General features: G+C 38.5%; 18 protein-coding genes, 4 long non-coding RNA genes and 2 other non-coding genes across 57 annotated transcripts; 9 read left to right on the top strand and 15 right to left on the bottom strand.

The window, feature by feature from the left end:
* Positions 1-1,000: 1,000 nt before the first annotated feature.
* On the bottom strand, positions 1,001-14,658 carry KIFBP (kinesin family binding protein). Of its 2 annotated transcripts, XM_049811253.1 has the most exons (8): positions 14,252-14,658; positions 13,650-13,694; positions 11,622-11,720; positions 7,203-7,282; positions 6,893-7,076; positions 5,653-5,737; positions 3,164-3,273; positions 1,001-2,443 (listed from the first exon to the last, which is right to left on the bottom strand). In XM_049811253.1, the coding sequence occupies exons 1-8, from the start codon at positions 14,603-14,605 to the stop codon at positions 1,565-1,567; spliced, it is 1,836 nt and encodes a 611-aa protein (XP_049667210.1). In that variant the 5' UTR covers positions 14,606-14,658; the 3' UTR covers positions 1,001-1,564. The 2 variants fall into 2 exon arrangements, with proteins under 2 accessions (XP_049667210.1, XP_049667212.1); XM_049811255.1 differs by lacking the exon at positions 13,650-13,694 and having other exon boundaries at positions 1,002-2,443; positions 14,252-14,657.
* Positions 14,659-15,263: 605 nt separating this feature from the next.
* On the bottom strand, positions 15,264-29,128 carry LOC126042877 (nucleolar RNA helicase 2-like). Its single transcript, XM_049810610.1, has 16 exons — positions 29,091-29,128; positions 28,366-28,870; positions 27,869-28,144; positions 26,397-26,472; positions 25,187-25,365; positions 23,874-23,991; positions 23,017-23,202; positions 21,472-21,617; positions 21,066-21,215; positions 20,356-20,517; positions 19,670-19,789; positions 19,154-19,227; positions 17,860-18,019; positions 16,894-17,028; positions 16,023-16,067; positions 15,264-15,521 (listed from the first exon to the last, which is right to left on the bottom strand). The coding sequence occupies exons 1-16, from the start codon at positions 29,126-29,128 to the stop codon at positions 15,327-15,329; spliced, it is 2,565 nt and encodes an 854-aa protein (XP_049666567.1). The 3' UTR covers positions 15,264-15,326.
* Positions 29,129-29,179: 51 nt separating this feature from the next.
* Positions 29,180-44,460, bottom strand: LOC126043208 (nucleolar RNA helicase 2-like). 2 transcript variants are annotated; one of them, XM_049811251.1, is made up of 15 exons: positions 44,288-44,460; positions 43,446-43,712; positions 42,045-42,120; positions 41,145-41,323; positions 39,449-39,566; positions 38,374-38,559; positions 37,667-37,812; positions 36,523-36,672; positions 34,614-34,775; positions 33,704-33,823; positions 32,873-32,946; positions 32,535-32,694; positions 32,096-32,230; positions 30,444-30,488; positions 29,180-29,585 (listed from the first exon to the last, which is right to left on the bottom strand). In XM_049811251.1, exons 1-15 carry the CDS (start codon positions 44,390-44,392, stop codon positions 29,379-29,381), a joined length of 2,130 nt encoding a protein of 709 aa, XP_049667208.1. In that variant the 5' UTR covers positions 44,393-44,460; the 3' UTR covers positions 29,180-29,378. The 2 variants fall into 2 exon arrangements, with proteins under 2 accessions (XP_049667208.1, XP_049667209.1); XM_049811252.1 differs by lacking the exons at positions 43,446-43,712; positions 44,288-44,460 and adding an exon at positions 42,582-43,186.
* A 1,259-nt stretch (positions 44,461-45,719) lies between these two features.
* STOX1 (storkhead box 1) lies at positions 45,720-67,409 on the bottom strand. 4 transcript variants are annotated; one of them, XM_049810401.1, is made up of 4 exons: positions 66,772-67,409; positions 51,344-51,496; positions 47,117-49,439; positions 45,720-46,034 (listed from the first exon to the last, which is right to left on the bottom strand). In XM_049810401.1, the coding sequence occupies exons 2-4, from the start codon at positions 51,474-51,476 to the stop codon at positions 45,995-45,997; spliced, it is 2,496 nt and encodes an 831-aa protein (XP_049666358.1). In that variant the 5' UTR covers positions 51,477-51,496; positions 66,772-67,409; the 3' UTR covers positions 45,720-45,994. The 4 variants fall into 4 exon arrangements, with proteins under 4 accessions (XP_049666358.1, XP_049666359.1, XP_049666361.1 ...); XM_049810402.1 differs by having other exon boundaries at positions 66,989-67,409; XM_049810404.1 differs by lacking the exon at positions 66,772-67,409 and adding an exon at positions 65,618-65,663.
* Positions 67,410-70,467: 3,058 nt separating this feature from the next.
* On the bottom strand, positions 70,468-102,141 carry CCAR1 (cell division cycle and apoptosis regulator 1). Its single transcript, XM_049810200.1, has 25 exons — positions 102,037-102,141; positions 101,015-101,133; positions 94,052-94,224; positions 93,405-93,449; positions 92,705-92,737; positions 91,477-91,670; positions 90,819-90,933; positions 90,543-90,735; positions 89,378-89,510; positions 88,892-89,053; positions 88,219-88,444; positions 86,873-86,986; positions 85,824-85,990; positions 84,903-85,113; positions 84,012-84,095; positions 83,158-83,343; positions 81,317-81,508; positions 80,596-80,829; positions 80,126-80,237; positions 78,304-78,386; positions 77,257-77,403; positions 76,720-76,840; positions 75,951-76,136; positions 75,344-75,549; positions 70,468-74,002 (listed from the first exon to the last, which is right to left on the bottom strand). The coding sequence occupies exons 2-25, from the start codon at positions 101,085-101,087 to the stop codon at positions 73,943-73,945; spliced, it is 3,450 nt and encodes a 1,149-aa protein (XP_049666157.1). The 5' UTR covers positions 101,088-101,133; positions 102,037-102,141; the 3' UTR covers positions 70,468-73,942.
* On the bottom strand, positions 86,142-86,205 carry LOC126043260 (small nucleolar RNA SNORD98). The gene has a single exon (XR_007507380.1). It is a non-coding gene; the product is annotated as a small nucleolar RNA SNORD98 (small nucleolar RNA).
* A 20,833-nt stretch (positions 102,142-122,974) lies between the features above and the next one.
* On the bottom strand, positions 122,975-184,458 carry TET1 (tet methylcytosine dioxygenase 1). Of its 2 annotated transcripts, XM_049810061.1 has the most exons (12): positions 182,525-184,458; positions 175,444-175,494; positions 158,580-161,109; positions 157,261-157,351; positions 156,537-156,630; positions 143,269-143,477; positions 142,164-142,314; positions 138,526-138,615; positions 137,915-138,052; positions 131,225-131,245; positions 129,248-129,587; positions 122,975-124,589 (listed from the first exon to the last, which is right to left on the bottom strand). In XM_049810061.1, the coding sequence occupies exons 1-12, from the start codon at positions 184,454-184,456 to the stop codon at positions 123,448-123,450; spliced, it is 6,789 nt and encodes a 2,262-aa protein (XP_049666018.1). In that variant the 5' UTR covers positions 184,457-184,458; the 3' UTR covers positions 122,975-123,447. The 2 variants fall into 2 exon arrangements, with proteins under 2 accessions (XP_049666018.1, XP_049666019.1); XM_049810062.1 differs by lacking the exon at positions 131,225-131,245.
* Positions 184,459-202,395: 17,937 nt separating this feature from the next.
* Positions 202,396-219,604, top strand: SLC25A16 (solute carrier family 25 member 16). 6 transcript variants are annotated; one of them, XR_007507285.1, is made up of 9 exons: positions 202,396-202,519; positions 203,473-203,565; positions 205,823-205,956; positions 207,617-207,680; positions 213,585-213,706; positions 214,239-214,305; positions 215,108-215,270; positions 215,864-216,232; positions 217,995-218,046. XR_007507285.1 is itself a non-coding variant. In XM_049810396.1 (9 exons), the coding sequence occupies exons 1-9, from the start codon at positions 202,426-202,428 to the stop codon at positions 218,149-218,151; spliced, it is 963 nt and encodes a 320-aa protein (XP_049666353.1). In that variant the 5' UTR covers positions 202,396-202,425; the 3' UTR covers positions 218,152-219,604. The 6 variants fall into 6 exon arrangements, 5 of the variants coding, with proteins under 5 accessions (XP_049666353.1, XP_049666354.1, XP_049666357.1 ...); XM_049810396.1 differs by having other exon boundaries at positions 216,164-216,232; positions 217,995-219,604; XM_049810400.1 differs by lacking the exon at positions 202,396-202,519 and adding an exon at positions 202,931-203,005 and having other exon boundaries at positions 216,164-216,232; positions 217,995-219,604.
* Positions 219,605-223,500: 3,896 nt separating this feature from the next.
* DNA2 (DNA replication helicase/nuclease 2) lies at positions 223,501-245,937 on the top strand. Its single transcript, XM_049810361.1, has 21 exons — positions 223,501-223,624; positions 224,515-224,694; positions 225,746-225,929; positions 227,338-227,483; positions 229,033-229,158; positions 230,024-230,243; positions 230,786-230,903; positions 231,211-231,376; positions 232,638-232,832; positions 233,856-234,086; positions 234,578-234,694; positions 234,793-234,902; positions 235,991-236,100; positions 237,107-237,331; positions 238,465-238,658; positions 238,760-238,849; positions 238,947-239,139; positions 242,928-243,017; positions 243,628-243,810; positions 243,943-244,089; positions 244,712-245,937. The coding sequence occupies exons 1-21, from the start codon at positions 223,614-223,616 to the stop codon at positions 244,766-244,768; spliced, it is 3,093 nt and encodes a 1,030-aa protein (XP_049666318.1). The 5' UTR covers positions 223,501-223,613; the 3' UTR covers positions 244,769-245,937.
* A 1,707-nt stretch (positions 245,938-247,644) lies between these two features.
* Positions 247,645-276,812, top strand: RUFY2 (RUN and FYVE domain containing 2). Of its 6 annotated transcripts, XR_007507243.1 has the most exons (19): positions 247,645-247,760; positions 250,210-250,383; positions 250,871-250,988; positions 252,488-252,589; positions 253,914-254,037; positions 256,229-256,290; positions 256,899-256,964; positions 258,767-258,836; positions 260,070-260,171; positions 260,945-261,061; positions 261,743-261,910; positions 263,434-263,531; positions 267,541-267,660; positions 269,466-269,595; positions 270,192-270,286; positions 271,352-271,400; positions 272,372-272,449; positions 273,312-276,225; positions 276,398-276,812. XR_007507243.1 is itself a non-coding variant. In XM_049809968.1 (18 exons), the coding sequence occupies exons 1-18, from the start codon at positions 247,757-247,759 to the stop codon at positions 273,453-273,455; spliced, it is 1,821 nt and encodes a 606-aa protein (XP_049665925.1). In that variant the 5' UTR covers positions 247,645-247,756; the 3' UTR covers positions 273,456-276,812. The 6 variants fall into 6 exon arrangements, 4 of the variants coding, with proteins under 4 accessions (XP_049665925.1, XP_049665930.1, XP_049665928.1 ...); XM_049809968.1 differs by having other exon boundaries at positions 273,312-276,812; XM_049809971.1 differs by lacking the exon at positions 247,645-247,760 and adding an exon at positions 248,020-249,055 and having other exon boundaries at positions 273,312-276,812.
* A 903-nt stretch (positions 276,813-277,715) lies between these two features.
* On the bottom strand, positions 277,716-284,537 carry HNRNPH3 (heterogeneous nuclear ribonucleoprotein H3). Of its 4 annotated transcripts, none has more exons than XM_049809975.1 (10): positions 284,366-284,537; positions 282,842-282,978; positions 282,172-282,310; positions 281,478-281,620; positions 280,885-280,971; positions 280,408-280,526; positions 278,862-278,997; positions 278,519-278,599; positions 278,349-278,435; positions 277,716-278,019 (listed from the first exon to the last, which is right to left on the bottom strand). In XM_049809975.1, exons 2-10 carry the CDS (start codon positions 282,957-282,959, stop codon positions 277,943-277,945), a joined length of 987 nt encoding a protein of 328 aa, XP_049665932.1. In that variant the 5' UTR covers positions 282,960-282,978; positions 284,366-284,537; the 3' UTR covers positions 277,716-277,942. The 4 variants fall into 4 exon arrangements, with proteins under 4 accessions (XP_049665932.1, XP_049665933.1, XP_049665931.1 ...); XM_049809976.1 differs by having other exon boundaries at positions 277,716-278,054; positions 281,433-281,620; positions 284,366-284,536; XM_049809974.1 differs by having other exon boundaries at positions 281,433-281,620; positions 284,366-284,536.
* Positions 284,538-284,833: 296 nt separating this feature from the next.
* Positions 284,834-364,876, top strand: PBLD (phenazine biosynthesis like protein domain containing). 2 transcript variants are annotated; one of them, XM_049810856.1, is made up of 9 exons: positions 284,834-285,417; positions 287,752-287,851; positions 291,359-291,457; positions 292,002-292,111; positions 292,268-292,297; positions 292,828-292,916; positions 294,070-294,248; positions 295,975-296,037; positions 364,763-364,876. In XM_049810856.1, exons 1-9 carry the CDS (start codon positions 285,334-285,336, stop codon positions 364,795-364,797), a joined length of 789 nt encoding a protein of 262 aa, XP_049666813.1. In that variant the 5' UTR covers positions 284,834-285,333; the 3' UTR covers positions 364,798-364,876. The 2 variants fall into 2 exon arrangements, with proteins under 2 accessions (XP_049666813.1, XP_049666811.1); XM_049810854.1 differs by lacking the exon at positions 364,763-364,876 and adding an exon at positions 301,648-301,769.
* ATOH7 (atonal bHLH transcription factor 7) lies at positions 319,923-320,378 on the top strand. Its single transcript, XM_049810857.1, has one exon. The coding sequence runs from the start codon at positions 319,923-319,925 to the stop codon at positions 320,376-320,378; it is 456 nt and encodes a 151-aa protein (XP_049666814.1).
* Positions 331,788-379,165, bottom strand: MYPN (myopalladin). Its single transcript, XM_049810853.1, has 19 exons — positions 378,228-379,165; positions 367,735-367,910; positions 366,125-366,176; positions 363,854-364,001; positions 362,408-362,479; positions 362,052-362,193; positions 361,080-361,103; positions 358,919-359,035; positions 357,808-358,177; positions 356,258-356,848; positions 353,650-353,797; positions 341,388-341,609; positions 340,691-340,840; positions 339,673-339,752; positions 339,030-339,156; positions 337,306-337,513; positions 336,430-336,595; positions 334,033-334,166; positions 331,788-331,957 (listed from the first exon to the last, which is right to left on the bottom strand). The coding sequence occupies exons 1-19, from the start codon at positions 379,163-379,165 to the stop codon at positions 331,788-331,790; spliced, it is 4,035 nt and encodes a 1,344-aa protein (XP_049666810.1).
* On the top strand, positions 367,778-401,311 carry LOC126043012 (uncharacterized). The gene is made up of 3 exons (XR_007507323.1): positions 367,778-367,875; positions 398,015-398,127; positions 401,260-401,311. It is a non-coding gene; the product is annotated as an uncharacterized LOC126043012 (long non-coding RNA).
* Positions 401,312-410,519: 9,208 nt separating this feature from the next.
* Positions 410,520-447,769, top strand: HERC4 (HECT and RLD domain containing E3 ubiquitin protein ligase 4). 5 transcript variants are annotated; one of them, XR_007507255.1, is made up of 26 exons: positions 410,520-410,642; positions 411,634-411,739; positions 413,078-413,369; positions 416,193-416,352; positions 417,774-417,850; positions 420,208-420,429; positions 421,937-422,028; positions 425,410-425,540; positions 426,580-426,740; positions 427,134-427,210; positions 429,336-429,460; positions 429,983-430,042; positions 430,553-430,664; positions 430,999-431,188; positions 432,280-432,452; positions 434,345-434,461; positions 437,024-437,047; positions 437,561-437,659; positions 439,564-439,731; positions 439,855-439,998; positions 440,895-441,061; positions 441,866-441,932; positions 442,145-442,227; positions 444,575-444,758; positions 444,981-445,444; positions 446,395-446,440. XR_007507255.1 is itself a non-coding variant. In XM_049810201.1 (26 exons), the coding sequence occupies exons 3-26, from the start codon at positions 413,144-413,146 to the stop codon at positions 446,601-446,603; spliced, it is 3,171 nt and encodes a 1,056-aa protein (XP_049666158.1). In that variant the 5' UTR covers positions 410,522-410,642; positions 411,634-411,739; positions 413,078-413,143; the 3' UTR covers positions 446,604-447,769. The 5 variants fall into 5 exon arrangements, 4 of the variants coding, with proteins under 4 accessions (XP_049666158.1, XP_049666160.1, XP_049666161.1 ...); XM_049810201.1 differs by having other exon boundaries at positions 410,522-410,642; positions 445,342-445,444; positions 446,395-447,769; XM_049810203.1 differs by having other exon boundaries at positions 410,522-410,642; positions 411,634-411,799; positions 445,342-445,444; positions 446,395-447,769.
* Positions 447,770-456,289: 8,520 nt separating this feature from the next.
* SIRT1 (sirtuin 1) lies at positions 456,290-476,986 on the bottom strand. 4 transcript variants are annotated; one of them, XM_049809722.1, is made up of 10 exons: positions 476,469-476,490; positions 475,285-475,915; positions 473,697-473,813; positions 472,152-472,393; positions 470,638-470,790; positions 467,676-467,823; positions 464,385-464,464; positions 459,925-460,111; positions 458,065-458,625; positions 456,290-457,126 (listed from the first exon to the last, which is right to left on the bottom strand). In XM_049809722.1, the coding sequence occupies exons 4-10, from the start codon at positions 472,362-472,364 to the stop codon at positions 456,804-456,806; spliced, it is 1,665 nt and encodes a 554-aa protein (XP_049665679.1). In that variant the 5' UTR covers positions 472,365-472,393; positions 473,697-473,813; positions 475,285-475,915; positions 476,469-476,490; the 3' UTR covers positions 456,290-456,803. The 4 variants fall into 4 exon arrangements, with proteins under 4 accessions (XP_049665679.1, XP_049665676.1, XP_049665677.1 ...); XM_049809719.1 differs by lacking the exon at positions 475,285-475,915 and having other exon boundaries at positions 476,469-476,986; XM_049809720.1 differs by lacking the exon at positions 476,469-476,490 and having other exon boundaries at positions 475,285-476,232.
* Positions 476,987-480,835: 3,849 nt separating this feature from the next.
* DNAJC12 (DnaJ heat shock protein family (Hsp40) member C12) lies at positions 480,836-492,267 on the top strand. Of its 2 annotated transcripts, XM_049809724.1 has the most exons (6): positions 480,836-481,407; positions 481,969-482,064; positions 485,203-485,281; positions 487,642-487,781; positions 489,035-489,236; positions 491,108-492,267. In XM_049809724.1, exons 2-6 carry the CDS (start codon positions 481,987-481,989, stop codon positions 491,200-491,202), a joined length of 594 nt encoding a protein of 197 aa, XP_049665681.1. In that variant the 5' UTR covers positions 480,836-481,407; positions 481,969-481,986; the 3' UTR covers positions 491,203-492,267. The 2 variants fall into 2 exon arrangements, with proteins under 2 accessions (XP_049665681.1, XP_049665682.1); XM_049809725.1 differs by lacking the exon at positions 480,836-481,407 and having other exon boundaries at positions 481,464-482,064; positions 489,134-489,236.
* Positions 492,268-498,871: 6,604 nt separating this feature from the next.
* Positions 498,872-498,953, bottom strand: TRNAS-UGA (transfer RNA serine (anticodon UGA)). Its single transcript has one exon. It is a non-coding gene; the product is annotated as a tRNA-Ser (tRNA).
* Positions 498,954-525,137: 26,184 nt separating this feature from the next.
* On the top strand, positions 525,138-1,028,064 carry CTNNA3 (catenin alpha 3). Of its 4 annotated transcripts, none has more exons than XM_049810860.1 (18): positions 525,143-525,244; positions 532,582-532,774; positions 541,231-541,401; positions 550,661-550,679; positions 550,789-550,900; positions 626,690-626,953; positions 633,037-633,240; positions 814,331-814,411; positions 820,189-820,341; positions 850,071-850,163; positions 884,127-884,283; positions 904,797-904,997; positions 933,079-933,230; positions 965,186-965,278; positions 973,109-973,290; positions 1,008,516-1,008,621; positions 1,013,697-1,013,831; positions 1,027,757-1,028,064. In XM_049810860.1, the coding sequence occupies exons 1-18, from the start codon at positions 525,143-525,145 to the stop codon at positions 1,028,015-1,028,017; spliced, it is 2,679 nt and encodes an 892-aa protein (XP_049666817.1). In that variant the 3' UTR covers positions 1,028,018-1,028,064. The 4 variants fall into 4 exon arrangements, with proteins under 4 accessions (XP_049666815.1, XP_049666817.1, XP_049666816.1 ...); XM_049810859.1 differs by having other exon boundaries at positions 1,027,730-1,028,064; XM_049810858.1 differs by lacking the exon at positions 550,661-550,679 and having other exon boundaries at positions 525,138-525,244; positions 541,231-541,397; positions 550,781-550,900; positions 1,027,730-1,028,064.
* On the bottom strand, positions 661,201-748,402 carry LRRTM3 (leucine rich repeat transmembrane neuronal 3). 2 transcript variants are annotated; one of them, XM_049810863.1, is made up of 3 exons: positions 747,888-748,402; positions 746,035-747,566; positions 661,201-661,647 (listed from the first exon to the last, which is right to left on the bottom strand). In XM_049810863.1, the coding sequence occupies exons 1-3, from the start codon at positions 747,889-747,891 to the stop codon at positions 661,438-661,440; spliced, it is 1,746 nt and encodes a 581-aa protein (XP_049666820.1). In that variant the 5' UTR covers positions 747,892-748,402; the 3' UTR covers positions 661,201-661,437. The 2 variants fall into 2 exon arrangements, with proteins under 2 accessions (XP_049666820.1, XP_049666819.1); XM_049810862.1 differs by lacking the exon at positions 747,888-748,402 and having other exon boundaries at positions 746,035-747,615.
* Positions 1,011,656-1,017,727, bottom strand: LOC126043015 (uncharacterized). 2 transcript variants are annotated; one of them, XR_007507325.1, is made up of 4 exons: positions 1,017,304-1,017,727; positions 1,015,271-1,015,408; positions 1,013,736-1,013,829; positions 1,011,656-1,013,206 (listed from the first exon to the last, which is right to left on the bottom strand). It is a non-coding gene; the product is annotated as an uncharacterized LOC126043015 (long non-coding RNA). The 2 variants fall into 2 exon arrangements; XR_007507326.1 differs by lacking the exon at positions 1,015,271-1,015,408.
* LOC126043017 (uncharacterized) lies at positions 1,018,681-1,025,516 on the bottom strand. The gene is made up of 4 exons (XR_007507328.1): positions 1,025,287-1,025,516; positions 1,021,952-1,022,065; positions 1,020,993-1,021,131; positions 1,018,681-1,019,536 (listed from the first exon to the last, which is right to left on the bottom strand). It is a non-coding gene; the product is annotated as an uncharacterized LOC126043017 (long non-coding RNA).
* Positions 1,027,235-1,075,805, bottom strand: LOC126043016 (uncharacterized). Its single transcript, XR_007507327.1, has 4 exons — positions 1,075,359-1,075,805; positions 1,034,848-1,035,055; positions 1,032,270-1,032,413; positions 1,027,235-1,027,363 (listed from the first exon to the last, which is right to left on the bottom strand). It is a non-coding gene; the product is annotated as an uncharacterized LOC126043016 (long non-coding RNA).
* Between the last annotated feature and the right edge of the window lie 30,304 nt (positions 1,075,806-1,106,109).

Genomic DNA, 1,106,109 nt, shown 5'->3' with positions numbered 1-1,106,109 from the left:
CCTATTTGTTTGTGGTTAGAAGTCTTCTGCAGAGAATTCTGCAAGCTAGAGATTTTTACCACACATTTAAGACGTACACACTTTCTTGCTTACACGTGCTTTCCCCTCACACCCTCCAAGCTAACGTCATTTTTTCCCCCCTCGCTTTCTTGCATTTTCCAGAACAATCCGGTTGGTTTTGACTATTCTCCTCCAATGCCCTCTATTGCCTTAAACATCTTCTCACAAACTTGACAGTGATAAAACTGCTGGTGCACAGAATGGCACACTACTGCACACCCCATCCCCTTGTCACTTCACCTTCCCCGTATCCCCTGGCATCTCTGACTGTAATCTCTTAATATACAGTGGGACAACGTGCCCAGCCTACACTTTATCTAAGACAGGTACTGGTTCATAATCCTTCTATGGACGCCAGAAATACAAAGACAACCTCTGTGTACGTTTTGGGTCAGAAATACAGCCTGGTCCTCCGTAACAAGTAAATAGGTAGCTAAATTAGAACAAAAGTAACAAGTTGTGTAAGACCAGGAACATTGCCAGATCAGCAGGTCCTTAATGACAATCAGGACAGCTTTAATAGAGAAGTCAGCAATCGATGGCACACAGGCAGATTTTGAATAGTGCCTCGGCAGCACTGGGATCTGCAGCAACTTCAGAGAGGTCCCTACTTGCAGCTGCTGCTCAGACAGCACCTGGGCTCCCTGACCAGCACAAGGTAAGAAGCCATCGATGGCGTCGCAGGCCTTTAAGCTGTATGCGGCAACTGTCTGGAGCACTAGAGCACAGCACCTCTAACCTGTGAATTCTCTACAGATTATTAAGAGCAGGGTATCTCCGCCCACCACAAGCAAGAAAGTTTGCTGCTTTCTTGCTCTTGGTTCTGGCACCTCAATTGCTCACCTGTTTTTACTGAAGATACTCACAGGGAAACACTTTCAAAACTATTTATTTTGGCCAAAGTTGTAAAGTGTATCATACCTTAGTAAGACACAAGACAACAGAATTCTAAGGACTCTGAAAAACATTTAGCCAAGGTAGTCCATTTATTGAGCTATCAACTAAGTTTTGATTAACACGGGAAAAAGGAAAACACTAAGCAACATAGAAAATAAATATTGAAAATAACATAAAGTTCCCTTCACACGGATAGTTTTCTGGGGACAAACTTTAGAAGAGATAAAATGTATTCTAGTTGGAAGAACGTGCCTCAGGTTTCTTAGAAAAATTTTCCTAGAGAAACAGATTCTCTTTAACAATTTTCATACAGCACTACATTTAGAAACTGAACCATATGCTGGAGGAAAAAACCGTAAGGGAGAAAAGGTTTATATTTACATACAGGACAAACAAAGCATTAGCTGGACATTCACTTTACATTTAAACTTTATACCATTAGTGTGGGTGAGCTCTGAGTTTTTCACAAAGTTACACTACTGCAGGCTCTAGGTGGACTGCCAAACTGTGGACACCTTAGTCCTATCGATCAGTACGGAAGCTGTCCGACAGCACTGGTTTTGACAGATATCATTTTAATAGTGCACATTTCCTTCAAGGCAAGTATTTATATAAATGGACAGAGTTTTGCTCTTAGCCTCTCCATTCTTGTTGGAAGAAGACCCACCATCTCCTTACTGAGTTCTAGTTCAGTTTCAATAGCACGGACAGCATCTGGGTACTTCTCACAATAGTCTACCAGAAATGTGTAATATTCCAATGATGTCTGCATGTTTTCCAGTTGCTTTTTGCTATCCGAAGTAATAAGCTTACCATATAGTCGTGCAATATGAAATTTAGCCACCATTGCAGGGCGAAGAACATCTTCCTCAAGCTCTTCAGGAAACACCTTATCTGGATTCCTCAAAGAATCTAAGAAGAGTTCATAATATTTGATTGCTAACTGAGCCAGAGAATTAATTTTTTTAATTGTGTGGGAGTCTAGCTCCTCTAACCTGTTACCAATAGCTACCTTTAAATCCATCATCTCATAATAGGTGTCGGCTAGTTCAAACTGAAGCTGCCTACTAATCAACAGATAGTACTGTGGATTCAAGTCTGCATATATAGGCTCCAGCATGTCTATTCTACGCTTGTGCATTTTGCAGCGCCTCTCATAGTCTTCTTCAAAGAAAGCAAGTACCTTAAACAAAGCACTGTGATCCTGAACAATTTCAATATGGTCAGTAACATAACCATCAACCTGAAAGAACTCTTTTGCTTCCTGAACATAGTTCTGACCAACTAGGAAGATTTCTCTGGCTTCTTGAAAATCTAACGGATATACACTGCTCACTTTCTCTTCCATGGCTAAGACAGAGTCACATATATCACTTGTCCCAAAAAGGACAGCTTTTTTCCTGCCCTTCTCTTTTTCATCCTCTTCTTTTTTCCTTTGGGCTTTAAGTTCCAATTGCCTGTCCAGATCCAGCTCTCCTATGTTATCCTGAAATGACAAAGCACACTAATTAAAAATGTACGTGGCTTACGAAGAGAGACTTACACTGAATCATTTTATTTATGAGTTACCTTTGAAATACAAACTAGTTAGCAACAAGACAGAAGAGAAGATACGTTGGCATATTAGACCTTACATTCACAAAAAGTCACGTAAACTACAGTCTCGATTCTGTAAAAACATAAGACTAAGACAATTTAGTCTCCCTACCCTGTGTGACAATATAGCCAAAACGATAAATGTAAAGCCCAAAGGCCCTGCTTCTGCAAAGCATTTCAGCAAATGTCAAGTTTTAAACATTCGAATGAATGCCAGCATGAATCAAATGCTTGAATCAATGAGAACACCAGCACACAAAACTGTTGCATATTAAGGAGGTGTTCTTACTAGCAGTTAAATAAGAAATAATCTGCCAAATCAAGCTGCAAGAAAATGCAGCAGAGAGGAGGGAAATTTCTGAAGTTGCCGTACAAGCGGTGCACCAATCACACTACAGAGCTGATCTCCTACCCGTGCTTATTTCTAAGTGCTGCGTTAAAGTCAAAGCATACTATGAAACACTTGCTACGTTGCAAGCATCTATTGTAGTATTCATTGGGCAATTGTTTATCACTTGCTACCAACTATGAATTGATTCCTGCTACAAACATCAAAACAGACTTTGTTTGGTTTTAAACATTGACAGCTATAGAACAGGTTTTCAGTTACCTCAAGTAATTTCCGAGCACTTTGCAGGAGATTCAGGCAATACTTAATCCAGCATCTTGCAATTTCAGCTTTCCTCTGTCGAAGGTCCTGTTGGTCTTGCTCCGTTTCATCTATTGAATGGACATAAACACATACAAGGAACTCAAGCACTCCAGCAAGAACCTCAAATGTTACATGCAAAGAATACATTACTTGTATTTAATTAATTTTTCCTCATTGTTAGACAGAAACATGTTCTCCATGTTAGTTTACATGGTAATTCTGTAAACTGTCATTCTGGTAGAAATCCATATAGATTAACATGGATTTGTTATGCATGACTTCTTCAGAAAAATAGATCATAATGCAGGTTTAAAAAGACCTTTGATCTTGAAGGTGTTTTACTAGAAAATGTTTTTGTGACTCTTTGTAAGAAGAGAAAGAAATCGGGGCAATTCATTTTCTGAGATCCAGCCGCCTGCCCAGTAACTGTTTCTGAGGACAATTAGGGCATTTGTATTGCAATGGACCCCAGACTTGCTACCAAAAAAGGGAACAGAAGTAGGGGAAACTGCCATTGGTTAATCTGCCTGGCACTAACATAAGATTTATTGGCTCTACAACTTCTGTATTTTTCTCCCCACAGTCTCCCCACCGTCATAAGTAGCAGCACTGCTGATGTCTCAGGATAACATTTTCAGAAGCCAAATGGATTTCAAAGAGAACTCATTTCCCAGTCTCTAGGCAGAAGGCACTGAGTTAGCTGAACAGTGAGGGAACGCTAGGATTCCTGTTCACCAAATAAAAAGCCAACTTCAGACTCAGATCCACTGTGTTCATTATCTTTCATTAGAGCCAATCAAGTTGTTCTTATTAAGGAAATAAGAATTGTTGCTAAGAAAAGGCACCTTTATTAAATTTCTCTGTTTACATTCCGATTAACATGATAATATGAATGTGCTTGAGAGAAGCCGATGCTGACTGTGTATTAGTCTTTCTGTAAGTTAGAACTTTCTGCATCATGTTCTTCAAGTCCAGCTCTCTGTACCGTGAAAAGGAAGGGAAAATAGGATAAATGTTTACTCTATTGAAACAAACACAAGTATCACTACTCCTACTTGGTGTAAGAGGAAGTCAAGATAGAAGTTGACATGACCAAAAGTCACACAAGAAATATATAAAGTACAATTAAAAATAGGATTCTCATCTGCCACTTCCAGTCTTGCACCTGAATTTGAAACCATAACTGACTATTTTCTACACACATAATGAAAACATAACCTCCTTTTTTGGCTTAAGTAGCATATTAATGAACTCTGACAACTGTGCTGTCAAGTAGCTATGGAAGCCCATAAACACTGACTCAGACGTACTGAATCTTTCATAACATATTGTTTTCAAACAGCCTAACAGATTAGCATAACCTGACTCTGACAGCCCTTTTTCCCCTGAAACTAAAAAGCTTTTGGACATCATCCTCAAAGTACTTAAATAGTAAGAAAGGCAACTGCATAGGGTTCTGTATTTTTGAGCTAAGATAAATACTAAAAGCAATTAATGTACTGTCACTGAACTCCAATTGACTAAAACTCAGTTGTGTCTATTCAGGTTGTATTTTAACCTCAAGTAACAGCATCAGTCGATTAAAGAGCCTGTGTTATAAACAGCTCGAACCATTAAAAGTTAACCAATATATTCACTGTTCAAAGTCAGAGTTATAAACTCACACAGGGGCTACCCTGAGTACTTGCTCACTCTCCACGAGTTAAAGCTCTATTTATCTGAAGCTTTCAGTTGCCCAAGACACAGAATGTAAAAGGCTGTGCTGTAGATAAGCAAAGACTAAGCCTAAACCAGAGGACTTACATTGAGTACTGACACTACCATGTAACCACAGCTTCTTAAAACTGTGGTTATGTCACTAAAAGTTTCTTTTATTGATCTTCACACTGAACCACAAAGTCGTTCCTTTGCATCAACACCCAAAAAAACAATAAGGAGGGGAGCCACAACTACAAAAAAAGCTGTTAATGAGGCTGCGGCATCCAGCAACAAAAGATAATCCAAGTACCTTCTGGATTTGGGGTTTTTAAGACCAAGACTTTTAAAACTATTCCCAGGAAACATCTGGTTTGGTTCATTGAATCATTGCCCTCTGATGACCAAGCAGCAAAGGTAAGCTGCATTTTAAGGACATGTACAAAGACAAACGGATTAATAGAACCATTGGCACTACTGAAATGAATATTGTTTTACATTTCACTTTTTTTCTGGTACACTTTCTGGAACACCAGCAACAGACACTTAAGTTTTTCTCACCGGGTTTCCTCATAGGCAATCTTAAGCTGTAGTAGCAGCAGCTCTTTAGAAACATTCCAATTTGTTGTTAATTAACAAGATTTTGGAAAACTAACACTGGGATAAGCTTTGTACATATTGCTAGACTTTACTTTTAACATTACTTATGCTTAATTCACAATATTTTATTCAAAACTTTTATATGAACTTACTGTCTTCAGCAGATGGCACCTGTCCAGCTTGGCTAAAGATGACACTGGCTGCTGCTAAACAGTGTCGGGACTCCATAAAGCACTCCTGAGAGAAACAGAACGGCAGCATTTATCACTGGTATAAGCAGCCCAAGCACTGCTCTCAGCTTGGCCAAACCCCTCGCCTCAGATAGTAAAGATAGACAAACACAAGAGAAATGATAGAACTGAGAGGCTCTGGAGCATATTCCCCTGGAGACTGGAAGAAAAGACACAATTTTTCCACTTCTACTATTGAACACAGTATCTTCTAACCATTTTCTCTCTACCACAGCCACAATAGCAAGCCTTGCTTTTAATATTAGATACATATATTGTGAACATTTTCACTGTTCTGATCTATGCTACCATCACTTCCTTGCGGTAAAGGAAGTGATGTTTTGTGGTAAAGATTGTATCACGGGGTGTTAGTCGGAATGAGCTGGACATACAAGTCAACATTATGAGTCAGATTCAGATTCCTTTACTCATATTTGGCAGTGCATTGTTTAATGATTAGTGCTATCATCAATGTACCAAAAAGACATGGAAATTACAAGTTACTATTGAAATTAGCATTAACCGGCTTAGGTATGGCAGAAGTCTTTTAAGCATCAGAAAAGAATATCTGACTAGTCTGGAATATAGAAGTTCCTAAATAAAGCTGAAGCATTGCCTAACACAGTAAATTATTTAGAGTCAACACAGGCGTGTGGAAGCAAACAGCTATCATCTTACATACTGACTTTAATGTTCACATAGGCTCAAACAAGTCCTAAGAACATGCTAAGGTACAAAGGGCAATAATTTATAGGAAACATACAATGTGCAATACCTTGGCCCTCAGATGTTCTCGTTTTTAAACTCTTTATTGTAAGATAACATTATAAGAAACAATTTACAATGAAGTGATTATAACCTTAAAATTTTACTTACAAAAATCATGTCACATCGCTGCTAATAATTCATTAACTACAGAGCTTTTCTTACATCCACACCCCTGCTCATTTTTCCCACTGCCATCACAACACTACAGGAGAGCCACTATGTCCTCTTCAGAAAAAACTAACAGATGTTTCATGTCAGAAGACAACTCATGGTTTTGTAGGAGCACATTTTTAATTCGACATGGAGCCCTGTTCAAACAGCTATTTAAACAATTGTCTTCCCTGGTAGTTACGTTTATGATATAATTACAGCAGAAAAACATTAGGTATATTACCTTAGTGAGATAGTACTGTGACAAAGTAGCAGCATTGAGTGCCCATTCTACTGGGTAGTAGCCACAATACTCAAGCTGTCGTTTAAGAGTAGTATGGCAATACTGAGCAGCCTTCTCAATCATCTCCAGGTGTTGGTAGACTTGTGCCAGATAATACAGAGTATGTGTATAGGCTTTTTCAAATCTGGAAAAAAAACAGCAGCCTCTTTAGATCTCCTTTTCTTTTTTTTTTTTTTTCCCCTACCTAAGTACAACCTCATAAATTTAAAAAAAAAGTAATAATAATCTAGGTATGCTGCTACACACCCACCTTTTGGATCTTTCTTGGTCTGTGAGTTTTTCTTCTTCTGCCATGAAGTGTTCACTGGGATCCAAGGGAGGATTTCCATCCTGCAAGAGTACATGAAATACTCAGTAAAAGACATTTCTCTTACTTTGTAACATAGTGCTCCCTCTTCTGGCTGCAGATGATTTACCATTTTCAATCCCAAATCCAAGAAAATTTCACACAACACACCTACACCTATCTCAGTGTCACATCTCTGGAGCAATTCCTCAAAACTTAGGAGATTTGGAGGACAAAAGCCACAATTCCACCTGGAATTAAAAGGTTTTCAGCTTGTAAAAGACTTCTGCTTACATACTTTAAAGTTATGCACCCTGTCTGCACCAGAAATACTCAACTTGGATTCTACAGAACTACAATTGGGTGTCTTTATTTTGTACAATAACATAATGGTTTTTAAAGCATCAATTTAATACTAAGCATGCCTTCAAGTGTGAAATACTCATTTGCCCAGCTGCACTAATCAGTAACAAGAAAACATCCTGCAGGAAGTACTGCAAAGAACATTATGTGCAGAGAGTGTTCAGCAGACCTGCTGTAAATAAACACCACTTTGAAAGGACTCCCTGTATTCACAAGCTGGTAAGACTATTTACTCAAATATATGAATAAGATAATAAGACAACAGGCAATGTCTTTAGAGGATGAAGGCGCTAAACCATGATATAAGGCATGACCTACATGCAAGTCGTTAATGATGTGAACTATTTCATTTAGGAATGCTTTTTTGTTTTTTAAACCATGAGTTCTGTCAGAATCCTTATACAGACAACCATACATCTTTCCGCATTGCTCTGTTCAACCTTGCCTTAAAACAACCGTCAATAAAGTTAAGAGTCAGTATAATTGGCAAGCCCAACAGATGAACATTGTTTATGGCAAAGTTTCATTAGTCTGTGCTTATCTAATTTCCTTTGTAGTTGTGAATAACTTCAGATGCCAGTTCTAAAACACTTCAAATGAAGGTGTCTTTCTAAAGGTGGCTTTTTTCCATTACACAGTGCATCCTAAAGGATGTTCAACGTGTCTGCTAGCAACAGAGCCCAGTTTAGCATGCAACTTTCTTAACCCTGCTTATTTCTTAGCCCAGAAGAAAATAAGGCAACAAATAAAAAGCAGTCCAGAGAAACACTTTTCATAAGATAATAGAGACTCAGGCAGGAACAGGAGCAAGGGTAGAGAATGCAGTCACTTTATAGGTAAGAAAACATATTCTTATGTGTGTACTTCTCATTAAAAAATCCTGAATGGATTTGTTTGTTTGCTTTTAATCGAAATGTTTTATCCATCTTCAAAGATGAACAAATGGGTCTGAAACAGACAGTGACAAATAAATAAAAGTGTGTTTAGCCTACCAGAGAGGTGTAGATTTTTTTTATACGATCTTTTAATCTTTAGGGTTTTCTGTTTATAACTCATTAGTTTTTAAGGTGTGAATTTTTAACCCTCCATCTTGTTTTCTCTAGATACAAAGGTTTACAACCTTACAGCAAGGTTTGGAGTATATTCTGGCAAGACTAGAGCTATTCCTGCAAAGAAAGCAATTGAAATGACACAGTAAGCAAGACCCTTGCCTCCTTCCTGTATCTACAGATTTACCCTCTGATGTCAAGCCTTACACCTTTATCCTTAGGAAGAGCTCTGCAGCTCTCCCTTCCAGGTGGACTTCATTAGCCCAAGGTCCTGTCCATAAAGTTTAGCACCTTCAGATTTTCACTGCAGTGCATTAAACAATCAAACAGCTTTCCTAATAGCAAAATGTTGTTAAAGTAGCCAATTATTTTTTGGAAAAAAAGAATTAAATATATGTAAACTCAAAGCATTCAGGAGCAGAATGTAAAAGGATCTTTTGTCTCTACCAAAATAATTTTATTCTTGCAGTTGCCTTGGTTTTGCTGTAGTTGCTTTAGGGGGAAAAAAACACCAACCCCACCCAATTTGTAAGTTAACTAGACTCAGTAAAAAACTAAATCCACCAGTTCAGGAGAACACCTCAATCATAGAATCATTTAGGTTGGAAAAGACCTTTAAGATCACCGAGTCCAACCGTCAACCCAACACCACCATGCCCACTAAACCATGTCCCGAATGGACAGTCATCATCAACAGTTTAGCAAAGATTCCCAGACAGGAATGCTTCCTGATAGCCTAAAAATGTGGAATATTAAGAAAAGTATATTCACATTTTTATAATTTGTGAATGATGAATGTTGACATGGTTGTATAAATCCTAAAGATCAAACACCACTGCAAGAAACTCAAGTCCTCTCTATAAACCATTAAGCAGTTAGACACGCTCCACCACACCTGGTATTTTGGAGTTTTTTTGTTAATTCTTTGCAGATTATGTCAAATACAGTTCAGCATTTTCAGAGAAACATGACGAAAGTGCAATAAAGTGCAAATTCAGTCTTTCATTGTAGTTCCTTCTAAAAAAAAAAAAAGTCTTTAAGCATAGCTATGTGTCATGGTTTAACCTCAGCCAGCAACTAAGCACCACGCAGCCGCTCACTCATTTCCTCCCACCCAGCGGCATCAGAGAGAGAATTGGGGGGTGGGGGGAGTAAAAGTAAAACTCATGGGTTGAGATAAGAACAGTTTAATAGGACAGAAAGGAAGAAACTAATAATAATAACAATAATAAAATAACAATAATAATAAAATAATTGGAATATACAAAACAAGTGATGCACAATGCAATTGCTCACCACTCGCTGACCGATGCCCAGTTAGTCCCTGAGCAGCAATCCGCCCCCAGGCCAACTCCCCCCAGTTTATATACTGGGCATGACGTCACATGGTATGGAATACCCCTTTGGCCAGTTTGGGTCAGCTGTCCTGGCTGTGTCCCCTCCCAACTTCTTGTGCCCCTCCAGCCTTCTTGCTGGCTGGGCATGAGAAGCTGAAAAATCCTTGATTTGGTGTAAACACTACTTAGCGACAACTGAAAACATCAGTGTGTTATCAACATACTGAATCCAAGACATAACACTATACCAGCTACTAGAAAGAAAATTAACTCTATCCCAGCGGAAACCAGGACACTATGTTTGATTATATAATGCCCTGAAATATAAGTGGCAAATAAAAAAACGCTGGGGCAAAAAAATGTGACAAGTGATCTGACATGGGCTTATTGACAGTCATGTATGTATATGCTAGTCAGGCAGCAAAGCCCCAGGAAGAATACTCACTAGCCACTACTAACAAAAGTTAACCGTTTCAGAAAAGTCCACAGTGAAAATGCGAACTATTTGGCAGCATTGTTTAATCCACTGAAATACATGGTATTACCAGTTCAATTTCATAATCACTGGAGCAAGTGCCAAAATCTTTTAGAGGCAATGTGGAAGCTAACAATATCACGGCTGGGCATAAATATCAAAGTTGAACATCAGGAATTAATTAGAGAGAGGGTCTGTGAAGAGAGGTAGTATCTCTAGACCGACCAACTGATCCAGAGGGCCGAAAATAAACAGACAAGCTTTTCAGCACAAGCGGGGTTTTTTCTGGATCCATTACCTCCCTATCACTGTAAACCAGCATGGCTACAAAGGTGGGAATATGGCAGTAACCAACCAATAAAGACTAACACATTCTAAAATTTCCACAAAAATTATCTGTGCTATAAAATAAGTTCACATAAAACCTGAACTGTAATTTCATGAAACTAAGTTCTGTCCAACCTTTATAGCTGTCCTGAGACACAGATACTGCTCCTTTAAGGCCACAAATGTTTTTAGCTCACTTGCCAACTGTCCCTGAGGCAAGTCAGTGTAGTGTAGGGACAGCTTGCAAAGAGCTTAAAAATAGCACAAGGGAGTCTTTGTCAATACACAGCAGAATCCGCAACTCAGAAGGATGTTTAATATGCATGAGAGGTTTAGCTGTTTATAAGATTGTCCTCATGGATATGGAACTAAACTACTTGCCTCCACACAAGACTGTGCATAGTCAGAGCAAACCATGCAAATGTTACAGTTTTGTTTCCTTTTCCCACTGAAAGCAATGGATTGACATTTTACAGCATTTCCAAGATAAGATTAAGAATAGTCTTAATTAAAAGCCAAATTCTACCTGGCTTCAGTTTTGGATTATCAATTAAAAGTTTTCAAAAAGGACCATTATTTTCAAGCAAAATTAAATAATTTTGCTTCTTCTTCCTGAAGAAGTCCATTTTGAAATTAGCAAGTGATCCTCTACTTTGCTTCTTCCTATGCTAGAAGTACAAATCAAATCACTTTTCAAAAATATCACAGCAGCCAGTATAAAGTGCAGAAACTCAAGTTCCATCATATTTTTTTTCAGATTACTAGAACTGTAAATAGCATGTGACATGTAAATAGCAAGTAAGACCTGCCCCAATATTAAGGAACACAGTACCTCTTTCATGTATTGATTATACAAGGCTTCCGCAGATTCCAAGTAAGTTTGTGCAGTTTTAATTTCATCCCTTTCAGACCACAGGATACCTAGATTGTTCTAAAGGTAAAAGGAAAAACAAATTAGTTACGTCCCCATTATGTTCCATTTACGTTATACATTTTCTCCAAACAATTTATGAGTCCTCATCCTTATATATGTGTGTTCTAAAACAATGGATTTCAAAAAGCAAAAGTTATGCCCACCCATTTTATCGCAAGTTGCTCAAAAGGGAGGCTTCTCACACAGCAGCAAATACACACAAAAGTCACCTCACAAACTGTAACCTTCTGTGTTTACTCTGCTAAATAAGGACTGGTGTGTTCAAATAACAAGAGTTTTCCACACAGTATGCTCTGCATCTGATTCACGCAGCTTTTATATTGTATACAAATACCATAAAAAGAGCCAATGAATTAGAAATTTGTCATCATGACTCTGTAGAAAAATGTAACAGGAAAAAGATATGCTAGGAATGAATGCTTGTATATTTTCAACAACAAAAAGAGATTAAAAGAACCGTTAAGATGTAAAAGCTACAGATTACTACCTTCAAATCTAAACTGCAGCAATATACGTAGTAATGTTACTGCATCTGTGAACCCACCTTTTACAAACAATACCTCTAATTTTATTAATAAGATGAAGACATTAATAACAATCTATGTCTGATGTGCTAATTTAATTCCTAGGCAGTGTTGTTACAAAATCCAACAGGACCTTCAAAAGAGTTAGAACGTGTAGCTGTGTGCCAGCCCTGTGTCACTTTCAATTCCATTTATTTTATTATTTTTATAAGAAAGCACCACATAGCAAGATGTTTATGAACAGAAATACTTTGCCCACGGCCGAGCAGTGGAATGGACCAAATTCAATCAGACAGAAACAGTGATACACATCCTTATGCAGAAGCTCAGGAATTAGAAGTAGGGCTAAAGAAACAGGCCCAGCAGGAAAAAGGAATGCTCCTTCTTTCAGAATAGAAGTCAGTGCCATGACAACATATTTGATACGTCCTAGAACGTGGAGAAGTATGGCCACTGTTGTCAACTACTGCTTTTGTATCAGAAATGTTTTTAATTAAATACTCAAGTCTTCTACAGCCCTGGGAACAGAAAGCTGAGGGCGTGCTCATTTACCATCACTGCTCTCAGCTGCATGCCAGACAACAGTTGACCTGTTTACTGTTGGACCACAGCACTTCACACGCATAACACAGAAACTTTATTCTGTTTCCTAAAGGCCCCAAATCAGGAAATTCCATGCAAACGTTTGTCCAACTGCACTGATTTTGACTGAGATAGAGTTAATTCTCTATTAAAAAAAAAAAAAAAAGAGAGAGAGAAGTACTGCTTTCCAACACACCAATTCAAAAGCACAGTGGAATACCTGGCCCTCAACCATGAAAGCAATAACTCCCTGGGAACATACACTGGGAAGATGTTATCGTATTTGGATTAGCTGCTCAAGCAATCTCCAATATTATAACGAGTAATAGATTTGTAGTGGTGTACCCAAACCGTCACACTGAAATACAATGAGCAGATGTAACCTCATGAATTCCAGACAACTCGGTTAATTTAACCAACGCAAGACAAGTCACTGTTTAACTAGCACCTTTCCACATGAACACACAATTCCTTGGCAGTTTTGCAATGTCTGACAAGGAAGTACTACCAAACCTTTTCTAATTAGAGCAGCCGTTTTGACAGAGACACCTAAATAACCGCTCTATTTAATTTAAAGCCTAGAGGTAGGTGTCTTAACTACACTCCAGCTGCCACGATGAAGGCCCTTTTGTGAATCTTCATATGGTAGGAATTAATTTTGTTAACAGTATCACTTTCTTCAATATAAAGAGCTGAATAGTACTACTTCTGGCTCTACAAAATGGTTTTTAGTCATCTGGAATAAAATATAGTAGATTAAGAGATAACAGGCAAGGCTGAAAAGTAAACAAGAAAGTGACAGCTTTTGAGAACAATTTACCTTTTTCAGGATACAGCATAAATAAAAGCATCTCCCAACTTTACTCTGGCGACAAATGACAGTTAAGGAATCACAAATAAGTTCTGGACATACCGAGGTCTTCTACTAATTTATCCTTGCCCAGTTCTTACAAGTTCTGTCTCGGTCTATCCTGGAGAGTACAATGGTTTGTCAACACCCAGTTTCTATTAAAGAGAACACGCCACTAGATGCTCTGCGTGCCCAGAGGCATCAGCAGCAAGCTTAAAAGAGAAGAGCATCGCTCCACAGCCGGCACCTGCGTATTATTTCTTCGAGCAAGAAATAAACGCCAGGGCTGCCGGTGTTTTTTTATTATTATTATTATTATTATTATTACACAAGCCATACCCATCAGGAGTCTGAAGCGCCACGAACCTCCCTCGCTCTATTTGCCGCCCGTTGCAGTGACCTCGCAGCACAGCTCACAGACACAGCACGCACACCCACCACCCCCCAGGACCCCTCAGACCCTCCGGCCGGCCGCTGCCGGGGCGGCCCACACCTCACGGCCCCTCACCACAGACACCACCACCACCACCACCACCCCCCCCGCGCCTTGGGCCTTCACAGCCCCAGCCCACCTGGGCCTGTATGTAGAGGGAGACGCAGTCTGGGGAGAGGCGGTGGGGTTCCAGGAGCTGCGTGCAGCGCTGCAGGTGCTCCTCGCCGGCCGACAGCTCCTCGGTGTCGGTGTGGTTGACGCCCAGCTCGTACTCCAGCACGGCCCGCCGCACGGCCAACAGTCGCGCCTCGCCGCCCTCCTCGGCGGCGCTCAGCAGCTGCTTGACCTCCTGAAGCAGCGCCCGGGCGCTGTACTTGGAGCGATAGGGCTCGGTCTCCGGGTCCTTGCGCGACTCCACGGACGAGAGCGTCCGGGCGGTGCGGAACTTCTCGCACACCGCGGCCCAGCTGCCTCCTGCCGCCGCCGCCGCCATCTTCCCTCCGCCAGCCGCCCGGTGTCACGCGCGCAACCACCTGACGCACCGCCGGCCAATCACCGCCGCGCTGCGGGGCCGGCCCCGCCCCCTCCTCTCCCGCCCCGCCGTCATGGCGACCGCAGCGGCGCCCCGCTCCCGCCGCCTCTCGCCGGGCGGGCGCCTCGGGGCGTCCCCACGCTCCCCTCTCTCCTGCCGTTTCAAATTCTTGATGTTTTTCCCCCACAGCCTCTGGGACGGGGCGGAGGGCAAACGGTACCAAGCATGGAGAATCAGCAGGCAGCAGCCCAACGGCCACCAGAGCCCCGGCTCCCCTGGGACGCTCTCGAGGAAGAGAGCCGAGGGGCTCGATCTCAAATTTTTCTGAAAAAAAATTTTTTTTAGAACCAGATTTTTTAATGCAAGGGCTGCTGAACAGGCAAGGTGCGGTAACCGTCCATGTTTGGAAGAGTGTTGTTCCCCCACAGTGCTGAGTTTCCAGTGAAACACTCGTCCCTCCAAGACACGTATGGAGTTCAGTTTGATGGCAGGAAAATGGCTGCAGCTGATTTGATGGGCAAAAAGAAGAATCTTCCAAAAAAACCAAGTCATTTCAGCAAATGTGGTTCTTAGCCATCCTCAAAGACAGGCTGCTTTATCAAGGAATAAAGACAAAGAGCAACGTCTAACAGGCTTTTACTTTTTGATAAAAATCACCTCAGTCCCATATCTGTACCAGAGGTTAATCAAGTGACCTGTTAAAATCATGTCCCCGGTTTCCATTCTTAAACCAGTTGTTTCTCTTGAACCCGCCGTCACCTTGCCTCCCATTTCCGAACCTGGAGAACCCTCGTCCTGCCTCCTGGGGGTACTCTTCCAGCTCAGGCAATTCTTTTGCCACCGACAGCTGCCAGCGCCTGGTGTCCCTCCACTGTTCCTGAAACAAGACCAACGTGACGAGACTTTATGTGCCTGCAGGTGCGTCCAAGGTACCCTACATCATTAAAAGCAATGTTGAATGCAAAGGCATTTCCAGACAAATCCCACCCATGCCAAAATAGGTCAGCAGATCCCTCTTGGGAAGCAACTCACGGTCCTGTGACAAAGGATAAACGATCACAGAGGGACAAGAGGGAGTGAAGTAGCCAGAAAACTGGTTAACTCTCAAATACACTGGAGAGGTCAAAGCCCAGAGTAGCCATAGAAAACAGGATTTTGTTTAATAAAATCAGGTAATACTGAAACGAGAAAGAGGCATGCCAGGATATTTTCTAACAACTGTGCTGTGCTCTTTCTAGTGACACTGTTCTCTACGCAACTTCCTTACTAAAACACAAACTTCATCCTCCCAAACCACCCTACATTCAACCCTATCTATGGCAATCACCCAATTTCAAATTGCCAGGTTCCAAAGGCAGTTCTGGCTACAAAAACATACCTGTATGTTACTCAGTTCGCCAGCAGGGATATCAAAGCACACCCCCTATAACAGAATAAAAAGAGGCATTTGTTTTCCAAAGATATATCCAAGAACAGAAATACACAACTCCAGACAGGCAGCACCTGCAACCACTCACACACACTAAGTATAGAAACCAGAAATGGCAGAAAGCATGGTCTTTTGGTGAAAGCTTTTTATAAGCTGAAGGAAAAAAGCAGTTAAAACACAAAAGCTCAAAACAAAATGAATACTCAAATGCTCTGTGCTGACAGTAGCATTGCCTGCAATCAGCCTGCCTGTTTAAAAGACAGGTGTCATCTGGCACCACAAGCTCTCTGAGAACACACTTGCACAGAATACAAGTGTCAGACAAGTCAAGAGCCAGGCTGACAGTCAGGTGAATGCTCTACTGCTCAGGTCAGGCAGTCAGTCACTGCCCTGCTCTACATCTGTCTTTTCAATGCAGTGGTACACAGTGTTAGCACAAGTTTACAATGAAAGAATAAAAGTCACAGCAACCACTCCCACTATATACATATTTCTGATGCTTTTTTCTTTCTTTTTTTTTTTACGAGAGAATTTCTGCATTATCATTTAGGAGCAATGTCTCCATTCAAATAAGTGTCTTCTAAAACACTCAACTAGCTTCAATGGTTGGGGTTTTTTTAATAGTGTATACATAAACAGCACTTTCAGGGGGCCTCCTAACAGGTTACCATTTTCTGAGAAATTAGATTGAGTAGGGATAGAGTGAGGTATCAACAATTCTATACTGGTACTTCAGAACTCCTGCCTCAATCAACGCAAAAACTGGCCCTATGTGCACACACACACAACACCCTCCTTCACCAAGGTTGGGCCATCTTACCATCTTCCCCTTGAGGAAACGCATTCCGGACACTTTGTTATCGACTTCCTCACCAAGCTGTTCTTTTAGTCCTCGCCAGGCATAGCCCATGGTACGCATTTCTATTGAACACGTTAACACCATCGTCACAAAGCCCTTCAGGAAACAGAGAAAAACGTTTACAATGCTGAACTTGGCTGGACAGCCTGTAACTCACTAACTAATGACTATGCAATAACTTGTTAATGTAACATAGTATTTAATCCTAAGAAATCAGCTTCCCAAAAATGAAGCAACTAAAAGTCTCCTAAGAAGCTGAAGGCATCCATCTAACCTAGGATTGCCCATCAATACAAAGGCCAACACCATTTCTGTCTTTTTAGCCAGAAGCAGAGACAAATGTATTCAATACATAAAGTTACCACTAGAAAACAGGTTAAAAAAAATCCAAACTGATACAAGAAGCACAGTCCAGTCACATGCTATTTCCAAAACTCTGTCACCACACAATGAACTGGGCCAAGTTCTCCCTAAATGCATCAGAAAAAGGAAGGGCTGTACTTTTCTTCTGTCAAGATCTCTTTGAAAACAGGTAATCACTGCTAGACTTACTTGAAATATTACAGAAATGTAAAGGCTTCCTGGGAAGGGAAAATTACAATAGCATGAACCACTATATTAGCTTGTAAAATGTCATTAGTTAAACTCTCTTAGATCATCAAAGTCTTCTGTCACTTAGATCTCTGGAGAAATTCTTTTAACTCTCACAATAAGAGAACTTACTGACTGATTTAGAGTTTCTCTGGTTTCCTGCAGAGTGCCAGTAAGAGCTGATTTCAGTTAAGGAACGAGCAACAAACCAGGAGCTGGGGATAACAACTATTCAAAAATCCTACTGAAAGAGCCCAAGAAGAAAATGCTACACTTGGACTGGATGCAAGTGATTTATTAATCTATTCTAGTTAATACAGGTATAACGTTACTTACTGCAGTGGAGTTGAGTAAGGAGCGCTGCTGTATGTAAGATGCCCCAGAAATATGGGCTAGAGCTGCAGCCAGAGCAGCAACTGCACCTTTTTCGTCTATAAGCTCTTGAGCAGATTTTCTGAAGTAGTCTACTGCAGAAGGAGGAATGGCCTCCAACAACCTACATGGTGACAACAAAAGTTTAAGAGATCAGCAAAGGTCAGGGTGAAGTGCAGTCATGTTTAAGACATAGGCTTCAGACAGCTTTCAAGATTAAGGAATTATCTCCAAAAGCCCTGGCTATCATGTCTATGCTTAACTACCACTCATTTAACTCAACACCTTCAGGATGCTGAATACCCACACCTTATCTGTTCCATTAAGCTAAGCCTCTTGAAAGACACGTTCAAAACCGAGGATGTACAACGTGGCATGTTTGAAAGCATTGATAAAAACATCAAGGGAAGGCTCTAAAATATCAGCATTCTTAAGGCCACACCCAAGAATCCACAAAAAACGTGTCGCCAGGAAACCCAAGAATCCTTCACTTTTACTTGACAAGGAAGAGAAGCAAACCACTACAATGCCACTGCTGGGCTGGGGCAAGGCACCTCTTGCTCTCAGTGCAAGCTGATTAAATTGGTTATTTCTTGGAAAGGCAGTGAAAAGAAGCTGGGAAACTGAGAACAGCTGCTTCTCTAATGTTATTGTTGGTACACCAGCACTTCCCACCATTATTCAGTACGCAGGGAACCCAACACCATGCCCATCATCTCCTTTACACTGGTCAAATCCTCACTAATTATAATCTCCTCTGTCAATGCATTTCCACCAATGGGCAGCAAATGTAAACAGAGCCGCATGGAATAAAAAACACAACCCTTGAGAATAAAACGATACAAGGAAACACAGGACAGGCCTACAATACCCACAGTACTGCAGAGTAACTTCTCATTATACTAAGTATTACTCTTTACACACTGCTACTGTATCATCCGAGTGGACAAAATCAGTTTCCCCGCATGACAGCAATTCCCCCTTCTGCTATTGATTTCTGATGATATAAAAAAAGGCTAATTTTTGCAAGAATTTAGAGAACATTATGTTCTATTAAAAGGTCTGTGTTAAAGCACGTAGAAGTTTATTGATATCAGCTGATGAAAACAAGTCAGTGCCTACATGCAAACCAGCTGACTTTTACAACATAGGCAAAGACATGCTCACACACAAGTCTGATCCCTTAAAGCTTTGCATTAACAGCATTGCTGTTGGCAAGATCTCTAGACACCTTTTAAGAACAGGCAAATAAACTTACTTTTTGGCATCATTACTTGAAGCTTTAATTACCTCTGTAGCAGAGGGAACACCTATACGCTTAAATGTAATCCCCTGAAATCAAGAAAACAGATTACAGTTAAAGTTGTTTTCAGCACTCTACAACACGACCCTACCTAAGTCACATTACTGTGACCCCTAGTCACTCCCTGTTTAGAACATCTGAGTTCCTGGCTTTGTTAATCTGGAACTACTTTACATCAATTTACATGCAGATTGTAAAGGCATGGTCTCCTTCATGCATTTCAGTCACAATCTGCTGGCTGGCAGCGGCAGAATACTGCCAACATGGGGAAACTCATGAGACATTAGAACAGGTTGATACAAAAGCATTTACTAATGCTTACCAAATAGCAACATTTTAGTCCTACTGGACTATGGGACATGAGTCTCACACTGGACTCATAAGCAGCACATGGTTACGAAGTCTAAGAGTGGCAGAGCCTTTTTAGGAGATGAGTAATTCCATTAAGCAGAGGTCTGAGGTACAACTCACCGCTTTGTGCTCAACTTGTTTCAGAAGATCTTCTTCTCTTCTCTGAAATAAACAAATGCAGATCCCGGTCCGGCCGGCTCGACCCGTACGTCCAGAACGATGGATATAGGAATCAACATCCTTCAGAAATTCAGATTAACAAGACAAAACCTTATGTCATTTAAACTGTTGACATTTGTACGAGAGAAAAAATGCAAGCTAAATTCTAAGCCAGAAGCCTAAGGAGTGATACATTATGTCTCTACACCCAAACTCATAACTACACACAAACCACTTGGGTTTGTGCATGCTACCCTGCCCAAGGTACGCTGCCTCAGGTTTAAAAAACACTATTGACATAAGGGGTTTTTTTAAATAAAAAGCTTCACTGCAGTTTCAAAAGAAGAAAAAGGCAGCAGGGGTGTTTTAGAATTATTAAGAAACTCAGCAATGTTCAGAAGGGATTCAGAAATGCTGAAACAACGTCAAAAGCTATCTTACGACTTTCCAGAGTAACCAAAACCATCACTTTTACTTTAATCATAGCTCAAAATGTAAATGCTTTATTATGAAATTCTAGGCCAGCATTTACAAAAAATCCACTTCATCTGTGAATCAGAACATAACTCTGGTGAAACAGAGAAATAACCCACTATTCTGTCACAAAAAAAACAAATTACAATTTTAGTTTCCCCTAAATGACTTACTTTTGGTGGTGAACACTGTATAACAAGGTCAACCTCAGGAATATCCAAACCACGGGCAGCTACATTTGTTGCAATCAGAACTTCAAACACACCATTTCTAAAGCCTTTTAATGTAATTTCTCTCTGTTTCTGTGGAATGTCACCATGCAATGACTGGGCATCCTGTCAGTGAAACAAACCATTAACATGTCATTTAATATGGGAGTCTAGGCTGCAGTATCTAAAGACATTTAATTACAAAACCCTGCTCAATATATCACCTGAGTTCTGAACAAACTATTAAATGACCTTCCAAGGGCAACAAGGCATTCCATTCTACTGTTATTAGTTGGATTTTCCTGAATACTGACTGTTCAAACAATAAATGCCATTAAGAGATGGGAATCCAAAAAGCACACTAACGTGAGATGGAATATGTGCACTACACTAGCTCCTGTTTATTAGCATTATTATTATCTCCTGGTTATTCAGCATAAGCTACATATTTTCCATTGATCCTGTCCTGTATGGTTTCAAAGCCAAGGAATAAATTCATAACCACAGCCAAGAGGGTATTTTAACTGCAAAGCTCTACTTTTAAAAACAGCTTTCCTAAGTCTTAAAACCATCCACAGAAACAACTTCATCCACACAGCCGCAACCTCTTATTTATTTCAGGGCATTCAACCCCGAATATCTGTAACTGCTGCTCTCCGTTCAGACCCCAGTACCTGTTTCAGTGAAGCATTCATAGCTAGTTCATTTGCTTCCTTTTTGGTCTCACAAAAGACAATGGTCCGCCCATGGCTGCCACTGTAGACTTGAATGATATCCCCAAGAACTCCTGCTCTTTGAGATGAACGACACTGTATAGCCAAGTGCTGTTTGGGAAAGAAACATGATAAGCATCTATGTTAAATCTAAGCCACGCACAGGACAGACAAAATGAGTGCAGAAAGAATTTTTTTTTTTAACTTGCAAACTACTTCCCCCATATGAAAGCTTTGCTTAAAAAATTTGTGTGTCAATCATGTGACAAGTGATTCCATACTCCCATTTGTAAAGTCAATGCCGAACCCATTTCATCCAGGCTACACGCTCTCAGGACCTGCACTGCTCTGCAGCAGAATCACTCACTTCCACAGTTGTGGCAGTCCTTTGAGTCTTCTTTCCAATCAGGTCAATCTGTTCATATTCATCTTTCATGTATTTTTTTGCTACATCATACACCCATCGTGGACAAGTTGCAGAAAACAGCAGTGTCTGGGGGTTGTTCTCAGAACCTGGAAGGAAAGGCCACTGATTTCAGTCATCACAACACACTCTGACACTTGAGAACTGATGAAAAAGCAACAGATTTGCTCTCAAATTGAGGTTTATGTGTGCAGTAAGTCAGCTACAAGAAGAAAACTTAGAAGCAATTAAACATTTTTAATAACCTTTAGACACCAAAGGCAAAATTACAGTAATTTTAACTGGACCAAACTGAATCAACCCTTCGCTCTGCCTGAGAAGAAATGCAAGACACATTTCTAGATCATCTGCTAAAAATGGTGTAGACCGTGCCTGAAGTCCTCCCACATACCTGAAAGAACTCTCGTCTCAATCCCTTCTTGCCTGGTATTCCAATACTAACTAGCTGTGAACAGTATGGCTATGTGCAAAGGAAAAAGGCAGGCTAAAAAAGACACTCTGAACACCGGGGGAAGAGTTACATAACAAGATAGATTACCCCAGGTAAGAACAGTTTAAAAACCAGTATCTTGAAAAAGTTTAACCTACCTTCATTGCTGCACACAATCAGACAAAGAAACACACATTGCAAAAGGACGCTTATTATTCCCTACAATTTATTTTCCAGTTATGAATAAAACTTGTAAGATTGAAGACTTATGACAGCTCTTCCAAAACCTACATAGATTTCCTTTTTTAGCAGATTATCTGTACTTTTTGGCTGTCAGGACAAAGACCAACTCTGCAGAAACGGGGAGAATGTAGCAGTCAAGTGAAAATGACAGTGCCTGTACTGGGTCAAACCTAAGATCCATGAAGCTCATGTGCTCTCTCCAACAGTAGTCAAGTCTAGTTAACAAAGATGTGAAGAAACTCTGCCAGTAACCACCTTTCTGGGGCTTCCAGAACCAGAATTGATAACCTTCCTTTTAGTAATCCTTGATATTTCTACTTCCAGTATTTCAAGTCACTTTTCAAAACTTTTGGCATTAGTACAATGTGGCAAGGAACTTCACATTATTAAAATAACCTCCTTCTGCTCTGTACCTGCTACCCGGTGGCTTTGATGAATGCCCACTACATCAGAAAAGAGCAAATATTCCCTAGTTGTCAACTTTGTGTGATGACAAGCATACAGACATGCCATAACCCTAACTCTACACTGAGTCACTGCTCTCAGGATGAAGAACACTAGGGCTTAGGGAGTTGGATTGGGTTTGTTGCTTTTTTGCTTCCCCCCCCCCTCCTTCCAGAGATGCCATTCCAGCCCTCCAGCCAACTGTCACCTTGCTTTGAACCTTTTCCAATTCTGCCTTACACTTTTCTCTGAGGTCCAATACTAGCATCACACAAAGGATTCAAGTTGGAGGTGCACCAGCAGTTTTCAAAGTAGCATAACTGTGTTTTCTGCATTGTCCCCAATTCCTCTCCTTTTTTATGAGAATTTACCTTTTTTATAAGCAAATCCTAAGATTTCTTCCACTTGTTCAGCAAAGCCCATGTCTAACATGTGATCAACTTCATCCAAAACAACATGCTTCACATTGGAAAGTTCCAGCTTGCTATTCTGAATGTGGTCTTTGATCCGTCCAGGAGTTCCCACTAGAATATCAATGCCACTTTTAAGGAGATCAACTGGAAGAAAAGACAGAAAAACAAGGACAGTGTCAGAATGCTAGGACACAACAAGGTAAAAAGCTACCAGTAGACAGCAACACTTTAATTTTAGAACCAAAAAGCTACTGCCCTTCATTTTAATCTCTGAATAAAGCACTACATCCAGTCCAGGTAACAAACAAATAAGCTTAATGGTGGTCCAAGTTGCTGTGTCAAGAATACCGGCTAAACCACAAGCAAAGTTACAGTAAGATACGCCAACTTCCAAGCAGCAATCAGCTCGCATTAGAAATCTCCAGAGCTTTATTAGATAAAAACACTTTAGTTTTTCCACTGAATTTTTTTTCACAGCTACCTCTGGAGACAGAGCCACACGCACATACACAGTTCTCTCTTTTCCTTGGACGGTCATCTAGTCCCAGTATAAGTCCACATAAAAACCACACAAACATGCAGTAAAGAAGAAACTCAAAGGACTCATCGCTTCATAGACCTACAACCATTCTTTTACATAAATATTTCTTGGAACTAAAATAACTCAACCCAGGCTGTATGCTTCCTTTGAAAGCAATGTCACAGTTCCCTAATGAAGTGAAACTCCAAGGGGGGAAAAAAGCCAGTTTTATTCAAGGAATACATTTGGATAAAGTCAACTCCAACCCAGTAATAATTCCTTAGCATTTACTTACGCTGTTCTTTATACGGAGTTCCTCCATAAAAACAAGCCACCGACAGTTTCCTGGTGAGACTCTTGAAGTCTCTGGCTACCTGAGTGGCCAGTTCCCTAGTTGGAACAAGAACCAGCACCTGGAGGGAGTGAAAAGAGACAAAAATGCAGATGCGCTTAGGAGAGGGTGCTAGGAGAAAAGTGTTTATTTCACGTTCAACAGCTTGTACTCCCATTCTTATCCTACACTTGTTGCAGAGGTGCCCACAGCTCCCCACCATCCCAGCAATATTTCCTGCCACCGGGAGCCTGCACAACACAGCCTCATAGCCAGAAAGAGGAAACAAGGCAAAGCATTACAAGACTAGCTGAGATGTAGGACAGCAATAATCTTTTTCTTAGGTTACTGCCACATAAAATAGACACTTCAGTAACATTACCAAGGACAACAAAGCTGCAGTTCAGCATTAAAGCACAGGAACAGTTCAATTTGCAGTAGTAAGATCTTAAAAGATACATAGCATGACACACTCTAGCCATATATCCTCCTTTTCCACCTACCTGCCTTCTTCCAGTATCTATCCTTCTCCCCCCTCTATTTTCTTTAAGAATGAAACGATAAAAGAAAGAGCTGAATTCTCTAGAAATCTTTCAAACAATACGATTTTCAAACTTACATTGCCTTTAAAGTTAATAAAATAGAAGGATGAAGTAGGCAACAAATTTGCAGACTTTAACAGTTTTTAAGTCCAATGATAAATATATACACTTCATTTGCATGGGAATATGGTATCCAGTCACAGGTATCTGGTTACCAATTCCATCTCATGCTTAAGTAGAAATGTAAACAATACTTGCATCCATTAAGTTGTCTCCGGACATAAGGAGAGAAAAAAGAGAAAAAAAAACAACCAACCAAAAAACCAAAAGCCTTCAGTTATTGCCATGGAATTTATAGTGAGAAACAACCTCAGTGAATGGAGACAAGTCCAGCTGACTCAACCACTACCTCAGAAGAGGCAGGGGATTGAACCCCAAAGCTGCACACTAACTTCCTGAGGACAGCAATCTGGAAGTCCACTAGTTACTACTGCAGTGCCTTGACCATTCTCCCAAATGCAGTCACAAGGAACCCTAAACATGAAATGTGTTACCACTGTGATGCTGCAAAATCTGTCACACTGTAGCTCCTGATCTGAGGAAAGTGTCCAGTATTACAAACACCAAAACAGGAGAAAGAAGTCCCAAACAAAAGTCCCCAAAGCCATTACAAAATCACTTTTGAAAACTGCCATATTCTAAGGTTTTGGTGTTAACCCTTAAGTGGTAAGTTACTTTTGGTGCACGGCCTCTTTTCCCATCTTGTGAGACACTCTGAAGTTTCTCAGTCAGTGGAAGAGCAAAAGAAAAGGTTTTCCCAGTTCCTGTTCGAGCTTGAGCAATTAGGTCTTTGCCATCATATATGGGCTGAAAAGTCTTCACTTGCACAGGGAACAGGTATTTTACGCCTCGAGCTGTAAGATAATCCAAAGAGGCTTCATTAGAAGGTGAACAAACAATTAGAAGCCCTCATACGTAAGTAGCCTGAATATGTAGGGCACAACATGCCAAATCCTGTACACAACAGGAGATGCAACTCAGAAGAAAACAACGTATCTTTGTTTTCATTCCTACTTTAGATCAAAAGGTATTCCCCACTGCCAAACACACAGCTGAGTATCCACACAGTATCCACAATGAAATATAGACTTCTTTGTGATGTCTAGCATAAGACAACAGGAGAAGAATTAAAAAAAAAAAAAACAAAACCGCACAACATGCTTTTTCTGATACAGCCCAAGATTTTGTGGTAGCTTGATTTTGAAGGTCAGGAGGAGGTGAGGGTCTTTGTTTCACAACATTCTAAAACTTCAGAGAGATTTTGCACAGTAGAAGTGAAACAATCCACCCAAGAGAAACTTCCAAGCGAGGAAAATGTAAAGGAAGAGGGAGAATTTTGTCTGAGGAACAAGAATCACACAGCTTCCCAACACAGAGGACAAGAATTCTACAGTGATTATTTCCTCAACAAAACTAATCAAGTCGAGAAGAGATATGAAAATGCCCAAAAGTATGAGAATAATCATAGACAATCTGTTCACAGGAGCCAAATAGTCTTCACATATAAAACATCATTACACTTATTTAAGAAGTGATACTGTAGACAGCAGATATGGGAATTGAAGTAAAGATACACAGTAAACAAAATGATGCTAACAAGAAGAGAAACCCTGTCTCTGGAATGTGTATCTAGGAATAACCACACCATTGAAGAATAAACTCACCTTAATGCCCTTGAAACTGAACAGAACAGAAACTTTGTTCCTACTAACAAAAGTAGATTCTTTGAATCTACAGTGACTGCTCATGTGCGTATTCTTACCACACAATAAATATAAGACGATTTAGGACAATTTACCCTGGGTTTCTGTCTCTGCTTATAGGGGTAACAGACTGCAATTCCAGACAAACATTTACAGAAATTTCTTTTACCACATTAACTAACCTTTGAGAAGGTTGATGGTGTTTTGGGAGAGAGGAAAATTGGAGAAGGCGCCTTCTTTTGCTTCTTCTGTCAGCTCCTAACAGGGTAAAAGAAAAAAAAGAAAAAAAAAAAATTAGCCCTAAGAGATGAGCAAATAACACATGCTACATAGGCACACAAGAAAAAGAAAACCCTTGTGATGCAGGTACTTCACAAACAAAAACATCATCACAGCATAAAGTGGGCAACTTGAATCCAGCCACTCTGTATTAGAAGACAAGACACACTGACAAAGGCCACACCACTCAGCGTGGCAGAATTCCTACAAGCAAATCCTGGTTTTACATCAGTCGTGAGTAAAGACTTCCTGCCAAGGGTCTTCGTGCTCTTGTTACCTGCAACAACTTGTTCAAAACCACAACTGCTGCTATCTCATCCTTAATTCAGATATACCTGCACCACCTTTTAAGACCCATGGCAAACAAAACGAAACAACTGCCCCTTCCGTGTGACCTTACTGCATCACGCACATATGCTCGGCAAGTCAGGAAAGGGAAACTATTTGTTAAAAAGCTTAACTGGAGTCCACTGAAATCATTAGAAACTGTTTTTCAGAGCAAAACATATTTGGTGTCACAATTCACTGTGCGAAGCAGGAATTTCCCTCTAAATCGCACCTACCTGGTACACCATGCAAAAAGCTTAACTTTGCACACCAGTAGATACTTACTGAAAACTCACAATCTAGCTTCTACTTCAAAGATCTAAGAGATCGCATCATTAGACCCAACGCACAAAAAGTACTCTCTTGATTCACATTCCCACCTTAAACACAAGAGAGAAAACTACCTACAGAAGGCCCTATACAGGGGAAGACAAGCCACAGGGCCCTCTCGGACGTACGTACGAGGCCAAGGGTGAAACCTGAACAGGGAAAACTCCAGAAACGGGAATTAATGAGGATAACTGCGACCTTCCCTTACAAGCCACCTTGCCAAATACTTCTTCAAAGGGCCTGCCAGCAGAGAAAGGGCCGTCACCGCACACAGCGGTGCACATTTCTGGGACGGTGACTGCCTGCGCAGCAGAGAGAAACCCTTGCGCCGCTGGACACAAAACGAATTGCTACATGAAGATGAAGGAAACCGCTTCCTGCTAGCTAGCCTCCTCCACCGCACGATAAGCCACTCCAAACGGCTTGGCATTTACCACAAAGGGGAAAGCACAAGGAGAGACAGCTATCACGTGTAGCACTCCACTCACCCGCCCGCAGCTCAGGTGGAAACAGGCGTGATGCTGGGCACTCCCTGACGCCCAGGAGCCGGCGCCATAAATTTAAGGGGAACAGCGGCAAACGCTGCCTACGACAGCGGCCTAACGCTCCCGCAGCCCTCACACGCCATCTCCACACAGCACCCAGAACGCGTCATTAAGCCCAGTCATTATCAGCGGGATTTTAATTAAGCAAGACAACGGCTGTGGAGCGTTACTACCTCTGCGTCGCTGTCCTGCTCTCCAGCGGTCGCGTCGTCACCAGACGTGCTCTGGGCTGCCAGGGACGTCGCATCGTCGCTTACCGCGGAGGAAGGTTTCACCGTAGGCTCGGAGCCGTTGCTCTTCTCCTTGACTTTTTTGGTCTTCTTGGGCAGGGGGGGCTCAAGTTCACCGTCGCCCAGCTCGCTCTCCTCGGGCTGGGCCTGCTCGCCCTCAGCCTTACCGCGCCGCTTCAGCTTCTCCCGCCGCTTCAGCTTCTTCTCCTGGGGCTCCTCCTGCCGAGGGAGAGCAGGCGTCACACGGAGGAACCATCTCCCTCGCCCGCCCCCTCAGACAACGCGCTGTTATTCGGCTGTAACGCCTGAAGCCCCGAACCCGGACACCTCCCTCCCCCTCCCCGTCCCCGTCCCCCCCCCGCCTCAGCCCGCGGCGGGTCCGGGCCTTACAAAATGGCCGCCCCCGCGCCGGCACGTGGCTGACGGCCGCCCGCTCCCACCTTGACTTTCCTCCTGCGGCCGCGGCGGAGGGACTCGGCGCCCGCCGGCGCCTGCGGTTCGGCGGGGCTGACGGCGGGACCGGCGGCGGGCATGGCGGTCGGCTGTTCCCCGGGAAGGTCTACGGCGGCGCCGCCGCCGCCGCCACCCGTCTCGTAGCGGCTGCCCCACGATCCGCGCCCCGCCCCGGCGCGCAGGAAGTGAGGCGCGGCGCCGGGGGCGGCCGGCGGGCGGACCGGCCGGCGGGGCAGCACCGCCGCCGCCACCAGCAACAGCGGGCCCGCTCCGGCGCCGGACAGCCAGCCCAGCCGCCGCCGATCGCTGACCGGGGCCGCTGCCACCCGGGCCACGGGGAAACCCAGCCGCGCAGCGCGGCCCCACGCACCCCCCATGCGGCCGCCTGCGTCCCCGGCCCGGCCCGGTCCGGGCCCGCCCCTTCCGCCGGCGCTGCCCGGCCGGTCCCTTCCGCCGGCTTCCCCCGGGCCGCCGGGCCCGGTCCCCGGCTTGCTGCACCGGCAAAGCAGTCCTCACCCTCTGTAGTAACGCATGGAAACGCCTCCCCGATCGTAGAAACAAAAAACGTGCTCCGAGCGCGGATACTCAAAACGCTGCTGCTCGCCTTTGGCACCTTTGAAAACCTTGTCACAGAATGTGGACTGGTAAAATAATATTTTATTTTTCTGGAAAAATGTACAGGGTTGGCCAGCAGTTAAGATCTATATATTACACAGTGAGGCAGGCTACAGTTCTGAATGCGACAGCCATATTCCGGAATAAAGATTTAGGGCTGAAAAGTCAAAATGGTGATACGAGAAAGAAAGGGAACGGTAAGTTTTATTTTTGTTCTTGTGTTTTTTAAAGTGAACGGGATCTTCTTTATGACCAAAGCGGTACTGAGAAAAAAAAAAATCTGAATGACAGATTTTTCCAAGTGGTACAAAGACACAGGAATAGCCTATTTTACTGTAATATAAAATACTGCAGTCCCATTTTTTCCGCTTCTGGATTGTTGAAGTTAACGATCGAATGCTCTGTCAAAACTTCGTTTCTGGCCTCTGCTTCTGAATCTGTTTCTACCAGAGCTACCACGCCGCCCGTTCCTGGAGCTCGAGAAGCTTCGGCCATTTCCTCCACCACCTCCTCCTCCTCGCTGCGATTCTACTAGCTCGGGTAATTCAGTTGCCACGCACAAACGCCACTGTTTTGAATCTTCCCATCTTGCCTATTGAAATCAAGTCAGACATAGCGAGTTAAATTCTAGGAATGCAAATACAGGGTATTTCATTATTCCTAAATTTGCTCAACCGAAAAGGCAAAATTATGAGCTGATACAGGGGATTCAAGTCTCTCACTAAAGTGCTCAATATGGGATTCAAACTTTTAAGCGTAAGAGCTACAGCTGTCTGAGTACACCTCAGATACTATAGAACAGAATGGAATCCCCACCTTAGAGCTTTACAGAGCAGCAGCAGCAGCACACTCTTTCCCCACCTTTCATTTATTAAGAATACCGCTATAATTATTACTGATCACAAATCCACACCCTTCCCTCAATCCCCCTCTAATCCAGAACGAAACATTGTTTTAGGAGTGAGTGAGAATGCTAGGGCATGAGAGTGCAGAGATATGCACTAAGGGAGAAATACCTGAAGGAAGGATTGGAAGTCTAGGGAATTTTGGCACGGGGACACTTAATTCTGCCAAGCAAAAACCTGGAATTCACTTTTCTGTGGAGAGAATTCTGAGTGAAAAGAATCGGGGGCAGGGAATAGGAAAAAGTGGATTTTATAGTGTAACAAAACTCCTTGCCTACAAAAATTAATCCAGCAGCAGTAACAAGGGGTGGATCATTCACACAACCACTCTTCTCAGTGCAAGTTTCAAGCTACAGATTTTTGGAGACAGGGGAATACTTCAGGAAAGGAACACTGTATGCTTGTTCTGTTCTGAAATTCCTTCAAAGCCATCCCTTTTGCCACTAGGAAAGACAGGATACAGGCTACGAAATGTTTTCTGCCTAACTCAGTCCAGCCAGTTTCATATACAGTCTGCTGTAACCAGAAAATTCAATGAATGTTACCTCTATTTCCTTTTGGTCTGCTGCAGGAATATCAAAGCACACACCCTAAAAAGAGAGAATAATTTTAATGGATACAAGTCTAGCCTTTTAATTGACTGCAACAACAACAACAACAAATAGAGTCTACAATCTATGTACTAGAACAAATAGGTTTACATTTTGAAGTGGTTTTTAAATAGATTGAAGACACTTCAAAACTTTGAGAGAGTTGCATCAATATTTCTTAAAACACCAATACTTGCACTTCCTTTATGTTTTCCTCAGATATACACATTTTTCTTCCCTCTGCATAGCCAGTACTTCCAATTCACATTTTCTTGCTCTTTAACAAGAGGGTCATAACCCTCTCCATCCCAAACTGTGGTCTACTGGCTTCTGCATTACTAATTTTGTAAATTCTTTCAAATCAGAAGTTTTAACCTATACTAAGAAATTTATTGTCCTGGTTTCAGCTGGGATAGAGTTAATTTTCTTCTTAGTAGCTGGTATAGTGTGGTTTTGATTTAGTGTGAGAATAATTTTGATAACACAGTGATGTTTTAGTTGTTGCTAAGTAGCGCTTAACTAAGTTAAGGATTTTGCTGCTTCCCATGCTCTGCCACCAAGCAGGTGTACAAGAAGCTGGGAAGGAGCGTGGCCAGGACAGCTGACCCAAACTATCGAAAGAGATATTCCATACCATAGAACGTCATGCTTAGTATAGAAACTGGGAGGAGTTGGCTGGGAGGGGCCAATTGCTGCTCGGACATCAGGCAGCGGGTGGTAAGCAATTGCATCATGCATCACTTGTCTTTTATTTGAATTCATTTATCTGTGTCTTTTTTTTTGTTATATTCCTTTTCATTATTATTATTATTGTTGTTGTTATTATTATATTTTATTTTATTTTACTTTAGTTATTAAGCCGTTCTTATCTCAACCCACAAGTTCTACTTCTCTGTTTTGATTCTCCTCCCCATCCCACTGGGAGAGGGGAGGAGTGAGCGAGCAGCTGCATGGTGCCTAGTTGCCAGCTGGGGTTAAACCATGACATGTATACACCCACTGAACTGAATATTTAGGTTCAGACTCAAAATCTGAAGTTAAAATACTTGAATGATTAAGTATAATACAAAGACAGTTCTCTGTCTGAATAAGCAATCTGGATACCAAGAATTACAAATCTGATGCAGGGAAAACCATCCAGAGACAGTGTTCCACACATCAAATACAGAACACTGTCTCTCAGTGAGCTTTGCTACAGTGGTTGCAACACTCGTAAGTACAAAGTAACTTTCTGATCTTTCCATTTCGGATACCAGAAATACAATGGACATGCACCATCAGAACTGATTGCACTAAGAAATCCTGTCCTGTGTTTTGTCATTAAGGCACAATAAACATGGTTCATACCTTTCACCTGTTCTGCTATCCCTATAGCCATGCTATATCCTGCATTATACTACCTCCTTAGCATGTCAGTGGAGCAGAGCCCTAAGCCCCTGAGATGCCTAAGCCCTAATAAAACAGATTGATGCCCATCCTTCTATCGGTCATGACCTTATCAACAGAGCCTGGAACGGGTCAAAAAGGACCAAATATGTCCCCTGACAATTGCTGAGAAAAGACTACAACCAGAAGAGCTCAGCAGCAAAGATATAAAGAAATCTTACCATTTTTCCCTTGAGGAAACACATTCTGTTCACTTTCCTGTCAACATTATCACCCAACAGTTCTCGCAGTCTTCGCCAAGCATAGCTCATATTGTTTATTTCTTCAGAGCAGTGTAGTATCATTGTAACAAATCCCTAAAGAGTAAGAAATTGGGCATGCTCCATTCAGTCAGAGGAATAAGCTTCAGCCAATCTATCAGACACGAGAAACCTGCTAATTTACAGTTTATAAACCAGGTTTTCAGGTGGATACTGTTATGGGAGAGCAAGTATATTTATAGCCACTATAGTCTTGCTTTTAGCTAAATCAGTAGTTCTTAGTGGCTTAAGTACAGTTCCCATAAACAAAATCATAAGGAGACAAATAATTCTCCGTTTAAACAACACAAAGGTGTGTTGGGTTTTTTTCAGATTCAAATGTTAAACCATACACCCTTACCGCATCTGAGTTCAGCAGGGAGCGCTGTTCAATGGAAGTAGCACCTGAAATATGGGCTAGAGCTGCAGCCAGAGCATTAACTGGTCCCCTTTCTTGTATTACCAACCGAGCAGGTTCTATGAAATACTCAATAGCAGTTTGAGGAACAGAATCAAGACACCTAAGTGATTAAAGAAAAAAGAAAAAATTATACACTAGTATTTACTAGGCTCTGGAATAGAAGAAAAACAGCAGTCCAAGACTTTTAAGAGTGGTCAGTTCAGAGAGACGGCAATGAACAATCCAAACAGCCCTTCTGAACAAGGAAGATGCAACAGGGCTTGAGTCACCAAACACACCTGATGGCATCTTTGCTGGAAGCCTTTATTATATCTGTTGCAGTAGGAACACCAACACGCTTGAATGTAATGCCCTGAAATTTAAAAAGCAAAATAAAGATTAAAGTTGCAGACCATAAATAATTCAGTTCTAAAGAAACAGTGTTGGACTCCAATGAAACAAGCATTTAAATTTATCATTTTTCTTCTTCTTTTCACCTTTTAACTCCCAACTTTTGCTAGGGAAAATTACAAAGTTAAGCTTACAGTGAAATGGGATCCAGTGACCTTAAACTGAAATAAATAGAGACCATTTTGGCAGATTCCAGGGGAAAGTAGTGCTGCAAATTCTACATTATTAATTTTAGTCTGATCTACTTGGATTAACGTACAAGTTACACAGCCTTTCTAAGTGTAAGTCTGAGTTTTATGTGCCAAGACTAAACCATCTCATCTCAACTGAATACTTAATTGGTGAGAAAACTACCATATGGAACAGTGCACAAAGTGCAAAAATGGAAGTTACAGTTCTCAGTAAAGCTACACATATTCAAACCACTGATCAGACGATAAGCCAGGGTGAACATTAAACTGAAATCCTGCTAGCTTTTTCTCATTTCCACAGGTACAATCCACTGGCATTTGCTGAAAAAGCGTGGGCATGAGAATCTGCAGCGCGTTCCCCACTCCAAGTAATTGACAGTGTACCCAAACTCTGCTAGGTAACTGAACCTCAACTGGGTGCTTTATAAGCTATATCCTGTAACTGAACTATTGAACAAAACAGATTTTATATGCTACCCTAACGTATTACATTTGAGTGCTCATGATTAGAAGAAAACTATACTTTACCGCTTTTTGTTCCACATATCTTAACTGATGTTCTTCCTTTCGCTGATAAAAACAGATACAGATCCCAGTTCGTCCAGCCCGGCCTGTGCGTCCAGAACGATGGATATAGGACTCCACATCCTTCAAAATAAATAGCCTTATGACTTACCTAATTTATTGTAATTTAATCAATTCATTGCATTCACATAACTTAGCAGAAGCTATTACAGTTAAGCCTCAACAATATACAATAACTGCATCAGAGAATTAAATTAAAAAACATAGTTTCACTGAAGTCAAATGAATAAGCTTTTCCATAACCCTGTAAAAACCATGGTTTGAAAGCCAGAACCATGAGCACGAATCAACTAAGTCTTGTTTTTGCATCACGACAGAGAATATGAGAAAACATTTTGAGCCTGTATACCTCTATAACAATCCCACTCAGCCTCCTGCATATCAACTTGTGCACGATTACTCAGATACTAATAGTGAATTCACTGAAAAATTATCTTATTTCTTTCAAACCCTCTTAACTTCAGCCTGTGTTCTCACTGTTGGAGTCACCTCCTCGTATATGCCCCTACTTAGTGAATTGTTCTTGCAAGACAAACAGCCTTTCTTCACTTCTCACTGCTTCCAGACTTGCAATCACCACACATGGCCTTGAAGGGAGAGGCCTTAAACAGCCTTAAAGGAAGGCATTTTAAGGAGACCATCTTTAAACATACTAGGGACTGAAGCACTCTGAAAAAATCCTCTAAGAAACTAGTGTGTATCAGGACACTCCTTACTGTGTATCAGGACACTCCTTACCCTTAAATGCAGTGCTGGTATACTCTGTTTTATGAATATCATCACTTGATAGCATTTACTACTTGAAAACAAACCTATAAATTATTACAAGACACCCAACATAACCGTCTCCTACCTTTGGTGGTGAACTTTGTACAACCAGGTCAACTTCAGGGATATCTAAACCACGGGCAGCTACGTTGGTTGCAACCAGAACTTTAAATGTGCCATTTCTAAAACCTTTCAGTGTGATCTCTCTTTGCTTCTGAGGAATGTCACCATGCAACGACTGGCAATCCTGAAAAACAGTTATTATTATAGGATTGTACCAAAACCCAAGACAGTGCTCCGTTTTACGGTCAGTTTTGGGTACAATATCTTGGTATTTGATAGATACCGTACGGAAAGATACAGAAAAACTCAATTACCAGAGTTCATATTTTAGGTGTCTTACAATATTTACTCAATACTTCTTATTCATATACCTCGAAGACAGAAGTAGGAAATAAAGGTAGGAAAAAAGAATTGCAACATGTGTTTTATCTCCACTTCTAATTATTGTGACCTATGAAAACAACTATGCCCTAACTTGCCATCCACACCACCTATGCAAGGCTTAGCTGTTTCAAAATAGTCATCGACAATTTTCTCAGGCCTTCTTAGTATTCATTTAGACATCTTTTCCAAACATATTAATTTCCCCCACTACCAATTGAAAGACTAAAATATAAGTGGCCCCCAAAAAATGAACCACAGCTTCAAAGATATATTTTTTAAATCCAAGCATTCTGAAAGTCCTTGTGTATCACAGCAATAACAAGTATGAAGACCAAACATACAAAAATTCTTTATTTCTCCACATTTCACAGCTTGCCTGTAGACAGCTACCATGTTCTCCACACATAAACAGAGAATGATTTGAAAAAAAATGCTAACACAATGCCAGGGTCAGCACAGGATCCAAAAATTTTTTTTCAGACAGTTTTGGATTAACATCAGTTGGTAAATGGAATAGGCATATATTCTCTTAGTGAATATTAACATGCTAAAATAGGAACATCTGAGTAATTTCCTTCTCTTGCATGCCAAGATCAGAGTTCTCCATTGCCTATGCAAGATTTGGTATCACTACCACCACCAGTAATGCAGGATAAGGCTCCACGCTCAAGTTTGGCTGTTACTGAGGTCATCTAGGAGTGTGGGAGAAACATTCCTGAACACAGTTGTGGCAGATGAAAAAGCTTCTCCTTTCCCTGGGAACATAATGCTATACTGCTTTCTAGACATAACTTAACCCATCTCCTCAATGAAAACACATACAGAAAACGTAGTTGCTGTGATACCACCACCAAAACCCGAGCATGCAGTTCCAGTGTCACTATACATGATAAACATTGCACCACTACATCAACAAGTTATTTTCCACCAGGGCTAGAGTGTGCCATACCACGAATCTCAGGAATACACTAGAGGTCACTTACAAGAGATGGCAGATTGAATTATTTCTGTGTATACATCTTTAAACTCTTCATAACAGCTAATAAACATCTTAATGAAATTACAAATATAGCCTCTGTTATATTACAGCTCTAAACCCTAATCGCTCCCACTGACAACACTAGTTAGTGTCAGCATCACAGCTCAGTAACAGCTATTCCAGTAACATGACCTGTTATCCTAGTAGCTCTCTAAGTCTACTACCATTTTTTAACCCAAGACCGTCCTCTCTACAGAAAAATTAATTCACAACTGCTTCATTTAATGTCAACGAGAACTCTTATTTTAAGAAGAGAGTCCTTTGCAGCCCCGTATCTGTTAGTGCAGCCTAGTCCTAAAGAGTATAATGCTGTAAACTTTCAACCAGTTTGTCGGGGGTTTTTTTAAAGGTTCTTTTTGGCAGTTTTGAAATTATCTGACCACCTGCAAAAGCCTGCCTTATCCACTTTGAAAGTCTCTCTTTAAAACTTACTCAGTGTAGGTATGGCATCCTATAGGGTTGATACATCTCTGACAGGTTTTGTTACTTAATACAGATTATAACATACCTGTTTGATTGAAGCATTCAGAGCCAGTTCATTTGCCTCCTTTTTGGTCTCACAGAAGACGATGGTCCTCCCGTGGCTGCCACTGTAGACCTGAATGACATCTCCAATAACTGCAGCTCTCTGAGACCAGTGACACTCTATTGCTAAATGCTATGGAAAAGAATTCCAGTGTTTAGCTTACATAAAACCACAAGATTCTTTTTAAATACATTTGAAACTGTAAAATCCAGAAATACTAAAGAGTTGGACAGTTTCCCGATGGGCAAGATATCCTAACTCACGTTCCCGGAACGTGCAAAATCCATAAGGCTCTTATATCCACCACAATTAGTCTAACATCAAGTGAAATAATTACAGTAAGAGGAAAAAAAGATGACAGTCTACAAATCACTTTTTTAAAGCAAGGCCAAAAAAAAAGGAAGATGTTACACCATTTCTCTAGAGGATAGCCAGGGGTGCAAGATTTTGCCACAGTTCTATCAACCAAAGCTTTATGTCAGATAAAGTGAAACAAATACAGCATGTTAAAAACTTTTTTCAACCACAAGATTAACATTCTTTCAATCTCACTGATACAATTATTATGTGTCCAACTGATCTGTCAAAGTAACTGCTAAGGAGTACTTAAGCAGAAACAATATCTTATTTTGTCAAGTAAAGATAATTAAATCAGGCTTCTAGCATATATGTATTGTATTCCTTGCTATGGTATCTACTCCACAGCAAGCAAAGGCCTAGTAAGGTAAGATACCACAGGAAGTTTGAAAAAAATCTCCTGTATACAGAACAGCAGAATTTGACTGTGATGTCCATGGTGATTTAAAAGAGCCAGGTTGATGTTAATGTGTGCTTTTTGCTTCCAACTTGGAAAAATTCGGATACTGGTTTTCTCTGAAAACCAACAAAACTAACTGATAACTGAATCCTCACTCTACCTTAGATATCTATATGGTTACCAGATGCTGTAAGAAGAGAGACAGATCCTAAACCTAGAAAGAGTTTGACTAGCTGCCTTATGCTTAAAAAAATAATTCTCAGAACTACTTTCAACATCATTCTGGTAATGCACCGTAGGATGGGATGACCATTTGTAGCATAAAGGAAAAGAGAAAAGGCCTGAAAACATTCCATATTCAATACTCACTTCTACTGTCGTAGCTGCCTTTTGAGTTCTTTTCCCAATAAGGTCAATCTGTTCATATCTCGACTTCATGTATTTCTTAGCCACGTCATATACCCAATGTGGGCAAGTTGCAGAAAACAGTAGTGTCTGGGGATTGTCTTCAGAATCTTAAAACACAGTTTTAAAACAATGTTTCACAAACTTCATATGTTTCATCTTACAGATGTATATAAACTGATTATACGGGTTATTAAAAATATGAGGTCAAATATCAGTATATAAAATAAAGAAGGCAAATCTGCTTTTTAAATTTTTGCATTACCGACATCTGGAGAAAAAATACTCTACAAAGTCTAAAGATTTTCAAGGTTAGGTAAAAAGTTTCTATGACCAAAAATCCTGTCTATTTTCAAGCGATAAAAAGCGGAAAAAGCTTCTAACTCCTTTTAACTGGAAGAAGTCCAAGCACGACTTAGAGATAGGTGCCAAAGAAAGTTATTTACAGATCCCTAGCTGCTGGATTTTAAGCTTTGCAAAGGTCCTATGAATGACGCCCACTTTCACAACACTTCCTCACATATTGCATTCACAGTACATTTCCTACAATATATAGTATTGAGTCATTTTTAAACAAAGCCACCCTGCAATTTTCAGAAAAATATACCTGAACTTTAGCAGACTAAATTATTACTAATATTTCCTACTATTTGATTAAATATTGAGATTACCCTTCTTGTATGCAACTCGTAAAATGTCTTCCACTTGTTCAGCAAATCCCATGTCCAGCATCTGGTCCACTTCATCAAGTACAACATGTTTCACCTTGGTCAGGTCCAGCTTGCCATTCTGAAGATGGTCTTTGATTCGACCAGGTGTCCCAACCAAAATGTCAATGCCACTTCTCATGAGATCAACTGATAAACAAGAAAGAGCAGAAGAGGAGTTAGCAGTGAACTAGGGAGCATTCTCTACATTACAAACACATGGTAACCATTCATGAGTATTCTCCTTACAAATATAAGTGAGGACAAATGATGAGAAGTGAGGAGAAAACTTGGTGGGGGGAAAAAAATACCAAAAAAACCAGTAAGATAGAATTTCTACTGCTCTTCCTGAAGGAAAAAGATTTCCCATCTCCCTCTCCTCTCCCCATGATTTAAATAAAGTGGCAAACCAAGAGTTCTTTTAACATACTTTGGAAATAGTTAGCTCTTCCCAAATTGTCTACTTTAATTGGAAACTTAAAAAACCCCTTTATTCGACTATCCAAATTACTGAAATCACCTCCTTCCTGAAGTTCTGCAGGAAAAAAAAAAATTCATCCCTGATGTCTCAAGAGATATTAGGATGAAAGAGCTTATTCTCATTCCTGCTCTCATTCGTCTTGTTTACAACCATGAAGACAGTAAATTATGCTGTCACAATAAAGAAATTCTTCTCCACTTTAAAAATCCTCTAGATATTCCGTATCACACAAAAAAACCCACACCCACTCACAGCTCTAAGACTAAACTTTTTTTAAAGAAAATATGTTTACAAGAATCTAAACCCAAATACTCTGTATACACACAATATAATCTCTTTCACTTTATAAATAAAGTACACAAGTAGACAAGGAACATCAAGAATATAATTGAGAGCTACGGTTATTTCTTACCATAAGATCTGGTTCTGACCTACTAAATTCACCATGAATACTCTCCAGTTCTTGAGTTAAACGTGTGTGTTTGGAAGGGCCCAACTGCACGTTTCAAATATGTCAGTCAATCGACATTTCAATTATTAGTGGTAAATGTCACTTACTTTGTCCATTATATGGAGTTCCTCCATAAAAACAAGCTACTGTTAGCTTTCTTGTGATGTCCTTGAAATCTTTAGCAACCTGGTTTGCCAGCTCTCTTGTTGGACACAGAACTAGTACCTAGATAGAAGACAGACAAACAGATGCTCTCTCAGCATGGCTTCTGCCAAGAAACCACTAGACTTCTAATCATTAGTTTAGGTCTAATCATTTACATAATTTAAAAAAAATAATCTGGTTTAAATAGTTATCTAAGCAAAGATTAAAGAAACACACTGCTTAAGTCTCTTGTAACATCATTAATCATCTTCAGCACATACTCATTTAGGCCAGGCTAACTACTTTTTAAATGAGATAGACAGGAGGTACTTAAATCTTATTTAACTTTAGCTCTTGAACAGATCAGCTACAGGTTTTCTTCTACATCTGCATATGCTGTTTGAGTACAAGACTGAAGGATTTGGGTAATAAAAGGTTTTTACGCATGTTCGGCAATGCTTCACAGTCCTGTGAGAAGGTGTAAGAAAGAGCTATCAACTGCTTCTCAGCTTTCCTGTGACTTGGGGAAACGTATGTTCAGTCTGCAAAGCCGGTGTTCAGCATGGTTCTGGAGCCTGTGCTGATATCCCCGCAGAAGTAACCAAGAAGCCATTCTCTCTTCCAATACACAGGCTTCACTGCACATGATGGACAAGCTACTACCTAGGTGTTTTACCTGATTTACTTTAACGTGTGACTGCAGTACTGCTTTCAAACCTGGCATCAGTGGCTTGACAAAAGGAATCTTAAAATCCTTACCCTGTTACTTCTTTCAACATTGAAACGCATTACAAAAAAGTAAGTAGTAGCGTACTATGGCAGAGTGAGGCCTGAAATCTTTTTTATTTTAAGACTTGTGACTCCCTCAAAGAAAGCTTTCCCTTCTTCACAAGACTGTGCCAAATCCAGAGCCAGCATTCTCAGTCAGACAGCCAACATGATGGGCAGATGCAAATAAACCCACTAGTACTCATTTTGGAATGAGTTTCAGGTAATCTGTGAGATGGGTGACAAGATGAAATAAACTGTCAACAAAAAAAATATTGCACTATTAATGGGGATACAATAAGCTTTGGCCTATCTAATTTTGGAGGGCATCATAAGAATTTGGTGAAAAAACATACATGGTATTCCCTAGCAGAATGCAGACAGCTCATAATGGATCTGCATTTTCTGGAGCAGAAGCTTCAATATCTGGTGGCGGTCCTAGTGAAAACCAAGTCTATTTTTAAAACCTCCCACTATTTGCATGTTTAAACAAACATGTTTAAGTAGACAGCTTTTATTGATCAGAAAAAGTCACTAATCTGTTACTAATTTGGGAGAAAAACAAGCATTCAGTAACCACTGGACCTGAATAGGTAAGGTGACTGAAGAAAATTAAATAGGGACATGTTGAACACCTGTAGTTTCAGTCTCCCTGGAAGCAGAAAAAGGAATCGACAAGCGGATAGAGCTATTTTGCTCTTTCCTCTTGATCAGAGGGTATGAGGCAGCACAGGATGCAGGCAAAGCCCAACAAACACGATTTTCAAAGAATTTTTAACATGGGTTGGCTTATCCCTGCACAAACTTGAAGAACTTTTCCAGCAGGTTAAAACTCTGAATCACTCTGACATAAGACAAAGCAAAAGCAGCATTCTAAGTAAGTGTAGTTACCTTTGGTGAACGGCCTCTTCTTCTTTCCTGTGAGTCTCCCTGAAGCTTTTCAATTAAGGGAATAGCAAAAGAGAATGTTTTCCCCGTTCCAGTTCGTGCCTGAGCAATTACATCTTTGCCAGAATATACTGGGTCAAAGGTCTTCACTTGCACGGGAAACAGGTACGTCACTCCTCGAGCTGTGACAATTTCAACAGATTTCCTTAATGAGATCATTTCAGAAGCGTTCTTGCATTCTCTTCAGAGGAAGTTATCCCAAGCAGAACTTCCATCGACTCTAAAGTTAGGACTCTATCATCACCTCCACTGGTTTATTTAATCACACAGGTCATCTGTAAAGAGTGCCCTGGGACTGTCCATTTTATTTTCCCACTTCATACCCCCAGACACAGGGCTAGCTGGGACAGATGAAGTTACTAGCCTTTAATGAAAGCCTTTAAGTGCTGTAGCTTTATTTATGTAATCCTCCCCACCTATCTATGAAAATATCTTCCTTCCTTTCAAATAAGACATATGTCAAAACCACTTCTACTCTTCTCTTAATTGATACTAAGTCATGCACAAACTAATGTCAAAGATACTAAATATAACCGTTTTTCCTTTACTCACACTGAAGTAACTGAATTGAAGAATTCTCCACATATTAAGTTGTGGGTTTTTTGAGCTTATGTCATTTAAAATTTTACTGTAAATGCTGAGCTGGGCAATACTGCAAACAGAAAAGTCTATGTTCAAAGATGCGTTTAGAGTAGGCAATCAATATGCCTTCTATAGAGCATCTGTGCTTGCATACGCACAAGCAGAGCACATCTCAAAGCTCATTGATTGAATATGTTGAACATAAAAACACATGACAGAGATCATTTACTTTCTGTGGTCACATCATGCCAAGAAATTTACCTTGAAGAAGCTGAACAGTCCCTTTGGAAATAGGAAAATTGGAGAAAGCACCCTCTTTCTGTTCTTCAGTCATCTCCTGTTAGGTAAACAAAAAAAATCAGATAACGTTCCATGTGAATATCATATGACCATCAGAAAATTCAAGGTAATGGCACAGGCACTGGTGTCATACCCAAGGGTCAAATTTTCATTGACAGTTCACAGCTGCAGCTAAAGAACCTTCTTTGTTTTACTTACTATCATATTTCAAAGTTAAACAAAAGTGATCTGTAATTTAAGTTAAGACTGTTTCATATCAAATGGCATAACCCTGCAAATGCAAAACACCCAAATTAAAACTCTGAGAACCCTTAATTAAATTTTAACATTCTATTTTAAATAATTACCGATGGCCTAACTTGTTATGTTGTAATATGCAAAAATCAGGCTTGATATCTAGCCTATTTCCTACTTCCCAATGAATACAGCACAGTGATTTACAGATACAGAAATTGATCCCCAAAAGAATAACACCACGAGGTAGAGCATGAAACTTACCTACTCAGTAATGCTTTACTTCCATATATATTTTAACAGCACAGTGATTAGAATCCAGAGCATGAGGAAAGAATGCTAACCCTGGAAACCATGGAAACCCTGGATGCTTTGTGAAGCATCAGTTGGAACAAGAAACAAAACCAGGCAACAGCAGAACATACAGGTATAAAGACTTTTCAAAACAAATCCTAGGTACAGCAAGATGTTTCCCTTAAAAAAAGTATGGGGTTCATACCAAGCAATTTTAAAGGAACCTAAATCAAATAGAAATAGTCAGACAAAATAAAAACATTCTTACAGAAAGACTTAAAAAGACTTACAAACATTACAACATGATATTTTATTAGATTAAGGACCATCTTCCTATGTGAATAGCTACTATTTAAAAAGATGATACATAAAAACATATTAATACGTAACTTTTCTTTTTCCACTAGCTAAACCCAAGTAATTCTTATGTCACTAGAGAAGTACTTATAACACCAAAAAGAAGTCAATTAAACTACATTTGTGGCAATGACAATCAAATCTAATGATGCTGAATCATATTAAAGCACCATCTGACTGCAGCTTGTCCTTCTGCCAACAGCTACCACAGTACCGGACTGTTGAAGTGAGAAAACCATGGTGCGCTGATCTAGAACTTCAGGACTTCCAGTATTTAAAATTTTTGCAAATAATCGACAGAAGGGACAGTTCAAGTAGCTTTAAACCCTGAAAATTTACAGTGGTCTTTCCACTGACAGGGAGGGAAAAAAAGGAAAAACAACCTGTTCTAAATTTAACCTTGTTGCAACGCAGGAGTTGAAAGCTAGACTCATCGCTAAATCAACTAAATGTAACTACATCAATCATTAGTTTTACCTGCTCTTGATCACTGTCACCGTCACCACTTGACGTTTCACTAGAGTTATTGTGCCGTTTTCTGTGGGTGGATTTAACGCTTAAGGAAGATAATCTCGTGTTCTCCGGGCTTTCTTCTCTCACAGCACCGTTTTGTTTAACTCTACTCCTTGATTTCTTGAGTTTCGGGGAATCAACTTCATCCTCCGACTGCTCACTTTCATCCGTCTGAGTCTTTCTCCTCCGAGATTTGTCATGGCGTTTGGATTTCTTCTCTTTTTTCTCCTTCTGGTAAGGCACAGAGCAACACAGCGGCACATGAAAATACGCACACGTGATCCAAGCCACACGGAACAGAGAAGACTAAAGCCACACGGACAGTTACAACTAAAAGTCTACGTTCTAGTGATTGCACACGGGCACTTTCCCGACCACGGGACACCCGGGTCTTCATTTTCGGGATTCTTCCCCCCCACACACACCCCGCAGCGTGCACCCCACAGCGCTCCCCGGGCCCCTGCGCCACGCGGGCGGTCACACGCGTGCTCCAGCAGGCCCACCACCATCCCTCCCCCCCCACGGCGGGGCCGTCCCGACACGAGGCGGGGGCCGTGGCCCGGCGCCACAGGCCGTTCATCCCGCCGACCTCTTCCCGGGAGGCCCCGCCGCCGCCACGCACGTGGCCGGGCGGGCGGGCACGCCCCGTGGCCACGCCGCGCGCAGACCCGCCCCGGCCCACGCCACCGGAGCGGGCGAGACCTGCCGGACACGAGCCTCACAGCGTGGAGGCCAGGCGAGGCGAGGCTGAGCGGCGCGGCCAGGCCGTAGCCGGCCGCGAAAGGCCCCGGAGCCTTTCTCGGTACCTTGTGCCGCCGCCGGCTGTTTTCCAGGGCTGATTCGGTCTCCATAGGGCACTCGGGATCCGACTCGGCCCCGCTGCTAGCGCTAAACCGGGCGGCTTCAGGCATCTCCGCACGCCGGTAGCCGCGCCGCGCCACGCCGGTGCTGCCGCCGGCCGCTGTGTGACAGAAACAGACCCCGCCCACTGCCCCGGCAACGGGGGCGGGGCCGCGCCCCTCACCACCCGCCCGGCAGCCAATAGGCTGCCGTCCCCGCCGATAGACTACAAGGCCCAGCATGCCTCGGGGCTCCCCTCTCCCCGGACTCCAAGAGCCAGCGTGCTCCGCGCCCGCGAGGCGGTGGAGCGCGTGGCCGGTCGCGCGCCTCCGCCGTGAGGCGTCCGCCATGACGGGCAAAGGGCGGCTTGCGGTTCCCTCACCGGTTTTCCACCGGGGCTTGCGTTGTGCCGTGCCCCCCGTTGCGCGTGTGAGCCCCTGGGAGGAGTTTTTTAAGGAAACGGAAAAGCTGCTGGCGGGCAGCGTGAGGGGCTGAGGGCGAGAGAGTTCCTGGGGAAGCCTGAGGGGGAAATGCCGGTACCGGCGTGACTGAAACCGGCCGTGGACCGAGGCGGAGGGGAGAGAGCGCTGCAGGGCTCTGCTCAGCCCCCACAAACGCAGTTTCTTCCGCTTCTTCACAGCCAGAGACACCTTCCCTAAGAGAAATCTCCCAATAGCTTTAAAAACTGGTAACTACAACTTTAGCCTTCTGTCTCCATAGCTACTGGAGACAAGTTTTCAGTAGCGAAAGAGCCCAACGTAGTCGATAACAGTATGACCAAGTGCCTCTGTGAGATTTAAAAGGACCACAAGCCTTTCGTGATTAGCAGCGTGCTTCCAGCACTGTCTGCTTTTAGCTACAGGAAGAAAGCGGGATTAAGAAGTCAAAATTAGTCTTCTGAACTAAAAGCTGTAAAGTGATCCTGACGGCTGCCAGGTTGTTGATTCCTTAAAAGAAGGAAAGGGGTGGTCAGGAGCAGAGCGGGAGCATGCAGGCCTGCAGCAGGGTTTTTTCCGAAGCAATGCCACTGACCTTACCTGTTGTCTCCTGCACCAACGCATTTTCATTTGCAAAGGCTAAATCCTGCTTGCCAGATATAAACACACCAAACAGATTCAGGAGGACAGCTGAGATTTCATCAGGACACGACGAGAGAACCTCAGGATTCAAAGGAATTTTTGTAGTAACAAGGTGCGTGCAACTCTAGTTAATTTGTTTTGGTTTTCTGACAGGGGAGATGGAGCACGCTGTTATTTCTGCGGCACAAGTAGTAAGCACTTTCACAAATTACAGCGTAAAACAGTCCTGTCCAACTGATACAGTCCCTATCAGAGCAACACATAACCCATTCCAGATCTGAATGAAGTATACAAGTTCTCATTTTTATTATCACAGAGACGCAAAAACTAATTAAAGACGAGAGCAACAGAAATACACATTCGTTCTCCAAATACTACTGTCTGAAGTTTTAACCAAGGGCTTTGATTTAGACAGCCTCACAGATGTGACTGATCACAGTTACAGTATGGTTACGTTGTTACGAAGGGAAAGTTTACAAAGCTCATTTAAAAAAAAAAAAATCAAATATTCATGACCAGAGTTAGCTGAAGCAAGGAATTTTGTGGCAATTGTCCTTCCACTTTGTCCTCCTCTTTGCATTAGTATATATGCTTTCAGAATTTGGCAGGAGGCTTCATCTTCTTTTCAGTCCATCTAAAATAACGGAATTATTAGACATCAGACTTCACATTCTATAAATAAACTGAGTTGGCTTAGCTTCTGGTACCAGAATTGGCATTGATACAAACAATCAAAATGACCCTTTGAAATATATTTTGCTAAAGAGCATCCAACAGATTTCAAGTGTTCGTGTCCAAGTAATACTCTAGAAGTGTGCTTGAAAGAGCGCACAGCCAAAAGCTGCTTAAGGTGGAAAAAAAAAATCAGCAGAATTTCCTTAAAAACTATAGTATGTGATTTGTTCCTCCATATACTCGCTTCTCAAGGTGACAGTACATATCTAATGAGAACTCAAACGGTTTAATTACAGTTAAATACCAGTCATTTAAGATCTTAAGAACACATGATGCTGTTAAAAAAATTGATATGATTTTTCCCTCACAGCATTTTAACTTATGTTCTTCCCAACTTCATTAACAAGTTTGTAGGTCTTCTCCACATGCAACTGTGCAAAAAAAAGTTTCATACCAATTTTTTTTCCATCAAAGGATTTTTCAAGTATAGTTACAGGCAAAATGTACCCTGTGAAAGGAAGCAGAAGCTTCTAGCTCAGGTGATGTACACATTCTCCTGTCTATTGTAAGCAAGTCAGATGGTATTTTCTACTTTAAATTTTGATTGAACACCTCTATAAAGAGCTTCTTATTCTTTGTCTACAACTGGGGAAACTATGACAATGTCTGTAATGTCATATGGCAAGATCAACGTGAGCTGAACCTGCCTGCTAACAGGAGTTTATCAGTCACCATGTTTCTTAACATTTATGCACCTGGCCATCTCCATCTGCAAGGCAGAGCTCCTACTATTTTCTTGCCTCATGAAAACAAATGCAAAATATAAACAGCACCATTTGTATAGCTGATTTAGGGGGAATGTTCATGTAAAAAAGACGTGGTAGAACTATACAGTTTGAGTATTTCCACTTCAAGTTTTTTAAGATAATAAGAATTTTGTTGTTGGGGAGGGGGGGTTATGATTTACAGCAACATCTGTGCCTAAATTTGATTGTTAGTGTGAAGATAAAACATCTAAGATAGTTACATGTGTTTTCTTACCTTGGGGAGTCAATTCCACTGTCTCCTGTAATGCTGTGGTTTTCTGTCCCTTCTGGGTGTTTCTGTCCTGATACCATAGTACCTGCATTCTTAAAAGACAGATCTTTTTTTCCCAGAGGGTTTCTCATTTCTTTGGTCTGTGACCCCAAAGCACAGCATGCCACTACTTCGCCTATCTCATAGGTGAAGTTCTGCAAAGTATCAGCATCTGAGTCAGCCTCATCAGTGTGGCAGAAATCTGCTACAGCTGAAGCCTTTGCACATTCAGTAAGGCCAGTTTCTTCTTCCTTTCTGTGACCTATCGGAAGAACCTGACTGCACAAACAACTTTCATCTGAGAAACCTGGTTTTGGATGCACTTTTGAGCCATATGTTGATTCTGCAAAACTAGCACTTTCCTTATATCCATGCTCCCCAGAGTCACGTTTATTTACAGTTGTGTTGTACTGAGCAGGGTAAGTATTAACCTTACAGTTTTTTAGGGACATAGCTGTCCCCAGCTTTTGCACAGCTTTACTCCAGTCTCTTGTATCTGAAAAAGCATGGCCAGGAGGCAGGTGACATGGTTCATTGCCTTCAAAATTGTCATCCAGATGTAAGGAGTTACAGGTGTCACCATCATGTGCTTTTTGGTACAGAAGATGGCAGTTATCCGTAAATCCTTCACTTTCCAGCTTCATTGATCCGGGATGGCTGGCACAGTCATATTTAAATATAAGTTCACTCTTTTTATTAGTCTTTTGTCTGTATTTCACACCAATTTTTTTTACCAGGCTGACATTGGCTGTATAATTTGAAAGATGGACATTTTGAAATTCATTTGCTGTTTGATCTAATAGCTCACATACAGCGTCAGCTTTGCACCTGCAATTCTCATCTTTCAGATATAATGAAAATTTTGCATCTTCTTTGCGCACACCATTATCTTCAGTGTAGGAGTGAGGGGATTTTTTAATATGCCCAGGATTTTTTTTTACTGTTCCTCTGTAGATGTTTTCTTCAGAAATAGTACTCTCCAGAAAGTATTTACTTTTATTATCTATTTGCAAAGTATTGCCTTGCAGATAACTAAAGTTTTCACTTAAACTGTCTTTCTTTAGTTGGAGGGAAGACCTACTAGCATGGAGTAGTTTGTTTTGCTTAGCTTTGTCAGCCTGCATTTCGGTAGTCAGCTGGTTGGTTTCATAGTCAAAAGTTTTTGAGGAGTCCAAGGACCATGGCCTTTGTAAAGCTCTGTCTTGCTTTCGAGTCCTGGACTTCAGCTGACTGTTAATAGTACCTTTGTACCCTTTTGCATGAAAGTTGCGTCTCCATGACAGACCCTGAAAAGGGTTCTTAATTTGTTTTTTATATATGACATGGGATTCCACTCCTATATCAAATGGCTGTTGGTTTATGATAGGCAGTGAAAGGTTCTCTTCCAGTTTCTCATTTTGGGATGTTAGCTCACGTATGTGAAATTTCCTGTTGCTTCTACTAATCTGCTTCTCTTTCTTTGATTTGGTTTTCCTGGTGTGTTTTGCTGGTTTACTTTCTGTCTTTTGAAGACAGTCATTTGAAAGATGGTTTTGCCTGACTATTGACACTTCAGCCAAGGTACCCTCACTGATGTATTTTTTTTGCTCCTCAAACTTCTGCATTAAAATTGTGTGTTTAATCAAATTATCAACTGTAAGAGTAGGGTTAATACGCTTGATGATTTCATGTTCAATATCACGTGGAATATTATCTAAGTCATCTTCATCCCTGACTGGCCACTCCTTGGGAGGAAACTGGGCTGAAAAAGTGGAGTACTCCTTCTTACGTTTTTCTTTTTTGGAAGCACTTCTCCAGAAAAGGCCAAGGCCAAACCTTTTGCTTTTCAGTTTCTCTTTTGCAGATGTCAGGGATTTGATGGTGTCCCAGGAATGGTTTTCAGCAGATGTGGAGATCCCATGAGTTTGAACTGAAGGCTTCAATTCACTGCAGCCTTTCCTACCTCCTCCATTAGGTTCACGGTTCACTAGCTGCCGAGATCTTTGTTCACAGAGCATATTCTGGTCAGGGAAACAATGGCAGGATCTGTAATGGGATACCGTAGGAATGTTTTCTTTCACTAGGTCTGCACAGCACTCAATGTTTACCAGGTAAGTGATGGAAGGTGATGAAGAGCAATGACTGTGTGCCAACGGGACCCTTCTGTTGTCTTCTGTGGCATCCTTTGTGATGAAGTATGTGTTGGGAGTCACAATGAAGTATCCTTCTCCCGTATGATAGATTTTCCTTTCTTTAATTAGAGTGCCAAGGATATTATATAAGACATTGTGGGAAGGAACTGCAATGCCTACACCAAAGATACAGATATTTCAAATCAGAAATAAGTTTTCAAATAAAATGGGAGCTGGCCAAAAAATAACTTGCATACGGAAGTTTGAAACTGACCTGGCAACTGAAGTTTGCATAGGGCATACTCAATTTCAACATGAAATTGTCCACTATCAGCAGACAAAAGGCAGGATTTTTTTTAATTTTTTTTTTTTTAAATACATCACCAATTCTGCTAAGCTTCCACAGCCAGCAATTGTTGTTGCACCCAGCTGTCCCCACCCACAGCCCTGGGCTCCCTGCAGAACAGGGACAGCCCTACTCTGCAGCAGTGTCCACACGTGGAGGACAGCCCCAAATCTTGGGGCCAAGCACAGGCTGCGGGCCTGAGTCAGGGAGAACCCTCCTGGGCCAGCCAGGTGAGGGCAGCACAGAAACATCATCCAGCCCAGGGCTCTGGTTAGGTGCAATCCTGCCGGTGTCTTACGGCTCAGTAAAACCCTTTTAAAGTCTGCCACGGCCAGTCCTCACTGATGAGGCAAGGTCACCCCTGAGGAAGCAGGTAAAGGCCAACTGCGTTTCTAGTTGTCACTGCAACACTGCTGTGATGGAGCTTAGGATGTTCTCCTTCGAATAAGCAAGAATGTTCTCTTTGTGTCTGTCAGGATACGATATTCATGAGAGAACTTCTGCCAGGTACAAACCAAACAATGTGTTGTTCAAAGCATTGCTCTCTTGGCAGGATATTTAACAGTGGCTTTTATCATTCTCTCTGAAGCTTCCTGTATAATTTTGTCAGATGACAATAGCTTACCTCGCTGAGACTGGTCTCAGCTACTGGTTTTCCCTCAGGTGTCACAGTCCCAGAGTCATTAGTCTAGCCACATCTGATCTACTGCCCCAGGCTTCTGCTGATCGCCTGCCCGCAGGAATGAAAGCTTCCAGCAAGGTGAAAACATAGCAAGAAATATGCTCTCTCCCTACCAACTTTGAAAGTGCTACTTCTGGCTGACCTAAAAATGCTACCTTGTGGTTGTCTCAGTGCACATACGGACTACATCACGTTCCTGGCAGAGTTCTGGGCCAGTTTATGGGGTTGCATTAAAATTTTTCCCACTACTGAAAATGCCTGCCAGATCGACCTGTAACGTTTGCAGAGCTATAAGGTTAAGACTCAAACGAGGAGGCTCAGTATCAAACACGGTAACCTCCTGCAGAGGGCCGTAATGAGCCTTGACAAAGTCTCCTGTGTGTGCATGCACACACGCACACACACACTTCAGTCTTGCAGCTCTAAAGGAAATTGAATATTTTTCAGACTGAAAAGAAAGTGTGGCATTTAAGGGAGGTGGCTGCTACCCCATCAGAAGAGAAGGATTAAAGCTCATTTAGTGTAAGTCATTTGCTTTCAGGAAGGAAGAGGCTGGAATTTGACCAACAAATCTGAACTTGAGGCCAGTTGTATTTTTTGATAGCAAACACTGGATGTAGACACCTACCCAGTCCCTTTGCCGTCAAAGTCAGCTATGTTCCTGTCTCTTAAAGGAGAACTCAAAGTCTTTGTGATCTGACACACAGTCTGTTTTATGCTGTTCCATATTTGGCACCTAAATACCTCATCTATGCTTTCCCAGCCTCTAGAAAGGGCATACTCTCAACAGGCTACTACACTCAGTTCCCTCTTATTCTCAAAGAAGATTTATGAAAATCTGTAGAAAGGATTACCTTCAAGACAATGTTAGTGATGCTCACAGATTGATGAGGAGTATGCATACTCACATATTCTACCACTTGCCAGTTAATTTATATTCTTTCGTATTGCCAGCTTTGCTTGTAAACATTCAGTGATCGCTTGCCCAACATCAGAAACTCAAGTTTGATGATACAGGCAGTTTTAAAAGGAGGGAGAAACAAACACATTACCTGGATAATTTTTCACTAACTGCTCCATTAAAGTTTCCTGCGTGACCATCACATGATCTGCATTCATGTCTGATATGGTACGGCATATTCCTTCTGCCAGAGGAATGGAGTGTGACTGTGAGAGAGGATTCATGAGAGCAGGAGTCACATCACCTGAAGTCCAGAAGGAGGGGAAAAAAAAATATTGCTTGAATGGAACAGCGTTTCATTTTTTCTATTAGCTGACAGATTTTCACTGAAAATTTCTTGTGTTGCCTCAGAACAAGCACCTTAACCTCAACTAATTTTCTTTGGCAAATTACTCGGAAATATTTCTCAGAAAAGGAAAATGGCTCTAGCACTTTTCAAGTGCCTTTGTAATGAAGGTAACAGAAGGTTACCTTAAGCATGTTAGTTTGTTTGATACTAAATTCCACATTAAACCATTATTTAGCTTAATAAACAGGGAGCTGAGAGAGAGAATTATGATGTCCGATGACTGCTGACTTTTAGATGACTGTTTACATATGAAACCATGCAGAACCTGTATTTCTGTAAGCAGCTAATGAAAAAGTTCAACATCCAATAATCTAAATATAAAATCTTTTTGCCAAGTCAGAATGCAGGCAAAAAAAGACCAGCAACAGGCTTTGTCCCTTGTGTAGCACATAAATTTGAATAGAAATGGTAAAAATTCCATTTTTAGACCGGGGTCTAGGACTAGAGATTATCTACTAGACTGGGCAGAGGGCAAAAACTATTGTTACAACTGCCTGCATTTTTTAGACTCCATTTTTAGGCTCCATTTTTTCACCATCTCTCCTGGTGAAAGACAGTAACATTGTTCCTGTTCTGCATGCTGAAAGCAGAAGCTCAGAGGGAATTAGGGCACGGCCCAGCTCTCCCAGTAACTCTGCAGCCCCAGCCCACGGGGCTGAAAAGGGTCTTAGTCCCTCACCTCAACTCCCCCATCCATAAAACAAAAAGATAAACACTGCCCTCTCCCCTTTGCAAGATGGCAAGACCAGCAAGAGCAAGCCCACCCAGCAAGTACTTCTGACACGGTAGCAGTGAATAAGGTAGGAAAACCCAAAATAAGTATATTTTCCCTGAAAGCTGATGACAAAGCACGAAGCAGGGACTCACCTGAGGTCTGTGCATATAGTAAAACAATGACTGCGTACACCTCCTCAGGCAAAAAAAAGAGCTTTCTTCTTTTTTTTTTTAATTAGACCGATAGTCTGTTCCCACTACCTGGTGGCATTCTGTGCTACCCTGTTCTGTGTTGCACAGAAAACCCTCGAGTACCCTCAGCTGCTAGAGCAGGCAGAAGGCAGCAGGGACTCCTGGTTACTTCACAAGGTAAAAACTAGTGTTAAATGCTAACAGTAATTTTCCCGCAAGTCAGAAGTGACATTTTAGATTAAGTGATATTCATGTTGAACTAAACTGCAATTGGATAGTCTGTTGGATAACTCTGTAAGCTGATATTTATCCTTTAGGCATAAAACTACAACACAAACATTTCTCTGAGTAAATGAATTAAGCAACAGCACTTTGAAGAGCTTGAATTGCTCTTGACCTTTGTTTTACAACTGCTGCTATGTTCAACAAAAAGCACTCAGAAAAAAGTCCTGGCATACAGTTTCCTCAGTGATGTTGCTAGGATACTCCTTCCAGGTGCAGAAACCATTGCAAGCTTTCTTTTTGTATGGGAAAAGACCATCAGCATTCAGTAATAACTCTTGTGAATAGTTTGCTGTCTAAAGTCTCTGCTGTAGGCACACCATGCTGCTGCCAGGTTTACCATTTTTTCCTGCAGAGCATCAAACTGCTATGGAGTAAAACACCAAAATTTATTCATTATCTTTATTATTATTATCTTGTTATCATTGTCTGCATCAGCCTCGCAGCCTCACATCCCATGACTCCGTTCAGGGAAGGCCCTTTCAGAATAATATTTAAAACAAAGCATTAAGCAAAAGCTAGCTTGATACTGAAGGAAAAAAAACCACCACTAAAATCGTGTTCAAATGCAAGTCTATTCAAAATTATTGTTGCAGATCAATAGTGCCAGAGTACACACATGCTAACAACATGAATATTAGATATCATTCCCTCCTGACTTTGAAAGAAAATCTGAAATAGTGAAAGCAAGAATTAGATCATTGGCAACATTGCTAAGCAATGTGGGAGAAGGCCCAGGCAGCATCCTACAAATGTCTATCAATTTTGTATTAAAAACTTTGTGGATTTAATTTGCATAACTAAATAACAGTTGCGGTTGCACTTCAGATGTTCTCCCAATTTTGACAGAAATACATAAAAGCTGCATCCCTTAGATTTGCACAGGGAGCAGTCTTAACTATTTGTGCAAGCTATGTCTCATAGGTCTGATGCAAAAATCACCAAAATGCCATGCTCATTAAAGCTCTACAGTATCTGTCCCTTTACAGCTCAAAGAAGACTGCAGAATCCCCTGTCCCCTTCCCTACTCTACATAAATCATCTGATAGAGAAACATCTTCCTGGTTTCTTCATCATTTTTATGAGAGACTTGCTTATGCCTACGTGCAACATACCTGTCAGCAGTCAAGGAACTCAGGCTAATCCTCTTGATTGATCGTTTAAATACAGCACAGTTCCCGTTTTACACTCTGCAGCTCTTGCAGAATCATGTTTACCAAAGCCAATCTAGGCAGCTTGCCAGTACTCATGTATTATTATCCTTCAGTTTGGTTTACCTGTCTATTCAACCTCTGCTCATTACCTGGATACCTGAAACCCAAGAATACCCTTTTGGAGCATGTATCGGTCACAATGTGGGGAAGTCACCTGTAACAAGAGCATTGGATAACAAAACTCGGTGCACAGAAAAGCCTCTGGGTATCCTTGACTAGCACAAAGTGATTTTTTATTCCATCTCTGTAATATGAGCTTTACCATTTTTCACTGAGTTGTTTAACAATTGCAGAATTTTTGCATCTTCTGGCTCTAAGAAAAACTACACACAAGACAAACATTATCTGAGTAAAAACCAGGCTAGTTCTGAGGAAGTGAACAGAGAGGCATTTTATTACAATAGCACTCAATTTACTTCTTCAAAGTTTGGGTAAACAATTTATATAACAATAAAGGGCTAACAGTAAATTCATTCCAGAAAAAAAACCACAAGTGCAAATCAAGAATAAACTCCCTTATATGATTCCACTTACATCTGTTGAGACAGAGAAGACACAGCACATGGAAATAGAAGATTGACTTTTCTGTTTTGTAGCTGTAAAGATCTATCTTGGAATTGCTTTGTACGCTCTATGAAGTTGAACACACAAAAGATCCCACAGATTCTGTGCCTCTTTGCACAAGAGCCCTGGTGTGTTTGATGTACATCACTTTTTGCAGAAATTCACCAGGAAAGCCATAAGCAAGTACAGTTCTCCTAGAACTGCAAGGCTTCTGCTTTTCTATAGATTAGAGCGCATCATGGTCATGTTTTATAGCAAAAATTACATTTTATAATTAAAGACTGAGTATTTTAAGAAACAAAAAGTTAATAAGAACATAATAGAAAGTTGGGAACTGTAGCAAAACACTTTTTGAACATTAATGAAGATTTTACCAGATGTTTCCTTATTAAAGAATAAAAATTCTATATAAAGGCAGAGTTAAGATCATGAAAACATTTTCAATTTTAAGTATGTAACAGGGAAACTCTATTTTGCCACAAATATTGTGTACTAGATCCTGTTTTCAGAAACATCTTTTTACTGAAGCAAAGAGTAAATAGTTCAATTGCATTAAAATTGTCAAATCTTGTAACATGTTTAATCTGTTACTGAAACAAACAAAAGCTCTCAGGAACAGTGGACAGTATCTTTCTGTTGTTTGATTATTTTGGACAACTCTCAAAGACAGAAACAAAACAATTGAGTGTCAGTTAAGGTCAATGACACCTCTGCAACTGACATTAAAGATGCAGTTACAAACACATCAAAATGTCAGATTTCTATACCTACTGATTTCTGCAAGGACACTCCCAAATCAGGACAATGAGGCAAACAATGTCTTCCATTTGGACTCAATTACTGGTTTTTACAAAGAGAAGATGATGCCATGCAACCTGAAAAAAAAACCACCAAACCCAACAAAAAACCCACAAAACCAAAACCCAACCACTTTTTCTGTCTTCTCGACAACACCCAACTTGTCTAGTCCCAACTACAAGTGCTATGAACCTTTAAAAATAAGACCTACAAATGCTTTCTGAGGTTCCTAGCCAAGAGCCATGAAATCCTTACTCTAATCTTAGGGGTAATGGCAACCCACCGCGATCTTTTCTTTCATCACTAATTAAAAAAAAAATCCACAGGCAGGTATAGGAACAAGTTACACAGCAGACACCAACATGTTCAGTGTGGTACAATTTTCCTTAAGCCAAGCACAGTGGGAAAGTTTTTGCCATTGAAATGTGTATCTTTGATCTTCAGAGAGATCAACCCCTTCAAGACTTACCGAGGCCAGCGGCATGTCCACTTAAATGCTCCAAGAACATCTTGGGAGCAGGTTTCAAGCTCGGGTACTGACTGAACACATGAGCAAGCAGGCAGCTTCAAATAGACTGTTTAAAAAAACCCAGCATTTCTGCTTGCTTGAAGACTAGCAGGCAAGTTGTCTGGTAGAGATCTCTGTTTCACCTGCAACAGCTGGCAAAATAGCCAACAAGCAAAGCCATAGAAACACATCTGCCTTTGGGTCATTCCCACTGTCCGCTGCATAACTGGCAGAGAAATTAAACTATGAGCAACAGCACTCAGGATAATTATTTTTCATATACCTTAGCGTGCTGATAGCTTTTAAGTAAACTTACATATTGCATTGAGCATAACCAGTGCAGCTGTCAGCAAGGAAGATCATCTTTAACCATTTCAGCATTAAGCGTCAGGCTTGATCGTAAAAGACAAATTGACTAAAAAGCTTCATTTCAGGGAGATAAAAATAATACAAAATGAAACAGTCCCAGGCAAGTTGCAAAACCCTCAATGACTAGCCCATGGTGCCAAACAACAGAACAGGAATAAACAAGTCACTGGCAAAGTCTCTGGCTCCTTTAACTGTCTGCAGGTGGTGCCATCCACTGCTACAGGATTTTGACACAAGCACATCTTTTCCACTTGGACTGGTCCAAAAAGCCTCTTTGCAACCCTGGCATTTGTCCACTAAAACAGCTCTGCCTTTTTCTTGCTCCCAGCCCTGTCCTCTCTTCTGCAATAAATCTCAGACCATCCAAATAGCTCTTTAATGTCAAAAGCTTTGTTCTAAGCAGAAAGCATTACTGGGTGTTGGTTAGGTACTTACCTATACAGTGAAAGCCTTACTATAAAAACATCATCATGCAGTTGTGCATTTCTGTGCCTGTTTAGCTAAAGGTCAACTCCAACTGCTGCAATATTCCCCAGGCTGACTCCTTTGCCTGGAAATGTGCTGTCACACGAAAAGCAGTCACAAAAAGTATACAATGTAAAGCTACAGTCATGGGAGTAAGATATACCTACGGTCATGTCCCATCTCTCCAGAATGGACCAAAATTCACCTCTTTGCAAACTCCCTGGCTTCAGCTCACATTTAGCCCAGCCAAGGAAAGTCACACGCTAGCCTTTCAGAGGAACAGCACCCACAGAGCTATTCAAAAGAGAACATAGCCCCCTGCAGAGGGTTTCCAACAAACCATGAATCAGGGGACAGATGACAGCTGTTATGTCCAACTCACTCCCAGGCAACACTTGGCCAAATCCCACCCACTGCAGAAGCATCTGTCAGAGAGCTTGGTGCAGTTGTAACTTCCCTCAGACCCAGGCCCCTGGCTTGCAGTGAGGACGGGAGCCACCATCACACGCTGAGGCAGCACAAAGCAGTCCTAAGATCTTGTTTCAGGGCATATCCCACTGCAGGAAGTTTTTTTTCATTCAGCTGAGAACAAAGCTTTGATGGTATATGGGCAACTTCACACCTGCCTGAGCAGCTCATGATGCTGATGGATATGCACAGCTACTTTTCCTTCCACTCTCCCTAAACAGATATCCAACTTTAAAGATGTTTCCTATGCTAGAAAATAAGTTTCTGCAGCCTTTCACTGGGCTGGAATTTATGGCCCACACTTAAAAAAAAAACCACCAAAAAAAAAAAAAAAAACCAAAACCAAAAACCAGTTCAGAAATGAAAAGCATCATCTTTACCACTGCAGAAAGTCTCAGGGGAGTTGTTTGGACACTGCAGATCAAACAGCACTAGTTTGGACTTGAGGACCTTATCCCACAGTTCCCAAACCTTTCTCCATGGCTTTGGCATTATTAAACACCCTTTTCATGTTTCAATTCATCTAAATTTTGGCCAGAAGGAAGTGATACAAGACAAACAGAGCAACTGAGCTCCTCCACTGTATTACGGAAGACTCAGTAAACATATTTTCAAAAGCCAGTTTAACAGAACCCTTACTGCAAAGATACTGGGTTGTTGGATCTCACAGACCAAGGTGAAGCCTCCAATAGAAATTACAGAGGTGTGCAGGTGCCTGCAGGATGTTGAAAATGTAGAACAATTCCAGAGGAAAAAGTAAATTATGCAGTCCATGAAGTACCTAAGCAAGTGATCTCAATGACAGGCTAGATTTGCTGCAATATTTTCTTGAGAACAAGCAAAATATTTCATAATTTCAATGGAGTTTTCAACCTTGGAAACTCAGCATATAGCTGGCTATAGCCCACAAAAGAGAAATCCAGTATCTGGAAAAAAAAATATTGCTACAACAAAAAAAAACCAAAGCTCGCTCTTTTTTTCTTTCTTTTTTTTTTCTTTTTTTTAAGAAAAGCAGAATACAGTTCACAGAGGTTCAGTTTATTTCAGTTTTTCAAATAAACAGTGTTTCAGTTTTTAAAACAGACTGAGTTTGCTAAACGAACAGCAGCTGCAGTTTCAGTTGTTTCATTGCCCAGAAATCTTCAGTACAAATCAGGCTGCTTATGGAGAAGCTGTGCACTGCCAGTGAACGGAACATGGATTGCTGCTGATGTGTCAGTATAAGCTAAAGCATACTTGGAAAAAAAAAATTGTTTCACATCATACATTAATTATTCCCAAAAGCTTCACTCTATTGTCATCAATGAGGGCAGTTTGTTGGGTTTTGCATATTGAGCTTTCTGTTTGTTAGCGGTTTGATAGCGCTGTGTGAGTCACGTTACTGATACACACTACTGACATCTCTTTACTTCAGTTGTCCCAAGATCGTTTTTATAAAACATAGTAAGGAATTGGCAGAGTGGCTCTGGATGTATGTTGTTTTAGAAATGCAGATACCTACATTTCTCTAACCTGATGTTTAAAAAACCCCAAAATAGATAGCAAGAAAAATCTTGTGCAAGGACCACAGCAATTCTATCAGGTTAAAGAAAAGCATGCCGCCATCAACCTCAGCTTCTCTGTGCACGCCATGCTTCATTCTGCAAATTTTTAGCTCATGGACTGTATAATCAAAAGATCACTAAAGCTCTCTAAGTATGAAGCAAGAGCAAAGTTGTGTCAATAAAGCCACTCACCTCTTTCTGCTGATACTTCTAATCAATTTTTATTTGGTACTGAATGAAAGCAAGCCTCCTCAGTAGGCTCCTCAGTATTGAGGAGGCTCATATTACTCACACAGCAACAAAGGCCAAGAGTGTTCTGGGCTGTATTAACAGGAGCAGAGCCAGTAGATCAAAGAAAATTATTATCTGATTCTACTTGGTGCTTGTTAAACCAAGCATACTAAGGCTAGTTTTGGGCCTCAATATAGAAAAGACATCTATAAATGGGGTCGAGTTCAGCAGAGGGCCACCAAGATGGTCAGGGCTGGAACACTTGCCCTGTGAGCCAAGGCTGAGGGAACAGGTCTTGTTGAACCCGGAGAAGAAATAGTTTTGGGGCACCTGACAGCAGCCCCTTAAGAAGATGGAGCCAGGCTCTGCACAGCAGTGTGTGGTGGGAGGATGAAAGACAATAGGCAACAGTTGGAACAGGAGAGGTTCAGACCGGCTGTAAGAAAAATTTTTTTACCTTGAAGGACAGCCCAGCACTGGAGCAGGTTGCCCAGAGAGGTTCCGCAGTCTCCAGTCCCGGTGAGTTTCCAAGATGTGACTGGGTAAGGCCCTGAGCAACCCGGTCTGACCCCATAGCTGACCCTGCTTTGAGTAGGAGCTAGGATAGGCTCCCAGGAATAAAACAGTAGTCCAGTCATCTGGACGCTGGTACCTGTGCCTCCCACAGCCACTTTCACCCCCCACTTCGACCACCCTGCTTTCCGTAACCCAATGCAACAGCACTTTTGACCTCCACTAGCTGTGAAGTTTTCTTGGGTTACACCAAGTTAAAGAAAAAAGGTTACACTTACATCATGCTGTTAATGCGGTCATGCAAAACAGTGTCCATATGGTAAAACTATTGGCTTTCTCTTCAACCTTCAAATAAATAGCTACTGTTTTCATAACACTTTTTTCATAACTGAACTCCATCTGTACTGGCTTGTTGTTAGAGCTGGTGCTCTCCACAGTGAGGGAGTGGGCATGTCCTAAAGCAAGACAGCAGTTTAAAACAGCTAAAACTAGCCTTGAAATGAAGTCACTGACTTTGAAACCATATCAGTAACTATAGCAGAAGCATTACTAATTAATGCAATTTATTTCATTAATCACATTATGTTAACAAAAACTGTTGTCTTTTCTGAGACAGAGAAAAAATTAGCACTGTTCAAATTACCCTCATCCTAAAAGAGCATTAAGGCAGTTAAGATCTGCCATCCAGGATTCAAGGTGGAAGAATTGAGAAGACTGAGGATAGCACAGCTCAGCCTGTTTTCTTGAACTTTGTTTTCTCACTCAAAAGACAGAAGCAAGAGCTGCTTCTGCTGAAAATCTTTAGCACTGAGAAATACACAATACATATCAAGTTTTTCACAATCAATCTTGTTAGAGAGTACTTTTAGAAAAATTCAGAGTAAATTAAACTGAATGGAGCTTATTATAAAAAAATTATACACTCCTGTTCAGTGGTAATTGTTAAATAGTGTGACTAGAGACTGCTTGCTGAGACAGTGAAAAAATTTGCACCCACAAACACTTATGCAAATTACACCTTTCAGGTAATTCAATCTGAGCAGATCTGGTAAATGCATCAGGATTTTGAAGAACACTACAGTACCTTGTACCTTGCTGCTGTGAGCGCAATCAGTAGTTGAAATATAGCATTTGGGCTTAGTGCAATACATAGTCAACTGAGAAAAGGCTTTTACAATACAGAATTAATACCTTAGTAAGAATTTTATATGGAAATGCATGAAACATCCAGGGGTATCATCTCATCTGAAGGCAGTGGTAAGGGCTGAATGCCAGCTAAAATTAGGTGCTAAATGTTATGAAATAATGTAAGGTTTACATAGCCATTACACGGAGAGAATTAAATTAGTAAGCAAATAATAGCAAGGTAGATAAAAAGTTGCCCTTTAGGGAGTACAAATGTTTTCTTCCTTTTTTTGTCCTGAAAATATATCAACAGAATCACCACTGGAACAATGGCGATAACCAGGAAAACCCAATTATAATAGAATATGCAAGTTAGTAAAATCTGAATCAGATACCTTACTGCAAACAACCTTAAAAGTAATGTTTGAGAATAAAACCATTAAAAACTCACTTAAACTGTTCTTCATGTTCTGGCAGCCTATACATAGCAGTGCAAAATAAAGCACCATTTTAGGTCATCCACTCTTTTCAGGCCTGAAGAAAATAAAAAGGAACAGAACTCTCCTAAACAGTCCAATAGGAAGTATGACCACATACTGTGAGTTACACTTCACAGAAGCCAGCACCATTGAAGTACAAAATTATTCTCCTTTGACTTGCAAACCTACATACCGGTTTGTGAGCCAGGATGAAAGACACTGGAAGAAAGGGACTCCAAAAGAAAGGAATCCCACGAAGAACATCCCCAGCCTCTTGCTGAGCTGGCATCCTCATTAGGATTGTGTGTTCCTGTGTGTAACTACAGAGTGCCTGACAAACAACATTCACTCCAGAGTCATGATCTTCTGTAGGCAAAACAGGAATCAGCTACTCACAAGGCCATAATTTCATCTGTAGCTTCATTAGACATGCAGCGGAACGACGCTGATACAGACATTAATTGCCTTTGCTCTATAATAAATTTGTAAAATTCATAAAATTCTGTGTGAGTGCGTTTCTCACAGAAAAGAATTTATCTCTCATTGTAAGCAAGGTTGAGAATTGCTAAGAAGTAGAGAACGCTCAAGTATGCAGGTATAGGTGTACTCCAGGTGTACTGGTTCCACAGGTGGCACTTCAAAACTGTTCCTGAAAGCTGGCACAAACATGCAGAGAAGCTCAGCCTGTGAGGACCTCCACAGCGAGGGGGCCAGTGCCTGCAGAGCCACCTGGCAGCACTGCAGAAGTCGCTAAATAAGTTACACTTGGGAGTCATCACACAGGACCAAATATAGTTCCCCAAAACTGCCCCCCACCCCCTTTGGAAGGTAATTACAGCCCGTAACTACAATGGAAGTTTTACTCCTTACTCCTCAGGCTGTTGCTGAACCTTTTTCAGGACACTCAATTCCACCCCTCTTCTATCACAGGATTCTGTCTGAATATCAAATTAGCATTAACAGACACCCCCCAAACCAAAGGAGCTTCAGAGACTCTCTCTGCCCATTTTTTTAGCTCCTTTTCTGAGTGCTTCTCTTCTAAGTTCTGGGAGAGACTCACACAAGGGAAAGAGAAGTGGGGAGCTAGCCCTTATCAGGTTACTCCACCAAAGGCACAAACAACAAGAACACAAAACAATTCCTTGTCTGATCTGATTCCAGTTCAGTCAATACCTCCAGCTAAAATGGAGAAAACATTAACACTTCACAGAAAAGTGTACTGTCTTTTCAATGACACTCTTCAATAGGATATTTTCCAAGTTAGATAAATTTGCAGCCTGCAGTAGGGATTTAAAGGCTCAGCAGAGGCCAACAAGCAGACCTCTTATTAAGAGAGGTGATCAACACATTACGTGACCACAGAAAAGTCACAGTCTGCACGCCAATCCCAGCCTCAGCCTAACTGGAAAGCGCAGGGCTTTCTAAGCTTTCCTTGTGAATAGTTTGTAGCCCTGCAACAGAGATGCTGAACCGGCTGCAAATTCAGCCTCTAAAGGCTAAGCAAAAAATGTTTAAATTTTCTATTGTTTGCTTCTATCAGAGAGCGACCACAAAAAGGGAGCCAGGCAATCCAGGCACATGGAAAATGCTGCTATCAAGTGAGAAGGCAGGCTGGGGTAACAGAAACGAGTTGGTTATGACCAAGGACAACAAGCGAGCAGCTGCTGAGATGCATTCTCCTGGACTATCAGCCCAGTTTCTCTCTTCAAAGGCTCTGGAGGTCAGTGCCCTCAAATTGAGTATTTCCAATTGTATCTAACCCCAGTTGAGAGTCCCCTCCTCCTCTCCCAGCACTGCTCTGCATGCATCCCCCGTGGCTGTACAGGAAAGGTGGGACGGAGCAGTTTGCCCCTCGTTTGCTGAACAATTGACCGAAAAACTCAGCTAAGCACAGGAGATGGTCCTACAGAGAGAGATGTTAGCATTTCGACAGAGACTGCTCAATTATCTGATCCAGGGGAAAAGTTTTTTTAAACTGGCCCCTACTTCATCCTCTGAGGGAGATTTTAATTGCCGTGATTTTTCCTTTCTTCTTCCCCTCCATCCCCCAAGGAGGAGAATATAACAGCTCCTACCCAGTCCTGTGTGTACCATGCAAACCAGAGCTGGGATCCCCATCAGAAGGGAAGAGAAAGACACTTTGGATTTTACCTGGGAATAAATACAGCAGGACAGTTTGTGGTTCTTTATAAGCTTTTGGGACTGCATTTTCCCTTTATTCGATTAATCTCCTGGCGGCCAACATCAGTCAAGGTGTAGTCTATTCAGTAAAGTCGGGATGTCCAATTCTGCAGCATGTTTCTCTAGAACAAACCTCATGTGAGCTGCTGGGATAAAAAACACAAAGATCTGTGGGACCACAGTGTCTTCTGATGACGAGCAATAGCCAGGAAAGCTCCTTGAGATACAGCGGTGAAGAGGATTTCTGAGTGCTGGGGGCTTTAAAACCAGCATGCAACAGGGACTGGAGTATGCCAAGGCCCTAGTATAATCCTTCACTGAAATGTGACTTGGCAATATTAGTGCTGCAGTGCTGCATGCCCATTGCTTCTCACAGTCCAGCAAACAAGTGGTTGTGGATTAAAAAGGAAAAAAACTCAAAACGGTTAGCTGGTTTTTCTCATGAGTCTGAAAACTCAGTCTTGACACTTTTCCTGTACTGTGGCCAAGGATAAAGATACTGCGGGCCAAGTGATTCCCATCGCTGACACCTGGTGCCCCCAGATATCTGAAAATTCACCAAACGGTGCTGGAGTTTGCAGACACTGCTATTGCTATGTGCTGCAGGAAACGTTTCCTAAAAACCGCTTATGAAAACTGCTTGGTTCCCAACATCCCAGCCTTTAGTCTCAAAGCACAAGAAACCTAAGTGGCTTGAGTCCCACGTTATTGCAAACAATAACACAAGAGCAGGTAGATTAAAAAAAGCAGTCAAATCTCTACGTAAAATAAACACAGCAAATATGATACAATAGCTTCATTTTTAAATATTGTCAATTCCTTTAAAAAAACAAAACCCAAGAAACTTTCGTCCCTTGCATTTTAGTTGTGTAACTTGTCATTTGCTTCTCTAAAGCAAAATATATATAAGGAAAGGGAGAAAAGTCTTCCAGAACAGAAAATGGTCATTATGATGACTGACGGAAGAGAAGGCACAGAACACATCAATTTTAACCAGAAAATTACCTAAATACAGACACTCAAATTGCAAATTTGTTTCAGTTAAGCTTCCAGAAATGGAAGTAAAATGATGAAAACGTCGCTTCAACGTCAATTGTCTGAAAAAGTGAAATTCACAAAGAGAAACTTCTTCAAAGGCATTCGATTAAGGAAACTGTGCGAGAAGTCTGACTTTTTAGAAACCCGTTTGGGTGTTACTGCAGCAAGGGACAAGATGATAGGGAAAATTATCTAATTCATTTACCAAAATAATTTACATTTGGATTCAACCAGCCATTGTATGCATCAGAAAAGAGGTTACGGGAAGCAAGGAAGTAAAAAACAGAGGAGTCAAGGACTCTCTCTAAATCATCTCCAGGAGACCGGCAAGTAACATATCAATATTCACCATTGATATAAATCTTAACTATAGTAAGAGAGACCCATTCCAAACATACCTAAAGGTATTACTGCTTTTTAGATGGACACCAGTAAGTAAAACACTGTTCTTCCTTCTAACACCTCACCTGGATTGAGGTCAGCAGGCTACTTGTGATCAGGGAAGATGAACTCATGCAGGAGCAGATGCTACCAGAGTTTAGTAAAGTTACCAGAGTGCCTGAGAAATTAGACTGCACAAAGAGATCAATTTTCTAGTCAGAAAATGGGCCCGTGACAGAGAGGGGGTATTCTTTACAAATTATTGGGCAAGAAGGGTGGATACCAGGAAAAAGAATAAATCTATGTGATTTAAGCTAAAGCCAGTGTTAAAAGAAGCATAAAGATGTTGAGCTGGCCAAGGACAACACAGGCTAGACATCAGAAATTTTCATGTTAAAAATTTTGAAACAGAACATTCCTCAAGTTTTCCAAAAGTTGACAAATTCCTTGCTTCAGGAAAGAATTTAAAACTGCACTTAAAGAACTGCTAGTTAGCTTCAACAAAAAGCTTTTGTGATCTAATTCTTTATTTGTGATCTAATTAGTTATTATTATTATTATTAGTGATCTTATTATTATTACCTGCCGGAGGTAAAATGTACTTCTAACTTAAAATATAATTCATCCATGGACAGAGAGTATTACAAAGCAACGCTCAGGGAAAAATAACAATAAACCTCTCAAATAATGACAGCTAGGAAAATCCCTACTAACCTTTGGAAATCCGACTGAAAAGGGATTTGTTTGCACTTCACCAAGTACCTAGCAGTTAAAGCGAGGTTGAAGAGCTGTATGTCTTCTCTTCAGCATCTTCTGTCCTGGTTTGGCTGCTAATGCTTCTGATCCTTTAGTTTTGGGAAAGTTAAAGCACAAGTGGTTCACATCAAATTGCTAAAGCAGACACCTGAGCTGACCCGAAGCAAGGACTACACTGCTCATTTATCACTTACCTGCGTTAAGCTCGGTAATTAGAACTTGGTATCTCCTATAATCACTTTCAGCAGAGCGCAACCCTCATTAGCCATGCCAAAACCACACAGCAAATTGCAAGAAGTGCAGGAGTGCCATGGTGTTGTCTCCTCCTGCTAAAGGTCGGTCAGCAAAGAGCACCCTTCTGGGATGCTCCATGGGTTGACCTGACACAAGCCCCACAGGACTAAGAGTAAAACAGACCCCAGGATTAATGACCCAAGCATACTGAAGTCTGCCCCCCCCTCCAGAAATTGCAAACAGTAAAGGGATTTACTGACCAAAGCCAATACCCCAAGTAAAAACTGAATTACTGTGAGGCAGCAGTCAGTACCAGGAGCAGAAAATTAATCTGCTCTGCTTGTGAACCACAGTTATCACGCTGGCCGATGTATTTCGCAGTCACTAACATTTCGGAGGACTTTTTGTGGCAGCTTTGCATCAAGAGCACTCAGTAGTCCAGCAGCTGTACTTTTACATATGGACTAAGCCCTTGCTCGCAGCCTGGCCTCATCAGACTGCAGAGGTCATTACTACCGCAATTAATTGAATATGAACCAACTGCAGGTAGCAAACAGAAATGATGGCTAAATACCCATCAGTACTATCTAGTTAAAAATACTCAAAAAATTTCCCTCAAGGTTGTTTTGTCGTTGTTACTGCCAGATCTGATAGCATGTTCTCATGTATCCCATGAAAGTTAATAAATTCAATTTAAGTGGTGGGGGGGAAACAAGATAGTGTGTGATATGTCATCTTCTGCAAAATTCCCATCTTCTAAATTTTTAATGTGAATAATTACATATTTAAGGTAGCAACCTGAATCTGTCTAAGCCTGGTTTCTTCTTAAATCTTCCCTCAATTTCACTTTTATGGATTTTTAGAAAAGATCAAATCACTTTGTAGTTTGTTTATTTGTTGGGGGATTTTTTTGTCAACATCTCCAGAGGAATTAAGACTAAAAGCAGCTGGTGACTTCAGAGCATCACGTCTACATTAGGTAGCAAGTGCCTTCCCTCCCGTGCAGCCGTCGCCCCACCCGCGGTGCTGTGTGCCGTCCGCCTTTCCCTCCTCCAGTGGCAGCACTTCCTATGACATTTTTCCTAAATATTGAGTGCACATTGAAATGACTCACCAGGTCACCACTGACTTGACTTCAAACCAGATTACCAGCAGCTGAAACCCAGTTTATCCCAGTGTCCGTACTGACAGGGAGGCTGCGCCTCTGGAGAAGGCTGCGGTGGTGATGCCCCGCTTGGTCCCCGCTTTTCCACCAGCCCGGCTGCAGGATTTTTGCCTGCCAGGATTTACGCTGATACTGCTAATCACAAAATGCCACAGGCAGAAGTTACCTGCTGCGAGAGAGTGGTTTGGTACCTCCGGCTGATAAAGCCTCCGACGGCAGCTCAGGCGACCCCGCTTGAATCAACCAGCAGCTCTGCAAAACGTAGAGGATCTCACCATCGGGATCACACGGGCAGGCGGTGAAGGAGATAAGAAATAGTCAAGACGAAAGCAAATAAATTCAGTGGCACAGGAGGGCTTCAGCACCAGCCATATCCTGCTGCCGCCGTGGTCAGCCGTGCCCCAGCTCTCCCCTCCCGTCTCTGCTGCGCCGGGATGGGGCACTCTCCCTCCAGAAAATCCCACTCTGGGCTGGAGGAACCCGTCTCTGTTTTGCACTAAAATTTCACAGAGACAAAAGACTCCCTCTGCACCCCATCCCGTGTTTTCCTTCCCCAGGATCAGGGCTCTTGCCCTGTCTCACATTACCCTTTCATCAAGCCAGGCCCTGGCAGAGCAGGCAGGGATTTACGTACATTCTTAAATTGCAGGTTGCATTTGAATAATCTTTTTACAAACTGTCTTCATTGAAAAAAGGACCTAATGTGGATTCATTTTCCTTTTCTTTAAACTTTAAGCGTGAAGTAGGTATTGGAATGAATTAACTGCTCAGAGTATCTGCACAGCCACCTCTCACCAATCCTACCCATTCTGAGCCCCTGCTATCCAAACGTCACACTGTACAACTTCTGCTTTCATCCATGGATCACAATTATTGTACATTGTATTACCCACCCCCCCCCCCCCCCCCAATCCTCTTTTGTGCTGTCCATCGTTACATGCCGGAATCACAAGACTGAAAATGCTAACTGCACATTCCTTGCAAGCATATTACTGGATCCCATGGATAATCAGAGGATTTATACATGTGCTGCCACCCATACATGTCCCAGTACTAAAGGTCTTATTTTTCCTCCCCTCAGTATGACAAAAAGATACATCACCACCACCAACCCCCCAAAAGAGGTCATTAGCTTGATTTCAGGAAAGACTCTAAGGCAGAAAATCAGGTTCAGTATTGGTAAGAAGCTAATCCTCATTTTAATCTGTTTAGTCACATTATACACTGCTTCCTTGTATCAGAGGAGATACTTGACAAGCATAAGCTTTTCTCTGTAAACAAAGGTTTTAAGAACACTCTCAAGTTGCACTTGGAAACCCTTCCCCAAAATTTTATGATCTGCAACATGAATGTTCTAATAGTTCCAATTAATGTAATGTACTTAATAGAAGTACTTAATAGTGGAGGGCCTCGGCTGGACCAAGGGGCTGGGGAGGATATTGACCTTGACAAGATTACAGTGTTCCCGCGAGAGAACAAGAAAGGATGAGAAGCATGGCTGGGAAACTAAGTTTAAGAAACGCGTTGACTGTTTGCAGTTGTGATAAGGAACCTGAAAAAGTCGCCCAAAGAGGGGTAAGAAAAACAACTTCCGACAACTTTTTGACCAATAAGGGACAGACATATGTACCAGGCAACAAGTGTAATGGGTATAAATTTGCTGGCTTGTAGTAATAAAATACCCCTTCTTTGCTTGTAGTATAAGAATGCACACGTGTCGCTTGTCCGACTCGACCGTGACACTTAATTTGCTTGAATAGTACTTTGATAAAACAAGGCACTGGACACAAACTGAAAAGGAAAGTCTCTTATGGGAGACCTGGGCTAACTCTTTTGAAACACAGAGGAGTCTTTCCAGATGTTTAAGAGAACTTTCAAAATTCTCTCATTTCATATTAGAACCAAGCTGAAAGCGTAACAACCTGTCTCCCCAACCTGTGTATACAGTATACTTACAGTGAAAATTGCCTCCTCATTCAACTTTGCCTCTGCGCACATGCAAATGACCATTCTACAGTAAATCAGGTTGGTCTGTGAGACGAGTGGTTTTTGAGACCAGCATTACAACATACTTTTGTCTCAAACTGCTTATTTCTATGACATGACATGTGGCACCAATTTTTGCTTTTTTTTTTATATGCAGATCTGCTGGCTCCCATCCAGCCCTGCTAAAAAGGGACCACAAATGAAGGTTGCTGTTCTCCAGCTGTTTCTGCCCCTTGCATAACAAAACAGGAACGTAACTGGATGACCCTGTGTCAGGAAGACCAAAAAGAATTAAGCAACGCAGGGGGAAAAAAAACCCAAATCTCACACTCAAACAAATCCTTCTGTACACCACTAAAAAAGTTGCAAGCATACTTTCTCCAAACATTCAGAGCCCCATCACAGGACTATCGTTATCTATTTATTCCAAAAGATCACTACAACACTCCAGTATCAGCTAGGGTGGAAGATTCTAGAGCATATGAGAGAGAATACTTTTAGAGGCACCACACGGACCACATCATTTGCTTCCCACAAAGAAATGAAACGATCAGACCTCACCACGCTGGCTGATCGCGTTCCTACGGGAAGTTTGCACGAACGTGCCTTGACACTGCAGACCGAGTTATTAGCAAGAACAAAAGTTACCTACACAAGCTCTTTACTCAGCCTGGGCAAGAAAGACAGACTGTTAGATCTGAATAGATGGACATCACTGAACAATTTGAATAATTTCTATCAACAAAGTATTTCAACATGCATCCGTGGCTTAACGTGCTCTGTAAGTGGTCTGAGGATAGTAAAGTACTGCAGGAACTACAGAAAAACTCTTAATAGTTTAACCCCATAACCCTGCACCAAAAAAATCAAATTGCAGCAGGCAAGCAACAAACAAATCTACTTAGCACCCCTATTCTGCTGTCATTTTAGAGAAGACTAAAGAGAACTGAGCTATTTGGCCTAGCTAAAACAGCTTGCAGGATTACTGCATCACACCTGAAAAAGATACTGGTTCTTACACGTACTGTAGGGTACTTAACCTGAATCCTCAAACAAGTTAGATCCACTCGTTAAAAGAGAACAACAATTTAAAAACCAGCACAATAAAAGGAATCAAAAGCAGCATACAACTGCAGTGTCACATGTTTTCAATACAAATTCAGGTATCAGATACCTAGAAATTCAAAAGCAAGGATCCTAACCACAGGTAAAACACTACAAAACATGACTTCAGGCAGTACTTGGTGTGTTACAAAACTCTAAATTTATACTCTGTAACATGATGCCATGGACTGATTATATAGTGAATAAATAAAAAAAGGAAAGTTATTTTTGCTTGAAAGTAATACATTCTGTTACTAGAGCTTTTTACTGTAACTACTTTCATGCCATACATCTAATGAGACCCAGTATGCAGAACTATAAAAGTTTGGTGGGAAAACACTGGCAGTTTTGATGGCTGAGTAGAGGTATTCATTATTTGTGCCATTTTTGTTGTCACACTACATGGCAATATACAAGTCCCAGCTGAATTTCTACTTGAACCATTTCTGCTTTCTGGAAAATATTAGCATAAGTGTATTGACTGTGCTACCTACACATTTTGCAATCTATTGCTGGCCATAAGACTCAATCACTCAAAATTAATTATTTTATATTTTATATTTTTAAATTTAAACTGTACTGAACAAATGCATTCAAGGTAAGAACCTGACTTGGGTACACAAAGATTACAGAGAAGCAAGAGAAAAAACACATTTTGTGCATTCCTGATAAAACTGTCAGTGAAAGTTAACTGTGTTACATAAGTCCAAACAGATATTCACACAGTACATGACTCAGCCGAGAGACGGACTGAAAGCCATTCATCTCTCTCTCAAAGCAATTTAACATTGAAAAAAATGTTACGTTAAAGGACTAGGCTTCATCATGTTAGATTCTGAAACAACTCAGTTGTAAATGCTGGGTCTATGGAAACCCACAGGCACCCGACAGAGAATTCCAACTTCTTTGTTGTACACTTCAGGGTGCCCCAGGCTGAGCCAGAGGACACCGGATAAACCAAGCAACAACTGGGATAAACCAAGCAACAACTGGGAAGTGATTTTGCAGCAGTGCCCAGGCGCTACAGGCACAAGCATCAAGCACTGGGTGAGTCAAGAAAACATTATGTGTCTTTATCATGGCAGAACATGCAGCAGTGCTGGAAGCAGCGCCGTTATCCCGCATGCAATCCTCAACACTTCAGAAAACTTTGGCAAAAATTCACTGTTGGCCTATTTGCCACTGTTGCTATGTAGCACTGAAACTATGTATTTCTGCCTTTTCATTACCAGCGCAAAAGCAAAGGGGCCTCAAGAGAGCCTACTTTATTCTAGACCATTTTGCATGCAGATGCATCACTTGGAACTTTCTTCCTAGCCTTATTCAGAGACATCCACTGATGTCCGAATATCACTTTGTAAGGGTTTAACTCATTAATTCCCCCATATTAGACAAAATACAAAAGGGAAGGGAAATAACCTATAAAGTGAGGCCAGACTCCATTTACTAGTCTGCTGTAGCAGTGCTTTCTCCACAGAGCAAGGCAGTCTGACCTTTACTACTTTCCACAGAGCATCTGCGATGATTTTAAAACTACAAACAAAACGGATGTTCAGGCATCAGAGTAAAACCCACCTTAGGCTCAATTTTACCAGCCTTTCACCAGCAACTGATATGTAATGAAAGACTTAAAGCGGAAAGTCCGTGAGATGGGAAGTGTGGAAATGAAATGAAAAAACATTGTTCATAAACTAAAACTGAGAGAAGATTGCTTCTCTAAACCTCTATTACTGATACTCTACTCAATTTTCTTAAGAATTAGTTCTATTTCTGGGAATATTATCAAGAAGCTTTAGCTAATGACCAGCATTGATACTGTGTATATACAGAACCTTGTGCTGTTTGGTCTTCCTCAGATTAGTTGTACTTCAGGAGACAGGTCAAGCTCTGTGGAGGTTGTCAAACTTTTCCTTGTTTTTTTCCCCTTTATTCTTTACCCTTTTAATTTCCTTTCCAACAGAAATGCAGACTGTACATAGTATCTGAAACACTATTACATCAAAGCAATATAGAGAAAGATTACACTCATTCTAACAAATACCTTTTTTCTTAAATACTGTAAAAATCTGTATCCCTCTAGCATCTCACAGGGCCACTCACTGAAACACAAGGTGAGGCCTGCTTGTCGCAACAACTGCTTTCAGCGTGGCAGTTTAAGGTAAAAACAGCCCAGCAAAATATTTCAACAGATGTTTCAGTGTGCCTAAAAAGATGTTATCTTGAATTCTAGAATTATTTTCTTGTATGTTCACATGTACTGCTGAGAATTCTTGAACAAAGTGTTTCAAACGCAATCCTTCCAAGTCCATTTAAGTAAATGGTGCTCAAAGTCAAAAACGAAACATGCTGTCAACAATTTGTACAAAGGTAAAGGTGAAAAATATAATTTGATTACAAAAGAATTTGTTAACACCATCTGTACACCACAGATAACGCTCTTCATAAGATTAATTTATCACCATCCTCATTCAATCATTCTAATGAGCCGTTATCGCTTAATTCATAAAGCATGCATTTTCTGTGTACCTATATGCAATAATTAGTGTTTTTATAGTACTTCCTACTTCAGTGTGAACAGTTAAGATATTATACAGTGACTCAGCTGAGATGAATGAGGGGGAAGCTTATGCATGTTATTTTAATGAAAATATATTTTACTTGTCTAGCTTCAAAAGAGCCAAGAAAGGTAAACGATAAAAGCACCAGCTTAGACTCTTTTGAACATAAATTCAGGCATTTTAATGTGTATCTCAGTAAAGCTCCATAAGTTTCCATGTGGGTTTTTCATACATATTATGGCACTTGGACTCTCCTAACACGTGTTTAGTTACCTAGGACATCTAGGCTAAAAAAGAAAAGGTCTGCTAAAATTAACCATTTCTGTGAGAAAACACTTCTGTCCCAACCTTCAAAACCCTTAATTTTCCCGGAAGTTGCATCAAAATACAATTGTTCGTATTTCACATTATTTGAATAAGTTGCCTTTGACAATATAGTCAAGTTAACTTGTAAGTTTAGAGCTCTAGTGATTTGTGAACACAAAGGCAGGCAATCTTACCCACTTTCAAAAAAACAGGTTGTGTCCTGCTCCTTAGTAATTATAACATGGAGTATTGATACTTGTGTATCCATTCTTTTGTTGGACTAAAGTCTTTGAAGTAATTACACATATTAAGAAAGAAGTCCAAATTTAATTAAAGGTGGCTTACAATGGTAGATTTTTCTCCATGTAAGGCATTATTCTGACATCTACTGGCCTGGTATCCAACCATACATTTTAATACACTGCATTTGTTATTAAAAAGGAGCATATATATTAATCCAAAGATAAGAACAATTAAAGGAACACAAATGACATACATTTAAAACAGGCCCATGTATTTTCATATAAATCTCACAACCCTACCAGTATTTTTGGTAGGTTTCTATTGCTTTCTTAACTCATCTGAACTACTGTATATTATGAGGCTTTAATACAAGCAGCTTTGGGGAAGAAAGTTACATTTGGAAGGGAAAAGAAAGTTGTGACAAGTAAAAAAAAATATCCAAGAAGCTTTTTTTTAAAAAAAACTTTACTTGCAAAATTAAGCAGCATGCTATTTTGTGATTTATATTTGAATTTAAAAAGACTAATTAGACCGAAATAAAAATAAAAACCTAAAAATGGCAATTCTATAAATAATGAAAATTTTGATTTCACTAGACTTTAATGAAAAACATTTGGTAATTAAATACTTGCTACTGTTCATTACGTTGATGAACTTTATTAGGGTTAAAACTATAACAAAGTTCATCCTAAAACATTTTGCAATGCAAAATTATTTTCACTCAAGGAGTGTCTCAAATTGAATGCTAAGAATTACAAGCAATCTTCAGAAGCAGACACTCACATTCATAAAACTTTATACATCTTTTTGGAACTAAGATATTTATACTACTAAAATCAAACATGCATCACTTCCCATACATTCTGGTATCATGATTTATATTACATTATGTAACATCATTCTTCTAAACAGCAGCAGTTTTATCATACGTTTGCTCCATTTTCTTTGGATTTCTGATCTTTATCTTCGTTCTTCACAATATCCTTTAAAAGAAAAAAGGGAGAGGATAACATGAATTCTAGAAGTGCTATTTCTCATGTGAACTGTAAAGCAGCAAGAGACAAAGATACCGTTTGATAGCAACTTTAAATACCATGTTAAACTGAGTAAGGTATCAGTTCATTATAACCAATTCATATTTCCAGGATCTTCCTGAAAAATTGAGGGCGCAGAAATTAAGTGTGACTTAAGCACTTCTGAAGAGAAGCACAAAAAACATCCCCAAAAGCCTGACTTCATAGTCTAAAGGTTTGGGGTTGCTGAGATTTTTTTTTTTTTAAAAGAGCAAGTAGAAATTTCTTGCAAAATCCATTAAATTAGGATTATGATTTACCATAATAGTTCTGAAATAAAATACTTACATTGGCCAGAGCCATCAGAAAACACTAGGCTTAGAAGACATTTTTATCTCAAAAATAACCAGACAGAAATGAGCAAGGCTATTTAACTGGGCTAAGAGCATGACAAAAAAGCATTATGCAGTGCCTTCAGCTGCCAGTTCTGGTGGAGTAGCAGGTCTACAACATTAGTGAAGCACAGGACTGCATAATGATACTGGTGACAGACAGCTGCAAGGTACTGCCAGTTTAATAAGCTACAGTGACTTATGTGATGCATCACTTGTATCCTACAAGGGGGGAAAAAAAGTTCTAACATTTGTCAAGTTTTCTAGGGTTTTTTTTGTGTGTGTGGTTTTGATTTTAGAGCTTCAAAATAAATGTAGATAGAAGCAGGAGCAAGGCTCCCTCATAGCACCAGTTTGCCACTCAGTAGCCTTCATAACCTAATTCTATTCAGCCTTACTTAACAGACCCCCCCACCCCACCCCCAGCATTCCTAGGGAATATGCAAGTATCTTTCTGTACAGTGATAGAAATGCTCTGGAGCATTATGCAGTTTGCTTAAAACTCATTTTACTGAAATACGCCCACATAAATTGAAATACTTCAATTCTGCCTTGAAAAATTACTCCTAACTGATCAAATGGAAGAGCAGATTTGGACTGTTGGGGTGGACAAGGTCAGGACAGAAAAACATTAAGATGGTTTGAGATTTACATTGATATTTATAGATTTTTAAAAACATTTAAGTCAAGAACATGTGTTTCAAGCTTAGAAAAAATACATTTTATTTGTTGTCTTTAAGTAATCAGTATTGCATTGAGCATCTTATATATGTATTTTTTTTATATATATATATATATGTTAAGATACTACTACCCTGAATTAATGTAAAATTCTTTTTTATTCTGAAGTTTTTGTTCTGATAATTTAGTCTACAGGAAGCTTGCATACAATAAAAAAATGGAATTAAACAATTCTAACCTGTTTAAGAACATTCTGTATTTCATCCATAACAGTAGCTAAATTTTTGATTGTCTTATTCAGCTGACCCTCAAATTGCAAATTTTTATCATCCGAGATCTTCAAATTTTCTTGCAGTTGGCCAAGGTCCTTTTTCACTTCTTTAAGCTCCGTAGACAGACTTTTGTTAGAATTCTCCAGTTGTAGTATGGTCTTTTCATCCTCATCTTAGGGGGAAGGAAAAAAAAAAAAAAAAAGTCAGTCACTTCCAATGCTCTGTACTTTGCATCTTAATATTCCATTTACATGCCAACACCCTAACTACTAATTTTTAAAGAACAATAAGAACTGCATTGCATTACCATTTGATAACACTGAATTCTGACTACATTTGGAATTCTTACATTCAGCTTGAATAAAAAAGATAAAAGCATTTCAGAATGGTACCAACAGTACTCAACAATAGATGGTGTGCAAGTTCAAAGGGCTTGGGAAATAGAAAATAGATGTTTATGGTAAACAAATAGCTAAGGAATTTAGATCATAAATATACTCAAATTGGTTCATCTACTTAAAAAGTCTTAGTGTCTTGCATCCATGTAAGTACCACCTTCAAATAATGACCCACCTGTTTTTTCTTCTAGTAACTGAAGCTTTTGTTCTATCTCTGCCCGCACTCTTTCACTCTTCTCCAGCTTCTGTAAAAGGCTCCCAACATCCACCATAGCTCCATTGTACACAATGAGGCCAACATTTTCTTCTATGGCTTTTGATTCTTGCTTTATAGTAGGTGATGGTAACAGTAATCTGTTTCCTGTATTAGATTAAGTAGCATTAGGAAATAATCATTCTGTCATTTTTCGGTTCTAGTGACCAACCTCAAAAACTTCTTAGAAGAACAAATTCCTAAAAGAATAAATACAGATTCAAGTTTGCTAGTCTATCCCTCACATTTCTCTCCTCCCTCCTTACCCCAATTACACCTCCCCCACCAAAAAAGGAGCATGCTCTTTCATGACATTCTTCTATGCCTCCTTTCTGCAGTAATCTATCTTCAAAAAATCAGGCTCTGTTCTACTACCTACAGCACTGATCCTCCTCACCGCAAAACTGCTGTGAATGAGAAATGTTGTTCATCAATATTCAACATTAACCTCTGTCCTCCTTCCTGTTCCAAGATATTAAGATTTATCCTATAGATGCAACAAGGTGTGTTGGAAGCCAGAAAGACTGCAATTTATGAACTGCCCAAGATTTACTTTTCCAAACTGGCAGGTTCCATGCAGACCTGAATTAGTTTCTGCAAGAAAGCAAGTATCTCCAAACTCTCACTATTATTTGCACAGAAACAATTGTCTAAGTTTGTGGCATGGAAAAAAAAAAAAAAGTAATACCACCTAACATATCTTCCTGTAGCTCTTCAGACTCTTCTTGGTTTTCTTCATCTTTAGAAGTATCTGTTAGTCTTCTGTAAAAGCAAGATTCTCTAAGCACTACTTTATTAAGTAGCTTCTTGACCTAAAACACAGCCACAGAAAGAAATACAGTGTTACTTAATACGCAGACATTGTAGTACCTAAACAAGAATGTTTTAACTTGGAAAACTTAGAAATTGCACAGCTTTTTGAACTTTAACATACTGGGGCTTAAAATGAAAACAAGCTAGAGGGAAAAAAAAAATTGAGACAAAAGCTACACATACAATATGGGCAAATTAAGAGCTGCAAACTTCACCTTTTCATTCCAAGACAATTTACAAAAGATTAAACTAGTATTTCTTAGTAAATATTAAGTGGCTACATAAAAATCAGGGATCAAGTATGTAAGCAACAGCCTTTAGAAGCTAAACTATACTTACATATATATATATATACACTCTACACTTACAGCATTCCTGTAATATTTTCAAAGAGATTTCTATTACTATACAAAACCTGAGCACGTGACAGGTGTAGTCCAAGAGTGTATAGTATCTCCTCCATGTCCTTCTCCAGAAGATATCCACAATGACTTTGATCAAAATAAACAAAGGCCATCAGAAGATCCCTATTAACAGTTACCATCTGCGTCTTGTCTTTCTCCTACAGAAGATTCATTTACGGGATCATTAGGAAGTTAAAATACCATTTTCCCATCATCTACTAAAAACATGTAAACTTTTCACTTAACAAAAGCCTTCCTCTGTTCATTTTATCGTTATTTTCAGTCAAGTGATTAATATAACTAGCATTCACCTACTGAGCTCAAATATAATACGAGCTAGCTACTTAGAACAAGTAATCTTTCAAGTATTTAAAAGAATTACAGTACAATGCACAGTAACATCTGGTAGACACACTTTCCTTTTGTTCATGCTAGTTTGCAAAAAAATTTGAAGAATTAACCCAATTAAACAAGTAAACATCCCTTCTCTCAATTATATATTTTACTGAACAGCTGTTTTCAAAGTGAAATCCCTATAAACGTGTAATGAATAAGCATCCAGCTCTCACAGCTACAGCAATTCTGCACTGTGTTTTCCTATTATTCCTATTCCTACCTCTCCTATTTTTCCTTTAGAAAAAAATAAAAGAGAATCAGAAACTTGTTTTATGCCAGTTTATCAATCAAGCTAAGCTTCCGCTTTTCTTAGATAAGAATACAGCAGTTGAAAATAATGCATAAAATAATCACATCTGGTGCCTCTTGTATGCACATAAAGCATCAGTCCTCACATCCTTCAGACAGGTCAGTATCTAAGAAAGTTTTCCAACAGCTTTCACCCAACAAACTTTAAAATGTAAGTGAAAGTAGGTTGTAAGCACCCTACCCAAAGCTGCCACATGTTCCCTAACTTCTAAACACTTAATGTTTCAGTCCAGAAGTGCTGAAGGAATCAAAGAGTGCGAATAGTCTTACAATAAAAAAAAAAAAAAAGTTAAGCTCTAAGTAGGACACCTCTAACAACATTGGATGTAGTTGTTAAGAAAGGTGTTAATTACTTTATCTTTAGACGACCTCTCTTTACAATGCCTATTTCCCTCTCTTCTGTCCTCTCGTTTGTTCATTTCCTCTTCATCCCGGTCTGTAAAATAGAAAGAAAATTCAACATACCCACAACAAACGATTCTATAACCATTATCTCGAAATACATATGTTCATTTTAAAAGTTCACATAAACCCCCAAATATCTGAAATCAATGTATTTCCCTGAAAAATAACAGAAAAACCAAATGGCATTTAAGCAAGTCCTGTTAAATTTTTATTTTCTCTGGTCTTATTTTAACATAAGCCATTTGTCATTTTTTAACCCTGTGTTTCTTTCACACACACAGGATAGAAGAGCCAAAACAAATGCTAACTAGGCCAAAATGAGTTCCGCCAACATCACCATCTATTTAAGTGGTGCAGAAAATTACCACAATTCTCACTAATGAGGCTTGGCAGAGTCTGCATTCAGCTATGGTTATTCCTATTAGGACAAAATCAGTACTATTTACTCTCAAGTATTTTATAATCATAAAACCCATATTAACTATATAATCAAAACCATGTGTTTATACTCATGTCTGAGTGAGATATTACTGATCCTATGACTTAGATTCTCCAAGAAGTTACAAATCACATTGCTTATTAGATGTGAATTACAAACCGCAGGGTTTTTTTTGGGTTTTTTTTTTTTTTTTTTTTTTTTTTTTAAAGGTAGACAGTACAGTAAAACTAAATCCAAAATCAAGAGAGAAAGAGGAATATGACAACTGCAAGGATGGATTATGGCATGCAGCTCTGTACCTTATGTGCAAGTCTTTGGTCAGAGAATCACGTGCCAAGTTCAGCTTTAAGCTCACCTTTCTTGTGAGGAAAACTTTGGAAAAAACTATGTATCAGAACACTTGTCTAATTTTGTCAACACGTTTCTGAGAAGCTATAGCTTTCTCCTGCACCTCCATGGCATGTTGGTTTGTTCTCAGCAATTCTGACTGGGAATGGCACAAGGACAGATTATGGGAAGTAGCAGCACTTGTACAGAACAGACAAGCCCAGGGCACTCTCACAGCCAGATTATAAGCAAGTAAGAGTTATTTTGGAAACCACAGATTAGCACCATTTTTTTAAGGCTGGTGCAGTACTCTGCCAAAATACAACTGAAAAGACTGGGACTGCAATATCTAAGCAGTTCAAACCCACATCTCTAGCAAAAACTCTCCACAAAAGGACAAAAAACCGAAGAAGTACAAACCAAAAAGCATACACCATGTCTTAGACTTTTCTGAATCTCTAAGCAGGGAAAGAGGGCTACTGCTGCTCCCTGGAGACAAGAAAAGTTCCCCAGCCCCTTTCCCCATTTCTTCAGGCAAACACAACTCCACCCAAACAGAAATCAACTCCTTATAACATCAGGTAAAGAGCACCCCACACTACATTCTGGCCTAATAAAAACAGAATGACATTTCAGAACTGAGGAATAGGAAGTTAGGCACTTAAAAGTGGCTTGGTTTTTCAGAGGTGCTGAATACTCACATCTCCTACTGACTTCAATGGGAGTTGCGAGTGGTCTGCATTCTGAAAAAAATAAAACCACTTCTATATGCATGCCTTACTTTGAGTACCACAGCTAGTTTATATCAACTATGTTCATACAATGCCTAGCATAAAGGCACATACATTTTAAATAGATCTGGTCAGAATTACTAAAATAACATTAGTCTAATAACACGATTTTAAATTGTCTAGTTCCAGTGCATTCTCCAGCTTGAAAGAACATATTCAGTGGCAGTAAAAAAAAAAAAAAATGAAAGCCACAAAATTCATAATTCAAGATACCTTCATCTTCGTCTTCAGCATCTTCTGCCTCCATTGGATCATATTCTTCTTGATTATTGTCATCTTCAGTTTCTTCTTCATCTTTAGAATCATCTTTCCTTTTATCTTCCCTCTGTAACAAAAGTTCGTAAACATTTATCCCATCAGAACTAAAAAACAGGAAAACAAAAGCCTCACTACCATTCCCTCAAAATTTGCGTATGTTTATTTAGTCACTTCAAAAAACAAATACAAATACAAAAACAAATACAAATACAAACACATGATCAAGCTGAATGTTAAAATACCTCAATACACCTGTAAAATTTTTAAATTACTGAATATGACTGAAGCATATTTAAACAAATCGAGTCAAATCAATTAATTAACGTAAAGACCTGAGCTCTCAAAAGCAATAAAGTAAAACTCAAATAGAAACAGTTTAGTATTGATCCAGACAGGACAGTACTTCATATGAGCTATCTGCAGACCTTCTTTTCGTCTCTATCTTCTTTTTTGTCTTTATCATCTCCAGATTTTCTCCTCTTAGGTTTCGGATCATCTGTTTCTTCATCTTTTTCTTCTTTTTTTTCTTTTCTCTCATCTTTTTTGCTTTTTTTGTCCTTTTTGTCCTCCCTCTCTGGGAGAGAAATCAGTGCTTTGTAAATTCTGACACCAAAATCTCTCTGAAGCATTTCATTGAAGAGTTCTGCAAACAATGATACCTGCACATAAAGAAGAATGAAAAAAGAACTGAAAAAAAAATTTAAAATACATATTAAAAATTTATACACTTATAATTAAACAGCTATGAGGTGCTAACTTTACAACTTTCACCATGTCGGAATTTTATATAGTGTCAGATTTCTTACTGTCTGCTTTGAATATAGAAACCTTAAACAACTTTTAGAAATGCTTCTTTCCTCTACTGCAGTAGTTTAGGGCCTAGACTAGCTGTATAAATTATAAACTCAGTTCCATATCTGAAAACGAGTGCATTTCTTCTGAATATCATACAGTGCCTGACTATACTGCTATTGTAAACCACATAGCAAAGACTGGACAGCTTTTTCTAGGTATTGCACAAAGAAGCTAACTTATTTAAGTTTTATTTTGCCACACTATCATAAACTTCTAGCAATTTAAGGATACTGCAACTATCAGACAGAATTAAAAAGAAACACAAATGGCTAAGTAGTATAGCTAAATTACCTCAAAGGAATGTTCTTTATTATCTTCTAATCTATAGTCCAGAAGAACACTAAGAGACATAATGCTACAGTCAAACTTGCCACTCTTTGCTGCCCAATTAGGATGTACAATAATTGCTGGTTCATCAGGTAAAATATATCGTCTCTCCCGCCGCTGACGTTCCATTTCTTCTTGACGCTTTCTTTCCTCTTCCTAAAAAAAGAGGCAAAAAAATAACATACAGCATATTCCAAAGCTGAAGTTTCAGCCTATGTATTAGTTTTTAGGACTCACTGCTTCCAAGAAAGCAAAGGGAAGCCTAAGCTGCTGAATGCAACACAGAAGACAGACAGGAGTCACAGACTAGAATTTCCAGAATGCATACTCTGTCCACTGCCAACACTTGCCTAAGACAACTGGAAACTTGAGCAACACAAAGCAGGACATGCAGTGTTGTTTAGCCCACAGAGCAACGAGCACCTTCCAACTATCTTATGGTGCTAACCACAGTATGTTTATTCAACACTGAAAGGACTCAGGCTAGTTCACTTCAAGAAATGGTATGCAAGCTAGCGTATGTACGCTAGCTAGTCAATGCTCCTGAGGGGGCCTTTTGTTTGTTTAGGGGTGTTTTCAGAGCTGTACAGTACAGTAAGCCGTCTTATTCCTTATACAGGAAGAGTAAAGGCTTCATACATAATCCTCCCAAAGATACCCAACACAGCTTTAACTATTATCAGATGACAATTTACTCAGCTCTTTTGATTATGGGAAATGCAATCTCTCTAGATACAGCTGATGCAAATCAAACAAAAGGTAAAAAAAAAGGAAAAATACCAAGCAGCTTACTGATTGCCAAGAGAGAAATACTGTAGTCTTATAAGTATGGAAAAAAGTCATAGCAGAGCTTGTGATTTTTAAAAAAGGAAGCACAATCAAAGTTCCCTCCCCTGATCTTACAAAGCTGTGGCAAGAAACCCCAAGATAGCTGAAGCCCATCCAAGCTGTGGGAAAAGGCAGCAGCCAACAGAATTAGCAAGCACATGGCCTTTGCTCCCTCAACAGGGTTTACACAGATATATACAATTTCAAATCAACCCATATTGGTTAGCAGGTAGTACACAAAAAGGCAGGTTTAAAAGTAACTAACACACAATACATTCTCCAGACATTTATGTCCCTTTTCTGCGGACGAGCTGTTGCCTTATTGCACAGATGATGTTTATCCTCGTGAAATAGCAGAACAGACCAAGTACCAACTGCAAGACTGAGAAACTTCAATACGTAGGAAGTTTATCCAAAAGCAAAAATTAAAGCTTCATAATAAGGGAAAAAAAGCCTAAGCAAACCATTAGCCATGTGAAGAAACTGGACTGTTTGAGAGCTATAACCTTTTATGGACCAGAACCTGCCCTTCTCCCATTTCCACAACTCCCTAAGGCTTGCATGCCACTAAAAGCCAATCCAACTAAGCAGCTGCTTTTCACGTAGGTTTAAGAAGTTAAGATCTTGTTAAGTGTATTCACCTGTTCTCAAGCATAGTTTTTCTCGGGAGCCTGGGATTTATTTTTCCTTACATTTAAGGTCTGACATGAATTCAGACACCCTTAGTGCAGTTGCACATTTCAGCTGAGTTTGCTGATATAAAAAAATTCAAACTTGCCAAGATTTCGTTCCAATTCAGCAGCTCAAATTACAGCAAGAGTTCCCAGTACAGTCATCCGAGAACTATAAAATTCCAACACAGCTAGGCATATTCCTGTACTTGTTATACTTATTTAATTATACAGATTTTATAGATAATATTTTATGTATTTATGTATATTTAATAAGACTTAAACCAAGTATGTCCAAAACCTAACCTCTTTGTCATCTTCAGATTTCCTATCCTCCTCCTCTTCCTCTTCTTTCTCAGACTTCTCTAGCTCCTTTTGCTCTTCTTTTTGTTCCTCTACTTTCAGCTGCTTTGTCAGTCGAGCTATCAACTGAGATTTCAGTCCTTTAGAGCTAAGGGTTCGACTTTCTAATTCTTTGCGAAGGTCATTTACCTGGTAAATAAAAGCTCTGTAAGTGGTATCAACCAGTGACATTGCAAGACATTTGATTAGCAGAAAAGGTGAAGTAAAAATTAAGTAAGAGCACTGAAGTCAACTGCATTTTTAAATCTGTACTGAAAACCACTAATATTTACTGATATATAAAACATATTACATTTAAAGTTGTGTTCTCCTCAAAAGAATCCCTTTTTGAGGAACTTTTCAGAGGGGCAGGGAAAGGATTTTACTATAGTAAAATATTTTACTACTATTATTCCTTTCGAGGAAACTTTTTATGATGTCTCCTGACATACATTTTTGTATAATTATTGCCTTTTTAAACTAACATTAAAGTATTTTAGACCCCACATTTTTTAATGCAAGCAGATAGGACCAGATTACTGCAGAACTTTCATTTTCCAGTTAATGTATCGTATGTGATACCCTTTTAATTGTACAAAGTTCAGAATAGTTTCAATTAGCTGTATTCACTTACTAAAATCAGGAGTCACACTTGCAAACTGTGATATCATACCTAATACCTATAAAATCAGCAAGGAAGATAAAACACTACTGACTTTTTTTTTCTCAGTTCAGGGAATATACACGCTATATTTCAGGTCATGCCTTAAAAATGAAAATGTACAATGGAATCAAGTTTTAAGAAAAGTGTTAGTTACCTTCATTGTTTTTGGATCCAGTTTAGACCAGTGCGTAGGCGTAGAGATCTCTTTAGCTTCCCCATCATCCTTTTCCTCTTCGTCCTGACAAACAAAATTTAGAAATTATCATTCAGAAAGCTTGAAAGCATTTCAGTTTATTTTTTAAATTCTGTTGCTGATCTGTGCAAGGTCACAACTGTTTCAGATAGTCTTCTCCTAAAGTTATTATTTAGACAAGTTCACACACACATTCTACCACTTTATAAATGATCACAGTGCCACTCAGCCAATACAAGCCAGATCTGTGGAACACAAAAGGGTGATAAGCAACACCACAAAGAATATAGGGGTTACACAGACACTGCTGGTCTCCATTAACCACACAGTGTGTGATTTTCCCCCAGGTTTTAAATCCCCCAAATTACTCTTTGTTCAGTCAGACCTTCCCTTATTCCAAGATGTTGATCAGCCACATGGCCTGAAATTCAGATGTTTCAGACTAGCGTTTGTTCAATTTCAAATATCACAATTAGAACTGGCCACAAGAGAGAATTTAGAAATTTTAGAAAATGGCAAAATGTTTAGAGACAGCTATTCATAAACTGCATCTCACTCAACAACTGGTCCCAGATTCCAGCAACTACGTCTATGATAAAAAATTTTCTGCGCATCATAAGCACAATTTAATTCCATTTCTGGTATCAGCATACACATTTAAAGTTAGTGAACTAGCTGAAATAAAAATAAAAAACAACATTCACTACACTGCTGAAAGCTGGTTTACCAGTCATTGTTACCAGTTATGTTCCTCCTATGTATGTATGTTGTGTAGTATGTGGTGTGCATTTTGTGCCTGTGTTCCTGTGCCTGTGAGAAGCAGAAATAGAAAAAGGGATTAGCGTTCAGTGCCTGTTCTCCATCAGCCTCCTTGCGTTCACCCTGAAGCTTCTCGACCAGCTGCTGCTTGTATCCTCGGGAGAGGGTTTCCCACTCTGAGCGGGTGGGAAGGCAATGCCAAACATCCGGGAAAAATAAAACCACTGTCTCCACATGAGCTGGAACTGTACGCCCCTTGTGGGTCTCCTCAGGGCGATGGTAGCGAATCTCTGCAAAACGGTACCTGTTGCAAGGGAAGAAGCATGTTGGAAAAAAAATTCTACAATACATTTTAAAGAGCCTAGATCACTTGTAGCACATCAAGTAAAGAAACTTTGCTGCAAGACCTTGAAGTTTATCTAAAGAAAAAAATTATGGAAGCCATATTTTCTCTTTTGGCACATTTGTAAAAAGGTATCACAATTGAAAAGTAGGAAAACCAACAAAGTTCTGTTTCTATAACTTGTTCTTTAGCACACATAGGTTTAATGCGCAAATAAAAATTGCTGAAGCACTTCAAATTTAGCACACAGACTTTCCTACTATTAGTAAAACTGCAATGAATGTTAACATAGGACAAACTCATCAAGAGAAAATATGGCTATGTAACGAACGGCTATTTATTTATAACAAAAGAACAATGAAATGAAGTTCTCCTGACGATCTTCTCCAGCTATGCACAAAATGAAAAATATTTTCAACGCACAATTCATTAAAAAATTACAGCATAACATGTCAAAATAAATCCAGAATTTTTAATTAGTTCTTAATGCAGTATTCAGCACAGTTGGCACCAATCAAGCTTATTACAAAACAGAACATCCTTTGAGTAGTTTACCTGCACTACCAAGAGCAGCCGACAAAGAAAAAGAGGTTTTTCCTTTTTTTTTTTTAAACTCCTGGTAACAGACAATTATTTCTACAGCGTACTCTGCTTTGCAGTACAGTACTTACCATTGTGTGCACACACTTAAGTCAATCCCTGTAAGAGCCTTGCAACAGCGAATAGCCGTCTTTATCAGCACGGAAGGGTCCTTTTCTGGATCAGGTCCATCCAGTGATGGGGACCAGTGTCCTCCAATAGCCATAGCTTCATCTTTGCCTTTCATACCCACTAAAAACTAGACAGAAAGAGTCTTCTGAATGTTCCCCTGCTAGGGGTAAAGAGTCATTTTCCCAAAGCGCAAAGAATATTTCATAGCACACACACTGAAATACAAGAGTAAACTGTCACATTATTTTGAAATCTGAAAATGAAAGTCAGTCAAGAAAGAGTTCAGTTGTTTTTTTCCACAGATTATTTCAGAAATGGAATAGGTTTAAAACATCATCACTCATTCTTGTTGGCAAGACTTTCCATCAAGTTTCTTTATTGGTATAGGCTTGTTCCTTTGCAGTTAAAAGCTTTCTAACACAAAAGACAAACAGATACTAATTTGTGTCTTAATTCCAATACACACTTATAGATGTTCCTGCTCAAAAGTGATAAAGCAAAGCTACAAAAGGTAAGACCACAAGAGCATGATATCTATAAATTCAAATCCTCCCATTTGCTTTAAGATGATGGAGTTCAATTGGAAAACAAGTCTGTGTTGTCCTGAAACACCATAGCACTTACAGGTTGTTCAGTTTAACAGTAGTTAAATTTCACTTAATACAATGGTTACTTAACTGTTGCTTCATTTGTATTCTCTTCACAGCTGATTCCTTAAAAAAAAGTCTAAGTGCTTGTAAAAAAAGGCTAACGAAGTTAATTATTATATAATTAATATAGGTTTCTCCAAACATCTATTGTTTAAGTTGAACAAAGCAGTAAATACAAAAGCAGTGAAGATGGAGCTCCTATAAACTGGAAAAAGAATTGACATATAAACTAGGTCTCCTCAGAGGAAAAACGAAGCCATCGTTTAGCTGCCTACAAACTTCTCCCTTATCAACAAATACTTAAAAGCTCTATAACCAACCTTTATTGCCAAAAGTGTCTGGCATTGAAGCATATTTACCTTTACAAGTCTAGCAGGATGCTGAAATCCATCACGAAGTTCTTGGGGATCTTCAGCCAGAGCACATGACTTGTGATAGAGATCTTCCATACTAGGACTAGCCATCAACATCACCTGTTGTGTAAGTCAGATCAGTCTTGTGAAGGTCTCCCACTATGACTGGTAAACAATGACCACAACTTGCAAACACACACATACCAGTACTTTTTCCTTAATGTCACAAAAAAATCAGAACAAGTGAAGGTAAAACAAAATTGTAGAACTGAATGTGAAAATGTCTGCCAATGCAACATGTGGTCTTATTAAAAAAAACAAACAAACTGAAAGCATATAAAAGCAACACGCTTTGCATGTTATCACTACATGCCAAATACCCCATACCAAGAAGCACACCGAATACATTTCTGGTTTCAGTAACTGACTCCTTCCTTCCATTTTGTCACAATCACAAGAGAACTGACCAACACATTCATCTGCATACTCATAGCATCCTGTTAGCTCAGTCAAATCTAACAAGGTTGCTTTATATCCTAATCAGGTTAATATTATGAAACAGGATGCTATTCCTCAGTTACTGAATATATTTTTAAGCTTAACCTTCTGAAAGAGAGCTCTTGCTCTGCATCAATAGACTGAAAAAATCAGTATGTCTGATACTTGAGCCAAGGCTTCAAAGTTTTTATACACAGAAGTCAAGTCTTTCAGAAATATGGGGTTAAAGGGAGTTTTGTTTCTAAACCCATCTTTAACATGAAATAATTCTAAACAGATTGACCTAGAAATCTCAGACCTATTTTAATGAAAGAGCTTTCAAATGGAACAGGTTTTAGGAAGACTTTTTGACACTGAGGTCTTTTATACATTTAGATAATCCCAATTATGCTCAATCTACTTTCAATTTAGTAATAAATATTGAGATGAAAGAAAAAAGAAAATATCACTAAACAGAGGAGCACAAACTGCATAGAAAGGACCCTTGGGGAAAAAAAAAAGGGGGGGGACACGCTCCATTAACTACTCAGAATGAATTGCCTAAGAAATACACTCATAGATCTTGTGGCAGCTGGCTCTACTTCCTATAATCAGATCAGTGCAACTGGGTGCAGCGAATGGAAGAGACCTCAGTAAAAACAAGACTTAGGACAGCTCTAGCAACAGAAAAACAAACTGAATTTCAGTCATGATTCTTCAAGCTCTACATACTAGCTCTTTACCAAAAAGCTTAAAACTCTGTATTTTGCTCATATCACTGTAGAATATTTTCAGTTCAGTTATACTCACTTTTTCACTCTATTGGTAAAAAAGATTTCTAATGAATAGTCATAATACTGGAAACCTGTACAAACCTTTGCACTGTACAGATGATCAGCATCAGGCGGATCAAGGACAGCAGCGTTTTTATCTATAGGATCTACTTCTCTATGCATTACGTAGAAATTGCAGTAGTTTCCCAGCTGAAATGGTCTAGACATAGGAAAAGCATCCACCCATGTAAACTGAGCATCAAAGAAATCGCTTGGAATATACAAGTTCTGGTAACGCCGCCTCAGCTCCATCATATCACAGCTACGGCTGAAATAAACAACATTTGAAAGATACAGCAATAAAAGCACCATTAATAAAGCACATAATTAAGAGGTATATTAGCAGGAAATACAACCATTATGTATTTAAAACTATACACATAAAATTTAAAAAACAAGATATTTAAGTTAGAGTGTCTTGGATTGAAGTTTAAAAACAAGTAACTACTAAACACTCCTCCGATTAAGGTGTCTGCATTTAGGGAATATTTATTAAACAGTGTTATAAAGGTATTTTTCAGTAGCATTCAAAAATAACAAAGAACCTAGAAAAAGTTTATCGTACAAAGTTCTCTGCCATTACATATTTGATCTTTCTTTGAAGTTAAGATCATAATTTAACACTCGCTACACACATGTGCGTTGACGTGGCTCACAGTAATCTGTGCCCACAATGAAGTGAGATGTAGGTAAACATCTGGCACTATAAACATACCAGTCCAATGAAAACTTGGAAAACTGAACCGTGTAACGAGGAACAACACGTCGCGGTCTTCGAGGTGACCTCTCCCTCTCTCGTCTAGGTGATCTCTCTCTGGAGCGTTTTCTCTGGGGTGATCTTTCTCTGGACCTACGTCTCTCTCGTTCTCTTTCACGACTTAAAAAATGCATACAAGATACAAATATTTTTGCATGCTGGTAACACAAAAAGCTTTCTAGCACAACAGAAGCTAGACCTGTCAGAGATGACTCACAAAAGGAGAGGTGAAGTTCCTCAGTTTGTTTCAGTATACTGTCTCTTGTAAAGAGAGACTGATTATGCAATTCCTTTATTTCAGATAGACAAGAGCTCTTCACCAATACCTAATGGTAAAGCCACTTGTACTTATCACTGACTCGCTCTGGAGCAAGCAGCTCAGCTCTGTTTGAAGATAGGTCTTTACAGAATGCTTTGATTATAGTCTAGTCTTCTACAACATACCTCCTGTCGTCTTTTCGGTTTGGCATAGGGTCTCCTCCTCTGTCATTCCTCCCAGAAAATCTGGATGGTGGGTCTAATCTTCGAGCTGGTTGAGGCTGTGAAACTAGACGAACAGGGGGCTGTAACAAACCACCTGAAACAAAATTATACAAGATCAATACATAATAGGGGGCAACTATCTACCCTTACAAACATTGCTGCTTTACAGTTGTTTCACTTGTGTACATTTTCTAAACTAACTCTAGAGTCAAATAAATCTATTAATACCCACCCCAAGAAATTCAAGAGACCTGTGCTTTTCTTCACTGATGCAAACTGAGACTCTAGTAAGTGAAACTGGTTTAAAACCATCTTCTTAAGATGGAAGCTAATATAATCTAAGCACATAGAAGCTATCACAGTAAATAGCTAAGCCTTTTCTTGGAAAAGTAATTTGTTTTGCACATACTTTTGCTGTCTCAAGACATCTAACCAGCTGATTGTAAATGGAGCAAACACTACTGAACACCAATGAATGACTAATTAGATTGTAATAAGCATTATCCAAAACAGTTCTGTTGAGGTGATAGCTTAAGATCTTCTCCCCTTGCTTTTACTGTGGGTAACACAAATCTTAATTTTACCTTATTATCTATCAATCCTATTACTGATTCTTCAGCCACTCAAAGTTCAAGTGACCCCACAACAACCTTTGTTTTAGATTTGCCAGGTTCGGCAGTGTTCCTTTTCTCAAACGCCAGCTTGGCTAACAGAAATAAATAAAACACAAATATATAATAGTTTTAACAATACAACTGTGTGAAACCTGATCTTGTTGAATACTCTGGAAGATGCTGAAGAACTACACTGCCATGAATACTTTCAACTCCCCAGCTTGTCTGTGGAAGTGTCAGAATAAAAATTACATTGAACTTGCTTTCAGCTTGTGAAATCCTAATATGAACAGGAGTCCATGGGGATTTCACTAACCATGTGATTCTTGAGCTATTGCAGGCAATGTGCCTTGCATATAGCTGCAGGAAGACGTATATTCAAACTGAAAATTCTATAGGGTCCTTGCCATATTATTTCAACTATTACTTCAGTCTTCTGACAAACAAAAATATAATCATCACACACTAAGCACCAGAAGGACCACAACAAACTCTGTGTGCTGAAGGAGCACCTTTTTGCTGTGGCTGCTGCAGTAATGGCTGAGGTTGTGTCTGAAGCAAAGGTGTAATTGAAGCTGCTGATATCTGTGCCTGCAACAAGGACTGTGGCTGCGGCTGTGCCTGAACACTGAATGCAGTCTGCTGTGCAATGGGCTGAAGAACTGCCGGAGGTGTCTTCAGTAATGGCTGAGCTTGTGTCTGGTTCTAACAGCAGAAGAGAAAACAAGTTGTGAGTGAGCTTAAACCAGAAGCAGTCAGTACAAGTTAGACTGGGTAACCCCATATACCTGATTTGGAAGTGTCTGGATCCTTTGTGCATTCCATTTGAATGGCATATTAGGATTGTAAGTAGCTTCTACCAAAACTCGGTCACCCACCTGAGGTGTCTTTCCTTTAACAGCACTGCAAATGTTACAGAAAATGTATTGTGAGAGTCTTATTTAGCTGGTTTTACATTTGCAAGTTACATTTAAAGTTGGGAGAAAGTACACAAAGTTCATTAAAAAAAACTTACAGGAAGAGCATCTACCCCCAAATTCAGTGAAAGTACTATCTGCTTCAGTTTGGAGTATGCACAGGAATTTAATTCCTGTCTTTGGCCCAAAAGCAGAAGTCCCCTAAACAGTACTTAGTTAAGACAGGCATGAAGCAAGTTATATGCATTTAAACACCCACAAACTCTGCAACTGCATATTACAAGGAGCTTAATACCTTCTGAGTCTCCCAGCTTTGGGTTTTGCATTAAGAAATTCAAAAATTCACATAAAGGAACTCAGATCTAGTGTCTATTAACTTATTTGACCATCTGACTTTGTGTTGACAGAAAACAACATACTAACTGCAGGCACTCTCAGTGGAGACACAGAATTAGAATGCAATAATCTAAACTTTTTATTTAGTGAGGGTATCAGAAAGTACATCTGCAGGCAAGTATTTACATCTTACCTAAGTTGAAAAAAGACATCTTCATCCACAAAACCAAATGTATCATGTAGTTTAGTAACCACCCCAGTGAAGACACGCTGCTTTTGTGGCTGGGTTTGCTGTTGACTTGACCGGGGTGCTGGATAAGAAACAGTTATCTGGGCTGCCGGTTGAGGAGTAGAGAGGCTAAGACTGGTAGGCAGTGCAACCGCTGGCTGTAAGCAAAATAAAGCAAACTATAAATCTTATAACCAGCTGACATACCTACAAGGAACAGTTCCTTTAGCCATGTAGACAGGAGTTTAAAATGTCTCTAAAGCATTATTCTGAATAGATATTTTCAGAAGGTGGAAGGTTTTTGTTTTGGTTTGGTTTTGTGGTAGGGTTTTTGTTTTTTGTTTGGTTGTTTTTTTTAAGATGACTTTGTTTCTACTTTGAATGAAGACTGGCTTTATTTATCCTTTTCTTTTTTTAAAAAAAGTCAACTTCCCCAAAATACATATATTGTCTAGGAAAAAGAAAAGAAAGAAGACTGCGTTATTGTCTACAGCTAACCCATACAGTGGGCCTGAAGAGGAGATAAGTTGCTAACTTTGCTACAAATAAACACTTAAGAGATTATTCTCCATTTATATCCCAACCCTGGTGTTAGAAGTCAGTAAAGGTTGAGGCTAATACAAACCCTTCCCTAACTCAACATTCACATGCTTGCCTTCTTACAAAAGCAGAACCCAGTAACACAATAAAATTAAGTAAGCTATTTTCACCTTTTTTTTAAAAGCATGTTTTAAAAGGTTAAGCGAAAACAGAACTAGAACAACTTACAGTGTTTTAAATGGTTGCATGTTTGAAACCTGTCAAGCTCAGCAAGATTCTTTTTAAGCCTCTCTATATACCTACTGCAATACTGTTAACACAGAAAGTTAAATTCCTTCTCAAAGGAGAGAAAGATTATCCCAGTTTGTTACTTACTGCAAAACAACTGAACACTTGAAGTTCAAACAAAAAAAAATAATTACAAGGTAATCAACACACATATTCCCTTCAAGATTAAGGAAAAGTGGTTGCTATTAATTTTTGAAACCAAGGCTATGCATATTTTAACATCTGGATAAAATAAACCTGTACCAATAAAACCTCCATTCATATTAGTTAATTTTACATATTAAACTACCCAAGACGTCACAAATTTGCACTCTTGCATTATCTGTGTTTGGGGATGAGGACCAAACAATAAAACCAAACTAACCTGAGTTAAAAGGGTCTGCTGAGGTTGCTGCAACTTAAAATAAATAAAGTTATAAATTAATTTTATATGCTTAAGGAAATTGTACAATTTTATCTCCTCTTTACAAGTAAGAGTTTTTGCTTAATCTGAGTCAGTTAATAGTCCTTTGGGGTTTGGTCATTTCAGCAGTTTGCACATGCATAAAACTGTGCTCTCGTGGTTAATTTTAAGATTACATAATCCAGGTTTATTCAGTAAGCAGAAATGCTGGGCGTTTTGTAACTGAAAGTTAACAGCAGTACCAAAAAAAGTTTTGGCATCTGGAGAAGCTTAGGCCTGTAATTTCCATGTCCTTTTATTCTTTTTCAAAATCCTGTTAAGTTCAAAGACCATATGTAAAAGGGAACTTTTTTAGACAGCATCTTTCCAGCAGTTAAAATACACGGCCCTGTTTAGAGCAAAGTTTAGCAGGAATCGTGTACACATGGAATAGTATGTGTTTTTTAAATTTCCTTTTTGCATGAAGGTAGGCAGGCTTCCATTCTGGATACATCTCTCCAAGTTTTTGAGCTTCAAGCTCTCCTTCACTACAAAAATATGTTACTTAGTTTCTTTATCAACTTCCCATATGAGGATGATTTTGGAGACAAATCCTACAAGACACACAACCAACATTATTTTTAAAGTTATTTGTGATGTACACAGTAAGAATCAGACAAACCTGTTGCTGTACACTATAGAGAGTCTGCTGAGGTTGTGAATATTGCTGAAACAGATAAAAGCAAAATATCTCATAAACAGGAAGTATTATTACCCCAATAATACCAAATACAAGTTATCTGCTAAGCAAGTTTTAGATAGAAACTATTCACATTTAACCATTCTAATACAAAACATATCATCATATGTATCAACATATATTATGTTCATAACAAATACTCTTAGCCTTTAGAGTGAACTCTGATGTGCTCTTTATAGCTAAAATCAGCAATTTTTGTTAAGCCTGACACTTAGACAGTATTTAGTTCACAGTAGGAAATCACGCAAAATGCCTGTAAGGATACATATAGTGATGGAAGATCACTTGGCACTTGAGATTCTCAGTTTAGGTGCCGCAAAACTCCTTTTCCCAAAAGGCTTTCCATAGCTGAAGGTCAGCACCTCCATAGCCAAAATTCCCACCTTCACATATTAATACAGCTATTGACAGCTGTAGACCTAAAAATCCCACTGTTTTTTCAAACAGGCTTATACTGTTATGTTCACCATTTCCCATTCTGCTTTTCTCTGGAAAGAACAGCTCTACCAAGCCACTGTTTAATATTTGTTAAAGTTCAGAGTCAACAGCAAATGCTCCTTTTTCTTTACCTGCTGTAATGCAGCTGCTGCAGCTGCAGCCTGCTGCTGTAAAGCAGCTGTCTGAGTGAGCTGATAGTTCGTTGGTGTTTGTGTCGTTAGGCCTGCTGCTGCCAATGCCGTCTGCTGGGTGTATATTGTAGGAGAGGCTCCAAGCAGCGATGGCTGCTGTACACCAAGAGCAGCTGAAAAGAGAACACACGCAATAAGCACTAAGAGCAACTTTAAACAGCTGAGGTTTCTGACAGTTATACTAGACGCAGTATGTGATGCTTCACTCCTGAGTCAAGCTCGTGAAGTAGAGAAATCCAATTCCAAAATGCAAGATAAAGGATCACACCTCACTAGCTTCTCTTCTAAACTCATTTACAAATAGTACACCACAGCAGAGGCACAGAGACCACTTAACCTCCTTCTCTCAAGTTGCTTGTGATTTTATAGCTCTAGTAGTTGTCATCCCTGTTTGCGCCCACACTCAACACACACATGCACACACGCCGTATTCTTTCTTGAGCTTATTTCAGGTTTTGGATGGGCCAGATGAAGCTCGTTGCTCTGTTCTATAAATAAATATATTTCATTCTAGCTGAGGGCAAGAGAAATCTTTACTCTAAGAGCAGCCATGAAACGGAGGCTTATGGAACATGTCCTCTGAAAAAGCACAAGGCTTCACTTCACTCAGTGCTGCCTTTGTCCCCAGGCAAGCTGAATTTTGTAGATGTGGGGGCTGGTAGAGAAAGGACAGCCTTATAACAACAAGGGGTTTAATCAGTCCCCACGTATAAAGGGACCAAGTCAAGCTCTCTCCAGCTCTTACTAGGAAGGGTCTGTACTGCCCAGGCTCAAGCTGCCTGGAAGGAAAGATTAGTTTATTTTATTGCTGTGTCAGCTTTTAATTCAGTGCAGAAGATTAAACAAATCACTAGGAGCAGCTATCCACATGCTATGCTTCTTATGCACGTGATACTTCCGAACAAGGTATGCTTAAGCCTTACGGACGGAACTTTTAGGGACAAAGAGCCCTGCACAACGCAAATCTGAGTGAAGAACTGCAAACATATCTGAAAAGCTGCTCCTTCTTTAGCAGGAGTTTTTAAAAAAGTTATCTGCAGCTGCATGATCAAATATCACTTCATCAAGCTATCAGTCTAGTCCACATATTTAAATAAAACCAGAGAAACTCAGCAAGGAAACATTGCCAGCAAAAACAGGTCAGCCAGCCATCTTCAGAACTGAAGAACATTCAAGTTGAACAGGGTTCCTTTCTCTTCCAAAGCCATTAGAGAGGCACAATTAAATGAAGAACAGATTTACAGTATTCTTCCTGCAGAGTTTATGCTCCACACTATTCTTAGTGATCCAAAATGAAGCTTTCATTGCTGACCCAGGGATGCAGTAAGAGATTGCTTGTAGTTGGTGGTCATCATCATAGAATACACAAAAATGCCATAACCAACTCAACAGATCCTGAATGTGGTAATCCTCTCTACCACACTGTTCTTTCCAGCAGAGTACAATCTTCAGAAAACAAGTTGATGGCACTGATCATCTTACAATTTTGGAATGAAACATGGAAAAAATATATAAGCAACAGTGAAAATAATCACCATCGCTATGATCTGTATCAAATATTGTCACGTTAAGCATTCCAGGAAGTAATACTATTTTAATAGTAAATCATGCATTCTACAGTACAGCGAAATTACAGTACTTCCAGTATTACATTATTTTTTTCCCTGGAAAATTCCAACATTTGGAAGCCATCCAAAGCATCTTTAGAAGCCAAGCAAGCAAAATCTGAGGCGTCTCCCATGACAGGCCCTCTATTCTCTTGATCCTCTTGCCTCCTGCATGTCCATCAAGTCCAATTTGAACATCCATTTTTGACCATCCAGAAGCACACCCTCATCTGGAACCTCACCAATGCCTCACGTAACACCTTAAACAGACCTTTAAATCTAATGAAAATGCTTTTCTGTTGCATCCTGGGACAACTTTCACTTTTCTCGGCTGCGTTACTTTGCTGGCTCACTCAAGGCAAATAACCAACACATTAATCTTTCTCCTCTTACTTCCACGTGCTGAGCAGAAACTCACTTCATGCTATTACCTTTGAATGTTTGACTACGCTGTCAATGACTGTCATTCAGTCTAACGTTCTATTCTAATGTTGTTCCAACACAGGGGAACAGAGTTGGAAAGCGTCATCAAGCAAGTTTCACAAGTTGTCTCCTACTTTTTGTACCAAGGATACCCACAAAAATATTAACGTGCTTGCTCCCCAAACCAGATCTTGGGGTTACTCAGCTCTTCAGTTTCCACTATGATGATTTCCCTTCCAGCTTAACCTGTTACTACCTCAAACAATTCCCAGCCCACCCTAAGACTCTCATCCCATTTTGGCCAGGGAAGGGGGAGATTTCTTGCCACCTCTACTGTCACTTTATGAGTGTTTAATATTAACTGGGTATCATGTCATCTACAACACTGCAGATCAAGTTACTAACAAAGGGCAAAGACAAAAGACTGCAGGAGTTTAATTTGACTACCTTTCATCTGTGTACTCATCTCAGTCAAACAGGCTCCGCTTAAACAGGTGATTGTGTGTGCATTACTAGTTTAAAAAAAAAAAAAGGGGGGGGGAAAATCACACAGAAAAACAAGAGAGAATGGATCACAGACTGTGGAATTGACATCTACCTGCCATATTATTATTACTGGCAACAAGCAACTGCAGTGACAAACAAAAGCTTCTTGGGAGTTGTAATTATCTCTAAGTACAGTGATGGAGATGCTTGCCTTGGCAAAACCATCTGAAAGGGCTTGGATAGAAATTAAGAATCCTAGGCTGTAGCTCAAGCACCCTTCTAGGTAACAGAAATTTCTGTTGCAGCAAACAAAATGACAGTATTTAGTAGTCCCTCTTGCTGCTTCTAAATTCCAGAGACCCTTAAAGATTAGGGAAACATCTTCAAAGTATGTTGCTACATATATCTCCTTGGTAAGTGACATCGCTTTATTAGGATTACAGTAAAGGAGTACCCTATCTAGGCTTTGGACACTTTTCACAGTTGTCAGAAATTGAGTTTGGGTCCTGACGTTTTTAAGTTTCTTCAAACTTAACACACTTGCAATACAAATGCCATAGAATTTAACTAAAAAAAAAAATAAAAAAATATTCCTTTTGACAGGCACACAATAGAAAGTAGGCTCAGAGTATTTATCACACGACATCCGTTCACAGCAAGCCAGCAAATTGTGGACCAGCTACTATTTCTCAGTGGCTCTGAGATCGACTACATGCCTGTCCTATTCTTACGCTTTTCTTTAGTCACCTCATAAGGGCCAGCAGTAATAACAAGATACTGAGCTTCAGGCGCTTTTGCTTTCTTTCATCAGGTGCACTGTTCTTCACTCTAATGCAATTAAGTCTTGATATACCAAAGATGAAGACACAAATCAGCCAAAACGCAGCATAGCCAGGACTTCCCCTTGACTGCAGTTCTACAAAAACAGGCTTCACTGTGTAACCAGAAATCATAACCCTGAAAACAGCACATGCCAAGCGCTTTGATACAAACCAAAGACATGTCAAAAATTAATAGCTGAGAGAATAGGAGGGGATTCTCCTTTGCAGGCGTTTCAGGAACTTGCACATCATTATGTAAGTTAAAAGTATAAAGAGTACTTGCAAAAAGCAATCTGTGCTATCTAGGAATTTGATAATTTTTAATTTTTTTAAACTTTAATTTTCTGTAGTAGGCATGATTTATTTTATGCTTTAACAATGCTTAACCAGCATAGCAGGGACTTTATTCTGGTTTTAGTCATGTGATGCACAAAACCATGAGACAAGGAGTAGAGAAACAATTTCACTGTGTTACAGGTAGGAGTCTCTCTTCACACATAGATCTTTGCTGGCACCTGGATTACCCGTATCTCTTCTAATACCACAGGCACAGACAGTAATTAGTAAGCTATCCCAAAGGGATCCCAGGAACCCTTCATTACATGGCACCTCACTCCACAACTACCTTAGAGTGTCACACCTTAATAATTAAGAGCCTTAACTCATATAGTTACTTCTTCACCAGGGATGGCCGAGACAGCATCCAAGCCAGAAATACAGGAAAAAACCAAACCCCACCAAACGAACAAAACCACACCAACCCTGAAATTACCTTTTTTGCAATTATCAAGCTGGGTTTATAACACCATCACTCACCACTTTTGACAACAGCTTAGGAAAAAATCTATATACCATGTTGCTTGTGTTGTAAAAATCAAGATCTCCTTCCCCTATATCCAAGCACCTTGACGCTTTGGAGAAGGAACCTGACACTTGGGTAAAAACAGCTGGTATGCATAAATATATGTAACAACTTCAGCCAATCCTCTGAAAACATATAAAAATTTGGTAAATGTATTTTTTTTTTAGTCAGTTTATGAACACTGAGATTCACAAGAGTAAGCTGATCTGCACAACTTCTTGAGCAGCAGCCGCAGGTGAGAAGTAGTACGTGCTAGTCAGCACGCCTGAGCACTGACAGCATCTCTCTTCATCAGGCAAGCAACCTAGCTGGACAGTCACAGCTTCATATTGAAAGGTGCATGAAAGGTGACTACTTAGCTGCAGTTCAACTGTAAACACTGTTATTCAGCTCTCAGCAGTGCCAGAGAGCACTGCATACTTTGCAAAAGAAGTTTCCTGTGCTCTGCATTACAAGTCATTATCAATCACAATAAATGCCAATAAAAAAAGCAGGGGAACAAGTATATACACAGGTACTAACACAGGAGCTGCGCAGTAGAATCCCAGGGACTGGATTCAGTAGTACAGACAGGGAAGAAAGAGGACACAGGCATGGCGATTGTGTATTGCTAAGAAGGAATAGGAAAAGATTGCACAAAAGGAGCTAAATGCCTTCAAGAGAGGCTGGAGAGAAGATACTACAGTGTAAAGAGGGACACTAGGAACATGAAGGAAGGCGGAACTAGCACAGGAAGGAGGCAAAATTGCAGCCAAATGTTAGTCTCTAATGGCTCTCATGTTCGAGTTGGGTGCTGCTGGATCAGATGAACAGCTAAAAATTCCTGGAGATACTGTCCTCATCAAGCAGGTGAAAAATCTCTCACAGCAACTGATGCTCACCAGTCCTACCCCAATTAGATTTTGCACTTCATTTAATTTAAGGAGGCTCAGAAGTAGGCTAACCAAAGGCAGAGTCACAGGAATAAGAAAATGGATAAGAAGTTGGCGTGTGCTTCTAGTGCCCTTGCTCCATCCACCTCTTCTCCAGGGCCCCCTTCTGGTCCCAGCTCAGCAAGGTCTAAGATGGCTGCCAGCTCCTCCCCTTCAGGTTTTACACCGCTTTCCCTTTGAAACAGGACATGGAGCTGGCCCTCAGTCTTCCACCACTATTTCTGATGCACTAGCAGTCACATCAGCCAACTTATCAAGAATACTCCAGCCCAGATGCTGCCATCCAGTGATCAGTCCAAGGTATCACCCAGTCAGACACAAGAACCAAAAGCAAAGTTTTTCTCTCCCACGTTCCCAACGCTGACCTTTCCAGCTGTTAGGCAACTTCTTACAGAAGGAAAGTAGAGCCATTTGGATAAGGGAAGTGTGAGCTATTCAGAGAAACAGTGAACAACTGCTTGTAGGCAGCTGGTTAGTTACAGCAACAGTTTAGGTAGAGAGTGGGACGGAATGGCCATGGAGGAAAAGGAAAAGGCACACTGGGACTGAGTATTGTGAAACACATGGAGGGGCAGGTGGAGTTCCCTGAGGATATGCACTCAGATTAGACCAGTGCCCAAAGGAATAACTGGAGATGGAGGAGTCATTTCAGGAAAGGAAACTGAGTCAGGAGAAAGATTTGTCCTTCTTCCCCTCCCTCCTCCCGGCCTCCCGACATGCACCTCCAAAGAATGGCAGGCATTCCCAATTTTTGCTAAGCTCCGCGATGTAAAACCACTGACAAAGGAGGTATGACATTCAACTGCATATCAAACTAAAGCAAGATGCAAAGGACAACTGCAAAAAACATACAACTCTTCAGAAAGACATCTCTTCAAAAAGGTTACTGCCTGTTCTCACATTTTGACATCCTAAATCCTCAAAGTACCACAGCTTTGTTGAACCATTTTCACATCAGACAATGAAACTACAATATTTAGGAAACATTTTGTATTCAAGAAAAGAAGGCGGCATCCCAGGACTGGAAATGGAAGCACCAAAATTCACCACGCAGCGAGCTTCACATTTTTGCTTCAAACCCTTTTGTTACAAACCAACGTGAAACACGAAAATCTAGCCAGCTAGGTTTTTAAATACACTAGCCTGCAATTATATAAGGCTTCTTAGCTAAATCAAAGGAAACCCTCTATCATTATCAGGGTGATACCTTCAGTTATAGGGATCCTCGAGTTTTAACTTGGCATTAAAAAAAAATAATAAAAAAAATACCCCCTCCCCATCCAAGCAGCAGATTTCAGAGACCTCTTCACTATGTGAAATACGTCCAATATATTAGTAAAGGCAAAATACTTCGTAAACGTTGATTTACACTGCCTGGGAAAAGAAACTCAGGCAGCACTTAAAAAACCTGTAATACCTTATTAGTGGTGTTATTATTTAATCTAGAGCAATGCAATGTGATGAAAGGTAATCTGATTTACACATCTTTGGATATAAGTAACTTAGTATCTTGATTACTGACCAAAAGAATCAATAAAAATTCACCTGGGATTTTACTTATCACCCCTTTAAAAAAAACAACCACCCAACAGCTAGTACTAGGCAATGATCTTTAACATCTCTGTTGTGTGAAAAACTCCCAACTTAAACCATTTAAATAAAATTTAAATAAGTTAGTTAGCATGGTGCCACTCTTAACTCCATACCCGACTATGGAATCTCCAAATCTACTAGATGTCAGGGTTCAAACATTAAGTGATACGTAAACTGACCTGGCTGAGATACTGCAGTGGCTGTAAACTGAGTAGCCCAAGGGGGATTCTTCTGTCCTCCAAACTGAGCCATGGCGAAAGGCAAAATCTCCTGGGTGTCTATCTTCTATAACTGCAATCTATTAAAATAAAGCGCAGCTACAATCTTTGAAACATATACCATCAGGCTATTTTAATTCTGGGTCAAAAAAGTAAAAAAAAAAAAAAAAAAAAAAAGAAAAAGGCGTTGAAAGATTATCTTTACACCCCTAAACCTGGTGGGCAACACGCATCAAAAGCGGGAAACGCTAAAAGTTGCAAGACAAGTTATTATATTTTCCTAAGGCACGATCTCCACCCTCCCCCTCTTAACAATGGGGCTAACGCTATTTAAACGCCGAAGTTCACGCGAGTTTCCACCGAAGACTAAGGGAGAGGTGACTCTGCAGAACGAAGAGATCGTATTTGCCATTATTCTTCCTTTCTTAGGGCTACTCCTGGGCCGCCGCTGGGAAGCGCGGCCGGCGGAGGAGCGAGGTGCACGCTTTCAGCCACGGCTCAGTTTCCCTCTCCTCCAACAAGGGCAAGTTACCCACGCGAACACGGCAGGGCCGCTCAACAACTCCGCCGCTTCCCTCCCTCCACGCCCCCCAATATTTTTAAAAGCGACCGTAACAGCCCCCCTCCCCCCCCTCCCCATCCCCCCCCCTTCTTTTTTTTTTTTTTTTTTTTGGCGCGCTCGCGCAGCCTCCAATACCCGCCGTCTAAGCGGGCCACGGCCGCCGAGCAGCCAGAAAACACCCCACGGGAGAAAGGAAAAGGGGAGGCGGCGAGCACCGGCCTTTCCTCCCGGCCCGGCAACCCCTCCCGCGCCGCGGCGAGGCCGCCGCCGCCTCCCCCCGGCCAACAATGCGGGCCTAAGCGCGGGCCCGCGGCCGCCATGCTTCCCACCCCAGGCGCCACCGAGGAGCCTGCTCCCGGGGAAGCCGTCAGAGCCTCCGTGCCCCCTCCCGGACCCCTCCTGCCGCCGCCGGCGGCGGTACCTGAGCGGCGCCTCGCCGGAGCCATCGCCGGCCCCTCCGAGCCTCCCTCACCGAGCGCCGTGCGCCCTGCCCCCCTACTGCGCAAGCGCGCCCACCCCCGCGAACGGCAGCGGCCGGCGGCGCACACCGATTGCGTCACGGCCTCGCGACGGGACGACCCCGGCGGGGCCCGAGCGCGCAGGCGCGGGGAGGGGCCGGGCTGGCGGTTGGGCGCGCGCCCGGCCCGCCGCGCCGCGCCGCGTGCGGGGAGGCCGTTAGGCGAAGGGAGGGGTCCCGGCGCCATCTTGGCCGAGGCAGGAGGAGGTAGGGCGGGCCGGGAGGGCCGCCATCTTGCAGCGGGGCCTAGCTGTTGTAGCCGCGGCGGTGTCTCCTCTTTGGTTCCCTCTGGCTGCCGCAGGCGAGCTGCTCGACCTTCTCCTCCGCCCCGCAACGACTCGTAGCTGGCGTCAGTCTGTGCGGTTGTCAGACGCTTGCCACGCCGCCTGACGGGTGCCTTATTGCTGCTGTAGGAACTAGGCAGCCCTCAGCCTGAGGCAGCGGCACGCGTGAGCCCCTGAACCCGTGAGAGCCGGTTTTACGTGCATAAGCGTTCAGGCTGTTACGTGGCGGGGTAACGGATCATCTGAGGTGAAGGGCGAGCAGACTTGCCCGAGGGACTCATCAAAGCACTTAAGATGCTTTGAAACTGAAATTGCAGCCAGGAAACATTGCAGTAAGTAGTTTAATAGTTCATGGGCAACAGTAGCGTCTCTTCCCTCTTTTAATGATGTTAAAAAGGGCCTTCCCTCCTATAAATAGTTTTTTACACAAGTTTGCTTTGAGGTGAAATATGCACATGAGCTGTTACTTAACATTTTGAGACTAAAGTCAAGACACTTTGTAAATGAAAACGGGACTTGGAAGTCTTATTTGTCATTAAAAACAAAGTTAGTGATGGAACGAAAGCTTGAGAGGCAACAACATTAAACTCTCACTTGCAGTGGGCTGGATCGTGTTGTAGGAGGGCAACTAGAGAAAGAAGCAGGAGACCACCAGGTGAGTGTAAACCTCTGTCAGCACTTCGTACTTGATGATACACAAAAATCTGCCTTAGCCCTTTAAAGTATATTGCAGAGGGTTTGGATGTTTTACACCAAGAAGCATAGTTCTTCATTTTTAACTCTACACATCTTAAACCTTACTCATGTCTCTTCCTGGCATAACTCCATCGAACTCAAGTCAGTTGACTAAAGCAGAATCTGTTCTCTAACCTGGAAATAAGATGAGAGATTAAAAAGGTAACAGGGCTCTCCCCCACACTATAAATGAAAAGGACAGTGGGAAAATTGTATTAAAGGACAAAAATAATTGTCAGCAAATGTCAGTATTTTATGAAGTAGCTCTATTCTTAAGTCTTTTGGCCCAGGGAATTGTGGTTTAAGCCCAGCCGGCAACTAAGCCCCACACAGCTGCTTGCTCACTCCACGCCCCCAGTCAGATGGGGGAGAAAATCAGAAAACTGAGAAAACTCATGGGCTGAAATAAAGACAGCCTAATAGGTAAAGCAAAAGCCATGCACGCAAGTAAAGCAAAACAGGGAATTCATTCATTACTTCCCATCGGCAGGCAGGTGTTCAGCTATCTCCAGGAAAGCAGGGCTCCGTCACGCATAACAGTTACTTGGGAAGACAAACACCATCACTCTGAAAGTCATCCCTTTCCTTCTTCCCCCAGCTTTGTAGGCTGAGCGTGACATCATATGGTCTGGAACATCCCCTTGGCCAGTTGGGATCAGCTGTCCCAGCTGTGTCCTCTCCCAACTTCTTGTGCACCCCCAGCCTACTCGCTGGTGGGGTACAGTGAGAAGCAGAAAAGGCCTTGACTCTGTGTAAGCACTGCTCAGCAATAATGAAAACATCCCTGTGTTATCAACACTTTTCAGCACAGATCAAAAACATAGCCCCATACTAGCTACTATGAAGAAAATTTAAGTCCCAGCCAAAACCACCACAGGCCTTTTTATCAGAGGTTGCATAATTCATACTGATGCTCTCAAAGAAAGTCTTAGAAGCTCATAGGAAACCACAAGCCTGTACCTCAAGTAGAACATTACTTCATCTACTTTCTCCTTTCCACATACATATTGCTACCATTAGCTGGCAAATGTTGCCACTGCCATTTATAGTACACTAATGGCTCCAATTGAATTCTTTAGGTCTCTGCATCCTCTTTTCAAAATAAGCCATGCTGTTGTGATGAAGAACAGCTGCAATGGAAATCACAGTGAAAAAATGTGAGCGCTTCTAGTCTTGTTTCTTAAAATAACTCTAGGTGCCCCAAGTATCTTTTGAGTACATTGGACAATTTAATCCAAAATTGATGAAGGGGCAGAAGTCTGAAAGAGACAACATTTCTACAAGTTACCTTAAAGTAACGGGCAAGTTGAGAAAAAGATACAAATTAGAAGGCAAAAAACAGTAAAGCATATGCTGCTTCCAGGCTTCTTGGTGGTTACGGGAGTGAAGAACAAGCTGGGGATATTGTGGAAAGAAATGATAATTTTTAGACCTTATAATCAAAGATCATCATATGTATTTTGGTACAATCAGTAAATTTAACAAAGATGAAGAGCGCAAAGAAAAGAACTTGGTATCAGGAAATGCTACATAGTGGTAAAATGTCATAGTTGACGCTTTGGATCTCTGGCCTTTAGTACTCAGCTGCTTACCTTTGCTCAGGAAAGCCATGAAGTTGATCTATGGCATGTTCCACAGTGGCGTACATGCTCTTTACTAATCAGAGTTTTTCTGGAATGAAAACAGGTATATCCCTTTGAACAAAGGTTCATTTGGTACTTGATGAAATACTGTTATTTAAAAAGGTTTAAACCTAACAGCTTTCTGGTTTGGTGGTGTTTTTTTTTTTTTTTTTAAAGATCCGTGACTAAAAGACCTCTCAGAAACAACACCTCTCTGCGTACCACTTAACACAGTCATAGAAATAAATACATTTTCCAATACCACAACAGTACCCAGCATTACTGATTCAGCACTGTAGAAGCAACAGCTGATACACCAAAAAGTATAAACATGGATGTAGCAAGTAGAAGCATGCTGATTGGGTGTAGGTGGAGCGTAGACTGAGACTTGGATATCTTGGACAGGTCTCTAATGAGCATAATGGGTGTTCAGAAAGCTAGTGTATGGCTTGCTTTGAGACAGAGGAGTTTCTCCATTAGCTCAAGGAATATGAAATTGTACTGTTTCTGCATACGGTATACATTTTGGACCTGCACCGATGTTGGTATGCATCAACATTTGCCACGTTATATTTGTTGTTTGGTGCAGTATCTCACTTTCAGCTGATAAAGAAAAAACAAATATCCTGTAATTTATTTCAGAGATACAAACATGTTTCCCCTTAGTGAAGCTGACTAATTATTCCCTGAGATGTAGAAGAAGCAGAAAAATAATTAAATTTGTCATTAAACAAATCTTTACTGTCTTCAAAGTGCCCCTAAGATGTCTCATAACAGTGATTGTATCATAAACTTAACACAAAACAACAGTGTGTGGTGCAGGGGTTTTGCAATCTAGAAGGAATGACCGGGTATCAGCTGCAAATAAAATTTTCATTGCCTTTCGAAATGCTTTTAAGTTCTACCTCACAGCCTTGCAAAAGTAGATGTCCCATTTTTGAAAGAAAGTGAAACAAGAAACTGTTATAATGCTTATCCTTCTTTTGAAAATGAGAACATGGGTAAGGATGGTTGTAAGGAAATGATAGGAACAGTATGCTTCAGAGGCAAGTTCCCTTATTACCGACACTAGCAGATTGCTTCGCTATTACTCTCTAATAAATCACTATACATTATTGACACTAGATATAGCGTTTGACACCATAATAAATACATTATGGCTGAACACCTGTTATATAGTATATTTTACACAAAAATTAAGCACTTGCCAAACATTTGTCACTGTACGGCAGCAACAGTGGTACTGTGACATTTCCTGCATCAGGCAGAACAAAATTAGTTTGAGATACGTTGGGTGCGTGCTGTGAAAGAAAAATGTAGAAGAAAACGTGGAAGAGGCTTATTTTTGGTTGAAGAAAACCAGAAACAGATTTAACTGTATTCATACTATGTGTTTAGGGGAATTAATTGGAGGACAAATTCTAATCTTCTAATAAACATAGTTTTGACAATCTGTACAATTGAGAAGACAAATTAGTGTTTCATACCAAACATGAAGCTACTGCAAAGAAAACTAATAATGATCAGTAACTGGTCATATTGTATCTGTCCAGTTAATGTAAGACCTTTGCCAATTACAGGGAGATGGTTATTTCACTCGATTTTGATGATGTAACTTTGATGATGAAAGATCATTATATTATGTTTTTCTCATATTCTTGTTGGAAATACATTTCTAGGCCTCCTGCTCAATGCCTGAATTAACTTTCAGATCTATACATGTTATCACGGGAACCTGTTCTTTGTAGCTGTTGATGGGTTTATTTATGTATTCTCTTCAGAATGTCGGAAAAGATCATTCAGATTCAAACACATTTTTAAATATCCAGGAATACCTGATGATAACAACAGTTCAGTTGATGGCTTTTTTGACACTTGAGTTGTAGGAGCCAAGTGCAGCATATAACCTTCTGAGCAAATTATCATAGTTTTCTTCTTGTGCAAAAATTTCTGTTGTAGTCTTTACGACTGTAGTCATATGTACTGAAGCTTTACACTTTCCCAAACACATGATACATTCAGTACCGTAAGTTTATTACATACTGCTACACAAAGTATTTGACAAAAGTGTTTCTGACCTGGCCAGACCCCTCAGGAACATAGGAGGGACATCACAGAGTTAAATCAACCTGATCGGGCTTAGCAGATTGCAAATAACATTTTTTTTATTTGTTTGTTTTTAAAAGTCACAGGGTGAGGCAGGAAAGGCTTTTATGGTCTGCTACACTGCAACAAAATTAAGTGGCTTGAGGATGGACTTCTATCAAAGTTTGAATTAGTATAAATGCTCTAGCATAAATAAAACAAATTTTAATGATTTTGAAGCTAATACACACCAGGAGCACAGGGAAAATTTTTCATCTTCATACAAGAACAAAGTTTTTTTACAGTGAGAACTATCAATCACTGGAAGAACCTCCCCAGAAATGTGGTGGAGTCTCCACAACTGGAGGTTTTCCAGATGCAACTGGACAGGGTGCTAGATAATCTCATCTAGACTCCCGTTTCCACAAAAGGCTGAACCAGATGATCTTTTGAGATCCCTTCCAACCTGGGGTGTTCTGTGATCTATGAACATCACATACAATATATTTAACTGGTAAAGTTTGCTGTCTAAGGGAATTCATAGTGATTCAGTAAAATGATTTGAGATCATGATTTCACCTTGGTGAAAGTTGTTAGCATTTATTGCTATTGCAAAAGTAGTGTGGAGATCTTAGTCTGATAAAGGTCCCCTTTCTAGACTTTTCATGTGAGGGTTTTTACTGAACAGGTTGGTTGTAGATTTTAATCAGAACATTTAGCGTCCTGGGTTAAAAAATTGCAGTCTTACAGTACAGAGAAAGGGCAGTACAGTCTGTACATCCCCTAAATACTAATTTCTGTCACATCTCTAGTCGTATACGTTTGTGAGACTGGATGCACTTGTAACTATTTTCTTAAATTTAAATTAAGGATACATGTATTTGACAAGAGGTTGGTCTTTCCTAAATTCAAGTTTGACCCTATATCCTAGAGGGCTGAATCCTAGAATATTTTACAGAGCATTGCACAGCTGCCTGCATTGGTATTACATGCAGAGGTTTGACCCTGTGAAATTATTAGGGGATTGGTCTTGATACAGCTTATTTTATGACCTCTCATATTCATGCTACTCACATCTCTTAACTCAAGAATAAGGGTTTCTGCATTTTGCTGTAGTTTATACAGATTAAATACAGCATTTAATCCCACTGTGATCTCAGTAAGTGGTACAATGTTTATTTACACTGAATTTAGAGGGTAAATGGAATGAATGTCTTTCCCAGGCATAGAAAAAAAACCCTCCTTATTAAGGCTGGTAGCTGTTCATAGCTATAATTTACCCTTAGCTGATCACCGGGCACGACTCCTGGTGCTGACAGATGGTAGTGCAGGGGGGCTAAGGCATACTTTCACTGAGGAACCCCAGTGAACTCCATCAGAAGTACCAAGAATTAACTCTCAGATAAGCTTTAAAGGTCCTTAGAGGTTTACAGAATTATTTAAAAGGTAGAACGCACTTCTCAATACTCCACAGCCGCATTGTGTGTGATATAGTTCATAAAACAGTATTCCAATGTATTTCACAAAAGGTTTATAATTGTCACTGGGATGGATAAGGGGGATACGACAAGGGATATATAACAAGGCTGGGTTAGTTCTGAAGAGTGCTGACAGAGAACTGAAGCAACTCCCATTCTAATGTAGTCATGCCCAAAGTTGATTTATGAACAACAACAAAAAAACCCACTTAGAGAAACAGTAGCATTTTTAGAACAGGATTTGACATCAGGTAGAATATATGTAGAAAAATTAAGTCTGTTAATAGGACAGTGCTGCCCACAGTGACAGCTAGACTAGAAAGGAGAGGGCTCTTTAGATGGAAACGATGAAGGTCTTAAGAACAGTTCCAGTGCAGGCAATGGTAATGGCAGTGCAGAAGAGATGCATGCTATTAAATGTGGCCTTGCTGTTACCTGAACTGTAGTTGTTGGCTGCAGTTATGGCATAAAGCCTTACACAGCCTCTGTTGTTACATTAAAAAAAAAAAAAAAAAAAAGCTCAAGTGATACATAAAAATCTTCAGCTAAAAAATTTGGAACACAGACTAGATTCAAGAAAGAGACATATTTCTGTAAAATTAAGAAAAAGAAATTCTTAACGTGTTTCTGCTAATAACTTAGAGGATAATCTGAGGTAAATGGAAGAGTGAACAGATTGTCAGTGGTGCCAAGATGAAATGTAACCTAAATACCATCTCAGTGCCCTGTTAATGGGGCGACTCACCACTAGTGAGGTAACTACTAAAAAAACATTTCAGTTCTGAACTCAGATCCCTACACAGAGGCCTGCAGGGTCTGCGTTGTTTACAGCTATTCTTCTGCCAATCCCATGAAAGCTTGGCTTTCATTCAGTTGAACCGATGCTTGGGCACAGTAATTTTATATAAACAACTAAACATCTTTTCCTAACCAAGTACAAAATACATTTTTTCTTCTGAATACTCCCATTTGACACTTAAAAATTAAAAAAAACCCACATTCTTATGACTGAAAAGATGTATTAGAAGGACACCCTTTTGAAAATTGTTTTGGATGATCATAGTTAATGAGAAATTTCAGAGAAACACATTGCTTGCAAAAGGAGAAAAATGTCCTTTTGGAGAGTGTAACTATCTTTTAAGAGTAAAATAATTTCTGAACTAAAATCAGACAGATTTGGTTTCAAATTTTATGACTTTAGATTTTGCCTAACCATTTAACATTTGACTTCAATCAGAAATACTTACCGGAGTCTTACAGTTCTTAGGGGAATACAGGATAGCTTTTAGCTAATGTTGGTTGAAGGAGAAAATGTTATTATGAATGTTAGTTTAATGTGAGGTTTCCCATTTAGGGAGAGCTATAACGTTTGGATCATTCCTCATGATTCACGGAAGATAGAAGAGGTATAATTCATGTTAATCAGGGAGCACAGGAATAGCTGCCTGGCATATGGGCATAGTTTTTAAGGATTCATTTCTTCTCAACCAAGCTGACTTGTATTTGAGTGCTTTAGGAAAAGTCCTCAGTACCTTTAGGAAGGCCCCATTTTTCTAGGTGTATCAGCTTTGATAGGGTATACAAGAAAGGACTTCCATCTACCTCCTTATGATCTTGGGGGTAACCAAATCCTGACCACCTTTAAAATCTTAGCTCCATTGTTTGAAAAGCAGAAGACAGAGCTGAGAACCTATTTCACTTCCCCTACTGCCTGCAATATTTACCCTCTTCCCAGAGCAGAGCACAGGCCTCTGATCTGAAAGACAGGCAGGCATAATTCCCGGCGCAGTACAGCCAAGTGTAGAGATTCAGAGAGCCAACTTGCTGTGGACCACACAGAGCTGGGATTTACAGGAAGAGCAGGGAATATCTTGAGAACTGTTATGTGCAATAACAGCCCCAAGTAATGCCTCTTTCAGCGCGAGAAGGCAGAGAAGAAAGACTAAAACTCTAATATTTGTTCATACGCAATAGAAATTACATATAAAGGGAATACTTGCCTATACTGTTTGAGGTGATCCAGAGCCTCTAGCACTTGAAAGGCTTGCTGGTGAGCACTCTGCAGTAAAGCATTCTTCTTCCTTTTTTTTTTCTTCCTTCTTTTGACTAGATAGCTAGTCAGATTTCACAAGAGCTACAGCCCAAGGAGGGTTTTTAAGCAGTGGCACACCTAAGCCACTTACAGCTTCTTACCCTCACAGAACAGGATAATTTGCAACAGCCCAACAAATCTCACCCTTAAAATTTGTAGCAGCTGTAACCCAGATGAATCCTTACAAGGCTTTCTGCTATTGTGGAAGTGAGTTAGGGTCTATCACAGCAGTGTTTGCTTGGCAAAGCACAGGATTAGTACTTAATTTCCCTGAGGGATTCCCCGAGTGAAGGGAGTCAGTCATCACCATGCAAAACCAGAAGTTTAGGTGTAAAACAAAGTGGTCACAAGAAACTGAACTCCTGGCTTGTTACGCCACAGGAGAAAAAAGTTCTACTGTTCTGAGCTGAAAAATAAGGCTAAGTCATGATGCCTTCAGCAGCAATTCAGGACTACTTCAGGATCAACAGTGAAGTGTTACCAGTTATGTTATGAATGAATGGAGATGTACATGTGATAGAGTAGGGGTTTTAAGTAATTTTTGGCCTTGTGTAAAAAAACCCTGACGTTTTCAAGAATTCAACTGCTAAGAATTTTGTATAACTAGTGTACGTCATAAAAGCAAATGTATCCAGAAGTAAGCAGACTGGGCAGGGAATTAAGAGGCCCATCTCAGGAATCACGCTTCATCCAATGGTTATTGAAATAACTGGGTTTAAATTTCCACAATTTAAGTATTTTTCCAGTGAGTCTTAGATTGAAAACACAGATGGATATTGGTGGTAATTATTTTATTTTAGACTAGGACATTTCTGGAACCAAAACACTACTAATTGAAGCACTATCTTGTGTTTAAATTACATTTGAATATGCTGCTTGTTCTGATGTAGAAAATTCATGGAAAGTCCTGTATTTCAATGAATACCCCTTTTGAAGATGTAAACAAATATTATATAATATATGACAACAGTAATCAGCATTAGCATTATCCAACAGCAAACCCAGCTGTTCTGTGATCTTCATCAGGTATTAGGGTACTGCAGAAATGTGTAACTAGCACTAGCAAAAAAGTTTATCTTGCAATTTAAACTATTGTTAACAATACCATTTTAATAGGTATCATAATTTAGGGCTATAGCATCTTAAGAATTTAAAAGCAACCAACTGTAGTACATCAATATTCTATTACCTGTGTAATTTATGTAAGAAATCTAAAATATGAGAAAGCACTGAACGCACCTCTAGGTGTTGAGCTCTAGAAGATAAACTCGTGTTTGGCAACCTTTCAGGGATGCCAGGGCCGGTAAATTTGGTTTGGTTTTGTTCCCACAAGCTATGGGTGAAGCTGAAATCTCTGTATGTAATATGCTCCATAATGTATGAGGAAATGTAGCTCTGACTGGGAATATGCTAGGCAACGGGAATGCCGGAGGAGGCAATATGTAGTTGGCTGGCAGTTCCTGAAAGGGAGCTGGAAAATGTTGCTTCTCATCAACGTCTCTCCCTTGATAATGATGTTCTTGGATCTGCTCCTAAGTCTTTAAGTACCATTCAAAATCCACATGCTTTCTTAGACACCTGTGCTATAGGTTACAGGCTCCAATATCAAACCGTGAAATGCACAGCTCTGTTGAAAGATTTGATAGCACGGTTTAGAGAAGGCCTGGGGCAAGCTGGGAGCTGTTGCTATAAAACTCCAGTAATGATTATCCTCTAAAAGAGCAGCAAACTACATAGGACAGTAAAGGCCTTCCTGTTGGATTACCGCATTCAGCCCCCAGGAACTAGATGCACCGTATCCCATAATGTATACTTTATTACTAGGGAATTATTGAAGCATTTTTCTGCCCTCTAGGAGATTCCAGTTATCTGGAAGATTATTTTAACAGCAGCTTTTGCTACTGCACTTACTAGAGAAGGAAAAGAAGCAAATAAGAACATTCAGAGGTGTATTCTTCCTTTTCTTCAGGTCTAAAGAACAAGAATTCTGTCTAGTATTATTGTTCTGCACTAAAATGTCACATAGTAAAGTGGAGTAGCGCTGAGGTCTGTTTTGTCTTGAGAAAAAGTAACATACCCTCTGATTCAAAGCAAATAAAACCTGGACTGTTTCCACTGGATGGGAATTAAAAGCCACGGTAAATGATTCCTATAACCTTGCTCTGCCAGACAGGGCTGGTAGAAAAAAAGAGATGCTGTGTAGATGTGTTCACAAACCATTTTGTCCTTTTTAGTCAGAAGATGAAGAAATTCAGAATTTTCTGGCTGCTTCTCTTGCTGTACAGCTCTGCCTGGGACAGGTCAGTCCTGCATGAAGCAAAGGCAGACTGATGACAGGGACCAGATAGCTGAATGATTTATGCCCATCCCTTTCCAGTGCAGAAACCCTGCTGACTTGGGTGAACCCACTGTAGTCCTATAGGGCTGAGTTCACTCATAAATGTATTTCTACATGTAACAATGGTTATTAGTGACAAGAGCGAAATTTTTGCTGGGAAAATGGCTCATAAAATGAAAATACTTTTATTAGCAATTATTTTCTTACTCCTCCCTTAACAAGATGTTTTACTGCCTTTTGTTTTACGGACTATAGGGTAAATTATATAAACATACAGAATCCAAGACCAGTATTTTTATTAAGAGTAACTCCTTGCTATTGTCAGAACATCTTTGATGAGGTTCTCAGCACCCTCAGATATGCTGCAAGATTAGACTATTTCTAGCTTTAGAATAAGTAATTTTTTAATTCCTTAATTCTAAAATTTCAAGCCATGTAATGGTTTTAGATGGGGCACATATGTAGCATTATATGCTGTATTGTGAAGCAGGGCATTAACTTTGCTGTAAGTTGTATGGTATAGGCTCTCCTGGCCTACATTTTTAGTCTTTACATCCTTCAGCATGACTTTATTTTGGTTTGTATTGGGAAAACAGCTTTTACTTCTCAAAGCATTTTATAAGAAGACATGCATGAAAAATGCAGGAAAGAAAAATTAGACGACTAAGTGCAAAATAGAAGTATAAAATTTATTTAAAACCACCCACAAAGTTCTGTGTAATCAGGAATGATACAATTTGTAATAGTCTTTTTAAAAACTCATGACAAGATTTAAAATATATTTTCAATTACAGTATTCATTTAGCCTTATTCAGTTAGGACAATAAAAAAAAAAAAGAAAGTTTACGTTCTAAACAGATGAGACACACAAGAAAAATAGAACAGAACAGACAATTTCCACAACAACAATTTTTACATGTATGTTTCAATACTAGTATCAACATTTCAATGCATCTTGCTACATAAACATGAAATCATGTACAACAACTGCTTGCACCAAAAAACATAGCTTAATTAGATCTTTCAAGTAACATGCAGTCACAACTCACAAGTCTTCAAGTACTGCTGGTAAGGGTTCCCTTGTCTGCAAAGAAGATTTTAAGGTTCAGTTTCTCAGCTAGCGTAACTCTTCACAGCTTCACCAGCCTCATGAAGCTATGCTCAGTTATACTAGGAAAGAATCAGGCCCCAAATGTTTTTTGAGAAAAGAAGTAATTTTTATACTTTCTCCTGTAAATACTGTGACATAATGAAGTGCTTTTTCTTTCTGATTTTTTTCTCCCTGTACATCATCTTTTGTTTAAAAAAGTTAATTCTATGTTCCAGATCTAAATACAGTAGGTTGAAAACTGGAAATAATCCAAAACTTCAAATTCAAAGTTGATAAATAAATATCAAATGCATCCCAAAGAAAGAAAGAAAAAGAAAGAAAAAAGATGAAAGAGAAGGAAAGAAAGAAAATGCTAACTTTTTCTTTTTCTTTTTTTTTTTTTTTGCTTTGGCATACTGTTAATTTTTTAATTTTGCAAAGCAGGAAAGAACTGATTAGCCATAGCATTTCAGTACAGTGTGTCCTTACATATTAACGTTCCTTCTTACGACAGCAAATTCTGAACAGTATTTATGACCTGGTATGATATTGTCACATTATGAAGAGCTGTCTCTTCCAAACCAAACAAATAATTGTAGAATAATTAATTGTTAAAGACTGAAGTGTCTGAACGTTTGTATTGGTTAGAACTGGCTTTCTTTTAGTGGTGTTGGGATATCACATTTGTTTTTCTTGCCCACAGTTATTTTTTCATTTTGAGGACAAGAGATTAATGAAGTTCAGATGCTGCCTTTTGAGTTGCATGGATTGGACTGGCATTCACAAAGTTAGTACGAAATCTGTTCTCATTAGGCTCTGCAGTATCACTGCAGTTCAGAAATTTTAGAATGAAAATAGATTTCCTTTTCCTCAAACTTTTTTGGAAGAGAAGTTTGCATTGCATTGCGTTTTGTAACTGCAATGTAGTGGGGCTTGATGCTTACATAAAGCTTCCATTGGCCGCATGGGAAGCTCTGCGTGACTCAAGCAAGCAGGGCAGTGCCAACAGTTTCACTGCTGAGTATCGCCACAGTTAGGGCAGTCAGAAAGTGTTGGCTTTTAGCTTTGTGTCTCAAAACTCACCCCAGTGTGACAACATCACACAATACTGCACACCCTGTTGGGTCTTAAGTCAGAAAAGAACGGAGTTCAGTAGATTGTCACAACCCCATTTTATATAACCAAGTAAAAGGGATCAACTTATCATGAAGGGAAGCAAGTATCTTAAGAAAAACCACCAAAGCTTAGAATTAGTATTACTGACAATTCTGTGAGATTTCTGGCCAGGCCGTTACCTAGAGGTACAAATCTTTTACCACATTCTCTTTGTAGACAATGTTGGGAAAAGGACAGCCAATGTAAGTGAATACTTAAAACCTGATAAAAACCAAGCCAGTTTCTTTTCAACCTGTATTTCTAAACTAAGAACAATCTGGATGTTACTGGCCACTATGTGCACAATAGGGATATCATGAAATTGATTTCAGATGATTGTACAAATCAGTCATTTGGTAACGGTTTTGATTTATACTACTGACCTTTTATACCATTATCAGTGTAATGGGATACTCTGAAGGACGTAAGCTAAATTGACATCCATTTAAGGCCCCTTTATCCTTTTAATGTGATGCAAAGGACAGTAGCATAAATGAGAATCAGGGCCTTCATTCTTATTTTAAGACGACTCCCAAACCCTAGACCCTTTTCCATTACAATAGGATAATAAAAATACAGATATACATGTAAAATATTGATCAGGTCACAAAACTTTCCACAACAGTATTAAAATGTTCTGTGGCAACAACTGCAATACTGAACACCAAACTAGCAGTTCCCTTGCCCCACTGCAACAGCACTTCTTTGGAATACAGTTCATCTGCTGTAACTGGTAACTCTGTAGATTAACTGCCAAATCTGTCCTCCCTTCTTACGTAAGTAGGTTTTTTTGAGGTCTACACCTGCGTCCTCTGACTTTATGAGGAAAGCTGGTAAGGTGTGCAAAGTGTTGAAAACGGCATTGTTGGTCAGTCACACCAAACAGAGCAAGCCACCTTCATGTTAAGTTATTTAGCACCCCAGTCTTGCATTCACTGCAAGTATGCTGTTGGAAGATTCTAGCATTTTAATGTAAGTATGTGTGGAAAAATTACATATATAATGGTCCAGTAGAAGAAAAGAGAAAAAGATACTGTTGTGGGAAGAATTAAAGATAAAGCATCGAGAAGCATCTTGTATCTTTTAAAACTGAAGTTAAAAGTATGCGGTTAAACACTGTAAACAACGTTGGGATGACGAAGTGGGGAACTGGATTGAAAAAAGAATCGTAAAGTCTTTATGTCTCAGAAGAAAACGGTGATGCTGACACCCCTATACCCTTTAATAAAAGGCAGTAACTACTTAATTATTTTCTGCTCAAGCTCAATCAATTCCACGTGCTGCTACAGAGGAAGAACATCTTTTTTTCCAAGCAGTCCTATGTTAGTTAAGGCATTTAACTTACGCAATACTTGGGTTTCTCACAAGGACTATGACTGATCTAACCAGAAGATGTAAAGAAATACTTCTGCTCTTGTAATTGTGCAGGGTCTGCAGCATCCGTCTTATGTCAAGATTTGAGCAGAACTCGTAGAGTAACTTGAAAGAAAAGAGGGCATTCTGCAGAGATGCTAGCAACAGAAGCAAAAATCTTGTAGCCTGAGAAGGGATGACTTTTCCTTCTCAGGGGGTGAGCAGTTTTCTGGTCTTGCAAAGTCTCTTTTGTTTGGCTACTTGCACATATAAGAACAGAGTGTAAGAATTACCTCAAGAAATCTGAAAATTATCTGGAAAATTGATTATTTGATTTAAAAAGTAAGAAAACACTGATTGCGACAGATAATGAATTGTCCCTCTTTCTTAGAATGAAAAAAATATCCAGCTGTGATATTCTAGGCTTGCTATGAGAGAACACGAAGTAAAAAAAGCCCTATAACTGTCACACATAGAATAAAAGATGACTGAAAGAAACTGATTTCAGAAGAGTCACGAGGAGAATAAATTCTTACGATATTCCTGAGATGAAGACTGGCTGATGTACATACAAAGCAGCGACAGTGTGCGTGGGGAATTCAGGAGCAGGCTAACAGCTATATTGCTAATGCTGAGTACTGAAGCAGATCTGCAGCGGGATAGGAAGAACTTCTGGAGTAGTTACAAGCATTTAAAGCATTCAGCAGCAGGTTATAATGGGATCTAGCACTGACTGTGAAAACAGCTAACCACAGCAGACGATCCATAAAGAGACCATGGAGTGAGAAAAGTGGCTGTAGCATTCAGTGTCGTCTGTACAGTGTAGAAAGCATTACGTACTAATCAACACTAGTCAAATTAAATGTTCTTCAGGGAGACAACACAGCGTTAAGTAGAATTGAGTCTTTATAATTTAGTCAAGTATGTAAATGGCAGTATTAAACAAAAAGTTTTGCTCGCGCCTCTAAAATAACCAAAAATTGTTTTAACAGGGAAATAATAAACACAAAATATATTCTCAACCACTCTTTAGAAGAAGTGATCAGTATGTATACTGGTGCCTGATTAAATACTACTATTAGAAATCCTTGGTCTTTGAGAAAACCTCAAGTATAAAACTCTTTATGTACTTACATACTGGAGCAGCATGTAGGCAATTTGTGAAAACTGTCTGACTAAACATCAGGTAATTCCAGAAGACACTGAAGCCAGTTTCTGTACTGTTCCACTAAGTAGCTACATCCTCAGGACTTTTGACACTGGCCACTCTGTTTAATCTTAAAGGAGAACATGAATATGTCACAGACTAAATAAAAAAGTTTATAAATTTAGAGATACCAGAAAAAGGGTCAATATAAAGAAGTACCTCTGCAATTACAACGTGTATGGAGAAGGCTGTCCTAAAAGCCAATTGTACCTTCATAGCTTTGCCTGCGACTTACTCATGCTGTGCATCCCATCAGCTTTCCATATTCTATACCTTAATTGTGGGAAGGAGCAGCAGACTGGCAATGACAGCAGTGCTCGCTACCTTGTTCGTCTACGCAGATTAAAGAAAGGGTGACCGACTCTCTCCTCTTTTTTTTTTGTTTTGTTTTTTTTTTTTTCTTTTTTCCTTAAACCAGTATGCACAGGCAGAGAACAAATTAGTTTCCAGAGGAACTGTGGAAAGAGATGTTATTATACATATATCCACAGCTGTGTGACACAAGGACACATCCTTACTGGTTAGAAACAATGCTGTAACACAGGCATTGCAGTGCAGCACCATGGTGTCACAATAATCGATGGCAACTTTTTCTACAGTTTAATTTTATGGAAAGATATTCCCTCTACACTTCCTCCAGAAAGTCAGATCAACACCTGATATAAAAAAGAAGAAAGCCAGAATTCCCAAATATGATTGGACTGTTCCTCATCTCTAATTGTGTTATTTAAGATCAGATCATAGACAGCATCAGGGGTCACAGTTGGGCAGACACCTTTCACACAAGAAATAAAGCACAATTTTATGGAAGATATGTCACAAAGACCCTAATCTGAATTTTAGCAACCACAATAGACCTGAAAGAGAGTTTGTTCAACGCTGCCTGGACGTAATTGCCATTAGCATATACAAAGTGTGGAAGTGGACATGCAGTTTAATTTTTCATATATCTGAGGGCACAGTTATTTCTTCCTGTTAACCTAGAAATTACAGGTTTTCTGTGGGAAAAAAAAGAGAAAAATCACATATATAAAAATGGATTACAAAGCTGATGACTGCTTGATAAAAGGAGCTAATTTAGAATCATAGAATCGTTTAGGTTGGAAAAGACCTTTAAGATCATCGAGTCCAACCATTCTTTCACATGAGAGTTCACATGAGTTCTTTCACATGAGAGAAATTTCATGGGAAGTGAAAGGGCAAGATTGACCTTACATTTTAAATATAAAACCATGAAGATGCAGTTTTACTAGCATGCTTCCATGCTAATCTCTCACTGAACAACCTATCAGATAAGAAAAATAAAAAAGCTGTCAAGAGCATAAGCCTGAAGGTGGTCTGAAATAGACCTGCCTGCATACCTGAAACTTGAGGTGAAGTTATAATATCTCCCTATAGACCCTGAATCACTTCTCATGCTACAAACAATACAACCTCAGTGTTTAACCAGAAGTACAACATTTACTCCAAATCTCTCTCCATCTGTCCTTGCAAAACCTATTAATTGTAGGGTTGCAAGGGTCTGAGTCGGCACAGGCTTTGGTCAACTGTTACTCATATCCATCCAGTCAAATATGAAAATTGCATGAAAGCTTGATGAATGAGCACGTTGCAGTCAACGGGGCTGCAGCAACGTTAACAGGACCCAAATTTAACCCACCAAATTTAGCGTAATACCGCGACGATGTTAAAAAGGTCTTTAAAAAACCCCCGAACAGTTGTATGTTACAATAATCTTAAGTACTAAGGAAGTTGTCATTTACCCATGCTTAACATAAAAGGTTACTTTAGATCCTACAGTTATTTCCTGTTCTAAGTATAGAGAAGCACTGTCATAGGTAAGATAAGGACTTTTAACAGCAGTTATTCCTAAGTAAAAGTTAGCTTAGAAAGTCCTTAAAAAAAAAGAAGAATACAACTGTTAGCTACAAAGTCACAACTATTTGTAAGTCCTTAAAAAGCTTTTTGGATCTTGTGACTAAAATATTTATAGAAATAATTTTTTCTATTTTCTGTAATACAATAGCATGTTACAAATCGGCAAGCACTGAGAAACTGCACGAGTAAAATTCACTGTTTAATTGGGCGTGAGTGCAGCAACTCCAAGAGGGACTCAGTGAGCCAAACAGAATGGGCTCCTGCAGAAAGCACTACTCCCTCCCTCCAGCATGAAGGTGGAGCGGTGGTACTGGACCCAGTGGAGAAAGGGATGAGAGACATTTCTTCTGGGAAGTCAGAGGTGTCCTGTGTTGGATCACAACAGTTTTTGCTAGCATACTGTGAAAAAGGATCAAAAGACAAGCACAACCCACCACCAGCCCACACCTGAATGCATTTTCTGTTTCTTTTTCACCAAGAGCACAGTGCCAGCTGTTAGAAACCAAGTAAAATATGCAGGTCTGACCTAGCCAGCTACCGTCATTTTAGATCTTGCTCCTGATCTGGCCATCCTGGAAGGACTTTGTTAAGGGGTAAGAGCAAATTACAAGTGGTTGTGTGGCCTGCACAGGAAAGCAATACACCCACAGATTTGCAAATTTTCAGAGACAAATACTGTTATAAAATGATAACCTTACTCAAAGCAACGTAACTGGTGTACAAGACTGATAAATATTCTGAAATGTTACAATAAATAGCACACAGTTGTAAAAACAGTAAATAGTTGCATTTTCTATTCCGCAGCACAGCAATAGAAAATATTAGCTTCTCAGATCACAACCTGCTATGTGCCACAGCAGGAAGTAAAAGTGGCCAGCTAACCTGCCTGTTAGGTACACGTTGAAAAAAGTAGTTATGTGATAGACAGTCAAGGAAAGAGCACCGCGAATGATATTTTATTGTATAGGTATTTTTCTCATGTAAGCAATCTTAATAAAGTAGTAACTGTGAGTTTTAGCACCTATCAGTTAATAGCATTATGTTAAGATATACTTTTCTCTGTTAAGATTGCCATTTAAAAAAGGTAGACCTGGACTTATTTGTGCAGTGACTTGCCAGGGGCTATGTTTGGAGGTATCCTTTTAGATCCACCTTTCAGTTTCTCACTTCTTTGAGGGAAGCTGCTGGTTTTTCAGTGGAACATTTTTATCTTTGAAGTCTCCAATCATACATAAGTTAAACATGGGCATTTGCATGGGAAGATTCAAATAAAAATGATCCACTTTAATGATCTGAACATGTTAAAAGTTAAAGCGATGGCTCTGTCAATTACTAATTTTGTGTAGAAAAATTGTTATTCACATGGGAGTGCTGAATGATAAATGATTTTTTCAATTTGCATTATAGAAACTAAAGCTATCAGCACTATCAGTGAAACCAATAAACTAGTCCTTTCTGTAAATGATCGATCGTGGCGTTGGACAAGGGTTTTCAGATAGCAAATACATGAACGGAACAGCTAGAGAACGTACAGTACTACTTACTGTATGGACAGCTGGAATTCTTACTAATCTTCGGCTCACCAAAAATATACAAGTTTTAAAATGGAAATCTAAGGCACACAAAATACCATAATGATTTGATGTATACTGTATATTACATAGTCAAGAAGCATAAAACTGCTGGTACAAAACGATGGCATAATATTGTTTCTGTTTTATTATTATTTACAATCCCTTCATATCCTCTATTTGAACTAATATTAAGCTTTGAACTAAAATTTGCAGCATACCCGGTTTTTACAAATTTTACTTAAAATAGGTAAGATACAAAGAAGGGGTTCAATTCGGCCAACCTCTGCCATCAACATTTTTGTTAATTTTGACAGGAATCTGTAGAATTGAACCCAAGGTCATTACATAGTGATTGCTACTTCAGACCTTGCTCCTGCAAACACTATACGTGTATACATTTATACAGGAGAATAGTCTCATTGATCTACAGCCGCATTTAAGTATTTGTAGCACCAAGGTCCTAACTGGCACTATGTGTTAAAAATACAATTTGTGTACTTTTCGTACCGAAACTGTAAATATAGCGCTTACAGTTCAACTTTTCCAGGAAAAAGCACCTTGTCTAGGTTTTAAATAAAGCAGATCTAGATAGTTCATATTCCTCTGTTACAGCACCACTACATTACAATATTATCAAGTATATTATTAGTATCTTTTCACACTGGAAAACTCTGACCTCGTTATACCTACAGGTTACCCAGCCGGGGAGGACTCCGAGGCAGAATTAAGGTACAGCTTCGTCTCTGGGGCCTGATCCTGCAGCTCTCAGTCACGAGAGGAGTCCTGGCTTGAGCGGTCCTCCTGGCTCTGACTGGGCAGGTATGGCTACGCAGAGCTGTTCTCATGGAAGAAGTTGCAGGATGAGGTCGGTCCTTAGCTAACATTGTCATTTGGTAATTGGTTTAAATAAATAAGTTTAAAAAAAGAAATACATAGGAGAGGAGAATCAGAAAGAAGAGTGGGATGCTACAGTATTTAAAAGCAATGGAGTGTCTGTTTTTCCTCTGGTTTAGCAAATATTCATTTCATGATATGTCACTTTTTCAACAGAAACGGAGAACATAAATTTCATATGTTTGGAAGGAAGAATACAACCCTTTCTACGTGAAATGTAAAAATCACTTAAAAAAATTTACAAAACATTTTGTAAAAAACTGAACTTAGAAAGCTGGTGAATATTACAGATACGTTATTCTTAATGAAAAATTTGCTGTTAAATATTAGAAATGTCATACTTTTCCAACACTTCCTTTGTATTTTCCCCAAATTATTTTTTTTTTTCCAGAATAGAATAAGGCAACTCTAGGGGGTATTTTTTTTTTATCCCAAAACAATCCTACCCCTGAGGCATTAGGAACATTTGGTTGTCATATTAACTTATAATGCTCCAAACGAATGAGACTTATGCACTTATTGCTCAAAGAAATCATAACAAATGCTGCCGTTAAAAAACCAAATAATATTCATAACTCCCAATAGCAACACACGTATTGACAAGACGTCTCCTAATTTCATGTTTGTACACTCTCTTGAAAATAATAAAATGTTTCTATATTTTATAACTGTTGTTTATATGCAACATAAAATCTTCGATGAAAAAGGGCAAGTCTAAAAACAATCACATATGCTATTAGCATACATACTGCAGCTGTAACAATATGGAACTCTACACAGCAAGAATAAAATGATTTCTTCTGTAGAGTATGCACAAACCTTAGACAATATGATCCTTATACTATACTATTTCAAGTTAATTTTAAAAATAGAAAGTGCTTTTAAAATATATATTTACAGCTTAAAAACAACTTCCAGCCATCTTTACCAATAACTTCATTTCATACATAATGACAAATCTAGAGAAAAAAAATTCATTGGTTTTCTAAAAGATTTATCTGCAGTTTGGACTACATAGCAATGGTTGGAAGTTGTTAAAGCAATGGCACCATGAAGTAATAATTCAGCTTATTTATTTTTAACTGTTTGATGTGGTTAAGCACCAAGAGCTGTGTAGAGCTATTACTGTATAACTTGATTTAACACCATAAAATGTGAACCTGTTAAAATCCCTATAAATGATTTTTGTAGTAAACAGACTTGATTTAAAGCACCAAAATATAAATTCCTAAAGGTAATAAACTGAATGATTCAATCAAGGTTAATAACCTAAACAAAATCTTTTTTTAGAATGTATTAAAACTATACAACTTTTTTTTTTTTTTTTTTTGCTTAAAATGTGCTTGAGCACCACCAAATGTTAAAGTCACAGTTTAAGAAGAAATCCCCCCCGCCTTTTTTTTTTTTTTACCTCAGCCTTAAAATGGTTGAGATGAGCAAATAGTAAACGACACGAGACTTGTTCTTTAACAGCACCTTAAAGAAACACTGTGTAACACTGCACCAAGAGGAGGCATTTGATACTAAAACCTATGCCCAATGGTTGTAAGGCCCTGCAACTCGTGTAAGGGCATAAGAAGATACTGTTATTACATTATCCTTAGTTACTGTTAATGCTCTGCGTGATGGAATTTGGTTGAACTCATTGTCTTCGTAAAAAATATCTCTGTTTTCACTTGTTTGCTTTGTTTTCCTGCTGCTAGAGTTTAGTTCAGTATTCTCCGTTCCTAATCTTTCAGCTTCTTTTTCTTTTTCTTTCGCCCTCTCAGCCATCTTCGCTTCCCACATGGCTAAACCATGTTTTGGCTCATTTAAATTTTTGTGTTGGTAGAAAACTAACGAAATTCTTGTGGGATGATTGCGGTTGGGTTTTTTTATAGGGGTGGTAGCATGGAGTTCTCGTCTTGCACATTCAATTAAGATAGAACCATGAGAAGGTGCCACAGCAACCCCGCCAATGTCATCATCCAAAAAATTGTGCTCGCTGTCTGACCACATTTCCTCAGCTTTTTCTTCAGAATCAGTCGGTTGTCCCAGTGCACTGTTTTGCTTTTCGTCAACACAGTCAAAATCACACATCTGTTCTCGATGGGAGCTGCCCTTTTCCATTGGGCATCCATGGGAACAGTCAGCTTCGTTTCCGACTGCATCCTTTGCCGGAGAGCTTAGCGGTACTGACAAATCACAAGAGCTGATCATCTGTGAAGAAGGAGAATTGTCTAACTGAAGCTGACAATTCCGTTTGTCTGGCTGATGTTCAAGTATAGTGGGCAGGGGGTCTTTATGGGCTGGGGGGCCTGGAGCAGTGACCTCTGGAAGAATCGGTGGCACACCATTCATCTTATCATTCAGCAAAATTCCAGTATAATCTTTGACTGACACATCAAAGTTCTTACAATTAACATAAGGTGTCACGTGAGGTTGCTTACTACTGCATTCAAAATACCCGTAGGGAACTGAAAAATCTTGTTGAATATTAGTCACTGCTGTTATGCCAGGCTTATGTGCTAAAGATGAATAAGGATGTAAACTATCCACCTTGAAGGGGGAGGAAGCCGTATACTGTTTTAATAAGGAGCAATTTTTAGTAGTGTTTGAAGTATGTTTCATGGCATAGAGGTGATCGGAAGTCTCCATTTTTATTCCAGGTTTTAAAGCATCTGTTTTGTTCCCTAAAAAAAACGCACACCAAAGTGTAAGTACTTTTCTTCACTTAAGTAATAAAAATATAACTTCTATAATATTTTCATGCTTCCTTTCTAATATGAAAGATATACGTGATGACTACAGATTTTTCAAACTAGTTATTTTTAGCTTTTTAGGGATACCTCTATGACTCCAAGTACGTACATAATAACCTTGCTGAATTAACGCCTTAACCTTTTCCAGTCAGACTGCTGGTATATAAAATAGAAAGGTATTTCACAGAGGGATGAATAAAATAAACAGATAAAATGAAATAACTACTCAGTCCTGATTCACACAGCCCAATTTTACACAAGCACTTGCCAGCAGCTGACTGCTGGCCTTCAGCACTACCCAGCCTAGCAGGAAGCACTATGTAAAAGTTTTTACATAATTGATGAAATTTAGTCTGTCTGAAATTAAGCCTGTGAAACAATCAAAAGTCTTGGCTGCCTTAACCCCATATTACGATCAAAGGAAAAAGTGTCTTTATAGATCTTGTCCATCGCAGCAAAAAAGTTACTGAATTACAGTAACTTGTGCATTAGCAAGTAAGTACTCAGAAATTTTCTTTAAAAAAAAAAAAGTATCTGGGAACATACTCCAGGTAAATCCATCCTTACAAAGCTGCATCATGTTATTTGGCTGTCTTCCATCTAATTGCCACACACCGATTATTTCAGATCTTTGTGGAGACATAGTTGTTCGATTTATGTCAGCTCCCTAATCAATTTCTAGTCCTGGCACACTGCAGCTGTGCTTGTTTGTGGAACAGCCTCCTGGAATGACTCATTCTTGTCATGGATAAGTTCAATCCAGAGTCCATTGGCATAATGGGAAAGAATTCCGTTGACTCCGATGGGCTTTGCATCATGCCCTGAAATTGCTTTACATGTGTTTTGCTGGCAGACTGGCACCCCACAGAGAGCTCTCGCATATTCTCATAAAAGACTGTCTCTGTCAGTGTTTCTTCTTTGTTCCAAAAGTACACAGAACGTTTAATCGCTCTACCGAATATAGAAGAACTATTCTTTCTTCTATTCTGTCTTCTAATAATTTATAAATAGTGATGGATTAAAAACCATTCTTTCAATAGGAATGCAAAAAAGGCAAAGTGGGATAAATTATGGACACAATAGTTAGTATGCAAACACTGAAGTTGTGGAGGGACATAAGGAAGCCACATCAGCTCTTTAAAAACCTTTTTGATGAAATCAGACTGAAACTGGCTCCAAGTTGGTGGTTCATCTCCTGTTCTACCCAATATAGGCCAAGAAGAATTGCCAGTATTTATGGAGACAAAAAATAACCTTTCCGTCTGTAAAGTTTATTTGTCCAGAATAACATGGTTAAATGACAAAACTATACAAGGAAGGATGTATCTTTAATATGTATTTTGTAATAAAATTTGGGATTTCAAAGGCTCTCAGCATTAGCACAAACGTAAAAATAAACAGTTGTGCTGCCTGCTGTTGGCAAAAGGTGAGTGACAAGTGCACCCTATTTAATAGGCAGCATTTCTACAAAGGACTTGGCGCAGTCGAGATTCAAAACAAGTCTTCGCATATGCACGCTCTACCAAGCTGACTTAATCTGTCTTCAGCACTCAGAAGGTCCTCCTCACCACCATCTTTGCTGCCTGGTAAAGACAGTAAAGAGGACAAGAGAGTCCCCTTTCCCTTTTTAATTTCCATTTCTCCATGTGGTGAAAACATGCAGGTTAGAGGAGTCTCTCGAGCTTTCCAGGCTTCCCAGCTGGGGGGATACTGCAATGGCTCCGAAATGACGGTGAGGCCTCCTTCAAAAGAGCATACTACCTCTACGTGGTGGGCAACATGGCACAGCTGGCCTTGTGACTCTTTCATGAGCCTCCCAGGCTACTCCAAAAAGTGATGGCCTCACACGGCCAAAAACACGACTTGACGGTATATACCACGGTTATCTCATCTCATCTAATTGCATGTTCTCCGTATTCTTTTTAATATTTAAAAAGCCAAACCAATATTCTAAACTCTTGTCCTCATTAGTAAATCGAGTACTATACATAACATACACCATTTATCAATACCTTTTCCTTTACAGTTGAAGTGTAGCTAAGTAGTCTTTCATTCTTACATTAGGAGAAAATTTAATAGTAGCATCTGACTTGCTTAATGTACCTTCAGCAGTACTTTACTATAGTCAGTATTCTTTTTTCTTACCCTAGTAAGTTTTTCTATCTATTTTTACTATTTTTCAATCCTTTGTCTTTAGTTCTATGTTTAAAAGGTGTGACCAGAATTGAATGCCACTAGTAATATGAAGGGATCCCGATTTAAATAATAGTTTCCTCTAGTTTACCATCAGGAGTGACTACTAGATAGTCTTAATTTCAACTCCTTTGACTCACAGGCCCTTTGATTTGTTTTCATCTAAAGCCTAACAATGTCAGCTAGACTAAAATTTCCCATTCCTCAGGACTAAAAGGATACCTGCCACTGGCAGAATGGAAAGAACCAATCAATAACTGATCCCCCATAACCGCAAAAGACCTGTATGTACAAGTACAATACTGTAGTATTCTAAATCCCTATTTTACAGATCTTTGCATTTTACTGTGGGTTAGGGGCAAGGCATCAGTGGTGTGCTGAGGTCTTTACCCAGCCATCGTCCCGTATAACTAGAGTAAACACATAAATGATGTGCATATATACTTCAAGTTATTTATCTCATGCAGAGCACACCACCTTGCCCTTTACAAACCTGAACATCCCCTGCCACTGCTGCCCAGTTAGCAAAGCCTCTCTGAAACTGTTCACGTGGCCAACTGCAGCAATATGTGCCATCGGCAGATTTGGGGATTACAGTGTTGACATCTGTTTCGAGGGATTCCACTATCGAAACTTCCATGACAAAACCTGCACTTTTATGATAGAAACTACATATTTCTATTCACATTCTTATTTTTCCATCTCTGAACAACTGCCTCACTCATAAAAGTATTTCTTCCTCACTCCATGACTTATTTTTATCAGCAGCCCTTTTAAATTACTTTACCAAAATACTTCAAGTCCAAACCAATTAGGTAAGTTGGCTTGTTTACGCAGTTATTTTATTATTTTTGCACGTTCAAGAAATAAAGTTCTGCGTTCCCAACGCATATGGCAAAACTCTGGATATGGTACCATTTGTTACAGCCATGTTTTTCAGATATCGAAGCCGCGCCTATTTGTAAGTACAGTGTCATGTAACAGGTAGGCGGTTCATAACTCTATTTCAGTGTTCCAAAACAACGTTCCAGTGAGATCAGACAATTTCAGAATTCCTTCCCAAACCAGAGCCCTCTAACGCTTCCAGGACTTCCACTCCACCCTGAGCACGATGGAAGTTATTAATCATTGCTTCAGAGTTATTGTTGGACGTCGTCCTCAGCCAGAGGAGCCCTTTTATATTTGTTTCAAAGCCTGGACTGTGTCTCCCAAACTTGCATGTAGATTAACTGAATGTCTGTCTCATTTCCTAGGGGTGTCAATAAAACTGCTTTTCTTGTTCTTATTCCATCTTGCTATATGCAATGTTTATTGGTTGCCCTGACTCCTCTACTGAGACAAAGCAGGGTGCCGAGTGCCAGCTACGAAAAGGTGTCAAATGGATTTTTTTTTTTTTAATTTTATCCCCCCAAAATGCAGATGTTGTTCTAAATACATTAATTATTCCTCCCCTTAAATCTACTACATAATTCTGGATGTTTCTCATGAAATAAAATTCAAAATTATAGCAGTCTGGCTAATGTTCCTCTCTCCTTCCTAAAAGGCACATAGGCTATGCTTTAATTCCTTTTAATAATTTCCCCCCCTCTGATCACAGAATCTAAGTCCATGGCTTCCTCCACTTCTTCCTTCTTTTCTACTTCTCCTTACTGCAAAGTCCCATAGAATAGGTGTATCCTCTGCAGTACTGGTCCAAAATCTGACCCCAAGTACAACAGCATAAATCAAAAGCGCCTCTGCACAGCTCAGCCAAGTCACGATCGATGTTGCGCAAACATGTCCTGTAGCAGGAGGCTCTGGCCACAGAGATCTTCTTGTAACAGAACAACCGTGGCATACCTTTTACCTAGCTGCTGATGGATTCCTCCTCTCTGGCCCCTGCTAATAACATTTCAAAGAACAATTTGAGAAGCACTATCTTATTGATAAAACCTGGGGTATTTTTGCAACTCTCTTGCTTTGCAGCAGTATCCATGCCATCGATAGGGAACTATCATCAACTCAGATTCCAAGAAAGCCATTGTCTTTCATAGGAAGTGGGTAACACAGCTCTTGTTCTTTCAAATGAGAGAAATTCGTGTCGGTTATTTAGATAAGCATTCCTACGACAGTATTTCAAGATGATCCTACTGCCATTATTTATTAGAATAAGGGAACTCGGCAATATTTCACTGGTGCTCACACACCACCACAAACTTATTTTTAGGTGATCACCTGTTTTTTTCCTCTGCCAAGAGGGAATACTGACTACACTGACTTGCTCATTAGCCCCTAAAATGCAGCTATACAAGTATTTTATAAAACCGAGTATTAAGGAGCTTTTCCTTCCCCTCAGAAGGGTAAGAGGCAACAAGAGTATCAGAAGAGACTGGCAGAATTTAATAAGCACCACTCACCTAAACAATGCAAAGTGTTGCCAAGATTTTCTGGGGCTTCAGTTTTCAGCTTTACTGGTGTTGGATATTTTTTATCTATTAATGGCTGCTTTTCAGTCAGGGTCCTCCTTGTGTCTGGTTTCTTTTTCTTTGTAGCTCTGAGAGGCTCAGCTAACATTCGTACTTCTCTGGGAAAAGCTGTGAGCACCTGTATGGCTCCGGCTTTTATCTTAGCTTCCAGTCCCTCTTCGGTGCCGAATTCATCTGTTTGTGAAATTTTGTAAAGAGGTAACACATGGAGCTGTTCATCGCTTGGAATCACCCCCACTCTCCGGTTATCTTCCTTCGTTAATGTACAGACCTGGCAAGAACAGAAACATTTACAAATACAACCACAGACATAAAATACAAGAGTTATTTAAATATTTAAGCAGTATCCTAGACTTCATTGTTTTCTCATAGTTTATGGCCTCAGTGCTATGGATCTTTCAAATGCAAACATCTGAACAAATATTTTGTTTGATTAATGATGATGCAGAAAAATTATTTGTACTTGAAGAATAAGATCAAGACCCATGTCTTAGACAGGAAAAAATGAAACTTTGGCTCAACTTGCACTATCCACAAATACATGCCAACCTTGGTAAATAATCTGAGCTGTAAATATACTGTAAATTCCTAAGCATTCAGATTTTTTTTTTTTTATTTCATACATATTTGATGTTCAAATTCATTTTTAAGGACTAAAAAAGATGAATAAAAGAAAATGCTATTTTTGGATCAAACAGGAAGTTTCTATGACATGGAACTGGTTTTGTTTTTTGTTTTGGCTGGCAAATGGAAAAAATCCCCAAAACAAACAGTTACTCATACTGCTCTATACTCTTAGCAATCTCAGTTCTAACTCCCTTCCTCCCTCCTTACACACACTTTCTGAAATTCACACCCTTCCCCAACTCTGACTGCCTGCTGTAGTGAAGTCATGAGACCCAGCAAATGTTTGGTTTCTCTTAGATCACTAGCCTACTTTCTCTTATTAAATTAGCTGTTATGAGATACTGGAGCCGAGAGCAGAATGCTGGTTAGATCCAGTTTGATAAGGGCACATCAGAAAAGTGGATAAATGTTCAAACTTATTGCAATGGTTTTCTTATTATAATTTTTCTGAATTACTGCTGAACCTTTGCAGTACTTACAATTTTCAGCATTTCTAGAGTTCTGGCCATTATTAATACTAACCCTTCACCTTAAATGAAGCGCTAAAATCAGCAGTATGCTTCCTGGTTTTGTTCTGTGCTTTCCGAGGGATGGCGACAGTTTTACACGTACAAGCGAGTGTACAAATAGTCACACCATTTATAGTGTTATTGATTACATTCATAAGAGACTAGTGTTTTTCACAACAATACACTACATCGCTAGAAAGCCATGCATTAATATCATGGCTTAGTTAAGCTGCTGTTTCACAGGGAGTTACTAACTACACACATACAGGAATTTGAGCGCCTTCCAAGGATGAGATGATACTCCCTAAATGGAAACGTTATCATGCCATCATTGTGTAGGCTGAATGTGATGCCTATCATAAACAGTTAATCCAATTTCTCAGAATCTTGCCACCATGCCTAGCATTCCAGGGGAGAAGAATAATATTATTATTTGGGGGGGGGGACACACCAAACATTTTTGATTCTACAGCACAGCTTTCACATAAAGGCATCACACAATTATTTCTAGAATAATAAAATTACAGAATCACAAACTAAAAATCCTAAATCAATAAGGTGGTGGTAAGGGCTTTATAAATAGCTATATGCAAAGCTTGACAGTTGCAGAGCAGCAAAAGGAGAAAAATTGAGGGGCAGAGACAAAGGAGAAGAGCTTTTCAGCTGGCATTTTGAAAGGATCGAGAGAAGGGCTCTTAAGAAGGCAAAGTGAAGGGGCAATTAGAAGCTGATGAGTAGCGTTTACTGATCTGCTTGCTCCATGCGTACTTACCTCTACTGGGCAGCCTTTGGACTACGAGGAAGATTTAGAAAAAACAACAAGTTGTTCCATGAGCAGTGAGTGACGCCTGGTTCCCTCCCTATGGACTTCTCCATCCCCGCGCTCCCACGTGCCCAACCCCAGCACCGTTATCCCTGCTCCCACCTCGGAAGCAGGGCCTGGCTGAGGCTCCGTGCCTCCTGGCTACCAGGTCAGCGGGTGCACCCAGGGCCGCAGCTGTGAGGACCCTGCTGCCTCCTCGGTGGAGGAGCTAACCTGGATCTGTCTTCCCCACTCAACAGTTCCATTTCACAACTTGGAACAAATGGTTAAAATCTCCGAAGATGATTCAGTTTCTGCAGAGTTCAGTGAAATCTGGTTGAACTTTGCCAGCAGATTCCAAGTTATTCAGGAAGGGTGAAAGAGGGTAAGGCGTACAGAGAGCACAATGACGTATGACTCGTTCTTAGAAAGCCCAACACATCCTCCCCTTCTACATTAAAAACAAAAGCAGTACTGAAATAAGCATGAAGGGGCCTAGCTCCCACTTGTTCTCATCAGAAACAGAATGATTCTCAGCTGGCTTTAGAAATATTCTGTCCGACCTGTATGTGTCTGGACCGATTCACCAGTCTGAAATCTGTCCAAATCTTGAAGATTCAAGCCACAATCTTGCTTATTTTGAAAATTGAGACCCTCATCCAATTTACAGTTTTAAATTTTCACCCGTTTTACCAGACACTTTCATTGAAAACTGATCTTGTACATTTATTCTTTTCTATAAAAAGATTTACTCTTCAAAAAGTATTAATCATCTTTCATCTTACTTACAATTGGGCAAAGGTAGATTAGCTCTACATTTTCACAATGCTTGGCCCTGGGGAGAGCATACAAGCAGAGACAAAAATCAAAGCTCATATGGGTTGAAGGAAGGCCTATTTTAAGCAAAAGTGAGTATTTGTCACTACCACAAAGCCAACACTCTCTTTAGAACAAGAAAGCTAAAGAACTGTTTTGAGGAACTAAAGAAGATGAGGGCTGCAGTGTATTGGCAGAAGTATGTTGAAACTATAGTCAACTCCAACACACACAATATATTAGATACCGGGTTAGAACACCCAAAATTAAGAAATTCAGGTATATTAAAAGCTATGTTAAAAACCTGAAGACCAGTACACCTACAGCCTAAACACCATGACAACAAATTTAATATGTGTAAAATTTCGAGGTCCATGTCCCCCGTAATATATTTTAATATTAAAGGAAGGACACAATGGCAAGTGGATAACTGAAAAGTTAATGTTACGAGGAGACCAGCTATAAATTAAGGCCCTACAGGTAAGCTAGCAATTTACAGCTGAAGTAGAATATCCACCAAATGAGAAACATCCATTTCAAAAGCCACTCTAATATTCAAATCTGTGCAAAATATTCCATTAAGAAACTTAAAGAGAAGCTATCGCTGAGAAGTTAAAAGCAATGTTTTCCACTGGCACTGATACTGTGCTGCAAACTGACCAAAATTAAACCCGAACATGAGAAAATCATGGACTCTGTTAAAGCCCCTTTACACAGTGAAGCTGCATATCCTGCTACTCTAAATACTTTTTCCAGAACATGCAGCTAAATCATCAGGATGCTCAAAAGCAAGGAAAATGTTGGCCAAGTGGTTTGTTTAGATTTCCAGCGTGCTTGGTGATCAAAACCATTACCTATTCTGGGTTTAGTGATGTCATGGTAAAAATTGCATATTGGTAAAACTTTATTTTTATTTCTTTTAAACTTAAAGTGCACCCACTAACTCAGTGAAATTCCCTCCACAGATCTCCAGAGAAACATCTGTAGCCACACAGCTCCCAACGCATTATCGTTGGACTCTTTGATCTGCCTTTGTCCTCTTGAACTTCACACGTAGGAACGATGTAGCCTTTTCCACTATGTCCTAAGAACAGATGTTTTAAATTCAAGTTTCAGCAAAGCAGTCAAACAGTCTTTGTAAACCTGAAAGATGGAATCAAGTTTCCTACACTCATCTTTCCTTCGCAGATGGAAAGCAGAGTGGGTGCCACTGGGGACTCCAAGGTGCTGCTGCATCAGAACAACGTTGCTTTGCCTTTACAGCCGAGACAAACTGTGTCATTTTCTTGGCCTGTGCGTAAGTCTGAGAGCCAGAGAAGGGAACCCCAGACACGTTTTCCTTTTGACCACTGTATACACAAAGTGTCATCAGACAGCATTTCTGTACCGTATGCTGTAACGCGGGTATGGCACACAAAGCACTGTGAGCTCGCGGGTTATAGAGTGCACTACTACTGTTTCTCCATTTTCACCATATAAAGAACAGTAACAAAAATCCTTCCTTTACAGCCCTGTGGGGTTTCTCTTTCCTCCTATTTGTTTTAATCTGAACCACCAACTTAAGCATCTAGTACTTCTGTAGCTCACAAAGCAAGCTGTGGGCATGGTCCTCAACGTAGTCTAGCCACTCACAGAGACACTCTGTCATTTATTGCAAAGGCCTGGACCTATATGCAATGACTGGATGAGCTATAACTACAGAAATACAGTAAGTTATTGGAAGAGCGGAGGATTTTTTATTTTTTTTAAATAAATCAGGAAGAGTTTGTTGATGGATTGATGATTGACACTACTTAGTTCTCCTGCCAATAATAAATTTTATATTGTAGCTGCCCTTGAAGCATAGATTTATCTTCTTTCCCTTCTTCCACAGTGCCTGCTACAGACTGTGTGGCACCAATGATTACGTGTAATCGCAGCTGGTGTCTCTCCTTCCTCAACCCCAGCAGAAAGGGCAACGTGCCCCACAGGATGAGAAACAGCCATATATACATGCCACAGAACTAGTGAAGTCGTCATTAACCACGTTGTTCCAGTCACCGTAAAACCCCGTATGTCACAGTGATTTAAACAGATTCACGCAGGTATGAAGCATGTGATCCTTAGCAGCTAATCCAATAAAGAAACAAAAATACTTACATTTCACAGACTCCATTAATAACTATAAAGCTTTTATCTATGTGTTGCTCATTTAGCTTCATATCCACAAGGAACACTGCACCCTAACACTGCAGTTGTAATGTATATCAAATGGCCCTTAGGAGAACGTTAAAAGATGACAAAAGAGTCTGAGTGAAAATGGATGGTATATTTATTGAGTTAAAGGTTTTTAAAAAACTCAATTTGTAGGCAGAAGTTACTTTTGCTTCTTTCAGGTAAACACGTTAGTTTACACCTGTGTAGAACTGCCAAGTGTTTTCATTCTACTACAGAGCAAACAGGGAATATTCGTTTTTATTTTTAGCTTTTCTACTAAACAGCAGCTCTGCTAAATTCAGGGTGTGATTCTGCTAGGCAGGAAAAACTTTCAGCTAATCAAGTCTCCCATGGTAATCTTCAATTTGTATAAGTTAAGATATACTATTCTATCCTGAATCTACAGAAGACACATCAAAAGACTTCCCTCCACACCCCACTACTAACAAAAATGACAGCCTCATTTATTTTCAGTCACATACAAATAATGCAGCTGATCATCAGAACATGCATACCCAGAAAAACACCAGAATGCTTTTCTGAAATTCTGGCAGAGGCAGAGGAAGGAAATGATTATTGGCAGCTCATTAGATAAGATATTCCTTCAAGTGTACAGTAAACTCCATGCTTATCATTAAACTCATCTAAGTGTTTTGCTGAACTCATGTCTGTGTCTGGTTTAAATAATTTAAATAGCTTCTGTTTTTCCTTTGGTTTCGGTGCACTGTGCAGCATTTCTTTCATATTTGTGGTGAAAGTGATCCACCAACAACTGAAAGCAGAAAATGAAGAGATGTCACTTATGCCTTCAGTAGTGGCGATAGAGCTGGCAGCATTCACAAATACCATCTTATAAGGTATTTATTTTAATCTTTTTAGTCTAGAGGAATTTCAAATTTTATAAATGAAGATTTTGTGTTGGAATAAGGAGGAAGGGAAGAAATCTTACCAACGCTAATGAGGTGCAAGATGACAAGTACACTTTGTACAGGCTTTAAACTGTGAGGTGTGACTACCATTTAAAAAAATCAAATAAACAAAATACAAGAGAAAAATAGTAAATAAAGTTATGGATGTTTGAGGTTTGTAAGGCAGTGCAAATCATTCTCATTCTGCTGCTTACCACATTATCAGAAAACAGTCATCTATATGAAAGCTGACAACTCGGTTAGATGAATTACTTGCACATAGTACATTTTAACAGACAAAATATGTCATAGTTATGTAAATGACCCTTCCACCATTACTACCAGTGATTTATGGATTTTAAACTATGTAGGTAGCCAAAGCAGCTTCTGGAACTAGATGGGAATGCAGGAGGTGACCAGACAGATGCTAGAATCCACATGTAGTAATTTCTTTTTGTGTTCCTACCATTACTTTTCCTGTGTTATTGCCCGATTTGTTTACCTGCCAAAATTAACAACCTTCATTTTGATTATCATCGAACCGATCTAGACTGGAGAAAGCCCAGCATGTCCTATCACCCCGTTTGCAACCCAACAACATTGTTTGCTTTAGGCTTCCAATATGCACCACAGTAACTATATACCCAGACAGACCAACAGGCAGCACACTCTGTGTGTCCTATCAATCACACCCACATCTACTCACTGTGAAGGCTGTATATAGATCATTAGGTAACTCTGAACTCTTAATTCACCTTCCAAATGCCCCAATTAAAGTATATAAATTGAGTGTTAATACTTGCAATGATTTCCTATTTATATATAGTCCTTTGTTGCAAGTATATTAAAACAAAGAGAGATCAAATCTAAATAAAGAGAATGTCAGGTATGGAATAGTTATCTGTATGAGTGAGCTATTTGATGAAAATCCAATTCCAAGGCATAGTTTGCAGCAGTTATAATGATTAGATAATGTTCTGCAAGACTTACAAGATTTGGCAGAACATGGTAGAAAGACAATGGTAAGTTCTGGCCTATACAACAACCTTACACAGGTCATAATTTTCCATGCTGCTTAGATTTGGAATTTCTTGCAAACACACCACGTACAATCTGTAGAAATAAAGTACCAACACCATCAAGGATAAGCCTGAAGCTGAAATAACATCAGATGATTACAGATTAATGCGTTTGTAGAACTATTCCCCAATACATTCCTCAAAAAAAGGGCTAATTGTCCCTCCAGCTGCTTCTGGCCATAACTTACGACTTTTCTGGGATCCCATGTGGCAGAATGAGTAGCAGACTCGGTTTCCATTTCATTTCATCTTTAAGATGCAAGGTAGCACTTAACAAAATATCACTATTTTCAGAATACCCAAATTAAATGTCATTAAAAAGGACACCATGCAGTTTGCCATGAAAAGGAAGTCTCATTCTCAGATTTGGGATCTTTAAGAGGTTTGAATTCCTATGCTTCAGAAGCTTTTAAGGGGCAGTACTTACACATGAGACTACTACTCATAGCATCTTACTAATATTTTGCAAAGTATGCTTCCAGCATTTTCTTACAGAATATCTGCATGTAAGTAGCATTCAGTGCTAATCAAAAATATTCATCTGTTCACGACTGGCATTCCTGGTGAATTCCAAGACCTGCTTCTGTACTTTAAAGTAACAGACATTTGCCAACATACAAGCACACAATTAATATTCAACAATTGTACCAGTCGTTTCACTGCTGTTACACACAAATGCTAAATGTTAAGTATACCTTTGAATGCAACATTTTATTGAACCACAGCAACATAATTCTTCAATTTTCATCTCTGGATTTTAAAAAAAGACCGTTTCTAGAGTAGGCAGAGATTTTAGATCATTTTTCTTCCCAGATATGCATCCTTTGATAGAGAAATTATTCTTGAGTGTTACCTCCGCTGAAGTACAAGAAGTCATCCCAGCTATTTAGAGCACCGCAATGCTCTAACTACTAAAAAAACCAGATTGCCAGTTTTATTTTCTTTTCTCCTTTGCGCTTGTCTTTCTTCAAGACTATGGTCTCAATTTCTAAAAGATTACTTAAGTAAGTAATTCCCAACTGATTTTCTCACTAGCAATCCAGCAAGGTATTTGGTACAACGACCACACCAAAAAAACCCCACACCTGTGGGTTTTCCTTTCATAGTGAGATTGAAAGATCTTAACAGTAACCTGACTCTACCATGGTATCATACTCCCTACTTTCTGACTAGTAACTATACTAATGTGAAGCCTGGTAAGTGCACTGTGCAAGAAAAACGTCAATTTGATGAGAACTGAGCCTGGGGGAGGTAAATTAATAATGAAACAGTTTGGTTAGCTCTTCCTCTAGAGAAGTCTGTACAACTCCTCAGTTAGATAATTATTTGCATTTGAACATCAAACCTTTACAGGTTATCTGTCCTATGGCCAATCCTCTCCAAAGGGCCTGGATCTCTTAAAAGAATTAAGGGATTTTGTAGGAAGGAGCACTCCCATACCTTTCTCGATCTGTTCTGTAATAAGATGAACTTAGGTGCTCTGTCGATCAGTAATAAATATATGCAAATAACGTGGAAATTTATAAATGACAACATGCAGTTAATTTTGTAATGCCTTAAAAAACTTCATGCAAATGTACCCACTATATCAAGCAGCATTTTAAAACCACACAGGAATCACAACAGTAAACAGTACAAATGAGAAAATCCTATGTACATACCACAGTGCTTCCGTTGTGCATGTTATGTGTGTCCTTATGGGCATGGGCACAGAAATCTATGCAAGCTGTTACACCAGAGAAAGGCCTACCGTCCTTGGATCCAAGCCGACAGTCTGGGCCCATGTGTTCATTTTCCACCTAGAAGTAAAATAAACTACAGGTACTTGGGACTGAAAGTGAGCGACTTGGAACCCCACGAGCCACAACTGCACTGGTGACTGAATAAATGCAGCCCGTAAGAACAACAGGAAAGCACGTATCTTCCTGTGAAACATGCAACACTTGTGACTGGACGTCAACGAGATAATCGGCTCAGCCAGAGTCAAAATGTCTTTAAATAATAAAAACGTTTTATTTACAGTATTTTCTCTAAGCCCTTTACTTGGGCACAACTCAGGGCATAACTCAACCATCAGCTGAAACAAAAAAAAAGGTGCAGTATTTTTAAAACTAGCCAAATGAAGCAACCACTGTAAGTAAGCACAGGGATTCACCACATCTGCGAGGTCCGCGGCTTCTACCCATGAACATTCTTTGGGGTTTCATCTTGTTTTCAAACTATGCTGCTTGTTCAGAGCTACAGCCACGCTAGTGGAATGTCACAGACCTACCTGGTTCTGGAAAGCTTCAGGAGCAAGCTTTTTATAAACCGGAGCCACGTCAGTTGCTAAAGTTTGCAAATTATTTTCAAGAAGTTCCTCCTGCAGAGAAAGACAACATTCAGAGCGCTGTAATTTGCTTTCAAAGAATCTAATCCAGTTTAGATATGCCTGACAAGTCAGCGAAGCTAAGGAAGTCCACCTCTATCTCAAATTTTATTAACCTGACTTCTGTTTTGGTGCCTTGTGTCACCAACCGTAAATAAGCCTACTTTTGCATGACTAAAATACCAAAATTGTTAAATGGAAGTCAACCAAATAACAATGGAAGGTATCTGCTAGGGTAAAGAAACCCAATACACACGGAACTGATTTTTCCATCATTTCCTTCTTCTGACACATAGACAGTTGAGGAATGAGGTATGCTCCACACAAAATAGAGAAGTAACATCCAGAAGAGAAAAATTATATCACGTGCTGAGTGCAGATGGAACCCCAGGTCTTCTTTTAGTGGTTTGCTTATGGGGCCTTAATTTACGTCAATACAGGTCTGCTGAAAGAATCCCAGGTTTCTGTTCTCTTTTTCTTTTAATTGTACGAGTTAACTCCCAATAGCATTTAACATTAATTTCAGCTCTTAGGGGAAGGGGGAGGTTTCTAATGTTGCAACAGAATTCTTATTAGGAACATTAAATAAATATTTTGGGTTTTGGAGGTGCAAAACTCAGGACTTTATGGAAATATCTACTAGATAAGGATGTAATATTCCTTTCCCTGAGGTAAGCTCTATAAACATGGAGCTAGCTAGGTGGGCTTCTATGGCAGTGTGACGTTTAAACTCTTGTTTATAGAAACAATCCCTAAATTCTTTTCCTGAATTTTTGCTTTTCCAGAAAAATCACTGACCAGCTGGGAAAGAAAAGGGTGGTGACATACTCCCTACTTTGTTTTCCTCCAAGGGCCAGGCTTTGACAGACAACTGCAGCTTCAGTTTTGCATGCTGTATAGTGGCAAAAAATAACAGCTTACTTTATTTTGTTCAAAAAAACCCCAAGCCCAAACAAACACCACCACTTATCACCACATATTGTAAACACCAATGTATATAAACATACAAGGATACTTTCACATTTTTCAATGTGATCTTGCATTACAAAATGATATCGTATTTTTAATTCAGACTACAGCCAGTTTATTAACTGTTGAGCACTACCACAAGTTTTTCTGAACTGCATGGAAGGTAACACATCCTTAATTATCCATCCTATGTACTATTCTTACCTAGGTGTATTACACCCTTAACCTCATCTCACTCTATCCAGTGCCTCAAATGATCCAAGTCTTTCTGGACTTCGAACTATCTTCTTCTTAATTTGCTATACCTCCTAGCTTTATGTCACCTGCAAAATCATCAATATCCAATATTTAGCTAAAAGAAGTATCTGCTAGAAAAATAATGACAAAACCAAATGAAGAGAAAAATTATTTACTACTTTGAGATGCACTGACAACCTGCACACACCCCGCAACTGCCCAAGCACCACTGTCGCCTACAGCTGGAGGCCTTTGCACAGTGGCAGCCTAAGGGGGCACACACTTCCCTCGCAGGCAAACACAGTTATGGAGTGCCTGCGTGCTGTGCAACCCTCATCCCCTCTCAGCTGCAGAATCCAAAGAGGCTTTAAAACAACTTCAATGGAAAAGAAGAAATGAGGGAATGCACTTTTAGATCACAAATCTAGAAAATGTCCTGGTTCAGTATCTTCTCTTTTAGGCAACGGCTGTTGCCCTGTGGTAGAAGGCATTCTCCTGCAAAAACCTGCAGGTTACCTGTCAAGTGAACAGGCCGTGCCAGACAGCTCTCATGAGGGGGGTATCATTTCCAGGTGCTGCTGTGAATGCCATTGTGCTTGACTAAGTGTCCGAATGGGGCTCAGGGTGGCCGTTTCACAGACTCAGAGGAAGCGATGCCGCCATCAGAGCTTGCAGTCCCGTGGAGTGTATTCTGACCACAGACAGATCTCTTGGAGCTGTCTCATAAGAGATCTGGCACAGCCTAATATTTCATTACATAGTACCTATGAAAGTTGCCACCTTTGCTGATTCCCCAGAGAAAACACATGCACAGAATGCTCCATGCGTAGCATTACACAGGGGGAGACCCTAAAACCACAGGATCACAGAAAATGGAAAAGGAGAAGGAGAAGGAACAGGATTCCTAAAATGAAAGAATGCCCAATACATACATTTTTCTATAAACTGAAAATTTGTAAAATAAATTCCCTCTTGAGACAAGCAGGCCTATTTTCAGCCTGTACTGCCTTAGTCATGTATTCAGTGAGAAGAAGGGCACAAGGGCCGCACACACTCTGCTCTGCTGAGGCAGAATTCCCCCACTTCAAGCCCTAATGAAGTCTGTGAATACCCACCATGCGAGTGGACAGCTCAGAGGAGGTTGAGGGTTCTGCATCCATGCACATATGCATAAAAGATGCTTCATCAACCCTTTCAGGAAAAAATTAGGACTTGGGAGGAATATTTAGCTCCAGTGAATCAAGTGACAGCTCTCTCTTCCAAGAAATAATGTTTAACATTGTGTGTACATACGCACGTGTACGCTACACATTAAAAAATGCAAGAATACCTCTGTTACTGTCTGGACTTCAACCAGCTGGGTCTTTTCTGTAGCTGGTAGCAGTGGAGTTCAGGAGCCAAGAAGGATTATCAGCAGGGTAACCCAAGCGGAGAACTAGGTAACTGACTGCTATACTATAGTATATCTCTCTTACAGCATGCCAGATATGCTAGTAAAGACATGATACTTCTATCTAGGAGTTCCACAGGGAAGTGGGGTTAGACACATCTACAGTCAGAACAAAAGGCACTTTAGAGTTACCCTGAGGAATATAAGTTCATCAGGCAGCAGGTATCAGTTTACAACATGTTTATTCCTTCTTCATGAAAAAATTTCCAATGTAAAAACCAAGTTTGGTTGGGTTTTTTTTGAGAGGTTCATTACTTCACATAATCCACCACTGTATTTTCTGTGCTATCTCAGCTTTATGTCATCACTAACACTCATAAGCAGCAATTACAGTATCATTTCACTGCATCATATCTTAGTGTATTCATTCCTTCAAGCATGTTTAAAATACATGCTGTTCACAGATAAAACAGTTTATTCTAGGTGGCAGACAGAAGACCAGGTTGTCAGCTAGTCAGACAGCAGTGTGAAAGCAGTGCAACCCAAGGTACAACATTTTCTATGACAAGGCAAAAGGACTGAATCTCTTAGGTGCAGGCTTGGTCCTTAGAAAAAACCTTTAGCTGTACTTTATACTGACAAAGAATTAACATTTCATACAGGGTTAGACAGTGGAGCCAAATATTCATATATAAAAGCATTTAAGGATAATTTTAGGGTATTTAAATACATAGTAAACGACGCTAAGTTTTCATACAGTGGAAAAATCGTAAATACTACAGTTACAAAACATTTAGTTGGGTGCCTGTGTGGTAAGCTATGCATACGTGTGTGAGAGAGAAGGGGTGGATATCTGTAGATTTCATTTCTAGTTCTGAAAATCATCAGAATAAGTATTTGGAGGAAAAAAACAAACAAACAATAAAATAAATAAAATAAATCTTACTTGTTTAGGGTCATCAGTGAGAAGCCTAAATTTCCTGGGGTTTTTGCTTCTGGCAAACTTACAGCCATTGAAATACATACTCCATGAACAGCCAAATGAGAATGATGCTCCACAAGTTTCTGGATCAAGTCCTTGACATGCACAAGTACGACTATGAAAGGAAATAAAGACACATCAAGTCAGCTGACAACACGGCTCTTTTTTTTTTAGGTCAATCCTATAATACATAGCATAACAACAGAGGAATTTATAAAATATATAGTTTAACCAGGTATTTTTTGTTAAGGAAATATTAGTATGTAGAGGACTGACTTTTTCCCCATAAAGACAGTGTCAACTCCCCAGAGCCCCACTTCTGGGAAATAAATACATAACACTCAGTTACAGCTACATAAATAACACCCATGTTACTTTGATTTTGACTTCTCCAGTTGGATAAAATTTTTATCCAAGAAAATACCACTGCTACTAAAGGTTACCCCTAAATCCAGTAATTATTTTGTTATGTGCGGCAATACCATTAGCTCCAAACTGATCCAACTTTCAAAGTGCAACACTTCTACTCAGCCCAACCCTTTAAGAGCACAAGCATTAGATTCAGGTCACTGTACAGCTATTAAGAGTCTGTTAAATGTGGGCTACACAAAAATCAGCACAAAGGCAGCACTGCTACAGAGCCCAAGTTGCAATATATTATCTAGTCAATTAAACTAAATCCTCTCAGAGGCACAGAGAGGAAGATCCTAATTTTGAGCGTTCAATCTCTCATTTATTTAAAAAAGTCACACATCACCTTCTTAGCAGCTCTTTAGCATGGCCCTGTGTGGAAAGGGCACACTGACTGTCTTCAGGCAGCATGCACAAAGCCAGAAGTTCATTGCCACCCCTTTCCCTGGGTGTAGCATGTACAACTATCACTTACAGCCTGGTCTCTAGGAAAAGTCAGGAACTAAGTTTTTTATACTGAAATGACACCTAGTGGTTTGTAGTTTTAAATGAGCTTTTGTATAGTTATTTTATTAGTTGAACTATTGAATTCTCAAGTTATTTATTGCAGAACATTCAAAAGCCAACACAACAATAATTTACTATTAAAGTAACTTACTCTTCATTTAACGCACATCTACGGCTGGTGGGACAGCCGTATTTTCTGAGACTCTGCGTCAGTTCTTTGTACAGCGTATCAGCCAGGAGATGAGGGATCCCTTCCCAGGCCAGTATGAGAATCACGATGACAGCAGTTTGACAGTGGTGTCCTGCACGCTGACGTACCAAGCACAGCAACTTTTCCTCATCGCTACTTCTTCGTATCACCTGGAAGAATCATTTTGTTTATTCTTAGATAAGTGTAGGAAACACGTAATGCACTGCTCTCCTCTGGGACACATAAGGCCTTGGAGAGTAAGAAATATTGCTGACCAGAGAGTCCCTCAGCAAGCAGGGCTGGAACAGCATCACACACTGATCTCTGGTATAGAACATGATTTTGCATTGCCTTTTTACCTGTAGAAGAAATAGCAGTACATTTTACAGGAGGAGGAATATTTTAGATGTTCTACACAAACAATAAAGAATATGGATTAAGAGAAAAATAACTACTAGAAGGAATTAATAATCCTGAGACAACAGATCCACTGCAAACCTAACAGTTACCTTGAAAGTAATACTGAAAACATACTGCCAAAACCCAGAATGCAGGTACATAAAAGCACATCACAAAAACACATGTATACATGGGTTAGGATGGTTACCACAGTGACGTTTCAGTACATAAAATGGTTCCCACCTCGCAAAGTAAGATTAGAAGGTGATGAAAATAAACTCCATTCTTATTGAAGGAAGTAATGAGATTTTTCAGAACATATCCCTAGAAAACCTACACAATAGAGTGCTGAAGTTTTTTACTAAATGGTATGATATACAAAGCAACTTTTGTCAACTTTATCCATGAAACAAAAAGACTAACACAATATGGAACCATACAATATACCACTGAACTTAAAAAAAAAAAAAAAAAAAAAAAGCCAGGCAGTCCTACTCCCACATTAAAGCTAGGCAGTACAAGAACACAATCTTTGAAAATATGTTTCTCTATTCCTCAAACATATTTTAGCCAGCACAGCCTGTACGAGGCCTCCAACAAAGGTTAATTTCAAACGTATTAGGCCTGGACCTTTCTCAGGCACTAGAGGCTAAATGCTCTTCCTCTGCTCTGCCATACATAGGCTGGGGACCAGCAAGTCTCTCTTCCTCACTGTGTGCAGATGGCGAGCCCCTGCAGATATTCTCTGCCAGCTCTGTAGCGATACACTTGCTCAGGGCAAGCAGTCGGTTACCCTGGCTTTCCACCCAACACCCCCTCGCCATCAGCAGAACTCCCACACATACGTTACTAGTCACGGACTACAAAAGCTGGAAGGCAATGGAGTTTCACCTACTCTTTCAATACCTCCAAATATCTGAGTTTTCACGCAGATTCCCTATTGGGCTGACGTCAAAGCTTCTTTGTTGCCAGATGTGCAGCAGCTGTCATTCATATGTGACCCCTAGCTTGATCAGCTGTGAATATCTAAATTATTTGAACTCATTAAAAGCAGGGACCAAAGTACACTTGCAATTAATCTGCAAATGAAAAGGTTTTCAATGGACGAACAGTTTCAGAGGGAATCTGTGCAGGCTTAGCAGGAAGAAGGAAGCTTAAAGTTAATTTGTGTCAAGAGAATAAGTATCACCCTTCTAAAGTTAATCATACAGTCTTACAATCAGCCTTAAACTTCATGAGAAAACAAGCAAATGCAACCAAGATACCATTCCTCAAAAGGAGTCTTGGTTGTGACTGACCAACCAGTACAGTATTTTTTATAAAGAAGGAAAAATAATGCAACTCATTTACATTTGAGTGAGGTTTACAGAAAATCTATTATGGCTGATATACAATACAGGTTATTCATGTCAGTGTGAGTATTACATTCCTGCGGCAGCACAGTTCCTTCAAGTCAGAAGGAGAGGAATTTAATTTTGTTACTCAGCATGAAGGGTGATGCTTTTACTCTTTTTTCTTTTTCTAGACTTCGTAACTTCAATAAAGAAATCTGGTACCTCTTAGTTTCTCAGTACATCAGGTTGCCCTTTCTGAGTTCTCATATAGTTCTAAACTGGAAATACACAGTCCAGGAAAAATGACAAACAGACAGGAAGGAAGTTTATAGTTTCCTTTAAACTAACACCACACTTCCCTGGAGTTAAACATAGCTGGAGTTTGCTTCATTATGCATGCAGTAGAGAATGCAATACTCTTACTGGACCCAAAAACATTTTACAATCCATCATCTTTCAGGCCACAAAGGTAGATAATAGATTTATTAGTTGTCTGAATTTATTTTCTGTGGCTCTTAAGAGGTTACATCGTATGCTCATCTGACTACTGCAGCCAGAGTACTCCCATCCTTTTGTTAGCAGAGACAAGGCACTTTTCTCACCTGACTGTTATGGTCTTAGAAGAGCACAACTTGCACTGAAACAATCACGGTTCCTCCAGGCCTGCAGCCAGTGACACTGCAGACAGAGCTGGAGCCATGTTGCTTTCCCCATATAAGCTGATGATGCCCCTTCACGTGCTATGGCTGACATTCTCAAAGCAGTAATAAAGAGAGCCTCTCTTTTGTAATAGCAATAAATCCACAGCAATACCACGCTTAATATAGAGAAAAGCACATTTGAGCAGGACAACTAAAAACTATGGAATAAATCCAGCCAACAGAAACACCATGTCACTCTTGATTTAACAATTTTTCTAGTAGGGGAAACAGCCACTGCAATTGTGGCAGTTTGGCTTGGTGGGTTCTTACTTACATTAACACTCATGTAAGTCCATTAATTTCCAACTTTTCATTTGTTCTCCAGTGCCTGACTACATCAAATACATGTCTGAACTCTATAATAAGTTACATGTATATTGTATTATAACTATAAATATATCAAGCAAAAGTAAAACGGATTGCCTTTGCTTTTGTTACTAAACTTGTGGTTATCTGAGTAATTAGTACTACAAGCTGTGTACCGCTTACCAAGATTTTGCCTGATGTGCTTACAGGTCAGATTTCTTACTGTTTTTCTAAGTAATGGACCTAATAAGGCTTTAGTTGACTGATCACTTCTTGAATTACTCTTTAGCTGTCTCCAGTTTGTTTCTATTTCTATTCCAGTTTCTGCAGCTTGAAATTACTGGGGATGGTTCCAAGATCTTTTCACCACTAGACATCCCCAAACCATACAGTGTTTTAACCAACTGCACCACCATCTACTTTATGGAAACATCACACTTGCTCAATTCATAGAACAGCAACACTGCCTTAATGATGTCATCAGGAAAGCAGCATATATGAAATCTCAGCCTACACTTTAGTTCACTTTACTCTTTTCAGCATGCACTTGTCAGTGTCCTCCTCAGTAAGGCAAACAGAATTAGTATACAGTCAGAGCCACAGAGAATATGATAGTAATGCAATTTATTAATCAATTCTTCATGCAATAATTTAAAATGTGTATTTATTTGCTATTGAAAGTTTGCAAATGTAATTCCCAGTGTACTTACTGTTTACCTATGAAACACTGGGACACCAAATATTAAGTTAAATATGCAACAAATAGAGCAAGTCGTGAATGTTTCCTCAGGCTGTGAACAATACACAAATCAGCTGGCAAATCTTGTGTCCAAAAATTGTTGGTACTACTCATGATTTCTGTGATGTAGTTAACAACAGTGACACAGTAAATAATTTAATACCTTGTTTAATTTTGGTCCCTACTGCATTTAAAAGGAATGAGAAAGTAAACATTTGTTAAGTGGTGGAACTTCAAAGATAAGTTTTTAAAATGGGAAGAGAAAAACTTTTCCCCTGCAATTACTTTTCCACAAAAAATAACCATGACTTCTTAGTGACTCACGTAGAAAAATAATATCATGAACAAAACAAGCTTGTCATAAGTTTGTAAAGTAATGTCATATGGTCATCTTTTTGCAGGTATGTAGGGCCAGATTACCCCTGAACTCATTTTAGCAAGCACTAGCTGTCGTCAGTACTAAGTATCCATTAAAAGATAATTCATTAAAAATGAATTATCTGTTTCAGCTGCAACGCAGCACTTCTGGAAAGCAACAGACCTAACAAATTTCCCCATAATTCTTGACTGATACCTATCGGCCCCGTTCTGCGCTCACAATAACTGGGCATGAAGTTACACGCTACCCACTCCCTCACCTGTTTGTGAACATTACCATATCTAGGACAAAAGGAAAAACTGAAATGGGACACACCTCCTTCCAAACGGTTTTCTTATGCACACACATATTTGGTCATACAATACCACCAGTATCATCCTTGTAGGTTGCAGATTTGGGCAGGATGCTCATTTATTTTGATCATTTTCAAAACCAAGTTTCGTACACCCCTTCTCTGCTGGAGTCAGGCACCCACCACTACCACTTTCTGTGCCATGCCTGTTCTGTGTTATTGTGGCTACCCATGTGTCTTTGTTCATGTGTATTATCTATAAGAAGGCAGCAATTCAAGTAATTTATTTTATTAGCAAGCCCAGATATTCTCAAATGGCAGAATCTGAGAATATGAGCAAGCCTTCAAGGTGAGCCACAGCCAATCAGCTAGGACAGAAATACAATCAACAGCTATTGTGGCAACATACCACAGATAAGCCTCTGTTTCTACAAGCCACAAAGGTAGAAGTTTACCCAATTTTCTTAACAGAAGGCATGAGCCAAAAGCTAGAATCTATTTATTGAAGAGGTGCCATATGCAGCAGAATTTGCTCCAGCAATTTAGCAACAAGTTACGGGATAAACAAGAGGAAAAGTGAGTTCTTCACTCCCTCACATACAAGGATAGCAAAGAAACAGAAAGGGAAGCTAAGAATTAAAGAATACAACAAGATGAGGTCAGAGGAGTGCACTGTTCAGCCTTATCCTGATCCTTAGAGTGACTAACAGCAGTTGCCTCGGGATGAGCAGTCAGGAAGGCACTCAGATGCAGAGTTGCTTCTCAACAACCACCAGGCACCTTCCAGCCACTTGCCAGCCGCTCCCACAGGGGATGTGGTCTCTCCCAGCTTTTGAAGGGTTTGCCTTCTGTGCATTTGTCCACTCACTTCTTAATCTATGCAGCATTTTACCATCTGCTACATCCCTGGGCAAAACTTAATTCCAGACTATGTGAAAGAAGAAATGTTACCTTTTCTTTGTCCTGAGCTCACCCCCTGCTAGTGCTCTGTAGTTTTGATATAGGATGAGACTGTAATAGATCGCTATTCAGCTCTCCATGCCACCAAAGGCTTTAGAGACCCCTGCTTTCTCCCCTTCCCTCTCTGCCAGCCTGGTGAGTGTACCTCTACCTGTCTTTCCCAGTTCTGCTGTGCTTTCTTGAGTTGGGGGACCAGAACCGGACAGTATTCAAGATTGGGGTGCAGCATGCTTTCTCACCAAGGCATAATCACGTTTCATGTTTTCTGTATTCCTCCCCAGTAATTCTCACCAGTTTCTTTTGCTGTTTTCATCGCTACTGAACACCGAAGCTGACGTATAATGAACTACTAGACCCAAGCAGTAACACTCAACCTAGCGTGCATCGTTGTGTATATGAAACTACACCACTGTGCTTTTTGTGTAACCTTATCAAGTGAGTTTTATCTATCATTTTTTAGTGGCCATTCGTTCTGGATCACAAGTCCGTCCTGCTCTTCATGGTACCTGTCCCTCCTCTTCATTATCCTGAACAACTTTGTATCATCAGTTTGTCACCACAGCATCTCCCACATTTTTCAAATCATTTCTGAATGTATTGAGCAGCATCAGTAAAGTTATACTATCAATAAAATCTGCTTCGGCTGTCCAAATGTTCGAGTTCTACTTGAATTATTTCTTTTAGATTGTTGAAGCAACTGTCTCAACCCTTGGCAGAAGCTCTAGAACAGGGAATAAGTACACTGTGAATAAAAATTACTTGATGTCCTTAAACATAAGCCAGTCTATCTAAACTAGCACGTACATGACTTATGTAAATAGCTAAGACTCAGACTGCAGAAGCTTAGCATACCAGATGCTGAATTACCACATGGATGAGAAATTACTTTCCAATTCAGGATCACCAGAATAGCTGCGTTAACTTTAACATGATATAAACCAGACACCACTAGCAAATAGTACAAAATTTTAATTGTGAGTTAAACACACTGCTATAAATTACTTGATGAAAAAAATAATGGAAGCAACAAAAAGGTCCTTTTTGTGTTTATTCCATCTCCACATAGTTCCACTGCAATAGTCCCTCCAGCACTCTGAATTTCTTCAGTAAAATTTCTACGTCTCCTTTGCAGGATATCAGAGTTGATTCTAAAGTGAGAACATAGCCTAACTGTTCACTGTAATTTCCTGAAATAGGTGACTCATTTATAACAGTTTGGCTCCAAGTTTTCTAACCTGCAGATTTTGCCTCTCTGCAAAGTCTGTGTGTGTATGGAGTCCTCTCTGCACAGGACAAGGTTCTCTGCCAAGCTACAATTCCATAATAACCTACACCAGCGCAAAGCGAGAGCACGGTGCTGTTAAAACCTGCTGCTGTTTTAGCAGGTGATGCTGTATAACAGACAGCAGGAGAGAGAAATGTCCTTGTTTGCCACAGAAGCGAGTCTGCCCTCCTTTTTCCTAAGTCACCCCTACACACACGTTACACCACATTGAACTCTTTTCTTACTGGACAATGTTATATCCTTTTATTCTCAGCAAGTCTAAGAGATATTAAAACAGAAATAAGTTCCACTTCCCTAAATTCTCTCTTCTTGAGTACTAGCAGACTACATCGAAAGAATCAGCACAGAGCAGTTACTGTCAATCCCAATACTATGGAGTTACTTAGCTATTTTTACAGGAATATCACTGAAGTGTGATACCTGCAATGATCTGCAAACACCTTTTTTCAAGTTACTACTGGAAGCAGTATAGTACTGTTTACAAATGAGCAGACTGCAGCATACATAGGTTAAGTGATTCCTCTATAATCATGCAACCAATACTGCAGAAATGAGGACAAAATTCAAGTCTCAACTCCCAGTGTCCTCTTACCCTCCTTACTCCCTCAAATTTCCCTTTCTGTTATATTGCAGGCTATGGTAAACTGCACTTTGTATGATATAGATGACAATAAGAATCTACTCTCTCAGTTTGTTCAGGGAACCCATTTGTTTTAATTAAAGTAGTGATAATGGCAACTTAAATGCTTACTCTTTTATAATATTTAACTTTACCTTAACATAGTTTTTTTGTTTCATGCCTACTCTATTAAAATATTTCAGTAGTTCTTCATATTAAACAATATTAAAACACTTTTATTTACTTTAGAAACCATGTAGAAGTTTCTAATAATTTTTAATCTCAAAGCATCACAGCACTTAAGAAAGAACGGCTTTACTTTGGATAATGTTACAAACATTTTCATCCAAAATAATTCTCTCTAACTCCTCTAATTCTGTATTCAGAAGGTATGTCTCCTAGCAAACAGGAAAAATAGTGCCCGCACAGCTATAGTACCTGCTACACACACTAACTTAATGTATTACAACATTATGGCAAGGAAGTGATGCTCTAATACAACGTGGTCCAAAAAGGTGAACAAAACAAAACCCCCCACCAACCACCCTCTCCATGTGCCAAAATTAATTTCCTTCTAGACTTCTCCTATGGAGAACATCATTTAATCATAAAGACGGTTAAATAAATGAAATAAAACCTTGAAGTACAGTAAGCTGTTCAAAGCAGAATGAAGCTGCACATTCCACTTAAACCTGTGGCCAGGGGACAGTCAGTCCAGCAAAAATTTACTTTAAAGCCCTTTACAAATATATTTCAAAATATCCTCACTCTGTCATGTTCCAAATAGCACGACAGCTTCACTATCCCCTAGCTAGCAGTGCTGTACCAGACCTCCTGACGATTTCACTGCGAAGCGGCAGAAACAGAAAACAAGCATCAGAGAGTCTGCTTACATGTGCTTGACTTCCTGATAAAGTGGACATCTTGACAGCTGGGTTCATGAGTAATGATCATCCACTGCAGAGCAAAGTACCTTGCTCATTCATCAGTTCATGTTCTTTAATAAATTACGCATCTCTTCTAATACTAACAATAACTTATATAGAGAGAGCCTAGAAAACTGGAGTAACTTCTCAGTTTTCTTGCTTTTTCAATTCCCAATTTCAATCACTTTCTCAACTCAAGCTAAACTAGCAAACTGAAAAAAATCATCTTCTCTGCATCTGTAAAAGAATCTATTGTTATTAAGCTCATTCAGCACTCAACAAGTTGTAGTTTCTGGCATTTAGCTACAAATTCCTATCAGTTCAATGACCTATAAAATCTTGATTACAACAGTGGGTTATCTAAGCATTACCTTTAAAAAACGGATTAATTTCAGTGGCTAATATTAGGTTCAGGCCTGTACAGGGCTGTATTTTCAAATTTAACTATATTTTAAAAGTATTTGTAATTGGGGTTTTTATCCATTTTTAATCCACTCCTATTTTATTTATTACTCATATATCCTACTAATAAACAACCAGCACTACAGAAAAGATAATAAAGACCTGTCTGGTTATAAATATAAAACCCCAAAAAGGCAGACTGTACAGAAGTGAAAGAGTTTGAGAAACTACTTGCAAAAGGCATAAAAGCCCCATAATACTAACATTTTCAAACAAATTAGGGCCACCAGCAGGCTAACAGAATCTGAAAGGTCAACAGATCATCCAAGTGCTTATAAGAAAAAAAAAAAAAAAAAAAGGTGCTCAGAGAAGATAAGGTTCAAGATGCAAAACCCACTTCTGCTGTGTTCAGAAACAAGTAGTTTGGGAAGATTCCCATGTCAGAAACCTTCACGGGGGACAACCAAGGATTTTTTTCTGAAGTTAAATCCCTGACAAAAATGGTTAGAGGACAATAGTGACAAAAAACACAACCAAACCAAACAACCATCCCCCCCTACCAAAAAATAGCAATTTGCCAAGTTCAGATGATGTCCACCAAAGAAACTCAAGGATGAAACAACTTAATTATTAAATGTGATGTGCGTTGTCTTGATTTATAATACATTAGTACCAGAGGGCCTGAAGATTACCAAGAGGATACCACTCTGTAAAAAGACCCTATAAGAAATATGTTGATTCGGTGGTCACATTAGCCTGGTACCTGTGTGGGGCAAAGCAGTGATCACACAGAAAAGTGTGATGCACAGGGAGAAGTCAAATAAACTTTTCTGAAGTGAAGTCACAGCTCAGTCATACTGCAGGTCTTTCTAGATTTCCAGAAGCCCTTCAGTAAAGTCCCTTAGTAAAGGCTCTTAAAAAACCCCTCATGTGTCTTGGAACAAATCAAAAGACCACACATGAATAATTAGTGAAAAGACACAAAACAAAGGCTGGTATGTCCCCAATGGGAGCTCTGTAGAACTGTGTTCAAGCCTGTGCTCTTCAGCATGTTTGTTAAGGGTAAATAAAAGAATGACAACATTTGTTGATGACACTAAGCAATTCAGAGTAGTGAAGACAAGCACAATCTGCAAACAAATGAAGGAGTTGTCCATACTGCTGAATGGGCAGTAAAATGGCAGATAAAATTCACTGTAGATGCTCATATTTAATGCACATGGTGAAAACAATTCTATTTTTAGATAGAGATGGACTCTGACTTGGCCATTACCATGCAGGAATGAGAATCTGGCGTAATGATAGAAAGCGCTATGAAAATACCAAATCACTGCTCTGCAAGGGAGAAAAAGCAAAAACAACTGCTAGGAATTACTGGGAATAGAACACAAGGCTGAAAACATTATGCCAACATTTTAACTCCTAGCATAAGAGAAGAGGAAGGAAAAGGAGAAATAAAGATGTCAACATTTATGAAAGGCAACTGAACACAGACACCGCCTCCAGCTCAGGGAACCACAGAGCTCTGAATTACTGGAAAAGAGAGTCTTCTGGGAGGCAACTGCCCTGCTCTTACACCTTTCTGCTATCAGTCAGTGCTGGAGACAGGATATGGGCAAGAAGGACCTCTGCCCTGACCTGGCCGTTTTTATTGCTTATCTCTCGTCTTTATTCAGAGCTGGAGCCTTAACAATTACATTGCAACTCTGAATAAAGACAACAGATAGCTATGATAGCTTAGTTGATCTAAACCAACAACCACTGAAACCAGGAGAAGGAACTCAGAGGAAATGGGTTTAATCCAGGAAACATTAAGACCCGAAGCTGACCTCCTCTGAGGTCAGTGACATGTACCTTTGACTTCAGTGCAGCAGGATGATGCCTACAGTGAGTTCTCATGGACAACTAAAAAATTCATAGACTGTTTCACATAAACTGAGGTCACTGTAATTCACCATCAGACATACTGAGAGCAGAAAAAAACCCAAACCACACAACACACCTGTTACCACCTAAAGCACTGATAAAACAATGGGGCTGATATGACTCAAGTCATTTGTCACTGGCTGGTTATAGGGGATGCACAGTAACATGGAACTTTTTTGTTATTAACTTACTATGAAGAAGTATGATGAACTTGGACAAAGCAAAAAAGTTAAAGAAATCCAAACAGAAAAGAAAGAAGAGTACATTTACCCCAGCATATGTCACAGAATGGTAAGTTATTTTCTAATCACATAGTTATCACCTACACAGATATCCACACATCTGAAATCTCTGGTGCAACACTATTAATTCTATTTTGACATAAAAATGAGACGATACAATTTCTGATGCAAAAGATCAGAGGTCAAGCAGTCTCCTTGTCACCACATGTAGTGAAAACAATAGCGAACTCATCTTCACTGTGCAGTTTGCTTATGTGGGTGTCAGTCTAATGCTTACACATACAATTGTCATAAGGTTTCAAACTCTAGGTAGTATTTATTGAAAATATTTAGGTTCAGCTAATAGGAGCATTCTTGTCCACATCCAGAGGGACAAAGTATCACCCTGAAATATTGTATGTCAGAAATATACAGAGGAGACAGATGTTTATTTCTTCTCAAAAGAAGACTGAAAGAGAAAAGATTCTGCAAGTTTATGGTAACCTGAAATCTAAGGAAGAAACTATCGGCTCCTTTTGGGGAAAGGAGTCTGTCTCAGTAAATGTTTAACACACCAGGCACATTAAGAGAAACGGAGCCACTTAAGCGAAAACAATTCAGGAGGGAATCAGTACTACAAAATGCAGTCACTAACAGAAGAATGTATGGATACAGGTATTTTAGAAAGCCTCCTTTAGTCTTAAAATGTTTCTAATGAACCAATAAGACAAAATTATCTAGTGGAAATAGGGAAAATTAATTGGGAAAAATAGTTCAATATGATCAACAGATACATTCAGGTTTTTCTTATCATATTTGCTTCAGCAGAGCTCCATCATGGTGCTCTCACCAGCAAGTCTCTCGGGAGCCCTAAGGGCAATAGCTTGTCCATCTGCAAAGCAGAAATGAGTCTGTCTGAAACTACACTGTAAATGAGTAAGTGAAAGTCTCTGTGCAGCTGACAGAACCTCGTGACTGCAATTATCAGAGAGCACAGCAAACTTTTTCCATATGCTTTCAAACAAATTTCACAATTATGTTTCTTTGGTCATAGCCAAAACCCAAATATGCTCCATTATAAGGATTAATATTAGCATTGCCAATGAAAAGTTAATGCAACACATTAAGAATACCAACCCTGAAATGTGGATTTTATACAGGATGAAAGAGTTCTACAGAGGAGATTTCAGTGATTTCCTTCCCTCTCTTGTAATAAACAGTTACACAGTAACAGCAGACTTGGAAAAGCATTCATCCTCTTTACGTCTGAACTTGCACACAAAAAAAGTCACTTCTGCACAAAACAAGATTGGAACTTAAGTTAAATGAACATTAAAGCTTACTCTCGCAAACACTTTACATAGAGAAATGTGAAAATTAACTAACTGGAGAGCAGGTCCCCATACCTTAAAACCGCCTTTTCTGTATGCATCTGAGTGCTTTCTGTCATATTGTACACACATGTTGGACACCTACAGCCATGCAGATATACAATAAAATCTATCATTTCTGTTTTACATAAAAGACAGTATGTTGATACTGGCAACAGAAAAATGAACGTTAAGAGTTAGTTTTAAATGCCTTCTTCCTTTCAACTGCTCACAACCGTTTCTAAGACAAGATTTTAAACTCCTGTCCTCTGTTAAAACTGAGTCTTTTATTTCGTTGAAACACTGAGAAAAATCATTCCATTCTTTTTGGGTCAGTTGTTTATTAAATTAGTTTTACCATTTTTTTTTCTTGGATGCTGATTCATTATTAAATATTATCTGAAGCAACATGCACATATGGGATTCCTGTCTGAAAAACAGTTTATGTATTGAGTATGCAAAAGACATTTTGACTGTCCCAAACACAAGCAGTAAATGTTTAGCATGCAATACCATTCACATACAATATGTAATGTCATTATTTTTGTCATGTAGTTACAAACGCTAGTCTACCAATTGTACAGTTATCTTCATTTTTTTCAATTGAGTCCGAAATTCCTAAATACAGCAATAATATTTTTTTCTTTTAACAACCAAGTTCTTCCAAAACTCAGTTTACAAGATTTCCATTCTACTTTTTACCTCCCTCGGTGGTTTCAGCAAAGATTAAGGACAATCAATTCTTTCCAAGCTCTCTCCTGGAGCTTGTGTCTGTTACCTCATTTCCTGGCTCCTATGAAGCAATGTGAGACAAGACTTTGGTGAAAACTATCACCATAACATTTACATTTCCAAATACTGACTTCAGTTCCTCAAAAATAGTAATGAACTTCATGGCATATGAGATTGAACTTCCTCATCCCACACACTCTCTTTTCTTCAGGTGTTCATACAACTGGGAAGGGTTTTAAGAAATGTTACTCTACAGTTTTCCAACTCTCCCAAGCAACTATCCCATCTTTTCTCTCTTTCACACTTCCCAATAGCATATTTCAGCAGACAGTCCAACTTTTGGACACTGTCAGGGTCTTCTTACCCTTGATTGGGTCATCTCTGCTAGCTCTGTTAAGCACCTCTCTTTCACACTCATTCAAACCACTGCATAACATATAGCACCACACCTTAAATAAAATAAAAAAAAAAATAAATTGTTTTCCTTAGCTTCAACATTCAGGCAGACTTGTAGATCAATTAAATGAAAAAACAGATCTTCGTTAAAGATCAGATTATATTTAAGCTCAAGGACTACACATAATTTTCTATTTAAAAGCCACACAAAACAATTTTACTGCTGTAACATTAAAACTTACCCACTTGGCAATTGGACACCCCTGAGAGCTTTTTCCTTCCTTTCCTGTATAAACCACTACCTCTATTCTTACAGCGCTTCCTTTTGCTCCATACCTGCATTTAAAAAAGTTCATGAGTAAAACAAACTGCTGTAGACCACTTTAAAACAGGAAACATTTTCAATAAAACAAGAATAACATTTATTTTTACCAAGAACGGAAGAAAAGCAAAATGTTTATAATGTCAAAAAAATACTTTTGCATTTAAAATCCTATTTGCGAGAGTGATTTTTGACAACTCTCTTCTGCTGCTTCTGACAAGCTTCTGCCGCTAAGGAAACATTATCTGGGGGAAAAAAACATTACCTGCATGTAAATCCTAGTACACTTAGTCACTAAATGTGACCTTTCTGTCCCGTTTGCCACAGCTTCTTCGTATGCAGGACACTAGAAAACCTAATTCTGCCAGCTGCTCACCTCTGTCATTCCTATTGACTTCAACGGCACCTAAGAGCACATTGTACTTGAAATTCAACCCTGAAGTTGCAAGAGCTCAGAAGAGGCACACGAGTTTGGAACTGAAATGCTAGTGCTTACCTCATGCACATCTGAACAGAAAAATACTTTACAAATGAGTACTGCAAAAAGTTTAGAAAAAAATAGCATCTGATTTCTCACAGCTCCTCTTCTTTCCTGTTTAGACAGTTAAAAATACCGTGAGCATTAAATGCTGAATGTTCCTCACCTGTTCTCCATTATTTCTCTCACAGCAGCAACACTTGGTCCTGTCCCGAGGTGTGTGTAATATGGGCCTTCATCTTTCTCTATAATTTGCTCTGTAAGCAGGTTTAAAAAACTAAGTTGGCACATAGAAAATTTATTTACACCATTACAAGTAAGCTTAGAAACGGTTTAAAGAAACATCTTCCAAATTAAACTACAATACATAAAATCTGTCCCTGAAACGTAATGAATAAAGACTATGACAGATTCTTCTCCTCAGAAGCATCAAAACTATTTTATACTTGTTTCCTCCTATTAAGCTGCTAGTATTTTTTCTTTATGTTATAAAGTAATCTTAATATAGTAATATTTTGCACTCTTTACAAATCTTCATTACAGGAGCTAGCATGTACTGACTAAGTAAGCTTCCCCATATCCTTGTTGGGAAGAAAACATTATTAATTCATTTTAGACAAAGGAGAATTGAGGAAAAAAACCCCACCTGATAGTCATCAACTACAGAAAAGAAAACATAATCCAGGCTTCTTAACTAGCACTCTGTTGATCCAGAACATTAAAGCAAAGATGAAACAATCTGCCTGACTACAATTTGTTGTTAAGTCTCTGACTTGTTTTTCCATCTGTGTGCTTTGATAGTCTGAAAACACAGCATGTCTAACACCATCAATCAAGCTGTATTTGCGAAATCCTCAATACTGAGTTCAGTCTGACATCTCATCCCGCAACACAAATGATTATGTATGTGGCCTCACCTGAACTGCACCTTACCTTTCCTTTCTGCAATAAGAGGCCTTTGACATGGACTCTTTGAGGCAAACTGACATCAGTCATCTGGACTAACAGTGACAGTAACGAGACAGCCCACAACTATACCCTGCCGCTTATCTAACAGCATTTCAGCAGCAATGACAACATACTGGATAATTTTTGCCCAGCCCATCTCAGGCAAAAACTAGTTCTAGACCATAAAAATCAGAATCTGATATGCTGCAGATAAATTCACATAGACCACAAGTGAGCAATGACAAAACAACAAATAGAAAAACTCCTTTTCCTCCTAGGTTTAAAAATTTAAGTAGAGAATTTAAACCTGCCAGTTGCAATACCAAGAGTACTCAATTCTGCTGTGCTTTGCAGGCCCAAAGAACGCCAGGCAAAAGCTACAGAAAGGGAAAAGATTATTTCCTCCCATTTCCTAACGGTGAAACACTGATCCTTTTGCAACAGCTAAGGATCAAGTACACTTCCTCACATTAAAGGAAGCAACATAAACACACCTCCATCGGAGAGGTACAGGCACAAGTTCACAAAAAGACTTACCAACACAGTCACAAGTTGGCAATTCAGATTGTCCTTTTTTTGTAGGTGTATCTATTAAATTTTTTGTAGGGGTATCAAGAAACTTCATAGGTGATTCAAGGAAACTGCTGAGCGTGTTTTTTGCTGGAGAACACCCTGAGTCGCCTGTGCTCTGTGGGTGGTCAGTACCCAAACTGGTTGATGTCAGAACGGTCACTTCGCCCGCACACTCCATATTCCTGAGAGCTTCGACAGAACCTGGTACCTGGGCCCCACCACAGGGAACAGGCAGCACCTGTGACTTCGGATCTACTTGTTGTTCGACAGCACCCTGCTGAATATAGGTTTTGTCTTCGCTACGCATTTCGTTAGCTCTCAGGTTAGACTGATTAAAAGTTTGAGGCAAAGGATGCGTCTGACTGACATTCGCTGTTTGCTGTACCTGAGAATTACATTGTTCTGTAAACATCTGTAGGTTTTCACTTGGTCTGTTCAATAAGGATGCTGTTTTCAACTGTGAAACAGCCAGAGGATTACGGGAGGACAGGTCGCTATACTGGTTACGTGCAACAACTTCATTTTTCAGTGGATCAATGCCTAGTGGGTCACCGGAGCCTGCAGTTTTGATTTGCTCATTCACCACTTCACAGCCAAACAACCTGTCTTTTTTTTTCTCTTGCGGTACCTCAGGTAAACATCTATGGAATTTTATCTGTGTTTGTGGGAGAAATAATCTAGTTTTTTCTTGTGATGCTAAAGTATTTTGATTCAGTGCTCTCTGTACTTTGGTTCTTGGAGATTTTTTTTCAGATGGAGCTATTCTGGAGTCCTGTGGCATGGTTTGACCAAGCTTGTGCAGTTTTGATGATATCCAAATGTCCTGTAACTCGCTATGCTGGCATGACAACAGCTCTAGCTGGTTTTGATTATTTTGTTGATAGCGTGCTTCTTGAGGCTTCTTTTTGTGTCTTGGTTTCCATGGTACAGCATTTCCTTTTTTATTTGTTGGCTGTTTTTGCTTTAACATTAAGGAACTATAATTATGCCTAAAAAATACAGATTCTTTTTTCTGCAACACATCTTGGTTATATTTTGGCTGCCTCTCGTGTGATATTAGGTTAAGCAGTGATGCCTTTATGTCATTCTTCTGCTCTGGATTTGTCTGGTTTGATTCAATTAGTGCTGCAAGTTGGGTTAGTTGTGTAGCTACATCCTCTTCGTCCTGGCTGTGAATTCCTCCTTCTTTAATCAAAGAACTAGCTTCCAAGTTCAAATCTTTACAGGTTGGCTTTTGTTCTAACTGGCCAAGAGTTTCCAAGTTGTTACTTGCTTGCTGGACATTACGTGAAGCACTGCAATAGCGTGCAAGGGTGACTGAATCATAATTTTTCTTGGTTGTATATCCTGAAAATGATTTTGCATTTGATGTAAAGTCTGATAAAATTTTGGTATCTCTTGAGGATAACTGTAATTTATACATCTCGCCAGCCAGATTGGCAGGTTTATCATGCAATTCAGAAATTGAACTTTGGCCATTGTATAACACTGCCTTATTAGGGAGCTGCTTCTGTGAGTGACCGCAGTGAGCCAAGAGCTGTTGCTCATTCTGTAAGTAAGTGTCTTTGATTTCTTTTAATGCAGAAGATGTGAGGGAGGATGAGATATCCCTTTTATAGCTATGGAGCAAGTTGGAAGTTGTTTCTTCTGTATGTTCAGTACTTTCAGTTTTAGCTGGTGAAGTTGTTTCTAAAGGGGCTTCGGATAACTGTGTTAAAGCTTCAATAGCTACAACCTGCTCTACAGTTAAATTTCTGGTTTTAATCAGGGACAAGAAAGTTGGCTGCAGTGAAGAATCCTCATGCTGTGTCTCTGTGTTAGGTACTTTAAAGCCATCCTTCCCTACGTGCACCTCCTCTTCAGGCAGTGGAGGACAACACAAGCTTTCTTGCAGATCTGAAATGGAACCCGCCTGCAAAACTGACTTACCAGCATCCTCAAAGATGCTGCAAGTGCAGTTTTCCTCTTTCATTAAAACATTTCCTTGTTCTTCTGGGTGAACACAGCCAACGCCAGTCGTCAGAGTGTTTACTATGTTATTCAGATTGGTACCTTTCATCCATTGCATATGGGAGTTGCTTGTCAAATCCGTCCTTTCCTCGATGGATACTTTTTTCAGTGAAGCAACTGCTTCCGGTGGTGAATAATGTAGGGGTTTTATGCCATTTTTGATGGTCTGTGCAAATGATTTTTTTGGCTCAGCTAACTGACTGGGAGAGACTGCTCTTTCACTGTCTTCAGCGTTTTTCAAGTGTTCATTGCCTGTCACAGTTCCATGGATATCTCCGTTGACATGGACACCAAAGGATGGCTTCTCGTTATGTGCCCACTTCTCTGCTTCTAAGCCTGTCATTCTTTCTTTCTCCTTAGACTGCACATTTTCAATGGGTACTGTTTGGTTTGTTTTCACCCTGTATTTTTCACCATGACCACATATACTGCATTCCATGAGTTCTGGTCTGCGGCCATTTACTGGTTTGTTTTCTAAATTTGCCTATAAAATAATAATAAAAAAATTTGTTGTAACAGCTGTTCAAAAACATTAAAAATAAGAAGCATAAGATTTACAGCAATTAAACCCTACTTTGACAGATATGAATAATATCCTAATGAAGCACAGGCACAGACAATGGAAAAAAAACAGGACGTCATAAAAAAAACCCTGATGCCTAAAGACTCTATCCATATTTATAGCTATTTTTCCCCACTGTTGTGAGGGGGGCAGAGGAAGAAAGCGTGGGGGGGGGGGGGGTGGTGGTAGACCAAAGAAATGAATGAACAGATAAGGGACGTTAGCATTTAGAATCAGATCTAAGGATTCAATTTTTAATGAATTTGCATAAGGAGATGAAAGTCTCCCTCGAGTTCAAAGCAGGACTGAAATCTAAAGGCTTGTACCACAGAAAGTTTAGTAGTAATTTGGTATAATTACACCGATTTGGCTAGACCAATAAACTGATACAACACTTGGTTGGACACTCTAGCAGCAGTAATGGCTGAGTTTCAGGCTTAGTTTCAAGTCCTCACAAAATGACAAAACCTAAGCTGAAATGGATAGTAAGCCAATTAATAGTAGCTCACCTGAAAGTTACCCTCTAAACCCTGTGTTTAGCTTCTGTATTTAGATGGTAACTTCCAGGTTTCTGAACAGTCTCTCATGTAAGCTATCCTTAATAGCATTTTAGTAAATTCTAAATTCTAATATTTGGTTAAATATACTCTTCATCTTCGCTAATATTATACAATTCATGTGGTTGAAGCAATGTCAAAATCTAGAGTCAGAATAGTGTGTTCTGGAAAGAATATGTATATGGGCCTTAAGGTACTATTATGGATATGAAGTAAGGAGTTATGCAATTTAAGTTAAAAAAAAACACCAATAAATTAAGGCAGGAACTCAGGCAGAAACAGCAATAAAGGCAGGAATCCAATTTTTATTACGTTAATGAAATTTATTCTCTATTTATTAAAATTTCTTTTAAAAAATAATTTTAAGTCACAATAGACAGTGGTGGTACTTAATAATATTGTAACATCTAAAAGTTATTTAAATAATCTGTAGCCTTAAGCGCTACTTAACAAGAAAACCAGTACTGCTTTTTAAATCAGATATAAGCAACACTACTGGTTAATTAACCATATGTTGGCACAGTACATCTTAGCAGTTTCCAGCAAATAGCAGCCAGTTTATTATAAAACATTCAGTTAAATCACACATGCTTTTGTGGTCATACCAACTAAAGTGCATGGACTTCTCTGAGAAAATAACTCAGAAGAACAAATGCAAAACAGATTTATGATTAATCGTAACCATCGAGATGGAATTGCCAGAAACCCCCCAACAAAACAAGGCGTACAGTCTCAGCTCCATCTGAAGCCCAGTGTTCACCCCACAACTGATTCCTGACTGATAAAAAACAAAACTGGGAATCCAAAGCATGCCCTAGATATTATGAGAGGCATCATAAATTCTCATGGAAATGCTATGTAAAAACACGTCCAGCACCCAGGCAGCTAAGTCAAACCTATGGAAATTACATTAAGAAAGAAAGATACCTTATTTAATGTTTTTTCATTACACACAGATGCTGACTAATGGTCTGTGAGCCTTAACTCCTCTGGATCCTGGTGATTTTCAATCAGTGATCCACAGACCCAGGGGATCACTGAGCAATTTCTAAGGGATCCACAAAAGCAGTTAGGCAGCTCTTGTTAGCAGGGGTAAATGCATGACACAGGCCTCTGCAACCATACCAGAAAATATTTTAAGAGTCCACCATGGAAAAGTGAAAACCCACAATTCTATACCTGTGCAAAAGCTGAATTTCAATTACCTTAACTTCAGAAAAAAATAAGATATGAAATTTCTGGGTTTTCCTTCAGCAAAAGTATATCCAAGATCTCTATCAGTCCAAAAGTTGTCCCAAGCATGTAAAATTGTTATAAAATATGCCTTGATTAGACAATTCGGAGGCTGAGAAAATAGAAGCAAGTAGACGAAAATATTCCCCAGCATTTATACATTTTGAACATGACAACATATTTTTGTATTCCCTTCATTTTTAGAGGGTGGCACTCACTCCATTTAATAAAAAACATTAAAAAAAAATCTAAGTCTGGTAAATTGAGAGCAATGAGAGCTGGTGGGGAGGATTCATCCATAATCAGCAGAGATGAGAAGATCTGACACAGAGTCCACTGACAGCACTCAAAGTGCAAAAATGTCATCACACTCCTCTCAACCATGTTGTTCCTCAATAAAATACTTTCATCTGACCAAAAAGCAGTGCTACGTTTGAAAATACTCAGGATATTCCCTAATCTGCTAGTAATGCACAGGTGCAGTGCTGTGTCCCCATAAGACCCCAGTGATCCCAGCAGTAAAGTGGGATTACTTTTAAAATAAAATTATTCCTCATACATCATAATTTCCACTAACATTACTGGAAGGTGCCCACATGCAATGAGGAAGAAAAAGAGAACCAGATGAATCATATCATTGGCATGATTTGGTTCATATTTTGTTTTTCCTCACAAAGAATAAATATTATCATAAAATCAGATATATTTTCTTTTAAATCAAACTCTCTTCCTTTTGAGCACTACGTTGCTTTTTCTCTTCTGTTACTGAACTGCAATGAATCCTAAAAAATACCTTTTTCTTTCCTCTCTTCACCAGACTTTCCAGTGGCCTTTTCTGTTTAATATATGAAGTTATTGTTTCCCAACATAAAAAGAAAACGCAGACATACTAGCAGGGGCAGAGCTCATTTGATTCTTTTCCTCAATATAAGTCTGGCAGACCAAAAGTAATAGCTCAGCAAAAACCTTTTGCAGTTGAACAACCTAGGAGCAATCTATCTTTAAGTCCTGAATCAGGACTCAAAAAAAATGTAGGGAAAACTACAGACAAGGGTACCACAATTCCAAGTAACAGTCTTAAAATTCATGGAAGTTAAGCACAGAAGTCTGATCTGATTGACTTCTAAATCTTTTACACAAGTGTAATGAAAAGCTGAAGAATAAAGCGGATCAATAAAAGTCATTTCCTCTCTTCCTCATTAAGGAGAGCACCACTCTGTCTGGAGGGATGAAACACCAACAAATCTTGCTCAAGCTTAGATTCTGCAGTAGTTAGTGCTATAAGTCCCCAAACCATACAGTATAGTCTGCCATAGCCATTGCTGTATTACTTAAAACTTCAACCAGACATTACTTCGTATATACACACACACACACATATATATACACACACAGAAAATTCACTCCATGAGCTAATGCTTCCAGCACACATAAAAAGCCAGTTAGAGTAAATCATTTCACCATTCTGAAAAGGGTCAGACTTCAATATTAAGTTTTTTTTTAACACAAGATGCCTCTGAGGTAATGCAAAGACTTCACCAATTCACAATCAAAATACAATGCTAGAGCTACCCTAAAGACATTTCCACATCTTCTGTACAACAGAAAGCAGGCCATAGGTTTACATCTCTTGCTTCAAACTTCTATAGGTGGTAACAACACATACTGTACTAAAGGACACAACCAGAAACAATTAGTCCCATAAACCAGAAATAACAGATGATGCCCAGATCAACTACTGATAAAATGGCTCTACGAGCAAGTTGTAACAAATCACAAGATAACCTATGCCAAGTCCCCCTAACTAGTCCTCCCTATAGGATTCTGCCCAGGTCCCCACAACAATACAGTACTCAACATATCAAAAAATGATTGCACCTCCTAGCTTGTGCCAATAACGAGGATGACCAGAAAGGCAGTTCTTCCAAGGTCACAACATTAACCAACCACCGTAAAAGGACAAGTGGGTGAGAAGTGCTTGCACTTTGCATCTCATCCATTGCAGTGCAATGGGTAAGTTTGGATCCTGCTGCAGTGTCTGCAGCCACGTAGCCAGCCCCACATGCCCTTCCACGTTGGCACAGAGCTGGCAGCTCCTCAGAGCTCAAATACCACAACAGAAGGTTTCTTTCAGAAAAACTGTTTGGAAAAAACCCCAAACATACTTCATCTAACATTTGAACAGGGTGTTTTCTTCATGGTCCAACTGTCAGATGTCACTGCTTCACCAAGAGATAAGAAAGCACCAGCCAGCTGACCAGCAGCAATTTACTCCTATGCAATTTATTCCTACCTTGGAGCGTCTGCTCCCCAGGACATGCAGAAACTCAATGGAATCCAGGACTTGCACTGTACGGGACCAACATACAGGGATAAGGAGATAAGATCTGGACAGGACACAGGATGGGGAGACAGAGGAGCACAGGTGTGGAGAAAGAATTGCTTATGCTGAGTGCTATGCAGAAAGCCATGCACCGGTTAGAACAGAGACGACCGTAAGGCAGGATGCTGTGGAAAGTACAGGCCACCTTCTAAGTACAGCCAAGTTTTTTTGCATTTCAAAATAAACACAGATACAATAATACATTTTAGGATAAACTTCTATTTAAGACCACGCTACTTCATGTGTGACTACCGTAACGCAGAAAACAGCAACGTGCTCTAAGTTGCTGCCCAAGGCTGCAGCCCGAGCAGGTTTCCGAGCAGGCTACCAGGAGAGAGAGAACAGCTGAGTAGGGGCCAAGCTGCGAGCTGGGGCATATTCCTGCAAACCTCACCAGAGGCATAAAACAATTACCACCACACTTGTGTAAGAACCATGGACGTGAAACAGTCTCTTAGTATAACACAGTTATACAGCGGCTCATGTAAGGCAATTTCTATAGGTCTTCATCCAGAGAAACAGATTGGGGCCCTTTAATAATGTAACACAGCCTGCATATACAAGATGATTTGTTCCTCAAGAGAACAACGTTCACAGACGGCACTGAGGGACAGGACAGGTAATAATTCTGCATTTTAGAAGCTACTGCGATCAAAGCAAATAACCTCTACTCTTGGCAAAATGACATAGACAAGTTTTAGCAGAGAGGCTGGTTTGTAGAGAAACTCAGGGGAACAAGAGGTTCTGCAAATCCGGAGAAAGTGACCTGACCTAGGATGTGCAGCAGAGATTGCTCAGGATGCCCAGGCTTTCCTGGAGAGATCCCCCTCACTCCCAACTCCCCTGCCCCTGTGTATCAAATCCACCCAAAGCCATCAACTTCAGTATCACAGGAGGTACCACTTCGCACTGAATCTTACCATAGCTGGGAAGTCTGCTCTAGTTGATGGTGGGGGTTTTTTTCATATCCGTAGCGACAGCAAAGAACATTCTCCAAGCTACAGCTTAGCTCTCTCCTCAGTTTCATCTCCATTTTATCTACATTTATATCCTCTTTGCTATGTTCTTCAAACACTAGGCAGCTTTCCCACCAGAAAAGTTCCTTATCTTGTCTTTCCATGAGGAATTAGAACATTATGGCCTTGAAGTCTTTACACCTTTGCTCTCTTCATTTTCTCTCCTACGCTATTACCACAGTCCTGCCCACTGTGTGTAACCACTTCAGTGAGACCACTTACAAAGAAGATCTCCAGTATCAGACCCTAAGGATGCACTTACTAACAAAATGAAAAACTACAGGATACTAATTCTAGCTCTAAAGGCTTCAAATGGTGACCCCAGAGAAGAGTATTTATTGGATTACTACTTGCAAATAGCCTCTCTCAGCCACAAATTTAAATTGTTGTTTCCATCAACCCTGAGCTCTAGGTTGTGAAAGCTACAAACAGGAGCAATAAAAAATACAGTGAAGCACAGCCCATTCTCCTACACAGGCAGCCAAGAAGTAGTTGTGTTAAGAAAGAAAAAAACTCCAACCATTACAGTACTTTCTCTGCCACAGAAGCAAACAAAAACAAGCATCTTGTTTGGTGGCTTTTGTTTGGTTTGGTTTCGGGGTTTCGTTTGTTTTGTTTTTTTACTGGCGTTTTGAATGACTCAATCATTTGTCTTCAACACTGAAACTGAGCACTCCGAGAGACACTGGCAGCTCTGGAAAACACAGCACTCAATTAAGCCACAAAAGAAAAATAACACAATCAGCAGCAATATGTATTCCCTAACACAACCTTCCCCTAACGTGCTTTAACTCAAAAGCAGAGATGAAAGAAATCCAGTCTTTGAATTTATCCATCCTAGCTAATGTCTCTTGTGGTCTACTCATTTATGAAACCATCACCACAGCATTAAGAAAGTACTGCCTGGCCCTTAACTGTAAATGGAGAATCATCACAGTGTAACAGGGTCTTCAGGGAACACATAGCAGCTATGTATAACATTTTTAGCAATGATCTGAAAGAACAGTGAAATTAATACTGGTAGAAGAATAACAAATAATTAAAAGATCAGACATGATGCTTCCTAAATTAACTGGCAAGCCAGCTGCAAGCACATTTCAATACAGCTAAAGGTGAAGTTGTGTAGCTAGTAGCAAAGACATGGGACTACATTTACAAGACGCAGGTTTTATCTTAGAAAGCAATGCCTTTAAGGAGAACATTAACATGGTCAATAATCAACTGTGCAGTAACTATAGAAACTCCTATTGCAACTTTATGGCCGAAAGGGTTAGTGAGATTCTTGGGTGCATAAATAACAATATAATTAGGAAAAGACGGGTTATTTTCTATCCTGTACTTGGCACTTTTGCACCTGCTAGTGGAATAAAGCGTCCAGTTCTGGCATACCCAATTCAAGCAAGACATTGATATGCTGGAGAGGGCTTGGAGGACCATGAGAATGACAAAGGATTGAAACATCTTGAAGTGAAAGCCTCAAGTTCACTCTCTACAATTTACCAAAGAAAAAGAAAACTGAAAAGCCACAAACTGCAGCTAAGTCTACGTGGAAAAGAAAGCTGATAACAGAAGGCTCCTTGTTCTAGCAGACAAAAGTATAACAAGACTCAATGACTTTAAGGCCAGAGAAGTCTGGACTTGAACTAGGGTACACATTTTTGCAGAGGGGCAGAGAAAGAGTAAAGAATCTTTTAAGCATCTTGTTAGGTGTTTTGATGCACTTTTCATCCTTGGGAATTTTCAAATTCAAGTTGAGCTATTTTTAAAACATGATGCTTAATCCAAATAAATTGATACAGTCTCACAACCTCTCAGCGCAACAAGTGATCACAATGATCTTGCCTGGGTTTACCATATGTGAACCAAACTGATACAAGTTAATAATTATCCTTCAGTTTCAGTTCAGTAAAGATCTGAACTGCTAAGGTAACAGCATTAACATTCCAGTTCGTATGATCTAACCAGGAAGATACTCAGCCCCTTAATCTAGGGCCCAGTTCAAGTGCCTAACCAGCTGTTGTACAAACAATTATATTCTTTACAAGTTGCTACATGCCGGTAGCTCTCTCAGACCAGATCTGCTGAGGCCATACAAAACTGTAAGTTAACAATGCTAACCAGCCCTCACACACCTATATCCTGTTTTCCCCTCACTCTGAAATATCAGCACTGGACCCAAATACACACTGCAACAAGTCACACACAAGTCTTCTCCAAATTAAACATTTATATTATGGGTATATTCTAACCTGGTTTTAAAGCTGATGAGAGGCCACAAGACTAAATGGAAGAACAAAGACTCTTGAACGACAGAAAAGTCATAACAGGTATGTCAGAGGAACAACTAAAGGTAATTCAGGTAAAAGAAAGAAAAATAGTCATGTTGATCACTTAAGCGACCAAGCTACAAGGCTGCAGCACTATTCAGGATTTTGCATCTATGTTTTGCTTATTCTCATGAGGAAAAAAGCCTAAGAAATGGCAAATGATGTTTCTCTTCTGTCTCGATCAGAGCTAGCACACCTATAGTTTTAAATAAAGCTCAAAATGGAATTTACACTGTATGTAACTTCCACCCTTTACAGGAGTACCAACCTTCACTCACATACTGGAATAACAGCAATGATGTTCTGGAGCAGCACTGCAACAGTGGTGGCTGTGTTGCAGAATTCAGACAGTGACCATCTGTCACAAAGGTAAATGCTTTACATTTTTAAGTACACAGAAATTTTTCCTCTTATTCACAAGTTCAGCAAAACCTTTATTTTAGGAAAACTGATCATAGATCCAAATTTTACTACAGAGCATCAATTAAATTATAATACAATACAGATGATGCCAACAAAACACCGAGAAAGGAATTCAGCGTCAAGTGTAAAGACACGAACCACTCAATTTTAAGTCAGCCTTGAAAAATCCTAATATTCTAAAGGGACAACAAGGACAGCCAAATATATTCGACATACTGATTTTACATAAATTAATGAAAAGTGATTATTATTAGTACCTTATATGTAATTTCTGTTTTCTTTTTTTCTTGATAGTGCTTACATTTCATGTATTTGACATTTTAAAAGAAAACACCTTTATAAGAATGCATGGATTCTTCTTACCTCCCAAACAAAATCCTATAATTAGGAAATTATTTTAGCAGGAATTAAATCTTTTGTTCTTCACAGAGGCAAGGCTCCTACTAATGTCAATGGGAGAGTTTGCTGGAGTAGTATCTGCTAAATTACCTTTCTCATACTCAGTAACACTAAATATAAAAATCTTAGTATAACATCGCAGAAAGAAAAGAAAAAAAAATCACAGAAGTGAAAATCTGCTGCCACTCAAGTTAAGTTTGGGGCTTCTCACTGGTTTTCTCCCACATCAGTTACTAAATGCAATAAACAAACTTGCTTAGCAATACAATATCAGATTCTAAACAAGTAGTGTCCATTTTCAAAGGATTGTCTTGATATTACTGTCTATAAATGTACGGACAAAAGGCAAACTGACAACAAATTTCTGGAATTTGCAAAGCCATCTCTATTATTTCAGTGCCTACATTACATACAGCAAGTGCAAGTATTCAATAAAGCTCATAATCCAGTAGTGAATACAAATAATATCAGCTAAACAACATACCTGGAATAGGAAACCACTGTTTATTTTGTAATGCTGTAACTTCATTAAGAGTACCTAAACAATGTATCAATACACCTATCCAACTGACCTTCATCTACACACATACATTTTCCTTCCTTTCCACAAATTATGTTACTTTTACTGATTGTTCCACGACATTTATCATCACAAACACATTTTCTACCTTTTTAAGAAGTTCCACTTCTAAATCCACTAAAGTGGAAGACCCAGCACTGCACTAAAACACAGAGTGACAGTCAAGATCTACAAATAAATAGTGATTCAAAACGTGCAAAACCCCTCCAAAAACACTGTAATCACTAGGTTCAAGCCGGCCTTACTCAACACTTCCCAGCCTCAATTGTGCCTCTGCCTCCACCATTCCCTGAGAAGAGGGGGAGTGGCATTGTCCGCCACAGCAACAAATGATTTAAAACAGAAAACCCTACACCTCCCTGTCCTCTCAAAGGACAGTGTCCCTTTTCTTCCCTCAACATTTGGGGGAGTTGGGTTGTGGGGGCAAAGAGTAGCATGATGGTGCTGCTGAGCAAGCAGCGCAAGGGTCCTGAGGAGGTGGTGAATGGGAGTGGGAGCAGCACTGAAGTAAGGGAGCTCAACAGGAGTAGGGGGGCAAGGGAAGGAGAGCTTCTCTGCGTCCTGTCCAGCTCACTCTGCACCACCGGAAGAAGTCCAGAAGGAACAGGCTTCAACTCCCCCAGAAACTTGGCTGGAAAAATTAAGGATTAGAAAATTACTAGGGTAAGATTAATAATTTACAGACCAATTACAAAGGGCTTCTTTGTTAGGACTCCATTCAAAAAATGTCTACATACATGAGTAATCTTAGCAGTACTGTACAAACAAAATATGGAAGTGCTTCATATGTTCACATGAGTGCATTCATGTGGAAGTGCTGGAAAGGCTGCACGTGGAAGTGTGCTACCAAATTACAACCATAATCGTGCCTGCTGACATCAAGTGAGGTGTATGAGCCTACCAAGAGAAAAAAAAATTTAATCCCATTTAGACAGACACACATCCAGCTTGAAAAAGGTCAAAATTAGAAGAACACTCCTTTCAAAAAATGATATGTAGATTTTTTTAAACTAAGGTAACAGCTAAGGTAGTTATTTATCTTATTTCTAAAAATAAAAGTTAACTAATTAGTGTAGGCCACTCACATACCAAAAGTAAGCTCCCCCTATCAAAAAAAGGGAACAAAAAGGCACATAAGAAATATGCAGACACTTTCAACCAGTACTCAAAGCCATTTTAATGGGTATTTGCTGAAGGAATACATTCCAATGTGATAATATCCCTTCAAGAAATACAAAGAATAAGATAAGTATTTTCTGGACGGCATCCTTTCCAACTTGTATTACACCATTCTGTCTTCTTCCTCTGTAAAATTCCACTGCAGTGCAATTTCATCCACTGACTTGTTCTTATCTTTAAATTTTAAAGGGGAAAAAAAGTAATAAATTTTAATTTCTTCCAGCTAAATATTCTGGTAGATATTTTGCACTAAAACACACACCATAATTTAGAATAAATGTTCAAAGTCAGTTCAATCCATGCTCACTCAAAGCATTATGATGAACATTAGCAGTTACTTTCCTTAACTCTTAACACATATATGACCTTGACAAAAAAGTGGTTTTTTTAATTTCTTTAAGCAGCATAACTAAAACTGCATCGTAAAAAGGGCAACAGCAGGTCTGCCAAACCAACTTTATATTTTAAAGTTGTTTTTGATAAGACAGACTATGCTTTGTATGTGTGGAACAGAAAAATTAAGAGACTGCTCAAGTATATATCTGTAGCTTTGATGGAAATGAAACTTTTACTGGTTCCTAACATGATGTTTATAAACCAAAAGTTCTAGATACTGAGTCATCTCTGGCTTTTGGCTTGGCTTAAACACAACAGACTTTACAGAGTTTAGCAGGCATCGTTTGCACTTTCCCGGTGCACACGATTACCATTATAGTGTTTATGCATAAACACGCAAACAGAATCAGTCAGAGAACAAAAAAATGTGCGTGCAGTTCTAATACTCACTTAGCACTGCATCTATTATTCTGGATCTCTCTCAGTCTCTTCCCCCCCCTTTTTTTTTTTCCTTTTTTCTCTCTCTTTTTTTTTTAATATCTCCATCAATGCAGCAAACAGCTGCAGCCATCCAAATGGTAGCCTTGGCTCCACAGAACCTAGTAGAAAGACGACTGACCGTACTTCTTCATCAGCTGTATCTTGATCTGTGTGAGGTTTCCTTACTGGTGCCACTGCTGTCTATACTTGTCTATAAGTGCCGATTCCGCTGACAATGGGATGCCATGTTCAACTGTCCCATTCTTCTGAGCTCTGTGTTAATAAACTTGAATGTGGCTGCAAACATTTCCCCACTGTTAAGGAGAGGTGCACTGCACTGCCCAAACTGAGCGAGAACACTGCTAAGTGGCTAAAAGGAAAATGATAGTAAGTGAAGCAAGATGTATAACAGGCCTTCTGAAATGCAGGCAAATGAATTTTTAAGTATGAATCACTTCTATATAGACTTTGCATTATCAGGAATAAAATCAAAGAAGTGCCTGCCTAACTAGGGAAAACACATTAATATGAACGGTAAGAAAAACCATGAGTATATTCCTTCCTTAGTATCCATTACTATGAACTCACAAAGACTCTTTCTTCAATGAGCATTTGCTTGCTAGAACTAATGAATATTTCAGATGTTCTTTCAAAATAAACATGGAGAACCTGATACAATATTTATGGCACAGAGGAATTTCCTCAATGACTCCTCAAATAACCAGAAAGAAGCATTAAAACACAAGCGTGGAAAATGACAAATAATAATTGAAAGGTACAGTATAATAGTATGCATTACTTTTAGTCTTAATGTTTATATCTGTCCAACCTGTTTTCAACAGGAAAAGCACTGCTTATTTTCACCCGGTAGAGAAGAATTTGTAAATATGTTGAGCCTAAGAAGCATAATTAGAAAGAGCACTAGCCCTCCAATTAAATAAATGTGCATCTACAAAAACTTAGAAGTATTAGAAAAATACTAACTCCATGTATTATTGGAAGAAAGTCCTACAGATCCTGCTTAAAGAAAGTTTACAATACTATTTGAAGCAAAATACAAAGAAAGGAAAAAAAAAAAGAAGAAACATGCTGTCAAAATTTTGAAAGTGTCACTGGTCAGATGCCCTCTATCACTACCGATCATTAGATCAAACATTGAAGCTATAATTCAATAGATAGGACAATACCACTTTACACAGCAGTCCCGCCAATAACAGAAGCCAGGTTAGAAAGTCACATACTGGAACGCTGTACTTCTAAAAATGCCCTTGTAAAGAAGTCTGCAAATTATGTAGCTTTTTCTAAGTTTACTGCAGCTGACAGAGAGCTGAAACGTAACTTAAGATGACCAACCTCCCTCTTCCCCTCCAAAAACAAAGGAAAACACCACCAACCCCAACCTAGACATTTCATGAGATGCCTTCAGGGGTACCATGCCTTACTTGGCGGATGCAAGGAACAAACTTACGAAATACGCTTCAGCACCACAAAACAAACACAAATACCAGAAAACACAAAGAACAGTACCTAAAACCTAAAAACAGTACCTAAAAGAGGAAACACTGCTGAATCAATTCAGCAAAGGAAAAGTCAAACCAGAAATAAACACAAGTCCAATGACTAATATACAATACTACGCGCGCGCACAAAAACAAGACAAGACTTTCCATTTAAGAGCCAAGGAAAAAAAAAAACCTCTTCAGAAGGCTTTTTGGAAAGGAGAGGAATGACAGCATCACATTACATAGCAACCTGCACTGCCATCAAATCAGAAAGAGTGGCAAAACGAACTCAAAGAGAAAAATCTGAAGACCCACTATGAACCCATACTGTAGACAGACGCCTAATAACAACCTATCTGCCTACCACCAAAAAGATTTTTCACACTTTGACAGAACAGGTGCCATACCAATTACACGTTACAAAGTTGAACACCTCATTTACAAACAGTCCTTATTTTGCACACTACTATCAACCGCGCAAAACATAGAATGAACAAATGCTGAAGTTTTAACTACTATGCGCTGTATCACAAGACCGTTGGTCATTAAAATGAATAATTAAAAGCATATTCATGACTTAATGAAAAATGCTAATTTTTTAATGGACTGATATATTTAACGCAAGAAAAAAAGCACTTGCTAGTGTCGTACAATCACAATTACTGTTAGCATACAAGGAGGTGGTTAGCACAACTACTCCCACGTGAGAAGACAGACATCCTTGAGGCTGGACATACTTGCAAGTCAAATAAGGTTCTTTGCCCCTTACTTAATCTTAACTTGTAACTTTGCTTTGTCTTATAAAATTGTAACTCCTTTAAGCGAGTTTCTGTAATGTGTAACAGTGATGACAAAACTGGTACGAAATTGGGATGTTTTCAAATAAAATTACACCACAGACATTCAGCATTTTATCAAATCCACTATGTCCAATAACTTCTGAAAGTTTAATGTACTGAAACAATACTAAACTATCTTACATTACATTTAGTTGGCATAAGACAATAGTTCTACAAAGTAAGTCTAACAACATTTTTTTTTCTTTTTCCTTCGCTTCCTCTTACACCTACCATCCATCTTACTCGCACCATCCATCCTCCAACACGTTAGTTTTCAACAACAGAATTAATGATTTCTATCCGAACCATTCTAAAGACCAAAAGATGCAATATCGATGTGCTACCTGCTACTTTTTTAAAAAACCATCAGCCATGAGCGTAACAAGCCAGAAGCCTGTATTTTGTTATAAAGACTAAAACATTTCCACTTGAAACACCAATCTTTTGTTACCATGAAAGATAGCCATCTTAAAAATCTCGAAGAAACGTGTTACCACGTGAAACTGAAGGCTGTTGTAAGTTTACAGAATTTTCAGTTTCACTTGAGGTGTACTAAAGTTTAAAGAAAAAAGGAAATGAAAACTACAGTAACATAAGCACAAAACTTCCACTTTTGTCAGTTTGGTTTGCATTCTAACACGGGCTTCCCACATGAAATTTCAGATGCCATAAAATCGGTATACTAAAATCCCCACCAACATTCAACTGCTACCTTTGGAAGTATGAAACTAGGAATAGAGAAAATTGAAGTGAATCTTCAATGCAATGGAAAGCAAACTTTTGGTCTGCAGACATGTGCAGAAAGATTCAAATATGTACACAACATGCTGGAGAGAGAGAGGGGGGAAAAGAACATGTTCTGCGCTTTTAAAATTAGCTAATCTCCTGAATAGCTGGAAAGCGCCGCTTCCCAGCAGTTAACCCTTTGGCTTCCTAATGTATATGACAAGAAAACGCTGCTTAAAACGGGAGGGGATAAATATTAAAGCAATCATCGGTTACCTTTAAAACTCTTTGCTTCCTCCTCTGAGGCCTTTTGTTTTCAGTTAGCACCTAAAAAAACATCAAATTGCAGAATAAGTTGTGGTCACAAAGGCAGACACCTCCGATTTTATTATCAAACTGCAAGATTTCTTAAATACCCGGAATGCTTTACATGCGGCACTTTAGAGGGCTGTACGGAGGCTCTACGCGGCCCCTCCGCCGCCACCCCGACACACGGCGACGCCGGAGACGGCCGAGGGGAGAGGCCCCGCCGCCCCCCTGCAGCCGGCCTCGCTGGTGCCCCGCATTCCTCACAGCGGCGCCCACGAGGCGGCCATCTTGCTTCCTGCCGCAGCGGCGCCCTCCTCCAGGCGGCGTCGCGGGCGCGAGCCTCGTGCGGCTCCGCGGCGCGCACCCGCCCGGCGGGCGCGCCGCCGCCGCCGCCGCCGCCAGGAGCCGCCGGACGGTCCCAGCCAATGGGGCGGCCGCGGCCCCGCGGCTGAGCGCTCCCCACCCCACCGGCCTCCTCCCGCGCTCCCGCCGGCCCTGCCCAAACAAAGGGTCTCCTGTGCGGGGCGCCGCGGCCGCCGCCAAGAGGCGGCACGGACTCCCCGCGCCTGCGGACGCGGAGCCGCCGCCGCCGGCGCGCGGCGGAGGTGCTGAGGGGAGGTGCGGGGGCTCGCGTGGGGTGTGCGTGTGAGGTGGGTGGGCCACGCAGCCGGGCAGCAGTCCCGGGGGGAGGGGGGTGTGGGGTGGGTGTGTGTCTTTTTCGGCTCCGTCAGGGCTGTTACACGCGGGGTCAGGCGAGGACACGGCCTCAGCGCACCCGCGCGCGCGCGCCCGCTCGCCCCCGTGCACGGGCGGAGGTGCGCGCCCCCGCCCCCGCGCATGTGCGCAAGCAGGGGCAGGGAGCGGGCGGCAAAGCGCGGGTGGGCCAGGGCCAGACCCCCGCCCTGCAAAACTGAGGGGGGGGGGGGGGGGGGGCCGCCCTCAGGCACCCGTGTCGGTCGTGCGCGGGGCCCCCGCGGCGTGGAAATCCCTCCCCACCCGCCCGCAGGCTCCGTCTTCACCTCTCGCTGTGGCATCGAACGGAGCGAAGCGGATTGCGGCGTGAACAGGCCGCCACATAAACAATAACACGCAATTAGTTTCCCTCATCTCTGCGCCCGGGGTGGAAGAAGGATGGAGGGGGCACAGCTGTAGCCCAAGTTTTCAGGCCGAGCCCTAACGGATCACGCAGACGCTTGCTGACGGTGGGCAACAAATAAATAACGACGCCTCCAACGCGCCGCTAGCCGCTGAAGCATTTACTGAAACAATTTCCAGTCGACATCTAAACCAGAAAGTTGGACGTGGATTTACAAGCTACGCGTGAAAAACCTGCAAGAATGTCTTTTCAGCAGCCACAGAGTGCAATTTAAAACTGTTTTCTCTATCTACTGCTAAATTAGAAGTGTAATTCCCGTCCGGTTATCGGTGCAAGTCAGTGAAGTACTGCAAATGCGCGGATGGGAACACACAACTCATTCTGCGGCGTTATCAATTAAGTCAGAGAAAGCTGTTGCTCGTTTTTGTGGTCTGATGCTACCTCATATTTAAGTTCCTCATTTGCTGCACCACGCTACTTTATTAAATAGGAGTTAGGATCAGGTAAGAGAAAAGTACCGATTTGTAATGTTTTCCCAAAATACCACAAGTCTACAAGGGTCTTTAAGCGTAATAAAACCCAAGAGAGGTACATACACTTGGTGATCTGATTCTTCTTTGCAGTTTTGGCTACTTAAGATGCTTTGCGGTCCAGAAAAAAAAAAGTTATTTTGTTTGCTTAGAAACCTAAGACCCCGTATTCCGATTTAGTCCCCAGTTTGTTGCGTACACTGGACAGCACTTAGGTGGTAGTTTCAGGTTGCCGTGTTAGACAGTTTCCACTCCTGTTAGGATGGGTCCTCATACACAAGGAAGGAAAGAAACCTCTTCAAATAAAAATTTCTCCATAAAAGCTACAAGAACTGGCACAGAAAATAAGGAGCAGTGAAGAGGCAACTTCTAAAACGCATCTTCTGAAAATAACTAGACCCCAGACTAACCCATTTCCCTGTAATTTAGGCTGCATTATAGTCCACACCCAGGATCACAGAGAATGGCAAAGAAGTGCGACTTGTAATTCTTTTACGCACCCACGGAGCGTGCGTGTGTAAAATAAGAGTAAACTGCACTACGTCAACCCCCTGCCCTGCATCCGCGGGGCAGGCTGTACACAGCTTTGCTCATCTTTGCCACACATGTTACCAAACTCTTCTAGACCATGTGCTATATCCCCTTACAAAACTCGAGTATCGTATTCAAGAGGAGTGTTTTTATGTGCACTCATTTTAAAATTTAACTGGCTTAAATATTCCTGGAGTCTATTGTAAAATAAATACCACAAAGTCTAAATTTCTTGATTATAACTAGGTCTGGCTAGAAAACAAGAATTCCATTTTGCTTTTATTTTTTTGAGATTTCGACACTTGGTTGTGTTCCAAAGCAGAGCAAACCTTTCAAAAATTCAAGACGAGACAGATGGGATGTGGGAGACCAAAGTTCAAGCCCCTGGTCTGCATCAGGCAAAAAGCCCTAACCACCAAGCTGTTCCAATAATTCTCTCCCTCTTTTTAAGTTTTAAGCAGAAATTTCATTTGGAACCTTGAGAAACTTTCCCTCAAAAATAGTTGCATTGAGACAGATAGTAGCTGTGAAAGCTTCCTGTTAAATCAGCATTTTTCCATTCAAGGAATGGCTTGCTGGAAAGTTCCCAACCAACTCTAATTGCAGCATCCTTTTTAAATATGTCTGGGTTTTCAGCAGCATGTTAAAAACCCACAAGCAAGCAGGCCCTTATTGTTATTTAATATTCCCGTGTTACTCAAATTACAGCTATTAAATAAGACGTCTCGAGACACCTTGGTCAACCCAGTGAACTTGCACTCGGTGACCTGATTTGTTTTCAGTTTTTTTGACTTCAAGTCCCACTAAACCTGACATGGTCCGTTACCCCTTACGAACTAAAGCTCTCCCCAGCAGATGCTTTCAGCCCAAGAGGGCTCCCTGCCCAGGCGGGATCTTAAAACGTAAGCACCTCGGCAAGCCTTGCAGAAAGCAGCTTTTGGAGGTGAGGGCTCCCCACAGCTCTACAGCAGCCCTGTACGTTTATGGCCTTTTGGGCAAGAGGAGCTCCGGTGGCGTGTTACGGAACCCTGCAAGTTCACTTCGGTAAGTAGAGCTGCTCAGCTTGGCACCTTCCCGGGCCAGGGCCAGCGCGATGGCTATGCCCAGGAGAGTGCTGGCCAGCTGGGAGCCAGAGGAGAGCCAAGTCCACCCTCCCTGCCAGAGCCCAGCACACACAAAGTACAACTACCATGCACCACAGCCAGCTCGACCGATGACTGCAAGAGCCCAGAAGGCAGCGTTTTCATCCCGAGCATGTACTGCTACATCTGCAACGCCCGCCTGTGCAAAACGGGAATCCTTTCTCCAAGGAGAAAACAAAATAAATGACAGACCGCCTTCCCTACCTACGTGCCGGTTTTGAAGCCTACGAAATCCTTGCCCCACATCGCGATGCATCCTGACGGCCTCAACACGTGTGATGATGCAATGGAAGCAAAGCAGACCGCTTCTTGAAGATGCTTTTTGGTAGAAAATAGCTGTGAAATAGCCTTCAGTAGCTGCTACACTATTTCAGAAAACAGCAGTCTTGGAAAGACAAGGGAAAAACGTGGAAGCATCACGCCCTCATGTACATAAACTTGTCAAACCCTCTTTTCACTGCGAAGCATTCCTGCATTATTCATTCTGAGAGAGACAATAACCCAATATAAAGCCTTTTCCCTCCTCTTTTCAAAGCTTGCTTACGTTTTTTATTTACTAGGCTGCTCTTCAAAAAATTCAGTAAGCAGAAATTTTTTTCCCCCTATATATTTTAGAATTTTTCTTTACCAACTCCTAACCAAGCAGCCACGGTGTGAATCCCTCCGGAAGAGGGGCATTGCAGGTAACAATATTGCTACACACAGGGGCTGTGAACTAGAGCCCACAATGTTTTATCCAGACTTTCATGACATCACGTCCCTGCAAAACTCATTACATTCAGCAAGGTAAAAGTATCACTGAAGGTTTATATGGGTGTTATTTTTAAGTGATATTTTTCAAGTCCAATATAGTTTTCAAATCTTTATCTGGATTATGTGTGAATTAATGAAAATAACAGTAATGTAACTAACGCCAGCTCCAAACATGCAACCGATACTCTCTGAGGGTTGAATGCTTGTGCACACATAGGCATGTGTGTTGGAATATGCACTTCAGTCTACATTCACAGCTTCTACCGGCCAGGCCTTACTCCCCATAACTGTAAATCCACCTAAGTTCTTAAGGGAAACCAACACTTTTTCTTTTTTAAACAGCACGTGTGGACTGCCAACCCCTGCACTGGCTATCCTACAGCCATTTAATGTACAGCACTCTCATTGACTTCATTGTGACTTTTGCATTGTTTAGTTAGAATGAGAATAGATAATTCCCTTTAAGGCAAAACATCAATGTTTAAACAAACTATGCTCATGCAGAGCATGTCTATCCCCTACAACCTCCTCCCAGTGAATCACGTCCAAAAAATGCTTACATTCCACCAACATGAGAAAGAGATGCATGACTTCTGAACAAGGAATGCACTGAAGACAACCTCATTTCTCTTAATTATTACATTCACTTTCTATACCATGGACAGAGACCTACAGTTTTGGGTTTTCCCCAGCTGCCCTCTATTTGAAACGCATTACTGTCATAGAAGTCCCAGCTGTTGCAGTCCCAGTCCTACCAGTTTGGGAAAACACAATGGGATTCCCTTCCAGAGTGCTCCAATCTTATCTAAAGGATAGCTGCTGAACAGAGCAATATAGTGTTTCCCATCCCCCAACACCTCCCCCTGTATCTCAACATCTTTAAAGAGCTCTCCTAACAGATCTACATTGTAGAAATACTTTCCTCTTTCATTTTCTCAGAGCATGGTTTCTAGAGATTACAAATGAGGCAAGGCTTGCTTCTAGGAATATCTGAAAAGGCACCAGGTTTCATTCAAATGCAATTTTATAAGAAAATACCTGACATGTTCTTAAATGTCAGGAATACTTCATTTCCTCTGTGCAGTACTCTGAAACTTCCTATGAAATTTAACAAGAAATGAAGGAGGCCTCTGGTGCAGCTCTAAATGCATTGTCCAAAATGCGACCAGTTTGATAAAATAAAAGCACACCAAAAAAAAAAAGCTGCCAAAGAAAAGAATAAAAACAAGGAATCTCTCAAAGAAAGCAAAAGGAGCGCCCAGAGAGGACAAAGGTGAAGGGGCAAAGCTAATCTGCAAGGAGAAGGTCAGCCTGAGCAACAAGAAAAGAAGCATGTTTAGCCTGGAAAACAAAGGTTGACAGAAAAGCTGGAGTGCTTCCTTTCACCGACCCTGCCAAAACCCTTTTTAAAACATGGCTTTTAGATCACTTCCTACCTCAACTCCACCAATTCTCTCCCATGAGCTTCTTCAATCCCACTGACTAAATATACAAAAGGATATAATGTAGCTACTCTTTTGCTGTAAAAAGTCAGGATCAGTCTCTATCACCTTTATTGTTTTAATATGTATCTTAAATGACATTATAGCTGTCCCTCCCCTCACTTTTTTTTTTTTTTAAAAAAGAGCATTTAGGAGCAGTTGAGACACAAAGAGGTTTTTGAATGAACTCTGAGCCAAGCTGTTAAAACCTACTTCCCTTAATATTATAACTTAAAATATACTTCCCCCACAAAGGGGAATATACTATATGCCCTCACTGCTACAGGACTTTTCTTTCTGCTTGCCTACCTTAAAAACAGAATGGACTTCTCTGCAAACCCTGGTAAGCACAGGACAGAGCAATGAAAACAGGAGGTCTCCTGAGATCTCCACAGCTGACAGGAATGTCTACCTGCTGTAAGAACACACCATTTTAATGAAACTGCTATTGAGAAAGGTTTTGCAGGTGCATTCTCCCCAGTGTGAACTGCTCCACTCAGAGTACACACTGGTGCAGAGACTTGAACCTCAGTTTCCCACATCCCAAGGCAAATGTCCCAGTCACTTAACTACTGAGACAGCATCTCCCCCTCCGAGGCTCGGGTACTATTGGATCACACGAAGCAGAACACTTCCAGCAGGACGTGGCGGCGCAGAGGCTAACTCTGCAGCTCGGAGGTCAGGGAATTCAGTTGGGATGTGGGAAATCTACGTTCAACTCCCTACTTACCTGATTTAAAGCCTGATCTTGAACTGAAATCTCTCAGAAGGTCAGTGCTGTTATCACAGGGGCATACAGACTGTCTTTTCCCCTCCTCTTTGTTCCAAAAGTAATGACCTGGGTTATAGAAGGCTGATGGATCAGGAAAATGAGTAAGAAACACAGAAAAAGGAAGTATGTATAGGAGATGTGGTAAAAGACAAAGGGAGACAGGCAGGAGAAGTGAAAGGAGAGAAACAGAAGAATAGACAATTAGAAAGGCAGAGAGATGTGAAAGGGGAAAATGCTGCTACAATTTGGTCCTGAAGTTTATAAATTTATTTCCACCAAATCTGTCATCACAAGCAAATTACTTTAACTGAATTAAAGAGCAAACAGCCTTCCTTCCTTTGCTTTTTAGCCTTAAGTATTTTGAAATACAGACACTCTCCCTAATAATTCACAGTCTCCTAAGACTACCCTCATTCTCCCCCCTCCCTGCATTTTGCACTTAATTTTTTCTCACATCTTCATGCCTCAATTAATTCATTGTTTTGGCCAATACCTGGAACAGAGTTAAAGCCATACTTACCTCTGATTTTATGCATTTACACAGCAGGAACAAGAATAACTCCAGCTCACTTTAATCTACACCTCTATAGATGACAAGAGAAAGTAACCATGCAACCTGTTAGCTCCAACAGTAACCCTAAGCTCTCTAAAGCTGTACAGTGACCAGCATTTCCCTTCGCAGAATTTTAAGATGTACCTCAAGCCTCACAAGAGTGACTTAATTTGCAACTTCTTTGGCTTACCTCAAAAGGTAGCGTGATTGGTGGTGGTGGCTTTTTCAGTTCTTCACATTTTCTCTTTTTACATATCCGGTGACTAGTTTTGCGTTTCCTGCAACAGCTGCATTCTTCACAATTTGTTTTCCGCAGACAGGGCTCACAGACTCCACAACGCCTTCGTTTCTTTTTCTCTAGCATAGGGAGCAGAGATGAATATGGAACAGGGTAATCACCAGCTGGATTTTTAAGAGAGGATGGCCCTGAGGCCTCAACCGCTTCAGTGCTGTCGCTCACGTTGTCCTGAACCAAATTCAAGCTTACTCCGACACTTCCCAGCTGTGATGAATAATCATTATGCTGCAGTCTTGAGTCAGCTGGCAAATCTGCATTTATGGCTTTTTCTGAGGCAAGAGCAGAGATTTCCATGCTTGAAGGCAAGTCCGAAACAAAACCTTCAGAGAATTGTCCAGAGCTTTCAGCAGAGATTTTATCAACTGTGCTTTTTCCTAAATCTGGAGATAAAGTGGGGACATAACCTGAATTCAAAATAAATGTCTCTGCATCAATACATTTAACAAGCTGTTCAATGTCCTCCACTTCAATATTGTTTAAAGAGGTATCGGAAACTGGTTCACATACTGTAAATAAGTTTTTTGAGTCAGATTCTGATTTCTCTCTTGTACAGCTCAAATCCAAATTTGAGTCAAGTTCTTTGTGAACGGGTACAAAATCCACAACCAGTTTCATGTGGGATTCTGCAAGTGAGCTTGCACCTTCAAAATGTAAAAGCAAATTTGATTCAGTGGCAGCTACAGAGCTGGAATTTGAACCAACGTCTTTATTCTCAGACTCTAAATCCCAGCCTGCCTTCAAGCAGGACTCTGCAAGTGAGCTTGCATCTTCTAAAAAATGTTCTTGTGAGTTAAACTCAGAGGTAACTATAGGTGCAGAAATCGAGTTTTGTTCTTCACTAGGTAGCACCAGGTCCGACTCTGCTTCAGTGTGGGATTTGGCAAGCGGGACCGACTCTCCCAACAGTACTGCTGAGCTGAGGTCTGAGGTATCGACAGAACTGGAGTCAGGTTCTTTAGTGTTAGGCACCAGATCGAAGGGAGTCTCTGCACACACCTTCGAGTTTGATTCAGAGGTGATTACGGAGTCAGAAGGAGAAGACGGAAGCACAAGCGCAGCATCCTCAACAAATGCTTCAGCCAAACTACCTGTATCAAGATCGCTGGGTGTCTGCTCACAGGGCAGGTCTTCAGGTTTGCATTTCACCTCTGGCGCTTCTGTGTCATCATCATCAGTTACCTGACTGCTTGGAACGGAGTCATTTGCTTCAGGTATTTCTACCTCTTTGTCTTGACTGGCACATGTGGTAGCAGGCTCTTCGCCTACAGTACACGGAGCATCTTCTACAGGCAGAGGAGCTAACTCATTTTGTGCTAAATCTTGTTTCAAACCTCTTTCGCCCACCTCAACGTTTTTTTCTTCTACTACTAGCAGGGCTTCTTGTTCATGTTTTTCCTTTGTTTCTAGCCTTTTTTGTGCTGCAGCTTTCCTGGGTTTTGCAATTGGAGTTTGGGACAATCTACGGGAGAATGATCGGTTACGGAGAGACATCGTAAAGCCATTGATGTTGAAAGAATCCTGGTTATGAAAGAGGATGTTGTCAGCTTTCTCCAAACTCACCCAAGATGCTCCAGACAAGGTTCTGGTTACACTGCTCCTGAGAAGTCTACCTGAAGAGCTCATGATTGGTTTCTTTTCTTGCTGTTTTTTCTTAACATCTTTTTCTTGCGCTGGCTTTTTGCCTTTTCCAGAACTAACAGCTTTTGTGGAAGTCTTTGTGGTTTTCTTTCTCACTTGGCTAGATTTCTTTTTGCCCTGGTTAGATTTCCTTTTGCCTAACTCTTCCTTTTTGACTAATCTGGAAGGCCTCGCGTGGTGAGCCATGTTTGCAGAGTAGTAGAAATGTTAAGAGGAGAGATGGAAAAGAATCATGAGCTCTTGAGAGAACTTTTCAACAGAAAACTGCACACTCCCATTGCTGCTCTGTGGTGATACAGCATTAACTCTGAAATAGAAGAAGATATAAAATAGCATAAATATAGTTCTAATTAACGAAGGGTTCACATATATTAAACTGATCATTTTTTAATATTTAAAAATACACGGGTAGAATTAGAAATACTGGTATTGGATATTATGTTCAATTAACACAAAACCTTTGAAAATACTGCAAAATGGAAAGCTTGCCTAAATGCATATGACACAAATGAAGCAGCAAACAGAGCTCAAACAACCAGGCAACATCACATATTTACTGGTTTATGTCAGTTTTATTAAGATTATTGAGAAAATGCAAACTTCTTAGCAGTTTATTAACCACCCCTTCCCTTGAGTAAGAACGGGTGAAGTTCACATCTATAGCTTTATGTTCAACAGCGTATCTATCACTGTAAGGACATTCAGGAAAAAAGAACAAAGCTGAATTTATTGTGTCTGTTCCACTCATACACCATCACCAGGGCATCTCTCATTCTTTTACCATCTATCATCTGCCCACCATGGTGCAATCCCAGGTAAAAATCGGAGAAGTTACTAGCTCCCCAAAGATGTCTAACTTGTGGTTTTACTCACAGGGGAACCGGACCAGGGAAGAATTGCCTTTCCCCATGTTATCTCCCAGCGTAACGTACCAGCACACTGTATTACACTGCAAGCCTTGAGTCTGTCCTGTCTAGCTATATCAAATGCACTATGCTGGCAGTCGTCTCCGTTTCATCATTATGACTGCTAACATATTTGTCTTCAACAAAATACCACACATTTGTCCTAAGCTTTCATCCCCAAATACAACCGCAGTGTAGAAGTCCCCCAACTCCCAAAATACAATTCAGTCACCTCAGAAGATACAATGGATTCTTCAAGCTCCAAATCAATTTCCTTCAAGGTGGGCTAGGGTTTTTTAAATGTAAGGCAATTCTCATAAGTACATAGTTTTTAAGTACATGGTGCTTTTAAGTACCTGTGGAAAACTTTTAAAGCTTTATTTAGCTGTTTAAACAGATCAGATGGGTAGACAAGGGCATCCAAAAAATGGGAGCACGCAGAGCAAGAGGCTCTGTAGTCTCAGGCAGGAGGGTGCCTTCCCTTCATCATGGTTCCTTTGAATTCCTTAAGCCCAAATCAAGTCTCCTACAGGACACATGCACCTCACTGATGGGAAGACAGAAAGAAAAGGAAGAACAATAAGTGTGCGATGATGTCTAAAATCCTGACCTCTAAAGGAAGTTAAAGAAAGGGAATCCTTGTGCCTTCTAAAGGAAGTAGAAGAGGGAAGAAAGGTGCTACCGAGCTCCTGATACCACCACCACCACTTCAAAAGGCTGGCGAGGCAGAGTGCACTCTCCTTCCCATGACCTCAACCCCACCTTGAAGCCAGCAGGTCAAGCTGACGGAGGCTGCCCTTAGCCACAGCCTGGTCCAAGCTCTGCTGAAGGTGGGGAGAACTACGTTGGTGCAGCCCAGTCTACTTAATGCCCCAGAAATGTTTAAAGGTTTGGCTGATGTAGGGCAAACAAAAAGGCACAGGGCACGTGAGGAGCAGGCTCCACAAGCAGAACACACCCCCAGACCATAAAAACTTATCTACAGCACAAGGCACATAGAAAGCTTACAACCATCCGCACCAAACAGCGCTGCACTGCGCCAAGATAAGCTCGTTAGCGTGCCGAGGGGATGGTCTAGCACAGCCAACGCATGTGGCCTCTGCGCGGGACCATCAGCTCCTGCTGCTCCCCAAAACCAGCATGCTGGCAGCGAGCTTGTTTGCCTGTCAGCCCTGAGCAGGCTGCCCAGTGGCCACAGTACCTACACCAAGGCTAACAGTAACTCCCCAGACTCTTTTCAAATAGCTTATTTAAAGCATTTTGAAGGCTAACTCTTGCTATTGAACAGTAGTAAGGCAACTGATCCTGTGTACTACAACATATAAACCAAGTATCTTACCTAAACATGATGTGATTATTCTGTACCATATCTTCATATTACATACCAGATGAACATTATTACCGAGACAGCAGTTTTACCACATACTCAAATAGCATTTTGGAGCCAGCACTGCTGTACAAGACAAGGCTAAGCATACTTCTTAAGGTCAGATCAGAAAATAATGCCCATCAAAGACACAATAAGCAAGCTAAGAGCATCCCTCCTCCTTCACAACAAAACTTCCAACCAGAGAGACTAAGTAGACACGTGTAGTTGTTTATAATTGCAGGTAATGCTCAAAGACCACGGAAGAAGAGACCTGAACAGCTCCTGCAGAAGCGTTCTATAAAAGTTGGGTCAGACACTGAAACAGCAAAATAAATACAAAGCTGAAATGAAGGCAATCTGAGTGCTTTCCTCCCACTACCCTTCTCTGGAGACACGTGGGGGAAGAGGGACGTGGCCGTTACTAGTCACTCCATGAATCAAAGAGGGCATCGGCATCACATCAGCAGGTCCATGAAATAGTTGTTGGCAGCCTGCAAAAAGCTTCCCCAGTTTCTTGGGGTTTTGACAGAGACTGGGCTCCTCATTCCAAAGGATAGCCTGGAGGGCTGCAAAACCAGTTGGAAGCTAGCAGCAGGCAGTGTATCTGTAGCCATTAGCGGCCAGTGCTACATAACAGTGGCAGGAGAGGAAATGCGAGCTACTTTCAGAGGCTATAGCCAGAAGAGCAAGGAATAAAGCAAGCAAACAAGAAGGGCCAGGCAACATGGGAATGTGTGAATCAGGAGGGGGACTGAAGAGATAAAGTTTTTTCTCTTTATCAGCCCTGAAACAGAAGCAGAACGACGAGAGAATACAGAGGATCTGGAGTGGAAACAGAGACTGGATTTTTGAAGATACTGAGTATATATAATGCTTTGCTCATATTAATTCTCTACGTAAGCAGTTGCCACTGCTGTTGTGGAAGTTTGGGAAGCATGATCACCGAAACTATCAATTACAAGCTTCATTTATAATAATCTTGTAATATTTTTTTTTTAAAACATCGTTATAATTACATGATAATATGTCTTTACCTGCATTTGGAAATTGCAACGTGGTTGTTTCAGGACTGAAGCAGCAAGACCATCTTGGGTTTTTTGGTGGTGGTTTCGTTTGTTTGGGTTTTTTTCCTTTTAATACAAAAAAACATACCTGTCTGGCAAGAATGTAGAAAAGTATCAAAGCCAAAGCATTGCTTCTTTTCAGGGCCAAAATTAGAGGCTGTGGACATCAAGTGGTTGAAGACTTCCCTTTTTCTTGCTAAACAAAGAATGCTGGTATTTGTAGGAAACTGACTGGCATTTAAATGCTGCCTTAAAGAAGATGGCAAAAGCAGCTAGTATTTGCCTTGCTCAGAGATGACAACACAGGGGCACACTAACAGCAACAGTTTTATCTATTTTGTTTCAATTTTGTCACTGGAGTGAATTTAGGTTTTTCAGAAGAGATCTGGGTGATAGGCCCCTAAAGGAAAATTTAGTAATCTCACCCCCCATTAATACTTGACTATAGTTATATTTGTCTGGGACTTTGAGCACCTGACCCCCAAGGTGACTGTAAGCTCTTGGGAGAAATGCCTGTCAGCAACAGATCTTTGCTTACCTTAAAGAAGGCCCATAGTCTTAACAAATACTAGTCTGCTACAACCACCTTAACTGGTAGGAAAAAAAACCCCCACCTAACATTTTTTAAATAAAGTGTCCAATACAACTAAATTACATTGTTACTTCTTTGTTTACTCTTTCACATTTAGGACCAAAATACTAGATAGCTAAAAGTATCCAAGTTTTGTTTTCTGTAACACTAGGCAATATTTTACCTTCCCTTTTCCATTTAAAGCACTGGCAATGACTCTGTTGATGACTGCCGCAGTTGCAAATCACCTCGCATCACTTGTTAAGGACAACAAATGGCTGTATCATACTGGTCACATTTCATAGCGAGAAATTAATTATATTTCCAAAACATCTACATGGACTTAGCAGGATTATCAAACATAAACCTCATGGGGCAATATAATAACTTGGCAGTTTTCCATCATCCTGGAGAGAAACAAACTTACTTCAATGCTCTCTTCCGAAAGCCAAATCAGGTGGGACCTACCATACCCTCCCTGAGAGCAGAGGACAGGCGTCTCTATGAAGTAAAATGGGTAATAGGTACAGGAGGGTTTGCAGGGAACTGCCCTAGATAATAACAGTGCATCCCGAAGCTGTTTGTTACTTGAGCTAACTTATCTCTTCTAATTCATGTGCAAAGCCGAAAGCTGGTTTTAAGGCCAGTTGCTTAAGTTTTGCTCATTCACAGTAATAAATCTGGAGCAATCCCACTGACTGCTATAATCCTCAACAAATACTGCTAAAAAGCTAATCAAGGGCTAAATCTTTTAGTCCCATCTTGGTCAAAATTCCAAACAATTATAAGGAGAATTTTGCCTACAAAGTAATTGGGGAATTTAACCCCATACTGCTGGAATGCCTCCAGAAAAAAAAAAAAAAAAAAAAAAAACAACAAAAAACCTCACCCAAAACCAAACCAAACACCAACCCAACCCCCTCCCCTGCTTTTCTTATTTACTTTCCCCTTACACAAAAAGATAAATAAAGCAAGTTTTCCTTTTAGAGGTAGCGTCCGTCAAGATTCTGTTCCATAACTTGATTGTTGTTGGAAGATGGAGGTAAAAAAGAGATTAAAAGATGTGCTCTCATAAAATGGTGGCAGCTTTTTTATGGCATTGTGAAAGAGAGCAAGTGACCCCTGAACAAACACAGCTGCATGGGGAAAAAAAATGACACAGCTAGGACTAGTTGAGCCTAGTTTCACTACAGTCAGATGCACTAATTAAACACATTTTGTTTCAGTTTTTAGGTATCCTTTAAAAAGTCACTTGAGGTTGGCCCGGTGGGGAAACAAGACGTGGAAGCTCTCTCAAAAGCCTCTTAATACTACACATGTCCCAAGCAATAAGGGCCACAATTTGACTTAGAAGTGGTCGCGCAAGCTCAGATCTACAACTTTGAATTGAAAAGCATCTCATCTTCCAGCAGCAAACGCTCTAGAGGAAGATGCAAGAGAGACCAGAGAAGAAAATCTGACCCTCGTGTTAGGTGCAAAAGCTTTTTTTTTTTTTTTTTCAGTCTTTTCAGGATTATGTCATATCATCTGCATATGCTTCCCAATGTCAACGTGCTTTTCAATCTTGCCTAATTCCCTGCGTCTACTGATTGCTCTGTACAACACTTTGTATATGAAAAGAAGGGAAATGGGTTAGGAGGAGGGAATTAGCTTTAATTTTCCCTTTCCCCCCTTTTTTAATCCTTGAGCACCCATTCGGTTTTGGTTAAGAAATAAAAATTAAACTTCTCATCTGCCTTCTCAGTACCATGAGTTATTTCACAGACAGTCTTGTAAAGAAGCCTCCCCAAGCTCCCTCTGCAGAGGCACCCCCAAGGTGCCTCCCCCCACTCACCACCCCCCAGCCCCTCAGACCTCTCTTCCCTCAATCCTCTTTCAAGTGGTGTTTCTATAACCTCACATGCCATCGAAGAATACTGTTTTCCATTTTACTATACGTAAGTCTTCTGCTTTACTTTACAGGATTATGCCACTCTTAAGGCAATCAGGCATATTTTGTCCACACGTATTAAACCTTGTACACATTCCAGTAGCAAAACAGCAAATCTGGGACAGGCACTGCAGGATGCCACCTCAGTTTCTCACAGACAAAGGCGTACACTCGAAGCGTAACCCTTTTCCCACTGACATCAGTAACACAAGATGATGTTGAGCAGACCAAGCACCAAGGCCTTCATCCTAAGTTTTTGTCCTCGCTGGACCCGGAAGGCCACCTCTGTGTTTGGAGGATAAGTCTGGATAAGGTTGGACTGTCACCACGTCCCACTTCCCTCTGCTGCGTGGGGAGCTGAAGACTGCTGTGAAATATGCACTCTCAATGAATTCAGCAAGAGATGTCAACGTTTAGCATTTTGCAATGTCATGACTTCATGCACCTTGGAGCCTGCACAGTGAGTGAAACAGATAAAAAAATACCACAAAAAAAAAACCCCAACAGCCAAACCTCTTGGTTTAGGGAAAGCTCTATTAGAACGTTTAAAAAAAAAAACAAAACAGCATGGCAAGGAACCACACATACTTAAACCACAAAACCAGATTAAGCCTCAGACAACCAAGTGGCACCAAAAATCCATTGTGAAGACTCACACCGCATGTGCAAGTATCCTCCCACCAGCCCAGCGAGGAGCACAGGCTTCCTTTAACCTCTGTTCAGTGCAGCCAAACACTGACTTTAACAGGGGGAATGCTAAAAAGTAAAAAGATACCGAGTAATTTCTAAGGGTTCACCAAATGAAAGTCCGTTCCACCAGAACACTCCAGGTACTTTTGAATACAAAAAAGCAAGCAAAACAAACAAAACCCCTCAGCTAATCATATGGCTCTCTAATTCTGCATTTACGCAGTTTCAAACACTGCATTTCTTTTTGACAATATTTTACTTCATTCTTCAGGGGTTTTGCCTTTTCTTAACAAAAAAAAAAAAAAGAAAAAAGAAAAGAAAAAACGCTAACTGAATCACCTTATCTCAAACTCAATTAAAAGAAGGGGGAGGTGGAGGGAAGAACCTTCAGGCAAAGATTAAGCCTGGAAAATTTCAGCCTGAAAGGTGTTTTGAAATGTAAGTAACTGAAAACAGAAAGCAGGATGGAAATGCTTAGGCCAGCTTTAACAGCCACGGGTAGCACTCCAGCTGTAATAAAACACTATCAGTGGGGATTTTGAATTATTGCACAGTGAAGACTTAGGTCTTGCAGAAACCATAAATATCAGAAAGTTGCTTGGTACATCTCACCTTGAATTCTTCCCTGATTACTGGCTTTGTGCAACCCAGCCCACCCTTGTCTCCTCTAAGCACAACCAACCCCTCCTGTCCAGAAGGGCTGAGCCTCACCCGGAGAGCAACCACCACTGGCCCTTGTGCTGCCAGAGAAACTGCTTCTGAAAACCATAAACCAGCCTTCCCCTCCCTTACAGTCAGGGTCAACCAAGCTCTACCTGCCCAATTTTGCCCAGACCAAGAATAAATGCAAAGTTTTCTGGATTTAATGTCTACTCCTAATTTATGTTGGCTGGCATTAATGAAAACAAGGTGATTACTGCATAGAATAGCCCTCTGCCTCTCCACAAGAGTACCTTAAAAAGAGCACTGAGCACAGCTGGGAAGAGCTACTATAAGGAAGATTTGGGGTTTATTATTACTATTTTCACAGGTTTCTCCATCGGCTTTAAAGACACACCTTTGCCCTAGAATTCTGCTTGGTCATGTTAAAATATCTAACGCTGCAAGTGCATCTTTGCCCAGCTTTGCCATTAATGTACCAACGCTTCTTGAAAGAGAGCTCTTTGGTCAGATCCACGCTGGAGCAGCTGCGCTGGGGTCGACCACCACCACCCCGCTGCACTGACATCCGTGTGCTCATGCCCTGCTCTAGATGCCTACTTGCACGCTCCCTTCTCCTCCTTAAAGGAGGAGCATCTTACCACGCTGGGCTGCTGCTACGTAGGCCGAGATGCGAGCGATGCGGACTACGTTGCTCTTTAAATATCTTTGGGGTGCAGCAGGATAGGCTGGCTGGGTGTAGGACAGGCTAGGCACACGATTGGCGCGACTCCTTTGACTACAGCTTGCGCCTGGTCCCTTTGCAAATCCAGCATGCTCCGCCGCTCGCTCCCCGGGCAGTAGCAGCCATATACCTTTGTAAGGTTAACTGGTCCTGCCTCCCAGCAGGCCGCCCAGTCCTTTTTTCCTTACCCATCCCATTTGGCGAACAGCATCCTTCTCCCCTGGCTCCATCACGACCACTCCAGGGACCATCCCTACCAGCACCGAACCTCCACTCGCCCCAAGGCCACCACCACCACCTCTTCTCCCCCAGCTCCAAGAGCGGCTGGATGGGCACTCAAGCGCCCAGGACCACCTCGGGGGCTGCAGCCCCGCCGGGCTCAGGCTCCCTTTAGTGCAGGCAGGCGGACCCCGGAGCAAGACTGGGGCGGGGGGGGGGGGGGGGGAGAAGGGAAGGGGCAGGCAGGGCCCGCCTAGGGGGGAAGGCAGCGGCTCCTCGTGGCCCGGCCCCGCCGCTGGCCGTGCCCCCAACCCCCCCCCCCCCCCCCAACCCCGGGAGCCCTCCCCGGGGCCGCAGACAATGGGGCCGACCCCAGCGGGAGCGCCGGGGACCCGCAGCGTCCATCCATCCGGACGTGCCCCGCTTCTCCCGCGGCAAAGGGCGGGGAGCCACCCCCGGGGATGCTTCCCCCCCCCCCCACCGGCCCCAGCACCTCCAGAGGGGGATGCTGCTGCTGCACGGCCCTCGTTCGCCTGGTTTGGGGGTTGTTGTTTTGGGGTTTTTTTTTTTTGGGGGGGGGGGTGGGGGGTGGGGGGGTGGCTGCGGGGTTTTTCCGGCTGGCCGGGGGCCCCGGCTGCCGGGCAGGGTCCCTTTAATTGTTCCCTGCCCTCCGCAGAGGCTGCAGGCAGTTTCTCTCGCCTGGCGGGTTTTTCCAGGCAGGCTCTGGCTGCTGCAGCACAAACACGCTCCAGCACAGCCAGGGAGACCGGACTTTTTCGTTCTTTCGGCCAACAAACTGCGTTTTGCATTTGAATAACCCCCAAGCCTGTCCTCTTGCCTTCCTCCTCGCCTCGAAACCGCCCGATCCGCGGGGTTCCGAGCCCGGCCGCGGGGGTGCCCCTACCTCCCCCCCCCTCCCCTCCACCCCTAGCTCAACTTTGCAACGAGCCAAGCGGCTAAGCGAGAGAGGAAGGAAGGGAAAATTGAGGGGGGGGGGGTAAAAAAAAAAAAAAAAAAAAAGGGGATTATCCGAAAGCAGAGGTCTCCGTAGCCCCCCCACCCCCTCCCCTCCACCCCCCCACCCGCAGCAGCCCCGGGACCCGTCCCACGCACGTACCAGGGCTGCGGCGCGGCCAGCCCGCAGCTCACAGGAAGGGGCGATGCTGGCATGGCTTGGCGGTCCGCGCTCGGAGGCGGAGGTGGGAGGGGGGTGGATTGGGGAAAGGGGAGGGGGGGGGGGGGGGGGTCGGTCGAGGCACGGTTCACGGCCCGGGCCCCCGCGGGCGAACGGCTCCCATGGTGCGACGAGCCCAGACCGGGGAGAGGGAGCCCCGGGGCCGCGAAACGTGCTCTCGGTTGGCGGCGGCGCGTCGCCCCTGGCCGGACCCTCCGGGAGGGAGCGGGGAGGGGGGCGGCTCGGCGGGGCGCTCGCCGCACCGAGCCCTCCCGGCAGGCGGCAAAACGCGCCCTGGATCCCCGCGGATGGAGCGGGATTCGCCACCCCCCACCCCACGCCCCCAACCTCCACCCCACCCACGCCCCCGCGGTGCGGGGGGAACCGGCGGCGGCGGCGGGGGGTGGGGGGTTGGCCCGGCGTGGCCCCGGGGAAAGGGAGGGTTGGCGGCGGTGCCTCCTCGGCGGGTAACAACGGGGATTATTTAAGAACAACAGCAAAAAAAAAAAAATCAATAAAAATGACGGTAATAAGAGAAAAGGCAAATTATTCCGTTACTTGCAGAGGCTGCGGTTTGACGCCACATACCTCCCCATCAGCAACGGAGGTGACACCCTCTGAAATCATCCCCCTTTTTTTCTTTCTTTTTTTTTTTTTAGGCTGGAAAAGGGAAGGTCTGGTCAGCGGTGACGGGTTCGCTGGGGGGTGGGGGCAAATCCCCCCCCCCCCCTTACATGTGCCATCCAGGAGGACCCTCAAACACCAGCGTCCACCCGGGCCCAGCCGTCCCACGAGTGGAGCAAACACGCCCAGAAGCATGGGGAAGATGCTGGCTGAGAGGAGGAAGAGCTGCTAAGCTGCCCTCTCTCTCCCATAAGGAGAAAGGAGGAAAAAAAAAAAATCAGCCTTGCTCTCCCCATCCCCCACCTCATCCATTAAGAGCCACTGATGATATTTGCTGCTCCTTCCCAGAGGGAAGTGGGTGAGCAAAATGTTATAATAAGAGGAAGAGTCAGTCCAGCCTTCTTACACGACTCATTATCACTACAGCCTTTTGTCAGAGTGGAAAGCAGGCCACCAAGTCTAACATCTCTTCAGACTGGAAAACAGATGTTGGAAATGGGATCTACGAAATGATATACCCTAGCACTGCTTTTTTTTTTTTTTAAGCAAGCTTCATTACTATTAATTCTCTAGCTGTTGTAGTATAAAGCACTTTGAATATGAACCAACCCATTCAAATGCTAGCCTGCAGAGAGGCTTTTCTGCTGCATACAAGAGAACAGTACTGTCCGCATCCATGCCTATAAAGATGCTTTAAATGCCAGTGTTTTGCCAACTATTTTAATTGACACATGGGAAAGGAAGAGCAGTGCCACAGGTCTGTGCAGCTTATTGTTACTGCTGTGGTTCAGTAGCAGTGGGCAGGTAGCCCATCACCACTTTGCACCTTCATCCTCATCTCTCCTTCCCCTTTATTTTCTTGCAGTAAAAAGGAATACACTCTGGGAATCTTGGCCAAGCTCACAGACACATTTCAGATACAAGGTGAAACCAACGCCACATACACCTGAATTTTGAACATTTGCCTGATCAACTCTCAGCGGCAGGTAATTTTGGCAACACACATGAGTTCTTTGGTGGGTGTAACCATACCACCTCCTCCTCAATATGACAGTTTGCCGAAAAGACTGCTTTTCTAGAGGGCTGGATATCAAGACTTCCGTCATTCCAAAGACCTGCCCTACTAAAAAAAAAAAAGAGGTAACACAAGCTATTTTTGTAAGATGAAATAATAGATGATTTGAGAAGTAAAAGAACTATTGCTCTCCAAGTAACACAGCAGAAGTAAGTAGAAGGAACTGAACTTGAGACAATAAAGCCCCACAGAAGTTCAGTATGTTTCATGGGAAGATGGTAATAAGTTGGAAGTTGTGGCCTTGAACAAAATGCAGAGCAAGAAATTAGTAGCTTGGAGGAAAGCAACAGGCAAGGAGGGCTACGGCTTGGTTAGAATAAGCATGTTAATAAGAGCACCCATACACCAACACATACAGTCACAGCTCCATTAAAAACATGCTAAAAGCTAGGTAACGAACAAGAACTTAGAATTGTTCATTTTCACAGACACAGACATACTTGCTCATGGTCTTTTTCAACACTAATAAATACCCTAGGAAGCAAGTAGCACCAGGTGACAATCTTTTCTGGCAACACTAAGACACTCAGCCTATCAAGGCAAGCTGAGATTAAATATTTGGAGAGAGATCTCACAATAATGACTGTCTGGGCCACAAAATGGTGGATGAAATCCTTTCACTAAAATACAAAGAGAGGCACATGGAGGGAAACATGGAAATCACGGCCTCTGAATTAGCTACTACCACTCAAAATAGAGATCCTGGTACCGTGACAAATACTTCTCTGAAAGTGTTCCATGTGCTCAAGTGGAGTATTAGGAGTCATTACAAAAGACGGCAAGAACAGAACAGGAAACATCACTACTCCATCATTATTTAGTCCAGATCTTTTATCTGCTTACGTCCTGACTATAGCATGCAATTCTGGTCTGCTCAAAAGGTGCAAAGTGAAACTTAACAAGGCACAGCGAAATGTAGCAAGGGTAGCCAAAAGCACAAGGATTAGCTAAATACACCAACATTTTCACCCCAGAAAGAAGGCAATCTGAGTGAAATGCCAACCAATATATTACAAAAACAAGAGTAATATGGAAATATTATTATTGAGTGAATGCTCACTGTTTCTCCAAAGTAGAGGATATCCCATCAATTTATCAGATGCATCAGAACTGAAGACAGCTACTTCTTCATGCAACGTGTTGTCAAACCACGGAAGTCACTGCCACAGCACATTGTAGATGCTGAAAACTTCACAGGTTAAATTTCTTTAAAGCAAAATTAACAGAAAACAGTTTAATCAAAAGCTACTTAACACAAAAGTACTGTTCTAACTATACATTCCTTGAAGCTGGCAGAGTGAGCTGAGGAAATAGCCCTATATGCTGCTACTCAAGCTTTCTTCCCTGTGTATGTGTTACTGGCTCCTGTCAGGGGTAAAGTTTTAAGCTGGCGGACCTTTGGTCTGTCACAGTGCTACCATCCCTGTGTTTCTATTGAGAATAACATACAAATTAGCACTTACCTGCAGAACGAATAAAACTGGACAACAGAGTACCAAGGAATATAGTGCACTAACCTGTAGGTAGTTCTGGACTGCAGACAGCTCCGACAAAATTTGAGTCTGTGGTGAGTATCAGGGAACTGTGAAGGGTAGCTGCTCCCTGAGAGACAGGGAGCCCCACACAACAGCCAGCAGGACAAGGACCTCGCTAGCCAGCACCCAGCCCCACTGTACATACATACACACACACAAAACAAACAGGACAGGCCTAGGGGTTGTATCTGCATTCAGCTAGGAGTCCAGATAATAAACCAGCTTCCAAGAGATGAGGCAGGTCTGAGATTGAAGTAAGAAGTCAATCTGCAGCTCAGAAGCAGGTCTAGTAACCCAAGGAGTAAGCAAAGCTAAACATCGCTCAGGTAGAACAAAGTCCATGGTGACTAAACAGGGCCAAAGCTAGATTCTAACTCATCAGAACCTGTAACTCAGCTAGGGCTGAGCTTAAATAGAGCTCCTTGGGCCCATGGGCAGAGGATGTGGGTGGAGACCCTGGGTGCAGCTGGTCAGGTCCATTAAGGCCAATTAGTGCCCTCAGGGCCCCGGCCCTGGAAACAGAACTCTTCAGGTATGTTGTCCCTAAATCAGTCCTGCAGAGTCACCTGGATTAGACCTCTGCAACAGACACGGCATCACTCCAGGCTAGGGAAGGTTAGCCACATCACTGATGCTGAACGTAAGTTAAGCCCTCCACAAACCAAAAGCTCTAGGAATTACACTGCAAAGACACCTATGCTGCTTTTTAAGGGAAGATTGGATCTGACCAGGCCTATCTTGGCTAGCCCTGCCTCCCCTGTAGTGGAAACGTGACGCTGGGCCATTAGAGCTGGCTCCTTGTGCGATTACAAAGCATGGATTAAAGCATCTACCTTGCAAAGCCTCCCTCGCACTTACTAGCTTGGACTCCGATGACAAAGTGACCAGCCTGCTCCCAGACCAGACGTGACCTAGGGAAGAAGCTATATGCTGCACTGACGTGGTGCTGTGCCTGCGAATCCAGCTGAACACAAGCCAACCACTGCTAATGCCTTTGTATTTGTAATACAGACTATCAGATAAATCACCCACATCATTGTTAGTTGGCAGTATCTGAAAGAGAAAAGTCTTGAACAACATGAGTTTAATGCAGAAACTCTTGAATTCTAATTGTGGTTTTGACAAAGACTTCCTCATTTCGTCTTTCTTGGCCCTGGTTCTGTAGATACTATCTACCTGCCTGATTGGCACTGAACATAAGTTACCATTTGTAAGCTTGCTGAACACAGATAGTTTAAGCGTTAATACCATTTTTACATGAAGCAAGGCCAGAAGGAACTATGATTTCATCTTCTGATGCCCATTATATAGGCCCATTGCATTTATTCTAAATATTTCCTGTCAGGTGTTCCTGACCTGTGGTGGACAGCAGTTTGCCCCCAGTTTCTATTTTTATTGGAAATCTTGGCCCTGACTTCACGGCATGATTGTACGTGAGCAGTATAAAGCATGAGTACAGAATGATTGTGTTGTGCCTGGCTGGTAAACACTACGCCTGGGAAGACATGGCTAATTTTGCATGCACTGACCCAGCATTTTTGGATGCTCCAAGCCTACTGCACTTTTGCAATAAGCCATGTGGTACCAGAGGGCATGAAGTGCACACCTCTTCCCTGCACCTGAAAGAAAGGAAGAGTCCTGCTTAGCTAGAGAAATTTGGCACCACTGTTATTTGCAGACTCAATGACTTGGGAGAGTCAAATATTTCTGTTCCTTAAAGACCTCACTGACATGCTACAGGTATGGACTGAGGGTGCCAACAGGTGTTAATGGCCCTGACCAGCCTCACCTGAGGCCTTCACCCACACACCTGGTCCACGGGCCCAGGAGCTCCATTTAAGCTCAGGCCTGGCCAGACAATTGTTCCTCATCTAAGTTGCATTATAGGTGTGTTTGTTTTGAGTTTTGGCTCTGGCTTTGTTTCTTGTTTGGACCTGGTTTCTAGATGAACATTAGACTTGTCTTTAGCCTTGTTTTGGGCCTTATCTCCTGCTGTTCTTCACTTTCCTCTCTGGATGGATCTTAGACCTGCTTTGTGTTCTTGCTGTGACTGCTGATGGAGCCTGTTCCCAGCACCCAGCTCTGCCTGTCCTGCTGCAGGACCGTGCCTCTGTTGGTGAGGATACTACCCGTGGTATACCATGGTCACCCTTGGTTCCTAGCTCATCTCACCTCAGGAAGCAGCACTGTCCTCTTTGCTTGCTGACAGAGGAAAAAGAGAGCTCAAGGTGCCACACTGCCAAGGAATTGAGATTTGCTTGGGTATTTGCAATCTGCAAGCCATAATGCCTGTTGCAGAAAAAAAACCAAAAAAGTTCTCAAATTCCTGAGTCTTGTGGGGGACAAGTTCTGCACTTGTAGTGGTTTTGGATATGGTTGGGGGCAACTGTACAGACAACTAGATAGATGTTACTTCAGATCACTAACTAGTAAAGACCAGAAGGAAGTATAAAATGGAACAACAACAACAAAATCTTTCTGATCTCTATAGCCCAGAGGCGTGATACTTGAGGATAATTTGTACAGCTGTCTCAGAACAGAGTTTCATGTACATCAACATTTTAAGAGCACTGAAAATAATCTTTTCAGCGACAACTGCCATGAGAAGAGCTTACCTAACATTAGCCTTGATAATTTATTTCAATTCCTAAATATTTGAAATATCTTTACAAAAACAAGCATCCTCAACAACAAAAATTTCAGAAACAAATTACAGAGATTGATAAAACTGCCTACCTACTTGAATTTTTCTTCAAGTTAGCAGCTCTGTTCTTGAGTATCTTGACTTTAATGTCTTCCCCTGTTTGTCATCAATCTGCCAGGAAAGGATGACATAGTGTCAGGCATAAGTGTAACCTGAATGACATTAAAATGCTGATGACTTTTAAGAATGGGTCATAAAAGAGAAGTCACTAGAGAAATTCTGTAAAGGTCATAAACACTTCAAGGTAAAAAGATGAAGGAACAGCAGTGAGAATGTTAAGATTTGAAGGTGCAAATAATGAACTATTACAGTAGCTAGTAAAGAAAACAACTTCAGAGCATTTTATACCAACAAGTAACACTACAGTATTTTAAAAAAAAAAAAAAAAAAGTCTGTACACATAAAGCTCATTGTTGAGTTCCTTTGTGTGCTAGTACATCTTGTCCTGGTTTCAGCTGGGATAGAGTTAATTTTCTAGTAGCTGGTGTAGTGTTATGTTTTGGATTCAATATGAGAATAGTGTTGTTAACACACTGGTCTCTTCAGTTGTTGCTAAGTAGTGTTTATAGCAAGTCAAGGATTTTTCAGCTTCTCATGCCCAGCCAGCAAGAAGGCTGGAGGGGCACAAGAAGTTGGGAGGGGATGCAGCCAGGAGAGCTGACCTAAAGTGGCCAAAGGGGTATTCCATACCATGTGACCTCATGCCCAGTATATAAACTGGGGGGACTTGGCCTGGGGGGGGATTGCTGCTCGGGGACTAACTGGGCATCAGTTGGTGAGTTGTGAGCAATTGCATTGTGCATCACTTGTTTTGTATTTTCCAATTGTTTTACTATTATTGTCATTTTATTATTGTTGTTGTTATTATTATTATTTTATTCCTTTCTGTCCTATTAAACTGTTCTTATCTCAACCCAGGAGTTTTACCTTTTTTCTTCTGAATCTCTTCTGCATTGCCACTGGGTCGGGGGCGGGCAGGGGAGTGAGCGGCTGCGTGGTGCTTAGTTGCTGGCTGGGTTAAACCACAACAATCTCCATGAGATGTTCTGTTTAGTTTTGCAATGCGAGTTTCTTATTGCTTTCCTAAACGGTATGCAGTCATGGTGCACGCTTCCCTAAATTACAAGGGTTGGCGAAGTACCTTCCTGAAATATCTTGCCTGTATCCAAAAGCAGTAACAGCCGATTTATGCAGTTAGCCGATTTTTCTTGTCACTGGTGAAACTAGATGACTTTCAGCTGTTAGTGTAGTTGCAACATGTTTGTGTGTAAAATCAGTAAATACATTAAGTTTCTACAGTTGGAGCTGTTAAAACAGTGTGATCGCTGGGGGAGAGGGGGAGCTTTTCCTGAGCAGAATCCCAAAAGAATAGAAATTGGCTGGGGAAAAGCACATCAAGAGTGACTATAAAGCTTGCCTCAATAACTCGTAGAACAGTTGCTTTTCCAGTAGAGACTTAAACATCAGCGGCTGCAACAAAAATTATGGATTTCCCAGGTATATTAAAAAATGTAAAAAGGCTTGAGAGTTTTCTGCTATAAAGGTCTTATTCCCTATTTTCTGGAAGAAATCTGTCCACCTTTGCTATGTATTTTTTTATTATTGGAAAAAATGCGTGTTGTAACAGCCATGTCCCAAATATGTAAATGACATAATGATCAAATGGAGCAAAGGAGAGTTTTCCCAATGCTGAAGCAAACTTAATTTTAAGGAATGTAACCTATTAAAGGAAAAAATGAGTAATTTCTGTTGAAGGCAGTTTGACATGAGCAGCAAGAAAAAAATGTTCCAGCGAATTTGTTTGGAAATGGGTTCGTTTTACTTGTTCAAGCACTGAGGTCTCTCTGACTGTTTTCTTCATGTTAGGAGACCGACTTTTAAAAAAGGGATTTTGGTATATGAAATACTTGAAACTCAGCTCAAGATGTATGGGGCAAAAAGCGTATGAGAAATACATGAGTAACTGCAGAAAACTGAGAGAAAAGCTGACAGCACTAACTTTCTCACCAGTGCCTGGCATCAGGTACGCTCTCCTTCCTTCTACCACGCACCAGCATTCAGAGACGTGTGTGGTTCTTTTTTTGCAAGAGGGTGAGGACGAAAGTTTGACTGAATGCCTCCTGGAAAGCCCTATACGCTGTATTCAACAGAGACATCGCAGAGAAGGTAAAAAAAAAATTGCAAAAAATGTTGACAGCTGTAGACATGGTACTGGGTTTGACCTTTCTGATTCTAAAAAGTGGAACTTCTTTTTTTTTTTTTTTTTCCCAAGTATTTACTTCCTTTTCTGATGCATTTTGAAACTCGAATAGAAAAAATACCGAGTATTTTTTTTGCTAGATATGGAACTGTAATTGTAGACAAAAGAAATACCGATGTTCTAGCGCTAAGCTGAAGTAGCTATTGCAACGCTTAAAGAACAAAAAAGATCGAGGTATTTTATTGTCTAGCCCCATTAAACCTCCTTAGGTTTTGGTTGCGTGCACCCCCCCAGCTCTAAAAATACGTTTTTGTTGGAACAGGGGCAGCAGCGAGCGATCCCGGGGGGTTCCGACGCCTTACACCGACGGCCGACGAGCCGGCTCCCCGCCCAGCCGTCCGCCCGGCCTGCTCCGCACCGGGTAAACGCCGCCAACCGGCGCCCCTCGGCCTCCTCAGCGCCCCGCCGGCGGAGGAGGGGGAGGGGGAGGGGCGGCCCGCCCGCTAACGGCCGTCTCCTGACGCCATCCGCAGGCGCCGCGGCGCGGCCCGGCGGCCCCGGCCGCGGCCGGGACCGCAGTGACGGCGGGGGCCGCCCCGAGCTCCGCCCCTGCGCCGCGGCGGGGGGCGCCGCGCGGCACCACGCGCTGCCCGCTCGCCGCCTGAGGGAGCCGCGGCCGCCGCCGCCGCTTCCCGCGCCCAGCCCTGCCCTATGGCTTCCCCGGCGGCGGCGGGGCCCGGCGCCGCGCTGCCCCCGGGCGCTGCCCGGCGCGATTTCTACTGGCTGCGTTCCTTCATCGCCGGAGGTGGGTGCTCTCTTGCGGGCCTGTCGCGGGAGGGGAGCAGGGGAGCCGGGGCGGGGGCGGCGCGGCGGAGGTCGCTTCCGTGTCAGTGGCCCCGGTGCAGCTGCTGTCCGGAGGGTCGTGTCCTGGGGGGGAGGCGGGGGCCTCGCTTCCCCCCCCCCCTTTTTTTTTTTTTTCCTTTTTGCCCCCTTTTTCCCCCAGTGTGCTAACGCAGGTGACTCGGTACAGGCGCGTGTGTGAGGAGCAGCGAAGAGCCCCGGGTAGTCGCTGGTTAAGGAGCCCGGACCCTCGCTGGGGCGCTCGGGGAAGGCGGGTTATCCGTGTCCCGAGACTGTCGCGACTGCTGTTGTCCAGATTGAGGTGGCGCGAAGCGGGGACGACACGGGACGGCAGCCTAGCGAACACAACCCCACGTTATTAACCTCTTGGAGAAAAAGCCCGGTTATTCTTCCTGTAGGGTGTTGTCCCAGCTGCCTGCTTTGCAAGGGGGTGGGGAAGATGTTCTGTTCAGAAAGATCAGAAGTTTTCGCGTCCCGCCGCACTCGCTGGAGGCTCCCGCTCCCCGAAGTAGCGCGGGGTGCGGCGCAGCCGGCTCCTCCGGGGCGAGCGGCGAGGGCTGTTTTCCGCAGAAGGGAGGGAGGAAGCGGGGCGGAGAACTCGCTCCAGTAACTTTCTCGGAAAGCTGCCGCCGGGGGTTCAGCGGCTGAGCTCTCAGAGAGGGTGGCCCCGGAGTTTGTAATCGGGAAAAGTAGCTTAGGCGTTTCATTAAGGCTTTAACGGTTTTGTAACGTGCTTCCAATAGAGGCTGTTTACTCGTCGTCAGGGCTTTTTCCAGTTCCTAACCGAGTTTCTCCTCCCCTGTTCCATTTACAAATGCGCTAGAAAAATCCCTTCTTTATCTGCCGACCTAAAGAACTTTGGCATCCCGTCACTTTTCTGTTTCCCCTCTTGGAAAGGTGTTGCAGGATGTTGTGCCAAAACAACTACTGCACCGCTGGATCGAGTAAAGATTTTGCTGCAAGCTCATAACCACCATTACAAACATCTAGGTAAGATGGCTGCTGTGTGTCTAATTTTTGGTTTTGAATGCAATGGGTATGGTTTGGGTATGTTGATTTACTCGGCCACGTGGCTGATTAAAAAAAAAGGCGCTAATCAGACAGAAGGTCAGATCTGTCTGGTCGGTCTCTGTGCCGTGTTTTGTTAGCATTTAAAAAGAAAAACAAAGCCCTGCGCGAGTAAGTTGCGGTCGTGGTTGATGCGCTAGAGACTGAGATGTCAGAATAATCCTCAATAAGGCGTATGAGAGCTAGGCTTGATCTTCCCCTTACTGAAGCCAGCAGGAGAATGGTAAAATTCTTATTTTATGTAAAAACTGTCACCGCTGGTAACTGCTGCAATCTGCTACAGTGGTTGCCAGTTCCCAGAGGCTGTGGGAATCGGTGGTTTTCAGAACTTGGTAGCCCTTACGGGGGCTGCTGATTACAAGACAGCGACCGACAAATCCCACAAGGCTCATGTGCTGCTTATGCTCGCAGACAGCAGCGCGGTTGACTTGAATTGAAGATAGAAGTGGATTTGTGCTTGCCGTAAGGTGCAGGTGATCTGTATTCCGGCATCTGTGTTGCATCATGGTGAGAGAATAAACTCTCAGTTGTCAGCATGTTCAGAACTGTTCTCTTTAAGGCTGTAACAGTGCCCTCTTGTGCATAGTATTTGAGGTTTTTTATGTCCTATGTTCTTGAAATATGTCATGACTTATGTTCCAAAATTTAAGCGTGTTACAATTGTCAAGAAAAAAAAAATTGAGTTGGTTAATTTTACATGTAATAAAACTTCAGAATTTTTAACTTAGGCACTAAAGATCATTTTTTTTAAAGGCTGGAAAAATAAATCTTGAACCAAAATTCAATGGCTAGCTATTCACTTCACTGTACCAAAAAGGCAAACACATGTAATGTGGCGTTTTAGTAACACAGTCATGTAAGTGTGCGCTCAAATCTGTAGTCTAAGAATTGAAGGCTGAAATAATTGGTTTGACTGATATTTTAAATTCTTATTTTCTGTTTGCTTTGTACTGTGCCATAATTGGCAAGTAAAATCTTATATTCTTCCCTATTTAGGGTGTTAGATATGATGTGCTTATTCGAAATGTGTCTGACTTGAATGCATGTCCTTGTTACGTGTAGGCAAAAAAGAAAATTACATGGATGAGATACCTGTAAGTGCACGGAAGCAGTGGATTAGTTCATCAAAGTCCTCACTAAGTGTTTTTACTGCCCTTGCTCTGTGGAGTTCATGCCACATGGATCTTGGAGCATGTGTTTTCAGAAATAAGATCAGTAACTGCTCATTGCAGGGTAGAGAAAAATTCTAAGCATGGCATAAGTATTTTCAGAGGCATATGATAAGCATGACATCTTAAAAATACATTTAATATTGTATTCTTAGAACTCCAGAAACTAATTAATATTTGTTTTATTTAAACTTCAAATGAAAGTTTGTCAACTACCCTTTTTTCTGCCTGAAAGCAAGATAAACGTGTAAGCCTTTTTCATGTTCAGCTCTTATGTTATTAACTAGTCGCGTATGAATGAAAGCTGTTTAACTGTTGCAGTTTATTCCTTTACAACAACAAAACAAGTCAATTTCGTAGCAATTGTGCGTAACTAATAATATGTTTATAATAAAACTGTAGGTTTTGCCCAAACTTTGTGTGATCTTGCATTGTTTCCCACCTATTAAAAGGGAATAGGATTGCTTCTTGTTGCAACAACTCTGGGACAGGAAGTGTGAGATGTTTAAGTTGTAAGTAATGAGAGTCTTAAACTTGTTTACTTAATTTCCTCAGTGATGGCATTTAACCCGTAATTTAGCATGTAGCAATATTAGATTGTTTTCCCATGGTTTAAAAGTATTTATTTATTTATTTTGAATTGACTGAATTGCAAGTCAACCAGTTTCCATCCTTCTGTTGCTAGTATTAGCTTCTGTGGGTGGATAGTATTATTGGCAATAGGATTGCTTGCAGTCCAGGCAAGTCATGGGGCCTGAATGCATGAATTCAGAAAGAGGTCCACCGAGTGTGGGAGGTGAGAAAGCTGATAAAACTATACCTTAAACCTCCTCCTTCTGGAAATGTTTGGGCATCGAAAGGGGATTTTCCACTCTCCATACTTATATGAGCAGCATGATCCGGCCTTAGTTCTATGCATACTTTCTTAATGTCAGTAATATTTGCTTGATTTTTTTTTTTCCCCTCCCCCCAGTGTAATTGTTAAATACCTCTTTTTGTATTGCTGGCAGGAGTGTTTTCTACATTGTGTGCTGTCCCCAAAAAGGAAGGTTACCTTGGGCTGTATAAAGGAAATGGGGCAATGATGATTAGAATCTTTCCATATGGCGCAATTCAGTTTATGGCATTTGACCAATATAAAAAGGTAGTTGAATTTATTTTGTTTTCCTTTTCTTTTTTTCTGCCTACAAAGAATACAGATTCTTTAAGTGATCGAAACTAACACTGAAACTTTTGTATCTTCTTAATTAGCTGCATGTCTTTTGGGTAAAGGCGACAGTGAAACTTTTAGCAGTGTTGCTTAAGGAAAAAATTCCCACTGATTTTTGTACCTTTGTATTGTTGAGAATAATAGCCTTTTTTTTTTTTTTTTTAAAGAAAGAAGAAAGTAATCTAAAGTCTGCTGCTATTTGTATTGCTATAAGTTAGCCCTTTGTGAATAATATAGGAACAAAATGTAAAATGGAGATTCTTTGTTATATTGTGTTGGGATTCTTAGTTCTTGATGGGTGGAATAACTTAAACTTGAAAGTCTGTCTGGATATGACTGTTATATTTGACCTGATGAACGACCGTGTCAGCCTCTAGATAAAAATAACCTGGAAGAAAAAATTCTCATTTCAGGGTCCCGCAAGGTTTTCAAATTCCTTTCTGCTCTCATGGATTTACTCTTTCATAATAAATACATAATAAATCCCTGCAACATCTTTTGGGGGTCAGGTGTTAGCATGAACATGTTTTTAAACATTGCTTATATGTGGTGAAAGATGCCATTTTACTGTTAGCAATGAGGAATTCTGTGTTTGAAAGGTCAGATTTAGTACCCAGTGAAGTAAATTGCATGATCTTTACTGAAGACAGTGAGATTGAAATTGTGATTGCCTTCCCTAAAGAGCAAATTTCAGAAGGCTAATACAAAGAAATAGCTGTAATGAGTTTCATGTGTTCTTTTTGTGTGGTGTAATCATAAATGCTGTTGATCTATGCTTGTTTTATGTTGTGTTGAATAAAAGACTGCATGCCATGCTTTATAATGAAATGATTTATGAATCTGCAAATTTCAAGAAACTGTTTAGCATTGTAGCAGTTTCTTTTATGTATTAACTGACAACAAACATTCAAGATGTTTTGCAGGAATGTGTAAAAGGAAAAAAATCTTAAAGAAGGAAGATATTAAATGATATTCTTTCTGGCAGAAACTGCTTCTTAAATAGTCTCAGTTATTTGATGAAAGCCTGGAAACTAATTTTTAACTTCCTTCCAGGATGTAACGTAACTTAAGAAGTTCTTGCTCTCAAATGCTTGTCCGATTTCTCTCTCTCTTTTTTTTTTTTAATCCAGTTAAAGTCTTAAAAATATCTTTATAGGAGTACATTTCACGTGCTGTGCATGGAAGAAAAATTTACTCTTCTCAAATGTGTAATTTTTCAACTTTGCTCAGTGTCCTTTGCTCTCTATCATGCAACAAGGATAGTATTCTGTTTGCCTTGTTTGACACACATTAAAGATAACTAAATAAACAATTAATCTAGTTTCTGAAGTAAACACCACAAATACTTTCAACTAATCGTTCTGCCTTGTTAGTAGAATTTTAGAACTTTCATGTTTTTAATAAGAAATTGGTAACAGCAGCAATGTTAAGAAAATTCTTTTAACAGTAATTAAGTGCTCTGGTTTGAATTTGCAGTGTTGTAAACTTTTTGGAAACAGCTACAGAGTTTGCATTAATGTGCTAATAAACTGTGTGATGTACTTCCCTGTATTTTTCTGATATACGATTATCGTAAATGTTCTGTATTTTGTAGGTAATAAAGAAGCAACTTGGCATTTCAGGGCACGTGCATCGATTAATGGCTGGATCCATGGCAGGTATGGTTTTGTACTTGGATTTCAGACATCCCTTTTACTGAAAAGTTAATATTTGTTTAGAGAATGATTTGATGTGTTTTCAGGTCAAACTGTTGCAAATTTGTATTAAGCAAAAATACTAGTAAATGGTTAATGTAACATAGTTGCCTAATTGAAAACTGTTTGTCTAACAGTATTCTTTAAAATACCTTTCTTCAAGCATTGAATTCTGCGCTATGTCGTAAAGCACAGTTTTTATAGTGTTTATTACGGCTTTTAAAAAATGAAAAATCCAGTGTCATCAGATGAAGTATAAAGATGCAGGGTTTTGTAGAATTGGCTCATCAGCCTGCCTGCCATTGCCACTAGGTTGAATATAAGCCCATAGAAGTAGAGAGAACTGTAGCTCCTTAAATGGGTGGATTCTTTGGATTTGCCAGGAATGTCTATACTTTTTAACATCCAGTGCAGGATTGTCATGATGATACTCTTTAGATCATATGTGTGAATGTTAAAAAACATCATTTATCAGTTAGTGCAATAGCAGTAGAAAAGCCCATTTGTAAACTGCCAGTATATAGTATGATCATACATTTCTATTTTCCTCTTGTTAGTCATTCAGCCAAAAGTAGCCAAGAAAAAACAGGGAAAGGTAAGTAATAGTGGACTGATTTTTAATTGAGGTGGTTCTTCATGTGCTTTTTACTTTGTAAAACAGGCTTAATACTGTCTAGAGACAGTCCTTAAATAGTTATGACATGAGTATTAATATTTAGCTTCTTTTGGAATAAAAATACTGTGCTTTGTTAATACTGCCTTTAGTTAACCTAGGAAGACCTTCTGAAAGTATTTTGGCTTTGCGTGCCATCAGAGGAAAAGGAAAGAGAATCAAATGAAACAATTCAAAGACCCTGAAAACTAGCAAAACCCATTTGGCAAGATATGTTCCAGAACTTGGCTGACTTTCTATCTGAAAGAAGTGGGAAAAAAATACATAATTTTTTTTTTTTTCTTTCTCCATGCACTTCCCTCCCCTGGCTTTAACTGTACTAAAGAACACTTTTTTTTCTTTTCCCCACAAGAAGCTTATTATTAGCTTTTTTTCAGAAGCCTTGTCAGAGACCTGGAACCTGACTTGTGAGGCACTGTGAAAACATTGAATAATCAGCTTAACTCTGTCAGCGTTGAACACGCTGGAATTCTTTGTTCAGATAAATTAACAGCATCTGGCATTGTTTTAAGCACCTTACTGGTTAAATCTGTTTTGGGTGGTTAGAGTAATAGAAATAAAATTAATATACACTCCTGTCTGGAAACCATGATCAAATGAAAAGCTTTGTGTGGTGCATTTCAGGACAATATACTCAATAGTCTGGTATTGAGAACCCCAAAACTGAGTAGATGAGCTAGACTTTGGTGTGCAGTGAAATGAATATAGCAGTCAGGTATAGAAATAGTATCACATGTGAGTGTCTTGTGATTTGTTTACTAGGTGGCATTAACTGCTTTTTGGGATATTAATTAGATAAATAAGAGGGGAGGGTTTATATTGAGTATGCCAAGAAGATGTAAAGGAGGAAGGGGGCACTAAGATGAGCATAGTGTTTGAAATCTGATACAGAATTCTCTAGGTTTGCAAACAAAATAAGACTTTTAAAAGCAATTGGTAATATTACTTGCTTTAACTCCTGTGGCTTAGTTTCTTATTGGCTCCAGTAAGGGATATTATTCTGTTTCTTCCGAGTTTAAATGACTAAAGGAGACGAAGTGCTACATGAACGCCAATGGTGGGTGGAGGGGGGTCTTCACAGTTTCCTGGAACCCAATATTACACAGTTGAAAATGGATAAACCCTTGTTTCCCATTCCTTTTTTTCCCCCCTCTACTCCATCTAGCCACATAGCTGCCTGCTTTCACTTCTATGTATGCTACCGATAGTTAAATGTTGCTTATGTCAGTGTTTCCAACATTACTAGCAGTCAACAGACCTGAGTCAGCTTCAAAGTGGTGGGAAACATTGGAGTATCTTCTGTAACTGATAAACAGGATCAAAAGCATATCCACAGGGAAAAACAAGGCAATGAGGATGGGGGTAGTGGAGTGAGAGAAAAGAAAAACCTATTGTAATGCATACATTTAAGGAGGCCAAGCTAAAGTTACTGGGGAAACTTTAACTCTGAATTTCCTGAGTCTTGTGTGATTCAAATTTCAGCTGTAACACCTCATTAACAGATAAATGGTGTATGACTTCTTTTAAGGAAAAACAGAGCCGGGTCTAAGATAGAGAAATCATAGAGGTTAGTGGGGTTTAGGAAACAAAATGATCAAATAACACCTGTATCACAGGATGATTTTGCCAATCTAAATCTTATTTTAGTTTTCTAGTTGAAAAATCTGAATTAAAGCACAGAAATGTGTATTTCCTCCCCTGCACTTGATTAACTTAAAAATAAAAACCCCTACAAGACTAGATGTTATCTAGAATAAACTCAAGTTCCACGAAACTAATACAGAAAGCATATTTTTGATTTTATCTTTTTACTTATAGTAAAAGTGATTGGAGAATAGTACTGATCTCGGATGACACTGCCTGTCTCAATTTTAAATAGTATGTAATTATTAGTTACGTATTTGAGTCAACATTTTAAAGGAATCTGTGCTCTTTATTTCTTCAGGTGCAAGTCAGAAAGAAACAATTATATATTGGAGGTCTAGAAATATTAGGACTTGTAAATTAGGCAGTTCCTTAACCTGTCCGATAAATGCTCTTTGTCATGAGCTATTTCTCTGTATGTATAGTTCCTGAAGCTTTGTTTTATTCAGAAGATGCCTCATTGATGAATTAATCTTTGTACTACTTAAGGAGCATATCTTCTGCAGTTCAAGGCTGTGACCTGTGCTTATCACTTTTTGAACTGTGTATACCTCTGAATCACCTGGTAGTACTTAATTTGATCTATTGATAAACTACAAAGAGCATGATACAGAAATCATAAAAACTTGCGTATCAGATATGTTTGCAGTACCTAATATTTGTAAATGTATTTCACTTTTTTTCCTTGCTCCAGATAGTTTTTTATTTTTATTTTCAAAGAAAGAAAATTACTAAGAATGGAGGAATAATAGGGAAATTGGGAGACAGAGATAAATCCCTATACAGCTAATCTCATTGTTAACTCCCAAAGCCTGGGAAGCAAATCAAGGACAGTCTAATTCCTCTTGTGCTTCATTAGCGCGAAGTCTCAGTAAAGGTCTGTGTAACCCAGTATCTTGTCCCCAAGAGTGGTCAAAGGTGCTTGAGGACAATTATGGTAAGTGAAGAATGGTCTTTCCCCGACTTCCTTGACTTCTGAGTCAGCATTTGCAATGAAAATGTCTGCTGTTTTTGAAGAAGTGGTTCCTTAAAGGAGGGAGGAGCTACATTGTCCTATTGTGATTATTTCAGATCAGACACTGGGAATTGCAGTAAGTATCTCTTAAGTGTTGAGATACTTCCTAATTCTGTCCTGTTTAACCAACCGTGGGAGAGATTTTTGGCTCAGCTCTCATTATTTGGGATGGACTTTGCTTCCTCAAGAAAGGGAATCGGCCTTAATATGCTGTGGTCTGACTTCTGATAACGCATAATATTTAGGGAGTAGAGATGAGATTAGTAATTTTGTAGACTCAGCACAATGACTTTGTGTCCCAAAGCTGTCTGCCATTTCTTCCAGAAAGAACAGTGTCTGTCCTGAGCCCCAAAGGAAATCTTGATCCCTTGTATGTACCTTTTGCTTATATGAACAGTAAGCAGTAACATGCCTCTCCCAGTTGTTTCAAGAAAGCGTATTTTGTGGCTGATGTTAGAAATCCCATTTTTTTCAGAATTCATGGCTAGAGGATTTTAAGAAAAAGTAAAAAAAAAAATTAAAAAAAAAATTACCCTATTTAAATCCTTACCACATACGGTTTCTTTCAGTTCCATCTGTTTGGTTTTTTTTTTTTCAATTGTACTATTTTGGGACTGTGTTCACTAGGTAGTGCATTCACCAAGCTCTTCGTTAGTCTGTTTGCTGGTCTTTGTTCAGAGAATATTCCTGGATACATATCGGAGCATGATTGGAAAGAGAAGGGGGATAAAGTTGTCTGGTTTCTGAAGTGGGATGACTTTCCTGTGAACTCAAGCTCTGTAAAAGCTTTTTTATCTTTGTTTTATTTTTTTTAAACTGCTTGAATTCATCCATTTTAGAATATTTCTGGACATCTTAGGCAATCCATTCGGAAAAGGCTGTAGTCTTGAGGGATTGCATTTAATAATGTAGGTCAGTGGAAACAGTCCTAAAGTTGCTTTGGTGTTTTGTAGCTTCCAACTTTTGAACCCTATGGGTGAGACAACACCAGAAATCAACAGCAGATGTCTGCTTTTTGTTTAGAGGAATCGTCCAAAATCTCTGAAAGAGATGTTTTTGTCTTCTAAAATACATTACTGGTAGGATATTCCAGAAGGCCACAAACTTTACTCTCAGTTGACAGTTGACCAGTGTCAGCTTTTTTGATAGCTCACTTATGGCGTTCCTTTTTTTTTTTTTTTTTCCTCCTCATCTAATCCTGGTATCTTCTGTCAGATCATTCAGCTTACTCAAGTTGCTTTTTTTTCCTCTCCAGACATAAAAGTTATGAAGAGTTTGTTTGCTGGAGTTGTGTTGTGTTTGGGTTTTGTTGTTGTGGGTTTTTTTTGTTGTGTTTTTTTGTTTTGTTTTGTTTTCTTTTTCCCTCCCTCTTGTGGTTTTCTCTTGACCTTATGGAAAGGAGGGGAAATGCTACACCTACAAAAAGAGATATCATTAAAAGACTACTAAAACTTAAGAGGAAGTGGCAATTTCCTGCCAGTGTAAAAAGTGTGCTTATCTTCTGTAGGACCAATTTTTAAAGGTGATGTTTAGCTAAATCAGAGCAGCTACTAGAAAACAATATCAGTCATGAAGGTTTTTGTTTTCTTTTTCTCCTTTTCCCAGTTTGTTTTTGTTTTTTTTAGTGGCGGTGGTATACCACCAGAAGATGACCTCTGTTCTTAGTAAACATTTTTATCTATTCCCTCCAAATAATTTGTCAGCATATGAGTGGTTTACCTCAAAAACCAGCAGTAGGAAAGAATTCATTATTCAGTGAACTGTTAGAGGAGTTGTTCTCTGTAGTGGAGTTCTGTTTCCAAAATTACAAGTTGGTCAGCATCTAATCAAGTTTTGAAGCAGTTCATAACTGGATGAATCCTAAGATTTGATTTTTTTTTTTTGGCATCTTAAGTCTAGAAATAGCTTTTTTTGGTCAGAGTTTTAAAACAGAAGTGCTGGTATAACATGAACTATTAAAATGCAGTAATGCAACGCAGTTGAGTACACTTCATTGGTATGATCCTGACTTTATTTTAAATGTCATTAGAATATATTTAGTATTTTCAGATGCAGTAGATAGATACCTGTATCTATATGCAGTAATCACATCAAATTCTGACACTGTTTTTGAAATTAAACATGTACATTTGGTGGATTGTTTTTTATTTATTTTTTTTTAAAGGTATGGTAGGATTAGGTTTCATCACTGCAATCCAGTAAAGCTGATGCGCTTGACTAGCCTGATGCTAATGAGCCATGGACTTAAATGAGATTGCTCATGTGAATACAGTTAGGCCCATAAACCTTTGGAAAATCAAGGCCTAGGTGTGCAGCTTCAGTGAACACCAAGTATAAACATAAATAGTGTGTTGCTGAAGTTAGTGTTCCTATTTGCTGATTACAAGTGACTTCAAGTGTTTCTTTAACAAAATCATTTGTATATGCTATTATACTCACTGCCACAAAAGGAAATTATAATTTTCAAAATAATCCTAGAATCAGATAAGGTGTAGGTGAGTTTTGTTTGCTTGTTTTGTTTTTGTTTTTAATAAAGGTATTACAGCAGTGATTTGTACTTACCCTCTTGATATGGTTAGAGTTCGTCTGGCGTTCCAAGTAAAAGGGGAACACAAGTACATGGGAATTATCCATGCATTCAAGATGATTTACACAAAGGTATTTTTTCTTTTAATCTTCAGTCCTGTCAAAGCAAAATATGCTCTTTAAAGAATGTTGCACTGCATTGAAAATAGTGGCTTGGTGGAAAATAACATGACTTCATTGTGTGCACATTGGATTTTTTTAATGTAAAAAAATATCTGGATGCTTTCTTCTACTTAGGATGCTAAGATATAGCTAAGACTCATTTAAGTGGGAGGTCAAAAACAACAGAGGGAAGTTGCTTTTCAAGAACAAGCAGTAATGATATAAAAAAATTTGGGGAGGAGGGATATGTATAATGTAGAAATGTCTCCTAGAATATGGTGGTGGATGTTGATTTTTCTCCTTTTCACTTCTTTATCTCCTGTGGAGCCAGGCAGTTGTCCCCTCAATTCTTCAGGCACAAGAAATGGAACTTGATGTTAGCTCCTTGGTGCTAGATGATGCTAGTCAGATTGCTGTCACGTGAATCTGTATGAACAGTTGTATAACTTAAGACATTTGTTGTATTTCTTGCCACAAATGTACTTGTATTTTTCTTTTAAAGGAAGGTGGTTTTAGTGGGTTCTACAGAGGGCTGATGCCAACTGTTGTAGGAATGGCGCCATATGCGGGTAAGTTAAAAACAGAATGTGGCAGTCCTTCAGCAGTTATGTGCTACTAAATTTACATAGTATGTTTGCACACCCTAGTTAATTAGCTTCTGTTAAAATCAAGGATTCTGTTTTTTACTGACTGGAGAGGGGAAGCCTGTAGAAGCATTTGCAACTCTTCAATCTTAATCTAGAATTGATCAGTGTTTAAAGCATATTCAACAGGCAAAGCCTAGCTTTTCTGAAACTTGGAGTTGAGAGGGAGAGAGGTAAAGTAGTGGCTCTTTCTCTTCTGTTTCCCAGTTTTCCCACAAGAAAGTATGTATGAGATTTCTCTCAAACAGGTAGATCCATGAGAGAGCAGAGCACTCCAGAGATGGAGACTTAGAGCCTCTGTATTGGCTCCATCTCCTGGTCACTTTTATGTACATACTTGCACAAGCTAAAGCAGTGGGTGATGTGGGATGGAGGAACATCAGAACTGCCTGGCTAAACTACACTAATGTTTAAAAGATGAGAGCCATTTCTTCAGTTAAAAAGATCTCAGGAATTACTCTTAATAGCAATCCAGTAATTTAAACCCTACAGTCTAGCTTATTTAAAGCATTATTTTAATGTTAATTATAAACACTAATTCATTTGGACAGAAGTTACTGTAGAAGTTCAAAATATTATTTGTCTATTTCTTTCTGCTTAAGAAAAACTTCTATAAGATTTGGAAAATAGTTTCATTTTGTAATTGCAGCTTTTTGTTTATGATGATGATGCATCAACAAATAGTTTGCTTTTTTATGAAAGTACATAAAATTAAATTTCCTTTTAGGTTTTTCATTTTTTACCTTTGGTACCTTAAAGAGCATTGGACTTGCTCAAGCACCTAACTTGCTTGGACGGCCTTCATTAGATAATCCCGATGTCTTAGTTTTGAAAACACATGTAAATCTGCTGTGTGGTGGCATAGCTGGAGCAATAGCTCAGACGATATCGTAAGTTTGGGTATTGTGGTTTTTTTTTTTTTTTTTTCTCTATAGCTGTTCATTCTAAAGAAACTTATCTGAGAATATGATTTTATGTAAGTCTAGTTATTAGTAAGGTTTTAAAATCAGGTTAATCAGACACTGGAATTCAGTTATTTCCTATTGTTTCATTTACTAAATATCTATTTAATCTTCAGAGTCTTTAAAGATACATGCATTCAGTTAATTAAACAAATTCAGACAAATCTCCTAAAATCAGTTGGAATCTTGTTTGGTAAACTATGAAATTTTGACCATGAACATAATTTGCAGAATTTTATTATTCCAATTTATTTTCAAAACAATGTAACCTGTGAAGCCATAGAATTACAAAAAAACAACACCCCCCCTCCAAGTCTTAGATATTGTATTTGGCCTTGATTTTTTTTTTTTTATTATTTTGCCTGCTTTCTCATTCTCATGCTGCCCTTGTCATATTTTATGTTGTCCATAAAATAAAATAATTTAATGGACTTATATGGCATCAATTTTTCACTAAATCACTGCATTACAAATGTCATTTTCTATTAATCCTTAAACTGTTAATTTTATTTTTGATTTAGGTGTCTTCTCCCTCCAGCGTTTTACAGACTGTTTTATACTCTCATCTGATCTTCATGTGTCTTCCTTACTTGTGCCAAATGGAATATATTAAGAGATCTGATTTGCTGGTTTTGCTTGTATAGGGGAAGTCTCCCTTTTTGGAGAACTTTCAGCTGTGTTGAGAATCTGAGCCGGATTCCTGACTCACTGAAAAGGGAGCTTGGAGGTTGCACATGGACGTCTTTGTATTCTTTTTTAAACAATATTCATATAGTCATCACACATCTGGTTGAACTGCTGTTCAAATATCTCCTCTGTAGATATCCCCTTGATGTAACTCGTAGGCGAATGCAGTTAGGAGCAGTTCTCCCAGACTCTGAAAAGTGCCTGTAAGTATTTTCTTTTCATCTGTAGTGACTGAATTCTTAGATGTCTGAGCAAAGTTAAATTCTTAGTTTTAAAGTTTTAAAAAAACCAAACCCCCCCCCCCCCCCCCCCAAAACTATTATGTTGTTGATTTCTTCATTCTTTTAATGAGTAAGTTTCCACACAGGCAAAATGTGCCATTACACTCTGGTGTTAAAAAAAACAAAAAACAACTGAAATCACAATGGCACTTTTGTTAGTAATACTGTGTTTGTATTGGTAACATAATTTTTTGTATTTTAACTCGACTTGCCATGTATTTCTTTAATATCAGCAGGATCTTTAAGAGACAGACTGCATGCTTCTACTGAAATTAGATGTTTCAAAGGGTTTTTTAATGGTGCAGAATCTCTTCCATAAGATGATTTTGCATAATACTGTTTTATTTGACCTTTCTTGCATTTACGGCAACGTCACACACCCCACATGTAGTTGGGGTTCCTCCAGTAGAAGTGGAAGTACCATAATATCCTTAAAATCATAGTATTAAATCAGCTCTCATCTTAAAAAACTTTCTGAATTTCAAATTGCCTGAACCAAATTCAATTCCAGGACAGTTTTATCTTGGCTACTTTCAATCTTGTGGAATTGTATATGTTTGAATCCAGTGATTTAGTGTGAACCTCCTGCGTGGTGAATTGGATCTTACTAACAGCAGTCGGTCTTAGTGACCTTTCATAAACAACCTAGATGTTGCTTACTGTGAAAGTTGCTGTTCTGTTTTCCTTAGCAGTCTTAATGGGATTTTTTACTTGGCTATTTTCTGCTCCAGATACTTTTAAAATAAAAATGTGTTGATTGTTCTTGGGGTTTTACTTTCTGCATTTGTGAGAACTACTTCTACAGACATTAGGCTTCCCAATTTAAAAATATTATTGTGACCATGTTTGGAGAGAGCTGTGCCTTGAAGGAGAGTCGACATATATGTCTTTAGAGGATGAGAGGATAAAAGCTTTGAGGCACATGGAAGATGTTCTTAAAGAGCAATGTCTTTAATAGCTTGGAAATACTGAGCACCTTACAGATATTTACATTGTTTTGCATTTAATATCCATTTGCTCAGTTTCATTATCAGTATGCAAGGAAAATCATTCTCCTTGCCTATACACTGCAAATTCTGCTTTTAATAAGGTCAAATATTATATACTTAACAAATTCTAGTATTTCTCTTTTGAGAGAAAATATTAGGTCTTTGTCATGGTGGAGGAAGCTATACTCATGCAAGATGTCAAATACAGAGCTAAACATAAATTTTATATGCGGAGCTTTAGAAGAACGGGTAGTATGATCGAGTGCTCAAAGAGAATGGGATACAAGCCTAAATATTGATCTTTAATGCAAAAAGTGTGTGCTAAGTTGGACAAATTATGTTTCTGTTACTCAGTGTTACATTTGTAAGAAGAATTGATGCTTCTCAACTCCTTCCTGCCAGATAGGCAAGAGAATATGCGTAGCCATTCTGGTGTAAAATGTCTTAATATGTTTTTTAGGGCAGGTGTTTTCAGACTGAAACTTTTTTAGATGGGATTGCACTGTCTCCTTCCCAATTCCCAGCCATTGTGCCCAAATTTCTTGCAGATACTCAGACTGTCTTCTGAGTCCTAAAAAGACTATAATGCTTTGTTATATGGACCAAGTAAAGCAAGTGTCTTGTATTTAAAGAAAGTGATTTTGACTACTGAATATGTGTATCCAGTAATGATTTGAGTTCTTATTTTTTTCCAGTACAATGGTGCAGACACTGAAATATGTATACCAACAACATGGAATACGAAGAGGATTATACCGTGGTTTATCTCTAAATTATATTCGTTGTATTCCTTCCCAGGCTGTGGCTTTTACCACATATGAACTTATGAAACAATTCTTGCACCTCAACTAATTTTTTTTTTTTAGAAGACTTTCCTGTAAAACTACACTATGAGTGCTCAAATTCTATTGGTGAGTAAATTACTTGAAGTTTAAAAAAAAAGCTATCTGTTACTGTGGAACTGCTGCTGTCTGACATTTTTATTTGCCAAAATGTGGTTTATTTCCTGGAGTCAAACCAGGAGACAGATCAAAATAAACATTAGTTAGCTATAAACATTTTTTTTGCACTTGAGCTTCTAGGCTTCATTAGATTAATGTTAAGAATTACACAGTTTTAAAATTACACCCACATTTTATACGGGTTTCAAGCTGTTAGTTATTTAGCTTTATCACCATTCCAGGAGTTACACGCATGGTTATACTGCTTTTTAAGCTAGTAGTTAGACATCTGTTGTTCTTTACAAATTAAATTGAATTAACTGATTTGAACAAAATGCAATGATTTTCATATTCAAATACTTGCCAGCTCTGTAGAAGCTGAACTCATCAGTCTACAACTTAAGCATCTTTTCATTCTTTTTTTTGCATAAGTTTTCTGTATGCAAGAACAATGCATATATCTTCAAATTGGTACATATGAAAGTCTCTTCAACCACTTCAATAAAAAATGACAGGTTATATTTAATATTGTTAGAAATCTTGCAATTTGGAAAGCAGTTTCTTGGCATACATTCTATTCTAAAAAAGGCTGTCATCTACACAAATAAAACCAGGGGGAACTTTTACAGTGAGAAGTGCTAGAAAAGATCTCTTTAAGGCAGTTAGCATGGGCCAATTCTTACAAGGCATTTCTGTACCTTTTCTGTGGAGCTGAATGTTCTCGATTCAGTTTATTGAAGGCTGAGTATTTTATGTACTTTCCAGTACTAGCTTGTGTAAAAAAGTTTGTCCCTACCTTAAAACATGGTGACAAACGACTGCATGCTGCTGCATTTAGTTATTTAGGCATATGGACCATATTCAACCTCTCGCGCAAGAAAAGAAAATGAAGATTGTATTGGAGTCTGTAGATGTGTATATGTACTGTTTCTAAAGTATGGTATGCAATAGGCTATTACATGTTTTCTTCCTCCTGCAATTCCTTTTGTAGAGGGAATTATTTTCCAGACTTGTTTATACATGATTTGCATTGGTACTCTTGATTTTACTCACTTGATTCAGGAAACTGTAAAGCATTTACTTTACATGATGTAAGTTATTTATTTAATGTAAATATTTTAGCAGTGTCTTTTAGAGAATTGGTAATGGTTATGTTAAGTGATGGACGGTAAGATCCATTTGCTTAATTTTGACAAAGTTGACAAACTGGATTTTGAGTTATGTATTCAATACCAACTTTTGTGGCTCAATTTTTTTTCTTTTCAGTTTCTTAAAAATATGTATTTCTTTGATATTTAACAATGTAGCTTATGGAAAGAGAATGAGATGTATTTGAATTTATTTTATTAAAAATTTTGAACTAATGTCTTTGCGTGATTTGTATGTGTTGCAGCCAGAAAGAATGCATGTCTCTGGAATTATCTGTATGCTTGCCTTTCTACATAAATCTGCATAACATTGTCATTCTTAATGAAGAGACAACAAATAAGATTCTTCATCTGTTCTTTAGTTTCACATAAAGGAAAACTAACCAATATCACAGTGAATTTTTGTCTTCTAAAGTCCTTGCAATAGAGCTAAATCCACCTTATAAAAGAAAATAAAAAAAAAGGAATGTGCCATTTTTCATTCTTGTATTGTTTTACTGTGTGAGCAAATAAGCATCTTCTCAGGTGCCAGTTCTTTGCTGTGTTAATACTGATAAGGATGTTTAAATTTAGAGTTTTGAATCTTCATTTTACTAAAAGTGATATATTTAAGGAACTCGTAGATTTGAGCTGTGTCATGAAAATTAAAGCAGTTCTTATGCAGAATAAAGCAGAATCCAGTATATTCTCTTGAGAGGAAAACAGCAGTAAAATGTGCCCCCTAAATAACTGAGTAGGATATTGAATGTGAAAAATAGACCTACTGGATGAAACTGTGCTGTATTTTCAGGATTAGTTTTTCAAAATAAAATTTAAAAGTTTATGAGCAATTTTACATTTGGAAGTATTTTAATACTTTTGAGCAAGGTCTATGAAAGAAAAATACTTTTGTCCAGGGGCTAGGTGGGAGGAGACTGGAGTTTCTAATTTTTTTTTTTTTTAGTAGCTATTTCTGACTCTTTCTGGAAAGCTTATTCAGGTAGTTCTTATTCAGTTAGAACATAGAATTTATTTAGAATATCTGACTACTGCAATGGAAACATGGGACTTAATTGTAAATCCTGTTTCTCCAGTGACAGCCCTATGAAAACTGGGTTTATTTTCATTTTGAACTACTGAGGAATTTATTCCCTTGTTTTTTCTTCAGTATTTTCTTCAGTATACTTTCTTTTCAGTGTACTGAACAAGCAACATCTAATTTTAGCCAGTAAAAAGTACCAGGATTAGGCCCCAGCCAAGCTCATTCCTGTGCCTTAATCACATCCTTTCCAATTTTTTTTTGTTTACTTTTTCAGCAAATGGAAGGGGCCTGAATATCTGGTTTTGTCTTTATTTTGTAAAAATTCATATCATAATAATCTCGTAACGAATAGTTCTATCCAGTGAAGTAATTACTTTTGTGAAGAACTGGTTATGTAGCCTTGGATAATATGTTTAAACTCTGTTAGACCTACCTATTTCCAATACTCTTTGACATAAAATAGAAAAGAAAGCCGCACCTTTTTAGGACTCTTTCAGGTGAGACAGCCTCATACAGGCTTATCTGTGATACGTCTTGAAAATCTCAGTCTCAGGGGGGTTGTTTCCAGTGATTAAATATCGTGTCTTTAAAATAAACTCCGTATTTCATCTCTACATTCTTACAATTGAAAACTTTGCCTGCTGTAACTAAGGCATTTAAGTATGACCAATATTGTATTTGCAGTCATTACACAGAAAAGTCTCATGTATTTGAACCATTTTTTTTACACTGATTAATTCAAATGTTGCTTTTTATTTATTTTTGTTATTAGTATTTTCCAGATGTCTTTTGTTGCTCATTTAAATGAGCTGAGACCTCAAGGTGGACAAATTCTATTGATACTCTTCAAATTCTTCCCCTCCTTCCCTGAAAAAGGGACATGCAAGGCACTTGTAATAAGTCGTCTTTTATGTTTGCAACTCAAAACAACTATATTTGTTCAATTTAAACAGGTATACAAGGAAATATCTCTGTGTTTGGTCCTTAACTGTGTCTTTATTCTGTGCAGTTAGCGTGAGTGAGTCTGTTCAACTTGGAGATCTCTGCTTTAGTGACATGAGTGACATGCTGCCCCCTGAGCATCCTGAGTGGATCCCAGGATGCTTCATGCTGGTCTGAGTTAGGTTTCCCATCCTCTCACTCTCCTTTACACTCCCATTGGTAGGATCTGACCTGTTCTTTTACCATGGTGCTAGCACAGTTGCATAGTAAATCAGTTCAGGAAGCTGATGCCTTTTCTTGCAGCTAATTTTTACTGGTTTATTCTGCTATTTAACTGTACCTTTGGGTGCTGTTTGACATTTTGCCTCATCCGGGGTAGAGAGGCTAGATATCATGTTGCTTCCACTGATCTGGTGAAAGGTTTAACCCACCAAAAGAAATGAATGGATTTTATTGGCATCCCCTTACTGAACCAGCTCACACTGTGGCCACACACTTGCTAGATGTGATGCAAGGTAAATTTCATCTCAGATTTAGCTTTAGGAATAAACTTGCTACTTGGGGTGGCAGCAGGCCAAGTATATATTACTGAGTCAGTTGCTGGGGAAGAAGCTGCTGTGGGTTCCCCTCATAGATTTCTCTGATTAAATCTGTGGCATAAAAAATGGTGGCATATAAAGCATGTTAACTCTAAGTATAGATAGCTAACTCTGTGTGTCACAGGATTGGAAAGAACAAATATTATTTTCTTGTGGTAAATTTTTGACAATAAATTCCTGATTTTACACAGTTAAATCTTGGTGGGGAACGCTGATGTATCTTAAAATTGTAGGAACATTTTTCTCAGACGCTGATGACGGAAAGAATTAAAAGAGCCATAGTCTGAACACTTTAGTGCGGCTTTTGGTACCAAAGTAAGGTTTGGTATTTTTTTGGATTTCACAGACTCTGTAGAGATTCCCCAGAGAGCCTGGATTTTAGCTAACATCGAAAAAATATTTAAAGCATATTTTGTAGTTTTATAACCATATTCTGTTAGGATACTTCTTTTTTAGCACATGAGAGGTGTATAGGCAACATGAATGAGACTACAGGACATGAGATTATCAAGTGTACAAAGTAAAAGTATTTATGTAATCTCTTTCATACCATACCAAATTAGATGATTGCATTTAATAGTATTGACAAATAACTGTTAAATTACAAGTAAGCTTATATTAGGGATTCTGTGATGGAAAGCGACATTGATGAAGTTTACTGCATGTATTTCAGGACTATTCCAAAGAAAACTAAAGGGGCTAATTTAAGTATGTTCTCACCTTTCAAAACTCAAGCTTTGATCCTTCTGTTGGGATGTCTAACCATTGGTCAAAACTGTCGTCTTTTCAGGACTAGAGCCTCGTAGGGTTTCCCAGTGTTTGGCTACATTAAAGAGATACAAGACCAAACTCTTAATACATCATTTCCCTGACATTTAAACTACAGAACAGTAATACTGATATATTAAGAATAGATGTAATACCTGTATCCTTCAATCTTTGCTAGAAGTGATGGTCTCAGATCCAGAATGCTTTGCTCCAGTAGTGGGTTTGTGGCCAAAAAAAAAAGGCAAAGAAAGGAAATCTGTGTATCTGAAACTTATGTATCACCTCAGAAAGCCTCTCTTGGTCAGGGAACAACACTGAATGTAACAAGTTCTCGTCAGAGAAAAAGTTCGACTCTCAGGCAGGGATTCACCCTTAAGCAGTTGGGAGTGAAAGGCACATCTAATTTTACCTCACGCTGCTGCACAGGTATCAGAGGAGGGGCCGCGGTTGTAACAGCAATTGACTGTGTGGAAATCAACCACAGGTAGGGCTGAGGACGACCCCCTCCATCCCAGCGGTGACCGCCACAGGAGACCGACCGTTAGGTTCTCTCACGGCGCGCGCGCGCCACTTCGCGCCTTTCAACGCCCCTGCCCGCCCACGGAAAGCGCGCGCCCCACCGGAGAACCGCCCTCCCGGCACCTCCCATTGGCTGCGCTAGCTCTCTCCCCGCCAGTGGCCGAGCTGGGAGGGACGAGGGGCGGGGCTTTCCCGGAGGCGGCCGAGGGAATGCGGCTGTACTGCGCCTGCGCCCTGGCGGGATGGACCCGACTTGTGGGGCGCGGGGCTGAGGCGAGTCGCATTCGCTCGGCGGTTCCCGTCCCAGCAGGGTCGCGGGCTGGGCTGTGGAGCTTGAGCGGGGGGGAACGAGCTGTGCGCGGCAGAGGACCTGCTCATGGCGGAGAGGTAGCGGCCGAGGGGGGAAGAGCAAGTGGGCGGCGACGGCCGCGAGCGCGGGGGGGTTGAAATTTAAAGCGGGGCGCGTGGGCTGTGTGGAGCGGCCGCTCCCGCGTCCCTCTCTCGTCCTCCCGCGGCTGCGGGAAGGAGTCCTGAGGGCCGCCGGAGCGGGGATGGGGGAGAGGCAGGGAAGCGCTCGGGACGATCGGTGAGAGGAACCGGCCGCTGCTTAGCGAGGAACTGGTGTTTGGGCAGGGCGGGCTACGGCGCCCGGTGTGAGCTCTGCGAGTGCCCGCGCCCTGGAGCTCTCGCAGGCATCGTTCGGTGTCAGGAGAGTGGCTGGCCTGACTGCTCTGTCTGAAATTTTTGGCCATTGCCGAGGTGAAAGCTGAACCTTGAATATTAGTTTTCTAGTTACCTTGATGTTGAGGTTAAGGCGGGGGGCGGGGAGGGAAGTTAGTTCTTGGTTTGATGCACTTGGGCGATTGGGGGAATTCTTAGGTGCTTTACAGAGCTCAAAGAGATACAAGCTTTCTCACAAGTACAGGGTTGCAGAACAGTTAGAATAACTTCTAGATGAGTACAACTGTATGAGCACCAAAAGAAAGCACTAGCTGCAATAAATAGCAACTTAATATTTATGTGTCTTTGCTTATGTCCTGTATGTCCAAATCCTTGTTTTTCATCCCTGTCATCCAAAGAGACAATGTGGAAACATTACCAGAGAGATTTCCTACACTCTACCTGTCTAGAACTGAAAAACCACACTAATTGTATGTAAAAATTGAAGAGGGTTAAAGCTGGGTTTATACTCGAAGCTCTCCCTCCTCTTGTATATGGGTTGGCTGTTTGCTTTTCAAATAGTGTCATGTCTTCGCATTAATGAATTGTTACTTCAGTTTTCAGAAGAAAGTGACTGACTCCCCTGACACAATGCTTAGGAATGGGTTGAACAACAGATACCGTGTGTTGGAAGTCAGTGTAATACGGAGAAATGGAAGCGACCCTGAGAAGCACTTGATGATTACAGCATCTCAGTCACTGGAAGTTAAAGAGCTGTGCATTCTTAGGAATGGCTGGTAATCCATACAGAAATGTAGATGTCTGAAAAAAGGATGAAATACTGGTTTATTAAGTCAATTTTCTTTTTGTTGCCTTTGAGATGAGTTTTATTGTCTTAAAAGTGATACGAAATACTGAAATAACCTTTATCTAATGTAATATTATCAGTATATTAGTGTAATGGATGCTCATCTTGAGGGAGCTGATGTCATGTAACTTGTGTTGAGGGGATATTGCTACCTTAAAGTTTTAATTTGTCTTTGTGCTAACAAACAGCAAGACAGTAAACTCGAAAAAGGCTATTTTGTTTAAGTGTTGTCTTGCAACAATTAGAAGTGTTCTTCTAAGTGATGTACCCTCATATATGTACATATAAGTGTACAAACCTATGTCTGTAAAATGTGAGGTTTTATACAGTCTGTTAAAATCACCTTAGCTTGAGCTCTACTGCAAGTTTTTTCAAGTATGGATAGTATTTTAATCTAGGTGTTTGTGCATTGAGTGGAGTGTTACAGAAGAAAAGACTAGCTTAGTCTTTTGAAACACATGGGCATGCATATGCTTTTTGCCTTTGCTTTTCATTTTGCATGCAAGCCTGAAAGATGGGAGAAAAGTATAAGACTCCCATTTCTTGAAGGAAAAAAATATAAAGTATCTTGAACCCTGAAATTTCTAAATCAATAAAAATATTTTTAGATTTTGCAGAGCTTCTGAAACAAGTAGGACTGTGAAGTAAAAAAGTAGATCTCATGTAATGAAAAAGTAGTATGCTAATATAAAACATAAATGATACTGAAATGGCTCAATACATGGATCTGGAATGACTTGAAGTCAGCGGGATTTCCCTACATTCAGGCTGTCCGGATACACGATCCAGTACTAAACACTATCTAAGTTTTGTTGGTAAAAATTCCTTTTTTCACTTTCAGAATTTATTTAGGTCAACTTCTTAAAGAATCACAATAACCTCCTGTTTCAAAGTATGTTGAATCTAATACATTAATGTATAATTTCTGATATGTTGTGTCCATAGCTTGCAAATGGTTGTTCAAATTTATTACATTATAGGGAGTCTGTTCCGGTTGTTCCAGGAGACATCATTCACTTAGAAGGGGAGTGTAGCTCCGGTACCTGGGTCATAAATGAACAATCTGGATACCTGGTACTTTACCCAGATCTGCTGCTTTCTGGTACTACGATATCAAATAGTATTCGATGTATGAGAAGAGCAGTACTGAGTGAAAGGTTCAGGGTAAGTGTAGAGCATCAAGTGTATTAATGGGTTACTGTTGTTTTGAGACTGGTGGTTTAGCTCAATATTAAAACTGGCTGAGATGCTGTATTGCAAAGTGTCATTATTAGCTCTTCATAATGTTTACAATACAGAATAATTTAGAGTGGAAACTGTCAGTCTCTGGTTGAACTTCTTGTGTTCTTTTTAGAATTGTGGCTGAAATAATCCTGTATTCTTAATATAGCTCATGGGACAAAGAAAAATTCTGGCAACTTTTTTGATAATGTCTTGTCACATTTTGTGTGGATTTGAATCCTTTGTGAGGGATATGTCTCTTGTTGACCATATGAAAACATAACCACACTTGGCCAAGTTAAAAGCCTCTGAAAAAATCAGCCAATTCAGTTAAGAATTGGTGTGGGCCAACTCTGGAATCTGAATCCAGCTGCTGGAACTTGGAAAGAGGAAAAGTTTCTTCTGGTAGTGTCTTTGCCGATACATGGATGGCAGAGAAGTGACAGCTGCCAGTTTCAGCTGAGGAAAACTTCCAGATGTGATAGGAGTATAAATCCAAATGGGCAAGGCAATCATAATGGAGCGGTAAACAGGGTAGCTGGGAGCCTGTGATGGAAAGAGGAAGGTTAAGTACAGGATATTAAGACTGTGAAATGGTATTAGCCCTTCATTAGAGGAGTAATGGGAATAAACTAATTGTTTAAAAGGGACAATGCAGAGGGTCCGGACTCTGTAATAACACCCTCTAGCAGTTGTGAGTGCAACCCACAAGTGCCAAGTCTGTGAAAGATACCAGTAAGTGCTTAAACCATGGTGATTAGATTTCTAGTTGTTTGGTGGTGGCTGATGCAGGAGTCATAACTTACTACCACTTTCAATTCTTATGAGTCTACAGAGCCCAGTCCTGGTGATGGTTAGATGGCTTTCTGAGCCATTTTGGTGATACTTGGAATAATTTTGTGTGAGTTGGTAACACACAGGGAACTGCTTCATGCAAAAAATAATACCTGTAAGATTGTAAAGGTAAGTATTTGCATTAGGAAGTACTGCTATTAATACTGCCCACAGGCAAAACTTGCTCAAAATTAATTTTAATCTGTGCCTTTGTTTCTTGCCTGTCAATCACTTAAGGATTGTATCCTAACATTATCAGTGTTGGGATAAAACTGAGAGATAAAGGAATAGGAGAGACACGTTTCAATTTGGCTGTGTTCACAGTCAGGTTTGGATAGATATTAATTAGTGAGGTGAAAGCTCTAATGATCTTGCAATTAAATAAGTGCAGTCCATCATGTGCAGCAAATAAAACCCAGAAATTTTATAGAAAAGTTGGCATGAAGTGGGCGTAAATCTTCATATATATATATAAACCTTCGTGTATATATAATGTGTTATGTAATATCTGTTGCAGGGCTCAGATTCTGGTTCGCGCCAAACACTCATTGGTACAATTCTTCATGAAATTTTCCAGCAATCTGTAATGAATAACCTGGCACGAGAAAAAGTAGAAGAACTAGCAAATAAAATTGTGTATGGACAAAAGTATCTCAAAGAAATGTAAGTAGTATTGCAGGTGTCTTTTATGTTTGAAAGACAAGGTAGGAACACTTGAACTAGCAGACAGAGTTCTAATTCAAAAAATGTAGTGCTAGTATCGGGAGAATATTCTGCAAAATGACCTTACTTAATGAAACTTGGGTATCATTTTAGTAAGATAATTCCTTGTTTCGTAATGTAATTTAATTTGCCTTCCCTGCTGAGCTACTTCTATAGATCTGAACTATGCCTCTAGAGTAACTATATATGTGGGGCTTTTTTTTCTTTCAGGCCAAGCAGGTTGGAGTGTTTGTGCCTATAACATTAGATTCCCAGGCATCTCCAAAGCGGAGTTAAATGTGATGAGCATAATTAATTTTGATCCTCAGGAGATTAACTAGAAACTTGTGACTGACCAAGCACTGAGATGTCTGTTATTTTCATATTGTTTATCGGTTTACTTAATGGCTCAGTTGTTAGAGGGCAAATCTGATAGAAATGCTAGCCAAATAAATGGTCTTCGTGTTTCCATCAGAAAATGGCAAGATGAATGGCTGTCAGTTTTAAGATTTTACTGCAGACTTGATTATAATCTAATTCAAGTCACGTAAAACAATTATTTTGTCTAGAATATTACAAATTTTATGTTGGGCAACGTCAGTATCCATTAGCCCCACATGAGTTGGAAGTTAAAATTGTAACAAGATTTATTACTCTAGTTCTGTTATGAAGGTAGATATTTTGAATTGTGACTGCTAAGATGACCTAAAGGCTTTTGTGTTGCTCTGGGCCTCTCTGTTTGAAACTGTTGATTTGCAATTCCTCTTTGCATATGTAGGCTAGTATTTGTTGGGATTGAAAAATAAATTACATAAGTCTGCTGGCTGTGATCATCTGCACTTGTATGAACCTTTTTGTGCAAAACCCACTTGTATTTCTCTGTTGCTGTAGAATAATGGCATTATTGGCAGTGAATACCAGCACTGAATTATCTAATGCCACAAGATTAGGTTCTGTTTAATAAGACTTCTGCTTTCTGGTGTATTCGTAACTGTAGCAACTGCAGAGGATCATGATTCCTTTCTAATCAAAATGGTCTCAAGCCTGCCAAAATGTATGTGAAGAACAGGTAGATCAATGTATTCAGACAAAAAGCGAATAGTCTTTTTAATTTTTTTTTTAACATTTTCAATTTTATGTCAAGCATAGGAACAGCCATTTTAAAATTCATGACTCTGGTGCTCCTTTCTTGCAGTCTAATCATTAGTTTTGTTTCGTCACATCTACAGTGCTGATACTTCCATTGTGCTACACCTGTTGTTTCAAAAACTACATCAGAAATGAATATAGTGTATTCCATCTCTTATAATGGATGTTCAGTTATAGTTTTATGAATTAGTCAATTGAGTTGAACCTTAATGAATCTGTCAGTATCTACAATTTATAGAAGTTTATTAAAACTTGACAGTTATTTCCATTAATGTTGTTGCCACTTGAGGCAAAATCGTGTTAGTACCAGCAGCAAATGTAATATTTCTGTCTCCTGAAAGTGCATGGCTTTATTTTTTAGGTATCACTTAAATGTGAAACAAGCAGAAGTAATGCAGGAAGTGGAAGAATATTTGCCGTCGTTTTTTAAATGGGTGGAAGACTTCATGCACAATCCAGCTAACCAAAATAAAATGCAACTAAAACTGTAAGAATCCAGAATTGAAAGCTAAAACCTTTCTACATTGTGTATCTTGTTTGGTTCACTTCTAATTTTTAGAACAACAGTTTTTATGCAAATCTGTTTAGTGATATGGAGCTAATTCATGGCCTCACTGCCAAAATAGCTAATCTTGAGAGCTGCATATTTAGCCTCCCTTGTGAGTACTGGGGAAGACATTAAGATTTGAGGGTGAACGGACATAAAAATGTTATTGGTCTTAAAATCCTTGTAAACAGTGTAGTACAAAGTAGAAATTTTAGTAATTAGAAAAGCAAGCATCTTTGACCTACCGACTAAGCCAGAAGTTACTGTAAATATGTGCAAGACTACAAATCAGAATGTGAAACTATTTGTTAATCAAATGTAACTCTTCACTGAGATAACAGTTCATCAGTGAAATGGTGATTTTACTCAACTGCTGCTGCGTTCTTCTTGTCTATGGCTTCTTGCTGTTAATTGTAATAGCCGTAGGGTGTAAAGTTGCAGTGAAATGGCAAGTCTGAGTAAAATCTTTATGCTACCTTCCAGTGTGTATCATTAAACTTTTTGAAGAAACAAAGTGTTTTACAGTGTGGTTATTCAGAAAAGACCAAAAACCTATTAAAAACTGTTTAAGATTCTTTTTTAACATTGAAATTTAGGTGAATAGCAAAACCACATGCCAATGTGCAATTTAAAGTAACTTTCTTATGATGCTTTCTCTGTTAATGGGAAGATAGTTTGAGTAAGACTTGATGCACTTGAGAAATAAAGTTAGTGCTTAAAGAGTGCCTATAATGCAAAAATATTAAATATTTAAATATTAATAATTCAGGGAATTTGTTAACTTCTAACTTAATTTTCTTCCTAGGTCAAGTAGTGAAGAACCAGAAGATTTCTCTTCTAAGGTAGAGATTGTGGATATCTTAGACATTGAAGAGAATATCTGGTCTCCCAGGTTTGGGTTGAAGGGAAAGATTGATGTTACAGCCAGGGTGAAAATCCATCGCCAGTCTGGAGTACAGTCTAGGATAATGCCGTTAGAGCTCAAGTCTGGCAAGGAATCTAATTCCATAGAGCACAGAAGTCAGGTACAAAACCCAAATGTCTAATTTCACTATCAGTGGCTATGTATACTTTATTTTATTAGATGACCTATTTTTTCTTATGAATGTGAAACACTTTGTATGTGGTATAGTCTAGATTTATGGATGGCTGATCCTGGTGTGCCCAAAGCTGCTGATATAAAATAAAAGTGAACTGAGGAGTGAGAATTATATACGTTTACCACTTTAAAACACACTTATAGTTTTTATCCTCACATATCTGTTCTTTAGTCTCTCCTTACTACATTCAAGTATTAGGTTGAGGCAAACTGCTTCAGGAATTAGTGTTGTAAATCTTTCCAGATAGCTGGCCTGATCTTTTAAAGGTAGTAGTCTTTTTACAAGCTTTTGTTAAGGAAGGTGCCTTTTAGTTGAAATCCTCGGTCAGGTGCTTACTACTTGTGGCTTCTAGATTACTTGTGGTAGTAGTGGCTGCTTAACCATATAAATTATGGAAAAACTAAATACAGGTTATAATGTATTTTGTTTTTAATATGTTGTAATATGCTTATATATAATGCTTGCAGGTTATTCTGTATACATTGTTGAATTTAGAACGGAGAGTAGATCCTGAAGCTGGATTTCTTCTTTATCTTAAAACTGGTACTATGTGCCCTGTTTCTGGAGCTCGCATGGACCGAAGAGGTAAAGTTGTTCCCTTTCCCCAGGAACTGTAATTACCTTAATTAAAATTAAACATTTTAGTAATAATTGTAAGGTTTACTGTCATGAACATATCTGTACTTAGGGATGTATCACTCGTTATAACATTACTAATTCCAATAAGCTTATGTTAAAAACTTAATTGTTTTATTAATACTCCAGTAGGACTTTGCTATATGAATACTCACTTCTTGGCTAACTAAAAAGTTGATGGCTAGTTACTTTTGAGTTAGATATTGTTACAAACAAACCCAAAAAACATCAGCTTAGTTTGTTCTTTTCTTGGCAGAATTAATGAAGTTAAGAAACCATGTGGCCTTCTACTTAACACATAGTACGTGTAAATCTGCTGTGGGAAGACAGCATTCACAGCTTGCTGCTTTGCCGCCTGTAATTGATGACAGTCAAGCCTGTAAATATTGCTCCCAAATACACAATTGCTTTCTATACAGCAGGTAAAAAGAAGTGTGACTTGTGTTTTTTAAATAAGCTTGAATAATTGTAGCTTTTGATAGTGTGATTTCATTTTTGTGGCTGACAGTTTCTTACTTCTTTATTGAGCAGTCATGCACCCTAAGAATGTTCCATAGACCTCACTGCAATTTTTGTAGTGCTAGTCCCTGATCTCACAGAGACTTAATGTGTTTGCTCAGGTACGCTTTCTGCAAGACAAAATCTGAGATAAGTCTCAACAAAATATTTGATGACAATAACATAGTTCTATCTAAGTTAATTATTATTTTTAAAAAGCTATATGCTTGCAGCTCTTTGAAATGGGCAGTCTTGAGGCTGAATTATGGCTGGACAACAACTCTTTTCACTTTGACTCTGTAGAAGATTGTTTCCCTGTAGGGTGTCACAGAAGTGATGATACATTAATACTACTCTGCCAAAGTGTTATTGTATCTCCTGTTAAAGAGAAGTCATGAGCAAATATTTGATAAATTTTCACATAAAGTTATTGAATTGTTTTAAAAACCGCTATAAGTTTTAATCTTGTCTTTATGCTGCACAACAAACAACCAAAATTGTATACTGAAGAGATCAAATGAGATGTTAAAACATGAGAGCTTTTGGGGTGATCTTGTGTAAATATAATGCCTGATTGCTTTTAAAATTGTAGGGGTAAAAGTGTATGTTGAGGGAGCTAGCTTTGTGGGCGTACATAATATGGTTTTGTAAACTAGTTTTTGTGAAATACTACTTCTAATATTCAGTTGTTACAGCAACAGAATTATTACTAACTGGGTAGCTATTTGCTTCTGAATTAAATTTTCTCTTTGGTTGCATTTTGTATATGTGATTAGGTATAATGTCTATTGATGTTTAGTTTTGAGATAAAGTGACTTGAAGTCCGCTTGTGCATTAACTATTAAATCCCCTTTGCTTAGCTAAATCTCAGTGTAGTATTCATATGTTACAAAAAAAGGAACAAAAGATCAATTATCTAAATGTATACAGTACCATCTTTGAAATGTCTTTAATTGGTCTTTGACTAACTTATTTGTCCTTAATAATTCAGAATCAGAGATGATGTAAAGTTATTAATATGAGATTGTTCATATGAACAAAGGATACAGATTCAACTTTACTTCAGTGATGATAGATTAATCTACCTGGTATCTTACAGTATATATTTAGATTGGCATTATGTACATATAGACTTGCAAGATAAAAAGATACAAGTTGACTGTTTCCTGTGTTTGGTTCTACTAGAGCTGTAGAACAAAAGATGGCCAGTGTGTCTCTTCCTCCTGCTATGGTACCCGTTATTGAAAGAGAGACCCAGCACCTGAAACCTTCCCACTTAGAGTATTTCAGCCTGTGGTACCTAATGTTAACCTTGGAGCTGCAAAGTGGAGAGGGTAAAAAGGGATATAAAGATATATGGATGATACCTTCTTCAGAAAGGTAAGATGTAATTTCTAACCTGGTACAAACGATGCTCCCTTCAGTAACTGGAAATGAGGCATTGTCAACTTGTGTTTTCACTACAAGGAAAACTAGATGTTTTCTAGTGCTTGTAGAAATCGTCAAATATGCTATTTGCATAGGTAGATTTTTGTGAGATGTGACCTAATGGAGACATTAGCCTAACTTAGTGTTTTTGTATTTGCAATATGATATGTGGGTTTTTTTGTTGTTGTTAAGGAACACATAGGAAGCAGTAAACTGCAGCCTCAGTCTTCAGTAGCAGCAGTGGTGTAATTCTGTTTTGTTTGTGTCTCTGGGGGCTGAGGCTGGGTGCTGACTGTGAGCCCAGCTCATTGCGCTGGTTTCCTGAGGGTTTACTTGACAAACAATGATGCGTTTTGGACCATGCTCCTAGGCGTGGCTATGAATGTGGATAAAAGCAGACTAAGGGCTCTTGTTGACTGAAGTTATTATACATCACCTAGTCCAGCAGCTGTGGAAAAAATAATGGGTGGTTTGTAGGCCCATTTCAAGGCATCTGTAGAAATGTAATGTAGCTGAGTTTTTTAAAGTGAAACAAGCAACTCCATAAGCAAATATGGAACATCTTACTGAAGTGGATCCAGACATCTGATCAGTATTCGGTTTTTAGCAGGAAGTTATAGATAACTGTAGGCTAAATGTTAGAGTCTGCTCTTGGAACAAGTACAAGGGTTCTTCATATTTTTACAATCCTTATCTGGTCAAAGTAGCTATTGTAAAGTGACTGTTTAATCTTCCTCGTTCTTGTTGTCTGTGTCTGGGTTGTTGGTATTTTTGCTGCTTTGGGGATTTGTTTGTGGGTTGTTTGTGGGTTGGTTTTTTTTTTTTGTATATTGGTTTCGGTGGTTGGTTGTGGGTGGTACAGTTTTTTTTACTTGTGGGTTGTTTTTTTTTGGTTTTTTTGGTTGTTTTTTTTTAAGAACCTCTCTGTAAGAGAAATACTATATTAAAATATATTTCTTTTTCTAATATCTTCAGAGAGAAGGCTGGAGATTGTGTTGGAAACCTGATCAGAGTTAATGAAGTGCAGGAAATTTCTGACGGACAGTATCTACATTTTTTCCAACGTAGAAATGGTGCCATACCTAGAACAAACCTGTTGGTTGGTGATCGAGTGGTTGTGAGTGGACAGGAAAATGGTTTACTTGGTTTGGCTAATGGCTATGTTAGAGAAGTCGGTGTGACAAAAGTCTCCTGTTTGTTGGGCAGGTAATAGAACAAATGAAAAATATCTGTTTGAAGACACTATGATACTGGCTTCAGGAAGGGTACTTTTAGGTGTCCAAAAAGCTCTCATGTGTTCTGACTCTTCTTATTGGGCGTGGGGAAGTACCCTTCAGAAATTCTCTTACCTTGATTAAAAATATCAATACTTGGTCAGCATGTATGCCTGTCTATTTAACTAGATTGTTTGAATGAAAGCATGCTTGCAAACTCCATTTACTTATGTCTCCAACATGAGACTATATGGATACAGTGATTACTGTGTTAATAGTAACTTTCATTATTCAGACTATATTGTCTTTAAATTGGGCTTTGATCATGTTTTATTTAGATCAGTTAATAGTATGTTTCTTCTAGCTATTGCTTTACTCTGGGACCTCTGGAATATATCACATAACACTTAGTAATAAGTCTTTAATCATCAACATACTGCTTGTAAACAGGATTATTTTGTCCACGTTACTGTCATCCTTCAGGAATTTGTCAAAGCTCCCCAGGAATACCATATTTAGGTTGGATCATGAAGAAGGAGATTTTGGTATAGGAGTCCCTTTTGAAAACCTTTCGAAATTGATGAAAAATTCCCCAGTCAGGTATGAAAAATTAAATTAATGTCACACTTCCAATATTTTCAGATAAGGTTTCTCAGCTGGTAACTCTTCATGGTGTATTTTTTTTTTTTAATCCACAGTGAAAGACTCCGCAACTTGATAATTGACTTCCACAAACCACGTTTTATTCAGCATTTGAGCTCGGTCCTTCCTCCAGAAGCAAAGGAAACCGTTGCAAATATTTTAAAGGGTACAAAGAGGCTTTCCCCAAAATCCTCTGTTTAGTAGTACATCTTTATAGCCAAAGCATTTATCACACAAAATATAAGAGGTTTTTTCCTACTTTGGGGTCCAGTGATGGTTTTCTTAAAAATTAAAAACAAGTTCTAACCTTGCATATCTTCCTGTGATTAAATTAGTCTTAAACTAGTTGGAAGACCTGACCAGATATTTGTTTACAACTTTTTATTTTATTTTTGTTACTTGCTGCAGCTTGCAGTTTCAGAGTGCCTATCATTACCTCTCTAACCTTTAGAAAAGGAAGGAACAGGGAAGGCTCTTGAGATAGAGGAAGCAAGACTTTGAGGGAGTGGCAAGAGGGCTTTGGTGTAAGCATTCACTTGTATAATCACTTTTGCTGATTTTCTGGCTGCTCTGTAGTGTGTGATGCTTTGTGTGATGCATTTTTTCCCCCTTTTTTTTCTTAAAAACAAAATTTGTTTAGGTGTGTGGCAGTGTCTCATTTAGTGAAAATATTTGTTCTCTGACAGAGCTGTCTGTAAAAACAGTAATTCAGCTGGATTCTCTTAGACCAAATAGACCTTTTTATAAAACCTCAGTCTGAAGACTTATTTTTTTGCTTGAGCTTTGCCCAGTCCAAATAGCTGGAACGTGCTGCTTATTTGCATCAGACTGGGGAAAAAGAGCTCTGATGTAATGTTTCTTCTAAACAAGATGATGCTACATGTGCAACTCATTTCCCTTTGCTGTAAGCTGTATGTTTGAACGTGAAACTGGGTATGATAAAATAGAAATCCCCATACACAATATCATATGGAGGTGGTCATTTGGGATATTAGAAAAAAGTCATAAAAGGTCTAGGAATAAAAATGTCTTCAGTGATTTATTTCTCAGACTGTAGTGCAGACCCTGTACTGCGTGTCTTGTGTATTATGTTTAATATCATTACTTCATTAGAACGTACAGAATTACTCTGCTCAATTCTTTTCTTTAAGGGCTTTAGTGGAGAAGGAAACTATAGTTTTGTTTTATTAACTTTAGAAATTATTACAATGATTATGAAGTGTAGACATTTCATTTTTATTTTTCTTCTTAAAGGTCTAAATAAGCCTCAGAAACAGGCAATGAAACAAGTGCTACTTTCAAAAGACTACACGCTTATTGTGGGTATGCCTGGAACAGGAAAAACTACTACGATATGCGCTCTAGTAAGATCATGTACCTTGATGTTTAAATTTTTTCGTGGTATTTAGAGGATGGCATTAAACAAAGTGTGTATAAAGCATACTGTCCAAAATTAATTGTCATGACTTAGTCTGCTGGTATCTATATAACTTCAAAGAAGAAAATAGATTTCTTTTTACCTAAGAACTTATATTTTGTAGAACTAAAAATGTATTTTGTGGAGTAGGATTCCCTTTTGCTTGTATAGGAATATATGTGGGAGGGCGGAGATTGAAGTGTGATATTTAATCACTTCTGTGATACTTTAATGTTAAAATTCATTGGCTGCAAATGTCAGCAAGCCCTGAAATCCTAAAAAAACCCAGCTCAAAAACCAGACTGCTTGGGGAAGTCAGTAACTTGTCCATTGTAAATTGTATCGAGCCATGGTGCTGAAGCTATGAGCAGCCTGCTAGCTGTCTCCTCTAGTTGGTGGTTCTCTTTTGACAGGAATGGACTGTAGGAGCATACTGGATTCAGGCTCTGGGCTGAGTGAGTTTTTCTTGAAATGGCAGTGTCATCTCACTTCCAGTTGGCATCAGCTCATGGGGAAAGAGGAGCCTGGAGAGCAAGCAGCTGCTGCTATTATCAGATCAGCTCATTCCACTGAATCTGTTGTGGCTAAATTGTCATGGAGAAAAGTGTTTGTGGGAATGGGCAGCATGACTTGTTCTTAAAGTGCAGGTCCTTAGAGTGCAGCTCCTTCTCTTCAGTGCCGTTTGCGAGTGTGCATGGATGTTCTTAACTCTCGCTGTTTGCAGTATGCAGAGTAAGCCTGCTGTTTATGAGAACCATCAGGTCTATTGCCCATATTGCTTTGACAATAGCTAACTGGCAGACCTTGCCAGAAAGACTGATATAAATGAAATGATACTTGTTAGTGAGTCCCTCCAAAACTTCTTGTGTTTTTTACCTAGTCAAACGTAAGATTGCTGATTGCTGTATATGAGCTAATAACTTTTTCTTTTCCTTCCCATTGCCACTCATTAGGTGAGAATTCTTTCTGCTTGTGGCTTTAGTGTTCTTCTGACTAGTTTTACACACACTGCTGTAGACAATATCCTGCTAAAGCTAGCCAAATTCAAAGTTGGTTTCTTGCGCTTGGGGCGAGCTCAGAAGGTTCATCCAGATATACAGAAATTTACAGAAGAAGAAATTTGCAGGTCCAAATCAATTAAATCTGTAACAGAATTGGAAGAAGTCTATAACAGTCAGGTGAGAAAAGTGTTTTTTATTAGCCCTGCAAATTATGAAGAATAATTACAGTAGTATTCTGGTTGGTTGTATGATGTGGAGAAGGAACCTATCCCAAGGGTGTGTTACTGCTGTAAGAAATCTGAGCTGGAAAAGATACTCAATCTCTGTATCGCTTCAGTTTCTTTATAGCCAATAATGACCAACATTAACAGTCTGAATGTTGAAAAGCATTGTTTATGTCCACACAAAGTAAATTATCATTGTAATTAATAAGTCCCAAAGGCTCAGTGCTTTTATCTGCGATCTTGTGTGTGTGTGTGGTGGTGATTACCTGCTGCAACCTCCTCTATCTTTATTCACGTATTGCTGCTGTTCGTCCCTCTTTCCCTTCCACTTGTGCTCCTTGTGCCATTGGTACAATCAGCAGATGGGGAAGAGGAAGTGGCGTGCTGTGGGCCTGACCTGGCCAAACACTAATTTTTGGTTGAAAGATTACTGCTGCCTGTGTGACTATTAATGCAAACCATAATGGGAGCTGGGTAAACTGAGTCAGTGGTAGCTTTAAATTAAACTCATTGAAAAAAAAAATGAAGCCTCATGGTAGTTGGAGTAAATGCCAACTTTGCAAAAGCTGCCATTTACTTTTTTTCTTGATAAGCATTGCAGGGGAATTACTGAAGTTATAAGGGAAGTGACTTAACGTTTCATATCTTAGTCATTCTGGATTGCAGTGGAAGCACAGCGGTGGGAAGAACTGTGCTGCTGTTGTTTTATCTTCCCTTTGGAATTAAAAAAACAAAAACCAAAACAACAAAACAAACCACGTACTTTTCTACATTACTCATTTCAGCATGAATTGTATATGCACAGAACCTGATATCACTCTGAACACGTGGCAGGAACAACTTATTTGCTACACTCTGCTCTAAAAACTGGTTTTTGCTTCTCACTCGCAATCGATGCAGAACTATGTGAGGCCAATATGTATGTAGGGTGTGCTGGTTTGATTTTGAGGATTAATAATTTGACTTCTTTTATTTTACATTTTAGCTTAGTTGAATGCAAAATACTGTTTTTTCTTTTAACCTGGAAAACGTAGTGCTAAAGGATATAAGATGTATCTTATTCTTAAAGTATGTCTCAATTTTCAGCCAGTGGTAGCAACGTCTTGCATGGGAGTAAATCACCCCATCTTTGTTCAGAAGCAGTTTGATTTCTGTATAGTTGATGAAGCTTCTCAAATAAGCCAGCTCATCTGCCTGGGCCCCCTGTTCTGCTCCAAAAGGTTTGTGCTGGTAGGGGATCATCAGCAGCTGCCTCCACTTGTACTCAATACAGAAGCAAGGTAAGATAAAATGCTGCTGAACAGGTATTAGCAACATGATTTCTGGGAAGGCTATTGCAGCGTTTTGACTGACACATTTTTGTTTTTTTGTTTTGTAACAGAGATCTTGGCATGAGTGAAAGCTTATTTAAAAGGTTGGAACAAAACCAAAATGCTGTTGTCCAATTAACTGTGCAATACAGAATGAATAGGTATTTTAAACTTCTATTTATTACATTGGGGTTTTAATGTGGGATTGAAACTGCAAGATTTGATGCCTTTTCTCCTTTTTTTTTTTTAAATCTTTAGTAAAATAATGTCACTGAGTAACATGTTAGTGTATGAAGGCAAACTGGAATGTGGCTCGGAGAAGGTGTCAAATGCCACTGTTAACTTGCCCAACCTAAAAAAGTTGAAACTGGAGCTTGCAGATGCTTCAAAAACATGGTTGAAAGAAGTACTTGATCCAGACACGCCTGTGTGTTTTCTGAATACAGAGAAGGTAAAGTTGTTATGTTCTCCTTTCAAAATTGTGTTTCTGATGCAAGTTCTCAACACAGTCAATATGTAAAACTTCATACAACTTAGGGTAAAATATGTAACTTTAAAAAATGGTTTTCTAGTTACATGTGGAATGTGCAACATGCAAAAATGTTGTTAGTATAGCTGGTACAATTGCTGCTGGAAACATTGCAGCTAAGAGCAGCTGAAAGGTTTAATTTGGATAATATTTCAGAAAATTTTGAAAGTACTATAAACTTTGTTCTCATGTACACAGTGTAGCTCAAAGTGTGTAGCCATACTGTATGCCCTTTCAACCGTAGAATGGCCTCATTTCCAGCAGCTGAGGGTCAGTGGTGTCTAAGCAGTGTGCCAGTGGCAGGAATAATTGCAATTCTCCATTGAATATTGCAGATGTTCTATAGACTGAAGTGTGAGGGAGGAGTAAGTTGGTTTAGGTATGTCCTTTCATGGAGACTCAAAATTTTGCCAGAGAAATAAAACTCTAGCGTGGGTAAGAAGTGTGCAAAGAAACTGACTTCTACGTAATATTAGGAAGAGTTTAAATGCATGTGGAAAAATATTAATAAATTAGTATATATTTGTGGTCTCTAGTACTTGCTGTCACTGTAGTTAGTGAATGGATTATGAAGGTTTGAGTCTATCTTCTTTCCAGGTTTTATGTTGATTCCTATTAATTCTGTGTTTTGCCAATAATTGTATCAACTGATGATCTTCTATGATGACCTTGGAAAGAAGTCTCTAATCTCTTTCTGTGCTTTCCAGGGCATTCTACATGATTTATTATTATTTTTTTTAATAACAATTCTGATAGAATCTCTTCAGTGATCTAAAAAGAAACACAGTGTTTCTTAGAGACTTAGAGGAATTTGTAAAAATGCCTAAACTAAACTGGGGGACCTTTTCCTCAATAGCTGCTGTCCCTTTCACAGAAAAGTAGAGAGTTGGTGCCAGGGTAGAGGTTTGTTCCAATAGGAAATTGGCTGATACATTGTTTATCTATTAATCATACCAAATTGGTAATGTGAAAGCTAGAGTTTCTGTTCCATTTCAATTTTTTTCTTCTCTAGAAAGCCCATCTTGAGTATGACAGCTGTTTGGTTTGTAGAACCTGCAGGAAAGTTTCACTTTCCAATATATTCCTGGTTTTGTTGAGACTTTAGGCTATGATGTCATATCTCTTTATGGACTTCCTGTCAAAACTACATGTATTGTGGTAGTCATAAAGGAAAAAACCCAATCCAAAACCCCCCACCAAACAAAACCAGCAATTTGTTTTCTTTGACTTTACAATTTTTTTTCTCTGTATACTATTCGTACTGTAACCAAGAAAAGATTCTGAAGAGACATACTTGGGGGGATACAAAAGGGGAGAAAGGAGATGAAAAATTATCACATGACACCATGAGGAAGTTTGCATTTATTATGCTAACTTTTTTAAAAAATTAAAAAATCTCTATTGTTTTTTGTTTAATAATCTGACATATTTATGATAGTAATCGAAAATCTATTTGTTCCTTTTCTGCCAAACCCTGTGTCAGTCTGCACTTCCTCTGACAGCTTGGGTCTGAACATTGAAAAATTATATCCTTGATTTAACGTCAGTCTTCTCAGTAATTCTAGGCCAAAGTCGGTTTTGTTGTTTTTTCTTTTTTTTGGTGTACTATGCAAACATAACAAGTATAAAGGTAAGCATGTGTTATCATAAGCGTGACCTAGCTTTTAGAACTTTTTTCCCCTAAAATAGTTTTTGTATAGGTTTTTGGCTATACTAATGCTAGTGTCGATTGAAACCAACTGCCATTAAAACAGCGCTTTTCTGCTTGAAGAAACTTGAGCACATGCAAGTTTGGAGGCTTCTTAGGTGTGATGTTTTCAGAATAGTGGATTTAAAAAACAAAACCCCACAAAAACAGCACAGCTGTAACAGTATAGCTCTTAATTCAGTTGTGATATGACAGGTCATAACAACAGTTAGACTGAGTACATGATGGCAATGTAAAAACAAGTTAGCTTACAGTAAGTACTAAGCCGTGTAGCTGTTGAGCCACAAGCCATGGAGAAACTGCCATTTTGGAAAAGGCAATGGAATCTTCTAATATGAAGGAAAATATCTTCTGCTTCTATAATCTATGCAACATACTGAAAACACACTATGTCAGGTAAAAGAAGCTTGGAGGACATGTTGCAGAAAAATTGGATTCTTGCTGAAGTACGTAGTACCCCATTTAAGCAACACAATACAGACTACTCTTTTTGCATGTGGCCGGAATCCTAAAATAACCTTGTGGATGCAGTAGCCTAGTATTTTTATATATGTATATATATGTGTGCGTGTATATACACATGTGTATATACGTGTGTGTATACACACACATGCTGCCTTGAAGACCTCTATATAGAGTTGCAGTGTCACATATGGGTTTGTCAATCTCTTAACTTTTTTGTTCATTTAGTGTGCTAGGCATTGAACATAGATTACACTTAATGAGCTACCCAGTCAGTTGAGTTCTTGGACTTGTGAAGCTTTTGATGCATGTTGTACACTGTCAGATTCTATACATGTGCAGTGGTACTGCTCTAGCAAGCAGATACTGCTTACCTGAAATACTCTTACAAATATTAACTATGTATTACTTTACCCACATGTTAAATGTAGCAATCTCCAAATTCAGCCATTCAGATGATATTGGGGTGGTTGTTTGGAGAAGTAAAACTAGTTGTAATATGATTCTGAGAGTGTTGCTTTAAGTCAGACTATACCACCTGCCATTTTAAGTGGTAATGCTGTCATAAAAATTTAGAAGGAAAACTGAACCAAATAGCATCTAAGAAAACAAAGTTGATGTATGATACTAGTAACAGAGGCAGATAGTGGAATGGGTAAAGTAGTAAATGGCAGTAAATGAATAAGGTATGGAATTCAGAGCTGGAAAGCAGAGGCAGATTTAGTGTATGCTGAGTTTTAGACTGTTTTTAATTAAAGCAGTTTGCTACTTGACCCCAGTTATTTAGCTGCGTGCCAGTTTACTAGAAGGATAACATCAGGGACAGGTTCATTGCTAATGATACTACTTAAACCTTAGAGAAGGCAAGAGATAAGCAAAGAGAATAAATTATAAAAGTGTGATACCAAAATGGTAAGAGTTTACATTCCAAGCTTGTTCCTGGCTTACTAGTATCATTCACACATGATGCAGGGAAAGGGAGTTAATAGTTAAGAAATGGTAAATTCAATAAATATTTATTTTGTTGTTTTTTTTTTTTTAATTTGGAAGTTAAATTTAATACTACCATTTTGGATAGTTCTTCCTGTAGTTTTAAATATAGGCTTTCAAACATTTAAAAAAAAAATAAAATCCTTTCTGCTATAGGGATGGGGAAAATTCACCGTAAACTTTGTTGTATGGAAAGCCTTAAAACAAAAGTCCCATGTAGAATATAGTTTGTTCTTTTACCTTTTCAGGCTGGGAAATGATCTTTTTTTTCATATGTATACTGTGTGAACTGAGAAGTCAGATGATCAAGCTTGCGCAGTTTCTTAAGATGACTTGCTAGTACTAGACACTCATTTTAGCAGATTGCTTCAACTTGTTTTGCAAATGCAGTGTTTTGAGGTTGCAATATAGGCTCTTTGTAAAACTTAGCATTTGGTCTTTTTTTATTAAAACTGTTACTATAAAAACATGTATGGTGAGTTAGGGATCAGAACATAGTATGCTATTGTAGACAGCAAGGGTAATTATTTTTCATTTATATTTTTTAAAGGTCCCAGCACCAGAACATGCAGAAAAAGGTGGTGTAAGTAATGTGACAGAAGCTAAACTAGTACTCTTCCTCACATCCTTATTTATTAAGGTATCTTTTACTTTATTACATTGTTCGGAGGGACAGCTTTATAATTAATCAGTTTTACATTGCTATAGTAATGGCTACTATATGTATTAGGATATTATTTGAGGGATAACCTTAAGGATAAATTAAAGGTTAGCTACATGTCAGTATAGTGAGGAGCTTGAGGTCTTCATTCAGTTCCCTGTCCCTTGCCTGGTTGGATTTGGGATGCGAAAAAAGCTGGATGCCAAATTCTTTTAAGAGATGAGGACTTTCTTGTGAGGTTGGGGAGAGGATTTGCCTTTCTTCCTTATTTCATCCAGTCAACTTCAGGAGCAGTACGAACTACAAGTTCTGAATGTTCGCCTCACAGTTTGAGAAAGAAAGAAAAATGAGGATTTCAAGGATATTTTTTAAGATGAACCTTTGGAGCTTGCAGTAACTAATACCTTCTATTTTCTTCAGTTAATACCAGCTATACCTAGAGTTCCATTGGCAACTTAGTGTAGACACAATACCTTGCATCACTGTTTAAAAAAAAAAAAATAAAAAAATCCTTGATGGTCTTCTGACAGTAACAAGTATCCCAAGCTAACTGCACTGACAATTCTTTTCCACTTTCTTCTTCATTCAGGCTGGCTGTAAGCCTTCAGACATTGGCATTATATCACCATACAGACATCAGTTAAAAACAATCACTGATTTGATGGCAAAATTGAAGGAGAACAGAGTGGAAGTCAACACAGTAGACAAATACCAAGGAAGAGACAAAAGTATCATAATTGTATCTTTTGTTAGGAACAGTAATGATGAAAATGTAAGTTGGTCATATTAACTTTGTTTCAGTCAATTTTAATAGTTAAAAACCTCATTTTCAAAATGCCTCTACCTACATTGAATTCTGAAATTTAAGTAGGAAAAATAAAAGCAAATTATGTCTCTTTAACAGCTTGGCACCCTCCTGAAGGACTGGCGACGTCTTAATGTTGCTATCACAAGAGCCAAACACAAGCTAATCATGGTGGGCTGTGTTCCATCCCTGTGCCGCTATCCTCCTTTAGAGAAGCTACTCTGCTATTTGCAGTCTGAGGCAATGATATCCTTTTTCTCCACACTGTTTTGTGAGAGGGGAAAGGCAAGATTGACGACTTGAGATTTGAGATAAGGTTGGGAAGATCTTAAATTATTTGTTACACTTGTGACACTGGCAACACAATACAAAATGTGCCAATTAAATATGCTAAAAAATTACTTGAGATCAAGATAACGGATGGATGTAGAACGTTCAGTGTCTTCAAAAGTAGAAATAAAGGTCCATGGTGATTTGCAAGTCAACTTTGACATAATTTATTTTAATTGAGGTCTGAATTTTTAATGTTTAATGCTTTTGTATTTTTTATCATCCTAGTTATTTGACATCTTAACGTTGCTGTGATTGTTTTCCTCAGAATTACCATGCATTTAAATACATCTGGCGAGAGAATGGTTTGTGAATAATGTTGCTAGAATGGAAAACGGTGTAACTTTCAGATGACTTATTAATTTTTTCTTTCTCTGGCATTGTACTGAGTTTGCTCTAGCTATGGTTGTTTCCATCTCCTATTTAAATAGGAAAGGCCTTGTTAGCTGTTCTTTTTGCAAACACCAATACATATTCAAACAGGTTTTGTGTTTTTGTGAAAGTGGCATGTTACCAAAAAGCTTCCTTAACTTGCTACATCTTCAGTCTTCCAGCAGGGGCTCATGAAAGTATCCACAAGTGTAACATTTTATGATTGTGAAGATGGAAGAGTTTTACAGGCATTTGTGTATTTTATTCTGGTGCTGCTTAATGTAAATAACTGGTTAGTGGGGTATGAGTACTGATGTGCACTGTTTAATCTGAATGAAACCAAAACAGAAATCATATTCAATTATTTTAAAGGTTTCCTTTCAGTAAAGTAACAGCACGCATTTCTTTAACAAGCTGGTCATTTTGGTATCACCGTACTTGTAACAAACCAGTAATATGAAGTATTCTGTTCCTTCAGATACTGGATAGCTACTTCTATATTCATTTTTATCTTGATAAACTGTTATCTGCATAAGTGAATGGGGAAGCACTTGAGGAGGAGCAGGGAGTAAACCAATGCTGCATTGAGTCATAGTTCTCTGGGCTCAGTTTGGTTTTAAAGACTTTAAAATGTAGTTTACATACAGTAATTCTATTTATTAGAATTCCTAATTAAGAAGCTGTGTTGTTGTACTGTTTGGAAAAGAAAAAGAAGAAAAACTTCTTTCTCTTTAAAGCCTCATGTTCTTCTTTAGCTTCTGTTTTTTTAAATACTAAGGTCTTTTATATTTATATACATAATGTGGCTAATCTCTCATATGAAGATCCCTTGATGACTTTTCTAATCTCTTGATTTTGCGTACATCTGGGAGAAATGCGATGTTGATTCACTTAATTCCTTTTTATGAACTAAGGTATTTAGCAGATAAATCTGAAGTGAAATGCTGCCCAGTTGAAGATCATAGTAAAACTCTAGTTTCAGTTTATCTGATCTGTAGTCTTTTCTTAAAAAAAAAAAAAAAAAATCCCAAGAAACAAAACTAGAGATGCAGCTTGATGATTAAGAAGTTTACATGCTCAAGTTCTATTTTTAGTAAAGATGGTAGTATATGTATGATACAAAATATCCCTTACTTGACAGATCTGTTGTTGTTTCTTTATACTACCTCGTACTCTAAACTATTACTGAGAAGCTTCTTTCTAAGATTGCTGGTGGAAACGTCAGCTTTTTCATTCTTCAAAATCATTAGTATTTGTTTTCTCTTGGATCAATGTCGAGTAGTTGTGTGCATATAGTTGCAGGCAAACTTCTAGATATCTAACGTGGGCATTTTCACTCTTTTTTTAAACTGCTCCCTAACTTTGGTAATGTTTGAAATAATAAAAGTTTGATGTTGGTTTTGCTATAGTTGTTTATACTTTGTTAATACTTTGCTTTATATAATACAAATATTTTGAACAGTACAAAAATAATTTGAATAGTTGACAAGATATCATCTTTTTCAGGTGAAAATACACACTTCAACTATGTATATGCTCTGTTTTTTTCAAAAAATAGGGTAAAATATACTCTTATTACAGTAATGATGTCAGAATTTCAGATTTTGGAATAACATATCCTTGTATAGAAAAGTGGTTTTGTTTCTATGTTTAAGATCTATGTGTACAAAAGTCTTAAGATTTAGCTTATCTATTTTCTTACACCAAATTATGCTTATCCCGGAAATGATCTGCATGCTGTTAAAAAGTTAAGAAATAAGAGGTATTGCCATCCCTCCACAAAGTTGCACGAGAAACAGGCACCAGAATAATCCTGTATTTCCTCATCTACTTCTAAAATGCATCCTCTCTTGTTGCATGGTAAAAATTAGACTGAGCAGAGATCTACACCTTAAACAATGTTTTGATCTGGTAGTCCCAAACAAAATTGAGAGGTGATTCTCTAAAATGCTCTTGCATTCTAATGAATATATATATCAAAGAAATATCTTGTAAAAGTAAAAAGAACCATTTTTCCTGTTTGCTGCCTTTAAAACAGCTTTCTAATGCAGAAACAGTCATTGATACTGCTGGAAAACATAGAGACGAAGGTTGAGCACTGCCTTAGTGTGTTATGTGTTGCTGGGGTTCTTAAAAAGAAAAAAAAAAAAAAAAAAAAGAGTTGTTTTATGCCAGACTAGTAGCATCAGGGCCCGACTATTAGGACTGTTTAAAGTTTAAATGTACAGGTTCCTTTTTTCCTTTTAAGAGGTGGGAATCACAGATGTAAGAAGCAGCCCTGTCCCCATGGGCTGTGTTCTGTCCCTGTGCTGCTCTCGCCCTTTGCTCCTCCTTCCTTGCAGGCCCCAGGTAATTATATCCTTTTTCTCTGTGCTGTTATATGTGTAGTCTGAATTTGGGTGAGGTGAAGCACACCTCTTTGTTCTACAGCTTGCTGGTTAGCCTTTCTGAAGAAGTGGAGAGGAAAGAGCATGCCTGAGAGTAATTATTAAGCAAAGCAAATTGTAGTGCTTAGGGTCCAGTAAGTCCTGTTTCTGTATGACAGAAATGCTTGACGTTCAACACCTCGGAGCTCTGGGCCTGCAGTGGTTTTTGGTTTTCTGGTGAGATTCAAATGCCAGGGTTTTTCAAAAATTTTTTTTTAAAAAAAAAAAAGATGAAAAAACAGATTTTTTAAATGACCAACTTTTATTTCGAGTACATTGCTTTTTAAGGTACTGACCTCAAACAGCTTTTTCTGGAATAATAGCATTTGTTTTGACACACGTTATCCCGTGTTAGAGAATTATTATTTGGAAAAATGTTAGGGGTTGAAGCTTTTTTGTCACAGGAGCGAGGTAGAAAGGGCTTAACCTTATATTATCTTATATTCCCCTGCCTGAAGCAGCAGAACAGTTATCACTGCCCTGGCGCTCTCGCCCACCTCTTCTCGAACACCCGGCTCCCCTCTTTACTCCCCCCCCCCAGCTCCTAGGCGGGCAGCTTGGAGCCCTCCATGCTCACGACAGGGCTTATCACGACAGGAAGGGGAGCCGCAGCCGCCGGGCGGCTCCGCTCCGCTGCGGGGGCGGGTCCTCCCGCCGCCGGGGGCGCCGTTGGCCGCGGGCTGAGGGGCCGGGCCCAGCCGCGGCGGGACGGGAGGAGCCGCTCGCTGGGGCCCGCAGGGAGCGGCTGAGGCGGCGGCGGCGGCGGCGGCTCCTCCTCTCCAGCCATGGGTGAGCCGCGGCTGCAGGGGCCGGGGCCTGTGTGTGTGTGTGTGGGGAGCCGGGCCCAGCGGAGGGGGAGAAGGGGGCCTGCGGCGGCCGCCGCCCCTCAGCCTCCGCGGGGAACGGCTGCGAGCCGCGTTGCGGCGGCGCCCGCACGGGCAGAAAATGTCCGTTGCGGCGGGAGAGCGGCTGGGGACGGCCTCGGGGAGGGGGGCGGGGTGGGCAGCGGCGGCCTGGCGTTCGGGGGCGGCCTCCGGCCCCGCGGTCTGTCAGCCGGTGCGGGGGCCCGGGCGCTGGCGGGTTCCCCTCAGTCCGTCTCTCCTTCCCTGTGGCTGGGAGGTGCGGCCGGCGCTCATGGAAACCGGGTGGTGTGCCGGGGGACCGTGCTTTGGGAGGGCTTGAGGGGTTTGTGCCGGTGAGGAGGCTTTAGTGGAGGAAAATACTTGTTTTCTGCTAGCTGTCGGGTGACTCAGGGAGTCCTTGTTCAGCCTGTAGCCGTAGCGACTACACGCTTGGGGTTTTCTTTTTTTGGTTGTGGTTTGTTTGGGGTTTTTTTTCTTCACAAATACTGTTGCAGTAAGGGTTTTGCTGCTCATCCAAACGGGGAGAGGAATATTGCCTTTTTGGGCCAAGCCTTGCTAGTCAGACCCTGGTGCGGGGGCTGCTGCTTTGGGGTGGGAAGAGCCCTTCAGAGTCCTTTGCAGCTCATTTTGCTCCACGTACGGACAGTCTACCCCACACAATCCCTGAGCAGCAGTTACTAGAAAACCATGCCATGTGAAATTCTAAATTTTGATTTTTTTTAAATTTTTTTTTTTAAGAAGCAGGTGAAGAAAAATAGCTAGACTACAGGTAGACTACACTTTAAAACACACCTAAAATGCCTCAGAAAGAGCAGGCAAGAAGGCTTTGACAATTAAAAGGGCAGTAGACATGGAAGGCTGTCTGTGGGGAGGATCAGCTCCAAAAGTCAAAATGAGGTCGCCTGAAAAAGGAATTTGCAAGATGCCTTTAGGGAAATAGACCGAATACGTGGGGAGGGAGAGCTATCCACCTGAAGTCTGAATTGAACGAGGCTTTTCCTACAATAACACTCTGTTTAGTGCTGTCAATAGCAAACCTAATAAAAAGGCAGGAAGTCTTACATGAGCTTTAGCAACAGAAATGCTCTTCTTGTTGCAAGCCTCCATCTGTTCCAGACGAGGGTACTGATGCTGTTCTTGGTAGGGTTGGTTCGGTCCCCGGCAGCTGAGCAGTCAGGAAGTCCGGAGAAGACAAACTAGTGAGCTGTGACTGCTAACTGGGTAAATTTTTGCTAGAGCACTGTCGCTCATTGTCTGCTATGTCTTTTAACATCTTCTAGTGTTTTCTATTGAAATAGTGGTAAATTGAGAGACTATAAAAGTAGTTTTTAAGGTTATCTCAGGTACATCATCTCAGTCATTTTTTTCTCTAGAAAACTGAGATAGGTCATGTTGTATAGTAATAGGGTAATTTGATATTTGACAGGCAGTTAGGAATACAGAATTAGAAAGTAATTTTTCAAGTTTTTGATATCTAATACATAAATACCTAAAGCTGTGGTACAAGTGGTTTGTGAGACAAGTCAATTCATTGCTGTTTGAGGAACTGAGAAAGTATCTATCTGTTAAAATGATTTGGGTTTTTTTTGGTTTGGGTTTTAATGTGTAGAGTTCTTTATGCTTTCTGATGTGCAAAGGGATACTCAATCTATATAGATATTGTGACATCTGTGTCTCAATGCCTTAAAAAAGATGATCTGTGTTCTTCATTCGTTTTTTACTTCATTTGTTAGATCTAATTGCAAATAGCAGAAAACAGTACATCATCAACTTTTTTTGCTTCTTTCCAAGTTACATAAACAGAGAATTGTTTTGTCTCTGTTTCAGTTTGGTGAAACAGAGGCTGGCCTGAATGTTTGAACTGCTTCATTACAAATGAAAATAAATTCAGAATTATGTCACTGAAATTAAGACTATAGCGGAAAGTCATTATAAGAAATATGATGTCTGTTTCTGTAGGTAGACTATAATACACCAAATAGATACTTACATTAATAGGAATGCTGCTTTGATATCGTGGTAAGAGCACTGATTGCTGTTATGCAGCAGAGCTTTTGAGTGCAGCATTGATGCCTGTGTTAATTTGCAGTTACCAACTGCTTTTGAGATGTGCTGAGACAACACAGTACCTGAGAACTGACATTTCCAGCCTCGTTTTTTCATTCACTTATTAAAACAATATAAGATCTGTAAGGGTGTTTGTTCTAGTGGGTGCTTTTCTATAACATGGTGGTTTATAGCACTTAATAAATTATTCCTTTGAGTTTATCTAGATTAAGATAAGTTTCTCTTTGAACAAGGTGGCCATGAAGCATTTTATTATTTTGTGTCTCTTCTAAAACTTGAACCATAACTTTTTTTCTTTATTGTCTTAGCTGTAAAGGACCCTACAGCTGTAGAAAGAGCAAATTTACTGAACATGGCTAAATTGAGTATCAAAGGACTCATTGAATCAGCTTTGAGCTTTGGTCGCACTCTGGATTCTGACTACCCACCTTTGCAACAGTTCTTTGTTGTCATGGAGCACTGCCTGAAGCATGGCCTTAAAGGTGTGGTAATTGCTCTAGCTGCATAGTTCTCATCCCAAACGTGCCATTTTTTCCTCTTTTCTTTCTTGAATGAGATAAAAATCAAAGTGTATTATGTTGCTTTAAGAAGTGAAGAAAATATGTAAATTGTCACCTTTTATAGTTAATAGTGTCATTATTAATACTTCACAACATGTATTTCTATAACTTTTTCTTTTGTATACCATCTGTTGTAAATGGTCTAGGGATTACCACAACTGCATGTGTGTATGTATGTAGCTTAATATTTTTAGCTAGTCATCCTTTTTACATTATATTGTTCTAGCGCAGCAATTTTATGTTCACAGCAAAGTAATTTGGTAGATGGCTTTGGATACTGGTGAACTGACCAGTGTCGTTATCTGGAAGTCTAGGCTCAGCAGTTAACCATTTCATCATACCAGCTATTTTGAAGAAAGCTACTCCAGTAATTTAAATTAATTCAGTTACTTAATTTTTCTTTTCCTAGTAAGAAAATCCTTTCTAAGCTACAATAAAACCATCTGGGGTCCTCTGGAACTTGTGGAGAAATTATATCCAGAAGCTGAGGAAATAGCAGCAAGTGTCAGAGATTTGCCTGGCCTTAAGTAAGTAGTATTGGTCAAATGCAGCAAGAAAATGAAGGACCTGATGGAGAATCTACAGATGTCTCATGATTTCATTTGTTGTTAATCAAGCCTTTGAACAGCTAGCACATGATATTGGGGAGAGCACAGGTGAATCTTGCTAGCTTTTCATGTTCTGCACAGAACAGCTAAAAAAGTAGTATCTTTATGTTTTTTTCTGATGTTCCTTCTGAATGGTGGACAAAAAAGGTGCAAAAAGGAACAGGTTGTGTATCAAACAGTCTGCAGTCGAGAACTGGAGCAAACACGTGAGTCTAGTCAGCAAACACTGTATAAAAATAACAGGTAACATACTGAAGAGGAAAGTATTAGGCAGCTTTTCAGATTCTTGTGTGTAGGGTCCTCCTCAAACGTAAATTTCTGCTGTGAACTACAGTCTCCCATTCCTCTGCATTCTGCTTTTGTATTTAGCTTTATAATTGGCTGTACATTAAATTCCAAAAGCGTTTAGTTACATTGTGATTGTTATATGGCAGCATAAGGGTTATAATTTATAGCTTCAGACCTTATCTAAAGCACATAGGTATAGAAATTATTATTTACTCTTGTACCAGGCCAGATGAAATAATACCCTTTGCCAAGTGTGTTACACTCTTCCTATCATGATATAGCATGTGGGTTTTGGGTGGTTTTTTTGGGGGTGGGGTGGGGTGGGTCGGTTTTGGTTTGGTTTTTTTGTTGGGTTTTTTTTTTTTGCATTTATGTGCTTACTATTTCTAAGTGTGCAAGCACTAGAAAAGGAGGATCTAAAGGTCCAGGTTTAATTTGTTGGATATTAATGTTTGCTGGTTACATACTTTTTCATGTTTTTTGAATTGTCTTTCTAAGATACCACTGAATTTGTAAACAAGTATGAGTTAAAGCTAGAATTCAGTACATGTTTTGTAGACTCAAGAGAGCAGGATTGGGAAGGCAAGCTTGTGTGATGAGTTGTAATGGACATTCCATTACTTTTCTCACAGTTCCTCTGAAGACTTTATAAGCAAGTTGCAGAAAGGAGTCTGAACTGTTGCAGACGTTTTACTTCAGCTAGAAACAGGATTTCAAGATTATCTTTACAGGCACTGTCAGTTTAAGAAGAAGGTTGCACCACTCTTAAAAATTCTTTCCATGCTGCTAGCCACATACTATGTGAGACCAAAGCACATTGAAATACAACAATGTGTAGAAAGTTGCGTGTTTTCACTCTCCAAGTAAAACAGTTAATTTTACTGGCAGGCTCTTGTGCTTTCTCTATTCCTGTTCTTTCCAGGGTCTGAATTGTTCTGATATTATCCCAAAGCTTAGAGTAAAAGCCTAGACATTGTGGCTTCCCAGACTGCATTGCTCAACTAATAGTTTAAAATACCCTTTCAGAAATACCAATTGCTCTACTAATAGACTGATAAGATGTTTAAGATGATGAATTAATTGATATATTGTAGATTTGGGACTGTTTGTCTTCATGCCCTTTTTTTCAGAACACCACTGGGCCGTGCCCGGGCCTGGTTACGGTTAGCACTAATGCAGAAGAAAATGGCTGACTATCTTCGCTGTTTAATCATTCAGAGAGATCTTCTCAGGTAAACAATTAAGTAGATTTTGTTTATAATTTATTTTTAGAGGTTTAGTCTCCCACCTCCCCCCACCCCCAATATTATTATTTCTATTTGCTACTTTTTAATGTATCCTTAGTGTAGCAAGGTGTAGCTTCTGGCCTGTAGGCTTATTTCTTCCAGTCCTCAGGGTAGAGGGACCAAACACTGCTGCTTCATCAAGATTGAGGGCCAGCTGACAGGAGAAGGGCTGTTTCCTCCCCATCATGTAGGTCAGCCTTCTGCAATGTGCCTGACTGTTCTTTCATAAATGAGGGTGATGGGGAAGGGCTCCTGCTGCATTGCTCTGCCATGCAGAATACGGACTAGAAACCTCTGTCTGGCGAGGAGATGAATTCACCCCTACCATATGCATGATTTCTTACTGACCTACCATTGCACGCAGGACTATTGCCTTGAATTTTCCTTTCACAGTTGGAAAACTGGCATTGCTCTCTTGTAGTATAACTTCTCCTTTCTGATGGGATAGTTGAAGCACAAAGGGAACAAAAGACCTTGTCATCTTAATTTCAGTTCTAGAACATATACATATTTCTAAGACTTTTCTTGTATGCCTAGATAATGCTGGTATGTCAGGACGACATTGGTGTTTGACAGCTATGGACTTTTCCATTGAAAGCACAGTTTGTTTCATAGAATCTAAAACTTTATTTAAAAAATGTAAGGAGGAGGAAGTAAATGTTGGTATTCTGTTGTTTAGTGGAGTGTGTTTAATTTAAAAACCTTTTTAGCATTTCAGCCCTTTCCGTTTCTCTTCTCTTGCACATTTAATCTCTTACTTGGCTTCTTTAAGTTCAAGCAAGTGTTCGTTAAAGTCCAGACCTTTTTTTTAACACAAGGTAAATTTTTAACCATTCTTCTTTTGCATTCTCTAGTGTTTCTTAACAACATAAGAATTGTCTGACTCAGTATGGCCAAACATCCATCCATCTGTTGCAGTATCCTATTCAAAGGTGGCTAATAGCAAGTGTATAAGGAAGAGTTTTGTTTTTTTTTTAAGACAAAATAATTCTTGCTCCCCCAATTTCCCAGCCCTCTAGCATCTTCTGGCTCAGATTTCTGGAGCCAAAGGTAGTATCTTTGTTTTTAATAGCCTCTGAGACAAACCATGCACTTTCAATTTTTAAATGTTTATGAGGTGAAAGTATGAGCAGACTCAGTTCATATTTAAGGACGTTGGAGTAAGGCTAAAGTAAGAGAAACAGTTCAGATTTAGATGTCACTTATTGTTGATTTACTGGATGTATATATGCTGAACATACCAATAAGATGCAATTTTCTTCTTTAACAGTGAATTTTATGAGTATCATGCACTAATGATGGAGGAAGAAGGAGCAGTTATTGTTGGGCTATTAGTTGGGTTAAATGTGATAGATGCTAACCTGTGTGTGAAGGGAGAGGACCTAGATTCACAAGTAAGTCAATACAGGTAAAGTAATGTATGTGCAATCCATAAGATTTTTATGCATAGTGAATTTTGTTACTATGGAGTTGTGACTTGTTAGAAATCTTACTAGCGACTGTTTAGGGTGTGATCCAGCTCCTGAATCAGTGGGGGCTGTTGCATTAACCTCAGTATCAGCTGGGTCAGACCTTTAGATGGTGATAATTGTCAGAGTGCAAGGGTGAAGTTTTATGCTTTGTCATCAAATAGATGCAATAGTAGCAATGCAGAGTGCTTTCCATGTTAATTGAGTAACTCATCCTTTTCCTTTGCAGAAGTATAGTTCCAAGATCAGTTTATCCCATTCAGTTCATTTATTGTTCTGGAACATAACGGGAATGTTTCAAGGACCTGAAATGAAAACTTGCTTCATGTAGTGTAATAAAAGACCTTATAAGAGGGTGACTGCTTTCAGTCAGCAATACAAGACTTGGAATTCTTCCTGTTTTGCAAAGTGTTTTGACTTTGAACTCCAATCCTTTCCGAGAAAATCTTTATGGATTCTTTTTAAAGGCAGATGCACAAGTATTTATTTATAAATGTAGGCTGTGTTCAGTCCTGATTGTTTTTGGTTTTTTTCCAGCTTCTTTGTGGAAAAAATCATAATAGTTTAAGTGATTATTGCTGTATTTCAGCATATATTTGATGAAAAAGAAATTTCTATGGCAAAGACAAGGTACAGCTAATTGGGTGTGTGTGCTGTTGGTTCATAGGGTTAACTTGTCTTTGATTGTTCATTCTAGTTACTAACTAATGTTTTAGGCACTGGTCTTGTGTACCAGAAGACATAACATTGAAAGTCCTGTAACTGTAGAAGACTTATCAATGTGTTCTTCTTAGTATTGAGAATTATGTGGTGTATTATAAATCACAAAATCTGTTGCTAGCTACATCTTTATTATCTAGGTCACTTGGCTTTGCTGTATGAGGGGAGGTAAAACTTGATTTGAGAAGGTAGTAGTGGCTGTCCAGATGAGATTTTAGAGTAATTCTGTTTGTGAAGATTAGTATAAATAAGGCACCTTCTCAGGGAAGCCAGAAGCAAGTTGTATTGAGCAGAAAGAGAAACTTTTGAAGGATGATGGAAGTTGCTTCTGGGAGCACAGCTTTGGTATGTTAGAAGAATGCTATTCAATGGTGAAATGTATGTATGCATACATGGAGAGTTAAAACAAAGTAACTTTTGTAGAGATAACATTTTACTTTTTTATAGAGAAATTATTTTGCTTTAAGCAAAATATGTTTTTTAAAAAGCTGTTGGAAAAGCGACTTTTTAGAAAAGATAGGGAAAGAACAAGTGGAAGAGCATCGTAGGAAACTGATAGGACAGCATTGCATAAACAAAGGAAATGTTAGACTTGGCAAGTTACTTGTATTCAAGAGCTAAAGGCAGCTCAAGCAGGAAGCAGTAGATAGAGAAATTTAAATACTTTTGTGAAGAGGCTGCCAGAGACCAAAAAGGAAGGGTTTTGGTAAAGCAAAGATGGTTAAATACGTTTGTTAAAGGTTTGTGAATAGAGTTGGAAGCATAACTCATGGTAATTTTATTTATAGTATATATGATTAAATTACAATTGAATAGAAAATAAATTAATTTGATTCAGATTTAGCAAGGTATAAAAAAATGAATGCAGTTGACTTGGCACACCTGGGAATCAGCAAGTATGGAGAGGTGGTATTATTTGGCAAGGAATATTGAAAAACTAAACATGGGGGAAACATCAGTTTGGGAGATGTGCTGCGATAGGAAATCATGTGAAACACTACAGATAAATTATCACAAGTCTACTCAATCAGTGACAAGGTTGAGTAGCATCTAATAATTCCCCAAATGAAAGTCTTCCTGTAAGTTCTTGGCTAAGCTCGGTGAGAGGCAAGAAGTCATCTTTTCTTTGGGCTTTGGTACCTGGCACATTGTTAATTTTGTTTAAAGGTAACATGATTCTAAATTCTAAAGGTAACAAATACATGAGACTACACTTGAAAAAAAAATTGTGTTTAAAATGTTACAGTTCAGTTTTTTTGAGCTTCTGGCTGAAACCAGACCAATCTTAAAAAAGCTGATGTAACTGAGGTTGTAGTAATTATGTAGATGCAAGACCATGAATATTGCCAGCAGTTACTTGTATGATATGAAACTGTGTACATTTGCTTTCCCCTAGGTTGGGGTGATTGATTTCTCTATGTATTTAAAGAGTGATGAAGACCTTGGGGGTAAGGAAAGGTATGTCCTCACCAAATACCTCAGATTTTGCATGTTAACAAATGATTTCTTGACTGGTGGCCTATTCTCTGTAGAAATAAGTCAGGTTCCCTAAAGACAAACAGTCTTCTGATCTCACCATCTTGAGAAAAATGGCACACTACATTGTTCTGTATTACTAGTTAGCTGGAAGAATATTTGCACTCTGAAGCAAGTCTCAGCAACATCACCCACTTCCTTTACCTGATGGATAGTACTGGGGGATTGGAAGGTGGCAATGAAAAGGAACCTGCTAATCTTTAAGCCCTCAGCTTGGGATTTATTCAGTGTTTCAAAGAACCAGAGCTATAGCAGAGTAAATAAACATACTTTTTCTTTTGAGTCTGTATGTGTTCTTATGTTTCATGTAGAGAAATTGTTTGCAGTTAAAACATTGGGGTTTTTTGTCTCTGATGTCACAACATGTAAGTTATTGACTTCATGATTGTGAGATGAAGTTACTTCCTTTCTTTTTAAAAAGCACAACTAAGATGGAAATTTGCATATGATAGCTATATATATTTTTTCAGTACATAGTTCATTCACTACAGCATTTTGTTAAAGCTACTTTTATTATGTGTTTGCTTTAGAAATGTACAGATTGCTGCAATTTTGGACCAAAAGAATTATGTTGAAGAACTAAACAGGCAACTGAAGTAAGTATTACTTTGAAGTATGCATGGCAGGCCAGGCTTACAGGTAATACACGTCTAATTCCTTTTGTACCACAGCTTTGTGAGAGAACTTCAGAGAAAGGTGTGCAAGTTCTTCATGTTTAGACTGAGGATGTAGTGAAGTTGGAAAGGATACACTCTTCTGGAGAGACTCAGGAAATCTCAGTTTTCATGCTTTTGACAGTCAGAACCTTTATTCTTCAAAAAAATGAAAAACAGCAGGCCAGAACTGATCAAGGTCGTCATGATTCATAACTTCACAGGAATGAAAAGCTTGATCTGGACTTTAACGGCATTCTATTTAACAGTTTTCAAAAAGTGTTATTAAGCGTTCTGGGTGAATCCACATGTTTTTGTTTCTTTGCCGTTCATAACATTTTAGTTTGTAGCTTTATTGCCTGGGACCAAAACTGAGTAAGTTAATTGCTTGCTGGAAACTACTTATACATTGTTGTTCCTGTAGAAACAGTTTTCAGGGAAGCAGCCTTTCCCACTTACTTTGCTGGATGGTGCAAACCTAGTCCACCACTGTGTGTGTTACTGTACAAATAGAGAACAGTGATTGTAATTCTCTGAGGAGTATTGTACAAAATTAAACAGTGTGAGGAGCTAAAAAAAGAAAAAAAACCCAAAACAAACAACAGAACTACAAAGAACTTCTGTAGAATCTGTAGTATAGCTGATCTTCTTGATCACTTTTTGAAATATAATTGTATTTTTTCATTTTTAATGCAAGTAATCTTTATCATTAGTTACTATATGGCTACTGTTGGGATAAAGATATCGATTTGAAATTGTGTCAGTCACTGAGCAGAAACCTTCATCAGGACAGAATAATTGAGTGCATCAAATATAAGCAAAATGAAAGTAAGCTGAGGAGAAAGGAACTATCGCAATTGAGAACATTGGTGTTTGTGTGATGATAGTTGTCATAATTCAGGTGAGCCCCTGTGTATTGAGTATGTTCTTGTAGACTGCTTTATGCATGGAATTACTTGCAAACCAGTGGTTCAACAACTCTCCTATTTTATTTCAGGTCAGCTGTTCCTTTCCACACATCCTAAAATGCATCCTAAAATCCTCTACCTTGCCATTCTTAATGAACTGGTAACTTCTGAGGACACCAGAGTAGACATAAGTGGAAAAGTAAACAGTGCTACAGAATAGGTTTTTTTTCTGTGTGTGAAGTGCCACTTAAAAACCATGTGCTTACAGCAGAAATAGGCAATCAGTTAATGGAGAAGGCCTGAATGTAGTTTGATATGATAAAGACCCCCAGAGTAGTAAAAGGGAATAAAATTCTGATGATACTTACAAATGAAGTCAAGAAGCATCAAGAAAGAGGTAGCCTGAGGATAAATCTCAAAAAATGTGGAGAAGCAAATAATTTTATAAGAGAAATGGGTTTTGGAGGAAGAGAACTTGGGAGAATGGTTTCATTATATGGAGAAAAAAATGCAAGAAGATTGTAAACTGTCTTTTAAGGGAACTCATTAAACATTTGGATACAATATAGTTGTGAGGATAAAGGAAAGGGAGAATACGTGTAAAGGCACACCCAACCAGGAGTTTAAGTGACAGGGATGACATTGGGAGTTGGAAAGAAGCATAGAAATATTCAACAAAGGAGACTAATTTTCTTATATTTAGGAAAACCTCAAATAACGGGAGCAGACCTTTTAGGACTGAACCATTAATCCTTGTACCTTGCATTAAAGCTTTTGAGCTTGGTTGAATGAGTTTTGATGTAATTTTGAATAATGTTTTTTCTTTTTCCCTTTCAGTAGCACAGTTAGCAGTCTACATGCAAGAGTTGATTCACTAGAGAAATCAAACACTAAACTGATCGAAGAGGTATTGTTTTCTTTTAGTAATGTATAATAGATATTATTTACTCTCAAACACTATATTTCTAAGTAAACTTAAATTATTTTAATGTACATAACTTCTGTATAATATGTTCAGATACCTTTATTTTGTCTTGAAGAGAAGGTGTAGTAGCTGCAGGGATTTGAAGTCAGCTTGCCTAGGTAGCCTGCAGCATCAGTAAATTAATTCTGTAGAACATCGCTATTTCCCACTTTGGACAAAACCAGAAGAGAAGCCTTCATTAATGTCAACTGTCAGTCTGATTTTGTGCAGATGACTAGTCCATAATGGATGACACCACTTGTTACAAAGAAACAGAAAGTAGTTCACCAAGCAACTTCTGTTACCATTCTCAGTTTTAGCCAAAGGATTGTTTCTTGCTTATTTACCATATGCTTATATATAATTTTTAGAGTTGTCTAGCTCTAGTTTTGTATTTATATCCTATATTTCCGTTTATCTTTGATGCTTGACTAGATTCCAATATTTTTAGCTTTGTAAGAGAGAGCACAATTATTATTTTTTTTAAATCTGAGCTGCTTGAGAATAGTTAATGAAGTGGAAAATTGAGATGTCTAAATTCAGCTATTGAAGGGGTAGCTAGCTCACTCTGGGTATTAATGTATCCAGATAGAAGGAAAACATTTTTTCTTAGTGTTAATTCTCAGAGTATTCTTGTTCCTTTACAAGCCTTCAGCCCAACTGTCTACCTATTTTGATCAGCTGGTTTATAATCCTGACATTAAGGTGTATAATGTAGGGCCCAGTTATAATGTTGCCTCTTTTGTAAATATGTTTTCTTTTCATCTGGGAGAGGTTTTCTTATGAAAATTGCTCCATATGATATGTTAAGATGTCTGGGAAAGAACAAAACTGGATATATTTGAATCCACATAGAAAGAAAAAGTTGAGGGTGAGGAAAGGGGATTGAGGGTCTCTAAGTCATAATGAAGCAATGAAAAGAAAGCATACTTTTTACCAGATATGAAATAATGAAGTATCTTGAATACGTACTCTGTTGTGTAATGAAAGCGACTCATTACTAAACCCAGGAGCTTTACGTTTTCTTTAAAAACAGCTAAACCTCTGTTTGGTAGAATGCGAGAATGGACCAGAGAATGTCTTGGTCTTGCATTCATCAGAACACATTTTTCTTTATTTCCGCTCACAAAAGTGGTCACGCTGCTTTTCCTTTTTTCTTTTTTTTTTTCTTTTCAGTTAGCGATAGCCAAAAACAATATAATTAAACTTCAAGAAGAAAACCATCAATTAAGGAGTGAAAATACTCTTATTTTAATGAAAACACAGCATCATCTAGAGGTATGTTAGTTTTCTCACATTTAACGTAGTAACATTGTGTGGTTCATTGTCATTCAAATGTTCTTATATCTCAACTTGAAGTCAGCAGTAGCTGGGCCAAATCTAAAACATCTTTTATTAGGGAGAGGACTTATTAAATCTGGGAAAATTTATAATGGCATAAATATATCGAAATTATAGGACACTAGATTGTTTTATAACCATATGTAAATTTTGTAGCATTTTTCCTTGTATTCTTTCTATTTTTCTTCCCTTCTTCCTTTTTTCTTTAAACTGTAAGCTATATCTAAGAGCATTTAAGGCATTATTATCTGAAAATCTTGTCAAAATAGCATGTGTTTTAGTTGGCAAACTGTCTATTCAGACCTGTCTCATTATATGACAAATCGAGTAATTGTGTATACAGTTGCTGAACATTTTTTTTTTAAGCTGTGATTTGTAGCTCCTTATGTAACTTCTTGTATATGTTTTACAGGATAATTGGTAAAAGCACAGGTTAAGCAGCTGTTTGGATTGCTCAGTACTGCAATAGTTGTGTATTAGAGTGATTTACTGAAGGAGGACTGTACTGCAGTGCAGATGTTTATTTTGCTAGATTTACTCAATTTTCATTATAAAACTGATGACCACATAGCAGAAACAGCTCTTTCCATGTTTGTACTGTACTTGGAGAATGTATTTTTAAGCTGCTTTTTTTTTCCCCCCATAAGTGTTAAATTTATGCTATTAATTGCTAAACTTGTGATGAGGAAAGATTCTCTATATCTTTGTAGGCAACTAAAGTGGATGTTGAAGCAGAACTTCAGACATACAAACACTCTAGGCAGGGTTTAGATGAAATGTACAATGAAGCACGTAGACAGCTTCGAGAAGAATCACAACTGCGACAAGTAAGTGTTCTTTTCTAGGATTACACAGCACTTCTAGAAAAGATTATGCTTGAGAAAAGTCAGTATATAAATATTTCTAGTTTTGCTTTTGCTGAGCTTAGATGCTGCCTTTAATCGACTTTAATCGCCTTTTCTCTAACTGCCTGTAGTAAAAAGGGTTTTTTAATGGAGCAATCAATACATCATATTTCTGTAACAATGTTGCTAAAGCATAGTAAAGAAAATACTTTTTTTTCTGAGAAATTTTTAGGTAAGTTGTTAGCGTTGCTGTATGCTCTGTATGTATGCTAAATCTTTCTTGTAAAAATAGAAATCCTTTAGTTCTATTTTGGTAATTAATACTTAGGCAACTCTATGCAACACTGGCAGGGTAATTTCTTAATGTGAGTTGTCTTCTCCCAAATCTAAAAAAAAATAAATTGGTCACTAAGTACATGAGAGTGTAATGTTTATGTAGTGGATAATTTGCAAAGTTGAAGAGGGGAAGAATTTCTGAAGTGAAATAGGTGGTGCTGCAGCTCTGTTAGTGTTAGCTTTTGTCTATTTCAAAACAGAGATAAGATGTTGCATAATTATTCAAATATTCTGTGTTAGTGTTAGCTTTTGTCTTTTTCAGAACAGAGATAAGATGTTGCATAATTATTGAAATATTCTGTGTTGCATTGTGTTTGTGTTTTATAGGATATGGAGAATGAGCTAGTGGTTCAAGTTAGTATGAAACATGAGATAGAACTTGCCATGAAGTTGCTGGAGAAGGACATCCATGAGAAGCAGGATACCCTCATAGGTCTTCGACAGCAGCTTGATGAAGTTAAAGCAATTAACATGGAAATGTACCAAAAGCTGCAGGTAAAGGAACAATCTTTAACAAAACTGATGAAATTACTTTGATTGGTGTGAGAGATGCATTACCATTTTGTTTAGTTAAATACTGCTGTTTCCTTAATTTTTGGTTCCTTTCCGCTTCTTAGGTCAGCTTGTTGTTTTGGAACATTACTGATATAAACATGATTTCACACAGAGAAGTTCTTAAGGCAGTCACTTAACGTTAGGGGGTTTATATAAGAAAAGAGCATGAGAATAAGATCATAGCCTAAGAACATGCTATGTGGAATACAGAGAGTAATAGTATATCTAGTGATTATGGCACTTTTTACACCATCTTGGTATAAAAAACCAAGAGAATGTAGGCACATAGTGAGGTGTTAAAGAGGAGATCTGAACTTTCAAAGTAAGGAAAGGCATTTGGAAAACAAGCTTGTGTTAAATGGAAAAAGCTAATTATAGTTGTGGTTTGGTTTTTTTTTTAATCTATTAACAAATTAAGAAAATCTGTAACAATGCAATGCTGCTTTGGGAGATTGTGGATCTCAGAGATCCAACATGCAGTTAAAAAATGACCAAACACCAGGGAAGTTTAGCAGTGAATTATATATGCAGAACATAAATTTGATTTATGGAATAAATTATCAAAAAAAGCACAAAACCCCAGCCAAATCTGTGGCAGGATGAGGGGAAAAAATAAGGGTGCTGCAGAGAGATAATTGAGATGATGGACAAAGGATGCTACTTTTCCACCTGCAACTGTGAGTACACTGGACAAGAGGAAGAGAAATAGAAATAGAGCTGGAAAGAAAAATAAGAAGAGGATGTTGTTCAGTATGTTAGGTTCTGTAGGGTTTGTTTTTTCTTTTAAAGCTGTACTTCTGGGGACTGTGGGTAACACTGATTTCACTTAATGACATTCAGATCCACTTCCTGGGCAGAGTAAAACAGTTTAATCATGCCCAATCTCTGCTGTTTAGGGACCAGTTGATAGTGTTGATCTGTATAGCAAGAATAATGCTCTACATTTTATTTAGATCTTCAAGTTGCAGTTGAAACAGCTCTGCAAGCATCAAAATTGTGATGTGATAGTAAAATTCTTAAAAGATTTTTAGGTGCATGTGGTAGTTTGATAAGAGTTGGAGAACCTTAGTGATTTCCAGGACTAAGCATCTTAGTTCCGTATTGATAAGGTTCTAATGGGCTACTTAAAAAGATGATCAGTGAATTTAAGTGACTTGCAAAATGATTAACTAAGAAAGGAAACCAAAATGAAAAATGTTTTTTTTTACTTATTACTTATTAGAGTATATAAATACAAATACTTATTAAATAGCATCTACAGTTGCGAAGTACAAAATTACAAATTTGCTAGGTATAAAATTTTAAGTACTGTCAACTACATTTTAAAAATATTTAAATGTTTAAAAAGAGTCAAAACCTGAAGCCATTTTAATATTTTTCCCTTCAGGTACTGAAGAAAAAAACCCCATGAGGTAACAGTGTAATATATACCTACTTCAGTTTTAATCTTTTTTGTAACACAGGTTTCTGAAGATGCTATGAAAGAAAAGAATGAAATAATTGGCCGATTAGAGGATAAGACCAATCAAATTAATGCAACTATGAAACAACTAGAACAAAGGTACAGACCCATCTTTGTTTTTCTCCATTCATGCCTCCATGCCCTTACATTTTACTGCATTCCTACACAGTTGCCACTGAAATGTGACTTTCAGCTAGAAAATTTAAAAAGAAACCTTTCCTAAACTTTAACTAGTGCTTTACAGTTTGACTTTTTTTTCTCTTTTTAACAAATATACTTATTTTAAATACAAACTTAATGTCTCAGTTTTCTTCCTCCACCATCTTTCTTCTGCTACTAGGTTTTTGTGCTGATATCAAAAGTTGTTCTTTCAGCTGTTTCAAAATTCTGATTCATTATTACCTCTTTTTTTTTTTTCCCCACCTGAATGAAATGCAATAGAAACCAAAGCATTAATCTTGCTTATACTTAAGCATGTGCTTAATATAAACATTTCATGCTTTCATGGATCACTGCTGTATTTGCTGAAGCTATTAAAATTGTTGTCCGTTGTTTTGGAAGTACCATTATTTTCAATGACACAATGAGTTTTTACGCTGAAGGGTTGAAAAGTGAAAGACTAAAATTCCAGTATATAAATTGACATTATGGTTAGACTGCATGTATTACATAATATTAAAAATGTGATTCATATGTTTTAATTTAGTGGCCTGTATGCAACATTGATCTTTTTAATTGTAAAATATAACATATCCATAAGCCCTGTCATGTTGGTGTTTGACACGTCTTTTTTTTCGTTTAAATCTGATTATGAAAAACATGGTTATGTATTAAAAAAATTAGTGACATGAATATTCTTTTATTGACATCCTTTTTTCCTCTTTTTTCTTTTTCTTTTTATCCTTTATCCCAATTTTTGTTTTTACTATTTTGCTGCCTTCATCTGTCTTTGATTTTTGTCCACTGCATTCATGAAGTGACAAAGATCTGTTAACTCAAACTAGGACTATTGCAATGTCATTCATCAAATGCGCCAGCAATGAAGCTCAGCACCAGTATAAACTTGTCAAAGATATATCATTCTGAAAGCTCCTCCAGATCTGTTGTGTTTAAATAATTACTGATAAAATACAACTTAAGAATTTTAAAATTACAACTTTAAATATAAAGTGGTATTAGAAATCCTGCACTGTAACTGATCGTAGCTGGGTTCTATTTTATTTTCTGAAAGAACATCATCTCCGATCTCACTTTACCCCTCTTAAAAAAAAAAAAAAAAAAAAAAAAAAAGAAAAAAGTAAACTGCACTATTAGTAAGCAAATGTAAGCTAGTTTTCTAATGCTATTTAATCACTTCTTAATTGTCAAACAAAGTTTATTTTAAAAGGTTAGCTATCTTTACTTTGACTACATTTTTATGATATTTGTTTCTAATTAGTGAATTTTCCTATTCTTTATGGTACTAACAGATTTAAAAAGTAGCCCTACTGACTAGTATTTCCATTCTCCCCTGCTTATTTCTTTCACTTTTAGGCTGTATTTATCCCAAAAGCATGCTCTCTGTTGGGTTTTTTGGTTGTAACTAGCACTGTTTTCTTAAACAGAGTGACAGGAGTTTGGGGGAAGGGGGGTTGAGTGCTATATCAGAACAATATATTTAAAAAAAGAGGGTGGTGTCAACATATATATTCAGTTTGTACAGTGGAAGAATTACAGGTTTGGGGGATAAAACAGCTGAAGCACAATTCCATTTTGCTGATGTGACGTGGGGTAAAATATTTTCATGGAGTGAAAATGTGTTTGGAGCCTGGACTTGGATGGGGCTCCAGACAGGAAGGACAGCATGCTCTCGCAAATTTTGTAGCTGTGACTCCTGCCTAGAACAGCTGCACCGCGATAGCTACAGTGCAAGTTGTAGTAATAAATAGGATTTATGTTTAGGCCCCAGATCCTGAACCTGTCTAACTTGTTTGTCAGCTAAGGGTCTTGCCTCTCTGTGGCTACATCAACACTGTAATCATAACCTGTGGTTTTGCCCAACCCCTTTTTCCTCCCTCCACCCATCATTAGGCAGTCTTTACAACTCATATTTCTGCTTTGAGTTGCTGCTCGCCTGCACTGCAGAAATAAGAGTTTTTGCTGCTCACTGCCTTTGACGCGCTTCCCAATGTTTGCTCTCAAGCGTAGAGAGGAAGTTGACTGGGAAAAGAATCTTGGGGTGTTTTTAAGCAGAAGGGGATGTGTTTGCAAAAGGAGGGGCAAGACACAATAATACAGAAAGGATTTTTACTCCCTGATAATATATTACCTTATTCCTTAGTTTGGAATCAGAAAGAGCCTATAACATGGGCTGGCTATTAAAAAATAAAAATAAACATGTATCTCCCATCCTCAAAGAAAACCTAAACCAGAAACACTGAATAGAACAACAGGTAGACCATAGCAGAAATGGGAGCATTAACCATCTCACGGTCGTCTATGCAAACAAGTATCTGCTTCAGTATCATCTGAATCGCAAATCCTGCTGCGAAGTTGGTCCAGCTCAGCATTTGTCTGAATTACAGCGGTGCAGTTAGCCTTGGTGCTAGTCTAGAGGATCGTGCTGTAGCTTGGGTTAGCTCGTGTGTTTCTTGGGTAGCAAGCTCCCTTTCCACCTTGGCTGTGGAAAATACACTCTGGTTCAATTTGTGATTTAGGGACAGTTTTAACTTGCTTTTGGTGTTATTGTCTTGTGTAGCTTCATTCAGCTGCCTCTGCCCAGTGAATTGACACTGCTTTTTCCCAGTATTTTCCTTTCCATAGATGTTTTGGCCCTCTGTGCCACTACCATTGCAAATGTGACTGGGAACATTCTTAAAACAACTGGTGTAGTTGAATGAGACAGTACACACACTTTATAAGGTAGTTTCATTCCAGTCTTTTTTCACTTGTTTACTGGCAGCTTTTGGAAACCCCTGCTGGTGCAACTTCATCAGTAGAAGCACAAATGTAGACATATTGCTGACTTAATTTCTTTTTAGTTGACATTGGGAGTTGTGAGTAACTCTGCATTCAGCTAGCTGCTGGGCAGTGAGCAATCAAGCACAGAGAGACAATATCACAGATGTCTCCCACCACTTACCTGAGAGGCCCTTGAAACAATTTTGTTAAACACGACACAGCAGGTAGGGACTTTCAGTGGTATTTTACAGGCTTTTTTACTATCCTGTCTTTTCATCAAGACAGGTGTAGCCATGATATAGCACAAGTTCCATTTTAGTAACTTGACTTTTGTTACGTTACATCCATCTTTTCTGGACTGAAGAGGTGACCAAGCAGAGAGGAACAACAGTGAACTAATGGATTTCAAGGGGAGTGCTAGCTGAAGCATTAACAAACCCCTAGAATTCAGAAAAGAAAGATTAAATAAAAAACCCAATCCCTCATTTCCTGATTAATTGGTTTTATTTATTTTGTCTACAGTATGGAGCTATTTTAACCAATGTAAGAATGCATTATTTTTAATACAGATTATTTAAATTAATTCAATAATATGATGTAGTTGAGGTAGTTCTATAAATGTAGTGGGACCTGTGAGGGTGTGTCTTGTTGTATTAGGCTAGTTAAGATTTTTTGCTGTCTGATTGCAGTGCTCTGTATTCAGCCTTATGCCTGAATTGTTTTGAGCTGCTTTTGCACAACACATGCTCTGCCCTGTCTTAATGGGTGATTAGTACAAGCCAAGTACTTTTACAGGATTTATTTGGGAGGGGGAAAAAAAAAAGCTTCCAAAAATAACACATGAACATATGCTAAAGGAAAAAAAAAAGCATTAAGGTATATGCTTCAATTCTTAAATATGTATCCTCATGCTTTGGCATCTGTTATTCATGAGCATAAAATAAAACAGTGATTACTTACAGTGATTACTCTCTTACTGTATGGAAAAACAGGAGCTAGTTCTCTAGGCATTGTACGGATTTCTCGTTTGAGTTTGTGAGTTTCCCCCAAACTTTGTTTTTATTTAGAAATGTTTCTATTTCCCCATTTTTCTTTTATTTGTCTTCTTCACCCTCTACACCCTAGTTCTAGCTTCAGTTTTACCCAAAGTTGATTTGAATTACACCAGATTGCAGCAAGCAGAGAAGGCTCAAATGGAGGCTGAGGCCGAGGATGAGAAACTTAAACAGGAATATGTGAATAAATCTGAAAGCCTGCAGAAAGAATTCTCACAGAAGGAGAAACAGCTGTAAGTATATCTTTCCTTGTTGGAAAAATATACAGTAGTAAATATTCAATGTTGCAATATGTCCTGTGTCTTAATACAGGCTGGTTGTTGATAAATGGTTTTTAACAGAATGTAAATACTAAAGATCTTCATGTTAGGTACTGGCAAGATGGAAGAGAAGACACCATTCCAAGAAAGTCAAACTACTTTTGGGTGCCTCTAAAATGGTGCGCAGCTTGAAAGGAGGGGAAAGAACAGCATTACTTTTTGTCTGAAAGTGGCAGCTTCATTCATGAGGAATTGATCATAAGTGGGGAAAAATACATAGTGTAGTAGTAGTAGTAGTAATAAGACACACTTTTAACAAAACCCGCAAGTATGTAGCAGTATAAACTTAAACAGAAATGGCATAAGAATAGTTTAATTGATCAGGCTTATGAATAAGGTAGAAATGGTTTAACTTACCACTGTGCAGGAAGTAAAAAATAAAAATCCACTGGAGTCATAAATATTAAAAAGTAATATAACAGCCAACCCTCTAGTCTTTCTCCTGTTAAATCCTTCAGTACTGATTTAAATAAATATATAATGTAAAAAACTCCCTGTAAGGGCAGGTGTTCTCTCTGGAAAGATAACAAGTAAATTATTTAAGACAGTGCAAATCTGTGGCACGACAAGGATTGGTGCTTAAAAATTAGTGATTTCCAATCCAATTATTAGCCCACCCTGCCTTTCTTACAACTCTGAATGTTAATAAACTTGTTTAACTGTCATGACAAATGTTCGCTTTACTACCACAGTCATCTTTGCAGATTTTGGCAAAAGAACAGTTCAGACCCCAGCCTTAGAATTCTGCAATTCTGAAACCTCAAGGTCATGTTCACTTCTGATCTTTTCCAGCCAGATGCTGAGGTAGTGTCCCAAAATGTAAGTCTTTCCTTTAAAAATGGTTTGGGTTTTAAAACAGGAAAATTAATGTGGATACAGGTTTTCCATCAAAAAACCTTGCATGACTACTCTCAGATTTTTTTTCCTCTCTTATTGTGTTGGCACAATTTAGATCTAGAAGATTGAGCAGTGTACTTCCATCCTTGGTTTCTCTGTAACGTTCTAAACACCAACTCCTCCATGAGACTGATAGTGAAATTCCATCTAGTGTGGATCTTCCATCAGAGTAGCCCTAATTCCTTTAGCTGGACTCTGGTTAAACAAATAGAATTTAGATCCCTCTTTAAGTTGACCCTCAGTTATGTAGAAAGCTCAATAAAAAGAGTAAAGTCCTTCCTCCTTTATTTTCAATTCTGTTCAAAATGCCATAAGCCTTAGCCTAAAGTCTAGAAGAGTCACATCTAAGGGTATAACATTAAATAACTTTTATGAGCACCAGAGATATATACAATCATTGTCTGCACCACCAATGGCAGTATGGTTGGTTAGTTGGTTTATTTTAGAAACAAGCTATGTAAGGTTAAGGGGGCTTTGCCTTATGCATGTTTTAAAAATACTTCAGAATTTTGTGGTTAATCTTTTCTTGCTCGTTTATTGCAAAGGTCAGCTTTTCAAAATTATGCCATATTCTTGGTCTTTAAATACACTTCTTTTTAAAAGCATTTTCTAAGTGACAGTGTTTTGTTTTATTTATTATATTGATGTCTAAAATACTATGATATTGATACATTATTTCTGTTTTAGAAAATAAGTTGATAATTTGTTTATTATGATAATAGTATATTGCACCCAGAAATAAATTCATTTTTGTTTTTTAAAAATGATACTCTTGTGCACAGTGATTTTGTTTGGGTTTTTGTTTGTTTTGCATATTATAGGCTTCAGCTGGAAACAGATTTGAAGATAGAAAAAGAGTGGCGACAAACCTTAGAGGATGATCTTCAAAAGGAAAAGGAAACTGTATCTCATCTGAGAATAGAGACCCAAGAAATAATTAACCTTAAAAAAGTAAATTCTGCAGTAAAACTTGACTAGTAATTTAGAAGTTGACTGCAAAGTTAGTTATGGACTTAGACATGGTATTTTTAAGAATTTCTGCAAGTAGCTAAGAAAGATTAGATTAAAGTATTCTCACAAATAGATTAAGAAAAAAATTATCTTTTTTTAGTCCTCATTTAGTCCTCAGATCAGAACTCTGCTTTGAATAAGGAAAAAATGAAACCTTTGTTTTCCTTTCTCAGTTATTTTGAAGACTGTCTTCTCATCATAGGCCAGAAAGTGCTTCAGCTTCTCTCTGACTTGGTATACATGGCTATATAGTATTGTTATATTTGCAATCAATCATTTTTATTTTCTTCCTGGAGAGGACTGCAGGAGCAAAAACGCTTCATCTCTTGGGGTCTAAGAGTTTAATCCTCACTTGTTGCTGTTCGAGTTGGATTTGGGAATCTTAATAGAGAGTGTAATGGATCGTTCATTCACTTGGCTTTCTCAGTAAGATTAGCTTTGGGTAGTAGTTTTATAGGCAGTAGGCAAATACAATTTTGAGAATAATTGGGGTTTTTTGGGTTTTTTTGTTTGTTTGTTTTGTTTTTTGTTTTAAGGAGTTCCTTAAACTTCAGGAAAAGAACAAGCAACTGAAAATGATATGTCAAGATCAAGAAGCTGCTCTCGAAGAACTGGCATCCAAGCTGAGCGAGTAATTTCCTTATTCATGATGGCAATTATTTTTGTCAGATAAACTTGAATTAAGAAAAATAATAGGATGGTGGTCATGTGAATTAGACTGTATATGACAATATTACCTAACCAGTTATCAGAAAAGAAATATATCTAGTTAGGTCAGGTCTGTTTATTTTTGGTTTTGGCTGGTGGGCTGGCTGTGAACTCATGGGTAATTATAGTGCTCTGAACAGAAAATCCTAGTTTAAAAGGGCCAGGGGGCATTAGGAGTTGTTTTGCATTGAAAATGGTTGGCTAGTTTGCATATTGTGGCATTCCCAAAGAAGAAACCAAGTAGAAAACAGCTCTGGCTCCAGCAGGACAAGTGCTTATCTTTTTGTGAGCATGCATGTTCGTGGATTCCATTCTTTGAAGAGATGAAGTTTCTCTGTATGACAATCATAGGCCATTGTTGCTAAGTCTGTAGAGGATGTAAGGGATTAATTTACCAAAACCCCTTCAGACTCTAGTGAGCAATAAGCTCTGAGCACAGCTCTCATTATTGTTACATGTTGTTAAAGTTTCATTTAATGATCTCTGTCTTGTAAGTAGTTTACTACTTCTAAGTAGTGTGGACTTTCATGCCCTATAGGATAACTTCACATATATACTGTGACTCAGTCAACTTTGAGTGGGTTGGCACTGGATGGCTGTGGGGAGGCTGGTTTCTCCATAATGACATAATGTGGTCTTGTACAAGTCCAGAGGTTTAAATTCTGGTTTTGTTCCAATGCTGCGTGCTAGCTTTAGGTATTTTGCACAGAGCTGTGCTGGTACAAATTTCTCTTATCCACATAACCCCAAGCAAGTTTACAGCCATTCAGAGGATTCTGAGCTCTTTGGAGAGAACTTGTCTTTGTATAGTGCTTAGTACAGCAGGGCATGATACTAATTGCGTCTCCTGGATTCTGCTGTAATATAAAATACCAACTAAAAGTTCAGAGTACTTTGCATGTATGTTTTTAAGTACCTGCAACTTTTAAAGTTGTTAGGCCACATCTGACAATATAGAAGTTTGAAATAGCATTATCTTATTCTTTAGATCAAAGCTGAAAATAGAAGACATAAAAGAAGCAAACAAAGCATTGCAGGTTAGTAGTATTTGGAGGGAAGAGAACATTTTGTTGGTTTTTTTTTTTTTTGGCTGTTCCCTTTAAAATATTTCGTAAGCATGAGAAGACTTCTCTCCAACAGCAACTACTCAGGAGAGACTCATTGTATGAGTTCCGCCAGTGGGAGAGAACCGCTGACTCCCTGTAACCTCACGGGAAAAAGATAACTCAGTTGATTTTGATTTTTCTTGTTTGATGTACAGCTATGCATTTTGATACTTTTCTTGCAATGGTACATCCTTCCATATTTTACAGAGTGTATGTGGGACAGAATATGTAACCAGCTGAGCTTAAATTATATACTACTTCTCAGTGATCAGTAAATATTTGATCATCCTAGGAATTAAGTAAACCTGTAGCACCAAAGCTGATAAAATGTGATCAGTGATGTTGAGAGGTTTGGAACTTTCTTAAAGATATGTAGGGAGCACTTGAGAGCAGAGATCTTGTCTGGGTGTGTTTGAACACGTGGTATGTCACCTTGCGTATCATTTCAGTCCAAATAAAGGTGTCTGAAATGATTTTATTGAGCAAATTCCTGTTTTAATTAATTGGCTTAGACAGAAGGAAATTAACAGTTCTTGACACTGTCCTGTTTTTTTTTTTCTTCCCTACATCTTGGGAACTGTTCCTATGTGATGGGCAGGGAAATGGGTTTCAGCTCTGAGACTTTGATACCTTTCTGCTGTTCCCAGCTTAGCCATTGACCAGCTTTACTACCTTGAGCATGTTCTCTTTGCACCTATTCCTGCTCTGTCTTGTCTCATAAGGTTTTGCAGTGTTTTGGAGCAGTCTTCCACTGCTTTTGAGTGTCTTTGAGACACATTATACTGGTCTCAGAGCATTAAGCAATTCAGGCAGTAAATGTACTGCTATTGATTTGTCTTGTCCCCTGGAACCCAAAGTTTAACTTCATCAGATACATATAGTTACCATGATTTTCTCCCCAGGGCCAGGTTTGGTTGAAGGACAAAGAGGCTACACATTGCAAGTTATGTGAAAAGGAGTTTTCTCTCTCCAAAAGGAAGGTAAAACTTTAATGAAATTTCTTCCAACTTTTTTACATGTATTATGAGAAAAACATTAATTATCTTAGAGGCGCAGCATGAAATGTCAATGCTCAGATGAATGCATGGTTATTTTTGAGATGTCTTTCTAGTTCTTCGATATGTACAATGCAGCTGGGCCCTAATTTCAAAAGAAACACTGCCTTTTGGTGAAGTACCACAAAGGAATATACTTAAAAATTATTCAACCTACTTTGTGGAATCATCATATCAAACGCTTGTCAGCTCTGGCACTGTTACAATTTGACACGTGTGGAAGTCTTTTTATGGCATTTTTCATACAATAGACTAAGAAATTATGAGTTTATTGTCATTGTAAAGTAAAAGGTGATGTTCATTTCCATGCTTTATTAATGTGTGCAGGGATCTTTTTTTACCTTTTTATGTTAAATCTCAATTAGCTACCTGATAGAATCATCCACTGTCTTGAATATCATTGCTTATATTATATTTTTATATAGCAGAGTATGTCCTTAATCCAGGGATTGAACGCAATCTTCAAAGCGTGTGTGCGTGTGTATATATGTGTGTGTGTGTGTGTGTATATATAAAAAAATAAAAACCCTAAAAATATTTTTGGTCCTGGACAGACCATCTAGCTAGCTATCTGCTGTGGTGAAATCCTAGACCATGGTCTGTCTAGGATTGCATCATAGATTGGGATTTAGATGAATTATATTTTGAAAACTGATTCCATGCTCAGACCAAAGAAGTGGAGGGAATCACATTTCAGATTGCTCTGTGTATATTGTTTATTGGTATCCAATTACCAAGTATATTTCCACTGTAAATTTTAATTTTTAATCTTCTCCCCATTATTTAGCATCATTGTCGAAACTGTGGCGAGATCTTCTGTAATGCCTGTTCTGACAATGAACTGCCTCTGCCTTCTTCACCAAAGCCTGTTCGGGTCTGTGATTCCTGCCATGCAATACTTATACAGCGGTGCTCTTCTAATGTGCCATAAGATTATTTTACAAGATATTTATTACCTTTTGGTATTTAGCTAATCCTGTTAAAAAAACCCCAACAAACAAACCCAACAACTAAAGAATATACAGCAGTATTTCCAGAATTTCAGGTAAGCAGTTTAGAGTTGCATTTTCAAGGTACCAGGGAGGAGTTATTTGTCTGCTTCCTGTTGAAACAAGTAGAGCGAATGGGACCCAAATGTACAAAATGCGCATCTTAAAAATACAGATGACAATGTTAGTCTAACAGATGGCTCAGAAGCTCTTTTGGAGGAAGCAGGGCAGTTTATAGAGGAGACTCAGTGTTAACATGTATTTGATGAGTATCTTAGTTGTTACAATCATCTTGGAAAAGGTGATAAACTTACCTGTTTTTACAGGTTAGTCTGCAACAAGTCCAACCTAATTCTGCTGCAGAATGTGCCTGTGATATTCTGTTGTGAAGCAAACCTGTGCAGTAGCTAGTTTTAAAGTGTATTTAAAAAAAGTAATGCAATTAATGCAGTGGTCTGATAAGTTATTGCCAAACACCATATTTGTTTACTTCCCCTCAATTACCAAGATTTGATACATCCAAGAATATTGCACTGACAAGTCTGTTCTTCGTAGTCAGAGGTGTAAGGGGAGATTTTGTCAGACGGGGAACGAACAGTGCCTCTAGGCACTTCATGAAGGAAGGTGCATTTTGCTGAATTATTAACTATTAATTTGACATATCTGTGTTTCCATGAAAAGAGAAATGTCCATCACAAAATTGTTGCCTGATGTTGTCTGTAACCTTGAAGAAGTATCTTTGCATTATTTTCACGTAAGTCATGCTTTCAAGCTTGTACCTGTAGTCACTGTACAGCTCTAGAAGCAGAGTGAATCTGCCACCAAGAAAGACTAGGATTAAATATTGGGGACCGCATCCTTTCTGTGTTGGACAGGAACATTCTTCCTTATTTTGTCATCATCTTTCTCAAACTTTCAGAGTTTGTTCATAAACTTCATGTTTTTTTCCAGAGCACTTTAGAGTACGTCTAGGTCTGACCACTCTTCACGCTGATGGTAATTTCTGCTGCAATGTAAATCCTTATTCTTCCTGTAGGCAAATACAAGTAAATAATTTGATAAATTGTCCTCACTTCTATGTCACTGCACTAGAACCAGTCTACCCTCTTCCCTTTAGCCGCTCATGCGATGGGGTTCAGCTGTGGCAGAATTATTGGCCCGGTAGTTGCTTCAGCCATGGGCTTGGAATATTCTCGCTAACAGGAAAAGGGAGGCTTTGCAACAGGTCTTTTAATTGTTCTTGCACTTTGTGTAGCTTAGCTTTGTCTTTTGAGGATAGGTATTTAGTTAATATTCTAAAAGCTAATACAGCTGTTGTTTTTAACATCTCAATGTAGTTGCTTATGTAGCTTTTGTAAAGAAAAATGTTTTTAAAATTACCTGATGTAACTTTTTGTAAAATACAAAACAAATACTTGTAAATCTGTAAATAGCTTTTGGAAAAAAAATAAATTTAATTGATCTGCAACTTAAATATGGGAATAATGTCACTTTATTTAAATTTGTAATTCAGAGTATTTTGAGTATTTTCTTATGACTTGTTCAAGTTGCTTAGAAAGTCCTTGCATACGCTGGGGAGTGGGGAGCTACCGTGCTAAAGACGTAACAGACCAAGCGCTGCTCACGTGCCTCCTGGAAGTATTCCGAGAGTGTTTCCCCTGGGCTTTACGTGGGGCAGGTATGGATGCAGCAGGGTTTGATCTAGGATATAGATGATGCTGACTGCTTTAACAAGTAACTTTTCAAAAAGTATGCAACTAAACAAAATTAATTTTAAAATGGGCCATCTTTTAAAGTAAGAATATAATGCATTTCCATAACCTGCAATAAATTAGATTTCTATTACTGAACTGTGATCTTTTCCTCTCCTCTGTGCTGTTCTGTTTGCATGGGAACACATCACTGAAGTAGCTTGTAATTATTCAGATTGCTTTTACTTATACAAAGTAAAACTTCTGCCTTGAACAAAATGGTGAGTATTGTTATGTTCTGTGTGGTTTTATTTCCCTTAGCATCAAACTGCGTACCTGGCCTGCTTTTAGCAGTTTTTTGGATCGCACTATTATTAATCCTGTACCTTTTGTCTTTCTATAAACCCCTGTTCTTTGACAGATCATGATTCACACCGAGCATAGGAAGGTCTGTGGGGTACCTACTCTGTTCATCAAAAGGTAACTGTTCCCACAGGATCAGAGCAGCCTAGTTTGTATTCTTCTTGGAAATGACTTCCGACTTAATGAACTGGGGCCATTAGTGAGTAAGCAAGAGAAAAACACGCTCCTCCTCCCGCGCGGACAGGGATCATACGAGCTGCGCCCACCTTCTTGCAAAGGCGGCTCACTTACCGCGTGTGTGCCTGCTTCTCCAAATGCAAAGGGAAAAGCCCAGGGGAAAAGGGAAAAATGCAACTTTGTGTACAGTGGTTAACACTTCTGGCTGAGTGAGCTGTCTTTTTTCATAGGTTTTCTTCTCAGAAACAATTCTTCTGCAACTTAAATGCTGCTGAAGTGACATGAAAGGTTCGATGCTTAATGCTGCTCTTGTTACAGGGTGAAGTATCACCGCGGAAGGGACAGGACAGCCTGAAGGAATTCACTGTCCAGCACAGTGGAATTTCATTCGTCAAGACTCGAGTTCAGTGCACTTTTTGCAGATTGCTCGGTTGTACAGAATAGCCCAAAGCATAACTCCCCGTGTACTCTCAGGAGGCAAGTAAGTCTTAAACAGGTGTTAGTGTTCCCTCCCGTAAAATGGAAAAGTGTGAGGAAATGGTACAGAGCTGACAGTGTTTTATAGATAACCTGCTATGCTGATAGAAAACACATGCTTCCATTATGTGTAGATGTCCTCTGCAGTATTATTTACTGTAAGGTGTTTTTTCCAGCAACTGGATTAACTCTTGTCCTGACCTCTGCCATCTGAGTTTTATGAAACACTTAAGCTTTTTCAACAGACCAAGAATCCCCTAGTTTTTAAGAGCACGGACTTAGAACAAAGCCCTGAGAGATCAATGGTGTTAGATCTTGTCTGCCCTCCCCTTCCTAGCCACAAACATTCCAGTACTTGGAAAGTTTCCTATGCCAATGACCCTTTCGGCTATTATTTATTTCCAGTCACGTTGACACAAGAACACACTCTCTAGTGAAATAAACTCCATTCTCCTCTCTCCCACAATAAGACATTTATTACATATATAACACAGTACTAGCAAAACAGGTGACAGACTTTCAATACCCAAGATCACATTTGACATTTTAAGGGAGGCATTGAGGACAAAGCAGTTAATTTGGGAGATCACACTGGCTCAGAAGAATAAATACCTTTTTTCATTACACATCAGGTATGTTAAGTGTCTTCAAACAATAGTTTCTTACATATCTTACATGTCACAAATGCACAAAAAGTTGTATCAACGTGTTTGGGTGGTGTGTTATTTAACAAGTACTGGGCTTAGAGTTATTTTAGAGATACTTTGCTTCTAATGAGCTCATCCATATAATGGGTTGTCAAGTTTTGAACAAATACAGACAAATCAGCTCTGTGTAGCAAAAAAAAAAGCTGACCCATGTTTAAATACAATAATTTAATGAAAGAAAGAAAGTCCCAACTTGCCCACTGTTCCCAAAAGCAGTGTTTTTGAAAAAAAAGTAAGAAATGGATAGCTCCAAATGAACCAGTATTTGACCTATTGCATGTTAGCTAAAAGCTGTGCTAGAGTTTTAGTTTGATTTGCAAGTCACACCTGTGAAATGCAGCATCTAGTGCTACAGCAAAGCATGGAAATAAACATTGCTGCTCAGTTGTGTGGAGGCACAAACCCTGGGCGCTACTTGTTTATGGAGCTGTGCATTTGAAGATGACGGTAGATTGTGGTAGTATAGGAAGAAAGCTCGAACGATGACTTTTAGCCTCCACAGCTTTACACCGTGTTGAAAAATTATTACGTACAACTTAGCAAAAGGGTTTAGGAAAGATTGTTACCAAATAAACTAAGCTATTCATCTACCTTTTTCCCCTTAAACAAGTGAATTTTTCAAACTCATCCACTACACCAAGATTACATAGAACTGAATCAGTGTTCATAGGAGTTACAGTACATCCACCTTTATTGAACCATAGTACAACATCTTGAACCGACTGTAGTCTTGAATATGTAATACATCCTTAGGAGTAACTAGTATAAAAAGTATCAACATCAGTGGTTTGAATATAAAAATTTATTTAAAGTCAGAGTATGCAACAAATAAAACCTACAGAAAACAGATTTTCCCATCACAATCTGTTGCTTACCAAATAATATTGTGAAAACACATTCCTTCAGTCATTATAAAGTTCTTAAAATACAAAAGAAATTAAATTTTGTAAGAAAGTCTAGTAGACCAGAGACTGTTTCTTCCAGGATGTTTTGTAGAAGCAAGGCTATTATCCTTCAATACATTCCACGCCATCCTCCTCCACCCATACTGCCCTGCCCATAGTATCCTCCACTATTTCCACTGCCACGACCTGCAAACAATTGACACAAGGTCACGCATACATACCTTAAAAAAAGAAAAAATGTGATGGGTAATACACAACAGTTGGTTGAAGATGACTTAACTTATACTAAAACAACAATACTTCAGCACTATTTTTCTAAACGAGCATTTGCTACAGTAGCAAAATGCTTAAAATCCCCTGTGATTTACACTTTAAATTACACCAGTACCCTCCTTCCCTTTCTCCCAGCACAGACAGTCCACAAAGCCCGCTACCACCCTTCCCCATTGTCCATCGGAAGACGGACGTTAGCAACATTTTCCCAAAATACATTTAAAACAAGAACTTTTACTTACTATATCCGCCCAAGCCATCAGGAGTTCCGTATCCGCCACTGTAATTGCTACCCATTCCCATTCTACCAACAGAGCCGTAACCTTGATCTGAAAAGCAGAAAGCACATCGTTACAAATTTGGAACTCACTGGACTCGGCAAAGCGTCGCTAACTCTAGAATTGATACGTACCCATTCCATCTCTGCCATAGCCTCCCATTCCAGAACCTCCTCCAGCAGTTGAATTCAGGAATAGCTCAATATATCGATGCTCTGTAGGAAACAAAAAAGCCTTACTTTGTAGTTTGTTTCAGAAACCAGAAGCACAGAACTACAAAGCACAGACCCCACCTTCCAAGTAACAGAAGCCCACAAAAGGGAGTTTGCAATGTGAGATAGCAAAAAGTCTTCTGATTTGTGTATGTACTGCACAGCAGCTTAACTTAAATGCAGTTTAAGCCCTTATGTTCAGTTTACCCTTATATACCCTGCTAAAGCCTAGTCAATGAAAGCTTCAGGTGAACACGACACTCACGCATGTGATTTTTATCCTTGGACATGGCAGCTACTGCATCCTCATGTGTTACAAATTCCACATCTGCCTCTCCTGTGGCTCTTCCATCAGCCCCAATATCAATGTGAACTCTTATAGGATTCAATGGTGAGAAAAACTAAGAATAGAAACAGAAAACACCCCCCCCCCCCAAATTACATTAATGCAGAACTCAAGCCAGATACTTCTTTTTCATCCCAGCTGTTAGTGGAGCACTGCGTCAATTTCATCACATCATACCACATAAATTTAATTACTAATTTCCAAAGTATTACTTAGCAATAGTGGACCTTCACCATTAGGTCAATCTACACTTACAATCTGTTACTACTACACAACTCAAAAGAGCTCCAGCTACAGAGCTTGAGGAGCCTTCTTTAAAAGCAAAGAAACAAACAAAAATTCATGCCCACGCACGTTGCTTTAAGCAACAAGTTCTAATATGATGCCATCCTGGAAAATGAAAATAATGACTTCGGTTTCAAAGAAGCAGAGCCAAATACATTTCTGAAAGCAAGGACGACTTTATGGAATTCAGAAAAAGCTGACTGTCAATCAGACCGCTCTTCCTTGCTACAGAACTCAAAGATACAGTGCCATTTCTGACTAACAGCCCTTTTACCAAACAGTATGGGGTGCAAACGAACCTTTGGTATACTATGGAAGTACTACTCATCAACTTGCAATAACATGCTCTGAATCAAAGCCTGAAGTTTGGCCCTTGTTCTCGGAGGGTCTTTAGACTGAAGAAAATCAAACCGACAGAAGAAAATATAGCTCAATTTAAAAAAAAAAAACAAAACAACAAACAAAAATGAAAACAAACACAAGCTTAAGAATGGAGTTCTGTATATATAACACATAGGTGCAACTAATAAAGATGGTGCCCCCCGGTAGAGAGGCTATGTTTAAACCAGGCCTTATATCCCCAGAACACTTTTTGCCCAACAAACATCAGATCTATACTGACATAAGAATGTATCCCCAGAATCCTGCAGATGTGCTTTTGTCTGCCACCCTCATCTCTTACAAGTAACAGGATACCGTCCCCTCCAATGCAATACAGCTCCCTACAGTCTTCCCACCCTGTCCCTCCTAAAATAAGTCTCGGGTCAACAAACAAATATACAAACTACAATCAAAGTTTCACATCTGCTATCGTTCTTTTACAAAACTATAAATCTTCAGTTAAGCTTAAACTTCTGAAAGCCTTAAAATGAGGATATTGATGGCGACAACTGTTCTCTCCCCAATACACCTTGTATGGGAATGGAAGAACAAAGAGTGCAGAAATTAATGATAAATATGGTTTGGCCGACTTCTTCAGTAATCTTAGCTCAGACACCTTTATAAAAAGCTCATTCACTACTAAGCTTTGTAAAACTCGCATAAAGGGCCATGACTTCAGTTAGCAGATGCGTTAAAGCTACCAATCACTTGTTTGAGAACTTTAACCAGGTTTGGAATAGGCAAGACAAGAACACGCAAACTCTTGGCATCAGACAGCCCTTTTCCCCATTGTACTTACATTAGCAATATCGTTTTCTGTTGCTCGAAAAGGCAGTCCTCTCATGTGAACAAAATGACCACCACCATGGAAACCTGACCCTGCATCTCCAGCTCCACCATAGCCATGTCCTCCCATGCCTATTAAAAAACCCAAAACAGACAAAACCACACACCTGTAAGATCATCATGAAAAACCAGAAAAGTCATTACTACTGTTTTTTCTGAAAGCACTGACTTATACCACTGAATGCAAGGTGTTTGCGCTTCCCACATTACCAACCCAAACACTTAACCAGATGACATCCTAAGCAATCCTAAGCAAGTACCTTTTCCCAAGATTCCCCAATTCCCCCCTTTTTTTAAACAACGTTCTTTCTTCACAAAATAATCTAATGAAGAAAGCCATCAATTCTGTCTTGGAAATACTTATATATCCTACAACTCAAATAATGTAAAAAACTTTTTAAACAAACTATTAGAAATTATTTTTTTTTACCTCTCCCATCCCTCATTCTGTCATCATAGCCATCATTTCCATAGCCATAGTTATTATAGCCACCATAATCATCAAAGCCACCATATCCTGTGCGATGGAGAGAAAGAAAACAATGATTACATTACTACTCAAAATTCACAGAGCAATGCACAAGAGTCAATTTTTCAGTCTTTGGGCACCCAGAAGTTTGCAAACAGCCTCTCCAGACTGTTAATTCTGGATTTCTGAACAGAGTGCAAATGTAAATTTCCTTCTATATAGTAAAATGTAAATTTCCTTCTATATAGTAAAATGTAAATTTCCTTCTATATAGTAAAAAGACACGCAAGTAAGAGATCAAATTCTGCTGAAAATACAGTTTCCTTATTATTCCCACTAATCTTAAATACTAAGCCACATTTTTTGATACATTACAAGTAAAAAAATTTTTTGAGAGAAGTGTGTCAAACCTAATGGGTACTGCAGCTACTGCCATTTCTTTATTTCTTGACAAAGATGTCAGAGACATGAAACTGACAACAGAACCTCCATTCATTAGATAAACATACCACCGTCATATCCACCACCTCCTCGACGCATTCTGTCATACATACTTCCACGCCCAGCTCCATAATAACCCCCTCTTCCTCCTAATGGTCTATCATATGGTCCAGGTCGCTGCTGTCCCATCATTCTTCTTGGCATGTCACAGAATCCTCTGATTTCGCTCTTACTACTTTTGAAGATTTCAATATATCTAATAAAAGAGGATTTTCAAGGTACCAATAAGAATACACGCATAAGCTACCTGAATATTATAAAAGGCCATACTATGTTTTCTATAACTAAACGTACAATCCAACAGAAGTGACTAGAGATACCATACAACTTAAGTTTCTCCTCAAAACCGTAAGAATCTTAAGTGTATAAAAAAAAAGAAAAACACTTTACAGTGGCAAAAATTACTACGTGAAAATTCTAGCTGTACATATTAAGCTTAAAACATGTCTTTCCAGTATGAGAAACATACTGTTGAAAAACAATGTCTAGCTATAGTAGCATTTATCACAAATTACCCTATACAAGAATGATTGAAACAATTTTCTGAGTTTAGCAAACTACCCAGAGCGATACTGTCTCCCCCACCCCCCAAATCTACTGTATTTCCCAAGTTAACTTAGGATCAGTTATAAAAATTCTTAAAAACAGCCACTTCCATATAATGGTCCCCAACCCCCCCAAAAGCATTACTGACCCACAACCCCCAAAAATAAAGATTTAACGCCATCCCAAACTCTCCATCCCCACCTGTGCCCTATTCTTTCCTTGTGTTTCCCCAGAGCATTTTCTGCTATCTCCTTTGAAGCAAACTGCACGAAGGCCTCCCCTGTGCTTCTCCCCTGGTAGTCCAGCGTCAATGTTATCCCATTTGGCACGATTTCCAACCCTTTAACCCAAGGACAAATAACCCCATCAAGGGGAACAGTGTTAAAGGCTGAAACATTCCCATCTGCAGCAAATACTTAAAGCATATCTAAACAACAACAACGAAAAAGAAAACCACCTTGTTTCCCCCATCACCCAACAATACAAGCCAATGATCTTTCATTAAACATTTATGGATTTAGCCATACTTCTTTTCTGTTTAAACTATGCAAAAATACAACCACCTAAGTTACATGAAGAAAATATAGCTACCAATCAAGCAATTTAACTGATCCAAATGCTAATATTCAGGTTATCCCAATATGCATAGTACGTTTACCACCTCGACAAAATTAGATACATACTGCGTTTTACTACATCTACGGTTATTTGTACTTCATTTACAGGGCATAATTCTTACTTAAGATAAACTAATTTAACACAATCCCTCCCATCCTCCCCATTAACTGCTATTGCAAATTAAAATGTGCAAAACATTGTGTAAAAGATACAAGAAGACTCAGTCACTATACTTTGACTATACTAGCGGTACCTTGGAAAAACTGAACAATCTCTTCTTTGCTGCAACCAAATGGCAGGCCTCGAAGTCGTACCACTGTTCCATCATTAGTTGTATCATTTGGCCCATTATGTTTTCCACTCCAGTCCATCTTTTGTTTAAATCAAACGCTACAAATAAATAAATAAATAAATAAATTAAATTTTGAGATTCCATACACGCCAAAGTCCCTCCCCTCAAAAGAAATCCAACAGTTTTTCTTCAGATAACTAGTATTACTGACGGTGAGCATTATTTCTGTTACATATTTAAAATTGTACTTTATCACAGCTACAGCATGCACACATCTAAAACCACCCCAAACTCTGACAGGGAACACAGCATGTAGGGAGGGCAGCACGTGGGTAAGCACAGCACATAAAGCTGATTATTTATTCAGTGTACCTCTGCCCTTTAAGGTTTTGGGTGCTGGTGGTGGTTTTTGTTTGGGTTTTTTTTAATGACAGTTGAAAAAGGGGTAGGAACCACACCACGGTTCCTGCGTGGAAACACAAGGCCTTCCTTTGTCTGCAAACAAAGCGCCACGGGCCATGCTCCCAGTTGTTTTTTGTTTGGGTTTGTGTGTGTGTGGGGGGTTTTGTTTTGTTTTGTGTGGTTTTTTTTTTCCACCCTTCCGGAAACACGGGCGATGCGTTACCTCGAATTCCAAGGGCCGGGGACAAGAGAAGGGAACCGCAGGACCGGCCTGAGGGGCAGCGGGGGTCGGTGTCGCCCGGGCACCGAGACCCCGGCGGGGAAGGGGAGGTCGGACCCGCTCGGCGCCGGAGCCTCGGCAGGTGCGCGCCGCCCTCAGCCCCGGGGGTGCGAGCGTGTCTGTGGGGTGGTTTTACCGTGAGCGCCCCACGACGGGCCCCGCGGCCGCAACAGCGATGGAAGCGCCATCGCCGCCCTCCTCTCCTCACCTCAGGCGCCGAGCGAACCCGCCTCCCCCCTCTCCCGCCTGACCCGCGGCGCCGACTACCGCCGAAATCGCGGCCCTCACCCACCGCCCGCTCCCCGGCGCCATTTACCGCGCCTCCCCGGGGCCGCCCCCCTCCCGCCTCCCCCGCTCCCGCCCAGCTCTCCCCGCCTCGCCCCGCCACCACCTCTCCGCCTCGGAGGAGCTGCCTCCCGGCCTCCACCCGCGCAACCTCGGCCACCCCCCCGCCACCCCCCCCCTCCCCTCCGCCGGGGGTCCCCTCGCCGCTCTCCTGGGGCCGTCGCCGCCCTCGGCTCCACCACTCAAAATGGCGGCCGCGCTCGGGAACGAGGCTCCGCCGAGAAGCGCCGCGCCGCCCCCTCCCCCACGCTCTCCTCAGGGAGCGCCGCTGCCCGCGGCTCCCCGCAGGCGCGCACCGGCCCCGGCACGGCGACGACGGCCGCAAAGGCCCGCCCGCCTCGGGGCCTCTCCGAGCCTCCGCTGCTACCGCCAGCCTGCCCGCAGGCGCCCCGGGCGGGCCCAGCTGGGGCTCGCTCAGTCCCCCGCTCTCTCCCCCGCCGCCACTCCGCTCCACTCACCGGGAGACCCTCGGACACCCCTCGATGTGCCCCGGCAGGAGCTTCTGCCGGGAAGGAAGCTCCTCCTCACTTCTAACCGGCCGGCGGGCTCGAAACCTACGCAACGAAGATGGGCAGGATGGCGTCCCGGCTGCCCAAGTATCGCGATAGCCACGCCGCGCTCCTCAGCCCCGGCTGGGCGGTACCGGCACATGCGCGCCTCCGGTCAGAAGAAGCGACGGCGCATGCGCGGCGCGACGGCTGGGGGGAGTTCCCGCCTATTCTTTTCACAACTCTGGCTGTGACCGTAGAGGGTTGTCGGGGCGCATGCGCCTTGGGTCTGCGGTCACGCGGTGCCCGCGTTCGCTTGGCGCCAAGCGGGCTCGGAGCTGGGCGGGCTGCGCCAAGAGCTTCGGCGCATGCGCGAGGATCGCTCCCTCACAGCGGCGTCTCCTCACAGAGGCGGCGGCGGCGGCGGCGGCGGCCGGTCGTACCCTGGAGTGTGTATCGCTCAGGGTGTCCGGCTCCCTGGGCGTAGGCTTGGGTGGGAGGATGGGGAAGGTAGTCCGGTACGGGCGCACGCAATGGCTTCCCGCGTCTCCTCAGCCTTGCGGCTGTGGTAAACCCGCGGCAGGACGGACCCATGGGGGAACCTCGCACAGCTCCTGCCTCCGTAAATGCCTCAGCGAGGGACAGGCTGGGCCGGGGGCTGTGGTGGAAGGGCGTTCTGGAGCTGGTAGCAAGCGATGCAGGAGGGGAGGTTAAAGTATATTTTTTTAAAGGGTTGAAAACGATCGGCTGCTGAGCGCCGGGGGTGTGGAAGGAGGCTTGAGTCCATGTACGTGCTCGGAAGTGAGGCGATGGGGGGCCGCTGGCTCCTCCTGCCGCTAAGGAAACATTAACTTAGAGTCCTGCTATCGTTTGGGGATAAAACACGTTAGGGAGTACCTTGCAGAAAAGAGCTTAAGACTAAATAGGCGCAAACGACAATGCAAATTCCTGTTTTTACGGTTGATGCATTTACAAACCAGCCATTTTCTGGAAATCCTGCGGCAGTTTGTCTGCTTGAAAATGTAAGTTTTAAAAAAATAACTTTTATGAGGGACTGCAATGGCATTTACCGTTCTGTACTTGACCGGAGCACTACGTTAGACTTTGCTTCCTTTACTCGGGAATTCTGCGTGCAAGCGTTGTTTGCTGTTGCTCCAGAATACAGAGAAATTAGTACAGGGGTACTCCTTTTTTTGCATCAGAACGATTTCATACAAGACATGCTTTGTATTTGTTGTGGGTTTTTTAAGTTGTTTGGTTTTTTTAAGGAGTATACTGGGTTTTTTCTACCTAAGTTAGTTCAAAAAGAAATGGCTTACTTAAGCCAAAGGATTCAGAATGAAATCTCTGAAAGGAAATGCAGTAACATAGAATCAGTATTCGATAGTTTTTTTAATAAATGTTAAAATGTAGCTTTGGGGTTCAATGTGGGGTTTTTTCTTTTTTTTTTCCTTTTTTTTTTTCCCCCTCTCCTTCTATGGAAGGAAAGAGGGGGAGTATAGACCTGGATCTGAGTCTTTCACCGTCAGTGTGTCAGGTTCAGCTTTAGCCAAGTTTAAACAACCAGTTTTTATTACTTCAAAGTTGCATGGTAGTTTTAGTGCAATTGACAGTAGTCATCCTCCTCATCAAGGTGTTCTGAACAGTTGGTACTGATTGGTACACTGTTGAAAAAAGAATTATTAAACTGGATTAGAAATTTATAGGCCTTAAAATTTTCATCAAGTGTTACTATCCAAATAATTTAAGTATGCAAATATAGGTAGAGCAGTCAATGGCAGTACCTTGTACTGACAATATGAATCCTTTCTAGATGTTCCTGAGCCTATCTAGATCTCATACGATATAGCCTGCTTATGAGATCAGCTAAAGTTATGACTGAGAACATCTCACTTCAGAGGTGTTTTTGGCCTGCTAAAATCTAAATACTCCCTCTCAGCATGAACTTGAAAACTATGAGCTTCTAATTGCATTTTGGTATTAATTTTACTTTATTACATTAATATATTGTGAGGGCACCTTATTTGCACGTCACCTTTGGAGTGCTGAGGTTTTAAAGTTTTTTCTACAGTACCTGGGGCTAGAGTCTTTAGTGTTGAAGTTAAAGCTGAGATTCAGTTAAAGCAGAGATTCTATTTCATAATTTTATTCTAATCTCCAGGAAAGTATGGTGCAGCTAGAGCAATATTTCTGTCCTCTGTTCCCTTCAGAGTTTGAGCAGATGCTGTACAAAACCAATTGGAACTAATGCAAGAATGGCAAAACAAGCCCCTTCTGTGTTTCAGAAGTGCCACAGGATGGCAGTATTTCAATAAAGTTCTATTATTTTTAATAACATTTTGGTTGGTCTTTGTTCTGATTTAGTATCTTTTTAGTATCTAATCGGCAGTCAGAACTATTTTTCTGAAGAGAGATGCTTGTTACTGTAAAAAGTTAGAATGTTGTTTCATTGTATAGAATTCACTCTGCAAATACAGGTCTACCCATCAGTAATTGTCCCGTATCTGTAGAATGGGATCATTGGCTGAAAAGGATTAAAGTCATTAAGGGAAGTAAGTAAAGTTAGCAGGGCAAATTTTTGTCTGTCGGACGTTGAACCCGACCAGGTCTACTCAGTACTTTTGTTCCATTTGTGTTTCAATATTTTAAAGACCAGATTCTCAGAACTAGCCAGTCAGCATAATTGTGAGGAAAGAGCAATGGAAGACAAGTGAAGTAAAATTCTACACAATCGCTCCAGCTCATGTATCCTGGGATCAATGTTCACTGGTTTAAATCTGCAGACAGTTAAAGCAGAATGTAGAGAGCTCCAGTGTTTTTGTTTTTTCAGTTTATCTCCTCTCAGCTTCTACTGACTTAGCATATTGTTCCCGTTGTTCAAAGAGTAGTATCTAGGGTACAGCCGTAAGCACTGATCAGCCATCTTGGCCATTGCCCTAGCCATTACTACATATCTCTTGCTGGCATGGATTTTTCGGAGTTATAAAAAGAGAGTTGTAGTTATTTTTAGATGATGTTAATAATGACTTCTCAGTGTGAGTTTAATCATGACTTTAAAGAAAGATTTATGTTCGTGGAAAGACTGGGTTTAGGTTTTTTGGTGATTTTATTTTCCATGTTTTCCAAGAATTTGTGAACTAACAGGGCAGAAATTAGAAATGCCTATGTATCACAGTGGTTGAACTAGTTACCCCATTTCATGCTTAAAGTTTTTTTGCTCTCAGAAAGTATTTTGAACTAAAAATGAATCTATGTTTTATTGTAATAGAAAATGAAATGACTGCATTTATTTAACAGAAAGTTTGATTCTGCATTTTTTGGCCTGCTTTTAATTGGATTTGTTGTTTCATCATTAGGACTTGGATGAAGCTTTGCACCAAAAAATTGCAACAGAAATGAACCTTTCAGAAACTGCTTTCATCAGAAAACTGAAACCTGGAGATGACTTTACCAAAAGTGAGTGGTTCTTTTTACCCACCAAAACCTCTTACAAGGCAACAGGAAGACACTGTGGGTGCATTTATAAGGAATGGTACTAATTTGTAAGACAGCCAAAGCAAAATCTTGGACTTGTCATGTATCTTACTTAAGATAATGATAGTAATAATAGTAATAATAAGCATTTTGCACATGGATTCTTTAAAGTATTTGTGCTGCATATCAAATTCATTTTACAATATATAAAACTTTATTATTCATAAATTAGACCATTTGGTTGAGTGCCTTTTACTAAACAAGCAAGTTGTGTATAGCAAGTCTAAAAATGCTACGCAAAGATCCTTCACGTAATACTTCCATTACTACTAATAACCTCCTGAGATAATTTCTTATTATACGAGCAGGAGGCATAAGCACGTTCTGTCTCCATTCATACGCGCAAGACTGCAAAGTGAGTAGAAGCTGGCTTGGCTGTTCAGGAAATCATCACTGGGGTAACTGTAAGCTATTACTTGAGATTGTCACAAAATCTCAAGCTGTCTGTGAGGCCAATACTGGAAAATACAGTTTTCCAAGAAAACTGTGAAATCTGAAGTTGCCCAAACCAAACACATTAGGCTGCTTGTTTGATTGGTTTGAGTGGAGGGACTACACTGGTGTTCTTTGGTAGGGCGTGTACGGGGGAGGAAATGGAGAGACAGTAGGCAAGACAGAAAATATCAGACAAATACAGAGTCTAGTCAAAATCGCTTTGTGGATTAGTTTTCAGCTGAATCAGTTTGCTGAATCTGCTCGCTTTGCAGTTGTGTGGTGGTGTGAGCCAAGGGGCTGGAACCCCACTAGCCTGGAGTTAGATTCCAGGTTAAGGTACCATGTTGGCACGCCCTCACTCTGATACAACATAGTGGAAAAGAGAGATAAACAGCTTTGAGGTTATCGGCTGTCTGAAAGAGACCCTAGAACAGTATGTAAAGAAACTGTTCTTTATCATTTGATTGATTGTTCAAGGAGTGGGATTTTGTACAGTCTCTGTAATTAAAGAGGATTTTCTTAAAGTAGTCACTATCATCGCTTACTCCTATTGTTAATAAATTGGAATTTGTTTTAGGGACAGTCTAATTACTTGAATCAAGAAGTGATAATACTTTTCATTTTTCATGTTAACACCTTGCCAATATGCTTAATACACTTATTTATTTTCAAGTCATCCATATCCAACAGCATATAAAATGCCAGCTTCTTTCTCATTAAAGTGCTTTTGATATTAATGGGAGTAGAGTTTGTAACATCAGACCCACACAGCTGCTGAAGAGGCGTGCATTTGTTTCAAGCGAATGTAGTCACTGAGCTACACCTGAGCATGTGTGTATTGATGGGTGGTGGGAGGGGGAGGAGACCAGGAGCATTGGAAGGTCATTTATGAGACTATCATCTGCCTCTGGAGCATTAATTGGTGTAGTAAGGGCTCCTGGACAAAGAGTATGTTTTTGCAGGAGTATGAGTTTGTGATCAGTGCATTTAATTTAATTTTAATTTTTAAAAAATCTACATTATTTTAGGGATACATTACTTTATGAGAGTACAAAACGCCTTCTCAGTTTGAGTGCAGCTGTATGTCTGAAGCATCTAGGCAGGTGTTCTGGGTTGCAGAGCTTGTCTGTCTCCAGTCAGTCCTGGCTGACTCCATTTCCTCCTGCTTTCAGCCACAATTTCCACTTGGGGGAGTGCATTAACACCACAGGGCAGGCTCACAGCTGGGTTCTGCGTCTACCCTGTCTCAGAGCACTTCTCTGCCATGTCCATTAGTTTCTTCCACTAGGTTTTGTTGGGATTCTATTTGTTTTCATTAGATAGGGGGCTGACTTTAACACACTAATTTTTCACAGGGGCAATGACAAGACTTGTTTGGTTTTCTTTTTAAATACTGTTTGTTTCTTTGCACCTTTTAGTTGTGTTTATATGGTAATGATTCACTTGAAATGTATTTTCATAAGCATTATCTTAAATGCCATGGTGCAAGAGCTCTGCTAAAGCTACAGGGAAACCACGTATCGTGCACTTGGGTTCCAATTTTTTTAAACAACAAGTAGAAATACAATTTCTAGTGAAATGAAGGCTTAGTATACATGAGAGGCTTTTACCAGACTTGACTGATGGTTTAAGCAAAATAATTTGTAACTGACTTAGCTCTGATTACAGATTCCATTACACAAACAAAACTATCTTTAACCCCTAAAGGGTAACCCAGCCTCCAGGTGTCTAGAGACCTGTGCTTCGTGACTTCATCGGATTCCATAATACATGGAGGCTTTATCTTCTAAATTCTCCACTTTATTACAGATTACCACAAATACCACAAAAATCACTACTAGCAAGTATACCTATGATTAATAGAGTGAATATATGTATATCTCTCTCAAGCTATTACAAATTATTATCAGCGATCAATAGTATAGCAGGAATCAATAATAGCAGCAATAAATATATATAATATTATAGGTTACTACAAACTTATCACTAGTCCATAATCAAACTTATCAATAATATAACAGTGGATATACTTAGAATGTAGATACATGGTACCAAGCGCATTAAATAGATTCCAGAGAGAGGACAAACAGATCCCAGAAGGGGACCCAGCCATCCCAGAAGTGGGAGGACAAACCAAACTGAGCTCAGAAGTGAGCGCAGAGGGGGACTGAGAAAATAACAGTCTCACTTCAAAGACAGTCCATGTCATGGAGGTTGGAGTCAGCCATGTGTCCCCAGCAAGGTCCATGATCTTGTAGAAAGTTTGCAGAGACCTGTTTAGGAAAGAGGAAAATATATGCACCACAGAAAGTTCTCGGAGAGAGAAGCTCCATTTTGGGTAAAAATTAAATAATTTTTATATCATAGAGACATAAGAGAATGTAGGACAGTGCCACTTTAAGAAGCCAACAGATGCTGTTAATATATATTTTTCAGCTGAAATGGCAAATAGATGATGATGTTTACTCTCTCAGACCCAATTTTTATTTTTGCAGACTGCTTTCCTGTTTCTTCAGTTAGAACAGCCAGTTGCAGTTACCAATTCTTGCTTTCTTGGGATGTTTTCCCCTTTTTCCAGACTATTTTTCACCTTTTCAGGTGATAAGTTGCTGTTACTGATGGTATCTTGGCATGTCTCCGGTTTCTAGCTACCCAGCAGCACTTCAAAGATGCCAGCTGAGCTTATCAAGGATGCTTCTGGTTCAAAGGCATAGTTCCCAGGCGAGCAGACATTTCTACTCTGCAGGTCCTTTGCCCTTCGAACAAAGTAGCTGTCCTCTGTTAGTAGTAGACTCCTGTTGTTGACCTGACTCAAGCAGTAGCTATTCTAAAAATCAGTACAAAACCAGTTCCTGAAAGTGCGTTTAAGACCAAGACTGATTATAACATGCATTTTGATTAACTGAAATGTCATCACTCTGTATAAAGTTTTGAGATAAAGTGAAGAAATAGACTTCTTCCACTTAATAATGCTAAATAAACTTTATTTTCAAGGTTCCTGCTTTGGACTCCGATGGTTCACCCCAGCCAATGAAGTTCCTCTCTGTGGTCATGCTACACTTGCAGCAGCTGCTGTGTTGTTTCACATAAAAAGTATGCTTACAAGCTATTTATTACTATAACTTTTTAGAAAATTTACTTTAATTAAGAACTCTGTTTTCTACAACAAAGGCAATTTAAATATTCAGAACATTTCAAGTACACATATAGGGATACGTCAGGTAATGTCTTTTACAACTGCTCTGTAATTATAAGGTTGTAGTCTGTTTCCTACACTTGGATTCTGATGCCCTACTATTACTTTTGTGTAAGAAAAGTGCTAAATATGCAAATGTGATCTGGGAGAGATACAGCAGAATTTGATGAATAGGGAATATTGGCCTTTCTGTTAAAAGGAAACTCCCATTCATTCTTGGAATGTGCAGGAAAGATTCACTGGCAATTGCTGTGTTTATTAGCCTCAGCAGATCATTTATTGCATTGGTTGGGAATTCTGTCTCAGAATACAGGTTTACTGTAGTTATTTTATTTTAGCTACATAACTAACTTTTTCTGAATATACTGAGCTACTGTAAGAGCTATAATAATTTAGATTCAAATTCTCATGTTTGATAATGTTGCAATGTTCTCTCTCTAGAAAACACAAATTCAGTTCTCACATTTGTGACGCTGAGTGGGGAATTAAAAGCCAGACAAGTGGAAGATCATATTGTCTTGGACTTACCACTTTACTTAACCTACCCACAGGTCAGTCAAAATTTTGTTCATTAAAGGCTTTCAAGGAAAGTATGTGGTTTTGTTTGTATGTGTATATAAGTTTATCTGTCCATATATAGTTGAATTGATATATACATATGTATGTTCCTTTTTTTAACAGTGGTGGTGTTTGTTTTTTTTCTTCAGGTACTTCAGGAAGTAGAAGAGTTAATAAAGGTAAAAAAAGAGCCTTATGTGTGGTCTTAGAAGCACATTTATAATAGCTACACTTAGTTTTATATATTAAAATGGCTGAAAAGTGGCAACATGGCATTGCTTGATGTACTCCTGAACTTGAAACACTAAACTTTAAAGGTCTGAATCATGCAGCTCAGGAAATGGAATTCTCCAGAATGCTGCAGTTGAACTTTTGTGTCTCATTACCATTGGCTGGAGTGTCAGTATTTGTTTCAGTGGCATTTTCAGCCTATTGTATGCATGGGAGGGCAATCCAGTGTCCTTGCGCTCTTCTAGGTCCCCAAATATCTTTCCAAGTTGACATATACAGACCTCTTAGCGCCTACCCATATACATTTGTGCACTTAGTGCATTTACTTTTTCTTGCTTGCACGTACTTGAGGGTTGCATGAAAGACCTTGTATAAGCCCTGTTCTAGCAGAGAACTTGTTCTACAAAAATATTAAGGAAATAATATTTCATATTTGGATGACAATGTTTTTCTATGTCTCCTTTAACTTTTCCACCAGGCAGCCATTGGTGACATGATTGTTCAAGATCTCCGTTATTCTCCTGACACAAAGAAACTCCTAGTCCGCCTCAGTGATGCTTATGAAAGGTGTCTTATACTTTTTTTTTTAAATGAAGTGTGTAGAAATTGAGTCTGCTTGTTTAACCTCTATTCTGTACATACTAGGCTCTTTTATCTAGTTCTAAAACAGGTGAAGATTAAAAACTCTAATTTAAACTCCTGTGTTAGATAGTTATTTTATCTTCTAACGTGAGCTTATTGAACCTGCAAAGCTGAATAAGATCAATCTGAAATCTGTCTCCAAGGGAAGGAGGTGTGGGAAACAGTTTTAATGATGGTGTATTTTCCCCATCCATCTGAGTAAAAAAAAAAAGGTCCAGTAACCTAGCAGGAAATTAGGAGTCTTGCTTCTCAAATGATGGAGTAATAGTTGCATAGCGATAGAGGTCCGCTTAGTGAGACAGGGCACATTGACAGAATGCCATGGATTCTGATTCCCATTTGACTAATCTGCTTACACATACTTAGCAGAATCATAAGTAGCTTTATAGAGGAAATTCCAATTCAAATTATTCCAAAGCATTTGTTAATCTCAGAGAGCTGAATTTCATTGTTAAGTCAAGTATGATTTGGATATATGTTGCCAAAACACAACTTCTTTAATCAGGCCAAATTACTGTTGTTTTCACTTGAAGTTTGGCCTGTGTAATGTTTAAAGATGGGGCTAGTAGGGAGATAGGAATATCCTCAGCTGGGTACTTACTGTTTTTACTGTTTCCGACTTTATTTTGTCTTCACAGACTTGAGACTATTGTAGGGTGCTTTAGAATCCCATGAAGATCTGAATGGTGTTAGTTATTTGCTTGCTCTGAAAGAAGGTGGAGTGCTTACTCTTTGCCTTCTGTAGTGATGATATATTTCTTTCAGTGATTAAAATGTTGAAACAAGTGTGTGCTCTTTTGTAGCTAATATTCCAGGATGCTCAGTTTTCAGAAATAAATAGGAAATGCATGGCTTTAACTTTTTTCTCTGCTCACTCAGAGTGTATTATATTCAGGGTAGCCTTCTGTCAAATGACACTGGAAAGACAATGCTAGGAATTTTGTCTCCTCTAACATTTTCCCATGGCTGTTTTGGGATTGTAGAGAAGATGATTTTGTAGTTTTATGTTTCTTTCCAGTACTTAAATTCATGTAAAATGAAGAATATGGGCTATTAAAATTCTATAATTATATTCAAGGTCTGTGTTGGAAGAACTGCAAGTGAGTGCACAACGCTTTTTGTCAGCTGAAAAGACGGGGAAGGTGAAAGGACTCATACTCACCCTTAAGGGAGATTCCAGTGGAAAACATAAAGGCCATGATTTTTACTCCAGATATTTTGCACCTTGGTACGGAATTCTGGAAGATCCTGTTACAGGTATGTGTGTGGTAAATGACTCTTGTTTTGGTTCAGTTAAAAGGTTCTTATTAAACTTCATGAATCTGGTTTTGTACTTTAGAGTCTTTCTTACAAATTACTGTTTTATATGGACAGCAGGAGTGTTCTCATTAAACTGAAAACTTTTGTGACTGATGCCAGCTCATTCAGAAAAAGATCAGCTTCTTGTTGTCATCAGGCCAGATATTCCTGTGTCTTTTTCAGATCTTTTCCCTGAAGTATTCCAATTAGGGAAAAGTGAGAGACTAGTTTGGTATTGAGTGAGCATTGCAGTAGAAGTTCATGTCCCCTTCTGTTGGTGTTCTGTATTCTTTTTATGCTTCAGCTGAGATCTCCTCTAGTTTCATGATGCTTATTGTGGATATTCTCATGCCTATGAATAATATGAACTCAGCTAGTTGTATATTTAGGCGCAGGAAGGGTAGTTCTCTGCCTATTCCTTTGATGTTCAACTCGCTAGGTGTGATGATGATTGCTGCAGAATGATGTTCTTTGCTTAGGTACTGGTTAATCACAGGTTAATTATTAGTCAGCTGAGAAATTGGTCAAAAATTAAATGTTTTGCTAAATAAAGATAAAACTTTCTTTGTTGGAATAGTGCTAGTTATTCAGCACTCCTACCAGAAAGAAAGGTTTACAAGGAAATACAAGCCATGTATTTCAGTTACTTAAGCTTTCAGTCCTGCTTTCCTGATAAAGCCAGGGACAGAGTCTTGTAGACATATCTAATTCCGGAGCTCATTCCTTAGGATTTCTGGGAAGACTAGTATTGATACTCACTGTTGCTTGTCTTCCATCTTTAAGTGTCCTTTCCTTTATAGAAACAAATCTTTTTATTGTGTAGCTGAAGTATACTTTTAACAGTGTTGTGGCTTTGATTATATTTCTTCTGTAATGATTTCTTAATAATGCAACATGTCTTGGTGTCCTTGAGCCCTGATAATTATAGTTACTTCACAGCAGGGTTTCCAGCAGAGTATCTTTGCCCCTAGCTGCATGAAGCAGCATGTCTAGCTATGGATCTGAGAAGTCATCCTAAGCTTTTAAGCCATCTGCCGATCAGGAAACAAGAAATTGGTCTTTTAGTTTTCAGAAGCTGTGGTGAGACCTTAAAGATCTCCTTGAGTTACATCCTGATACTTACTGGCACTCAAGGCTGAAAAAAACCTGAGGTTTTGTTGTGAAAACTATTAGCAGAGGAAACACTTTTGTTTTATGCAGTGACTTCTGTCCACCTGTTCCTATTCCTAAAAAACATCCAAAAGCCTATTCAGATTATTGATGGGTAGCTGTTCATGTTTCATTGAATAACATCATGTTTAGACGAATAATATTTTGAATTTAATACTTTGAGATTCTATTATTAGGAAACTTCACTTTTGGTAAAAAAAATTAGTACTTTGGCTCAAGTATTTTAATTGGTACTATTTGTTATTCCTACCAATTGTGGCTGATTGTGAAGCCCTCGCCTAGGCAAAATTTCCATTGAAGCCAGAGGATGAGGAAGTAATACTGCTTTATCATAAATAAATGAAATGATAAAGTCTCAAGTTCTGTCTGCTGTGAAAACTCTTACGTGTTTTTGCCCTAAACACATGTGGCACTTGGTTTTGTTTATGGCGTTTACATTTTGAATGTGCTTGCTTGCCCTATAACGTAGTGGTTCTAATTTCATTCTGTTCTTTGTTTTCCAATTTCTCTTAAGGATCTGCCCATGCTGTTTTAAGCAGCTACTGGTCAGAGCAGCTGGGGAAGAAAGAAATGCTTGGTAAGAGAAACAGGTTTTTTTTGCAAAGCTGCCCATTTATGTAAAACTTACTCACTAAAAAAGAAAAAGTTATTACTACAATCCAAACTGTAACAAGAACTCCCTATCCGTTTTCTCAATATGAATAGAATATTATGTAATATTTCATGTGTGAGGTAATCTTTCAGAAATTGCTTTCTTTCCTACCCACCAACATGACACATCATGCCTGCAGGGAGTTTGAAGTGTCAGTTTCTGGATTGTAACTCTCTGCAGTTTTTTATTTCAACTTTTGGATTTTAGTTCTCATGACCTTTCATCATAACTGAAGCTTGGTGAACTTAAGATGATGTTGGTTTTGTGTTTTGATTCGATTTTCTTTACTTCTTGGTCTTTATGGCTTGCATTTTGGGTATTGGGAAAAGGTATCAGTATTTTCATTCACTATTTGTAGTTTTCAGTACAATTTGGACAGTGTTTTCCTTTCCCTTCATGTATGTTAAGATGAGACTGAAAAAAATTATAGGTTTTCTGCCTGATTTTGAAATTTTCTTGAGAATCATTCCAGATTAATCCCAGCAGTGACTTCTTTAGTAAATGTAGGATTTAGAATAGCTAGTGTTATTATAGCTAGATAAGAAGAGATGATGTATTTTTAACATTCAGATGCTACATACAGAAGGTGCTTTATGGTAGTTTTTTTCTGGTTTCTGTTACATGTCTGTGTTAAGGTATGAAGATCAGTTTTCCTCAGGATGATGATCTTTTACATGGTATCAAGAAGGACATAAAAAAGAATAGTCACTTACATTAGAAGAATAGAAACAATGTGGCTGATCTTAAATACATAAGAATAAGGACAAGATACATAGACATTGCCAAATTTTATTTGTTTGTGATTTTATTTGCAGTTGCAGTCTTTAAAATGTTAAGCCTTAAAGGACTTTGAGATGGCTGGACCTCTGAAGTTAAAGAACAGATTGATTTGTATTCTTTCAATTAATGAGATATGCTTATTAGATCACATATTTGTTGTTAAGCAAGAAACTGAAGAACTTGGTGGAAAAAACTGAGAGAAACTGTTAGTACGTGGCAAGGCTAGATAAAGAGGCATTGGGTGTCTGTTTGCTTCTTGGTGCTTTGCCAGAGGATGGAAGAACAACAGAAGCAATACAAAATACCCTAGTCCCTAGCTGGTTCTCTAAGTGGAGGGCAGGGGAATACAATTCTTTTGTGCACCTGACAACAATTAAGTCTTTGGTGACATTTAGCTTAGAGCAGAGATTGGACTGTTGTCCATAAAACACTCTTCCAAACAAACAGCTACCTTGAATATAAGCCATCCTATATTTGGTCAAATGAATCCCAAAATGGATTTTCCTGAGAATGATAAGCTCTTTAAAGGATCTGTTTGTGCTCCATAGCTCAGTATGGTAATCCACAATGACTGAGACCTTCTCCATCATGGACTGAAGGGAAGGTTTAACTGTCTGTTCTGAAGATCTCATGTTTGCGTTAACATCACACAAATCTGTGATAGTTTCCATAATGTTGGGTGGGGGGGAAATCCCAACATACTTTCTGAAGAGGAGAAACTCTCTTTGGTAATGCATCCTTACGGACTGGCTGTTTCTCAGAAGATTTTGACGTTTTCGGATGTTAATGTGGAATTTGAAACTCTTTGGTGCCATCTGTAAATGCTGCTTCTTTAAGTAAACAAACAAACAGAAATTCTGTCTGTATTTTTAGATCATACTTTCTACCCGTTTTGCATTTTCATGTATTTTGTATGTACTGTGCCATTTCCTCTTTTAGAGAAACAATCTCAGGCAGCGAAGGCAATTGATACTGTAACCAGCTTCTCTAATGTGTTTAGCACACAAAAAAAAAAAAGTCCTATCTTCTCAGAAGATAGGTTTTGGGGTTTTTTTTTTTTTGCTATTTCATGCATGTATGTCCTCAAACTTTTTTTTGTGGTAGAAATCATATAAAACATACTAAATAGAACAAGTTAATTTGACATCTGATCAGCATAGTCTTTACATGTGTTTATGAGAAGTAAGTTTTCCTTACATGCATGTGACTGAGGGGAATCAGGTAGTACTGGGGTGAATTCTATTACTAGTGAGATTATTTGGAAAAGGTGGCTGGCAATCAAGAAGATTACATTTCACCAAAGATTAATAAATAAGAGCATCTTTTGACTTTATAGAAACCTTTGCAGTAGCTTCTGTAATGTCCGATACCTTTTATTGCAAATATAAATGAAGATTTTATTGCATAAAATGAAAGATCTGTTAGTTCCAAAATATATCGGATATGAAATAATATAAAAATGAGGAACATTAAATCTACTGTCAGATCTCTCTGGGTATTGTGACTTCTAGGTGGAGGTCAGCTGCATCTCTGCTGAAGTATCAGACATAATTTCCTGTGTTTGGATTCTCTTCCTACTTTTATTAAACCAAATTGTCAAACAATGACCAGTCCCATCAACTACAAAGAGAATTTTCCAGTCTGGTGAAATGCTTTATGATCTTTCTTGAAACTACGTACATATCCTTGAATTTAAGCTGAGTGTTAAATCAGAGTTTGGTCTCTGTCCTTGCCTTTTTTTTTTTTTCATTTCAAGAGTTTCTGCAATATTTTAAAAATTACAATCTCTCATATCAGCTGTACAGACTTGCATAATTGCAAATAAATGCAATATTTAGCAACTGTCTCTGTATCCGGCCCTTCACATGGTTTTCACATTTCTAAGGTAACATTTATAAACATGCTTAAGGAATTTGATATATTCAAACAGATTATAGAGGACTTTCCAAATTATTGTGAAGAAAAGGGCTTTGTCCAGGACAATTTTTTAATCTCAGTTGAAGCTAGAGGAGTCTTTCTGTACCTCTTTACTTTGGACAACTGTATTAATTTGTGGGGAAATTCTGGTTCTTGTTACTGCCTTTAATTTCTCTGATTCCTTCCTGGTACAGAACAGGTGTATAGTATTTGAGGGTTTTGGTATAAAAAAACCCCCACCAAACCCAACCAAAACCCAGACATTACTTTGATAACTGTAAGGTTATACTTTTACAAATTTTGCCAAGATTTCTTTCAATACAAAGTCTGTCTCATCTTCTAACTTTTCAGTCTCCTTGCTTTATTCAGGTGGAATAAATCTACCTGTATTTAAGTTTTTGCTAATTTGAGTTCTCATGAAGAGTTTTGCAGAGTTGTAATCGCAGCTTTCATCTTTCCCGGGTAATCTCAACATGCAGAGTGACCACTTCAGATTTATGCACAAGTGTAACATTGTTGCCGAAGGAGAGGTGTTTCCCCCGTATCAATCATCAGATTTATCTACCTTCTTTCTTAGAATAAAAAAAGTCTTGGAGATCTTAACTTCACTTAAGTTAAGGAACAAGTGCTTCTTTCATCAGTCTGTTTGTAGGGTCTAGGAATTTGGCAAAAATAATAGTGATTTCTAAAAATAGGTATTTTTACAAGAGTGGCACTTGTTCCTGAGTTGATGTCATTATGATGATGTCATGAAGAAAATCCATTACTCCTCAAATTCTATAAGCAATGGTCATTTAGGTACATCTAGGGTGGTAAGAAGCTCCTTAAAACAACAGGATGATATTAGTACGAGGCCACTGGCTGCCTTGTGAATTCAGGGGTGCATGATTCTATGATACCAGCATGCTCAATCTCGCAGTCCTTGTACCTACTCTTAAACTTCCCTCTGTCTTAGGTTAATCACAGAGGAATTGAGGGCACTGTGAATTCAGCTGTTATATATTATTTCAACAGATCAGAATGTACATACTTGTTTTTATACAAAATATGTGTAAAATGTATATGTAGTATGAGATATTCCTGGTAAATATAGAGATGGAATGGATATGCAACAATGTTGTGATCCAAAACGTGAGTGCACGTCGGAGGTGCTTGAATGTCTCTGGACATTAATTGCTATTAAATGAAATCCTCTACTTACTGAAATGTTCCATGCAGGTCTGTTTACTTTCAGACATAGTGTGAGATAGCAGTGCTTCTGTGTGAGAGAAAGAAAAGATCAAGTATTATTTTCATATAAGCTTGCATAAAATTTTCTTTTGTGGTTTTTTTCTTCTACTTTGAAGGTTTCTTTAAAAATAAAATAAAAGGGACCAGTATCAAAACTGTCTTAGTAATCCTGCCATGAAACAGACAGCACTGGTTCCACATTTAAAGAAAGAAAAAAACCCAAACAAACCCAACCAACCTCTGAAGATTTGAAAAAATTCATCTCTTCTATTTAAATCTGCTGTCACAAGGGCGTGGGAGAGTTTAGCTGCGTATCCGCACTTGGCAATAATAATTGATCAAATTTGGCATGGGCTGTATCTTTAAGAGTCCAAAATATTCAATTGAAAGCATTACTCCATACATGGATGATGTTCTGACAAGTTAAAAACAATAACCAGTGGTTCTATAAATGGAAAAGAACAGAAAGTATCAATATCATTCTCTTTATAGCTCCTGTTTCCACTGTTTTGGAGTGTTTGCTTCGTCTGAGAATCTAATATCCTGTTGTAAGAAAGAACTTTCTTGTCAGCTGTGGCTGAGAAATTTTTTTAAGGCGTACAGTATATATGCCATCTGTTAGAGATCCTATGCTCTGTTGGGATCTGAATACAATCTCTACCCAATTTACAAAATTGTGGGTTTGTGAAGAAAAACACGCCCTTTGGCTTTGAACAATTTCTGTAGTAGTTAGAAGTTAATTGAGTAAGGAGACCGTGAACATTAATGCCTTTTCATCCATTTACAGCCTTTTACAAAAACAATACTACTATATGAAACTTAAACCTTTGCTAAATGCCTTCTGAACCAGACCATTTTCTGATTAACTAGTTGTGCAACTAAAATCGGACTACTGAAACAAGTCTACAGACTCAACATGCCAAGTGAACATTATTGTTCAACCTACATATAACTAAAGACTAGGCAAAAGTTTAGTTCTGTAATTATTTACAAATGGAAGGCTATTTCTACTTAAACTTTATCCAGCTGTATTAAATTATATGTTCAGATTATATAAATCAATATCTGTTCCTGTCTATGTAAGAATTTGGTCTCAGTTTGTGACAGCTGAAATAGCATCTATGTTTCTTTGTAGACCTTTTCCACTGCCAGCTTGAGCTCTCTTTAGCCATTAGCCACACATTCTTTGAACCTAGTATCCACTTCAGATGTTCAATACTTGTAAAGTGGTGGTTCTTTCTTATGCAGATAATACTCGATGTTCTTCCTTATTACCTACAGAAATTGTCTGTCCCCTGAATGGGAGAATTCAAGACATCTTTAGATGTAGCCAACCAAGTTTCCTTTGTATATCATGGCAAACTATCCTTCATTACTTGTATTAACTAGCGTTTTTGTCAGACTCAATAGACAAGTTGTAGTCTGAGATACACCCTCAGCTAATCTTCATCCGTAAAGACAATTCATCCAGGGTGTCCCTGGTACAGTGCTTGCCCTGGTGCTGCTTGCTTTCTGGAAACGGAGGCCTCATTTCCCTGAGTTTTTTGTTGATTTTTAAGTAATTGGTGATAGATACTAGTTTAACTGTGGATTCTTGTTTCCATTTAGCTTTTCAATGTTCCCGCCGTGGAGGAGAGTTGAAGATTTCACTGCGTAATGACGGAAGAGTTGACATTGCGGGGCAAATTGCTATTGTATTAAAAGGAAACCTGATTTTCTGAAGAAATTGACTCTAATCTCCCACACCTTCAAATTATTCATATTATGCTGATTATTTCTTAGCTCTAGGCAGTGAATCACCACTGTCCTCAGAAGTCTTTGATTACTTATTGTCCATTTCTAAAAATTGCTTGAAAATGCTCACTTCTAATCTTCAAGATCCCTGGTATTTTCTTCACTTTCATCTTGCCACTTCATATGTACACTGACTTCAGAAAATGTCTGAGGACAGCTATCTCGTTTTTCTGCTTTTAAATTATTCTTTTCTTTGTTTCCAAATTCCATGTTAAAAGCCATTCCTCCTTCCTCGATTGAATTGTAAACTTTTCTCATTGATAAAATAATCAAACTTCCATATTCAGTCATTTTCCATGAAACCTGGCTACAGTCCTTTTAAAAAAAACCCAAACAACAAAGCCCACAAAACTTTTCTCTGCCATATATTGAAATGATGCTTATACATTCGTTAATTTATTGGAATCAAAACATTAACAAAATATAAATGGTTTAGAATTGTGCTTTATGGTTCTCTTATGAGCATTATTTTTGAAAGATGAATGGTATTGCAGTGGCTTGTAGTATAGCTGCTTACTCAATATTTTTAATTAAAGTTTTAGCAGGAAGATTTAAGAGATTGACATAGTGATGCACATAAAAGTGCTTAGAATCTGAAAGAAAACTTTGTAGGTTACAGCAAGTAACCTACTATCACCTTTACTTTTCAAAGACTGAAGATGTGCTCCTAAATTAAGTTTCTTCAGGAAGTATACTGCTTCAGACTTTGTCACTTCTTCCTTTAGTGTTCTCTCTCTTAGGAATATTGAACTATTTCAGTTACTCTAGCTAAAACTCTGTTTTCACTTTCAAATCACTTTTGTCCTAAGCTCTGCTTCAGTTCTTTTTCTTTGCAATATTTTAGGATGAAGTATTTTGAACTTAAAGCATTTTCATACTGTGGGAACAGCTGGATGAGGAGCTTACTTGTGCCAAGTTCCCCTATTTCCAGTTAGTTTGAATTTTATCATAACTCTCAACTTGCATCTTACCGAAGTCTGAGAAGCTGGAGGCAAGTAACAGTGTGAGAATCCTTGGATTCATTTGAAATAAAAGTTTCTAGCTCCTGCCGCTACACAGAATGTATTGAAAAGATTATTTATATGCACTACAAAGCTCAAGAGCTAGGTGGCAAGCAAAAGGAATCTCAAACTGGAAATGCATGTTCTTCTTCTGTATTCAGTCTTGCTGAGTTCATGGACCTGAAAGGTGGTTTATAAATCTGGAGTCATCACCACGCCTATGGAGGTAGCTTAACAGTAAAGTTGTGATGGCATATTTAGCAGCCACCTTGACCTTGCCTTCTCACAAAGCAAACCGATCACTTTCTGGCTAGTGACCTGGACCTTCTTGAGGAGCAATACTGCAAGCTTGTTTTGCTGCGTTTGCTACTTCCTGCTGGGTTATGGAAAGAGTGAATCTGGCCCACAATCTGAGATGCTTTGGGAAAAAAAACCTTCCTTAAGAATATAAGTGAACTAAAGAGACAATTATTGTTCACCCGTCCACATTAACAAATAGACAGTAAATTTTTTTTTTTTTACTCAAAAGGAGCAATAATAAACAAAGCCCAGTAAATTTTAAATATATTTGCTATCTAAATTTCCTGACCAATATCTTTGCTGCTTAATGCAATTTTTTTTTTTTTTTTAATAGTGTACTACTACTTTGTCTTTATTTCTGTTCAGGATAGAAAAATCACCAGAGCTCAGGTGGGATACTATGCAGTAATGTGTTTGTAATCAACAGATTAGTTAATCAGCCATGATTTATTAATGATGAATTAATTATACCTGATTGTGCAGTTCTGCTGCTTAAATGAAGCTTTAAAGGAGTTATTTTATTAATCATCATTGTGCTAATTGCAGACACTTACAGAAGGATTGCTAATTAAACATGCAGCCATATGCAAAACAAGCAAGGCTGCTGAGAGTGGCAAGAAAAAGAGCACTCATTTTTTGAATAGCAACTTTATTCTCATGAAATATTGTGTAGTTGACCTGGTGATCCTAATTACTCACTAAGACTTATTTTTAATACATTGCACATTTTAAGTCAACAGTAAAGGAAGTTAATTGTTGTGACAAATTCTGTCCATCTTTCCTAGTGCAAAAAATAGGTTGTGCGAACTTCAAATAAAATTATTTAGAGATTGTGTGGTTTTGTTTCGCATTTTCATGTGAAGGATTTAGCTGTTGGTTTTATTAGCTTAATTTAGCTTATTAGTTTAACTATCTTAACTTTGAGCAAGATCCTGAATGCTAAGTTACCTTAGCACCAAATGAAATGTCTGATTACAATTGAAATGAGAATTCAGACTCAAAATTGCATGAGTTTCACATCAAGAAAAAGAGGAACACAGTGATGTTTAACTAAGTTAATTTCTAAAAGCCAAAGTCAGCATGGAAAATGCAGAAAGGAAACAGTCCTTAAAAGTAGATTTCTGTGAAGAGACTACTATAATTCAAATAAACATTAGTGCCACATGATCTTCAACCTATGCAACATAATTTTTAGGTCCTTATAATGCTAAATACAATTTTGAGTGCTGTAGAATTTCACGTAGACTTCATCATCATGGACTTTCTATGGACTCTTTTTTTAATGCAAGTTGTTAGGCCTTCCTCATTAATGAAATAAAACATTGTTTAAGGGAAAATTTTCTGAAAGGGCCTGTATAGTATTACAATTATTAACATAAAAGTTTAGAATCTAATGTTTCTCTGAGAAAATAGTTACCTTGCATTGTTTTGATTAAATTAAGATGTTGAATCTAAGTGAAGATATTAAGTGGAAGGTTGGAAAAATGCAGTGTCTCTTTGTTTAGTGTTTCAGGTGCAGAGAGTCCCTGGGGGTGTTTAAAAGACTTGTAGATGTGGTGTTTAGGGATGTGTTTTAGTGGTGGACTTGGCAGTGTTAGGTTAATGGTTGAGCTCGATCTTAAAGGTATTTTCCAACCTAAGCAATTCTATGAGTTGCAGAACTTCTTTGTACTGCTCTCTTAATTAAGACTGTAGCATAGGGCTGCGTTGAACCAAGAGCAAATTATGTTAAGGGAAAATATAATTCCAAAAATTCCTGTGCGCTTAAGAGTTATTTATTGTGAGAGTGTCCAACAGAAGGTCATTAAGTTACAGGCCATTGTAAGTTTTGAGTAAATCTGTGGCTAGATCCAACAGCTGAGACATGAAAGTTTAAATGCATGTTTGCTCATTTTACTTCTTTAGTGTGTGCCTCTGCAGAGGCATAGCTCATGTAGGGGTCAGGAAGAAAGCACATAACCATGAGGAAGGAAGCAAAATAAGATGAAAGAAAAATTGAGCAACAGAAACCGTATAAGTTTGTTGCTATGGAAATGAATGTACAGCTAAAAGGGATCAAAAGAAAATGGGAAGCCATTTTTTTTTTTTCAATAAGCCATTTAACAGATTTGCTTAAAGGATTCATGAAAATACTTTGCATTTCTTTTGTGTTATCTAGATGAGAATAGACAGAAAACAGATATTGAAAAGTTGTTACCAAAACTGGAAAATTTTGCAAAAGGTGGAAATAAAAGATTTCATGAATGTGTACACAGCAAGAGGTCATAGAAAGGAGCCATGTGTTCCATAAGGGATAGGAAGGGAAATTAGCGACAGATGAGGCAGTTATTTCTGGGAAAGGGAAGATTTCTTTGTCTTGATATTCATCAGAGTGACAGGAACAGAGGGGACCTTCCCAGCAGTGAAAAAAGGAAACTAAATGAAAATTAAGGATGATGCCAGATCAGGTAAAAATTAAATTAGTTCAATTAAAAACTGAAAAATCTGCCAATTAAGCAGTTTGATTCTGACTTCTAATCTCTCCCCCCCCAAAGAGTAGATCTGTCTTTAAAGACTTAAGTAAAAAGACAGAACAAGGTATTTTTCTCAATTGCTGAGTCACTGTCCTTCTCTTATTTCCTAAAATTTCCTACAAACTCTAATTAAAAATTTTCAAAAGAATGGGAAAGTGGAATAACAAAGCCCAATATATTACCAGATAGTTGAAAAATGTGATTTTTTTTTTACTAGAGGTCAGTTTTAGACCAAGACCTTTAGTTTAGACTTAATGTCTATAGCAGAATATGAAAAAATAAACATTTCTAACTTTTGGTTTCTTTAGTGAGTGGTTCACTTTGACTTGTGTTTTTGCTTCACTGCTTGGCAAAGGAGGAGATTCCCTGTTTTTTAATGTCATTAACCATATAAGCCTAAGTTTTATCCACTTTCCAGTGTTCTGTGACTTTTTTTTGGTGATGCACCCAAACCAAGAAACACTTTCCCATATGTAATTTTTGTCCTGTGAAGAATTAGATAAATCAGATAATTAGATAGGGTAGATAAAACACCTTAAGCAAACCCGAGAAAAATTCTCAAGAACATTTCTAGAGTTGTGAAGAGGAAGGAGATGAAGTAGGTTTGTGAGGAAGAGGAGAAGGAGGTGTAATGCCTGTGTAGAGACTCTAATATGTGAGCATGGTTAAAACACTTAAGGGCATGCCTTCCGTTTTTGCCACTAGTTGAAGTTAATGATGCAAGGGCATACAACTCCCAGTTGTATGAATTGGGAGTCAGGCTGAGAGATGTTAGGTTACAGAAGAGTTTATGTAGATTATAGTAGAGCTGGAGCAGGGTATGAGGTGCAGCAAAGCCAGGAACTTGAACTTGAATTCAAATGTATTCTCTACTGACCTTTTGCTATGCTTTGGATCCTAATCAGGGGGGACTTAACAGAGAGGTCATCCCACCAATCTCAGTTCAGGTGGGAAATTCCAGCTGAAATTCTTGAATTTTTCATTTGTTTCAGAAATCCTCCTTTCTACATAAATGTTTATGGCTGTAAACAAAAATAAATTATAATCTTAATGACTATGGTAATTTCAGTCACCCATATTCAGAAAGATGGCTCCTTTCTGAACAAAATAATTCTGTTTTAAAAACAGCCTTTTGGACTTTAATATGTTTATGTGTAGCAGCTTTCTGAAGACGTGTCCGACTTACATATTTAGCATCACAGCCTCTATTCTTACCTGTGTTTTAAGGAGTATGGTTACTACAACTTTCAGAAACCCTTCCCAGTTAATAGTTAATAGCAACAATAAACAAAGTACCCTCTTTAAGAACAAACTGCAGGCACTTTCTCAATAAAGTTACAGTTTCAGCAGAAAAAAACAGTAGATTAAAAGGAAACACCTGCTCCTGTAAATTACTGTGCTGCAGGTACCAACCCAGGAGACTCTGCAGATGGTTCTGTATTTGCAAACCTGACCTCACCACCCCTTCATCAATCTCTGACTGATTGATTGTCTCCAAAGTGGAGCACACCATGTCCCAAGGTATTAGAAGACACCTTTGAATTAGTCCCAGTCAGAATACCAATTAATTGGTACTTCTGTTTCATTTTGGAAGTTCTTAACAAAAGGATTCAATTGTCTCATCAAGCACTAGCACTAACTAAAAGGTGGTATAGTCAGACAGTTCCAGGAAGACCTCCAAAGGGAGCTGTACTTCAGGAGGTGTAATCTTTGCTAGATTTCCCCGCTGACTGGGAGTGTGGATTAAGTTGTGCTATGCCCTAGGATTTTGAGATGGACAAAAAGAAGGTGGAATCTTGATCCTTAAAATGGTACAATATGAATTCATCACTTCAGCTAGCCTTCCCCACCAGCCAAGGCAAAGTACAAGAGAGGTTGTAAGTTCTGTATGTTCATTTTCCTTCCTCACCTATTCTCAGGCATCTTACTTCTCTTCTTGAGACCTGAGACTGATTATGCTGGTCTTTTCTTAACTAGGACAATTTTTCTCATGTGCTTCTTCCAATACGTACCTATGCAAAGGCCTTGTGCAATGTATTGAGATCAGTCTAACCAATAGATCCCTTTTCTTTGTGGAACAATACATTAACACCCTTTCTAGAAAACAACCTTCTGAAAAAAATAGATACAAGCTTGTGTTCCCTGTCCAGTCATACATGCTCCTGTTTTGTCGCCCGTAGTCCTCAAAATTCAGAGGAAGACAGAGTAATATGGTGATACATTTTGGGCTTCAGTGACACCAGTAAAATATTTGGGTTTGTTTCCTCTTCTTTGAGCACTTTGAATTTTACAGCTTCTTTATTCTCTGAATGCCTGAGATACATTAAATGGCTTCCACTCACCTTAAAGAAGATACATGTTTCCCTAATGAAAAGGATTTAGAGAGTAAGGGAAATTAACCTGCTTGCAGTTTGCCAGAATTCTTTGTCATTTCAGAGTCTTATTGGATTGCTCTTTTGGACTATTAGGTAACTTTGGTAGTCTTTTCTGCATTTCATAGATGCATGTATATATAAGGCCATCATATAATCTGGTGACCTGAATGCATATTGCAGACAGTAATATTCCACAAAGCAATCTGTCCACTGAAGCCCATACTTCATGATTTAGGTATGGCAGAAAGACATCCAAATTTGATACAAAAATGTCAGCTTATGAAGAATCTATCATAATTCTTGGTAAAATATCTAGGAATTTTCTGTTGAAAATATATTGTTTCCAGTTTGTGGTTTTCAAACTTTGTCCTCCAGCTATTGGATCTTTTTATGGGTTTGCCTGTTAGATTAAAAAGCTTGTATTCTTGACTTTTTGATGCTGTAGAACTTGGGCGGGAAGTTTTCCTGGTGTTTGACTCTAAAAGCATCCCTAATTCTTTAAACTGGTAGCACTTTTATTCAATGCACATTCTTCAGTGAGTCTGAGTTACAAAAATATAGTTATTACTATGCTCAGACACTTTTAAGCTGTAAGGAAAAAAAAAGTATTACATACCTTTTTGCTTCTCAATCATATATGAAGAAGACCAGCTGCAACAGAAATATAGCTGCCTTACTGCATTTTTTGCATTAGGAATTAAGGTCTGTGAGTAGTTGATGACCTAAACCACAATGTATGCAATCAAATAAGCAAGATTGTGTGATTTACCTTCTATATCTAAAAGGAAACCTGTTTAACAGAAGTGGCTGAATATATTGCTGTAAAAAGCTTTTCATTTGAAATTTCCACTGTGATATTAATTAAATCTGAGAAAACTTCCCCATCCTCAAGTTTGGATAACTCAAGAGGAAACTCCAGTAAAATCTGATAGAATGCTGTCATACGAGATTCGTGAAATCTCTGAAATAGTAAGGAATGAAAAGAAACAGATAGCTTAATGGGAGAAAAACCAAACAAGCTTTGTGATACCAAATATTCAGTCCTTTTTCTACATATGTTGGATGAAGTGAGTTTTTTTGCTCTTCTAGTCATGGTTTATCGCTTTTTACTCTTGTATACCTAATGGGAAACATTGTCCTTTGTGCATTCTAAATCCAGTGTTATATATTGGCAGTCACTACATTAAGTGCTTCTTTATTCACAACTAGCTTTACTAGTAGCTTTTAGAATATACCCGTCACATCTAATTCATTATAGTTTGGAAATGTGACACTTGGGAGATTTCAAAATTTGAAACATCAAATGTTACCATGTGCGTAACTAGAACATCTTAATCTTTCAGAATTGCATTTCTTTTGATGGAAAAACCTCTGTGGCATCCTGCTGTCCATTTGGACAAAAGAGCAGATGTGTTATATGCATGTGTGCATGTGCGCTCATCTGTCTATGGCAGGATGCAAACCAGTAAAGCTACAGAAGTTCCTAGTTAATTTGGAAAGCATTAATTACAACATCAGCCCTTACAGTTAATAGTGTAAACTTTTACTTAAACTGAGTGTGGATTACTTAATTTGCATGACAGTTTAATTATAAAGTAAAAATCTAATGGTAAAGTACTATAAAAATTGGGAGTCTGTTGTATATACTTTTTTTGTATATGTATGTATATATATGTATTTATCAATTTGTTCTAAGGCTTCCTTTTCTTTTACCCATATATTTGATCCTTGCCATTTTCAGTAAGTTTCAAATTTCAGCAGGTAAAGATAACCTTATTGTAAAGTTTTTTTTAAAAAGTAAGTAAAAATGTGTTTATGGAAAACATAAAGATTTAACACATGCCCTCCCAGAAAAGGTGAATGCTATACTTCCACTAAACAAGTCGCTTCATAGTTCACACTAACAGCATTATGAACTGAGGTCCTGGATGACCAAAACTTACAGCTATTTTTAACTTTGGACACTTGCTTAGTCCTATTAACTGTAGTAGGATTACATAAACGTGAAGTTAAGCATGTATGTGAAATAGAACATCTAATTAGAATTCTCATTTTCTTTACCAATGGGATTTTTGTAAGACACTTCTTCACTTAACATTCTAAAACATATTTGTGGAATATTTACATGATAACTACTATACATTACTAAAAGAAAAGAAGTTAAGTCTGCAGTAGTGTATTTTAAATATAACTAGTATGCCCTTATGGACATAAAATATTTAAAATGCCATGAGAGAGGGTTTTTAATTTACAATACTGAATACATTAAATCTGAATGATATATATCGAAAGCATTTGATCCATTATTTAAATAATTTAGCTTATTTCTTTAAATATATATTATTCTGTATTTAAATAATTTAACTGATTTTTTTTCTATATAGTCTTCTATATGTATTCTCTCTATATATTTCTTTAAATAGAGGTGCCTTAAAAAAGGCACTTAGCTAACAAAAAAGAATTAATATGTTATTAAATAAGAGAATTCTTCTATCTCATTTTTACGAAGCACCATTGACAGTTCAGTTCCTTGAAAATGTTACTGAAAATGCTGTTACTTCTTATTTGTTCGTATTTCTTTGGGTGGTCATATTTATTTTCTGTATTTTTTTAGTGCAAAAGTGAAAGTTAAGAATGCTTTCAAATAAATATCTGGACTGCAGGGCTCTTGCCCCAGAAATGCTGTTGTGAAATACTCTGAAAACTGATAGTAAATACATTTGTGTAACAGTTTTGCGAGTATATAAAGTGAAGGATAATCGACAAAAGTCTCATTTGTGTAACAGCTTTGACCCATTAGGGCTTTTAAATCATGCATCACTGACTTCAGGGTTGCCGTTGTCAAGCTACTTACAGATCCTAGTTAAATCAGGCATTTCATATTTTTGCCCTCGTTGGCTTTTGTTTACCAGCAGGAGACAAAATATTTAATTAGTTTTGGGGCATTTATAATCTCCTCTGGGCCAGCTCCAGCCACAATGCTGGACGCCACTTCTGAGTTAATTCCAGTCAGGCTGGCCCCTCCAGTACAACATATGGGTAACCTATAAGCCTTTAGCAAAAGTTGCAACTGAACTATTAGAGGGGTGGGACCTCCCTGCTGGGAAAATACTGCGCAACAAAGCAAAAAGGGGCCAGCGTCACCAGTGGAGGTCAAGGCAACACTTAGACCAAACAGCATCTGGCAAACTGTGCCAAATAGAAATCAATGAGAAGCAGGGCAGTGGGTAGTAATTTTATGCCTGTTTGCACAAGAAAATAACTCCTCCTGAACTGAAAAATTATTTTATAAAAAGCTTACAGCACCCTTTGGCATCGGTCTCTCTATTGTTGCTTCATATATTTTTGTTTCAGTCAATAAACTATGTGGCACAATCTATACGCAATTTTGTTTTGGGCAAGCAACATTAATTGTAGCATTAATTATGTTTCCGGAGATGAGGAGTTTTAGGGGTCTTCTTCTTCCTAGTTGGTTAGGAACCAGATGTATAACTGTAATTCATTTCCAAAGTGCATTACATTCTCTTCTTCATGTTACAACAATGAGTCTAGGGGTTTGAGAAGAAAAAAAAAGTTCCTAATATTTCAGACTACAGATTCCAGCCACTCTAAACTGTTGCAGCTCAGCCCACTTGAAACCTTCGCTTGTTTTTCATCTTCCTTTTCTTCTTACTTTCTGTTCCTGCCTGTATCTCTGCTTATATCTCATCTAGTGGCTCTTGTTTTTCCCCATTGTCTGTCTTTGGTTTTTCTCTTTTCCCTGAAATTCCAAGCGCTGGTGTTTATCTTAAATATTGTAGGCAAGCTGCCATTGAATTCAGAGGGATTACTCAGGGCTTAATATTAAACATACTCAAGTCTTTACAGGTTCATGGCATTAGGCACCGTATTTTATCCCTTACGTAAGGAGCTTCTTTCTTGTGCACTTTTCTGCCTCTCAAAACAGGGACCGTTCTCTATGGTTTATGTCTACTTGTCAATAAGTATTTCTATTTTCAACAATTTCAACACTCATTTTCATACTTAAACTACCTTGTATTTTCCTGCACATTGATTCTTTTTTACTTTGAGTGAAGCAGGTTGCAGATTGCAGTATTTGTGTTTCATAAACAGTTTGAATATCTTGCAGCACTCGCATGTCTCCTTAGTTTTCTGTGGTTATAGGTGCTGGGAAGATGTCAGCTTCAGTCTGAGGGTCTTCATGCCTCTTGATAGAGAAAAGAATAGACTATTGACTGTGACTTTTCACCGTAGGAAAAAAATGAATGTTCCAGCACTTTGGTGGAAGGAATAAAAAGCTGAATGTTTGTAGAGTATGTTGTTGGCCCTGTCCCATGGAAGGTTGCCATATGAGGAAAAAGAACTCTAGAAGTGAAGTGGACTAGCTGTTGGTGTCCAGGGAGAGAAACAGTGCTTTTACTCAGAGAGTGCAGTTTTTTTGACAGTTAGAGATTATGCAGCAAAGTTTTAATACAGTAGGTAAAATGCTGCAAATTTTTTTTTGCAGTTCTACTTTTGAAGTGTGTCAAGCTACTTGCTTGACCAAAATCTGCATGTGCAAGCAGTTTGTTTGTTCGATTTTAAATAAAATTTTTTCTGATGATGTATCTGGGAAACTCAGTGGGAGCACATTCTTACATTCCTCTTCTTTGATACCGTTAAGCACCTTTTGTATCTCCCTTTCTGTACTTCTCTTTCTCCCCTCAATAGTAAACAGAAAGCTCCACAGTGTAACAGCTGTCTCTTCCCTAGGCTGTGGTAAAATAAGTTCATTGCCAATACAAAGAGTCTACTACTGTATGAACAGCTTTAGTTTTCTCCTGTGTATCAGGAAGACAATCCCCACATATTAAGAGAAAAAGGTTTATGAGAAAATAAAAAGGAGTTGTCTTTTCACACATTGATAATTAATGATCTTCAACAGCTAGCTGGGGAGAGCCCTAACACCCCACAACTGTAAGAACCTGCTACAACATCTGCAACATATAGTTAGCATTGTTGCCCATGGTCTTGAGAAAGCTGGAAAACAATGCTCTCGACAAAGCCCAAGTAAAATACATAGTTACTGATTAGCAAGTAGGTTGGATACAGGCATAAATGAATTGGGACTTATAGTATTTGCCATTTTAGGTATAGGATTAGATGTATTCTTAGGAGGAATTTTGGTAAATGTAATACTTGTGCTGAAAAAAAGTACAGATACTTCTACGGAAGTAATTTCATTCCAGGATGAAATTCTGAACTGTCTCTCAGCATAATTACCTGTTCAGTCTCTACGTTTAGGAATTTTTGTGGATTTTGTTCTGAATTCCAAAGAAAAAATCAATTTTAAAGGCTAATTTTTGAATGATCGTGGTATTTTTTTGTCTAATTAAAAAGAAGTTTCTTTGAATGTAGGACATTTGAAATTACGGGTTTTCTTTAAACTGATTGCAATAACATCAAAGTATTTCTTATGCTTCATATAGCATAGGAAAAAGACAATTTAATTGTTACTTACTACAATGTAAGAAAGAATGTTTTTTCACTAAGTCAGCTCGGGCAACTGACTCACCCTGTGGCTGTGTTGTTGCCTGCCTTGCTAGTGTTTGGGAGGAAGCAAGCACTTAGGGACAGGAAAGGAGTAAGACCACCTGTTTCAGCAAAAGCCCCAAGGTTCAGCAGGTAAGATGTGATAACAAATCACACCCTTTGCTGAGATGCCATGACATTCTAAACTGCATTACCTTTGTTGCTTGAGGTTGTTTGACCATATCTTTTGATTAAGGAGGACCAATGAGCTGATTTTTCTATTAAGAAGTTTTAGTTCATCCATTCTTTGCAACCAGCTTAGGATTTTTAGGTTTTGTTTTGTTTGTAGCACAGTGTCAGAGATCTCATTAAATTTAGTTAGATTTATAAACTTTTAAAAATAAGTACATGAATCCTAGTTCACGTATGCTGGTTCATAAATTGTTGGGCTTTGGCTGTGCCATCTCTACAGAATCCATCTGGAACAAACATCTCTAGTTTGAGGTTAAAAGGACCATCTCATTGTATTTGGAGGGCAGTGGGCACAGGAGGTGAAACATGGGAGTTTATCTCTCCGTAATCTCAAAGATCCCCTTACATTTACAGAGGTGATTGTGATGCACAGGAGTGAGGAATAGGCAGCCTGATAATTGGAAGAGAGGTCTGAAAGAGTGTAGGGGCTACAACAGAGGGAAGTCAGGACCAAGAGATAAATAGCCCCTGGAGTACTGCTCCCTCCAGAATCTGGAGTTGAACCCAAGAACCCTGAGTTTATACTTCCTACTGTTGTGAGGAAATACTGATGAAATATTTCCCAACCACCTACTTCATCTTTCTAATTCTGAGGTACCTGATATATCCAAAGATATTAATTTATCACTTGTGTTGCTAGTTACCCTGTTAGAAGATTTTCAGAACAGGTTAGAAAAACATCTATCAGAGATCATAAAACCAGTAATTCCTGTCTGGAGTCAGGAGAGTAAACTAGATCCCTTCCCTCATCTGTTTCTTGGTGCATAGCATAGGTAGTGCCTTTAATAAGTCTCAACCTATATAATAAAGGAAGGTCTTCTCTGAAAGACTCTTGCCTCATTGAAATTGGGTATATAGGAAAAAAAAAAGATAGTTAATGAAACTGAATTACGTCTTCAATAGATGGATTCTGCTCTGTGCCAGAATGCCTATGTAATGCCTAACAAGTAATATTAATTTTTTTGAAGTGGTTGCTGTGGGCATATTTGTACTGCCCAGTGCTACTGAAGCTAGTGCCGAACAAGTTAATTCATGTTTGAAAGATGAACAGAGGATCAGTGTTTTGTCCAGGCTAGTTAGTTCAGCAGTAGCGCAAAACTTACACAGCTGTACTACTTCAGTATCCAAGTTTCTTTGCACAATGCTGGTGAGAACGGTGAACAGTGAACATTGTGTCAGGTAACTGTGTGTCCCCTATTGCATGTTGCCTATAGGTCCCATTGTGAAGAACTTCATGCCAGCTTTTCCAGATCACCGAGCATGGAATTGGAGGTTGTAGACCTCCTGTTGTAGAAACATGCTTTAAAACAGTTATGTTTTCAGGGTGTTCTGTGCAGGATCACTGGGGAAAGCTATGCTTTTTGAGCCTTGCCTGAGGGAAAGTTGCTTAAGAAAGATAATGTGGAACAGAAAAGGATAACTGGCAAGGAGAAAGGGCTAAATTGAGAAGAAGCAGTAGGTGGAGAGTAGTATGGCAAGTAGAGCCTTAAGTGAGGTTGGGAGACTTTCTTGTTGATCTATTAGAAAGAAAAGCTCACCCCAGAGAGATTTAAGAGGAAAATGAAATGTTCTAAGCACTCTGTGGAAAAGGGTATCCAGCGTGATGTTGGGAAACCCTAGGTGAAATGATTGTAAACTTGTCTTACTGCTGCAGATTGCTATTCAAATTCCCAGTATGAGTTAGTGTTTAAATTTCCCTTCCGTTCAGGATACCACATGCATTTGTGAATTATTCTGTTTTCCAATTACCCTATAGCTGTGATAGGGAAACCAATGTAAATAACCAAGGAAGGAAAAGACATTATTCTGCATACGATGGATTTCTAGCCTGTCTTGTGAGCTGAGTCAAATATTACCAGAAATTGGGCCCTTAAGGATGGTCATATTTTGGTAGTTACTCACCTGCTCTTAATTAAGCAGCTTACGGCATGCCAGTCTTTCAGCTTTGCTCAGTATAAACTACAGTGGTAAGAAGTCTTGATAAGGCTTTGAGAAAGGATCCACCTGAGATGAAATAGTGAGTTCTGGCTAGAAGGAGGAGGTAAGATTCTTGCTTTGATACATTGCTCGTATATGTTACTTTTAGTATAACTAGAGAAGAGAAGGTATTGAGGAATTAGACTTTAACCAGAAATGTTACTTTCACTTCCTTTTAAAATTAGTATTCGGCCACAGTCATTCCACAACAAAAGTAATTAGGCTGTGTCTTCCATAGTAGTACAGGTAGAAGATATCCAGCTCTTCTTAGTGGGTGCTGTGATAATTGCATCTGACTTACTAACTTGGATACCTAGCAGACAATTTTTAATGTATTTCTCTATGTAGTCATAAATCCTGAAACTAGTTAATTTCTTTAATGAACTGAAACTATCCTTTATTTTCCTAGTATGAGTGGTCACTTAAAGATGCTAAAATAATTTGGTTTATGACTGAAATAGCATTCTTACCTGTCTCTCTTGCTTTTTTTTCTGAGGGAAAACAAAATACTTAAATGAAAGATACTGGTTTAGAATTAAAATGTGAATCAAGAATAATGCTGCTAGGGTCATGGAGTAGCACTAAATTTGTACCTGCATAGTTAGAGATTCAAAGATTGAAATCGAAATAATTGAGTAGACACAGAACTTCTTTCTGGTGATTCTGATGTTCTGGCTTGAGGGTATGTTATGACAATAAAAGAAGAGGAAAAGGGAAATGCTTGAGAAATGACTGATAAATAAAGGTGAGACTTATATAAGTTGGGATCTAGAAAAGTATATAGCACCACAGCAGTATATCACATCAGAATATATTAATAGCTTTTTGAAAAGTTATATCATAAAAATATTGAGAATAATTTGAAAAATTATTTCAAAAAATAAGATCTCTGAGAAATGATTAAAAATAAGTGAAGGAGGGAATAGAATTACATAAGCAATAACTGAGACAAGCTGAAATATAGAGTAAGTCAAACCAGGTGAAGGAAACCTGGGAAAATTTCAATGATACGCTTTCCATTATTGACTGAACAATAAAGCAGTTTATTTTCTACCTTGAGATAATGTATTTTCATATGGCTGGTGGGCTATGCAAATGAACTAAATTAATTGATGTCGATAAGATCTTAATACTTACTTTTCTTATTTCTCTTTCATAAAGCAGACACTTAAAAAAATTGTTAGTGATGAAAAGCAGGCATTTTGATCTGCCATGGAACAATTTTTAGCCATGCCTATAAGCTATAAAATCCTGTTAGGGGTTCATTATTAATCCAGATGGATTTGGGCCCTTGTTCTGTGATTTGATAGTAAATCATTTAAGGTAAAGTTGCGATTTGTTCAGTAAGAAAAGATAAATCACAGCTTCTCTCTTGAGATTACATCAGTGTGTTAGTCAGAGCATGATAATGGTGGTGAATCAATTAGGAAGGGGAAAATTAACGGCACTGTTGTGTACTATGTTACTATGCACTAGTGGAGTAAAATACAAAGTTTTTAAGAGCTGTGATTGTCCATATATTAGAAGTCTTCATTGTAACTCATACTGGCAGGACATATGAAGATAAAAATAGGAAAACTGCTGACAAATGAAAAAAAACCGGTATTATACCATATGATATTTTAAAGGGGTGCTTTTCATAGTTCTGGTATGATGTTTACAGTACTCTTAACACTAAGAGTGATTAATTATCTGAATTGAGTAATAGCTATCTCATGAGAATGCACAATATTTATTAACTCATAAAACACTTTGATTTTATTCTGTTCTTTTAGATTAAAAATCCCTTGAGATTCATTTTAAGAGACAAAGGATTTAACTGACAAACTTATTTGGGCATAGAAGGCTGTAGCACTAAGACATGCTCTAGCAATAGCATGAAGATCAGAGGTGGTTTTTTTTTTCTACTGCACATGCAATACTTCCCATGAAGCATCTTCAGAAAAAGAAATGTCTCACAAGTTCTAATTGCTGATCCTTCTGTGAAAGACATATGGTTATGTGTTTTTTCTGAAAGGTGCTGTTCTCGACTCTCTCGCACACACAAATAATCAGAAATTGTCATTCAGAAAGTAGCATTTTAATGTGCGGTAGTAGTTCTTTATATTTGGGAGAAGAGGTCAATGCACACAGATAGGAATGTTGAACACTTGTAATGAAACGTGATGCAGTTGTACTTCTTTAAAAATTGAAGATGTGGCATACATTTTGATAATGGAATAATGGAGACTCCCTACCCCTACTATCATCTCTGTTCAAGACCATTAGGATTCAGAATATTAAGAGCAGAGCAACTGGGCGTAACAGCCTACGTTCAACATCTGTCATGCTGGAGTCCATTAGTGTTCAATTGCATCCTATTGTTTTTGGATTATTCAACCTCATTTCATTGTCATTGCTTCTGCTAGGGATTAATCAGCTGTTTACAACTACACCAACTTTTGGAGTCATAATGAAAACAATTGAGCTATAGTTCTAAATACATATACAGTATTCAGTCTCTAATGAAAAAAGTTACTGATTTATGAATGCTGGTAACAATTTAATTAAGTTTGAAATCAATACAGATAATAAAACATTGTGTGGCAGGGTTTTTTTTACTTTTTGTGTATCATAACTCGTTTGTATGATATTTCCCTTGTAAGTAAATGGCTTTAATAATACAAGTACAGTAAAAGAAACATGTTTCGATTATGGGATGTGGGTGTATGTATCATGACTTCTCTGTCATTACAATTGGTAGCAGAAATGATCCCTTACTGCCAGCAAGCAGATCTCTTTTTTTCACATCCTCTTTTATTCTCTTTACTTATTTAGGGATATTACTAGAAAGACACTTTTTAAAAAATTAACATAAAATACACTTATATACTTTAGTATGTTGTATTAAAAAGGGCAGTTTTCAGACAATTTGTATGTTACATGCTTTTGTGTGTGTCTATATCACAACCTATCTAAATATTTTTATGATAATTATTAGATAAATCCATAGCTACATTTTAACTATTTAAATATATATAAATCATTTTAATGACATTGGATTTGCTGACAGGCAAATACATAATCCCCATTTTTCTCAAGATACTACTCTCTCTGCAATGTTGTGTACTGTATACAATATTAAAAATGTGAGTGCTAAGGGCTTTCTAATAATTTGAGTCTACTTACTTTGGTACCATATAGTGCAAAACAGTAGTTTTCTCGGCCATATACCATTAAGTTAGTTCTTCTTGGTTTCATTAGAAGAGTTATTTCTTCTCCTGAATTTTCTAACCTGAATTTTCACGTGTTTTATTATACAAATACTACAATGCACAGAGATTTTTTTTTTCCTGAGTTGCAACAGATTATCCATTGAAAGGATCTTTTGCTTAACTGCCCAGAGTCTTGTGGGGCCAGCCAGACACTACTCCAGATGGCAAGTTGTTAGGGCTGGACAGAATGGCTTTGGAAGACTTCTCAACAGATGAAGGCTGTAATGTTCGGATTTTACTGTTTGCGGTTTTTTTTTTTTTGTTTCCCCATGTAGTTCCCAGGGTGGGAAGGTACTGGGATGGAAGCAGAGTGCCGCCCGCCCACCTGCTACCACCTGTTTAGCTTTTGCAGTTTCTATAAAGCCTCATCTTGTCTGCAAGACAGAATCATTGCTTGCCGGCAGGAGTCAAGAAAGGAGAGATTTCTGTTACGAAGTTACGTCTTCAGATCACAACAGTTCATCATTTCGAAATACTCTCCTAAACTGAATCAGAACTTCTTTCATTTGAAATGGTCATTTGGAATTGATGTGTCTTTAATCCATTAAGATCCTTTCTGGGTTAAATGGACCATTTTCTTCAGTAACATACATTTTGGGAATGGAGATTTCATTTTTTCTATCTCTTTGCGTTTAAAGAAAAGAAAAGAATGAAAGCATAAGACATTAAAAACTCTTTATTCTTTCTTTAAACAATAAGAAGCAATTTTCAGAAGAACCAGAACACCTTTTATTTTACTATTTTAATTTTTTTTTAGATGCTAAGAAAAATATCCCATCATTGGTATCTGGAAACAGATTCAAGAGGTACGCAGGCTACTCACATGAGTGCTTTCCCTATCACTTTTTAGATACCTAATTTTTAAAAAGTAATCTTTGTGTGTGTGAATCTGAAGCTGCATCAAATATGAAAACCTGTAAATCCAGTCATTTGGATTCGGGCGTAGAACCAGACATCCAGTGCAGAAGCGGACCAGGCTGTGTTGTGAAGTGCAGTTCAGAGAGGATGGAGAATGCTGCAAAGAGAAGACTGGCTGCCAATGCCAGGGAGAGAAGACGGATGCAAGGACTGAACACAGCCTTTGATCGTTTGAGAAAGGTGGTTCCACAGTGGGGTCAAGATAAGAAGCTTTCCAAGTATGAGACGCTTCAGATGGCTTTGAGTTATATCATGGCTCTCACTAGAATACTTGCCGAAGCAGAAAGATACAGTACTGAAAGAGAATGGATTAGCCTTCACTGTGAACACTTCCATCCGGAGAGCTACCACCATTACACGGGACAAAAAATGGCAACAGACAGTGATCCTTACGCACAGCGAATATTCAGCTATCACCCTGAACACTTTCAAATAGCTAATTAGAACTTTTAACGAACTAAGAATATGCAGCAGGCCAGATGTGTAATTTAATAATTAGCACGAGTTAATCTGCTTCAATAAGGTAATATTGGCGTTATAATAGCTCATTCTTGTTTGCATTTTATACTAATTTGACAAAATAAATTTGCTTTGAGAGCTTTAAATCAAATGCATTTAAGAAGATTGAATTTATTTAATGCTGGTGGAAAGCATACTTTTAATTTGAAATTTTTCTGACAATTGGTTCCTAGTTCATCTAGTTAATTTGATTATTTTATTAAATAAGTTTTTGATGGTTTTTTTTTCGCTGTGATGAATCATGACAGTATTTTCTACAGATCATGGGCCAAATTGACCCGTGGTGTAACTGAATGGAATAACACCAGAAATGAACTTCATTCCATGTTATTATTTTTATGTCAGCTTTGAAGTTATTCTTTGGTTTGTTTTCACAGAAATGGCTCCCATGGTAAAAGTTTTATAATGTGTTGGAGTTCTAGTCCTCAGAGAACTAACTTTCTTAAACTTTGTAAGTTTGACGTATGGGTTCCAAGGTTGTGTAGGTTTGCTTTAATCCAATTTATGGTGTCTCTTGTATGCTCAAAAAAGAGCTAGTTTCAAGTCACGGAAAGAATGTTTTTATTTTCAATGGCTGTAAAAGCACGTGTGATTATATACTATAAATGAGAATGCTAGCGTGAAAGTCATCTAAGCTTCTAGACTTTTGTAGACTTTAAATGTTTGCATTTTAGTTTTTAATTTTATGTTATCTGGAAACAATAACAGATTTTGTAAATCATAAATAAAGTGTTTTCTATGATATGTCCTCACCAACTACCTGAAATTCCTACTTTAGGAGTTACTTGCTAGTGGCTTTCCTACCCCAAGTGTTACACTGCTTCCATCACAGTCCTGGCAGTTTAATGTGCAGAAGAATCAACTAGCAAATGATGCTGGCTTCCCAGTTAGAGTAAGAAGTGTGTTTTATGTACCCTCTGAAAAACAGCCTTTAAAGATCAGAGTTTGGTAAAAAGTTATAGAGCATTCTTGCAAAGCAGTTGAGTTCGTTTCAGCCCTGGTGATGCCCTGAATTGCCTTTTGTTTCTTTGCTTCTTTCACTTGTGGAGGATAGAGGGATCTGGGTAGAAAAGGCAGAAGAGGAAAAAGGAGGTAGGGAAGGTCAAAAAATGAGTAGGAGCAGGACAGCTGGAGAAGCAGATGTGTTTGTAGCAGGATGTAAAGTCTGCAAAATATCGACTGCCGATGTCTGTTGTGATGGCGGCAGACTATGAAGCTGAAGGGTACTTCTGCTGGTGTTGCTGTGAGGAGTTTCCAGAAACAAGCCCTTGCTAGTGTTAGCCATGAGGGAGAAGGAGAAAAGGACCTGCTGTCCCAGAACAGCTGTTGGTGGGTTTCCAGCAGGGAAGGCTGGCAGGTTCCCTGCTGGCTGCTGCCATATCTTATATTTTAGAATTCTTTCAAATGACAAATGAATAGCTTTGAGAGGAGTTATTTTCAACAATTAAGCAGCTTTCTGTGAAAAACAAAAGCATCAATAGGAACTAACCCCTGTTTTGGGGGAGTGGGACTCTGCTGCAGGAACAGTTACAAAGACCTGACCTTACTGTCTGTCTTCTCTCAGAACCCTTATTGACGTTTTGCCCTTGGTCACTGTCGTGCAGACTAGTACGTTTCCCGAGACGGGAGTTGGACTGTTCCTGGAGTGAAAGCTTCTGGGACAGACTTTCAGGCTAGGTTAAATACATATAGAAAAGGCACCGTATATTCTGAGCAACTCTCTCCTTTAAACACTGGCATTCAGGAATGTTTTTTAATGTTTATTTTAGCCTCTTTAAAGGTAATGAATAGTGTTAATTATTAAAATGTGGGGGTTTGCTTCTATTCTAACGATCTACATTAGATCTTTATCAGCAAACAGAAAGCAGATTCAACCTTCTGGGAATATGAAGTCGTGTTACTCAGATTTCTTTGCAGAAGTTTATATAGAGAGAATAGAATTAATTGTTGTCTATCATATAGCCAAGTTAATACTGTTTGAATATTACTTATCATTAAGTGGCAAGTTTATGTATGTAATAACAATCAATACAACCCTTAAATAATGAAATGATGTGCCATCTTACACTAATTTATTAGCTGTAAACTTTAGGCAGACGTCTCACCTGCACTGCTAGCACAGTAGTGGCTTTTCCACCCTGAAACAGGAATATGATGCAAATAAATTGTGCTATTATATGATGTGGAAAACATGGCTTAGTGAAAGGTAGCCTTCTAAATGTTAGGTGGGAAGGGTAATGCAATACAAAAGTATAAATACCAGAGTAGTATGCAAGAACAGTACTGATGTGTTTCTGCACTACTGGCATATACTTTGATTTTGCAGGACATGACGTTGCAGTTTATATGTAATTTACATAAGAGTACTTAACATCCATTTCTCTTCCAATTTTGTTTCTTCCATGCAGCGTTGTAATTTACCGTCTACTGCATATGATGATAGATATAATTATAAAAATAATGGGTTAGTATGCAGTGAATTATTAAATGATAGTAAGCTCACATAAAGAGGAACAAACTAACACAAAACATAAAGTATCTGTGGTCATGTTAACAAATTTTATTAAGAATTGAAACCAAAATCCTAAAAAGCACTTCAGTGCAGTGCATAGCTTGTGCATACTTTGTAAATCAGGTCACTGCATCAATCTCTGCTGTTGATCAATATCATAAGATTATAATCCTCATTCTCTTAGATTTGGTTGTGTTAGTGGGAGGTGAATATTTTATTGATCTATTTATTGATAATAATTATTAGTATTACTAGTGGGAAAATTGTGGGTTTGTATAATGCTGTAGTATTTTTCTTTCCTGGGAGGGTGCAGAGTTGACCTGGAAGTTGAGGTTTCCAATTTACTATAGTACTGAAGGCAGCAAAGTTAAGTTCTTTGTAGTATATAGACAGCTGTCTTGTCTATGGATGATCTGTCAAAGCTTTTGGGGGAGTGAATTGGGGTGAGGGGGAAGTTTAATAATTAAAAATTCTTTCTGAAGGCAGTCTGAAAAGCAGGTATTATCCATGCTGATTTGGACTTCTCAAATGCAACAGCTATTCAGGAAGTCATTGGTTTCTTTTCATAGCTTTCCTTTACAAATACTTTAGTGACACTTTGTGAAATGTAAACTTGACTGTTTAACTTGGGTTTGGTTATTGCTCCCAAATATTTGTTCCCCACTAGCTGTTTGATGCCTGTCAGATGATGGCTGTGACCCTTCTTCTGTACTGGACGTTACTGGTATGGGTATTTGAAGCTCTCTCCCCTTAAATAATTATTGCTTCCAGTGGGCCTCCAAATGAAGCAAAAGCTTAGATGCTTGAGCTTGGTGTGTTCTTAGTGACTGAGTTTTGTCTGCTCATAAATTTTTGTCCCACTGAACAGCAGTGCAAGCCTGAAATACTTCTATTTGTAGTATCAGTACATTGTCATTCTAGAACCACATTATTGTGAAAACATTGAGGATGAGAATTCTTGCTTCATTAGATATTTGTTGCATGCTACACACATACCTGTTTCGCTATTGAAATTCAGTGTAAAATTCTAATGAACTGTTTGTGGGATATTAACCTTTATTCTTCTAAAAGGCTCAAACTGCAGGGTTCTCTCTTTGAAGTACCTATAGATACTCTGCTTCTATGATACATTGAATCGTATCACCCTCTTTTGACAAGGTGACCAGAGTTGTTTTTGAACTCAAAACCGGAGTGACATTTTTAACTGCAGTGGCTTTTCAGTGGCTGAAAGCAGAACTAGGGTGGCACATTCCCAAAATGTATGTTAGTAACGAAAAGTCAGTGGTTTCTTCCTGTCTAAGTATTGAGGTCATCAGTGGATATGTATTAGCACGTCTTACAACTTTAATTCATTCCAATTTTTTAGGCTTCTATTTTCCATCTCACCATTTATAAGGTATTTAGGGCACAGTCCATCTTGTACTACACACACATACAGGGCAAAGCTCAGTTCTTAGCTGGAATCCCTAAATGGTGCTACAGTACAAATTCTGAGAAGTAGAAATGTTGCTAACCTTAGTTATAGTCTTGCAAAGTCAATGATATTACAACTTCTTCACATGGGGAAGCATGAGTACCATTATATTTTTTAGTATTTAGCTAAGTTTCCTATACCTTGTTAAGTAGAACTTCCCTGGTGAAATCTTTGTGGAAGTCCCTACTGTGATATGATTCACTGGGCACAAATTAAAAAATATATGATTTCAAGTCAAATTTTTGATATTCCAAAATAAGCTTTTGCCTTAAGATGGGTCCTTACACTTAGCTTTCCAGCTGTTTCAGCTAAGAAATATGGATGCAGTTTTCTGTAATTCAGGAGTGAAATTTATCTAGATTTTTAAAATCCAGTAAGAATTTACAGAACAGCTTCTTTTTGCTCTAAATATGTTCAGCTGTTCTATCTCTACAAAATATCCGGGGAAAAAACAAATGCACTGAGAATGAAGACGTGTTCATTCATTGAAGACGTCTAGTGTTTCCTCTACACAGATATCTCGTAACAAACATTGATTCCACCTGCTACTTGGGCACTTTTTAAAAAATGCTTTATGTTTTTAACTTTAATTACATTTCAAGAAAACGTGGCTTTAAAAAAAACAAAGCAACCCTATGTATAATATTTAAATCTATTTTCTACCAGAGTACACTTCAATATTGTGTGCTGGTTTTGGCTGGGATAGAGTTAATTTTCTTCATAGTAGCTATGATGGGGCTATGTTTTGGATTTGTGCTGAAAACAGTGCTGATAACACAGGGATGTTTTCGTTATTGCTGAGCAGCGCTTACACAGAGCCAAGGCCTTTTCTGCTTCTCACAACACCCCACCAGTGAGTAGGCTGGGGATGCACAAGAAGTTAGATTGAGACACAGCCAGGACAGCTGATCCCAACTGACCAAAGGGATATTCCAGACCATATGACATCATGCTCAGCATATAAAGCTGGGGGAAGAAGGAAGGGGGGGGACATTTGGAGTTTCTGTGTTTGTCTCCCCAAGTAACCGTTACGCGTGACGGAGCCCTGCTTTCCTGGAGATGGCTGAGCACCTGCCTGCCGATGGGATGTGGTGAATGAATTCCTTACTTTGCTTTGCTTGTGTGCGTGGCTTTTGCTTTATCTATTAAACCATCTTTATCTCAGCCCACGAGTTTTCTCACTTTTACCCTTCTGATTCTTTCCTCCATCCCACTGTGAGGGAGGTGAGTGAGCGGCTGCATGCTGCTTAGTTGCCAGCTGGGGTTAAACCACAACATACTGTCTACTAAATTTTTTTCTAATTTGTCATTCTGTTTTCATTTGTACAGAACTTACCTTGCAAAATTTATCTTATACAGAATTTGCTTAAAATGTCTGCATATGTAACTCCAAGGAACAAGAAGTTCACTTTTGAATGGCTTCCTGCAGCCTGGGGTGCATAGTCATTTGGTTTGGTGGTTTTTTTGCAAGATTTCAGAATGTCTTCAGTATTTTTCCACTTCTTTACAAAACCATGTTGCCTGCTACTAATGGGTTGTGTGATCCTAAAGGATGGTCAGTTTCCGAACAGAATTTCTCAGTCATAAATGGAGAACTTGAATTAAATTCACAGCACATATGGGCCAAGATTTCTTTGTATTATGCAGTAAATGGTTCTTGATATCTATGGTGGACTTGAAGTATAAAGACATTAATAAAAGCAGCTTGTGTTGATCAGAGGAGATCATAAAATGTGTAGGAGCTGTTTTAGCTCATGAAGCTGTAGCTGAGCTAAAATGCTCTTAAGAACATTGTCTCTGACCTAGCAGGCACAGAAGTACATAGAAATCAAGCCAGGTAGGAAAGGAGAAACATGGTTACATGGGAAGGCAAAATCAGTACCAGAAAAGGTAATGGGGTGCATCCTTTTTTTTCCTTGTTCTCTTCTGTGTCTGCACTATGAGATCCAGCTTCCTTCAAGTTGGGTTTGCATCTGCTGCTCATTTGAAATTCATTCCAAAGTCTACTAATGGACCCTTACAAAAAGAATATGCTAAATCATTGAAGTTGAAGGCATGTATAGAGAAGAGTGAAATTCAGTGTGGTTTGTGTGTTTTGATTGGCCCTCACTGAGTTTTCATTTGTTGAAGTGCTGGATACACAGCTAAGGGTTGAAAAAATAAGTCCTCTGTAACAGGTCTCCAGTCGTCCTACTGCACAGAGAAACTTCTAGGAGTGTTGGTCAAGACCCAGTAAACAGGTATTTCAGGGGGAGTGTGTGGGCTAGGCGACCAATGTAGTAGACAGATAGTGCATGAATTTTTGAGGCACAATGGAGTTCAGCTATGACAGTCTGTAGGTAAAAGTATATGTTCAAACATAGGCTTTGGAGACTAAATCTCCAAGATACTGAGAATCTGGCAAATGTATTGACCTTTAAAACATGCAAATTGCCCTAAAGACTCCTTGGCTTCTGCTCTGGTGCCCCTGAGAAAACTTGTTCTTTCAAAATTTGATGAAGGCGCTGAGGTTATCAGAAAGCATAATTCAAAACCAAAGCAAATTGATATTAAGAATTTGTTTAAAAAAGCAACAACCATATTTCACAACTACCTGCTAGAAGCATGGCTAGTCTATAACTTAACAGTATTTTTTTATTTTCTTCTAAGTAATGTAAGGTCTGATTCCATTAATCAGCTATCACAGCAAAGTTCTTAGGAAACCTCTGGTCTTGTTGCACACTTTCACAATTAGTTGAACACATGAAGGATACAGTCTTGTATGCAACTGAAGCATTTATTTAAGTTTAGGTGAGACAAAGGGAAATACATTACTGAACAGGCAGGTTTTTGTTTTTTCCTTTCATATGCACTTAAAATATACTTTAAAACTGACATAACACTTTTTTCCCCCCACTGAGAATGGCTTTGGATCAAAAAAATAAAAAATATCAACTTTAATCAAGAAAAAAATTATAAAATAGAATCTTAAGGCTCAAAGTGAACATCTTTGTATTGGAAACAGTAAGGCAGTTAACAGTGAATCACTTCTCCAATATTTAACAGTTAAAATATTTCATTAGGTCTTGCTAATTTGTATGAAAACATTTTCCAGAAACTAAGGCTTTTAAACCTGGTAGCATTAAGAACAGAGTTCTTAAAGAAATTATTATTCCAGATTTGTTGCTTTGAAGTACCTATGATTACTGTAAACAGTTGGCATTGGCAATTGTTTACATATTCAGATAAAGATTGCAGACTTGGCTTTTCATATTTGAAGTGTGTACTCTCATCTTCTCCTTACGTTAGCAGATGTGAAGCATTCAGAAGGAATGCTCCATCTTCGATATGGAAGCAAAGGAACTCAATCCAGCTGTTTCAAGGCAAGAAGTCCAGTGATATCAATGCAAACTTCTATGTGATGTTGCTGAGGACTGGGTTTGCACCAAGCTGGACAAAAATTTTAAAGCAAAGATAATACTTCCGCTTTCAAGAATTTCAGTACAAAAGTTGTCATTTCTGCTCTTCTTTGAAATATACTGTGCCTCTGATTGTATACAAAACCAGGACTAGAAGGAAACAGGAAATTAAACAAACCTACAAAATTCTGAATCAGAAAACACTGAGAGGTTACAAACCCGAGCATTTCTGTTTCTCACTGGTACAATGTTATGCTCCACATTGTGGTGATTTAATGGACTTTTGGAATATAATAGCTAACAGTGACTTCAGTGGAAGTTCTAACATTGATTGTTGTTGTTGCAGTAGCCTGCCCTGAATAAGAGAATGAAATACCATGTTAGTGTGAAGTCAAATTGGTTATTCAATTAAACAAAAACAATGAACAGCCAAGCTGCTCAGGAAGGGAGCACAGTGGCATAGTCTCTAGTGCATCTTGACACAGTATGTTTAGGTAGCGCCGTCCTTCACAGGACATCAACTCAAGCAGCATCACGTGCTTTGTGACAGCTCAGTGTTGTCTCTGCTGCTTACACAAGCCTTTTTCCCTTGGCTTTTCCATCCGTTAACAACACAAACATAATTTTTTGTCTTATTCTAGCAAGTCGTCTTTGTGATGAGCACATCAATACTACTAATTAACAGCATTTACCTCCATTCACATAAGCTTCCTTTACATACTCAGTTTATGGGCTCAGTATATGCAGAGGAGAAATGTCCTGTAGCAGTTAACGAGCAAAATTTAATGACTGCAGACCATTTGGGATCAGATTCTGATTTTGTTTGTATCAGATGCACTGAAAGTAATTGAAATTACTGACTTCTGCATTATGTAGGGAGATGTGATGGGTAAAGTTTTGATCCTTTTGCTAGTAAAAACTGTCAAGGAGAGAATGTTATAGTTCAGCTGACAGATTTTGGCGATCCACTCTCTTGTAGCCTACCTCTCAGTGAGACTTCTGGGGCCCCTTCTTGAATGGCTAAGGATTAATCCTTCTTACACAGATTTTTGGGAAAAGTCATTCAGCAGTAGCTTCTTGTCATCCCACTTCCAAATAACTGAATGTACATTAAAAAAAAAATAAAAATTGTACCATTTAATCCTCAGCTTGTCAGTTCAGGTTATAATGATGTACGTTTGGAGACATTCCACTGAAATCATGGAGAAAAGGTTGAAGAGATATATTTACATATTTTCTCTGTGCACTTTGTCTTTTAATTTGTACTGAGTTTTTTGGTGTGTTGTCTGATGTTGTAAAATGTGAGAACCACTACTACTGTCAGTAATATTAACAAGTATGATTCCAGCACTGGTAACCAGATGCTTGCTAGTAGTAAGTACTAGTATTCCTTTCTTCTAAACTACATAAAGTACTCTGATTAAAGTGATCACTCTTGTAGCTAGAATTGCCTAATAGGATACATCCCAGTAAAAAAGGAAAAGTTCGTGCTTGCTTGAATTCTTAGTTTCTGCTCAGTCAATAGGTGACTTAATCCACATAGGGTATTCAGACAGGCGGTGGAAAGTAAAACAATTTAGGAAGTAGAGAGTGACTTAGGTCTGAAGGAACCTCAGGAGGTCATCTGGTCCAACGCCTTACTCAAAGCCAGGCAACGGGGCTACAGGGGAGTCCTAAGCAGGCAATCGCTCGACTAAGCCTGTGCTAGGTATAAAGCCTGATGGCCGATATGCACCTTGCAATACTTTGGATCAAAATCTATTCTTCAGTTCTGGCATGAAATAATGGGAAGACCAGGGCTGTAGATGGGAGTAGAATTTGATCTTTTGTGTCTTAATTTCCTCTCTTCCCAATTCCCAACAGCACTGGATTAAATAGGCAAATTCAATAACTTTCCTTGGATTATTTTCCCAAGAGTAGTTACTAATATGGGAAACTTTAAATTTGGGTTGCCCGGCTGTGACACAGTCTAGGTTTACTTTTGGAATCCCTAAGCCATCCTAAAAACAAGTGAAGATAAGAGGAGCGATAGGTTCTCTATCCTGGAAAATCAGACCCACAATGTGTCTTGAGTTGGGCACCCCATAACTTGAAGTCAGTTGAATGAATGCATCACTTTTAATAGATATTAGTTTTATTTTGTTTGCCAGGGAGGAGGTACAAGGTGGGCAACAACTGGTATTTCTGCTTTCCCACTGAAATACCTGCACCTTGTTTTGTCTCTCAGGATAAGAATGTATTTCACCTTTCTGGTCTGTTCAGTCTGGGGTGAATTGCCTAGGATTTCTAACAAAGCATGAAAGTTGTAATGATGGTTTTGTTTTATGGTCTTCACTCAGGTGGGAAGTGGAACAATACAAGGAATTCACTTCCTCTAAACCCTCAGGGAACCAATAGTTAGAGACAACATAAGCTCTATTTGTAGGAAACCCAATGAAAGGCTGTCTCTTACTCAGTCGCTGGCTATATCCAGTATACTTTTGCTCTTAAGGTAACTCCTCATTGTTTTCTTTGCATATGTAATTTTTTTAAAGTGACATTTTTAAATTTGAAAAAATCCAAATAAGGTCTCAAATGAAAGTATCTGTTAATTTTTCTTTTAATGTCTGTGACTTTGATCAGGACTTTGTTGCATTCTCCAGCCATGTTGAAAGCAGTAAGAACTGCTTGAAAAAAAATGTCCAAAGAAGAGGGATAGCAGTAATTTAAAGATGCAGGAAATCATCTTAGATATTCACAGATTCTAAGTGCTGGGAGGTATTAATACAACTGTGTAGATGCTAAATCTATTTAATTCAATCATTAAGTTGTCACTTAACATCTTCTGTTGCACTTTCATTAATTGCCTTATTTATTACTAATATTAATTACAGTAGGTTTTTTAGCTCTTTGCACATAACTGTTGCTTAACTTCATAACTTTTGTATATTAACATAATTTTCTCTGTCTTTATAGTAGACACCACACTTGTCATTATTTCCTAAATGATGGTGAAAATGTAAATTCCACCGGATCATAATTCCTTTTCTGTTAGTTAAAAAATGAACTAGATGGTAGATGCGCTTTTCTTTTAGTCACGTTAAAAATTAGGAAAAAGAGACTGATATTTAAAAACCATGAAGTTACAAGGTTGATATCATCTGTGTTTAAAGGCAGAGAATCAGTAACATTGTAAAGAAAAATGTATGAAGCACATCTGGAAAATAATTTCAGCTATGGGCTCTAGAGAACATGCTTCAGACAACAGGAATTTTGGTTTCCTATGTTAGTGTCCTATGCATGTGTCCTGTACCTTATTTTATGAATCCTTACACCATGAATACACAGTTCATGGAGTACACACACACACAAATATAAATATATAGGGTATACAGCTGTACCTACATGAAACGCTATATTTACCTAGTCTTGAGTTCAAAAATTCTAAGATAATCTGGCATAATAATATATAAAAATGAGTTACATCTTTTCCCTTTAACTTGTGCTTTGTGATTATCTGGCATGTTTTTTTAGAATTACATTCAAAGTCTTGTTGTTTACCCTCATTCAGGATTGTTGTTATTGTAATGTCAATGTTTTCACTGGCAGTATTCCAGCTAAACATCATCAATCCTTAACATGGCTTGCTACAGTACAGTAGCTTTAATTCAAGCAGTAAAAGTGGTATTGGCTTTTAGGTGCTGAAAACTATGTTTACTATGTAATTCTTAGCAAACTACACAGTACTGAATTTATTGCACAACACTCCATACCACAATTATCCTGCAGTAAAATAATACGCAAAAGTCTTGTATGATATGTTACTTGCAACATTTGCAGCAGCAGTATACTTAATCACAAACAAGTTGCTTGTAAACCTTGAGCATCTTGACTTGTACCTCTTTTTTTTTTTTTTTTTTTTCCACAGTTCTAGTGTCTCTGCAGGTGTAACTGGAACAATTGTTTGTTTTTCAAAGTTCTTCACTCTCCACCACCTTTTGGGTTGGGGATGAAAACAGCATAAGGCTTTCAGTAGTTGGGAAGGCAGAAAAAATATCAAGTCCTTGACTGGTAAGGTTTGCATATCGGCTGCCACCAGGTCGAAGCTTTATTGGTTGTGGAATTTGATGGTGCCACTGAGCTGAACCAAAAGAAACAGAATAGGCTGTATAAACCTCTAATTAAGTTAGCAATGAAACAACAGAAGTCAATGCACACAACTGAAAAGTTGCTTCCAACATCCTTGAAGATAGCATAGCATTGTTGTTGCCTGTTTTAGAGTCTGTTCCATCAGATATTACCATTTACATATGTTGACTATTTTTATGGAAGTCTACAGATGGAATTCCATCCCTGTTCTATTCAATGGCAATGCTTATATGGCTTTCACAAAGTCAAAAATTTAATCATTTAATCTTTGGAGCCTTCTCCAAAGCTCTTGCAATCAAAACTAAAAACATACCATAGCATGAACAGAGATGAACAAACTGGACATGGCTCTGATTTTGTGTTACTCCATCTTCTGTGGGACTTCTTGATTATTATTTTTTTTAATGGTATTTAATTTCAAAGTAAAAATATAGGGAATTTTTGTGATGAAGTGATTACGATTTTTATTTCCTTCAACTACTTGTAAGTAGTAACACATTTCCTAGATTTTTTAAAAGATACTGGAAGAAATGTAATCCAAAGACACATATTCAGTAATTTAAAAGTAACATTGAACATGTTCTCATATAAACAAATGCCATTATAATTTTGTAAGAATATTTAGCTATTATATAATACTTAATAATTATCATTCTTAAAACACTTCAGAAAGGGGAAATTGATGTTAGCTTTTCTGGTATTTATCCATACAAAACCTCCAGGTCTGCATCCAAACTGGAGAAACGTATCTGTCAGCAATTAAAACGAAAGGGTAGAAGTTCAGGCTACAGTAGTCTGAGAATAGCTTAGTGTGGGAGACCTACAATCTACGTGTTAAGCATTGATAGGAAATATCTTTCCATGCTGAATTTTGATCCTGTCTATCTGGAAATATTTGAAAAAGAGCCTCCTTTTTTCTTGCAGCCTCCAATTTGTTTCTATTTGAACAATACACTCATTATTTTTTCTTTGCACATGGAATTGCAAATATCAGACCACACCTTCAATCCCCCAACCCCGTCCATTCAAAATAGCACAAAGAAAAATTATTTCTGTCACTCCCTTTGGTGTGTAAGACTTGCGGAGTCTTCAGAAAATGTGGTTGGAATCAGGAAGCATTTCTTACTTTCCATCTTTTTCCTGTTTGTACTTTGAATCCTTCATATGAAATTTAATTTATGTCTTGCAATGTTTAGATACCTAAGGAATTATTTTTAATTTTATGTGACCTTTTTTGAATCAGAGTCTCACCAGCCCTCTCCTGACCATTATATTACTATTATCTGTATCACCACAAGGTGGTGGAAAACAGGGATGCACTGGTGACTTGGGGTTATCCCTGATAATTAAGTGTTGGGTTTTTTAAAAAATGAGAAATATAAAGTTGAAAATGTGGGGTTTTTTTCCTTTGAGGGTATGGCTATAATCCAACAGTTTGTGGAATATGATTTCTGTTTTATTATGCTGCTTAAGTGATCAAAGTACTCTCTTGCTCTAGATAAGTTGTCTTAACTATTACATCTTGCATAGATACAGAGTAGTTAAATGATGTGCTGTAATTCTTGAACTGGGCTGGGGCCTTCTGAGTCCTAGACAAACATATTAGATACAAACTAGTCTCCATTAATTAGGCATAGTTTGCATTATACATGGTCCATAGAAGAAGGGGTCTACTTTCTTTTGTGCAATTTATTGTTCCATCTCAAGTCAGGGCTGTAGCACAGGCATGAGTCAGAGGGAACAGAGTTAAGCTTCAACTTGAATACATGTTTATTATGTGTCTAGGGAATTTGGAAGGTGGAAAATGGGAGTAGAGAATATTGTGCTAAACTCCTCCTCAGTTTTTTCTCATTACCTGCCTTTATACTGATGCAGGAGAGCTAATCTGGTTATTTAGCTGTATCATTATACCTCTTCCTGGTGGCCATATTAAGCCATGGCCATGCTGTGACACTAATTTCTAATTCACATCAAAACCAGCAATTTACAAACTGAGAACTAGGTGAGGGCTGGGACCAGTCAAAGAAAATAAATTCTGATTTGTTTTACTTACTGGCCAATACCTACCATATATGTCAAGTCTGGCAGTACAAGAGACAATACCAGCTTCATTTTTTGCAGATAAGGTATACCAGCCAGCATCTGCTTTCTTGGCAGGTTGAATGAGGAGGCAGACATACCCTGTTGCATCTTGATGCATGCTGGGAATACAAGTGTTTTGGAATTAGTATTTCTCAGGAGCATATCAACTTTGAGATTTTACAATATGTACATTTAATACGAAATAGGTAAGTCCTAACTTCTAGTCTCAAAGAGGTAGCAGTCCAAGACATTTATAATCAATAGGTTTGCTTTCAGTATGGCCTCAACCAATGATCGGAGTAGCTGAAATCTGTTCTTGTTCCTCTCAGTTGTGCAAAGCCGTGGTGTGATAGTGTGAGCTGAATTGTTGCCCTGTATGTGTTAATATTGGAATTGTTTATTGAATTCCAATGAACTAAACCCATGCAAAGCTGCTGCAGAGTCATAATGTATTTTTTCTTAGTTCAGAAGCTGGAAGAATAACATAACAGAACACCGATAACATTAGTACGAAGTTGTGATATTTTTCACAACGGTAACCGGAGCCGGTCAAAAACTTTCTTATGGCACCCTTTTCCATGAGAAAATGACTGCGTGGCAAAGTCTTAAAGATTTGTTTAGCCAACACTCTAAAAGAAAGCTGCTTCATTATTCCCTTCTCTTCCTTTGCTCTTCAGTGATCCAAGACTTTCTGGCTGCAGTTTCCAGGAAAAACTATTCAGTAGTATATCAGAGAACTGGGGCTCCTCTGCTCTCTAGGCTGTGGTTGGTCCTTTGTATCAACCCAAGTGTTTCCCTCATTATAAAGGAAGAGGTGGGAGATGAGCACATTAGAATACTTGAAGTTGCAGGAAGTTCTGAAATTTGAGATTTTTGTTTCCTTATGAACTGGAATGAAACATCAAACCACAAAATTTCAGGTCAAGAGGACATTTTGTGCTTCTGACAGCTCTAATAAAAAAGGGAACATTCACCCTTTGCTCCCTGCACTACATAATTTACCTTACACTGGGGGTGCACTACTATAGAAGTTCATGCACGTCCATATCATGATAGAAAAAAGGTCTCTTGGCTTCAGGCAGGAAGATAATAGAGAGGCAAGTCAGGGACAAACAAGGACAATGCTGCCCATTGCTCACATGGATCTGTGCAGAGCTCCGTGAAGCCTTTGGGCCAGGCAGTCTGGTCATGACTGGCTGAAATAGCAGAGGTGTTACAAGCCTGATATTAGCTCCTGGCATTCTGAGGTGTGGGAGGTTTCCCTTAGTCATTCCTCTGCTGAGCTGAAGCAAAAACTTATTTTCTAAGCTTCTGTGAAACAACTGGAAATGAGGCATTTTACAACAGCTGTTCATTTTACATTAACTACAGTAGTTGCATGTGTATAACCATAATTCCTGTGAAAGTACCAGTACTTGAAATAAATCCTTGAGTAATCTGCCTAGAGGCAGAGGAATAAAGACTACAAGCTTTAGAAGATTAGAGTCAGGTGGGCTTTTTGGAGAGGGACAGAAGTCTCTGAGTGGGGACAGAGAGACCACTGAAAGATTTTTTTCAAGCTTTCCCTCGTGATAGGTATGCTGCTGCGGAGCCACTTTTCTTTACAGGTAGCCTGCAGGGTATGTGGGTAAAAATGTAGTACTTCTTGAAGTTGATCTCAGAGATCCAATGACTGCATCAAATCATTAGTTGGAGCCAAGTGAAATAAAATATTAAAAATCAGATTTATGCTGAAGTAGAAATCTTTAAAAAATAAATGAAAGCAATTAATTTCTCATTAATTACAGCCAGGCACATTATTTTATCAGCTTTTCTTTTGCAAAACCTAAAAAATAGCGGTGCATTTGAATGCAAGAGCTGAACCCAAACATTGTTGTATTTTGTAAGCATGGATCAAAGTCTTTGCCTCTGTTTGTGACCAAACTTTGTTATCAGCCTCTGTATCTGATATGCTAAGCTCTCTACTATCCCATGCTCGAGGGCATTCAAAACCATGTTCCTAACTGTTCTGAGTTTGAATTCATGCATCGTTAGAACTAAAGTGGGGAAAAAGTAGTTTAGAGAGAGCATAAGGTGCTAAAATGAATTAAAATAGTGTATCATAGTATCTTTGATAAGAAGGTGCATATGCTGTATCAGGCCTATGGCCTGAAAGGTCTATCACCACTTTCTGAAGCAGTGGCATATTATGCTCCATGCCTTTATTCTGAAGCAAGGAAATAACTATTGTTCACCTCACAGTGAAGCCATCTTTTTAAAACTTTATGTGGGTGAAAGAAATTGTTTTAAGAAGAACACCACCTGTACTTATCACACAGGTTTTCATGGAAACAATTGGTCCAGCCACAAGAAACTCCAAGCATGGGTATGATGGCACAATACCTCATCCTCTCTCTGTTTGATGGGATGGTCTCATTATCCTTCTTCCAGTAAAATATAGGGGGTGGCATTCCCACAACTCTGCACTCTAATCTGACAGGGTACCCTTCAGGAACACCACAGTTCTGAAGCTTCTCCAAAAACATGGGGGCTCTTTTAACTTCCTTTGCTGGAAAAAAGAAAAAGAATTATTGAACAACAGGTATATTATTCTTTGTTTTGCTTTGAAGATTATGAAAGAACATGACGAAAATTTATTCTTGTGATATCAAAATAGATTGTGACCTTTTAATAGGGTATTGGAAGGAAAGTGACATGCCATGACATAGTCTTTGTAAGGGAACATAAAGAAAATAATAGGCAGAGCTGATGTTCATAAAAGAATGTATGCATATCTAATGGGGCTAAACGAACTACCGTTGCAGGAAATTAATGGCAGATCTGTGAATTTCAATATCTCACATCTTGTAAGGCTTTATTAAAAAACAGTATTCAGATTTGTATTTTTATATTTCAGAACATTTTTAAACTAATAAAACTGGGACTGAAATCTAGGAGACCTCAACATATGTTATGAATTCTAACCCTAAGCATTTTCTTCGGAGAAAATTAAGAATGTCATTTTGCCAAGACAAAAGTGGTAAAGTGATGATGAGACAAAATTCTTACAGCCCTCTGTTAATAAAAGGAGTGCACCTATTGACTGAGTGCCAGGCCCATTTCCCCTCATTAGATGAGTTTTATAGCTGTTGAACTCTCCTACTATCAGTGGATTAACTATTTATTTATGCTTGTCTGTAGGGAAACCAAGTACGGTAAGTTTGAAGAAGCACGTACAAATAACTTCATCATTGTGACTAGTTTTTCAATGATTCTTACCTACAACGGTGAGCTCCAGACTAAATGAATTTTGTCCTGTTTTATTAGTGGCAAGGCAAGTATAAGTCCCAGCATCATTTTGTGAGAGAGGATCAATAAGCAGAGAGTGAACTCCAGTCTCTCTGACCAGCATCTTGTGGGTGCCATCTGGTAGCACAGGTTTGCCATTTAGAAGCCACGTCAGGTCTGGAGTTGGTAACCCACTCACCTAACAGACAGTAAAACAGCTAGAGACAAATGTCAGACTGACAAATAGATTTTAGTAAATTCATATGCCTTTTTTCAGATACCATCTGAATGATGTCAGAATCCAGAACAGAAAGATTTTTTCTTTATTTCTCAACTTCTGTTTTTCTGCTGATTAGTTCCAAAAGGGAGAAAAACAGAAAACAAACAAGCAACATAATCCCAGGAGAAACAAGTATATGAGATGCCTACATTCTTCTTAGTCAGAAAGGAAGAAACTTGGTTATACTTCAGATTCACAAAAGACTCCTAGTAATCTGCTAGTTTTCTTTTTTTTTAGTGCCGAGTATAAATCAAAACCCTGGTTCTAAACCACTACAGAGTATAATAGAGATGAAAAAGAGTTCTATACAAATGACTCTATATTTTGTAAAATTTGATGAAGAATGTTATAGTTCTTTGTAGCTGTTAAACTTACATGCTTTAGAACACTATAGATTAAGTATTTTTTAGAAAGATTAGTAGACTGTATTATAGTCTTAAAGATCTTTCCAATAAATAGAAGTGCTTTCTCATGTCTAAAATATTGCTTTCCAAACAATATTCTACAAACCAGAGAAAGAGGGAAGTGAAACTTGCCTGAACGAGGACTGCTGTTTTCCAGGTTTGTGCAATACCAGACATGCTTTAGGGCTTCACAAGCTCTGCCAGGATAGCAGAGCTAAGAATAACCAAATTCTTTGGCATGCTCCCTAGTAAACTTTGCATCGTAAATTGAGTAGTAATGAATCTCGTTCATTTTAGGGCATTAACTTCTGCTTCAGAGCTTCTACCCTCTTCAGGGTAGGAGACATTCTGGAGCATGGAAGAGGTCAGTGTCAGCACTACCACCATTGCTGTGCTACTGGGACATAGAGGGACTACCAAAATATGTTGAAGCAGATGAGTTTCTTAAAGCTGTTCAGTAACAGGATGTCCACTGCGTGTACTCTAACCTCTGACAACTCTCTCATGTGGGGATTTGAATGTGTAAATGGGGATGCTCTGCATCTGTGCATGCTGGGGAAGCATAAAATGAACTGGGCTCTGTTCCCTCTTTTCAGGGAGTATTAATCTTCACTAATTCAGTCTAACACAATGGGAACATTTGTTTGAACAGAATACAACATGCTGAATCCTCTCTTTCTCATGGTTTTGTGCTATTCTGCATTATGTTCAAGAGTCTGATAATGGAGCAGAAGGACCTGTTATTCCCAGATGAACTTCTGGAGTTAGGACTGGTAAAGGACATGGTGAACATACCTAGTAATTTGAACAACCTTTTAAGTGAACCTTCTATTTCTATGTTCTTCATTCCATATAGCATGTGTTGAAAAGAAATCCCCTGAATCAGCTCAGAGACAATGGCAATAAGAAATAATTTTAAAAAATGAAACATTAAAACTTCAACAGAAGGTGTTCATGCGTGCACCAAGACACCTAGCAATACACATACAGAGGCAGGGAAAGTAAGAATGAAGAGAGGAAGCAGTTAATACCTTACAATCCAACCTACAAAGTCGCCCTTCATGTGCTACCATGTCACCTGGAGCCTGTAGAAAGTATGGCCTGAAAAAACGTTCTTGAACTGCCTCTTTGTCTCCTTCTGGCACCCGGGGTCGTGTTCTGCAACACAAAAATTGCATGTTTATGTTAGGAAGTCAAGTTTTCCCTATTGCTTAAAAAAAGGAAGAAATTGTGGAAAAGGATGAACAGATAGCTTGAGTTAAATAAAAGGGCAGAAAGAAATGGACTGATTGTAATTTAGTACTTGCCTATTTTCCACTTAGAAAGATTATCAAATTAACTATATCATGTAATATTGTTGGATTTCCAAGCTGTCCTTCACTTCTTTTTTGCTTTTTTGGCTGAATTTCATCTTGCTAATCCATCCCTTGCCTTTAACTCCACTGCAACAGGTAAATGCAACAATACTTTAAACTTAAACTTCACTGCATTTAAGATGACCTTCAAAAATATTACATTCTAGAAGTGACCTGTTGGGAGGGAACTGCTGCTGTTATTTCCATTTTATGGTTGAGAACTGAAGTACAGAGTGCATTGAAGTACAGTAGCTAGTTATTTTGAATGCCTTCAGTAAAAAACATAAAGAGGGTCTGAAGGACTTGTCTTTCCTTTTACCTGTGAGGCTGAATTGTTGATATTCGGCCCCGAACAGGGATACCCTGAACCATCAGGTGGCCTGAACAACTGATTCTCCCCTGCAAATCACAATGGAAACAGAATTAATAGTTGGTTAATAACTCATTTCATTTTAAAGTATAAATATTTAACATTTACAGTGTGTTAGGATTTATTTTTATAAAGTAACTGAACTATAGTGTGAATATTACTTTTTCAAAGCAAATGCTATTAGCATGCAGTGGAGTGCAGTTGAGGCAGGGGTTTCTTTGTGTGTCTAAAGCAGCGTGTTTCTCACTCTTCCAGGCTGTGGCAATGCATTTAGCAGCAGTGCTGTGTACACCAGCTTAAGCAGTGTCTGTCCCTGCTTGTTCCTGCCTGCTACTGTGCCTCCACAGGTACTGTCTGCTAGTAACTTTGTACTAGCATAGTCGCTCATGCAGCCACGCAGAAATTGAAAAGTAGTTGGCCTGAAATATAATTGAGAAGAAAGGGAAAATTTAAACTGGAAAAAGTTGCCTGATCTACTTGGGTGTACTGCTAAATAAACAGCTATGCTAGCACATAGGGTGAAGGAGAATGGTATTAGGGGATGAGGCTATTTGCAGATCCACATCTTCACATCCTAGATAAAGAGTAATTGTATTTGGTAACACTTCCAAATTTGATGTAACTTTTTGTTTCCCCTTGCCGTATTTCTTCTGCCTGAAATATCATGTCTGTCTTGTCACCACACCTCAAAAGGTATCTATCAGCAACAGCAGGGGGGTCAGAAAATAGGGCAGGAGTTATTAATGTGAAAAAAGGTCCGTAATGATGGTGACTGGGATGTGTAAGAATAGGGGAGTCGTTTCATCATTCTTCATTACATGGTTTCCTCTCCTCTCTTCTGAAGCATCTGATTTTTTATATAGTCACCACTCGATGTCAGACTAGGTGGCCCAATCTGTGCTCCTATTAACATATATTACAAAAAGGTGAAACGAGCATTTTTGTAGAGGAAAATAAAACACCTTACTTGTGGGTTTGCAGCCATAATTGTGTAGTTGCCATCATCATCATTAGTAGAAGCTTCAATATGTAAAGAACATGTACCATCTTCTTCTCTGTTCATTTTGAAATGTGTGTTTTTCTTTGAAATCTGCTTGCCATCCTTGAACCAGTATACCTGTAGTGATCAGACCCCCCCCAGTGACTTAACACTTGCTCTGTAGTGGAATGGTGACTAGAAAAAAATGCAGATAAGAATGTGACAAAAGTTGACCAACTGCTATTAAAAATTTTAGAATATTATAAAATTTGCAGATCAGTTACAATGTGAAATAGAATGATTCCAGGTTGAACTCGGAAAGCTGCATATCTCCTTTACAGAGTTGGGCCTGCTGGGTCCTCTTTTCTTGGCTATAGGCACATTACTGGTTATCTCAGATCAGTTCTCATCTTTCTGAGAAGTTAATCTTTTGGGGGTTTATGAAGTTCTGTTTCTCTTGGTGTCAGGTGGTTGTGAGACAGTCCATACAGTACATCAAGGCCTGATACATGCTCAGGAGCAGATACTGATACTTTAGAAAGCGGGGGGGGGGGGGCAAATAATTTGTTTTAGAGCTCTCTCCACAAAGCCATGTTCTTAGGAGTGAGGCTTTCCAGAGGGATGTCTAGAAAATAGCGGGTAGTTGATTTTTATTCTTTTACTGCTAACAGAGAGAATGACCTACCTTGGGAACAGGTATTCCAACTATTTTGCAAGTGAAAGTAATAGGAGATCCTTCCATTACCCGAAAATGCTTGAGTCTCTTATCAAAGATCGGTGCTATGTATTTGCCTGTAGGAATTTCCTCGTGTTGGACTTCATCGTCTGATTCATCCACCGGGGTGCGTTCAAGGCGAAATTCTATTTCGTTCATCAGCCTCTGCTCAAAGCTTGAAATCCTGTACTCCTGCAGAGTGAAAGAGGCACAGTTCTGAACAAGATGAGTCGTATTCTGTGGTATTTGCAGTCATTTGCACTTTTAGACTAATTCTAACATAAGTGAAAATAAAAAAGCCTACATAAACTAGAACACATTGAAACAGTCTGAATTTGGTCAGCAGACACAGATTCTCACTGCATCTTAAGTTTTCAGAATGTAACTAAGGAAACTGAGTTTTTTCAAAGGCAGCTAAAAAATCAAACACGCAATTCCTCCTCTAAGTCCCTATGAAAAAACTATGTTCTTGCACACTGTTGATCAAAAAAGATCATTAAAATATACCAAATTTTGAGGATTTTGTGTTCAAATATTAGTCAGCAAATTATAAAAATGAAGACTGCTATATATATCAATTCAGAATTAAATAAGGAAAACTGTACCTACTAGAAGAGAAAGCTAGGAAGAAAGTGAAATATTTTCAGAGTAATTTACCTTCAGGTTATAACTTGACCAGATTTCTACCTGTTTTAACCGAGTAAGCAAAACATACCACATTAAAATCCTTAGAAGATTAAACAGATGTTGCAAGAAAACGAGTATATTCCTACATAAATGACCATTTCCAGATAGTTTGATGTGATTATGAGCCTCCTCCTAATCCTGTGAAGTCAGTTAGAAACCTCTCGTTACTTAGCTGTTTTGCATGAGGATGTCTTGTCTAGACCAAGAGGCATTTGACCAGATATCTCTTGCTGTGATATGTGAAGCTTCAGACCAACAGCCAGCTTCAGGTTTTGACACCAAACCAATGTTTATCCTGGGCATGATGGAGCACTATAGATACACCTGAATGGACTTTGCTGGTAGCAGATGTTGCCTCGCTACACTAAGATAGAGAGCTGCAGGAATATCTTGCTTAAGTCATTATAAACTGTATTGTGGGGAAGCTTGTATTACCATATGTAGGCCTGTAGCAGTAACCAAATCGGCTTGCTCAGACCTGGATTTATGCAGTTTGTAAATCCAGAGCTTGCATTCCTGCTCCTGTTGAAGGGCACTGACATCTTTGAGAGCAGGCTTATGTTTTATTCTACTTCTGTGGCAAGCTTGGGTCTTCAGAATCTCACTTTAATCTGTCAGATAGTGCTATTACAGTGGGTTTCATTGCTTTGTTATAGGAAGGAAATGATCTGTGGCTTGGAAGAGAAATACTTAAGCAATTCCAAAAGTAGAATTCTCAATTTTAAAGTAGAATTTTAGAAACTGGTGAACAGTAAATAAGGAGGTAGCCTGTCCTTAGATATATTCCATTTGCTGAAAAAGCAAGGTTCAGAAAATGCATCTTGTCTGAAATCTTACAGAAAGTTAAAGAACCAGCAAAGATCCCAAATCACTGGGACTTACATCCCTGATCATTAAGCCATTCCATCATACTGCTGGTTATGCTGATGACCAGTAGTTCCCAAATAGTAAGGAGCAAAGATGGAGAGGCAGCTCAAAATTTTAGCTGACAAAATTTCTGATTTCTTCAGGAGACCAAGGAGACAGAAATGGCCAAAGGTTGAGAGGTTACAGGGAGTTCTGAGGAGACAGGGGTCTGTGAGACGTGGGTGTGAGAGGCAGAAAACATGGCAGGCACAAAGTAAAAAAAGTTGGAAGTTGCCATGGTGGAATAAATACCTGATTTTGGTACTGTAATGGTAGATGTTGTATATCGGTGTCTTCATCTAAAGTTTTTTTTGGGGGGGTTGCTGTAAGGTCAGGTCTAGTAAAGATTAGCTATGGTAGGAAAAGGTAGACAGCTCAAAGCAGGGAGGAAAGGACTTTGATGAATGAACTCTCTTTACTGGAAACTGAGTCCTCCCTCCACTCCTCTCTTCTTCTCCGATGCTGCAGGGCTGTTCCTTCCACACAGCTCTGGAGCCGTGCCAGTAATTACAAGGTAACAGGAGCGTTCACAGGGAGCTTAAATCGCTGGGTCCCCCCTTCAAGATACCTTCCTTACCTTTAACACTCTCCCTCCACTCTGACAGGGACACTCTGCTCTCTGATACATTCTTCAAAAGTACCGCTGCGAGTACAGCTTTGCCAAGCAGGAGTTTTTTGAGCCTGAGGTCTGTAGAAGTGTGCCAGCCATGCGCCAAAGGGTGGGAGCCAGCCACTAGATGGTATCATCCACTCTCTTAGTTGGCTTTGTTTGCTCTGTGGGCTGTCCAACAGCTGGGGATCAGCAGACAGCCTTATCAAGTTTCATCTTACTGAGCTTTTTTTTCTTTCACGCAGCATGTCTCAACAAATTGCTTTAATAGATCAAATTCTAATCTCAGTTAAACCAGTGTAAACCCAAAGATTCTCTGATTTCTGACCAACCAAAGCTATCATTTTTACATTTAGATGGCAAGAGCTGGTTATAGTGTTCCAAGGGAAAGTTAAGCAATCAGTCTTTTACCCTTGATACTGAGAAAAGGCCTATGTGTTTTTAGGAAGGAAGAATCAAGTAAAAATAAGAGAGTGACTGCTATGTTCCAAGCAGCAGCCATGTCACCAAAATGTACTGCAGTCACACTTTGTTTCTAGAGTCTCCCCAAAATTAAGGAATTCAAACCTAAATACTTTGTTGCAACCAATGTACTGAAGAACATATTTAATATATGTGGAGCTTTGTTTCCTTCCACTTCTTTGAGAACTTACAATAGTTTCCTTCATGTTGTTTAGGTAGTTCTTGGCAGCAGAGAGCAAAATCCGTGGAAAAAAAATTGACCTACTGAGAAAGGATTACCTTGAGTGTCTGAATTTGCTAGTAGGACCTGAAGATAATGTATGTAATTCTTCTAAGAATGAATTTGTTGTCAGGGATTTCACATGCTGTGTCCTTTGGAAATATGGAGGCTAATTAAGGATTAATTAAGGTAGGGGTAATCTCTTTCCCTCCTTCCCTTCCCATCATTTAATGATTTGTTACAGGAATAATGGTCAGGGCAACGTAGCAAGTATAGTACAGTCTCATTTCTGCCTGTTTAAACATGTCACTGTTTCTTGTGTAATGAACCTCTCAAAAATTATGTAATTATTTTTGGATGTTGGTTATATGACAGCATAGTTATAAAGCTAAATGTATTGTTTTGCATACTTGTTTCTCATTTATCATATTTGAGCACTTCTGAGCACTGTTATTCCCTTTGTAAAGATAAGTCATTTTTCAAGTGTTCTATACGTTTAGAGGGCAACAGGGCTGCCGGACAGAGTAGGTGAAGTGACTCACAAATTGGTTATCTCAGAAGCTAGATACAGTAAATCTGTGAAGAATTTTTACTTGGAGAAGGCAAATCTGAACTCCAGTTAGAGTAGAATGAGTGGGGATGAAAAGTGTTAAGACTTCTCAGAGTCAGATAGCAATCTGAAAGCAGTAGTCTAGAAGACTAGAAACTGGAAGAGGGCTTTTGCAAGAGCCAACACCTTTTAGTTTTAAAGCGCAACATAATAAAGAACAAAGGAATAAAAATTAAGGGGGCCTGCATCTGCTTCGCATACAAAACCGTTCAATCTGCATAATCTGGAAGTCAGCAGACCAGTTATTTAGTGCCCTGTGAACCTTACCAGCAGTTAACATCGTTCTTTTATGGCAGTACATAAATCTGCCACTGGACATCTGCCATCTTAGTTGTATACAGTCTTTAACTTTATTGAGCTATATGCATGTTTCATTAGACCTACAAAGCATGAATGCGATTACTTTTTTCAGAATGATGTAACTAATTTCTAGATCAAATTTTTCTTTACTTCAATTTTCTGGTGACTGTGTCAAAAGCAGGTTTTGGAAATGAAAATTGCTGATGACAAGAATAATGTTTCAAATTAAAAAGGTAGTATTGTACTTTTAATACTTCGTTAACGGTATAGTTGAAGACTGGAGAATCATTGCTTGGTCCCTGGAGTGAGTTTTTCATCATATGGTGTTCTCTAGCAGAGGGAAGTAATGGGGCTAGGAAGGCATTACCATTATACTTTCAAGGCATCATGTTAATGAGTGAGGTGTTGACTCCAGAACAAAATGCTACAGAGTGGAGTTAAAAGGCAATGAAATACTGCAAGCTAGTGGAGAGTCCAGTATTGTTTTTAGATAGTTTAGTCAGCAGTTTTTCATACTGATTTTTTTTTTCAGCTTCATTGCTGTCCAAAAGAAGTCATGGTATGTAATAAGAAATTAATAGTGTAGCGTTGCTATAGCCATGATGGCTTACAGATGGAAACCAATAGGTAGAGACAATTCATGCCTTTTATGTCCTCTACTCCAGAGGTACAGGTTTGTCTTAAGTTGTCCAACCAACTAACATAAACTAAACTTAAAGGTATTATTTTCCAAACTGTAATTAACCTCATGTTTCTTGCGTCTGTTTTATCTCTGAAAAAGCTTTCTGTGAACACAGTGCATATATTTTTTCCTGACTGATGTGCTGAAGATACTAACTTCTTACAAACTTTACTTCGTCAAGAAATATGGGCAGTTCTTCCTTTTCATGTGACTGCTTGCAGAAAAAAATATGATAGAGGAAGGGATGCATCTCATGGGCCATTTTGAAGTTAATCATGGACAGGTTTTCTCTTACATTTCTTGAGTGTATGTGGCTCTGGATATATATGCCTACACAGAAAAAGGTTTAAAATAAAAGCAGCAGTTTGTCAGAACAAATGCATATTGCTCTACTGTCAACACTGGGCTGTCATTACTGGCAGCTGCTTCTCTGCCCATGGAAGCCACGAGTCATTGTGTTTCCATGCAAACACAACAGTCTTTGGCTAAGAACTGTGCAGGCTGGCTGCATGTGTTTGGACTGGTCATTTTAAGGAGTTATATTCAAAAATATATTTTAAATTAGAAAATAACAAAGTTAAGGTTATCACAGCCCCAAAGTTTTGCCTGTGTGTTGTGCTCATACTTCAGTCTTTGTCTTTCTTAATGTGTCGTTCAGTGTGCGTATATATGCTTATATAAATTTACACACCAAATTTTAACACCAACGTACATAGACTGAAGTTATTACACTAAACTTCTTATAAAGAACAGGAATCTCTGAAATAAGTGGAAATACATAGTTGTATAGAGAATAAATATAATCTTGGAGTTTCTTGCCTGTTTGGAAAATTTTCTTCTAAGAATAGGAAGAACAGAAAATAGTTGTTAATATTGCTTTCTGAAGAACTGTTTTTACCACATAAGCCATAAAACTATTTCTGAATGTGATTACATAATTGGAGTAGGGCAAAGTGTTTGTGGTTGTGGTTCAGACAAGTATTTCGTAAAGTGTCACACAAAGAACAAGTCAACGTGATCACTGGGCGCAATGTTAAAACTAGGCTGCAGTTCAGCATACTGAGGAGACTAGAGGAAAGAATACAAAGGTTCAAGCTCTGGTTTGGGGTCAAAAATGTAGGGTTTCAGCTGCTTTTTGGCAACTTTTCTGGAACATGAAGTTTTTACAGACAGGAATTCACACACTTGTTTAATATAGTAGCCAGATATTTAAAATTGTGCTATCTCCCAGCTAGAAACCTGTAAAATTCAAGCTCCTATATAGAATTGTAAATATTCTGTAGAAATTAGAATATATATGACATATATGTTGCAATTGTATGTAATTATCTGTATCTGTATATGCTGAGTAGACTGCAACATTTGAAACCTGGGTATTTCACAAACGTGCCTTAGCAAAAGAGGAGTAGGCAGTGGTTGTTGCATTAATATTGTCAGGGTATAGCTAGAAGGGTAAAAGACTTAAAACTGGCCAGACCAAAGCCAGGAAATGTCCTGGTAAATATGTGTCTTAGGCAGTTCTGTACCATTTTTCTCTAGTCATTAGTAGCACCTTGTGAGCGAGCTGCTCGATGTTATTGCCACAGAGACATGTAGTGTATTCAGTATATGGTTTGACAACGTAGCTGAACCAGTTTAGTTGCCAGCTTGGGCTAACAGCAGCATTCGCCCACTTCCCTCCCTGCTCATACTTATATGTTCCCACACATCCCTCCTGCCATCACTGGCGCTCATCCAATGCCACAGTGACCTGTTCTGCAGGAGTGAGCTAGAAGAAAGTTAACTCAAAAGGGAAAAAAAAAAAAAAAAGTCGTACAAGTTCTAGTGGAAATTTGGGGCAGATGGAGAAGTGAAATGCAACTTCTCTTCTGGGGAGTTGCTAGCCTTTGCACTGCCTTGGCAATATTGTGTGTGCTGCTGGGTGGTTGTAATTTGACCAGTATGGCAAACAAAATCTTCTCTCAATGCAGGTCTTGTTGAAGGTACAGATTGATGTAATTTTGTCTTGGTGATCAATCTGTTTGGCCCCGTCACCATCACTTTTTGAGCACCTGACAGCAAGTCACCCTTCAGGGCAGGGCTGTTACCTGCATTTTACGTATGGGAAACTGAGGCCTAAATAAGCTAAGTGACCTCTGAAGGTAACATAGAAAATCTGTGACAGAGCAGAGAGTTGGGTCATGGTCTGCTAGATCTTGAATCAAGTAATCTAGCTCCTGGGCCATTCTGCTACCTGTGAACCTTTCTGGCAAAAAGGGGAATTGCGCAGACTGTAGTAATTCCTGTATTTGTCTAAGCATCTTTGTGTGTAAATACATGTTCTAAAATCCTGGATCTGTTGAAGTTAAAACCTATCTTGTTAAAACCTAGCTTGCTGTTGACTTTAGCAGGATTCAGATCTTAGTGAAAATACGTGCTAACAGTGAGTAGAAGCATCAAAATAATCTGATGTTAGCATAGTAACCCATGGAAATTACCACAAATAGAAAGGCTAGAAGAACTTTATTTGAAGGTTGATTCTCATATACTGTATGAAAACATAATTCTGTTTGGCACTCATTACCAGCTCCAGACAAATTTCCCAATTTAATCCCAGTTTTGTAACTTTTGCTAGACTGGCTTTTTGGCAGAATAATTCTATATCCAGTTAACAGTTTATCTAAGAAACTGGCATATATTGCATCTCAGCATCTGTTTCCAAGTTGTAATAGTCCTTGGCTTCAAAGTCTCATCTAGGCTACTCTGACTGAAATCTTCTGTTTGGATTCTCTCTCCTTCCTGCCCCCCCCTGCCCCCCTCAACAGTGGGAATCAAAAAACAACACATCCAATGTGCATGCTTTTCTTCACTTATCATCTCCCATGAAGAAGTATCACTGAAGCGCCTTCCTTCTTGCAGATTAATTATGTTGGGCTGTCTTAAATGGCACAAGGCATGAATATCACGCTCTCCAAATGTAAACACAAAGTCTTGAAGAGTCTAGCAAGTCATCTGTGGTACACAGCTAGAGAATATTTGAAATATAGTTCAGCTCAAAGTGATTGAGCAATAGGAAAACAGAAGAGAAAGCAAATGAGGTTTGCATCTCCAGCTCCCACAGACTTCTCAGCTGGAGTGAGTGGCTTAGGAGTATGTGTGAAAGCCTGAGGAGCTCGGGTTGCCTTTCCTAGGTGATGAGTTCTGCAAGCCAGGATCTTTACCAGGAATACCTGTCTCTACTTTGTTGTTGATCAGATCTAGTTCTTGAGAAGACAGCTACAAGTGGTTGTTCAACTCTTCATTCCCATGATTATTGGGAGTTTATACCTACTGATATCAAGATCTGGTAATTTGTCTTGGTCAGGTTCTTAAATCTCTTCTCATTTCTAGTACAGAGCAAACAAGCTTCTGTGAGGACTCCTTGTGGTTTAACTCCCATCCTTAGTCCAAAATTGCCTACATTGGCTGACCTTTGAGAGACGCTGTGAAACTTGTTTTTGAGCAAGATTTTTGGAGTGATTGAATTAAGGAATTAAGTGTAATTCTTGTGCTCTAGGGAACAGAGTTCTTGGTGATTCTTGGGACCTTTCTGAGGCTGACTGCTTAGTATGGGAACTGTGAGGAGATGATTCTGTTTGATCAGCGTTGGGATGTTAGTGGTGATGTGGCCTGTGCGATGAGTTAGATTCTGCTTATGGTTTTACAGGCTGTGGGTTTTAATGGTCTAAAAGCTTCTGGACAAACCCTGCGTCTCTTCTGCTCTGAAAGTTCTTATAAAGTATTCCCTAGCAAAAGTAAAGAATATTCATGTGAGGGCTGTGCATAACTTTCAAAACAGCTGTAGGTTTACTCTTTGTCCTAAAAATAAGGTAGTGACCATGCTGCTATCTGGGTCTTACATAAGACACAACCAACCAGCATTGCCACATGATATTCTTCATAGTAAATGACACAGATATGTCAGCACAGTTTGTAGTTCTTATAACCAAAAGCTATAAATTCCTTTATTACTCTATAGGATTTTGAGGTTTAATTACCTCATCTTTCTGTTTTATATTATTTGTATAGCAAAGTTTTGAGGAGATAATATCATTAATTTCTAAGTTTTGCCTGTAAAGCTGAATTTCCTCTATTTATAGTCCCATTGGTGAAGCCTGTAAATGTTTTCAAATACCAGGGTAAAAGAATCAGTTTGCATTATACATTTATATTTTTTTCCATTTGCCAAAATCCCCCCAAATTCTCTGTCTGCCCTTTTCTCCCCACATGTCTTTTTGTTTCTACATGACATGTACTAACTGAACATTACCAAGATATTTTACTTGTAAGGAAAATAAAAGGCCCAATGGACTAGACTGACAGATTTTGGGAAGCAGAGATAACACTGGATGTACTCTGCTTTCTTCAAATGGTGCAGTAGCCCAGACACTCACTGAAGTTATGAGACTTGGATGCTCTGTTTCACAGGATTTCAACCTCAGCCTCCAAGAGGAAGCTCTGAGCTCCATGCTAATAAAACATTATGGGGGTGGAGATGAGTGGACAGGGAAGTTTTTTGTCCTTCTTGTCCTCTTTCACTTTGCAGCAAGGACGAGAATCCAGGTGTTTGTCCTAGTTACTAGGCAGGAGCGTGATTCTCTTTTTCTCTCTCTGTCTCTGTCAGTCTGTCTATGTTTCTTTTCTCCAACACGAACTGGAAGAAAGAATTCTAGCAGCTTCCTCAAACAACCCTAACCATTAAGCTGAAATGGTCTCTGAAATGTCCTGCTAAAGGAGGGCCTGTTCTACACTGCCTGAAAGTCTTAACTTTTATTCATTGAGCTGGAGAAGGTGAGAGAAAGGCTCGGGTCTCCTGGTGCGGAAGCTGTTCTGAAAGGTGTAATTTCCAGATTTTTATCCTGCTGATAAAGAATGCTTAATTATTTGTGCAACCTGGGACAGCACCAACAATACATGTACCCACTGGCAAGGAGTTAGGCTGTCCTTATGGGAGTTAAGTTACAAATTTGACTGTCTTCAGGCCAAGGAAGAAACTGAGTGAAGTCTCCTATATTCCAGGATTTGTCCTAAGAGGATTTGTCGTCTTCCTGCAATTGCATAAAGCTAATCCTCATTTAGTGTATCTTCTGTTTGAAAGAACTGAGCAAATCTGACTGAAGACATTTGGTAGAACTGAACCACATTTTTTTCAACACTCCTAATTGTGATGAAATTTCACCTGGCAATATAGCACACTACCATCTGCATAAATGACAGGTATGGCATTTTTTGTCTGGTAAAAATGACAGCTTGTTATTGCATGTACTTGATCAAAGTTGCAGCTAGAATCTTAGCAAAATCATGTTTGTATTTCTGTCAGCACTGCATGATTATCATAGCTGTAGAAGACCAGAGACTAATCTGTTCTGTCTCATGCAACGTCAGCGAAATTACCAACTATGTTCTGATTCTGGATTTCTTTATTGTTGGTGATGAATGATGTACTGGATGAAACAGAAGGAGTACATCTGGATTATTAGATATCATGCTGAGTGCATAATGCTGACACTTAGGAAAATCTTGAGTTGTAAGCTAAACACTTTTCATACGGAAGTCAATGATAGATAATAAATAGAGCACCAGAATGTAAATCACTCATGTTCATTACTGCACTTTATATAGTAATATAAGACAACAACAGTACTTTAAGGCACAGACTTGTCATCTGCAGCTTTCATTCTGGATGAACCTACATGCTCTGCAGATATTGTAAATGGGACCAAATGCTGCTATTGAAATATGGGGCTACAATACAATTTGCTAAATAAAAATACGCTATAGGACACATTTTATGAGAATGAATTTTTAAAATAGCATGTAGAAAATACAAAGAAGCCAACACTTTGAGATTCTTTTTGGATGCTGTACTCCATTCATTATGCAGTGATCTCTCACACGGAGGAGAGAGTTGCATTCATATTTATGAGAACGTGAATGAGAAGCCCCTCCCTACTATTATAATAAACAATTTAATGCAGATATGCTATATATAGGTTGAAAATGTCTCCTTTTTAATTCTGTGTTAATTAGGAGGAAAAGGAAAAAACAGGACAAAATCTATGGGTGTGAATCCAGCACTCCAACATATTATTCTCACGATGTTGACTGTTATATAAATGGCAAAGCAATAGGAACTTTGGTAAATACTATGCATCCTCTCATCTCTTTAAATAATCACTGCTTTTACTGAGGAGAAAACTCAGCCTCGAATTTGCTGGAGTCAGTCTGAGCAGTGGTTTTCCTCAATGTGGAAGAATAAAATCAGAAGTGATTAGAGGTGGGAACTCTAATGGCGGGGAAAATGAGGGAACTTTTATTGAGCAATCCTAAAATTGTTTTGTAGTTCATTACCACTGGCATTCTAATTACCATAACAATTAGAGAAATGACAGCTTTGGAGTTTTCCAGTGTTTGGGGGATTTGGGAATCAAGATTTCGGTTTGCTCTCGTACAGAATAGCGAGTAAGTGTATAAATAACTTTTGCTGTCAGCAGATAACTTTGACACTAGTAGTGATCATTGTTTCTAAAGGGGTTATCATGCAGTTAACTCGAAAGACTGATTGGTATTTCACAGTAGTGCTCTAAATAATTTGTTTTACTACCATAGCAAACATAAATTGTAACACTTGTGATTCATCTGCAAAACATACCGCTTGCCAGTTGTTTTACTCAAAGTGCTTTGGCAGCGTGATCTGTCAGAAAGAAAGGTCAACAGCAAAATTAAAAAAACAGGGATTACACTGCAGTTGTCCACAGAGGGTAATTTGCTCCAGAGACTCCATGGCTTTTTGCTTATCTTTGCATGTTCTCTGTCAGAAGGGCTAACAGGCGTTGTGAAGAGTTCCCTTGTTGACGACAGATCAGGGTAAACCATTAATTGCTGTGTTAAGCCTGAGCTGGTGGGACAGCTGTGGAGGGCTCTGTGGCCACGGTGAGAGTAGCACGATCACCGACAGACAGAACAGCTCTCTAGCAGTCCTTAGTGTGTCCCACTGTTACCTGAGGGTGGTCGAACCTGATTTATAGTGATTTCAACCTCAGAGTATTATTTCATTTTTTATTTCTTCTTCACTTTCATAGACACTGCCCAGATCCAGTGAATTTATTGATTCCAGTTAAGAATGAACTGATATTTAGTTCCTTGAACTCTGTAAAAGGCTTGTTATTTTGCTAAATTCTAATAATGCTAGGCCTGAAGTTTGGTGTACGCCAGTAACAGCTACCAAAAACTTTGTTAAGTTCCTCACAAGTCCCTGTCAATTCATTTAAGTTGGGAGATTTGGAAAAATAGGTCAAATGCTAAAAATAACATTCTGTATTTTAGTTCAACCAAAGAAGAACTAGAAACCTTTTCTTAACCAGTTTGATTACTCTTTAATTTGTGTTAAAAAAATAGTGTATGAATGTGTATGTGCGCAGCGAGTTGAGCAACTTGTGAAAAAATGAAATCCAATGTACAGAAGCTTCCATGAAAAGAAAAAAGTTTTACATTCCTACCGGTCTGTAATAGAGATGATCAGAAATTAAAAATGCTACTCAGCCACAAAGTAAACCCTCTACAGCTGCATCCCCTCATACTTCCTATTTAAAGCTCCTGTTTGCTATTCCAAACCAGTACTTGCCACCAAAGCTCACTCCGCAAAGTAGCATAGCTGGTCAACTGCACAATCCACAAGTCATAATACATGTCTTGTTCATGTGTAAAATTTATTTTAATAACACTTGGTTTTCTTACCTGCTGACTACTTTGTTGATTAACATCCTCTCTGAAATGCAGTTTTCTTTCCAGGTCCTTTACAAGTGCAGCTTTATTTTCCCGAATAGAATCATCTGTTGCTAACGGCAGAGGCTTCAGATTTTTCTTTGTTAATCCCTGGGTTGGGCTATTAAAAGAAAATTCTGATACTAACATGCAGCAACCAGTATATATTTTTTTTGTCACCTGTGTGATATGATATGTTACGCTTCAGTTGTCTGGAGGAACCTACTATTTATTTACGTAGAAGCCAAAGCACAATTTGGGATTTGATTTTTTGATACTATTTTAATGGTGCATCCCATTCCCATGCCAGTAGGAATTAAGGACACACATCTTAAAGAGAATAAGCATTATAATACTGTAATAAGCCTCTAAGTTCCATTTATATTTATCCTGGAATAATGATGTCACAATGAATGCTAAAGAAATGTATATAGGTATTACCATAGGTATACAATTTGTACATTTTACTGGATCAGGCAATAATTTAAAAGTTAATACATTTCCTCATTATCTTTATCTCACATCTTCATTGATCATTTACTCTTTCCCTGTACTTTTACTTCTTTCATTTCTCTCACCCTTTTATGGCACCTGACATCAACAGTTCTTTTTATTTTCATTTTATAGATGTAGTCTGTTTTATTTTAGTAAGGTTTGAAAACAGTTAAATTCTTAAATAGGACTGTCAGGAGGCTGTGAGAGTGCACCACTGAAGCACAGCAGCAGCACACTACTAGAGAGTCTGCAACGTTCCAGTAGTGGGATCCCAGGACTTGGGATCTCAATAACAGGGGGTTGTCGTGGTTTAACCCCAGCCAGCAATATCCTGAGCGAAATAAAACTAGTAGCTTCCTAGCTACTAGGAAGACAGTTAACTCTATCCCGGCTGAAACCAGGACAGTATCCAGGTAAAAGCTAAAACTGATGATTGCTGTGCAAGATACCTTCCTTTTGTTGTTCCACAGACATGGTGATCTCTCACTGCTTTTGTAACCAGAGTTATTATAATTGATAATGCCAAATAAGGAAGCTGAAACTTCAATAGATATTCACAGATTAGCACAGATACTGTTCAGGTTCCTTCCTGATCTTTTGTGCCCTCACTTTGACTCTCTCCCATGTAGAGATCTAGATTTGAATCTCAGCACGATGAGCTCCAGTTATGTGGGAATTCAGCTCTGGCCTGGGACCCAGGAAAGATGAAATGAAGAAAACAATATTTAACTACTCTACCTGGTAGGCATATTGTAAGGATTTATTTGGTAATGCCTGTACAGCAGTTAGAAAAAATAAAGCACTTTGCCAGGGTTAAGTGTCATTAATGCAAAGAGAACAGTGCTTGAGCACTTGTGCACCAGCTCTGAAGGGGAGGAAGGCGAGTGGATGAGTAGTTGCAGTTGTTTTTTGCTTGCTGTTGCTGTGTTGTGAAAGCAGGCCACAGGCTTGAGATGGGTATAGTTAAAACCTTCACTGTGAACCTTATAACTTTATTGTGTTTGCCTGCCCATGATGCCAGGGCCGTGAAGGCCTCCAGGCTCGTGCCACAGGGTAATGGCGATTATGTGGCTGTGCTGGGCCACTAGGAAGTCTGTGAGTAGGAGTGCAGTAATGGTTTGAAGGCAGGGCTTCTTGGCACACAGAGTGGTGAATGCTATGTATACAGGGACACTTTTTTTTCTGTTTTAATTACAGATTGGTTGATGTAGTATCAGCAGGATAAGTAGGAGATTGTGACTTGCTGATGGCTATCACTACCTTGAAGTGTACCATTGGTAAAAGGTGGAAATATTCCTTCCTTTATGCCGAATTTGAAGTTCTATTAATAAAAAATTGTATCAATCTGCTGGCGCTAGCCATGCTAACACAAGGTTCACGTAGTCCACAAAAGGGATATTAATTTCAACTCTGCTAGTAAAGAAGAAACTCTTAAGGCCACGACCTTTCCAGTACATCGTCATCCTTACTTGCTTGTATGGTGGTAGCCATTTTGTCACAGAAATCATGCTGGCTGTCAATTAAAATATTTATGTGCAGACCATTAACTCTCCTGAGATTTCTGGGGGACTTTAAATATAGAAAGTATTGCAACCAGAAAAATACCTTTACTTAAGTTATTTCTTAGATTTAACTGGACTAAGAAATAAATTATGAGGTACCTTTTAAAACTTTACTTGTTGCTTACAATGGGTAAGAATGTTTTTATAGCTCATACAGGCAAATGGTCTTAGAGTGGCTTACCCTGCAACGTCATGAAATCTCTTTTCTCCCACTAGTACAGTCTTACAAATCTCTGAGCCCCCAAATTCTTGTATATACCTGTTTATAAACTCACATTTCTCTATCTTGAATTTATCTTACCCTTGATGTATCTTATTATAGAAGCTACTATTCCTTGCTTTCTAAACTGAATGTAAATGTTAGATGAAATGACCAGAATATATGAATAACTCACTTTTCTGTTTTATTAATTACTTGCATTTCAGTAAGCTCCCCACTGAACCCTTGAGCAGAAACACATCTTAGTTTTCCTTTATGAGTATTTCTTGTCCCTGCTTCTGCGCATATGGTTTATGCTACTTACGTGGCTGGTGTACTTCTGGGCAGTCCCATAGCATTGGTTGATGGCACGGTAGGAAGTGAAGGCAGAACAGCACTAAGGAAAGCTACTGGATTCTGAATCCGGCCAGTTGGGGAGATAGGAGCAGGAGTCACACTCTGTGGCTGAACCTGTTTTGCACTAGATGTAGAAAGTGTTAATGGAAGCACCATGGATTCTTTAGGGCTTGGTAGAAACTGTTCACTTTTGCTTGTAAACCCTCCTGAAGACCTTGATTGGGCAGGTGGAGGATTTCCTGTGAAATTTTCCTTGTTATTTGTTCTTTGAGTTCCTTGAGAGACATTGCTGAATGTTGTAACGGAGGAGCTAGAACTGGAGCTGGTGGTAGGCGGTGTGGTTTGTGATGGTAGGAACTGCTTAGGTCGGGTATAGCTGAATGCTTGCGAAGCAGAAGCTTTGCTTTGTTTGTACGTAGTTGGGGTGGACTGTTGATGGAGTGAAGTAGCAGAATTCAGTAAAGCTGTGTTGAATGACAGTTCTCTTGTAGATATCTGATGCACCTGCTGTTGTTCAAGCAAGACCTGGTTGTGGAGCTGTTTTAACTGGGTCTGATCACTGCATATAAAACAAAGATGAGCAAAATTGGTCACGAGCCCTGAATGTGCTGGCTGACTACATTTCCATATGTGAATTGGAAGAGAATAGTTCTATATCCTGTGATACAGTAAGAGGTAGGGGAAACTGCTACATGACATATTCTCTTAACATTATGAGAAGAGCATAATATTAGTTTGCTACTAAACTAAACCTTTCCTTCTTCTCCCCTTCTTTGCCAGAGGCACAAAAGCTTTTTGTTTGAAAATTATTTGACTGAAGGCGATTCTTACATTTTAACACATGAAATGTAAATATAAATCTTATTTGAAGATATTTAAGGGATAGCATTGTCCAGTTCTGCTCTGTCACCTTAGTACTTCTCTGCTTGTATAACTAAGAGTAGGATTTGGTTTATTGGATTTTAAATGAGCATTTGTAAGCCAGATTGCAGTTATTTAGCTCCTATTAAAGTGGGCTCTGAAACCAGCATTTTGGCTAATAATCACGCAGGTGCTTTTTAGACCAAGTGGTTTCACATTATCAAACATTTCTAAGTATTTTATCTGTTTTAGGAGGAGATTATGTTTTTGAGACATAAAAGTCATGAGGCATGGTCTTTGGGATTACAGTTGCTAGCTAGTTGCTAGCCCATACTATGCATAAGACTACCTATGTTTGGTTTGGGCAAAATTGCATACTCAGAGTGAGATATAATGGGAGAACCTGCTTTTATTTTACATATACAGAAAAAAATATCTAAAATTGGAGAACATTTTTCCCAAGAGGCATATGCAGAAAAAAATATCTATCTCTGTAGAATATGTATTTCTAAGAGCATGGTTAATTAGGCCAGCACCATGTGGTACTGTCTTTTTTGTTCTGCGTTTGAGTTTTTTGCTCTAGTGCAATAGTGTCCTGGTCTATAAATACTAAATACAATCAGTGATGTTCCTGCGAGTTAGAATCCTTTTACTTACAGCTTTGGTTTAGCCAATACTGGGGGGGGTTCCTTGGATGGCGATGTCGGCTCTGGTATTTTCATTGGCTGTCCATTTATCCTCTCTTGGAAATAGTTGGGTCTGATTTGGTTTGTAGCACCAGGCCCATCCTCTGGTGATGATTCACTTCCTTTATCATCTTCAGGCAGCTTGAAGTGCACACGGAGACCTATCTTGGAACTCGATCTGGGTTCATTGTGGTTCACAAGAACACCTTCAAGTTTAGGTTTGGGGGTTTGATTTACTACACGAGGGGAAGGAGTACATGGGGGAGGTTGATGTTCAGCAGCAATTAAGTTGATTGAGCTCATTGGGTGAAGGGTAGCAGCATTACTAGTGTCTTCAGATGCTGAAATAGCAAATATCCAACTTTCAGTGATATGTAAATATCATAATTATAGTGAAATGAAATCACAGAAGTTACAGTTGGAAAAACTCACTCTGATGTCCTTCCAGCTGTTGGAGTGAGTTGTTTGACCTCATTTGTTTAACAACAAATTCCCTTAACAAAGGAAGATTGTAAAAGTGGGGGGAAAAGAGTCACAGTTCTAGTTGGAAGATGCAGCAGTGGTCTTCAGCCATGTGCCCTGTGAATTCCACTAGCATCTTTGAAATACAAACTTTCTTTTCAGAGAATTCTTTAACTTTTTCATTATGAAGAACACTGCCAGAACTTGAGCTGAATTGGAGTCAACAGTGTACTATGCTTTTATGTACTGTACTTCGCTCACCTCACTGCTTAGTGCCTTGACAGCATAAATCACGTAGGCAGTATGAAAGAATCTGTTCTGAGGTTTCCTCCTTTGGGCTCTGCACCAAAGGGTTATTGGAACAGCAAACTAGACAGTCCACAGAGATTCCAAAAATGGCTATTGCCGAACTCTTGAGGTCAGCAAGAGTTGTGTTTTTGGAAGGGCCGTGTGGGATTCATTCCCTGATGTTCCTTGTTCCTTCACATTTCTAATTGGGGAAGGACATTTTGAAAAGACACAGCAATCTGTATGTTCGATAAGCAGCCTGGACGGCACAGTGCAGCAGGTGGCTCTGCCTTGTATTTACTAGCAAGCAAAGGACTAAAACAAACTCTTACCTTTGACAGTTAGATGAGCTATACTGGATACTGTGCCGTATTTATTGCTTGCAGTACAGGTGAAACTGCCAGAATCTTCTGAAAATACTTCAGCAATAACGAGAGTACAAATTTCCTCTGCAAAGCATCAGAGCAGTGTTATTACTTGCAGTGAACATGCATTGGACAAACACACAAAGCCTTCACTACCTTCAGGGACATTTCCTTAAGGTTTTCCACCTTGCTCAGTTTGATTTTAGTTTCATCGGTATTATCAATTTTGGCAGCCTTTGTGTGCAGCAGCTGTTACCAGCATTGTCTGCAGCAGCTGGTACCCTCTGTGCTCCAGCATGCCCAATGAAAGTGAAGAACAGGTGTCAGCAGTGTTTGGAAAACATTAGAAAATGTTTTCCCAATCATGTGAAGTACAGACTTTCTCTCTGAAGAACTTAGAATTTAATTTAGAGAAATAGAGTGTACTCTATACCCACAACTCACTAAAATATATGTACTTTTATCTCTGCAGATTGAAAGATTAATTATAATTAACTGGGAACAATTCAAGTGGAGTCATTCTGTAAGGTGAGAAGAAATACAAAACACATACATATAGGCTGGCATTTTCCAAAAGTACCAGTGCAGATTTGCAGATAGAGGGGATTGTGCTAATTGTGCTTATAGAAAGTTGCCTTTTCACTTCTTTGTGAAGAAGACTAATGGGCACCAAAAATGTGCTAGCAAAATTGTACTAGCAAAAATTAAATTCCTTCTTGAAAAGTCAGTCTGGAGTTATGACATTCCTGTCTGACGAGTATCTGACATGTCCGGGCAGCAGTACCAGCTAACAAATACCTAAGGTGACAGGATTTTAAATCTTTCATTTGGACGAGTAGCTGGGGTGGGGAGGGAGAGTAACATCTAAAGTGGATTGAAATGTGGGCTGATAACATTTCTTCACCTAGTCAGTGACTATTTTGCTACCATTTTGCAAGAAACTTTCCTAAAACCCTACAGGATTAATATTTTACGAGTATTTCTGTAGAAGACCATACCGCACTTAACTTGATTGTTTCATGTCATTGCTGAGGAAAATCCAGTAGCAACAAAGAGATGATTTGCTAACAACTATAGAAGAATAACAGTTTATTATAGTACTAGGATCATAGAACTAGTTTAAGGCATCATAATATCTAGTTTATAGTACTTGGATTTGCCAACCAGTGCATGCATGGAAATCCAGATTCCTTCTGAACGAGCAGTAGATGATGAGGCAGTGACAACTGCACCCAACTGATTACCCTCTGAAAACTGCTTCACATTACTCAGCAGTGATGCCACTGGACAGTAAAGGAACAGCATCGGTGGGTTCTGGTAGAAGCTCCATTTATTCATTCCTAAGTCTCAGCGAGAGACATTGCAGAGAGAGGAAGTCTCTTTCAAGATACTTTTTGGGGTAAAAAACTTTTAATAGGGCAAGGAGAAGAGTTACAGAAGTTTATATACTGTAAGAATTAATACTCCTTTGGTAATTTTCTATCTTAAGAGGGACAGCTTTATATTTTTAATAATGAAAATCATAACCAAGAGAGTGATTGTCTCATGGAGGAGAAATCCAGATCTATAAGGCTCCTTTGCTCAAATCGTGCAGAGTAGCCTACATTCTGCTCTGACCCTTGAAATTAGCAAATCCAGACACTTTTATAGGATTTGCTGATATCAGGGGTGGAACACCTGATGTGATACTCTCATATTACGCTGGTAGGGAGCAAAGGGAATGGCTGACATGGCTAAACATCTGATGCAATGTTCCCTAACTGGTAAACTAGATAAAAATAGCTCAGTCCTACATCATCTGGTGTACTTCTGAACCTCAGATATATAGGGGACCCTCATACATTAATTTTGTTAATCTTTAGCTCATAAGGTGGTAACATTTAGGTCCTAATTTAGAACTGGGTCAAAGCAGAATGGAAACATTTTTTTCTTCAAAAGTGATAGAATTAATTCAAATGATATGTTTATGGAACAGTTTACAATTAAATGCATCTCACTAGTAGTTACAGAACATGGTGAAAAGAAGAAATGTTAATTAAATTATGGAGTTTAAATAATTAATATTTTGTGAAGTTAAATCACCACATTTGTAAAATCAAAAAAGTATGAGCCTTTTGATGATCCTTACCTGGTTCAGCCATAGATCGTGGTTCTAAAGGGAAGAAGAGCAGAATTAGTAGATTGAATATATATACTTTTGCCAATATTTTTTTTTCTTAAGCACTAAATATGAAGCTTGATCTTCTCAATATGATGCAATACTCCTTTTGATCCACTTTTCTGTTTAAGGGGTGCTGGAGACAGCCAGGCCTTGTACTCAGTGGTATGTCAAATCCACTGACAATATGAACACTTATGAAAACTTTTGAGAACTTATGAATAGGAAATAAATTCTGCAAAAAGTATTTTTTTGCAATCTTAGTACTACTTTATTGTGTCTCGAAGACAATTTCTGAAACTATTACAGACATGAAATCAAGTTATGATAAAACATTGTTTAATTTAGGTTTGATTTAGTGTGGTATTTAAGGAGTTTCTGTTGAGTTTTAGCAATTTTAGCATTCCAGTGACTTATGAGAAAACTGCAGATGTTTTGACCACATTTGAAAATTCAAGTAGAAGTATATGTTTACAACCTATCATGTATTATGGGCACACACATGTATCTGTAGGCATGCTAATGTGTACATCAGGTTACTTTTGTGGATAAAAAAGCAATCCGCTGCCCGTAAGCACTATTACAATAGCACTTAACTAAAACACGAGGGATCTACAGGCAACAGAACTCTACATAAATGGTGCAAAACCAAAACCAAACAGCAGAAGTAAGGCTGAATTAGAAAAGGACATTGAAGTAGCAGAGGGATCAAACAGAAGGCAAAACAGTTCAGTAGTTTGGGGAATCTCAGACAAATACTACCTGTGAGTATGCTGTTCAAGTAATCCACAGTTTTGCCTTCTGGAACCCATATTTATTACCATAAATATGGCTTTTATAGTTCTTACCATTGTAAGAAGAAATTCAAAGTGTTGCTATGTTAGCAATTTTGTTGCTTGCCTCTATTTTATTAGACACAGTATTTCCACGCAAGAAACATACTTTTCTGTAATATCCTAAAATCTGGAGAATCTTCTATCAGTGTTCCTTCTCTATACCATTCAACCCTTGGGGAAGGAGCTCCTTTCACCCGACATTCAAAGACAACAAGCTGCCCCTCAGAAGCTGAAATATCCTGTAACATCTAATAGAGAAAATGAATAGACAGTCAGTAAATGTCTTATTGGTCTGGAAGTAATACTGGTTTCAGTAAGATTTCATAAAGGCACTTAAATCCTTGGATGGCTTAAGAAATGCAGAATTCCTTTTTTTATCTTTGATGGCTCGAAAATTTTAATTACCTCTCCGTACAATTAATTGACCGCTTTAGTTTTCAGATATGTCATAGAACAAATTACCTTTGTAAATACAGGAGCAGCAATTATAGGTCTTCCATCCAGTCCTTGCAAATAGTTAGTGGGGCTCTGAGCCTGTAGATTGCAAAACATCACGTGAATGAACAAATGAATAAAAGTTGCTCTGTTGTAGACAACCGCTAGTGATCTTCCTGGATGGGTTGCTGCCTGGGTAACAAAAATGCTGTTATTGCCTTTTTGAGTTAATTGTGGCAGGGAAAACTTCACTGCAGTGTATTATAACATCTTTCACTGATATTTCACTAAGGCAAATCTACGTAGGGTGCTTGGTAGTAGTCTCCTTTTAAGAATTCTTACTTACAAAATTTATAGACGTTAATAGGGAAAAGTTAAGTCAAGTCTTAATCTTGTAATTCTTCTCCTTTGCCAAAACCAAACAATTTACAGAGGTGGTATATCACCCTACTGATCCTACTCAGTGAAATCAGAATTAAGTTATTCTCCTACTGGAAAACTTCCTTATATAACTTGATAAATAGAGGTTTTCATTTTAGTCAAATAGAAGCTGCCCAGAAGAGCAGAATTAGTGATTCAGTATCTCAGGAAGCATAACCAAATTTTTAGATGGTGTCTTGCAAGTCAGCAAGATTAAAAGTGGTAATTTTTGAGATACCTATCACTTTTGACTTAGGCAACCTCTGGCAAAATGGCAAAATGTCGCAAAGGCTTACTTCTGTCCTCTTTGTAGTCAAAAGTAAACATGCATTACTTCACCTATTCAGTATCTGTTTATTGGTTACCACCTAATTCTAGGCTGTAAACATTGAAAAGGCAGTGTAAAGTGAGTTTCTCATTAACTTTTCAGTTTTAAGTAAATATGGCTCTTCTTTCCTATTAGGAAATGCCTGCTAACATTAATTAGAAACTCTTTGATAGGGATATTAAAATGTTATGTGGTACATAAGCATATCTACCTGTAAAAGTAAACATAGTAGTGAAATTATTTAGCTTAGAATAAGTTTCATTGAAAGATAATTATTTCAAGTGAGTTCTGTAGAGAGGGAGAGGAAAAAGTTACCGGCTGCTGCTATTGAAAGTGAATGAGTCAGTCTGCAATGTGAAGAGGCCAGCGAGCTGAGTTACGCATCCAAATGCCCTTCGCGGCATGCAGTCTCTGACCTGCTGGAGCGCACACAGATGCCCGCCGCTGGCTGAGCTATCGGCAGCTGCTCCTTCTGCTCACTGCGCAGAGATGCCTGTAACCTGGGGATGAAAGGTTCCCTTCCCTTTGCCAGGTGCTAAAGGTTAGCGAGTAGGCAGATCTCTTCTGTGTATGCCACTACTGCGTGGCTGTAAGGTTCAAAGCTGAAGTTCAATAGCGGAGCAAAAACTAGGAAATTTGGGGGTCCTGAGTCACAAGCTGCAGAAGAAAGACCTTCTTAAGACCTTGCTTTTGGTCCCTGAAATTCAGCGTATTGTCTCCCCTACCTGATTAACTGGTGTTGACACAGGCTGGACAGGTACAGACACAGGCTGTACCATGGCAGATGGTGCCTTGGAGGTTTCTTGATGCTTGCTTGCAGTTCTAACAGCAGGAGATGCTGCATTCAGGGAGGTGTCAGCTGGCTTTGGTTTGCTGTGAAATGTTAACAAAAACAAGGTCTCTATTGGGAAGCCAGAGCTACGTGTGTGTCCTTTAGTTATGTCTGTCCCAGTTACATGTCAGCCCCAGCCTCACTTCTGGGATTGAATTCCAATTGATCTAAACTGATACGTACTCCTAGGTAAACTGCATTTTATAAGAATCAGGCTGCGTATCTTGCCACTCTAATCTCTCATGCTTAGTTCAGTTACACCAAATGTAATAAATGACCTGGATTAGCCTAATGTGACTTGCAGCACGACAGCGGATGCTAGTTTCTCAGAGGACAGTGCTAGTTTCTCCTGGACTGCTCCCTGAGCTTGTATAAAGATTTGGGCCCATAAGGTAATGAAAATACCATGGTCTGCTTGGATACAGATTCAATAATTTACTGCTGAAAAATAAAAAAAGAGAGTTATGCTTTCTGAATATCATGCAGTTTTGGTAGACTACAGCTTCAGTACTCTTCACTTCTTCTAGGTTGTTTTTATAGTGAAGTAAAAGAGTTGACCCTATTTATTTTTGTTGCTAAGTAAAATAATGTAGACGATGAAGAGATGGTCTTTTTATTCAGTTTGAGGTACGCACTAGCGGCTCTGGAATGTACCACAGGTCCCCCCCAGGAAAGCCAGCCTTCAAACCAGAGGAAGCCTTACTCAGAGTAAACATACACTTCTTGTGATCACTGATTTCTCTTTTGAAATTGTGAACTTTTTTTTTGCACCTGTTCTCATACTAATTCCCTTTAATTACAGGTGTTCAGATTCATGTGATGGCAGCTGGAAGCTAAGCAGAAGTAAAGACACTTCTATTATAACCAAACCTGATTTTTTCATAATTCTATCATTTGAGGACGTCCCACTACAATGTCAGAGCAGCATTCTTTTTATTTTTTTTTTAAGAAATACAGAATGCAATACATTACTTCACAATTTAATGAGGTAAGCAACTTAGAGATGCCTTCAAGTGATCAGGATCATGGTCAAAACTACATTAACAACTAATGAGGTGAATAAGAAAAAAAATTATGCCTGAGACATCTGGAAAAGTCTGAGGTAGAACTTGTCCCAAAACCTTTAAGATCTTCTTGATCTTAAATTTAATATAAACTTTTACATTTATTGAAGTCCATAAACCAATCCAATCTAGAGTATTTTAAGACTTTGAAGTAGAAACCACCTAAACCAGGATTTGTTGTCAGCCTGAAGTCTTCAGTCAAACACACTGCAGTCTTTTGTATTTGCATTTTAAAATAAAACGACATTTGTAATGAGTATAACCCTCCTTAATAAATAATGGAAAAACCCCAGGGTGCATAAGTCTATCTGATTAAAATTTCCTCTTTATAAAGCACTGGTTGCTTTTGGGGTTGAATTAATGCATACAAAGGAGTTCAAAATAAAAGATTGATTATTTTAGTTTTCAACCAGTCTGATTCCCCATCCAGTTAATAGAAAGACTTTGATTCTGAAAGATATAGATTTTAGAAGCATTGGATCAGGTTGTAAATGCACAAGGAATAGGTTTCATCTAGGAAAAATAAAATTATTTCCCAGGTTTTAGATTACATCTGACACCTTTTCTTTCTTTTTATATTTCAGTAGTCTTTTATACCCATCATTTCAGTCTACTCTAGTTCATATCTATTAATTTCCTTATATTAAATCTAAATAATCCATGTATAGCCATCTTCTGACAAAAACTTAATGACATACCATATTTTCGTGTGAGAAATTTTACTACACTGTTTTTCTAAGATGCTTAAATCAGCGTTTAAGTTGGGTCTAGTCAAATGGCATCTGTTTTAGTAAATTAATTCTAGTAGTTTAATCTTTAAGGTAACGTATTTCTCCTAATGTTTATATTTAATATTACAGTTTCAATTCTTAAGCTAAAGTTGAAGATACACGAGCAAATGTGTATTTGTTCCATAGTATTTTTAAAACAAATAAACAAACACACAAACAAAACCCAACCCAAACAATCCAAACAAATCCCAAACAAAAGCCTAATGTTTTGGAAGTTGCAATATATTAATGGAAACTGAAATGTCTACACTTGTGGGGTTTTTCAACTGTAAGAAAAAATATGAAAGATGTAATTGATGTTAAACATACTGATCCATTTCGTCTTTGATGATTTCGCCTTCAGAGTCAGAAGAAGAGACTCCTATGAGAAAGAAAAAAAATCACTTATCAGAGGGGTTTTTGGAGAAGTTTATCTATGAATGATACAAGCCTTCAAATTTCTCTAGAGCATTCTAAGGATATATATTATAAAGTTATGCCAAAACAGAAGATCACATTGCAGTGGAAATGAACCAACGTTGTACACTGTGTAAGATGCAGAACTGCTATTGACATAAGGCAGATTTGGGATGAGGCGTGACTGAAATGAGGAAAACAGCATCCAAGAGTGAATGTATACCTGGGTCTTCCTCACGTTCTCTTTAAAATGCCACTAGTCTGTAATTGCTGTTGTGAATCAAGTAAGAGCTTTTTTTTTTTTTTCACAGACACATGATACTACCAGTTAAAAAAAAAAAAAAACAGGGAAAAAAAAAGAGAGACACCTGGAATTGTAGCTATTATTCTTAAACTAGTGCCTTATAGCACAGCTTGGAGAAGATACTAGCTCCGTTTACTAACAGCTGTCTTACTGAGACATTTTACACTTCTGATTCAGCCTTCACTGCGTTTGGAAATTGCATTTTCTCTGCAGTTCCTGCCAGTGAGTGTCTCCATCAGCCATGGCTTCCATCCAACATCCACGAGTTAGGTAAAAGCAGGCCTTGGCCCCAGTCTCGAGAACTAGTAAATCCCTGCCAAGCACAGACATCTCCCATTAATGTCAGGGGCAGTGCAGGTACTAAAAAAGGATTTGTCCTTTCACTGTCAGATTAGAGACGTGAAAGAAGAATAACAGTAGAGCAAAATTGACCTTGTATTAAGTAGGGTAGGTGCTTCAATTTATGAATGGTCCCACTGTGGTCAGTGATGGTACTCACAGTATATTTCTCTGCCTGAGAAATGGAAAAAAGACAAAAGGAAAAAAAAAAATTCTGTGTGTTTATTTTAAATTTGTAATCCTGCTAGCACAATGATGGATGCAACCTGAAACCTTACCCAAAAAAGTGTTAAAAAAAATACAATAAATAGACCGCTCTTAAGCCAAGTAGGATATATTAAAAAGCATAAGGAGAAAGAAGAGAGACCTAAATCTGCAGATATATAATCTGTTTTATTTACAGCATCTTTTGTGTGAGTAAAATATCAAATTGCTGGCATACTCATTTTGGTTACGAGGTCCCAATAATGGTTTAGGATGAAGCCGTCCTATATTCAATTTGTAATAATGACAGTAGGAAAAAGGGGTTAATAAGAATTGGACACAAAGTTCAGGTTCTTATATTTCTGTAGAGTACCACAGACAAAAAATACAAGGTGGCATCAGAATCTGGATATTTCTAGACTTTGATCTTTCTATGAGAGACATAAAATATCTGGGAAGCAACACAATAAAATTATATGTAAAGGGCAGTCATTTGTCTGAAGCGTATTTTACAGAGAAGTAATAAATATGTTAGTAATGATGAAAAGTGTTGACTTCCTGCTGTGTATTTTTTGTGACAAATCTATTCCACGGTTAACATACAAAATACATAATTGTATCTTAATCCTGTATGACCAATTTCAACAACCAATTTCCGCAAGAATTCTAACATTACCTTCTATGTAAATCTCTGCAGAAGTGGAGTCTGTTCCATAGATGTTTGAAGCAAAGCACGAGTAACGTCCTGTATCCTCCTCAAAAGCTTCAACAATAACCAATGAGTGTTGATCACCTGTCTGGGTAATTTGAATGTCTGGTGAGTTCTCAAGCTCCTTCCCTTCACAGTACCACCTGCAAGGCAAAAAATATTATCAATGCAAACAACTTGAAACTAGAATGACAGTGTTCGAAGTCTTTCTGATGATAAATGGGTGGGTTTTAGCCTGAAGATTCTGACAGAGTACTGCAGGCAAGTGTTGAATGAACAGTCATAGGAATAAAATATTTATGATTTTCATAATATCCAATACAGCAAATAATAGAGCTCCTTTCTTTGCAGTATGTAAACATAGTAACAAACTAGTTCATGTAAGTGACTCTAGCACATATTTTTCTTGATGTACAGATTTCAGTAGCAGAGTAGAAGAGCTCTGAATTTGGAACGCTATCAGTCCAGCTCTGAATTTCTCTTGAGGTACATTCAGATCTGTGTTGTGGCTTAAAATGTAGCAAAAACAAACCAAACAACCCAAAGTGAACAATTTTGCCTCAAAGTTGTGATTCCAAAGTTCATGTTGGTTCAGAATGTGACTGAAATTTATTATAATGTTACTCTTTGTTTTGTCATATATTTAAGACAATCTGATTTTTATAAAAGGTGGCATAAGTGTACCACAAGGAAAGAGAAGTGATCTGTTAACAATATAGAGGTACTTCCTTACAGGGACATAGCCAGTGGGACAGCTGGACCTTGAATTCTTTTCTGCATCATATTTCTGTGTTTCTCTTTTAAATCCAGCTACACATCCAAAAATATATTGGGCCTTTTAGAGACTTCACACTCTCATCTGAGGCATTCCTAAGTCTCTCAGTGTTCAGAAGGGTTGTTTCAGTAGAAAATGCAGGAATCCAAGCAAAATTAAAAGCAGCACGTGAAGAGACAGCTACTTAGAATGTGTTAATGACAGGAACAGTCAGCTCGACCTGAGAGCTAGTAGGAGGGGAGAGCAGGCCTGATTGCTATTGCTTGTTAATATGGAAAAGACAGAAGAGAAAGAGAAAAAGCAGGTGAGTTTGCAGAACCAGATTCAAATTTAATAAGACATTCTAGGTTTTATAGAGAAGTTGTAGTACTATGTATAGGGATCCAGAGTTAAACGGTTGGGATAATACTCAGAAATACCTGTATTTTCAGATAACTACCTGAATTTGAAAAGCCAAACTAAGGTGCCTTCATCTTCAGCATAACTTTTCTCATAAATACAGAGATGTGAAACTCCACAAAAATATTTGTATTTTCTGTTTTCTGCTGCTTTCTTAACTATGTATGATTGATTAATATGTCTTGTGCATGTGTGAGTGGAGGCTGTCATACTGATAACATTTTTGATTCAACTGATTTTTTAAAATGAGTAATTGTTTCATCGAACTTTATATGCTAACTTGTTAAAAGTACCCACTGGTTTTTAAGTGCATGCAAATGCTATCAAAGAAATGGCAAATGTATTTACTATTATATAGTACAGCAAATAACATTAGTTGTGGAAAGGATAGGGATAGGGTTTTGTGTAGTAAATTGTAATAATTCATGTTTCCTGGCTCATACTGTAAGGTACTTTGATACATTTCCATCTCAGATAATTTAGAAAAATGTTAATAAATAATTTTGTTTAACCATTCAATTGTATGCAACTCTTGGAAGCACAACTTTTTACAACAGTTTGTGCTACAAATTGAGCATAAAGAAACCCCCAAATTAATATCTTGGAAAAAAACCACCACCCTGTAAGACAGTCCATACCAAAGGAAAACTAGAATTTAGTAGAACTATAAAGTAGAATTGAAAAAGGAGCCTCGAAGGGGCTATGGGGTGTGAAGGAGTACAGATCTGGAACTTAAATGCTGATTACATAGCTAAGAAGTAAACCATGCGCTATTTGTGCACCATCAGTCCTAGCTGTCCAAGATGGCTTTCTTAAAGTAGACAGGGTATTCCCCAGTCCACTTCGAGTTCCACATTAGTGTAATCTGTAGCTGTACAGTCAACTGACTTGAATGTACAGCTTGGAAAGCGTACAGGTCTCCCTGTTATGGAGGGAAGCTCCTGCACTGTAGAGTGAATCATACCACTTAACACAATTTCCCCTTTTAGAAAGGCAAACCTTTGCAGCTAGAGAGCTAGAACTTAAAAGTCTTGTTCATGTCTATGTCTGCTTGCTTATCCTCTTTTACAAGCCTCCGTTGTAACAAGAATTGAAAAAGGGTCTAAGAAAATGACTTTTATGAATTTAACATTTCCAATTGCAACGGACAGTCATGTCGTAAATATCATCATGTTAAAAGAGGATGCCAGCAGGGTGTAAAATGTCCCAGCTCTCTTCCCTGACATTTCACAGCTGAAGGACAGCTTCACTTCCCTAAAATACATCCACATCCTTCTTGCAGGGTTTTACCAATGAGAAACTGGCACTACTTTATGCGGAGCACTTCAGACAAAGTTACTCATTTCTCTTCCATTTGAGCCTTAGGGCTCTGATAGACAAGCTCTTGCAGATCTGGCAGCAGTACTTTAAAATGTTAAAATCCTGATGCTAACTTCTTTGCTCGAGGTTTCTTGCTCTGAAGCAAGGATGGCAGGTTCAAATGTGTTCCCAGGCCCAGCTGCCCTAGTTCTGGTCTAATGAAAATGGGTTTGCACCAGGACATTAGGCACGTGGATCTAGGATAACTGAACCATAGAAATTCTTCTATATATCACTTTTGGTAAATGTTAATAGCCATAAAAGAAGGGACTGGGCAGTCAGGAGGCTACAGCTGTGTCTTAAATTGCCACAGATGTTTGTTTGAACTCAGTGTGAGCCACAACATTAGGGGAATATTCCTGTATCCCTTTGAAGTTTGACATAGCTCATTTGCTAGGTTTTCTACCACTCTGGTGGGCAAAATGAGATGCTTCGAGGTACTTTCTGTCAGTGGACAGTCTGTCTAGGACAACACTTTACCCCAGGATAGCTTTCAGCAGCCGTTCATGCTACTTCTCAAACCTTAATGGAACTTGTTTCAGGTGCTTCACAATACAGTTGTAAACAGCGTTCTGGATATTGAGCAAACCGATACAACTTGCAGCACCTTTGGAAATTTAAGAGACAGCTGTCATCATACAAAGGGGAGTAATAACATTGGCACATATCCTAGGATGCCAGGTGAGCTAGCACATGTAAAAAGGTAAATAAGAAATTACTGCATGTTCTGGCTGAGGCTACAAGTCCACCTAACCCAGCATGCTGTCTTGACAGTGGCCAAAAGCAGACACTAACAGAAGACTGTAAGAACAGAGCGAATATATACATGTATGTATATTCATATATTTCTCTGGAGTATCTAACCATTCTCTTTATCTTTTTTAGAAGGTGTGAAGCAGCACTTAAGAACAGTTTTTAAAAGGTGAAATCACTGGTCTTAAAATGATTGTTTACAAACTACCTCTGTTTTAAAGGATTTCACCATCACAGTGCCATTACCATTATTTTCTAGTAGATTAGATTGTATGGTTCTTCACTAACATTTAGTTTGCAAATCCTGCTTTTTATTTATATCATCTTTATTTTGAAAGAATTGGTTTACACTTCCATTCAAAATACATTTCCTTTAAAAATAATGATCTTTCTAGCTTCTTCTGATTGAGCTATAGTGTTCGTATTGCATCATAGTCCAGTCAGGAGCCTTCAGATCCTCTAATACAAACTTCTTCAAATAGAAGGAACAGCTACATCTATTTTACACTTTGCCCATAATGACTTGCCCAAATCTGGTATTTTCCCCACTAATAGCTAGATACAGTGGGTTTTTTTTAGACTGGCTCCCCAGAATTGCATATCACATTTGCTTTTCTGTTCAGTGATGTCCTTATAAACATGTAGATACAGACGCCATAGCTAGTAGCGGAGTCCTTCGTATCTAGAACACAATCATCTAGTGCGTGGGGTAAAGGAACAACTCTACCACGGGTAAGTAGAGGAAATGTTTAGCAGTCCCAAGGGAGAAGTATGGTAATGTGCATTACAAAGTTGATTGAAAAGGTCCTTTGAAATTGATTAGTGCCATTTTAAAGTTCCAGGCCAGGAAATTATATAGGATTCCTGTGATCCCGAAGGGGGGATTTTTTAAATTCTATGCACAGTATGGTTTATTCTGTTGTTTTCAAGAGTTGCAATTGGTGGTAATTGACAATGGTCACATTTTCAGGAGAGAAGACCTAAGGTTCATGCACAGTTTTACGACTACAAGCACAAATTTGGTACATGAATGTACAAGTCGCCTGTTAGGTGTGTAATTCATGTAGGCAACTGTGTACTTTGGGAGGTGAGTCATGGCACTTACTCATGTCTTTTTATATACCTACCTCATGCCTCTTCCTTATAATGTAGCCTTGGTTTAGCATGTTAGCTTTAGCAGATATGAAAAGCTATTAAAGAGAACACCCATGTTCTAGAATTTGACCTCATTTTCAGCAGCATCTTTTCAGAGCATTAAAATAACTTACATGGTACAGTGATATATTTTTGTGTCCACTGAAATGTGGCTCCTCACTCAAGTGACACATAAAGCAAAACACATTGCACAAAATGCTGCGATATAATCACCAGTAAGATATAACAAGTCTTTGTGTTACTAGTGATCAGCTATTCCAATTAACCTGATGTGTTTGTGTAAAGTATGTATTGCATGCCTTTGTGAGGCACGAATCTAATTTCCTATAAGCAAATTTAAAAACACCATGTAAGCTATTTCTTCCAATTATTTTAGTAGTATGTGGGTAGTATATTCCTTTAGTAGACTCAAACAGACAGTGAAGCAGTATTGAGTTAATTCTTTTCTTTGCAGTTATTTTTTCCTTTGACTAGTCCAAAACTTGCAACACAAGTGATTTAAAATTTCAGGAATAAAATTCTGTTTCAAACCTGTGTTTAGTTCTCCTATGCAGAGTGTTCTTTAGTCGCTATTTTTGCCATAATGTTAAAGTATTTTGAGACAAAGCTGAGAAAAACAACGTGCTACATGTATGTTTTCTCTTTGCAATGCTTATAAATGAAAAACAATTCTGTTTTGTGAAATTAAGCTTTATGTAAATCTTTGGTATGGCCATATCTACTCCTTGCTTATTAACATTTTATTTTATTCTTACCATCAAAACGTTGTACGTGGTAGCAATGAAATGTCAGTTCCAAGGGAGTTCTGACATTGAGATACGTGGCATGACTGAAGTAGCAATACTCTCTGTCACTGACATTTCATTCCTGCCATGAATTTTAATGATAGCTTCATCATAGAAGGCAGGTTCACGTTAAGCACAAGCAGTGTCATCTGTTGTGCCAAATTCATCCTAGGTCTTAATCCATTGACTTGACTGGAGTTGCATGTAAGAGAAGTTTGGCTTTCTAGACTTCGAGCACTGAAACAGATAAAGGTTTTCATTTGGCAGCCAGGAAAAGAAAATCTTAATCAATCTTTTGGCTTCAGAGCCTCTAAAAATCTGTGATTAGTTGCAAATCTAGTCTCCTTAAACAAAGCAGCACTAAAATGCACTTTTTAAGCTTTGTATGCCTATGTTAAAGAATGTTTTCATGGAAACCTTATGACATACAGCCTGTTTTTAGATCATCAAATCCTCATGACACTTCCAGGATAGCTGTGTATGCCAAACCATGCAATGTGATTCATAAGTAAAATTAACCTAGGAGTGATGTGCCAAACAGTTTGGAAGAATGTAGGCACCTCTGAACCTGGGAGAATAAGGAGTGCTCTTCTCACGGAGAGGAGTGAATGTTACACCTATCGTTACTCATGCAGAAACAGAGCTGTAGAAAGAAGCATGAGAAGGAGGTCAGCAAAACCTTTAACACTTTGGAAATATACTACACATTTCTCTTAAATGCTTATTTCTAACCTGCAGTATAGTCAGAGTAAAATAACCAATCAATAATTGTAATAGTGTTCTTTAATTGTGAGCTAATGTTTGAGCTAGCAAGAGGCCCATATGCTATAGTATCCATCTTTGTTCATCTCTTCTATGACACTGCATTCAGTGATGATACTGACATATGTGTAATGTTTCATTGAAATGTCTTTCTAGATAGGTAGGCTTAATGAGGTTCCTCTAACATGTGGGTTTATTACATTAAGGCTGAGTTATCTTAAAAAACAGTTGGACAGGTCTATCTGTATTCAGCCAAGCAGGATTTAGCTTTCCATATACTACTATTTCAAATCAGTTCCCAGTTTCTTCTCTTGCTCCACCATCTGATTTTCTGTCCCTCAGTGAGCCCTCGTACGTGCCAGTTAATTACCTACTAGTAACCTACCTACCAATAGTTAGCCTGTAAATTATACTGCTTTATCATTGCCAATGATATTTTGTCACTGATCCATCATGAATGTCATTTACGCCATTTTTTTACATCATCAATTTTGTTTTTTACTATCTTGCTTTCAAACATGGTATCTGTCCATCATATTTTCCAGTCCTTTCCATTTGTGTGATCAGCTTCTTTCTAAATCTCCTGTCTCTAATTTCTCTCTTATAATCCCCATTACATCAGTTTAACCATCTGATTCCTCCTAGTGTTGACTGAGAACCTACATTAAGAGCTTGTTGAATCTTGTTCTTGTTTCACAATGCTCTCGGTTCCCACAGTACCACTTGTACGTTGTAAGTGTATATATTATAAACATTGTAAGTAACTTGTGATTCCTTTCTGTGGTTAAGAGGTCAATTTTAAGTCAAAGGACACAGGTAAGCATGCATTAGCACACGTTTGTCCAAAGGATGCTTGTTTACTGACCTTGGTCATTCAGCTAAGTTGAAGGAAGAAGAAATCATGCCTTAAAGCCAGTCAGCATGAAGCTTTCTTTCATCAGTTGCCACCTTGCCGGTTAGTCCTTTCCCGAGACTACTGATTTTTGTATCTCTCTTGCTTATCTATTAGAATTCTTCTATACTTGCCCAGCTTCACAGATACTGAACTAACTCACCACGAACCTTGGAAAACTGTTATCCTCAAAGCAAGACGGTTGCCAGTTCTGAGCCCAGTTCTGGACACAGTTCCACAACTGTGGCCAACAAGATGCTTCCTTCACTATTTTGGAAGCTTTGCACAGCAGATCAAAGACAAGCACTATTTTTAGTGAAAAAACCCTGCATTCTCATGGTCCCCATACCCCAAAGTACATTATATTCTCTGGTTTCTTGGTGCTGTAGCAATGACTAAAAAGGGCATGATCACTGGAAGCACGTGAATATTTATCACTCAGGCAAGATAATTTTTTTACACCCTTTCTTAGTGTTACTCCTGCATATCGGTGGAGTTGAAAGAATCTTGGATGAACAGGATAAAAGTTTTGTTAACAAGCAACTATGATCAGGAAACTGTTCAAGCAGCTAACATTCCCAGTTTTCTCCTTAATACAGCACATACACGCACGCGCACACACGCACACACACACACAAACACAAGGGGAAGGAGACTTCAAACTTACCCCCTTGTGATTTATCTTTAATTTGTTAGCTTAAATTGTGAAACTGAAAGCTGATCCTGCTCTTTTTCTTGAGTTTGACTCCTTGGGACTGATTTTCTCTATGGGACTTCTTTCCCCCTGTCCCTGCTTCCCTTGGCCTTGGGGCATCAGCATGTGAGTTCTGGACTTCTGTCTTAGCTCCTCTAAGACCCTGATCTGGCTACAAGCATGACTCAGTAAACTAAGTGTTCATTTCTGTTTGGAGCAGTACAGTGCATGACAGCAGTGTATTATCATTGGAAAAATCTGACGGATGCCTGTTCTATAAAAGTGTAACAGCTCCTGTACTGACTGTCATTCACATAAGTAGCTTACTTTATTATTTAAAATAAACAAAATCAAATGTTGAAATAGAAATTTCAATGGAAAAGCTTCAGTTTTGTTGGGACAAAAATAGACCCGAGTTACAAAGATACCCGTCATCTAATTCTGTGAAATCAAGCAGTCCCTGAATTGGGTGCATAGGCATCCTGGCCATCCCTGGATACTCGGTGGGATGAGTCATTGTTCCTGGGTTCTCCGATCTGCCCTTGTGAGGCTTCAGTGACTTTATAGTGTCAGCTTCTAATTCAGATACTTGTTAAATACCTAAACTTAGATGGCATGAACACCTTGTCCATTTTACGTATGTGTCAACGGCATAGGCATGATGTGCTGTTATAAGGATGGTGGTGTGGCCTTCTGGAGAAATAGATAAAATTAACATTCTGCGCCGGAGTATAGGTCTAGAAACAAACAATTCAGTGTTCACCTTTTCTGAATACAAAGAAAGCCAGATTGAGTTTGTGTACAGGTCTATATACATAAGAGAAGATTATTTCAGTTGTTTTCTTTGTATTATAAACTATGAATGATGAGAGGAAAAAAATATCTTTTTCATGTCCAGGGATCCTACTGACATTTTTAATATCAAAAAGATTTATCAAGGCAAGTGCTTGGAGAAATAAGTCTCAAAGTCTTGATAAGCAAGAGAAGTCTTCAGGGAGTATTGCTACTATCTAGGGGATGATGATATTTCCTGTCTGTTTTCTGACAAAACCTGCAAATTTCTGGCACTGTTTTCTCTTTTAATCAGATTCCTCTATGAATTGAAGGGCTGACCACAATACAAAATTTATAATGGCATAAATTCCACCAAGGAAATGCCTCAAAATTGTTAATGAAAGCAGTGAGTTTAGATATGAAGCGTAGTAGAAAGCATATTCTTCCCAAACAAGGCATTTCCCCCAGCTTTAGAACTGATTACTCTTCTGTAAACAAATAATTTAGTCCTTTGGAAGTTCATATTCCTGTCACAGACAAGACACCCTGTGCGGCACCAGGGGTCAAGGTCTTGTTAGGGACCGAGAACCTACATGTTACTATGGAAGGCACTAGTGGGGCAAAATGGTCTGGCAGTCACAGTTCAGGGATCCTATGAGCTGGGCAACTTCTTGTCTTCATGACAAGGCTGTCCACAACAAGAGGATTCATTTGTAGATCCTATGTACTTAATAGTGTGTTGTAAAAGCTTCTTCATTCTGAAAAATTAGCAGCTGGTGTGCCAGAAATCCAAGGGAGTGGAAGGGAAAGATTCTTTACGACAAAAATCTTTGGAGCTTCTGTCTTGGGACGTTGAGATAGTTTTCATTTGATGATTGTGCCTATTAGTTCAGTGAGAAAGATGATAAAAGATGTCGACTGTAGCAGAAGTGGTAGTAGTGCTGTATTCAGCATTGTCGAAGTATATAAGGAAGACAATGAGCTGACAATTGGAAAAAGTGGACCATCTGTGAAGCTCAGAGTCCTTTAATAGGATGCTGAAGATGCAAATAGTTCTATTCAATATTTAGAAAAGTAACACAGATTTCTAAAATGCCTATAAAAGGATAGGCAACTGTCCCTAGACTAAGGGTATCTATTTATGATACTGCAGATATTAGGATGCAAGTATGTATAGTACATCTCTAAAAGATGAATACAGTTTTCCTTTCTATTGGATTGGTACAGCCCCAGCAAAGTAAATATAATTCCACCACTGTGAGAGAGAGGTAAATTTGACTAATGAGCTCTGTATGAACAAATTTGGATTTAGAAATGCTGATGAGATCTAAGAATTTTCAAGATAAATTTAAAAGTTACAGTAATCTGTTTCTCATTCCACTGAGGTCATTGATGAATAAAGCGTAGCTTTCACATTTCCTTTCATCTGCAGTGATCTTTGCAAATGTTACTGATTTAACTTTCAAAATCCTCATAGATATAGGTGAGAACTGAAGCATCAGAATTAGCAGGCTAGTCACACAACATGAATAAGTATCTGTTATTAAGGGTGTCTTATACCTGATAAAACAGAAGTGTTTTTCTAAGGTCACAGCAGAATCATTGTCAGAATTTGAATTAGAACTAAGCTGCTCCTGGTTATTTGTATAATTACTTAAATGAACTCCTTTCCTCTCTGTTCATGTATGGATGGTTTTTGTTCATAGGATCCTCTGTTCACTCATGTCAAATACCTTCAGACATCAGCATGAGGTATCACAGCCATCGGTGTTTTTAGCTGGTTTACACAATCATTCTTGACTTCCACAAAGATGACTAACATTTTTCACTAAGGAGTTAGCACTTTCTTTTAATTATGAAAGTACAGTTTTTAAAAACAGTTCTCTAAAATTCAAAGAAAGTAGTGTGTCCCAAAATATGTTGTCTTAAAATATAAACAACCTTTTGTATGATTTAAAGAAAGCAATTTTTTTTCTTGATCGATTTTAATAACCAAGATCAAGAGACCTCTGCTACAGATTACTGAAATGTATGCATCAAAATATCTGGAAAGAGTAAGGCATATACCTGCTGTTACAGAAATACAAAATGATAAGTGCAGAATATGTTTACCTGACTTCAGGTGTTGGGATTCCTACCACAATGCAGTCCAATTGCACTTTGGTTCCTTCTGGAACTTCCCTGCTCTTCAGTTTTTGAGTAAAGCATGGTGGTTGTCCAATAGGCTCATCAGAATATACAGATGCTGATTCTGACTCTGTTTTTAGCTCTGCACTTGTTAATTGATTGATAGATTCCAAGTTTGCCGCCTGTTGATGATCTGTTTGTTCAAATGTTTTCTCTGCTTTGTTTTCCAAGTTTTGAGGTGCTGGAATGGAAAGCCTTTCTCTGTTTTCTGATGTGCTAGATAGGCTAGAGCTACCTTTTTGAGCAGGCTTATTCTTAGAATCGATTTTGCTCCTGTAGTTTTTGCATGTTCGGGGTCTTATTCTTTCAGAGTTGTGAGCTTTGAAAAGTGACGAGAGCTCCTCAATAAAATCTGCTGCTTTGTTTAGGAATTCCTTTTTTGATTCCGATTCAGAAGGGAGGTGGTGTTTCTTTAGATCCTGAGAGCTCCCTTTGGAGCCCTTTGTATTTCTGACATGGTCCTGACAAAAGTTTGAGTGCAGGCCATTGTCTGATGTATTCAAAGCTGTAGACTGGGCCATTTGTTTGTGTTTTCCTGTGTTTTTCAGCTTATCTGGGAGATGCTGTGAATGTGCCTGAAGCTCATCCTGTTTAGTTTCCAATGGATTCTGATCAATAGCTTGTCTTGCCAGGTTTACACTTTCATCTAGCTCTTCTTGGCTCAAAAAGGCAGAGAGATCTGGAAGGTCATCTTGGGCAGCTACCTCATCTGAATCACCCGAAGCGTTGCCGTAATGGAAATTATGAGAAGCTGGTTCCGATCTGCTTCTTTCACTCTTCCCTTGATGTTTAGTTTCAGCTAAATAACTTTCTCTCAGAAGTTGAGATATTGAAGTTGAGGATTCTAAACTGTCGTCTTGCATGCTGCCAACGAAAAGGACAAATAGGACCACACCTTATCAATAGCAAGTTTTTTGACTGCACACAATTACAGGCTTCTGAAAAGCAGAACACAACATTTTCAAAGAGCATCTCTGTGTTGAATATTAACTTGTAAGTATAGCCTTGTTTTAAAGGCCTGCTTCTGTACATACTGCCAGATACTATTGCCTTTACCCAGTAAAATTCATCTTTTATCACTTTCTACCATCGGTAGCCTTACATAGCTAAAGCGACTGCAAGTGTCGTCATTTATACTTTGTTCCAGGCAAAACTTCAACTACAGAGCTATTAACTGAGTTTCAATTTCAAACCTTTATCATTGCTGATGTGTGTTTCTTAGCTAAGAAACAACCTCATCAGATAGATTAAATGCTGTGTATTTCAAGGACTGAAAGTTGTAAGACAATAACAGTACTTTTAAATTAAGTAAATTTAGCTTGAAAGACATTGAAGTAGTAAATAAATGAACCCTCAAAAACATCTGAGGGATGAGAAGAGGAAGGAGAAGGGGAGAGAAGGACAAAAATATTCTATAATAACAGTTTTTCATTTAAAATTCTTAAAGATACTGCATTATAGGAAGCAATAATGGTGCTAAATGTTCTATACCTTCTTTAGTATTATTTCTAATAAGCTGTTTAAAGTAAGTAGAGGATTATGTCGTTATTTGATATGAATGTCATTTGTTATACAGGCCTTTCAAAATCATTATCTTAGTTCATCATGATTCTGAAAAAATGTACCACAGATGAGAAGACAGCATCAGAAAGCCCATACTTAACCGGCATGCCTGATAAGCAAAGCTAAAGTATCCCTTTTGATACTTAAGTAAGTACCTCTGCATAATAGTCTCCTTTTTATTTACACAAGAGCCATTATGAATGTGGAGGGATTCAGGCATCCTATTAACACAGTCACCTTAAGGTGGCCTAAATATGAAGATAAATAAGACAAATACTCTTCACAACCTTTCAGACAGCCGATACCTCACAGATATTGAATGAAGCAAGTGCATGACTATTTACTGGATCTGTCTCTCAATATGCAGCGCACAGTACCTCTCTCCTACTTCATTTATGGCCTGGCAAGTCTTGCTGTGATGGTTTCAAATATTCCTACCCCAAGGTGTCTGATTTGTCGCAGTGCAGAAGGCTCTGTTCCTGTCGTGGCATCAAGAGAAGGGAATATGCATGCCCTTGCCTCAGCCATTTCCATTCACAGCCTTATGTAACAACTTCAGTTGCCAAAGAAAGAGAAGAAAAGTAAAAAAGGTATCTCTGCTGTGAAGGGCTTTCTGCCTTGCTAGCTGGACAGTTGTCCCTGAAAAAGGCTGGTAAAAAGCAAATGAGGCGGTAATATCTCGTACCACTGCAGTATTTCTTCCTGGAATGTGAGTGACAGCCCTTCTTCCTTATTTACAAAAGGAAAGCTTCAATTTATACTGTTTATATTCTTCTTAAGTGAATGAACATAAAGCTTTCATATTCTGATGTGCATTTTGAGACCTCAATCCCTCTGCCTGAGGCACAATTTGTAATACTGAAATTCTTTTTCTTACCTAAATTTTTGGCAGTTTAGATTTATTTATTTTGTTTTATTTTGGTAATATGAAGCAAGCAAAATCAGTAAGGCAACAAAGGCACCCAACCAAAATATTGATAAGTTTGTGCCTGTACAAAAAATGACAAATAAAATACTGTATAAATTATATGCTTCTAAGCACCCTATCTAGTCCCTGCAACTGAGCCGGGGTCTGCACTACTAATTGAACACTTGGCATTAAACTATCTGGCACAGTGTTTCAGTGTAGCTGTGGCACATAAGAGAACATTGATTTGGGAAGCCCACATGAGATAATATTGTAAGCCGTTTCATGACTGGACAGAGTATGTAATTTAACCTCTTAAGAGAACAAAGAGGTGTCCGTGAGGCTTAAAGTTCCTGCCTTATGGATACTACTTTTGCTTGCTCAGCTTTTACTTCTTAAACAGCTGTGCAACCTTACTGAAGCTGAACGTGTTTAAGGGGTTATATTATCTTGTTTATGTGCTGATAGCATACTGTCTGCTGTAAAGGTCACAGCTAAAGCTACAGTTTCAACTCTGAAGAGTTTAAATACATTCTAACATAAGGAGCTTACACCCTGGAAGACAAACCTCGCACGTGAATGAACTGCAGACCTGGAGTATAGCTCTAACATAGGGCAAGTTTGCTTTAGACCTCCTCGCCACGTGCCGCCTTGTATCTACTTAAGAACAGAAGGGAGGAAAGAGCCATCCCCAGCTCTTTTCCCTGCACTGTGCAGCTGCCTTAGCCTGCGAAAAGGGAGCAGTGTGTGCTTTTAGTGGGATGTCATAGAACGTACAGTCTCAGAATATCTCTGGAGGGATGCAACTCCACACTAACCTCTCTACACATGACTATGGCTAAATTATAACATCCAGCTGTATCTATCTTTGTGTAGCTTTAGATGATACAGCAGAAGGCTGTATTTTATGTGGTTGGAGAAGTATGTATTTTACATGGTTGCAAAATTTAGCTTGCTACATTTCTTGGCCACTCTTTCTGAAACATTTCAGAATGGCACATCGTCATTTCATCTCAATGTCTGTAAAGGTCATCAGAGCTGAAGAAACACGATGCAGGTCTTTAGAGAACACTGGACTCTCTAAGGAGGAAATGCAAGTAGGGAAATAATACTGTGTGATCAAAACCTGCCAAAGTCAAATGAAGTTAAAGAACTCCTGCAATAGTTTTGTTGAGAGGGTATGTGAAAATCATCTGACTGTTATTATGCAGGGGTTTATTTTCCACTGTTGTCCAGATATTGCTTGATTTTCTCATTTAAATGCTGTGGCTATCTCAACAGAGGTTGTTAATCACAGTGCAGCTTTTCTGCAGATAACTGTGGTAAAGCAACTGTTTCTTCGGTATGGTTATTTGAGACTTTGTTCTGGGTCTTACGTATCTTCTATTCATCTTTTGAACAAAGCATTGAAACATGAAGGAAATAATTTCTGCTAATGTGAGAAATATTTTCTGCTAATTCCCTTAAGGACTATTACTGCAATATTAGGAGATGCTCTCAGAAGATGTATTTAGATTGGCAAAATAGCTTTATAATTCTAGTTTTCAAAAAAGCATAGTGAAGAAGCCACTGTCTGATAGCAAAAGGAGGAAAATTAAATGCAAATTACTGCAACATAACAAAACCAGGGGTGCCTATATACCTGGTGAAAATATAAAATGACAGAGGAAATTAAAGTAGTCGCATCAAAACTTCCTTGTACTTATGGTTCATTTTGGCTAGCTGTAATGCAGTTGTATAAAGCATCTTCGATTCAGATGACCAAGCTAGACAGCACAGCCATACATGGAAGACCAAAACCCACTTGTCTGTCACAGTCCTGAGTGAACATTAGGAAGCAAATGAACAAATTGCTGGTTCAACCCTGTCTCTGCCCTTCTGAGAGCAGTTGAGCAGATGTGAATGGGAAAAAACAGTTCCCTAGCAAAGGAGCTGGAACAACTTCCTTCCTTCTGGCCATCAGAGCAGAGTGCTCCTGCTGGTGTGGGGAAGCAAGATATTGATGAGAATTAATCTGATGCCCAATTCTTAATCCTTAGAGAGCTGTCACTTTTTTTTTAGAGCTCATCCAGGTTTCAAAATATTATGTCTAACTTTTTTCTATTTTCAGCTTGTGTAGAAGATAACTTTTTATTCTATTTTTAGTAAGGAAGAAGTTGGGTACTAGTCAAATGTAGCGCTTTGAAGCAGTGCTTGGCTACTGAAGTTTTAAGACATTTTGAATTATGTGATATTTCTAATTAAATGGAAAATGTTGAGTTTCAAGAAGTGTTGCTGTGAGGCTACCAGACAATCCAGCTACAGTTATTAGTTATGCCTTGCTTATGCCTTGAGAGTCCAGTTTCTTTTTTGTTTTTTACAAGGAATTGTAGTCTCCAAGGACTACAGAGGGCTGATAATTGAGGGAAACACTGGGTAGGTTGAGCCATTCAGATTTCACAGTCAGGGCACAACAGCTTTTGTTCAAATGAGACCAAGCGTACAGCCTGACAAGGTCTCTGGGCTAGATAGCAGTAAGGCTGAATTGAATATATTTTCTAAGGTACCTATTAAACCATCTTTCTAGTGAGCAAAAAGATATCACCAGAGGAACAACTATGCTATTACAGGTTTGATTAATGATGATTAATAATAATTTAGCCTTTCTATAGCCAAAATTGGAATCTAAGCTCCAAAATTAAGATCTGGTCTTGAATTCAGTCTTTCTTTTTGCCTGACTTTCTGGATTGTTTAGACTGAGATGTGGAATTTGCCTTGATATGCCTTGAGCCTTCCTTTAATTTTTCCTGCTTGGGACTTTGGAACAAAAGTGTCTTTGTGGGTGCACAGAAACCATCTCATGGTCCCCCAGTGTGCAGCAGCACAGAACGCTGGCACTGAGTGGCAGTGCACGGCACAGTGCTGCCATATCACGGAGCTAGTAAAATGTATACAGTAATTGCAGGTATCTCTGTCAAGCAGATAAGTGCAGATAACTCTGCACGTAACTCTGTTGAGTAAGCAGTAAGGACAAACTCTAGTACAAACACAGTAGACAGCAATCTGTGGTGTCAATGAAAGCACCAATAATTTTGCAGACTGGAAAAATTTGTCTTATAATGAACCAGTATCAAGGGGAGAAATTGCAGTGCTAGCTACAAATAATAGCTCTAAACTGGTGTTATTTAGGATTGAAAATGGGATGACTGACTCCAGCAGTCAGCAGTTCTCTACTCTTGACTGGTTCCTTACCTACAGCACCAAACAAGTGCATTGAGGACAACATTTTTTGCTTTCTTGGGACGCTAACAGCAGTGACCTTGGGCACCTATTATCTTGAGAGGCACCAGAGGATATCATGAATAAAACTGACTGTATGAACTTCTTCAGTCTAAAAATTCAGCTTCCACTAGTCAACTAATTGCACAAGCTTCGTGAGTTTCCAAGAGCCTCTGCTTATGGCAATGTTCTCTTATTAGGCAAGTGATCTTTAGAATAAAATATTCACAAAGGTAGACTTAGTTTTCACAGTTTGTTTTGGCAGTGGCTTGACCTGAAAATCCTTACATGGAAGGGAGAAAAATCACACCGCAGGAAGCTTGTGCAGTGTGACACCGAACGCTTTCATTTCCTCTTGTTTGAGGCTTGTTAGACTCATTGCTGAATCATCACTGAAAGAACCTGAGCTTTTCCTAAGAAAACAGCAGTAGTGAAATCTCAGCAAAGCTGAAGGGAATCCCAGATACATCTAAGTGCAGATCCTCTGTTTTATTTGGTGAGAGACAGTTTTGAATGCTTGATGCCCTAAAGGTGTTTTTTTCAAACACCCTTTCTCTGTGTCATAATAAAGAGGTTATCTGCAAATAACAGATTTGATGCAAAAAGCATTTGAACATCTTTGGCCTTCAGCTATAGTTAAAAATGAGTAATTTTAGTCAGTACATGTTGTTCCTGTATAGCTTTTCAAGCTACCATTACTTCAACTGAGACTGCTTTTGTATGAAACCTCAGTATCAGAACAGCTAGCAAACTGCTGCTTCTTTCTCTGAATGGTGGCACCTTTGTGGCCTTTACACAGCAAAGCTCTGGACCTGTATGCCCAGCACCTCTGTTTGGAAACTGCAAAGTTTAGCAGATATTAGAGGCTATATCCTTTTCCAATGAATTTAATTACACATAAATGGCATTTACCCATACAGTGTTGAACACTAACAGTTTTACGGGTGTTTCAATTGTATGATTACAGCTATGAAGAACAAGCTAAGAGGTGACACAAGTGATCTGTCTTGCAGACATTTAACGATCACAAGCACATTCTTACGTGCTCGCAGGAATTCTCACTTAGCAGTTGCCATTGTCACCGTTTCCATTACTGCCTGTTGACAAGCTGTAGCTGCTGCAAGACAGACTTTGAGACTCCAGACATGGGAAAGGTTAGGCTGGAGCAGAGGACTAAGGTTAGCGGTCTTGTGTGTGTTTGGGGGTGTGAGTGAGTGTAAGATATTTTTAATAATTGTATTTAGAAAGCTATGTACAAGAAGGTGGTTTACTTTTCTGTTTTAGACACATTAGTAGCTTTGAATTCCTTTCCTTGTAATGAACCAAGAAAGTCAGATAACTAAACTCCCACTTCCAAGTAATGTAATTAAATAATGGAAAATAGAGAGCCTCCAAGCCCAGGAGTGTAACAACTTCTGATGGAAACAAAATCCTTCTAAGAACAAGTAGGCTAAAGGTTATGTCCATGTTTAGGAAACATCCTACTACTTCTCTATGTATCTTTTTCAACATAATCTTTTTAATGTTCTATGTTGTATTTTCTTCCATCTCTGATCCATTTTATAAATTCCAGACCTTAAAACTCTTGCTTGATTTTAAGTCTAAAAGAGGCTGGTAGCTGTTTCTTGCTCACTGTTACGTAATTTTGTAAATAGTGAAGAGACTGGTGGTGGTTTAAGTATCTTCACATACTGCTGCTCTTTGCTTTAATGCAAATGTCTGCCGTTTAAGGGGTTTTGTAAATGCTGTTATAACTGATGTACGGCTACTAGTGCTTCTGTGCAGAAAAAGAAGTAGAATCAGGCCCTCTTCTGTAAATAAAACCTCCAATAGTCCAGCTTCTGCCCTTAGATACATTGCAGGATAGACCTGGAGCAAGCAACTTCACTTAAACTGCCCAGGATTTACTTGTAGCTGTAAACAGAATTACTAACTCCCGCCTCGTAGCCCCTCTATTTGTAAATGCCACACAGTTAAATTTTTTAAGCAGTTTTCAGGTAAAATGCAAAGTTTTTCTATACAAACTTGAATCTTAAATCTTGAGAAGTGTTACCTATGAAAGAAAGTTCCCTTCTAAAAGGAAGGGGAAAAAGAGAAAAGAAGGGAGGAAAGGGAAGGAAAAGGGAAGAAAGAAGGGGAAAAAAGGTAAATATAGAACATCCAATATTTGGAATTTTGGGGAAATGTCATTATTTTTAATAAATTTTTAACAGTTTGGGAGTTGAACAATCTTTTGAAATACTTGAGATAGTGGATTGTGGCCTTAACTGGTAAAACTACTTCTACGTTCTTTTTAAACTGGAATTGCTCTCTGGATTTTCCTTAGAAAGGGAATATAGAATTGAATGATCTATATACAGTTATATATAACCTATATTTAGTTAAAAATATTACGCTGAAGTAATAAATAATTTGAATTTACAGAGATATAATTTAACGTGGATATTTTATGAACATTAGGTAAATAACTTCAAACCGCAAGCAAGTGACTTGAAGCTGGGAATATTTAAGAGTCTAGATTTCTGTAGCAGAGGATCTATCTAGACTGCTTTTTGTAGTGATGTTGGTCTCCTCTAACACAGCTCTTTTCCTCTCGTCTGGAGGTGTTCACCATTTCACCCACAGGCATTTGAATGCGACTCAAATTATAGAAATGTTAAAGCCTTAAAAGCACCTATTTTGCTTTAAGAAACTTTAATGAGCCTTAAGAGCACCTATTTTGCAAGCAAACCGTGATATTTGTACTGCTGGTGCTAGAAATGTGAGGGGTGAAATGCGTTCTTCATTACCACTGTATTTCATCCCTTATGTCTCTTCCCTTTCCTGCTGACAGCACGATCACACAGCCCACGAAAGAAAAAAAAGTTGGGATTCATCATCTCAGAAATGGAATGGGATAAATCCTCTCTCTAAGTCATTCTGCAGAAGACACTGCAAGAGGCCTGTGTGCACTTGGGGTCATGCCCTGGCCTGTGACCTCAGTGTTACAGCAGTGGGCACCCTAAGCAGCGTAAAATATTCAGCTCTTCTTCAAGGAAAAAGCACATTCAGAGCTCTTTAACTTTTTCAACATTTCCTTCATACCGTCATATAATGAAAAGACCTTTCTTCTTTTTACTCTGATCACAAAAAGTCTTTATTTTTTTGTAATTGATATTGTCCCTTAGTACTTCTCAAAATGAGAACTAAGACCCTTTCTTACCCACGTCTCAAGTTCTCTTTGCCTCCTCAGTGAATCTCCTTGAACTGCAAAGTAAACAGTATCTTGTACAAAAACTCCATACAAAGTCAAATTGAAATTGAAATAAATTTAATCTGATTTTTAAATTAGAAGGTCAAAAAGGAAAGCAGGTGACGGCTGTATTTGAGGCCTGCCTGGGATGCTTCTCCATCCTCCTCTCCTATTGGCCTGTGAAGGCCAGGCCTCAGATGTCAGGACAAGCTCTGAGTGTAGTACTTCAAGTGCTCCTGATGTAGGACAAGTTTTTATTGACTCAAGTAATGTATATAGTCCAGTTTCCTTCAAGGATTGCCCATATGGGAAAGAGTTTATATGAAAGGCCCAAAAAGATTCAGCAGAGGTCCACAGTTTGGTGCTGAATCTACATACAAAAGTCCTCAACGGTAAATATAACTAACAGGCAACTATATTCATTTATCCTGGTCCAAAACCAGGCAGACATCTCTGCAAGTCTTTCATGGCTAAAACTGCAAATCCACTTTCATGGACTGTGACCCAAATGACTTAAACTAGGTCATTTCTATTATTCCTGCTAGCAATATGCGTGAGCAGTGCAGAAATCTGCAAATGCATGCGGTTGAGGACTACTGTAAAGTTTTGGTTTGGGACTGAAGCTACAGCTTAGCTCTCAGTGTTAAAAAGTTATTTATGTATTGCATGGGCTCAGTCTAGACTGGCAGATTACAGCACTGCATAAGGTACTGTAATGAGAATTTGAACAACTTAAAACACTGAGCAAAAGTCCCTATTCTGTCCGTGCATGTAAGCAGCACCAACGTTAAGGGAATCGTATACGTGTATCTGAAGACTGGACAACCAACTGCTTGTGTAGCCAAACTGAACAAGCACAAGCTGGACAAAGAAAAGCCCTGGAAAGCAGGGGTATGCAAACTACATGGCATTTGCACGTCTTTTTGTCTGGTAATTTCAAATCTATGCACACTGTTTTGTTTTTAAAATGAGATTCAGTTTTCATACAAATACTGGTTCCTAGTGAAAAAGGGAACTCAAGCCTTAAATTGGACACAAAAGAAATCTGGCTTGCATTTTTTTCCCCCAAGGTTTTTCAGCTGTGCCTTTCTTTTTTTACACTCTCACTGTATTTGTTTCTTTTTGTCTGCTGTTCTGTCTTTTTTATGCTTTTTCATCAGTCTTCCCTAAGAACATTGGAACATAAAAGCCTTCATATGTGAATCATATTTTCAAACTACAATATTTAAATGAGATTTATATTAGACAGAATTAATTTGCCTGTCCCTGTAGGATATTACTGTTTATGAAAACAAGTACTAAACCAGTTAAGTTTTAAACAGAAAAGTGATTTATTTTTTTTTTCCTGCCAGTGATTTAGATTACAATTTAAATTGCATTGTCCAATTGCTGTTATGGTATTGTGTAAGTTTTTAACAAACCATCTTAATGTTATATTTATGTGCAAATATACCTCGACTGCTAATTCTCAGCAGCTGTTGATAAGAAACATTCCTTCAGCACCACAGCAAGACCTGCTGTAAAATCTCTAAGAATACACAGGAATAGCAAACCAGCACAGAGCACACAGTTCTCCTTTGTCTTTGACAGTCTGTCAAATACAAAACCTATCTAACTCCTGAACTGACTATAAATAATTTCTGATATGTAAATATCGTTCTGCTCAGCTACAGGAACTAACACACTTCCTGTTGCTGTTTACTTTTGTTGCTGTTTCTGAAAGAAAAAAAGAAAGACGAGAAGAAAGAAATCCTGACCTTAGGAACCTTCAGGAGATGTAGGAGAGGGGAAAGAGCAGAGTTGAAGTTTATGAAATTGTTCCATTAATATTTGCTGATTTTGTTTCCACTCTTAAAGTCTAGAGCGTCTTCACAAACGTAAACCTCATGACCAAAACAAAACTACTGATAATCAGCGTCTTTAGTGTCATTTGTATAATGTTCTATTGGCATAAACTCAAGAGCTACTCTGTTCTCTTGTCAATTGTTGACATATTTTGTAAAACTTAAGATGGGCTTCTGATTACTGCTTAATGTTGCAATATATTGGGCCAAACATTTGCTACTGACAGTCAAATACTTTCTGAGAGAGAGAGAGAGAGGGAGATAGTGAGAGCTCAAGGGTGAGAGCTATGCCCTTCTAGCAGGACTGTTTCTGCAGCTGTTGTGTACATTAATCCAGAGAGCAGATCTCCCAGCACTAAATATAGCCAGTGGGGTCATTTTACATGACAAAATAAATAAATAAATAAATAGAAAGTATTTAACTACGGGGTCACGTTAAATTAGGTTTGATTTTGCTTAAGAAGGAAATCCAAATTATGGCATCTTGGTTTAAGGCTGAATACTAGAATGTAAATATTTCAGAATGTGGAGGGGAAATAACCGGGAAGAGTACAGTCCCGGCAAGGAACTTTTCAGGTCGTTACAATCTTCTGTTGACTCTTTGAGGAGTCAGACTGGCTCCGAGGGATTTTGAAAACCCCACCAATGCTGTTCAAGCCCTTTATAATACTGCAGAACATTGTTTCTCTTTCAGTGCAATACATATGCCTCAGCATAATTTAAGTCAGTCAGTTTAAAAACTATTTGTTCCCTGTATATGTCTTACCAGCAAAAATTAGCATTCAAATATACATACTCATCAAACCCTTCTGCACCTGTGCTGCAAAATCAAAATGTAGACCGATCTAAAGTTGAGGGATTACCTTTTTTAATTCCTCCAGATGTTGCTGCCCAACCCTGGCAGTTAGTAGCGATGACAATTATCCAGAAGTGTGAGATTAAAGTTAAGGAAGCGAGGGAATTCTTCGAGTCCTCAGGAACAGAAACAGCTAGGAGTCCATACAGTGAAGGAAGTTAACCTTCGTTATTATGAGGATGGCTGTAAGGAGCTGGACAACCTGTCACCACCGGAGCAATAGCATTTGTCAGTTTGCAGGTCCCAAGTTATTTTGAGCAGCGTAAACCATGTGCCCGCGGAGCATTCCACCTCATTGGACAGGGAATCCACTGCTCTGACAGCACCTATGGGCACCGAGTGCCTTCTCCTCACTCATGAAACGTCCCCTATAGATGCTTATGCGGGTTTTGCCGATTCATCCAAGTGGCATTGTATTACTCTTGTCAGCCGGTTTAGACTTCAGCCTTTTAAAATTACTAGTTACTGCTATTGTCTTTATGTTTTGATCGGAACTCGAAGATTACAGTCACTGGGAAACCCATCGGCCGGTAACAGTGTAAAAGTTTTGCGACTCCAAAGGCAAACTCAGCAAACGCGTGTGATTTAATAGTAAAATATTCCTGACTTCTTTGAAGTGTTCGATTTAATAAACACAGTGCAACAATGCAGAAATCCTTAAGGATGGCCTGCAACTACAAATCCTCAAAACGCTAGAACTTCTAAACTTGTTATTGAATGCACAGAAATAAACTGTTGGGGGAAAAATAATTAAAAGAGGCGAGTGAAACTTACCTGTAAATAAAACTGAGATATAAACAAAGGTGGAATATTTCAAAATATTTTAAGCAGTACACAGAGAAACCCTGGTATTATATAGAATTTCACTTTGTAAAACTGAGCTACTGGTTCAAACCTCGAATGACTAAATCCTACCACATCACTTGGAAAATGTAGAGCCTAGATTTTCTTTCCTACTCATCCTATACAACAGAAAATAATCTGTAATTCTAAACAGTATATCTTACCAAAAATACTGCTTGATTGTTGGTATATTATTGTATTAAAAATGCTCGTCACAATTCTGATTTTAAAAGATTACTAAAATGTTACGCATTTATTATGGTTATAGCCCTTTCCACAGCTAATGATGTAATTAGCTTGGGTTTTGACCTTCTCCCAGTTCCCTCAAAATGTTATCGAGTGAGCGCCTTTGCTAGAAAAGAAGTTCTCCTGTGGGATGTAGTTCTTCAGAAAGACCTTTTTTGGGGGCATAACAATATGAAGAATCAGAGGTATAGGCAATTCTTTTATGAAAAATTTCCTGATGCATCGGAGGTAGTTTCCTTTTTTCTCTCTCTCTTTTTGTGAGATATCATTGTGAGAATAGATTGTGAGCATTAGTTTGTGGTGTGGCTTCTTCAGTGATATGGAAAAGTTGTACAGTGAAGTCAGCCCTTCTTTTGGGGACAGGTTAGGCACTTCTGGGGACAGGTTAGGCATTTTAGGGGTTGGGTGATGTCTAATATGACTTTATATCTGGAACAGAGATCTAATGTATTCTTTATAATGTCCGTAACAGGAGGCGTGAGCCATACAGTGCTGACAGGAACTGCATGTTGATCCTGTACCACATGCTACTGTGGCTTGGGCGTTACAGTATCTGTAGATCTGTAGGCTACAAAGCCTGAAGCCTGAAAATAAAGTCTGATGTGTCCAGTAAAATAACTGTAAATCTATGTGGACTTCTGCTGAGATGCAATTGTTATAAAATGTGCATGGAGCCTTGCTGAGCTGTGAACTGCTTGTGCATGGTATGCAGAGTTAAGAAATCCAATGTGACTATTCAATCTGATCCAAAACAACATCCAGAAATTTCCCACTGTAAGAGAGAGTTTTGTATAAGATGCTAGAATTGGAAAATCACTGAATAATCTGTTCAACAAATGAGCTAAGGGTTATACAGAAAGTACAGCATTGAGAAACCATAAAAGTTACGAGCCGTTACTGTGGCAAAGAGACTGACCATTGTAACAGCAGGTTGGTACAAGGACAAAACTTCCAGGAACCACAAGAAGTTAGAGCATACACAGTAAACGTGCTGCGTCTTGCAGAGCTGTCATCTTGGTAGAGCAACATCAGAGAATTTCAGATTCACTGGTTTGCAAATAACAGCATAAATCCATGAAAATACTGTTGTTCCTCTGCCTACTTTTTTAGACGACAGCGAGTTGAGGCTTTTGACTGCTAAGCACTAATAAACCACTTCAGGATATCATGACCTCCAGCTTTATGTCCTTTTGCCTTTGCTGGCTAGCAGAAGGGAACATCTGCCTCTCTAGGATAAGGCGTAGTGTCCTAGAATAAATTGCGAGTGCTAATTCTCTTCAGATCTCGTCTGTCAAAGCCCAAAGTACCTTTACAAGCAGAAGGAATGAGTCTTAAAATGGAACTTTGGATGTAGCTGGTTTGCTGTTATTCCACAGTAGGATAATAAGACTGTAATTGTAAACCTTCAGGATTTATCATAAATGGAGAATTCTTGATTTTCTAGATATTAGGATGAAATTAATGCAATCCTATTAATGGCATGTGCTGAACCATTATTGAGAAATGAGATGGGTTACACTTTATTTGGTAGAGAACAATTACTAGACATCTGTGTGGACTGACTGCCCAAAATTATATGAGGAGTCATACTGTCTTTTGGGGGTCATTTGAAGGCATCCCTGAATACCGCACATATTGTCCAGCCTGACAGTAGGCCCGTGAATATGGCTGAGGCTGGAAGAAGCCATCTAAAGTACAGTATTGGAGAGTTTTAGAGCCTTAGAACATAAAAAAGAAAAGGCACCTGAAGATCTGAAGAAGTCATTATCCTTTACAACATCAATCTACCACCTTTTTTTTTTTTTAAACAGCTCAGAGAAGAAGCAGAGCTTAGCTTACTATCCCAGAGTAGCTGAGGCAGATGAGCACTTCTCTAGGGCGTAGGCTTGCCATAGTTGCAGTGATTTCAAGGTTACAATTAAGCCCACAGTACATATAGGTCAGTATCGTATACCTAGCATCTAGCGTATATTTGCCTAATTAGTTTGGAGTAAGAAATTCTGCAGTTCAAGCTACCTCAAGCTCACAATTACATATGTATAAAAGTTTATTTCAGCTTTAGAGGTTTGTGCTGGAAATAGTGCTGACAGCTGCAAGTTGGCAGTAAGCTTTGGAACATATATTACAGGGCATCCTGATTAGTTAGATACTTATCACAGAAGCTAGTGATGAAAAACAGCTGGACAAACTCAAAATTGTATTCTGAGCAGGAATACCACCTTAGAATAAAAGGCATAAGACTGACTGCTGCTGAGGTTGAGTTGGGCTGGGAGCAGAGAGGGGATGGAGGCAGGACTAGAAGACTGGGAGCCAGCTGAGTGGCAATACACATGGAGCCAGACTGAGCCCCAGCCAGTTCAAGAAAGAAAAAAAACCTGCACCAAGCTGAACATTAGCAGTGCAACTCACAGGAAAGTGGGCATCAGCTGCACAAAGACAAACTTGCTGGCAACATGTTTTAACAGCTGGTTTGTGAAGTGACTCTGATTTTAATTAAGCTCAACTGGACTAGACCAAGCCCCTTTCAGATCAGCTCCAGTTGGTTTACACGCAGCAGCTGGGGAGATCAAAGTAGTGAGAGTTTCTGCTGTTATTCTTTAAGGGCAAGTATGGAAAATGGTACTGTAGCTAAGGTGATGCTTCCTAACTCATTCAACCATTATAACTTGATCTGAATTTTTAGAGAAAATGTGAATTTATCAATGACTTAATTGCGTACTGTGGACACAGCAGTCAAGAAACGTGCAGAATCAGAAAAAGATGTTGAAGTCACAAAGGGACCTAAGAAGCACAAGTCACAGAGCGTGCCCCAGTTATGCTTCCTTCAGGAGCTGATCAGTCACTGTCAGCAATCCCTGCCAGCATGAAAAGAGTGTTCCCTCCCCTGTATAACCAGAACTACTGCTGGTCCTCACAGCCCGTCCTATGTTTCAGATAAGCATCTGTCATCTGAAAGGATCTGGATATATTTGGGTGTCTTTGCCTACAAGAGTAGCTCGTGATACTTCCTCCCTTGGCAATGTCTCTGGTAATGAAAGCTCATTCGTGCCCTCTTGCCTTTGTTCTGTCATTATTTCAGAAGAACGTAACAGTGCTCAGTGTGTTTATTCTGGGGTGTTAGAACGTACCACCAGTGTCTAGAGGAGAAAGAATTTTCTGTTTTACAGCTCATCAATCTCTTGGCTCAATTTTTAAACCAATAAAAGGAGTTTGCAGTATGATTAAAGATATGGGCAATGATGTGCACGTCACAGATTGTGATTCTGTGCTAAAAGTGTTGGCTGATGGGCAAATACAGATTGCTGTTGCCATGTCTGCCTCCCCAAGGGACAGGCAAGAGTGCTGAGGCAGATCCAGACAGACTTGATATATTCTATATATCACATTGGCAAAAAATTACCAAACAAAAAAAGAAAATGATGGTCTAGCACTCCTACATTGCAAAAGGCAGGTAGACTGTCATTCAAGCAACAGTGGGCAATTTCCTTGCTCTAAAAGGACACCTAAGTACAACTAGACTATGTATTATTGTGTAGAAGGTCTGCATATTCTGAGAATTACAGTTGGGAATGTACAAATGAAGATCCTGATACACAAATGGTAGAAATGACAAATCAGTGGGTTTTTTGTTAGCAAACTCATGTCCCACTGTCTCTCCGAGACTGACAAAGGGGCTGTCGTCCAAAGGGCTCCAACTGATAGCAAGAAAAGCTGGTATCAGATATGTCATAATAACTTCTTACGATGCTGTCACAAATGGGTTCACTAAAGTGTATGTGCCATTAAGCTGATGACGGTGCTCTACAATGCAATAGAAATTTGCTCTTGATTTAGAGGAACACAGTACCTGCTTTTGAAAATCAAATACCGCCTACAAGACATAATTACAAGTTTCCATGGACTTTCTTAAAGCCCAGTCTATAAAAGGAAAGCCATTCAAAAGAAACAGTAATATCATACTAGTATTTACACTTGTATCTTCAATTTTCATATATAAGAAAAAGTTTTGAGAAAAAACATCAAAACCACCTTTTGTATACCAGTTTTACTGGATTTTTTCTGAGCCATGATGGGGAAATACCCAATATACAATACAACAGCAGACTCTGTTCTTGCACATAAATATGTGCAATAGCAGCAATAATCATTGTGTTCTTGTGACTACCACATGTGACCCTCAATTATACAGAGCAGGAAGATGGTGTTTATACAGCTACCTCAGAAATAGAAAACATGGAGAGAGAGGGAAAACTGGAAAAGGAGGAAAAAATCTCACCATGTCTAAACAAGATTTTCTACAAGACCAGGTTTTTGCCTGTGATTGTAATGCAATTCTGAATTACTGTCAGAAACTGGTCCTAGATTTCTGATAGGGGTTTAGATAGTGATTTTTTTAAATTCCCGTTGAAAATGCTGGAGCCAAAATACTAAATGTTCCATTTCTTTGAAAGCCTCCTTAAGGCTCTTTGCAGTCAAGTTCTAGTGAGGTAGTGAGGTAGTGATTCTGCAGATCTCTCTGGAGCCCAGTGGAGCACAGGGTTACTACCCACTTTTGGTTTGCATCCCACCAACCACTGGTCTTGCTCATCCCAAGACTGAACTCGTTTCTTTCTAAGGTGGAGTATGAAATAGTGTGTTTGACAAGTTTTCTCCGATGGGCTGAAGGAGTATCTTCAGGAGAGAGGCTTAGCAGACCTGTAACCGTTTTGCTGGTCAAATATGAATGTTGACTCATAAAATACCCACTCTGTCTTTTGTTATACTAGCCTAGCAGTGAATCGCTCCCTACCTGTGCAGCTTTGGACAACAGCGATGATGTCTTTTCCTGAAGCATCAGTGACTAGTTGCTGCTTGAGGTACTACATTTAAGGGTCCAGTAATTTGAACAGCAGTGGCAAGCCCTATTTGTCTTTTAGATTATAGACTTTAATGAATTATTTTAAGGCCATTATTCTTTTGGTAAGAAAAGTGTTAATAGCGATTTTCTGGATGTTTCTGGTAAAGCGAGTTCAATAGTGATTTGCAAACCTGTGTAAGATAATAAGAGTTGGATATTTTCTATTCATATCATTATGCAGTGCATCTCTTAGCATGAGCCTGCTAGGTATTGTGTGTTTCTAACGCAGATTCTAATTTCAGAAGTGGAGACATATTGGAAGGATGAAAGAAATGGTAGCTCTTTTCTGTAGAAGGCACAAATAATAATGTTGTAACATTCCTTCAGTGCCTATTCCTTTTTCACCCAGCCCCAAACAGGCTTTATGATTTAACAGGGCAGCGCTCGTGTGAGGATTGCCTGAGTGTTACTACACAATTTTTCAGTCTCATTAATTATTTAGGTGAAATGTACTAGTAATTTATAGGGCCTGATGCTGTTTCCAATGAAATCGGTGGTTGTTCTGTCACTAACATCAATAGGAGAGGAGTCAAACTTCTCCAAAAAGTTAGTTGTAACCACAGTCTTCCTGTCATCCACACAGAGCCACAATCTCTTGTGCTATCCTCATCCAGTTTCATCTAATGTTCCATCTATTTGCTTTTCAAAATGAATCAACAGGTAAAAATATACCAGTATTTTACTTTGTTGCAGTAGAAATGGTACAGCTGAAAAATGTTATAAAGGTTTCTATAAAACACAGAGATAACCCCCAGAACATGAAATCATTGGTGTTACGGGTGGCAATTGTAAAAAGGGGATTTGTAGGCTCCCTTTTTTGTAAAAAAATTTCTACTCAGTTGTAAAAGTGTCAGATTCTTTAAGGTGGATTCCCTGCCTAAAATCATGGAGGACACTGTGTCCTTACTTTAAATGATGATCTTTTTTTTGTTGTGCAGTATTATCCATTGTACAATACTATCTTGTATAATATTAGCCTTTCAAAGAACTTGGTCAACTTGCAAAGATGCCTGTAACACAAAAGAGTTAGCAAAAAGTGTCTGTTCACAACCATTTTTCTGTTCCCTGTGTAATTAGTATTTTATTAGGTTCTCCTACATTCTTCCTTTTGTAAGGGAAATCCTTTTTTTTAAGTCCGGATATCTAAACAACATGTAGAAGCATCTGAGTTCTTTAATTTGCTAGTATTCAAATTTTAAAGTGGATCATTTCCCTTAACGGTTCAAATATAAAGTGCATGACCTCTACCTGGAAGTGCTTACATGGTTGAGTAGGATCTCCTTGAAGTTACCACTATCTCTGGGTGCAGGGTTTGGCTCACATCAGCCTTCTTTCTGGGGTCAGCACTACTAGACTTCAATGATTTGTAGAGCACACAGAAAATATTGATACATAGAGACTGGCAGTTGCCCGAAGAAGCAAAAGTTTGATGCAACCTGTTATATAAGATTGGTTTTAAAAATCATTAAAAAATCAAATACAGGAAAAATGGAGATAATACTAATGAGGACTCCTATCTATAAAATCCAATGACTTGGTGGAGACTATGTCTGGTAATCAACAAAAACATAACATCAGAAATCAATGGATTAAAATTAATAACCCAGAAACTGGGTTTGATTACTGAACAAAATATCAAGGGGATGTGTTGTTCCATTCATGACTTTCTTTGGGCAAGTGAAGCAGGAGGAAGTTTGATTTGACATTAATGCCAAAAAACCAGCTTGACTGAAAGGTGTGAGATTTACAGTCAGGGTTACTAGTCCCAGCATCGTCAGAGACTACAGGATCCATTCTGACACTATAGGATTTCACTGTCCTGATTGCGAGGCATGACTAGTGCAAAAGAGACCATAAATGGGGATCTGATAATGCCAGTTCTACTGTCTTCACCTAATTTGGGACACTCTGTGATATGTGAGATTTGCATTCCTACTATGGCTCTCTCCTTCCCTGTCTTCCTTTATTTCCTCACTTTATTTTTTGTCTTTCATGTCTTTCCTTCTCTTGTTTTTAAGAAGAACCCGGCTTAGCAGACAAGACTAATTTTGCTATGTTTTTTTCAGGTCTCCAACTAAGAGAGCACCGGTTGGCACTGACTCAGTCTGATGCTGGTAGAGGTTTGCCAGATCTTGCTGTAGCTGATAACAACGATGGACTTGTTTTCCTCAGATTATATGTAAGAGAGGGCACTAGGCCAAACACTGTGTTTGCACTTTTGCTGTTCTTTTCTGGGTTTTGCTCTCCCCTTTTTTGTGGCTTGTCTAATTTGTTCTTCAGAAAAAACAGGATTAGACCCTAGCAGCTACAGATCTATCCATTTCAATTGGCTTCTTTACCTTTCTTCAGAACATGCATCTCCAAAACTTCTAAAAAGGATGTTTATAGCCATGATTAATACCAACTAAACAGAGTGTATGAGGGAATGGTACAAAAAGTGGTGGTATCTTGTTACCTAAATCTAAAGGAAAAAGAAATACAGGAGCGTTACTAAAGTGAAAGCCATATTATATACTTTATATTTGGAATATTCAAACTTTTTCGCCTTTTATTTGTATTGTAATAAAAGTTAATTTTTTTTTTCTCATGGTAGCTATTTCTGTGGTTGATATTAAGCAGACCTGACATCTACACTGTCTGCCTTTGTTAACCGCTTACTGCTGTCCAGAGACAGGGTCATATACATGAATGCTTTTGACGTGGGGTTGAGATTAACACAACGACACATTATGGACTGTATTTTTAAAAGTGGATTAAGAGTCAGCCTAGTGAGGCGTATTTTGTAACCACAGAGTCTCTTATTTCCAATTACACATTCGTCAAACAGAGATTTACAGTGTAGTCCTTATTCTTATCACTTAAATGGCATTGCACATCTAGAACAGAGAGCAGAATGTCATCCAGGCTACTTACAAAGAAATTCCAAAATCCTTAAAGAACTGAGAGACTTCACTGAGAGTCCATCTGTAAGTGCTTTTAACATAAAAGAAGAAAATAAGTGTGGCTATTATTTGTGGAAACCTGATTAATGCGAGCTGCACGCTAATGAGGAAAATATACTCAGAGGTTCTTGCCTTCGCCTGAACTAAGAACATATATAACATTTATATAAAACATAGGTATCTTCAGTATCTTTTTTCTAATTAGGTATAGTGGCTTTCCAGACTATTTCTTTGTTTTATATTATAGGCCCTGAGGCCTACAGCAAATCAAACACAAAGAGCCAGGCAGCTGGCAGGACCCTGAGGCAGCTTAGCCTAATGGTAGTGCAGATCAGGACCTTTAGGATTTTAGAGTAACCAAAACCGGAATGAATGGCTGGTGTTGTGAGCATCAGAAGCTTTTGTGCCTGTTATAGACAGCTAGAACTGTAGAGAATATCAGCTCTTGTCAGGTGTTTAATAGGACGAAACATTCAATAACTTAGTTGCCAAAAATATGCTTCATAAGATACACCCCTAATTAGAATGTCTTAAAGGATTGTTGCTACAAGACAATAAGGAGAGGGCATTAATGGATAGTCTACATTTTTAAAGTAATTTCTTGAGACCTCTTGCTTTCCAACCACACTCAGAAGAGAGTTTCAGTGGTTTATCAGCAGTGTGCAGGGCAGTCAGCTCATCTCTGAACTTGTGGTCATTGGATCACCTCAGCTAGATAAGCGTGGGTTAAACAGTTTGGAGGACAGCAACATGACTGTTCAGTGAGGTGACTAGAGGAACTAACTAAAGATGAGGACTTGACATGCATAGATTAGGTAGCAGGAGAGCATAGTTTGATAACAGTTTGCTAAAATATGACAGAAGCAAATTCCATGGAAAGGAGAGACTGTGTATAGTATATTATAGTGGTTCAACAGGATGAACTCAGAATTGGTCAGTCTGAAGGGCCACAGCTGGGGAAGAGAGATTATATCCATACTGACATGGAAACTATCATCTCGACACACGGGGGCAGCAGAAAAGCATGGCAGTGTTTGTGCCAACAAATAAAATGCAGCAATGGCCTGTGGGGTTAGGGGAATCGTGTTGTCTGGTTATAGCTAGCAGAATGAGTGCTACCTGCTCTTCTTCGACTCCTTGTGCGTAGCGTTCAGAAAGCATTGACGCTGCCCAGCTCTCTGATTGTACAGACAAGGGAAAAAAACTTCTGCAGAAGTTCTATGGCTTTTAAAAATTTCCTCCTTTGTATTAAAACAGTGCCATTTTGTAATGAAAACATAATTAGGATATTGTTCCCGAACTCTGAATCTCATTAGGTGACTGATTTGAGAAATAGTTACTGTTTTACCAGCACTTTAGTGTGTCACCTTATTCTGCACACTTGAGATCAGTTTACCAGCCCCTCCCGATGATTCTGGCACTCTTTGCCTTACGCTGCCTCATCTGTCTGGAACGCCTTCCCTCAGGCCACTGAGTCACCTTCCCACTTTAAATGTTGCCTTTTTCATTGTAATATTAAACTGACTTGCATTATAATGTAATTTGTAAAAATGTATATGAAGATGCACTGCAAAAATTGTATCTATAGATACTGATGAAGCTTCAGAAAACCTGGGGTTTTAGGATGCAACTTTACTGACAGAATTAATATTAAAATAAGAGGGTTTTTTCTCAAAACACAAGCAAACTTTCAGAAGGGACAGAGATGAGAATTGAAGTAATTTGATAGTACGAGCTTATTAAACGCCAGCATTATCAGAATCACTCCGTCTAGCTAAAGAACAAGTGATATTCAAATAATGTAAGCTCACTTACCAAAGTAAGGATCATGACCTGGAAAATTACCTCAGAGCAACAATAGCAGGAGGTACTGGCCATTCTGACTAGCCAAGCAAATTGTTAATTACACAAAACATGACTTTTTCAATAGTATATAAGACAGAGAAAGAGAGAGGAAGAAAGAGAAAGAGAGGAGGATATACCTTTTCTAATAGGAAACTCAATAAGACCTCCAGTTAATTTCAAATAAATCACCTAAGAATCAAAAATATTTATGACTGCTTTCCCAGGCCACATTTAAGCCAGTGGTTCTGCTTATGCAATTGTCAGTCTCCAGAACCATCTAATTTCCAAACAGTCAAAATATTAATTTACTCGATGGAGGGAGTCAAAAGATACATCACAGGATTTAAAATATATTCTGATCTGAACAAACCATGCATATTACAAGCCAAGTTTAGACCAACTGGTACATCAGTGACATATAGTAATGCCATGTGCTATCACTCAAGTTATAAAAAGGAATTTTCTTTCTGCCTAGGGTGCCTTTGAAAATGCTTTTTTAAACGTCTCCCTTCTTTTTGCTTTAGAAAAGGAAGGATATTGGAAGACTCTGAACTGTGACACTTAGAAAGAAAATGCAAATATTATGGTAAGTATTTTTCATTTAATCTGATTAGTAAAGGCCTTTTAAAGCACAACAAAACCTTTTTGACATGCTTAATTTGTAGTGTCGGGCTGTGGAAACTCTATATTTGAACTAAATTTTAGACATAATGCTCTTAAATTTAGACATAATGCTCTTTAGGCTTTAATGCTTAATGTTAAATCAGGACAACACAGCAAATCAAGAGAACATCTCTTTTATGAAGAAATATTTACTAGTTTGGAGATTCAAAGACAGAATATGAAGACCAAGCCTGTGTTTTCATTAAATACTTAAAAAGATACACTTTTGATTTTCTTGCCTATTTGTTGAAAAGCTAAGGGTTTAACTGTGTAGATCACCAGTTGTATATTCTCATTTGGGGTGTTTATATGACTTCATACTAGCCACGATTTTGACATTTGAGCGACTAGAGGCAGACACCTAAATCTTTACTCACCATTTTTTGAAAATTGAAATACATATTTTGAAGAGACATAGTTTAGAAAGTCTCAACCTTAATGTTTATAACCTATGGGTATCATATATGAAAACTCTTCCACCTGTATAGGGCGGATTTGTTTTGTTGTGCATTGAGCTGTTGAATAGGATTTTAGGTGTTTGAGTGAACAGAGAAGTTTAAGCGGGGGCTGGAGCAGGAAGGGGAACCAGAACTCCTGGTATCGTGCTGTGATGGATAGAGTTTGTGTGAAATGCATTTCAGTTTGCTGACTGCACTGCATGAAAGGAGTATAAACATGTATTTTTTCATACTTGACATACTCAGTTGTGAGGTTTTGAGCTGTGATATAAACCCATCAAGACTCAGCTAGTTTAGATTGGCATTAGTTCCACTGACTTTGATTGAGAAACAATTTGCCCATCTGAGAGTTTGACCTAGAGGAAGGGAAAGCAGAGAAAATGACAGCTTTGACTTATTGGCCAGGGAGGGCCAAGAGAAAGAACTCAGTGGGAAGAACTTCCAGAGTTTTCCCAGCTTTAGTCAAGATAATGAAGTTTAAAATCCAAGAACCAATGAATAATTTGATTCCCAAGAACGAGGCCTCTAAAAACAGTCCTCACGCTGCAGATAGAGCTTTCTCTGTGCTCCCATGAGCTCCTTTTGATTATATTATCGAAACTATTAAGGAGGGATAACAGTCTCCAAGCAGTATAGTTTCCTTTCCTGGTTTTGAAAAAATTAGGAAAGAAACTCTTTACATAATGTATGCTTCCTAAACCCGAAATACTTGTTCTCTGTTTATGTGGTGCAAAAGAAAACCTTTGGTGCTTTTGCAGAAATGTGAAGATCTCTCTAGTCTAGAGCCTGAGATGCAGGATTTGATGCAGTCAGAAAATATGTGGCAATGAATATATTACTAGTTTCCTGTTTTATTCTTTTTATGTTGATCACTATATGTCCAAAGAAATTATGGCAGATGCAAGCATGGTATTTGAATCTTTAATTTCTCAAATATTTAAAAATGTATAAGTTTCCTGAAATATAGCTGTAAACATAAATTTATTTGGTAATTCTTGAGCTTTTAAATCTCACTTCAAAATACGTAGATCTAAATTATATTTTAAAAAACATTTTAATTCGACTTGTCAAATGGTATTTCTTTTGACTTGCTGTGGTTTTGCTAGAAAACATAAGGAAAATTAATATAATAACAGTATCTGTTTTGTTGTTACTTGGGCAAATAGTGAGTTCTGTATCCTGTCAAAATTAGCTGTAAAACTAACGGTGTAGAAACTTTTAAAGTGAAGACTTTAAAATTGTATGTACTGCTATTAACTATTCTAAACTAAATCTTAGACAAAAGATAACAATTTTCATAAATTTGACTTGAAAATGTGCACACTGTAATCCCAAATACTAGATTCTTAAGGGATCTTTGCTGATACAAGTCACTGGAAATTTTTACTATTTGTAATGGTTATAAACGAAACACTTCTAGGTTCATGTCTGTTATAATTCTGCAGGGAATCCAGTAGGGATTATTATAGTTAGGAACAGACTATTTTAATGCTTATGGTTATTATAAACTCAGAAGATAACACAAATTGGTTTATAATGGTGATGAGCTATTTAGAGGCTCAAACTTGAACCAGAGGTCAAGAAAAATTATAAAGATCACATGTCATTTGCCTCTCAGGAAAAGTGATTTTTAATCCTAACGCTGTTTATTACAAATAACCTCTTGGCCATAAGGTCAAATAAGCATTATTTTCTTACATTTTATTAAAAAAAAAAAAAAAAAAAAAAAAAAGTTAAAGGAATTTAATTTGTAATATTTATACTTTCTGTTCAAGAGCCATTTTGCCTGGCTGAGTTTGCTACAAGCTTATAAGCATACAATGTTGTTGTATTGAATTGTTTGTATTTGCAAAAGTTTTATCACATTAGGCACAATATTTTTTTACAAGTCTACTGACTAAAAAATGTTGTGGAAGTGTTTTCTGATGAAATTGGAGTTTCAAGCTGACCTTCCTCCTGCTAATCTGTCTGGGTTTGGATGTTTCCAGGGGGTCATGGGGTGAACAGAAGCTGCTATGTCTCAGCTGGATGCTGTGGAAATGCTGTGTCTTTTTCTGAGACAGTGTCAGGAACAATCTCTCTTGAATCTCGAGGGATCCAAGCCCTACGACTACTCTCAAATTTATGTCTATGTATGTTTAAGAGTAATTTTGCTGCTCTAGGACCCTGCCCAGAAGCTGGAAATAGTCCTGTATTCTTCTTTTATGAAAGTAAATATATGTGTGTTAAGTGGGGACTATCCAGTACCCCTCCAATGATCATTTCTGATTGGGATCAGTGATCATATTTAGTGGTGTCCTAGTGGCTTGCTGACATTAATGACAAGAAAGCCTTCATCAATCAGATGTAAGTGATGAATCACTGCTCCCTCCCTCCCTATCCAAGAAAAAAAAAAAGCCAGCTAAATGCAATGGAGGTTTGGCACACATGGCTGCTCTACTGTTTCTGCTTCCAAATGATATATAGTTGCTTCGGCCTCCCCTTTACAAGCCCGAAGTTCTAAATTGAAACAGTTTCTTGTATGCTGGTAGACCAAATAAACAAAGAAACATTATCTCCAAAACACTGTCCCAAGATTTTCTGGAGAGAAATACGAGCCTCTAAGTCACTCATATTAAAAAAAATCAACAATAAGACTGCCAGCATTTTGCACTCCAGTGTCAGTAAACAGAAACAAAAGATTACAAGTTTGTGGCAATTTTTCCTTCCTAAATGGGAGCTTAGTAAGTATTGGCGTAGGAGTTCTCTGGGAACATGAGGAGTCAATAGGTTTCTCTACATACAAATTGTGTGTAGGTAGCAGCAGTGATTCCATTTTTCACACAGTTATGAGGATTTTATTGCTTATCTCATACAGCTCACTTTTCTTTTGTCTCCAAATTTATTTTTTTTTTCCAAAATTTTTTATTCTAATGCTAAGGTTGAGACTTAGATCATAGGAAATTCAGAGTTATGGTCCTCCAAGGGCTCTGACTGCTCACATGCAATTTCTGTGGAGCTCTTTAGCAACCTCTGCAAGAGAAATCTGATTTTCCATCTGTCCAGGAGTCTTCGTCCACTGTGAATATTTAATCCACTTTTTGAACAGAGATGTCCTGTACTGTAGTTGATACAAATGGCACAGATTCATTACCACTTTGACACCACATTTCAGTCCATGCTATACCAAATATCTATCAGTTGCTAACTGCACCAAAATAGATCCCACAGTATCATGCCCCTCTGGGTTTCAGTGATACATGTGGAATCATGAGTCTTATCCTGAATTAAATCACAAAAGCTGCAGAGTACTGTCCAATCATCTTTACTAAACAGAAATATCTTTGTTGGAAAACAGTCCCATATTTCTGAGTGTTAACTAATAGCAGAAACAGCTGGATGTAGTTCGAACATACTGGTCACAGTTTATGCCTCAGAGTTATTTTCTTCCCAGCTATTCTTTGCAGAGTCCCACCATAGGAATAGAGAAAACAGCATGTCCTGACAATAGTTTAGCCACAGGCTGCTACACCTAGCTGATGGCAGAGCCCTCTGCTTCCTAGAGATGCATGCTGTGTCATCTTCTCTCCAAGCAATCAGCCCTAACATCCATTTCATGTCATTACCCTCTGATATTCAAGCGTTTCCTTACAGTTTCTTTTTCCTCCTCATCTGCAAGCGTTTTTCTGGTCTAGGACCTTTTCCTTCACTAATTCTGTTCCCATACCCAAACACATCCATGCCTATCTTCCTACTGCCTGGAAGTTTTTTTTCTCTCAAATCTTACTCCTTGTAAAGCCAAGGACTTTATTCACCCAAGAAATGGGGTGGGGAGAGAGCTGAGTATCAGGGAAAATTCAGTCTGGCTCAACAGAGGGGGGGCTTTATCGTGGTATTTCTGGTTTCCATACCAGCACAATTTTTACTTCCATTCCCAGTTCTATTCCAGTAACAACAAACTTAATTCTGTGAATTAGATGCCAGCTCCCACCACACCTCTAAGTAAAGAGACCATCCATGTCATTTTCACAGTGAGTTTTCCCCTCGGCTGTCTCCCAAGCCCCCTGAGAGAACAGATCCCTCCACCCCGCTTCTGTTTACACGAGCACCTTTCTTCTTTCACGATCAGGTCACCCTGTGCTTGGAATAAGAAAGGACGCTAAACAATCCAACATGGAAATTTGCAAAGAAGCCAAGAGTGCTCACCATGAAGTGTCGTGACCAGCCTGTGTGTGAGCCTCAGTTCTGGTCTTCTCCTGTGCCTCTTTGTTCTCCTCAGTGCAGGCTGCTACCTTTCTGTCTGCTCTTTACGAAATAGTAAGAAGGCTAATTTTAGGGTGCTTCATCATCCTGCCATGGAAAGACACAGTGTCATGTCAGAATCAGCAGCATGTGGCACCACTTGGAGCTGCTATTTTATAAGCTGAGGTTCAGCGTGTTCTCAAATTGGTCTCCGCAGGGCACAACTGGCTCAATTATTGATCGTGTGTTCCTGTAGGATTGCACCTTAAAAATCAAAGATGGGTTTTGGCCTGACCAAAAGCCCAGTTTAACGACATGGGAACTGGTTTCTCAGCATCCAACGCTTAAGCCAAAAAACCCAAAAGATTACATGGGAATTTCCCAGCGTTCAGTTAGCACCTGACCTGCTGATCTATTTATAACAGAAAAAAAAAATCACATAATAGCGTGAAACATGACTGCAACAGGAAGAGAACGTGCCACATGTGGGAAGGGGCTGCGCTCTCAACCCCCTGTGTAGGATGCTCGAAAATATTCAGCATCTTTAGCCCAACCTGCAGGTGCCTGGGCACTCGTGTGGCTTCTGCCATACTGCCAGGATATGGGGTAGTCACTCCGAGTGCCAGCTGAAATTTGTGGGGGCTTGGGGATATTGGATCCGCGCAGGAGTTTGTGAGCACAAAAGCTTCATAGCTAATGCAAAGGTCGGCTTGCTTCCTTCGTTATAGTCTTCCCGTCCAGGGTTCATCCTTGTCCTTCACTGCTTTTCCATTTTCTTTCCATCTGTCATCCCATGAATAGCATTCTTTTGGCTATTTCAGCTGTATTTTGTGGCCTGAAAGGATGAGGGGAATGGGGTATTGCAGGTTTTTGCTTTTGCTTGTGTTATTTGAAGGTATGACTCCTTGGCTAATCCTTAAACAGCTCCCTTAATTAGGTGCCCCGAGTTACACACAGAAGTTGCAATATTGTCGATTATAGTATTTATATAGTGATTTCCCTTCACAAACAGGTGAAAAACTGTTCTCTTTTTTCACCGTGTCGCCATCAGTTAATAAATAATTGGTCTTACTGGTATGCACATTTGCATTTGAGCTGACCAGAATCATTACAGCGAGCAGGGTGGGCAGACAGAGAACTAAAACATGCTCAGCTGTGAAGTAGCAGAGCATATAAAACATGTACTCTATGTGTATGTGTGAGTTACGTCTGTCTGTCTACATAGGCACTTCGATTAATTACTATCATCCAAATATTGATACTGTGAAGAATAGAAGGATAAAATGTAAAACTGAAATGGCATCAAAGGGTCTAACCGTACCTTGTTTGTACGGCGATTTGCATTCTAAAGCCTTTCCTTTGTCTTAATCAAGAATATTCTACACAAAGGCTTCACACAAAGGTTAGTAATTTCTCACAGCAAAATGCTGACATCTCTAATTTCATGTTATCAGCTGTTCTGGACACCCATTTCTATTTTCCATAGTCTGTGACGCATCAAAGTCTAAAACAAAGGGGTTTGAAATGAGGAATTAATGTTTATAAAGTATGTACTGACTGTTGCCAGGAGAAAACGGAGGCAGAGAGCAGAGCCCATCTCTGTTATTAGCTATACAGAAAGTTTTGTGCCCTAACACTGTAGCCCTCAAACATGTGTCTTCACTGAAGGGTGTTTTCCAGTAATAAAGCATAAAGTATACGTTAGTAAACACTATATATGATTTTTTTTTTCCTTTTTGTATTATCTGAATGGGTGATTAACTGGGGTACAATTTAAAAAACACAATTGTGCTGACAGCAATCACCAGGCAGTAGCCAAGCATTGCTATTTTAATAATGGCAGGGCGACTGAAAATAGTTTCCTGCTTGTTACGGCCATCAACAAGAAGACCGTGCAATTGTAATAGAAAACCCTGTGTGCTAAGGTACTTAGAAGGAATAAATCCCTTCCCTGAAGTTAACCAGATTTACATTTCTTGTTTTCACTGCATTTTGCATCACTGCAAAATACTGGGGTTTTTTTGCAAGTACAAGAACGGACATTGGGAATGTTGAGGTGCAAAGCATGCTCACCCACAGTTCTCTTGACCACTGCAACTACAGAACCACATTTTGGCAGATTTATGCCAGTGGATGCAGAATTGGTTGTACTGAGTGGCAGGGAGTCCAAGCAGCGATGTGGTACCAGAGTAGGTACTCCTTTCCCCCCGCTGCCTCCGTATCTTTAGCCCCATGAAGGAAGGGGCTTTCTCAAGGCATTAAGACAGGCAGGACGTGGCTTCTCTGGCACAGGAAAGAACATTTGCTAAAATAGGTAGTAAGTGGAATAAACATATGGCTTATACTTTATCTGAAGACACATTTGAATTATTTAACTTACAGTAATCTGATTTGAGGACTAAAATAATTCTTTTAAATGAAATAGCTATGTCTGATACAGAAGGAAGTTGAGATTTGTGCAACATCGTATGTTGTTCCATGCTTTGTATATTTCTTATTGAATGCATCGGGCCAGTTATACCAAAATACTTTTCCATGTAAAAATTGTACTGGACGTACAATGTTCTCTTCAAGTACATGGACATATCCCCACATGCTGGTCAGAGGACACATTGCACAATGAATGACAGTATTTAAAATCCACTTCACAGGGTAATTATTTGCAGTTGCCACTCCGGTGCTCTCACAAATAAGGGGAAAAGGAAGTTCAGAAGATAATGAATGAAATGTTTTCCTCCATTTGCTATGCTCTCTGTAACAGCTACTGCTAACCTTCCATTCTTACACGCAGAATGGAAAAAGGCAAATCGCTCCCATCTCTCCTTTAAACGACAAACCTGTGTATTTGCTACCCTGAAAAGTGCTGCATCATTTAGCCTTTGTCAGCTACGCAGCTATCTCATTTTCTCTGTGTATGAATTTCGTATTTCTGGTTTGGATCTTTACCCATAAATTTACAGCCACAACTCCTGAGAAGTCCTGCAGAATCTTACCTACCTAAATACACAAAGGAACGTTCAATGGCTGGACCGAGACATCCCGTTTGTTTTTTTTTTAAATGCTTTCCATTACAGGGCAAAACGTCACCGAGCACAGCACCTTTCTTCCCCGTCATTTGCAAAAATCACTTGCTGTGACGCGTGCCTGGTCCTGCCTGGCCTTTTTTACTTCCTGACCTACATAAAGGTGGATTGCTACTATAGAGAGGCTGCTAAATAAGGAAACTGCATTTGGATTCCCAAGCCAGTCCACTTCCATAAATTGCAATGAATTTTCCTCCCAGTCCTAACTAAAATCCTAGAAAAAAGCGCTAAAAACCCGCATCTAGCCTGGAAACTTATCTTTAGTTGCTCCACTAGAGATGCGTGTCCAGTGAAAAAACCCACATTTTAACAGAACTCGCGTGTGCTCTGACACCGAGAATGTAACCGGGAGGCAGAACTGAGAAAACTTCTTTTTTTTTTTGGCCGGGGGGGGGTACAGCAAAGACCCGCCGGCCTGCCCCTCGCCCTGAACCAGGAGGGCCGGTGGCCGGACTGGTGCGGACACTGCTGCCGCAACCCCGGCTGGGTTACCCTGGGAAAGGAGTTCCCTTGGGTCAGAAGTTAATGACAGGTAATTGGAGTATGAAGAACAGTTTGTTCCTGCTTCTCCCGGGCGGATCCAGTTCCTTCATCTCGTTCTTGTCGTGCCCTCGGAGATCAAGCGGAGGCCTTCTGCAGGTCTCCGAAGATCGCGGATCGGGAATAGCCAGACGCAGCCAACTCGTAACCGCTCCGCAGGGAAGGAGAGAGACTCCGTCACGAAGACCTCTTCTCAGCAAACGCAGCGATTCGCCCCAGAGCATACTCAGGTTTTTTCATCCTCGATTTTAGAATTATGATGTAACGCAACGGTGGTATGTTTTAAAGCTGCTGCGTCTTTTTTTTTTTTTTTTTTGCGCTGACTCGTTCCCAAACCAGAATACGTACAGCCGCAGGAGCCACCACCTGAGCTAACGGCACCCTCCCGCACCCGGCTCTGCTCTCCTCTCCGCCGGCGCCGTCCTCCAGGCGCCCCGGGAGGACGAAAGCATCACGTCACCGTTCGTCACGCTTCGCGCTCATCCTCCCGCGTTTCTCCGCCGTCGTCAGCTTCTCGCTCAGCCTCTTCACAGCCCGAGGGCGGTGAGCTCCGACGGCAACCTCCCTCCGAGCCTCTGCTCGGGACCCGGCCCCGGCCCCCCGGCCCCGACCCGCTAAACCGCCGCCGCCCCCGGGCTCCTCCTCCGCCCCGCCGAGCTCCGCGCTGACGTCACGCCGCGCCGCCGCCGCGTCACCGCCCCTCACCACGAGGCCGAGGAGGGAGGCGGGCGGCCGAGCGGGCGCGCTGCGGCCCGGCCCCGCCCCGCCCCGCCCGCGGAGTCCGCGCCGGCGCAGCAGGAGCGGCCGGGGCCCTGTCACCGCTCCGCGTCGGGGCCGCTCACGCCCTGGCGGTGGCCGGTGGGTGCCTGCGGGCGGACCGGGCCGGGCCGGGCCGGGCTTGGGCGCGGCCTCGCCGGGGAGCGGAGCGCCTCGCCGCCGCCGGTGAGTTCCGCCGGGCCGGGCCGGGACCCTCTGCGGACCCCGGACGCTGCCGCCCTTCCGCCCCGCGGGGCGGCCGGGAGAGCGGAGGGGGTCGGCGGGACGGCGGCTGTGGCAAGAAGCGGGGGGGCGGCCGGTGGGCCGGGGCGGTTCGGGCCGTTCCGGGCGCCGCCGCTTAAGCAGTTGCGGGGCGCGCTGAGGGGACCGCGGCGCCTGGCGCCGCCCCCGTCGGAGCGGGCGGAGGCCCCGCTCCGGCCGCCGACCCGCGCTCCTCCGGCCCCGGCCCCGCCGGCGATGCGTCCGCTCCCCCCGGCCCCCAGCGCGGCGGCGGCGGCCGGGGGTGCCGTCCCCCGGGGGAGGAGAACCGTTGAAGCCCGCGCCGCAGGCGGGCGGCGTTTGTGGCGGTCGAAGGCGGGCGGTGTCCCGCTCCAAGGGGCAGCCGGAGCGGGCGGGAGCCTGTGGGACAGCCCTCGGGATCGGCGGGCGCGCAGCCCGGCGGCTGGGGCGCTTTAAGGGCGCGTCGGGCAGCGCCCGTGGCCGGGGCGATCGCCCAGCCCGCTCCAGCCTGCGGGAAACATCCAGAGTCTTCCTGTAGCACCGTTACTCGCTCTCGGCTAGTAGAAAGCGAGTTGGGTGGTTTCCCTCGCGTTCTGTATTTGGCGTCGGCGTTGGGCGGCTTCTGACGTCACGCAGGGTAGTATCCAGCAGCTGAGAACGTGAGTTGGCTTTCGTGTCTGCCTACAGGGATAAAACGCTGCCGTGATTTGAGATCAAAGTACAGAACTTCTCCGGCTACCGACTCTTAAAAGAAAAGAAAGCAAAACAACGTACTCCCCCCCCCCCCCCCCCCCCGCCCCCACCTTCCGTGGAAATGCGTATCCGTTTTAACAGAAAAGAGAACTTTTCTCCTTTTTGCCCCGCTGGAGATAGAGCTTGGCTACGGAAATCCTGAAGCACTACAATCATACGTGTCTTCTAACTTCTTGTGTTGCAGGTCGAAGCTTGCATTGCAGTCGCTGCCACAGATGTGTGAAATTTGCTGTTGCGTAGCGATGTCTTAACCGAAGACGTCTTCATTTTGATGTACCCTTCTGAACGTGGTAGGATATAGCTAGTGATAGCTAGGGAAATATTTGATCATGCGTCATCTCCTGAGATAGGTAAACAGAATGCAATATATCTTAAGCTGTTTGGCTGTTTCGGTTTTGGTTTTTTTTTATGAGATCACAAAAATAAGCGTCTCATTTACTGCATTTTGACTTTTGCAGAGAAAAATAGAGTTCATCCTGTTGTGCTGGCAGGAATTCTGCCCTTTTTTGGTTTATGCAACGCTTAGGTGCTAACTGATGGCTTGCTTCCCTGAGCAGTTTTATATTTAGGCGGTTTATACGAGTTATGACCCTGCAGAATGTAAGACTGAAGCCATTTGTAGTGCATTGCATTCCACGTTCCATTATTCATGCTGTCTTCCAAATAATGGTCACAGATGGAAATCTATAGCAATTTTACACTGAATTGCATTGATTTTTAAATTGTTCTGAAAATACGGGGAAACTTACTCTCACGGAAGTGTAGTGTGAGTAATAGCGGAAACATTGTCCCAAGTTCTTCGTCATGTGCAATACTGAAAATGAAAGAGAAGTGTAGCTTTGTATCTTTTCCAAATAGGTACAGAGTCTGTCAGCACAAATACTGATAATTGCAATTTAGGCATTAGGGATGGGCGTTTGCCTGGGGGAGTGTGTATATGTGGCCTCCTGTTCCTGCAGCGTAACTATGAAGCTGTAGCCTGTGTTGATTGCAGTGCAAGATCGGGGACTTGAGTTTCAGCTATATATTTTTCTTTTAAATTGTAAGGTCAGTTGACTCATAGTTGTTTAAATGTAATGATTGACACATCATATTATCCTTTGTGTTGCGTAACTGCATTGATCAGAGCTGACCAATTTTTTCCAAGCTATGAGTCAAGTGTTGTTTTGGGGGATGATCTTGAGGCTGCACGCAGTGCTTTCTGGAGTCACGCAGCTCCTTGTGTAATGAAACTAGCCTGTACTGTCTCCTTAAAAGATGTTTGAGGTCATTTCCACTGGCTAGAATTGGTTGTGACTGCCATTGGTATGGATCTGGATTAGGGATGAGAGAAGTTTTAGAAAGAATGATATTTTAAGTTGTTGAAAAAAAGTTTTATAAAGCTGAGGACCTGCACGTCTCAAAAGTTGTACCTGAAATGGGAAGGAAAGCATTTTACTGCAGAGTTAATGTAAATACAGTCCAAGAAAGTAAATCACACTCTTAAAAATTGTTCGATGTCTCAATATATTGGTATATAGAAAGTCAACTTGTGGATTACCTGTTATATAGAAGATAACATAAATGTTAGGGACAATACTGAAAAAAAAATGTACGTTTTCTTTTTTCTTTTTTTTTTTTTTTAACAGCTACTCAGAAGGGATATTCTAGAAAAGCGAAGTTGGAAGATCTCTGTGATCAAGAGAAGCATAAACATGTTGTGCTGGGGAAATGCATCTTTTGGACAGCTTGGATTGGGTGGAATTGATGAAGAGATTGTTTTGGAACCCAGAAAAAGTGACTTTTTCTTAAATAAGAGGGTCAGAGATGTAGGATGTGGACTGAGACATACTGTTTTTGTCCTGGATGATGGGACTGTTTATACATGTGGATGCAATGATCTAGGACAACTAGGGCATGAAAAAGCCAGGAAAAGACCCGGTAAGTTTAGAAGTAACGAATTGTGGCAAGTACGTGTGGTTGTGCCTGTATTTTTTGTTTCATTGTTCTACATCAAACCCAAGATTGCCAGTGTCTGTGAATGTGCTGAATTGTACGCACAGTAGTTCTTCCAAGAATGGGCGTATTTTTAACTTGAAAAGCATTCCTTTCTTGGATCGCATCTTGTGACAGTTGGAAACAACCAACTGTGAAAATATGGCTGTCCCCCATACTTTTGCCTTTCGTGCAGCTGGACAGTGCCACTGTTTTTTATTTCCAGCATGGAATCGCTTTACCTAACGCTGTGGGAGACTCAGTGGCTGTTTTTAATCTCAAGGGGAGGTGACCTGCTTCAATACATGGATTAGCATTGTGTACTCTATGTATGGGTTTGGCTACTGGAATATGGTAGACATGAGTATTTGCCATACCATAGTTGAGAAACATGCTGTGTGTTTTTAATCGTGTACTATGTGATGTAGAGCAGGTCTGATTGAAGCAATGTTCTTCATTTTCTTTTTTTAAGAACTAAAAATAAAACTTTTGATAAAAGACTTTTCAGCATATACAGTGCTACAGGAAGAGGATTTGGAAAAGCCTAAAGGATGCAATGTAAAACTTATTTGGACTTTTTTTCTTCCTATCTATGTTGTATGCGTGTTTCTGCTTCCTGCTAGTGCAGTTCCATAGCAGAAGTGGGTAAACATCTTGCAAGGACTGCAGGGGAGTGTGCACATGGGCTCCCTTCAGAGCTGTGCTTGTGAGTCATATCTGCGTGCTACTGAGAGATACAGAACAGTGCTTCTGACAGTATTTGTAGCATAACGTAAGCAAACTGAAAAGGCTTAATAAGAGTTTATTCTAATCACTGCTATAGGAATTTTACAAGTTACTTGGCACAGTAATTGATACAAATATTTCAAATGGAAATAGGCATTATACAGTATTTTAGTAGTTCTCCTTTATTCAGAGTTTCGGATTTGGTGCCACTTAAAGACTTTTTGTGTAGTTGATCTGTAACTTTTAAAAACTAATTTGGACTTCTATTGGGAAACAGTAAATGGATATTAAAACTGATAAACTTTAATCCTGTGCAAAAATCTACTTCATGAAAATGGATAGAAACTTGGCTTGTCAAACTTACTCTGAATATTTGTTACCCACTTTGAAAATTATGCTGAATTGTCTTTTAAATCTAAAACTTAAAACAAAAATATCTGACTTCTAATTTTTGTTTTTTTTTAAAACAGCCTTGTATGAGCTTTCATATGTCATGGGCAAACACCTACTATACATTTGGGTTTTTTTAACATGCTCAGACACAGTAGTCATGAGGATTCTAATGTCCTCCTCTCTAATTTTTTCTGTCATCTAGAGGTTACTGACAATACCGCTGAATGTTCTGATGTGAAGTCAGTGCCTTGGGATAACTTGCGCAGTCTAAAGAGGCTCAGTGTCTTTACAGATGGGTTGGGTGCTCTCTTTTGAACGTATTTCTGCTAGCTGAAGATAATTTTGTCGCTGAGCTGCATGTCTCTGGCACTTCTGTGTCGCCAGTGGCACTATTTAGTTGTACCTTCCCTCTTTCCTCCCCGCAGAGCTCTGCTTGCCACAGGCGTTGTGTGAATGTTCCTTAACCCGTATTAGGCAAAGTCAGCCTGGCTAGTTTAGCAGCTGGTGAAGATAGTTGGAGCTAATCTGCATGCTGTTGCCTGAACTGGAGAGCGCTTACATGACCTCTTCCACTGGCGAGGCTGTTATGGGCTGAATTGGGGTGGTAACCTCTTTAATCAGACCAGCTGTTGAAAAAAATGAACTTAACCTCTGCTGCCTGTGTTACTTTATTTTGGGAATTGAGTGCCTGTCATGTTGCAGATACTGTTAGCTACTGTTTCAAAATTGACTTAGGCTATGCTAGGCTGTGGTTACAGTGCACATTGATGATACACAGGCTTTTTCACTGGCATGCCATTCTTTGGCAGGAATAGCATTTATGTGTTTGAAAATTGGGCATAAAATGTCCAAGCAGGCTCTTATTTAAGGGGGACTGTTGAAAATTGCAGCCTTAATGACAGGCCCTGATGATACTTCTCCATTTTACTGTTGAAATAAAAATGTTAGACTTATGATCACAAATCATAAGCATGAAAACAAACTTGGAGTTTTTCCAAATGTATTTAAGGGTATTGGTGCGGGCTACTGGAAAAAAAATCAGAGATATTTTAGTGTTTGCTTTTCAGAGGCATGCCCTGTATATCTAGAAAAATTACTCTTTAGGATCTGTTTCTACAGTATTTTGCATTATAAAGAGGACATTGTGTAGCTCACTGCAAAATCAGTAGCTTTAGTCTTTAATTTGCCCTGCCTTGTTTTGCAGGCTTTTTTGCTAATAATGAATAGGTGAATTTAATTTGCTGTGGTGGAATGTTTTCCTCTTACGTAATATTTACACGTGTAGTCATTTGACAGTAATCTATTTGACCTTAATGTTAATTGAGTTTCTGCACTCATTTTCAGATGACAAGATTAGAATGAACCATTATAATCAAGCTGCAGTTTTTGTGCACTTCTGTGTATTGCTCCAGATACAGTTGTTGTTTGGTTACTTTGGGGTGTCAAATTTAGCTTACTTCTCCTAGAATAATAGCATGCTTATAATTTTAAATAAAGGATGTTTTGGCAGACTTTCTGGGCTTAGTTCTGTGTCATTTCAATTGACATCATAGTACTGAGTATAACTGTCTTGGACAACGCTAACTTGTTAGTAGCTTTTTTTTTTAAACAACTAACTTTTTTCTTTTTTTTTTTTTTTTTTTTTTTTAGAGCATGTTGGTGCACTGGATGCCCAAAATATTGTAGCTGTATCATGTGGGGAAGCCCACACCCTTGCATTAAATGACAAGGGTCAGGTATATGCTTGGGGTCTGGCTACTGACGGACAGCTTGGCTTGCCGGGAACAGAGGAATGCATCAGAGTGCCCAGGTTAAAAATAATAGTGTATAAGAAGTTATTTTTTTGAAAAAAAAAAAAGTGCTTAAATCACATTGGTTAACCTATTCTGCTGTTATAATTAAAAACGCATATTAGAAAGTGTATTTTAGCTATGGCACTTGTATGTTGTAGACAGTTTCCTTTTCACAAAAAGTTAGCTTATGTGAGAAGTGCGTTATGGATTTGCTTGGTTTGGTTGGTTGGGGTTGTGTTTTTTTGGGATTGGTTGTTTTTTTCTTTTTTTAAGTCATGTACTAAGAATGAGCATTGTGTTGGAAAAGTAGGGTGGGTATTTTCAGAATGGCAATGGGGATTGCTAACTGCCGTTTAAGAGAAGTTAAAGAGAAACAGAATGTTAAACTTTCAAAAACAGTTGTGGGAGTACATTTGAAGAAGGCATGTTTGCTATCTGATCTTGATACTTCAATTTTCACCCCAAAGTTTTTTAGCTGTGGTTGAATAATACACCTTCTAGTTATAAAAATGAATGCTAGCCAGATTCACTAGCTTGTTTTCAGAATGCTGTAAGCATTCCAGCTAGCTGAAGTCCACGTTTTTACTGTGATGAATAGGTTCACTGAAATCAGTGGAACTGTCTGTAGCAGTAAGTTTGTATGGTTGCAAGCTGGAGGTTTTCTTTTCTAGTTTTGTTCTTTACATAGGGAAGAGACATGCAAAAGTAACAATTCCTTGTAACATTAGTAATCTATAACTTTATCATGGCTATCTGTGACATATGTATAAACATGAAAGATATAAATAGCTAATATAAAGTGGGGTTTTTTCTGTATCAAATTTAAAAGCCCACAGACCTTTTAGAAACTGTTTTTCTCATCAAAAGTTGAAAGCATACTAGATTTAATGCACATTTATACGTATTTGCAACTTCTTTATAGCATTGTGCAATACTTAATAGCTCTGAATCAACCGAAGTTTTGATTGAAGTTAATGTTGGTAGAGATGAAAAATTGAGTGTTCAAATTTTAACAGGAACTAATTCAGTCTTTATATCTAATACTGATATGAAGAAATTTGTAAAACCTGTTTTCCTTTTGGAAACTCGAAAGTAAGAATAATTTTTTTCTTGCATCCGGTATTCATTTTCTCCATTCAGCTGTGTGACATCTCCTTCCTAGCACATGAGCCTCCCTAATTCTTCATTATGGTCTTTTTTACTGACTTTATTAATTTGAAAATAAGACAGAACCTGTCCTTGAAAGTGTTAGAAAAGAAGCAGTTTTGACTTAAGACTTTACTAAAGAGCTTCTAATTAAAATTAGGATATTTAAATTAGTTTCATATATACGTCAGTGAAAAAGATTCACTTTTTGTATATTACCCTTTGGCATGACTTTATATTTCATACCATGACCTAGTAGCTTAATTCTTTCTCTGTTTTCTTACCCTGATAGAAATATTAAAAGCTTATCAGAGATCCAAATTGTTCAAGTTGCTTGTGGTTATTATCACTCGCTAGCACTCTCAAAAGGTAAGCCAAATTTTTCTGAAGTTTTATGTAATTTCTTACCAGATATTTCTAAACGTTTCAATGTTTATTTTGTCTTTTTAAAAAAGGGAAATTTTTTTTAAAACATGCTACCACTTAACACAGATGGGATTTCAGGTTGGTAGGGGAAGTCTAATTTAATGATGGAAGCTTGAATTTAAAAAATAAATGTACAAACAAATGTTGTGTTGTTCTGCTTTTTTTCTTATGCGTTTTTGCTTTTTATCATGTTGCTTTCATGTAACTTCCTTTTTGAATTAATTTTTCTTTCTCTCCTTTTTATGGTCCCATTTCTTTTTCATCCTGCTAGCGAGGCACTTTGTCACTAGTCTTGTTTTAACCTGTAACTTCAAGTTACTGAGGCTTGCAGACACCGACTTCCTTGTCTGCTTTTCTATTGCAAAGCCTCTGTTTTGTTGGTGCTTCTATAGTTAAAATGTAATGTCATGTTATAACGCACCTTTTGAAAGGTTTAAACATCTGTCTTGAAAGTTTTGCTGGGGCTATGAGAACATACTTAGTTGGCCTCACTTACATGAGTATTGCATGTCTAGTTAATAGAATAGCTTTCCAGAAATGAATATGAATATGAATTTCAATTTGCTAGTTTGTTTCATTGTGACAAAGGAGAGTTGTGGCTGAAACTTCCATTTGGAAGAGGTGGCTGCTGTATAGGGTTAATGGAAACTTAGAAACTCAAAACAAAAATTCCAGAAAGACTATAGTTTGACAGTGTTTCTTAACAATGTGTGGTTAAAATATAAACTAAATAAGCTGTGGGGAGGGAGGTGATAATCGCATGTTGAATTTTTTTTTCTTTTTCTTTAAATATAACAAACTGACTATATGTGCCTTGATTCTGTATGTGACTTTTCATGGGCTCCTATGTTTTCTGTGCTGTTGTGTATTCCTGGGGTCTTTACCATTATAACCTAGTGAGATTCCTTTGTTTTCAGGACAGGCAGACAGGGATTTACAAATAACCCTTTGACTGTGTTAAGATCAGCAGTAGGATGTGGGGAATATCAGAATTGTGCTGTTAAGCATTCTATTGGTCAAAAGCGCAAGATAAATTTCACTCAGTGTTTTAAATAGTTACAAGCTTCAAGTACAGTATCACTATCCTATTGCCCATTCGTGCATTTGCAGCTCTATGTTTCTGTTCTTCACGTGCATTGTAGGGTGGTTTTTTTGGTGGTTTTGGTTTTTTTTTTTCCCCTGGTTGTAGGAGAACCTGCAGAAATACTTGCAATGTAGCAAGGTTACGGCCTTCAAAAGAGACCACACAGGGAGGAAGGTGGGATGAACTTACTTGCATCGGGCATTTTGAGAGGAGACTTCATAGCATTTTTAGATCTATATATGGGATATTGATAAGGCGGATTAGTTCGTGTGATTATAAATGATTGGGATAGGATTTCTTCAGTGTTAGGAAGGCTTTGTATAAAAGTGGTGCGTTAGGGGTTTTTTTGTGTGTCTGGTTTTGTTTTCTGGTTGTTGTTGTTTAAATATATAAATAAAATCTGAGAGACCTGTACCCTAGGGAATGGGTTTCATCATTTTCCATCTTGATAAAACTGTTATTGGGAAGATGGAGATAGGACAGACATAGGTAACATTACTGTTTGAAACATATTGCATCAGCAAAACCAAAATATCTTTGTGATTAGACATTGATCTTTAGGATAGTAAATACCTTGGCAAAATGTTGGTGGTTCAAGGGAACATTTTATTTTGGTGGCAATCTTAACATAAATAGCTCTCTGATTTGTGATTCTTCAGAACGTTTTTTTTCTTTCTAAGGCATCAAAAGACGTTATAAACTTTGTGCTTCACTGATCATATTATTAATACAATATTTTAAAATTTAAAATGTAGTCACTTAAATTGTATGTGAAAATTAAGTATGTTACCATATAAAAGCTTAGATGGAGGCTTTTGTGATTGGAAATTGGAAATTTTTGCATGTCCGGTATGCCGCTTAAGCAAGATCTCTGCATAAAAATATATGCAGTAGTGGAACTCCCAATGGAACAGCACCTTGCTTTGTAATAACCAAACTCAACTTATCTAACGCTGTTGAAACAGGAATGTTACGAGCAGTTTTGAGGGTTTTGAATGTGATTTAAATACTGTCAGTCTGATTAAATATTTGAGTTGAATATCTGCAAATTACACGAGAATACTTATCTTCAGGCATCAGTAATTTGTATGCATTTTCAAACTCAAAAATATTTGAAGAGTAACTTTTAGCTTTTCTTACAGTAAATAAACTTTGTACAATTAAACTATATTGATTGTATTTCTTGGTGTTTTGGTTTTTTTCTCCTTTTAAACAGGAAGTGAAGTGTTTTCCTGGGGACAAAATAAATATGGCCAGCTGGGCTTAGGTTATGAGTATAAAAAACAAAACTCGCCACATGTGATTAAATCTCTGCTGGGAATCCCTTTTGCACAGATTGCAGCAGGAGGAGCTCATAGTTTTGTACTAACTCTTTCTGGAGCCATTTTTGGATGGGGACGTAACAAATTTGGGCAGCTGGGTCTTAATGATGATAATGGTAAGTAAACATTACTTCAGTAAAATTTCCTGCTGAAGGTCTTGTTTTGTGAACCTAAAGACAGCAGTATTCCTAGAAAAGGAGCATATAGAACAAACCTTTGTCGAATATTGTCGGAGAGTGCTGGTGTCATGTGCAATTGCGTAAGGAAGACATAGAGATTTCTTCCTTGGCTGTTTTGAAGTGAAAGTTCCAACAGTGTTATGTTGAAATTCTAGCTTGCTTGACTTGTTTTCTTTCCCTGTTCTAGATTTTTCTGTGACTTAAACTTTCTGAACAGGATTGAATTAAAATACTGTGCAGTAGTTACAGTTTGAACTGAATTTTAGATAGATGAAATTGCTTGACAAAACCAGTATTGTATCAAAACTATTTGGTTGTCCTTAGTAGACACATTTAAGGCATCTGCATTGTTTTACTGCCACGTGGGTGTCTGCCTTTCTCAGGCCACTTTTGATACTCATTCACACTTTTCAGCTAACCATTTCCAAAAATTCCTCTACTAGGGTCTTGATATTCACTAACGATTTTAAGCAAGTGGTTAGGTTAGACAAAAAATTATTTCTATGTTAGTTGTATTATGTTACATGTTCACCATGTGTGTGCAGGGCTCCAAGATGGGAGTATATGCTATCAGGTTCCTGTAATACGCAGTTTAGTATAGAATAATCTGTAGCTAGCTTCATGAATTCAAACTTTCTCACTGATTCATTGTTCTTATAACTATTTAAAATAAGAAAAATGTGTTGTAGTTAAAATGCGTATCTGAATTAACGCTTTAGATCTGGTCACACTTATGTGATAAGAAAATTAGATGTACTTTTCAGAAATAAAATTTTCATGGGAGACTTCAGTTGCTTCTACATATTCTTTGGAATATGTATGACCCCAGTTTTTTATATAGCATTACTTCTCAGTAAAATCCCTTTTTTATGTCTTGATAGGGCTTGTTCCAGGCATCTTAGCTAACCTGACAAATTTTAAGACATTAGCATTAGTGTTTAAAAAAATTGCCTTTGTTCAACTGGATGACAAAGTTGATTTGCTCTGGTGATGGAGGGAAGTTAGTTGTCCTTCCTAATTATGCAGTCTTCCATTTTATTATACGTTTAGTAGTACAGAACTATGACCAACTCATACCAATTTAAAGAACACTTTAAAAACATGAAGCACAGAAACAACTCAAAACAACTGTCATTTGTTTTCTCATGGCCAATGGCAGGTCTAACGTGCGTTCCCTATTTCATGATTTATGTATTGACATATGATGCTATGCTAGTGACAATGAGATTATTTGCTACAAAGTATTTCAATATAGTAGTCTTTTTTTTCTGTACTGACACTTCCATCTCAAAGATACATAAACTCAGTCACAATGTTTGTATTACGCTAACAAATTTAAAATGCTTGTTTGAGTGGAACCAAATTAGAATAAATGAGCAGAGCTATTTGTTTTCTGATTTTTATTTTCAAAATAAGCGACCTACTGCTGTATTAAACCTTTCAGATAGGTATGTTCCTACGCTGCTAAAGTCACTGAGAACTCAGAAAGTTGTTCATATATGTTGTGGAGAAGACCATACTGCTGCCCTTACAAAGGTACAGTATTTAAAGATATGTTTATGCTTTGATTTTTTTAATGTTTTCAGGAGAAGATGCTACCTGAATAGGAAGCAATAAACAAAATTCTGCATAAAATTTCTTCAAAGTTTATTGGATGAAGTTGAGGAAACACTGGAAGAGTGGTTAAATATTTGAAAAAACTTAACAAATCCAAGAAATCTTTTGGTAGTTTTAAATTTTTGTCAGATTTGGTGAAATTGAGCATACAAAATATAGCATTTCTGATATGTGCATGTTGCATTATTAAAATTATGCAGATATTGACATTTACATTAATGTATCCTAAAGAGATTAGCTGTTTTCTGGCTGTAATGCCTCTAGTGTTGCTGTTATCACTGATCAGACAAAGTTAAATTTGAATTTAAATTGAATGCTGGGGAGATTGGTGCGTGTGGTTGTTTAAAGTTTTTTCTTAGTGATTTTCTACTTGCTATTATAGTGGGTTGACCCTGGCTGGATGCCAGGTGCCCACCAAGCCACCCTATCACTCCCCCTCCTCAGCTGGACGGGGAGAGAAAATACAGCAAAAGGCTTGTGGGTCAAGATAAGGACAGGGAGATCACTCACCAGTTACTGTCACAGGCAAAAGAGCTTGGGGGCTTGACTTGGGGAAATTAATTTATTGTCAATCAAAAGTCAGGGTAGGGTAATGAGGAATAAAAAGAAATCTTAAACCACCTTCACCCTACCCCTCCCTTCTTCCTGGGCTTAACTTTACTCCTGGCTTCTCTACCTCCTCCACCCCAGCTGTGCAGGATGATGGGGAAAAGGCATTGTGGTCAGTTCATCACACGTTGTCTCTGCTGCTCCTTCCTCCTAGCTCCAGTGTGGGGTCCCACCCATGGGAGACAGTCCTCCATGAACTGCTCCAGCGTGGGTCCCCCATGGGATCACAAGTCCTGCCAGCCAGCCTGCTCCAGTGTGGGCTCCTCTCTCTATGGGTCCACAGGTCCTGCCAGGAGCCTGCTCCAGTGCGGGCTTCCCACAGGGTCACAGCCTCCTCCGGGCATCCGCCTGCTCTGGCGTGGGGTCCTCCACAGCCTGCAGGTGGAGATCTGCTCCCCCGTGGACCTCCATGGGCTGCAGGGGGACAGCCTGCCTCACCGTGGTCTTTACCACGGGCTGCAGAGGAATCTCTGCTCCAGCGCCTGGAGCACTTCCTTGCCCTCCTTCTTCACTGGCCTTGGGGTCTGCAGGGTTGTTGCTCTTAGATATTCTCACTCCTCTCTTCTGTCTGCTGTTGTGCAGCAGCTGTTTACATACTATTGGCAAACCAATAGAAGAAATGGAAGATTTACATAATCCACTAGTAAGTATTATGGTGTGAGGTTCTATGAAAAGTTGGCCACTTATTTCCAGGCCAATTTGGAAAAAAAGCACGTATTCTGTGTCGATGTGGCATGTTCGTACAGAGATGTAGGAAATGATTAAAATAGAGAGCTGAAATGTGTTAAATTGCCTTATACATAACTGTTGGCTAAACGTGTTATTTGGAGTCTTATTTTTAAACTTTTAAACTTATTTGGAAACTTCTAGGAGCAACATAAACTGTATAATGCTAGTGTTCTTTCTTACACTCATTTTAGTGATCAGTAGTGTATTTCGAGGATCACGTAATGATAAGTACCTTTATTTTGTGGTGGGTAAACCAAATCATACATGTCTTGCTTTAAATGATTTACTCCCGTACTTTTCTTTCTGTGTTTTGCTAGTTGGATTAGACTTCAACATTTAGGTAAAAATCAGTACGTATTAACATTTTGACATTTGCTGTTCATCAATCTCAGTAAAATGTATCAATTTATAAACAGGGTATTTTGGGGCTTAATACTCATAGCAGTAGAAAACACTTCTGGCCAGTCAAGATTTGGGCAAGTGACTAAATATCCATTTCATGTCTGAATCTGTCGGATTCAGAATATTGTTGTAGAAGGCATTAGGATTTTGAGAGTAACTATTTTTAATGTTTTATTTATGAAGAAAACCATTTGTGTTTACTTACTTTTGGAAAATGTATGGATTTTTTAATGTTTTAGTTTGAATTTTTATACTGCACCAAGTTAAAAGTTGTTTTGAAGAATACGATCTGCCCAAATGTGGTCATACTTTTGTTGTTTATACATGCTTAATTTTTTACAGTGAAAGGAAAGGACTGTTCACAAACAATTGCTTTTTGTCCTAAAATATTCTCTCGCTTTAACAGAAAAAGACGTGGCAACTTTGTAATCCTGAAACTGATATTGATATATTGTGTGAGGTTAGGGGAGTATAGAGTGTGAAGAAAACACCAATCTGTAACTTGGGTTCTAAATGTTTTCCCCTTCTTAATGTACAGAAGTTAACTTCAAACTTGCTTTAAAGCTGATGGACTCAATTAAGATACTGAATTTACTCTAAATGTTTCAACACCTTGTTTATGTCACCTGTTTATATAGCTCCATTTTCCCTTGCATGATAGGCCTTGCAGAACGAGGGCTCTTGACTTATATCTTTTGTAGACAGTACTATGTATATGTGTGAGCATTCTTCAAGTCCTTCTGAAATTCAGAAAAACCTGTCACTGTTTGTTATCCTGATTCAGTGAATGAGGCTGTTGGTTTTTCTCAGCGGACGCTGCCATTTTAATGATGATTTCCAGCAGAGGTCCAGTCTGATGCAGAGTAGAATTGAAAGAAACAGCTTTACAATTTCAAAGCATTTGAAAATGGAAAGTTTCAAAGTTGTTGTAAGGTAAGTTGTATAACTTCTGAAAATGTTTCTGATTTAACATGCTTTCGTTAAAGTTTTTGGTTAATTTCTTGATTAAATTAATCAAAAACACTTAAAAAAAATGACTTGCCTCACAACAGTGTTGAAATTTTCTGGTTTCTTACGCTTTCGAATAACGAAGCTGACTATTTCAGTCATACTCTGCATCATCTGCCTGAGGAGGGCAGCGTCCTATTTAATAATTGCTTTAAAGTTTATATTCAGGATTTAAAAGCCAAAGTATACTTTTTTAATAGTGTGAGTTTATATGCTGTTGTAGTTCGTCAAGAAAACTGGAAAAGAGGAAAAACGAGGATTAGTATCTATTATTGACACAAGTTAATGGCAGGACTATTGTATAATATGGAAATTACAAGAACGCGATTTAACACGAATAAGGTAATACCTGATAGCTGTGCCACGTTTTCATAACTGCAATTAACTTGTGACTTTTCTGTGTCTCAGGGCCCTCTTGTGCATGTATATTTTCTCTCCTTTCCTCACAATTCCAAAATCATCAGATAAGGAGATTTATTAAACCCCTATTTCTGTTAACTTTCTTGTTCTGAGATATACTATTATTTTAATGCAAATAATTTATTTGTTTAGGAAGGTGGGGTTTTTACATTTGGAGCTGGAGGCTATGGTCAGTTGGGTCATAACTCTACCAGCCACGAGATAAACCCAAGGAAAGTTTTTGAACTTATGGGAAGTGTTGTCACACAAATCACTTGTGGCAGGTAAGGTCTATTCTGTGCTAGCACTGCAAATTTTATAACTTGTTCTGTGTAAAACTTCATGTATATTGCAATATGAATTGGTTTTTTTCTTACCCTTTGTGGTTAGGGAAGACAAGATGGTCTCTAACAAAAAATATTTAGAAACCTTACTGGGATTTTAAAAACATTCAATGGAAGAACTAATGGAAGTTATACTGTTTGAGGGGCTCTGATTTTCTAAACTGAAAGTGTGAATAATCAGTGTGAAATGTGAAGGTGTTGTTTATTGCTGTTGCTTTATCATTTCCTATTAAAGAACGAGTGTGTTAGGGAGGTGCATGAACATCACTGAGGATAAGTGTAAAATTTGGAAACATAGCTTGTTTTGTGAAATACCCGTAATAGTGTATAGCGCTTCAGTTCCTAATGGTTTTTTACTGTATATATTATAATAGCACCCAAGAAATTGGAAGAATTCCCAGCACACATGAAAATGCTCTTCTCCAAAGAATTGTATTCTAAGGAGACAAAGTGAGGGAGGCAACATAATTTTTTAAGAGATGGGCACACTTTGTTATTTGGGTTAAAGAATGTGCTATCGTTCTAGCAGTTAGGTTGACATCTAGTGGACCCATTCTGTTTTAATAGTCTGCATAAATTTAATACTGGTTCTTCCCAGGCTCATGGTGGGAGAGGGGGCTTCTAGAGTTGAGAAGGATGGGAGGGGAAAGGAAATGCAGCCAATCTGGTAGAAATTTTGAATTTCTGAATGTCTAGAGATATGCTCTAAAGGTCAAGAGATATTCTCTGAAGGTCAGACTGTGGCTAAGCAGGGTTTCAAAGCAGAACCTGGCATCTCCGTTCCGTGAACTTTTTAATGAAAATGGAATATTGCCTATTGGAGTATAAATGGACTATTGCCAGTGGCAGTGCATTGCCAATAGAAAAGCAGAGTGTTTGGTACTACAGGACCTTTAACATACTGTTTAACACAATTCTTAAGCTGGCCTGCACAAAGCATAATGCTTAGGTTTTTGTTACTGAATTTTGTTTGCCCTAGGCAGCACACTACTGCGTTTGTTCCTTCATCTGGAAGAATTTATTCTTTTGGACTTGGAGGTAATGGGCAGTTAGGTACAGGAACAACCAGTAATAGGAAAAGTCCCTTCACAGTAAAAGGAAACTGGCTTCCTTACAGTACTCAATGCCCGATAACCACAGGTAAGCAACATCTAGCGTATTTACTTCTTGGATTCCTGTTCCTTTATAGTGTCTTACGAAACTTGAGATTTAAACTAAATATGAGCTATAATCACTTTCTTCCAAACAGCTCATTTTCACTGTGCTCTATTCCCTAAAGTCCCATTTCTGCTGTAGGAAATACATGCTTACTTGTGCTGTTGGGTTAGGTCCTTTGTTAGCACTAAAGCTAAAACTTCGAGCTGTTAACATTTACCTCAGTTAAAGATAGTCTTAACTATTGTATTGCAAAGATCTGCTTCAGCGAGGTTATGTAAGGAAGGAACCTTTTTCTAATTGAGTGTTGATTGCAGTGTCTTAATCATTTCTCAGATTCACATTTTCACAGTTGCCTGTTTTTTATTCCTGTTGCAGACAGTGAGGAGTGTTACTGCGTAAAGAGAATTTTCTCTGGTGGGGACCAAAGTTTTGCACACTACTTTTATCCACAGGTAACAAATTAAATATACTTTAGTTCCAAACTCTGTCAAAGTTAAATGTTAGTTTTTCTGATGGATTTGGAAAGATTTTCATATTGAAGGTGCGTGACTACGTTGTAAAGTTCATTAGAACAGTGTGGAAGCACAAGACACTAAGCCAATTTAGTAACTGGAAGACCTGGATCCAGTTATTGAGTGTTAGCTGTCAGTAAGCAATTGAGGCTTTTTGGCATAAGCTTTTTTCCTGAGTGAGGGATGCATACACTTCTTTTCCTTTCATAAAGGAGAAGGTGATTGAATATTTGAGCTCTTCACCCCTGCCCAGTCCTCCTCAGTAACTCCTGACTGCAGCTTTGCTGGCTTCTGCTCCGTAGCCGCTTTAGCATACCATAACAATGAGGAAACTAATGGAGCTTTTTGCTAAAATTCGTAGGTGGTGACATAGTTTGTTATGTGACAGAGTTTTATGCTAGTCTTAAAACTTAAGTTTTAAAAAGACAAGAATTGATCTGTTTAAATTCTAGTATGGAAAAATGTCTAGAAGCACTTCACAGTAAAAATGGCCATGTGGGAGTATGATGGAAAGGAGATGCTATTAGAAGATGAGTTGGGAGGAAAAAACAAGATGAAGATATATGGGACTGTTTCCAATATAGCCCAGCAGATATTAGCCCATAGGGATTAATGGAGCATCAAGAGCTGAGTATGTGGGGTGAAAACTAATTTGGACATGTAGGAAAACAGATTTTAGTGGGAAACATGTTTGTTGTCAAGAAAAACTGAGTACAGGTCAGGCTTGCAGCAACCCTTTGCCCCCACAGCCTGTTCTGGTTGTACAGAATCAATTTTTCTAGGTTTGTTTTTTGTTTTGTTTTTTTTGTTGTTGTTGTTTGTTTGTTTTTCCTTAATTCTGATTGAGTTGTGGTAACTATTGCTGTATTTGAAAGAAGCTTGTTTAGCAGGTGTCGACTGGAAAAATTACTGATAATATAGCCTCAAAACCTGTCTATTAAAACTCCTTTCTTAAAAACTTTCTTGTGTGCAACTTTCATAATTACTGAAGTAGATTCTGACTAATTGAGGTGAACTGGAGACTGTATGAATGCAGTTATTGTGGCTTGTTCTGTACAGAAAGTATTAGCAATAGATGAACTTAGATGCTACAAAAGTATCCTTTTAGTACTCTTTAGTTTGGTAATTTGTATTGAATGAATTCTTTCAAAGTTAGGCGAGTACTGTACTCCTGGGACTTGTGTGTCCTTGCCAGTTAAGGGGTCTCAGCCAAAATCTGTTTGTTTTCTCAAGTTAGTTTTTGGGCAGCTCAGTTCCCTGAGTTGTTTCATTGTGGATTTAAATGACACTTCGGCTGGACACAAGGGAAACGGAAAGAGGGTTTCTCATCCTGATCCTGTAGGATGGGATCAGAAGTACTGATTTTTGGTGACAGCTAGTCATCATTATACTGAGTCAGCTATGTTGTCAGACTGCACCCTCAGGAGAAATATGTTTCCTTTTTCTCGTTTAACCTTATTTTTGGTGCTATTTGCCATCTCTTTTTGAACCAATGCTCCTACTCAAAATGATGGTCTTCCTTCTGCTCCTCTTTACTATTAGAAATCTTACTGGAATTCATTTGGCATGAGCAGCACATCAAAATGCAGCTCAGCTGATGATGCAGTAAATGTTCAGAGAAACATGATTCATTCTCAGGAATCTGATGGAAGCGGGGTGGGAGAGCAGCTGTCCAAAAAATTGAATGGCTCCTTTTCTGTATGCTCACAGCTTGGCAGTAAGCTAAATGGCTCATAGTTACTAGGGAGAAGAGATGCTTGCTACTCTTATGTCAAGCTTGTTTGGTGTTCATCATACAGAAAAGTACTGTATGTTTACGAGTTTACCAATAAGTAAGCTGTGGTGCGAGTTAACACACTAAATGTTTTTAGTCTCTGCTCTGCTTTAATAGTGAATGCAGAACTGCTGGAATACAGTAAATTTATCCTTGGGCTTATTTCACAGTAATAGTCTGGGTAGGCAAATTGTTAGTCAATGAAGAGATAAAGAGTTCAACCACAGGACTGTGATTTTTCTAGAAATTAATTTTGTGTGCCTGATTCTTTACGTTTTCTTTAAACTTTAGAACATGGTGCCACCAGATGATTTTAGGTATCCTGACTTTTTGAAGCAGATCTGGACTGTGAATGAAACGTTTATTCAAAGATTGCTGACTTTCCCATCTGGAAGACTTCCTGTAGAGATAGCTAAGTAAGTGATGTTGAGGAAAGAAGTTGTCTTTCATAACCTTACTTATGAATTGGGCATTAGTGGGGTTTTGAACATACATTGCAAAGCTTTTTTAATTACTGATTTTATTACGCGCAGAGCTGTTGCTGTGCTTTCACTGTCATGCTTGTCAGGTAGTTTAGATCCTTTAGTCTGTGTCATCTCTGTGACAGATGACTGTTCAAGACTAAATTAAGTATCTAGTTGCACACTGAAAAATAACAGTACATGTAAAGGAATATGAGAACAACTCAAAGATGATTGCTTCTACTTTAATAAAGGAGGATGCAAAGAAATGAAAAATAAATTGCAAGACTTGCTTTCATTTGAGCTGTCTCAAGCATCAGGTCTTGAATGGATGTTTTATCTAGTGTTGTTTAATCATATTAGAGTTCCATCCTTTGTACAATGTAATTTATTAGGGATTAAATGCAGGTATTTTTATTGCTATTGCTAATTTGTTAAAAGAAAACAAAATAACTTATTTCATGTCAACAATTTCAGTGAAATTGATGGAACGTTCTCCTCAGCTGGGTGCCTGAATGGGAGCTTTTTGGCTTTGAGGTAAGTGGTCAGGCTTTTAAACAAGTATTCCTGTGAACAGAATTAATGGTGGTTACCTTCCTAGTGTCTCTTTTTACAACTGTAACACCTTTCCAGTGTTTCCTTATCTTACTGTTACTCTGATACCCGCAGTTTAAACTTCTAGCTCCTTTACTGCCATATGCTTTGTCAGCTGGCCCAAATGCAGTGTGTCTCCTGCTAGTCTTTGGAAGCATGTGCCGCCTGGCTGCTACCGTGTCAGCCAGCAAAACTCATTACTTCTCAGCCACAGGTTGTATATAATTCAAGGGGAATATATTGCACAGGCTGGTTTAGATCCTAGTGTTTTTACCCGATTGTCTTGCAGTTAGAGAAGATTTTTTGTTGTTGTTGCTTCAAAGGTCATATAAGAAATGGAAGTCTGATACTGTGATCTCTCATGTTTTAATTCCTTAGTTAGTAGGGCTAAAAATTCAAGGTGAGTTGCTGAGAATACAGGATTCAGTCTTAGTATTTTTTTTCTTTCTGCAGCAATGATGATCATTACAAAACCAGCACTAGATTCTCAGGGGTTGATATGAATGCTGCTAGACTACTATTTCACAAACTTATACAGCCTGACCACACTCATATATCACAACAGGTTTGTGCTGCATATTTTCCTTATGTTTGGGATTATCTTTCTGTTTTACACCTATCCAGAAATACTATTGTTATGCTTGCTCTGACCCTTCATTAACTTTCTTTACTCGATAATATATCAACTACAAATACATAAGACTATATAGTGTTGTGACAATTAGGTAACACATCAGCATATTGTATTTTAATATTTAATATACTGTCTTTTTTCTAAATGTATAACAGTATAATTTAAACTCTTGATGATTGTCTTCTAAGTTATTTTTTATCTAGGTGGGCATTTGTTTAAATTCACAATTGCATTAGAATAAACAGAATTTTATGATGTGCTGTAGGTGGCAGCTAGTTTGGAAAAGAACCTTATTCCCAAATTGACCAGCTCCTTACCAGATGTTGAAGCTTTGAGGCTCTATCTCACTCTACCAGAATGCCCACTGATGAGTGATGCAAACAATTTCACAACGTTAGCTATTCCTTTTGGAACAGCTATTCTGAACCTAGAAAAAGCTCCTCTGAAAGTTCTTGGTAAGAAACTGAATTCTTTACTGTTAAAACTAAGGATCTCCAGATGAAAATGTATAGAAAATCCATCAGTGAAGACATGGTCTCAGCAACACCTGCTGTGTATTTACAGTTCTATAGAATTCCCCAGTGAGAAAATTAAGGGTTAACATTGCTTAATGGGTAGGAAAACACCTATTCTGTCGCTTCTGGGTGCGTTAACTGGCTGTCCGTATGAATTCATCTGGTATTGTAATTTTTGGACCGATTCCATTTGGAAGGAATTAAACTGTGTAGTTCAGTGTATTTGGAACATGTTGTCACACTTCAAAGTGAAAAGTACGTGGTCAGACAGCTAACAAGCTCTAACCAATTTCCAGAAGTGTTGCAGAGCAGATGTTAAATTGTCTTTGTTTTGAGTATAGCACCTGTTTTGTTGCTTCTGAGCAGTTCCTGTTTTCTCACTGATCCTAAGATGTGGTCTTCAAATACTCAGCTGAGAATAGCTCTATTAACTGTACTTCCTTACACCTTCTTACTGTGACTCCTGTCACTTGAAATACAGCTTAGAGAATTGAGGTTTCAGAATATTTCCTTTTTAATTGGTATCTTTTTGAGAGGGTGCTTTCTTCTTCCTCAATTATTTTTTGCCTTATAACCCATCTCTTGTGTTTTTCAGTAGTTTTTGGTGAGAGTAAAGAGCTTGTCTGCTGTAAAGAAAAGCGAACTGATAATTTCTTTGAACTGTAGATCCTTTTCCCTCACTTTTCGTTGCTCTCAGGACTGTTAGCTTAAGTCAAGATTTCAGGGTTTGAACCATCTGTTTTTATGTCAAATGTTACTTCGTGATACTGTCATGTACTCTAGATGAACACACTTAAAGAGTTGGTGTGTAACAACAGAGCGTTTGATGAGAGGTTTCATTATTTATACAAGAGTAATTTGCTGTTTAAAAGTCTGCACCACTCTTGCTTTGTTAAACTTTTTTTTTTTGAGGGTCTTTGGTAACTGACAAGTATGTTTTCTAGAAAAACATGTTTTTTAGTTGAAAGGATAGCATAACATAATGTTGTAGTGGCAGGTATTCAGTTCATGTGTTCACCATTTGTTGACAGAAAACTGGTGGTCTGTACTTGAACCTCCATTGTTCCTCAAGATAGTGGAACTCTACAAGGATGTCGTAGTCCATCTTTTGAAGTTGTGCAAGATTGGCATTCCAGCTTCTGAAAGAAGAATACTTACGAATTTTCTACACACGGCTTTCAGAGTTCTGGAAATACTGCATAGAGTATGTTTACATAATTTTAACCAATTATTTATCTGTTTTTGTCAGCGTCTGTGTGCTGTGTAGTTGTTAAAAGAAGTTGAGTTACTAAAGAGTTTAAATAGACTTGCATCTACAGAATTATCTGTAGTTTTTCCATCTGGACCGATGAACCATTGGAATTCTGGATTCCAATCTGACATGGTGATGGAATTAACTGTTCTCTTGGGAACACAGGCTGACCCAGTCAATTGCATCTGTGAGGGTATGTTGGAAAGAGCTGCCTTTTAAGCTTGAAATGATAGCAAATAAGATCACAAATGGAAGCTAAGAGCAAGCTGTATTTTGAACAAGAAAGATCTGCAGAGTTTTACCAAGACAAAATTTATTTTCTGATTTGTTTATTCTGTTTGTTAGTATTGTAACTTAATTCATGAAAACTAATGAATTTATGAACTTTGAATAAAACCAGCCTAAGTCATTTGGAATAACCAGACTGTTGCTGCAGAGGTTTCCCCTCCCACCCCCTGGTTTTTTCCCTCTGTAGTTTATTCTGGTCCTATGGCATTTTGTCCTTATATGCTAAAAGAGCATTTTAGGCATTCCTTAAGGTGCTGTGTTTGTACAATCTAGCAAAATGGGCACAGGTGTCTAAATTGGACCTTTGTGTGCTACACGTAACAGCCCTCCTCCCCAGGCTGTCAGAAAGAACGGAAAAGCTTTCTGCTTTGGAAATTGGAATGTGTATGTTATGGTTTGCTCAGCTTTTCTTTTTTATGGAGACCATCAAATTAAGGCTGACAGTAAGACTGTTTAGTAACTATCTGGTGTTAGAAGTGCAAAGATGTCCATTACAGATTCCCATATGGAAGTCTGTTGGTGTATAATAAATGATTATTTTGCTTCCTTTAGAATTTCTGTCACTGCTCAGGCTTGCAGTAGCTGCAAATCTTAACAGCTGAAGTTGGTCTTAAAATCTTAAAGCCTCATGGGTGATTGTGGAATTGTAATGTGACTCTCCTAAATTCCTTTTTTGTTTTTTTTTTTTTTTTTTTTTTTTTTTTGAAACCCCACTTTGACTAATATGTAGCTAAGTTGTAGCAATAGTTAAATTTGTACCTACCCTGCTGTCTGACTATTTATATTGGTATAGTCTTAATAATTAGCTGGTGTGGACTAATGTAAGAAGAAAAAATGGGATGACATTATCTGGGGTATTACTCAGATTTACTATCTGGTGGTATGGGGGGGGCGTGGGGGAGATGTTTGAGAAAAGTAGGCTTAGATTATCTGGTTATAAAGACAGAATTAGGGGTCTTGCTGTTTCAGCAGTTAGTGGTGCTTAACAGTCCTTGGGAAAAGAAGTGTGTATTAGGAAAGTGTGTTTGCTTCTGGATTAAACTTATACTGTAAAGACAAACCTTTATATAAGTTACTTTTCCATGTCTCTGTCTTCTTCTAAGCTTAATGTTTTTAAATAGTAACTGTTCCTCTGGTCATGGGTAATAGAGAAAGTATTCATACTGTAATTAAGAATAGAGTTCTTGAATCACAGTTCTTAAACTTCTGCAAATACAGGAACAAGTATTTGTTCCGTTGTATACATGAATATGTATGTTCATCACTGTTACTGTGAAATTGTATGATGTTTCAAAGTGGCAGCACTGTATTGTGCGATGCTGTATGTTCAGTTAATCTTATTTTGTTTTGCATCTTTGATGGGATTCTGAATAATCCATGTGTCCATGTCTTTAACATTGTATTTTGCATTCTTGTCGGCATTCTTGTTTTTCTAGGGTTTTTTTAGTAGCTAGGTATCTGTGGCTAATGTATCAAATGCTTGAAAAACATGGAAAATGTCCTTTTGAGAACTGTTATAAAAAGTGCTAATAAAAAAATAAATTGCACTTCTTTAGGTAAATGAAAGAGGACAAGTTATACAGTATGACAGATTTTACATTCATGAGATACAAGACTTGATAGATATCAGAAATGACTATGTCAACTGGGTCCAGCAGCAGGTATTTGGAATGGTAAGTTGTGTTGGGGTTTTTTTTTGGCTTTTTTTGGTGGTGTTTTGTTTTGGTTTTGTCCCTTTAGAAGCCTGTAGATTCCCTAAATATAGGCACTTTCTTTTCATAAAAATATCTTCACAGATCACTGATGCTGAACAGACTCATCTTATGTCAGGTACTAGCTAAGGAAGAATTGTTAAATAGGTGCTTCTTGTAGGATATCATTCTGATACCGTTCAACATTTTTTAATCCATCAATTAAAAAGTGATTTGGAATGCTGTCATTTGAGACTTGCCGTGTCAAAAAAGTTAGGAAAGTGATAATTCATGATGGGAAAACATCCAAAATAACATGAATTGCTATATAAGATAAGCGCAGTCAATGAGAAAGCTGGAACTGTCTTGGAAAACGTAAGTCTAGAAGCATAATAGGGAGTTACAGGGGACAGACAACTAACATAGTTTTCTACTTTGAGTATAGCAACAAGAACTGAAATAATTAATTCCTGGATCTGTAAACAGAAGAGTGGTAAGTGGGAGTAAATTAATGACTGTGCAGAGAACTAATGACTTGGATAGGATTTTGCCACACAGTTCTTTGACTTACTCTTTGAAAGAATATTGAGTAAATTAATATGCTTTCTCTAGCCACCTAAATTTAATTTTTTTGCAGCAGTACCTGGAAGGTCCTGAACATGGGAGACCTACTTTTGCTGTATTTTATGAATACAAAGCAAGTGATGCTGTTTACCAAAGAAATAAAATTGCAATGTAAAATAACAACAGCAGGGAGATGGGGGAGCGTAAAGAAATAATGAGTCAGTATTGACAGTCATGACAGACATTTGTTTCAGCCAAGCTTGTTTGAAAAAAATAACTGGTGTGTGATGTAGGCTGGTGTTGGTAGCTAAGAGGGGTGGTATACTAAATGAGATGTAGAAGCTAGGGATAAGCATTGCAGGGCCTTGGAATTAGAGCAGGCTCTTTATTTGGAACAGAGCAAGGGTATGCCGGTGAAGGGGACAGAAGTGGTGGAATTTAAAAGATGATGACCTTTACAACTATGCCTTAAATGGATGTAAACAAACCCAAATTGCATATGTCATGATCAGAGAAGAAAATACTGAATGTGGGAAAATGAGAGCTAGAAAATTGCTTGGTAATGAAAGTCTTAAGCTCCATTTGTTAATTAAATTAGAAGATTGAGCAGTAGCTTGATGTTACTGAGAAAATACTGGATACTGAATTTCCCTTTAATCATCATTATTTTGTCACGCATTTGTGCCGTTTCAAGTTCAGCAGAAAAAGTGACTTTGATTTATTATAGGACTGAAGGAAATTCCATGGCCTTAGTCAGATCTCTGTCGTAAATGGTTTTGATGGCCTTTTCCTGCCTTCATATCCACTAGTTTCCTGTGTTGAATCACTAATAATGAATTAAAATTTCTTTTGCTAGTGTAATTTTTATTGTCATAACTTGAGGCAAAACTGTTTGCTCAGTTCCTTAATTAAAACGTGGAGGGGAAAATATGGAAAAAAAGAGAATTTCAGAAGTATGCAGAGTATTCTCGGAGAGAAACTTGCAAGAAAAACTTATGTTCTTTCAACAACAGAAAAATGAGTGGGGAAAAACTGAAGATACTAAACCATTGATTTAAAGAGCTGTTCCTGAGATACGGCTTAAGGGAGTTGAGAAAAAACATTTGAATTAGGGATAAATAATGGTAGATACAGTAGGAGTTCAAAATTGTATAAATCTACATATGATGAATGAGATAATCAAATCTGATGTTTCCTGTAGGAATTAGGGATACAGATAGAAAGCAAAGTATTCTGGCCATTGCTTTCTGTGAGCCATGGATGTCTACATATTTGACTCCTGAGTTTTGTATATATAGAGTCAAATTTTAGATTTATTAGTTGGTTATTACCTTTTTATTCTTTTTCTGTTTTCTGCCTGCTGGCAGGCTGTTTGTGGAAACAAACTTAGCTTTCAGCGGAGGATAAGGAGGGTACCATAGCACCAGATGGATAACTTAGATTCTTAGCAAAGTTGATGTAGCTTGTTGTAGAAGTCTCCACACAGTCCCAGCCATGTGTATTGGTCTGTCTCAAATTTCAGGAGTCAGTTGCTTTTCTCATACCATATTTTATCATAGACCCAAATGATTCTTGAGACCTTATGATAAAGTGGTGGGGTTCTTCTGTATTTTTAAATTTTTAGCCATTAGAAATGTTTTGCATTTAACTTGACATGCTACAGTCATCTGAGGATGAAAATACATAGGTAAAAGCAAATGTCATATTTATTAGTGTATGGAAGTAAACATTTAAAATGTTCAAATTTTTACATCCAAGAAAACATGGTCCCTTTTTTTAAGGGTGTTAAAAGGCATGGTTGTATTTGGTAGGTTAATAAGAGTGTTTATGGTTGATATTGATTTCTTGGTAAACGTTCTCTTGGGGGGGGAAGCCGTAGATAAATATTTTAATTCTACATCAGAGATGAATAATTAATGCAGACACTAATGCTGCTTTTTCATCTTAATTATTGCTACCTTTGTGCAAATGCTGTCATAGGATGTCAACCATGGATTAACTGAGGTAAGATTGGTTGCAGTCTGATTTCTTTTTGCAGAATGTAAGGAAATCAGAAATAAGAATGTCAAGGATTGTCTGATGTGTTCTATTGGGAGTAGAATTTTAATTTAGCATGGCTGTAATCTGAAAAGGTTTTTGTGGGGCGAAAATATGTAATTTTTTGTATTGCAAATTCAGAGCAGCATTTGAAATCAAGGACTACTTTTATATCCACTAGCTGTAATAAAAGTTCTGAAATTAAAAATGTACTAAGTGGGAGTGTTGTTTGTGTGTGTGTTGGTTTTGGGGATTTTTTCGGTGGTTTTTGGTTGGTTGGTTTGTGGTTTTTTGCTGAAGTACTAAACAGTTGAAATGAATTTTCCTAAGATGTTTTGGTCCTGCATTGATAATGAATAAAGATTTCTTTCTCTTTCCAGTAAAATAGATGTAGTAAATGAGTGCTATTGTAATTGCTTCTTTAACCATGATTGTGGTTTTTAAATAACCAGAGATATGACGTGGTTCTTTTCATTCTAGTTAACAGATATTCCTGTTACAATTTGCACATACCCATTTGTATTTGATGCCCAGGCAAAGACAACTCTCCTACAAACAGATGCAGTCATACAGATGCAGGTAAGTCTCAGTTTCTAATGTTATGATTTCTTGGGTTTTTTTTTTTTTGTTTTTTCTGTATGTTTTTTGTTTGTTTGTTTGTTTTTTAGTTGGAGGTCTTGGGGTGTTGGTGGTGCTGTTGGGTTTTTTTTGTGGCTTTTTTGTTTGTTTTTTTAAACTGTGTAATCTCTTCTCCATAACAATGAGGGAGCTAGTTTTATTCTCAGCGTATGTGCATAATAAAGCTAGTGGTTTCCTGGGTTTGGGATCTCATTGAAATTAGATTGTTTAATAATTGCATAAATTTCTAAGAAACTTCTTTTCCTTTTGTTAATGAGATGGCTTTTTGGAGGTGTTAACCCATAGTACAGGTGTAAAAACAACAAAAAAACCCCAAAAACCCCCACAAAACAAAACAAAAACCCCAACAAAAAACCCAGCCCAAAACAAAACCAAAAACCACACACCACCCCCAACCAAAAACCAGCCCTACCTCTCATATGAGCAGTCTTTAAATGATTTATGTGTAGAGCCTGGAGCTGGAAGTCAATCTATTTTGTTAGAGGCAGCAGCCAGTTATACTTTTAATTTCTTACCTTCATGGGACTTAAGAGCTAGTGCTGCTCTTAAGATTGGTAGTGTCAGAAAGGCAACATGTTGGCACCATGTGAATGTCTAGTGCACACCTACTTTCTTATTTCATGTGTCATACCACCTTCAAAATGCTGCTAAACTCTGAAGTCTGATCGGTGTCTGCAAGGCAGTAGAGAAGAAGCTTATCTTGAAAATCTAGCATCTACGTGGGATCGTGGGAGTAGGTTTCCTGATCTTGCAGTTTGCAGTAGGTTTTGGCTCTTTTCCTGTTAAATGCAAGTATATGTTACTCCTAAATTGTTCACTTCAGTTTTAACTAGAGACTTCCCTGGAAATTAGAGACTTGATATGAACAATTCTATATCTTGACCCGTATCTCTTGTCTGGAGATAGATACACTAGACAACCCTAAAGTAACTGAGAGGATCTTATGTGTTTTCATGATTCTCTAGGTAGAACTGAAACCAGTGTGATGTGGTGAGCTATACTTTTGTTCAATGTTTGAAATTTTTTTTATTCATGTAATCCATACCTTTTCAGCTGCTGTAAGGGTATAAATCATATTCTTAAAAAAGGAAAGGAAGAATGCGGTAAGGGCACCAGCCCCGCCCCATGTTTGTGATGTTTAGCATCTGAAATTAAATGGAAGAGATAAGTCATGTTCAAGTAACGGGCTTATGTAGAAAAATACTAGTTGCTTTTGTAGTTCATAATAAACATAATTTCTTATGTCTTTAAAAATGCATATATGCAGCCAAGATGAGCATTTGATGCATTCAGGGAAATGTTCACATTGAATGTTTCTATTAACAATATTAAATAGTATTCAAACACAAAAACTTTCAAGAGTTCTGTGCCATATTCAGAACGTTTGCAACAGTATTTTGTTTTTGAACAGTTGTAATACAAAAAATTGTAATACAAATGAAATAGATGAACAAATTGCTTTTCATGCTGTGAATTAGTTTTTAATGGATTATTTCATGTGAGATTTATATTAAACCAGCTTACTCTTCATTAGATGAAGTGCAGTGGTTTTCTGCTTCCTTTTGTTATCCAAAGTATTTTAACTGGAATGTCAAAACCTGTATTCTAAGACTTCCCTGAACACTAGTATTAATGAGGCTAATGGGTAAAGGAAAAATATTTCCTAAGATTAAATATTTCCTGAGATAAAAGGAATATGAAGAAAATTTGGGCAAATTCCGTAGCTCTCGTAACAGTTATTCCCATTCATGTCCTCTGCACTTTGCAAGACAAGACTGGTGGACATTTAATATTGACAGGAATCTTATGTTACCCCTGACACTTTCACTTTGCTTTTTTTGCAGATGGCTGTTGATCAGGCTCACAGGCAGAATTTGTCTTCTCTCTTTCTGCCAGTATTTGAATCTGTCAACCCATGCCTGATACTAATGGTACGGAGAGACAATATTGTAGGAGATGCTGTGGAAGTCCTAAGGAAAACAAAGAATGTAGACTACAAGAAGCCACTCAAGGTATTATCAGTACATATTACTCCAAGTGTCTTTCGCTGACATGCAAGTAGTTGAGAATATTTTTGACAAATCTTGTTTCACAATCCATTTTTAATTCAGTGTTAACTGAATTGTGTGTTTCAGGTTATTTTTGTAGGGGAAGAAGCTGTTGATGCTGGAGGTGTTCGCAAAGAATTTTTTTTGCTCATCATGAGGGAGTTGCTAGATCCCAAATATGGAATGTTCAGGTATTATGAAGAGTCCAGGCTGATCTGGTTCTCTGATAAGGTAGGGCATGATCTATAGTCATTAATTTTCTTTTAACTTAGAATATTTACAATAATGTATGAACATAGTAGTTAGTGGTAGTTTTATTTCAAGAAGAGAAACTGAAGTAAGTATTATCAAAAGATGTTTATTTCTGTCATTGTTAGATCAAAACTTTCCCCTTTGGTTTTCCTCATTCCTCACTTACTCCTTACCAGTTATCCACAACCCAGACAAGTTTAGTAGGAAGAAGTGCCAGCCAGAGTAAACTGATTCCAAGAGCAGAATCAGTAAATCAAGGTGGCAGAGAAAAATTCTTAAGTGGCATGGTGAACAGGTCTTTCTGTGTTCAGTCACATTTTTGGGTCCATTTTGTAGGTAGTCATACTTTCTTGAAAGTTTTGATCACTGACTTTTTAGTCCTCTCTCAGAGAAAAACACTGACTAGGGTGGCTATATCACAGATACCTGAATGTTAACATTTCCACGGTTGTGTTTTAAGCCTTGGCTATTAACTCCAAGGGAGTCAGTAGTGAGCTCCTCCGTCCTCCTCCCAAAAATAATTTTTTAAGAAATTGACATATATTTAAGCACTGGATAGTGCAATTGTAAGTCACTGATGAAACCAGAATCTTAATGCAGTACTTCCAGCAGTATACAGCATTTGTAACACAAAATGTGTTAAATCTCAGCTTTTTTTTTAATAAGTAGAAAGAGTTCTGTTTCCTTGGATTTCAGTCTCTCTCAGCTGGCTAAAACTTCATCCTGTTTTCCTCGGTACTTATGGATACGTAATATTTAAAGAAAATACAAATGAAACTCACTCAGATTATACTGCACTGTAGACTTTTTCTGGACTCTGCAAGATTAAAATAACTTCTTTATTTTAAACCATCTTGTCTGTTTTCTGTTCTTAGACCTTTGAAGACAGTGACTTGTTTCATTTGATTGGTGTTGTCTGTGGGCTAGCAATATATAATTTTACTATTGTAGACCTTCATTTCCCTTTGGCTTTGTACAAAAAGCTATTGAATAAGAAACCATCCCTGGATGACTTAAAGGAGTTGATGCCAGATGTTGGCAGGTAAGCAAGAAAGTAAAATGAGTGTTACTATGAATTAATTTTTAATTCAGTGTTTTCCTCTAAGAATGTAAAGAAAATGTGTTATTTTCACACTAACAGGATAAACAGCTTGGAGTAAGTTACAGCCATCGTGTCGTTTGAGAAGGGTTTTAACAATAGCATGTATCCTGCTTCTAAATACTTGGGTTTAGTATTTGTGTCTTCTGTTTTATTATCCTACGAGAATTTTAGGGGAAAATAATATTTGAAATTCAAAACCTTTGAGTTTTAGCCTTTAATTTCATAAGCCTAAGTGTGAACATAGGCAGCTTATTTAGTCCATCAAGGAAATGTTTTTGCTTATTTCAGGTACAAATACATGCTAAATACCTGCCTTTGAGTAGGGATTTGAATAGCACTAACAGGTGGGAGGTTCAAACAGGGGGAAGTGGATGCTTGATTGCCTCAGTGTTGTGAATGCTAAAGTTTTAATAGATGCGAGGAGAAATCAAACAAGTTCATGGAAGAGCCCATCAATTGTTATTAAGCACTTGCCGCCTCTGGTTTGGGATTCCATTAGCTGAAGACTAGGATATGAATCTTCTCACTTCACACCTGGATATAATAACACTACAATGAATAGCAAAATGATTGCTTGAGATTTCCCAACTCTGCACAAGGTGCAGGTCAAAGAGCTAATAAACGAAATAACAGTAGAAAGATTTTATTGTTAAACTTGAATTATCAAAGCATAAAGAATACATCAGGAAAATAAGCTCCACTTTCTTTCCACTAAGTACAAGTTCTTTGTAACTTGTTTTGCAGGGGAATGCAACAGTTACTGGACTATCCAGAGGATGACGTAGAAGAAGCATTTTGTCTTAATTTTACTGTAAGTTTTATATAGTCTTTTGAAGTATTTATCAAGCTCATATCATCTACTATAACGGCCTCTGATGGAGTGTTTGAGAAAAAGCATCAGCTGCTGATTCCCATAAATTTTAGCATCTGTGTCTGCCATTCCCGTTGCTGTTAGCTAAGTGGTGGGAAGAAGTACTCTACGCAGTAAATAAGATTTCTACTATTTTTGTTTGTTTTAAATAGATCACTGTGGAAAATTTTGGTACAACAGAAATTAAAGAGCTTGTTCCTAATGGTGCTGACATTCCTGTAGTCAAACAAAATAGGTGAGTTTTATGGGTTACAGGGTAGTTCAGTGTTGCTGTCTGCCTTGGGAATATAACTGGCTTGCTGTAAGTATCCTTTGCCAAGTTTTTACACTAAAAGCTTGTGGAGGCAAAGCTACTTTGGCTGTTTTTCCAAGCTGTTCTCATGTGTATTGTTAAAATAGCTATTGTATTTAAGGATTTGCCAGCTGTGGAGAGGCTATCTAATTTTACTCAGAACCTGTAATACTTCTTTTTTGCTTTGAACTTAGAAGTATTTTGAAGCTTTTTAGGGCCCATTTTGACTACATGGTCTTCATTTTATAAGATTAAAAATGTTTGTGGTTCTGCAGGAAGTTATATATAATTGGAATTCAGTCAGTAATGATGAAAACTTCAACCTACATGCCATTATGTGGCAACTATTCATATATGAAATACTATTTCAGAGAAGTCTTCCCTTTATAAAGCAGATAAATGTATCTGACGTTATCTAGTGTTATTGTCAGAAGAGTGTGTGAGGGGTGTGGGGTTTTTTTTTCCTTGGTCAAGGATTCTGTTACTTCTATTTATAAAAGCAGCCTCACCCACCCTTTGTTCCTTTTCTGCTCCTGGAGGGAGGATAGGCAGAATGTATCTGGTGGTGCTTTTGTCCCTTTTTGAAGAATACTACCATTTTCCTATCTTTCTCTGTCCATTCCTCTCATGTATTCCTGTCTGTTCTTTAATATTCGTGAATTCTCTGTGCTTTTAGTTCTCCCAGAGTAAAGGGAGAATCAAACGGAAAGAGCATACTCTATGAGAACAGAATGCACCTAGGCTGCGCGTGGTAGGAACGAGGGAGAAAAATGTACCTCTAGGCATGTTCCTAGAGGGCAAATGTTTTCGGCAATGTTTTCTATAACTAGCTAAGTCTGTTGTAGAGGAAAGAACGATGACAGAAGATTCCGAGGGTATCCTAGACCCACACATAGCCATGTGCAGTAGTAGTACCCCCCACAATGGAGTGATTTTTGTCCTCCTGACTTACCCTACCATTAACAACTGCAATCACCACCTACTTGTTGCACTTTTTTTTCTTTTTTAAAGCTTTGGCTCATAGTGAGGATTTGTAATACTTTATCTTAAACATGATAACTTTGAAGTTCTCTGGTGGTGGTTTGGTGTTCTGTCACAAAGTGAAAGTAAATTGGAGTTGAATTATGAAAAAAGTTTCAGGGTGCCTATGGAATGTAAGCTGCGCTGTCATCACCCATTGTCTTGCAGCTGTGAAGAATTCCTGTTTCTCAAGATCCAAATATTCTATGATGCTTTAATTCAGTTTAAAAAAACATTAATATAGAGTATAATAATGCTAATTAGTTTATTACTATGAATTTTCTCTGGAGCAGCCTTTCTTTCCACTATTAGTATTACACAAGTTACCTATTTCTCTGCTAATTAGATAGTGTGCATTAAATGGACATCACATTGAGTGCTGGAAGAGGAGGAGCATGAATTCACCACTTTGCTCATCTCCAGTATTCTCAGTTCAACAACTTTAATAAATCCTCAAAATATGTTTAGATGATTCTTTAAATTATTGGTGATGTTGTTTGAATACTGTGGATGTTGTTCAAATACTGTGGGTTTCCACAGAGAATGTATGTTGGTAGAATAACTAATCTATAACTAAAGTCATTCTGCCAGTGTAGAAGCTAACAGTGTTAACTAGGATTTATTAAAATGTTAATTAAAAAAATCATAATCATAAATACTGTATCGCATCAAGGAATTTTAGTTCTCCCTCTAAATGCTGCAGAAGACGTTTCCAACAAGGTATGAGAGCTCCTCGTAACAAAACACAGATAAGAGGCCGTCTGTTTTTCAGTATCCTAGCTCCTTTGCGCTGATCTTTCTACTGTATGGGACTCAAATGCCCGTTTGAAGTTGATTTGCGTTTTTAGTGCAAATACGGTAATCTTTTTAATTAAAGACATACAACAGCCAGTTTGACTAGTCCTTTTCAGGACACTGCATGTAATTCAAGTATTTAAGCTTGTTGCCATTCACTGCAATGCATACAAATAAGAGAAATGTTTATAGTGCCTGAAAGAAATAATGCTAAATGTTATTGTTTTTCTTTTGCACCTTACAGACTCTGTCTTGAGGGGGTGTGGTGGGGAAATACATTTATGTGCCTTTTTCACTGAGGTTATCTTCACTATGGTTGTAACGTGAAACAGAGAATATAACATATTAGGAACCTTTTTGCTTAACTTTCTATGCTGTGTTCTATATAGAAATGGCTACTGTTTTGTTGGTAGAAGGGTGACACGTGTTTGGGTATTTTTTCCCTCAACATAATTCTCTTTTCTTCTTTGTACAGGCAAGATTTTGTAGATGCGTATGTGGATTACATCTTCAGTAAATCGGTGGCTTCCTTATTCAGTGCATTCCATGCAGGCTTCCACAAAGTATGTGGAGGCAAAGTTCTTCAACTCTTCCAGCCTAGCGAGTTGCAGGCAATGGTGATTGGGAACACAAATTATGACTGGAAAGAATTGGAGAAGGTAAGAACCATAGGTAGCTATTTGTTTCATCTATTTTTAATTTCAAGATGCAAAAGCAAGATCTTGAAGTGTCCTTTTGAGCTCTGTTTTAATTAATGTGACCTCCAGCCTTGATTGGCTTGACTGCATGAGCGAGGAACTTTTGCTAAATAATATTTTAGTGTCTTCACTCACTGACATTTTACTTTCCTGCTTAAAGTTTTTTCCATCTCATTTCTGAAGGAAATCGGAAGAGAGGGGAACAAAAGTCCACAGAACCAAAAGGCAGGTGTATACAATCTATTAAGTTAGAAGGGGGAAAGTGAAGAAAATGCACAGAGTTAATAAAAGTAAATATTCTTGATGGCCAAAACTCGCCGTGAGGCTTTGTCACTGCTTTATTAGGATTGAAAATGCTTTGGAGTACATTCATCTGTCCATATAGGTGAAGTCATACTGAACAGCTGAAGAAAATTGACCAAGGAAAACAGTAATATATCACTTGCAGTATCCCTTTACACAAACTGCATTCATTCTACTTTAATGTCAGATTATCCTACTAGCTCTGTGTGCGAACAATAACCTACTTTCCTGCTCGTTTTAGAATACAGAATACAAGGGAGAATACTGGGCAGACCATCCTACAATTAAAATATTCTGGGAGGTTTTTCATGAGTTGTCTTTGGAGAAGAAAAAACAGTTTTTGCGTAAGTATTTGAAACTACTTCACAGAAGTTGTTAACTGAACAGGATCACTCTGATTTCAAGCTCTTGCTATAAGAGGGCAGACGTTAAGTATTTGTCTATAATGGTGTGATTACATTTATTTGGAAGAAAAAAAATCATAGTAGAAGAAATTGATTATGAGCTTGTCTCTGATTCTGCTGGGGTTGTCTTGAGTAGTTCTGGGTGGTGGGCAGTTACAAGATCATAGCAGACCAGAGCAGCATTAAAAAAATAAAACACACCACACCACCCCTGCAGAGCCCTCAAACCAAAACCAAAAACCCCAAACCCAAAAAGACCCAACAACCTAAACTGCTAGTGTCATATATTTGATGGTTAGAAGTTTTCTTCTGTGTTTTGACATAAGGTTCACATCCAGTTTTTTCACTGCACATAGATGGAATTTTGGAGTTATAGCAGATTGTAAATACGTCAAGGTACTGATATGAGTGGAAATGTACAGGGGAAAACCAAAGTTATCAAAGCTACCTGTGAATGAGCTTTTGCTGAGAATAGATCATAGATTAATTTCCAATTCAGATAAATTTCTTATTGAACAAACTAATTCTGTGTATTGACAAGATGCTTGCAAAGGCTCAGTAAAGGTATAGCTAATAGATTTTAAATAACGAATTTTGATGCATGAAGAACTTCCTATTCTCTCTCTCTCTCTGCCCCTCCCCGGTAAAATGAAATGTTTTCCTTCATTCGTCACTTGTTATAGTTAAGAGTTCATATGTGTAAGCTGGAGATAAGGTGAAGTCGTCATTCCCTGTTTTTCAAACTTACCAGAACAACTTCAGTGTGAAAAGTTAACCACTGCTGGAATAATTAGAAGATGTTAAACAATGATTAGAACTGCATATATGACACATACAATGTTAGTCTTAAACTACTCTCAAGACTTTGTTTGTTTGTTTTTTCTTGGCAGTGTTTCTGACAGGCAGTGATCGTATTCCAATTCTTGGAATGAAGTGTCTTAAACTAGTCATCCAACCAACAGGAGGTGGAGAAGGTTATCTTCCGGTAGCTCACACTTGCTTTAATCTTCTTGATCTTCCAAAATACACAGATAAAGAAACCCTAAAGTCTAAGTTGATCCAGGCTATAGATCACTATGAAGGTTTCAGTTTAGTATAACTTCAGAAATGAGAGTTCTTTGTAATGTGGGATCATTAAACTAACTTTTTGTGTCTTTCTTGTGGTGGTAAATTCAGTGGATTAAATGATGGAGTTGATAATATAACTGATTATTTGCAAAAATGTTCAGCGGTACGGATATTCACGGGAGCCAAAAAACATTTACAAAAATGAGGAACTGTCTTAACACATAACCTTCCTGTACAGAACCATGTGGATTTTGCCATCTTACAATAAAAACAACAGTATTGTGAATGGGAGTCAAGTTTCACTAACATGAATTAACATTTCACCTTATGCAAACAATTTGGCGTGTGAGTGCATGAGAGACTTGCTTAAGTTTTTCAAATCACTTAGTAAGAACATTTAAGTTTTTCCCTAATAAATTCACTTGGTAACTTTTCATTTTGTAAATAATAAATTTTTGTGACAAAATAATTATGTTCCAATAGCAGTATGGTTTCTATTGCTTGTAATTGAATATGAGCTTATTTTATGGCTTTTAACAAAAAAAGTGACTACTCTGATTTCTGAAGATATATATTTTTCTGGTTTGTTTTAAGAACCTTAATGAAAGTGATTGTTTAAGAGACATTCATCTTCACAATGTACAATCCATGAAGCAGTCACTTAGTGCCGATACAAAACTGCATCCAGTGGCATTTTTAATATGTGGATGGACAAGCTGACTTAATACACTGTTTTATTTTTAAGGACTGATTCTGTAATTAAGTGGACACAATTATAAAAGAGGTTAATTTATCATTTGAAACCTCTGCAGCCATGTGTCAAGAATACAGCTTAAAAGAAAAAGATGCACCAGACAATTGTTGCTGTCAAGAGGTTAAACGTTTATTTTTAAATGCTGAAAGCGTAGTTTATGGTTTCTAATAGAATTTTCACTTTTTTCCAGATAAATGCATTTGAAATAACTCTTTAACACCCCCCTCCCCTTTTCTTAAGATTTTATTTTTAGTATAATTGCCCTGAGACGATTGTGCTTAGCTGGACACTTTCGGATTTGACTTTCCTTCTCTGGTTAAATTCCAGATTTTGTGGTGTTAATGCATATGTGACTTGCAGCTGTGAAACAAATATTTATTTTTTTTAGATTTTTAAATGCAGTGAAAAAATTCAAGCTATAATAAAAGACTTGAATGAAAACCTTTGTTGGTTGATGTGTATGGATGCTTGCATCATGCATATTTCTTCAATTGGAGGGCAAATTTTGCGTGCATTAAATCGAGAGTACAGCTAGGATAACAAGATCTCACTTGAAAAGCAGGGAAGTTCACTTGTAATAAATTCTATAACATGCAGTTTCAGTGCTGACAGTGGATGTGGATATAATGCAAAGCAGTCAGTACAGTTAAAATCATTCTTTTTTCCTTAACACTGTGTTTTTACAGCTTTCTCATGCAGCTCAACCTCTAGTAATTTCTTTGTATGCAGCCCATATTCCATCTTTTCCAACGTTTGTTACCTGGCTGGGAAATTCTCCCTGTTGAGGAAGAACAAGAAACCAACAAATACTAAAGCAGCTTAATCTTATTATACATGGAAGAAAGAAAAGGAGAAAGATTGTGTATTATTACATGGTCAAGTGCTGTTTTTTTCCTGTGGGACTCTTGCTTCGTTCAGTGTACACAGTTGATGGTGTTCACTGAATAATAGGGGGGTTTTTTGTTCAGTTGTGCAGGTCCGAGTCTAATTTAGTGCATATCATCTAAACCCAGCACTGTATATATGGATCTAATTTCCCTATGGGACTTTCTCTGATTTTTGCTGTATTGGGTTTTTCATCCATACTGATATTAATCTGAAAGATGAGCAATAGCCTTATTCTGTAGATGAGGGGGTCTGAGACAGAATCCAAGCCATAGTTACTGAATACTTGCCAATTTTTGGTGCCCAATTTAGAATGTGCTGGAGAACTTAGATGTCCTTTATCTTTGAAGCGCAGTAATTGTTGACTAAAACTGCTCTGGCAATTTCTTCGTGTTGCTGCAAAAGTTTCTCCAGCATCGGCAAGACATATTCCTTACTCTCTCGGAACGTTAGTGGACATCAGTAGGTGTTGGGAGGGTGGGGTGTTGAACGGTTTGTTAAATGTCATGTTAAGAACCCACTGGCAGAGCAGGGCTAGAGTCACTTTCCTCAGGACAGCATTCGCCTGAGACTTCTTTCTTAATTTTGGCCTTGTTTTTTTCCACCTCTGCAAGAAATGGAGTTGGGTCCTACAGAGCATGATCGTATTTGCTAAATGCTCCTGATTATTTTACAGGTGTTAGCTCATTTTGTGCAGTGAGACAGGTGCCCTGTTGCAAAGCAGACATTACCTACGTAACAAGGTAAAAGACTTTTTTGTAGTACTAGAACAATTACTAGTCATTGCATTACTTCTGTCAAGCGGTTTAATACTTTCTGCAGTACTTACGTTGCCGTTAGTTTTGTTAACAGTCGTAACAGCCCTGTAAAGGATTGCTACAGAAGTTGTACACTGAAGTGTTTCCTCTGGCTGGAAAAAGGTGGGTAGCAGGAACTGCTTTCTGTTTCTTGGATCAAGTATCATTTTGCATACAGTATTTGATGCTGTGCATCATGCGTGAAAGGTAAAAAAAAAAAATTCCCTTCCATTCTATGCTTAGCTAAAATAGCCATGACGTTAAGAAAGCCTAGGGCCTTCCTCCTTACCAAATCTCCAATTAATCAGGACAGCTTGCATACCACTTTTCTAAAAGGATAACGTGAGCAACTGGGGGATAGTAGCAGTTTGGTTTGCGGTGGGAGCATTTTACAATAATTGAAAGTCTTTAAAGAAAGTCTTTTTAGTTGATAATTAGATTAGCATTTTGATGAGGATTCAGAATTATCACTGGAGAATGGTAGTTGGATGTCAAACGTGTATCCATCTCCAGCACGGTTACTAAAGGAGGACTCGTCACAGCAGGGCAGTCGGGTACCGGATTTACTGCACCTGTCACGTTAGTGCAGGGCTGAAGGTGGAATTTGCTTGGCAGAACTGCACAGGCTGTTTCAACTCTCCGTGTAGCGGAAGTTTGTCCCTCATTTTCCAGGGAAAAATCTACGAACGCTGTCACCCTGTGCCAGGGTAGAACTGTTAAAGCGGTGAGCCCTGCTTAAGCACGATGACTTGTCTCCTTTGGTACTTTATGGGAGTTACTACTAATAAGGTTGTTATTAATGTAGAGCATCAAGCTGTGGAATTCTCTTCAAGAAGGTTTATACACTACTTTAAAAAGGATTTTAATTCATTGTATTGCTCTCTGTTGCAATAAACTTGATTTATCAGGAATAAATGAAGTTTAATGTAATCAAATGTAAACCACTATAAAAGAGAGCTCTTTATTGAAAGGCACATGAGGTTCTGCAGTTAAAATAAAGGCAGAATAAAAGCTTTCTTTTAATAACATAATTTTCAGCATGATAGACTTGTATATAGTGAGCACCACATGAATGGCTGTGTTGACTTTCTCTGTTGTGCAACCAGAACTATGTACTTGTGTGTGCCATGTGCAACTGTCTTACTTGTTGCAGGAGGGGGGGGGGGAAAGAGGAAGAACAAAATACTTGTTTCTCCTGTTAAGTGACAGTTGCCACTGCTTACCAAGTGGGTGTTTCTTAATTGTAGGTCAGTGTGGGGTTTGGGTGAACTACTACTCGAGCTACTCTTTCTGACTTCCAAGGGGCTGTACAGGTTTGTGTTAATCAAGTTTGGAGCAGTAACTTTAAAAACCTTACCTTGACCTTGAAAGGCTTAGAACATCTTCTGTCACCTGCCAGAGCCAGATTTGATGCTACACCTTAGAGCCCCAGGAAATCCCCTTGACTGTTTTCCTGGAATACGTGCACACTTAATAAAATAACACCACCAGCCATAATTTCTATATGCTTGAGTTCCCTGACCATTTGACTGAGTCCTAAATTTTTTTTTCTTGAGGAAAGGAGCCCGTTCATGCCTGTACACAGCGTTTAACTCTCTGCTACTGGTTAGACTGACTTCCTTTCTGCTAGTGGAATACATTAAAACTCTAGCTGCAAACCTTTGCCTCCCCATTTCTGCACTGATGCAGATCGGGTGAATGAGATGTCTTTTACCTTCTGTCTACAAGCCAAGTAGGGGAAAAAACCCAAACAAAGCACCTAAACCCAACTGTTGCAATACAATAGGCTTACTAGAACTTTGCAAAAGTGTTTTACGTACAGAGTGACTTGTCTCTTACTACCAGTTGACTGAACAGTGTGAGTTCCTGCCTATCACTTGGGTTTGAACACACTTTATGTTGTTGGTTTGCAAAAGATCAATAGTGTGTTGCTGATGCCAGGAGTGTGATCAAACAACTTGCGTAGGTGAGGGTAGGGGTCAGCATTACCTTTTTTCTCCAGCCAAAGGCACATGCGTCAATCTCGGATTATTAGAAAGGAAAAGGAGGTTTATGAACCTTGTTCCACGTATGAACTACAGAGCTGTGATGTTCAGCTGTCGGTGTGTACGATGCTAGTGGGGATCTTTATCTCACCCAGGCTCCAGGCTAGTCTTATCAACGGGTCGTGCCCAGAGCACACCAATCCTACACTGGAGTGCAGGGCCTGGGGGGCCGAGAATACCTACAGCTATTCACTGCTTTCCCCCACATGCCTGATTATGTCAGGAATTTCACTGAGGAAACAAAAAATTAATGTTCCGTGAAGACTTCAGTTTGAATAGAGTGTAAAAGTTAAGTTTACTTCCCTTTTTTGAGCTTTTCCATTAGAAGGAACAGAGCTGCCAGACTGCAGCTGAAAACTAACTTCCTTTAGAAACTGTATTTGCCATGTCTTTGAAAATTTTTACAGGTGAAACTAATTTAATTATTTGTGGCTTAATTCTGTGCAGAGGCTATGCAGGTGCACCTGCTAGCAGCAATGATTGAGTACTCTGGGAGCTACGTGTAGCATCTCAACAAGCCTGAGGCCATCCACGGGCAAGGTACGAATATCTTAACGAATATCTTAACTCACTCTGGCAGTAAACGAAGGGAGAGGCTACCTGAGGAGGTAAGGAGATCAGTAGTATCTTTAGAGGAAGGAGTAGGTGGGATGGTTGTGGCTGCATCCCTGCAGCAGGCTGTGGTGGTGCAGAGATCAGCGCAGCCCAGTGCCCTCCCTGGGGGGGTCTCGGGGATTTCTGCAGCCCCCTCCTCTCTCTGGGTGGCCAGCAGCACGTGCCTAGAGAAGCGTCAAAGCTTGGGGCGAGGAGGTAGCCATGCCCCACGGTCGGGACCAGCTGGCTCCCAGCTGGCAGCGGAGCGCTCTCAAACCCGGGCGAGGGGCCGGCAGGGTCGCTCTCCCGGTCCCGCGGGTTGGGAGAGCCGGGAGCCGTCGTCTCCCACCGGTTCCTGCGGCCGCTGCGGAGGCGGTAAGTGGGGCTGCCGGTGTGGCCGTTCCGTCCCGGCGTGCGGGTGAGTGCTGGGCTCCAGCTCGGCCCTTCGTGGGGCGGTAGGTGCGATGGGGTTACCCGAGACTGCCGGGGCTCTGCGGCAATCGCCCGTGTGCTGTTGGAAAGAGGGTGCCCTTCGGCTGAGGTTTGTGCTCGGGAGCTCTGCTTTGTCCTTTGGGAGTATTGTGAGTAATAATTGTAGGGAGCAAGGGGGGAAAAACACCCCAAAACAACCTGCTGAAATGTTTGTCCGTTGTTTTTAAGGACTTTGGAGTCGCGTTTCTTTGCGGTTTTCAAAAAAATTAGCCGCTGATGAGGAGCACGTAAAATCTGTAGTTTCATTTGTAGTTTGCGTGCGTTTGCTTTGCCAGTGGCTGGGCTGTGACTCCGGGGCACGTGAAGTGGGGTTTGTGGGGACGGCAGAGTATCTCTTGTTCTGTGAGTGTAAAAACAGCCCCGCAGTCACAGAGCACTCGGATTTGTGTCTCTTAAGAAACTTAGTCCTTTAGAGACTTGTGGTCACCTCTCTGCTTCCACCATCTCCAAGGCAGGATAAATATACGCGTGGGGTGTGCCTCACAAGCGTTTGCTTGGTCTGTTGTTTAAAATTCAAAAGGTCCGGTATAAATAGTGGTAGCAGAGCTCTGGGAAGCACTCTGTCCCTGTATTTCACTTGAGTGCTGCTCGACTGGGTTAATCTGAGGTACAAACTGTCTCCACCTGTAGCTAGTCCAGGTGAGTGTAGTGAGAGGAAAACACTCTTTTCCTTGGAATCCTCCTCAAGAGCTTTGTTAGTCTTGTCCTGCTTGAATTTGCCCAATTCCTTTTTCAGGCCACTTTGAGCTCCCCCAGTGTCCTACAGCAGGGAGTTCCGCGGTTTGTGCGCGATGACAGTTCACTTTGTTGCGTCTGCTTTTCTGCATCTTCAGCTGAATGGGCCTCATGGTGGGAGGGTAAATAGCAACTCTTTTCCCTTCATGCACCATTATTAATATTATTACTTTTCCTGCTGAGTCCTGCTAGCAGCCTCTGTGTCTTCTCAAAACTGCTGAGCAAAGAGTGACTATACCAAGGGTACTGTTCTGACTCCATGACTTCTCTTGATGCGTTATAGCTAGTTGTTATGCAGACACGGCCAGTTGTTTGAGCTTGAAATTCTGCTTTTTGAACTGGATTTTATTCTCCAGTTGCTCTGTAGCTAAGTATATTATGCAAATAGTTGCAGCGGCCTTTAGATTTGACCATTCTGGTTTGGTATTTAAGCATAGATATTGCATTTGAGGTACTGAACTGTGTCTTCCTTTTTCTCAAACTTTTTTCAATTTTTCAGATTGATTCTGGATGCTGGTTTCATTCAAATTTTGTACTCTTGTAGCCCCTCCCACCTGGATGTTGTTTGGCCCTTTGCTGTCAAGCTTTTAAAAACATTGTGTATTTTCCATAATCAAACCCAGCAATTAAAAATGTACTGGATTCAAGATAGACCCATAGAGAATACATTGCCATTAAGAAAGAAAATATTACAAGATTTAAAAATATGGACTTCTTTTATATCGCTTGAAATGTTTTTGCAAGGTCATTATTGTGTCTGATGCATCAAAATAGGCTGAAAGGGGGCTGGGGAATGGCACCGTCTTATTAAATGCTTGTATTTTGCTTTATTTAATGCATCTATTTAATATAAATACTAACATGGTTAAGATGCTTTCATAGGATGGTAACACAAATGATGAGAAAAATAAGTCATCTCCCTTTTTGAGGCTGTACAAATTACAGCTGGAACTGAACATGCTCTTTTGTGCTTCCAGACGAATTTCATGTAAGAAAGATGCTGAATACTTGGGGATGACGAAGAGCTGCGATAGCGAATGTTTCCTCATCCCCATCCTTTGCCTTGTGATTGTTTTAAAGAGTGTTGTGTTTAAGGATGACAGCTTCACTACAGGGAAAAGATAGTGTGTGAAATGGAGGAATAAGGCGACACATTATAGTTTGGGGTTCCTCCTCCATTCAAATCAAGTTGGCAAGGATACGAGAAAGAACAAAAAGCAGAACTTCTTCATCTAGATGTTGAAAAAGGTGCAGCTGTTTTATTCCACAGGAAAAATGTTTTCAGGTCCTCTCAGAGTAATAAGCAATTGATAGGGAAATGTTATCTCTGTAAAAAATTCTTAAGATTTTTAATAATTTATTTCATGTCTTGTGAGTTTTATAAATTTTTTTATTTTTTTTTTTCTTAATACAAATGTAATTTATATTTGAGGGATGGTGGTTCAGAAGTACAGTGGCATCGTCAAAATAGTAAGGTGTTACATAGTGGAAACCACTGAAACCGGGCCCTGGCCTCCGAGGGCCAACAGGAGTGGAGCTTTGCAGGATCTGGGGGGGTCGGTACAGCCGTAGCCCCCCGGGAGGCTGCGGGACAAACCCGAGACTGCCCCAGCCAGCCCTCTCTGCAGCGGGGCTTCGGCTACGCCGGGCGGGGGAGACCACAGCCCAAAGGGAAAACGGGGCTTTACCCGTCGGCAGTGCCTGCGTGAAGACGAAACGCAAGTGAAAGACTTGCGTACGCGATGGCAAAAGGTGCCCCGAGAAGGTTCTCCTGGCCGTGGCTGTGCAGGGCTGGGGTGGAAGCAGCGCGTACCGGACACGGAGGAAGCTTTGGGCTGGGTAGAGAAAGGGCATCGGAGCTGCAGGGTACCAGAACACCAGCAGAAATAAACGCTCTTGTTCAGTAAATACATCCGAAGTTAACGTAGGGTTTGAAAGGAGAGAAGTAGTTTTCTAAAGGACACCGCTGCACTGTGGTTTAGGAGGCCGTTTTACCGACGACAGGGCAGAGTACCTTCCTTCAGTCAGGCTTTTGGGGGCAGATGATAAAAAAGCAATTTACTATATAATGCCTCACATTAGCAAGGGTATACCTTGACTTTATAGGGCATCTTTTGTTAAGTTTTTAAGTTCTAACTAGAAATTAACAGAAACCAGAAATCAAATGACGATTTTAATAGACTTTAGAACAGAGTGTACGAGTATAAAACACTGGTTTTGTATTTCAAAAGTTGCAGGAAGATAGCCAGTCATTTTAAACAGTCTTCTACAAAACATATGCCAGTAGATTACATAAAAGACACTATATACAATATAAAAGAGCAGAAAACAATCCTCACTGTAAAAATAATTTAAAACAAAGTATTTCAATTTAAAATATCTCCTATAGCACAAACTAATACATTGTGACATGCAAGTGAAAACTAAACATATTGCGTTCTTTAGTGTAGCCAAATAAGAGCTGTATTAAACTTGGACAATGAGACAACATGCCAACATTTTCTGATGAATACAGGAGGCTGTTCTTAAATATTTATTAACTGATGTGTCTTATGTTCGAAGAACAGCGACTATACATCTTCCAAAATGTAATAAATATTAAAGCAAAGTATATGAATAATCTACATCATAGAATTCATTTGGGCCAATGTTGAAAAAGTGGTTTATAGAAAAATGCTGTTTCACTTACTACTGCACTGTGCATTTTTACAAAATAGTTCTAAAGGCTTGGAAACAATCTGCACTTGAAAAGTTGCAACGTCCAGTTTTAAGGCAGCCTAGCACTTGAATCTACGATGTAATAATTAGAGTAGCTGCTTTGCTTTTAATATGCAAGGTGGAGCTAGCAGGTGGAAGATTATTTTCCCAACCGGAGATGTGACCTCAGAACAGCGTCCTGCCTGGTCAGGTTATGAATTTGTGTTTTATCCACGCAGCGGCATAAGCAGAGGCTCTCGCTATTTGAGTTAGTTGCTCCTGGTTTTGTTGCATTGGGAAGTATGAAGGAAGAGCTCATCTTTTTGCGCCTTCTTGCGTGCCGGTAGAAACGCTATTCTGAACTCAGCCTAGCTTCCACATTAGAGCGCTGGCAATTTATCAACTGCTGTTTTTAATGCAAGCTGCTATGTTTGACTTCTGCGTGCAACGTGAAAAACTTCTACCGTGGGGGATCCATTTTGTTTAAAATGCCGGTATTGTAATTGCGAAAGACCCAATGTCAACATCGCTTCATATCCACAGGAAGCATGAAACTCGGTAACCCAAGCGTTTTCACAGCGCTTCTTGATCAGCCTAAAAACCATCGGATTTCTCAAGTGCTCACTGTCTTGTTTCCATTTAACTACCTACTCACATTTAAGTATGTCTCAAACATACAAAGAAACTGTTAAAGCAAAAAATTAGCTGCCACAGTAGGTCTTGGAAAATGCCAGTGTTTAATGACAGACTAGGTGAGAATGAAAGGTTTAGCAGAAGCGTAAGAAGGTTTTAAATAAACCAAACTGTTACAAAGCAAGAGGTGTGAAAATACCATTCTTTGGTCTAAATTAGCTGTTCCCTTTATATTAGTTTAACATTCCAATGGCTTTTTCAAAACTGTTTAAAAATAATATAAGCTGAAATTCATTAAGCAAAAATATGTATTATATACATGGATGCCTGATCAGACAGATGAACTTAAAAGTGAACATAGTGACAATTGTTTAGATATTCCTAGTACCTTAAAAAAAAAAAATGAGTTAGTGTTGAGAGCGCAGTAATAGAATTTTATTGAAAAAGGTAAAAAACTAAGCATGAAAATCTGTTTTAGTTATTTATAAACACTACATCCTTATGTTTTTGTTGCTCTAAATTCAGACGTAAACATTCATTCTGACATGCCAAAGCTCCTAATGCTGGTGGAAAGTTCCTGTAACCAGTCAGTGATCACTTTACAGCTTGTTGCTCGGATGATCAGTCCCTGCAGCTTCGTTTGTATAAGCTGATTCATCAGCTGCCGATTCATCTTGTTCAACTCCATCTTCCCCGAATCCAGGTTCCTCTTCCCTTTCAGGAGCATCCTCATCCTCTATGCCATTGTAAAACTCTTCGATCTCACTCTCATCCTCCACATCTAAGCTCTGACTACGGCATGAGCCGCTTTCGCTACTACTCCCGCAAGAACTAGAAGATATGATATCATCTTCAGAATCTGAGTATACCTCAGCACCGTGGAAAATGTAGCGATTTGGTGGTAAAAATAGATACTGAGTACCTGAAACAGAATTCCAAAAGTCAATAAAAGGCTAAAATAAATGATTCCTACAAGATCTTGCAGACTTCTGGTTAGAAGGCACCTGCATATATGTATTTTCAACAGTGAAACCTAACTGACAAATCAGATTACATTAGAAACGCACTTATTTCAATGTATGTGTATTTATTATGAAGCACAAACCAAATGCTTCACTCGGCACTCCTTCTCGCCCCTCTCTTTAACACAAAAGAGCATTTAAACTTTAATGTCTAGCAGCTTTTTTTCATTGGTACAGGTATTCACAGCTACATTTCCATTACTTGTAGCAGAAATGGAACCCACTGCACAGAGTATTTGACAAAGTTTAAAAACAGCCTTTGCTTCAGAAAGCTGCAATTTAATACCTGGCTCTTCATCCACAATGATTTTCTAGTGTGAGAACTCCTTACATCAGTTAAGAGACTGCATACTGGAAGGCTTCCTTGGAAAGTCTTAAAGTTTCCTTCCAAACATGCCCGGCTCCAGCTGTGAGATTTGCTTTTTAACTCCTATCATGGACTTCATCTTTCAGTTCTACTGCCGTACCAAATTATGACCTAGTGCGACCAGCTTCTTAACACCTGAGGATCCAATTAACTTTTCTGAAAATGCATTTGAAAATGTTAGAAACTGATTTAGTTTTTGGTACCTACCTTGAACCTCCTAAACTTTGATCTTTTTAGGGAGTATGTAATAGCTGGTTATAAAACCTATTATGAATTACAAAAAAAATTCCTATCGGCTTCTCTAAAAGAAAGAAACGATACAGCGATGAGTTATGTAGACGCTTGTCTGAACAAAAATAACCAGCAAAACCCACTGACTCCCTCAAGGGTAACTTATGTATTGCTTTAAATAGGTCTAAAATAAACATCTTGTCCAAAATATGGAAAATACCGGGATGAATTAACACTTACCATCCAGCCTTTTGCTAATCTGTTCTTTTGCAGATCTGTTTACCCAGCACTTCCTCAATATCTCATTTTTTTCTTTGTTTTCTCCGTTGTTAGATCCATTTTCCTTCATTGTTTCAGAGTTCATTAGTTCACTAGTAGGATTTTCAGGGTTTTCTGACGATGTCTGTGTGTCCTGAAGCTTTTCGTCTGCGCAGGTCCCTTTAGTTTCTGAGGCAGGATCACAGTTTTCCACCTTACATTCAGCTGGGTGTTCTGAAGACACCACTGAAGTATCTGGTGGAGTCATTCTTTCTGGTGAACTAGAGCCTTCTGAAATGTTTAAAGGGGTAGGCGGTAGCTCGGAAGAGTGCATTTCGAGCTCCTTGTGCGTTCGTGGAGGCTTTTCTGTTATTTCTGAAAGTTTTACCGAGTTGTAGCAAAGTTTTGTATATTCGCTACCTAGCCTTTGACATAATTCATTAATAATAACATCACAGTCTCCAAGAAGCTCCACGTCAAAGTGTAGATGAGGCAAAGGCTCCCTATTAATTAAGATCTGAGGCACTTCGTGGGGGATGGAACCTATATATAGAAAAAAGAATTTAAAGCTAGTCCCTTCAGTTTTACTTTCAGCAAAGATCTACTTAGAAAGCTTGACTCCTCAGACTTCTCTTCATACCTTCTCCGGTAGCCTGTCTGGACTTTTCCCCCTGTGGTTTTTTTTCCCCAGTAAAAAGTGGAATCTCAATCACTGAGAAACACATGCACAGAAATATTGACTACAGCAATGTTTGGTCAAGTGTAAAAAGATTACTAACATTAGTACTATAATCTCTTAGAAGAATTACCTTGATTTTGTGCATTCATTTTATGTACTTACGTGCTCATGAAGAACATACTGCTGGTAAATGACATCCCCTTCACTAGGTCAAAATATTTCCACGTACAACTTACACTGTACAGGGTTGCTCAACTCATTTCTGACATTTAGGCTTCCAAAACCCACCAGTTTGGTAACCTAGCATCGATTCCTCAGATAACCAACTAATGAAACCCAGTTCTAGGGCACAGAAGGAGCAATGGTTTGTGTAGTGGATCCTCACTTTCCAGTCCTTATGCATTTCCCATCAGCCCAAACACCAGGCTCTGCCTCGCATATAGCAAAGAGGATGTTGCTACAAGGGCCACGGATGCAGTACTGTTCCCAGTTAATGGCAGATGCTAAGCACGTGTCCTCCTCGGGCTTACACGTGAAGAGAATTTTTTTAGTACTAGTAAGTCTTGCATTCAGTAGGCAAACACATCACCTGTCATGGTGTTTTGTCAGCCTTTCTGAAGGGTGTTTTTCTATAAAGTATATTAGCAGAGATGTTTTTCCATATCACTTTTAAAAGCTAAGGATCCACATAGTGACACACTATATAATGCCCACTGTGTATCATTAAGTACCGACTTTAAAATAAGCTACATCTCAAGATACCTGATGTACTTGATCCGATTTTTTGATACTACGTTTAACTTTTTAAAGACGATTCCTTTCTACATCTTGCAAGTAACTCTGAAAGCATATTGCAAGCAGGGAGAGAAATGAATTGAATCCCAGAACAAAGTCATTCAAGTTTTAGGAGAGTAGTTTTTCAGATTATCATTTCATTATCTTGAGATCTGCCTGGAGTGTAGAAAGAGCACTTACAATTTCTTACTTCCTCTGTTTTGCATTTCAGCTTTACACAGGCGATGAGTTTTCATCTTAGAAAACTAGATGCTTAATCTAGTTTCTTCACTGAATCAAGCCAAAAGCATTTCTTAGAGCTCTTAACTGAGAATTTCATTTGTGATCCAAATTTTTGGAAGAAAATGTTACCGGAGATAGTCACTTACTTGGAATCAATGCTACTGGTCTTACTTTCAGTGAAGACCCAATGACAATAAGGAGATCAACTTCATTTTTGTCATACTTCATGGCGCGATGGAACTGCTCAGGTAAGTTCTCTCCAAAGAACACTATGTCTGGCTTCATGATAGCGAGCGGTTCATCAGGTGGACATCTGGGACATCTCGGTACAACCTGCAGTAGAACAGCTTCCATTACTACAATTCAAGGCTGCGCCCTCGAAAACATCACATTTTTGCAATTCACAGTGACTTATTTTGGCAAAAGACAGGGGAGTTTCAGTGGTATTTCCTCATTTCTTTCTTCTGTGGCTACACAGACAAGTACATTTTTTACTCTAGCCTGCAGCAACTGCACACAGAAATAAAACTACACCAGGAATAAAGAGGGAGTCAAAAGGGAGAAACCACGCAGATCTACACCACAGTTCTTACCTGGCAACTAAGCCCAAGTCCAGAAGTCAAGCTCAGCACCAATGAGTAATTACCTCCTATTTGATAGGAATATATTTTTCTTGGTTTAATTGGAGCAAAAACTTAGATTTCTCTATCAGTTTCCATTACAGGATCTGATATAACCCCCTTCCTAATCAAAGAATATATCGCAGAGCTTTACCCCTCTACTTTCTCTGTTCCTCCAAGAGGATATGTGTGTTACACTCATAAAACAACACAGCACTGTAGCAGGTGGCTGGCAAAAAGCATATGGGACAAGAACACAGGAAAGAACTTTTGTTTGGTCTCCATTTTAAACCTCTCCAATTCCTCCAAAAACAGAGCAGAATCCTCGTTCACTAAAAATGTGGACGAGAGCTACATTTGTAAAGAAGTAGGCTCCCTTTCCTCCTGAAATTGGAGGATTTTCTGACTTTTGGGACCTCTTCCAACACTTTCCTATCTTAAGACTTTTTCAGAGAGAAGAAAAGGAAGCAGGTGAGTGATATATGTACAGACCATACTTCAGTTACTACTGAGCAATTTTTCTTTCAAGTAGTTCAAGTCTTCTCAGCTGTAACGTTAAAATAGGATACCCCAGAATAAATCTAAGGAGCTAAGTGTGGCTGCAATCCTCTAGCAGTCATCACAAGCAAATTAGTCCTATGTAAAGGTGTAAAGAGATGTATATTACCTACTGTAATAGGAAAATATATGAAAACTGACATTTAAATGCATAACAACTCCCTCTTGTACAGAGAACATATACAGAAAAAAATAATAGAGAACTTAGAAAGTTTAAATCAAAGAACTAGTTTATGGATGCCTGCAGTAGGACAGAAGACAATGCTTTTCAAATGAGAAAACATCACAACTAAAAGGCCTTCCTCTAGTGTCAGAGGACCTTTCCCAAAAATTTAAGTCTTTGAACAAAGAATCCAATCCTTCTTTGACGGAAACCTTGTGGGAGGGATGCGTAAGAAGCAATATGGCACAAGAACTATGAGTTGGTATGGAGGAAAGCTTCACCACATACCCAAGCCAAAGAGCATCTAGTAACCCCACACTCAAGGGAAACCAACTAAAGAATTCCCCAAAAAGGAACAGATGGGTAGAATGAATCTTGAACTTTTTCCTCAGATCTTTACGTATTAGAAAGAGAGCTCATAACACACAAACAGCTTAAACTTTTCTGAAACTTTTTACCCCGCTGTCTCTTCCACTGATGTTAGTGATGCTTTTGCCCTTTCAGTTGGAAGCTTAAGGAGGGAAAATAATTTGCTCTGTATTAGGAGGAAGATGAAATGAAGACCTCTAACTTTTGGTTTAAAGAGACCATGTAATATTAATTCTGTTTCCATCATTTCTCACAGGAAGTCCAACGACTTGTGACTTAGCAGATCTCTGTAGAGCAACTGATGTCCCTATCAAATCATTTGAGTCACTATAATGGGCCCATAAATGCGTTTCAACACTACACTACTCACCAGCTTCTCTGCTAATCCTCAGAAAGGTCGTCAGTAAGGGGGAAGATCTATTCCAAGAGCTGAAATTGATACCAAGAAGTTAAAGCTAGATAATTGGCCACTCAATTGCCTAGGGTCCTCTTTCCCTCCAGAAGCAGGACTCCCCCAAAACCCCACCACCTCTGCTGATGTATTTGTCTAACGAAAGAGAAATGGAATTTCTCATTTTTGATATACAGATAACATCAATGAGATTAGTAAAGATTACATTGGCTTAAGAATGTCCAAGAACTGGTGCACGTTTTCCATTTCTTGGGCCTTTTCTTCCTAAATCTGAGACCTTTTCACTATATCTTGGAAACTGCCTAAAATAGTCAAAAGCAAAGTAAAAGTGATATTTTTAGAAGTGACTGACAATTGCTTTACTCAAAAGTTCTTTGTATGATTTATAACTGCTGCTGCTTCTCATCCAGAAGGATGGCTGTGTACAGCAACCAAGAGAAAGGATCACGCTACAGGGAAACTAGCATGTTATCTTGCAAGTGGTAAAAGAATGAAGAGCAGCAACAAGAAATCGCTAGTTTTCTAAGCAGATGATCTCAAACAATTCTCAGTCTATAATATGTTGAAAGGAAATCCTGGCAGAAAGATGCTAGCTAGACTCACTTCTTTGTGAAGCACTTACGGCCATCAGGGGACAGACCAGAGCAAAGGAAAGGCAGTATTTTTAGGGACAACTAAGGACCTGGGGCCACGTATAACTGAACTTCCAAGTAGTGGAGGGTAGCAGAAACTAGAAACTGGACTATCTATTGGGAGCCAGGTGCCAAACCCATTTTGTGAAGGAGGACTTGTTAGGGAACAAGGCTGTTGAAATGGACAGTGTTTTGCTTCCTAAGTATAGAAAAGGTTTCTTCTGGTATCTAAGGAACCAAATTCTATATTCTAGAGAGCCAAAAGAAAAAGAAACTGCATGGCACCGGTTTGGGAAATGCAGGCTACGGAATAAAGATAATGAGGGCAAATAGAACAATTTTTTTTTTTCAGGCATAAAGGAGGAAGGATCTATTTTCTGTCAATAGCTTTATTTCTTGTTGTGTGCAATTATATTTGGCAATAACCATATTTATTTTTCATTATGAAAATAATTCAGTATTACAGCTAGGGCCTGCCCTGGAAAGATATACCTGGCAACAGTACTGTAAGATTAGGGCTAAGAGATTGAGTGTAAAAATGGTTCTTCAGTCTCATCTCGGGAGTAAGAACCCTCTTTGTTCTCATTACGCATAAGGATTGCTACAGGCAGCTTCTCTCCATTTCCCCATGCTTCCATTACTGACCACCAGCAGGGACGGGCCATTGGGGCAGAAGTTTGGTTCAGCATATGAACATACAATGATTAAAGTGGTGCTAGGAAAAGGAGACCCGACCACTAACAATCAAACCAGAAAATTACAACGTGCTTAGGAAGGTTGTTTAGAACGAAGAAAACTAAAGTCCAGCCAGCTGGCTTTGAAGGTAAAGGAGCAGCAAACATCTGTAAGATAAAAAGTTCTCAAAAATAATATTCTTAATAGCAAAGTAAACCAGATTTCACATCCAATATTTCAGTGTTACAAAGCTTCAGGCTTACAAGATTCACATTTCTTACAGCTTTAACTCAAACATCTCTTCTGAAAGGCTTTCATCGAGTTCCATTTCAAATACAATACCTGAAAGATTTACATCCCTTCCATGCTTCTCATCTAAAGTTGAAACTGTGGACTCCAAGCATTTACCAAAAAACCATGAGCCTGCAGAAAAGAGTCCCTTCAGTTTGTATAAACAAGGTATTTTTGATCAGAGAATCATCATCTCTGTTCCTTCAAAAGAAGGGGAAGAAGAGCAAAGAGGGTCTTGCCAAGCCAAAAGTTAATCTGCTCTGACAGAGCAGCACTAACTCCTGCCTTGTCCCTGGGGCACTTCACAGCCGGATGTGGGGAGTTCGGAATAGGGAATAGTTCAGAAGTCCTAGAAAGCAATGTCTGACATCTCATTTGATCCTCTTCCTTGCAGAGGCTGCTCTGTAGTTAGCAATTGCTCTATGCATCATCTACTGTTTAAACATTTTTAATATAGGTAAATGCTCAAAGAGCAACTGATGTTATAAATGGTTAAGGAAGCTTTCTCAGTGTGACTGTGAGTTCAGATTAACATATAACAGGTATAAATCCAACTTTCTACTTACCATTTTAACCTCTGCTTTTCTCAGAGGTGCCACTAAAAATGGACTCTTATGGTTTTGTTCTGCTTTTTCCCCATTACCTAATTTTTGCAGTATGGTATTTGAGTATAGTTTTAAATACTAGAGGAAATGCTAAAATACAGATAGGCACTTTTATGACACATGCAAAGATATGCAGCCTTTTAAAAGCAGATCTTTTAAGCAATCCAAGCGTGGTGTTTTGGGTTTGTGGTTGATTTTTTTGAGAGAGAGAATGAGAGAGAGAGAGAAAGAGAGAGAAGTACTTATTAGAAAGCTGCAGTGAGTTGAAATAAATTTTTTACCTGATTGAAAATATCTCCTCGAACAACTTCACAATCAACTTTGTATTTACAGATCAGGCAGGAAGCTGTTGCAAAGGAACCTGAGGGGAAAAACCCGTATGGTAGAAATAAGGATTTTTCAGTCATTCAGATATGGTCTTTTTGCCCAAGCTGTTTTGACACAAAGGCTGTTATGTTGCAGTGCTATAAAAATTGGTCATTAAAAAGTAATGTAAAATTAAGAGAAAATACTTGTACTACTAAAAGTAGTTCTTCTAGATGTTAGTCAGAAGACATCTTGTTTTAGGAAAAGCGATATGCCACATGCATGTCAACACAAACTATATTGTGTCCTTTCATTCCCCCAACTCGTGCAAGCATATACAAGGAGGGGAGAAGAGAACCTTCCCTTCTCCTCTGCACACAACTAACAGTAGTGCTGACAGCTCCGCAAGCAGCAGCAGCAGAACATGAGCCCACATGAACTGAAGAAACTGTAGGGCAAAATAACTAAGAAAATGCATTAGTAAAGACTTCACTATAGGCAACTAAATAGCAGCAGTGTTCCTTTCAGCAGAAGTGAGAAGTTACAGCTGTATTGTTCAAATTGAAATACTGCTCTGAACTTGGCATCCAGCTTAGCTACTGTGTTGTTTAGTTGGCAAGACCATCTTAAGTTCATTGCTCCATCCAGCCACTTGGTAGCTCTAACCGGCCTGTTTCTGAAGCAGCTGAAGGTGATACCCACGTATCTGGTAGAACATTCATGTCTCTATCTGTCTAAAGGGAAAGCTTATCAGGTGGCTAACACACATGAAAATACACAGTGTGGAGTCATTGTGGCAAACTAGAGCAGCCTTTTGGTGCGTACGTGTCCAGGAGAGGTAAGCCTACAGGGCCTTTTATCTGTGCAAAGAATAATGCTAGAAGTTGACAGAATGCTGAAGAATAAAATAGAAAAATCGACAGATTTTCTCCTAACCATGAAACAAGGGGTTAAAAAAAAGTAAAATTGACCCTGCACTGCAATGTGTCACTCGTACAGCAAAAGTCTGGAACTCTCCAATTTCTAATGGTGCTATGAGAGCAGTAAGAAAGCCCTGTGACTGAGTGATGTATAGGGAGGTACAAAAGTCTCCCTTCAAAAAGGAAACTTTTAGAAAGGAAACCATCAAGATGTTGAAAGCTTTGCAGAAGCTAGGAACAGCTAAAAAACTGGTACCAAAACTCTACCTGGACTATTATTTTAAGGCACCCAAATGAAAGATGTTTTCTGCTCATAACCTACACACAGCAGCCAACCAACACTTACACTGCTAAATGAAGGGATTCTGGGGCTAAGCGCAACATCAAAATATGCTTTGAGGATATTGTATCTGGGTAAGACAAAGACAGCAAAAGCACAGAAAAACTTGGAGCAGATAATTTATGAACAACTGGCAGTTCAGGTCTGCTAATCACAGCTGGTGTGGAAAGCGCACAGCTTCTAAAACGCTTGCTCAGCATTGCGATTCCCAGAACTTGAGGGATTCCAAAGACTACGAGAAGCATGACAGTTACTTGCTCATAGTAATAATCTAGGCCTTTATACAGTGTGTTAGGGACATGTCTGTCAGGTAGCAGACCTAACCCTGTCTGAGGCATCTGTTGCTACCTACTTGCAACTCTATTATGTGAGTTATTTTTCACCGTCAGAAGGACTAGAAGTTATGCTGCCCCACGCACGAGGCGTGTAGCCAGCAGGCCACTGCCTCTGATCATTCAGCTACAGTAATAGCACGAAATATGACCTAATTCCAGACATGTTGGTTGAATACAATAGCCATTTTAAATTCAGAAAATGCATCTAGGATACAGTAGTTTTCATAATAGCAACTTTACTGTAGGTCTGCAGTGTGAAATGGGTTCCAAGGTTCATACACAAACTCCCCAAATCATTACAAGGGTCCTTCTCATTTGGCACACTCATGATTAACTTGCCATTGACACAGCTAGGCAAAAAAAATAGAATAAATACAGCAGTATGAACCCGTATGTAACAGAGTTTCAGTTTCTCTTCAGCCACTACCATTAGTCAACTAGCATTTGTTGAAGAGCAGCATAACCATATGTCAGATAAAGCTTGAATTGTTCAAAACAACCTTTGCTAATTTTTGAAGGCCTCAAAGTCTCAGAAGTCCATAGCATGTTATTAAAGAATCTTTTTAATTTAAAATCAACTTATACAGGACATGGTCTGAAATCTAATTACTGTAGTGTGCAACTGAAAAAATGGGAAGCTTGAGCACGGCAGTGGCGTGCAAGAACACAACCGTGGAAGGATTTCACGGTAAATACCTCATATGGAATGACAATCAAAAGAAAATACACGACACACTAAGTACAAATGGAAACTAGCACTAGATTTGGGTTATTTGACAGGGAGGATTCTACTGTGTGCTGTTTGGTCACCACAACAGAGCACCATGTTTGCTCTGTCTGAAAAAAAAAACCTGATGAATTTGGTACTGAGCTAAGCTTTGTAAAGAACAAAACCAAGAGAGTTTGGTTCCTGGAAAAGGTGGAATTATACAGACAGGTCTTACAAACATGCCAACGCTGCTTTTAAACAATTTATTTGCTAGAAGTCTACTAAAGGATCCAAATGTGCATTTTAAGAACTAACTTTCTGCGTCCTTTCCTTAAAAATGAATCCTTGGACTTTTAGCTTGACCTTTGCAAGTCCTTGGAAATGGAAAGCGTATCGAGCAACTAATTAAGAGATTCCACTTAATTTGGTATCATAATTGCAGAATGCATATGACACTGAAGGTGTAACAAGATGATCTTCAGTTGAACTGAACTGGCGATTAATCCACCATATTTTAGACACAAGATAAAGTCACTGAAGTGAAGTCAGGGTATTTTACGATTTCAATGGAATATAACCTAAATAAAGAATCAGGTAGCAGCCAAACTCTTATTTCATTGATAGACAGTGAGAAAGACCTATACAAAGAAGCATCAAATACATTTTAAAAGTTAAGGTCTAAGCTTGTGCAAACAGGGTGTGGATCTTCACTGATACACAAACACCACCATTTATCAAGCATAATTTCTGAAAAAAGTATTTCCTCTTGAAACACTTCTGATTTAAATACTTAGGCTACCTAAAAAAAATTTTCAACATTTTAAAAGCAGAATAGTTGTTGCCAAGAGATAACCAATTCAAGCAAAAAAAAAATTAATTCCAATAGCAATTACCTTGTCACATGCACCAGTAAAAATCATTCCTATACATAGAACAAGAAAAGCAAAACTAAAAGCACTAACCATGACACTGTATTATCCTTTGAATTCCTGCAACCTGTTCCAATGTGTCTATGTTCTGAGTATAGTTGCGAAGTAGTTTTCCTTCTTTATCCATCAAAGCTATGAACTTGTGACAGAGAGATGGCTGGAATTGTCCTGGGTAGATTTCCTAGGGAATTCAAAAGTACATTAGAAAGTGTAAATGGATACACAATGTCTTTATTCCAACTGCAGCAATTCACACAGAGCTAAATATTATCAATAATGATTATGTCAGCAGTTAATGTTGTCACTTCCTTCGCATTTTGCCATTTCTCTCAGATCCGACTCTTCTTTCAACGGCTGAGCTTCTGATCATGGCAGGATGAATTGCTCCATGCAAGCTGGTATTTTGTTCTTCACACAGCATAAAAGCAAGGTTTAGATCTTTTTTGGTTTTGAAAATTATGAAATAGGAAAGCTTTTCTTCCTTTGAAAGTGTCAAGTAACGTTAATATTTGTTATTAGAAACATATACGGTTTAACTGCAGTCTGAAAAAAGTTTAATGAGGAATTTGGATTCTGGTCTTTCGGTTTGGGATAAGCAGTTTTTCCTCCTCAACATTATTAGCAGCTATTCCTACAAGTTGGAAGCTCAGAAAGCAGAATGGCATTGGATATAAAGCGGAAGACAGGACACTCAGAGCAGCTTTGCCAAGTTAACCAGTTAACAGCAGTCATCAAGTTAAAACCATATGACTTAGCAGAGCAATTCCACTGTGTCCGATAGGTGCTTAGCCCTTCCATTAGATCAAGGTAGAGGAGGTAGGTATATCCAAACAGCATATGGAAAAAACCAGGCACGTTTGTAGAATGATTTGATGTTTGCTCACAGTGAACAAGGAGCCTGCTAAAAGGAAAAATTAAACGTGGGCACCCAGCTGAAAGCTTCACACTAGGAACCTCTGTCTAGAGTCAACCACCCCAGGTGGTACCTCTGACTGCTGTGCGACTAGGAGGACTTCAGCAGTGGCACCACCACTCCATTGCTCAGGAGCAATTATTTAGGGGAGGAACTTGAATTCCAGACCCTCTGCTCTCCAGTCACTCTCTCACCACTGAACAGCAACTGGGCTGGAAGCTCACCTGGGAAAGCGAGGCTTTTTTACAGAAAAATGCAAGAGTCACTGGCCAAAAGAAAGTTAGCAAGAAGGAGGCTGCTGCCTACCTTTACCAGTAGATGCTTAAAGCTGAACCAAAAGTTCTAGCACAACAGTGAACTGTTAAATTAATATTTGTGACATCTCTGCCTTCAGCTACCATATCGCCTATTACCAAACAAAAAAGACTTTTTGAAAGCATTTGTTTTTCCCAAAAATATTTCAAGTTACTCATAATTCTGAAGCTACGTGGGTCTTTGGGGTAACTGCAGCAATGTTCACTGATTGCTTGTAGTGCTATTATCTAGTTTATGACTATGCTATTACACAATTAGAATCAGATATTCTTGTAGTCCTAACAGCTTATATATCTTAGTCTGAAGAAGCATGACACACATTCTGCCACTGAGCTCTGCAAATTTATTTGACTGTTCTTTGCCCCTAGAATTAAAGGAACTTAAGATCTCATAGAATAAGAAATCAATATTCTAACTGAGCTGACAGACAGAAAAGGAGAAGGAGGAGAAATTATTTTAGTAAAAAAAGTATCAGCCAAACTGGATTTGGACTATTCTGGTAAAACCTGTGTACAAACAGGCTTTAAGTAAGTTGTTTTTTTTTTGTTTGCTGTGAGATATGGGTTCTTTGGTTTTGGGGTTTTTTTTGGGGGGGAGAGTGTTGTTGGTTTTTTTGTTTGTTTTGCTTTGCTTTTTTTTAAATGTTAAAAAACCCAAGGAACTGAGTATACTGCAGAGCATCAAAATAAGTTAGTATCTGGACAGGAGGCTTTCAGAGAAATCCAAGAAGCTGAAGAATGCATTGATTTTTCTTTTCCAATCTTTATAACACAATAGAGCAGTTGTATAAATTGTAAGCGAAGGGAAGAAAAAGTGGGCACAACTAGTAGTGATTGATTTTCACAAGTCATTACTGGTCCTATAGTAATTCTTATAACATCTTTGTTTTGATTTTTTTTTTTTTGTCCTGAGGAAATTCCAGACTAAATGCAATTATTTTTTTTGTCTGTACATATGTCTACAGCTTCTACAATTCCTTCGTGTCTCAGATAAGTACTCCCTGCTTTTTAAACTGTTTAATAACACTAACATCTTTCCAAAAACTGCTGTGTTCTCCCTTTTAAATGAATACAATCCCTGCAAAAGGGCTTTAATTCTCTAAGATGTACAGATCCTTATGAAAGCTATATCAAAACCTGAAACGAGAACAAACTTATTAGTGCATGAAACTGCTTTAGTCCTCTTTACTGTAAATACAGTGATAAAATGTGAATGTATTATATGACATTGAAGAGCATGCCACAGCATATCAAATTCAAATGTAGTTTTCCACATTCCTCATGTGCTGGCCAAAAGTTTCTCATATTCTTTCATTTTTCAGAGAAAGTAACAGCAGCTAAGATTATTGAGGTTTGATCAAATAACTACAAGTTTTTATTTATCCTCTCTGAAATTGGAGACACTGTCTAGAATGGTTGTATATATAACGAACTTATAACAGGAACAGTAAAAATGAGCTTAAAAAAAGAGAGAATGTTGCTAAATATTTCTAATAAGGATAAGATGTGGTTGCATACAATGACTGAAGTAACACTGAGGATACAGAATTGATACATTGCAAAGACGTGCCCAAGGAGAGTTATTATGCTACTGAATGAGGTCTCTCACTAAAGTAAATTCAATATATCAACATATTTTTCTATCTTGTTTATAAAAAAAAGACAAAGATACCATTTTGTTAACAGAATAGTTTTATACCTGATTGATGCGTTTTAATACTGTTATCTGTCTTTACTGACCAAGATAAGAACTGTTGGAAAACCATACCTTTGCAAACTTAAAAAATGGCCTGGGATCCTTTCTGAAGTATTCTATATCAAACATTGCTTGAGGATCTGGAAGGTCTGGGAAGTCTACAGCAAGGCGTGCATAGATGCCATCTCTTGATCTAAAGTCAGGTATTCCACAAGACACAGACACCTGAAATATATTTTTGCAATCTGAAATAAGTGAAACTACATATTCGGCTATAGAGTTGCTATGGTACAAACTATTTGGGAAACCACACTTCTGTATGCTCACAGTGCTCAGAGACATTAAGAACAAAACCAGTCTGGGTTCTCTGTATTTATTTTTCTTCTTCTTTTTTTTTTTTTTTTTTTTTTGTGGACCAATGTAACAATTCCCAAATCACAAGCAGGAGAAACAGCACAGAAACAAAGTTTGACAACTGGACAAATCTGTACAGGCAGTAATAGGACACCAGGGCTTATGTTTACTACTGGAATTTTTGTGAGAAGTGAACAAAAATTTAAAATACTGTTGCATTAAATTTGATTAGTAAGTGTTCATTGATCTGCGAACTTAGACTTGGACAAGGTGGTTGGGTTTTTTTCTTTTTTGTTTTTTTTTTTAACATGTTAACACAGTAACAGAATAGACTCTTACTTTTGATGAATAAACCCCTTTTGATAAACAAACATTGATAAACAAACATTGTTTATCAAAGCATTGTAGTAGTCAATAAAGACTAAAATTTATTGTCTCAGACTACCCCAAAATACTGTGGGAAGAGGAGGAGAAACAGGTGAATGATAGCAATCATTGAAAGAGCAAGATTCGGTAATAGAAGCAGCAGCGCTTTTCTGACAAGCTGATTTGAATCGCTTATCTTTTCTGAATGGCATCACGCCCTCTGTGTATGAACAACAGAAGCAAAAAAATGATCGACTTTTCATGATCTGGTACATGGACACAAAGCTGCAAATGTGCAACAGTTTAAATACGTTCTTTAGTAAAACAGTAAGTAATCTTATTACCATCATAAGAGTGGCACATGTTAAAAGTAAAATTCAGTCTACTGAAATCTAATCAAATCTGCCTTATAACCCTCCCCAACTCCTTTCTTTTTTCTTTTTTTTCTTTTCAAGTCCTATTCTTCTAGTCCCTCTAGCTCCATCAGGTATTTTAAGAGATCCACTGACATTTTGTTTAAAAAGTCATTACCTTTGTTTCAAATTAAAAAATTACTAGGATAGAAAATGTTCTGAAACAGGTAGGTGTGATCTTATTCCATAACTATTTTGCATGGAAGCAACTGTATAAGAGTTTAAATGTTTAAGAATATTTTCTTATAAGAGAGATCTTGTAATTTCCAACTTAAGCTCCAGTCTTGCAGTGTGCATCGTTCTAGCGGAAAGCTGTGCCTCCTCTTCCCATCTAGCACAACTATTTGATTATGAACGCTGCGAGGGTCACATCACCTGCATGCTGTAAAGCAGTGGATAAGTATTTAACCAACTGTCTACATATTCTCTCACTGTCATTGCAGCAATACATACCCCAGCTCCAGTCAAGACCATTATTTTTTTGCATTCTTGTAAAAGTTTCACAGCATCATCAATAGTATTAATATCTTTTCGTTTTTTTCTTTTTGGTGGTTCTGAAAGAATGTTTATAACTATTTGCCACAGTGTCATATCATCCAGTTCAGGTGGAGGGATTGTTTCGGGTAGCAGGTCTTTCAAAATTGTCCGTGGATCTGTACCTAACATGAGATGCTGCTGAACAAAAGTGTAGGGACCTAAGAAAATAAAAAAAAAATACAAATATTTAAAACTGAGTCAAGTATTTCAGATGATTACCATCATCATCCCATTTGTTAATGCTTCCTACTACAATTTTATTAATCCTATTTAATGCTTCGTTCATCAAAACCCCTGTATGTTTTGGTCTAAATTCTGAGGTGATAGTATAGCTAGAGTTTTTACTTATTTATTATTATTTTTCGTAATGTATCTCCATTTTATGGCTTCATTTGTATTTTTCCAACATTTTGTAAGGTATTTACAGTAATAAGTTGAAGACAACAAACGTACATATACTTTCTAGTCATATTATAAAACATCCCTCTAAAGATACAAATAGAGCCCACCAATCCATGGATTTTTGTTGTTCTTTTCACTGTCTAACACTAATGATTTCAGACATGACCTCCTAAAGCCATCAAATCAATCTTTCCAGAAAGACTTGAGATTAGAGCTGTAGAATAAAACCAGGTAAATCTTAAGAAAGTAAACTAAGAGGACCCAAATAGCTATCACTAAGGCTAGCTACAATACATATAAAGAAAACAATTGTTATATATTTACCCAAAAGGTACCAACAGTGATCCTATAACGAGGGATCAGCAAAGACAACATATGGGCAGATTTTAAGTGGAATATTGTGTTATCATAATGTGTTTTCTTGCTGCTATTCTTATCAATACTGGGAAAATGAATGCTGTGGTATTATCACACCTGCGTAAAAGACCTCAAGTCCCAGCCCCACTGCACCCTGGAAGCCACTGCCCCACACAAATCACCAGCGACCTCAGCAGTTACCTTGCCTCTGTGCGACACAAGAACTTTCTACTGAGTTCCTAACTGTCTTGCTTAACTTATCTGTTGCTAATATGCAATATGTATGCAGACTAATAATTCCCAAACTGACATAACACTTAGGACAGTGAGCCCTACAGATTGGCTAAAATCGTGCAAGAATCATCTTCTTGTTCCTTAAAGAACTAATACTAAGTAAATAGGCTAGAAATATGCCATAAACCTGTTCAATTTAGCAAGTCTATGTGTATGTTTTTAATATGGATTGTGGCAGGATTTCTATACAAAAAAGACATTGACAATTTGAATTAAAATAAAGCAAGTGTAAAGAGGTTCATTTTTAAACTCCTTAAATAACATACAGAGTACAGTCAACAACTCTAAGCAGCTCAAAAGCAGCAACTGCCAATTTTTTTGCAACAGAAGAAATCACTTGAAGACCGGAAAGAATTAAGTAACTGTTCAAAGGCAGACAGCATCCGAGAATATTATATAGGCTTCTACCTATACGTGGTCTTGGGGTCCAATCACTAGAACTTGCATGTGAGGCTCTGTCATCTTCATCACTATCACAGGAGTGAAAACCATTGGCTATGATTTCATCACTAAAAAGGAAGTTATCTGCAAGACAGCACAACAATGATGGGTTACACTTAGCCAAACGGCACAGATATATATTAAAATATATGACAAAACCTAAAATTGCATGCTTTTAAATTTGATTGCAACGAATTACAAATAGGCAGTTTTGTCACTTCGATACAGAGAACTTCTACTTTTTTTGAGTTTATCGATATGCTTTCAAGCCTTCAGTAGAGTTACTGCAGGATCTGCTACCTTAATACTGGGCTTCAGTGGGCTGGATGTTGACCTTAGTGAAACTTTCATTCTATAAAGTGCTGGGCATTAAGGAACTTGTATCTTAAAAAAAGATCCAAATGCTTTAAAAGCACAACTAAAAATTCCTTTCTCCTGCAATTCTCACTTCATTCAGCTCACTGAGAAACTGGCTAAAATGAAAATGTGTCACCATTAATAGACCAATCTTTGACTAGGTTTCAAGAGCATAGCATTTTAAAATAAATAAATACACATTTGAATACAACTAAGTTACAGAATTGTGTTGGGTTGTTATCTTGCAGCTGAGCTGCAATAGGCGACCACATACATACTTGTATGATATTTCAGTTACGACAGAAAACGTGCTACCTTGAACCACCTTAACCAAGTTTCTCATCCATTTTACCCTGCAGTTGGGTTTGGCTTACAGTACTTCATAGTTACTGCAGCTCAGCTCATGGCCTTAAGCCAGAGAAACTCAATCTAACTTCATCACGTATCTAGATGAAGGAGTCCAAAGAAGAACGAGATACTTGTCTTACAGCACCCGTTACTAAGCTAACATTTAAGGGGAAATCTAAATTTTAACCTGAACAGCTTATTAGAATTTAAACTTTTTCAATTGGCTTTATTAAAAATAGCCACAGCAACTGTAGCTTAATTTGTTGAAAAATCTAAGACTGCCAACAAAGGAGAGCAAGTTTCAGTCATGCTCTCTAAAGCAAAGAATCACTATACTACTTTTCAATCTCTACTTGAATAAACCCCTACAATATTTTTGCTGTTACTTCACTTTACTCTTAAATAAAGAACACCACAAAACACCATCTTTTTTTTATTCAGAGATTGTGTTGTCCTGTTCTTTCCCTTGTTGGCATAAATATTTTATTCTGATTAGAATGGAAAGAGGTAGAGGACAGAAATTTGCTTTTGGTACTTGCTGTCTTGTTCTTCTGAGACCACAGGTGCTCACTGACATTACTATTTCTTATTACTAATCTACGTATTTACAGCATTTCACTCCCATCTCATTATGCATGAAGTCAGTGAACATATTATCCAAAAAGCATTATGAAGAAGAAAAAAGTTGATTAGTACACATCAGTAAGCGTGAAGTGCCAGTTTTACTAAAACGACCTTTACATCTACTGTATAAAGAACCAAAGCTTATGTTGTTAAAGACTCATCATATACAGGTCAGATTGTATTGTATTTAAGCAACACTGTGACAGACACAAGTAGGCTAAAGTACCGGTTTAAACTGTAACACTCCCTGTGAATTCATTCCATTCCTCAAAGGACTAAAGGGAATGCTTGCCAGAACTAAGCAATGCACAGCAAAACATGCCTGAGGATCTGAGTAACTGGAGCAAAAAGGCTTCACATGAGGCACTGATAAGAGCTCGTTAGCTTTACTCTTGCACTGCTCCAATGAAGTTTTTAAATACCGAGGCTGTTCCAAGCTTGTCATACAGCTCTGTTCCCTTCTGGATTGCTTTTGCACAGGCAGAAATTTTTTTGTAGAGTTTTTACTATGGAGTTAAAGGTAAAGAGCATCTTTAACTGCATTCCAGGACAAAACGGAAAGACTGTACTGGCAGAACGCAGTATCTTATAGCTTTTAAGAAGTCTTTCCGAAGCACAACCTTAAAAACCAGGACGAACAACAACAACGAAACCCCTCAAAAGCTATCCGTTTCAATAACGCAATGCAAGGTACTTTCATACCGATACGGCCCAAACAGTGTGCTTCGAACACGATCCGCAAAGGAGCTTTTTAGAAGATTATAGCTTAGTTTTGTGCTGCAGTCACTGAAATCTTAACCAAGACTGTAACTTGAAGTCATTTAAAGAATGGTTCAAGACTGCCGCTCCTGCGCTCTCTGTAGAAGTTTCCAAGAAACAGAAATAAAACGACTATCGCGGCGGAAATTGTGAAAAGGAAACGGGGCTTATCGTTTTTCACTTTTAATAACTTGTTGCCAGCAACACAGCAAAATAAGCGTTTTCAGAGGTGAGAGCCGAGTCGATCTCCTTCCACGAAGCCCACCACAAGAAACACCCGGCTTTGACGGGGACCGATCAGAACTAGAATCGATTCGGTTTGGAAAAAAAGGCACGCAGCTGCTGGCTCCAGCTTGCCTTCAACCTACGGTGGACGAGGCGACGAAAGGAGCCCCGGCACCGGCCCCCGCCCCCCGCCCCGGGCCCCGGCAAGGTGAGGCCCAGCCTCCCCGTCACCCGCCCGGTACGGCTGGGCCGGCGGAGCCCCCGGGCGGCCGCCGCGGCGAGGCGCCCGCGGGGCGAGCCCGCGCGGGGAAGGAGGGAGGGAGCCCGCCGCGGCCGGGCCCGCCTCCCCCCGGCCGTGAGGGGGCGGCCCGCGGCCCGTCCTCGCCGGGCCGAGCGGAGGGAGGGAGGGATGGATGGGGTCCTCACCGGGATGCGGGGCCGGCGCCTCGGCCGCCCCGTTTGAACGCTGCGCCCGCCCGCAGCCAATGGCCGCCGCCGCCGCCTCCGCCGCCTCTTCGCCGGGCGCCGCCTCCGCCCCCTCCCCCCGGCCCCGCTGCCGCGGCTGCGGAGGCGGCTCCGCCCGGGGCAGGCCCCGCAGCCCGGCCCTATTGTCCGCGCCGCTCCAGACCGCCGCCGCCGCTTCCTCGTCCTCCTCCTCCTCTTCCTCCTGCGCCGCCGCCCGGCCGCCGCCATCGGCGGTCACGGCCGCCGCCTCACCCGGCGGCTCCGCCGCCGCCACGGCGGCGGCAGCGAGCGGCGGCGGCCCCGAGCCCCGGTCCGGGCGCTGGGCGGGCGCCGCGCCCCGCCCGCAGCCGCCGTCTTCCGAGTCCAGGCGCTGGCGCTTCGGAGCGGGCTCGGCGCTCTCGGCCGCGCCGCCGGGGCCGCCGTCGCACGGACGGAGGAGCGGAGTCTCCTCGTCCGCCATCTTGGAGTAGCAACCGCCGCCGCCCCCCTCCCTCCCGCCCGCCCGGCGCAGCGCGCAGCAGCGCCTCCGCCACAGCCCCCTCCCCCACCCCCAGGGAGCGATTTAAACCCGCCACGTGACCGCGCCGCCGCCCACGCGGGCACCCGCCCCGCGGAGGCAGCAACAACAACAAACCGGGTCACGTGAGGGGGGGAGGTGGAGACGGCCGGGGGGTTTGGGGGGGGGGGAGAGGAGGCGCTGCCGCCGTCACGTGACGCTCGTGCCGGCTCAACCCTTGCGCGGCAGGGCGCCTTACTCCTCCTCCCTCCCCCCCTTCCCGCTCGCTTTACGCACACGCCCCCTCGCGCCATGGTGGTTTCTCGTCACGTGGCCGCGCGTCCCCGCGCCGGCCTCGCCCTGAAGGGGGCAGGGAGCGGCACGGCCGCCGCGGCGGCGGCGGGGGGGGGAAGCGTTATGGGCCGGTCCGGGCCCGGCTGCCGCCGCGGCCTCTTCCCCGTTGCGGGGCGCGGTTCGCAGAAGGGACGGTTGCCGCCTGCCGCGGAGGGGTGCCCACCACCGGCGGGAAGGGGGAACCCCGTCCCTGTGGTGCTTGTTCGTGTCCCGTCCCCCCCTCCCCGCCCCGGGGTCTCACCCCGCAGCGCGCTCTCCCGCCGGGACGCCGGTGGCAAATGGCGGCTCCGTCGTGGCTTCGCGGGTGTCGGTATTCCTCCCATCGCAAGGCCCCTTTGAGAACCCCCCCGGGCCTCGCCCGTGCAGGGTATCAGTCAGCGAACGCGCCTTCCCGAGGAACAAGCGGTGTTTCCTGGCACGGGCTCCACGTTCCGGACGCGCTTTGTCGGGCTGCGCCCGGTGAGGTGGAACCCGCCGGGGGAAGGCTCGGGCGGGTCTCCCGGGGAGCTCGTTTGCCAGTCGGGTAGCGTTACCGAGAGGTTCGTAGCGGCTCCTCGTTCCCTGTAAGCACAGAACAGAGCTGAGGGTGAGAAGAGAAGTGTTTACGGGATGACAGCTTCTCCGGGGGAGGTCGGCCTGGGAAAGGTTTTGCACCTGCAGGTTCAGCTTTTGGTAGGGATGCTTGAATGCGTCACCATGGTCCTTCAACTCCTGGGCTACAGGAGGGGTTCTGGGGGCCGTTCGGCACCCGGCTGTTTTGAGAACCGAGCCTGCACAGCGTGTGAGGGACCTGATGGGACATGCAAGAGTTGGGATTTGCTCTAATGACATTGACAACATGTTTCTTTTTCACGTCACTGTTCCCTGGTGGGATGTGCGCAGCTAGTAGCTCTGGTGACCTGTGGTTTTGCAGTGAGCTCTCCTGTAAATTGCAGAGACGACCATCCTTAGCGGCCGACCTTGATGCTGTGGACCATCACTCCATAGTAAATATGGAAGTAGCACGCATGGGCTTTCTTAGATGTAGTGTCTCTTTCTACCTGGAAGTCTCGTCTCGATAGAACTCGGCCACTTTCCCAGGATTTCTACCAACACAGAATTTCAGTCTAAACTTCATGGATATAAATTTAAATATTGTTTTGTTTAATGTCAGTGTTTAACATCACAAACTATTTGCAGAATAGTTTTAGTGAATTTAATACAACTGAATGCCTAAGTTTAGTGGCAAGACCAAGATTAGACAGGTGGAATATCTCCCTTGCAGGCCTTGATAACAACAGCTTTTAAAAAACTTTCGGTTAAAATTGTTGATACATGGATTTTGGCTCCAAAAGGGATTATTTCACAGATAGCTGACTTTATATGTGGTATATGTATTGGGGGGTGGAGGGTGAGGTTCTGGTTCTTTCAGGTATTGACAGCCCCCCAAAAGATGTACATAACATTTCTCACACTACCTGTTTCTCAAAACAAGCTCTGAAGTAACCAGATGTGAATCAGAATGTTTTTATTATTCTGTGCAAATTTGTATGCAAGCATTCTTTTTCTTTACTGAAGCTGAGGCAAGATTCAGGTTTCTTAAAAAGCACACGCAAGATACTTTTGTCAGCATATAAAGCAGAGGTGTGACTTTAATATTGTTGTTTTGGTGCTTATTTATGTGAAGATTGCATTCTAAGGAAGAAAAAGTGTAAGTGGTACAGGTGTATGATCTAAAGCTTTCTGCAAAGGTATCGGTGAGGAAATGATTCAAGGATCGTAAAGCTGACTCTAACATTGCAAGCATCTATACATGCTAGTGATGTTGTTGCAGTAGTTACCCTTAAACTGGGAAGTCAGTTTGGTAGTTCCTAGGCCCTCTTCTATTTCTGCAACTCCGAGCGTGTGTGGGGACAAGGATGGAACATGAAATGCAAAACTCGGTTATATTGTGCCTTGAATTTGTGGAAGATGCATACCCTCCCCTCAGGAAGCAAACCAACTGAAATCAGTTGAGAAGAACTGGTACTGGAAGATTGGATGTATTCTATGGGAATAAATTCAAATAGAGTTTTCCAGATCTTGTTGTTTTATTTAAACGACCATTTATGACTTTTACAAGTTGATGGTAAAACTCCTGTTGTACTGAACCAGAACTTAGTTTCACTCTTGGCTCTAAACAAGCAAAATTGTTGATAATGTGTTCGGAATGAATAGAAACGTGTTGTTCATGGTTGGGTACAGAGAACAAATAGATTTCCTCACTTTCAGTACTGTTTGTACATTCTGATCAACACTAACCAAAATGTGTAGACACATAAGCTGTGCCATCTCCTGTGCTGTGATTCTCTTTCAAATAAAGTTTATGTCCTGAAAGCATTCTTTATATTTTTTTTCTGCGTATTATATACAGGTTCCCTTGCTCTCCTTTTTTTGATGATGCTTTGCTCTGAGTTGTCCCACTGAAGTCAGTACGAGCAGTAAAAGACCGAGTTATTATTCAGTATCAGTATGCCGTGTCCCCCACACGAAAACCTTTCAGACTGTGCTATGGGACCCTTTGCACCCCAAGCACTGGAAATCTCGCAGTGGTGAGGGGGGCACAAGTACGGTTGCTGCTGCAGTTTGGATCAAATCCCTTGTTTATTTGGCCTGAACAGACAAGAGTGTAGATGGCACCAAGGCTTCAGTGAGTAAATTCCCTGTGAACAAGCAGCTTGCAAGTCTCAGAGTTTTGTCGTCTGAATCTAGCTCTTGGACCTGCAGCTCATCCTGCAGCACAGCAATAGCCACTGAAAGCTGGAGGGGGAAAAAGGGTTAAAGAGCCTTCCCTTTCACCTTACGCAAATATGCAAGGAATACTTGGACAAGAATGGTATGTCAGGAGTGCTGTTGGGAAGAGGGACAGCTGTTTGTTTTTCATCCTCCCCCAAAGTACAATCTATTTAAATATTTACATGATCTCTTGCTAAAAGGCTTTCTTTTCTTTCCTATACTTTTCTGGTTTATTATTAAGTTATGAATGGGGGAGAGGGAGAGATTTGTAATTGCTAATTCTTCCGCTTTACTGAAAAATGATATCATTTCATTTACCCAGAGAAATATGGTAGTAGTGTTTTCTAACAAATTGAAATGGTTTCACTGAGGCCTATGCTTTGCTGTTTAATATTATTGCGTCTTCTTTTCATGTACTTTACATATTTTATAATCTTAATAGGCTATCTGAACATACAGTAAAAATAGGAAATTTCAGACAATACAACCTTGAAGAGAAAGCAGCGGAAGACTAATATTTTATGTAGATAATTTCAGAACATTAATAATATAGATAATAAAGCACTTGTAAATGCAGAAATTATGTATTCAGTATTTTATAAACAGTTCTGAGTGGCCACTAGGTCCTTCACTGATAAACACACACCTGTTCCAGCCTTGGTCACAGCCTGTCTATCTGTTCTGTGTAGACTCTCCTACTAGGTCACCGCATCTAAAATTGTGTAACTATTCAAGGTGTCTATTTGTAAGTGTCGGTTTAAAGAATTAGCAATATTTAACGACATGAAACATCTTGGATTACAAAGCTCTTGCAGGGAGAGAGGTGAAAATAGAGCTTCTTAGGCTCCAGAGGAAAGACTTCAGCAAGTGGTTAGTATTACACCTAGGAAGTAATCTTTTTAAAAGAATAGATCATAGGAGACACTACACTTAAACATGTCTGTAGTCTTTGTTGGACTGAGGCCTTGATCATTAATCACAGTTCAAAATTAAAGGTATTTCACTTCAATGTAAAATGAGTTTTACAAGGAACGTGGTTTGCACACAATACAGACCTTCAAGACACAATTTGAAAGTAATTTAGCATGAGAAAGAGTCTGTATTTAATTAGATAGTAGACAGTAAGTATTTCATATTGTCTTTTCATAGTCTAAATTTTGTCAGACGTGCAACTGATGTACAAGAGCTGTTTGTTTTTGAAGAGTGGTACATCTGTACACTGGGTAGCCTTCAAAGAGAGAAGATTTACCCCTTTCTGTTGAAGTGACTGGCAGACCTCTGAGAGGCTTTGGCAAGGTCAGTACTTCATTCTCAAAAGTTCGTAGCCTTGTAATCATTATTTTGGAAGTAATCTTTACTCTCTTCTATGATTACCCATATAAACCCCTTGTCAAAGACTGTGGCAAAAGTTGCAATTAAAAATTAAGCAGAAAATACATTTTAGTATATGCAGGCTCAGGTGCAGGAAAGCCTTTAAGGATCTGTCTGATTTTAAGTGGCTATACACGTGATGGCATGATCTAAATCTCAAATACAGCTAGATTTTAGTCAGCATCTGCAACTCTCTTTGGTCTGGACGGGACCCACCGTTTAGTGTTGAAGTGACTTTGGCAACTACAAATCCCAGGGAGCATTGCCATTAGCAGGTTTGTGCAACCGGATTGGCATCCTGCAGGGACCAATGGCAGGCAGAGAATTCAAGAAAACCCATGTGTGTCAGCTGCCAGTATTAAAAAGCACTGGAGAGAGCTGTAGACCTGAGTGGAAATTGCCTGTTTCCCTGGGCTACTTTTAAACCCTTGTGTGAGCTTTGTGTTGATATTATATTTTACACCTCTGTGCCTGGGCTTGAAAAAGACGGCTGGACTCGTCTAGATGGATGCAATTCTGAACTGCAGACTGGATGACTTGGAAGATTACTACAACTTGCTAGGATGCGACGAACTGTCTACGGTAAGAGCCTTGCCCACCTCCCCTGCAGGTTAATAACATTTTGAACGTGCTTGTCTGTCTACGGGGTGGGGGGGTGGATTTGAAGTTGTTTATCTCTACAGGCAGGACTATTTGAAATGCATTAGTGAATCTTCTTTCTTGCCACTTTTATCTTTTAGTATCTTCCTTCGTAAAGCTCTAGTTTCTGATCTATATACTGATGTTAAGATCCTAGAATAAGGCATATATTAAAAGTGTCTTATACAACAGGATTGTATTATAGATAGAGCTGAAACAATGGTTTATTCATTAATTTAGTTCAACATGTGATACGGTTATGTATCATGAGCCAACTGCATAATTTGACAACATCCAAATAATATTTTTGAATATATTTTCGGTTTTAAAATGATGAAAAAAAGCTATTTATATGCAACTAATACAATTAATTTTCATAGCTGTAGGTCCCTGATAATGGTATTGAGTTTCTCAAGTTTTACACATATTTTTTTAAATGTTTTAAAAACTGTATTCATTGGTTGGGAGGAAAACCAAAAATAATATCTCTTTTTTTTTCATCATATTAATGATTTTTAAATGCTAATTTTTATGACATTCAAATACTAGTTTTACCAATTGTTTTTGGTAGCAGATATATACTTTATAATGAGATCTAGCTAAGCAATTGTTGAATGATTTGTAGCTAAAACAAGTGTTCTTCTTCCTGAAGGTGTCCATATAACATTTTTTGTATAGTCTGAGTTAGTCTTATGCTAATATTTTTTAATCTAGTTATTATATTAACTGGAATTGTGTTTCAATTTTGGAAAAGGAGTTTTGATTACTCTGCTGTAATGAAGGATGTATTCAGTGTGGATAAAAGCTGTATTTTTCTCAGTAAATTTAATCAGATGCTCTCATCTGTCCTAGTGGTCAAATGCTGGGAAAACACCTGTCTTTTCTGTCACTGAAAGCATACTAGTAAGCATCTTCGATCTGTTACAGAAGGCAATTCAAAGCTTTTCCTGAGATAACTCCCAAGAAAACATCCCAGCAGAGGGCGGTGTGAAAGTTTCTATGTAGGCTTGTTTCCTAGATGCTATTTCTCATTTTCTACCTCACACTAATTCCTTAAGGGCTTACCAATTAATGAATAGTTCAAGCACCTATGATAATAATTTTTCAAATTGCTGAAAAATGAAATTAAAAAGATGGAATAAATCTTAATGGGTTCTGAAAAATAATCTGTCAAGTATTATTTATCGAGAGAAGCAGCAGATGTTACTGGGTTGTTTTTGACATGGGAGTAGGAACTGAGATCACAGGTTGACTAAGTGCCACGATTGCCTTCCGTCAGGATGGTGCACACCACTTCTAACATTTAACAGAAATTTGAAGCATTATGGGTGTTTTACAATCACGTTACTCTGTATATGCAGTCAAGTATTTGTAGCAGCAGAGGCTTCTTTAGGCATATACAGCACATTCCCAGCTGCAGTACTTTCACCCAAGCTGTTGAATATGCTGGTCTTTATCCGACCTGGTTACATTTAAGCACAAATAGTCTCAATTTCTACAGATTTTCCCTGTATTCAAGTAAACACCCATGTTCATTCTTGGCTTATTGTGAAATTGAACCCATGGACACGTAGTTCATCTTCAGACTTGAGAGGAAGAGGGAGATTTAATCTACACCCTTCTTCCAATAACAGTTTTATTCATATATAGTGTGTATTGGATACCTTTCTTGGTAAAACATCTCACTGAATATTTTACATAAATTTCATATGTTTTGTATAAACTTCCTATAAACTTTTCCTTCTACTGATTTTTTTTAAATTATTTTTTCTTTTAAACTGAAGACTTCCAGGCTACCCCTCTGCTACTGTACATATTTTAACTTTAAAGTTCCCCTTTATATAAATGTATTTTAGAGGTGGTAGCTAGCTATATACTAACGAGTTTCAACATGTTCTCTGTACAATGTATATATTTTTAAATGTCTTACTAACTGGAGATACACCACCTTATATATGTCCCTCTGGTAGAAGTTACTGAGAGGAGCGAAAAGTGTAGAATTCTTAAAATACCATTGTAGACCACATTTTTCCCAGCATGTGATAACAAAATTTGGCCAGCTAGTTGAGTGAACTGTAATTTTATTCTGAAGAAAAAAATGTTATGAGCCTTAATTTTGAAATAAATCATTTAAATTGTGCATGGATATCAGGGTTTGAAGGATGGGGAATTTATATAAACAGCCTTTCTAACATGGGAGAGTATAGTAGCTAATAGATATCTTAGGGCAAAATGTTGTAAAAGCTTAAGCTATACTGGAATGATATAAAGAAGTTTTGGCTTCTGAATTATAATAAGAAACAAGTTACTTTGAAAAATCTGAAAATTAATCTACGCTGATGCCCACTCCAGTGGTTTCCTGTATTTTGTTAACTGTTAATATGTCTTTGTTTTTCCAGTGGTTGTAATACTTTATGGTATATATAAACTGTGTGGGAACTTGTAATTAACTAATAAATTAATACATGCCAATATTATAATATTGATTATAAATCTATTCTATTCCAAGCCAACCTTTTTGCACAGAAAATTAGCTTGACAGTAAGAATGTGAACTGCTAGTTATCTATCTTTGGGGTACCCAAGAAGGAAGTCATGTGGCAGTGGCTAAATTTCCTATGAAGAGGATATGGAGAAAGCCACCCAATCCCACAAATTGATCATCAGCAATACAGAAAGTCTTTGCTTCCTGCAATGAGACTTTGTTAAATGTTAAAGTTGATTAAACAAAGTGAAGAGCAACTGAAGTGATGCATTTTGCCTGTGTGGTCAAATGTGAGGAAAGGGTTTTGCATGCATGATCTTTACACATCTTTCTAAAGCCAACGTGCCATATTGGATGACTGAACTTCACAAAAACAAGAATAAGGATGAGTGTATGGAAAATGAAATTAAATCAGCAGTGTTACTGACAGATGGTTGTTGTTACCTATTCTGCTTGCACTAAAGCTTGTAAAAATGAATAGGAAAAAAATCTTTCAGCATTCTTTGTTGTTCCTCACAACTCCTTTCAAAAAGCTAATTTGAAGATTGTTTCTGTGTGTATATATTTACTCACTTAAAATCTTGCTATTATGTTTAGGTTGAACAAATTCTTGCAGAATTTAAGATTAAAGCCCTTGAATGTCATCCTGACAAACATCCTGGAAACCCCAAAGCAGGTATGTATTCTTCTCTGTTTAACAACAATCTATTTTTTTCTTATATTAACATGACTAAGATATTAAATTCAGCCTTAAAACTTTATTAGATAGTCTCTTCCCCAAAATATATTTTAATTGTCATGTGTATTGAGCATACTGTCTTTAAATAGCAAGCTTTAATATTTTTTCTAACACTTGCACACTCCTAGGAAGACACTTTTTGGATTTTTTTTTTTTTTTCCCCCTAGGACTTTCATTTTTTTTCTTCTTTCTGTGGTAGAACATCTTTTAATACAGAAATTATTTATGGAGTGTATCCCTTTCTAGACCTATGAAGTTGGCTTGCTTCCATGCTCAGAGGCATTCAAGTGCCATTCTTGCGTCAACTAGTTAATTTGCTTCCACGAACAAGCCCATCAGGAACACATTAAATGTACTTTAGTTTCTTTTAATGTAATTTAATGACTGGAAATAAAAAGAAGCCAACACCACATGAGTAGCCATCTGTTTCCAGAACAGCAGCTAACATTTGCATTTATGAAAGTGTGCAGTTCATTATACCTGTGATGGCTAAGCAGCACCTGAGTTATTTGGAGACAATCTTACCCACTGATCACCACAATATAGCTGTAATCAGTGCTCACCGATGTCTGAATAGTTTATATTCTTGTAATAAAGGTTGTTCTGATCATAAGTATGGTGCCCACCAAAAATTTTTTGTAGAATAATTAAACAGGCTTCTCATTTTGATTAATGCACAAAACTTTTCCTTTGGATTCTTCCTATTAGTTTATGCTTCTGTTATTCAGTTTATAGTTAAACTGAACACCACAGCTCACCTACTTGTGTGAGTTTGACCTCATCCACACCCTCCTGTGAGATAGCAGAGCTGGGAATATAGCCAATGTTAAATGAGACTCCTGCTCCACTGCCTCCAGCAGAGCTCTTAGCAGGGCTTGGCTTTCCTTATTGATGTGCCATCCTAGCCTAGAATCAGAGAGCTGATGGGGGGGGGGGGGGGTTGGAGGGTGGCATTAAAGGGCGAAATAGGTAGCATTTTTCGCTTTGAGATTCCCTGACAAGGAACCCCCTGAGATTTGGTGTTTGAGAGACAATCTACCGCCTATTCACAATAACCTGATCACTAATATTTAGTTTATTTTAAATGATAGCACAAGTACCAATGAAACCAATGGAATCACCTTTGCAGAAAATTCTGGCTATGGCAGCAGGGAAATGAGACTATTCCAGCACATGGTCCTGTTCTGCCTGCACCACCTGGCAGTGCTGCCCTGTCCCCCATTCACTGAAACTAACTCAAAAAGGCAGGCCAAGTGCCAGATGTTGGAGCAGCTTTGTCAAGAAGCAGTATTTTATTCTCCATTTACCTGAACATGCTGTATTTATGTTAAATACCTTTTTACAGTACTAGTGAAAGTTTACTTCGTATTTTTTATTTCATCAGCTTAAAGCTCAGTAACAAGTAGACCTTTTATTTGTTGAAAACTAGAAACACTAGAAAAAGGAAATCCAATAGACCTGCCCCCTCAACCTGTTGTCTGTTCTTTGATTTATAGTTATCAATTTTGATTAGTGTTTGGGCTTAGTGTATGTCAAAAGAAATCTCTAATTTGTAAACTGGAATAAATGAATAATAATGATGATAGATCACTGTAACATAGGTGACTCATAGATAAAATCTAAATCTTTATGACCCTTCTACAAATAGTAACATGCAGCTGCATCCTTAGTAACCGTAACCATTTAATGAAAAATTACCCTGTAGTGACAAATAAGAGTTCTCATTCATGCAGTCTGGTATTCAAGACAACATTTTAGCCCATGTAGAAAACATACCTAATATAAAGCCCAAGTTACTTAATTTGAACAATATTTAGATTCCTCTTCTTGCCTGTCAATTTTTGCTTGCCTGCCCCCCACCCCCCGTCCTGTTTCCTTGGTGTTGTGCCTTGCTATGACTTCCTTGCTGCTGTGGATGTATGTTCCTTCTAAGCATTATTACTCTAGTTCAGTTTCCCTTTTTAAGGTTGTCTGCAGGGGGCGACTTGTGCCTGCTGGACTCTGTAGGTTTCTCTGAACTTAAATTCAGAAGATTTTGAACCCGGTAGATGAATCAGCATTTTAGTCCTCATTTGAAAAGGGTATCAGTTGTCCACCAAAGGTGCTATGATCCTAAAGCCGGCTAAAACTGTGCAAAGCTGTAAGCAGAACAACCACATAACCTTGTCACTTAGTCCTCCTTCTGTCTCCTCCACTCTGTTTGCTCTAAACCACTGTTGGCAGCTCCCCTTTCACATCTGAACTAATTTATTTGAAAACAAATATTGGCTTTAGTATCTTTTTGGTTTGTGTTCTAGTGGAGAATTTCCAGAAGCTGCAGCAAGCAAAGGAGATTCTTACTAATGAAGAGAGTCGAGCACGTTATGATTACTGGCGACGAAGCAAAATTACCATTCCATTCCAGCAATGGGAAGCCCTGAGCAATTCTGTGAAAACGGTTCGTGTTGTCTAAGTTTGGGCCTTTAGGAGGAGGGGGAGGCAGGGCTGGTCCAGAGAAAATGTTGCAGTGAGTGAGGGGATGTTTTACAACACTTCTGCTGCAGTGGTGGGTTTTGGGGATGGGAGTAGTGCAGAGGGATTCCTGCAGTAAGGATGTTAAGGAAATGCAGGAAAAATCGGAGTGCCATAGAAGATCATTCACAGAAGGTTTGTAGGCTAGTGGTTTTAGAGTGAATTTATAAAGTTACTGCTTTTATGTGTATTATATGAAGTTTAAGTAACTTAAGGACTGTTTTCAAATGCTTCAGCACACTTTGATTTTGTAGGAACCTTTTATTTATTTTCAAACCTAGATTAAAGCTAGGACCTTTGTATAATATATTCTCCTTTTGGTATATTGCTTATCAGATAGGTTTTCTTGCTATCTGATTAAATAAAGAGCTCATTGAAAAATCTAGAAGATAAGTTCCTTGGAACCCTGGGCTTCACAAAGGTTTTTGGAGGAGCCCTGCTAAGCTAGTGGGGTGATTTGTGACAGACACAGATGTTCTAAGGGTTGTTTTCCCTCCTACTTTTGCTAGTGAGATAATCTGGTATCATGTTCCTAGTAGATCCTAATTCCATAATGTTTGATTCTTTTTTTTTCTTTTTTTCTGCAGCATTAGGTTGAATGATAGTTACAAGTCTACATTGTCATATTTTAAGGCAGGTGAATAAATGTTTCCCTTGCCCATTCTGCCCACCTCAATTCTGCTTACAAGGGAATTTTGAGCCTCTTCAACTAAAGCATTATGCCTGAGCTTCAATGTTTGCTGGAAGTATCCCATCAAGCTTAGTTCCATTCCAAACAGAAGTCATTCCACAGACTTTAATAGTAAATGTTTCCAAATTGTCTTGCTTTCAAAGGGCACCTTGAAGTCAAAGATAGCTTTGAAAATGGAAATTTTCTAAGTCATTCAAGCCCTCTTAAAAAAGTCATGACAGAAGAAACTGGATAAAAGACCCTTAGAATTATTTGATGCACTTGAACATTTTGTTCTTCATCCCCACCTGACATAAACTACCCTCTCAAATGCTATTTGCAGTATGTAACTGTGCTTTCCCCTATCCTATTGACCTGCAAGCTTCTCTCTAATATGTGCTTTGTTTAACTGTTTATTACAGCGATATAAGAAACAAAAGAGAAGTTCATTAAAAATCTTCTAAAGCATAGGAATTAGTTCTTTATTTGTAATTTTTGCATTTCTTTAGTCGATGCACTGGGCTGTCCAAAGTAAGAAGGACCAAATGCTCGAAGCTCCTGACTTGAATAATAGCAATAGTATAACTAATGAGATTTGGACCCAACAGACTGAAAACAATGAAGATGGATTGTCAGATGGGAACAGGGAGCAAGGAGATGTTGCAATTCCTGATGTGAAACCACAGTCTTCAAAGAATCCAGACTCCCCCAGTAAGTGAAACCAGCAGTTACATAAAATTGCAGTATCCAGGGATTGGCCTGAAATGGATGCTTTTAGTCATGAGAAATTCTCCTCCAGAATAATATGTTTAACTGGTAGCTTTTTTAATGTGGTTTTGGGTTGGGGTTTTGGTTTTGGTTTTATGTTGTTTATCATTTATTTAATTTTGAAGCTTTCAGACCTTTCTTCCTCCCTACCCCATGTTTGCTTGCCTGTTTACTAGTAAAACCAAAAACTGAAGAAGAAAAAAAATTCTCATTAAGTCAAAATGGAAGGTTCAGTTTTGCTGCTATACCAAAATGAAGGGGGAAAAAAAAAAGAAAAAGGAAAAAAAAAGTGCAATTCTTTTCAGTGATATTTTAAAAATAACTTTTAAAACTGTTAAATAAAATATTTAGGTATGATTTTTTTTTTTTTATCTAGCATTCAGTACTTCTGTAGAGTTTGCATCTGATGAGTTAATGAGGACGAAAAATTGAGACTTGAAGGCTTCTTTTGTATTTGAACAGTTTTTTTAAAAAATAGTGCATGCACCAGAATAAATGTGTATTTCAAAAGCTGTCATCTGGCCATTTAGTATTTCCTGTCTGTTGTCTAGGTCAGTATGCCTGAATCAAAGTTTACTTACCACAACGGCCACCCTCTGTTCTGCTTGATCCTTCAGGAGTTTCATAATCTTAGGCTTATGTTATCAGAGAACTATTATTAAATAAAGTCCTGTAATTTCTCTCCAGCTTGATCAAACAGGAAATTAAGTTGAACTGTGAGGGTAGCAAAACCTAATTTAATCCCAAACATTTGTGCAATGAAGAAAACGGATAAGGAAATTTTACAAACAAATGTATGTGAGGCAAACTGAAAATTTTATATTTAAAAAATATGCTCTATAAAATACTATTTGCTATTTTTTGGTAATTAAATCATCACCGTATCCTTTGTAGAACAGTAAAATTTCAAAGTAAAGAAGACATCATCTTGTTCCTTGTAATGGTGAGCTTTCTTTGCAGGCATCTTCTTTCTCATAATTTTTTGAAGCTTTAGTTTAATTTCCATAGATTTGAATGGGAAAAATATGAAACCCATCAAATGCCTAGTTAATTTATTCAGTGGGCATATATTTATATTAATAAATGTTAATATTAGAATATGTTTATTTGACAGGACCTGTATGTGCTTCAGTGTTCATACTTGATGTTAGGATGTTGATAATGCTTTTGTTTTGGTCCAGGAAAATGTATTGCATTGGATTCCACTTTTAAACTGGGATATTTTTCATTCCTGTCTGCTGGTCCCTAAGAATTTTGGACTATGACTCCACGTAGCTATTTCAGCCAGAATAAGAGGTTTTAACACTAAGTCTGGTAATAGGTTTTAGCTTCCTGATATAGGAAGATCACATTTTAGTATTAACAGCCCATGGATCATAAAAACATAGTGCAGGGTCTGAAAAACTCCTTCACTCTTTTGTATATGGAAAGGGCCATCTGTACCTTCCCTCCACACTGCTGCCTTTCACGTACTTGGAGATTTATCATGCCACCCTCTATCTCTTCTTCTTTCGATTAAGCAAATGCAATTTGCTCAGTTTTTCTTTGTAAGTCCTCTTTTCTGGACTACCATCATTCTTGCTGTTCTCCTTTGGACTCTTCCCAGCTGATATATATCTTGAAGTTTGGTGTTTGCTTGAGTTCTTGTTCAAACGGTGCTATTAATACAGAGATTGTCCCTGCTAGTCAAGAGCACTGGAAGTGACCAATTTTTTACTTACTTTTTTGGGAGAAGATTATCAAGTATTATTTCAGACAACTTAGTTTTATACATGTTTATAATAATATACTTGCCTTTCTCTTTTTTTCCTTAGGATTTTCAGAGGCAAATTACTGGCACTTGCGTTTCCGCTGGTCAGGGGATGCTCCATCAGAGCTTCTGAGGAAATTCAGAAACTATGAGATCTAAAATGCAAAATACACAAGAGCGTGAGATCATCTGTTCAACAATTCAGTATTTTTTTTGTCAGCAGTTATAAGTTATTTGTATTTTGTATTTGTTCATTGTGATGTAAACGTTGTTCGACTAAATGTCTTAATACTGATTTGTTAACACACATGCTATGAGCATTATAGATGGAGGTCTTTGTTTAATAAGCAAATTTTAATAAGTAAAGCCGTTTTCAGTATTAACATAAAGTGATTTTAGTGATTTTGTGAGGTTATCTAATATCTTATATATTGTTTCTTGTATTCTTAAGTATTGTGTAGTGAATAATATTTCTCTCAATACCGTGATGTTATATAGAATGTACTCTCAGTAGAACCAAAAGTCAATGTTAGACTCCAGCATATCATCCCGTTCAGTGATGATCTTCCAAAAGCTATATAACAATGAACTTTAAACAAAACTGTGCTTATTTCTAAACTCTGTACTCTGGTTCACTTCTCCCTTGTATTGTACTTTCTGTAGTGATTTATAATGCACGCATGCACAATACTATTACAACCGTAACTTGTTGGAGAATAGTGATCTTACGATATAGATGAAATAAGAATCTTCTTATTATCCAAGAAGGTCACTGTGATAGATCAAGCACCCTTAACAATCATTTGCTTTCTATCTTAACCAGTATACTTTTTGCACCAGCTATTTATTTTGGAAGTTCCAGAACTTCACTTTTCCATTTAGCAACCTTCTTAGGATTTATTGGTGGACAACTGATACCCCTTGTATATGTGCCAGCATTGTCCTGTGGCTTAATAGTAATTTCCCTTCCTGCTCTGGCCTGGTAGATGGGGTCTTATCAGGGTTTTGTATGGTGAGGAATAAAGAATCAGGCCAGTCAGCCTTAATGTGTACAAAATCTCACATGAAAGGTTTTTGATATTTTGGGCAACTTTTCAAATTCTACATTGTATTTATTTATTTCATATTTGCTTTCTTCTTTGTAAACCTGGCGAATATGTCAGGTATTGACAACGTGGTTTTGTGCAGGCAAGTAATTCTGTCAGCTAAAAATAAAACTGCATATGTACAAAAAGGGGTTGTTTTCATTTTTTCAATTGAAATCCTCTACCCACCACAGAGAGCCCTTTTGAATTTCTTGTTATTTGTTCCCTCAGTGTGTAAAAGCTTAAGGGAGTCCAGTTATGAATCTTGGGCATCTCCATGGAAAGTCTAATCTGAAAACTACAGTCTTCTCCCAACATGGAAACAATATTACGATGTCTGTCTCTCCCTGGAGTGACATGTTTGGCTCTTCCATGCAAGGGTATGATGTGCTGACTGACCTACTGTGCTTCTGTTGGTGCCTATTCACTATAAGTTGTAACACAGGTGCCTGCCAGTGGAACCCTGATAATATGTATATCTTATTAACCTCATTAGTGTATTTATTCTGGTGCCAGTTTTCATTACAGAGGCTGATACCAGTGTTAATGCTGGTTGTGTTTGTACCAGTTTATAAAAGCTCAAAGTACTGGTCTTCTGCTGATACAGCTACGTTGATCCAGATTTGATGGCATCAGTAGCAATAGCTATTTTTACAGCACATCATCCTGCTTATCCAAACTTTTTTTTTTATTTCTACATGCTTTTCCCTTGCATATCTTGCAGCTGAAAACATTGTAGAGATGAGATTAATAATTCTCTGTAATATCTGCTAAATGTAATTACAAACTTTCTTCTAGTGTATATACTGCTTTCCTTTATATAAAGGTATTTGCTCAAGAAAGACTTTCAATCCATTTTATAGGGAGGGACTGTAAAGAACGTCAAACAGTAGTAACAGAAGAAACTCTAGTTCATGTGAAGGATACAAAGTAATAGGGTACAATTTTTCTCTCTTTAACAAAAAAATGGAAATGCAACCAGCTGGAGTACTTTTGAATGAGATGGCAGCTCAGATTCTCTTGCTGATTCTCTTCCCATTTCACTTGCTGGTAAAGGTAAAAAGGGGGTAATTGGATGAATGATTCAGCACCTTACCAGCTGGTTTCCCTTCAGAAGTGAGTATACAATAGACCCTTGAAGAGCAAACTCATTTTTCATGTCATTAAACCTGATGTCATTATTAGCCAATTGTTACATGGTTTGTTTTGGCAAAGCACCTTTGATATTTGTTCTGGATGAATAACTGCAGATATTTGGAAGACTCTTGGCTGATGGCAAAACTTGCATTTTGCAACATACCTGCTAGAGATCAGTACTCTAATTTGTATTTGCCCTAGCGAAGGGGGCAGATTATTAACTGGTGCTCTAGTACGCTGATACCAGCCTTTTTTTTTTTTTTTTTCCTATTTATGTATACATTTAACTTGAAAGGGTCCAATTTTCTATATTTCTCAAATAGAGTTGAATTAACCTATTCCTAGCAGAGCAAACCCAGAGGTACTGGAAAGCAAGAGGAAGCTGTGCAGCCTTTTTTGCTTGTGGGACAGCATTGGTGGGACCTGACCCATTGGCCAGTAAGAACAGTTAACTGGAGTAAGTGGGCAGCCCCAGTTCTCTCTCATGTTAGAAAGGAAAGAAATAAGCACTTGACAGGTTACTCAGTGTTAGATCATTCAGGGCCCACCCCCCAAGCATAAACTGCTTACCCTTTTTTAAAAATATATAGTATTTTTAGAAGTTATTTTGCTAGTAGCATGAAAAGATCCAGCAAATGTCCCACATGACATTATCCACAATAATGTGGTGCCTTGGCCTCTGCACTAGTAAGCACATAACATATTTAACGTGCTTAAATATTACTAGGAGCAGGGGTTGTAATGTGTATCTCAAGCTCTGCAGAGATGCGATTAAGAGACAACAGTCAGTTATACATGTTTTTTCAGTGGCCAAAAAAGAACTTAATTTTCTTTGCAAAGTGGAAACAGCTGCAAAAGGACAGTTGTGGGAGTGGGGAACAACAGCAACAAACCCAGATACTATATATTAGAATTAGGGTCTGTGAATCTCAGGCTGGGGGAGAGAGCAGGTCCCTGCAGGGTATGGTGAGGTCCCATTTTCTTCTTTAGCACTTCCTATGAGTTGTTTAGGTAGGTAACAAAGGTCCTGAACCTTCTGGGTATCTCAGGGGTCTGACTAGGTGTGTGCTTCCACCACACAGCTATTGAGTATTGCCATGCTCGAGTGCTTTGTTAGCTATAGCTCTAAGTGACTTCACTTAGCTTGGTGTGAAAATAAACAGACCTGTGAAGTGAGCCTAGATCCTCTGGAGTCTAGTCAAAAGTAGATTAAACTTGGCCATTACTGGACTTGTAAGGGCTGACGAGATTTCAGCTGGAAGTTATGAGATAGCAGATGGGGGTGCAGGTGGATGACGTTGCTAATAAAATAGAGAGAATAGGACATGTGGCTTAATACTGTGTTTCTAGGTCTCTGAAATGGTATCAACCAGTTTTGTAATACCAGAACTTCAGCAACTATTTAGCCAGCTGTTTACAATAAAACTGAACAGCTCGGGGGGGGGGGGGGGGGGTTGAATTATATAAAATTAATATATCTTTAATTACTGCTGTCATGTCTGTTCTTGTGCAAAGGCTGAATATATAAGATTGAGAATGTTCTAGTTCTTCACAAACTTTTTGTTTTGCCAGTATTTGCCAAGGTGTTTTGCCAACATTTCCCAAGTGGCAATGTAAGAGCTAAAGTTTTGATGATGAATACAGATAGTATATGACTTAAAATCTCAGGATGAGTAATGCTGAATGATAGGTAAGGCCGTTTCCTGAATGTTTGTTTCCCTCTTTGAATGGGGTGGGGGAAAAAAAAAAAGGCAGTTTATATGTTCTGTAATAGAAGCAAGTATCCTGATGATTAAAAAAGATACTGGGTAGCTTTAATTTCCTGAGCATGAACACTGCTATCTTACACTTTCATATCCTGAAATGAGAGACAAGACTGCTGCGAAGGTAAGCAGTGAAGCTGTTGTAAAGCTGATAAAATTACACAGCAAAAGATAAAGCAACTAAGTTGTCAGCTTCTGTCCCTGTCAGATGGCATGATATTTATCAGTTAGTTTGTGCTGGGTATTTGTATTGCAGCCCAGCGTACATGCACATCCTGCTGCTATAAGCGTTGCCAAGCCCCTCCCTGATGGTAGTCTGCATTATGTTTGTTCTTTCACCTTCACTATATTAGTCTCTTCTTCCTCCCATGTTAATGAAGATGAGACTCTTCATGTGCTTTGTTTGTCCCAGCTTTGAGAGGCTTGTGCCTGAGTCATTACAGTAGTGCACAACAGAGACTGGGAACTTTTACAAGTTTTCGGTCTCTGATGGAGATTATAACCTGTCACAGGAGATGGATGCTGCAGAAAATGAACTTTCTTTCCTCTCTATTCCATCTTCACAGTGGTTTGCTCTTGCTCCCTTCTTCTGGTGGGGCAGTAAGGGAGAGGGTTTACTTCTAAAAAATGAAATTTGCTGCCAATGTTTAGAAGGTTTCCAGTCTTGATGTGTGATGTGGTTCTCACTGCTTTGGATAAAATTATTTGCCTGCTGCTTTGTCAAAACTGCTTCTCTGAAAATATCAAAGGACTCTTGGCACCAAAGGCAGACAGCTTTTCTAAGGACATGCAGTTTGAGTGTCAGGCATCAATCCTTACAGAAACTACATTTACTTTGTCAGGATTGTCAGAGCTGGTCCTTTACTAGCAGTTAATTTCCATGGAGCCCCCAAATTTGTGCTGGGTAGAGGACTTTCAGCTCCTCCTCTTTCTCATAAACAACTTTGTGTGAATGATTTTGATGGAAGAAGGGGCAGGAGAATGAGCAGAAAGGTCCAGAGGAGTAAGAGACTGTTCCAGCTGGTTGGGCCTGGGTGCCTTTGGTGCTTTCTGCTACTTGCGGTACTCACTTTCAAAGGACCTGAGTCTTCCTCAGGATTCCCATGGCTATCCTTGGCCTGCCACTGCCAAAGGACTAGGCTGCTTGCTTTGGTGTGGATAGCTGATGATAAAAAGGAGCCTGGATGTCTTAAGCATCTCTTTGCTTAGCTGGCTGGAGGCACCTTAATCACCTTGATTCCTGAAGGTACTGCGCAGCAGGTCTGAGCCAGATTTGGGGAGGAAAATTGCACCAAGTGGCAGAGATATGGAGCAGTACCATGTTGAGCCCTTAGGTACTTCGGGGTCTGGACTCCAGCACCAGATTCATTACTGCCTTGCTCTTTCTCACTCTCATAGCTGAGGTTTAAAAAGGGAAGCACATCAGAACAGTAGCACTTTAACTCCTTGCTACAAAATGGAGATGAAAAGCGATAGGAGTCAAGAGGAGCGCACTGAAACCAGAACACTAATGCTGCTGATGCGTATATAGCTTTAGTAGGCTGTTTTTCAGTCCTTACTTACTTTCTTCTGTAATTACAAAAAACTTACAAAAAAATAACTGCAATTAAAACCATATGGTTCTTCCCCTTTAGTGCCTTGATGGGAACATTTTCATAAATCTTGCTGAAGGGTGAGGGTGGGAAATAACTTGGGTGTTCACTGCTGCTCTTTTATTTTTCAACTGCAAATTTTAAGGAAAATCAGTTTCAAGGAGAAAAGGTTCACTGAATGCAAATACTTCCTTAGAGGAGATTTTTGTTGTTTTTCTGACAGACTGGCCTCTTATTTTTCAATATATAATTTAAAATAACCACGACTTCTGGTGTTGGTCATTTGACATTTCCATCCTCAGCAAGGTCCCAGTGAAAAGGACATCTTGAAGTTGCAAACTTCCTCATGAATATTGGGTTGGTGATTTGTCTTCAGACCTATTAAAGCAATGAAACATGTCTTTTGGAAGTAAGACACTTAAATTGGTTAGTAAAAAACCTGGCAACTTCTTCAGTGATACAGTGGAAAAGAAGGACTTACTGCAAAACTTGCCCACTATGTTTAGTATTTTGACTCTTTTAATACTTAATCTTTTTATTAATTTGGAATGCTACCCAAAACTGCATTATACAAAATAGAGCTTCTCTCATCTGTTCCAGATTACAGGTGTGGGTGGGATCTTCAAGTTATAAAAGAACAAAAAAGAGTTTAAATTCCTGACTGATTAAACAAAATCAAGCCTTATATGTGGAAAAGGTTTGGGTTTTGGGTTTTTTTCTATCATCTGAAATGTGCACACTCACTAAAAATTTTGATATTTTTGCAGAGTGACTAACATGTTATACTGCTCTAAGCACAAAATTTTAAGCTGCTGTTAGAAAACAATTATGCTAAGGTGAAAGTAGCACATGTACTGTACCTTAGCAAAGGATGCTTAAGTGGGTACTCTTGAATTTAAAATCTGTCTCTTCTGCAATGTTTGAGATAAGATGTCTGATTCCAGTATCCCTTGGCACATGTGAGAACTTAAGGGAAATTCCTGATGTTACAGTCATGTATTAAATAGTACCACTGTCAGTTATTTACCAGTTTAAGATTCCCTCTAAAGTGTAACCTCTGGCACTTGCACATACCCTGACGGAAACAAACACCCAAACTTGAAATCCCTGGAAGCCTTGTTAGGGAGCACTTTGAAATGTTTATTTTGTTGCCAGCTTAAACAATTGTTTGTTTGTTCTCTCTTTCTTTTATTTTGTTCTGAGCAGGGATATGTTTCCTCTTCTTCCCCCACCTCCACTTTTTTGATGAAATTAAGTTGCACTAACAAAACATGATGCTAGAAAGAATGGGTTTGCATGTGTGTTTGTGTTCGGTTTTTGCCTTGTCTTTAAGAGAGATAGGAGTGAAAAGTGGTTGTTCCTACTCTAGCTGATTTTGGCCTCTATGAAAATGGCCTTTTTTCTTATTTCCATCTTCTCTTACCTGACTTTGCAAATTTTCAGCTCTTCACTAATGCTGGGGTCACATAGGAGGAGATTGACACATCTGAGTGGTGAAAGGCCAGTTTAAGCCAGTCAAAAAGAGGGGAGGGGTGTGTGTGTGTTGGGGGGTGTGTTTAGGGGGAAGTGCCTTGTTCTTATGTTTTTCCTGGTTATTGGTTGCATAATAACTTCTGCGGGTTCTTTTTCCCCTGGACTGTGTGTGTCTGTGCGTGCTTCATGACTGTGCAGAAGGCCAGGAAAAGATGATCTAGGACCCCCTCACTGGAGGTCTAGGAGTAATCAGACCAGCTTCCTTCATGAAAGGGAAGGTTTGATGGAACAAATGCATTCAGTATAGAGTAGCCTGCTGCTGACAAGCTTTTATTTATTTTGTATCAGCTGTAGAACACGGAGGCAGGCCAGCAGCGCTTTGGACAAAACGGGACGCTGTCTCTGTGTAAAGCATTGGATTAATCCTGAGTCTTGCACTTGGAAAGTACATACAGGGGACCTAGTAGGTGAGCTGTGGAAAGAACGCTAATCCTAGCGTGCCCTTCTCCCGCCTCCAGCAAGTGCTATCACAAGTGTTTTAGATGCAGTGCTGGAAACTTGCCCCGGGACCTATTGCTGCTTTGGTAGTACTGTTATTTCTTGACAGAAACAGGGGAGGAGTGTATAGGCATGGCCTAACGACATGCACTAAGATAAATACGAGATAATCCCTCTTGTCGCAGCAGTGGCACGCTTAACAGTGGGAGAAAACATGAGGAATAAAACCTGCACATTGTAAGAAGACAGAGGAAAAAAAAAAAAGAAAGCCCTACCGGGCCGCAGCGAGCAGGGTTCGAACCTGCGCGGGGAGACCCCATTGGATTTCAAGTCCAACGCCTTAACCACTCGGCCATCGCTGCTGCTGGTAGCACCATCCCCGGGCTGAACTCCTTACCGAGCGTTCCGACGGAGGAAGTTCCCGCCCCCAGCAGCCCAAGGAGCCAATGGGCGCCCTCGCCTTCTCCCCGCCGCACACCACCCCCGCCCCCGGGCCGGGGAGAGGGGCGGCGGCCGCCGCGCCCGCTGTCATGGCCGCCCCGCTGTTATGGCCGCCCCGCCGAGGCGGCAGCTCGCCGACCCTCCGTCCTCCTCCCCACCTCCGTCCTCCCCCGGCAGGCAGCACCGCCCTGCCCGGCCGGAGCGTTCCTCGGAAGTGGGTGCCGGCGGGTTTCTTTTTAAAAGATAATGTTTGTGCGTGGGGAGGCAGACGCGGTAGTTACCGCTATCGCCTTCCCCCCCCCCTTTTTTCCCTCCCTTTCTGCCCACTTCCAAGAATCCCGTTTTGCTCAGTGGCTTGAGTCGTGAGCGGCGTGAGGCTTTAGGCAGTTGAAATAAATGCCACCTTTCATACAGTGATTTTTCGCTAACGTAGCTAATAACCGGAATAAATTCCCCGAGCAGCTATTCAGCTCGGGAAAAATACCCGTCAGTTTGTATGCTTGTGGGTTTTTCAACCTGAAACCTACAGGCTGCGTCTACTCCTGTAAATGTACCTGGGAGTGTTTGCAGGCACACTTGAATTTGCTAGTGACCATGCAGCCAGGAACTACTACAAAATACAGTAACTATTAGGCATTGCATTAATTTTTACAGTGGTGGTATCTTTCCTCCCCCCCCCGTTTCTACTAATTCTGTTCTCTCAACTGTTACAAAAGTCGTTACAAAAGTCTCTATTGTAGGACTTTTATATGTAATTTCATTCACTGTAGATACATTTTTTTTTTTACCCTAGCAATAGTTAACTGTGTGAGCAGTAGTATAATGGAAATTAAATCTAACTTGAGTTTATACATATGCTGCAATGCATAAAAAGAACAATTTCTCTTTTCATCCTTTTTGCCGGCTGTGTTTACGCTAGGAATTTTACCCTATTTTCCCTCCTGTAGTCACAAATTTTGTTAAGGTTTTTTTTTAAATAGCTGGCGTGATGTTGATGACTGTGCTCCACCTTACCCCTCCCTTTTTTTTGGTACAAGTTATTGATTAAGAAGCACTCTTAATAATTCTCTAACTTTCCTCAGTACCAAAAATATTGCTGGATTAATAAAGATCTTAAAATAGGCTTATGAAATTCATCTTTTAGAACTTTTCTCTGGAACCTGATTCAGGGAATGTAGAGGACGGACATGTTAGAAAGCACAAAGTGCTTCTATAATTTGAAAAGAACTCGGTTATTTTGTACTTCGATATTTATTAAATTATCTTTACCATTTAAGTTAATACAGCTTTTAAAAAGGTTTTGAATCCTCATCTTTAATTGCTCATTAGCAATTGGGAGTTAGCTTAGTTTGTGGTCATTGTCGGACAGCTATGACAGCTCAGTTCTGCGTTACAAAAACTGATAGAGAATTTGTCAGTAGTTTCAATGGGAAACGATAAGAACAACAGTGTTTATGGGCCACTTGTAGAAAGAAGGATGGTCCCTCAGCTGCATTGCAGGCTTGTGGTGGTAACAGACCTTGAATCATCCCTCTAAACTAGACAGTAAAAGGCTGGATTGATACTGAAAATTTGATACTACATATTAGTGATTATTTTTTTCTTGCACTTAACTGCATAGGGTTCAATGCTACTGTTAATATTATCTGTATATTTCTTCTTTCTCTCCTGTATGTCTTTTTGTGTTATTGTGGATTAAAAAAAAATAATCAAACTTCATTTAGTTTATTCTTGTGCTCTGTTTTAGATAATGAGAACATTTTAAAAACATTAATATATGAAATGGTCCTTGTTATCCTACTTTGCATCCACCTATCCACCTCAGTAGTTTAGCACCACAATAATCTTTGTCTAAACTGTTGGTTGTTTAATTTGCTTATATCCAAAGTGATTTGGACAGGTTTTGCTGATGTCCATGTAGTTCTGTGTGTTTGGGTAAGGCTCATAAGCTGCATTATGACTGATAAGATACTGTCTTTATCCCATAAAAAGCATGCTTATACCAAATTTTTATGATTACGTAAATAGCAAATGTGAAGAGCAGGATGAGGAAAAGTAGTGCCTTCAGTATACCACATTATAGCCAAGGGGAACGTCTTAAAGAACAGACATAGAAGTGGAGACGGTCAGAGATCATGTTTGCTGGTGGAGAAACAAGTATTTCTCAGGTATACATGCCAGAAAAGACTTGTTGGGGCTTTTAGTACAAAGCTTTTTTTTTTTTTAATTGATTTGAGGACAAGGAGCAGAGCTGTTTACTTGTACACTAATGGATCTGCTGCAGATCTATTTTCTTTACAGAAAACAGACTACTTGAAATCCATAGCAGTAATTTATTTTAGGAAGATCTCATGAAATGCAAGAACATTTTTACTATTCAAAGCCAAAGGAAACCAAATTATAACAACACATCAAAGTTCAGATTTGGTAATACCGCTTCAAGTAAGGGTATTTGTTGTAACTGTTCCTGAAGGGACTGTACCACAGCTGTTGGTTTTTGGTTGTTTTTCTCCCCACCTTGGACAGAAATTTATGCATGTGCTATATATTGGTCTTCATGTGCTTCTTACAGGTATTTGCCTCACAGCACATGCATGATGGATAGGACTGAGATTTCCAGTCATCCAGCAGGCAATCCGCAGCTTTGAGTGAACTGTTGGATATTTATAATTCCTGGATGATTACACAACATCTTCCCGTTCTGAATGGATGACATGTCCAGGATGAGTAGAGGGCAGTAACTTAGACATATATTCTGGTCATGAATGAAGGCCTTTTGCCACTTAAGGTTGTTTAATGACCTAGAGATCCATGCAATAAATGGCATGTTACCACCCGAGTCTTCTATGTTATTTGCACAAAGTTCTTTCACCCAGAAAACATTAACAAGAACCTGTTAAATGCTCTACATTTTTTAATTTTGCCCACTTATTCAGGACAGTTTGTAGGGGGGAAAAATTCCCCTTATCTATGTGAAATATAAAATAAGCCCTCCATGCTTTTCCAGATGCTTTGTTCTGTTCTGTTACTGTCATTGAAGAAATGTGCAAAAAATATTCCATTATATTACAGGGAGTCATACATTTAAAACGTTCTTAAAGTCTAAATCAAAATGGTCTTGTTTTTAGACTACAGAAACAACTCCACTGTAGCAGTACTAAGTAATACTTAGTACTGTGGTTTCTGAGAACTCTAGACTTTTTCCTGTACTTCATTAAAGGAGGATCTTTTTTAAATACTCCTTTCTTGACTGAAATGTTAAATACAATTCTTTAGTCAAGAATTTTTGATATTTTTTTTTTTTATTAGGATAATTCCTGTATAAGCTGAGAAAATATGGAAATTGTTACTTATCTACAGACACACTTTGAGCTGCATAAGGAAAATGTTCAAGAGAAAATGAGGAATTGGTATGTTTGTTACCGTTTTATGTGGGTTTAATAGCAAGGAAAATCAATGTTAATGGTATCATTAATGTCTGTGGATGGTATCATTAATGTCTGTACTATGCAAATATTCACAACACCAGAGGTCTCATGTTATTTGACCTTTGTTCTAATAGCTGCCCCGAACTATAATAGCACAATTCCTGTGTCTCAGGAATGAAGTTAATTGGCATCGATACTAAATTATGGAATCATGTTTTGGAGTTTGTATTTGAGCTCCTTGTCAAGACATGTGTTTTAAATCTACCAAAAATTATGCTGGAAAGACAATTATATTCTGAAGCCATGTAAAATGCAGAAAACCCAAACAAGACACAGCGAAAATAAATTACAGTGTGGTCTCAGTAACAAAAGAACTTATTTACTTGGCAGAAGGAGAGGGGTGGTTATAGACATTGACTGAATACAGAGCTTAGACTACACTCAGCCTTTGGATTCAATGGAAATGCCCCTGCTACCTATTAGCAAATCCAAACTGCTTCTTGAAACCAAACTTATCTGACACCAAAAAGGTTACCAGTTTCTGGGCTCATGAATGGTAAGACCATGTCCTTTGGAGCACTGTATACTTGAGCACAGTTTTGTGCGGTGACACAGAGACACACGGACTGCTTATGAATTGTCCACCTGGAAACCCTTGGGTGGCTGATAGGCTACATAGGAATAGCCAATGCATTTCTAAGAACACTGAGGTCCGAGGGTTTGGATCTGGAGTTTGAGGGAGCACTTGAGTTCAGTTGTTCTCCATCAGGCCTTCCCTGGAAGGTTAAACCCTATAGCCTAACCATTTCAGGCCCATAGGCTTTTGTCTGTTTGCAATGAACACAGACTTGTAAAGAGATATCTAAAACATACCGGCAGTATCCTGAGCCATTGAAACCTGGAAACGGACTCAGTGTTCCTTCTGTCTCACAGTTTACAATGTCTAACTTTTATATTTTGAATTTAGAAGCCTTTATTTCCTACCAGGACTAAGAAGAAACTTATTTTTTTCTTTAAATGATAGTTGTCTTTATTCTGTTTTCTGTGTCCACATGAATGTAGGACTTGAGTTAAATGTGCAATTGCAGTAAAACATAATAAATCATGAGAGCTGGCTGACTTGTGTAAATGAGACACGAAGTGTTATATTTAACCAACTACATTCAATTGAATCTTGAAAAACTCGGTGTTTCTCTCTAGAGAAAATTGTTACTTGAGCAATGCTACAGTGACCTCCAGTGTTCTTTGTGCAAGCTGCAAGTAAAAGAGCAGACAGGATGTGTTGCAGGTACCACATGCAGAAGGAGCAGGTTTAAGCACTTTCATATAATAATCTTCGAAGATGAGCAGTGATCAAAAAGGGATTAGGGAAGAATGGTATCATTTGCAGATTGCTATTTGAATTCTAGCACTTCACTATGAAGTCGTTGTGTTCCCAAGACAGAAGGAGATGTAACTACAACACAAATTACTAAAAACATTCTTAAAGAAAGCCTCAACTAAAATAGCATTGAGGTGTTAAGTCCCAGATTCTGTGGTAGGGAAACTCAACAGTATCTAAAAAAGTCACTAAAACCTTGATAGAAGCCTTAAGTAAAACTGAAATAAGCTCTGTTGCCAAGTGCTGGAGAACCTCTGCACATACAGGTGTTTAATTAATAAAGCATACTACCTACTGTACATAATCTTATTTTAAAGACCTTAAAGTCTGATATATTTGACTACCTTTAAGAGGCTGAGGCAATGTAAGGGGCGAGAGGTCAAATGAAAACTGGTCTCGGGCAGCCCAAGTAGGATAGAGCTTCCCCAACATTCAAGTAGACACTTGGCTTTTAGATGCCTCAGCCAGCTGCTCAGGTCATCTTTTACAGACATTGAAGAGAGAGATCTTTGTCCCCGGTGGGCAAGTAAGCTCACCTATTTCAGAATGGTATGAGCAATTCTTCAGAAATACTTTCCAGTAGCCATTGAGCAGCCATGAAGATGACTAGATATGAGACTAAAAGCCTAACTAAAGCATTTGGTATGTCATAGGCTGAAGTTAGCAATGTTTATGCAAATATATGGTTAATTTTCATACAATGATATTGTCAAAGAATTAGTTCATTATCAGAATTCATGCATATAACATCACTTTATTAATGTATTGTTCTGTAATTTTAGAATTATTTAACCTATGGCACCTCTTTTTGAATAAGAATAAAAATTACAGCTGACAGCCTTCAGAAAGGATTGTGGTATTTAAAAAGTTTTCATAAACTGAAAATGCAATTATAATATATTTGGTTTGGAAAGGCTTAGAATTTTTCTTCATGGCAGTACTAAATGTGAAGTAAAAAACAATAAAACCTTTAGTGTATCTTGTGGGCTTTTAATGAAGATTTAACTGATCAAAAATGAACATAGGATAACAGATAAAATTTCCCAATGGTAAGTGTATTTTGGAAAGTAAATTTATCTCCCAAAGGAATCTTAAAAGCTTTATTTCTTAGTCACTTAAAACTAGCAAGAGCTGGACACTGGAACAGATAACGGAGAGAGAAAAATCTGGTTTAGCACTGTTATATAAAATAATGGCACCAGAACAGGTTTGCCTGTATTTTCTTCATGTCTAACTTCTGTAAGTGGACAGAGACTGTAAAATCTTTAACAGGAATATGGACAGTTTAACTATACAGTAGAAAAAAATGCGCAAATGCTAATCAGCATGCAAATGTATTCTTTAGCATTAAATAATCTCTGTATTATTACTGTCTTCTTTAGAAATACAGGACTGAGCCCCAATCACTTCAATGCTTCACTTTTCTTGCCTTTTTTGACTGCAAGTGCAATATTCATTTGGTAATGCCTATTCCATCCCTTCTCACACGTTTGCTCTGTGGCCTTTTACTTAATTGGTCTCTATCAGCTTTACAAATGCCATAGTTTCAACATTTATTCCTGTTAGAAATCTATTATGTCTGTGATGCTTGCAACAGAAAAATCAGATTAGATTCTGCCTAAGTTAATAAGAAACACTTACAGCTATGTCTGTGGAACACTAACTTTGTGCTTACGTGTAACTTAGAATTTTCAAGAGTAAGTTTGACATCTCCCTTGAAGAATGTGAATGAGTTAATGAACCCAACACAAATTGTGTATTACAACAGATAATGCTAGCACCACTAGACTACAGCATTTCATGTTTTCTTACTGAAGAAACTAATGAATAACAATAGCAAAAATAATGCTGCATACTGAAGTATATTTCTTCTGTATTTCTCTAATTCTGTCTTTTAGCTTTGTAGATCATTTAACAAAGCCGAATGCCTAAACCATACAACCAATAAAAATAAGAGTTTACTTTAGAAAACCCTGTATGACTAAATAAACCCCATATATTCCATTCTTTGTGCCTAAGAATGGATTTGGGGACCAGTTGCAGGTACAGAATCAAAAATGGCTTCATTTTGGAGCTGCTATATAATCATGTTGTAGCCTGCCCCTATAGCCTATTGTTTCATAAACTCGCCCACATAGTAGTTTGTTCATGCTGTGTGGTGCACCCTTATTCTTAGTCCACTTATTCAAATTCTTAAATATAGAATTAGTTTTTAACATTATTCCTCTGTATTAAAACATCCTGTATTTTATTTATCTTAAACTTTGGGAGTTCTTATGGCATCTCTGATATCACTGAAAAGCCCTTTAGGGATCATTTTCTGTTTCCATCTATCTTACACATAACATATTCATGGTGTAAGGCTGATGTTAAATGCATGTCATTTCTGGTGTGCTTTTTTTAAAATACAATATCCTTACAATCATTTGGTAAAGAGTGATTTATTTAGCTTTTCTCCAAGTTTTTGTTGCTAGTTCCATTAAGACATTCAGAGACTACTGGATATGAATTCTAAATAAAATGAAAAGCTATTATTCATCATTTATAATTCTAACCACTATACCAAATCAACTTGCCTGTGAAACAGATACTAATTTAGTATGATTTTTTTGCATGCTCTAAGAGAATTGTCCCTAATTAAGTAGTCAACAGAGTTGTCCAGTTTCAAGGAGTTTGCATTTCACCATACTATGCTTTCTGGCACAACTTATTTAAAAAAGAACCTAGGTAATTCTTTCATGACACGGATATGTTTCCTACTTCCTATCCTAGTTCAGAACCCTGTACTGTGCTCCTCTTCACTGTTACCAAACCTGGTCAGTCCCTTCCCCTGATTTAGCATTGTGCTTCCTTGTTTTGTGGCTCCTGCCTCTTTGCTGAGGCTAATACAATGGTGCTCCACTTTCCTTCTGTTTGGTTGAAAACATTCTGAACAGAAGTATACTAAAATTCCATATTAAGGGATTGATAGTTTGTGAAGTATTTTACCTGCTTTGCTTTATTTGCTTGACTCCACATTTACAGTACCAGGATCTATTGCTAACATCTGAAATGCTGTTTCTGCTATGATAAAATGCAAGAGAACTTTCAATCAACCGAAGTGCTTAAGACTTGACACAATCTGATCTAGTAATCGTGCATTAACATTAGAAATGTTGAATGGAACCCTGCTATCTTAAACCAAAATGGATATTGCAGATGTTTATCTGCGTAATGGAAAAGATTAACCCCCTTTCCTTTATTGAGATGAAGACATTAATTTCTGGTTGGCGGATGGTAGCATCTTTAGAAACTTTCAGCAGCTTTGTTACTTAAAGTCAGAGCTCTGCTCTGGCTTCTCCTTTTCTGGTCTCCCTCAGGTATGAATAGTGAGTACCAGTCTGGTCTCTGAGACACAACTCTAGTAAAACCTTCTCTGTCCTGAAACAGAGAAAGGTTCTCATAGAATATATGTTATTTTGCCATTTTCTTTTTCTGTTATGGATAGCTGTAATTTTTGTGAATATGGAATTTATTCTGGGACTGAACTGCAACTACAGGATGCCAAGAAGTGGAGAACCCAGATGGCTCAGATTCCTGGTTATGATATGTGGAACTTTTCCTTGTTTGTCAATTTGTCAATGATAACAAAACTTGTTGCAATATAATAGTTACTGGGCAGCTTCCATGGAATTAATTGGTATCACAAGGTATTTTTTTATAGACATGATCTAGAAAAAACAACAAAAAATTCCTGATAGTTATGTAAACCAAACTTCTAGTGCTGGTCCTTTCTGCTCAACAACCTAAGGCTGTTGGCAGGGTAGTGTTGAAAAAGTGCAGATGCTTTTGATTGACTTGTTCATTGTATGCAAACATAGCTGCAGTTTCCTACGCATCTGTCTGGCTCTGCTCATAGATGTTTAATCAATTTAGTTAAAGCAACATTTTAGAAGAAGGAAGTATGACATCTGTCAACACAAGTATATCAATAAACGTGTACTGTTTGCTAATCCTGCTAATGCAGCTAAATATTAATCTAGGTGTCTAAACATCCATGCATATACAAAAAGAGGCATGCAATTTTATGCTGGAGCTTTCATTTAACTCTTGAGAATGTGACAAAGTTAACAGACTCTGTAGAGTCTTGCTTTTCCCTTTAGTATTCTCATATGTTCAGTAATGGATCCTTTTCAGAAAGATGCTATTAGTTCTACCTATATTTAAATGAAATTATAGGTTCAGTGTTACAAGATTATCAAATTATATCACGGAACGTTGCTGTAGGTGTCAATGCAGCCAAATGTTTGGTTGCATTCTTATTTTTAAGTAAATAATCCTAGTAAATTTAGGCATGTGTGCAGTACACTACTGGATTGGAGCCTTTTTCCTTAATGCATTTTTGCCAGATTTATTGGGTTTTATACAAAAAGCATATTCTATGTTTCTCCTTGCAACTGTTTTATACACACATTTACTATATTTTTATGAAAACAGAAACAAGGTAACTGGATAGGCAAATACCTCTGATGTTCCAGCTAAGTAGATATGCTTTCAAAATTCAAATATGCTAAATATCGTATGAAAATACTACTCTATGTGCCAGAAATACCCTCATGGTAGGATTATTCATTAGATGTGGCTTTCAGGATGCATCTGCAACACCGCAAATAAACAGTAACATATTTACCACCCGTATGAAAATAAAATATGCTTCTGGCTCCCATTCTGTATTTCTTGACTTTTGTCCCTGTTTTGAGTACAAATCCCTGTGTAGGTATGGAGACCCTGATTTACTTCAAAGACTTGTTCCCTTCTGTATGATTCAAATCTTAAAATACAATAATTTTTTTCACAGTTTTCATTTCATTATATTTTTCCTGTTTGATATAATTTTCTTCCCACAAAAATAATATATACAGAGTCTATTTAATAGTTGTAATTAAAACCTGTGATTTTGCTGAGTTTTACAGGTTTTTTTTCTCATTGTCATTACACAGAGTAATTATGATATTGGGTAAAACCAGTAGGTGCATCTCATGTTTGTACCTCCATATTAGCAGATGCTTTAGAAGAAAGTTTAAATGAGATAGTGGGCAATTATGAAAAAATCCCTTCATCAGAAAATCTCCCTATTGATCAGTGGTTGGCTTAACCCTGAAACACGCATTTGTGCCTAAACATAAAATCTATTTGTAGTATTGACAGGTTGCAATTATCCTGGGTATATGACCATTCTAACTTTAATTCCTATTAAGCCTCAGTAATAGATTGCAGCAATAAACCTTTGCAATTCTTTATACATGTAAAATCAAATACTTTGTATATTTTGAATTATAAGACTTTGAATGTAGGAATGCTAAAACTCAGTAACAGATAGAATAGATTCAACTTTGATTATCCTTTCATGTCAATTTACTATTGGTCCTTCAGCTCAATGTCCTCTTTTTTCAAACTAAGCTTCTATATATACATTGTTATACAATATTAGAAGATCTACTAATTACACATCTACTGTTAGCATTTTGCTTGTGCAAAAATCTATGGTATACAATATTAGCACTCATGGTTAATACTTTGATTTTTATAGGTCGATATTGTTGACGATTTCTGTTGCTGGTGGGCTGCATGTGGAGGAACACAGTGGTAAGGTCTGCTGAATTTTTTTGCTGAATTGTCTGAGAACCTTATGATCTTCATGAATATTGTTATCTTTTTTGATCTTTGGTTATTCTCACCTTTATAGCCTACATTTCCTACTTAAGAAAAATATTCCTGATGAAAATTCCAAAAGATAGTTTGAAGAAATAAACCTCAAGCAATGTAAGTCTTGAGATTTGTGTCTTCTCTTTGCGTGGATCCTGAGAAGACCTAAACATGGGTTCAGGAACTGTGGGCACTGCTGTTTCATTTCTGACGCTCATGGTGATATGATTCATTTTGCAGTTCAGGCTTCCATACTGCAAATTTCATACTGCATGGCTTCTCAGTAGTAGTGGTAAGTAGTGCCTTGTAAGCAGCCTGTTTTCAAAGACTTCTCTCTTTAAATAATACTTTCTATTGTTTGTATAAAATTATAGCTTATGGATTCAATTACCGTTCTGACAAGTTTGATTAAATAATGTATAAATGTAAAATATATTAACTCTGCTCAGTACTTCCATTAAAAGTAAATAAATTAGTAAAGCAACTGAAAATAGAAGGGAATTACTAATTACTGAATTTACTTACAGATAATAGTTGAAGGAAATGGACAGTCAGAATACTGGAATGTGCTGTCTGTAAAAGAAAAAAAAAATCTTTTATTTTTGAAGTGATTCAAATGACAGCTAACATCAACAGTTATTGTAGCAATTGTGAAAATTTGTTAAAGAATTTGATTTTAAAATTTCCTTTGGCCTAGTGTAGTCTAAATTATTTAAGCAAATATGATGACACCTATACTGGTGGACACAGGGCTAAGTCTAAGGTCCTGGGTCTCGTCACACACATTCAATCCATGCCCTGATGCCATGTTGGGGCTAGATTTAGCCACTCACCAGTTACAAATTTTTTACTTGCCTCCTGTGGGGATGAAATCCAGGCACAAGAGATGCATTAAACCCTGATGTTAATCAGCCAGGTTCCTTACCTGGATGATCACAGACCAAGACTGGGATGCACTACACATTGTGTCTACCCCATGCAGATATGGATACCTTGTTTGATTTGACATTTGATTAAAGTTCCAACATGCTTTGTCAGAAGCGCTGGGTCTCACTAGGTCTAGTTCTCACTCAAAGCTGTGAAATTCTATCCAGAGTCCTATAGCAGAACTTACAAAAACAGAACCTTGCCTTGTGACCCAAAGGAAAAAAAAAATCATGACAGTTAGTAAAACAGACAGGAAAACCTTCTACCTGAAAAAAATAGCATGTCAGTAGGAGTGATACATGAACACTGACATATAATGATTTAACTTAAAAAAAAATACACAAAGAGGCGTGGTGCACATTTGTATGTTCAGTTCTCACAAGCACCGCTAAGGAATGAATCTGACAGGAACATTTGTCAATAGCGGGATCTGTTTGTGGAAATTTCATTTTCCACCCCCTCGGAGCCAAAGTGGCATTGTGGTGGCAGGTCTTCTCACCAGTTTGTTTAGGAAACGGCCTTTTCGGTAGGCGCGGCTTGTGAACAAACGGCAGAACAAGAGCTGTTTATCGCACAGCGTAAAAGAAAAGACTTGGTTGATAAAACAGCGGTTTGGCGGGCACTGGGGGGATTAAAAGCGTGAGGTTCCCCTTGTAAACTACCTGTCACGGTGCAAACGGAGAGCGCAGGGAATCCTCTCCTCAGCGCGCCGCGTGCCGACCAGCGCCGGGCGGGAAAACGGCCGTTGGGGCGGGGCCCCGGCCTCTGGGGCTGCGGCGCGCGCAGAGCCGTTGGGGCGGGGGCGGGGCCGCGGCCGCTGGCGCGCGCAGAGCCGTTAAGCGTCGTCCCGGGGTGAGGTGGAAGGGTCGTCTCTCCGCCTCGCCTGTCAGCGGTTAATACCGGTCGTGTTTCGTCCTGCTCCCATTGGGGTGCGAGCCAGAGCAGGGTGAGGAGCAGGGGGTGGGCTCTCCCCCCCCACACCTCAGATCCGCCTTTACTCTGGGTGGGTTTTCGTGCCTGCCTCAAGTAATGAGGCAGGAGCACCTGTGTCCTACTGTGGAGGAGGAGGAGGAAGAAGGGCAGAGAGCGGGATGGGAGAGAGGTGGAAGTAGGCAGCTGGGCATGTTAGAATGCAAGTTGTAACTGGAGCGTGTGTCTTCAACAGGCTGTTGAGACATGGTACCATCGATGTAGGAACTGGGAAGACTCTCAGGGCAAAGAAGAGGTATATGAACGTTCTCTCTTAATGAAGAGGGAATGTGGCTCAGAGAGGTGTTTCTAGATACAGTGGTAATATTCTGGTGCGTCACGGACGTGGTTGCTTTTTGCTCAGAACTGTTTTGGGATTTTAAACTGACTTACGTGGCATGAATGGTATGAGTAGTAGGCAAAAATATATTTAATATAGGGGTTTTGACAGATGAGTTTTAGTATAGCTTACGTGGCATGAATGGTATGAGTAGTAGGCAAAAATATATTTAATATAGGGGTTTTGACAGATGAGTTTTAGTATAGCGTCTCCTGCTTTTGTCCATTTTGCCAGCCCACTTGCCAGGGAAATGCATGCACTCACCTCTCCTGCCCTGTTTCTGGCATATTAGTGCAAGCACTCCTCTCAGCCTTCACCAGCAACTGCCTCAGCAAAATCTGAAAGTGCTTTTGGGGCCTTTTGTAACAAGTTGCTTATTTTTACTGGTTTCGGATGGCAAGACCCTTGTTCAAAACGTGCCAATTCTGACTGCAGCCCTGAAGTTACCAGAGCTTTTGAAGCAATCCCTCTGAACAAGTGCCGTGAATTGGAGAGAGAAATGGTGGGGAAGGGGTTGGGAGTAGGGGTTTCTGTCTTTTTGCTCTTGGCTTCTTTTTCTCTGTTGGGTTAAATCTTTTGATATTGCTTAGTGGATATGCTGCTTGGTTGGTTCATTATGTTTTAAACAACTGAAGAATAAACTCCCTTGGTGTGAGAAAATGAAATAACTCCAGCATATAGAGTTCTTGTAATTTGTCAGAGGAATTGCCAAACTGCTAGCCTATAAGAAGCTACTGAATTCTGTAAGTACCTGAAAGAGTGATCACCTATTTTCTAAATGTATTAAACGTAAGAGAAAAGGATGGAAATCTTTCAACAAAGGAATAACTTCATCTATCTAAAAATACACCTTTCTATTTTAATAAATATAGATGTAGAACAAGGGAATTGAGGAAAATATCCAACAAATTTTATTTCTTGATTACTTTTATATAGTTTTCACAGCCAAATGACTGATACCTCAGTGGTGAGAACTCATTTTTCTGTGTAGATGCCATCAGGTTGGATTGACCAGCAAAACATTGTACAACAGATTAAAACTGCTCAGTGAAGTTAGTCAAAGATGGGCAACGTATAGAAGTCAGAGGATTAAATTTAGCAAGATGTAAAGTTAAGAGATAAAAAATTACAACTAGTTAATAGAAAGCAAATGTTAAAGAGGCTTGGACAAGGTTAAAAGAAGGCTGTTAAGGAAATCTGGAAGACATCCAAGGTGGAAAAGTATAGTATATAGTAGTTTACAGCAATCCGTACCGTTGACAAATTTTTAGATATTGTGTGTGGAATATTTTAATGGTACTTAAGAATTGGTACTGCAGTGGCATTTGCAGTGGGTACTGCATAACTTCAAAATTTGCAGTGCTTACTTGTAATGACACGTGCCTACCACTTTAAGTGTTTCATAGGTGACCTATCAAACCCAAGTTCCAGTAGAAAATTTTTATAGCAGCAAACTAATAGGAAGATTTGTTAAGATAAAGATAACTGGGGAATGATTCAAGTGCCTGAGCATAGGTGTCTAGAGCCGTTTGGGACACCTTTGGGCTCATATAGCATCCCCATATCCAGCCCTGGCATATGTGGTTGAAGTCTGTGGGAGACCTGTGGTACCGCAGAGGCCTGTATAATGGATACCCTACAGTACCTAAAATGGCACTAGCTGCTTAGCTTGAGCAACTGAATCCCATTCCTCGTGTCATGACGCAGATGATGGGACAAAGAACTTTAAATAAAACTAGCATTATCCACACCTCTCCTTAGTGTACCTATTAAAATAAAGAGGGTCTCTGTTCACCAGTGTAGTAATTTGCTTAATAAATGAAGCACTGATGTAGTTACAAAGATCTAATGATTAGAAAAAGTGTAATAGGGTTCACCTATATAACTCTACTTGTCTATATTGAATCTTGCAGTTAAGTGAATTGTGGTTTTGTTTGTTCTTAACTTTCAAATTACATTCATGAGCTAAATAAGTAAGCTAAGAAAAGCTGAGAAATACTAACTGCAGTTAGTAAGGTTTAGACTTGGATTGCATCACAGTTTTAATATAGTGCTCAGAAAATCAAATCTTGGTTGAGCATCTTTCTTCTCTATTGTTGTTCATGCCTTCTGAACTCCTGAGTTGAAGGTGAGCAAATAAAGGATTATCTTTCAAGGTTGAACCTTGAAAAAATTATGAGAGGAATGAATTATAAATAAAATTTTAAGTTTAACATGGCAATACCAGGTACATTTCCCCATAAAATTATTATATCATCTAGGCAAGTCTGCTTAATTTCTATGAACAATATTTGATGCTTTTGCAGGGGAACAAAATCTTCTGTAAGGTGTTCTGTGTACACCTTTTGTCTGACTTTCAAATCTTTTCCTTAAGTGCAGAAGATGCTACTGAAATCGGTTGGCCATTGCATGACAGGGCCCAAATGTGATTGATTACCTCTCCCTGCCATTCCCTCCAACTATTCCAGTACTGTCTCTTATGTCTGTCCAAATCTTGTTTTGTTTTTTTTCTCACCTGTGAGTAGTCAAAATATGTACTCATTCCTCAGGTCTCTTTTTTTCCTTCTAGTTGAGCCTCTCTAGTGCTGTTAGCTGGTGTCAGATTACCTCAACCTTCAGGCTGTCTGTGCCCTTTTTACCTCTAAATCAACTAAAAATAGCCAAACTGCTGTGGTTGAAATTTTCCAAAAATAAAATTCAGCCTGACACATGGACCTCATACAAATTTTCAGACTGAATGGTTTAAGACTGTTAAGATCTTAAGCAGCAGAATAGAGAGTCTCTAGCAGAATAGATGTAAGTATTGAGCAACCTCTGCCTTTTCAGAGTTTCCAGAGGTTTTTACATGAGTGCTATTGCATACGACACTTCAGGGTACTCAAATTTGTTATAATAGCAAATCTGCAAAACTTCACTCATGCCCATTTCTTAAATGGTTGCCTTGGTGGAAAGTCTTATAAATGTGGGATTATTGATCTGGAAGTATGTTTTGAGTATTTTGTGAAGGTAAATGAAGATTGTAATGTGTTGCATGGTTTGTATGAACTTTTACGATATGTACATTACAACTGTATTTGACCTGGGGTTTACAATAATGGCCTTTGCTTTCCTTCCCCTTTCCCCTCTCATGTTCAACCCAAACCTCATTGATTTCTGAGGGGGCTTTGCCATTGACTTCAATGGTCTCTGATTTAGGGTCTAAAAGCTCAGTGCTGAACTATGTTTGCAAGACTAGGAATGAGCTTGGGGTTTCTTTAAGTGGTCTTTTCAGTAGCAAGTTGTCAGTGAAATGGGGAACTAACAGTTTAGGAGGAGGTCCCAAATGGGTACTGCCCCCCCCCCCCCCCCCTTTTGACTCTTTTCCCCTCCTATTTTGTTTCTCATAGCCTAGGAATGACAGGCAACCCTTTGCTGTCTCACTGTCAGTGCCTCTGGAGTCAAGCTGCATCAAGAGGAGTTCTTCACAGAGCTGTTTCTAGGATCTCTTGTTAGATTCTTGATTCAAAAGGTAAGATTGAAGAGGAATGAAGGGAATTTTCCACTTAGTGAAAGTATATGAAGTCGTGAATGGAACTATAGTTGTTTAATCAAATAGTTGCTTCAAAAGTTTGAGTTAAAAAGCTGGTTTTCTTAACCAACTTTCTAGAAAAAGAACTTTTAAACATTACTTTTGTCACTTGAAGCTAGTAGCCAATGTTGTGCAATGTGTTTGCATGTTTTTCAAATATGAAAAAACATATTGGAATATTGGAAAAGGAAGGATAAAATGTTGCATGGATGCTGTTATTCTAAAAAGTTGAACTTGCCTCCTGGTACTCTGCTGGATTTTGCATCTAATGCAAGGGAGGTTTATGCAAATGTACGTTTATCACCTCAGCGTTGAAAATACTGAATTACTGTACAAGGCAATTTTATACAATTATTTTTTACTTTAAAATATAAAAGGCACTTGTTTATAAGTGACGGGTAATGGGGGGCTGTTACATTCAATATAACACTCAAAGTGTTTCAAGAACTTTATGTACACTAAGACAATTTTCTGTTATGTAAAATCCATTTGGATTCCTCTTATTAAAGACAGGAGCTATATTCAGATCTAGTGAAGCCCAGAAGACATCCAAGAGCAAAGAATTAGGCCTGGTGATGGGCATTTGGAAAAAATGCATAATGAATTGTTTGTTTTCTCTCCTTGTGTCTAATCAGGTGGTCGATGTTAGGAAACTAATCCACCTTGGAACAAAGTTTGGTTGTGTTTTTGTTCTTTGTTTTGTGTGGGGTTTTTTTTGTTGTTTTTTTTTGTTGTTTTTAATGGTTATTCTTTAGCCAAATCCTTTTGAGTTGGAATGAGAGCAGAGGTCAAAATGGGCAGGAATGTCTTTAGTTTTTATTTCTGAAGCTCTTTGACCCGAAATGATGAATCAATTAAGTAGGGTTTTTCTTCTGAGCCATGTTTTGATTTGAAACTGGTTGTCTGAGTTGATCAAGGAAATAGGGTGCTGTGCAGCACCAGGAACCCCATTGGAAGAATTAATCTGCATGTCAGAGGTCTGTCCATGTATACAGGCATGGCATGGTGGTGTTACGGTTTTGCTTAAATACTGGGGGGGTTTTGTCCCCTGTTTTTTACATTGTGCTTTTGTAGGTGCTAGCTAACTAGCTGCTTGCCAACATCCAGAATGATACACTTTCTGAGAACCATTTCTCTTTTATTTTCATGTGTATCTCAAAATTAATATATACATAAGAAGTATCAATCACATATGCTACCCTTAATTTTGGGGTGGTTTTGTGCATGTCTGTAGACAACAGGGAAGAAGAATTATATTATTTGGGCTGCTAGACAAAACAAATAATGCAAACCTTTATATCACTTTGAAAATAGTTGCATAAAATGGTATGTGATGGTGAAGCATCTGGGGTAATGCATGGGTATGAAACAACAAAATCAGTTGGCAGGAGTAGCAGCTCTACAAAGAGAAGGGAAAAACATGTTTTTTTACCTCGCTGCAACTGAGTAAGAGAGACATTTGTTAAGCAAAACAGTATAGTATAGTATGATGTTGCAATAGATAACCATGAGCAAATTACAAAAAGGGGAAACGAGGGGATTGCATTTAACAAAAATAAAATTTAAAAACCTTTTGTAGCACATCATCGAATTTTTTTGCTGTCTTTTTTTTTAATGAGTTAATATCCTATTTTTAGTGGAAGGTCAACTTGAACTTTATTTAAACAGTCTCTGGTTCTGAATAGAGATAGGAACACTTTAAAAGTGATAACAAAAGGGAGGGCTTGGAGCCAGACCTTCTTAACCTATCATTACCAGCACAGGATAGCCATCCATGTAAGCACTGTATGCCACTTAAATAGAGAGGCATCCTTGTTCCATGCTCAAAGTGCATGCAGTGAAAATAGCACAGAGACTCATGTGAAAGGATTTTTTTTTTCCTTTAAGAATTTGAAATGGGTCCAAAGAGTGTTAATGAAAAACTTTTCTTTTTAAATGAAATGCTGCCATCTGATGTCACACCACCTTCTTTATTTGTCTTTTTTGAAGTAAATGCTTTTCAATATCTTAAATACTACAAGTGCATTTACGAGACCACAAACTCCAGAACCTGCAAAAATATACCTAGAAGAAGTGTTATAAAGATAAGATTGGTAAAGCATTTCTAAATCAAGCAGGATTGTTTAGATTCTGTAGTCCTGCGTAATGGTGTATATCCACTAGAATTTCATTGATATCAGTGGAATTATTTAGTTTACTGCTAATATATAGTGAGAGCATTGTCAGGTTCACAAGTTTCCATGGTTACACTTCAGTGGAGAATATTTTCCTTGCTGTGGTTATAGGCTCAGGACCATAACACACATTTTTAGATAGCTGTTGGTTGAAAAACGGAGTCTGGCATGCTAGAGCAAAGCCAAAAGTTCTGTAGCTGGTCAGGCTGTAGGATTCACGCCTCTGCTGGAACGTCTCCTAGAATTTGTCAGTGTGTCACAACTGGCTGGAAGTGCATGCATTCAACCAAGGCAATAATTTTGATAGTATGTTTAAGGGAGAAGAATGTATTAGCTGACCTTAGTAAGAATAAGAAATACTAGTATCTGGGTAACTTTGACATGAATATGGAAGATGAGATTATATTCTTTAGATTTATAGTGTAAATTGTATTTGGAAACGTTTTACTCTTCTTAACCTGTTTATTGGTCTGAGTTAAAGAAGGTGTGAGTAAGGTGCTGTAGTGACTAGATGGTTGTATCCCAGCACTCCATCCCTGTTTCTGCTACTGGCATTCTGTGTGATCTTGAGTAAATAGTTTTTCCTCTATTCTATTCCCTTCTACTTCCTTATGTGATATTGGAAGATGACCTCTGCTTGAAAAAGTGCTTTGATGGAATGCACTGTTGAAGAAGTAGGCATGACTATTAAACAAGGAAAAGAGAGCATGTTCAGAATGTTGTAACCCTGGCAAAAATCTTTATTTGGTATCTCAGTAGACATCAGAAAGAGTGCATGAGACAAGTTTGTTAAGGTGTAATGCTTTCCCCATCTAAAACATTTTTTTCCATAAACCTTAATTAAAGCTTTTCATGCTGTTAGGTCAGTCATAACCTGTTCCTTGCCATGTGGATTTTCCAGTATCCCATAAGAACCAGGCTTACGCTGTGTTCGTTTCCTTGGTGGATTCATTATAAGGGATGATGTATGACACTATTAATGCTGAGAACTGTGTTGAAGAACTTGGTGGAAATCTTGTGTCCTTGGAAATTTCAGCTGCTTTTCAGATGTGGTTGAAGTTGGCCAGTGGATTAAAAAATTGCTCTAGGGAGAAAGTAGACACAGAGGGAAGTAAAAGGGACTTTAAAAAAAAAAAAAAAAAAAGTGCTGATTTTTTTTTTCTGTCAGCATTAAAAATCGTCTTCCAGTTACTTCACTGCAAATCTACACCTAAATGCAAAGCCTGTTTAAATAAAGTAGCCTTCAGCAAATAAATGTTATTAATGGATTTGAATCTTGCCACCTTCTTCAATTCTCCATCTCTTCTTTCCTTTGTGGTTTCTTTGCATTAACAGACATGTTTCCTGTTACTAGTGAGAAGAAGTGGTAAAATCTGAGGTGGTTAGAGTGTAACCTGACAGCTTTTTGTGGAAATTTAAATAATTTGGCAGGTGCATTGTAGGTTTTCCCTGGTGTTAAATGGGACAGATCCTTCCCAGGTGTCAAAGGTATTGCTCCATTCCAGTGCATGGTCTGTCCTACAAACTACAGCAGGTCTGCAAGCAAAAGTTGTCCATGGTGTTGTGTTGCAAACAGAACAAGTACATTTTAGCATTCTGAATATCTTAATTTATGTGTCAGCTAGAGGATTAAAGAAAAAATGCAGTGACTGTTTTTGTGACTTCTATAAAGCATGATTTGCACTTGCTGTACTGACTCTGTAGCAAAAGGACTAACAAATTTTATTCCCAGAGTGGTGTTGGCACCGATTGATGATGCTGTATAATAAATACTGAAATTAAGAACAAATAATAAAACATTCTGTTCCATGTTCTCAGCAATGCTTCATGTCTTGGAAGTTCTCAGGTGTCCTGTCCATGTGTATCTTGCTTAAAAATACTAATCCAGACTACTTTGTTTATATTTTTTTTTTTCTTACCTTCCCTGTCTTTTAGAAGGCAATAGGCCTGGTGTATTTTGAAATTGAAAGTGTAATATGTTGTATGTCAGTGTAGAGTAACACAATAGAAAAAAAAAAACCAAAGAAAACAAATTTGGTGCCAAGTTACTGGGTGAGAGCCTTATGAATCCCTTTGCTGTCCAGCTCAAAAGTCTGAGACTGAGTCATTGCCTCGAGACAGAAGTTGGCATACAATCAGACTGTATGGGAAAACAGTAGCTGTGCTGAAAATTATGAGAATAAGCACCACAAGTATCAGTAATGACATGTTTCACATCATCTAATTGTTCAAAAGCTTTTTAACTTTACATTTTTTTGACATATTTGTGTTCTAGTATATAGCTTTAAGGATGCCCATCCCCCTGCCACCCCTTCAGCAGCCACTGTGTCCTGTCAGTCATCCTGAAATACACTGGAGAGCTTGTCAGGCAGTCGCTTGCAGATGCCTCAGAAGCCTAATAGTGAGCCATAGCAGTTACACTGAAGTTCCTAACACAAGGAAATTACATAGACAGTTGCTTTAGTGCTGAATATGGACCACATATATTCTAGGATAGGTGAGTGATGTGCTATTGGCTTTCTAATGATCTATCAGGAAATGGATTCTAAAGCTAATGTTTTATAATTTATGGAGAATATCTTTGGCTCTGCTTTCTGGCACAAAGTAGTTTATCTATGTCTGTATACAGTGTACTTAGAGATTGTTTAAAAGCAGCAGGTACTATGTTCACATTGTATTGCAGATGGATACAGACTTTGTCGTGTGTCTTTTCTTACTCTAAAAGACTCAGCAGTTTCAGTTTGGACACGTGCTGAAAAGGCAAAATTCTCATTATCTTACAGTTTGTAGCACTTGGTAGGAGTGCGCAGGTGGTTGCTTTTCTGGCTGTTCTGAGACACAACTATCTCGTGACACATGCTTAACATCCTAAGTGTTGTAAGAGCTCCTGGTCTATAGTGCTGAAATTGCCTACTGTAAAGGTTAATATAACCAAAGTGTGAGGTTATAGCAGCCTTATACCAAAATATCTTGCAGTTGAGATCCCTACTGTAATTAGAGGGCATATTATACCTGAGTAGACATATGCATTTAAAAAAAAAAAAAAAGATGGACTGATTCTCACTTTTTCTGAGGCAAGCACCAAAATTTGTTGTCTTAATGAAGATTATCTTGAAGGACAGAAGTTCACTTTCTCGGTGGAAATATCAGAGAAAATCCCAGAATGACCTTTACTGGCTGCATATTTTTCTTTCTATCACCTACTACACTTGTCCTGATTTAAAAAAACCCAAACAAAACCCATCTATTTAAATAATGATTAGCTAATATGGTAAATAACAGTAAGGAGAGCCTGGTAAGTTAAAAGTATGTGGTTAGGGTATCAAAATAATTTAAGATGTTGTAGGTTTCACTGCATTGGCTTGCAAGCTTGTTTTCGTATTTTGGCTGCTTTAAGGAAGTTTCAGGAAGCATTAGAATTTTACTTAAAAAAAAAAAGAAGACTGGAATCAGCAAGTGAGCACTTAAGTACATTATTTATACCTTAGAATATAATAGAAATTTTCAAAAACAATAATTTTGGCAATTGGCTTTCAATTAATGATAAGTTATGGGCCTGACCCAAGGTTTAAATGTTATTGTTGAGTTCAAAAGCCAGTTGAGCCAGGGCTGAAGCAAAGAATAAAAATGCTTATATTGTACAATATGCTGAGGTTAAAAAACAACAAACAAACAAACAAACCCCAAACAACCAAAAAACCCAGAAAAGGGAAAATTATAGCACATGGATTCACATTTTTCTGATCTGCAAAATGAGGTTGGATTTGTACCACTTCCCAAGTTTGAGACTGCTCAGTGGTAGGATTCTGGAGCATAGTGATCTCTAGTAAGAGGAAGTGATTATAATTACAACTACATTTTTATCTGCCAAATTTTAGAAGAGATCTGATCATTGTAGATGACCTGTAGTATAGGAAATTGTGCTGTGAAAACAGAGAGCAGCTCTTGCTGCAAGCAGCAAAGGTTTTATTTTTGACTTTTCAGTAAAGCATTTGCCAACGTGCTTCTATCAAGGAATTGAGGGGAAGCCACTGTGAAGTTAAAGCGTGAGTGTATCACTAGGTGATTTTCAGGTTAAATCTCAGTAGAAACATGAAGTGCTATCTCCATCCAGTTCTTACCTGTCCTCTTGCAACTGATGTATGTCTTGACCGGAAAAAAATTCACAGCATGATCAATGCCATCTATTTGCAACTGTTGTGATGGTTTTCAAGAAGTACCCGTATACTGGGAGGCTTGTGAAAATGTCAAAGATAAGGGTTGTGAACCAGCAATATCATAAAGATTTTTTTTTAATGTGAATAAAAGACAGATTAATTGAAGTGTTGGCCAAAGAATTAGAGAACCAGTGAATTGCAGGTGGTTAAAAAAAAAAAAGTCTACCTTTTCAAGAGTGTGAAATGATGTGGTTTGATGCAAACCCAGTGAAGCTGGAGGAGAGTATCTTGTTGAATTAAAAGGCTTTTTGGTTCAGGGGTGGACACAGCAGAAGCAGCTTTTCAGCAGCATGGATTCTTCTCTGCTGTATGTTCATAGGCTGCACCAACACGATGATGCGTAGGCACAGACGTGACGCGCTATTTGCCAATGCTGTAGAGACAACCAAAAGTGGCATGCGCTACTGTTTTATTATGGGAGAGGCAGTTTAAGAAGCTATTAGATAGCAATGCAGTTTGGAATTGAAGCTAACAGAAGAGCAGGAATGTGAATGACAGACATTTGTGGCTTTTAGAGCAAGTTATTAGTACTGTAGGAAAGTTTACTTTCACAGGTTAAAAGGGATCTCTCGTTAATATTGGCTGTCTTTTAATTCAAGAGTTTCTGTGGAGGTCTGAATGTCAGTGGGAAAGTGGCTTCCAGGTTACTGATAGCTCCCTTGCTAGTATAGCAAATGTTGCTGGAAATAGCTGTATAGCTGTAGCTATAAGAAAGCTTGAATTTTTATCTACTTTGTAGACACAGAACCTTTCTGAATATTCATTGTTCAATAAAATGATGCAGTTAATAGCTGTTGGCCCTTTGAGATTGCATTTTGTACTAGACCTCTCACTCTCGAAGTTTAGAGGCTTTACTTGCATCATTATATATTTAGTGTATTTCCAAAGAATTATATGGTTGAGAAATTGGTTTCTATACATAAAGAACCTATGGGTATTAACAGTAAGAATCACTATAGGTAAAATAAAAAGTAAAAAAACCCCAACCTGCTTGTGTGAGTACAGAGTGGTCATGTCTCTGGCCTGAGCTGTAAGAATAAGCTCTTGTTGCAGAGCTCAGCTCACCAAGGATGTTATGTGCACAATGTAAGGAAACCATGAGATGTTGCACTTTCATGGTGACCTAAGTTGTAGTTTTATGAAGACCTCTTGGTGATTGTGAATTTGTCTCTTGGTGATTCCTCCACTAAAGAGAAGACGGAAAGAGCCTACCTTATTTCTTGCTTTGTTGCATATCCAGCGTATTATTGAGAATCGATAGCCTGACTATAACAAACATACTGGGCTAGATGGACTGTTGATCTGATTCAGTAGGACATTTATTATGTTGGATGTGCATGTAGATATTTTGAGTTCGTTCACTTTTGATGTCTTCTGTCTCTTGTGGTTCTTCTTGGTCTGAAATGCTGAAAACATCAGTTAAGCAAAGTTTGGAAAAAAAGTATTTTGCCTTTTGGGTGCATGCCATAACCACCAGCCTCTACAGGTATGCTGTGTTTTCAGCCTGTTTTGTTCTGTGCTCAGTGAGTAAATAAGTAGTTTACATTAAGTACAGCAGAACCAGCAGAAGATACCGAGTCATCCATCTCAAATCACTTTGTAACAGCTGCAATGAGGCTTTGTGAGTAAGAGGTGGGGTCTGTACACTTGCACAGGTACAACTTCATCACATGGGGGAGGATACATAACAATTTGAGCAAGCAGAAGGGCTGCAGTCCTTTTCCTGACAAGGAACCTCCACTTGTTTATGAAACAGCGAATGATGAGGGGGCTCAGTTTCCTTCAAACAGTTGGACAAGTTGAACTGGAGTATTTCAAAACTGTGAGAGTATCCTACCTACTGATTCATTGGACAGAAAGAGAACTGGTGATACTGGTGATTTTGGGAGTCTCAAATTTTATTTCCCTGGGGTTTGTTACAAGTATGTAAAAGTTAAATGTGTAAAATATGGCCAAATAATTTGCACTGACATTTCTAGAGTTCTCTTTCTATTATTAATTTCCATAGAAGGGAAAGTAATTCTGTTCAGTCTGATCTCAAGTTTTTGTTCTCTTTATCTTTTGACTTGTAATTAAAACTGAAAAATCAGTTCTTTACATATCCTATCACCTGTCTCTGTGCAGCTCTGGGAACTTAGGACTGTGACTAGTATAGCTTGTAATAAAAGAATAAACTTGGCACTTGCATAACCTTTACGAAGAATGGAAAAACCCTAAATTACCTTTAACCTTAATTCTTTAATTATCATTCATGCTATCGTTGCTTGCAAGTGGAATGTGGCTAACTATTCTGTGATAAACAATTCGGATCCATTTCTACGCAACTTGCCATAGAAACCCTAATGCTACTGTGTTGTATTAATTCAATACTAGGTTCACCGGAAGGTGACAATCTATCTCTTTAGCCTGTACAATTGCAGTACCTTATTACTTGATTGTACAGCAGCAATGGTTGTAATAAGTCCTGCTTAAAAAAGACAGATATCCATTATTTGTGTATTTGAAGTCTTTATTGGCTAAAAAGGCTTTGCTGAGCTATGTTTTATGGCAAGTTAAGTTACTGGAAAATTTTAAATGTCTTCTATTTTGGGACAATAATCAGTTGCATTCCTACTAAAGCACAGTTATAATTCTTTGTTGGCACACACACACATTTCACTGCGGCTAAAGACCTGAGCCATGGCCCAGTGAACTCAGTGAAAACCCTTAAATTAACATCAGTGGACTTGGATCAAGCTCATAATGAATGATTTATTCTCTTTAAAGACCTAACTTAGCTTTACTTCCATCTTATTGACTTCAGTATCTTGACTTAATCTGTCTTGACACTTAGAAAATATTTGTTATTACAGGGTGTAAAATAACTAAATGTTTCACTTTCTCCTGCTATTAATTTCCAGGACTTTTAAGGGCTGCTGTACGTATTTTTGTTCTTAAAGTGTTTATTATGACCACTAGTAATTTGGCACATAGAATAAGATACAAGTACTGTGCACATAGCATTAGCGGTTTTGTTTTGTGATAAGTTCAGTAATGTAATTTTTGCTTTAAAGCTCCTTTTTATTGACTAGTAGAGAACTTGCATTCAGAGGTCTTCTAATGCAATTATCCTTGTATATTTTTTAGTGTATGGTCAATTTAGAAATCTGGAAGAGAAGACAAGGAATTATATGTACTTTAAATCTGTTATTTTACAGTTTATGCAAGTACCTGCACCCCCCCCCCCCCCCCCCCCCCCCCAATTTTGAAATGAGGAATCAGAAAAGTTCATTTGATCTCTTGAAATCCTAAGCCAGTTATGGAACCAAGTTTGTACTCCCATAGGCAGTCTCTGCGCTCAGACAAGAGGGCAATGAGAGTTGTGGTCATGGCCAATAATTGCTTATTGCATTTTTTGTTTGTTTTTTTCTACCTAGGTGAAATGTCAACAAAAGTGCCAAGCATTAAACTGAAAATTGATCCTCGGGATCTGCAGATCCAGACGTTTACAGTTGAGAAATTATTGGAACCATTGATAATTCAGGTATTTTAGTATTGCAGAAAGTAAATTGGATAACCATAGAGGGAAGGGAATAGGGCTGAAGAACTTTGGCTAAGGACGCTGCTATGAAAGGCATACCCACAACTCTTCTGCATTGTAGTTTAGCTCAGAAACTGTCCAAGGGGATCTGTCTTCTTCCAGATATGGTCATTCATTTAGTCACTTCCATTTTTGCAAATGCCACACAGTATGTCATAGCAAATGTTGCATGTTCTAGCTAGACTCTTGTACAGTATTATCTAGTGGATGTTTAAATGTAGAATACACTGCAAATGGATTTCCAACACATGAAAAGTTTCATATTGTAATTGCTAGATGGAGTGAAAAAGAATAGCCTTGAAATCTGTAGGTGAGCTTCTTTATCTGAATTTTGAAAAGAATTGCATTCTCTTGCATTTTAGAAGAGATGCCCGAAGAATAGTGTAATTGTTGTGTACTGTATAAACCTATGTTAGCACTTTTACTTCCAACTAAAGAAGACTTGGACTGAGGGATTTACAAAAATGCTTTCATGTTTGTTGATAAAATTTTCTTTTTAGGAGGAGCAATTTTACTGCATATTCCAGTTCTGTTTCAAGTATTCACTGGTTAAATATGCAGTGCTTAGTGTGTTAAAGATTCTCTCATTATCTCTATATTTGGCATGGATTAGAAATGTCTTTGTGTAATGCAATGGAAAGGACCTACTCGAAGACCTAACCTCATTTTGCAAATAATGTGTATAACTAAGAAATTGTTAAAAGACCTCTGTAGCAATATGTTACAGGGTAAAGAACAGGAAGGACATCTTCTATTTTGAAACTCAAGCTCTTTTGAATTTTCTCTGTATTGTACTTGGAACAAAGATGTTGGGGTACCTGCATTTAGTTACTCAATTACACATAGCACAAGGTTGCCAGCTTATCACTGTCTTTTAGCCTTGCCAAGATGATGTAGATCAAACTACTTGTCACAGCTGTACACTGCCTATTTAGTATTCCTTTCCTGATGCACGGGGGAATGTTTACATGGCAGTCACTGCTTTGGCTGCAGTTTGTGTAGGTACAGAAAGGTGTGACTTAATTCATAATTTTCTTTCACTTGCTAACGTACAAAAAATACTTCATTGTTTTTTCAGGTTGTGAAGGTGGTCAGGTATAATAGCTATGAAGTAGTTTCAGTGGTTGGTCGGTTAAGATCTTTCCAAGATCTTTGAGTAATGCCTCTTACAAGACAATAACTTTTTGCTAACTAGGTTATGTTAACAATCAGCAAACAAAACTGATAACCGAGAGGATGACTGTTGGTAAATAGAGCAAAGCCAGATTGAATACTCTACTCTGGGTGTTATACTCTTTAGATTCAAGTAAGAATTGGGGGTGTGCAGCTTATTAAAAAAAAAAGGTAAGGATATATTGATGAAGTTTTCTATTATTTCAATTTTTTCAATTTACAACTTTTCTATTTTTAAAAGAGATAAATAAAGTCATTTTAATTAAGACTGAAACAATTATTATTGTACTTGGACAGATATTAAAGGAAAAAATATTTTTTCTTGTACAACTTATGGGCTTCGTTTGACTGCATCCTGCCGCTTAGGTTCATGGTAAATTTTGTTATTCCAGGAATGCACTTCTTTTTGCACACACTGCTCTGATGACATCTTTCCTTCTTTGTCCTGGGAGCCAGTCCTTTGCATGTTGTTTCCCTGGGCTTGCAAAAGGATGGTGACCAGATACAGGGTAACAGTTAGTTTATAATTACAGACGCAGCACATAATGATTGGAGGGAGGAAGAATATAAAGATGAAAGATGAGGACAATAAATGATGAGTATGTTTGGTGTGATGGTTCTTATGTTTGTTTGGACTTTCATGTTGGAAAAGTCCTTTATTTATTCCGGAAGTGCCGTATGTGCTCTAAAGGCTAGGAAAAGCAAAGACATGCTGATCATGTTTTATAAGAGTTCTAGGAAAAGTTGCTTTTAAAAATCAGTTAGTTCATTGAAATAAGTTTCTTTATTTGTTAAAAAGTTGTTTTCCCCATTTGAAACTTTTGCTGCTCCCTAACTCATCCAGTTTTTTATTTATTTTTCATTATAATCCTCAAAATTTCTTTTCTTATTTTTGACTTCATCTTCTTTTCCTCCCTTACTCATTTGTCCCTTCTGGAAGATTCTTTTCTGCAGAAAGTAACCTTTTTTTTATCATTACTTCATTTCCAGCTGTTATTAACTGAGCTGCTTCTCACTCATTTTGTCTGCCTTTATTTATTTATTGTTGGCTGGGTGTGATTGACGGTATATAAAACCTCAGTTAACAGTTCAGTGGTTTGTGGGAAGTCATCAAGCTGGAGCATCATGTGTGGATGGATTATAAAATTAGTTTCAGAGTAGTGGGAATAAATGTCTTCATAGACTGGATTTTAAAACCTTCTCTTGTATACCAGTAGGTCAGGCTGTGCTCATGCAGCTGCAACACTGTGGGTATTTTTAGAGGAGATGAAGAAATGTAAATTTTTGCAGGATCAAAGAAACCTTCCAAAACAAAGAAATACAGTTGCGGAATAAAACAAGGAAACAATCTAATTTTTTATTTTTATTTTTTAAAGCTCTTCTCACACATCTTTGAAAAGCTCTAGTCTTAAAAATGGAAATGCTTTGGTTCAAAAAGAATATGATATTGGCTGTCTTTCCCCCATCTCAACGTTAATTCTTTGTTTCATAACAGAACTGTGGAAGGAAAACTTGCATTTTGAGGGGGAAGGAGACAAAATATGTTGAAAATGCAAAAGTGGAGTTTAAAACTAATACTCAGTGAAGGATGATTGAGATACTGGAAAAGCAATAAATGAGAACTGATCTGTGATAAGAAAGAGAATCAGACCAGTCACAGATAAAATTGAATAGTAGTATGCTCTGGCCTGATTCACTTAGCAGCTGCTGCTTTGAACACAGTTTAACCTTATTTTGAGATTTATGTTCTGATTTATTTATTTAATAGTCTTGTGTTGCTCTGGTAGGAAAGAGGCAGTGGAAGTGCTTGAGCTTCTCTGAAGTCTGTCCTAGCCAGTTATGCTCAGTGTTAGAGCAATCCTTAGGTTAACAGCATCAATATGGGAGAAAATGAAGGCAAAAACAGCCTATGTGGAAATAATTTTGCAAATTACTTTGCTGGATTCTCTCTCTTCCCTGCAGTCTGCAGTGGGCAGTGGTGATCACTTTGAAACTGTGAAAACAGTATGACACATTGTTTTGTATAAAACCTTCTCTGACTTGGCAACTTCTCCATCCTTGGAATAAAACAATGCCCCTAAATTACAATGTTTGGGGGATTGCAGGGGTAGCAGTCTCACTGCATTTCCTTCTTTGCATCCCAAACAGTGGCCTGACCCAGGGTGATTAGTTCAAACAGTGCTGTGCAGGGCCCTGCAGAGATAGAAGCTCCTATGTTGGAAGTGGCATAACTGTGTTAGTGTCCAGTACTCTCATGGGGATGTACTACTAGCTGTGCTCTGTTTTCTATGTATTGCAAAAAAGTTTCTTTAATCCTGTCCAGTTGTCCCCTTAACAGAAGGGGTTCCCTCTGTCTAAAGCCTTTATTTTATTTTATTCCAGGTCCTTTGAGGACATTAGTTTTGAAAGGAAGGCTTTTAAGTTAAGTTTTCTATCAATGCATCTGGCACATTAAAAATGATAGCTGTCAAAATTGACATCATTCAGCTGACAGCTGCCTCAATGTAAATTGAGTGCATGCTCAGACAAACTTCCCTTAATTCTGGGCTTTTATCAGAGATGCACTCTGTCATGGAGCAATTAGTGGGAAGTAATCAGTAGATCATAAAGCATTTTCATTTGCATAGTTGATGTCTAATATTAGTCATGCTTGTGCTAGATTTAGCCACAAAATATAACAATTAATGTAATGGAAAATATCCTCTTGTTTTATTTCATCCTCAGAGACTGAAGTCTGTTTAATCTCTTTGCTATACTATGGAATGATTACAGTTATGGCTAGGTGTAAGTTTGCTTCGTTTTTCCTTTTGAATTTACATACAAGTAAAAGTTTTGAAAGATATGACTTGATGAGATTCATATAGCTTCCTTAATTCTTGCAGGAAACACTTCATAACTGCCTTTGCAGTCGTTGCAAGTCTTATAAGCTGTAAATTTGCCACTTATTTGGATATTGTATCTAAAGCGTACTCTATGTATTTATGTATCCACACACACTTAATCTGTGTGTTGTATGTGTGTGTATACATAAGCAAATATTTGTAAGAGCTTTTCTTGCCAAACCTCTTGCTTCCATCTTTTTATATGTTATACATACATATGAGCTAAGGAAAGTTTATGTCTGCAAGAGATAGATAAGTTTTACAGGGTATGTAGAAACATCCATGTATTTTAGGGTCCTTTACATCACTCATGAAAAATAGGCAAGTTGAAAGGCATTTATTCTCACCTGTCATCCACACTGACAAAAGTTTGCTCACGCAGAAAACATACACTATTCGTTTTAGTTCTATGTATGGTGAGTTTTACTTTATGCACACTGAAAGTGATTAACCAGTATTTATTTGTATGGGCAATACTTTGAATTTGAAACAGTGAGGGGGGGTGGTTCTGCTGTTGTCATTAGATCACTGAGTTCACGTCTTTTTTCAAATGTCTAGGCATTGAGGTTACACTGAACTAAATTTTAAACAAAAAAGAATGTTTTATGATTGATGCTTTAAAATACTTTTATATTAATATCAAAGGTGAACCAAATCTTTTGATACTCAAGGTACCAAGACACTGTTTCCTTTAACTACTGCAATATTAGAAGACTGTCAGGGCTGGCAAGAACTGAATATAGTAGTGAAGAACTGCTGCACAGTTCATTAGGAATTCAGTATTTGGGGTAACCGTGACAAAAAACATCCCACCCCTCCAGCCTAATAAATAATGGCAATAACAGGCAACAACATCATGATTCAGCTTTGCAACTGTGATGACATATGGGCTTGAAAATCTCACTTAAAAAACCCCTTGTGCCTATAGCACAACTCTGTTGCTTCTAGCAGAGGTACAAAATAACCTCTTGACACTAATTTCCATTGAATGCTGGAAGACCTGCTGTATATAGCAATAAGAAGGTGTTAATAACTGGGAAATGCAGTTGGGCATGAACAGGATTAACGGGGATATGTTTTTCATTTTTCTTACAATGATACTGTTTTGACTCTATATTGTGCCACTACAGTACAAGCTGTGTTGACGAGAGATCAGAAGGGCACATGATATTAGCTACTGTGTAGTTCAATTCTTTTGGCATAGAATCTGCATAAAGTTTTTGTGTTCCTGTGTTAGAGAATTGGGAGTAGTTTTTCTGAATTTCTTCATCTCCATGAGCCAAAAACTACCTGTCAAATTTTGACTTGTATTTGAGATCAGAAGCTGCCTCTCATATTTCCTGGCAGTGATGCTGAAGTTGAAGGGGGTCTTACAGTCAAGAGTTTTCACCTGCAGGAATGATTATTTTTCATGTTTTTCCACTTGTTTTGTTTCCTTTCCTCCTCCTCCAAAGCATAGGAATGAACAGTACATAGAATGGTATTTTACGTAAAAAGGAGACTACAGTAAAAATCTGAGAAATAAAATATATTGTTTTCTGGGAATGGTGATTAAATAGTTAAGACACTTTAAAAATGTCTTTTACTTGATAGGTTTTTGGAGCAGCTTCTAATTTTTTACAGTGGTTTATGCCTTTCTTGTTGGAAGTATCACCCTATAATCTCTTTAACTCACTCTTAAAAATATGATTGTTGAAACTGCATTAAACACTCTAGAACTAATGTTAGAGAGTTTGTAAAAAGAAAACATATTAAGATTCTTATTCCCATTGCATTCTCTGCTAGCTGGCTGATTTACTTGCAATAAATAATTTGTTTTACTTTCTTTGAGCCACAGTCAGAAAAATACCCAAGCCCTCTTTAACAATCTCAGCCAGGGTTATTTATGTTGCTCTCTCCCTTGTGACATGCCACAGCAGTCGATGTCAAGTGGATGGTCCTTTTTTCCCCCAAATTCCACGTAAATGATATAGGGGTCAGGGCTTTTGCCTTTCAAAGATGTGTTTATAGAAATGCTTCCCAGAGGATGTTTGTCATTTACTTTTAAAAGTACTCGTTCATGAAAAGCACTAAAGAGCTTGAATTCATGAACCAAGATCTAAAGGTGAGCTACGGTACAGCTAGCGCACTTCTCTTTCTATACCTGTGAATGGAGCCCTTTTCCATAGACCAGCTCAAACCACAAGCTGTGCTGCAGCCATTAGCTAAGTTTGCCTGCTGGACTGAGAAATTTATATGCAGCTTTTGCTTTGTTTATACAATATTCTTGATGATTGGAATGCCATTTAATAAAATGAAGCAATTGTATACATATAAAATGTATTCATTGAGCTCCAAGACTAGATCTGTACTTAATATACTACCCATGTTCTGGCACAGAGAACAGAATAGTTCAGAAAGTTTGTTCAAAATAGCTATATAACTTTTCTTTTAAAATCTTTTAGGAGTTTGTCCTTAGTGTGACAGCTCAAGTGAAGCCGTAGAGAATAGTCTGTTGGAAACAAACAGTGTGGAGGCTGTGCTCAGATGATGAGGAATGTGGAGTGGGACGCTATATAAAAATAAGTTCTTTATGGATGTTGAAGTGTATTGTTAAAAAACAGAATTTGGACAAAGCTGCTGTAAACCTACATTCTGAGTAAAATGATGTACAATTTTAATGTTGAGAGCCCCCCTGAGAATTCTGAGGTGCTGAGTTCTGACCACTGCGATCCTCCTTTGTAAGAAGCGAATGCATTTTGAAATGTGTTTATATTTTTTCTGAGTATTTGCTTCTGAGATAACTGGGAGATTTAAGCCGGAAGTATGGGAAGATTCAGCACTGATTATATTTCCAGCCTTGGCTGATGCCTCCTTAGATAGCATTAGTATTTTATTTATTTTTTTTTTTTATCATGAGGAAAATTTAAAGTAAGCACTGTCAGGAGTTTGCATCAGGATTAATATGACAGTGAGATTTCTATTGACTTCAGTTTGATCACACACAAAGAAGAATACAAAGATAAGGCATATTAAGTAAAATTATCTGTCAAATTTCATTAAATAGTTTTGTCCATTCCCAGTATGTATGCTGAGCTTGCCTGTCTCTCTGCAAGGCAGAGGGAATCTCATAGCTTATTCTCAACTATATTAATTTGATTTTTTTTTTAAGATTTGGAAATAATATAAATTCACTTATTACAGAACTTACACCACTATTGTCTTTTTTGTTTCTTTTCAATGCAGGTTACAACACTAGTGAACTGTCCACAGAATCCTTCTAGTAAGAAAAAGGGCCGTTCCAAAAGAGCTTGTGTCTTGCTAGCTTCTGTGGAAAAAGCCACTTGGAATCTGTTGGACAAGGGGGAAAAAATCGCCAAGGAAGCAATTGTGCTTAAAGAGGAACTTCATGCAGCACTCGCTGATGTCCAGAAAGAGAGTGAGTATATGACAAATAATTTAGGCACCACAAGGAATTAGTTTAACCATGTAACACTAGTATCAAAATGAAGCTAGGATATCCATGAGAAATATGTTTTCATGTGGAAATGTCTGAACTTTGAGTTATCTGATTGTATGTTCTCAGATACTGCTTCTGAGGAGGTAAAGTGTGCAAGCTGGGCCTCATTGTGGAAGAACGCTTGTATCAGTGGAAGTTTTGTTGGTGTTTGTTTTCTTTTTTTTTTTTTCTTTTTCCAGTGAAGACAGGATGCCCCTTGTTAATTTCAGCGGCTGTTAAGCACAAGTTTAAGTTAATGCATGCTTTAATGCTGCTCTTCAAAAGAACTGTTTACCTGAATCTGGGATTAAGGCCTTTTAGTTAAAAATTTAAAAACAGAAATCTTCCCTCTTTTGTGTGGTAGTAAGGACTTAATTTGGGAAGGTATAATAGTCCTGTGTGGAGGTATGTTTTGAGGCTTTAGTACGAGGAAGATGGATTCTTTAACCTACTGTAACTACTGTAGAAGTCATCCCCTCATGATAGAGCTTCTTATATTTTGTGAGTTTTGCCATATTCCATTTCCTCATGACCTATCTCCCCATTTTCAGCCAGTCTCCCAGAATAGGCTAGGCTTTACGATCTGCTGAGAAAGGTGTATTAGCCACTTTCTTTCAGGTGCTTTGTTGCTTTGTTGATTTTTACTCTCCCCATGGATAATCAGGGCCCATTGGGTGAATATGAAGGCCAGGCTCAAATAGTAATAAGCTGGATGACAGACATCCAAAATATGTTCCTGCAGAGATCAGCCTTGAAAACTGATTCAGGAGAAGGTTTCAGAGGAAGAAGGGGACAGAAGAGTAATGATATCAGTGCCTGGTCATTCGAGAATTATGTCCTTCCATCAGTGCTCCATGAATTTTGTAAACAAATGGTTCCCAAGGGTTGCCTGGAATCAGATTAGGAGGGGCTGATGAAAGCCTTCCCCAAAAGTGGGAGTAGACAAGCAAAGAACAATGGTCTGCACCATAAAGTTACTGTCAGGCCATGTTACTGAATGAGCTACCAACTAGGCTTGGTTTTATCAAGGGGCAAAGTGGGCTTCAGTTGCCTTTTCACTATTGAGCAGTGTGGTGTATGTTCTTATGCCATGTGACAACTTGTGCCTGAAGGACCACATGTTAGCCACTTAAATCAGGTCTTTATATCACTCTGCTCTTACTGAAGTTGTAACTTAATCAGAATATGTTCGTGTTTTTTTGTGTGTGTTGTTTTTTTTTGTTTGTTTGTTTTTTTAAATTTTGTCTTCCTCCATGGGCAGCTGGGACAGTTTCTGAGTCTCCGCTGTTGTTTAGGGTAGTGATTACTAACTATGGGCTTCCTCTGGATTCAGAGATGGCTGCGTTTTAGAGTTTGATATATGCATATGGTATCTGAGATACCTTAAGGTCCTTTGTGATTAAAAGCATTATGACCAGTAGATATCATTGTTATCTGTCACACTGATCAGCTGAGGCTTTTAAAAAAAATCATTCATTTTGGAGTACTCTTAAAATGTTAGCCTATGCATTCCAGGCCAATAACATGCAACAAGAATAGAATACATAGTTTTATATTGATTTTTATACATAGATAATGTAAAAATATTTCACATTTTCAATTTATTTGTTGATTCTCACCCAAGACCAGAGATAACTACAAAACCAAATAATACATAAAGTAGATTATATACACATCATACATTTTAAAAAAACGTTAAGTCCATGTTATCACCTATAATTATGCAATTACAAATTGAGTGTTCACAGCCAATCTTCCTCCAAGGATTTGCCAAACTGCACAAGTTAATTTTAAGAAGTTGGTGAACAATTGTAAAATAAATAGCAGTTTTTTAAATTTTGCAGGTATTTTTAGTCCTTTGAAGCTGTGTATTATTTTTAGTTTGTGGTATACCACGTCATCTGTGACTTTATTGCCTGTTATTCAAGTCACATTCTGCTGCTGTTAAATGTCTCCTGTTATTCAAGCTCTTTGAAAGGATGTGGGTCGTAAACTGTGCTTGCATGCAGTCACCTGCCATGCATGTCATAGCATATAGTATTTAATTTTCTGTGGGTATATTTTTCTGTGGTGACTGGCAAGTATTTTTAATACGCTCTTTAATAAATTATGAATTTTTAGATGTGGCTACAGTTTGTATTTACTCTATAGTGGAATTTTGAAACAATATTCTAGATAATTTTGCTCTCATGTGAACTGAACTACCAGTCCAAGAGTTGCACACCAACAGCTGGAAAGAGTAAATACTCTCTCACCTCTTCTCGCATTTTAGCTTGTGTCACTCACTGAGCTTGTTGAGTTCAAGACTGTAACATGAGAATTAAACGCTTATTTCTTTTATATCTCAGTCGCCAGTGTGAAAATGCTGCTTTGTTACTTTTGGAGCTCATTAATAGGGGTTCGTTTTAGAGGAGTGATAGACTTTTTTCAAGCTGCTGCTGATAATCTTGTTCATAATAATGTTTTGGGGAATACAGGAGCAAAATATTAGGATAAAAGTAAACAGTGGAGATGAAAATATTCTATTTATCTGATGCATTAGTGACTTGTCTAATGTCTTCAGAAATGGGGATGTGGCTATGGCTTTGCTGACTACAGTTCAGTCTTGACAAACACTCTCAGTAGATGAGATTTTGATTTCTCAAATTCAGTTGAGTTCTCTTAGTGACATCTGAAAGAAAGTGTTGCTATAATGGGAGGCAGGCATGTTCCCTGGATAAATCTAGTTTCTGCTTCATAGAATCATAGAATGCTTTGGGTTGAAAGGGGCCTTAAAGATCATCTAGTTTCAACCCCCCTGCCATGGGCAGGGACACCTTCCACTAGACCAGGTTGCTCAAACCCCCATCCAACCTGGCCATGAACACTGCCAGGGGTGGGGCATCCACAACCTCTCTGGGCAACCTGTGGCAGTGCCTCACCACCCTCATAGTGAAGAATTTCTTCCTTTAATCTATAAAATCTTATCTAAAATCTGTAGAAATCTTATATAAAATCTATAATCTAAAGCTTCCTTTGACATCTGCAAACTTTTACCAAAGATTTATAGTCTTGGAGCTGATCATTTTAATACAGAGGTCCTCCACGTTTTTCTTTGAGTTTCCTCTCGAGAAAGTACTTTTTCAGGCCTATTTCTATCCACATCTTGATTCACCTTCTTCTGGAATTAGGCAGGCCTGTGGCTGGTAGACTGTGTGCATCATCCAGAAATCCACTAGCCTAATTAAGTGAAGAACTACCACGTTTTCCTGTTGATCTGGTTTGGTGAAGCTTTGTTTAAGAGTACTCATGTTCACATTTTTGTTCTAAAATAGTGTAATAAACCCAAATATAAGTATTTTTAAAAATTCACACTGCCAGATTTCATGTGTACAGCATTTCAAAAAATTGCCTTCTCATAATGTGCTGTGAATTAATGGTAAAATACTATACAAAAGAATAAGAAGCGTTGTTCAACCCTGAATTCTTCTGACACTTAACATCAAACTATAATTAATGTCCTGATTCTGATATTTAATCAATTTTAAGACAAAACAGTGATGTAGTTTATGTGGGGAAAAGTTCTCTTAGGAATTTGAGTTAAAGCCTAGAATTATACTTAGGATAATGATTTTTTTGTATTTATGTCAAGGTGTAATTGCTTATAGTTTTTTCAAATAGTTGTACAGGCATAGCTAAAATGCTTGGTATTTATTGCCATTGCTTATTGACTATATATGGTCAGAAACACAACAGTTGTTGTCTGCATTGTTTCTATCTATTGCAGTGTCACTGTTCTATGTGTTTAGCTGTTACCATGCTCAAGTGTGTTCCTAGATAAGCCTTTCATCACCCATAACAGTGAATTGAAAGAAAGTTACTTGCTTGAGTTTTGCTTTGAGCCTTCAGTTACTCTTTAAAAGGAAATCAGAACAAAATAATTTGATATTTTGAATGTCCATATTTAATGTCTTTTGACATTAAACAGGGGAGGCAAGACTTTGATGTCATAGAACAAACTACCATTCACTGGCAAGAAATAGGGAGTGTATTGAAAGGGTGTTTACTAAAGGAAAGGCATAGTGATCTCTTGTATTATACTATATTCTTATTTGTGTGTAGTGTGTGTCCCAAAGTCTTAAACATAAGCTTAGCTTTCTCATTCTATGTTAAGAGGTACATGTATATGCTCTGCATCTAAGGGACTTTCATTCTGCGAGACCAAATTTAGATATTCAGGAGGCTTAAAATAATCTGTGCTGTACAGCCTCTTCATCAAACCAAGAACAGATCCCTTGTAGAAAAGCTTCTGATACCACCGTCGCTGGATCAGGTGTCCCTGAGTGGGAAACAGGGAATGAAGAGATGTGTGTAAGGCATGAAGGGGGTGTGTGGTGGCTCTGATTTCACATTAGGAAGAACTGTATGACATGTGGAAGTGGAACTTCCTGGTATGCAGCTGTGAAATAATTGCAATGCAACAGAATACAGTGGTATCCGAGTGGGGTAAGAGAATGTGTGGCAAGAGAAAAATGTCCTGTAACATCTACAGAAAGCTATTGTGAGAATCTGAGTTATCCTGGTGTTGAATATTGGGAACATGCAGGAGGTATCAATCTGCTTTGCCCTGACACTGATAGTGTCACTTCCAGCTAGCTGGCTGAAGCAGAATCCTTTATTTGCTGTAGCAGATGGAGATGATATTTGTGGGACCAGAACAGGTGATTACACTAGTGACTAGTATTGTTTAATCTCTTGTTTTTAGAAAGGGTAGGTTGTTTTGTGCTCTGATGGGACATTGACTCCCAACCTTCTCTAGTACTGATTCTGCTTATCTGTTAGTTTGTGCTTGCAGAACTTGAGGCTGCAAATACTACTGTAAATCAGAGTTTATAAGTTTTCTATTATTGGTATAAGCCATTGTTTTGGGGTTTTTTTCCTTCTCAATTGAGACTAGGACATTTGAAATCCTCTCTTTTTACTGATTCTGGTATGCCCCTCCTTCACTTAGTCAATGGGTTCCCTTTGACAACTGTGTTTCTCTGGAACTGTAAATCCACGAGCCTCTAAGGGTGTAGTTCACAGGAGTGGGTGACAGGACTGACTTGGCAACGATACCTCCTTGCGGGGGGACACAAGAATGGCATAAAATTCACTGCATTCCATGTGGATTTCACACTGCTGCAGTGAAAAATAAAAAACACGAGAAGAAAGCCAGATGTAACAAATAGAAGAGAGAGAAATGTGGTGCTTAGGATTTAGTAGCAGAAAGAAAATCTATTCAAAGAAATAAGAGAAGAAAGCTTAATTCTGATGGTCTTGCCTAATACATTAAAGAATATTTAGCTGTTGCCAGAGTGTAATGTTGAACACTGTCTCTGAGGGGTGCTCACTGACTGCAGTCAGTGGTATTAGTGCAAGTATCTGTATAGATGGATTGCCTGCCATTGGCTAGCAGCCCAGCAGAAGTGTCTACCTTTTGTCAGCAAGTTGACTTGTTTTTAAAGGGATTTTCATGTAAGTTTTTGGATATTTTCGGTGCTGGATAAAGTGCATGGATCCTCTAACTTATTTTTTAAAAATAAATACCTGTGGCTGAACTGTGGTTTTACCTTTCCCAATGCCCAAGCATAGATTTTTGTAAGCATGTACGTAAGTAGCGGTCGTTTGACAATAGCAGTAGCCATTGGTAACTGATCAGCTAATAGCAGTAACACCATTTACTTTGGGAGTCATCTATCTGTGTGTGCTGAACAGAGACTTGGAAATATCTGCCTTCCAATAATTATGTAGTCTTGATGTATCCTGACTTTCTTTGAATTGCTTCTCATTTGAATGTCTAAAATAATTGAAATACTATGAATGCTCCCGTCTTTCTCCTTCCCTATTTGTGCCACTAAAAGGGCACTGTCTTTCACATTTCATTGTTTGTGACAAATGTAATTATGGAAGAATATCCGCTTGATGGGAATTACAATGAAATGGATGAATTTGCATTGAATTGTCATGCTGTTTACTGCATTTTAAGTAAGTACTAACATTGTGTTGTTGTTGGAGCTGTCATTTTCTGCTGCTTGTACTCATAGCTCCTATCTGCCTAGGCTACATCTCATAACTCTCTTTTAGGGTCATGAGTTTGTACTTGTTCCTCTGCCCATCCCAGCTTATGTCTAGCTCATTTCTAAGGGGTTGGTCATATTCAGATCTTTCTGGCTTGTCAGTGCTTTGAAACTTCTAGTACTGATAACACTACTCATCTTCTGTCTATTGCAGATGGGGAAATAAAAGACATTAAAAATCAGTTGTTCTGATTAATATTTGATTTTTATTTTGTGTAGGTTTATTTGTTGTGATGTGCTCAGCTATGGTGCATTATCTCACCAACTACTAGAGAACAGTTCTAATTTGCTGTCCTAAGCAGAAGAAATTGATATTTTTTACTTTCAGTGTTTTGTGATGTAGCAGGTGCTAGAATCGGATCTCAAATTAGTGTGGTTTTTATTTATTTATGGAGTTTGTTGAGCGTGTACTTAAGATACTTGATTTGCGCAAAGACTTTAACAAATCCGAGAGAACCAGAGAACTCTATTAAAGATGGGTGTTCCTGGAAAACACATGGTTTTCAGCCTGTTGGAAGTATTCACTGTTCTGAAAATCAGGCCAGTACTCTTTCAGGTGCTGGTACGGGGACTCTGCAGTAATTGGCAGGTTTATTCCTGTAGCCTTTGCTCAAATATTTTTCTCAAATGCAGTTTCTAGTAAGAGCAGTAAAGCTTGGTTTGTTTCTAAATCTTGAGAAATGCAGATACATAAAGGACCTGTCTGGCAAACTCTTGTGCACTTGAATAGTACACATTCAGTTCTGATGGAGGGAGCACATAAAAGTCTGTATCGTTGTAATTACAGGAAATGCCATATGTTTGTATGTATTTCTATGAATATGCATTAATTACTGATTGCATGTATTTTGTACAAACCTTGTTGCCTAGTTTTTGATTTGAGGACTCCAGAGCTTTTGAAAACACATACTTGGTTCAGGTAGCAAAACTCTTTGCATAACTTCGGCTTTGACTTTACTACCAGATACTCTGAAGTAGACATGTCAATAGCATTCCTGCATGAGGCTTGTCCAGACTTCTTGCCTCTGAGTGAAGCTATATAGTGCTAAAGGTACTGTGAATTTTATTTCAGCAGGCAGTATTCTCTCCTTACTTTTGGTCAGAATTTGTAGAACAAAATGAAACAAAAATTACACGTTCCTGCACAGACTTTTTCTATGTAGAAAATCTCTGTGATACAAATGACTGCTTGGAGAAACGTACCCCATTCTTATAGCAAGACTTACGTAATTTAGATATAGGTAGAAAGAAAAGTGCATAATAAACAAAGGATTTAACTCTGGAAAAATATCAAATTTTTTAAATGCCATACTTTTCTTTACTGTTGCATCCAAAATCCAGGACGTGCTTAAGGCAGTTGTCAGCAAAGGGCTGGCTTCATGAATATGTAGTCTTTTAATAGCTACATATACTAATGATGTTTCCTAATATTAGCACAGCCGAAACTATTAATTTTGTGACTTTTGATCCATCTTTGGTTTCCAAGCTGATACAGAGTTTAATGGGTCAAACATTTATTTTAGTAGTTTGTGCTTGTGTGACAAGAGTTTTCCAGTGCTGTCCTGTGTAGAGTGAGTTCTCTCAAGGTTGTGCCATCAGTAACAAAGCTCCTTAGTTGATAATAGACTTTGAAATGCTTCTAGAAATGAGTGTAATGGCATTTTTTTCCTCAGAGTAAGTCTAGGTGACAGACTGCTGAAAGTAAACTTGGGTGTTTGTCATTGTTGTTCTCATTGTTAAATTTCATTTGCAAAACTTCATATTGAAGAATGCTATATTGTTGTCTACTGGCACAGTTACTAGCTCCAATGCATAGATTTCACATATTTTTTGTCAGAGTCAGATATTCAAGTGTATGAGATTTTCATTCCATTAACTTGTATTTATAATGAGAAGAACAATATTTGATTCCCTTCTGTAAGCAGGAATTATTTAATAGCAGGGACAACAAAGTACATAGTAATATAAAAAGCAGTCACTAGAAAAGCACCCCTGGCCTTGTTGTGTACAGTTAAGAGTAATGGTGTGATTTCCAAGGGAATTATTTCGGAATTAAATGATACAGAAGAACAGAAAGGGGGCATAATTCAAAATGTGGAACATGCTTCATGATCTCTAATAATTGACCTTCCTTTCAAGGCATTAGGACAACAGAGAGATGCCAAATTTATTGGTAATACTTGTGACTTGCCAAATAACTGATCAATTTTTAACTGTTGGTTTTTTGGTTTTTTTTTTTTTTTTTTTTTCCTGGGTGTTGCGATACAGCCTAAGGGAATTTATGTCTTCATTTTGCAGGTCAAGCCTTAAAGGTATCAGCAGAGGCATTTACCAGTGATCCCTGCTATCTGCCTAAGAGGCAGGCCGTTGTCCAAGCAGCACGATCTTTGCTTACAGCTGTCACAAGGCTTCTAATTCTGGCGGACATGGTTGATGTGGCGTACTTACTGGAACATCTGACTGTGGTGAGTAGAAATTGACTTAACTCAAACTCCCTTTAGCTAGAGGAATGCTGGCTGCTGGTTCTTTCTGCTTTGAAAATTCTTGTACTTCGGAATTGCAGATCTCATGCATGTAATACCTTGGCAATTGGTAAAAGTGTAGATTCTAGGTGAGATTTGTAGAATGTACCAAAAGAACCCCTCTTCTGCTTCTAACACAACAGCAGATGGTTATCTCTACAGTTATATTTTAACTTCCTTTTATTTCTTATTTCCTCTTTTTTTACTTGAATTCTTGAATTGTTGTATAGCTTTTTATGCGTGAAACCTTCTTGGTATTTGTGGCAGTAGTAGGGAATAATTTATTTGTAGAGAATCTTAAAGGTGGAATTTTATTTGGATATTTACGGAGGGAAGAACTAAGTAGGTAAGGGTCTATCTCTGTATACAAGTCAGTCTGAGAGAGAGATGAGGTAAAAGGAGAAGGAGAAGATGTGTGAGAGAGGCCTCCAGCAACTGCCCAGCTCCAGCTATGCACTGCAGCCAGAAGACTAGAAGATCCTGATGTGGGCAAAGCTTTAAAAATTGTGCAGTAGAAAATATTCTCTAAAAGCCACTTAATTTTTTCACTCAAGGGAGTAATATGTTTTCAAAGTGTGTATCATAAGAGTGCTATGTTTTGGGGAAATCTTTTTTCTCCCTGGCTCTCTTTATACAGAAGGGATGGCTTCATTCTTCTATTCCCATACAAAACTAACCAGAGGTTGTGCCACTCTTGCTGAATTAGACAAAATGTCCACACTTCTGTTGTTCAACATCAAAATACTCTCCTGTCTACATAAACTCAAGTTCCTTTAATGTCAGCCGTAGTGTCCCATACTGTCCTTCCTTTCTTGAACAGTGTGACTTTAATCTTGCCAGCATCATGTGTCTGACCACAAAAATGTGTTTACTGAGTTTCTTCTCTGGCTGCTTACTCCATTCAATATGGTGTGTGCCTTTGCTGGGAAGAGCAAGGAATTGTTCTATTTTTGTTTCCCTTTTTTTCCTAACATCTTCAGTAATGTGTGACAGTGATAAAACCTCCAAGTTCTATTGACTTCTTAATGTTTCAGGGCAGAGGTGAATAATCAGTGCCACTTCTAATGCCTCATGCCACAAAAGGACCCGCTGACTTAAAGGGGACCCTTTTGAAGCAAGTTCAGTTTGTTGAGGACAGGGAAATGAAAATTTAGCTCCCAATCAGAGTAGGAACAGTATTTCATCATAAAACAATATTGTGTGTGTTCCATTGCTGTGTTTGAAACATCCAATGTTGACAATTGTTGGAGATGCTGTACAGGCTAAATGAACACTGACTTGCAGGAGCTTCTATGTTGTTATATAGGTATGAAGTTTGTCATCTCTAAGAGGAGTGGCCTATGTCTTTTGTAGTGTTTTTGGAAAATTTTCTTAAATTATGATATTTTTCATTGGTAGCCTATTACATTCTTACATGCGTATTTTCACAGTCCTAGATGCACCCTTCTAAAATGTTTTCAGTATATTTTACAGGAGAGAACTAAAAGTGGGTAGTTTTCTTTCCTAGAGTTTCAGTATTTCTAAACAACCATATAATTAATTTCATGATTTCCATTTGAAAATTAAAAACAATAACTGAAAATCATAAAAGAATGTAAAGAATCATTCAGGAATGACTCCAACACTGCAAAGACTGCAATTAAGTTTTCTTCTTCTTCCATACCTTAATTTAGTTCTCTTAATAGGAGTGAGAACTGAATTCTTCAGTTAACTCTTAGAATAAATTAGTGTGACATAACACTCTCCGAAATGCTTATGTAAAAAGACTCACCCTAGTCCTTACAGGAAGGTGGTACATTTTGCATATTTATTTAGCTTCTGCCCTGGCTGCTGAACTCGCCAGCAGTGGTATCAGCTGTAGTGATGTCTTTTTATGTTGACATCTAATTAGGAAATCAACTTAGAAGATAGAGTAATTTCAATGTATGCTACTGAATAGCCTTCAAATTATAACAACTTTTGCTCATGACTAACCGACCCAGGTTTAAATGCAGTTAAATATTTTAATGAGTCTCAACGTTGCTCTTTTCAAAGTCCTTAACTTTAATTGTTATACTTTAAAACTCCCTTAGGAATTCAGTTTTTCTTTAACACAGACTTGCTCCAACAAACAGACATTGTATTCACACAGTGGCTGCAGCATAGAAAGTAGACCTTGTCTTTGCTGTACCAGCTTTAATATTCTCAATGTTTGCATGTTCGTATGACTTGAAAATCAACTCTCTTTAAAAGTCATTAACAGTTTTTCTTTGAACTTGTTCTAAAATTTCAATACTTCTAACATTTTATCTTCTTCACAAAGAAATGGGTGTTACAGCTGTTATTAATCTTCAGAGATGAGAAATTTCATTGCCCTTTATTTCTGTAACTCTGAGCTCTATAATTGTCATAGAATGAGATTAAGAAATTTAAAGGACTGAGCCAAAATTAATTTTAAAAATGAAAAAAAAAACCCAACCCCAAACCAAACCAACCAAAAAAATTAATTGTAGAATAAAGGAAATGAAAATTCTAACCAAGGAAGTTTTTTTGTATGTATAAAGTGAAAGAAAGAGGTCCAGTATCATCAAAGAACTCTGTAGAGTATTAACCAGATCTTACTCAATATGAAGTATTTCATGGGGAATTATCTATTTATGTATCTAACACTTTTCAAAACAATTTATCAAGGAGTGCTGAAGGTTTTTAATCTTGCTCATACAGTAGAGCTGGTTAGTTTTAACACTGATATTCAAAACATCTGAAACCATACTTACTTCTACTGACAGAATGCAGTCTGGATCATTAAACTTCAACTTTCTCTGTAATCTGTGAATAAAAATAGAAAGGAAACAATGACAATGTGACTAGCTGTCATATAAACACTTTTCTAGTGTTACTTGTCACATCTGCCATTCTAAGTATATCTAGAAAAAAAGATGAACCTCACCTACCTCCTTCCAATTTATGTAGTCTATAAGAGTATTGTTTTCTGTACATTTTACTTAGACTTCAGACTGTTTTTTACTTTTATGTAATAAAATCTTTATATAAAACAGAGTATAACACTGAAGATAAAAAAATATTTTTTTCACAAAAATATTAAAATGTAACTTTTAAACTAGAAATAACAGGTCGGTGTGTTTGGAAGAATTTGATAAACCTGGCAGGAATTTCACTCCAAATGCCCAAAAACGTACCTTTGTGAACATGAGATTAGCTTTTTTGAAATTTCACTAATAAAGTGGAGAGAGTTTTGGTTGTTTTATGGATTCTACAGAATCTTCACCCAGCAAAGTGTGTATCAAATTACGCATATTAGAAGCCAGTACAAATTCTCAGTGACTGATCATATTCTGGCATAGTACACTTCTAGCCGTTTGTGGAATTTACAGCCTTGTAAGAGTATGACGGTGTGGTGTAAACAGCAAGCTCATTTTAGAGTTGATTGAGAAAATAAAATACATTACACTGATAAGAAAGGCTTTGCTTTTTTTAAACAACTGAAAATTATTTAAACAGGGAAGAGTTTAAATAAATAGCTATCCATATCTGAGTTTCTGTACTTATTTTAGAGTTTGAAGTTTCTAATCATAAAACTGAGTTGTAGAAAAATGTAGACAAAGGGCTATGTCATGTATTGCACTCACTGATTCAGAGCTGTATTACCAGCCTCATTCATTATGGTTAGTAATGCTCGATATTATTTAAGTGAATTAACAGACTAATGGAATTGCTTGGATTTATTGATCAGAGGAGAACAGCAAGAAGGTAACAAGTTTTGAGAATTTCATTCAAAGCGCATTGGCAGTCTGTCTTTCTCTAATCTATTTCAGATCATTCTGAGCCAACATGTTTTATCTGCCTTTTTTCCCTTCTTGTCATGCTTGTAGATTTACTGTTTAAGTCTTCATATTTTTCATGAATGCCTCAGACAGCATGATCTTTATAAAATGCTTGCTTAGAGTTATTTAAAACCCTTGCCAGGAAAAAAAAAAAAAAAAAAAAAAAAAAAAGAGAATGGCTATAGATAAGAAGCAACTTGTGAACTTGGGCCGGGTGGGCATAGTGTTGTCTGTTCCTACTTTCCCTGCAGAGTATTCATCAGCATTAAAAATGTTTTGAGCCGGAAAAAACCAGTATGGTTACATAAAAAAAGAGAGGCAAGTAATCTCAGGCTTGCCTACGCTGGAGATTTAGGTATTTGGTTTGACTTGCATTACTCTGCTTGAACTAGAATTTGACTTGCTCCCTGGGTTACATTCTGACTGTTTTGGTATTGTGGTATCATGCAGTAAAACATTTAAAAATGGAAAAAGGGCAAAAAAGAACGTCGGCTACCTTTGGGGGCAACAGGGCCAGGTTGTGAAACTGAAAATGATTCGAAGCTTCCCACCTTGCCTTTGGTGGGCATGGGTCACTCCCATGGCAAGAGAAAACTCTGAAAATAGGGAGTGTTAAGATGACAGGAGTCTTTGGGAGTAAATTTGGCTTCTCCCTTGGTTCATACTCTCATTTATTTTCTCATCAACCATCAGAAACGGATTCTTGCTACCAGTCTGAGGTCAGTATATGCCATGTGGGATACCGCTGTTTGTAATCAGGGCTGCAGTGTTTATCATTGCACTCTGCAAATTCTGTGGCAGTCTGTAATGTGCAGTAAATGACAAGAAGAAAAGCAGATTCTGAAGAATTACTTTTAAGAGTCAGGCTTTTCAAAGTGAACACCTTTTTGAGTGCAAGAGGAGCGTGGATCCACTTCTGTTCTGTGTATGGTGGCCTCTTGACTACCACTCTAACTCCCTAATGACTGGTGGCTTTACAGCCCCTAGGGCTTCCCTTGAAATAGCCACATTCTTAACTGTCTTGTAACAAATTGTTGCTAAGGAATTGGCTCCCTAGTCACTGTAGTTCTGTTTATATAATATCTGGTTTTGGTCTTAGCATGGGAATCACTGAAAAAAAAGAGCATTATTCTTTTCTTGCCAGTCAGAAACATGGCTTTGAAGGGACCCTAACTGGCCTGCAACATGTACTACTGTACCAGAATTTCTTTGATGTAAGCAAGCCTGAAGGCTCCTGAACCTGTTTTACCAGAGCACAAGAAAACCAAATGGAATATAGTGGCTCTATTTCCAAGAGGAAAAACACAATTGCTGGGTTAAAAACACACTTAAATGAAAAGATTTGAAAACAAATCCAATTCTTGCTTCTTTGCAGTGTAGAGCCTTCCCTTCAGTCTTACTTCCTTGGGATTTCATAAAGGATGCTATGAAGTGCAGCTGCAAAGTTACATTATTGAAATGTAATAATTAAACTACACTTTCGAAATCAGACAGCGATTGCCTTTAATATCATTGATTATTCCACAAATACTCATATTATGAATCGGTTTCCTTGCAACAGTTGAATGTTAGCACCAGGTGAACGTTAGCAACAGTGAACAGTGACCTTAACCTTTTATAGAAAGATGCAGAGCTACAGTATGAAGAGACTTTTGAGTCTTTATTAAATTGAATAAATTAATTTGAATGAAGATCAAAACAGTAAATTTTAACCTAAGTAGTATCAAAATTTTAGTATGATTTCCTGTTGAAACATTACGCAACCACTCTGTCACAGCCTCTTCTCTTTGAATTCATTGCCTCATTTCTATTACATGACAGAAAAGCAGAAGTTCCAAGGTTCCTGAAAATAGGTAGATGGATAGTGGAGAAAACGCCAAAAAGGCTACATCAGGAGCTTATAAAGACACCAGAGGAGTCTAGCCCTTATAAACAGCCTTACTGCAGGAGGAACTTCAGTCAGAGCTCACATCTCTTCTTTGGCATTACAAGAAATAAGCTGTGAGATTATAGGAAATTTAGTCCTGGTGCTTACAGTTACACTTACTAATTAGGTAGAGCCATGATCATTATCTGAGAGGAGGTTGCCGAACTTTACCATACTAACCAGGGGCATTGTTCTTAGGAAGAGCCCATATTAATAACATTCTTCTGGTCCATCCACATTCAGGATCTTTATCACTTTCAGAGTTTGATGGTATTTGTTGCTTCAAGATACCTAAAATGGGACTGTGAGAGTTGCTCCACTTAGACATCAATTGTGTGTTGGTTTCCAGTCAGATAAGCACACAACCTTCGTTCAGTGATGTTTTGATGGTGCATGTTCAGGACATAGCGTCTGGTGTGTTATCCACTTTGTGTGTTTTAGTGCCAGGGTGCTTGGCTCTCGTTTTACAGTTGATGATTTTGGTTTATTTTTATTGTGAAAGGAATGTTGTAATGTTCATTAATGTAATGTAATGTTCTTGTGTTTTGAAAAGTTACGAAGTTGTCTATGCAGTATCTGTGCTACAAAGCTATTTACAGTAACTTGTCAAACAGAAGCAGCCTTCAGAATTGTTGAAATACTGGTATTTCTTCTCTGCCTGTGGTCCAGCTTTCTTCAGAGGAAAAATCAGTCTGGGTAGGTCCCCGTGGTGCCACAGAGAGCAAAAGTAGTAAAGCAGTGCTACCTATCAACTTCTAGAAACTATGTTTAAAGTACTTTGAAAAAGTGACAGGCAAAAAAGAGCTTCTGTGGATCTCTTAGGATTATTTAAATTTGGTTATTGGTGAGAGAGAGAAAAAACTACCTTCTAGAGTATTAGTATTTCTTTTCACCTCTAGACAGTGAAAGTGTCAGTGCGAGAGGTTTTCTTGCCTTTCATCCAAAAATGGTGGTTTGTACTGATAACAGAATGATACAGAAAGATCCAGATATGGTTTTTAAGTTTAAAACATGTTCTGATAACCTTTGTTTGTCCAAGGCACATTTTTTTGATTTCCTGTTGATGGCACTGGAAAGAGCATATGTATGTTTTCTTAAAATTGCTTGTTTGTTTTTTTATTCACTCTTGAATTAAGTTTTTTAAAAGTGTTTTTCCCTTGCATCTAAAGACAGACTTCGAAGTGGATGGCCTGGCCATTACCTGTCTATTTTATTGGAGTATATTACCCTTATAGTTAAACATTTGGTTTGTATTTACTCATCCTCACATGCTGGTTCTTCTGTCTCTTTCCAGAGAGCCAAATGCATTATTAATGTTTGGGTTGCTTCAGGACATAAGGAAGTCAGTATGCTTGCTAGTAGAGTTCCCGCCAAAAGAAGAATTGAAGCTATGGGATTAAGTACATCCTTAAGAGGATGATGGTGGTTCTGCAACTATACAACTGTATTGTAGTCTAACATGTTGATGATAAAAAAAAAAAAAAAAAATCAAAAAAGGACTGTACCTTATGTCCACTTAGTGAGTTTGGGAACTGTTAAGAGACCTTTTCCCTGTATTACTCAACCCTGTTACAAGGTGCAGCAACTTTGGGGTAATGTCTGGAGAAGTGTGTCATGGTTTGGAGCTGAGGGCGTATGATGAACTTGGAGAGATATATTATGAGCAGTTTCTTACACATATATAAAGAGGGACCACTATGGATAGCTTTTGGTCAGCTTGAACTGTAGTCAGGTCTTGCTTGCAGATGTTGTAATTAAATTGCTTCCACCTGGAAGCAATTGCTTCCTGGACTGGGAACTGGTGAAAGCAAGCATCGCAAATTCAAGGCTTTCAGAACAACTCTGGAGCAGAGATAAAATCTGAAAACAACAGATCCTACAAAAGGTGAAAGATAACGAAGTCAAACAGAAAATAATAGAGTCTTGTGGTTTTGTCTTAGCATTTATGTTCTGTCACCCATGTTGTTATAGAATTCAGTGAAGTATACTTTGGGTGAGAAAGCTTTCTTTTATTTTTTGGTAGCAAACATTTCAAATGCAACTAGAAAGTCTCCAGTTAACCTCTAGGGGTGATGGGTAAGGTACAGTAAGATAAATTACAAATAGATATAAACACTGCCTTAACTTGCTTCTTGGTTATGAGAGTGATGAGGCTTAAATAAAGGCTGCAATGTGACAAACAGGAAGTGCTAACTTGCCTGAAGATTCCAGGATATATCTGTTTGTTGTAGATTGTCAGCTGAAATCCACTGCAGCTGCTTATCCCCAAAGAGGAATTGCCTAGTGGCTGTTCAACAGCCTATACAACTTGGGCTTGATCTCAGTCAAATGCCCACAGAATGAGTCACACTGTGGCGTGGTCTACATCTATGGTCAGCACTAGCTGGCAATTCTGTTGTCAGCTTTTTAAAGGGTGACTAAAGATGAGTGGAGTTTTTTTCCTTCTACTCCTATGGTTCATTTTACCAATTCAATGACTGTAGTTTTAGCAAAGGTATAGAGAAATGTGCGCTGTAGTTACTACTGAAGTGCTCGGTTTTCCAGAACTGACTGGAAAGCAGTCCATTTCTTTTGGTCTTTTGCTCCATTCCCTGGATATCAGTACCACATGTAAGCTTACAGTAGGTGCTTTATCTACAGGGCCTGTAACTGTAGTAAGCTAAGTCAATATTTTGAATGGATTTAGAAGATATGTAGTTCTTCCTGATTATACCAGTGTAAATAAATGTTTATAGACTTGCTACTGGTGGTAATCACTGTTATAACAAAATATTTCTAAACTACTTACAGCTTTGCAACCATCACATGCTTGTGAGGTGGAGAAGAATATTTACAGATGGGGAAACAGAGAAAGTCAGAGGAGAAGGTTCATGATTTCATGAAGGTAGCAAGACAGCTGTAGTTCCCATTCTTTTGCACAAATCTTAGCTTTTCTGTTACAGTTCCCTACAGCTGGGCTGGTATTGTTCATCTCTTTGAAAAATACTGGTACTATTTTTAATAATAGCGTATGCATGAAAGAAGTTTTAAATTTAAAAGTAAGATCTGTAATGAAGTATAATTAATGTTGTCACAGCTTTCATACAGAATGGGAGCACATTGCCCAAGGTGAGTATCTGGTATTGCAAATTACTCTTAAGTAAATTAACTTGATAAGAAGCACCCTGTTATATATAAGATCTACTGTTATGCTTGATAGAATGAGGAGTTCATGGCCTGTATGAAGTGGCATGTGCTTTTATTAGTTGAAAAAATTGAATCTATATTAATATATTCCATCCTGTAACATGGCATAGAAGAAGAACTAACCTTTAGAGATTGTGTTGATTGCTAGTGTTTTGTCTTATGCAAGTCTGACCTATGAAGTTAGAGGATTTAATTTAATTAAACAGGGCATATGTACTATGCTTTGAATTCTGGGATTGATTTCAAAACAGAATTGTAGTAATGTCTAGAAAGTGGTATACTCAAGAGGTGACACAACTCTATAACATGAGTATGTAATAGAATAAAATCCTAATACAGCGAAAAATACAGCAACTGTGTGAATGATGGTATTTGTTTTATTATCACAGTTTCAAAGAACGTTCGAATCTTTAAGAAATGTATCCAGTAAGTCTGATCTACAGAAAACCTACCAGAAGTTGCAAAAAGATCTGGAAAATCTTGATTATTTGGCATACAAACGTCAGCAGGTAAGAACACGGAAGCTTGGTAGGAAGACATAGAATACTGGGCATAAACATGATGAGTGGTAAAACTGATGTGTTTGATAGAGTTATTGTTTTATTAGTAGGGTTTCATACTTAATGTAATGTCATCAGGTAAGCCAGTAGAAGGGGTGACAGTTCTATTTAATGCATATGATGTTGGACTGCATGGGTTTTGATTTCTCAACAGAGAGAAAGACAGGTAAAGCAAGTAAGTGAGACGTAGCAGACTATTAAACTTTGCATTAACGCGTAAGAAATTTTTGTTTAAATTAAAGGGCATAAAAGTACTGTTTGGATTTTTTGACTTGAAAAATGAACTAAATCCCCATAAGTTAATGGAATCAGATATTGACTGTGACTGTTTTTTTTTCTTCCTTAGAAATGAATTTGCAAGGCTAGATTGCATAAAACTTTGAAGTGTATGCAGTCTTTGACTCATGCTTGCAAAAATCAAGGTTAAATCGAATTGTTAACATGTATTTAATGTTGGACATACTTTCAGTCACTTATGCATGGCTTCTGTGAAAATGTCAGTTCTCACAATAGGTCTTCACTACTTTTTTTGTGTTCTTGGTTAAATGAGACTGCCTCTTTCAGAGCATACTGATGAAATGCTATATTTCTACGTGGGTGTTGTTTTGGTTTATATTTTTCTGAATTCTGTCGCTTGGTGTCAGTGTTGTCAAACACTTCATTTGCTTGGGGGCAGATCACTTAACAGTTGTTTATATCGGGTAATTGATTAGATGGTTAAAAATTAGGAAAGGGTTCAGGGACAGATGGTATCTGAACACATGAATATTTGATTCTTTAGATAGGGAGGTGAGGGAGCAATTGGCTTGGGTGAGTTTCAGTGTGGTGGGAGCTGTTATTCTGATAGCACTATAGCATAGTTCTTTGTGCTCTTTGACATGGGGCTGCCAGCAACCAAAAGACAACGTTTTAACTGGCAACTAATGTGGGTTTATGTTATCTGATCTCATAATTATGTCAAACATAATAAATGTCACATATGCAAGGGCTTGGAGAGTACTTCTGAGCCAGGGAAGTGTAAATTCTATGATTACTTCTCAGGCTATCATCACACTTTTATTGGGAGTAGCTTTCTCTAGCCTGAATTCTTGTTCTTGACTTTGCAAAATTCCTTGTTATTTCAAGTGATGTATGTCTGGTTCTCTAGCAGACTCTGAATATGCTTCAATAACATACTTCATTTCACCTTGAGCAGGGCATCTTTTCTCCTGTTTTCAGATCTTCATTATCATTCCCATCTCAATACTTTGCACTTTCAAGCCATTTGGAGAATCTCAACATCCTTGTTTAATATCAGGCATGCATATATTTCCCCGTGCTGTTTCTGCTCTATATTTAACTGTGTTGGCAGAAGCTTTTGCATTTGGAGGTACTAATGGTGTATTAGGTGTAAAATCACTTCCTGCTTTTATTCACAGAACAGAAGATAGGCTGTTCTATCTTCTGTTCTGTGATTGAATCTTTCTAAAATGTTATACAATGCTATCAAGAAAATAAACTAGACAAAGCCTGAAATTAAAAAAAAAAAAAAAAAAAAAAAAAAAAAAAAAAAAAGGCAAACCCCCAAAACCAGACCAAAAACAAATGAGGGAGACTAGAGATTTTTCTCTGTGTCTAAGTTATTTTGCATTGTGTACCTGATCAGTACTTGCATGGTTTTCTTGAGTAGTATTCTACCTGTTTTGATACTGAGATTTTTGTCTCAATAGAACTTGCTGGAGAATCTGCAGTGAGGGATTTGAAAACCTACCTTATCTATTTATTATAGAAGATGCTGTGAATTGTGACCTGCTTTGAAAAGAAAGTGATCTCTCTGTGAAAAAGATTAAGATTTGGTTTGATTACTGTGCAAGAATCACAGACCTGGATTGAGACTGAAGCTGTTCTGAGTTTGTGACATTTGTATCTGAGTTGGTAGAGTGTGTGCATTCAATTGATAACGACTTATATGATTTCTTACTAGATTAAGGGTATATTCATAGCCCCACTGGCAAAATGTTGAGCCACTATCATCTGTTTGGAGGCAAACAATTGTATACAATGTGAATATGAATGCATTCATGTTAAAGTTAGTGTTTTATGTGGTCAAAGTAGTGAATGTTGCTTTTGAATGAAATATGGTTATCTGCTTCTGTCTTTATTTTTTAGAAATGAGACATAAAGTGCAATATAGCAATGTAATTCTTCAGTGGTGAAGTTTACAGGACAGATGGGAAATTAAAACTGTGGTTTTTAAGGGATGTTTAAAATTTCCCATGTTGACTCCGATTTATAAATATAGACCAAACTTCTATGAGTGGTAGAAGTGTGCAAGAGGTAAACATGTTTGGGATGATGGTTTGTATTAAGTTGTTTTTAACTGGCAATTTTCAGAATGGGATAGAAGGCCTTGAGTTTTCAGATAGCCAGCAGATTGCCGATAGAAATGTGTCTTTAAAATGGGCAGTGAGGTCAAGAATTCAGTTCTGTCTGTCTTTATACAAAAACCCCAAAGTTGTTAGCATATGTTGGTGAAACTTCTTAGAGCTTTCAGATTCTAATTTTGCAGATAGGCTGAGTGTGTGTTTAAGGTGGTATGGAATTTGTCAGGGTGGCTGAATTCTTTGGTGATTACAGAGGAGGAAGATGGGAAGTCATTGGAGTTGGAGACTTCAATGTTGCAAAGCTGAACTGTGTGGATGACCTCTAGTATTGTGGTCAAGAAGCCTGAATGATGCTCTTTGCCATTCTTCTGTGTCCCAAACACATACGAAGTATTGAATCACATCTATATGCCAGGTCTAGTTACTGTTGCTGTACTGTTGCTGTCTGTGATGAACTCCCACCATATTCAGGTCTGCTCCCAAATATATTGTTGTGTGTCAGAGCTTTCCTTCTTACTGTTGTTTAGGGAAACACACATCTCTATCTCTACAGACTTGCCATGCTTTTCCAAGAGAGATGGCTTATTAGCCAAGTTAGTTGAAAGTATGTTTAAGTCAGGTGAGATGAAGATGCAGTAAAACCAAAATGTGTATACTCAACAGTGGAATGTAGGCCAACAATCTGCAAATGTTGATAAATGATTCAGGTGAAGAAATGCACAGGATCTGCTCACACTCAGGTTGTGGTTGCCACGTTGGCCAAGCTCAGTGCTGGTTACTGCAGACCCACCCACAGCCCTAGCATGGGCTTCATGTTCCTGTGCCTCCCATTCTGGCATTTGTGTAACCTTGCATATAGAGATGCTTCAGTGCACTGAACTGACTTAAAATTACTTGCTTTTTGGTGATCTTATGATTTTGTTAATAAGTTGCTCACTTAGCACTCTCTCTTCGCCATCCAGATGGATGTCCCTTCATCCATCTAACTTGCAGTGACGTAATCTTTCTGCATGCTTCTAGGGTTGGGTTGCATCCACTAGAGAAATTCATTTGGGTTGAGATTATCAGTTTATAGCCAGTCTGCCATTTTAATGCCTTCCAGGAAATACCCGTCTCCAAGAAATGTAGCTTTTCTTTCTTGTCCAAGAGATAGCCTGGCAATTCCTTTGAATTAAAACAAGCTTTTATTTCCTTGATACTGACTGCCATCTCTGAAATTTGACTAAAAAAGAATAGCTCTCTGCCACAATGAGTAGTAAAACTATTCTCTTGCTCTGTGACTTACTGGAACGTTTCCAACAAGAGTTAAGTAAGCTTTACATTGAGCACTGTATTGTATCAACCTAAATATTAACACATCTGCAATATGAGTATTTACAAGGGAAATGAGATGGGACAAAATGTTAAAGCACTTTGGGATAAGAGGGGACTCAGTGATCCATCCTTCTTGGAATACTGTAGTAGGCGCATGCTTCCTTATATGGGACCTTGTGCCTATTGAAGGGAAGTTGTCCATATATTGTTCAGCTGGAACAGTACTGGTTTAAGGCCATTCATTATAATGATCTTACTGTAAGTTCATTTCAGGAGTGTTGGGCAATAGCTACAATAAAAATAGAATTATAATCCACTTCAGTGGTATTTAGCACCTGTCAAACTGAAAAATTATTGCTGCTGCTGTTCTTAGTGTTAACAGTGCCTTTAGGATGCCTGTAGCAGTGCTGGCTGTAATTCAAAGACACTTAGTTTTTGCCTAGAAGTCTCTGGTAATGTGATAATCTAACAGTTGACAACAGAACTGTAGTACGTGAACAAGCAAGAGCTGTATCTTAGTGTAAAGGTATGCTAATTTAAGGCTTACTTATCTGATTTTGATTGTATGCCCTCAAGGTAATTGTGTATTAAGAGACTGAGTCTATGTGAAACCATTTTGGTTATTTCATTTTAGAAACTTTCTAAGATTGCTTCTTGATGATTGTTTTATTTTGAAATGTCTAAAGAAGTTGCGTTTGATACAGCCCTTCTACAGTTTCTAAGACGTTTATGGGGCACAGAGTAATTTACTTTGCTCATGGGAAATAATGCTTCCAGGAGGTGGAGCAAAGCCCTTAACCTGTTTTTCTTCAGAGCAGTCCATCATTACTGGTACTGCAGTTGTCTTCATGATCATACAGGTCAAATTTACATTTTAAAAGTCTTAATTTTGGAATAAAGACTTGTTTCTACAGTCAAATGGCATTTCTCTTTGTTAAAATGGAATAAGTGCACTTTTATTCCTTACCTTTGATTGTTCTCTTTGCTGTTGAAGATAGCATTGTGTTGAGCATGAGATTTGTTCACCAAAGTGCTCTACTCCAGAAACTGGAGCCAGGTTCTCAAAAGAGATTATCACCTATCAACTGGCAGGTTTATTGTGTGACAAACACTTTAAAAAGTATGCTGGAAATTGGAGGGAGTTCAGAGTAGAGGTGAACTATTTGTTGTCAAGAAAACAAGCATTATGATGGAAAACTTAAGGAGCTCAGTCATTGCAGCTTATCTGGAAAAGGTTAGGGCTTGGAAATGTCACAAATACAGGTACTTAACTAAATCTTTATTCCAGTACACAGAAGTATGACAAGATACAGTGGTTGGGAGTCAGAAAAGTTCAAACCAGAAAGCAAATGAATGTTTTTGACAATTAACTGCTGAGATGGCTTATTAAGATGTGCAGTACATTAATCACTGCTTGTAGCCTTTATATCCATAATCCATGCCTTTCTAAAAGATGTGCAGTAACTGAGATGCAAATCAAGGGGCAGGAATTGTTATGGAAATTTTTAAGACTTGTGCTATTCAATGAATTTGAATGAGAATTTGTAACTTTTTTTCCTAGACTTAATGACAGTACATCTGGTTGTGTATTTGAGGGTAAAGGCAGAATTAATGGCTTTTGAATTGCTATCCTGGATTAATAAAGGGGTGAGTTTGTTTACTCTTACATTTCTCACTCTGCCACTGTCTATTCTTCTGCAGGGTTGGATGTGTTGAGTTCTTGTTTAGGAATTTTCAAACAAGCCTAGCACTTCACTTTAGAGTAATTCTCAGGACATGTAGGCATTTGATTCCCCATGGGCTTTTCTGAAAATGCCTTCTTTCCTTTTCTCCTTTAATATTTAGTCACACAATATAAATTATAAAATGAGAGTATAGGTTGTATTTCCAGTATTCTAGCTTATTATCTCCCCGTGACATAAAAACAACTATCTATCATGTTGTTGTGTAATTAAAATAATTGATTTATGCGTTCATTTGAAAAAAGCAAACAGGAAATCAGTCTCAGTAGCTAAGAGGGTGAAAAATTATGACAGGTCTGTTTTCAGCTACCTGACATTTTTGGTAGTTCCATGATTATAGCTCTGTCATTTAGCCATTGCTTCTGTCTGTCCTGTGTATCTATATGGTTTGCTTAATGGATGAAGAGGTTTTCCTTTCCCCTTAGCAACACTTCATTGGGCAGCTAAGTACAAGCCATGAAAAATGTCATTTTGCAGGTAGTTTACTATCCTTTGAAGTAATAGTGGCTTTTGATTGGTCTTCAGGTATAAACCATAGCAGTGTATGTTTTAATTATTTAGCCCTAATCAAAGATGTGGGAAAACAAAAGATAATTTTTCAGATAGAATCTGCTCTGCAAACAGGGGTGTCCTTGCTGAACCTTTTTACTACCGCTTAATTTGTACCCACCAAAGGTTCCGAGTGTGACTGTTATAACTGCCTGCAACATCAGTAAGCATATTGGGGATTAGGCAATGTGATGAATAAAGCAGGATCTTGTGTAGCAGAGTACAGAATCATAGAATCGTTTGGGTTGGAAAAGATGTTTAAGATCGAGTCCAGCTGTAACCCAACACCACCATGCCTGCTAAACCATGTCCTGAAGTGCCTCGTCTGCGTTTTTTTTTTTTTTTAACACCTTCAGGGATGGTGACACCACCATGTTCCTGGGCAGCCTGTTTGAATGCCTGACAACCCCTTCAGTAAAGAAATATTTTCTAATATCCAATCTAAACTTCACTGGTGCAACTTGAGGCCATTTCCTCTCATCCTATTACTAGTTAATGATAGAAGAGACCAGTACCCATGTAGTGGGTACCCAGTAGAATTTTAATGATGGACAAAATGCTCAGATGAGAGACTACTGGAGAACCACTCCCATAGAAGCCAGTGTTTGGACTTACTTCTCTTTGGTTTATATCAAGACAATACAGTGCAAATTTAGGATGATGCAGAGATTCAGAGTGGAAACATTCAGTGCTCAAAAGAGAAACAAAGTGATTTAGAATTAATTTTATTAAGTCTGTGAGCCATATTCCTTCAGCCTTTCCTAAAGTGGTATTGGGTTTTCTTAAGCAGAGACTGTAAGGTCAGGCTCTCTATTTTAATGATTGGTATTTTTAAATAAAAAGGTATTCTCTGAGCTGCTGAAGATGCTGTGACATTAACTAGATTTAGGTGCATGTGTTGAGAATCTAGGATTAGAGAGTGGTTTGACAAAGTGACTACTTGCTCTTATTTCAATGATAACTTTTCTGGCCTAAATAATTTGAGTTCCTCACACTTGGAAGGAAGACAGAAATAAAGAGCATCTGATGTGGAGGAATAACTGTGGGTGGGACAGATACAGCGCTCTAAAGTAGGTTATATGATTTAGCTGAGAGTAAAGGTGAAATAATGAATCTGTGTATTAAAATGCACAAAGGAATAATTCTGTGCTACAGAGCCTAGACTCTGAAATGGTAGTCATTAGCTGTGACATTTCTGGCACAGATAACTGTTGGAATTAGTTGGAATTCTTTTTTATTAAAAACTTGTATTTGCGTACATTTTTTTAAGAGCAAGAGACGGACAGACTGACTTCTATCCAAAAATAGTATTTGCTCCAAATTCAGATTAAAGTTCCTGTTCTGTTTGATTTGTGAGGCTTAAACCGACATGGTCTAGTGAGTTTTATAGTTGTAATTCTGGGTAGTGTGTGTCTCTCTCTTGACAAAGGTTTTTCAAAGTGCTTCATTTTCTGGTCCACTACAAAATGGGAAAAATCTTGAAATCTCTGGGATGATTTCAGAATTACAAGTGGTCACCAGCACTTCTGATGAACAAATACAGGAGAAATCAATGTGTTGCTGCATTAGCATTATGTCTAGTAATCTAAAATATGTTAATTACTTTAAATGGATGATTTTTAAAAAAATTTGATTGAAACCAACTAAAGACAAGATTATTGGTACACTGGCCTGTTAGTTGTAAAATCCTGGCAGCACTGAAGTCATCGCTTTGGTAGAATTCAGCCAGCCTCCGAAAGAAATTCCATTCTTTGACCTTAAAGTTATAAAAGGTATACTTTCATACCTCTAAATGCTGATATCAAACAGGTATCTTTTGCTGTGGACTTTGGAAATTGACACATTTAAACTGTTTCAGCATGCTCTAATATTTTCTAAGACCACAAAGAATTGGAAACTACTTCACTATCTTTTCTGAAAGTTGTCTGGGTTTGCGTTCTTCTGATAATAGTCACGGTAGTCCAAGTTCACCTGGAAGTTCCTGGGAAGTCATTGTGGGTCTGCATTCTGGGATACCGCATGGGGTGCCTAGGCAGTTTCTGTAGCTGAAGAGACACCACCTTTCTTGGAGAAAGATGAGACAACCCAGTACAGTGGCTGCAGGCTCCTGCTTAGTTCAGAACATAGGGGCGATTGAAGTACTATTTCCTTACAGATACAAAATTGTGCTGATCTTGTTGCAGTGAGAGGCAGCTTGCTTCTCTGGGCATACAGTGCATCGGATGATTGACAGTGGTTTGCCTCTGGGCTGATTTGCTGGGCTCCTCTGAGCCACTTGTGAACATCCAGGATACACACAGAATGAGACACAGAAGCTGTGTTTCTGTGTGGCTTGTCTTGTCCGCTTTATGATCCACATCTGAACTGTAATCAGTGCAAATCTTGTCATCTCTACACAATCAGCTTTTTATTCGTGAATTCTCTCCATAACGGAATGAGTCATAATTTTTAAGAAAAAGCCCTGGATAAGTTTATGGTGCCTAATAAAATAAACCCCGTGTTAGCTGAATGGCTTTGAGGGATACAAAGTTTTTGAGAACAATTGGAAATGGTAAGAGCGTGGTGGTTTGAGAAACATATCGGAACTGGGCATACTTCAAGTTTATATGACACATTTTTGGGTTAATGGAAGCTCCTCTGAATAGAAGATTACATTTCAGTAAACTTCTGTATTGAGGAAATAATCAAGGATTGTAAATGATCCACTTTGCAGGGGACTTCTATACTGTTCTACCTGCTTCCAATTAATTAATGACAATTAACCATATCAGGTCATCTGCCTTCCATTTTATTTTATTGACTTCAATACTTAGTTTCTGTATTCTGAACTGACTTTATTTATACTGGTTTAAATGTGAAGTAGTTCCAGGAAGTTAATAGTGTTATAAACTTACACCAATATAGCTAAGGTCAGAATCTATTCTAATTGGACAGGAGCAATTTCAGTAAATTAAGTGTTTTAAAACTAAATTGCTTGCCTCTTACTTTGAGGCCTGGCTTTGTCCCCTACCAGCACACAATTCATGTGAATTGTATTCAGAATGAACATTAAGAAGACACAGCAGTATTACTGTTACTGTATAATTCACTTTGAGATAATGGAAAAACTTTTAAAAATTGTCTTACTTTGGTGGCATGGGTAGACTTTTTCCACAGATATTTTCTATGTAGAGAGTACCAAGATAGCTTGTGTGTGTGTTTTCTTTGTTTTTTTTCAGTATATCTGTAGTTGTAATTTTATTTCCTTCCTGAATAGTTTTGTGTTCAGGAGAGACACAAAGCATTCTACCTTTTAGAAGAGTCCAAAGAATAGTAGAATCGAGAGGGGTCTATAATAATTCCCCATGTTTTAACACTCCCAGCTAAAAGAAAAATTCTTTGAAGTGTTCCAGGAGATATCAAGCAATCTTTATTTTTTTTCTTTTATTTTGATGTTTATTTTATTTAGTCTTCCTTTTTGAGATATAATGTTCCTCCTGAAATCCTTTGTGGTAATTTCCATTAATTATACTTAGACCTATTGCTGGGGGAGATTTTATCAGCAGTAAGCTTTACATGGACTAATGTAAACTTAAACCAATACACAGCTGTGAGCACCACACATCTCTCTCCTTGGCAAATCAGTATGAACTTCATGATTTATATCCTGTACTTTTGAAATAGATAATAACCTACTAGACAAGAGAATAAAATATTCTGTGTGTTCAGGAGTGATTAAGCTTTTCCTGGCTTAGCAACCAGGAAAAAAAATGGACTTGATAGGTGAGTCTTAGTTGCTGTGGTTTTTTTTCTGTTGATCTTTTCCTTTTTCCAGATACACAGGCAAAGTAAATTTATTGAAACCTGCAACAATTTTGTAATAGAAAGGCACTGATACAGATGTTAAAAGAAAAAAACCACAACCAAACCTCTATGTGGTCATAGAGAAAGAAATGTAGTACTTTGAATTGTTGTGAACTGCTCATGGATATAAGGGAACTGAGTAGTAGCATCAGTGAATCCAAGAGACGTGGGAAGAGGGCGTAAACAAAGAATTGAAAGTACAAAGAGAAGAGAAAGTACAGCCTCAAACTTGACCACAATCCTTGTTTGTGGTTGTTTCTCCTTCTAATTATCATGGCCAAGATATTTGATCTGATCTTTAACAGGATCAGATCATACTGGTTTCATGTACCTGTGAAGCTACATGAAAATTAATGGGATTGCTTGTTGGAGACATTTGGATATATATCCTTTCCTGTTTTGCAAAACTCCTGATAGGATGGAGAACATTAAGGAGGGAAAAGAAGCAGCAGTAATATGGGGAGGGAAGATGGATGAGAGAGAATCGGAGGAGTTCTCACTGCTTTTAAGTGCTGTTTTGGGGCAGCTCAAAGTATGTCTGTGGATATCGAAATTTGTATGGGTTTTCTGTGGTTGTCAATAAAGAGCCATTTGCATCAGTGTCCTGGTTTCAGCTAGGATAGAGTTAACTGCCTTCCTAGTAGCTGGTACAGTGCTACGTTTTGAGTTCAGTATGCAAAGAATGTTGATAACGCTGATGTTTTCAGTTGTTGCTCAGTAGTGTTTAGACTATAGTCAAGGATTTTTCAGCTTCTCATGCCCAGCCAGGGCACAAGAAGTTGGCCCAGGACACAGCCAGGGCACCTGACCCAAACTGGCCAACAGTGTATTCCATACCATGGGACGTCCCATCTAGTTTAGGAACTGGGAAGTGGGGGTGGGGAATTGCCGCTCGGGGACTGGCTGAGTGTCGGTCGGCGGGTGGTGAGCAGTTGCCCTGCGCATCATTTGTACGTTCCAATCCTTTTATTATTGCTGTTGTCATTTTATTAGTGTTATCGTTATCATTATTAGTTTCTTCTTTTCTGTTCTATTAAACCGTTCTTATCTCAACCCACGAGTTTTACTTTTTTTTTCCCTGAGTTTCTCCCCCATCCCACTGGATGGGGGGGAGTGAGTGAGCGGCTGCGTGGTGCTTAGTTGCTGGCTGGGGTTAAACCACGACAATTAGAAAAGTCGGAAAGATAAGTGTAAATATCACCAGAGAACCTGTGAGCTTTCAAGCCTAGTGCTCAGTGGGGGGGATATCCTCTTGGAAACTAAGGCTGTGCCTAATGCCCTTGTGCCTCAGAACCATGGAAGGCCTGTGGTTGTGGGCTAGGCAGGTCTGAAGGCTTGCTTCTGTGGTGCATAGGAAGGTTGGGAATATTTTCTTCTCCCTCCTGTTTTCAAAAATGCCTTTTTCCACTTCTATAAAAGAATAAATTATACAGTGTTTAGTATCTTTTAGTGTTTTTCCCTTTTTGCGAATCAGTGGCATTCTACCTGGAGAGCAAAATACATTCTTTTGGCTGTTCTTATTGGAGACATAGATCTTCCAGTTATGACTTGAGTCCTGTATAACTTGTCTCAGAACCAGGCAAGGAAGGTCAAACCATTCTGTGTTCAAAAAGCCACGATTAAGCATAAATTAGGTTTCCTGTGGTTCAAACCACATCTCAGGAAGGTATCATTAATGTTTCTTGCAATGGAGAGAGAAGTAGCTGAGGAGTATTTGGAGGAATCATAGAATAAGTTAGGTTGGAAAAGACCTTTAAGATCATTGAGTCCCACCATTAACTGAACACTACCAAGTCCACCACTGAACCATTTCCCTAAGTGCCACGTCAAGGAGTGTGTCTTGGGGAGCGTGTTCATCTTTTATGGCTCTGATTTTGCTTTTATGGCTTTGATTTGACTCTGATTTTTGACTTTTTGGTATTTTATCAATGGATTTTTAAATGATATATATGAAAACCAACATGTAGTTTGTTTTAAGCAGTCAGCACGCTTTGGAAGGAATGTCTTATTGTTCATATCAAGATATAGCTAAACTATCCCAGGGCAATCTTAAAAATTAAATTAAGCTGAAAATAACAGGGTCAGTTATTTGATGATGGAAGTTTCTGTGATTGTGGCAATTTATTCTGTGTACAACAACAAAACTTGTTCTTTCCAGTTCTGATAAGTCTTATTTTAAAAGAAAAAAACAAGAGAAAGTACTTAAAAATTAAAGACATTAAGTAGTGTTGAAGTATACGTGATTAAATTAACAGAGAAACTACATGCAAAACTTTTGCAGGGAAGATGAGTGTTTTGACAGATGTGGTACATTTATCGCAACGCTTGTCTCTATCACTGAAGTAGTATTTTTCTTGCTTTCTTCATTGTATCTGCTCTGCTAGTTTTTAGAAAACAATGGTGTTGCATGCATTGATGGGATTGCGGTCCTCCTGAGTTCCATTCTAGTCTGCCCCTCCTTGCCCCCAGTTGATACGCTGTAGTGTTTGTCAGATTCTGAATACTGGAAATGGATCATGAACTCATCAGGAATTACTTCCAGCAAATAAAAGTGCTAAGCTCTTATCCATAGACCTAGTCCTACTATATTTATGGAAGACAATTTTGAACCTGGAGCTCTGCCAGTAGACAAGGTCCCTTCAGTCAGAAGCTTTCTGCCTTCTCTTTGGAAACTGTATCATCTTTTATCATGTGTTTAGATAAGAACCTTGGGGGAAAGATCCTGACATACCATATGCATTGCATAATGCTAAAAGCATCTAGTGCTTAAAATAGTCTAACTCTTCAAAAACTTTGTCATAATGCTCTGGACTGTGAATGTCATCAGGCTATGGGCCTGCCAGTTATCTAGATTTTCGTGGGCTTGCCCTGGCCTTGGAGCATGTTTATTCACACAGTGCTTTTTTTCTTTTTTTTTTTTTTTTTTTTTTTTTTTTTTAAGGAAGAAAAGTCCTGGGTATCTTGATTTTGGGGTACTTCCTTCTGTTTCCCATTACAAAGCAGGTGATTTTTTTTTTTCTTGAGGCACCCTTTTTTTCCCACCCTATGTATATCTCCCTCCACATTCTGCCTTAAATCTTTGTTACCAAGTGATTGCTGTATAAGGAAGAAGGAGAATATTAAAACAAAAATTATGTAAAGAAGAATGTAACTAGACCACTACACATGGACATCTCTGCTAACAAGGTGCTGAACTTAGTTGCAGAGATCATAGATGGACATGAAGAGCAGCAGGATGTGTTACAGCATGTGGTTTCCTCAGGGACAGTATACACTGTCTCCAAGCAAAGCACTAGTACTTTACCTTGCTTTGAATAGTTTTTACTTAGTTCTGTCCTTAAAAGTGCAGTTATAGCCCCTGGTATCTCTACTATTAGTTGACTAGGTTTTCAGAGCTGAGCTTAGGTGTAAGTCACTGTAAGCAATTGCTGAGATTGGCTGAAGGAAGGGTTGTAGTTTTTGCATCCTCTCTGCCTATGCTTCAGGCTGTATTAGGCGTAAGAGCAGAGCTCCTCTTGCATTTCCTGTGAGGCTGGGTCATTTCCATGTACCAGACTCAGCTTTTATTGAATCCTGCAAGACCCTATGGAACTCTGTAGCATGCAGTTGTGTCTTGGCCTTTCGCCTTCTCTTCTGTTCTTGCTCAGCTTACCAAAAAGGGCTGGCACTGTACTTTTTTCTGCATCCTGATGCTGGTCTACTGTGCAGATCTGAGTGGATCTATTTAACGTGGGGAACTTCAGTGATGCTAAAGGTGTACTATACACTCTGTAGTATTTTATGTAGCTGGGTATGAGGGAGAGGGGTGAGGTAGCACATGTGCTCTATAACTTTCTGAGAGCAGATGGAAGCGGGGTCCTTCAATGTTTTTTGAGACACAGAATTTGTCTACAATCCTCTGGCCTCCCTGTCCATGTACCGTTCTTAGGCCTTGGACAACACATCCAATACAGCTCTGTGAAATCTGAAAGGGGCAAGTGATAACTCTCTTTTGAGAATGGATTGAATATGCTTTGGGGAAACTTTTGCTCACAGGACCCCAATAACTGATTACTTCCAGTGCATTCATCCATCCACAACTGCCTGAAATGCTATGGCTCCCTGTCAGCTTTATTTTCTTTGGACCCACTGTACTGAAGACCTGGTCTTGGCTCTCCAATGAGGAGGTCAAAATAGGATTACCAAAATTATTTGTCTGCACTGCTGAGATCACTTAGGACTAATGATTTTCCCCTGAAATGGGCCTATTAGGGTTTTTTGTGTGTGATAGTTCTAAAGAGAAATGCAGAAGTCTGGCAGGAGAAAACTGTAGGCTACAGAACACAAAATTTACTTACATAAAACATCAGTGATCTCATGTGCTAGGTAGCTGGTTGATAATTTTCTGTTAAATTCTAATTAGTTGTCACCCCCAAATAAAGTAGTATTTCTAGTTTTCAAACTTGTTTCTTTTTCATGTCTTTTACTCGATGTAGCAATGGTGGGAGTAAAATCCAAAATGCTACTTCTTGGCTCTTAACAGTCAAGGGAGGTGAAGATAAATACATGAACAGAGTTAATAGAAAACTGCCTGAGAGCAGGAGATCATCAGCAACAAAGCACTGAAACAATGAACTTCATCAGTTACAAAAGACAACTTAAAAATCTTTTAAAATCTGGCAGGTCAGTTTATAGCTTCAAAGTGATTTCCTGTTACTGACACACTCAATATGTACTTGCAGTGAAAATGGAGCACAAGGATGACATAAGAAAGAGCACTAGTTATTTTCTGTATGGTTTGTATATCATATGTGAAGATTGTTACCATGACTTTTCCTCTGATTTTTCATCACTTAAAAAAAAATTTCCAGATTCTATCTGTGAACATAGCTTTGATGAATGCAACTTAGAGCTCAAGCAGAGACAGACTGCTGGTGATATCTTTTTTCTTTTTTTTCTTGTTTTTTTTTTTTTTTCTTTTTGCTTCCATTTGCCAGTCTGTTGCTGGGCAAGCTGCTCAGCCTTGCCAGTAGTGTGTCAAAGCAAATCTGATTTTTGTTGCTGTTGAACTACCCATAACATACAGGTCCAGGTGAGGGAGAGGAAAATACACAAAAGAAAAAAGATACCAACCAGCATGTGTCTTCCTGCTGCCACTGTGAGAACCAGCTATTACATGTTACTCTCTCCTCTCAGTAAATCACCACAGTGAAGGCTGTAAGAAAATGAAATACATCAAGGTTCCATCTTATTTCTTGTATGAATGTGGTCGTGCTAAAATGAATGTTCTCACTGCTGAATGAGAAAAACAATCACAAGCCTAGATGTCTCTGAAGATAAAATAGAATAAATTACATTGTGGAATGTACACCTGAAAAATCTGCTGTCTTCTGAGAATTAATACATGAACATATAAACTCCCTGGTGATCTAATAACCCCTAAATAAGCCAACACTTTTTCCACTAATGAACTGAAAACACATTTTTCTTGTATATATGTATTATTAGTTATGGGGTTGGCCATATGGAGTTACGGTATTTTGTGTTGGAGTAATCCGATAAGAGAAAAATGTTCCATCCTTAAATTAAGAGGATCTTTTTCTTGCGGAATTGCATTTCAGGGGCATCAGATTGACTAAATTCAACCTATTAAGAAATGGATACTTTATGTCTTAAACTATGGCATTCAGCTGAATTCAGTACAACTAAAGATGTAATATGAGGAGTGGAAAAAAGGAATAGACTGTATTCAGAACATGCAGAAAGTCAGAAATGGGAGGGCAGTGAAGCATTTACTAAAACTTGCATTAAGCAAGTTAGATTTATAGAAAATATTAGTCTTTTCTTACTGATATCAACTAGTCTAAAGAAAGTAGTGGGCCCTGATAGCTTCTTAAATTTTTGAGAACATTTTGTTTATAGTAGTAGTCCTGGAAAAATATTCATGACATATACTGTTCTTTAGACTCAAATCTATCTCATTCCCACAGATGGCAAAGATCTGGTCCTTTGGAGTTCATGCAGATAGGTTGTTTTAAGGCAAGTTACAGAATACTAGCTATACCAAAAATTGTGCTCCTTAAAGTAGGCAGTATGTTTGTTCAGTGCTCTAAATGTAGCTAAGTGCATTTGTTTCTGATGAACTGCATTATACCTTTATTTTCCATACAGGTGTCATTCATGACTGCGTGTTGGTACATTAATATTAAAAGACTACTGTTTTGCTTTAATGCAGATGAAGTGTATTTAATATTTTCTCATTGTCATTTTCCTCTCCAGAAGTGGTCCAAATACTTTGCAAGACTATATACGAGACTTCTGTAAATTGACAAGTAAGGGAGTCAAAATATATATGAATCCCATAAATTGGTGTTGAGGAATGAGCATTGCTTCAAGAAGAGGTGAATGCAAAATAAAACTAGGGAGTTTCTTCATTTGTTTCTTTGCATCATAATAGCATACAGTAATTAACAACCTGAGTAGGGCAACAATCCACATTATAATTAGACAAGAGAGAGGAAAGCAGCAGTCTTAAGTAGAAGACTAGACCAGCTAAAGAGAAAAAAAATCTAGAGACTTATTGCAGATAAGAACATAATATATTTTGGTTGAAGATTTTACTGTCATTGTCAAATTCCTCCTAGCTAACTTAGTTTAGGCCAGTGCATTTACAGCATGAGTTACAGACAGAGCTTGTAATATACAAACTTGAAACTACTTCTTCAAATAAATGTTATAACAGAGCACTGAGATCCAAATGTTTTGCACCGTTTAGGATATAGTTGCTTGTTCACAACAATGCACTCCAACTATTTAATGACGTTTATATAGCCTCTGGTTTGTAACCCTAATATACGCACAGGGGTAAAAAAGCGGTAATAGCCTACTAGGGTAGCAAACCAGGGGTGTTTGTGCTCTGGAAACACTTCCAGCTTGCTCTCTGGTTCCAGCTATTTGTTCTATGGTTTACCAACTTCAGCTTCACCCATTAACAGGCACCTGACAGCCATTTGTACCACACGCTCCGCAAATGCATGTTTGTTTTTCCTGTGCTGGTGTGTGGTAGTGTCATTCTGCCAGAAGAGTTGGGGAGTGCTTGTCCTGGAATGCTTCAGTAATAGGATCAGTGCATTTGTGGTTTGTATCTTTTATGGGACAAAGTAATTATTTTTGTACAGGCATCTGACATTTTCAGAGTATGAGTATTCCACAGCAGATCATTGTGATAAAGCAATATGTATGCATGTTATGGTTTCTTCTATACGGATGTTATTGGATCCTTGTTTAGGAGAATATTGAGAAAAAACCCTTTCTTTTTGTATGCAACTTGCGTGTTGTATTTAGTTTTAAGGTTTTGGTTTGGTTTTCTCTCTATTTTCCTGTTGAGTTAAAATGGTTAAAAACATTCTCGGGTTTGCTTGCCCACTCTGTGAGCTGTGGAAGTATGTGTCCATGTAGTTCTACTTCATAGCTACTTGCAGTGAAACTTAGAATTATTGAGTGAAGTGTTCTGATTGCCCTTGATATAGTTTAGAAGGTACTCTTGTTTTTTTTCCAAATTAATATTGCTATTTAAAAGTGTGTGGTTTGTAACTGGGGGCAAATGTTTGATTTGTGTGGGTGAGTGATTTGGAAGAAAGATTTCATCCTTGTATGTCTTTAGACTGCATTGTTCATGCAGTGGAGATGACAAAACAGGATTTGTAAGAATACAATGTATCGTAAGGGAGTGGCGTGTTTCATAAGTGAAAGATTAATCTTTTACTAGAGTCATCTAACTTGTAAGAAAGTGATTGTGTCTTCATTTTTGTGAGAACTATGAGAAACTTGAAAGTTGTGGTGGTATTGACTCTTGATACTAGATTTGGTTGTCAGATGTTAAACCATTTGTAACTTTTATTTTTCCATAATTACCTCAAAGTTTGTTGAGACTGAAGTATGCCTGTGTCCTGGAACTGAATGACTGAATATTTTCAGAAGTAATTTGCATGTTCAGTTGTGGTATATTTGATTTTGTTACTCTGTGATTTGTGCATATGCATTTCTTTCTGTATTTGGCAATCATATGAAATGTGTATAGGGGGTTTTTATGAACATGGAGAAGATTGCAGCTATGCCAGCTGAGGACAACCTAACTCTGTTATATTTTTATACGTTGAAGAGTTATGTACAAGCCCTGGGAAGCTTAAACAGAAAGTTTATTGACTGATGGCCCTTGTTACCCTACCAATTAACCCAGCAAGATGTCTACAAGCAACGTAGATTCCAGCCGGAGAGCCAGTGCTCAGAGATTAAACTAGAGGTGGTTTGTTTTTGGTTTTTTTTTTTTTTTGGGGGGGGGGGGTGGATTTTTTTTTTTTTTTTTTAAAGACTCATTTGTCAATCTTCTGTTTATTTCAGGTAAAGGTATATATAGTTGTTTGGGTTTTTTTTTTTTAAAAAATGTTTCTGCTCTGTCTAGACAGTAAATAAAAAAAACCCTTTTTTTTTTATGTGCCAGGGTAACAAGCATGTGCTTTCTGACAAAAGTCAGTAATCTCTTTTTAGTCATCTTTCAAGGGTTGAGGTAACAGAGTTGATGCTCAACGTGTTGCTGTTTGAGTAAACTTTAGCTGTTTCTGCTATCTAGATTGTCTCACATGGAAGCATCTTCTCATTTGCAAGGAAATCATAAATTTCATTCCAGGTAGATCTTCTCACAGCATAGCTAATCTCTCTGACAAGAAATAAGCTTGCGCATTAGATGGAATCATAGTGGGATAACGGCTCTATAAAGCTGTGATATATACAGAGTTGAATTTTTATTGGTAAGATCTTTCGCACAAAGAAGTTGAGTCGTGTTGCTTCAGGAAATTCAGAATTTTGAGAACTTGGGTTAGTTTTCTTACAATAAAAGACTGCAATATGCAGGACAATGAAAAGGCCAGTGACACATAGTTTGCTTCATGAAATGCTCTGAATTTCATGGAAGAAAAGTATGGTGGTCTGAATTTGACTGCAGAATATCCATTATCATTGAGGACAGGCCATTACAAATTTTTCTTTCGCTCTCATATTAAGAGCATTAAAAAAAACAGAACCAAAAAAAAAAGTTTTCTAAACATAACCATGCAAGCAAAGTTCTCCATCTGGGTACAGTTTATACCAAGAAGGAGAGTTTATTTGGTGATATAAATGATACCTTTTCTGGACAGAATTTTATTGGTATGAATATATTGATAAAGCCTTTGTGTTGTAATAGTCTTTGTGTCAAATTGCTTTGGGAGTTACTACAAGTATGGAAAAAACCTAAAGAAAAAATATATTCAAGTCTCTTTGTGTGTGTTTGGGTTTTTTTAAACATAAACTAAAAGGTACATCAAGAGAACATTATTTTGGTATTCCACTGCAGAATTAGATAGACTACATCAATGATGTCAGACTATGACCTACTCTGACAGTTGTCTTTATCTAAAATTTTGTTAAAACCTCCATTGATGGATTCCACAACATTCCTTCTTGTCCTTATGTTTCATTGAAAGTTCCTTTTCCTAATGTCTAATCTGAATCCTCCTTAGTACATTTAAGATCATTGCATCTTGCGCTTTCTACTACGGACATAAGAATCAGATTATTCCTTTTTCTTTGCTGCGGTCTTGTCTATCTTATCGTGCCTTCTCTCGGGCTTCTCTTCTTTAAAACAACTATGCACAAATCATTCTGTCTTTCCTCCTAGGTCATGCTTTTGACATCTTCTGTTAAATCCTGGGGCTGAAATAGTTCTACCCCTTTATTAAAAGATGCTGTTGATAAGTAGAACAGAAAGATTTCTTCTGGCATCTTCTATTTACACATATGTGATTTGACTTTTCTTGTAAGCACACTCATCTTTATTTTCTTTGAACAGTTTCATGTGAAGTGTTGCCTAATTGGTTGTTTCTAATCATACATTGTGCCCCTGACTGTTCCTGCCTACATGTGATGACTTGTACTCATCCTTACTGAACTGTATCCTGTCTGAGAGCATCACACCTATTTATAAACATTACTTTGAGTTCAAATCCTGCCCTCCAGTGCACTAACGGTTCCTTGTCCTGCCCCCCCCCCCCCCCCCCCCCCCCAAGAAATTGCTTCAATTTTCTTAACCAAGTTGTGTTGCATAGTGAGGCACCCAAAACAGACCCCTGCAGGAAATCATTTATTGCATTCTTCTGTAGTGGCAGTGAATCACTGGTAACGGCTCTTAAGGAATCTCCATTGATTTTAGAGTAATTTAATCTATTTTTTTCCCCATTTATTTATGAGAAAGTCTTACGAGACTGTAAAAAATCTAGTCATATTATGAGACATTTGCTACTAATCCTATGACTACAAGAAGAGAGGGAGAAGGAAATTAGACTGATTTGGCAAGGCTTGCTCTGGACAAACCTGTGGTGGCTAATACTCGTTCCTGTGTTTATTTCTAGATAACTAAATACTGTGCTTCATTATTTGTTCTAATATCTTCCCCCAGGAATTTAAATGTAACTGACTAGTCTCATTCCTTGGTTTCTCTGTTTGAAAAAGGACTAGTCAAGTTTGCTCCCTTTCAGTCTTCCATTGTCATGCAGATCTCCACACTCTCTCACAGGGGAACATTGGTAGCAAGGAGCATTGAACAGCTTTGTTATCAATTGGTGAGTTTTCTGTTGTCATAGGATGACATTCAGCCCAACTGCCTTAATGGAACACACTGCTGTTTATTTTGCAGGTTTTCATTATGCTTTCCCAAGAGTAATGAGTGCCATCATTAAACTAAAGTGACTTTCAGTACTTCACATGGTTTCTCCAAATTGGTTAAAATAAAACGTAAAAGAGTTTTCCGCTCACCACTGGCTTCACGTTCCTTGTTAAACACTAATGCATTTCAAGATCTTGCTAAACATTTTCTGTGCTACTATATTCCTTTCCCCACTGGCTAGTTCAAAGCCTACGTTGTAAGTCCTGCACTTTGGATGCTTCTACCAGCTGTACACTGAAAAATTTCCCTTATGTTCTTGGTATGGTTTGCTGTACAGATCTTCTTCTCCCCTGCCGGTTCACTCTTGCAGAACTCCTGTTTGCAGCAGCTTGCTTGCAGGTCTTGCTGGGACATGAGACTGCTGGGTTTTAATGTCCTCATTCACACACCTGTCAAGATTCCTATATTATATAAGCCTTGTGTAGAAGCTTATGAAACATTATGATCTGTGAAGTGTTACATTCAGGAACTTTGACAGAGTTTTTAATCAAAAATATTATAAAACATAACACTTGCATATTTGTGCATGAGAAGCAGTATTTATATGTGGACGAGGTTTAAGTGCTGACTTTTTATCTGTGGAAATAATAAGAATTTGGCTTGAAATCGGAAATACTTAAGGGATGTTATTTTCAAAGACTGTGCCAAGTTCTTTGTCCCTGTCTTATAGATCTACCACTCAGTATGTTTTTATTGGTTGAAATCATCACCTAGTGAAGCGATACATGACTTTTAGCCATAATTAAAGGAGAAAATACATTCCCTAATTTTCTGGGAAGTAACATATCTGAATGTTCTACAGAAAAAGCAAGACTTATAGAGGTTGCTTCATTTGTTGAACACTATCAAAGATGATGTATGTGCTATTTTGATTTCACCTTATTATCTTTAAGTAAACCAGTCTGGAGCAGTAGGTAGTGGTGGTTAGAATAAGGTTTTCCCTACTGGAAAGTGAAGAAAAAGAGAGAGAATAGGGAGATATGTATATAGATGTCTTGTAAACATTTTCAAATTTGCTTTCTCATAGCTTTCTTGTGTGACCTGGAGCAAGCCTTTTGGTACCAGACCTACTGGAGGACATCACTAAATGCCTCCATCCTCCAGGAGGTGAAAATCTGTAGGTGTATAAGGAATTGCCTGTAAAATTCTGTGGATATTTGAAGTTCCTTTTCTCAGACTATGATAGATTTATGGCAGACTAGGTAAATGCTGTCAGCATAGGATAAGACAGGAAGTTAGCCCCTATACTAGTTGGTCTGGCATTCTTCATATTAAGAATTTGTTCTCACTTGTCTCACTTGAGTGAAGTGGTTCAGTGAAGTTCAGTCTGACCACAACTGACACACCTTTACAGGGTCAGAGGCAGCATAAAACATACAGTCTGAGCCAATGTTTTTGTGTTTGTGGTGTTTTTTGTGGTGGTTTGTTGGGGTTTTTTTTTTTGGTTTGGTTGTTTTTTTTAATGTGAGAGAAACCTGTTGTTCACATGCTGAAATAATGCAAGCTAGAAGTGGAATCACAGTTTGGAATGTAGAGCCCTGATTAGGAAAGACTGTCTAATGAATGATATGTCATGGTGGAATGACAGTAACAGTAGTTGGTAAAAGAGTATCTGAAGGGAATGTTATATTGTATTGATCCAAGCCTGACAGACATCTACTAGTTTCTCACTGAAAAATAAATTCCCTTATAAAATGTTTCTCTACCTTGGCACTTCATAAAAGTCAGGTAATATGAAATTCAAAGCTTTGCAAGATGACTGAGCTGTGAGCGGAAAAATGGTTTGAGAACATAATGCTTGGGAATAATGGACAAATCCTGCAGGAACACTGTTCCTGAAGTGCTTGCTCCAGGAACCCTTTAGCACACAACAGTAAAAGCAGACTCTGCCAGGAGCAGTTGTGTCGTCTTGCTGTATATTTCTAAGGTTGAGCTTGTGTTGCAGTTATTATGCCCATACAACTTGCCCATACTTCAGTCTTTAGTAGATAGAATATTCACATAGGAAATAGAAAACTTGGATTTAGTGCACTCGTTGAACCTGAGAGAGTTAATGCAGGATGTAGATTTTTTTTTTTTTTTTTTCTCCTGTGGATACCCCGAACTGCCTGGCCACAGGTTAGGAGGTAGAGGTAGGGATCTCTGCGTCTCCTATGAAACTCAAGTTCTGTAACCAGTTAGGATTGTGTAATGGGTGAGCTTCATAGCTCACCCCTGGCCAACAACTTTGTTTTGAAGGAAGAACTCATAAGCCCTCTTCATGAGGTTTCTGTCACTTCAATAGTAGGTACCCATACAGCCTTTGGATTCCAGCTGCTTGAGGATACTGGTAGGCTGGAACAATGCTACGCAGGGCTGAAACAAAACCCTAAAGATAAAAATCGATGCTGCATACACTAAAGAATTACTTGTTAGTCTTGTCTTGAATCCAAGACAATATGCTTTGTAGTTTGTGACATTATCAAGTTGGGCTCTTAGTCCTTCTTTTTGTATTGTCTCCCCAACATACCCACCCACCCCTTTCACCAGTACATATTCTGCATAAAGCTGCATTCTCTGTTTTGCATTTGCGTAATGTTAGCCATGCGCAGTTTACTTCTAAAACTCACTCTAATTATCAGCAGTTAAATTTCTTATCCACTTTGCATCAATTTTTGTTCAATCTCCTCCTCAAGGCTTTTTGTCATCTGTCATCCACACCTCATTTCTATTTGTTCATTCTAAAGGTACATATTCATTTTGCTCACAGAAATATGTTTATCATGTTAGATTCAAACAAACATAGCAATCCCACCCACACATACACTGTTTCCCTTTATTCTCATCTGTCCATGCACAAAAGATACTGTATTGTTGGGTGTGTATGTTTATGTAGGGTCTGAAGGGTTACTGTTTAAGAGTTGGAGCGTGTGTATGTGTAGTCTGACAGGTCACAGTGATTTTGTGCATGGAGGAAGGAGGGCAAAGGATGGGTCATGACAGAGGTTGCTATCCCAGCCTAGTTTTGACCTTCCTGATCTGAAGTCATCCTTCCTGTTGTCCCAATCCAACGTCAGGGAGGGTTTCGATATGATACCAAGAGCGAGATTAAGATACAAACTAGGCCAAATGTCATATACCCAAAAGAGCTTTTATTATCAAAAGTTGAAAATAGTAGTGATAGGATAGAATGGAAGGAAAGACAGAAATAAAGCAAACAGTTGGGATAGAGTTGCAAGAATAGTCACCACCATGGATCCAGCGGTGTCCTGTTGGTCCTCTGTCTTCAATTCTTCGGTGATGGGTGCACACCACGGCTTGTCTCCGCATTTTTTTTGTAGGGCATAGTCCGATGCACGCGCTCACACACTGTTCGTGCGCTGCAGGTTTCATCTATCGCATGACCTTTGTGTGATCAACGCCAGAAACCAGTACCTTATCTCAAAGACTACAGTTTCCATGACAATGATAGTCTCCACATTCCTGCATGCTTTGCTGGCTCCAGCCTGTCTCCTCCCCTGGATGCCTCAGTGGCCTGATAATCGTCCTTATGGGCAGAGGAGTGCCCTGCTTAAACAAGCCATCTCTGGGATAAGTGGCTCGAGATAAACGAGTGGCTCGAGTTCACAGTTCAGTTTCTCACAGCAAACCATCTTTGAGACAAATAGATTGAGATAACAATTCAGTCTCTCACACCTGTCCCTCTAGAACTCCAAATCCTTCCTTGTCCCAACCCAGCTGAAATGCATCTGATTGTGATATATAGGCCTGGCATCACTGACTTTCTCATCAAGGACTTGGGAGAGCACAGTTAGACCTTGCCCTTGCTTGATGGGGCTCACCAGGCTCTAATATTTTCCTTTATTTGTTACCTGGCTTTTGTTAAAACATGAGTCTGTATTGCAAGATCTTCGTGGTTTAAAAGTGCTACAGCTGGTTCCTTTTCAGTATAGACCTTATTACTCAGTTGGTCTGCCTTCATGTCATTTAGCAAAATTGTGGCTTTATAGGTGGTCATTACAGAACAAGACTTTATTTGTAGGTAAGATTTTGATACTTGTAGCAGTGCTTTTACAACTAATGATAATAAATTCTGCTGGCAATGGAACAGTGAACGCATTGCTATATCCAATTTAAATCTGGGTTTATTTCATTGAGTAAGAAAGATATTATTTTCTCTGCATTATTTTAGCCATGGATCTAACTTTACATTGTAAGGACAAGAGATAATATGTATTAAAATCTTACTTCAGTCAAGCTTTACATATGCAACAACAGTTATATTAATTTTAGCTATAACTTGGTTGGTTAACACTGGGAGAAAGATGAGCATCCTCTTTGATTTGTAGGAGAGAAATAGAAACTGTACTGCAGGACAATTTTATGTAGTTGTTTATTTTAGCTAGATCACAAAAGGTTGCCAAAAAAAAGAAAAAAGGCATGTTTTATTGTATAAACTTACCAAGTTATGTTGTCTGCACTCAAGAAATTCAGCAATGGATTCACTGAAGTGTAAAAGAGATTAACAGACCACATGGTCAAGGAGTACAGTTAAATATCCTTAGGGAAAGGAGAACTGGAGGCTAAGATCTCCTAATGATGATTCCCTTTTTCACTTTTGAGACCTGGGAAAGATGTCTCTGAGCAGTTCCTGCAGATGGTATGTCTGAAGTGCAGAGTTACTGTACTAAAGAGATATATTTAATTTGCACTTGGAACGTGGCCCAGAAATGGAGATTGAGACCTAGAAGAATTGCTGTTATGGATTCAAAAGGTCTGATTAGCAGACCACGGGTTGGTTTTACATGCTCTTGACATGGTCTAGTAATGTGCAGTGAGTATAGACTGAATATATAAGAAGTTACAATTCAGACATACTATCAGGAAAGTACTTCAGATTGTACTACAGTACAGTCAATAATAAATCTAGCTTGGAACGGTGAGTTTAGGCACAGTCAGTTCAGAAAAGATTTGAGAATAAAGTGCTGGTTGAATGGGAGCTAAAAGCATGAGAAATCAGATGTTTGAGGCATATTCATAATTCAGTTTTAGTATATGATTTCTAATCAGGGACTGAAAAACCTTGAAAAAAGCTAGGAGAAGGCAGAGCCTTCTTCCTGTCTTCCAGATCTTTCTGTATGCTGCTGTATTGAGAAAATGCTAACCATGAAAATACAGTGTTGAGAAAGAGAAAGCAATTCTGTTTATACAACAGCCATTTCACTACCAGACTCCGTCCACAGTATATTCTCTGTACATATATTTCAGTGATACTACTGCTGCGTGGCATGGCTTAAATTAACTTTTACAATCATTAGAGCTATAAATGAGTGTCATAGCTATGTTTGTTGGTGGATATCACTGATATTCTCTAGTCTCTTCTGTAACTAACTAAGCCTGCTGCTGAATTTCTTGTATGCAGAAACCTAGTTGGGCTCCAGCCCAGTGGCTAGTAGTACTCAGAAATAGTAGTTACGTTCTCTGAACTGTTCACATACAAACCATTGTAGGAAGTGGCAAAGGGAAAGTTTGAGGCAGAAGTCCTTGGAGCTGATGGTATCAATAACGTTGATACACATTTTGAGTAGTATCTTACTGTTTTGGTTAGTTATTGATTCTCTTTACTGACTGATACAAATATTATACTATGCTTCTAACAAGGACAGTCACTAGAGAGAAGTATTATACATTTCTTCATACATTCAGATGAGTAAGCTAGTGTTAAATTAGTCTTTGAGCGTCTTGAGAAAATACTGCAGTATTTCTCCTCTTCTGCTAAGTTAGTGGAGGCCAATAAATTGTTTCAGGATCTGAACAGAGTGTGCAGCATTACATTTAACTTCCTTACTGATTATTAGTTCATAGACAAATAACAGATAGGCCAGATATGAGCTGCTCACCACATGTCTCTGGGTAAGTTTCCTGGCAAAGGTTATGTTTTCGGTAATACTAATAGGCAGCATTCTTAAAGCAGTCCTTTTTATGTCAAGGATCTGAACCTAAATGAAGGGGCAACAGTCCATGGAACTAAAATTTGATTGCAGACCAAAACTTTTGAGATGCTGATTTAAGTTTTATTGCTAAATTGATAGAGAGAGAGTATAGGTATAGAGACAATATAAGGAGTAATATTATCTCTTTATTAGGTTATCGTTTTTAAACACAAGTAAAATGGTAACAAAGCGTCCTGATACACTTGAGCCTATCCCCTCTGAACTCAATGGGAAGTGTCTGTTAGAGAAGTGGACTGCATTTTATCATGGGAAGCGTGGATAGATTCATTACTATGGTATGTATAGAAGTGAACCTAGGAGGTCAGGGAAAGGAGTTAGTGAGAAAGATAATTGAAAGCATGCTAAAGAGTTCTTGATCCTGGCCTTGCCACTTTCTTAGCTTATTGGAAATGAAATGGGAAGGTTTTTGTGTTGCCCTGGAAAATGATTCATTAGAATCGTAAAGAGCTAGCTGAGAAGCTCTTAAGAGTCTTGAAAAGGTTAAAACAAATGAAGATTAATTTAAAGAAGTGTGTGTATTTCTGCCTGTACACTGTGTGAATCTTGCCTAATCTTTTTCCACCACTGTTGTCAGCAGTAAGGATAGTCCAGAAAGGCAATGTACTCCCTTTCCAAGTGTCTTTAATAGTTTAGGGGAGAAATGACAGATGCTTCTGACATAGTTGTGAAATTAAAACAGTTGTCAGGGGAGGGAAGAAAGAAGGCAATTCTGAAAATAAAACATGAACATCTCCAAAGAAGATGAAGATGAGAAATATTTTAAGAAAATTCAAAATAATTTCAATGAATTGTCTTTCTATCCTTTCTTCACTGCTTTTAGTAGCTCCTTTCTTCACTGCTTGTAGTAGTCTCAGTAAGACAACTCTTAACATTTTTGTCTTTGTCTGTAAGTAGAGATAAACCTTAATCCGTCTTACAGGAGCCTTGCAAGGAGCGTTACTGAGAAAGATTTTTAAAAATGTTGTTAGAGATGACGCCTTCAAGTATGGGTGTCAGTACTCAAGTAGGGGTGGCCTTCAAGTCACCTATCCACTGAGCACTGGTACCCTTCCCTCTAGGAACCAGTACCCATAGAGGAAGCAGAACTGAGGATACTGACCACCCACGTATCTTAGCAGTCTGTGGGTTGCTGGTAAGCATGTCTGCCATAGGTGCAGTTGTACAGTGACCTGCAAGGCTATTGTTCGTATGTCTGTTCCTGCTTGGTTTATGTTACTCTTATTCTCATGGTCCCACAGTTTATGGATCTTTGCCCAGGGTGAAGTCCCCAATGAAGGATGAGGGCTGTCAGTAGTATTCACGCACATCTAAGTGGCGTGGGAACTAGACAAGAAAAAAGAAGTAGTGTTTATTTAGTCTCCAGCTAGTCAGCTGATTAGTATAGAGATCAACCTATCTATCTATTAAAAAAAAAAAGTAAAGCTAGAAAGCAGTATTTTTTAGTTGTATTGGGCAACAATGTACTTGATATCCAGGAAAGGAAAATGCGTTTAATTGGCTTAAATACTTCTTCTCTTTCCTGCCATTCATTTACAATCACCATTATTCACGTGACTTGTGCCAAAGCGTTCTTTGTGGTGCTCGTTCCTAAACCAAATCAGAGGTTTATGAAGCTATGAGTGAGGCATGCTGTGAGCTACTCACACCAATATTTCTAATTTTCAAAGTTCTACTATAGCAAATACCCTAAAACCCCAACCAGATAAGTCAGACGCTGGTGCATTCATCGGTATGCTTTGAGGCGGCTGTGATTGACCTAGTCCTATTCAGATGTCAGAGACAGGATGCTTGACTAAATATACATTTAGTCTAATTCATATAGGTTATTCTTTTTTTCCTTTATGGGTGTTGCTTTGTGCATTGTGTTCTCCAAAAGTGAAGTATTCTGCTGATTTCTTGGTTTTTTTCCAGACTTCTCTGATACGGAGTTTGACAGATTTAGGAAATACATGTACAAACATGACTGTGTGCTCTCAAGGAGCTGCCTTGGAGATGGAACTTAACCATGTTTTGTGTAGTCAGGTATAGAAACATTAAGGCACATCTCATGTTGTTTAAAAAAACAACCACACAACAAAACACCCCTCTTCTGGTGTGTTCAGGTGAATTGATGTTAACCATAATGTAAACAAGGTTCCAGGGCTGTTCTGGTAGTTAAGTTGGAAAGATAGACTTAGGGGACAAAATGAAAAGAGTGGTCCTAGTCAAAAAAATCTAGTTTGAGTTAGAGCTTCCTTTGGTATGTTCATATGAGTTGAGTAGAGGCAGTATTAGCACTGGTGGGAATTGTTCTGTAAAATTTTCTGGCACTGACAAGATTTATTTAGTTAGAAAACCAAAGTTAAAAGCTGAAGCATGTTCATTACTTAAGTATTAAAATGCATACTTGCCTTTTAGCAAGATGTGCTCAATTGTAATACTTAGGCCTCTTTTTTTTGGAAGGAAGTGATGCTAATAAAATGTAACTAGTTAAATCTCATAAAAGTTTTAAATTAGACATTTTACCATGCATATAAATTGTACTATGTTCATACATAATATAGGAATGGTTTGTGAACTTTTGTATAAAGACTTTATACTCTTGTATAATAATTTTGCTGCAATATTATTTTATATGTCACAAAAATGTCACAATGATTTATTTATGACTACCAGCTCCTCTAGTTTCTCCTTATAGTTATAGAATCACAGAATAATTCAGATTGGAAGAGACCTCATGAGGGTCCTAGTACAACCTCCTGCTCCAAGCAGGGTCAGCTTTGGCGTCAGATGAGGTTGCTCTGGGCTTTATCTAGTTGCATCTTGGAAATCCGAGGATGATGTCCCGGTTTCAGCTGGGATAGAGTTAACTGTCTTCCTAGTAGCTGGTACAGTGCTATGTTTTGAGTTCAGTATGCAAAGAATATTGATAACACTGATGTTTTCAGTTGTTGCTAAGTAGTGTTCAGACACTAAAGGTCAAGGATTTTTCAGCTTCTGATGCCCAGCCAGCGAGAAAGCTGGAGGGGCACAAGAAGTTGGCCCAGGACACAGCCAGGGCACCTGACCCAAACTGGCCAACGGTGTATTCCATACCATGGGACGTCCCATCTAGTATAGGAACTGGGAAGTAGGCGTGTGGAATCGCCGCTCGGGGACCAGCTGAGTGTCGGTCGGTGGGTGGTGAGCAATTGCCCTGTGCATCATTTGTACATTCCAATCCTTTTATTACTACTGTTGTCATTTTATTAGTGTTATCATTATTAGTTTCTTCTTTTCTGTTCTATTAAACCCTTCTTATCTCAACCCACGAGTTTTACTACTTTTCTGGATTTTCTCCCCCATCCCACTGGGTGGGGGGGAGGGGGGAGTGAGTGAGCGGCTGCGTGGTGCTTAGTTGCTGGCTGGGGTTAAACCATGACAGATGGGCACTGCACAAACTCTCTGGGCAACCTGCCCCACTGTTGGGGTGTCCTCCTGGGGAAAAAGATTTTGCTTACTTCTAATCTGGACCTTTCTTTTTTCAACTTGTGCCTGTTGTCTCTCATCCTCCTACCATGCACTGCCGCGCAGACCTTGACTCTGTCTTATTGATGACCTCCTTGTTGGTACTGGAGGGGCTGCTATTAGGTGCACCCAAAGCTGTATCTTCCCCAGGCTGAGCAAGCCCCTCTCTCAACCACTTCTTACAGGGAAGAGCTCCAGCCCTCTGGCAATTTGATGACCCTTCACTTATATCACCACAGCTTACCGATGTCTTTCCTGTATCAGAGGGCCCCAACCTAGACACAGTTTTCTAGATATGGTCTAACACACCCCAAGTAAAAGGGAATACTCACTTCCCTTGATCTCCTGGCTATGATTCTGTTATTACGGCCCAGGATACCTGTCATCCCTCAATTCCTTAAGCATCTTTCCAGAGAATCACTTTGGCACTACACCTGCAAGCTCATATCTTTGTTGGCATGACTAGTGTCATGTGAAGTATGCGTTCAAAGGGTTGTGGCCTTATAACTATATTGTACGTGTAAATTACACAGTAAATCGCTTTTCTGTGGAAGGTGTGTTTAAATAGAATATGGTACATAGACTTTATAAATTCTGTTCTATAAATAGAATGGTATATCTGTTTATGCTTTAGGTGTTGTTAAAGGCAGTATTGTAAAACTGGTTTTTCATGTGTAAAGGAATACAGAAAAATTTTTCCTATAACCTTGTACACTGCTTCCTTTTGTAACTTGCAGCAGTGGCAGACCAAATGACTTAAAATTCAGTAGGTTAGTAGAATCAGTGGTCAGTCCCAACATATGGTTGTCTTGAGTGGAGGCTTTAATCTTATTTAACAATTGTTTTGTAGTTGTCTTAGAAGATGAATTATTTTCCAATATGTCTAATACATAGTTTTTTTGAGTACAGGAGAGTTGTCTCCAAACCAAAGGAAGCAAATACTTGCTTGGCTGGGAAGAAACACCACCTCCTGGCTTATGTTGTGTAACTCATAAGAAGAATTCTGAATAAATAAATCAGTAATGCTTGGTCTTCATTGCAGTGGGACTGGGACTGCTAGATAGGAACCCATGATACTATTTCACAGTGGATGACTCCTCTATATTTGTTATTTACATAATGCATTGTGATATGGTGACAAGTAGCGATTGTAGTCAAGGTGGTGTGAGAAGGGGGAAAGGTAGTCTGCCTGACTAAAGGCTTATTTCCATGTGCTAGTTCCCTCGTCTCGGGAAAGAGTTTGTTTCCCTGACAACATCTGATTCTTTGGGCACCTTTGAGGAGTCCTGAGTACTCCTGAGGGGCCATCTATTTTTATGCCCCTTTCTGAAACTTTAGTTTTAATACTTTCTCCTCACTGCTGTTCTTAGTTTCATGTTAGCTTCTTGGAAGCATTGTGCCTGTACCTCAGCAAAGGGGCGGCCTAGGGACAGTTTGCACTTTCTATGGGTTCTGATAGGCATTCAAACATTGTGTGAGCCCCTTTATGCAGAAGAATTAGTGCTAGTAAGATTTTTACCAGGTGTCCTAGTTTGATACCTGTACTCCTTTGCTGCAAAAACTATCTGTGTAGATGTTTGCTTAGAAAAATGGTAGAAATCAATGCTATGTGGTTGTAGACTTAGTCGTAGTGTACTAATAAATACCTTGTGAAAATCATGGAGTTTTTGTAAGACAGGATTTCTGCCACCTCCACTGTTGAATCTTTCCATAGTTATGAGGAGAAACTTGGAGAAGTTTGTGAATTGACAGGTTTTACTTGTACATTGTAATTCATTATGACATTGCTGAGAATTTCCATGTGGCACAGAGGAAAAGTTATTTTCGTGATAGAAAATACAAAATTGTATTTTCATATCTTGTCCATTCAGTGTAATCCTGTCATGACAGGAAGAGACAAATGCAGCTGCTGCAGTAGTAGCAGAAAAACGAATGGCAATATCTCCCTATTGCAGAGAATCATTTACTGTTGCTTTTTTGTAATACCATTTTTGAAGAGGAACAAATCCAAAGTTTTAGGTATAAATACTTCATGAACAGGACTTTGGGACAGCTCTAGTAGTCATCACACCTGTTTGCCATAAGCTTTTTACTCCATGAGCTGGACAGTGGCTTATTAAAATGATATTGTTGAATACATTTTTATAATTATATCTTTCTGTGAATATATATAACAAAGACAGATGGTGTGTATATGCACATACTATCAATTCTAAAATTAAACACAGAGACAATGCAAATATGTGTACCTTTTCTGTTTCATGTCTGACACTACCTGTCATGTACATTATCGATTAGATTTATTTCTGTAGTATTGGTTAATTCTAATCACATAGAAAGGTCCCTTCCAACCCAAACTATTTTTTTTAAAAAAAGACACATAACTGGACCAAATGAAGACTTCTTTTATTTTTAATTCTTTTTCATTTCTCTTGTATATGCTCTTAAAAGCAGTCTTTCAATATATTTTAATTAAGAAATTATTTTACTTTACCCCATTAATCTTTGGCTGTGATGATAATTTAGGTTCTCCAGCCAAAACTAATAATTTTAGAGTAGATAATGTCTTGCTAAACAGAACGTTCTTTCACAGATACACGTTTGTGTTTCCCTCATTGGACTTCTTCTCTTCACCTTCCCAGCCATCTAGTTAAGTCAGCATTTCCTGAACATCAGCAGTAATTTTCTATAATACCTATACATATATGTAAAAAAAAAATATATAATAACTTCAGTTTGTTTTTGTACCTGTTAATTTCTCTTAACAGATGAGGCACTGAATACAAGGTGTATTCCTTGAAATGTTCTGGTATGTAAATCAGAATATGAGCTATTTATTTTATTTTTTAAAATTTTTTTCTTAATGTTAGCTTCTGAAACTTGTCAGTTCTTCCTGCCTATTTGCCTTCTGTAAAGGAGTCTTCCAAAATACCAATTTGTGTGCCCAGGAAACCTTTTACTATATGCAGTCTTGTTCTTTGGGTAAGTTAAGCCTACATGAAGTACAAAACTTTGCAGCACAAAGTTATGTCCTAGCATGAAGGTTTAAAGCCAGTGATTGCATTGTAGCTGTAGCAGTCTGAAGATAAAAACTTGTCCAGGTCATAGGGTCGTAGGAGAGCTAATGCTTTTATTAGCCTAATAGAGAATGCTTCTGAACGAAAGGATTCCTAGTTTTTTCTCCAGATCCATGAATTGTTCTAGTAAAATACATTAATGGCCCATAAAGAATCCCATTGTTTATATGACCGCTTTTTTCTTTTGCGTTCTGAGAAAAATCTAAAATACATGTTTTCTCTGGTCCTAAGATACTATTTTTTGAAACAGAAACACAAATCTTATTTTTAAAAAAATCTAGTTTCTTTCTCATCTTCGTACCCTACTCTTTTCTTGTTTTAAACTGGGACTCAAAACATTCATGGGTCAGAGTGGGACTGAGATCTAAGGATTCCAGTCTAGCATTAGCTTGCTTCTATGAGCAAAATAGAAAAAAACCTGCTTCATACTTTCAATCAGACAGCTTATGGAACCAATCACCTATCTTTGACAGTCTTCATTATTATAAAACTGTCATTTTTTGTATTTGCTTCTCACTTGTCTGATTCCGTTGATATGAATAGTCCTAATGATGAGGTGGGGGCTATGTGTGTAAGTGAAGCCTTATGGTTTGATTTGAGTTGTAGTTTGTATATGTAAATACTGATAGGTTGTACCATGACCTGTAGGCTCGCTTGTCGGAATGACTAAGAAAACCTGCTAGACCAGGCTAGGAGGAGTACCATTTTGCCATCATATGTGTTGATTTAGGAAACTTTCCTTGCTGTTAAATTTTAGTACCCTGTCTGCTGTTAGTAATGTTACTGACATGGATAGGGTCTGGATGTGCATTAAGGAACAGTGAGCCATTTTAAATTTCTTGGAGAGCCTGGTCTTTGAAAGCTTGTATGATATATTGGTGTCTCTGTTGAAACCCAACCCGCCCCACCCCCCCAGAGCATTGTATGATGTTAACTTATTGTCAGATACTCCACGTCTTCGTTATTGGATGTAATTATAGTGCATAAATGCTAAATGAATATACACTGTTCCTTGAATTTTTCATATTATATTTGCTTTATTGCACACGATTTTTTAGCTTATTGGCTGTAGGGCTTTTTCCTTAAGATTATAGTATTTCTCCATTGTGGATGGTTAGAAAATTATTTTCATAGCAAACCACTAAACCAGATGCTAGCTTTATCCCATGATTGAAGGTAGCATGCAGTTACAGCAGCGTTTCTATCTGGGAAGACCATATTTTTTTCATTTGGAATAATTTGAATAGGATAATCTTTGTTCAAGTGACCTTTTTATGATTTGTATTTTTTTGCAATACTGGTAAAACTCAACAGAATTTAGTGCAAATATCTAGCACGTTATAAATATCTTATATTCATATGGCTCATACATTCTTGGGAATTTAATTATATTCTATATTATTCTATATATATTGCTATGGTAAGAAATTCAGGAAGGAATTAAAACACAGTGGCAGAATAAAACTTGTATGACAAGCATTCAGTATTTTTGGGTTATGTACTCCCTTCATCTGGGAAATAAGTTGTTTCAGTGGCCCTAATTGCCTTAAACACAGTATCAATAAACAAAAAAGTCTTTCAAGGGGATGAAGTGGAGCAGTTTTGAGGTACTACAAAATCTGCCATTTGAAAAAAATGGGAAGTCACTTTACTAGGCTTACAATTTCTCACCATTTGACTGCAAAGATTTATTAAGGAGTTGTAGGGGAAATAAAAATGTGAAGAAGCAGTACATTTTGAAACAGATGCTCTGGTCAATAGGAGGGCTGCATAAGTCAGGCTGCAGGTGTACAGAGCAGCAGGAGGTTTACACAAGTCAACATTCATCTTCATTCTGAAAAATTCAGTAATGAAAACTGAAAGGACTACATTAACATCTTTATAATAGGGAAGTCATTAATTACCACTGAGTTACAGTGCATTGGGGAAGACTGGTATAGAAGTAAACCATTTTTTTAATAAAGTTATGTATTTGTGGGGATATAAATTATATACTCTTATTTATGTCAGAAATAAGACCAATGATTTAGAAATATGGACTGTTGTTTATTTTCCTTTATATCTGTGAAAGTCTGCAGGGTGTTAATGGTTTGTTCATTAAAGCATTACTCACATGAGTAATTTTATTGGAGCCCTGTATTAGCTACCTTAGCATAATAGAACAGCTGACCTCTAAACTGGTACTTTAAAAGATGAAATTCTTTTCCGTCTAAATTTGTTGGTGTGGAGGTAAAGAAAACAAAACAGTGTAAGTACATTATATATTTACATTGTGAATTTTTTAACAGTCACTGACTGAAATCCAGTGCTTTACTTCAGAAATATTTGTGCAAGAACAGGCCTTGTGATTTTAAAGAGTCAGCTCTAGCTTTTGGGCACAAATATTTCCTTAGGGTATGGCATATTCCATGAGTATATTAATTCACCCTTAGGAGAATAAAAAGTCAATATTCATATGATACTATAATCCAAGCCAAAAGGCCATATGGCTTTGGTTCCGCCATTTTTTAGTGGATAAAAATCCTGTTCAGTTGAATGAGACTTCTGTGTACAGAGACTTAAAGCGTCAGTCTTCAGGGCCATAATCCAATAAAGCTATTTAAAAGTGTAAGTAGATTCATATGCATGGAGTGGTGGCATAAACATAACCAAGAATACATTTATATATTGCAAAATTGCTTCCAGGAATCAGTCAGCTCTCTAAAAGTTTACAACTTCTGTTTAACTTGAAAAAATGGGAAAAACATTTTGTTTTTGAAAGTGCATTTTCATTCAAACTAGCTTGCACAAAATTATTTTAATATTGTCAACATTCCATTTCTGAGAAACTTTTAAAAAAGGAAAAAGAGGGGAGGTGGGAGGGGAGGGGAAGGGTTTTGACCAGATAGAATTGCGGTATTTTGACATTTGTTGCCAAGGTAATGTTAATCAACTGCAGCAAGTTTGGAAGTTCAGTTCAGCACAGCTCAGTCACTTACTGGACAAGACCACAGTCCACCATGCAAAAAAAGTCCTTTGTAGCATTCAAAGGGGAGCTGTAATCTTAAAAAGATCAGCTTTCTATTTTTCATTCATGCTCTAAATTTTTCATTATGTCATGCATTGAACAGGAGATATGACCTTATGTGGATTTATCGTTTATTTGGGTCACTTTGTGATCTTTCTTGATACATCTGCTTTTAAACAAAGTGTAACAGAAAGAATGTAGATTGCAGTACTTAAATATATGATATAAAATAAGCTCACAGTAGTAAAAAGTAAATGCTAACAAACATGCTGACTGATCAAAAATATTATTAGCTTGTAGATTAAAACAAGTCTAGCTAATCCTTCTATAGTTAGCAACATTTTACAGAAGTGAGTTTCACAATGTAGCTTGAGATTCTAGACCTAATCTGTTAGAATACGAGTTAAAGTCCATATCAAAGCGTTTTGGAATGTAATATTTTGATCTTTCAATTTTCAGTGGAGGTTTTTTTTTAAAAAGCATCTTAATTCTTTATATAAAGATTAACAATAGAAGAAAATAGAAGACTTTCAAAACTATTTCTAGGGGGTAAGGCAGGAAAGAGTTTCTCAAAATGCATTGCAAAATGACATTTCATTGTCCATAGTACTTCTGGCAACAAGTAATAGTGACACATAGGATATCCTTGCATGTCCTGGCTTCTATGTGCCACACTAAAAATATTTTCATGCTCTATTGTTGTCTGGCAAGTGAAAAAAATAAACAAAATACTCTGACTCTTCTATATTCCTGTATACCTCTCACTTTGATATTTGAACCCTGCTGCACAGTCTTTCCAGTGACCCTACCTCTAAAGACCTGTCAAAATATCTCGATTGTATTGTCTTAAAGAACTTCTATTAGATTAGTAAGGAGTGAAGTAGGAAATTAGTATTGTCAGTACACGTGCAAGCAAAGAGTTATGACTCTGAGAAAATTCTGTCTGTTAACTAATAATCTTTAAACCATAATTATTAGGAAACAGGGAAATATTGTGCTATTCTGTATTTATTCAAAGAAACAAAACCCTGGGTTGATAGTTGGTTAGATTGAGTAAACAGAGGTTGCGACAGTCATTAGATTTACTAGACTTTCTTCTAACAAGTGAAAGGATATAAGATTGTAAGTGATAGAAATTTAGTGTTATTGTTAGCATTTTTTTATTGCTAAAATTAAAGCAGTTTATCATACTACTAGTTTGTAGTGTGTAATGCTTGTAGTTTGGGGGTTTTTTTAAATTAATAAACTGTGACAAGTAGCTGCCGTTTGTTCTTTAGCACGTTTGTGGGGGTTTATCACAGGATGCTAGCTGCTTTGTTCTGAGCTGTAAAGTTACATTGGAAAGGAGCTAAATCATAGAGTGTGTTTCTTCTCTGAAAAGCAGTTTAGTGACAATGGAACAGTACAGCTATACATTTGCCTCTGACTTTTGTATTGAATATCCTTACCACAAAAGTAGAAAATTCACTAAAATAATCTCCAATCTTAAAACTGGCATTTGGTTAGAACTTGGCCCTTTAGATGTTACTACAGTCCTAAAAATGCACCACAGTGCGACAGACAAGTTTTAATGTGCATGAATTATATATAATTATAAATCCAATTAATAATGAGTGAACAAGTGAAAGAAAAAAAAAACCCTACAAACTTGTATGCCAAAATTCAGATTGATTTTGATTTGTTACCTGCAACTACTCCCATTAATATGCTATCCAAGTAGAACAAATTGCACAGAGTTGTGGGTTCTTTGTCTTTTATTTCCCCCTCCCCTGCAAAGGGCTCTGAAAAGCCTTTTGGACAATGTTCATTGGGTTCAAAGTAATTGTGGAAGCCATAATTATGGTGATTGGCAACAACGCCAGCTCTGTGAAATCAAAAGACTGTCTCTGACAGAATGGCTTGCAAGAATAGTAATCAGGGAAAGCTGTTTTTTAGAAATATGGGTGTTTCCTGCTGCCAGGGGATGGTGGCTGCCGCAAAGGCTCTGTTCAGCTCTACGGTGTGGCTTTCTTTTAGTAAAAGAACTGTCAGGGCCTCAAGATTTGACCAAGGACATTTGGTGCACATTATCAACAGCAGCTGCACATTCCCTGTTCCTTGCTTTTAAACATGTTTAACCATAATGCTGTATCCCATTATGTTACTGCCTTCGGCTGTGCTGGAGTTGGATCTTTTTATTAGGGTTTTTGAACTGATTACAACTCTGAATGTAATGCAGAGGCACCTTGTGCCCTTTCTTGCCAGGTAACAAACTGAAGCTTCGCTAAATAACCTTCCTCCCTTTTAAATTCAACAGTTTTGCATTTCAATAATAGATAGCAAGATTTAAGATTTCTATACAGGTTTGAAGGCTTACTGTACTGTGTGTAGACACCAAAACACGTTTTTAAATTCTGACAACCAGTGTATCTCCCTTATCTGTCTCAGCAGTTACATCTTCAAAGAAGTCCAGCAGATTCTTTTTCTCACACTCATCTTAGACTTACGGGTCTGTAATTTCCTTGTGCATCTATTGAGCGCTTCCTTAAACAGTGATGCTTAGTGTTTATCTCTCATCCATGGTCAGTCCTGAGAGTATTTTATGTATGAATGAAAGAGATGGTTCATACAAAACCTAATCTCCCCAGTCTTGTTAAAAAAACCCACAAAACAAACCAACCAAACAAGCCAACCAATCAGAAAATTTGCATGTAGAGAAGCTTTGGATTCCTTTTGAACATTTGAACATTCAGTAGCTCAGTATGGTTATGGTTCTTTAAGCAGTTGATGGCAGGAACCATATTTAAACAGCACAGTTTGTCCTGCAAGAGAGAAGGGTTAAAATTTTATTTTGGTTATTTTCTTACTGCAATAGCAGTGACTTTGGTTAGGTGAATCTTAAGGTTTTCAGTCCTGTGCAGTTCACAGTTCTATTTTGCGTCAGATTTATGGTGCTTCTCTTTTGTAAAACAGTGCCTTAACTTGATGCAGCATAAACTGCAATTCTGCTGTCTTTCTTAAAGTCAGTCTATATATGGGGCTTCATGGTGAAAAGAGTCTCTTCTTGCATATGAAGTAGAGGGACTTAAGTAAATGGAACACTTAATAAACCAGAGTACAACCTGTAGAGGTATGAATAAGCTAAGAATAATTGAGATCACTGTGAAAACGTATTTATGGTTATTCTTGTTGCTTTAGACATATTTGACCTATATAATACACATGATACAGTATAATCTATAAAATACAAAAGCATTTCAGAAACATCATTTCTTGATAGCTGCCTTGCCAGGCTGGAAAGGAAATTGAATTTCATGTGTAAGTGCACTCATTATAACTGTTAGGATAATGAAGTCTATTTTTATGTTTTATCTGCTGAGTAGTTTGTTAACCATCTCTACATTGTTCACTTGTTTTGGACACAAGCATTCATATTCTTTCCTTCTGTGAGTTTCCATCAAAGCACTTTAATTGATCTACATGTCTCTTCATGGACTTCCATTAACACCATGCATGCAGTATATTAGAAACAGGGTTAACTGACTTGTAAGCGATCAGGAACCATCTTCATTTACATGTTTTGGTGAAGGCAAACCCCTAGCGCCTGCCACGTTGGGATGGCCTTGTGGTTGACCTAAAAATCTCTGATAGACTAAACTGCTTTTGCTTCTTTGTTCCTGCTATGATGACAGGCACTGAACTATGATCTTAGGAATATGAAGTATACATGGAAACAAGAAAGATGTGTAGACCAAATATAGTCTCTGCCCTGCCAGTTTGCTATCCCTCTTGTAAAGAGCAGTGTTGTAGCACTTCCAGTGCACAAGAACCCCAAGCAGAAAGGGTGAAATCTAGACCCCAGTGGCAGAGGATCCTCTTGATTTCAGCGGAGCAAGGATTTTGTGCCTGATCACAGTCTGTTGGCAGCCAGAAATCGTCCTGAACTAGAGGCATCACTACTTCTCAGTCTCTTCAGCAGTCCTGTTTTGAGTAGTTTCCCTTATCTTCACTGGGAATTACACTTGAGGAAGAAGAGTTGAGCAGAGGCTTTAATGCAGAGTATTATATTGCACAACTCGTCTCTGCAGGAAAATGTTTCTGTAAACTTAGAGAGTATGGTATTCAAGGTAATACTGATAGTGAAGCAATCTCATTTTGCTTGATCTCTTAATATATTAGAGGAGCATGTTCAAATATTTCTAGTAGGGTCTTACTTGGTATACAAGTTTGGGAGTGAAGCTGTGCCCTGGGAGAAGGCAGGGGTCGGGGGGAGGTGTTTTAAGATTTGGTTTTGTTTCTCATTACCCTACACTGGTTTGATTGGCAATAAATTAAGTTAATTTTCCCCAAGTCGAGTCTGTTTTGCCCGTGATGGTAATTAGTGAGTGATCTCTCCCTGTCCTTATTTTGACCCATGAGCTTTTCATTATATTTCCTTTCTCTTGTCCAGTTGAGGAGGGAGAGTGGTAGAGCGGCTGAGTGGTCTTAGCTGCTGACTGGAGTTAAACCACTACACCTGTTGTCTTCTATTAACAAATGTTAATAGTTCATGTGAAAGCAATGTGAGCCTTGACTGCTGATAAATTTGGCCTTCGTGTGTTCAGAGTGGTTTTCCTGTTCCTAATCAAAACGTATGGATGTGGATCACTTTGGAGACAGCGTATCAAGGTGTATTCAAAATGAATTTGAGCCCCAGAGACTTCTGAAGTCATCTTCTTTCTGTCATTCCTGCTTTTTTCTTTACTGTTGGTGGATAAAAAAAAAAATATAATGGTGCTTCTTACAGTTCTTTTAACTTGCAGTTATTTATAGTCTTTTCAATAGACATTTACAATGTATTGCTTTATTTTGCTCTCCATTATAGTCCTGACCGAATCTTTAAATCTAAATGTTAGCAGAGCTGTATTTTACAGTCTGCTGTGGTTCAGGTTGTCCAAAAGCGAGTGAAATCACAAAGCCATGTCAAATGTGGCCAAAATGTGGGCTAGATAGGGGCTCATGTAAGTGTCTGAAACAATTCTTGAAGGTATAATATATAGTAAAGATCTGTGTTTGGTAAACTGTATACAGTGCATTTAATTATGTATAAATATTCATGAGAACAGAGTAGGTTAGCACTTCTCAGTGCAAATAATGGAGCAAATGGATTATTTAAAATGCAAACTGAAATGGAAAATATTTAACCTATTTTTGACCTGCTCTTCCTTCTACAGATCATCCCTGAAAATGTCTGAGCAGAAAGTTTTCAACCATGTTTCTGTTTTTAATGTATGTAATGTACTTGTGCTTTATTTATCACCAGCAGTGAAATTGAAAATATATATAAAATGAAAATACAGGAAAATATACATAGATATCTGTGTGTACTTACTGTTTAGTAGAGAAACTACAACTTTAATTAGTCTAGGTTTGGAAGATTTTGTTTCATTTAATTGCAGCATTGGAATGGGAGATAGTAAACCTGAAATGGCATAAAAAGGTTTTAAGTAAATAGATAAATTAAAAAAAAAAAAAAAAAGTAGTCTATATAGGTTTTCCAGCATACTTTCCCATACAAAGTGAACTTTCAGGCTGTAACCTTTGGAATGGAATGGCTGAGAGAGATACCTCCAGGTCTCTGGTGTGTGTTATTAAAAGAAGCTGCAAAATAGACAAGGATGTAACTCATTGGAATTCTCGATGAGGGAAAAATGTCTGCCTACAGGCTATTAATATTAGTTCTGGAAAGAAATCCAGTCAGGCTGTTACCCATTATTATAGTTTGTGCCTTCTATTTGTGCATGAATTCCTTATTCTTATGGATATTATAAATACTGTTAAAAATGTGCTCTCCCATAACTTAGATAAATTTTTCTTTATTACATACAGTTTATCTAGAAGAGGGGAGTTAATATGTCTGATAAAATTATTTAAACAAAAAATTTTCATTTTCCAGAATGAATGGCTTTTCAAGGAAAATAAATTCCTTTGGTCACTATTTTTGGTGAGGAAATAAAAATTTGCAGTAGCAGTAGAATATATTTCTCCTTCAAAATTTGCTGGTTCAAAACACTAGTCTGTGGTTTGAGTTGCAATAATATTTTTCTTTTGCAATTCTCTTTTATATGCTCGGAGCTTTCCAAATATTCATCCTTAAGGCTGAAACTTTTTATGGATGACCTTTTCTCAGGGAGGAACTTACTTTTGAATGCAAGAGAAAACACTGTCTAGTCCCTTTACTCATAAAGTTATGGGGAAGACACAGAAATTTAATCTACTCTGGAAGATTCTTAAAAGTTAGCTTTATGTTTAGTATGTCATATGCTCAGTATAGAGTTATGCTATGTGCTTTGAAGATTAAAATTTCCTTTTAAAATGGCAGACAATATGTATCTTGAGATTCTCTATTACTGTTTCTGATATAATCTAAACAATCCCTGAATTCTTGAGGAACCATAAGATCCACATTTGGACATAATTTTAAGATAACTTCTAAAGAATTGTCTGTTCCAGTTATCCCTCCTGACTGACTCATGTAATACTAATGTTTTAATCACAGCAGCTTGTACAGGCAGGCAAATGCAGTTTCTCTTTTAAATAAATTCCCCCAAAGCCACAATTGAAGTCATTATTTATCTATACAACCTGGAAAATGTGGAGATTCTTGTTAATGTTTGTTTGTTCTTTGAAACTACTGGGGTACTCAATCAGCCAAGCATTAGAGTACCTTTTTAACCACAAATGGGCAAGTATTCCAACTGATTCCGGAAAAGAACATATATGAAATTTACTGTGGTTTTGGTTAGTAGCGCTTGAGGGCTGTGATAGACTAGTAATACCGGAACAAACTTTAGAGCCACTGCTTATGTGTGACCTTGAGACATCCAGGTCTTGTGCTTCCCTGCAGCAATTCTAGCCTTCTGGGTCTGTGTTTAAGGCAAAGATAGTTCAGCCATCCAACTAACTATATTAGGTGTTTGCCTAATCTCTCACTTTTCTAAGAATTGGCATAGGGTTTTGCTCCAGCTCCACTGTGTTCTCAGTGGGGTGTACATGCCTGTCATCAAAGCCTTACTTCTGCTCTTGTGTCAGTGATCTTGGTTGAAGGCATGAGCGCAGAAAGGTTTGGCTGTGTTTTCTCTAGGTAAAATAGATAAGGTAGTTTAGGTAATAATACTTTCACTTTACACTTGCACTCAGAGTATTTTATTTAGGGAAGTAGTTTAGACCAAGAATGAGAACGTTACTTTTTAGTAATATTTGATGTAAATATATTTCTAAATCTGCGTAAATTCTATGCATTGTTTTTGCAATAATTTTCCAGGGATAGGTCCTCAGCTAATAGTAATAGAGTCTTAGAATCGCAGAACAGTTTAGGTTGGAAGGGACCTTTAAAGGTCATGTAGTCCAAACCCCTGCAATGAGCAGGGACATCTTGAACTAGGTCAGGTTGCTCAGAGCCCCGTCCAACCTGACCTTGAAGTTTCCAGGCATGGGGCATTTACCACCTCTCTGGGCAACCTGTTCGGTGTTTCACCACCCTCATTGTAAAAAATGTCTTCCTTCTTTCTAGTCTGAATCTACCCTCTTTTAGTTTAAAACCATTACCCCTTGTCCTGTCACAATGGGGCCTGCTAAAAAGTCTGTCCCCATCTTTCTTATAAGTCCCCTTTAAGTATTGAATGGTCCCAATAAGGTGTCCCCAGAGCCTTCCCTTCTCCAGGCTGAACAACCCCAACTCTCTCAGCCTGTCCTCATAGGAGAGATGTTCCAGCCCTCTGATAATTTTTGTGGCCTCCTCTGGACCCATTCCAACAGGTCCATGTCTAATAATCCTTGGTACAAAGAATTTTGATTGCTGGAGGAAAGTATAATCTTTTGTATATGTTTTCATCTTAATCTTGCATTTTTAATAACTAAAAGAACTGGTAAGTGAAACACTATATCCATTTTGTAGCAGTAATAAGAATCTCAAGAAATGCAGTGTGCCACAGGTAGTCAGAGTTCCTGGCCTTCTGACTGCGTACCCTAACCTTTGTATGTCCAGTAGCCGCAAGATAAATATCATAAACCCTTGGAAAGCCTCAGGGAGGGAGACCTGACTTTCAGTTCACAACCAGGGCTTCCTGTGATCACTCAGGACACAGCTGAACCCTGGGGTGGTTTGGTGACGGTGGCCTACTTCCTTGAAGAGCCAGGGCTTTTGGTTATCTAATATCCTCCCTTGCATTCCTGCTCCCCTAGCTGGAGATTACTCATGGGATCAGCGACATGGCAGGGGCATTTAAACTGCTTTTAAGTCATGTGCAGTTCAAGGGGCCCAGACACGCCATTTGCATTTGGAGAGATGTGTCTGCATTTAAAATAGATGTGACAGCTGGGTTAAGGAGGAAGTAAGATCCTAGGTATAGGAACGCAAATTCTGTTTAGTTTGTTTGTGAGATGTGCTGACTTGTCAGGAAATACTTGACAACAACTTTGAAAAAGGAATTGGAAACATTCTTTGTAATGTAAATATTTCAGACCTTCACAGGAGTTTACTTCAGGAACTGCAGTAGTGCCTAGAACCCATTAAAAAAGTTAAACCTGTTTGGAATAACAGAGTATAGAGGAAGCGTGGAAGAGGGCAGGCATCTGTGATGAAAAATTATAATCACACTTTTCTTAAGAACTGCTTTTAAAGCTTGTGGTAGTCATGTGATAATGAAAAATAAAGGGAACGGCATGCAGGTTATCCTGGCAAGAATTCAGTAATCAGTGAAGACAGAGCTCAGTATGATGCTAATTATATAGTTACATTATAATTTTCTACAAAGAGAAAAGATTTTGGAGATTCATAAATATTAGGACCTTCGACCTTCTCTGAAAAACCTATTTACTGTTAAATGACTGCAACATTAAGTGCTTGAAAAATATAAAAACAGGGACAGCTATATAACCACTGGAATAATGTAGAATCTTGTTATCAGAGAAGGGTCTGTCTGTTGGGCTTTGGATCGAACTGGATTTAACAGGAAGTTGCCAGCATTCCTGGTAGTACTGGCCTAAATCCTCACGGACAGCATTTCAGAAGCTTGTGAAAAGAGGAGTTGGAACATAACCCATTCTTTCCAGAACATTCTCAAAAAATACATGAGACCTGTTCAGTCAATACCTGATGTGCAGTGGGTATAAATCTTTCAGGCCTGCAGATGAAATCCAATGTGGAAAAACTGCACAGTATCTGGTTCTACAGGAAGTTTAACTGTTCCTGTGTACCATGGAATATGGCTGTCTTCCATTTTGTTAGGAGAAATTACTTTGGCTTCCACAGTCTTAAATTTTTTAATGAATAAATTTTATCAAAATGAAACTGCTTCAGTATTACTACAGTAATACAGAATTCAGTAGATTAATGTTCATCCTAGAGCATCAGAGAGAATGTAAGATTTTTAACATTACACAGCTCCCTGGTACATGAGAGGTGTTCGTTTCCCTTCTAGCTCATGACCTATTTAAAACTGAGCAGTGTGATGTGCTTTACATCTGCCTTCTAGTACAACCTCAATTAATCTTTTTTTTTTTCCAATTTCAACATTTGCTGCAATAATTTTCACATGATTGATCACAGCAACCATTAGGGATGTAAGGTTACAGGATTTTGGAACAAAAAGCTAGTGAGACAGCATTATACCAGGTTGTTTTCAATGACAAACTGAAAATAAAAAGTATGATGAGCAGTGATATTCTGACTGTTAGCATCTTTGACCTGCAGATTCAAGAAAAGTGTAAATGTTGGAAGAAAAGAACACGCTTAAAATTTTTGTTCCACCTTTATTATGTAACTTAGCATTTGTAGTGTTTAAGTATGTTTATAGATCTCTTTTTGGGTCACATATTTTTGCAGTCTCAAAAGTATTTTCAGTATCATAGATGATTTTATGGATCTAATGGAGACATAGATTTAAATTCTCTTGAATAACCTCTCAGGTTTTCCCTTGGCTTTGTGAAAGAACTGAAGCTCTTTTTAATGTATTGCTATATACACTTCCAGTTTTCATGTTAAATTAGTGTCATCATAAAAGATGATACACATTGATTAAAATCTTTTTTGTCCTTTCTGTATGCATAGCTTATTCAGAAAAAATGATGTAACTGTGCTTTTCCTAGAGTTTGTTTTCTATAAATACATTTTAGTGTCTGACTCCTGAATATCTAATTATTTCTTCCAATTGGACAAGAGCCCTGGCTGTTTACACAGCTACTCATACAGGCATCCTTCCTATTTGTTTTGTCTTTTGGGTGGCATAGTGATCTTAGGGAGTGTTAGGTGGCCAGAGAGTGCTGCACCCGCTGACTTCTGCTGCTTTGCGGTCCCTTCGTGTTGGTGTACAGTATGCAGGCTGGAGTGTTGACTTCCTCCAGCAGAACAAGAGGAGACGGGAAAAAATTTTCTTCTTCCTGTAGAAGTCTAAACAAGATAGAAATGGAAGATGGTTTGTCTCCCCTGTAACCCCCACCCCTTCTTTAATCCTTGCTGCAGTAGTTAGGAAATATTCTAGGATACCCTTGGCAACCGTAGGGAGAAAAAGCTCAGTTATCATTAGTATGTGGTTGCTAAGGAACCCCTGATAGTTTCCTAGCTGTCATGATTGGGACTACAGGGATTGTACTTTGTCCCTGCAAGTGAATCTCCCCATCTACTAAAAACAGAGAGTGAACTCCCTTTTCTTTTTTCCGTCAGAGTTGCTGAATGGTCCGTTGATGTAGAGGAGGAGAGAATAGGGCTACAAGAGCAATAGAGTAGTTACGCTGCACCACGAAGAAACTGCTAGGTGTGATAAGGACTGGCTTTCAGATCTGTGGGAGAATGGATCCCATGGAGAATTTTTACATGGCTGAATTAAGGTGTTTGTAAATTGCAGAGTTTGAGTCTGTACTCCTTGTTAAACCTTTCAACATTTATTAATGAATCTACATATTATACGTTGACAGGGTGTCTTTCTGACATAGTACTTCAGGAAGAATGCCCTTATACAATGTTTATTACCTATCACTCACTGGCTTGCATCAATATTTGGTTGTCTGTATATTCAATAACATATTTCCAAGACTAATAGTTTTAAAATGTTCAAAAATTGCTTGCTTTAGAGCTTGTCAAAGATCGTGCACTGATCAGTGCACTGATTAAATAGGCATTTTTGGTTACTTTGCTGAATGTACATTTTTATCATATTCACCCAGTTTCCAAACAATCTGACATTCAGTAAACTAATCAATAGATATCTTTTCCATTATTTGCTGAAAAATTTCCAAAGAAAGGTCAAAGTTTTTCCATATATTTTCCTAATTCTTGATCTTTTTTAGCTCTTATGAAGGAATGTAATGTTTAATCTATGCTGCTGTTACATACTATTTGTAGCTTGGTAGTGCAACTGTATTACTGAAGTAAGGCCTTCTGTGGGATTTAAAAATGTATTGTGTCATAGTTGATAAGAGTTGGACTGAAGTTTTGTGTGGGTTAACTGATCTATTGGAATCATTCTCTATTTTCTCGAGATTCTTTTGATTTTATAGTATTTGTAGGAGTAATTTTCTAATTTAAATGCCTGCTGAGTAGCGTTGCAGATATTATTGCTTTCTGTTTAAATGGACAGACTTCTCAAATGTTAGAATTTCTTTCTAATGGTCAGGTAGAACAAATTAATCTTGGCCTTTTTCTTTTCTTGTGTAAAGTGTCCTTGAGACCAGAAAGTATTTTGCTTTATAAATGACTTAAGACACTTAAAATGTGTTTCCCTCCCCCCCTTTGTTAGTCAGTGCTAAAGGTCTGATGGGGCCAGGATGTCAGCCCAGATATTTAAAACATGTTCCTTTAAAGCTGTTCCATAGCTCTGCGCGGAGGTGTTTAGGAAATTCACTGAGTGCAAGATGACTGACAGACTGCTGAGCAGTGACTGTTGTTTATGCAATGTATAGAGAGATGTGTCAAGGTACCCTGTTCTTTCTAAGATTGTGAGTTGTATCAGAATTTCCAGAGTTACAAAGGTAACTTCACTGAAGCTTTAATTTTAGGATTTTCAGTTCTCAATCTTGAGATTGCTAAGGACAGTGAATACAAGCCACAAATGTAGGTGAAAATGTTTTTAACATTGCAGCCAGTCTCTGCCTTTTCAGAAACGTTCTTTCCTACTTCTGGTAGGGTGTGACTTGCATGTTGGAATAGGGATAACTTCAGGGGCATTATGTCTAATTTCTGTGTGAAAGGCAGGGCTGGGGTATTGGAGACTTGTATGTTCATCAAGGCTGGATTTGATGCTTTCGTCTATACAATTGTCTCACCATATTTTGTAAGTGCTGAAGTGAAGCAAATAAACTTGAACACTTGCAGTGAAACATGACCAATGTCACACCATGGTCAGCCACTGATCATGTTTCATATATGAGCACATTACATATCTGCTGTGCTGGACTGGAAATAATAAACTGAGAAGGCAGTCTTCACATGAATATAGAAAGGCTATGTCATGAAAATCTGAAGTTGGAGAGTTGACTCCCAAACTGGGAAAAACTATTTGAAAATTAGTTCAGTTCAGGAAGGTCTATGTTCAAATGAACAACACAGGTTTTCACATTTAGCATAGGATTCACAAAATCAATTGATGTACAACCAAATTAAGAGAAAAAGAGTACAACAACTAGTCAGAGTCATAACAACTATTTAAGAGTATAACAACTAGTGCAAAAAATATGTCAAAATTTTTATTAACTTACTAACCTATTCAGTGTTTCCAAGAAATGAAAGTGGAAGGTGACTCATTCACTGCAAACATGGAATTGAAAACAAAATGTATTAAATCCTATGAGTCCTAGTCCTCTATCCATCCGTACGTACTTTTGAAAAAGCAATCATTTTTATATTCTCATGCTGATTTATTCAAACACATAGTGAAGAAATATATGTTAATTGATTTAACTTTCCTACCCTTTGCCGTCTTCCAAAATGTTGCAGTAATGTAAAATGTGAGATAGGTGGCTTAATACAGAAAGATACTTGAAAAATGTTCTTTTTTAAGTATTAGAAAGTATCATGAATTATGCCTAGGGATACACAAAAAAATGTTTTAAAATAGAGCTGCTATAGACTAAGTTAAGTTGTTTTGTAAAACAAAGCATGATTCTCGTTTGTCCTTGTGCACTGGACAGTGAATAGAAAGAGGTGATCCAGTACATTGCTTTTGGGGAAAGGAAGTTATAGGAAGCTCTTTCTGTTCCTTAGCCATGAGTGCTTACTGCTGGACGACTTCATGGATGACCCCATCAAAGCATTTGACTGGCCTGAGAGGACAGAGCTTCTGAGATCACATGTTTTTTTGAGGCAGGTCCTGGTCATCACTGGTCAATCAACCAATTAGTTGATTTTTGAAGGCTCATCAGTTTCAGTAAAGCAGTTCCTGACCCTACAACCCTGTTGTATGACATTGTAAGAGAGTCATCGTGAGAGATCCCACAATGACTAAATGCAAAACTGTCATGAGTATGATCTAAACATGCTGTGAGAGGAGATATTTCAGGGTGATTACTGTTTTAGTGTAGTTAAAAAAGACCCAGAGTGGTCTAAACCAATAATAACAGATGTTAGTAAACATTATTTGTCACATGCTCGCAGGCAGAGAATAACAAGACTTTGAAACCTGCATTGCCCTTAGAACAGATTAATGTGATGCCTATAATTTGCCTGCCTCAGTCACAAGTCCAATAGAGCAAGTAAACAAAGGGCTCTTAGATGAGGAAATTGAAGAGGAGGGAAAGAAGCTGATGGCAGAGGCACATCAGAGGCACATAATTTTAATCAGTAGGGGGAAAAAACCACCACTTGAAGGGATCCCTGTTGAATTCTACGAAACCCTTAACATTTATTAAATAAGTTTTCCGCTTATGTTTAATCAGCCCTCTCTGCTACTTTTCAGTCTGTATAGCACTAATTACAGCACTTTTGTGATGTATAAAGATCTTCTAGATTAGTGATCTGCAAAGCTGTGGTGTGCCATGTTACGCCTCTGATTCATGGAACTGTTGTAAGCAGTGTTTTGCAAGAGATTTTTTGGTTAGAAGTTTGAGATGTGTTCAAGAGTCTGTGAGAAGTTTTTAGGCCTGATAGTGTGTTTGCAGCTGGGCTTGAGAATTGCTGTAATAATATGGATTCCAGAGTATGAGTAATAGCTTTCTAAAAGATTGTATGAAAGGTTGGAAGATACATCACTAAATTATTATTATTAATAATAAAATTAATATTACTGTGATTCACAAATTATTTTCCACAGATTCTATGGGAAAAAAAAAAGGTATTTCTCAGCAAACACTGCTGTACTTATGTTTGGTAAAATTTCTGAGGCTCATATAGCAGAGACACAAAGTGTATGGAATGGATTTCACGTGTAGCGAGGAAGTAGCGGTTCAACTACAACTAAGCAAAGGAATATGGTAGGCACATACACCAGAATGAGTGCTGATTCAAACTGTCATGTCTGTGTACAACTGTACAGAGATGGTCAAGAATCCCAAAGTTGTCCAGCTGCATCAGCACAACTTTGCACAAGGATAATAAACTTGGATTTCCTTTCACTGTGCTACATTGATCATTGTAAGACAGCCTGAAATATTTGGCCCCTGTATCTGGAGGGGCTCTTCTGGGACAGTAAAATTATGCTGTGGCATTGGCATGGCACAGCACTGTACTAATATATTGAAGTTTCTACTGGTTTGAGGCTGTTATCTCTTTGTGTCTCTGTGCTGTGGAGATGTATTACCCTGGGTCAGTGCTAGTATGGGGATCTCTGCACCATGCTTTGCTGCACAGTATTAGTGTTCAGGCTTTTAAGTAACACTTTCAGGTGTAGTCTGATGCTCTCTGGAATCGTTTCAAACCTACTTGATAAGTAAATTTGAGATGCCAACACTACTGAACTGAGGATACTTAAAACCTGGGACCAAAACACAAGCATTACATTCCATGTTAGGTCGTTCTGTATTTTAGGAACTTGCTCAGAGATAGTGAATAAGAAGAACATGTATGTGTAGCAAGTAGTTGTTTTTACTATCTTCTTTTTAGATTTCTGTACTTCACACGCAGCTTACTCGTTAGACTGTAGTTATAATTGCTCTGTGTTGTGTAGCGTTTAATTTAGTGGCTGTGCAAGCTGTTGCATTGAGCAAAATTCACATGCATGGGTCTGTTTAGCCACAAGGCCAGCAGAGCAGAAGCACGGCCCCTGTGTACCTCTGGCTTGCTCTGACAACATGCCTGATATTTTTATGCAAGTCTGTACAAGGCAGTATTTTGGTCATGACCAGAGAAACAGATCCAGTTTACTGACCCATAATGAAAACCTCTTTATGCCTTTGTAACTCTCTTCTGTTAGTCAGACACGTTTTCTTCTGCATTGGATGTGAAATCTCTCTTTGCTTAGTCTGATGGAGAGTTGTGATATTTGTTATCTGTTTCAAAATATGTGTTCATAGAATCCTGAAAAGAATGCAGGAAGTCATCCAATATCTGTACATCCCAAACCAGAATTAATTATGTGAGCAATTCCAACAGATTTTTTTTTTCTTTAAAATACCTATCCCTATTTGTGCTACAACCTCTCTGTACAATCTATCCCAGTATTTCACTATCCTTACTGTTAAAATGTTTCCCCTTTTATTTAACAGTTTTCCTTGCTGTCACTTAAATCTGTTTTTTTTCTTGACAGTGGTCACAAAGAACATGTGCTTCACTTCCTTTTTATATATTTGGAAAAGATCCATAAGTCCTGTAACTTTTCTCTTTGCAGCCTCAGTCTCCTCAGTTATTACTCTAAATTAAAGTGTTGGTGGTTTTTTTAGGACTCCTGTGCATGCTCAGTGCTCTCTTCCCTCTTGTTTTGAAGAGAGGTTTTTGGAAGGGGGACGGGGATTATAATGCCCACAACTATTCACAGCACTTCAGCTCTGGATTTATTATTATGGAAGATGATGAAAGGTAACCAGATGTTTTTACAGTCTACAATCTATTCATTCACTTCACTTGGACATTTTCTGTTTCAGGCAGGACTGGAGAGGGTTTTGCAACAGGGCAGCTGTATTGGTTTTGTGTGGCAAGGTTTTGGTAGCGGGGGGGTGTTACAGGGGTGGCTTTTGTAAGAAGCTGCTGGAAGCTTCCGCTGTGTTCGAGAGAGAGTGAGCCCATACCAGCTGGCTCTAAGACGGACCCGCCGCCGGCCAAGGCCGAGCCAATCAGTGATAGTGGTAACGCCTCTGTGATAACATTTTTAAGAAGCAAAAAAAGTTGGGACGGGGCGAAACAGCCGCCGGAGTGAGAACATGTAAGAGAAACAAGCCTGCGGACAGCAAGGTCAGTGAAGAAGGAGGGGGAGGAGATGCTCCAGGCGCCGGAGCGAAGATTCCCCTGCAGCCCGTGGGGAAGACCCTGGTGAGGCAGGCTGTCCCCCTGCAGTCCAGGGAGGTCCACGGTGGAGCAGATATCCACCTGCAGCCCGTGGAGGACCCCATGCCGGAGCAGGTGGGTTCCTGAAGGAGGCTGTGACCCTGTGGGAACTCCGCGCTGGAGCAGGCTCCTGGCAGGACCTGTGGATCTGTGGAGAGAGGAGCCCACGGAGCAGGTTTTCTGGCAGGACTTGTGACCCCGCGGGGGAGTCACGCTGGAGCAGTGTGCTCCTGAAGGACTGCAAACCGTGGAATGGACCCATGCTGGAGCAGTTCGTGAAGAACTGCAGCCCGTGGGAATGGCCCACGTTGGAGGAGTTCGTGGAGGACTGTCTCCTGTGGTTGGGACACCACGCTGGAGCAGGGGAAGAGTGTGATGAGCCCTCGGCCTGAGGAGGTGAAGCGGCAGAAAATAACGTGTGATGACCATAAACCCCATCCCTGTTCCCCTGTGCCACTGGCGGGGCTTGGTGGTGAAATCCGGGAGTGAAGTTGTGCCCGGGAAGAAGGGAGGGGTGGTGGGAAGGTGTTCTGAGATTTCATTTTATTTCTTATTACCTTGCTCTGGTTGATTTGTAATAAATGGAGTTAATTTTCCCAAATCGAGTCTTTTTTGCCCGTGACGGTAATTAGTGAATGATCTCTCCTGTCCTTATCTCGACCCGCAAGCTTTTTGTTATATTTCTCTCTCCCCTGTCCAGCTGAGGATGGGGGAGTGATAGAATGGCTTTGGTGGGCACCTGGTGTTCAGCCAGGGTCAACCCATCACAGCAGCATATTTCCCTTGCACTATGCTTGTGAATTCACTGTTGTGATTCTTTTTTGTAGGACTGTAATATAGCCAGCAGTTTATTTTTTGCAATTTGAGTACAGACATTTGTGCATGTTGAAATATGTGCTTTTAAAATTGTTTTTAGGTTTAGGTCCATTTCTGCAAGTTATTGAGACTATTTCAGTTTTAATCTTGCCCTTTGTCATCTTTGTGTTCTCTTTGAGATTTCTCTCCTTTTCACAACCTTGTTTGAAAATATCTAGTTTTTTACAGAAAAAATTTCTGAAGAGCCTTATTTGAAACTTATTTCCATTTGATAGTGGGCCATTGTTATCTATTCCAAGATGCTTCCACTGCCAATGTTTTTGTGCAGTCCTTACACTAGTTTAATTTAGAGCATGTTGTCTGAACCTGCTTTGAAGAATGTTGTTTGTGATGGGGTTAATAACCATGCTAGAGAAATGGCATATGTTATTGTCGTCTGCTTCTTTTAGTCACACACCCATGGCCCTATTATAGAAAGAAATGAGATTGTTTGAGCCAACCCAAATCAGCTTATGATCTTTTTTTTTTTTTTTTTTTGAATTACAGTTAAATTTCTATTCCCTTACTGTTCCTTGTTTTCCTCTTTTTAAGGAATACCTGCTTTTAAGGAATCCCAGTTCTCTAATTACCTCCTCAATACTCCAAGAGGGTCTCAGTTTAATCACTTATGACTCTCAGACTTGATCAGGGTATGATGGGACGAAATGAAACAGGTTTGGCCAATTTGAAAGCTGCCAGGTTATCCTAAGTATTCTTTAATGTGTTCTTTTCTGGTATTAATCTGAAATCTTAATATTTTCTTCTAATTTTAGTTAATGATTGCAACTGATCTTTCAAGTCAAGTCTGAAGAAAAAAAAAAAAGCAGTGAACGTTTTGTCTTTCACAGTATAATCTGTCTCTGGAGATCTCCTTCTAGTACCCCACCACTTACTTCAACATCTTCCTACTACTTCAACATTTCCAGAACTGTTTCTTGCTGTGTTTGGTGTCCCTGGCTAATTCAAGCTCATTTGATGTTTTGCCAGTATTGATTTTTGTCCTTTATGTGTTTGCGTTATTCTTTTAAATTTGATTGTAGTAATCTGACCTAGTTTCTATTTTGGATAGGCTGCCTTCATCCTTCTGAGGCCATAAAAAAAATATTTGAGGATTAACCCGTTTGGTCGTCTTCTCTCCATTTCCCACATTGTGGGTGATTGTCATAGGTCACTGTGTGTTTGTCAAAGTTGTCTTTCTTCAAGTCCATCCTTTTTGTTTTGCTAAAGCAAAAAAGTAACCCAAACTGTATCATGACAGGGTAAAATGCATGAGTCAAATGGCATCCTGCATGCTAGATGCAGAAAGCGGCAACAGGCTGTAACCTGTGGGCTTTTTGCTCTGATGTAGCAATTACTGGAGTAGAATTAGGTTGCAGAAGAATCAGTGTCATTAGTATGAGAAGGAAAGCTTGTAACCTTTGAGAATGCAGAGAACAGACTTGCCTTGATCTGTTGAAGAAATATGAGTGGTGCAGGTATAGATTAAGAAAAGTGCTGTAATTTATTTGGAAGTGAAAAACATAAGGGTGTCCGACCTGTAAAACTTTTGCTGAAGGGCACTAGCCCTGAAGCCTTTCTAGCGGGGTTGGTTAGTGGAGAGAAAATGGTTCCAAGATGCAACACACTCAGCTCTTTCTTTGTCTAACTGGTAACTGGTGGCATGCATCCACTAGAGAATTATTTCATTGAGAACTCCAACTTCTTGTTAGCAACTGTGGAAGAACACCACAGATTACAGTGAAAACAAACAGGACTTGGGTGCTTTATTTGAAGGTTGGGTAGTGAGTGCTGCAGGTCTGGTATCTATGTGTTTTAGCTCTGCTGCTCACCAAACAACTTCTGGTTTTCCATGTAATCCCAATCGTTGTACAGCAATAGAAGTATGGAAGAGTTGTATGTAATTGTATAACCGAGTGTCTCCTGGATGTAGTTACTTCTTTCTTTGAGCTTAGTAGCCTTATTTCTAATGGTACTCTTCCTCTGTGGACTTACTTGTTTATTCATTCATACATGTTTTTTCTTGGCACTGAAGCTGCTGCAACAAATGAAATACTTCTGCTGACTGTCCTGAGTAAATGCTTTTGATAATTAATCTGAGAAAACCAAACTGTTCAGAAATTTTCTGAATTAAAATGAAGTTAAAATGCATTACTGGGATCTGTTTTTTCAACTTGTTACCCATTAAAGTACTTCTGAGTACAGCAAGGTTTTTTTCCTTTAATGACTTAAATATTGTGAGTAGTGCATTGCAACATGACTGTGCATAATGCTTCCTAATGAAGCAGTAGCATAAAGTAATTTAGTTGCTGTAGCTTATCCATTTGCTCTTTAGTGTGATAGTAAACTGCAAATGCAAAAGTATAATATTCTTCAAAGCAAATCCACATGATTTAGAGAATTGCAGATGACATATAAATACAGAAGTAGTTCTGTACAGCTATTATTCTAGTCACTCTTATCCTCCCTCAACTGAAAGTTTCACCAAGGAACTGCACGAAAAGAGGTTTCAAAAAGGTTTGCAGCACTTAAGAGTGTAGTATTGAGTCCTACAGAAGTTAATCTATTTGTGCTAGTATATAGAACCGTAATCCTAACAAAAAAGGGATCTATATCTGTAAAAACTGGAGATCCTGTGCACTAATGGGGAAAATGGAAAACACGGGAATTTTATGTTGAATATTTCTGGATTTTGATATACAAGACAGGCTGCCTTGATCTCTTGGCTATGTTAACTACAGCATATTGTGAGCATATGGCTCTTGGCTTTCTCCTAACTGCCATCATGAATTGTCTATTCATGAAAAGCTGAATGCCTTCTATTGATTTCAGAGTGAAAATGTCTGTTTTTCTTTCCTGACTGGACAACAGAAAGATGATAAACTCATTACCTGTAGTTTTTCTAATGGGGAGTCTTGCTTTGTGGTTTGTACAAACTATCAATTTGAAGCCTCAGATTCCTTTTAAAAACTAAATCTTTAATCTTTTCTAAAATAAAAGAATCTGGCAAACTCTGAGAAACATATTCTATCCAAGTGACAGAATGATTTTTCTTTTAGGATTCATTACTGACTAGGAAGACTTGATTAGAGCCTTTGATTTTTGACATACGGTATTTGATGAACTGTTTGGTCCAAGGATTTGATACCAGTATATGCGGCCTTCATTTGAAGACCAGAGGTTCAAATCTGACTTTTTTTCTGATGATTAGAGATGACATGTAACAGCTGTTATCTGTCTTACTGCCAATCATCTCTGTCCATTTATTAGTCTACCAATGCCCACATCATAATTATTTTAAATTAAGCAGAAAGTATGTCTCTAGTCCCATGGAGGTTGGTGACGTCACTCATGTTTTCAGTTAGATTTATGTAGTCCTTTGCTGAATCAGAACCTGAGTAAGAGAATGACTTCAGTAAAGAGTAGGCACTAAGTCTCTCATTAATCAGGTCCTTGTGTTATCTTAAAAAAGTTATTTCTAAAAAATGTTCCTTGCAGAAAAAGAATGAGTTTTAATGACTTTGGAACAATTTTTCCTGGTGTTAATGGATAGATAGATAGTCTGTTGGAAAATTCTGTTCCTCTCCCTGGGGAGAAACTGCAGAATAAATTATTACTTAACCTAACAATAAAGTTTGGGTCAATTTTTTGAAAGTAAATTATTCCTCATTTGAAGGTCATGCTGTGGCTGGTACTGTTTCCAGCTCAATGATTAAAATCTTAGTCATCCTCTTCAGTTTCTCCTGGATTGGTGCCCTGTGTGTAGGAACCAAGTCCGAGCTTGACAGGGACCAATAGGCCAGTACATTGGTCTGTGTATCGATAAGGAGCATTTTCAAAGAGCAAGACAAATAGTAACATTAATTTTTTGGTTTTGTTCTCTTTAAGAAGCAAACTGCTACATTTTTGAAGCAATTTTTCTTTGCACATCAAAAGTAGCTAAAGCTTGGTTTACTGATTTATTTTCTGAAGGTTTCTTCTTTTTTTTCTTTTTTTTTTTTTTCTTTCTCCTTTTCTGTTTTATAACAGGAAAGAACAGACCTGTTTTCATTAGGAAGTGAAAGCTTAGGGAAGCATGGACTTCGGTAGTCATTGTTTCTGTCTGGGTTTCCAGATGCACAGAAGGGTTCTGTATGGTTCCTTCACTCTAGGCCCCTCTTCTAATCAGAGAAGAAATGTGTTCAGTTGTTGGAGGTCAAAGCTCTAGCTGGTTCTCCAGTATTCTCTGTGTTAACCTCATCCCTGTCCCACTCAGAGCAAGCTGGATCTCAGTGTGTTATCATTCCACATGGAATTTTTCGTCAGAGTGGGGACAACAGAAAGGAGCACCTTAGACAGAATATAAGGCTGCTTTGAGTTGTGCCTTTGCAAAGCTTTCCAAAAGCTACTAATTAGTCCCTGCAGGTTTCACTTAAGTGCTGAGTAGTAATGTTAACAAGGTTTTGCACACCGCGGGTTTTGCACACCACGGTACTCTTCAGGTACAAGCTGTCAGAGGAAGGAGGGAGAAGTCTACCATCTCTGTTGGAGGAGTGAAGCAGTCTCATTTGGAAGCAGTGATAATTATCTGATTATTTGCAGAGGGGAGTAATGAGTGTTGCATTTTCTCCAAGTTGACAGCAAGCCACAGATGCTAACCTCTCTTGCACAACCAGTTTGACCCAGAATTTACCCGGGGGAGGGGGGCATCCTTTTATTCAGGCAGTCTGCGAAACACTGTACTCCTGCAGCAGTATTGGCTCACAGCAACCAGTGGGGGAAAAGGTGCCTGGGTACTTTAGGTGCACAGATAATGAACTTTTGCTTCCCTTATTTTATAATGTATTGCTAGTTGGCTATGTAGTTTTCTCATGTTGATTGTTTGTTTTTTTTCTGGCGTGTAAATCCATTTATACCACTATTTTTGCAATTTACTGAAACTGCAAGTTTAGCCAGGTCAGACAAAATGTGTATTTTGGTTTTGCTAGTTACTGATTACTGTAAACTGTCACGATTATCATCATTGGAATTCTCAATACATAGTCTACATACTTATCAGCAGTCAGCTACACATCTCATTCTCTCTTTTGAAGGATTCTCACTAATTGACACACAAACCTCCTTGCAGATGACTAGGCACAAGTCCATAAGCAGTCCCTTGTAATAAGAGTTGCCAAACATACCAAGTTGTCTGACAATGTACGTGGCACTCCAGAGCTATCAGAAAATTTCCTTGCAATATAGCAGCTATTGAATGCAACATACAAATGCTATAGAAATAATTTTGTTATAATAGAAAAAATAATGTTCTTATAGAGATATTAAATTGTTTTTTTCCCTTGAGTATCTGAGGAGACTGTAATTATCAAAATTGTTTTCCAGTAGGAATTGGTGTTACGTGGCTGGATTTTTGGCAGCTTCCTATTTTTACTGTGGCATTAACAGGCTGAATCAGCAGTGGACTTGAACATATTTCATTGGCTTTCACAAACCTGAGTTTTCAAGGCTAACTGTTTAATACAGTGCTCAAAAGAATTTCAAATGCTTTGCATTTGGGACATTTTTCTGTGCTGAAGTGATTGATGAGACTGATTTTAAATCTAGAAGTTGGCATTCTGTGACTGCATAACAAAGACAAATTATTTTTGTCTAAGTTAGAAGAAGAGTGTCTAAAAAGCAGGAAAAATAGTTGTTAACAGACACTCCACAGCTGCTGTGTGGGTGTTGTAAGTTAAGTAAGTATACACAATGCAGGTGTATGCATTTGTTAGATATCTTTTTTTGGGTGGGTTTTTTGTTGTTGTTAGTGTATGAGTAGCACTTTAACAGAAGAATATTTTCCATGCTACAATTTCCTAATACAGTTTCTAGTTTGGTCACAATTCTGTAGAGAGAATGTGAGAAGAACAACACTGAAATTATGTTGGAGGCTTGGGCAATTTTTGAACAGATTTCTTTGGTTTGAGTGGATGGTTCCTAAAAAAAAACCCCAAACTAAACCAAAACCAAAAAACCAAAACAACAACAAAAAAAAACCCAAACGAAACAAAAACCTCACCAAAAAAACCCCAACACAAAAAGAACCCCCAAAACTGGGAAATAGGTGGCTTCTTAGAATGAGCTAGGAGTAGTTTTTACTGATATTTGATAAGCATGAAAAATGCTTGGAGTGAAGGATTTATTTACCTTCGGAAGAATATGGTTGCCAAGGTGCTGTGGGACTCCATGTGCAGAACCACCTTCTTTGCTCTGTATCACAAGCTGTGGAGTGAGCGCACAGTACAGCTGGCCTGTTCAGAGCCTCAGAACAGTCTGTGGGCTTGCAGTAGTCCAGATGGCTTTTGTTCCTGTTTGTGACCACTGTTCTTTTGTTCTCCATTAGATGACTCCTGTGCCAGGTGCTGTTCTTTCCATTTCTGTAATCGTTAAAAGGAGTGAGATTTCTTTTTCACTATTACTACTATTGACATACTGACAATGTCACATACATTTAACAAGCTTTCCTGAGATTGCTGCAGTCCCATGTAATTGTAAACATTTCCTGCCTCTTCCTATTCCATTCCTTTCCCCTCCAGCCTGATTGTGCTTAAGAGAACAAGAAGCAGAACGTGTGGCTAAAATGATGTATCCCTCTGCTCACATGTTTATTTTCTCCTTTCCATGTAGTTTCCCTTATCTATTAATAGCATGACCTGTTTCTGTTATTTTGTGTCAGGAGCAAAGTGTCCCTCGTGTTAGGTTTATGCAGTGCCTGTATGCTGAGGCTCTGATCCCAGCTGCTGCTATGCAATCCAACAGCAAATTGTTCCGGCAGAGGAATGGAGATCATTTACCTCTTCTCTTAAAGAGCTAATATTGCAGAATCGGAATATGGTTCACAGATTTAAAATCTATTGGGGGGGGGAGGGAACCTATGAAACTCACTTTTGAAATACACAAATGCATGTCACATTCATGGTGAAAGAAGTTTATATTATAAATGTTGGAGCTTTTTTTCCTGAGCAAGAATAACTTCAATATAGTCTAAAAATTGACTGGTATAATAAAATACAAAAGATTTGTTCCCTTTCAGAAGGCAGTTATGCTTCTTAGCTTTGAAGATCAGGTCTCTGAAGGATTATGCTTTTTAAAAATTCTACTCACTTTTCAGAAATGATGTTCTAATAATAATCTAAAAAGTAAATTGATTTAGATAGTCATTGAGTGTGATTTATCATTTTAACAGTGAGGTATTGTCTTATGAAAAAAGTTTTAATGCTGCATTAATATATCACAAGAATAATCTAGGAGAAAGGAAGCATTTCAGAAAGGTTATTGTCATGTTAAATAAACTTTCCAAGACAAAAGAACTCTACTGCAGTTTTTATAGAAATGTAATTCACAGTCCTGAAATTATAAGATATTATGTTGATTGTAGTGTGGCTTAGAGTGGATAAAGAGAGAATGTAATCTACTGAGTTCTGGTCTCAGCAACCCAGGAAATTACACCACTCATCCAGAATTATAAATGAAAAGCACTCTGGATACTTGTAAATCTTAGGATTTGTGAGTGTGCTGCAAACAAGAGACTGATACTGTAATGAAGTGAAAGTAATTAAATTTAAATTAATTGGGCAATATTTAGCTAGTCAATGAAAGAAAAGCCTAAGTCAACTTTTTAAAAAACAGATCCAGAAATATAAAAGAAGACTCTGTTGTTGTTTACATTCCAGTAATTTATTCACAATTTTTTGCAAAGACTTATATAGCAGTTTCCTCTTGGATTGAGGGCATTTTGTAGCAGATCTGTGTTTAGTCAAATTGTAACTAACAATGGAAAATTATGGGCTCAGTAACATGATATGCATCTCAGAGGAGTGACTGCTAGCGAAAAGTATACAGTGGCACAAAGTCCTAATATTTAAGTATTCAGCACTTGCTGAGCATATGAAACAAAGTTGCTGCATGAAATGTGGAAAATATAAGTTTTTAAATGCTACATGTGTCGAGATGGTTTCTGCTTGATAAATTATTTGGTCATGTGAAGTAAAGTGCTGCTTAGACTGACTTACCTGGCCTCGTTTTACTAATGAGGCCTTACAAAATGAAATCTAAAATACAAGGTTCTGTCTATGGTAGTAGTTTCAGTGATGGTTGCTGAGCCTCTGTTCCCATCTACCATACGTTATTTCCTTCCTTGACACACAGCTGGAGAGAAGAAAAGGAGTCTTGCAGAGGAAACCAGGGGGGTACAGAGAAAGTGAGGTTTCTCTCCACGTTCTGTGACACTTGGGATGTTGGTATCCATCTTTCCTCCTTTACCAAGAGGGACTGCTGTGTTTACCTGTCAAATCACATACCCTGAGAAGGTCTTAGGCCTCACAAGACATGTAATACCGAGCCCTGATGGCTATATGTACTAGTCTGCTATATCTGCTGTTCCCTCTGCTTGTTGCCTTTAACTTTTCCCCTACCTCTTTCCTTCATTTAGCATTCCTGCTTTTTAACTTATTTTTCTTCCATATTTTTTTCCTCCTTATTCACTTACCTACATATCTTTCCTTCATTTTCCCCCTCATTTTCGCTTCCTCTAATGTATCTCAAAGCCTATATCCCAATCACAGTCTCTCTCATTCTTAAGAGCATGTGGAGAATATGTGAGGACTGGAGGAAATAACTTATTTATGCGTTGACTTGTCATAATTGACAAACTTCTGCTGTGTGATATGTAGCCATATTATTGTGGAGTCTTTTCTCATTAGAGATTCGGGAAGGTGGGCTTCTGTACATAAGTCTTGCTCATGGCTGTGGCTGTGAGCAGCACAAGGCCTGTCTCTGCAGGAAGCTGATAGAGCAGAGCAAAGCACTGGCCAAAATTTCAGTGAGAAAAGTATGTGGCAAGCATCAGGAATATATATTAAGAAGTATGCCTTCTGATGATGAATAGGCTTTGGTGGGATACAGACAGAAAAAATAAAAAAGCCTACAGACAGCAAACCATCAGACTTCCAAATGCTAACATGGCAGTTACGGATAATTGCTTTAATTTTGTAGAGTTCTGCTTTTACTTTGGGCGAAGTAGCCAAACTATGCCCTGAGTGACTATCTGGAAGAATAGTATGTGATTGCTTCAATACAATGTCTTATGAATAGTATGGAGAAATAACTTACTTGCTTAAAGAATAGTTTTTAAAAGCAATTTAGGTAAAATTGCTTTTTTACATTGAGTTTGTGACATAGGCTTAACATTGAAAAGTATTTCCAATGTGACAGAACAAATAAGGAAGAGATAGAGATACTGTCATTCTGCTCCTTTACCTTGTCTACCCTGGTGCACTTACACGATGTGGCTTCTTTGTCAGAGAAGTCTCCCAGGATGATGGATTCTGAGTTTTCTTCTCTCTGAAAAGTGCCCTAACCATTATGCTGTAGAGTATTTTGTACTTGATCTTTACTGTTGCAACTGCAACTTTAGATGACATTAAGGGAAGCAAATTTTAAGTCAGTTCTTCAAAAACCGGAAATACTGTATTTTCTCAAGAAAATACTGCTCAGACTCTATTAATGTGGGGACAATGCTTTCCCTAGCCTTTAAGTTGAAAGTGCCTGATCCTATCTTTTCTGTAAACAAACAAAGCATCAAGTAAGAGAAGATAAACAACCCCCTCCAGATACCTGATGTGATCAGTTTTAGTCCAGCCTATCCATTCGTCAAAATTATGAACAGCTGAAAGCAGGCTTTTTTATAGTGGAAAATGTTACACAAGCCATTGCAAAGTAAGCCAATTTTTTTTCCACGCTTTTTATCTCACCTGCAATTTGTAGTTTATTTTTACTTCCTTAAGTTTCTCCAAACTCAACTGGGATTTGAAGTTCTACATGGGGTGGGGAGAGAAATTTACTAAAATATTTCCTCCTCCCAGCCTGTCAGATTTGTGGAATATGGGGTAGTTAGCCTTTCACCATGGCAAGTTTTGCTCATCCTGAACAGCAGGATCTTTCTACATCAAAGATGCAGAGCCAGGGACTTGGAGTACTTTGAGGTTAGTGATTTACATGTGTATATTTTTGAATCTTCCATAACAATAAATTGGTTATACTTTACCCTGATGGGGACCATTCAAGCAGGGCTTGGTTATTATATATTTCCCTGAAAAGGAAGATTCCTGAGTACAGGAAGCTACAGAATATTTACTTTCAGCCCTTGAATAATGAAAGTTAGTATCATATTTTAGCTGAAAGGGACCTCCAGAGATCTAAGTCCAATGTTTTGCTCAAAGCAGGGCTAAGTTCTAAGTTAGATCAGGTTGCTGAGGTCCTGTCTCATCAACTTCTGAATACCTATAAGGATGAAAATTTCATTAGCCTCTCTAGGTCCCTGTTGCAGTGCATCACCCACTTGCAGTGAACTTTTTTCTTCCCTGTAAGTCTTGATGGCAATTTGCTTTCCTCTCATTCTTTAGCTGTGGATTTCTGAGAAGAGTCTGGCTCCATCTTCTCTATAACATCCCTCTTTGTAATGAAAGACAATAACTGGGGTCCCTCACTTTGTGCAACCTTCACTTTTCAAGTCTGTGTAAATCTAGGTCCTGCAGCCTCATGCTGTCTGCTCCAGCATATCTGACAATCCTAGCTGCCTTCCACTGAACTCTTGAAAACTTGACAAACATGAAAGCTTGTGATTTATTTTTGAGGAAGCATAAAATATATCTGTCTTTCTGAAGTTTTCTAAACTATCAGCACAGAATCATGTCATAAATTTTTTCTCCTTTATTATGATCAAGGGAAGCAGAGAAAGATTGATACTATTTTTAACCTCTTCCATTTTCTTTCTTAAATAAAAGAATTTGGATTTTTTGCTAGATTTTTACCATGAGCACTTGAAGTTTTTACTGAAGATTGTATCATTTATTTTACAATTTATAAGGTTCTAGGGTTTAACTAATGCTAAGGAGGTGTCTTTGATTCAACAGGGGAAAGAATGGCTTATTTAGAAACACTTAAGCCTGAGTAATGTAAATATTTCTCAACCAAGAAGGTTGTCCTAGACTCCCTAAATTGTCTGAGGTCCTTACAGTACTGTAGTTTCTAACTGGAAGTGCTACCAGTGAGGACATTTTCTTTGACAGTGACTTTCCTCCGTGGAAAAACTGACCCCATTATCATCTGTGCAAAACCGCTATTCATAGAAACGAGTGTATTCCATTAAGGCTTTTTATGCTGAGGGGTTTATAAGAAAAATACTTAGTTCCTCCAAAGCAAGAATTTGATACTACAGACAATAACTGTATTTAAATAAAACCCTTGAACTGAAAAACTTCTGAAGCAGTTTAATTAGATGAGTCTCTGGATGTCATAGTTTATCAGCGTTCCTCCACACTGTTGATGGTATCGTTAAAAAACACAAACAAAAACCTCCAAAGGAAAACCAAACCCAACTAATTCTGAAAACAATTTTTAGCTGTTTACAGAATTTTTACACTTCTAATGGAAAGATTGAATTAATAAGGAAAAATTATTAATGTATGGAAAGGTACCTATAGGTTTCTATCTCTTAAATGGCTGAAAAAAATAGGGTTGTCAGCATATGAATGGGTGGAGGACATTCGGCAAAACTGCTGCCACTGCTGTGTGAAGCTGGAAGTTCTTCACCATTTCTTCTCTTTCAGGGAAAGACCATTATAGGTTATTTTGATCTGTCCTGAGGTAGGGAGATGATGATAAAGTGAAGCACATTTGTTTGTTTCTGATGATGACTGTGATCAGCTGTGGATTCATATTTTATTCTTTAGGAGATACAGTGCAACTCTGTAACTAATATATTAAAGGACAACTTGGTGAAGGTAAAAATTTCCACGTTTCACAGTGTCTGTAGGGTCCTCATCAGATTTTCCCTGATGAACTTGAAACTGTGCCTGCTTTCCACTGCTTTTTCTTGTATTAATGAGAACCATTATGGTTTGGATGTTTTTTCTACTGAACACGGCTGTCTTAGAGCATGTTGCCTGTGGTACTCCTTGTATTAAGGTTCAGAATTCTGTTAAACCCACTGAATCACAACAGCTAGTGCCATGTGAGATAATACTTACAAACAGGCTTGCTGTTTTGTTTTGTAGTATCATGTGTGTTATAGAGGGATAAAGCTGAATTCTGACGAGTTTGAAGGGCTTTCATATGACCGAACTTCTGATAGAGCATTCAGTTTAGAAAAATGGAAATTATGTACAGGAACTTTTCTGATTTTCTGCAAGAAAAATCATAATGAAATGTCTTATTTCAGATCAGTTTACCTCGGTGGTTTTTTTTCATGGGACTTGAACACCTTATTTCTTACATATTTAAAGATCAAGAAAACTGTATTTACCAACCTTATTACTATAAAAGAAATGCTCTATGGGGTTAACTGTCACTTGCTAAGAGACCAGGAGGACATTGTCTCCTACTGAGACATTTCAACTATAAAATTTGGAAGCTGACATATAAATTAAAAAGGGGGTTTAAACCACTGTTAACAGACAGTAGTCTCTTAAGGTAATAGATGTACTAGGCAATGTAGTTCTGTACTGATCTCATTCTTGAAGGAACTATTTGTAATGCCTTCAACAAAACAAAATCATTTTGATTCCATGGATTTTGAAATTACTTTGTTAATAAAGATGTTACTAAAAAATGTTTTTTTATAAATACAACTGTTAAAATGTCTGTTGTCTGGGAAGAAAAGAATTCACAAGTTTTTCTCACTTTCTGAATCAAAACCACAGGCTGATAAGTTGTACTTCCTTGTTAGTAAAAAATTCAGATTTTGTTAATCCCTTAAAAATCCATTGCTTGGTGTTCATGAATAAGCAATCATGTATTAACTGTTGAGTGGACATGTTATACTACATATATTTATAGTATGTTGGGTCATACTCTTGGGTTGGTCACACTATGCTGTGAAGGTGATGCAAAATTCTCTCAAGCATAAAGAAGAATAGGAACGTGTGATATGGTGGCTGTCAGTACTGTTGGTAAGGATGCATCTTGAGAAAAATCCAGCTGCTTAAACCTTTGCCCCTGAGATTTGCTTCTTGTGGATTTTTGTAGCATACATCTGTTGTGTAGTATAAATCATTTGATCAGACTACTATACTTTTCTGATTTTCTCAAAGCATATTCTAAGTAAAACATAACATGCTAATCATTGGCTTTTTACACATTTCTTAACATTTATTTTTATAAAACTCTTTTGGTGTTTATGCTTTTTGAATTTTGTTTAACACTGGTAAGAATTAAATGGTGTTCTGCATTGAAGTGCCATCAGGGGAGATGAATAGAAGTTCTAATCTAAATAGAATCTATGTAAGGGTAATTTCTAATTTTTTATAGGAATGTTAAAATTAAGAAATCAAGTTCTGTATTTGCAGCATTTCTTGAGAGATACTGATGCTGTAAATTATATAGCTGTTCTTCCTCTGTATGGATTTTGTAGTACTCGCAGCGATTTATAGGTCCGGAGTGCAGCTGCTGGAATTCATTTATTCTCATTTCTCTATTAAATCTATCATATACAAACGCATTAACATTCAGTACAGAGCTCAAGGGCTTATGGCTTTTTCTTTCTTGCTCTGAGTTGCTGTCCTGCAAGTGTTTGCAAGGTATGCAGAAAACAGCATTAAAAAACTTAAACCAATATACAAGGAAAAAAAAAAAGGAAACAGTATTGTCCATGATAAATACTTGAAACCAGCTCATTTTGCAGTTTAAGCTGAACAGCAAAACCAAAACCTACTGTTAACAATTCTGAAATTGGTAATGCTAATAAGCTTGTTTTGATGGATTAGCACTTCAGTTCCATTTACTTGAGTGCCACTCTTTATGCATGTCAATTATATGTGTTTTCATGTTACAGAAATTTAATATTCCCTGCACTGTTTTAATTGTGTGCATCTTAAGAGAGTGTGTGAGGCTATGCCATTGATTTACTTGACTCAGGTTGGTTTAGTTTTGGATTTTTTTAAATTAGAAAAAAGGAAACTAGCTAATTTTAAATTAGTTTTTGTAATGAATGTTAAAAATAGTTTAACTGGAATTTGACAGAAGAATAGGAGCAAGGGCCATGAATATTTATTGACTATATAATCTGTGAGAAAATAGCAGTTGGAACAGGCTGCCTGATATGAGTTGTGTACCTGTTTATGGTTGATGATTTCACATCTTTGCTATTGAGATATTAAATCTAGGAAAATTGAACTGTGCTCTGTTCAAGACCAGGAAAAACTTGTACCTAGGGGAACTTGAGCTGATTTGTTAGAAAAAGAGGTCGTGAACACTTGTGGCAGATGGAATACATTTAGACATAATTATTTGTGTAAAAAGAAGGCTAAAACAGAACAGGCTAAATGTGAAAGATCTGTTTGTTTGTTATCTGTTAGTTTAACAGACCAATATCGGTGAAAATGCTAGTGGAGCATGTATAGCGTGATCTTCCACTACTAATAGTTTTACTTAAGTTGTTTATAAGTAGCCTAATAGCACTAAGGCAGAGAATGAAACAAATTTTCAATCTAATAAATATCCCCAAATCCCTTCTAATTTTAAAATCTCAAAAAAGAAGCAAGTAAAAAATAATCACATATGGTATTATGAGAATTTAATACAATTGCAGAAAGAAATAACTGTGAATAAATGTCATCCTACCCCATTTTTCAATGAGTCATCCTCCATTGAAAAAATTCCAGGCCAAAATATTTCTTGAAAGCTTTAACAGCTATATTCTGTGCATTGTACGATATATGAATGTTGGTACTTTACATTTTCCATATCTTTGAAATAACTACAGTATGAAAGATCTTGTATTGAATCTAGCTTGATGTGTCTTACTTTGATTTTTTTGTATGAAAGTTTACAGAGTAGTTTTAGCCTGTCATTCATCACAAATGCCAGTTTTCAGCTGTCTTTACTCCTATGAAAGAAGTTAAGTCCTGCTTTGGCATATCTTCTGAGCTTCGTACTTCTGCAAGCTCCATGTTCTGCATTGTTTGCCTTGTATTACTTAGGTGTGTATGCACAAATTCCATGTCTTGAAAACTGTGATAGGTTGCTTTAATATTAAGATTTACATTAAATTATAAATTATCTTGACTGCCAGAAATACGTGTCAATCTCTGAGCTCTGTTCTGTGAAGGGTGGATGTTAACCAGCAGATTATTTAGCTTAAAGTATAAGATGGAGTTTTAAACACTAACCAACACATCATGCTTTTGAAACAAATGGGTAGACCTACCACCTCTTTAGCTTTCTGGAAAGAGACCTCTCTCTAAGTTATGTTAAGAGCTAAGCACTGAAAACAAAGCAAGTTTAGACAGGAAGAGAAAATTATGCCATGAAAATGCTGGAGTTCTGAAATTTTAAACTGTATTTGACAGCAGTGTAAAGAGAAGGTATTCCTTAGGCAGAAATGTTAACAAAGAAAAAATGTGCTGCTTTACCCTTTTTTTTTCTTTACAAAGAAAAGATTGCTGCTTTACTCATTAAATTACATAAGAGGACTGTAGGCTGCTGCCACCCTGCTTTTGGGTACTTCTGCACTGGCTATCCTGTTTTCAAGTGCTTGGAATCAAGTGAGGTTGGTATATCACTGACTCCTTCCCATCCATTATTTCTTCATCTTAATTTTCCTTACACTTTTTCATTCTCACTCTGTTTTATCTCCACCATTTCCTGTTTTCCTCTCTTTAAATTAATCCATATTTCTGCTGTATTTCCTCCTTCTCTTTTTCCTTATTTCCTCTCCTTCACATCTTTGTTAACCAACTCCTCCTCTTCAAGATGTGATAAGACCTTTCAGTTTCCTAACTTCAGAGCCCTCTCCCTGGTGAATGTGTCCTGCTCTAGTTCCAGGCAAGCTCATTGATGACAAATGTGACCATAACTGTACTAGGAGAAGACCTTTGTAAGCTAATATATTAAGTGGTATATGTTTGCAGAAAAAGAATTGCTGGACTTAAAGAAAAATTCTTACCTTAATTCTTACAGGGAAAAACTGCTTTGTTACCTTTCAAAATCAGCTACTTCATCTAGGATACTGAAAGTTAACAGAGCAGCCTATTAGAAGTGTGGGGACCAAATCCTGAAATAATGCATAGAGAAATGACAGCAAGGTGTTGCTTTATCATCTGTACCTGCGCTGGAAGTTGCTGAAGCATGAGACACACAGAATATTGTGCAGTAGTTGCAATCTGATGCAACAAAGTCATTAAAAGAAATTGTATCTTCCCTAGCTGAACAGCAAATTCCTGAAAAACACTAGTAAATTTAAAAAGCTGGGATATTAACCCGTCATAGGCAGGTTTTGATACTTTGTATAAGATAGCTTTGCTTTTCTGTGTTGTTGTATCAGTTTGAGTATGATTAATATTAAGTAGGTGTAGATACAGAGATAAAGTTGCAAGGCTTCACTTGACTGGGAACCTCAGTCCTGTAAATCTGTTTCCTGCTTGCACTAAGTTGACTGAAAGTTATGGTTTTATAAAGACAGTGCAGTCATCTTAGAGGCAGAGGGTATTACTTCAGGCTTAGTCGTATGATAACATCGGCATGGCTTTGTATTGTAACACTTCACATTCTGTGTATTCCTGCATAAGGCTGATGCAAACAAACTCTGCCTACAGTTTATATACATACAGAGTATATATATTTTCTGTGTGTATATATATGTGGTGTTTATGTGCTCTGTATATGTGCTGTAGTATAGATTAGAACTGCTGATGACTTCTGAAGTCAGGAAAAATAAATCTAGAGGCCGGTTAAGACTTTTTCAGTAGAAAGTTAGCTTGGAATTCCTGACAAGCACTTGCTGTGTTGCCGCTTTGTAAAGATAGGTTCCTGGTTTTGTCTCCAGACCTGGTCAATCTATAATATACACATTTTAAAATGGCTTACTTCTGTGGTGCCTGCCAACACTCTTGTTTTGGGGATTGTCAGTGTTTCAGCATTGTCTGTCTGTTGGGAGAGGAGAAATAAGAAAGGAAAAGCTTTAATGTTTCTGGAGTGTTGTAAATGTTAATTTATTTCATCTACCTGTTGGACTGGAATAATCTCTGGAAACCTATGTATTAAAAAACCCAACAAACAAAATGCAAATGAACTGGCTTTGGGAATACATGCTTTCTCTGCGAAGGAGCAGATGAGATATTTTTAAGAAGAGTTTCTAGTGACACTGGGAGATCTAATTTTCTTTCTAGAGATAATAGCAAGATTTTGTTTCAGTCAATGAGAAATGCACAAAGGTGTGTTTAAACAAATTCCTTTGATCAGTGCCCTTCTGAATCTACTGGCATATTTTCTCAGTGGTGTTTAACTTGCTGTGAATGAATGTAAGGTAACCTTTTATGGTTAGAGTAGTACAGCTCTCTGATCCTAGTGATGTTTTGTTTGTGTAACAAAGCCATTATCCTAAGTCAGGCCTTTTTCCCAATGTGTGTTTGTGTCTGTCTCTTGTACAGTTACAGTCACTCATGTAGTTAAAAGCCTAAGGTGGAGCAAAGTGGCCATTAGGTCACACTGTTTTCTGTAAACTTACCATTTTGTAGAGTGGCCAGGGTCAACTTTATGACAGAGTTTATAAGTCGATTCCTGCTGATGGTAAATGCTTGTCTGTTTAGAAATAAGCATTGTGGGGGTGCTGTGAGGGCTGGCTGATCTCTGAGGCAGGGCCTTCACTGGCCAGGGCCCTGTCCCACTGCCCTCCATCAAGGTGAGCCGGGTGGGCCAGGTGATGGTAACAAGGTTCAACCAAGAGTCTGGATCATCAGGGAAGTTTGTGGTGATGAGACAGGTCAGAGGATAAGCTGGGACATCAGTCCACGGATCAGACTGAGGGTCAGGCCTGATGAGGGTAACGAGGTGAGAGACAGCCCAGTGACAGATATCTCAGAAGTACTGCGGTGACAGGGCAGGACCTAGCTCGGGAGGTCAGTCTGTGGGCTGAGGTTTGAATCAGGGGACCTGTGGTCAGGCAGGGGGGGCAGCTGTGGCTGAGCTGGAGACCAGCACTCCTACAAAATAGCTCAGACAGGGACTGAAGGTCCCAGGGTGAGCTGAACTGGGTCTTCAGGGCCCATGGGTAGGGCATGGATGGAGCCCCCAGCTGAGGCTGGAGAGGGCCTTTGAGGCCTGGCAGTTCTCTCGGGGTCCTGACAGGTATAAGCCTTCAAAACCTGTGTGAAAGTAGTATTATCCTGGAAGAACTGACACAGCTGAAGAGCAATGCGGCACTCGGTATCAACACCAGATCTTTTTCATTTTCTTGTCTGTGAGGTATTTTCTTCCACTGAATAAGGTTACACAGTACTTATGAAATATGTAATCTGGAGCCTTACCCAGATAAACAGTGCATGAATGCACTCGGAAGAGTTTGAACTTTGTTATTGTCTTTGGTCATCAAATACACGCAATTTGGCAGTCACTTTTGACTGAAAGCTGAACACTAAAGCCCGAGTTTAAGCTGTGATAAGAAGTGATGCTTTTGTCCCCTGGCACTATAGTAGTATGAAATTGTGGGGGTTTGTATGACTGCGTTTTTCCTGGCTATAGAACTCAGTTCAATGACATCTGTCTCTACAGAGATTGAGCTAGGGGACTGCAGCACACTTTATTTGAAGCTGCATTTGCGAATCTTGTGTTGACTGCAACCAGTGCAAAATATGGCAGTGTGTTTTATACCCACAGTGATGCCTGGATCACATGAGTTGTGCTGATACGAATACTCAGTGAACAGGAGCTGGCTTCCTGGTGTATTGTGCTGTCAAACCTTAAATGTATCAAGTGTGATAAAGAACAGATTTTTTTTTTTTCCCCCTTTTTTTTCTTATTGAAGTAGTGCAACTGAAGCTTAACTGTGAAGGTAGTTTTCAAGTTTTCCAGTCAAAGTCTTCTTGTCCATTCACCATGTTTGGCTGGAACAATCCACAGCCAGGAATCTGTGACTATCCATTCATTTCCCATTCTTATCGGGGACAACCAGGTATGAGGAAGACATAATAATATCTCCTGGGGGGCTGGGACAGCAGCTATACCAGGCTGATTGGCAATGGTTGGAGACAGGTTTATCTTTGATCTCAGCTGGTCTCATATGACAAATCTAGAGCTCACTTGCTGACTTAGTATGGAAGAACACATCCCAGACTAGTGGAAATAGTCTAAAAAGAAGTTGAAATAAGAGGAAGGTGGTAAGCTGTGAAGAAAAAGAAAAATAGACTAAAACTCAGCAATGTAGCTGGATGAACTACAGATGCTCAGATATTATGGTATGAGGAGAGTAGTAGTAAGAACTGGTTTGGAAAGTTTCTTCTCTGTGGTCCTATTTGTCTTCTGCCTCTGTGCAGGTGAAAGATGATCCATCCGTACTTAAAACAACCTCAGAGTAACAAAAAACATAGTTGTAGTTTGTGTTCTCCTGTTTTACAGATACTTCAGTCCTATGTGTATTTACTTTTCCCTGTATAATTCTTTTGCACGCTTGAGTAACATGTTGTCTCCTTGCATTCTGTGTCAAAGTTAATGTATATTTGGGCAAGGGTCAGTACGTGCAGAGTACCTCTTTGAGTCCAAATTTCAGTGCAGTCAGATTTGACACACTGAATGTTCAGACTTTTTAAAAGTCTCTGGTCTTAGTTTGGAAACTTGTCTAGAAGTGTGCAAGTCTTTCAAATTCAGCACAGTGCCCATCAACTTGTTTAGAACTGTGACTGATAGTTCATAGGAGAGTTTTAACACTCTGCAGTTCTCAAGTGATTGTTCTATCAAAGGATAACTTAAACTGTTTGCTTTCTCATTGTTGCTTTATTGTGTTTCCTAGTGGTATATTCTCTTTGACAAGTAAAAAAGGAATCAGATGGTTTCTGTATTTTTCTCTCCAGTGGATAAAGTTTATGGATTATGGGTTAACAACCTGTTTGTAGAGACTAACTTCCTTCTTCAGAGAACTAGTTACATTATTCTGATAATCCACATATGCAAAGATTTGATAGAAAAATTACTCAGTTGTAGGGGGTTTTTGCCCATTTGTGCAGAAGGTCAGACTAAGATTATCAGCTGTCTCTTCCTGTTCACATCAAAAGTCTTGAGTAATTAATTCTTCATCAAGGCAGAAAAGAACAATGGCCCTATAGCTTCTTCTGGGGCTGTCCAAGGCTTACAACTGAACAACAAAATAGTTATGAATTTCATGGGTCTAAGCATTGATTTTTTTTTTTTCTTAAAGTGGTATTGAACAAAACTGAGGCTCTTCGTAGGTGAATTTACCAATACCGTGATTCTGAAAGTCTACACAATATTGCATGAAACAAAACATTCTGTGTTTTAAAAACATTAACATGTTGCATTTTTTTGACTGTTTCCGGATGCCATGTTATTGACTTGCTGTTACTGGCTTTGTGCTAGTGGCTTGCCAGTTTTGGATTTCTTTTGAACCCATTGTTCCTGGTTAGACAGTACTGTTTTGGAGGGAAAAAGACATTTGGAAGGACTTTTGAGTCTAATTTTTTGCATATGATGTGGCAAAGAAAGAAATGGTTAAGAATAGAAGGCAGCTAGACTGAAGTGTTGTATTGACTTACCATTATATCTCTAGGTCTGTAGCTTCCTTGCAGCACAGGGGAAGAGAGGACATTCTGTTGTCTTGTAATTTAATTGTAGGAAAGGTAGATTCACTAATTAGAACAAGAGTCCTTGTTTAAAAATAAATAACACTTGTTGCTGAGAGTACACTGGGTAAATTGCAGATGCTTTACCAAGGTTGGAGGTGGACTGTTATTTGGATTTGAGTACACTGGGCAGTGAAGTTATTCCTGCACAGTAGTGATTTGTTCATATATTAGTTTATTGAAATTGTAAAAATACGTTAAGTATTATTATGCCCAAGAAAATAATAGAAATAGTTTTCTAATTCAGATGATAGATGGTTAAACCATTGTCTGCTTCTGTTCAATGCTCTACCTCTCTCTTTCTGTCTCTCTTATATTTGTGGTGGGGTTTTTTGGTTGGTTGGTTTGTTTTTTACTGTATTCCTGACATTTCCAAGTTAGCCTGAGGAAGTAAGATGCAATCCTATGCCCAATGCATATTTTGCAGTAAATGAGATTTTAAAAACATAGGACTGGTTCATTTAATATTGAATGCTCTTTTCTTCAGCCATAAACTTATAAACTTTATGCAATGAGAAGTAGATACTGTGATGCTTTTGTAAATAATGCATATAGAGCCTGAATGCAATGCAAAGGAAAATAATTAGAAAGACTTCAGCTTCCTTTAGAGCAGGCCGCAAGCAGTTTTGTATGCATTTTGTCGTTCATTCTTCATTGTGCCTTTTCTCATCATTTGAAGCTGGTGCCACAGGCTTTTATTGTTCTGATGTGCTATTTTCCCTTCCTTTTTTATTTTCCCCTGAATTTAACTGTCTCCTTCACCCAAGCCATTTTGCAAATACTTATTAGTTTATTTTTCAAAGGGACAAGATACAGAAGGAGAGTGGGGAGAATGTCTAGAGTAAAATAGGTTGAGACAGGAGGCTCCTTACAATCCTGGTGCTGACTGTATGGCTGTCCCAAAGTTCATAACTTTCAACAGTCCAGATAACAGCTCCCAAGCTTGATTCCTATAAACAGTTAAATCTGACTTGGCAGCTCTGTCGAGCTCTGTGTACCTTGTTGTCTAGGCTAGCAGGAGGCAGTAGGGTTTCAAGAAGTTCTGGGTGGAGAAGGGAGGAAGATGATGAATCTACTAAGATCCCCAAGTGCTTTAAGTGTGTACATAGCAGGGAGAGGGGAGAAACAGGCAATGGCACTTCACAGAGACAGCTTCTCTCAAGCACCTTTTTCATTTCCATGCTTCCCGTTTCCCAGAAGTACAGGATTCTTGTCCCTGACCTGCTGTTCCTTTCTGCACTGTGCTTGGGATGTATGCTGGTGGGGCAGGAAAGCAAACACAGGAAATTTGTTTAGATGCAACAATCACAGAATTCCTTGCTTAACCCCATCTGCACCTCTGTCCTTCTCTATTGCTTATGAAGAAAAACATGTCCGGGAGGAAAGGCAGCTAATTTCCAGGCCAGTTTTCTCATAGGAAAACTGTGCTTAAAACCAAGCAAAATGTGGACAGTTCATGGTGCTGGTTGTAAGACACAATAAAAATTGGGGTTGTTTTACACAGACTTTATTCATTTCTCATGAGATAAAGATGATTCAATTGTAAGTACTGTTGTAGTCCATTTTCACAATCTTTGATGAATTTAACTCGATGTTTCCTTAAACAGAGTAGAGATAGAAAAAAGAAATGTTTATACATTACTTGTCGGTTCTGAAGTTTTGAAGTGCTTTTGGAAATAAACAGCATGTTCTTTTGCTGACAGGATTTGAAATCTAGCAATCAGCGAGATGAAATTGCTGCAGCACGTGCATCCCTGAAGGAAAATTCCTCTCTCCTACATTCAATATGTTCAGCTTGTTTGGAACATTCAGATGTTGCATCCCTTACAGCCAGCAAGGATTCAATTTGCAACGAAATACAGAATGCTCTCAATGTAATTTCTAATGCTTCCCAAGGAGTTGGCAATAAAATGGGACAACCAACATCTCACACAGCTACTCTTGGAAGTGCACTTGATGAGCTTGAGGTACGTAAACCTGTGAGACTGTAACACTTTTGGAAAAAACGGTTTATTTCTTTTTTTTTTTTATGAACTATTGCTATCATAAGTGACAGACCTAAAGGCATTCGAAATTGATGCTCTGCTTAGTCCTACTCTAAATAGTATCACTCTAAATTATTTCATTATTTCATTTCATTATTTCATTATTTCACTCCTTCAAAAGAGTTTGAAATTAAGCATTCATGTATGTGTTCAATATTTGGTGTCCTTCGACCAGCAGGGAAGAATTAGTTCCAAGTGTGTTACTAATGATGGAGACAGACACATCCTTGAATAAGCAGGCAGAACCCATAAGTTTAGTTTACAAATAACAGTGATTATTAGGTGATGGTGATCGCTGCTACCTTGACTGCATTTGAACTAGTACAATGCAAGTTGAAGTCCTTTACTCTAAAGCTTGTCATTGGGAACATTATGAAATTTATATAATTGAAGGCTTTAGAAACCTAATTATGCTTTCTGCTTGTCATTAAATAAAGTGACATAAAGAATATGCTTTTACAAATTCTGCATTTCTACTTCTACTATTTAAGCAAATATTTGGAGAAAGTCAGTTCTTTCTCTACTCCTGACCTGGTCCTAAGCTTTTGTATGGAGCTTTCCCTTTTTCTTATGGCTGCTCTGGCTCTTACCAGTGTTATTTTCCATTGTCCTGCCAAAAATGGTAAAAGACCTCCTGTAGATGAGATCTCCTCGTCTGGTGTAACTAATGTAGGCCCAGATCAACAAAAGAAATCAAAGTTTCTAAACACATTTGCAACTATGCGTCTTTTTGGTTGTAAGTTCTCAGACTTACCAGATCTCAGCCTCAGAACTCCAATATTGTTGATACATTTTCAGGAGAATTGGTGCTATGACTGATGGTAATAGATTTTGTCTAAAATTTTCAATGAAAGGTTAGAGAAATACATTGAAATATGACACATATCTTGTAGTGGCAGTTTATTTATCAAAACAGACCTCTCAGTCATGCTCAAAGTTGAATCTGAGAGGTTTTTTCCCCCAAAAGGAACAGGCTACAATTACAATTACAACTATGAAACTCTGAATGACAAATGATATACTTTAAATGAGAGCTATTATTTACCTGATTTTCTTACAAATTTTTTAAACAAAATTTGGCAAGAGGATTGCATCTTCTGACTGCAGGTGAATTCATCTTGACTGTATATGAGCAGTACCATTTAAATTATTTTTAAAAATGTAATTAAATTTATTATTGTTTTAAAATTTAAGATTTGGGATAGTCACAAAATGGATAATAATTGTCTTTTGGATTGAATTTGTTTTTATTTGGAAACATAAGAACGTAGAATTCCGACTGTTATAAAAAGCCTTTTGTTTATGGACTTTTAAATATATTTTTACCTAGGTAACACAAATGGGAATTGAAGCTGTGCGAGTTAGATAAAGCACAATTTATAGAGCATTTAACTTCTTAAAATTATTTTATGAATTAGATGGTTGCACTTTTCTTTCTTTACATAAAGTTCTATTGGCTAAGGACCTGAAATAACCTTTGCTCTATCGTCATGTTGCAAATACAGTGCCGTGAAATAGATTGACATAGTAAATAGTCTGTTGGGAACAAATCTCATTAAATGTTTATAGTGTGGAAATGTATCACGGAACTTACCCAAGAATCTAGGATCTAGATGTTTTACAGTGTCATTCTTCCTTTGCCAGTGCTGGCAATGTGAAAGTTATTACAGATTTATAGTTGAGGAAACCACCACTAAAATTAGAGTAGACTGGTGTATAGCTAGTGTTGAGGGTCCTTACTTGAGACATAGGAGTGCCACAGTGAAGTCGCTGCTCCAGTGAACAGTGACCAAGTGGCACAGCTTCAGCAGGGGTGAGCTTTGATTTTAAGGACTGTAATGTGAACGTGGGAGACAGAGTTTCAAACCTCGTAACACAAATAAACCTGTCTTTCACATCAGAAATGGGTGTCTTGACCTGTGGAAACTGACTTTATCTTAGAATGCCTTCCCTGTCATTCTTCAAAGATCATCGTGGATGAGTCTTTCATGTATTAGGATTAGTTTGAAATTATCTATTGGGTGTAAGTTAATTACATTTTTTTTAAAAGGTAAATAATTAAACATTAATGATTATTTTTATGCAGTTTTCCAACTCTGTATTAATATGCCAGTTATTAAAGTCAAAGCTTTTTCATTTTTAATTTTGCTGTGTCTTTGGATATAGCCAAAGTAATGAAGTCCTAGATAATGCAGTCATTAAACGCTTGTTATGCAGGAAAACACAGTTCCTACTGCTGAGAGCTATTTTGATTGTGCTTTTAAAGTTATGCATTCTAACTTAGAGAGGTGACAGCTGAAAGGGGTTAATTTCCCTTGCCTTTCAGAGTCCTTAATGACACTTCTTACCTCTTCACAATTTCCTTTACTGCATTTCCCTAATTTCCTGCAATGCATATTGTGTTTGAGACATGCAATAACTTAGCTTGCCTCCAGGTAAATTGGGTGCAGTTTTCCTTTGCATTCAGCCATAATCTCACAATTGTAAGGAAGCTCAGCAAAGAGAAGAAATGAGGAAAAAATGGATGTCCTATACTAATACTCTTAATGTGTCTCTAAGTTATTCTTGTGAACAAATGCTATCTTACTGCCTTCACCCTTCCAGAAAAGTGTCTTCAGGTACATTTCCTTCCTTCTGTGGAAATATCTGTTACAGAAAAGGACATGGGAGTCTTAATGTTTTAACTGCAGTAGGAAGGCTTCTGATGACAACACTAAGAGCTGGATTACTGCTTGTATCAGGCCTGGCTCTAGGCATTGGCAATTAAGAAGTTGCCTGCGAAAGCAAAATGACTTCCTATGCTGTTGCCTAGGAGAGCTAGTCTGGCTCCATCCGCTGCCAGCAAGAGGTTAGGATATATGGAGATATTTCAGAGTAGGAGAGCAAGCCATCTTCATTCTGTCCAAGCGCTCTTTCTTTTCTTTGGATTTTAGCCTCCATGGCAGCGTCTGCCAGGCCCTGGCAAAATTTCAGCTTTTCTTCTCTCTTTCTCGGAGAGGGCAGAAGTTGGACTTCTTGTAACTACCAAGTAGTTCTTAACTGGCTCTAACTTCTCTACTCCTGCAAAAGAGGATTAAAGCAGTGGACTGCCTGTTTCCTTTGCTCCATCTTTGCAAGTGGGCAAATTATTGTTCCATCCTAGTTTGGCTTTGGTTCCAAAGTTGCATGTGAAATTAATGTTTCCATGATCAACATATTTTTCACATCTTTCAATTAGGAAATAATTAAGAAACAAATAGGGTTCATATGCTGCTTTTATGGATAAAGAAATAGCTGTGTTTTTCATCTTCGAAATATTTAAGCTCTTTCTCTCCTGCTTGCACATAAACTCTTTTTTAGTATATTATGTGTATTTGGATAGGCTTAACATTGGTTTGAGAAAATCTAGGAACTTGGAAATACATAGTTAATAGTTTAACTTAATCTATGTTTGCATCTGCTGGATGCACCTAAACACCTGACACAGACCCATAAGCCATTTTAATGGTCTATCCTGTCACTTGCTGAAACAAGTCCATAAACTTAGTTTTAGACTTTTTATAGTCTCTCAGAATAGACAACAGAAAATTGCACGGGCCTGATTTTCTGTGATGCTCTGCAGTGGTATGAAAATTCCAAAATTCAACACAGAAAATGTGGAGAGACAGAAAGTCACTAGTACCTTTTCTTTTTAGTAATTGTGGAAATTTGAGAACTAGAGTTCATGTAGTCCCAGTTTCTGGTGCAAAGCATAACATAATCCTAGAACTTTAGGCACCAGAAGGTCTTAGGTCGTTTAAGAAGGTTCATGTGTCCACTGATTTTATGTATGTTAATAGGTAGTAAGAATGGGGCTGAAGTGCTAAGACTACTTAAATAACTAGAATGCTTTTAAATGAGATGGAGGACTTCAAGGCAATGGAACAGTAGTGGAGGTGGAATGTTTAGAAACCTACACTGATCCTCCAAGTTGGGAAATACAAGTTTCCATTTGAATGACACAGTAATGCGGAAAGAACGTGCATTGGTTTTCTTTGGAAATAATTCAGAGTATGAAGTCTGATTTTTGTCTAGCTTTTCTGGAGAATCTCTCAGCTGTCTCAAAACAATTCTTGTGTATTTCAGAAAAGATTGGAGGATTGAACATATAACAGAGTCTTCCTTTCCCTAAATCTGTAAGAGAATGTTAATGATAACCCACAAGAAAATGTTGGTGACTGAAGTCCCCTTTCCTAGCTGTTTAAGCTTTTATCTTGTGATGTTCTAATAGAACACTTCCACTATTAGAATTGCCTAAGCTAGATAGTACCTAAAATTGTGATATTAAATCTAAATTGAAAAAATAATTAAAATTTTCCATTTTAAAAGTAGTCTGGCACATACTGGATAAGCACAGATAAGTTCTGATTTACCTGACCTAAATTACGCTTAAGTATATATGGCATAGTTTTCTTGTTTAGTATTTCTTCTGAAAGATTGGAACCACATATGGATGTAACAGGTGAATGGATTTATGTGGAATATAGGCTTGGTGATCTGGACCATAATGACACTGTTTCAGATGTTTAGTTAGATTAGAAATTACTAGTTTCAGTTTCTTTAAATACTGAAGATCAGATATACTTAGGTTCACATTTCATGAAAATATCACCTCTCCTTTTCTTTCTCTTTAGAACATTTCCTTGACACACAAATGTAATTAATTTTATCCTCTCAAGAGAGTTGTCTGTTTTCGTTTACCCTAGCCAGTGAAAAGAAAAGGACACTTATATCTATGTCCTTTGAAAACACAGTCATTGAACAAAAGCTACTATTTTGATCTTTGCCCATACTCAGCCTATTAAAGGTAGCAGCAGTGACTTTCTGCCACAGTCTGGGATTGTATTAGACTAAAAATCAACAGAAGTAGACTGCTTATGTAATGTGATTTGACATTTTCAGCTGTGAGCTAACACTGCTGTTTTTGTGTTAAATCTAGAGGTCCTCTTGACCTCTAAAAGACTAAATTTTGGAGGTGTTGAACCCCTCTTTCAAAAAAAGCTGAGACTCTCATCTGAGATACTTGGATAAAGCATGGCATATTACTGAGTAGTAAACTCATACACAGTGTCATAATTGTACATAGACATTACAAGCTTAGTATAACATACATATCTTTTTAAGAATTTGCAAGGTAAATATACAAGACAGGGCCACTGTATGGAAGGATAAGGAAGACAGATAACCCTCAAGAAGTGTAGACAGACACAGGAAGGAATTGGAAAGAAGGAATACTTTTTTTACAACTGCAGTGACAAAACTTGAAGAGGAGAAGCAATGCTGGCTGAGAACTTGGGAAGATGGCATGCAGTTGCCTGTTTTAGGCCATACCATCTGCGTGGCCATGAACCTGGCAGTTTGGGCCTCAGTTCTTTGCTTATAAAATGGATTTGATAGCTTTTTGTTGTAGAGTAGGGTGTTCTGAAGATTGATAGACCAAATAGATACTGCAGTGATAAGAATGCATGCATATTTATAAAGGTAGAAAAAGAAATGCCACATACAGGAGTAGGAGAGACTGAAGCCGAGGATGAAAATCTTGAATCTCGTGCAGCAAAAGTAGGAAACAGAAGAAGGACTCAGAGACAAGGCAGTTGTAGTCAGATGTCAACATGGCCTGCAGGTAGATATGATCTTGTGCTTGTTCTGTGAGCTGCTTAGGTGTGAACCAGCTCTGACTAGAAAGCTCTGTTGCTATCTTAGCACTGGGTCCAGGCCATTAGGATTTGATAACATGGATATTGGCTTAGAACAAGTGAGGTCTGAATGGCAGCGAGAACTTGGCTTTGTCTGCAGATGGTGTGTATGCATAGCCCCGGTAGGGATAACGGAATCTGCCATGCTCTAAAGTGTTTTGGATACTTCAAGGGGAAAGGGCTAGTTGCAAGTCTAGGAAGCATAATGTCACTGTAGTTCATGCAAGTAAAAAATAAAGCAGCAACTTAATTGGGCTGACCTTTCTTACCTGTACTCCTCATGTTTTCCAGAATTTAATCATCCTGGATCCTCTTGTAGTGAATGAAGAGAAAATAAGGCCATCACTAGAGAAACGTCTCGAAGCTATTATCAGTGGAGCGGCTTTGTTAGCTGATTCTTCCTGCACGCGCGATTTTCATCGAGAACGCATCATTGCTGAGTGCAACGCTATCCGGCAAGCTCTCCAAGACCTGCTTTCTGAATATATAAACAATGTAGGTAACCAGACATCTTTTCCTTTTTTTAATGTCTATCTCAAAGCCTGTTTTAGTGTATATTAGACTTTAACCTATAATTAGTGTAAATTAGAATTTAACCTATTTTTCTCAACACGCCCTTTAAAAGGTTGAAAGGAACTTTGTTCTACATAAATCTAAGCAAATGCTAAATATGGATCCCCAGAATGAGGACAAATCATACTATATCATACAGTCTGTGGCAAATGCTGTATTACAGATACGGTGTACACATTTAGGTTATTGTACACTTATTGTGAACTGTCACTAGTACAGAACAGACATAATCCTTCATATGCTAGCAATAAGAGTTTCTTCATAATGTCACTTCCTAGACCAGAATTTTTAAAATGTAATCTCTGTTCCTGTAGAAGGCAACCATTTCAATAATAATTTGTTAAAACCTAAGTAATCTCTTAGAAACGTTTTAGAGTGTTCACACCACTACCTTTGGTCTGTGTAAGAGTACCAAGTCACAAGTGTAAAAACGACTTAATTGCTAAGTTAGAAAGCTAGGACCGTTCAGTAAATCCAGAAATCTGGTTGTCTGGCATGCTTATAGGCCAATTCATCTGTGAATTTGGAATATAGTTTGTTTGTGGTTTAAAAATAACTATTAGATTTAAAGAATGGATTTGGCGCTGCTTATGTCTGGCAGTTAAATGATAAAACAGTGGAGAATTGATACTATTAATACAAGTACACAGTATTAATATCATGTTTTTCCTCTGGAAACATTTTCTGTAGACATACTGGTCTTATCTAAAGATACTTGAAGATGATTCATCAAGCACATTGAGAGGATAGTCGTATCATATAGCTATTTGTTTCTTTTTTTGGGAAGTTGAAATTCCTTTCTATTCTGTAAGTCATACTAGTTAACCCAGTCCGAAGGTGTTTTAGTAAGGCCATTTTCTTTGTCATATCCTGTTGTCATTAGGATAATGAACTGTAGGGACTGAGATAATCTGTGCATATCAGATGTTTTTTTCATTTCACAGATACTATACTTTTTGATATTTTCTCTTCATTTATTGGGGGGCAGGTGGAATTTACAGCTGATTTATTTCATTTTCTGTGAATTCAAGTTGCTCTTTCAGTCCTTATAGCAGATAAAGATGCTTTCATATTTTTACTCAAAATTTAGCTGCAGTTTCTGTTGAATGCACCATAATTCTTGAACATCTCTGGTGCTGCTTTACACATGTGAGACTTCTTAGCTCTGGTTAGCTTGGAATATTAGTCTTTGATACCTTCTTGTAGCAGATGTCTATTGCAATATCTGTTCTAGGGTGGATCAGGTTTGCTGTTAAATGGCTGAAAGTTTAATAAGAGCAGGCATCAACCTTTAACGGTTGGACTTGATGTCTTAAATGTCTTTTCCAACCTAAATGATTCTATGATTCTAACGTGTAGTAGCCAGAGCATGTGGGAGGATCCAGAAGTGGTGTATAGCAGCCCGTATTAGTCCAAAATATCACTGTGGTTTTGTCACAAGAACGCTTTATGGGAATTCTGTGTCTTGCAGGAGTAAAACTACATGATTGTAAGTCAAAAGGTCTTAAATTCTTGGACTCTTGAAACAAAATTGTGATTATCTTTTCTATTTGAGAAATAACCATGGTTTTAGGGTTACATAATGCAGACCTAAGGGGGAAAGAAGACTACCTAACCCACTCCACTGACTTGAGAAAGTCAGGAAGCAGCTATTTAATTATGGCAAAAAGGGGGAGTGTCATATAATTTGCTGCAGAACACAATGTCTGCACAAGGTGGCAAAGGTGAGAAGGGAAGCAGATGGAAAGAAATACAAAAGATTTAAAGGTATGAGGTGTTATACTAGGGTTAAATGACAGGAGTGAATTTAAAGTTTTTCATTTCTTTTAGTGCACTGGATCTGCTTATAAAATTAATATTGATCTCAATGGAAAAACTCTCACCAAGAATAGTTTATGGCTATTACTGAGACTGGATTAAATAAGTTTTTCAATGAGAAGATTATCAGGTGTCAGTTACTTTATTTCACAACTCTAACTCACTGAAGGATAGATGATAGATCCAGGAGACACTGCTGATTTATCACTGTCTTCTGGGCTCTTCTATTAATAATTTCAATAAGCTAGGACTGTGAATTGAATGAGCTATAAAAATTATACCAGCCATTTGTTAACAGAGTACAATTTAAGGACTAGGTTGTGATTCCCTTCCTCTCCTTGGGAACAGTATTGTACTCCACAAGCAATCGCACTGTCTACGTAATACTTCATGTGAGTTGGTGTATGTTCTCATGGTGTTTTTGTGCCCTATGTCCAGAGTGAGGCACAGAGGCTCTGTACCATAGCTTGTACACAAGAGTGGAAAGTTTTCCTTGCCCACAACCCACAAAGGGCATGCTTTTGCTCCTGTCTTTGTCCTGATGGTGTATGGTTCACAAAACATAGACTACCCACTGTCATTTCAGTTCTTTTCAGTCACTCTCATGAGTTATAATTGTCAGCTGCTTGGAAGATTTTTTTCTGGATATGTGCCTGTCATTTCTTTCTAGTATATCAGTTTGATTACTTTTCTTAAGGCTTCTTCCTATCTGAGTGTTGCTAGTGGGAGCTGCATTGCTTCAGACACACCACACACAGTAAGTGCCACCTTCACAAATCCTTCTCTAGCAGCTGGTTTGCCAGGAAATTGTATGAGCTGCACTGACACTGGTAACATCTAGTGTATCTCTAAAGCCCCTGGATCTGGAGCTGATGGTAGATGTGGCCTGCCTGGTAAGTGTTTAGCTTTAACAGGATCATTGCCAAGGACTTGAGCGCCTAAATCCTCTGTAAGTTCTGCATTGTCTGGTTTTTTTGAAGCTATCCCTCAGTGCCTAAAGAAATGTACAGGAACTTACAATTTAGCCCTAACTATTTGAAACAATATAAGGAATATAGCTTTTCTGATTCCTAAATTTGGTGGTGGTTGGTTTTTTTTTTTTTTTTTCTCAATTACTTGAAGTCTCTAGTAAGCCTTAAGGACATCAAGTGAAATCAAGGGCCTATTGGTGTCAGTGATAACATTTAGAGTTTTTACTGCAAGCTGGGAGAAACATCGTTTCAGCAGATACTACTGCCTTTTATGTAAGTGGCTGTTTTTTGCAGAGGTTTTATCACACTGAGGTGATGCAATGGAAAGTTAAGCTCTAATGTTCTCTACCCTAATAAAGAAACACTCTGTCTCCTAGAAGCTTTAAGTTTTTCTGTTCATAAAGTAATTCCGACATATAGTAAATTGCAAATATATTTATAATTCTTCTGAAAGGCAGCAATTTTTATTCTGGTATTTTGGAATTATTTGTGTACTATTGTTATCCTCTCTGAATTTTACTCATGTACATATATTGTTAAGGGATATATTTGCATTTCAGGTCATCAAGTAACAGGAATTACTACTGTGAATTTGGATAGCTTATCAATGGCAGAATCATACTATGGTGTGTGGATAGTAATGTATCAATGGGAACAATAATTTTGTTCTAGTAATAAGCACTTGCATTTTCCTAATGATAAGCTCATCTTGTCTCTGGTCAACCTTTAAAATCAAAAGGAGAAGACTAATGATACATTTTACCTTGAGGCCAGATCAGGAAGTGGACTGAAGTGACCACGTTGTACATATTTATATTACATATCTAGGGTACTGCTAATCAAGCCCTGACCATCCATGTAGCCTAAGGGCAGGCCAAGCTGAGGCTGACTATAAATCTCATCTGCTTTGTGGCAGACAACGTTGGACCACTCCAGGAAAGATGCTGCAAGGGAGTTGAAGTAGTTGGTGGCAGATAGTGAAGCACCTGTATTACATGTAGGGCATAATTGAATCTCACTGGGAATAGAGCTGCTGGAGCTTTTATCTCCTTGGGTTCCCTGAAGGTTCTCTGAAGCCTGCTGCTTCACCACAGGTTTGTGTCCACAACTTCTGGATATGAGACATTCGTATTTGAGGCATGTTTGGATCTGAGCATATGAACTGAAATGCTGTGAGGATGAGACTAGGAGCTAGGATCCCAGAAATTAGGGGGATACCTGAGACAGGGAATGAGCTGGATTGTGCTGAGCCCTCTAAGGAAAAGCTATGTAGTACAGAGGCCTCTGTAGCCATGGGGAAGTTCCAACTGCAGGAAAGATGATACAGCGATAGTTGGGACTTGTGCGGTTGTGTCTGTCTAGATTTCAAATTGAATTGTTGTTCACTTACTGGAAGCTGAGCATTGGAATTGAAAACCAGAAAATGGATGGAAACCCAGAAGTCTTCATTACTGATGGCACAGTTCTGGGCCTTACCCTTTCTCTCAACTCATAAATTTGAGTGCTGTGGAGTGCTAGTACCTTGCTTTACTCCTCTATTGAGTACTCTTCAACAACAGCTTAAGGTCTGACCCAGTGTCTCTATGTAGAGACTGCCTGTGATTGATAACATTTTGTGTAGTATTTTATTGCCATTCTTACTCTTTTAGAGTGGAAGGACATAGAGATATCTCAAACTTCATGTTCCTTGTACTTTATGGTTTCCTGGTGAAGACTTTTAACGCTTCCCTGGATAGAGGGAAGACAAGACACTTTGGTTTATCTTCACGGTGGTGCAGTGGATCTTGCATTTAAGCTACTTAATCTTGCTCTGAGCACTAGATTTTTCATTTCAGTGCTCAGGGGGAACATTTTTGATAGTACTGGAAATTGCAAGAATTCCTCCAAAAGAGTTATTTCAGATTGAAGAAAACATTTTGTTCAGCTTAAAAAAGGAATGTTTCATATTTTTAAATTAAAGAATTGCTTGGTCATCTTTGTTAGATATTTGCCTTTCTTGGGGCTATTTTTCCTCAATTGTCCCTATGTTATAGCTGCGGAAAAGTGGATTGCTGATGGCTTTTAACATCTATATGAAAAGACTGGTACTCCATAAATAAGAAATTAGGGCACAAAATGGTATTTCTTACCAGTGAAAATTCACATTGCATGAATCAAATAACCAATTGTGAAAAAGCGCCAGACACTTTTCAAATCTGCTACAGCTCTTTATGGTAAAGCTTATGTTCTCCATTCACATATGGGTTCGCCTAACCTGTGCCTGTCAGACGGGCTTCAGAGAACACAGGCTATTTCAGAAAACATAGTGTTTGCCACTTTTTAAGTTTCATTAATTTGGGGCTATTTTGCATTATGTTTTGGAGTGGGTGTATAGTAAGCAGTCTAATATGAATATTTTTTAAAAGTATGCTGAAAATCTATTTAGAATGTATAATTTCATGAATACATTTTTCATGACTTAAAACCTTAAACCTTCTCATCTCAGTACCTGCCAGCTACTGTTTCCTCTTCTACAGAAAACTGTTATGGTAATGTGTGTTAAAATTTTGTCATAAGAGATCTTCTTGCCAGATATCAAAAATATTACAACCAGTCCACAGATTGTATATTGATACATGTATAAATAGTGTATTTCACCATTTTCACCTCGTTTGTCCTTTTTTATTGTTGTTGATGGTGAAAATGCTGGAAGGACATTACCAGTTCTGCTAAGGCTTGTACATCTTTTTACAGAGCTTCAAAACGTGGTTTGATTGTAGCTTCCAGTGAAATTGTCTGTGTAGCTACATGGTACTGTGAATCTGTAAGATTGATAATTCAGCTCATTAATTAAAGAATCTAAGCGCTATGACTGAAGAAATGCATTTTCACATACAGCTTTGTACCTTTATCTGTTTAACTTGATGTGTCTCTCACTTTCTCCATCGAATGAAAATTATTCCAAACAATCATATCTGTCACAGCTGAAGATTACAGCAACTGTTTAGAGTTAGGGTAAATATGTTATTTCTTCAATAATATACTTCAGTATTGGATCCTCCAAATTGTTGACAGTGACGTGTAGGGAGCTAAGAATAGGGGACTGTTTGACTTGTCCTTCTTGGTTACTTTCACTTTCTTTCACTAATATGTATCTTGAAAAGTTCTGTATAATTGCTCTCTGGTTGAAGAACTGAGCCCAAACTTGGCAGACCAGATTAACCAGGGAGTTCAAAGAAATGCCTTTTTAAAGTCTTACAGAACAGAGTAACATATGGTTGAACTGACTGACTTCCTGAAATCCTTTTTTCTGTATTGCTATATAGGAATATGAACAAACAGAGCTTATATTCACATCTTTTTGTAAAAAAAAAAAAAGGATTCAAATGTTCTTACTTCGCTGTCCTCTTCATATTCAAACGTTTTAAAAAACTGCTGTTCTAGGGAAGTTTGGAAGTCAGGTATAGCAAAATGTAAACTATAAAAATTTCAGTGTGTGATGGGTGGGTGGAAAGTGTCACTCAGATTTTACTTATTCAGTTGGGGGTTTTTTTCCTGACTTTATCGTGTATCATGTTTTCAGAAAAAAGATTTATTCCAGTAAAATTAGTATGCCCATGTGGCATATTATGTTGGCATTTATGCAGGAAAACATGTAGTTTTCATAATTCTGTTGTTGATATTGGCCAAGTACCTAGTTCAGTTGACTTTGAACACTCCTATAGTGGCTTTTCTTACATTTTATATGCAGTATGTGGAATTGAAAATTATTTTTCTAAATATTAACTTTTGTCAAACACTTAGTTTTATAGGGAAATTAGATGTGAACTGTTCAGGAAGAAGATTTTTAGTGTGCTTAAAAGACAAAAGTAGTCTAGTGAATTCCCCAAACAGATTTACAGTTGAAAAATAAGCTGCAGTTAAGTTTACCTGATTATAGATGGTCTTACAGAATTTGCAATAAACTGGGATCTATGCACGTGAGCTAGAGAAAGATAATGAAAGATTTTCTATTCTTAAGCCCTGTTTTTCATTTAACGGTTCTGAGCCAAGCTATTTCAGGATTAATCGGATCTTAAGGCTTGCATTGAAGTAATGTAGCGTGATGAGCGACTCATGGCTCTGTAGAGGATGATTCAGTACAATAGTCAGTAATTTGTATTTGGTGTACCTGACAGGACTGGAAATATATTGGGTTGCTGAAGACTCATTTTTTTTTTTAGGGAACCTTCAATAAAGTAGCATTTTCTCTCACCAAGATGAAATAAATCCTTGATTATGGTAATAAACAAGCATTAAAAAAAAATTTAAAGTTTTTGTTAACTCAAAATCTACCTACCTGTTTAATTTACAAGATTTTTTTTTTTTTTTCTTTCCAGTTTAAGGAAAATGGTTGTCATTACACAAAGTTTTTCTTGACCAGTTTCCTATTTTCTGGAGGATGTTAAAGGCTGATCATTTTCCTAAACGTTAATATGCCATTTCTAGGAACACTACTGAAGTCTGGTGTTTCAGAACGCATTTATCTTGTTTTTTATCCTCTGTATAGGAAAGCTGATTTTTGTTGTCAAAACAAATTTCTAAATGGTATTCTGTTTCAGATTAAAAGGTATTTACTTCTTGTGCATGTAACAATTCTTATTAAAAAGATCAGTCATTGATAGTTCAGGGAACTCTTAATAGTACATTGATATTGCAGACAAATGAAGACCAAATCTAACTTTTTAATGTAAATTTTTTTTTTTAAACAAATCCAAAATGCCTTAAATTCTTGTCTTTAAAAACCCCTTAATTGCTAAGTACGTAACCTACACTACCCCAAATATCTCTGTGCAATCTTTAAACACACGTTCAGCGTAATAGCATGCTGGATTTTGAACTTGACTTTAGTCAGGCTTCTGACACTCTCTCCCGTAACACAAACTGATGAAGTATGGACCAGATAAGTTGACAGAGAGGTGGACTGAAAACTGGCTAAAGTGCTGTGCTCAGAGGGTTGGGATCAGCACCACAGAGTCCAGCTGAAGGCCAGTAGCTAGTGGTATACCCCTGTGGTCAATAGTGGGTCCAGTACCGTTTAACCCATTAATGCCCTGGATGATAGGAGAGTGCACTGTTGGCAAGCTTGCAGGTAATACAGAACTGGGAGGAGTGGCTGATGCATCAGCTGGTTGTGCTGCCCTTTAGAGGGACCTCAACAGGCAGGAGAAAAGGGCTGACAAGGAACCTCATGAAGTTCAACAAAGGGAAGGCCAAGCCCTGCACCAGGCTGACCACGAGCCAGCAACGTGCTCTTGCAGCAAAGGCCAGCAGCATCCTGGGCTCCCTTAGGAAGAGCATAGCAAGGAGGTCAAGGGGGTGATCCTTCACCTTTACCGAGCTCTGGTGAGACGCATCTGGAGTGCTGTGTCCAGTGTATAAAGGAGACACAGCTGTACTGGATAGAGCCCTGTGGAGGGCTGTGAAGCTGGTTAAGGATTTGGAGCGTTGACCATACGAGGAGAGGCTGAGAGCTGGGATTGTTCAGCTTGGAGAAGAGAAGGCTCCAGGGGGATCTTATTAGTGTGTAGGAATATCTGATGGGAGGCAGTAAAGAACACAAAGCTAGGCATGTCTGAGGGGTTCTTAGTGACAGGACAAGAGGCAACGGTCACAAACTGTAAATACAGGAAATTGCATTTAAATAAGAAGAAACTTTTTTTTCTGTGAGAGTGGTTGAACACTAGAACAGGTTCCCCAGAGAGGCTGTGGGGTTCCCATCCAAAACCCAAACAAACGTGGCTGTGGTTGGTTGTGCTTTGAGCAGTGGGTTGGACTGGATGATCTCCAGATGTCCCTGCGGACTTCAGTATGTGGACTCTGTGATTCTAAACATTTGAATAAATTCCAAAGTCTGTGCAACTTCCCAGATGTCCCTGCCAGCTTCTTTTAATATAAAGTAAATCCCATTATTTACTAATGGAAGATGAAAAGATACTCTGGTAATGAGCGTAGGACAAGAAATTATACCCAGTAAAGTAGCAAAAAGAAAGTTTCTTTAATTTGAATAATCTCTGGCAATCTTGAAGTGGTGAAAGGGAGAGTGGTTACTAAGTTAAGTTCTGTGCTAGTTAATCGTCTCTATAATCAAAGGTTAGAATGACACCTTGAATTCCTTGTGGAAATCATTTGGGAAGTGGTTGATTAAAGGCTCTCCCCATGAATTTCATCAGCCAGTGTTGAGGTCTACTGCGTGGCTAAAAACAAATGCTTTTTCTTGTAGTTACTCAGATTTAAGGTATTTGCCAGCAACCCGTGAGATGCTGAAATTCTTAATATATAGAACCAGAGGTGACATGTCTCTTATAGAAATGGAGATATCTTCATAGTTCTCAACTGCTTTTCAACTTAATTTCTTGCCTGACTTCTGTTGATCTTTTTTATGAGGAATGAACAATGGAGTTTTATGTGAAATAGCTTATGATCACTTTTGATGAAATCAGTACTGTATCATAAAACCATTGAATAAAAAATTCTAATGCTTTGTCTTTACCGTTCAGCAAGATCTTAAAACAGTGATTTAAAAGAGACTGGGCACCTGAGGATCTAAATCCACATTCCACATTTCCATTTTCTTTCTGAAAAGAAAATCAAAACATGGCTCAAAGAACAAAACCAGATCTGTGTCTGTGGTCATAAACAGCATTTATTGGCACTTCCTTTTTATTTTAACTTCCATTTCAGTGGATTAATTTCCAGTTGTTTCTTTGTCTGATGTGCTACTCCTCTTTTTCTTAATTAACTAAAAATAAAAAGGAAGAATATTCTTTTGTATCATTGCATTTGTGACCAATGTGTATGATCAGAACGCTGGAAAAGTAAACAATCAATCTAACCCCCACCATCATATTAACTAAAAAAAAAAAGTCCTTTCAAGATCAGCTTTTCTCAAGAACTGTTTCTCGCGGTTGTTTTCTAAGCCTGTGTTGCCAATTGGCACATTTTCTTTCTGTTTGAGTATGTGAAGAAAATAAATGTTTCAAATCAGACAGCTGCAATGCTTAGTATAATACATTAAATTATTCTAATTACTCTATTTACTGGAAAATCCTTGGTATCTTAGGTTATTCTAATTATTTTAAACCATTGTTTCATTATCAGTAGCAAAAATTAAAGAAAATGTATATGAAGATGGAAAGAAAGGATAAGCCAGCTACTTAACTAGGGGCTGTACTCAGGAATAATCTAGGATTATCTTTTCTATCAAGTAGCGATGTTTCTCATTTTTTCAAAACCTTTATATTGTATAGGAGGAATTATCAGTCTGTAAAAGGAGATAACTGGTAAAAAAATCCCTCCCTCCATTCTGTTATTGAATATATTTAGCTCTTTGCAGGAGAAATGAAGAATAATAATCAATTTGAATTCCCCATAAATAGGAGAAAATAAGAAATATAATAATTACATACACCCTGCAAGCAGTTAATGGAAACCAGCTGGAGCCCAAGGTAAATGTCTTCTCTGGATTCTTGATTGTACTTTTTTTTCTTAATAGAGTAAGAGAACACTGTATTATTAATGTATCTTTACTAACTATGCACATGCACAAATGGACGATGTATACATGAAGAAGCATAAGCACACACACAGGAACCATTTTGGTTTGATAATGATGTTTCCAGTCTACTGTTTGCAATAATAAGGAAGTGAAATAGATGAAAATTTTGCAAAGTTCCAGTAGAAAGTGTGAACTAAATTAAACCAAACAATGGCTGGTTAAAAGGAATTATGAAATACTATATGACAGCTTGTAGCCATTTTTTAAGGAGGCAAGTTCATAATGACAATTTTGATCCTTGCTACAATTGGCTAGGAAGTGGCTAGTTTTATGTTCTGGCTTTCAAGTTATTGGAAAACTTTTTGTTTCTAGTTTGAAGTAAAGAGGCTTAATGATCTTCTGGATTCTGCCAGTCACCTCCTGTGTTCAACTGTGCACATATTAAAGCAGGATTTCGAAAATGAAATATGCTGGGATGTCTTAGGTGATCCTGACTTATATTGCCAAGATTATTATCAGTTTTATACCTGTCCACTCCTGAACATCTGTGGACCAACTGACTAGATCGTTGCGATGAGAGATGAAGTCTTATTCTAGATCCCAATGGGAAACCAGAGTGCTGTTGCATATGAGTGAGCATGCGAAATCTGAATAAGCCCCAGGTAAGGCTGCCAGGTTCTTAGGCTGTTTGGCTTCTTAGTTATTGTGAACCTCAGAACACCTACTTCTCTGGCTGTAAGAACAGAATTTTTGTAGAGTAAGACTGCTCAGGGACTGGTACCTCCAAGTTCTTCCCAGAACAGTCTGGGAGCAGCAGATCTGAAACTTTCAGAGTTTGGTTCCAAGGCCATCTTGGAGAGCTGACAGGGCATATGCCTGTGTTTTGTCAGAAAATCTGTTTTTGTGCCTCACTGATTTGTTTCAGTATGAAACATGTTTTATGCTAGTCTACATGTTCTGCATGTATCTGTAGATTATAATTGGCTCTTGGTTGAGAGAAAAAAAAAAAAAGATGTAATTAGCCAGGTTGGGGAAACTGGATTTTCCAGAAACACACTGTAACTGAATGGCATGTGGGTTGTGTATGAGCTACATCATGGCAGTTTCTAAGGATGAGGTTAAAGAAGGAGACAGATGACATTCCCTTGAACATACATATTAAAAAAAAAAAAAGACAAAGAAAGGTAAATTTTATTAGTAGGAGTATCATTTGCAACATGGGGAGGAGATAATCCTTCTCTTAACACTGGTGAGGACAGAGGTGAATTGGGTGATGTAGTTCAGGCTTCTGTATATTCGTGGACATTACCAAAGAGTTCGGCTTTTCCATGTCTGGGGCAAAAGTGATGTTTGGCAAAGGTCAGATATTCAAATTATTTGCATGGCATTTATTTAGATACAGCTCCAGTGGAATACTGCTACAAACCCAAACAGTTATTACAACTTAATTGAAATGGGGAGATTGAAAAAATAACTGGGAGGAGTATTTTTAGATTTCTGTTTTGACTACTAATTCAGGGTGGAAGTTTTAATATTTTTATTCTCTCCTTTATTTTTGTAGCAGAGAGTCTGTGTGTATCTATGATACAGAGCTATAGGGCAGCCTGTAAATCTGGAATCATGCATTACCTTCAAACAGCCAGAATATGATGCTGTCCTTGGTATTCCCTCTGGCTGGTGGTGAGAGTGAATCTTCAGTGACAAGAAGAAGTAAATGAGGAGGAGTTTGAAAATAGTGTAATGGGATTGCTGTGAGATCTAGCTCTGTGCTAAGGACAACATTATAACATAGTGATCCTGTGGGAGTACTGGGAAACCATTGCTGCCATCTGTCTATGAAAGTTGTACCTTGCCCTCAGTTCTGTAAGGCCTGGCTGTTGGCTAGGTGAAGTTTTGTATGTGGTTTCTAGGTCAGAATGGCTGTTCGCTCCTTTGTCCAAATAACAAACATTCTGTTGCAAAAATAATACAGCAAAAGGCACACTCCAAGAATTTTTTGTGTAGCATCAAAGACTTTTTTGCTCTGTTAAAAGGAAGAAGTAACTAGTGAATTTTAATAGTGAAGAGGAGGTTGGAAATCTGAGCATTGTAAGTAATTTAGTAAAAAATACTGAGAAAATAAGAAACACGATTGTAAAGATTACAAGTGAAACAGCAAAATCATTTATTAAAAAAGATTGCAATAAAGACAAGGGCTTCAAAAGAAGGTAGAGGGTAGAAACTATTTAAAGCCAAAGAGCAAACTTCTGGAAAAGTGGAAAGCATAGAAAGAGACCAACTTGCCTGCTTCAGGAGCTTTATAGTGACTGGAAAATAAGTAGAGATGCAGTGTAAATAAAAAGACAAGTGTTGATTGTGGATACAGCCAAAAAAGCTGTGGCACAGACAGAGTTCAATCCAGTAAAAGTTGCATAAGGCAAGAAGAAATGTTTCTACTAATCCATTATTAATAAGAGGAACTAAGAAGGAAAGTCAAGACCTTTCTAAATGGGGGACAGTAACTAAAAAATACTATGATTTTTCTACCTGCTTCAGGCTTCATGTAAATAGTTAGCTGGAAATAAATGCTTAATTCAGTTAATAACGCAAAGTGAAATACATGACAGAAAGAGGTTAAAGAATATTTAAGAAAGGAGTTTCTGAAACTTTGGCCTTGATTGTAACAAAACAGTGAGGGATGAGTATTTGCAAGTAATAGAAAAACAAAACTTATCTTAAAACTAGGGAATTTATAGATTAGTCCCTGTAATTTGGATAACCAGGAAGAAGCTGCAGTAAATACTTAAATGTTCATTTCCTAAAGATCTTCAGGATAAGAAGGTGGTGATAAAGAATGAGCATGAAATTTTCAAAATATGTTTTGTCAAATACATCTAGTTCTTTGACAGAACAGCTGGCTAGTGTAGTAAACATGATGTAACTTTGCACATGTGCTTCACACTGAGAGGAGGATGTTTTCATAAGCAAACTTGAGAAGCGTAGTTAACCCACTATTAGGGGAAAATACAGTTCACTGAAAAGTAATGTTCCTAGTGAATTGTTATTTATTCTATTGCAGGTCAACATGGGATAGTTTAATAAAGTGCGATTCTACAAGGACTGGCCTGGGTCCACATATATTACAAGGTTCCATTAATAAGGTGGCTGAGGGAATGAAGAGTTGGACTTGCTGAGAGTTTGAATAATGCTACCCTGGTGAGAGTTCTAAGTATTTTATAGGACAGTAAAAGCATCTCTGCTGCATGTGTGTCCTGTCCCCCCCTCCCTTTTTTTTTTAATTTGGAGAAATGGTCTGAAATCTGCAAGTTGAAATGACAAGTGCAAATGATTACCCTTGAGAAGAAGTCAGCTGTATAGATAAAAATGCAGGATTTCTGGCTTAGCAGTGGTATTGTTCATAAGGCATTGGGAACTGTAGAGAATTACAGATGAAATGAACTGTCAGTAGGGCTCACCTCAGTATGTACTTTTGGGCATCACAGTTTAAGAATAGCGTGGACTGATAAGAGGAATGAAAGGAAGTAAGGATTTTAGAACGTAGAAGTAGTAAGAAAGAAGCTGACTTAACTGAGTTTGTGTAATTTAGAAAGGAAAAGATGGAGGAGGAGTAATATGCCCAGTCTTCATTGTGCATTTTCTTACTACAAATTGGTTTCTTTCCCCAGATTAGTGTAGAATTGTAATGGAGAATGCTTTTCATATGCAGTGATCAAAACTGGACTGAAATTTGGTGGGGCTTTTAGACTTCCTGGTTATCTACAGATAATAATCTGTCCCTTCTACAATTTTGCCTTCTGTATCTGGGGAAGGCTGGATATGCAAAAGAAGCTATTAATAGTTGTATGCATACTAAGAGTCTATTTCCTCACGAGCTGTTTGCATGAAAGTAGTACATTTAACAGTGATTCAGTTTATCTTAGCAGGATTTCTGTTTTACCCTGCCAAATGTATAACTACATTAGAAAGATTTATCTAAATTTAGCATTTTAGGATCTACCTAACAATTTCACATCCTATAATCTGTTCATGAACTAGAACTCAAGTACAAGAAATAGAAGATTGGAATTTTGCTGTACAAGATTAAAACTTTAGTAATCAAATTGCATTTGTGTAATGTAATATGTGAGCTGCTCTCATATTAATGTTTTTCTCTGGAGAAAGTTGATAAGCACTGTAAAAAACAACCAACCAACAAAACAAATCTTTCCAGAATTTGGTGGTATGGCAGAAATCCGCAAGAATTTCCCAGTGTTAATATAAAAATAAACTAAATAATATTTAGTATTCAACATCACTCTTTGTACTTACTGTTACTTTTAATATTGATTATTTTAATAATTATTAAATAATTTAAGAAATGTCAATATTACTGTTCTTAGTGCTTTTACGTGAGAGGGAATACAATTTTACTTTCTTTTGACTCTGGTTGGAGGAGTGATTTTCCTAACATTTTCTCAGGCAGATGAAAGTTTGCCTAACCTGTTAGCAGGGTAACAGCCAGCTTGACAGGCCACACGTGATTGTGTTGTTAAATGTTTATGGTCTTAGTGTATTCTGTATGCACTTCATGCCACACTATTTTAAAACCAGGATGCAGTGACCTACCTATTCTGGTTGCTGCGCTTCGGGTTTGAGGGAACTCTGCGAGGTCCTGGAGGCTGTTCCTGCCTTTAGGGGTGTGCGCGAGTGAGGAAACTGCCTGGAGCGTGGAGTGGGCTGGGGTACAGCTGGGAGCCAGGAGGCTGCCCCAGGCCTGCATGTCCAAAGGGAGTGGACCTCCGGGCAAGCCTTACCTGAAATTTGGAGGGAGGAAATTTTCCCAAGGTTCTAGAGGAGACTCTCTAAGATTGCTGCAGGCCAGGAAGCTGCTGCAAGGTGTTGGACTAGGAAGCAAGAAAGGAGTAAGCCACCCGTTGTCTCAGGATACAGATGTGAGGGAGGTAACCTTTTTCACATGTTTTGAGTCACCCGGCCGTCTGAGCTTTTTTTCTCAGATAGTTGCTGTGTTCAACTTCGTAATCTTTCTGTTCTAATAAACAGAAAGCTATAGTAAACATAGCTTTAGAGATTAAGTGCGCTTCTGCTACATGTGAAGGAAAAAGCTGGTCCTGTTCCACCCCAGGACCCTGTCACACTGTGGCTTTTTCTGAAATCTGGTATGCCAAATGAGCAGAAAATTTGCGAGGGTGATGGTGCGGTTTTGTGTGACTAACTGCAGTGCTACCCTCTTCATGAACTTCTGTCAAATGTCAGGTAGATTTCTTGTAGAAAAGCTGCTTGTGAAAACGTGTCTGCAAAAACAGTACCTTGAAAACTGGAGCAGGGCACTGTGTTGGGTATGCTGAAGATGTGACTCCTGTTGTCAGCTGAAAGGTCCTTTTGTGGTAACCAGTTGATGTTTCACTGACTGGAATATAAGAACAACCCAGAATATGTATTTACTTTTCACCGGGCAGAAATCACGTAAATATAAGACACGAGAGAGCTTTGCAATTCTTCCAGAATTCTTACTGGAGCTTTAGGTACAAACTGATGGATTTATTCCAGGATAGATTGTAGTTCATCTGTTCTAGTTGAAGCAGCTTCCTCCCCACCCCCCATAATTAGGCTTGGTGGTTACAAAGGAAGAATGACTTCATTATGTATTGAACTGACTTTTTCACAATAAGCTTGAGAGTCTAAAAACATACTATCAGATGTCTCTGGTTTATGTGATATAGTTCACATACCACAGTTTAAACCACAATTTTTTTCCAGAGTTAAAATTAGAATTGCTGACAGTAAGGAAATAGGAATGATTGATGGATTGTTTACACTTGACCAGCTGCTAATGAATTCTCACTCAATATCATGTTAGCTTATGCTGAAGTAATACATAAGGTAACCTAGAAAATAGTCTGAAGTTCCTAAAACTACAAAGAAGAAAAAATTTAAGTTATTCTGAAGCTTTTTTGATCTATGAACTGTGATATAAGCTGTGACTTTTGATGTTCTGGGATGATGTGATTGATAATTTAATTTTTGTTATTCAATTGTGTACTCTTTACTGAATGTTACTGTATGTTATATTTTGGCTCAGAGACAGGGAGAAAGTCACATATTTTGCCTGTTGGCCCCTGTAGCCTTTTTTCAGGTAGAGCTTTCCAGAAGGAAGAGAGAATGCACTTCTTTTGAGAATAGGTGAACGTGCTCAGCTGAGAGAAATTTCTGGAGTTTCCTAAGCCAGGGACTGGTATCTCTTGGAGGAGACTTCAGAGAAGGTAATAGTTCTGTGGATCCTAAGGGAGTTTATTATAAAGTTATTGCCTCTCAAAAAAAACCCCACTGAGAAATCTTAGCCTGAGAACAAGCTTGTAGGAAAGGAAGGGTAGGTGATGAGCAAGGGAGGGATTGGCTAACACATTGATTTTTAGTTTCTTTTATCCAGCAGGACAACTTTTCCTCTCTTTAGAATTGTGTTGCAGTAAAGCATAGCTTTGATTCAGTGTCTTTTTGATCCTCTTAAGGAGAAGGTGGAGAAGATTCTGGTCAAGAGAGGGATGGGCTCTGGGTGGCTTCTAATAGCTGCTTCTCAGTGACACATAACATTTAAATTTTTAATTCAGTATATGGATGAGTTGGGTTTTTCAGTGTGAGAAGGAAGGAGTTACCCTCTCATAAAATATTCTTTCAAGTATAGGAAATATCTGAGAAGGCTGCAGGTAAGTATTTAATTGTGAGATTGGCTAGTGTGTTCTGGCTATTGCTTTTGTCAAACTGAGCTACATAAAACACTCCTGTATTCCTGTATCCATTGCTGACTCCTGACTATCATCTGTAGAAGTGTAAAAATCCCACTAAAAGGTTAAATCCTCTAAAGCCAATGGTGGAACTTCAGCTGACTTTAATGGAGCCAGAATATCATCTTGTTTGAAGGAGTTAAGCTCATCTCTGTGGATGTAAGCTCAGCTGTGTAACATCTGGTAAAATTAAAGGGGGTGGGGGGGAAGGAGGGTCTTAATAATTTTTTTAAAAAGTGTCATCTGTGTTGAATATTTCATGCTGTGCTTTTTGTTGTTGCCTATATTGCCAAACACCCATGCTTATTGTAGTGTCTTCTAAACACTTTTTGACAAATATACTCAATATTTTTGTTAAAATACAGTCCTGGTTATATCCCTTGTTTATTGGAATTGTGCTGTGGTTTTGGTGTTTTGACATTCTCTCTATGCAGTTTGGCTATTACTTTCTTCTTCTGTTGACATTCATTATGCAAGATGGAAGAATTTCTGCAAAGCAGAAGGAAGAAATTGCGGTTTGACCTGCTGTTTAAGCTAAGCAAATTAGTAAAAGAAAAAATGTTGAAAAACAGTGTGAATTCATCCTGTTTTCCTGATGCATTTTGTATCAGTATTTTGTGGCAGCCAAAATTTCTGACCAGGCCTAGACTCTTTATGTCTCTTTTGGCCTCAAACTGCATGTAATTATTCATAGTATGCCATTTCCCCTTGTAGGAAGCCTTATTACCCGCAGGCAAATGTAATCTATCATCTTTTCCTTCAACAATTCCCCTTTTCCCTCTACCCCAAAAAGAAATCAGAAAAGATTTATAAGGTTCTGCAGCCCACAAAACCTGCTTCATTACCTTTAAATCAAGTATATCTGATTGCAAAGCTCTTATTTTTATAAGAATTTTGGGAGCAGAGTATTTTACGGTTTTAGTGTGCTTTTACTAAAGGTGAAAAATGCATTTTTTTAAAACTAATTCTTTTGAGAGTTATTGCTGCAAAGGAAAAGCCATTTTTGTCAGAAGAAAAATAATGGATATACCTTGACATGTCCAAACAGAATGAAGTATTCAAGCTGAAAAGGTAACATCAATTCAGATAGTATTGTCTTTATATATGTATATAGTGTTACTATCCAATCCTTCTGATGTAACATAACATCTTATTCACCTATTTTTACTGCCATGGCAGATGAGGTAGATAGCTTGTTGAATCTAGAAGTCATTGTGTTCACTCCCCTTCCCCAGAGGATTAAATCTGATTTGGGACCAGTCAGTATGAATGAGCAGCTTCCTTTGTGCCTTCCATTTTCATTACTTCCTGTTTACTTGCTTATCTTAATCTGTTACCATAATGACAAGTTACACAGTTTTGTCAAGTCCTTCATCGTTGAATCATTTCTGTCTTTTTATGTCGCCTTCTCTTACTGTTTTCTCTTCTTTCTTTCTCCATTTTACATATCTACCCCTTCTCCTGTATAGATAGAATTCATTTTTTTCCTAGTTGGACGTATTTCCTAAAGTTTGTGGCATAGGAGAAGAAGTTTTTCAGTGAAATGCTGATTCTTTTTTGGACAACTTTAATGGAGATACTGGTTTTGTGTGAGAAATGACTGTAAGAATCTCAAGAATCGTTACTGGTACTTAGCACATTTGACCTTCATTCTTAATTGCTGGTTTGCTTATTTATCTCTTCAGTTAGACAGTAAACTACACAGCAACTCATACTAGTTCAGCTTATTTGACCTGTTGATGCTACAATGTATATGCTAAAGATTTTCCTTTTATAATGCTTGCTTATTTTTTTAAATTATTTTCCAAAGTTACATTTATAACTGAGTCTTGGAAACGGTGATGTTAATGGAAAAATATACCACTAAAGCATAGCAGACCTGTGCTTTTGATAGGCAGCATTGTATGTCCTCATTTCCCCATGTAATTGAATTAATTTTCATCCGAGCAATATTTTGGTGTCCTTATGGATATTATTGCTTATTTATTTATTTTTTAATAATTCTGCCTTTGATTTATTTTTCCACTTCCCTTGGTTTCCCTAAAGTCTTCTTAGATGAAACAGGTCATTAGCAATAAGTTATTTTTAACATAAAAGCACTTGATTGACGCTCTAGTGTAGTTATTTATTTTCCTCCCAGAGCAGTTAGAGAATTGAGATTTAAATGTTTGCATATGTGGGACTTATCTTTTTCTCTGTGGTCAGTTACTCCTTTAAGTTCAGGTATATAAGGCCAGCTTTTTTATCCTTCTTAATGATTTACATTTGGATACTGTCTTACTTCTTACTCAGATATGCAGAAGATATTTAGTACTGGAGAATACGGAAATAAAAAGTGTTTCATTTGGGAGGAAGGCAGAAGCCTTTTTCGTTATCAGGTTGTTTGCCTGTGTGTATTCAGTCCAGACTTAAATTTAATACTTGTCATCTCCTATTTTATTTAGTGTCTTATTAGCCTGTACCTTCTTTTAAAAACCAGCCTTAAATATCTTCTATTCTAGCTAAGTATAATTTTTGAGAATATATGTTTTTGTTCCCGCAGAATAACATAGTCGCATCTATGATGTTTATATCCCCTTTCTTTACATCCTCTTTTGGCAGTAACACTGAATTATCTCTGCATTTAAACCACTTGAAGTTTTAGCTAGCAATGTGAGTGATTTATTCCAGTAACTATTGTTTTTTGTGGTATTAGCAATGCCCCTGCATAAATCCCGCCCCGAATTTTACAAAATAAAAAATTAAAGTCTTATAATAGGCCATTAATGCTTATTTCCACAAGCACACATTAATTTATTCTTTTTCTAAAAATAATTTTGTTTTTTTAGTAGAGATACTTGCATGTTACATGAAGGAATCTTAGATTTTAATTTAGCAGTATAAATGATCTGAAATCAGTTCTTAATTTCAGTGAGTTTCTTAATTTCTTTGCTAAAGAAAATGTGGAACTTTAAAAATTCTGAGGCAAAATGCATGCAAGTAAGGAAGAAAGAAATGGACAAGTGCCAAAGCTTGTGAATATGGGAGAAGAGACTGGCAGCAATTCATATTTGAGTTGTCATTTTAAATTTAAACCATGAGATTGATCCTGCAGTGCAAAATAGAGGCAGATCTTTATGCATGTTTGGGATCCAGGTATCTTCCGCAAGATTCTTTGTAGATTCAAGAAGTTATTCAAAGAAATAAAGAAATGGAAGAAAGCTTCAAGAAAAAAGTAGCCTAGAAATGGCTATGTTTAAGGCAGACAGTAGACAGGATTTGTCTTGCAAATCTTACGAATTATAACATCTTAAAAATGGAAGTAGAAATTTTTAAATAATGCTTATTCCCAGTCAGGTTCACTAACTCCATTCCTATTTAAGTATATAGTTTAAAAAAAAATAGTATATATATATATTTAAATGTACTGGTCATCTTCACAAGGAGTGCATCTGTCTGTCTGAAAGCTAAAATTTTGGCAAATATCATTGTTTCTTCTCTTAAAACATCATGAAACTTGCAGTCAGTAGTAACCTGTATGGCATTTTTCATTGTGGCCATGGCATGTATGGGTGTAGACCTTCAACAGCTACAAGTAGCGATTAGGTTAGGCATAAGGAAAAATATTCTAATAATAAGAATATTTAAGCATGGATACAGATTGATGTAGATATTGTGTTCCCCAGAGGCTGAAGGTTTTTGAAGAAGTTAGAGAAGCATCTATCATAGTAAAATTGGTTTTGCTTTGAGATGGAGAGGACGTCATGGTCACCCCTTCCAGTTCCACTTTGAAAGTTTGTGTTGTAATCACTTGATGAAAGTGCAATTAGGACAGTTTATAGTGACATCTATTAATCATATGTATTCAAGGCTTTAGGGAGCAAAGAGATAAAAAAAAACAAAAACAAAAACCAAAAACCAGCACCACCTTGTGTAGTGGTAGAATGAAAAAAAAAAAAGGTTGATTTTTATGAGCATTTTACAGTATTAGCATATTTATGAGTTTATATTTGCAAGATCTAGTGGCGAAGTAAAAGGCACTTAGTAGGACAAACTTCAGTATGTGCTCAGTAGGCAGCAAACCTGTTCAGCTCTGGAGATGGATACCTGAAAGACATTTAACACTGGGGTTTTTTCCCCTCCAGTAACTCATCCTGATTTTTTTTTTCTTATTTTTTTTTTTCCTGGCATTCTCAATTGTGACAGTTAGAACTTGGAGAAAGAGGCAAATTGCAGAAGTGTAAGGAGGAGAAATATGAACTGTCTAGATAATGCTAAAGCAGAAGACAAGAAAAAAAAATCTTGATGAATCTTATTTGCATATTCAGATATACTGTTGGTAGCTGTATTTTTTTCCTTTTCTGAAAATGAGAATAAGGCTTGTAGATAGTGGGAGTGTATACTAATTGTGTGAGTTTACAGGTTCTTTAAAAATAAAGTTACCAACAGCAAGATGTAAAAGGGAGGTGCATCATTATTACTAGAAAAATAAATCAGTTTCGTTACTTCTTTTGAAAGAATAAATGACAACAAAATGTATTCAATATGAATGGTTCAGTTATTGGCTTTCCATGCCTCATTTATGACATACTCTTGTATAAAACTACTGAGATTATTGAAGTGCACAGTGCTGGAGGGACACATCGTTTTCTTTTAATGAGCGTTCTCATGCCTAGTTGATGAGTTTTTGTTCTCTAAGCAGCACAGAATTAGTCTAGAAAATGTTTGAATTATTTGACTTTGAAATACGTTTCATTGGTGCAATCACTTGATTATTAGATTAGTAGATATAACCATTGCTGAATTGCATCCACCTTAAAAGGTCTGTGTCTTATGGAATACGAAGTGGAAGGTACTCTCTCTGAAAGCTGGAAAAAAAATATTCTTATATAACTGAATATTTAAAATTCTTTTAGTGTTTATTATAGTAACATCCGTCCTGTTTACGTCATTTGACCTAAGGCAATTAATAAGGCAATCATCAAATGTTAATGTTACTCCAAAGAAATTCCATACTAGTGCAACATTAATTAATGCTCACTTCTATATTATTATCATTACATGTATCACGTCTATAGTGGTGACACTTTGAAGTGTCCACTATTATGAATGTATTAGAGCTTTACTGTAACAGGACTGGGTATAATGAATTCCATGTTGCCGGCTCATTTGCTGTTACACAGCAGGTGCTCCTTTGTAGTTAACCATCTAAAGAGACAGTTTTAAGAATGAGTTATTTACATACAAAATTGATGTTGATAAAGTAGAATATAAGCTCCATGCCATGTGGGATTTTCACAGCTGTACACACTGCACTTCAACTTACATAAAAATTCTTGGCAAGGTTCTAGTGGCAAAATGTTAATTCCTTAGGTGTTCATTAAAATAACATTAATCATGAACTCTGATGATGTTCACGTTGATTTATTCTGAAACTTTATAATTAAAATTAATCAGATTCTATAATTAGGTAGAGCAGGAAAATGGAATTTGGCCTTGTTACTTTATAATGGAACTATTAATTCACTTAAATGTTAGATTTTTTTTTTTTAGAAATTTAATGAACGTCTGCTTTTAAATATGGATCATACAGTCAAACTTGTATCTCATAAGAGCTTCATGTGTGCCTTTCTGTGTGGAAAAGTGTTTTGCAGTGCTTTGTGAGAAACAGGATTATTTTTTGTTTACCATTGTGATGGACTTGAGAAAGCTGAAAAATTATTCTGCTTTCTTGTGAGCCAAATCTTGACTTTAAGACACCTCCACCACCCCCCAAGGGAAATCTGATAATTAAATCTACAGGGTTTCAGGTAATGTCTGTACTTTAGATGACTGGATGGATAATATTCAAACTACCTGGAAGTTGTCAGCCTGTCATTATTAATTACGTGATAATCATATTTCTGTGTCAAAAATGGAAGTGAAAAGTGTTATTATTACACTACTCTATCATTCATTTCTACTAGAACAAAGAAAAGAGGCAGCTTTTCTTATCTAAGTAAATTTACTTTCTGCAGGACTTGTGAATGTTACAAATTTATATGGCTTCAGAGAAGCCATGTACACATTCAAAGAGGGTCTATTAAGACACCACATTTGGCTCAGTAAGTCCCTGACCTACAAATTGTTACGAACTATAGGGGCATTCTGGGGAAATACTGCTGTGTGCTTGCCCCGTTCTTTAGTTCTTTGGGTTTCATCTTTCAGCTGCTGTTGGAGACAGGTTATCACGCCTTAGATGTACCTTTGATCTGACCAAGTAAAACCATTATTATATAGATTTGCAGGTATTTATGCCTTTACAGTTAAGATTTGCCTTCTGGAAGCCCAAGCCCCTGAGACCCATGCAAAAGTCTGGAGCAAAAAGGTATTTCCCTTAAGAGAGGAGGATCAGGTTAGGGAACATGAGTTGAACTGTTCCTTCTCACCTGTTCAGCAGACTATTTCTACTACACCAACTGGGAACTAAATACAGCTGCTTGTATTTGACACTCTACATGACTTTGTAATTTGCTTACATTAACCATCTTTGTTTACCTACATTGCTAATAAAGCAATTTCCAGAATTTATTACAGTTCCATTGATACTGGAATCCTAGCTTTTCTTTTCTACTCATTGGTGTTGCTCTTTGTCCTGGTTTCAGCTGGGATAAGAGTTAATTGTCTTCCTAGTAGCTGGTACAGGGCTATGTTTTGAGTTAGGCAGGAGAAGAATGTTGATAACACACTGATGTGTTCAGTTGTTGCTAAGTAGCGTTTAGTCTAAAGTCAAGGATTTTTCAGGTTCTGATGCCCAGCCAGCAAGACTGCTGGAGGGACACAAGAAGTTGGGATGGGACACAGCCCAAGTGTCCTGACCCAAAGCGGCCAACAGGGTATTCGTTAGCATGGGACGTCCCATCTAGTATGGGAACTGGGGGGAGTGGGGTCGGGGGGATCGCCGCGCGGCGACTAACGGGGCATCGATCGGGGTGTGGGGGGGGGGTGAGCAATTGCACTGCGCATCATTTGTACGTTCCAATCCTTTCATTATTGCTGTTGTCATTTTATTAGTGTTATCATTATTAGTTTCTTCCTTTCTGTTCTATTAAACCGTTCTTATCTCAGCCCAGGAGTTTTACTTCTTTTCCCGATTTTCTCCCCCATTCCTCTGGGTGGGGGGCAAGTGAGTGAGCAGCTGCGTGGTGCTTAGTTGCTGGCTGGGGTAAAACCATGACACTCTTGCTGTTTTGCTTTAGGTTTTTTACCACTAAAGTTATGGTTTTTGCACAGTTTGTTTTCTTGTCCAGTCTGAGGATTGGAAATAACAGTAAGAGATAAAAAATGCCTTGATAGGGGAGGAGAAATTGAGCGGCTGTCAGTAAAGCAAGCTAGTAGATGACTAAGGCTGGTACATTTTCTGTTTGTTGTATGTTGCCAAAAGAAGTTTGATATTTGCCACGTATCTCTGAAAACTGTGTATACAGGTTTTTTTTGTTAGTGGTAGCTCTCGGATCCCTTGCAAGTAGTTTGTACAATGCCTTATACTGCAAATTTTGATCATTTTTAAATTGAAACAGTCATTTGCTTTCTTGTATAGATGTTATTTTGGTGTTTGTTATTTTTTTATATACTTTCATGAGACCTATGCAGTAATTTGTCAGATTAATCATTAATCTTCCCATATAACTTCTTCGTTAGATAGGACCTCCATTCAGATACTTGTGCTCAATTTCCTAATGGCTGTTTCAGCCCTGTAAATAGCTCTACAAGCATGATCCACTGATGGATGGTGTGAATTGTTGCTTGTAGCTAGATTTATTTTTAAAATTGTCTGGGTTTTTTATTGATAGAGGTTATACTATCTGTCAGTTTGTATTTTGCAAGCATAATGAATTCACCCAGCTTTTTCTTGACAAAATGATGTACCAGTGTATGACGGTGCCACTTAACTGTAAGACTGAGTTTGATGCTGTTGGCTACCTCTATTTCTGGTTTATGGATCTTATTGCAAAGTGAAACGATATATGAAAGTGACCCTCTGTAAATAAATATTTGAACACATAGGCTCAGCCTACTTTTTCTTGCTAACTTGTAGCTTAGAAGACTGGGGCTTTACTAGGTGATATGTTTTTGTTTTGTCCACAGAACAAGAGCATTTACTATTTCTGTGCACTCCGAGTCAGTACATAGCTGGCAATAATCTGTTGGAAAGCAGGTGTACACACACTGACACAGGACTTCAGGAGTGAGTCCTTGTTTGGGTTAGCTTAACCTAGATTTTTTTCATGATACTGATTTTTTAGGGAAGGTACCTACCTGCCATCTAGTTTTCTTGAAGACATCCATCCATCTTGTTGAGATTAGCCCGTTTCGGGTTGATGTAGTCCATTAAAAAAACGGTATCCAGTTATATGTATGGAAACGTATGTTTTAACACTTCAGATTTAGGGTGGGCATGTATTTCACTGCTGCTTTGGGCCCTGGGATGCCATATCTGTCTTTCAGAGCCCTGGAGTGCCCCATTGGCGTTACAGGGAGCCTGGCACTACAAAAGCACAGGAAGTTGAATGTCAGAGTATAGCAGAGCTGTGAGGTGCAGAATCGCCGCTACTTCTGTGACCCTGCTCTTCTCCCATTTGTCTATTGATATGTTGGTCTGAAATGACAAGTCTTTCAGGAGAGGTCCAAGACAAGCCAAATTCATTAATGTATGCTTCGTTATTGGGGAAAAGAAACAAAAGCAGAAATGTTTGTGTGTACGTGAATATATACCCAGTTGTGCTTGTTTAACCAGATATGTCAAAAAGATTTTGTGTCTCTTGGCATAAGAAAATATTGTATCATGTTCCTTAGCCTACGTTCATTAGAGTGTCTAACATTGAAAATATTCACATTGTACAGTTCTCCAGAAATTAGAAGTCCATGGAGCCTTTGAACATCTGTGCGTTTTGAGTAACTGCATCAGTGCCAGTACCACATTCACACACCATAAATATTTGAGGGCAGTGGGTCAAGGTAAAGAATAGGAAGGACAGAGTAAGAATAAGTGAAATAGTCTTTTGGGAGGATGGTATTTGATCCTAACAGCTCAGGTCGTCTTATGACCGGAATGTCTAAACATTAAACCTTAAAAACAACTTTGAAATGAAGCAGTTAACTTCTTCCTGCAGCACAAAAGTCACTTGACTCCAGAATGACACCTGCATTTTTGGTTTCATTTTATAATTAGAAAAAAGTATTTTCAAATTGTGCATAGTAAAACTCCAGCACTGTAGCAGATGACGAGAAATTCAAGAGCCCATGTGGTAAAGAAATAAGAAATGGAAGTGTGGAGGTTTAGGATGAGTCTTAAAAAGACAAATAATGTTTTGAATAGCAAATAATTTATGCAAAATATGTTACAAAATCTAAGATGCTAAATAAATAACCAATACAATGTATTCTGTTTTGACACTTTGTTTCCACTTAAAGATAGTGAATGCAGATTCATTTGTTAACAATATTTTGAAGCTATTTTTCATTATAATTGCTTTGTATTTTGTACAAACAGTTGAACTGTAATTTTAAATTTCAGTCTTCTGCTTTGAAGCTACATGAAAATATGGTGGGATAAACATTCAGAAAAATAGATTTGTGGTTATATAATTTCTCTTTATTATAAAAAAGTTGCTTCACCATATGAAACTTTTTTCTTCTATATTTTGGAAGGCTCGTGTTCTCTTTTATATTTCACCAAGTCGGCATGATATAATGTATTTCTAATTTTTGTAATCTTTTATGATTACAACATGAGGGTAGTATTATAAAAGTTATTCTCATACAGCATTGAGAAGTCCTGAAGATTTAAAATGGCAGAATGGGATATAAGAATGCTTCAATCCAGATATTAAATGGTAGACAAATAAGCAACGTAGTAATTGTTAAAGACTTAATACTACTTTTTTTGTTTTTAAAGGTTTGGGGTTTTTTTTGTTAACTCTATGTATCATAATGTTAAAGGACTATTAACCTTTACCATTTGGTCCGAATTACTGTATTATTCAGTGAAGTAGAGGTTTCTTACTTTTGAGTAAGACTTTACATTCTAGGAGTAGTATAATTCTAAGGGCTTGTTTCTGTTCCCACTTCTGTCAGCAGCCATCTTTGACAGAAGTAGGTTTGGGGCCCATTTGTCTTTAAGTAGAAATACAAATGCCTGATTTGGCAGGCTATACTTTCACAGCAGATTTTGTAAAGACAGCTGCCTATTGAAGTCTCCTGTCCATATTGTCTTGAAGAACAGTGAGACTTTACAGAACATCATCAGTGTCAACTAACAGTTGAATACATAAACTCTGTTGTTAAAATATATCTGTTTATCATTACATTTTTCTGATTTACAAATCAGGCTGTATTTCAAGGCAACAGGTAAGTTTGAGAATTGTTAAATTTTTTTGGATTTTCATTTATAAGAAAACTTGGCTAGGTATTTCAAGAATTTCTTAGAAGTCTGAATAGTTAAACCCTCCTTTTGGTTAATACATTACTTCCGGAACCAGTAGATAAAATTCTACACATTAAACACGGTAAAAACGGTGCATATTCTGCAAAGGACAGAATTTTAGATTAAAGTTTTCTGGGCACAAAAGCAGTAACAAAATGATCCCTACAAAACAGAGTAACTTAATAACACAAGAAATAACTTTTGTTAATTTGAAACCTTAGAAACTGAAACTTGTAAAGTAAGATGTAATTAAATTATGGTACTGTACATACCAGCTGTTCTTGGTAATTGAAACTTTACAATATGAAAAATACATTACATCTGTACAGTTTATACAGGTAGGTAGGATGAGTTTTGAAAAAGATTCTCTTTAAGGGTCATACTCCGAAGTCAAAAAAAATACCGCACAACTTAACGAATTACAAATTGTAGACTTGAAACAATTAATCTTTGTGATTCGTTTTTAATTTGAACAGGGATCCTAGAATCCATAATGCTATGTCTTCTCACTTCTGTCCATGATACTACATAGAATTTGGTTGCAGCCTCTGCTACAGGAAAAAAAAAAAAAGACAACAAACCCTCCCCCAGTTAAGCCAGCTGCTGACTGTGTTCCTTGATTCGTGCTGTTGTTGTTATTGTGCTCAGATCCAGATCAGTTTCTAGGTGTGTTTCCACTGTTTCTTCCTGGTTATTCGAGTCATAGGGCTTGTGAGCAAGCAGTTCATGATGTACTCCACAGTAACTTATCGTGGGCTGATCATAGGCCAGGAACGTTGACACGTTCATAGACAATGGTATCTAGGGGAAAAACAAAGATGAAAACCAACCAGTTACCAAAAGACATCATCAAATTGTACTTGCCTGAATTTGATGTTGAAGAAACGGACTGTCTAAAAACATTGGCTAATGCCAAATATAGTGCTGCATGTAGAAAACCTCTTCCTTCTCCCTATCCCTCTACCCCCTCCACTCCACCCAATACTACCACCTTTGATCTTGTGGCCCAGGGCTAGGTGTGTGCTTGAATGTGTTTGTGAGGATTAAGATATGATTGAATTCAAATTGTCTTTGGAATGTAATTAGCCTTTGCTAAAATCAGCCTATCAGGGAGGAGAAATAGGAGTGACTCAGTTGGGGATATATGGAGTATTTCAAATGAAACTTAAATGGCTTTTCAAGTTTAAGAGTGGTTAGTGGATCTTACTTGAATACATCAATGGGTGTGATACCTTTGGTCTGCTGGGAAATCCTCACAGATGACACGTTTCCTATTATTTATAGCATAAGCATCTATTTGAATTTAGCAGCTTTCAGTAAATATTGGACCATGGCAGATGATAGCTTCATCCATTGTTATGCTCTGGTAGCTCTGAAAGCTTTGCTATTGCGGGTTTAATTCAAATGCTTTAGGCTGAAAAGTTCTTGAATTTTTTTTTTACTATTTTCTTGAGGATTTTGAACACACTTCAGCATAGAATTATTTATAATACTCTGTAGAATCAGAGGTGAAATGAATGCAGATTTTGAATTGTATGTATTTGTATTATTAGATTTATTTTTATTTATATTAAAGAGAATCAAAGGATGAAAAAGGTGACTATATTGTAATGGCTGTGTGAGTCATGTTAAAGTATTTAAAAATCAGATTTCCAGTCCATTGTAAAACTAAAGAGAACAATTTTTTTTCATGACTTTTATTGTTCTCTTGCTGTTATTTTGAAGTCTGACTGACACGTAATAAAACTAAATATGAAGACAGGTATTATTTTAAAGCATTTTAGTTTGAAATATGAAATAATAAACCCAAAACTGTTTCTCATTAGCACAACTGGTTGATGCATTTGGATGTCCCACCTGAACCTCTATGTGCTCGCAACAGCATGTTGGAAGTCCCATTATAAACACTGCTCATGTGCTATGCAAAACATGGAGATGGGCTGAGAAATATTAGGAAATCTGTGACTTTTCTACCTACATATGAGATATCGATAGCTCATGAAGAGCTAAATGACATTCAGCTTAGAAGATGGATGTATGTAGCATATCATGCGATCACGCTGTCTGAATCGGAAGAATGTCAGTTAAACCTATGACAAAATTATATCTTCATAGGAAAGAATGACAAAACCAGTTGAATGTATCTTTTTCTATCCTGACTCTTGTATTTGAAAGATTTAAGGTTAAAGACACCATACCGTATCGTAGGTGTCTGGTGATCTGTATCTCTTCACTCACAAAAATTCATGAGCTCTCTCTGCATTTTGTGTGGCCACCTTGGGTGTTTTTGTGTTCTTTTTATTCCTTGTGATGAAACACTGGGTGAACACCTCAGGCTTTCTTAAAATAATGAAAAGACTTTACCTGAGGAAAAACTCTGGCATTTTAAATACATGCAATAAGAAGAAATGCTCCACATTTTTCCCCCTTCATAAACACTAACAAGGCTCTGACTGTACAGGGAACCATGTAGATGTGCTGGTACTTACTTTTTCTCTGCCTACTCAGCTAATTTAGTCACATTTGTGTTGCCCTTTTTTAACAAGAGCAAAAGGTGGTGAATGGCCTTGAATTACTAATGCCTATCCACACTTCTGTGGAAACCAGACAAAATATTGTACAATCTGGCTTCAAATGTGCTGTTGCCCACATTTTGGTTGGAATAGTCAATGAAGAGATATTTAGTGCCACATCTGTCAAAATAGAAGATATGGGTTGACATGCTTCGTAAAAATTAAAATCTGTCTCTGTGTTTTTGGAATAAGAGCTGAGTCTTGCATACATTTTTGAAAAAGGTTTGTTGTATGTATGTTAGACTGGGAAAAGTATGTGTGATCTTAGTACCTGGTCATATTCTCAGTAACCTTTTTTTCATGGATTTTCCATTTAATGTGTCTAAATTGCTGACATTTGATCATATTCTGTTTTCAGCAACGTCAGAATAGAAGGATAGCGGAAGGGAGGAAAGGAGCACTTTAACTGCTTCACAGCTGTAGTCAATAACAAGATTATAATGGTTATGGGCTTGTTCTAATTTCTGATGCTGACATGATGGCCTTGCAGTGAAGCAACTCTACAGGAAGTTTGTCAGCAGTGTAAGGTGGGCTAAGCAAACTATATGTGCAATTGCCATGAAATGTAGACAATTGCATACGTGCATTCTTTCATGGATACACGTACAGGCCTCAGTAGGAAGCCACATAGGAGGAGATCAAAGGCCTAGCTGAGATTAGAGAAACAGAACAACTTTTGGATTAATGACATTTTCCTTAGTCTGGTAAAGTTTCCATTCTGAAAAAAATTACGTGTGGTTCTCCACTGCTGTTTTCTGAAGTGATGCATAAAGTTGGGTTAGCAATTCTACATTATTCTAGGCAAATATGAACCAGGAATGATGGCACTCTTCAATGCAGAAGAATCTGCACTGAAGAGTGCAGATAGTTTTTTCTGACCTACTGCTTTTCTCTTGTTGCATCTTTTTTCCCTCCTTACCTGTGTCCACCTCTGTTTCCTAGAGTGGTCAGGATCTGACCACCTGCCATGTTTCTTTTTAGTGTAAGTATTTGGGGAAGGAGACTTTTTGTTCACTCCAGTTCGTACCACAGGTCATTTGTAAACATCAGGTGAAGTTGCTACCAGCTGCTGCTTTATAGCTGTCTGGGTGTGCTGGATCACTTTGGGATTTTCAGGTTATAGTCCTGGAACAGAGATGTCAACCCTCATGGCATGTTAATTAAACAGGGAACATCCCTGTTTGTATTTCCTCCTTTGCATTTTTCCTTCCTGTTTTCCTTCTGATAGCAGTATTTGTCTCAGTAAAAGTTCTATCTCTATAAACCTCCTGTTCTTTGAACTTTTTTTAAAATTCAAATAAGTAATACCACAGCATTTGTAATGAGAGCTCTCATCTCTTTGACAGCAATTCTGAAGTAGAAAACACTGCATTGTTTAATTACTAGTGATGTGTGAACTTCATATTGTCTGGAGTTCAGGTTCAGATGAGCATCCAAAAAGCCTCGGCTTATCTCAGATTTACAGTTCAGAAGCCTTAAAATTGCAATTACTATTCAAGGAAGCATCTGTCCTGCAAGCTGAATATCATTGCATAGTATTAAATTTCTGTACACTGTGTGTACTGCTGTGGAAAAAGCTCCAGCAACCCTGTATCTTTTCAGTGAGAAAGTTTAAAACTCAAGACTCGTTTTACATAGAAAATGTAGCTAAAAGGTTCCATTTACAAAACTGTATAGCAAACCAGAATTTAAAAAAAATAAAATTATGTTTAGTCCCAACAAGAATTTAATCCAGTGTTTGGGATGTTGGTGTTTTTGCATTTCTCTTTTGATCCTCACTGGCAGCTGAAAAGGTACCACAGATTAAATTTTTTTTTTTTTTTTTTTTTTTTTTAAATGAGGCTGAGAATTTGGTTCTGGCTTCTCTTCAGCAATTACAGAGATCTGCAGGAAATAGGTTATTTTATCCAGACTGTAGAAATATGTTCGCTACTAAACAGATGTGAACTGGTTGGGGAGGGGAATGCTTCTAGCTACAGATGAATATCTTGGCAGTCAGCAAAGATGGGAAAGGTTCTAGCAAAGGCATACAGTGTTTATTAAGCTTCTGGTGTTGTGGCTGTGTTCTTATCTGATTGCTTGACCTTGGCTTGGCTTTCATAAGAAAGACAGTTGCATTTTTTTTTTCTGAATTTATTGTATTTAGAATTAGAAGCAATATTTTCAGCCTAAGGATTTTGATAGTTTGTTAAATTTAATGGACGTGGGGTGTTCAAACCTCCTGGGGTGATTTCAGGACTGAGCCACAGAATCCTGGAAATGAAAGCTTGGAAACTAAAGGCATAAGGGCATACCCACACATCTGGAGTGGCTTAAGAATGTAGGCATGGGAAAATATGATAGGGCAAAGGAATATTATCTGTGGAGATGGCAGAGATAAGAAGAAAAACAGATGATCATGAACAGGAGGGATGAAAATAAGTGAACCAGGTTGTACACTGAAATAGGAGGATAAAATGAGCTAAAGGATGGAAGCAATAGAAGTGATGGAGTTGTGATATATCATTCTGAAAATGTACAGAATATAGGAATGCCATTACAACATAGGCATGGGAATATAATATATGTGGTCAACATATGAGAGTTAAATCTACTTTGTATAGAAGTTGGTGGAATTTTGCTATTGGCTTTGCTAAAAAAAAAACCAAACAAACAACAAAAAACCAAACAAACCCTTGTAATATATACTAGGGAACCATAAAGGTTTTATTGGCATCAATCAAAGTTAAATACTGTATTCATGACCACTGTGAAGAATCCTGTTATTTAAAATGAATGTCAAAACAAACCTGATACTTTAGCATCCATTAGTTTGTCTTTGTGATGTATTTGCCATGTTATTTAAGTTTATTGGAGGTTAAATTTTAAATAGTACTATTTTTGAATCCTTATGCATATAAAACAGAAAAAGGTTTGGAAGGAATAAAATACCTTGGGTTTATCAGATAGAGAATACATTAGAATAAATTATAATTAATGTATTTAAGAAATCTTATCTAAAATGGCTCTTTCATGAATCTTAACAACCTGATTTGAGACTTTGACTTACATTTGAAGGCAGTTCTGTCTTCATTTGGGAACTCCCTGAATTCCTAGTTTCTCTCCTGTTTTGTATACCTGTGAACCTCGCTACTGAAGGTTGTTCTCGGCAAAGCATCACTGAACACATTTGATTCATATTTACTAGCCAATATTTCCGGGATATCTTTGATTCTTCTCTAAATACCCCTGTTTCCCACAAGCTTTCTTAAAGCACAGTTGGGCAAGTGATTTAAAAGTGGTTTTGCTACCTCTGTTTTCTCAGCACCCTCTCAACTTCCCAACTTTCCTACTTCAAACTTCATTATGCTGTTCTCTTTAGCATGGTCAGGCACATCTACCTGTTTTCCTGTCACCCTCTGTCCTATTTTCCCATATTTCTCATCTGCATATTTCCGATCTTGTCCCCTGTTTTTCTCTTCCATTTCTTTAAGTCTTCACAAAATGCCTGGTGACTTCTTTGCTCTCCAGTGACTCCATCCCTCTGCCAGCTCACTGGTTCTGTCCTCTGGCCTGCCCCAAGCTCATTCCACTGAAATGCATCTTATCCTGCCCTCTCTGAGAGCTGTCTCTTGAAGCCAGAGCTACCTTGCATAATGGAGGCTATGGGCACACTTTCTGAGTCTTTCCTGTCTGCCTCTTTGCCATGCAGTCCTCCATAGGTGCACTTTTGTTTTCAGATGCAACATTGCAGAGTGTTGTAATGCCTATCCCAGATTTTACCACAGACCCTTCAGAACATTTTTACCCTGATTTCTATGTTCTGGTTTTCTCTCAAGAGGAACTGATATTCCCCAAATTCTTTTCCACTGCTCTCTAACACTGTTATTTCCGTAATAAGGCTATATTAACTTGGTTGTTTCTTTTTCTTCTGTTGCCATAAGATGCAGAGAAAATGCTATGTAAGAGAGTAATCCGAAAAATCTTGTTCCAGTCCAGCTGGAATATAGCAGTTCTGTGAATTTTTGGACTTGTGTTGGAAACTACTTCTTGTGCTGAATGGAGAAAAACGGTTGAGTATACACCAATGCACAGTGTAGTAGCCTTGCAGATACTCTGCTCCTTAGTGGTTCTTGTTTTCTTCCAATAACCTAGGTAGGTCTTGGAATATTTCAAGTACTTCACAGGGTTCTGGTTTATTGATAAAGTTGCACAAGAATTACCTGAACACTAATTCAGGCTTCTTAACTAGCTTCTCCTTGAAGTTGAGTCCTTGTTCCTTATGGAGTCATAGAACAGGACTGTAGCAGGATTGTTCCGTACCCTTACCTACGTCTCCTGCCCCTGCACCCCGGTGTTTAAGTCCTCTCTGATTTAGGCAGGTCTTGCATGTAACAAGTGCCTTATTTTCTCTCTTAAGTAGCGTGTTCAATGGCTTTCTGTGAAAGTCCCAGAGCTGTCTGGTAGGTATAAGTATGAAAGGAAAGTACCTGTCTGGTTGTGATCTCATCCCATTTCTTTCATTGTCTGCTTCATCAAGCACGTATTTACCTAAAAGTGCCGTGCCATGAAACAAGGGAGATAATTAAACTCAAGTTTCTGTTAAAGGAATAGATAAACCTGTTACAGCCTATTTGTGAGAGTCATGGATTTACAGTCCAGATCCTCCTAGCTTCTCTACCAAAATGTAACACAGCCATGGATGTAAGGTTACCAGAATTTACTTTTTGTTGATGGTGGTATTTACATACACTGTGAGGAGACCTTACTGTAAGGCAATGACTACCTTGGATTAAATCATGGTCCCTTTAAAGTGCTGAAAATGAATGGCTGCAAAAATTGCTAGTCACTTTTAAAGATCTTAGTTTTCCTTTAAACTTCTAAATTCTTAGGTGGTTGTTCTTTAAAACTTGTGTCTGCATATTTCAGCCTTTCAAAGTCCAAATTCTAAAGGCTTGGGAAAGGGCAATAAGTTGTTAGATCCGCTGGTGAGAACTTCAGCATGAAAGGTCACAAGGCATTGGTATTAACTCACCCAGCTTTACTTGTGAATGGCAGGGAGGAGTTGTGCAAGTGAAAGAGTGCGAAGGGAAGGATGTTTTCAAGCTTTTTCTGCTTCTCTCAAAATTAATTTCTACTCAGTTCAGGCTGTAATTAAAAACCTACCAAAAGTGTAAGCAGTAACAATAGCTCTCATCAAATAGCAAAATTTTTCTTCACACAAACATTAAGTTAATGCCGTCTTGGAAATGTTAAGTTAATGCCCTCTTGGTGAAGGAGAATTGTGTTTTCTATTCAAAGGCACATCTGTCCAGATGTTGTGCATGATTTCAATATGAAAATTTATTTTCTGTTGCTCAAGAACACTTGCTTTTCTTCTGCTATAATTTTCCTTCTCTGCAGTAAATCTGGGCAATAAAGTACGATAGTGATATGTTTCATGTGCTCTGCTTGGCTTTGGTAATTTTTCTCTTCCAGTGTGTTCATTTCTGGTTACCTAAACTGTGGTCCCACATTGTGAGAAATAATGCAGCTGAAACCAAACATGTATTACTATGCATCTGGTTTGTGCCCAGTCTTCACTGCCATGTTAGACTAAACGTGTCATAACTACATTCTTATCAGAGAAAGACAAGAGTGAGGAAGCAAAAGACAGATGAGTAGTTTGCATCACATCTGTATTTTAATCTTTTTAAACCATCCATTCAGCCACACTGAACGTGAGGACCAGTTGTCTCCATGGCAATATAAGAAACATATTATTTCAAAGCTCCTGTTGTAGTAGCTGCTACTTCTAGACTTGACTTGTGCTATTGACTGAATGGACTGTGTTTATATTGATACCAAAAAAGAAAAAGCTTTAGTAAGGGCATGATTAGAATTACAGTCCGTCAATAATTGTATTCTTTTCTGTTCAATGTTTAACATGAATTTTAAGTAATTTGTGATGCAGGATATTCCCTGGGAGAGGACGGTGGTGTTAAAAAGTAAAAATCACCTTTAAAAACAAGCCCAGTACTTTTGAACCTTTGTGTTTAAAGTTGGGCATGTAAACAGTAAGCTGATTTTTTCTGAGGGATGCGAGAGGGTACAGAAAGCATTCAACCACTGTTGGGTTCCATGAGAAAACTGTTGAATTTTTTTTTTTAATTATGTCAATGTAGATTTGGTGTCTTAATTTTAAAGTAGAAGGAATTAGCAAAACTTTTTCTACAAGTTGAATATACTAGTTTTGACAATGGCCTTTACCAGGTTTTGAAATGCCAAAGTGAATAGCTGCTAACAGCTACTACAGAATATTCCCCCCCCACACTTTTTTTTTTTTTTTAAGAAGTAGAAAATAAGGAAAGGGAGGAAGCAGAACTAAAAAGGTTTTATTTTTCATTCTGATTCAGTTCATTGGGATTCAGACTAAATAGTGAGCTGTGGTTCCCTAGTTGCTGGGCATTTTGTCTTGCATGTTATTAATTTTCTCAAAATTTGAACAGTGACATTTGCTTAATGTCTTTCTTCCTGCAAAGAATGTGACATTCGTGAGATGAGAACAACTTGTGACTTGATTAGCTTTAATTGCTTGCTTGGTTTTGAAAGCAGTATGTATTACATTTTATTTTAGTTAGACGTTCACTGTTGGCTATTAATGTTAAAAAATGAAGAAGTTATAAATGCCTGACAAGATAAATCTCTGCCTTTTTCAAGTTTTTTTTATTTGTTTTTGTGTGTGGCTTCTTTTGGTTTGGGTTGGGGTTTTTTGATTGGGTTTATTTTTTCTTTAACAGCCTGCAGTTTTGGATTTCTAAGTTTGGTTTTTTTTTTTTTTTTTTTAAGTAACAGTCCTTCAATTTCTAATGTAGTCAATTGAATTAAGGAAGTAGGTATGAGAGCTTATGATTATGAGTAAATAATTATCCTTTCAAATGTTGCATTGTTTGAAATATGCTTCATAAGATTTAATAATGAAGTGCATATTGCCCTAAAGTATTTCTAAAAACGTTATTACAATTAGATCTGTATCTCTTGACCACTAACCTTTTTAGGTTTCTCATTTGTTCTTCATTTGTAGACAAAATTTGGTGTTTATCAATAGGGTCTGAAGGCATAATTGCTGAAGTATCATTTAAAAAAGACAGCTCTGAACTTTGTGGGACTAAAAGTAAACCAACACAGATAAAGCTTTTACTTTAGCTGCTGTATGAATGATGGATTCAGATCAAAGTATTAGATGGCAAGCATTTGTTACATATAGAAAAAGCTAGCTATTTTTGTCTTAGTAAAGTTTGTTGCAGCTTGGAGAATCTGACCATCATACTGTATCTTAGTTCTAATTAATTATTTAGCAATCAATAGATAAGATATGAAGAATTTGCATGAATAAAAAGCATATGAAAAAGACACCCTTGAAAAGTAAATAATGTATTTGTAGAGATGTCTGAAAGAGAATATGTTTGTACGCCACACATATGTAGGTAGATGTGTGTATATTTTACACATACACTTGGAAGTCTTGTGGACAAGCCCTAGAAGAGGTCAGTGCAGCTGCTTCCCTTCTCTGAAAGTTTTAGAATACCAAAAAGGAACTAGACTTCATCAGTATATGTAGAAAGAAAGGCAGCTAAATGAAAGGAACCAATGAGATTAGTGTGATTTATGTTACAGATTTGTTTCATATTTAGGGGAGGTCTATCTCCCTAAAACCCCCCCTGTTGTATCATAAAGTTGAAGAAACATATTACAGTTAAGTTTAGGAAAAACTTGGCGAAGCCAAGCTTAGTTAAACATTAGAGAGCTTGTTTAGTTAAATACCCTAGGGTCTGGTCATGCAGGATGTCTTGCAGAAACTGAAGGGAAAACTTTTTGTTTTGGAGAGCTCTGTGGAGAGTAAGGTCTATGCATGGTATTCTGTGGTATTCCTCTTAATGAGCAAAAATCGCTGAAGAGTGGCTATATCCAATATCTAAGCAGTTACTGACTGCAGTTATTTTTACAGATTTTCATTAAGTGCGATTGTTTTGGTTGATAGTTGAGCTTTCTGGCCCATCATAGGGCTGTAAGTAGGTTTGAGGACTCTATTCCTCAAAGGTTAGGTTCTCATATATACTAGATAGGCTTTTGTGGAGTGTGATTAATATGTTCTTATTTTCTTTATCCTTCTCAAATTATTTTAATGTAACATGCAATTTTAATATCCCCTAAGTGCTATAACAGGCAATCTCATTACTTTTCATCAGGCTTGTTTACACAGAAATAAAACAGCAGCAAAATGAATAACACTGAATAAACTAGAAGTTGAAGTATTACTTACTCTGAGTATTCAGAACCACGAGTTAGACTCCGAAGAATTCATGAGCCTAGCTTAAGAAAGGGAGGGTATTTTTGGTCATATAATCTTTAGCTTCTTGTTTACTTTTGGTGTGTGACCAGTTGGGGAATGTTATATAGCTATTGTATCTAACTATGACGACTAGGTTCTAACTCCAGTGAAAGCTGATGTTCTTACAGCTCCAATAGTAGGGGCTGTAGGAAATACCAGAAAACTTGATAATACTGACGATATCGATGTCTTCCTTTTTCCACTTGGCCCTTTCTTTCTCTGTTATCTCCCAAGTGTTAACCTCTTCTTTCTTGTGTCTCTTGTTTTATCGTTTCCCCCCTATTTCTGTCTATAAGCAGAAGCATCCTTCTTATTAATCATATTAATAATTTGTGGAATCTCTCCATCTTCCATGTATATATTGTTGGCTGCTGTTAGTCTATTATCTCATTCTCCTTGGCTTTTCTTTGTATTCTACTGTATATCTTTGGCTGCTTTTCAGTAAGGTGCCCTAATGCTCTTTCCTTAAGTGTCATATCCCCAAATAAGCTTTCTTGACTCCAGGAAGGGAGACAGGAAGGCCTGGTGGTGCTGAGACAAATTCACAGTGAAACCACCCACTGCGCTTTTACATTTTGAGCATTAGTTTTTAGCCTTTGATATTTAAACGGTTCTCCTGCTGAATGGACTGTGATTGTGGGTTCCATAGTGTCCCAAGTCTGATCCTGCCAACTGTCGCACGCAGTTGTGACTAGCCTACTAGAATGAGCTGATGAGATACCCACATAGTTAATCGAGTGGTTGTATAAATTGGAGTTGTATGGGCCAACAGATGCCAGGGCCAAAAGATTTACAGATCTGAAGGGAAGAGAACTTGCGCTACTGCGAGCAAGGAGGAGGCCTTATTTAATCTGCTAGTTTGTTTTTCCTCTCTCAAATTTTTTTGTGCAGAAAACTGAGTCGAAGACAAACTTGATGTATTTTGTTTGAATTCTGCATTACTGATAGCTTGAGATTAAACTGGGGTGCCAATTTAAAAAACACAAAACCCAACAACTGAAACCTGATGCTTTCAATCCTCTTCTCCTGACATTTCTGGAGAAGAGGTTTTCCAGTCACATCTATAGCTGACACAATCCTGTCCACAGTGTTCTTGTAACTGAAAAGTAATCACACGCTCTCAGCACCACACATGTGCTGGCAAAACCCTTTGTGCAGATACGATACTTAATTTTATTAGCTTGTATTGGTCAGGATGTTCTTCAGCTGGTGCAGGAGGCCTGCTGTTAGATTGTTCTGATGAGTGTGATTGCTATTACAGCTCTCTCAACTGACTTTCAGCAATATCGAGGCATTCGATGGTCAGTGATATGTTGTATCGGGGATATTCCTATGTAATGAAATCTCAAGTCCCAGGAGCCTTAGGAAGTCTGTAAGAAAGGTTAAAAAATCCCCAGTAACCCGCCCCCTCCCCCCCCCCCGCCCCGCCCTCATCTCACTCCTCTCTGATACCTCTTTGTACTGCTGCATTATTTTGTGAGGCAATGCTGATCAGTACTTGAGGTTGGCCAAAGCATACCTAGATATATATGGCACGTGTGGATTCATTTAAAAGGCATATAATGAAAATGTCTCTTTGGATGTAGGAAGCTACTTATGAAGAATGAGAATGTTAAGTGTGTGTTTTTTATTTCATTCTTATGTGTTGCAATATAAATTCCTCTTTTAACATTTTAAACAACCAGTTTGCATGAAGTGGTGTCCTCTTGTGCACAGTGTTCTCAAATTAATAAATAAAATTTAAAAATCTAACTTACATTCATAGCTTGCATCGACTTATGATATGAGTAATATTATTTCAATGACTAATCCAGACATACCTGTCAGAGCTGGAAAACCTATGCTGAGACTGCTTTAATCCATTTGCTGATTTTTATGGTCCCAAAGTCCCTTGAAGTACCTGACTGAAATCCAGGTGTGCTCCACATGCTGAGTTTTGCATGTAGATCTTTAAATTAGTTGGAAGACATAGAGAGATTCCCTTGGGGTTCAATCATTTGTTGAACCTGAAATGGTTTGTTTATTGTAGGAAGTGTTTTGTTTTTAAAATCTATTTTGCATTGTATAATGCATCTGTTCTTATTGAAAAACAGTACATGCTGCACAGAATTCCAGGTATTCTTCTCCCATCCTTCCTTTCTTGTTCCCTCTCCCCACCAAGCTGAGAAAAGGCTAGGTTTTGTTTCTGTTGTTGTCGTTCTGAAGTACACTTTGCTTTGCTGAAGATGCAAGAGCTGGGAGCTCCTGGCTTGGCTAGAGGCGCCTTAGTGCTATCGGTGGTAATTTGCAGCTGTGTGTTACAGTGAGTGTTACGCTGAAACTTGGGCAGTGCCAGGACACCACAGAATGGGGGGTGGAGGCAGACAGGTTGAGGGGGGTTAACTTGGGTGTACACGGTCACAGATCAACAGTTAGGGAGTAGGAGTCCTTGTTCTGTGAGGTCAGTTTCTGTTGCTCAGAGAGTACAAATGAGGAGTGAAAAGGGTTGGATCGTCATCACCTAGCTATTCAAAAAATGACTACAATAGGCAAAATAGCAATTCTCCATATAGTTACCATGACACTTGAGTTAAATAACTAGCGTATTGCTCTTTTCTAATTGTTTGAACACAGGCATTTTCATATATCTTAAAAAACCCTTTTTAATTATGCCAAAATGCTAGTGCAGTTTTGGCAGAGGCTCTCCTGGAATGAAGTCCTCTTTCTTTGTTAGTGGTAGGAGAATTGATGTGTTCAGCCAGAGAGAAGAGACTTTCTAAAGGATATTGGGAGAAATAACTTAAAACGCAGAAGAATTTAAAGCAAAAGTCAAATTGCTGGTTGGAAACTTATAAAATTAATAGAGATTAATATATCTAAAAGAAAAAAAAAAAGCAATTTACATTTCATGTTGAAATAAAATACTGCTTTAACAGACTCAGTTCCTGGATTAACCATGCAATCAGCAGTGTTTTGTTTATTTCTATAAAATAGTGTAATTTCATAAAACTCATCTGAGTGAAGTATTTCCAATTACATGAGTGAATAAGCTCTGCATAATTATTTAAGTAAATTAAAGAAAGATCTGTGTTAAAAATTGAATGATATTGTAACAGAAGACTAATACCAGATGCAGCTTGAAAAGCAAGAGCAGGGGTTAATGTAATTTATATGTTGCGTGAGTGGGGAACCTGGGATATATGGTTCTTTCAGTTCTCAGGAAAGGTTCTTAATGAATTCACCATGTTAACCTGACAAATATAAAATTGTTTTTTTCTGATGTGACAGTAGTAATGATACAGCCTTTCTTTTCCTTAACCAAGACATCCTCTACATATGTTGTTTAATACTTGTGCTAATGAAATAATTTGCTTTTTTAAACTTTTTTCCCTCTGAGTGTGTTTTAAGTGACCTTCATATTGTATCTTATCACAGTATAATTCTAGAGAGAAAGAGCTCTGTTATGCTCCCAAGCAGTACGTGCTAGATTACTTCTGTTGATAAGAATTATTAATATTTGCACTTGCTAAAACATTTATATCATGTGCATCAGTTGCACTGGTCCTAAGATACTTGCGTGGCACTTGGGCTGGATGTATATCTGTCCATAATTAAACAATTCTACAATGCATGACTACACATTTTGCAGGGCAGGAAAGCATTACTTGGCCAATTCAGTAATTCTTTTAAAATCCAGGCCAACCATTCAAAGCGTAAAGTGGCAGTTTATTGATAGCCAGGCTGTTCCTCATCCTTTTCACTCTTAAATGCTGCACTAGTTAGTTACTGTGGCAGATATTCAGGAAGATTTTAGCAAGCAAGGGAGCATAGACAATACACTGTGACAGAGGTGTGCAGGCAAGGGACCAAAGCTGAGTAGAGTAGCTTTTTTTTAAAAAAAGACAACCAACCAAACAAGAACAACAACAACAAAAAAACTTGGAAAAGTTGTTGTAGACCTTTTTGGTTCATTAAAGATGACCTTAATTGCTGGTTTGCATGGTTCATAGAATTGGGACTGGAATTTGGAGCTCTAGATGTCCAGGTGACTCATCTGCTTAGCCCAGTGTGGTAGTTACCAAAAGCCATTAGGAGGCTGCTCTGTTACCTCTGTACAGCTGACTCCTTTATAGCCCTCCTGGTACAGGAACTTGAATAGGACTAATAGATAGAAAAAAGAGCCTTTCTCAGTCTGTATCTGGGTTATTATTCCCGTTCATGGCTTTTCTGACAAGTGGACCTTAAAACCCCATCCTCCTGTTGATACCAGTGGTATTGCTTTCAGATTTGTACAGGTAAAGTGCATTTCCCCTTTAAAGAAATCCTCAGGTAGTGAGGGAAATGCAAACTGTTCAGGATATACATTTAGAGCCAGCCAGTTAAACCCAGGCACTTTGATCTTTTCTAGTACCCAGTCATGTAAATATGTTTACTTTCTTATATTAACTGTGGAAAGAGATATCAATACATACTTACTGCATAGCTATTTTGGTTAGCATGTTTTTCTTTAGGTCAAAATGGAGTTATGTTGCTCTGATAAAAGAAGCAGCTTGCACTTTTTTTGCTGTTGTGGGTAGACAGAGGATGGTTCTCTTCAGAACATGCAACCTGAGATGTTAAACAGTATTAATAAAGCCCACATATATAGCAGGAGCCCAGCATGAGTTTAAAGGAACACAAAATCAGTGATGAGCAGCACTGCCAGCACTTCTAACAGGTCTGGCCTGGAGAAAAAGAACAGAGCCTGAATATTTTTGAAACAAGTGAAAATATCACAGAAAATGTATTCCATTTATGTAATTCTATATGGAAACTTCCAGTGAATTTACAAGAGAAGGTGCATTTCTGTTCAGATAGCTTATTTGCTGTTAGAAGAAGTGAGAAAAATTCTGTGGAAAACAAGACTAACTTAGAGGACTCAAGAGCTAGGCACAGTAAACCAGCCCAGCTGCGTGCAAGGAAAAATCAAATGCAGGTATACTAGATGTTCATCAGCCTCCTTGGCCTAGTGTCAGTATTTACGGCCTGAAGGTGGTAGTGATAGCAGGGGCAAGAGGGGGAAGACTGTGCTGGTAATAAAGGAAATTACCTTCTGTATTTGAGAAATACAAAGATGATGTGAGAGCCATGGGTGCATGCATGTTAAAGATACTAAAATAGTGCTGCTTTTCAAAATGTTGAGAAGTGTACATTCTGAATCCTGATGCTCTACCTGCACTAGCTCAAGGTAGCCCCTGATGATAGACTATGAACTTCCCCTCCTTGTGCATCCCCAGGCTACTCGCTGGTGGGGCAGCGTGTGCACCAGAGATGGCAACACCAAGTCGTCTTCCTTATTTTTTTGACCTGTAAGTTCTTGGGGTGCTGCACTTCAGCGTTAGTTGTGGACTCAGAACCATCCTAATTTGACCACCAGGAAATCCATCATCTGTACTAAGTGGTGTTTAGATCTGGAAGCTGGATTAACTGATGCTGAACACTGCAGGAATGGAAGATAGATGTTTCCTTGCAACACTGGTTACATGTGCTGACAGCACTACATTTCATCCAAAGAATCTGAAGGGCCAGTAAGGCCCAGTAAGGGCCGGTGCTTGATGAACCTGTATCTTTTCAGAGACCACTGTGTGATTCCACGGAGAATTGTCTTGCCTAACTTTGCCTCTTATAAAACCCCCTCTAAATCCATCTCCTTTGAAAACCTTTGTGTAAAACTTTCATTACAAGAATTTGCATGAGAATGACCAAACCATTATTAATTTCTAGTACAACTTTTTCGAAATCTGGATTTGCATGCTTTAATATGCACACCAGATGGGCTGAAAATCTGACCAAATTTCACAATCAGATGTCACAGATAACATCTAATTAAATGTACAAAACAAATTTTTAAATATTTGGACAGAATGTCTTTAAGGTGATTTTAGAATAAAAGAGAAATATTTTATGTAACTTCCTGTGACAGAGATGTTGTCTGCCTTTTTAAAGAATAGTTTGCTATTTATCGTTTTGTTCCTTTTGGTAATGTGCTTTGCACATTAAAAATAGATGAACAGAGAACTATTCAGCTGAGCTAACCAAAGACGCAGATGGCTACTACAGAAATCTGCCAGTTTCTCAAATCTATATTGGAAAATTACTTATGAAAGACTTTTTACCTTGAAGCTAGTGAAGCTAACTGGAATGGATCACGCGGTTGTTTTCTAGCAATGGATTTTACAGTTGCACAGACAAAATTTCGCTAACCTCATGAATGTTAACAACACAATTTATAAATCACATAAGGATTCAAAAGTAGTAGTATTGTTCAAGGAAAGGATTTGATTACAGGGAAGCTAATGTAGATTTCAGTGCTGTTGAGATAGTTCATTCCTTTATTCACTGAGTCTGTGGCACCTGCTCCCAAATCATGCAGCTGGCTTTGGTCACCTAGAAGTCTATTAGAAGATTTTGTGCCTCCACAGTGGCTTTGTGTCCCAGCCACACTTGTAATTTGCCTTCCACAGAGCCGTCTGGGCAGCCACAATCTTTGACTTTATCTGCACTCTGGATCCGGCATTGATAGGAAATGGATGTGGAGAAGGCAAAGCACAGCCCAGAAAAGATTACTTTTTCCTGGGACTATTTCAGGACTATATTTCAGGAAACTCTTAGTATGGCACTCTGTTGGAAGAGAAAGGTGATAAAATAATTATATGAGTCATCATGATTTTTGAAAGATACAGCCAAATTTTGTTTGTTGAAGGCAAATGCACTAATTTCACATGTATGAATTTCTGTAGTAAGTGAAGGCTGGCTTGAGAAGGAAGTTACTTTAAAGCAAACTAGTCCATAGATTGATTCATGCTGCAGTGATTGACCCAAGAAAATGATCTTGCTCTACTGTCATCACAAGGTAATCCTTCATCGTTTTCCTGCCAGTTAAAATAGTACCTTGCATTTTCTCTATCAATGTTTTCACCATTCCCTCAGGTATCAAAGGCATGTCATATATGAAGATGGTGTCCTTGGCAGTACAGTGAAATGCACTGGTTAGACTTCTGGATATCTGAAAATACTGTGCAAAGGTACTCTACTCAAGGAGGTAAATCTCTTAGCCTAGAGTCCAATGAAAATGCTCTTAAGGGAGTTTCTACATCACACGCCGTGGTACAGAGCTGCTAACTCAAATCCCAGAAACGATAGTCACATTAGGTCTGTGTGTCTTAGTAACGCTGCCAACGCCATTGCCTTTTGTTTATAAGCAAGCTCAGTCAGGATTAGGTGACTTCCTTTCTCCATTGCTCTGTGTTCTACAGTGCAGATTTACATGCAGTGTCTTTTAAATCTTGTAACAGTGATAGCTTAAAATTGGCTTATATAGAAATAATAACTTGTGGTTTGAAAGTAAGAAAGCAAAATGGTGAAGAACACTGTATTCAGTGTTACTGTTGTCTGAATGTTACTGAGAGAAGGGGTGGAAAAATTGTGTTGCAACCTACTCAGAGATAAGGTGACAACTTGGAAAGAGTGCAACAAGGAAAGGAGAAACAATTAATTTTAAACTCAGGTTGTATCTGTAAGATATACCACTCAGCATCCTAGATATCCAGCTTTTTCAGTACATGCCATCATTCAGTTTATGAAGTAATGTAAAAATGACAGTAGAGCTTTCAAAACACTCATGAATTCATTTTCTGAAAAGTAGTTATGCACTTTGAATAAATGACACACATTATCTTTTTTGTTTAGAAAGAAAAGCTTTAACAAACAAAAAATGAGAAGGGTAAAAATTGTTATTTGCCATTCAGAGAAGTTATTGTATTGCTGGGCTGATGATTTGCAATAATTGTTGATATGTTAATTTGTTCTTCATGACATGGTCTGTTTTAATCCGTGAGAACAATACCTACAGCCTAATGGGATTCTCTGTTTCTGAGATTCTTTATGTTCTGTTTTTATTTGATTAGCGTGTGGTGCTTTCACACATGTTGTTTGACTACAAGAAAATGATGAGACACAAACAAAAAAAAATACCCTTAAAGTATTCTAGTCTCTATCCTTATCTACCTGTCCTTTCAATTTCTTTCTGCCCCTGGAGATGTTTGAGCAACATGTGCTACTGCTTTATATCACCTCTTTGCTTCCCTGCAGCAAACATAGTCTCTAGACTATAGCATTTTTACTGCATGTGAGAAACCAGATTGTTATTCTTGCTGCATTTACTGTACTTCTTTTACTGATACTGCTCTGCTGCCTCCAAGGTCTGAATGACATTGATCTGATGCTCACAGCCTAGAAATAAAGCCAGTGTGAGCTGTACAGAAATCTCACGGCTAGTGCAAGGAAATCATTAACTCTTGCAGCTTGTTCAGGTAAATAAAGGAAGGTAAGGAAATTGCAACTTAGCCAAAATATGAGAAACATGATGATATTGCTGGGACAGAATCTCCACTGAAAAGCAACACGAATGCACATGTCATAAGAAGAAGGTTTTAAAAAGCTAAGCTTGTCTAATCGTCCAATTGGGAAAAGCTAGTGCAGTGAGAGCAGTAGTGTTTGAGAGCCTTAATGCTAGGTTTTCAGTGTTATGGGAATCTTTGCCGTTGTCAAGCTATGTATCTTTGTTAATTTCCTTGTTGAAAACACCCTTTTGCTGCAAAACTCCCCATCAGTGAAACAGTTTTCCTGAGAAGTATTGTGTTTTATTTTGTTTTGTTTTTTTTTAAAGCATAGTATAATTTATTGATATATCTCTCCAGTGTTGTTCTCCTTGGTCAAGGGTCCTTTTTAATCTCCCTGTGTTGTGATTGTAATATATTGAGTTTTGTGCAACATCGTGGTAGCTATTCAGATAGATGCATTTACATTTCCTTTTCTCCTTTACCTGAGGTAACATAGCATTACTTCCTATGTAGTTTTGCTTGTTGGTGACTTTCTCACTGGGCGCCCCTTTGTACGCGTGTGTCACAGCATCTCGCTTGTAACAGCTCCATTATATGGACATAGTAACGTGAGGATTGGCAGAGCTTTTTATCTGTCTTAAATTTATTTTGTCATCAGGAATATGCCTGTTTGGTCGATTATTCTAACATCTAAAATATATGTAACAAATGTGGTTTTTACTGAATTTTGTGGAATCTTCTGCCTTGGTGGGTATAACTGTATGTCCCCGTCCCCCCCCCTTTTTTTTTTTTTCATTGTTGGACGATTGTTAATACCTCTTAGCTGCCTCTCTGAATGTTTTTCTTCAATCAGGGCCAAATCTAACTTGATGTTACAGGTGGTTGCTTAACCAGCAAATCGTTTAACATAAAGCCCTAGCCAGGATGTAGCTTCTTATAATTAAAAGACTCATACTGCTCCTGCCAGCCATCTTTTCCCTTGCTCAGCATTGCACCACCATTTCAGACAGAATGTGCAACGATAAAATAAAGAACGTCTCCAATGTTAACCCTGTCTCATCCAAATCGCCCAAATGTTTCTTGTATGTATTGTGATGTTAAGGTGCCATAAAACTGGATGGGACTTGCTTTCCATGTCTCAGGAGAAAGTATTTCTTTTTATTTCTGCATTTCTTCTGAAGATAGCTATCTCTTCTTGTCATTTTAGGGGGAAAACCCCCAACCCAAGCGTATGGTTCCACCTTTACATTGCAAAATACTGTCACTCAGGGACTTCAAAGCCAGGGCATGAAGTCAACGTTTGAATTGCACTTTACTGAAACAGCAAGTGAATAGCCACTGATGCTGGGGCAGAGAAAGAGAGGCTCTTTATGTTCTCCTCCTTACCTAATGTCCTGACTGCCTCAAAGACTGGCCCTTCTTATTCTTCTTCAGAGGTTGTGGCTGGCAGGGAAGGGAAACGGTTATCCGTGTGGGCAAGAGGTCAAGTGCGCATGTCCATTTTTTTTCCTCAGTAATTTGAGGACATATTCGAAACCTCTAGGATACTTACTCTTGGCGAGTACTTGTCAAAACAAACCAGCCAACCCAGTCGCTAATTTTTATAGGAGGTTTTAACATATAAGCCATTATTAACTTCCTGGATGATAGAGTCAGTATTACTTTCCAGTCAAACTAATGGAGTCCTCCATCACCTAAGCAGGCAGACTGCTCCATTGCCCCTTTTATAATATGGTATACTAGCAAGATTGTTAATCGTATGAACATCATAACTATAGGGCATTATAGGGTCTTTAAATCAGCTGGTCTGTATTCTATGTTGAAATCTGTGTTTTGGCTCTTTTATTTATTTGTAGAAGTATTTGCTATAAATACAAGGTGGATGGTTGTACCAAGATGCATAATTGGCAAAGTGAGATTGTTACAGGCTGCAATCCTAACTTTAAGATTTGACAAATGTAATATAATTCCAAGTATGAATGGTGACCTACTTAGAAAAGATGCAGTACTACTATTAGGATACTATTTACGTAGACATGCCAAATATAAAAGAAGTCTGATATTGTTACATTATAAAATATTATCCTTCTGTTTTTTTGGGTGAAGTGTTTTTCTCATGTACCAGTTAATAGTGTATGCAAAGAGTTTTTTGCCAGATGTCTGAAACAGGATCCAAAAATGCTTTGTTCAGAACAAATCTAATGTTGATTGCCACCAAAGGGGGAATTGGAGCCTCCAGTATAGTTCAGCCTTTGTAGTCTGAACTAAGGAATTGGCAGCTTGTTTACACATAAATCTGGACTGAAATAACAGAAATTCCATTTAATTTACATCCTTTTTTTGTTCTTGTTTTTGAGTGAAAGTCTTTATGCAGAAAGATTTTAGCATAAAACTTTCCTACTCCATTTTTAGAAGTTAAAGCTCTATATATCAGATTGAAAAGGCTGTTTAGACTAGTTTTGTTTTAGCAGCAAGAGAACTATGTACATATTTATTCCTAATGTTAGCGGTTGCTTATTGCCAAATTATTTTGCTTGAAGTACAGGATGGGGATCTTTAAACTAGTCACCATTAAATATTCCTTTTCTCTTTTAATTGTCAGTGTCTTACAAATTTCATGGATATTTTATATCCTTGTTGAAGCTACTTATATCTGATATAGTAGTATACCTCTGTGTTCAAATAAATGATAAGAACTGAAGATTGGTGTATCACCTTGGTATTGTATCTAATCTTTTACTGTCCTTTAAAGCATTATGGATACTTTGTTCAGATAATATTTTCAACTGACTACTGAACTAATGGTAAGAGACAGACAGATATATTTACTCTCATTGACAAATATATTATTAGTCCTTGAATAATCCCATAAATCCAGGCTTTGTATCACAGACTGGTATCTTGTATATACAGGTTGAAATCACTCATTTATTAGAAATCAGGATGTGTGAATTTACTAAATCAAGATTTCAGAGTATTGAAAGAGTATTCAGTATCACTTGGTGTCCTTTCAGAAATCTCCTAGTTAATTGCAACATCAGGGCTTAATACATGATAGTGGGTTATCATGTACAAAATCTCAATTTTACACACAGCATCTGTTTATTGTAAGTGAATTTTTAAAAGCTGTAGTCAGACTGTAAACTGGTTTTATTTCTAACATCCCATATTAAACTCTCCCATGTGTCTACCCTGCATAGTTGCATTTCTCTCCTGGTTGCAAGTTACAGCTTTTCAAAATTAGTATGTTGAGTAACACTGTAGTTTGGTATGTATAATAGCCCGGCTCTGAAGTGTTTGTTAATTGGTTATGATAATGTCTGTTAGGTATGTAAAAGTGTTACAGAGAACATCTGCTCCTCTCATAATTGATGCCACTTTTCATCAAGATCAGCACTTTAAGCTGAATAGGGCATTAATTAATATCAGAACTGGTCCACTTGTGAAGAATTTTTCCTCTGTCTACAGCCGTGGTCCATTTGGCTAGTAAAACAGTACTAATCCTGATTTCAAACCTGTCCAGATGAAAGGTCCTTATACCTTTTCAATTTTTGAAGGAAATCCTTTGTGTTCCTGGATCCAGCTCTCAGTTCTCAAGGGGTATGCTGCATTTCCAGGAGGGAAGTTAAACAGAAATCTGATGAATCCTGCCCTTGAAGAAATACTTTGCTGTTACACTATTGCATGCCAGTTATAATTCTTTCCATTTGTGCATATGTGTGTTTTCATTTTTTCACTTCAGTACACACACAAAATATGACAGACTTCCAGTTGCTTTGCGAACTTTAATTTCCAATTTTCTTATCTTTACTTTTAAAATCAAAGTGTTTCATTAATGCCTATTTCTTCTGCTAAGTTTTAAAAAGAGTGTATTTCATTCTCAGCCTACAGCTACAACTGGTTAAAGCAATTTTCATGGTAGCTATAGACAAATGCTTAGTAAGCGAACTAGCTTTTTTTATACTCACAGTTGCTTCTCTGCATGTTTTTGTGTGAATTCTCAGATTTATATATATTAAAATTGGGAAGAGATGATTTCAAAGCTGTATGCATGAATATTTCCGAAGAGGTCACTCCGTGCTCCTGAGCTGCACGCACGAACAGTGGAGCTGGCGTACCTCCATTTATTGAATGTGGGCAATTGATCTGCTTAGTGCATTTGTCTCGGCAGGTCCAGAGGCAGTAGACGTGCCTGACTCGGGAAACCTGCTTAGGGCATGTGCCATAACAGCAACATATCCGATGTGGTTCGGACACCCTGTAGCACTCGGGCTACACAGTGTCATAATCACAGTCTTCTACCTGGTAGCCATACAAACTACAAACACTTAGAAGAAATCTGAATGTCTGTTTTTCATATTATATGTGTTTTAACAGTGTGTTAAAAAGTGGGGGTTTGAGGTATTTGTAGCAATAGGCTGTCTTTCTAATTATTTACATATTGCATAAATGTTATTAAATTGAAAAAACAGTGATAAAATGGGCACTTTAAATAGATCTGTTCGTGTATGTTAATTTGACTATGATGCTATAGGAATAACTTGAAAGAGGGCATGTTAGGGAATGTGAACTGGAAGATGAACTTACTCCTCCTACTCCCCCACCTGCATTTCAGCACATGAGTATTGTAACAAATGAGTGTACAGTTTCGCTCTCAGGTTGGAAGAATGTAGCAAACAAAGTCCTGCAGAAGTCTCTCCTAGATATGTTGGTCATAAGGCAGCTTCTTAATGGAGTTGAGTATTAAATTTGTAGGAGGAGGCTACGGGTATGTTGGAGGACAGAACTACAATTTCGAATCACTGGCAAATAGGAGAGGTGGTTTGAAAAGACAGGGTGCCTGGTTCTGACCTCACGTGGGACTAGTCAGCTGCGTCCCTGTGGGGTGAGAAACAGCTGGGTAAGTGGCAATGCAGCAAGAAAGTGTCTGTGCGTGGCACAGGGCCTGTGAGTCAGCATTATCCTACTAGGACGAAAAAGGCATGGCGTGTGAGGTAGTTCACTGCCAAGGCATGGCTGGTAATTCTTTTACTCTGTCCAGCACTGGTCAGGCATTGGCTGGAGAGGAATATTGCCCATTATTGAGCAGTGTGGTTACAAAAAGATACAAAATAATCAGAGACTGTCTGGAGGGACAGCATCAGGAGAAATCAGAATCTAGAAATGGTGACTTACGGGAATGATTTGGAGTCTTTAGTTAAGATGAAGCAAGATGTGATAAAACCCTTCAGATACATAAAATGCTGCTGCGGAGAAGATCTGTTCTCCATCATAGTGGTGGGTAAAACAAGAAGCAGGTCTTAAATAGTATTAAATTGGATTAAACTTCTCATGTTAGGAATAATTAAGTACTGTAATAGGTTGCCAGAGGAAATAGTGAAGTGTACTTCACAGGAAGCAAGTTAGAAGTAGATTAGCTAGACTTCTGTCAAGGATAACAACATCATGGCCATTCCTGCTGGGACGAGCTGATCTCCCCAAGTCCTTCCAGCCTTACTCTAAAGTTTTCAAAGATGCTTTGAATCTGAACAAACAAACAAACAAAAAAATCCCCTTATTGTGTTTCCAAAGGCTGGTTTGACGTAAACATTTTCTCAGTAAGCTTCTAGATAGAAGACTTGGCATTCCTCCCCCCCACCCCACCCCCTTCAGACCCCCAAACCAAACCCCTTTTTAGCCTTCAAAAGTTCCTAGATAAGTAAAAGCTGTTGATTTTTTCCAGGATTAGAAGGTATACATCAAAGAAATACACTTCTGAGTGAGGATAGTCCTTGTTAGGTAGAGAAATAGAGCCAACAAGTAGGTTAAAAGAGTTTAGAGAGATCCATGTTTTGTGTGGGATCAGAGACATTCTTGCCAAAGTCCCATCTGTTAAGCTTTTATTCAGCTCTGTTTTCTTTTCACCCCTCTGTTGTGCTAGCACTCCAAATGGAGACATAACTGACTGGCTTAAGGCATTAAGTTGTGCTGGTTGTCTCTCTAAATGCAGGTATCACAAATAGTGACTGAGTTTTCATGAAGAGGTTTCGTTGGTAGCAAAGTCACCTGATTAAGGAGCGGTCTGATCCAGGAAAGCTTAAGAAGCAGCCTTTAACAGATGGGGAGCAAGTAAAGGAATGATTATGCTATTCTGGACATAGATGACAACCCCATTCCCCAAGATTTCTGTGACTGACTGAGAAACCCTGTATTCAGGACTCTTTGCAAAGTCTCTCTGTGTTAGTGTATGTGTTAATCACACCTATGATGTTCCCCTTTAAGAGTTAGACTGTGAAACAGAAAAATGGCACCCTAATTGAAATTATGGGAAAAGATGTGCCTGAAAATTGACTGAATCCTCTGTCATCAGCATGTAGCTTATAGCATATGGCATAGCTCTGTCATAAGGAAATTCTGGGTAGCCTGTAGCCTGGGAATCTATTTAGAGGCTGAGTGATTGAAGGGTAGCACCTACAGCAGGATTAAAACATTGGAAATTTCGCATTTGCATCTTATCTCAGCACCCTTGTGGGTGGCCAGTAGGTCTGAGGAATATTTCTTTGTGTTGATTGTTGGTGGCTCATTGGAGATAAAAAAGAATATTTCCTCTTGAGGGTGGCACTCCTAATGGAGTTTATCTCTTCCCCTATCCTGAAGAAAGAGACCTTGGTGAAAGTGGTAGCACTAATTGGGAGAGACAGCCCTGTAGGATGGACAGCACAAGGGCTTTCATGTTTGAATTACAAAAGTTTTGGGCTAGATGGAATATTTTTCCCCTCATCAAGTTGCTTAGAATGGTATATATCACAGTTTATTTCTGGGAGAGTGGGATAATGGATTTAATTATTCTCCCACTTTGTCCTGGTTTCAGCTGGGATAGAGTTAATTGTCTTCCTAGTAGCTGGTACAGGGCTATGTTTTGAGTTAGGCAGGAGAAGAATGTTGGTAACACACTGATGTGTTCAGTTGTTGCTAAGTAGCGTTTAGTCTAAAGTCAAGGATTTTTCAGGTTCTGATGCCCAGCCAGCAAGACTGCTGGAGGGACAGAAGAAGTTGGGATGGGACACAGCCCAAGTGTCCTGACCCAAAGCGGCCAACAGGGTATTCCATAGCATGGGACGTCCCATCTAGTATGGGAACTGGGGGGAGTGGGGTCGGGGGGATCGCCGCACGGCGACTAACTGGGCATCGATCGGGGTGTGGGGGGGGGGTGAGCAATTGCACTGCGCATCATTTGTACGTTCCAATCCTTTCATTATTGCTGTTGTCATTTTATTAGTGTTATCATTATTAGTTTCTTCCTTTCTGTTCTTATCTCAACCCAGGAGTTTTACTTCTTTTCCGGATTTTCTCCCCCATCCCACTGGGTGGGGGAGAGTGAGTGAGCGGCTGCGTGGTGCTTAGTTGCTGGCTGGGGTTAAAGCATGACACACTTCAAGTGCCATAAATCGGGACTGATTCGACTGGGTTTATGCTAATAACACAGTAGACGTAAAAGGAAAACAGGGGGTTGATCTGCTGATATATTTCATTGGGGCTTAATAAATTCACCATGCTTGTCAAAATAAGTCTTGGGTAATTTGCAGAATTGAATGTATATATTCTATGCTACTAAGTTTTTCTTTGGAAGCTAGGCATCTTTTTGCTAATGCTTCTTTCAGAAACTTTAACTCTGGCAATGAGTTCTTGGCCTGGCCCTATTTTCATACCACGCATGGCAATGAGCTGAATTATGCTGCAGTACTGTAGCAAAATGAGTGTCAAAGCGGTGTAGAATTGGCATAGGCTACTTGCTGAAGGACAAATTCAAAAAGGATTAAAAAGTTGTCACTGTCAGATCTGTTTGTAAAGAAAATTGTTAAATTGCTAGCAGGGTATCTGTAACTGCATGTAAAGCAGTGTATGGGGGGGTTATCTGTAATTGCTATCTATTCCATATACCTTTTCCTGAGAGCACAGGTCTGTACAATTGCAAAACTTCAACTTGAAGTTTGGGAGTTGTTAATTGGCCTCAAGATTTGTCATCATCTTTCTACAACAATTTTGCCCAGGCTTTTAGAGTACTAAGTTATTGGCAAAGATTTATTGGTATTTTTAAATTCAGATAATTAAATAAAACAGGTTCACAGTTTTGGCCTCACCAGTGTGGCTAAATAGCATAATATGATGTGCAAGAGAACCAATGTGTAGGTAGAGCCTGTGTGCAGTACAGTTAGCTTGAGTTGCCTCTCCAAGCACAAAGACGTGTGAAGTTTCCATCTCTATTTCCGTATCAGGAACATTATTAACTGAACTGATAGTAATCTGATAGCAATCCTGGTGGATATCGCACGATGGGCTTAAAAGCTACTTTGGGGAAAGCGGCTTGCTCTCCTGGACCGAGATTGATAGGACAAGAAGCAACAGGCTTCAGTTCTTTTAGTACTAACGACAGCAAAACTTTGGAGCAGTTTGTGTAGGGAAGGTATTTTCTTGGGGGGAGGAGAGAGAACAACTTCTCTGTAATGGAGTTGCAGATAAAATTGAATTTAAAGGGTCCAGCAAGCTTGTTTGAAGTTCAAAGAAGCTTGTGCATAAATTTGGCCTGCCTGGAGTTAATTGCATCTTAACACATATAGCTTGATCAAAAGAAAAGTAGAAATAGCGTAGTTCCAGAAATCCAGACTGATTATGTCAATCTTTCTTGCTCAGTGATGGAATTTAGAAAAATACCATTTGGTCTTCTCTAAAGTATTATCCTCCTGGATCAAAGGATTTCTCTTCCAGCCTTTCTATACTAATCATACAGTGAAAAAAATGAACTTATATAGCAAAAAGATTATATTCTTTGCGATCTGTTCAAGTTAGCAGTTCATGGGGGCTGCTCTCTTGCAATATGAGCTACAGAAATGCTAAGTCAGTAAAAATACTACTTACCTCTTTAGGAGCTTGCATTTACCTTTATGACAAACTTGGAGAACGAAGTAGTAAAATGCAGTGTGATCTGTAAAAGTGTACTTTGTGTTGTGATTTATTACTTTGTTTCTGTGAAATGGGGGGGCTGTTACTTGAAGAACCTCTGGATGATCCTGCTAGCAGTGCTCTACAGCAGGAGGAGGTCAGTAGCAATACAGAGTGTTTGTAAGTTCTAAGTATCCAAGAATACACACAATATGGGTTCTTCGGGAGGTATGCATTTCAATTGGCAGGAATCGATGCTTTTTAATTAGCTCGACTTTAAAATCTGTGTAGAGACACATGCCCTGGTACCATTCCTAGCAGCTGTAGTTTCTGGAAGCCTTAATGTAAGGAAGCGGGACTTGAAAGTATAATTTAGGCCCCAAGGTGGGGCGGGGTTGGACAAAGATTGATGAGGACAGAGAAAATCTGTGGGACTGGGACCTTTCACATAGCAAATACTGTTCTGTGATACTGATAATTTTCCAGTCTCTTAAAGTTTAATAGAAGTCAATTTAGGGGAAATAAGTACAGGAGTTTCCCATGTATATATTTCCATATGTGCCTTATATAGTGGAAATACAAAAAAGGAAATTTTAAAATGTTCTATTTAATGAATTTTGATCTGCTAGACACATGGCTATTTTGGAGCTCAGCTGACTGAAAGAGGTCTCTTTGCAGGCCTGCTAACCTTCCAGTGTGAAGCTAATTGCGGTATTAGAACCTGCCATATTTTATGCATATCATAGTTTTACTTTCTACTGTGATGGTATTCATATCATTTCAGTGCCTCATAAATACACTTCGACAGTATTTAAAATAGGCCAAAGCAAATATATTTAGGTGAGGTAGTTGCAGTATAATGAGCAGTTTCTCCTCTTTTCCCAGCAAGTTTTTGAGCATTTCTAAAGGCCTGTAAAAGCCACCAAGGAAGCTGATTTTATGGAATGTGGGAAGCGTTGTAGCTCATTTTAAGTGTGTGTCTAATATTCCTACGTGCCTAGTAACTTAAAATCTGGCCTCTATTCGAGGTGGCACAACTCTTTAATTCTGTTAGGCTGTTAAAAATAATATAAATCTGTCCAGTCACTGACAGCAGGTTTTTTTATTGTGTGGTGATTTGAGATTATGAGAGTTATGGGGGAAGGTGACCTTGATGCAGGTTTAAGTGCAGCACTTCTTGACACAATGCAGTAGAGAACAGCATTGGTGTTAATTATGTTGTTAAATGCACTAGGGGTGAATTACTTGAAACAAATTAAACAAGTGACGTTCTTATTTCATAAACTGCATTTAATCTCATGCATGGCTGTGTTTATGATAGAGTTACAGCAATACACTAAATTAAATGTGAATAGAAGGTTTGCCAATATCTTCATAAGCAGATGTTTTATATTTGAATTAAAATAGAAATAGGATATACCTTAAGTCATTCAGGACAGGCAGGTTGAATTCTCATGTATTCACTAAAAAAGATAAATTTGCAATTTTGAATAGTTAATATTTGTCTCTTATTCTCTCTGAAGCATCCAGAAGGAAATTAGGCTGGTCATTACATCATGGAGTAAAACCACAGTAAACAGAATTTTGCAATGGAACTTTGCAAAGAAATAAGCACAGGTGATGGTATGATCAACTTCAAGGCTGCTGATACTTATTTAGTATCAGTCTTGACATTTTTTGCCTGTTGTAGGAGTTCAGGTTTTCATTGATGTTAATTAGAAAACCTCTATGACGTATGAAAAAGTTGTATATGTATTAAAAGAAATTTGCGACCTGTCAGTATGTTTTTTACTGTATTTTCACCACAACCTTTTCTCAACAATTCTAGCTAGCTACGGGGAGAGTTGGAAAACCTAAAGAAAGGAACAAAGTTTTGAGTTAAATTAGTATCCTTGATATTCCCCTATTTTTTAGTGTTTTGGCTAAACAATTTGTTACATTTGACCCACATTTGTCAAATAGTGTTAGGAAATCATTGTTGCTTTTTGTGGCGAATAAACTGTTTGGAAGGAAAAATCAGGCAGCTCTGCTCCTTAGTAATCCCAGTGCAGAAATGTACTCTTATAATATTGTGGAACCCCTGTGTACTCATTCACATGTGGGTGGAATTCATAATTCAGTAGGTTATCTAATGATTACATTCCATTTTGCAGTGACAGTTTTCATTAAGACTACATTTATTCAGAGAAAAGCTAACCTAATAAGAATAGCCTCAAGTTAAGGGATTTATCATCCTGTTTTAATATTTTGTTTATTCTGAAATTGGTATCATTTAGGCATAACAAAAAGTTTTGTTTTTTGGTTTTTTTTTTTTTAAATTGTGCAACATTTTTTCCAGTTGTTTAATGTGTATTACTTGGAAGATGTGCAGTATGTATTTGAAAAATCACTTTTTTTAAAGATACTAAGGTAGGATTGAAATGACTGTAAAAAAAAAAAAAAAAAAAAGAGTGGGTCGAAGCTATAGCCAAAGATTTCATTTGAAAGTCATAAGGACCTCCATAATTTTATCTTCTGCATGGTATTTTTACAATTTTGTCTGGGTTTGTTTCAGCATTAAAATGAAGGTTTACATGGAGTGGGGAGTGGGGCTTTTCAGGTCATTAGCTTAAACACTCTGTAGATAATACTCGCTTTTATTATCAAGGTTAGTATTTAGCTTTACTTTTACATTGTATATCCCATCCAACACAGTATATATTCAATAACCCTGTGAGTATTTTTTTATACCTGTAGATTTTGAGCTAAAATCTGGTCAGTGGACTAGAACCCATATAAAAGAAATCGTGTTGTTTGGAGTTTGATGTCAGAAGTAGGGATATCTGAATACGGGAGTGACAGGCCCAGCAAATCTTAATTTTACTGCAATTTTTATTGCAGCAAAATTGAGAGAATTGAATTCAGTCACATAGTTTGGAAATAGTGTTCTCTTTTTTACAAGAGGCTTTGAATTCTGCAGGGTGTCTGTGTGGAGATTGCTCGTCCTCCTCCTGGGAGAGGGACAGGGTTGTGGGGCATCTGTCCTGCATGAGAGAGAGTTGGGGTTTCTTAGCCCTGCTTGCATTTCAGCGTGCTGGTTGCTCAGAGAAAGGCTTTGCCCCATCTTCTGCTCTAATTTAAATAATCATACCCACCAAAGCAACCTCTCTTTACCCATCTTAGCCTCTTAAGTGTTACAGGCCAAATGCGATGCTCTCAAACCTGACCTCTCATCTGTATTTGCAGATAAAGACACGTATGAGGCAGAAGCGGTTCTAAGAGAAGAACAGTTAGAGACAAACGTACCTGCCATGATGGTATATGTATATACATAGTATAATTGTACCTCGTGTTGTAAGAACAGTCCTTATAATTCTGAGGTTGTCTTTTTTATGCCTAAAAATGTTTGGTTTTCCTCTCATCTAATAAAGCCATTATTTTTGTCACACATTTTTCATAAAACTAGAGCTGTAGAGTCATTGCTGTAAATTTGTTATGAACATGTGCACATAGAAGCACAGAACATTGTGGCTTTTGCATTTCTCTGTTTTAAAGGAGGCAAGAATCAAGCCTGTAAAGTCTAACTCAAAAATAAAGCAATGACAAAGTCCGGAAAAAATAATGTCAAGTAATTATCAAATGAGCTTTTAGGAGGGAAACAGGATATGCGTTTTGAGGAGTTTGAAAGGTGTCAGCAATATGATTTATCACACATTCCTTGATAAAACATCCCACCAAAATCCTGTTTATCTAGTCTATTGCTGTTGGCAATTAACCTCGAACGAGGAGGCAAAGCATACTGAGAAAGGTGAAAGGACAAAACAGAAAGGTGTCCATACCTGCTACAAGATTTTCTGTAATTTATAGTCTGAAGTATCAACCAGACAGAGATCAGGAGGAGATTTCTCCTCTGCCCACTTTCTGTGTTTATATAATCCTGTTTGGCACTTAAGGAACATCTTGGTGGTGTAGTGTTTTTCTTAATTTCACAACTATATAAAATTTTACTTCATATGACTACCACCAGAAGGGTTTGAAAACAAAATTTGTGCGTTGTGTAGATAAGAACAAGGTAAATTCTGGCTTGAAGAGCTTTGCATTAGTTAATAGCATTATAGTAGGTAAATATGGTTGCTACTTGATTGAGTTACCTCCTCTTTTTTATATTTTCTTTCTCTCTTTCTTACTTCCCCTGAACTCTGTAAGACAAGTACTTGGAAATTGTGGTTTCAGGATGTTTGAAGATTGATTTAAGATTAGTAGAAACAGACTTCAATTGCAAAATTTGCATCCAGATCTTAATATCTTATGTCTCAGAGTTCTGGGGGACATTATTTGTATTGTAACATTTTAGAAACAGTGCTTGGGATCTACAAATGAGCTCAGAATTCAAATGCCAGCAAAAGAAATGCATTTTGGGGTTGTGCCTGTTTGTAATTATGATGGATGCAGAATTTGTTTCTTAGGGAGGTCTCTCACAGCAGTTGCATACAAAATAATTTGCTTGTTACCTTTCCCTTCTTCTCATACCTCATCTCCTTTGAAAGTCACTATTTGTCATTTTATGGCACTGGTGAGTAAGTGCTGCTGAGTCAATGCTTGATTAGTTTCCAGCTGGTCCTCTGTGAGTAATTTATTTAGATGCCAAACAATCAAATTAAATTTTCGGATTATTATGGCTTTACTAGAATTGCAGTGTGGTGTTGTCGTCACGGTGCCATCCCCAAAGACTCTCATGGCCAGTGACTTCTCTGAAGTCATCTCCTCAGACTGGTGGCAACATCATTCTGCCATAGTACAGCAGTCCCTCTGGATTTTCATTACCTTTTGCAACAGCGTGATGTTGTAACAGTACCACCAATGGCTTCCGTTAATACCAGCCTGAAACTTTTTTGACGAGAAACATTGCAGAGTGATTTTTGTCAAGAACATATGAAAAGTTTTCTTTTACTCCAGAGGTAATGTTTTGCAAAGAAAATTACCAGTAATTAATGATTCTTCTTGTAAAATTTTTTAAAATACTAGTAGATTTTCTATGCATCTATATTATCTAACCATGCATATTGATGCATATTTGATTTTGTTTTTAAAAAAGTCTGAAATTGATGTGACATGAAACAGAAAGCATTCCTTAATTAGACAAATATAAATTTTGGAAATCGTGGTTAGGTAATATTTATATACCTTCGCTGATGTTAAGACTCGTTCATTTAATGTAGTTGATTCAAATGTCAAATTTTCCTTGAAATATTAATGTGGCCTGATTTCATAGCTTCTCATACTTTATACTCATCACACCTGCTGTGGAACAGGGAAAAGAACTGAAAATATGCATGTTGCTTATATAAAATGGTCTAGCATGCACGTGATAGCTTGAAAGTTTAGACCTGTTTCATGGGGAGAGTGGCTTCTGCATATCAGGATGGGTACCTCTGGGAGAAGGCAACCTCATTTTTCTTTCTACTTTTGAATCTTGTTCTAGGTCTCCTCTGCTTTACAGTAGCTTTGTGATATGGTACCAGATTAAATTATTATTACTTCTGTCTTTTATTAGGGAGAGAAAAAACAAAGTAATAGGGCTAATTATTGACTTCACTCAGCTTTCACTGTTTCAAGAAAGGTCAGGGCTAATAGGCAAAGTTTCAGGTCAGCACTGCTTTTGTTAGAGGAGCTTCTAGAGAAACCACTGGCTATGTCCTGATTAGTGAGTGCAATAGAGACAGATGTGTAGAGTGAAACAGTTGGTGAGCTGGACGCAGAGTCTACACTGTGCGTATTTTCTTTCAGACCGTGACTGATCTTGTGGAGGGAGCACTCACAAGCAATTGAAACTGTCCTGGAGCACATCCTCTGATTTAGTTTCATGCAAAAGCAGTGCAGTTTGTTTTCTTTGAGACCCCTCCACAATGCCAGCCAAAATGTGATAAGCTCCTGAAGTGCTTGTCTAAACAGACTGAGAGATGTGTATGTTCAAATGGGTAAGGTGGAAATTCCCCACCCTTTAAACTGTGGATTTTTGTCAGACATACCAGAATTGGTTTTCCTCAATCAGTATGGCACTCCACAGCTGCAGTTAAATGGACGTGAGGATGACAACCTCTCAATAGATACAGGGTAAGCACAGATAAAAGGTGGTAGGAACTACAAATAATACAAAATAGCTATATTGATGGTAATGGATAAGCTTCATGGTTCCCATGCCTCCAGGATTGTCATTGTTCTTTTCAAATGGGAATACCTTAAGTGTCTTTAGTATTTACTATGATCTGTCTGAAAGCTACAACACCTTCTGTAAACAAGAGAGTTTTAAATGCACTGAATTCAGAAGAATCAGTTCCCCTGCTTTCAGGCTTCTATATAATTCTAAAGTTCTCTGGAGAAGTGTTACAGCATTACAGGGTGTGAAATTTGGCATCTGCGTTGCCTCAAGTATATTTTAATGATTAAGGCTTGTCATTAATCTCCTAAAATCCCTGAGAGTAAAAATACATTTTATACTAACATAACTTCTGGAACAACACAGTCAAGAAAGCAGCTGGGGCACATTTCACCTTTATTAAGGAGTTTGGTAAATGAATAGAATAGTGCCATAAAAATCTATTCTGGCTCTTCTCTCATAACTGAGGTTTCGGAAACCATAGCCATGACCTTCAGCATTGTGTGTCCAAAAGGGAATGTATAACAAATGTGTGTCAAAAGGTAGTGTCTCACTTAAGGACTGAACAAGATTGCTAGCATCTCTAGTTAGCTCTTCTCCTTTTGTTAGTAATCTTTTTTTATGTTAGAAGGGGACCTTTTAGGGACAAGAAAAAGGTCTATGTATCTACCTGTTGGTAGTTGTTTGATTTAATCTTGTGATGGCCAAAGAGCTCCACTTCGGAAATCTTAGGAGAGATGTCTTAAAAATAGCCCAGTAAGTATTTCTTTTCTTCTTTCTTCTTTTCTTTTCTATTTATCAAACCTAGATTTGGTAGAGCATTTGTCAGAGGTTTGAGGTTTCCCATAACTGAGAGCATATAACCAGAGATGCTGTTTTGTGTGAATAGGAGTTAGTCAAGCAAACTGAGGGAAGTAGGTTAGCCTAAAATCTGATGCAATCAATCCAATTTCAAGATACTATCAAATGTAACCTGGGGAAAAAGATACCTTATCTAAGGACAAAGTCTTGTGGAATGTCACTTTGCCGAGTGCAGCTTTTGATTCCCATACAAAGGGCTCTAGAACTACTTCCTACCAACTCAGGAACCTACACCGATAGTTTTTAAAGAGATTAGTTCAAAATAACAGTGTGCTGGAATGAATTAGCTATTTCTGGGATGTCCTCATTCATTGCCTGACACTCCTTCACTCCCTGTACACTCACATGTGTAGAAGTTGCTAACAGAAGACAGTCTGCATTCTTGTCATAAACCCCCGGGCCTCCATGCAATCCCATCAAGGCTGTATTGATAAAGAACAACAAGAGACAAGTCTCAGGAAGGGTTCTGTACAACATGGTGGTTTGGGATAAAGAGAACATAAATCTGGAGGTTTCTTTTTTGCTGCTTAAGCTTATTATTGAAACCCAGGTTTCTTCCCTTCCCTTTTCTTTTACTAATTTTGTTGTAGGACCTCATCTTCGTGATGTTAGAAATTCTTTAATTTCTGATTACAATGTTATAGGGTCAATATAAACATGCTTTGCTGCCTTCAGTTTGAATTAACCTTCTTTTTCTTGGGTTAATTTGCTGATATATACCTAATTCTCTCCTTTGTCCTTAATTTTTGTACACTAAAAATACATGCTGTTAATTTCCTTTCATCCATCCTAGTGATTGTCATACAGGTTCTTCTCTCCATCAGAGATTCACTTTGAATCTCTTTGTCAAATATAGCAGACCAGAATTATGTACTATCGGAGAGAAACTCTTGCTTGTACCTTCTGTAATAATATTAACACCTCCCTTTCTTTACTGAAAATGATTCAGTTGACAAGTTTAGGATCAGATTTACCTTTTCCAAAGACATATTGCATTACTCCTTCATATTAAGATTGGAACTGATGAATACATTCATGTCTTTTTTCCTGCTGTTATTTCCGGTGAATAAGCCCATTGTTTACAGGAAAAAAATTTCTCCTCAATGCATGACTTTGTATTATTTTCCATCAATTTTAATCTTTTTCCTTCTACTGCAGTCTTTTCCTTCTTTCAATGTAATACTCGAGTCCCCCTCTTTTGATGATACTGCATAAATATGTGTATTAGCAAATTTCATTAGGGTAATTTTACTTTTTTGTGTTAAGATCATTAATGAAGATACTGAGATAAGCCATTTACAATCTCTCACCAGCCCTTTACTTTCTCTTCAAACACTTGAGTTTTTGCTTCTCTTTTAACTAGCTCCTTAACCACCACAGAATTTTCATTGCTAATCTTGATCTTGTCATCAAAACTGGTAGTTTTTTCAGTTTTTTGTTTTATCAAAGTCCAAATGGGAGCTGTGACATAGAGAAGTAGTGTATCTTTGAGCAGAAGAAGTGTCAGAGCTGAAATGTAGAATTGGCGAGTAAAAGTTTTTCACAGGAATGAGGGTCAGAAAATACAGTCTTATTTCTGGAACATGACAAGGCAAAGGTGTCATTAGGGTCAGAGCGAGCTGATAACATGGTCGGTTTGATAGACTCAGGTAACTTTTTAGATGAAATTGTAGATGCATATGTTATGTGTTTGGGGCAAGGGGAGTAGTGCAGTCCTTTGAAAAGTTAATCAGCTGACACACAGTGAATGTACTTTTCACACAAAATTGATTTATGTTTTCTTTGATTCAGGAGCCAGCGTTGCATATTTAGACTAGCTGATAAAGTTTGGTTACGAATACTCCTCTTTGCAATTGGTACTTTGTTAAATTCTTTACCCTTAACTGATACCTCATGTAGGAAATGGGACTGAAAATAAACTGTTTGTCCTGGAGTGGCAGAATTCAGGAATCAGAATCTGCTTCTTTTCTTGAAAAATGCAACAACTTCATTGCTAATCACTGATCTACTTATTTCTCTTGTCTTTGATATTGTATCATTTAAGTAGGTCTAAGTGCTATTGACTATATTCAGTGTGAAACTGTTGACTCTTATTCTCTGAGTTTATAATCTATTTAAGTTATTAGAAGTAGTTGGATTATCAGTTAGTTAAGGGAAGCACAAGATCATGGTCACATTTTAATGTGCACATAGGCATCCTGACAAAGGTAAATGTCAGGGGATAATGTGGGGGAAGAAAGCTGGCAGAAGGCTGTTTGAATTTATGAAACTGTAGATCTTAGCTTGTAAAATCCAAATGCCTAAGAACCTGTTTTAAATCCCATGGGTGGGATTCTTACTGTTAGAGGCCATGTCTAAGCAATCTAACATCAGGCACATGTTTTGAAAATGTTCGGTGTCGTTATTTCTTTGATCCGCCCCCCCCCCCCCAGAAGTGTGACTGCATAGGTTCAGAAGGTTTCACCAACCCCAGCAAATGTCACAGCTGTTACGGGCTTCCAGAGCTGCTTTGCAGTTTTAAGAGCTGCTCTTGTTTGCAGTGAATTGTAAATAGCACCTAAAAATATACTTCCAGCTGGAATCCTTCATTCAGTCTCCTTTCTCACTCTTAAAATCACCCTGGTGGGCACCATTGTGCCAATTTCATCAGTCTAACAACTTAATGGGCACGAGTTTCCTTCGCTAATCGGGAGGTGGTCTCTGCAGAGCAAGAGAGAGTAGCGGTAAAGAATCATTTTCAGCAGGTGTCTCCTGAGCCGAGGAAACTACTGGGCATTTGATGAACATGAATGCACAGAATCTTAACCGAAAGAAATTCTGGTGGGCTTTGTGTTTGAAGTGCTGCTATTATGTCACCTTTCTGAGGAAGTAATCCTTTTTAAACACAGAAACCTTTCAAGAACACTTACAAAGGAACTTTGTATTTATATTTGCGTGTACGTAGAGTACAGGAGGCTGGATTTATTTGAGAAATATGACTAAAATATGGAATTAGCATGCTGTTTTGTGGCCTTTCCCATTAATTTCAGAAGTTGGTATTATAAACTAAAAATCAGATGGTAATTTTAGAATGAGTCAGCATCCATAACTTTGAGGTTTGGTCCAGATGAGCATTTACGTGTTTAGATATTAGTGTCTAAATTTATGATCCTCCCTTGCTCCTCTGATGTAATGGTCTAAACATCAGGCTACTGGGCGATTTTATCCAACTATTAACACAGGATCAAGAAATGATGCAACTTTTTATTCCTGAAGTTGGCTCAGTCTGGTAGCTCATTGCAGTCCTCAGTCAGATTACACCAAGCAGGCATGAACTGTACCTTCTTTTTGTCTTCTGCTCCTCCTATTCCTTACGCAGTTGGTAAGAAACTTCCATATTGGAAGTTTGAGTTTATTTTGTAACATTCATTATAAAAATGAGTGGAAGAAGCTGTAAATCTGATTACATTCATTAAATAGAGACAATGCACTTCAGGTGTGAATAGGATAGTAAGAATCCGAAAGAAAATTAGAAATATTGCAATTTATATTATTAGAAGTTCACTTTAAGTGAACTTTAGTGGGAACATGAGCAAGTTGTATAATGTTTTGACGTATCAAAACTATCCTTCCTGTGTAAAAATACTTAACCATTGAAACATTAGAGAGAAACGTGACATAAGGCTGAGTTTTTAACACATAGTCATGTCCTAAATGCATCCCATTGTTGTTGGCTTCAGCCATTCCCTTGTTCCCCTGGTTTCTGTGTCTCCTACAAAAAAGCACGACTTCTAACAGCTACAGGAGAAGGCAGCATACTAAGAGTGCGTGGAGGGGATTAGTAAAGTTAATGTGCAAATGCTCCAGATGAATTTCTTGGCTGTCAGCTGCTTCCATTAGGCAGAAACCTGATGAGTTCCAATTTGTGCCTCCACAAAAATGCTGAAAAGTGTCTGCTGATAAATTATTAAATCTGTAGGGCCAAATTTTTTTTGCCAGTGTAAAAATTCCACTGATGACATTTACAGCATCCAAAGATTTGGCCCATTATTAGCTAGTTGCTTAGAATTCAATTTCTTGTATTGGCACTATAATTTATTTGGGAGACTGTGACACCTAATTACAGCTTTTTTATTATAAGAAAATCCTGTAAGATACTTACTCAATCTCAGAATTATTTTAAAGTCAGTGAAAACTAGTGATTGCTACTGTGAGAGATGCCTGTATTGGGTAAGATGACAGAGAAGTGACTAGTAAAATCCAGTCAGTGGTCTGAAATAGCTAGTACTCACCAAGGCTTTCAATATCTTTTAATGCTGTTACCAGACCACGAAGAAGAAAGACCAGTGGTGGTATAAAGTACTAATGGACTGCTGCCCTAATTAAGACAGCTTCCTAAAGATCTGAAATAGAGCAGTGCTAAGAATTGTGGCACGGCTGATAAAATTGATTACTTTGAGAATGTTACTAATACTGCATACAGGCTAGAAAGTGATGTGTGTTACCTGCTAGTTTCTTTAGGCAGCAAAGACTTTTGTCCTTCTGAACTTCCAGCATTTCTGCCTCGCATTTTCAGCTCAATTGCATTGGTGTTAGCCTTGAATACTTCCATTGCATTCAGTGGAGTTATATAGTGCTTGTTTTGCAGCAGTTGAGAAAGAATAAGGCTAAATTCTGGTAACTGTTGCAGGGAGAAACAAAAGGCATTACGGAAGCTGTATTCTATGTTATGATCACTGTTAATTTTAGAGTTTGCTGCAATGACTTGCTTGGCACTGATCATAAATTGTTTACTAGGGAGCTGGATTACAGAATTATCTGGTTGATATAGATGACGACACCTTTTCATCTGTCTCTTCTCTTGCTGAATTCATAAGTCTAACACCTTTTAAAACTGTGATTATCAGTAAGGCAGTGGTTGCCTTTACTGCTAACAAAGGCACAGGCTGAGATTTAAGACCAGTGGATTCTTCTCTTTAGTGAGTCTGCTAGTGTAAAGGAAGATTCAGCTGATGAAAAATCCTCATGTTCAGGGGCTGTTTGAGAGGGAGAAAATGCAGTATTGCCAGGTCATACTTTCTTGCCTAAATGGACATGGAGGATTTAATCAGAGTTAATGCTCCTGTGTAGGGGACTTGCCCATCCTCCTGCTGGCCCTATTATTTGATGAACATAAAGACAGCTAACAAGTCTGGCTACACTACAGGTTCTGAAATTATATTTCCTGTAATTTTTTTCCATCCTAACTTTTCTCAATCAACAGCAGTTTTATGAAACATTGCCATAATTGTTTTTTATTCATGAGCAGTGAAACATTTAAGATCCACTGGAGAAGCAGTCTTGGAAAAGGCATGCCACAGCATGAGAGGTTAGGACTCGTGAGTATTCACAGAGCTCTGTGGAAATGTATGAACAAGACCTGCCTGGCCTTATTCATTAGTATCAATGCTTCAGTTTCATAAAGACTACGTTTTATATCCACACTTACTATGCACCAAAGCTGTGCTTCTACTAGCAATAAGCTTCTAGTACCGAGTCTTTTGAACTCTCACTTTAAAGGTGGAATTATTGCAAATCACCTGGTTTTGTGTTTAATAGTTGATACGATGCAGTATGCTATGCCTATATAATCCTGAAACTTTAGCTATAAAATCTTGGCTAATCAAAGAAAGAGGAAGTTCAGATGACTCTTTCTATGAGTTACCTTAACCTGAACAGCTAAACAATGTGTTTACGTGACCCCATGTGTTTCCTTTTAACACCATTGCCTGGGTTCACAAAGGGTCAGAAGTCTGTGGGGGGTTTCCTGAGTTGCGTCAGTCCAGTGCAGAGAGTATGAGGTGCAGGAAACGTGGCTTCTCTCTCCTGCCTCTGCCAATGGCCTGGTCATCTGTGGGACTTCCCTTTCTGCAACTCGGTTCTCTCATCTCTCAATTGTAGATTTTAACGCTGACCTTTGGACAGTGCTTTTTGATTTACCGAGAAACTGGCTGTGGTCATTAGTCATTACCTATCCATGCCTATCCACATCTTAATAAAACTGTTTCGGAACAGTGGTAATGGGAAATTTTGGGCTGATGTATTATGGCACGAGAAATCATGCACTGAAGTATCAGACCCAAGAGTTCTGTATACAGCACGACAGAAAGGGCCGTGAATGAAATGGGAACGTTCTTGTGAAAGCAGCACTGCAGAAATGCAGGACAAGCTGCGGTGGTTGTCCTGCTCCAAGAAGATAAAGAGGTGGCCGGCGTCAGAACAATCAGAAGTTAGAAAAAAATACTGCAAGGGGAAGTATTCTAATGTGATGTAGAAGAGTGATGCTTTGAATCACACGGTCAATGGCCTAGGTTAATGCCTTGAGTATTTGAGTTATGCTGTTTATTTTGCAACATGGAGAACACCCTGACATGTCAGCTTATTCAGAACTCCAGCATCAGAGTTATATTGGTCTTCATATGAAAAATAAAACCATCTCCTACAGCGAAAGAAGCATTGGCTGCGTGGGAAGAAGTGCCTGACAACTTAAGACTCCCTGTAAAGGGTTTTGAGGGCTTGCATTGGATACACTTGTGAAAATAAAAGACGAATTGGGTACTTTACTGTTCCTTCAACAATGTTTTGGGGGTCTTTTTCCTGATAGAAATTAAATTTATGCTTGTCTGTGATAGCTTGAGAATTACGCGGTGGTTCAACTTTTTTGCAGTAATTTTATGAGGAGTTGTCTGTTGGCTTAAAATACATTTGATTTTTATCACCCATGGAAACAAGCATAACTGAAGAAGAAAGCTTTCTAGGAATAAGTTTGCGCCTCTTTTTATACAGTATTAAATATGATGAATAGAAAGGTTTTCTTAACCTCATGCTCTTTAGCAGTGTTTTCAGCCTTTAACTTCTACTGGCATGATTTCTGCTTTCCTACATTACTTTTCTCATGTTACCCCTAAAATTATCAAGTCAAAATCAATGTTAAATTGAAGGATTGTGTCTACTGAAGACAGAACTTCACATGTCTTCTGTGGACAATGAAAATGCATGTGGAAATTGCTTTCTCTGACCTTAAGCCATTTTTCATTCTTAGAGATCATGTGAAAGAACTTAATCCAAATGAGATTTTCAGCTTCAGTTTTTCCAGAGTATTTTTCCCAACATCAATCATGATGTGTAAGGCTAAAAAACTGGTCTAGAACACTTTTTAATGAGCTACGTGTGACAGTATTCACTTTCCTTTGGAAACAGGAATTGCAAAGTGATGTTAAGAATCAAATTATAAAATTCATCGTATGGACTGAGTTACTTATGATTTCCATTACTCTAGTGCTGAGAGAACACCAGGTCAGGAGTCGTTTTGTTATCCTAAATGTAGCAGAGAAAAGAATTTTCAGGGGCGCCTTTTGCTTTGTTTCTTATATGAAGCATTGGCAATTTTTCAAAAGTGGGAAGTGTTCAAAAGTCATCAACTGGACTGTCCAAAATCACAATATAAGGTTTGGAAAAAGGAGATGAGGAATGAATGCATTTAAAAGTTATTTTTATATTTCACCTCAATTTTGGAATCTTTACTGTCAACTTATTTCATATTTTCAGTCTTTTCCTCACAGCCAAGACAGCAAGACTTGATTATTTATTTTTTTTTTTTAACATATAATTTGCTTTTCTTACCATTGTATGCTGGGCAAATATGCACACAGCAAAATCTCAAGGTGGGAGACTCAGTTATACTTTTACAAAGATAACAGATATTGCTGAAACATTTACAATACTCAAGCTTAGGATAAGTCAGTTTGGATACCATTTAGTTATGAAAAGGAACTATATTGTGCTGGGTTTGGACATCACTGTTAGGATGTAGACAAGCTGGAGAAATAGGAATGATAAGAGGCTTAGAAAATAATACCTATGAGGAAAGATTGAAAGAGCTGGGCTTGCTAAGTCTAGAAACGAGAAGATGAAAGGTGATGAAACAGTTCTTCGATACATAAAATACTGTTGAACTTGCTCAATGCCTTCAGAAGAAGATATGTTCTAGCAGTTTAAATTTAACCCTTGAAGTCAAAGTGCTGGACTTCAAGGCTAAAACGAAGATATGAGGCACTTTGCAGCCTTATGCGGGTGAGATAGGAAAAAAATTACAGATATGATTGTTTCTGGTTTAGTATTCTGTTTCTGAGATACATAAGACCACATTTTGAGGTTGTGAATGATAAATGCTTTTAACTAAAGGTCCTTGGTCTTTGGGTGAACCCTTGATTGTCTCATGTTGGATTCCAAAATAATGATTAAGAGTTTGGGCAGACAGGATGGGTATCAAGATAGCCTGAGTACTCTGATTTAGTTTTCTAAACTTTCTTCAGTATGTATGCTGTCAGTGCCACATAGAATGTCACTCAATATTATTGAAATATCAAACCCAAACAGCTCATGTCCTTATACTATGGCTGTCATAGAATTAACAGAGTGAAGTTGCTTCCTGCAAAGACTAATGGATGCAGATGATCAGAAGATGAAGCTACAAAGAATGAAATTTCAATGGAGGTTCATCTTCAAATACCTCAAGTGGTGCTTTAGTTATTTCTTAGAATTTAAATAATCTATCTTCAGCCCCTGTTAAGCTGCAGAGCTCCACTAATATCAAGGAAACTTATCTTAATTTAAACTTGCTGAGGACATGGCTGTGAATTGTTTGAAAGAGCTAGAAATAGTTCTTATTCTAAATTTGCTTTTGATTAAAATCTCTTTTATCAGTTCAGTTCCTTATCTGATGTGCTGGGGTACCTTGAACATAAGTTGCATTCTTTGGACTTTTTTTTTTTTTTTTTTTTTTAACATGGGCAAGCACTGGTAATGAAATGTGTGGGGAAAAGTAATGGAGATGTATGCAGTGTAATGTAACACGGCTAAATTTAGGCCTGGATCCAGCTTTGCTGTTGGTGATGGTGTTACACATCAGTACAGCTTTTCTCTGACATGATCTGAAATACACGTTTTGGGATGAGGATACTGAAATACAACCAACATCTCTTCCATCATTGGGAACTTCTCCCTAGCTGCTTTATGTACCAGTTACAGGTAGTCTTCAGTAAAAATTCCCCTCTTACAAACATTTCAATACGTTTCTGACAATATATGCTAGAGTCAATACAGTCCCACTGACTAAAGAACTATAATACTTTAAAGTGACTCATGCACAGTAATTTAGAGGGTGGCTGCCTACAATTTCCAGGTGCCATCAATCTCCCTGGTAAGATAATTTCCTGCCTTCATATATACGGAGGAGGAAAGGATACACCATGAATTTCTGATGATGGGGATGATACTTAGCCTTCATATCGTGTTTTTTGCCTCCAAGGCAGTTGGCAAGTATGACTCAATGTTCATCACATCCTTCAAAGTTGTTAAGTATTAATATTCCCATTTTATAGAGGGGAAAATTGAAGGAAAGAAGTTAGATAACTTTCCCAAGACTTTGGAAGGAGTCACGGGAGTAATTTTTCAATCCTGTGCCCAGACTATGTATCCCTTCTTTTCCTCAGATGCTTCTGTATTTATCCCGCTGTTTCCTAGTGTAAAGGACTGTACCAGTATTGGACACGATGCAGTGTCAGAGAGTGTGCTGACAATTAGAATAAGTAAATAATTGCTCTTGGATATTTTTTAGACATCAGTGAGCTAAGAATTTGAAAACTTCTGAAAAATGTTCCCAAATGGTGTTTAACATAAGCACAAGAGATTTAAATCAAGTGGTTAACTCGCTGGGAGACATGAAAAAGTCTTCAAAAGCCTTCCAGCCACAAGAATGAAGTAATGTAACCGCTTGGTTGAAATCCTACTCAATTCAGTATTGTTGGGTTTTTTCCATTCATTTCAGTGAACTTAAATGGAAATCTTGGAGGTAGCACCTGCAGAATTTTTTTTAAATAGATATATTTATTTTAATTTTGTCTGTGTCTGCCATTGCTTTAACTTTTCTGTAGCCTGAAAGAAAAATACAAGTGAAGGCTGCAGATACAGAAGGTTTCTTTTGAAGCAATGGGGAGTCTGCCAGGGAGATGAAAGTGGAAAACATTGATATTTGTTTACAAAACCCTGGTGTCTGTTGGAAACATGTTTTATTAATATAAGACAATTCATAAAAGGTCAAAAAATAAGATAAGGCTTATTTACTCCATTCTCTTAAGCAGAATGTTGGCACAGTTGAATAGAAGTGCTACATCTAATTAAAGGACACTATTTTTTTAATATGTGCTCATCTAAAAGCTTTATTTTACACTGTGATGATCATTATGGTACAGAAATGTATGTAATATTGACAGGACTGTTCAGGAATTTACAAAAAGTAAAAAATCATGGTTTTGAAGACGTAGGTAACAGCAATTAAATGTTCTTTGGAGAAAGCTACATTTTCCTACTTGATTTGACTCCTGTCTGGAACTTTTGTACATTTGAGTCCATTCACTTGCCAAGCCAAATGCACATACAGTTGAAGGGTATGATTTCTTGTATACCTGCTGGAAAGATTACACTTAAAGGGGAAAAAAATGGCAAACAATGTATTTTATTTGTATGAATTCAGTGGTGGTGAAAGCCAGAATTGGTACCTAGTCAGCTGTCAGCTCCTTTACTAAGCCAGCTTTACAAATGGGTTTTGAGTCCAAGTTTCAAACTTTATTTCACAGACTTGGATCCCTACAATGAAGAGAGGTTAATCTATGCCGAATTAACTCAACTAGCCTTGGTAAGGGGAATATTCTTTGCAATGAGTTTGTAGACTGGCATTCCTTTGTAATGCCCTCAGGATAGTGGCAGTTAATACAAAAACTTCTGGGTGTGATTCAGGGGATGATAGGAGGCCAAGACATTGAAGTTGTGCTCATTGTGCTGGCACAGATGGAGAGAAGGGCTGTAAAGCAAATACGCAATCTTGACTGTCCACAAAAGAGAGAAAAAGGAAAAAAACATAGGCATGAAAGAGAACAGAAAACAAGTTTAAAAGGCATTTTATTTCAAACGCAAAATGATGAGAATGGTTTCTTAATGATTTCTTCATTCTGAATATTTTTAGAACTGAATTTGTGATTTCTGACTGAGGTTTCATGTTTAGAAAAATAAGCGTATAGCTAAACTAATTGTGTGCTTGTGGTGATAGCCATATTTGTGCATCCATTTCTAGAATTTAAAAGTAATAACCTTGCTTAACACTTTCTTTTTTTTTACTTTAATGCTAGTCTGGTGAGCATAGACTCAAAATACCTGAATGTTTTTGGTTGTCGTCCGTGTGCCCCCCCCCCCCAGTTCTTTTGGTCATCAGGAGCTTTTGAGTCCTGTCTTTGTGCAAGTTTTTTTGTTGTTGTTTGGTTTGTTGTTTTTTTTTTTTTTTTTTTTTTTTTTAGTGCATTTGTTTTGTTTTTTAAGAATATATCTAGGACCTTCTCATTCATTCTCACATCATGGTGAAAGGTTGGCTGTTTTGGAATTTAATGTCAATTTTTGTTTTGTGGTAAAACAAGATAATGATCATTTGGGTTTGAAGAATAGCTTTTTGTTCTGATGTAAAAGCTAATGTTTAATTTTTAGTCAGCGTATTTTCCAAAATTTTTTCATTCATTAATACCTTTGTTCGATGCAAAAAAAAAGATTTATAAGGATACTTCTTTAAAATTTTGAAAATATTGAAACATATTTTAAGATTTTTCAGTCTTTTAGCCTATATTTAGTCAGTTTCTGAAATTTTCAGTGATTTTAAAAAAACTCATGAAAATATTTTCACAGCTCAATTTTTTTAGCAATTTAGTTTCATATAATTTCTAAGTGCTTTAATGGCAAGCATTTTAAAAATTCAAAGATTTTAAGCTACACCTTCATTTGGCTTTTCTGCAGAACTGACATTTCTAATGACACAAATTGTTCTGCTGCCTTCTATCTTTCCAAAATAAGTCACCTGTGTCTTAAAAAAGGTAGAGGTCAAACTGGACCAGAACAGGCTAGCTGGTTAAAAACTGACAGGAAAGGAGACAAACGGACACATAATGATATGGAACCACCTCTCCTTGCCTAGGCATATCTACAGCAAAACTTTCTCTGGCTTAATTCTGTTTATTCCTCCACTTCATGGAAAGATACTGTAGTTATTTTTGATGGACTATACTTTGGATGGACCATCAGTTCTCAGATCTGTATACACCAAAAAGTTTAAAACTGAAAAATCTGTAAGATTGGTTTAGCTTGAGAGGTAAATGAGTGCACATTCAGTTTGCATTTTACAGTCCCAAATCTACCTGTGAGCTCTGTTGAATAAAAACAGTATGTAATTTTTTGCTTCAGAAAAGGATTGTCATTTAGCATTAACAGTGCATTTCACTAACAAATGATTTGCAAGGTGAGTATATTTATTGACATTCCCTGTGCTTTTTAAATGTGATTGGTACAGTGCAGCAAACGGAGGCATACCACGCCAAAATGAGGTGCAGAATGCTTCAAATCTCTCTCTTACCTGGCTGAGAGTGCTCATTTTTTCAGCACCAGTGATACACTTTCCTACCTTTCTTTAGAGTGATGGGCATCCTTTCAAGACAATTAACAGCCATTCCTTTTGCAAACTTAGCAACTGCTACTGAAGTTTGTGTGGTAAACAGTATTACCAGATGTTCGCTGGTGATAGATGTTCAGTGTTGATGGAAGCTTTTACTGCCTTGGAGAGAGAAGTTACTTCTTTTCAATTCTATTGCATCTAACGAGCTGAATAGTCCACTGCATCTTTCCTTCAATGGGAATATTCTTACAGTCTCTCTCGTATTTTCTGTTCCCAGTGTTCACAGTATTTGTAAGAACGTTATATTTTTAAAAGCTTTGCCCTCTATTAAATTAGGCCAAAATAGGCTAGTCAGCTAAAAACTAACAAGAAAGGAGACAAATTGGCACTTGCACATATACAAGGATGGAAAACTATTATGATTTCCTAAGGAAATCAGGCTTAAGAGATGGGCTAAAAGTAGCAGAAACTTGCACACCCCAAGCACAGCTCTGCCCCTCTAAACGTTCTCCCCTTCTCCCCTCCCTGTTGAAGGCGCTACAGGAGATAGAAGTGAAGACAGGCTTCATATAGCTGTTTACTAAAGCTCTTGGGGAAAGTCTAGCAAAATATGCTTTCATAAATAAAGCAGAGCTAATTAAGAACCACTTGAAAAGCTAGCACAGGGGAAAGATGGGAGAAAATTACCATGTAATGTGTATGTGGTTAGCAGAAGCATAATTCTAGCTGAGATGAGGCAGATATCTTACTGGGAGCTGGATTCATCCATTCCTTCCCATGTTGTGTAGTATCTTATTAAACAAATGATGCCATTAAATTTGATTGAACTACTTGGCAATAATAATGGCAGCAGAATAAGACCTTCCCTAAGTAACTTGCAGCCAAAAATGCAATAAATGTCTGATAAAGTTACAGAGAAGGGAACTGTGTAATTATAAGAAAAGACAATTTTAATGCATGTGTCTATTTTTCAAGTCAAAAGCAATGAGTCATGTAAGAAATACCAAGGGGATAGTGGTTACCTGTAACATAGCAGGGTAGTTCAGCACATTTCCTACCTTGGGTTTTATGTGGCATAGTTTGAAAAGGAAAGCAAACCTGGTCTTTGAGATTAGGGTGTCTGGAAAGTTAGTAACTAGATGTGTAGTCTGTGCCGATGTACATTTAGGCGAAGGTGGCAACTACTAATGCTGTTACTATCTGCTATGTGATTGCCTCTGAGAAGGCAGTTTGGTTTGAATCCATTTCTTAGTGCTCAGGTAAGAGCGGCATGACTCTTACAAAGGTGTCCGAGAACTGCGTCTGAATATGGCCCGTTAAGGGATGCTATTAAGTCTGGATAAATACGCCTGTCACAAGAATGAGGTAGTTTTGATATATTTTTAAATTGCCTTAGGGGAAAAAAAAGAACACCTTGGGGGGATTTAAAGAAGCTATCTTTTGGGATTTCAGCGGTTGAAGGTGCTAGGACATGTCAAACATAGAGGAGCGGTTCTTGGGAGATGGTGTCTTTTAATGTCCTCTGGCCTCGTGGTTCGTTTCTGCATGTGTTTCATGCACATGGAACACACCCGACTTATATTGTCTGTTTTTATTAGCACTAAATTTTGGTATGTAAAATCTGTGCCATCCTTCTTTAGTCCAAATCTGCTCACAAATTGGCTAATATTGTCTCAGTGCTGTAAACCAGGTTATGTAATGACCCATATCTCTCTCTCTCACCTGTTGGGAAAAGACCACAAGACTGCACACTGGGAAACAAATGTGAAGAGAAAAGCTGCAGAGACTTTGTCTCTTGCAGAAAATCTTTGTACTTGTTATGTTGTTGAAACACCTAATTTGTTAGTCCCCTTTGGCACAGTGGCACATACTTGTTTCATCCGGTTGTGCTAACAAAATCAGTCATGATGAAGGTGGCTTCACCTTCAAATGGGGATAAGTTTTCTCAGCTTACAACCTAGCAGGCTTCTAAGTAGAGAGGGGTCACAAAGTTTGTAGACATACTTCTTGGGAGGACTGCGTGCTGTCCAGTATTGAGACTTTCTGAAGTTTGGGATGCTGATCAGGTCTAGGATTTTGATCGAAGAGCATCTCTGACTTGGGTTTAGGTTTTCTGCTGCTGCTTTTTTTCTGAAATGTTTTATTCAGGCATAGCATTAGGCAAGCCTAGCTGCTGTATTGACTTTTGTTCTTGGTAGGAAGCCTGCACAGACACAATACTGTTCCGTAGGAGGTGTACTTTTGGGTGGCAGTTTCTGCCGTAGCATTTGGCAGAGTCTCGGTAGCAGCTGAGCTGGGATCAGCCAAGCCTATCCTTTTCCTCTGGTTTAGGTACAGGAGAGAGACCTACGGGACTGACGAAGGCCAGTTTTCTACTGAAATGCTTTTTCTCCTGTATTACATAAGGCAGAGTTTGGTTATAGCAAGACCTGTGGTTGTGAAGTGAGAATTCTAGGTAAGCAACAAAAAGAGGAACTATTCAAACGTTGAAGACAAGACAGTTATAGTAGTTCTAGCTGCAGGATGTGGTATAAGGAAGTGGAGAGCTGGAGTTTTGTCTCGATACAGAAAAAAAAAAAAAAAAAAATAGCCCTATTTGCCTAATTGTCCAGGCAAAGAACAGCTATTAGGCATTACAGAATTTACATACATGCATGACAACAAAAACTATTCTTCTCAGAACATTTTTAAGACCTTTGGGCTGTGGAAGAGCAACATGGAATACTTCCGGAATGACCTAAGAACTGTCAAGCTCCCATGTATGAGGTGAGCTGTCTTCTCTGTACACTGCTGAGCCATCCATTTAACTTAGACAAATACTGTCTATTCGCATTTCAGTTAATTAAATATACTTGTTAAAGTCCCTTGTTTTGAAAATCCATCTGTATTTTCTTTCACAGTTTTGGTATTTCTAATCATATTTTATATTCATATTCTGCAGTTTTTCAGCTCCAAAGTACTGGCAACTTTAATGATTTCACCAAGACCTCTAGGTGGCATTTCAAACCAGCTGTTAAGAGTATGCAGCACGAGTGAGGAAAACTAAACTGATATAATCTGTTGCCTTTATAAAATCTGCCTGCTGAATTAATTTCACTGACTGGCAGCAGGTGAAAGGAAAGTATGAACATCAGAAAGGTTTGATAAAATGGCAGGCCTTAACTCCATTTTTCAATGTAATGGTCACGTTTAAAATCTGCCCATTATGTCTGGGGCCTGTGCTGTATACCGGGGAGATGGGAGGCAAGTCTGATTCCATTTGCTTTAGGGATTTGGGGGGGACATGGAAAAAACGGTAGGATTATTACAAGTTTTAGTCCCTTCATGCAAAGTTTTAGTTGCACCTCAGAAGTCCCTGAAGCGTTAAGCAGTTTTTTATGTCTGGCTTTTTTTTTCTTTTTTTTTTCTTTTTCCCTGAGGACTGTTTGTAATGTATAGGCTATCAAACGACTCCACAACTAAGTGCCATACATATCACTTGTTCTAAATATTATCCTTTTGTATCTGCCAGAAGCTAAATACCTTCCAACCGTATGTATTTACACACGATAAAAGGTCATACTCATCTCTGAACAACTTTGCATGCCTAAAACACTTGCTACTGTGTTGATTCATACTGCTGCCAAATTCCGTGCCGTACTAGCAGCGTCCTAACTGAGCTGCCTTAAGATATGCTACTGAATATTGCCATTTCTGTAGAGAAGGATGTGCCTTGAAAAATTGAATTTATACCCAGTTTCAGGGAGATGCAAGGAAGTGAGAATCTACGTTATCCCTTCATCATGTTTCTTTATCATGCAGTTAGTGCATAGACTTGATTTATCCTGAAAGGTGGAATGACCTTGGCCTGTTATAATTAGCTGTAGGTAGATTTTAAATGAGCTTGATGACATCATATCTGGCTACTTCTGCTTTTCCTATATATCTGAGGCATCTTTATTACTCATTGTGCTGAATATGTGATTTGTAGTTTACTGGCGTGGTTTCTATATTTAGTGGTTTCGAGTCTCTCTTTACTGGAATACACACTAATTTTACTTTTTGATCCAGGGGAGAGAAGCTTCTAGGACATCTTGTCATTATTTGTTCCTGGAACCTCATCACTCACCTCTTGCACTAGCCTATTGACAATCACTCATCTTCCTCTGTATTGTTTATACATCTAGCTGTTTATATTTTGCCACGTGCAAATCCATGAGCCTGGTTTTCCACTTATTTGTCAAATTTGTAATCCATTACATTGCTTTAACCTAAGGCCACTTCATATTTCTGATAGCCTAATATAGGAAGTATTAAAGTTGCACAGAACCTCAGATAAATTGTGTTTTTTATTTGTGGCTTGTAAGAAGCTTATGTATTCTTTGCCAAAAACTGGCAACTCAGAAGCATGGGTGAAACCCAATGAAAGTTGCTCTTAGCTATGAATTGTGTTTGCTTCAGTGCCTAACAGTGTGCTTCTACACAGTGGTCTTTCTGCAGATCAGGCTTTCTTCCTTGGGTAGGATAGAGGCAGCGAATACTATTGCTGTGAGAGAAGGGTGAAGAGAAAACTGCAAATGGAGTTTGAAGAAGTGCTTTCTGTTACCCAGCCTAAATCTTCATTGCAAATTAAAGGATTTTTTTCTTGGATTTTTTCTTTCCATTTGTTATTGATAATGTTGATTATTACTCCTTTTGCCAGAAATTTTTATCAAGTGGGGGATTGTTCTCTTGTTTCTCTCAATCTTTTCCAAATTGAACCAATTCAGCACATCACAGGTAATTTTGACAATATTTCTTCTAATTTTCTTTTCTGTTTTCTAGATTATTTTACTTTTTTCTTTATGTTCCTTAAAATGCAGTATCAGCAACTGGATGCAGCGTATCAGCTCAGGTCAGTTGGAGTGAAATAATTCTGCTAGACTTCCTACGCTTTGTATAAGATGTGCTGGAGCCAACATTAATTGCTTATCCTATTTGAAGGTATCTCTGGTATCTGTTCTTTCCTCCCTCCAATCCCATTTTTTATATAATCATTCTTCTTGAGTACTGTCTCATCCAGATTTCCTGTCAGTGCTATTTTCAGCTTTTCTTGAAAATCTTCTTTCTCCTACATTTAAGTGTGCTAGGCAAATTAGAACTGTGGGGCAGAATTTTAAAAAAGATGCTCCCATTCATCCGCGGTTGTCCTGAAATGTAATTAAGTAACAAATGTTACAGTGTCATATGCATAAAAATTTTAGTGACCCATATCCACAGTACTTATGCACCATGGATTAGGTAGTTTTGATGTCACTAACCCTTATTCTGACCTGCATTTCAGATGTTTTAAAATTCTTCTGGGAGAATTATTAGTGGGAATGATAGAATTTCAGAAATATTTGTTATGGGAATCAGCTTTTCAGATAGTTATTTTCTTTGGCTTATCAAAATTAGTATCTCTTCTTTCCCCTACAGTCCTTTCCCGGCCCATTAGAAATCACAAAGAGAGAGGACTAACCATCTCTGACACTGAAACAAAGCTAAGGCACCATCCAGTTCCCATGATAAAACACTAGCAAGTCTGTCATTAACTTTCGTGGAAGTTATTTCAGAGTGAGACCGGTTTTCTCCAGTAAATAGCAGTAGGATTATTTCTCTAGACTTGCAGCTTGAACTATATTTGGGTCTGATCCTCTATTTGTTTTTATGCAAGATTCCTGCTGAAGTCAATTACATTTATTGTTAGCGTATTATGCACTTGGGGATTTTTTCTGTTTGCCAGTTTTTTCTGTTTGCCAGTTAATTGGTGCGTTATCAATAAATACTTCTTAACGCTATGCTGTCTTGTACTACTTAAAATTCATAATATTTTTAAATTAAAAAGTCACACTTCTTTTTGTATGAACAGAAGGCTTCCTTGGATCATAAATTCAAAACACTTTTCAAACGTGTTTATGCAGTTCATTTTGCTTGTCTTTCTCTTGTGGCGGTATAAGAATTATGTGTGTGAACTTTGGGCAACAGAGTGAGTGTGTCCCTGACTTCCAATACAAATAGATACCACTCCTTTTCTTTCATCTTTAAATGGGAAAGATTACACTGTGAGCTCATTCACTTACTAATTGAGCAAATATGGCAACATAGAATTTTAAAGCATGATAAATGAAGCTGTGACCATGTCTGCTCCTTTGTTTGTTTATTCAGCCACTGACAGCAGCATAATCAATTATAGCCTCCCTGGGGGTGCATTTCGTCTGCTAAGAGCTCCATGGGGGAATATATTGTTTCACAAGCAGTCTAGGCTTTCTCATCCAGCCTTTTTAGAAGCTCTGCATTTCTGTGAAGCTGAAGCTTTGTAAGGATCCTACCTAGGCTGCTTTTTGGCAGAGGTCAATGGAATTAACTGTTTTGATTATTTTTGTAAATTAGGTCTCTACACCTGTTTATATGCAAAGCTCTTCCTCAGAAAGTTATTTCCCCACTTTCCTCTTCGTTTTCCATTGAAGAAAAAAATGGCTTTGTCCTCAGGGAGAAGGAACAAATGAATTTTTCACTCATCCTATTTTAATTATCTCTTTCAACTCAGTGATATTTAAAAAATTCTATTTTCTATAAACATACTACTAGGATATTCCATACTGCATGTTATCCTGGATAATGAAATGTTGCAGTAAATACCTGTTAACTGTGGTTGCATTACATAAAAACCCAGAAAGAAATGATCTTGTCGTTTGTCATCAGGCACGAAAGAGGCGCTCTGTGACAAATTGAGTTTCACATTGAAAAGGCAGACAGTTTTTATTTTAATTCGTGGTTATGTAATCATGTTAAATGAAGATCAGTCAGCTCTTCAGTGCTAGCTGGTTTTGAACAGAACTTGTTTTTTGTAAATCACTTCTGTCTATACTGTCTGGCAGATATTTAAGACTTCACAAGGTGCGCAAAGCACTAGAAAATTCTACAGTAATTTACAAAACTTTTCCACTTACTTCTTCCAACCATGTTTCAAGGATTCAGTGGTACCAGCCATCATTTCAGACCTATGGAGGTCAATATTTAGAGCATTAGTTTTCTTTGAGTCACTAACTTGACCTTTATTTTAATATGAAATGAAAAGGGGAAGAATAATTCTTGGTGGTTAAGAAATGTGGGAAAATGTTACTTTCTCTTCTGTTTGTATAAGAGTCATCTGATTCCACTTTTCAGTAAAGCAGCTATATTAGGGACTGTATTTTGTCAACTCTCAAAAAACATTTCATTAAATGATCTTTCATAACTGTTCTCCATGAAGCCCAAGAAGCTGATTTTGATGACATTAAGACATGTGCTATAATTACTTTTATTATACACCATCCTACTCCAAATTCTACTGGAATTCATAAAGTGAAAAATCTTCTTTCATACAGGTTTTGTTTATAAAGTGTTCCATGCCTACAGCATAAAGTACTTTTTCTCTTGCTATCTAATACATTGTAAGAGTACCGAGGAGCCTAAACTAGGTTTGAGGGAACCTGAATAGTATGACATATTTATGGCAACGATGACCCAAGGAAAAGCTGAAATATTTTCGCTTTCAGTGTTCTTAGGAAATACCAGTAAGATAATATTTTTCATAGACTTATGGCTTAAGAAATGGATAGATAAACTGTGCAAAATTGGTCCTAAGTGAGTTCCTAAACATTTCTCTGCACGGATGAGCTCTCGGTATTCATCTGCACATCCATAGCGTTTTTAGCGTATGTGTGGATTGGCAGTGAACATACTAAAATTCATGGTTAAGTTCAACCAAGGGTTTTCTAAGAACTGTTAATGCAACACTGAAGGCAGATACAAGGGGTTTAAGGATAGGTCTATCAAAGACGGCATTTGTCAGTTGCTATATGCTCACTCCTGACTTACATGGGTCTTGCTTTATCTGTTTCAGTAGTCCTGCTCCTCTCAGATTTCATTAATGATTCTGAGGCACAGCAGTGGAAGAATTTTACAGTTAGACTCATATGCTAAGTGGTAGTTTCCATGAAGAACATTTCATGCTAACTTTTTGCAGTAGTGACTGTTTCTGGATTTGTCTTTGACTTGTAATTAGTTCTGCAGTCTCAGTTCCAAGAGCCCTTGATATAATCTCTCTGCTTCGTTTTCATCCTACTCCTCTCTTCTTCTTCCAGATGAACTATGATGCATTTCCTAAAAGGTCCTACAGCTGACTTGTACGTGTCTGAAGCCAGGTTGTTTCAGCAGGACCCCTAAATTATTGTCTTGGTACCTTTGTGCATTTTCAGTTTAGAATGAGAGAGACCAGGGGAAGAGGGGGAAAGAGAACCTAACAAAAACCCCTAGAGGAAAAGTTTGTCAGGTATGGAGCTACAGATGAGCCAGAAGGAGCGACTTTAAAGCAGCTAAGCAAGGACAAGAGCCTAGAGCATTGCCAAAAGGCAATTCTTGCATCTATTTAGTGTCATTGAGAAACATCAGAGAGGAGCTTCAAAGGTGGTTTGTCTGAGCAGGTTCTGAAAAGAAACAAATTGCTTATGTACAGAAAAATATAAATGGTAGTTCTGCCTATAAAGAAATTCTTATTTCTTTTTGGACAGATTACTTGATTTGTAGAACTGGAGCTGCTGCCATTTGACCCCTCTTTTCATTTACGACACAAATTAATTTCTATCCATTTGTATCTGTGAAACATGTGGTCTTTTAGCCAAAACCCACAAAGACATCCACTTTTAAATCTCAGAAGTATGAAGTCTGTTCCGAACATTTATATAAAATAATTAGATAAAGAACCAAATATAGAGAAGTGACAGATTTCTAGAACTTGAACAGCTTTTTTGCAAATGGGCTATTTATGGAAAACTCATAGCCAAATGTTCTTTCCCGACGCCTCGCTAAACTGTGTCATGTTACTGGAAGTCTAAAATCTGTCTCCACTACACATTGCATACGTTGTAACTGCTTGTTTGCAGTCTTGTAGGCACACAGAGGCTTTCTCTCTTGTAGCCTGCTGCTGCGAATAAAAAACTTTGGCGATTTGAGCAGGATGGAAATGTGTGTAAAGTAGCGGTGGACGGGACTTCTTAAGAACCACAGGGAGTTGGTATAAAGGTAGGAGAGTTGCCCAGGACCATGGGTGTTTTCTGTCTTTCTAAGTGGAGCTGGGGCCTTCTCCAGGTGTGGTTTCCTGCCTTGTTTAAGCGTGCCCTTGAGGTACTTGGGTTGAGCCGAAGGAGGGAACTGATCCAGCCTAGAAGTAACTTGATAAGAATTTAAAAACAGCAGAAAAAATAGTTTTCAGTTGAATCAGTGCCCTGTGTGAAACCCCAAATTCTGCACAGTGTGCCTAGTACCAGGTCTAGTGCCAGCCCAAGGGAGAGCGTTTCCCATAATTAGGTCAGTTTAAAGTAACTGTGAAGCTGCAGCCTGGGGTTGAAAAGATCAGCAGGTTCTCCTCCTTGATAAGGGTTTCTCTCTCATTATCTAGTCTACTAATTTTCCTGAAGGCCTTGCAGACAATATGCAGATTTTTGATTGTCTTGTGTCAGCAGCAGGGTCTAGCTTGTGCAGTGAAAACACGCTGGAAGGCTCAGTCCTCTTTCCCTATCCTTGCCTGCCTGCAGCACCCTGGACCTTCCCTCTGATGCTCCAAGCCTCCTGGTACTGCTCATTAGCACCTTTCTTCTCACTTCTTGACTCCTATCAGCCACCCTGTTGCTCCTTAGGATTTATTCCTGCATCTCACTGCTACTGTAGTTTGCAGCTAGAAGTATTATTGTTGTCAGGGAGCTTGGAGAGTTGCTTTGTAGCTGCAGTTGCTTTTGGAAGCTGAGGTAGTTAAGAACAAAAAGCAAACCAAACCAAAACCACAGAGAAATGTGTTTATTTTTTTGTCATGCTGAAATTAAAACATTTCATCAGCTGGATGAATCAAATCAAACAAATGATGTAAAAAAGAGAGTGGGTAACTGGGTAGTTCAGACACTGATTTGGGTCAGTGGTGATGAACTTTAAATCCCAGCTCTGCCTGATTTGAAAATAACAGATTTAATAGAAAAAACAACCACCAAAGCCACCCACCAGTCTGTCTGTCTCTAGTTATCTATCTCAGGCAGAGCTCAAGATTTTTAAGAGTTGATTTTCCAAGAAATGCTTAGAACAGTGTCCCAGGCACAGGGAGAATACCTAAACGGTCTGTCTTCATCTTTCCCTAGAACAAAAGTGGCATCAAAGCCTCACCAGTGTTTTGTCCAATCTAAATACAAATTCCTTCTGAAGAAGGGAATCATTAGCAGTACTCACTGGTAAGTGATAGACCTCACAGTGGTTACCTAAGGGAAGCATTTTAAAGCGCTAAGTCATTGCAAATCTTTTGGGAGTTTCTACTGCTTCACCACAGTAGCCTGCTGGCTAATGAGTGTTGGTTCTCTTGCATGAAATACTGTTCGTTATCCTGTCTGTGCTCTCCGGGCAGGAGGAAGAATCTTGGATTTGCGGGAGCTTTGCTTATTGTAAAGATATTATTTTTTCTATTATATTCCCAGTCTTCTGTGTTGTCAGACCTAGATAGTGATGTCCTTAGCTCCTGTGGAGACAAGTTACTCATATGAGTTTGTGGAAACACCATTGGTTAACATTAGCCAAAATAAGTAAGGGGATCACAATCTGGCCCTTAAGCTTTGGTTTTTCTTCTTTATAACAACTTATAACACATTTAAAGGAGACATTAGCCCTGGCTAATTCTAGACCTCGGCAAATTCTTCACAACAAATCATTTGCTCTAGACTTTATCTGCTGATCCTGCAATGTTGGGGTGTGGATCCAAATGCCATATTAACAAAATTTTCCTTTATATTTTTTTTTCAGTATTGTTGATCAACAGTGTAATTGTTCTTTCTTGATGTTTAATTCTGAATATAAAAAAAATGTGGGATGTTGTTTTATTAGTGTTAGATGGATGAGTCATGTGGGAGAACTTGAGTTTCCTCACTGCCCAAGTAGGTGGCCATTTTTTGGCTTGCATACAGATATAAAACATTTTCAAAGAATAAATTTGTGACTCAGGCCGGGAAAGCATAATCATTCATAAATGTATGGCAAGTAGACAGAAGAAGGGTTGTTAGATTGGTAATAAGGAACCAATTTTAAGAGATTGTTCTGGAAAATCTGCACCATTTGGGCAGTCCTAGTTGTTACAATGAAATGCAGATTGCATCTGTGTGCAGAGCTTCCATACAGCAAATTTGTTCAAGGATCACTGCAAGCAGGATGAATTCCTATTGCACCATTGACAGGGCACACATACTTTGAGCTAATCTTTAAATTATGCACCTCCTTGAAATTACGTTAGTGTAATAATGCAATAGAAAGCTCATGAGAACATTTTTCTGAGCAAAATTCTCCCTCAGATTGTCTTAGTTAATAGTTTGGCTTGCTCAGAGACCCTGAACATGGGGTCCCTTTGTGTAGTTGACTGATAGGAGCTGTCATGTTGCCTTTCTCTTTAAAGGGAACACTGCATAATTTCTTTTTATAGTTTTAAACTCCAAATAATTTTTAAAGCATGAAAAATAGATTAATTGGAGTCATCCCTGTAACTTGAATGACTCTTGTTTTGACATAAGAATTGCTTAAACGTACTACCCTTGCTTCTCTGAACACTAATGTTGAGTCACTAAAGGCTGTATGTTATTTGAAAGGCCGTATGCTTCTGATGAACATGAAGTGTAATGCATTAGAGCTTTTCTGAAGTTGAAGTTTGGAGCTACTTCTGTTGTATTTCATTGGAGCTGACTGGAGAATCTAGTCAAACCAAGGAAATTTTTTTCCCCATGCACCAGCTGATCTGGCAACTATAGCGGGAGTAGAGCCCTTAGTAAGTGAAAGCACGGGTGGGTTACGGGCTATGCATTAATGCAGATATATTAAAAGTCTTCTGAAGATGTTGGCAGAATTCTCATATCGCTAAATGAAATACAAATTAAGGTTTAATTGCTAAATCCAAATCTCTTCTGTATTATAAAGCTTTTCCTTTTCTCTTACTGTTGTAAGAGAAGTACTAGCGTAGCATATTAAATAAACGTTTCTTCTAGAAGTCTACTATATAAGTAGAGCTGCTGAAAAAATATCTTGTAGAATTTAATAGAAAAATATTTAAAAGCTTTGCAGCAGAAGGTTTAATTGTGAGCTGCCTAGCGTGCCTGGGCAGGAAATGAATGCCCTACAGTTCCTTCAATGTCCTCAACAGCCTCACGACAGGGAGGGATTATTCCTCCCAGCACTGTCTTTAAGGCTGAAGAGTGGGCAGGCATGACTAGGAAGAGGGCTGAAGGTCTCCATCTCATCGATGCCCAAGACAGTGGGCAGCACAGTTAAGCCTGCTTGCCACGGAAAATGGTCTGCGCTAAATACTAGCAGGAAGAGATGCAGACTGCCGCAGAAGGTGCACGTGCTGAGAGAGAGGACTCGGGACCCACAGATCTGAATTTCTCCAAATCTGAGCATGCTGTATGTCTTTTAGATATTTAGGGTGTAGCTTTAAAACTAGCCAAAATCAGTTTGTTTCATTTCCCTGAAGGCTCTGTTCAAGGAAATAATGATTAAAGTGAAGATGGTGGCTGTGTAGGGTTGGTTCTGGAAAGAATGAGTACCTCACTTGTTTTCTTCACTCTTTTTTTTAGAACAGATTTAAAGAACCGTTTGTAATTTTTTTTTTCCTTTGAGATGTATGTGTGACACACTACACACAACTTTTGTTTAGATTTATAAAACTGCTGCGCTTTACTGAATCTCTGAGGCTTTTGTGCCTCATCTTAATTAACGCAGCACCCTTCCAAAGAAGAAACTGCCACAAGGTAGAAGCAGAAAACAGGCACCGTACCTGTGTTTCAGTGCAGTATTTAACACTGCTATATTAAATTGCAGAGCTACAATCACCTGGTTTTTTTTTTCTTTTAATCCCTTTGTGTCTCCAAAAGTGCTTGGATTCTCCTCTTCATCATCTTACTTTTCCCTCTTATTCGCCCCTTCTCCCCACACACTTAACTTTACTCTTCCTTTCACTCCTACTTTAAAAGCTCATCACTAGGGTCGTGCTGTACAAAACCAGAAGCTTGCTTTGAGGTCAGGGCCCTTGGGCCCCATGTGTGGGTCGACAAGGAAGCTCGAAGGGGAAAAGGAAAAGAGCTGCCTTCTGAATCAGGCACAGGCAGCCTGGCTTTTGGGGGAGAGGGGCAGTAACAAATAGAAGCAGCGCTTCCTGGGGGTCTTTTTAACGGGGTGTCCCCCTGCCCCTCTCCTTCCTCATTCGGTGAGCTCTTACTTCAGTCGTCTTTGGCAGCATCCACTTGCATACGGCCTTCCATTTGCCTAGGAAAAGGGTGAGTTCATAGATCTTCACTGTCTGGGAACTGGCTGTGTTTCTCGTCATAAACTTTGAAAGGATGTTTGTGTTAGGTGCCTGCTGTGTTGTCAGCTATCAGATACCTACTGAAGTGTGATGAATAAGGGCTGAGAGAATTTTGAAGGTAGGGGAATGGTGAAGGTGAAAGAAAAACCATGTGTATGTTAAACTTGAGTAGCAACTTGGGATTTGTATAATTATGGTGTTCAAGCAGCAACATAACACCGCTCAATGAATTAATTTTACCTGGAAATAACAGAAGTGAGTTAGAGGAAGTTGTTAGTGGAATGGCTAGAGCTAACTTTGTCACAGAACCACGTCAAAAAATGTTAAATTCCGGTATTTAAAGCAGTACCCATCGGTGCCCAATTCTGTTAACCTTTGAAAATCCCAGCTGAGAGATATGGGATTGAGAGTCTAGAAAGCTAGGTTTTATTCTGTGTGACAGTTTTGATTTTACATTTTACAAGTCAATCTCTCTGCAATGGATATAATGTTAATAGGTTTCTAGATTTTTAATTAAGAACTAGTTATAAAGCTCTCCCAGCTGTTATTGGAGTCCTACATAAAGTTTCAATAGCTTTGAGGTGTGAATTTTCTTTACAAAAGTCTCCTTAACCCTTTGTGAAGACATAGTAGTTGTCCATTTGCCTGTTACTTTAGTTCTTTATTATTGCCCCTACCTACCATTTCACTTAGATGGACATTGTGTGTACAGGTTCTTGTGTTCAAGGCTTCTTAACAAGAACCTGCATCAGTTGTGCTGTCTTCTGTTCTTTTGATACTGATGTGGTTTTAAAGCATTAGATGGCATGCCACAGTGATTAATTTACTTATTTTATCCTTGAATTTCCTTTGAATTTGCAGGTGAATTCTGGCTGGTCCTGATGAGTTCTTACAGTTTACTTTTTCAATTTATTCTGCAATGAAATGTCATTTTGGTTTTGGTGAGATATTCAGCTGCATCGTCCCTTCATTTATGGAAAGCTCCCAAAGATTTTCTGCACTAAATGTGCAAAAAGATTCATCTAGTTTTTGCACAATCACTGTGTCTTCTGTGGATGGTCCACTCTGATGATCCCACAGACTTTGACAGCCTTCCTGCTCTTGATGAAATGATAAGGAAGGTGTGTTATAGCTTACTGTATTGTTGTATCTTGCTCCTTAAACTCTTTTGGGGCCTGTCATAGTGTGTTTTATACAACTAACCTGCTGTGATTCATATTGCTTACTGTAATACCAATATGCATATGGCATGATCTTATTTTGACACTGTTTCTAATACCCTCTCTTAACCTGCCGTTTAAACACAATGGCTTTTTTACTCTTAGTCCTTCAGCAGTATTTTTGAGGTGGGTGGTATATGCTTGCTCTCACCTTCTACCGTGCTGTGCTTACATAACCTTCACGTGCTTGCCAATACTTAATTTTTGATAATTTGTTTTCTTTTAATAAGCTTTCATTTTTAGTTAGATGACCTTTTTAAAATCAGGTGGATTTTGGGGGGCTTTTGTCTATGTAGAGATGTTGAATCTAAATATATCAGGGTCCCGCTTAACAGACTGTCTTCTTGGTAGTAATATTCTTGATGAGGTCCTCAGCATTGCTGATGACTGTGTCACAAGTTGGTTTTCTTTTAGTGGGTTCCCTGTCTAGCCACTCCATGAAATACAATCTACAGATTAGGTTTGGCACCACAGCATGTCTGAAATAACTAAACCCTTCCATTATTGCTGGTTTTCCTGCGCTACGAATTATTCTCATTTCTCTGGGCATGACAGGGTCACTGTTGCCAAATGACAGAGATAAGATTGTCCTTAATAATAGGTTTTTCCTGTATTTGGACGCGGACTTTAAATTTTGTAGAGATTCTGTGTTATTCATTGCTACACTTCACCAAGCTCTGATTTGGTTCTAAGCTATTTGTAATACGATTTCTTAACACCATTTCTCTATGGACATGAGTTACTGCATTTTTTCTTTATCCTTTTTGTCCAGGTACTAATGTACTGATAATTGATCTCTTTCCTCCAGTTGTTTGACATGCTTCAAAACGTACTCACAAGTAGGTGTTATAGTTTATCCATCTCTTTTTTAACCGTCTCAGCATTTGTATAGAAACACATATACATTTGGTTTGGTTTTCCTTCTCTTCTACCTCTGTTAGGAAATGCTCTCACTGTTTCATGTTTGACTTGGGCCAATGTCTTTTCTGTCCTTCTGCCTGTGGACAGATGGGGGAAAGGAGACATACTCACAACACACGTATCTTTCTCTGGGGATTCTCTGCTTCTTTTACAGAGTGTCAATATTCAGATGAATTTTGCACATAGACTGATGAGCGTCCCTGCTTTATTATAGATTTATGTTTATGGAGGGTGGGTGACTCAAATTAATGAAATTTCAGTCAGCTGCTGAAATCCATTCCTGAGTCAGCCTTAGTTAATATCTTTGTTGTAATTGATTTTGAGCGTAGTTGCAGATGCTGAGGCTGAAGACTTGCCCTGCAATCTGTAGAAGGCCGTGGGACATTGTGAGGCATGCTGCTTGTTGATAGCATTTGATAAATGTTTCGATACTATTCCAATTTCACTTTAGAAATACAAGGCAAGTGATACCAGGACAAGTGGGACCTGCCGTATTTTAATGAGAAAAGAGACTGTTTGTGTCATTATGCACACTGGCTAGCGAAGAATAAGCCCCCAAACAATAGAGGGTTAAATGTTCTTCCTTACTGCTTTGCTCTAGAAATTTGACCGAATCGTTTCCTAAAACAATCTTAAAAATTATTGGCAGTAACGTATCATGGAGAGAATAATGCAAGAAAATCTTCAGTTTTATTTTTGCAGTGAGATGCATAAAGCTATATAGTGAAATAGGATTTTGAACCACAGCAAATCTTGGACTCACATGGCAATCACGTTCCCTCCTTTCTCTCACCACCAGATGCTGTTTTACAAGTATGTAACATTTTACATGCAAGCAGAAACAGCTGATTTATTACAGATATGAGAGAATATTTAACCTTCTAGGAGGCTTTAAGGACAACATTGGTAGAAATACATCTAATCTTGATCTCATAATAGCAGGCAGATGAACTAAAAATATTCCATATTAAATTGAAATTTGTGTAACCTAGTTGCAAATTGTTTTGCATTTAAATTTTATATGCTTAAATTGATTACTCCCCCCTCCCACCCCCCCCCCCCCCCAATAAAATTCATGCTGTATTGGCACCTGCAAGATAGATAGTGCTCTGTTTTTTTGAAAATAAAGGTCTGCATTTTATTGACTATGAAAATTGCAGTATTTCTACTTTTGCACAAGACAGCTAGTTTTCTGAAGCTTCTCTCTCAACAGGTGTGTTATAATGGCTTTGTATTTTGAAAAGGTATCCCTTTCTAAATATATATCTACAAATATTTGAACTACATTAAGAATGAATAGTGTACAGAACTATGAAGGGAAAATATACATGAACAATGTTCATACCAGAGCTAAACTTTTAAACCCGTATTTTAGCCACCTAAAGAGAAATTGCCTAGGGAGACCTGAATCTTAAAAAAACCCCCAATGTTACTTTAAGAACATCCATGACCTCATTCAATTTGATGGAATTAAGCAGGACTATTCATACCACTAAGATTATACTGTGTCTAATTTAGATGAATGGGTGATAAGAGACTTCACTCATAATTTAGGGATTGAGTTTGCTCCCGTGAAGTTAGGTGTGGTTGCCTGTCCTTTCCTCTCCCACGTACCTCATGCCAGTAATATACCTCTGGAGTAGAAGTTACGGTGCTCATGTTAGGATTTGGAACCCTAGCTATAAGCGTATAGGGTTGTATCTTTTTATGCGTATTGGCATTCAAAAGAAGAAGTTCCGTCTGGATTGTAGTGCCTTGAAGTTATCTGGAGATATCATTTAATGGTATTTAATTGTCATTAATAAGCAGTGGCTCCTGTTTTTATATATGTGAGATGTATAAAAATATGTTTACTTAGAATATGTTAATCTATGGTGTATCTATTTGTGGCATAAAGAGGGTCACTTATCTTTTTAGTGAAGTATAGCTTAGATGAGACAGTATTAGTTTTTGTAAGATGGTGTTTTAATAGGATAGCAAATATGTGACTGATCTCATATATGTGTTTTATAAACAAATAATTTATATAATGTTATTTTTCTTCTCTTTTTACTCTAGTATGGAGGCATTCATGCATGGATTGTTAGAATAACAGACATTACTTGACGTAAATATGCCTTTATCTGAACGTTGGCTATGCCTGTAAACTTGCATGCTATTTGTGTCTAGTTTACATACACTTCTCTTTGCCAACCATAAAATAAATAGATTTTAATTTTTGTCATTTACATGCTTTTGCATAAGACTCTAATCAAATTTAATTCTACAGCCATTACTGAATGGTAGTTTTTAACGTAATAAGTCTTAATTTTTATATTCATCTCACTGATTTCCAAAGGGAAAGTGAAAAAACTGTTGACTGAATTCTCCCTACAGAATGATAGCTTTGTAATAAACTTTGCTAGATTTAATCCAGTGCATATGAATGAAGATAACAGCTGTTTACACTCTGTTGAGCCTTAGTACTCTGTAGTATGTCTAGCCTACTATAAGCACATGCTGTTGGAAACTAACACTAAGCATAGCTAAATCAGAAAACAAATAAATTAAGGATAACATTATGGAGTGATCTGGACTCACCAAAGAGAAAAATTTAGAACCACTGCTGGAAAGTCCTTCTTATATGTTTTCCTGGGAGGTGGTATGGTGAATACTTGAAATATTGCACATAGCTGCTTTTTATAGGTCTCCTAAATGTCACGTCAAGTGCATGTGGTAAATGGGGGCTAACTCCTACTGTCTCAGGTGCTTAAAAGTAGCACCAACCCAGAAAATATTTTTTTTTGTAGAACACCTTTACCACTACAGCTGATCAGTACTGTCTGACAGGGTAAAGTAGAGCACATTGACAGAATTTATTTGGACTCTCAGAAAGCCTTTGGTAGGCTATTTAGGAAACTAAATATTCCTGAGGTGAAAGGAGAACTACTCTTCTGGGGTAGGAACTGGCTGGAGACAGAAAACAAAGAGACGGAACGAAGTGTCAGTTTTCCACATGGCAAAAGGTTAACAGCAGGGAGCCTTCAGGTATTCAGGTTAGATTCATGCACTACAATTTGAAGTCTCTGTGAAAGGGAAAATGGCAAAATGTGCAGATAATATACATTTGTTTAGGTCTGTCAAACCTAGGAAATGCAACCAGGACCTTCCAGAACTCAGCAAAGCTAGCACTACCATACCAAGCAAAATTAATTGACAAACATAAAGTAATGCCTGTTGGCAATGGTAGGAGCAATTTGAGCTAAAAACATCTGCTGCTAGTATTTAAGCAAAGCATTAGCAGTAAAAAAAAAGAGTATGTGGTGTCCTTCTGGACACTGCCTTCAAAAGGCTTGTTCAGAGTACAGCAAAGACGTAGACAGGCATGTATGTGATAGACTAGAAAATACGCTGAAAATCAATAAATGCCTCTGTGTAAATATTTCACCTTTTCTCTTGAGTCTATGTTTGATTCTAATTATGTATTATCAAGGAAGATTAGTTGAAACAGAAATGGTTTGGAGCTTGCTGAGCAAAATGTTAAGGAGCATTGGATTCAAGGCATAGGGAACTGGTTTTAAAATGGCCTATTAAAATCTTTTTATTCACAGTCCATAATTCATCTGTAGAACTTCCTGCCAGAAGTCAGTGATGTTAAGGTTGTGGTAGAATTTCTGTATAAAAAGATTTTATTTCTAAATGTATAATGAGAACACTTACAAGTATGTTATTTAAAATTAAAAGTATGATACGTGATCTACATGCCTGAAGGGATAATATGTTAAGGGCTAAGACAGTAGCATCTTTTTGTGTAACTACTGTAGCCTCTTTTTTTTTTTCTTTTTTTTTTTTTTTTTTCTCCTTTGTAAATATGTGCTTCGAGCTGTTAGGCACAGGTTACTCACAGTTCGGAAGCCTGCTAGGCAGGTCTTGTATGACATTTCCTAGCATGTTATCCTTAGCTCAGGAGAAAGCACGAATAGTTAAATACCCTAGATATAAATTCCTTCAATTTATGAGGTATTGCAAGGTGGATTATTGTATCATGTATCATCATGATCTGAGCTTCTTAAACAGAGTCACAGTGGAATTAAAGAAAACAATTTTCATGTTGATGTTTGTGGCAGTTTGATTCTGAGTTTCTCTAAAGCCATAATCTCATTAGCATTCCAACTCCTTTGGAATGCTAATGTGGTCAATGGAAGTTGGATCAGAATTTTCAACTTGTAAAACACATCTTATACCCCCTCCTCGCCTGCCATCATGTTTTACAGGGGGGGATAGAGAAAAGCAGCCTTTAGCAGTTTGTAGCTGGGCCCCATTTAGGAATGTAGGAGAACTCTGCGGAGCTGCTGCTACTGTAGAGGACGTGGGGTAGAGCGTGGGGTAGCACTCTTCTTCGTGTAGTCCGATAATCCGGATAATCTCCTGTTCTTTCTGCATGGGTAAGCCCGGCTGCCTGTGCTTAGCATGTGTCACTTTATTATAATATTTCTTAAATAATAGTAATAATAATAATAATGAAAGAACTATTTCTTTCAAGTTTTCTGGTTTTTGGACATATCTTTCATTTCTGCATGTAGTATTAGTGGTGAAGCGTAATACTGACGTGTGGTCATTGCCAGGATAGGTCACTACTTGTCTTTAAGCTGGATTTCATTAGTTTATCATAGACAGGTGTGATTCAATGCTACTTCTTCATACTAATATAATACTAGGATCAAAATGGGTTGTTTTTTTAACAGTAAACCTGGATCTTTTGGAAATGATAACCACAACATCGGCATGCTGTTGCTAAGTCATGTTGGGTAGCACGAATAGTAGAAATCAATATATAGAGGGTAGCAATGAAACTGAATTTTGCCTGGCACTATAAATACAAAGTTATAATTTCTGCTGTTGTTAATAAAAAAAAAGTTTATTAATACTAGATTACTAGATGATAAATACCAAATCTGATTTTAGTAATTCTCTCAATTTATAGATAGTATTCATCTGAATAGACATTCCCAGTAATAGTTTTACAATAATCAGACTGTACATGAACCTCTAAGCAATCAGATCATGAGCCACTTTAGAAAGAGCAGCCGTGGTTCACAAAGTGGAATGAATCTTTTAAAACTAGAAAACCGAAACTCTGGGTTTATTATGTTGGTTGTGATTGCTGGAATAGATATTGTGAGAGTTTTCGTTTGTTTATTTTATTGAAAGTTATACAGTACTTTCCAATACAGCGTTGTTCTGTCAAGCATTATGTTTCCCTAAAGTTCTGCAGGCCACCATCATCTGTTTTATATTTGTCAATGTGGGAGGAAAGCCTGCCAAACCACAACAGGCCTACGTGATTTCTGTGGTGATTATAAGCTCTGAGTAATTTTATTTTATGGGTTGACAGGCTATAGATCTTCAAGCAACACTTCTGATAGTGTGCTATTATGGGATTAAGGTTATACCTTAATTTCAAAAATTCTGGACCTTTCTAAATTCAGATGGTAGTGTCTGGGGTTGCTCCCTTGCTGCTGCATAATCCTTTGCTCTCCCTTCCTCTGACTCATGTCTCCTACCCTATTTCCACTTTCTTTGTGAGTAAGAAAAACCAACAAAATAATATTAATGAATAAACTGTAAAAAATGGAGTAAGGATATACAGGGGACAATATATAATTTTCACTGTATAAAATGAGATTATGTTAACCTGACAAGCAAAAATGTGATGGGGCTAGACGGTAGCTAAGATAAAGACATCATTTTTACCATGTGTGAAGGCAGTTCCCATTAGGGTTTCCTGAACTGCAGCTAAGAGCTACACAGTTTAGGAGATCCAGACTCCCTTGCAGATTGAAAGCTGTTGGGCAGGTCTGAGAGTTACAGCGTACCTGCCTTTGGGGAAAACCTGTAAAGTTGCTCTGATGGTTGTGGGGCACCCATCGCTGTATGTGATGGGTGTTCTTCCCACCCATCTCACAAAAAGGTCACGATTGGACAAAGTTCTTAAAATGCAGGGAGGAGTAGCCCTTTTCCCAAATACTGCTAAGGTACAACACTTATTTGAATACCAGTTTTAATGTATAAACAGAAATGGAAATCCACTGTGGCTTGATGGAGCAAAGTTGCCCGGAGTTATATGGCGTAGGCAGTCGCACGGATCTGATGGGCAGAGCTGGGGACTGGCAGCGGGAGGGCTGAGCATCTGCGCCCTGCGCTGCCGTAGCCTGTAAGGAAACCAGATCAGGTGTCTTTTCTGTATAAATGGCATCAATAATGTCTTGTAAAGTGTTTTAAGACTCTCTGATGAAAGGTGCCTCAATATTTTTGTTGTTAAGATTACTTTAAGGAGTGACATTTATTTCTAATTACAACTAATTAATTCTATTATGAAGCAGTTGGGGAGGAACGTTATAATCTTTAAGTTATTAATTAATAGATACCTGACTTGATGAGCTGTTTATTTTCAGTTTGAAATTCCTGGAAAATTAAGTGGGGCTTTTTATATTTGATACTGAAACTCCAAGTAAGAAAAATACTTGCTAGATTGATGAGTTTTATTTCTGCGTACCTCAAGCAGAGAAACAAAACAAAAGAGACGTAGTCCTCTTGTTGAGCGTATAATTTAGAAGAAATCTTTATGTCCTTATCTACTAACTTCCCAAAACATAAACAAATATGAAGGCTAGCAAGCAAAGATCACCGGGGGACTGACTTGACTTGGAAAAGTGAAAATTATTTGGTCTTTTGTGGCCTCCTTTGGTTTGGGAGGAATTGTGGGCTGGTGGACAGTAGCCTGACTCCTCTGCAGTGGCACGCTGCAGCATGTCAAAACATTGCCTGGGTTTGTTGCCAGACCTTCCCACCTGGAGTATTAAGCACAGGAAAGACAGTGATATAAAAGGTTTAGAGAATCCATTCCTGAAAGCCATCAGCCTGTAAAACTCAGAAACAAAAACCTAACCCTTTTTACAGCGTGTGGTGGCTCTAGATTCTTTTCCCTGAGGAGGATTTGGGACATGACATAAAGGGTATTATCAGCTGTTTTCCACTTGCAGGTCAAGATGGCCTGAACCCCCTGACCCTGATTTCTAGGAGACATGAAGAATCAATGGTTCCGTCTTCCTTTCCGCTGAACAGATTGGCCTGCTTGCCCTCTCCTACAGCTTTGGTGTGTAATAGGAGCTAATGAATATTATTTAGTCAATTGAGCCTTTGAAAAGTAGAATGCAAAAAGGGCTGTTTATGATGAAATCATCCTTTCCCTGTAGCACTGTCTTCCCTTGCACCTTGCACAGTCATCATGAATTTTTCTAAATCTTAAACCGAATGATTCTAGAAGTTTAATAAGGGACTGTAATTTCAACAGGAATAATGTTGCATGTTTCTTTAGAGTAACGCGTGTCTGTGAAGATCTATGTAAAGCGTAGGCTATTTGTGGTTTCTCAACAAAGGTAGCGTAATGTTTCAGCTTCTCCAGCCTGGTCCTCTTGCTGTACAGGAGTGCGTGGATGCTATGGAAAGGGCACTATTCAACTGCTGTATCTTGTGTTGAGAAGGGAAGGTGCTACATTCGGCAGCTTCTCCCTGTCTGCTTCCCCTTCTCAATGCCTGTGCTGAAAAGCTGATAGTGAGAAGATTGGATTTGTTGCAGCCGTCACAAGTAATGCTTATTTAGTGAAGGAATTGTTAAACGCTAAGGCCTCTTGTCAGCATGATACCACTGTCCTACTTTCATACCGCTGATTTACAAACTGCAGCATATGACAGTCCTCTGTAAAATTCAGCTAACTTTTTGGAATGCTTTGATGTATGAATCAATTATGAAGGTTAAACTTTCTGAAACACCTTTGTGGCTTTATGGTAACCATACCCACAAAGTCCTCGTGCCAGTGCATTCTTAATAAGGTCTGTCTTTGAGTTTTGTGGGACACTTATGCTTTGGAAAACTCTTAACTTGTCTTGAGTTCCAGTGGACAAATCTGAGTCGAAGAAAAGGAGAGAACGAGGGTACAAGAGAGATTTCCTGCTTTTTAATAGCAGTAGAGTTTTCTGCTGGATTCGTATGGATGGCAAAAAAGAAGAGATGAGTACGCTGTCCTAGCCATCCCTCCAGCCCTGACTCATCCAGTCCACTGACAAGAAATTCAGGGTTTGAAAGATAGTCAGGAGTTGCCTACTCAACATGGCTTCTCAGGGACTATCAAACCAGGAGGCATTTATTTATTACAAAAGCAGATAGTGCCTGTAGTGCAAAGTTAGTGGAAATTTCACAGGTTTCTTAGTGATTTGAAAATCGCTCTCCCTCATCTGTTTGAAATCAAAACTCTATCACATTTAATCCGAGCAGGGAAAAATATGTTAAATCCCTTGAAAACTATTTTGTATTAGGGATGGGAGAGATGACCGGGGTTTCAGGAAAAGCACTTTTGAAACTTGTGCCACACATTTGCTTCTTTGCTGTATTTTACTTCAGCAAAGACTCTGCAGCCTGAAGGCTGCAAGCCTGAAATTAAACTCCTAAAATTATAAAAGCTGAAAATAAAGCAAAGGTTAATGGTCACTGGCTTCTTTCCCACAGGCTCTGCAAGCTTTGATTTCTGGAATGTTAATACAATAGGAAAGCATAAGGCTATTGCTGTTACGTATTGTTCTTCTTACAGTCAGCGTTACTACTGTCAAGGAAAACAACACTTCCTAAAAAATTAACACACCTGAGTTGACAGTTAACCTAAGAAAGCTAATGCTGCTGTTGAAGACCCTGGAAAGTGCACTGTTTTGTCCATTAAACAAATCCTTAAATACAATGAAAGCAGTGGAAGAGGGATGTGCAGTGATTCTTCACTGATCTGTGTTGCTTCAGCGGCATAAAAAGAATATAAAGGTATTTGCAAAGGTAATCGAACTGCCCTGAACACCCATTCGGTATGGTTTTGCCAATAAGGGGCCCTTTTGCAGTCTGCACCATGGAGGTCTACTTGAATTTGCCCGTTAGAAAGGAAAATATGCCTTAGAGAGCAGCTGCTTTCCTGTAATTTTTGGTAGGCTCATTGGACAGCTGAATGTAAAGCAGATGAGACCTAATATATAATCTTTCTCTGAAGGATACAGAAGTTTGTCAACCTACTGGAGACTTCCAGTACTGCTTGGAAAAGATGCATAGGCCAACCCAGTCAAGGTACTTGACTAGAGATCTTGAGTTAAAGGTTTGACACACAGGATCATTTTAGAGTACTGTCACAAATGATCCACATTGGCTCTGGGTGAATGACCAACTCGTCCAACACGTGAAGGAACTGAGTCAGGTACAGTTAGAACTGAAACTGAACTGAAGATGTTTAATTTTCAGGTATCCGCATGTTTTACCATTATTGACTAAATGAGCCTTGTAATTATCACAGTGATTTTTACAATGTATAAACAGAAATAGGAAGGTGCTGTCTTTTCAAGCGTCCACTAGTTTTGAGTGGTTGACTTTGAGGCATTCCTTTATTCCAGCCTGTTTTCCAAAGAGTTTAATGTCTATATGCCTTCAAAGTTAACATTCCTTTGCAAATCCCCTTCTTCTTTCTCTGACTTACATTAGCATGCAGCACCACTGCAGTGTTTTAGCAAATGCTACATAGCAGGTGGATTTCCACTTTCAGTCCTGCTCCATCTACTGCCTGGCACAGGTTTTCTATCAGCTTTTGCAGTTCTCCCAGTTACCCTCCCCCTTCAAAGCTGTTAATAATGTCCTCCTGAATTCATTCCACAAAATTGGACTTACAGATTTGTGCTGGAAAGAACATGCGATAGTGGTGTTTGTTTTTTCTTTGTGTTGTGGATGCAGAGAAGTGGAAGAGGAAGTATTAAATTGTATAAAACAGGCATTAAATTGAATGAAGGTGCAGGTAAGGGGCACAGGCTACAGATATTCAGAAGGGATCTCTGTGAAAATGTTCTATTTGAAACCTTTTGAAAAGGGAAAGACTCCTAGTTCCAGGGTGTAGATTGGAAATCCTTGATTAAATCCTGAAACAGCCCTATTAAATAGACGCAAAGTGTTCTGTGGTACTGAGAAAAAAGGGATCATGGGTTATTCAGCTGCAGTTCTAAGGGAGCCTGTTATAACCATGCATTTTAATTAACCAGATCGGCTGAAGAAATGTTGTCTATATACTGCAGCATAGCTGTCCGCCTTGAAAACTATCCTATCGATAAACAGAGGACTTCTATTTGCAAAGGCCTTTTTAAGTACATGGAAAAAAAATCATTTGGGAGAGATTAATTAGTAATTAAGCTAGTGTGGAATTCACCTTAGGCAGATCTGCTTCCTTTTTGCAGTGTAGGGACATGTCCTGTCTGTCGTATCCATATAGTGCCCCAATAGAGCATTGATACAAAAAATTCAATTCTTTGTAACTAATCAGCATACTGTTACAGCAAGGCCCATAATTTGAGATAACTTTTGTTTTCTCATGCATAACAATTTTTGAACATTATGTTAATTTTCACTTCAGATTGACAGGATAGGGTTCCTGCAGAAGGTGCAGATATTCAGAACTGCTTTTTTTTTTTTTTTTTTCTTAGTATTTGAGCATGAATCACTCCACTGTATCTCATTTTACTTATTTGATCAATGAGGCTTCTCTACCGGGGGAAGTAATTCAAAACTATTGTGAAAATGTCTCTAACATTTCTTTGTTGTTGAAAGCTTGCTCGCTGTTGGAGCTGAGTTTGTTTGTAAACAAGGTATTGCAGGGGCAGAACTTGGTAGACTGAGTAGAAATTCAAGGACATCTGGTACACTTATATGTAGCCCTTGGATTCTCTTTTTTATTTCTGGAAATAGATAATCAAAAGAGAAGAGGAGCCTAGACTGGAGGAAAGAAAGGGAGTGGAGTGGGAGACAGAAATCTGGAAAAGAAATCAAAATAATGATACTTTTCCTTTCTGTGAGAAGTAAGCCTGATCTAGGGGAGTCCTGCAATTGGGAAATCCCCTTAATAACCTTCCTTAAGGTTATAAGCACATACAGAAGATCCTGCAGTGTGCAACAAGGATGAAAATTCATAAATCCTGATGTTGCTAAACTGAAATGAAATTTGCATGTTTCAGAGAACAAGGATGTGTTCAACTGACTCTCATGTCTCTCTCCATCCCACTCTAGTAGTTCACCTGTAGTTCTGTAATCCTCTTTTCACTGCTCTTCTGAACTAATTCAAATAGAGAATCTGTCCAAAATCATTATAAAAATTTATAAGCCCAGGCATGCTGTGCGGTCTGCCATTAGTGTTCACCTTACTATTTGAAAAATTACAATGCTGGACACTTAGCCTAAATTACCATTCTGAAAGTTTCCTCTCCCCTGCTTAAGGTCTTATCACCTACACAGCTTAAAAGACAGACTCATCTATTTTGATTCTGAGGCAGAATTTTGGTACCTACCAGGTGAACTTTGTTATCAGTTTTGGATAGCCACACTGCTGGATGGCTGAGGAAAGATTTGGGAATATGGAATACTGTTTCAAATAAGCTGCTGGGACTGCGCAAAAAAGTTATCAAATAGCTATAGCAAGCTCTGCACAGAAGGTGTCTTAAAGGCTGAATCAACAGCAGATCACAGCTGGTTCGAGTGTCCCCCCGGGTGTTCTGGGAAGCCTCTAGGTTAGGGGACAAGCTTGTCTGTCTTGGAAATGACGGTCAAGCCCCAAATACAAGCACATCCACAAACAAACAAGATTATTTTGGTATCTTTCTCTGTTGATACTGGAGTGTTGCCATAAATATGGGACACTTTCTTCAGTATATAAACTAGGTGCAAATAATGAGTACTTGTAATAAATTCTCACCACAGAGTCTTATGTAGGAGCATTTTCTTTTCATCATCTCATTAATGAGTTCGAGCCATTAACAGCTTAGAGTGCTGAATAAGGATTTACATTTAATTGAAGTCCTCTGTTCTTAGCTGACAAAATGTATTTTACACACTTGATGGATGTAATTAGTGTGATGAAGCTTTAAAAGAAATTGGCTTTGTTAAATTTAGAGTTTGCCATGTCAGTTTATACATGAAGCCAAAGCGTATGTATCTGTAGTTCTGTGGCTTTGGAAAAATGCATTTTATTACTATTACTGATATATAGGCAGTTTTAATTGATGATACTGTTACAGTTGAAATACAGCATGCTTTCAGATTTGAGAATGCATCTATTATGTTAGGATTCCAAATTATTTTATACTGCTACAAGATACCTCTAACACATCAGAATTTACCATTATATGCTATGGCTACAGACAAACCTGTATCCTTTGGATAGCAAGGATTTATGCATAATTGTTTAAGTTACAGTGTTTTATTAAGCTTTCATAAAAACAATTCTCCATGAATACTGCTGGACTTCAGTACACACAAACTAAGGGCAACTGCATACTGCTCTCGGTCACTTTTCTCCCTATGATGTTGTTGCTGTCTGCTTAGCCTGATAGGCAATAACTTCTCACTTTAAAATATTTCAAGGTTTGTCCTAAGAAAGGTCATATGCAAAAATTAATAAAAAAGTAAAGAGAATGTTGAGATGCCATAGCTGTAAGCTTCTTTAAGCTGCAAAATGAACACTGGTTATAAGTTCAGACTCTCGGTGAAAAGAACATGGTTACCGGCAGTTACGTGTAGACTGCCACACAAAGTTTATCGCTTCCCCTGTGGCAAATAGTTTATTTTTGACATAAGTGTTTTAAAAGCAGGAAGCCACCTATGTGAAATGGGGAAGGTATAGGGATTCAGTGTACAGGATTCTGATTTAAAATGTTAGAAATTTCCCCCCCATATTCTTTGAGATTGCGACTTGCTAAGAAAAATGAAAAACTATTTTGTGTTGCCAGTGTCACTAGGGATGAATAGAACCATGCTGTCCAGCATCATGTATGTTTGAAGTAAATCAGTCTGTTCTTGAATGAAGGACAGGTTACTGGGTAGTAATGGGAGCTTCTGAGCTCATATAATAATACTGGTAGTGTTTGCTGCAGGCCCACATTTTCTATCAGTAGTGTAGCCTGGAAATTGTTGTTACGGATAAATGAAAGTAGGGGAAACTAAACACGTAGTCCCAAAAGTACCGAGACTGCTTTTTATAGGTACAATTAGCCTTAGGAAAAGTTCCCACTGAAGGGTTTCCATCCCCATCTGTTGTGATCCTTTGTTGGAAGGTGCATAGTAAGTATATTACATTGTGAGTCACAGGTGTAATATCACATGAAATTAATTTTTGAATTAGAAATTGCTATTATATGCAATGCATGTGTATTCTGGAGAGCACAGTGCGGATCAGAAGCTGGCTGGTATGAAGCAATGTAGGATGAAGCCTGAGCTGTTCTGAGGATGTGACTCATAGCTGGCTGGAAGGCTAATACTGTGATGTGAAAGCGTTATACTACAATAGTGCACTGCTAACAAAACTGATGTGCTGGAATGATTATTTGATGTTGTTCTTTTTTGAAGAGGAAAAGATGATCCTTTTCTCAAACTTTGGCTAAGTATTTTTGTGTAAGATTACTATGACTGTTATTAGTGAGGAATGTGGGGAATAAACTCATCTGGTTAAAAAAACAGATTCCAGAATCTGCAGCTGCTTTTTTAAACTGAACCATAGCTAATTGTTTTTCTGAGGTCAGTTAATTTTAACTGTGTGCCAGGAATTAGTGGCAGTCCCTTTTGTAGTAGGTCAGAAGGCAATTTTCCATTATATACCCTTTTTCAATATGCATCCCACCCAGTGTTAGTAAGATGCATCTGCCGCCATCTGCACATCATTGAGCTACAACCGCTTCCTTTCACTTGCAACAAAACTTGTGAAGGTCTCCTGGAAGGTAATTTTTCAGACTACCTTCATTAAGGTGGTCAGAGCACTTTGCAGACCTCACAAACACTCTTGTTCAAATTTCAAATTCTGGGGAGAAAGGGAGAGGAGATAATGTTCTGTCACAAAGGTTAAGTGCTCAACTATTGTAAGAAGTGGGTGGGATCTGGGTGTTTAAATTCCCATTTGCAGCTTTGACAATCTTTCCTATAGTCTGTTTTAAAATAAACAGGATAATCGACAGGAAACTGAAAAATTAGTAACAAAACACTCATTAAGGTGAAGTCTAAAGTGTTTCTCTGTTTGACTCCAGTGTGCATTTTGTAAACTGTGTTCCCTCTTTTATACTTTTATCATCTGCTGCTTTTGCACAATTTAGCACAAGCCAAATAGATGCTTCTGCATAATGTGTTTTGGGTTTTTTTTCTAGGGGAAAAAAAAAAGCAAACAAGAAACAATGTGTATGCTAGAATATACATTATAAAGTCTGTATTTTGGAATAAGGAATCCATTTATGATGGTTGTATTTTCAGTCCCGCAGAGAGTGTATGACTAATGTATTATTATTGCTTATTATCTACACTCTAGCAAAACACATGCTCAGTGTTCACGTTTCCTTCACCTACAGCTACTTTTAATCTTGAGGGCAATGAAGGAAAGAATTACAAAGGCAATTAGAAGTCCCAGCTTCCATTGGAGATCTTCTTTTGTACCTTTGAACATTTTGTGAATGTTTTCTCCCCTGAGTTACAGCTGAACCAGGAAGGGGTAATCTCATTACATTATTTTGAAGTTGATTTGTGCGTTTTGCATCCTTTAAGGAAGTGGAAAATATAAGTGCCTAATTTAAAATCAGAATCATGAGTTCTACAACACCAAGTATTATAGACACTAGTTAAAGAACTGGTATTCAAACATTCAGTAAGTTGTTCCTGACCATAAAGGGCACACGTAAGACCCAACAACACAACCTATGATTTGTCATGAAGCAAAAAATAAATGCCAGGAGAATGTGCTCAGCTAGAATAGTGAACATGTACCAGTTAGTAGTATCATATCATTCCTACAGATGTTGAAAATACTATTTTCTTGTTTCTTGTATGATTAAGATGAAATATATTTGGATTATTCCCATATCAGCTCCGTCCCACAGCTTCAGAAAGAAGTGCCTTACATTATGAGAAGGTAGTTTCTCCCTCTCTTTAAGTTAGGTGTGAAATAAAAGTTAGAGAAGATTTTGTTTGATGTTTAAAGATGCCCAGAATCAGACAGTAGCAATTTTTTAAAAAATAAATGCTTAAAATACTTTTAAGAAATGCGCAAACATTTATTTAACATTCTAGTTTTGCTTTAGAATGTAATTTTCTCTCTTTTAAAACCAGTTGTTTAACTTCTGGAAAGGCTGTGTGATCCTCCCTAACTTTTTCTACCACTGTAAGCCATATGCAGTCCTTTTTCTGACTCTTTTCTGTTCTTCCATCTCTCAGTATACTTTTGCACATGAACTGAAGTGGCCATAAAAATGCAAAGTTTTCATACAGTTACTGCATCACACTATGGGATATAGCGCAGGTATAATACATGACAAGTGTAGGAGGTACTGCTGGATTTGAAGTGAGAATAACTAATAAAGGCCGAGTTCACGATGGCAACTTCTGCAGGCTGCTGCCAATATCTATGTGTTTAGGTTTTTTTCTTTCAGCATTAAGCAATTAAGTTCCTGAGAGACCTAGCTAGTTAAATATTTTGTTAGTTTGAAGAAGAAAAGGATTTGCACACAGAACTGGCCAGATGATTTTTCTCAATGGTGTAGTGAAGCAAAAAACCTTGTAATGCATTTATGTCCTTGTTTGGAGTATAAGGAGATGAGTAATTAGGATGTTTGATTTTCATATGTCCTTATGATGTATTAATAGAGTCTGGCTGCTCCAAAACACTTTGAGAATTTGCAAGGTTGAACTGTAATTACAAAGTCCTACATGAATTCAGTGCTACTGCTAGTATTGAAGCAATAGAAATTTAACATTCGGTCAAGACTATAAACTGTGACACATGGCCAGTGTGTTAGTTGCACAGGAGCATAGGAGAGGAATGGTTTCAGCAGTTAAGACAGCACATATGAGGGCTTTTTTTTTTGAGAACTCTTTTTCAAGATTACATCTCCAGTCATTCAGTTTCTTCTCGGCAAGCGAGAGAGTTTGTGAGAAACAGTAAGAAACTATAAGTAAAGAAAGAGATATTTTGTTTTCTTAAAGAGTTTGGTTGATTTCAGTAATGAAGAATCTTAAACTTGCGATTTTTCACATGAATATAAAATGATTCCTGTAATAACATCAGTAAATTTCATTAAGCTGTTTAGAAAGAAAAAGGTAATAAATGGGGATTAACTGCCCTTCTGTCCCTTCTCAGTAAACAATGCTCATTCTTACATTAGAATGCTAATGCTATAGTCATGATAGTCTCACAATAGGAGTAAGACAGGAATTGTAGGGAGATGTGATTTCTGTGATGGGTTGGTCAAATAAAAGTTACTGCCTACTACTTGCAAATCTTTTTTCATTATTGCCTTTACGATGTTTGTGCTTGTTCTAAATGAGATTTGCAGTTTCTCTGGTAGGTAAATTTTGGCCATCAACTTACAGCTAGCCAGCCCAGAGTGTCTTGTATAAACTCCTTTTTATTAATTTATGACCACCTTGATGATCTGTTCATAGCTGTTGAACTCAGTCACTTTTTACTTCTTTTGCACCCTACTGTCTTCCATTCACAGTTATGCCAAGAAATAGTTTGACTATAATTCTGAAAATTGCATCAAAATCCTATACTGTACCACTGTGATGACACCCATTCTAGAATAAAAATCAAGGCTACATGTCATGGACTGATAGGTGACCTCCAAATGCACCTAAGTACATAAAAAGTTAGAAATACAACTATTTCATTCAACGTGGAGTGAAATGAGTTCTTGTGCATCATCTTAAGGGAAATGAAATCTGTCTGTTATCAACAGAGCTATAATCCTGATTTCATTCATTTATGTCATTCACTGTGGTTTAAAATGACTGCCAGTAACATTGGCATAGAGTTACTCCGAGGCCTAAAGTTGTTGCTGCAGCTGCTGCAAGCAACTTTTGCCCAAGGAAATATGCTGCATATTCATGTCACTGGTGAGTTTCTCATTGTTTGGCTTTATTACTGCTTGTGAATTTGATCTTTCATAATTTGCTTCTTGTCTCTTTTGTACGCTGGGTGTTTTCGAGATGAAGCTGTTACTTTAACTTGTTCCCAGGTGGTGAGTGCCCTTCCTTTTGATGTCTAATAATATCTTTCTCTCATTATTGTAAAACTAAACTCAATTTTTTATTTATTTTTTTGTAAAAATTCTGCTGTTAGGAATTTGAATGAGTTGTTTGTAGTCCGAGTTTATTTTATAGTATCTTAACGTCACTTAGTGCTGTTTTATAAGTAATAAGTTTGAAATCAGTGGCCACAAATCTGTTACAGCTCCTGTCCTTGATTACTTATTATATGCTTCTTGCCTTTCACTGACACTGGATAGACAGTTTCTTGCTAGCATTTGTCTACGTTCGGGTTTTGACTTCTATACACGGAAACAGTTGAATACTTAGTATGCTGAAAGGATTTGATGCTACTACCATGTGATACAAAAGAATGCAAAGTAAAAAGGCAAACACATCTGTGTGGGAATTGATATAAACAATAGATACCTGTGATTAAGCTAACTACCCGCTGGATGTCACTATTGTTCCACAGAAATTCATCGAACAGAATATTTATCTAGAGTTGAGTGGCTGACAGCAAAGACCATTAGCTTGCAGCAAACTGAAAATTTCTAATTGTGTTTGCAGGAATATTGTACATTTATGTTCATTTTGCAATTGAATTTTATATCAAGGTTCACTGTTTCATAATAATAATAAAAAGAGCATTGCCAAACCTTAATCTGTGCTGACTGTATAAGTGCAGATAGTGAGTAATGAAAACCTACCAGCCAGTAGAGAAGCTTGCATTCATTATGCTCAAGCCACTCATTCTCATTATTATTCTCTTACTCTGCAATTGCTGGAGGTAATCTCAACACAGTGAATGAACATTACCAGTCTCCTTGAATTTGCTTAGTACATTAGTTATTTTCTTTTTCCACAGATATGCCTTCTGTATGGTTTATTATTCTGAAATACCACTTGAATATTCCAGGAGCTAGGTCGTTTAGTTGAGAGGCCAAGTACTCCACTGGCTGGGAGGATGTTTTGGTGGGAGGAGACTGGATTATATTCCCAGTACTCAACTGGTGTGTGATCTTCTGGCAAATTACCTCACATCTGTCATGTTTATTTGCCATCTTCTGTCTGTCTTCTCAACATCCCTTGTAAACATTTAATGTAAGAAATTGTTAGAAGGTGTTAAACGAAACAGTCTTGTTTGGTGATTCCACCTAACATTTGTCTCAATGTGGTTTAAATAAATGTAGACTGCAAAACTAATGAAAATGGGCCTGGAAGGCTACTGCACTTTGTCTGTGGCTTGAAAAGCCACGGTTTTGGAGTGGTAGCCCCAGAACACCATATGCGACTTAGAAAAAGGAATAGTGATTGATTTTAAAAGCCAAAGAACACAACAAAACAAACCCAGACACCTTCAAAATGCATTGTTGCTCTCCTAAACTTGGAATCTGTAGGCAGCATCAGATCCATTAAGGGATAAGCCAGGTCATTAGAGGCACTCGGTCACATCTCCTTCCACAAGTTGGTGCCTAAAATGCTTGTATGAAGGCTTAGGGGTTTGTAAGAGCCATCATAGCTGTCGTGCATCCTCTGAGGATTCCTCAGCATCACCCCAGCAAGGTTTTAACAGTTATGTGAGAGACTGGCACCAAAATATCCCAAATCCAAGACAAAGTGGGATCAGAATTCTAGATACCTGCTGCCCAAACTGGAGAGATTCTATGGAATCTTTGAGGCTTTAACACTTCATTTGTATTCAGGAAAGGGGCAGCCTTTCACAGGGACTGGAAGTTGCTCAGCTAAGACCAGGTCGTTTCCTACAAGATTATTTGAATTTGTGACTCTGGTGGCCGAGCCAACCCAAACAAGTCACTTCTATAGTGTTTAATTTGACAGTGGTGAGACAAAGTTTAGCTTAGTTCATGTAGTCTTTGCACAGATGAAAGCATGGATTTTGTAATGTGTTTTAACATGCTGTGAAGCTGGTTTAAAATGTTTTCTAAGCCATAGCCATTAGATTTAACAACTCGGCTCTCAGGCCTCAGGCTGTGCAAGAAGGTTCAAAGAGTTACACTGGGCATCTTTTTTGTGTAATCAGACAGTGTTTTCATTATCAATGACTACAGCAGCAACTATACATTTATCTGTGTTTGGTATGTGTTTGGAAAATCATGAAAAGTGAATCTCTTGTTTTTCAGGCAATAAATGAATTGGTTGATCTAAGCATGTCTGTGCTTGAATATAGACATGCTGCATTTTCATTAGTATTTTTGTTATCCATCTATGATTAATGACATACTGGCCTTACTTTCTTTTTCATGCCCATAACTAAGTATTTTTCAAAGGGAGTTAGTGATAATTATACAGATACTGCTTTCTGTAGGAGGTCGTGGGTTGGTTCTTTCTGACTATTGTTATGGTTAGAAATAGGCATTAAAGAAACATAAAAGGAAGCATATAAAGCCAAACTCAGTTATATACAACTCATTCACAATCACAGTCCATTAAGAAGTTTTAGAAGATGTATTGAGTATTTTCAAATAGCAAAAATCTAAATTAATAGTACGAAATTATTTTCTGATTGCAGTCAGCACTCCCAAAACTAAATAGCAAAATTTTATTTTATTTTTTTATATATATATATATATATATATACATACACACATACACGTGTGTGTGTCTATATGTATATGAATGTATGTGTGCTTTGGACCAAATCTTTCTTGTTTTGGCTGTGCCTAATATTAGTCACCACTGCAGACGTTAAAGCCTGTAGAAGTACAGCAATGCTTCTTAACACGAAGTTTACAGCAAACTCTAATCCTTCAGTACAGAGATAACCAAGACCTGCTGGTAGAAAACCGAATCTCATAATAGCTAAGGTAATTCAATGTATATTGACTTTTTAATAGCAACTTTCAAGGTACAGCTCAGGTTAAAAATCAGAGTTTGCTCAGTGCTGCAAAAGCGTCTCAAGGACTTGTATTATTAATTGTGTGGGATCCTCTTTGTACTCAGTGAAATGGGATCTCAGTGTTGCAGGGTTCAGTATAGTCTCAAGCTTCTACTCTCAGATATTTCCTCACTACAGTCCTTGAAAATGAGAATGGTTTCATTATATGAAAAAAGGAAAACAAACCAAAAATGCTACAAGTGTATTAGTTCTTTTTAAGAGATGCTTTCTAGCTTTGTTTTCATCATATCTAGTATATTTCAAGGTGATTGGCTGTGATTGGGATTTTTCCAGTAAAAATTCAGGAGAACATTCTGCTAAGGTTTTGCTTTTTCTAATCTGCTGCAGTGAAACTGCTTTGTAGAAACATTCCCTCCCAAGTGATTGAAGACGTGCAGTTTACTAAGCCAAATCAAGTTACAAACCAGAGATAATTAAATTACTGACTTGCTTCTATATAGGTGCTGATGTATTATTTCAAGAATGAACACCCCCCACCCCCCCCCCCTCCACCCCTCACCCCTTCCTGATAATCAAAATAGGAGGTATGATTTATTTGGAAGTATGGGGGATGTTACATTCTTCTGCAGCCAACAAAAATACATGACTTTGGGAGAGGGAGAGCAGGGAGTAGGCAGGTTACAAATCTGTATTTTGTCCAGAACCGCTGATGAATGACTACACCTTAAAAATGAGCATCTGTGAATTCTTATAATGTCATTAAGGTTTTGCTAAGAGAGAAAAATAGTTTGTCACTGATTTCTTTAAGGATTTTTGGATGCAGTCTTCTCAGATCAGTGAGTAACCAATTTTCTCTGAAAGCTCTTTGCAGTTGTAGTATTTCTAAAATGTACACTGTTTGGCTTTGTAAGTAATGAACCTTTATTTAGATATTAGAGGGACAGTGTGCAAAACACATCACAAAACCCTAACAAGCCCAGCCCAGCAAATAAAAAGAAAAAGAAGAAAATGACAGATTTAATGGTTTCCTCGGCTACATTAATGTCTTTGACAGTCTTGAAAAGAGAATTTCTAATGAGCACTGAAACAAATGGGTGCAGGAAGTGGTCTTGCTTTTGCTGCTGCACATTTGAGTTCCTCTAATTACATCAATAAGGAATTTCTGCTCCTCATTTAATGAATGCCTTTTGACTACTTTCTGAAAGGCAATTGGATGTAAGGGATAAACACTGGCACCTTTTGTATGAAGTCACATAAACAGGTTTCAATTAATAGTTATCAGCCCTAGAAACACTGTATTATAATGCAGTACAGTAAATCCCATTGTACCTTTTTCCTTTTAAATTTTTATTAAGCCTAGATTTCCCTCTGCTTTGCTTTTGGTGTGATACCTCATGTCCTAAGACAGTGCTTTAACTCCCCACTGGCTTTTTATTATATCTTGTGTTGGGCAGAAATCAGGCATTCTTTCAGAGCTGTTCCTGCACCATGTCTCTCCTCTGACAACTCAGAATTCAGATGCTGCTACAGTACCTGGGTCCTTAGTTTGTTCTTGGTTCAAAAAGTGAGTTTCGGAGCAAGGGCTGGGGTTAGGTTGGGGGGCAAGAAGGGGTAGGGGGGGGAAGCCGAGTTTGATTTTTTTTTTCTTTTTTTTTTTTCATTGTTGTCATTTTTCTCCCTAAACAGAGGCACAGTAGCTGCAGGTGCAGTGGATTACTTATGAAAGAAGTTTTCTATTTAAAAACAAGAGAGACTTTAATGAAATCAGCAGAGGGTTTGTACAATAGGTATTGTATTAAACCAGAGCTCAGGCTTCACATTGATTGCGGTATTTAAATTTCAATGAGTTGATTATGTATGAGAGTAAAATGACCAGTATTATGAATGTACAAAAAAGAGACATGGAAGAGCTGTGCCAGAAAAGTGAGAAAAACGTTCCCTTTATAGTCCCTAGAGTTCAATAAAGCACCACTATTTCCCAGCTTTTAAAAGCTCTTTTATCACAATGGTTCATACCTCACATTCCCTGGAGCCTGATTTGTTATACGTGCAGGGTCCTGTTCCATTCAGCAGCATCTCACTGGTCTCAGTGTTGGTGGGTTTGTAATCTACATAAAATTCCTGTGTGCTTGGAGTCATTTGCTTCAGTGACTGTCTTTTCTTTTTCCTGTGCCTTCGCATGAGAGAGCGCTGCTGCAGCTGCTTCATACTGGCTGGGTAACGCTTCCATGACACATAGATTACCAGCAGGATCACAAGCACAGACAAGAAAAGGGCCACGCTGCCTGCTATGATTTTATGGAAGGAGATGTGTTCTGTGTCGTGCTCGGGTTCAGAGCTTGATTCAGTGGCTCCAATAGTTGGGGGCAGAGGGGGCTTGCTGTCGTGTTTAGGCCTGGTGAGTTTTGGTTTAAATGTTGGCTTTGGGAGAGCTCGTGCTAATTCAAACCTTTCCGTGGTACTTTTGCCACAGATGCTGTAGTTTTTCACTGCATCAATAACATTCACCCCTTGCAGCTCTTTGGGGCTGGCACAAATAATTGTATTTTCCCTCAGCCCTTTAAAACTTTTAAGCCAGTTTACCAGAGAGCAAATGTTTCTGCTGCATTCCCATATATTCCCAGCAAGGCTGATGTCATTGAGAGATATCCAAGAATCCAAAATTTCTTGACCAATAAATGTGAGCTTGTTTGAATCCAGGTTGAGGCGCTGTAAATTGGGCACACACTGAAAAACACTAGGTCCACTGAAAGCTTCTATTTCATTGCCAGATAAATCAAGTCTTTGTAATGAGCTCCAGGTCCAGGACATAGTTTGTCCTATCACACTGATTTTATTCCACTGTAAATAAAGGTTCTGAAGGCTGACTAGCCTTGGAAAAAGTGCCAGGTTGAGCTTAGAAAATTGATTGTGCTCCAGATGAAGCTCTTTCAGTCTGATCATGCCTGCAAAGACATTCCTTGCTAAACTTCGGATGCGATTATAACCCAGGTCCAACAGTTCAAGGTTCCTACAGTCTTGAAATATTCGAACGGGGATGGTTCTTAGGGAATTGGATCGCAAGTGTAAACTCAGCAGCTTCCTTAAGCCCCTGAACTGTTCAGATCCCAGAGACTGCAGCTGATTGTATGACAGATCCAAATTCCGGAGATTTGTCACAGGTCTGAAGGTATTATTAAGAAAATAGGAGATTCTGTTGGAACTCAAGATCAACTCTTTTAGTCTGCGTATTCCACTGAAAGCATTTTCGTCAATATTGCTGATGTGGTTATGGTCTAAATAGAGCCAGGTGAGTTGATTAAGACCTTTAAATTGATTGTATTTTAGTTTTTGGAGGCTGTTATATCGAAGGGACAAACCTAAACAACCAGCAGATATACTTGAGGGAATCTCCTGCAATTTCTGAGATTCACAATATACCATTTTGCCTTCACACCTACAGCCCTTAGGGCATCCTCGTTCAGCAGAAGAAAGCATTGTCAGTAATACAGTAGGGGCTATTACCAGAGCTACAGCTGATCCGCTCAGTAGCCTAATTACATTGAAACCTGGAAATAAAAACAACTTAGAAAAGTTATCCCCCCACACATCAGTCATTTCTTTCAATCATGCTAAAATCTTTTATTTCAACAATCATTTAAAAATCCCTAGCTCGACTCAACTTCTTTTCACATTGTTTTCTTTACTCAGATTTTTTTAAAGAATGCCTTTATATAAATACTGAAAAGCAGTTGGGTAAAAGGTGTAATCCCTAAGCAGTTTAACTGTAATAACAAATCACATCAAGGCAAGTCTATGGAGTAATTAAAGCACAGGCTATGCAGTGGCTATGAACTATACATTAAAAAAAAATAACATGAAAAACATACCCATCCTTTGTGTTGTTCAAAGGTCGTCCTTAGGTCTTTTGTTTTTTGCTTAGTGTGCCACAAGCATGGCAGCCCCTGTCAGCTGCACTGTAGTGAGTCAGGGCTCGCTGACACCCAGGAAGAAAAATTGGACCCCTTGGGAGATGGACCGATTTTGGAACATTATTCTTTGCCAGCCATGCAGAACACTCCAAGAATAAATCAATCCCAACACAGCATTCGCAGCAAAATGTCAAATTCTTCCTAGGTAATAGGATCTTCATGGATATTATGTTTTTGCATCTTTATAGTTAGGAACCTGGCTTTTAAAATTTCTCTTTATAGGAAAGCATGTTAGATTCCTCCAAGCACCATTTAGCTATCTGAATTCACACATCTGTATTCCATAGCACAGCAGCTCCCTTACTTAGTGCCCGATCCGGCTAGGAAGCTGCTTTGTAGCATAGAAGGTAGAATAAGCCCGTACAATGAACAAGCTCTGCTCACTTCTGCATACTGTCATTCTGAAAGCTCCGTCCGACTGTTGCTTTGGTTTCGGCGAATGCAGTCTTATGTAAAGCTGCCCCCAGTGGTGAAGAATATTATGGGCATGTGCAGAAATGTCTTCCTTTTATCTTGCAAATGAGTAAGCTCTGCTGGGAAAAGAGTGATTGTTCTGAGTGACTAATAGAAGCGGAATGGTCAGCTTCGATGTAAACTAGTGAGGTGTGCCGAAATATCCAAATCCTCTTAGTCTCTCTTGCTGTTTGTGAAAGCTGGTTTGCATCCTTGAACTTAACAGCTCAGCGTGTGCTGCTGAGACTTTTGTCTGAAGGGCTAACATGACATTTGTAGGACATAGATACAGATTTTCGGTCCCAAGGGTTTTTTTTTTTTCTTACGGCATTAGGCATGTGTTCACACGACCTTTTTTGCAATAACTCACTATTTTTTGGTGAATTATCAGCCCCCTCAGTGTGTCTCTTACCAAGAGTTTCAGTGGGGACACTATATTTTACAACATGAAAAATGTTTCGGAGCTGACATTTTGCCTTTTTGCTTTTTTCTTCTCTGTTAAAAGGCACAGTGCCAGGAGGTTAGAAGAGAGTATTGTGCTCATTTATTTCCCAACTTGCTGTCACTTCGTTCCACAACACTAACACTTCAAACACAGGCTTCTGTAACCCTTACAATATAGGGACTAAGCAGCTTGGTGTAGTACCTTAATCAGGTGAATTGTTTTTACTGTAGCTTATGACATGAGCAGGGTTTTATGTGAAGGTACAATATGCAGAGTTTTTTTAGATGTGTGACTCTGGGCAGTCCTTATGTATCACGTAAAGAGCTTTTTTCCCTTTCCTTACTCTTCCCTTCTTTCCTGCGTGCTGTAGAGAAAGGACACATCCTCTTATCTGGGCAGAGCAAAGGTAAGATGGCATTACAGCAAATGCACCACGCTGGCAGTCTTCCTTCACCAAGAAATATAAGAGATAAGAGATGATGGTGGGGAAGTGTAAAATCATGGCTCTTTGTCATACAAGAATAGGCTAGAGCCTGAAGAGAACCGTGCTGCTCGTTAAAAGAGGAGTACAGATTACAGCCCCTCAAATGCAACCAGACAGCTCTGAGAACTGCTTTTTCTTTCTGAGGCTGAATCCTTACCCCTTGGAATAATGTGCTTTGACTTTTCCCTTATTATTCACTGCTGTGAGCATAGAAGAACTTAAAATGAGGTGAAACCTGAAATTTCCTACACATTAAAATGCCAACATTGCCTGGTACTTAGTCTGTGAATGACTTCAGGCTTAGAGTAATCCCACTAGTATTAATGCACCTATCTGTAGTGCCTAAATTAGGAGCACAGTTGCCCCTGGCTAACAACTATGAACATCTTTCATGTCAGGAGTCAGAAGTACATACCTGCATCAAGGCACATCCTCCCCTTTGGGTCAGATTTGTGGAGAGGGAAAGGGTTAATTCCTCCATTAATCTCTGTCACTGTCACCATCTCCCGTCTCTACCATAGCTTGTTTCTGGCTCTTAAATCTGATCCGTAGGGTTGAGGAGCCAGTGACACACTGCAGACTGCCCTGGGAACTGCGATAGTCTGGGGACCTGTTCTGCTGGCAGGAGTGACACGTGCCAGTCCTGGCGTGCCTGTTGCGTGTTTTGCATCACTGCCTCGGGGTCTCTCTGTACTTGATGGAGCAGGGTTAGCAGCTTCAGAAGACAATTCAGACCTTCGGTAAGCCAATTTGCCTCTTGGAACTGCCGCTCTCCCTCTGTTGACAGTAGAGGATGCCGGCGACAAGTAAAGTCTTTACTGAAATCGCTCAGTTAGGTTCCTAAACTTAGATGGCACGAAATTAGATCTGAATCTTGACCTGGTGCAAACACAGTGTGTTAAGCTACAGCCTGAAGAGTTGGTGCTACTTAGTGTAACAGCTCAGCCTGAGCCTTCTGCCCAGACTTTGGCTATTCTCTCTCTTTTCCTCTTTCTTCTCTCCCTTCTCCATCTTCGTTGTGGAGTTAACAAGTAACTTCTCTGCCACCATGAGTCAGCAGAGCTTCAGCAGCTTTTCCAGGGTTTTCATAATTGCCAATGTACTGGACAAATAAGAGGGAACAGCCACTCTTTTACCGTGAGTTATTTTCATTTTTCTGAAAGGGGTGAGACATCAAGAGATGAACACAGAGACCATCAAATCTATGTTAATGGATTGCCAAATTCAATTTTCTTTACTGAGATCCTTTTTGAGTTACACAAGCAGGAAAAGTGCCAGTGTCTGATAAACAGTTTTTTAAAATTGCATTTCTGTATCTTCATACAGCTGAATGGGTTCTTTTCAAATTGTGGGAATAAAGCTGCTCCCAGTATGAAGCATTTCATACAAAATTTCAGACCAGTCTGGCCATAGTATAAACTATGAAAAATAGAGAATTAAGTTACAGCTGCGTCTTAGGTAAGAAGATACCTTTTCTAAGTGGTTTAATCTTTGCCTTGTATCAACTACACCTTATATATCTGTGCAGCCCCATTGCATTACCGTTTAACTCATGTAACCAGGAAAAAAGAACTCAAGGCAAAACTGGTTAACTTCTCTTATGGATAAGCTAGTTTTCATTAGAACTAATACTGCAGCTCCTGAATGCCTAAAATCCAGGAGTTTGCTGAAGGCTTGGTGTGAATTTAACTTGTACTCCATGTGAGTTCATGTGTACTCGTTCTGCAGAATAATTGCTGTAGTCCGAGGGTGTGTAAGTTCACCTCTCTGCACCATTGCGAGGCAGCCCTGCCTCCTGTCCCACTTGGGGATAGGAGGGAAAAACTGCAAGTAACAGAAGTCTCAATGGTTTCACGCTGACTATTAGCGCTCAGAAACAATGTTATTCCTTCTCTTCTGCCTGTGAAGACAGCATTTTGTGCGATTCTGCAAAGACAGATGCCCTTAAGAGAAATATTTTGTTTATTTGTGTACTCTCGCACACAGTCTGTGTTTTGGGATTTCAGCCTTGGACATAATTTTCTGTGGCAATTTTTAAGATGCCACAGAACCTGGAAAACTTACTAGTTTTGAGTTGTATGCCACCATGATCGCTTCAATTTGTTTTTCTGGGCTTTTTCTGAGGGGGAAAATGGCATACATCAGAAAATACATTGACAGATATGTTGCTAAATTTGTCTTAACATTCATACTGATGAAAAGCGATGTGTTGGGCAGAGCCTGTGATGAACACATTGTTTTCTTCATCAGCATGACAGACAAATTAAATTCAAATTTGTTTGGAAATGATGGACTATACCAAGTTAGCGATGGCCCCGATTTTTCTCCTGGTACTAAACTTTTCAATAGGTTTTCTGCCTGGAAATTGTTCTAGATGGATTTCACTGCTATCTGATTTTGCAGTAATTTGCTTTAACTTAATTTCATGTTTGATTTTGGTGATTTTTCTTATGTACTACAATACTAGTATATTTTCTTTTTCCATGCATTCTGGCTGTGGTCTCTGTACCCAGCTGCAACTTCCCTATGGAAAGCTTAACATGAACTGCAGCCAGAATAGTATAGGGTGAATCAAAAGATGATGTTCCCTGTGAAAGCCTCTTCCTGCACAGAGCTGGTCTGGAATTGAAAAATTTTGCAGGGGAAAGGGGAAACAGCAAATCTTGCATTTTTTCAGGGTTCTGAGAAGGCACTTGTAATGACCAGGTACGTCTGTTTGCTAAGTACATTTGAAAAGGGGGGGATGACAGAATTGTCAGGCTCCAGTAGAATGGGGATGAGGGGTGCAGGAAAGAGATGTAAACTTTGCAAAGCGTAAGGAACCAGCAGTTACCAGGTACTAGTGGGATTCCACTTAAATCAGCAGTCAAAAGCCTTCCCCTGTTCTGTCACTTGTTTCTCATCAGCCTTCCTCAGGACATTTCATGCTTACTCTTTAAAATGCAGTTCTTGTTTAATGACGTTGTTACAAAATAGAAATAATTTTTTTAAAAGTTTACATTTCTCTTATTCCCATAAGAAATCCGTTCAGAAAAGCAGTACGATCCTTTCTAGCCGCAGTGCATTATGTTCTTAATGCACAAACGTCAGAATTTAGACTTCTGGATACAGTGTTTTTCTGTTCACAGGTAGAGCTCCTGGGTCTAGGAGTGCCTTTATGTATGTAATCGCGTGTCCCTTTGGAGAACCATAGTTAACAAGTGCTGCACTGTGTTCTTTTGGGGTTTATGAAGTGACAATGTATGTCTTTCCCTTGACTTTATTTCACTATAAAGAAACCAGGAGTCAGCTGGGTTAGCAATAGTAGCTTGTTTTAAATGGTACTGTAGTGTGCTATCACTGTATCATTGAGAGTAGATAAGTCTAATAAAAAGTGTTTGCAATTTTTGAGCCAGTGATTAAATGAACCTGCTGTTCCATGAGGATCAGATTAAAGCTGGGGGAGTATAACTCCCAGTGTAAATATCAGAGTGTGGGAAGACAGAGGGAAACTCAGGATGCAGGATTTGCCAAAGGCAGACATAAGGAAAGGGAAGTGTGGGAAAGCCACGTTCAAGGAAGGCAGGCAAGGGAGATTGAGGCAACAGAAAGTGCTTTGAAGAAACAGGGAAAGAGGACTGAGAGCAGGGAGGCTATTATCCCAGCAGATTTTCAGTACTGACCTAAAGGACTGTTGGTGGTAAGTGGTAGATGGGGGAGGTAGATAAATGAGAATAGCCCCTTGCTCTCCTGCTAGGATCAATTAGCTTTGCAAGGCCTCCCCTGGCCTCTGTGAGGGTGAAAGGATCCCGTGTTACAAATTCTGTGATAAGCTGAAGGAACATCTGAAGCTGAATAGGAGCCGTGCCCCCTTTCCAGGAGTCAGTCGCCTCCGTAACATCCGATTGCTTGTAGAGGACATCAGGGACACATCTGTCAGTTTGCGTATACCCAGAGGATCTCCTCAGTGCCGTGGTTCGCAGGGCAACACAGGCTATCGCTTTCCTTATGCACAGTTACACACTGTTGAATAATAAAGCTTTTCCAGCTGTACAGTTTTGTTTAAATCTGTGCATTGTGGATAGGTCACAGGGGCCTCTAAACTGTCCCAGGGTAGATAATGCAGCATAAAAGCCTACAACCTTCGTTCATGGCATCTAGTGGCTAGATTTTCTGGATCCCATCATAACTCCTGCATCCTTAATGAGGCATTGGACACTCAACTGTTCCCCGATTGACTTTTTGTCCTATGATTTTGAAGCTGTTTGAAGGCAAGCAGCCTGTGCTTCAGTCTCATCCTCTGGAGACAGGACTATGTGAGATGCAAAGCTATCATTTTGCTTGCTCTCTGACGTTGATAGGTGCTGCTTCTGTTTCAGTGGATTTACTGTTGATTCATTCAGGCTTGTCCTCCAGCATCTTGGTGAAAGTGGGGAATATGAGTAGAAGCAGCAGAAGGCAAATGATCATCACTGAAGGAAAAGAAATTATTTACATCTTACACATAGTGCTAGCTTCGACCTTCAGAGCATGAATGATACACACCATAAATGCCCTGGAGGTGTGTAGGTGAAAAATGAAAGGCAGTCTCAGTGGCCTCTGCTTGTGATTCTGCCTGTAGTCTCTGTGAAGATTCCAGGGATATTAGGTTAGAATAAACCCAGGCTTGTTGCAAATGCTTCCCACTCTTTTATGGGCCAGGATGGCATTGCTGGAAGAGCGCCTATTGTCTTATTGTCCACGCAGCGCGTATGGGGTTTACATAGCCTAAAGTATTCAGAAACCCTTAGGGGTCACCATGAAGTATGTTTGCCTATGAGGTATGATTTGTTGCCCTAGGGGTACCTGACTTCTACCTTGCTAGAACAATTCTGCATATGCATCAGTGGCAGGCTATGATAGATGGCAAAGGCAACGAACTTACTTCCTGGGGAGCCAGATTAACACGCAGATCTTCTAGAAGAGTTTTGTTCATGGAGAACTCTGTAATTAATGGCTGGGACATCAGGCTGGTGGCATTGTGTAACTGAATTCAAGCAGAGTTGCAGCCTGGTCCCAACAGCGTGACATCCCTGGAGCAGCTCTGTGCCGCCATCTGAAGAATCAGAGGGGATGGGGAGCAGCTGGTTTCGGAACAGGTACCTGTGTGGCCCTTGAGGGTCTCTCTGATATCACAGGCTGCTCCAAGCTCTCACTAGCTGAAGAGTACATGACTTGCCAGTGATAGTCGTGGTTGAGGAGCAGCAAAAGGGAGGGATGTAGGTTTTTGGTGTCTCAGTAGGGCTGAGGAGAAAACTATGGGGCCGTTCAGGATATTGGAATATCTGGCTCTATGTGATAGTCTACCTAGAACTAGTGTGATAAGCAATTTAACTCTGGGTTGGTGGAGCATATGCATGCACATAAATGCTTTTTCTTCTTTGGAGAATGAGTTGGAAAACTGGAGGCATCCTCTGAGGAAGTTTTCCTTTAAATGGATATGTTTCAATAGAAGATTTATATAAATGTTTCCGGACAGAAAGACATTTTGTTGGGGGAAACAAAATAATCCTGCAGTGTCCAGTTCTGGCCAGAGGGAAAGAAGGGATCTCTAAGCATGTCCCATCTTATTGGTAAGAACAGCGATGGTGACATTTGTCTAAGGACTAATGAGGTGGTGGTAGTGTCAGTAATATGGCCGTTTTGACAGTGTTTTATTTTCTGCCAAACCCTAGACCTTTTCAGTCTTCAGTGCTGATGTGTAGCTAAAAATCTCAGGGCTAGCCTTTCCTCCTCAGCTCTTCCTTCTGCCTTCATGCCTTTGCCTATAGCTTTTCCTTCTGAACTCCCACCAAGTGTATACTTCTCTGAGGAGTGAATATTTGTCGGTTGCTCAGCATAGAGCATATATATGCAACGCATGTTCACATACGTTCTTAGGAATTTCAGACATGTTCGCTATTACGCATTTAACAAGTTGCTCCTTGGCTCTCCAGGTGAAACTGCCTTGGTATCCCACTATATGCTGAAGCTGTAGAGTTAGTTATTCTGTCAGGTCAACATGGGAATATCTGTTGGCTGCTGTGGCTCCTTGACTGCTAGAGGGATGCATCTGGCAAGATCTTTCAATATAGGAAAACCACGACATCCACATCCTATCGAAAGCCATTAAAAAAATCTTATAACTTGTTTTCCAAACTTCAGCTTTTACCCTAATTTTCTCTGGGTCTCAGTATCTCCACTTATGAGAGAGGGAGAGTGACATTTAATTTTTCTGTAAGTTGATCAGCACAGTAGATGACATGCTTCACTTTTTATCTGACACTAGTTATTTTCAAACATATGTCTTTTCCATCAGTTAAGCCATCCATTCCTTTTTGGACTTCCAACACAAGTTATTCTGTATCTGTTGTCATTTTTATTACTTGCTATGGGTATCATTTATTTTGATGCATTTTTTTTAAGCTAGAATGACCAAATAGCAAAATTCCGTGAGGACAACATAGTCATCAAATATAGGAAAACAGGCTTCTTTTTAAAATGCAGAATTATGTCAAATCTTTGGTTAATAAGCTTGTCAACTTCTGTTCACTGTAGGACCTTTTTTGATGTTACAGGGTTACCATTTTGAAAACTATTTAAAAACCTGTTGAATATTACCTTTAATTTTCCATATAAAAATTGTGATGGGTGGCTAACATTTTTCAGCTAGTTGAAATGAACGATACGTATACATAGCATTTCTTAGGCTCAGACTTAGATTTGCAGATAAGACAATTATTGTTGTACTTCGTAGCCTTATTCCTCTTAGTGTAAATAGGCGTACAGATGTAAGCAATTAAAGGGTGCAGAATAGCTTGATTTCATTTGACCTGTTGAAATATTCTAAAATAATTTCCAATTTCTCCTTTCACTTCCTTGTGCACAAAAAACTTTACAGAGAAAAAAAGCATTATAGCTTACCTCTATTAGGACTCATGCTTGGACTCAAGTGTGGTATTCTGAGATTGCGATTTCAAATCCAAAGACAGTCAGAGTGATGTGTTACTATACAGCATTAGTAACATTTTGAAGAGAAAACTAAACATGACAGTTGAGCAGATTTGCAACTGAAAGAGAAAAACATGAACCAAGTTAAGAAGCATATAATTATGTTCATTCACACTGTGACTAGCATAAAAATGATTTATTCCAAATGGTTACTGTTGCATGCTTAGTCACTTCCTTCCCTGGCTTCAGCCTAATTCTCTTTTCTGGCATTTTCCTGAAAAAAAAAATGTTTGTTCTGTTTTTCATCAAAAGTTTCAGATTTTTGTAGCTTTTAATAATTCAATCAAATCTTTTGCAATTAAGCAAGCTACAGCAGCTTTTAGATATTCCAGTTTTGGTAGCTGGTGTTCCTGAGAAAGAATCTTAATTGTACCGACAGTCTTGGGTAGTTAACCAGCCAGTAAGCTGCTTCTGCTTAGTCACAGAGGTCACTTGTCCGTGCCCAGTAACGATGGACTAGAACTTTCTGTTTTAAAAAAATATATATAAAAGGTGAATTGTTGCAGGTATGTTTTGACTATTCCATTCTGCATTTGCCATCCTTCTTATTCTTTTCCCATTGGTGTGTCTGGCAAACAGAGCTCTGAAGAAAACATACGTGACTTAAATTACTTATTAGCTCATCTTTTCAGGCCATGTCTATCCAAGAAAATTGTCTTAAATTAAATGTGATTAAATAAAAAAATGAACATACAAGCAAACCCCAGCATATTTAAGTGATTTACAAAAGTGCAACAGACTCCCATGTAATTAATTTCAAAACAAAAGTCTTGGTTACTGCAGATTTATTTTGGTTTCTGTGACAGTCTACTGTTTATTAAAACTAAGTGTCTTTTATCTGGTGGACAGGACAGCAAACAAATGACACAACCAACTCAAAGGGACTCAGATATTATACCCGTTGTTTGCCTGCTGCGTCATAGTGGAAAGCAATTAATATCTGCAAAATGTTAATTTCTGATAGACCAAAATGTTGAAGAGGGCTGCAGGCACAGGGAGGAAGAGAGGAAGCTGACACAAAGAGAAGAATTGGAGTTTTCAGCCTTTCTTCTCTTTCTTGCAACAATAGTGGGATAGACATGTTGTAGTTCTTGTGTTTTGTAAATCCTTCTATCCAGTATTCTGTATCTCGTAACTCGGTAAGAAGCTTAAAACCACCTTCTCCTTACAGCCTAGCTGCATACAGAAAAGGTTAGAAAGCAAGCAATGCTGCCAGTTGATAACCAAGTAGAGACTCTGGTCAGCCCACATAGTGGAGACACAGCAGAGCTGAACCTAAGTGAGTCAACAGCTTCGTTTCTGTGTCCCTAAATGGTAACAGGAATTGGGAGAAAATAGTAAAAACTTAAGAACGTGAACTCAGTTTCAAAACCAAATATTTTGCCTCCAGACACACAGGAAGCAGGTGCGTCTCCATCCACTTGTTCTTACAAGGTACCTCTTTTGTCATAGATACAGGACAGAAAAATCTTCTGTCTATGTAATAGGGAAATCATGTGGCTGGTTGATTTGATCTTATAGCATATGTTTGCGTCATCATTCATTTGTCATTTGGACAAACTGACTGGATTGAAATCCAGAGCATGAATAGATACGTACCAATATAATTAACACAACAAAAATACTTCTGTGGGGATTTCTACTGCTGTGTGTTGAGCAGTTTCCTATATTCTTTTGTAAGACTGTAAGCTCCTAGGAAAGGAATGTACTTCTATCAGTGTAAGACTAAAAAGGACCCTAATCTGAAGATAACTGTGTACAAATCTAATACACAGAACAATCATAAATAGAGTGATGTTAAAATGTCGTTTAGTTTGAAATTCATAGGAGAAGTAGAAAAGAAGTTTTTTCAGGAGAAGCTAAATATACGTTTGATTTATTTATTTTTTTACTTCATCAATGTGCATCATTTCAGCTGTATAGTTTGGTTTATACTATGATAATTGAACCCCACAATACAACCTCTATGGGATTTCTTCTGCGGTTATGTGCCTTGGTGCTCTTTGCATGCATAAAGAATTCACATAGGGTAGTAAAAGCTAAAAGACATAGAAGTCTTCTGTTTCAGTGTAAAAGCCAGAAAGTAACTAATGGGTGTTAGGAAAAGAAAAAAACCAAAGGTACTGTATGGCCATGTTACTGAATAAGAGCTGCTTCCTATGAAGATCTCTGCAGTTTCCTTTAAAATACATAGTACTTGCCACTCTTGAGACAGAAAGCTGGAAGAGATCCAGTGCTCTTATCTGACATAGCAATTTCAATGTTCTTCTCTGTGTGATTTAAAGTCAAGTAGAAATATGCCGTTAGAATAGAGATATCTGTAAATGGATAAAAGTCTTGGAGTTGTATCAGAACACCACCGTATGAGAGAATCTCCAAAAAGAAAACTATAAATGTCCTTGACTATAGTAGCTCCTTACATAAGCACTATGGGTTTTGGAATTCTGTGTCAGATACTTGCTGATCAAAAGGTGAACATTTTAAACAAGTTGATAATTCATATGCTCACATTAAGACCAGGGTTTAACATTCCACCCTTTCGTCCACACAGAAACATGAGACGAACACAGGAGTGAATACGCCAGGCTCTGTAACAGTTGAACTGCAAGTCTTGATTTTGCAAAGCTCCTTAATTTTGATAAAACAAAGTTTTATCCAAAGCCAGATTTAGACAAGGTTTCCGGTAACAGTTACTACTCTGGTTATTCCTGTCTGTGCACAAAATCCAAATCCCCTTGTGATGGTTATTGTACCCTCAGTGAGTACTGTGGAAGCCTACTTCTGTCATTACCCATTACTGACATGGTGGGAATTAGCATAGTACTGATAAACTTCCAACTTGGATCTTCAACTTAAAAAAGGTTATTGTAAATTAGATCAGGGACACTGAGAAAGAGAGAATTCCTACTCTTTGTAGCACAGTTTTTTACAGTCAAATGTCTTAACTGATGGCAGTATTAATTATCACATAATGAATGTGGTTAATTTGCAGAATTTCACAGTGGGAAAGGATTCTCCATTGTTATATTTTTCTCTCTCCCCCTCTTTCTGAATAATTAATCCCATATCAGATCATGAACTAATACGAGTTGCATCCAGAAGATATGGGGGGAAGTTGCTGATCCTTTTAAGTCTGGCAAAACTAGCCTCCTAAATGTTCAGCATAGAATTTAATAGATATGCCAGTGACCTTTCTTCTGTTGCTGGGTTGGGGTTTTTTTTCCACATCTACTGGAAATACTTGATGGATATTTTACGTCCTTTCCTTTTAAAGTGTTTATCTAGTACATTTGTATTCTTTGCTTACGTTGCCACTTAGCTGGTATTTTTTACTTTAGGCTGCTTGCTGCAAAAATGTGTGAAATCCTGTATGTCCCACTGTGCCTAGAATATATTTCAAAAGGAGTAAATGCTTTCAGTGTTTTACAAGTTTGCAGGCTCTGCCACCCTTTGCTAGTATTTGTCTTTTGCTTTCTGCACAATTTGCTTGGTACCATATGCTCCTTCCTTGTCAGAGGCTGGCTGGAGTGTCATGTGTGTCAGTAGTGGCTTATTTTACTTGCCACAGTTTAATGCAAACGCAGTCAGCAGCAGCGAAGGAATCTGCTCTGTTTCAGTTCCTGTTCTTTCCATTGTTGCCATTCAAGAAAGGTAGGAACCACATATGAAACCATTTATGAATTCATTAGGGAGTCTCTCATGTTCTCAAACAAAAAAGAATTTAAAAATTATGGAGAGTTTTGCTCATCATTATATGGAGTGATAGACTATTTAAACACTTCCCAGGAATGCTAGTGAATAGGCATCTCAGTGAGTCAGATAGGAATGTGTACGTCAGAACAAGAGAGTCCTTCAGCACGTATTTTTGGTATGTCTGTCAGAGGTCCTTAGGAACTTATTGATGAGTTCCATGATTTAACATAACAATTACTAGGAGTATGTTTTGCTGATTTCTGTTCCCTATGGAATTAATGACTGTCTCTATTTGTCTCTAATTTGTACTCTACATGATTAGAACAAGGGTCATTTTATGTAGAGTCACTGTTTGGATAGTTTTACTCCTGATATTTGAGATGATTAATCTATCATATTTTATACTAAGATTTCATTTATGCATTTCTAATTTAAGCATTAATAACTGTTACAGAACTTGTGACTATGTATTAGACATGCTTGTGTGTGATGTAGGTGGTGTCTTTAGAAGACTGATAGAATCCAAAATGGAAATATTCTGTTGTCTTGGAGTCTAAGACAATCTATAGGAGTTGTTGCTGGGTTTGAAACAAAATGAATATAAAGTGCTACTGCCTCTCCTGAGTTTTGTCATTACTTTTATTTAATGGACTAGGTTTTGGCATTCATCAGTCAGCTGTACTGGCCTTCCCATTGTCTTTACTTCCCCAAAAAGGGAATTATTTCCTGTGAAGAAAACACAGTATGAATCTGCCTGTTAAATGGAGACTGCCTTCATAAGTCAAGAGCCATGTAAACACCACAGAGTTAAAATTTGCTTGGCTCTGGTTACCACAAGAGGTATATACCAGTTAGGCTAAACATACTGGCATGAAAAATGTTCTGTTATAAGTAGCTGTCCCTCATACTGTTGAATGTCTTCATTTAGGGTTAGGGAGTTATGCTGTAACATTGTGTCTTCAATTTGCATCTTAATTAACTTTGAACTGAAACAGATAACTTACTTGACATTCTAAAGGGGAACTTTTGTGTCCAGTTATTCAGGATTAGTATTCCATGGGGAAAGAGGCTGAGCTAATCAGATTCTCACCACCTTGTGAAAAGTCCCTCAGGTACTGGTTAAAAGTCTTGTTTGCAAGGTTCGTTTCTGCTAAGTAGTATGAGAATATAGGATGTCATGTTTCACCGTTCTCAGCTCCTTCTTATATCTACAATTAAAGGTCAGTTTAAGTCATGCATATTCATGCACATTACACTGAAGTGAGTAGTTTCTGTGAGTCTGTGTGTGTATCGCAGTGCACTGGCACCAGTTTGTAAGGTATCAGCCTTCAGGTTCATCACAGCCTGGTGACAGTGGTATTCTTCTGTGGTTTGAGGTGTTTTCATTCTACCCGCTACTCCTTTTAATCAATATGTAAATCTGACTGAATCACTTTCTAATGCACAAAGAAGTAAATAAACATGCATTTCATATTCATATATAGGAATTTTGCTATAGCAGGACAAGGGATGTGTTTTGATTTTTCTGAAGACTGTTGCAAAATGTTATTGCTCTGGAAAAAGATTACAAGGGAAATGCGATAATCCTTTTATCAGGATACTTGTCGTTTCCATTTAATCATAGCTGAAACAATAATGAATGCTTCTGAAGACAGTCAGTCTGTGCTCACAGCATTTCTTCAATCGGTCCAAACACTGTATAAATAAACAGTTTTGTGCGACCTTCAGTTAAATTTCACTGCTGTTCCTGAGCTGTTCAAAAGTGCAAAGCTATGCTGGAAAGGAACTGAAGTTGTTGTAGAAACATGCATTGTGGTTCAAAGAATTAACGTAAAGAATTTTTCAAGATAATACAACATTCATGAAAATTCAGTCCACTTTTCTCTGTAATGCATTTCCTGTGACTCAGACCTCTTGTTTCTGTTGAGCCAAATAGGGATTATTACATAAAACAAAGCAAAGCGTTACGTTTACTGCCATATTTAACACCTTTATCTCAGTCTATGGTATGTAATTATTCTTGCCAGTTTGACAGGATACTTAATAAGAATTTCAGAAGAGGTTGTTAAGGAAATTTCTATTTTTAATGTCTAATTTTTCAGCTGTTGAGTTTAACAGGTCAGATTTAAAAAAAAAAAAAATGTATTATCATGAATTCCAAATTGCTAAAAAGATTGTTCTTAGGCATTCTTGCAGTCTCTTTGGGATCCATTTCTTGTTCAGGAAATGCAAATGAAAATAAAAATATACTTGAAGCTCAGCAAGTAAATACAGCAGCTAGATAAAAAGGTATCAGTTTTAGTAATTGATTCAGACCTTTTCTAACCATGAGGAACTTTGCTGTTCTTATTTCATCCATTAAGAACAAACAAACAAAACCACCTGATTTTCTAGTTGGCTGCTGACCATGCAGTTTTCTATCTCATGGGGTGAAGGTATGTTTTCAACTTGGTTCTGTAAGACAGTATCTTATTCTGCTGTCCAGATGGTCACTGTGGTATGTCAGCCTATCTTACCGTTACCGCCTTTGAACTGGGAACAGATTCTCTAGACTTATAGTATAGTTGGGTGAGGGGTTTTTTCCTCTCTTTCTGGACAGGCAATACATTTTACTAATTTAAAGTGATTAGAATTTCTCCGCATATGTAGTTCTCTTTCTCAAAATCCTGAAATCTCTCGTCTCTAAAGTCTTGTAAATCCTTATTATAAATAAGGGCAACGTAATAAGTAACTATAACCCTGTCTTTCCAGTCCTTACATTTTTAGCCTTGTAAATACTTGGGTTTTTTCCTCCTTCTACTTCAGACTTGCCATGTTTGAAGACAATATTCAGTCATGTAGAGTTCTTCAGAGCTTTCTTTAGTGGTTGAAGAAAAGAGGGAGTCACTGAATTTTGAAACTGAGATTTTAATTTTTTTTTCTGACCTCAGGACTTCTTGCTGTCCTGGAGGTCTGTTACGGTGTCTCTGCATTGTCTCCTCTCTCTGAGGCTGAGGTGCTGTCTTATTCATCACCATGGACTTGTGCAAATGAGCCAGAGAGTCTCAACACTAACATTTGTTACTGTCGACGAAGTAAATCAACAAGAATGCATGTGAAATGAGTGGGTTATCACCAAGAAACACTTCTCTCTGAAGAATTCCATTCCTTACATTTATTTATGTCTTCTTCCCTATCTGGCTTTTTTATTTTTATCTTTTCACCCAGAAGAGCACCAGCCATGACCCTCTTTACATGCTTTTAGACTGCTTAGATGGTATTGTGCATTCATATAGAAATTAAGTTGTTGTGTTGTTGTTGGTTTTTTTTTTCTAGGAGCTGCTGTTTTAGTAAATTGACATCAGATTTTATTTTGTGTATATTACAGGGAATAATTCTGTTGGCATGGAAAGTTAGCACTACCCTTTATCAGTTTTAAAGATTGGTTTGCTTTTTTTTTTAGTCACAAGTTGTGTTGAAAATCAAAGTTTCAGGGTTTATTTAATGAGGTGATGCTTTTCAAAATGAATATAAAATTGTTTCAGCTTATTTTAAGTACTCTAGGCTGATAATTCAGAAATGTTTCATTTCAATTAAATATATATGAATGTAGAGAAATAGGAATTTTATTAATAATGTGCTTAAAATATTAGTGTTAGTTGTTGAATTTCTTTGAATTTGAAATGGTTTTAATTTTCACACACTGGCCTGATTTGGTTTTGGATTCTTGTAAAAAAAGTGAAAAACTCCAACACATTTTGTCAATGAAAAAGACAGACTGATGTTTTCCCACAAGTCATTTCAGATTAAGTTAATCAGCATTTTAATACAAATATGATTTATTAAAAAGTTATTCTACTAATTTATTGATATTATGCATATATATGTAGAACTGTGAGGTTTTAGATACATAAAATTGATCTAAAAAACAGTCAGTAAATAGAGGCCAACATGAAAAACAGTTTTCATAGATAATATTGCAGCCTGTGCAAATTTTGTAGGTGGGCTGTTTGCTTTGGCAATTTAAATAATTTCTTTAGAGATTGACTTCTAGAAATTGTTTAGGTGTGTCTATCATTTATTGCAATTATTGTAATTTATTGCTTATCTTGGACCAGAAAGTTGAATTTTTTAGGGTTTGTTTTTTTTTTTTACTGGTCATTTTTCAAGTTAGCTGTTCGCTTTATACATGATAAAAATTTACAAGACATATTCTTGAAACTGTAGGGACTGGGAAGTAAAGTTAAGAATCCGTTTCCTCAGAGTAGAGTCGCCGCTCTAGGTGTGTTTGGGCTTATGTCTGTATTGGTATCCCTTTTGATGTGAGAGGTAGAGAAATGTTACAGTTCTGCCAGTAGCTTTGCTTAAGAGGAAGGGTGTCGTGGTTTCAACCCGGCCGGTAACAAAGGACCACGCAGCCGCTCGCTCACTCCTCCGCCCCCCTCCGGTGGGATGGGGAGGAGACGGAGGAGAGAAAAGGAAAAGAAACTGGAACCTCGAGGGTTGAGATAAAGGCAGTTTACTGGGACAAACACAAAAGAGATTACAACAACAACAACGGCACTAATGAAAAAAAGGTATACAAAAAGAGTGATGCACAGTGCAACTGCTCACCACCCGGGACCCGACGCTCCGCCACTTCCCCCACCGAAAAACAGAGACCACCCCCCGGCCCGCTCCCCATTTATATACTGGGCAGGATGTCACATGGTATGGAATAGCTCCTTGGCTAGTTCAGGTCAGCTGCCCCGGCTATGCCCCCACCTCCCAGGTTCCTGTAAAAATTAACTCTATCCCAGCTGAACCCAGGACAAAGGGTAAATGTTGGAGGCAAAGATTATCTTCTTTGTTAACTCCAGTTTCTCTGTACACAGCAAGAATCAAATAGCAGTTGAGTTAAGCCTCATCAGTACTGTTTCAAGTCTCTCTCAGCTAGGCCGAAGCCCAAAAAACATACTCCGTTAGTTTTTTCTGGGTACTACAGTCCCAGGATCTGATGAGATTACACAGTTCAAATTATTTTGTGGCTCAGTTTCTGTGATGTTTCTCCCTGCTTTTCCCTACCGTGCATATACAAGCCTCCACAAAGCAACAACCATTACCACTTTAACAACATGGTCTGATTTCTGACCAGTTTTGCATGTCTTGTTTTGTTGTGTGACACTGATATAAGCTTGTCTTTTACCCAGATAAAGGCTTCTGCGGCCATTATTTGACTGATTCAGCGGAAGCATAAGAATTCCTTGCAGTTGTTTTCATTAAAATATTTTTTAGAGTTACAGTTGAGGTTAGGATTTTCTCAGGGTGTGTAGGGTTGTGCTGAGGATTAAAGTTACAGATTCTTGTGTTAAGAAAGGTCAGAAGCAGAGCTGTAGTAGAGTTGGGGCAAGGAAGATCACTGCTCCTACTGTGGAGGCATTTCATCATTTATGGACATTTCATTATTTACTGAAGCTATATGGAAGTAGGTGGGGTTAGGATTAGGGCATGATTGGAGCTTTCCATTTTGGGGTTGATCTAAATGGTACTGACGGAGTGAGGATAGGGCAAGTGGTATTCATTGTTTGGGAAAAATATTGAGTATTTCCCCTGGTCTGGTACAAAGAAGGCTTTGTCTTATCTGTGCTAATATAATGTTTTCTTCCGATTAAATCTGAGTGTCTGTGGCCAAAGAATTGTAGTGTAATTACCATAACTTTATTAAAAACGGCAATAGCAGGTTAAACTGCGAAGTAGTATATGTTATTAGATGCCTGTTTTCATATCTAGGATCTCCCAGAGCTTTATTATCAGACAAACATGTTTTGAATGAGAAGAAAAAAAAAAAAAAAGAAAAAAAACCTGAACAGCTTTGATTTAACGCACAGAATGGTTAATATTCCTTCCCTTATATCTTCTCTGCCAGATAAAACTCCCACCACTTCAGTGTTGCCATGCGATAAATTTTGTTTTGTTGTTTTTTTTCCCCTCCTTTTACTGGTGATTCATTGAGATTAAGCATTTGTTAAACTGCACTTTTAAAATATCTGTTTATTATTTTTCCGTGGCTGCTTGAAAAAGTCCACACATCTTTCCACCAGGCAAACCCTAACTCAGGTTTTCTGGGATTAATTTTATTTAAAGAAATACAAGTTTAAAAAGTCTTGCAACGTGACTTTCTTTTTTTCACAGAGAACAGACAAATGGTTGTATTTGCTATTGAGCTCAGATGAATACTGGGGAAAATTACCATGCAATGTTCCTCTCCTCCACTCTGTTCCAAATCATTTTCTTGTCCCTATGCTTTCATCAGGAAAGACTCTTTTTTGATAATTGCTGCCTTGAGTAGAGTTTTTTAAAGTTGCTCTTTCATTCCCATTCTTTTCCATTCCTGCACCCAAAAACCTCCACCCTACAAACCTTAATTTGCCTTAATGATAAAGAATAGGCACATGATGGACTCAAACAGCTGTACTAGAAGAGGGATCAAAGGGGGGTGGCTAGCGTAAATGAAGTGCTGGATTATAGTCATTGTGGGATTAGGGTAGAACACCATGCACCCAGATACTATGAGGGCAGGAAGGTTTGAGATGACAGCATGTTGTAGCAAGAGGAGAGGAGAAGGGAAAGAGAGAGGAGACCACCGGATCTAGAGGGAATTTTGGGAAGCAAGGAAGTACAGGACCTCTGATAGTAAAAACACAAATGTAAATATATAATCCTCTCCTTTAGCACGAAGAGGTCATGATAGTTTTAATTGTAACCTGCTTTAATGAAAAAGCTTGGCTTTTGTGAATGGGAGATGGAGGAAGTTTAGGGCAGAAGGGATAGAAGGGGCTCTGTCAGACAGGATTTGGGGTAGGAGGGGAGAGTTCTTACAAGGATTATAATTGTGATAACTCTGGAGTAGGCCACAGGCAGGAGGAGTTGAGAGCTGTAGAGAAGGTTGTGGTATTGAATAGGGTTGGAGACTTCTTGGATATTAGGACAGCAAAGCGAGAGTTTGTAGAAGAAAAGTGGGTTTGGGATGAGGGACAGATTGCAGAAAATATAGTCTGGTCATCTCTAACTAAGACCCTGTTTTCAGGTGGCAACTCTAACGTAAGGCTGCTTGCACACTTCCTTAAAGGCTCAAGGGACTCACTAATTTTGTTTTACATATGCCCACAGGATCTCTGATATTTTAATAGGAGGACTTTCCATTTATTAGACCGTTGACAGGGTCCAGGTAGTACAAAAGTATTAGTGTCAGGTCCTGCACTTGGGTCACAACAACCCCATGCAGCGCTACAGGCTTGGGGAAGAGTGGCTGGAAAGCTGCCTGGTGGAAAAGGACCTGGGGTGCTGGTTGACAGCCGGCTGAATATGAGCCGGCAGTGTGCCCAGGTGGCCAGGAAGGCCAACGGCATCCTGGCCTGTATCAGGAATGGCATGGCCAGCAGGAGCAGGGAGGTGGTTGTTCCCCTGTACTTGGCCCTGGTGAGGCCGCGCCTCGAACATTGTGTTCAGTTTTGGGCCCCTCACTGCAGGAAAGACATTGTGGTGCTGGAGCGTGTCCAGAGAGGCGCAACGAAGCTGGTGAAGGGCCTGGAGCACAAGTCTTATGAGGAATGGCTGGGGGAACTGGGGTTGTTTAGCCTGGAGAAAAGGAGGCTGAGGGGAGACCTTATTGCTCTCTACAGCTACCTGAAAGGAGGGTGTAGTGAGGTGGGTGCTGGTCTCTTCTGTCAAGTAACTAGCCATAGGATGAGAGGAAACGGCTTCAAGTTGCAGCAGGGTAGGTTTAGATTGGATATTAGGAAAAATTTCTTCACTGAAAGGGTTATCAAGCATTGGAACAGGCTGCCCAGGCAAGTGGTTGAGTCGCCATCCCTGCAGGTATTTAAAAGACGTGTACATGTGGCACTTAGGGACATGGTTTCGGGGTGGACTTGGCAATGCTAGGTTTACAATTAGACTTGATGATCTTAAAGGTCCTTTCCAACCTAAATGATTCTATGATTCTATGATAAACCTTGTTCTTCCTGTTGGCTACCCTTGACATCACCTTTGGTCCTTTGGACCTCACGACCTCTACAGGAGTGAAGCATTTACAAGCTGATTGGGACTAATAGTCACAGTAATGTGGTTACCTCATTTATTCTCGGTTAAATGTGCAGTTGGGGGAAGCTGTCATCTGGTAGGGAGTAACTTGTTGGTATTTCAAAGTCCTTGGATGCATTTGGATTAGGAAACGTTCTGACATTCTTGCTACAATGAACTGGTAATGGTTGTTCTTTCACGTAGTACAAATCCAGCTGTGTGTTCTGCTGCCAGACATTTGAGAAAGTCCAAAAATTTGATAGTTTAATATTCTGTACATAATTTCTTCTGAACACCACTGCTGGTATGATTGTTGTATAATAACCGAGGTGGATGTCTTTGATATTATCAGATTCTCACTGGTTGCTGATTAGGGCTTTTACATAACACAGACTGCAGAATAGGTTCTGATGGCCTTTCCTTGTTGAGAGGTCATGTGATCTTTCGGTTTAATGAAACCATTTGGGTATACTAAATTAGAGAAAAATCAATTTCTGAGGTATTGATTGGAACAAAATTCAAAAGGTCAAGTATAATGCTTGATCTTGAAGTCTCTGGCTTAAGACTCTGTTCAGCTAGGTATTAAGTATTAGGCTTGGCTGCTCATCATGAATCAGTATCGTGAAATAGAGAATGAAATGCTGTTTTAGGCAAGAGTGGCTGGCTCTCTGCATTTAGGACCACTGAATGGGGAGTGTTCAGGGACAAAATGGTTCTTGATTTATCAATCTCCAGCACTTGCTAACATATTTTTAAATTAAAATACATATTCTATATAAGTCTTTAATGCATAAATTATTTGCTGAACCAGCAACAGTGGACAGTATACAGAAATGGTTAATCCCAGCCCTAGGAGTTTGTAATCTCACTGAGAAAAAGACATGACAAGTGTTTTCAAAAGACCGGAAGAGTGGAAGATACGATAGTTCTTTTCAGAGCTATGCATAGACCAACTTTCTGTACAGCTTGATGGTTTGACATCATTGACCCATATTGACTTCACTAGAAAGTTCAGAGTAATTGCTGCCATTATTTGATTGATGATATAAAGCTATCACAACAGACAAAAGGGGTATACAGCAGCTTCACTGCTGTTAGAATCATAGTGCTTCTGTTTCATGGTGTTTTATACACTGAAAAATCAGGGTTATCTACCAGCTTTACCAGAACGGTGGACCTTAGCATAGATAGGAAAAGCATATTAGACAATAGACAATGAGAGAAAGAGGAAAACCTGACTGTACTTCGGACTTCAGTCTTGGTGTGTTTACATCTTTAACACAAACTATTGTTGTCCGCATTGTGTGATGAAAGACTTTTGAGATATCTTTTTGGATTTGCTAAATATTTAGTAGCGTTGTTATTACTGCTTCTCTTTTCAGAGTTATAACTGTATTTATGGAGTGAAATGCGCATTTGTTCTGTCCCTTCTCACTGTTTTACTTAATGATAGTATGTAAGGGTGTTAATCTATTTCTTGTACTGGGTATGGAATGCACATCTAGAGAAGCTCTCCCACAGTTGTCCTACCCAACATCATATTTGTTTTCTTCCGCACCAGTTAGGCTTATGTGAAAAGGCAACTTGGGAGGCAGAAAGGCATGTTGAATCTTTCTGCACAGAGCAATTAAACATAACAAAACGAGGGGAGGAAGAGAGTAAACAGATTCCAGCAGGGTACATCATCTGGATGGAGTGTAACGTAGTCAGGCTGAAGGTATCGGACACTGCATGGAATGAGTTAAACTTTAGTCCTGAATCTTTAAAATTCTGTTCATACTGCAGCAAGAAAAGGTCTCTCTCTTTAAGGGAAGTTAAAATTATTCAATGGGAATAAAACTTTTATGGCAAAAATTGTTCCCTGAGGAAGAATGGAATTATAGGAACATAGAGACTTGCCTGCCAGTCTGGTCTCAGTGGGAATGTCACCTTGTAGAAACAGCATTTGTTCATTTCTGAGTGTGTATTAAAGTGATTTCTTTGGACACTTGTGGTGATGCAACTCGCAGACCGCAGCTGAATTGTCTCCCATAGTGGAAGCTATTTGAATTAAAATAATTAGAAAAGTTCTGTTAGAAACATGTTACTCAGAGTTTTACTGCTGCAGGATAAGGCAACTAATTCCTCAGGACTATAGAAAGGTATTTACTTTAAAATCAGTTGGCAAACTGGATTTAACTAATGCCTAACAAACATGGAATTAATACAAACTAATGCATATACAGAATAGTCTTAATTTATTATACTCATTGCATTAGCACTCTTAAATGACATTGAATTTTAGAATGTATAATGTTTGAATGCATACATTCCCTGAGATTGCAAGCAGCTTAACATTATTGCAAAATATGACGGGCTGATAACAGTAACAGAAATCAGCAGTTTTATTGTTTTGTTTAGATTCTGAAAATCAGAGATGAGGAACAAGATAACGGTGTTCATAGATTTTATTGGTGAAGTCATCTGCATAAATGTGACTCAGTTAATGACAGCCAAATGGTTCGATGCTGAAGTGAGGGTGCTTTAGAAAAGGCTCTTTACTGAGAGGTTTATTTTTCTTTCAAAGAATACGTTATAAATATAAATCATATTAGCCTACTGATGATAAAAAATTATAGCTTTAAATGCCAACAGTGCTAGCGAAATTTTTAAGGTGGGTTGACCTGAATATAACTGGCAGCGATCACCTCTGGCATGCTTGTGGCTGCTGCTGAGGTGACATAATGAAATCAGTGATGAGGTACAATTTTAATCCACAGTGTGCCTATGGGGCTGGACAAATACTCTTCCCCTGAAGGTGTAGTGCATTTACAGAGTGTTTAAAAAGCTAATTAGGGGAAGGAGGTATGCCAAGCTTCATGCTCCCACTGTTTTAAAATCCCAACTCCTCCTGCAACTGGTAAGTATCAGTGTAGGCAGAACTATATGGTTTGTGTTGAGCAGACTTCTCTGTTACATTAATACTGGGTGCGTGCCTTTGTCTTTAGGTAGGCTGTAAATGAAATTTAAATATTTATGGTTTTTTCTGCTTTGATAGAAATGCATTTTGGTTTACTGATTTGTCGAATTACCATTGATTAAATAACTAACCCATATGATTTCCACTGAAAGCCAGAGAAATAGAACTTTGTATTTTATGTCTTCCTTATAAGCTCAGATGATCTGAGAAATCTGTGTTACTTCAGTGAGCTGCTTTCCTTAAATCCTCTGTGGGCCTGAGGGCATTAATTGTGATCCTTTGGTTAGCCATCCCACAGCAGCTCTCAAATGCTTATTCCACACTCAGGGCCAAATTCAATTTTTAGTAGAAATAGTTGCAGTTCTGTGCACTGTAGTAGAAGAGTTTAATCAGGTTTAGGGTGCCAGATTTGAAGTCTCTGTTCCTCAGTCATTTTCATAGATGTTTTAACTGTATCCAACTCTATCATTGTGTTGTCTGGAAACTTTATTTTAAAGTAGTGATAATTTTTTTTGAATGCCTGAGTCTCACCATAGGAGCTGGAAATGAAATGATAGAAAAAAACCCCAGGGTTTATGAGACATCTCTAGCAACTGAACTGTATTTTATAGAAATAAACTTGTAATTGCAGTGTATAAAGTATGAAAATATTAGCTTCAGTGTTTAGCATTAGGTTTGATGGGCAAATAAACATACAAATGTTGCAACTCTGCAGAATTGTCATTCCAGAGTCAAAACTGGAAGTGTAAGTTGCAGGAATGTTACTAGTAGTTTACGCTGAGATGCTGAAGTTCAGAAATAGGCTGTAAAAGTATAAAATGTTCTTTGTAAGGAGGCTTAGGTTTCTGCATTTCAAAAATAATTATACTTAGGAGTTATTTGATTTTCTTTTTTTGCACAATCAGACATAAGTATGAGACTATGTATGCACATGGTGACTAAAATTATTTTTATAAAAATGATCACATTTTCAAGTGAAGTCTGATCCTTGGAATACCAGTTATGAGAGGCGGCAACAAAAGCAAAAGCATTTATACCTCTAGATGCCCCCAGTAGGCATGGGACACTGTCTCAAAATTGAGAGTGAAGTGTTTTGGAGTGAAAAGGCAGCACCTGGGCTTGTGGATTTGTGACCTTGGAACCACAGAGGGGTGAAAGCACAAACACGAGGGATCCAAACTCTGAGGGAGGAGAACTGAGAAGTGAAGGCGGTAGGGCAGGACAGATTAGGAAACAGAGTGGGAAATATAGGGATTACTTGGGGTCAGCATCTACCTGGCATTTGGAAAGGCAGACACTTGAAGATAGATGACTGCCCAATACCGCGTAGGACAGTCAGGAGTCTGTCCTTCCTCGTCTGTTCTCTGCAGCACAAGACTGCTGGGTATGTCCTTCCCTTGCTGTTCATAGCCCTCCCAGGGCGGTTTTCCACCCTCTCGCAATTCCCAGATCTCAATTTTGGCTACAGCGTAAGTATCTGTTAAGGCAAATATTAGCTATGTTAAGGATTTTGCCTTATCAGGAAATGCATTAAGCAGGTAGGTAAAACTGCATGCATACCTGTTCATATGCTGGTGACCCACGTTTGTGTTTTCAAAAAATTTAGATTCATAGTGAAGTACTTGGGCTATTTACTCGTGAAGAAAAGTGCACTTTTGAGGTGCGTGTTTCACACACTTTTTGTATTTGCACTGACCGGAAGACCAAGGAAAATGTCATTTTCAGAGTGCCTGGCATAATATGGTTGGTCTAATGAAAAAATCATTAGCACTGGTATATTTTGTCTTCATTGCCATTCAAAACAGTGAGGAATGCTGATGTGTGAGAGAGTATATTTGTTACTGGACTAAGACATACTTCATTTTAAGTGGTATCTGGAAACGCATGTACTTTCTGCTGACACTCATATTTTACATAAATTCATGTGGCAAAGATTGAAAATGGTAGTGATATTTTATATAAATTCATGTGGCAAAGATTGAAAATGGTAGTGGTATGTCCAGTGAATGCTATTATAATGGCATACATATTTTATGAACTGTGAAACAAAGAGGATAACCTGCTAAGTTTATTTTGGTGAACAAGATTCAGAAGAATAAGTATATATGTAAAATTTCTTTGGTAACTGGCAGACCTGTTGGAAATACTCTGTTTCTCTGGCTTAATTTACTATGGGCTATTTTTTTTTAATGTATATTTTAGTTAGTATACTATGTTATTGTTTAGTCCTTCATAACAGAGGAGGAGACTTTTGTAGGAATCTTCAATATTTCAATATTAAATTTTCAGACCAGTGCAAGTGATTTAGAAACACAACTTATGGAATATGGTGACAAATCTAGTAGCTAAGGCTTGTTATCATCATGGAGTTTATTTGGTTAACTTGAATAGTATGGGATCAATCCCCCCTCCTCTTGTATTTTAATCATCTAACAATGTACGTGATACCTCAAAAAACCAAACACCACCAACAAAAAGGAGTTTTTACCTTGCAGTATTGTAAGTCCAGTCTTACTTTGACTTGGTATCCCCTTTCTAGAAGTGGACATGCTTTGATTTTATTTTGGACTTGAAGAAAATGGAACCCTACCAAGTAACAACAAAAATAATCAATCTGTCAGTATTAATGGAATAATCAGGGAGTTTGGTTTTCATGATTGGTGCAAAACAGAACTGAGATCCCAAAGGAATGCTTCAGTGATGCGAATACTTACAAAGATAACTTATCCTGGGGACAGAGTCCATGCTTCTCTTGTTAACATCTAAAAAACAAAGGGAGAAAACAAAAAACAGTCTTGAGTGAGCTAGTGAAACTAAAATCTACTTTAGAAATTGAGTGCAAAATCTGAAACTAAGCCAAGACTCCCCCACCCCCAGCCCCCGATTGGACCCTCACAAAACAGCAGTGTTTCAGGAGAGGCTGGAAGCCATACCAGTGCTTAGTAATGGAAGGTTCTCTTTTGGAACAGCTGTACACTGTGTTTAAAAGAAGGATGACTATTGACTTTACTGAAGCCTGTAGTGAAATCAGAGATCTAGGTAAATGTTGGAAGTATAAAGCCATTGCGAATCCAGTCTCCAAAGCATACAGTTCCCCTACGCACGGAGAATGAATCTGTACTCAGTGGTAAGTGAGCGAGGTAGGTGTGCCACACAGAGCGACTGCAGGAGTATGAATCTGTTCTGGTTCCATCTTAATGAATTTTTTGGCTTTTCACCTCAAGACTGATGAAGCAGTCCTGTGAGCAGGGACCAGGTGGTCTACTCAGAAGTCTGTCAGTAGCGCACTCGGGCCCTGCGGCTCCTGCGTTGTCACCCTCCTTCAGTGTGAGGGACGAAACACTGCCCGACCTAACCTGTTCTGTAGTCTGGTAGTCAGGCCTGGAAGTGAAAGGTATGGGCTGAAACTCTGTCAGGCTGAGCTCTGTGATGTCCTGAGACGTGTATCTGCTCTCTGGAGTGAGGAGGGGATTTGGATGCACTCTATGTTTGTTACTTTCTACCAGCTACCTCTTGGTAGCTGTTCTTTTTGTGCATCATGTTTCTGAAAATCTAAAAACTGAAGGGGATTAACACGATATACATGGAATTTGGGATAAACTTTTAGAAGGGGCTTCCATTCTTTGGTACATAGGGAATATCAGTGTCAGCAGTAGGTGGTGCGCTTTTCAGCAGAGAGTTTTGTAGTCGTCCGCTTTTCTCTCCGATAATAGCATTGAGACATGGTCAGAAATTCCAGGAGATATACTCATCATTGCCTTGTCTTTTTGCTTCTCATGTTAGGTAGGATCTTGAATTCAAGGGAAGGGAAAGAGAAGAGAAGCATTTTTGAAATAGGTACAGTACATAGAAAACATTAACTGTGGAGCTGTGGACCTGGCTGATTTGTTTCCCTCATGCTGGGAGAAGTAAAGGAGTCAGACTGATGAGAGAGACTTCAGGCAACTTTGTAGTCCCCATCCCTCAGTCATTGGCATTCCTCCCGATGGGACCTGGAGGGGTGAAGAGAAGGGTAGACCACCAAAAATTAGCAGTTCCCCGAGCACGAGAGTTGGCCAAACTCTTCATCACGTACGAATTATCTGGCTAAAGTAGCATTTGTTTTGTCTGTGAATTGTTCATGAACAGGCATTCCTCTTCATTTATGTATTATTTACAGATGTTGAAATACTTTGTGAACAAATGTTAGCCTGTGGGCATGAATTGTTTGCTTCAATTATTTGCAATTTCTTGTTCATGGTGTGCAGTTGGTCATCTAGGTCACAGAGTATTGTTTCTACTTTTAGATTCAGTGACTAAAGAGTAATGAATTATGCGTAGCTAGCAGTAGGACACATTTTTATTCACTGCAGCTATGGATTTGTACTAAAAGGTGGATACCACCTCTGGCTCAAGCAGTCCCAAGCTCAAGAAGTTATGCTGCGTATTGCCAATAGGTGGGAGCACATAATTCATAACATATCAGTGTGTATTTTTTCTGTCCTAGACACTTTTCCTAACCGTTCCTGGCTGATCACTGCCAAAGATAGGATACTGAGCAGTGGGGACCTGTGATCTGATCTCTTACACGTGTTCTTGTATTTATATGATATCCCAAACACTTGTATATATACCTTTTTGTATGTGGTTGGATTTAACGTAACACTAAATTAATGGGGACTAATCTTTTGGGGACCATCTGAAAAAGCTTTGCACATGAGCAGAAACATCATACCTGGGGTCATTTTTACGTGTTGCTTTTGTATTAGGTAGCTCGTTCTGCTGAACTATGGCAAAGATTATTTTTGCACACTTTACCATTGTAAACTATGTGAATGGTTCTTATTGACCTGTGCTGTACAGGTAAAGAGAGAAAAAGTCATATGACAATTCAGTGAATTGGAAGTCTGGGAAACAGAGAGTAATACAAATATTTTGTATTTTTAAATGATTTTTCGGTATTGTTTGGAGTAGCTGAGCGGGGTGAAAGAAAATTAGTAATGACAACATACTAAAGAATTGACATTTTTTCATTTAAATCTTTCCTTTCGTATTTATTCTTTAAGAGCATTCCTTCTTGTTAAAGGCTTCCTCACACCAGTCTGCTCCTGGACTTCATTATAAAAGCAGTATATGTCCTATACAGAAATGGTAAACATATTTGCGTGGCATTAGCTTTTCTGTTGTTTAAAATTGAGAGGAAAAAGGAACGAAAGATAGTAAAAATACAATGTCATTTTAATGGTACATTAAAATTGTTTATCTATTCATATGTATTATAAATAATTGGTTACTGCATAAAGTAAGTATTTTTTATATGCTACTATTTACATTTTATAGTATACTCTTGCAGGCAATGTCATCAACACAACTCTAGCTACTATTATTGAGCAATGTAAAGCCATATTTTACTGGCTATACCATCAGTAAGAAATCTCTCTCAAAAACAGTTTTTCCCCATCTTGAAATCTTGTTTGAGCTTCAGATTGAAAATATATGTATATAGATTAGAATGAATGCTAAAACAATACTGTACACATTGTTTTGGTTATAAAGAACTTATATGCAAAAATAAACCCAAGGAAAACCTTCTAAGAATAGGGAGGAAAGTCTTATTTACATCATCAGAGCAGGAACTGACATGAGCTCATTAGTCTCTGCTTAAATTAAGCCTGTCCTATTGGTTTTCAGTGCTGGTCTCACTTGCTAGTGACAGAAGGTGAGAGGAGTATGAGGGATCTCTCATTTGTTGGTGTGCAAAGTTTTACTGCACTCAAACCCCCTCTGCTATGCTCCTGCTTATTTGACTGGACTTCTTCATACTTAAAATTGGAAACCTATTTAATGTCTTTTCCTGGCTCGGTGCTTTTATAAAATAATCGCTATTTAGCTTGGTTTCTTAGGAAAATGAGCTTTAAGTGATTTAAGTGATTACATTGCTGACTGTGGGTCCCCCCTTGATAATTTTTGAACTTTTGGCTGACTACAGCCAAATCTGTTTTGAGTGTTGAAGTCACTACAATAAAGACTTTAAAAAAAATAATCGGTTGTTGTTTGGAGAAGAGAGGTCCACGTTAAAGCTTCCGTGGAGCATAAAGCACTTGTAACTACACATTAGCCATAAGGGGGTAGTCATCGGCCTGTTGGCCAGTCAGCATAGTTGGATTGGTGAATCGGCACATGCCTTACACCAGGCTTCCCATGCTGCCTGCTGCCACGTGGCCTGTTAGATGAACACGGCATGTGGGAGGGGGAGCCGACAGAATGGGATGGCTGTTAGGCATATAGTACAAATCCACTGGAAATCACATTGCATGGATATTCTGCTCATATTTCAAAAGCCTGCATAGTCTTACATGTTCTTCTAAGAAGAGCCAAGATGAGGTTTCCTAAGTATGAGTTGGTTTTACTCTCAATACATTTTGAATTTCATGTTGCATTACGTTGTCTCCTGTGAGCTCACTCATATCTTACTCTGTAACTTGTTGAATAAATGCTATAATAAGAAAAAAAATCTGAAAATAATTTGTGAGAAGCATTAGTGTAATTCTTAATATACTAATGAGTATTAATGGGGGATTAATAGATGAGTCTTGAGGACATTCTAGAAACTTCACAAAATCCGTTTACTCTTCAAGGTGTTCAGCATTGCTATTGTTATGGTGAATTGGTTTGCCTTCAGTAAACAAGAAATCCTTGTACGTTAACTGTTGCAACGTCAGTATGTTCTTAGTACACCAGTCGGCTATGTTATAATCTCAAAGGTAAGAATGTTGATTTGAGAGCACACTTAATCTAGAGGAGTGTGCTTCTTTCCTTCTTTTACATACTCTCAATCTTCTCATATTACCTTAAATTAAGCAAGTGAGCAACAGACACCCACCCACCCCCTCCTCCACCTCAGGAAGATGAAAGTACCATTGTGAAGCTTGGCCACGTTCCTTCCACCACTAGGTAAATTCTTTGATGCAGGGTACAGCTTTTTGCTTGGGGGGGCGGGTAGGAGAAAGAGAGGGAGAGTGAGTGTACTTAGGGTACTCTTTGCAGTGTTACCTAACTTCAGTGGCTTTCAGGGATACAGGACTTCTAAAACCTGATATCCTACTTAATTCCCACCTCTAATGTCACTTTAGAGGTGTATCTGAGACCCTTTGCAGTATGCAAAAATGACAGTGCTGCATCTAGAATGACTTCAAAGAGGCAGAGTTCATGAGATGCCCTCAAGAAGCATTTTGGGTGACAGTAAACTTCTGCTGGGTTCTCCCTGAAGTCTCCCAACAAGATCAAGATCACCAAATTTGGAGGGCTCAGTCGACTTCTTCACAGAGGATATGCAGGGGCTGGGGCTACTGTCGTGGTCATTGCATGTCTCCCAGATGGGGGGTGAAGGCAGGACACTAAACTTGGGTTGTCTTTATTCACATGTGACTATCTTAAGGCAGTGGAATGGCCCCAAACTAGGTGCAGTGAGATTTTCTGCAGTCTCTGTGACGAGGGGATGCAGGTTCACTTCTGGAGGGGAAAGCCTTACACAAAAGACCTCCAATGTGGGCTCTGGCTCTTAAAAGATATACAAAGACTGTGTACAGGGAATCGGTAATCGGAGGAATTCAGGGACAAAGAAAGCTTGGGGAGAAAATGAAAACAGAGAATTGTGATTTCATGGCAGATGAAATTAAGGTAGCAAAAGAGAGGCCATGCTAAATGTAATCAGGCATTGATTCCCTGTGGGGGATGACAGAATAAGCAATGCTGCTGGGACTGTGTGCCAGGTACATTCATAGCCAAAGTACGCGTACAGCTGTTGTTCTGAGATAGCATTTCTCTGTAATGTGCCGTTTTGTTTTATTCCTGTGAGTGGTGAAGCGATAGCTAGTTTATTTGAAATCCATCAATGTAGAATGTATTGCAAACAAAGGCTGTGCATGCTATCGTGTTATAGTTCTCCCCATTTTTATAGTCTCTCTCCATTAATATGTACACCCTCCTTCAGGTTGTTCAGTTGAGGGACTGTACATGAGTGACTTGTGGAGTACACCAGGCTTTGCTCTGAGTAATAAGCAAGATTAACTTAATTGTATAGAAAAACATGTTATTTTTGCTGGTTTAGAATGAACTAGCTCAGGTCTTAAGGGAAATGTACTGTTGTATCTTGTTGGATACAAATAAAAATGTATGTACTGATGACTGGCTAGTGCGGTTTTCTGCCGCTTCCTGAGCACTGAGTGCCTGTCTTCAAGTATCCTCAGTTCAGCTCTGAGGAAATGGCTTTTGCCCACCTGTGTTCCTACAGCTGTTGTTGGAGACGCAGTTGGAGGTGCTCTCTGAGAAGACTAGTCCATCACCAGGACAGTCAGGACCTTCTTCTGTCTCAAAGACTTCATATCTGAAACAGCCGAAGAGCCAAACTTACAACAGGCAAAGTAAAATTCTAAGCTGGGAATTTTGTCTTTAAAAAACAGAATGTAGTGTCAGGCTGATTCTGAGGAGTAGGAGAAATAATTTGCTGAATTTTTATCATGTATTTTCATTCCACATTTTTAACTGTAATTAAAGTCCAAGATCTTCAGCTTATTCTGCTGGAAAAAAATAACAAAAGGAGCAATGAAAACGAAGGAGATGAAAATATCAATGTATTTGCATACACAGCAACACAGTTTCTCTCATTCATTCTTTGGATAGGTTAAATCTAACCTTCTAGGCCAGGTGCTCTATTTTAAGCTACACTGATCAGGGTAATGTCTGTAGAAAATACTACAAGATATGTTGTAGAGATTTTACTTATAACAACAAAAAGAAAATGAGCATTAGATTAGTTCTTTGAATAAAATTATACCAAACCTCTCCCAGTTTTTTTTCCAAGTATAACAGCGAAATATTATTAAAATTCACACATCTAATTGATATTGCTAAAATTTTTAGTTTAGACCTGGTCTAGTTCATAACACAGGCTTTTCTTTGGCTAAAAACAATGCTTGTTTCTCTAAACTAATGATAGGCAGTGAGGGAGATTTAAAGCAAATGGATTTATGATAGCAAATAAAATTAGAATTAGCTTTGTGAGGAGAATTTAAGAGCTATACAAAGCATCAACCTCTGTCCTGTTTACTCATCCTTGGCTTTTTATCGGGTAAACATTATTCGGTGCTTTCAGTGAGTTAGTATATGATTTCAGTTGCCGTATTCTTTCTTGGCTAGTGTTACACACTGTACCTGTAGTTTAATTAAGTTAAATTATCTCTAAGTTTCATAATATGTGTATCTGCCAATGAATATACAGCCACAAGGGAAGGTTTTATCTGTAAATCTGAGAAAGGCTTTTTTGTGCAGAAATCTGTCTTGGAAACTAATGGTAAAAACCCCCAAAGTCTCTGCCCCAGTTCCTGAAGCGCGCGCGCACACACACACACACACACACACACACCCGGTGCTTCCTGAGCTGTTCCTCAACACTATTTTTCCTTATTCCTCTCCTTTCTGGTGTTTATGCCTTTTATTAAAACCATTTCCCCAAGGTGCCACCAGTGGGGCTGAGGGGTTCAGCTGTGTCTGGCTGCAGAGCTCCAGAACCTTCCGGAACCTTCCGGAACCTGCTGGAACCAGCTGCATGCAGCATAGGGCAGCCCCAGCCTCCTCTCACAGAGACCTCTCAGCCCGGCTTCCAGTGCCTGCGCATGGGCCCCCAAACACTTTTAAATGGCATTCCCAGCAGTAAGGATTATTTTGCCCACAGAATACATCCAACAAAACACTTTGGTTTGAAATTGCAGTTTCAACACTCTGAAAAATTCCAACTTTAAATCGTTATTCTTGTTCTGAAAAGGGACTTTGAGGTAAGAAAATGTTGACGAAGACTGGAAATGTGGACATTTTATTGTAACGTTTCTGATTGGAACAGAAAGCTTTTTACCTTTTGAAATTAAAAGAGTATTTCACTTTGCATAACTGACCTGAGCCAGGCTGAGGCAAATAGTGTGGAAGGAGGGAGGCATCAGCTTCTTTGGCTCAAAAGTCACCTCCTGTCACGTATCCGTAGATAGCCAGCTCTCTCTCATGCAGCATACAGGTTTTCTTGTGTGGTTTTATTATTGTGAGGGAGATGCATAGGTCTCTATGGAATCCCAGCTATAGTTCCAGTTATTAAATGCACTGGGAAGAAAATAAAATGTTATGCTTTTTTGTGTTCTAGTTCAAACAGAACTCTTCATATTGTTGGAGTACAATGAAGTCTTCCCATTTGGCTTGAACTGCTGAAAGAGAATATGCTGCTACGATTTTTACGTAGGGAAAGTCTGGATTTTTTGGTAACATTTCTCTAAGACTGCCCTTTTCGTTTGAAAATTATTCAAGCAAGAAATCCCAGTTTTCATTTTGTTGTTACTTTAGAAGTATTTTGGAGTTTTTGAAATGAGAAAAAAACTCAGAAAAAAAATGTAATCTAAATCAAATATATATTTCTATTTAAAAAATATTTTTTGAAAATAGATGTTTTCGTTTCAAAATATTTCAAAACTTTCTTGTAAAAAAATATTCATATTCAGTTCTACTTCTATTTAAACAAGTGGTAGTATAACTGCTGCCTTCCGTGGCCGCAGCATTATGTCTTCTACTATTTTCTATCAAATCTTTGAAATAGTTTTTGCATGTTTATATGTTTTCATCTGGGTTTGCTGATAGCTAAACAATTTCCAGTGTTTTAATTTAGTGCCCAGGGTAGTTATAAAAAGTTTGCTTGACTCAGGGGGACGTGCCTTTTATGTTTCTTTGCAAAAATGAAATACGGAAAATGCTGAAGCCTTTAATTTGCAATTATGCAGTGAAAGAAATTTTTATAATGACATCATCAAGCCCATCTAAAAATAAAGGGATGTCTGCTTCTTGGACACCAAGAGTGTAATTCATGTTGCTTAATTTTCAGTATCTCCAGTGTAGTGACCTACACCTAACCTGGCTGTCTAGGTTCCCATCACAGTGCTGGGAGGCTGAGTCAGTACAGTCAATGGAGTCTGCAGTCTGACCAAATATAAATGCCAAATTTAGGCTGAGTTTAATTCCGTTGTCTGGGTTGATTCTATCTCCACTGGCACAGTAAGGGTTCAGAGCAGCTCATTTAGGTGTAGATATCAGTACTTACAGTACTGATACCGAAAGTCAGATGATTTGAACTGAGTAAGGAAGGTGATTTTTCTGTATTGCAATGTGTGAATTTTCTCATTGTTGGCATTGCCAAGCATTGACGAACCAATAGACCCAGGTATTAAAAACAGATTACTTGAAATTTAAAGTAGCAAACAATTGATACGCTAGGGTCTTTCAAATATTGACTAACAATAACTAGAAAATAGATCGTACTTTTAATTTAATCTGTTAATTTATACTGTTAAAGATCAATGAGCTTCATCAAAATATAAGAGGTTGGAATAGAATTCAGAAGATAGCTAACCTTCAAGATCAGAAGCATAAATTCCTATACATATACTTCCTCCCTCCAACCCACCAGCTGTCAGATGCTGTATTGTCACCATAATGCAAACAGTAAATTCTGAGATCTCATAAACTAGCTGGAAAGTAGGTGTGAGTTGTTTGAGACTATCCTAAACAAGATAGGTTGTTTTAGAAAGATGAATTTGCAGTTCTGAATGTGATGCTAGGTGTCCAGCCAGCATTTATTCCACTTCTAGTTTACATTCTATGCAGCTTTTAAGCCATTCAAAGGGAATTGATATTTTTAAGATCTATGACTATACCAGTCAGCTAGGCCCATTTGAGCGTAAATCCCAATCACTACACAAATCATTTTAAAGTAAAAAGAAAACATATAAATTTAAGTTTTGTGGTGGTCAAGTGCAAAATTGTGAAAGCTTGGGGTTTTTTCTTCATCCAAATTGGAATGGCTATGAACCTAATCAAAATACTCTGTGGGGGAAAATGAATACCAGGTTAGAAACAGAACAAATAAAATAAATAACCACTGTGTAGCACTATAAGATTTGTGGCCTAAAGGCTGAGAAAATTAAAGGGAATTTGGCTGTTATAAAGGTACTGTATCATAGTGAAGTGTAACGTAATTGTAATGTTAAGTCTGTTTTGTAGGACAATAAAAAAGACCTGAAAAAGGATTTTTTTAAAAAACCTATCCCATGTGACTTTGCAAGTAAACCATACAAATATTTCTCATTCTTAGTAATTACTTACTTTAAGCAAATCTGCTTGACATTCACACCAGTAAATTCCCATTAAGCATATATCAATACTAAATTAGGCCCTGTATTTCCTGGCAATCTGAACAGCTTGAAGGTGCTTGTTTTTGTATTTTATTTGTATAGCTATTGCTTCAGAAGTAATTGATTTTAGGTGTCTGAGAATCTTTTTTTTTCTTTTTTTCTCCATGCTGAAGCCAGTCAAAATCTTGTCCAGAGATATTTCTCTGTACTTTGCAAATAATTGTGTTCCTGTAATGGTGATAAACAGTATTTCATGTGCATGTCTCATAAAAAGAATACAGAAGCAAAGTATGAATAGTATCAAGACACTGCCTTTCACATTATATGAGAAGCTACATTATAGGATTGTCCTGCTGAATTATTAACAAAGGCTTGGCTGGTCATAAACATTTCACAACTGCAAAGTACACTTTGCAAACTGGATAATGCTAACAGCCTCTTAGTCCAGAGTATTTATCATGACTAAATGCATTAAAAGTTGGCTTATTATCTCCGTGATTGTACTCCTATGTGGCAAAGCTACTCTGTGGAATAGCGAAGCCAGAAAGGCATGTAGGAGGACAATCCCTGTTGTCAGACCTGTAAAGCAGCTGTGGATATTTTTTCTACAGTTTTGATGTGACAGCAGGTTATACAGCCTCAATGTTCAGCTTCTTCCCTGGAAAACAAAGACATGACAGTTTTTGGCTCCATTTCTGGATCTCCATGGCCACTTACGACTTCTGACGTTTAGTAAGCCACAATACACTGGAGTTGCAATCCCAAGTTTTGGTCTCGGCATAATGGATTTGCAGTCTTTTTTTGTCCTGCCAGGTTATCTGTAGTGGGAGAGGAGATGTCATTGTACATTGTATACATTGTACTGTATCCCACCTGTTGAAATGTTTTCAGTTGGGGGGGGGGGGGGGGAGGGTATTGACTTGACAATATGATTAATAGATTTTTTTTTTACTGCTCAGCTTTTTTGTAGATGTAGCTTGAATCCTCAAGTTATTAGTGACTTGAAAGTGCCTAGTCTGTGAAAGCTCACCATTGGTCCACGTATAGCAATGATCATAGTTTGGACTGTTCAAAAGATTGATTCATAAATCCAGCAAAATCTGGATGGATTAGCTGTTGTGGTAGCTAATAGGTATGCACAAGTGGCTGCTGCCTCAGTCCTGGGCTGGATGTTTTCTAGCTCTTCCATCCTGTCATCTTTCGGACTTCATGTGATTTTATACTTAATGCATCCTGCGTTAACAGTTCTTATCGGTCACTCTAAGACAAAAAGTACTTCGCTATTCTCTTTCTGTCCTCAGACAGCTTTCATATTGATGGTATATTTCCAGGGTACCATTGATTCCTAAACCCTGTAAGAACTGAAGGGCTTTAAGGCTTCATGACATTGTTCTCTTTTCCCCAACAGACTAATTGGAGACCTCTGCACACCCCCCTCCAACCGTCTGTTTGTTGTCTGTGGGTGCTATGTGCACTGGTCCTGCTTGTTCCTTGCAGGCTGGAGGGTGGTGCTAGGGCAGCCTCCTGGGTACAGGCTCATGGGGAATTGCCCCATAATGGCTAATAAACCTCCTCTGTGCATTGCCACTGCGTAGGGAGAAGTTGCAAGGACAGCAAGACAGTTTGTCCTTTGCTCTGCTCTGGGAAGCACATGCATCCTTTCCCTTTTATGAGAGGTAGGTCTTGGCATCGCGCACATTTTCACAATGGAGATTCACCACTGCTCTCTAGAAGCACTGGAACAGCAGCACCTGAGAATGTAAGCGGTAAGGAAAAGAGCTTCTGGGGTTAAGTTGTATGTCCTTAGAAAATAGGAGAAAAACATCAAAACATGCAGCTGTGTTTGGTCTGCTGAAAAAAGGGTAGATAATTGCAGTCAGAAGGGTAGTGCTTACTTCTATTTACTGGCATCCTTCTTTATTATCTTTACCCCAAAGCTAAGGACTGTGTGGATGTGTAAAATCCATTAATTTCTTTCTGAGAGTTATTTCCTAATGTGAGAGAAGAAATCGTGAATGGTATCTTGCTGTGCTCTGACCTGCCTTTTGACTGTAGTTTCATAGCTAAACAAGGAATGGTTCATCCAAAACACTCTGAACTGTCATTTTAGAAAACTTAAGAGTTATCCATCCCTGAATCCATGGAACAAAACAATAACAGAAGGTACTTTTCACTACTGCTTGTTTAATGATGACCAAGACAGACAGGGATGGCACAGCTCATAAGGTTATGTGATGTACACTGTTCCAAAGACATTGAAACAACTTGCAGAGACTCGTTCAACCTGGAAGTGATAAATTTAAGCTTTTGCTATGATCTTTACTTTGTGTCTTAGTTTGTAAAGTGCAGCAGTACTCCAGCCAACTCAGATTCTTTCTGTAGCCCCAACTCTATAATATTTGCAGAATATGCTTCTGGAATTTATAGGGGTTAGTTCAGGAAAATATATCTAAATTGTGGGTCCTTGTTAGGATGAGTAATGAAAAAATTATTTCATTCGTCTAATGCCACACAGAGGTAAGATCCAGGTTAAGCAGAATAAATGCATTTTAATTTTCTAGTTTGCATGACCTGCAAATTATTTTGTTCTCAACAGTGAGTTCATTCCTATCACAATTAACCTGCTCTTACTTTCCAGTTGCCTGGTATCCATAAGCTGTAAAAAGACATCTCTACAACTCTGGTTTGGTTTTGGTTGTTGTTGTGTTGGTTTTTTGTTGGGCTGTTTTTTTGCTTTGAAACTTTTTATTGCTCCCAGGAAATACGAAAGGTTTCTACTAATTGTTGCCCTAGATGGATTTTTGACTGAAAAAAAAACCCAAGGAGCTTGGGATTCCCTTCTTGTTAACCTTTTCTGGAGATGATGGAAGGTACTTTTCCATTACTCAGCAAGTCAGACTGGCTAAAGTAGAAGTTGGACTCCTCTGCTTTTATGAAGAGGGAAATGATTGTAAGATTAAGACATAACTTTGTAATCACAAAAGTAGGGAAATTAAAAGGCGAAGTGGTTCAGCTTTTGGTAAATTGAGGCTGTCCGTTCAGTTTCCCATGTATGCCTCTTCAGTTTAAGATTGTTAGCTGAATAATGGCAGAGTTTTATTTGATATTGTATTTCATTTTCTTTACAGCAGTAAGGTACAGGAACAACTGCTGTCAGTGGATACTGAGTTTGTATGGTGAAATCCTGACTTGCATTGGGAGTCTTGTGGCAGGAAACAAAGATTACCCCATTTTCTGCACTGTTGGTTACCCCATATATGTATTCACTCGTGCTTTCAAGTATGACCACTTTGAGTTAAAGGTTGCTTTTTTTTAGTTTGATTTTCTATCCCTGCTTTGCTATTGGCCTGAAGGTGGCAATGGCCAAGTAACTTCACCGTTGTATGCCTCAATTTTCTCATTGGAGAGTAAGGGAAGAGGACTTGCTTTCTTTACAAAACACTTTGAGAAAAGCTCAGTGTAAGAGTTAATTATTGCTACTATATTTTATAGTGCTGCAATGGTACTCATTACAATATGAATGATATATTACATTAGACTGATTGTATTAAAATAATAATGAAGTATAAATACTGATTGTGTCCCCCAAGTCACAGAAGACCTTCTGGCTATAGATCTGATTCTTTTGCAGGAAGAGTAAAACAAAGCAACAAAGTAGTGTATCCGTGGCTGAGCTGCAAGTGTCTCTCAGGAGTGTCTCTGTACACATTTTGTAAACTGCGGGCTGGTAGCTTTCTATTCTGGGTTCACTGAGAAGTCTAGGGCATGGCTTTTTAGGTCTGTCAGATGATGAGTTTTTAAAATTGTCTCATTTCTGTGTTTAAAAGCATCAGAAGACGTAGTTGGAGAAAAAGCTACCAATGATCTCATGCTGCTGAGCATCTAGTTACTGTGATTATGCTCAAGTTGATTATTTGCTTTGGAGGTTATGAGTGAAGCAGGAGCAAGGCAGATAATAAGATTTTAATCTTTTCTGTGTTTACATACGCTTTAACTAGAGTGGGTTTTAACAGCAATGTTAAAATTGTATGTGTGTCTCCCTCCTGCATTACTGAGGTGGCTTGCTGTACAACTGAGCTTAATCTTTTGATTGTAAACTTCATAGCTAAAGTGGTCTGCCTCTGTATTAGACTAAGCTGCCTTAAATTTTCAGCTTTTGTGCCTATTACAGCTGGGGCAGTTACGTAGCAGGTGGTATCTGTATTTTTTGTTATCTCTGAACAAGCTTATGTTGTGTGAATTTGTATCTCAAAGAGGGGTTTCTCCTTGAGTAATAGCATGCCACTTAACATCCTTGAATAGTTTTCTCATTGTAAGGAATGGTCTAGTCAAAATCAAGCAGTTCATAGGATTGCCTCTGAATATCAAAGTACCATGTTTTTTGACTTTTTTCCTTTTAAAATGTCTTTCTTTTAAACTAATGACGCAAAATTGTCTATAACAGAAATATGCTTGAAAAAGCATTGACATCTTTAAAATGGGATTAGCAATTGCTTTAGAAAATGCAAGGAATTCACATAGGAATTCAGTTATGAATTCACTTCCTGTGGATTTTAGGTGATGTGGGGTGTTTTTTTCCAGCAAACTAATGAATTTTTTTTAACCTTAAGTATATATCAAGGAAAGCATTTTATAGGGCAGATACCATTATATATAGACATGTGCTCACCTACATGGATGTATGAAGAGGTAAACTTTACTGGAAGTAAAAAGCATCTTAATAAAGTATCCTAACGGCATTCATTGTGATTCAGCAGCGCCTTATACGTATGTGGTTAACATGGGCAACCTAGCCTCTTTTCATTGGGCTTTTTTAGTTCTTTTCTACTATCTGTCCATTTAGGTCCATGGAAATGGATCCTATTGACTTTATTTCAGGCCTTAAAGCATATGCTCATTTTAAGGGCCTATTTTTATCATGCTTCAGTGAAAAAGATGGAATTATTCCTATGATAAAACCTCTCTACTGAATAAAGTTCATAATTAGAGCTATAGTGAAAAATAGTTCCAGTTCCAAGTTCTTGTTTCATATTGTCTGGGTAGAATTATGTTTTAGTTAGATGCCCAGAAGACTGTTTATTTAAAAAATGCAGTCTTTCAGGGTTAGATGTCATTGTATTCTGAAGTTTCAGCTAGGATAAAAAGCATTATAATACAGCATCATTTTTTTGACAGAATCATTTACCTGTTTTAATTTTCATTAAAAAATTGAAGTTAAATCACTGTATATAAAATAATGAAGCAAAGGCAAAAGTGGGAGTCGTACCTCTTAAATGAGTTCACATCAGATGAGAAGAAATACATAAGGCAGGAACAACAAGAACCACAGTTACATTTTGTATATGAAATGTAGCTATCATAACAAACAGTTTTTGCCCTTATATGATCATGCCAAAATTGGAGCTCTGTGTGTGTATGTAATTTTTTTTTTTTTTAACCAAACATGTAATGATCAGAAATCAGGAACAGTGCCCATGTTAGAAAACTTTTAAATCACACACTGATTGACAGTTTCAACAAACAAGCCGAATGATAAATGAGTATGAGCAGAACTTGAATTGCTCCTTCACCAGCAACTTTCATTGGTTTCCTTTAATATACGGTTCTTTAATAAACCATACAAATTTGGCAGGTCTTTGATGTAGAAGCACTACAATATGATTGAGTCCTGGGAACACTTACGTAAAAAAAAAGGCGGGGGGGGGCGGGGAAGGGAGAGCAAGGGAAGAGAACATGGCCAATTTCAACTTCAGCATGCACAGTAAGCACAACACTTTTCATGACCACTGCAAAAACATAATGCCAAAAGTGGCAGCTCTTCAGATTAAGATATAGCTACAATATTATCTGTTGTCTGAAATGACATTTGTTGTTGTTATTATTATAACTTCCTCCTTTTAGTTTAGGCTAAAAAAAGAATGCAGAGATGGTGCCATCCAGGCAGGTTTTTTCCTTTATGGAGTACAAGAGCTGGCTGGTGCCTTTCCTGAATTGCAGTCTGCATCTCTTTGACTGTTCAGCTACTTTGCTGCTTGCCCTTCTCCCAGTTATTTTTAAGATGTAAAATAAGAAGAAACACCTCAGTTACTCCTGAATGGCACACTGAACTTAGTTCAAAATGTTCCTTTTTAAGAGCTACTTTGTAATGCATGTAGATTTAACATCTTTGCAGAAACAGCAAAAGTAAAAAGCATCTGATATGCTAGTGCTTGATTTGGAACAGAGGAATTAAAGTAAAAAAGAGAAAGAAACTAAAAAGGTAAGTTACGAGTGAACTCTCTCAAAATTATGTGGACTCCGTTTGAATATACCATATTAGAGGCCCAGAGCAAATACATAGTACCTATCAGTGAAGACTTTGAAACAGCTGCAGAAAGCTAAAATGGATGAACAATAATGGGAATGTAAATACAAACAAAATAAAGTTAAATCACAGTGACTTTAAACTACGATCATGCAGAAAAGCTTGCAAGAATTGCATGAAGAGAACCCTCTTAAATAAGTCTGGTCCAACAAGTCTTATGAGAGTCTGTAAGATGAGCCAGAAATGACTGAAATATTTTTCAGGAGTGCTCAGTGAGTTCAAATTCATCCATGTTCATTATGAAGGTGGTTGGTAGGATTCTTACTCCTACCTTTACAGTGGACATCAGAGGTCTTCCTTGTGAAGCACAGGTAAAAGAAATCACAGAAAACCTGACAGAATGAATAGCAATACATCTTCAAAACCATGTATTTTTCCTTCTACTAAAGATGATTGCCAAACTACTGGCTGTGGTGTGTAATCATGTGAAAAAGTACCTCTGTGCTAGAGTACTGCTACTGCTGTCTCTGTTTCTGCAACAACTTTCATGAAAACTTCTAGTGCCATATGATAAACAGCATCAAGGCAGTAGAGATGTTTATCTGAAGAGTTTTAGTGAGAATTTTGTTCGCTGGTAATCATGGATGTAAGGCACTAAACAGGTAAGCTAAATCTACTGCATAATGTTTTGTCTGACTAGACAGTTTGACCTTTTTCATGTGGTGGGGCTTCAAATCAAATCTCTATTTGCTCTTGCTCTCAGAGACGCCTATATTACCAAATGTTGAGACCAAATCTATTAATGCATATAAATGAGTTGTATCATAACCTCATCTGCTGTCACAGGAAGCTATTATTATTATTGTTGTGTAGGCTATTTTTATGATTGTCACATTTTCTTCCTGGGTTCAACAATCTGGCCCACTGGGTTTTGGCAGCCTGTCTGCTAAAGTCTGACATTACCCAGTCAAGTTTTCAAGGATCTAGAAGAGTCTGCTTGATACAGCTTGAACATATAAATGTTCTTTCCTACCAGCTAACATAAAAACACTTGCCGTGTAGCCTGTGAAACTGTTTTAATGTACAGTTATGAAGAAATATCCAACTGTGGTGTCGAAGCATAAATATTTCAGTGTAAACCTAGTACTTAGGGTACAGTCTTATTCATGATATTATTATAACATATTTGGTATATCTGTTAAGAAATGCTTTTCAAAGGTGTTGGAAGTTGTAGATGTACTGTTTTCTTGCCGAGTCTTTGTTGTTTCCAGATCAGTATTGTAACTCATATTTTACAATACAGTAAAGATGAACATTTCTTGAAAATCTCACAGCATTAACTACTGTGCAATAAAAGTTGATGAGAACAGTTTTATACCAGTACTCCATTACTGTTAATTATTATTACCTTCGTTGTACTTACTTGTTTCCAGCAGGGGCCTCATTGTATTTGATTGTGTCTAAACAAATGAGAAGGATTTTCAGAGCTTATAATATATACAGACGAATGTTAGAAAAACAGGATAATGGCATGTTTAATATGACAGCTGATTTTGTTTTAATAATACAGTATTGGCTCTTTGTTACATAAACTGCAACTACGCTTTGTCCATCAGGCTTGATAATACTCATCAGTCAAATTTTCTTGCCACAGTAGCACGGAATCTTTGGAAAGAAAGGACCGTGGTCCCGCAGACTGAAGCAGGATGATAATTCCACTTGTATATGAGGTGGCCCTTTCATATACAAGTGGCCAGATGAGTACACACCTTGGTGGTGTGCCCTGTAATAACACATTAATTAAGTGGCTAATACTGTCCACTCTTTGGCAGTTTGCTGCTGTCTTCCAGCTTGTCTGTTTTGTGTTTACCTGTGCCAGCTTCCAAATTACCTCCAGTGTGACATTTGAATTATTTTTTTTTTTTTTTAGATTGTATCCGTGGCTTGACTTTGCTTTTATTTCCTGGCAGACGCATTTCCCTGGCACTAGAAGTTATATTCCTTGATTTCAGATGTTTCCCACCCAAAGTGATTTTGTGAGAGTCTGGCACCACCCATATATTGTCTTTTTCTTGTTAAGATATGCCCTGTTAATACTTGCTGGTGAACAGGTACCACAGACCATGCTTGAAATTTATTTCTTATTTTTGTCAAGTGATAAAGATTAAAATATGCCTCCCTGTTTTGTAACAGGCCAACAGACTTTATTTATCTCTTTTCCCTTTCAGAATAGAAATAGTGTTTTAATCTAATAGAAAATAATTTGCAAAAATAGTTCTTTTAAAAGGGACAGGTGTTTCATAAATTTTTCAGTGATTTCTCATTTTAGTCATAGAATCACAGAATCATAGTCCATGCTTAACACCATAACATCATGCATAGTACCCTGTCACTCACAGGCAGGTTGTCCAGGCTGTATATTAACTGTGTGTCAGGTGTGGAGGCCTCTGACTGGTTCCGTGCACCAAGCTTTGTGCTGTCAAAAATACCACGGCCCCACTGAAGCCGGCTTCGTGCTGTTTCTAGCCCTTTGGGAGCAGTTATCTGCCTTCTGGCTTTCCTCTGTGGAGATCTAAATGGAGAATTGTTATGGTCATCTGCATGTGACACTTAAGTCAGTGGAAGACACATGTTCTAAAGTTACACAGTTGACACCTTCCCCCCCCCCCCCCATTATTTTTCACTTCTCTTATAGTTTAAATATATTCTGTATAATTGACCTTTTTCTTCTACTTGGGCTCTCAAACATCCTTCTCTGTTATTTCAGATAAACTGAGAGTTGATGGCATCATGTAACAGAAATATTAATGAGAAAAGTATTTTTTGCTAATTCTGGATTAGACTATTTATTTTAAAGCCATTATGCTATGTTACTAATTTCTCCTGTTTTCAGAGGAGTGTTTTCATTCTGAAATGAGCACCTGTGGAAAAGCATGCATCTGTAGTATAGCCTGCTCTTTTTGTCTTGGCTTATTTCACTGTGGGGCATAGAGAAAGCATATAAAATGAAAACAACTTTTAAAAAAAAAGGGAGAGTTACATAGAACAAAATGCTTGCACACATACATACTCCCCCCCCGCCCCTTTCACTCAGCTTCTCTCTTGGTTACATAGAAAGCTAATGCTACCAGTTATGTGCAGGAGAAGACATGATTTAAATAATCTATTCAAAGTTTCTACACAGAATCTACCACATGAAAGTTCTGTAAATCCATGAATGACGAATGCAAAGGTAGACAAGTAGCAATAACCAGAGACTACCAGTCAGAGAAAAGCTGGATATGGAGGAGGCTGGTATAGCATCTTTGGTTATTATGAGAAAAAAAGAGGACTGAAGTCGGTGTGTATAGAGAGAAGCTGTAAGGAAGATGCTCAAGCAGGACTGTCCTGAAGCAAATACAATTCAGAGAAGGATTTGGTATTTGTATAAAAGATGAGTGAAGCTTATAGCAAGTTGCACTGTTCCAAGCAAGGACTGTAGTGGTTTTGCCTTCTGCTTTATGGAAAATAATGGTGTTTCTAATTTGTCTCCATTTTGTTTCCCTTTAGTGAGATTTTGATTTCTTCCTCACTCGTATCTCTTCTTGCTGTTTGCAGCTTGTGTGCTTTAAATTTCCTGCCACATGAATATTCTTTATGCTAATTTTTTCTTTGCTTCCTTGTAAAAATTGTTTTCCTAGTCCTGTCTCCACCTTTGAGCCTATAAAGAGTGTATTATCCATATTTCAAAGTAACCGTATAGTATTTATGAACACAGACAGAACTCCCACTTGTATAATACAATTGTGTAACTTGAGTCCATACAGTGCTCAGAAAGCTCCAGATAATAACATCTCCAAATATCTGTGTTGCTTGTACTAAATTATCCGTCAGGAGTGTGTTCTCATGGACAGTGTTTAGCCAGTTTGATTGCACACCGTGTATTCACTCTTGGAAGAGAAATCAGGAAGATTGCTACTTGCTATGGACTCTGCTAATTTTCTGATGAATAACATTCTTGCACTAAAGAACATTTGTGTTAAGTTTTTTCCATTTATACAGAAACAGGACAACCAGGTGATCAGGCCCGGTCAGTATGGGTTTATGAAAGGCAGGTCCTGCTTGACTAACCTGATCTCCTTCTGTGACAAGGTGACCCACTTAGTGGATGAGAGAAAGGCTGTGGATATTGTCTACCTAGACTTTAGTAAAACCTCTGACACCGTTTCCTACACATTCTCCTGGAGAAACTGGCTGCTCATGGCTTGAATGAGCGTATTCTTCACTGGGTAAAAAACTGGCTGGATGGCCAGGCCCAGAGAGTTGTAGTGAACAGAGTTAGATCCAGCTGGTGGCTGGTGACGAGTGGTGTTCCCAAGGGCTCAGTTTTGGGGCCAGTTCTGTTTAATGTGTTTATCAATGATCTGGATGAGGTGATCGAGTGTACCCTCAGGAAGTTTGCAGCTGACACCAAGTTCGGTGGGAACGTTGATCTGCTGGGGGGTAGGAAGGCTCTACAGAGGGATCTGGACAGGCTGGATTGATGGGCTGAGGCCAATTGTACAAGGTTCAACAAGGCTGAGTGCTGGGTCCTGCACTTGGGTCACAACAACCCCATGCAATGCTAAAGGCTTGGGGAAGAGTGGCTGGAAAGCTGCCCGGCAGAAAAAGACCTGGGGCTGCTGGTTGACAGCCGGCTGAATATGAGCCGGCAGTGTGCCCAGGTGGCCAAGAAGGCCAACGGCATCCTGGCCTGTATCAGGAATGGCGTGGCCAGCAGGAGCAGGGAGGTGGTCGTTCCCCTGTACTTGGCCCTGGTGAGGCCGCGCCTCGAACATTGTGTTCAGTTTTGGGCCCCTCACTGCAGGAAAGACATTGTGGTGCTGGAGCGTGTCCAGAGAGGCGCAACGAAGCTGGTGAAGGGCCTGGAGCACAAGTCTTATGAGGAATGGCTGGGGGAACTGGGGTTGTTTAGCCTGGAGAAAAGGAGGCTGAGGGGAGACCTTATTGCTCTCTACAGCTACCTGAAAGGAGGGTGTAGTGAGGTGGGTGCTGGTCTCTTCTGTCAAGTGGCTGGAGACAGGATGAGAGGGAATGGCCTCAGGTTGCAGCAGGGGAGGTTTAGATTGGATAAACTACTACTGATAGTAGTAACCCTTTCAGTGAAGAAATTTTTCTTATCAAGCATCAGACAGGCTGCCCAGGGAAGTGGTTGAGTCGCCATCCCCGGGAGTGTTTAAAAGTGGTGTAGATGTGGGGCTTAGGGACATGGTTTAGTGGTGGACTTGGCAGTGTTAGGTTTACAGTTAGACTTGATGATCTTAAAGGTCCTTTCCAACCTAAATGATTCTATGATTCTGTATTTCTCCTGTGGTAGCATCTGGATTTTCTTCTTGTGAACTGTGACTCTGCTAGGCACGGTATAAACACATTGATGTCCTCTTCCTTACACCCTTTGGCTCAGGCTATTCCTGTCACCAGACTGAGGGCTGCTGGCCCCAGGTGTCCAGTCTCCATTGTTAGCTTTTGCTCTCTGTCTGCCATTGCTACCACTCCCATGTGTGACTCTCCAGATAAGGGATCTTTGCTTAGTGGTCAGAGCACTTAAAAAAGAGTGTTCCTAAGTTAGCCCATTCAAGTGCATTCATATTGCATAGAGACCCAGAGAAGGGTCTGTTTGGTATTCTGTGTTTCAGGGGGTCAGACCAGAGAAATTTAAAATGGGATTTAGCTCTTTAGATGGAGGTACATTAGCATTTGAAGGTGGAATTCTGACCTGGATGAAACAATGTGACACAAACCTACTCAGAAAGCTGCTTCTGATAAAATTATTTGCAGTGACTTAGCCAAATACGTGTATACACATTGAGGTGTTGTCTTTGTTCAGTGTTTATTCTGTGTCTGGCTACAAGCTTGTTGAGAAAAATGAGAAATGACTGTAAACAAAGACAGACTTTAAACTTCATCTCCCATTTCTCTGATCACTAGGGGTAGCTGTTCTTCGACATTCTCTTTATTGAGAAAGTTACCTTAATCTCTATGTGGATCAGGCAATAAATTATTAGGTAACGTGACACAGACAACAAGCATCGCTGTGCTTCTAGAGCCTTGTCATATGAGAGAGATATATGAGTCTGCGTAATTACTGAATGACAAGGTGTAGTTTTCAAAAGCTTTTGACCTACCCAAGTTTTATCTAAGGTATAAAGAATAAGAGGGACAGATTCTAAACAGATTCTTGCAGCAGAATCTGAAAATGTTTACAGCTTTTATATTGTTAAACTACAAGCGAGACTTAGATATTTCAAAGGTTAAAAAAGAGAACTTTATATTTTTTTAGCATAGCGTTTTGCAGTCTGCAGACAGGAAACATATTTCACAAAACTTACTGATCTTGTTTTGCAATTGAATCAAGTTGTCATCATTTAGCCTTAGGTGAATGAGTTTCTGCAGTTAGCAAAACTGCATAAGAAAGGCTTTAATTTTGTTTTGGCACATGTCCAAAATCTGAAGAGGTTGTTAGAACCTTAGTGAATGGTCCAAAAACTTGTGGCACTTAAATTCTTCATGAAGTCACAGATGGTACCTAGCATCCTTTGTATGAACCACCAGCTTTGAGTTTCAGTCTGAGTCTTCTGTGCTGGCTTCTGTCACTTTGCAGTACATGTGCTAATGAACAGTACTAATTTAAAAGCATTTTTAGTTTAGCAACTTTTTATATTCATTTAAATATAAATTCCAAGAGTGGTACCAATGTTGTCTGTGCTTTAAATAAATGCATGTTGAGCACACATAAAATTTATGACAGTTGCTGGCTTATTAATCAGCACATTGAATCAGACTTTTATCTTATTTAAATATGGATTTAAAATTGGATCAGTCTTTTCTTATAACAATTTAACTGTTTTAACGGTGCATCTCATTATGCAGCAAGGAGTATGACCCATTTTTGTGAAAGGTGTGTTGTAGTTGGTGAGAGTCAGAGGATGCTAACTGAACTGCTTCCGTAATAGTAGACACATATTTGGACAAAAGATTTTGTTTCTTGAACTTCAGTTTCTCTTTCAAAAGATTGAGAAAAACTGCATGATTAAGCCTTGCTTTGCAATTCACACTGCTGCCTAATAAGGCAACAGTAAACCTGTTGAAAATTACAGGTACTGTTTTCAGACCTCCTTGTGTTAGCCTTCCCAAGATGCCATTCTGTCATCTGGCTTGTTCATGTTCAACTTTCCGTTTTCCATTATGTCCTAGTTTTGGCTGGAATAAAGTTAATTTTCTTCCTAGTAGCTGGTATAATGCTGTGTTTTGGATTTAGGATGCAAAGAATGTTGATAACACACTGATGTTTTCAGTAGTTGCTGAGCAGTGTTTATACTAAGTCAAGGACTTTTCAATTCCTCATACTGCCCTGCCAGCGGAGGCTGGGAGTGCACAAGAAGCTGGGAGAGGACACAGCTGGGACAGCTGACGCAAATGAGCCAAAGGGGTATTCCATACCATGTGGCATCAAGCCCAGTATACAAACTGGAGAAGTTGGCTGGGGGACAGCGTGACTCAGTGACTGGCTGGGCACCAGCCAGCGGGTGGTAAGCAATTGTATTGTGAATCACCTGTCTTCATGTTGTTGTTGTTATTATTATTATCAGCGTCACTATTATTATTTTCCCTGCCTTTTCTTTCCTGTTAAACTGTTTTTATCTCAACCCACCAGTTTCACTTTTTTTTCCATTCTCTCCCTCATCCCACTGGGCAGGGGGGAGTGAGCGAGCGGCAGCGTGGTGCTTAGTTGCCAGCTGGGGATAAACCACGACACATTACTAAACTTATTCCTTAAGTGGGAAGCTGTTCATGTTCTGCCTCAGTCTCCAGAGTCGGTTGATGCCTTCATTTTATGGCAATGTCTCTTCATATCACGCTTGAAGTGGATGAGGAACCAGCTTCTGAATGATGATGTGGTTTTTATTTTTAATTAGTACTTTATAAATTCAGGGATGGCAGTGTTTCATGGAACAACCTCAGAAGTCTAAGGTTAGCAAGAACTGGCGATTCCTGTCATTCTCTGCCCTTTGTTCATTGTTCTATAAATTGATGCTGGATTCCAGTTGCTTGATTTTTGTTTCTTCACTGTTCTCCATCATGTATCATTTAGAGCCTCTGAGTACACTACTCTTTGGTATTTCAATTATGTATGAAAATGAAAGCAAAGCGTTGTTTGTGCTTCTTAGCAGCTTGTTCTTATTTTATTTTTTAGCTTTATCAACAATGTTGTCTAAGGTGTATTTAGGTAGGATCATTTGGATGAAATTTGTTAAAAGCATAGCACTTATTGGTATATTATACATTTCACAACATTGTGCTTGCTAACAAATTAATGTTAAAACAGTTAATAATATTAAAAGTGCAGCATTTTCAGCAAATGCCATAACTAATATAGAGAGTGATAAGTGGTTAAAGATATTTTGCACATCATGGGATTTTTATCTCTTTATTGTATGAGAAATAAGTGCGTGTTATTCAGTGTATTTCATTTAGTCTCTTTGATCTACCCTATGCACATAATTTCTGCCGTCACTTGAGTAGTGATGGCTGCTTACTGCAAAACCAGTAATAAAGCTGATATGTCCATAAGCATCATTTTTTTGAGCTTTTGTAGAGTACGTATGTACTTACGTATTCTAAACGAAACCTGCACTTCTTAATGTTTTTGCAAATACTACAACCTCTGTCCCTCTCAAAACTTTCTGAAACATGGATAAAAATACCCAGAGGCCCCTGGTACACATTGTCCATAGATTGTTAGGGACTTTTCAGAGCGCACTGCTGTTGTGCTGCTCATGGTGGCTTTAACTGACATGCTTTAAAAGCTGTATTTTGTCCCAGTCTCTATAGCCTCTACCTCTTTTTCTTCAAATGTTACTAATTTAAGAAGGAGAATGCTGTCTTTTAGATACTTGAAAGTGCCATGGGATTACCACTGATAAATAATGATGATTTAGTGAAATCACTGTTATGTTGGACATCTCTCAGCTTTTGGGTTTGGGCTTGGTCAGTGCGGAATGTGTGAAGTGATCCTGTTTGACTATTTAATTTACAAGAAAAGTTACTTTTTTCCTTTTTCTTAGAACGGGTTTGGGTTGTCTCCTCACGGTGGGGTAAATCACACATAGCTTCTGTGCCCTGTAGTTCTGTCTTCTGTTCTCCTCTCTTGATCGCTCAGTGGGCACAAGCAGTTGCCCTGCGAAGGTTAATGGGATTCCCCCAAAGCAGGAGAATCTTTTAGTTGGCGCCTGCTCAGCTAACATAGGCTTAATGTCTTTAGGCAAGGGGAAGTACTGTGTGGGGATCATGGCATGTCATTTATTGCCATCTTCTGACTTCAGACAGTGGCGTGGTTCTCTATGGCTTTCTTTTAACTGCCATTATTTCATTAGGTGGTGTGTGAGGATCCAGGTCTTTCTGAACCTGGATTAGCAGAAGGATAATCTGGAGGCATTTTGGCTCTTCTCACCCAAGTTCCTGCACTCAGCATAGCTTAACAAAGCACCAAGATGGAAGTCTTTCATAAGAAGAGCCTTCGACTTTGTCTCTTTCATGTTTGAGTGTTTTGTTTGGTTTTTTTTCATCTCTGTACAAGGGTATGTCTCAGTGTATGTCTGCAGTAGCAGTTATGTGTTAGTTCCCATTTGAGGTTTCCTGAGTGTAGCAAAAATGTCCTGTATATTTAATTTGCTGTTGTTATGGATGAGCATAAAAGAAGTGTATCAGTAATCTTAAAAAAACCCCATGAGCCAGAGTTTGATAGTCGTAAACATGCAAAACCAAGCCCTGGTTCTGCAAACTTGTTTCAGTTCCAAGTATCCTTCTCGCTCATGCCTCGTGACTAGGAAACAACAGCTCTTCCATAATTTATCATTTAATTTCTCTTTCGTAATTACAGAACAAACCTTGCCTGGAATATTTCGTTTTCCTTTTCTGCTTAGCTTTCCCATTCTCTTTTTTTATGATTTTGATTTTGTTCTTATTAACATTCTTTGCAGACACACTGTCACATCAGATTTGCTCTTTATGTAATATGGTTTACTACAGCATCCATTTTCTCTTGTGTTATCTGCACAATCTGACATAAAACCTTTTCATGTACAATTGCTCTTATATTTTCTTGGATCCCATTAATGTGGTTTTATTCAATCATTATTTTAGTTGTTTTCAATATATAATACTGTCATGTGGTTGTAGAGGTATTTTGTCTACATTGGAATGCATACTCTAGTTAAAAATGAACATTTGTACACTTTAGTATCCCTGAAAGATAGACATTTAAATGTGTACCTTCAGTATGATAAATTTAAGTAGTTTGGTGAAGGAGATAGCCACAAATATTTGGTTTTAGGCAGTGCTTGTTGTGGCAGTTCGGAAGCATAGCACACTGAAGTGTATTTGATGCAACAAGTCTGTTTTAAAATATATTTATTTACATACAAAAGATGATGCCAAACTGAATTTATACTTTCAGCACTGAGTTTTTTAAATATGTTTTATACTTTCATAAACAGTTGATATTTGAACTGATTCCACTTTTTCTCCCCCCCACAAAGAGGCATATAATTTTCCTTGTGATTTTATAATAGGGGTGTAGTGATATCTTTTGGTGCAACAAAAGTGGAGTGGGATGGATTACAGAAGAAAGCTTACTTTCTGCCATACTGTTCATAGTATGATAGCAAATATTTTATTAATGAAATTCTGAAGTAAGATAAATATATCTAATAAGTATCAACATTATCTTAATTCTCAGAATCTCATTCACAATTTTACTAAATGCTAAACTCTCTTTCCATGGCATTTATTAACAGTATTTTCCATGGTAACTGTGAGTATTTATGTTTCAAATTAATAGAAAATTTGTTTTTCTTTGATTTGCAATGCTTCAACAGGTGGCTTTCAAATATGTTAAGTTGTCAGGTTAGTCACTCGTTTTGTGCACTTGCTGTTTTCAGATTTCCATCAGATCAGCATGCAATATTGGCAGTTCTTTCAGCCCAAAGAGTGTTTATAAAGTAAACCAGATACAGTCTGACATGTTGTTATCTGTATTTATATTTATGTTTGCATATGTATGTGTGAGTATTGCAGTGTGTTTGAATAATATGTCTATGTGTATCATCAAATACATAGATACATAGTTAAGAGCAACAAAATTTGAAGCAGCAGGGAGATGGTGGATTTAAGATTCTTCTTCACACCTATCATGTCCTATCAGCAGAATGCATACTAGCACAAGCACAATCCTTAAATGCGTGCTTGAATACTATGTTTTCTCCATATGAATGATGTTTCATACGCCACATGGAGTCAATGAACGGTCCCTTTCTGAAGTTTTTCAAATTACTGATGCTTACTATTGGGAGGTCTTTGTGTCCAGCTGTTTCCGAGAGGGTGGCGAGGGTAGCGAGCTGTATCCGGGCCTGCTAGTAAACTGGTGAAAGGAGCCATCCTACAATAGTCAGAGCATGTTGTAAGAGTCCTCAAAAACTTCTGTGGCTGGGCTGAGATTGTAACTCTAGATGGCTGCTGTGTTGCTACCTGGAGCTCCATCATCGCTTTTATTAAATGCTACAGCATCTTTGAAGAATCAGGAGATGATGTGGCTTTTGCTAGGATGGTGCTACCATCAGTAATTGCATGAGAAACTTCAAAACTATCTGCCAGCTAATAGATGAAAATGGTAACTGACTGCACCTGTTGTTAGAATATATACAAGGACTTGCAAAGAATAAAGATTTCCTTACCAGTAAACTGTTCCTTGAAGTTTGCAATCTTTGTGGACATTTGACTTCCACCTGTCTTGTCTTCTTTATGTGCCGGTTGTGTGGTTGAGTTAACTGAACTAGTGGTAGTTACTCTGACCTACATACCCTGTCTTAAGGAGTAACAAGGGAGGTCCAAGAGCAAATACTCTGTAGATACTATAAGGAAAAATTTCAACTCTTACGTAGTGGTGCATGAATGTACCCACTTCTAGAGTACGCAGACAGACAGCTTATCTTTTAAGACCCTGGTCACAGGTCATTATAACACAACCTGAATATTTCTTTACTAGAAATGCCTCTGTCTGAATTTGCATGTACATTACAACTAGTGAACAATATTTACAACGATCCTACTTACATTTTGCTTTCAGTCTTCTGACTCTGTGTATTTTTAACATTCTTTTAACTTCACAGATAATTCTGTTACACACATTTATAGAAAGAGGAGGTTACTCATTAGATTTCAGCCATGTATTTCATTTATTTCATTGAAAGTGAAGTAACGAGTATAAATCTTCTAGGAAAAAATGTTCTTTGAGCTCTGTGCTATTACTGCATTGGTGAAAAAACCACACTTTATTGTATTTTTTCTGATTATTTTTTTTTTTAAGCTCCTTTTTTCACCTTTTTTTCTACTGTATGGTGGCAGTGTACCACCGTTATCTCTGGTATTATGCCAATAAAGGTATACCAAGCAGGTGCAGTGTCTTAAAGAAGCAGAATGCTTGCCTACCTTCAAAACCGCCTTTTCTAGACCCTGGGTTTGTAATTTTTATCGATCTCTTGGTAAGACATAAGTAGCATACTTTTAAAATATGTTAACCTCCACTAAAAACATAATTTGAATCTGTTAGGTTTTCTTTCTTCTAAAACGGTATGTACTTTCAGCAGTGAAACTACCTCATGTCATTGGGTATTTAGACACCTTGCCTGGTTCTACTTCAACTGAGAGAACTGGTGTCATTACAAAATGCTGTCACCAGGTAGCCAACCATTAATTTCTCTTTTACAGAGCATTTATGTTACCCATCGCTTCATTATGTGTGGCTACCTAAAAGTATGAACACTACTGTTAAAATCAACACACCATACCTCTACAGGGTATGTTCCTCTTGACCTCCAGCAGTCTGCATGACTCTTACCTCCCATAGCCACAAGTCACCATGCTGCCTCTATCTTTTCTTCTACCTATGTATGAATAGTTCTTCTTGAGCTTTCTGCTAATATCAAAGACTTTTCATTATCCTTTACTTGATCTTCACTGCTGCCTGTCAGTTAAAAGCTTACTCTGTACAATTAATGATGCATCAGCACAGGATTTTAACTTACACACATCTCTCTTAAACCTTTAATGAATCTTTCTTCTGCTCCTAGCTTTATCCAGCATAATTCCTAGTTACTTTCTGATTCTGTTCTAGTTAGATCCTTTTATTTCCTTTCCTCTTTTGCTGTACTCTTTCATGGAGCTGATCACATGGTATGCAAATTTAGGTTAATGTGTAGTATATTAATTCTTTGGCTAATTAGGGATGTAAGTGGTTTAAAAAATGAAACAGGAAACTAGGAAATCTTAATTTAGACAAAAATTCTCTACAATGTTTAAACTAAAAGTCCCGCAGAAAAAGAACATCCCACATAAAATATGATCACTTAATTAGAATGTCAAAAATGTTGCATGCTGAGTTTGAATTTTTCCACAGGTATATTTGGGGTTTTGTCTCTGTAAAAATAAATAGGGAAAAAGCCGCAGAGAATTTCTGCATAGAACTGCAGAGGAATATGCCCCGAATAGCAGACTTTCTTGATCTTACGCAGGATTCTGCAGATCCGTGCCCTGTAGGAGACTGTAATTTTCAGTCGTCTTCCCTGCATGCCATCACATACAGCCTCCCTTGCTCTGTTTGTTAGCTGCTACATTTAACAAATTGCTTTTTTTCTCTCTTGTAGCACAGAAGCCCACGATCTTCAAACTTGTACTGAGAGTATAATCCAACAGCCCCAGTAATGCTCTGGTTTCTCACTGTCCAAATCAATCTGCTAAATAAATAGCTATGCAATGGCCTCTTTCCTGGCAGTCATCAGTGTAAAAGATCATTCAAGTGCTCTTTTATCAATCTCTTTCATGTCCTTTCTCCCGTAAGTGCTAACAGCAGAAACTCTCTGAAGTAGAAGAGATTTTCTCTAGTTAACAATAACAATGTTTTTTAAATAACATTTGAGTATTTAAAACATTTAGTCACGAACTTCTGGGACACCTTGGAGTCATTTCATCGTGTTGCTATAAATAATGGTATGTTTTATTCAGGAGTGACTGATAGTACCGAATTCACCTGGTGAGGTGATTGCATCAACTATTATTTGCGCTGACAATCCCCAAAACGTCTGTATAGACAAGGCATGTACAAAGGATTTTATACAATCTGGATTCATTATAGGTACAGGATACTGATGAGTGTTTAGCTAAAGTATTTGTAAATTTGAAAGCTAAACGTTTAAGCCACTTACCTTAGTCCTCTCCCTAAAAGCTGGATTTTCATTTACTGTACATTATTAAGTGACTCCCAGCCTCCTAGATTCACATATTACATTACAGTATGGTGTTAAATTAAATTAATTGCTCTGGATTAGAAAGGGATTAGCTAATATATTTAATATGCAATTACATGGAATTACAGTTTCTGTCTGTTTGGGGTTTCAGCCTTTAACTTTTATTTAAAAGTACCATTATAAACAAAACCAAATCCATAACACACGTGTTAGCTGAAATGACCAAACTTTGCCTGGTTTAGAGCTGAAGTCTTTGACAACTAGATATTTTCAAAAGGTTTCTGTCTGTAGACCAAATTCTGTCATGGTTCCACCTATGTTGTCTCAAACAGCTTCCTTCATATCATTCCACAGAAAATAGAGTATGAGCTATGTGCAAGTGAAACTAAATTTTTTTTTAGAATAATTACAAGTAGAACTTCCTTTGTTTATGGACCTTGCATAGCTGAAATCTTAGATCAAGGGAGTCGGGGAAATCAATCTTCATTACCCATCCATGGTGTTACAGGAGTATGCTGACTTTCTGTTAAAAGAAGTATCATGGCATGCCTGTTCTGTAAGTGATCATGAACAGGATCATAGAGATTATCTCAGGATAAGAAATATGTCAACATAGAAAAATTCATAAAGGAAAAAAAGAAATTACCTTCTTAATTTTACTGTTCTACCTTCCTTATCCCTTCCTGTTACTCTTCAATAAAATGGGAAAATAAGGAGAAAGTGTGATGATATTGGATAGTATAGAGTGGCTATGAGGACTTGAAAGAGATATTTTTCTCAGAAATATATTTTTAATCACTATATTTTATTTTTTTTAAATGTGTTTATGTGTGTGTATATAATGCTGATTGATTTGAATGCTGTTACACTGCTCTTGAGCCTATTGGAACCTATTTATGTAGTACACAGTGCGTTAAAATACCATGTCTAAAACCACAGTAAGATTGTTTTTGTTGTCTTGAAAAATGCAGGATGTGCCTTTGCTTTGCTGCAGAAATACCACTTTGGAACTTGTACTAACTCAGTCTATCCCTAGATATGGAAGAATTTGAGTATCTTAGCGCTGGACATTTTTCCCTGTTTATGACTCCTGTTTAAGACCATAACTTTTTGATTTAGAGTACAGCTAAGACCTTTAAACAATCTGGATGAGAAGGGCTGTCTCAGCAGCTCTACTATATTTTATTTTGAATTTTCTTCCCCCTCCATCCCCTTCCTCCCCCTCATAACAGCATATAATCTCCAAGCAATTTATATGATAGTTCATCATAGGAAAGTCTTATGCTGCTGCTGTAGGATGAGCTTTTCTCCAACTAATTTCCTATTTTCCTGCTGTAAAACTGCCGGAACACTTTGGTGAATGGTAGATGGATACTCAATTAAAAACTTCTGTACTAGAAACTTAGAAAATTGCTTCTTAGTAAAAAACAGATTAACCTTAAGTATGCTTCTTGTTGTCAGTTGGATAGATTGCCCTATTTCTAGTTATGTTTGCCTTTCCTTCCTGCATCATCAGTGAATGAGAGTAACATCTGATTAAAAGAAATTTAACTTCTTTTTTACTCCCTGCCGATTCCTCCAATACTTTTAAAGTTGAAATACAAACCAAAATAAAGTACCATTTGCCCTTTGTGATTTCTCTATGAAATGTAAAGACTGTTATATTTCAAATATGAAGTACCCATGGCTTTTGATTTTGCATTAGCAATAGTAAGTGATCATTATATTTGCTTTGCAACAGACCAGTTATGAGGTATTCACTTCCTGTGACTCTTTTCCCCAAATAAGTAGTAGAAAAGCATGGGAGTTTTTTTAGGATCACCTTGGCATCATGGTGAATTTTTCTAATAGTGTCAATGTGAAAAAATAAGAGAAAAACTGACATAACGAGATATTTGCCTTATATATCAGAAAGAAACAAGAAAAATTGAAAACAGCATAGGTTCCTCCTTACCCCCTTTGGCTTGCTCACGGTCACTTTCAAGAGATTTTAAGACCCTTATTCTCTTACCAGAAACCAGGGATCCAGCTCTGTCCTTTGAGACACTCTGGCTACCCTCCCCAACTTCAGTTGCCTGACCACCAGTGTTTTGGAGAGTGGATTAGAACATGCAATATTATGCATATTCCAGCAACGTAGTTCTTTCTGAGAATTTAGGATTACTTTGGATCTGAAAATTTCTGCTTTGTTTTTTTTTTTTAATTAAAGGTTTATACATTGTAAATATTTTTTTTCTGTTGTTTTTTTTAGGCTTTTTTATGCATGCTCATTTAGAATTAGATTTGTTTTGCAGTATTAGGAACTAGATATAACTGAACGCTGAAAGAGAGCTACACTGAGAGGCTTTAAATTCAAGACTTTTCCTGCATATTGATTGAGAAAGGGTAATTCACACAGTGAGGAGAGCCCTCAGTACTCCAATTGATATCGATAGAGGTTGAGGTAATTCATTTCTTACGAGGTACTTCATGTCTCACAGCATTAGATCCATAGGGAGCTGTCCGTGATGGCTTGAAGAGGAAAAAAAATTACAATCTCGTATTGAAACTGTTGAGGAGAAAAAAATATCTATAATGAGAAACAGTTCCACATGAAAGATTCCTTATTTGCTCAGTTGCATATGATTTTCCATGCCCTTGTTTTTGGTTGTTTTTTTTTTTTTTTTCTTGGCTTCCCCTGCCCGCCCTCCTACCCCCCTTTTTAAATATACTTACTTGCTTTTCACAGAAATAGGTTTTCTTGGGTCAGGTGTCTTTAAAAAAAATGCGCTGGGCTTGGTTTATTAGAGTAGGGAATCTGTGTTACCAAGTAAATATAGTGATTTTCAACTTAAAAAACTCGTGGGTTATTAATTCTTTGTGTTACCTATATTAACAAAGAAAGGTAATAAATATGCTTGTAAATGAATTTCCTTTGCAGGCTTATGATGCACAGTAAAAATATGCTTTGAAAAGCTGTTTTAAAAGGCTTGGGAGCTTGTGCCTTTTCAAAGGAATTTTTGTTCTTTAAAATGTCAAAAATGTCAAGTTCTGCCTTTACTGTCTTGTCAGAGGATTCCTTGACTAACTTGTGAAATGTTCATTTAAGAGATTTTTCAGGCAGCAGTTAATAAGGTGGCACTGTTGGGAATCCTTAAAGATTTTTTTGGGGGGGGGGGGGGGGGGGGGGGGGGAGGGAGGAAGTGCATGCAATTGTCCATGCATCTAAATGGTCCCATTGTTTCAATGAGGTTATTTGCACTCAAAAAGTTATTCCTATTTGCTTCTAGAATGGGGAGCAATGAGGTCTTCTAAAAAGTTTGTTTAAAAGCATGAGACATACTTGAAAACTAGAATTCTAAATAACTGGCTTCCTTTTGTGTTTGACACAAACTTGTCCATTGAGGTCTATAGCTTTGGAGAAGATTATAGATTTGGTTTATTTAACTACACATATGACTTTCAACAAGGGATCTTGTTCTTTAGTTGGAAGTTGTATTTTGAGGAGCAAGTTGAAAATTTGAAGGCTAAAATATTGTCTCCATTAACTCTGCATGCAAGGGGCAAATATTCCTAGGGCCTAGTGATACACAAATTGGTACAAGGAAGTACAAAGAAGTTCTTGAAGCATTTAAATTTCTTTGATTTTTGCCTATTGGTTACAAGAGATTTTGTTCCTTTTGTGCTGGGAACTGTAGGATAGGAACTGAACAGTAATGGGACTGAACCACTCTCAAATGAGACAAGGCAGCAGTAAGAAAAAAACTTACTCGAGAGGTCTCTTCTTTTTATTAGATTGAACTAGGAAGCCAGATACATTTGGGTACAGAGAGCTGTTTGATGGGAAGACAGCTGCGGCTTGATTTTCATGTTCTGGAAATAGCGTACTTACGGCGCCCACGAAAAACAGGGACTTCGGGAGTCCTAATGCGGGAAAAGTTGCTGTTGCAGCGCAGCGCAGATTCTGCAGCGAGCACGGGCAGTGCGGGAAGCCGGGGCGGGGAGGAGGCTCACACAGCAGCCTGGTGGCAAGCAGCTTGACTATGGTAAGGCCCATTGGTGGGACTTAGATTTAGATTATATGGTTCTAGTTACTTGTTCCTCAAGAGGAGGTGTCGGAGGGAAGGAGGCTATCCATATGGAAATAGCTGCCCCAACGCCTCACTTTGGCCAGAACTGTGGAAAAGGCGGAGGTTGTTCAAACACTGCTGATTTGGACCTTCCATGCCATATTACGTTGTTCGCATGATCGGGATGTTTCTGGAGCCCTGTTAGCGATCTTGTGGTGCGGCTGCCCCAGACCTGGCGCTTCTCACAGGTGTCTCACAGCCAAGCGTTCATCTCGCTTTTCTTCACTCTTCGTGTGACCTTCAAGGTGACAAGTCCTTTGCCTTCTCCCAGCAAAGAACGTAAGGAGCGAAATTAGTTTTATTTATTTCTTGATGGCTGAAGCACTGTGTTAACTAATTTTGGCAGAAGCAAACCCGCTGTAATCACGTTGAAAAACCTCTTGGCCCTTCTCTGTTAGTTCATAAGTTTTAATATAAATGAAGACTGCAACAGGATTGAACTGGATCTTCCCTTACAAAGGCTTACGGGTTTGGGGCTTTTTTGAGACAGATGCTTGCAGTTGTCTTTACTTTGTTGAATTGCACGATAGGGTTTGAAAGATCGGGGCTTCTCTGAGCTGGGTATGGGGGAAGAAAAAAAATCTTATTTTTGTCTCTGCACAAATAATCCATGCTTGGAATTTTCCCAAGTAATGGCAACATTGTTTCAACACACACAAGAAATTGTGAAACTGCTTTTTATACAACTTTTTTTTCATCGCTGTTATGGTTTTGTCTAGAATTCAAAATGACTTTATAATTCAAAAGAGGAAACATTTATAAGCACCATATACAAAAAAATGTTAAATGGTAAATGATAAATGCCAAATTGTAACAACAGACATAAAATGCCTGCTATCTCTATAGGGACTGTTGACTTTTTTTTAATATCTTTCTTAGGTTGGGTGAGGGTTTGGTTTTTTTTCTATTAAGGTATAATGTATAGGAGGACCCTATAATTATTGAGTATAGGATTATTGTCAGTCAACACATAGCCTGAAATGATCAGTCATTTAATCAGAGCTCTGGCATTTATTAACCTATCATAGTATTGATTGGTGTTTACTTTTTAGCTTGATATTTTTAAAAATATTTCCCTAGGGAACTGATTTCACTAAATGTGCTAGTCTTTTTAAAAATAAAATTGTCCTTGGATACATTGAACTAAATCAAAAGATGTTTATCACAAAGTCACAGTACCGCTGCTGGAAATAAGCAGTGAAAATCATGCTGGTGGGTTGGATTTTTTTTCTATTCAGTCTTCCCAAGACTGTACAGTGAGTGTCTGGGAACACACACCTCTCAGCAAACAAAACATGTGCTCGGTTTCTGGCCATAGGCCTTTATGTAGGGAAATCTATTTTCAGGAGAGCCTTTGAGTACAATATGGCTTAAGGTTATGAAGTTGTTTTTAATGGTGTATATAATTTCAACCATTCCAGTGAAGTATCATTGCTTTTTCTTAACTTCTGTTATTTTAAACCAATATGTAAGCCCAGGAATGCAAGATGAACTTGCATCTGAATATCCTCAAACATCAGGAATGCCCTGAATCTCAAACCTGTTTTGTGTGTTTACAAATAACTCTTTATAGTGGTGTTTAAGGAAAGAAAGTCAGGATGCCTACCAAGATAAACTGCTTACTGCTTTGTAGTTTCTGTAGTCAATGGCACACGCAGACAAGTATGATATAACTAGGCTTATATTGATGTAGTCTGTTTATAACCTTATACTGCCCAGTAGCTGCATATATTTATTCCTTTACAGACAACTTGGCTGAGGAGGACAGCTCGTAAAAATTCAGAGTGAGCTCAAGCTCCAGGTTTTGCATTCACTATTCCAACATCACTTTTGCTGCACAGGGGAGCCAGATAGATCCTGACTACTTCTGCTGTTTGCAGTCTAGATCCTAATTCCGCTGTTGTATCATGAAGCCCTGCATAGTGGCATGGGTAGAATCTCCTGCCTGTGTTATTGCCATACAAATACTTGAAGGAATCCTTTAGGACTAAAGTAAAATAGTTTTTAAGTTTACAGCTAAGTCTCCAGCTGTTCTGGAGTATGGAATTCAGAAGACATCTGATCTCACCATGGATGTGATAAATTAATATTGCTCCCTTTACTCCACAACATTGAAAAGCTAGAGTCTACAGATGTGTTTTTGAACACGTATGGCTACTTTTGAAAAATAATGACTTTATATTTGAGATCTTGACACCTATTTCAGCTGGATATTTCCAAAATACCCAGGGTGCTTCATAAAGGCCTGTTACAATTTACTTTTAAAAGTTTGTTGGTTTTTTTAATATAAAACGAGTATTTTGGTGGACTCTTCACAAGACAAAACTTCAACCTACCAAAGTAGGTCTCTCTCACCACCCTCTATAGCGAGTAGAGGCTCAGGACCTTCGGAGGTGATGCAAAAGTGATTACTTTCTCTGATGACTATAAAGGGACCTCAAGGAGTGTGACCTTGCAAGATTTAAGTAAATCCTTTTGAATACTTTATCACCAGTACATACCCAAATAAACTGGCTCCATTTCACTTGGCCAGATCTTGTTTATTTTAGTCTTGCTAATGAGAGTATTTCAGTTCTGTGTTGTAACTGAATTCTTGCTTATGGCTAAAGGGGGGATGTTCTTTGATTCACATAATGAATACTAATAGTATTTACTGCTTTAATACCTATGGCTGATTGTATCCTTTTATATATCCTTTTTTTATATCATTTTTTATAAATTTAGCCCATATCTATAAGCCTCAGTTCTTGAAGAGATTAGATGATCACTTAAGTAGTTCTGCCCAAATCTTCTTTATAATCTACTGTTCAGTTTTCAGATGGGGGACACAGTGCAACTATTAGGCAAAATTTGTAGCACTTCAGAATTATAAACAAAGTGAAATTAAAAACCTTATCAGAATAACTGTATTCCTTTGTTTAAGCGATCTCTTCAACTCAACGAAATACGAATGTTGTAGATTTACTGCTGTCTTTGTTAATATTGTACCTTGCATGTACCCACCGAAGACTCCACTGGAGACATATTCTTGAGTCCTTCAAGGTTGCGTAGCTAATGCAAACATATTAGTTTGCATCTGTATACCTTGGAGTGCAGAAGGATCTGTAGTGCCCATGAAGGGCATGATCCCCTGCTGATATAAATGAACTCTATTAAAAACAGTGGAGATATGGTGATTTGTTTCAACTGAGAATCTGCCCTTAGATGTGCACTGTTTTAAATGAAAATCCGACAGGAAAGATTTTCTGCACATGTGGGTTTTGAGTCATTCAACTAATGTTGTTTGCCAGTGTGTGAAATAGATAGGCCTGTATTATTGGCAATACTCAGCATTTCTCTTCAGGCTATGCAGTGTTCATTAAAAATACTTGTTTTCGCTTAGTGGAGTATTAATAACAATGTGACTTAGTGCTTGTGAAACGTTTCATATGTTAAAAATGCATTGAAATAGCTGGATATTGCTTGTCGTATCTTCACAAGGGATCCATATAACCATTATTATATATATTTTACAGAATAAAACTGTAGCTGACTGCAGGAAAACTGAAAGGACTGAGCTCAACCACATGATTTTTGAAATCCAGAGCCTAGAATAATGTGCATAGTTTTCCTAGTGCTTTTCTTAATTCAGTCACCCTGTACAAGAATGAACTATTTCAGGATAGACTTGTTTGTTTTTAAGTACAGCAGTCATGAGAAGAATACAGACATGTGGAATATATTAGTGGAAATTGGAACATAGTGTAGAGATGTTCAGATCATGTTTAGTTTCACTATGCCATTGTTTTAATATACACTTTTCAAATACTAAATCTGATCTTTTTTTGGCTATTAAAATTGTGACCGTCTAGTGTAGATCTTGAAGTGTTACTGTCACGTACATATTTAAATGGAATTCTGCAGAGGAATATAAACTTAACTTAAAGGAGTAATTCAGCATTCAAAGATACTTGGGATAATACTGTGGACAACACGCCACGAGGCCATTAATGTTGAAGACTACTTCCACAGTAGACTTTGTAGTCAGATGTCCCCCGGACTTTAACAGACTATACACAATTTTGAAATATTTAAATCATTATAAGAGGGACTTATCCAAACAGGGATGTGTTTTTTTGAGTTTCAAAATGCTTAAAGGAAGAATGAGAGTCTGCAATAATGAGGTTACACACATTCTGGACCTGTCCACATTCTACAGTCTGATGCTGCATTTTACGGTGTATTTTGTTCTTGGGGAAAACACGAGGTGAAGAAAAACTTCAATTATAGTTAGGTTTGCTTTCTAGACATTGACTATTGACAATTATGTTAAGAATTTGCAAATGAAGTTTTTTTTTCCTTGTTCATTGATCAATATTTTTATGCCACTTGCTGAGTGAGGTTATTTCAAATTAGCTGCCTCGAAGATTTAAGTTTGCTTAGAGACAGTTGTATCATTAGTTGCCACCTTCAAAGTTATAGCTTACTAGAAAACTTTTAAAAAATCCCAATATTTTACATTGATTGTGTCTTCTTAGAAAAATAGGCTCTAAATATAAAGCTTTTAAAGGATGCGCCAATGTGGAACGACATCTTTGTCATCTGAAAATGCATAGGCATACGCTGAGTTGTATCCACAATGCTTTTACTGGTCCTGTTTACCTAGCAGTTCAGAAGGAATCAATTTTGTTGTCAAGGCTGACAATAGCTTGCAAAACATAGTAGAAGAGTCATTATTTACTTTGGTTCCTATGCAAGTATTGGTATGAGAAATGGTTGCATTACTCTGAAATAGAAAGTCAGTATCTACCTTTAGGGATTCCTTGACGCTTGCAAGGTGAAATTCAGACCTCTCTCCAAGAATTGTGTTTGATCGTCTGATCCCTGTGAAGAATGTAAACGATTTCAGAAACAGAAAGTAGTAGGAAAATTTCTAAGTCACCCTGCGTATATAAGGTCAGTTTTTTAAAGTAATTGTTCCTTTCAGTTGATAGAGAATGTACTAATCATTTCAGAGCATTTATTATATTACACATTCACTTCTCATGTAAAAGTTCTTTCCTAATCATCTCTAGTCTTTGCTTTAATATTAAGCATATTGCTCTGTTCACAGAGTATTATTTTTTAGCAAGGGAAATAACTATGAAGTATGTTATATTGTCTATAGCAAGGTTATACACCTAGGTGCCTACTAAAATATTGCTATTTTTGTTCTCACTAGTATTTATTTTAGTATGATTTACAAAATGAGACAGTTACGTTCATAATGTAGACTTCCTAGTGTACTGTAACTGATGCCCAAATATTATAGTCAGTGTACATAGCTATTTCTTTAACGTTTATGAGAATCCGGTCCTTTCCCTGGAAATGTGATGTGTATTGACTTAAGACTTTGTATAAAGACGCTTTCACTGTTTGTGATTTCTTTTCCTTTGGACCTGGGCAGTCCAAGGTAGTGAGTAATGAACGATTGCATTAGAGAAACAAAGTTCATCAGACAGTTTGGATTTTCATATCCTTTCTGTGCTGACGTGAAAAAAAGATTATTCAAAACAGCTAGTAGACACAGAACTACTATGGTAATATTGTCTAGAAAAAATGCTAGGCAGTACAGTAAAAGTGTTAACTGCAGTTTTCAAATAGCTAGTAATGATATAAGCACTTTGCTTATAGATAGAAGTAAAAAGTTAAGATAGTTTGGAAAGTATACAACTGATTCTCTTAAGACCTCTCAAATATCTCAAGAGCTCAATATTCTATTGATGCTGAGAATGAATGTGCTGCGAGATGAAGAGATTGTCCATTTTCATTGACAATGTTTGCATTGCAGTATCTTGGACATTGTGAAATTCACCCATTCTGTTTTACAGAAGTAAAATAATGAATGCTGCAGACTAAAGCACTACCAAACTGCGTTGTGGGCATCTGAATTTATAAATTACTTGTAGAGAGATAACATGGTTTTTCATATGAATACGGTGATAATGGATTGGCATCAGTAATAATAATCATCTTAATGTTGTTCGATAAGTAACCCTGGATTATAAAAAGAGTATTATAGCAATTCAGAAGATAAAAAGTGCTTCATTTTGTTCGTATATACTGCTAGTAAAGCCTATGTTTTGATTCAGTGGATTATGCTTAACATCACAAACTGGCATTCTGTGAATGTTGTGGCAGTGGCTCCTGAAACGTATTAAAATTAAAAAAAATTCTTAGGCGTGTATGATTTACCAAAAGCTCTGATGAACTGAGGACACAAAGAACATGCTTGCTAAAAGATCACAACTAACCATTGTTGTGTTTTCTATCATATTTATTACAGACTGACAAGAAAGAGAGAAGTAATGCCTTGAATGTTGCAATAGATAGCATGTGCAAGAAGACAAGAGACCTCCGCAGACAGGTAAGCAACCTGGGGAACTGAAAAGCTAGAAAAGGAGGCTTGAAGGATCCTTTTCCAAATTGCTGTTTTCAGGTTTTGTAGCACTGCATTCCGAAAAGAAATATGTCTTCTATATCAAAAAAATAAGATAGTTACACTATCCCACAGAATATATATGTACAAATTTTCAAAATTCTGGGAAGAAACCCTACCAAATGATACTGGCTGAATATGTGTATGTACATAGGCAAAACTCTGCACGTGTACGTGTCTAAATATGTATTTGCTATAGAAATGTATCAGTGATGTACTATGGACATCAAGATTCATTTTGTTTTAAAGAAGCTTGAATTATTATTGGTTGTTGGAACAGATACCTTGAAGGGACCACTGGGCCACTATGTCTAGTTCTTTACAGTTGTGAGAACTCACACAGCAGAAAAGGGTCCTTTGAATACCTGGTTCACAGTCCACTCACACGTTTTGCATCTCAGTATTCTAAAACTAATGTAAGACATGGACCAAAATCCACAACTTCAGTGTACTGCAGAAGGTGAGCAGTGGACATCAGCTGTATTTACATCCTTTTTCTGCAAGGAACATCTTTACAGAAAAATTGCAAATTCTGTTGAAAGTGTATAATGTGCCAGTTTAGAATAGAGAGCTAGAAAGCCAGTAGTTCATTCAGCCAGGCTGTCCCAACCAACTGTTTGAAAATTTATGGCTACAGAGAGCATGAGCACACGCTGCTTTCATCCTGTCTGTAGCTGTGGCTATTTATCAACTCTCTGGTGGAAGAATATCCCTCCCAACTTTGTGTACAGTCTTTACAAGCCAGCCTATGCTTCAAGATGATGAATAAATTCCTTCCTGTCTCCCATAATCAGCCAGGGGAAGCCTTGAAAGATGAGATGAATATAATATAAATATAGTGTTTACAACTAACTAGCTATCCAATTTCTGCTCACAGTCCATCAAAAATATGTTCAGCTCAGATAGCCGGTGACTTGCGTCACAAGCTCAGCGTGTCTGGGAACTCTCCTGTTCTGTCCTACAGTCCCATCTGTGGGTTAATTAAACTCTGACTTATAACAGTTTACTGACTCGTTTACAGTGTTTAAAATCAGATAACTAATTCAGTTTGTGCATTTCTATAAACCTGTGTAAAATGTTCAGGCTGAATGTAATCATTTACATGGCCCAATTTATAGCCAGTCTATAGTAGCTCTATGGTTTCTTGACATTTTCCACTGGAAGATGTTTCTGAGAAATATTTCATCTACTTCTTCCAATTCTGTGTTCATGTGAATTGCATAAGAATTGTTTTAGGAGGAGTTCTTACTGCATGTCTAATTCCTGATCTGGGAAACATGAAATTTTGAGTTCTATGCCTGCAGATATTGCAGTAGAGTCTTATTTGCTTTCACTTATGAACATTCAATATCCTGTCTTCCACCACTTTTAATAGAAACAAGAAAATTGCTATTTGGTCTACTCTTACAGCTTTTATAATACTTAAAATTTTTTTGAATGATACTATCTATGTACCATAGCTGGTATTACATTAGACACTCACAGTGGATTCAGGGCTTTGGTGTGCACAATATACTCTGCTTTCAGTCAGTTACTGGGTTTGCCTCTGCAAAATTGGGGTTGAAGATGAAACCTTATTAAGTTGTATTTTTGAAATCTCTTCAGTGTAGTGCACAATAAACAAAACGATCATGTAAGTCACCACCTGATTGGGGGTTATGCCATGGGCCCCTATGGAACGTCTTTGTAAACCACAGTTAGTAAAGTGAAGGAATCTGGCAAGACTTGAAGGCAAAAGAAGCTATCTCAAGAACAGTGTATTCTGGAAGTTGTAAAAATCTCTGGCTTTTCAAATGAAATGATTTGTATTCACTTCAGGAACTTGGCCAGTACTTGTGGTGATTTTCAACTATTCTGTTTTGTTTTGCTTTTTCTTGTATTGTGCCAGAGATGTGCATGTCATTTCTGCGTGTTCAGTTTTACCTAGATCACTGCTTCCCTGCCTAGTAAAGCTGTATGAATATTTAGGAGGGAATTGCCTATTCATTCCAATTTCTAGTTCTGAGAAATTACCACACTTGGTTCTTACCTCCCAGTTGTTTCCCAGCGTACTGTGAATGGAGTGCACAGATGTTTCTCCTATGGTCATTCCACAGTTTAGGTCGGTTGTTTTTTTAATAAATGTTGTTCCTCATGATATTCTTATATTGCTTCTTCATCATGGATAGCTTTTGCTGAACACAGAGGAGATTGCCTTCCTGGCATCCCTTTGAAACAAGCAAGAGAGATCCCTCAAGAATAACTAATCTTTAGTTCTTCCAGGATTTTTGCCCGTGTAGTCTTGTGAGGCAATAGGCAAATAGAGGCAAACACAGTTTTCTGTACTCATAAGGATACTGATGTTTAATAGTGTTGCAAACAGCTGCTGGGATTTTCTTCTCTAGCCTCCACTGTTTGTTTTTGATGAACTTATGCCCCGTGTTTTATAAACAACATGTTTCTATGTTATTTTTTAATGCATTTCGATAGCAAAACAAAAACTCTCCATGCTTCCACTTCTGTAGCAGTCTGCTCAAAGGAAGAATAAGACCTTGCACCTTAAAAATAAAACAATTTGTCAGATGCCATCTTCCCTCTGCTTTCCCTCTTCTGATGGTGTCTCTTTCACTTAAAAATATGAGAAAAATTTTAATTATAGCACAATAACTTCCCTAGTATTGCCTGCTAGCATTACTGGTGCTGTTCTTTGTCTGTTTATATGTCTCCCTACATGGCTACTTAGCTTTTAGCATTTTGCTTTAGAGCTGGCCAGAGTCAGAAACAAACTTACTGAGTCGTGGAAAAAAATGATTGTTATGATTAGGATGAAGAGAAATAGATATTGTTTCAGATACTCCTTTTCTTATTTTGTCTTTTTCCTTTCTTTGTTCTACATTGTATTTCTTCATTCTTTAATACTACATAAGCCATCGTTTGAAAATCAGCTTCATGTATTCCTTCGCATAGCTGAAACAGGAACATAATTTCAAACTTGTTTGTATTCAGCAAAGACACAGCATTATCTTTTTTTTTTTTTTTTTTGAAGAAGATGCGTTCCACTGTTTAATTGCAGGGTAGAGGATTTCTTAGAACAAAATAATAATGATAATTTATGTGTGAAAGGTTAATTAAACCAAGCAAACTAGTAAAAAGCTACAGCAAAGAATTATGTGATGAGAGAGAAAATTAGGCTGCTGGCTTGAAAATTTGATGCCTCGAGCTCACCACAAATATGACTAAGGTCATTGCAGTCACTGGTCCTCAAATAATACAATAAGGCTGTGAAAGTCCTACAATCTAGGCTATGCAGAATCCAAAAATATTTCTTCTGGTGATAATGAATCATTGGCTGTGGATATATTTCCACAGCTTTTTGTTGCTGATTATTGTAAATTGAAATCTTAATGTTTAAACTGTGATTCCTCAAGGTCACATTCACATACTTAATTTGAAGCAGGCAAGTATGTCTGTTTTCTCCAGTTGGACTTTTCCAACACATAAATTTTAACAGGTAACTTGGGAGGACTGGAGGTTCAATGTATTTTGTTCCTGGTAGTGAAACTTTTTATTATATCTATCTTTTTATTTTTTAAAACTCCAGCCTGAATAAAGCTGGGAATGTGAACATGACAGTAAAAATCCAGTTTTGTATTGGAATCCTATAGCTTTTGGATTTGTAAATTACTTTTGAGAACATACAATGTATCCAGATAGTATGCCCTAATGTGATAAGCTACAGTAAGTTAGAAGACAAAAAAATATTCTGAATGTACTTACCTGTAATTTTTTTTTTTTTTTAATGTATTTAAGATTTGTCTGTCCCATGTGCTTGGTGAATCAGTGAGAGCCAGCTTTAGATGGTGAGGCTATCCAAAAGCTGGTGGTGGAATTCATATCAAATCTTATCTTGACAAACCAACAGATTTCTGTACTATTATTTCTGCTGTGCATGTTCACTGCCCTACCTACAAGGACAGCAGCACCAAAAAGATTGTGATTTTTTTGCATTTTTCTAGCTGTAGGCATCTTTACTTCTACTGAGTTTTCACATAGATACATTGCAGCAAAATGCTAAGTGAAAACATGTCCTTTGGCAACAAACCTGTCAGCTTATAAGAGCTTAAAAGCCTTTTATGTTCTTTTCTGTTCCAATCAATATCTCTTTTTTTATATATTGTTGTCCTGGTTTGAGCTGGGATAGAGTTAACTGCCTTCCTAGTAGCTGGTACAGTGCTATGGTTTGAGTTCAGTATGCAAAGAATGTTGATAACACTGATGTTTTCAGCTGTTGCTCAGTAGTGTTTAGACTATAGTCAAGGATTTTTCAGCTTCTCATGCCCAGCCAGGGCACAAGAAGTTGGCCCAGGACACAGCCAGGGCACCTGACCCAAACTGGCCAACGCTGTATTCCATACCATGGGACGTCCCATCTAGTTTAGGAACTGGGAAGTGGGAGCAGGGAATTGCCGCTTGGGGACCGGCGAAGTGTCGGTCGGCGGGTGGTGAGCAATTGCCCTGCGCATCATTTGTACATTCCAATCCTTTTATTATTGCTGTTGTCATTTTATTAGTGTTATCATTATCATTATTAGTTTCTTCTTTTCTGTTCTATTAAACCATTCTTATCTCAACCCAGGAGTTTTACTTTTTTTTCCCTATTTTCTCCTCCATCCCACTGGATGGGGGGGAGTGAGTGAGCGGCTGCATGGTGCTTAGTTGCTGGCTGGGGGTAAACCACGACAATAGTAAAAATAATTATTTGCAGTAGGAAATTCAGTGAACTTGATAATTTAGTTGCATTACATGTATCATCACAATTGGTATATTTCTTGTAGTATTCTATGATTAAAATGAACAATTGCCATGTGTAGGTTTATAACATGGAAAATAACCTCTTAAGTGAAGTAATGTCCCAATGATCAGCTGTAAGCTCACATGAAACCTAATTTAAGAGAGGCATATTGTAGCAGAATGTTACACTTCTTTAATAATTTAAGAAGTTCAAGAACAATTAAAGTAGAGAAAATTGAACTTCAGACTCATTTATAGTTCTTCTTGCTCTATTAATCTATTATCAGGTGGCATAATCAGTAATCTCATTGATATAATTACTATGAAGGCTACTGTTTTGCTAATCAAACTGTATTGTTGGGGTTTCCAACAAGGTAGAAAATACTTGGGTAAGTTTGCAATTATGAAAACATGTGATGTAGACTATTTTGTGAGTACGAACATAATTAAATTAATATTTCATTTGTAAAATGAAATAGCCTTCTCCCTTGGTGTCTGAACTTCAAGAGAGAATACCCAGGAGACATTAGGTTTGGTCTAATAGTAATTTTTCATGTGTGGAATCATTTAAGTTGTTTATTCCTCAAAGAACATGAATATTTGTTTGGCTCCCTTGATTTCAACAGAACCATTACATGTTTTAAGTGTTTTATGTATCTGTACTCTCTCTCACACACACACACACACACACACACACACACACAAACATGCATATTTAGATAGTGGTATATTAAAATTGTCCCTGAAATTATATAGAGTTTTCTGTGTAATAGATAAATTGCAGCTGCCATAGGTTTCAGACACATAATCCTGCAAATAATGCAGGAATACAGTGTGTACATATTTATGTTATACAATACTAATGGACAATAATTACAGTAGACTTTAATAAATAGTCCAATTAGTAGATACTAATGTAATGCTTTCTTTTGCAGCTCCGTAAAGCCATTATAGATCACATCTCAGACTCCTTCTTAGATACCACTGTTCCACTTCTAGTTCTCATTGAAGCTGCTAAAAATGGAAGAGAGAAAGAAATAAAGGAATATGCTGCTATATTTCGAGAACATACCAGCAGGCTTGTGGAGGTATGTATGTTTGATGGAGTTGCACTTTTTTGGAATATATGGTATAACTGACTTGCCCACTGCACATTTCCTTTGCTGGCAGATAGCATAAAACAATTAAGCCTGGCATTTCAGGAAAGAATACATAAATGGCCTAGGGTAGTAGTAAACATACTCCTTTTTTTAGGTAATGTTAATGCAGTAAAATAGTGGGCTTTGTGGTATCAGCATTTATATAGTATTTCATTGCATAAAAATTAGGTGGTGGGGAATTCTAATTTGAGAAATCAGTGTAAGCCTTTCCAGTTCAGTAGGAACGTGGTCAAATGTGTGATTCTAAGGAGTATTAGGGCAAAGTGTTCAGAATACTGCTATCCAAACTACATGAGACACTGTATTAGTGTTAGTTGTTTGCCACCTTTCTCACTTTGAAAGTTTATAGCCTGTGTAATGATATGCTGAAGAGGAAATGGTGCTCTGACACACAGTTTAAAGCCATGAACTCTCTAGCAGACTGAAAGCATGTTGGCGTATATGCTGAATAAATTCACTCGCGTACATTGTATACTCAGTATTAATTTCTAAAGAATGTACTTCTTTATTACTTATAAATGATACTTCTTCATCACTTAGAAATTTGCAAATAGAGCTGGGCAGAGATTTTAGTTTGTTGGACAATGAGTCCTGCAAATGTGGCTAAATATTCACTGACTTAAACTCAGTCAAACTGGAGCTTGAAACGCTGCTGGAATACTGAAGTCATGGATTTTGCAGGAATGTTATCTCAAGTGCTTATAAGGAATGTGTTGCTAATTTTTGTGGGTTTTTTGAAGCTTTTAGTGCTTTTGTGTGCAGTAATGCAAAAATGGGAAAAATCAATGAATTCACTCTGGCTGAAAATTTACTTAGGAAAACTATTTGGCTCAGAATGAATTCATTAATCTTGGATGATCTACAGATAATGAAAGACAAATAGGTAAACAGCTGAAGTAAAAGTAGAGTATTGCATTTATGTTTCTCTTCATGGCTGTGTAGTTACAGAATAAGACTAGTTATTATTCTCCGATTTACAAGAGTGTCTCGTTTTGACCATGCTGCAAAATCAAATGAAAGCTAAAACACAAACCCAAAGTTTTGAAAGTTTTTCAGATTTTTATTGCTGAAGCTAAACCAGCCTGAAGTGGCTTGATTTTTAGAAAGGACAGGAGATCCCTGAAGATCAGATAACTTCACCGAATTTGGAATTGAGTCCAGGTCAACTGAAATACCCGAATCATTATTCAATTTAGAAGATGTGAACCTAAAAATCCAATATTCATTTCCTTTCATGGGTTTGAATTTGTTTCCCAAATGCAAGGAATAGCTGGCCATCAGGGTATGTTTGTGATTAAAGGGGCTGATGGCTGCACAGATACACTGCCTAAAAAATTTACAAGCAGCTGCTTATGTGAACATAAGACTACCCAGAAGATATCTATCTATCCTTAGTGATGTAGGAAAAACAGTAGCAAAGTTTTCAAATCCAGCATAGTTACCACTTAGAAAGGAAGAAAAAAAAAAAAGTCAAATGTTCTTTTTTAGCATAGACGTTATTAGTCCATTTCACAGTGTATAACCAGACTAGACAGTGATACCTCAAAAACTTGCAGAGATTGCCTTCGTTCACCTCACTGAACGATTAACTTCAGAACCCTCTGTTTTTACCTAAACTTATTACTTAAATGCTATTAAGCAGAGTAGTCTAAGAGGGAAAGTATGTGTATAGTTCATGAATGTAAACACTAGTGGAGATTCATTTATCCAGATTATTCTGAGGACATCAGACATATTTACTTTACAAGCAAATTAGTAAATCATAAACAAATCATGTGAGGGGATAAAAGCAAGACTCTCATGACTGTGGTATAAAAGGGGCCCTGTTACCTGGTAGACTGATCTTACTGTACATGTAAATATACAGTATGTGTATAGATATTTATATTTATGCTGTGACTTAATATGGTGCCTACAGTTAAGAACACATACTTCTAAAAATGTTTTAAGTGGCTTTCAGAGAGACGGTACACAGTGCCACCTCCTATTGTTGAATTAGTTGTTCCAAATTGTCACTTTACTCGCGCTTATATCGTATGCTGTTATGGAAAATTAACATAAAATAAAATTGAAGTTATCTTCTGGATATCTGTGAGAACTGAAGTATCTTATTGAAAAGTTGCTTATATCAGTTAAATGCACTTACCAGTATGTCTAAGTGAGAGCTTGATTGATGGCTTTTTGATAAACTGTACTGCTAAACTCTCCAGCAAATTAATTAGATAGTAGTTGTACTGCATCCATCAACTGGTAGCCTATCAGATATAAAACAAAACAAAAATGAAAAAAATATTAACAGCTAAGCAAGCGGCCTTTGTACATATAAAGGGGCTTTGTACATACAAACAGATTTATCTGATTTTTAAGAAAAAATCAGTCATTTCCAACAGCATTATCAAAGAAAAAGAATAATCGCAGCTGTTTTGTGGAAAGTGTAATATCAATTCAATTGATATAAATGGAATAGCAGTTAAATGCATTAGAGCTGTAAATTGGAAGCATATTTTGGTTTTTAGTGGGCTAAAAACTTAACCTGAGAATATATATCTATATTTAAATTGACAGTAGTAGAACACTGCACCGTTGCTTTAATTTGTCAAGGAATATAACAGATAGATAGACCTTACTAATCTTAGTTTTCACAAGTATATGTACTTCAGAAATACACACATACTTCAGAAACTGAGAAGTGGCAAATCTGTATGGAGCTTGGTTTCCAACTGATCATGGTGCCATGGGTAATGGATATTCCATAGAAATCAGGTATAGATAAGAGTGCTACCAAAATTGGGAAGCCGGATTCTGCAAGAAGGACAGGACAGACAGAAAGGAGATGAGTTGGCTTTGTATCCTTGCTACTTCTATTGTCCATTTATTTATCAAAGAATTTACTTTTTCTTGGTGAAATCTCTAATGTATAAACATCACCTGTCCCCTTTGCCAGGGATATGTTTCATAACGTGGTGTTGTCTGCCATCTGTAAGATTTTGAGTTGGATGACAGGTTAATTCAAGATCCAACCCTGTACAACATTTCCAGGGTTTATGAGAAAGTTGTCAAGCATCTTTGTATTTTATTAGAAGGCTTTTAAATGACAGTTATGATTTGCATGTTCGCAGGAGGTTCCTCACGTTCATTACTTTATTTCCTTCACTGTTACAAGTCAACAAACAAATCCCCTTACAACTTTCAGGTTAAGAAATATAAATCTGGAAAGCTAGTCATGTATGCTATTGCAGAATTGGGCTTGATCTCTGCAACTGAGAATAACTTAAGTCAAGTATTGAAGTGCAAGGTCATGGGTGGCATATACCTGGCTATGGAATACTAACAGAGACAACAGTTGAAGGTAAAATATTTTAAAAGCAAACTACTAAGAAAAAATTGTTGCAAAAAATGGCATACAACAGTAACTGTGCTAGAGAAGGCTGGTAGGTGAGGTAGATGAGACATCAGACAATTGTAATATAACTATAAAGGAGTTTTACTATCTACATGTAGTTGTGACATCCAAGGAGTTGGCTGGATTGTGGGCAGGAAATCATACAGCCACGGCTAATGATGCAAGCAAAACTGCCCATATTGTTAAATACAAAACACCTTCTTTATTGGAAGAAAAAAGTTTTTTATTTTGTCAGCTGCAAATAGCCTTCATGGAACATAGGACGTAGTGAAGGTGCTTGCAAGCATTGAGATGTGAAAACTAGCTGAGATGCTGGCAATCCTTAGTTTTTGTCTCGGAGAACAAAAGCTAAGAAAAAAAACATTTACATTCTCACTGTCCTTTTTTTCTGAACGTAAAACACAGGAGGTGTGGATCTGAGCCCATTGTAAACTTTGGACATCCATAACATCCCATGGTAAAGAATTTCACTACTTGACTATGTGTTGTGTAGAGAAGTATCTGTGAAACCCCCACATGATGATTTCATCTGCTGTCTCTGAATTCCTGTATCAGAAGAGAAAATGAGCACCAGTCCCTATCTTCCTTCTCCCTGCCACTTACAGACCTCTGTCATGTCCTCCTTCAGTTGTCTGTTTTCCAAGTTGAGTATTCCTGGTCTTTTTAAATTTTCCTTGTTTGGAAGCCATAAAAGGATCACCTTGCTACCTTTGCTGTACCTTTTCCAGCGCCTTCCAGCTCATGAGGTGGTAGGTCAGAACTGTGCATGCTGTTCAAGATATTCAAGATAATTCTTGATGTTCTCTGTTTCCACATGTGTTTAATTCCTAATAGTGTTTCTTCTCAGATAACTGCTGAACACTAAACTGCAACTTTCACAGAAAGCTTATATGATAATCCCAAAATCTTATTCCTGATTAGTACTAGTCTGCTGAGGTCTGTCATAGATATGTAAAACTGGCTATTGGTTTTTTTTTTTCCCAAAATGAGTTACTTTGCATCTCTCTAGATTGAATTTCATCTTCCATGTTATCATGTAGTCATCTAGTATCATGAGGTCCTTCTGCAAATCTTCATTAGTTCTTTTATTTCCTACTCCGAATAACTTGGTAAAAGATGCATAACAAAAATTAATAAAAAGTTAATGCAGACACTGTGACCACAAGGAAATTTCTGGCTCATGGCTTTCTCCCAATTTCCTGCTGATTTGTTCCTGAGGTTGAAAAAAAGTGATGCTAATCTGTCTGTATCAGCTGAGAATTACTGGTTACTCAGCCACCCCGATTCTTGGAGGAGCCGTAGGATCTACATGTCTGGATCTCAGTACTGCATACACAGTCCAATTAATAGTCTAGCTCTTTCTTGGCAACCTCAGGGGGGGCATTATTCCATTGCTTCCATGTATGGAAACAGGTCTGTCCATTTCTGCTTGAATTTAACATTGCTCTTCTGAAAGATATTTATGGTGTAAGAAAGCTTTATGACTGTTTCCTTTTCATCATATAAAGGTAACTTTTTGCACTTGAAGATATGTGCTGTGAAATCAGCTGTATGTACTGTCTGCTGAAGTTTAATTCTATCCAAACTAAGATAACAGTATTTTTTAAAAATGTAGCTTTTCCTGAATCCAGTCATGACTTCAACTTCAGTAAATCTCATCTTTAAAAAACCCACTGTCTCAGCTCTATCCTGTCAAACACACTGTTGCAGCTGAACATGCTCCACACACCTACAAGGCTTCAGAGCAACTGGGGTGATGATGTTAGTGTTGCACCAATGATGAATTTGGTAATACCAATTAAAAAATGGACACATGTCGACATATTGTAATAAAGTGATGATACTGCCTTCTCAAAATAATCAGTGAGCCATAATTTGAATCAGCATAGTTTTATTACCTAGTCTAATATGTCCATTATAAGTGTTAATATACACAGTTATTCTATGACTCTGCCAGCTGCAAATGATACTGTTGTTGCCATGTTGATAAAACCATCCATGTTTAATTTCCCTTCTGTGATATTTCACTTGATTGCAGAAATTTGCAAAAAAAATTTCTGAATCTGGTCCACAAAGACCTGTGTATTTGTGTAGTCAGATCTCCAGTCACATAAAAATCGATTCTAGTATTGCAGCCAGCAAGTCCAACGGTGATAGATAATGCAATGATTTTGATGTCACAGGATTAGGATGTAAGTCCATTTTTAAGTAAAACAAACCATTGATGTTTGTGTTATTTCCAGTTTAAGCATTTACTTATCCACTCAAATTAAAACATGTACTAACAATACTGCCCTCTCCTCCCACCACCCCCCATACTCATCAGTATCACTTTCACTTGTCATTTACCTTGGTTTGTCTTTTTTTGAAGTTGAAAAAGTCAGGTAGGTATTCTGAGATTTGATTGTGTTGGTCTTTTTTCAACTTAAAACCTTATTTAACTTGTTTACCCTTAACCCAAGATAAAGAATTCCCAAAGAAGATTTATCTTGCTTATATTAAGTGCCTGTCTCTCCTTTGACTACATGGCTAGTTTAGTCTGGATGTCTAATTTCTAGATAGCTGAAGTGAGGTGAGATGAATTGTACCTTGAGAGATGAGTGTTGGTCTATTTTGAGACATACATAATGTTGCATTTTCTCATGCCTCATATAGCAGTTGTTAATCAGGTGCATCCTATATTTCAGTGCATTTTTTGCATCTGTTTTTGAAAGATCAAGGATGTTTGAATAGTAGGTTATGATATTATTTTGTATATAGATACAGTACATGGAGTTGGACATTATAAAAACAAAAGTTCATCTTCTCAAAAAGGTTTCTCCAACAATGAATTTGATACGGAAATTAGAAGTACTACTTGAAATATCAAGAGAGATTTTCTGTGGTTTCTATTTTAATCAGAAAATGAAAACTTCTCAAATAGAAGCAATAGGTCTTGAGAAAGAACATACTTTTTTTTTCCTCTTTGAATATGAATTGTTAATTGAGCTACGCTAACTTGCCTGCTACACTGACTCACTGCTCATATTGTAATTTAAAAAACAAACAGTATCCTCATAGGCCAGTGACCTTTGTAAATCAGCTTGAGGATTAGTGTCTCTTACAATCTCTCTCTTCTGAATTAGCATTTGGAAGTAAGAGTCTTTCCTTTAAAATCTGATTTAAGACATAACAATATAATACAGTTCAGAAGTATGTATATAAATTCAGTGAAGTACAAAACATCAGTGAAATGGAAAGACATCGCCCACCAGACCTGGGGCAATGATGTTTCCAAAGGTAGTAGCAACTACAGGTAGCATTTTCTTCCTTGTTTTCTTATGTTTTCTCTCTCCTGAGTTTATTAACTGCTCTGTGCTCTTACCCTAGAGGTTCTAGCTTCTCTTAAAAAAATACATGCACTTGGGATGGTAGCCACACTTACCAGGAATATTAGCCGGTGCTTTGTAGACAGTGCTGGTATTCAAAAAGCTCAAATAGTGCCAAAGTATTTGAGATACCTTGGTTAACATCTTTGCACTATTATAGCTGCACAGTAATTGCACAAACCAGAATCTCTTAGTTGTAAAAGTGATTAGTATCTTCAGATATACGGAGGAAGCGAAATAGCCCCAGTTACACAGCAGAAAGGAAAAAAACCTTAAGATGCCCACTTTGGCTATTATACTGATCACTTCCCACATATGAAACGGACACTTGGTAACTGAAGTATTCTCATGAGTACCAAAGGTCACATTAAACATTCTTCAGACAGAGGTTATTCTAGGCTACAGTGCCTTCCTTATATTGCTCATATACTGCATTAGAGTAAGTCTGAATATTGATTTTGTGACATTGAAAAAGTAGGATATATTGCAGAATGAAAAAAGCAACCAGATTTGGGTTAAGATTCTGTCTGTACTCTCTGTCTTTGTCTGTGAGCCTTGGCTAAAATAAATTCCCAAAAGATACGTTTCTGTTAGAAAATGCGTGGTTTTAATTGGAATTCCTTATTTAATGCAGCGATTTTGATAAAAATATTTCAAAAAATGAAGATTAACTGCTTTGAAATTTTACACACTTAGGTTTTGCTTTGAAATGCCTTTTCATTTAAAACATTACAATTAAATTGCAAATCTAATTGAAATATCTGATTATATGGAAACATTTTCGAACAGTCTTGTCTTCTAGGAAATTTCAAAATTAGCTCTGAATATAAACACTTATTTAAAATTGTGAAAATTATGACAAAATAATGATGAAAAGCCTTAGGGGACTTGATTGTACTTTACAGTCCCTTGTAAGACATGCCAGTTTTTAGTGAATATAGTGTTCTGGCCTGTGGTTCACTTCTACCTAAGACCAAAACAAATTCTGATATTGAGAGAACAAGTATGTGTAAGTGAACAAAAGATAGGTAAAAAGGAGGACTGAAATGTCACATCTACACAAGGAAAAAAGCAGGTCCTCAGTAACTAGAAATTTCTTGTTTGGGGAAGCTGACAGGCTGTTCTCCTGAGCTGATCTATCAAAGAGATGTAATGCTTTCTGAGAGGAGGAGTGATAGGCTGGGTGAACTTGAGATTAAAAAAGGAATTTGATGGGAGCAGGGAAGAATCCTCTGATTATCTTGTCTTTTGGCACAGATGCAAATCTCCCACTGCAGTGTTTAAAGGTCAGCTGTACCAAGCAGAGGCTGAGAGATTTAATAGGAGAAGTGGAAGCAATGATGAAGTGAACTTTGTGTTCTTCATTTCTTCTCTCAGTACACGAATATATCACATTCTCTGTAGTTTGGTCTAATAACACTGACTTCAGATCTACTACTCTGATACATAAACTTGACGGTTTAGCCTATTGCCTAATTCTTGCCCTTGTGTTTTTCAGTTTTGACTGTATTCCAGTATGACAATGCTGGCTTCTAGGAATTAGGATGTCTAAGGCTGAATCTGTTAGGAACAATGGACAGTAACAGACAGCACATATATTTAAGTGCATCAGTGTTGTAATGCGTTGATATAGAACAGCAAAGGCATGGGGGACGTACAGAGTGTTGTTAAAAAACAAGTTTGACAGTTAATATAAAGACTTCCAGTGCAGGAAATCCAGCACATCTACTGAAGGTGAATTCTCTGTAAGAAATCATTCTTTTTAAATTAAGTTAAAAGATGTAAAGGAGAAAAAGCCTTGAGTTATAAAAATATATATATATATATAAAGAAATAAATTGTTTTGTCACTTTGTAGTTGAACAAGATACAAGATGCATAGGAACAAACTATACAAATAGTGACAGAATCTTAATCTACTTTAAGAAAAAAATTATTAAGACCTTGAATAAAATAACTTGCTGGCTCTTGTTACTTCAGCTACTTCTAAAACTAGCTTTTAAAAAGATGAGACTGATGTCCTGAAAATGCTGGGAGAACTTTGCTTCACAGCTTATAATTTGGGTCCAGGCGCTCCATGCTTAATATAGGGCTCCTGGCTTCTTACCTGGGGAGGTTGTCTCTGTCTCTGTATAGCAGAGCACAACAATAAGGATAAGGGAAATTCATTTAAACCATCTTCACTGGAGAGTTAATAGCTTTTTCCCACTTTAACATGATCAAACTATTGTGTGTGGAATGACTACAGTCTGGGATTGGCACCTTTATTATTTTAAATGTAAGTATAAATATTTTTTTAGTTTGTTGGTTTAGAGCCTTTCCTATTTACCTAAGAGCTGGACCCAGAAAATGTGTTTGAACTAATGTGAGCCAAACTCATGGAATTGCGCATCCTTCACAGAAATTAAATTCTTTAAAAGTAGCATTTATTTAATTTGTGTTTCAATAGCACTCTGGAGACGCCAAGAAATATCTGGGTCCCTAGATTTGGGAAAAGAGATGAGACAAATAAACTGTAGGAGACAGAAAGGGAGAATGAATCTGTTATGTGGATCAATGATGGAGCCTGGAATAAAACAGAGATAAGTGAATGTAGCTAACTCAAAGTCAGTCACCATTAAACTTCAGTTAAGAATGTCCACGTAAGGGTTTATCTGAATTAATTCCTTCTATTTAGAAAACCATGAACTGATGCAATTTCTGTAAAGAAAATGAGGTTTGAGATATACATAGATACAAATTTATTTTTCATTCAATGCTACTACAATTACAATGCCATTTCGGCAAACAACGTGGAAGAATGTACATATGGTACAAATGGAATGTTTACATGGTTAAACATATTAATCAGAATGTTTGCAAAACCCAGCACAGTGGAAATAATTCTAAGTATTTGGTGATCAAAATGAATCTATATTTACAATAACTTAATAAGCATGCTACAAGAAAACTCTTCCTTTCTCTCAAGCAAAGCACAGGGCCACTGGCTCTTGAACTAAAGCTTTCTACAGCTGCCTCTTGTGGAAGACAGCTCTGCCAAAAGTCAGTTCCAGTACAGAATCTGCAACTTAATTGTATAAGTTGCTTTTCATTTTCTATACAAACAGTAAATATTTCTCTTCAAGTAGAATGGGAAAACTCTCACTAGTTTGATCTGTTTTATTGACATATATAAAAAAGATGATAGCTCTTTTTTGCCACTTTGTCTGATTTTGTATGTAATTTGCTACATCTTTCTCTGTCAAATTTTAAATATACTGACCCAGAATATTGGGTTCTGAGAGCAACTCACCATAGCTCTGACAGATGCAGGCAAAAAAAACCCTAAAAAAATCATCTCACTCTTGTGCTTTCCTGAGTCTAGTCTACAACAACCAACCTTCAAGCAGCCTGTGATGGCTATTATTTTACCCTCTGAACATCCAGTACATAAGGACTACACTCCTTCACATTACTTTTACTCAGAGGTAAGGATCATGGGGAAAAATCTACTTGAATTCTGAAAACCAACAAAACACCCCAGATTTGCCTTCCAAGGTAACACTTACATAGTTTCCTGGCAGATAGCAGCTTAATCTAAAATGTAATTTAGCAATCCATTAATGAATTTTGCTTTACATATTAAAATACTGCATATACAAACTACTATCAGCTGGAAGATTCTGATTTCGTGCTACCACCTTCAAAGACAATAGGGAATTGAGTATTCTCAGCACTGTACCCATTTCTATGGGTTTTCATCCCAGACTGGTAAACAATAAAAATAACATTTTAATGCTTCATTGCTAGTTCTTCGGTATTGATTTTACCAAGCTATTGAAAAACAAAACTACTGGCACTGGCAAAACTCCACAACAACTGCATGTGTAGAGGTCAAACTGACAGATTACCGGAACATCTTTATTAACTTCCAGAAGAGAGCAGAATCTTTCAGTGTTGTTCTTAGGAGCATAATCAGAAGACAAGAAACATGAATCCTGTTATGTAGAACTTTTTAGTTTCAGATAGTTCAATACTAAGGAATTTCATCCCCAGGCGTAAGACCCAAGTCTAGGTCTTGTCATTTTTTTGCTGGCACTTCTGTTGTTACTATTCTTATTTAACCTATAATATACTTTCAGTAGTATCATCATATAATCACATCTGTGTCAAAGTAGCAATTAAAGACCCTAAGTTGAAGAGTATATCATCATCCCTATTTTTGCATTACAGTTTAACTTCTATTAGTCATGTACATAAACTTACACAGCAGCTGTCACTAGGATGCAGGATCCTGTTGTACAATGCGATCTGTGGACACAGAACTTAAGTGTGGTTTTCTGCTTGAAAGAGCATATATCTAAGTATGAAACATGAGGGAGTTAGCATATAGAGATATACATGCAGAATATTGGCCAGCATTTTGGGAATAAAATGTACCTGTCAGCACACTAGGAGGACATTTTTTGTAAATAAGATGAGCAATTCTAAGCATGAATAATATTTATGAATGGGAAGTGGATTTTCATTACATTACCACACTAATTTCTAGAATCAGTCTATCCTTGACAAATTAACTCTCCTCTCATCACAGACATTTCTTTATTTTTTTTACTCTTATTTAGCTAATTAACACAATGCTTTATTTTTGAGATGAAAACCACCTTCAGTTTGCCAATTTCTATGCATCCTCAGTTTGTGTGATACAGAATTCCCATTCAGCACTCCCCTGTTTTTGTCTGACTTTTTCACTTTCAAGAGAGACCAATGTGCAGCCTGCCTGTTCAGGCAGGGTTTAGTTAACAGCACATGCATGAGATCTGGGCAGCAGAAGTTCCTTTCTTGTAGGTTCTTCATAGCTGCAGTTCAGTTAAATCCAAAGATCTTAGTGGATCCATTTTAGCAATCCAACTGCTGACTTTGCTAATTTTGCCAAATCTGTGATTAGATAGGTCTGTAGCAAGCAATACTGATCTAACTACAAAACAAATAAATGCGCTTGCTCATTTTATTTACAGATAATTTTTTTCTGCAACTTTTTAAAAAAATCACTTTTAATGTCTGAAACACAAATTTAATGCTAGTAAGCCCAAGAGTTAGGTCTAAACCCCTGCTTTCCCATTTCAGCTAGAATTCATTTCTGTGCTGAAGGCTCCGACAGTCCTTCAGCAAACTGACCTGCCTGTCAAGATGATGTGACAACTGTCAATGGTCGGCATAGACAGCCTTACTCGTTACAGCCTACAAACCCTGTGTTGTCAGCCTTTGCTCTGTTTGGTTGTTTATTTGCAGATAGCATGCAAAAGGGAAGCCTAAAGATGGTAATGGCATTGTTGGGGATGTGTGGAATTATTTCTAAAATGAAAGGCAGCACAGGAAAACTGCACAAATGCTTTAAATTCTAATAGAAGAAGCCTGGCAACAGTAATTGAGAGGTGGCAGGCAGGTGGAAGGAGGCCTTTGAACAAAGTAACTTGTTCTTCATGTATTGGAGCTGGTAGATGGATGCTAATGTGGTCAAAATAAGTGCATTAAGAAAATTTAATTCAATAAAATTACCTTAAAGTCAAGCACGTACTTCTGAGTGTATGTAAACTTTAAGACTTTGAAGCTTGCTATTTTGGGCCTCACAGAATTCCAGCATCTTGCAGCTGGAACATCTGAATTCATAATGTGTGAATTTTTTGCACCTTTATGTAATTAATCAAATAAGGCCCAACTTTCCTATTACTGATTGAGCTTCAGGTGATAAATGGTGACATTTTCATTAATCCTCTTAATCACAGCCTTTATTGCATAAGTGTGAAGCAAGGGAACAAAAGATAAACAATGCAAAGATTTATCAGACCTTCTATGTCTGAGGGGCATATTTCAGCAGCTAGAAATGTCAGCCACCTAGTATGGTGAGTCTGGGTGTACTGTAAGTTATGTGAACTCCAAAAGGGAAATTGTCTTGGTTCAACATGGACTCCTCCTCATAACACACCCAGTTAACCTATTTTCTGATAGTGTAAAGACAGCTGATACAAGTGCAGTGGCAGTGACTTTTTTCTTGTATTACTGCAGAAACCAGATTTAGAAGTTTGTCAGAATATTAGAAATTGTAATAATTGTGATTCCATCTTACAACCCCCAAAGTCTCATATTTTTGCTAGTACTGACCTGTAATGAGACAGTCACCTATAATAGAATAATTCTGAATGTGCTAAAAAAGGCACATGTCATCAAAATGTTAACATAAGTTTACTAAAGCTTGTGGTTCTTAAATACCAAGTAGCTTTGTGAGTGCATGTACTTGTTAGGGTTTGTTGGTTTGTTTTTTTTTTTTGTTTCCCTTGGAACATGGATGCTGGGATATCTGGTGAAGGGGGAGGTTTATTCCTGTTAGTAGAGGTGCTGAATATTCTTTGTTCTATGTGACCCTCTATGCAAACTGTCAGAAGTGCATCTATCAGAGGATGCTATCCTTCTGTCAAATGATCTGGCCCCCGTTAGGTCAAATTGGGCAATGGGATCTCCAGTTCTTGAGGACAGAGAAACATATCTATATGTATAACGTGTGTGTATATATATATATAAGTGCATGCATGCATAGAGAATAGGTTTGCATTAATTTCACTGCTTTTGGAACCTGTATTTCTAGCCTAAAAGATAAAGTTTTGTTGTAAGTTGTTATTCCACAGGCTAAGAGAACTTGGGGGCACATGGATGACAGGGAGGTGATTAGAGTCAGCCAACATGGGTTCACAAAGGGCAAATTGTGCCTGACTAATCTGGTGGCCTTCTACGATGGAGTGACTGTGGTGGTGAATAAGGGAAGAGCAACAGATATCACCTGTCCTGATTTCTGTAAGGCCTTGGACAGGGTCCCATACAACATCCTTATTGCTAAATTGGAGAGATAAGAGTTTGATGAATGGACTATTTGATGGGTAAGGAATTGGCTGGGTGGCTGCATCCAAAGACTTAAGAGTCAACGGCTTACTGTCCAAATGGAGATCAGTAACAAGTGGTGTCTTTCACGGGTCCGTATTGAGACTGGTACTGTTCAATAGCTTTATTAATGACATTGACAGTGGGATTGAGTGCATCCTCAGCAAGTCTGTGGATGATATCAAGTTGGTGCAGCTGATGTGCTTGAGGGAGGGGATGCCATCCAGAGGGACCTTGGCAGCCTTGAGGAGTGGACCCATGTGAATCTCATCAAGTTCAACAAGACCAAGGGCAAAGTCCTGCACCTGGGTTGGGGCAATTGCCAATACCAGTACAGACTGGAGGATGAATTGATTGGGAGCAGCCCTACAGAAAAGGACTTGGGGATATAGGTAGATGAAACATTAGGTATGACTCTGCAATGTGTGCTTGCAGCCCAGAAAGACAGCCGTATCCTGGGTTGCATAAAAAGAATTGTGACCAGCAAGTTTAGGGAAGTGATTCTTCCCCTCTACTCTGCTCTGGTGAGACCCCACCTAGACTACTGTGTTCAGCTCTGGGGCCCCCAAGTTAAGAAGGCCATGGACCTGTTGGAGTGGGTCCAGAGGAGGGCCACAAAGATGATCAGAGTGGAGTACCTCTCCTTATGAAGACAGGCTGGGAGAGTTGGGGTTGTTCAGCCTGGAGAAGAGGAGGCTCCGGGGAGACCTTAGAGCAGCCTTCCAGCACCTAAAGGGGGCCTACAGGACAGCCGGAGAGGGACTTTTTACAGGGGCATGTAGTGATAGGACAAGGGGTAATGGCTTTACACTGAAAGAGGGTAGATTTAGATTATAGATGTAAGGAAGAAGTTCTTCACTGTGAGGGTAGTGAGACACTGAAACAGGTTGCCCAGAGAAGTTGTGAATGTCCCATCCCTGGAAGCTTTCAAGGCCAGGCTGGATGGGGCTTTGAGAGCAACCTGGTCTGGTGGAAGGTGTCCCTGCCCATGGCAGGGGGTTGGAACTAGGTGATCTTTAAGGTCCCTTCCAACCCAAAGCATTCTATGATTTTAAGAGTGTTTTCTAGAGGATCAGGCAACATGTTTGTTGGCTCAATTTAATCACCCCTCTAGGAATCCTTCTGGGTATTTTACCACTGCCAAATGACTTTTGAACCTAGTGTTTTTCCTCCCCGTTGGCAGGGTGATGCTTTTTTTACAAGACTGTGTTAATAATGTGAATTCTTGAATACATTGAAATAACTGAAATGTTCTTGTTCTGAAATGCAATTTGTGAACAATACTTAAAGAAGCTATCTATTATCTTGTATTTGAGGCAAGAAAACAAAAAGTAGGACAAATCCTTTCATAATACAGACTTAATAGCATAAATAAAATTAAAAGAATAGTGGCTGAACTCTCCTTAAAAAAAAAAAAAAAAAAAGGGCACAGAAATTATCAAGAAAACATACTGTGGGAAGTCATGGACTAGAATTTCTGATCACAAGGAAAGCAAGTGATCTTTTTTTAACAGTTCGGTGTTTTTGGTTTTGACAGCTTGCCTGAGACAAAAGGCACATACTGTTAGGATAAGTGTAATTCATTAGGGTGGTGTAATTCATCTTCTGTAGAAGCTCTTTAAAAGAAACTGAACAGCAAACTCAAGCAATATGCAATAATGTCAACATAGTTACTTCCAAGGAGATCACATAGCTCACATTTTAACATTGTTACATTAAACAGCTTTATAGTAACTGTCAGCCCAGTATTCAAAATACTGAGTTCATTGCAAATTTCTAAAACTTTCATCTTCTCAAAAACACAGGCTGGTCTTGCTAGACACAAGGAATCTCCTTGCTAGACTCAGTAGGACAGAATTAAAGTAGCTAGGCCCGTTTTCTTTTAATGAACTGTCCTCAGTCACACCACTATCAGCTCTCTCTTTTTACCCAACCGGTCCAGTAAAGGGACAGACAGACAGTAGTAGCCATATCTTGTGTACTGTTGTGGTGGGACGTTCAGATCACCGTTCTGAGTTTTAGCTTAATCAACATCTACCCTGTTGGCCCTTTATTAGGAATCATTTATAGGTTATAATTCTAGACTTCCTTGCACAAGAGATTTGTTTCCTTTGAAACGTATTAGTAACCCCCACATCTCATACTCTGTTGGATGGATGTCTACTGTGTGTTAGGATTGTTTCTCATCTCTGCATCGCTTTGCGGTGATTAATAGTGAATTCTTTTGCCCTTTTTCAAGGCCAGTGCGTACTGTAAATGAGATATAGTCTCCATAAGAGTTTTGTCAGTGAATGCAGTAGGATCACAATCCTACACTTTGAATTCTATCCACATGCTTCAGGGTGAGCCCACACAATGCCTCAGACTGCATTGAAATCTGTAGTTTGGAAATCTGGATGATTTTATACGTAAGTTTTGATTGCAAGGCTTATCAACGGTTTTAAGTGTTTTCCTTTGTGATCAATTTTACCTTTCCTAGACCAAAGATCACATTGCTAAAATGAGTCAAGGGTTTCTTATAAAATGTTTTATGAACCTTTAAACTCAATTAACGTGAAATAAAGACTTCCACCAACACAAAAACATTTTATGTTGGTACATTTATTCCATATAAACTACAGTAGCTAGGAAACTACCTCCAGCTCCACTGCAGTTGGAATTCACTATGGATGGCTTTCACAGCAACTGCAGAGTGCAGCTCATGACACCGTTCACAAAGGGAAGAAAAACCAATAAACCTGAGAAAAATTACTTAGCTATTCATTTAAGGGATAAAGGAAAGGTAAAAACAAACAAGAAGATTAATTACATTTTTACAAGATATTTGAAATGTAGCCTATAGTGAATGCACAAGAATATACTATAATGCAGTAATGACATAATCTAATGCCTAAGAATATATATACGGTGTGCCTGTGGCACAAATGAGATTTTTACCACTGGAGCAGTGTAACATTTATTTTGCTTTTACAAGACAACTTCGTTATCTAGTATACATACACGTGCTTCATTATGAGTGAATAATGGATTGCTTTACAGCCATTGCAAATACAATTGGCTTGAGCATTTCAGAAAAAGCTTGCTGAGAGTGTTTACAGCCTTAAATTTCAACTTAAAATTTCAGTTCACTATGGAAAGTTTTTTGCATAGAGTTGGCATATACCCAGACCTTATGCCCATCCTGTATGTATTCCTCGAGAAGAAAACAAAACCATTGGCAGTAGGAAATCACGGTGTTTAAACAGGCTTTTCACGAAGCTACTTTTTCAATGAAAAGGCTCTTTTCAGCTCTCCAGCCACGGGCCCTTCTGACCCGGCCGTCGGTATCGCAAGGGCCGGGCCGGGCCGGGCCGGGCGCTGCCGCGCTCCGGTACAGGAGCGTCCCCGCGCTTCCCGGCGGCGAAGCGGCTGCCTCAGCCGCCCGCTGGGCGCCTTCCCGCCGCCCCAGCCCGGGCGGGGGACGGCTGGCTGCCGAGGCCCGGGCACCCATCCCTCAGGCTCGGTCCCATGTCGGCGCTGAGGGGCTGGGCACCCGCTCCCCCGGGTACAGACCAAGCCGCGAAGTGGCTGCGTGCGATAGGGCGGAGCGTGCGCCCCTCCTCGCGGCCGCCATTTCGCGCCTCTGCTCCACCCCCCACCCCCTCCCCGGCCGCCATTTTGCGCTTCTGCTCCCCCCGGCAGCGCCCCGCCCAGATTCTTCTGGAAGGTTCCACGGCCTTCCCGCGGTTGTGGCGTGGCGGAAGGCTTCGAGTTGTCCGGGAGGTGTGCGGCACGGGTGCTGGCCGGTAGGTTTCGTTGCACTTTTCTCTGTCTAGCTTTTAAGGTAGATTGTCAAACGTGCGTTTTCATCTTCTGGAAGAAGAATTACACCGTTCCTGGCTGAGGCTTTTCTGAGTGCCGAGCTGCCCGGTGCTGCGGGGAAAACAGCGTGGGCGGGCAGGGCCGGGCCAGTCAGGCTGCTAAAAACTACTAACATTGGTGTTTTTTTTTCTTATCAAGTTGTCTGTGTTAAGAGGTGGTGTTTTCCTTTTGCAGGTGGTAAGCTCAGTGGCCTTGTCGTTTCAAGGCCTAATGTTGTGTTCCATAAAATCTGTAATATCAATCCATGAGGCAACAATAGAAAACAATATATTAAGAAGTATCTGTTTTCCTAGCTTGCCAAATTTTCAGGTTTTCGAGTTAGAATGTTTGGCTTTTTTTGAGAAGAAGGACTGCATTAAGCAATAGGGAGCTTTTAGGAGCACTTTTGGGACCAGCTGCTTACCAGTGGAAGCAAGGGGTATACAGTTCAGTTTAGAGGAGTGTTTTGGTCAGTATTTGTACTCAACTATTATGTATTATCCTTATGCTTAAAGCATAAGTGATAGAGTGGTGAAGTAGTCCTTTTACTCGGGGTATTATTTTTTACAAGTGCTGTTCAGTGGAAGAAGGACAAGAGTAGACTAAAGGTTTTACAATAACACTGAAAACATTAAGGTATATTGTATGCTGTGTAACTCTGTGAGCCCAATGCATTTTTTGTTCATGGTAGATAAAAACTTATGCATCTGTGTTCTGTGATTGTTTCCTGTCTTGAATGAGGGTGTATGAAAGGCTGTACCTTGCTTTCTGGTAATCATTAAGGTAGTTTTCTCTACGAGGGTGTCTCTGATTTAGTCTGCTGTATTTTAATTCCAGGAAACAGCAGTTGTCAACATGTCAACTCTTGGAAAGCCTGTGGGGAAAAAATGAGTCATCCAATTAATTGTAAAGTATAAAACCAAAGTCTTTTCTGAAAAGACTTTATCTTTTTTTCCCCTGTGTGCAGGTGTGCTGTGAGGTTTGCATACCATTTAGCACTGAATTGGTGTTATCCTGTACCAAAAGTTGGAGGGAGGCTGTTGGGTTGGAGAAGGATTCCAAGAATACTGAGAGACTTAACTCATGACAAGTTCTGAAATGGGACTTCTTCTTTCTGAAAAGCCAATATTTGAAAAGAATTCTTTAAACACATCTGATGTGTTTATTTGTGTGAGGTGGGAGGAGCTGGTGGTTGTGCATCATGTAAGGTGCCTTAGGCTCTCACCCACTTTCTTCAGTACATTTCATCCTCTCTTTAAATTGGGAGATGGACCTTTTACTTGCTCTGGGAAGGCTTTCAAAGTGCTAGAATTAAGATATTGTCATAAGCTGAGTATTTAAAAAGTTGGATGACTTTTAAATACTTTTTTTTTTTTTCCACATGGACATCAGGAAAATTTCTTCCATGATAAAGCACTTTTTTTCCCTTTTGAGGAGAAGTCTTCTCAGGATTGACAACAAAGATATGCAGCTTTACACTATTTCCCATTTTTGTTACATACTCATTCTTTCTATGTTTTAATTTGGATTTTCTTTATGGTACTAACCAATTTGTGTCATTAAGTTAGCAAATACTGAATTTGTTGATTACTCTGTTGTTCCAGTTAACTAACCATGTATGCTGTTATACATGGTTGAATGGTTTTGTGCGTTTATTTTGCAGTGCTGATCTGGCTCAGTTAAATATCTAGAGAGGAAAACTGTTTTTTCTGGAAAGTCAGTAACACCTTTTGGTGCAAACCCTAACCAAAGTCAGTGATAGTATTTGGGATTTTCACAAAGTGCAATTAGAATCTTGTCCTATGCATTGGTATGTTTTAGTACTCCTTTGGTTATTGCTAGTATCATTGACCTTCTGTTCAGTACTTTGCAGGGGAATAAAAAATTGCCGCACTGATTGCGGGGTTGAGGATCTAAGATAGTCTTTTTTGCTCTTATCCCTGTGAACGAAAGGACAGCTCATGATCATGACATTTTTTTTCTTGTCTCAAGAAGAGATTACCTTTTTAAGAGAAATTGGACATGCTGAATTCTCTAGTGTTGAGAGGATAAAGTTTCACTGTTTCTGGATTTGTCACATGCAATTTGTAACACAATACTGTGTCCTGCAGAAAACAAAGTAGGTACTATTAATGGTGGATGTGTGAAAATTAATATTGAAGTTTGTATGGATGATGTGAGCTACTTTATTTCTGGTAATACAGTGAATTGAATTTATATTACTGAGTAAGCATATGCTTGTATCTCTCTGTCTTGTTTCCTTTCAACTCTGGAGAAGATCTTCTTTTGGTGCTGAAGTGTTCATTTATGCTTCTAGGTAATGTGCATTAACATTCCGCATGTGAGATTTTATTCAGCTATAGCTAACCCTCAATGTGTTACTGTTGACTCCTCCATTATTCTCATCTTAGATTTGATTGTAAGTGCTCAAGCACCATGCACATCTTTAATTCTGTACCAGTAGTTAATAATAATGATAGTTGGGAATGAACTAGAATATAGATTAACTGCTTCTTAGTGCAAAAAATACATATTCCAGAAACCTGTACTGCTGTATACTTTCTGTATTGCCGAAGAAAGTGGTTGATATTAATGTTAGGTATAAAATTAATTGCCATACTTTCTGCGGAGGCAAGTTTTGTGAAGGGGGCTGATCCTGAGATGGATTAAATTCTGAAGGTATGTTTTGTTGGCACCGATCTTTCATTTTCTTTTATTATCTGTGGATTTGTTGGTGGTCGTCCCCCCGTGTACCCCCCCTTATATCATGATTTTTTTTTTGTAAGTATTTGTGATACAGTATTTATTACATATCTGAGTTGTTGTTCTTTGTAACTTTCTAGAGGTGAATTCTGGCTTTCATGTATTATCAAATTAATTTATGCTCAGAATGATTGACATTTGATTTATAGAAAGGTAAATCTGTGGCATGTATAACCAATCCAGGTGTTGCATCAGAACAATGTGCTTAAAGCACAGCTGCTTTTGTAAAAGGATAAATACCTAATTTTTGTAGGGGACTGCCTCTATTTTGAACTCTTTCAAGAAATGTTAAACAAAGTGTGGTTTTGTTTCTCATTCAAAACCAATCATTTAATGTTTTATTTGTCAGATGTCCTACTTCTTCAAGGAAGTAAAAATTACATTGAAATGAAAGAATTTCTGGCATTGCAACTACGTGATTATACTGCTGGAAAGAAGTCTGTTTCCTCTCCTGCTCCACTAATATTTATTAAGTGCTAAGTGAGAGCTATGTGGTTTGTATTTTGTTAGCATATTGAGTCTTTTTAGCTTATGCTGATTTAAATAATAGAGGGCATGCATCTTGGAAGAAATATGCTGTATCTCCTGGGATAGATTTCCATCTCAGTTAACCAGTCAGAGGCAAAGAGGTGAAAGTTTTGATTCTGACAACAGGAAGAATCTTAAGATTTTTGCGGCTAGGGGAAACAAAGGTCACCCGACTATGCTTGGGTATTTGTATCACAAAACCATGTGTTATTTAGTCTTACAGAAAAATCATTCAAATGAGCAATGGATAATTGTTTCATAAAATATTTGAATAATGAGTAATAAGAAAATAAATGAGGATGTATTCGTGCATATGTTTGGATCTTACCTTTGCTTTATAGACGAAAAGGGCCTGAAGTCTTGAGTATTCTAATGACAGTTTATTATATTGTTGTATTTACCTTTTTATTATTTATGTTCAGGAGTTAGGGAGGAAAGGAAAAAAGAAATGTTCATGCAGAAAGAGATAGATACTTGGAAATTTTACAGGCAACATAAATCTAACATATAACACCTCTGTCTACTGCTAAAATATATTTTTGTCTTCGTACTGACATTTTCTTCCGTCTGCATGAAGAAAGAGGTAGGGACAAGGCAGTAAAATGGTTGGGTTTTAGTCAGTTCTTCGCTTGTCCTATTCTGCTTTTCAGGTAGTTTTCTTTTATATTTCTGTACTTGTGTGGTACTGCTGGAAAGCCTTCTGTTGCTAACATTTCAGCAAATGGTGCTAAGGGAGAGGTTTCAGAAAGTAGTTTACATTTAAATATTTCACCTGCCGTTATGTTTGGGCTTGTGGAAGGACCTTTCTTCAGCTATCAAAGGCCACTTTGCTGTTATTCCGGCAAATTAAGTCTGGTGCTGGTATGGATGGTACCTTTTTTTTGAGAAACTGTCAATGAGACACAGGTCATGTCTATAGGCAGTTTCTATTTAGTGGACTCTTCAGCTAACTCGGGTTGCCAGAGCACAAGTGTAATCCAAATACAGTATCTTTTCTTTGGTTGTAACCAGGGCTCTGCACACTGAGGTCTAGAGAGGGAATCATTAACTTATTTCTTCAGCTGTCTTTACTGTGACCCAAAGCAGTGAGAGAAAGCTTAATGGGACTCTGCATCAAGCCTGACACCTTTACTGGAGAGGAAATTTTCTGAAATGTTACTGTGCAGAATTCTCCCTTACACATGTGCTGTCTTTGCCTCAGAGTGTTTGTTTAATTTAGTTTCCATTTCTGTTTTGGTTGAGGCCCAGTTTATCAAAACAATCTCCTAAATGAACTTGTATGAGTTAAGACTTGCCTGAGCATATGGAACTTGAAATAAACTAGTTGTGGTGGGTTGTTCTAGATTTAAGTTGGTTAAAGACAAAAAGAACAATCTAGTCCATTGGTATTCAAATATCCTTTATTATTTAATTACAAACATAAGAATCTTTAGCATGCTTGACAAATTACAGGAAACATTTAAAGTTACATAATACTCGGAGGAGTTTCTTCATGTTAACAAGGTAGTTGGTGACAGTTGAACAGGGGCAGTGATGAGCCTCCGGTGTACAAGGTAGAGCTAATTGTGTTGAATGAGTAGTGATTATGGCATTAATGGTGTACTATGTAACTCAGTTCTGCGGAAAATGGGAGAAAGAGACATGTAAAATTAAGAGAAGTACAAAAGGAACCAAAAGATGAGTGAAGAGGCTTGCACATATGTAGTGCCCCAGAGTAGTTAAATCAGGAGATTCAGGAATCTTTCTGGAAGAGTAGAAGGTGAAAAGCTAAAAGAGACAGGGAAAGCAACATAATATATGTTACATGTATTTTTGAGTATAGTTTCTAACTTTATTCCCACAAAAGTAAAAATAATAAAAATTAAAGTAATATTGTACCTTTTGACCTGAAGTATCCTAAAGCATTTTATAAACTGCAAAAATAACAAATAAACTCTGGCAGCAGTTTATAAATAGCTCAGTATTACTATTCGACTTGATCTGGAAAGAAATTAAGTTTTAGGGTAGAAAAAGGGTTCAAAACCAAGCAACATTGTGATATTTCGTTATTGCCCACTGGAGGTAAGTCAGGAATATGTTTTTTCACTCTAAACAAATATTCTAGTCAAGTTTTATTAAGCTCATAGAAATGCACATAGTCATCAATGCATATAAAAATGCAGCAACGACTAGAAGACGTACATACATCAATGTAGCCTTTTCCTTAAAAAAGTATAGAGTCATTATTTGTTGTTGCCCTTCTTAGTTTTTCCATGGCATTTTTTTGTATGAACAGTCATTTTCCTCAAAAGACTTTTTAAGGCTTCATGAATAAAGCTAGTGGTAGAAGCTGAGAACACTTAATAGACTTGTAGAAGATAGTTCAATATACCACAAAATGAGAAGCAAAGAATACGTAAGCACCTTTTTTATTTATAGTTGGAGGAGAGCAGACTAACAGTTAAAAGCAATTTACGTAGGGTATCAAAAGCTATGTTGACTGCTGTAATGCTGAAATTCAGATGTTATTCCCCAGTTAAGTATTCAGTTGCTCTCCTACAAATGAAGTATCTTTTAAACCGTGATTACTTGGATTAATCTCTACCTCAGTGAATTGCTTTATTGTATTTGTGTCCTGTCTCGTCCCCATCTGTCCCCCCCAATTCTTTTGTTTGTATTTGGCGCTCATCTCTTTGGAGGTTACAAAGATAAAGCTTGATGGACCAGAAGGTCTTTGAAGCTTTGCCTTTTGTGAAACTTTTGACAAAGCAAGGTCCTCATCTTGGTTTAGGTCTTTTTAACCCCCTATACTACGGTCATCATGTTAGTGACTTGGTGAATTCATACACGCATTAAAGTGACAGTGTATCTGGTTAGTGTTCTCAAGAGGTATGTGCAAGAAGTACTTGTGCTTGTTTTTGAGGAACACCAATATGTTTTTGTTCTGATCATGATTACATGCATTTAGGGGGGGAAAAAAAACACTGGCAGAATGACAGGATCAGTATTTTAAATTTTCTAGTAAAGACTGTATTTGAAATCTTGTGACACACAAGTTAAATTTTCCTAAATTTGAAGCATGTCAGATTTTATTTTAGATATATCACTGGTTTTCCTTGTTTTTGAAATTGTGGTAGAGCATTCATCATCGAAGGCTATACGTGCTCCCAGCATGGCCTTAAGAATTTCTATAGAGTTATCAGTAGAATTGGGTTGTCAGAGAGTTCTTCATGCTATGCTAAAATTTTTTAGAACAAACTTGGAGTTTACCCTGCAGTGTGGTGAAGGACCTTGTTAACTTTAGGGTAGGCAGAGCTTTGGGAGGTCTTTCCTCAGTGGAAAGAATTTCTTGACAGGAAGTATTTTCTATGAACAATAGGAGGTCTTCACCAAGAAGAGGAAACACAAGTTTTATTGGAATTAACAACTTAGTCATCCTTAGTGATTTACAGTATAAGTGAGTTAGGAGTCTGGATAAAATAATGAGAAGAAACAGCTCTTATTGGTGGAGCGTGGGGGATCATGTCTAAAGAACATGTTGCTGCATTTACTACAACTTATATAATTATTTGGCAGATTATCTGTTCCTAAGAAAATACTAATTTGGGGGGGTTAATGCAGGGAATTTGACTGGAAAAAAAAAAAATCCTTGGGGGTGCATTTAATCCTTAGTTTGCAGTGTGGACAATAGAACAGTAAAGCTGTTCTCAGCTGAGAATGAAACAGGTCGTGAGGCAGTGCAGTGATTTATTTACTTTTTTGCTACTTAAAAATCTCACTTTTGCATTTGGCTTTGCATATATGTTCTCACCTTGGAGTTAACTCTGAGCCACGATTCATTCTTAACGCACTGTCATGCATCCTTGAGACATGGTTGGAATGTCTCTCTCAACGACTCTTATCAACACGATCACGCTTTTCGCTTTCTTTTCAGCAGAATCAACGTGGTAAGGCCTCTTGGTCCTCTCACAGTGCAGAGGCAGTCTCACTTTGTATGTGAACTTCCGCTTGTCCTGAGGCTCTTAATGGATTGGGAATGCTTTTCTTTTGCCTACAGGAAGGATATTACATTATCTTCATTACCTCCAGCAATATATGTCTTTAGGGCATTGGCTGTTGAAAATTATCACACTTTTCTGAAGAACATTTCTTGTTGCACATTTTTGGAGAGCCACTAGAAGCAATTAGTGGATCTCCAAGAAGTTTTGTCTGTATGCATTTTCCCTTTTGCCTTGTAATCTTGAGTGGAAAGCATTTGGGAATCTGAGTTTGAAAGCAGCTGAGGACTTCTTAAACCATGTATCTTCCACTTGGGGACAGAACATTGGGATACAGGGTGTGAGTGCACTTGTGTGAGCATATTCAAGGTAAAAAGCCTTCCATCTCAAAGAATTTTTGACAGTAGTGCAAACTTGTTGATGTATAATCTATCTCAAACAGCCTCTAAAGACTTCTTCCTTTTCCTTTCAGTTATTAGATAAAGAGTAGGAACTGAAAAAGTTCATGCACACGTTTTCAGATAAAAGCTTTTCCAGTTGTGCTGTCTCCTAGATATACATGCATGCTCCATGTAATGTGTAAGTCACTGAAAGGAATATGGTTAGTTGATTTTTTTAATTTATTTTCTAAACTGATTGCATCTAGTATATGCAGGTCTTATTCTTCAACAGTTTCTAGCCTGAAAAGTTGGTTGCTCACCAAATTCTAAAGAGAAGAACCCCCTCCCCCAATAAAGAAAGGTAAACCCTTGGTCAGTAGTAAAAAATAAAACCAAGTTAAAGTGCCTGCAAGAAGCTCATTTAATAACTTCAGGAATATGAAGGAAACGTGCATTGGCATATGTTTTGTTTACAGGTAATGGGCATCAAATAATACAGTCTTTGGTGCCTTCATAATCTAAAAATCCATCAGGCTAATGGAGCATTTTATCTACTGTCAGTGCTGCACTTAATGTGCTCAGTTCAGAGTCTTCCTCTTCCCACTGCACCTTAATTAGTGTATTAATTGATGTTGCTAAAACTCATCATGGATGGTTTGTTCACTGTTCTTCATGTTTTCAAATAAGACCTGTGTAACTGCTTTCGTAGTACTAGCTTGGAAATGTTTGGAGAGAATGATTACGAATAGACATGTTGCATTGAGTAGTACAAGTTGAACAAATATGCTTTTTTCACGTGGTGGAGAAAGAAAAAAAAAGATTGAAAAACTTGACGGCTTAAACTTTCATTAGAGCTGATTTCAATCAGACCAGTCTCCAAGAAAGCTTTGTCTTTGTCCTGACAAACTTTGCTCTTCAGAAAGAGAATGATTTTCTGACTGAGAGGAATCATTGGCTCTTCATTTTGCAATTTCATTTCTTTTTGAAGTTGCAGTGTGCTTGGGCTTGAACTCCCTTTAAGGGAAGCTAGTCACTCAGAGAATATGAAAAAATAAAAAAAGTGATGTATTTGTGTAGCTTATATTGCTTAGGGGCGAAATGGCAGTAATAAAGGATTTTTGCTATTTGAGAAACCTTCAAGATGTGCGTGATGCTTTCAGAAAAGTAAGGGGATAGGTGTTCTCTGAGCTAGGGCTTGGTTTTCTAATGGGTTATAGGCATTTAATGTTGATGAAACTGCTTGTCATCCTTGTTAGTAACATTACAGCTTCGAAAGAGACTTCAGGTTCTCAAATGCCCTGCCCTATGCTTGGAAACATTACACATACCCCCCCCAACCCCGCCCTGTTTGACTCTTTCATTTGATTTCTTTGGATTATTGTATTTTGGATTTGTGTTAAGGAGATCTCTTCAGGAGCTGGTGAGGAAACTACTGACATTGAGTGTACTGATGCTTGAGACCATGCTAATGATTTACTGTAATCTGGATTGTCTTTTGGGTAGAACAGATGTAAACCTAATCACCTACTGAGATTGACAGAGAACGCTTTTTCTTATGCGTAATCTACATGTAGAAAAGTCGTGCCACTTAAATGCCAGGAGAAGATTCTACACATTTTCTAATGGAGACAAAAGATTTGCTAATGTTGATCAAGAAATGACTAAATTCACTGTTGGTGTAGCACTGTAGTATGAATTCCAAATACCCAGCAGAAATGTAACACAATAAATGTATTTATTCTAAAGTAGCCAAATACTACTTCCTTTAACTTTATTGATTTTTAAAAGACATCTGATGTAAATAATACAGACCTCTGTTTGTTGTTGTAAAGTGGCTTAGCTTAAATTCCTAATGCTTGTATCGTTAGTTTGCTGCTTGTGCAGTGAGAATACTGTTATGGATTGGGCCATCACCAAGGAATACTTAGAGCTGAGGAATCAGGAGGGAAGCGTAAGTTCAGAAACAGTTTTCCCTCAATGTATATAAAAACCCCTATGGCTTTTGACTTCAAATAAAAGAGAATACTTGTGGATCAAGAGATCCTTCCCAACCTAAATCTGTTTTGTCAGAGAAGAGCCATGCTTTATTACTGTTCTAATCTTCAGTGTGATCTGGTAACATACACATAATTTGTCCCCAGGTGCTGATCTGCTACATTGAGCCATTGGCACAGCTTGGTTTGGAATTCATTCTCGTATTTTGAGCAGAGGGTTGGACTGCATGGCCTCTGGAAACCTCTTCCAACCTAAATTAATATTCTGTGATTCTGTGACACAGTTTATGTCAAGGACTGGATTTGTACCGAGATGTTTCAGCCAGTGCAACTGGGAAACGGGATAAAAAATTATTTTAAGCTGTCTCTGTATCTGCCTTGCACATCAAGACAGGGACAAAAAATTTGTTGCTTAGAGCAGAGAACTCAATCTTAAAACTGTTCTTACTGATTAAACACGAGCTATGTATCGCACATATTTGCAATGGATCCCAAGAAATTAAAAGTAGAGCTTTTCTGGAAACTATGAAATGAAGTTGGATAACTTGAGGAACCTTATGGCAAAGAGAAAAAGCTGCTGAGAGTATTTATTTGGTCCTGGTGGAATGACTTGTATTGCCTATTCTTTTTTTTTTTTTTTCTTTTTTAAACTTTGAAATGTAACTGCTTTAGGCATTGAGGAGCTCTTTAAGAAATAGATCAGTAATATCTGCACTGAGCTTTGTAGAGTGCTTCTTTTTATATATGGATGGTACATTAATGCAGTGTGAATGAATGCAGTGTTACATTTGGGATACACAAGCAGTTTAGTGACTGGGGCAAAGAAATTAAAATATTCAAACCAATGTGAATTAGTTGTTGTAACCAATATTGAAAAATCCTGACCTTTGATCCAAAGAAAAATAACTGATTTTTTTGGAGGGGAAGGAATAGTGTCTTTCAGAGATGTGTTATGATGATACCAAATGATATGATGATAGAGATAATATCTGTGGGTACCTTAAAGCTGAAGAGTCAGGAGGGGAAGCATAGGATCAAACCCCATTTTTCTCAAATATTACATTAAAAAAACCCCCATGGCAGTTTGCTTCAAATAAAAGAGAATACAGCTTGAGTGCATCTATGAAAATCAGATTTCTTCAGTCTTAAACCTTATTTTTTTATGTGGACAAGATAACACATCACACAGGAGGGGCACCAGTGAGTTGTATTGGAATACCAGGGATAGGTTCATGAAGTATTTATAGGTAGGCACAGGTGTACATGGAGGGCCATGTGTTCTAGCCCTCATCCTCTTCAGAAAGTGTCTGTCAGTCCCTTCTGAATTTTGGATAGGAAAAGTAATTAATTTGGCTATGCACTTACTAATTCCTTGTAATTATTTACATCATTTAAGTTAAGAATAATAAAAGTGTTTGGTGATAGATCATTATTGAAGTATTGTTCTTTCTTAGAAATAGTGTCCTAAAATGTTGATAAATGAAGGTTTGCTTTTATTTTGCAGCAGCTGGAGTGTAGAACTCATTGCATGAGTTTTGAATAATTAAAAATTAACTGTGCATATCTGTGTTTATATCTGTTCTGGTGTTTGCAGCACTACAGAGGTCTATTTCTCAGGAAGTTCTTGATCTACATTAATATTGGTGTGGTAGATATATAATACAGCTGCTTCAGTGAAGGCTATGAAGACTTAACAAGTCTGTAGTAGTTTACGTGAGGACATTATATCACTTCAGTAGAATGAAAAGTTCTACTGGATCCCAGTATCCCAGCCCCTCTTGTGCCTTTGTCAAGACTGTTAGAGCCTGTTGATGCTGAGTTGCAGTGAGCTGAAGTGAGTGCTCTTTATCCTTCATACCTTCAAACTTGTTGAACTGTGGAGTGTTACGGAAAAGTATCTCCATGGTGTTTAGTAAAGTAAAACAGAAGATAGACATGTTCTTTCACAGATTTCAAGTTTCCTTATACGTTTTCAGTGTAAGTTGCACTGGTCTGACTATTTCAGTAGAAAACCGTACCACTGATAAAAATAATGATCTGTGGATAGCTCAGGGTGTAAATCTTTCTGTTTCATTACAGCAAGTCAAGGCAAATGTTATTTGACCTTTTAAGGTCTTAAAAGTAAGTTAAAAATTAAAAGCTGGACATAGTTTGAAGAGCTCTGAAAAATTAACAGGTGTGATCACAAGCAATCTAGCTGAAGCCTTAGGATCTTTCTTTGAAATTTCCTGACATTACCTAAACATTGCTCTGCAGCTATTGCATGCTGAACCTAAACTGGGGAGAGGTCATGACATTCCTTGTTACTGTCACTTGTTTCCACAGCTCCTTTCCTGCCCCCCCGCCCCCCGTGCCCTGTGTGTCCTTGTACAAATGTGTTCTTTGACAAATTAATTTCCCCAAATAATGAAGGTTTTGTAGCAGAGTTTTTTGGCAAGTTTGAGAGTCTGGGGCTGAATGCTTGCTTACAGAACTTTTGTTTGTTTATTTAAGGTTGCTAATCTTGCTTGTTCATTGTCAACAAATGAAGATGGAATGAAAATTGTCCAAATGGCAGCTAATCACATAGAGACTTTGTGCCCACAGGTATGACTTTTTCCATTAATTCCCATTACAGTGCACTGAGCATACACTGTATTTTTGTCCCATAACACAGATGTTTAGTCATGCTCCTTCAGTCTAAATTCACATTCTGTTCACGCAGCTTAGCATAGTGAATGGAGACCAAATGATAAATCAAGGGCAAATAGTTAATTTGTTTATTTTTTCTTAGTGGTTAACATAGGAATTGTTAATAATCTATATTGATTGGGAGTTTTAAAAAGCTGTAAAAATTACAATTGAAGAAACATGCTGCTCTCTTTCTGAAATTAAACCTGATTGAATGAGGAGTTAACACGGTAGGCAAATTGGGAATATTTTTACTCTTAGAAAGCAATATATATATTTTTACCTTTAACTTGAAATACTGTTACCAGTTGATTTGGTTTTTGTGTATGTGAATGTTAGTGTAAATTCTTCTGATTATCACCAATTCAGAAGCTTGAGCTTTTGTCTTAAGCAAATGAATGAAAAACAGCACAGCACAGATGAATTTTTGGTACTTAATATCTTACAAAAAGTGTATTTGCTCTGTATTAGTCACATTTAGAATTATAGAGATAAAAAAATTCTCCAGTTACATCTGTTTAGAGCAAAGATTTTACTGGTTTGTGTGAATCTGATCTTAGTGTTTCAGCTTTGAGGCTGCATAATTTCAATATCATTAGTTCTTTGAAGAGCACTAGAGTTTACACAGTTTTCTAAATATTCTTACCCTTTTGTGTGTTTGAATGCTAAATGTAGTTGAAATAGGTGAAGAGCAAATATTAATAATATGTTCAGTTACAAACTTGAAGAGTCCGTTTTTGTGCCTGTTGATTAAATGCAAGACTTGGGGAAAAAGAAACTTCTATCAAGGAGTTGTCATATTCTGAAAATATCAGAGATCAGTGTTTTCTCTTGAATCATTGAGTTTCAATGTCTGTTTTTATAACTTCTACAGTTCTGTGTTTCACATCCCACTCTATTTGATTTAATGTGTTACTGGTTTTGTAAGAAGATTGCTGGCTTGTACAAATAATTCATGAATAGCTTCTTCCAACTTCTTTGTTTCTCCAGAGGTACAAGTGCGCCTTTCTAATACATTATTATGCATCCAGTTGTAGCTTCTTAATTGAAAACCAACACTTCCAGTATTGCATCTGATACCAGAAACTCCTAAAATCTAATTTTGACTAAAATATTGATTTTTCTCCACAGCCATTTAAGTTGCTAGGGTTTTGATTTCCTATAGTAAAATGGCACTTTCTTGTTTGGGTCCCCCCCCCCCCCCACCTTTTTTTTTTAAACCTTGAGGTAAACCAGGGGTGAGCGAGTTGATTATTATAGATGTGTCTAAACAGAGAGTGTAGTATGCACATGATAAGATCATATTACTGTTAACGGTGTGTTCATTGTGCAGGATTTGCTGCTTTCTTAGATAAGGACCATTCCCTGTGAAAGCTATTGGCATTTTACCTAAGTAAGAAATAGCAGAATAAGGCTCCTGCATTTCTCAGTAAATCAGATTATGCTATATTATTTAAAAATCCTCCACAGGGAAAATAATTGTCTCTTAAAATCCCTGTAGGGCATATCAATTAGAGTTTGGAATGGGGAAATTTGCATGTAGAACTCCCCAATGTTCTTAAATCTTTAGAGTAAAAAAAATGGGATTTTATGTGCTCTGAAAAATACATTTCTTGAAAGGAACCATGTGGTTGGGGTTGAAATCTGAAATGGTTGAATTAAAACAGAAAAAACCCCAACCCACTGAAAAAACCCTACACACCCTGCAGCGCCCCTAAACACACCAACCAAAAAGCCAGCAGTGAAAACAACACCTAGAGAAAACACCTTGGAGTCTTGGGAGTTCTGTAGATTTGACCAGCGAAACTTCCCATGTAGAACTGGTGAAAAGACAGATACAGAATTGTCAAACCCTGGAGGAAAGCCTTTTAATTGTTAGAATTCAGAGATGTATTTATGTTATATTAATTATACTGTACTGTAGTTAAAATATAGAGGGTTGATTCTGAACTCTGACCATATTTTATTTCTCAAGTGAGATTATTAGCAAATATTTTGACTGTTCAATAAATGAAATAAGCTAGGCATGTATGTTAGAGCTGATACAAAACACGTAATACCTGTTGTTCCTGAAATTTCATGAATACTTCATGAGAAATTAAGAATATTTAATGTTAAATCAATAATAATGAATAGAATAAAGAAGTGAAGAGCTGGTAGCATATGTTTTGATGAAGAATTATTTGTGTTCATGTTAATAGCTTTTGGTTGGGAGAATTTTCTTGAGCATTGTCAGGTGGGCAAAATCTACAATGTTACTTGTTCCATGTGGGAGTCCATGTTACTTTCCTGGTGTGCAGATAAAATCATGACCTCATCAAATGCATAAGAAAGAAAGAAAAGGAAAAGAACCCACAAAAGCAAACAAACTTCCATTTTTGAACAGCAAGGATATTTATCTGTAGAGCTGTTTTGCTAATGCAGATCTTGGGATTGTTACCCTTATGCTTCAGTTCAGTGGCATGTTTGAAGAAGTGTCTGGTTCCTATAATAGTCCTCTGGAATAGGCAAAGATACCTAATAGAGAGTAAACCTGTCAATATAGAGGTGGAAAGATATCCTAAATGTAGGAAACCAGAGATTAGCAGACAAGGATCTGGCTTCTCCGTCTAAATTCTTTATAGTTTTTTACATTTGCACGGGATAATCAGCTCTCATGTGGTTCAACAAGTATGTCTCGGATGCCAAGCCAACAAGAGGAGGAACAAGGGAGAAAAGACCCCAAAAAACCTGTGTGTTTTTGTATAAGGAGGATCTAGCCTGTTATTTCACCTGGCTTCTGTGTTGGTACTGGGTCCTGTTTCCTTACCTCCATTAAGGTAGGTGTGTGGTTTTGCTGGGTTGGTGAGCTCTCCTGAGGGTTAAGCTTGAGGAATAAGGATACTGTCTGCAGCAGGCTGTGAAGGAGGGAGGAGATGAGAAGGAAGCCATTGATCAGATTTTAGATGGAGTTGAAGGCCTTAGGTATGTGACTTAACCTAGGATAAGGGTACAGCGTTGGGCAAGAGCAGAGAAGCAAGATTGAACAGTAGCTGAGTTAGGTGACAGTGTGTTTCTCTGCTCCGAAACTGACATTTGTCAGAAACACACACAGTGGAGGTGCTGTGATGCACATAATGAGAGATTAGGACATTTTCCTCCCTGAGGGAGTGGAAACCAGGGAGTGCCAAGAGCATTAATGCAAACATATCCTGAGCTGATACTTGTGAAGAATGACCTTGAGCCTAAAGCTGGAACAGTTGTTTCAAAGTGGAGATCAGAAGTGGCTAGTCTCAAGGGAGCAGCTGGGAAGAGCATCAGCATGTCAAAGGGCTCTGACTAGAGCCTTTTTATTAGCGTAAAGATCACTGGAGAGTTTTAAGGAGCAGGAGGTTTGGGCTTCTTTTGGAAGAACCATAGCTGAAAAAGCAAATTTTAGGCTCATTTCTTTGAAGATGAGATCTTGGTAGAGCTTGCTGCTAGTTACCAAAATGGTGCAGGGTGATTAGTTCTGCAGTGGGCCACGTCCATTCTGGTACATTATGCAAGGAAGGAAAATGCAGGAAAAAGACATGAATGTTTATAGTTTAGCTTAATCTTTATTTGGTGATAAATAGATTTTTTAAAATCATTCAATCCCATGCAGTATTTTTATCAGATATTTTAAAAAAGACAAGGTATGCACTGGTATAGCCAGAACCTGCGGTCTTAGTATTTTTAGTGAGTTCTGTTTTTCTCGTAAGTATTGAGAGGGAGATGGAAACCATCTAGTTATAAAGCTGTTAGGTGAGAAGGAAATCTGTGTAACAGGAAATCCATTAGAGGTTGAGTTGCTCTTTGTGTTTAAAAAATAAAAACGGAGATGAGGGAAAATAGCCTTAGGAAAAATAAAAAGTGTGCATCTTGAGCAATTTAAATGTCTATGAAGCTGTCACCTCATTTCTCTTGTTAACTTGCACCTACCAGGAATATATGAGAACCTAAAGCAGATATTACAGCATATTTCTGAACTAGTTCCTAAGCTGCTGGAGGAAGTTTGCAAAGACATAAAAGTCCTTCTTTATAGCTAGCTATTGTTGATCCAAAATGTATTATGTGGAAGATGCTGATTCAATGGATGTGAAATGCACGCTGAGCCGCTTAAATTCATGGTCACTTCTGCATGCTCAGATAGTGATTCTGGTTTTGAGAACGTTGTCTGCTTGAGTCTTATCTTTGTATTCAAGCTGCTAGAGCCATTGGCTAAAAAGTAGTGCCCATTACACATCACTGTGTACATGTGATGAAGAGTGAGTGCCTTGTGGTAGGCGAAAAACTTTGTTACAAGCAAGACAGAGTTACAACCCATAGTAGATTTGGATACTAGGGTTTATTTAAGAACCAGGGAGATCAATTTTTGCCCTGCTTCCTGATACCACATGCTCCCTCATTTGTTTTCCCCACAGTGCTTTTCACTAGGTCTCAACTTTCCTTCCTAGCAGGGAGATAGCTGCTAGTCCAGGAAAGTTGGGCAGAAAGTTACGATGGTTTTGGCCTGTACATCTGCTTGCAGTCAGCTGTCTTGGTCCTTACTGTGCAATGTCGCTGGGGTCTCCCAGTGCTTGTCTCCACAGATTTTCCTGTCCTCCAGGATCTTTCCTTACTACGGGGACTGTTTCTCCAGCCAGGATCTTCATCAGCCTTTTTTGGGGGCCCCTAAAGCCTTGACTTTTCCCAATCTAAGTGTGTATGCAGAAGTATGAAGTATGATATGCCTCCTAATTGGTGGCTCTGGTCTATGTCTCTATTAATTGGACAACTCGGGACATGTCAGCTTTGTTTAGTTGAGGTGTTAACAGAATTTAAAAGGAGCACATACCAGTTGCAGCTAGCTAGTACCAGGCTTGAGCTCAGGAGTTCAGACATTCCTCTTCCCCTGCCCCAGTTTTCTGCTGCCTGTAAGTGTTGACAATTTAAACTATTTTTTGCCTGCCGTAGCCCTACACCATTCTTAAGGAACCATTTGGAAGTAGGGGAGGTGAGCAAGTGGACCTTCAATGACAGAGGCTCAGCTACACAACCACTGTAACACCTCACGGCTCTCAGGCATTCAAGTGGATTAGTGTGGTTGACTCCTGTGGCAGGTTATGATGCCAAGGGCACCTTACAGCTTGCTTTGAAAAAGGGCAACTTGCAGTACAGACTCGGCTGTCCAATAAAACTACACATCATGCTGTGCCCATTATACAAGAGGAGGCTGAAGACCAGGACTAGTGTGGTAGAATTTGTCTAGTGAAATATTTATTGTTGCTTAGATGGAAGCTGGCTTCCTCTTAGTCCTTGGCACTTTATCTAAGGGCATGTTTCTTCTGAGAACCATGGAGTATGGTTCTGTATTCTCTCACGTGCTAGTGTAACATCGGTAGAAGCTAGTGTTTTGCCTTGATGACTAATTATTGAGGAAAAGTATGAATGGCAAGATGTTACTTTTAAAATAAATTATGTGCTTCTAACATGTCTTGGCTTTCAGTTCCACCACTGGCGTATGTGGAATGTCTCAGTTTGAAAAGAGATAGTTGAGAATTGATATGGTTTTGATTTGTTTTGTAGTTGTAGTCAATGCATTAGTTCTCTTGATGCCTATACAGCCTCGATGCCTCTAACCTTAAAATTGTTCTACAGTGGAGTGGCCAATTTTAGGTGGTGTTTGGTACCTGTGACAGCATTTCTGCCCTGCCCTGCTTGTTCAGAACTTTTTACTGACAAAGAATAAAATGTTTATTGTCAGTCAGCTTTGTGTCACAGGCTTTACTCTTTACGTATTCATACTGGTTTACTGAGTTTGTAATGTTCAGCAAAAGGGTATCTAAGTGTTTTTGGTTTCTCCCTTACCCAATTTTTCCTTCAGTAGAAATGTCTTCTGTAGTTCACTTAGTGCCCAGACTTCCCATCCCCTCCCACTCTTATTTACTTTGTACATCTGTACCTACAGTTCCTCTTATGCCTTAGCAAAATACTATGCAAGAAGTTAAGTTGGCATGCTTGGAAACAGAGGCATCAGGCATCAGTTTGTTAGTCCTGTTCCTACAACACTTCCAGTTCAGCTGTGAGGAAGAAGCTGTAACAAACACCAAAAAGCTAATTAGGATCTAAGTAAATTCATAATTCTCTAAGTATATGAAAAGGAGTGAGAAATGCAGAATGGTTGAGGTTAGACTTTAGTAACATGTAGTGATGACACAGGACAGCAGACTGAGTTTTGAGATCTTGCAAAAACGTTCTGAGAATACTTCACACCAGATTTCTGACAACTTTTAAAATGGGAGAATTATATTGTTACAAAATATCCATATTGAAAGATCTGATTTAAAAGAAAAAGTGTCTCTTTTAGATTCCATGCGTATGAAAGTAAACTGCCTCTTAAAAGAAAATGCTTTGCTGTTTCACTCCTACTTCAGTTATTAGGGACACATGAACTGACTTCATTGGGCCCCATAATTTGCTCTTCTTTGTCCAAATTCCGTTAAAAGAGTCCATCTTCTATTTAGGCTCCTAAATTCACTGATCAAAATATAAGAAACTGCTTATTATTTCTGTTGTTTTCAATTCTATTTACAGGGGAGCTCAAATCATATGATTTCGTTCATTAACTACTGCACAACTTCCTGGGGGATTTGGGAGACCCCTGTCAGCCTTTGTGATAGGTTAGAAAGGACGCAAGGCATTTCAGTGTGTTCCCACTCTTGAAGGATGTCTCAGAAATTTCCAGTGCTTATGTTTAAATTTCAAAGCATAAAAATATATGTATAGTCTCATCTTCCCTCACTCTAAAAACTCCCGGGCAAAAGATGAATGTTCTGGTCATACTTCTTTTGCTTCTTCCCTGAAAACAGCCCTGCTATCATTCTGCTCTAAATCAGGCTGACTATTATTTTGGTTTGCAGTGTGTTAGGGCCTGTTTTGGATGTTTGGCTTTCCTGGGTTTGTCTTGCTAAGATGTAATTTTTCTTTCAATATAGAATTCGGTGCAGAAATTACATAAAACACAGAATTACTGCTTTTTAAATGGGGGCTCTCACCTTTCCCACAGAAAGAACTCTGACTAAGAATGTTTAATGTATGCAAAAGCATCTGGTAAGCATCCTATCTCAGTGCAGGTTTCAGCACTTTAACAATTCAAATAAAAATGTTTATGCAGCTGTATCTGTCATCTTTTAAATAATTGTTTGGATTATGCTATTTAATACCCTTCAGTAAAATCACACTGCAAAAATCTACTGTTGGTAAATGCTTAATAAAATAGCCAGCTCCCAAAATGGAGTTTAGACATGGCCAACAGTCAAAAGTCCTGCTCACAACTGTCTCTGAAGACAGCTACCGCTGTTCTACAACCCTCCCAGTCATAGACTGGAACAGACAATGTATGTATTGACGTGTGTTACCTGAGCACTGATCTCTAGCATACTTAGTGTATAGTATCTTGGGTTCATTGTTGCAGTAGGTTTTTATTTTTATATTTGTTGTTCTTTCCCCTCCTACAATGCTTCTTAAAAAAAATTATATTAATGAAAAGAGCATAACACTTGGCACATTTGTGGAGGATACTGCTCTAATTCTCAGTGCCATCTTTTCCTGCTACTTGGAACTTAATATGCTGTTAGTTATTTTTAATATTGCTTGGTACGTGATATAGAACTAAAGATAGAAGCTGAATTTTTGGCTGTGTGACTTTGTAAAGATAGCAGTGTGGTAGTTAGAGTAACATGGAGAGTTATTAGGGTAAGCAAGAGGCTGAGCTGATCAGTGGGAATACATTTATACAGGTCTTTATTTCCAGACCATTCAAATACTGATCTGACAGCTGTCATTAAGATATTATATTTGGGTTGTCCACCATAATTCATCTGGGTTTTTTTCAATGCCAACGTGACTGTCTGGAACCAACTGCTGTATTTTGGTATTACACATCTGCTTCTCTGTTGACAACTGTACCTGCAGTGACGAGAATGGCAAAAAATGCCAAGACTCCTTGCAAGAAACCAGCCCCTGCAGCCTTCCTTTCTTTGAATTTTAGTAATTTCAGCACTGTTGTAGTGATGCTTTCTTTCCTATCTCTCAAGCAGCAGACAGTATTAAGCCTGTTGCATGTTTTTTAGGATCACGTGAAATGGTCTATCAGTAAATTCAGAAATACTGTGCAACCACGAGCTGAGGAGCAGAGGTGTTTTTTGGAGAGAGTGTGTACGTTTGTAGAAGAGATCCAGACAAAGCATCTCCAATCCAGTCCAAAAATCACTTGTATTCTGTCCTCTTCCAAAGTACATTGGTTACACCTACAATTTGGTGCAAAGTGGCATGGAAGCCTTCAGCAGCCTAACAGTTAACAGCAGAGTGCCCCACACATATGAATATTTCGTATTCATCTCATGTATGAATTCTCAACTGAGAAGCTCTAATTTCCAAGCAGGGCTTGCATGTTCCTTGCATTCTTTCTTAAAACTGTGGTCATAACTTTGTTATGCTTCCTGTAAGTTTTGCTCAGGCTTTAAATGTGAATGTCCCATAACATCTTTCTCTCAAAATTAAACATTTTATCAGTGTGTTTTTCCCTTATAAGAATGAACAGGGGAATTTAGTCTTTCCTTTGAGCTATGTTTTGATTTACACTTAAATTGTTTAGCTCTTTTGGGTTGATACAGATAAATAGATATTATTTGCTGCTTTGTTATTTTCTAGAAAGTAGGTACTGTATTGAACAAGCCTGAAAATTCTCGTTTTGAAAAGTGAGACTTGATAGCTAGTAAGTGGGAAGCATCTTTTGATGTCTTACATTTTTTCAGGTATTGGAGTTTAATTATGTATTTTATGATGCTGTGGATTTTTGAGGCTGGCAATTTACATTTCCTATATATTTACTTTTTCATGAGAGAAAATCAATCATCCATTTTGTTATTTGCTTTGGTACATTAAATGGTAGGAGACACTGAAGAAGTTTTTATTAGCCTCATAAAAACTCTTCACTAGTATCACTTTAATAACCACAATTGTTTCATCTTCTTGGTTGAACTGTCTGTGTGGCATCTCCTTTCATCTGTCTTAATACCATTTTCTTCAAATACAGCAGTCTTGTGCAAGGGCGGAAATAATGGGGGAGAACATGGTAAATCAGTGAGTTTTCTACCTTCTGCTTTAAAAGAGAGAAAACAGATTTTAGTATCTCTTAACAGTATTGGACATCTTCTTAAGTACTCTCTCTAGCCTTTCAGTTGAGAGATTAATTAAAAGGACGTATCATGCCTTAATATTTATAACACTAAAGATATTTTGGTGAACTGATAGACTTTTCATGTAGGTTTTCACCATGTCAGCAAAGTCCACATATAATGCTGCTGAAGTTAATGAAGAAATTGTCATAAACCTTGATAGCTATGGTAGTCTGCTTGAACATTCCTATGTTTAATTCTTTCTCTTACACCTTTGTTCCACAACCAGTTTAACCTGACATACATCATGAGCGCTGCTAGAGACTTGATCTCCCTCCCTCCTCTCAAGCTGTTATTTCTGCCTCCTTTCCTTGTGACTAACAATAGCAATCATACAGCTATTCAGCGATCTGGATCAGGAAACTGATGCAGCTGAGAATTAACCTGGGAAGCAAGTAAGGTTAGTTTTCATTCAAGTCAGTTGCATGATGTAGTTTGCTGTATGGATGTATGAACACTGCTTGCTGGCTCAAGGGAAGGAATGAGGGAAAAGCACCCTGAAAGAGGAGCAGGCTCCTGCTTTTGGTGGCAGTGCAACTAATGCAAGGTTGAGCTGACAGTGGCACAGCTTTGGTGTTAGAAGTTAATGTTTGTTTTCAGTATTAGTAGACAGCTGTTGTTAACTGGCCACCAGGAAATATTGCACAGAGAAAGTTGTTAGTCAAGTCCTCAAGTATCATAAGAATACATGATCCTGTTTGGATGGATGATCCTTTGTACCATCACAACAGCGCAGTCTTACTGTGATGGGCAATCTGCAGAAAAGGAACACGTACACATCCAGTTTCTAATCTGACTATCTGACAGGGACTGAAAGTGATACAAAGAAGAAGCCCTTTCTCGTATCCTCTAGCATCATTTATGGACATTAGTAGTTGCAGGATGTTACCGTCTTCTGTTTGTGGAAATTGGGGTTTGTTGTTTTAAAAAGATGGTAAAGCATGTGGCATTCTTAGCTGGTTGGGGTGCTATGAAATCCTAAAGCTGTGGGCCACCAAAAATGTATTGGAAGGCCTAATGTTTCATGTTCCTGTACAAGTAGACTTAGCTAGATGTTTGCTTTGGCTTGAATTTCTCCAATAAACAGTTTGAAGGGGGAGAGGGAAGGGGGGATAATCCTGTGACTCTTAGATTCCCCTGAAAGTCTCATGTTGACTGTGACTGCTTAGCTGTTTTATGATAGTACTTGGAGAGAGAATAATTAACTACAAAATGCCTTGTGGTTTTCAATCTTAACTTTCCTTTTCCAGCATCTGTTGTGTTAGAATAGAATCTTCAACAAGTTCTGAGTTTGTAATATTAAATAAAATACCAACTCCGAGTAGCCTCAACTTCTGTAGCAATACAGAAGTTATGTTTTACCCTCTCTTCTGCTTGCCCCACCTGCAGTTAGTGGACACAATACGTGAGAACGATTGAGTTTCTTAAAGTTGCTGGAGGGCATTTGCTCTGGATTCATACTGCACAAAGCAACTATGAATGTTTTAGAAACAACTTAATTTTCCTTGTGCCTTTAAAACTTGAAAGTGTTCTTCCTGGAAATGTATTTCTTTTTTATCTCTTCAACTTCATCCTTTTTTCTGAATCTGTAAGTTTTCCTGAGATGCCACATTTTGTTGGTGACAGTCCTGCAGCATAATACCAAGGAAGGAAAGGCAGGCGATAAAAAAAAAATCATTATTAGAGATTTGTTGTGATAAAAATATCTTACTGGGTCTGGGGAGGACGGTGGTCATACAGTAGGAAAGCTTAGAGTACTACAAGACAGCAATATAATACCACTGTTAAGAGATGTAGTTTTGCATGGTTCTTGGAAGAGAGGGGCGGACAGCAATAAAGAGCAGAGAATATAAATAGCTATAGCATGCAGTAATACGTATAGGTAGCATAGGTTGACAGGGGAACAAGAGGTTGACAGGAAGCAAGAAGACAGAATCATTGATACATGGTTCCATCTGACAGAAGTTTGTCCCATGACATTGGACATATCACTATTACCAGCTTTTTACCTAATTTTGAGATGTTTTTGAAGTGGAATTCTGAAGTGTGATGGGGGTCCTCGTGGGTGCTTCAACACCCTGGGGGCAGCTGGTGATATAGATGGTGGGGAACAGATGCAAACACTTAGTCTGGCAAGTGCCAAGGGAAGTGAATAAGGTAAACAAAAGTTCTGTGTAGCTGCAGCATTGACAGGGTGGGGCTGCATGGTCCACATTTTTGTATGTGCTTGTATGTCCTGTGAGCTGCAGCTACAGAACAGATCTTTTGGCAATTTCTAGTGTCTTCTGCACAAGCCTGGAAAGCAAAGGCACAAGAATTTTTTTTCTTTTTTTCCCTACACATGCACCTTCTCGCTCTGATGCAGGGTCAGACTTCAGTGATTTGGGGAAATTCTAGCTTGTCTCTGATGGAAGTGTCTGACCTGGAGAAGTGTGAAGAAATGTATCTTACAAATTTTGGCCGATTCACATCTCTGATAAGCTTCCAGGTTTTTAAATTGAGCTTTTAAATGGTTTCTATAGAAGTAGCATCAAATTCAAGGCAGCAGATGACTACCCTTGTTTTTTTCATGATTTCTTCCTAGAGACTAAAATGCTAAAATGTCATTAAAGAAGGCAAAGAGAGGTAATGTGATCTGCAAGTGGATTTTCTGTGTTATGTTTGTGGACTGACAAATGCAAAATAAATCTGGCAATTTGACTATCTGCTTTACTAAATTCCAAATTAAAAGTCATTAGGAAATGTGTCAGTAAGAGCAGCTTTCGAAGTAAAGGTAGCAAGTACAGGACCAGTTTGATTCTTGTGTCTCTTAAATGATTGTGCATTATTGTTGATATTGACACAGAGTCTAATTTGCTATTCTGAGTTAGAAAAAGCTTCATTTACCGTCCTAAAGCTGCCACTACTATTTTAAGCAGAATAACTTCAAGTGAAGTTTTCTTTCTCATTTCTTTGGAACATGCTGTGTGATGTGACATGCTAGCTAGATGTGAACTCATGTTTATGTTTAGGATAAAATAGGCATGAGGTATGTGTGTTTCTCATTATACCACTTCTGTCTCCTTGCCACTTTTTCTGGGAAAATGCAAAATTTATTTTAAATTTATAGCTGCAGTCACACGAACTTTGTGTTCTACTGTAGCATCACTGAAATCCTTGAAGAATGCAGACTCTGTTGCTGTTGATGCTTGATCTGTATCTCTTGTCATGGTTTAACCCCAGCCAGCAACTAAGCACCAAGCAGCCGCTCACCACCCCTGCCCCCCCCTCCAGTGGGATGGGGGAGAAAATCCGGAAAAGAAGTAAAACTCGTGGGTTGAGATAAGAACGGTTTAATAGAACAGAAAAGAAGAAACTAATAATGATAACACTAATAAAATGACAACAGCAATAATAAAAGGATTGGAATGTACAAATGATGCGCAGTGCAATTGCTCACCACCCGCCGACTGACACCCCGCCAGTCCCCGAGTGGCGATTCCACGCCCCCACTTCCCAGTTCCTAAACTAGATGGGACGTCCCATGGTATGGAATACAGCGTTGGCCAGTTTGGGTCAGGTGCCCTGGCTGTGTCCTGGGCCAACTTCTTGTGCCCTGGCTTGGGCATGAGAAGCTGAAAAATCCTTGACTTCAGACTAAACACTACTGAGCAACAACTGAAAACATCAGTGTTATCAACATTCTTTTCCTGCCTAACTCAAAAACATAGCACTGTACCAGCTACTAGGAAGGCAGTTAACTCTTATCCCAGCTGAAACCAGGAAAATCTCTGAGGCAGGATTACTACCCATATGTGCAGTTTTCTGGGAATGATGTTCTGATATGGCATTTTTTTCTGGATAGCACACTGCATCCTTCCGACGTTCATTTTACCTGTACCTGAATCATGGTGTGTATAAATAATTAGTGATGCTTCAAAAGTCACCCCATTTCTCATTTCCTTAATGGTACATCTTTCTATTGGAGGCAATAGCTTACCTCTTTCTTGATCCTATTTCAAGTCAGTATTCTGCTGGGATTTCTGCATGTAGAAAATAGACTAAAGGACTAAAGACAGTAGAAAAACAGTACCAAAAATGGGGGGGGGCGGGAACGAGTCATTTGATTGTGGGTGATGTATAATTTAGGTAGTGTTGCATTCTTCTTTCCCAGGATGATAGTGTGAATGATGTGTAGGGACCTAATTTCATGTTTATGAGTCTCTGCACTTGGGCTTCAGAAAGTATTCTTAATAACAGAGGAATAAAGATTCCTTTGGGGGTGGGGCGGGTGTATGTGTGTAGATTTTCTTTATTTGAATTTCTCATTACCTGCCCTGAACTATCCTCACAGTCTGGAGGGTAACAAGGGTTTTGTGTTGTTTTTTGTGCTTCTTTCAGTATACAGGCTGTGTATGGGAAATACAGGACAAAAAATGAAAACTAGGAGGAAATATTCCAATGCTTAGATTGCACCATTTACTTCTTTTTGGGTTTGGTTGTTTGTTTGTTTGGCTGTAGAGAATTTTGCTTGAAGGAATTCTGGAAAATAGTGATTTGAAAGTCTCTTGGTGGGAGATAATTCACTGGGGGAAAAAAGAAACAACCTCACGAACACAAACCTCTCAAAGAGAAGTGGTGAGGATCTTTGGGACTGCAGTTGTTTACCGGGGGACAAAGTGTTTTGTTATATTGGCTTCACTTTGCTACTTCAGTGTAACACATCTGGTGGTGTGACATAACAGTTATTTTGGAGGAACTTGTAAAATCTTCAGGGTGTTAGTTTTATACTCTTATTAGATGGAAATGTATGTCCCTGAGCAAACGGTTATTCTCTTGAAGTTACAGTTTTCCACTTTATGTATAGGAATGTAACTGAAATCTTACTACACTTCTGTGATGAAATCATATTATGCTGATTCTTATGGGCTAGTTCCATTCATATAAAATACATTACTGGAAATAATTTTTATTTCAGAGTCCTCCCTTATTCCTCAGTATAAAGAACATACCTGATTTGTCATGATGCATTTGCATAACGTTAGTGACACTGTCTTAATCTGTTAGCTCCCAGATCTTGCTGTCTTTCAACTGTTCTCGGTGTTTTCATTGTTTCTCAAGCCTATTTCCCCCCCGTATGCCTTTAGAGGATGAACTGATGAGAATTAAATTTCAGTTTTTCAGATGAGGTGATGTCATTATGTACATCATGGGATTGTAGTGCTTTCAAGACTATTCTTAGGGTTTGCTAGGCTACCAGACAACTTGATGTGTACTCGTAGAACGTTTTGGATTTGTTAAGAGCTCTGTGAAAACCTGAGCATTGCTGGCTTTTACTTTTTTTTTCTAAATACATTGTCCACATCTCTTCCTGCAAGGATAATGAATAGACATCAGTCTTAAATGAATTTATTCACTCTTGCGTTTTAACCATCCTTTTTAGCTATCTTTCTCAAATATTGAATCGTTAACCCACATAGGTTTTGATACCTAGTAATTCAAATTAGGCCTGAATAACAGGATGGTAGTGGTTGTCCTGGTCAAGGATGTTTACCCTAATTAACCTCTAACAGTAAGAGGATGTACTACAGAGAATTTTCTAACCACATGACTAAAATAATAACATCAGTACAAAACCATGTGACTTCATGTGTAAAACCAACTGTAGCTGAAGCTTTAGTGATACAGTTTCAGTGAATTAATAGGCTATTGGAATGTAAATATTTCTTACAAGTTGTGCTGGTTTTGATTGGGATACAGTTAATTTTCTTTATAGTAGCTGTGATGGGGCTATGTTTTGGATTTGGGCTGAAGGTAGTGTTGATAACACAGGGATGTTTTCGTTATTGCTGAGCAGTTCTTACACAGAGTCAAGGCCTTTTCTGCTTCTCACAACACCGCACCAGTGAGTAGGCTGGGGATGCACAAGAAGTTGGGAGGGGACACAGCTGGGACAGCTGATCCCAACTGGCCAAGGGGATGTTCCAGACCATATGATGTCATGCCCAGCATATAAAGCTGGGGGAAGAAGGAGGAAGAGGGGGGACATTCGGAGTGATGGCGTTTGTCTTCCCAAGTAACCATTATATGTGACGGAGCCCTGCTTTCCTGGAGATGGCTGAACTCCTCCCTGCTGATGGGAAGTGGTGAATGAATTCCTTGTTTTGCTTTGCTTGCGTGCGCAGCTTTTGCTTTAACTGTCTTTATCTCAGCCCACGAGTTTTCTCACTTTTACTTTTTCAATTTTCTCCCCCATCTGACCGGGGGGGCGGGGGGGGGGAGTGAATGAGTGGCTGTGTGGTGCTTAGTTGCTGGCTGGGGTTAAACCATGACACAATTACTGAGTCTTCTTACTTAACTGCAAGGAGACTCACTCCATTGCCAGTCGTGCTGTTATTGAAGACAAGTGCCTCATGTGAAGTGTTGTTCTGGAAGTAATCCTGCTAGAGAAAGTAAGTAAGTAGCAGGTGTGGGCTGTTTGGCTTTCTCTTCTGTTCACAGTTGCGTTGTTTTAGGTCCCTTAAAAATTAACTGGGTAAGAGCATCAGGAAAAGATTTGAGTGTTTGTAGGTTGCAGCAGAGTGAGAAAGCCTGGCAAGGTCCTTGGAGCCTGCAGTGAGGGGCCAGTAGCACACAGTGAAACCTTGGGAGGACAGATGAAACTTCAAGGACCAGAAGGGGGAGGGTAGTACTTGCTGCAGCTTAGATCTGTGACTGTGGCAGCAGCAGGTGAAAAGTTGAAGCTGGGCTCTTCTGTCTGCATGAGCGGCATAGAATATATTTGAGGGTGTCTCTTGGTCATACTTGTTCACCAGACTGTTTATAGCTGTTCTTTCCAGAGGCACTTTAGGGATTTTTGACCTCCATGTCCCCACCTCTGTGTAACTCTCCTGAAGCTTTCTGATAGTCTGTCTATTCAGTAACTCTTTTTTCTGTCGAGTTGAAAGCCCGCTGTTTCCTTCAGCTCTTGATTTCTTTTGCTCAGACTACACCATAGTTCGTAGATGTTATAGGAAATGTAGGGCAATGGCATTTAGACAAATGACTACTGTAGAAGGTTGTCTGTGATGGTGAGAGTTTTGTTCGAAATCGCAAGAGGGAATGAGGAACTAATTGGGTGTATTTAATACATTTTTAGTAGGTGGTTTGTTTTTTCTTGTTGCTGTTTTGCTTGGTCTTTTTGCATAATATACTTCAAAATGTACATGAAGCAACAGTTGCGGCATACATATTGAGCTTTACTGATAACTTATTTTAAATCTCAGTATATAAACTTAATCCATGTGTGTGTTCATTTTACCAGATATTGAAACTGTGATTGTAGTGTAGTTACACTGCAATTGTTCCAGTTGCATTGCAGTTGTATTTTATCTCTGTGAAGTTTGCTACATGAATGAATAGTCCATAAGGACCTTTCTGTTTTACATCCAGTACACTATAAATTGGACTAAAGATTTACTTGGATATGAAATCCAATAAACAGAAGGTTAATTACATAAGCTTCATTTTTTATATTGTAATTTCAGTATGCAGCTAACTTGATTATTATGGGTGCAGTATTCAGACACAGGGGGTTTTACTGGTGAACGCCTTTCAAGATCAAGTCCTTTGTGCCTGCATACTCTGGAATGCTGTACTGGAGCTGTACGAGTATAACTTGTGCTGTTTGCAGTATGGCTTATCCCAGTTTGATCAGCAAACTCATCTATCATCAGTGCTGATAATTTTTATACTAGTATAGTAGGTATACTTGTGATAGAGCATTTACACAGCCTAAGAAAACACAGGAAAAGCTTGCATCTCTAAAAAGCATTGCTGTGTCAAGAGGCTTTGTTCTCAATTTAATATGTTTATATAGAATTGCAGATAGTGGAGCTCCAGTTCTGGAAGGAGCACTGTTGAAGATCTGACTTCCACTATGGCTTTGAGTGTAAAATAACAAATGAAACATTATAAATAGAACTCTTTTATTTCCTCTTAAATATATCAGTAAGTCTTGAGGATTATTTTAGCCTTCCATTTCAAGAATTTGCTTCTCTTGAAATTAAAATTTGTATTTGAGAATGCATTGCTCAAGGCTTGATAAAATTTTGTGAAGTGTTCTGTGCTTTCGGAGCAGAATCTAGTTGTCCCCCACATACACAAACTGTGGGCACAAGAAAGTAATTGTTTAGTTAGAAAATTGAAACTGTAGCTAAAATTGTTTAAAGTAATTGACCAATGTTATGATTTGTTTGATCCTAAGTGAGATACTGGATACAAAAAATACAGTTTGAGGAGCAGTGTTTTTTGGTTGAGTGGAAAAATGCATTTTTGATTCTTGAAATAAACTAGGGGATTTTTGCAATCCACTGCATATACCTTTGAATATCATATCCACAACATTCCTTGGGTCATTTGCAGACACTATTCAATAAGGCACAAACAGAAATGTTTGTTCATTCTTGTTATTTCAGTTTCAGTATTGCAAAGTAGAGAAAGTGAAAGTACTTAACAACTGAAATTAGTAATTTCATGCAAATCAAGCACCTGCAATCTCACCTGCAAAAAAACCCCAACATATTTTGTGATCATCTGTCCGTTTCACTTGTCAGGTCGAGTGAATTAGTTCTGGAAGGGAGGTGCTGTCGGATGGGTTTAAAAAGCAGCCTTTAAGTGTTCAGTCTATTTTGTCCTCTGTCTCCAAAAAATAAAGAAACCACTCACCCAAATGTGAATACTGAATACTTTACTGCATTTTCAGTTCTTTTGCACTTTTGTAACATTTTAAACTAAAATAATAGGAATGTCTCTTAAGCTTTATTTTTGTTTTCTTGTCTCAGAACATTTTTATTAGGGTCTCTACTCAGTCCTTGAAGTGTTAAAGATAACTTTGTGCGCTTTCCTGTAGAAGGTTTCCAAATGAATTCAGAAATGTGCACGTAGTCCCTGTATAAAAAGAAGCCATATTTGTGTATGGAGGTAGGCGGGGAGCTTTAGAGGACTGTTTGGTATGTGTGGTTTTGGTTTGGTGGGTGTTTTTTTTTGTTTGGTTTGTTTGTGTCTGGTTTTGGTTTTGTTTTCTTCAGGTGTGCACCATGCCTCTCAGCAGTGCTAGGCTATGTTGGGAGGTATGCTTTTGAGTGAAGTTACACAAATTGTTTTAATAAGTACAAAAGCTTTATGACAATGTAATAAAAACATATTTCTGTGTATCACTAGCAACCACTGCCCAGACATCAGGAGGTAAAGCCATGCAGGATTGTATTTAATGTCTAGCCTGGAGTACTAGATCAGTAAAGTTCATAGCATTGTTGGCTTACCCCCTACCCCACAATTCTGTTTATTAGTGAGGGGTTGCTTTACCTATGTGCTCGCAGTTTATTCGCAAGGTTCTTGGCCCATAGCTTGTAATAACAATGTAGACGTTAAATCTGCCCTTAATGGTTGGTATCAAGAAGGCCCTTTGCTAGATTTGAATAGTGGGCTAATATATACCAACTTTGTTCAGTGACCTTTTCTCAAAACTTAGTTACTTAATCTCAGAGTAAGTGAATCCATATTTAACCTCTAAAACTTACTACGAAACATAGTCACCATCAAAAACAAGTGCCTCCAGTGTAGTCCCTTCTTCCTGCTTTAAATGATTGGAAAGGAGGAAGAAACAGAATCATACAGTAAGCTATTTGAATGCTAGTTCTGCCAAAATAGAGAGAGATTGCAAAAAGGACTTTGAAATTTTTTTGGAACATAATTTGTCTTAAGTGTTTTAGCCATTGCATTTAGTATTTTTGAGGTTGTTGTGTTCTTATTATTGCATCATTATTTCTTGCTGGAATTCTTGAGTCTCTGTCTGAAGTATTAGGTGTCTTAATCTTTTCTGAATGTAATGTAAAAACTTATGGTCATGTGTTTATCCCATCATACCACCTGTACAGGTAATTCCTCATAACTATCAGTACTTGATAATGCTGCTGAGATACGAGTTGTTCAGCATGTTGTGAGAGAGAACAGTGTGCTGTGGATGGAACTTTTCCTGTTTTCAGAAGAGGAGGGAAGTTTCTTGTGGCAGTACAATCTTGCTTTGTCACTCATGTCACTTTTGATACAATGATTAAACGATCATCCCTAACTTTGCGTCTCCTTTTAGCTATTTTCAGTGGGGATAGATTTCACCTTTTAAGTTCACTGAACAATTAAAGTTGATTTTAACAATAAATATAGCAAGTAATTTATTTACTCTTGGAGTGCACTTATCCCTTGGGTAGAATTTTCTGTTGTCTAGAGCTGCATTATCAACATGTTCTCAATTTTATTTAATTATATTGACTGAAATGCATTTTATGATTAAATATTTTGTATACAAGATACTCAGCTTTCAAAGCTTTTAAATTGTTAGGGGGTTTTCATGTCTTTGTTATTTTAATGGCTTTTTATGGCAGATGCCAAAGCAAGAGTGTCATGTATTCCTGAGCCTTTTTATCATTATAGTGTGGTTTTTTTGCTTCCAGGTTTGTTTTTTGGGTGAGTAGTAAATACAGATACCACCTTACAGAGCTTGGGGATGTCTGGATATTTAAGCTCCTCCACTGCATTGTTTAAGAGAAATACTAGGCACAGCTTGCTAGAAATAAAGTCCTGCACAATTTTCTGTTAAAAGAACAAAAACAGCAGACTGCTAACATATTTCTGTGGTTTCTTCAGCTGTAACGCTTGTGTCAGGAAATAGTATTTCATGATGTAGCTATATTATATATTGATAATTATCTGTTTACATCTCTGTTACTTGTCTTAGAGTATCGCTGAGAAGTGAGTCGGTCTTGCCTCAGAAGGAGTCAATGTTAGTAACTAAGTATGTATCATGTAAATTATTCTGTGACTGTGTATTACAGAACAGAATTACAGAATAATTCAGGTTGGAAGGGACCTTAGGATGTCTGTGACCCAGCCTTCTGCTCAAAGCAAGTTCAGTGCTGAAATTCAAACTGACTTTCTCTAAACTTTGACTGGTCAGGTCTTGAAAATCTCCAAGGACAGAGACTGCACAAACTCTTAGGGCAACCTGTTCCACTGCTTGACGGACCTTGGTGTGAAAAGTGCTCCTGTGCGTGTCCATGCTCTCTCTCATCAGAACCTCCCTCAACTTCTGAGCACTGTCAGAATGTCCTCCCACCATGCATGGCTGTGAAGAGCCTGTATCTCTCATCTTTGCAATCTCCTCGTGTTGAGGGGCTGCTGTTAGGTCCCTCTGAAGCTACCTTTTTCCCAGGCTGAACAAGCTCAGTTCTCTCTCCCTCCTTGCAGGGTAAGAGCTCTAGCCTCTAACCATCTTGGTGGCCTTCTGCTGACTTTGCTCTTCTTTATTGATGTGCGTCTTCTATCAGAGGGCCCAAAACCGGACACCTGGACACAGTTTTCTATATGTGATCTAGTAAGTGTCACCTTTCTCATTCTACTAGCTATGCTCCTGCCCTTTCAGACCACTATGCTGTTAGTTTTCCTTGTTGCTGGGGCATGCTGCTGACATGCGTTCTGAAGTGTTGTCCAGCAGGATGTCAGGTCCTTTTCCAGCAGAGCTGCCACCCAGCCAGTCAACTCTCAGACTGTATCATGACAAGTACTCCATCCTAGCTGCAAGACTCTTTTTTTTAGACATTCAGTTGATCATTTTTGAAAGGAGGAAGAAAAACCTTAGGTTCTCTAAGATCAAAAATAGTCAGACATGAGTTTTATTCCTTACTGATACTGTCCCAAGCAGTGCAGTTCCTTTTGTGAAGAAGAATGAGATGATTAGTTCAGTAATAGCTTGGAAAAAATGCACTTTCTAAAAGCTCAAAAAATACTTTTCTGTGTTATTTTGTTGTGTTATTCATGCACATACCTCGATGAATCTTGTGAGGTATGCTTAGAAACTGTTCACATTATATAAATGAATTGGGATTATAAGATGCACAAAATAGTTTTGATTTTAAACAAAGACGTGCATTCTGATTTCTAGAAGTGACAGAATCAAATGACATATTTGATGTACTGTTCACCTTGAATATGACCATCCCATTGTACTTTCTTTAGCTATAAAAATACGGAACTACAAAGTTCCATCTTCCAGTAACAAAATTCTATGGTCGAATCAAATGCTTTGAATTCAGTTTCTGTTTATTTACATGAATGTAGAGCGTGCTATCCTATACACAGGAAGAACTGATTGGAGACCGTTTCTTAACTTCTGGATCCATAGGAATTTCAGCCTATATTCAGCTCAAAGCTTTTTACCCCAGCCAGAACATGAAATTTCTGGGAGCGTTTGCTCTGGAGCAAGTGTGGACCTATTACTGTATTTCAGGGAGCAGGATGGCAGTTAAACCTACCGGTTTTCAACTACATTTTTTTATTCTATAATATTAAGGCACAAAATAATTCTTTTGCCTAAGAGTTTATATTAATGTATATACAATAGATGCACAGTTTTAATACCAAGAAACATTAGTTAGTTTAATGTTTGGGGCCAGGGTTCTTAATCATGCATCAGATTTTGGAGACCTTAGCTCTGTTCGCAAATTAAGAGAACTTTATGGCCTTTTACATCTTCCATGAACATGAGCAGTTCTTCAGAAATGCTGACTTCACAGACTGTTGTGCTTGCCAATTCAGTGAGACTGAAGAAGGCAACAGACTCCCCATCTGGACTTTACCTTGTGAGCATGTTTTTTACATTTCTGCAGTAGAGATTGGTACTAAATCTTTGTAATCTATGCACAAGCAGTACACTTTTAGTATATGTGTCTAGAAATCCTTTTTGGTTGATTCCATGTGCTCTGTGCTGATCTAGGTTTAAGTGCAATCCATTTTTTCATATACATCCTATCGTATAGATAGAGCTTATTTTTCTATGTAGTTATCTATGCCTTTCCCTTAGAGATGAACACCCTGTTCATGCATAGCAAATGAAGCATGTCATCATTTTAAAGGCTAGGATGAAGTAGTCAATCACTCGATAGTAAAGTCTGAAGAGCAAAGTTGCCCATGCTTTGGTTAGAATTTGTGCTTTTTGTGCTAATCTGTTTTAAATATTAGTCACTGTGAACACTGTAGCTTTGTTTACTGCTCAGTGTGGGTAAAGGTGGCATAGCGTGGCCAGTGGAGAAAAGAAAATGAAGGACAGAACGCGAAACAACCAGAAAAGTAAATTGAGTGTCAGAAGCCTCTTTTTATGGGGACTCCAGTCTTAAGATCTTGTTTTGAAAAGTGTGACTTGAGTTATAGAATTAGTGAATTAGTGAAATAGAAAAGACTGTCATTTCAGAAACATATTTCTGAATTCCTTGGTTTTGATTTGGTAGCTGCTTTTGAGATGTCATTGCATGTAATTGGAGAAGATACTGCATACAGAAAACACAGTGAATTAATTCTGGTAGGATGATTCTTAAGGGCAGTACAATAATGACTACCAATTTCTGTTTGTTAGTACATCAGGTGAACTGTGACACATTTGCCTTTGTAGCAACCTCCTGTAGAGACAGGATTAGAAGGATATCAATGGCATAGAAATTTGTAGGTGATTGAAAGGCTGGTTACAGATGTTGACAGAAGTGAGATAAATGAAATGGATGCCTGCGAATTCAGATATAAATGAGAGGGGGCTTAAATCCACTCTCTACTCCGTCACCTGAAATTGTACACAGTTACACTTAGACTGTAATTACATGTTGACTTCTAAGATATTAACTGATCGCCCAGCTGAATAAAATGGTTTGAGAATATTTATTGCCGAAGCTATGCATGTTCCTGTGTTGATTCCATTGCTAAAAGCATGTTATCCTGGGGTGTGGTCTTTCAACTTCAGCTCCTTCATCTTCACTATATTAGCATACGCTAGGGCAGAATTGACCCTTCTTTTCTTGGAGGTAAATTTTTCTAGCATATTTGAGAAATACTTGACTGAGTTTCTCTCTGCTGTTACTGTGTCAAGTTGATGGATCTGCCCACTTAATTTTGTGGGAAATTCATCTGCTGGAGGTGCAGATGAATGTGAAGATGGGCAGCCAGCTCCTATTCAACAGCAAAAAAATATAATCACCAAACAAACCCCAAGCAATTAATTAAGACTTTTTCTTTCTTTGGTTAGAGACACTAATAGTTTCAGTATCCACAATATCTTATATTTTTTTTCTAAGAAATTTCTGGTTTTCTTCTGCTGTAGGCGGTGCCTTATTGAACCTTCACCCTTGCTTCTTTCCTTGTTTTATTTAATTAAAACAGAGTTAAAAGTATTCTCTTGTAATGTTATTCCAACCCTGCTGTGCGCTTTTTACTCTTCTGTTTTCTCCTTTTGCCTGACCTTAAGGTGGATGACTCATCCTTACCTTAAGGCACCATCTCACTGAACATTGCTTTCCTCCCTTGTGTGACAGGATAGATGTCTGCTGGCCTCCCATTTGTTATTTCTAAAATAAAGGCATCCCATAGTCTAAGGCTACCCCATGAATGCTGTCCATGTGTGGTTTTGTATGAGGTTTTTGTTTGTTTGTTTGTGTCTTTTTTTCATCTTAACCCATTAAGCACAGGAGTAGCTCCCTGTAAGCTACATCTGACTGTGTATGCCTCAAATCTCATTTCAGCTTACCTGTATTTTTATGCAGTCGTCAGCTATTCAGAAGCTAGTGAGTAGAAGGTATATAGGGTTATCTTATTATTGTCATGATTCTTCTCTGTCCTCAAGCTTCCCTCAACTTGTTTAATCTTCCATTGTTGTTCTGTTAACTTTTTTAGACCGGCTTTCATTTAATGGAGGGTGTAGAGTATGGTTTATCCTGTACTTGATGACAACATATGTATGTTACTGCAGTACAAGTAATAATAATAAATGATGTCCTCAGCTAATTCCTCCTCAGAAGTGAAAGGAGATACTTGAAAACTATTAATTTAGCTCCTAGCAATATGGCCAAGCAGTAGAGCAGGAGGAAAAACAACTTCCTGGTAATGTTTACCTGAACTGTGAGGTTTCTAGTGCAGAAATACAATGTTTGGGACAATATTTGAGGAAAAAGTAATGATAGGTAATGATAGAATCAGAACAGCCTAAATATGGTGTAATAAGATAGTAAGTAAGGCTATATTTAGTTGGCCAGCAACAAGTTATGACCCTGTTTAGATCAGGAAGCAGTGATGAAACAGTGACTTAAGATTAGTTTTGCTCTTATCTCTTGAGGTCAATTCAGCTGATGATAAATGTATACCATAAATGATAGTTGGAGTGAGGTAGAAAAGCTAAGCTCCATGAAGCCCAAGAAACTGGCTAAAACTTTTTCAGCTTGGTCTCTTGTTGGTAAGAATGTGAGCGCCCTGGTGTGAAGTATGTGTTTTTTCTTTTTTGGTTTTCTTCCTTTTACAGGAAAAGAGAGTTTTAAAAACTCTTACTTTACTTGTGTGATAATATATCCCTTCAAGTTTCTTAGACTATATTGAGAATACCATAGTCTAAATTATGCATGTTGTCCATTTTGGGGTTTTTGTAAGTAAGTACGACTGGTGGCTTCGCGCCTTTTAGTTATATTTTGTTCTGAACATCAAACTATTAGTGATGCTCAAGTATTTAAAAGGATTTTAAACACATAATTCATAGCATTTTTTAATAAAAACCAGATAAAGCTTCTTGCCAAGTTTGATTTTTCTAAAATCAATTTTAAAAAATATCAGATAATATGATTCAAAAAAAAAGGACATAAGGCTGATCTTAATGAACAACATCATATTGCACTCTTTGCATGAGCAAAAGTGGCAGTTACTTCTTACTTGCTGTTTTTGTTCCTATTGGATCTTAGGTGGATAAGCTTCTACAACACGACTGCCAGAATGGTGCATGCCCCCTTTTTCAGTCATACTGGAAGTGTCCAACAAAGACTCAAATGACTACAGGTTTGGAACTCCTTACAAGTCTACACAAAGGAGGTTTTGGTGGTTGCTGCTCCTAATTTAGAGAATCTTGGCTGTCAGGACAGTTCCAGATAGAACAAAGCTAATGGTGTACCTGTGCTTAACCAAGCTTTATCAACCTTGCTTAATCATCAGGTCTGTCACCTTGACGTGGTTCCCAGGCAAAACAAAGACACGTGGTCTATATCCTGCTCTGTAACTTAGCTATGACAGGATTTTAATTTCAAGAATATCAATGTGAATTGTTTTATGGAATGTAAGTATTGTCACACTTGTGGAAGCCACATTTATTCAAAGTGGAATTAAGTCTTTTCTTGATAGGATATTGAGCATTAGAACAATGTTCCTTGGGAACCATAAAGAACGTTGTCACCTGAAATATGTAATTCAGGTTTAACTGCCTTTGTGTAGAATGTAACTGATTTAATCTCTAGCTCTAAACTTCCTGAGGGAAGCGTTAGGTAAATTCTGTGGTTTATGTTATTTAGGTAGTCAGACTAGATGATTTGTGGATCTCCTGCAGCCTTAGAGTCCCTCAGTCTTTGTGTCAGTGCAATCTCTGTACTGTTAGATGAGCGTGCTTGCCTGCCTGTGCTGTCATTTTTGCATGTAATGAAGGTTTCAGGACTTTATTTCCAGAGATATCTGGAGTCATCTGGGTTTCTAAATTCACCCATTTAATAAAGTTGACAGTTTTGGTGATCTACCCAAGCAGTTTAGCTCTTTACCTGCATTTGTCAAGATAAAGATTTTATGGTTCTTCTGATACTGAAGCAGCTTTTTACATAGTCTCGTCATTTTTGGCAGAGCCAATCCCCTGGTAAATCTATGAAAACAAAGAATAAAATACAGGAAGAAAAAGACTTTATTGTATTCAACCAGAAGTAGGGTTTGACTTTCAGATTATTCTTATTGGAGGCTTGAACAGAAAAGTTAGAAAATACTTGTGTAGTATTTCAGTCTTGGTGGACACATTTTGAAACCTGAACTGTTTAGTTAGTGTGGCAAATGAAAACAGGACCAATGTGACCTAAGGATTATTGAGGTGAAATATTTAGCCCCTTGCTCAGAAAACTGATCCTGTGAAATTGGATCTACCATGATAGGAATGAAAACAGTGAAGTCTCAAATCCTGCAATTTTTTTTACATTTAGGAGAGTGTTGGGGGAGCTGCTGTAGAGCCAAACAGAAGTGGGCTTTTATGTATTACACTGTTTGTAGAAAGTTCTTGTATCTTTGGTATTGATGTTGAAATAAAGAAACTGGAGATTATTTCCCCTATGCAACTGTGAAATATCCAAACGTGGTCAGATGTACAGGTCCTGGTTTGGTTTAACAAGCTCAGAGGGTATTTAATTGGGTTCTAGTACTTGGCCACACTTTCCTCCATCTTTGTGGCCCATCTCCTGGACCCTTTGGGCAGCAGACACTGGTATAGTTGTATAGCCAGTACTCTCAATGCCTTATTGGTAGCTCATGTAGTAGTAGACTATTAGGTGTATGGAAGAGGGAACCGAATACTTGCAAATTGTGCAGAAATCTGTGAGTTGCAAAGCTTAGCTTTGTGAGGACTCCTGTGCATGTTACTCACTGGCAGCGTGAGAGAAAGCATCCCAGTTACACTCCTTCTGAAAGCTGTTTGCACGTTTGCCCATCTCGCAGCATGATGTAGGAAGCAGGTCTGAAATCAGAGCAACAAAGGCAGTACAGATCTGTTCCTTCTGTGTTGGCCAAGTAGTAGTTCTTCCTGCCTGCTTCAGATCTGTGCAATCCACATCCTAGAAACAAAATTTGGGCTGGATCTCCACCTGGCAGAAGCTCAAAGTCTTTATTGTAGATTGTCCCTCGCATGTTACATAGATTGGAAGTGACTTGGTTTTACATCTTAAAAAAATTATTTATATAGAAATATGTGCTGGTTGCTTGAAACATGCTCTCCAAAAAGTACTCACTTTTGAGGCTTAACTAGTAATGGCAAGTGTTTATTTACTTTGTAACATTTTCAAATGTTTACAGTTAGTATTGGAAAAAAATACTAATTATAAATTAATCACCCCAACTCTTTTAAAAATGTCCCACAGGATATAGGTGATGCCTGTTTGATGCCAGCCTTGATGCCTTTTCTTCCTGGCAGTATTAGAACTTCTGCTCTTCTGTAACGTAACATGTTTGTTATCAAGTTAGGAAACCATTTCAGCTCTATTTTGATGTCATACTGATGTCATATGTAGTCCACTTTCCCGCTTGTCTTTCTTCCACCGATACAGGATCAGCTCTTCCATGGTTTAGAGATAAAAAATACTCCTGGCAGATGTTTTAACACCTGCTCCTAAGTAACTCCAGTGACGGAGAGTTTAGAGTCTCCAGGCAGTCTGGTTTTGAGCATAGTAACTGTCCCTTCAGTTAGGCATTATATTTAAAGAACAAACAAAAAAACCGCAACATAAAAAACTCCACAGCCTTGTCTCTTTGCTACAGTTCTGTTCAGTACTTCCTGACCTATTCCTGGTGGCAGAGATTACAGTTTTATTTTTCCCTACTGAGAAGCTACCTTTTATGATTTTGAAAATTGTCATATATCCCCTCACTTTTATACTACAGTTTGTGTATGCTGCCAGTACTACTACTACTAGTCCTTTCTATCACAGTCTTTCCTGTAACAAATCTGCGACATAAAGGATTGCTAGTAATAGGCGGACCAAAATGGTGAAGGTGGCATTCTTGTTGCTAATGTACCAGCATATACTGATCTATTAAGTATCTTGCAAAGTCTTTTAATGGCTTTTTCCAGGACCAACGTGCAATTTGAACTTTATTCCGTTTTTACAAAGTGGAAGGTAACTTGGAATGTGTTTTATTGGGGATGTTGGTTTTATTCTTCTCTTCTGCTTCTCTTCCTCTGCTTTTTAATTCTCACCCACTCGTGTACATGGACATTGTCCTGTTTCTATGTTGCATGTTTTCTGGGTATAATTTTGGAATAGTTAATAAGCACCCAACATTAAGAATGTCGCTTGCTTTATAAATTCTTGGTCTTTGTGTTTACTGCAATTTTTCTTCTTTTTCTTGTGACATATTGTGTTCTGGCTGATGAAGACAAAGCTTAAGGTAGAGTAGGAAGAATTATGTAAGTGTAAGTGCTTATCAGTATGAGCTGTATTTTAGAAGAACAAACTGAGTCTTGTCTCAGGGACAAAGGAAACAGTTTTCTACTAATTTCAAAAATTACTAATTCGTACAATGGTTAAACTGCTAATATTTTAAAAAATACATAGAAGTACACTATTACTACGCTGAATTTTCTGTTTGTGTATTCTACACTTCATATAGAAAGGCCATCACAGGCAGCATTGTCTCTCAACCAAAGAAGTTTGGGCACTGAGCTGAAGGTTGGTGAGGTTGCTTTTGTTCTGCAGAAGTTTCTGTGAGGAGCTGAAGGATGTGATATGTACTGTTACCAGAATTGGTACTCCTGAAGTACTAACGCAGAATTGTTTTAAAACCATGGTCTGTGTGCAAGTCTTGAGTCACCATGTTTTCTTCCTCATTTTCCATGTCTGGGAGTTAAAATCGGGCATTAATGAGAAGGCCTTATGTCTCTGGTCTACTCTTGGGAGAATACCATTTAGGAAGTAAAAGCTCAGTGTGTTTTAAAGGGTATAAGGGAAAGGGTATTTAGTGCAGGCCCTTTCCTATTTCAGTTTGTCCATTCATATGGGCATGTGTGGGATTCTTTATTAGTTTTACCAAGACAGTTGGAATAGCCACAGTCTGTAGTTCCTTACAGATGAGAAATAAAGTTGTCGTAGCAAATAAAAACTTCCAGTTTATCCTGTTGTCAAAGTGCCTTCAATTGAATAGAAACCTTAAGCAATGGACTCCATCACGATGGGTCCTGAGAAATGTGGTAACAAAATTGAAAAGATGATCTGAAGCCTAGTTCATAAACTTCTTACAATTGTATCTTTGGAATTTTAAGCATTTGTTTTAATAAACAAAGGAAGTAGTTTGTATTACTGGTGAAATTGGAAGTCAGTTAAGACTGGCTTTAGCATAATGTGTTATTGCCTACTTTGAAGTATTTATGCAAAGTGTGTGTTCAGTGCCAAAGGTAGTATTATAACAGAGGAAAACACTGAATACTTAATAAAAATGAACGATAATAAGCTTTTAAATTCCCTGGTTTAACTCTTTGGGGGTGGGGTGGGGAATGTGTACTTGCAGAGCCTTTAGTAGAAGCAATGTATGTATGTAAATGGAAATTTAAGCGTTCAGCGGCTTGACTGATCTGTTGACTTATTTGAGAAGCCAGAAGCAATTGGCTATCCAAGCATAAATAAATGTCCTCAGGTAGACACCCTGTGTTTCTGAAGTGGTCCTGCAAATGAATAGCGCATGTGGGAATGTAGGCAGAACTTTTATAATGGTAGATTGCTTATGCCTAGGAGATAGACACCTTTGTTGGTGTCTTTGAAGAGGGCTTCAGAGTCTCTGGTGACTCATTTTTAATGTCTACGTTCTGATGAGATCTAAATGATCAGCCTTTTCATCTACGTCAGCATTGCTATGCTATTACTATTTTTCAGATGTTGGAAACGACGTGTGATTTTAGCAGTGCTCTAAGCTGCACTCAGCATTCATTTGTGAGAGCTGCTTTTTTAATTTCCCTGGAAGTTACTATGACTCTCTCCTGCATTTTATTGGAGGAGAGAATGTTACTTACAAACTAAAATGTAAGACACACTCTGCACATTCAGTATTTTAACTGTATATGTTTCCTGGCAATTGCATTAAAAAAAAAAAAAAAACCACAATAAATGAGAGTGGGGAACTGTGGTTGGTTTTTTTGTATAAGAGACATAAATGGTGTGCCCATTTTTAGGTGTAGAATCATACACCATCAAGACGTACCTGCTGCCAGATGATACAGCTGATAAATGCTTTTGCTGCAGATTTTGTAGATCTGGAGTATGGATAAAATAAAATTGTATAACGTATAACAAAGGAGCTGTATTGAAAGGATGTCTGAAAATTATGGGGAAAACTATTTGGCATAAAGCAAATTATAATCAATAGGAAAAAGCGTAGTCAGTTTTAAGTCCTTACTGGGCCTGGCTGGTGTTCTGTCACCTACTTACAATGCCTACTATTTTCAAAGTCAGTGGCTTTGTTTTAAGGATACTGCATGAAATCAGACTTCTTTCAAATGTGCCTTTAGACTTCATTATGTATGTTCTTGTGAGCTGTACTTTTTCAAAATACTGTTTCATGGGCAGAGTGCTGAAACCATAGCTGATGGTGGTAGAGTTTGAGGCACTTTTGATTTTTATTCTTTTATTTTAAAGATCATTGCATATTATCTGAGGTGCAGATCAAGTAATTGTATTGTTATTGTTATGATTGTTGTTGTTATTAACAGATATTTTTAAAACTGTGCAGCTTTAAAAAAAAGACTGATCAGACGCAAGACTTTCAAACTGTAATTCCTCAACTGCTAAGCACTTTTTTCCTATAGCATGCACTTTTTGCCTTTAATCAGAATTAACTTGATTCTTTACTTTGGTTCTTTACTAAAGTTTTAATTTTTTTTTTCCAGATATGGATAGTTTGATAACATGTTTTCTAAGATAGCTGTGTGGTGCTCTGCTGTATATATGAAGGCAGAATGCATTGTCAGAAAGCTGAAAGTCTAATGAATTAAATAATTTGCGTATTAGTAATCCAGAAAATGGGAAGAATGACAACTTCAGCTTTTTTCAGTGTATTTTGCGGTTTTCAGCATAACCTTGCAGTTGTTTTGTCAAAATAGGAAGGTTCTGCAGTGTACATTGCCACAAATTCAGTAGTAATTCTGAGATGGTGGGGCTCCTGATGGGTTACATTTAGACAACAATTAAACAGTGTTTAAATATATTTATTATGTCATTATTTAAAATCAAGTAACATCTTTGTGATAATTCCATTCTTGTTTTACAAAAATAAGTAGTAAATCATTCTGGTATGTTGGTGTAATACTTCATGTTGATGCTCTTCTATGCATTGGATGATATGTTGATAGTGTCTTCCTTAGTTCAGCAATTAGTGTGCTTGATATTTTAATCTTAAGAAAATTACTGTTGTCATGTGTTAGAGAATTTAAGGTAAATGAAGAGCTTTTTGCCTGCAGAAAGTTGAGTTAGTGTTTTTTGGTTGATTTGGGTTTTTTTTTGTTGTAATATGGTTTTGTTGTTTGTTGTTGTTGTTGTTTTGTTTTTTTTTAAATTTTTCCCTTCCTGTGATTTAAAGATTCTTCTTTGCTTTTCATATGCACATAGAGTAGTTTATTTCATCTCTGCAGCTGCTCTCTTTCTCTTCAGGCTTTCTCCTCTAGTCTGACTTCATTTTTTTCAGTTTTTTCTCAGTTTTATGTTTTTTAGAACTGTGATGATGATATTGCTGTTCTGTCTTCAGTGGGAGGGAAACTCTTTGTGTCTTTCTAGAAGTATGGTGCCCCCAAATGGATAGGGTTTTCCACTTTGAAAAATTATAGTGCAAAAGTAGAGCAAAACACTTGCCTCAGGTTTTTTCAGGTATATATTCTGTGTTCACTTCTCAGACTGTTGGTTTCTCTGACAGTACCTTATTTTTTGCAACCACTTGGCATGGTGGACTTGCATTTATTGACTGATGCACTGTAAATGCAGAAGCATTTTTGCTGCTACCTGTTCACCTGGTTCCAATTCTAAATTTGTTTTGCTTATTGGGATTTTTTCTTTTTTTCTTGCTGAAGAATAGAATGCTTTTATATTTGTACTTATGGGACAGAATTCTATTTTTTACATCACTTGTGGAGTTGGTGAAGAAATCTTATCTTTTTCTTCATTGTAGTTGCATACTCTGTGCATTCTCCAACTGCCTGGTAAAGTAATAAGCATGTGGTCTATTCTTCTTACCAAAATCATTAGTAAAAAGACTCAATCCCAGCAGTATTCTTGTGAAAGCCTAACTGTGTATGTTTCCTCATTATGAGAGTGCAAATATTAGCAAGTTTGTCATTATTTAAATTTTACCACCTGTGTAAGTTCATGGGTTATGTAAAAATACTAACCAAACAAAACTGATTACAAATTTAGCTTATGGTCCAGAACAGGCTCAAGAGGATTGATATTATTGTAAAGACACATCAGATGGGCTTGGGATGAGGACTTTCCTAGTTCTTATTCTTTGGTGCAATGACTTGATTACAGTGGCATGATATACAAGAATGTTTAATGAGTGTACACTGTCAGCACTGGGGATTAGTGTGGCACATTGTTTTTATTCTTCCCATTTTTTGCTGTACATGGTGTTTTGTTGTCTTAAAACCATTATCCGCTTGATAAATACGCAATATTGGCAAGGGGAGAAAAGGCTAGTGTAGGGTTAATGTTTAGCTTCTACCTGGGATATGTATTAGTTTAATTTAAATAATGTTTACAGATATCAACAAAAAGCCCTGTTAGCAAAAAAACCTCACTAGCTAATTAACTGATTGAAGAGGTATCTATAGAAGTAATCACTTTAGGACCAGTATTTCCATCTTCAATTTCCAACTTCTACCTTTTTAATGAGAACATAGTTTCTATTTTTAGCCCTAACTGATGTAGAAATACCAGCCTGCTGCTTTTACATAGATGCGGTTATGTGTTATGTCCCATGCCACTGATCCTAAAAGAGATCTCTGTTGTCCTGGTAAAACTTTCCACTTTTACATGACAGAGGCTGATAATACTCTTTCAGTGAAGATAGTCCATAATAAGTTGTGTGGTAACAGTTGTTAGAGATTTTAAACTCAAAACTAAAGTGATATATGCCATGCTGGTATCTGTGTGCTTTTAGTGTGTGTAAGTAAAAACCTCCTTGTGTTGATACCTTGCTGTCGTAGTTTAACCCCAGCCAGCAACTAAGCACCACGCAGCTGCTCACTCGCTTTCCTCCCACCCAGTGGGATGGGGGAGAGAATCGGGGAAAAAAACAACAACAGTAAAACTTGTGGGTTGAGATAAGAACAGTTTAATGAAACAGAAAAGAAGAAACTAATAATGATAACACTAATAAAATGACAACAGTAATAATAAAAGGATTGGAATACACAAAACAAGTGATGCCCAATGCAGTTGCTCACCACGTGCTGACTGACACCCAGTTAGTCCCTGAGAGACAATTCCCCCACCTCCACTCCCCCCCAGTTTATATACTGGGCATGACGTCACATGCTATGGAATATTCCTTTGGCCAGTTTGGGTCAGCTGCCCTGGCTGTGTCCCCTCCCAACTTCTTGTGCCCCTCTGGCCTTCTTGCTGGCTGGGCATGAGAAGCTGAAAAAAATCCTTGACTTTAGACTAGACATTACTTAGCAACAACTGAACGCATCAGTGTGTTATCAACATTCTTTTCCTGCCTAACTCAAAAACATAGCACTGTGCCAACTACTAGGAAGACAATTAACTCTATCCCAGCTGAAACCAGGACACTTGCAAACTGGAATAGTGTGAATTCTCCAAATGAAACTAAAACTTTGGGATTTTTGCTATCCTATTCCATTAGCTGCTTTATTTACGAAGCTAAAATGGAAGTTGGCTTGAGCAACAGCTGACTGATATTCCTGCTGAGAACAGAAACAAAAGCTGAGCTACGCTTTTGCTTAGAGAACAAAAATGCTGCTCTGCAATTTTAAGTAAAACATAAAATTTTGTTTCTGAAGACATAATTAATTAGTTGTTGGGTTTTGTGTTTATTTTTGGTACAGGTTATTAATGCTGCTTTAGCTCTTGCTGCCAGACCAAAAAGTCAAGTTGTGAAAAACAACATGGAGATGTATAGGAGTACATGGGAGAATCACATCCATGTTCTTACTGAAGCTGTGGATGATATAACAAGTATTGATGATTTTCTTGCTGTATCAGGTATGATAATTTTCAGAATCTGATTATTCTTTTATATGCTTTGAAAACTTTTCATAACATTTCAATAGGAAAACAGTGGAAGATTAGATTGTGTGAGGTTTTGTGAAGCTGTTGCTTCTATTTAAAATGTCCCCACACAGTAGATATTTCTACTCTGCACAATGTAGAGCTGGGTAGAAGCAGCTGTATCTCTCTGCTTGCATTTTTTGTGTTCTGTTAATTTCTGTCGTATGATTGGTTGCAGAAGTTTGTTGGTTTAAGTTTGGTACAGTTCTTTACTCTCTTACTCCCCTAGACTCAGGCTACAATTGATTTCACTAAGCAGTTCTGTTAAACTTGCCACAGCTTACTCAAGTTATGCAGTTATAGTCTTTCAATATAGCACACTCTGAATTAAAATCAAGCCAGTGTTTGTTATGAATCATAACCTCTGTTCTTAACAAAAGTAATTCTTAAATAGTTGGGGTTTTTTTTGACAAAATCTGATGAACATTTATTATTCAGTCTACAGCTGAATGCATTTCGTAAGCTTAATTTAATCTCCCTTTTTTTCTTCTGTACTCAGTGGACGGAGATACGCTCATTTAGAGAGATTTAGGAGAGTGTTGCTTGTTCTTCTGGATGATTCAGTTGTTCTCTCCTGAATACAGAAAAAGCTTGTTGAGATTAGACTAAGATAAAATTTTACGAATTCTCCCTGATTGTCCAGTCTGATGTATTTCCTGTTGGGAGCTAGGTTTCTGATAACTTTCAAAGTTTGTTTTTTTCAAACCTGTAGCAGATCCCTAGCATTATCCAATTTCAGTAAAAGCAGACCTTTTGTGTAGTTCTCCAAAATGACTTTCAATCAATTGTTTTTTGTTTTTGTTTTTTAAATCATGGTGTCCTTTTACTTCCTCTGACTACACATCCCTAACATGTGATTATATGCAACTACATTTCCAATTTTTGTAATATTCTCTGAATATCACACATTATATCTGCCCTATAATAATTACTCTGCTGTTGTACTGTTGCTCTTCATTATCCAGTGTTACATTCTGTATAAGAGTATTCCTAAAAAAAACCAACTTTCTTTATGCTGCCTGTCCTTTTAATATCATATTCGTTTATCCAGGATTGTGTCATCCTCTACCCAGTGCTGTTTTTTTCTTTTTTTCTGGGACCTCAGATAATCTGAAACAATAATTTATACTTGCTTTTACAGTCTGAGGATGGAAACAGGCCAAGATGTGAAGGGGGTGTTAATATCTTTTTGTTACATTTGAAGGGAAGAGAAAGCTTTGGTTTTTTAGTAGAAACCCCCTCTTTTCTTGTTTGGAAAAAAAGCAGCAAACTTCAAGGTAAAAATAGCTTAGGATTTAAATTAATTGATGACATTTTGAGAGAGAAGGGTGCTGAGCACCAGAGGTAATTAACATAATTCATCCTGTCTGGCTGTGTGCATTCTGTCTGCTAACCAGAGGTTATGGTTCTTAGGATCTGTGTGATGACTCACACTGATCATCACAGATTGGCATTGAAATTGGCATCCAAACTAGAATTGCAGTCATTGTTCCAGCTTCAGGCAATCTTCTGCTGATGGATTGAAGGGTGAGAGGGAAGGAGGTATTAAAACATAGATTATTCTTTGTGTTGGGGTCATGTTGTGCTGGAATCACATTGAATGATTTCTTGATTATTTTTTTTTTTAATATATATATATCAGTTATTTCATAATTGCAGGAATTTTTAAATAATGGAGTTCCATGAGTAAGTTAGTCATGCAGTAGAGAAACGTTGTACCATAAACAAGTTAGTTAATATGAGGGAAAACAACTTAGCTGTTCACAATGTCCATTTCTGATGTGTATTCATTTGCAAGTTCTTAAATTGTCTTGTGCTTGCTTCTTTTATCTGGAGTGACTGAGACACATTTATTTTCTTTTATCTAATAACTGATGTTATTTTTCCCAGCTTAATTGCCAGAACGTTTGGATGGTAAAAAAGAACTGTTTGCTGCCCCATTGGTTCGAATTGAGTGATAAATTCTGGATAGGAGGCAACTGGAAGGAGAATGGAGATTAGATATGGATAGGTTTTTAGCTTTTTATATGTATGTCGTGCCTTCCTGCCAAAATAAAGGTTCTAATTCTCATGGCATCGTCTGTCCTTCACTGCACTATATTGGTGTCTGGAAACAGACTGCATTTTGTGCTCTTTGCACCATTATTAGAGAATGCATCATACGTGTCAGATCTAGTATTTTTATCTTCTGCAAACTCTTAACTTGTAGAACTAGTTATTGCAATGTACTGATGACATCAGTGTTGTTCAGTTGTGATACCAACCTTGTCAAAAATTTTGGAAATCAATGACCTATTTATTGAAATCTTTCTGCTCTCTGCTTTGTTGATCATCTGAGACTTTTACATATAAAAAAATTGTTACAGGTATAAGCCTAGATATGGCGAGAGCTCTTTGTAGAAGTGCTTTTTATAATTAAGGTCATTGTAAATACATATATAGAGGCAAATGGTAGATCATTGAGACGTGCTGAAACTTTTGAAAGTGTAGTGGAAGAGAATCCCTACATTATCTGGATGCCTTTTGAAAAACACTAGTCCAACTCTATAAAATCTGTTCATCCTTACTAATTCTTCTCATACTGCACTGGAAGTTTTAGATTTGCTGGGAAATTTATTTAGTGCCAACTACTGAAACTCAGTTAAAAATTCTGAAAGGTTATATCTAATGTAGGAGTTCAAAGTTTAGAAACCATTTTACATGTAATTTCTTCTCGTTTTATTCCTAAATCTCCTCAGTTCTCTAGTACTGTGCACTTCCACTGAAAATTTCCCATTTCGTTCCCCTCCCACCCCAAAATCTAATTTCTTTTCTGTGAAATGTATCTTCTGAAACTTCTAGAATCTCCTTCCTCTCTACATTCCCGTTCTCATTTAAAAAAAAAACCCACAAACCAAAACCAAAACCAAAAAAGCCTTTCAACATTCTAGTACTCTGCAGGTAAGGCTGTCAAACTTTAATGGTTTGTCTGCTAATTTAGTGGAACAACTTGCAAACAGAAATAGTGTATGACATTTCTGCATTTTTTTCAGATGCGCTTTATTCTGTTGTGGTTTTATTCACTGATTTAGGAATGTATGCTAGCTTTCACCTTGCTGAACACCTACGCTTAAGCCTGCATTAAGGAAGGTGCTAGTCTGAGGTTATTGCAGTTCAGTTATTTCTCCGGGCAGAACTTCTTATGTTTTACTAGTCACTTGTTCTTTGCAAAAATACACAGTTGTGCTTAAGCCCCATACAAAGTATTTGATGTAATTCGGGCTAATCAGATTGGTATGTTATTTCATCGTCTTGGGGGTTTTACCTTTTGCCTATGGAGTTATGTCTTCCTGTTAGGTGCACGGGTTTTTTTGTTGTTGTTGTTTTTTGGTTTTGGGTTGTTTGTTTTTTTTTCTTTTTTCATTTAAAAAACTTGTCTGTGAGCAGAAATTGTTGCCTTAGAGGAACAAGTCTAACGAGTTAACAGCTTGCATAGAGACCACCCAGTAGATTTTAAGGAGCACCACTGAATAAATTACTTATTTCCTACATGTTTCTCCTAGCAAATAGGTATATTGTAGGGAGAGTGAGGACTGTTAGAACATCTCAAACTTTGCTAGTTCAGATATTTGCAGTACCTTTGCTGCTGTAGTACTGTAACAGAATACTAGGAACTTACCAAAGCCATGAATAATACCGTTAAGGCTGTTCACTTCAAGTCATGCATCACTGCAATTATAGGACTGATTGCATGTTTGCGCATTTGTATGTGTGTGATTGAATTACTGTGGGTATAGCTTGCTCATCTCTATGTTAATTACTCTCAGTTTATTGTAGTTGGACTTTACCTGTGACTGTTGTAATTGTGCAGATGGGTGTTATATGAACCCCGGACTCGGCTTTGGTGAGATTGTTTCTATTAACTATGGTTGTTTTTTTTATTAACCCCTAAAGGAAAACAAAACTAGGCTGTTTGTAGTATACCAGTTTTTTAAAAATTGGGTCATAAAAAGCATAAAATAAGTTCATGCCTTGTCAAATGTAGTAAGTGGATATGTCTGTCTTTTGCTAAAAGTACTCTGCTATGTGGCATTGTAGAATGAAGTCCATCTCTGGAGATGGCCTGTGATGATCAGAGGTCTCTACTGTTATAGCTAGATTTACGGTTGCCTAAAGTTTCTTTCCTTTGCCAAAGCCAGCAGAGGCCAAGGCACCATTGGAACATGGGTGTACTTCCCTTAAATTCCACATACAGGTTTTTTAAAAAAATCTTGTGCAACTTGTAGCTATATTTATATGCCACTTACCTGCACAAGACACCCTGCTTCTTTTTCATAAGTGCGCATGTGAGCATGAGTCACAACATCTTGGGCCTGTTGATTCTGTTGCCATGGCAAATCCACCCTGTTCATTGTCCCTTATGGTTTCTGCTGCTGGACAGTGTGGGACACCTTTAAGCCTGTGTGGAAGGGCCTCTGCCTGGATGAGTCCTGACTGTCAGTGGTGCTTCATAGCTCTTGGTTTTAGTGCCCATTTCATGGGTAAGCAGTAGAATTTGTTGTCCAGTGCCTTCTGTGTGTTCCTTTGCGAATGTGATTTGGATCGTAGTGGATTGGCTTTTTTCTGGAGGAAGGGGAAGCCCTTGTTCCGGTTCCTATTGAACTACTGTGTAAACTGCAATGACACTAGAACATTTTTCATGTTCTAGAACATAAGAGAGTCTGAAATTTCTTATGAAATTCTTTGTTTAAAAAAAAACCCAAAACAAACCAGCAAAAACCCCAAAACCCAAATGTTATTTTTGGGTGGGAGAAGGTTCTTTTTACTGCTTACAAAGAAAAACATTATAATGCCCATCTACTAATACCATCCATTTCTTCTTTATGGGTACTGAAAAACTTAGTCAGGACTGTGGGATTAAGAGATAGAAGGTCCTCCATGGTGCTTGTTTGGAAAGCTGAAATCACCCTTCTTTTAACCTTATAACATTGCTACATCTTCTATTATGTTAAAAAAACCACGCTTGACGAATAGCACTCAAATACAGTGAGTCATAAGACCACACCTCAGTCTGTAAGTATTCATAGCACTGAATTTTAGATTTTGATTGGGCTCATACTTCAAATCACTTTGGACAGTTAAAATCATTAAGAACGCAATCTGGAAAGTTGAAGTCCCTCAAAGTAAACTGTGATGTACGCTGTAAATACTTGGGCAAGGAGTAAGGGGAAGATTCAGATTTCTGGCTTGCTCATCTCTCTTGATATAATTAGTTTTCTATCAATGGTTTAAAGTTCTGGTTCAGTTTTATTACTACTTTTCCAGTCTATGTAGCATGTTTACAGATGAATGCATCACAAAAATCGCCAATTACAGATTCAGTCTTAGCATAGCTATGGAGAAGGGGCAGGGGGGGAACAAGATGCTATTCAGAGGCTTAAGATGAAATTTAATGTTTTCATGCTGGCTTTTTGGGACCTGCAATAGCAAAATACCATGCCATGCTTTTTGAAAAAAAAAAAAAAAAAAAAAACCACAAAAAAACCAACAAACCCTATAAGAATCTAAGTAGAGATGTATGCACTTATTTATGGTGAAATGATATTCAAACAGGAAGGTTAATTACACAGTAAGTTTCAATACTGTTTATCTTAAGTTTGTTTGGCCCGACTATAATGTGCTTCAGGACAAATACGAATTCACTGAGCTGAAATAGTCAAGGTCCCTCTTCATGGTTCTCACCTGGAGTATAAGAAAATGCTTGTCACTGAGCATGCAAAGTTTGCTTTTCCTGGTATAGCTTTCATCAGTCATCCGTTTAATGACCCACTTGAAAGTTCTGTCAAAGCCATCATATGACTTTGCCCTTGCTGGGCCATATCCTCTACTATCTCCTCTTTCTTTTAACCTGTTTGTCTTCTGTAACATTATGTAACTCTTATTTCAACATTTTAGAGATGTGTTTTATGAAGAAGTAGGGGTGTTTTTTTTTTTTTTTTAGTCTTGCTACTTACTGAAGTGGATGTTTTTAGATGGAAGTAAGGACAGGAACTATTCGCATCACTTAAGATGTAGGCGTATTATGGATTATGCTGGCATAGTAAACCCCTTTTTTTTCTTTACTGTCAGGTCTTCCCTGGGAAATCCTAGGGTTGTTCACCTTTTAATCATGGTTGAGCAAGTGTGCTTCTAGAATTTTCTTAATTGACTTCAGAAATTTCTATGCCTAATAGTAGTAACTAATTTATAGCTCAGTATTCGATACAGACTTAGGACTGTTTTTCCACTAAACACATTAATTTGAGTTTATTGACATTGAATGTGGTCTGTTTCATTGACTGATCACTTGGTACTGTGGTAGCCATCTTCAGTTCTTTGTTGTCAGCTTTGACTATCCTAAGTGAGAAAACAAAAAAAAAAAAAATCCCTCCTTTGTTACTTCAGTACTCTCTTTTCATATTATTTCTGAAAGTATGGAATCACACAATTTCAGAGCCAATCCCTGTGGAACTACTGACTTACGTAATTGGGAAAACTGACTGCTTATTTCTATCCCTTGTTTTCTGTTTTCTAAGAAGTAACACCCAGGAAAATCTGTCATCTTGTTCCATGCCATCTCAGAGTTGTCCAAGAATAATAGTTGCAAGACCATTTTGAAAGTCGTTTGGAAATCCAGTCTATAGTTACCAAATGAATCACTTATCTCACTATTCACTGGTACCTTTAAAAACCTCTGGTTTGTGATACATGGCTTTCTGCTCTACAAAGCTATTCTGACTCTTAATTACATCATATTCAGATGACTCAGTTCTATTTTATGGAAAAGTTTCTACCAGTTTGCCCAACAAGAATATTCTATATAGGTTTCTGTTTCCTGTGATTCTTACCAAATGCCTTAAAAGTTATCACCGTAGTAATCAATTTTTCTTACTGTATTATCAAGGTTAATGGAAATTGGAATGTTATGTGTCACAACTAGTAGTTCAACAATTTGTTTTCAGTTTCCTTTAGAGGAATGTCTTGTTCCTGCAAATTTGTTGATGCTCATTGTATGCATTTTGTTTTAACTGAAAATCTAGTTTTGTCTCCTACCTCCCTTTGGTATCCCTATCCTAGCCCCAAAAGTAGCAGGCAGTCCCTCATACACTGATCTAAGTGCAAATTACTCTTGTAAACAGCGATTGTTTACGCTCAAGGGCAAACATTACAATGGTGTTACACTTCTTAGGTAATTGATGCTTTCTTAGGGGCTGCTTGTTTAGGTATGCCATATCCTAGCCACCAGATTGGACCATGTATCACATGCTGATTTTGGGAAACTGTTTTGGCAAGCGTTGTGCCATAAAAACCTGCTATTTCAGATTAGCATTTTCTAATTCAAGATTTTCTGTACCTGTTATGGGAACGTTTTAGTGGAGAACTGCTTGCAGAGTTGTAGATGATAGGAGCAAATCAGATGTGTGAAGTCATTCAGTAAGTAGGCAGGACTAAGGAGCTAGGTAGTGCAGTTCAGCAGTGGACTTGGTCATTTGGATTATGTAAAGTTTCCATCCACAAACTGAAATTTCATATTGAATTCCTGCTCACTTTTTACTGAATTTCAGTAAGATGTTGCTTAGACCTAGTTATCTGCAAGATTTGTTTCCCATCACAAGCTTTGCAAACTACTGGCATCCCCTTCCAGAGTTTGAAGGCTGATGCATTTGGAATTCACTTTGTATTTGATCTGGCTGAGTTCAGATTTGGCAGCCTTTGGAGCATGGTCTAAGATGCATGGGTTTGATGCAGATTGGGATTAATTTTTTGTGTGTTTATTTCCTAACAGCTTGGTTGCTAATAGCTTTCCAGCTGCAGCTGTGGCAGTAGCTTTTAATGGTTTTGTGCAGCTTTGCAGGAATTGATTTGCTTGCTTTTTGTAATGAGGCCTACTGGAAACATATATAAGCATTCTAAAAAATGGTATCTAAATAAGCACAACCAAATGATAAGGGAAGGTTTTTGATCAGTGGCACTAAGAGTTTAAAGTGACGATGCTACTATGGTGCAGAATGTCAGACTTTCTGTTTCTAGGATGTGATACAGAATCTTTATCTGGGAGAGCAGGTTCCAGTTGTGTTGTAGTTCTGAAACTTGTGGTGCATGCTTTTACTACTGAAAGCTAGCCAGCAAGGCTAGCGTGCAGCATGTCAAATGCGTATTTTCGTTTAAAAGACATACATACATGCATGCACAAGATGAGCAAAAGCCAACTGTTGAATGTGATGCGTTCCCTTAAGGTCCCTTCTTGTGAAACTGATAACAAGCAATAGGATACTAATGAGCTTTTCCTGATGATCAGAAGGCATCCTACCCATTGGAACCTCCAGCGACTGGATAGGACGTGTGCCTGTTTGCTACAAAATGGGGAATCCTTAAAATATTGGGGCGGGGAAGAATGCAAAATCAAGGAATGTGCCTAATTGAATTTGTGGGTTACACAAAGTCTGACTTGCGTGTCCAAACTTCTGTTGCCATTAAGTTTAGCAGATACTTTAAATTTGGTCCCAGAAATGTGGTGTGTGGTAGTATAAAAAAAACCTTAAAAACAAACAAACAAAACCCCAAACCTTAACCCCTCTGAAACCCCCAAATTGCCCAAAACAAGATAACACCACCCATCCCCAACAACAACAGCAAAAATGATACCAGCTTACACTTCAGGGGGAAAACTGATCTAGTGAAAAGGCAGTTTTTCTTTCTGGACATTTGATACTTTGAGACATAGCTATTTTCAACAGTAAACAACACAATTCACACAGATGACTACAACGCTTCCACCAGGAGAACTGACAAATTTATCACAGCTTAGAATTTATCATTTTTGTAGGGAGACTTTGGAGTTTCCTACCCCAAATTATCTCTTGTCAGTTAAATGTTTTCCATCTGTTAACATTTGCCCTCTCTGTGGGCTGGCTGTTGTGTCAAACAGAATTATTAGGTGTTCATCACATGTTCGCTATAGCAGATAAAAAGCTGTTACAAGAGAATATTGTCATAAAGTCGGTGTTTTCACCTGAACAATTACCTAAGAGTGGCAGATGGCTTTTATCTTTTGACAATATTTTATAGACATAAATGAAATAGCTACCATTTAACATAATATGGTCTCTTTGTTGCACACATTGTAAAACAGGTAATGCAAAAGGTCTCCCAATTATACACCACTAATCTAGCAAAAGGAAATAGGTGATAAATTTTCATGTTTGTTAATTCCCACCCCACCCCCTGAGGAAATGAAATCTTTTGAAGGTGATAAATTGACCAAATCCTCCAGCTGATCCAAAGGCAGACATTGAGTATTCCCTACTAATTGCAAATTTCTTTTATGCTGTTTGGTCCAAACTGGGAAGATAACTGGCTCTTCATTCTATAGCATCTGCCCTGAAATTATTAACTAGGATATTAGCTATACAATGATTTTTAAGATATGTGCTATGAACTATTTCCCTGTAATCTGGCTAGTTATTTCACTGTTGAAAAGACTTTCATTTCCAGTGAGATAAGACTGGAGGTCAATGAAGAACTCTAATTTGTGGCATTAACTAATTCCTTAGATAATGTGTTATTCAGAAGACATTGCTTTTGCCATATTAGACTTAAGGATTTATGATATATCAAGGCCTTTCTGAGTTTTCAAGAGATATTTTCATGAAGTTAGATAATATTTTAGCTAGATTTGGATTTTGAATGCAGAATTTAGAAACCAACAATAAATTTTCCATTTCCCAGCCACAGAAGGGCAGAAAACAGATTTATTTATGCCCCGTTTAGGGCCAGCTCATATTTCACCTAAGGCAATAAAAGTGCAGACTTCAGCTCTTCTCTTTTGGCAGAGCAAATGATATGGAAAATTGAATCTCTACTTTCATAGCACTGAGAATACAACTTCCTTCCCACTGTCCCCAGCCTCTGTCTGCTTTAATTCATCAGCTGTGTAAGCAACTCTGCCTTCAGAAGAGGCAAGTGGGGCACAAAACACCAAAGACTTGTGGAGCGTTTTGTGTATGATGCAGTCTTCTGCTCATCTGCTGAAGGAGAATCCTCTCTTGTAGTTAAGCATTCTCCCCCAGACAGTTCTAGTAGACTGCTGAAAAGCTGATGGGAATTAAGAAACAAACGGGGAGGAGAAAAAAAAAAAAAAAAAAAGAATTCCAAAGAAAAATCTCTCCCCTTTTGTAGTTCATCTATTGGAAAAAGAAGTTTTCCTGAATTTTTAGCTGGGGTTTATAAAGGTGACAGAAAGGGAGACTGTCTCCTCTATTTTTTGAGAGGGAATGTTCTGAGGAGAATAATAAATGCTTTGGTTCTGTATCGCTGTGTAAATAAAGGGAACAGGCCCAGACTGAGTATTAATAAAATGGTTTTCCTGTGTATTTTATGAATGGGATGCACGTACTAAGAAAAATACAACATGATTTTGTAAGGCAAACAAATCTTCATTATCCAGTAGCTAAAGGGAAGAGTGAAAAGTGATTACTTTATTACGTCTAAGGTAACAAAGTGAGGGGAAAAGCCTAAGTTAAGGCTGACGGTGGCAAATGTACTGAAGAATTTTATGATCAAGTCTGTAAAAGGACTTGCTGATGCAGAGAAGGCATGTTTCGGTAATTTGTGGAGCCTGGATATGTCAGCCTGTGCTCTTTTTGGCTGGCAGTTCTTAGCGGTTTTTGCCCTCTATATCACAGAATCATAAAATCCTTCTGGTTGGAAGGGACCTCAAGATCTAGTCCATCCTACTGCTCACAGCTGGGCCTACAGTGTATTCAGATTAAGAACAGAGATTTTACAACCTCTCTGTTCATTATTCTGGTCAACCTCATTATGTTTGCAGTGATTTCCCCCCCCCCCCCCCCGCCACCCCTCCTCACCTATTGCAACTGTTACCTCACATTCACCAGCCTCACACCTCAGTGAAGAAGTGAAAGACCAGAGTCAATTAACCTATTAATGCAGAGTTAATGTTACCTGGCAATGTTCTTCCAGCATGCTGTGTTCACTAAAACTTAAATTTCTAAAATGTAGTATAAGAGATGAGGGATGTATGCTGATTATGGCTTCTTGTATCTGTCTGGAAGCACTTACTGGTTTAGGTGTAAATGTATTTAAATGGTGGAGGCACTTTTTAGAGCTGTTTAGCAAAGCTGGGTGTATAGTGCAGGTCCATTGAAGTACCACATGCTATGGAAGAGGAAGGGTGGGCCATTTGTCAGTCCCTACATTTGTAGGAGAGGTACATGGACCATGAGAATTCTAATATAAATAACATAATGTTGAAGTATCAGTCTGTCCGCAGTAGCTGAGACAAAAGAAGGTCTTGTAGTCCAGTGCTGCCTAGTCTCCTAATCTAGGCCAAATGGCCTTCTGGTCAGCATTATCAGGAGTTAGCGTGGTCACATTAAAGTTGAAGGGGTTATTCCATTGTACTTCAAGAAGATGAAGTTGTTGAATTGGTTTTTTAGGAAGGTAAATTACAGTCTTTGAAGAATTTTACCGTATGTCCATTATACCAACTTCGGTGAAGAGAATGCTTTTTTAGGAAACAATGGGTATTAACATAATTATAGTTTGACCTAGGCTCATAGCTGAGATGTGGCTAGTCTGAGTAAAATTTGCTACATACATTCTGGAAGTTAGGAGCAGTTGGGAAGGACGGCAGGGCATACTGTGAACATGATTTGTGGTTATGGTGGTTTCCAAGGATTAAACAAGAATGCTCTATTTCTTCTTCTCCCTCATTGTCTCCTCTTTCATGTCTTGCTACCATTTGCAATTCATTATTTTTTCCCTTCTTTTCCTACAAAGTCAGCATCATATTACAGGGTATTAATACATAAAAAAATTCTTTGTTGCCCTCTACATTATCCTGGATAATGGGAGTATGAACCATCTCCTGTAATTTTTAGAACAAAAACTGAGCTAAGTATTCTCAGCTAAGTCAATTGAATACATTTACATGTGTACGTAAAGTATGAGGTGGATTATCCCTAATACGTATAATTTCTCTGAGTTGACATAAGAAGGGTATGTTTAAGATGACTAGGCCAAATGAAGAGGCTAGGGGCAATTTGTACGAGTGCATGTCACCCCTGCATGTTTCTGGAGGAAGTTGTTTCCTTGATCTCGTAGCCCAGGAGAAAATTGGAGTATGTAGGTAGAGAAGTGACCCCTACCCAGCTGGGTATGCTTATGTTTTTGATTCTTCTGGCTTCTCTTTATGTCTGGTCCATCCAGGTGTCCATGTTTCTGGTCTGCTTTTTCTCTGCCTTTCCTCTCTCCAGATCCTTATCTAGACATCAAGATTGCTTGTGTGCTTTTATTGTGTACCTCGTTTTCAGAGGAATGGCCCATGGAAAGCTCTAGGAAAGGAGAGGGCCTTAAACATACTGAGAGTTTAAGACTGTGCTTCCTTCATGTCCCCAAGATCCTGGGGTACATCTGGATGCTGAATAGGGAAGCTGACAATCTGAGAACCTGTCTGTAGGCTGAATTTTTTGCACAAGAAATTGAGGGCAAGGATTGAAGCACAAGCAGTTAGCATCTCAAACCAACCAAATCTTACTGTAATCATGTTAAAATGAATGAAGGGAAAGAAATAAAACTCTGGAAAGGATTAATATTACTATAGAGTTCCCACTCATGCAGGGAGAGAAATTTTGTGTAATTTGAAACCTTTATTAGCCAATTAAACTGATCGTTTTGGGTTACCAACTCTCTAATAAATAGACATTCACTGTAAGAAACATTCTTGTTTTCAGAGATTCTTTTTTGGTGCTGATGTGGTGGGGGATTTGGGTTTTGTTTGTTTGTTTCTTTTTAGCTTTCTTGAGTTTATATGCTAACATCTTGGAATCGTTTGTGCATATGTGAATGAAAATGAACCTTAAGGAGAGGCTGCCAACTCAATCAATACTTTGTTCACCCTAAGGTAAAATCCAAAAGAAATACACACTTCAGTTAGTACTTTCTGTGAACAGAACTGAAGTTAATGTTTCAGACTACAGGTTGAAGTTTCTAAAAACATAAACAAGAAATTTATTATACAATTTAAAATGTTGCTTCTGTTTTCCTTCAGAAGTCATCTATAGGGACTTGCAGAGATAGTGATGGATCCTGAAGATCTTTCAGTACCTTGCCTAAGGGGGTGCCTTTATGCTATCCCCTCTTTTCTCTGCCTACATTCATCTTCATTTTCCATCCCTATTCTTCTTTTGTGTTACAGCTTTTGTCTTGCAGCTTCCAGCTCACTGTTTGAGATAGCTACCATATTTTTGTGCTTATGTCTCATGATACCGGACACTTAGATTTTACCTTTCTCCAAGTTTGCTCACTCTTTCCTGGAGCTCTCTGGTGCACTTCCTGGGCATGTTCTTCTCTCAGAAAAATTTGTCCTTGTGGCTTAGTACCCATTAACATGAGACATATCTGTTAACTCAGGAGGCTTTTCATGTACGTGCTTCTCCAAATTTGATCTCTCTTAGCATCACAATTCTCCTTTCAGGAAGAGACTGTAGTTGTGGCAGAGTTTCTCAGTGTTTTTTAAAAGTAAGAGTCATTTATTTTATCTAGCACCTGAAAACAAAAATTTTTGGACCGGTTTCTCTGCATCAATTTATTTCTGGTCTCCACAGACAATTTGTTCAAGTGTTTCATCATGCTCATAATGAAGAAATTCCCACTCCCTCTGCCCCTTACACCAAGTCCTGTTCCCTTTGCTTTGACTTCTGACCAAGTGCCTGTTGGTGCATTTGTCCATCTTGTCAGGGTTGCTCTGCATGGTAGCCGTGTCCTCTAAGAGTACCAGCCAGCCAGTCTGCCCAGTGTCACCTCCAGACTTGCTGAGGATGTGTTCTGTGTCATTGTCCAAGGTGTTAATGAACAAGTTGAACAATATCAGCCTTAGCATTGACCCTTCCTGAAGAGCAGCTGTCCTAATTAGCCTCCAGTTTCTTTGAACTACTGACCACTCTGCTGCTTCATCCACCTTGTTGTTCACCCACCCAGATGCTATCACTCTAGTTTTTCTGTAGGGAGGCTGTGGGAGACAGTGTCAAAAATGCTCTTGAAGTAAGCGATAACCAATGAACTCCCTCATTCACAGAGCCAGTTTTTCATCACTGAAAGCGATCATTTTGGCCATGCTTGATTTGCCTTTGGTAAATCAATGCTGTTTGTTCCTAACCATCTTCCTGTCCTTCATGTTCCTGGAAATGCCTTCTATGAGGTCTTGTTCAATAAGTTTTCCAGGAACTGAGGTGAAGCCTTAGCCTGTAGTTGTCTGGATCCTCCTCCTTGCCTTTTTTAGGATGGCTGTGACAATAGACATTTATATGCATTTTATATTATAGCTGTATGTGTCTGAAAGCTGAGCGTTTTGGAAGCACCATGCGTGCGTTTGAGTAAATATCAGACCATTGTGAGCCCTGCTTCTCAATACCACTCTTGGTCTGAAACAGAATGACAGTGTTGTCAGCTGCACTAGCAACAAATAACGTTAGAAGTCATCATCCAGTTTTTTAGTTTTGGAAGATAAAATAGATTTAGTTAATACAATCATAGAAGAAAGGATATTTATTTTCCTTTTTCTGAGTAATTCTTTTTCTCCACTTGTTTATTAATTTAAAAATTATTCTATTGAAGTTGCTACGGACTTTGAACATTAAGTGATTACCAGTGATTTCTTTTTTAAATAGTGACCAAGACACTGTCTTGCCCCAAGTGCCAAGAAACACTATTTCATAAGGTTGCTCATGGAGATTTACCCTGGAGTATTCTCTGAACTTCGGTATGTAGCAAAAAGGTGGGAATTAAATGCAGCTTCTTTTCCTGTCTGAATACAGGAGGAATGATAACAGGGAATTGTATACTGGCACTTGCACCTTCCACTTAGTGGTCTTGTTCTCTTAACTTTGGCACCGGAAATTGCTAAATCTAAGTATGGATATTATTAATAATTATTTCCATTCAGATATCTTTTTGGGGTTCACCAAAGCATTACGAGTCTGCGGGGGCACATCTTTTGCCATACTAGGTAGTGCTATTATTGGAAAACTTGAAATCTTTTTGGAGTAGCACTGTAAGGTACCACGTCCAGGGAACAGGAGTGGTCTGAAAGTAAGTTTACTTTTTGTACAGTTTCTTTGCTTCCCATTTTATCATGCTGACAGACGGTAAAAGATAGAAATCATTTTAGTCAGGCTAAACTATCACTGCATAAATTTCTATATCTTAATTTTATGGTTTAGGGCTTGCAGAAAAGTATGTTTTATTTTCCATCTTGACTTCAGGAGACCAAACAAGTTGAATTTTCTGATGCTTCTTCATATACTTTATTTCTTAAATCTCTGATAATTCTTTTTCTGTTCTTTTTCTGTAATGCCTCCATTTGGTCCACAGTTTTCTTGAACTGAGTGGAGGAACTTTAATAAAAGTGCTCAGTGCCAAGTGGAGTGGAAGGGCATCACCTGTCTTTTTCTTCAGATGACATGCAAAGAAAGAGCTATTGATTTAGTCCCAGAGGCAGTCTGAGTCATGGCTTTGTCAGAGACAGCTTTATTATCCAGTGGTTAGGTCAGCTGAGATATGATTTTTGGCCAATACAACTAACACCAAGATCCCAAAGGAAAATCAGAAGGTACAGCACACCACGCGGGATAACTGCTGTGATGACTGTGGTGATCTGACAATTTCTTTAAATATCTATCAATCCACTGTTACAATTAAATCTTCTATTAGATATTGACTCATGATGAAGAGATGGTACATCATCCTAATCATTCTTTTCTGCTTTGGAAAGTAGGATTCTGCAATGAAAATCAGAAGTTGATCTAATGAATTTTGTATAGGAGGAGGAAGCATTTGTAAGAAAGTTACAGGTGAAAAGAATCTCATCTGGACTGTGACCAGTGCTGATTTCTTTCCTTTTCCATTAGATGTGCTAAGGCAAATTTTTAAGCTTGTTTGTGCCTTGAGGAAATTAAGTTAAGCAAGGTTTTGTTGATTGTGAAGCACATCGTCTGGGAGGAGCTTCAGAACATTGTGAGAGACTGTGTGTTGACTGTGGATATGCAGAAAGGCTACGGCTGTATAGTACCAATATGTGGGGACAAGGTCATTTATGCTTATTGAGTTTGTGTATTGTCTGTGCATTCTGTCATGCTGCCAAGAGCTTGTGATTTTTTGACGCAAGTATGGAGTTTGGGAAGTTCTCAACTGACCCCTTACTTGTGACGGTGTATGGATGTAGCAAGAAAAGATGTTGCACATCTTTTCTAGTACAAGGTGGATGGACAGTACACAGTTAATAACATCTGCATTTGTCTTTGTCTTCTGTGAAACACAGTGTCTGGAAAGATATATTACGTTCTCATTTAAATTCTCTGATACTATTGTGGGCTTTAGTTGGATTCTAAAAGGACTTAAAAGTAGTCTTACCAATTTGGAAGGAAGCAGCTAATTGGGATCTCAGGCCACAACATACAGGTCTAATTGCATTTATGTTTAGCATCTGGCCTCAAATTTGCTTTTTCTTTCTCCATGAAAGTGTTGATTTGACATCTCAGAAGGGTTTGGAAATGGGGAACTTTCCATCATGTGTTCCATTCATACAGTATTTCCATTATGCCACATGCAGTGGTGGTTTTTTTTTTAAATTTACTTGAGGTTCATATCACACAAGATAACGAGCTAACTGTGTTTTTCCATTATGGAGATTTCACTTGGTATGTATCAGAAGAGCCCTACCTTTCTGTTTACACAGGACTAAGCCTTTTCGTTGTCTTTGCTGAACAGTTAAAAGGGAGTGTGTTCTTCACACAAAGGCCCTTAAGGTGGAGGTTGTGCTATCCACTTCTGTGATTGTCTCTGTTAACAGATGGACAGTATTAAACCTAATGCAATGGTGACCTATACTACTACATTTTAGACATAATTATGGCAGCAGAAGTGGGGTTTTGTTTGTCCTTTCTCCTGCATTCTGTGCATGTCAGCCCTCTGTTTCCTTCAGTACTTCAGCCCTTTTCAGCCTTGTACACGTTCACAAACTGGTTTGTTTGGAAGCCTCCCACTGTGGAAAGCACACAGGAGGAGACGCCTGAAAAAAGAAAGAAGAGGTATTAAGCTGTACAGCACAGGGTAGTCCCTGGAATGTCTTTCTGCATCTTGTCATTTGCCCCTTTCTTTCAGTTTCATGTGTTGTGTTTGGCATGGATGGAACTGAAAGAGTTGCCAGTCCTCTCATTGCCCTGCTTCCATGTAGATGGTAGTCCATGGGTATAGTTAACAGAATAGGCACAGACTGAACAAAGAGTGCTAAGAAAGTCACCATTATTAAACTTCTCTGCTGATCTTGGAGATTGGTGACATGTACCTGAAAGAATATGGACATTCCATACTCATAGAGGCATTCTGTGATGTAACAGTTTGATAAACTGAACCAGAATTCATAATTTTTGCATAGGTAGAATCCCAAGATACTCATGCCAGATATAGTTAGTAATTCAGGATTACCTAAGAGTGGTTTTGTCTGTCCCAGTTACCATGGTTGTCCAATTTATTGTATAACATAAAGTGCAGTTTAATACTGACATACTGAATGGCAGTCCTGAGTTAACAAGAAACATTTAAGCTCTGAATTATTTCATGGCTTAGTGCAAAAGAAGTTTCACAGTGGTACTTCTGAAGATAGAGCAAATCTGTTGCCTTCACATCTTGCATTTCTAATGTTCTTGTGTTACATTCTCTGAGAGACAAAGCAGATTTTAGGTCTGTGTAGGAAAGGAAATTCAATACCAAAAGTAGTATGGAAGCTTTTAAGAAGTGATAAGCTTTAAAGCCATAAACATATTATCTTTTTTAATTATATTTTGTGGTATTGCCCTCTGTACCACAAGTTAAATTTTATATATACATCACTGCCTGAAAAAAATGGAATATGCCCTTCAGTATTGGTGGTATAGGTGGGAATACTAGCATACCACATATCTGTTCTCTCTGTAACTTTTGACTTTACTGATATTGCCTTCTAGCTTAATCTGAATTCTTACTCAGGTCTGTTACCTTTTGTTTATGACCAGTCTTTCAGTACCAGTATTTTCTTCTTCATCTCCATCCTTCCTGCTGATGTTCTTTTTTCCGTTAGTATATATTTGAGTATCAAAAAATAGTTTTTAAGCACAAATACAACTTTACTATTGGCATTTGAAAAATGTTGAGGAAATGGATGTTCAGAAAGACAGAAGGATAATAATGTATTTTACAAGAAGAATTGTATAATTCTTCTTTGCTTGGCTCCTTTCTGCATTTCTCCAATTTTCATTTCTGACCGTGTCAACCCAACAGTTGTTTCCATCAGTCTACAAGCAACCATTTTCTCCTTGTACTTTCCTCTAGCCAAATCATTGTTCTTTTTTAACTGTTGACATTTTGCATGGGTGACTTGGAAATGCTAATATGCCATGCTTACGTTGTATTTATCTGTGTTTTAATAATTCCTCTTTTCTGGCTGTCTTAGACACAAACTGAAATCAGACTCCCTTCAGTGAGGTCATTACATCACATAGAGCTGAGCGAAATAGCAAAGAAAGGTTCAAGTGTCTCTTCTGTACTGAGTGTTTGGTGCGTTTTAGTGTAGAAGTGTGTCAAGCAGCTCAATTTGTCTTGGCATAGGGCAGCTACTGCCATTAAAAAAAAAAAGTCTGTCAAAGAGGAAACAGCAAAAGCAACTTTGCAGTTCTACCTGCATTGGAGGTGAGTGCCAAATATAAACATGTTTGATCTGTAAGGAAGGCAGAGTCAGTTTATTACAACTCCCATCCTTAGGAAAGACACCACTGGGTACCTCTTTCGTTAACCGTACAACATATACTTCATCAGCTCCCAGGTGTTTCTTTGTCTTTCTTTTATCAGATATTGAAGAAGTCCTCTGGATGCTAAATATTGTCCATAGTCGGAAGATAGCAATTACTGTGATACATACTGTTGTTGGTTTGGCGGGGTGGTGGTGGTTTTTTTTTTGTAAATAGTGCTATGGAAGAATAGCCCTTTTTTATTGCATCTTTCAGCCCCTTTAGTAGTGGGAAGGTTTTGTGCATGTTTATTTCTTTCTTAAAGCTTTTTTACTAGGAGGATCATTTTTAACCCATTTAATCTCTCATCAAAGAACTGGTGTCTAAGAGACTTTTTGACTTTCAAGAGGTTCTGCGTCATTATGTGATTCCCATAGATTAACAGCATCTCCCTGCCTATTCCCAAACTTTGTGTTCTGTTTTGTGCCAGAAATGGTAAAATTATGAATGTATGCATATTTGTACAGGTGGAAGGTGACTATAACATGTATATGTTTCAATTAGTAAAGTAAAAATGGATAGGCTTTGGATATGTTGTGGCAAATCATTTAACTAGGCTTGACAATAAACCAGTTGCCATACTGTAGAAAAGATGAAGCAAACAAGAGTTCCTTAATTTCTTCAATGTGGCTTTGAATTTGTGAGGTGATCATGAATTCTAAAGAGGAAAATTCTAATAAGGAAAAGAATATTGTAGGAATGATAATAGAAAACAGAAATCTTATCATTAGGCAATGACAGAAATAGCTGAAGGGGGGGAAGTATTGTATGGCAAGAAGGTACAGTGAAATAATGTAGCTGTAGTAGGCAAGCTGGTGCTGCATAATTGTGTTAATATATTGGTAACTGATACTGTAGGTATATAGATACAGATATATATTTGCACATATTTATTTGAAAGTCACCGATAGCATATAAGCCAGTAATGTACGTAGTAATACAGTAAATACATTACTATAAATAAGAAATGTAAATCGTATGGAAAATATATAATCAATATACAGTTTGTAATAATGACACATTGCAATAATTTAATAAGTAATAGTCCAATTTTAATGCAATTAGGCAAAAATACTGCTCTCTTTTATTCACATAGGAGTTTGATTTAGCATGAACATCCTAACATATTGATGTAAAAGAAGTTAGTTTAGTTGTTGGGGCAATTGTTTGTCAACAAAGATTCATCTCGTTATGGAACCTTTTGTCACAGCGGCTTAAGAAGGTTTCAACAACAAGTAACAGCTTTAATCCCTTGAAATTTTCCTTCATTCTGCAAATATTCACTCTGTATGTAAGGTTTTGTGGTTTTCATATTTTTCTAACACTTTCTGACTGAATACTTTTATTGTTGCTGCTGCTGCTCGTAGGAGATTATTACTGTACCTTTGAATTCTAGGATTCATTAAATTGTTTTAAGAATTTCAAGGACAGTTCAGTGTAGATTTCACATTGTATGTTTTTTTATGCGAGCCTGTGTTGGCCAATGCATTTCAACAGAGGAAGAAAAAATGCAATCAGCTCTATGTCGGAAATGTGTCTGATTGTGTAAGAGGTGCCATCCTAAAAGAAATGTTGTTTTATTTGCAGAAAGCCATATTCTTGAGGATGTAAACAAGTGTATCATTGCATTGAGAGAGCAAAATGCAGACAATTTAGATCGTGCAGCAGGTGCAATCCGAGGCCGTGCTTCAAGAGTAGCTCATATTGTTTCGGGTGAGATGGACAATTATGAACCAGGTGCTTACACTGAAGGAGTGATGACAAACGTTCAGTATTTGACCAAGAATGGTAAGTCTGATTTTTAAGTTATGTTCTCAGTTTCTTTAGTGGTATAAACTTTCCTTTGTATGCCACAGTTCAAGTGAATCCTGTGATTCTTTGATATAACAGACTAATTATGCACTAATGATTCACTGTATGGTCTCTAATCTCCTTTCAGCATGCTATCCAGTTATGATGATACCATGCAGTTCAAAACTGATTTTTAAAGTTTTATTTGAATTACATCATTTATGTAAGGTTTTTTAAGTTATGGAAGACTTCTCTCAGAGTTCCTAATTAAATGCAAGTAACAATGTTTGGAGACTTGCAACTGATGAGGCAGCAGCTTTCCACTTTGTTGTACTGACCTCATCACATGTGTTCTAAGCAGATGAAAGGCAAAGTCAGAGAAGGAGAAGCAGGTTCATGATTTGTTTGTACTACCACTTTAAGGACTGTTGACCAGTGGTTAAATATCCCCAGATATCTTCAGTGTTGCTAAGCAAATTTGGAACTTTCTAAAATGGTTAGTGGTGTCTATTCACTTTTTCATAATATTCAAGAAGAGTGTATCCTATATTGGAATATCCCTGTACTGGCAGCAGGGGTATAACTGCACTATTCTGTAAATGGCTTCTGTTGTTTACAACAGTTGTTGTTTATATAAATGAATCTCTGGCCTTTCATAGTGTACTTAAAAAACATATCTGTGGACCTCCCAGGACTTCCAAGTTTTCAGTGGTTGCAAGTCTAACAGTTGGGCAGTTAAAAAACTTGCTATTAAGAAATTTTCTGGCAAGTCTGTATACCTCTGGAATTTAGGATTTAGCTTCATGAACTCAGAAGTCTAAATCCTAGCTCTGTCAGTCTAAACAAATTTCTTAATCAGTTCAAATATGTCCAGGACAGAACCATCTTCATGGGATCAAGAGTGAACTGACATAGCAATGAAGTGGCAAAAGGGACAGAGTAGTGAGAAGAGTTTGTAATAAACTTGCCTGTTTTGATCTTCTTTTCTGACATTTTGATGAGAAAATCTGAGAACTTTCAACATGACATTCTTTTTTTCATAACTTCTGAAAGGACTATGACAAATACCAAGGGAAGCAGCAATTATAGGAAAGCATAGTTTTGATTCCCATGTAAAAGCTGAGCCCTTCTTTCTTGAAACTGGTAGTGTTTAAATACATTAGGAGTTGACACTGATTTCTGTTCTGTTGCCTTGCTTTGACAGTAATATACAATGTACTTAAATCCGTCTATCTACAAAAGACAGGAAGACGTAAAACTGGTTTTGGTTGGAATGTTTGCCTGTGTCAAGGGACATCAAGCATGGTGTCATCTTGCATGTCTTTGCAGTACTTCAAACCCAAGAACCTACTACTTTACATAATTCATTAGGAGTGGAAAAAAGAAACATGTACTCATTCTTAACCTGTATTTATATGATTTGCAACGAACAAACATCAAATCATGTGAGGTTTTTTGATTGCTTGATGGTTTTCTCTTGTTTTGTTTGTTTTGACTCTTTCAGCTTACAGGGAGAATCCAGGTAGGCTGCAGCTCACAGGTGTGACCCAAAATAATCTATCACTGCTGGGTCTTCGAGGAGCCAGCTGATTGCAAGGTGACACTTCACTAGGAGAGGACTTCGTATTTATGCTGCCATTAGCTCCCGAGTTAGCTTACATGAGTAACCTAGGGCAGTGAAGTGCATCTTTTATGCCCACTGAACAGCTACTGTGTTACTGAAGAGAAATTAGTGCAGGCAGAGTATAGAGTTAGTGAAAATAAAATTATAGAATAATAGCATACACAGAAATTGCAGAGAAAGAAGAGAGAGAATGGGAGCCAGAAATAGGAAGGATGCAAATTGGAGGTAATAGGACAGAGAAATTGTGCATAAAGGGGAACAGATACATTTACTGTTTGTTAAAACAAAGACTGATGTTAAATTGTAGCACATATGTTGAGGTAATTTATAAGAAAAAAAGAGGTTAGATTCTCTGCATTACAGTATATTCAAGAAAAGAGCATAAGATCGCTGAATCTGTCTCTTCAGCTGGAAGATATCAGACCTATTTGAGATGAAGTGAGCTATTCATAATAATATTGTAATACTGCCGTACAACGAGTATTAAAAACTGGTGCTTAATTTCTTCGCTCAAGTTGTGTGGTCCTGTTTAGATACAAGCTGTTGACGGCTGAGTGGATCTCCATAGCACCATACAACGGAGTGTCTGCTTTCTCAGGCTTATGTTATTCTGCCTCTCCATTTTGTCCCTTCCCTTTCCCTCAATAAAAAGAAAACCCCCAAGAAAACTAACAACAAGGCCCTGTAAGAGCACCATTTATGTTGTGGAGTTGAGCTCTTAGAAGTTAGGTAATACCAGAACTAAAGTTGTCTTTGCAGCCTTGATTTGCATGCTGTGTGTGTATGCATTATGATGTTGTGATTATGTGGTCATACACAGTTATATTTCAAAACAGCTGCTTAATTCAGGTCACTGGATGGACCTGCTTTAGACATATGCCAGGGTTACATTAGAGGAGGCTGGTGTCCAAAGGATCAGTTTGGAAAGCAGTGAAGTGAAAGACTGCAGAAAGACTAAGGGTAGTTACGGTTGGACTTGATGATCTTAATGGCCTTTGCCAACCTAAATGATTCTATTGTTCTGTAGTTCGTTTGGACTGCCGCTGTCTGTACAGACTTCCTGTGTGATACTAAGTACCGGAGGCTATAGCTAATTGTGGGGTGCAGGAATGAATGCTTCCCAGCTCCTGATGTGAGCGAGCACCATGCTGACCGTGTCTTTGTTCTACATCACAATGAGATTGGCACACGCTCTGTCCCGTCTCGTTCTCAGGTTTGAGTGGGAAGGGCATGTAGGTACGTGGGTAGGAAAGAGAGCTGCAAAGCATTCCGGCCAAATCCCTACTCTAGATGAGTGGAAGGCATCATTGAGAATCATGCCCTGGAACTGCATGCCCCAGGGTCTGTATGAAACCTTTACAGATCACTGGAGAAAAGAGTGTTCAATCATGTGCTCTGTATACTCCTTGCAGGCAATTGTTTAAACCAGCATTTCCTATCTTGATTTTACAAGTGCAAAGGTAGTAGAGCTTCAGGCTGCATTCTGGTACGGTTAAGACTCTGAAAATGTTAGTTTTGGTACCTTTCTGTGATTCCTGATGTCTGGCGCTGTTGATTAGACTGAAATATGCAGATCCATGCATTTTGATTGGGTTTGTGTACTGTTGCATGAAAGCAAAATGAAACCTTTAGAAACACTGTTTACAAAAACATGAGGTATTTCCACTTCAGAACTGGAAGAGTAACCTTGTACCGTATTTTTAAATATCAAAGTCTACTCTCTTACATTACTGCCTGCCAGAATCTGCAGCAGTTAAATTTAGGTAAACAATTTATATTATGGCATATATCTGTTGATATAGTAAAAAGCCTATATTTATCGTAAATTTTGTCTGCAGTTTTGCTTTCATGTCAATGTGTAATGATACACTATATACATATGTATGTATGTATGCACATATATAAATCCTCTGGTTGTTTAGATCTAAGGATCTTGTGAAAAACAAGGAAAAGTCTGGAGACAAAGATGAGTATTTTACTTGTCTTAAGGAACTAGTGGAGGTATCTTTCTCTGAATCATTGGAGGTTTGAGTCCACATATTTTTATTCCAGTAGTGCTTTAGATATGAAGAACGTTCTGAAAAACAGGAAGAAACGTCATCAAATTTTTTCTGTGTTCCTGATAATCAAAAATGACCCTGATCATAATACCATTTCTTTTTGCCAACCTTTTTTTCCACTTCCTGTAGCTCAAAAATAGCTTTTCTTCACTGTTAATAACAATAATGTCCATGTTGATGATAAACACTGTGTGGGAGTTCAGATGCCTTTAACTACACATTTGGTTGCTTTAAAATGCTGTTGTGCTTGGTGATCAACCAAGGTACTGAGATGAAACTCCTCTTCAGTGTGCTGTTCCCACAGGCTTTGTTCTGTAAAAGCTTCAGAGTGCCCTGTACAGACTCACTGTCTAGGGCGCTAGTCCGTAAACACACAGTTTCCAAAAACTTTCCTCCTTCTCAAGATAAAAGTTAGTAAGAGGAAGATTTAAAACACAGCATTAACATAGAATCAGTTTATGTTTATGAATAAGCTAATGCCTTTATTTTTACAGTTTTCAAATTAGTATTGATATTTTCTTGGTTGTTAGATTGTTTTCTTGAATTAGGATAGTAAATACGTTTCTGTTACCACCAGCATGGAATTGACATACATGTTCATGTTCCAGCTAGTTATGTGGGGAGACGGGAGGGAGCTGAGAGAAAGGTCTCTTGGTTTAAGTGGCATTTGTGGAAGAAACTGGGAAAGGGAGGCTTCCTTGTGAATTCCAGTCTTGCTCCCATGACAATGAATTTGCCATGTACCCTGGTGAAGCCAGGTTTACTTGGAGTCTAATTCTGGAGCAGAGGACACTTGCGTAAGCCTTCCTTAAAGTAGGAACACCACTGTTGTCTTTGTTTCTTTAATTTCCCCAAGCCCTTAGTAAAATCAGGTTTTTATTCCTCTAGGGGAAGTGAGGATGATGATATAATAATGTGCAGTAAGTGGATTTTTTTTTTCTAGTCAGTATAATAAATATATATTTACGTATGCTCCAGAAGACAAATTTTGTTGGGTGGGTTTGGGGTCTTTTTTGTGTTGTTTTTTCTTGTTTTTGTTTTTCTGTAGAATTGCCCTTCTGTATTCATCATATGTGACACAGTGATAAATCTTCACCGCTTCTCCTCACTTGAGCCTACTTCAAGAAATGACTCATGACTTTCCAGTGTGTATATAACCTTTATCTATCCCTTTTAATATATTTTTCTTTTGTAGATCTTAAGAATCATTGTTGTGGTCTTGTTCAGTAGAGTCCATTTGTAATGACAGCCCTTCCTTAAGCTGATAACGAGATCAGGGAACTACTGCTGCTCTTTGTACTAGGTATTTTTAACTGAAGCAGACTCTCTTAACTTGGACGGTTTTTATCTGTGTGCCCGTATCAAAACCATTACCTGCATTTCAGCTGTGACTTTCTTGCACAGGGTCTTCAGTGCCTTAACCTCTGTGATGTTAAGGACCTTTCATTTGCAATTCTGTAGTCTGCCTTTGGCTTCCAGCTCTGTAACCTTTTGGGTTATTTTGAATGCGTTTTCCAGAGCTTCTGTGGCAGTGTTTTTCCATTACTGTTGCCATAATATTTTTCTCATGGTCTTGCACCTATAAACCCTGCATTCTTTTGGGAATTACAATAAGCATGCTGTCCCTGTTGCATTTGTCCCTGATTAACTTTCTTTGTCTCAGACATGAGTTTTAATAATTATTTCCTTTGCCATTTAACATTCAAAGAATCCTGTTTTCCTGTTGTCTTCTAGAACAGTGCAGTGCATTGGAGATGATCTGCCTTAAAGCAGTCAAAGTTTTTGTCTATTTTATAAATTCTTTCCAATAGGGACATTTGAGTTCTTAACCTAGCTGCTTTGGCTTTTTCTGAAGCTTCCTAGACCTAATTGGTCAGACATACCTACTGTTGGTTTTTTTTTTTCCTACAGACCAAAATGTTTTGAATTCTTTGGGATTTACCACTCTTCTAACCATTGTAACATTGATGTGTGAGAGCATGATCTGCCTCCTAAGCAGGAGTGTGGACTGAGTAACTTTTTCACAAATCATTGGTGCTTATGAGTTAATTCTACATTCCATAGTCTGTGAGAACTTTTTTGTTTTAAGTCTTCAACTTGAATCCAGTCTCATTAAGGATTTCCCAAGATGTGAAAAATTGCAGTAACTTCTTGTTCTTCAGCTTTAGATTACTCCGAGTTCTTCATAGCTATCACTTGTTGTTTTCTAACTTGAATTTATAAAAAGCACCTTCCACAGTCTTCATTTCTGCATGGAATATTTTTTTTAATGTTTTATGATAAAATTCATAATTGTCATAACATGCTATATTGTAATTATAAAATTATATGGTCTCCCTCCCTCCCACCAATAACTATATACAGCTAACCATTCCAAAGTCTGCTCTGCTTAAGATTTTCATAGTCTCTCACCCAGACTGCTTTCTGGCAAACATGCCCTCAGCTATTTATGTTTTGTTCCTTAGTAACTATGAACTGTTAGATTTGAAAATGATGCAACAGACCTTGATGGGGGGAGTATATGCATAATTCATTAGGATTTGTGTGTGCATGTGTATGTATTTATGGATTATAAATCTGTTAATGTAGTCAAATTGAGTCTTGCTGAAATCATAAATGATGTGCTTGTGGTCATTTTGTTCACTTCAGATCTCAGTCTCTCAGCACTACCATTCATGGCAGTATTTGGAGAAATGGTGTTGAATGTGTTGTATGTGGAATAAATATTTCTGTAAATAGGGCTTCTCCTTACCTTCTGGGGACCAGAATCTGTTTCCTACCAGAATCCTACCGCTGTCAGCACTGTACAAGGTCATCTCTGAAGCCAGTTTTGTCTGCTGTGGGCTTTGTTTTGACTCACAGTTGATGAGAACACCAGACCATCTCCTCAGTTTACCCAGTGCTATTGAACAACTGCAGCTGGAGTAGTTGTGGAATAATTCATTAGATAGCAGACAAAGTGTAAGTAATATATCCATCAATTTTAGAGCATTTATCATGGCGTTTCATGCAGGAATATACAACTGTCCATCACTCATGCTCCTTTATGATTGCTGTCAGGAATTGAAAATTAACAGGTAGACAGCTTCAGTCAGCAGATTAGAAGGTATGTACCTTGGGCACTGTACAAAAAATTCATTACAGAAACCTTCACCCTTCCAAAGCAATATAAAGCAGCAGCCATGCTTCTCTCATGAAATACTCAGAGCTTGACAGCTAGGTTAGGCAGTAAATAGTTTGATGCCCCTCCTAATCAACAAAAACATTTGGAAGAAGCTGTTCATACTGCAACAGCTTGTTTTGTTTTGTTCTGTTTGTGGTTTTCTTTTGTGTTGTTTTGTTGTTTTGTTGTTTGTTTTTTTAATCTGGAGCAATTTCATAACTTCTTTCCTGACCTGAAGCTGCAAGTTAGCATTCCTTGTATAAGACTATTAGTGTTTTCCCAGTAACTTTATTCTTGGTGTTGAAGGAGGCTTAAAATAATTTCCTGAAACTTATGCCTAAGTTTGATGTCAGAAGTGTTTAGTGATCTATTCTAGAAGATGGCTGCAAGTTTTAGATGTATTTTTATTGTTCTTGGATTTCCTGGGGCCATTATTTTATTTTTTTATTTTTTTTTTTTAGGGAGAGGTGGCTAGATTTCAGGAAATACTGTGAGGCAGATCTCTGAGGAAGCATTCATGGTAAAAATAGTAATATTTATTGGTAGTACTGATTCAAAGAAACTAACATGATAGTTTGATTAACTATTAAGTAGGTATTCTTTATTGGCAGCGCTGGATGCACGGGGGATCCCTCCACCTGTCGCGCACACAGTAGGGTCCAATTGTGCAGGTTACGCATTCTCTAGATTTCTGAGAAATGTTATACATATTCATTAGTTTTCTGGGAAACTATTAGCATATGCAAATGTCTTTTACGCAGGTGCTTTGGAGGTCTCTGATGGTCTTCAGGAATCCTCTGGTGGTCTTCCATAGTCTTCCTCACTTGTCTGCTATTTGACCCTCCTCAAGTGATTCTGCGCAATATGATCTTTTACATGTTTTGATACATGAGTGCTTGTTAGTGCTCTTATCTAAGTTTTCATTAGTGGTGTAGAACCATATGGCTAGTTTAAGCTAATTTATCTACAAGGACGAGAACAAAGGCCGGAGTTCTTATCTTTTCCGGCCCTATCTATTCAAGCAAGGCCTCTACTTGTGACTTCTCAACAAGATCGTAAATTCATCGAACATTTAATTAAGTTTTGTGATCGCTCATGGTTCCTTCTTGCTCATCACTCCCAAGTACCAGTCTCTGACAGGCTTAATTCTTGATAAACACCAGTCCTTGGTATGTAAAGTTACAGAGAGACAATCATTAAGCAATAAGCAGTTCGTTCTCTATATCAGTACACCAAACATTAAGGGGAGATGTTATATTGATTATAACACGAATGCCAAAAAGAAGGTGGGAAGAATCTGAGAATGTGTCTTTCGGAACCAGGAAGGTACTCACTGTACACTTTGCAAAATATTCCTTGCTAAATTCAGAAATGCTGGGGAAAAGATTTCTGGAAAACAGAGGGCGCTCAGGCTGGCCAGGGGCTTAGAGCAGGTGACCTGTGAGGAGGGGGAGAGATAGAGGGTTCGTTTAATAGAAGAAGAGAAGTCTTTGAGTAGAAGTCTACCTTGAGAGACGGTTATAGAGGCAGTGGTGCCAGACTCTTCTTGGTAGAGACAGATAGCATAACAAAGGACGGTAGCCACAAGCGGCAGCACGAGAAGTTCAGGTAGGACATGGGGGCAGGGAGGGGGGAAGGATTTATTAAAAGCGTGGTGCAACACTAGAACAGAGATGCAATGAAATTTTTGTCCTTGGAGATATTCAAGACTTGTCACTCATAGTTTTGTCTAGCTCTGATATAGTGGTGGCCGTATTTTTAAGGAGGAGACTGATCCAAATGATATGCAGAAGTCCTTTTTAAACAATGTGTTTATGCTCTCCCCCCCCCCCCCCCCCCCCCCCATGTTAGACAACACCTGCATTCATCTGGGAGTCATCTTTTCTGTGTAATTAAATATTTTAACCTGTGGATTCATACTCTGCAGTAACAATCTCAAATTCCCAGAGTTCCTTCTCTTCCTTGGTGATGTGCTTGCTGTTAAAAATACGTAGTGCTAGTATTTGAGAAGGATTTTTAGTGTAAAAGGGTTGCAGATACCTCATTCTGAATCTACGTATTTCTCCAGAATGCTAATGCAGGTTTCTTATGTGAGGTATCATGTATTAAATGGAGTTGAATCATAGCAACATTGCAAATGGATGCAATCAACCTACATGATTTAATCAGATACATTTCCAGATAAGCAGGTAAACATTTGAAGCCTATTGGTACCCTATTTTTCAAAGTGTTTGTTTGCTCTGTAGCATGCTCTTTTAAAACTACGTTGCCTTTTTTTTTCCTTGAGAGCTAATTGTAAGATTTTTCAGCAGTGCTCCAGATTTCTTCTAAATAAGAAGTCATCCTGTATTTGCTCAATTTCTTCATTTGTCTTGCTTATATATTATTCTGAGACAAATAAGTACCTGTACCTAAGAACACCTTCAGAAGTGATATCTTAATAGTGTTAGAAGCAATGTTAGTTTTATTCAATATAGTTTTATTCAATTTCTAACCATTTTTCATGAGTTGATAACTGATGTTCTCAAATCTTTATTAAAGTCTGCTATTCTGAGTATTGGAGAAAAGTTCCTCTTTCTGCATTGCAGGTTAGGAGGAAATATTCTTACAGTCAGCCTTTCGAAACTCTAAACCACAAGTAAAGAAAAAAAAAATCTTCTGGAACTTTTTCAGCCTTTCCATATTCTACATAGAATTGAAAGTAGCAGGAAATCTAATTGACAATCACTTTCTTGTCTGTCAGCAGTCTGTTGCAGTTGGAGTTCACCCTGACTGTATGTGCAGACTGTATGTCAGTACCTATTATAATTAATCATTCTCACTGTTTCTCTAGGTTCTCATACAGAACTTTCATTACCTAAAGAACTTCCCCCTGCTGGTAATACTTGCATTAGCACTAATATCTGTAAATATTGCTAATATAATTAGTCACTAGTTGATTAAGAGTTTCAGGTAAATACTGAAGAACGTTCTTTTTAATGTTATTTGTAGCTGGTTGGTTAAAGCAAGGCTTCTGTTATGGGGCAAAATATGTAATGCAAGATGCAGATATTACCATTATAATGACTGCAAACAGCCCATTCAGATTCTTGCTTAGAATGCTTTTTTTACCTCTGGGAAAAGAATCAAGGGGAGGAACAAGTTGAATAGTACAACTGGAATTAGTTCAATATTTTACCGTTTTTTTTCCCCCCTCTATTTTATGTGGTAGCCCATCCTGCTGTTTTCAGTAGAGAACTGGTAGATGAGACCATCATATTCTCTGTTTCTTCACATCTTTTAGTATAGCAATTTTGTTAGGCTGTGTGAATTGTTTCATTCTTCATGTCAATCCTTCATGTCAACAGGGGCTGTTGTATATCTGATCATCTGCTCACTCTTTTGTGTCTATGCTTGATCTTTTGGGCTTCCAATTATCTTCAAATTCCACTTGAAACAATTTTCAGAATCACTTTCCCATTTGGTTTTAGATTTTAATCAGATATACAAAAAAGTGTTCTAAAATACTTGTGCTCCTTGTGGTAGGTATAGTTAAATTAGTTTTGATAACATAAAAAGATATACAAGTTCTATCCAAACGTATGTGACAGCTTTTGAAAGGTTGCCCAGTTGGATAAAGCCTGGCACAACTCTTACTGCTTTGAGCAGCAGGAGAACTAGATGACTTCTTGAGTTCTTGGGTTGGTTAATTTTTCCCTGGAGCACTGTCTGTATGTAGGAATTTTTGCAGAGCATGTGGAGATGCCCCTCCTTCCATGCACAGCCTGATGCTTATTGTGCTTTTGCAGTCATCTGCTTAGATGAAATTAACTTTCTGTCTCTGGACTCCTGTCTCAGTGGGCCGAAACTGCTCCTTCTTGACTGGTTTTATTAATTTTGTATTGCTGAGTGGTTTAAAGCAGATTTAGGGAACCTGGGCCTTTTCAAACCCATAGCAACCAGGAGCCAGTAGAAGTCGGTTTCTTAATTTCCTCATCCAGACCTAAGTTTTTTGCGAAAGAAGGTGCTCCAGCACAGCAGCATTGTTTTCTACAAGAGAAAGGTAATCTTGTGTTGTTTTTCTAACTCCCTAATTGCCATTATTTTCTTTAGAGGAATGCGGGCAAAATGGTTTGAGTGTCCCAAGTCTTCGCTTTCAGGGAAGCCAGGTGTCCAGAGGGCTACTCTGCTGCTTGTAGCAAGAGAAGGATATGATAATTTCCATCTTTCATTATACCCAGAATTCTAGCAATTTCTGCCCCCGATTCCTTTGTTACAAAGTTGTCCTCTTTGGCCTCCTTTTTCAGCTCAGTCAGATGGTGAGCTCATGCTTCAGCACTTCTGACAGGAAGTCTTTAAAAGCTCAACTGCGGTAAAAACGCAGAGATCTGTAAGTCTGGAGATTGGATTGCTAATTTGGGTTAACATTTGTATTTATGACATAGCTAGATGCTTGATTATATGATAAATTTGCCTTGTGTGCTTGTATGTACAAACAGTTTGGTTTGCTTAAGGATCTTCTAATTTCAGTTATTTTGCTCCCTAATCTTAAGATCATTCTCCACTACGAATAGGACCAGCAAGGTAAAACGTTTTGGGTAAGGTTTACTCATGTTCTTGTAGTTGATCTTAACAGGTAGCAACCTTATTAGCAACATATTAAAATGCAAGGTTCTAAGTGTCTAAGTCATGTATACTTTGAGAGTAGTCAGAAATGTATAGGAGAAGCCCAAAGCTGTCCAAATTGGGGACCCTCCTACAGGTTGTAGCAATATGGTAGGAGCTAGTCCAGGCTCTATCTCAAGCTGGGAGCTAGACTTCCAGCTCATGTTTGTCTTCCCGCATGGACGTGAATGTGGTTTGGCCTCAAAGCTCTGTAGTAAGCACAGGTGCTGGAAGAATGTTACTAAGACAGCATTTGCTACCTGTACAGTGATTTCTTACCTTGTGGAGTAAAAATGGTTGTCCAGAAGGTGGCGTTGTGAAGGCTGGCTGTGAGTCATAGTTGCAATGTGGTGACTTAAGGTATTCTGTAACAAATTTCCATTTTTTAAATGAAAAGGCAATTACAAAATAATTCAAAAAGTCAAAAAGCCTGTGTGAAGTACACAAGAAAAGGGCCACGTGTGGTAATAAAATTTAGCTTGACATCTAGAGAGAACCACTTGAGTTTGTGTCACCTTGGCCACAAACAAGCTACCCAATGATATTTCACTTTCTGCAACTAGTAGGCTTATTGGTTTCAAATGATTGCATACTATAATTGAACATACTTCTTAAATATACCAACATTCCTTTAATCACTTTTTATTTAAAACAATTTCATTAGTACCGTGTTCTAGTAATGAAAGTTTCTGTGTGGTCTCTTACACCATGGGCTTCAGCGTTTAGGACCTAATTTCAAATCCACAAACTGCTGGAATGATTGCCACTAATTCTGCTGATTATGTCTCTAAACCCGTATGTCCCAGTTCTTATTTACTGAGTGTTACCATTGTTCGTTATTGTATTGAACAGGAAAGAGCACAGTACATTAAGGTATTACAGCAAAGACAGGAAGTAGACGCACAAAGTTTGTCTTTGTCACAAGGTGGTGTTTTCTGAATTCGCTTCAAGGCTAGCTATTAATATTAAATTTAGAGTCAGTATTTTTTTGGCACTGTTCAGAAAAATATCTTTTCTGCAGTCGACAGTGTTTATTGGAATTACACTGTAATTAAGAACTTGGCTACCAAGCTGTATTTTTACTCTGCTTGATTTTTAAGTGTCAGCAATCTTCCATAAAATATAATTCTTCTTGATTAAATTATTTCAGTTATTCCAAGTTACTATTGTAGTGGGCATAGTACGAAAAAGTGATGTGACCCTTTTCCCAAATACATTTTGCCAAAGGCAATTTGGTTGTCTATGTTTTTGTCAATTACTAATACATGTGTCAAAACCAAAGTATCTGATTCTGCCTAAAAAAAAATTGTTAAATTCTGATTGTTTCCCTGTGGAATATACAATTCATTTTTTTTCTCTTTGGACCAATGAAAGCTGGGAATCTTGTGCAGGATTATCCCTTCTGGATAATTCAATTACTTTCAGGTTTTGTAAGCTGATACTACACCCACTGGAAACCAGATTTCTAAAAAGACAGTATTTCTAATAATCTACCAAAGTAGATGGCTACATTTCAAAAGGAAATGTTTAGATTGTTATCTTCTGCTAATGTTTTGAAGACCAGCTTACTGTCAGCACGGTTATAATATTGGGAAAATTCGGCCCAGTTACATGTTCTGAATTTCCGAAACTACACTGGCGCCTACTGACATAATATCACCAATAGTACATGAAAACCTCCCTGTACCAAGCACGTAATAACCACTTCAGCACCAGTGTTCTGCCTTCCCTGATCACTGAAGGACTTACTGGGGATAATACAGAAGTTTGTATGTCAGTAACTGCTGGGCTCAGGGTTGTTTTTATCTGCTTCTCTACCTTACAGGATGACTGGATTTAACTCGGATTTAGGCATTCTTATTTTTCATAGAATCATAGAATGGTTTGGGTTGGAAGGGACAGTAAAAGATGACCTCGTTCCAACCCCCCCGCCATGGACAGGGACACCTTCCACTAGACCAGGTTGCTCCAAGCCCCATCCAACCTGGCCTTGAACACCGCCAGGGAGGGGGCATCTACAGCCTCTCTGGGCAACCTGCTCCACTGCCTCACCACCCTCACAGTGAAGAGCTTCTGCCTTACATCTGATCTAAATCTACCCTCTTGCAGTTTAAAGCCATTACCCCTTGTCCTATCACTATGTGCTCTTGTAAAAAGTCCCTCTCCAGCTTTCTTGTTTTTCTGATAATTCACTATATCTGTTGCTCATCAGCCTCATCAAAGTTTTGTTCTTCTTTTTGTTTGTATCCTAAGTTTTGTTGAGATAGGACTTTGAAGTTTTATGTCACATGGAATTTAAACACTATGGAAGTTCTCCCTGTAGCTCTGTAATTCTTTGCCTCAAGGTCAAGGTTTTGGGTGGTTTTATTTTTCTTGTTGATTGTTTTCTAATGAGTGATCTTTTTTGGATGATATTTGTATTAAGGTAACCAATTAATTCGGGAAGAAAACTGAATTGTATCTAACCTTTCAGTATCATGCTTAAAACATTATGGGCTAATGTTCTTTTGTCTTGGTATTAGGAACAGCACCTAAATAAATGAATTGTAGGTCAATATTAGCACAGCAGGAATCAGTACTTCATGAGCAGTGGATCTCTAATGTGTGCACAGATCTCTGGAGGCATCTGAATGGAACTATCTCCTCAAGGCATTTCAGACCTGGAAACTTTTTTAAAAATGAAATACAAGCTTTGCAAATTGAACTTTGCATGTAGTTTGGAGCTTTTACTGAGACCAAATTTTCTCAGGCGTCGGACCCCACATCCTCAGAAGCATGTTCTCAAGTACTGTTGGAGCATGTTCTAGTCCCAAAACTTTGATGTAATCATTTAATACCCTGCAGGTTGTCTGCAAGCAGGCAAGATGCAAAGAGGAGACAGAGCATCTCCTGTGGCTTCTTTGAGGGCTCTCTTTCAGAACACTGTAGTCAAAGCCGTTAGTTTTCATTGCTGGTGCACCATTTGTTTTCACTAGTTAGGGTGGTAAATAGAGGGAGAAATTTGAAGAATGTTGATGCTGCAATTCTTTCTCTATACAGGCAGATTCAGTCCACCTTTGCTAGTGAGCATTCCCCTGTTTTCATGGGAAAACTTTCTCACCACTTGGAAACTAATTCTTTCTGTCCCTATAGGATGATTGCTTCATTTAATACCAATTTAAATAGCTATGCCTTGTGGCCAACTGTAACAATGATAACATTCAGATTTGTTTTGATTCTTTATCTTACAGGTATGAAATAATCTAAGCTGCAGTTGGGAAATAAATCATTTGAATGTCAAAGACGCAGCTGATTTTATAGGAATATGTTTTTACTCCCAAATGCAACAAATGTAGTAGTCTTGTTTTCCCATTTCTAGCTGTGTTGAGCAGAGGTGTCTGCAGTGTTCTTGTTTCTGTTCACACACACCTGCCCATGTGCCTTTCCAAATTTTATCTTTCAAGCAAGAGATGGGCAGAAAGACAGTAGTTACCACTCGCATGTTCTGTTTGGGCTGGCCCTTTTTTCAGTAACTGAGAGTGGTGGATGTAGTCTGGTGTTCTGTTATAGGTATATATTTGGCTCAAGAGCCCATTGTGTTTGGTACTCAAGGCAGTATCCACCTGCTGCTTGCCATGTTTGGTAAAACACAGTCTCTACTCTGAAACTTTATTTATGAAACTCTGACATTTTGCTATTTTTGCCATTGCAAAAGAGACATTCTGTCCAGTGTCTCAAAATGAATTGTTGAAAATAAAAATAGAAATAAAAATAGCTTTTTTTTTTTGTAAAGGGTCTTGCTTTTACACTCCTGTATATTGTCTTCTATGAACTGCATGAAGTGTAGTATAGCAAGCAAAGGAAAAAAACATGTTTGATTTCTGTCCTTTAGATGTAAAATAAGAAGAAAAAAAATCCCAAACTGCTGTAAAAATTGCAAAGAAAAGTGGCTATAAATGAGAAATATTAAGAAGGATCATACAAACCAAGCATATATTAGGGTGCAGAGAGTTCCTTTGCAGATTTGCGGCCTACACTTGTTCTCCTTAAAATAAACAGATTTTCTGCCTTTTTCTCTGTAGAAAGCATATAGTACTGCAGGATTGCATTGGCAATTTGACATTGCAAGTCAACCTGAACTAAGATGTGACCAGTAATGGCATGAACCACTAGTCAAAATACTGTATATTTAGTTCTACTGTTTTACTGAAAACGTGCATGCCAGTCTGTGTATTACAAACTTAAGTAGTATCTTACACACTTTAGACCAAGAGGGACCCTCTTGGAGTAGTGAGGTGGGGTTAATTTCTTCCTATTTTGTTTATTCTGATTTCCGTGTTTGGTGACTTTTTTTCTAAATTGAGGTGTCCCTTGCCCTGCTATAAAAGTACAGCCTGAGAAGTGTCTATAGTTACACCCCAAAGAGAGTATAATAGAATGGAGAAGATGAGATAACATCAGACAGTATTGCTTGTTTGTTTGGAATAGAATTTAAACAACTTTCAGTTAAAGAATTATTTGGAGAAATTGTATTTCTCAGTTTTTCATTGAATTTCATCATTCTTTGTCCCTCAAAAAGTATTTAGTGGAAACATTACTTTTGTAAAGGGGAAGAAATGTCTTACGAGCTTCTGACCTTGTTTAGTTGAATGATCTTTACATTTTTTAGATAATTTCATAATTGAAACTCTGATTCAAGAAATCCTCAAAAACACGATTTTAAAACACTCCTGTATAGCAAAACAAGTATGCTTAGATTCAGGCATTCACTTGGTGTTCCTTCTGCTGGGTGGGATGTTGTGCAGTAATTCGGACCAGAATGCAGAAGTAATCAACCTTGCAGCTTATGAAAGTAGTGTGCTCCTTCAGTGCAGCAATTGACATGTGCCAAGCTGAGATACAGGGGTCTGGAACAAAACCCTGGCACTATTGAGTTCATTAGAAGTTACACGGCGATCAGTAAGCAAACCCTAGAGAAGGCTGATGCAAGCATCACAGACGTGTTTCTTTCCAAAATGATGCAATTTATTTATATGGTCTGTCTACAGACTTATGGTAAAATGTAGAAAGAAGCATTCTTTGCTGTTGTGTAAGTGACAAAAGCTTCCCTGTTGTGAAGATGGTGACTCATTTCTATTACTAGGACTGCCATGCAATAGGCGCTGCTCGATACAAAAAGAAAAGTCCCACACCAGGTGGCTTAGAGTGGATGATCCCCTGCTTTTGCAAGCACTTGGTCCTGTTCAAGTTGTGGTTCTTGCAGTCATTAAGAGCCTTTTCTTGACCAGTTTCAAGCTGTGCCCTATTACCTGTTTTCTGTAGAAGGTACAACTAAAGGTAATGATGTCAGAAGATGTACTATCAGTGATTATTACGTTTATGTAAGGTAACAAATGCTAAATCCCATTCTGGTTTCTGCTCTGTCTTAATGCAGCTATAGCAATTTGGAGCGTTCCTGGAGGGAGACCTTGGGAGAGTGTCAAGAACGAGGGTAACACATGGAAAACAGCTAGCCCTGGGCCATTCTTGTTGAGTCCAGTGCAAGGGTCTGTTCCCTTTCCCATTTGAGAGGCAGCTATATTTGTTACGATGTGTTACCTAAACTTAATTAAACTTAACTGGAGTAAAACCTATCCTGAATTGTGCTGCCCTGTTTTCCCCAAATGTCTAAGTATGTCTGGAGACCATTGCAGTCTTGAAGACATTTAATTACTCGCTATGACAGGAAGGAGTCTAGCTTTGTCCCTTTGCTAGCTTTGTCCCTTCAAAAATGTCCACGTTAGCTACAGCATTAATTTCAAACTCCATAACTCTTACTGTATCTGTTAGCAGAGGGATGTATTTTTGTCCATCGATGTGTGCTAAAAGCATTAAGGGAATGGATACCAACTCCTTATCATGCCTAGATAAATCTTAGAGGTATGTGAATGTGAAAGTGTCTGTGAATAATAGTCTTCACCCTTGCTGATCTGTTGAAGCACTATATGCTTAACACCTCACTGCTCAGGGGAGATGCCTTTCACTTTAAATTTATTTCCTATCACTTTCAGCTTTTAATCCATGGCAAGCCTTTGCCCCTTGCCCTGTGGCTTCCCCCTCACCCAGTTTCATGTATCAGCCATTCCCCTTTCATTAGCATTTTCAGAGCACTGCAGTGGATTAGAGACACTCGCTTTTCATGAGCTCAGGCATTTGGACATTGTAGTGGTAGATCTGTCCAAATGTGTGTCTTCAGTGAGGCTTTCTGTGCTCGTGCTTTCCCCCACCTCCCCTTTCGGAGGGGGGGCAACTAGACATGGTAGAAATGCCAGCACTTGCTTCTCTTGGTTCTTCGTACATTTCCATTTCATTTTTAGAGATGGTGTGAGTGATCTAATTTTCAAGAGTAGTAGTTGCATTTAGCTGCTTGCACTGTAGTTTAGGGAGAAGGCAGAGCCTTTTAGTACAAAGTGATCTGTATGGTTTTAATAAGAGCATATAGAAAGACTTGTGCATGCTCATATCTACAATGAACACTACTTTCCTGTATAAACACAAAAATATAATCTATAAATCTGACATTCAGAAATGGTCTTACAGCAGTTTTGTTTCTTTTACAAAGTCCCTTTCCCAGAATGAATTGCCGTATATCCATTCACTTAATTGAATGTAACGCTGTCGCATAGAGCCTGCGATTTGCATTACCTGAAGGCCCATCTTAATTGGTTTTCCCTGCTTACTCTCTCTGTATTTTTCAAAACTGTGTTTGTAGAAAACTATTATCAATTAATTTTAATAAAATGTGTCTACATGTTCTCAGATAAGTCAGTATGTTCGTGTAGCATACACTGCGTTTTGGGGAAGATTGTAAGATGAGAATATAACTTTGCATTTAAAAATACAGCTGGTTTTCTGTGACTTTTCACTAAGCAGAGCTAAAGAGATACTTAGAGATACTTAGTGACAGATACTTAGTGTTTCTCCATTGATTTTATTGTTGTAGCTAGCTTTCCCCAGTACTTCTACATGCTTAAATTAAATTAACCGTCTTCTTTATCCTCCAAATGAAAACAGTAACATGCCACATCCCACCAACTATAACAGTTTTTAATTTGAAATTAAATCAGATACTAGGTATTAAAAATCAGAGAGTGCTTTGTCTATCCTGACATAAAATTAGCGAAAAATCTGTGAGAGTAGCCTGCTATTGTACTGATACGGTTTGATAACAGAATCAAGTTCTAGAAACAAGTTAGTTAAAGAGGTCTTAACATCCGCTCCAGATTATGCTCCATTCTTGTAGATTGCTAATTCTCTTCCCACTGATTTAGAACAGGTTTAATTTTTCTTTTTTCCAGTTGTAAGCGATAAGACAAAGAGTTTGTAATATCTCTCAAATCTTTTTTTTTTTTTTCCTTGTCTTCAATAGATAGGAGAGTGTGTATGTGTGTACCTACAGCATTTATGCAGTTGAATAGAAAGTTACAGAGATGGAGTTTAAAACGGTGGAGGAAGTGTTACAGTCATACTCAAAGATAAATGAAGCCAGTCTTCTAAGACTCAAAATTGTAATCTATCAGACAGAAGGCAGAAAAAAAAAAAAAGGCAATTTTTTTTTTTTTTCCTTTTTAAAAAAAATCATTGTGTTTACAGCACTGCTTTTATGGAATGTGTCTGGTATGTTACAATAAGTATGTTTACAAATAAATCCACCTTACCCAGCAACAGACTGTTTTGTAGAATTACTTTTTTGTTGAATGAAGCCTGAATGCTTTGGGGATCTTCTGAAGATGCTTGGATTGCCTTCAAGGAAAGGAAGAGGTGTACTAAGAGTTACAAACTCAGGCTATAGGCCAAGGTAATGCTAACCAGTAATTTCAGGGATGTAACAGTAAACACGTGGAATAAGCAAACTGTCAGTTTGCAGGTCGTCTCAGCATTCATAAGTGAGCACGTGAGGAAATCCACACTTCAGTCATGGCAATGTTAATGTATAAAACCTTAGCCAAAAATGGGGTTGTATTGCACATGGGGTAAGAATATATTCCATGTTCCAGGGTGTCTGTTTCCCAAAAATGTAGTTTCTAATACAATGGTGAATTTATTGAATGAAGTGCATTCTGTCTTCTTGTCAGTACTCCTCTCCTGATCAACCTTAATAAGATTTCTATTGTAGTTCAAAAGAGGTAATTATTTTTGAATGCTTTTAAATGACTTTTAAGTGACCTTTCCAAAGGTCAGTGTTTTTAAAGACTAAAATAATCTTACTTACCCCAAAATATCCCTTTATATACTTTGTTAAGAATATTCTTATTACGTCAAATTTCATAGGAATTATCATACTAAATATAAAATTAAGAAAAAACATTATGTAATAATACTCATAAAGTCTGACTGGTTTAATTTTTTGTGAACTAAACACCATTCTCTAGCTTAAGCAGTATATAGCATAATGCTTATGCACTAGAAACAACCAAGTTTCCCAGAGATTTTTTTTTCTTTTCTTTTTTTTAATTAAACTCTCAGGATTTCTCTTCCCCACCTAAATTAATAAAAAGCTGTTCTGTGTTCAGATAGTCTCCCTTACTTACAATGAGGAGACTCCGCTGTAGAAAGACCTTCATTTCCTCTTACTGGTTTGTATGGAATTTCCTGTGTCCTATTCGGGACATTTGAACAATCCCAATTGGGGAGTATTTATTCAGCAGCCTTTGGAATTGCCTGATGTGTTAGTTGGCTCCCTGCTCTTCCTGGCCGAGCTTTGGCCTTGGATATAACAAAGCCAGTGAAGAAAAATTTGATTAGAAATCTGTGGTAACAAATTTTAGTCAGAGCAGTGGGGGCTGCAATTCACAGTCCTTCTGATTAGCTCTAAATGCAGCTTTTACTGACAGTAATGGTGTCCCCCTGCCCCATCTGCCTTTTCCTACCACCTTCCTTGTACCTGTACTGGCACGTCAGCTACCTGGCCTCATAGCAAGTTGGACTGGTACGCTGGACCACCTCAAAACTAGCCTGACAACTAAAAACCAAAGTCTTCAACTGCTTCAGTTCATTGAACCTTGTCATCATGCTTCTGTATGATCACTGGTTTTGAAGTGAGGACATATATGTGGAGTTCTGATGGTAGTCCGCAATTGGACTTGAAAGTAAACTGAAGCCTCTGTGCCCCATGAAATTCACTTACAAAAAGTAATAATTTTTTATTTTGTAGATACAGACTTAGGATATTTGCTGGTCTTAAGCCTATGTGTATCACAAGACGTTCTATTTAGTGCCGATGCCTTTAAATTAAGGCCAGTGACTTCAGTTAGGTCATGCTGTTTCTAGAGCGCATAAAGGCCCTGCAATAGCAGGGAACTGATGAGATAAGACAGGCCCACATGGTCCATGCTGTCTGCTAAGAAATGGGAAAATAAAAAAAAAAATTAAAAAAAATCTGAAATTCTTCACCAGTATGGCCTAGGGGGAAATGTCTTTCTCATTTGAGATCTCATGGTCAGTCAGTCTGTCCTTGAGCATGGCAGCAAAATGCAGTAGGTAGAACGCTTTAAAAAAAGGTAGATTATTTATATGATCTCCAAGTATCTTTCTGCTCTTACGGGTGCTGTGACCTGCCTCTAATACAGGGAAATCTATCTGTCCCCTCAAAACCAAAACCACCTCTCTCTGTTTTTTCTGGACATTTGTGCAGTGACAGGAAGAAGATGCCTTTAAGTCACCGCTGAAGTCTGGAGCTGTGATGTTTAATTGTAGGCACTGCTTTAGTTCCCAGCTGCAGTATTACATGCATTTGCCAGGCTGTCAAGGACTGTGGAGGGAGAGCTTGAGTAGGGCAAAGTGCAGAGGCTCACATATTCCGAAGGCACAAGCAATTACCTGTGCACATATCTGTCCGGTCTGCTGTCCTACAGAGTAAGAGTGACTTTGTATGTATCTAAATTGTCTTGGTGCAAATGAAAATAACTACATGTTTTCCAGGTAGGAAGTTGAATCGCTGTCATGGGTGCGTTTAAAAGAGGCATAAATTAGGGCCTTTTCAAACGTAAAAGCAGCAATTTACTGGATTGCCATTCATTAATAATACATGTTGCCAATAGTTAGGTCTCATGCATTATCAATCATTTCTCATATTCAGTACTAACTCTTAAAATTATTAGCTGTAAGGCTGTAATACTACAAAACTGCTGTCATATATTCAGCGTAGCTTACATATATGTAAACATACACATATATTACAAACAAATATTTATTCTATACATTTACATATAAATATATAACACATGTTTTTATATATATTCTTAGCTGTGTTACTAAATGCTTGTTGGTTATGCCAGTAGTCTTAGAACCTTGCAAGTGCATACAGTGTTACAAAATGCTTATACGCAGTTTCTGGTTTCGCTATTTTAGTATGCGTATGTCTGGGTTAAAGAGAAGCAAATACTAATCACATCTTGGTTTTAGTATGCAACTTCTTTTTATGTGCAACAGGCCTCTGCCTTGGCTACTTAATTGTTGCATTATGCTTTCAGTATGCAAAAACTTCAGCATGAAATGCTAAATCCCACAAAGGTATTTTATAGTTCTTTAATTAAGGGGGTTGGGGGGTGGGCACAGGGGGCAATTGAGAGGTCTCTCTCATATATTGGCCTAGGATGGAGATGGGCAGATGAACATGAGCTAAGTATTTCATGTGTTAGAAGTTCCAAAAACATTAATCCCTTTTCCTGCATATTAACCTATAAGCTTGTTACCAAAAAAAGGTTTTTAAGTATGAATGGCAATATATGAAGAAGTAGAAGGGATATGTTAAGCGCACAGTCGCAATGCTCTTCTAATCGTTTCATAGATATATGTATGTCTGGGCAAGCAATCTGATGTTATAGTTAAAGGTCACCAATTTAACCTTGTATCACAAAAATACAGGCTTAAAGTTAAGTGTCTGTACCATAGTGAAATCAAATTCAGAGTTTAATCTTCATATTAGCATTGTATTATGTGGATTTGTAACAGACTCGTAAACGATTAGAGTTTCAGAAAACTGTTTATGTTATTCAGTTCAACCTTTTGCAGTGAGTGCAGAATCATCTTTCTTTGCAATAATTCCATTATTATTTAAATGTAATTTTAAACACATCTGATGAAGGTGTCTCAGTCATAAAACAGTCCATTCCATTCTAAATAGCATGCCTTGGGTGGTATAACTCAAGCTTCTGCCAGAAGAAGCCCTTGTTTTTCAGATGTATGCCTTGGCCAGTGCAGTTGCCTTTGCTTAGATGGTTTTTATTTGATTTATTTATTACTTTTTTGTATACCTCTTTGGATCGATATGACATTAAGAATAGACATAATATTTAGCAGTAAAATTGGGTTACTGGAATATGCAATGTTCTTACTACCTGAAATTCTTAATACCACTCCAGAAGAAATTTGCAAATGCTTATTTTTAAATCATAAGAAGTGCAAACTATTCTTTGGTCTCAAAGAATGAAATGAAATAAAGTACTGAATAAAGACTGTGCAGTTATTAACTAGATTTCTTATTTACTCTAGTATTACCCTGCATTTAAATGGTAGCTGTGTTTTTAATCTTGTCAGCCTTACTTTGCATACATACTTCAGCTGAATTCCTGCAACTGGAAAGCTGTTTAAATCCTCTGAAAGCAAACTATCTGTACCCATCACACTGACTTTCATGCTAGGTGATCAGATTATGGGGGATATTAAAATACTTGAGACTCACACCACTTGCCACAACTCTCTGCTTACGCTGCTGCAGGAGGACTCATCTGAACTTCCTGCTGGAAGATGAAGGACATCCTTAAAGCAAATTTTTCATTCCCATGAATAAATTCTAGATTAGTTCAATCTAACATACTGTACAATTCCAGGATATAGTATCGAAAAGCATCCTCAGGAGGGTAGAGTTCAAGCATTTCTTCCATTTACTATGTGGCTTTGTCAGTGCTACCCAAAATTAGATGAAGGCAATTAAAATTAAACTCAAGCTATGCTAGCGAGTATAGAGGGAAATGAAAAGGCATACAGAGAAGAAATAGTGAATTACCTCACATGACAAGAAAAAATGATTTATTTTTTCCTGATGGAAGAGTACCTGTTGCTTTTCTGCTTTACTACTTTTTTTTTTTTTCCCCTTAATTTTTATTTTGTTTCTACATTTCTTTTACTTTTGTCTTTGGGTTTTGGTTTTTTTGTTTGTTTGTTTTTTTGGGGGGGGGGTTGTTTGTTTTGTTTGTTTTGTGTTGGTTTTTCTTTTTTTTTTTTCCTTTACCATTGTTGCTTTTTTGGAATGAAACACGAGGGATGGAAGGTATACCTATACTCTTGCTGCTTGCCAGTAGCATTTACCTGGTGTCAGGATTTAAGTGTACATGGCAACTCTTTTCTTTGCAAGGATTGTATAAGCTTCTTCCTTTAAATAGGGAAGTCAGGAGACTGTTAAATTATCATCTGTTAGCTGTCTGTTATAAGGATAGATTTCTTTTTCCTAATCGACAGGTCCAGATAATTTTGCATACAGAACTTCAAAGCATCAATGTTATGTTTCTCTGAAATGGAAATGTTAAAGTTTTACTCTGAGAAAAGGAGGGGAATTTCAGATTTGATGGACAACATAGTTCCTGTATTTAGGAAAGAGTGCGAGTTAACATATTGCAACATAGGGGGTCTAATCAAAGGCTAGTATCCATCCCAGTGTGATCCCAGACCTACTGAGGTCAAAGCAAGAGCCCCCTATGGTATGGGTAGAATTTAGATCAGGTTCTCAGAGTTCAGTAGGTGCTTTGTAAGAGGGAGTAGTGCAAAGCTGAGTTCAGTTTTTCAGGGTATTTCATAAAGAGAAATAACAAATTTTTTGAAGTTGTCTTCCTTCATTGTTCAAAACGCCTTGAGTTTTCCTCATAATGATAAAAATACTTACGTTGTGAAAGGAGTTGATGAGCCAAGAACATGATTCAGTGTTAGGAGGATACTAGGTAATTGGCTGTGCGATAACTGATTTAATATAAACCCAATATATTTCATATCATTAGGTGTGATGTTTAGAAACTATAATATAGAAGGCATATTTTTTAAATGGGATCAGAGTCAATGATCAGTGGATTTATTGTATGGGCTATGAAAAAATACTGTGGTCCAGCAGTTGAGTAAAATTCAGTGCTCTTTGTGGAAAAGCTTGTTTTAGTTTAGGGAACATTTTGGATAGAAATATAAATTATTCATTTGAAGAGAATTTAAACAGTAAATAATAAAGTAAAGGACATGGTGCAACAGTTCTAAATAAAAATGTGGGATTGTTTTTTTGAACAGTTTTTAGTATTAGTTATTCTTTTTATTGGTTTTCGTCAGCACCATTTTTCTCCCAAAAGCTTTTTTTGTATTTTTATTTCTGTTTCACAACTGTTGTTTGACTTAGACACACTGTGCTTTCATACTGTTTCACTGTGGCGCCTTGATGTGTGAATAATGGCCTCCACTCTGAAGAGGTGTTTTTATATGTACAATTAAACATATTAAACATAACATAGAAGATATATTCTTTCATATTTAAACAGTAGTGGACAGAGTACATAAATGCTGTATTTTTGGAGGTGAATGTGGCAGAGACATTTAAAAAATAATTTCCATGCATGATTATTGAAAGCAAATGGCACTATTTACTATGGCAAATGTTACACAGTGATACAAATTTAATTGTGCAGTAGCACAGAAAGTAATACTGGTCAGGGGATTTAAAGCCCTCCAAAAATGTCAACAGTGTTTTGCTCATAATTTTCATTGAGGAAAAACATAGCAAAACTTTAAAGGAAAATTGTAATGTTTTAATACTAAACCCACAAAAATCTAATAATACTTCTCAGTTGTATAGCACTTGAAACTTTTTATTTTACTTACAACTTTTTTAATTTTTCTGTGCTTTTGAAAGATTGAAAACCTCAATCTTATCCAACCTATTTTTACCTGCATCTGCTTCTCTGTATTTAGGCTGCCTAGAAATATAAAGCAGAATACAGGAAAGATGTGTGTTATTAACGTAGTTCTAGTCCACTTACTGCAGTGTTTCTGATGCCGGAACCATTTGAGGGTGTATGAAGTATTGATACCAGTGATCCATGTATAAGAACACTTATATCCACCAAAACCTCTTCTTAAGTAGTCATTTAGTTGAGAACTCTAAATAAATCATAAGCAGTCAAGAAAGGAGTCTTGGATTTGAGGGAATTATCCAATCAGATACAGGGTAAATGACCAAATAAGAACAACTATTTGATAACCTTATAATAGCCCAAGTATATTTTTATACTTAATTAGGAGATTGTTATGTACATATTTTAGAATTACAGTTTAGTCTTGTGTTCTAATTGTCTGTGTGTAAAAATTACACTGATGAAAAGCAACCATCTTAAAAATGTTATCAGAGGGAAGCCACTGGGATCATATTTCTGTAATCAAGTGCAGACTGTGGTTTAGCACTGATTCTGCTGGTAGCATACAAGCTATAGAGTACCTGTTTGCGTAAAATCTTTTTTATAAGTGGTGTATTCATCCAGAGAAACAAATATACTGTGATAACGAGTTTGGCCTTGGAAGGAGCTGTAAAAAGGCCATTAATAAGCGCATATGGAATAAGGATGGCATGCAGGATGGAGCCTGAATAGAAACAGAGAAGAAATAGCCTGTGCTATAGAAGACAATGCCTGTAGGCAGTGAGCAGCCACTGAAAATGCTGCTAGTAAGCAGGGAGTCTAATGCTTTACAAACTGCAAGTGAAAGTACATGAAGTACAATGAACTGAGAAGTGAGGATGTAGGAGGCTCTGGAAAACACCTGATGGTTTTGACTATACCAGTGGAAATCTTGAATTCCTGGAAACTTCTTATATTCTCCCAGGTGTGAAGAGCTGAACGTTTAATTTTCCGTAAACGTTTGAGGTGACTGTTCAAAATTGCCACGCTTGCAACTATTTTGATAGTTTAGGGGCCAAGATCTTTGTTTAACAGGAAAAAAAAGATTGTATGTTCTGAAACTGTGTATTTGTGTTTCTTTGAAAAAAAAAATCAAAAAACATTAAACAAATAAGTGCTCACTCTCCCTAACTATTCCATTTGGTTGCTAATGAAAAATCTGCCATGTCTTTTTTTCCATACCATTTAAGAAATCTGTTCTTCCCATTGACCTTTTTAGAAGGCAAGGTAATTCAAGTGATAATCTGAAGAGGGAATAAAGGATTTTAAATATCCTATTTTTCAAATGAAATGGCATCTACTTGTCTCACACTTGTGGAGACCTATTTTAGAGAAGAAAATGAACCCTCCCACTAACACTGAATTAACTGAAGTTTGTTATTTCTGAGAACTGACACATAAGCTAACTGTTCTGCACTCTAAAGAGAAACAACTGAGCTTGAAGACAGTGAAGTTACTGTAATTTAACAGTGATTTAAATGTCTCCAAGGGTTATGTGGGTTTCTCCATGTAAAGTTAGGGGTTAAAGCATTATTGTGGCATTTTTCCTAATATTTACAGTATATGTTGCCAGGTTTTCTAACTCAGAAGTCCTGTTGACTTCAGCTGAAGCTTTGTCTGCATTAAAAAATCATTATATACTTCAAAATTTACCTGAAGTTATTCATACTTAAGGTATTGGTATTGTTGCTTTCATGTCATATGAATTCATGAATTACGCAGCACATACTTGTGTAGGAAGGGATGGAAAGCATATTATAATTGTATTTGAAACCAGCACGTTGCCTGAAAAAAGCTTCTGTTCCACAGGGTATATGTTATTCATATTGAATATTACAGAACTTGAGTTCTATCCCTTTACTTTCCATTTCTTCTGTCTCTTCAGTCTCCAAGTGATAGGAAATGTGTTTTTGCAAATGAATTTGACCTGTACTTGTTTGAGGTCCTTCGGTGTGTGATGGATTTTCCAGTTGCATTCTCTCTTCACTCTATATTCTGTGTGTTGGGTTTCCTTTGCTTTGAATTGATATGAAAGATCAAGGGAGATACAGTAGTACCAGGTCACCATGCAAAATAAGGCCATGGAGCACCAGAAGAAAATTCCAGGACACTCTGGGTAAAGCACAAGTTAATATCAAACTGACTCAAAATATACAATTTGTTTGATTCAATCAAACAAGGTAAACTGCCTTGGTAAGTCCAGGTTACAACTATGGGACTTTTTAATTTGGAGAATAAGCATCAATCTTTCAGTAGTTTTGTCTCCATTCAGACTAAAAGCAGATTGTGAAATAGTAGTAATCAGTTGTAGTTCCAACTTTGAGCCAGGTTATTCATCCTGATTCTTTGAGTAAAATACTATTGAAATCACTGGCAAGTTTTTACAACTGATTTCCTGACCCCCTTCTAAAGTTTTCTTCTTTGTTGTACTGTATAACCATTCACACCTTACGTGCCCACCAAGTGCATTTTGATCACTGTGATAAAAATTACAAATCTGTTCCCACTTAAAGCTAATCATGTTATTACTGTAATTTTTTTAAATAAAGTTTGCATCAATGTGAGGCAATTTGCCAGAAAGAAAAATAAAATTTTATCCTTTTTATGCTCACTGAATTTTGTTTGTGTTTTCTTTTTGAAATAGTGATTCCAGAGTTTATTAGTCAAGTAAATATTGCATTGGAGAGCTTAACCAAGAATACAGTGCATCTGTTTGATGATAACCAGTTTGTGGACATTTCTAAGAAGGTGTATGATACAATTCATAACATCAGATGCTCAGTCATGACTATTCGGGTAAGTTTTTAATTTGTTCATTTAATATTAATTTCTAAAATAGTTCAGGACATCAGGGCATATTCAGGAGAATTTAGAACTCTATGTGAGCAATGCCCCTAAGCTTACATCCAGATTGAGCTGATCTGGGAAACTTGGATTACAATGAAACACACATGGTTATAACTCAAGAAGGCTAGAATTGCGTTGAGTACCAGATCAGAATGTTGCATTAAAATGTGTTCTGTTCTTTAAAAATATTTATTTATGATAAAGATCTTCATTCACTTCATTAATGATCAACTTGTGGCTACAACCCCAAATCTGCTTGTAGCTCTTTAACCTTAATCTTATTTAGTGGAATGTAGGAATGAGAGTATATCCAGGTGATCCTGACAAACCCTTGTTGAACCACAAGACTTAACAGCCTGATTCCTGTCAATCTTACACAATCACAATCAGTGTACTTATCCTAGTGTTTTTCCTGAAGTTCAAGAAAATGCTTTGGAACAGCTTATTTTAAAAATTTGAACCAGAATTGTGCCATATGCAGCATTTTCCTCAAATATCTTCAGTCCACAAATCCCATTTCAAATGGTAGAACATCTGAGCTGCAGTATCTGTATGTTCAGCAATTTTGGTTTTAAGTAAAATGAAACATTAAATATAGATACATTTTTCAAAGCGAGGTTGTCTTCTGCATTGCCTTTTTAGTTGAGAAGAAAGTAAGAAACAGATTCCTCTTTTCTTTAAAATATAGATATGCATTGTAGGCTAGCATGGCCAGCAGGTTGAGGGAGGTGATTCTGCCCCTCTACTCTGCTGTGGTAAGACTCCACATGGAGGACTGTGTCCAGCTCTGGAGTCCTCAGTACAGGCAAGATATGGACCTGTTGGACTGAGGCCAGAGGAGGCCACAAAGATCATCAGACGGCTGGAGCGCCTCTCCTATGAAGACAGGCTGAGAGAGCTCCAGGGAGACCTTATTGGCACCATTCTTTATTTAAAGGGGACTTATAAGAAAGATGGGGACAGACTTTTTAGCAGGCCCCATTGTGATAAGGGGTAATGGTTATAAACTAAAAGAGGGTAGATTCAGACTAGGTAGAAGGAAGAAATTTTTTACAGCGAGGGTGGTGAAACACTGGCGCAGGTTGCCCAGAGAGATGGTAGATGCCCCATCCCTGGAAACTTCAAGACCAGGTTGGACGGGGCTCTGAGCGACCTGATCTAGTTAAAGATGTCCCTGCTCATTGCAGGGGGGTTGGACTAGATGATCTTTAAAGGTCCCTTCCAACCCAAACTGTTTTATATGATTCTAATATGGAAAATATTAGTAAGTCTTAACATATTGCAGTGTATAAGTTAAACAGTTTCAGTAGGAATTCAAATGTGCAAAATCTTTAAAATGTCTCATCTGTATTGCAGTGTCAGTTATGAAATTGTTTATATATTGAAGAGAGATCCTGAAACACTATTGTATGGTCTGCTGTTCTTTCACTTACCTACAGTGGGTTTTGGTTGGTTGCCAGCAGGTTAATCTTAAATAATTCTGTCTTGAAGTGATTGTTCGTAAGTTTTTTTTATCTGGTGGTTGTGCATGTAGCCAGGCACCAAAAAATCAGATAATGATATACTTTATCTGGAGGGCTCACTAAAGCCTGGCCTGCTTGTCTTGTTCAGCACATGGCTACATGATGCAGGGTGCAACTAGTACCATCTAATTTCATTGCAACTGCCTGAAAAAGTTTTATTACTGTATTGCTAATTTTCAGTCCTGCAGCATTTTAAAAATATTTTTATTTCTTAGCAGATTGAGGCGTTTCCTAATCCTGTTTGAATTATATTTGGTTACCACCACATACATTTAAGGAATCTTCATGTGCATGCTTGCCTTCTGTTTGCACCTGTCACTGTTACTTTTGAGTAGGCTTCTACTCTTACAGCATCTACCAGATGTTTACTTTTCATGCCACCCTGCCTAGGTCAGATACCGTTTACAGATCCCACAGCAGTAGGCACGTCTACAGCAAAGGTGAAACCACCATCTCCATTTGCTGCTCCTTTAAACTGTATACCTTTTGAGAGGGGTCCAAGCTGGAACCATTTCTGTTCAAAAAGGCCTTTTTGGTGATGTGTTCTCACAACCATACACTTTAAAGGATGTAACATGTCTGCTAATCAGGGAATTACAAAAGTTTTTTTCTCTACACCTGTGGAAAAAAGAGGTTTACAACAGATACTTTCAGGATCAAACAGGAAAGGCAAGTATCTACCAAGAAAATCACATTTATGTGATGAGTGCCACTGCTATTGCAATTATGTTACATTAGTGGAGTTCTGAGTGCTGTCTTCGTCTCTATAAGGGAGCAGTCAATCTTTGGAAGTGTATCAAGAGCAAATTCAAAGTTTGCCTCCTTCTCACTTTAAATATCCTCGTAGGTGATCTCAACTACTTCATGCAGTTAGACTGGGAATGATGTTACCAGTACGTAGATGTTACTTGATGGGTTCAGTTCCAATCCTTCTAGGACTGGAAGTAATTCTAGGGTGAAGCTCTGTGCCTCAGACACAAGGAAGAAAGCATCAAACCTACTCTACGAGTCCTACTCAGGGAAAGCCAAACGCTAGGATAGACAAGTGGTTTTTACGTGACGGTCTTTGTCAATGATAATTTTCTGGACTCTGTCTCTCCTTATTTGCTAATGCAGAACTCTGTGTTTGTCCCAGGCTCAAGATGCCTTGCTTCACAGCGTTGTACTCCCTGGCTCTGTTCCTCTATTTTCTAGAAGATTCTTGCCCATAGCAGGAGGAGTTTATGTGAATTGGATTTATCTCGCAAAACCAACTGGATCGAGGGCGATCCTCTGCTAGGTCTTCCGATCAGTTCCTGGTTCAGTGAACGTAGGCTAAGAATTTTGGTTAGGACATCTGATTTCTTTTGTAGATCACTTTAACTTCATTAATGCCTGCATTGCTCATCTCGCCTTCCCGTAGTGACTCAGGGACTCTTTGGTTTTTTAGGATTACAAAGTTGTTTCTCTCTGTTTCTCAGTGAGATCTGAGTCTTCTATAGGTCCAGACTTCTTGGGCTTGAACCCCAGATGACCATGACTGACTATCCCTTTATGGAGTTTCTCATTTTTGGGAAATGCACCGAGGAGTGCAACAAAGCTTCAGTCAGTCTCTATGAAGACACAGACACTGCTGTGCAGGAAACTCTTGAGTGTATATTCTTACAGTCCTCTGTGATGTGTGTATGTATGTCGACAGTCACTCAAGGAAGAAAAGGATATTATATCCCCTGTACTTCTTTCTGAAACATGAGAGGAAAAGTCTTTCATCTGAAGAGACTGTACATATGCATACCGCATAGTAAGTGCAGTGTGTACGTGTACTGTGGAAGTGCATAGTGCATCTACAAAATTGCAAGTCATTGCACAACACCTAAATGGACTGTATTAATATGAAGATTTCTATCAGCGCCGTCTTCCACTTCTGCTTCACAAGTGGAATTTGACAAGGCAAGAAAAAACAAAGTATCAGGAATTACATTGTGGGCTGTACCTAAAGCTGTGGGTAGCAAAGAACAGATAATCCTCCTCCTCTGAATTGAAGAAGTTATGACCAATGGGGCAAGAGCCTGCCTCCACCTGTACTGAACCTTCCATTATCCTAAACAATGTATGTGTTTGCCTTAGAAATCCATGTGGCTTGAAGTGTATTCAACTGTATTTGAATGTATTCAAGAGCCCAGCAGTTGCAGAGTCCTGACAAAAGCTCAGGAGATAAAAAAAAAATAAAATCATTAAAAAGGACATATGCAGCTTTCTATTTAATGAATACCATTATTCAGACACTGTCATGAAAGGCTTGTTTTGAGGTTTGGTGAAATGATAGTCAGCTACTCCACCATCCCTTAGAGATACTGACTGCGAGCATAGAGTGCTGAGGAAACCCTGGCATTCATTTTTTGAGTAAGGATGTATTTGCATTCCTAATTAGATACTGAAACCAGGACAGATACATTCCAGACAATGCCAGTTTCATTTCAGCCTGCCTGTAAGAAGCTTTAGTAAATCTGATGGTTATTCAGATGCATGCTGTTACCACAGCAGCCAAGGTGAGGAAATAAGTGTTCTGTGGCCAACTTATAGGGGCTTACTGATACAGTGCCAAAGAACAATGCGTTACTGATTACAGGGGATTGCAGGACTGAATCGGGGAAAGAAATTGTTGATCAAAATATAATTGAGAAGTGTAAATGAACAAGGACACTGATTCACAGGGGGCCATTTTTCAACATCAAAGTAAATGCAGAAACTCTTCAGATCAGTTCCTCAGGAAGCATTTCAAGCATGTAATTACACAGAGAGAATGTTTTTAAAAATAGAGTTCCTAACTGTAAAATGCTGCCAAATACTTTTGTTAATGCAAATTATCAGATGTGGTTTTCAACGTCCAGGCTTAACCGTAGATACATAAAACATTCATTCCAGTCCTGCAGGTATAATGTGAATAACACTTGAGAGCAACTAAATAGTGGAAGGTGTGCTACGCTGATGAGCTGTAATAGAAATGCCTCTGGAACTGCAGGATGCTTCCCTTGCGATGCTTTTCATTGTTTCACTTGCAAGGATTAATTCATCCAGTGGTAGCTGTTGGGTTGAAATCATGATGTATTTGATCCAGGGGATATAGCTGCATGTGCTTATTAGTGTCCACATTCCTCAGTCCTTTTTTGACTCCTGAAGCCTCTGATTTTTGTTAAATTGTAGAGGCTTTAGGAGCTTGATTGTGCACAGGAACATTTGGGCTTTGTCTGGATAGTGTTTTATTCAGAACATTGCTCTTACGGAACTAGATTGGGGTAGGCAGTAGAAATAAAGACAAGAATTCTGCCATGTGAAATACAGGGAAAAGTCAAAGGAAACAGGTTGACAGTTTTTGAGGCAGTACGTATTAAATGTTGCATATTGTTAAGATCAATGCTAGAACTTTTTCTAAAAAAAGGAGCTTTATATGAAAATGTATTTTGTTGAAGAATATGAGACACCTGGATTGAAGTAACAGCTAATAATATCCCATTTGGATATTAAACACAGTGGAAAGTGGTAATGACTTCAAATGAATAATAACTACTGATAGCTGAAGCAGTAATAAAGCCATCCTAATAGACATACACCAAGAACAGTGGAAAAGAATTCACCAAGTCAGAGTTTCATGGAATGCTTTTGTTTTTGTTGGAGGATAAACAAGTGAACTGCTGTGAGTTTTCCAGAGAGGAAGAAGAGGGCAAAATGTTCATATACTCTATTCAGAATGCTTTTCCTACTCTGTGTTTGTGGAAGCAGTGAATGAGGAACCTGTGTTCCCTGATTCTATGACAGGTGGAAAATGTATATTGAAATTGTAGTTCTTATCTGGTACAATGCATCATTTTGATGGATTTCTTTAAAATTGTTTCTGCTGAAATGTGTATTCTGTGTGCCATTTCTTTCAGAATTCTGGCATAGAGACTACAGGTTTCCTCGGTTTATGGTGTTAAGCTTTTTGAGTGTTTCTTTTGCAGATTGTGCCTTTATTACCGTTGAGCAGCCATTGTTTGCACCATATTCTACATGACGTCCACTTGGGGTCCCCCCAAAAAAACTGAGGCAAAGCATTCATTTTGGCTTTCTGTTATACCTATACCTATACTTACATTTAAGCTAGATCCTCACACCATCCCTGTTCCATTCTTTATCTTCCTATTTCTTTAGTTAATAGTCTTTTACTGTGGGTTTTAATTCCCTTTGCAAAATCAAGCTCAGTTTTAGCTATACATTCAGGTGTCCACAGCATGACCCTTTTTGAAATGTTTTGGCTACCTCAGAACACCCTTGGGATGGGTTCCCTTTTTCTCCTTTTGTTGGTTGGAAATCCTGGGTGGTTTCATATTCTGTTTTAAAGAAATGGGAGAGTTCATCCATAACAGAGCTTGTGAGCTCTTAAATACACTTGGTTGCTCTCAATGAGAGACATCACAGCAGACTTTGATCTCTTGTATCCAGCAGAGTTACAGGAATTTTCAGAACATGGACTTCTTGGAAAAGAAGATAACAAGTGGCGAAAACATTATCATCATCCTGTTTCTCTTTCAGCCAGTTAATAAGCATCTAGTTCAAATTCTACCTTTGCTTTTATTAATGACAGAATTACCCTATGCATGCAGGTTTTCCTACCTGTTTTTACTTCTGCAGTAGGAATGAGTTAGATCCTCTCAGATGCAGGCAATAGCACACTTGAATTGAACCTGTATTTAAAAACTAGAGAAAACACAGCAAAGCAGGGAAGTGTTTGAGAAAAACAAGCATTTACTGCAGTCTTATAATTGTTTGTTTTTCCAAGAGAGCCCTGAGACCTCACGGGACAAAAGAAAAAACAAAACCAATTCATATAATCTTGGTAAACTTCACTGTTGTTGGCCTGAAATTCATGAGTGATGCTAACTCATTACAAATATATATCGGGAAGTTTAAGTACCTTTTTCTTCATTTTTCTGCCCTATACCAATTGCGGAAGAGGAAGAACTGCTGCTGCAGTAGTTAGCAAGCCAGTTGGACCTGCACCTCTCATAAATTTCTTGTCATTTCTGACCTAAGTAGGTCAGAGCTGACCTTTCCTTGCCTCAGCTTGTTGTCAGCTTCCCTGACAGAAGGGAAGTGTGTTTTCACTTGTGCTCCTTTATGCACTAGGCTTCTTATATAAACATAGTTAGTACTTGTTACGTTGTCCTCATCTTTAACCAGGAGAGGATTTTCTTTCCTTTGTTACTCAGGAAAAAATATGCTTTATACTGTTTTTTACCAGGCAGGTGTTTCCATGCCCTACCTTCTTCAAATGGTGCTTTTCTTTCTTATTCTATCAGTCCTGTCATCCAAAGGTTGATATATCTAGATGCAGTGTGACTGAAAAAAGATATAATATCTGATGTCCATTAAAAAAGCTGAGAAGAAGGGTCTGTTGTCTGCTAAGGATAGTTGGACACTTGTTCCTTTTTCAAGTTTTTATCCCAAGCCACATAAAAGGTTTTACTGGGGAATGTTATGTTTGTGCTGCAGGAACCAAATAAGAGGTGAGTTAAAACTGTTTAGTGCCATGATCAAATATGCATACTTGCATGTAAAAGCTTCTGGCAGCAATTTGTCCCTGCCATATTACTTGGCTTTTTAACATCTCGAGTCAGGATCACCGACATTCAGGTGTCATTATGGGGAAAACTTAACTCAAAGCACTATTCTACATAGGTTGCCTTTCATATCATAATTCATCTAAATATATATTTTCCAAAAATGTCTATGTTCTTTACCCCACAGTATACCTGGGAAATCATCTCATTGTAGAAATGCTTGTTTATGTTTACATCTGTATTAGCATCATAAACTCAGGCATTATTATTATGGCTATACCTTGCATATGTCTTATCAAAATGCTCTGTACTGCAACAGTTTTGGGACGCGGTCTGCATACATTTCAATTTAACATGCTGACTTTTTTTTAAATGCTAATCTCCATTTAGTACCAGGTCAGTTTGTGTTCCCAAATAAAGCTGATCTCTGTTTTCTGGCAAACAACTAACTACACATATCATTTTGCTTGTATTTCACGTTTATGGACCGTATAACAAATTCTCAAAGGTCTGATTTTTCTGCCCATTTCATTAGTTTAAGGCCTTTAGTATCTTCAGCAAATCAGATGACCGTTCTGGTTCTGTGTGTAATAATGTTACTGTTTTTGTTGCTTTATAGAGCAAAAAGCTGCTCTGCAGTATATCTGTAAACAAAACCCACCCTCTTGTTTTCCTTGACAGTTACATTCTGTTTTCTTGAACATGTGGGCAGGTTGTTACCCTAAGAATTATCTTCAGAGTTTGGAGTTGCCATAGTTGCCATAACAAGTATCTGTTCTTAAGAGTTGAGTTGTTTCCACAAAAAAAATTAATACTTTGCTAGTAGAAAAACATTAATTTATTGATTTTAAAAACGGATGGTGTATTCACATCTCAGGTAGGGGGAGGGAGATGGAAGAGGAGAAAGAGAATGTACACCTTCTTTATCTCAGACATGGGAATGGAAGCCAAAGCACAGATACATTATTATTTCACCCAAGGAGGCATAGCCCTTCTCCTCCCACATCTTTGGGTCCCCTTTGTGTAAACCATTGAATTAGAGTCAGCAGGGTAGTTTGCAAATGGTTGGTTGTTGTTGTGTTGTTTGGTGTTTTTTTTTCTTTTTGAACAAAAGATAAGAGAAACTACCTGGCTTTTGTGCTTCTACATTCCTGCACTTTCAGACTAACAAGTTTTAACTTTTCTGTTCATTGTACATCCTTCTGACTGCTGTCCCTGCTCCCATGCTCCAGCCATTCGCTCAGTTTTTACCGGGATATTTCTGATTTTAGATTCTGAGTTCTTTTACACATAACACAAATAGTGGGTAGGAAAATAAGTGTGGCCTTCATCCCCATATGGGCAAGTCTAAAATTGTTCTTCTAAATCTATGGACTATATTATTTCTGTACAAAGAAATCATCCTGTAGTATAGGAGTGTCAAAAGCAGATACCCTCTTCCGAGCAAGAATATGCAGAATTTTTTGATTGTTTTATGTATACGTTGGAGGAGTAGACTCTTTCTCTAATTGCATGTATAAGCATATGAGAAAGCACTTGATGTTGTCAGGCTGTATCTTGCGTACGGGCCTGATGGTGAAGGTTTTCTTTCCCCTCCAAAGCAGCAGCTCACGTGTACCATCCAGGTGTCTCTAGGTAGGATTAAATGGAAGTAAGTATTACTCTTTTTGTCCAAAATATTATGGTTAACTGAGCCTTTTCACTAAACCAAAAATACTGCAGTATCTTTTGAACCAAACCTTACATTTTGCTGTCAACATTTTACTCGTCTCACTCTCTTGTCAGTGGGGGGAAAGAGAGACATACATAGAGGATCACAGAAGGAGGGGACCTCAGGAGATCATCTGGTCCAACCTCCTATTGAAAGCAGAGTGTTATCCAGGGCCCTCTCAAGCTTAAGTCTGACGTTACTGTCTGTTTTTTTGTTTTATATATTAGTGTTAAGACAGTAATGGAGAATTGATGGGGCAAACAAAGCTGTGTGTGCTCAATCTTATTTATAAAAGCAAGCCACTTGCTACATTGCATGGAACTACTAGACTATCATACTTTTTCCATTGTTTGCTGTGCTTATGCCTGCTTGTTTACCTGCAGCACATGCTGTATGATGTGCTTCTCTTTTTTATTCTTTTTCAGTTACAAATGTAATTTTCTTAAATCTGCCTTAGGTTTCCAGTTGGCAAAGTGTCAGCTAATGGGAAAGATGTTGTGTTGGGTTTTAAAAAAGAAAAGGGGGGAAGGGGGGGGGCACGACGGGACAGGAGGGAAAAGGCCTTATGGGTGTATATAAACCAAATAGAGAATGAGTTCAGAAATGCTGATACAGGGACCACTAGTGAAAGTGTCAGCTGCATACTGTATGCATTACAGTATAAATGTGCAATTATCCATCTTGGCAAATCTACATTGTCTTCTGCCCAAGCTATACAGCCTTAGGCATCATGCAAGGCTGTGAATTAAGAACTTCTCAGCAGCAAATTGCTACATGGCTTACCATCAAAGTCTCTTAGTGCCGGCGTTACTGGTTCAGACAGAGAAGCCAGTATGCTTTGTACAGAAATGGATGGCTTGAACAGTTTTGACTTACATACTACTTTAAATTTCTGTTCTTCCCAGTTTAGGGATGAAATTATATTGCAACTATGTCACATATGTTTATGTTTTTAATTGTTCACAAAATTATCCCTCTCTTTTAGGAAAGCAGAACTTTCCAGAATGATGTGATAGCTCTAGTTTAGTGGCTCGTTGGAAACTTAAGCACAAGGCAGTATTTTTTCTGGAACATTAAAATCTTTGCTGAAGGGTTGTGTTTTTTTTCTTACAGCAAGGAAAAGTGATGTGTATTCCTTGCTTGCCAATTGGTGCTTACTGTCTAATATAAGTTATATTCCCAGAGAAATGGAATGAATATTATCCTGTTAAAAGGGAAGAACTGAATTTCTGGAACTAAAACTGGGAGGCACAGCAAAAATGTTACAAATCTCAGATATTCTATTAAAATATGCATCCTGCCACATGGTTCACTGGAGTATGAGAAATGCAAGCCTGGAAACTGCAGTCTTTCAATAGTGTTAATAGCTCAAGCTGTGGTTCTGGTTCTGAAATCAACCCTGTCAATGCTAGTGCCGGTTCTGGCTCAGAGATCTTCATTGCTCAGTGTAAATCTGGCCATAGAGCCCTTCTACTGATCATAATCATCTGTGCAGTCCATGGCCTAGTTGAAATTTCTCCATTGCCATTATTTTCACTGTGGAATCATTTAACTGGTAGGATGGACTCTTTTTAGCATGATGCAGAAAAGCAATGAGGTACGCTACAAATGTATTGAACATGTAATCTGACTTCAAAAACGTAATAATAATTATTTGTGTGCTAGATTGTGAGCTCAGTTTTGCTGGCACAAGAATGGAGTAGCAGTGCTGTGGTCTGTGTCATTCTGTGCTTTGACATTGGTGTAACAGAGCAATATCTGGTCCTTTTGTCATGCGTGTTCTTGCTGATGCAGCAGCGTGACAGTGAAAAAGGTTTGGGAAGATTTTATTTATTTATTTAACTCTGAATAGTTCTTTTGCTTTACATTTTTATAATCTCTTCTATTCCATAGGTATATATGAGTTCAGGTTTTGCTGTTAATGATGCCTTCCTACCTTTTTTATTTTTTTTTTTTTAAACAATGTTGCTTGCTATATTGAATCACACCAGGTTATTTTCTTGAAAGTGTGCTCATAGGGTTGGAATGCAGAGTTGATGAAGACAGGTGGGCATACCAAGTAAGGAGGCATAGTAATAATAGGGAAACTGACTCAGAAAAAACAGAAACCTTGAAAGAAAATTCTTTGGAGAATTTAAAAAAAATTCCTCTGCTGAGCAACTGAGCTTGATAAATGGAAGATGGTATTTTTACGTACTGCTTACATGAAAAGATTCTGTAGAGGTTGACAAACCAGATACTACCGAATTACCTGAGAACCTCTGGGACTTACAACCTATTCTTAAAAAGAGAGAAAGACCCTTCATTATATTCAGTATCAACAAAGTTAGTGTATATTGATACTGAAAGTGAGGTGTGTTTCAGCGAGGTTGTACTGTGCATCACCTAGCGCATGGATTGTGTTGAAATTGCACACAATGTAACTTAGCTACTAGCTTTTGAGGCCGTCTTGCTGTCACTATACAACATGCTTTAGTTATTAGGAAATTAGAGCAGTAACATTAACATAAAATTAGTTTGTTACTCCAAGTGCTTCATTATCCTGGTCTCCATGAAGTAGTCTGCATAAAATGATTATAGAAAATATAAGAAAACCAAATTATTCAGCAAGTTGGAGAGAATTCTTTCTGAAAATAGAAGCCTTCCTCTTTCCTGGACATATGGTCATACCTGCCAGTTCGGTTAGCCTTTGAAATACTCTGAAATCTGTTACAATGTTAACCTACAAAAATAGTAAAAACTTTCATGTTATGATACATCAAAGCATATCCATGTGAAGTACTGAGAATAAAGAGCTGCCTGTAACTATCTATCTAGTGAGATTGTGGCAGTTTAGGGATGCACACAGGTACAGTTACGTGTCCCTAAGAATGGCTTTGTCAACAGATGATCTGCCTTAGTTAGCTGCCTTGCACCCAGAGCAGCCTCATGACCCCTATTCCAGCAATGGCTCATCCCCTTACTACAGTGTAATCAGGTTTCCTCCATTAGGATCGTGGCCAGCACAGGTAGGGGAATATCATCATTCTTTCATGGGCACTGACATTTGCTGGCTGACTCTGTGTAGTCTTGCTGTGAGGGCCACATGCTTGACTGCAGTAATTGGTGTCAGAGCCAGCTGGATAACTGTCATCCATTGTTCTTCCACCTATATTTATTGTATTAATCATACCACTGCCAGCCTTTTACCCTCTTCATAATCAGCCTGTAATTTGTTCATTGAGGAAATCAGATAAGCACGTCGGACAACTCTACATTCTTTGTATTTGTTGCTGATGTGCTATCAGAATGGGAATCGGTCCCTTTTGCCTTAATGAGAAGCCAGTCTGGCATCCCATGTGAACATGGCGTGCGATGCTATGTCTGTGAGTTTTGCTGACCCCACAGGGTTGTTCTGTCAAATACACTTTGAAAACGTTTGTGGGTTTGTGAAGGCTTGATTCCAGATGTGTAAAAACCAAGTATGAGACTTACTTAATATTCAGCAAATAAACAACAGAGCTGAAGAATTGTTTACTGTCTCAGTGAGGAAAAGCTAACCACAACAAGCAAACGTAAACCCCTTTCAGCACATAGTTACGTGCTTGAAGTGATGTGAGATCTCACCAGTGCCCTGGAACTGTGTAAGTACTAAGCTCAGTCTGATTAGTCAGTGGCCAACAGATAAAACAAGCTTGTCACCTCAGTGAGTGAAGCCAGAGGTACAACTTAAATCAGATTTCAAGCAGAGCAGTACCAGCGCAAGTTGCAGCTTCATTTGCCAGTGTTGGGGTTTCTGGACTAATCGCTTTTTTGTGAAATGGAGCCAGCCCCCTGCAGAGATGAAACCTAAAATTGTGTCTGTCTATACTTAGGCTTCCCTTTCCCCTTTGCTATTCCATGCCATTAATATAGCCTTAAGCCTTGCATCTTACAGCTTCCACCATCTAAGGCTTGACTGCTTGATTTGTTTTTGCCATTTATAGGAAACTCACAGATCAGAAAACAGATGACTTGCCCTAGTTGCCTTTTAGCTGCAGAAGGGATCTGCTTGAAGGGAGTTACTTTTTCCTGAATGAAAAGGTCATCCTAGGTGATAGTGTTACTGCTATATTGTTGGTTTTGTTTGGGTGTTTGAGGAGGTTTTTGTATAAGAAATTGCATCATGTATTTTTAGAACATACTATCTTTATAATTCATAGGACTCTTTTCTCCCTATAAATTATGACATGTTTCTTGGCTGGTGGGGTTAAATCCAGATGAAATTTTAGGCTGTGTTTAGTTCATCAATACAAAACTTGATTTTCTTCTGATATTTTCCATTCCAGAAAGCTCAATAGCAAATATTACCTGCAGTGTGGATATTTAGAGGTGGAGTGATTCACTCTCACACAGTCTGTAGGATTGCCAGATGGCTCAGAGGTTTGGCAGGCAGCTTTTACCTGGCATAATTGGGTTTTAGGCTGTGATAGATCTCTACTCCTTTCTTCTTTGTTCTTGGGTATGTTGATGAGCTCAGAGATCTATCTACTGCCTAGGCAAAAAAAAGTTGAGAGCATTATTAATTGCCAAAAAATACCATCCTCTATAAAGAGAAGGTAAAAGAACAATTGAAATTCATGTCGGAACCATTCAACAACTGGCACGAATAGCTTACCGTGAGGACGTAAAATAGTATTTGAAGGATTGTGGTGCTGCATCACAGGTGTAGCTATGCATTGTCTCACCTCACAGAGTGTTGTTTGTTTGTATCGTCTTTTCCTTCCCTTTCCTTTTTTCATTCCTTTTCCATTTTCTCTCCTGTTACCTTACGGTTTGTCTCATGTTGTCTATATGGAGATTTACTTCTCATGCCTCGTACTAAGTTCGTATAAGAATTGTTTTTCGTAAAGCATGAAAACTGGAATTCCCCCAAGGTGCCAGTCTCTTTGGAAAGGGTAACTAATGCATGAATTCCAACTTTTATCTTGGCTAAAATAAATACTGTAATCCAGTACAAAATCTAAAGTTACCAAACTATGTTTAGAAATTGTATAATAAAGTAATGCGATTCAAAAGTCTTGTTAGAAGCAGGGACCTACACACTAAAAGCTACCTTGGCATATGGATGTAGATTAGAAGATGGATGTTTGCATACAAAGTTTAAGGCCCAGAGACCCATGTTCGTATGCCCTGAAGTTTACCTCAGTCTATGTACTTAGTGCACTGTTTCTACAGACCAGAGAAGTTATTTGAGGTAGACAAAAATAAAACAAGTGGCACCATGACTTTAGTCCACCTCAATCTCATCTCCGGAGTTAGATTCATCACTCTGACATGCCTTCCCGTACAAGATAAGGAAAGTGCTAGACAAACCAGGATAGGATCCACAACAACCACGTTACTACCTGGGAATGCAATTTAAAACAGTTTGCATTTTAGTGAAAATAGTGTCATTCTCATGATTAGCAGTTTCCATTCTCTCCTGGGCCAGGTGACCTTCCTAAAGGCTTCAAAGAATAAAGGCAATTCTGTAGCCTTACAAAAAAGGAATGCTTAGCCTTGTCTTTCAAAAATTGAACCATGATTGCTTTTTCTAGAAACGAACCAAAACAAAAAGAGAACCCAAAACCAACCCAATCCAAAATCACAAACCCAACCAAAACCAGCAAACCTGCTGGTTGATAGAAAAAAAAATCACCATTTTGTTGTAATAAGATACCTGGAGCACCAATGGTAGTGTGGGTTTTCTCAGTTTGTTTCCCTGATTGACAGTGTTGATCACGGGATGGTCTGTGTGACACCAGGCCTGCTGGGGCCTGGTGGGATTCACCTTTCTCAGTGAGGCAAAATTGTCTATGACCTTTTTGTGAGCCTGCATGTCCTGTGCTTATCATGAAGTTACAAAGTGTCAAAGCAAGCTTACTTGAAAAGCAGGTTAAAGGTTTAATAACACTGATAGACCTTGGGCTGCCCAGTCCCCTGAGTTGGAGGACCTTGAATGTGGGAACAGTGACTTTCCATTTGTAAGGGAAATTGTAAGGGATCAGCTGAATGTTCACAAGTCCATGGGGCCTGATGGGATTCATCCCAGACTATTGAAGAAGCTAGCAGATGTTATGGCAGGAGCCCTCTAGATCATCTACCAAAGGTCCTGGGAGTCTGGGGAGGCCCTTGCTGACTGGAAGCTAGTTAGTGTTTCTCCTGTCTACAAAGAGGGCATGAAGGAAGACCCAGGGAACTACAGACCTATTAGTCTAATCTCAGTTTCTGGAAAAATTACAGAGATGATTATACTGCGTACTGTTGAAAGGCCTTTAAAGAATAATGCAATCGTCAGGCACAGTCAGCGTGGGTTCACAAAGGGAAAGTCCTGTTCTATGATGAGGTCACCTGCCTAGTGGATGAAGGGAAGGTGGTGGATGTAGTTTTCCTGGATTTTAGTCAGGCTTTTGATACTGTCCCTCACAGCATACTTCCAGACGAGTTGTCTAACTGTGGGATGATTGGGTTCACAACTGGGTGAAGAACTGGCTGAAGGGCAGGGCTCAAGGGGTTGTAGTGAATGGGGCTACATCTGGCTGGTTACCAGTGGTGTTCCTCAGGGCTCAATTCTAGGGCCAGTTCTAGTCAATGTATGTACCAACGATCTGGATGCAGGAGTTGAATGCATCATTAACAAGTTTGCCGATGATACCAAACTGGGAGGTGCTGTTGACTCTCTTGAGGGTCAGAGGCCTTGCAGCAGGATCTAGAAAGATTGGAGCATTGGGCTATGATTAATGGGATGAAATTTAAAAAGTCGAAGTGCTGGATTCTGCAGCTCGGATGGAGTAACACTGAGCACAAGTATAAACTGGGAGAGGAGTGGCTGGGCACCAGCCCTACAGAAAGGGATCTGGGGGTGCTGGTCGACCCCAGGCTCAATAGGAGTCAGAAGCGTGCCCTGGCAGCCAAGAGGGCAAACCGCATCCTGGGGTGCATCAAACCCAGCATAACCAGCTGGTCAAAAGAGGTGACGATCCTGCTGTACGCAGCGTTGGTGCGGCCTCACCTTGAGTGCTGTGTGCAGTTCTGGGCCTCGCAATTTCAGAAGGCTGTGAAAGTACTTGAACGTGTCCAGAGGAGGGCAACAAAGCTGGTGAAAGGACCGAAAGGAATGTCCTATGAGGAGCGGCCAAGGACTTTGGGCTGGTCTAGTTTGGAGGAAAGGAGGCCGAGGGGCAACCTCAGTGCTCTCTGCAGCTTCCTGAGGAGGCAAAATGGAGAGGGAGGTGCTGAGCTCTTCTCCCTGGGATCCAGTGATAGGGTGTGTGGGAACGGTTCAAAGCTGCGCCCGGGGAGGTTTAGACCGGACATTAGGAAGCACTTCTTCACCAGAGGGTGGTCAAACACTGGAACAGGCTTCCTAGAGAGGCGGTCGATGCCCCAGGCCTCTCAGTGTTCAAGAGGCATTTGGACAACGCCCATAGTAACATACTTTAACTTGGTCAGCTCTGAAGTGGTCAGGCAGTTGGACTGCATGATTGTTGTAGGTCCCTTCCAACTGAAAATACTTTGTTCTCTTCTCTTCCATATGCTTTGAAAGATACGCTTTTCCAAGGAATGGGTGGTATTTTTGTACTGTACTATTACATAAAATAATGACCAACTAATTAGTTGGGAAAAAATGTATTTTACTGAAAATACTATGAAAGCAAATTGAAATCTCAAGTGAACTTAGTGGTTTTTTAACCTCTGGCGGAGCACACCAAAGAACAGTGGCCCATTGTGAACCGATTTATGTAGATGTTATGGGCCACATTTTCTGCTTATAGAAATTTAGCAGCTGTGTTAAAATCAGTAAACTGTAGCAATTACTCTGCTTGAAGATCTGACTCGTATTACTTTGTATGACAGAGATCGGAGTTTGTTGATAAAACATTAAAAAGGGGAAATAGATAAAGGCCATTCCTCCATTGTGAACAGCAGACCTCATTTACCCATCTCACTTAGCCTGTATCCAGTCTTCATGTGGTCCCATGGTATGGCACAGTTTATTTAGCATTCATGACTACTTATTTTCTACCTTTTAACTCTTTGAAGTTGTCTCTTACCCTTTCCCCCCCACATTTGGAACTGCATTTCTTAATCGCAAAAGTAAGTTTCCTTTCTGTTCTCTTTTAAATCTTAAATTTTAAAGTCTCTTCAAACTCATCTGGATGTTTGCACCTGATTCCATTGCATTCTCTGTTTCTTATGTTGCCACTGTCTATATTAAAATACTACACTTAAAAAATGGTGAATGTTTTAGAAACAAGCACTTAAAAAGTTAGTAAATAGCACTGTTGAGGTTCTCTGCAGACTTAATGCACTATATCTGAATAATGTGTCATTGTGTCATTCCTAGTGATATTTAGCAAGCAGGGGTGTTTTTTCATGGTATCTCAGTAATTAACAATAGTCAGTCTTCTTGCACTGCATTAAATAAGTGTATCTGAATATCTATACTGCCTGCATATATGTGCGTACTAATATGTTAGTATTTCCATAAAAGAAAACAAAAGTTTAAACCAAATCAATGAGTAGATCATGTTTTTTATTCAGAGTAAGAGAAAATTCTAGAGTTTAGATGATTGAAATGGTTCTGAATAGTTTACTGGGTGTCTGATCAATATAAAAATTAAGGCAAATAAATTGGTAAATTAGTTAGAGTATCATTTATGTGATCACTGTTTTCAGAAGTTATTTTCCTGTATGAATCAAGGATCTATGACCAATGATGTGCAAAATCTTTTCAATTGTGTAAGTCTGTTTTTTACATTACATTATTGCAAGTCCCATTCTCAACTTTCAAGTGGTAATAACTCCTGGAACAAATTAGCAGTACTGAGCTGCATTAATGAAGAATTACACGGAATGACTGTTGGACGTTTTTTCATCTATTTTTCAGGATTTACACCAATTAGAATTACAGTGTAATTCCTGTATATATCAATTTGTATTTAAATTTATTATTCTTGCAAAGACCTTACTTGTACTCTAACAGCAGGTATTCCATAGTGTAATGTGTGCATAACAAGGTATCTTTGCTTTTAAAAAAATTGCTGGGTAGCAGTGTTTGCAAACTTGAATCTTCTATAGTATTTGCTTTTACTTCCTTCATGTCCAGTAGTTCGAGCACAGTGGTACTCCGTCAGTACTGTTTCCTGTGCAGACCAGGATTAACTTCAGATAGTTCTGAAGTTCATTTGCCTGATCTTAGAAACATCCACAGCTGGAAACTCCCCGGTGTCTTCAAGCAATCTATTCCATTCCTTCATTAGCTTTAGAAAGTTCTTCCTAAAATCTGCCCCACATGTCTCCTTATGGCAGCTTAAAGCACTTGTTGTCTGGTCCATCAAGGATGTGGAGAACAGGCTATCTCCGCCTTGTTTCTTGTGTACTTGTATACTCTTGTAAGAGTGTTTCTTTTCATATCATGCTCATGCTTGTTGGGATCCTTCTGGTTTACCTCCTTTTGGAAGTGCAGTGCCCAACACTAGATACATAGAGTACATCCAGTGGAGGCCTCAGCTCTGAGTTGAGTGGAAGGCTTGTTTCATACAGCTTGCTGACTGTGCTCCTGCAGATACTTACAACAGTCTGCTTGCCTTTATTTTCAAGAATGTGACATTGCTGCTTCCTGTTTAGCCTGTGATCCGCTGTAATTCTTAATGCTTTTCTATAGACTTCCTTCTTAGGCACTTAGTTTCCATCTCTTATTTGTACAGTAGATTTTTCCTGCCTAAATTCAGTACTTTGCATTTATTCCTACTGTGCTATCTTTCCTTCTTTCTCAGTCTGTTTGTCAGGATTATGTTAGTTTTAACATTGGCTTTATAATCAGAGTCTCTCTCAAGAATTCAGTATCACCTACAGATTTAGTAAGCCCACTCTATTCCATTGTACAAAGTTTTTATGAAACTATTGGGCTTAGTGCAGATGCCTTTTGAATTCTACTTGATAAATCCTGTCATTTTGACAGACAAATCTTGGTAACTATTTTGGTGTATATTTTTTTTAACCAATTATGTACAAAGACTATCATAGGTTCATCTAGAATCTATTTATTTAGCTTGCTTAAAAGATCATGTGAAAGCATACAAAAACTTCTGCTTCTCTATGCACAAAAGGGCATTATCCCATCAAAGAATTAAGTTTGTTTGTTTTGCTGTGATTTATTCTTAATAAATCCATGTTTGCTGTCACTCAGCGCGTTTCAAGTTTTTCTTTGTTGTAGCAGCAAATGTCATTAAAGCACATTGTGTATTTTCTCCATATAAAGACGAGCACTGATGAAGAGGCTGCTCTATATGGCTTTTGCCATTTCACAGAAGCATAAGCTCTGCTTCATATTGTATACTGTTTAATTTAAAATACAAGTTCACCCAGTTCACTGGACAGACCTCTGTTGTTCTGCTGCCTTACATTTTATGAGCTGCAGGTTAATATAAATGAACAAACTACTATTCATGTCAGAGACTTAGACTTCAAAGTGCTTAGTTTATTCACAAAAGGAGTATAGCTTCATCCTTGCTGTCCCACAGCTGTGGTTTGTGGAGACAGGAGAGCATGCTCACCAGGGCCCTATTCTCACCGCAGCTTTTGGGGACCAGTAATTTAGAATAAAAGGCCTCAGTGAAGTTGGTGCAATTACTCACATGCATACAAGTTGGAATTTGTGTGCCTTACAAACCCTTCCTCTATTGAGATACCTTGACCATCACATCAGCTATGTTCTGTAAAGCCCAGAGCTGCATTAGTTTATCAGTGAAGTCTGTTCTCATTGCCAAAATTAAACTTCCAGGAGGTTTGAAACCAGATCTAGTTTTAATACTTAACTGACTGTGAAAGGGTTTTACTGAAATTATTCATGTGCCTGAGCAGTTTCCACAAAAACTTAAAATAATGGATAGGCAGCAACAATGACAAACCAAATTAATTTCATTAATGCTTTTCTAACAAGTATTTATCAAAAGCATTTTTTCCTTTCACGAAAAAAAGTCTTTGTATGCCATTCTGTTCTAGTAAGAAAGACTTTTTTTTTTTTTTTTTTTTTTTAAATCCATTGCCATGGGATAAAAATATTGCTGATCAGCTCCAGTTACTGATTGAATATTGCCTGGCTATGGTTAATTTGTATTTAGATTCATTAGTTCTTACTGTTCAAGTCAGATAATTCTGGAGATCTCTGAAAGACCAGTTTCACCCCATGCAACCAAGCAAGATTCGATTGAGTTACAATTGGCTGCAGTTATTCTGCTTTTTATATGCCTTAGTTAAAAACTAAGGGAACTGAGGTTTTATGGTCCCAAGATGAGCAGTGAGCACCTCCAAAATTCCCTAGTTGTTTAAGCAAATGCACTCTAATTTGTTGCAGCTAGAATAATCAAGAGTATTAGAAAATGTGACCTATGAGAAAAATACCAAATGGGTTAGTCTTAATTAGCCTAGTGAATAGAGCAACAGAAGGAGAGAGAGAAGGAAAAGATGATAGCCATTTTCAATTATATGAAATGTTGTTGCACAAGAAAGGAGAAAATCTGTGTTACGTGTTCATAATGGATACAGAGGGAATAAGCTCTGACTACATAGGGAGTGATTTAGTTTAGACATTAGGAAAACCAAATTTCATAAGTAAAATCTTGTTAGATTTTCATAGACATTAAGGATCTTGTGTCTCTGTCATTTTTATCTGTGGAAGTCTGTGTTTGTAAATGACAGTATGTTGAATATCTCCCCTTCCATTTCACTGGCCAGCAGAGGCAGTCGAAGATGCATATTATGAAAAAATACTCAAAGGGAAAGGACTGATCTGAATAAATTTCTCATTTGGTGTGTTAGAGAGGAATATTCCTTGCTGCCATGTTTCACACAACTTTGTCGTAAAACCTTCCCAAATTAAAGAAATCATTTCACATAAGAAACCCAAGAATTTCGTGTGGACTGTTCAATGCATTAGTAATAACAGACAGTGTACATATAATTAAGAAGCTGTTGTATGAGTCTCTTTAGCAGCTATAAAAATTATAACAAAATCATGTAATAAATAATTTGTTAAGAACCAAGACCTGAAATACTGTTCTGTGAGGGGTGGTTGACGTCTGTGTAATTCCACTTCACTTGGGGAGCCTACTTAGTAATAAAGGCTATCAGCCTCTTAAAGTAGAATCAGATTACTGATCTGTGACATGAAGGCTGGTCTGCACAATGATGTGCTTAATGGATTATTTGTTCCACGTCAGCTGGCACTGATCACTCAGTTGAACAGTTATTGGTTACTGAATGACTAATTGTGGGTGGATGCATGTTCTGGGCATCAGAAGCCTCTTGATAATTAAAAGCAGGAATGAAAGTAATAGATACAGGATTCACGGCTAGAGTGGTTTTATTTTCACGGTCTTAGTGTCTGGGGGGAACATCTGCTAAAACTGGGAAGTTTACATTTCGTTAGTAAGTTATAGATGGGAATGTGTGGGAAGGATGACGGTAGTGATACCTTTGCATTCAGAAGCAGGCTATGCGTTAGAGTCTGTATTTTTACAATTATGCATAAGGTGTTGATTTACAGGCTTATTCTGTGTACCTTTTTTTAAGATGATAGGTTTTACTTGCTGGTCAGATAGTAGAGAGGGTTGGTTGAGACTGAGGAGACTTGAGCAAATCTTGAGGTTGTAGATAATTATTTAATCTACTCCAGTTTGAGAAATGTACTTATCATTGGCAGTCTTTTGCTAAGGGATTTATATTCATTTACCCAAGGATTTATTTTTTTTTAGTGTGATCATTTAGCATAATTCATTTAACAAAAACAGATGGATTTTTAAAGAAAAATCTTTGATGCAGGGGCTGCCATTGCTCAGGCTTTATTCATCTGATAAACTTACATTTCTTATGGAATTCTGAATTGTCTGTTTTGTCTTCTGTTTCTTGTCCTTTCTGAGCACTGAAATGTCTCTTTAAGGCAGTCAGACTTTGAGGCATTCACTGCACCTTTTTTACCTTTAACATACTGATATTTTCAAAAGCAGTTTCAGTTCTATCTGCATTACATAGGACAGTCTGCCTTGGAAATGATTTGTTTTGGCTTTGGGATATACTCTCCTACTCCACAAAAAATGGAGTCTGCTAGGGAGGAAAGGGAGTTTCTGCAGGAAGGCAGGCTGTATCACATGTTTTCAAAGCATAATTTCAAATCTCTTGTTCACAGAAGTGGATTTATCTTACCACACCTCACTACTCCCTATCACAAGTAACAAGCATTATGGGAAGTTCACCGTTAGGTGAGATTAAAATACAAACTAAACATTAAGGGGAAAAAAAAACAACCAACAAAACCACAAAGAAGCAAACAAGCATGAAAGTTGGGGAAGGAAACAAAGGCTTTTGTTGAAAGTACCTGGAACCTGTGACTGGACCTCCGCAAGTGGATCTTCATTGTAATCATCCCCTCTGCTTTGGGGGTTTTCCTGCCTTCCATGGGACTCCTCAGTCCCATGCACAGGGTGTTAACCAGCTGCGTTTTGGAAACCTCTCAGGATGGATATTGCACAGCTTTTCTGGGCAGCCTGCTTCGCTGCTGGGCTGGTCTCATGGGGGAAAAGGTTTTCCTCATGGCCAGGCTGAACCTCTCTTGTTCCAACTTAGGCCTGTTACTTTTCATCCTCCCACCACGCGCTGCTGTGTGGAGTCTAGCTCCATTGCCTTGGTGATCTCTTCATATGTTTTGGCGGGGTGCTGTTAGACGCCCTGAAACCACCTTCTCGCTAAGCAGAACAAGCTCCGTTCCCTCAGCCTCTTCTTGTGAGACAAGTGTTCCAGCCACCAGCTGTCTTGATAGTCCTCTGCTGACCTCGCTGCAGTTAATCGAGTGTCTTCTGTGTATTGGGTGGGGGCCAAAACTAGATGCAGCATTCTGGATGCCGTCTACTAAGAGTCAAGTAAAGGCAGATGGTCACTTCCCTCAATTTGCTCGCTCTTCTGTGGTTCATACAGCCCGGGATCTTGTTGGTGTTCCTTGCTGCCTGGCCAAACTGCTGGCCCATGCCCAGCTTGCTGTGTGCCAAGACCCCCAGGTCCTTTTAAGCTGATCTGCTCACCAGCCAGGCAGCCCCAGCTTGTTTTGTTTCTAGCAAGGGCTTCTCCTTTCCCAGCTGCCAGACTTTGCATTTATTCTTGGTGAACTTTATAAGATTTCTGTCAGCCCATTCCTGCAGCATGCATAAATCCCTCTGGATGGCAGCCCTGCCTTTAAGCGTATCGACCGGTCCCCTGATCTGGAGTCGTTTGTAAACTTGCTGAGTGTGCTCTGCATCACCTCCTCCAGATCCTTGGTAAAGATGTCATAAAGAACTGGTCTTAGCATAGACTTCTGTGGTACTCTTGTTCCCAGCCACCAGGTAGGGTACAACCCATGAACCCACGAGCCTTCTGAGCTGGATCATCCAGCCAGTTTTTATCCATCTAGTTGTTCAGGCATCCAAAGTCTAATGTCCCAACTTGGTTACAGAAACTGGGAGATTGTATGGAGAGCCTTTCTAAATGATAGGCACTGTTCTTCCCTCATCCAGAAATGTGGAAGAAGGTGGTTGGGTTGATGAGGCATGATTTACCCTTGGGAGATCCGTACTGACTATTCATAGTCATCACTGTGTCCTTCATGTGCCTGGAAGTGTGTTCCAAGAGGAGTCAGTCCATGATTTTCCCAGGGACTGAAGAGAGGCTGAGCAACCTGAGCTTTCCCGGTTTGTTCTTCTGTCCTTTTTTGAAAATGGGAACCATCATGAATTTTTGAAGAGTTAAAATGGAAAGCATCAGTTTGGTTGCCTTTGGAGTTAGCCAGTCCTACAGTAATGGTGTTTTAGACTACTTCTAATACATACAGATGTGATAGAGAAAACAAGTACTTTTCATTTTCAAATGTTGGAGTAAAGTTTAGAAATAAAGTCTTCTATTTCAAACACAACTATAAAATTGGTAGGCCATATATAACTTATAAAGATCACTGGCAAAAGTGAGAGCAACAGCTCAGTTGCCTTTTCACTGTCTTCAAACAACTTAAGAAGTATTTCCATTATAAATGAAAAGTCTTAATTAGCTTCCCACTAGATGGAGCAAATGTATGCCAGCCCAGCAGAGGAAACGGGGAATACATTGTAGATCAGCAGAACAACAGATCATTTACATTAAAAACTACTGTTCTGTTCTTGTTAATTACTAATTTTCTGAGTTAAAAATGGAAGCTTCTAAGCCACATGATGAAGTTTTCCTACTTAATAAGCATAAGCAAAGGATACACTTTGCATGGAGCTGTGTATCAGTTGTCATGGTTTTCATGGAGTGAAGACAGGGACTTTGGTTGCAACAGAGGTGTATGATTGTAATGGCTATGTTTGATCATATTTTCTGTTGTTTTTATTTGAGATATTAAATTCTTTTAAAAAAGTCATACCAAAAAAAGTGCTTCCTTGAAATGAAATAACTGGAAAAACGTAAACAAGTTTTCAGGTTCCCAAGTGAGTCCTCAGGTACCTGATGAAGAATTTGTACTCCTGAAATCTTAGCTTCTTTTATGAGCATGCTGTTCATTTTATAAAAACTGCTACCTCATCTATAAATCCTATCTTCCTTGTATCTTTTGACCCTTATGGTTACAATACCATTACTGTTTGTGATTTTCAGGCAACTTTAAAGTTTCCCCCAGCTTTTTAGATTTAAATATGTGTTCAGTGCTTTTGCAACAGCATAACTAGGTCAGTATTTTCAGGAGTAAAATTCTCTTTGAATTGTTCTCTGCATTATGCAAGAGTGGCATACCCACAAAGGTACCATCAGTGCTTCAAGAGGTACAACCACACTTCAAGAGAGGAAGGAATGAAAACAGGGCTGAAATACAGGTTTCCAGCAAGCGGTGTAACTTCAGATAGAAAATAGGTGCTAAAACTCTGTGCCAATTTACTCAGCTGTGACAACTTCACAGTTTTTACTTTAAATGGATTTTCAGAAGGCACTTCTTAAAAATTCCACTTCAGACTTTTCAGTTACACTTCTCTGCTCACATCCTTTCTATGTCCCAGGCCATTTATTGAGAGGACTGTTATCCTAATGTATGCTCACTGGGAACTGAAAATACAGGAATTGTCACGTGGAGTCAGGCTATTGATCTGTCTAGCTGTTTCTAATGGTGATTAATCTTCAGTTTTTTGTCTTAATCTCCTGGAGCAGAATGTTGTAAATTGGCTTACTGTTAAACGAGCAAGCAAAACCTCCTAGCATCCAGTAATAATAAGGTAACTTTTGTCCCATACTATGAGTTCACGGCATTTATTATTTTTAAAACCTCAACTCTCCACCATATAAGATAATCTTTTTTTTATTGAAAATACTTTCATCCTTCAGTGCTGAAGGTTGTCATTTATTCTCATTATTAATTAAACTGTTTGGTCTTCACCAAAGTTTATGTTCTCACCACTAATCTTATCTGAAATTACAGCCTAAATATATAAAAAAATCTTCTGCACAATTCTGTCTGTTGGTAACAAGAACTGTTTATCACCTACATTTGAAAATGAACTATGTGTAATGTGTACAGGCTATGGCAGAATAATGATTTTACTGTTACTTGATGACAAATTCCTTGCAATGCTGCTACCAAAGACAGAGTTCTCATAGCTGTTTAGTTAATCATGTGTTAGCTTTATATTCATAATATCCCAAATAATGTGGTATGCAAAATACGTCATTTTAAGGGAAGTGCCAAGAATAGATTTCAAGAATAGATGTATGATCATTTTAATGATAAGTGTGTGTGGGGGGGTGTTGCCCATAGTGTTGAGATGTTGCTATGTTGACAGATTAAGAACATAGGATTTTACTTTGCCCTTTATGATGTAGGTGTTTATTGTTTTCAAAATAACAGTCAAAATAATTGCTTTTAGCAAAAACTTGAGAAGTGCTTTTCCTGAATAGATAGCACCAATTACATGAAGTTCTTAACTAAATTAGTCAGGAAAAAATAAATAATGCTTGCAATCTCTTGTTCTCCCTCTAGTGCATCAAAACTCTTTCTCTGGCAGCCTGTCATCTGGCAGAATTAAGTGTGGGATAATGGTGGTATTGTGACTAATACACAAAAATATCAGACACTAGCTAGATATTTGCAGAGGGCCCGTTTGTGACACGTTTACCACAGTTTGTTATACCGAATGACATGCTGCTTGACATGATGAAATTTTCGAAATACAGACATTAGTCGAATGTCCAGAGTAGAATAGATAATCTATTTAAACCCATTCTGTTCTAAGTGAAGAACGCAATAGACAAATTCTGATCCTCCTATAGTGCATACAAGCATTTCTGTTGATGCTGCGGTACTTACATACCACAAATAACTCTGTATTTGGGGTGGTATAATAAAGACATCACTTACTAACTAGCTCCTGTTAAGGTGTTTGTCTGCACTGCATTCTAGTATTCATTTGGGAAAAAGAATGACTGATGGGGGTGTTGAAACCAAGATAAGAAAAGTAGAAGGGCATATAATGACAGTTTAAAGGTCAGCATTTAATTGAACGTTAGATAAGAGGAGATAGCTTCCTTCTTTCACATCATGATGCTTCTTTGTCCATTACAGTGTATATCTTGAGCTTTCAGACTTGGCTCTGCATTATTTTTAACACCTGAGACCCTTTATTTGCAGGATTGATGGTTTCATGGGTGTATGTGACCTTTAAAAATGAATGATCTAAAGTTGTTTGGATAATCACTTTTGAGGAGAGTTTGCATAAAAAACTTTGTGTTGCAGAAAATGCTGTGAAACCTAGTCAAATACATTGTTCTACAAAGCTTGGATTAAAAAGCAGATAAGCCAAAGAGCACATTTGCACCCAGTTTGGAAAGACTGGCAGAGATCTAAAGACTAATGCCAGACCTTGTTTTTATTAGTTATTCTCTTTAAAATCCTAGTAGAAAAGCAAATTAAAAGGTTTGTCATCAGAGAGTGTTTTTCATTTCATAGATGAAAAGGTAATTCATAGCCTGAAATCACCCGTGTGCAATAGTAATGACTTGCTATTGCAGCTTGAAGTTGAATACCCAGAAGGTGTAAAATTCACCAGTACTAGACTTGGCTATAAATATGTTTTCGAGTCCTCAGCCTGAGTCTTCTGTAGCAAAACCACCAAGAATGCAGATTTAATACAAGCACTGAAATGTAGAAAGGAGTGCGCACTGCTTGCGTTAACATGTAAGCAGTAGTAATGTAATATTCGTCTTGAATGTGTAGGGTCACGCCTGAATGCATTTTTGTTGGGGTCCTCAAAGGCTTTTCACAAATGACCAAAATCCCTCTTGGAATCATGGGCCAGGAGGCTGGGGCAGGCATCCCATCCTATCCTGTCCCATCCCATCTCACGCCTCCACTCTTGCAGCCAGCTGGTACATAACCTTGTTTGTAGGCTGCTCAGGCTTCATCTCATAATTGATTTCTCCCATCCTCTAGCAACTCGAGGGGAGACTATTCAAGAGTTCTCTTCCTATGGCTGCTGGAAAGCTTTGTCTAAATTTTCCTGTTTAATTTATTTCTAAACTGTTTTTACCACTCCGCTTCACTCATGAGTTTGTAGGTTGTTGCTGGCCAGAGTCTTGCACAGGACTTCATTGTACCTCAGCGTTCTTCCTTAACACTTTCTGGAAATTCCATACTTTCTGTGTCTTAATAATGAATTTGCCATTTATGTCTTGTATTTGTCCTGTCCTCTTTCTCTTCTGTCACTTGCAGTTGCTGAGACTCCAGTTTATGTACAGTTTGTCAGGCCCCTAAATACTCAACCTTAAAAAACCTTTCAAATTCCTTCCATTCTTATTCCAGTCCTCAAGCTCTGCTGTCTTTCCTGTGCAAAATTTCTGTTTATGGATGATAGCACCCTGTTTTGTGTTACAAGCCCTGGTAGTCCAGACCAGTTCAAACATGCAATAACGCTTTCTTACTATAGCATTCAAACTGAGGGTACATTTCAGAACCAGCAGAGTGTTGCATTATGTTCAGTTTTCCCAATACGGAATACCCGTGTGTTCACACATGGAATATTCATATGAGCAGACACATGTGTGTCTCAGGTATTTAATAAATAATGGATCATGAAAGTAATATGAAAAATCCCAATTCCTGGATTAAGTTCAAGAAAACAGCTTCCAAGGAGAAAAAAGGGTTGAGTAACTACTTCTTTTGTTCTCATTATTATGGTGGTTTGGTGTGTTGGAGGGTTTTTTTTTCCAATTTTTGACGCTTTATGTCCAAAAATGACTATGGTTTATGGTTTGTGATTTAAGGTTTGATAAATCAAAGAGCTTCTTGCAGCTTGAAACTTTGTCCTTAGTCTTTAATAACTGGATAGGCTTTTTTTCTGAATTCTGTAGTACCAGTAGTTCAAAACCTGGCAGATCTGGACTTTGCAGAAAATTACTTAGGAAGAACTCAATGGGAGTGCACTCTTCTGGCCAGGAAAATGGGCTTCCTACAAGAAACTTATCATCCCAGACACAAATAAATTTTACCAACCCGAAAAGGGCATATGCATTGTTAAAAACAACAACAAAAAAGTTTTCTGACAGCGTTTTGGCCAAGAGGGGCTCTGAGATGAGCCTGCTTGCACTTAGATTCTGACCTAATGTATGGCATATGAGTAAAGAATTTGGAGAGTGAATCCCTATGCCAGTGCAGATGGAAAGAGATCTCTGTTCTATAATTTAGGATTACCATATCAGTTAGTAGGTTGATGCTTTCGTCTATGGAAAGCTTACCTGAGACTGTCGTCTAGAGGTGTCTTCTGCTATTGTCATTGTCCTGTCATCTTTGCTCTCTTAAGGTTTCTACCTTTAGGCTGGTAATATTTATGTAGTTTGACTTTACAGAAAAATAGTGTCAATACAATTCTACAAAATTCTCTCAATGCCTCCTAAAATAACTTTTTTGTAAATATTTGCCATTTGTTGTGGCGTGGTGATGGTATAAAGCTCTTACTGACATGACCTGAAATTCGCTTACGAATAATGTGACTGTCCCAAAATTATTAACCATTCTGCCCTGTCACAACATCTGGGATAGAGTTAATTGTCTTCCCAGTTGCTGGCTGGGGTTAAACCATGACATCCATGTTTTACAGAAGAAAAAAACTATATTGGAAATGTGGGATTGTCAAACATTCTCAAGTATGCGTTCAGCCAGGAAGGAATGGTGCCCTGCTACCCTGAATACAACTTTAAGATCATTTGAGGAAAACAATTGTAACTAACGTTTAGAAAAACCTAAGCATCACAATGTATTCTGGTATGTAGTAACCAAGTATCGTGTAGCTTTAAGAAGAAAGTGTTTTCTTTTTTTCTATAAACCTTTTACTGAATCAGGGCCATTACCTGCCTGAGTGCCCTGGTCAGTGTAATCCCGAGAAGCTAAAGTTACTCTGGTTTAATACCCTTTCTGTTATTGGTTCTCTAATAAGAGCGTCTGTAAGTGTTTCAGTTAAAGTGAGCTGGTGAAACATTTTTTATTTTATGGATATGCTTGCACAACAAAATCTGATTTTCCTTCCACACTGTGGGTTTTCAAACAATTTTTGCATGGTAACAGCTTTTGGCTACTGTGGAGTTCTTACTACATCTAATTCCAGGGCTAAAGCTGAGAGACTTCATCACACTGTTAGTCTTCGCCTGAAAATAAAGTGTTCCTTTTCCTTGTTTTACCAGTGTAGCATTATGCTCATTTTTGCCCCCGAAACTGATTGCCTGTCTGTTTTCTTGAGGGGGTCTAGGTGTATTTTTCACCACCAGCATATTTCTGCCAGATTGTGCACCAGCTTTGAGTCCTTTATTTCTCACGATGTTATGTCATAGAAATTATAGTTGTTATGTTCAGTGAGTGAAATTTACTTGTGTGCTCGTGAAGTAATGGAGTGCTATTTAAACCTTGTTTCAAGGCTGACGTTGAAGTCTAGTGGTTTATATACCCTCTAGCCACAGAGGCGCTTTCCCAAATGATACGAAAGTAGATTTATTCAATTTAATGTAGTGCCATTACCATGCTATGGACCCAGAAATAAAATAACAGAACCCTGCACTGTCCCTCTCAACAGATCTTGTTTATATGTAACTTGACAGTAAAAAGAAGAAGGTGAGAATGTGTAGCAATTCTGGATTAAAAAAAATTACATCTGACATGATGGAAAATTGGGTAGAAGTAATGACCAGGGGGTTTTCTGCCTATCTTTTGGTAGGGTTATCTGATAGTGCTTCTCTTGTCATGCTTCTCTTGGCATGTCAGGCTTTTGGGATAGTAAGAACGTCAGGATTTCCTTCTAATGGGAACTCCAGATGTCATGCTTGTTGTAGATCATTCAGTAGTAGATCTGTCGCCAGTTATGGATTAAGTCAGGTTCTGTATATTTTTGGTTCTTTAAAATGTGAATCTACTTGATAAAGGAAATTTCTTTGAATGCCCTATTGCATTGGCAGAACCAATATTATTTTTTAAATAGTTCATAAGCCTGAAAGTTTGTGTGCTTCATTGTGCAGTGTTTTATTACTATGAATAGACTTGCTTTTAATGTTTTATTTAGTGTCAGTTATACAGCCATGTCCGTTATGCTTTTTTTACTGAGTTATTTACGATAAAATTCAGAACTTCTACATGAAGTCTATTTTTTTTTTTTTTAATACTATGTTGGTTAGTGGGAAGGAGGAAATAAACGTGAAGACCTGGATTGTATAGAAAATTGCTCTTGTCCTAAGTTAAACAATGTTTTTTGATGGAGTTGCTCCTGTATAGTTAAAGAAATTAGTTTCCAAAACCTCTGTTACCAAAACAGTTTCCTTTAATTGTGAATACATTACATATAATATACACAGTAAAAGTCATGGACCGGCCCAAATCACTCCTGTTTTGGAGTTTATGGGGAAAAGAAAAAGTAAAAAAAAACCCCAACAACAACAGAAAAAAAAAAACAACAAAAAAAACAACAACAAAAAAACAATGGAGAGGAAGAGAGAAGAAGAGAATTCAGAGAGCCTATTAAAAGAGGAGGCTAAAAATAGAATTTACATTTTTTCCCAACATATATAATAACTGGTTGAAGGATAATAGTCCAAGGGTTGTAAAAGGCTTATATGCTGAATAAAGTGTAAATACATTTACCTAATGCTGTTGGGACTAACTTTCCTTTGTTGAGAAGATGGCTTGATATCATTATTTGATACCTGTAAGAAATACTTCTTCTTATCTACCTGTAAGCAAAAACCAGACAGCCCTAAGAAGATATCACAACAGTAGAATATGATAGCAAATTATCATAATGCAAATGTGTATTTTCACGTAATAAACTGGTGTTGCTTAAATGGCAGTCGAGGTGACTCAAAGGAATAGACAGTAGCATATGAAACAATGCCATGTATACAAATAGCAAATTAGGGCCACTTAATTTTTCCTATAGTGCAGGAACTCGTGCTGCTTGATAGAATTGAGAAGTGATACAATCAAGACTGGGGAAGAGGTGTCCTTTCCCTCTCAGGGCACATAGCTGACTTGGAGCACTCTTTCATGTCAGTGTAGCAACAAAAATCAGCGCGATTCTGAAGCCTTTTACTCCCACTGACAAAATATTAAGCCATTTTGAGAGCCTGCTAGATCTACTGTGTCTAATGTGAAGATGGGAGGGTGGGCATATGAGTATTTCTGGACAGTGAAGAGAAGTAGTAGAAGAACTTGTAAAAAAGGTAGAAAAACCTTTCGGTTCTAAAATCCTAGGCATCCATTCTTATCACGTAAAGGTTTCTTGTAAGATACCTTTGCTAGCAGCAGCAACACAATATTTTAATACAGAATAACTTCCCTAAGTACCAACTTTAAAAGTCAGTGCTTTAATTAAAGCATGGCTATTCTGAACTGGTTGAAAGCTGTCTGACACAATTTGATTTTAGTTAGCATTTAGTAACCAGTGCAGTGCTAGAACAGGACTGGTTTTTATCAGACGTTATCTTAGACCAAATTATAATGTAAGTTCGACATTGATATCAAAGTGACTACCCATAAAAGATAATAACCCATTTCCACTTTTCTTTCCCCAGACACCTGAGGAGCTAGAAGATGTATCTGACCTTGAAGAAGACCATGATGCACGTAGTCGTACAAGTATTCAGACCGAAGGGAAAACGGACAGGGTATGTATTACACCAGTTTATTTCAAAAGCAGTTTGATGAGGGAGAAAAACACTATTGTGTTGCTGTTCCTATGAGACCACATAAAGTCACGCAGTGAATCATTAAAGTCTTGTTCAGCTCTTAATAGATTTCTGAACATGTGCAGAGGGCATAAAACTGATGTGTATGACCTGAAAGAGAAAAAGACAGTGTAATTAAGTTGTAAATACTTGGCGAACATGTAAATTAGACAGAAAAATTCTTATACTTACTGAATGAAATTCTAACAGGTTACAGTTTCATAAATGTGGCTTGGTCTAATAGAAGCTAGGTTAGTAAGGAATTTTTTGTATCTGGGTCTTACTGAAGCCTGCAAGGTGTATTAACCAAAAATAACCTCTACATATGAGAAAGTTCACATGCACAGAAGAGAAGGGGATGTATCTGGAATCTTAGCCACTGCAGTGCGTACGTTACAAACTTTTCCTGCTGTGTTGTGTGAACCTATTCTGTAGTTTATTGCCTAACTGGTGAATTAATGAGGAAGCATGAAAAACTTAATAGAACATTTGGCAATTTCTGTTTTTCTGGAAGTTATGAATCTAGTTTTCCTGTTGTATCATCATTTAACCTGAGGGCTTCACTACATTACTGATTTTTATTTATTGTTTATATTCAAACATTTTTAAGAGCCTGAAAACATTTTTGAGATAGCAAAAGGTTTCTTAGTTCAAAATTGATGTATTTAGCAAGCGTTAATCTTCTTTATATTTCCACTTTAAATAATGTTTCAGCAAAACTGTACTCTTTTCACAACTTTCTGAAGTGCAAAGATCCATGAGGCCAGAAACATCTATTTCATTACTTGTTTGCTCAATACCTAGAGCAATAACAGATCTCTCACACTTGATTGATTCTAGTATTATTCCCATAATGGAAATTATAAATGATAGAACTAGTTGGGAAAAAGCAAACATTTTCAATACAAAAAGAATTATGTCAAGAAAATGGCATTTTAATTCACATCTGTTTTTCAGCAAACACTTTTTATTTTATTCAACACAAAGTTTTTCTTTAAGACCCTAAATACTAACAAAAAAACACTAGCCAAAATGAATGCTGTTAAGTTGTGTTGCATATGTGCATATCAATTATATGTTAATTAACTGTCAGTTGAATCTTAAATCATTCTGAGAAAAATGCAACAACTATGTGAAAGATCACCTCATACAATCCTACTACTCAGTAAACGTAATTGGCAATTAAAATACACTAGCTGCCCTTTTCAATTTAAATTACTCTTTGTAAATATTAGCACATTTTCCTGATATTACAGGCTAAAATTTCTATTGTAGTTAAGAAGGGCAAGGTTTTCCTTCAAAATGTTATCCATATAAGATGTTATGAATTTGTTTGGAACAGGTACAGATGGTGTGCTTGCATATTTTCAAAAATATCCCATAATGAATGCACTTGCAAGTTTTCTCTCACTGGGAAAACAGAAAGATGTTTACTATCACAAGGTAGTAACAAAAGATCCACTAAAGCTTTAAAAGATCACATTTTCACACGTGGTCTTCCAATTCTCAGATAAACCAGGGTACTTCTTTAAAGGGAATGCTTTTTAAAAGAGAACCTTAAATAACATACTACCAGATGACTACACAAAGCAAGAGTAAATGCTGAAGACTGTTGCAGGTAGGGAGCTTGCTATCAAGAGTCAGAGGCAGAGGTTGTTGCTGTGAAGAGATATCCCTGGGATATGCTTTTCCTTGTACTACATGCACAATATATAATCTGCACTGTCAGTGAATTTGGTGGGGATGTGGAAGGCACCATTATTTATAGATGAACTATGGTTAATACATCTGAAAAAACAGTATTTTAACAGTATAGGATGTACATTTCTATTTTTTCTTCCGCTTCTCCTGAAAATAATACAAGTCCTGTAAATGTTCCTTTTGAGGGGATCTAGATAGCAGTAACTGCTCAAAGCCTGATGCTATACCTTTACTTGGGAACAATTTTCTTAGATTTCAGGATTATGCTATCAAGGCCATAAATGGCACATTATCCCCCAAATTAATAGAAAATTACAGATTTGACTAAATCAGATACATACCTTCTCAGCCTAAATCAACGTATTGACAGAAACGTTAACATAAATTTTTTTTAAACCAGTGTTTGAACAAATCTATTTGCTGCTGCAGCAAACATGAACAGTGATTTAAGGCCTCTCTGCTTGGATTGCTATTTGATATTGATATTTGAAGATTTATACACAGAACGTATTTAGCAATATGAAGAATCTGATAGGGAAGATAGATTTTAAGCTTTAGACAGGGATTGTCTCGTTTTGTGTTCTGCAGCAGCTTTATGTGCTATTGTGAGGCTTCTTCATGCAGTGGTTACACCAAGAATGACTGTGTTCCAGAAGTGGTATGGCAAGATTGCAGAGTAACCTTTTTTCCTCCTTGAATTCTTTCTCTTGGGCATTTCTGCTATAGTAATTCAATTTTATTTATATGTATCTGTCTCGATACTAGTTCTGCATAACAGCACTCTTGATTCCTCTTGCTTTGTCAAGTGTGTTGTATTTTCTCCTGTGTCACATCTCTCGCTGTTCCAACAGGGAACAGTGCTTATGAAAGTGCCTTTTCTCTTTCTCTTTTTATCACAACATATAAAGTACGTAAAACCAGATGTGATGTGCATATGCCACTTGTAACAAAGGCTACATCTTCAGTAGGAAATCTCATTTTCATTGTTTAGGAAATACTCATATATTAATAACTTCTTCAAAAATCTGTCTCTGTATATAGAGAGTATAGGTTAGTGGTGAGATAGCAGGACTGAGATTTTACCTCAGATTTATGTTCCTGGCTCTGCAAGTATATAGGTAATCTTGGAAGTGTTGAATTCATTTATCTTTCCCTCAGATAATTCCATATCTCTAAGATGAATATGATCAGTGCTTATGGCACTGTCCCACACGGTGAGATGCAGGTTAACTTGGGCAATGTGCTGTGAGATCTCTCAGTAATTAAATTAAACTGGATAGCAATACTAATTATTATTTGTAGGACTCTCTTACATCCCTGAAGAAGATCCTTCAGACCATTTATCCTTTAAGAGAGTGGTTTCTCTCTGTCTTTTAGCTCTCTCTTTCTCTCCTCTGTGTGCTCTTCAGCTGGTTAAATACACTTTGAATTTTGTGTCCAGAGTATTTATATTGCTAAATGCATTATCCCAGCTGTGGTCTCAGCAACAAGCACTAGTGTAAGGTTTACACTGTATTATTCTGTATGCATGCTTTAGAATGAGTTTTGTATGAGGTTTGTCTTTTTGACAAGAGTACGTTTTGATCAGCTACAAATCCTCACCCACAGAACCCCTGATAACTTGGTTTTGTCTCAGTTCTGTGTGCATATTGGTGATATTTCTTAGGTGTGAAACCATGTACTTGCCTCAGGTGAAGTACATCCTATTATTTTTTCAGAGCAGTTCTCAAGTTTCTCAAGATCACTTTGAATTGTAAACCAGGCCTCTTAGATGTCACACCAGGCCTCTTACACTGCAAATGTGTGATTTGTACTCTTGGTTCTATCATCCACACCATTAGTGAAAATACTGAATAATGCCAGAGTCAGGGCAGGTCCCTTCAGAATTTCGCCTGATGAATCCCTCTGGCTTGGCATGTGTTCTTGATAAGTATTCTATGAGCAGTTTTCTAACCAGTATGACATCCACCCAATGGCAATTGCATCTAGATCATATTTCCTTAAATTATTTGTGAGGACAACATGAGAACCAGTCACAAAACCGTAGTGAAGCCCAGATTTATGACATGTTGCTTCTTCATCTATGGGCCTATTATGCTGGGGAAAAAGATGATGAGATTAATGTGATACAACTGCCTCATCTAAGTCAGCCTTTCTAGTGAAGCCTGATGCAAAAATGACATTAAACAGTTTGTTCTGTTATCTCCTGATAGCTTTACCTCTTTATCCAATTACGTTGTATCTAAAAATATACAGGAACTGACTTGGCATTCCAAATGGGGTGTTCTCTGAACTTGTTCAAAGAATGCTGGACTTCAGCAGGCATGCTACAGTTCTTAAAACTGGGAGAAGACAACTGGTGACAGCAGGTAGTAATCTTAGAAGAAATTCAGCTTCTCCCAGCTGTCAGTATCACACACCCACACAGTTCATCTCAAGAAAACATGCTGTGTATTCACTTTGCCATGAATTGCTGAATATCCACCATTCTCTCTTTCACCTCTTTATCCAAACTTGAATAATTATTCACTCAGTAGAAAATGTACGTTTTGTAAAAGGTAGTGGACACATTTTACTCCTTTTAACAGAATCACTTTTGACTCTGTGCTGTATTCAAGAAGTGTACTTGCGTATTGGCATTAAAAACACATTGTATAATAGTCTTTGTAAGTGCCTATCTTATGTTCACCTTCCTGATAGAAGAGGCTCAGATGATGTGTGCATATTTTATGACAGTGATCTACAGGTTTGTTCAAGAAAAAACAATAAAAGGTCACAATTGGAACTGGTTTATAATAGTTTGAAAGATATTACTGTCCTTTGAGTGATTTGGAGGGATCTTGTTCGCTTCCACCAAATGTTCAGCTGACTCTGCAGCAGGGGAGCAAGAACATAAGTGAGATGGCTTCCTGTGGCTGCTGAGTCTGTGCTGGAATGAAAAGCTTAGCTCTCAACTAAGGCAAAGCAGGGACACGAATCAGGTTTTTTTGGATCTAGGCCATTATCTTCTAACTACAGTGTGTGAAGAGTATGCTATTTTGTATGCTTGCTTGTAAAAGCTCTGAAAAGTTCTTCATGTGCTCCATCAGGAGCGTGGGGTTTGTTTTCTTTGTAACCTACCAAATTGTAATAAAACAGAGTTTTCCTCTTTTCTTTTCTATAGTTACTTGACACACTGCAACCTACAAAGCAGCAAGTGTTAAATAATTTTCAAAGGGAGGTTCTTACCTTTAAAAAGGGTGTCTGGCTTGCCTCTGTCTCAGACAGAAGGAGTTTTCAGTAACACAAACAATTGCTTGAGCATATTTTGCTTCTTTCTGTTGCTTTTCTTTCCTTCCTGATTCCCTGTATGTGTTAAGAATTTTTGTAGCATGGATCTAGCCAGTAATTTTTTTTTTTTTTTTTTTTTTTTTTTGGGGGGGGGGGGGTGGTCAGGAGAGAAAAAATGCATGTCAATGCATGTCAGTGTCAGACTTGGAGAGAATAATCCTAAGTTTATATGAAAGTCAGTTCCTTTGAGTGGAGCCAGGGTCAAAGGTAGGAAAAAGGCCAGTTCTTTGGGTTGGGATCTCATTGGTGAATAATACACCAGTGAGAGAAGAGTCAAAATCTTCACCAAGTAGTTACTCCCTATGTGTCCTCTATTTTTATCATGTGTACAATTTGTTCTGACATTAAAATGTCAGTATCTGTGATAGCGAATTGACTGAAACTTGGAAGGGGCTGAAATGAAAAGAAACACCAATCTCACATGGTAAGTCAAGTTGCAAATGAGACAATGCAAATAACCCCAGTGTTGGGCGACTCCCAGCTATGAGGGATAAATAGTCTTCTGAAGAGTTAATTCAACAAAATTAAAGAAAAAATTACATACTGGGTTTTTTTAATAGAATAAAGAAAAATATCAAAAACATAACTTCTCACTTAGTTTTAAGTCTATTATCTGCTACTGCAGTAAAAAACATTTTGTCTTAGAAGTAATGAAAAAATCATTTTCTTCTGGTGGACAAAATAAGCCTGCACTCATGTAATAGTCATTCAATTTAGATCTTTATTTCACACTTACCATTATGTTGTCTGTTTTGATACAAAACCATATCTGCACTTAAAAGGCTGTGTATACAATTGTTTTATTTTGTTGCTGTAAATGGTTTTAAAGCAGTATGAGGAAAATGAAAGACAAGTCAAGGTCAGAATTGTAGTTTCCTTTGCCCCTTTGTTCCAGTGGATAATGTGTCTCATTCCACCTGAAACTCAGTAATTTTGGCACATAGCAGGATGCTGTATGTCACTGTTCCCTCATTAAAATGTCATCTTTCTTGTGCTTTCCAGATCTAGGCCTGTGTTCTTGAATGCAAAAAACCATAAGCATCCACCAATCAGCAAATACATATTAGATTATGAAAAAGGGGTACTTCAGTTCTCTTGACTTTGTAGCCCAACTCTTATTTTTGACTGTTTCATACCTTTCCCAGCAAGCTTATCCTGCAGCCATGAGGAAAATGTTTCTTGGTCTTTTCTGGTCTGTTTTAGGTTGTGGGTTTTTTTTTAACAGAACAGGAAAAGCATTTCTTAAAATAGTTACACTTTCTAATTCTGTGACTGCAGTTACAACGTGGTTACACTTTGGGAGACCCATAATTTCCAGTAATTCATATAAATGGGAAAATTAACCTTGTGACAGAGTGATTCCAGCACAAATAAAATCTGAAATGGCATGGCTTGAAAAACATACACACTACATATTAAACCACTTATCCATTATACTAATCATAAGTAATTCAGCCACTGCCTTGACTTTCTGTTCTATGGCTAGTATATAATGTTTTCTAAACAAGAATAAGTCACAAAATATTTATTGTTTAATTGCAGTATAATTGCAGTGTGTTAGTAGTTGCTGTATGTAACTGTGAGTTCCTCAAGGCCTGCAGTGCAAGGGCTGGACCACTTCACAGAGAAGGTCCTAGATAAAAACCGCTATGGCAGCAGAGCCGTCAAGACAAACAGGCCAAAAGGTCTCCTCACTTCCAGTGGTAGAAAGTGTTATGACGGGCCAGGACGGGCATATGGCCACAAAATATCTTGTCCCCTGTCTGCTTTCTGGCCTGTTTCTGACACAGGAAGTATATCTGACCCTTGTCTGGAGCAGGCTGATAATCTTGCTCATAAAGAATATGAAGTAAAACGTTTCTCTCACCATGCTGCATTTTCAGAGGTTGTTTCACTCTTTATATATTAAATACTTCACTAATGCTTAAATGTAGGAAGAACACATGCATAGAGTATTAGATCAAATCTTCCAATTCCATAGTCTGAACTTGCACGAAACACACCGCTTTTCTAGCTATACTCATCCTCTACTTGAAACAGGTTTAGCAGTTGGAAAGGTTGCAAACAGTCCGATCTGGAGCCGCAGCCAAATACAGGCCTGTGTCCTGCCTGAGCCCAGGTTGGATGTGGCTTTATTTGAATACTGGGAGTTTTCCTGTTGACATTCGAGATACTTTTTTGGTAACCTTATTCACATACTGATTTCTGACATGTTTATCTGTTTATTTATCTTTTTCAAAGACAGAAGATGCATATTTGAACAAAAAGGTCCTTAACAGTTTTAAAAATTATATTATAGAACCTTCGCAGGAGAGAGGGCAAGCATACCTGAAAGTTTTAGGACAATTAAACCGTTTCATTTATTCTTTCATACCTGAAAGAATATTGCATTTCATAACCTGCATATACTTAAAAACACTTAGGCTCCTTCATCCCTAAGAAGCTCTATCAGTCATATTTTATAAAGGCTCTTAGGAAGACTTTATTCTTCTTTATTTCACTATGTTAATATTAATGGTTTTGGGGACACCACTCTCCCCATTACTCTGATGTAATTTATTTGGCCCAATCCAATGATACCATACAGATTTTGAAATTCCAAAGTGCTCAGGCTGGAACAGTTGGCTCAGGCCACAGTGAGTTTAAACTATATATTTAATAATACCCAGTGATTTTGTTTAAAAAACAAGAAACACTCTGAGATAGATGTTTTGCTAATCAAATTATTTTATGTTTCAGGCCAAGATGACTCAACTGCCAGAGGCTGAAAAGGAAAAGATAGCTGAGCAAGTGGCTGACTTCAAAAAAGTCAAGAGTAAGCTTGATGCAGAGATTGAAATATGGGACGATACCAGCAATGACATCATTGTTTTGGCCAAGAGGATGTGTGTGATTATGATGGAGATGACTGACTTCACAAGGTAATTATGCAAAAAAGGGGCATGCAATATTTATAAATATTGGAGGCCATTGTTATATTGTTACAGCAGGAAATACTGGGTTTTTAATGTCAGATGACAGCATCTTTACAAAATTGAGTGGCTAAGCTAATGTAGTAAGCTTTACCACACTAGCTAGTAGTACTGAAATGTTGGAAAGGAAGTTTGAAGTTTTGAACCATACATGTCCTTAATTTTTTTTTCCTTTTACCTTTTTTATTCATTTGGTTGGTTGGAGGTTTTGCACGTTTTTTAGCGCTTTATTTCTGCTCTCAATGAAAGGGGGGAAAGTAACAAAATAATCTTGATTCTAAGTTGTAGTTCTGTCTCATCTATTGTTCTTTCTGCTTGTACCATACCATGCTGTCAAGCATAAAACATACTGTACAGACCATATGTACAGACACGTTCAGACTCATGCATATTTTATATCACATTAATTGCTGGCTGTTGATTTCATCAGAACTGTATCATGCTTCTATATGTAGTTTTAAAGAATGAAGTTCCCTATAGCATGGAGCTGCCAAAGCTGGTATTTTTCTCTGCTGCCAGTATATGTTCTATGATACTTATATATAGGAAACAATCTTAAGTTCAGGAGCTTTTTCTGCCATACACTGAATAAATGCTTAGTAAATTTCATCAGTTAATTGTGCCAAAGGGAGGTACTGGTGGGCTTTTTTTTTCCCCATCTGGTTGTTGCGAATGAGCAGTTTGAACCACTTAAAAGAATTCACCATCAAAGGTATCAGCAAAAATGATTTAATAGGAATTTATAAAAGCATGACCTCACAGAGTTCGATGGCAAGTGCCAAGGTTCGCTCTTAATACTCAAGTGCACAAAGGAAAATCAAGTTAGAATCAAACTAGAATACAGAGACTGAAAACACCGAAGTGTGGGGGATAAACATACAAAGAAAGATTGAGTTAGATTTGATTTTTCATGATTTGTACGAATATTGGGGATACAGAAAGGTAGGGGAGACCCTCCCATTGGGTCACGAGGTTCAGAGAAGACCCCCTTGCTTTCTAAACTCCTGTTGGAATTTAGGTGTGGTTGGATCTACTCCTAGTCCCAGGCTTGGTCAATGGCTTATGTCTAGGGGATTATGTGTGTAGCAGCGGTCTGAGGTTCATTTACAGTTTGAGGTAAATGACAAGATTTAGTAACACTTAATCACTGATTAACAATTACAAAGCAATTCAATAGAATATGCCTAGGTTAATTCACACATGTGCACACAAAGATAGATATATATAAAAACAGAGGTATACCTGTTAAAGAATTCCCCTCGACTCCAGTGAAATATTCATGTCAAATGTCTCGGCATTTCGCAACGGGCAAAGGGTTGAGCCTCAAGGAGTAAAGGGTATGAGCCCAGGTCCCACTGTCAGCTTTCAGCAGCCGTCCTCCGATTTTTGCAGTGAGTCATGATGAAGCAACAGGAGTCTCAGGTACAGTTCCAGGTGACGGGAGCCCTGGGTGCAGTTAGGGTGTGCCTAATGGCTCTGACTCACTGTACCATAGCCAGGATAAGAAAGTATTGAGCTGTCCCAACTCACTGTGTGAAAACACAGTGTTGGCTGGTCCTGCCATCGCAACGTGGCAGGGGGGAAAGGAGGGGGCTGCACCACCACACTGGTTACTAATAAAATAGTTGCTGATAGGTAGGTGAAGCCTTAAAACACAACCACTCTTGCAAGACGCTTCACATCTCATAAAATAAGTCCTTTCATGTAAGATACAAAGAAAAACCTAAGCCTCTTGGACAAATTCTTCAGGTGTGTAAATTAACAGAGATGCATAGAGCTGAACCAGCTAACAAAGCTGGGGTCTGGCTTAGGCCTGTTCTGGTGAAGACAGTTGCATTTTATCATGCTAGCACTTCCCATATTCACCTTTGTGTGAGAGAGATTTAAAGACTTGCATGTTGAACTCTGGAATCCTTTTATTCGTTTTAAGAGTATATGATTTATATTGAGACCTTTGAAAAAGAACATATTGTGCCATAAAGTCAGTCTTTACAATTAAAGTCACCTCCCTCACCAGAGTTGTTTAAATTGTTAGCTTTAGATTAATCAAGATTAACAAGGCCAGTTCATAGTCTTAGTTTTGCATCTGTGGCTGTCTGTTGAACACAGCATAATCTGCAGTTCCGAATCAAAGAGCAGCTCTTGTCCAGTGTTGCTGATATCCAGAGAGTCTACAGAGAACTCTGAAATTACTCAGGTCAAATAACTTGAAGGTAAAATTAAAATCTATTGGGAAGAGAGAGCAGAAATGCTAGCCTTTACTTCAGAGTATGGTAAGGAACTACATTATTGGAACATGGATTTTGATTATTCTCTCCCAAATTTTAGCAAATACATTACTCTCTTTACTTCATAGATACTTAGACTATAATTTGAGATATGCAGGTATATACAAGTATATACTGCTGTATTATGAGTTTGATGCTGAAGTTACTATTTTTCAAAGCTGTATTTTACAGAAACTGAACAGGTAGCTGATACACAGGCTTGGATACATGATTGATTTAGTGTCCTAAATGCACTCATTTTTCCTCTCTATGAGAAAATACTTTTTTTCCCAAGCTTTCTAACCATTTTCAAATTACATTATTGGTAAGAAACCTTGCAGGGTGTTTGAAATAACTGCTTATTTATGTGTTTATCTCAAATACAGATATGAATTGTCTTTTTAAACACGTGAAAAAGTGTGGACAAAATTAACCCAAAGACCTCATTGGGTTAGGGAAATAAACAAACACACACACACACACACACACGTGTGTGTGTATGTTTTCTCCTTAGGAAGCAACACTGCTATACAGTAGTCTTTATTCTCCACCAGTCTTTTGGAATGTACAACAGGCACAATTACCTCTAAAAGGAATGGAAGGGTAAAAGAAAGGGGATTTTGGTATGTATAAACATACATGTGTGCTTTCGTCCTTGTGTCCTGTCACATTACATTTTCCCAGTGCAAAAGTGTGAATATTCACTGATAGAAAATGTCTAAGTTTAAAAAGAAGTTAGAGCTTTTAATTTTATGGGAAAAATGTATTTAATCACATGGGTCAGTCACACATCAATGTTTTGTCCTTTTGCTATGTCTTCTGTAGAGGTGAATAGCAAGAAATTGCTTCATCTGCTCTAATAGTTTTCATAATATTCTGGTGAAAGTATTCTAATTTATCTGCTGATTGACTAAAAATGTACAAGAAAAATCCTGGGGTTGTGGTTTTTTTTTTTTTTCTTAGGGTTTATGTATAAATGGAGCAGGATTTTTTTTTTTTTTCCATTGCCACAGCAGATTTATAATTAGGAAGGTATGTACCAATAAACAGACACAAATCTTCTTTTGCTCATATAAAGGAATGTGTATCTAGTCAAAGTGATTAGGATCAGAACACTGGAATTTTTTATTCATACTGAGAAAGTAGCAAGAAAGGGTCAGTGGTTTAAGCAGAAAGGGAAGTCTGTCATGAACTTGAGAATAATTTTAGTGGACGGCCTTTCTGTTTGGGTCCTGCTTGCCAAAGACTGTTCCTTCATAGTAACAGAGAACTGCAGGGTGTCTTCACTGCAAGTTTTTCACAGCACTTCGCTGATAGGAAAGATACTTACCAGGTCCTCAGATGAGATTCGGACATGCGAGGCAGAGCTTGCTGCCATGTCTGAGGTGATTTTAAAGATATGCCAGGGAGAGACCAGCTCTGGTAACTGACTTCTGCTAGGCTGTTTCACAGCATGTCCTAATGGCATACAGTCCATGGATTCAGGATTCACAGCGCCTGGTTAAAGTCTCTGTGACAATCCCTTTCAGTTTTCTGTGGTATAAACAGTAAATGAGAATCACTGGGCTTCTACCCATTTTCTAGGGTTTGTCAGGATTCCAAATGGGGCCACATGAATGCTTTCTTGGGGGGGGGGGGGGGGGGGGGGAAGTGCAGCTCTTAGCAAACTGTTCAGAAAATGTCTCATATTTGCTCTTGATACTTGACATTTGTTTCTAAAATGGCATCAATATCGGAGTTAATATTAGGAAAATATTAAAAATGGCAAAACAAATTAACAAGATGTGGAAAAATAAAATCTAGCAAAGTCACCCCCCAAAAGCTGTCCCCCTTTATCCTTACAGTAAGCCTAGATATAATTCTGCTTATACCTCTGGTACTTCCAAGGACTGCAACTTAGCCTAAACTTTTCTCGCTGTAGTACTTGTGGTTAAGACCAAGTGCAGCTGCCCAATCTAGCAAGTCTCCTCACCTGATAAGAGCCACAGTCTTCAGCTTTGATTCTTCTGCTCTGCCTGGTCTTCTAGTCTTTGCTTGGAAAAGCAAGAGGGGGGATCTAGAAAGAAGATGGGAAGGCAAGATCGCAGTTCTGTAGTTACTGAGATTTGAAGAGACCATGGGGACAAAAAGGTGATGATGGAAGAGGAAAGAAGAGGGATACTATTCCTATTCAAGTTTATCCATGAAGCTCCTCACCATAACTCACTATTTGATTTACCTTTCCTGGTGTTCTTTTCCTTTTCGGAGTTACCCATGATACTCCTAGCTTCCCTTCAGCAGCCAGATACTTCTGAAATACTGTGGAGCTTTTTCATTGCACCCTAAAATCCACTGACTTGCCTTCTTCTGGTCCCTCCTAGCCCTCAGATTTCTATCAGTTCCATCCAGCTCCCAGCTCTCTTACTCAGTCTTCTCCCTGGTCACCAACCCAGTTTGTTTCCACCACAAAAGATAATGGTTCCTCTATTACTAAAACCCCTGAACTAAGTGCCATGACATCTACAGTTCTACTTCAGATACATAAAAAAATTTCCCCTTTCCCTCCCTTCATTGCTCAGAGAATTCATAGGTCAGCATTATTTCATGAAAAAGTCTAGGATGCTTTTGAGAGTCCATAGCTACTCAGTGTTTGCATTATAAGATGCAAGAAAACAAAAACCTTTTATTTTAATATTAAGTATTTCATCAAAAATCACCCAAAGATTGAAGGTTGTAAAAGTTTTGTCAACAGTGACGTTGTCAAGCTGAGTCATCATAAAGGAAAGAGTTATTTGGGACAAAATTACTTTGGGCAAAGTAGGTGAACCCTCCTTAGGGTTCTATCTTAAGAGCAACTTTTACTAGAGTTAATTATATAAAGATGTTCTTTAAGATAAATTTATTTCTAAAGCATGTATAATTTAGTTGCGTGTGCATATTTGCATGTGTTTTATCATACATTCTTTGATAAACAGAACCACCAGGATTTACTTGTTACAACATAGTAGATTAAGCAGATAAATTTCGCTGTTAAAATGAGCAGGAGAATTGCATTAGCTAGAGTAGCATAAATGCTGTTTAAGATTTTGCAGTACTTGAAGGATACTGACTGTCCAGCCAGAACTACATGTAGTAGCCTCAGGCAGTTGTTACCCTCAAGTAGAAACATGGTCTCTCAGATTTGTGATGAATTGTTGAGATGTGTCAAGTTAAATCATATCATGTAACACAGAATGAGCTGATAGTGCTCATTCTTCGTGAATGTCACGGAGCTTCTAAAATGTATACAAATTCAACTTTAACAAATAAGTGAGAATTTTGAGAGAAAAAAATCCTGTATCTGTCTTCCTGCCCATCTCAAAAGATTTTGACTGAGTCTGAATTTCATGCATGGTACTACTGTGTCTTTATTAATGGTATTTACATAGAATACGGTAGTTTATATGATACTCATGTGGATGCTCTTTTACCACTTTTACATTAAAAATAGTTTCAGCTGATTCCTAAAGACATACACCAGCAAATATTTAATAAGAAATGGCAATCACTACTCTGGAGGCCTCAATATAATTCTAAAAGGTGTAAGTTCTAAATATTCATCCTCTGATAGTAAAATTTCTCCAAAAAAATTTCCAAATACTAGTTATTTTATACAACCACGTATTTCAAAGTGAAAATCACCTTATGGAATGAAGCCTTAGAACCAAAAGAGAAACATTTCAAGAAAACAAAAACAAAAACCAACGAAAAAACAAACAAAACCCCCCAATTTAAACAGTTCGGGTCTGTTACTCAGAGTGTTACTCAAAGTACTTAGATATCCAATTTGTCTGCAAGCTGAGTGGATTTTTTCCCCATAGTATGCATAATTAACATCAATAGTACTGTTATTAAACAAACATATTAAATCATGGATGCATAGTCTGGTTTAGATGCTTTTGTTAGTAATTACAAAGTCAGGATTTGATTTACTTTTAGACTGTGACACAAACAGGTTCTAAATGGGTAAAGAGTATGCAGCTGAAGAGGAGGTTAGGGGAGAAGAGTAACAAATATAACATTAAGATGCTTGCTGTTTTGCAGGTTAACAAAGCATGATAAATACTCATAAACCAATACGGTGAACAGCTAATGACCAAAATAATAAGCATAACATTGCTTTCTCTCCTCTGCAACATTACTGTAACAAAATACAGCTAAACCATCTACAGCTACCTTCGGTAAACAATTTTTTTGCTATTGCTCACAACTGGACTAGAGATACTAAACGGAATAGATAAACTAAAGCTCCATGTCAGCATCAAAGTAGGAAGAGGGTAGGTAAATATGCTTACCTATATGCATTGGCTTTGTTTTGAATCCGCATTTTTGCAGCCTCCTGTTTCTTTTTGCATCATCTCTGTTGTTTGTTTAACCACAAGCTTTTTACACACTTCTGTTCTCACCTCTGCTGCATCAAACAAACCACCTGCCTTTACTGTCAAAACCCTTAAGCACACTTCTTTTCTCTCCTCTCTCACTCAGTACCGCTGCTGTCTCCAGTCAGCTTATAACATTCATAATACCCTATTCCTTTAACACCTACTAGGTTTCTTTTTTTAAATGGGTCCTTTCAGTGCTGTACTGTGGAAGCTCATTATTCTCCTTTACATCACAGAAACACTCCAGGTCGAGAAATGGATACTGGCAGACATGTTGGTTCGCTGGGGTCACTTGCTAACCAGCAGTCCAGTCTCATCTCACTGCGTCTCAGTTTGTTCCTACTGACTCATAGAAAAAGTGAGGTTAGAAGGGGCCTTTGGAGGACATCGAGTCCAGCCTCTTCAAAGCAGACTTAATTTCTACATCAGATGAACTTGCTCAGGGGCTTGTCCAGTAAAACTTTGAAAACTCCTAAGATTGGAGATTCCAGCACGTCCAACCTCTTTGGGCAACCTCTCAGTGTTTCACCATCCACAGTAAAGAGGTTTTCCATCTTCATTTAACAGGAATTTTTTAGCTGCAGTTTGTGTGCCATGCACCTTATGGTTTTTTACTGCATGTCTCTGAGGAAAAAGTCAGTGTCCTCTATACCCTCCCCTTCAGGTAGTGGAAGAATGCAGATTAGACCCCTCCTTTGCCGCCTTTTCTTGAGGCTGAAGCTTTGTTCCCTCAGCCTCTACTCTATACGTGATATGCTCCAGCCCTAAATCTCTGGACTCTCTTCAGATTGTCAGTGTCTCTGTAGCACTGAGGGCCCAGTATTAGGCAGAGGACCCAAGATGCAGCCTTGCAAGAGCCAAGTACAGGGCCGTCACTTTTCTCAGCCTCTTGGCTATGCTTTTAGTAGTGCAGCCCATAATGTGGTTTACCTTCACTGTGCAAGGGCACACTGCTGACTCATGCTAGGTCATTTTATGCAAAGTTAATACCTAACCAGTTAGTTCTGCCTCTGCACCGATACGTGGAGTTGGTCCGTTTCAGGTACAGGACGATGTGTTTTATTCTGTTGAACTTCGGAAGGTTTGTCAGCTCATTCTTTCAGCTTGCTGAGGTCCTCCTGAATGGCAGCCCAACGATTCAAGTATCAACCATTATCATCTGCAGACTTCTGAGGGCGTGTTCTGTCCCGTCATCCAAGTCATTGATGAAGGTGTTAAACAGCATTGGCCCCGCTATCAACCACTGAGGAACATGCTTGTAACAACTCATCAAACTTTGAACCACAGACCATTAACACTTGGATTAACACTTGTGAGACCAACAAGCCAGCCAGCATTTCACCCGCTTTGTAGTCCACCTATATAGTAGCCATGTCTCTTCAGTTTGTCTACAAGGATACTGTAGCAGACTCAAAGCCTTGAAGGTGATCAACAACCACTGCTGTCCCCACATCCACAGAACTAGCCATTTCATCACAAAAAGCAGTTGGTTTGGCAGACTCACAATTTGCCCTTTGCCCTTCCTAATCATATTCCTGTCCTCAGAATGCCTTCCATGAGGACTTGCTCCATAATTTTCCCCAGGACTGAGGTGAGGCCTTAGCCTGTAGGTCTGCAGGTCCTCCTTAACTTGTTGAAGATGAACTTGAAGACTAGCATGGAGCTGTCTGTTCCTTCTTGTATGTTAGTTTGGAAGTTCTTTGGCAGCAGGTGCCTAGCATGTACTCCAGTGGGTCCAGGACAATGTCAGGTTCATGGTAGTAATTACTATGATACCTGCTGAGTAGCTTCTGCTTTTTTTGAACATTAAATCACACAGTATTGTCACTGTTGCTTCCTGGTCTCTCAAGTTCATTGTAAAGTTTTAAGTTACAAATGTATTACTCAAAAGGTTCTAGAATACAGCAGGTCCTTAAGTTCCCCCCATGAATGCTATTAACTTTCAGATAGTTCAGTTAACATAATTTACCTAGCAGGTTTTGGGTATTAAACAGTTGCTTATGTCTTCTCTGAATCCTGGTCTTCAAGCTATTGCACTTCCAGTTTTGGAAAGAAAGAAGAATGCTTATCTGTGAGTTAAGTTACGATTCCAGAGTAAGCCTTTCATGGAAAGGATTGGTTTGGGGTAAGCTAGTTTCACAAAATTCACAGGAACTGTTCTACTACTGAATCACTGTTGGATCTGTGTGAGCTGATGTTTTCTCCCCTATATGGGGAGAAAGATAGACTTCTAAGTCCTTGAAATTTTTCACTGAGAGAACAGTCGTACTGGGAAAACGCAAGCTTTTCAGCAAAAGATGAGGACAGAAGGATGTTCTGTTACCATTTTCCTCTTCTTTCAGTGACATAACTACATTGTGGATATCTTTCTACACTATATGCATGTGTAATTATTTCAGTTTTCCTACGTGCCTCTTTCCTTGGAAGGGTGAGGCGTTCACAGTTTGGTCTTTTATTTAACAACTTTTTTTTTTAGAAGACACTTTCTTTGTGCAACTTTCATTTCTTTGGATCAAAACTGGAAGTGAACATAATGCTTTTTTATTATTGAACATAAGGGTTACACTTAAACTTTTGATAGAAAAATGGCAAAAAAAAAATTCTAGCTTGACATTTGACCTTCCTAATTTCAACTTTTATATTGCCAATGCTTGCAAACCTTTTTTTTTTTTTATTTTATTTTTTTTCCCCGCAAGAAAACCAGGTATTGATACAAGTAGCAGGGCTCAGAAATGGAGCCGTTTTCATGTAGACATGAAGTTCTTGTAAAAGAATGTTTTAATTGATTGGAAACAAAGTCACTTGGCAGCTGGAATAGAAAATAATTCTTAAATTTCATACCTAGGAGGCAGAAATTCAGATATATTCTATCACAGAGAGAATTCTACTAGTCATCTGGTTAACAGTCTATCTAAAACTCCTTGTCTTAAAAATTTTGGTGATGGTTTGCTTTTGTGACATTTTTAGTTGACTTACTGCTGGACTGTACAAAGCCATTGCTGAATCATTTGTTTCATGCTGTAGAATGCCTCGTAGTCATGGAAGCTGTGAAGATTAATTCCTCTGATTAGAGCAATTACATGCTCCACATCCTAAAAGAATTTTATAAATTTAAGACCAAGAAAATGTGTTCCATTTTAAACAGCAAGCCTCTTAATTCTACTGTTCCTGTAGAAGTCCTTTGTGCTGACATGTTTAGTTATACCTCATGTATAGGTAAACAAATTGTATACATAGGATAAAACAATACACTAATAGCAACACTAAAATAGTTTTAGACTTCCCCGTCTCAGTATCTCTAAGTGTAACTAGTATTTCCTTGAAAACAATAGGTCCTTGAGAAATCAGTTAAGTAGCACTTGTTGCCACTTCACTATTTTTCCTCTACTCCTCTGCAAGTCTTTGATGAATACCTTGCTTTTTTAGCAATCTTACAAATAGCCTAGCGGTTCTTTCAGGGCACCTAGTACTTCTTGATACCAGTACTACAACCCTTAGCGTAAAAGTTGAGGCAAAAAAGTGAACGGATAAAGAGATATTTGTTGTTTGGGCAAGGAGGTTAATGATGAACTAACTAATATTCATGCCTCATGTACATAGCCAAAGACAATTTAATAAAATGGGGACATACTCAAATACAGCAAAATCATGAATAAGGCAGATAAACTGATCTGTCTGCCCATCGGTGTAAATCCATTCAGGACTAGAAGCAAATCAGGCTCCAAAGCCATTGCATACATTACAGCAAATACAACTTGTCATTAAAACAGGATTTTATCTCGTGCCAGAAAGAGCCATCTTTTGCGTTTCATCTCTAGGGACTACTAAGAGGACAAAGTGAGTTCAGGACTCCCAAGTATTAGCTCCTGCCAGCAGAGACAAAAGGAGTGTAAAGGAAGAGAGGTTCAGGTGGTGAATTAACAGCTTCCAGGCCGGTTTCCCTAAGCTGGGAAGCCTGTGGCAGGGCAGTCTCCTTTGGGCATGACAGACCAAGGAAAAACGGCACCTGTATGGGCAGCATTACACCCAGGGTGAAGCCAGATGCAGTGCCACCTCACAGCAGTCTAGGTTGTGCCCTGTGGACATTCAGCATTTAGCAGGGATGGGCAGAGGTGGTGTCAGGTCCCTAGCAGGGGGAAGCAGAGCACCCCAGAGGTGATAGCTACCTGCTCAGTTGGAGGCTTTTGCAGGGTCAGCCAGCACCACTGCTCTCACTGGTGCTGCTCAGTTTCGATCCATGGTCATCTTCCTCCTTGCCCTTGAAGCAGCAGGAGTAAGATCCTGGGGTTGCAGCAAGGGCTGGCTCCTCCCAAAGGGAGGCAGGCCAGGATCCAAGGGTAATCCCAGTTTAGACAGAGCTTGTACTAAGCTCAGCTCAGTCCAACAGCATGTGAATGTAGTAAGGAGCACAGGCTGTTGGTTACAAGATCCGTCAGCAGTGAAGCAGCTGTTTGGTCCATCTGGGAGCAAAAGGAGAAGGGGCTAAAGCCAAACAGCAGCATGTACATGAGCAGTCCATCTAGGAGACAAGCTACTGGCAAGGTAGGTCCAAAGTCTGTCCAAAAAGTAGAGCTAGAGAGAGGTATGTATGTGAATCAGTCCAGGGCTTAAATGGAGCTCTTAGGCCAGTGGGCAGAGGCCATGGGAGGAGGCCTCAGGTGAGACTGGTCAGGACAGTTAAGGCCTACTGGTGCACTCAGGGCCCTGTCAGCTGGAGCAGAGGAGAACCCTTTCTCCTCTATGGTTTTTCTCGGTCCATTCTGATGGCTCAGGGCCACCCAGAAGGGGAAGCCAAAAAGACAGTGTCCAGACTGGAGGTGAGGTCGTGATCTGTGACATACTAAGATTTGCTGTTCTTATGATAACGTTCAGGGAAGTAACAGTTTTTGTAGCATTCTCCAATTGGCATGTCATTAAGCCTGCCTTTTGAACTTTAGTGGCTTGATGCAAGACTTGTTTTTCTGTTTATCTTGCTCAAGCTCTTGTTGGGTAAGAATGCCCAGCAATGTCTCCTAGGGAAATAAAGAAGTTGTCATTAAAAAGGCAAAGCTCTTCTCTCAGCTTTTTTCCCCTTTAAAATGTAGGCCTGTTTTCATGGAATTTATTTGCTATATTTTGTACCTGCTATATATTTTTTGCTGTAACACCATATGTTCAGGTTCCTCCTGAATTAATTAGCAGAAATTAGAAGCTTAAACCTTTGGAGAGTTTCCAAGGAATAAAGACTGGAAACTTTTGCAGTTATCAGATCCTTCATTGGAAGTATAGGCATATCAGTGAATTAATTATGACCAGAAATTTGACATAAAATATTAGCTACCTTTTTTTCCTGTGAATTTAATGCTTACTCAACTGAAAGTTGTGCCTACTTCTGCAAGAGATCAGTCACATTGAGAGTATGATGTACACCCACATTTCTCTTGACTATGTATTGTCCAAGGGTAAAAAACCCGATTTATGGCAGTTACTGCACTGTTGACCTGGCTGGTGTTTGTGAAATAGAAGACTGGAGTATTTGTCAAGGCAGAGTTTGTGAACTTGATAATAGAGATAGCACCCAATGTGGATACATAAAAATTCGTAGTAACTTCTAGAAGAAGGAAGGGAAATAGTAGTTGCAGGTAGTGAAATAGAAAGGAAACAGATCAACGGGATGTTATTTTATAAGGCAAAAGGGAGCACTTTTGATGCTGTGTAGGCTTTGCACTGCTGGTCACCATAATTTGCAGATACTCTTAAGCAGTTTGCTGGTGATTACCACGATGAGATGGATCTAGTAAAGGGGTGCCATTTTCTGGACTGATGCTCTGATCTTAGTGAGGGGGCAAGTGGGCAGTCTGGAGAAAAGGGAACGAGGAAGGCTCGTAGTCAGGGACTTCTCTGCCATCTTCTTTACCCTTAGAAGCAATGCTATCAACTTTGTATCTCATGGCTTCTCTATGAGAATGTGAAACATGAAAAAACTTTGAGGGAATAAGTCGTATTTTCCAAAGCAAGGAGTTTTTCTAATATTTTTATAAGAGTCAGTTACTTTAAGCAAATTATTTTCTTCTGCATTCACGTGTGCAGTAAGTCGTAAGCACTGGAGATAAATTAGGTTTTGGCCCTTTGCGTTCTGGACATATCCCATATCCTTTAACATGTAGATGAGGTGAAGGCACAGCACACCCTGAAAAGCAGGTTTTGTGGGGGCAGGTACCCAGCCATATCCAAATCAGCTAGAGGCTCTCCAGGTTGTGTGCCTCGGTTCAGTCATTTGGTGTATCAGAAGTACATTACAGGGTGGGGAGAGGAAGTATGGTTAGAATTTTCATTTCAGTATATGACTTTAGTCTTTCCTAAAGGATTATTTTACTATTATTTTCCCCTCTTCCCTAAATTGGGTTACAGACCAGTTGTTTGATAGAACCATAGCACTTGCTATGGTCACCCTCCTCTGTGCAGATGAAGCCATGGTTATTTCAGAGAGATAAGGCCTTCATCTTCATAAAATCAGTTCACCTGTATTGTTTCTCCTCCCCCTGTTCACCCTACCAAATGTCTAACTTTCTTCGGTCTGAGTGATCAATCCACAGGAAATAATTTCAGTTGAACCTTTGGTTTCTTTATGGCCAAGAGTCAAGCTAGGATGGAATTGCTATCTAATAAAATAGAACTGTTTCCAGAAGCTGCAGGGCTACAAGCAGCCTTACTGTATTTTCTGTGTGATTTATTTTATTTAGTATCCTTTTAGTTTAGTTTTCTTTTTTGAATATGCATACTTCTGGAAAAACTATTCACAAATGCTCACCTTGGGAGCATGCTGAAGAACAGAAACAGTGCTGAACTGCTGTGTTTTCGGCTAAAAATATGACCGGAGTCTGTTCCAACCTTTTTTAATTAAACCAGGACCTTTCAGGGTTCACACAGCCTGCCAATGGTTTTCACACTTTTTTTCTTCAACACTATACAGCATTTTTTAAGACACATTTTTTATTCAGTGCCTTTGTTTTGCTATCCTTGGGGATTAAAACTCTTTCTTCTTAAAATGGTACTGGTAGTAGCATTCAGCTCCTCATAGTATACCTCAGACCTGATGTAGTACTGATGTTAATAAAGGTCAGTGAATAGTTTTGCCTCTCCATCCTACTATATTCTTGACACCTTTGAGGCATCATACTGTAGGGCAGACAGAGGTATGCCCATACTGAGCCTCTGGCCCAAACTCCTGACTGCCCTTACACCAGCTGAGAGCAGCTTTCAGCCTTCTTGGTACAAAGGTGAGATTTCCCTTGTCATGGCCTGTGTTCTGTGTAGAGACATACCTCTGCTTTGCTGCAAAGAAGGTCAAATGAGAAATGATGGACAAAGCTTGTGTTTGGATGGACTGGCTTGTAGTGCTAGATTTTCTGTAAGGTTAGATAGCCACTGGTCACCGTTACTGCAGTGGGGCATGCTCACACAAATATGGTAAGACCCGCTCGGAGCATCATGCTGCCTCCCTGCACCAGATCTTGTTTTCATCAGCCAAGTTGAAGTGCAAGCAGAGTAGGTGCCCTTCTGTCTGCTGCCTGCTGACCATGTGGTCAGGGGAATTATTGCTGCTTCAAGGCTCATTGCAGAATGACTACGGCTGGTTGACCCCTGGGAGGTCAGTGTCTGGGGTTATGCAGGATGTGTGACCTTAGTGTGAGTAAACATGATATGGGTATTTGGGAATATCCAGGTCGTGCAAATGTAGTCTTAATGCAGCATACACCGAACAGCAGTAATGCCATGATTTCTTTGCTGAAAGACTGCATCATAGCTGTTAACCTGAGCTGGTAGAAGATGGAGAAGGTAGAAATGTAGAGGGATCTGTATCACAGATTGCAAATGTAAGATTTTCTTCCACAACATATTCCCATACCTGTCTCAATCCTGAGCTGTTGAGGTCATCTGAGAGCTATCCCTGTTGTCAGCAAGGAGCGGATCAAACAATTCCACTAGTTCTATGTGCTCTGTGATGGCAGTGGGAAGGAGTGACACTGTTTTGTATACCCTGGGTGGGTGAGTGTTAATGGAAGGAGTCTCGGAGTTCAGCAGGGTATCTTCATTTCATGGTAAACTTACTGAAAAGCTGTTGTTTAAAGGTATCTGCTGTAGTCACACTTGTTTCACAGACCGTTGAGGTCATCCCTACATATGCACCTCTATTATTTTCCTAAAAGAAGTAGCTGACATTGTCATTGAGGTCATCTTTAGATTTATGGAAAGGCCACATGTCATCAACATACTGAGAAGCAAAAAAAATACAACTAAAGCTGTAAAGGAGAGGGGGAAAGGGGTTGCAAGCACGCTTCGTCCCACATGCCTACCCTCAGCAATGTGTGGTATTCTGGAGATACAGTGTGCTTCTGGTTAGTGTTGTGTCAGAGAAGGAGGAAGCAGAGGAATGTAGTTTCTGCTTTTCACCATTCAGGTCAGCTTCCCACTTGCACCTGGATGACTTGATTGCTAATTCTCTTGCTATCTTGAGGTGGGTCTGTGTCTGTTACCCTAGAGCTGAAGGTACGCTGTATAAGCTGGGATTAAAATTAAGAAACTACTTGGCCATTTACACTAACACCTTTGATTTATATTTAGCATTAAGCAGAGGTTTATTTGCAGAGTTTTGTTTATTGGTTTAAACATCCTCTTTTTCCTCTTGGCTGAATCATCTATGCAGAGCAGGATGTTCCTCAGTGAGTAATGGCTGAGAAGCCTCTTCTGTATGTATGGGCCTGTGGTAATTGCTAGACATATTGTAATGATCTGCTCTTAAATAACTTTTTTTTTTTTTTTTTTTTGCTAAATAGTTACAAACAGATGATAGTTGCCAATTAAAATTTATCATTTCAAGGTTTTTTATACTGGAATATACATTATTCCATTTCTCTCTCAAATGTCTTCATTAATGCTGTCTGGTCTCTCTCTATATTGCTTTTCAAGTGGGCCAGTCAGAGGTAGCAGATGAGGATAATGTTAATATTCTACAAGAAATTTCCTTTAAGAGTTCTCAGTGCTTACACAGGAAGGCATGAGCTGCAGGCAGCAGATGCTGGACGCTTGTTACTAGCAACTGTGAGAGCTTGGTGCTGTGTTACACCAAGAGCTTTTGCTGTCATGGTGTGGGTAACACAGGATATGGCAGGAAAAAGTCGCTACCAAAGAAGTTACTGCTGTTGGATGGGGTATTGCGAGTGTTCACTCAGTATTTCCTCTAATTTTCCTTTAAAATGTGTTGTTTGCATTTCTGAATATTCAGCAGCTATAAATGTGTAGGTCATATCCAGATTAATCATTGCAGCTTATCTCTGTCAAGACTGTTCTGTTTTTCACATGTGGGTATTTTGCAGCTTTTCTTTACACAAGCCATAATTTTGGTTTGGGGACTTGCAGCTCAATCTAGATGAATAAGAGAGTCAAGAGTTACTTGGAGAATCTTACCTTTCTTTTCTTATACCCTTCTTAACTGACTGTGGGATTTGTTTGGGTTTTTTCCTCAAAGGACACTTCGAGAATAGTCTACCAAATCCTTTCCAAGAGCAGTTCTTGTCTAGAACGTGGCGGACCCTGAGGTTCCCCCCCCCCCCCCCCCCCCCCCAATCATAAAGCTCTCTCGGTGGACCTCATGTGATGTCTGGCTGGTGTTTAATGAACAGCCAGTTGCTGGCATTGGGAATGCACATCACTTCCTTGCTCTCCCATGTCCCCAAGTGAGAACCACTCACATAAGGTCTTACCTTGGCTTCTGACAACAGGCAAAGCAAACAGAAGGTGGGTGAAAGGAAGAATTATTATGGAAGTACTGTAGAGGGAAGTCCCCACTAAGTTTCTCAATCACAGTGCCATTCTTCTCCTTCACATCTTTGCTGCAGTGTGGAGCCTACATCTTGTGTTTCCTTCTCAGAGTCAGGCTATGTAGTGTTTGCCTGAGTGAATATTATTAGTACTTTAACAAAATTTGGAAGAGTTGTCTTCCCAACCAATCGTAAGAGAAGCCATGCTAAAAAGCTACACAGCCCCATAATTTTGCTCATGGAGTGAGAGGACCATTATCAATGTAAAGATAAATATGTAAGTAATCATGGCTGTTTAATGAGTTGCTTAACTGTCATAAAAGCAGCTTTTCTCATCAATAAAGCAGGGTTATTCATATAGAAAGAGAACTTCTCGTGGCCTGGGACAGACTGCAAGCCTCAGAGCAAAAACCCTCAGGATTTTACCAGGATTTCATTGAACAAGCAGCTGTCTGTACTGCATTGCCTGCCAAGGCAGTAACTTATTCCAGAAGTTCTCTTCAAATTTAAGTCCTATAGGCTGATGAAAAAAGCTGCAGCTATAGTTTTAGGCCTTAGAGTAAAGTGTGGTTTAATTCTGATGAAAAATTAAGACAAAGTGAAGTTTCTATTCAGGCCTATCATGCTACTTTTTTGGGCACACTGAAACACTCTCAGAGGATACTTCCCCTTTCAGTCCTAGGAAATTTCAACTACTGTGATACATTTTAAAAGTCTCATTCACCAGAGAGCATGTGCCAAACATCTTTCCCAGTGCTTTCATTTTGGCACAGCAAAGTGACAGTGAGACTTGCTGATGGCAAGTAACTTCTATTGAATTGTGTTAATTGTGTTGAATGTAATTTTCTGCAGAAGCTGTGAGTCCATTAAGCCTTCTTGGTTGTTAAGAAAACCTTTGAAGTACATAATTAATACAACCAGTAATGGCCTGTCTTGCTGTGGTTGTATGAGGCAGTTCAAAACAGTAAGGAATGATCTATTTAAGACCCAAATTCTGGCTCTAGTTTGCAGTCTCTGCATCTGCAGCCAAGCATTTCAGCAGGCACGTTCTTGTGTCACGGCAGGGAAGGAAATCCCTTCTCACCCCCAGCATTCTGCAGCAGGAATGATGAATGGTCTCTATTGCCAGTCAGGAGCAAAGTCCTTATTCTTAAAAGGGTGGGGGAATGTAAAGTGAGCTAAGCAGCTTTTGCAACACTATAAGCAGACATAACTGTCTGCCAGAGTGTATACATTCTAGCAAACAGCCCCCATGTTCAATTTTTCCCATGTGTTTGCTCTATTTTTTTTTTTTTCACCAGTGATGGATTCTAGCCAGTGACCACATCATCCTCTCCTACCATTTATCTCTCACCGACATGTGGCTGCAAGGGAGCTTTCTTACTGATGGTTGATGAGCAGAACAGGAATTAAGATCTTCCATATTTTAACTGCTATCTTCTTAGACTCATACAGTCAGTGTTGAGGACTCAGAACTTTATTAGAAATCTTTCTATGTATATTGCTTTGTGTCTTGGCACTTGAGATGTGTTACTGTAGGTGAAACTTAACCTCCAGCATTTTTTAAGTAAGTTTCGTGGCTGTTGAGCAAATCCTGAAAATAAGACCCCTGAAGGCTTGGAAAACAGAAAGTAAATACAAAGAACTTCAGATTTATTATTTCAAGTCTCATGGTATTTATTACAGTTCTGTGATATTTTGGAGACTGACTCATGATATTTGAATACTTGAGGCTGACAATACAAATACTTCATTCACACACTCTCTATGTTACACTGTGTTTACATAAGTAGTTAAGAGCGATGAGGAGAGTCTACCATGAAAAATGTGGGAGATTTGGGAGGATGGGAACATCATGACCCTTCTCCTTTGGTGCCAGAGCTGTTTGTAACTCCACGAGTTGTCAGCAGTATAAATGAGAATTTGTTTACTTTTTTTTTTCAGAGCATGAACAAGGCAAGTATCACATTGATAAAGAACATACAAAGAAAATACAATACAGTCTGTCAATAAAACTGCTCTTTTTCATTATGCAAAGTATTATCTTTTTATTCTAAACATCTGAAATTCGTTTCCTCTTTGCATAGTGTTTTAAAGCCAGGTACTTCTTCAGTAAGAGTCAAGTAAGTACTGCAGTCATGAAGACTATCTAGGACTGAAACTGCTTCTTCTGGTCATGCCCATTAGGCAACTGTAATATGGAGGAAGTAAAAGTAAAAGACATATTTACTGTTCTTACTCCAAAACCCCAAAACAAACGCAAAACCCCCAACCCTTGAGATGTGATAAACAGGATGACACGAAGTGGTATTTTACTCTGAATAGTTGTATCTGAAGGATTCTGATGATACCTGGTGTCCAAGGCAACACTTTCAAGAGCTTCTGTTGCCTTCCAGTCTGATTCTGTGGCAGTGCGATGTGAAACAGCAACTTGTCAGTGACAGGACAGTGGCTAGTAGAAAATAAATGGAGCTAAAGTAGTACCAGAAAAATCAAGGGAATTCAAAAATTGAAGCGCAACAAGTCCAGCTTGTTCATCTTCTGTGAACTTACTTGTAATAAAGTAAGCTTTATCTGTACCTCCATAAGGGCTTAGAAATTAGGAGAAGAGTTGGTAAGAGAGTATGGCCACAGTAAAGGTGAGTACAAATGTGTGGTAGACATCAGTACTTAATGGCTGGGATATTAGAAAAGAATACTGTGATCTTCAGTAAACCATTATTATTTCCACAGTTTGAGGAATCTTAAAACACTGATGTTCAGCTGTAACCAAATATTTCAATAAATAACTGTATTGTCTAATTGTCTAACTAACTAACTCTCTAACTAAATGCTAGCATTACAAATAAGTGCGTGATCTGTAGTAATCTGTCAGGAAGATGTGAGATTTTCTACTCGGAGATTTTGAAGTTGAATAAGAAAAAGAAATTTGAAAATCAGTATTGTACTTTGACGTGGGGAATTTTACTCCTTTCCTCTGGACATAAAAAACAAACTGAGAGGAAAAAAACAAGTTGCAGGTTGCAAGGCATAAAAATTTTTTAGGGTGGGCTAATGCATGAGGAAGTAGTATTTAGGATCTATACGTTCCTGAAGATAACCAAAAAGAGTAGTGTCCACCTGGGTCACCACTTTCGTGGCCACCGGCATTGCCACGGAGCATACTCTTTCAAGAGATCTCTCATATCAAAACACATTTCTATTAATTTTAGCTGATTTTCATGCTAGTTATCATATTAAAGGAAGCGTCTTTGAAGTAAGTCTCATACAGTGTTTTTGCTATGATATAATTGTACATTGTTACTGAAATAAAACTGGAAGTTAATGGTGCTTCTTAGAGGCTGTAGAGGTAAAGTAATTCTTAAATAATTTGACAGTTGGTTCAACATATAACCAGAAACTTGTGCAGTATTTAGAAGATAGATTACTAAGTCATTAGCAATCTAGCAATATGATTAGATAACCATATTAATAAACATCTGTCACAATGGCATAGCAGATGTGCTGGGTACGTATATAACATAAAATGTAAATTTTTGATAAGTACTTTCTTATTTTTTACTACACAGTGTTTTAATTACATTATATATCATGCCATTTGTTTCAATTTGCAACACTGAAAGTCCTTTTTTTAAACAAATCTGTGAGGACAGTTTTCTGATAAATTCTAAAATATGACTCTGCTGATTAAATAATTTTAAAAGATGAATTTTACTGTCTTCCATTACCGACCAACAGCCTATCGTTACAGGTTTGTTGCAGCATTTTGTTTCTGATAATCCTGATTTTGGTACCTCTCTAGGCTCAATAGCATCTTTAATTCCTATTGCTGTTAAATTTATAACGCATGACATGCAGGGTGTACAACTTCATGACTCCCTTTTCTAAATGTCAGATGTCACAATCGGGCAAAAATTGCCCTTGTTTTCTGAAGATGAAACTTGAAAACTTGATAAATGCAGTTGTAAGGTATAGTAGTTTAACTACCAGAAAACTGACTCCCGAACTCCCAAGAATTTCTTTCATTCCTGTGTTCTGTGTCCTAAACTTTATTCAATTTAAAATCCATTTATCATATTTGCAAAATCTTAGATCATTGTGCATTTTTTTCTTCACAAAACACTAGATGAGCACTCTGAAAGACAATTTTGCAGTATTTTTATATACCCTTAGTCAAATGCATCTTTTTGAGCAAAAAAGTTAGCAGGTTACTGATAGCCCAGGTGAGTTTTTCAGTCAAACTTTGGTATTAATTTGTATTTTTCTGGGGATTTTTCAGAAGACTGATTCCTGTGTTGTGACATAACTGGGTAGTTAAAATTATAATTGTACCACTGAGAGGTCTTGTTCTTTCAAGTAGCTTTAAAAGCTATTAATGATAGCTTGTGGGCAGAAGTGTTGAAAAATACAATTATTAATAGCACATGTTAACAGTGGAAGTAGGGTAGCACACGCAAACTCTAAAAATGGCATGACTGGTGATTAGCAAGATGATGTTACATGTAGTAAAGGCACTCTGAAAGGTTCATTTTGGAATCAACATTTCAGTGGAATGATAAACCCTTCAGTAAAGAATACTACAGTAGGAAGTACTGGCAAGAAAGATTAGGGGGACCCCCCCCCCCCCCCCCCCCCCCCAGATCAAAAGTGTAAGTTCAAGAATGACAGATTGGTGATATAGTACATATAAATGCATAATTACAGCTATTTGGGTATATAATACAGCTGGCACCATTACCCCATATTACTGAATCAGAGGTCTCATTCTGTGACTCTAGTTCATGACAGTCTTTTTGTCATAAAAGAGCTCTCCAAACTCCAGGTTTGGATTTCTCAATGTTTATTTTTGGATAATGAATTCATTATTACCTTTGTTTGCTTTCATGTTTGAAAATGTAAAAAAATATTAGAAGATGGTTCTTTACAGTGTCTATATCTTCTTTTGCTACCATCCATTTTTTCCCCCAGGAATAAGTAAAGTGTACCATATATTATACTTTGGGGTTGTGATCATGTAAATAAAAGCTTCTCCATAACTCCATGTCCAGAGGGTAGTTGGCACCTTCAGCCTTTAGCTTGGCCCTTCTGAATTTAATTAAGTGTTTAGTTATGCATCTGCCAGCATTCCTAATGGTTTTCTTCAAGTAGTTTGTGGTTTTAAATTGCATTGATTTATTCTGTATTACCTTCTTGAGGCCAGAGGGGAAGTACTTCCTGCTTGTTTATATATGCCATTCGTTTTACTAAGTGTTAAAACGTAGGGTCAGATCCTACCATGCACTCCATCCCTGCTTTGTTCTAAAAACATAGAAGAGACTTCAAAAGTTAGAAAAACGTGACGATTTGATGTCTAGTAACTTCATTTAATTGCGTGTGTGGTCCAGGAACTCCCCATGTAGTCATTTGCATCCCCGAGATAATGGATGGACTTGGAACAGCAGACTGAGTGCAGACAAGGTGCAGACTGAACTTGAGCCACCTTCACCAAGAAGGACGTAACCGAGTGGTGCAGGAGCTCTCTGGATGGGAGTTCTAGAGCGTCTTTAAGGTTTCCCCAGGCAGCTCCTGTGTTATTGATAAAGAGCCAGGGTAGAGAATTTGGCCCCTCCAGACTCTCCAGGCAGTTCCTGCTGCAAAACGGATGAAACTCTACACAGGAGATACTTGTAAATAGCCAGTAGAAACTGGTGCTGCAGATGCCGAACTGGTGACTTAAGACGGTCCTTTGTACCTCACTGAAGTCATGAGGATGCATGTAGTTTGGTTAGTGAATACCGATGGATCGATTATGCGCAGGCTGGAGGGGTCATGCAGGACCACAGGCTAGCTGAGTGGTAAAAAACTCAGCAGAAGAATGGTTTGGGAAGTCTTTCACAATCCAGCTGAAGATGCTGCTGTGAGGACACCTGGAATAGAGAGTCCAGAGAGAGACCAACTGTCCTGTTTTAGAGAGATGATTTCCCACAAGAGCATTACCCTGTGCCAAGTTCCCAGTAACTCAGTTTTAACACTCTATTCATGAGTATCTGTGCACTGCTGTAAAATTTCAAAAGGTAAGGTCTGCCATTAAGTTAATTTTTTTAATGACACAATTAAACGAGGAATAAATACCCTCAAAAAATCACAGTGTAGTGGTCATAAAGCACCAAATTTAAATTTGCCATTTGAGTTTTAACCTCTACCTTTTGGGATTCACTGAGTTTTAATTGCCGTAACAGGTGTTGCTACAAGGCATGTTCTGAAACAGGTAGGAAATAGTCTGGATATATATGTGGCTGGATTCTTCTGAAGAAAAAAAATTATTAGAAAACAGATGCAACAAATGATTTTCAGAACAATTAATTTGCTTTCTTTCATTGGAGAACTGAAAAGATAACACTTTGAAGAACAAAAGCAACGTTTCTTTCATGTTTTAAAGGTTACAGCATAGCAAGAGGATTTATAAGACAATGTTGACTTATTTAAGTGGCATTGCTGTATGTTTGCACTGTACTGCTTACATTCATATTTTATTTCATTAGTAACCCTCCAATGGCTTTTTTCTGCTTCCAGGCTGTTAAGACTTGTGTTTTCTAGACCATGTTGTAACTCCTATTGAAAATTGAACACATGGTCCACGAGAGTGGGAAGCAGATGGGCCACTCTGCAGTGGGAGACCTTAGAGATAATGCTGACTTTCTGACTCGGCCATAATTCACCTCTGGCTTTGAGAAAATGCAGATACGGAGCTGCAGTTCCGTTATATTTGAAACATATTCCACATAGCCAAACACCTCCATGCTTGCTCTTTCAGCTGTCAGGGGAGACAACCCTAGAGTGCCTCTGCAGAAAGGCTGTCAGTGCCTACGAAGTATCATAGACAGTGTGTCTGGCCTGTTCATAACGGACAAGATTTGACGTCTCCTTTTGCATTGTCCACTTTGTTGCACAATCCAGGTCAGACTGCAAAGGAAGATGTGCATTTATTAACATGTATGCATACAATTCTAATGTTATTTGTTCATAACCAAATAGTTTCTACTTACAGGAAGGCTTGGATTTTAAAAATTACTGCAACATACAGTCTGTGAGGCTACTGGATGGTTTCTTGTATTAGAAATGTTAAAAGTTTCTGGATAATTTCTGTTCGTGACAGGGAAAATAGGAAAAGGGAGATTGATGAGGCAAATAGCAGAGATTTTTCCTGTAATCAACAAAACAGTAACTGTAGGTATGTAAGCGATTAAAAATGATAGACATCCAAATTAAAGCCCATGACTGGTAAGGTCTGCTGACCCTTCTTAGCAACTAAAAAATCAAAGTGTCCTTTGAAAAGCTGGATTTGGAAGCAGAAAGAGATGGAGAGCTAATGAGAGGAAAAAGAGATGAGAAACAAATAATTGATGTCTGCTTTAGATACCAGAACTGTCTCACTTGTGATGTTCTGGTATTCTCTTACATTGTACCAGCAGTGTTTGTATATGGATGTGATAAACAGATCCGAGGGAGATTGAGGGAGAGATTTCTGGTGGCTCAGGAAAAAGTGGCTATGAAATAGCTAACTGGGGTACCAGTTTCTACATCTCTAAGTTGTTTCCTCTGCAACTAAACGAAATGCAAATCACTGAGCTTCATGCAGGACATCTGCTCAGTAACAGCATCATCAAATCTATTCAGGTGTGCTACATTGCACAAACCACTGCTTTTGTTACAGTTTCATCTCTATTTTTAATAAACTACTACCAAAACCAGAAGTGCTTCTATGTTTACATGCACTTAGAGAGCTGAAAATCTAAGAATTGTGAGTGCTTTCCATACTTAACACTTGTGCATGCAGATGGACACCCTTGGACATTTGGACTTGTCTTGCAGTCTTTGATGAAATGCATCATCAAAGTGTCGACTTTAAACCCAGTTGAGACCTGCTGCAGCAGTATTTTTATCACTGCAGGCTTTTGGTTGGTTGGTTGTTTTGGGGTTTTTTTTTTTTGAGTCCAGTGTAAAATCCACTGATAAAATAATTTCGTAACGACAACTAGCATTGTGAAGCACTATGAAGTGCTTTTCATCTTCAGCTCACAATGACAATTTTATATTGTTATTAGTGTTTTGTTTTTTAATATATACACCTTCTGAAGCTGGTCTCAACTGGATAGAAATTTGGACGTTTTCATTTAACACATGTCGTCAGGGTTGGCAAGAGAACTCCAAATATCTTTGAGAAGGTTTGGACTTTCAGATCTATAGGTGAAGGGAAAGAGTGTCTGCCCGTGTGCACAAGTGTAAGTATGGGAAGATCTCACAGTTCTTAGTTTTTAACCTCTGTAAGTGTATGTAAACATACAGACACTTCTGTATTTGGTTGTTGCACATACAAGTACTCAATGTATATGCATACACATCAGTCAGATGTACAGACATGTATCCCTTTGATGCTTTGCTTTCCACATTCTGTTATTGCTATGATTAGTTTTGTCAGCCTTCTGATTTAACAACCTGTAGTCAGGGTTTCGGCTCTCTTCCACCTCCCAGGCTACACATACAGCTCCTCTGCTGACATCCCTTCTTTTCTGTTCCCACTTGACTTCTGCTTCAGGTTCTCTTCTAATCTCTTCCATACTATTTTAAAATACAGTTCCAAATTATGAAGCGTCTTTGACAGGTAACATAATGTTGAGTAACTATTCAAGTAATATCAGCATTTTCTCCCTACTAACTATTTCAGGATTTCTCAGTTTCAAAAGTGTCATGATTAGGATGATGGAGCAGCACTGTGCTATATAGGACTACATTCTGAAGCAAGAATTCCTTGGTGTTAAGCCATATGCTTTTCAAAATTGGAGACCAGAAATAGCACTTCCAGTGACAGTTATTTTGCAATACTGTCATGTTCACCTTGGACCCTGCAGCCAAGTTTTTCTAACTTTTTTTTGCATTTTTCTAACAAAGCTTATACAGCTGACAAAATAGGATATGTGAGCCTAGAAACGAGAGTGGTTTGTCCTTTTCATGTTTAAATAGCTGCATTCATTAATCAGAGAGAAGAAGAAAACACAGCATTAAGAAAAGGTGTCTTATGCGTTTTAACATTATCAAATAGTTTTTCCAAACAGTAATACAAATGAAGGGCATTTTGTTTGTTGTTATGCAGTCACATTGTATTTTACAGGGTCTGGAACAGACACTATCAAGGATGGGCCTAAGGGCTTTGGCAGACTTGATAGCCAGGGGCCATGCTGTTCTGCATCGCAGTGCCTGAGGGGCTGTGGTGGCCCACGAATGAGAATCACTGTTGCATAGGCATGGCACCGAAGATGAACTACAAATATACCATAGACTCTCCGTGACGTTCTGTGAAATTACCAGAAGATTCAGGTTTTTTTCAGACACCACAAGAAGTGATCATGGTTTTAGTGAAATTCGGAGAATTTTGGACATTGCTATCAGAACTGAAATTGTTAGACACTAAAGGCCTTTGAAAAATCTGTTTCTGTATTGTCTACTAAGTGCTGAGAAGATTTTTGTTTGCTCTATTTTCATCTTGGGTGGCAAAGGACAGGAAGAGCGAGCAGCAAAAAGAAATAAATGACTGGGTTCCTCTTAGAGCAAAGCCTTGTAAATAATAGCTTGCTTTATTTTGTAAAGCTAGTGAAAGCACAAAGGATTTGGGGAGAGAAGGATGACCTAGATAAGAAAATTACCAATGTGAGATCAAGAATGATGTATCTAGATAGCAGAATCTGTCCCAGAGCAGAAAAAGAAAGAAATCATAGGGCTGATATAAACTTGTATTGATGTAAAAAAAATTGCTGTAAATAACAGTACTTTCCAATTCCCATTTAACTACCACGCTGGTGTAAAGGATTTAACTACTCCTGTGGATTATTACACTGGTTTTCATTTTCAGTATTTCTTTAGCCACAGTTCCATTATAACTCTGTAAAGATCTGGGAGAAGAGGGAAGTATAGTTTGCCTCCTGCCAATTTAACTCAAAGGAAAAGTCTGGAGTTTTCAACTGTTTCTGTGTTTAGTATTTTTCCCACTACCTTGGTTTCTTCAAAGCTAGTGTTGTAGAATTCATTGGGCTAATTATTGCAGGTTCGTGGAGAAATTGTGTCATTTCCTGGTGTTCCCTGTAACAGAAGGGGACCACTTTGACAGAAGAGATGCCTTTGAGACAAGACATGCATGATGTTAGATAAGATGTCATTGTTGATAGAGCATGTAACCATATGAGTGTGTTAAGTACCATATAATCCTCTTGTGCCACGTAACCCAGTGACTGCAGCTGAGGAGGAATTCCCATGTCAAGATTTTTCACAGAGCCTTACTGCTTATTCCACCATAATAAGCTGAAGCTTAGGAAGCAAACCCAAACTTAATCCATTCCATTGACACTCAGTCTTCTCTTTTCTAAAATAAGTCTTATGTCTTTCCAGGAATTCTCCTACAAAGACCTCGTTACAGTAAAAAAAGAGCTGAAGTTTTACTTCTCCTCTGTGTTTACCATTTGCCGAACTGCCTTTCCTTCTGCAGCATGCTTTTGTTCATTCATGATGGATTTGTGATCCACTGAAACTCCAGATAGCTTCTTACTGTGCTGTTGTGTAGGGACTGACTCTCTCCTTGTATCTGTGCATTTGATTTTCCTACCTGAGTGCACATATCCTTTTTTAATTGCATCTACTTTTTCTTCCATACTTTCCTCAAGATAATTCTTAATTCGAAGTCTGGCCTCCCACCTTATTTCCTTCTCCTTCCATATCACTATCAAGTTTAAGTTCATTAAGCATTCTTTTTTTCCTTCCTTCAAGTCATAAATAAGGAACTGAGTAGCTGTCCTGGTTTTGGCTGGGATAGAGTTAATTTTCTTCCTAGTAGCTGGTATAGTGTTACGTTTTGGATTTAGGATGAGAAGAATGTGGATAACACACTGATGTTTTCAGTTGTTGCTAAGTAGTGTTTAGACTAAGTCAAGGATTTTTCAGCTTCTCATGCCCAGCCAGCAAGAAGGCTGGAGGGGCACAAGAAGTTGGGAGGGGACACAGCCAGGGCAGCTGAGCCAAACTGGCCAAAGGAATATTCCATAGCATGTGATGTCATGCCCAGTATATAAACTGGGGGGAGTTGGCCAGGAGGGGTGGATCACTGCTCGGGAACTAACTGGGCATTGGTCAGCAGGTGGTGAGCAATTGCATTGTGCATCACTTGTCTTTCCTGGGTTGTATTTCACTCTCTTTTTGTTATCCTCAAAACTTGGTTAGATGCCATGAAGTAGGTGGCAGTTGCTGGCTGGGGTTAAACCATGACAGCAGCGCAGAAACCAAGGCAGATGCCAGCAAAACCAGGTTCCTTCTTCTGTTTTTTGCCTCCATTGTGACAGTGGCCCTTTGATAACCAGTCTGTCTTGGAGAATGCTCTTCCAACAGTTTTGCATCTCCCTTGCAATTATTTTGTCTAGACCACATACTCTGTAGGTAGTTTATGAAAATACAACAGAAGGGAGTTTCAGAAGCCTGTCTGAAGATACATGGTATTTACAGCTTTTAATCTTTCCAGAAGCCATAAAAGCTTAGTTTACATTGGTCGACAATATTTATCCTTGAAAAATCATGTTGGCTCTTACTCATCTTTGTTGTATTCTGCATGCTTCCAACTTGTTTGATTGATTATGAATTGATAGGATTTACTGGCTTTCAGCAGACATTTGGAAACGATAGACAAAATGAGGTCGATGGCCAACATTTCTACCAAGAGATTTTGAAGGGCAGTTCTCAGAATTCCACAGGGTCTGTGGCTGACTTCTGCACACTCAAAGGAACCAATCCAATAAAAACCAGTCATAGCCAGATCAGCCCATGTAATACTCATTTATAAAGTATATTTGTTTCATATATATCACCCCACTCTTGCTGTAAAAAAGACTATGCTTTTGGACCTCCTCTCCCTTATTCCTCTTTGAGGGAGATGCAGAGCTGATATATTGCCAGTGCAGGAGGGCAAAAAAGAAGAGGGAAGAGAAACTTCTGCCTTAAACTCATTTTCATTTCCAGAATTATAGAATAGATAGTAATATATATGCTGTGTTCACATTGCCTGGAACTTCACTGACCCATTCCTGGATCCATATAATCCAGGTATTTTTGCAAGTCTTAAATTCCTTTACTCACAAAAGGTAATTATACCTACAAAATAACTATTTAATACAGAGAGTTTACAGACATTTATTTCATGCCTTTTAGAGTTCCTTCCCACTGTCCTTTTCTCATCTGGCTACACTTTTATTTATATTACATCAATTTTATTAGTGAGTGGAACTGCTTCAGCCATTGCATCTGTAAATGTTGAGTGTGGGTTTGGCCTTAGTCAGTTACACTAGCAGTTTTGCTAGCATTAAGAATTCTTTCCTTCCAATTTCCAAACCTGTAAACTCAGATGGGGATAGCGAGCGAGTTAAAGTAGAATCTTCCTTGCTCCTGTGTCCACAGCTGTAATGAAATGGCAAAGGTCAGCTTTGGGATCCACCTGTACAATCTACAACTACATTCTCCCTAACTGAATTAATTACCTGAGGAACTCTGCTGCCTCCCGTTTTTCTAGGTATAACTGATAGAGACATGCAGTCAGGTGTAATAGAAGGGGGTTTTTGTTTATAGCCTTGATTCTAAAAAGTGTAGTTTTCCATCCTTGAACAGCAAGCACTTCACAAATTGCATCTAAAACTGTGCACATTGAGCTGGGAGGGGCAGACAAAACGATCTACAGAGAAAAATGATTCACTCAGTAAGTTAATAGAGCATTTGTAATGAGTGAGGTTTGAATCCTGCTTCCTTATCCATGTTCCCAGGACTTCAAGCAATCACTAGGTTAAAAAAAAGAAAAAGAAAACTTAAGAAACAGCTCATGGAATAGAGATCAGAATGCGTGATGGGAATCCAAATTTCTTAACTGTGCCAGTATTAGAAGCATTTTGCAGAACATCAGTGGGAAGGTAGAAAGAAGGGAGAAACACACTGTGTATTTGGGGAAGAACTGTAGGAGGCACAAGTGGAACCATGGAAAGTAGTGACAACTGAATTAATACTGTAGTGTATATAAAATTTACTTAATTTGTTTAGGAGTATCGTTCTGTCTCTGGATAAGGTAATGGGTGTGCCTTATAAAACTAAACAAATTGATAGCAATGTAACTAATGCGCTTTCCCCAAGAGTAGACATGCACCTGAAGTAACATGATAGCCACCTGGATGAGTGCTCTGACCTTCTTCACAAAGTCAAGAAGAGTTCTAGCTGATTCCTGTCAACAAGGAGCCCTTCCCAACAGTTAGCCTCATCCAGGCCAAGGCTGAACCCTAACTGATGATACAAGTTGGGGCTGCTCACACGGACACTGGTCTGGCGTTGGCCGGGATTGTCAGACTGGATCCATTGCTGAGCTTTTTGGAACAGCAAGGACCAAAGAGGTAGCTGGGTCTATACTGGTTTGGAGTTAGTGACTCCTCTGCGGCGTCCCCAGAAATCCTGTAATGACAGTGGGAGCTGTCAGGATTTGCTGAGCTAGCAATTAGGACTGATGATGTAGTGGTCAGTGCCTGAAGCTTGAGACTTTAATGTGAAAAAGACCACTCAGATTGTGGTTTGGAGATGACAGTAGTTGCTAAGCTTAAGTTCACACCTTCAAATGCTTGCAGTGCTATGAAAGGCTTATGTTTGATGGTAGTTTATGGGGTTAGATGTATGTTAGGTAGGAGTTTACTTTTTGAGACTGACTGGCCAGTAGAGCTCCCTATTGTTTCTGATGCAGGGGAAGTACAAAACATTTGCTGAGGTGAGTACAGTGAGTAGAGGTAAGCTGCTCAGCTTTGGTCAGAGACAAAAAAAAGTCTATTCTGGGAAAATGTGACGGCAAAGGCCTTTTAGATTTGAGGTGAGAGTACAAGTTTCCATTAATGTTAAGAATTAAGAGAATAATTTTGATCATTACTTTTCAGAGTGAAATTCCAGTGGGGATCAAAACAGAAGATAATGCCCGATACTGATGCCTGCTAATCGTTCTAGTTTAGTTTAGGCAGACAGAGATGGAGTTACTCTGCAGATGATACACTGTTTGTTTATCATGGCTTGGAGCAAGAAGGATTAGATTGAGAGGGTTAGGTCTCTCTTTCACAATCTTCCCAAACCCTCGGTGTCATACCAATTAACATGGTCCAGCTTTTTTCTTCTTAGGATTGTACCTTTCAAGAAATGTTTATGTGAAGCTTTTTTTTTCTCCTACAACTTCATGGAGGTACTCTAAACTGATTTTGTTGTACACAGTCCAACTACATTCCTTCTACTTAGACTTAGCTGGACGTCTCTCAAATTATTTATGGTCTATTCCCAGTTTCCTCATTGGATAGAGCAGGTGATTTAAGGGATCTAGTAACAATCCATCACTGCCTTGGGGGCATATAATTGCTCATAAATATAGTACTTTGTGTCTTATCTTTGTTTTCATAGCCTTGAATGTGTTACCAGCTTACTTGGCTAGTAAGGTTTTATGCTTGGAAGTAGTGAAGGGTGAGGAAAATAGATGTATTAGATCTTCCATGCAATGAATCCAAATCAGGCATTCAGAATCTACTTGTAGGCTGTGAACAGAATGAAATCACTGGGAAAGAATTTCAGTAAATGCAGTAATGGAGTGTGTGAGATGAAGTTTGGCTTCAAAAGTTACAGAGACTGGAAGCAGGGCAAAAATAGTAAGATAAGGCTGAGGGAAAAAAAAAAAAAAAAAAGTTTACATGGACACCATAGCAAAGAAATTAGAATTTAGCTCATAAAAGAGTGAAAAAGGTGGAAAACTCCATGAAGGAGAAATTTTGTGATGCTGTTGACCAGCAGATGGTACATGGTGGGAAGGATTTTTTAATATGTCTTTAAGCATCTGCTGTAGGTGCACGAGCTAAGCTAATATTCTTAAGCTTCTGCATGCAGATCTGTATTATCTATAGTAATTTGGTTAATTTTAACAACTGGACCAAGTACCACAATAGTCTCACAGATTAGGCAAGGATGCTTCAGCACCTGGTGGAGATGGATCATGACTACATCTGTAGGAGGAAAGGGATGTTGGTACAATGATATGGAGAGAGAACTAAGTGAAATATCTGAAAAAAACTCCTCCAGACAGTGCGATGGATAGCTCAGGGAAACAGCCTCCCAAGCAAAGTGTTTTTTCCATACTTCAAACTTGCCAGACAAAATGCAAGTAAATATAAAACTGGTAGGAAGCTGTCTAATGGCTGGGGAAAACAACCTAGATGATTTAATAGACTTTTTGTGTCTCTAACATCTGGATTCAGGGAGTTAATCTGAGCTAGTGGCATTCTGAATCTGCTGATCTGGTGCTAAATCAGGAAAACTGGGAATTGACAAAATGCACAGCTGCACCGATAAATTTAGAAGGCAACTCGTGTTGAAACTGGTAGTCATTCACCAAACAACATACAGCTTCTTTGATAAATTTCAAATAAAATCGATTGTTGGACTGGAAGAGACCTCAGAAGGGGACTTAAATCATCCCATCATTCATAACAGATGTCTGTCTAGTCTTGTCCAGTAGCAGAGATGCCACAGCCTCCTGGCTGCTCTGTTCCAGTTCCCCATGATCTCAGCGCCTCACCTGGAACTTCTCCGGAATGTGAGCTCAGTACTACCTCCCCTATCCACTACAGCCAGGAAGCCCATTTGAAGGCTGTTACGTGTGTTTCCTACAGCCTCTCTTGCTCATGCTTCCTCCTTTGCCCCACTCCTAACTTCGAAATTTCTTTATCAAAGAAGGGTTTAAACGTTTCAGTCTTTCCTTATTGGTCTTATTTATGACATGTCTAATCAGCCTATTTGACAGTCTCCAATTGTGTCAAAACTGTCTTCATGGAGACCCACGCAGAACTGCAGCTGCAGTCTTACCAAAATTGAGAAAGCAAAAGGAGAACTTTCTTTTGGATATCTACCTATTTGTGTACCTTGGTGTGGCATCTGCTGTTTTCATAACAGCAGTACCTCATGGACTCTTCTTCAGACTGACCCACTGTAATAACCCCTGTATCTTCTTATAAACCTGCTATAGAGTTTATATTGCTCTCTTTCCATACAGTTGATTATTTATGTCCAAATGAAGAGTTTGCAGTTGTCCCCATAGAAATTTCATCCCAGGTTTTTTCCTGTCTGTATCTTCTGTTTGGCTGGTGATTCAGCAGATTTGGTGTACTCTCCCAAGTACTGTTTTAAAAGTATTTAGTGGGTAGAATTGCCAAACATCATAAATTGGGACTAATGGCTCATTATGATGCTGTACCCCAAGGCAATTAAACCTGCACTTTATGTAAAAGGGTCTGGATTTTACGTGGAGGTGAGAAATGGAGCACAGATAGTTCTTCTTGGTTGTGTAGAAAAGGAGCCGTCTTTGTATGTGTAACTTAACATGCTGGATTTTCAGCACTTTTTAATATAAGCCTGAGGCATTGTTAAACACTATGTCTAACCATTTATTTCAAGACTTAGCTGTGGTTTATAGCTCGTAAGCATCCTGCCCCACATTTCGTAGAGAATGTAGTGGAGAAGAACTTGAACCATTGGTGCTATTAGGTGGCAAGTGGAGCAGAATTCTTGTCAGTCCTCATTGCTGCGTGTTCCTCTAATGGCTCTCACGGTAGCCGTATTTGTGGTGGAAAGAAATACTTTTCATTTGTTTGAAATACCTTTCTTGGGTAGAATTGGTTCATTCTCGTTAGCCAGATCCTCTGAGGGACTTGCACAGGTACGAGAAAATTGCTAATTTAATTGAACAACTTCACCTTCAAAATGCATGGCCAGCGTATCTTCAGATGTCAAAAAAGCTGCTGGCTGATACTCACAAGGATTAATTAAACAGAAATTACTTGCACTGTTATGCCATCTCTCCTTTCCCTGCTGCTTTAATTCTGGGTTGTGTTCACCTTTTGTGCCGTTTGACTGGTGGACTGGGTTGTAACTTTCCAGGAGGGTACTGGACTGCTTACAACTTGTAGAGCATCTAAAGTACTTGCTATGGACATACCTATGCCTTTGGAACTTGCCACAGTGCAAATAACAATGAAAAACTAATCAGTGGACTGAGATGGTGGGAAGGTTTAGTATGCAGTTTTACGAATTCAGTTGTGAAACTAAGAAGGAAAAACATCAGGAAAGGCAAATGAAGGGTACTGTGAAGTTTGAGTACTTAATCCTGGACACATAGGATTGCATTTGCAAATTCGTTCCCCACGTACACTGTTATTCTTCTATGAACTGGTCAATTCGCTAAATAGGTTTTCCATAAGAAACAGATACCTTTCTGTAGAAAAATAACATAAAATACCTGATTCTGAGTTGCTCCAAATGTGGGCTTCAGAAGTGAAGAATAAGGAAATTTGTAAAGTATGATTTTGTAAAGTATTTGTAAAGTATGCTTTTTCCCCCAAGGATTAACACATAGTTCTTTGCTAAGCGCGCCAATTAATCAAGAAAACAAAAGGTTAAACAACATCTGCCATATTGTGTTATCATCAGGGTCTTTTTACTGAACAAAATTTTTGTATAGTTACGTACGGTAAGATTTTTAGGCTAAACGAGTATTTTACTGGAATGGTTTGCCTTTATACGTGAAACTATATTATTTTCGAGGAAAAGGGTCTCCTCATTTGAACAAAGAAGTATAGCCATTTTTTTTTTTATGTTGTCCACTTCCTTTGTCCATTACAAAACTTGTAAATTTATATGAGGCCTTCAGGAATTAAATGTTTACATATAAAACTAAAAGTATTCCTGTCAAAGACGTTGAAATGCAAAGTTGAGTTTAGTGGGGTTGCTCACTGTATACATATGTGAATTACAATTAAGCATTGACTTCAGTTCAGCTGAAGTATTTCAACACTGAAGAAGCTGAAGCACAAGAGAATGTGAAGATAATGGTTGTCAATATCACCTACCTTAAGTATTCACATTTTACTTCTTAGTTACTAGAAACATTCTCAAGTAATTAAACTTTTTAGGTTTGTGGGGAGGTTGTACAAAAGAGGAGGTTGGCTTCTTGACAAACTGTTCACAAGAACTTTACAGTTTTCCTAAATTGAAAATTCTTCTTTGAATTTCAATTTATGAAATTATTTGGAAACTATTTTCAGATATGGCATATCTGTACTCTGAGTGGCATTTGTTAGTTGTAATTGGAGCCTTGTTCATATAGTTCCATTCAAGCTTGTGTACACCAGTTAAGTTAAAAAAAAAACCAAACTACTATTGCTCTGACCAGATATCTATAATGAGTCTCAGAATACATCACTGTGCTGAACTTTCCTTGAACATATTTACTAGAAAATTTCTGAAAGGGAAAGGAATATAAACTTCATATAACCACGGAAATAGCAAATGGCAAAATAATTAGTCTCTTAAAATCTGTATTCTCAGGATTTGGCGTGGGTTGTGCTTCCAGTATGAAAAAACTGTGTGACATCCTTCTCGTACTTCTGCATCCAGTTGATGCCAAACAGTACAAATCTGTGGGACATGAAAAACAAAACTCTTGGGGGGGGCGGGGATTTAATTAATGTTGCTTCTGTATGGATTAGTTGTTTTATTCAATTGAGTTCTTCTGTGCCTAATTTGCATGGATGTGATTTATTCTCAGTTTTTGAATAATGTAGTAAGGTTCTTGGTTTCATTTGAAGGGGTAGAGGACCACTGAAGAACACATCTGATGTAATTAATGCAGCAAAAATGATTTCAGAGTCAGGATCAAGGATGGATGTCCTAGCACGGCTGATTGCCAATCAGGTAGGTTATTTATGCAGCAGTGCATTAAACTTTGTCACAGATTAATCCATCCACAGAACCTCTAGCACCTAAGAAGGTCACTTACAAAAGTGCTTGTGACATTTTAGATCTACCTCAGATTTTCCTTTTCTTCTCAATTTCTGAAGCAATGGATATATAGATCCTGTCTTAATTGTCTGTGTCGATTCTCTTCTTCATACGTATCAATGTGTCTGTTCATATACACTTAAAACCACACATAAATATATGTGTACATGTATCACATGCATACGTACATACATTTATCTACATATGTATTTGAACATACGTGTATATTTGTGAGCTCCTTTAAGCTATGAATGCAACATTTTAGTTGTATAGTATAGTCCATTCTTGACTTCCCTGGGTAAATTACGCAGAAATAACTTGAGTTGTTTCAGGTGAGTCAGCTTAGGTGTGGGAACACAAGGTTGTTGCATTGGCTTGGAGTTCTGCTGAGCGGGCGTACTGTTTTGGACAGGTGCTAGGTCTCAGCACTGTGCTTGGTAAGATTACTGACTTTCTTCCTCTGTCTTTGCAATTATTTGTTTTCTACCCTAATCTCTATACATGGGTAATTACAGAACCTGTGCTTTTGCTTTACCTAGGTAATCTTCTATCTCTGCCCCCCAACACTGGCTGTTTCTTTCGAGTATTGATGTCAGATGGTTTCCCATGTAACTAGCCTTCTGGATAGTCTGAGTTTTGGCCTCTGCATAGCTGTAGTCTCGAGGTGATTTTTTTTTTTAGCATTTAAAAGAATTATGTATCATCATCAAATGCAAAGTGTTAGAGCTATAAGGTCCACTTTAGTTCTGTTGCATCTTTAAAACATCCAGTCACTCAAAAACTCCACCAACATACCCAAACCAGGATCTACATAGATCAATAAGCATGCTCATTTTCTGGGCTAAGACGACTGCATAGTAGCTTAGTAAATGAATACACCAAAAGCAACTTGTCACATGCAGCAGCCCTCTTTACTAAGTAGGGTTGGTTGTTTTAGGGGCAGACAGTGCCAATAGAAGAGCGTAGTGAAATGTCAGTGTGCCAGTATCGAATCTAAAGCATGTACGTTCCTAGTCTTTGTGACTGCCTTTTAGGTCCAGGGTAGCATGGTTTAGTTGCTGTCTTCCACACCCTCACATTGTCTCTCTCTTCCCCTCACTTTTGATTTTCATACACAACGCTTGCTTTTCTAATATCTGTGAAGCAGCAACAATCAATCTATTAGTGTTTTCTTTCATATTTCTCTCTGAATTCCAGGTAACAAGACAAAGAATTTCTGGTTTTGATCTATACAGTTGTGATCTGATTTGTGGCAAAACTAGGTAAAATGTCTTGATTCCCCACTTCTGATCTTGACAAATATTCTTCTAGCACATCTCTCTTTTCAAGAGCATTGCAGCATGGCTCCTTTCAAGATTTTTTCAATTACAAATTAAAATTCAAACCCATCACTGATCTATTGCAGAAAACAATGTGGTATCAAAGCCAAAGATGAGTACGCATCATAATCTCTTGCTTGTTTTAGAATAGGGAATCCAGTCTCAATGAAATATTTATTTCCTAAAATTTTCCTTCTTCTATATTATTACAGTGACTCCAGACTAGAAACATGAACAAATCAGTGTGAGGAAAAAGTAGCCATGAATCATTAGTGCTGATAATTCCTGTGTACCCTCGTAGCTGCTGGGAAATGTGATGTCATTCAAGTTATTGTAACCCTTTTACTGAATTCACTCAAATTATTTCCATTTGTCCTAGCTCCGAGCTTGCACACAGTTGATACCCTTGAGCCACCTGACCCCTGGTATTTATTCCCTGTGCCATCTAGTATGCATCTGAAATACACTAGTTAGTTAGAGGTGTATTTTAGATGTAATTTCTTATTACAAGCACAAGAAGCAAATAGGCATATACAGTTGGTTTTGTTTTTTTTAAAAAAAGATGAATCAAAGCAGCCCTTCCAGTACCTCTGTAGTGAACACAACTACAGTCATTGCTAGCCATGTGTCAAATATAGTAAAAAAGAGAATCTTGCCTTTACTCCTCCTATTACAAAGAGGCTTAATATGATCCTCTCATCTTTTAACTTCTGTAACCTTTTTTGCCCATGCCACGTCATCTTTTAACTTACAAAGCTGTTTTCTCACTGTGTTGTTTTTTTTTAATCTGCAAGGTGTTTGTAAAGACCAGCAATTCCTTTTCTCAGCTGTTATTTTGCCAAATTTCCTATGCCTGGCTCTCTTGGGGTCCTAAAATAAACTTTACATTCCTCTGGGCTACCGAATAGCTGTTCGCTGAATCTGGTCCAAACTGTAGGAATGCTGCAAGAATTTGGTGCCCAGACTGGAACGTGAATTCTGATGAGGTTTTATGAGTGCCTTTCTCAGCAGCATTAATACATTTTAGTGGAATATGTCACCTGTTGCCTTTGAGTAACATCCAAATTATGTGGAATTTTTATTCCATGTAAAAATGGATTTGCATGATTTGCTTCAAAAGTGAAAATAGATCACTCTACATTGTACCAATTTTCAAGTACCTGTTACAAGATACAAGTCCTTGCATTCTTCCTGCGCATACTTTTCTTAACACTGTTTCACCACTTGCTGTTGAGCTTAGGCTGTCCTATAAGTATTTGTTACCACTTCTGAAACTGTGCTTTAATTAGGCCACATCACAGTTGTCGCATGATTCAACAGTACTACTCTGCCTTTGTAGTTAACAGGACCACAGTAATGTATGATAGCATTTTCAGTATTCAAAGCTACATGCAAGAAAGAAAAGCCAAAACCTCGCTCTATTTCCTCCATCTAGCTTCAGACCTGAACAAGAACCCAAAAGACGCAATCACTGCTTGATGAAGATACACTGTCGTATCTCTTTGACCTTTTCCTGTTCATCAGACATTTTCAAATGAATGATTTTGGTTCACATTCCATATAATTTTAGAGAATCATAATTGAGAACTGTGGAATGACATCATTCATACAGTTTTTCTTTTAGGAGGAAAAAAACCCCCAACAAACCAGCTTGAAACTGTATTAGCAGTATTTTATAACTTGTCAGCCACAGCAGCACCTCTCTGATACACTGTTCTTCATTTCAGATTTTTATAAACCCCTCTTCCTGCGTTTGAAGGAAGGGGACACAGTATGGTATAATTAGCAGAATTCAGTTGTATTTGAGTCCGTACAGCATTTTTAAGATGACTCAGAGTTAACAACTGTGAAAATAATTACAGTACCACATCAACATAAAACTAGGCAAATTAATCACAAGTACATTGATAATAAATTTAGTTTAAAATAAGATTGTTTCAAATTCATGGTCAAATTTGTGACCTGAAAGCCATAAGATAATTAAGGCAGTTAGTACATCCTGGTTTTAATGCTGTGTGCTGTAGATTAAGATCTTTATTAAAAGCCGCCTCAGTATTCCAGTTGTTTTGCACCAGGAGATGCTGGTCCACTATGATCCCAGTAAGACAGGCACTCGGACTCTCTGAGATGTCATTTAAAATGCTGTTTGTCAGAGCTAACACTGTAAGGAAAGAATAGCGTAGATAATCCTACATCCCTTTCAGTGGTGGGAACCCCAGGTGGTGTAGCAGTGAATGGGCCTTGGAGCCATCCACAGCATGCTGGGCAGACCTTCTCTGTAGAAGAGATTCCCCCATTTTGGTCATTCGAGCTATTACGGGATTCTCTTACAATGAAACAACTCTTATTTATCATCTCCACTGTCAAACGGGATGTTGACACGAGAACTCCTTTCTGCAGTCCTAGAGAAAGGCAAGGATATGCCGGTGTCCCAATCACCACTACCAAGTGGGAGCTGCCCGCAAGCTCCTCTGCTGCCGTACATGAGCTAGGTGTATGCCGCGGACGAGGGATTTGTGCACCACAGCACAGCCCAGGCCTGGCCCTACTCAGGTTAACTGCTGTGTGGGTCACTTAACTCCTCCATGTACAGTGGTTTCTCGGTTAGGATCAATACAAGGCAATAAAAAGTTAACTACTTTCAAATTCTGGAAGTGTAGGGATCAGTATGAAACATGTCTTGCTCTACAGAACCAGGCAGTCTCCTGACTTAGAAGCTGATTTCATGTACTTCAAAAAAAGCTTCCCTGAAAGTAAAACTAAAAAGGCATCTTTTCTTTAAAGTGACCATATTATAATGTAAGTACAGCACACAGGCTAAAAACACGTCTGAAAAACTGTAGGGATCTATTTCTTACTTATGCTGACTTTTTACAGCTGCAGTAGCACAATAGGGACTCACCGTTCACCTCAAGATCCCTTTATACTGCCAGAGCAATGAAAAGCAGCTTTAGAACAAATGCATACCAGGCCTTAGGTGTCTAGCCTGGTACTCACAGAGCGGCATTTCCCCTCCAAGTATTTTGGGAGTTCACAGAAGTGAGGGTAGAAGGATGCAATTTTTTATAAAAAAAACCCTGTGTTGTTAAAAGTATTGAAATCGGTGAGTTTTCTGTAGGACATTCTTATTTTCCTGTTCCCACTGATAGAGAAGATCCGCTGATAAAGTTGAATAAACTCTGAATGAAACACAAAAAAACAGAGATCATATTATAAGACATAGATCATATTATAAGATAAAGAATAATTTCATATAAACATTAAGATTGCTCTGCATTTATGCTTGTATTTGCCCACATAAGTATCACTGTTAATGTAGGTATCTGCTTAAAAAGAAATCATAACCTATTAGGAATAGAAGGGAAAGTAATTATTCCATACATTAAAGAATTTGTTTCGAAATACTGCTAAGGCAAGCACAGCAGTGTTAAATAAAAAGTGAATATGAGGAAGTTTAGGATTTTTCTGAGCTCCTCCAATTATTTTGTTAAAAAGCTTCACAAGAGGAATGAACTGTGCAACCTGATATAGCTGTAGTGAAAAGCAAGGCTACACTTGCATACACAATTTGAATACTCCTCAGTGAAGTATTAACCTGATGTCTGAGAAAAAAGTCTGAATCTGCAATTGCTGAAATGCATTATTAACTGTTCTTTTCTTAATCTTCAGTGTCCAGACCAATCATGCAAACAGGATTTGTTGGCTTACCTAGAACAGATCAAGCTGTACTCCCATCAGCTCAAAATCTGCAGTCAAGTTAAAGCAGAAATTCAGAATCTAGGTGGAGAGCTCATCATGTCTGCTGTAAGTAGAAAAATGGTATAAATTACTCCATTAATCACATTACGTCTTAAATCTGAGTTGTGCTTTCCTGTGCTTGCGAGGTGTTCCCATGTAGTCCTGAATCTCGTTTTATTCCCCACTGTTTTTTACACTCACTTAACACAGAGAATCTGAGACAGTGAAGTGTGAGACTGGTGGCTTAAAAGAAACAGTAATCCCTTGTGTTTGTTTGTTTTTTATTATTTTCTTATTTTAAATTCTCAAAATATTATTATTTCTCCCTGTTATTCTGGGGTGATTTGGTTTTAAGAACTGTAACGTATTTTAAGATAGTGGGTCATTTATTTAACATATATGGAGTATGCGTGTATGTACACAAAAAGAAATCCCCAGAGATGTACTTCAGAAGGAAATGATGAAGGATATTCTACACCTCTACAGAAATAAAGGCAATTAAGAGCAAGGTGACTTGATTCTTGAGTAGATTTCTTCATTTTGCATTAATTTAAGAGTCATTAGCTCGATTACAGCTAAGTATCATTAGCCATGGAAAAGACACCATTGTTTATGATTTTGTGGAACTTTTATGCACTTCTCAGCACTAATCTGATCATGGGTATTCATATAATGCCTTCACCTTCACAATTTCTTTGATTGTTAGTGTTGTTACCTGTAGCATACGGGATTATGATTTCAAGACAGAAAATCTGCTAAATGGTACAAAAAACAGGTAACAAAAGCTTCCCACCCCACATTCTTACTATTTACATACTTTCCTCTTTATGATAACTTCACATTCACATAGTCAGGAATATATGTATCACTAAAACTATTAGTACATTTTATATGGTTTATAAACTAATGCAAAATGAAGCCTCTATTGCTGATGTGAGATTTGAAACACTTATTTTTGTAGGATATTTTTGTTGGCTATTTAAATGATAATTCAGAGACCGTATTTAAATCTCTGGAACCTACAGGTAAGTGATTTTGAATTGAATGTATACTTTCTGAAGCAAATACTTCTTTTCACTTGGGTTGTAAATGAATCACCTTTACCTTCATTATCTGTTTGTTCTTTCTTTTTTCAAGCAGTTCCATGAGCAGTGTGGGTTAATAAAGCCAAAAGTCATTGTTTCATGCCCTTTGTGATTGTCCTTTGCTATCGTTGCTCTCAACTTCCCCATGTTGTCTTTAACCTACCCCCAATGGTCCCACACAGCAGAAATCCACGTATCCCTCTGTGCTTAGAGGCCTTGTTTCAGTACTTCGTTCTCCCACTCACCTGCACATAAACTGTTTACATCGTTCTTAGAGTATTAGTGCTTTTTACCCCAACTTCTGTGCTTCTGATGTGCTCCCCCGATCATGATAGATAGATAGATAGAGCGAACACTAAATCTGCCACAAACCTGCCCCAAAGTCCACTACAGCTGTGCCACAAGCAGCTGGCCACCCACTTCAAAGCCAGCAAGAATTGGGCTGGCTGTCTTTTCCTCTCTGGGACCTCTCGCTTGGGACTCTTTTTTTCCTCTATACAGTCTCTGATTTTGTGATCTGGTAGAGATTTATTATTTGTCTTTGGCATTCTTGTGGCTCTGTGAAATTTTGAAATCTGAGGTTAGTTAACTAGCAAGTTAAAAAGTTACTGGAGGATTGACAAAGGAACAAATGCACAACACAAAGAGATAAACTTGATTTGCTTACAAAACTATTTAAAAGATACAGCTTCTTGCACATCACAATGTGTATCTGATTTGAATTGTCCACTACTTTGGCAAATTTGGATTCACATGGATCCTTGACCTGCAAAAATCTGCGTACCGCCCGATGAATACATTTTGTAATTTTCCTGGTCCCGTTTCCATTATTGACCGCAACTGATTGGTGGACTTGCTGGAAGACATTTTGGAAGCCTCGTTTGGTTCTTGCTCTTTTGTTTCTCCTGCTGTAATGATACTCACGTTGTTTTCTTTACCATTTTATTGTGCCACCCCTCTGTCAACAGTGGCAAGTACGTAATCCTGGTGCAAAAATTAGAATTCTAAAAATGAAAACCCAAACTCAACTTCATTCATAATCCCAGAGAGATGACTATATAGATCTTAATCCTATTTCAGGGAAGGAGGATGAGGACATATATTGTGTGCATCCAGAAACTCCAGTTCAGGAAAGCAGTTACTTGTTCAAATAAATGCTTAACTTAGCCCCAGTTCAATAAACACACTTAAACAGGTTCTTAGCTTGGAGTCAGTGGAAATTAAGAACGTGCTTAGAGTCCTGGACAGTTTTGGAAGTGTTTGTAGAGTCGAGGTGAGACACTGTAAATTCTGGTTGTTACTCTGTTAAAGCAATCTTGGAAAATGCTCCAACAGTGACTGTATTTTTTTCTTAAATATGGGTGATACGGTTAGCCCTATAAAAGAGAGAAAAACTGCCAGCCAATGCTCCAAGAGATCTGCGCTCTCAACCAAAGCCTTTAAAGTCAGTGTAGACACCTGTTTGGTATTGGTGCTTATAAAATTTTTTTCTAAAATTAAAAAAAAAAAAGTCTCACTGGTTTAAATCTCTGTTATTAGGAAGGGGAGGGGATTCATGATTGATTGTGCACAACTGTCCCTTTTCAATTAAAATTGTGGTTATGTGAAAATTCAACTACAACATTCTGTGATGGCTTTCCTTATAAGGCTTGTCTTAATCTATATGTAAATGAACTATTTGTGTTTGACTTGCTTCAATTTTAGGAGAATATGGGAATTAAAAATACTTTGTATGGATAAAGTGATAAGCAGAGACGGAAAGAAATGCAGTACTGATACAACATGCCTGATGATTGAATTGCTTTTTTAAAAAGCTGGAGCACATTCTTGCTTTGAAAGTCCATGTGGGGGCTTAAGAATTTGGTCATGTAGGTTAGTGGCCTTGGAAAAAGTGAAAAAACAAAGTTCTCCATAGGAGAGCACAGAGGTTATCTATCTCCCCTGCCACACACAATCATATGCAGACGTACACAAGATCTGGGAGCATAGTAAGGAGAAAACTCTTTCTATAGTGGACAGAATATCTGTGCCCTGATTATCTGTCAAGTGTCTGCTCAGGCAGATGAATTTCACTATTCTAGCCAAAAGGGTTTTTTTATAGTTTATGCAACACTGCTAAATCTTAAGATTTTGTTCACATGAAATCAATAGCAAAGTTCTTTTTTCTAGGAGTCAGGACTGTAGCTGGAACAGGAGTATATTCTCCCCAAGTCCTGATCATCTCTCATATATCTATTTATGCTAATAAAGAATGAGAACCAGAAAAAGAGACATCAGGCATGATTAAGAAAAAAAGAGCACATGCCCATGCAACTGGTAAAGTTTTCATTATGTATTAAGAAACCCCATGACTCTCAGAGTATCTGAAACTGTATCCATCATCTGGATAGTGAAGATCTGCAACAGGAAAAAGTGTATTAGAAAGGGCATAATTAGAAAGGAAATAATTGTACTTGCAGGTTGCTCCATTTTTTGCTTTCACTGTTTCGCTGCGATTTCTCTCTTCTGTACCCATGTACATACATGTCTGCTCCAGATTGAACTACCCGATTCGTGGGTATCCCTCAGCTGTCTGCTCCTTGCAGTTCCCTGTCTGGCTCACGAGCTGCTATAGGTGTATGCAAACAGAAGAGCTGAGGAGGAAAGCCCCTCTCCTGTGAGAAATTACAGATTTCCACATTCAGATGACTAGTATCAACTTCCACACTGGCAAGTCAACTCTGCTGTAGAAAGTGAGAATGATGGAGCAAAAGCTGGTGACAGACCATAAATCCACACATAAAAGCACTGTTGTACAGGTATAAGATGGCACTTACATCCACCCCACACTTCCCTTTCTCTAACAGTAAGAACTGTGGACAAGGATCTCAGATTTAAATTGGCCTTAAGAAATTTTAAAATTTGTTCTCCTCATAAGAAGAGTAGCGGTTCATGAAAAAAATCCTCTAATGAAGCCTAAAGACCAAGTCAGAGGAAAGAACAGAGGGATAAAGAGCAGAGGCTATAGTCTTACTCTATCATGTATTTGTAGACCTGTAAAAGAAAGAACAGCCTTCGTGAATTAGAGCTAAGTCACAGCATCTGTCTTAGTATCCTCTTCTGAATGAAGCTATGGAGGAGAAAGTAAAGTAGACATAAAATGGCCTTACAGATTAACCTTGTATACTACTATGTAACAGTGGTCAGCAATGCCATGGTATAAGAGCACCTCTATCTCTGTGGACGGGAAAACAGATTCTCATCTACCGAAGCACTGTACCTAAGGAGGTGCTGGTGACTGCCAGCATAGTTCAGTTCGGGACTGACTTACTCCCATGACAACAAAGAGCATTATGCATATGAAAAAGTCGGTTGTAATCCACAAACACAGCTCGCACTCATCTGTATGACATCATCCTCTTCAGTTGTTTTTCATCTCTGGCCCCTGTGCCCTTGTCCTTGTCTTCCCTCTACACTCCTCTGACAGCCTCCCCGGAATGTTTCTTCCTCAGTACCCCTGCCATATTCCTAGTGTGGTTAGACAGGCCATTTTCCCTGGGGCAGTTGGCTTGCTTCCGGGAGTATCCAGCTGATGGTCCTCCTACCTGCTCTCCTCAATTAGTGGCTTTTTGACTTCAGGCCATATAATCGTGTAGTCTCTTATTGCAGTTAGGTGGACACCTGCCTTTCTCACTGCCCTTCCTGAGCTCCAGCGCCTTCACTCCAGCCAGCGGCGCAATGCTCAGAGCCCCAGTTATAGTGGTTGTAAAGGGTCATGAACAGAAAAAGAGAGGGAGAGGTGTGACTCGTTGGCTTCTAATTCTTCATTCACTGTGGGTTTGGTTTTTTAATTCATGAAAAATTTCCTTGATAAGTATTTAGTCTTTCATGCTCCCATAAAATACTTACATTTTTAAATAATGCAGCTAGCATTGCCAGTTCGTAAGCTGCACAAGTAAAAATGGTGAGGATTCACTAAGTCTTCACTAGGTGTGATTAAACAGGAAATGGACAATAAATTTGTGCCTCTTCAGGCACAATATAATGGGGTAAGATTTGCAGTATGCAGATTGACAGTAATTGCATTCATTTATGTAGATAATCCGATAATTCATTTACAAGTACTGCACAATGATAGGCTTGCACGTTGCCAGCTTGCTTTTTTCCCCAACAGTGGCTTTAAATAAAGAGAATTTGTATCGCAGGGCAGAAAATTAACATATCCTATATGCAAGCATCGTGCGCTCTGACTTCTGCCAGGCAGTTCTGTTTTGTGCTATTTGTAGTCATTATCTCCTTGTATTTCATTTCATATTGGCAAGGGAGACAAAGCTTTTTGGCCTTAAAAAAAGAAACAGAAATCTGGAAGAGAGAGTTCTCAGAATTTGATAAGAAGCATAGAAAAGCTCTCCCAGGTTAGCCAGCCTTACCTGTGCATCAGAGGCTGTTTCACTCTATTTTTCCTGCAAATGTCTCATTTGATTTGCTTTGATTCTTCCTATTGGTATCTCAAGAACGAGACTTAAACAGTGACATAAGTCCACTTTTGTGCCAAATGTTGGTGCTTTACTACTTCTAACTTCATGCTTCAAGGCTGGATTTAAACGTCTGTTGCGCTTACCGAGTTACTGATGACTTCCCACGCAGTTAAATCAAAAGTTGCCTGTACAATATTGCTAAGGCTGTGTTTCAGCTGTGAAGGCGATACTGCAAGTAAAAAAAAACACATGGAGTCAAAGCTATAAGCTAGCACGTAGAAGAATACAAGGTAGGGTATCTGTAGGTGCCACCAGGCTTTTGGCTGACACAGTCCCAATCCTTGGATGATCATACCCCAGGAAAATCGTGTCTCGGCCAGCATGCAAGTACTGTGGCAGCCGGCAAGCTGCTCAACCAGCACCTTTGTTGCAGTTGGAGGTTTTCAGTTACTGCTAGAGAGGAGCCACACAGCAAGAGCTAGCATTTTGCTGAACTCTTCAAGAGCTGCTGCTATGGCAGGGGAGGAGATAGGGAGCAGCGCATTTCAGTTCCTTTTAGGATTTCTGATTGGGTTTGCTTTTTCTGCCTAAAACAGAAGGGAAGGTGGGCAGAATGGCTTCCTAGCTGCAGCTCCTGTAGGACTGAAGAATGGGAGCAAAGGGCTAAGCAGCAAGTTGGCAATCGTATTGAAACATTGGCCACTGTCACAGCCCACTTGATTTATTCTAGGTAGACAGTTTGTTCCACTGACTTCAGTACTGCTGTCCTGCTTTTACTGCTGTGCGACCTTCAGTGAAAAAATTTCTCTTTCGCCTTGCTTTCAGTCCATAGGTGCTGTTCTGACAAAGCTGATGCCTGCATGTGCCACAGGCACAGCTACTGCTCCTTGTTCAGACAGTTTGTTTCACTTGCTGGTATTTCTTCATGTCACTGAACTTGTAGTTCAGTTTGAACTAATGTTGGAAGGCTACTTGCAGGGCCTTATACTATGCATAAAATGACTTCTTATATTGCTGTTTGATTCTGAAAATATTAAACTGCTAATTTTCTGTAAGTTGACGTTAACCTCTAAGAGCTGGTATATTATTTTAACATTTTCTTTTACTGAGAGTTGACAGAGATGTTTCACTGTTGTTTGGGTTTTTAATGCAATAACGCTACATCTTTCACTGCTCTTGTCTAGTGTATGCCAGTAGGTGTGTGTATATAGAACTCCTGCCCTTTGGAACCAAAGCAAGGGATGTTTTTTCATGTTAATTTCTTAGAGACAGCTCTGTTGCTATTGCTTTCTAAACTGCATCTACCAGGAAAAACTAATTTAAAGCAGCAAGAAGTATTACTGGTAATGTACACTAGAAGACACTCACCTTTTCCTAATAATAATTACTTTGCTAATTAGTAAAATCAGGATGTATTTTATAGTTCTTAACCTTAGCGCATGTAAAAGACTATTGCAGCGAGCACTCTGTTTCTTCGCAAACTAAACCAGCTGATGGAACAGCAAGGAAAGGATTTGTATTAAACCATCATTCTGTTTTTCTCAAGGATCTGTTTTTTATAAAATAGTTTTCTTAAAACCTTCCCGCAAGTGAAAGCAGCAGTACTTGGGAGGGACTGAGCTAACCGCGTGTCGAAGCGTACGTTCCATTATGGTGTTTCAGGGAAACGGTTTTACAGTACTTACGTAAGTTGTTTATCATTTCACTTGGACGCAGGGCCTGGTCTAATTATAGGACTTAATTTCAGGTCTTTGAATCCTATACAGCCTGAGGCAGATCCTGGTAATGGTTAGTTATTTAGTTCATTAGATTCTATTTCCCCACCTGAAAAATAGGTAGAATGCAGAACAAACCCAAAATACCCTTGAGGTGTATAACGTAATTACTAGATAGACAGGCAGAGATAGATAACCAACAGAATAGCCACATTTTTAGGAAAACTCAGCTCATTGAAAAGAAACACCCCCAGATTACTTGCCCAAATGGTGAAGCAGATTTCCTGAGGCCAGTTCCGCAAATTGGGATGAAATCTCTCCCAAATCCCACAGGGAGGAGAGAGCATGGCAAAGGAGAGGTGAGCAAAACGCCGAGGGAACAGTTTCCAGTAATGGGAAAAAAGAATCGCAATGGCACATCTCCCTTTGGCTTATTTTATGTATAACCTGTACTGGGATTGAATCCATGACAGGTTTTATGGATCATCTGGCAATTATATGAAGAAACATGGTAGTTAATGAAGTGCTTCCAACTCTTGAACATTCTCCTGTGCTTTCTTGAACACCCATCTTCTGGTCTCACTGTTTCACTAAGATCTCCATTTTCATTAAAATGAAATTGTTGGTGGAGAAGAAACTGCAGAAATGTAAACAACATCCTTGGCTCAGAAAACAAGGCAAGTAACTAGTGATAAAATCCTGGCCCAGGCCAAGGAAAACTCCAGTGTCTTCAACAGTCAGGATTTCACTCTTAACAATTTACCTGTTTGGATTGTTCTGCTACTTCTAATCTTAAGGGATTAAATCACTTCATTTTATATAGCAACCTTAGTGAAAGACCCTAAAATAATTCACAACAGCAAATTGTTACACATAGTAAAAAAGTGGGGAAAAAAATGAAAAGCACAATGTGATTAAGTATTCCTTACCTTAAACGCAGCACTACTTAGAAGCTCACTACTCTTCATAGAAACGTAGAATTCGTCTTATTTTCAGTAGTAGTTGTCAAAGAAATAAAAATTCAGTCTTAGTCTTTCGGTATACTGTAACAAAGGAAATTTGCTTCTAGGAATGTATTTAAACCTAGCGGTTCAATTGAGATAAATTTTTAATACTTGACCTTGTTTCCAAAAGAATTTTAAGTTCAGACTTCCAACACTGATTAAAGAACTGTGAGTATGATATTCAGTTCTTTAGTTTTCATCTGTATGAAAAATGAAAGTCTGGTTGAACTGTAAATAGGACTTGGGAGATTGTAAACAGCCAATTGATAAATCCGTGCTCAAATAGTAAAACTGCAGTTCCCTGCAAAAAAATCTATGCTCACAGCAGACCAATCAAGAGTATCACAACTGGGGTTCCAGCAGACTGGCACGTTATGTATCAAGAAGTGTTTTGCGAGTATTGTTTTGCGTAGTCTCTTGTACAGCTTTATTCCAGAGGGCCGTTGTCTGCTACTTCTTTATGTCAGACAGTGTCTGCAGATCTAAGCAAAGAATGTGAGTGGGAGAGTGACTTCATGTGCTTTGAGAATAAGGAAATTCTGTATTTGATTAACTGCTACAGAAACAAGTCGTACTGACACATGACAAGGCTACACTGTTCCTAGTACACTGAACAGAAAATACTTTGACAGAGAAAGAGTTTCTTCAAATTCTAACGTACAATTCTCTTAATCATTCTAAATACTAAGCAAAAATAACAGACCGTATCAGTTACTACATTGTTAAACTCCTTATAGTAATGGATTGCTACTACTGCCAAGACATTAAGTTATTTTACAAAAATGTGAAAAATACAATGCATGTAAACAAATTGAAAATTAAGTTTCAAAATTCAGTTTTTTCGGAACTCCCTTCAGCTTTGTTATTCAACGGAGAGATTGCTTACTTGCACGCAGGACTCCTTACAGAACAGGAATGGAAGTGCTGGAGACAGGAGAGTCGATTTGAGCATAAGTGCTGCCAGTGGGGTTTTTGGTGGAGGAGGGATTTGGGTAATTGTTTAATTACTGTCTTCAGGTCTCTATCTTGTGTGGTTCACCACAATGTGAAGTTAGAGTGGTTGTAGAATCATTCTGTATTCCTTTTGCAATGGAAACAAAGTACTAACGCTCGTAGGATAGATGACCTATTTAAACGAGGAACAGCGTGGCAAGGGATGCTTTTCCTAAATCCTTTAATGAATTACTGTCTTGACTGATACAGTCAGACCTGTGAAATGTGGAGCCGGGAACGTTGTGTCTCCATGGAAAGTGCCAAAAGAGGAAAAGTGGGAGTCAAGCAAAAATAAACAGCTTTTATTTTGGGGTTGGTTGGTTGGTTTGTTTTGCTAGTGAATCTTTATGTACCACTTGCTACACAGTGAAGAGTTTGCAGCTACATCTCTCTAAATGAAATGAACTTAAATGCTCAATGAATATTTTACCTATCTTTCATTTATGCCAAGTTTCATTTCATCAGTTTTCCTAGATATAAGACCTTGAAGAGCCTGCTGAATATCTGAGATAAAAGCATCCAAGTGAAGCAGTCCTTGAGTACATTAGATTTATAGAAGAACAATAGATTTACACCAAACTCTGTAATGTTACTGGCAACGAAGTATAAAAAGAGCTGCTCTCTGGAGACAAAAGATTAAATGTGTGGCCTGATTCTTACCATCTGTAAGATGTCCAAAAACATCTTCTAAAAGCTTCTCCAGAATTTTGAATGCAGTTAAGAAATACACCCCCCACCCCCAATAACCACATTTTCTTGATCACGGTGGTGTGGTGAAGGAGCTGTGGACTGGTCCACAGCCACAGCCTTTTTGTGAAAGGAGCTACAGATGCCAGAATGAGGTGATAACTAACGTTTCCCAGGAGATGAAAGGCAAGTAATAATGGTTTCCTAAAAGGATTCCACTTCATTATCCGTATTTCACAGTATAAACTAGAGTCACAATAAAAACTAGATGAAGTTTTGGACAACCTTTATCCTGCCTGGATGCTGCTACCGATTTCTTCTAGAAGCTTTTTTTCCCTTCCATGTGAACAGGTTTTTTTTTTTTTTTTTTTCTCCCCACTCCTGGAGCAGCAGTCACTAGACCTGCCACTGACAGCCCAGCTTGCTGCCCAGCCTGCCATCCTCCTAGTGTGGCTCTAACTCCAGGCAACTTTCTAAAAATGGAAGGATTACAGACAACTTCAGGGAAAAAAACCCCTGCCCCTTAGCCCATACACCTGCCGTAGAACCAAAACTCTCCTCTCTTTTACCCTCTCTGGCACACAGCAGCTTCATAGTGGTGTTACTACCCAGCCAATGCTGGAAAAGTGAGTGTGTATGATGCCACTGGTACTGACCATTGGGGAGGGGGGGTGTACGTGTGAACATTATTCAAAGCTCTTAAGAAGCTGTCAGGATCGTGGTGACGTCAGCTGTTCCAGAAAACAACAGATAATTAAAATTTTGTGTGTGTATGTGTGTCTGTGTCTAATTAATCCTCTGGTTAGCATAAAACAGGTCATGGGAAACTTTTGTTTTTCTCTCCTCAGTCCTTCTAACCAAGTAATATATATTGTGAGGCCGAGTATTCAGCAGTTTGAAATGTGGACAAGATGTCAGTTGCAGCGAGTTAATGCTACACCACTAGTCGGCCTCCCTAGGAAAAGGGATATGCTGGGACTGACGAGGTATCAGGCCTCTGAGCAGAACACCTTACTGATAGCCTGGAAGTTTATAAAAAGTTTGGTTTAAAAGCAGCATTGGAAATAAGCTTTAGGCTTGGAGGTCACCACATGCTTTGAATTTCATGTCAAATTGTATCACAAAAACTATGTTGTACTGCTTAACCTAGCAGAGTGCCTCGCAGCCTGCTGCCCTGAAGTTCAGTTCATAAATCATGGGCCCAAATTCCTTGCTGCAGCAAGGAATGAACTTCAGAGGCCTTTACTTCTAGAGGGAAATTTTACACTTTTTCATGGAATGTAGAGCTAATTTCAGTTTGCTATCACAAGTATGTGTGCATTCAACCAGCCACTAAGTATTTTAACTTGCAGGAGGGGCGAGGGGGGTAGAATTAATTAGTAAGGGTCTTTTGGCACTTCTGGAGAGAAGCAGTAGACGTGATACTAAGTGGAGGGATTTTCTGCCAGTTCAGCGGCATTTCCAAATTGTAACTAAATCCAGCCCACTGGCTGTGGTTTTATTATTGCCTTATTTGCATTTGTGTGTACGTGTATCAAATGTGCACAATCAACTTGAGGACAGACAGTAATACTCCTCACCTGATCTTCATTTGACCTGGCAAAGGGGAGAAGACCTTGAACCTTTCTTAATGACTCAGTTTGCAAATCTGCATGTTGCAAAAGACTGCGCAATTAGGCTGGATGACGAAGTGCAAGATCATTCTCCCACTAAAACTGATGGCCCTTTTAGAGAACTGTCTTCATTGCTTTTACAGAAGACAAGTGTTTCAACAAAGAGGATGTTTAGAAGTTGAAATGTAGTCTCTCCAGTTATATGGAGTAATTCTACTATTTTTACATGCAAACCATAGTGGGCTTTCCTAGTGTTGACATATATGCAAGTGACAAATATTGCTGAACAATGTGCTTGGAGCATGGAAGTGTGTGCACGCACACACATACTCCCTAGAAAGTAGACTGTCTTGTCCTAAAAGCAATATTACTCTCGTCCTGGCACACTGATGTAAATTTGGCTTTCAACACTCCTCTTCCCTGTTGGGGGAGGATGTCATAAGGCAGCAGGCAGCTCAGGTAGAATGTATTTATTTAAATACTACTTATAACAAAAATTACTTTAAATAAATGGTAACTGTATTAAATACTAAATAATATTTAAATAATAAATATGTAAAATAGGGCTTTCCTGAAGGTATTCACACTGGAGATTCCTTTCCAAATTGAAATTGTCAGCCTTGTAATTAAATAGGAGTGTGGTGTCATCTCTCAAGATAAAAAGCTACTCATTTAGGTCACTGAGGTGATTTATGCCCAATATTTGTCCCTAGCAGTTCTTTGGTGCACTATGACCACAGCAAAGATCCCTGAAGTTACCCTGAATAATAATAATACCTGAAGGCAGCCTCTGTTTCAAGCAAATAAATCCAAAAGAAATCTAATGGTACAAAAAGCAGTATGCTCAAAATGAAATATGGCATCACTCAGCTGTTAACCAACCGTGTCAAAAAAAAGTTTCCCATATGACCAAAAATAAAATCATAAACATTTCACCTAAATTGGTATAATTTTTTTCCTGTTTGACTGCACTGGACATGTGGTGATACCTTCTGAAGTGCCTGGGGTGGCATACAATGCCTAACATTACCCACAGCTGTAGCAAATGTCCACAGAGCAATTCTCTGCTCTTGGCTTTTACGACCACAAGTGGTGGAAGGACACCTTCCCCTCCCCAGCCACCAGGTCCTCCCCTTTTGTGTGTTTGTTGTCCCTATTACTTCTGAAGGGATGAGCCCAAGCCTTATCAGTCTCTGTTTTGAGAAAAAACCCAACCACGCTTGTTCTCATTTCCAAGGGCTGAAGTAATACTGATGGCCAATTACAGGCATCACTTCTTTTGCCAGTGTTGGCCTCCTGTCACATACTTGCGCTTGTTCCTGCTTTTGTCAAGCCGTAGCCGCTGAGATCATAGCTCTCCCCATCAGAGTAGTAACTCTGTTCTGCAAACAGTCTGCTTGAAATCTCTTCCTGGAGCACAGCATTGGACCACACTGGTGCCTAGAGTTTGAGATTAAGATTCTCTGGGGAGGGTTAACACGGAATAAAATGCCTCTACTCAGTACAGATCAGAGGATCATTTTTGCCATTTGCACAGTGCTACTAGCCTCTAGCTAGGCTGCCCAAGTCCTTGGGGCTGAGGAGGTGATTAAGGCAGTGAAGCGTCCCCAGCAGTGCAATCGGTGAGTTTGCTTGTATTGCACTCCAGAGCAGTACGGCAGAGCCAACTCCCTTGTTAAAGCTGTCATTTTTTTATTCCAGTTAGCAGATTTTCTGTTGGTTCCTATTTCCATGCGTATTGAGGGAAAAATGCCTTTGCTTTATTGCTTGTATGCCTACATAGTATGCTGAAGATGGTAGTAGGTGATAGGGATTGGTGTGTTACACAGGCTGCCTTTGGTTGGCACTCGCAGTTTGAGAGGCCACACGGTCACTGCAATTTCTGTGTGCTATCCCACTCTTAATTACCCTTGAAAATCTTAGCCACTGAGACTAGGTTCAGCAGCTCTGACAAAGCCAGCTCCTTCCCAGTATCCCAGCATTGCTCAGAAGCAGGTGTGGGAGCCTGGAAGGCGACAGGAGCAGCTGGAGACTTTGCCTAGTGCTGAAACAAAGGAAGTAAGAGGTCACATTTTCATAGCTCTTCTTTGAGTTGCTTTCATTACCCATCAGTAGTAATTGCAATGAGACGCTGCAGACGAGCATCATGAATTCACATTTAAAAAGAAAACAAACCAACAAATGTTACCTATCTAAGCATTTCTATTCCACCAGCACAAATTTCTGTGTTATCACTTTAAGTCTGAGCAATGGAACACGAATACAATGATCAAACACACCAAGGAGAAAACAAAGAAATAACAGTTTGGTATGGTAGTCTGTCTTACTTTTTAACCATTTTTATTCCTGAGCATATTGTGATTAAAAGCAGACCAGCTTCCTCAGCTAATGTTTCTGTTTCTTACTACAGTTGGATAGCGTCACTTCACTAATTCAGGCTGCCAAAAATTTAATGAATGCTGTGGTGCAGACAGTGAAGATGTCCTATATTGCATCCACAAAGATTATCAAGATTCAGAGTCCTACTGGCCCACGACATCCTGTTGTGATGTGGAGAATGAAGGCTCCAGAGAAGAAGCCCCTAATTAAAAGAGAGAAGCCAGAAGAAATCTATGCAGCTGTCAGAAAAGGTTCTGCAAAGAAGAGAATCCATCCTGTTCAAGTCATGAGTGAATTTAGAGGCAGAGAAATAGTCTAATATTCTGCCGCTTTTTGTGTTCCTATCTTGAATTTCTTATCATTTTCATCTTTTCCCCCACTTATTTAATTCTACGTTAATGTTTTGCTTTTCTCTAAACCTGTAAGATAACACTTACTTAAATTATTTGAAAATGCTGTTGGATTAATTAGAAGCACACAGTTGAAAAAAATGCCCGTTTTCTTGCACTGACAAACTATCATGCCTTTATACTGGCATGTTTTCAGCAGAGCACTTTGAGTGATACATTATGGGACTGTGCAGTAGTTGGAAAGGAGGATGCAATGTGCCGACCTGCCCAAAGTCCCGCTGCATTCACTAGGCTTAGGCATTCCTTCACCAGAGATGAATGTGGCCAATAGTAACCTGCATGTATCTTACGACATACAGCTCTTCAAACATTATGCTGTTGGGCCAGATCCTTTATCGGCATCGTTACGCCGTGATCGGATCAGCTGGACTGCTTGATGGTAGCTGAGAGCCTGGGCCCTCAACTTGTATCTCGATTGAAAGATCTAAAGATCTCCCCTCGTCCAAGGCCCAGCCTTGGAAATGTAAGTTTGAAAATGTTTGATGAAACGCAGAAAGTTCCAACAACATAGATGTAATAATGCAATAAAAAAAGCATTGACTGCAACACAGCAGTAATAATAGCTTTTCAAAAGGCCTTTTGAAACATTAACATTAATCTGTGTTCTGTTTCCTACTCTATTCTGTGAGCTGTAATAAATCTGCTGACTGTTACATTTGGAAGTTCAGATAAATCGGATATTAACAATAAAAAACTTTTCTAATCACTCCACAAAAGAACAAATATGAAATAAATCATTATTCTGAGATCAGTGGGTGAACTACACGTATCTTGAATCTTAGGAATGATGAGATTTTTGCAAGGTAACTGTAGAGATTTAAATTACTTCTCTTATGACAGTGTAGTCCTAAATGCAGGACTGTGCTGGTAAGTGCCTTGCTAAATGGCTGCACTGTATCTCAAAGTATGTAATGAAGATAAGTGCTGTTAGTGCGTGATCGCCACTAGGCTTCTGTAAGATACTTGGAAAAAGAAACTTTTTCTAAACCTGTTTGAATCCAAAATCCACTTGGACTGATTTTTTTTTTTTTTTTTTTTTTTTTTTTTTTTTTTGGAAGAATCTAACCTGTCTTCCCTGCCATGTCACTAAGTTTTCCCAGATGACACTTGTTACTCAAGATGTCTTTGCTTGGCAACTAAGAAGATCCTTTGGCATGTTTTTTGTATTTGCTAAGGTGAAAGGGCTCCCCCAAATGCCAGAACTTTGTGATGTGTCATTGACTGCCACTATGAGGCAGCTCCAGACTATGGGCTGCTGCTCCATGGCATTTACTGCCATGTTTTGCACAGCAGTGCACCGGCCTAGCACAATGTGGGCAGCAAAAAGAACCATAAACTGTCTTTTTCCTCTTGGGGACACTCTTTCAAAGTTCAGGACTGGAGCGGTATAATTTCTAGGCTGTTGGTTAAGAAACCCCATGAAACCTATAGTGATCATGAATTGAAAATGTTACAGATCGCTATTGTCCCTTTGCTAACTTTACTATCTGTTAAATGAAATAAAAAGGGAAGTTTGGAAGAAAAAATACTTCTTCCCAACTCAGATTCCCTCCAGCACATTTGCACCAAGATCTTAGTAACATGTCCAAGTCTTCGCTTGTCCTCTTAGGGCTACAGAGTGGGAATGGGCTAACAGTTGAGTAGAGCTGGCAGAGCTGGTAGAGAGCAAGTCATACAACCTACTTCCAGTAGGTCTGCTGGCAGACTGAGCAGAGCTGAGAGAAAGATTCTGTATGGTATGGAGATCAGGAGAGTGTACATTGTCACACCATAAAGCCAAAATCCCCACGTAGTATTTCAGGTTATGGCCCACCCCCTCAGACTACCTCCTGCCCCAGCAAGGTTCAGGTCCAGGAGCCAGCAGGTAGGTTGACCTATCCTTGTTTTGGGGAGGTGTTACTCTCTTAATAAATTCTCATGTCTCTGGGTTACACTTTTGATACAGGTCACCTTGACATCCAATGTTTGTTACTAATGTTATCACATTATTAATAAAAAGCATGTACTCCACTGAGAAGACATCTTTATAGTGTTGTGGGATTCTGTGGTTTTTTCTAATGATGTGTCTCCTTATTGGTCTCCAACACTAGTGAACAGCCAGTTCAGAAGCCTGCCAGGTTTGCTTATAGGAATGCCAGCCTTCCAGCACACAAAGTGTACTTTATTAGTCTGGTTTAAGTGAATTTTCTTGCATTAGTATCACTAAAGTACAGTTTATTGCTTGATTAATGCTCCTTCCTGCACTGCTAGTCCCTACTCTCTTATCCTGGCCATAGTTGATAGCCAGTTTGATCTCAACTTCCAATGCTGTTCCTATTAATTAGGCAAAACCCAATCCTCTAAATGAACAAGAAAATCAGAAACTACTGCTGGTTTTTGAGAAGAGCTGAAAGAATTGTTAATTGTATCTAGACTTCTTTTTCCTGGTTAGAGTTCAAACCCAAGCAAAAAACGTCACAAGGTGAACGTTATTCCTGCCTAAGGAGGCAGGGGGATAAGAAACAAGCCCTGAAGCTGTGAAGAGCCCACTGTATTAGCTCATTACGCCCCTCAGCAGGTCTGCAAAGCAGGGAACCACCACTTCTATGCCACCATTACTAATGCTGAAGGAGGATGTGCTGCTCCGTAAGTTTTATTGAAAAACAGTACTCAGTTGATCCTGAAATCTACTCGGTCCTTCCTAGCCCCAGTTTTCAGACTATAATTTTTCAATCCATTGCCGCTTCCCTCTGCGTTTGCATGATGTCCATAGCGTATCAGCGTGTCACTTGAAAACTCTGCTCTTAGCTGCAGCTTTGCAAGGCTTTCTCACCTCAGCAGCTCAGATTATTTCATTAGTTTGCCATGTCCTCTCCCCATTACTGCATTACGGAGCGAAGTATGATGGACAACTGAAGGCAATTTTATTTAAAAAAATTCAATGGAGGACTAAAAAATGAGATAGATTGTATATTGTTGAGGCACATTAGTACCAGAGGACACATTCACACCATTTCCACGAATCCCAAAGCTGTTGTGTTTTTTTTTTTTTATTTTACAAACTTAAGGTTGTGTCACTCTGCCCTCACTGCTGATGTTGTTTCCCTTAGTATTTAGTGATCCTAATTTGTAAGCGGCAGTTTCTGTCACTACAGATTGTGCTGAGCATAGTTTGCAGTTTGTCCCAATTACTTCATTATTGTCTTAAGTGAGCAAGCCATTCCTGGTAAGTAAAAGTAATGAGAGTCCTCTCATCTCTTGGCCCCTCAAGAAAATGTAAAACAACATGTCCCTCTACTTCTGCCCACCCCTGGAGCCCTGCTCTTGTGCGCGCTAAATACTGTTCTGACATAACAAATTAGCTTTTTTTGGAGGAGGAGAAGGTGGGGAACAGATGTGGTAACTCTGCGCTTACACCAATGTTATTTTTCCCCCAACTGTTAACCTGGTATCACTTGGGAAGCTCTATAGTTGCATCTCTACTGAAGAAGATGACAAAGCAACCTGACATCATGCAGGTCTGATGTTCCAGATGGTTTTAAAAGGTCTTCAGCTCTCTTGAAAAGGTGTTTTGTGTTATTTATTTCCTGTGAGTCCACAATTGAAGCGTTTAAGAAAAATGTGTTTATGCAGAAAGTTGTTTAATGAGCTTTTAGAAACTTTCTTTATGAAGAAAGTACTTGCAAGTCTTTACCAGTAGTAGACAGTAAAATTCTATGTGGTCATACCTGCTACTTTGCTTCCAGGTACTACTTATCCCTCGTGTACTGCTCTTGGTTAAATCTGGGGGACTTGCCTGTATATTTGGCTCAGGAAATTAGGAGATAAATAAAACCCTATTCCCTCAGGTTAGATTTCAAAACCAAACCAAATGCCGTGCATTGGAGGAGACAGAGAGGGACTGGTCTGTGTCTGTATGCGGGAGAGGAAAGAAGTCTCGGGCCCTGGAGTGAGGAGTGAGGGTGGTAAGCAGGGCTGGTACTTTTGGTAGAGGACATGGAAGCGATTGAAACTCCAGAGATAGAAGGGCTTAATAAAATGGTGCTGCCCATCTTGGTCTTGTACCCGAGATCAGCACTTTGGCTTCAGAAAGTGAATGGTGCCTGTCCTCTGCCTCCCGGCTGCCTCCCGGCCTTGCAACCGACCCCCTGAATCCCAAAAGCCTTGAAAAGCGCCACGTACCTCTGTCATCCTCCCTGTCCCGGCCAGCAGCTCTTGGTGGTCACTTGAGGCACAAGTGACTCTCCCCAGCCCTCTTCCGGGCTCCCGCCTCCATTCTTATTCCACTGAGTCTCCTCTGCATCCCATTGGATTTTGCCTGTAACACTGAGGTAGCTCTGGTTATACACAACTGTTAATAAACCACTTTGTCTCTAAAAACCCACTAAAACCGCTGGGGTGCTGGGAAGAAAAAGTTAATATAACAAAAGCAGCCATCTGAAATTGACCAACAGAGTGCCATTTAGGAGCGTATTAGTAGATTAATTAAATAATTAAAGCTCAAACAGATGATGCTATACACTTCATTTTTGTTTTATCTGAGAGACCATTAGAACCGGCTTACCCCTCCTAAGATGGTTAGTGCGCTTGGGTTTTTTTGCAGAGCTACTTCTTAAAAAAAAATGCAGTAGCACGGTTGATGAGAAAATCTTAGGGATTTTGTGTCGTACACTGGAAGCAGTATTGCTGCCATGAAAATACCACTTTTCAATTAATAAACTGCAACTCTGTGGAAACTTTCTTGGGTTAAAGAGAAACAAAATATATCCAAAGCAGAAATGGCTTAAGAGTTACATAAAAACAAACAAGGAAAATGCACCAAAGTTCCTGTTGTTTACCATCACCGTGCTGCTACAGTCAAGGGAGTTGAAAGCTCAGGGGCTAATTTTTGACTCCAGCATATAAGAAATAGTTAAGATGAAAGCTTGCAGTGCAAGAGATGGATCTAGCGATTTTATTTTTAAGGAGTTTTTTACAGTATAGGAAATATTCATGTTCTGCTTCCTGATGGTGAAAATGACTGCATTTAAGCAGGCTGGAGAATACAGAGATGCTTTGTCATGCAGGATGATGTTTCCTCTGGACTCTCAGTCTTTTATCAGCCTGGCCATTTTGGAGCCATTGACTTTGCTGCTGTAGTTCTCAATTGATTTTACACAAGACAGCAAATGCTTGAACAGCAGCTGGAAATAGCCCTGTAGCTCATGAGCTGTGGGGTAGACTGTGCCTTTTTGGCACTGCTTTTTCAGGGGGGTAGGGCGGCAGGATGTGAAGGGAGCTGGCGCTGACTGCTCCAGCAAGCCTGCTGGTGGGTATTTTGTCTGCTTAGTTTCCAGAGCTCCTTTATTAGATGGGAACACAATAGGAAATTGGTCCCACACTTTCAAAATACAGAACAGACTACCATGCTCTGTTTGCCCAACTAGCCAGCCAGCATGGCTGAGGGGATGGGAGAGAGGAAGAAAACTAACTTTTCTGTGTTTTCTCAGCTTCTCTAGTGGAGCAAGACCATCATTCAAAAGAATGATTTCTCCAGGAAAGCAGAATTTCCCTGGAGTCAAGGCTTTACCAGGATCGAGGAAAAAACCAGCAAGAGGCTGTTTTATGCCTTCCACTCCCTCGATGAACCCAATCTAGTCCTCTGTTTCCTCTGTCCTAAACTTGCTCTTAATTGCAGATTATCCAAGTATAACTTTTGCATTATTTACCCAGCCGTTATTCACAGCAACTGATGCACATACTGGAAGACTTCCTAACAGTAAGTTGCACTGATGAATTGTTCCATATTATTTTTATTTGAGGTACTAAGGACCTCACCCAGCAAGCTGCAAAGCCCAAACCCTCAGTGAAGTCTCTCAGAGCTTGGACAGGCAACAACCAGGAGAAGGAGGCAGCAAAGCATTCCTGCTGCTACTTGTGTAAATATTTTGAGTGCAAAAATGTTGTGTGGTTTGTATCGTGTTCCTCTGCTCAGTAGTGACCGCTACACAGTCCTAACTAAGGCCTCTTCTGGGGGAAAGGGAAGAGCACTACAGACATAATGTTGTATAGAGATGGTAACTAGTCACACATGAAGATTCAAGCTGTCGTGGCAGGCTACCTATTTAATCACCAGCAGCTGAGCTCCTGCACATTTGGGATGTGGCTGCTTTTACAGCTTTCTGTATTTTGCCCTTTACTGTCAGGTGTGGGAATAGGTTTGCTTGGACTAACACCTTTCATTATTGTTCATTATGTGACAGGCCGTAACCACACTGTGCAGACTGTGTCCTTCAGAGGAGCCAGAGCTCATGATGTTCAGCAATTTAATTGGGAGTGGGTCCTCAATGGCTCCACAGGGGTGCTTGGCTCACGTGTCTGCAAGGTTAGCCAAGAAAGGAGGAGGGGAACCACTAAATCCCTTCCCCACAACCTCCTAGTACTATTTGTATGCAGTGACCAAGTAACTCACCTGTCCTATTCCCTTCTGATCCACCTTTTAATTTCTATCTATCCTATTTTTGTATTGTTTTGATATCTATGTTCTCCCTCTGCATTGGCTTCCTGTCTTCTGGACACTGCAGTTTCTTTAAACAAAAAGACAGTGTACAGGTTTTCAGCACCTCCACCCCTATTTCCCAAGATCCTGTTTCGCTTCATCTTCTCAAAATGCTACAACAAAAGAACAAGGAGAAACAGTGTGTGGCCAGCACAGCAGCCAGGCTAAATCAGCACAGCTATTTTGAGATCAGTGGTAAAATATCCCCTTGACAGTAGTTACTGTAGTCCTTCCTCTGTAGCAGCTCTCTGAAAATGTTATCCCTCACTCAGGCTGGCTAAGACCGATCCGTCACCTTGAAGTTTGCTTTTGAACAGGTGGAAAGCACGCCACCAGTAGAGATATGCTCCCCCAAAGAAAATGTCTTCCTTGCCCTTTCCTCTTGCTGCATTTCAAACTACTTGTCTTTATTTAGGCATGTCGGGGCCAACTTTAAAATACCAAAATACAAAAGATGAAGGTTATTAATACAGCAATCCAAAGGGCAAAGAGCTTATTGGTAGTATGAGCTATTGAGTCATGTGGGTGGTGATGGCACATCTTCAAGCACTCTATTATCATAATGCCTGGGCTGAAGACTCCATTAATTTTCTGCATCACCAACAGCTGAGGACCAAAGCTGACAGCCAATAATACATGAGTCCAGTGTAAGCCAAATACATGCACAAACAACTTTCCCATCACTTCCTAAAATATTAACAGATGAATATAACAGATCGGAAAATATACGGCAAAAGACGGAATACAAAGACAATTGTTCCTAAGTATAAGAGCCCTTACAATATTGTTTTTCAGAAACATTGTATTTCAGCTCCCCAGCAGCTGTACATTTATCTTTTTCACTACTAAGTGAATTCTGAGGGTCTGAATGTGCTAAAATATATTCGCGTTCTTTGATTCTTCAAGGTATCAAAGGAGAGAAGTGGGCAGCTCTTCCTGTGTTTTTGCTTAAGGTACATATCCCATGGAATGCATTAAGAGATGCATGTCATTCTGTGAAGGGATTTCTGTGAATTCATTTTGGTTGGCTGCCTATCAGATAAAACAGTATGGGTTTTTTTTGTTAACAAAAGCATGTTCAGCCATATTTTAAATGGAACAATTTACATGAGATCTTTAAAAAGACCCTTTTCTGGCCAAATCTTAATTTTCTTAATCCATAAACTTTGTGCCCTGATGTTGCAATCTCTTTTTCCTTAAACTAGGCATCATCTGAAGAAGAATGGTTATCCAACTACATCTAGCTATGAGACCCACACTTTGGTACAGAATTCGCCACCAAGTATTTGAAAGTTCCAGAGGTTATTTCCAATGCAGAAGGACTGGAAAAGCTACTAAAAACTTAAAGACTACAATTTAGGACTTCTTTTGAAAACTAATTAAATCTTATTATCATTGGTATTTGACTTTCATATAAACAGACTTAGGAAAAACTTGAAAGGAACATACAATATGCTACCTAGACAATGGACAACTTATTTAAACCAGGCATCAGGCCAAGTTATTAGATAGCATATGGTAGACTTCTCACTTCTTTGTTGGTTTTTTTTGACAGATTCATGTAGTTTGTTGTAATAAGAAATGGAATTACTCATTTCAGATGTAGTATTCCCTATAATATGCAAATGTTGGGTAAGATACTGAGTAAGCGTGGGCAAACTTTGGCTGAAATACCTTTTTTTTGTCTTTTTTTTGGTCAGACTAACAGTAACATGCTTTACCTCCAACACAAACTGATATAACATACCTCATCACATTTTATCACAGTGAGCATAAGCAATGATTCCCACTGAAAAGAACTCTCATGGATCTGCCAGTATTGCAAACAATATAATTAAGCCTGTGCTTAACTGATCTGTTTGGCAGGCCTGGTCTTATGACTGTATGAAAGTGCTTTGCTAAATCAAAGCCGTGCTCCTGGCACATTTATGTCAACAACCTATCTCAGGAATCAGCAAGGTATGGTTACTAAGAGAAACATTTATTACCCCAAAGTTATACGGATTATTAGAGGGAGTATAAATGTGAAAATAAAATGGTAGCTTACGACTGAGACTTCACTCCTGGCAAACAGCTCCGATGGCACATTTCACCTTACAGGGAAGCTCCACTACTTTACATATGGACTGTACATGTGCCACAAATTTCATACAGAAATAAACACAAATAGAGGAAGACCACATGCACACACTGCACACCATTTGTCACTAATCTGATTGCCTTAATGTTTAGCTGATCTTTGCCCTGGCCTGACAGAAAAATACCTCTCTTTCACTATTATTTACCTATTTATAGAATTATACAATTTACTTATTTATTATATATGTTATGTATAGTAGAATACATATTAGTAATGATTACTATAACGCATTAATAAAATATTAGTAACATACAATAAATATAATTATTTTACATATTAATAAATATAATTATAAAGATATTTTTCTATAATTACATAATATTTAGCTGTTGATAAACTAAAGTTGTTAGAATTCATAGCCAGTACTATCGGAAGTACCTTAGTAAGGTGCAGCATTTCCATATTCTGCCTCAATTTTCTGCTTTTGAAATAATCTGACAAAAAAAAAAAAAATCAGCTGCAGTTTATGGCAAAAGTATAGCAACTGCATCTAGTCAGTCAGAAAGGACGAGAGGAAATGGCCTCAGGTTGTGGCAGGGGAGCTTTAGACTGGATATTAGGAAAGGCATGGGAACGGGCTGCCCAGGGAAGTGGTGGTGTCGCCATGCCTGGAGGCGTTCAAAAAGCGCGTAGACAAGGCACTTCGGGACATGGTTTAGTGGGTACGGTTGACGGTTGGACTCAATGATCTTAAAGGTCTCTTCCAACCTAGACGATTCTATGATAAAGTAAACTGGAACCTGAAAGCCCAGCAATCAAAAATAGAACACAAAATAAATATGTCTACAAACCTCTGACGAGTTTCAATAGGATATTCACATATATGGTAAAATATAAAAAAGTGAAACAGGACAACTTTGTGGCTAACAATGAGCTCTATTTTTACTGAAATCATCTTTGTCTAGCTGCAAACATTACACAAGCCAGTATCATTTCAAGTCAAACAGGTGTTATGTTAATAAGAATGACTAAGATGCTTCACTTGCCCCAGTGCCCTATCCTCTGCCTATTCTTTCATATTTCCCCCCAGAACCTCTTGTTCTTAGGGCTCTTTTTCAGTCTGTTCAGTCTGGTTTGCCCTGTTGCCCGTGACCGTAAGTGGTGAGTGTTCTCTCCCTGTCCTTGTCTCAACCCACACGCCTTTTGTTGTATTTTCTCCTTCCCATCGCACCGGGCGGGAGGAGTGAGCGAGCGGCCTCGTGGTGCTTTGTTGCCGGCCGGGCTTAAACCGTGACAGCATGAGAGAACGCATTACCCATTTCTGAGCTGTGGCGAAGAAAGGATAGAAGGAGGAAAAGTAACATTTACATAACATCGAAAACTTACAGTTTATAATTTCATTGTAAAGTCAGCATTTGCCAAGGGGGGCAGAAAAAAGTGCTATTTTTCTCCAGAAAGGCCTCGGGAGTTTCTTTGTTGGAGTTCCTACACATGCCCAGCTTGTACTCAACACTGTGCAGCTACCAATTATCAGTACACAGTAAGGATTTTGAAAGTAACCACCAAACACCTTCCTAAGTAAGTTCACTTTTCATTCCTTGAATTGCTTTCTGAAGATGGGATTCAGGGGACACACTGCTTGTTCACTGAGGAAAAAGGCAGTATTAGGACTCTGTGACACATCTGTAAGTACTGGGTAACAAATGCCCTAATGGGCCAACCTGCCAGAAGCAGATAAGCTGGGACAGCAGTCAGATCGCTTTGCAGCGGTTTTAATACTGCTTTTATACAAGTCCGATGTTTACCTGAACCCTATCCCTGCCTCTGGAGTGAAAGGTCTTTCTTCCTCCTGTCAAATCCATATGATCCTGCCCTGCTCATGCCCTCCCACTTTTCTAACCTTGCAGAAGCAGATAGATAGAAATTCCCCGTATTTTTTCAACGCATCTTTTTTCCCCTCATGGCTAGATCTTCGTAAATAAATGATCCATTGACCAGCTTCTACCACAGCCTTAGCCTAATTGTAATCATTCGCAACACTTCTACCCTGGCAGTAAGACTCCACCTTTCTTCTTTTACTGAAGTGGCAAGCTGTTTCAGCAAGCTGTGTTAATTACCCACTGTAATGCCCAAAGATTCTGATATCTAAAGGGAGAATAAAAGAGGGACTAGTAGCAAAATACTAAAGAATTAATGCAGCACACGCAGAAGAGCCTACAAAAACCTCAGAACCTTAGACTGCAAACAGAGCAGGGTGTACTTGTAAAGTCAACAAACGAATTGCAGCGGCCAAAGGTTTCCTCTTATTTTGCAAAACACAATGTGATTTGTCAACAGCAACAGTATTTTCTTGTTTAGGAAAAAGGTTACCTGATTTTTTTTTAAAACTCCCATCCTTAAACTTGTGTGCTCTGGGAACAGATGGCAAACCCCATGTCATAAAACAAGAATTTTAGACAGAAGAGAGACAAACCCCAAGTTTTCTCCTTTAAAAACAGAAATTCTTCACTGGACTCCTAAAGCCACTGCACTGCAATCCCTTATTACATAAGCTAGTCTGACAGGGTGTCAAATCAGCTATCTCCTGGGAATTACATTAAAAAGGGGGATAATATGAAGTATCAAAAAGACCTCAGCCACCTCTCTGTCACTGCTTACTTCTGTAGCTGTCTCTTGATTTTTAGGGACATTGGTTTCAATATTCTGTGATCACTGAAGACTAGCTCTTCCCAGAAGCACAGTGACCATCAGATTTTTCTTTTTTTTAATTCTTCCTGCATCTCGGAGGGAGCCGTTTTATTTCTCTCTCAGCCACATAGGTAAGGAACGTAACCGAAATGCAACACTGCAGGGCAATTCGAAGAAACAGCTGGCAGGAAAAAAAGGGCCATTGCCTATTGCACTCCATCAAAATGATACTAGGTTGTAGGCAATCTTCCCAAGATCTCTTGTGCCAAGCGACCTACTGTGAGCAGACCCAGTTTATTTCATGAGAGGAAAGCCGCTCCTCTAGCAGACTGCGATACGTTATAATCTTACCATGTTTCTCTAACACCTGTTTAGGAAGATTATTTCATCTGAAAGGAGTTTCAAAATGTTACTGCCTGCCTGGAGTGAGCAGGAGAAGGAAGAGGGGTGACGGAAAGATTGCCTCCTTCTGCAGCGTGGGAATGTTCTGTGTGTCAGAGGTGCAGAACTTACGGAGAGGAGGCTCCCACCGCCGCACAGCTCACCCCAGGCTGGGCTGACTTCCAGGAGCAGGAAGGCCCTGAGGGCTCACCCCATGGAGCGACCACCCGCGGGGGCTGTGCCCCCAGCTTTCAGGGCAGCACGCTCTCCGAAATGACTGTTTCACCTCCCAGGAATAGAATAATTGAATGGGAATGGGACAACTGTGGACATATTTCATTACAGGAGAGTAAAATATAGATCATAACAAGGATTATATTAAATGCACGGCAACAAAACACAGCCAGTATTTATGTACTCTATTTCAAAATCGAGACAATTTTAATTCATATTTTGCTGGGCCACCTAAGCAGCAGACCATGTCTTGCTTCTTGAGTAGCGATGACTTTCTGTAGCATAGTGTGCATTATTCAGAGGAACGGATTTGCAACAGCTAGACTGTAAGTATATAACCCTACAAACATTTAAATTGCTGTGTTTTGGTAGTGATGAATTAGTTTAGTACGAATTTATACAATGGACAGACAAGAATGAAATATTTGGACAAATCTTTTATGCACAAGACTTTATCTGGACTGACATCATCCTCCATAATTTTGTTATATTTTATTGAAGAAAACTGAAACATTTGAAGACTCAGATAAGTGAATTATTAAACCCAGTTGAACTTTCTTCTTCCAATTATTTGCTATATTGAAAGAGTGATTTTTATAATAGAATTGGACATAATGAAATTTGCAAAATGAGAAATTGAAATTAATTAAAAACATTGATTTTTCTGCTAAAGATGCATTTTCTCTTGACATCTCTCTCACTTTTTTCACTATCTTAGTGGGATCACTAAGTACCATATTCAGAAGGCACCTGGCATCTCCAAAGCAAAAGAATTGATTTTTGTACTAGCATGGCAGCACAGTAGCAAAACTGCAATTTTTATTCACCATATTCTGTTTAATACTGTTGGAGGAGGGAGACATTTCAATGAATGTGTCTTTGTGTATGTGCGTGTGTTCTATCCACATCCACATATTTTCAGGTTAATAAGGCTGTACAAAGAATAACTGGACCTATGGTAGTTTTTATGGATAATTTTTAATATGCCTACCTTCTAGATACATTTTATTGTTTAGCAAGGTTTTGCATTGAAGCTCCATAATTTTTGTCCAGAATACAATATATAATTTGAGACTCTTGTCTCAGTTTCTTACATATGACCTCAGGAAAGTCACTTGGCCATTCTGAGAATTATTATAAAGTAACACAAGTGGTGTAATTATAAAATGTATGTAATTAATTTCTGAAAAGCAATTCAAATCAAATGTAAAGGGTAAAGCAGAATAATAATTGATTTTGACATTGCAACCAGTTTTTACTGGATGTGTTTACCCCCTATGTCAGCACCTTAAAAAGCAAATTTCTTTTTTTTCTGCCTGCATGTAGGAAACTCTTTTATTCTCCATAGTTCTCTGTGAAAGTTAGTATTCACCCCACTGTTGCTGGGATGCCTTAACTGTTGACTACTGTAACTAAGCACTATGAAATCATATTATCACCAAGCTCATTTTTTCCAGCTCTTCCCATAATTAAATGAACTTTATTCAATACACAGTGCTTCACACACATACAAACAGAAGAGAAGAAAGCCACATAGAACTTATTTCAGCTTAAGAACAGCCACATATAAAACAAAACCCTTAGAGGAAAGTCCTTCCTAAGACAACAGAAAGTAAGATACAATGATTGACAAGCTTAATGGGATGTGGAAGGCCTGCGTACTCTGATGATTCACTGATGACTGGAGAACAACTGAAATGCTCTTAAAGTGAAGAGTAAATTCTGAGCAATATAGAAGAATAAACCGCAATAGAAAAATGAAACTCTGGCCTGATTTGAGGAGGGAGAAGCAGAGGGAGATGGCAGGAATTCAAAGTAATTAGTGTTTAGAAAGAAATTTGAATTTGCTTGTTAAATATACTGAGGAAATGCTCTATTTGTTAAAGATTCCATACCTTCACCCCTATAGTTAGCTAACAAATATTCAGCACCACCAAAGCTAGAATTAAAAAGGTACTGCAACATAGGAAAAAGTGAACTAAGATTAGAAAAAGCAGGTTTCTTAATGTCATGAAGAAATTAATAACAAAAAAAAGACTTGGCAATTCACACAGAGATAAATGCACATAAGAAACTTCCCTAGGAAGTTGCAAACTTAAATGTCTTTGGGCCACTGGTGATTTGCTTCATTCAAGCTAAGTTCCTAGTGAAAGCACCCGGAGTTCTGCTGCAGTGTGAAGTGCAGGAATGGTACATGATTTATCTATGGTAATTAAAAAATGCGTAAGTTGATTTACAATGGAACAGTTGGATTCTCTACAGCGAGAAGGAAAGTAAAATACAGAAGATAGTATGTGAAGGCTGTTAAGTGAAGCCAGTAAAGATGAGAACAGTTATCTTAGATGCTAGGCACATCGAAGATCTTGTTTACATGCCAGTAGTGTAACAGTTGGTATTTTTGTGAGTGGATATACTGAAGGCTAACCAATTGCATGGCAATCAGAAAACAAACCAGAAAAATTCAAAGTTGCCTTGAAAAAAATCATTGTGCCAATGCTTTCAATGCTGTTGTGCCCCGTGAAATACATTGCTGATGGTGAGCTTGTCCAACTGCTTGGAAGGACTTGTTAAAGAAGTCATCTGTCTTTGGTCTTCAAGAGACCAAACAACGAGTGACACTGGAAATATACTTCTGGAAGAGATCTTCTAGTTAAAGCGTGGCTCCTCCTTAGGATCTTTCATATTGTCATTCATAAAACTTGGTAAAAAACTATAGAAAAAGGAAAAAGTAAGAAGGACTTTTGTGTTAATCCTAAAGCAACTCTGACTTCATACCTTGGTGGCAGCTGCAGAGAGCAACATCAACAAATATGGGTTTTGCTTCTTATTTATTTATATGATAAAGCAGTAGAGAGCCTGCCTTGGACCACCTGGGAGACCGCAAACTGGAGCAACAGGTAGAATGCTTGAACAGGAAGAAACTGGGCAAATGGTAGAGGGGGAATGGACAATTAACACTGATCTATGTCTGAAGAACAAGGGAAAATTTCTGAGAAGTTTGGATAAACCGTATTTGTGGTCAAAGTTTTCTGGCATTAAGTTTTCAAATCATATAAAATTAATCAGTCAATAAAACCTTTAAGATAAAACTCCAAGTTTCACGCCTGTGTAGCCCCTCTGCTGTAGAGGACAATGTATAGCCTGGAAGACTTCCACTGTAGGCAGAGCGCGGAGCGTAACATACTGCCCTGTCAACATAAGCGCTGTAGGTCAAAAGAAGCAACAGCTTACAGAATCCAGCAGTCTCCAAGATTACATCTGCAAATGATCCGTTGGTGACTGCAGCAGAGCTCGGCTTTGCCTGTCCATCTTGCCCTAATGCTGCCCTTGGCTGCATCTGGTAACCTGCCTGCAACAGGGGATGGCTGAGCAAACAGCGCAGGAGGGGACCATGCCATGCTCGCTAGCGCTATGTATGCAACAGTGATGCCAGCACAAGGGGATTTATCTGCTGGGAATCACTAGCTGGCCCAAAGCCACGTCACGCTGAGCGTGAACCAAAAACTGATCACAGCACACTGAAAAGCCATTAACATAATCACTGCACCTTAGATACCCGAAAGAATGCCTCTGACATCTCAAACCTATTAATTTACTTGAACTCTAAAGAGGAGGAAATCACTGCTGAATATGATTAAAGCTTACTGCCAAGAAGGAGAAAGTATTTTCTGAAAGTTAAGGAAGAGAAAAAAAAAAAAACTTCCCTTGTTTTTTCTAGCAGCTGTAAGATTTCAAAAATGCTGCTTGCACTAAAATAAGCAAAAATTTGCTGAAAGGACTCAGGAGGGTGCTCTGCTGTTCGGTTATGCACAGAAATAAAGAAATCATCTTTCATTTAAGCACTGAAAGAGAAATCCAGGATTTGAGAGCAGCAGTCAGACCTATATTTATCTAAGAAAGAAGGAAGTGAAGGGAATCGTCCAGCTTCAGGGTCTTCCTCCCTTTGACTTATCTTTGCTTGCTTAAAGAGCTGTTTTCTCTTTATGACTGTCAGATTAGTAAAAAGTCGTATCACCTATACAGTCAATAAGCTAAGGAGCTAAAAGGTACATACAGTACTGTATGTATGGACTGTACAGGACTGTATGAGGTATCTAAAGCTTGATCTGCAAGGATGATACTTGTCACTGGGCTTTGCCTCTGTATTGTACTGCTACTTTTCTAATTAAGTGTGACAGAGTCATTTTCTTTTCTCAGTCACTCCCCAAACAGCAATGAGCTACTGCCTGAACTGTCTCCATTTGTACAGCTATGATGCCATGCTGTCTGTAATGCTCTCTTGTCCGTTTTAATACATTAAGCCATCTGCCAACAACAGAGCATGAATAACAAGATTCAATCCATCTCTAATATAAGTGTAGTGCTCTTCTGTGCCATTTCCACTCATTTGATTAGCTTTCCTTCCATTTCTGTTCAGGATGGGAAAAAGATAATATTTTCACTTTCCTAATTTCTGCCAGTACAAACATTCATATTATTTCAAAATTCAGCCTAATCTAAGCATAATCTCTTTTATTTGCTGCAGCTAAGTAAGACATAAGAAAGGCTGTGCCACCTACTGAGAAGCAAACTGGGACACAGTGCATTTGAATAAATTTTACCAGTAACTTTATGTCTTTCATGTGAGACGCATTGCTGGTGTACTAACCGCACCTGACAAGCCCACATTCCAGGGCCCAATACACTATCCTCTGCCTGTTATTCCAACCTAAATTACAGGAGGAGCTGAGTAACGTTCAGCAGGAGAAATAAATTACATGATTGGGCAGGTTTACAGTACAGCTATAGGAAGGGCCCCAGGAAAAACTATTCCCACACAAAACATCACTGTGGGTTGATCCAGTATTTTAGCCTATTTTAATAAATGAATCTGTATGGGCAGATTCAGAATCTAGAGAAGCACTAACAATAGCACAAAGACAAAGCATTAGGCTGATCATCCAGAGCAGCATAACCTGAAAACCCCAGTTGTCAAGATTCTGAAGATGAAGCGTTTCCCCTGAGTGGGAATCCCAGTGCAAGGGGCTGGGTGCTTCTGCCAGGACGTCTTTGGAAGCTGCTGCCCTCGTGAACATCTGAACTCCACACAAGTAACGACATCTGTTCAGCAACTTCAGTGATCATACACAACCTGACATTTTGGGACAAATTTGTCACTACCTCCCTTTTCAGCTTTTCCTAAAGCATCTGTGCATATAATATCCAGGATCAACATCCAATTTCATTATAATTTTGTCACTTGAAGTATCTTAGACATTTCTTCGTTCTTACTTGAAAATTCAGATGCTTTGCTGAGAACTGGATACTCTATTTTTGGGGGAGAACAGATATAGAATCTGATTCTTATTTACACTATGGTCTCTTGGCAGTACAAAGAGTATAAATTACACCTTCATCCACGGGAAAGCTCTTTGCACTCCTGGAGCAATTTAAAGGTATCTTAGTATGAATAAGAATCAGAACCTGTGAGACATTTCTGATATAGATTCTGCTGGAAAACTGCATTCTGCTGTCCTAGCTGCTTGGACACGCTATTTTCACATTTTCTGCTGCTTGCATGTCAGGACAGTCTAGCGTGAATATGAGACACACATTGGCTTCTTCACAGTAAAGAAGAGAAAACTTAATTTTCTGCTTCAGAAAACAGAACTGCTGTTTTAGAAGGTCATCAAATACCAGTCTCCTCTATGGAAAGAAAACACTGAAAGGGAGTCTTGTAAAGGAAAACTCTCATATAACATTAGATCCTAACAGGCTGACTTTTGGTGGCGCGTATGAGAGAAGATGGAGAAAGTACAGAAGGCAGATTTATAACTCTGCAAAAAGACTACTATTACTTTTTTGCAGAAACATTTATGTATTTATTTATTCCGTCCTGCACTGGGTATAGTAGTTGCAGCTGAGAACCCTTCTTCAAAACTTTAAGACTGACTATAAGAAATACTTAAGAAGGCAATTTGTATGTTGAAGCTATGATTAAAGAAAACAGACTATTGCAACTTTATATGCATGTTTTGAACTATTACGAAACAGAAAAGAGAATTTTTTCTTACACTGTTTCACACATTGAAGAGTGCCAGACACTTAACTCCAAACTGTCTTTATAAGCATAGAATTTTAATGAGAAATCTAATGTAAACCAATAATCTAAACAAGTACAGAAATCAACACTACAAATTCTGTTCATGTTGGTCTTACAAAAAAGAATAATCTGTTCTCTTTATCTCAGTGTGAATTATAAGAGATGGGTATGAATCACACTGGGCTGATCTTCTCCAGAATTTATCTAGTTCCCTATTTGCAGCAAAGAATTGCCCATGGGTAACACGGTAATACTAGGAGGCTTCACAGCATCTAACCAAAATCATCCAACTTAGGGGCTATGAACCATCCTTTGGAAGTGCGTATCTCTCTCCTTGACTATGCAAAAAACTTAGGCTCCTTGTGACCCAGCATAACCTACATAAATGGTGAGAATATCCCTATCACCAAAGCAATAGAACAATTTCTGCTGAAGCTGATGCGGTTTATTAGTCATACTACTGAAAGTACTAAATAGTTCAGAGCTGGACACATAAAAGGTTTGACACATCTAACAATCTCATACTTTAGATATTCTGAACTTGCATGTTGGCTGTTGCTTCCACTGTAGACATATAAATTTCCTAAAAGCCTTATTTTCCACCAGTATGGCTTCCCTAGATGACTAAGTGCTCTGAGGTATGTATTGTCACCTATGACATGACTGCATTAAAGTATAAGATACTTCAGCCTTAAGAAGATTCAACACTGATATTTTTTTGGTTTCTTGTTGTAGTAGTGGGGCTTGTTTGTTGTTTCCCTTCAGCTTCAAGACTTGTTTTGGTGGGCAAAGGAAAAAGACAATGTCACACAGTGAGCTAAGCAGCTTAACCCATTCAAACACTGCTCAAAAATACAGGACACGGCTCTCTTTTCTGCTTGATTTGGACTGATGACCACACTCCTCTCTCTTTTCTCAAAGCTGTTCCGCATTGTGTTAAAATAAACAAACAAAACTGAACACCGTAACAGGGGCATGACTTTGATTCTTTAGATCCCTGGGGTGTGCTCTTATACAAATTCTTTTCCTCTGTGAGCCAGTGAATATATACATTTTACTCTGGAAAGTGGAACAGCTTCAACAGATAAGCGTAACAGATGGAAAGCTCAGACAATAACAGCCTAAGTTGCATGGATTATAAAATAGTGATTTTTGCAAGGCTTATAAATGGATTACACTCAGGAGATTTTCAAAGGAGAAAGGCATTACTATTCTGTAACTAGCCCTCTGCTAAAAAGCATGCCCTACCCAAAACTTTTTTATACTATTTACTGAATTAAAATAAAGACTGAACATAGAAAATTGCACCACAAGCTGAGTTTGCCAATATCGAAGGTGATCAATATAAGAAAGTAACCTCTGATTTGGGAAAAAATAAAGGCCTAACTCTCAAGCATCCTGGCACCCAGTGGAAAACATAACCCTAATGTAGCCCTGCTAGTTCCCTGTGCATGAGTATTTAAGATGGCTTGCTGAGTTGACTCCTAACTCATGAGCATCTCTTCAGAAATAGCCCAAATAAACCCAATTTTTTTTATATCTTCCCGATCGGTTACCCTTTAAATTTAATTGAAAGAAATTTAGCAGGTCAAATGCCAAGTTTCAACCTCACCTCTTTGACTGAGCTATTGTTAAAGAATGAAAATTGAAGTCATTTGCTTCTGGTTATATACTTCCATGAATATTGATCCTTATATATACCACTTATTTACTTAATAAAGCAAGTCTTAGCAGAGCAACTTCTTCACCAGTACTCACAGTGGAATATTTCAGCACTGTTGATGTTCTACCATGACCCTATGTAATTATAAATTGCAACAGCCAGCTACTTAGTGACATCAAACCGAGAAAGTTTTCTAGGTTCTTTGTAATAGATAAAAACAGATACCCAAGATTTTGCTGTACTTTTAGTATTATCCCTAGTAAAGAATAAAATTTCATAACCATAGGTGTAACTTAAATTTCTTTTAGGGCAATAAAGCAGTACATAAATCAGAGCCTCTTACTGTATATTCAGATCAGCTCAATTGGGAAAACTTCCTTTTTTAAATTTTTAAACTTAAAGAAATCTAAAAGCCAAATTACCTCTGAAATCCTGTAGTGCTTGTAGAAGAACATATTAATATATCTCAGAATGAATACATTAGCAATGAAGTCACAGAATGCTTGCATCAGGTTTTCCTGCAACATTTCATGGTATATTAAATAATTGGTTCCACAGAGCAAAGCAGAAATGTAGAAATGTATTTCCAGAAAGCTAGAAATAATGCACATAAGTCTGTATTACATGTGCACTGCTGTGCATTTTAAAAGTTCAACAGATTCTGGAAACATCAGCCACTAAACACAGTACATTCACTGTACCTCAAACACTTTAAGTGAAATTAAAAATGGAAATCAAAGGGATGAGGTGAAAAACACAATTCACAAAAGCCCAAGAGCAACCCATGTGTTAAGAGTCCTCACAAAACTTAGTACATTTGAAGATGGAATCCAGTATGGGTTTCTGTGTGCATGGGACATTGATGGAAGCGTCTGTGAAGCACAGTGGGGATGAAAATGGCAGTGGAGGTTGTATAAAGGGAATTCTGCCCCAGAACAACTTATGCACACAGAAAGGCTGCATCTGTTTCATTCATTTGTAATAACATAAATAATATTGGTTAATAACTTCACTGGTTAGCTATTGCTCCACTGGATTTACTGAATCCAAATGAAGTGTGCCAGTTCGTAACTCTGAACTTTTGTCTCCCCGCCATGAAGAGAAGTAAATACACCTCAAATGGCAATTTTTCTCTTACCATTAAATGAGGTCAAGGAAGGACCTGTGTTTTTCCTAAGCGTAGGTGCTAGCTAGCACTACCTCGAAACAGGTAACGTATCTGAGCAAATCTGCTGGATGTTTGGTCACTTCTAGACATAAACTGTATATTGAAACATACACTGATTCTGGACATATGCTGATTAACTTGATTAACATACTGTTGAGACTTGGTTATAGAAGGGGAATATGAGGAAACAAACAAAAAAACAAACAAGAAAAACCCCAACAAATGCAAGACCTAAACCAAGTGCAAGACCTAAACTACACATAATGATGTAAGGAAGCTCTGGAGGGAATAGCTGGGCAGCTGCCAAGGAAGGCATGCAGAAGTACATTAAGTCATGAAGCCACAATGAGAGGACAGTGGAAAGGATCTGGAGGAAAAAGCTTAGTCATTTGCTTAAGAAAGGAAGATGACAGACAGACAGGCTGACTTCTGGGCTTCTTGATTAAAGACCTAAGTAGGAAAGTGAGTAATGAGGAGGAACATTAGGGGAGACGATTCCGGAAAAGAATTCCATTTCTTCTCATTCTATTTAGGGAAAGTAGCACTTTAAAAGAATCATATAAGAAACTGAAAAGCTAAAATAAAATACTAGTATCTGGAACAGGAAGGAACAATTAGTCCAGTATTCACCCTGAGCAGATTGTCCATTTAAATTTTCAGCTTGCAGGCTCTTGATATACGTGAAAAATACCTCTGTAATAGAACTTACGTCTCTCTCTAGTGCCTGACTGCTTCTTCCCTGCTCCCCGCCAACACCCAGTAAAATCCAGTATCCATTTAAATCCACATTAGTACACTGCATCAAAGACTTGATATCTGTAAATGGCAGGTACTGATATGCATCTTGGATACTGTTCCTTCCTTTACTTCTTTGATGGAAGCCTTCTCTTCTCTTTCTGCAGCTCACACACAAAGTGACGGTCCTTTCCTGCTGTCTCAGAACACAGAGTTGTATTAGCAACAACGCAATGGAGCAGAGGATTTCAGCTGAAAAGCAGCATCCCAAAGAACATTTGCAATAAAAGATAGCGGCAGATGTAATTTCTGAGTAATGTTCTTTGTATCATGCGCATCTTTTACCTGATAATACAGATCTCACCCATAGCCACCTTTGCTTTAAATGCTTCCCTGTTTTGCCATTCCCCCCCTTTTCTTTTTCCTTACTTTACTTTCCCTTTCTAATGGTCTCCCCTGATTAGCAACATGTTATTTGTTCCCTGTATTTCTTTTTCTCAGATGTTACTCATTTTCCCTTCCCAGATGAATTTTCCTAGACTCTATTGATTCTCTCCTGCTCCTCATCCAGTGAGACAACCCTGGAAGCTAACATTTTCAGATGTTACCCCCACTACCTCTTTACAAGCTTCAAATCCAGCATATTTAGGAAGTTCCAGGGTCAATAGCTGGTCAATCTCTTTCTTTTTCCTTTATACTTCAGACAGTGATAATCATTCACCATAGATAAAACAAGGCCTTGACAAATAGTTTCTGAGCATACTTGACTTGATTATCTAACCACATTTAGATCAGATGGACTACTACCTTCAAAGGAGACTAATTACATACGTCAATGTTACTTAACACAGAAAGGCTGCAGATTTGGAGCCAGAGGGTTTCAAGCGAACAATAATTTTACAATTCGACTTCACAGTGAATTCAATGTTCCTTAAAAAGGGTTGGAGTCTGCTTGATCACAAACAATAGGAACAAAAGCATCCGTGTTCCTCCTCTCCAGTGTGCTGCTGCTCTGCCTGCAACCATCACTGCTGGATGCAGGAACTGTTCATTGACCTTCACATCCAGTAAAGTTCTTGGGCTCCCTCCCTAGAGATGACCATCACTGCTGCTTTTAGCAATGACTACGATGACAGTTTTCACCCAAACGTGAAAGGCACTGTATTTCATTACCAATTGCCTGAGCTATTTAGTGTCCAGCCTGAGAATGTAATAAAACTACAGAAATTCATTTGAATTTTACACACACACAAGCACATACATAGTGTTAGCCATTTTTTTGGCATCCCAACAAAAGATGCCAATTGATCTTTTGGCCAGTATGAAATGTGCTGCTTAATTGCTCAGAAATCAAGTTACGTTAACACTAGCATTAGCTATTGAAAATTGGCAGAAATACCATTAACGGATGAAGCATCATTTAAATTAAATGCTTCATTTGTATTTTTTCCTATCAAAATTAATGCATAGGAAATGGGTATATCCAACTGCAAAAATAGTATTTCTTTTTGGTGAGGAAGAAGGCTAAAATGAATTTTCCACTGAATAAAACTCAATTACATTTGTTTTGTTACATGCAATTTTAGAAACGGAAATGAACACTTGACCTACCACTTTTCAAAAAAAATGTAGGCACTTCTGAAAAAAATGATAAGGTGACATGTAAGTGGTTTCAAAGATTAATTTAGATATCTAACTTTGGACATCTCTATTTGAAAATATCTACTTGCATTTTATATTATAGCATATATTATGAATGATACAATATTTATTAAAATATTAGAGACTTACCAAGTAACAGGTTAAAAACAAACAAAAGGAAGGGGTTTTTATTCAGCATATAATGTTGGAAAATACTGCCACAAAATGCTGTGGAAACTAAAAATATAAGTGGTTTAAAAAGGACAAATACTAATGGAGAATGGATTGCCTCTTAGATGTTAACATAATGGGTGGGCAAATCCCTGGTTCAGAATTAACTTCTTTCAGGGACACCTTCCCACTTTCCAGCAAAGAATCCCATTATACGTGTCCTGGTCCTACACAACACTGAGTTTTCTACTGCACAGTTTCACAAGCTATGAGCTAGATGACCCTCTATGTCTGACTAAATATGGACGTTTTTATGATTAAACAGTAATGTCTAGCAACTACAGTAAGGCTAAGCTATCCTTGCAGAAAGCATAGATACAAGGAATTGCCAACAGCTGAAAAAGTTCTGATAATAAATCAAGAGTAATGTTTCATGTTCTTTAAGTAACGCAGCTATTCGTATTTGCCTGTGCTTTGTTCTCAGTGACACTGAAGGGTTACCTTCATATGGAACCTGTATAAAGCAGAAACTGGCGACTTGTTTCAGAGGCACTGCATAACACTGTCTTGCTCAAGGATTTCAGTAAGGGCTAATGCTAGCTGTCAAAAACTGCAGCTGTGAGATTATGTTCAATAATCAGTCAAGTAATAGACATTTTTCTTTGCGGTTATACAGATTCCTTTGTCTTTTTTTTTTTTTTTTCCTAGGGGACGAGAAAGGGAGGGATTTATTGTAATACACAGTACGTACCATAGTTATTCTTAGGGAAATGCACATGAGAGCAATTACATGCAGTGTATGTAAATGTTAATTATACTGAGTCTATAAAAACCTCAATAAATTACCTCCTCAGAGAAGTCTTAAGTTTATTCTTAAAACTCATTGCTCATGACACTTTCTCCTGCACAGAGAAAGTCAGTAACACTTTTTCTTCCTCAGCTCTCTCTTCCTATTTTATAAAATGTTGAGTTGTCGTGTGTAAGAGCCAAAGGCTAATCACCAGGTGGCAGGTGTGTTTCTAACCGAGTTTTCAAATGGTGTGGACCCACTGAGCTTTATAAAAGAAAGCAGCAGGTTTGTGTGTTTGCTTTTTGGTTTTTTAAATTTAAACAAAAAACCTGAACAAATGAAAATGTATCATCCAAACAGAGTTACTTCTGTAATACTAACACACTGTAATGAGGAATAACACAATTTAACATTTAAATCTAAATCAAATAAAGGTCAAATTAATACATCAATAGGTTAGCCTCAATGTTGGTTGAATTAAATTAATTAGATCAAAAGATTAATGCTATGACTAATCAATCTTTATAAACACGAAAGGTGACAATAAGCTAACCTAGTTGGTTGGTTATAAACTCAGCTAAAGAATTTCAGTTGTGTTGGTCATAACTCAGCTTAGGAGCTTATTAAATATCTTAAAACTGAAAACAAAGTCTAAGTCACAATGTGAAAAGCAGCTCTTCTCACATAACTACGTCTTATCTCTCCGGCCCCACATTCTTCCTGCCCCAGCAGGAACAAAAAAGATATTAAAAGGAGTCCCTAAAAAGCAAAAATGTTATATCCTTTGTGACTTTTCATGGTAGGACATACCCTAATGAGAACTTCTATGACACAGGCTCAATGGGAACTTTTTCCTGTTTTCCCGTATTCAAGTACTAGTGCTCATATGCACATAGCTATGGATTCATACAGTAAAGCTGAAAACTAGAAAAAGGCTGGGCTCTCTTACTGTTTATATTTTTAAAGAAGTTAAATAAAATAGCTATGAAATGGAAACAGCATGAAACTTCTTCATGAACCACCGACCCTCTCACAGGCTCCTTGCCTGGGAGCATGAACTACGGCTACAAAACACATTCTCCTGGCACACAGCTTTCCGATCAAATTTTTTTTCCAGAAGCAGGGACACAGGTCAAATAGTCATGCATAAAGTTTCTTAATGTCACAACTATTTCCACCTCAGGCAGCTGCGTCTTGAGAGATTATGAAGTTCACCAGTTTCCCTTAAGATTTTTCACTACTCCAGAAGGCAAAGAGGGAATTTTTCTGCTGTCAAAGTTTAACTTGCTCTCAATGAAGCCAAGGGCTTCAGGGAAATCTGGTAAAATACTACTCTGGAGCCATGGAACTTGGTACAATCAAGTCTTATACAGGAAATATTTCTTAGTGCATGGATAGCCTGTTGTACTTCTGAGCTGTCTTCAGACAAAGATTGTTTAGTGTCTCCTTTCTCTGAGTTGTATCTTTGGCAGAGTCACACATACGAGGGTGGATTGTTCATGTGCTTCTTCAACTATTTTTTGAAAAAACTATCAAAATGAAAATAACATGGAAAACACAGAACAAATTACTTCGTTCTTTTCTTTCACTGCTAAGTCCTGACAGTAGATTTCCATCTCCCTAAAACTGTGGATGTGTTTCATTGCTAACACGAAAATAATAATCAAACTAGAGAAAAATTTAACATGACATTTTAATGGGTCAAATTATGGATCACAGGTGCAAGTTCCATCTTAGAACTTCTAGCCACTAGAGACATCAATAAGATTTACTTATTTCAGTCACTGCCATTTTAAAGAAAAAAAATAAAAAATCAATTAGCTTACTAAAAGCTCTGTTCAGTCCAAACTATAAGGATTAGACCTTGTGTCACAGTATTGCAAAGCCAAATATTTGACATTAATATTAATCATATTACATTATACTTAAGACATTCATAAGAATAATTTTTGGCAGTGGTGTATGTTGTAATAGTGCTGCTACAATTTGTAGTTATGTTTCAAGTGGTTTACAGTCTGGTAGAAAAAAATCACAGCAGTAAGAAAATCCAGACTCCACCTAGGTCATAAATACTTTCATTGTAGGCCATCACTGTTAGAAGAAAGTAATTTTGTTTTATAGAGTATCATTCATCTGCAGACTACATTTTTAAGACTTTGGATTAAAGAGTCATCAATGAGATTATGGAAGAACTGACTTACTGCTTTGAAGGCAGGACTGCATTCAGTTGTAGCAAAATGTGCATATCTATGGTACATAATGAGCCTTTTAAAAATCCCCTAACCATGTATTTATGTAATTGGAGCTATTTTGCTTTATGTCACATCAAGTGAAGAACATACCAAATAATTAAAGCAGTACTCACTAGTGATATGAAGTTGGCAGCTGTGTGAATAGAAAAAACACCATTAGTTTCTTTTCTGTAGCACTAAAATACAGTTTGCGGTGTGTCTTATCTGTAAGTTTCATGTAAAAAAACCCACTAATAATGGACTAACATTTGAATAATTACCTACCTTCCCACCTACCCAGAGAGGACATGGGAGCTTCAACATTCACTCTACAGAAGTGCAAACTGATCACTGAGGCTCAGCCAAGCCAGAACTATGATCCTGTGGCTTTGTCTGTCTTTATAAAAATACATAAGAGATACCAGTGAGGAGGCAAAACCCCATAGCAATACTGGAATTAACGTGCAGTAGTAAATACAGGCCATGAAACAATTGTGTTTCACCTGGTATCTCTTATTATGTTGATTACATTAAGTATAACATTCTAACTCACTAATTTTTTGGTGGATTCCAAGACAGCACTTCAAGGCTCACAAAATAGAACTGGATTCTGAAGCTTAGTCATTGAGGTTTTCTGTCCTAGCTCAATGTTCTCTCAACAGATGTGTGACTGTCATTAACACCAATCAATGATTGGCAAGTTCAAAAAGACAAAAATGATATGAAAAATTTTTACAGGAAAAAAAGTAAAACACATGATTATGTGTTTCCATTATCTTAATACACAATGGTTGCTAGAACCGAAAAATGAAATCTAATACACCACCACATATGGAAGTGATAATAGTAAGTAAAACTGTGGATAGATACAGGACAGTGAGGAGTGAAATATAAGTGATTGGTCAAGTAGATCAAGGAAGCTAGATTTTTGGGGGGATTAGGTCAGTTTAAAAATATGAGAACATAAAAATAATGCAATCACAAACAGAGATCCCCTTTTTTCTAGCAGTTCTATACAGAAAGGCCCCCTGGACCTATCCATATTTCACTGATTACTCTATCAATGCCGTGTTATGTATTTATAAAATAGGAAAGCATTTATTTGAAATGTATGTTTTATTAGTTTGGTGATGTGATCTGGATTTGAACTTTTTATAAAATGTGCCAAAAGACACTGAGAACATATGGTAACCTTCCAACAAGCTGGTTTTGTACATCTGCTGGTTTCTGCATGTCAAGTGCTCCAAATAATTTTACTTGGGTCTCTTTATCACACACAAAATTAATATAAGTAAACAATTCAATGGGTATGTGGAACAACACTTGTTATATATCCAAAGTTGCCAAACAGAGAGCTAGTACATTGCTTTTATTTTTTCATTAAGTATATATTCACTGCAAGGACTGGTTTACATATTATTTTCTAAATATGTAGTGCCTAATTCCATATAAACACCTTGCAGTCAGTTTTAAATTTTCTAGCTATGATACTATTGACGGATATGGCAAAAAATGTCCTTAAGTAAGTTAACAGACAGACTTTAGCATAGCATGTAAGAACACGTTGATGTTTCTACAAAAGTGTGTATTGCAACTCCTGAATTGCTAGGCAAGCACTAGTGTAAGATTCAGTGGAAGGGAGACTAGTGTGAGGGAAAAGAAACCACACCAACGATGTTCTTTTCTGGAGTTTCATGGAAGAAGAGCAGATTAGATGGGAAGTTTGGAGAGGTAGAGGAACCACTGGGTTAGCTTCCACAAATCAAGCCAAGAGACGACATAATTACTTCAAAGATCAGGACTCTGGAAGTAAAGGCACTTGGCACCCACAGGCTGAGATAAGCTTCAGCAAAGGATCAGTCTAGATCTCCACTTTCTGCAGCCAACCTCTTTCCCAGCCACCAGGGGAACTGGCCATGGAATCAGGACTACGCTTGGGCTGGGCTTATGCCATGAGTAATTGCACATCTTTGGATGGCAACATTAACTGTGAGTAGTTAAATTTACGCTATCACTGCTGTTTCTGATGAGCCTTTGCATTCCTACTGATGTCTTAGTCTGAGCTGCTATTGTGTAACTGAGTCTTCAGTTCAAGGCAGCCCTTTGCAGGAAGCTAATATTTGGCAGTTGAGGCTACAATGGTCAGTATGGATTAATAAAACCAGGGCTCTGGGATTCATATGTAGCCAAAGGTAAATGACTTAGGATAGTAAGTTTCAGAAGACACAGGGCAAACCAATTAGATTTTGAAAAATACATAATAAAACAAACCAAGAAGCAATCACTAAAAACAAATAGATTTTTTTGTACATGTGCTTTAGCATCCAAGACTGAACAAAAATGTATACTTCATGAGAAATTTTCCCCTTCTCAAAAAGGCAGCACAAGTTACCAGCTGTAACTCATGAATGTCACTTATTCTCTCCAAATTTACATCAATTGTACCAGCCAATATGACGGGCTGTGCAACAATCTTAACATGGCCTTGTGGGAATACGGAGTTAGGAATTACAGGAGTTCTTATCTTACAGGAGCCGGTTACGTACATAAGGAAAAGTCTTTAAGCCTTGTCATCTTATGCATATAAGGACTGGAGCTAGAAGTAATGGACAAACCAAAAGGCAGGACCCTGCATTAGTAATGATTCTGATTTATCTAGAAATAATGTTTTTTTCTGATATGAAGTGATGATCAATGTGCAGTTGTAAACATCTTACAGGCAGAGGAAGACAAACCAATCTCCCTTTTGAAAAAAGGGATTGTGGACAAAAGCTGCTACCCCCAACTTCAATTTTCACCTAAAAATGACTCGAACATTTTTTCAGTCAGAATTGCTGTCCATCCTTGGTTCTTGCTAGAATGCAGAAAACTTCTAAAGGCCCCTTTTGTGTTTTAGAACTTTAATGTTTTAGTGCTGAGCCTCCTATAGGAGATTCTCGCAAGAGCATTCCCTAAACAGCAGAAGGGAAGGCTCAGAGATAACTGAAAGGAGGGCTGGGAGCAGAGTATTTTTAATAATAGAAGTAGTTTAAAAAGTTAAGGTGTAAGTGTGCAAAATCCAATATTTTTTTTTTAAACTGTAGGCTTCTAAATCCAATTAAAAAGATTAGCAGTCCTCTCCTGAAAATGTATGTGTTTGTAACAGCAATAAATAGAAATAAGAATTAGAATTTTTGGTTTAGCTTTCCAATTTATCTCAAAATTTTGTCATGGTGCTGGGGTGCCGGAGCTTTGAAGGCTACAAAGATAAATCACATAGCTACAACATTTCCCTCTAGAGAGCATAGGCAGAATGTATGCCCATCAGATGCTTTCAAGACAAAGATCTTGGAACTAGAGGGAGAGGTTATCATCATACGTGAAAGCATGCATGCTAAAAGAAAACAAGGCCTAGCTCCCATAAAGGAATAAAGCCCGCTAGTACAGGTTCTTGAAGATGCTGAAAGAAGACTTAAAGCCAATGAAAGTTGAGAGCAAAATTCAGCAATTAGACTCAACTGCAATGAGCAAAAGAAAGAACCTCCAGCTCAGACAACAACTTAAATTAAAGTGTGTGATGTTTTCTGCCCATTTATGCTGCACATGGGAGGAGGCTCAGAAAGCAGTGCTGTGCATCCAGGTGAAGTAAAAAATTATGCAATTGACAGTTCTTGCATAGATGTTCCCAAAGCGTGATGTACACATAAACAAGAACTTGAAAGAGAATTTATGAAAAGAAATCAGAGTGATGGTGGAATACCTCCAGGTTCAGCCCCAGGCTGACCGAAGAAGAATACATGCCTTTCCCTCTAGACTGCAATGCTGCTACAGAATTGCCACTATGATCCCTCTACCGCTGAAATTAATTTAATCTGGACTTCAAAAGCTGGTATGAATACTGTACCACTTTGATTTCTGTAAGAGAAGCAGAACCATGGGGTAGGTAAAAAGCATCAGTTAGTTGATACTTAAATATTCAATGCATAAATATTTAACTAGCATTTCTTCATCTTTCTAGTTGACTTAGGAAGTCAGAAGTTGGATTCAGGTCCAAATTTCAAAACCCTGCAAGTTAAATTCTACCTGGAACCAGTGATCTAGTCTGCAGGCCTCAGAGTCCGTGGCCCTTCTTCTGAAGGAAGTCTTTGTTCTTTCAGATAGCTGCTGCCACCAGACTTGTTAGCATAAAGCTCTCAGTGTAAGAGAGATCAGACACAGCACAGTATATATACTTGGGAGAGAAGAAGGTATCATGCTAGACAGCATTATTTTTCAAAGTCTGTGTTACCCATTTATATATCAGCATCAACACTAGTTCCTGCTCCTACAAGTAAGCAGGGAAAGAAATGAGTATAAACCACACTTCAAATCAGTGTAGTGGCATTTTCTGTTGTAGGCACAGTCCATTCTGATGGGCCATGAATTCAGCATAATCATGTTGTTGCCTGGAGGCTTCCTCCCCCACCAGGAAAAATATTTCCTGGTGACCTTGTGTAATACCAATTTTGGTCTTTAGTTCCTGGTCACATTAAGTATTATATTGATATCAATGGCTCAGTGAACATTTATGTTGTAAATACTCTTTAAAATTAAAGCACACTGTTGGAATAAATGGCTGAGTAACTATTGCTTTTTCAGTTCTATAGAAAGAATGCTGCATTAAAAAAACCACAAAACCAAAAACCACTGAAAAGCTTTTATCCAAACACTTTGCACATATAGTAAAAAGGCATAAACATTTTTGTCTTATTTGACATTTCAAGGATATTCCCAACATTTGTAATAACAGTAAACCAGGTGGAACAAATCTCTGAAGAATATAAAACGGAATATCCAATCTTTTCTAATTACTTTCCAAAATCTTTATGTCTACTTCACATCTGCCTCCTCCATACAGGCTGCATTTCCCCCCCAAGTAAACCTTGAAACAGTTGTTGCATTCTCAGGCTAAAAAGAAATGTGACATCTGGATCCAAAGTCAACCAGCTGGCAGTTACTCATTGAGGACATACAATTTCACTTTTTATTTGACCTGCTGTAATCCATGATACTAACCCCAGTGATATGGGATGCTTTGCTCTTCTATGCTCTTTCAGTTCTCCTCATTTGTGTCCCTTATGCGCCTGGAGAAAGCCAAATTGTATGTTGGTTATCTCCTTCACACACTAGTCTATTGCTCAGAAGGCTAGAAAAATTCTAATGTAAAGGAGTGGCAATTCAGAAATAGAAAACCTATGAAAATAAGACCAGATTTCTGGTACTTAAAGCCTTTCATCCCTCACATTCAGAGTATAAATAATTATGTTTCAAGAGAAAATAATTATAGTCATTGAATAATATTTTCTTTGAGAAAAACAGGACTGTCCATGACTGTAAGACTGCAGAATGATGTCTAGAAAAGATTTTGAAATCAACATCTATATACACCTATTTGTATACAGATACTAATCCCAACTAAGCTATCAATATGGCTTTATAATATTTTTCATCACCTCTTCTGCATCAAGATAATCTGAAAATACTTTCTTTTGAACTTAATCTTTCATATACACAGCCCCAAACAAAATATTTCTTCTCAGAATGTCTGAGATTTCATTCAGCTGGTTTTTAGACATCTGAGATGTTTAGAATGTATTTTCCATTTTCATATACTCAGGGCATAATTTTATTGTCACTGCTGCTATTAAAAAGCTACCATTTAAAACTTCAATTTGTGTAACATACATGTAGAGTACCCTGGCTTTAAATTGAGAAAATAAGAGCTAGAAGATACTGAAAGAATACGATACTGAACACGTGCAATAAGTTTTGCTGAGACCATTAGCCCAATAGATTGACTTATGGTATCATGGATGGAATTGCATTTAAGTATTCACAACATAGCTTACTTATGAAATCTGAAAAAAAAAAATCCCTGATTCTGGAGTACAACAGTGCTCTTTGTGCTGTACATCCTCTTAATGGAGGAGAAGTCCTGTAAACCAAACAGACCTATGAATAGGAGAAGTAATTTCTGATTTCACAACAGAAGAAGAAACAGGTTCTTAGCCTTTTCCAATAAGCTTATCAATGCAAAGGAAATTAATTTGGGGCAGAATGAACTACTTTACCTGATAGACTCAAACGAGAGCAGAAATCACCTAGATTCCCCTTAATCCTCTCCTTCTCTCATTAAAGTATGAAATCAGCAGGTTGGTGATGGAAGTGAAGGGTTAGACTTTGAGAAAGCACTTTTATGATGTAACTAAGCCAAATCCAGCTGTTGTGGCTATTGAATGCAAAAATAAAAATCAACCAAATTTAAGAAAACAAATTAATGGGTGGAACTCTAAACATCTTCACTGCAGTAATTACATTATTTGTAAAGGAATTACAATTACAGACATCAGATATGCTGGGAATTGTGGCCATGAGTTAGGTCAAAATAATTTAAATACATCAGTAAAGAACACAGTGGTATTTTATACCACTGGGAGGAATCATAACCTACATGGCTGCTTCTCCATTATGAATGAATGCAAGAGTTAAACAGTTGTATTTTCAAAGGGAGAGGTACTTACTAAGTGTTATCGTGATGAATACCAAAGTTGGGGAAAATGAAGGAAAAAAAATAGGAAAGAATACAAGAAAAGTAAAAGGAAGGGCTAGCAGCTAGTGGAATTCTGTATTGAAAGTCTGTCCAAGCAAAACATGTATACCCTGACATTGCCAACCCTACAGTCAGGAAATCAGAAGGACATTTGCACAGAGACATTCAGATGGAGACCACTACAGCATCAAAGAAGAATTTATTCTTGTACGGTTTGTGATTCATTAGCTGTACTTGAGAGTTAGAAGGTAAAAGGAAGAGAAGGCCTTGGTTTTGTTGAGTTTCAACCTGGTGTATGTAACAGAGCACATGCTGCCAATACTAAACCCGTTTGTAAGTACTGCTGAAAGTGAAAGAAGAGCAAGATCCAAAGTAACAGACCGAATTTTAGTAAAACAAATATCACTAATGTTCTTGAAATATGTGAGAACAGAGTATTACTAAGAAAGAGGGTTCCCAAATAAGCTACTAAGGGTTATTTAGGATAGAAAAAAAAAAATGTATGCAGAAAATAATTTATACAAATTCAATAATAATTTTTAAAACCTGCAATGAGGAGATCAAAAGATGTACCAAATAATCAGAAGATGGCATAATAGTTGACTCAAGATATTTGTAGCACTGTCACTACAATGTTGCTTAGAAGCTCCCATCACAGGTACTCAGCCAAAGGTTACAGAATCCAGGTAGAAGAAAAGCAAGTAATCACAGACAGAAAGAATGCTGTCAGAAACTATGTAAGGATAAGGAACAGATGACTGATATCGATTGAGCAGGTAATTGTAATTACCACCATTATAGTCTAAAGCAGCACATGCTGCTAAAAGAATGAAGAATGGAAAAGTTCAAAGACAGGATGATGCACCAATAAAGCTTCTTGAACTACAGCAGTAGAAAAGTTGCTTTCTATACTCATGAAGCTATGGGAAACTGGAGGACAGCCAGGTTCTTGGAAAAAATCAATGTACATTCCAGGACCTAAGAAAGAGTACTAGAAGAAACATACAACTACAAATCAATCTCATTGATACTGCATGGAAGCAAGGTCATTATTCTGGAAAGGATTCAAAGATTAAAAACACGACTCAATATCAGTGTGAATTGGTATGACATACTCTTGGAAGAGGCACAAGGGACAAACCTCAAGACCATGATCAGTCGTGTTCAAATATTTCAGTAATCATCTCTCTTGTTTGTTGACTTCACTAAAGCATTTGACTCAGTGGGAAATGATCGGTTACGGCTGATGATGCCTGAAATGGGTTTTCTATCATACTTAGACGAGCTACTGTGTAAAACTTAGCACAATCATAAATTTGCTGTACAAGAAGTAAGAATAATCTAAAAGTGGCTCTCAAACAATAAAGGTGTACAGGAAAAGGTGAGTTTTATCATCCCATCCAGCATTCTAGCAGAGATGGCACAAAGGAAAGCATTAAAAAATTTGAGAGGAGGTCTGTGCCTTTAGGGATGCAGGCTGTATAATATTGATTACCACCTGGTCTGAAGCTCCAAAGAACATGTCAGCATGGTATATATGCTAGGAGTGTACATTTCCGTTAATCTCTTTAAGAAAAGAGGACATCATTCTATGGTTCTAATGAAGGAGAAAGAACATTAGTGGGTTGAAGACTTTTCATATCTAGGCTCAAGTACTGACCAAAATAATTCCCATGAAAATAACACTTGAAGGAAATTAAGTACTACAGAACCAAAAAGACAAATGTATCAATGATCTGGAAAAAAATAGGGGTCAGCATGAAAAACAGAAATCCATGCTTTTTGAAGACAATAGCTTGCTAAAAAGCAACATATACCCATGAGAGTTGGAGGCTGAGAAGAAGGGGTGCTTCACAGATTGCATTTTGAATGCTGCTTTTTTACAGAAAAATAGCAGAGACACAGATTGGGGGGTGGAGGTAGTAATGTTAGATCAAATACAACCACCCCAGATTTCAGAACAGTTTCAGCAAAAATCTTATAACTTGATGTTTAAAAGAGTGGTATGACAAAAGACCCTGTCAATATGATTAACACAGTAAACCACAAAATATGGACACGTGATCAGGAGGGGAAAAAAGCAACAGCCAAAAGAAGATAACCATTCAAGAAAGTATGGAGAAGAGGAACAGAGGAAGACCAAGAACAGCACCAATAAAAGATACAGACTGCTGGATTTAATTGCAAATCAAGCAAGCAAAAAGACTGGCAAAGAGAAACAACTGGTTTATCATGACATAAAGCAAGGGAGAAGTCATATGGATAAGAAAATTCCTCAAATAGCAGTGCACATAGCAGCCTCACAGAATTCTAAGGTCTTAAACAAGAAGTATCTTTTCATCTTTAACCTTCTTAATCAGATATAAAACCCAACTGGTCATTCAGTTGACCTGATTACAAGGCTTCAATGCTGTGCAGAGGTATCTGTGCTGTCACAGACCGTCCCAGCAGGAAGGCAATGCCAGCACGGAGGCCTATTTGCATTAATGCAGTTTGCTTACTGGCAGACCCAGTAAGCCAGTGTGGAGAGGAAAATTCTCTGCCAATTTTCTGTAATGCGCTCTTTTATAGGCACTGCTTTTGGCTTCATCTTTTAACTAGCTTTTCCCTGTTGGTTCTTCATCCCATTGGTAAAGTTTACACTGACAAATATCAGTCTTAAAGTACAGAAAATAGTACATGCAATGGAACAATGTAATGATATTGGGAGTTTTCTGAGAGTAGTTAAATCCTAAAGCCTGCCACTCAGCTCTTACACCTAGGACTGAGTATCATTTGACTTTTTAGATCGCAATATTTTATGATCCTTGAAATTTTTAAGTATCCCACAAGTTGTCGAAGAATGATCAGTTGAACACTATTATTTCACTGGAAAGATGAATTTTGTGATGTTTCACATTCCATACTTTGCCTTTAGCTATAAAGCTAGTTAAATAATTAAAGTTTCAGTCTTTCCACTGACAGCACTAGACAGCCATTCTGTCTCACACTTAAATTTGAACATATCAATGTAACAAAACACTTTCCACATGAATATAAATCTAGAAGCCAACAAAGTTAAAGAAAGAAGCTTGTGTGTTTAATCCTGTCAGAGTGCAAGTCTTTGTAAAAGAAACCAACCAAAAAATTGCAATGCACAGGTTTTCTTTCAAACCCACAAAACACAGTATTTTTCCCTTTGACTATGGATATATCCCATATAAAGATATTAATTAATGCATGTATAAATTCTATATGCATCCATATATATTTAAAATTTATACATATTATATACAAATTTATGACTGCATTATAGGAAATCTGTGTCCACAACTTCAACTTACCCACCGAAGTCCTAAATAACATTTAATTCAATTAAATCAATAGTGTTTTATAGCGATCATAAGCAGGTCCAAAGCAGTTCATATTTCCTCCATTACAAGTGGTACTCCCAAGGTTGTTTTTCCTTCATTACGTTCAGCTGATCAGAATTCTGTCAGGTATTTGGAGCAAGCACAGTCCCAACTGTGCTATGGACATATTGAAAGAATACTTGTTAATGTTTATGGACAACTTTCTATTAGAGTACTAATTTGGCTGCGTTTTAGCTATTCTTCACACTTAGCATGGCTATTCAATTTATTTATAACGGGGCAAATAAGTTCTAACCTCATTTCCATCAGTATCTGGAACGGCTCCAGTGAAGCAAAATTAGTTACCCTTTTTTATATACCAGTATAACAAAGCAGAACGTATGCCAGGAATTTGCCCATAAACTATGCCAAAGTTAGTCACTTCTCTTAGCGTTACAGTTTCTTATGAATTATAGTATGTATATCATGAAAACATTTTCCAGCACACCTTCAATATCAGGTTTGAATGGAATCCTATGAAAAGAGCACATATAAGAGGACATATAGAAAGAGTCTCATGCTAAGCTATAAGGAATTAATGCTATCATGATCACAGGTCTCACAGTCAGAAGAAAAAAGGTTAATTGCTTCTTAATGATCTATTAATACAGTCCTTTTATTTTCTGAGTTCTGCATTCAGGAGTGTATTTAAGCAATTACCTAGATTCAAGTTTGTTAATAGCCTCATTAAATTCTGTGGGCTTCCTCTCCTACCAGTCATTTAAAACATGTTCTTGATTTGGGACCAGAGACCAGTATATAAGTGAAGAAGTCGGCAAGGAGAATGTTATGAAATTGCAACACTTTTAAAGAAGGCTTTTATTATTTGTTGAATGCAAAATATTTAACAACGTGAGTCAATCATGGATGGGGAGTGAAGCTCTAGTGGGTCTCGATTACATTCTAGGAAGTACAGCTGTATCAAAGTAATAACTCAGAAAATATCTAAACCAAGAAGCATACAGGCAAAGAGATTTTACACTACAGGAATTTTATGTGCAATATGCACGTGCAACTTCCTTTCTCCCTCAACCAGGGATTGATGCCACCTGCCAATAGCAGTCAAAAATATCAAGAGATTGTTTGGGATGCATAGTTTGTCAATACATTCACGCGATAGGTGGGCACAAGCACAACGAGCTAGAGACATTTTAGCCCTACCAGTCTCTGAACACTGTCCATATCTTACTATCACAAGTGCAATCTTGTACGAGTGAAGCTCAATCCCAGACCCTGGATTATATCCTGGTAGAACTCCAAGGCAAAACAGAAAGACACCAGGCCTAAAAAAATACATGTAGGCATAAGAATTCTCAAAAAATGTCAAAGTCAGTCAAAGTAACCTATCTTTTTTTTTTTTCGCAGCGATTGTTCATGTCCACAGCTGGGTGACTGTTACCAGTATAAACCTAACCTGTGTAGATTACGAACATGAAGATTTCCTAGAACAGTAAGGGGAAAGTCACCTTTCAGAGAGCTGTATCAGGCCTGGTAACTTGCACAAAGCATACTACTTAGCAAAGGTGTGTACAAAACTTGAGACAAGTCTCGGCAACAGAGACTCATCAGAGGTGCTCTAAGGTTGCCTGTATTCTCCTGAAGAATGTTCAGGTCATGGATGCAGCTTGACCTTTGCAGAAAAGGCTTAATATAGTCCTCCTATTCAGTGCAACAGCCTCTGAGTCTAGCTAACTTGATGGCCTTTCTGCCATGGAAACAAAGAGGTTAAGCCTCTCCCAAAATGGCTTTATCCTACAGTGATGGAGATGGAAAGCACCACCAAACATACTATGTGAATTGATTTTTTTGAAACTCGGACGACGTAAGGTTTAGGGATACACTGAGCCGAAGAGTTTTTTGACTTAAATTCAACTGAATGATAGTTTGAGAAATGAACTGGGGATATTAGAAAAAGAACAGGTAAAGAAGGTGAGTTGTTATGACTTGAATCTCTAGCTCGTCTAGCAGAGTCAACAGTCACCAAAGAAGCCATCTTCATTGCACCAGAGGAAGAGGAAGGGGACCATGAGACTGAAAGACTTTCTCATGAGAGATTTTGGCACCAAGCTGCAATTCCATTAGGGCTGGAATGCTTCACTGAACTCTGAAAGAGCTGTAGCTATTAAGAGAACAGCAAAGAAAACCAGCAGACATGTCTTCCCATGATAGAAGCAGAAGTTGCATCTCCTCTCTTATTGACTTACCAGACATCAGCAAAAATGCAAGTCTTAACCACAAAAATGTTTATCTTTCTCACTTCTGCCTGGGGCAGTTCAGTATTTCTGATGGCTTGGGCTTTAAAATTATTCGCAGCAGTTGTTTAAAACATGTCCACAAAATCATCTATTCTATGGTTGCATTTGGACTGAGTCATGTTCTGCAATATTTTTCTCTGCTACTCTCAAAGTTAAGCTAGCCTTAGTCACATCACATACATAGTCCATCTGGTAGAGAATTCTGGCATGCAAAAATGGCTTAATTGTTTCTTAGGTGCTTAAATCCAAAATGTAAATCCCTCAAACTCTTGCTCAGCTACCACTTACAGTGTTGGTGCCTAAAGTCCTTACAAGTTTGCACTGGTACAGGTTCTCCAGGTACTGGAATCCCACATTCTGGAACAGTGGGCCTGGAATGAGCCAATGCATTCTTTATTTTTTTTTTTTCCCCATCTTAATTTTTTCAGCTGATCATATTTTGAAAAAATCAGAATGAATTCCCATGCAAATCCATCTCTACAAACAGCGGCATTTTTTGGCGGTGTAAACAACAACAAATTGACTAAAGCTTGATTCCCAAAGGCTGATCCTCTCTTAGATGATTTTTAGTTACTAAGAAAAGTTACAGACATCCAATCTTTTGCCCAAGGAATCACAATTTTTAACATCTAGGGATAGCAGACAGATATTATTCCTGTGCTGTGGATCCTGTGACACTTAGAGCCTGAATGTAGGGTATGTATAGTATGAATCCATATGTTCCTGCTGGTTTCCATAGGAACCAAAAGTAGGAGAACATTTGTTTGTCAGTGAGGAAAATGACCTATGCCCATCCACTTATCCATACACCCGCATACATGCATAAGCAAACACAGTGTGTATTTACCAACTGCAGTCATTATGGAAAAGTGCAGATTTCCTATCCTTTCTCTTCCTGTGTGTAAATATGCAGGCATTGCCATAAACCTTGGACTCATTCAACCAGATGTGCAGTTGCCTGTAAGAGGCATGGAGCTTATGTAAATAATCTACCTGACATAGTTTGCTCCCAAAGTTAAATTTCCTTCTTCAAATAAAAGCAGAATCTAAGCCCTAGCTTCTCAGGAATGTTAGGCCGATGAACAACTGAACTTCATAGGACTTCAAGCCCTTCAGTGCCCCATATCTAAAAAGTTCAGTGATAGTAAACTAGAGTGAATGGAAAGCATCTATGTTTTCTCCTTCATAGCATTAACTTGAAATAAAAATACATACACAAAACCCCCCTTTTTTATTCTGGAGCTTAAGAAACCTTATCCCTATAGGCTCACTTGGAGTATTTATCTGGGTAATGTACTATTTTTAATCAAAATGGTTTTAGGTAAGTATTAACTGCATTCACTAACATTTATGTATAAGATGCTCAGCACTGAAAGTAAAGCTTTGTAGTTATCTTGGAAGGCAAAACCTCCTAGATCTGCCACAGAATTAATGTGTGACTTTGTGTGAGCTGTTTAACCTGCATGTCTTCTTGCTCAGAACTTAAAAATAGGGCTAATGTCAACTGTCAGATGTGTTGGGAGAAGGACTTCATTAACCTTCAGATAAAGCACTCTTAACATCCTGTGCAAAGAACAAGCTATATTCTTGGATATTTACACAACCCCAGTGTAAAAGCAGAAAATGCTCTGTACAGGCATGCAAGACAAAGCCCCTGACCTGAATGCTTACCCTCTAAAATAAATATGCACCAGGAAAGTGAGCACAGTTACACCACCAAAACCTTCCAAGTTCTAAAGCTAGTTTTTATTAAGACACAAACCAAAACAAGGTGACTCTTGAAAAAAAGAAAACTCAGATCTGTTGGGTATCACAGCACCTATGAATAACTTGCTGTCTCATAAATTGATTATGTTACTCTCATAAGAAAGGGGGAGAGCGAATGAAATAAAGCAATGAGAGCCAACACCTAAGCAAAAAAGCACCACCAGATTCTAATTTCTACTTAACGGTGTAAAGATGCTGTAAATTCTAGAACTGCTGACAAAATATTCCAAGGTCATACAGTTTGACAGAAATTCAGTATGTAGTTTAGCAGGTCAGTTGAGTGGTTGAGGCTGCAAGATGCCAGCCCATCATGGTTTGAAAATAAGCCAGATCAGAACACATCGGTTTAAAAAAACATCAGAGTTCCCTCCTTCTTCTTGAATGGGTAAGTATTTCAAGCCCTGGGGCCCCTAAGGGGCTTGGGTTTATAATAAATCTTACATAAGCTGGGCTACAGAAGCGACCCAAACTCCTCTGACAGTACAAGCTGCAAACTGAAAATAAATAACATTTTAACATCAGAAAAGCAGTACTGTATCAGACAAAGGTCATGAGAGCCAATATCCTACCTTCAAGAGTGGTAATGAGCACTTTTAAGGTAAACTCTTCTAACTCGTTTAGCTTTTAAAGTAGAACTCTTGTGTTAACTATTTTTGGCCTAGGGAATTCCTGACTTGGATGATGTTTCTATAAATGTAGCATCCCTTCACAGACATTTCTTCCATTAACTCATTTCTTGAATTCATCCAAACTTTTAGCATCCACAACTTCTTTACTGGGGGGTTCCACAGCTCAATTACTTGTTGCATAGGGAACCCTGCCCTTCTCTTTGTTTTGAAACTGGCTCTTAGCACCTTCACTTGATCCACTTCATTCTTGTATGGAAATAAGAGTGTGAACAACTGATCCCTGATTACTCTCTCCATTTGTTTTCATGCATCTCTATCAATTCACTGTTGAGTTATCATAGTATATGCCCCTTGACTATGAAACTCAGGAAGCCAAAGAAAGGAATATGCAATTCACTTCCCAGTACTTCAAGGAAATGATACACCACTGTGTCAGTAATTTAAATTACCCCACAGCCCCCAGTGCCAACACAGACCACCAGTGGTCACATGCCATAAACTGAGCACAGTAATTGCTTTCAGAGCCCTTTGGAGTGACCCTTCCTTCATTAGAAGCCCTGATTATTTGATGCATTTATAACTAACTTTTCATCCATTACTCTGGTGCTTTTATTTTTCAGACTGCTTTCTGACATATGAAATATGAATAAACCCAAGTTGCTTATCATAGAATTCACCCATTTTTCTAACTATAAGACTGTTGTTAAACATCTATTTGATCTAGCTGCCTATTTTGCATTCCTTAGTGTATTTGGGAGATTTGATTTAAAGAGGGATTCAGACCAAACACATGATGCAAGTCCTCCAGTGTTTCTTTCACCATTTGGCAGGAAAACTTTGAGCCACTTCCATGCAAAATAACAAACTGCATTTTATAAAACAGAAATGAGATGAGCATACTAGCCAGTTCCTCAAGTTCAGAACAGAAAACTGTGCTTTTTAAAGCTGTTTAAGGCAAAGCTCTCAATGATGTCAGTAGCTATCTGTAATATGGAGTGTCACAGAGACTCTGCTGATGGTGTGGAAAAAGCTTTGCTGGAAGGGCAACTTCCTTGACTTCATAATGTCAGAGATATACCTGTGTAATGAGCATTTTTTTAACAATGCACATCAGTAAAAGATACTGTTCCTAGCCAAGTTTAAAATATCTGTTAAGCTTCAACGATAGTGAATTTGCCAGTTTTACAGACTAACACATCCCTTAACTGAAGAGATTTACAAAAAACATTTCAAAAGGCCTCAAAAAGATTGGCATTGTATTTTCATTTGAAAGATTCTCCTACATAATTAATTCCCCAATAAACAGTTGACAAATTCAGAACAGACTGGTCTGAAAATACATTTTACGTGCTCACTAGCAGCCTTGCAAATACATATATAAGCTGTTTCCTGTTATATATACCATGGTTATATATACAAATGGTTTCAATCACTTAACTGCTTATTCAGAAAAAAAACCAACCCTACCCACGGCATTTGCAAGCCAAATGAATTTCATAAAAAAAGAGTGTAATTTTAATAACTGGTGTTAATGGGGAACCAACAAAATATCTTCCCTGAAGTGTGCTGTGTATCCACAGAAATAATCTACATGTTGTTACATCCACCCCCACCTACAGTGTCTCTGTGTATCTCTAGCTGAAGCTAATATACCTTCTACTTCCATCTTTTCCAAAACCCATAAAGAATACCATTTTCAAAAAAAAAAATAAAAGAAGAAGAGAAATTTAAAGAGACAGAAAATGCCACTATTCCTAAAATTGGATCGGTAACTGCACTGACTTTAGTGTGACATATAAAAGAATCAGGTAAAAATGTAGTTGCCCACATAGTAAGATCTCCCTGGAACCTTCTCTTCTCCAGGCTGAACAATGCAACTCTCAGCCTGTCCTCACAAGAGAGGTGTTCCATCCCTCTGATTAGTTCTGTGGCCTCCTCTGGACCTGCTCCAACAGGTCCACGTCTTTCCTGTGCTAAGGCCCCCGGAGCTGGACGCAGTACTCCACGTGGGGTCTCACCAGAGCAGAGTAGAGGGGGAAAATCACCTCCCTCGACCTGCTGGCCACACTTCTTTCGATGCAGCCCAGGAATACGGTTGGGTTTCTGGGCTGTGAGCACACATTGCCAGCTTTTCATCCACCAGTACCCCCAAGTCCTCCTCCGCAGGGCTGCTTTCAATCACGTCATCCCCCAGCCTGCACTGATACCCAAACCACTGGCACAGGTTGCCCAGAGAGATGGTAGATGCCCCATCACTGGAAACATTCAAGATCAGGTTGGATGGGGCTCTGAGCGACCTGATCTAGTTGAAGATGTCCCTGCTCATTGCAGGGGTTTGGGACTAGATGACCTTTGAAGGTCCCTTCCAACCCAAACCATTCTATGATAAACAGCTAGCCTTATACTTTTCAAGGGGAGACTATTCATTGTCTTCCATTTATAACCCCAGTGGCTTGCTTGTTGTTAAGCACTTCAACAATAAAATATGCAGATAAGAGTGACTATAATCTTTGTTTGAGGAGAAAACATAACCATAGCAGACACAATTGTTTTTATCTGTAAAAAAAAAAGAGAGAAGTACTGCTGTCTAAAAAATGGATGTTTCAGAAACGATTCACTCCAAGGTTTCTTGCTTTTCTAACTGTCTCTGCTCATCACTGCAGCTACTACAGCTCTTGAGTTTTCCATCTGCCTTTCTGGCAGGAACCACAGTGACAGGCCAGTACCTTCAAATTTCCCTCATTCAAGAACCATGAGGAAGTCCCTGAATCTGACAGATTGAAAATAACTGAAACAACACTGAAAACATTTGCTCCCTCAAATTATAATTTGTTTGTCTTGAGTACTATGAGCTGAAATTAAAATTGCCACGTGGCTAAAGTTACGGAACAAACCAAATACACCATGAATACTTTCAAATTTCAGCATTAACCAACTGGATTTTAGGAAAACATAAGAAAAGGGATGACAGCAGGAAAGACTGAGAGTAAAACTTAATGACAAATGACTGAGTGGTAGGTACAGCAAATGCTTTTTTAATACGCTGGGTATTTTCTTTGTTAGATGTAATTCAGAAGGCACTAATAGAATCCATCTGATTCTGGAATGCAATTTTGTATTAATTGTGGGTGTGGTGGGGATTTAATTAGTAAGTTGGTAGAAGTATGAAGGTTGGTACCATTCATCAGCTGAATACTTTTGCCTATTACGAAGAAAGTATTTAGCTGGAATGTTGACATTCCCCCCCGCCCCGGTCTGTCCATCCCTGGCTACTACTAACATCATTTGCAGGGTCCAGCCTTAGGATCTACTGCTTCTCATCCCATCCTGACAGAGTGAGTTCAAAGGCAAGGTAACTTTGATGTAATACTTTAAAAAGATTTTGCCCTTCTTTTCCCCCTCTTTCCTACTCACTGACTCCTAAGTTGGGCTGATCAAGCTGAAGTTCTTTCTATGGATCAACAACCAACTAGAGTACTTTAACACTGATAGAAATGCTACAAAAGAGGAGTGTTTCTTCCAGCTCCTAGTCTACTTCTGAAAAAGACAAGCAAAACCCTGAAAAATCAGGGGAGCTGATTCTGTTCTAATTTGGTATTATACATCCTTGCTTATTATCCTGATGTGAAATTTGCCTCTCACTCTGTCATTTGGTTTCTTCTTGGATTTAATTGCAATAGAAGGAGTAAAGGGAATAACATGCTCTTTTGTTTCTATATAGTCTATGTTTGATCACAGGAATCCTTTTCTCTACAGTAAAACAGTTTGAAAAGAAATGCAGCATTCCCCCAATATATGGGTATTTTTAGATAGGGACTAAACACTCTTCATTGTATATTGGTAATCTACTGATGAAAGACAGCGAAGTCCTGCCAAGTACAGAAGAAGGTAAGAAAAAACTGTGGTATGGCACACTGTGACAAGTGGCATCCTTCTAATATTTCAGATGATTACTCTGTTTCACCCCAACTATTGAAGTAGCTGTAGACAACTTTTATATTACCTTGAAAAATAAAATAGATCTCAAAATCTAGCATACTTGTACTAGTAATCAGTATTTTAGAAATTCTTGCTTAAAATAGAACTAAGCTTTCTCAACAGTGTCCTAGAAAGTTGGATGGAATAAAATGTCTACGAAAGCAGACTGTTAATGAAACAGATGTTTCTTTAAAAAAAATATTGTAAGCCAATAATCCTTTCCTCTACAATAAAAGACTCCCCCCAACCACACATTACCAAGTTACAAAATGATGTTCTGCTGTCTCTTAAATTTAGACAAACTAGTAAAACCTTTCACAGATCTTTTACAGGTGGTGACAAAGAGGCTGAGGGTATCATAAATAAAATTACAAAATACTTTATTTGTGGCAAGAAGTCTTGATTTAATCCCATAATAGCAACTGAGGCTATGAAAAAAAGTTTGTATACAATATTAACTTACTGATTCTAAGCTGTTAAGACTTTTACCTGCTGTGTGCCCCTGCCTCTTTTCTGCCCCCTAGTCATTCCTGGGACAAGTCTTTGTCTTAGCTCTAATGGGTCAATTCTCAGCTGTCATCTTCTAGTTTTACTTTATTGAGAAAAGTATGAAAATGTCTCTGTGCTACATCATTTTTTTAAATGACTCTTCCTCAATTAGCCTTTCTCCTTACCAACCTTACTTGGCTTCAATATAGTAAAATGCTACCTCTCCTAATCACTTCTCTCTCCCTCTTTCTCAGTGCCAGCATTATTAATTATGAGCCTGGGAAATTTTAGTAGTTGTCATATGCATCGAAGCCATACAAATGATGATAAATTCCTGTCTCCAAAAGTGCTTGCTTTACCTTATCTGGATGATATAACTAAATCCTGACAGAAATAAGGAGTTACTGTGGAACATGCATTTATTTTGAAGTGTAAGAGTCATTTTTATTGCGCTAACATATATGAAAATTATTTTGAAGTGCATTGTGCCCACAATATAGTCTAAGATAACTTTGGTTAGCCTTTGAGCTCTACATTAAGTGGCAGTTTCAGCAACATAAAAATTTCAAACACCTATACCTAAAACATCAAAAAGACAAAGAAAATAGTAGAAAATTTGAAGTTTGCAAGACACAGTGTGTGTATACACATACAGCAGTATTTTTTACAGCAGAAATAGTTATTTGAAAGTAAAGACATGGTTCTGATTGTATTATTACTTGAATACAACTCTGTGACTTACTGTTTCAAACCACACACCTCAAAGTCTAATTACTAATCCATTAATCCATTTTCATAGTTTCATACCCATCCTTCTGAGTCTCTCAGGTGTCCATCTGCAAGCCTAGGCCTTGCATGTGTGAAAGGAAAAGCAGATGGTATGCATTGGACATATAGACATAAGCACATGGTAGAACATGAAGTGATATTCAGTATTGCTGTACATTACATAACTTTCTGACTCCATCCCCCCCTTCTCTTATACAGACTTGCATTTTGGTGTGGTGGCATAAGTCTGTAACAAAGGTGCACTTTGTGCCAGTAGAAACCCTTGATAGAGGCATAGTTTTAGTGATCAAAGCTCTAGTTAAAAAAGACCCAAACTTTTGCCAGCAGCATGTGGCTTTCAGGGAGCAAATGCAAGATAGTTTAAGGGGGATATTTTCTGCAGACAGAGCTGTACAGAAGTGACTGGTGCTGCACTAACATTAGGAGCAATTGTAGGGCAGACTCTTTCAAGATGTAAGATTAATAGCCCCAGCTGGAGGGGCTATAAGAAACCACATACAGGTAACTATGGCCATATTCATTCATTTGGCTCAAAATACAAGGGTCCTGTGTAGACACACAACATCTCAAACTCCCTGTTGTAGGATATTTCTGCTCAGCGCAGCAGCAATGAGAGATTTCCACATTCTGACTCACAATGAGCTTACCCTAGAAGATAGCAGGGTTGTTTGCTGTCCTTTGCCAGGTGGCAACAGTTACTAAAGCTAAAACAATATTTTAAGTTTTTGCTAGCTGGGTCAGGTGTGTAATGAGGCATGATAGTGCCTGCCATAGCAGTATCAGCAAAAATCCTTACTGTAAATAGTTATAGTGACAAAATTGTTTCTACTGCTCTGACTTGTTTCTCTCTGATCAGGAATAATACTACACCTGTAAAGGAGTATCTCCCACATACCTCATTGGAACTTTCCAGCATGTTCTCACAAAAGTTCAAAGAAATTTTGGGCTATTCTGTGTTCTTGTGTCCCTACGTTTGCATCATTTTATTTCTGGTTCTCTTACCTTGTTCTCCATAGGCTTACGCCTGCTCTTCCAGGTCCCATTCCAGAATCTCTGTATTTGCAAAAGGGGTTGCTCCTTCCTTTTCCTTACTGCAAGTGACTTCTACAGGCAGTCCAAGCAGCAGTTTGAAGCACTGTGCTCATGCCTCTCCATCCTGCTCTACACCAGCCTTTCAAAGGCAGAGCCTACTTCAGTGCTTTCCCTGGTCCTCTTCCTGCTCTCTGTGCCAGAGGTGCTTTTTTTCTATCACAATTTCTCTAAAAGTTCTCCAGGACAGCCTCTTGCCTGCTGCTGGGTGGGCTGTGCATGTTACACAGCTGGTTCCTATTTACTACTCAGGTGAGGATGGAAGAGGTGATGAGGCCACATTAGGCTTTAGGGGAGGGAGGCTGCCTGTCCTTTCACAGGCATCTCAGTATTGGCTGCTACCCATGGTGGTATCTCAGGTGCTGCAGGCTTTGCAATATGCAGAAAAATAACTGATATCTCAAATACTGCTACGTAGCCATTTGCTTTCGAAAAGTCAGTACTACAATAAACAACAGTGTTGGCTTGTTTTTGTTTTGTTTCAATATTCATTTCTAACATTCAGGAATTTGATACGAAACATTGTGAGAAGGCACTTACTTTTGTCTGTAGATGGAGGAACTTTTGTTTACTGCTGGTGGGCTAGCATCAGGTCTGCAAAGAGTAATTTCCCTTCCCTTGCAGCCAAGTGAGACTCAAGAGACAGCCAGGTGCTGAGGTAAACTGGAGCAACTTCAGTGGAGCCAGTCTATTTTTACAGGTAGAGCACATGGCTCACAGGATTCTCTGAAGGAGCCTTTAACTGTCTGTTCGGAGTCTCTTTATTGATAACTCCTCGATGGAACACATTTTCATGTACTACAGACTCCCATATTGTTGAGTTATGGTTGAATATTGAAAAGTCAGCAACTCACAGAGACATTTCAATCCAACAACTTTTCCTAGGAAAAAAAGAAGTCAGCTAGGATCTAAAGAACTTTACGTGATGTGTTCTTACTATGAGCTTTGTTTTTTACAGGCTATGCTATCATATGGTATAGTCCTCACTTGTGACAAGACTGCAGAATTGTAGGTATAGTGGTTTGCTAAGTATCACAACACAATTTACTCTAACTATAGCAAATGAGTAATAACCATCTCACTTTCACAGCAGTTTATATGATGTGTATCTATTAAAACAGCTTGTTTTTTTAATTGTTGTTTCTAATAACTCAATAAAAACCCCACAGTATTTATGATTAAGAAGCTGTATTACAGTGATCGAGCTCTACAATTCTGTCTCAAGCCATTGTGTACTGCTATAGCTTCTAAAACACAGTTTATAACCATACTCTATTTAGCTTACTGAAATTTCACTGGATATGATCTAGTCTGTAACGAAACCTTAACAGCTATGAATAGTTTCACACAGGACACTTGATTGCCAGAAATGGATGGCTAGATACTTAGCCTGACCTTCTTCACAAGTCATCTACAGGATTTCACTCTATATTCCTGCATCAAAACTGTAACTTCTGGTTGAGCTAATTCATAAGATACACGCTCTGCCTGCTTTGGTGAGGAAGTCATTTGGAGGGGTCGAAAAGATCTCTTGAGAAAGCTGCCTTAATCACTAAAGATTCTTGTTAATTCCTGTCCTGCCCACACATTTCTAATCTTTGAAATCGAACCTGCTTGTATTGTTAGTACTTCTCTAACTGCTACACCCATCACCTTTTCTGCTGAACTTGTATTGCACAGATCGGGCATTTTGCACTACTACAATTATGGGTATTATCTGGACTAATTTCTTGGATAATAGTGGCTCATAGTCTCTCTGCCTCCAGTTTTGTCGTTCTCCTGCATGCTTGTACAGAGCGTTTTAGATGTGAAATATTTGTTGTACATCTTGATACAGGAGCATTGCTGATACTGGACTGAATGGGAGTGTTAAATAAATCGGCTCTCTTCCATCTGACCTTACCTCACACTCAGGATTTGTCTGAGGTGGGTCACTGGTAAGGCTATTGTGAGGCCTCTATTGTTCCAGAATCAAGCATCATGCAAGCATGTGATTCTTTCACATGTTAATTTTTGTAAGGAATGGTACTATATTGTACTGACTTTGTTACTGGGGCTGAGCTAGCACCACTCTGAAATGAAAAGGATAAGCAGGTCACAGCTCTTCAAGCTGTTGTTCCGGATTTAGATGCCTGTCTCAGTCACAAGTTTCTTGAAGTCTCTTTGTAACCCAAAGCCACTAGGAATTCACTTCAAAAAAGCAAATCAAAACTCAGTGTATGCCTCCAGTGCACACAGTAGTGCAGAGAGGTCAGGCTAGTGCTGACTGGTACATCTGCACAGAACAGTGTTAACATGTTAGTGATGCGCTGTGTCCGTGCTCACAACTCCTGCCTCTCGTGAGGGCTTATTAACTGTAGTGCCGACAGTCAGCTCCAACTTCTCTGCACCATGTACCTCAGTGATCGTGAATGCCACACAATCAAATAAAATCCCTGTTTGCCCCGAACAAGCAAATTCAAATTTGCATGTTCCCTAGCATCACCTTTACTAAAAATGTTCTGTATGAGGATGAAGTTAGTACAGGAAATCTGCTTGCTTCACTGGAAATATTAACACATTAGGGCAGGGTCACAATCCATACTAAAAGAAAATAGACTTGAAATTCAAGATTATTTTTTTTAAGTAAAATATGCATGATCTTGAAAACCACTGACCAACACCAGAAAAAAATGAGAATTCCCAAGAACTAAAAATTCTTATTAAATATTTGACATTGAAGGTATTTTTTAATAATCCTTGCTTACTCTTTATCCTCCATTTCTTCCAATAATTGACCATTTTACTTGGGTGCATGCGAGATCTAGGAATTATCTACAAGAATGGAAAGAAAAAAACCTTTTAGATAAACTTTTTTCTACATTTACATAATATTAATAGCTTGGACAATGCACATAAAGAAAGAGTAAAAGATTTCTAAAGTATTCAGATGTTATTTATGTAACTGCTGAATATTCAGATCTAACAAAGTTTGGATAAATTGCCATGACTGCAAAATATTGGATATGCTGAGTTACTGCATTCTGAATGAAGGAAAGGTTAATGTATTGCTGCAATAAATTCACATGATATGGAAAACTTACAGGAAGACAAAAATTTATTTTTGTAATCCTTTAATTCTAAGTCTGATTCAAGAAAAGGAAACTTTACTTAGAGCCACTAGCCAGATGATGAAATGCATCCTTCCATAAAAGTCATTATTAAAGAGAATAAGATTAGAAAAATTAAGTAGTTACTGTTTTATATGGTCAGAAAATGATTTTCAGTTGGTTTGGAATCAAAGATTATTATGCTTACTAATAATACATTGCAAACAAGTGGCAAGAAATGTCCTATTTATCAAATTAATTACCAATATAACCTTCAACATGTAGCATTAATAATGATCTACTGAATCTTCCTAATCAAAGTATAGTTCTTTATTGGTAACTAACACTGGAGGCAAACTCAAGTTTTATGTGTCTTATCTGTGCATTTCCTAGTAATAGTTTCCTCAAAGCATGTTTTTATACCAGTCTGACAAAAAAAAAAAATAAAAAAAAAATAAAAATTGGTTTTAGGTATTTCAGGAACCAATATGCTCTGGAATGGGTTTAGACCAAACTTTCTACCTGTTGCCTGACAGTATCTGTGGCTAATTCAGGGTAATTTACCTTCAGTGACGCTTAACACATGCCTAAGCCAAAATACTCCTATTCACAATACAAAGCTTTCAAGGACTTTTACTGCTGTTCCTGAGCCTTAACAGCACCTGATACAACCTACACTCACACAAAAAGTGAGAACTGACCCACAAAATTACCTAGATGAGAAAAGGGATTAGTGCCTGGCTGCCTTAGTGGCCACAGGGTTCTCTACCCTGTTTCCAATTGTTACGTGTAGCCAATTCTACATAAAACTTGCTTTCTGTTAGGATGTTACCACTGAGACCATAGCCCGTCACACCAGTCACAGTCTGAGGACCATCTCTTGCAAACAGCCATTGCATCTTTCCTCTTTGCCTTTATTGTCTTTAACCACCACAGATAATAGGATTAGACAATCCTTAGGCAAAACCACTACAAATACTCATCTAGACCCTTGAACTCAGGTTACTCCTGCAGCCCTCAAACTCCTCTGCAATCAAAGGATAGCTCTTAAATACATTTGGTTTTTTCCCATGAAGCACATATCGTGTTCTGTATCCTCCACTTTGATATCTCCATCTGCTAGCCAAACACCCTCACATACTAAATCCTCAGACTGCTGAAGAAGAAGTGGAAATTGGAATACTGAGTGACAGATAAGAATATGTGTGCGTGTTTAGTACATAATCTGTGTGGGAAAGCATCCCCACATCCCTCACCAGCATCCAGTTCAGCTTTGGCAGGGACACGTCTTATCACAAGTACCTAAAATATTGCACTTGAAACTCCTAATACAATGCTTAACAAATATCCACGCACAGGCACGGCAATGCCTGGTTTAGCAGCACCAGTTTACCAGGACTGCTCACAAGGGAGCAGCCCCAAGGCCTAGTTGGCCTGATGGATCAGAGCAGTTCACTGGAAAGGTACTCGCAGGTGTAGGATCTTCCACCCTCCACCTTAGGGGAGTCCTTGAAAGACTTCTAAAGTTTCTGCTTTGGGGAACCATACAAACTTTAGCTATATTTCTACTAGTCTCACCTGGGGTACAGTTCTGTGTAAGTTTGTGTTCCACAAAGTTACAGAGCATACTGTAAGTGTGGCATCTCCACCATTCCTATACAGGTAACACTATGAACACCTATTTTTTGCTTCCCTTTCATGCTGCTTCTTCTCTTCCTGCCCAAATAAAACTCTGTTAAATATATTAAAAATAATCATATAAAGTAACTGACTTAATATCCGGATTAAGAAACCCTTAAAATTATAGAATCATAGAATACCTTTAACTGTTACAACCATTCCATATTCCTCCTAACCTGCAGTCAGGTAAACCTTCCTCAAGTGCCTCTTCCAGTGACAAGCTGTTTGGTATTTTACTCAATACTAAGATCATTTAGTAAACTATTTTTGACTTCTGTGTCTGTCTGCACTTCACTTGTCTCGGGAAACTCTTTAGCTGCATTGAGCAGATGCCTATGATTCTTCTGCAAGACTTTTGGTTTTCACTCATGGTTACTCAATAGGAATGAAGGTTATTTGTTTGACCAGAGGAGCTCAGAATGACTTGATTTCATGTCTTCCCTTTGCCCCACCCCCAGAAACAGCACCAGATGATCTTCTGTTTTATACTGCAGGTTCAGAACACTCAGTCTCCAGAGGAAAGAGTGTTCTGAATTACCAGTTTTCTGCAGTGCTACTGAGCATAATGTGTGTTTCTTAAAAAAACTTAAGAATACAGTTTTTAAAAGTATTTTGGCCACCACTTAAAAATGGAGAGGAATGCTGCCTTTTTTTTTTTTTTTTACAGTATTAGATAACATTAACAACAATATCTCAGAGCTAAAGAAAATGCACTCATCAACAGCATTTCTAAAAAATACACTCAAAAATGGAGTTGCTTCTTTGCAATGGACAGTTATATCTTCCAAGCCAATGTGAGGAAATAATCCTAAATGTTGTACAGCCGTGTTTGTTTGGCAGGTATGAGTATGTGTTCTGAAAGTATTTAAAAAAACAGTTAGCAGTTAAATAGAAACACTGACAAAGACATAGTAATTGTAACCTTTTCCATAGGCAAGGATCTCATAAAACATGATTCCATGCCAGTTTTAGGTCATACTAGGAGTACCTGGGGTTTAACAGTTTAATCAAATTATCTTTGTACTTGCTTCATTTGGTGAAGAGATATGACTATCCTATGTGTTTGCTTAGACATATAAAAAAGCACTTTATACACAAATCTACCCATCTATCTCTGTCCTATATGAGCTTCATCCTCTCCTCTGATTTACATCATACAATTGGTTGGTAGTAAAGATGGGATTCATGAAATAAAAGGTCAGCTGATATGAAGAATCTAAGATTACAATCTCACACACTGTTGGGAGAAAAAAAAAAGATAATGCTGCCATCAAGACAGTGAAGCAGATCCAAGCATCACTCTGCCATAGATATAGTCTACAGCCTTGGTCAAGTCACTTTTTGTCATGTCAATTTAGACTATATTTCCTAGATAATGGATGCTATGCTATTATTTACCTTCGCTCTATATGAGCTACAAGATGAAGAAAGTAGCTCACTATTTGGTAATGGGAAGCACATTCTCAAAGGTATATTATCAAACTTGCATTATTCAAAGTCCACTAACTTCAAACAAGCAATAAATGTACATGACCCTGACAAAAGCATCACATGCTATAGCTTTAAGCATCTGGGGTGATGTGAAGACAACCACCACTAAATAAAAAAACTAACAAGTAATGACACTATAAAATGGAGGGAAAAGATCAATGCCCTCTACTCATAATTTTAGTAAAAATGAGCTTTTGGGGATCTCAGCAGTGTTCTTGAAAAGTCCACAAATTGTAGGTGTAATAATGATGACAAGAAAAATACTGAAACAAATAGACAAAGGGCACCTTGGAACAGTCAAATCAAACATGACAGGTAGAGAAAGCATATGCAGGACCCACATTAATAGTGACATCAACGAGCTGGTGAGTATATGTGTAATATATCACATGGTGATTTCCCACAGGACAAACAAACAAGTGAAATTTCATGGAACCAAGTTGAAGTGCTATGTTTGGTGTTGAAAAACACGATCAGCAAATGGCTACTAGAATTTTCCAGGATAGTCTCAATTTAAAGAATGAGAACAGTAATTATCACCAGAAAATAAGTTAAAAAATAGTAAAATATGTGAAAATTCTTAAGAGATCTAGCTGAGACACCCTGAAACTTAGAATTTTGCTGAGTAAGTATGTATTTTTCAAAAATGCAATGAGTACAAGCAAAAATGCATACTTAGCATTACCATGACACTATATCTGTAATCTCAAATACCAAGAGCTGTATGAATATTCAACTACCAAACTGAAAGCTAAATAGCAAGTCTACGATAAACGGAAAAGTACTAGCACATATATGAATAAGCACAGAAAACAGCTCAATAAAGAAACAAAGCTGTTCTAGCAAAAAACAGTAAGGCTGTATGAGGCAGGTTCTATAGTATGTAACATGAGGCAGTCTGACACACAGACAACAAGCCTATTTATCACACTGCCTCCACAAGTCTACTTACATTTAAACATCAATCCTTTGAATTTTTTTTTTTTTCCATTTATAGATGCCTGTAGCAAAATTAGAAGTATGAAAAATCGGTTTTTAAGACCAGGTTTTTAACTGTTTATTTCCCTTCGAATTGATTTTGAAGATGTAAATTATAGACTTCTCTAAGTGAAAACTCTAATCTAAAAAAACTTAAAAAAAAAAATAAAAAAATCCTTAATGATTGCCAGGTGCTCTTTTCATCAGCCAGCTAACTACTACCGCTGTGCTTTTAACCAGTCAGAAAAAGAATGGAATACATTTGGAGGCTTGTTTTTTGTTGTTCTTTTTTTACATATCCTAGTTTCTGCATATGAAAAATATATCTCTAGATGCTGATGTAAAGTAAAGGAGATATTAAACTCCACCGAGTAAGAGTACGGAATAAACAGGTTTGTATAAAAATGTAAGAGAGACATTTAGAAGGGGATAGATGGAAAGAGGAAGAACTCCGCTAAATACTCTAAAAGATTTATCTGTGTTTTGATACTGGTATTACCAATAGCATCATAGTGATTTACACGGATTTCTGGTGCACTAGAAGTTTGAAAGTAATTCCACAGCTTCAGCAAAACCATAACATGTCTCTTGAGTTTAGAAACTACCAATGACTTGGGATCACAGGGTACCTCAGGTTGGAAAGGACCTCAAGAGGGCTCCAGTCCAACCTCCTGCTCAAAGCAGGGTCCGCTGTGAGGTCAGACCAGGTTGCTCAGGGCAATATCCAGTCCTGCCTTGGAAACCTCCCAGAAGGGAGACTGCACCACCTCTCTGGGCAACCTGATCCACTGCTGGGCTGTCCTCCTGGGGGTGGATGTTTTCCTTTTAGCCAGGCTGAACCTCTCTTCTTCCAGCTTACTGCTGTTGTCTCTCTCCCTCCCACCATGTGCCACTGAGCAGAGCCTGGCTCCCCCTTCTTCGTGACCTTGTATTGGAGGGGCTGCTCTCAGGTGCCCCTGAAGCCACCTCTTCTCCAGGCAGAATGAACCTCACAGAGCAAGTGCTCCATCCCCTGACCATCCTGATGGCCCTCTGCTGAACTTCCTTGAATTATCAGGTCTCTGCATTTGCCCATGCTGAATTCCGTAAGGTTTCTATCAGCCCATTCCTTGCTTCAGCACTGTTTGAGCTACAGTTCCTAAACTCCATATAGGCATAAAATAGCAAAAAGACGTTACACGAAATTTTTATTTGTCACAAAACACTGCTCTGTGAGATCACTGTAGCAAGCTGTACGCAACCAGAGCTGGTATGATGAGATGAGACAACAGAAGAGCGCCTAAAAAAGATTAGAATTTCTGAGACGCGCAGAGAAGAACTATCATATCTGGCCTTAAACCCCTGTTTTTTAACACATAAAAGTCTTGCTCTGTACTGATGGACTTGCTTTAAAATGTTATCCCTGTGTTGTGCATATACAGTTGTATGAACACATTCTTTTCATTATCACTGCCTCTTTTCTACCATACTTCAAAAGTAAATTGCTTTCTTAACTATAAATTATAATGAATTTTGTAATTTACTGCTACAGTGAACATGCAGAAAGCATTAATTTAATTTTGAATTTTAGAAGAACAGTGTTTTACTCTAAGTAGCAGCTTCCTGAACAAAAAAAAAAAAAAAAAAATCATCCTTTTTGTTGAGGCTGTTTTCTTTCACAATTGATCTCAAGCATGCTTTTTGTATTTTTGCTTAATTGTAGGTAATTTCCTTAAAATTATTAATCCTGTTTTATATAATGGTGTATAAAATCCTTGCACTCCTCATTGCACTTCATAAGTATCTAATTTCTTGCTGAACTTCTGAATGTAATGTACCAAAGAGTTTTCTGTTTTGAAGAGAAGAGAAGGAATATTGCAGCGGAACAGATCAGAAGTTTTCTTCACTAAGCAAAGTCCTTTCTAATGAACATAGTGGTTCAGTATAACACTGCTCAAACACACAATAATTATAAAATTATTATTTCATTAAAATTATACAATAACTCTAAGTATATATTAAAGGACGTTTTTAAAATTCTGAGAAGTTTGGTAATCTAAATTCCCATTGACTTTTTATTAGGACTTGCCATTCTTAAATGTTGAAGATGCTTTGGAAAAGCATCTACTATAAACTACATTGTTTTTACTAGTTCTGGAAAAACAGTTTATTCATTTTTTAGTATGTTCCTGTTTAACATGGGTTTTTTTTCGTAAGTTATAACAAGAATTATGTGGAAGATGGAGGTATTGTGCTATGCACTTTACGAACACGGAATAAAAGATTGGCCCTGACCTGAAGCCTACAACAAAGCTCGTAGTGATAAGACCAATTCTACACAGGGAAGACTGAGGTCAAAGTTCTAGTCCATGGCCTTAGCAGTAAGATTTTCTTGGCATATTCAGAATTCTTACTGGAAATGCTAGAATTTGAAAGGAACAATTTCATAAGTGTGATTAAAATCACACATAGTGGAAAAAATATTGAATAGATTTATTAATCAGGATTAATTTGCTTAAGAAATTCAGAAATTATCTTGACAAACAGGTTCTTTACAATCATTTGCGAAATTAAATGGTATTCTCTTCCTTGCAGCATAGTTTAGATAACAAGAGCAGTGGGAATTTTGATATACACATTTTGTAGTTCACAGCTGGATCCTGCTCAGGCTACTTGTGAGAATTCACATGAGAGAAATTGATTCCCCAGATAGACATGAACAGTAAATACAGAATTATTTCAAAGCACTCAACATTAATTAGTTTAAAAAGGAACATTCACAGAAATAAATTGAATTATTTGCCCAAGACTTTGTTCCCTAAGACTTTTCACACAGATAATTCTGATATCTTTATGTTTTGACAGAAGGAGTAAATTGGCGCTTTTCTGCAAGGGCTGCTGTGAGCATGGCAGGCTGTGTCATATATTTCCATCTTATACAACTTCTGGAGATATAATCTTGATTGAGGAATCTTTCATTTTGAAGCATTCAGAGCAAAATATCTTAACTGCAGTTTCTGCAGGTGTGCAGATCCCAAACTTAGTTTCCAGTGTTGGCGTGACTGGAAAAACAAAAACAAAACCATACTTCTAATCAAAGCTCATTTAGTCTGTAGTCACTGAGCGGTACTAAACATGGGAACCCCACTTGTGGGCTCCACAGTAAATGAAAGACTAGATCAGCTGGGTGAGTTTGGTGGATGCTCACCAAGATGGTCAGGGGCTGGAGCACTTGCCCTGTGAGAAAAGGCTGAGGCAAGTGGGCTTGTTCTGCCTGGAGAAAAGGCAGCTGCAGAGGCACCGAACAGCAGCCACTCCAAAACCTATGAGGAGGTCTTCAACATGCAGCTGGGCTCTGCACAAGGTATTCTGGCCTAAACACAATGTGTTCTACCCTACAAGCAATATTTCTGAGATTTCAGGTTGGATAGAAGATGAAAAAGAAAAGACATCCTTTGTAGACAACGTCTGGAATTTTCCACCATTGGAGGCTACTGCAGGACACATGCCTGAAATGTGAGTATGAATATACTGTCAGCAGATCAATTGGGGATGCTAGCAAGCACCTCCTCTAGCATCTAGTATGTGTGTTGAAAGCTACTTCCCAGCAAATCCAGAAGTTTTAATTGTGCTTGGTAGTAAAATTAGCTGATGACTTTCACGAAGGCCTGGAAATGACACTGAGGGGTGTTGCAGATGCTAAAGTAAGAGTACAGTATAATTTTAGTGTATTTACGCAGAGGTCCAATGATCTTAGTTCACCTAACATTATACCAAGTTCACCACTAAGGCAGAAACAATGCTTTGTTTTAAAGCAATTGTCCATGTAAAGAAGGTCCTATGCAACCTGATATCCAAGGTGTCTGTCAACAGGAAGCAAAATCTTTAGAAATGGGCTACAGGAAAAATGAAAAGCACGGCTTTGAACTGATTGATACTGGTTCTTACCTGCTGAGAACTAACACAGTGGTCTGATGTAGATATAAATATATATGTCCTTCAGCCTGAGAAATGAAAATTACTTCTTCTATAGAATTACTGCCCACAGAGGCAACATTCCAAATAAGAAGTTTTTGATCAAAAAAATTCAAAACATTTTCTAGCCTTCTATCTTGTAACTGGAAAGAAGTTTCTGAAAAACTCATTTGCATCAAAGTGTATAGGGGATCAATTTTAGAGCACCTGGATAAAACGATGATAGGATTTCAATAATCTGTGATGGCGTCTGTCATGGTTTGACCCCAGCCGGCAACTAAGTACCACAAAGCCGCTCGCTGGCTACTATGAAGAAAATTAACTATCCCAGCCAAAACCAGCACACTGTCTTATAAAGAGGATGGGGAAGGAAGAATAGATTGAGGTATTCTCAAGAATTAAAAAGTATAGCCATAGACTAGGATATTAAAAGCCTGTCTTGCAGAATTTAGACTGCCGTTAGGATTTACATCTGCGAATCTATCCTTGAAAAGACATGTGACTGGAATTATGGGTGGCGGATCTGTGTGTAGGATTAACAGCTTTCAGCTGTCTGGTAGAGCTGTCTCACTGCGGGGGTATTTGATGCTGAGGACTGATGACAGCAGACCATTATTTACTCCTGGAAAATTTCTGGAGCATATGCTAAGAAGGGCCTAGGGCAGAGAAACAGAATGGTTTGCAAGAAAGCAAGGCTGCAGGGAGGATTCTTCCCTGGGAGTGTCTTGGAATATTCCTAATGGTCTCAACACAGGTACAGGATGCTCTGCAGAGTGCAGTGATCTAAGCACTTGGGAACAAAATGGGTTCTTCCCCTCAAGGGGGGCAGTGTTCTACCTGAAATGAGGCCTGAAATTTGAAGGTAAAAGCATCCTTTCAAAGCAGGAGCTGTGGATCTTGCTGTGATTTCAGAGCTATGCCTACTTTGAAGTCTGTATGTTGAGTTGTCTGATACTGGGGGCCTTTCTTATTCCTGCTGGAATGAGGCTTGTGGGTCCCTAGTTGTTAAAAAAAAAATAAAAATTGGTGGCCAAATGAAGTGGGAAGTAGTAGGATATGGTAAAGAGTTTAGCCAGTAGATGAGAATAGAAGGTCTACGCTGCTCGGCTTCTTTCTGTGAGAAAAGCTAACGTTAATAAAGTTAGGATAGCTGAAGAAAAAACCTGTATACCTTCAGAGACAATAATTCCTGTTGAAACTTTAACGGACAAAGCCTCAAGATGCCTTATCAGAACATGCAAGCAGGCACAGGCTGGTAATATGTAATGTTCATTAAAAAAAGAAATTATTTCAGAAGACTTGCTCTGAGGTTGCTAGTCTTTCTGATAATTACAGGAAGAATCTTCTGACAACACCCTCATGCAGCCAGCACAGCACATGGTGTGTCAGTACTAAATACAGCCTGAAGGAATGCCCTTTTAACAAAGAGGAGTCGGGGATTTATGAGGAGAAGATGTAGGAAAACATGAGAATGGCTTGAAACCCCAAGTAATCCCAGTTCTATTCTGCACTGATTTGGGAGCTGCACATAGACAATGCATTGTGCTGCTATTTTCAACAAGCATATCCAAAGAGAAACTGATGGATTTGGTGAGTAAAATTTCCTGCTGCATGTTTCCTCTAAACAGATAACTCGGACCAAAATCCTGTCCCTTCTTTCCTGGTATACTGGTTTTGGCTGGGATAGAGTTCATTTTCTTTATAGCAGCTTGTATGCTGTTATGTTTTGGATCTGTGATGAAAACAGTGTTGGTAAAACAAGTGTTAGTTATTGCTGAGCAGCGCTTACACAGAGTCAAGGACTTTTCTGCTTCTCACAATGCCCTGCCAGCGAGTAGGCTGGGGGTGCACAAGGTGTTGGGAGGGGACACAGCTGGGACAGCTGATCCCAACTGGCCAAAGGGATATCCCAGACCATATGACATCATGCTCAGCAATAAAAGCTGGGGGAAGAAGGAGGAAGGGGGGAGACGTTCAGAGTGATGGTGTTTTGTCTTCCTAAATAACTGTCATGCATGATGGAGCCCTGCTTTCCCGGAGATGGCTGAACACCTGCCTGCCCAGGGGAAGTGGTGAATGAATTCCTTGTTTTGCTTTGCTGACTTTATCGATTAAACTGTCTTTATCTCAACCCCCACATTTTCTCACTGTTGCCCTTCCAATTCTTTCCTCCACCACACTGAGGGTGAGTGAGTGAGTGGCTGTGTGGCATTTAGCTGCATACAAGGATTAAGCCCATGACACCTGGAAAGCTTTAATCTGTAGCTGTAAACTTCCTGACAAAGGAGCTCATACTGACTTTCGACCACTGTATTGGGTCTGGCTGAGATGGAGTTAATTCTCCCTATAGCAGCCCTCCTAGTGCTGTGCAGCAGTAGCTAGAAAGGTGTTGATAACACCCCAGTGTTTTGGCTACTGCTGAGCAGTGCTGGCACAGCATCAAGGCTGTCTCTCCAATATTCCCCCCCCTCCCCCTGCAATGGCAAGGCTGGGGCTGGGCAAGATCTTGGGAAGGGACATAACCAGGACAGCTCACCTAAACTAACCAAACAGATATTCCATACCATATGACGGCAGCTCAGATATAAAAGCTAAGTAAAGGGAGACGGAAGGGGGGCATTTTTGTCTTCTGGAGCAACCACTACGTGTGCTGAAGCCCCGCTTCCCAGGAAGCGGCCAGACATCGCCTGCTGATGGGAAGTAGAGAACAACATAATTTGGTTTTCTTCGCTTTTGCGTGCAACCTTTACTTTCACTTTATTAAACTGTCCTTATCTTGACCCACAAGCCTTTTGTTATATTTTCTCCCCCCTGTCCAGCTAAGGAGGGGGAGTTATAGAGTGGCTTTGGTGGGCACCTGGCACCCAGCCAGGGTCAACCCACTGCAACCACAATGCATTTGTGCATATTACACTATTGAATGGAAACCCATGGTCTTGTGTTGCTATTAGTAGTTAAATATTCAGCTCTTAAAAGCTGCAACTGACTTGGCAGCTCAGAAACATACTCTTTGTCACTCTTGGTATCACATACAGAGTTACACAGGGTGGTACAGCAGAGGTCTCACTAGTGCTGCCATTTTTTTTTCTCATGTTCCATATGTTACTATCAGCTCTGTACTGATTTGAAAGCAGCTCCAGGGGCTATTATTGAAAATGCCATAGTTAATCATGAAGAGGAAGAGAAGACAAGACATGGCGGATTTCAAGGAAATCCATTATGTTGGAAATGAGCAGAAAAAAAAAGGAAAAAGTAGTTTCCAAGATCTGAGGCGATAGATCACAAGGAAGACAGATGTTTTCATTTTCAGATATGCAACTGATAATCTCTATTTCTTCTTCTTTTCGTTCACCCCTGTTGTCCCGATTTCTAGGAAACTGACTTAGTTTTCAGGAATAATCAGTGAAAATCATTCTGAGTTTGGAGATCCCATATGTTTCACCGTTAGCTTCTCAGAAAGACAACTCCTTAACATCAGCAAACAGGCTTCCAGCAGACAGACCTAAGATTCTGATATACAACTAGGTCACACTCCACAGCTGTAAAGGCAAACAAGGTCTTCCCAGAAATAGGAAGATTCACAAGTGCCTTGCTATAAGCATAAAATACAGAGCAAAAGCAGATTCAAATAAAAGCAGCCTGATGAAAGACACTAGAAGTAAAATTGAACAAATTTTCTTCTTCCCCAAGACACCATGGATGCTTGCGTCCAGAGGTAATTTAAACATCACAATAAAAATCAAATTAATATTAACAAAAAGTGTAAATGTTACTAATTATAGAAAAGGCATGCATCCATAAGCCCCAAATCCTGAACTAGATGGTTATCTTTGGGTTCAACTTATTAGCTTTACTTTTTTTTTCCTTTTTCACTTAAGTTATTTAGACTTTATATAGATATGGGCTTAGTGTCACTGCTGAAGTATCTGAAGGGGAAATTCAAATTGTAACTGCTCAGCAGTGGTAATTTGTGACTAAAGAAATGATCTGGCATGGAGGGCAAAAAGACCCAACTGCAGAAGGGCTTGAAGTGTCTGGAAGCTGAAATGCCAGAAAGGGAAGAACTCCCTGTAAGGGAGTGAAGTCTCCCTTGCTGATGGGGAAAGAAACAGCCACCGCATTGTCTTGTAGAAATGCTGGAATGCCAATGCTCAGGGGCCACCTTTGGGCAGCAGACCTGACCCTGGGGATGGACCCAACACTGGGCTGAGGCACCCCACGCCAATGTTCATGGGACTGGTGCCAACACAAGTGTATAGAAGGAATCAGTTTGTGATGCATCTTTGCAGACTCCTTGTAGAACCACTTATGACAGTAGGACTCTGTCCAATGCTTGCCTTTTTTTTTTTTTTTAATACTATATTTAAGCATAAATGTGTATTTAGTTCTCCTCAAGGAGTACAACAAAAATTCCCCAACATATTCCTGAAATTAGGTTCCTGCTGTGAGAGATTATTTTCAGATTGTAAATCTATTTGAAGTGAGTTTGTTCTAACAACATATCTTAAGTTACATAAAGTATTTTTTAAAACTCAAATTACTCTCCCCTCCACCCCAACAAACTCACTCTCAGCCATAGTTGAATTGCTGCATACATAAACTGACAGCAAAATGGGAGCCAGATCTCTGTGATACAAAACATTTATCCTCCATTAAACCTCTGGAGTAAATTCTGATGGGCAGTTTTCAGTTGTTATTATTATCTTCTTTTACATTATGCTGTAATACCACGTGCTGTATTTCCTGAATGTGTAACAAATGCTGTTTCTGTGTGATTTGTTTACACCATTGGAAGCTTGCCATCAACAAGCTCCATTCCCCCAGGAAGAGTTAAAGTTGAAACATGAGTGCTGTGTAGGGAGTATACTGGGTAAACTACTGCACTGACTGTGCAAACCTGCTGTAAAATGAAATTAATATTAAATAAACATTGGTCTTTATCAATATTATTGTCCTAAAATTGTCACCCTTTGGTGTTTTCCATTCTGTTAAAATTGGGCTATCACTTGTATTCATATTACCCTAAAGGAACTTGCAGAGCTAAAAGCTGGATGAACAAATTCTCTCTGCTACAGTAGAACACCTAGGCATGTTTCTCAAGGTTTGCTAGGTGTAGAAGCAGGCATTCACCCACCATCCTCTTCTTTTCCCCAATTTTATTTATATCAACTCTCCTAGGATATTGTAACTCAGGATCCTTTTTTGCCCAGAATGTCAGTGATTCGTTTTCAAACAGTCCTTTCTTTTTCCTAAAGTTCTAGCTCTCTTATGTTTTACTGACGTGAGAGTCTCATTGGTAAAAGCACTGTCGGAGAGCTCCATGGATTTTTTTCTTCCTTTATTTTACTATGACTGCTAAATTATAAGACTCTGATCTTGAGGGGCATGAACAAAAATAATTCTCCTTCTTTGTCTTCCCTTCTCCTCATACACCGCTTCTAAAGAATATCAGTTCCCCTTGGGTGATCATGAATTTCAGTGCTCACAAAAGAGAGATATTCAGACTGAAAAACCAGAAAAGTTGGGGTTTTTTAACAGCCTGTTGGCAACAGCTTTGTTTAAACTCACCTTGCCATCACCTGTTACCATTTCCAATACGCCAGGTCTAATAGAAAAGATTCATTCATTCTGAGGCGGGGAGGAACTCCTGTGTAATATGGGTCACAGAACCTTGCATAACAATTTCTGCATTACACATGTAAGCTTCTACATAAGCCATACCATATCTTTATTAAAGGGATGCAACCTTGACTCAAACATTGCAAATGTAGGATGATTTGCCTCTTATCTGGCTGGTTATTCTAACAGTTTCACTATGCTTGGTACTGAAAGACAAGAGTAGGCAATGACTGTGTATGAGGGTTCTGTAACTGCCTCTTCCCATGGTCAAATGGGTCAACTTTCCAAAGTAAGTTTGTGAACATTATTTATTTTATATACATAAATAATAACTCATACACAGAAAAAAGTGTGGCAGTGTAAGTTGCCTACAAATGGGAAATGTTTACTAGCAGCCCCATATAGTTCTCATTAAGAATCATAATGCAGACAGTGAAAGAGTATACAAACTGATTTTCTACAAGCCAAAATCTCTAATTAATCCTGTATTGTGTCTATTGACATTATTTTATCAATGTCAATGCAGATTTTATGTCTGTTGATGGTCATTCAGCAAACACAGAATGTTCTGAAAAAGTGGGAGACCACCAGCATACAAACTGCTTGAATTAAAAAACAAACTGCTTGAATTATTAAAAAAAAAAAGTTATTCCTGATAGTAAATAAAATTTTAAAGTCTGAAAAGCCAAGAATATTCGATTAATCAGAAGTGGAAGAGAAGTTTCCTTCCTGGAAAATTACTGTGGGAGAGGAAAAAAGAATGTATATGGAGTAATGCCAAATATCGGAAATTTCATGTTAATATAACCACGAAAATGAATACAATAGAATCTGTCTGTTCATCAATTATATGAAGGCCATATATACTATACAGCCAGCAGGGCATTTGCACAATTCAAGACTTATTTACTTTCAGGAAGTGCAAGGAGATACAAAGAAATAACGTTCACAGCAGATCAGCTTCATCTGTTTCCTTAGATTATACTGACAAGTTAATAAGTGACATCACTGTATGTGGTTGCTGTAATGTAAGTGCTATTAGTATGTATATTTTGTCTACTCTGGCAGTAGACTGAGCAAGATAAATTATTGTTGCTAAATCAAAATTGGGTCGGCCAGTTTAGGTGATTTTGAGAGCCAGAACTTCTTTTCCAAGGATTGATAGTACACAAATGGCATATTATTTGTCATAAAGAACCTTAAGAGGGGCAGACATTGTTTAAAGCCTTTTGCGGACATTCGAATAATCTACTTTAACAGTCAAACTTTCTCCTTCATATCATTAGATTATGGTCAAAACCAGCCATTTTAATTCATTCAACATTTTTCACCTTTCTTCAATCCAGCACAAATCTAACAACTAAAATACTATTTGATGGGCCACCAGATCATGGAAAAATTGTAACAGATTGTTTTGATGGACTGAAGTCGTGTTCTACGAGCATAATTTCTATGTCTTTGTGGCATCTGACAGCGATACGTACTCACCTAGCTGGCCTACTTGCTTGATGATGAAAAGGACTCGATAGTATTGCTGGCTCTGCTCTAGCGACCTGTTCTGTGATGCTCAACAGGTCCAAGTTACCTCTTTGTGCTTTATTTTGCTTACCTGCAGAAAGACAAAAACACCATACGTTCCATTAGGACTCTCTAAAATGTACAAGTAAAAATAATGTTTTGATTTTATTTATTAATAAACATTTATGATCCTTACTAACAGAACAAACAGAAGCTCTACTAGTACTGCATAAACTCATAGTACCAAAAGACAATTTTACTGCCATAGACTGTAAGTTTGAACAAGTATATATAAACAAATTAGCAAGACTACTGTGAGCATTCACAGTATATGAATTAAAATCTCTTAATTACTCGGTCTCTAAAGCAATTCTTTTAAGTAATACATAACTCTGAGCACTGGCAACAGATACGAACAGTTACATACAAATATCAAATAGAGAAGCTTCCTTAATAATTATTTTGCCTAGTTTTCAGAGTAGAATTGACAATGTAATATGGAGCAAGACACCTCTGACAAGTCATGCATCATTTGAGCAATTTTATAGGAACTGTCCCCCTATTGCTTATGTGAGCTTTCAGCCTTACCAAGAGCTGGTAATTGTATAATCCATATAATCCAGTCATTCTCCACATTACCAGGTGTTAGCTGATACAATGAAGCAACTAATTCCAAAAAGTGGCTCCTTACTGCTTTACTTCTGCACTTCCTGTACACAGGGTTCATTCTTCCTGCCATTAATTTCTCAAGTCCCAAGCAACTGAGAGCCACTAAAAAAAAAAAGACATAAGCATGTCATTTACTTAGTGATTTTTTAAAAAACTCTGGTAAAAAATACTCTGCTTTGTTGCTAAATTCTTCTGAATATATGAAAATTTGGATAAATACAGTTAACTTTTCTGAATATTAGAAGAATTACAATAGTGACACTATAAACCATAAAGGGTTTCAAGTGCAGGGCTTCACTGACCCTGAAGTAATGTGCTCTCTTTCTCATAGATTTCCCCTCTCCCTGACAAATTTCCCCAGCACAAAGTCTATCATGCTGTTATTACATTACTTTGAACTGCGCAGCTTGTTGCAAACTATTTTACTGATTAATTCATTTGGCCTGATTGAGTGAGAACAGAGCAAGAGACATCTTCATCCTCATGCTCATTAGGTCAAACTGGATTTTACAGGACAGCAGTAGATACTGGGAAATCATTTGCAATTTCAAAGCCTGAAATTTTGCCATGTCTTTGAAGGAAGTAAAGTAGGGGAAGGCTCTTTTTGTCTCATCCCCCCCAGGCAGCTTCTTACAATGAGCAAATATAGAGGAAACCTCTGTTTTCTGCTAGCACCACTTTCTCCATTAGTATCAAACCATGAAACCCAAAGGTCCCACTAGATGACAAATGACACTCCTCTTGGAGGCATGCATCTGAAGAAGTGATCAAGTCAGTCTTACAGAGAACTTCTAAAGAGATGGTACTTGTTATTGTAAGAGCAGATTCTCATTCTTTGGTGTCCCATTATAGCCCCTTCTCTCCTTTTGAGTTCTTAGACTCTTAGAACGAGAAATGCACTTGCCATCTAACTTCCTGCTTTCTATGTTCAACATTTACAATATTCTTCAACACATTTGCCTATGCTCAGTGAAAAGAAGTTAATTAGTCAAACCAACTGTGGGAAATAATAAGTTCTTCACCTGATCAAGTCTGTTATTTAATGATGTAGAAGACAAGGGGATCCTTATTCAGGAAGTCAATAAATAATGGATTCTTCTTACATAGACAACTACTCATGAGTTAGAGAAATTAAAGAGCAAGGGTCCTACATTTCACATTAATTAAAGCAAGGTTTCTACTCCTTTTCCTATTAAAAATATAGTCAAGTTAATAAACACTGGCATCCTCATAATGAAATTATAAAAGTGAAAATTCTACAGGAAAGCTTGATTACATTTTAATTACATTTAATAGATGTTTAATGTAGTAAATTTAAAAGGAGAAAGAAAATAGCGTCCTACTATATTTGCAAATTCATTGCCTAAAAGGGATATGTTACTACTTTAAAAAATATACTTTTTTATCCCCTCTACATAGTGAGCTTTTTTGATCGGCTACTTATTTTTAAACAGCTAAATTGAATAGCAAACATCTTTAGTTAAATTATTTTCTAAAGAATGTTTATGGTATTTTCCTCCTCTGCAGATTCTGAATTATATTTTCTTTGTAGAAATAAAAGATACATGAAAACAAGTCAACCCTGCAAACCTTTCTTTAGCTGCATCCTCACCTTTGAAACAAATCACTTGAGTAAAGATGCATGGTATGAATCAAGACTGCATTTGGAATAAACTCACTTCAGTTACACATGCTTAGAAGAACCCAGAAAGTATTAATATATTGATTACAACTGTTTGAGATAATGGCCAAGAAACTCTCTTGGCACCCACAGCATAGCAAAATCTTTAGAAAACATAGTTCACTGCTTAATAAGACTTTACAATCCCAGACAAAAAGAGAGCGAGAAAAAGAGGAGAAAGAGACTATTTGCATTAATAGCAATGAAAGGAAATTAAAATTCTTGAGGCATTTCCTCCCCCCAAGAAACATCTTCACAAACATAAAAACATTCAGAAGGCACCCGTGCCTTGCAAACCTCAAAGCTCATCTTTTGGGATATTTGGAAATTCCTGATTTATGTATTTATAACTACTAAAATTATCCAGAATAGCACAACCTGCCCTTCTCCAAACTAACCAAAACCCAAGCATGGGAAATGTTTCCTCTTTCACCAACAGCATTTTGGATATAAGAACAGTAACAAGTCGGCACTTTTTGTCTGATCACAAATTAAATACCAACTAAGAACAAAATGCTGAAAGATGCACTGCCTCCAGGTGTTGCCATTTTTATGACATATTACTCATATGGCCAGATTTTCAAGAATTCTCTTCCATTTAGGTATCTACAGCAAAGGAAAGATTTTTCAAAACAGATTTTCCCCCACCAGAACAAGAAGCAATGGCACATCTTAGCATCTTCTGAACAGAAAGCCCTTTCCCAGGAAAAGTATCTGTAGAGAAAGTACTTAGTTCTGTCTGGCCCTGTATGATCATCATTTTAATAAGAATGAAAATACAAGCATGACAGAGAAGATGCCGTTCTTCATCAGATAATATGCATGACAGCAGGTGCACACAGGTAACAGTTAACAAAACCCAATTTTGCACCAATAGTGGCTCTAAGCTGGATATTTTAACTTTGCAGCTTATTTAAGTAGGTAGTTAGGGACTTCATTGTTCTTTAAAGCCTTCCTAGTCTCATTCCTTAATATTAGAAAAGCAACCCTCAAATCCTTTGCATTGACATATATAACTTCTGAGATGTGCCTGATCCATGGGACGTTATACCTTAATCAATATACAAATGTCATGTCAGTTAACTTCATTAAATACAATTCCATTGCTCCTAGGTTGTTTTTTCATATCTTATTCTACCTTTTTTTCCTTGGTTCACATTTTCTTATGTTGCCTTTAATATACCAACTTAAGCTATTGCTTAACAGTGCTACTGCTTAGCAGAGGTTTACTGCTAAGTATCTTAAACAATTACCTATCATTAAGAAGGTGTGAAGGTAGAATTGAACTTGTTGGGATGAATTGCTGGATAAATACTTAGCCAACATAAATAAATCCATAAGAAATTGATATTCAGTACCTTACGTGAATTACATCAATAAACCACAAGCATGTTGTGTTAACTCAGAAGTCATATACAATCTTGAGTTATCTACATTTCATTGATTCATGTCCATAGATCACACTAAACGCAAAAAACTTATAAAAGCATAAAAATGCAGTACAGAATGAAAACCCTAAATGTCTAAAAAACCAACTGGTGCAGTCACTTTACTATATAATATAAACAAACAAGCATACAATACTTGAGGTGGGAATAAAATGTGACAGAACATTATTGAGTTGTTGTAGGCAAACAGCTTGAGCTGTGCAACTTAGAATCCAAACAGCCGGCATTCCCCTGCTTGCAAGAACTCAGTAAGGTCTGGAATGCACTCCTTTAAAGGACGGAAATCGTCAGACTCTTCTCAATCCATGTATCAATCTGCTTTTGTGAAATTTCACTGGGGATTTCTAATAGTGTGCTTTCATTAACACAAGAAAGATATCTAGGACAGCTTGAGAAAATTAAATCTATCTCCTGGTTTCTAATGCCCTTTCCCAAACCAGTCCTTTCAACTCTTACTCTACAGATAACAAAACAAACAAGACCTTTGCAGGTTTCATATGCAGACAGGCGGAGAACATATTCTTAATCTTGTAAAACCAATTAAAAACATAAAAAGGGAAGATGTCTTCCAAGTGTTAAACTCCAATCCCCTTACAACCTTCTATCTGGACTCACTTCCAGCAACCTAGATGACCCCTTCATTGTCTATCTGCACCCTCTCCTACAAGTAGCAGCCTCTATTCTCACAGATGTCTTTCTCAACTTTTTATGACACTGGCTAGAGTAGAATGGCTATAAAGAAGTACTAAACCATCTTACCACCAACTCCATGAGAATTGTTGCTGTTGGGTCTAAGAAAGTCAAGGAGAAGGACAGAAACCTGGTTTAAATATCCCAGCGGGTACCAACTGAGCTGGCAACATTGAGATAGGCACCTCTGTTTCTGACAGGGATCAGGCACCAAACCATCCAGTGAGCTTGTAGAGAGGAAAGTTAGAGGCTTCCTAGATTACACATCACCAAAATGTGGTGTTTGGAGGTCTCAGTGATAGGCTTATGCACTTAATGACTTTTGCAGGACTGACTCTTCACTTATTTTAAGTTAAACTAATGATAAAATATCACATAAGTAAGTTAGTTCAGGCTTAGTTTTCAGATATTTGCACAAGGAAAACTTCTAGGGAATATCACCAACAATTGTGAGACTTCTGTCTCATGCTGAACATCAGTCTCACAAAGCATCCTTTGAAGTCAGTACAAAAAGTCTACCTTTGAAGTAGCAGGATTTTTGGTTACTTGTAGCTGTCTGAGTTTTCTACTTGATTTTTCATTTCCTCTAGCTGTGAACAACACAGAAGAAAGAAAAATATTAAGACATTTTCTGCCATGTAGGTCCAGTTCTCAGACCTATGACTTATGCAGGAGATGATGAATATGAATCTAAACACAATGTAGAATGAAGTAAACATCTAAAATGCATACGAGAAGAAGGGATCTCTTCCCTTGATTGATACTGCCATTTAATGTAGCTTTAAATTAATGGCCTGTTATTTATGTAATTGATTCCTACAAGTTGACCCCTTTTATTATCTTTCTCCAAGGATTAAAATATTGGAAAAAAAGCTATTCCACAGCTTGTGAAGTTACGGAGAAAAGATGTTATCGCTTATCAGAGGGAAGCAGACAGGGTGATTTTCATAACACTCAGCTATTTCAGTATAGTAACAGTTAATTTTACTTAAACCATCTTTCTTTCCCATCTTCTTGCTTCCACTGTTCTCCTATCCTTACAGCACCAGACATTAGAACAGTGAATGGAATGCAAAGCTCTTTCTGCCCTAGCAACACTCTCTGGCTGACCTCAAAAGATTAACTATGAGAAGCAGTAAACATCAGGTCACACCTGAGAGAAGATGCCGTCGTATTTACTAATGAAGAATCTGAGGTATACACAATTTTACATTCTTAAATAAATAGCAAAGTTGAACTTAACAGGTGTGGTATGTGCTTCAGCATTACACTTTACTACAGCCCACAACTGCAGGCATGTGAGAAACTGAAGCAAGTTCAGCAGAGGGTCATCAAGATGGCCAGGGGCTGGAGCATTTGTCCTGTGAGGAGACACAGGTTTGTTCTGCCTGGAGAAGAGGTGGCTTTGGCTTAATAGCACCTAACAGCAGCCCCTGCAATTCGGAGGGATGATGTAAAACACATGGTAAAAACAAGGGTAGGAAGCGGGGTGAAAAGGTGTTTGGCTGAAGCTGAGCCTGTGGAAGGGGGAGGAAAGGTATTTCTCTAAGGGTTAAATTGTTTGTATGTTCCTTTTTCCTCAATATATGATTCAGGAATTAAGTCTGTGTTAATTGCCAATAAATTAAGTAAAATTCCATGAGTCAAGCCAGCTTTCTCCATGACAAATATGCTATGATTTAATGAACTATATGCTTATCCTTATATTAAATTCAGATTAATTTTAGAAGCCTACTGCTGCATAAAAATACTTTCTCTCAATGCCAAGGTGTATGCATGTTTCACTACAGGAGTAAAATTAGCCCATGCCAACACTGTACAGGACAATACAAACTGATAATGACTTTCCAAATGATAAAAACTGTGTGCTTGACTGCATATGCACTAACTAGACAGTACTAATATTGTCATTAATATTATTATTTCCTCTGAAGTACCAAAGGTAGATATTTTCTTGAAGTATATGGTTAACATGTTTGGAAGCTGCATCCACTAATAAAGGATTATTAATAGAAAAAAAATCACATGCTACTAGAAACTTCACAATAAAGTTAACTCTAAGGTGGACACCAGAAAATTAAAGTCAAATTTGATAGTGAAAAACTGCTTTTCAGTGAAGAGAAAATGATACATGGTGCAAAATGTTTGTAGTTAAGGTTATTTTAATTATGTGTTACTGGAAGTTTGTTTACCAAAATGACAATTTCCTCTCTAGCCAAAAAAAAAAAAAGGGGGGGGGGGGGGGGGACGACACGGGGACTGGGGGGGGATGATGACAGACAGGACAACAGTGGTACTAGCCTTATCAGAAACCACAGCTGTGAGGTCTGAAAGTACTAACAAATTCCCTTGTGTCAGTAAAATGACAAGAACTGATTCTTATGAACTATTAATAAGCCCATACTTACAAGTATTTAAGCAATGCTCTCTCTACTCAGAGCTGTCAGACATAAGGTGACAGAGAGAAGAAATTATTTCAATGATTAAGCCCTACATACTGCTCACTTTGGATATCAACCAAGACATGTGTCTCATGTTGGGTTTATTCTGATGGTTTCTGAAAATTCTAGATACTGCAGTTATTAATAATGAAATTCAGTTTTCAGGTAGGCTCCAACCTGCCTGATGTGATATTGCTGATCATTTCTGTCCTCAGTTCTGTCAGGATCCAAAAACTTGGCAGTCCTCTGACTACTATTACATGATCTGTTAGACATGACCAGAACAGGCCTCAACTCAAACACAGTCCCTGAAGTAGTAGCATCACTTTCTTCTAAAAAGTTAAGCTTATACAGTGTGGAATAAACATATGTTCTATTCCATCACCTGAGAATATTCATGTTACAGTAATTCTCAGGTGGATGGCAAACTCTCCAATGAAACTTGTTCATTTTGCCTGGACTTACTAAGATTTGGTAAAGCCAGAAAGAGAACAAAGGAATAAACATGACTAATCTCACAGTTCAGCATGGGAAAGTGATGGAGACATGGCTTCTTCACTATACCCTCAAGAAAACTTTTAAGTAACTTGTCCCACATATCCCACATTACTAACCTTGTCAGTCTTCAGAATTCCAATGGAGAGGGAAGAGCTGGATTTCAATCTTTGCTGTCAGTTGACAAAACACTCGAGACATCCTTGCATTTAGTGTGATGGGGCAAGAGCTGGGCAGGAACTTCCTATGTGTCTGCTACAGGTATGTCAAGACAGTTCCAATGGAAACGCATGGATATGTCCACAAATGTGGGGTTTTGAGCTTTTTTTTGCCCCAAATAACTCCTATATCATACAGAATAAGTCAGGTTGGAAGGGACCTCAGGAGGGCTCCAGTCCAACATCCTACTCGGAGCAGTCACCTGTGGGGTCAGGCCAGGCCAATGCTTTGCCCACGGGGAGTGATTCCATAGCCTACTTGTTACCACCTGTCCTAAAGGTTGGTTGACAAAACTAGCATATTTAGCTGTATTTGCATGAGGGTAGTTATCAGGACAGCGATGACAGAACTTTTTTTTTTTTCTTCACACCATCAAATAGCCAGACCTGTTTAGGATACATTTATAATGCAGATCTCCCACTTGAGCCACTTCTGAAAAATTTGACATTTTTTAAGTTACCTGTGCCTCACAAACCATCACTGGGCTTCCACACATGGATCTTTGTTAATGTACTGGCTTCCCTAAAGCTAGAGAGCACTTTGAGCACCACATAGCACAAAAAGCACAGCAATCTGCTCTGCAATATAGAAGGTCTGTTTCACCAGCATGACAGCATCACATCAGCTAACCATGAAAACCATCCGATGTCTCCAGTTTGCTCACAAGCATAGTTTTAAAGATGGCAAAGGAAAAAAACAAGTTAGAAAACAGCCACCACTAGATACTTTTCAAAATATGACATAAAGCTTCAACATTTACCTCTGAAATTTAAACAAGACTGAAATAAATCCTACTGTGTATCACATTTAGATACATTCTTTAGCATGTCATCTTAGACTTCAGAGTTCTTTTCTACAGTTCAATTAAAAGATTCAAAATAAATAAAAATGTACTTTGCCTTTTTATTATACCTTTGTAGAAAAAGGATAATAGTAAACTTGGAATTTAAAATTTCCAGTGTAGTGTGGTCTTCCACATCATCCTTTAGCTTCTAGTTACGGCTGTCATGTAAACAGCTCTTAATATGCCTGCAAATTCTCAAAAATGACAGATCAGTGACATCTAGTTGCAAAACAATTAGCTTTGCAATTTAGGTCAAGTAAATATGATGTATCTATACTATACAATATGTACCTGCATGGATTGGTACATGCACACATATGAATACAAAGAGAGGGAAAGGGAGTGACCACACACACGGTGTTATTCTGACACTATGCAATCAAAAATTAATTAAAAGGATCCATGCAAGTTTATTAGCTATTCTCCAGTTTACATTTATTGACATTCTTCCTCAATAAGTGCATCTCTTAGAGCTTCTGAATTCAATATAAGGGGAGTAAAAAAAAAAAAAGAAGAAATATTTTTTAGAGAACTATCAGACGTATTCTTTAATGGATATTCTTTAATCAATGTCTTTGTTTAAAAACAGTAGCATAAAACCATTATTACACAAGTACTAGTGATCTACATTCCATTAGTCCATAAAACTTGATAAACTATCAATAGTTCAACTGTCATCAGCATTTTTTTGACTGCTTTATGATACAGATAGATTGAGTAGGCTGAGCTTTAATTCCAGTTTTGTAATAATGCCCCTGGTAAATGTGACCTGGCTTTCAAATCACTGCAGCTGAAAAAATTAAAACATATTTTACTGTGAAAGAGCATAAACAAATCATTTTCACTTCACACTACTAGCATTCATTTTATTTTTTATGCAGGTACTCTTTCTGTACCTTTAAATACACTTCACTAATTATTTGCCTTCTAGAAATCAGGAATAAGTAGCAAGTTAGGTCCAAAATTACTGTTTATGTTTGAACTTTCATAACTGACAGTCTAAAGACTGCATGCACGCTGATGACAAACCCATCTTTGTATATTCTTTCTGATAGGAGCTCTAAGCATCTTTTGTTTCTATGGTTCGGAAAATTAACACCATTACATATTCCCCTGAGAAAGTGTCATACATTTGCCAGTGCACAAACACTCTACTCTTTCTATTTTGCAGGAGGGGAAAGGGTTAGAATAATTCAGGAGAAAATAAACCTAGGTGAGTAATAGCAGGTTGATTTACATAAGAAATTACTAAATCTTGTCAGCTAATGTAAGCTTTAACTCAAATAAAAACCCCAAATAGTAGGTATAGGAAATAGATTTTTCAGAATGAGCAGAATAGTAATGAAAAAATGTCTATGGGGTTTTATTAAAAAATGCATTGAAGACGACCACTGTCTTAACATTGAACAGAAAACCTGATAGCAGATGAAGTAATAGCTATTATTTGTAATTATGATCAGTGTAACAGTAGTACTCAAGGATTCCACCCTGCTCATCAAGTATACACAGTGGAGAGAGCCCCAGACCCGCAATTTTAAGCTACATACCAAAGAGAAAACAAAAGGGCAAAAGGAAGGAGTTATTACCATTATGATGGAGAACCGAGCCATGGAACATCAGTGCAGTCCAAAGCTAATGCTTACAGGTCACATAATGTACCTCTAAAATTTTAACATCACTCTAGGCCATTAGAAATGAATACTTCAAGACATTCCAGCAAATAACTCTACTTGAACAGGACAAATGTATTCATCATTTGCATTTTCAGATGGCTTAAATTTGACCTGTGTTCCTGTGTCCAGTGTTTCCTATTTGCTGCAGCTAGATCTTTTATAAAAACATCTAAAAAATAACCAAAACAATAAACAAACAAACAAAAAAAGCACATTCTTCCGCCTTGGATTTTAATTAAGACATTGCAGGGAATATCTCCCTTCAAAAGTACCACTGGAACTGGTAAGTGGGTGATGACAGAAGGCTAATTTAAGTAAAAACAATAACACAAGACAACTATGTAAATGTAGTGCCCATAAAATGCCTCTTCTCTATTTTATCATTTAATTAAGAACTGAATCTTACAAAAAAATCGTTTTTCTGTGCAGAAAAAAGGTTTATTAGAAGATCAAAAGCATACGCTCTTTTTCTTTTCATCGCTACTTTTCAGCACAGTATTATTAAATCCTTCATAAATTCAGATTAGAAATGGAGCAGTTCATTGGAGGCACTTAAGGCCAATTAATAATAATCTAAAACACTCAAATACCACTGACGTTAAAACTTAAGAAGTAATTATAAAGTACACCACCAAGTTGGAGCAAAAGAAATCATGATACTACCAGTTTCTTCACTGTACTTTATATTTTAATCATTACCATTCACATGCAAGATCTTCATATTCGCACAGTCCCAATAATAGCATTTTCACTCTTAAAGTTAAGTTCTGGCTTGCAGTCTATCCTCAGTCCTCTTGGTTCCAGCACTCTGACTCCTTACCAGCTGGTTGATAATACTTAACAGGTAATAAGCTCCACTAACAGAAAAGAAACTCTAGCTCTCCTCTCTTTATTGATTTTTTGTTTTGGTTGTACGGATTGAGATCAACTAGCAATCAAACAAAACACAACCCTCATTAACAGCAACAACAAAAAAAATTCGAAGTAATGTGAACAGGTATCTGTTAGCAAATCCACATTCTTGTCAGAATATGTATGTATGCCTTCTCAGCTCCCTGTAGGATAAGACAGCAATCAAATTGCTTATATTTCTCTTTTCTTCCTACTAGGCCTTTCTTCATGAGTAAGATGGCAGTGCTTTGAAAGGTATGATTTTGCTGCAGTATCTTTGTACAGTTAAAATGAAAGCAGCCTGTGTGCCTGAAGGATTTCCTAAAGAGCCTATACCTGTGGAGAAAAGAGGAGACTCCTGCAGACCCAGTGGGTGTGAAGTACAGAGTCTCTCTTCAAATACAGGGTGTTAAAACGGACTTGATACAACTTTGTAAAGGAAGTTTGGGAGAGTGTGGAGAAACTCATCAGAAGATTTGGTTGGGGATCACTCTTATGACCTGAAAACTATCCCATCTATTCATCAAAGGTCACAGTGATCATCTTTACACAGAATAAAAAGGCAATAATGTACCCAGAAGCACAAGGGTTGGTCCTAGAGAACTTAAGGAGCGCAAGGTTCAAATATCGTGGGGAAGTAGCTAATGAGGAGGAGAGTATGTTTCAAAAGCACAGCATTTGAAAATACAGAGATTCAACTCAACTGAAGATGATGGCAGAGAAGACCACTAGGTGAACCTTTACCGAGCTGAAGAGTCCTAATTCCTTCAGCTCCAGGAGCTAACAAAGATGACTGAAACTGAAGAAACTTTTTCTAACTTCTGCTGTTCAACAGAGCAGACCAAAAATAGAAATCATCATTCCAGTCCTCCAGAACGTCTTTTATTCCAAGGATTTTATATATTAATACATGACCAAATGAACTGAATAAAAGGCCTGCCTCCTGTATCATTAGGAAGGGAAAAATACAGGAGATAACAGATTGCTATTAGTATTAGTTTTAAATCATATAGATCCATTGAAAACAATGGAATCATGGCACTGTATAACCAGAGTTAGGCAGCAGGTAGTTATTCAGGCTCAATAACATCGACATCTGTTAGCACAATGATCAAAGACGACAAATATCTTGACAAAACACTCAGCTGAGGAGGAATGATGCTGATTTACTTGAGCTGAAGGGCAGTGTTCTGTGTTTGACTGAAGACAAAGCCCTATCCCACACCAGATGGAACAGTCAACATTTTAGTTTCTACTGTGCAAGCACTTTCTTTCTAGTTTACA

This window comes from Accipiter gentilis, chromosome 9 (assembly GCF_929443795.1).
Source record: "Accipiter gentilis chromosome 9, bAccGen1.1, whole genome shotgun sequence".
Taxonomy (NCBI): Eukaryota; Metazoa; Chordata; class Aves; order Accipitriformes; family Accipitridae; genus Astur; species Astur gentilis.
The sequence above is the reverse complement of the archived record's forward strand: the minus strand, read 5'-3'. Positions and strand labels throughout refer to the sequence as shown.

Excerpts from the sequence above, each read along its gene's own strand:
- KIFBP (XM_049811253.1), bottom strand. The coding sequence starts at position 14,605 with ATGGCGGCGGCGGCGGCAGGAGGCAGCTGGGCCGCGGTGTGCGAGAAG. Across the intron at positions 7,283-11,621 it reads ATAATCAATACATGAAAGAG|GATGGAAATCCTCCCTTGGA; the intron begins GTACTGTGTTCC and ends GTACTCTTGCAG. Across the intron at positions 3,274-5,652 it reads GGTGCCATCTGCTGAAGACA|ATGAAACGGAGCAAGACCAA; the intron begins GTAAGTTCATAT and ends TCCATTCAATAG.
- LOC126042877 (XM_049810610.1), bottom strand. The coding sequence starts at position 29,128 with ATGGCTGTCGCATTCAGAACTGTAGCCTGCCTCACTGT. Across the intron at positions 23,203-23,873 it reads AACTCCGTATAAAGAACAGC|TTGATCTCCTTAAAAGTGGC; the intron begins GTAAGTAAATGC and ends CTTTTCTTCCAG. Across the intron at positions 21,618-23,016 it reads AGGATTTGCTTATAAAAAAG|GTTCTGAGAACAACCCCCAG; the intron begins GTAAATTCTCAT and ends CTTTCCTTCCAG.
- LOC126043208 (XM_049811251.1), bottom strand. The coding sequence starts at position 44,392 with ATGCCTGAAGCCGCCCGGTTTAGCGCTAGCAGCGGGGCCGAGTCGGAT. Across the intron at positions 41,324-42,044 it reads GACTGTTCAGCTTCTTCAAG|CTCGAGGAGTGACGTACCTG; the intron begins GTAAATTTCTTG and ends AAATTGTCACAG. Across the intron at positions 33,824-34,613 it reads TACAAAGTTCACCACCAAAG|GATGTGGAGTCCTATATCCA; the intron begins GTAGGAGACGGT and ends TTTATTTTGAAG.
- STOX1 (XM_049810401.1), bottom strand. The coding sequence starts at position 51,476 with ATGAATCCTCTCTCACAGTCACACTCCATTCCTCTGGCAGAAGGAATA. Across the intron at positions 49,440-51,343 it reads GTTAGTGAAAAATTATCCAG|GCATTGCAGTTCCTTCCCAC; the intron begins GTAATGTGTTTG and ends TCTTTGGTGTAG. Across the intron at positions 46,035-47,116 it reads AGTGGAATTGACTCCCCAAG|ATGGACTGAAAAGAAGATGA; the intron begins GTAAGAAAACAC and ends CCGTTATTTTAG.
- CCAR1 (XM_049810200.1), bottom strand. The coding sequence starts at position 101,087 with ATGGCTCAGTTTGGAGGACAGAAGAATCCCCCTTGGGCTACTCAGTTT. Across the intron at positions 83,344-84,011 it reads TGGATCCAAAAACAATGAAG|GTAAATGACCTTCGCAAAGA; the intron begins GTAACTAACACT and ends TTTATTTACCAG. Across the intron at positions 74,003-75,343 it reads TACAGAATGTTCTTAAACAG|GATATTGTGAAGAACGAAGA; the intron begins GTTAGAATTGTT and ends TTTCTTTTAAAG.
- TET1 (XM_049810061.1), bottom strand. The coding sequence starts at position 184,456 with ATGGCTCACCACGCGAGGCCTTCCAGATTAGTCAAAAAGGAAGAGTTA. Across the intron at positions 143,478-156,536 it reads GGTGTCCAATTGCCAAGTGG|GTGATACGAAGAAGTAGCGA; the intron begins GTAAGTTTTAAT and ends TGATTCTTCCAG. Across the intron at positions 142,315-143,268 it reads AGATGTGCGTTAAATGAAGA|TCGTACTTGTGCATGTCAAG; the intron begins GTAAGTTACTTT and ends TTCCTTTCATAG.
- SLC25A16 (XM_049810396.1), top strand. The coding sequence starts at position 202,426 with ATGGCTTCCCCGGCGGCGGCGGGGCCCGGCGCCGCGCTGCCCCCGGGC. Across the intron at positions 207,681-213,584 it reads AATGGCTGGATCCATGGCAG|GTATTACAGCAGTGATTTGT; the intron begins GTATGGTTTTGT and ends TTTTTAATAAAG. Across the intron at positions 214,306-215,107 it reads AGGAATGGCGCCATATGCGG|GTTTTTCATTTTTTACCTTT; the intron begins GTAAGTTAAAAA and ends ATTTCCTTTTAG.
- DNA2 (XM_049810361.1), top strand. Across the intron at positions 224,695-225,745 it reads TGCATTCTTAGGAATGGCTG|GGAGTCTGTTCCGGTTGTTC; the intron begins GTAATCCATACA and ends ATTACATTATAG. Across the intron at positions 237,332-238,464 it reads AAGAAGTCTATAACAGTCAG|CCAGTGGTAGCAACGTCTTG; the intron begins GTGAGAAAAGTG and ends CTCAATTTTCAG.
- RUFY2 (XM_049809968.1), top strand. Across the intron at positions 269,596-270,191 it reads AAATAATTAACCTTAAAAAA|GAGTTCCTTAAACTTCAGGA; the intron begins GTAAATTCTGCA and ends TTTTGTTTTAAG. Across the intron at positions 272,450-273,311 it reads TTTCTCTCTCCAAAAGGAAG|CATCATTGTCGAAACTGTGG; the intron begins GTAAAACTTTAA and ends CCCATTATTTAG.
- HNRNPH3 (XM_049809974.1), bottom strand. The coding sequence starts at position 282,959 with ATGGACTGGAGTGGAAAACATAATGGGCCAAATGATACAACTAATGAT. Across the intron at positions 278,600-278,861 it reads CAAGGATAAAAATCACATGC|AGCATCGATATATTGAGCTA; the intron begins GTGAGTGTCGTG and ends TGTTTCCTACAG. Across the intron at positions 278,020-278,348 it reads TGATGGCTTGGGCGGATATA|GTCGTGGCAGTGGAAATAGT; the intron begins GTAAGTAAAAGT and ends AATTGTTTGCAG.
- PBLD (XM_049810854.1), top strand. The coding sequence starts at position 285,334 with ATGCAAATTCCTGTTTTTACGGTTGATGCATTTACAAACCAGCCATTT. Across the intron at positions 291,458-292,001 it reads TGTGTTGTTTCACATAAAAA|AAAACACAAATTCAGTTCTC; the intron begins GTATGCTTACAA and ends TTCTCTCTCTAG. Across the intron at positions 292,298-292,827 it reads AAGTAGAAGAGTTAATAAAG|GCAGCCATTGGTGACATGAT; the intron begins GTAAAAAAAGAG and ends CTTTTCCACCAG.
- ATOH7 (XM_049810857.1), top strand. The coding sequence starts at position 319,923 with ATGAAAACCTGTAAATCCAGTCATTTGGATTCGGGCGTAGAACCAGAC.
- MYPN (XM_049810853.1), bottom strand. The coding sequence starts at position 379,165 with ATGCAAGACGACAGTTTAGAATCCTCAACTTCAATATCTCAACTTCTG. Across the intron at positions 359,036-361,079 it reads ACGATCTATGGCTGAACCAG|AGGAAATTTGTACTCTCGTT; the intron begins GTAAGGATCATC and ends GATGCTTTGCAG. Across the intron at positions 339,157-339,672 it reads TCAACAATTCAGCCTCACAG|AACACGACCCCGGGTGCCAG; the intron begins GTAAAAGGAAAG and ends TTTGTGTTGCAG.
- HERC4 (XM_049810201.1), top strand. The coding sequence starts at position 413,144 with ATGTTGTGCTGGGGAAATGCATCTTTTGGACAGCTTGGATTGGGTGGA. Across the intron at positions 430,665-430,998 it reads ACACTCATATATCACAACAG|GTGGCAGCTAGTTTGGAAAA; the intron begins GTTTGTGCTGCA and ends GATGTGCTGTAG. Across the intron at positions 441,933-442,144 it reads CATTTTGTCTTAATTTTACT|ATCACTGTGGAAAATTTTGG; the intron begins GTAAGTTTTATA and ends TGTTTTAAATAG.
- SIRT1 (XM_049809719.1), bottom strand. The coding sequence starts at position 476,967 with ATGGCGGACGAGGAGACTCCGCTCCTCCGTCCGTGCGACGGCGGCCCC. Across the intron at positions 458,626-459,924 it reads ACCAGTAGCATTGATTCCAA|GTTCCATCCCCCACGAAGTG; the intron begins GTAAGTGACTAT and ends TTCTATATATAG. Across the intron at positions 457,127-458,064 it reads GATTAGCAAAAGGCTGGATG|GTACTCAGTATCTATTTTTA; the intron begins GTAAGTGTTAAT and ends ATTCTGTTTCAG.
- DNAJC12 (XM_049809724.1), top strand. The coding sequence starts at position 481,987 with ATGGATGCAATTCTGAACTGCAGACTGGATGACTTGGAAGATTACTAC. Across the intron at positions 485,282-487,641 it reads TCCTGGAAACCCCAAAGCAG|TGGAGAATTTCCAGAAGCTG; the intron begins GTATGTATTCTT and ends TTTGTGTTCTAG. Across the intron at positions 489,237-491,107 it reads AAAGAATCCAGACTCCCCCA|GATTTTCAGAGGCAAATTAC; the intron begins GTAAGTGAAACC and ends TTTTTTCCTTAG.
- CTNNA3 (XM_049810859.1), top strand. The coding sequence starts at position 525,143 with ATGTCAACAAAAGTGCCAAGCATTAAACTGAAAATTGATCCTCGGGAT. Across the intron at positions 1,008,622-1,013,696 it reads CACGGCTGATTGCCAATCAG|TGTCCAGACCAATCATGCAA; the intron begins GTAGGTTATTTA and ends CTTAATCTTCAG. Across the intron at positions 1,013,832-1,027,729 it reads GAGAGCTCATCATGTCTGCT|TTGGATAGCGTCACTTCACT; the intron begins GTAAGTAGAAAA and ends TTCTTACTACAG.
- LRRTM3 (XM_049810862.1), bottom strand. The coding sequence starts at position 747,615 with ATGACTGATGTGTGGGGGGATAACTTTTCTAAGTTGTTTTTATTTCCA. Across the intron at positions 661,648-746,034 it reads CAGGCTCCAGGGAATGTGAG|ATACCATTGTCTATGAACGT; the intron begins GTATGAACCATT and ends TTTTTCCCCTAG.